At 46.2% G+C, this 976960-nt stretch overlaps 1 protein-coding gene across 2 annotated transcripts; it reads left to right on the top strand.

Annotated features, from left to right (window-relative positions):
* The first annotated feature begins 4409 nt into the window (after positions 1-4409).
* On the top strand, positions 4410-738761 carry LOC119977114 (cytoplasmic dynein 2 heavy chain 1). Of its 2 annotated transcripts, XM_038817724.1 has the most exons (90): positions 4410-4609; positions 33674-33844; positions 37046-37184; positions 45295-45413; positions 46643-46787; positions 49220-49452; positions 58816-58950; positions 59031-59144; positions 65332-65443; positions 65588-65712; positions 69609-69784; positions 71010-71205; positions 71533-71628; positions 79177-79338; positions 79781-79879; positions 83440-83579; positions 85454-85682; positions 88637-88764; positions 92033-92148; positions 92722-92849; positions 99579-99728; positions 101330-101535; positions 107856-108011; positions 112177-112291; positions 118634-118804; positions 120461-120843; positions 130082-130214; positions 134002-134119; positions 139665-139777; positions 139868-139987; positions 142012-142162; positions 143950-144155; positions 151787-151969; positions 154346-154528; positions 157333-157556; positions 180002-180111; positions 191186-191385; positions 193902-194166; positions 202325-202532; positions 215440-215569; positions 223268-223423; positions 227986-228245; positions 239570-239816; positions 242316-242467; positions 245301-245445; positions 247144-247246; positions 249210-249377; positions 250631-250761; positions 255681-255929; positions 270169-270277; positions 277522-277635; positions 289293-289435; positions 292548-292620; positions 311066-311220; positions 322791-322928; positions 325446-325559; positions 327513-327673; positions 329664-329787; positions 330033-330154; positions 334860-334946; positions 335387-335513; positions 348061-348202; positions 351240-351349; positions 354798-354818; positions 355852-355950; positions 359828-359951; positions 371816-371979; positions 372890-373009; positions 405240-405374; positions 411105-411248; positions 412245-412334; positions 479231-479296; positions 480954-481004; positions 482841-482918; positions 495589-495720; positions 496985-497057; positions 522150-522310; positions 522818-522943; positions 535785-535895; positions 539360-539515; positions 541403-541478; positions 544582-544793; positions 552103-552207; positions 623062-623178; positions 648263-648472; positions 669101-669190; positions 719970-720079; positions 720254-720335; positions 733443-733559; positions 738031-738761. In XM_038817724.1, exons 1-90 carry the CDS (start codon positions 4415-4417, stop codon positions 738187-738189), a joined length of 12942 nt encoding a protein of 4313 aa, XP_038673652.1. In that variant the 5' UTR covers positions 4410-4414; the 3' UTR covers positions 738190-738761. The 2 variants fall into 2 exon arrangements, with proteins under 2 accessions (XP_038673652.1, XP_038673654.1); XM_038817726.1 differs by lacking the exon at positions 354798-354818.
* Positions 738762-976960: the final 238199 nt, after the last annotated feature.

Here is a 976960-nt window from a genome sequence, read left to right as displayed (position 1 = left end):
TTGTTTCTGAAGGCTGAACAACATCTATTCAACATAACTTTTTTCTCATCAGTCATACCATGCACTGGATTTAATGAAGCTGAAACATGCCCCTTTTAATCATGGGAGTGAGGCCCTTTTCATTCTCCTGGTTGTGGGAAAACATCACCAGGCTAAGTCGAGCATAGAAGGAACTGATGTGAGATTCCTGATCTTTTCCCCATTGAAAGAAGGGTTCCTGTAGTAAGCTGATGATGATAGACTGGATGAAGTGAGGACGTGTGACAAAAGCCAACCTGAAACCTGATGGTAACTTGCAAAGCTTTCCCCCAACGAAGAGATATTGATTATTGGAAGCCACATCACTGTGTATGTAACCGGGAGAATGTCACTATCCAAACCCAGATCAGAAACCATCTGAGTCTTCTTTCTCACTATTGCTACTGGTCTGACTCCTCTTGGCCCTTTCTCTGAGATGCTCACTTCTGGCTGCTGGCAGTGAAATGTCAGTTAGGCTCACTAATCTAATGAGCCAATTGAAACCCACTGCAATTTACTGGTGGCCCAGGAATTGTGTCGCCTTCCACTGTCTTGAGTGAGGGACCCAGCATCAGGCAGCAAGATGGCAGCAGGGCCTCTTTCCACATCCCGACTCGCTCCTCCCATTAATCTCCATTGGAGTGCTCTTCCACTCCATCAGCTCACTGTAGACGTCCAACAGCTTGTATGGCAACACCTGGGTGACAGCCCCGGGAATGACGGCACCTCTCTCTCCACAAAATCTCTCGCCTGCGGCTACCTGAAACCATTCTCTTTGGGCAACTCGTATGTTTCCTCCAACTTCTCCAGACGTGCAAACTTTCCCACGGTAAACAAGTCCCCAAAGTACTCGTTTCCATCCCTGGAACCTTACATCCAGCCCTGCTGACACAACCCTGTGATTATCACATATCAGCGCCCACAATGGCAAGCCATCTAATCCAAAATGTTGCCTGCACTGGCTCTGCACCCGCAACGTCGAAACCACCACTGGGCTCACATACCGGACTGGTGAAAACGGAAGGAGCGCCAACAACAGGGCCCTCGATCTCGTCCCCCAACATAATGCCTCCAGCATAGCCCATTTCCTCACCATTGTGACGTTTGGCACCCAGTAATAATTCATCAAACTTCCCAAAGCCAACATTTCCCCTCCGCCTCGCCACTTCTCCAAAAAACACCCTCCTCACCCGTGGGGCCTTCCCCGCTCAAATTATCCCATTTACCTTCCTAAAAGAAAAAAGATTTGGGAACAAAGACGGGTAGGTTCTAGATCACAAACAAGAACCTGGGCAGCACCGTCATTTTAACTGTCCGCATACGCCCAGACAATGTGGGGGAAACACCTCCAGACCCCTCACCTCATTTCACTTCCTCACTAGCACGGGCCCCAGCTCCGCACCAAACATCTTGTAAAGCTCCACTGGATACACGTCTGGCCTCGGGGCCTTCCCTGCCTACATCACGCCAACGCAGTCCATGACTTTCCTCAGCTTGATCGGGGCCCCAACCTCTGCACCCTCTCTTCCGCTGCAGGGAATTCCCAATGCATGCAGGAACCATTCCCAAGGGGAAGCTCCGACTTGTACATCCTCATACCCCACTTATCCACTCTGGGTCTGACACCACCATGCCCCCTCATCCCTCATACGTTCCAAGTAACCATCCTGGTCTGGGGGCTCCCTGGCCCCCGAATGCACTCCTCCAGATCCAGCCCATGATGTCCACCACCATCTCTCCCTTCCCAGCTGCGCCATATCAACTATACCCATGTCAGCAACCCTTTCTCCTACACCCAAACAAAGTACCAACCCATTCCCCTCCTCCTGACAATGCCCCCACTATCTCCCTCGGCGGCTTCCCCATCTGTGGCCTCCTCCTCCTCCTCAATGTCCCGAGTGCTCGATCCACCTCGACGGACTGGTCAAAGGCTCTCTCACCTATCGGCTTCTCCAACATCACTTCACTTCCGTTAACTAATTAACCCACCCAGCTAGCATGGTGAATCCGGCCTGAGGCCTCTGACTATACCTCGCCCTTCCCCATTCTCTCCCCTCCACCCCACCAACCTTTGCAACAATCAGCTAACATAAAAACAAAAAGTACACTGTCCGTCACTGCTCCCCCGTTTCGTACCCTGCCCCACTACACCCTCTGGCATCATGGTAGCACAGTAGGCAGCACTGTTGCTTCACAGCTCCAGGGTCCCAGGTTCAATTCCCACTTGGGTGTCTACGGAGTCTGCACGCTCTCCCGGTGTCTGCGTGGGTTTCCTGCGGGTGCTCCGGTTTCCTCCCACAAATCCCAAAAAACATGCTGTTGGGTAATTTGGGCATGCTGTGTTCCCGAACAGATGCCGGAATGTGGTGACTAGGGTTTTTTCCACAGTAACTTCATTGCAGTGTTAATGTAAGCCTACTTGTGACAATAAAGATTATTATATGCTCCACACTCCTCTCCGTTCCTCTCCGAAGTTGAATGTCTTCCCAGTCCATGGTCTCTCATAAAGTCCAGTGAAAATAAAATTCTTGCTTTTGGCGTATCACCGATAAGCGGGTAGGGTATGCAAAGCCGAACTTTACCCCATTCTTGTAGAGGATAGCCTTTATACTATATACCTGGCCCTCCACTTGACTAGCTCTGCACCCAGATCCTGGTAAATCCGCAGCTCACTCCCCTCCAGGTACGTTTCTTGGTTTGCCTCGGCCACCTCTAGATTTTCACCTCCAAGAACAGATGCAGCCTCAACACTATCTCCCTCTGTGGCTTCCCCATCTGTGGCCTCCTCCTCGGTGCCCCGAGTTCTCAATCCACCTCGATGGACCAGTCAAAGGCCCCCTCGCCTATCGGCTTCTCCAACAAGGAGGCTACTGGGCAGCCTCTACACCTTCAGTGCCTATGAGCATCCCCACAATCCACAGATTCTGCCTCTTGGAGCAGTTCTAGAGGTCCTCCAGCTTCTCCCTCAGTCTTTTCTGGCTGCTCAGCACCATTCCCATTTCCGCCTCCAGCGAGGTCAACCGGTCCTCATGCAGCACCACTGGCTCCTCCACCTTTAGGATTGGCAGGCCCTGAGACTCCTGCCTCTGCTCCATCTGCTCAATTGCCAGCCTAAGCGGCACTGCCATTTTGGCCAAATCCTCTGAGGCCTCCTTCTTCTGCTGTAGAAATTTGCAATTTAGGAATTCCACCAGCTGCTCTGTCGACCACTGGGAGGGCAGCGCTGCCATCTTCTCCTGTGTCACACCACATCTTCTCCTGTGTCGCACCATAAACCTTTGTTTGCTCCAGTTGCACTCTCCTCTTTGTCCAGTGAGCCATACACCAGCTCCACCAGAGAAATATTACATTGCTGGACATTCGTGCACCTTTTTCCCCCTCAAAGACCACACAATTCGGGTGGGATGGACCGAAAAAATCCACCTCTCGTGGTGTGACCACTACTCCATGGCCACCAGAAGTCAGTGTCTGCGTTTTTCTAATGACCTTTTTGTGTGACACCATACCAAATTCCTTCTGAGAATCGATATACACTAAATCTGCAATCTCTTCATCCAGTAAATATTCAAAAATAATATAAAATGTCAAACATGTGTACCAAAGTTTTGCTGACTATGATTAACCTGTGAATTTCTGCATGTTCACCAATTTTTATCTAACTAGGGTTCCATGATTTACCCATAAATTATGATAGATTCTATGCTTACCTGTTTTATCCCCCTTGCTCTTCCTTGAACAGAAAGATTGGCTACTCTCCCTAGTTCGCACTTTTTTTTCTAATAGTTTATCTGTCTTTCACCCCTTTGGGTAGACCTTTGTGGTAATGTAATGTTGCTGTAATTTTGACCAACATTAAGTACCTGTTTAACAATTTCAGTTGCTCAAGTTTCCAGCTCCTGTAAGTTCTGACCCCCTGAGCTGATCGGTGACTTTTTCTCTTCAACAGTATCCTTATGCCCTGAATGAGTTGATATTGTCTTATGAGTGATTCTGCTCTGAATAATGTAATCCAGAAACCAAGGATGCTCTCTGCCCTGCAGTGTGGTCAGTTGCTACTTGAAGGATTTTATACGCCTTAGTGCAAATATACTGCTGCAATTGATTGAGGATCAGTCATCCCTGTAAATTTTCTTTGTGCATAGCCTGTTCATTTCAATGCTACATGGGATATACTGGACAGAAACAGAACATTTTTTTTGTTGTTGATCTAATATCTGCATTTCATCGTGGTAAGATACATTACTGTTTGCTTAAGAGCAACGTGGTGAAACTGAAATCTAGGGGCTTTGAGCGAGACAAGACTTCTATTTTCAGGCTCAACCTATCTCAATAAAATTCTGACTTTGTCACTTAATTTAAAAAAATATATATGTTTTTCTTTTTAAGGGAAGACAACATGCCAGCCAGTCTAGAAGATCCAAGAAAGAATTTCATCCTCCGAACAGCAGGAAATTATTTTGGCATTTCGCCTTCAGATTCTCTCATCTCGTCACTGGGAAATGGAAAGGAATTGAACAGTTTTCTGGATGATGGCAATGTATTTGTTGTCTCGTTACAGAAATCTGGTGACCAGCTGGTTATATGTAATAAGGTATAAGTATTTTTTTTACTAAACATTGATTGGATTAGAAACATGTTTTCTATGGGGAAATAACAATGATTAGTGTTCCCCTGAACTTGGGTAAAGCACAATTTTAGAGCAGGAGGAAAGGAGCATTAGTGTCTATGAACTTGTGCTGTATTTCACTTGCATGTGATGGTCATGCTGGGTTAAAATGTAAAGGATGTCTCATTCCTCAGCATTGATATTGCCAAGTACAAATATTATCAGAGATCCAAGATTTTTTTTTGTTTGGACCTTAGTCAAATTCTGTAAGTCGTTCTGTATTTTATTATATTTAGGGGATAGTGAATGTTTGTGTGACATTTTTTATATTGTAGGGTGTGGGTCTCACTGGCTAAGCCAGCATTTATTGCTCTTGAGAAGGTGATGGTGAGCTGTCCTCATGAGCCACAGCAGGCCGTGTAGTGTAGGTGCACCCACAGGCTTGGAAGGTGTTATCGAAGGAGCCTTGGTGAGTTATTGTTGTGCATTTTGTGGATGGTACTACTGTGTGTCTGTGGAAGAGGGAGTGCATGCTGAGAGTGGTGGATGGGGTGTCAGTCAAGCAGCTGTTTTGTCCTGGAAAGTGTTGAGCTTGTGTGTTGTTGGAGCTGCACTCATCCAAACAAATGGGAGAATATAACATCACGCTCCTGACTTTGTACCTTGCTCATAGGAGAGGCTTTGGGGAGTCACGAGGTGGGTTAAATTCTCTCATTTTGGAGATGGTCATTGCTGGCATTTGTGTGGCACGAATGTTACTTGCCACTTGTCAGCCAATGCCTGGATATTGTCCAGGTCTTGCTGCATTTGGATATGGACTCCTTCAGTATTTGAGGAGCTGCAAATGGTGCTGAAAATTGTGCAGTCATCAATGAACATTCTCACCTTTGACACTTCTGATCGTGGAAAGATTATTAAGTAGCTGAAGGTGGTTTGTTCTAGGTCACCACCCTGAGGAATTCTGTGGTGATGTCCTGGAACTGAGTTGGTTGACCTTCAATAACCATCTTCCTTTGTGCTAAGTATGACTCCACAACCCCAGTGGAGAATTTTCCTCCTGATTCCCTCGACTCTTGCCAGACTGCTTGGTGCCATACTCGGTCAAATGCTGCCTTGAGGTTAAGGGCAGTCACTCATCTCTCGGCTGGAGTTCAGCTGTTTTTTTTTTTTTTTGGTTTCCTCCCTGTTTAGACAAAAGCTGTAAAGAGGCCAGGAGCAGAGTGGTGCTGGCAGAATCTAAACTGCATGTTAGTGAGTTGGCTGTTGCTGAGTAAGTGCCGCTTGATGGCCCTGTCATAAGCCATAAGACTTGAGAGCAGAAGTAGGCCATTTGGCTCATTGAGTCTGCACTGCCAGACTTAATGAGATCCTTGCTGATCTGATATAATCCTTAACTGCATTTTCCTTCCTTATCCCCAGAACCCTTAATTCCCTTACTTATGAAAAATCTATCTATCTCAGCATTGAACATAATTAATGACCCAGCCTCTGCAGCTCTCTTGGGACATTGATGAAGCACGGTGGCACAGTGTTTGCACTGCTGCCCCACAGTGTGAGGGACCCAGTGTTCTTCATCTCAAATGGGTGACCCTTTACTCTGAGTTTATGCCCTTTGGTCCTATACCCTCCCAGAAGGTTTCCTTTCAGGCAGTCTTCTCCTAGCTTCTTGTCGACATAGATCAAGCACCCTCCTGCCCCCCCTAACTTCTAGCCAGCATCCAGTTGCTCCATCCCGTCCACAGGGTTCTGAAGACCTTCCTAGAAAGACCAGGTGCTCTGTCTGACTGCTTTTTCAACCTCCTTATGCCCGAACAATATGCCTGTACTGGATGTTGTTTTCTGCCATAGAAGAAGTTGGCACAGCTCAAAGTAAACTGTAAGGCGTCTTCAATGAGGACCTTCTAACATCAACTGTTAATTTCTCTGGATAGACATTATGACCACACTGAGGGGCATGGAGGGCTTTGGAGCCCTGGGTGGGCAGGGACATGACTGGATCCGGACAGTGTCCTGGCTTTACTCCCTACCACCTTGGCAATGCCACCCTGGCAGTGCCAGGGTTTCGCCATCAAGGCTCTGGGCCCGTAGGGGAGTTGGGGGGGCCTGCCCGGGGCAGGACCTTGAGTGACCCCCAAACGTGTTGGGGGGGATGGGGATGGAGAGAGCGAGAGAGAGTCTCCCTTACTGTACTGTCCCATACTACTGTTGCTCGTTCTGGGTGAGTGTGCTTAACACTCAATTTGGCTCTGTTTCGTTCCTTAGCTGTGGAGTCGCCAGGTATCGTTACGATACCGTCACGAGTTTCAAGGTCAAGTTCAAAGCAATAAAACCATACACCAATTAGTAAGTTCAAATAAATGAGTTTATTATAATACAATTATAAACAACTCATGCACACGCTATGATGACTAAATTATTCCTACCACTAAATAGACCAATACTTATCTGAATAAGGAACTGCCGGTTCAGGGGGACAATGGCCTCCTGCTCTGCACTGGGTCCGCAGACTTCAGGTTGGTACGGGTTAAAATGGGTCAGGAGTGTCTATCTCTGGTAGCGATCGTGTGAGACACTTACTTGCTGGCGGCTGCTGCCCGAACCTCTCCTCTCTCTCGGTCAAGGTCTTCTTCGGTAAAGGCTGGTCGAGAGGGCTGGTCAAGAAGAACGAACTGAGTTTGGGACCTGTCTTTTATAGGTCCCAGGGCTTCGTGCCCTTTTGGGCGGACCCTCTATCTGCTGGGGATCGATTGGGTCTCTTCCCAATCGATTTGTTTGAATCCCCCCAATACTGAGGCTGTCCCTCGGCTACTGGGCGGGCCTTCAGGTGCTTTGTCTTCAAACCCCGCTGGTGCCAGGGTGTCTGGCTTCCCATACAATGTTGCAATCACTTCCCTATTTGTGTCCTTTGTCCCTGGGATCGTTCCATTACTATGCTAACTGTCCCGGAGATTGCCTCATTAGTATGCGGAATGTTCGTTTTGGTGCTGTCTGCTCTCTTAGCAGACAGAATACACAGTGGCTTGTTGCAGCCTGCTTGTGCTGCAAACTTTGTCCATTTTACCCTGCAAGCTTTGCGGTCCTCCATTTTGTATTGAGGGAATGGCCAACTTTGGTGGCTACACTACCACTACCTTCTTGTGCACTCCCCCCTCTTGAATGGCTTTCTGTACCACAGTGCCATGGCCAGTCAACTCATCCACTCTGCAGACCCACTCTCATCCAAACCAGCTGGGAGAATCTTATACCTGTTGGACAGTTGCAGAGGATGACACTCCTGCCCTCTGGGTCTCCTTACCGGCCTCTGCAGCAGTCACACCCTCCTGTCCCTGATTTCCAAACCAGAGGATTCTATCCGAAAGGGTGTGACTGCCTCCTTAAACAAAGCATCCAGGTAACCTTCTCCCTCCTTGATGTGCTCAGCCTCCGGCTCAATGACTCTGAGCTGAAACTCCTCAAGCCACAGACACTTACTGCAGACATACATCTCCAATATCCATGAGATATTGTAGTCTTGACACATCATCTGTTCTGCTATACATGTGAGCTTTAACTAATTACTTAATTATTTTATTCAATTATTTATTTTCATTTAGATATTAATTTGTCTTATCACAAATTGCAGAACAAATTTAAACCTCTGGAAAATAGACCTTGATCACTTCCCCGATATTCACGAGATGCTTACCTTCTCCCCGTCGAACATCAGAAATCAATTCGTACAGGGTGAAAACGGTAGTAAAGAAAACGAGTACTGCCCTCCCCTCCTCACCAAACTTCTTCTCACCACACTCTGACCGAAGCCGCACTCTTGGTTCTACTGAGTGTCTGAATTCATGTTCTGAACAAAGTGACTAGCTGAGCCCATGTGTTCAGTTCATGCTGGTTTCCTTTAATACATTAATTATTTCAGCTGCTGCCAGTAGATAGCTTCTATTCCCCTACTTAGGCCCCTGGATAAGACTTCCAAGCTGAACTAACACAAATAATATTGGATTTTAAATGTTCTGTCCAAATTTGCACTCCTGCTGGTTTGCACAGAAAGTGTCTGAATTTATATAAAGAGGGACTAGCTGAGCCCAGGTACGGCAGAGACCAGTCCAAGCTAGTTTCCTTGATTAACTCGAACAACCTCCTCTATCACTTTGTTTGAGAGTAGACAGAGATGGGGCAGTAATTGGCTGGGTTGGATTTGTCTTGCATTTTGTCGACAGGAAATACTGGGCAATATCCTACATTGCCAGGTGGATGTGTGTTGCAGCTGTACTGGGGCAGCTTGGCTAGGGGAGCTGCTGGTTATGGGTCTTCAGCATTATTACCTGAATGTTGTCAGGGCCCATGGCCTTGGTTTTCAGTTGTTCCGTCATGTCACTTGGAGTGAATGAAATTGGCTTAAGATTGACATCTGTGATGCTGGAGACCTCAGGAAGGAAGGTGCCAAGGTGTATCATCCACTCGACACTTCTGGCTGAAGATTGCTGTAAATGCTTGTAACTCGTTATTAGGTGAATAGTGACCCAGAACTGAAGGACCACTTGCTCAATGAAACAAGAGAAACAGGCTGCTGCTTGTTACCTTCTGTTCTCTGTAGGTGCTTGAAGTGACAATCCAATGCGACACTGACAGGAGAGCCGGCCTTCGAAAGGGCAGCCATCCAATTTCCCCTCAATTTCCACCCCACCCCCCAATAAAAAGCCTGTTCACCATGTCCAAGGCACAAATCAGGAGCATAATGGAATACTCTCCACTTGCCTGGATGAGTGCAGCTTCAAACAACACTAGAAGCCCAACACCATCCAGGACAAAGTACCCCGCTTGATTGCTCCCCCTTTCACAAACATTCAAACCCTCCACCACTGACCCGATGAACAGTGGCAGCATGTGCACCATCTACAAGATGCATTGTAGTACCTCACCAAGGTTCCTTAGATAGCACCTCCCAAATCCACGATCCCTACCATCTAGAAGGACAAGAGCAGCGGAGACCTGGGAAACCCACCACCTGGAGGTTTCCCTCCAAGTCACTCCCCACCCTGACTTGGAAATATATTGCCATTCCTTCACTGTCGCTGGGGCAACATCCTGGAATACCCTCCGAATAGCACAGTGGGTATACCTACACCTCAATGACTGCAGCAAGAAGACAACTCACCACCACCTTCTGAAGGGCAACTAGGGACAGGCAATAAATGCTGACCTAACCAGCAACGCCCACATCCCATAAATGAATTTAATAAAAAAATGTTGACTAATTGGGACAATGCAGCAGGATCCAAGTGTTCCACCTGGATCTTAATGGATTGTCTTTAAAATGAGCGACTGAAAGGAATAGGGCATGATTATCGGAAAATGAGAATACAGGAGGTTGGCCATGAATAATCAGTCGATTTCCAGGTACTGTGTTTGGAAACGAGGGACAACAGAGCATTAGCACAGCAACTGTCAGCGCAGAAGTGAAGTTTCCTAACTTATCAAGTCTGATGAAATATAGACACTTTACTGTCGAAGATGTTTGATTTGAAATGAACTGGAGCACACTGACAGAAATAGAACACTTTATTGTCACCATCCTTTGAAATTGTACACAGCAGGCTTGCCATATGGAACAGTTGGATTGTAACACACTTCAGTGAGTGTATTGTGTTGATTGATGTTTTAAAGCCTCAAAATCTATTTTCAAAAGATTTGTGTCATATGGTGAATATGGTCATTTGATTGCTCCCCACGTTGTGGCATCAAAATTGTATTTTATTTCATTCTAGATGGTGTTGAACCATTTGAATATTGTGGGTGTACTCTAGCAAGTGGGGAGTATTGTAACATTCTTCTGACTTGTGCCTTGTAATTGATGGCGAAACTTTGAGGAGCAAGGAGCGGAGTCAGGTGTCACAGAATACCCATCCTCCTGCTAAACTGCTCCAATTTTGCTCTTGATTGATATAGGCTAATGGGGAGGTATTTGGCTGAATTGCATTTTGTGGAAGGAACATACCAGGGAACTGTTCAAAGGTTGAAGATATTGATTCTGGAAGGGGGGGGGGGGAAACAAGTGCCAACGTTGACTTGCTGTTGGTGTGGAATCATTTCTGCTATACCTTATTTGATGGGCTTATGTCAGCTTTGGAGCTTCTGAAATCGCATGGTATTGTGGTAGAGAACTCTTACTAGTGCTGCCATTTGCATCATTTGTCAGCTAGAGTTTCCCGCTTGTTGATGTTGACTGCGTTCATGCCTCTTGACAGCATTTCTCTGTGTGAGGCACTGAGACCTTGCATTCTATATTTTTATAAAATAAATATAGATATCCTCTGGGCTATTATATTTAAATTAATAACTGAACAAAGACTGTTTTTAAAATGACTGAAGCTATGGGCGGAATTCCTCCGCAACGGCCGACGCCGTCGTGAAACCCGGAGTGTTTCACCAACGGCGTCGGAGGCCGCTCCTCGCCCCCTATTCCCCGGGCTGCCGGGCCTTGAAGCTGGCGTCAAGGCGGCGCGCCGAGAATGACACGGCCGGCGGCGCCTAATGACGTCAGCCGTGCATGCGCAGGTTGGCCGGCTCCAACGCGGCGCATGCGCGGTTGCCGTCTTCCCTTCCACTGCCCCGCAAGACATGGCGGCTTGATCTTGCGGGGCAGCGGAGGGGGAAGAGTGCGTCTCTTGGAGACGCCGGCCCGACAAACGGTGGGCACCGATCGCGGACCAGTCCCCTCCCGAGCACGTCTGTGGTGCTCGATCCCCGCTCAGCCCATCCGGGCCGGAGAATCGCGGGTCGCCGTGAAAAACGCAACACGCCATTTTGGGGGGGGGGGGAGGAGAATCGCGGGGGGGTGCCAGAGTGGCCCTCCCGCGATTCTCCCACCCAGCCTGGGGAGCGGAGAATCGCGCCCTATGTCTGTGACCCTCAAAACAAAAGGAGCAACCTGACAGTTTTGGGGAAACATGCACTTCTTATCCTGAGATACTAATGACACCTTGGGCTGCACAGACCTAATTCAAAGTAACTATACAAAGGCCACCTGCATTTCATAAGTCAGATTGACTAACCAGAATGTATTCGCCTGCAAGGACAAAGGATCCTGCAACCTTCCTTTCAATTCTTAATGGGTAAGACAATTCTCCACCTTGGGCACTCGGACAAGGGATACACACCCTTTGGAAGAGGTGGGAGGAGTGATATGACGTGGACCTAGCTTGTGGAACCGTAATATTACCTTGTTGAACTGCAAAGCTCAGATTGCCATTTTACCATCTACAAGCAGTTTCACAGAAAATGAGCTCTGCCCAGGTGGAATACTTGGCCTTATTTACACTGTTTCTACTAGAATTCCTGGGCCATTGCCAACATAACTGATGCTGTGTGACCAGAAAAGTGAATTATCCAGCATTGGTTTTCAACCTGTGACCTCTGAAGGAATATCTCATTGGATTTTGATTCTGAACTCTGGACCCTAGTGAAACAATAACTCTTTTTTTTTTTCTCTGTGGTCGTTGTCCTGTATATGTGAGTGTAGCAGCAGGACGCAATGTTGCTACCCTCCTCCTTGGTTTGGGTGTGTGCAAATCCACTAACTTCATCCTACTTGAGTTTGCAGTGGGGTTGCTAAAAAAAATTAGGTCACGCCAAAACTTGAGGGATAGGAAATATGCCACTGCTTATAAAGGCGGAAGCAAATCAAAACATCTTTCTGTTTTATGGCTGGGTGGTGAGAATGTGAAATTTAGCTTTGTTAAAATTAGCCCCTAACAAGGATATATTGTAGACACTGATGGAAGTTATTGAGCCTTTGTTCTTGGTAAGTGTAAGTTTTCCAGACTTCACAGGCATACAGCAATGTGATGAGGATATTGACTTTGTAGATCAGCATCTTGGTCCTGTAGGCCAATTGTTGTTTTTCCGTGCTTGTTTGGCAAGTCAGCCAAAATTGATGGCTGCCTTTCCAAGCATGCACTGAGCTCTTCAAGATGTATATTTGGACACATTAGTACTTTAAAATTTTTTTATTACTTTAAATTCAAACTCTGACATAACCATCTCTGCTTTGTGGGATAAAGAGTCTGTTACCCCTGCTGACCTGGTATTAATAATGTGGCTTCAACTTCCGCACCAGTAAGGGCCGCACGGTGGCACAGTGGTTAGCATTGTTGCCTACGGCACTTAGGACCCGGGTTCGAATCCTGGCCCTGGGTCACTGTCCGTGTGGAGTTTGCACATTCTCCCTGTGTTTGTGTGGGTTTCGCCCCCACAACCCAAAAGATGTGCAGAATAGGTGGATTGGCCACACTAAATTGCCCCTTATTGGAAAAAATAATTGGGTACGCTAAATTTATGTAAAAAAAAAATAAAAATTCAGCACCAGTCCAAGCTGGGCATTGTGTTGGATTGACCTGAAGTGGGCAAGATATGGGACTATGGTTAGGATGGAACTTATGGCAGAGTAAGGGCTGTTTTTGACCCCCTATGTTAAACTTCAGGCTGCTCTGCTCATCCAAAGCTTGCTGTCAACAAGGTAGTGAGGCAACAATTTGGCATTAGTAGAAAACCCGAAGTGTATATGGAAATGTCCGAATGCAAGATGTTTATTCAGGCTTTTTACACATGCACACAAAAATATCAGAAGATCTAAACAGAAACCACAAGCCCCAAACCCCCCCTGATACAAATAGCACCCCCCTCACCGCTGACCACTCAATCCTCCTTGAAGAAATCAATGAAAGACTTTCACCTCCGGGTGATCCCCTGCAAGGCGAATTTGACCTTCTCCAACCGCAGGGATTTGCCTGGTCGCCCCCCCCCCCCCCCCTTCTTTGGCTCCGAGTCCCGCCAACACCACAAGATCCGACCCCAGGCTATCAGTGAGGCAAAGGCCAATACATTGGCCTCTCTCTCCACCTGGACTGCCGGATCTGAATATAGACACCTCGGGACTTGGGCCACCCCCACATCCAGAGTCTCGGACATAAAATCCGAGAACCTGCCAGAACCCCCTCCACTTTAGACATGCCCATAACATGTTGACGTGATTGGTGGGGCACCCTGCATAACGCCCACACCTATCTTCCACCTCTGCAAAGAACCATCATGTGGGCCCTCCGCACCACTATAAATTGGATGAGGCTTAACCTCGCATACGATGAAGACACATTCACCCTCTGCAGGGCTCACCTTCCACGTCCCGCCTTCGCCTCCCCACCCAACTCCTCCTCCCATTTGCACTTAACCTCCTTCACTGGAGCGCTTCCCCTCTCCATCAACTAATTTTTGATATCCGACCCCTTTCCCAATATCATCCTCCGAAAGCAACTTTTCCTGCCAATACCAGAGGTGGCAGACTATGGAAAGACGGCGCCTCTCTCCAAACTAATCTGAAACCATTTTCAGCTCCTGAGTGTGGGAAGGTGGGTTCCTGCATGATCTGGGAACTAGTGGATCCCATTGTGGTTCCAAGCAACCATGTCTGTAGTAAGTTTTGGTTGCTTGATAAACTCCAGCTCAGAGTTGATGAGCTGGAGTTTGAGCTTCAAATGCTGCGACATGAGGGGGAGAAGTACCTGGACACTTTCAGGAGGCAGTCACGCCCCTTAGATTAAATACCTTGAATGTGGCAGTAGTTAGGGACAGGAGGGTGTGGCTGCAAGTGAGGCAGATAAAGAGATCCAGGAGATAGGGTTGCAGGGCCCTCCACTCTTGACCTTATCCAACAGGTTTGAGACTCTTGCTCCCAGCGTGGACGTGAATGGGGACTGCAGGGAGGATGAACCAACTGACCATGGCACTAGGGTACAATGAGCCGTTCAAATGGGGAAGAGAAAAGAAATGTAGTCTGAATTGGGGATAGTAAAATTAGGGGTATTGACACTTTTCTCTGTGACCAGGATTAAGAATCCCGAAAGTTGTGTTGCCTGCTGCTCAGATTTGTGATATCTCACCTGGGTTGCAAAGAACTTGGGGAGTGGGAGGGTAAAGATCCAGTTGTTGTGGACCATGTAGGTACCAACGACATATGTAGAACATGGACAGAGGTTCTGATAAGGGAGTGTGGACAGCTCGGAGCTAAATTAAAAGGTAATAATCTCTGGATTACTACCTGAGCCACAAGTATAGAATCATAGAATTTACAGTGCAGAAGGAGGCCATTCGGCCCATCGAGTCTGCACCGGTCCTTGGAAAGAGCACCCTATCCAAGCCCAAACTTCCAACCTATCCCTCTAACTCCACCCAAACATTTTTTGGACGTGAAGGGCAATTTATCATGGCCAATCCACCAAACCGGCACATCTTTGGACTGGGGGAAGAAACCGGAGCACCTGGAGGAAACCCGTGCAGACTCCGCACAGACAGTGACCCAAGCGGGAATCGAACCTGGGACCCTGGATCTGTAGAACAACTGTGCTAACCACTGTGCTACCGTGCTGCCTATGTAGGATCGGAAGACATAGAATCTGTGTGAGTTAGAGTTGAGGAATCGCAAAGGTAAGAAGACTCTGATGGGAGTTATGTTCGGGCCCCCGACCAGTAATCGGGATGTAGGGCAGAAAATTAATCTGGAGATAAGAAAGGCAACATTACAATAATCGTGGTGGACTTCAATATGCAGATGGACTGGGAAAATCAGGTTGGTAGTGGATCCCAAGAAAAGGAATTTGTGGAATGTCTAAGAGATGTATTTTTGGAGCAGCTTGTTACAGAGCCTACTTGGGGGAGGTGGGGGGCACATGCTAAGAGGAGGGCGGAAACATGCTAAGAGGAGGACAAGGCATCCATGGCTGATGTGGGAAGTCAAGGACAGCATAAGAAAAGCATACGAAGTGGCGAGCATTAGAGGGAAGCCAGAAGATTGGGAAGCCTTTTAAAAACGAGCAGAGGACAACTAAAAAGCAATAAGGGGGGAGAAGATGAAATTTGAATGCAAGGTAGCCAGTAATATAAAAGAAGGTAGGAAAAGTTCTTTCCAATATATAAAAAAGTGAGTAGGCAAGAATAGACATTGGACCATTGAAAAATTAGGCTGGAGAAGTAGTAATCGGAAACAAAGAATTGGGAGAGGAACTGAAGAGTTACTTTCCATCAGACTTCATTGTGGGATACCAGAACTACAGGAGAACACTGGGACAGAGGTGAATGTAGTGGTCCATAAGACATGGGAGCAGAATGAGGCCACTCGGCTCATTAAGTCTGCTCCGCCATTCAATCGTGTCTGATATTTTCTCAGCCCCATTCTTCTACGTTCTCCCCGTAACCCCTGATCTTATTAATCAAGAACCTATCTAACTCTGTCTTAAAGACACTCAATGATTTAGCCTCCACAGCCTTCTGCGGTAAAGAGTTTCACAGATTCACCACCCTCTGGCTGAAGAAATCCCTCCTCTTCTCAATTTTAAAGGATCGTCCCTTCAGTCTGAGATGGTGTCCTCCTCTGGTTCTAGTTTTTCCTACAAGTGGAAACGTCCGCTCTACGTCATCACTAAGGAGAAGGTTCTGGGGAAACTGAAGGTGGATAAATCACCTGGACCGGATGGACAACACCCCGGGTTCTTAAAGGGGATAACTGAAGAGATTGTGGAGGCATTGGTGGTGATCTTTCAGGAAACGCTGGAGTCAGGGAAGGTCCCAGAGGACTGGAAAATGGCTAATGTAACACCCCTGGTTAAGAAGGGAGGCAGAAGACCAGAAATTGTAGGCCGGTTAGCGTGACTTCGGTCATTGGTAAGATTTTGGAGTTCATTATTAAAGATGAGATTTCGGAAGTACTTGGAAGTGCATGGCTTTGTGAGGGGGGGTCATGTCTGACCAATCTGTTAGAGTTCTTTGAGGAGGTAACCAGGAAGTGAGGAGGTAACCAGGAAGTTAGACAAAGAGAACCAGTGTACAGGATCTATTTAGATTTCCAGAAGACCTTCAACGGTGCCGCGTGGGAGACTGTTAAATAAGTTAAGAGCCCATGGTGTTAAGGGTAAGATCCTGGCATGGATAGTGGATTGGCTGACTGGCAGAAGGCAGAGAGTGGGGGTAAAGGGGTCTTTTTCAGGATGGCAGCCAGTGATTAGTGCTATGTCTCGGGGGTTGGTGTTGGGACCACAACTTTTCACAATATACATAAATGGTCTGGAAGAAAGAACTGAGGGCATTGTTAAGTTTGCAGATGATACAAAGATATGCAGAGGGACAGGTAGTATTGAGGAAACAGTGGGGCTGCAGAAGGACGCGGACAGGCTAGGAGAGTGGACAAAGAAGTGGCAGATGGAGTACAGTATTGAGGAAGCAGTGGGGCTGCAGAAGGACGCGGACAGGCTAGGAGAGTGGACAAAGACGTGGCAGATGGAATACAATTTGGAAAAGTGAGGTTATGCACTTTATTTTCGAAGGAAGATTGGATACACACATTATTTTCTAAATGGGAAAATGCTGAGCAAATCAGAAGCATAAGTCCTAGTTCAAGATTCTCAAGGTTAATATGCAGGTTCAGTCAGCAATTAGGAAGGCAAATGCAATGTTGGCATTCTTGTTGAGAGGGCTAGAATAAAAGACCAGGGATGTACTTCTGAGGCTGCATAAGGCTCTGGCCAGATCCCATTTGGAGTATTGTCAGCAGTTTTGGGCCCCGTATCGAAGGAAGGATGTGCTGGCCTTGGAAAGGGTCCAGAGGAGGTTCACGAGAATGATCCTAGAATGAAGAGCTTGTCATATGAGGAGTGGTTGAGGACTCTCGGTCTGTACTCGTTGGCGTTTAGAAGGATGGGTGTGGGGGATCTTATTGAAACTTACAGGATACTGAGGGGCTTAGATAGAATAGTCGTGGAGAGGATGCTTCCATATTGGGGGGGAAAAGGGGGAAAAACTAGAACACGGAGGGCACAGCCTCAGACTGAAGGGACAATCCTTGAAGCTGAGTGAGGAGAAATTTCCTCAGCCAGAGGGTTAGGAACTCTTGCCGCAGAAGGCTGTAGCGGCTAAAATTACTATCTTTAAGTCAGAGATAGATAGATTTTTGATTAATAGAGGGATCAGAGTATGGAAAGGAGGCAGGAGGAATGGGCATGAAAAACATATCAGCCATGATTGAATGGCAGAGCAGGACTCTATATAAGTATATTGTGAAATGTTGTGGTCCCAACACCGTCCTCTTGAGGCACCCACTAACTGGCTGCCATCCCGGAAAAGATGCCTTTATTTCGCTTATCCTTAACACCATGGGCACTTAACTTATTTAACAGCCTCCTATACAGCACCTTGTCAAACGCACTTCTGGATATCTAACTAGATCATGTCCACTTGTTCTCCTTTTGTCTAACTTCCTTGTTACCTTCTCAAAGAAATTTTAACAGATTTGACAGACATGACCTCCCCTTGACAAACCCGTGCTGACTCAGTCCTATTTTATCAGGCACTTCGAAGTGCTCCACAATCTCCTCTTTATTAATGGACTCTAAAATCTTACCATGACTGAAGTCAGGTTATCCGGTCCTATAATTTCCCATCTTCTGCCTCTCTTTTTATTCAACAACTGATGCAGCCTCACCATCGAACCTCAGCAGCTCCTCCACCTGCGGCCTCCTCCTCAGCGCCCTGTGCGCCCAATCCACCTCGAGGGACCGGCAAAAGACCACCCTTTCCCATCAGCTTCTGAAACATGCTTGCCACAAACTTGGTGGCCTCCGCACCTTTTGATACCTTTGGACGTCCCTACGATCCTTACATTCTGCCTCCAGGCGTTGCTTCCAAGTTCTCTCTCCGCCTTTTCTGGCTGCTCATCACCATCCCCATCTCCACCTCCAGTGAGCTCAGCCGATCCTCATGCTCCACTGCCGACTCCTCTACCTTCTGGATCGCCAGGCCAGAAACCTCTGCTCCACTCGCTAGATCACTGCCCTAAGTGCCTCAACCACCTTGGCCAAATTCTAAGGCTTCCTCCTCTGCAGCTGAAATTTGCCATTTAGGAATTCCACTAGTTGCTCTGTAGACTACCTGGGAGGGCAGTACTTGCCCCCTAGCCCTCCGCCATCTTCACCTGTGTCGCACTACAAAACGTTTCCTGCTCCGACTGCTCTCGCCTCCTCATCCGATGAGCCATACATGAGCCCCACCAGAGGAGTATTACATTCCCTGGACATTTGTGCACATTTTGCCCTCAAAATAGCACTCCATTTGGGTGGGGAAGGACTGAAAAATCCACCTTTAGTGGGAGCCACCAATGTGCGACCCACTCACTTCATGGCTGCCACAGGAAGTTTGTCAGAGTGCAGTATTAATAGAATCTTTAGGAACATCTTGCGGTGGCCAGAGTACAGGAGGAGAAGCCATTGTGATATTGGATAAATTTGTTAGGATTACAAATAATGAGTAGTGCTACAGTGTGGCACAGGAGCTAAATTGTCTCTCTGTTGAGACTTGAGTCTCCTGCGACAAATGCTGTCCATCATCTCAAGACCAAGGACCGCTTTACAACGTGGGCCCTCACTGGTCTCCCCCTCTGGTTTACTCCTCGGTCTGTTGGGGATCCGGGTATTCAGTGTGTGGGGTGGCCCCCTGTGAATGGGATACTGCATTCGGCCTGCTTCAACACTGCTGCCTTTTCTGGCGTCTGGCCTCTGGGCTGCCACCAGCACCATGACTGCATCCTCTATGTGGCCCAACACCACCATCCTTTTTGGTATCGGCAAGGAATTGGAGAAGGAGAGAGACCCCACAATCAGTTATGGCTTCTACGCTGGGTCCCTCAAATACCCAAAGCCTCCCCATCCTTGTTGTGCCATCAGCGAGCCAGTGTGCTGGAAAACCTTGCTCTGCACACTCACCCCTGGCAGGAGCCACGAGATCCCCTGCCCGGAACATTAGGGAGACCATGCTCGGATGCTGTCCCTTGATTGACACTCACTCTTTGTTCACGAGGATATCCCCAGTGTTGAAGTACAGCTCCTATGTGTCCTGAGTGTTGGCTGCTGCCTCTAGTGGTGCTGATACCTCCAGAGTTCTGGAAAAGTGTCCAGGCCTCACACCAGTTTGAAATGTGATGCAATAACACTTCTGAGACATGGCACATGTACCCATGAAATCCACATGAATAAAATCTAATTGGCAAAAATGGTCACCATTAACAAGATTTGAAAATAAACTACATCACATTCCATATATCACACTAACCGTTAATTAACAAGCTAGTGTCACCATTCTGTATTGGTACCAATACAAAGCTTTATCAGTTTATTTTCTCAAAAAACCCCAAATACACACAGTATTTCTCCCCCTGCCCCTCGCAGATTCCTCAACAGAAACTGAGGGTAAGCCTGAGAATGTTTTATTAGGACCGGAACTTTGTCATAGAAATGATCTGTTCATCAATATGATTGTTCCACATATCAGTGCTATTCTCCATCCAGATTGGCAGCCGTGCAGGTCCTCCCACACGGCCCAATAACATCTGAACCAAATCCTGGTATCCACATATTGCAACTGGCATTTAATTGAAGTAGAAAATTCTTGGACTTCCTGGGTGTTTGACCCACAGTGACCTGCTAGATACATGCAACACTCATTGCATCAGCAATCTGCAAAGCATTTCTTCAGCATCTTCATCAGATTGTTCATTTGGATCAAGGCCACGATGTCCTGCAGCATCTTCTTGTTTCAAACCTGAATTGCCTCTGGACTCCTACGTCCTCCCCCTGAACCTGGTGGGTTCCAGATATCCTCTCGGGCTACTGAAAAAGAAGGAAACGGCAGCAGCAGCCTCCAGGCATTTGTATGAGCAAGCACAACATGCAGCACCACTTGAGGATTTTTGTTTATTAAATGGTCAGCAATTCCTTATACTAAAGATAACAACAAACTACTTAATGGTCCTAACATCACAAAAAGTACCATGCTGTGCACACTCGGGCACCTTTCGCTACAGAATATTGGTACCAACACAAGCTACAACAGTGCATTTGTACAAAGAAAGCCAAAAATATGTTAAACATTAAACTGTCTGCAGCATGGTGGCGCAGTGGTTCGCACTACTGCCTCACGGGCACCGAAGTCCAGGTTAATTCCCGGCTCTGGTCACTGTCCGTGTGGAGGTTGGACATTCTCCCGTGTTTGCGTGGGTTTTGCCCCCATAGCTCAAAGATGTTGCCGGGTGTGTGAATTGACTATGCTAAATTGCCCTTAATTGGAAAAAATAATTGGATACTCTAAATTTAAAAAAAAAACAGTAAACTGTCAACAGTGCAATAAGTCACCAGCAATCTGCAAAAGCATTTCTTCACACCCTTCAAGTTGCTCAAGCCGAATTGGTCCGCCACCCCTCCCCTCTCCCCAGCCACTGGCAGGAGGTCATTTCTACCTCCCTTCCTTGCTCCAGGTCACAGAAGCAAATGATGGCAGCAACGATCAACATGTCTTCAGGTATTTGCAGCTACCAGCAGAAGCCAATCTGCAAATACACCCTGCAGCAACACTTGAGCTGTGAGTGCTACCCACAACTAACGAGGCCAATTCCTTATTAACAAAACCTTCAAATATGAAGGCGAGGGAGTTAAAGTGGACCGTCGGCATATAACCAAGCAAGGGTTCTGGTCCTGGAAGCGTTTGGTAGGATAGGCAGCAACTGATGTTGCCCCTGTTATGGGTATCCACAATATTTAAAGATGGCTTGAAGGCTACACAGATGAAAAGCCCCTCAGACTGCCCCAAGCACTTGGGCAATCCCTTTGAGCTGTGTGCCCAAATTGGACATGGCTACTCGTCTCCTCCATTCCCCTCTGCAGTCATTGTTCAGTTTCACTTTTTAAAAAGAGTACTAAACGGTGCTGGCGGGATTTCTCGCTGGGGGCTGGTTAATTCCCGGGAGGCTGTTGCATTCGACTTCAGTCTCGCTAATGAGATGGAACTTGTACAAATTGGGTTCAATGATATGCTCTCCATAGTTGGGTGAGATCTGCAACTCTCCATTGGGAGCAGGCCAGTTAGATAGTAAAACTCCGATGCAAATCTGATTTTTTTTTGGCCTTCCCTGCTATTTAACCGGCGTGCCCAGAATGTGTGACAGACGCAATGTGGTGGTTTAAATTGCACCGGTCATCTCTACAATGCAGCACTCCCCGAGTACTCCATTGGAACCAATTATTAGAATTTCTCAACATTGCGTATCACAGGGATGAACATATTAATAAATTTGAAAGGATGGAAAACTATGTTTGTGGAAACTGCTAATCTATCACATTACTTTGAAAGAGAAAATTGAATCCAAGAGATTATATGGTTAAGCAAATCTCTCAACAAAAGTGTCTTGAAGCTCTGTGTTTCATAGTTTTTTGAGCCAGCATGCAAATTTGACATGCTGGTTCTAATGAAAGGTCACCTTGACCTGAACATTAAATCTGTTTTGCTCCACAGGTGCTGCCTGAATTTGGATTGCACATGGGTTGTGTGATTTCTGGAATAACCATTTCTATGGTGTGTGCATTCTTCTGAATTTTACAATATAAATGATCTTAATGGAGTTGTTGTCTTGGGTTCTCATTATTTCATATACAATTTCCATTACCAATGCCACTTTCAATTAAAGATGCTGATTATTGAATGAACCACCTGAGACACATCACACAGCAGAATGGTCACTTGAACAAGAGGAGAAAAGTTAGTTTAACGAGTTTAGAAAACTGAGTGCACAGATGGCTTTGGTAAGATGAAGTTATAGTAATCTTTATTGTCACAAGTAGCCTTACATTAACAGTGCAATGAAATTACTGTGAAAAACCCCAAGTTGCCACAAACCGGCGCCTCTTCTGGTACACAAGGGAGAATTCAGAATGTCTAAATTACCTTGGAGAAGAATTGAAGAATTTTGACAAAGCAGAGAAAGACAATTGGAAGTTTTCCCACTGTAACAGGATGTGATGGATGTAAAGTTGGAAAATGTGGGGAGGGTACTAACACATAGATTTTGAACTGGTAGTAGATGGTTGATGAGTATTAAGTTTGTGGGTATACAAGTCAGTGCAGGGTAAGAATGTATCTTTGAGTTTTGGGTTAGTTGTCTTTGCATGTGCCACAAAGCCTGCAAGGCGAAGTTTAGTTTTGAAATAATAAAGTTCAGTTACAAGGCCATTGCAGAATTCACATGAAGTAAGGGGAATTGTTCACGATTACAGGACACCTGCCCAATGAAGCAAATACCCCGCCGCTATGATTGAGAATCCTGATCGGGCGGAGAATCCCCGTGGCGTGGCAAAATCAGGATTTGTTGCGGTCTCCATGCCCACCCAGCCAACCATACCAGGTTTCCCGATGGCCCAGTTGGGCTTCCCGACAGGACCACACAAATAGCTGAGCTATTCTGCATGTCATTGGCGGTCAGGACGCATCTTTCACGAGCCAGGTGGGATGCTGTGTCCCATCCCTAGCAGAGAGTCCCGCTGGAGTGAATTGGTGCAAGTACTGAGGAGCGTGGACCTGGCCACTTGCATTCCTATGGGTGACAAGTACCCTCCCAACAGTTGCTACCAGGGTGCTGAGGGGGGCTCCTTCCTGGGAGATGGGGATCAGGGAGGTTTGTGCTGAGCTGGTGGTGCTCCGGTCTGGGTCTTCCTTTGGATGGGGCTCCTTTGGCTGCTCTCCCCATTTGCAACATTGACCCCATTAAACTGTTAATATGTAAAGTTAGTTTTCCCATTATAAAGTGAAAATGTGCTCATCTGTACCCATCCCATTTAGACAGTCACTCATTTTCTCATAAATACACATCCCGAATAGTAAAAGTGATATGATCCCATCTGTACTCCTAAAACCTTTAAAAAGTCTGTCAGTATGCAAATTTTAAAGGTCTGTGAGATGAAAGTGAACGTTATACCTTTAAAGTTGTGGAAACCTTTGAAGTTTTCACACAGCCAATTTCATTACCTTTTGAAATATTGAAGGCCCTGTGTGTGGTTGGGAGGCTGAATGCCTTGAACTAGATTGTTTCCTTTGACATTCACATGCCATTGAATGCTAAAAGCATTGTGATTGACAGCTTCCTGGACCTTCAAAGTGTAGAAGTAGATTGTTTGTTTGTTTATTTTCATGGCTCTGCAGAGATCCATTAAGTCAGGTAGCAGCTTTTTCTCCAACCATAATTCTTTTTTGAGCCTACCTCTTTGTTCGGAAAGAACAGCTGTGGGGAAAACCCCTTCACTTTGTATGAAGCACCTGGTGGAAATCTGAGCAAAATCTTTTTAAAAATGGAGCTCCAATCTCCGAGGCACAGGACTTGTCAGACATTAGGTTCCGCCCCTCTCAGTTGCAGCGCAGATCCAGGCATGCCCAGGAATGGGATGTCGGGGGGCACTTGGCACCAGCGGGAACCAGTCCCGAGTTTTTTTTTTTGCTGGCGGGTGCACTTAGACTCCGGAACACAGAACCTTGGCCATTCTGTCACACAGAATAATATTATTCTATTGGGCTGCGAATAGATAGATAGGATCTACAATTAATCTGCTCAGTAGATTGGCGCAAAATGACATGTTTCCCGAATGAGTGATCTGAACATCTCCTCCTGGGTTCTCTGGTATATATGGCCCTGTTCCAAACGTATAATTCTGTCTTATTGGATATATTATTTGAAAACTGACAACCACATTCTAAAATTCATGAGGAAATGGGGGAATAAGTTGATTTTAGTAATGAAATGATCAGAACCTGTTCTAGACACTGACATGAAGATAATACTGTCATATCCCGCACAGGACATTCTGGGTGAGAACGATTATCTTCCCCATAGTTCCCGTGGATTATGAGCTCCCCCGCTGAGGGACAAGGGAACTCCATTTAGCTATGTATAAAAGGTCGGCCACTTCCAGTGGTGGCCATGGTGTGAGTGGTCACACATTTGGTAGCTCCCGCTTCTGGACCTTTTCCCTGGTCAGCAGGCAGACTTTTTAAATGGAAAAATGTGCAGGAGTGGTAGGAGAAGAGGTTTTTGAAGGTGGTCCTGAGACCAGAAGTGGTGATCTTTTGGAGTGTCAGAAGACCCGGGTGTCTGGGGACGAGAAATGGCAAAGTCTTGGCCTTTGCTTCCCTGGTAGCCCGGAGATGGATCTTATTAGAATGGAGGGACACGGGGGCCCCCGGAACCAGGGGTGTGGGTGAGAGAACTGGCAGAGTTCCTTATGCTAGAAAAGATTAAGTTTGCCTTGAGAGGGTCTGTGGAGGGTTTTGCCTGGAGATGTCAGTAGTTGCGTGAGGGGGAGAAAGAAAGAGTAAAAATGGAAGGTTGGGGAATGGGAGGCGGGATGGTGGAGTGTTAGGTATTAGTTGATTTGGTTATTTGCAGCCCTGTTGGCTTGTTTTGTTGTGTGGTTGTGTTTGATGTGTAAATATATAATTGCCTCAATAAAATATTTTTCACAAAAAAATAAAAGGTTGCCTAATCAGGCACCAACCGTGGAGAGGCCCTGTAGCCATCTACCAGGAGTTGTATATAACTTAACTGTAAATAAACCAAAGTTCTTTATTCTTACTCGGTGTGGATTCCCCTTGTCCTTATTAAAAATACTGCTTTTCCTCCCTATTCATTTTGTGCAGATATTACAATGAACTGTTGTGATATTGTTATTGTATCGGAAACTTGTACTTTTAAAGATTAAAATATTATACAACAATGTTTGTAATAAAATACATTAAAAAAAAATTATACAACAATATCTTGTACAGTCTTCAATGTAATAAAACCTCCCAAAATTTGTTAGAGGAGTATTATAGATTAGAATTGACACCAAACCACATGAGCGGATACTGGTCAGATGACAAAAAGCTTGGTCAAAGAGATGGATTTTTAGGGCTAATTTAAAGGAGGAAAAGAGACGAAGGATCGGAATGCCAAAGCTCAGGATCTTGGAAGCCAAAGGCCTAGTTGTCAATCACGGAGTGACAAAAATTGGGAAAGCTGAATACTAAATGATTTTAGCAGACAATCATTGATCAATCAAGCCAAACTTTGGAATCACCCACCATTCTTTACTGTGGTTTTAAAAATATTAATTTGTGTACATACTACTTATTACAGTGGAAATAAGTACAGTGAAACATATGCTTGAGAATCAAATATGCTTCTCCAGTTGTTCAATTAAAAGTTTGTTCTCGCTCTTAACTTTCCTCACCACCTTTTCTATCCTATATTATACTCTGAGCAAATACTCTAGCCAATATTTATTCCAGCCGCTAAACCATACAAATTATTGCCTGTTTATTTCCGTTTGTGGGACCTTGCACGTAAATATGATTACTGTGTTTCCTAACATTACAACACTGACTACACTTCAAGATACTTCACTGGCTGTGCTTTGGGATCAGGCCATGAAAGGCCTTATTTAAATACAATTTTAAAAAAAAAATCATAATTTTAAACACATTTCTAAGTTGGAAACTGGCCTAAATATCTTATTTGCTAATTTCTGAATGGTGTTGATATTGAAAGTCCCCATCAAGGAGAATGTGTTTTTTGATAAATAAAACATCAATCAAAGTTTTTTTTTTGTTTGGTTTATTTTCCACTCACATTTTTGTTATAAATTTGGGCTTTTGCTGCTTCTGATTCCATAGTGAAATGAATGAAAATCGCTTATTGTCACAAGTAGGCTTCAAATGAAGTTACTGTGAAAAGCCCCTAGTTTCCACATTCCAGCGCCTGTTCAGGGAGGCTGGTACGGGAATTGAACACATGCTGCTAGCCTTGTTCTGCTTTACAATCCAGCTGTTCAGCCCACTGTGCTAAACCAGCCTCTTTGTTTGATCCAAATAATTTTCTTCAGATAATGAAGCCAAATACAGCAAGACTGTGTCAATGTTTAGGTTTCAACTGATAAATAGTATAAATTCTATTTGTTAATTAAGAGGTAGACGATGATTCCAACAAGAAGAATCAGGGAATTCGTAATCGGGAACAAAGAAATAGCTGAGGAACTAAATTTGTACTTTACTTCTGTCTTCACAAAGGAAGACATGAAGTATGCACCAGAAGTTCTGAGAAACACAAGTTTTAGTGAGGAGCTGAAAGAAATCAGTATCACATAAAAACATAAGAACGAGGAGCAGGAGTAGGCCATCTGGCCCTTCAAGCCTCCTCCGCTACTCAGTGAGGTCATGGCTGATCTTTTGTGGACTCAGCTCCACTTTCCCACCCGAACACCAAAACCCTTTATTCCTTTATTCTTCAAAAAAAAAATCTATCTTTATCTTGAAAACATTTAATGAAGAAGCCTCAACTGCTTCACTGGGCAGGGAATTCCATAGATTCACAACCTTTTGGGTGAAGAAGGTTTTCCTAAACTCAGTCCTAAATCTACTTCCCCTTATTTTAAGGCAATGCCCCCTAGTTCTGCTTTCACCCACCAGTGGAAACAACCTCCCCGCTTCTATCCTATCTATTCCCTTCATAATTTTATATGTTTCTATAAGATCCGCCCCCCGCATCCTTCTAAATTCCAACGAGTACAGTCCCAGTCTACTCAACCTCGCCTCGAAATCCAATCCCCTCAACTCTGGGATTAACCTAGTTAATCTCTTCTGCTCACCCTCCAGCACCAGTACGTCCTTTCTCGGGTAAGGAGACCAAAACTGAACACAATACTCCAGGTATGGCCTCACTAACACCTTATACATTTGCAGCATAACCTTCCCAGTCTTAAATTCCATCCATCTAGCAATGAAGGGCAAAACTCCATTCGCCTTCTTAATCACTTATTGCACCTGTAAACCAATTTTTTGCAACTCATGCACTGGACACCCAGGTCACTTTGCGCAGCAGCATGTTTTAAGATTTTATCATTTAAATAATAATCCCTTTTGCTGTTATTCCTACCAAAATGGATAACCTCACATTTGTCAACATTGTATTCCATCTGCCAGACTCTAATCCATTCACTTAAACTATCCAAAACCCTCTGCAGACTTCCAGCATCCTCTGCACTTTTTGCTTAACACTCATTTTAGTATCGTCTGCAAAGTTGGCCACAATGCACTTGGTCCCAACTCCAAATCATCTATGTAAACCGTGAACAATTGTGGACCCAACACTGAGCCCAGAGGGACACCGCTAGCTACTGATTGCCAACTGGAGAAACACCCATTAATCCTCACTCTTTGCTTTCTATTAATTAACCAATCCTCTATCCACGCTACTGCTTTACCCTTAATGCCATGTATCTTTATCTTATGCAGCAACCTTTTGTGTGGCACCTTGTCAAAAGCTTTCTGGAAATCCAGATATACCACATCCATTGGCTCCCCGTTGTCTACCGCACTGGTAACATCCTCAAAAAATTACACTAAATTAGTTAGGCACGGCCTGCCCTTTATGAACCCATGCTGTGTCTGTCCAATGGGACAATTTCCATCCAGATGCCTCGCTATTACTTCCTTGATATTCGATTCCAGCATCTTCCCTACTACTGAATGTAAGCTAACTGGCCTATAATTACCCGCTTTCTGCCTATCTCCTTTTTTAAACAGTGGTGTCACGTTTGCTAATTTCCAATCCGCCGGGACCACCCCAGAGTCTAGTGAATTTTGGTAAATTATCACTAGTGCATTTGCAATTTCCCTAGCCATCTCTTTTAGCACTCTGGGATGCATTCCATCAGGGTCAAGAGACTTGTCCACCTTTAGCCCCATTAGCTTGCCCATCACTACCTCCTTAGTGATAACAATCATCGCAAGGTCCTCACCTGTCATAGCCTGATTTCCATCAGTCACTGGCATGTTATTTGTGTCTTCCACTGTGAAGACCGACCCAAAAAACCTGTTCAGTTCCTCAGTCATTTCCTCATCTCCCATTATTAAATCTCCCTTCTCATTATCTAAAGGACCAATATTTACCTTAGCCACTCTTTTTTGTTTTATATATTTGTGTAGAATCTTTTACTATCTGTTTTTATATTATGAGCAAGTTTAGTCTCAATCTATCTTACTCTTCTTTTATAGCTTTTTTAGTAGCTTTCTGTTGCCCCCTAAAGATTTCCCAATCCTCTAGTCTCCCACTAATCTTTGCCACTTTGCATGTTTTTTCCTTCAATTTGATACTCTCCCTTATTTCCTTAGATATCCACGGTCGATTTTCCCTCTTTCTACCGCCCTTCCTTTTTGTTAGTATAAACTTTTGCTGAGCACCGTGAAAAATTGCTTGGAAGGTTCTCCACTGTTCCTCAACTGTCACCCAGTCTAGCTTAGCCAGCTCTTCTCTCATCTCATTGTAATCTCTTTTGTTTAGTTTGATTTTACATTCTCACCCTCCATCTGTATTTTAAATTTCACCATATTCTGATTGCTCCTTCCGAGAGGATCCCTAACTACGAGATCATTAATCAATCCTGTCTCATTACACAGGACCAGATCTAGGATCTCTAGTTCCCTCGTAGATTCCATTACATACTATTGTAGGAAACTATCGCAGATATTAGTAGAGAAATAGTTTTGGGGTAATTAATTGAAGGCGGATAAATCGCCAAGGCCTATAATCTTCATCCCAGAGTCCTTAAGGAAGTGGCCTTAGAAATAGTAGATCTATTGGTAATAATTTTCCAAAATTCTTTGGATTCTAGAATGGTTCCTACAGATTGGAGGATAGTTACTATAAGCCCGATATTCAAAAAGGGAGTTAGAGAGAGATCCAGGAACTATAGATGAGTGAGCCTAACGTTGATAGTAGGGAAGTAGCTAGAGTCCATTATCAAGAAGTTAATAGCACAGCATTTGGAAAGCAGTGGTATAATCAGACAAAGTAGCATAGATTTATGAAGGGAAGTCATGCTTGACAAATCTACTGGAATTCCTTGAAGATGTAACTAGTAGAGTTGACCAGGGAGAACCAGTGGATGTGGTTTATTTCGGCTTTTCGAAGGCTTTCGACCAGGTCTCACATAGCAAATTACCATGTAAAGTTAAAGCGCATGGGATTGCGGGTAGTGCCTTAAGACAGATAGTGAGCTGGTTAGCCGGTAGGAAGCAAAGAGTTGGAATAAATGTGCCTTTTTCCGATTGGCAGTCGGTGATTAGTGGGGTACCACAATGATCTGTGCTTGGATCCCAACTGCTCACATTATATATTAATGATTTGGATGTGGGAACAAAATATTATCTCCAGATTTGCAGATGATACAAAGTTGGGTAGCAACTTAAGGGCAGCACGGTAGCACACATGGATAGCACTGTGGCTACACATCGCCAGGGTCTCGGGTTCGATTTCCCGCTCGGTCACTTTCTGTGCGGAGCCTGCATATTCTCCCCGTGTCTACGTGGGTTTCCTCCGGGTGCTCCGGTTTCCTCCCACAGTCCAAAGACGTGCAGGTTAGGTGGATTGGCTATGATAAATGAGCAAGGATGCTCTTGCTGTGGAGGAACTGCAGCAAAGGTTTACCAGGCTATTTCCTGGGATGGCGGGACTGTCAAATGAGGAGAGAGTAAGTTGGTTTGGATTATGAGGGGATCTCATAGAAACTTTTAAAATTCTTTTTTTAAATATAAATTTAGAGTAACCAATTCATTTTTTCCAATTAAGGGGCAACTTAGCATGTTCAATTCACCTACCTTGCACATCTTTGGGTTGTGGGGGCAAAACCCACGCAAAGCATGCGGACTTTTAAAATTTCTAACAGGATTGGACAGGGTAGATTCAGAAAGGATGTTCCCGATGGTGGGGGAATCCAGAACGAGGCGTTACAGTTTGAGGATTAGGGGCAAACCTTTTAGAATTGAGGCAAAGAGACATTTCTTCACCCAGAGAGTGGTGACTCTGGAATTCACTAGGACAGGGAGTAGTTGAGGCCAAAACGGTGTGTTAATTTCAATAAGGAATTAGATATACCTCTTGGGACTAAAGGGATATGGGAGGAAGGTGGGATCAGGGTATTGAATTTGATGATCAACATGATTCATAATGAATGACAGAGCAGGCTTGAAGGGCTGAATGGCCTACTCTTGCTTCTATTTTTCTATGCATCTTTCTAACTATCTGCCCTTGACATTCAATGGCATTGCCATTGCTGAATTCCACATCATCAAAATCCCAGAGGTGACTATTGATCAGAAACTTAACTCACCTAATGCTGTGCCTATCAGAACAGGTCAGAGGCTGGAAATTCTGTGACGAGGCATATCGCCTTCAGATCCCACAAAACTGCCCACCATCTGAAAGGCATAATGAACACGGTATCTCCGTCTGAACACCACCATGTCCAAACAGTCTGGCCAAGTCGCCATCTCTCTGAATCATGGAGTCGGTCTGCGTAGTGGCATAGCTGCGTGCTATCTGGGGTTTGCTCTGCGGGATGGTTTATTTGCTGCTCTCACACGTTAGCAGGGAGCTGCTGTGCACAGTCCAGGTGAAATCAGCTGGCAGGACAGTTATTCTAACACGAAGCCCGTGTGGCATCATTACCGGTTCCAATTGCTTTAAACACAGCAGTGGTCTCGCCGGGTCAGCAGTTGGGAAGCACTTGGCAATTCCCACTTGCTACTCACGAAGAAACTTTCATGTTATATTGCGCCCAAAGAGTCTATGGAGGATATAGACAGGATAACTGAGTCGGCAAAAACTTGGCAGATGGAATATAAATGTAGGAAAGTATGAAGTTATGCACCTTGGTATGAAGAACAAAGAAGCTGAATATTTAAAATGGCAAAAATTTGCAGAAAGGCTGCAGCACAAGAGGGATCTGCACGTTCAGAAGGTAATAGGAAGGCAAATGGAATGTGGGACTTTTATTTCAAAGACCACGAAGTATACAAATAGGGAGTCTTCCTAAAACTATACACGGCATGAGTTAGAACACAGTTGGCATACTGTGAATGGTTTTGGTCCCCTTATCTAAGGAAAGTTATACTGCATTGGAGGCAGTCCAGAGACAGTTCACTCGGTTGATTCCTGGTGAGGAGAGATTTTCTTATGAGATGAGGTTAGATCGGTTAAGCCTGTAGCCATTGGAGTTTAGAAGAATGACAGGCGACCATATTGAGACAGATAGGATACTCAGGGACTTGACAGGGTAGATGCTGAGAGGTTGTTTCCCTTTGTGGGAGAGTCTAGGACCAGAGGGCATAATCTCAGAGTAAGGGGACACCTATTTAAGACAGAGATGTCGGGATGGATTCTCCGTACCCTCGTGCCAAAATCGCGACCCGCGCGGGGGGCGGAGCATCAATGTTCACAACGAAATCAGGACCGGCACTGGTTTCCCGATTCTGCGGGCCTGAAAAGCGGCAGACTCTGGGAGTATGCCGCGCCACCTGGGATCTACCTGGGGCCATTGCCAGAGGCCCGCTCAGCCATTCTCTGCCCCGGACCGTCCGAAGTCCCAAAGGCGTGGAACTAATGTGCTCCGGCCGGTCGGGGTACTCGTGCGGTGGTTGAGGACTCAGTCCACGGCCGCCCTGGTCGGAGGCGGGCCGATCGGCGGCCGGGGACTGTTCGTGCGGGGGTTGAGGATCGGGCGCGCGGCCGATCAGGGAGTCTCTTTCTTGGGTCCAGCACCACGGTCCGAGTCCGCCATGGAGCATGGCACGGCCGATGGAGGCCGCCAGAGTGCTCTGCGTGCCCTACGAACCTGGAGGTGCGGGTGACCCCGTATCTGCAGGAAAAGGTGCAAGATCAACTACCGTGATCCCTGCTAGCCCCGAATTCCTCCGGCAGGAAAATTTGTGTCCCTTTGATGCCAGTTTTTCTGGTGTATACTTGACGCCAGGTGGGGACATAGTCCCAATAATGAGTAATCCAGCCCCAGGAATTTTTCTCTCAGAGGGTAGTAAGCGGGGAATTCTTTGCTGCAGAGGGCTATGGAGGCTGGGTTGTTCATATGTTCAACGCTGAGGTGACAGATTTTTAATAAGTAAGGGAATCGAGGGGTATGGAGATAAAGCAGAAAATGGAGCTGAGGATAATCATATCAGATCAGTCATGATCTCATTGAATGGTGGAGCAGACTCAATGAGCCAAAGCCTACCTGCTCCTACGTCTTATAGTCTCGTGGTCACTGTGGGTGTATTACACTGGAAAGACTGCAATGGGTCAATAAGGTAACTCACCAGCACCATCTCAAGGGTAATGAGGGATGGGCAATAATGTTGGCCTTGCTGCAAGGCCCCACATGTCATGAATGAATCAAAAAAAAAACCCAGCAGTTTTTCATATTTGAAATGATAGTTCAGCAGGAAGAGCTGCTGCAAAGAAATGGTATTTGAGGCACCCAGTTTTGATTGGTGGTATTCACACTTTTTAACAGTACCAGTATGTAAAAGAAGACACAGGTTAGTTTGCAAATTCAGTAAAACCCCAAACAGATAATTGAACATTTGCTGAATTTTGTGTGTCACCTTGAATCTGGGGCACCAGGCCAGAAGTGGGAAGTGACCACACCCTGGAGGGTGGTGGGAGCCCTGGTTGTGTATTGTGCTGGCAGCTATTAAGAGGCTGTCACCCAGGTCACCATCCAGGTGAGGACTGCAGCTCACCGCCAAGTGCTGCTGGCTTATCACAGGGCTAGCAGCTCCAGGTAAAGCCTTTTGAGGAAGCCAGGAGTTGGTGGGCAGCCTGGGGGTTAGCGGTAGTGAAATGGTGTTGCTGCACGAGTGACAATTGCTGCTGAGGAGTCTTTTCATGGGCCATGTAGTGCTCATAAAGTAGGGCCTCCTTCCCTTGGGAACCTACTAAGTGGCTGCCAGCATTTGCTTGTTGTGAGAATGGGAAGTGCCCTTAAGAGACCACTTAAATGGTGCAATTGACTGCCTAATGTGTGATGAGGTGCCAATTTCCCCACCACAGGCAATAAGCTATATACGTCTCCCAACAGCATATTGCCAACCCATGCTCCTCCCAGTCCATCACCAATGGGTCAGGAAAATTCAGCTACCTTGTCTGGAATACTTGTCAACATTAGAGCTGTAGTGAAAACATTCTGAGTTGTACATGTTATACATCTGGAAATGGAAAGAAGATATAGGAGTCATAATTTTAAGATCAGTATTTTGTAATTCTGGTATCTGTTTAGAAGTTTAATATGGCATTTAGTGATTCTGGAATGTAACTTTTTTCAATTGTAGGTTGAACCAGGTGACAAAGAGGACAAAATACTGGTCTTCTTTAAAATGCGTCCAGATGTCATTACTGAGGATAATTTACACAGCAATATACTTGTGTCATCCATGCTGGATTCACCTATATTTGCTCTTTACCAAGCAATACGTCAAATATTTGCGCCAGTACTTTTAAAGTTGGGTATTCAAACCTCGTATTAAACAGCCACTTTTATAATCTAATGCCTGTTGACTAATTTCAAAAGGTGAAATAAATGAACTATGCTTTTTTTTTAGCTTTATTTGTATCCATGCCTGTTAATTTGTACTGTACAGTTCCTTTGCCATGAGTATATAATTTGTAGGAAACAAAATGCATTTGTATCAGTTAATGTTTTGATAATGGGTAAGTATGTTTAGAGAGAACTTCACTGTCCACAGGGATAGTGCTTGAGGACTGGAGAGTGGCGAATGTCGTTCCTCTGTTCAAGAAAGGGAACAGGAATGACCCTCGTAATTATAGGTCGGTTAGTCTTACTTCTGTGCTTGGTAAGTTAATGGAAAGGGTCCTGAGGGATAGGATTAATGACCATTTGGAAAGATGCAGTTTAATCCGGGATAGTCAACACGGGTTTGTGAAGGGTAAGTCTTGCCTCACAAATTTGATTGACTTCATGAGGAGGTCACTAAGTGTGTAGATGAAGGTAGAACAGTTGATGTCGTATACATGGATTTTAGTAAGGCGTTTGATAAGGTTCCCCATGGTCGGCTCATGAAGAAAGTAAGGAGGTGTGGGATAGAGGGAAATTTGACCAATTGGATAAGTAACTGGCTATTACATAGAGGACAGAGGGTGGTGGTGGATGTAAAAATTTCAGAGTGGAGACCAGTTACCAGGGGTGTACCACAGGGATCAGTGCTGGGTCCTCTGCTATTTCTGTTTTTTTATAAATGACTTGGAGGAGGGGGCTGAAGGGTGGGTCAGTAAATTTGCTGATGACACCAAGATTGGTGGAGTAGTGGATGAGGTGGAGGGCTGTTGTAGGCTGCAAAGAGACATTGACAGGATGCAGAGCTGGGCTGAAAAATGGCAGATGGAGTTAACCCTGATAAGTGCGAGGTAATTCATTTTGGTAGGACAAATTTGAATGCGGATTACAGGGTCAACGGCAGGGTTCGGATGAATGTGGAGGAACAGAGATCTTGGGGTTCATGTTTACAGATCTCTGAAAGTTGCCACTCATGTGGATAGAGCTGTGAAGAAGGCCTATAGTGTGTTAGCGTTTATTAACAGGGAGCTTGAGTTTAAGAGCCGTGGGGTATGCTGCAACTGTACAGGACCCTGGTGAGACCACATTTGGAGTATTGTGTGCAGCTCTGGTCACCTCACTATAGGAAGGATGTGGAAACATTGGAAAGGGTGAAAAGGAGATTTACCAGGATGCTGCCTGGATTGGAGGGTAGGATGTATGAGGAAAGGTTGAGGGAGCTAGGGCTTTTCTCTTTGGAGCGGAGGAAGATGAGAGGTGACTTAATAGAGGGTTATAAGATGATGAGGGGGATAGATAGAGTGGACTTTCAGAGACTATTTCCTTGGGTGGATGTAGCTGTTACAAGGGGTATAACTATAAGGTAGGGGTGGGAGATATAGGAGGGATGTCCGAGGTAGGTTCTTTACTCAGAGAGTGGTTAGGATGTGGAATGGACTGCCTGCTGTGATAGTGGAGTCGGACACTTTAGGAACTTTCAAGCGGTTATTGGATAGGCGCATGGAGCACACCAGAATGACAGGGAGTGGGATAGCTTGATCTTGATTTCGGACAAAGCTCGGCACAACATCGAGGGCCGAAGGGCCTGTTCTGTGTGCTGTACTGTTCTATGTAACCAGCAAATAATAGTTTAAATTTGAACTAGATATTATTAGTCTTCCTGAATCTTGTAATTTTCCATGTTACATTTGTGCAAATAAAGTAGCAAATAGGATAGCTAGTATATGGAAATTGCAGTACATAATTTAACCTTTCAGTGCTTGTTAACATTTGTGTGTGAACTGTGCATTATTAATTATTCACATGGGACCCACCCTGTTGTGCCAACATAAAGTATGCATGCATATTTTTATTGGAACTTGCACTGGCCATTTTAATTTAATCACTGTGAGTATGTGCCCTGCTGTAAATTGAAATTGGATACTTTTATAGGGATGGTATATAAAAGTAGGAAATTCTTGCTACAACTGTATAGTGCATTAGTGAGATCACACCTAAAGTATTGTGAAATAGACTTGTCTCCTTACTTGAAGAAGGATCTACTTGCATTGGAAGCTGTTCAGAGTTGGCTTACAAGGCTAAATTTTTGGATGAAGAGCTTGTCTTATGAAGAAAAGTTGCCCAGTTTGGGCCTATATACCCATTAAGGTTTAGAAGAATGAGTGGTAATCTTATTGAAACATACATGATTTGTAGGGGGCTTGACAGGGTAGATACTGAGAGCAAAAAGAAAATGCTGGAAAATCTCAGCAGGTCTGACAGCACCTGTAGGGAGAGAAAAGAGCTAATGTTTTGAGTCCAGACGACCCTCAAAGGGTCATCCGGACTCAAAACATTAGCTCTTTTCTCTCCTTACAGATGCTGCCAGACCTGCTGAGATTTTCCTGCATTTTCTTTTTGGTTTCAGATTTCGGCATCCGCAGTAATTTGCTTTTATCCAGTAGATACTGAGAGGATGTTTCCTTCATGGGAAAATCTACAAGTAAGAGAAACAGTTTAGAAATAAGGGGTCTCACAATTAAGATGGTGATGAGGAATTTCTACTCTCCAGAGGGTCGTTAATCTTTGGAATTCTCCACCACATAGTGCAGTGTAGGTTGGATTGCTGAATATATTCAAGGCTGAGCTAGCCAGATTTTTGATTTCCAAGGGAATCCAGGATTATTGGGTGCAGGCACCTTGATCTTATTCACTGGTGGAGTGGACTCAATGGCCAAATGACCTATTCCTATTTTTTGTTTTTTATGATATTTTACTATGATCTTGTGACTGCATTGTTCTATAGGGAATTGGCATGAACCAAATGGCCCTATTTTCTGGCCTAATAATTATCATCTCCTCATAATGCAAGATGTCAGGAAAAATCCACCTTCTGTGGGCTCTGACTTGCTGCCTATTGTTCCAAACTTTTAATAGGCAATCAATATCTACAACTTGAATTACTCTCGTCAAAAATTTTGTTGACTACCTGATATGATCAAAGATATAAACCTGTTTGGTCTTTATAAATGTTCAGTTGAATATACGCTTGAAATGAAAATATTTGCAGATGGACATAGCTCTTTCAAAGAGCTAGCAGAGTGCAACAGTAGGATTCTATGATTAATATATTTTCTGATTTTAATTTTAGGATGAGAAATGGAGTAAAAGTTTTGATCCTAAACTGCAGAATTTACTGACTCAACTTGAAGCAGGTCTAGGATCTATTGTAAGACACTCCGATCACTGTCAAAGTGGCACCAAATTTGGTGGAGAACTGGACACTTCAGGTTTGAAATTCAATCATTGGAATAAAATCACATTTAAAGAGTTTAGAGCTTACATTTCCCGTTTTTCTCTACTTTCTCTTCATGGATGTTGTAAACTAGGTCATAGACCTGTTGCTGATTGTAGGTAGCGCCGTCTAACCATATTAAGATTTGATTTAAGCAGAATAGAATAAATTACACCTCTCTATCTCTTCATTCCATACAATCTTCATGCTGTCCAAGTAGAATGGACAAACTCAGACTACTGAAGGATGTGTGCGTGCTTGTCCCATGACTGGGGTAAATGCCCCTCTGTCCACCCCCACCTTCCTTAACTTTTAATGTTCTTCATTCAATCTTTTCTGGTCTTCCCTGGACTCATTGAAAGTCTCAAATCAAATTGTTCCATGTTTGGAGAGGGTGAATAAATAACAGCAGAAATGTAATACTTTTGAATGTATGGGAAATACTAGTTTATACCACAAATGAGATTTGTTGTGCAGCACCTAAACTGGGTAAAAATTGTCAACTGGGGCGGTGGGGAATGAACACTTTCACTGATGGCAATATTTATGTGTAATGCAAAATTACAACACACAGGGATTTGCTGACCAGAGAATCCTAGCATCCTAATTTTGTATTTGAGGTCTACCAGTAGTCCACTGGGCAAAGATGTCAAAGCTCATACACAAAAGAATTGTGTACCAGTAGTCCACTGGGCAAAGATGTCAAAGCTCACACACAAAGAATTTTTACTTTTTTAGTGCAATAGATTGAGGAGATTTTCGAGGTTTTTAATGAAGCAACATCATAAACTTCAAAACCATTTCACGTTCCTTAGTTGTAGCCAATTCCAACAAAGGTTTGCAGCATTCTGCTTCAGGCAAAACAAAGTTTGTTTTGGAAATCCTTTAGCACATACAATACATTTCACATCCAAACAGAAGATGTCCATCTTAACATATTTCCTGATTAACAGCCTTGACCACTTCCCATGAAAAATGGGCAGAATAATAGTGGGCTACCAACAAACGGCCTCATTGAGATGTTTAGAATAAGGGGATTCGAAAGGGTAGATAAGGAGCAATAATGCTGGAAAGCTTTTAAAGCCAACAGCAGGCTGACCAATTGCACAGGCACCCATACGGCTGGTGTTGGAAGCATGACTTTTTTTTTGAAAGATAATTTATTGAAGGCATATCCAAAGCATATAGAGAATACAAAAACAGGAATAGTCCATAACATTAAACAACAAACACCGCATAACATATGAACAATACATTTAACCCTATAATATAATACAACAAGAGACCCCTATATATACAAATATGATGCCAACGCCCTCAACAAAAAAAGAGAGTGAACATTTTTATTTCCTAGTGAAACAAAATAATGTAACCCCCACCCTTTAACAGCCAAAAAAATTTTTATCCCCCCCCCCCCCCCCCCTCCACCTTGACGGTCTTGTAGTTCTTGAAAAAGTCGATGAACAGCTTCCGCCTCACGGAGAACCCGTCATTCGAATGTCTAATGGTGAACCTCTGCTTGAACTCAATAGTCTGGAAATAGGATTCTAGTGTTACTGACTTTATTTTATCTCCATGTTCTGGAATTAAGTTGGATGTGTGGAGATTTTCCAGATTAGCTGTGAGCTGCACTGCAAATCCCTCTTTTCATTCAGGCTGGTTTATGGCTGAGACATCGATCTTCTTCCTCGTGGAATTTTTGATTTAGCGATGTCTTGGTGGTAGGTGAATGTTCATCACCGATTGTACAAGTTGGTGATTTGTCCAGCAGGCATTAGTCCCCCCACATATATTAAGAGATACAGACATCACTTTGACTTGAACAATGACATAATCCAGGAGGTACCAGGGTTTTAATGTAGGATGCCACCATGTGGTTTTGTATTTGTTCTTCTGGTAGAAGAGGGTGTTTGTTGCAATGATGCCATGCTGATCATGTTTTGTCAACAGAAGAGCATAGAGCATAGAACATACAGTGCAGAAGGAGGCCATTCGGCCCATCAAGTCCGCACCAACCCACTTAAGCCCTCAGTTCCACCCTATATACATAACCCAATAACCCCTCCTACCCTTTTTTGACACTAAGGGCAATTTAGCATGGCCAATCCACCTAACCTGCACATCTTTGGACTGTGGAAGGAAATGGAGCACCCGGAAGAAACCCACGCAGACACAGGGAGAATGTGCAGACACCGCACAGACAGTGACCCAGGGGGCAATCGAACCTGGGACTCTGGTGCTGTGAAGCCACAGTGCTAGCCACTTGTGCTACCGTGCGGCCCGTATGCATAAGACAGCTCGTGAAGGTCATAAGAGCAGTTAGTGTGAGAAGGTTAGGTTTATAGTTTATACCAGTTAGTGAGATTAGCAGTTGATGAGTATAGTTAGATGTCATTGATCAATTCTGTATTCTAAAAGGACGAAGTGTCAAAACCCAGTGTAGTAGTGTAAATAAAATCATAGCGTTTGTAAAATCATAAGTGGTCTTTGTGGAACAGCACGCAAACCATCCTAAATAAGCAACACAAAGAACACCACAAGCGTGTTGGAAGGATTTTGACACTCAACATGTTTGACTGTGTTATGAACACACCTCCTTGGCCATCAAGGCCTGAGGTGGGACTCGAACACAGAGTTTCTTGCTCAGAGGCAGGGAAACCCTCATGTTGCTATTGCTTCACTTTCCTGTGTCTTCTCATTCTCGATCCCTTCACCGGAGGAAACAGAACCCCCCCAACCCCGTCTACTCTGTCCAGACCCCTCATGGTTTTGAACACTCTCTTATCAAGTCTCCTCTCGACCTTTTCTTATGGAGAGCAGTCTAAACTTCTTTGATCTGCCTGCGTAACTGAAGTTCCTCATTCCTGCAACCATTCTCATGAAACTTTTCTGCACTCTATCTAATGCCTTCACACCTTTCCTAAAGTGTGGCGCCCAGAGCTGGATGAAATAGCCCAGTTTTTGGAACTTTTAAAATTCAGGTTTATTTAAAATTTTATAAGACCAACTTATCCTTCCAAGAAGGACACACGTTGCATTGACTTTCCCACCCTGTTTTTCCCAATGGTTCCTTTCTTGACATTGGAGTCATGACCAACTCTGGCATTAAAGTACCCCAGAAGGATAATCTTCTTTTGGGACGGCAGGAAGAATTTCATTAAGGACAGAATTTCCTTAACCTCTTCATTGGAGTCAAGCATCAGGGCGGAAGCATTGAAGATGGTGGCATATTAGGTATGGCTGAGGTATAGGTGAAGCCATTCATGAGCCATTCATATGGACAATTGAGGAGTTTTGGTAGTACATCCAAGTTCTGATTATCAATGGCAGATCCATCACGCTGGAGATGTGGGTCACTGTCAGCCTTTCCTTCTGCTTGCTCCTTTGGCTGAGCCTCCTCAAGAAGGCGGGTCATTTGAGGACGTTTAGTCTTGATAGCTAACGTGATACGGTTGTTGTTCTTCTTCTTTCCATATGGTCACACTTGAGAATATTGTTGACCGTGAAAACCTTTCTCGATTGGCTCAGACACATGCAAGAAAACACACCCTGTCTGCTGTGACTCTATTTTATTTGGATATTACAATCTTCCAAACGGAATATGTCAGAGTCACAGATGAGCTCTAGATATTGTCCTCCATAGTGAAGGAGGCTGGTCAGGCTTTGATCACTTGATGTAGATATCTTCTTCTCTCAGTTCGAGCTCAGGGCGCCTTCTTCTGCAACGGTTATTCCTGGGGACTCAGTTGTCACTGACTACGTGCTTCAATGTTCCTTCTTTTATACAGGTTCTGCTAACACTGAGTCATGATAAATACACACCTGGCCTGCGTTTTATTGTCCCATCAAGACTTAATAGAAATACGAATAAAGCAAATTAGCGCGGCAAGAAAAATGTAATGTATATAAGTAACAACTATTTATAAATATGACAAAAGCCAATAAAAAGATTTAAAAAAAAGACTTAATAGAAATAAACAGGATACTCCTGTTTGAGCAGGGTAATTCAATCGAGATCCGTTATCCTTTGAAACATTCTTGTCCGACCACCTACCGGCCCATTATGGAGTCTGGTGGTCTCTTTGTTCATCATTAGTTTTCATAGAATCATAGAATGTACAGTACAATGCTGCCTACGGTGCTGAGGATCCGGGTTTGAATCCTGGCCCTGGGTCACTGTTCGTGTGGAGTTTGCACATTCTCCCCGTGTCTGCGTGGGTTTCACCCCCACAACCCAAAGACGTGCAGGATAGGTGGATTGGCCACACTAAATTGCCCCTTAATTGGAGAAAAAATAATTGGGTACTCTAAATTTATAAAAAAAAGAGAATTTACAGTGTAGAAGGAGGCCATTTAGCCCATCGAGTCTGCACCTGCCCTTGGAAAGAGCACCCTCCATAAGCCCATGCCTCCACCCTATCCTGTAACCCAGTAACTCCACGACCGAACCTTTTTGGACACTAAGGGCAATTTAGAATGGCCAATCCACCTAACCTGCACATCTTTGGACTGTGGGAGGAAACCGGAGCACCCGGAGGAAACCCATGCAGACTCGGGAAGAACGTGCAGATAGTGACTTAAGCCAGGAATTGAACCTGGATCCTGGAGCTATGAAGATTTGTCTGCCTTCAATCCCATTAATCTCCCCAAAATAATTTCTTTACTAATACTAATTTCCTTCAGCTCCTCACTAAAACTTGTGCTTCTCAGAACTTCCGTTACATTATTCATGTCTTCCTTTGTGAAAACAGAAGCAAAGTACAAATTTAGTTCCTCAGCCATTTCTTTGTTCCCTGTTATGAATTCCCCCGTTTCTGACTGCAAGGGGCCTACATTAGCTTTTATTAATCTTTTTCTCTTTACGTACCTATAGAAGTTTTTACAGTCAGTACCTTGCCTGTGGTGGCTGTTCAAATGGTCACATAGACGCAGCAGGATCTGAGACTGGTGAAACTTCGCCACATGCTTTTCATGTGGGGAATGGAATGCAGGGTCCCCACCTGTAGCCCTACAGCCCTTTTCCCAGAAGCTCTTGGAGCTCAACATGCAGGACAGTGTCATATTGTGGGGAGCTCACGTAGTCATCCCACCGCAGGGTTCGGAGTCCTTGCACTGAAGGACCTACCCAGTGGTCACCTGGGTGCCTCTAAGATGAAGACACTGGGTACTGGGTGCTCCAGTTTCCTCCCGCAGCTCAAAGATGCGCAGGCTAGGTGGATTGGCCAGGTAAATTGCCCCTTGGTGTCCAAAAGGTTAGTTGGGGTTACTGGGTTATGGGGATAGGTTGGAGGCATGGGCTTAAGTAGGATGCTCTTTCCAAGGGCCGGTGCAGACTTAATGGGCCGAATGGCCTCCTTCTGCACTGTAAATTCTATGATTATAGTACTGTAGTTATGTCTGGTGTCCTGGCATCGATGGGGACATTGAGAGGACCATATGCAGCTGTCTGGTGTGCCAGGAGCATCAGAGTCTCCCACCGGCTGCCTCCCTTCACCCCTAGGAATGGTTGGACACCCATGGGTGCGACTACATACGGACCTCACAGGGCCTTTCATGCATCCATGTTCCTTGTCATCGTGGACGCTCACTCAAAGTAGCTTGTGTGTACAGGATGGCCTTGACAATGCCCAGAGCCACGGTAGAAAAGCTCTGGTGCTCATTCAGCACCCACTGGGTCCCTGAGGTCCTGGTGACGGACAGTGGGTTGCTCTTCATGAGTGAGGAGTTTGCCATGTTTGCAAAATGGAATGGCATCCGGAACATCAGAATGGCCTTGTACCATCCCTCATCTAACGGCCTGGCTGAGAGGGCGGCTGAGACTTTCAGAAGGGGCATATAAAAGCAAACCATGAGCTTCATGGACATGCAACCGGCGCGGTTCTTTTTAACTACCACACAACACCACATGTGATGACGAGGATAGCCCTTGCAGAATTGCTGATGGGCCGAAGGCTTAGAGCTCGGTTGAACCTCACGTTTACAAACTCGGCGGGTAAGTGGAGCTGCAGCAGGAGGTGCAAAAGTGACACCACCACTGCAGGACGCCAGGGCGGCAGCTTCACTCGGGGGAACACGGTGTCTACCTGTAACTTTGGAGATAGGGCACTTTGGCTGCCAGGTGCAATGCTGGAGAAACAGAACCGGTATCCTACAAAGTTAGGATTGAAGGGAGAGTTGAGTGGAAATATTCGGACCACCTCAGGAAGCAGGGGTCCACGCTACACAACACCCAACCGGCAGCATTTACATCCCCTTCGTGTCTGGAACCGTCCCTCATCCAGGGGACCCAGCCATCAATATTCCAGAACCCGAACTAGCAGTATGAGGATGACACCCGCTCAGAAATGGACATGGAAGTATCCATGCAGACGGACAATGTTGTGTCTGGGATAGAGGTCCTGGTGATAATGCTTCGGAGGTGGGCCAGAAAAAGGCAGTCGACGAGCCGATGCACACCGCATGACCCAGAACCACTGCAAGCTGAAACACAGCTTCAGACTTAGCAGTGCAGAAAGCCCCCGCAATTAGCAGCTGAAGAGATGTTTTTGGACTTTTGGAGGGAAGGGTATCATAACCCCCACAATGACCATGGGAAACCCTTGTTGGACTCGAGGAGTATGAGCTTGTCCCAACAGGCACTGCCGTGGGCAAAGTATACACACTTCAATAAACCCTTGTTCCACTATTGCTGGCTTCCTCAATTACTAAACTGCGTGCTCTATACATTTGGCAAGGAAGCAATTTAGTGTGTTTGAAGTCAACTCTTACACCGAGGTTATGCTAACCCAAGCATCTTACAAAATGACGATCTATGATCAGAATGTTCCAGCCCCTCCGCCCCTGCAGTGGGTTTTCCCACGGTTGAGGCAGCTCTCCATTGGCTGCGGGTGGGATCTTCCTATCCTGCTGAGGTCAATTGCAATTTGCTTGGCTCATCCGTCCCAATGCCATGGCGGGGGGGGATCGGGGGGGGGGGGGGGGATCGACATCAGCGGTACTGAAGATCTTGCTGACGGTAAGGGCTGGAAACCCCTGCCCGTAAGTTTAAGCTTTGTGAATTCAAACGGATTGCGGTAAAGGAGGACAAAAATCATATGTGGTAAGCAAACTTCAATCAAACAAGAAAGAGGACATCAAAGTAGGTCCATCGTTCTTTTATCTTCTACACGTAAATAGAATATTGCTGGATTATGGAGGTAAATTACTTCAGCTGAAGGGTGATGTGTCAACAGGTTATATTTGAAATCTTGTGAATTGTTCAGCACTACGTATGGAAACAATTACATCAGTAAAGCTGTTGAAGTCTGTTTTCCGCATTCAAATTTATGCTTTTTTATTGCATTATTGTTCTCTGATTTTGAATGCTTGAATTTATTTATTTTCCTCCAGATATTCCTTATCGTGTAGCCTGACCCTTGTGCGAGAAATTGAGCATTGGTGTGTGTTATTGACCAGGGTTTAGAGAACCTCAAAGTGTATCATTGAGTTCACCTGATCCACAACGTTTAATAGATTGTGGTTATGGGGCGCACATGGGCGTACCTTACAGGTGTGATGCAACAGAGATCTACAGTACTTTAATTAAAACAATGTTTATTTATGAAACCAGTTAACACTTTGTAAACCCACAGTAAACATCAACACCAATAAATCCCCCAAAGAATACAGCACTCTATAAGTAACTCTTAATCTGTCCTTGCAACATCCATAAGAGAAAAAAGAACCCTTTTACAGAAAGACATCAGGTTTAACTTCTCTACAGAAACAGGTATTAGTTTTAAATCACCAACGAATCTGTAGACAGTCTTTAGATTGCGGAGAGAGAGACTAATACACCTTCTTGCTGTGACTTCAGCTCCAAGTCTAAAACAAAACTAAACACACCCTGTAGCAGACAGTCTAAAGCGAAAGTAAAAGCAGACAGACAGTCCAGCTGCACCCACTCTGACATCACTGATAAACACCCATTTCTTCAAGGTACTCTCACATGATATGTGGTTCTGTTGCTCTTATACAGCACAGGGTTGGTGGTGGTGGGGGGGTGGAGGGGAGCGCTCACTGATCAGTGTTGATGTCAAACAAACATTTTATTTCTATTTTGAAAGGAATTTTGGAACCTAGTGATGAATTTCAGTTCTGGGCCGAAGTTGCTGCAGCTGATGATAAACCAGAAAGAAGAGAAAGAGCCCTGCACTTCGAAGAATTGTTTCAAACAATTGCGCAGGTTTGTCTTTCTTTGCAGGCTTAGATGCAGGCTAACATGTTTAGCATATTGTATACCTTTTTGATAGAAGATTTGATGTTTGTTCAATAAGAATGCAATGTGGTATATTGAAAGTTTAAAATAAATGCAAAATCGTGTGGATGCTGGAAATCTGAATTAGAAACATGGGGTGGGATTCACCCCTACCCTGCGGGGCGGGGGGTCCCGACGGGACGGAGAGGCGTGAACCACTCTGGTGTCAGGTCGCCCCAAACGTGCGGAATCCTCTGCACCTTCAGGGGCTAGGCCCGCCCCGGAGTGGTTTGCGCGTTCCGGCCGGCGGGAAAGGGGCTTGCGCCACGCCAACCGGTGCCGAAGGGCCTCCGCTGCCAGCGCGAGTCGGCGCATGCGCGGGAGCGCCAGAGCGTGCTGGCGTCAACCCCGCGCATGCGCAGTGGGATTTGCTTCCGCACCGGGAATGGTGGAGGACCACGGCCTTTGGTGCGGAAGGATAGAGTGCCCCCAAGGCACATGCCCGCCTGCAGTTCGGTGGGCCCCGATTGCGGGCCAGGCCACCGTGGGGGCACCTCCCGGGGCCAGATCCCCCCGCGCCCCCCCAAGGATCCCGGAGCCCGCCTGCGCTGCCAGGTCCCGCTAGTAAGGGACGTACTCCAACTTACGCTGGCGGGACCGACAACAGACAGGCGGGACTTTGGCCCATCGGGGGCTGGGGATTTTGGGCAGCCCCAACGCCCATTGAGTCGCGCCTGACCCCGCCATTCTCCGAGGCGGGTGGCGCAACTAATGCCGGGCCTGTCTTTGGGGGGGCGGGAGAATTAGGAGAACGGCAGGGGCTGGATTCACGCTGACCTGGAGAATCCCGCCCATCATCTCTGGAGAGAGAAACAGAGTTAACATTTTAGATATGTAAGACTCCAGACCTGGATTTTTTTCAGCTTTTTCTGTTTTTAATTAGGCTAACAGTAACATGCTTTTTTTTTAGCACATGGTCTTTGCTGAGCAAGTTTTATGTTGCAATTATTTTTCCTATGACTAAAGAAATAACTGCAGTTCTCAAATGAAATGTTTGGACCTAGCTTGGTGTCACAAGAATGTTGCTTCTCTCATGTTTTCATTTCCCTCGCTTCTGATTTGTGTGTGTTTATACTATGGAGATGCGCTTAAAATTTAAAACCACTTTAGCACAGTATAAATTAATAATTTCATGAACTGCATTTCTCTTTTTCTAGCCGTACAACAATTTGGACACTCTTTCTTTGGCTGATGTTGTGGATTTGGTTGAGACTACTCGTGATACTGTGGATGATATATGGAGACAAACTGAGCATGACATTTACCCAGAGTCACGAATGCGCCATCTGCTGGACATCCTAGGTACAGTCCTTGAACGAATAAATTGCTGCTCATACAGGCATACAATCTATAGACCTGATCCAAGTTTGAACTGTGTTTTTTTTTGTAATGTGGCACATCTAAAATATTATTTGTGTCTTAGAGCTAGAAATGAATACTTACATTTATATAAGCCTTTCCAGATCACTGGACCTCAAGTGCTTACAGCCAATTAAGTTGTGGTATAGTCACTGTTGTAGGGATCGCAGTAGTCAGTTTGCGCACATGTTCACTCAAATTGTAATGTGAAATTATCCAGATGATTAAAAAAAATACTGGTTAAGGAAAGATATTGCCCAGGACACTGGGAGTACATCCACTGCTCTTCTTTAAAATAGTGTTATGGGATCTTTTATATCCACTGAGCAGTCAGATGGAAGTTGGTTTTAAGTTTCATTTGAAAACCAGGACCTCCGGCAGTGCAGCATTCCCTCAGTACTGCACTGGAATCTCAGATTTGAGATTTGTGTTCCAGCTCGGGCGTGCAATTTGAACCTGGAAACTTGTGGCTCAGTGGTGCGCGTTCTAAGAACTGACAAAATTTACGTTGTATTTTATATTAATTTGTTTATCTAAGTAATCTCACATATTTCCATTGCCATACTGAGGATTGTGTTCTATTTAAGGGGTACAGTAATGTTGATGAAATACGGTTTGGGTATGGCATGGTTACGGACTTTCAGAGGATTTTGATGCTATAAAAATTTAATTGTGCAAAATATTGAAGATATTTTTCTGTGAAATTGAATAGATTACTACATTACCTTTTTATTCTGACACTGACATAAGTTGTCAATGTAACAAGTTCCCAGTCATTGCTTTAAGTGACTAAACAGAGCCAAGTTGATGTGCATTACTGTTGGGTGAATTCATATTTCCTATTCCATAAATGATTACATTTTCTAATGCTCTGATGGTTTGCCTGGTTAAAAAGGATGTAACACTTCAGAATATAATTATAGCTAATGTTTGGGAGCAGCCTGCACCGTTTTAGGCATTTAGTTGTTTGTCTCTTCCTGTGAGGAAGTTCCCAGCTCGCCCATCCTACACCTCCATTAATTGAATTGCTGAGGTAGTAAAATGTTTATTTATAAGTGTAAACCTATAGCCTGTTGCTCCATTGCATTGCATATTAGAAGTTGGTCAATGGGAGATTTGGTTTCCAAGGCTAGAGTTAAAGTGCTAAAAAAATTAATTACGTAATATTGCTGTGATTGATGCTCCCATATGCTGTGTAAGTGTGATAACCCGCGAATATGTCACACCATCTTTCCAAGTTGTCCTGCTTTAAAAGTGATGTATAAAGTAGTTTGATCTTAAGCACTTGGATATTTGGATGTTGCAGAGGGTTATAAAATTTGTTTGTTTTGGCACATTAAAAATAAAATTTATATGCACAGAATTTATGTGAATTTTGTGCTGTCTGTGGTCATTGTGTTTTTATATGTGTATGTGTAAGGGTGTGTTTTCGTTCCCTCTGAGTATTTGTCCATTTTTAAATAATTCCAGCAGCAAATCTTACGCGATGTTAAAAATAAAGGTTATTTATTTGTCACACACTTATCCCGGAGATTAAAAAACCTAACACAATATCATCACTCATCCAACTTGCCCACAAAATTAGATATAGATGAGGAAAAAACAGTTACAATTTATGATGGTCTCAGTTCTGTAGTTTCCTACATGAGTTTACGCATTGGTTGAAGTGAATGCCTTGTAAAACAGGATTTTAACAAGCTGTGAAGTTTCTGGTATTTCATGAGGTTGGTTGTCAGGTGAACTTGAAGTTGGAACAGGTAGGGGATCTCCTACTTTCAGAGCATGGGTGTTAATACTTTGGTTGCTGCTTTTAGGGCTGTCTATTGGATCTCTATCTCTAAGCAGCTTCCAGCTGAATTTTTGAAATAAGTTATAAAACGGCTTTCTCGCTGTGTGACTTGTATAAGTTCACAAAGGTGGAGCTGTGTTGATTAAACATCCTGTGTGTCATTTGACACTTCAAAATTCGTCCAGTCTGGTTTGGATGAGAGATCTTCATAATGCAATGGAAGGTCAATGGGAACCATTCATATTCATTTAACACACATTGAGCTCAGATGTTTCTTCCATTCATGGTGAAACAGAAAGTCGAGCTGGCTGGAATGCTATAGTTCATTTGTTGACAGTCTATCCTTAAACAAAGAAATGTGTGAATGACCCAGATTGCTGTAATTATCCATATTTAACCAGGTATTTTCTTGGGACTCAGGACTATCTAGAGCTCAGAAGCCAAAAGGTCACATGATTTTCCGTGGTTATTTTAATAGGTAGCTTGTGTTCAAACTTTATAATGTATTGACAGAAAGTTCAGAACATACTTGAACATGACAACAAGGATAAAACTATAATTTCCTGTTTTGATATCTTTTCTCTAGGAAATGCCTTGGGTAGATTTGTACAGAAAACTCTAATGCAGTTAAATTTATGGGGCGATGCTTTTCACACGGTCAAAGAAAGCCTTAGATCTGGCATCACTATCTGTGAACAGTGGGTGGCAGCATGTAATCATCTGACAGGACAGCTTTGGCGACGTTATACTCCTCACCAGTGGAAAAGTGAGAAATATTATCCAGAGTCATTGGCTAAACTTGCCAAACGCCTTGAAGAGGTAAAGTATAATGAGTATTTTTCCTTGAAAGCAAAATAATGTGGTGCTGGAAATCTGAAATAAAAACAGGACATGTTGGAAAAATTCTGCACGACTGGCAGCATCTGTGGAGAAAGAAACAGAGTTAACATTTCGGGTCCGTATGACACTTCCTCAGAGTCTTTTTTTCTTTAATCTTTTAAAAATATATTTTTTTCTTTGTTTTTGGAAATTGTATGATTTTACTTTTAACCTTGTAAATTGTGAAAGGACACACACAATACTTAAATTAGCAATCAAAATGCACTATTTAGATCAATGATAAAACATTCTTTTGAAGCTATCATAGGTGTTGTATCTTGAAATGCCCTGTGTTGAAGTTATGATTGTTTAAAGTTGAGTATTCTCAGTAATATTTTGGAACATACACTTTGAGCATATATTTTCATATCCAATTCTATATATCTACCGGTGCTCCAAAGAATCATAGAATTCATACAGTGCAGAAGGAGGTCATTTAGCCCATCGATTCAACCCTCGGAAAGAGCATCCTATCTAGGCCTACTGCCCCGCCCTATCCCTGTAACCCCATAACACCACATAACGTTGGACACTAAGGGACAATTTAGAATGGCTAATCTACCTGTTTCCAATCCTACCAAGATTCAATGACTCCACACCCTTCTCAATGGCACGATAATGTTACAGACAGGAAGGGGGCCCATTTAAACTGCCCTGACTTCCCCGCTCAGTAAGCATCTGTAAACTGGTGTATTTTTCCCAACCGTTAAATTTGGAATGTTCCAATCCTCTATGAATAACTTGCATAGCAAACTCGAGGTAAGATTAAAATTAAAAAATGCATGCACTCACACAAAAAGGAAGAGGGTTCTGTGCATGTCCATGACAAAATATCGGTTAGGGGTTTTACATGTTTCTCGAGTCCAGAATCAGAAGTCTAATGATGGAAGGTTTCTTCTGAGAGGAGGTTGAATGATTGTGAGGTCTTTCCAAAGCAAGACTTCCATGATGGGAGAAGGCACGTAGAGTTAATCAGGAAGCACAAGTTACCCTGGTACCTTTTGGTTAACAAAAATTGATCAATTTCAAGTTTAATATTAATAACTGATGCAGCAACAATTCTTGTTTGTGGAAGAGGGTTCCAAATTCCTACCACCCTTTGCTTGTAGAAATGTTTCCTAATTTCACGCTTGAAACATCTGACTCTAATTTTTAGATTATGCCTCCTAGTCTTAGACTACCTAACCAGCAGAAATAGTTTATCGCGATCTGTCCCCCTAAATAAAGTAAAAGTTTCCATCAAATTAACCCTACACCTACTAGTTTGTGCATCTCTCCTCATCATTTGATCTTTTCGTATCCAAGTATTATTTTTGTAAATCTAACCTTCACTCCCTCCAAGGCCAGTATCGTTCCTGAGGTGTGATGTTCAGGATAGAAATATAGAATTTAGAGAGCAGAATGAGGCCATTTGACCCAACAGGTCTGCACCGGCCCTTGGAAAGAGCACCCTACTTAAGCCCAAACCTCTGCCCTATCCCTCTAATACAGTAACCTCACCTAACCTTTTTGGACACTAAGGGCAATTTAGCCTGGCCAATCCACCTAACATGCACATCTTTGGACTGTGGGAGGAAACTGGAGTACACGGAGGAAACCCACGCAGACATGGGGAGAAAGGGCAAATTCCACACAGACAGTTACCCGAGGCTGGAATTGAACCTGGGTCCCTGGAGCGGTGAGGCAGCAATGCTAACCACTGTGCCACCGTGCCGCCTCTCCTCACAATATTTAGGGTGTGGCCTAGCCAAACTTCCTCCCTTTTATATTATAGTTTTATAGATTTAAATGCCAGAATTCCATTAATTTTTGTTGATTATTTTCTCGACCCATTCATGACATACTAATAATCTCTCTACCTGGACAACCAAGTCTCATAGAATGATAGAATCCTTATAGTGCAGAAGGAGGCCATTTGGCCCATCGAGTCTGCACAGGCCCTTGGAAAGAGCATCCTACTTTAGCCCTCACCCTCATCATATCCCCGTAACCATACCAAACCTTTAGGACACTAAGGGGCAATTTAGAATGGCAAATCCACCTAACCGACACATCTATCGACTGTGGGAGAAAACCGGAGCGCCCAGACAAAACCCACACAGGCAAGAGGAGAAAATGCAAACTCCAGACAGTCACCTGAGGCTGGAATTGTGAGGCTGTGAGGCAGCAGTGATAACCACTGTTCCACCTACATTGTCTGTAGCTTTTTTTACCATTTACAAAGTATTCTTCTATCCTTTTTAGATCCAAAATGGATGATCTCATATTTGCCTACAATGACATTCATTTGCCACCGTTTGGCTATTCACTTAATCCATCAACATCTCTTTGAAATGTTATGCTTTCACCTACACTGCATACAATGCCACCTATTTTTGTGCCGTCAGCAAACTTGGACATGCGACTTTCTGTCCCATCACCCAGGTCGTTAATAAATACAGTGAATGGTTAAGGCCACAACACAGGTTCTTGGGGACACTTTTAGTCACATCCTGCCAATTTGAGCACTCGCCTATTATCCCTACTCTCTGCTCCTTGGTACTCAACCAATTTCTGAACCAGTTCAATCATTTGCATTCAATTCCATCAATTTCAACTTTAGCTCACCCTCTCTGATGGGGATGCCCTCTGTGTATCCAAATAAATAACATTCCTACACATTCCCCTGTCCACTACTTTGGTCACGTCTTCAAAAAAAAAATCAAATCAGGTTCATCAAGCATGACCTACCTTGAGATGAGAAATTATAAAGCACAAAGTCACTTGTGGGAGTGGTGTACCGACCACCAAATTATAACTACGTGGTAGGACAGACTACAAAAGAAGCGGTTTTGGGGCTTGTCAGAAAGGTACAGTGATATTCATGGGTGATTTTTAATCTACATATAGATTGGAAAAATCAGATAAATAAAGGTAGTGTAGATGAGTTCATCAAATGTTTTTGAGATAGTTTATTAGAACAGCACGTACTTGAGCTAACCAGAAGACAGGCTGTACTGGACCTAGTATTGTGCAACAAGATAGGATTAATTGATAATTTCATAATGAAGGCACTCCTAGGTAACAGTGATCATAACATGATTGAATTTTACATTCAGTTTGAGGGAGAGACGAGTGTGTCGGAGATGAGTGTTTTAAATTTAAATAAAGGCAATTATGAGGGCACGAAAGCGGAGCTAGCCGACGTGAACTGGTAAATGTGTTTAAGGGATAGAACAACAGTGGTTCAGTGGCAGACAATTAAAGGGACATTTCAGAATACACAGAATAGACATATTCCAATGAAAAAGAAAAATTCAAGGGGAAGGCCGATCATCTGTAGTTATTTTAAAAAGTTAGGGTTAGGGGATGCATGTAAGCTGTTCTTGTTAGGTTTGAAGTTGCAAAATTTTAATATTGTTTTTCTTTTGTTATAATAAAGTTTTGTTTGTAAAAATAACCAAGCCCTATTTCTCATATAATCACTCCTGGAGCGAATTGGGTCTTCCTGCACAGTCTTAAAAATACAAGAAAATGTTGCGGTTCTGGTCCAGTATTTTAGCCATTGTTGGGATCTGGTCTGGCGTCTGTAACACTTGGATGAAGGGATTGAAAGTATGGTTGCCAAATTTGCTGATGACACAAAGTGCTCACTTTTTCACCACCCCCCCCCCAAACCCTGTTGTGCAGTCATCGGGCTCCCCCCACTCCCCCGCCACCTTACATAAGGGGAACCCCCCACCCCGCTTAACGGGGGAGGGGTACCCTCTGTCAATGCATCATTGGCACAGCCCCCTTCATGTGACCCCTTGGCCGGGGGGGGGGGTCAGAGAATCGCCCGGGGCCGGCGTCAATCCCGCCCCTGCCGTGTCCCAAATTCTCTGCCCCCCGAGATTCGGCGGGGGCGGGAATCGCGCCGCGCCGGTCGGCGGGCCCCCCTACGGCGATTCTCCAGCACACGATGGGCTGAACTCCAGCCGCTGACAGGCCTCTCCCGCCGGCATGGATTAAACCACCTACCTGACCAGCGTGATTGGCGGCGCGCAGGGCGATCTGACGCCGGGGGGGGCCCCCACGGTGGCCTGGCACGCGATCGGGGCCTACCAATCGGCGGGCGGGCCTGTGCCATGGGGGCACTCTTTTTCTTTCGCCTTCACCATGGCGGAGGCGGAAGAGACCCCCTCCCCTGCGCATGCGCCGGCATGACGTCAGCAGCCGCTGATGCGTGGCGTGGCCCCAGCTGGCGTGGCGCCAAAGGTCGTTCACGCCAGCCGGCAGAGTGGGAACCACTCCGGCGCGGGCCGAGCCCCTCAATGTGAGGGCTTGGCCCCTCTCCGCACCTTTGGGGCGGCCCGATGCCGGAGTGGTTCACGCCACTCCGGCACGCCGGGACCCCCTGCCCCGCCGGGTAGGGGAGAATCCCGGCCCAGGTCTCCGGCGGGGGGGGCCAAAGATCGCAAACCAAGATCTTGCTGCTGCAAATCCCATTTTGGCACTCTCCCGAGATTTAGTGGCCATAACGAGATTTGTACCCGCAGGAAACGGGGCATCAAGCTTCGCCCATCTATTCATGTAAAGAACAGGATAAACTATGAATTAGGAGCAAGCTAGCTTGTGAAATGGAGGGACAGTATTTTAAAAAGGTACCCGCTAATTATGTGTCTGGTAGCGAGGGGGCAAAATATTAATAATGAATCAGTCACCTAAGTGTGCATTTATGATGAAAATGTTTGTTGTAATTAAGTAGTTTAATTAAACGTTTCAATACCAATGTGTTGAGTCCGTTCTTCAGGGTACTGTTATTAGATAGATTCATCCTAAATTTTCAGTAAATAAGTCGAAAATTACATTAAAATTGCAGCATAGAAACTGGACATTCAGCCCAGCCAATTATTTTCAACTTTTACACTCCTTGTAAACTGGTAGGTTTAGTTACATTTATCTGCCCCATTCAGATATCCCTTTATTGCACTTTAGGGCCAAGTCCTATCCCTCTTCATTGTATATAGTTCTTATTTTTCAGTTCAGCTACTAATTTTTCCTTTCTTGTAGTCTTATTGACTTTTTTCCCAGGATTAGGGGTTGAGGAAAAATCACTTTCAATATTAGATTGGATAGGTGGATGAAAGGAAAGAAGTTAAGAAGGGCATTGAAGGACTTCCAGTGGCGGCATGTAGGAGGAGGTTGTGTGTTAGGTAGTTCCCACCACGGTACTTGTTTAATGGCCCTTTTTGCAAGGTTCCCAGGGTTTTATGGCAGTTACTCTCTCTAAGAAATTAGAAGGGTCCTAGTGTGGAAATATGCCAAAAAAGGCCACAGGCGTGATTCTCCGTTTCTGGACTAGGTGTTGACACCGGTGCAGAATTCGTGGACTTACACAACAGCAAATCTGGCGCAGAACCTGGATCGATTCAGCGACTGTGGAGGGGCGAGCCAAGTGGAACACAATCGATTCCAATGAAAAACAATGCGGGATTCACCGGGTCCATGATTGACACTCGGGAGGCTAACAACCTGCAGCTGCATATACACATTACAATCCTCACGCACACTTATATCATCTACCAAGATGGCACTGGTTGTGCTGGAATGCCCCATACATCTGATTGGTCGGCCTGGGCCAGAGGGCGCCTGGGGGGGGGGGGGATCCATATGACCAGTGGACCTGCGTTCACAGTGGGTTGTCAGCAGTGTGTGCAGCTGCATGGCTGCCATTCTGGCTGTGGCAATGGTATTCTGTGCCTGTCCACCCCAATCTCACGGCCCACCTCCTGGCCAACCCTGCTATTCTCCCCGGCCCTGACAGAAGCCCTCCGGCCAGCGGCAGAATTGTCAGCAAGCTATGGTGATGGACATTCTCCGTACCCCCTCACTCCCTCAGCAGCCACGACGCAGGTTTCACGATTTTGAAAAGCACAAGTGAACTGCGCCGTTGGGAACTTGGCACATCGGAGGTGGAGAATCGCGGTAGCCCCGGAGAATTCCGGGTCAGGCCTGCTAATGATATGCAAATGGTGTCTACGGCATGTGCGTTCCAGACTGCATTGATGCCGCTGTCGATGTGTCGGAGAATTGTGATTTGGCGTCAAATTGGTGTCAGCCACGATTTTGCCGTCGGAACCTATTCTCCACCAATCGTGCTTCCCGATTTCAACGGCAGCCAACGGAGAATGCTGCCTCACAACTAAGAAGCCTGCGGGTGGGAATTCCTCAACCAACTTGGAGGCTTCGTGTTCAGCAGGGAAAATGATGGGGGATCCAGCAGAAATGCTAACTGGGGTGCTGACTATGGAGTTTTAAAAGCAGTTTGAAAAACATTTTAAGAGGCAATGGAGCGTGATGGTCGATATTCTCCATACGTGGATTGAGGTGGCACTGGGTCCTATTCATGAGAAGTTGCAGAGGACTTTAGAAGCTGTAAAAGAGCATGGTGAGGTGGTGAAAGGGATGGAGGGGGCTTTGTCGAAGCTCAGCGACCAACTTGTCTCACTGAGATCCCGGTGGTGGCAGAGAAGAATATGAACCTGGAGAATTACTCAAGGAATCAAAACCTCAGGGTCATGGGGTTGCCAGAGGATGTGGAGGGGCTGAACCCAACTGCGTACCTTTTGCGGATGTTTGGTAAGGTGGTGGGGAGTGCGTACTGGCACCCCCTCCTCTGTTGGATTGGGTTCATCGAACATTCCGGCAGAAGCCTCGGTGAATGAGCCAGCACGAGCGGCAATAGCCAGATTCCACAGCTTACAGGAGAAGGAGAAATCCTGAAGTGGGCCAAGGAGAACCATAACCTGAGATGATATATCAGATGTTCATGTAGAACTGGTGAAGAAGCAGGCGCCCTTTAATAAGGCCAAAGCGGCTTTATCGAAGAGTAGAGTGAGATTTGGAGTGGTGTTTCCGGCGAGGTTACATGTTACCTTTGGGTCAAAAGACCATTGCTTCGATACTGTGGAAGAGGCAGAAGGTTTTGTTACAAGCATGGACTGGGGTCATGTTAAACAGGCTTTGAGTGTACTTGTTATGGTTGTTTAAAGGAAGAGGTTTGGGGGTATTTTGTATGTATTTGTTGTTATTGCTTTGTTTTTTGGTTTGAGATGCAGTTGTATTGCTTAAGTTGTATGGTGGGGGATATGAGGCTAACTGTTTTGTCGGACATTGTTTAAGGCAGGACATCTTTTTTCCTGAAAATATGTGGCTCCCGATGGGATCTTGCTCTTGATAGGGGTGTTGAATTTTGTTGTTGTTTGTAGCCAGGATGGGTAGGGATATTTCTTTCTCTTTTTATTCGGTCCTGGGGAAGAGCTACCTCGCTAGCATTAAAGTTTTAGCTAGTGGGCAGGAGTGAGGTAGGGAGAGGGGCTGCGTCTTGTTGAACCTGTTTTTGTGGTTCAGTGAGCTAGCATTTTTGTTTCGGTGGGGGTTGAATAGAAGGGAGTATTGTTCTTTGGAATGTGATCAACAAGGATGTTTGGGTGGTGTTTGATTTAGGGTAGTTTTCTGACTGTGACCATGGGATTTTCTTTGTTTCATTTGTGGGTTGGTTTGGCAGCTACTTTGAGCAGGCCTTGGGCCTACATCCTCTGGGCAGGTGCTTGTTAATCCTTTAGGGTGGAAATGGCTAACTCCGGGTTAAGTGGGGTGGGAGACCCCAGGTTCAGTTGGTCACCTTGGAACGTAAGGGGATTGGTGGGCCCAATAAGGTCGAGAGTTTTCTCTCACCGAAAAATTTGAGTTCAGGTCCCTCCAGATAAGGAATTTTGTGTGGGTGACTTTCCCAACATTTCCCAGGCACCGCAGGTGTCACTGTTGGAAATGATACTTTTGCTGGCGGGATTGGAAGAGGGTAGCACGTCTGGTATTTCTGGGCGAATTATGTCTGAGGACTCTGATTTGGCGGATGGAGTGAAGGCGAAGTGGGAGAGGGAGCTAGGGCCTATAGTGGATGATGAGATGTGGAATGAGGCCCTGTACAGGGTAGCCATGATGTGGAGATGCCGGCGTTGGACTGGGGTGAGCACAGTAAGAAGTCTTACAACACCAGGTTAAAGTCCAACAGGTTTGTTTCAAACACGAGCTTTCGGAGCACGGCTCCTTCACCTGAAGAAGGAGCCGTGCTCCGAAAGCTCGTGTTTGAAACAAACCTGTTGGACTTTAACCTGGTGTTGTAAGACTTCTTACTGTACAGGGTAAACTTCACATCTTCTTGTGCGTCGCTTGGTCTAATCCAGTTTAAATTGGTGCACAAGACGCATGTGACCAAAACTAGGTTGAGTGTTTTTTTTCCGGAAGACAGGTGGGAGCGGTGATCCGGCAGGTTGGCCAATCACACACACACATGTTCTGGTCTTCCTCAAGCTGGTAAGCTTTTGGGTTTTCTTCTTCAACACCATGTCGGTGATTCTGAATATTGAACTGGAACCTTGTCCACTGGTAGCCATTTTCGGAGTGTCAGACCGCCCAGAGCTGCAGAAGGGAGTGAAGGCAGATGTCCTTGCCTTTGCCTAGCTGATTGCCTGGAGGCGAGTTCTGCTGGGGTCGAAGTCTTCATCACCGCCCAGTACCAAGATATGGGTGACCTAATAGAATTCTTGTACCTGGAGAAAGTCAAGTAAACCGTTAGAGGGTCGGTTGAAGCGTTCTACCAACCAGAGGTGTCAGCCATTCATTACCTACTTCAAGGAATTTGCCACCGTTAGTTGTTGGGAAGGAGGCAGGACGCAGGGGGTGTAGGACGCAGGACGCCGGGGGGGGGCGATGGTTGGGGTTTAGTTTATTTTGTTTGTTTTTTCGGTTGTCTTTTTTTTTACCTTAGTGGATAGGGTGGGTAGCATTGGTCGGGGTTTTTGTTCTGTTGGTTTTTGTGTATTTTCTGCAGTGGGTTTTGTTGTAAAATATATTGGAAAATTGGAAAATCTTTAATAACATTTTTTTACAGAAGGGCATCAGAACAGAGTGCATAAATGTGATTAGCAATGTTTGTTTAAGTAGAGGTTAAATGCCAACATTGGGCGGGATTTTTCAGCCGTTCCCGCCGGTGGGGTGTTCTGGTCACGACGGCGGCGCCACCCTGTTTGAACAACAGGAAACCTCGCTGACGGCAGAGGGAGCGGAAGGTCCCCCTGCTAGCCAATGGCGGGCCACCTCTTCCGTCGCAGCACACACCGTTGTGGGGATGGAAAACCCTGCCCAGACTAACCAGTACATGAATTTTTATGTACTCTGGGCTGGATTCAAACTCAAAGAAAGTTTACAAAAATCAAATGAATAAATGCCATGAAAATTAATTTTACGGTAAACAATTTTTATTCATTCATTGTTTTTCAGATTCAAACTAGTAGAACTGTTCATGAAAAATTAATGCGGCTCTTACCAGCTGGAGAACAGCAATTACTTCACAATGCCCAGGTTTTTGAGCCCTTTGCTGGGCTGAATCCAGTTCAATATAATCCTTACACTGAGGTTCGTTACTTTTTGCCTCTTATTTTCAAGAAGTCATTTTGTATATTATCTGTACAACATGGATTTATTGCATTTTCTAGCCACTGTGGAAAGCTGCTGTCGCCCAATATGAACGTTCAATAGCTCCTTCCGAGCAGAAGGTTGCAAGTAAACTGAAAGTTTCTATTGTGGAGGTACAAGATAATCCCCAACAGGTAATATAGATAGTCTTGCATGTTCTGTTGCAAACTTCCTAATCAAATGAATCAGAAACCTATCAAGACCATATTTTCAAACATTACATATATGGAAATTTACAACTCTAAAAACAGGCCGTTCAGCCTCATCAGTCAGTGCCAGTGTTTATCCTTTACAAGCAAATGGTCCAATTTTCCTTCCCTGGTCTTGCATCCTTTCAATCCCTTTTATTTTATTTACCTACTCCAGCTAACCTTGATTTTGTAAATTTTTTCTGCCTTAGCCACTATCCCTCATACCCCAAATATCTGAGGAACGTGTAGAACCTGAATGGGAGAGAAGACAGGAACACACGGTAGGGTAGAAATGAACGACTGGTTTATTATGTTGTACACAAAACTACGAAAGACTAAGGGCGCGACTCTCCGCTCCCCACGCCGGGTGGGAGAATCGCGGGAGGGCCGGGTGACTCATTTCGCGCCCCCCGCTTGGAAGAATCGCCGCTCGCCGTTACACGACGGCGGCAACCACACCTGGTCGCTGCTGTCTTGAACATGGGCGCCAAAGGCCCGTTTGAAGCTTGTGGGGGCGGAGAGGGGAGTGAGCACCATGGCCGTGCTCGGGAGGGGACTGGCCCGCGATTGGTGCCCACTGATCGTCGGGCCGGCGTCTCAAAGTGACGCACTCTTTCCCCTCCGCCGCCCCGCAAGACGTGGCGGCTTGATCTTGCGGGGCGGCGGAGGGAAGACGGCCACCGCGCATGCGCGGGTTTGAGCCGCCGTGACGTCAGCCGCGCATGCGCGGGTTGGAGCCGGCCAACCTGCGCATGCTCAGCTGACGTCACATGGGTGCCGCCGTCGCGTCATTCTCGGTGCGCCGCCTTGACGCTTGCGTCAAGGCCCGGCGGCCGAGAATAACGGAGCGCCGCTCCTAGCCCCCCAGGTGGGGGTGAATACGGTGAGAGGATCGGCCTCCGAGGCCGTCGTGAAACTCGGCCGAGTTCACGACGGCCTTCCCGATTTTTCCCGGGAGCGGAGAATTTCGCCCTAAGGGCGGGATTCTCCGTTCTGAGGCTAAATACCGGCACAAACAGAGAATCTGCAGGAGGTACACGACAGGAAAATCATCACGAACCCCTCACCGAGTCCGGTACAGGTGAGGGTCTAGCACTGGCGCCGCTTGAAACTCCCACGGATCGTGCTCAAAATGACTGGAGAATGGCCACGCATGCGCAGGTGCTGACGACCTGCAACGGTCGCGCTGTAAAACATGGTGTTGGCTGTGCTCTAATGCTAACCCGCCAACCGCGGCCCCACAGCCCCTTCCCTGGCCACCCCCCACCAGTCTCCCCAGCCCTAGCAGAAGCCCCCTTGGCCAGCGGCACAGATCTCAGATCAGTGTGGTGGCGCTGGACACTGTCTGCAGTTGGCACGCCAGGTCCCTGACTGCTGGGACCACACATGACCTACTCTGTCGGGAATTCGTCGCATCGGGGGCGGAGCATCACAGATTGGCCGGCCAGTGACCTGCCACCGCTGTTGAAACAGCGCGCGTCACGATGACGCCGGTTTGGAGGGGACGGAGCATGGAAGACTGAAGTCAAACCGGCAGCAGCCCTGATTCCGGTGTCGCAATCCATACTCCGCCCGATCGCCGATCACGATTTCGGCATCAGGCTATGGAGAATCCAGCCCATTAACTCCTCTCCCTGAAGGGCCACCTTCCCTGACCGGCATCCAGGGGCACCTCAATCCCGCCCCCGCCGTGTCCCGAATTCTCCGCCCCTGAGATTTGGCATGGGCGGGAATCGCGCCACGCCGGTCGGCGGGCCCCCCGCGCTGATTCCCTGACCCGCGATGGGCCGAAGTCCCGCCGCTGACGGGCCTCTCCAGCCGGCGTTGATTAAACCACCTACCTGACCAGAGGGATTGGCGGTGTGGGCGGGCTCCGGGGGGTGCCCCCACGGTGGCCTGGCCCGCGATCGGGGCCCACCGATCGGCGGGCGGGCCTGTGTCGTGGGGGCACTCTTTTATTCCGCCGCCGCCATGGTCTTCACCATGGCGGAGGCGGAAGAGACCCCCTCCCCTGCGCATGCGCCGGTATGACGTCAGCAGCCGCTGACGTTCAGGCGCATGCACGGACTTACACCGGCCGGGGAAGACCTTTCGGCCCGGCTGGCGTGGCGCCAAAGGCCGTTCACGCCAGCCGGCGGAGTGGGAACCACCCCGGCGCGGGCCTAGCCCCTCAATGAGAGGGCTTGGCCCCTAAAGGTGCGGAGGGCCGGCCCTTCGCCGGAGTGGTTCACACCACTCCAACACGCCGGGACCCCCCGCCCCGCCGGGTATGGGAGAATCCCGGCCCAGGTCAGGGTTTTTATACGGTTTGGTTTTCCTTTGTTAAGGGGAAACCCCGCCCCCAATTACCAGGGGAGTTCATACTCAGCTGTGTAAGGGGGAAATCAAATGGTGCACAGTCCTTGGCACCCAAGGGGTTATAACAGGAATTATAAAGAGATCTTGGAGTACAAATACATCAATCACAGAAAGTTGCACTGCAGGTCCGCAAGGCCATAAAAAGGCAAATTAAGCACTAGATTTTAGTTGTAGAGGAATAGAATTGAAACGTAGGGAAGTTATGATGTGTGCAGTTCTGGTCATCATATTATAAAAAGGATATTGTTATGATTTCTGTCCAGACTGTGAAGCTTTTAAAAAAGATACTTGAATTTCCAGTGACTGACCTGAAAGTCCACATGAAAAAAAACTCGAGCAATATTTACTGTCACTGTTTTTGTAGGCAACTTCTAACTACAGAACGGTTTCTTCCTTTAACTTTGAAAAGGACTGAAAATCTCTCACTGCAGTTAAATATCACGCTGCCCTGTGAGTGGACACTTTATTCCCCACCAGTCCAAAGCTTTTCTGAGCTCCTGAAGGCTTGCTTTCTTTCTTTTCCTTTCCCGGCTGGGTATTTCTTAATCCTAGAACTGATTTTCACTGTGAGGGTTATACTGGAGATTTCTCCCCGCTAGCCCAAACTAGTTGAAGATTCCAGCCCTGTACAAATTGCCACAAACTCAGTCTCTTTAATGTGAGCTGTGTTCTGCATTTTTAAGTTAGCATTTTCTCTGCATCAGGTGCAGGATTGGCTGCTTTTGAGCACAAACCAACGGCCGTGCTGCACCCGAAAAGCTGCTCACTGTGCGCAGCGTGGCCGACAAAAGCCAGGAGACTCCGCTCACGAGATCTACCCGGCTTACAACTCCTCGCGAGATTCAATGCGATCTCGCAAGACGTTGCGATGTGAATCCCACAATAGGCTGGATCACCTTTTGGCAAATCTGCATATTAGAGTGAGTAAACCTCAGTTTAATGTGCAGGTTCCTGAGGTACTTGAGGCTTTGGGATTCAACCCCTTCACCCCGACCCCATCAGAGACCTCGGGTGACTGCTGTTCAGCACTGGTCTCCACAAATGGGGGATGGGTAGCCCCCAGCTACATGTCTTTTGGTCAGGGTGGTGCTCTGGCACTGCGGTTCCACCTGGGCACCTGGCAATGCCAGTTTTTAATATTTTTTTATTCGTTCATGGGATGTGGGCATCACCTAATTGCCCTTGAAGGGGGCAGTTAAGAGTCAACCACATTGCTGTGTGGGTCTAGAGTCACATGTAGGCCAGACCAAGTAAGGACAGCAGATTTCCTTTCCTAAAGGACATTAGTGAACTCGATGGTTTTTACGACTTTTAATTCCATTTTGTTTATTAAATTCAAATTTCACCATCTGCAGTTGGTGGGATTTGAACCTGGGACCCGGGAGCAGTACTCCGGGTTTTTGGATTACTAGTCCAGTGACAATACCTCTACGGCACTGCCTCCCTATAAAATAGTCACCAGAAGAAACTCCTTTCAGAAGAAACTCCTTTATCTCAAGAGTGATGAGAGTGTGGAATTGAAACAAATAGTATAAATGCATTTAAGGGAAAACTAGATAAGCATGCGAGGGAGAAGAGAATAGAGGGTTACTATGATAGATTTAGTTGAGACAATGTTGTATAAATTCCAGCATGGACTGATTCGGCTGAACAACTTGTTTGTTTATATATCCACTGTAATCCCAATGTAATCTGTGAAAATCAGTTTCTATTTTTTTACTTCCATCTCTGACATTTAATCATTCTTAACAATCTCTCATTCTAGATTGTTCAATCATGAGAATCTCTGTTTCTGCCTACCTTGACACATTCTGTACCATCATATCATCGTTTTAAACATTTCTTGCCTCATAGTTTGTGTTTTTCTGTCAGAAGTATTCACAATGTTTCTGCTCTTTTGTTGTATATGTATTTCCCTCATCCCAGGCAGCATCGTAATAAATCCAGTTGTACCCTCTTTAAACCCGCAATATCTTACCTATAGTTTGGAGTCCAATACTATACACTGTACTCTAACAAGTTTTATATCTCAATCACTTCTGGATTTACCTCCGAACTGATACTCTTCTTGAATAAAGACCAATACAAGGTGCCTATTAAATATCTCCACCATTGTCTGATCTACCCTTCTCTTGGGAAGGTGTTGGGCTGGATTCTCGTCAGCCCAACGCCGTAATCGGGCGTTGGTTCGGCGATTCTCCGGGCTCCTAAAATTGGCGTCACTGTAGAGTACGCCGCGCCGCCGGGGGGCCATTGCCAGAGCCCCGCTCAGCAGTCCTCCGCTCATGACCTGCCGAGTTCCTGATGGCGTGGAACTAACCACCTATTGCCGGTTGGGTTGCTCGCGTGGCGGCTGCGGACTCAGCCTGCGGCCGCCCGAGTCGGGTGTGGGTGGATCGGAGACCAGAGGGGGCCATATAGGCGGCCAGCGATTTAATGTGCGGGGGTTGAGGCTCGGGCTGCGGCCGATCGGGGGTCTCTATCTTCGGTGTGGTTCCGTGGTCCGAGGCCGCCATGGAGAACGGCACAGCCGCTGCAGGCCACTGCTGTGCGCATGCGCGGCCTCTGACCCGGAAGTGGGGGGCCCGTATCTGCAGCAAAAAGTTACGAGATTCACTCCGGGTCCCTGCTAGCGCCCTGCAGGGCTATGAATTCATTGAACTTACCTGCAGGAATTTCAGTAGTAAAACTCCACTGTTTTTACGCCGACATGGGGACATAGTCTCAATTTTGGAGAATCCAGCCCCTTGTCTTGTTTTTAACAATTCTCTTTACTGCTGTGCTTGTTGAATACTCAACCATGTTCCTTACTATCTTCAGAAATTATTCCCTCACTCTCCCTCTTATCATTTAAAACAAATCTGTTAATTTGTATCTTATTTTATTCCCCTTTCGTTTCCATTATTTTTATTGTACTCCTTTTATAGATCCTCTTCTTCAATTTAAGTTGGTAGCTAACCACTTTTTGTTCCTTCCTAGTTGGAATTTAAAGCTTGTCATGTGTTTACTACTGCCAAGTTACCTGGACACATTTAGCTTAGTTACTCCATCTATGAGTGGATAGTCAACATGCCCCCAGACAATAATATTGTTTTTCATGTTCATCTTCCGAAGCTGTCTGCCGATTTGCGCTTCCATTTCATTCCCATGATTTGGAGGTCTGCAACAATCTGGCCGTCAACTGTAAGAAATCTGTATGCACCCATTTGTTGTTCACATCCACCCTCTTTTAGCTGTGCATTACCGTTTTTTACTAATATTACCACTCTTCCTCCTTCCTCATTATTTTTATCCCCACCTAAATATATTTTACCTCAATGTTTATTTTTCATTCTGACCATTTGCTGAAAGGTTTCTGTTAGTGCAATTAAGATGCAATTAGTGAGATCATGTTGTAAAATAATTGCTTTCAGTTTCTCCAGTTCGTTTCCATATTTCATGAATTGCAATATATGAACTTTAACTTTACTTTGCTTTTTTGAACATTATCTCTTGATTTTTGTTGTCTTAACTTCAATCCTTCCATCAGTGATATCCAAACTATTTGATTTTAATTGGCAACCCTCTCAACCCTTCCTCAATTTTTTTTTTGCATGACCATATTATTGTACTGTATAAATGTAATTATGCATACCACCGATGTTGCATCACTTCAGAGTATTATAGAAAATAGAAAATAAAAATTATTTCAGAACCATCAAAGTATTTCTACCTTAGTCATTACTAGGCTGTTCTTTCATGTGCTTTTTCGAAGAAATATTTTTCTTTCAAGCTCTTGCAGGCATTTCAAAAGTACAAGGAACTAGTCAAACGGCCCAGCATCAGTAAGGAACTACTTTCAGAACGTGAAATGTTGTTAGCAAAACTTGCAGAATACATTAAAGGTAATGTTTGCACAAGCATTTCTGAAAATGTAACATATTTAAGAACTTAGTGATATAAATTTTAGACCAAATAGTCATTGAGTAAAAAATGCTTCTCTTCAAAGAATTTTGTCGTTTATTGATGTTTTTTTTAAAATGAATTAGGTATTCATGCTGATTTTGAGAGTCGGCGGCGTGGTGTTCCCGGAGAACTGTCAGGCCCACTTTCAGGCAAGAATCTTCCTGAGGTTGTCAATAATATTGTTTGGGTTAGACAACTGGAACTAAAGGTTAGTGTTTAAGTAATAAATGGTTTCCTCTTCGACAACATGTTAGACTTAAAAATAATGAAGTTTGCAATATGAAGGAGAAAGGAATTTACCATATATTGTTACCCTTCACAATCATGTGCCATGCCATTTCAACACTTTGAGAGAGGCAGCAGTATTCTTGCACCGAAATAAGCTGATTTGAAACTTATGTGCATTCCTCCACATCTACCACAGTTATAAGCTGCAAATAGTTTGTTTTGGCAGAAACATGAATATTTGGATAGCCACTCAGGACATTTATAACAGTCAATGTTAACTTTTTTTTTAAACATTGCCACTAGCTCACTGTTGATCTGTGGATCTAAAGTTGCTTATGGTATGACAGTGGAGATTTTGGCTTGATGTTGCTCTCTTGCTTTTCCCCAATCTATTAGTGGCTAATTGAGAAAAATATATATTATTTAACCACAGGATAACCCTGGTGACCTATTTCTTGCAGCTGTTGGACAGTTAACCACTCCATCATAATTTGATTCCCTTGTCTTTGTCTCAATTCTTGAAATCTCACTTCCTGAGTCCCGACTTGCTTCTCAACCCTAAACCTCTCCTTGACTTTTCTAACCAACAGTGCATACTGCTTTGGAAAAGGACAAAATAATATAAGTTAGGCTGGTAGGATGCTTTGAATTCCATTTGATGTTCTTCAGTAGGTTTTTTTATTTGTTGTTTTTGTCGAATAGACACGTTTTGTGGTTTACCTTGGACTTTACTATATATAATGTTGTATTATAACAATTTAGGAAATGAAAGTTGACCACAAATGTAATTTCTGTTTCAGGGTACAAATTATATAATCTATTTATTGTTTGTATGTTGAGGAATGGAAACAAACAGATAGTCCCTTATTTTTGGAACCAATAATATTAAATTGGAATTATTTGAATGAAGGAAACTAATTGTCAAATGCGAGATCACACAGCTTATTGCTTGAACTTCAGCAGTTTCTTCATCCTATTTTCATTTTGTGGCATTTTTCTTGACTTGGGGATTTTAACTTCCCCAACAATGAATGGGACTCATGTAGTGTTGGAGGTGTAGATGGAGCAGAATTTGTAAGGAGCATCCAGGAGAGTTTTTTAGAGCAGTATGTAAGTAGTCCAACTCGGGAAGGGGCCATACTGGACCTGGTATTGGGGAATGATCCCGGCCAGGTGGTTGAAGTTTCAGTCGGTGATTACTTTGGGAATAGCGATCACAATTCTGTAAGTTTTAGAATACTCATGGACAAAGATGAGAGTGGTCCTAAAGGAAGAGTGCTAAATTGGGGAAAGGCCAAGTTTAACAAAATTCGGCAGGAGCTAGGGAATGTGGATTGGGAGCAGCTGTTTAAGGGTAAATTCACATTTGAAATGTGGGAGTCTTTTAAGGAAAGGTTGATTAGAGTGCAGGACAGACATGCCCCTGTGAAAATTAGAGATAGAAATAGCAAGATTAGGGAACCATGGATGACGGTTGGAATTGTGAGACTAGCTAAGATGAAAAAGGAAGCATACATAAGATCGAGGCGACTCAAAACTGATGAAGCTTTGGAGGAAAAGTAGGACAAATCTCAAACGCGCAATAAAGAGGGCTAAAAGGGGTCATGAAATATCTTTGGTTAAGGAAAACCCCAAAGCCTTTTATTCGTATATAAGGAGCAAGAGGGTAACTAGAGAAAGGATTGGCCCACTTAAAGACAAAAGAGGGAATTTATGCGTGGAGTCAGAGGAAATGGGTGAGATTCTTAATGAGTACTTTGCATCAGTATTCACCAAGGAGAGGGACATGACGGATGTTGAGGCTAGGGATGGATGTTTAAATACTCTAGGTCATGTCGGCATAAGGAATTGGGAGGTTTTGGGTATTCTAAAAGGCATTAAGGTGGACAAGTCCCCAGGACCAGATGGGATCTATCCCAGGTTACTGAGGGAAACGAGGGACGAAATAGCTGGGGCCTTAACAGATATCTTTGCAGCATCCTTGAGCACGGGTGATGTCCCAGAGGACTGGAGAATTGCTAATGTTGTCCCTTTGTTTAAGAAGGGTAGCAGGGATAATCCAGGGAATTATAGACCTGTGAGCTCGACGTCAGTGGTAGGCAAAGTGTTGGAGAAGATACTGAGGGACAGGATCTATTCACATTTGGAAGAAAATAGACTTATCAGTAATAGGCAGCATGGTTTTGTGCAGGGAAGGTCATGTCTTACAAACCTAATAGAATTCATTGAGGAAGTGACAAAGTTAATTGATGAGGGAAGGGCTGTAGATGTCATATACATGGACTTCAGTAAGGCATTTGATAAAGTTTCCCATGGCAGGTTGATGGAAAAAGTGAAGTTGTATGGGGTTCAGGGTGTACTAGCTAGATGGATAAAGAACTGGCTGGGCAACAGGAGACAGAGCGTAGTGGTGGAAGGTGACTAGTGGTGTTGCACAGGGATCCGTGCTCGGACCACTGTTGTTTGTGATATACATAAATGATCTGGACGAAGGTATAGGTGGTCTGATGAGCAAGTTTGCAGATGATACTAAGATTGGTGGAGTTGCAGATAGCGAGGAGGACTGTCAGAGAATACAGCAAAATATAGATAGATTGGATAGTTGGGCAGAGAAATGGCAGATGGACTTCAATCCAGGCAAATGCGAGGTGATGCATTTTGGAAGGTCTAATTCAAGAGCGGACTATATGGTCAATGGAAGAGTCCTGGGAAAAATTGATGTACAGAGAGATCTGGGAGTTCAGGTCCATTGTACCCTGAAGGTGGCAACGCAGGTCGATAGAGTGGTCAAGGAGGCATACAGCATGCTTGCCTTCATCGGACGGGGTATTGAGTACAAGAATCGAAAGGTCATGTTACAGTCGTATAGGACTTTGGTTAGGCCACATTTGGAATACTGTGTGCAGTTCTGGTCGCCACATTACCAGAAGGATGTGGATGTTTTAGAGAGGGTGCAGAGGAGGTTCACCATGAAGTTGCCTGGTGTGGAGGGTGCTAGCTATGAAGAAAGATTGAGTAGATTAGGATTGTTTCCGTTGGAAAGACAGAGGTTGAGAGGGGACCTGATTGAGGTCTACAAAATTATGAGAGGTATGGACAGGGTGGATAGCAACAAGCTTTTTCCAAGAGTGGGGGTGTCAATTACAAGGGGTCACGATTTCAAGTTAAGAGGGGGAAAGTTTAAGGGAGATGTGCGTGGAAAGTTTTTTACGCAGAGGGTGGTGGGTGCCTGGAACGCTTTGCCAGCGGAGGTGGTAGAGGCGGGCACGACAGCATAATTTAAGATGCATCTGGACAGATATATGAACGGGCGGGGAACAGAGGGAAGTAGATCCTTGGAAAATAGGCAACAGGTTTAGATAAAGGATCTGGATCGGCGCAGCCTGGGAGGGCCGAAGGGCCTGTTCCTGTGCTGTAATTTTCTTTGTTCTTTGTTTTGTTCTTATGAATCAGCAATTGCAGGCAATGAGGGAAAAATAAGTTCCAAAATTTTGTTGGGACAACACGGATGAAGTCGACATTGTTTAAATCTATATATCTGTATATGTTGTAGAGATAGCATAATGGCAGAATACATTGGTGCTCCAGGGCACTGTGATACAAAAGGTTATATGTTACTTCAGGCTTCTAATCCTCTTGTAATTGAATTCCTGAGTTATGCTTGAGAGAGGAAACTTTGTGAATGAGTAATTGAGAACTGCTTTCAGATGCCACCATAATAACATTGAAAAATACCTCAAATCAAGTTACCTACATGTTCTTCTGGCGTGGAGTGGGTCTTGTGCAAGAGAAGTAAAGGGACGAAGAGGAAATTTAAATAAGGGAAGAAGAAAGAGAAACTGTATTGACTATATTAATTTTGCATCTTCATTTTAGGCAGAAGATACTGTAAAGATTGCTGAGGCTTTGCTGAATGACCTGTCAGGATTTCAGTCGTTTTGGCAAAATTGCAAAGAACTTCTGGACCAGTTGAGAACTTATGAACAAGAGCAGTTTGATGACTGGTCTAGGGACATACAATCATCTGTATCGGATCCCACAGCTGGCATCAGGTATAATTGTCTTGTACACTGAAAATTAGGGTGCACAGAAGAGAATGACAAAAAAGTCTTCATTTTTGCCAGCAATAACTAAACTTCCACAATCAAATTTTATTGTTGCTCGTAAGCGTAATGGTGGTCTCCGCTGTTTTACCATAATTCAAATGTACCTGTTGTTTCTCAAAGATCTGACAGGAAATACAGGAATGCTATGCAGGACAAACACAAACATTGATTCTTTGGGCCAAATGGTCTGCTTCCAACTTGTAACTTACATGTATTTTTGTGCAAATGTACAAGTTCTAGGCGTCCTGGTACACCCAGGTGTTATACTGGCAGTGAGTTTATGCTGTGAATGGTCTGAATGTAACAGCAATTTGTAATTAGAATAATAGTATTGGAATTTTTTTTTGCTCATTGAAGATAAATTCCACAAATGGCAGATTCACCATTACTAATATCATGAGAATGTCACTTTAAGAACTGTTTGTCTGCTCATGTTACTGCAGTAATGTCAGAATGTGGGTGGAGCTGAGCTCTGGCGCTGCTTTTTAGTTTCACTTTGAGAAAAGTTTGGGTGTGTCTATTTTTTTGATTTTGTTTTAGTGTTGGAGCTGGAGCCAGCCAGAGAAGGTGTAATGTTGTTCTCTCTGCCATGTAAAGACTATCTCTTGATTGTTTGATGAATTCAGAGTGTTAACTGCACTCAGTAGTGAATTTAAACCTGATGTGCTTCTGTTAAAAGTTTTTTTAATGTCTTATTGATGTTAATAGGAAAGTAAGGATTACTTAGTGTTGTATTCTTTGGGGGTTGTATTTGAATTGATGGCTGCTGAGATGTTCACTATATGTTTTAAAAAGGTTAACTGGAGTTCATAGAATAAACATTGTTTTGCTTAAAAAAATGCTTGTCGATTTCTGCTATACCACACCTGTAGAGTGGGCCATGTGCTCCCTATACCACAATCTAGGAAACGTTGTGGGTCAGGTGAACACCATGATACACTTTGGGGTTCTCTAAACCCTGGCCCATAACACTAAGCATGTTGTAAAAGTTTAGTTATAAAGTTATCCTCTCTCTTTTTGTTTTAAATATACTGATATTCATCACTGTTAAATTTTGACAAATCATAAGTTAACTCCACTTTACCAGACAGTGCAGAGAGCTCCTTTATTAACAAACAACGGTTTGCATACGTTTGTATAATCAGTGACATGTTGGTATAATTTGCTGTAGTTTGCAGGCCAATGGTCGAGTTATAGAATTGGATCACTCAGATGGGAAGCTGAAAATACATTACTCAGACCGCCTAGTTTCATTGTTGAGAGAAGTGCGCCAGCTTTCTGCTCTGGGGTTTGCTATTCCTGCAACAATCCAGCAAACGGCAATTACAGCACAGAAGTTCTACAGACAGGCAATTATTCTCAAACAAGTTAGTATTATTTTAACAAAAGCAAAATAGTGTGAATGCTGGAAATCTGAAATAAGAAACAGAAAATGCTGGACATGTTCAACAGGGCAGGCAGGATCTGTAGAGAGAGATCAGTGTTGCTGTTTCAGGTCAAGGTTCTGTCTTGAGCATTTCCAGCATCTTCTGTTTGCAATGTTTATAGTTTGTTTGACTCCACATCCTGCACCCTTGTCGATCATATTTTATTTCTTTTCCCTGCTCTTTTGTTAACATTTGAATGAAGTGGAGTCAATTATGGAGTGAAAGTTCAAGTCTCAATATTAAATATGTTTCCATTTTCATTGCCAGGTTGCTCACTTTTACAATACTATCGATCAGCAGATGATTCCCAGCCAGAGACCTATGATGTTAAGCTCTGCTTTATCGTTTGAACAGCTAATAAAGGTAAGTCAATTTGGGTCCAAAAAATTTGGCATTTCCTTTATACTTTCCCTATCTGATTAGAGGAACCATCTGTTCTGTATTATGACTTTTCAAAAAGTTTTTCCAGGTAGCCTGACATCTAAACCCATAAACATCAAGGACTGTATTTTTACCAGGGGCAAAAACAGATGTGGCTTGATGTCAACATTAGCAGCATCGGCCGGTATGCCAGTTTTCCGTCAGTGTTCATAGAATCCCTACAGTAAGAAGGAGGCCATTTGGCCCATTGAGGCTGCACCGACTTTCTGAAAAAGTACCCTACCTACGCCCACAACCCCGCCCCATCCCCGTAACCCAGTCACCCCACCCAACCTTTTTAGACACTAATTGCCCATGGCCAAAATACCTAACCTGCGCATCATAAAAACATAAGAACGAGGAGCAGGAGTAGGTCATCTTGCCCCTCAAGCCTGCTCCAACATTCAATAAGATTATGGCGGATCTTTTTGTGGACTCAGCTGCACTTACCCACCCGCTCATAACCCTTAATTCCTTGACTTTTCAAAAATCTATCTATCCATTTTGGTTGGAATAACAGAAAAATGGACTATTATTTAAATGTTAAAAAATTGCAGCATGGTGCAGAGGGACACGGGTGTCCTTGTGCATGAATTACAAATAGTTGGTTTGCAGGTGCAGCAAGTAATTAAGAAGGTAAATAGAATTTGCCCTTCACTGCTGGAGGGATGGTGTTTAAAAGCAGGGAGGTTATGTTGCAGCTGTATAGGGTGCTGGTGAGGCCACACCTGGAGTACTGTGTACAGTTTTGATCTGCTTACTTGAGAAAAAGATGTATGGCACTGGAGGGAATGCAGAGGAGATTCACTAGGTTGATTCCAGAGTTGAGAGGATTGGTTTATGAGGATAGACTGAGTAGACTGGGACTATACTCACTGGAATTTGCTGTACAAAAATCCAATGAAGTAGCCTCAACTGCTTCGCTGGGCAGCGAATTCCAAAGATTTGCAACACTTTGGGTGAAGAAGTTCCTCCTCAACTCAGTCCTAAATCTGCTCCCCCTTATTTTGAAGCTATGCCCCCTAGTTCTAGTTTCACTGCCAGTGGAAACAACCCCCCTGCTTCTATCTATCTTCTAAATTCCAATGACTATAGTCCCAGTCTACTCAGTCTATCCTCATAAACCAATCCTCGCAACTCTGGAATTAACCTAGTGAATATCCTCTGCATTCCCTCCAGTGCCATACATCTTTTTCTCAAGTAAGCAGATCAAAACTGTACACAGTACTCCAGGTGTGGCCCCACCAGCACCCTATACAGCTGCAACATAACCTCCCTGCTTTTTAACATCATCCCTCTAGCAGTGAAGGACAAATTCTATTTACCTTCTTAATTATTTGCTGCACCTGCAAACCAACTATTTGTAATTCATGCACAAGGACACCCGTGTCCCTCTGCACCATGCTGCAATTTTGTACCATTTAAATAATAGTCCATTTTGCTGTTATTCCAACCAAAATGGATTACTTCACATTTACCAACATTGTACTCCATCTGCCAGACCCTTGCCCACTCACTTAAACTATCCAAATCCCACTGCAGGCTTTCAGTGTCCTGTGCAAACTTGACTTTACTACTCATCTTCGTGTTCTCTGCAAACTTTGATACATTGCACTTGGTTTCCAACTCCAGATCATCTATGTACATCGTAACAATTGCGGACCCAACACTGATCCCTGAGGCACACCATTAGCCAATGATCGCCAACTAGAAAAGCATCCATTTATCCCCACTCTTTCTGTCAGTTAACCAACCCTACTTATCCATGCTACTACTTTACCCACAACACCATGCGCCTTTATCTTATGCAACAGTCTTTTGTATGGCATCTTGTTGAATGCTTCCTGGAAATGCAGATACACCACATTCACCGGTCCCCCGTTATCCACCGCACTCATAAAGTCCTCTAAGAATTCCAATATATTTCTTAAACATGACCTACCTTCCATGCTGCGTCTGGCAAATGGGACAATTTCTAGCCAGATGCCTTGCTATTTCTTCCTTGATGGTTGATTCAAGCATTTTCCCCACTACACACGTTAAGCTAACCGGCCTATAATTACCCGTCTTTTGTCCACCTCGTCACATTTGCTGTTTTCCAATCTGCCGGAACCGCCCCAGGTCCAGCGAATTTTGGTAAATTATCAGAAACGCATTTGCTATTTCCCCCACCATCTCTTTTGGTACCCGGGGATGCATTCCATCAGGACCAGGAGACTTGTCTACCTTTAGCCCCATTAGCTTGCCCAACACTATATCCTTAGTGATAATGACTGTTTTAGTTCCTCACCTGTCATAGCCTCCTTGCCATCAATTATTGGCATGTTATTTGTGTCTTCCACTGTGAAGACTGACACAAAATACCTGTTCAATGCCTCAGCCATTTCTACGTTTCCCACTATGAAATCCCCTTTCTCATCTTTTTAAGTACTAATGCTTACCTTTGCAAACTTTGGACTGTGGGAGAAGAACGGAGCGCCCGAAGGAAACCCATGCCGGCATGGGGAGAACATGCAAACTTCACACAGACAGTCAACGAAGATCGGAATCGAACCTGGGTCTCCGGCACAGTGAGGTAGCAGTGCTAAGCATTGCATTTGCTACTGGCAAACTTCTTCAGTCGGGGGAAGTTGGCCCCAAGAACCTGCCTGGTTAGCAAATGAGTCCAATTAGGATAGATTAAAAAGCTTATTAAGAACTTGTTATATGACCTGCCTAAGATTTTGAGGGAAGTGCATGGGTTGTACACTGGGTCATGAGCAGACTGGGGGCATAGATGCGGACCAGGTGACTAATGCCCTATGTGTGAGAGCTGGATGGTATATTCAATTCCATACAGATGAAGCCTTGCAGGTACACAGGACAGTGCATTTTGCCTCCATCAATTTCCCCCAGTGGAGATCACCCACGTAGCCATCAAGGCATCTAGTGACTGATGAGTGAGGGTCATCAACATGAAGGGCTTTATTCCCTCAGTGTTCAACTGGTCTATGATACAGATAGAGCTCCCTCATTCATTCCATGTTTCAAGCTACAAAATTACCTTTTAGAGGACAAGTGATATCTCTTGAAGAGATGATTGCTAACTGGTTTGTTATTCTCCAAGATGGCGTCACAGTGGTACTACTATAAAAGACATCTAATCATGCAGCACATTGGCACAGTGGTTAGCACTGCTGTCTCACAGCATGAGGGACCCGGGTTCAATTCTGGCCTTGGGAGACTGTGTGGAGTTTGTGCATTCTCCCCTTGTCTGCGTGGGTTTCCTCGGGGTGCTCCAGTTTCCTCCCACAGTCCAAATATGTGCAGGTTAGGTGGATAGCCCATGTTAAATTGTGCCTTAGTGTGAAAAGATGTACAGGTTAGGTGGGGTCACGGGAATAGGGTGGGTGATGGCCTAGGTAGGCTGCTCTTTCAGGGGGTTGGTACAGACTCGATGGGCTGAATGGCCTCATTCTGCACTGTAGGGATTCTATCATCACAAGGACCAGCTTCGAGCAGGCCAATTGGCTTCTGAAGACGTGATCTCTTGCTGAGACTGACGTCCAGCAGCATATTCTTGCAAGTTCCATGCAGATTGTAGTGGTCTGCTGCATGCTCCACAACATGGCCACCCAGAAATGTATGAACCTTGAAGAGGGTGGAGCCCCTGAATTACACAGCTCATTGAAAGAAGAGGAGGAGTTTGATGTGGAATAGGACGAGGAAATTTCCGAACATTGATATTCCCTGGCTGCTCAGGGAGGTGGTTGCACCCAGCGCACGACTTGAGGGACTTGTCATGATGCCATTGGCATCAGGAATTATCTGAATCAGGCATGTTTCAGCTGAGTTATTCTTACCCAGGGGGCTAGTATGGTCTCCAACTCATCTTGAATTGACTGTGGGAGCACTTCCTGTGGGAGATTCAGCCTGGAATAGATCCACTCCTGCTGTCAATGAATGATGCACCTCTGTCGACAAGAGCAGTATCCCCATTAAAGGATTCTTGCTCCCCTTCACCACTTCATTCCTTTTTTCTTGTCCCACTATTAAAAATGGAAGCTCATGGGCTGGATTCTCCACCGGCGGGATCCTCCGTTGCGCTAGCAGCACACTGCCGCCTATGGATTTCCCAACAGCGTTGGGGCGTCCACAATGGGAAACCCCATTGGCCAGCTGCTGGGATGGAGAATCCCGCTGCCGGCGGGAGCACACCGCACCAGAAAAGGGGAATGCTGGGATGGAGAATCCGGCCCCATATAATAATAATAATCTTTATTGTTACAAGTATATATGTTTGGCATCATGTGTCAATATTTACATTGTGTTGAAAACTAAAACAAAATGCACAGTTACAGGGGAGTCCAGAACCAGGAGCGGGATTCTCCGATCCCCCGGCGATTGGGGCCCACCGATCCCCGGGTGGGCCTGTGCGATGGCCGGTGCGAAGGTGAACCCCCCCTGCGCAGGCGCGGGGATGACGTCAGCAGCCGCAGATGCTCCCGCGCATGCACGGACCTGCGCCGGCCGGCAAAATCCCTTCGGCCCCCGGCTGGCGTGGCGCCAAAGGCCTTCCACACCGGCCGGCGGGGCGCAAACCACTCCAGCGCCGGCCTAGCCCCTGAAGGTGTTCCGCACCTTTGGGCAGCCCGATGCCGGAGTGGTTCACGCCACTCCGTCCCGCCGGGACCCCCCGCCCCGCCGGGTACGGGAGAATCCCGCCCCAGATGTCGCAGTCTAAGGATACGGGCTAAACCATTTAGGACTGAGATGAGGATAAATTTCTACACCCAGAAAGTGGTGAACCTGTGGAGTTCTCTACCAGTTGAGAAGCAGTTGAGGCAAAAACATTGGGCGGAATTCTCCGACCACCCGCCAGGTCGGAGAATCGGCGTGGCGCCGCGCGAGTCGCGCCAGGCCGCCCCGACGCTGGGCTTCAATTCTCCACAGTGCGGAGAATTGGCGCCGTCTTGGTTGGCACGGCTCTGGTCGGGGTATGTGCCGACTCTCTGGCCCCGGGCCGGCGCGTCGATTTTCCGGCCCAGAAAATCACACTGAGTCCCGCCGGCGCCATTGTAACATCCTCCGTGTCAGCGGGACCTTGTCCTTGAAGAGGCCTGGGGTTACCCATGGGGAGGGGGTCCGATCCCAGGAGGGGCTTCCGTAGTGGCCTGGACTGTGATCGGGGCCCACCGATCGGCGGGCTGGCCTCTGTGCCCCCCGGCCTCCTTTCCTCCGCGCCGGCTCCTGTCACCCTGTGCCATTTGGTGTGGGGGCCGCCGCGGGGAAGAAGGTCACTGCGCATGCGCTAGTTGGCGCCGGCCCAACTGCGCATGCGAGGACCCTGCGGCCCCGAGTTCAGGTCGGGATCGGCAGCTAGGGCGACGGAAGCTGCTCCAGCGTTGTCCTAGCCCCCTGTGCGCTGGAGAATGGGGCCCCGCAATGGGCGACGATGCCAGAGGAAAACACTCCCGTTTTACTCCGGCGTCGGCATTTATGCGCCGCCGCTTTTACACGGCGCCAAAGCCCGGCGCGCGTAAATTACGCGGCGCCGCTCCTAGCCTCCCGGGGGCGGGAGAATAGGGGGCTGGGAGCGGCCTCCGACGCCGGAGAGAAACACTTTGGTTTTCACTCCGGCTTCGGGACTTTGTCTCCCGATGGGATAATTGTGCCCTTGGCTTTTTAGCAAAGCCTTAAAGGGGGATATGGATGTAGAGATATTTATCAAAATCTTATATTCAATGCAAATTATGCATCTATTGAGCCGAATGCATGTTAATTTGTCTCAAGTTTCATATTCAACCTGTGTAATCATATCATAGAAGTTACAGTGCAGAAGGAGGCCTTTCAGCCCATCGAGTCTGCATCGGCTCTTGGAAAGAGCACCCTACCCAAGGTCAACACGTCCCCCTATCCCAATAACCCAGTAACCCCACCCAACACTAAGGGCAATTTTGGACACTAAGGGCAATTTATCATGGCCAATCTACCTAACCTGCACATCTTTGGACTGTGGGAGGAAACCGGAGCACCTGGAGGAAACCTACGCACACACGGGGAGGATGTGCAGACTCCGCACAGACAGTGGCCCAAGCCGGAATCGAATCTGGGACCTTGGAGCTGTGAACCCATTGTGCTATCCACAATGCTACCGTGGTTCAAATCCTACCATAGTAGCTGGAGACTTTAAATTCAGTCAATTATCAACATCATGCTGACCAGGCATTGACCAGAATGGAACTGAAATGCTGTGGTTACAAGAGCAGGCCAGAGGCTGGAAATCAACTTCCCTGAATGAGTGCAGCTCCAGCAACATTCAAGCTTGACACCATCCAGGACAAAGCAGTCTGCTTGATTAGCACCCCATCCAGCACCTAAGCATTCACTCCCTCCACCACTGACCCACAGTGGCAGCAGTGTGCACCATCCACAAGATGCACTGCAGCAGCTCACCAAAGCTCCTTCAACAGCATCTTCCAACCTGCAATCTCTACTAGAAGCTCAAGAGCTATAGATGCATGGGACTTTGCCACTTGCAAGTTTCCCTCCAAACCACACATCATCCTGATTTGAAACTATTTTGCCATTCCAACATTGTTGCCTCAGCACTGTGGGTGTACTTATGCAACATGGATTGTAATGGTTTAAGAAGATGGCTCACCACCACCTCCTCAAGGTAATTGGAGATGAGCAGTAAATGCTGGCCAAGCCAGCGACATCTACATTCCATGAATGAATTAATTTTTAAAAATGTAATAAATCTGTAATAAAATGCTAGGATCAACAATGGTGATCACAGAATGACTGGATTGACATAAAAATCCATCTGGTTCACTCGTATCATTTTGGGAAAGAAACCTGTCATCCTTATCTGTTCGAGCCTACTGCTGTCTGCAGACCCACAGTAAGTGGTTACCTCTTAATTGTGCTCTGATATGACTTCGTAAGACACTCGGTTGTAATCAAGAAGGGGCTTACCATCTCTTTCTCCAGGACATTAGAGATGGGTAATAAATGCTGCCTTGCCAATGATGCCCAAATCTGTGATTAAATTAAAAAACTGTGCTTGTTTCACTCATTTAAAAAAAAAATTAGAGTATAAAATTAATTTTTTCCAATTAAGGGGCAATTTAGCGTGGTCAATCCACCTACCTTGCACATCTTTGGGTTGTAGGGGGCGAAACACACGCAAACATGGGGAGAAAGTGAAAACTCCACGCGGACAGTGACCCAGAGCCGGGATCAAATCTAGGAATTCAGTGCCGTGAGGCAGCAATGCTAACCATTGTGCCACCGTGTTACCCCGTGCTTGCTTCACTCATGTTTGGCACATTGTATTGACCAAAGTTTTGATCTTAGCTTGGTGGTTTCTCCTGCTTTCTGATCCTTCTTGATTACAACCGAGTGTCTTACGAAGTCAACTGTCTAGCAGTTTTGGTAACTCTCCGCACAGTAGTTGTTCAGGAGTTTAACGATGACTTTAAAACCATTTTCATCATGTTTAATTAGAACCCAAAAGCTGGATCCAAGGAATCTGGCAGTAAAATACAGATCACTTGGGATAACCCGAAGGAGCTAGAGGCCTATATTCAGAAACTTCACACTGCAGCGGAACGCCTTACGACAGAGAACAGAAAGCTGAGGAAATGTCACACTGACTTCCGTGATAAGGTAAGAATATGAATCATGGGACAAGAAAGGTTATTTGGGCCATCAGTCTCATTCTTTTCACATTCCATTTAATTTACTCAGTAAACATTACCAATAATTTTATTTTATAAAAACCTGTTGTTGGATCATTTAGGGTACCTTGCAGGCCTGTAGTCTGCAAACATTGGACAGTTAATCATATCAGTGGACATCCCTCCGGCCCCATGCCTGCATCTTTGAAAAAAGCACGGGGTCGGGATCATGGCAGGAACCTGATTGATGGCTGCGCACCAGGAACTTCTGATCCAGACTCCAATCTCAAATGAAAATTCGGCACCCAATGACACCTTTGTTTGTAGTTTTGAAGTTAGAAATTTATAATACAAACAGTTAATAAACAACTTGTTTGTTACAAATTAAATTGTTAGTGTGGCTATTGATGAGGGAGATCTTATCCTTGTAGGTCGTAGCTCTTATGAACATTGATCTACTTCGCCAACAACAACGATGGAAAGATGGACTGCAAGAGCTGAGATTTGTTTTCTCCACCCTTGAGTCACAGGTATTTTAACTGGAATGTTTATGACATTGTAAATAGAAATGACATCATCCATACCAATAAATCTAATGGGTTTGTAACATTTTTCAATCATGTTTGATTTAATGAGATGTGGGAATTTAAAAAATATATTAATCATGTAATTAAATTTTACTTTATATGTAGCAATTAATGTGAAATCATTATTTTCAAGCTGACTTTTATGAATGTTAAAATGTGTAGTCAATAATATGTTGCTAATATAGTGTTATAATATTCAACCCCAAGTTGTACTACTGTTCTAATATCCTCCCTATTACAATGGCTGCCTAATTTTGCCTATAAATACTGCCTGCCTTTTCACCCATAGTTTAGCCCATCAGTCACAAAATCTCATTCATGCCATTTGTCATCTTCAGACTAGAACATCACACTACTGTCTCTTCACTAACTCTCACCTCTCTATTCCACTCTTGTCCCTCTCTCCTATCTTTCTCCTCAGCTTTCCTTGTTCCACAGACTATATCCTCTGCACTCTCCTCTCAACTCTGTCTTCTGTCTTACATCTCTCTTGTCATTCTTGCTCTCACCTTCACATGGTGCTCTCTGTCCAGCCTCCCTCTGCATTTTCTTCCCTTCCTCTCCCACACAACGTCTCACATCCTTACTTGCTCCCTTTATTCCCTCTCATTCTTTTTCATTCTCTCGCCTTCTCCATTTCTCCCTCTCTCCCCTCTCAGCCCCCTCTCTCTCTCCTCTCCCCTCTCTCTTTCTCCTCTCTCTTCCCCCTCTCTCTGTCTCCCATCTCTCCTCCCTCTATCTCTCTCCCCACTCTCTCTCCCCCTCCCCTTTCTCTCCTCTCTCCCCTTTCTCTCCCCCTCTATCTCCTCCCTCTCTCCCCTCCTCTCACCCCTCTCTACCCTTCTCTTCCCACTCCCCCTCCTTCTTCCTCCTCTTTCTGCCCCCCTCTCTCCTCCTCTACCCTCTCTCTCCTCCTCTACCCTCTCTCTCCCCCTCTCTCCCCCTCTCCCTCTTCTCTCTCCTCTCTCCCCCCTCTCTCACCCCTTCTCTTCCCACTCCCCCTTCCTCTTCCCCCTCCCCCTTCCTCCTTTCTCTGTCCCCTCTCTCTCCCCCTCTCTCCCCTCTCTCTCTTCCCTCTCTCTTCCCACTCTCTTCCCTCTTGCGCTCTCTTTCTCAAGCTCTAGCGCTCTCAAGCTCTCTTACAGTTGCATTTTTTTCTTGCTCTCACTCTCTCTCCTTCCCTCCCTTGCTCTTTTGCTCGCGCTCTCTCTCTCTCCATCTCTCTCCTGCTCTTACTCTCATTCACGCAACTCTATCTCCCTCTTTTTTCTTTCTCCCTTTTGCTGTTTCTCTTAGCCTGCACTCGCTCTTCACTCTTTCTCTTGCACCCAACTCTTAATCTTCTGTTCGCTCCCTTGCACTCTCTCTCTTAGGTGCTTTCTCGCATGCATTCACTCTCTCATACATGCTCGCTCTCTTGTGTTTTCTCTCTTGTGCTATCTCCAGCTCTCTTTATCGTGCTTTCACAAGCTGCTGTTGGGTGTTGTCAGGTCTCTCACCCTTGGATTCTCTCTCTCTCATGCACTTTCTCTCTTACACGCTCTTCCTATCACACATGCTTTCTCTCTCTCTGGGGCATTCTCTCTTGCTCATTCTCCCCCACTTTCTCTTGCATGATGTCTCGCGCATTCTCTCGTGAACTTCCTTGCGCTCTTTAATATTTGCTATTTTACACGCTCTCTCTTTCACACATGCTTTGTCTCTCTGGGGCACTTTCACTTGCGCATTCTCTCACACTTTCTCTCTTGCATGCTCTCTTGTGCTTTCTCTCTCTTGCATGCTTTCTCTGATTTGATATCTCTCGCTCTTGCGCTCTCTCTCGCACTCTCTCTTGTGCTCTTGCGCGCTCTCTCTTGCTCTCTCTCTTGCTCTCTTTCACGCGGTCTTGCGCTCTCTTTCTCTCGCTCCCTCTTTTGCACTCTCTGGCGCTCACTCTCATGCGCGATCTTGCACTCTCAGTCTTGTGCACACTCTCAATTGCCGTTTTCTCTTTTGCACATGCTCTCCCTTGCATTCACTCTTGTGCTCTCTCTCTCTTGTGCTGTCTTGCATTCTCTCTCAATCATGATGTCTATCTCTCTTGCGGTCTTGAGTTCTAGCTTTCTTGAGCTCTCTCACTTGTGTTCTCTCACTCCCTCTCACTGGCGTTTTCTCTCACTCCCTCCCACCCCCTTCACATGCTCTCTCAAACTCTTTACTCCCCTTTTCACTTCTCCTCCATTTCCCTCTCGCAACCCCTGTCTTAGCTCCTCTCACACTCTCTGTCCCACTGGCTGGAAAGGACTTTGGGATATCCTAAAATTGCTATATAAATACAAATCTTTTTGTTTAATTGGGTGGGTGAAAGGAGGTCAACTGGCATGGGGAGTTGATTGGGTATTGGAAGCAATATTCCCTGTAACCACAACTGAATAATAACCATGCAGACTATGTACAAATCACTCCATTAAATTACAGTGCATATATATGCAAAAAACATTAAACTGGCTGTGCACTTAAAGAAATAAGCAACATGGGGGGAGTGGTGATTACTGCTGGTGATGCACCCACCAATGGCTCAGGATCAAGCAAGGGACCAGGCTTCAGCTGAGCAAGGACAGCATGGGGAGGCTGACTAGGGAGAGGTTTTAAAAACAATTTGGAGCACCCAATTCATTGTTTTTTCCAATTAAAGATTAATTTAGTGTGGCCAATCCACCTACCTTGCACACCTTTGGGTTGTGGGGCTGAAACCCACACAAACACGGGGAGAATGTGCAACCTCCACACTGACAGTGACCCAGGGAACTGGGGAGAGGTTGGTGTGGGGGGGGGGGGGGGGGGGGGGGGGGGGAAGAGAGAGGAGAGTGTGAGTAGAGGATTGTAAGAAGGGCAAAGAGGCAGCCCTCAATGCTCCCTGCCTTTCTGATGTTAAGTTCCTTGACAGATGCTGAGTGCCTTTGAACAGAGGACCCCATCCTGGGAGCCTGCAAGCAAATTCAAAAGGGTTTATTTTTCACGCTTTGCGCATGGCAACTGCCCAGTCCACTGCTGGTAAAATACCAGCGGCGGCTGAACGTGGTGCTTAAGTTTGTATTAATTCACCACTTAAGGGCCTCCATTGGCATGGGTGCGGGAAGGCTGTCCACAAGACTTCATTCCATGGAATTAATCGGGACAGAGGTGAAAATGTGGTGGGTCCCACCTCAGCACCCTCTGGCATGCTTAAATGCCCCCCCCCCCCCCCCGGCTCCTCGCCTCCAAATCTGTCTTATGGCAAGGCACTGAATTCTCTAAAAAGGCTGCGGATGCTGCGAAAAATGATCAAGGTTGAGATTGATAGATTTTTTTGTTGGGTAAGGTATCCAGAATTATAAAGCAAAGGTAGGTAAATAGAGTTGAGTACAGATCTGCCATGATGTACTTGAATGGCAGAACAGCCTCAAGGGCTGAATTACCTACTCCTGTTCCTATCACAGCTATGTGTAAGTTAGTGCCGATCTTACATTTGATTTTTTTGAAAGGGTTTTCGTTCCGGTGACATGAAAGCATGGCGACAACATTGGAATCATCAGTTGTACAAAGCACTAGAACATCAGTATCAGATGGGCTTGGAGGCCTTGAATGAAAACCTTCCAGAAATTGTTGTTGAGCTCACATTCAAGTAGGCTATTGATAATATTTCTAGCAGTTATTTTTTTAAGCAGTTTTATTTTAGTTTTAATCTAGTTCATTAAATGACTTTGCTATTATGATTGCAATGAATAATTAATGCAATAGTTTTGAATAATAGATCATAGAATTTATAGTGCAGAAGGAGGCCATTCAGCCCATCGAGTCTGCACTGGCTCCTGGAAAGAGCACCCTACCCAAGGTTAACACCTTCACCCTATCCCCATAACCCAGTAACCCCACCCAACACTAAGGGCAATTTTGGACACTAAGGGCAATTTATCATGTCCAATCCACCTAACTTGCACATCTTTGGACTGTGGGAGGAAACCGGAGCACCCGGAGGAAACCCACGCACACACGGGGAGGATGTGCAGACTCCGCACAGACAGTGACCCAAGCCGGAATCGAACCTGGGACCCTGGAGCTGTGAAGGCGATTGTGCTATCCACAATGCTACCGTGCTGCCCAACATAATTGAACATAATTGAACATAAATTTGAATAATCTTTATGATTCTATAAGACTAAAAACTTCTCTTGTATCTTTGGATCCGTGACCTTCACAAATACTTCAAATCGCAATTCTTGGTTATAAAGAGATTCAGCATTTTTTAATTTGGTGAGATGTTTCTGTGAGTAAGTCATCAAGTGATGTGACTAACAGAAGAAATATTATTCTCTGAGCCATAGGTATCAGGTCAAACCGTGTTACTGCTGTGGAAAATTGTATGAAAACTTGTGGCAAGCTTCAAATTTCTGGATAATGATGTGGATTTTGACACAGTTTCTGTTGACAGAAACTGAAGGTGAATCTGTAACTTTGCTGCTTGCAGATTGCACCGCTGTTAATCTGAGACTGCAGTCACCAGTGAGCAAGAGGAACCTGGTATTAAGTTTTGAATGACTAACATAGAAAAAGTTGCTGTAGGTGATTTATTTTGAAAACAAAGGATTGTTACAGATTTTGATTAAGATTTTTATAATCAGAGGGCTGGATTCTCTGCCGTCGGATCTTCCGTTTTGCCGGCAGCCCGGGGGTTTGCCGACAGCGTGGGGCTGCCGAACAATGGGAAACCCCATTGACCAGCGGGCGTAATGGAGCATTCCGCCAGTGGGGTGAAACAGAAATGTGGCGTGGCGGGGCAGAGAATCCAGCCCGGAGTCTTTGGTAGTCTATTTTATTCAGGAGCAGTTTTGTGATCATGCACGAGGCCCTGAACCAGTCAGGGACTCCGCATGATCCAGTTCCTGTCACTGGTTGCCTCTGGTAGCTTTGGTTAGTGCAGGCTAAGTTCTCAGTTTTTGCCTGCTGGTCTGTGATCAATCTTACCCATCATTGATCATTGGCAAGGTCATGGATTAAGTCTGTGCAACCCATCCAACTGCAGAGCACGGGGCCCTGACTTGATCCAAACACAAAATCAAATGTTTGCAGAGAGTATCACTCCACACCGCCAATCCCCTCCCAACCAAAATCCTGATCGTAAAACTGCCTCCATGTGTGATAACACTTCCTACATACAACAGTGACTACAATTTAAAAACGCTTAATTGCTTGAAAGCATTTGGGACATCTTGAAATTGTGAAAGGTGCTAGCAAAGGCTTTCTTTTGTTTTTTCCTCTATTTGGTAGAAGTCAGCGAAAAAATGCTGCTTAAACGATTTAGAAACTTTAACATTTTTCAGACAGCTAGCAAGAAAATTGATATGTTGGGCCCGATGTTGCTTGACTGTATGTACGTTTGCCTGTATTTTTTGACTAATGCTAAATAAGGGAATGGATGCAATGTGAATTTGAGGATTTGTTGGCTCTTGTGAGCTACATTGTGTGGAATAACAATTTCTATCTCTTCATTTGGTACAGGCAAGGAAGGCTGCAGTTTAAGCCTCCATTTGAAGAACTACGCGCAAAATACTACAGAGAAATGAAGAGGTTTATTTCTATTCCAAACCAGTTCAAAGGTGCAAGTGAGCCGGGTGAAGATCCTATTTTTGTTGTCATGATAGAGAGAAATTCGAAAGGTTTTGTCACTGTTTTCAGTAAAGCAGAAGATCTGTTCAAACGCCTGGCGGCAGCATTGGACAAGTTTCAGGTAAAGCAGTTTGCTAAGTTTTCACCAACCTAATTTTAATTTCTAATTTGGGAAATACTATTGTCTGTTGTAGAATCAAAGAATGCAACAAAGAATTAAATGGTCCATCATGCTCTGCCCGCTCTTTGAAAGAGCTATCCAGTTGGTTCTAATCCCCTGCTCTTTCCCATAATTCTGCAAATATTTGCTTTCCTTAGTTCATGGATAACTGAAGCTGTGGTTGCCTATGGTGAGGCAAAGTGGGGGATGCCTTGGAGGCTAGAGTTTGAAGAATGCAGAATTGAAGAATGCAGAATTGAAGAATGCAGAATTTACCTCGGACTGTGCAGACATTGGAAGGTGCAAGGGGTTGGGCATACAAATAAGTATTTAGAAATGGGCGGACCGGACCCGATGGTGGCGATATTCAGGATATCAGAGAAGCCGGAGCTGACGGAGGGGTGGAAGGCCGATGTAGTGGCCTTTGCCTCTCTGGTTGCCCGGTGAAGGATCTCATTGGAATGGTGGTCGGCAACCCCGCCTGGGGTGGCGGCCTGGCTAGGAGACTTATATGACTTTTTCCGTTTTGAAAAGATCAAACATGAGCTGAGGGGTTCAGCAGAGGGCTTTGAGGCAAGGTGGGGGTTGTTCGTGACCATGTTTGAGGAGATGTTTGTTGCGGGGGGGGGGGGTGAAAATGGGGAGAAAGACCTGTACAAACTGTAGACTTGTCAAATGAGGAGCATGTTCCCGGATTGTACATGATTTGTAACTGTTTGAATAAGTTTGGAATAAAATACATTTTAAAAAAGGGGCTCGATTCTCCGAAATGGAGAACGGCGCGAAATGGGCGTGGGGTCAACCGATTCTGGCCCCCATAGGGGACGGCAGCGACCAGGGGTGAACGGTGCCGGCAGGACTCTGCCATTTCCACGCGGCCGCTCGGTCCATCCGGGCCGGAAAATCGGCGGCCCGGCTGCGGACAGCGGCCCTCGACCGGCGCCACGCCAAACGCGCCGGACAAATGGCGCCGATTTTCCGCACCTCGGTGAATCGCGCGCTGGTGTGGCGCGGTTGCGGCGATTCTCCGGCCCGGCACGGGGCTGGGAGAATTGCGCCCAGGATCTTGAAATGTAAGTGGACCAGGCTAGCACAAGAATGAGGAGTAAGTAAAATTTGGTTTGGACACAGGCTTCAAAGCTCAAGTTTATAGAGGGTGGAAAATGGGAGTCCAGAAGAGAATAGGAATTGTTAAGTCTGGACATAATAAAAGTATATGTGAGGGATTTAAAAGCAGATGGACTGGAGATGTTCAATATTACTGACGTGGAAGTCTTTGTGATGGAGACAATATAGGATTTAAGGCTTAGACCTGGGCAAAAAAGGATTTTGATGTTGCATTTAACTAGTTTAGTTTGAGAATGTGGCCAAGGAGGGAAATGGGATCAACATGTGGAAAACATTGGGCCTTATCAAACCGCTTCGTTGCACACGACTTGGGATGCAACGCCACCGTCAAATCCCGTGAGAGGCCTCTCGCGAGATTTGCGATGCTTGGTACCCCTCGTGCAGTTAGCACAATTGTTTCACAGCTCCAGGGTCCCAGGTTCAATTCCCGGCTTGGGTCACTGTCTGTGCGGAACCTGCACATTCTCCCCGTGTGTGCGTGGGTTTCCTCCGGGTGCTCCGGTTTCCTCCCACAGTCCAAAGATGTGCAAGTTAGGTGGATTGGCCATGATAAATTACCCTTTGTGTCCAAAATTGCCCTTAGTGTTGGGTGGCGTTGCTGGGTTATGGGGATAGGGTGGAGGTGTGGGCTTGGGTAGGGTGCTCTTTCCAAGAGCCGGTGCAGACTCGATGGGCCGAATGGCCTCCTTCTGCACTGTAAATTCTATGAGTGGGATCTTGCGAGACGTTGTGATCTGGATCTTGCCCCCCACTGTGTGGGATCCAGATTTATATTTTTAAATGAGCAGTTAGGCTCACTTAAGTATATCGGCGCCAGATTCTCCCAAGACCTGGGAGAACTCGCCATGGCAACATTTTGCACTGGACCACAGAAACTATTTAGTGTGTCCAATCCACCTACCCTGCACATTTTTTTGGGTTTTGGGGGTGAGACCCAAGCAGACACAGTGACCTGGGCCGGGATTTAACCCAGGTGAGGCAGCAGTGCGAACCGCCATGCCACCGTATATGTTAACTCTTGTTTCCCTTTCACAGATTCTGCTAGACCTTCTGAATTTCGCCAGCACCTTCTATTTTGATATATTATTAATGGGCGGTTGGAGATGGAATGGCAGTTTGCATGGACGGGGGGCGGGGGGGGTTTAGGAAGGAATTCTGAGGATGGGGCTGCTGACATCTGATTTGAAAGAGGAGACAAGAGAGCATGAGTGGATCCCATGGCAAAAAGATTTTGGAGAGGGAATAAGGAGAAATACAGGATAAATCTCTGCAAGTTCATGTGTGTGGCAGCAGAGTACCTTCTTTGCTTGGTTTTTAAGAGGGGAAAAGAGGGAAGTGGCAGATACAGCTGAATGGATGGTCTCTATTATTGAAAAATAATACATAAGCTCCTTGCACTTGTTGGTCTGGGTGGGTGGGGGGTTGACTCATGGGAGAGGGTTTGAATGTTTTTCACTTTTAAAAATCTAATATCAAAAGTAATTATTTCAAATCCTTTCTGTTGAAAGATGGTAAATGTGACATTGAAGTACTTGTTTTTGTATTATAGCTAGTTTATGTCATTATGAGAAACCACTAGTCAGAGGATCTAATACAAAGTAATCAAATTTGTACATCAACTATTGGTTGTTCTGGGTACTTTTTTGTTATTTCAGTTTGTTACAATTTCTGTTGATGTCCACATTGAAAACAAATACAATTAACAGTTCACAAATAGTTACATGGAACTATTAACTTTGATTGTCTACTAACAATCAATTAGCAATGGTGTTTTTTTCTCTTTAAAGGAATGGATTGTGCTTGGACAAGTGGATATTGAGGCATTAATTAAGGAACATCTTCATACTGTACATGACTGGGAAAAGAATTTTAAGGCTCTCAAAGGCAGAGGAAAGGATTCTGAAAGACTTCCAAGGTTGAATTCAAATAGTTTACAAATATATATCTTTTTATATATTATATATATATATAAAACTCATTACACCATGACAAGGAAAAAGTCATCTAAGCAGGAAATAATTATTTACGGTGTTCTTTGGGACCTTTATTGAATGCTTGCTTAGGGTCATGTTTGCTATTGGGAGAGTGGTCAATCTCGTGGTAAGCCATAAGTGGCATCATGTTGATTGGATGCAGTACAGTGCATTGACATGCACAGATTGAATGCAATATTTAGTTGTGTTGACCAGTTAGTGCCACTGAAATCACAAAGATATGTGTATTGGATGCCACATACCCTCCAGCTGGTGAACCTGCTGATTCTCACATGGCCCATGAAAGGACTGATGCAGTCAGCAATGATGTTTAGGGATGCACCCCTCATGGGGCAGCATCATCATCAGCTGCTCCATTGACCCTCTGACTAAAGCATAACTATATAGGCTTGTGAGTGAGGCTGTTTCCTCATTGACACAGGTTGGGCAGCTTGCTGTGGAACTCCACTGCCACTGCGATAATTATGATGGACATCTCAGCCACATGCGCACATGTGAATAATACACCTCCTCCTCAACCACAGGGGAGCACTCTTGCTGGTGCAGGGGCACATGGAAGGTGCCACATTAGTGGTCACTTTGGCAACTTATGCTATGGCTATATTCAGTTATAACGACCCAATTCAAAGAAAGGGTTGATGGCTGAACCCAAACCAGTGTGATTCCCATGATAATAATGACATTATGATACATGAATGATTAAGTGGGAAGGGCACAAATAAGTGTGTTTGTGGAAATTGAGTGGCAGGTGGAGATTTGTCTTCAAGGCAATGTGGAAAACAATGTAAAGAGTATGCATAATGTGCATTTTGGATATGCATTCTCCCTCTTGAGATAGGTGAGTTTCTGAGCTGAGTGCCTTTCAGCTGAAGCACCCTTAGGACAAATTGCCTGAATTAATGTGGCTCCCTTCCATCTAGGTCAATATTTTGAGGCCTCTGGAAGGCCTTACATACCTATCATATCCTGATTCCCGTGAATTGCTTCCTCCTCCTGCTCTGAGAAAGTATTTTGCTCCTTTTTACCTCTTTAAGGTACACACCTCTCTGGAGAGCCATGTTATGAAAACTGCAGTGGATCTCCACAATCTGAGAATCTTGAGAAAATGTATTGAGTGGGCCACCCTAACCGGGCAAGGCATTATATGTTCAATGATCCATTGGCCTGCTGTTCAGTGCCCCTGTACTGAGATGGCATGAATGTTGTGCTTCTGTGCCTCTGTAGAAGAGTTGCGTATCGGTGTCAAAAGCTATTTCTTCAATGGAACGACATCCATGTAACCAAGGACAGGTGCAACACCTTTGCCAACTGCTTAAGGATGAAGGCATCATGACAGCTGCCAGGATATCATACACAGAATGGCAGAAAATTATTGTAGTTGCGCGCCAGCTAAAAGTTCAGGGCGTGGAATCCTTTCATATTTATAAAACCCTCTAGCTGCTCAGTCAGTTTGTTGATGGCCATGTGGGCGCATTTGATAACCCCCTGCACTTGACGGAGTTGAGCAATAGAGGCAAATACCACATGTGCATGTGTGGCTCCATTAATGGTGAACTCAATGTAATACAATGCCCTTTCAAAAAGAACATCCATAGGGCGGCATGGTGGTGCAATGGTTAGCACTGCTGCCTATAGCGCTGAGGACCCGGGTTCGATCTCGGCCCCGGGTCACTGTCCGTGTGGAGTTTGCACATTCTCCCCATGTCTGTATTGGTTTCACCCCCACAACCCAAAGATGTGCAGCTTAGGTGGATTGGCCGTGCACATTAATTGGAGGAAAAATAATAATTGGGTACTCTAAATTTATTTTAAAAAATCACCCATGATTTGCCTTATGCTGTTTCGGCAGTCGATTGCAATATGCCTGTCAGGCCCACTGCTGCCTTTTGAAGGGATTCAGAAGGAAATATGTTTAGCCCATGTCACTTTAAAGGCTATTGGCAGGCCTACCACATGATTGGCGAGGATGAAGATGTTCCCCCACAATTATTTGTTTTAAAATTTATACCCAATTATTTTTTTTCCAATTAAGGGACAATTTTGCTTGGCCAATCCACCTAACCTGCACATCTGTGGGTTGTGGGTGAACCCCACGTAGACAGGGGGAGAATGTGCAAACTCCACATGGACAGTGACCCAGGGCTGGGACTCAAACCTAGGTCCTCAGTGCCGCAGTCCCAGTGCTAATCACTGTGCCACATGCCGCCCCGAGGGTAAACATTTCTGCTATTCCTTGATTGATGCATTTTGTAGCGGCACTGAAACACTGTCATTTCCAAGAAGCTCATTCTTTGGCTGTATATCCTATGGTGAGGATAATGCTGTCATGCCCTCTTCGCCCTTCATATTTTACCCATGCCGCACAACCAATTGGCTTTTGGAATGGCTGTTCATCATTGCTGCTCATCTCCAGTGGCTCAGTCCCATGTCCCGAGATGTCCTTCCCTGCCATCAGATCACCATAACGGCTGCTTGGACCCTCCTGCTATATCCCAATAAACCATGGAGGTTTGTTCCGCTCCTAATTTGTCCAGTGTCTACAGATCAAACATTCTGGAACTCTGCACACCCAATGGCTACTGTGTGCTACTGCATGGCAAGCTCTCTGATCTTTCCCCCTATTATTATACACCATTATTAAATGCACCTGCCCCCACCCCTGCCTCCCTGTTTCAATGCTGTCACCTCTTCATGTATCTAATTGTGATCTTGAATGTTCCCCATGACTCCCTCCAAAATCGTTTTCTGCCCTACGATGAACACTCAATTGGCTTGTTTACATGCTCAATTGATGATCGATCTCTTTTGGTTGAGTTGCCACTACACAGTATCCAATGCCTCCATCAAAATTGCTATGGGTGAGACCACGTGAGGACGCCCAACACGTTATTCGGTGTTGCAACATTGCTGACACACCTGCCTCCAGTACCATCTCCTCAGCCCAATGTTCAGTCCATAGTTGCTGTCTCCATGAGTGCCTTCAGTCATCCACCCTCTGGGTCTTAGCAAAACATTAATGAATGTTATCTCATTCCCAATGGCATGGTGAGAGTCCAAGGGTAAAACGTTTATGTAAGAGTCAGTACAGTATGAGAATAAATAAATTGGATGACAGCAAGTTTTACATTTTTCTTATGGCTGTTCCCTTTGGCCAAAATGGAAATTACAAAAGATTTTCAAATATTTCAGTGTCATCAAAGTGGATTGTATTACAATTAATTGTAATCCAGTGAAGGCCATGATTGATGATCTTATTCAAATGCTCTTTGATGCCTTGCTTCAATCGTTAAAAAAGTCCATACAAGGTAAGACATTTTCATCATGTGTAATGCAGATAGTGCTAGTTTTAATATGCTGAGATCAGCCTATTATTTTATGTATTCATTCACGGGACGTAGGTATCAATAGTAAGGTCAACATTTTTTGCCCACCCCGAAATATCCTTCAGAAGGTGGTCGTGAGCTGCTTTGTGAGGTGAGGCATAATTATTGTAGCATTGTGAGTTGGATTCATTGTTGAACTACTACTATATATTTCTAATTTCTGACGGAATTAATGTAAATCTGCATGCACCTAGGTGGTAGCAAAATGGTGCATTTTAAAATTCAAAATATAACATCATTAGGGCCAGAAGGTTAAAGGACCTCTCCCTTTTGGAATTTAATTTGTTTAAAACAATTAGGGGCTGAGACAAGTTGTGTTCATTGTGTAATTTAAAAATTCTTGGCCAATTGGAATGCTAACTTTGTAAATGTCTGTTTTAATGGAGAATGAAAGGTGTTGTAAACATGTAGTAAAATCAAATGTAATCAATTCTGTTAAGATATTTTAAAACTGTCGCTCATTGATTTTGTTTTTATTGTAATACTTTTATGCAGCGAATATCCACGAGATTGATAGTTTTGTGAGTGATGCAATGGAGATGTTGTCAACCCGACCCGAGACAGTAGAGGAGATTGGCGAAGCGAATTCAAAACACACCGAGATTGCTTCAAAGAAACCTCATGTAAGAATAGTTAGCTGCCAGATGCAAAACATTCAATTTTTAAACTTCTTAAATATTTATATATTATATTTATTATTGACCATTGTTTTATTTGGATGTCAATGGGATTTTTATTCAGAATGATGTATTAAAGGATATCTTGGAAAAAATTAGTGTATGCTACACCATTACTGATTGAGAATAAAACCAATTACATGTGAGATAGCTACCAATTTCAACTTTTTCCATAAATTGTATTTTTAACTGGAGGTGCTTTTTTTTAATAGCAATTGTACAACAATCATTTTTTAAAATGTATTTGTTGCTTTTAATTTATTGATGTTTCTCAGTTTAAATGTTTCATTCTGCAAAATGAAATGAGGTTGGACTATGTCACAGATTAAGATGAGCATGATTGGACCAAATGTTTCTGTCCAAGTAACAGTGAAGCTAATGATATGCATGCCATTATTAATATGCAAATAATGCAGCAACTTCAGGCAAGGGACAGTTGGCGTGGTTAAACTAAAATGTACAAAATGGTTTTGTGAGTTTTGCTATTTAAAAAAAAAAAAAATTTTTATTAAAATTTTTCAACAACAAATTTTCTCCCAACAATAAAGTAAACAAGGTGTAGAAATAAACAGAAAGAGAGATCCCCCCCCCAAAACAAAGCAATAAATTAATAACTTAATAACAATACAAAAAAGAAGAAAATAGCGAACACACCGTCGCATAAACAAACCTCCTTAACGGACCCTGAACCCACCTCCCCCTTACCCCCCGGGTTGCTGCTGAGATTGACCACTCTCTAACCCTCCACCAGAAAATCGAGAAAGGGCTGCCACCGCCGGAAGAACCCTTGTACCGACCCCCTCAGGGCAAACTTAACCTTCTCCAGCCTGATAAACCCGGCCATGTCATTGATCCAGGCCTCCGGGCTCGGGGGCTTCGCGTCCCTCCACTGTAAGAGAATCCTACGCCGGGCTACTAGAGACGCAAAGGCCAGGGTACCGGCCTCTCTCGCCTCCTGCACTCCCGGCTCCGATGCTACCCCAAAGATAGCGAGCCCCCAGCCCGGCTCCACCCAGTAACCGACCATCTTGGACAAAGTCCCCACCACCCCCTTCCAAAACCCCTCCAACGCCAGACATGCCCAGAACATGTGGGTGTGGTTCGCCGGGCCTCCCGAACACCTCCCACACCTGTCCTCTCCCCCAAAGAACCGGCTCATCCTGGCCCCAGTCATGTGCGCCCTATGCAGCACCTTCAGCTGAATTAAGCTGAGCCGTGTGCACGAAGAGGATGAGTTCACCCTCCCCAGGGCGTCCGCCCACGTCCCATCGTCGATCTCTTCCCCTAGCTCCTCCTCCCACTTCGCTTTCAGCTCTTCCACCGAGGCCTCCTCCTCTTCCTGCACCAACTGATAAATTGCCGAGATCCTACCCTCACCGACCCACATCCCTGATAGCATCCTATCCTGCACCCCCCTAGGCGGCAGTAGCGAGAACTCCGCCACCTGCCGCTTAACAAACGCCCTAATCTGCATATACCTGAAAGCATTCCCAGGGGGGAGGCCCCACTTCCCCTCCAACTCCTCTAGAGTCGCAAACTTCCCATCGAGGAAAGGGTCCCCCTTCCACCTATTGCATGCCCTATGCCAACTCAAAAACCCACCATCTATTCTCCCTGGTGCAAACTGGTGACTGCCCCGTATCGGGGCCCACACTGAGGCCTTCCCTTCCCCCCTCTGCCGTCTCCACTGTCCCCAAATTTTGAGGGACACCACCACTACCGGACTCGTAGAGTACCTTGCCGGGGGGAGTGGGAGCGGGGCCGTCACCAATGCCTCCAAACTCGAACCCACACAGGACGCCACCTCCAACCTCTTCCATGCGGCACCCTCCCCCTCTATCACCCACCTATGGATCATTGCCACGTTCGAAGCCCAGTAATACCCACACAAGTTGGGCAATGCCAAGCCGCCTACCTCCCTTCCTTGCTCCAGGAATACCCTCCTCACTCTCGGGGTCTTCCGCGCCCACACGAACCCCAGAATACTCTTGTTAACCCTCTTAAAAAAAGCCTTCGGAATCAATATGGGGAGGCACTGGAAAAGAAACAAAAACCTCGGGAGCACTGTCATCTTAACTGACTGGACCCTACCCGCCAAAGAGAGTGGCAGCATGTCCCACCTCCTGAACTCCTCCTCCATCTGTTCCACCAGCCTCGAAAAGTTTAGCCTGTGCAGGGCCCCCCAGCTCCTAGCTATCTGGACTCCAAGATACCTAAAGCACCTCTCCGCCCTCTTCAACGGGAGCTCTCCTATCTCCCTCTCCTAGTCTCCCAGGTGTAGCACAAACAGCTCACTCTTCCCCACGTTGAGCTTAAAGCCCGAAAAATCCCCAAACTCCCCAAGTATCTTCAACACCTCTGGCATCCCCCCCCGCCAGATCCGCGATGTACAACAGTAAGTCATCTGCGTACAGCGACAACCGGTGCTCTTCCCCCCCCCCCCCGCACAATCCACCTCCAGTTCTTCGAATCCCTCAGCGCCATGGCTAGGGGCTCAATCGCTAACGCGAAGAGCAGGGGAGACAAGGAGCACCCCTGCCTCGTCCCCCGGGAAAGCCGAAGGTCCTCTGACCTCCTCCCATTTGTCACCACACTCGCTACCGGGGAGCTATACAGCAACTTCACCCAGCTGATGAATCCCTCACCAAACCCAAACCTCCTCAGCACTTCCCACAGGTAGCTCCACTCCACCCTGTCAAAAGCTTTCTCCGCATCCATCGATGCTACTATTTCTGCCTCCCCAGCCGCCGACGCCATCATCACAACATTAAGAAGCCGCCGTACATTGACATTCAGCTGCCTCCCCTTCACAAACCCCGTCTGGTCCTCATGGATAACCATCAGGACCACACCTCCCACCCTCCTGGACAGTACCTTCGCCAACAACTTTGCATCCACGTTGAGGAGCGAAATCGGCCTGGCCTGTAAGACCCACACTGGAGGGGGTCCTTATCCCGCTTCAGGATCAGTGAGATTATTGCTCTAGACCCCCCCCCCCCCCCCCCCCCCCCCCCTCCCCCCGCCCCCCCCCCGCCTCATTCAGGGTCCTCAAAGCAGCGGGCCCAGCAGATCTGAAACTTCCTAAAAAACTCCACCGGGAACCCGTCAGGCCCTGGTGCTTTCCCTGTCTGCATGCTCCCCAGCGCCTCCATTAGCTCCTCCAACTCGATTGGGGCCCCCAGACCCTCCACCCGCTCATCCTCTACTCTTGGGAACTCCAGCTTATCCAGAAAGCGGTCCATCCCGCCCACCTCCCTAGGGGGCACCGCCCGGTACAGCCCCTCGTAAAAGGATCTGAACACCCCATTAATCTCCCAGCCGCTCCGCACCAAGTTCCCTCCTGCATCTGTGACTCCCCCTATCTCTCTCGCTCCCTCCCGCTTCCGGAGCTGGTGGGCCAGCATCCGACTTGCCTTCTCCCCATACTCATATACCGCCCCCTGCGCCCTCCTCCACTCCGCCTCCGCTTCCGGATGGTCAGTATATCAAACTCCGCTTGGAAACTGCGACGCTTCCTCAAAAGCCCCTCCTCCGGGACATCCGCATACCTCCTGTCCACTCTTACCATTTCTTCCACCAGCCTCTCCCTCTCAGCCCTCTCCCTGTGCGCCCGAATGGATATCAGCTCCCCTCTGACCACTGCCTTCAGCGCTTCCCAAACCACCCCAACTTGCACCTCCCCGTTATCGTTGGCTTCCAAATACGCCTCTATACCCCTACGGACCCGCCCACATACTTCCTCCTCTGCCAGAAGCCCCACATCCAACCTCCACAGCGGGCGCTGATCCTTCCCCTCCCCCAGCTCCAGGTCCACCGAGTGCGGAGCATGGTCAGATATGACTATTGCCGAATACTCTGCCCCCACCACTCTCGGGATCAGCGCCCTGCTGAGAACAAAAAAGTCAATCCGGGAATAAACCTTGTGGACATGGGAGAAAAAGAAGAACTCCCTACCACCCGGCTTCAAAAACTACCAAGGGTCTACCCCTCCCATCTGATCCATGAACCCCCTCAGCACCGAGGCCGCCGGCGGTCTCTTGCCTGTCCTAGACTTCGCACGATCCAGAGCTGGATCCAACACAGTATTAAAATCCCCTCCCAGGATCAAAACCCCCGCCTCCAAGTCCGGGATTCGGCTCAACATTCGCCGCATGAAGCCCGCATCGTCCCAGTTGGGGGCGTACACATTGACCAGATCCACCCGCTTCCCCTGAAGTCTCATCATTACGTATCTACCTGCACTGTCCGCCACCACACGCGATGCAACAAACGACAAGCTCTTGCCAACTAAGATCGCCACCCCTCGATTCTTCGCATCTAGCCCCAAATGAAACACCTGCCCCACCCAGCCTCACCTGATCCGCCACCTTGAGGTGTGTCTCCTGGAGCATAGCCACGTCCACTCCCAGCCCCTTCAGGTGCGCCAAGACCCGGGACCGCTTCACTGGCCCATTCAGCCCCCCCCCCCCCATACGTTCCATGTGACCAGCCGAATCTGGGTGGTCTTCCCCCTCCCTCTGCACCGGTCAGCCATAGCTCTCCCTCCCTCGGCTCACCACGTGCCCGCAGATCCCCCCAGGCCCGTTCCCCACGGTAGCAGCCCCCCCCAACCTCCCCCTTCACCAGCCATTCCCCTGCGACCCCCCCCCCCCCAAGCTAGGGCCCACCTAGCTGCGGAACCCCTTCCATTATACTTCAGTAAGTCAGCCGACTCCTGCTGACCCCGGCTACTCCTGCCATCCCGACGACCCCCCCGACGCAACACAACCACCATTCCCCCTCCCAGTGCCGGCCCCGCCCACTACTCCTCCAGTGCGGAAAGAAAGCCCGCGCTTCCATCCCAAAGCCCGCCCCCAGACCCAACACGTGCGACAAGGACGGGCACATGACCCAGTGGGACCGCGAACAGCTACTCAACCCTCCACCAGTGAAATAATGAAAAAGCACCCAAATAAATAAATAACAGCCCCAAAAAGCGAAAAAGCAGAACAGCAAAAGAGCAACATCATACACAGCCAGTAAAAACGAAAGGATACCAAGGAGGACAGAGCCTCCGGACTATGCACATCATTCCCCAGCCCCCCCAGTCCTCAGTTCGAGTCAAACTTCTCTGCCTGGACAAAGGCCCAGGCCTCCTCCGGAGAATCAAAATAGAGCTGGCGGTCCTTGTAAGTGACCCAGAGGCAAGCCGGCTGTAGCAGGCCAAATTTCACCCCCTTCCTGTGAAGCGCTCCCTTCGCCCGATTGAAACCACCTTCTCTTCGCCACCTCCGCGCTCCAGTCCTGATAGATCCTGATCTCTGCGTTCTCCCACCTGCTGCTCCTTTCCTTCTTCGCCCAGCTCAGCACGCACTCACGGTCAACGAAGCGGTGAAAGCGGACCAGCACAGCCCTAGGCGGCTCGTTCGGCTTGGGCTTCCTCAACAAGACTCGATGGGCACCCTCCAGCTCCAAGGGTCCTTGGAACAACCCCGCGCCCATTAACGAGTTCAGCATCACAACCATGTAGGCCCCCAAATCCGAACCTTCCAGCCCCTCCGGGTGGCCCAGAATCTGCAGGTTCTTCTGACGGGAGCGGTTCTCCATCTCCTCCATCCTTGCCAGCCATTTCTTGTGGAGATCCTCGTGTGACTCCACCTTCACTGCCAGGCCCAGGAGTTCGTCCTCGCTGTCCGAGGCCTTTTGCTGTAGCTCTCGGGTCTCCGCACCCTGAGCCGCCTGAGTCGCCATGAGCTTGTCCAGCGAGGCCTTAAATGGTTCCAGAATCTCAGCCTTCAGCTCTCTGAAGCAGCGATGGAGCAGCTCCTGCTGCTCCTGCGCCCACTGCTACCATGCTGCCGGTTCCCCGCCCGCCACCATCTTGCTTTTCCTGCCTCGCACCTTGCGCTCCTTCTCTGCTCCAAAGCCGATTTTTTGACCACTCTGCTCCTGGTCCAGTCCATCCATCGGCAGATAAGCACAGTGGATGTGTTCCCACACGGGGAAAAGCTCAACCAGCACCACTGCGGGCCCTTAAAAGAGCCCAAAAGACCAAAAATAGCGGGAGCTACCGAACGTGCGGCTTAGCTCCGCATTACCGCAACCGGAAGTCTCGAGTTTTGCTATTCTATCTGTAGCTTCATGAAAATGGCCAGAGATTATAACCCTGTCGGGTTCTGTTTTTTTAAACTTATCTCTGAGCTCTAAATAGGACTCTTTCTTATTCTAATTCACACTTGAACCTGAATTCACCCATTCTAACATACACTGCCTTCTCCCTCCTTCTACTCTTTATTTCTCACTCCTTCAATCTGATTGGTTAAAGAGATGTACACTTGCCTGTTTACTCATATCCCTTACTTCTGTGAGTTTTTATCAACTCACAGACCCATCAATTCGCTAAAAAATTAAAATCTAAACATGTAAGGACAGTTCTAATGAATGACGTTACACTGTTGGACACCTTGCCACAACAAATTATGGCCTAATGCTTCAATCTAGGTTTCTGTTAGTAACCAATAATTGCTGTCGAATTGGTGTTTCTCTAATGCTTTTGGTGATTCACTTTTCTTATATCTTCACTTTAAAGATGGAACATGGAGAAAAAATAGAATGTGTATAGGACTGATTTATAATTGCTATGTACATGTCTAATACAAATGTTTTAGTTACTTTGAATTCTATAATTTCTTGAAGGTTTTACCCTTGTTTCAAGATGCTGAAGATAAAAACAAGCTGCTGCGCTCTGTAGCAGGTGGTGGTCTTGAAACTCTTACCAGCTTAAGAGCAAAATGGGACAAGTTTCAATTAATGATGGAGAGCCATCAGCTTATGGTGAAAGAACAGGTAAGAGTGCTGCACTCTCTTTATGTTTTATCCTGTAAGTTGCATTCAAAAGCCAGCATGAACTTCACTTTGTTCAGTACCTTTCTTACCTCAATCTGAGATTTATGGGAACCAGGAGATAAATGATTGTTTTACTCTGATTCCATTATTTTAATTTCTATTATTTTTTAATATATATTTCCTGACAATGTTCGCTTGGTTGAGGTTCCATGCTTTGACTCTTTGTTGGCTAGTTATCATATCTGCACTCATTGCACTACCATCCTTGGTTCTATTCCACAGTGGCAGACCTAAAAACAGAAAATGCTGGAAGCACTCAGCCGGCCAGGTAGTATCTTTGGAGAGAAAAACATTTAACGTTCGAGGTTGATGACCCTCCATCATGCTGGAAAAAAATTAGAGGTTTAACAGGTTTTAAGTAACTACAGAGACAGGAAATTGGGGAGGAAAGGACAGAACAAAAGAGAAGGTCTGTGATAGGGTGAAAGGCAGGAAAGATGAAATGATTAGGAGCTGAAGTTACAAGGGAAAAGGGGATGGTAATGGGACTAGTAGAGAAGCCAAAAACAAAATAGACTGAGAGGAGTTGTAAATGGAAATAGCAGAATCATAACCAGCAACTGCTGACTGAAAGATAAGAACCGCGGTTATGATCTGAAATCGCTGCAGTCAATGTTGAGCCAGGAAGACTGTAAAGTGCCTACTCAAAATGAGATGCAGTTTATTGATCTTCAATTGATCTTTATGTGAGCAATATACGAAGCTGAGGACAGACAAGTCAAAGTGGGATTGGTGCAGATAATACCAATGACAAGTGGCTGGAAACTCAGGGTCATGCCTTTGGACTGAACAGAGGAATTTCAAAAAGCGATCAGCCAATCTCCGCAGTGTGTAAGAGGCCATGTCATGAGCAACAAATGCGTTATACTAAAGTTAAAGTAGTACAAATAAATTGCTGTTTCACTGGGAAGGAGCGTTTGACTGGTCTTTCCTTTTCATATGTTGTCTAGCATTACTGTGTGTTTCTAGCAATTTCTGTTTTTATTTTCTTACTGTAGTTTTTTTGTTGCTGCTGACATCAATTTCAGTAATGTAATTTGTTGATTTGTGTTGCTGTTCTCTGTTGCTCATTACCAAGATTTCTGCCAGTGATAGAACGATTAGTGGCGTAAGTACATCAACAATACTCTCCTGATCTTAATTCTCATTACTTTAACTGGGATGGTACTTGCAGCCAATCGATTTGTGATGTTGAAAAAAATCTTTTAGCATATGAATGAGAAATCTAAGGATTAAATTATGAACCACAATTAGTACAAATATATGTAAACAATGGCAGGAAAAGACAATTGGGTTTGTCCTGTAATGTTCTTACTTTTATGATCTGTTTTCTTAGGTTCAACGCAAGTTTATGAATGGACAAAATAGTGATTAGTCCTAATAATCTCAAAACAGAGTACTGTTTTATTCACAGCAAACCAATAAAATGTGTATGTGTGGATGTCATTCAACAACTTCATAAACTTTAAGCAAGGACAATATTAGAATTGGTGTATAACTTCTGCTGTGATTTACTGGTTTTATTGTGTTTATCTCTTTAGGTTGAAATTATGAAAGCAAATGTTGAGTCTCGTATAAGTATGTACATCCAAAAGCTGGAGAAATTTGAAGCTCGCTGGAATCAGCTGAAGCCCAGTGATGATATTGTTGACAGTGGAAATGGGGAAATTCTCAACAAATGTGTGGAATGTATAAAGGAGAAGAGAACTGAGTTTGATGAACTGGAGGAAACCAGAAAGAAGTTGATGTATGTTTTTGGTAGTGCATAGTTGTGGAATTATCAAGAACAGCTCACAATCGATGTATATATTTGGTCAAGTCATCCATAGAGAAAATGTTTGGGTATTCTTGGGGCAGAATGTTACACTGCCCCGGGCAGCACAAAGGTACAGTGGTTAGCATTGCTGCCTCATGGCGCCGAGGTCCCAGGTTCGATCTCAGCTCTGGGTCACTGTATGTGTGGAGTTTGCACATTCTCCCCGTGTTTGCGTAGGTTTCGCCCCCACAACCCAAAGATGTGCAGGGTAGGTGGATTGGCCATGCTAATCATAGAATCATAGAATTTACAGTGCAGAAGGAGGCCATTCGGCCCATCGAGTCTGCACCGGCTCTTTGAAAGAGCACCCTACCCAAGCCCACATCTCCACCCTATGTACATAACCCAATAACCCCACCCAACACTAAGGGCAATTTTGAACACTAAGGGAAATTTAGCATGGCCAATCCACCTAACCTGCACATCTTTGGACTGTGGGAGGAAACCGGAGCAGCCGGAGGAAATGCACGCACACACGGGCAGAACGTGCAGACTCCGCAGACGCTGAACCAAGCCGGGAATCGAACCTGGGACCCTGGAGCTGTGAAGCAATTGTGCTAACCACCATGCTACCGTGCTGCCCCTTATTGCCCCTTAATTGAAAAAAATTAATTGGATACACTAAATTAAAAAAAAAGAATTTTACACTGCCCCAAGACGAGTTCTGAGGTGGAGGGGCAGTGTAAAATTGCATGGACGTGATTCCCCCAATGTGCCACCCGCCCCGACCAAGATTCAATTTCACATTTGGGCGGGCAGGGCCTTGGGCGGGAAACATGCCCTTTCATCTATTAAGTTCCTTAAGTGGCTATTTAACTCCCTTTTTGCCCAGCTGGGCTGGCAGGAACGGGTGCGAGTAAGATGAAAAATAGAGAAATAAACTTTTCTGCATCTCAGCACGGGAGGGGGACTCAATTTGAAGTCCCCTTCAGGTTTGGGGCACCTCCATCCGATGCCTCAGAGGTCAGGTCTTCTCTACTTCCTCGGCTTACCATCCAATGCCATGATCAACACCCCCTCCCACTCCCCCCCAGGCGTCCCTTACCTTTTGCCCACAGGGACCCCGGGACCTGTGTTGCCTCGCAAGACTAAAGATCCTCCGAGGTCTGTGGGTATGCCATATGGCCCGACCCTGGCCTTGACCTGGAAGCGGATGAGGCCCGATCTGAAAGTCTCACCCCAACTTGGCGTTGGACCCTGCCTGGCTCTCAGAGTGGCTGACCTGGCTTGGGAATCATACCAGCCCCCAGAGTGGTCGATCCAACTTCCGGAGCACCCGATCCAAGTCCCAACCTCGAGACCCGGTCCGACTCCGAAAGAACCACCCAGCACCCCGACTTAACAGCAGATGGAGGAAAGGAGGAGAATCCACGTGGAGGCCTGACCAGGCCTACTCCAAGGCCCGATTCCAGGAGCGCTGAACCAGACCACCAACGCTAGAACCAAACACATAACCCGGCCCAAGCTGATCCAGGAAGACCCTGCCTGCGACCTAACCTGGACTAAAGACCCCCAAAATGGTGGAGATCCGACACGAGGACCCGAATGTGCCGAAAGGTATTCCGGGGTCCAACCGGACCGCAAACATGCCCCTCCCCTCCGCCAATCCAGAAATCGCCATCAGTGTCCGGTACCCCACCAGACACAACCCCAAAATCGCAACCAATGCCTGGGGCCCTGCCAGATGCAACCACTTACCTTCCACAAGGTTAGACTTCTCTCATTGGATCTCGGAGCCATCCAGAGGCAGCTGCTGACCAAGAAAGTGAGGGAAACATGGCGGTCTGCAGGTGAGACTAAAACAACGCGGTTTCAAGTCTCCTCTGCCCAGCATACTCCGGGCAAATGTCTAAGCAACTGAAAACAAGCTGGACGAGCTTAACACTTAACTTACTTCCCTCTGAGAGATAAGAGACTGCTATGTGCTATGTTCCACAGAAACATAGCTCACCCTTACCTTACCAGACTGTACCATGCAACTTGACGGCTTCTCAGTACACTGGACCGCACGGTGTAATCGGGCAAAATAAAGTGTTTGCCTCCTCATCAACTCCTGGTGCTTGGGTCGAGCGACCATGGCGAACGACTACTCCCGGACCTGGAATACCGGACTGTGAAGTGCTGCCCATTCTACCTTCCACGGGAGTTCACTTCTGCCATTATCATGGCGGTGTACATTTCACCCCATGCAGAAGTGAAGAAGGCACTTGATGAATTGTACACCGCTATAAATAACAGTGAAATAGAATACCCGGAGGCCTTGATCATCATGGCCGGGGACTTCAAATAGGCCAACCTCAAGACTGTACTGCCAAAATTCAAGCAACACATCTCCTGTCCCAACAGGGGCACCAACATCCTTGACCATTGCTACACAAATATCAAGGGTACTTATCGACCCATCCCCCAACCGCACTTTAGAAAATCAGACCACATGACAGTGCTCCTTCTCCTGGCATACAAGCGGGAGAATACGGTTAAGAGGGTCATGCAATGCTAGTCTGAGGCAACAGAAGAGCACCTCCGTGACTGCTTGGAGTCAGTGGCCTGGTCCATATTGGAGAACTCAGCGGCCAACCTAAACCACCATCACAGACTTCATCAGCAAGTGTGTAGAAGATTGCGTGCCAAAGAAGATAGTACGAACTTTCTCCAACTGGAAACCATGGTTTATTTTGGAGATTCTCTCCCAACTGAGGGCCAGGTCTGCGGCGTCTAATTCAGGTGGCCCTGACCTAGACAAGAAATCGAGGTATGACCTCCGCAAAGCCATCAGGGAGCCAAGAGCCAATACCTGACGAAGCTAGAGTCACAGACTAACGATATAATAATAATCGCTTATTGTCACAAGTAGGCTTCAATGAAGTTACTGTGAAAAGCCCCCAGTCACCATATTACGGCGCCTGTTTGGGGAGGCCGGTAGGGGAATTGAACCCGCACTGCTGGCTTTGTTCTGCAATACAAGCCAGCTGTTTAGCCCACTGTGCTAAACCAGCCCCTCTCATCAGTTATTGAGGACTATCGTGGAGGAGGTGTTGATGGAATCTCATCAGTTGGCAAGGCTTAAACGGCATATAGGACTCCAAAGTAAAGTTGAGTAGAATCTCTGGCAGCAGCACACCCCTCCCCGATGAACTCCATGCATTCTATGCTTGTTTCGACCAGGAAACCATCAAACCATTGTCAACTGTCCCAGCAGCTTTGGACACAGCCATTCCTACCGTCACAGCTTCCGAAGTCTGATCGGCCTTCTTGAAAGTGAACCCTCGGAAACGGGTCCTTACGCGGACCAACTGACGGGTTTGTTCGCGGACATCTTCAACCTCTTCCTATTCCATTCCGAGGTTCCCATCTGCTTCAAGAAGACCACCATCATCGGTGCCAAAGAAGAACCAGGCAACGTGCCTCAACAACTACTGACATCTATCATTACGAAGTGCTTCGAGAGGTTGATCATGAGACACATCAACTCCATATTCCCAGAATGCCTTGATCCATTGTAATTCGCATACCACCACAACCGGTCCACAGCAGACGCCATCACCATGGCCCTACTCCCATCCACGGAGCATTTCGACAACAAGGATTCCTACATCAGACTCCTATTCATTGACTACAGCTCCGCCTTCACCACCATAATCCCAGCCAAGTTCATCTTAAAATTCCAAAACCTAGGACTTCCCTCTGTAACTGGATCCTCAACTTCCTGAACCATAGATCACATTCAGTAAGGATAAACAACAACACCTCCTCCACAATCGTCCTCAATACCGGGGCCCCACAAGGCTGCGTGCTTAGACCCCAACTATACTCCCTGTACATACACATGACTGTGTGGCAAAATGTGGCTCCAACTCCATCTACAAGTTAGCTGATATCATGACTAGTGGGTCGGATCTCGAACAACGATGAGTCAGAGTGCAGGAGGGTGATAAAGAACTTAGTGGAGTGGTGTAATAACAACAATCTCTCCCTCAACGCCAGCAAAACTAAGGAGTGGGTCATTGACTTCAGGAAGCGAAGCATCAGATACACCCCTGTCTGCAGCAATGGTGCCAAAGTGGATATGGTTGATAGCTTCAAATTCCTAGGTGTGCAGATCACCAACAATCTGGCATGGTCCACCCACGTCGACGCTACGACCAAGAAAACACAACAGCACCTATACTTCCTCAGGAAACTAAGGAAATTCGGCATGCCCATATTGACTCTTCCCAATTTTTTCAGGATGTGGAGATGCCGGCGTTGGACTGGGGTGAGCACAGTAAGAAGTCTTACAACACCAGGTTAAAGTCCAACATGTTTGTTTCAAACACTAGCTTTCGGAGCACTGCTCCTTCCTCGGGTGAATGGATTCACCTGAGGAAGGAGCAGTGCTCCGAAAGCTAGTGTTTGAAACAAACATGTTGGACTTTAACCTGGTGTTGTAGGACTTCTTACTGTGCAATTTTTTCAGATGCACCATAGAAAGCATCCTACTGGGCTGCATCACAGCCTGGTATGGCACTGCTCGGCCCAAGACCGTAAGAAACTACAGCACAGTACATTACGCAAATAATAATAATAATTTTTATTCGTGTCACAAGTAGGCTTAACAATGAAGTTACTGTGAAAAGCCCCTAGTCGCCACACTACGGCGCCTGTTCGGGTACATAGAGGGAGAATTCAGAATGTCTAATTCACCTAACAAGCACGTCTTTCGAGACTTTTGGGAGGAAACCGGAGCAGCCGGAGGAAACCCACGCAGACATGGAGAAAACATCCGTACAGACAGTGACCTAAGCCAAGAATCGAACCCGGGTCCCTGGTGCTGTGAAGCAACAGTGCTAACCACTGTACTACCGTGCCCATAAACTGCCTCCCATTGATTAACTGTGTCTACACCTCACGCTGCTTTGGGAAAGCGGGCAGCGTAATCAAAGACCTTCCCACCCGTGTTAATCTCTCTTTTTTAAAAAAATAATTTTTAATAAGATTTTCACAAAATATAAACAACAAAACAATATTAACAAAACAACCATGGTAAAAATCCAAGAACAACACTCACCCAACTACAAAAGCAACGACAAAAACAAAAAAAAAAGCAAACAACAAAAAGGAAAGAGATAACACCCGCCACATCCAACAAACCCATGTACACAATTCTCCCTCCCACCGAATTAATCTCTCTTTCAACCACTTCCATCGGGCAGGAGATACAAATGTCAGAGAACACGCACTAACAGATTCAAAAATATCTTCTTCCCCGCTGTTACCAGACTCCTGAATGACCCTCTTATGGACTGAACTGATCTCTTAACACATCTTCTCTACTGATTAGTGCTACAATCCGTATGCTTCACCGATGACTGCATCTATGTATTTACATTGTGTATTTCTGTATGTCCTATGTTTTCTCATGTGCGGAACGATCTGTCTGGCAATACGCAAAACAATACTTTTCACTGTATCTCAGTACATGTGACAAATCAAATCCAACTGACCTTGAGAAAGGTCCTGGGACTTAATCCCAGGCAGAGCACTGCTTTACCTCTTCTGGCCACTGCAGCACTGTACCTGGATGAGCTGGAGAGTTGTTGGCCAACCAGCTTGGCTGACAGCTCTCATGGGTGGGGCTTCCTTCCAAAGGCCAACAGATGTCCCATCCAGTACTAATCAAGGCTCAAGTGAGTGTTAAATGGCAGTGGGCTTCCGAGAGCCAGTGGTAGGCACCGAGTTCTCTCCATCCTTAAAATTCTACCGTTGATGTAAACAGTGAATGCAAATTAAAGGGTTCTACAATTGTTATGCTTTTTTTTGCACTTTTTCTGCTCATCCCCTGAATTTTTTGATTCTCTTCCACCCTGAAGTCTGTGATTCTGCTCCTCACTAAATTCTGTGATTCGTACTAAGGTATGCTTCAGTGGAAGATTGCGATGCAATTGCTTACACAACTATCAATGCTTTATCGATAAACCTGTCCAGAGAATTTATTAGACTCTTTGACATTGGGATCATAATCCAATGCTATCCTCTCCTTACAGCACAGGTCATTGTAAACTGGCTAGGCAACAAACCCTGACTTCTGTCTCCCTTCCCTTTCCATTTGCCTGCAAATTCAGATAGTTTGCCACCAACCAGGAATCAAATTTGGAATCATCCTGGGCTGCATGGTTCAGTAATGTACCATTTGGTGGCATTTAGCCAGTATGCGTAGGGATAGCTGGATAAATACATATTCTGAAACAGCTTGTTATATGTGATTATTTCAGTGAAGATTGTCACCATTTCAAAGTAGAGGAACCTGAATTTGAGTTGGCAGAGCACCTTCGTGAGAATCTGGAACAGTACGAAAGTATGTGGTCATTATATGAGGACTTTACAAAAGGTTTACAAAATATGCTAAATGAGGACTGGATCTCCTTTAGGTGAGTGAATATAGTTGACTTAAATTACAAAAATGTGTTTGCCGCATTTTCAAATACTCAATTTTTGACAAATTCGCTTGGGTGTACAGATTTGCTTTTTCATGATCTTGGTTGATGTGCAGATGGCAATGCTGGAAATAGATTAAGATGCAAAATTACATTTTCTCGCTTGGGATGTAATAGAACATAGAACATAGAACAGTACAGCACAGAACAGGCCCTTCGGCCCTCGATGTTGTGCCGAGCCATGATCACCCTACTCAAACCCACGTATCCACCCTATACCCGTAACCCAACAACCCCCCACCCCTTAACCTTACTTTTTAGGACACTACGGGCAATTTAGCATGGCCAATCCACCTAACCCGCACATCTTTGGACTGTGGGAGGAAACCGGAGCACCCGGAGGAAACCCACGCACACACGGGGAGGACGTGCAGACTCCGCACAGACAGTGACCCAGCCGGGAATCGAACCTGGGACCCTGGAGCTGTGAAGCATTTATGCTAACCACCATGCTACCGTGCTGCCGTTTGCTACCGTGCTGCCGTTCAGTGCCCAGTGTTGATGTGCACTATTTAATCGTGCCTGCCTGCCAGAAACTAATGCAACTTATTCTAGCCATTGCCGATGAACCTTGTTATGATCCTAGTTGGTATTATAACTGGACATCCCAGAATGGAACCTTGACTCAAAGACTGTAGCTTTTACTTTTTTGACATAAAACTTGGAGAACAGAGTCACAGGACTAGGGGTGGTACAGTGGTTACCGCTGCTGCCTCACAGCGCTAGGGAACCGTTTCAGTTCTGGCCTTGGGTGACTGTCTATGTGGAGTTGGCACTTTATTCCCATGTCTGTGTGGATTTCCCTTGGGCTCAGTGGTTTCCTCCCACAGTCCAAAGATATGCAAGTTAAGTGGGTTGCCCATGCTAAGTTACCGCAAAGTGTCCAAGGATATGTAGGTTAGGTGGGGTTATGGAGGGGGGAGGGGGGCGGGGGAGTGGGTGAGTGGGCCGAGATAGGGTGCTCCTTCAGAGGGCCGGTGTAGACTTAATGGCCTCCTTCTGCGCTGGATGAATTCTATGGTTCTATGGACTGCAAATTATTTTTAACAAGAAAAAATAGCATTTATTAAACATGAAAAAAATTGAATTATGATACCTTAGCTTAACAATGACATACATATTTTAAGATTAACACGTACATCTTGAGTTACACTGGTCTCATTAACACACAAAGTCCCTTTTAAACTCACAAGATGACTATGGTAAGATGTACACCTCCTCTGAACCCAAGTGAATGTCTGTGGTTTTCTCCTCCGAATGCTCCAGGTGATTCTTATACCGTGAGTCATCTTCTCGCACTGAACTCCGGCTTCCACACAAGTGATTTCAAATTCCGCTTTCAAAGGTCACACTTGTTATGGGCTAGGGTTCAGAGAACCCCAAAGTGTATCATGGAGTTCACCTGACCCACAACTTTTAATAGATTGTGGTATGGGGAGCACACGGCCCACTCTACAGGTGTGGTACAGCAGAAATGGAAAAGTATGTTTTAAAGCAAAACAATGTTTATTCTATGAACTCAAGTTAACCTTTTTAAAACATACAGTGAACATCTTAGCAACCATTAATTCAAATACAACTCCCAAAGAATATAACACTAAGTAATCCTTTAAGCGTTCCTTTTAACCTCCATAAGCCTTTTACCAGAAGCACATCAGGTTAAATTCACTTCTGAGAGCAGTTATTAGTTTCAAATCACCAGGATCGATTTACAGTCTTTAGATTACATCTTCTGGCTGTGACTGCAGCTATCCAGCTCTGAAAACGAAACTAAAACACACCCTGCAGCAAACAGCCTAAAATGAAAGTAAAAAGCTGACAGACAGCCCAGCTCTCTGACCCACTCTCTGACATCACTGCAGTAGTAAACACCCATTTCTTAAAGGTACTCTCACTACAGATATTTATATACACACCCATTTATAAACACTCCTTTCTTAAAGGTACTCTCACATGACACACTTTCAAATGCTCTTTCAAATTATGCTTTCCCTCCGCTGCTTCCATCAAAGTTTCACTTTCAGGTTTTACACCTCTCCCTGCAGATTTCCTTTATCAGAAAGGCTTTTCCAATTAACCAAGGTCCAGCTACCAATTTCCAAAATGATTTCAAATACGTCTCCCTCACTAGTAATTTCTCACAAACCTCAACACTACCTGCAAATATCTTTCTGGCCTCTCACGATCCAACACCTTTTCAACTCTCTCTGACTGTACTGAACAACTGGGACCAGGATTCAATTCCGGTCTTGGATGACTGTGAGGAGTTTGCATGTTCTCCCTATGTCTGCGTGCGTTTCCTCCGGGTTCTCCGGTTTTCTCCAACAGTCCAAAGATATGCAGGTTAGGTGGATTGGCCATGCTAAAATTGCCCCTTAGTGTGCAATGATGTGCAGGTTAGTTGGGGTTTCGGGTGTGTGGGAGAGTGGGATGAGGTAGGGTGCTCTTTCAGAGATTTGGTGCAAATTCTATGAGACCAATGACCTCCTTCTGCATTGTAGGGATTCTAATAATAATAAGCTTTATTAGTGTCACAAGTAGGCTTTCACTGTAATGAGATTATTGTGAAAATCCCCTAGTCGCTACACTGTGGTGCCTGCTCGGGTACACTGAGGGAGAATTCAGAATGTCCTGAATGGGTTGACGCCTCCTCTATGTCATCGGCCCACTGAGGCCGCAGGGCGTTCACGGGCCATTTCTCTCTCTCTCTCTCTCTCGCCGCCCTCTGGGCGTCCTGCTCCACAGATTCGGTGGGGGAGGATGGGACTCCCCGCTGATCGGGCACCCTCTGTCGTGCGGCCCTGGGTGCGGTGGGGGCAGATGCCAGTGTCCGTCTGGAGGCTGACGGCCCTGGTCGTTCGGCATCACGTCCTAGGGAAGAGAATGAAACGGGTTATTTAGAGACGCTCGGCCGGGCGCTGGACGGTCCCAGTGGGCAGGGTGTGAAGGGACAGAGGATGGGGGAGGTGTGCCAGTGGGCAGAGTGTGTGAAGGGACAGAGGATGGGGAGGGGGGGGGTGTCTGTCATGCAGGGTTGTCTCACTTGGTGCAGCTCCGCCAACCTCGCATTATGCGACCTCCTGGGTGGCAGATCCCCCAACAAGGTCCAGTGCCCTCTGCTCAAACGTGGTGAGGGGTTGCAGAATGGACGAACCCCCTTCAGTCTTGTTCCGCTCACGAGTGTTGTGAGCGGTCTTGTCCTGTTGGGGGAGGTAGATCATTACAATACGGCAGGCCATTCAGATACTGGCACAGGTTGGGGGTCAAGTTGAAACAAGACCATTGCATCTCTCCAGGGTGGCCAGAGCGCTGCGTCTGTGACTACTTAGTGAACCACCCTCCACTCACTCTGCCCCAATCCCTCTCCACTCCCCCGTGCCGGGGGGGGGGGGGGGGGATGGTTGTGACCCGGGGGCACCCTCTTGGCACTTACCCTGGCAGCCCTGGTGAGGTCGTGCAGCTTTTTACGGCACTGCTCCCCAGAGCGAGGGGTCTGCCCCACAGCACTCACGGCAGCAGCCACCTCTCGCCAGGCCTGGCGCACCACGCTTGCAGGGTGGCGATGCCCTCTTCTCGGGCAGATGATGCCCCTCCTCTGCTCCACCTCATCGAGGAGCGTTTCTATGTCGGCCTGAGCAAACCTCGGCGCTGCCCTCCGTGGCTCCGACATGTTTCCCGTCCCGTTCGTGTGCTCGCCCGCGCCTTTTTACGACATCGGGCGGCGTCACGTGTTCGTGGCGTCGCCGCATTCCGACGTCATCTGGAACGTAATTGCCGCGGCCCCGTTCCTAGCCCATTTCCCGGGCGTGAATACCTCTGGAACGGGGCCGTGTCGGGCCGTCGGCAAATTCGGCCGTTTTCACGGCCAACTTCGCGATTTTCCGCGGGTGCTGAGAATCGCGCCCTAGAAGTTTGTGAAACAAATTCCATGAATTGCTTTTTAACAAATAAGTAAGTTCATGTAAGTCAGCGGTCCTAATGTGAATCTTATTTTGTTTAACTTCCTAGAAGTTCTTACTACCTCTTCAACATTATTGTACACTTTAGATTTTGTTACTGAAGATTCCTTTCAATCTAAATTGTATGTTGATTTTCACAGGAGTAAGACGTACGTTTTTGAAGATTTTTTATTGATGTGGTTTGATAAGCTGAGGAAGAGAAATGAACAAACAACAATAACTGTCAAACTGCAGAAAGATGTGGATAAATACAAGGTGAATCACTTTAAAAGTACAATCAAATCTAGAAAGGATGATAACTGTATGTTTTCCTTGCATGAAAATAATTGGGCTCAGAATGAAAATACGCTCCTAACATGGTGATCATACTTTGAAGGCCAGAGGATGACTGGTGTGGGAAATGGAGAAATGCCATGTCGACACACTGTCATATTAAGTGTGTCTAAAATACATTCACAGAATCACAGAAAATACAGTGCAGAAGAGGCCCTTCAGCTCATCAAGTCTGCACCGACACATAAAACACACCTGGCCTGCCTACCTAATCTAATTTGCCAGCATCTGGCCCATAGCCTTGAATGTTGTGACATACCAAGTATTTATCCAGGTACTTTTTAAAGGACGTGAGACAATCCGCCTCTACCACCCTCCCAGGCAGTGTATTCCAGACAGTCACCACCCTTTGGATAAAAAGGTTTTTCCTCAAATCCCCTCTAAACCTCCAGCCCCTCACCAGAACTTGTGTCCCCTCGTAACTGACCCTTCAATTAAGGGGGAACAGCTTTTCCCTATCCATGCCCCTCATAATCTTGAACACCTCGCTCAGGTCACCCCTCAGTCTTCTCTGCTGCAGCGAAACCAACCCAAGCCTATCCAACCTCGCTTCATAAATTAAATGTTACATCCCAGGCAACATCCTGGTGAATCGTCTCTACACCCACTCCAGTGCAATCACATCCTTCCTATAATGTGGCAATCAGAATTGCAGAGTACTCCAGTTGTAGCCTCACCAAAGTTCTATACAACTCCAACATGAGCTCCCTGCTTTTGCCGGGGGCGATTCTCCGAGCCCCGCGCTGGGCCGGAGAATCGGCGCAACCGCGCCACAACGGCGCGACGGCAGCGCGCAATTCTGCGAGGTGCGGAGAATTGCCGACATTTGCGCCGGCGCATTTGGTGCGGTGTCGGCTGCGGGCCACTGGAATTGGCCGGGCCGTCGATTCTCCGGCCCAAATGGGCCAAGCGGCCGTGCCGATACGGCAGAGTTCTGCCGGCGCCATTCACCCCCTGGCGGGAACTCTGCGCGAACGGTCAGGGGACGTCTCCTTCATCGGGGGGGGGGGCTCCGATGGGGTCTGGCCTGCGATCGGGGCCCACCAATCGGCGGGCCGGCCACTCCCCCCCCCAGGCCTACTTTCTGAAGCGGCCACCCTGAACACCGACTCCATGTTTAGTCTGGGCCGGTGCGCTAAAGAAGTCCCCCGCGAATGCGTAGGTTGGCACAGCCCAACTGCGAATGCGCGGGTTGGCGCGGCACTTATTTGGCGACGCGAAAGGAGGCTGGAGCGGCGTGAACCGCTCCAGCGCTGTGCTGGCCCCTTGTGGGGGCCAGAATCGGTCATGCCCTGGCCCGGTTTGCGCCGTCATGAAACGTGACGGCATTCACGAAGGCGCGAACACGTGGGCTCCATATTGGAGAATCACCCCCGTAATCTATGCCTTGATTGATAAAGGCAAGTGTGCCATATGCCTTTTTCACCATCCTATTAACCTGCCCTTCTGTCTTCAGAGATCTATGGACAAACACGCCAAAGTCCCTTTTTTGCTCGGAACTTCGCTGTATAGAGCCATTCATTGAATTCTTCCTTGTCAAATTACTCCTTCCGAAGTGTATAAACTTTTCAGGGTTAAACTCCATCTGCCAATTTTAAGCCTTCTATATCTTCTTGTAACCCAAGACACTCAACCTCACTGTTAACCACCTGCCCAATCTTTGTACCATCCGCAAACCTGCCCCCCAATTAGTCAACTATGTAATTTATATAAATGATGAATAATAGGGGACCCAGCACAAATCCCTGTGAGTGGACACTGACTTCCAGTCACTAAAGCAGCCTCCTGTCTTCACCCTCTATCTCCTACAGCTAAGACAATTTTGAATCCACCTTATCAAGTTACACTGTATCCCATGTTCATTTGCCTTCTTAATAAGTCTCCCATGTGGGGCCTTGACAAAGGCTTTGCTGACATCCATGTAAACTACACCATTGGCACTACCCTCATCTACACGCTTGGTCACATGCTCAAAACATTAAATGAAATTTGTTAGGTAGAACCTCCCTCTGGCAAAGCCATTCTGACTATTCCTGATCAAACCTTGCCACTCCAAGTGGAGATGGATTCCCTCCGAATTTTCTCCAACAGTTTCCCTACCACTGACGTGAGACTCACTGGTCTATTGTTCCCTGGCTTATCTCGACAACCTTTTGTAAATAGTGGGGCCACATTAGCTGTTCTCCTGTCCTCTGGCACCCCCCCAGTGGTCAGAGAGGAATTGGTCAGAGCTCCTGCAATCTCCTCCCTCACCTCCCACAGCATCCTGGGACACAATTAATCTGGACCTGGAGATTTGTCCACTTTTAAGCTGCTCAACACATCCAATACCTTGTCACTCCCTTTGTCTATTGGTTCAAGAACCTCACAGTCTCCCCGAGTTTCATAGCTACCTCCTCATTCTCTTGGGTGAAGACAGATGTGAAGTATTTGTTCAGCACCATACCAATGTCCTCTGGTTCCACCCACAGATTTCCCCCTTGGTCCCTAATGTGCCCTACTCTTTCCCTGGTAATCCATTGATATATTTATAGAATATCTTGGGATTTTCCCTACTTTTGCCAGCCAGAGCTCTCTCATAACCTCTCTTTGCTTTCCTAATTGCATCTTAAGCTCCATCATGTACTTTCTGTACTCCACTAATGTCACCGATTTATTTATTCCCCTTGTACTTGCTAAAAGCCTCTCTTTTCCTTCTCATCGAATCCTGAATATCTCTGTCATCCATGGTTCTCTGGGCTTGTTACTTCTTCCCATCATCCTAGAGGGAACCTGTTGGGCCTGTACCCTCCCCATTTCCTTTTTGAATGACTCACCCCCACTGTATCCCACTTTTCTGTAGATTTCTCCACAAGTAACTCTTTCCAGTCTATCTTGGCCAGATCCTGCCTTATTTTACTAAAATCTGCTCTCCCCCAAACCAACATTTGCAGCTTGTCTATTTCTTTGTCTGTAACAAACTTACATTGTGGCATGTTGTGTTCGCTATCATGAATATACTCCCCCACCAGCACATCAACACCGGTCTGGCTTCATTCCCCAGAATTAGGTCCAGCACAGCACCGTCCCTTGTTGAACCCTCCACATATTGAGCTAAAAGGTTTTCCTGTATACATTTTAAGAACTCCACTCCATCTAAGCACTTAACACTATGACTATCCCAGTTAATGTTGGGACAGTTAAAATCACCAATATCATTCCCATGTTATTATTTTTACACACCTCCATGAATTACATACATATTTGCTCCTCAGTTTCCCACTGACTATCTGAGGATCTATAATAAACACCTCGCAATGTGGCTATTCCTTTATTATTCCTAAACTCTACCTACAAAGTTTAATTCGATGCCCCTCCAAGATATCAGCTCTCCTGATTGCAGTAACTGACTCCTTAAGTAATAATACAGTGCCTCCTCCTCTTTTACCCCCTCCTCTGTCTACCCTGAAGATTCTCTATTGTTGAGCCCCCAATCCTGCTCCTCCCTCAACCACATCTCTATGATGACTACTATATCACAATTCCACGTGTCCACACTCGCCCTTAACTCACCCTTGTAATGCACCCAGCTTTGTCTTTCTCCCTTGAAACTTACTGTATTCTCTCTGACTTGATTACTTCTCTGCTCTGTATTATTGGTACTGAACTTACTTTGGCATCTAATCATGTTATCATGTTGTATCGAACCCTGGCCGGATGACACTGAATTGGGGGGGTGTTGGAGGATAGACGTTATGGCACCCTGCTGGGTGTGATTTTGGCAGGGGCATTTGTAAAATATGACAGGTGGCTAGTCAACCGCTTTCCTTTGCATCCTGAACCTGGCCCTCATTAAATGTTCGGCAGGCGGGCATGAAAAGTGGCAGCCTGCCTGCCATTAATGACTAAATAATTAAAGGATAGTTGAGTTTGTTACCAAGCAATTGGCTTGAATAGTACGTTGCTCATGTCACAAAATGCTTGACATGGGACGGCAGGTGGGAGTGGATTGCCTTTTTATAAAAAGAAACTGCTTAAAAGGAAGGAGGGGGGGGTATGTCCTTTTGAAGAGGGAGGGGGGTGCCCTATGCAGATTGAGTGCACTACCACCCTTTGTTTATCCTAACCACCCCCCACCTCCATCCACCACCCCTCACCCCATGCTCCCGCATCCCTCCCTGACCAAAACCCTGACTTAGCGCACTTACCCACTTCATCCTGGGCCCGCTTGCAGTTCCAGCAGCGGCCACTACTGAGTTGTTGCACTGTTGGGACTGCTAGAGCTGCTGGCCAATCTGATTGAACGTTCCTCTTTAAACTTATCATGCATTGGATTCTCCACAGAATTTGAGTCCATTGAGAAGCGGAGGTCCCACTCTCACCTGTTCATGCTTCTGGCAGTGCTTTGTAACTCTGGGGTGGCCTTGTTGAGAATGAGTTGGAGTGGCATTTTTCTTTTTAAGGGATGAGCAATGAGCCCCCCAACCCCACCCATTAAATTCAACCTTGGGTAACCAAAGTATAAAGGGCGGGATTCTCTCAGCCCGGGACTGGGCATGAGAATCGCCGCGACTGGCACAAATCGCGCCATGCCGCCCCGATGCGATTCTCCGCAGAGCGTAGAATCAGTGCAGGCGTGGTTGGCGCGGCGCCGGTCCGGGGGGTGGCGGAGGGGGGTCCGATCCCGGGGTGGGGGGGGTCTCCACTGGGGCCTAGCCCGCGATCGGGGCCCACCGATCGGCGGGCCGGCCTCTCGGGCTGGGGACCTCCTTTCTTCCACGCCGGCCCCTGTAGCCTGCGCCATGTTGTGTCGAGACCGGTACAGAGAAGGGAGCCACTGCACATGCGCGTGTTAGCACTGGTGCCACTGCGCATGCGGGACCCTGCGGCGCCCAGTTGATGCTGGGATCGGCAGCTGGAGTGGCGTGTGTCGCTCCAGTGCCATGCTGGCCCCCTGTAGGGGCTAGAATTGCTGATCCTGAGGCCATGTTGACGCCATCGGGAAACATGACGGCGTTTACGACGGCGTCAACCTCAGGATCACAGAATCCTGCCCAAAGTTTTTTTCATGAGCAATTAATACCCTTCACCTTGATAGGCATAAAAAATACCAAAAAGGATTTTGTAATCAAAACTTGAGTTTGCTTTTGCTAAACTTCATGCATTTTACTTCAAATTTGGATAACTTTTGTTATGATGCCCGTTTAAAAGTACATTTTTCCTCAGTTAATAACTGAAATGGTGACATAACAGGATTTTATTGCAACAAATTACTAAAACACTAAACATTTTTGTTGGCAACTTCAACATCAAACTACAGAAAAGAATGTTCCTCTTTCATACTTATCACATGTTGCACTCTCCACAGAGTTACAGTTCTTTTAGCAAAGAGTCCTAACTTCTAATGGGCTCGCATTTCCCCATTTTGTTGTGTACTTACTTCTATTGACTGCCTCTAGGCGCTTCCCATATTTTTGGAGAGTTTCCTAAATCCACTACTGGCAGTAAAACCTGTCCCAATGGCCACACCAGGACGTATCTCTGAATCCTTCAATGGATGCTGGACGTGTCTCTTCGACTGGAGACCTTTTGCCTCCTGCATCAGCTTGTGATCATTTCTAAAACCAAGCAACCTTTCTGTTTGCTGACCACACGAAAACTACTGTCTCTATGTGATATTAATTGATTTGTAGGAAAGCTTGTTACCTGATCTCACAAATAGGTTCCTCCTCTGCATTTTTCCCCATGGCATCGTGAAACACATTAGCTTTGCATCCAGGTAGAAATGCTGGCTTGACACCAACTCTCTTTCATCTTGGAAGTAAATGGGCAGGTTACAGCACAACTGTTTACAGCCTTAGACTTTGAATCTCTCAAAGTCCCAGAAAGGGACATCAAATGTGACCTCAGATGTCATTGTCTCTCACTGTGAAGACCTCCCACCATTATCCCAGTAATGCAATCTGAGCCTGCCGTTGATTATTTAATTGGCATAGGCCTGTTGCAGCACAAACTTCAGAACAGATCACATGACCCCTCTGTTTACCTTAAATTGAATACAGTTCCAAAACACAACAATCCTATAAACCTCATAGTTGTAACATTGTAGACAATAGACAAGTAAATATTTAAATTCTGAACAAGCTTCCAGTGATCAATGGTAGATTTCTTTTATTTACATTTTATTTCAGAAATCAGGAAACATTTCTATATCTTTAAATAATAAAAGTACTATGTTTTGGGTTGGAAGCTCAGCATTTATTTTAACTCTTTCTGTTTCCACAGACATTAGTGCCTGTTCTGAAGTATGTCCGTGGCGATCATCTCTCTCAGGATCACTGGCTGGACCTGTTTCGCCTGCTAGGCCTGCCAAGAGGCACCACAATAGAGAAATTGCAATTTGGGGACTTGTTAAAAGTGGCAGATGTCATAGTGGCAAGATCTTCAGACCTAAAAGTATGACCTGATGGTTACTAGTTTGACGTGCTAAATTCTTAATTCATTTAACCATGCCATCTGGTCTATCCTGCCTCCTGCTTTGCTCCCACTTCCAATGCTGATTACACCTTCTTTTCCCTTTTCATTGTTTTTCTTTTTCGCTGTGTTTCTTTTTTGTTGATTTCTTTGCTGTGCCCTTAACATTAATAGTAGCTGTGCTGAAATAAATTATTTTTTACAGATATCCTTAATAACTACATGCTGCTGTTTCTAAAATAACATCGACTACAAACTAAGTAAATTGTACAAGCAAAGCTTACATTTTTTACCTCCAGACATGAAGATTTTGGTGCCTGGAACAAAGTAATTTTTAACCATTGCAAGTTTCAGGCTTATTCAGTCCAAGATTTCAATCACAGTAATTGTTACCAAGTCACTTATGTAACACAGAATGTATTATCATATATTATAGTGCTCTGATTATTATAAAACATCATGTCCAGTAGTTGCACTAAGGGAGAACATTTGTCATTTTTATCCTTGTCTTTTAATTAATTGTTTTACTAAGATGTTAACTCTACCAATGGAATGCCAATCAATGATTTCCTTTGTCAACTATTAGCAAGTTTATATTTTAAGAATCTCTATCAGCACTTTGAACTGGACAGAACTGGGTTCGGATATTTTTATGATTATTTTAAATTAATGTTAGACTAAAAGATATTTAATATGGATTTTCTTTATTCACCTCTTCAGCTCCTAAATAGCGTGCAGTATTCTCAGCATTGACTTCAAAGTAAATGCCATTAGCTGTTTACTTATTTAGATTTTTAAAAAAAGTTTTGTTATGCTGTAATTGAATATTATATCTTATGTCAAGCTATGCTTGTTGTTAGCGGGAGAGGATCTCAAAGAAATCACTCAACGCCGAAGGCTGCTGGTCCTCGCATCAAATGGTTTATTTCGCCGGCGGGGAGATGGCGTCAGTTAAAGAACCAGACTCCACCGAACAATGGAGAACATCCATTTTATACATTTTTCAAAACATTAGTTATATATCCAATTAAATTTGACATTACGCAAAGTGGGTTGGTACCTTACCAGCCTCTGACTTCATGAAGAAGTCACTCATCCTAACTGTCTTTCCTGCCTGCATCTGACCTTGGGCTGGCGAAGATGGACAATGCTCCTTGTTTTTCTCTGTGCATGCCTCCCTAGAATCTCCCTGGTCTGTTTCCCATTCAATGTCTTAATATCAATCATCCTTGTCTCCCTGACTATCTCAGCTGTCTGTAATTAAATGATGTTATTTACTCCAGTTTTCAACTTAACCCAGCTAATGGTTTTTCAGGAATGTGTCTAATTCAGCTAAAGGCCATTTTGTGCCTTTAGTATTGCTACCTCAGCTAACAGCCATCTTGTGTAACTTATTTTAATTGTATGTCTGTCCTTTCTGATATTAGTAATTCTTAGGTTATAAAATCACATGCATTGTTTATACACTATCTATTCCTACAAATTGCCTCTTATACAGGCATCTAAGCCAGGTACCTTTATCTAAAATCTGCTTTCTTAATCTGGCTTCAACACTTGTTATTTGTTGGTATTGCTAAATAACCTGTAATTGATTGCAGTTTGAATTAATTGATGAATTGTATTTGTACCTCCTTTCAGGAACTCAATAGTCGAGCACAAGGGGAAGTCTCCATTAGAGAAGCATTGCGGGAACTTGACTTATGGGGGGCTGCATCTATCTTTATGATGACTGAGTATCAGGATAGCCAGAAAATAACTATCAAGCTGATTAAAGATTGGAAAGACATTGTCAACCAGGTTGGAGATAACCAGTGCCTACTTCAGACCCTGAAGGACTCCCCCTACTATAAAGGCTTCGAGGACAAAGTATCCATTTGGGAAACTAGATTAGCAGATCTTGATGAATATTTGCACAATTTAAATCAAATTCAAAGGAAATGGGTCTATCTGGAGCCAATATTTGGTCGTGGTGCCCTCCCTAAAGAACAGGGACGCTTTAAGAGAGTTGATGATGATTTCAGGTCAGTTTTATATCAAACTTTTAAAAAAGTATTAGCGTTTTAATTAATAAATTTTGTCTTATTTATGCAAAATATTTGGGGATAAAGGTTCAGCTTTCGGTGTAGTGAGAATCTGCTGAAAATTGTACTGGTTAGGTTACAGTTCCTAGGCGGGGTTCTCTGATCCTGAGGCTAAGTGTTGACGCCGTCGTAAACGCCATCGCGTTTCACGACGGCGTCAACAGGCCCCCAGGAGCAGCGATTCTGACCCCCTCAGTAGGCCAGCACGGCACTGGAGTGACCCATGCCGCTCCAGCTGTCGATACCGGCGTCGAATGGGCACCGCGGGTCTGTGCATGCGTGCTGCGACCGGTGCGATTGCGCATGCGCAGAGCCTTCCATCCCGGCGCTGGCCCCGACGCAACATGGCGTAGAGCTACAGGGATTAGCCAATATTTGGAGCAAAAGAGGCCCCCAGCCTGAGAGGCTGGCCCGTCGATTGGTATGCCCCCATCGTGGGCCAGGCCACAGCGGAGGACCCCCCTGGGGTCGGACACCCCCCCTCCCCCCACCAGGCCGCCCCAGGAAGGATGCACGCCGATGTCCTGCCGGGTAAGACCACAAGTGGACTGCACCGGTGGGACTCGGATTTGTTTTGCAGCCACTTGGTCCATCCCGGGCGGAGAATCACCGCAACCCCCGACTGGCGTTGCGCCGACTACGCCGCTCTCCGGAGACTCGCCGGACTGTGATCAGGGCAGCATCGCGCGATTTGCGCCCAGTCCGGCGATTCTCCGGCCCAGCCTGGACTGAGAGAATCCCGTCCCCTGTTTCTGCTAAATTATTTGCACATTCACAAACATAAAATCTTCCATGAACCAATGCAACTGGCCATAATTTTTCATCTTTTTTCTGCACAGTAAAATGTATTAATTAATGCATTTTGAAGTGATAATCTGGTCTATCTTTATTGGCATAGCTAAATATGGGTCTATCTCAAAGAATAAGCATTTTTAGCAAGTGTTCCGGCCGGCTATGAATAACCCATTTTAAAATAATTGAAAAATACGTTTTCAAAAAAACTACACTGAACCTAGTACTACTTTCCAATGGTGTACACCAGGGGTGGGCAAACTACGGCCCGCGGGCCGCATGCGGCCCGCCAAAGGTATTTCTGCGGCCCACCAAGTCATTAAAAAAAAATTTAAAAATTTTTTTTTAAAAAGAACATTTAAAAAAAAAAAAAAATTTTTTTTTAAAGGTTAATGGGTGGGGGGGCTGTTGGGTTACTTACTGGTATAGGGTGGATACGTTGACTTGAGTAGGGTGATCATTGCTTGGCACAACGTCGAGGGCCGAAGGGCCTGTTCTGTGCTGTACTGTTCTATGTTCTATATGAGGCGCCCAGAATCATAACCGGGTGACGTAATTATTTTACTTAATATACTATGCGTCCCTTTGTGAATTGTGAATTTCTGAATGCGGCCCTTGCACGGAAAAGTTTGCCCACCCCTGGTGTACACTGTGCATTCATAGTAAATTAGGTATCGTTTGATATGAACATTTTAAAAGTTGTATCTAATGGTGCTTGAGCATGCAAAAAAACAGGATGGAGGAACATTTTTTATCAGTGTAATTGTGAGAAACTCGCGATGTTGAACTCAGGGCTTGGCCAGTTTTGTATGTAACTCTGAACCAGGAGAATCAAATCTTAAATCATTATAAAGGATCATGGAAATCTAACGTGAATATTTAGATTAAAATGATCTTTGTGCTTGTTTAACTAATTCCGATTGTTTTGAGCTGATGTGTTTTGAGCTGATATTACTAACATAACGAGTGGAAGTTTAATAGAAAAAAAAATTAATAAGTCATTTTAATTTGCTGGAAAGACATTTTAATTTGAAAATAGCTGATTAGAAAGCAATGAAATGGTGTCATATTGTCTGTTCATAATAGAAACCCATGTCTCTTAATTTTGGTAAAAATTGTGAACTTGCTGTGAGGCATTTTTAAATGAATTTCATCTATATGTTAATTCTATCAAACTGTAAGTCTCTTGAGCAGTATTCTTTCAAAATGTCAAAGTTTGATAAGATTCTAAATTGTTCGGAATTAATCTATGATCTGTGTGCAACACTTAGATGAATCAAAATCTGGTTATCAAACCTCACTTCTTTTTTAAAATAAATTTAGAGTACCCAATTCATTTTTTCCAATTAAGTGGCAATTTAGCATGGCCAATCCACCTAACCTGCACATTTTTGGATTGTGGGGGCGAAACCTACACAAAAACGGGGAGAATGTGCAAACTCCACACGGACAGTGAGCCAGAGCCGGGATCGAACATGGGGCCTCAACGCCGTGAGGCAGCAGGGCTAATCCACTGCGCCACTGTGCTGCCTTTCAAACCTCACTTCTGTTTGCTATGCACACAGGAAAAGCTACCTCTGCTTCCTTTGACCTTTTACAACGTCCCCTGCAATAATTCCACACCTCTTAACCTTGGTTTCTGAATGGAGATTGGAGCAGAAATCTGTTTTAGATTTTTTTAAAATTACATAATCCATAGTCATTTTTGTTACCAGAGATCTTTGGTGTCTTTATGAGGATGAAGTCTGTGGGGCAAGCTTTAACAACAAGATGATAAATTTATCTACAAACTCTATACGATCTGTTGTTTAATTTTCTGCAATAAATGAAAAAGTACAGTATGGATTCTCCATTGCCCGGCACCGTTATCAGGATTCTCGATCAGGTAGAGAATGGTGGTTGCCTGAAAAATGGTATCGGCACGGGCACCAAAACTGTTGCAATGCTCCAATCTTCCAACTGGCGCTGGCAGCTGGCTACCCACCCCATGCCGACGGGAACACGTAAATCAGTGTTCAGCACACAGAATACATACAATTAATGGGCTTGAAGCCTGAATCTCCTCCTCCCAATGTGATGCTCCGACCTCCTCGTCGGGAAATCTTCCGGGTTGGTTTTGGCCAAACATAGCCCTGGCGCAATGGAGCCCGCAGAGAGTCAAGGGGGACAGGGCACCGATGAAGTGCCCCTCTGCTGTTGACAGGCTGCAGGGGGATTGGTTCCCAAAGGGTCCTGGGGGTTGGGCCACCACCAGCACTCCATCAGACCCCTCATCAATCACCCCAATCAGAGCCCCCATCAGTCATCCCGGCCTGAAATCTGAATAACAGTCCAGACAGTACAGTGAGAAATCACTGCATTTTCTGTTACCCTTTTCTAACATCTGCTGCCTCAGACAAAAGTCTTTAAAGCAACAGTAGTTATACATGTCAGAGGCTTCCTCATATGCCCAGAACACTTCAAATCCTCTGGCAAACTTTGAAATATAAACTCCCATTCAATTTCACTGAGAAAAACCTTTCACTTGCCAGTGATTGACAGTTTTCTGGGTCAGGTACAGCTGGTTGGTGGATGGTTTATTTATCTTTTCCTTCGTGCATGAATACATCTCCATTACCTTGCTTTGATGCTAACCACAATGTTCATACACATTCTTACTGTGATTGACTGCTCCTCCACTTCAAAAGCAGTTTCACTTCCTATTTTTCACAGCAAAAGGCACATAGATCTTTTTGATGTGGTGAGGAACTGAGAATCACAGCAATTATAGGGCTCAGTTATGGAGTGGGTCTTGGTGAGGGGCTCTGTTATGTGGGTCTCTGGTGGGGGCTCTGTTATGGGGGTATCTGGTGGGGGGCTCTATTATGGGGGTGGTCTTTGATGGGGGCTCTGTTATGGAAGGGTCTGTGTTGGGGGTTCTCTTATTGGGGGTCTGGTGGGGAGTGTGGTGGCAGTGGGGTGGGCAGGATTTGCATTGTGGAGGGTAGGGGCCCACCAATAGACTTTGGGGGCACTTACCTTGAAGACTTATACCCTTGGCCTATCGCGACGTCCACAGTGACAGGACCATGCTGGGAAATACCTACACCAATACACGCCCATTTGAATCCTGGCCGAGCAGGCCAGAGAATCATGGAGGTATGAAGAATCCGCTGCCCAGCCTGTTAACAGGATGCAAATATGCAAATTGACTTATTTGCATCCTCCCACTGGCACATGGTGCGAACCTTGATGCCGATACCAACTGGGGATCGGAGCATCAAAAACGGGTGCCTGGGCAGCACGGTGGCCTAGTGGTTAGCACAGCTGCCTCACGGCGCTGAGGTCCCAGGTTCGATCCCGGCTCTGGGTCACTGTCCGTGTGGAGTTTTCACATTCTCCCCGTGTCTGCGTGGGTTTCACCCCCACAACCCAAAAATGTGCAGAGTAGGTAGATTGGCCACACTAAATTGCCTCTTAATTGGAAAAAATAATTGGGTAATCTAAATTTATAAAAACAAAAAAAAAAAAAACGGGTGCCGGTCCTCTTTTTTTCCCCGTGACGCTGGATTCTCTGCCGTATTAGGAACTCCGCTACTGGCGGTGGATGCGGGAGAATCCAGCCCTATCTGTTAACTTGTAATCTTAAATGGATGATAGAATATGGTCAAACAATTCAAAGCATGCCAGTGATAATTAGGGAGGGCAGGCTATGAATAACAAACTTGGAATTGTCTTATTGTTTTTGGCTTTAGGCTTTATAAACAGTTACAGACATCATCAGAAAGAAAGCAAAAATGTGCAAACATCCACGTACTTTCAATACTTCCATCAGAATTGTCTTATTGTTGAAGGCAATGTGGTATGATACAGCAGATTTTCAGAAAGTATTTGGAAGGGTCCTTCATTGGAGATGTATAACCAAATTAAAAGCTCTTGGAATAAATAATTGGATAATTAATTTTATAGAAAATCATTATAATTGTTCTATTTGAGCAGGTGCAAATGGTTACAGCCCCCAAGAGTGGATCCCCCAAGTGGAAGCTTTGCTGCTTTGACTTTGCTGATAGATCTATGGATTAAATTAGGTTTGTGGTTGACTGCACAGTGTGTGTGTTTGTGTTTGAAAAATGTGCAAAAATTGAAGTGTAGCAGATTACAGTAATTATAGTTAATGCTGAGCGTTATTCTTCAGCGAATGCATCCTGCTGGAGGAATGTCACATAATCTGCAGTGATGTCTGCAGAGTGTCCTGCACGGGCTTCCAGTTCTCCATGTTAGATTGTATGAGCAACATCACCTAATAAACCTCTCATCGTGTTTGTAAGAAATCCAAGTGTGTGGTACCTCCATATCTTTTCTCTTTGCAGCACTTAGAGAATATAACACTGAGAAATTTAAAACAACAAAATCTTGGGATTTATATTGTGCCTTTAATGCAATAAATCATCCCAATATGATTCACAGGACCATTACAAAGGTCAGCACGAGTGCACAGTAGTCAGCACATATGCTTCACAGCTCCTGGATCCCAGGTTCGATTCCCGGCTTGGGTCACTGTCTGTGCGGAGTCTGCATGTCCTCCTCGTGTCTGCGTGGGTTTCCTCCGGGTGCTCCGGTTTCCTCCCATTGTTCAAAGATGTGCAGGTTAGGTGGATTGGTCATGCTAAATTGCCCTTAGTGTCCAAAACGGTTGGGTGGGGGTCACTGGCTTATGGGGATAGGGTGGAGGGTGCTCTTTCCAAGGGCCGGTGCAGACTCGATGGGCCAAATGGCCTCCTTCTGAACTCTAAATTCTGTGATTCTATGAAAGCAAAATTTGACACTGAGTCACGTAAGGTGATCTTGTTCAAAGATTTAGGTTTTGAAGAGCATCACGAAGAAGGAATCAGAAGTTCTAGGAGGGATTGCCACAATTTTAGGTCCTGGCAGCTGAAGGTACTGCCTCCAATGGTGGAGCAATTAAAATCGAGAATGATCAAGAAGCCAGGTTTAAAGGAAAATTGGTATCTCTTGTCGGATGGGATGAGGCAATGGAAGAATTTGCAGATGAAGATGAGACTTTTTAAATTGATGGTTTGTTTAATTGGGAAGCACTATAGGCTAGCAAGTGCAGGATTGATGGGTGAATGACACTTGGTGCAAATTAGGGCAGGTCAGCAGAGTTTTGTACAACTTCAAGTTTATCGAGAGTAGATTGTCGAAGGCTAGCCAAGCATGTTGGAATAGTTAAGTCTTGAGATAGCAAAAGCATGGATGAACGGAGGTAGGGGTAAAATTGGCGATGTTACAGAGGTGGAAAATGCTTTCTTAGTAATGATGCAGATGGATGGTGAGAAGCTAATTTCAGGGTCAAAGATGAACTAAAGGTTGTGAACTGTCTGGTTCAGCCTCAGACCATTGCCAAGGAGAAGGATGGGATCAATGTTTCCTGTAGGAACTATTTTGCAGGTGGCAGGCTTTCCTTCTCCACCATCAATACTGTCATCGTCGGATCCTTCGTTGGGCTGTCATCGTTGGGCTGCCCAACAGTGATTTGAGTGTTAATTGGCTCGGAGTGAAACTTCTGTCCCATCTGGAGAAGACACCCAACCTCTGAGAACTATAGTTCAGCAGTGGCACTGTTGGAAGTGGTTGATCCCCAAACTTCTCCTTATATCATACTGATGATTAAAACAGTTTTATGAAAATCTTTCCCGCTGTCCTTTTGCATTTTTAGTGAATGAAGAATATAATACATGATCTTACTTTATTTAGGTTCAATATAATTTCCTGAGAATCGTACTCCATGGATATATTTATGAATAATATTTACTTATTGTTACATTTCCAGTCACATGGTAATATTTTAAAATTGCCTATTCAAAAATCATATTCACATCCACTTTTAACAATAAAACCCTTAAGTAGCTATAGGCTTGCTCCTTTTAATATCGAAAACATTTTCTGCCAGCTTTACCCTTAATACCATCTTCTTACCCCTCAACTGTCTCTAAATTGTCTATAGTCTTGACTGACAACCAGTGTTGGTTAACCAAAATTTCCTCCACTTAAATATTGGGGAGGCTGAATTCACAGGTTAGAATTTTATGGTTCCCAATGGCCAAGTTTGCGGACTTGGGGGCCCTAAAATTCTGTGCTCTCCTTTCCCATTGCCTACCAACCCACCAATAATCTGCCGCGAATTAATGGGCTGCAGGTAAGGCCTCGGGGCTTAGCTGGAGTTATATAAATGTTTTCAAAGGGATTAAGTATTAAATGTTATTCAAATGTATTGAATGGACTTTCATGGATAGGACTTTTTAATATACAGAACTCTGTAATATTTAGAACTTTATTTTATTTCATCTCCACACAGCACCTAAGGTTTGCATGTCGTGGATACTGGATGAGTTGGCATAGAGGGTGCGATGATAAATGCTGTGGAGGCATGGATTAGTATGAATTGGAATGAATTTGGCAGAGGGCCTATAAGGGTCCATGGGATTGATGGGGACATGGGTTGGTACAGAAGGCCATTGGGGGGTAGGGAGCATGGGTTGGCAAGTATGAGCATGGGAAGTGGGTGGGAGATGAGGAGTGAAGGGCTAGCGGTTCTAATGTTTATAACATTTAACAAAACAACTGGGACAAAGTTGCAGAGAACAGAGACCAGCCTTTCTAATAGGCCACCTCGGCACATAGCAGCCCCGATGGCCATCTCCAATTTTCGTCTGGGGACAGCAGGTCCGACATTACACCTGACCACCCTGGAATGGAAATTGCGCTATTCAGGGCAATTCTCCTGCAGTGGGTGAGCCAAGTTGGGAAATTTCCCAACTCATGCTACACCTTGAGAGTGAAGATATTTATAACTATATTTAAGGACATATTGACTGAGTTGATCGCAGATAGCCAATGTGACTTTTTAAAGGGTAGGTCATGTATAATGAACCTAATTGAATTGTTTGAGGAGCTTACTGAAGTATTAGACAGCGGAAAGAATGAACAAGTAACATCTGACATTCGTGCTGGGGCCTTGACTATTCACTATTTTTGTTAATAACTTGGATGACATGATAGAGAGCCATTTACACAAGTTTGCTGTGGCACAAAAGTTGGGGGCATAGTAAGTGATGTAGTTGGAGATATAAGATAATTGAAATATTGGGCGCGATTTAATTTTTAAAAATCAGAGTCAGTTCTTGGCGGGATTAGCAGGATTCTTCTCGACGCTTGGAGCGCCAGCAAGCACCCCGCTATCTAATGGCACCTTCTTGCAATTGCGGCCCGCAGTGGGCAACGCCCCCCTGAGGCCGCACTTAGTGTCATTTACTGCACTTAGGAGAGTTCCGGTGAGCGAAGATCCTCAATGCAGGAAGATGGCGTCCATATCTCCCGACCCCCCCGACCCCAATGCCCAAGTTCATTTATGAGGGAATGCCCACCGCACACTACCTCGCATAGGCAGGGCATCCCTGGGCCTGATCGCCAGCATGGGCAAAATGGCAGGTTGGCACCTTTGCACTGCTAGCCCCGCATACTGGCAGTTCCCCTGCCAGCCTGGCAGTGCCACCTAGGCACCCTAGCAGTGGAAGGGTGGCACTGCCAGGGTGCCAGGCCAACAGTACCAAGATACCCGGGTGTTATCAGCTGTGTCAGAGAGCCACCCTGCTTGGAGGCTGATCACCCTAGGGCCTCTGATCGCCTTAGAGACCCCCCAAGTGTTGTTCCGCTTTTGTGGGGTCCAATGCTAGAGGTGTCCAGCTGAGGTCTACTTGGCGAGGCCGATAGATGCCAGGTGCCACTTAGATCCATCGTCAGCATAGTTAAGTGAGTTGCTAAATTCACTTATCTATGCAATCTGGACCTCGACCATTTTGGGAAGGATCCAGAACAAAAACGTCTTGCGAGATTAGGTTAGATCTTGTGAGGCGTAAGGACCGTCGGCCATCCCAGGAGAGGCCTCTCCCGGAATCTACCGGCTGTGTCCCATCCTGATTCCGGCAGGACGCAGCTGGTAAATAATGCCCATTGATGGCTAAACTGTGATTGAATTATAATGCAGATATGTTTGAGATCATCTGAGCTAGAGAAAACAGATGTATGGAAGACGCAGACAAAGCACCTGTTTACATTGGTTTTCTGTAACTAAGATGATGGCTGAGCAGGATCATACAAGACTAAAGGAAGCATAGATAAGTTAGTGCAGTGGCTGAGGCAACAACATAGAATCATTTAAGGGAAGTATTGTGTTCATTTTTCTCATTTTTGTATAATCTGGAAAATATGTCCCAACAGTGACTTATGGGTCATAAGATAATAAGCTTTTCATGTAGAAGTGTTCACCTTAGTAATGAACAGTGTTAATATAAGGAAATGTTGACTAAGCATGGATGGTTAATACTATATAATTTATCTTCACCAGATCAATCATGACAGATGTTCAAAGAGACAACAGAGTAACTTCACTCTGTGTGCGAGCTGGCATCAGACATTCTCTCATTACCATATTAGACCAGCTACAAAGATGCCAGAAGTCACTCAATGAATTTCTGGAGGTAAGAGTTAGCTTGAAAAGATAAGCAAAAGGTAGATCAGTATGGATTAACATTAGGGAACAAAACTATGAATTAAAATCATTGTTCCTAGATTTTTAAAACATTTGTTTCTAGTTATTTGGGTGTTTGATCGGCAGAAACCCAATATTGTGTTTTAGAGTCACTAAAAAAATTCTGCATCCAACTATAGAATTTATGATGGAGACAGAGGTAGTCGTGGAGGGAGACGGAGGTAGTCGTGGAGCTGGATGCCGAGAAGGCATTTGACCGGATAGAGTGGGGGTATTTGATGGCGGTTTTGGAACGGTTTGGGATTTGGGCGCGGTTTGTGGATTAGGTAAAATTACTTTCTAGGGAGCCGAGGACGAGTTACCGCACGAATAACATGAATTCTGGGTATTTTGCGCTACATCGAGGGACCAGGCAGGGGTGTCCTGTGTCCCCCTGTTCGCACTTGCGCTTGAGCCTTTGGTCATCGCGCTGAGAAATTTGGGGGTGTGGAGAGTGATTGTGCGAGGGGGTGGTGGGTAGAGCATAGGGATCCTTGTACGCAGGCTACTTGCTAATATATGTGTCGGAACCAAGTGCATCGATGGTTGGAGTATTAGAGCTGCTTCGACTGGGTCTTTTTCAGGGTATAAACTAAACTTGGATCAAAGTGAATATTTTGTGGTGTCCCGGCCCGGGGGTGGGGGACTGCCATTCCATAGGGCGGTAACCCATTTTAGACACCTGGGGGTGCAGGTGCCACGGGATTGGGGGGAGTTCCGTGGATATAACATTACTAGCCTGGTGGGGAGGGTGAAAGTGGATTTGGCAAGATGGGATTGTCTTCCTCTGTCGCTGGCAGGTAGGGTGCCGGCAATTAAGATGAATGTATTGCCGCGGTTTTTGTTAATTTTTCAATGCTTGCCGATCTTTTTATCAAAGGTGTTTTTTAAGGAAGTAGAGAAGGTGATTACCTCGTTCATTTGGGAGGCGGAAGGTGGCTAGGATTAAGAAGGTGCTGTTGCAGGGAGGGCGGCAGTCAGGAGGGTTGGGTCTCCCAAATTTATTGTATTATTACTGGGCGACGAATGCTGAGAAGATGAGGGGCTGGGTTGGGGGAGGGGGGGGGGGGGGGGGGGGGGGGGGACTGCCAGCGGGTTAGATTGGAGGAGAGTCTATGCAGAGGTCGGGGTTAAGGGCATTGCCAACAGCACCGCTTCCCATGGCCCTGGGGAAATATTCAGGAAATCCGGTGGTAGTGACGACGCTGAAGATCTGGAGGCAGTTGCGCCAGCACTTTAGGTTGTGGGCGGGGTCAAGGGAAACGCCGAATTGAGGGAATCATAGATTCAAGCCAGGAAGGCAGGATGGGAATTTTCGGTGACGGGAAGAGGGGAGTTAGGGTATTAAAGGATTTGTTTCTGGGATGCCGGTTTGCGAAGTTGGAGGAGCTGGGGGAGAAATATGAGTTGGGGCAGGGGGAGAATGGTTAGGTATATTCAGGTCCGTAGTTTTGCCACGAAGGAGGAACAGAGCTTTCGATGGCCCTGGCTCCCACACTGTTGGAAGAGATATTGACAACAGGGGGAGTGCAGAAGGGGATGGTGTCGGCGATTTATGGGGTGATTCTGGGGAAGATAGAGGATTAAGGCGAAGTGGAAGGAAGAGTTGGGGGAAGATATTGAGGAGAGGTCATGGTGTGAGGTGCTCCGGAGGGTTAATGTGTCAACTTCGTGCACGAGGTTGGGGCTGATACAGTTGAAGGTGGTGTATAGGGTGCACCTCACAAGGGCGAGGATGAGCCGACTTTTTGAGGGGGTGGAGGATGTTTGTGAATGGTGTTGGGGGGGGGGGGGGGGGGCACTAATCACATTCATATGTTTTGGTCCTGTCCAAAACTGGAGGGATATTGGAGGGAGGTCTTTAAGGTAATCTCAAAGGTGGTGCAAGCGAGACTCGAATCGGGTCGCCTAGAAGCCATATGCGGGGTGTTGGATCGGCCGGGGTTGGAAGTGGGTGCGGAGGCAGATGTCTTAAATTTCACCTCGCTAATCCCCCGAAGGCGGATTCTATTGGGGCGGGGGTCGGCTTCTCCACCCTGTGCCTTGGCGTGGCAGGGGGATCTGCTGGAGTTCTTAACGCTCAAGAAAGTAAAGTCCGAGTTGACGGGGAGAATGGAAGGGTTCTACAACTCATGGGCCTTGCTCATCGTGCATTTTCATGAATTGGATGACATTGAACAGTAGGGGGAGCAGTTGGGGGGGGGGGAGTTGGAATGTGTAAGTTATTGATGATTCTTTTTCATTGGTGTTTTGTATTCAAAATGTTGGGAGCTGTTTGTGGGTGGGATAAGGGGATTGTTGGCTTGGGGATTGCCATTGTATTTGTTGTTATTGTTGATTTGTTGTAAATTTTAATGACAATGTGAAAAAGGAGGAGAATAAAAATAGTTATATAATAAAAACAATAGAATTTATGTTTGTTTAGTATGTAGCACTTACTGACCATTCTCCACTGAAGTCATGTTAGATGGATTGTCAATCTGGACTTGTTAGTTTTCAGTCTGGCAAGTTAAGCTAATATTACCCACTTTGAGTTCTGACTTCCTCTCACACTGCTTTTTGCCCTGGAGAAAAAAATAGTCTATGCTAATATACTCACATCCAGTGATTTAAGATCCACGTTGTAAAATTTGGTCTTGCAGTAGCCGATTACCCAAAAGAAGCGTTCATAGACGAGTGAATTATGTAGCATCAGTTTAAGCATGATGTGTAATCAGAAAAGCAGGGAAGCCATATGACCATGATTGGTGAGAATGGCTTACCAGTCCCAGAGTATGACACAGAGTGAATGCTGATTTCCGTCGCTGGTGGTGGCTTCTGATCTCGGTCTTCTTCAGTTGATCAAATTGTTATGCAGCTCTCCTCCAGTCTCCTTCCAGCCAAGGAAGACTGAAAAACTTCCCTCCTGTTTATATACCTTCTCTCTAGAAGATGATGAGTACCCCATGTCAATGACTTGTTCAATCCCATTTATCTAATCACCGAGGGGCAGGTAATTAAGGTAACCCTCTGCCCTACGTTTTCTCAAGGTTTCTCAAGGCTTGCTAAGACCTCTTCAATGATACTTGGACAGTTGGTTTGCATAAGAGTCATAAAATCCAACCGTAAATAGGTTTACATTAACACTGCAATGAAGTTACTATGAAAAGCCCCTAGTCGCCACATCCTGGCGCCTGTTCGGGTGCACAGAGGGAGAATTCAGAATGTCCAAATCACCTAATAGTACATATTTCAGGACTTGTGGGAAGAAACCGGAGCACCCGGAGGAAACCCACGCAGACATGGGGAGAACGTGCAGACTCCACAGAGACTGTGACTTAAGTTGGGAATCGAACCTGCGACTCTTGTGCTGTAAAGCCATAGTGCTAACCACTATGCTACCGTGCTGCTCTATTTTCAGAGAGCTTCTACTATATTCATGTCCTTATCTGAGATAACAAGCTGTGCTGTCTTGTGTATGTCAGCCTGGCTACCTGCTTTAGGAATTGTCTCAGTAAAAGGGAGAACTATTTCTATAACATTCAATATTTAAAAAAACATAGCTCACAAGATTGTTATAAAGCCCTTCTTTACAACATAAACCCAATTATATTATGTGTCACCTGATGGATATGGAATTTTATATTCCTTTGTAGCATATATGTAAACAGGATAATGGGTAGCTTTTTTGGGAAGAAAGTACAATGCTATTCTTTGCTGGATAGATGGATTAATATCTTCAAAACTTCTCCATCCAGGAAAAGCGGTCAGCATTCCCACGGTTTTATTTCATTGGTGATGATGATTTGCTGGAAATCCTGGGACAGTCCACCAATCCTTCTATCATTCAGACTCATCTCCGAAAGCTTTTTGCTGGTATGGCTTCATGTCTAATTATGATGACTCCCGAAACCTAATCACTTTACCTTTAAGCAGCCTTTCTTACAGTTCATTTGTTCCTTTGTGATCTTGTTTTGATCATCCTTTAATCGTTGATTTGTAAATGTTTACTTTATGATAAATATTTAGTTCATTGTTCATGTTAATATTTTAGACCTAATGTTTTAGTTCTGGGAAGAACAGCTGGAAAGGTAAGTTCCTAAAACAGCAGGTGGGCTTACTTTTCTGGAGAGCTGGAGACACTGCTTGCAAAGAAGTGCAGTCCAGAGAGTTGTTTCGGGAGTTAGAGCTAAATTAGTTTAAAAGCATTCAATGAACCCTGAAAGGCTACATCGTCATGGAGATGAGTCAAGTTTAAGAAGGTTCGCTTAATGTCTAAAGTTGTTGAACTCAATGTTGAGTCCAAAAGGTCTAATTTGGAGATGAGGTGTTGCAGTAGGCCTAGGACTGACATGTGGGCAGAAAAGTTAGTTGCTGAGTTGAAATGGCAAGCAAGCAGAAGGTTGGAGTCATGCTGGCAGACAGAGTGAAGATGTTCTACAAAGCATTCATGTAACCTGTGTTTTGTCCCCCCCAATGAAGAGGAGATGGCATTAGGAACTGTGAATACAGGAGACCAAGGAAGTGCAGGTGAAATGCTGCTTCCCTGAACAGAATGTTTGGGTCCTTGGACAGTGAGGAGGTAAAGGGGCAAGTGTTGCACATCTGCGATTAGAGTCATGGAGTTTTACAGCAAGGAAAGAGGCCCTTCAGCCCATCGCATACAATTGCAGAGGAAGATGCTGTAGGAAGAGGATGAAGGGTTCAGCAATGGCGGAGTGGATTGGGGTGCCATGGCAGGGGTGGTCGCTGTGGAATGCTGACAACTGGAATCCTCAGTTGAGGAAAAAGGCAGACATGCCAGAAGTGCTATTTTCAAAGGTCTCATCATTGGAACAGATGCTGCAGAGGTAAAGAAACTGCAAGAATGAAATGGGAGTTCTTACAGGGAGTGAAGTGTGAGAAGCTGTCATCGAGGTAGCTCTGGGATCGATGGGTTCGTGATGAATATTGGTGGTCAGTTTATTGTCCAAAATGGAGATAGAGAGCTCAAGTAAGTGTTGGGGATAGACCACACGAAGGTGAGTGTGGTGGAAATTGGACGCGAAATTAAAACATTTTTCGAGATCCAGATAGGAGCATGAAACGGTACTGATATAGTCATCGATGTAACAGAGAAAGAGTTCTGGAAGAAGGCCTGAGTAGGACTGGTATGTTCACATACCCCACAAAAAGGCAGGCATAATTGGAGCCCATGCAGGTATCCATAGATATTGAGAGTATTGGCTTTAAGTACAAGATAATAAATTCATAGTTAATTGAAAATTTCAGTATGTTCGAAAAACAAAGGCAGTTTTAAGGGAATTAGTTTGTTATTGGTACGGGTTGGCTGGAATCCTCATGAATAAAAATAAAGGAGTGCTGCAACAAGTGGAAAAACTGGAGGGTTTCCCAATGGTGCTGGCGGCATTGCTAAGGTCCTATTCCATGGCACGTTTAAAGTTTTTTGGACAGGGGTGTTTTGTGCTGACCTTGAGAGGGGTGGGGTCTAAAATCACTGAAAGGTCCTGCTCCTCCGAGATTGGGTCACCATTTATAATGGCAGTCCCCTCCAACGAATCGCTGGTATGCACTCAACAATCGTTGGTAGGCACCCCTCCAATCACTGGCATGTTCCCCTCTTCCAGAATCACTGGCAAGCACCCCCTCCCACCAATCGCTCGCAGGCACTACTCCAAGTGAGCGTCACCCCATTATGGGCTCACTAAATGCTCCCCTTCAGGGCCCTTCCCTTTCAGGCACACGCCTCAGTTTCTCCCTTCAGGCCCCCAGTCCCCGTTTCAGGCCCTGCCCTTTTACAGTGCAACGCAACCTTGCGCTATGGACCTTGATGGGGGGGGGGGGCAAGTGACTAAACCTCTTTACACTTATCTCCAGGTTGCTGCAGGGTGTCCTTCAGGATAGTTGGGAGTCGGGAGGGCTCGGGCTTGGCTGGAGGGGTTCAGGTGAGGCGTCTTTTTCTCGTTCCTTGTTCCAGTCCTACTCTTTCTAGGAAGCACTTAAGAACAAATACAAAGCCGCTTTAAAAACTCTGTGGTTAGAAATAACGCCTGCTCAAAAGAGGAAGTACTTCAGAGTTAATTGACCGTGAAGAGCTGTAAAAACAAAGCATATCCCTCCTTTGAAATAGTCTAGACCTGTCAATCAAGAGGCTTGTAAAAGGTAATGAACTGTGAAATTGAATGTGAACAATGCAGTTCAAAGATTTTAGGCTTCTCAGCATACCCAGAGGCTTGAAAGAGTTAAAGGAGGACAACATTTACTGTGAAAAAAGCACTTCAAACATTTCTAACATATCAAAGGGAAGACTTTCACCTCTTTCTGACAAATCATTGATATTGACATGATGGAAGAGACATCAAAGAGTTCCAACAGATCAGAGGGAAACCTTTACAGTCATCTGACAGTTCATTGATGTTGACCTGCTGGGAGAGATATCAAAGGCTTCAGCGCTACAGAGGGAAGAGTTTTAACTGCAACTTGACATTCTGTAAAACAGCTTAATGATTTTTCAAAACTACAGAAGGAAGGCCTGCCGCACGGCCCCCATCCCGCGGAGTAGCCCGGTCAATCCGTTTCCCCCAAGCCCGAGTTCCCCCCCTCCCCCCACCCCCAGGTCCCTCGAGGGACCCTTACCCCTGCTGCCTGGCAGCGGAATAGGAGCCCATGGGCACACTACGTACCACTTTGCTCTCCCCTCAGAGTCCAAAGAGCCAGGTGCCTGCTTGTCAGACCTGCACTAATTGGCGCTCCCTGGACTTCATGCTGGGGCATATGGTGCGGGAACATACCGTGAGCCCAGAGCATCCAATCTCAAACACAGTAAGTAGATTGAAATGTCTTTAAATGAGTTGTTAGCATGTTCTCATCTGCTTTGGCGATAACCTGATTGGGGCCGACGAAGCGGGGCGTGAGACTCGCAATGGTATTAATGCCCAGTGAGAATCCCGATTTGGTCCTTGTGCCCAATTCAATCATGATTCCCGCATGGGGCTAGTGACCCTGGAGAATCACCCCCGTGAGAAACGAGGTATAGTTTTACGTGTGTTTAATTTAATGTTTTTGTGGCAGCAAAATTGGAATTGGAAAAAAATTCGATATTCTAATTTTATAAAAAGCATTTTTAAAAATGTTTTTGTGCCTTCAAGTGTAAAGCCTCTTATGCTGGACAAAGGTATTGGTATGTGTGGGGGTTGGTTAAGTTCCAACTGTGTTTTTATTGTGCTTAGAGAAAGCTACGTTGTGAAAAATAAATAAAAGGCTTAAGCATGAGGGTTTTGCTTAGCAACTGGGGCTCTGTAAGGTGATCAAGCTTTTAAGTTCTAGTTAGCTAATTTGATTGCAGTTGAAGATAGGCAGTGAGAGAGAAGGCAGCTCTCACAGCTCTGCTTGAAGCAGTTGTTTTAGAAGGTTAGAGAGGGAACGTCTCTTTCAGCTTTGCTAGAAGAAAAACCACACCATGGAGTGCTGGTTAAGAAAACAAGTGCAATGATCTGAAGAGCAGCTAGTTAAGGGAACTAGAGAAATGAAAACAAGTTTCCAAGACATCTGAGGGTGAAGGTACTAGAACAGAACACTGTTCAGTCAAGACAGACAGAGCTGAGATGAAGGCTGAGGTGCCAGAAAGATACCTGAAGTGATTTTCAGATGTGTGGGATTATACTACAGCCTACGGAACGCAAGTTTATATAACCAAGGAAATCAATGGCTGGATCTCGGAGTTTGTGAAAAAGCAGTTAAGATAAAAGAAACTAAAAGAGAGTGGTATAATATTCTGGACCTGATTCACTGTTAAAAGTGGGGCGGATGCTTTGTTTAAGGATGCAATTTGGAAAGTCTGGATTGCAGAATGCAAGCTGCCAAGAATAAGCGTTATTATGAGAGAAGATTTAAAGAAATATATATTTTTATTCTCCTCCTTTTTCACAATTTTTCTCCCGAATTTACACCCACCAACAACAAACAATAATCAACAACAAATATATCAAACCCCATAACAATAACAACGATCCCATCCTCCCACCATGCCCCAGACATCAGCCCGCATGTTAACATAAACAAATGACAAAAAAGGAATCAGGGATTACCCACAGCCATCTTTAACATACCTAGCCTCCCTGTCCCCCAACCCACCCACCCATCTCCCCCCATCTAATGTTCGATGTTATCCAGTTCTTGAAAATACATAATAAATAGTGCCCATGACTTGTAGAACCCCTCCGAGCTTCCCCTCAGTTCGAACTTAACCTTCTCAAGGGTCAAGTATTCCAACAGGTTCCCTCGCCAGGGCACAGGGTGGAGAGGCCGCTCTCCATCCCAGCAGGATCCGCCTTCGGGCGATCAATGAGGCGAAGGCTATGATATCTGCCTCCGCACCCATTTCCAACCCTGGCTGGCCCGACACCCCGAATATGGCCTCCCGGGAACCCTGGTCCAGCTTCACATGCACCACCTTGGAAATTACCCTAAACACCTCCTTCCAGTACTCCCCAAGCTTTGGACAGAACCAAAACATATGAACGTGATTAGCCCCCCCCCCCCCCGCCTGCACACATCTTCTACCCCTTCAAAGAATCGGCTCATCCTCGCCCTCGTGAGGTGTGCTCTGTACACCACCTTCAGCTGTATCAGCCCCAACCTCGCACACGAGGTGGAGGCATTCACTCTCCGGAGCACCTCACACCAGACCCCCTCCTCTATAACCTCTCCCAACTCTTCCTCCCACTTTGCTTTGATCCCCTCCAGTGGTGCCTTATCCTTTTACAACATAGCATGAGAGAAGATTTTAAAGCTTGTTTTTGGGAGTGAAGTTTGGAAACTTAAATGTGATAATCATCTGGAGGCATTCTGAGGCGAAATCCACAGACACTACTCGAATTCAAAGTGGAGGGTGTAGCTGCCCACAGTCACCTTGTGTGCTTAAAAGGGACTTTGTGTTAATGAGACCATTGTAGATTAAGATGTACTTTGTAATCCGTGGTTAATCCTAAAACCTTGCTAAACAAAGAGAGGAAGACAGATGCATTGTCTCAAAATTCATTTTTTTCATGTTTAATAAATGTTTTTTACTTGTCATTAAAACTAATTAGCAGTCCTGCGATTTTGTTCCTCTAGGTTTTATTTAAAAAAAGTTAAAGTTACGATCTTTTGAGTGAGGGTTCCAGTCTGGAATCTTCCAGTCCAACTGGGATCATAACAAGTAATATAGGAAAGCTTCATCATAATTACTATTTTCTAAAAGAACATTGTGTGGGCAACAATTGGGAGAACTTGACTTGTGTGCCTCACACTTGGTCACTGCACTATACTCTCACCTCAATTTATTCAGATATACAGAGAATGTTGCTAATTTCATGTGCTTGTTTTCTTCATTTGATAAATTTTGAAAATTTACTGTATTATTGATTTATGGTTTTTCCAGGGATTAACAGTGTGGATTTCGATGAAAATTTCCATCACATCATTGCAATGAAGTCTCTGGATGGTGAAGTTGTCCCTTTAAAAAGCAAGATTTGTGTTACAGATGATGTTGAGGTGATAACATTTTGACTGTATGAAGAATCATGTAAATTCTAATCAATCCTTATTTTTGTGATTGCAAAAGTGTTCTGTCATGTTTACCAGGTTTGGCTGAACAATTTGGCTGAAGTAATGAAAGAAACTCTGAAACACTTGTTGGTTGAGTGCATTGCTGCTTGGAAACAATCACAAGGTGCCATTGATCCGTCACGTTTTCCATCACAGGTACTGCACATGTATACTCATTAATGCCCTATTCTGCCTGTATCTTGAAATCTTTCTACAGTCAGAAAAGTATTATAAATTGAAGGCAAATAAAAAAAATGGCGATAGTTTCAACAATTTCAGAAAAAAGTACTATTTTGTGATTTTAAATAAAATTTGTTATATTGAATGTTTGTGATACAAGTTGTTTGTCGTTTTGTCAGTACTGTAACACTTGATTTCTCAATAAACATAATATATATTATTAATTATTTAATAGCAACATCTGTGTACATAATTGACATTAAGCTTAATTTTAGTTGGGTTCAGCACTGCAAATTGCTGTTATCACAAAAAACAAATCTAAAACTGATTTTGGGGCACCCCATCAATGTGGAACAATTAGAGGTTTATTGTCATGATTTTATATACTCTAAGCATATTGATTAGGTTACAAATTCATAATGAAATTTAATGCATGATAGTAGTTTCTAAACTGAGTCTCTGATGAACTGAGTGTTGAGAATGAGGATAGCATACCACAGGGCAGCAGGGTAGCATGGTGGTTAGCATAAATGCTTCACAGCTCCAGGGTCCCTAGGTTCGATTCCCGGCTGGGTCACTGTCTGTGTGGAGTCTGCACGTCCTCCCCCTGTGTGCGTGGGTTTCCTCCGGGTGCTCCGGTTTCCTCCCACAGTCCAAAGATGTGCAGGTTAGGTGGATTGGCCATGCTAAATTGCCCGTAGTGTCCTAATAAAAGTAGGGTTAAGAGGGGGGTTGTTGGGTTACGAGTATAGGGTGGATACGTGGGTTTGAGTAGGGTGATCATGGCTCGGCACAACATTGAGGGCCGAAGGGCCTGTTCTGTGCTGTACTGTTCTATGTTCTATGATCAACAATTACTCATTATTTTACAACTGAATGTCCAGAAACTACATAATATGTTCACAACACTCTTTTTTTAAAAAGTGTAAAGTAGTACACCTTTAGCTAAATTTGAGATCATTATACAGAAGCAGAAAAATGCAAGAAGGTACTGGTGGAAACATATTGATAGAAAACAATTAAAGTTTAGTTTACAGTTTGTTAAAATTAGAGTATATTTTGCACACAATTGGATAACCCAAGTGAAAAGCAATATTTCATAGTTTAGCTAACGTACTGACTGCATATGAGTGAGATGATTATGCCTGCCAATTACACAACTTTTAAATGCCAATTTAGACTCTGTTGGGGCTGGAATTTTGACACTGAATATTAAAGATTCTGCAAACAACCTGTCATATGTAATAATAAATATGAATCAAAAGATCTCTAAATAAAGAGATATTAGTGAACTAAATTCAACTACACAAGGTTGGATCCAATGCATTGAGCCACAGATATTGATTTACACCTCATGCAGGCCTCTTATGTATTAATGCTTTGGCCAAAAAGAATTAGATTAGCACCAAAGTGAAATATTTGCTTCTTGGCTGACCTTCTTCGGATTAAACACCTTTGTTCTTGCAGATGGCTGGGCTTTAAATTTCAACTTGGAGCTTAGTAAAGAAAGACCACATCCATCAACTCAAATTAGCCTTAAAACAGATTTGACTGGCATATTTAAAGACATACGAGCAGAATTAGGCCAATTGGCCCATCTAGTCTGCTCTGCCTTTCAATCGTGGCTCATCCCACTATTAATCAAGATCCTATCTATCTCTGTCTTAAAGACACATCGATTTGGCCTCCACAGCCTTCTGCGGCAATAAATTCCACAGAATTACACCCCTCTGGCTGAAGAAATTCCTCCTCATCTCTGTTATAAACAATTGTCTCTTCAGTCTTCAGGAAAAAAAATCTGAATTCGTCCTGAAGTAACATTCAGCTTTTTACCACATTCCTATATGAAACTTACATCTGAGTAATCTTACTTCCAAATTTGTTTTCATTTTGAAGCCTCATATTTTGTGGTTAAGAATATATCAATTCTGGATGTTTTTGTTACTTATTTTTCGAACTGTTATGCACTTACAAATGTTTCATTACCTCTCTCTTCTCAGATCCTTTGTCTAGCTGAACAGATTCAGTTTACTAAAGAAGTTGAAAATGCCATAAGAAAACACAGCTTGCAACAACTAGATGTAGAACTGATGGCAAAATTGGAAAACTACACATGTATGGATTCTTATATGGAGGAAGCAGGGATTGGTGGTAAGGAACTACTAAATGCTTGGACATAACTTGTGTGGATAGTTGTTAGTGACCATTTTTCTTTATCATAGAATTTACAGTGCAGAAGGAGGCCATTCGGCTCATCGAGTCTGCACCGGCTCTTGGAAAGAGCACCCTACCCAAGGTCAACACCTCCACCCTATCCCCATAACCCAGTAACCCCACCCAACACTAAGGGCAATTTTGGACACTAAGGGCAATTTATCATGGCCAATCCACCTAACCTGCACATCTTTGGACTGTGGGAGGAAACCGGAGCACCCGGAGGAAACCCACGCACACACGGGGAGGATGTGCAGACTCCACGCAGACAGTGACCCAAGCCGGAATCGAACCTGGGACCCTGGAGCAGTGAAGCAATTGTGCTATCCACAATGCTACCGTGCTGCCCCACAGCACATTTACAAATGTAAATGTGCAGACTTATTCAGATTTTGATAATTACTTTAATAACTGGAGGTTGATGAATTGAGCTACTTCCTTCCATTATCAGTAATTCTAATTTGATATAAAATGCATTAGAGTTCACAATATTCTGATTTTTTTGTAACAGTATATCCTTACTTTATTTCTTGGTAATTAGTTCCTCATTTGCAATCAGTGTTTTCAATAATGTTTTCTGTGGTTTCGTGGTCCAACTTATTTAATTCCATGTACGCTGAGAAATAGCTGAGTGCACTGGATACAATACAGGTCCTGACAACACCCTGGCTGTAGTGCGGAATAGCTATGCATCAGAGTGAGTTGCTCTTGGAGTCCAGCCAATGTACGTCACTGAGCACAGTAATGATATATGGATGGGATATTTGGATATGGGCAGCAGAGTTTTGGATGACCTTAAGTTTATGGAAGGTTGGGGAGTGTAATAGTTAAGTCGAGCAATAACAAATTCATGGATTCGGCTTTCAACAGCAGATGAGGTAAAAGTGGGGTGGAGTTGGGTGATGATATAGAGGTGGAGGAAATTTCTGCTTGTCCAGGCCTAGATGTCAGTGAAGCAATATGACAAACTAGAGACAGTGGAGGCATGGAGAGAGATAGGGGCGAGGTAGAGCTGGGTGTCTTTTGCAGAGACTGTATGGAAGCTAGAATAGCAGCTGTTTATCCACAGCATCTTATGCAAATGAAAGCCTCTATCCAGTTCCTGAAACCCTAGCATTATTTGCCACTATGCACAGTATTACAAGCAGCAGCTGAAGATCTACTTGGAATGTGCCGAAGAATATTGAATATATTGAATATTTTTAGGGGTGGATTAGATAGATTCTTGATTGACAAGGGAGTCAAAGGGTATAGTGGGTAGGAAGGAAAATGGAGCAGCAGCCATATTCAGATTGTTCATTTTCTTATTGAAGGAGGAGCAGGTGTGAAGGGCCAAATGGCCTATACCTGCTCTAAATTTATATGCTTGTAATATAAAACTGGTTCAATTTTTCATGTTATACTGTACTTTATTTTTGGCTATTTTAAATTTGGCATCAATCTTAAATTTGCGAACTACTTTTTTTACTCATTAAACTTTAGAGCAACAACTTTGTATAAATTAACAGATTGTGTTTGCAGTAGTTTAACCTAACCTGCTCATCATGAATAGAACTGTAGAAGTTTGTGATGCAAAAAGAGCCTGGTTGGCCCATTGTTTCTGTTTTGCCTCTGCCTGGGCAATTCAAAACTAATTCTGTGCTAGTTGTTTGATCAAACTATATCAATGTTTATGCCAGGCGAATGTTTGAGCCTTTATTTTGCATGTTTGTATGTGTTTTCAGAAACTACTGTTCTGGCATTGAAGCTGAAAGCCTTAATTCTTGACATCATTCACAACATAGAAGTGGTTAAGCAATTGAATCAAGCACAAATTAATAACACTTCAGACTGGGCTTGGAAGAAACAACTTCGGTTCTACATGAAATCAAACAATAACTGTTACATTCAGATGGTGGATGCAGAGTTCCAGTATACATATGAATATCAGGTACTTATGCCGCATCATGCTACAATTAACAATTCTCATAGTACGTCTGTTCAGGACACTCTCTTTAGGCCGTTTTAAATAGAAAATTTACATGGATTTTATCTATAAGGAAATCATAAACAATACATTTTGCAAACTTTAACACAATAATGATTATTGTATGCATCCAGCACATATAAGATAGTCACAGGCATGCTACTTACAATTTTCTAATGTGTACTAAAAATGAAAGAGACCATGTTGAAGGTGTGGCTCTCAGAAAATGTATTTTCATGTGGCTACTGGGCGGAATTCTGATTTTTTTTTGACTACGTGTCAAGTGATGCAGGAAAAGCGGTATATAGCCTGCTAGCTCCATTGTTGGCTTTTGCTGTGCCCCAACTGTTTCCAACTCTGTGTGTCCAGACTGGGACTACATCACCATCTCCCGTGTTCATCACTGATGAGTCTGCACATCCATCATCTTCTTTGAACTCAATGGGCAACCATCATCAGTTCTTGTAGTTAATAAATACATATAGTTAACCTAGTTAAAACTATAATGATCTAATTAAGGCCTACCAATGGTATCCAACATCCGACAACAGATCCTTTCCCCTTACTTGTTTAAACCTTTTGCCACCTTCAGATTAACCCTTTCCGCCAGGAAACCTATCTTCTCCAGGTTCAGTTATAGGCCATCCCATCGGAACAACATTTGCCCCATGAAAAGGGACCCCTCACCCCACCTCCATAATCCAACAGCAGCCCTTTAGCTACATGCTAAGTATTCTGATGTCTGCTCCTAATTTGCACCTATTTCAGGCAATAATCCAGAAATTATTACCCTTGAGGTTCTACCTTTGAATTTAGAGTCTAACTCCTGATACTCCTTCAGCAGGACCTGTCCTGTTCCTCTCTATATTATTTGTTTCAACATGAACCACAACAATTGAATTTATCCCCTCCCTTTCCAAGTTTCTTGCTGCCATGAGATATTCTTTATCATAGTATTGCATAGACAGCAACCATTCAAGATTCTAGTTCTTGGCTGCAGAGGACACCATCTATCCCCCTAACTGGAGTTTCCTATTCCTACCACATTTTTGTTCTGCTTCCCTTTACCCCCATCACAGACTGCCTTCTGAGCCAGGTTGCTGTGGTCTGCATTGTGCCTGTACTACCTGCAGTCCTTCTCTTGTCCTAACCATAAGACATAGGAGCAGAATTAGGCCACTTGGCCCATCGGGTCTGCTCCGCCATTCAATCATGGCTGATATTTTCTCATCCCCATTCTCCTGCCTTCTCCCCGTAACCCCTGATCGACTTATTAATCAAGAACCTGTCTATCTCTGTCTTAAAGACACTCAGTGATTTGGCCTCCACAACCTTCTGCGGCAAAGAATTCCACAGATTCACCACCCTCTGGCTGAAGTAATTTCTCCTCATCTCTGTTTTAAAGGATCGTCCCTTTAGTCTGAGATGGTGTCCTCTGGGTCTAGTTTTTCCTACAAGTGGAAACATCCTCTCCACGTCGCCTCTATCGAGGCCTCACAGTATCCTGTAAGTTTCAATAAGATCCTCCCTCATTCTTCTAAACTCCAACGAATACAGCCCCAGAGTCCTCAACCGTTCCTCATACAACAAGTTCTTCATTCCAGGGATCATTCTTGTGAACCTCCTCTGGATCCTTTCCAAGGCCAGCACATCCTTCTTTAGATATGGGGCCCAAAACTGCTCACAATACTCCAAATGGGGTCTGACCAGAGCCTTATACAGCGTCAGAAGTACATCCCTGGTCTTGTATTCTAGCCCTCTTGACATGAATGCTAACATTGCATTTGCATTCATAACTGTAGACTGAACCTGCACATTAACCTGAAGAAAATCATGAACGAGGACTCACAAGTCCCTCTGTGCTTCTGATTTCCTAAGCATTTTCCCATTTAGAAAATAGTCTATGCCTAAATTCCTCCTTCCAAAGTGCATAACCTCACACTTTTCCACATTGTATTTCATTTGCCACTTCACTGCCCACTCTCCTAGCTTGTCCCAATCCTTCTGCAGCCCCCTTGCTTCCTCAATGCTACCTGTCCCTCTACAGATCTTTGTATTATCTGCAAACTTAACAACAGTGCCCTCAGTTCCATCTTCCAGACCATTAATGTACATTGTGAAAAGTTGTGGTCCCAGCACAGACCCCTGAGGCACACCACTAGTCACCAGCTGCCATCCTGAAAAAGACCCCTTTATCCCCACTCTCTGCCTTCTGCCAGTCAGCCAATCCTCTCTCCATGCCAGGATCTTACCCGTAACACCATAGGCTCTTAACTTATTTCTTTTTTGAATGCAAACTTTATTTTCTCGAGACTGAGAAACCCAGCCATGTCAGTAACCCAGGTCTCTACACTCGTGGGCTTTGAGTCCCTCCACATTAAAAGGATCCGTCTCCGGGCTGCCACGGAGGCAAAGACCAAAACGTCAGTCTCTTTCGCTTCCTGAACTCCCGGATCGTTTGACACACCAAAGATCACTATATCTGGACTCGGCACCACCCGCTTATCTAAGATCTTGTACCTTGCCTTAAAAAACCCTGCCAGAATCCCTTAAGAGCCGGAAGACGAACAGGAATCTGGGGAGAACCGTCATTTTAACAGTCTGCAGCCACGCCACTAAAGATAGCGGGAGCATGTCCCACCTTTTGAAGTCCCCCTCCATCTGCTCTAACAGCCAAGATAGATTAAGCTTGTGGAGGGCATCCCACTTTTGAGCCACCCGTATCCCTAGATACCGGAAGCTCTTCTCGACCACCTTTAGCAGAAGCTCTCCCAGTCTCTTTTCCTGCCCCTTAGCTTGGATCACAAACATCTCGCTTTTCTTCTCGTTTAGCTTGTACCCCGAGAAATTTCCAAAGTCCCTCAGAATCTGCATGACCTCCCCCATCCCCTCTAGTCGGTCCGAGATGTACAGGAGCAGATCATCTGCGTAAAGCGAGACCCAATGTCCCCCCCCCCAACCAGCCCCCGCTAGTTCCTTGAAATCCGCAGCGCTATAGCCAGCGGCTCTTTCGCAAGGGAGAATAGTAACGGGGAGAGGTTCCCCCGGTGGAGCCTAAAGTATTTTGACTTCACCCTGTTCATGCACACACTTGCCACGGGACCTGATAGAGTAGCTGGACCCAACCTATGAACCCCTCACCGAACCCGAACCTTCTTAGTGCCTCCCACAAGTACTCCCATTCGACCTGGTCAAAGGCTTTCTCTGCGTCCATCGCCGTCACTACTTCTGCCTCCCCTCCCTCTGAGGGCATCATGATGATGTTTAGGAGCTTCCGTTCATTAGAGTTCAATTGCCTGCCCTTGACAAAGCCTATCAGATCCTCCCCTATCACCCCAGGGACACAGTCCTCAATCCTAGCAGCCAAGATCTTGGCCCGCAGTTTGGCGTCTACGTCGAGGAACGATATCGGTCTATAAGATCCACACTGTAGCGGGTCTTTCTCTCATCTGAGGATGAGTGAGATTGAAGACTGTGACATTGTTGGGGGGAGGGTCCCCCTCTCTTTCGCCTCATTCAGGGTCCTTAGTAGGAGTGGGCACAGCAGTTCCGAAAATTTATTGTAGAATTCTACAGGGTAGCCTCCGGCCCTGGGGCCTTGCCCGACTGCATGTTCCCTAGCCCCTTTACCATCTCCTCCAGCTCTATTGGGGCCCCCAGTCCCTCCACCAGATCCTCTTCTACCTTTGGAAACCTCAGTTGTTCCGTGAATTGCTTCATCCCATCCCCTCCCCTCCCTGCGTGGGCTCTGACTCATACTGTTTACCGTAGAACTCCCAAAACACTTTGTTCACCCCCTCTGGGTCTATGACCGTGTTGCCCTCCTTATCCCATATTTCCCCAATTTCCTTGGCTGCCTCCCTCTTGCGTAGTTGGTGCGCCAGCATTCTACTCGCTTTCTCCCCATACTCGTAGACAGCCCCTTTGGCCTTCCTCAGCTGTGCTACCGCCTTCCCATGGTCAGCAGGTTGAATTCCGCCTGCAGCCTCCAGCGCGCTTTCAGTAGCCCCATCACGGGGTCCTCCGCATAACTCCTGTCTACTCTGAGTATCTCCACAACTAGCCTTTCTCTCTCCGCTCTTTCTTCTCTCTATGGGATCTGATAGAGATCACCTCCCCTCTGATAACTGCCTTCAGGGCCTCCCATACTGTGGACGCCGCTACCTCCCCTGTATCATTAGTTTCCAGGTAGTTTTTAATGTTCCTCCTTATCTGTCCAAAAACCTCGTCGTCTGCCAGCAGCCCCACATCTAGCCTCCACAGTGGGGGCTGACCTCTCTCCACCCCAAGACGCAAATCCACCCAGTGTGGAGCATGATCGGAGACTGCAATGGCTGAATATTCTGTCCCTTCCACCCTAGGGATTAGCGCCCAGCTCATCACAAAGAAATCTATACGGGAGTAAACCTTGTGGACATGGGAAAAGAAAGAGAACTCCTTCGCCCTCGGTCGAGCGAATCTCCACGGGTCTACGCCCCCCCCACCTGTTCCATGAATCCCCTCAGTTGCTGCAGCTGGTCGCTTCCCCGACCTGGCTGATCACGTGGAATGTGATGGGCCGGTCAAGAGGCTCGCGTGTTCTCGCACCTGAAGGAGTTAAAGGCAGATGTAGCCATGCTACAGGAGACGCACCTAAAACGTGCGGACCAAACAAGATTGAGAAAAGGGTGACTTCCAGATGAAACAGTCCAAACATTCCTCATCCTGCCCTTATTGTCAGAGTACCTCTAACTCAATGACTCAAAACCAGGGAAATATGCAATGGAGATACGTCCCGAAGACATGTTTGCTGTCCACAAATGCTCACATTCTGCAGCCCAGGTACATAACCCACTTTATATTAGCTTCAACAAACATTCATTAATTAATTATTTTAATTAAGGCCTTTCTTCAATGGTCATTTATAGTTACGCCAAGTCATGGGAAGCACGGTGCAGTGATTAGTACTGCTGTCTCACGGCGCCAGAGACCGGGCTTCACCTCCAATCTTGGATAACTGACTGTGCGGAGTCTGCACGTTCTCTCCGTGTCTGCATGGGTTTCCTCCGGGTGCTCCGGTTTCCTCCCAGTCCAAAAATGTGCAGGTTAGGTGGATTGGCCATGATTTAAAAAAAAAATGCCCTTAGTGTCCAGGGATGTGCAGGTTGGGTGGGGTTGCAAGATATGGTGGCGGGGGATGGGCCTTGATAGGGGGCGGGATTCTCTGAAATGTCCGCGCCGTCGTGAAAGCCGTCACGTTTCACTATGGCGCGAAACGTGCGCGGGCACTACCGATTTCTGGCCCTCACAGGGGGCCAGCACAGTGCTGGAGCGGTTCACGCCGCTCCAGTCTCCCTTCCCAGCGGCAACTGGGCGCCACGCCAACCCGCGCATGCGCGGGGGACTTCCTCAACGCGCGGGGGACTTCCTCAACGTGCTGGCCACGACGCAACATGGCAAGGGGGTTCAGGGGCCAGCCACGTAACAAAATAGGGCCGGGGCTGGAGAGGCCGGCCCGTCGATTGGTGGGCCCCGATCGTGGGCCAGACCCCATCGGAGGCCCCCCTCGGTGAAGGAGCCCCTCTCCCCCACCCACGGGTCGCCCCTCGATACTGTGCGCAGAGTTCCCGCCAACTGCGAGCAGGTGTGGACGGCGCCGGCGACACTCTGCCGTTTCTGCATGGCCACTCGGCCCACCAACGCCGGGGAATCGGCGGCCCGGCCACGGACAGCGGCCCGTGACTGGCGCCGCGCCAAATGCGACAGCGCAAATGGCACCGAATCTCCGCTCCTCGGAGAAACGTGTGCCGGCGGCATGGCGCGGTTGCAGCGATTCTCCGGCCTGGCGCGGAGAGTGTAGAATCCCGCCCAGGATGCTCTTTCAGCGGGTCAGTGCAGATTCAATGGGACGAATGGCCTCCTTCTGCACTGTAGTAATTCTATGATTCATTTAACTAGTTAAGCTATAAATTTAAAACAGCGCCTATAATTTTTTGGTCCTTGTTTAAACTCCTGCCCTAGTTTAAACAAACTTAAAGCTCCCAACCAGTTAGCCAGCTGATTTATGTCTCAGGTCTCACTGTCTCCCGCTCCTTCTCAGAGAGCCCCTTGTTCTGTAAAAAGGGAAGGACAGCACTTCTTCACCCACTGTGCCAAATTAAACGATTACTTTGTCCAGCCGTACTGAACTTTATGCTTGTTCCTTTGTGCTGCATACTTAGTGCGTTATATTTATATTAGCTGGAATTTGAATGACCTGAATCAGGCACTGTTTACTAGGGAATCAGATCTAACTAGCAGCAACTAACTGCAGCTGCCACTAGCAGGCAGCTTGTGCATCGCTGGCTAAAACCAAAAGAAACAACAAATTATTATTAAAGTTAAATAGATGCGAAATGAAAAACTTGACTAGATTTTAGAATGAGGTTAACTCTTAAAGCACTTTCACTCTCCAAATTCCCTGAGTTAAGTACGTAACCTGTCAAGCAGTTCACCACCCAGCTAGGCTTGGTGCTTAGTTGCATTTAGTTATTTCAACAAAAATTATCTTCATTCAGAAAATCTCTACCTACAATAACATTTGTTTGTTATTTTAGTGGATAAGATAATCCTTTTAAAATATAAAGGTTAACTTTTGCTTTAACTTATTAATGAGGGGAGACAGTGCTAATGTAACTGGACTAGTAATCCAATGTCCAGGCTAATGCCCTGGCGACATGGGTTCAAATCCCATTTTGGTTATGGGGAGCACAAGGGTCCACTCTCCGGGTGTTATGTAACAGAGACCTTAAGCAATTTTAAAACAAAACAATGTTTATTCTATGAACCCAGTTAACATTTTATAAACACACAGTGAACATCAACTACCAACACACGTAATCCCACAGATAGGTAACCCTGAATACACTTCCTAGCAACATCCATAAGTTAAACCTTTTTCAACAAAGACAGCAGGTTTAAATTATCTACAGAAACAGGTATTACTTTGAAATCATCAAGTGAGCTGAAGACATTCTGCAGCTTGTAGAGAGAGAGATCAGAACATCTTATTGATTTGAATGCAGCTCTCCAACAGTGAAAACACAACCAAAACAGAGCCACAAATCAGCTTTTCAGCTCAAAATGAAAATAAAAGACAGAAAGACAGCCCAGCGCCACCCACATACTGACATCACTGTAGCTATTTGATAAACACCCATTTCTTAAAGGTACACCCACATGACACTATCAGTCATTGTTGGAAAACCCCATCTGGTTCACTAATGTCCTTTTAAGGAAGGAAATCTGCCATCCTTACCTGGGCTGGCCTACTTGTACTCCAGATCAAAGTAATGTGGTTGACTTTTAGCTGCTGACAAAGACAATTAAGGATGGACCAGTGATACCCACATGAATTTTAAAAAAGACAAAAATGTTGTAAATGCTTCTTCCCCCAAAATTGTCAACTGATATTTCTAGCTGATAATGTAAACAATAAGAAGTAAAAATATTCCTTGAATAATAGTAACATGCAAAAGGGTTTATCCTATAATAAAAAGGAATTCCAATATGAACAAACTATGCTGAGAGCATTTGTAATGTTTGTCATTAATACGTTTTTTTGAATTCTTTAACAGGGTAATGCTCCAAAGCTGGTTCATACTCCTCTAACTGACAAATGCTACCTGACTCTCACTCAAGCCATGAAAATGGGGCTTGGCGGAAACCCATATGGACCAGCTGGTACTGGCAAGACCGAGTCTGTGAAAGCACTGGGTGGCCTGTTTGGTAGACAGGTTCTTGTTTTTAATTGTGATGAGGTAATTATTCAGAATCTTCTTAATGTTTTTGTTCAATTTATGTAATGCATTAGGTACAAGTACTGTAAATTATTTACAGCAGGTGTAAGACGTTGCTGGTTTGAAGATGACCATATAACAGCTTATGTAATTAAATATTTTAACCAGAATGTGATCCTAATTTAAAATTAAAAAACAGTAGCATATATCATAGAATTTACAGTGCAGGAGGAGTACATCGAGTCTGCACCGGCTCTTGGAAAGAGCACCCTACCCAAGTCCACACCTCCAACCTATCCCCGTAACCCTGTAACCCCACCAAACCTTTTTTTTTGGACGTTAAAGGCAATTTAGCATGGCCAATCCACCTAACCTGCACATCTTTGGACTGCGGGAGGAAACCGGAGCAACCGGAGGAAACCCACGCAGACATGGGGAGAACGTGCAGACTCCACACAGACAGTGACCCAAGCCGGGACTTGAACCTGGGACCCTGGAGCTGTGAAGGAACTGTACTAACCACTATGCTACCGTGCTGCCCATAGAATCCCTTAATTGGTTGTCCACCTCTCACCAACAGGCATCCCAGCCACTGCCTTTCTAGCTGCTGGTAAATGGCCCGGTGGCAGAAATGCATCCAGGACCCTCCTAATGTGGCTCCCAGACATCTTACTAGCAATCTGTGTCTTAACCCACCACCCAATAACAGGTGAAATCCCAACCATGGTCTTTACCACTTGGTCATCTTTTACATAAATAGTTAATTCAAATGATTCAGAAAATAATTGCCAAAAATATCTTGCAGTTGGAATTACATATTTATGACACTGCTAGTTGTTCATGATGAGTATATTTTTAAAGAAACCTATTAAATGTACTAGAGCCTCAGTTGGAAAACTCCAGTTAGCGTTCATGCCCTGGATAGTAAGTGGAAACATGAGCCCAAGGTCCATGCTCCTGATTTCTATTTGGAGACATGGGGAGGTAAATTCACACATGTTGATAGTTGTAAGGAAAGGATTATGTTTGAATGTTAGACTGATACAGGCTTACTAGACTCAAGAATGCCTTCTTTGGACTGTAGCCATCTGTGGAACCATACTTGCATTTGAGTTTAAGTAATGTTGACGATGATGATGAATGAGGCCATATTGATATGGCTTATCCTTCAAGAGTTGTTTGATATAATTTCCTCTGGGGACTAAAAATATGAAGAAGGTACTTCTCACTCTTAAAACTTTGACTTGGTTTGATGAGGCTGAATGCCTGATTCAAGATGAAGAGGATTAATGTAAACTCCAGTGTTATTTAGCTAGTGGGAACTTAAAAATTGGGATGACTTTTTTGCATTGCATGACTGATAGGTTTCTAGCAGATCCATTTTGTTGAACAATTAGTTAACATATGTTGTTTTAAGGATCACTATTCCCCTGCCATGGATAGGTCAAACATATAGATTTCTTGAACTCAATCTGTAGGTGTAGGATTCTTGGCGGGGGGGGGGGGGGTTTAGACGTACGTGGCTAACACCAACTACTAGTATCATGGTGTCATAGAAATAGTACAGAAGAAGGCCATTTGGCCCATTGAGTCTGCAACGATCATCCAAAAGAGCACTTTACCCAGCTCCATTCCCCTGTCCACCCGCCCTATCCCCGTAACCTAACCTACACATCCCTGGACACGAGGGGCAATTTAGCATGACCAATCCACCAAACCAGCATAGCTTTGTGAGAGGAAACTGGAGCACCCAGAGGAAACCCACACAGACACACGGAGAATATGCAAACTTCACACAGTCACCCAAGGCCGAATTGAACTCGGGTCACTGGCACTGTGAGGCAACAGTGCTAGCCTCATGAGGATTTCATGGGGATTGTTTCCTGGGAAAGAAATCCGAACTAATTGTTCATATTTTGCTCTGATTATTCTCTGTGTTTTCCCAGAGCATTTTACGCCAAAACATTCTTGATATCAGCATTACCTGGCATAAATGACTGGGTGGTTGATCCAGTATTGGCTATTTATTTGGATCATAAAGTGGTCAGAATGATGTCCCATAAGAGGTCAACAGAGATCCTTGTTACAGGATCTTTGGTTAAAGTTAAATGTAGATATACCCTTGTGCTCTGATGGTCAGGCTTCCACCAACTCCAGGGTTCAGAACGTCAAAGAGCTATTGTGCTAACCTTTTAGAATTAGACCTTGGTAGGTGCTAGCATAACTCCAGTCTCAAAAATGTGACATTTAGCAATGTGACATTAAGCCTTCTCTTATAACAGTGTGCTATTATGACTCCTACAGAATTGCATTAAATTTGCTTTTAATATCTGAAAATTCCCATGTTTCATAATTGTGGGAGGAATGATCGTGTTCCCTTATTTTTTGCTCTTAAAGGGCATAGATGTGAAGTCGATGGGCCGGATTTTCATTGGCTTGGTGAAATGTGGTGCTTGGGGCTGTTTTGATGAATTTAATCGTTTAGAGGAAGCTGTACTATCTGCTGTTTCTATGCAAATTCAAGCTATCCAGGATGCTTTGAAAAATCACAAACGATTTTGCGAACTGCTAGGGAAACAGGTACATTTGTTTCTCTCATGTCGTTTTTTAAATTCACAGATTAGAAAATGTAAAAGAAAATCAGTTTTGTAACCATTGCCAAACAACAGAAAATAAATGGGTTCTTGTATTTATATGTAGTGAACTTAACAAGCAACTACTCAGAAATAGTCAATAAGAAATATAAATTGCAAAAGAATATGCATGCCAAATGTGAAACTCCAAATGGACCTGGCATGGAATAAACTCATATTTGCTGCTTTGCAAATAATGTAGTATACTTATTTTTGAAATATATATAGCTACTGGAATGTGCTGAACTTTCAAATAGATTTTAAATTTCAAATGTTGTTCACCTGCCATAAAAATGAAGGAAACCTTAAATCGCTTTTGCTTTATGACTATTTACTTTTGGAATTACCACATGAAGATTTTACTTTGCCATATTTATCTTTGGTGAAGGATGGTATTGGGTGGAAATAAAAATATAACTTGTGTTTTCCACCCAGCATTTTGTTTTGAGGTTGATCTGGATTATCCCATAATTCTTTTTCTCTCATCATTGATTGTAATTCTATTGTTTAAGGAACAGCAAGGATTCAGATTAAAATTTGGGAATGCATAATAGATAGGCTGAAGTATAAGAAGCAGCAGGTACTCGTTGGGAGTTATCATAGAATTTACAGTGCAGAAGGAGGCCATTCGGCCCATCGAGTCTGCACCGGCTCTTGGAAAGAGCACCCTACCCAGGCCCACACCTCCAACCTATCCCCAGAACCCAACACTAAGGGCTATTTTGGACACTAAGGACAATTTAGCATGGCCAATCCACCTAGCCTGCACATCTTTGGACTGTGGGAGGAAACCGGAGCACCCGGAATGCAATGCTCCAAGGATTGCTGTTGAGACACTTCCTGTTTCTGATTTACATTGAGAACTTGTATTCAGAACTCAATGCTAACTGGCCAATTTTGCAAATAACACCAAACTCTGGGAACAATTGAAACTGAGGAAGTAGCATGGGAACCATAAAATTAGTTTTTACAAAATATATAAATGGATAAGCATTTTAACAGTTAGTGCAAACTTTTAACATATAAAAAGAATAGGTAACTGATCTATGAATGTTGCCTGAAATAATTAAGAAACCAAGAAGTGAAGTCAAAGGTCTTTAAGTGGACAGGACACCTATCAACTCAGGAGGAGATAACTCTTTCCATTCTGGTCTTAAGGTCTCTGACTGGCAGGTAGTTGACAGTGCTGTAAATAGTGGTCTGATTGATGTGGATAGAGGAAGCCTGCAATTATCCTGCCATTTGTTACATCTTATCCCAAATTCAGATAAACTGTCCCCAATATCTGGCAACATAGAAAATTAGGAACAGGTGTGAACCATTCAGTTCTGTGTACCTGATCTGCCATTCAATTAGATCATGGCTAACTCCATTTACCTGCCTTTGTTGTGTATCCTTTGACACCATCACCTAACAAAAACTCGTATTAATCTTGGTCTTGAAAGTTTCAATTGACTTTGCAGCCTTACAGCCTTCTGGGAGAAAGTTGCAGATTTCCACTGCTCTTGTGTGAAAATGTGCATTTCTGATCCCACTCCTAAATAGTCATAAGATTATGCCCCCTTGTTCTGAGTTCCCTACCAGTGGAAATAGCTTATCTGTATTTACTCTTTCAAACACTTTACCCTTTTGTCCCTTTAGGAAGATAAATTCAATATCACCTCAAATTCAACTGAAGACAACACAAACCAAGTTTATGAAACCCATTGTATAATTTAATCCTGATGAACCTGCTCTCAATTCCCTTTCAATGTATCCTTCCTGAGTTAGTGGCCAAAACTAAATGCAGAACTCTGAATTTCGAGGCATCGTTTTCCTATCTCCCAACCAATGACTCACCCATGTCACATTGTTACTTCCATTTTCACATGCTTTCATTTTCTGCTAATAATCTGTTGTGCCATTGAGTAGTGGAACACTTATGAAACCATTATAGAGTGAAGGAAAGTAGATTTGTTGAAAAGTGAGCTAATGCAGATTTTCTATAGAGACATAACTCAGTGAGGTAACCCCATTCTGCTTTATTTCTGATCCAAAATAGCCAGGAAGATGCTGGTCAAGGGTTGGTTTAATTCTCTGCAAGGGAAAGTAATTTATGAAAGCAAAATTATTTTATGCATAACAGCCAACAGCTAGGGCACTGAAGATTTCACTGCATATTTTAAAACTATAAGTTATTTTTTGAATATAGCCATAAAAGATGATATCACATAGCTAATAAATATTGTGTTCAACTGTCAACCTTGAGAGCAAATTATCGACTTACTGATTTCTATAATGACTGCGAATTACTAAATTGGACATTATGGCTGGAATTCTCCGACTGTTTGCTGGCAGTGAATCCCTCTGGTTCTGCCGGCATCGCACCCCCACCCATGGGTTTCCCGGCGGTGTAGGGTGGCTTAAATTGGAATTCCAATTGACAGCAGTGGAATCAGAGAATCCTGCTGCCAGCAAATGTTGTCTCCCGCCATCAAGAAACATGAAGCTGGGAGGCCAGAGTCCTGCCCTATATTTTGTATAATGTTTTCATCCACTATCTACTATGCAACCCCTTACTTTTCTAAATAAACTTGTACAGCACAATGAAAGCGCATACTAACATCTGTTGTTCGATTGCAATTTGTAACTGTTCCATGGTTTGCAATTTAGTAGGAGTTGCATCTTAATATATATAAAATTATTTTTCCTTAAACTAATATCTCATTCTTTTCTTTATGATTTTATAAATCAGCTTATTTGTAATTTTAGGTTGATCTTGATCCAAACTCTGGAATATTTATCACCATGAATCCCGCTGGAAAAGGTTATGGAGGACGACAAAAACTCCCTGATAATCTGAAACAACTTTTTAGACCTGTTGCCATGTCTCGCCCAGACAATGAACTTATTGCTGAAGTAATTCTTTATGCAGAAGGATTTAAAGACGGCAACATATTGGGCAGGAAATTAGTGGCCCTCTTTAATCTGTCCAAGTATGTATAAACTATTCTTTGTATGTTAAATAAGTTGTTGTCAAATTTTACATCCAAAGTCAAAGCATCTCGATTCAATACATTGTTGACGGTGGCACAGTGGTTCACACTGCTGCATCACAGCACCAGGCACCTGGGTTCAATTCCGGCCTCAGATGACTGACTGTGTGGAGTTTGTATGTTCTCCCCATATCTGCATGGGTTTCCTCCAGGTGCTCTGGTTTCCTCCCACAGTCCAAAGATATGCGGGTTAGGTGGATTGGTCATGCTAAATTGCCCATAGTGTCCAAAGGTTAGTTAGAGTTGCAGGAAGTGGGCTTAGTTCGTGTGCTCTTTTATGGGGCTGGTGTAGACTCGATGGACCGAATGGCCTCCTTCTGCACTGTAAGGATTCTATGATTCTATAACAGCAGAGTAGAGTAGCAAAAAAGAAAAGTTTTTCATTATTTGAGATATTTGCTTAATAGTACACTAATATTGTATATGGAGTTTACTGAAGATAATTATTGATGTATCATAAAATAACACCTTGTATTCACTAGGCATTTTATTTCATGCAGTGTTAGAAATTTTATGTTGCAGGTGTCTGTTTATTATAAATCTACACATAAATTGCATTATTTGTTTGTCTTAAATGCAGAAAATGTTTAAGGTACTTCAGAAGCGTAAACAAATCAGAGGTAGAGTGAAAAATTAATATTAGGAGGTCCAAAAGCACAATCAGAGTTGGATTTTCAAGAAGATCTGACAGGATGACAGGAGTGTAGTGAGGGATTCCACAACATATAGCGTAATTAGCTGAAAGCATAGTCACTGATGGAGGCTGGAGTTAGAGAAGATTGAGTAACTATACAGGGAAGTATGAAGGAGTTTGTAGATCTAGAGTATTTTATACACATAAGTAGAATTGAAGCCATGGAGGAATTTAAACACAAAGATTGAATTTAAAATTTGAGGCCCTTGGAAACTCGGAGTCAACCTAGGTTGCGTGAGGACAGGTGGAATGAACAAGCAGTTGTGGTGATATGCATCACTGTAAATACACAAGGGGTTAATGTAAATACACATAGACTAGCTAAACACTAGAGGGAGCACCAGAGACATGACACAGACATTCAACCAATAGGCCAGTAAGATAGGGCACGACCAATGGGCATTCAAGACACACACAGAGGTGACACTACCACAGGAGGGCATTACACCAACCCATATATAAGGACACAGCACACATGATCTTCCTTTTTCCAGTGGAGACACTCAGTGAGTACACAGGGTTGATTGAACACATCACACCCACCACCTGGATTGTAGCAGACTGGTTCGTCAGTCTGATTAGCTATAGCAGGATTAACAGGAGAGTTGAATCCAAGTAGGAGAATTGTTAGCTTTAACACATTTATTAAACTGTTATCTCCAAGTCTGAACCTTCCTTTGTCAGAGTGCACATCAAGGAAGCAGCTTATGCTACGTCAAGAGCATAACAAAACATGGTACCAAGGAGTGAACTGTTTAAATCCATATAGTTACAACTCAGCAAACAGTGACAACCAGCAGCAGCACCCAGGCAAGATGATGTTCGAGATTCCGGTTCCACAGCAGCTCAGGTACCACGGCAATCTCAGTGAAAACTGGCGTGCGTTCAGGCAGAGATTCGAGATCTACCTAGTAGCGTCCGACCTCGATGGCGTGATGGATGCAGAGAAAATAAAACTTCTACTTACCATCGCGGGTCCAAGAGCAGCTGAAATCTTCCAGACCTTCAAATACTCAAAGGGGTAAAACAAGAGCGACTTCCAGGCAGTCCTGGACAAATTCCAAGAATTCTGCGAGGAAGATACAAGAAGAAAAGGTAAAAGAGGCGCCAACACTCACCACGAGGTAGGCTTGCAGAAACAAACGGCAGTTTTAATTTGCAGCCATCTTGAAAAAGGAGCTGCACATGCGCAGTTGCGCGAAGAGCGCCCAGAGCGGGAAGGTCCGTTTGCGCGAGAAGCCACGCATGCGCAATTGCGAAAAAGGCCCCAAGTAAAGGAACAGCGATCTGCGCATGTGCAATCGCTTCCTACGACCTACGTCACACGCTTCATGACGTCAGAGGCCCCGGACCACGCCCACTTAAAGGAGAAATGTCTCAAAACACGGGGAAAAAAATTGAAAGCCTCAAAACCAGATTCTTTTACCTGGAACGACAGCACAATGCCTGAAATTCAAACCTGCAACAAGTAGTTAGCACCACCCAAAGAGATGATACTCTTTGAAGACTATGACTCAGACCTTGAATTCTTCTTTGGTCATCACAAGCCCAATGCCAGCTCCGACACAAAATGTAATGATATAGTCCTAGAAGACTACGACTGAGACGATGATTTCATCTTGGGAGGTGGCTACCCCAGTACCAAATCCGAACCTCAACTAAAGGTGTTGTACATTGAAGACCCCGACAACGAGTTCTTCGGATTGGGGAATCCTCAGCCCAGCATATATGACATCCCGACTCGTGAGTGCAGGATTATGCTGCGGCCTGACGCCAAGAGACAGAGAGCAGTACAAGCCCATGGAGAGCGGCCTGCTGCTACACACAGAGTGGTCCACGCACCGCGAAGAGTCCCCGACTCCACACAGAGAGTGGTCCATGCACCACGAAGGATCCCAGCCTCCACACAAGTAATGACAGTCTCCACAGCGAGACCAATGCATGATTCTAAACAGGGAACGCTGCAAGACTCCACAGAGGGAGTCACACAAGCCTCCACAGCGAGCTCGTGGACAGACTCCATGATGGAAGGAACGCAAGATTCCAGAGCGCAGTGCTTGCATGAACAAGACCATGAAGGTCTAGCAACCTCCTCTGAGCAACCAGCAGCAGACGATGTAGGTCTGCCACGCTCAAGTGAACAACAGAAAGACTATGACAGTCTGCCACGCTCAAGTGCACAGCAAGAAGACTATGGCAGTCTACCACGCTCAAGTGAACAGCAAGAAGACTATGACAGTCCACCACTCTCCAGTGAACAACAAAGCGACTATGACAGTCCACCCAGATTGTTTGAGCCACCAGAAGAAGACTCTGACAGTCTACCCAGCTCAAGTGAATGACATGAAGACACTGAGGCTCTACCTACTGTATGTGAGACAAGTGACGACGGTATCCCACTTCCCATACCAGATGTGCAACGTGACAGACCTCAGCTAGTGTGTACAGTGGCACTCAACAATCACAGTGACACCACGTTACTTCAAACCTCATTCGCTTGAGCCTCTCCACAAGCCAAAACTGACTCAGGTGAAACAGACCAGACTCCAAACGGGGAGCATCGACAAGCCAAAGCTGACACAGGTGAACCAGAAATGACTCCAGACGGGGAGCATCCACAAGCCAGAGCTGATTCAAGTAATCCGGACATGACTCCAGACGGGGAGCGCCGCGAACTCCGTGATGGCACGGTCAAGGAAACAGCAGATGCCACAAAGCACACTGACACGAGTAACTGTGTGAAGGACTCATATTATCCACAGAGTGTGGTCCTTGAGCGCAGCAATCACGACAACAAAACCAACCAACACAACAATAACATCAAAGACAACATCCAGAAGCGTACCAGAGGCAACAACGTCGACAGCAAGCACGACAAAAACAACAATAATGGAACAACGACTGGTACGATGTGGTACAACTCTGCCCATGAGGGACACTGTTACTGCTCAGCTCAGTACAATGACACACCATGGCAGGACGACACAGATTGCGTACATTGCCACAACAAGCATCGGAAGAAAAAAGACTAAAAGAAAATCAGACAACAAAGTGATTTGACCACTTCTTGGTTCCTTACACACAGGGACACTGATGACGTTTACAAAGCAATGCCACCATCAACATCACCAACTCACCAACCAAACAAGAAAGACACTCGACCATAATAATTAATGAATTTTGGACTCATACATATGATTTGGACTTATTGTTTAATGATCACTGTTATCATGATTTGTACCTATCATCACTTATCTACCTAGTTTGTTCAATTTTCTTTAACATTGTACAGAAAATATGTAACGCGAAAAAGGGGGATGTGGTGATATGCATCACTGTAAATACACAAGGGGTTAATGTAAATACACATAGACTAGGTAGACACTAGAGGGAGCACCAGAGACATGACACACAGACATTCAACCAATAGGCCAGTAAGATAGGACATGACCAATGGCATTGAAGACACACACAGAGGTGACACTACCACAGGAGGGCATTACACCAACCCATATATAAGGACACAGCACACATGATCTTCCTTTTTCCAGTGGAGACACTCAGTGCGTACACAGGGTTGATTGAACACATCACACCCACCACCTGGATTGTAGCAGACTGGTTAGTCAGTCTGATTAGCTATAGCAGGAGAATCGTTAACAGTTTAATAAATGTGTTAAAGCTATCTTCAAGTCTGAACCTTCCTTTGTCAGAGTGCACATTAAGGAAGCAGCTTATGCTACGTCAAGAGCATAACCAAACAGCAGTGTCTTGGCCTGGGATAGGATGTGGGTGCAGAATTTTGAATGAGTTCAAGGTTATAGAAAATACGAGATGATGAAGATAAAAATGAAGATGAACTGATGTAGTAGGGATGCATCTGGGTGATGTTATGTAGGTGTAAGTATGTAGCATTTATGATGGGGAGTACATCTCTCTAGGCCAAGCAGAATGTTGGGATTGTAAGCAGTCTGGTTCAGCTGAGTCAGTGGCGAAAGAGGGGATTGAAGCTGATGGTGAGGAACCAAGGACAATCACTTTGATCTTTGCAGTACTTAGCTGGAAGAAGATATTACTCATGAAGATTAGGGGCGGGATTCTCCATCCTCCCAGCCGCATGTTTCTCTGTGGTGGGAAGTGGTGCTCCATTGGCTGGCAGCGGGATTCTCTGTTCTGCTGTTGTCAATGAAAATTCCCATTGAAGCCACCCCATGTCTCCGGGAAAATCACGGGCAGGGGTACACTGCCAGCGGGATAAGAGAATCCCGCCGCCAGCAAAGGCCGGAGAATTCTAGCCAAGATGCCAGACAAGTATTGAACAGAAATATTGGACAGGTCAAATGGTAGAACTTGGTGTCATTCTATGATTCTATGAAATGGATGTTGAAATGGATTATGGGACGTTACTTAGAGATCTTTCAGAGGAAGGGAAAATTGAAGTAATTGCAATTAATGAAGGCAATGACGTTGTGGGTGGATTTTTGAGGTTTGTCTTTGAGGTTTTGAAAGCTTGGGGGATTAGCACTGAGGGAACCATTGATAGAAGCTGCTGAAATAGGGGCCAAGAAGAGCATTTGGGGGATGAGGAATTTAATAGTATTTTGATTAAGAGAGTAGAAAATAGGTCATATAATTGAAATAAATGTGAAGATTGTGGAAGGTGTCAATAGCGAAGAAGCGAGGCAAAGATGACAAGTCATAAGTAGATGGAGGGTGGGGATGGCTTATTGGGAAAGGAGTCGGGGGAAAGCAGCTAAATGGTGGTCTCATTGAAAATAAAGAAATCTGTCAGCTTTTCATATTTATTTGAGATAAAAGAGAGGGGTATAAGGGGAAAGTTCTGAATGAAGATTGCACGTTCCTTAATTATTAATAAATCTGTGAGAGAGAAACCAGAGAATTATAGACCGATTACCCGAATATCTGTTGGGAAATTGCTAGAATCCGTAATTGATGAAAACGTAACTGAATACTTTCGAGAGACATGATACAGTATAAAGAGATAATGAACGGATGCTGAAATTGGTAGGTTGTGATGAGTGGGATCACACATGGCTCTGTTTATTTTAGTGTATCTTTGCACATGCACATTTTCCCCTGTGGATAATAGTGAAGAAGTAGTGGAAGAATTTCCGAGCTGATTCATAATTTGTTTATGCTCTTTCCATGGCGAACAAGGTCTGGCGTTGGTCTTGAACCCTGAGCTTCTGGTCCAGAGATCAGGACGCTTCCACTGTGTCACAAGACCTACTTGGCTCTGTGATGGGGCCTCAACTATTCACTGTATATAGGAATGACATGATGGAATAGAGAGCAACATGTCCAAGTTAGCCAATTTAAGAGCAGGATTTTCACGGAGTCAGAGAGACTCCGCACAAGAAAATGTTGTGGACTGGTGCGGGTTGTGAATCCATTACCTGAACTCTTGACCTAGCAGTATTGAAGCTAGGAGGCCATGGAGGTTCAACAGACTAAGGAGATGTGTTCAGTACAGGCTGAAGACCTATTCCCCACAGTTACCCGTGCAAACAGTCGAAGATGTCACCCAATGGCATCATGCATGCATCATCTTAAAGTGCCCTGTCCAGCTTCCAGTGCCTTGGACTCGATGTGAATGTCATCAGTGGTTGTTTTAACTGGTCGATGTTCTAATTTGAGGTTGACACGGTGCTTGATTTATAATCAAGGTGCTGTTTCCTCCAATTGCTTTGTTAGTGTCAGATTTTTGGGATGGTCCAGGTTGTCTCTCAGCACAGTTGGATTTGGACTTTCTGCTTCTGACAGTTTGTTTCTCCATGCCAACAGTTGATTTGCATGCCTCCCCCAGATGACAGCATGGTGGGTTTGGATGGTGTAGGAGACAGGTTCAGTCTGTGCTTTGATCATGACAGGAACCTATTTTTCTCCTGTAGTATAGTTTCTTGCCAGAACATTTTATGCCTGGCAGAAGGCATACCGTTCCTGCCTTCTCCTCTATTTCAGGATCTAATTCAGGCCACCAGAACTAGCTCCTTTCTATCTCCTTCATTTTCACAATTCCACAATGGCCCTCGTATAATTGGTTCAACACATCTTAATGGTGGTGAAATGATTACTCTTGCCCTCCCTCAGAGGTAACCTTCTGTTTGTACAGATAACTCAATTCTTCAAGTGGAATACAGCTTCATATCAGGGTTTACTCCTGAGGCCTTGTCTCAAAATACCATGTCCAATACTTCAGCGAGTATTGGATCGCTTCGGGTGTACTTCTGCACTTGTCCTGAGGTGACAGGAGTATTGTCTACTTGTTTGAAGCAGGAGATGCTTCTTTTTGAATTATTTATTGATGAACTAGTTGATGAGGGTAGTTGGGAAAGCCCATCTGTATTACCATGAAGGCTTGACTGGCGATACTTGATAGTATATGTATGTGTTGACAAGAGCAATGTCCATCTCTGCATTCTGCTCGCTTCCAGTGATGGAATCCCTGTATGTGGGTCCACAAATTGTCGTTGATGGATGATGGTCCGTCAATAATGTGAATTTCCTCTCGTGCAGGAATTCATAGAACCTTTTTATCCCAAAGATAATTCCTCAGACATCTTACTCAGTTTGCACATAATTACTTTTGGCTTTACTCACTGTTTTGGATGCAAAGGCAATAGGGTTTTCTTTACCTGAAGGCATGCTGTGGGATACCACTACCTCACCACTATAGGGTGAAGTATAACACATTAACCGTAGGAGTAGGTTGGACGTCCAGTGCGACATACAGAAGAGCACATCATGTGGCTCCGGCTAGAGAACTTTTATTTAAGCCGCTTTTGCTCGATTTGTAAAGGAAATTTGGGTGGAGTTTGGTTAGATCGATGGTTTAAGATTCCCACGAAAAAGGGATGCCCAATAAATTCAAGACTGGACAGCAGAAAAATAAGCAAACGTCGTTGAACTCGGAAGCCTCAAGAACTCTGTCTTTGAGGAAAATGGCAGAGGCCCCTGCAGCATAGGTGGCTACTCCACTAACTGTTGAGATGCTCACAGGGGGAGCTTCAGAAACTATGGCGAGAGGTCTCTGAGGATCATGAAAGAGCAATTCAGTGGGCGATGTCCTCACGGATTGAATTCGTTGTGGTGGGTAGATCTCTGTTTCTGGGGGGGGTGGGGCGGGATATTCATCGTTAATGATTTTGGATCATGCTCCCCATTTTGTGCATTTGGTGGTGGAGTCGGGTCCTGCTCAGTGGCCGCCCTGGAAGTTGGCTACAACGTTGTGGGCGGATAAGGGATTCTGTTAGAGAGTTTCCTCCACCATTGGGGAGTGCATTGATTTTAATAAGTGGTAGGCGACTTTGCCTTTCATGTTATGGGAGGCTTTGGAGGCGGTCATTAGGGAGGACATAATCTCCTAAAGAGCATAGAAAGAGAAGAGTGAGAGGGGGAGAGGCAGAGGTTATTGGATGCCATCCTCGAGGTGGATTGCCAATACTTGCTGCCCCGATTCTGAAGTTGTTGTCACGCAGAAAGAATCTGCAGTTGGAATTTGGGCTTCTTTTGATGGACAGGGTGGTGTGCCCTGCGATGCTTGAGGGGGGCTTTTTATGAACATGGCAAGAAGGCCAATCGTCTGTTAGTGCAGTCGCTGAGATGGCAGGCAGCCTCACAGGAAATAGTGCAGGTAAAGGACTTGAGTGGCAGGTTGGTCCTCTGCTCCAGGTAAGGTCAATGAGGCCTTCGAGGCTTTCTATTGTTGTCTTTATAAGTTGGAGTCCACTGAGGGGTTGTCTATGTTGGAGTTTTTGAATGGTTTGTCCATCCTGGTGGTAGAACGAGCGAGAAGGGAGGAATTGGAGTCCCCAATGCATGGGCTTGATGCAGTCGGGTAAGGTGCTGGGCCCAGACAGAATTCCAAGTAAATTTTATAAGAAATTTGTGGGTCAACATTGTTGTTGGAGATATTTAACGATTCCATGTCTCGGGGAATGTTGCCGGCCACATTGGTGCAGGCAATAATTTCTCTGATTTTAAAGAAATGTAAGGATCCGATAGAGTGTGGGTCTTATCGCCCTATCTCATTATTGAATACAGAAGCAAAGTTGTTGCCGAAGATTTGGGCAATGCGCTTGGAATCCTGCCTTCCAGAGATTATATCGGAAGAACAAACTGGGTTTGAAAAATGAAATGAAATGAAAATTGCTTATTGTCACAAATAGGCTTCAAATGAAGTTACAGTGAAAAGCCCCTAGTCACCACATTCCGTCGCCTGTTTGGGGAGGCTGGTATAGGAATTGAACCAAGGCAGGCCAGCAGCACGGTTCAATTCCTGTACCAGCCTCCGGCAGCTGTCAGCCAATACTTGACAATTGCCCAATATTATTCTGTCCCCGTCATCAGCCCCTGAGCCAGAGGTAATTATTTCATTGGATCCTGAGAAGGCATTTGATAGGGTGGAGTTGGTTGGGATATCTGTTTGCAATCCTTGGAAGGTTTGGTTTTGGATCTAGATTTATATCTTGGATCCAGCTCTTTTTAGGCCCCCCACCATGAGCGTTCATACAAATGCCTTGTGCTCAAAATATTTTCAGCTGAAGAGAGACATGAGGCAGGGGTGTCCATTGTACCCGCTATTGTCTGCCTTAGCAATTGAGCCTTTGGCCTTTGGGGTATAGAGTGGGGGAGAGAGAGCACAGAGTATCTCCGCATGCAGATGATTTGTTGTTGTGTGATGGATCCTGTTTTTGAAAACTCACCACTATTCTTAGAATTCCCCCTATACCAAAAAGGGTCGATATTTTAAAAGGTGAACAGGGATTCTCATTCCCTGACTCCGATGCAGGCTTCGGTGGGTGCTATTCAAGTCAAACTATATTTTCAAGTTATCCCCCGGTATAACCCATACCTTCACCGAAGATTTTATCTACTTACCACTTAGTAGCATCGATGTCCTGGGTCCTGCATTGCTAAGTAAGTAATGTAGACTTCAGGAAAAAACACACTTTTTCAGGTTAAGTTAAGTTATTTTATTATTATATTTTTTCTTTTAAAAGCTGCAAACACTTTCTTTACAGAAAGGTAAAAAGATCTTGCTTCTGGATCCTTCCTGTTGGTTGAAGGGACCTTCAGGCCCACCTTGACAATCAATCTTCTTTAAAGTCTGGCCTTCTTGGGATGTATTCGCTGGTTAGCTCTGTTGCTGTGTTTTGTCGATCCATGTATTGAGCTATAAGAGCTGGCTTTGCTTATTTCACTTTATGATTGTTAAAAAGTATCTTTGATGTAAACATTCTAATACAACTAAGTATTCATTTTGGGCATGGCCTGATTACATTGTCCTTTGTGATGTTCAAAGGTGCTTTGGTTTCAATAGTTGTTACTTCAAATTTCGGTCATTTGAATAAATTAATTTTCCAATTGTCCCCAGCTCATAACTTTGCCTTTGATTTTGACGTTAAATTATGTTTCTCATAGACAGGTTGTCTCCAAATTTCTTTTAATTGACTTGATGTTTGTAGAATTTCACACTTAGAATTGACACCAAATTCGACTGAGCATCATCCATCCTTTCCAGCTGTTTACTAAGAGAGTTAATTTCAATGAAGGTGTGAAACCTTTGCTTTTAACTGTATGCTAAAATTTTACTTGGTTATGACTTGAAAGACCTGCCTGTTTTAAACATTAGTCACTTAATTCAATTGAAACTCTCATCCATGCTTTTCCAGAAACTTCCTAAGATAGTTACATTCAATGAAGGTGTGAGCCATTGTTTTAGCTTATTACATGAAACCTGTGTGTTTGCTAAGCCTGCTTGTGAGAAAGAATCTGCATTTTATAATCCTGCTCTTTGCGGCTGCTATTAACCTTTTGTGGGATCTTTCCCTGTATCCTCTCAGATCAGATATTGCCAGACTTCCATGTTTCAAATGACACATTTTTCTGTATTTTCAATTACAATCCTCTCCCCAGTGCAGAGGAGATACTGAAGCTGCTTGGGAGTTTTAAACTTAAACTTAAAGTGAATGCTTTCCGGTCAATCTCCCAGGGAGGGGAGCTGATCTGGGGAGGTTTTGTTTTTGCCTGGTCAGGTCCAGCATCTGTTATTTGGGAATCCGAGTGGCCCATGATTGGGCCTTGCCCCATAAGCTAGATTTTGAGGGTCTGGTAAATGGGGTCGAGGCTGATTTGAGGAAGTGGGATCATCTCCCCCTATCACTGGTGAGCAGGGTTCAGTCAGTAAAAATTAATATTCTCCCAACATTTCTATTTTTGTTTCTGTGTCTCCCAGTTTTTAGTTCCAAGTTTTTCTTTGTAAATGTCAATAAAATAATATCTTCATTTATTTGGGCGGGCAAGATCCCACCCATTTGCAGGGTGTTCTTGCAGAGGGAAAGGCAATTGAGGGATCTAGAATTGGCCAATTAATTTTAATATTGGACGGCGAATATTGAGAAGGTACGGGGGTGGTTTATTGGTACGGAGTCCCATGTGAGGGCGAATGGAGAGGAGTGTCTGTCGAGGCACGAGTCTGAGGGCTTTGATTACGGCTCCTCTTTAATTTTCTCCTGAGAAGTGGACTTCAAATCAGGGGTTGTGGTCATTCTGAGAATATGGAGACAGTTTAGCCAGAATTACAAGCTGGGTGCCATGTCGCTGTTAACTCCATTCTGCGGAAACCATCATTTTGTTCCAGCAGCTATGGACTCGTCGTTTTGAGCTAGGGGTGAGGAGGAGTTGCAAAGGTTTGGCGACATGTTTATAGAAGGAAAGTTTGCAGGTTTTGAGGAGTGGTTGAAGTTCTGGTTTCCAAGAATGAATCTGTTGAGGTATTACCTAGTGTGTAACTTTTTGCCGAAGGAGATTCCTTCTTCCCCTTGGCACCCTTGCCCTGGTTGATGGATAGGGTTCTTTTGATGGTTGAGCTGGGGGAAGGGAAGATATTCTGTATCTATAGTTGGCTGGTGTCGGTGGAGCAAGCCCCATTGGGATGATGTCAAAGGGAAATGGGAGAGGGAGCTGGGCCAGGCTTTTGAGAGGGGGGTATGAAGTGAAGCTCTGCACGGAATCAACTCTTCCCCCTCGTGTGCAAGGCTCAGCTTGATTCAGTTCAAGATTGGGCATGGGGCACACCTGCCAGGGCATGGATGAGTGGGTTTTATACGGAGGGAGAGGATAGGTGCGAGCGTTGTCCACGGGGTCCAGCGAAACACACGCACGTGTTCTGGTCTTGCCCTAAACTTGTGAGCTTTTGGGTCTCCTTCTTCAGCACCATGTCAGGAATTCTTGGAATTAAATTCGAGACTTGTCCTTTGGTGGCTATCTTTGGGATCGCGGACTCGTTGGAGCCGCAGACCGGGATGAAGGTGGATACTCATGCCGTTGCTGATCGCCTGTAGGCGAGTTCTGCTGGGGTGGAAGACACCAGTTTCACCCAGTGTTTTGTCATGGTTAAGTGACCTTATGGAGTTTGTGTACTTAGAAAAGGTCAAGTATATTATGAGGGGTTTGGCAGAAGGGTTCGATTTGAGGTGGTTGTGGTGATATGCATCACTGTAGATACACAAGGGGTTAATGTCAGTACACGTAGACTAGCTAGACACTATAGAACATAGAACATAGAACAGTACAGCACAGAACAGGCCCTTAGGCCCTAGATGTTGTGCCGAGCAATGATCACCCTACTCAAACCCACGTATCCACCCTATACCCGTAACCCAACAACCCGCCCCTTAACCTTACTTTTTAGGACACTACGGGCAATTTAGCATGGCCAATCCACCTAACCCGCACATCTTTGGACTGTGGGAGGAAACCGGAGCACCCGGAGGAAACCCACGCACACACGGAGAGGACGTGCAGACTCCGCACAGACAGTGACCCAGCCGGGAATCGAACCTGGGACCCTGGAGCTGTGAAGCATTTATGCTAACCACCATGTTACCGTGCTGCCCCTGCTATAGGGAGCACCAGAGACATGACGCACAGACACTCAACCAATAGGTCAGTAAGATAGGGCACGACCAATGGGCATTCACGATACACACAGAGGTGACACTACCACAGGAGGGCATTACACCAACCCATATATAAAGGACACAACACACATGATCTTCCTTTTTCCAGTGGAGACACTCAGTGAGTACAGACACAGGGTTGATTCAATATCACACCCACCACGTGGATTGTAGCAGACTGGTTTGTCAATCTGAGTTGCTATAAAAGGATTAACAGTAGAGGCGAATCCGAGTAGGAGAATAGTAAATAGTTTAATAAACGTGTTGAAGTTATCTTCACATCTGAACCTTCCTTTGTCAGAGTGAACATCAAGGAAGCCACTTATGCTACACCAAGAGCATAACAAGGCAGTGGCAGCCGTTCATTTCCTATTTTGGGAACTGGTCACCATCAAATGATGGGGATGGGGGGTGTGCTTTGGGATTTGTTTTGGGTTTTTGTCATGGTTGTTTTGCTTTGTAGGGATGGGGGTGCGATGGTTGAGTCTAGAATTCTAATTTTTACAAAATATTTTTATTCTCCACCTTTTTCACATTTTCTCCCAAATTTACACCCACCAACAATAAACAACAATCAGCAACAGATGTGTCAATCCCCATAACAATAACAACGATCCCATCCTCCCACCAACCCCCAAACATCAGCCCGCATGTTTACACAAACAAATGACCAAAAAGGAATCAGGGATTACCCATAGTCATCCTTAATATACACAGCCCCCCCCCAAACTAATGTTCGATGTTATCCAGTTCTTGAAAGTGCATAATGAATAATGCCCATGACTTGTAGAAACCCCCCGAGCTTCCCCTCAGTTCAAACTTAACCTTCTCAAGGATCAAGTATTCCAACAGGTCCCCCCGCCACGCCAGGGCACAGGGTGGAGAGGCTGCTCTCCATCCCAGCAAGATCCGCCTTTGGGCGATCAATGAGGCGAAGGCTACGATATCTGCTTCCGCACCCGTTTCCAACCCTGGCTGGTCCGACACCCCGAATATGGCCTCCCGGGAACCCAGGTCCAGTTTCACGTGCGCCACCTTGGAAATTATCCTAAAAACCTCCTTCCAGGACTACTCCTAGCTTTGGACAGGACCAAAACATATGAACATGATTAGCGGGGCCCCCCTTTCCCGCAATGCTCACACACATCTTGTACCCCTTCAAAGAATCGGCTCATCCTCGCCCTCGTGAGGTGCGCTCTGTATACCACCTTCTGCTGTATCAGCCCCAATCTCGCACATGAGTTGGTGGCATTTACTTTCCGGGGCACCTCACACCAGACCCCCTCCTCTATAACCTCTCCCAACTCTTCCTCCCACTTTGCTTTGATCCCTTCCAGTGGTGCCTTATCCTCTTCCAAAATAGCTCCGTACACCACTGACACTACCCCCTTCTCCAGTCCCCTTGAAGTCAGCGCCTCCTCCAGCAATGTGGAGGCCGGTTCCTCTGGGAAGCACTGTATCTCCTTCCTGGCAAAATCTCGAACCTGCATGCATCTAAACATTTCTCCCTGCTCCAGCCCATTCTTTGCTTCCCGCTCCCTCAATCCTGAAAACCGACCCCTAAAAAACAAATCTTTTAGCGTGTTAATCCCCTTCTCTTCCCATTTCCGAAAACTTCCATCCCACTTCCCTGGCTCAAATCTGTGGTTCCCTCGAATCGGCATTTCCCTTGACCAGGCTCCAACCCAAATTGTTGGCGAAACTGCCTCCAGATTTTCAATGAAGCTATTATTACCGGACTCCCCGAGTATTTCCCCGACCCCCTGCACAAACTCTGACCCACTGGGAATCAACCCCTCTGACCCAGCTCCGCACCTTCTCCACATTTGCCGTCCAGTAGTACATCAGGTTCGGGAGACCCAAACACCCTGCTTGCCTTCCCCTCTTTAGCAGCACCTTCCTCACTCTGGTCACCTTCCCTCCCCATATGAACGAGGTAATCCTTCCCTCAATCTCCCTGAAAAAAGCCTTTGGGAGGAAAATCGGTAGGCATTGAAAAATAAACAGAAATCCCGGCAACACATTCATTTTAACCGCCTGTACCCGACCCACCAGTGACAGAGGGAGACCATCCCACCTTACCAGATCGGCTTTCACTCTCCCCACCAAACTGGTGATGTTGTACCTGCGAAGCCTCCCCCACTCCCGGGCAACCTGCACCCCCAGATACCTAAAGTGAGTCCGTGCCTACAGGAATGGCAGCCCCCCCAGCCCTGCCCCCACCCACGGCCGAGACACCACAAAATACTTGCTCTTGTCCAGGTTCAGCTTGTACCCCGAGAAAGACCCAAATACTCCCAGTAGCTCCAATATTCCTCTTATCGACGTACTCGGTTCCGACACATAGAGCAGCAAGCCATCGGCATATAAAGACACCCTATGCTCTATGCCCCTCTGCACTATTCCTTTCCATGCTCCCAAACATCTTAATGTGATGGCCAATGGCTCAATCGCAAGTGCAAACAGCAGGGGGGACATAGGACATCCCTGCCTCGTCCCACGGTGGAGAGAAAAGTATCTCGAGCTGATGTTGTTTGTGCGGACACTTGCCTTTCACTCCTTATATAATAACTTTACCCAATTCACAAATCTTGGTCGAATCCCAAACTGTTCCAGAACTGCCATCGGGTACCCCCATTCTACCCGGTCAAACACCTTCTCGGCGTCCAATGCCACAACCACCTCTGTTTCTTTCCCTTCTGCCGTCGCCGTAACGATGTTCAAAACCGTCCTAATGTTCGAAAACAGCTGCCTCCCTTTCACGAACCTCGTCTGATGCTCACCTATCACCTTCGGGAAGCACTCCTCCAGCCTACCCGCCAGTACCATCGCCAATACTTTTGTGTCCACATTCAGAAGTGATATGGGCCTATATGACCCACACTCTGTCGGATCCTTATCTTTTTTTAGCAGCAGTGAAATCAATGCCTGCCCCAAGGTTTGTGGCAGCACCCCCTTCCCTATTGCCTCTTCAAACATCCCCACCATCAGGGGGTGCCAACTTATCCTTGAATTTTTTTATAATATTCCACCGGAAACCCATCCGGCCCTGCCACCTTCCCCGACTGCATCCTCCCAATCGCATCCTTTATCTCCTGCTCCTTCTAATGTAGCCCTGTCCCCCTCCCCTAACCTCGGGTACTCCAACCCATCTAGAAATTCCTGCATCTCACAGTCTCCCCCGGGTGGCTATTTAACCTTGTTAATCAGCTCCGGAGCCATCACCAACCTCCCTGCCCTATCCCTCACCTGAAGAATTTCCCTTGCCGCTGCCTCCCTCCGGAGATGACCTGCTAACATACTTATTTCCATGTTCATAAACTGCACCCCTTGCTCGTTTCAGTTGGCGGACCACCTTCCTGGTGGACAGTCGGTTGAAGCTCGCCTGTAGTTCCTTCCTCTTTTCCAGCTTCGCTGGGTCCCCATCTTCTGCATAACTCCTATCAACCTCCAACATCTCATCTATTACCCTCTGACACTCCAACCTCTCCTCTTTGTCCGCCCTGGCCTTAAACAAAATTACCTCACCCCTCACCACCGCCTTCAGAGCCTCCCAGACAACTGCCTTCGACACCGCACCCGTACAGTTGAAACCTACATATTCCTTAATTACCTTTTCAATTTTCTCACAGAATACTTGGTTTCCCAAAAGCTCCACATCCAGTTTCCACCCCGGCCTCTGCGCTACCCCCTTCTCCATTACCATATCCACCCAATGCGGAGTGTAATCTGACACTGTAATTGCCGAGTATTCTGACCCCTTGACCTCAGCCGGCAAAGACTTTCCCACCACAAAAAAGTCGATCTGCGAGTATACCCTATGGACTGCTGAGAAAAACGAGTACTCCCGTTCCCTTGGGTGCAGGAACCTCCAGTCCACCCCTCCCATTTCCACCATTAGCCCAGCCAGCGCCATCGCCCACCCCCTGATGGGACCAGCGAGCACGGCCGTGATCTGTCCAACCTTGGCACCTGCACCAAGTTCCAGTCCCCCCCCCCACAATCAGCTCATGTGTGTCCAAGTCGGGAATGGCCCCAAACACCTTCTTCGCGAATCCCACACCATCCCAATTGGGACCATATACACTTAACAGCGCCACTAATCTCCCCTCCAGCGCCCCTGTCACAATCACATATCTACCCCCTTGGTCTGCCACCACCGTCTCCATCTGGAAGCGTACCCTTTTGCTGACCAACACCGCTACTCCTCGAGCCCTTCCATCAAATCCAGAGTGAAACACTTGGCTAACCCAGCCCTTTAAGTCTCATCTGGTCCTTTACCCGCAAGTGAGACTCCTGCAGCATTGCCACATTGGCTTTCAAACTTTTAAGATGTGCAAGCATCCTTAACCTCTTGACCGGACCCCCTAGCCCTCTCACGTTCCACGTGACTATCCTTACTGGGGACCTCTCACCCCCTCCCCCCACCTTTCTTATCCACCATCATCATACCACCGGGCCCTGCCCCATAAGCCTGACCCGCCCCTGTCCATTGTTAACATCGAACCCTTCCCCCCCCCCTCCCTAGAACCCCCCTCCCTCCCTAGAACCCCCCCTACCTTTCCTCCTGAAACAACATCTCCCAGCATCCATCCCTTCCCCCCCCTCTCGCTCGCCTCGTAGGCCCATTGAATCCTGCTATCCAGGCTCCAATGTCCGCAGCCCTCCTCTCACCTCACCTTCACTAGCTGACTTTAGTTAGCTAGCACAGGTGACTCCCCCCGCCAAGATATATCGTCCCCTTCCGCCGAGTCCCAGAGAAAGAAAAAACAAAAAAAAAACAAAACCAACAATCCAACCCATACAATTCACTAACATAACATTTAACCGTCGCAACACAGAACGCCAATCAACCCACCATGAACTTGAACTCTGTAACAATGCAAAGAGAAGTAAATTACAATACACATCAGTAAAAAACAAGTTGTAGCATTTATACATTTTCCAGCTGCTCAAACACAGTCCACAGTCTCTCTTCCAGTTCCGCTCCTCATGTCTGTCCCAAGCCTTCTGCCCTCACGAACGCCTCAGCCGCCTCCGCTGTCTCAAAATAAAAGTCTTTGGCGTTATACGTTACCCTCAACTTTGCCGGGTACATTATACCAAATCGCATCCCCTTCTTGTACAATGCTGCCTTTACTCACCCAAACGACGCTCGTCTTTTTGCCAACTCCACCGTCAAGTCCTGGTAGATCCGCACTGCAGTACCATCCCACAGCACCTCACGCTTCTGCTTCGCCCAGCTTAATACCATCCCCTTCATGCAGAACTAACGGAAGCAGATAATTACTGCTCTTGGCGGCTCGTTCACTTTGGGCTTCGGCCTTAATGACCGCTGAGCTCGGTCTAGTTCGTATCGGGAGGGGTTCTCACCCTCCCCCATCAGCTCCGCCAACTTCTTAGCGAAGTATTCTGTTGGCCTTGGGCCCTCTGTCCCTTCGGGCAAGCCCACAATTCTCAAATTGTGCCGCCTTGAGCGGTTCTCCAAGTCTTCGAGCTTTGCTCTGTTGATCTCCACCACCCTCCGCAGCTCGTCTCCCATCAAGGTGACTTGGCCGCTGTGTCGTGACACGGCCTCCTCCACTTCCTTCATCTTCTCGCCCTGCTCTCTCACCTCGACCGATGCCTTTGCCACCTCTCGACCCTCACCGGGGCGATTGCCTCCTCCACCAATGACTTCAGTGCGACCACCGTCTCCTTCCTCAAGGTCTCCATGTGCCCCGCGAACTGCTTTTCCAGCTCCACCGCCATCACCTCGGTCATCTTCTCCACTGTAAGTAGTGCGGCTCCGCCTTGCGGTTCGGGTTCCGCCATCTTCTCAGCACTTTTGCTTCCTCTCATTCAGTGGTGGACCTGCGTTTCCTGCTTTCTTCGACGCTTCTCTTCTCATCCTTGAGTGGCTTATTGTGTTCTTTTTATTTTCTCTTCTCTCCCCTTCCACCTTCCTGTCCTTCATCAATCTGAATTATTCTTTTTTTTTGGAAAAAAACTATTTTTCTTCCTTCACACACAAAAAAAAGGAAAAGGGGAGAAAAAAAAACTTTCACCAAACTTCTTTAAACCTTCTTTCTTTCTCCTCTAAATTCCCCCAGAGCTCCCCGGGACCGGACTCTGGCCTTCTTTCTTCATCCTAGGTGGGAGCCATCCGATGTAGGACACCCCAACTACATCGTGTCCTGGCCTGCCGCCTTGGCCTCCTTGTAGCTCCGCCCCCGCTGCTCCGACTTCCACACCGCACTGGGCCCAGCGCCTCAGCCCCCGCCGCCCAACACCCGTGCAGGCTTCTTCTCCGGTTTTTAAACCGGCCCCGCTAGCTGCCCGTGACCGCCCCAAAGGCTGACAATAGTCGGGGGGGGTGAGTAATGACTCGGGGAAATCACCGAAATCGCCACAAATCCTAGAATTGTAATTGTGTTTGTTGCGTAATTTGTTTTTTTCGCTGTTATATTGAAAAATGTCTCTAAAAAATAGTTTTAAAAAAACTGTTGGGGTAGCTTTGGATCAAAATATGTCAGGACTTCTGACTTGAGCAGCACCTCCTTGGTTTACACTAACACTCTCTCACATTGATGCACCACTTCCACTTTTTATTTTGACACAGTAGATTATGCAAGGGTTTCAAAAACTTGTCAAGTTGGGGACAAACCTTCTGTAGTAATTTTGTAAGCCTCAGATGGATCTAAGTTGGTTGACATTCCGAGGTTCAGGTGCCTTGGTAATAGCGTTGATCTTCGAAGGAGATTTATGAAGTCCCTTGCCGTCGATTGCATGTCCCAAATATTCGATTGGAGATTGGAAAAATTTGCATTTGTCCTTTTAGAGTCTCAATCCATAATCCTCTAATCATTGTAGTGTGGCATCTAGGTTGTGAAGATGTTGTCCCTTGTCTTTACCAGTAACCAGAATGTCATCCAGGTAACACTGGGCTCTGCTTAAGGTTTGGACCATTGCTCTTTGGAACAATGCCGGAGCTGAAGTGACGCTAAATGGTAATCTGTATCGAAATAATCCTTTTTGTGTCACAACCGTCAGGAACTGTTGCTACTCATGATCTACATTCATTTGCAGGTATGCTTGACTTAGTTCGATCTTGCTGAAACGTTGGCCTCCAGCTAACCGGCGAACATATCTTTGATAAGGGATAGAGAGGGTATTGTTCCGCACAAAGTACAGGATTAATAGTTACTTTGAAGTCACCACAAATCCATATGGGTCCGTCTTCTTTTATAATTTGTATGATTGGGATAGCCCATTCATGAACGTTGACAGGTTCCAGGACTCCCATCTTCACCAATGGTTCCAAATCTGCCCCTACTTTTGGTCTGATTGCGTAGAGTACCAATCTTGCCTTTAAATATTTCGCCTGACTCCCTTCTTTGATCGCCTACTTCATTGAGGTGTCCCTCATACTTCCCAGCTCACCGTTGAAAACAACTTGCGTGTTTCTTTAGGATTTTGATTCGGAATTGGTATTTAGGTATGCCTTGGCTTAATTTAGTTGGATCTTTTCCAATCAAGTTCTACCCATTAGTGTTCGATAATTTCCTTTGACCATGTGGAAGGACAAACTGCCCTCTGTCCATTTAATTGTACTGCTACACCAATACGGCTCTTCAATGGAACCACTTCTCCAGTATAAGTTTTCAACAGAATTTTCAAGTGTCTCAGTGGGATATGTCAGAGGTTTTCTTTTTAGGTAGTCTGGCACCAGTGAGATTGTTGCCCCAGTGTTCATCTACATCTTTACTGGCTGTCCATCAGCAGTGGAGTGACCCTGTATCTATTTATAGCACCAGCAATGGCTAACACATTCAACAACAATTGCCCCCCAGACTATGAATTAAGTCTCTTCTCTCGACTTTGTTGTACTAAATGAACACTTTTTCTTTTGTTCTGTTTGCCAGTTCCTATTCCGCTCTTGCTTTTTCCTACTTTCGCTCGAAGCTTGCATCTTTTTCTAACATGTGCGTTCAATGTGACTCTTTCTTCCAAAGTTTCTGCACATGGTATCTTTTCACCAACAATCTGATGCTAGTATCCAGTCTTGCACATTTATGGCAAGTACCAGTCTGTGTTTGCGTTTAGTATCAGCCGCCATCTTGTGAATCCTTGTGTTTGAAGTCAAATGCTGCATTTATTTGGCTGCTAGCTTCAATGATGCAGCATCTTCCATGCCTTTCTTTAAAGTCAAGTTGCTTTTTGCTAACAACCGCTTTTGAATTGCTTTACTCCTCAAACCACAGACAAGTCTATCCCGGATCCTATCGTTTAATATCCCCGAACGTGCAGTGCTCTTCTAACCTTTTCAGTGTAGCCACAAATTGTGCAATTGATTCCCTTTTTTCTTGATTCCCTCTTTTCTTGATCATGCTTATGAAATCCCAAATTTTCGGCAATGGCTAAAGCTTTTGGTGAATAGTGACCTGCAAAATGTCCACTATTTCTTCTTGTGTCTTTGTGCCTGGCTTTGACGGCTGTACCAGACTCCTGAGGAGGTTAAATGCTGCCCCCCATTAAGCTCAGATATCTTGTTAGCTTGTACAAAATAGTCAAATTGTTCCATATACAAGCTCATCGCTCTGTATTCTCATCAAACAATCCCCCTATCGTCGCCAGTATTTTTGTAGACTGGTGTTTGCAGGATTGAAGCTGGGAGGCCATGGAGGTTCAACAAACTAAGGAGCTTTGTTAAAGAGATGTTTTCAGGACAGGCTGAAGACCTACTCTGTGTAGTTACCTGTGTAAACAGTCGATGATGTCACCTCTGATGATGCCACACATGCATTATCTCAAAGTGTCCTGATCAGCTTCAATACTTCTGATAAGAAATCACGATAATTATGCAACTCTGGACAATTCTATTATGGAGATAGGCATCTCCTAGCCCTTCAATATTTTGTATTGAAAAGGTGTAGCACGCATGATCAGGCATAAGAGGTGGAATCATGTACTTTTGCTAGAGGCGTGCTTTAACATGAGAAGGGCAAGTAATTAGGTAGATTGGAGGTGTACTGGAATCCCAACACCTTCCTACCTCTGCCAGAATTATGTTCTAGGCAAGAAAGCCCATGGGTGACCTTCCCGTTGTGCTGCCTATTGAGGCCCTCAAGTGGCCAATTAATGACCTCTTAGGTGCTTTAGCCTGCCGCTGCTGGTATTAGCCCAGTCTGACCAAGGCACTCTGACAAAGGCACTCAGCACCTGATTGAGGGACTTTATGTTGGATGGAGGGGCGGGGGGGGGGGGGGGGGTGCACTGACAGCCCCTAACATCTCCCTCCCTGCAACCCCACTGTGCCAAACATTTCCCCCCCTGTGAGCCTGGGTCTCCAATAGGTATTTTTCCTGTTGCAACCACTGCCTACCTTGTGGCACTGTTGAGCACAAGAGCTGCTGGCCTCTGATTGGCGAGTAGCTCTCAGTAGGCCAGACTACCTCCTTTGGAGCCTTGATTCCAGATTCCTGATTGGCTTGTTGTTCAGTGGGCCTTCCTGAAAATTGCCACGCAAGTCCCTTGCCTGCTTGCCAACCAGTAGCTGAGATTCCCGGTACCTCTACAAGATTCCACCCAAGGACTCGCTTACAGGATTGATCTTTGGAATTGAATCAAAAATATGACTAAAATCCCAAAAATATAATGCTGTAATAAATAGTCTATTCTCCTAAGTTAAATTCTTTATTTAAATTTTGTTTATGACAACATTTCAGAGAGCTTCTGACACCACAGCAGCACTATGACTGGGGTCTGAGAGCACTGAAGACAGTCCTCAAAGGATGTGGAAATCTGCTTCAACAACTAAAGAAAAGCAAAAGAAAAAGTAAGTACTCAGTAGTTTTCAATAAAGTTTATACTAGCATTTGTTGTGATTGACAGCTAAATTTTCATGTATTAACTGTTTGAAGAAACATATTCTGTTACCTGTTTCATTAAAAATGATCAATAAAAAGAAACATGCATGAATGCTGGAGCTGCAAAAATACTGGTCACACATAGCAAGTTCTTTAGTATTTGTAGATAGATGAGTTCAGTTGGCACTATTCATAAAAACATAAGAAATAGGAGCCGGAGTAAACCATATGGCCCCTTGAGCCTACTCTGCTGGTCTGCCTCAACTCCAAGTTGCTGCTCCCCATGTTAATTGTGTATTAAGTGCATTGGGGATTCTCTTGTTCTCCTGCAAGTCGGAACAGACTGAAATTATGGTTGTTGAGTTAGGAAATGCATGCTTATAATCTGTATCACTATGCTTATGAAAGTTTGTATAGATAGACTTTAATTCTATATTTCACCACTTGGCTTTCTGGAATGTACCACCCCAAATAGCTTGATTCCCTCCCTATCTATACAGCCTTGAATATACTCAATGAAGAAGCATACTTTACAACCCTCTAGAGTAGAGAATTCTAAATATTCACATCCCTCTGAATGTAAAAATTGATCTTCAACTCAGTGCAAGAAGATTGGCTCTCTATCCTGAAGCTATGTCCCCTAGTTCTAGATTCCCCAAGGACCGCTCAGTGTCTACCCTGTCAAGACTCGGAGAGGAAGATCCTATTGGATTAGATGTCTGCTGCCTTGAAAAGATTCTTGGGGAAACAGTAATTTTCTTCACACTTTGTGGAACAAATGGGACACTCCACGATGACATAAAGAATAAAGGACTCAATGATTGCCAAATTTTAAATGGGTGATGCCAGGTGTCAATGTAATGTTAAAGATAGATGAAATTTGGATAAAAAAGTCTGCAGCATATCTGGCTATTATAGCAGAAGACAGAATTAAACAGTGATAAGCGGCAAATTAATCCCAGGATTGCCCAAGAACCAGTTAATAAGTGCTTCGGGTGAACCTCGAAATATCATTATGCAGTGAACTGCCCAAAATGGAGAAGCAGGTTCCTTAAAACTTCACATAACACAGAAAATTCAGAGGAAAGAGATAATGATGAATCTCAGCAATTATAGTGGTTGCAAGGAGTTTTAGCTCTGCAAACAGTTTGTTAGCCACTGGCTCATTTAATGACATAATACTAGATAGTTCCTCACTTCAACAGTATGTGGAACAGTTTCATCAAAATGCTGTCTGTATTTAGTAATTAGTGAGGATTGACAGAATGTTTAAAAAAATTCATTGACGGAATGTGGGCGTCACTGGCTAGACCAGTATTTATTGCCCATCTCTAGTTGCCTTTCAGAAGGTAGCGGTGAGCTGCCTTCTTGAACTGTTACAATCTCAGTGCTGTTCGGCAGAGATTTCCAGGATTTTGACCCAGCGACAATGAAGGAACAGTGATATATTTCCAAGCAAGGATGGTGAGTGACTCGGAGGGCAACCTCCAGGCGGTGATGTTCCCTGGTACCTGCTGCTCTTGTCTTGGTGGCAGTGGTTGTGGATTTGGAAAGTACTGCCGCAGGAACAATGGTACGTTCCTGTAGTGCATCTTGTAGACGGTACACATGGCTGCCATTATTCGTTGGTGGCAGAGCGAGTAAATGTTTGTGGAAGGGGTAGCAATCAAGCGGACTGCTTTTTCCTGGATGGTGTTGAACTCCTTGAGTGTTGTTGGAGCTGCACTCATCCAGACAAGTGGGGAGTATTCTATTACACTCCTGACTTGTGCCTTGTGGCTGTGGGAAGTCAGGAGGTGAGTTACCTGCTGCAGGATTCCTAGCTTTTGAAGAATACAAAGCATGAATTGTTTTAGATTTGGTGATAGCAACAGATTAAGGTCATTAAAGAGAGTTGTAATTCTGTGTGAAATAGCAGGAGGAAGTAATTTTATCAGCACTGAAATACCTATGCTAAATCTTCAATGAAAAATGAAACTTGACGTAGAGCATGATAAGGTAATTATTTTTGGAAAGTCATTTGACTGCATTTTACCCAATGGTCAGTCTGATGCAAAGTGGTATAACATTGGATGCCTTTGGTGTCACCAACAGGACCAAGGAAGGCTGTGTATATGCTCCAGCTTTGTTTGCTACGCACCTCTTGGCCATGCTCCAAAACACACTCAAAAGATCTTTTTAAAAATAAATTTAGAGTACCCAATTCATTTTCTTTTCCAATTAAAGGGCAATTTAGCGTGGCCAATTCACCTACCCTGCACATCTTTGGGTTGTGGGGGCTAAACACATGCAAACACGGGGAGAATGTACAAACTCCACACGGACAGTGACCCAGAGACATGATCAAACCTGGGACCTCAGCGCCGTGAGGCGACAATGCTAACCACTGCGCCACCGTGCTGCACTCACACACTCCAAGATCTTGACACAGGAGTACACATTCAATTCAGGACATCGGGCGACCTCTTCAAGTTCAAGGCTTGCACAAAAATTATTAAACAACAACTGACAAGTTTTGTTTGCAGGCGACAGTGCGTTCATAGCCTATACTCTGGAGGACATTCAGCTGCTGATTACTTGCTTTTCATGAGCCTCAGAACACTTCTGACAATAGGTCTGAAGAAGAGCGGGATCTTGTATCAACCTGTCACTGGCCATGCACTCCATGACCCCACAGTCACTATCAAAAACTATCTCTATTCAGAGATTTTGAGACCTTCGGTGTGTCCTCTCCAATAACACTACGCTGGATGACAGAATCAACCATCGCTTGACCAAAGCAAGCTCAGCATTTGGCAGGCTGACTCACAGACTTTGGAAAGAGCATGTTGTCTGTCTCAGAACAAAGATTAACGTCTACCAGGCAGTGAGTGATTCTTAATCACTTCTTTATGATTGTAAGATTTGGGCAACCTATCATCACATAAAACAAATAGAAGCATTATATCTTCACTGTTGGAGATCCCTTTTGCAACATCAAGTGGTGGGACTAAATCCCCAGCAAAAGACTGCATACCTGGCATTGAGAGCATGCTTATTAAAGCTTGGGTTTGTAGTTCGCATTGAGGATTCTCAGGCTTAGACATAAAGACAAGCTGAGAGCCACCCTCAGGGCTTGCAGGCTGGGTCACAATACATGGGGAAAAAACAACCTTGGAATGACTTAAATAAAGAAGTCTATTTTGTTTTGAAGATGTGTTATATAGAATATATTAACCACTAATGTCATAGCTGGACACATTTTATAATGTTTTCAGCTGGACATATATGTAAAACGTTTTTAATAGAACACTTTTCCTAAGGAAAGGACACTGGTCGACAGCAGCTCACAAGTTGTACTTGTGAAGGCCACAGCATCTTTATGGAGACACAGAGTCTACGGAGCTCTCCAAAGCAGTGGCTGAGATAGGCTGAGATTGAAGCCAGAGAGATGCACATGACCCAGCTCTTGGATGTAAAAGAAACTGAATTTGAGCTAACAGTCAAAGAGGCTATAATTGGGGTAACAGCCTAACCCCCTCTCCCTCTTTCTCTGAAACCATTCTCATCAGAGTTGAGCTGTTTGTGATTTGAAAACCCACCAGAAGACCTCATTGTTGCATATCAAGAATTCTTAAAAGGAGAATCCCAAATCAACACCACTCTCTCCGGGGTAAAGAGAATCAACCAGCCATGACTGCTCCAGTGAGAAATCTAAGTACCAGCAGCTAGTATGGAAAATGACCCTCCATTAATATATCTTTTCCTGATTTTACTTTTTACTGAGCCATGTTTTAAGATCTGACACTCTGCAAAGTTATATTTGTTTTTTGCATGCGTTGTTCTTGCATTAATAGGTAGTTGAGCATAGTTGCACATTTTAAACCTTTTGTTAATAATTTCTGCATCTTTACCCGAGTGCCTTTTAGCAATAAAACTAATTCCTCACTATTAACTTTAGAAACCTAGCTAGCTTATTTCTTACATTGAGCTACACACAGTTAAGTATATATATTGAAATGACAGTACCAACGTTTTCAATACAAACTCTGTTATAACCAACGCAGGACTCGGACAAAGAGAGGAGTCAGTTCACCCCTCCTAACCTTGTCATAACACTGTCATCAAGTGATTTTGACATTTGAGCAGAACAAAGTCAAGTGCCTTCAGGACAAGTGAGCATGATATAAAGCCATTGCCTCCATTTATCCCTCCAACATTGGCTTCGTATGCAGTCTTTGCAATTGGTTATGTAAAACAAGACTTGCTCCAATGTTACACATAACTTGCTCCAAAGTTACACATAACTTGCTGAACACTCATCCATTCATGACAAGAGAATCCATTACCCAGTAAAGGCATTATTGTACACCCTTAACAATACCTGATGTTTCTCATCAGAGTGTTAGACAACAAATAATGGCATCACAAGATAAAAATCAGAGAAAAAAAGAAAATGCTCTTAAAATAATTTGCTCACCCGGTTTATCAAAATTAAAAAATCCTGCTAAAAGGTGCAGATTTTGTTGATAAAGAATATATGAGACTACAATGAGGTGAGTGAGAAATGTGAAAATTGTTATACGAACCAGACTCACTCATATCCGACTGTAAGTGTTTTATTAGCATGTGACTTTAACTTAGGTCTAAAGATGTGGGACAAAGGTTGCAATTCAGTGGCCTCATTTTACTGAAGCAAAAACACGATGAGGCTGGTGATTAGCGGAGAGACCAAAAACAAGAACCGTACTGGGTGCCAAACCGTTTACGATGCAACAGGCCTGCTCCTGTGGGCAAAATCGGAATCCCGCTGTACTACGGTGAGAAACCAATCATCACCACTTAAGCCCTATTTCCATATAATTAATGGGAGCCACCCCATATCCAATGGCCTTCTGTGATCCAGTGGCCTTCCCAGCCAGTGGCCACGCTGGCGCCAATTAGTACTCCTTTTGAAAAACGTGAACCTAGCGGATGGGCCGCTGCGTGGAACCAAGGAGGTAAGCAACCTTCTTCGCTCACAAGCAATGAGCCCAGGGGTGGGGTGGCCACCATGGAGGAGCTGGGGGTATCGGGGCTGAAGTGGGTGGGTGCTCTGATGGGAAGGAGGAGGGATCATGCAAGGGTCCTCCATGCCAATCCCTGGACCATGTGTTCTCATTCCAGGGGCAACCCTAGTCCTTGCCTGTTTGCCCATCAGCCACCCATAACTCCCACTGATTGCAGAGGCCTCTGGCCTTGCGGCTGAAGACTATTGTTAATAGGGAATTGGCAGTCGTGGTTATGTGAGCATGTCACACATGGATCCCCGTGTGTGGGTGTGCCATGTAGCATGTGGGGCCCATTGGCTAGCACCCCAATCACACCTTGATGCATGGACACTGTGCTTTAACATTGCGGGAAGCAGCACCACAGAAGCAGCAGCCAACCTCCGAACACCCAGGAGGTGGGCCCCAGCCCTGGGCACATGTCCGTGGCTTGGGTTGCGTGTCAGGTGAGGGGAGGCAGGGCCCCATGTCTGGAGGGTTGGGGCATGAGATTGGTAGTCAGCCCGCATCGCGGAACAAGAGCCTTAGGTGTCATACTGGTTGTGGTGAGGGTATTTTAATGTTTCTTGTTCAAGTGTACACCACTGCTCCACTCTCCCGATCAAGCTGCTCCACTATCCCCATCCTCCCTGGCTTACCTACTATCTACCCTGCACGCCCCCAGTGCCCCCTCAGTGATCCTCTACATGATTGGCCTTCCTTGCTCTAAGGCTACATCTTGGTGTATCCCCAGGATGCAAATCAGAGGTGGAGGCAGCCAACTGCTTCAATGCCACTTGTGTGTGACCTCTGGGGGCTCTGGGGCCGGAGCGCCCTGCCCCACTTGACAACAGCACAGCACGTGCCGCCCTTTTCCAGGTGCTGACTGCAAGATGTGGTGTTGTCAGAAAGGTGGAACATGGGGTGGCCAGCGCCCCCTCCTCCCGGTCAGTGCCCATAGGGCACTGGGGTTCACCTCAGAACAGAGGAGCTGCTGGTTTGAGTCCCGGCTGACCCTGCATCATCTGGCCTTGCCAGCCCTGTTGACTCCCCAATGTCTGCACCATGGGGCAGCACGGTAGCATGGTGGTTAGCATCAATGCTTCACAGCTCCAGGGTCCCAGGTTCGATTCCCGGCTGGGTCATTGTCAGTGCGGAGTCTGCACGTTCTCCCCGTGTGTGCGTGGGTTTCCTCCGGGTGCTCCGGTTTCCTCCCACAGTCCAAAGATGTGCGGGTTAGGTGGATTGGGCAGGCTAAATTGCCCTTAGTGTCCTAAAAAATAAGGTTAATGGGGGTTGTTGGGTTACTGGTATAGGGTGGATACGTGGGCTTGAGTAGGGTGATCATTGCTTGGCACAACATCGACGGCCAAAGGGCCTGTTCTGTGCTGTACAGTTCTAATGGTGTTGACGCCCTTAGCGATTGCTTCTCAATTATTGGGCCCCACTCTGCAGAACCTCGGCAATGGCCACCTGCAACTAGGACAAGCTCCGCAGCCCATCGGCCATTCCCATCTGAGATGTCCCTTAGCGCCTCATCAGGTCAGCCTGGTACTGGGTCACGCCTCCCAGTGTATCGGACATTCTGTCGAGGCCCACAGCCATGCCTGTCACTGACTGCGCCACCCTTGGACACCTTCACTCATGCTGCCGACATTGTGCACCAGGCTCTCCACTGTGGTGGTCACCCTAGCAGTGTTGGCCTTGGTGCCATGCATTGCCGGTGAAATCTTCTTCGCCCTTAGCCTCTGGGACTCCTCCCATTGGCTATGGGGACTTAAAATCAAAGCAAATTACTGCAGATGCTAGAATCTGAAACAAAAACTGAAAATACTGGACAATCTCAGCAGGTCTGACAGCATAGCATCTGTGGAGAGAAAAGGGGGGGTTGGCAGAAGGGAGGGTGAAGGAAGGGTAGTGGGGGCTGAACGCGTGGGGACAGGAAGGCTTCGGTGGAGGTGTCAACTCATGCGTGTGGCCCAGTGCAGGTCGTTGACCTTCTTGCGGTACAGGATGCCAGTCTTCTTGGTCATACTTTCCGAGCTGTCTGCTACTGCCACTTCATCCCAGATGGCACTGGCTGCCCTGTGGCTCACCCATCGGACCCTCAGGGGAACAGGACTTCCCTCTTGGCCTCAAACGTATCTAGGAGTCTCCCCAGGTCTCATCGCCAGCCCGTCATGACATCATGGCTACGAACTGAGTAGGGCTGATTGTGCAAGAGGTGTTTAAGTGCTTCTTGACCTTGTTAGCGGGCAGCTGGCGAGCGGAGTCCCTCGCTGACTGGTGAGCCTTGATTTGCAGCGTGAATCCCTTGGAGCCTCGTTAAGTGGACCAATTAATGTTATATTGCGTTGCAGGCCTCGCCGGGCTGAGCGCCAGTACCTCCTTGCTATCACACTTAGAAATCCTTCCGGAGAATCACGTCAGAAATATTTCCATTCTATATAGCCTTTCTACAACACTACTCAATGCCAAAAGAGTTGTTATAGAATATGATAAATGGATAGGGACCGCTCATAGGGCACCAGTGATGTTTCTGACTGATAATGGAAGGATATTTGTCAAAGATGAGCTCAGAGACATGTGAAAACATGAATACAATGATCGAGCATACCACAGCTGAAAGTCCTTTCAGCGATGGCCTAATTGAAAGGAATTATCTGGTGATTGATGAAATGCAGCATAATATTTAAATTATCAACCAGCTTGCAAGTTGGCTGATTTATGTAAAAAATTCACTCCAGATGGTCGGTGGTTATATTCCTTATTAATTAGTCTATGGGTGAAATTGTAATTTGTCTTGTTCGCTGTGCAATCGTATTCTTGCTTTTGAAAATATTAGAATTAGTTCCATTTTCTTCTGCACATTTGAATGCTTATCATGGACGTTGCCACGGCAAAGTAGTAATAATGTGAACATTTCAGGAAAATCGAATAAATTGGATGTTTTCTCCTGGTTAAATGTTCTTAAAAGCAATTGAAAAATTTAGGCTGTTGAAAGGGACAGGTTGGTTGTTTTAATGGCACAGGTGCTTTTGAGATGTTGATGAGCCCAACAACATTGGAAACAGATGATTACCTAAGGCAAGCTGGTAACAATGGGCAACAGAACATAAGGGATTGGAATAAAGCGTTAGCTTTTCAATAGGAGGAGACAAGATATGAACTCCGAATTTACATTTTAAAAGGTCAACTCGCAAAATGAAGGTAATTAAGTTTGGCCATGGTAAAATTTTTCCTTTGTGTCCAAAGATGTGTAAGTCAGGTAGGATTGCGGGGATAGACCTAGGTAGGGTCATGTGTAATATGGCTAACATGGTCACAATGGGCTGAATGTCCTCTTTCTGTGCTGTAACCATTCTATGATTCTCTGGTTCCATTTACTCAACCCCTCATCATAGAATAACCCTTACATCCGGGAACCAATCTTGCGAACTTTTGTGAGGGCCATGAAGAATCCAGCACGAGTCTTCAGGATACAAAGAAATAACATTTATTTACAATAACATATATATAATATATATATATAAATATATATATACACGCAACAGCAGCAACTTCCCTTGCTGCTCACTCCACCCTCTCTCTGCTGGTTCCAAACTGGCCAGCTCTATTTATGCAGGGAGTCTGCTAATGATTTCTCCGCCCCCCTCATTGGGGAAGCTCATACTCCCACAAGATTGTGGGATTGTCATTAGTCCCCAGCCAATGGTAAGCAGGCAGGTTATAACATCCCTCCGCCCCCCCCCGCCCCAAAGTCCAAGGAATCCACCGAAGACCCTGGCAAAGGAGGGCGCCGGACTAGTTTTGCCGCAGACCGGACCCCATTTGCACGAGGCGCTGGATCGGGCGGTGTGTAACAAGATGGAGACCGGCGCTTCCGTGACAAACGGCGCAACGGTTGTCCATCGACCGCCGTGGGCCCGAGGATTCCTCCTCTGAGGTGTCTTGTGTCTCCATCTCGGAGTCAGAGTCTGCTGCCTCTGTCACCTTGGCGTCTTTATCTCCACGCGGTTCTCTCACGACCTGCGCAGGCTTTGAGTGAGGTACCAGAGGAAGATTGTGAGGAATACTTTCCATTGTGTCTGGTCTCTGTGGCTGTAGAAATGAGCTCCTGGGGCGGGGAATTTTTGCAAGTGATAGTCTTCTGGACCGAACATGGTCTACATGTTTGCGCTGGAGACGACTCTGGGCTTGCACCTGGTAAGAGATAGGGCCCGTTTGGCAAAAGATTACACCAGGGACCCACTGGGCACCACCAGCAAAATTCCGAACGAACACTGGGTCACCGGGCGTAAACTGCCGAATCGGCCGATGCCGAGAAAAACCATGTCCCTGCCGTTCTTGTGTGCGGCGTACTTTTGCGCCAATGTCCGGGAAAACCATGCTAAGGCGGGTGCGAAGTCTCCGGCCCATTAGGAGTTCTGGGGGAGCTACCCCAGTCACCACATGGGGGGTGGTCCTATATGAAAACAAAAAACAAGCCAGTCTCATGTCCATCGACCCGGAAGACTGCTTCTTCAGGCCTCGTTTGAATGTCTGCACTGCGCGCTCCGCCAACCCATTTGAAGCTGGGTGGTAAGGGGCAGTGCGGATGTGGCGTATGCCGTTCATCTTCATGAACCTCGCAAACTCCTCACTTGTGAACGGAGTGCCATTGTCTGTGACCAGCACCTCGGGGAGGCCATGCGTGCTGAAGGACAAACGCATCTTCCCGATTGTTGCGCAGGACGTTGTGCCTCCCATCTTATGCACCTCTAGCCAGTTAGTCTGGGCGTCGATTAATAGCAGGAGCATGGATCCTTGAAAAAGGCCGGCGAAATCCGCATGCAAGCGCGCCCAAGGCCGCACTGGCCATTCCCAGTGATGTAGGGGCGCGGCCGGCGGAAGCTTCTGATGCTCCTGGCAAATGGAGCAGTTTTGGGCCACCTTCTCAATGTCAGTGTCGAGGCCTGGCCACCAGACATAACTCCGGGCCAACATTTTCATTTTGGTCACACCTGGATGCCCATTGTGCAAGTCTCTCAGTATCAGCTCCTGTCATTTATCCGGGACAATCACACGCGTCCCCAACAAAAGGATGCCGTCTTCCACGCTGAATTCGGACAGCTTGGAGGAAAATGCCCGCAACTCGCCTCCGGAGCTGTCTATGCTGCCCACCATACAGGACTATGTGCCGAACCTTTGACAGGACTGGCTCCGTCTGGGTCCACTCACGGATCTGTGATGCCGTGACAGGCAAGGTGTCCATAAAATTTAGGGTTGCAACCACTTCGCCGGTCAATAAAGGCAATCGGCTCAGTGCGTCGGCATTCCCTATCTGGGTTCCTGGTTTGTGCTCCAGAGAATACCCGTATGCAGCGAGCAACAAAGCCCAGCGCTGGATCCGTGCAGAAGCAGTGGGCGGTATTGGCTTATCCTCTCTGAAAAGTCCCAGCAGAGGCTTATGATCAGTCATGATAGTGAAATGGCGGCCATATACGTACTGGTGGAAACGTTTCAACGCAAAGACCACTGCCAGGCCCTCCTCGATCTGCGCGTACTTTTTTTCCGCTGCAGTCAGTGTGCGGGAGGCGAAAGCTATCGGCCGCTCGGCCCCGTTCAATTCTTTTGCAATAAAGGTCACATGCCATTTGCCTTTCTAATGGCTTTGAATACCTGCATGCTACTTCTGTGTACTTGTACACCAAAGTCTCTGCGAACATTAGCTCTTTCGGTTTTATGTCCAGTGATATTTGAAAATCCTATAATCTACCTCTTTATGTGCACTTAGAATGTTTTCGTACAGAATTCTATTATCAACGCCTGTTTTCAATAAAACTATAATTCTGAATGATATATAGCAATTTCAGGAAGCTTGAGATATTTTTAGAATTAGTTCTGTGCTGTGAATGCAATTTTAATAGGGGAAAGTGAATGTTAATTTTTTTAAACAACTGATGTACTTAGTCCTAGAGTCCTACAAAGCAGTGCCTTAGTGAAAATGCATATTTGGAATATATACAATGTATTTTTCCACTTTTTTGTTTTGCAGTTGATGAAAGTCATATTGTTGTTCAGGCTCTGCGTCTTAACACTATGTCAAAATTGACATTTGCCGACTGTACAAGGTTTGACGCTTTGGTGAGAGATATTTTCCCTGGTGTTAACTTTAAAGATGTTGAATATGTGGACCTTGCTGCTGCTCTCCATGAGGCATTTGAGGAAGCAAACTTAGAAATTATACCCAACCAGGTAAATATAAGGACAGCTAAAAAGACTCAAACAGTTATTCACAAGTATTTTAAGATTCGGATCTATATTATTTTGTCATAATTGTTCTAGTGGAGTGTAAATTCATGTACAAAGTTATGGACCACATTGGGCAGATTTGCATAGAAAATGACGGACTGGTTTTGAGTTACGAATATACTTGATAAAATCAATTTGTGAGATTCCTTTGTATTGTGACACAAATTCATTTTATTCATGGGAATATTTTGCTTAATGCATAAGCCAAATAACCTTTTGTTTGACTTTGAGTTACACAATTGTTATCGTTTTTTGAAATTCTCAAAACTGCATGCTTAATTTAATTCTGATTAATTTATTAGGCAGAAAAACTGTAATTGTTAAAAAAGTTATATGTTCATTTTTTAACCGAGCACAGGTAAATTAAGTATTGAATAAATTAATGAATAAATTAAAGCCAAGTAGCCTTTTTCTCTGCTGACCAGGCAAAACTACAATCTGTTCTGTGATATTCTGAGCAATAACCTGCTCAAGTCTGCTGAGTCTCTCAGCTCCTGATCTCATTACAGCCTTGTTTCAAACATCTACAAAAGAGCTGAATGCCAGAGGTGAAGTGAGAATGACTGCCCTTGACATCAAAGCAGCATTTGACCGAGAATGGCATCAAGTAGCCTAGCAAAACTGGAGTCAATGGGAATCTGGGGGGAAGCCATCTGCAGGTTAGAGTCAAACCTGGCACAGAGGAAGATGGTTGTGTGGTTGGTGGTCAATCATCTCCGCTCCAGTTTATCACTGCAGGAGTCCCTCGGGGTAGTGTCCGAGGCCCAACCATCTTCAGCTGCTTCATCAGTAACCATCCTTTCATCATAAGGTCAGAAGTGGGGAAGTTCACTGATGCCTGTACAATGTTCAATATCATTTGTGACTCCTCAGAAACTGAAGCAGTGCGTGTCCAAATGCAGCAAGACCTGGGCGATATCCAGGCTTGGGCTGACAAGTGGCAGGTAACATTCATACCATACAAGTGCCAAACAAAGACTATCTTAAACAAGAGAGGATCTAACCATTGTCCTTTGACATTCAATGACATTACAATTGCTGAATCTCCAATCAACACCCTGGGCGGTGCGGGGGTTACCATTGAGGAGAAACTGAACTTGACTAGTTATATAAATACTGTGGCTAACGGAGCAGGTCAAAAGCTAGGAATCCTGCGACAAGTAACTCACCTGACTTCCCAAAACCTGTCAACCATTTAATGATAATCTTTATTATTGTCACAAGGAGGCTTACATTAACACTGCAATGAAGTTACTGTGAAAATCCCCTAGTTGCCACATCCTGGCGCCTGTTCGGGTACAGAGAGGGAGAATTCAGAATGCCCAAATTACCTAATAGCACATCTTTCGGGACTTGTGGAGGAAACTGGAGCACCCGGAGGACACCTATGCAGACACGGGGAGACCGTGCAGACTACGCACAGACAGTGACCCAAGCCAGGAATAGAACCTGGGACCCTAGTGCTGTGAAGCAACAGTGCTAACCACTGTGCTACCGTGCATAAGTCAGGAGTATAATAGAATACTCTCCACTTGCCTGGATGAGTGCAACTCCAACAACACTCAAAAAACCTCAACACCATCCAGAACAAAGCAGCCCGCTTGATTGCTACCCCTTCCGCAAACATTCAAAACCTCTACCACTGATGAACAGTGCCTGCCATGTGTACCGTCTACAAGATGCACTGCAGGAACTCGCCAATGTTCCTGAGACAGCACCTTGCAAATGCACGACCACTACCATCTAGAAGGACAAGAGCAGCAGATACTAGGGAACACCACCACCTGGAAGTTCCCCCTCCAAGTCACTCACCATCCTGATTTGGAAATATACCGCTGTTCCTTAACCCGCTGGGTCAAAGTCCTAGAACCCCCTCCCTAACAGCATTATGGGTGTACCTACACCTCAAGGATTTAAAGTGGTTCAATAAGGCTTCTTACTAACACCTTCTGAAGGGCAATTGAAGGGCAATAAATGCTGGTCTGTCCAACAAAGCCCACATCCCGTAAAATAAATTTTAATGTTCATTGATTTGGAGGGAAGCCTATAACCTGATCTCAAAAATGGCTTCCTCTGCCCTCTTTCCCATGACAACATGAAACACATTAAGCATCCACCTGGGATAAGTACTAATCATCCTTGATCCCAAATTCCTTTCATCCTTGAAGTAAATGGATTGTTTACAGCATAACTGTTTATGACCCAATACTGACCACACCTTTCTGGGACTTTGCAGACTCAGAGTATACTCATGACAACTCAGAGAGCGCTGCCATTGTCTCCAAGTATCAATACCTTGCCCCTTCTTCTCAGTAAAACAATCACCAAAAACAACACAACTGGTTAAATTTTGTTATGCTTTCCAGGCTTTAAAAGCTGTTGACAATCTTATCTCTTTATTATCAAATGAAAATGTGTTTTCTTTGCATAAACTTGTATAATCGTTTCAATTTTTCTAGATTAAGAAAGCGTTGGAACTTTTTGAACAACTGCGCCAGAGAATGGGAGTGGTTATTGTAGGTCCAAGTGGTGCAGGAAAATCAATACTATGGCGAATGTTACGGACAGCTCTTGGTAAAATAAACAAGACGGTGAAGCAGTACACAATGAATCCCAAAGCCATGCCACGCCAGCAACTCCTGGGTCACATTGACATGGATACCCGAGAATGGTCTGATGGTGTGTTGACTAATAGTGCTCGTCAGGTTGTTCGAGAGCCACAAGGTAAGAAGTCATTATGCACCCAAATTTAAAACTGTTAATTGGCTAAGGGAAGAAACAATTCTTGCAAATTCAAACTAAAGCTGAAGTAAACAATTAAAATTTTAATGCTGCAAAACCTGTAATTTGAGAGAGACCATTGCATTGTACTACATATTACAGAAGGTTGAAGTGGTTAGCTCTGCTGCCTCACAGCGCCAGGAACTCGGATTCGATTTTGGCCTTGGGTGACTGTTTGCGTGGGTTTCCTCTGGGGGCTCTAGTTTCTTCCCACAGTCCAGAGATGTGAGATTAAATGAGTTGGCTATGATCAATGCGCCTCTGATCAATGCTGGGGAGATGGAGCTGGGGTGGGGGGGGGGGGGGGGGGGGGGGGAGAGTGGTGTTGTATAGATCGTGTGATCCATTAGACGGTCGGTGGAGACTTATTGGGTGAATGGCCTCCTTCTGCACTGTAGGAAATCGAAGAATTCTTTGGATTCGATGATTGAACTGTCCCCAGAGTTCAGTTTGCAAGAAATCAGATTTCTATGAAAACAATACTTTCAAAATAAATGTTTTCATTGTGACTCTTTAAATTGTTGTTTCACTTTAGAACGTTTCATTATATTAAGGACATTATTTAAATACAGGTTGTTGTTGTTTTGGTTAACCGTCTTTTATTATGTCGGACTCTGTGGCGTAAACATCTGTTTATAAAACACGTCCCTCTCCTCACCCCACCAATTCCATTTCAAATGTGGTCACAATGAGTGCAAACCAAGAAGGCTTCAAGTGTGATCAATGCTCTGTGCAAGATTGATCAGAATTATATAGTAATAGGATCATACAATAGTCTTGGTGTCTCTGGGCTGGAGAAAGGTAGCTGAGAGACTTGTTCCTGATTGTGTGGATCACAAGTGAAAATAACAGTGGACTCTGCAGTGACATTTCCTATAGTCCTATAGTACAGTAGCTGGTTGACATTCGGGCTGGGATTCTCCAGGGCAGCCCGCCAGTGGAAGTAATCCCAATGACTGGGTGAATTGGCGAAAAACCAGCTGTTTTGAATATAATTTACTGGCTGGATGCCCGATTCACCTGCCTCCTGGGATTCTCCAGCCTCCCCAGCTGAGAGTCCCGCTGGTGTGAATTGGTGTAAGTCCTGAGAAACAGGGACCTGGTGGTCTGAAGGGTGGCAAGGGGCTGAGTACCTCCCTACAAATGCCTCCGGGGTGCTGAGGGAGAGTCCTTCATGTGAGGTGGGGGTTGGGGGGGCTTGTGTTGGTCTCAGGAGCTGGAAACACTTGAGAACATAGAAACAGTCTCTTAAAAATGACTGTGGTTAGATAAACAACTGCTCTTCTGAGCTAATGGATCCTCTAGAGCTGTATAAATAAACTATCTTATTCCTCCCTTTGAAACTGCCAGGATCTGCCAATCAGAATGCTTGTAAAAGGCAATAGTCCATGAAATTGAATGTGGGCAATGCAGTTCAAAGCTTTAAGGCTTCGAGGCATATGCACAGGCTAGGAAAGTTTTGTGAGGGCCACAAAGAATCCAGCACAAGTTTGTAGAACAGAAAGAAAACGTTATTTACAATAACGTGTATATATATATATACAACAGCAGCAGTAACTCCCCTGCTGCTCACTCTTGTCTAGCTGATTCCATACTGGCCAGCTTTAATTATGCAGGGACCTGCTAATGATTTCTTCCCCCCCCCCCCCCCCCCTCATTGGGGAAGCTCATACTCCCTAAGGATTCTGAGATTGCCATTAGTTCCCAGCCAGTGGTAAGCAGGCAGGTTATTACAGAAAGGTTAAAGAGAAATGAAATTGACTGTGAAATAAATACTTCAAAGAACAAAGAAAAGTCCAGCACAGGAACAGGCCCTTTGGCCCTCCAGGCCTGTGCTGATCACAATGCCCTAACTAAAAACAAAACCTTCTGCCCTTACTCGGTCCGTATCCTTCTATTTCCTCCCTATTCATGTACCCATCCAGATGACTCTTAAATGTTTCTAATGTGCCTGCTTCCACCACATCCTCTGGCAACGCATTCCAGGCATCCACCACTCTGTGTGTGAAAAATGTATCCTTCACACCTCCCTTAAACTTTCCCCCTCTCACCTTGAACCTGTGCCCCCTTGTAACTGACACTTCCACCCTTGGAAAAAGCCTCTGACTATCCACCCTGTCTATGCTATCAAGGCAAGCATGCCATATGCCTTCTTAATCACCTTGGCCACCTGTGTTGCCACCAGCTTAAAGGGAATACTTTTACTTTCATCTCACAGGTCTTTGAACCTGGCATACTGACAGACTGTTTAAAGGGTTAAAGGATACAGATGGGAACCCGTTCACTTTATTATCACAGAACTGTATTTTTGAGAAACTGACAGATAGGAAGAGCAAGTAAATGACCCCAGCCCAGAGGAAAACCCAAGCTGAGTCCCCCCTGGCCAGCGCAAACTCCCCTGACCACCATCTCCCATGAAGGACCCACCTCGGCACCCTGGAGGCATTTGTAGGGAAGGTACTCACTCCCTTGCCACCCCTTGGACTACAAGGTGCCAGGTTGACATTGCCAAAGAGCGGGGCCTGACTAGGTGGAAATCAGGGGGCACTGAGTAGGTGGGAGTCGGTTATGGGCGGGGGGAGGGGGGGAGCGGTGAGGGTAATGGACCTTGCCAGCGATATCTGGGGTATGGGGGGCAGGGGTGGGGGCGGTCCTTGCCATCAATCCAGGAGGTGGGGCTGCAGCAGCATTCTGAGACCTTTAAAACAGGTGCCCAGGTTAATGAGGACCTGCCTCTGCCAGAGAGATGAGGTCATCGAGGTCTACAGCACAAAAAAGGCCTTTGGGCCCATAGAGCCTGCGTTGGTCAGAAACAACCACCTACGTATTCTTATCCCATTTTCCAGCACTTGGCCGATAGTCTTGTATGCCTTGGTATTGCAAGTGTACATCTAAATACTTCAGAAATGTTAAGAGGGGCTCTGCCTCTACCACCCTTTCAGGCAGTGAGTTCTAGACTCCCATCACTCTCTGGGTGAAAAAGATTTTCCTCACCTCCCTTTAAACCTCCTGCCCCTTACCTTATTTATTCAGCTTCAGCAGAACCTCCCTGCTCTTAAACTCTGTGCCTTGGCTAATAAAGGCAGGTTTACCATATGTCTTCTTAACCACTGAATCTACCTGCCCTGCCACCTTAAGGGACCTGTGTACATGCACGCCAAGGTCCCTCTGATCCTCCGTGCTTCCCAGGGTCCTGCCGTTCATCATGTATTCTCTTGCCTTGATTGTTCTGTCCAAGTGCACCACCTCACATTTGCCACTGATCAGCCCATCTAAATGCTCCTGTAATCAAAGGCTGTCCTACTCGTTATTTACCGCCCTGCCAATTTTTGCATCATACAGAAACTTACCGATTAACCCTCCTACATTCATGTCTAAATAATTTCTGTAAACCACAAACAGCAAGTGCCCCAACACTGATCCCTGCGGAACCCCACTGGACACAGGCTGCCAGTCAGAAATACACCCGTAAACCATCACCCTCTGCTTCCTGCTACTCAGCCGATTCTGGATCCAATTTGCCAAATTTCCTTGGAACCCATGGCTCTTACCTTCGCTGTCCCCCATGTGGGACCTTATCAAAAACCAAGTTCTCCCAGTGAGCCAGAGAAGACACAGCCAGACACAATAAAGTGAGTTTGGGAATTTGAAACTAGGTGGGAATTCGAAGCTTGGGGGGAGGAGATGCTTTTTATCCCTGGTAAGTGACTGGTAAGTAGTTTTTCTTTTTCTTTTCATTGGTATATTTATTTATTTTTTCTTCGCTTTTTTTGGAATTGTAGTTGTATAAGTTAACCAAAGGTTTAAGACATGGCAGGAGATCCCAGCCCCGTGTCATGCTCCTCGTGTGCGATGTGGGAGCTCAGGGACACGTCCACTGTCCCTGGCTCCTTCACGTGCAAGAACTGTGTCCAGTTCCAGCTCCTGTTAGACCGCTTGACGGCTCTAGAGCTGCGGATGGACTCAATTTGGAGTATCCGCGATGCTGAGGACATCGTGGATCGCACGCTTCGCGAGTTGGTCACACCGCAGGTGAAAGTTACTGAGGGAGATCGAAAATGGGTGACCAAAAGACAGAGCAAGAGTAGGAAGGCAGCGCATGTGTCCCCTGCGGTCATCTCCCTGCAAAACAGATATACCGCTTTGGATACTGTTGAGGGAGATGGCTCACCAGGGGAAGGCAGTAGCAGCCAGGTTCATGGCACCATGGCTGGCTCTGCTGCGCAGCAAGGCAGGAAGAAGAATGGCAGGGCTATAGTGATAGGGGACTCAATTGTAAGAGAAATAAACAGGTGGTTCTGCGGACGCAATCGTGACTGCAGGATGATATGTTGCCTCCCTGGTGCAAGGCTCAAGGATGTCTCAGAGCGGCTGCAGGACATTCTGGGGGGGAGGGGGGGGGGAAGAGAGTGAACAGTCAGCTGTTGTGGTGCACATAGGCATCAACGATATAGGTAAAAATTGGGACGAGGTCCTACAAGCTGAATTCAGGGAGTAAGGAGTTAAACTAAAAAGTAGGACCTCAAAGGTAGTAATCTCAGGATTGCTACCAGTACCACGAGCTAGTCAGAGAAGGAATGTCAGGATAGATAGGATGAATGCGTGGCTCAAGTGATGGTGCAAGAGGGAGGGATTCAAATTCCTGGGGCATTGGAACCGGTCCTGGGGAGGTGGGACCAGTACAAACCAGGCGGTCTGCACCTGGGCAGTACTGGAACCGATGTCCTCGGGGGGGGTGTTTGCGAGAGCTGTTGGGGAGGGTTTAATCTAATGTGGCAGGGGGATGGGAACCGATGGAGGAATTCGGAAGGTAGTAAAACAGGGACAGAAACAAAAGGCAGTAAGGGGGAAAGTGTAAGGCAGAGAAGCCATAGTGAAAAATTAAGAAGGGCGACAGTACAAGGTACAGTGACTGAGGGGAGCTCAGTGAATAGGCCCAGTAATACTAAAAGGAATAAAATGGGAAGTGGCAGGTTGTTACATGAAGATATGGGTTCAACGACAAGGAAAATTAGGAGAAAAGTTGAGGAAATATAACTTAGGAGAGGTTACTGATCGAGGTGTTAAGGTTCAAAACAGAGGTATAAAAGCCAACATAAGTCTACTTTACCTGAATGCTCAAAGTATTCGGAATAAGGTAAATAAGTTGATGCCGCAAATCATCGTGAATGACTATGATTTAGTGGCCATTTCTGAAACATGGTTAAAGGTTGGTCAAAACTGGGAGTTAAATATCCGAGGGTATCAAACTATTTGGAAGGACAGAGTGGATGGTAAGGGAGGTGGTGTTGCTCTGTTATTTAAGGATGACATCCGGGCAATAGTAAGGGATGACATCGGTGCTATGGAGGATAAGGTTGAATCCATTTGGGTGGAAATCAGGAATAGTAAGGCGAAAAAGTCACTGATAGGAGTAGTCCACAGGCCACCAAATAGTAACATTATGGTGGGGCAGGAAATAAACAAAGAAATAGCGGATGCATGCAGAAATGGTACAGCAGTTACCATGGGGGATTTTAATCGACATGTCGATTGGTTGAACCAGGTCGGTCAAAGCAGCCTTGAGGAGGAGTTTATAGAATGTATCTGTGATAGTTTCCTGGAACAGTATGTAATGGAACCTGCGAGGGAACAAGCGGTCTTAGATCTGGTCCTGTGCAATGAGACAGAATTGATTAATGATCTCACAGTTAGGGATCCTCTCGGAAGGAGCGATCACAATATGGTGGAATTTAAAATACAGATGGAGGGTGAGAAGGTAAAATCAAACACTCGTGTTTTGTGCTTAAACAAAAGAGATTACAATGGGATGAGAGAAGAGCTAGCCAAGGTAGACTGGGAGCAAAGGCTTTATGGTGAAACAGTTGAGGAACAGTGGAGAACCTTCCAAGCGATTTTTCACAATGCTCAGCAAAGGTTTATAGCAACTAAAAGGAAGGATGATAGGAAGAGGGAAAATCGACCGTGGATATCTAAGGAAATAAGGGAGAGTATCAAATTGAAGGAAAAAGCATACAAAGTGGAAAAGATTAGTGGGAGACTAGAGGACTGGGAAATCTTTAGGGGGCAACAGAAAGCTACTAAAAAAGCTATAAAGAAGAGTAAGATAGATTATGAGAGTAAACTTGCTCAGAATATAAAGACAGATAGTAAAAGTTTCTACAAATATATAAAACAAAAAAGAGTGGCTAAGGTAAATATTGGTCCTTTAGAGGATGAGAAGGGAGATTTAATAATGGGAGATGAGGAAATGGATGAGGAACTGAACAGGTTTTGTGGGTCGGTCTTTTCAGTGGTTGACACAAATAACATGCCAGTGACTGATCGAAATGAGGCTATGCCAGGTGAGGACCTTGAGATGATTATCACTAAGGAGGTAGTGATGGGCTAGCTAATGGGGCTAAAGGTAGACCAGTCTCCTGGCCCTGATTGAATGCATCCCAGAGTGCTCAAAGAGATGGCTAGGGAAATTGCAAATGCACTAGTGATAATTTACCAAAATTCACTAGACTCTGGGGTGGTCCCGGCGGATTGGAAATTAGCAAAACGTGACACCACTGTTTAAAAAAGGAGATAGGCAGAAAGCAGGTAATTATAGGCCAGTGAGTTTAACTTCGGTAGTAGAGAAGATCCTGGAATCTATCCTCAAGAAACAAATAGCGAGGCATCTGGATGGAAATTGTCCCATGGGGCAGAGCAGCATGGGTTCGTAAAGGGCAGGTCGTGCCTAACTAATTAATGGGTGTTTCTCTGGTTGGCAATCAGTAGCTAGTGGTGTTCCTCAGGGATCAGTGTTGGGCCCACAATTGTTCACAATTTACATAGATGATTTGGAGTTGGGGACCAAGGGCAACGTGTCCACGTTTGCAGACGACACTAAGATGAGTAGTAAAGCAAAAAGTGCAGAGAATACTGGAAGTCTGCAGAGGGATTTGGATAGGATAAGTGAATGGTCTTATCATTCACTTGATAAGGGTCTGGCAGATGGAATACAATGTTGACAAATGTGAGGTTATCCATTTTGGTAGGAATAACAGCAAACGGGATTATTATTTAAACGATAAAATATTAAAGCATGCCGCTGTGCAGAGAGACTTGGGTGTGTTAGTGGATGAGTCACAGAAAGTTGGTTTACAGGTGCAACAGGTGATTAAGAAGACGAATGTAATTTTGTTCTTCATTGCTAAAGGGATGGAGTTTAAGACTAGGGAGGTGATGCTGCAATTGTATAAGGTGTTAGTGGGGCCACACCTGGAGTATTGTGTTCAGTTTTGGTCTCCTTACCTGAGAAAGGATGTACTGGCACTGGAGGGTGTGCAGAGGAGATTCACTAGGTTAATCCCAGAGCTGAAGGGGTTGGATTACGAGGAGAGGTTGAGTAGACTGGGACTGTACTCATTGGAATTTAGAAGGATGAGGGAGGATCTTATAGAAACATGTATAATTATGAAGGGAATAGATAGGATAGATGCGGGCAGGTTGATTCCACTAGCGGGTGAAAGCAGAACTAGGGGGCATAGCCTCAAAAGAAGGGGAAGTAAATTTAGGACTGAGTTTAGGAGGAACTTCTTCACCCAAAGGGTTGTGAATCTATGGAATTCCTTGCCCAGTGAAGCAGTTGAGGCTCCTTCATTACATGTTTTTAAGGTAAAGATAGATAGTTTTTTGAAGAATAAAGGGATTAAGGGTTACGGTGTTCGGGCCGGAAAGTGGAGCTGAGTCCACAATAGATCAGCCATGATCTCATTGAATGGTGGAGCAGGCTCGAGGGGCCAGATGACCTACTCCTGCTCCTAGTTCTTATGTCCTAAAAACCTTGCTGGAGTCCAAGTAGATTACATCAAAAGATATATCAAATTAAGTGACCAAAAGTTTGGTAAAAGTGAGGGGTCTACGAAGCAATTTAAAAGAAAGCAGAGAGGATTAGGGAGGGAATTCCACATTTAAGGGCCTGGACAGCTGAAAGCACGGTAGGCAGTGTTTGAGTAATTAAAGTTGCGGATGCGACTGAATCGGTCCCCGTCTTTCTAGCTCTTTGTTACAAACCCTTGAAAACCTGATCCATTATTGAAGGTTATATTTATTCTGTGCTTTTCTTTAGAAGTCCACTCCTGGATTATATGTGATGGGGACATTGACCCTGAGTGGATTGAATCCTTAAATTCAGTACTAGATGATAATCGGCTGCTCACCATGCCAAGTGGAGAAAGGATCCAATTTGGGCCAAATGTTAACTTTGTGTTTGAAACTCATGATCTCAGCTGCGCATCTCCTGCTACAATATCCAGGATGGGAATGATCTTCCTGAGGTGAGTATGCTTTTATTTCAGATTATCTTGATAATTGTGGCAGCACGGTAGCTTTGTGGATAGCACAATTGCTTCACAGCTCCAGAGTCCCAGGTTTGATTCCGGCTTGGGTCACTGTCTGTGTGGAGTCTGCACATCCTCCCCGTGTGTGCGTGGGTTTCCTCCGGGTGCTCCGGTTTCCTCCCACAGTCCAAAGATGTGCAGGTTAGGTGGATTGGCCATGATAAATTGCCCTTAGTGTCCAAAATTGCCCTTAGTGTTGGGTGGGGTTACTGGGTTATGGGGATAAGGTGGAGGTGTTGACCTTGGGTAGGGTGTTCTTTCCAAGAGCTGGTGCAGACTCGATGGGCCGAATGGCCTCCTTCTGCACTGTAAATTCTATGAGATATATTGAATGTAACATATTGCAAATGCTTTCACCTGTGTCCAGATAAAATTACCAGCAATATTTCTGTAATATTTTGTGCATTAAAGTCACTTGAGTTGATATCCATACAGCACACAATTTGAAAGAAAGAAAACAGCTCTTAAGGATATCCCAAAGCTTCCAAAAGCTAATTATTTTTGTCTCATCACTGTGATAATATCGAAATAGTGAAAGATACCAGGAACAGCAATATGATCATCTGTGTTAATGATGTGGGTTGAGAAATAAATATTGGTCAGGATACTAGGGAGGATGTCCTAGTACTTCTTCCAATAATATCAAGGGATCTTGCACACCCACCTGAGAAAAATTGTGTACTCTCAGCCCTCCCTACAGAGGTTCCTTTAAAATGTTTTCTTACGTTTGCAAATTGGGACAGCTGCTGTCCCACACATGCATAAAATCCAGCATGACTGAGCGAGATGACGACATGGTGGTATTGTCACTGAACTAGTAATAACCCGGCGGCCCGTGCTAATGCTGTAGGACATGGGTTCATAACCCACCATTGGTGGAATTTAAATTCAGTTAATAAATCTGGAATTAAAAAGCTTGTGCCAGAATTGAGAGTGCTGCCCACAGATCAGTCAAATATTAACCATTCCTTATCGACAATGTTGCAGACATCATTATTCCTGGATAATAGAATCATAGAATTTACAGTGTAGAAGGAGGCCATTCGGCCCATAGAGTCTGCACCGGCTCCTGGAAAGAGGACCCAACTTAAGCTCAGACCTCCACCCTATCCCCGTAACCCAGTAACCCCACCATCCTTTTGACACACTAAGGGGCAATTTAGCATGGTCAATCCACCTAACCTGCCCATCTTTGGCCTGTGGGAGGAAACCGGAGCACCCGGAGGAAACCCACACAGACACTGGGAGAAAGTGGAAACCCCACACAGGCAGTCACCCAAGACCGGAATTGAACCCAGGTCCCTGACTACTGTGCCACCCTGCCGTCCATATTCCCTGTTTTACTGACAGAACAGACCCAGCAGAAGTGGAGGCACAGTTGTATATAGTCAGAGTTGCCTGGGAGTCCTCAGTATTGACTCATGAGCCCATGAAGAGTCATTACGGACAAGCCCTGAAATTGCAAATCCTGGCCCTGAACACTTGCTATTTGTGCAAGTGCAGAAATGGAGGTGGTTCACATTTTGTGCATGCACAGTTCACGGTGGAAGCTGGCTATTTACATCATCAACAGGCTCCACTCAGGTTGGATTTTCATAGCTCAGGGCTAGGATTCTCCGTTCCGAGTTTGGCCCAATACTGTTGCTGCAACTCAGCCAAAACTCCACTCTCTGCAGTGGGAACAGAGAATCCTGCTGGCTGGAATGAATGGAGAATCCCACTCCAGAAGTGAAAATTCCCAAGTGTGCAGAATAGACCTGGAAAGAGCAGGTCTGATCTGTTTGCTTTGGGAAAAGTACATTTTTGGATCTGGTCCTGGGATACATTTGAGGGGAGAGGAGGTGCTCTTTGGAATTTGTAAAGGTAGGCATAGGTGCGTAAAAAATGGATAAATTCATTGACTGTAAAGCTCATTGGAACTATCAACAATATCTCAGAATGTGCTCTGAGGAGGAGTTGATCTGACCTGTCCCCTGAAAGCCACCATCCTGGGTTATGTATGCATAGATAAATGAGAGGTGATTTAATTATGTGATGGGCAATTGTTTAACAGTTATGTATCACTTTGGAATCACCTGTCACCTTGGCGTAGCTGCTCCAATACCAAGTATTTCACTAAATCAGTGTTCAATATAGTGATGAAAAGGAAACTGATAAATTAGTCTTCTCATTTAAAGTTTGTACATGAAAACACACATTTATTGTTGTTTTGATACTGTCAGTATACATTTAAAACCCTAATACCTTTCCAAAATGTTCTCAATGGCGTCCTGAGTGAGAAACAAAATTAAACTGTGGTTCTTCATGTGAAAAGGTTGCTCACCTTTTCTTGGTGGTTGAGGTTATGGATTTGGAAGGTGCTGTCGAAGAAGCTATGATGAGTTGCAGCAGTGCACCTTCTATACAGTACAGACTGCTATTAAATTGCAGCGGAGGGAGTACATTTTTAAGTTGGTGAATGGGGTGCCGATCAAATGAGCTGCACTGTCCTGGATGGTGTTTCCTGGAGCTTCTTATGTGCATGATGCTGCACTCATCCAGGCTAGTGAAGAGTAATCTATCACACTCATAATGTGCCTTGTATATTGTAGACAATTTGGGGGAGTTGACGTGATTAACTTGCCTCATAATTCCCAGCCTCTGACTGGCTCTTGCTGCCACAAGACCACGTTACCTCTGAAATTATCTAAAGTTCCAGATTTATGAATGAGAGTGGAAGAATATCAGTTGCTTTCACTATTTTCTGAGTGCTGATAAAGATATCTAAATGAAAAATCAATTGCTTGTCTAACCTTGCCTTGCACAAAGCTTTATAAAATCAGTGAACAAGTTGGAAAGGCAGTGTTCAGGGAGTTTCTACACAGCGCTAGCTCATTTGGTTGATAATGGGTCTCAATTCCAGGGTTGTGGTCTTGAGTCTCACATTGGGTGATAAGATTTTCTTTAAAAGTTATTTGTTCCAACAATTGATTTTTAAAAAATGTTTTTATTAAGGCATATGTATATATACATTAAACACAGCTATAACCAAGAAGAGAGCTAACAGGAATTCACGTAGCAAATAAATATCGAACACTCCGCCGTTCACCCTCCCTGTCACTACCCTCGACCTCCCCTACTGCCTTTTTTAACCCCAACACCGCCGCAACCCCCCCCGATAACTATTCTTGAAGAGGTCGATGAACGGTTTCCATCTGTGGGCAAACCCCTCCACCGTCCCTCTCAAGGCAAACTTGATCTTTTCCAACCTGAGAAATTTCACATGGTCGCTCACCCACACACTTGGTTTTGGTGGTCCCGAGTCCTCCCATTCTAGCAAGATCCGTCTCTGGGCTATAAGGGAGGCAAAGGCCAGGACATCGGCCTCTCTCGCCCCCTGGACTATTGAGTCTTCCGAAACTCCAAAGATTGCCACATCTGGACTTGGGACCACCTTTACCCTCAACACCTCAGACATAACGTGGGCAAACCCCCACTAGAATCCCTCCAGCTTCGGACAGGCTCAAAACACGTGGACATGGTTTGCGGGCCCGCCCTTGCACCACCCACATCTATCTCCCACCACCTCAAAAAACCTACTCATCCTGGCCATCGTCATGTGTGCCCTGTGGACTACCTTGAATTGAATAAGGCTAAGCCTCGCACATGAAAAGGATGCGTTCCCTCCCCACACAGCCTAACCTCCAACTTCCTCCCCAGCTCTTCCTCCCACTTGCGCTTGACTTGTCCTATCGGGGCGTCCTCCCAGCCCATTAGTTCTTTGTAGATCTCCGACACTCTGTCCTCACCCACTCCTGTTTTTGACAACACCTTGTCCTGCACGTTGAGAAAGGTCGGCACCTGCTTCCTCACATTGTCTCTCACTGAAATTGCCGGAACCTATTCCTGCTGGGCAGCTCATATTCCTATACCAGCCCCTCCAAGCTCGAAAAGCTTCCCCCAACGAATAGGTCCCCAAACAGCGCAATCCCCGCCCGCCGGCACCCCTGGAACCCATGCCTAGCCCATTTGGAGCGTACCTATGATTCCCGCAGATTGGTGCCCAAGCCGACACCCCCTCCAGCCTCAGGTGCTTCCGCCACTTTCCCCACACCCTCAGGAACGCTACCACCACCGGACTTGTGGAGTTTCTGGACGGCGAGAACAGCAGAGGCACCATGAACAGTGCCACTAAGCTTGGGTCCTTACAAGAGGCTGCCTCCATCTGCTCCTATACCGACCCCACTACCCACTTCCGTACCATGGCTATATTTGCTGCCCAGTAATAGTTCATCACATTTGGCAGGGCTAGCCCGCACCCCCCCACGTCCACGCTCTATTAGCACCTTCTTCACCCGTGGAGTTTTACCCACCCACAAACCCCGATATCAGTGCATTAACCTTCCTAAAAAAAGCCTTTGGAATAAAAATCAGGAGGTTCCGGAATACAAATAAAAACCTTGGGAGAACTGTCATCTCCACAGGCTGCACCCGCCACGCCGATGACAGTGGGGGCACGTTCCACCTCTAAAAGTCCCGCTTCATTTGCTCCACCAGCTGTGTCAAATTCAATTTATGTCGTTGCTCCCATCCCCACGCCACCTGGGTGCCCAGATTCCTGAAACTCACCCCACTACCTTGAATGCAGCTCACCCGGCCTCGGGAAGACCTCGCTGCTCTCCAAGTTTAATTTATATCCAGAGAACCGACCAAATTCTTCCAATATGCACCTGATCCCCCCCCCCAATACCTTCCAGTCGGTTCGATAAATAAAGCAATAAACCATCCTCATAAAGTGAGACCTTTGCTCCCCCGCCCCCCACACTTTCCCCTGCCAACCCCTTGACACTCTCAGCGCCATTGCCAATGGCTCTATCGCCAAGGCAAAAAGCAGCAGGGGAGAGTGGGCACCCCTGTCTCATCCCACGATGCAACCTAAAATATCCCAAACTCACCCGGTTCATTCGTACACTCGCTGCCGGCGCCCAGTGTTGCTCTATTTATTTATCTCGGTGAACCACAAGCCTTTCCCTTATATCGATCAAATGAACACACAATCAGTTAGTTAGTTCAAAAGATGGTTTATTTACATACACAAGAGTTATCTCAACATGCAAACACAATGGGGGTGATTCTCCGCTACGCGGACCAAGTGCCCGCGCCATCGTGAACGGCGTCGTGTTTCACGATGGCGCGAACAGGGCCGGGGCACAACCTATTCTGGCCCCCACAGGGCCAAATGGGCGCCGCGCCAACCCGCGCATGCGCAGTGGGCCGCGCCATCCTGTGCACGCGTGGGGAACTTCTTACGCGCGCCGGCCCCGACGCAATATGGCGTGAGTGTTCAGGGGCCGGCCGCAGCGGAATGTAGGCCCGGGGGGTGGGGGGCGGTGGGGTACAGGCCAGCCCGCCGATCGGTGGGCCCCGATCGCGGACCAGACCTGTTTGGAGGCCCCCCTAGTGAAGGAGCACCCCTCCCCCACAGGCCGCTATCGAGCATTCCCGCAGAGTTCCCGCCGGCAGCGACCAGGGGTGGACAGCGGCGGCGGGATCCTGTCGTGTCAGAGCGGCCGCTCGGCCCATCCAGGCCGGAGAATCGTCGCTCGCCGTTTGCGCCGATTCTCCGAGCGGCCCGGCGCGATTCCCGCGGCGCTGGTTTCGGAGGGGTGGGAGAATCGCGTGCGGGGGGTCGGGGCGGCGTAGCACGATTAGCATGGTGCCCCGGCGATTCTTCCACCTGGCAGAGGGGGGGAGAATACCGCCTATCGCCCAATATCTACTACAAGTTAAACTACATCTATCAGCTACGATAACCTATACTTAACTTCAGGGCGACCGACACTGTGCAAATGGATAAAGGTCTTTATCTGGATTTCACTTGGCTGGTTCGAAGAAAGTGGCTCTGTCTCTGCTGGGCTCATCCGTCAGGTAGCGATCGTTGGTCTTGAACTTAGCCGGCTGTTCCTGCTGCAATTGGGTAGGCACAAGCCGGATCCAAGAGAGTCAGAACACATGGCTGTGCTCTCTTTTATTCCCCTGGGATTTTGTGCTCTTTGGGGCGTTCCTTAACCTTGGACCCAATAGTTCGACAGGGCTATGATAACTCTCTTCGATTTCGGCCAATAAAGGGGTCGGTGCCTTGGTAACTGGGTGGGTCCTTAGAGATTATTGACCTTGGCAGTTGTGCTTTCTGAGCAAGGGAGTGGCACCGGTCAGTCTGTGGCTGTATTGGTTGCTTGAGTGGAATTCTATTGTCCTGGGAAAATGGTCCATTAAAATGTAAACAAGCGGGGGTTTCAGTCAGTGGCTATATCGGTTGCTTGATTGGAGTTCTATTGTCCTGGGAAAATGGTCCATTAAAATGTAAACAAACGGGGGTTTCAGTCAGGTCTGGTTACCTGAGTTTTAGGTACGCATAGGCTGTGTATCTGTCTGTATCCTGGGTCGGCTATAATTTCCATGGTCCTTTGCAGGTGGCCATCTTAGACGGCTACATTCCGTCCTTTTGATCCTGAACGCGAAGCGTGTGGATCACACTATTGATCCCTGTTCACCCTTGGTGGACCGGTCACCCTTGGTCAAGGCAAGGTTCCACTCTACTTTATCTTATGGTTTGGGAGATTTACCTAATATTCCATTAATACATTCATAAATTAATTCATCTCGGTTACTATAATTTAGGTCACTATAACATTTAATTTATCCGCACAGTTGATCTCTAGCTAATTCTATCTAAGCTACTCTCATGCTGCTGGTGAATATCAAAAAACTTTTATACAGTACAAAATTTAAAACAGCAGCATCACATTTCTACTTAATCCCAATAAAGTTAAAGAGGTACATGTTTATTTTTAGCAGCGATTGTTACATGAGTTCAATTTTGTTGAATTCTCAAGAAGGGGGCTCGGACTGTATATATCGGGGAGTGGGAGGCTTTTGCTCACCATTTACGGAGTCGGAGTGTCTGTATGACACTGTAGATTATTGCAATTACTAGAAGGGCCTCTACTATGTATGAAAGGAGGTTCCATTTGGCAATGTTTTCACACCATGTGGGGGTTTCCATGTCTGTCTTTGTGTGTGGTGTAGTGTCCCGGCTGGTGGTGGTCTGTTGGGTGGTAGTGTTCGGGGCTGTTGTGGGGTTTGTAACGAAAGTCCCTTGCACGCGCAGTTGCAGAAGTCCAGCGATGATCCAAATGCATGTCAGCAGTCCTTGCTTCATCCTGTGTTGTCTGTTTTCCGCGTAATCCTGGGGATGCAAGCATAGTATCTGTTATTAGTATCTCTCCTTACTCCAATTACTCGTTATGATTGTCACCATGTGTGACTCCCTCTTTTTTTTTTGAGATACCATTTTGGAGAGACAAGAAATGCAATTTTTTTAAAGTCGATGTGGGGAGTGGTTGGACAATTTCTCCGACCAGTCTTTTCTTTACTTGCAACCAGTGGTGGATAGATTTTCGTCCCTACCTGGGTGAACGGGAAGAGTTTGTAGTCGTGTGGAAACCTGTCATAAAGGCTGGGAGAACAGTGATCTGTTTCCCAACAAACATGTGCTTTTAACTGATGGGAAAGGGGGTACGCATCGAGTTGCGTGTACCGATTTATGGTTTAGTTGTAGTCTACAACCATCCGGTTCTTTTCCCCGGTCCTGACGACCACCACTTGGGCTCTCCAGGGGCTATTACTGACCTCGATGATCCCCTCCTTCAAGAGCCGCTGGACCTCTGACTTGATGAAAGTCCTGTCCTGGGCACTGTACCGACTGCTCCTGGTGGCGACGGGTTATAGTCGGCATTGAGGTTCGCGAAGAGCGAGGGAGGGGTGACCTTAAGGGTCGCGAGGCTACATACGGTGAGAGGGGGTAGTGGCCCACCGAACTTCAGGGTCAGGCTCCTGAGGTTGCACTGGAAGTCCAATCCTAACAGGAGAGGAGCGCAGAGAGGGGGAAGGACATAGCGTTTAAAATTGGCGTACTCGGCGCCCTGTATCGTGAGGTTTGCGACACAGTACCCCTGGATCAGCACCGAATGTGATCTGGATACGAGGGAGATTGTTTGGGATGCGGTGGAAATCTGGAGAGAGCAGCGCCTTGCCGTGTCTGGATGTATGAAGCTCTCCGTGCTCCCAGAGTCAAACAGACAGGGCGTTTCGTGCCCATTGACCTGGACGGTCATCATCGAGTTCTTGAGGTGCTTGGGCCGTCACTGGTCGAGTGTGACAGCGCCGAGCTGCTGGTAGCCGGCGTGGTCGGAGGTAGCGGGGTGGTCCCAAGATGGGGGCCCCCGTCGGTCGCACGTGTCGGGCAGCATTCAAGATGGCAGCCCCTGTCGGTCGCAGGTGTCGGGCGGCGTTGAAGATGGCGGCCAAGATAGCGGCACCCATGAGTCGCCCGTGTCGGGTAGGGTTACAGATGACGGCCCCCATGGGTAGCATGAGGCGGATGACACGTCAGAAGGGGGCGGTACAGGCAGGCATGCAGCCACGCTGCGGGGTCTGCGGACCTGTGAGTCTGTGAGTCGGGCCTGCGATTTAGGAGCTTTGGGTCGGGCCAAGCAGAATTTGGCAAAATGTCCTTTCTTGCCGCAGTCGCTGCAGGTCGCGTGCTGAGCTGGGCAACGCTGCCTGAGGTGCTGGTTCTGACCGCAGAAATAGCAGGGCGGCCCCCCCATGTTGGGTGGGCAGCCACACGGCACAGGCTTGGGACACTCTCTGGTCGGGTGACCATGAGGGAATCGCGTGGTCGGAGGGGAAACATTTAGGCTCTGGAAAGCTACTTCTAACGAGGTGGATAGTTTTACCGCCTCTTCTAGGTCGAGGGTGCCCTTTTCGAGCAGGAGCTGTCTGAGATAGTTGGACCGGACTCCAGCTACATAGGTGTCCCGGATGGCGAGTTCCATATGTTGCGAGTCTGTGACGTCCTTGTATTTGCAGTTTCGAGCGAGTACCCTCAGGTCGTGCAGGTATTTCTCCAGCGATTCCTCGGGGCGTTGGTGACGCGTGGTGAGGAGATGCCGCGCGAACACTTTGTTCACCGGCCTCACGTAATGTCTTTTCAGGATCGCGACCGTGTCTGCGTACGTGGTCGCTTCCTCGATTAGTATGGAGATTCTGTGGCTCACATGGGCATGGAGGGGACTCAACTTCTGTGCCTCAGTGACGACGGGCGAGGAGGTGGCGGCGAGGTAGGCCTCAAAGCAGCGGAGTCAGTGCGAAAAGATTCCATTGGCTTCGGCTGCCTGTGGGTCGTGTTCCAGTTGGTCAGATTTCAGGGCGGCTTCCATTGCGATATCTTAGCGTATTAAATTGATGCGACCATCAATTCACACGAGACGATGAGTAGAAGTGAACAGTGGTTTTAATAAGCTAGATCTGTGCCTGCCTGCGACTGGTCTGTACTGAGTGCCACCTACAGGCTTACAGGTTTACATACCACCCCCGAGGGGGCGGAGCCACAGGCGGAGCCCACAAAGGCATCAACATAATACAGCACAGTACAGTGGTGAATTGTAATAGCATACGTTCACCACATTGTGTTTTAGCTTAACCTCGCTGTTACTCTCATCCTGGCTTGCTGGAAATTGTTCTAACATGTAACATCTTGAATCTCTGTCTCCTGCTCTTGTCAAGAGCTAAAAAGAGTGGGGTTTTGATTTGCAAAAAATGGTGTATGAGTAAGCTCAGCAACTATAATCAATTTAACTTTGGTGTTTGGGAGGCATAAAAAACTATTTGGAACAAATGAAAAGCCACTTGGACAAATGTGGGTTAACGAAGGAAAGCCAGTATGATTTGTTAAGGGCAGGAAGTAGCAGAGAGGATTGATGAGGGCAATGCTATTGATGTAGTGGTCTTCCAAAAAGCATTTGATAAAGTACTGCACAGCAGACTTGTGAACAAAGTTATAGTTCATGGAACAGAAGAGACAGCAGCAACATGGATGTGAATTGGCCTTATGTTTTTTGATTTGTTTACGCGATGTGTGCTTCACTGGCTTGGCTAGCATTATTGCCTAATCCTAAATGCTTTTGAGAAGATGGTAGTAACTGTCTTTTTGAAACGCTGTGTCTGTGTGTTGTTGGAACACCCACAGTCCTATTAGGAAGGGAGTACCAGAATTTTGACACAGCAATAACGAAGGAATGGCTTGTGTGACTTGAAGATGGTGGTTTTCCCATGCATCTGCTGCCCTTGTCTTTCTAGGTGGTGGAGGTTGTGGGTTAGGAAAGAACTGTTGAAAGAAAACAGTGTAGAAGTTAGTGGATGTTTTTTGGGCTTGAGGAAGGTTTATAGTGGAGTTCCACAGAGGTCCTTGTTAGGATCCTTGCTCTTCCAGATATATATTAATGACCTAAGTCTTGGTGTACAGGACACAATTTCAAAATTTGTGGGTGAAATTAACTTGGAAGCATTATGAACTGTGAGAATAGTGTGGAACTTCAAAAGGACATGGGCAGGTTGATGGCATGTGTGGACAAGTGGCAGATGAAATTCAATGCAGAGTAATGTGAAGTGATTTTGATAGGAAGAACACAGAGACAAAGAGAACACAGAGACAATGTAATATAACCTGGGTGTGTACGTGTGATAGTCATTGAAAGTGGCAGGACAGGTTGAAAGAGTGGTTAATAAAGCATAAAGCATCCTCGGCTTTATTAAAAGGGACATAGAGTACAAAAAAAGGAGGTTATGTTAAACGTATATAAAACACTTGTTCAGCTTCAAATTACCTATTGCATCCAGTTGTACTCTTGTAGGTGCCACATTTTAGGTAAGATGTGAAGGCATTAGAGTGCAGAAGAGATCCATGAAAATAGTTCCAGGGATGAGGATCTGCACTTGCATTGATAGGTTGGAGTAGTCGGCATTATTTTTTTGGAAAAGAGTGATTTGATAGGAAGGGTTGATAGACGTATTCAAAATCATGGGGGCCCTGGATGGGCTCATCCTTCTTTGCTGTAACGATTCTGTGATACAGTGAGAAGAAATATTGTAGAATTCAACTTGAAACATAATGGAAATCTTCTCCACAACCATTTAATAAACAGCGTGTCTACAAGAAGATTTTGAATACTTTCTGGAGGTATAATTAAGTGTATCACCAGCTTAATCATGACCTTTGGCTGCATCAAAATCCAGTTTGTTTTCCTTTACTCCACAAAACAAAGGAGAAATCATTTGCCAGTTGAGTGATCTCTAGTACTTCACACTTGCCTGTTTAAAAACTTCCCGCTATTTTTGTTCAACTTAACTGAACACATTGGCTCCAGAACAGAGAATCCAGGCTTGAGTGCTCCTTGCAGTGGAGAATCAAGACTGGTCTTCACTGACACTGGGAGTGTGGCCCAGATGCGAGCTTTCTCCTTAATCATGCAATTATATGCATGGTGGATAGCTCACTGGATTCTGTCTGAATTCCAGAATCGGGCCGCCATTTTGAGCAGGTCACCCGATCCCGAGGTCTGGCGACAGGCACCTCTCCTCCTAAAATGCTAATCCTGTCCTCCCGCGCCCTGGTGATAAGAAGAGGCATCCTCCGCCCACCATAGGAGTAACACATGAGGGCGGCCCAACCGATATCCCTCCACCCCGCATCTTAGATTCCCACTAGGGACCCCATCAGAATCCCAATCAGAGGCCCCCATCAGACCCCCTGTCAGTCACATCAGTGATTGGCAATTTTATGAGTCAGGCACAGCTGCTTGCTGGATTGTTTGTTCATTTTTTCCTTCACGTTTGAATGCATCTCATATACTCTGCTTTGATGCTAACCACAATATTTATTAACACTCTTGTTATGATTGACAGCTCCTCACCGCTTCAAAAGGATCTAAGAGGTTTCTGCTGTGTAAAAGAGAAAGTGAAACCACTTAACTGCTTTTGGTGTGATGAAGACCTGTAAATCACAGCGAGAGTGTTTATAAAAATTTGGTTAGCATCAAAGCAATGGAATGGAGATCCATTCAAGTGTTCAGGGAAGGTAAATAAACAATCCACACGTGTCTGGACCAATAAAACTGTCAATCACTGGGCTAGTGAAATGTGTTGTGGGAAATTGAATGGTCGTTTTGCATTTCAAAGGCTGGCAGGGGATTTGAAGCCCTTTCAAGTGTTCTGGACTTTTGAGGAAACCTCTGAGTCTTGTAACAGATGCTGCTTTAAAGACTTTTGTCTGAGGCAGCAGATGTTAGGAAAGGGTAAGTGAAAATGCAGAGCTTTTTCTCTGTACTGCCTTGTCTACTCCTCAGCTTTCAGGCAGGGGTGACTGTTGGGAGGGATCTGATGGAGGCCTCAGATGGAGGGGCCTGATCGTGGTCTCTGATGGTCTCTGATGGTAGTGACTGATAGGTGCCCTGACCCACCCTTGGGCTCCACGCAGCAGGGCAATTTCACACCAAAGCCCGCATGTTAGACTTCCTGATGAGGGGGTTGGAGCATCATGGTGGTGGTTGGGGGGGGGGGGGGGGGGGGTGGAAGGAGACCAGCGCTTCAAGGATGTTAATTGGATGCATATGCATGCTTAACATTGATTTTCTGGTGCAGGGTGGGCAGTTCGCTGAGACAAGTGGCAGGGAATTGCAATAGGTCTGGGGCCCGCCAGCGATCCTGTTTTTCAGGTGACCCACTATTCTCCGCCCGACCTGGAATGGCGATACCAACGTCGGGCAATGGGGAATCAACCCCATAATTGGCCATGTCACACTGAGAGATGTAAAAATGACTGACATTTGCTATATTTCACCAAAATTTAAATGACAAATGTTAACACTGTGGAAAAATAAAAGAAAAATAAAATTAATTGATTTGTTTTTTAAAAAAAATTAACCACAAAGCCTAAATTTGTTCCTGATTCTTTACTTTGTAGTGATGAAGATACAGATGTAAATTCTTTGGTGAAATCTTGGTTACGAAACCAGGCAGATGAATGCCGGAGCAATCTGGAAAGCTGGATCGGAGACTACTTTGAGAAGTGTTTGAACTGGGTTTTGAAACAGGTGAGTGGCCATTATAAATCCTCTTGTACAAAGCAGGTAATCTTCAAAATTTGTATTGTTAAGTAATTATTTTGTGAAATGTAACTCTTAATACTTTCACAGCATTGCATCCATGTTCTTGAATGCAATTAGAGTGAATTGTTGAGCAGGTACTATAAAGCTTCCCTATTGTCTGAGGAAATTTTGGAGTCTGTTTTAGGGTTAGCCTTGTCAGTCGAATGGATTATCAAAAGCTGGTGGGGCAGTACAATATTAGATGATTTGAAGCTGACAAAAGGTCTGAGGTGGGCAGTCGTCCAGGAGAATAATTGGAACAGTTGTTTGGAAGTGATGGAATCTGAGGTTTCAAAGCCTGTGTTTTTTGAGACAAATGGTAATTGAAAAGGGAATAATAGAATTTACAAAGGCAGAAGGAGGCCATTCGGCCCATCAATTCTGCACCGGCTCTTGGAAAGAGCACCCCACCTGAGCCCACACCTCCACCCTATCCCCGCAACCCAGTAGCCCCATCTAACCTAAGGGCAATTTAGCATGGCCAATCCATCTAACCCTGCACATCTTTGGACTGTGGGAGGAAACCGGAGCACCCGGAGGAAACCCACGCAGACATGGGGAGAACGTGCAGGCTCCGCACAGACAGTGACCCAAGCCGGGAATCGAACCTGGGACCCTGGAGCTGTGAAACAACTGTGCTAACCACTATGCTACCGTGCTGCCCGAAACTTACTTCTGCAATAGGAATAGGAGGCTAGTTAGCTCAGTAGGCTGGATGGCTGGTTTGTGATGCAGAGCAATGCCAATAGCATGGGTTCAATTCACATATCGGCTGAGGTTACAAAGAAGGCCCCACCTGCTCAACCTTGTCCCTCACCTGAGGTCTGGTGACCATCAGTTTAAATCATTATCAGTCAACTCATTCTCAAAGGGGAGTGCAGCCTATGGTCCTCTGGGACTATGGCAACTTTAATTTCATTTCAATTGAAAAGGGAAACTGAAAGGGAAACTTGAGGCTGAAACTGAGATTGGAAACCAAAACTTCTGGGGTGACTGAAACTGTTTGAAAGCAGCTAAAGGCACCATAAGAGCTCAGATATGATCCCACCGGTGCAGTACTATAGAATCCCTACAGTGCAGAAGGAGGGCATTCAGCCCATCGAGTCTGCACCGAGCCTCCAAAAGGGCACTCTATCTTGGTCCACTCCCTCGCCCACTCCATCCTATCCCCATAATCCTACAACCTAATCCGCGCATCTCTGGACACTAATTTAGCATGGCCAGTCAACCTAACCAGCTCATCTTTGCACTGTGGGACGAAAACTGAGTACCTGGGGGAAATGCACACAAACACAAGGAAAACTTGCAAACTCTACCCAGGTAGTCACTCAAGGTTGGAATTGAATTTGGGTCCCTGGAACTGTGAGGTAGTCGAGCCAGCCACTGTGCCGTCCACAACAGGCAGGCTGAAGAGGACTGAGCTGGACCGTACCCGTAGGACTTGTTTTGGTTATACGCTACTTTTGCTTGGAGACCAAGCTTAATTCTAGAAGAGGAGGAGCTGAAAATATTCAAGAGGAACAATGAGTTTTGAAGGACTGAGATTGATGATATATATGCTGAGTGGCCTGCCGAGCCAATTCATAAAATCTGTCTTAGCTCTATCTTTAATTTAATGTGTAATTTATAGTTTATAATTGACCACGATTTACTTGTTAATTCGTGTTTAACTTATGTTGGCTCTTGGTTTAGAATATATAATACTTACTCTAGATAGCATTTAGTGTTTGCCTTGTTTAAAACTCTTGTACAGTAAAAATATTTAGTTTTAAACCATGGGATCTTGTGGGATCATTCTTTCAATAAATAACTGAGATTTTGCATTTCTTCTTAAACACAGTTACTGGTCTTGACCAAGATCATGACAGTACAGATGAGAGTTTGAATATCAGACGGGCAGAAAAGCAGACATCAATATTGCCTGGGACTACTTGTCATTTTAATGGGCAATTTACAATCCTTTAATTGGCTGTTCCACTTCTTTTACACCTATTTTCTCCAGTGTTGAATACACTAGTTGATAATTTAGTTCAAATGTAAGAAATTTATGAATTTCCTTGAACTCTTCTAAGTTGTCTGACATTTTCAAATAATTTTTTCGTATTGTAAATTTGGAGGGAAAAAATATAGTTTCAGTTGTGGCACAGCTTACTGATTCATGTATTCTCATGACATGCAGATTTATGCTGTTGCATGAACTCACTGATAAACAGAACCAACTTCGTGCCTTCAGATGTTTTAGATGATAGAAGGAAAGTTACTGAAAGCTGGAGGATTACACTGCTGTTGGATCTTAAAAGATGTCACCTTTGTCTTCAGGGTTTTACCAATTGTTGTAGGTTCACAAATTGAAAGTTAATGGCACTAACAATACAAATGCGCCTACAGACTAGTGCAGCTTAGTATTGCTAATTCTTTTGGGAACATTGGGATGTATAGGACTGGAAATTATCATTATGGTGGTCCCAATTGTCCCTAGCGTTCAAAAGCTGAACTCATTGTTCATTATTTACATACATTAATATGCATTAGATGAACCTGTATTAATCAATATTAAAGGTGAACCATGTGTAAAAATGTACACTATTTCAAAATTGCTGTCACTAAATACTTCTATCACCCAGAGTTTAGCTTTATTTCTGCATTTTGAAAGCTAAATTATTAATTTGATTTATTTACAGGGCGTGGGCATTTATTGCCCATCCCTAATTTCCGTTGAGAAGGAGTGGTTGTAATAACCTGCACGGGATATATGGTGTGGGGATTCAAGTTTTCCCCGCGCTCCTTGAGAAGTACGAGCTCCCCGCTAGGGACAGGGTAGCTTACCTGTACTTGTATAAATGGTCGGCCAGTCTGGAACCGACTGATAGGATAGAGTACCTGGTCAGGTTCTATGTATATAATTGTTGTAAAATGAATATTTTTGCTTACTTTGAACTCCCCGAGCCTTATTAAATTGGCAATGAGAATAAACCTGGAGCTGTTGACGTGCAAGCTATCCAGCTCAGCCACCTCCCAGTGTTGATTTTTTTTTTTCTTCTGTATCAAGCTGCAAATTTGGGTGCGTGACGATGGGCTGGATTCTCTGTTTGGGAGACTAGCTCCCCACGCCGGTGTGAAAACGGTGGTGTTTTGCGCTCCGGGGTGTGGGGGGGGGGGGGGGGGGGGGGTGCGGTGGGTGGGAGCAGCCAGGCAGCATAGAACTCCCAGCTCTAGTTGCTGATAAGGTCCGGAGCATTGCCGGGTCCATGGCGTGCATGCGCATGGCGGCGGCTTGCAGCGGACAAGGGGTGGTTCATGGCGGACTCCGCCCGCAGACCCGGACCACGAACATAGTAACCCGGTTCAGCCACTCGCATGTACCGAACCCCCCCCCTCAAAGTGCCCCCAGCCCCGAATGAAGCCCTCCCTGCCCGTGGATCGGCCCTCCCTCGACTGTGGCTGCGCCGGACTGAGTCCACATCCGCCACGCTAAGCCCGCGACGGGTGAGACCACACGTGTCCCACGCCATCGGGAACCCGGCCGATCGGGGACGGAGCATCGCCTCAGGCAATGAGGGGGGGGAGCATTGTGAAAGTGGCACCGCCCCTGATTTTTGCATAATTGGTGATTCTCCGCCCCCTCGCCGAACGCAATTATGTAACAGCATGTCATTCGGGAATTGTGGGAAGAAAATGGAGCATCCGTAAAAAACCCACGCAAACACGGGAAGAACATGCAGACTCCACACAGACAGTGACCCAAGCCGGGAATTGAACCTGGGACCCTGGCGCTGTGAAACAAGTGTGCTCATAACCTGCACGGGACATACAGTGTGGACATGATTGTTTTCCCTGTGCTCCTTGATGATTATGAGCTCCCCTGCTGGGGTGGGGTAGCTTACCCATACTTGCATTAAAGGTCAGCCAGTCTGGAACTGACTGACAGGAGAGAGTACCTGCTGGGGTTCTACTGGTACTCATGTATTGTTGTAAAATAAATATTGTTTACTTTTGAGTCCTTGAACCTTCCTAAAGTGGTAAGCTGCATTCTTGAACTGGTGCAGTCCATGTGGTGTTGCTACAGGCATGGTGCATTTAGGGTGGGAGTTCTCGAATTTTGAGCCAACGATGACGAAGGAACATTGATAGGCTCAGTGTTAGTTATAAAGATGAGAAATAATTTTAATGAAATAATGAGGACTAAACTTGAAATAACATCCCTATTCTCTAGCAGCAGTGCAGTGGTGTTCAGTTGTGACAGCTTTCTGCTCTCTTGCTTGCATGTTCCAATTTTTTTTTGTTAGAAAATATTGTATTGAGGCATTTCTAATTTTAACATTTTCTGTTAAACAACGGAGATCCAACACACGCAGAAACCCCACAATAACACACCCTGCTCCCCCAGCCCTAAACCCTAACTACAAGCCGTTGAACGGCTGCCATCTCCGAGTGAACCCCTGTAACGAACCCCTGAATACGAACTTAATTTTCTCTAGCCTAAGAAACCCTGCCATGTCACTGATCCAAAACCATGACTTTGGAGACTCCGAGTCCCTCCATCCCAGCAAAATCCGTCTCTGGGCCACTAGGGAAGCAAAGGCCAAAACGTCGGCCTCTCTTCCCCCCCTGGGCTCCTGGATCTTCTGACACTCCAAATATTGCCTCCCTTCCAGGACCTCTGACATGACATCTGAAATACCCTGCCAAAATCCCCTCAGCCTCAGACACGCTCAAAACATAAGTACATGGTTCACAGGACTTCCCCCACACCGCCCACACCTCTCCTCCACCTCCTCGAAAAACCTACTCATCCGGGCCACAGTCATATGAGCCCTATGGACCCCTTGAATTGGATCAGGCCAAGCCTGGCACACGATGAAGATGCATTGACTCTCCTCAGGGCCTTCGCCCATAACCCAACTTTCAACTCTCCTCCCAGCTCTTCCTCCCACTTCCTCTTCACCTACGCAATTGGGACCCCTTTCCCACTCCATCAGTTCCTTATATATTTCCGAGACCTTCCTCTCCCCAACCCCTGTTTTAGACAACACCTCCGGAAAGCCTCCGGATCTGCCTCTGGACAAAATCCCGTACCTGCAGGTTCCGGAACCCATGTCCACCCGGTAATTCAAACTCCTCCTCTAGCTCCTCCAGGTTCGGGAAACCCTCCTCAATAAAGAGGTCCTCAAATCTCTCGATCCCTGCCCGCTGCCACCTCCTGCAGCACCTGTCCAGCCTCCCCGGAGCGAACCGGTGATTATCACAAATTGGTGACCACACCGGCGCCCCCTCCAGTCTCATGTGCTGTCTCCATTGCCCCCACACTCTCAGGGGTGCCACTACCACTGGGCTTGTGGAGCACCGCTCCGGTGAGAATGGCAGAGGTGCCTTTAACAAAGCCTTCAGACTCGTGCCCTTGCAAGATGCCGCTTCCACCCGCTCCCACACCGACCCCTGCCCCAGTACCCATTTCCTAACTGTCGATACATTAGCAGCCTAGTAATAATTAATAAAGTTAGGAAGGGCGAAGTCCCCCTCCCCGCGCCCCCGTTCAAGAAGGACCTTCACCCTCGGGGCTCTCCCAGCCCATGTAAAACCTGAGATCGACGCATTCATCTTCCTAAAAAATGTCTTGGGGATGAAGATTGGACGACACTGAAAAACGAGCAGCAATCTTGGGAGGACTGTCGTTTTCACAGTCTGTACCCTCCCCGCCAGTGCCAGCAGGAGCACGTCCCACCTGCGGATGTCCCCTTTCATTTGCTGAATCAATTGCCCAAATTTAGTTTATGAAGCTGACCCCAGTCCCTTGCCACTTGAATCTCCAGGTACCTAAAACTCCCGCCCACCACTTTGAACGGCATCTCCCTCAGTCTCCTCTCCTGCCCCCTTGCCTGGAATGTAAAACCTCACTCTTGCCCATATTCAATTTGTAACCTGAGAACCAGCCAAATTCCTCCAGTATCCCCATACTTCCTGCAATCCAGTATCCCCATACTTCCTGCAATCCCCCCCAACGGGTCTGTTATATAAAGGAGCAAGTCATCCACATAAAACAAGACCCTATGTTCCACACCCCCTCTCACAAACCCCCGCCAAACGTTCGATGCTCTCAGCGCCATTGCCAAAGGCTCTATGGCCAGGACAAATAGTAGTGGGGAGAGTGGACACCTCTGTCTCGTCCCCAGGGACAGACTAAAATATTCTGATCGAACCGGGTTTGTCCTTACATTCGCCACCGGTGCCTGATATAGCAACCGGACCCAATCCACAAGTCCATGCCCAAACCCAAACCGTCCTAGAACATCCCACAAGTACTTCCACTCCACTCGATCAAAGGTTTTTTCAGCATCCATGGCCACCGCCACCTCGACCTCGCGCCCCTCTGCAGGTATCATTATGACATTTAGGAGCCGCTAATTTTGGACGTCAGGTATTGTCCCTTAACAAATCCAGTCTGGTCCTCCCCTATTACCCCGGAACACAATCCTCTATGCGTGTGGCCAAGATCTTTTCCAGCAATTTCACATCTACATTTAACAGGGTGATTAGTCTTTCCAAGCCACAGCTCTCTGGATCCTTATCCTGCTTCAAAATAAGGGAAATCAATGCCTGCAATAATGTTGGGGGAGCACTCCCAGCTTCTTTGACTCATTAAAAGCCTTTACCAGGAGCGCCCCAACAGCCCGGTAACTTTTTAGAAAACTCACACATTCCAATTTTTAACAAGAAATAGAAGCAATGTACCAATAACTGCTGCACAATTAAAAAATAAACTGATCAAACACTAACCAGAAACTTTTTCACACGTCCAGCATTTCTACATTATCTGGTATGTTTGTAAAATATCACCAAGATCAATAGAAACAGAAAATTTTGGTAAATGCTGTAAACTTTGGAACAAAATATTCAAAGTATAATTTCTTATCAGTGAAGCTGATCAAATATATCACTGGCCTGAATTAATAAATTCAGTGCAGGGTAGCACGATGACGCAGTGGTTAGCATTGCTGCCTCATGGCGCCGAGGTCCCAGGTTCGATCCTGGCCTTGGGTCACTGTCCGTGTGGAGTTTGCACATTCTCCCCGTGTTTGCGTGGGTTTCACTTCCACAACCCAAAGATGTGCAGGGTAGCTGGATTGGCCACGCTAAATTGCCCCTTAACTGGAAAAAATGAATTGGGTAATCTAAATTTATAAAAAAATAAATAAATTCAGTACTAACCTAATAAATTGAGAGTAAAAATTCAAATTTCGGGCAACATGGTAGCACAGTGGTTAGCACAGTTGCTTCACAGCTCCAGGATCCCAGGTTCGATTCCCGGCTTGAGTCACTGTCTGTGAGGAGTCTACACATTCTCTCCGTGTCTGCGTGGATTTCCTCCGGGTGCTCCGGTTTCCTCCCACAGTCCAAAGATGTGCAGGTTAGGTGGATTGGCCATGCTAAATTGCCTTTAGTATCCAAAACGGTTAGGTGGGGTGACTGGGTTACAGGGATTAGGTGGAGGTGTGGGCGTGGGTAGTGTGCTCGTTCCGGGGGCTGGTGCAGACTCGGATGGGCCGAATGACCTCCTTCTGCACTGTAAATTCTTCTATGATTCTATATGCTATGTGGATCATTGATTTTTCAAAGTAAGTAAAAACTCACTTTTTGTTTTTCCAGAATGACTTTGTGGTAGAAACTAGTCTTGTTGGAACTGTTTTGAATGGTTTGTCCCATCTTCATGGTTGTATGGATCGTGGGCAGTTCATAATTAGTCTGATCAGAGGTCTTGGTGGCAATGTTCATATGAAATCGCGGCAAGAATTTTCTAAAGAGGTATGTAACTTCATTATCTTTAAAATTATGTTATTCATGAGTTTAAAAATTGTTTTTATATTAATTCATGAGTTGTGGGTATCCTTGGCTAAACCAGCAATTGTTCCACCTCCCTAATTGCCCTTGGGAATGTGGTGAAATATGTCATACTGTAACTAATACCCTGCATGGGATCTATGGGGTGGGAATGCTTGTCTTCCCCGTGTTCCTTGCGGTATACAAACTGCCCCACTAGGGGCGGGGTATCTCAATTACCCAATGTATAAAAGGTCAGCCAGTAAGGCACCAACCAGAATAGGATCTACTGGGTAGTGTACATATCGTTTGTGTAAATAAAACGTTCTTTCCTATTTTACTCGGGGTAGTATTGTATATCAGTACTTCCCAGAACCCTCTTTATTGATAACTAACATCCTCCTTTGTAATCGACTGGTTTCTCCCACATTTACAAATTAGCATTAAGCAGAAAACATTATGATTAAATGAATATAGCTATATGGATAGAGAAATGGTTGGAACAAAATGGGTTAAAAAGAAGACAGGAAATGTAAATATGGTGAGTGGTGTTTCACATGTTTCTTATGTGTCATGTGTTTAGTTTGAAGTAGTCTTATTTATTTTGTACCTTAATTATATGGATGTAAAGAACAACATCAAAATTTGATACCAAATGGGGGAATCTGGCAAAGTGAGACTGAGCGTGGTCATGGGGAGAGGGGGGACCATCTTGGATAGGCACTGTTTAGGGTGGTATTAGAAGGCAGAGCTGGAGGGGGATGATGGCGGACGGTAGAGGGGCGTGAAGGTTTAAGCCTCCGGTAAGAATTGTAACATGGAACATCCGTGGGTTAAACAGGCCGATTAAGAGGTCTCAGTTTTTGGCACACCTGAGGAGTTTGAAGGTGGAGGTGGTCTTTTTACAGGGGACGCACCTCCGAGTGAAGGGATGGATGGGACAAGCATTTCACTCTAGGTTTGACTCAAAGTCGCGGGGGATGGCCATTTTGTTGAACAAATGAACGGGGGTTTGTCTGTGGGGGGGGGGAAATTATGAGATAGTGAGTGGGGTGCTGAACGGGAGGCCGGTGGTGCTGGTCAACGTATATGCACCCAATTGGGATGATGTGGGGTTTGCGAAGGGTTTACTGGGAGTGATCCCGGACTTCGAAACACACCAGTTCATTATCGGTGGAAATTTTACTTGTGTGATGGAACCGAGGGTGGACAAGTCGAGCCCCAAGTCAATGAGAAGGTTGAGGATGGCGAAAGTGTTTGGAGGATTTATGGAACGTATGGGAATTGTTGATCCGTGGAGCTTTAAGAACCCGGCGGGAGGGAGGGGGGTGCGGTTGGGGGGTGGTTGGGAGGGAGTATTTCTTCTTCCCACGCATGTTTAAGGTGTGTTCAAGAATTGATTTCGTTGTGCTGAGTCGAGCGGTGTTGGGGGGTGGGGGCGGAGTATGCGGGAATCATGATTTCAGATTACGCGCCACATTGGCTGGAGTTGAGGCTTAGCTCGGGGCAAGTGCAGAGGCTGGGATGGAGGCTAGATTCGGGTTTTGTGACATCTAAGGGACTTTGTGAAAAGGTGAGGTTGGCGATTGGGGATTATGTGGAGCTGAATCAGAACGAGGAGGTGTTGGTAGCCACATCTTGGGAGGCACTAATGGCTATAGTCCGAGGGGAAATCATCTTGTTCAAGGCGCAGATTGTTCAAGGCGCAGAGAGATAGGAGGAGGGAGGAGCATAGACGGTTGATGCACGAGATTGTTGAGGTGGACAGAAGATACTCTTGGGGCCCCCACTAAAGTGCTGTTGGCAGAGAGGAAGTGGTTACAGGGGCAGTTCAATAGATTGACGAGGGAAGGGCAGTGGGACAGCTACAGAGGGTGAGAGGGATGCAATATAAATATGGAGAGAAGGCGAGTCGTATGCTGGCCCACCAGCTGCAGTGACTGTCTGCATCCAGGTAAATTTTAAGGATGAAAACAGAGAAGGGGGAGGTAGTGTAAGAGCCGGGGAGGATAAATGAGGTGTTCAAGGGTATTATGAGAAGCCGAGTGGAAAGGAATGGGGGTTGGGACGATTTCTGGATCGGTTGGAGTTTCCAAGTTTGGAGGAAGAGAGGAGGCAGGCGTTGGAGGAGCCACTGGGCTGAGGGAGGTGATTGACAGCATTAGGGAGATGAAGTTGGGGTAGGCCTTAGGGTCAAAGTGACGGGGAGGATGGAGGGATGTGCGCCAGGGGTGGTTGCTGAAGATCAAATGGGTTTTGTAAAGGGCAGGCAGCTCTCTAGTAACATCAGGAGGCTGATAAATGTGGTTATGGACTCTTTCAGTTGGATGGGTGCCAGAGGTTATTGTCTCTTTGGATACAAAGAAGCCTTTTGTTGGGTGGACTGGAGGTATTTATTTGAGATCTTGGGTAGGTTTGGGTTTGGTCCGAAGTTTGTGGCGTGGGTGCGTCTGTTGTATGTAGCCCCAGTAGCAAGTGTACATACAAATGCACAGTGGAACGGGACTGGGTGCCCACTGTCGCTGTTCGCGCTGGCGATTGAGCCCTTGGCAATGGCCCATAGGGGGTCTGTGGAGTGGCAGGGGATTGTGAGATTGTGAGGGGGAGCAGAGAGCATCGGGTGTCGCTGTACACGAACGACCTGTTTTTGATTATGTTGGACCCGTTAGAGAGTATGGGTAGGATCATGGGAATATTGCACAGGTTTGGAGCTTGCTCTGGGTATAAGTTAAATGTCGGGAAGAGCCTACATTGTTCTGGTCTGTGCCCATTGGGCCCTACCGGTCACCTTGGGATGGAGGGGCAACTGGATTGAGCACTGACTGCCCCTGCGTCATCTGCCTCTGTAAGCCCTAGCAGTTCCTCAATGTCTGCACCATGGTGTTGATGCCCTCGGTGATGCTCCTCAGTGACTGGGATATGTTCTGGAAGTGCCCCGGCAATGCCCATCTGCGACTGGAGCTTGCCCCGCAGCGCCTCAGACAGCGCCTGAATTTGACCATGTCCAACAATCTGGTCAGGTCGGCACCCTGAAACGTGGGGCTGGTTTCCTCGGTGGCAATGTTGCGAGATGTGTGGGGTCTGCTTTGCAAGTTCAGTTTAAGTGCTGCTCCCCCTTGTTGGTGGGGAACTGGCGGGCACGGTCCAGTCATTTGCGGCGTGAAGCCCATGGTGCCTCATTAAGTGGACCTCTTAACGTTTGATACCGGTGACAGGCTCGCTGGGTCGAGCGTCGGGAAGCTTGCATAGGTTCTTGCTCGCTACCACACTTAGAAATTTTTGCATTAAATCGGGCCCTATATTTCTGTCACGATGGATCTTTCCAGTTAGGAGCAGGGTAACATTAGCAACATTTCACAGTTCATCGTCCATTGCTGCATCAGGGAAATTATAGATATAGGGCGGCATTCTCCCCTACCCGGCGTGACGGAGGGTCCCGGAGTAGGGGAATGGCGCCAACCACTCAGGGGTCGCGCCTCCCCAAAGGTGGGGAATTCTCCCCACCTTTGGGGGCCAGCCCTGCGCCGGAGCGGTGGCCACCAGAAGACCGGCGCAAAAAACCGGCGCCCCTGGCAGCGGGGCTGGCCGAAAGGCTTTCGCCGGTCCACGCATGCGCCGGCAGTGCCATCAGCGGCAGCTGGCCGCTGACGTCACTGCCGGCGCATGCACGATGTGGGGTTCTCTTCCGCTTCCGCCATGGCGGAGGCCGTGGCGGACGCGGAAGAAACTAGTGCAGTCAGGGCACTGGCCCGGACTCTGAGGGGGGGGGCCCCGATCGCGGGCCAGGCCACCGTGGGGGCACCCCCCGGGGTTCGATCGCCCCCCAGGCCCCGGGGGCCTGCTCGCGCCGCTGAGCCCGCTGTTCCAGAGGTGGTTTAAACCTCGGCGGCAGGAGAGGCCTCCCAGCGGCGGGACTTCGGCACATCCGGGCCAGAGAATCGCCGCAGGGGGCCTCTCCGATCGGAGTGGCGAGATTCCTGCCCCCGCCACTTCCCGGGTGGCGGAGAATCTCTGCCACGGTGGGGGCGGGATTTTAGGCGCCCCCAGGCGATTCTCCGACCCTGCTGGGGGTCGGAGAATTTCGCCCATAGTTTCACCAGATATAGTTTGACTTTTCACCAGAAAGTCAGTTGGTTAAGGATAGAACTGGAGCCAATTTTCATGCACTTTTATTAAACATTTATTTACAGGGGTACACATTCCATGTATATATTCTTTATACAATAGCAACTGTGGAAGAAATATGTTTCTATTTCATATCCTCCGTTATGTTCTTGCCCTTTTGGCAAAGACATGATGAAGAGGCAGGGAAAAGAAGTGTGTTTAATGTTAAGAAATCTCTTTAAAATATCTTTCAATCAGCTGCTAATCTAATAAATTCTGAATCGTTTTCTTTACATGGACAATTAAGTGATTTGTTGTCCATATAATCCATCAATGCTGTAATATTTTTATCTCACATAAAAGCTGAAATGTTGAAAAGATGTTCATTTGTTAAACATGTGTTTCTTAATGCTTTGAAAAATATCAATTTAATTTCAACTCAGGTTTTAAACTGGGCAAGAGAATCACCGCCAGATCCACGGCAGACTCTGGACACCTATTATGACCAACAGAGTGGGCGACTCATGACATATCAGATGGAGAAACCAGAGAATCTGACTACTGATGATTTCAGTAATCCTCAGAAACTTCCTGTCATACGAACTCCTGACATGCAAAGAGGGTTAGATTATTTTAAACCGTGGTTAAGTTCGAACAGCAAACAACCATTTATACTAGTCGGACCCGAAGGATGTGGAAAAGGGTAAGATTTTGCTTTGAGTAATCTTAACTGTATGATGATAATCACTTGATGGTTTGAAGATAACTGTAGTGTTACATGGTGAACTGTTCTGTGCATCGATCAAAATATGTAGATAATGTGGGGTGCGATTTTCCAATCGAACCCCCCCATCTCTTGATTAATAAAGGGATCAGGGGAGAAGGCAGAGTGGGGGTGAGAAAACCATCAGTCATGATTAAATGCGGGGCAGACTTCATGGGCCGAGTGGCCTAATTCTGCTCCTATGTCTTATGGTCTTATGGCCTTATCATGCGCTGTTGTTTCCGGCAGCGCGGGCGGCTCACCATTGGCCGCTGGCGGTATCTTCCTGCTCTGCAGATGTCTATAGCATCACGTGTGGTTTCCTACTCCTTCCCGTCACAAGGGTGGAAGCCTTCGGCAGGATCACAAGTCCCTGTCAGTGGGAAGGGCCAGAAAACTACGTCTGTGGAGTAGAAGGAATTCCCCTTAGCTTTGTTTGATTGTCATGGGAATGACCCTTTAAGAAATGTGTGCCTTATCAAACGGCTTCAGTAATGTCATTGTGTAATTGGAGTGGGCTGTGGCTCTGGTTTTTACTGTTGCTTTGAGCTTGAGGCTGGCTGTGGCTCTGAGTTTTACTTTCAGTTTTACACTGTTGGAAGCTGGATTCGGACAAAAGAAGGCTTCTCGTCTCTCTCTTTCTCTCTCTCTGCATGTTAAAGGTATCCAGATCACTTGATAATTTAAAAGTGATACCTTTTTTCTGTAAATAATTCAAACCTACTGTTTTGTTAAAAGGGTTTTTCTGGTCTTAGATGTTGTTATCAAATTGAGACAGTTGAAAGGGAAGTGATTGAGGGTTATATATTGTTATGGGTCAGGGTTTAGAGAATCCCAAAGTGTATCATGGAGTTCTCCTGACCCACAACTTTTAATATATTGTTGTATGGGGAGCACATGGCTCACTCTACAGGTATGGTACAGCAGAGATGGACGAGTATTTTTTAAAACAAAGCAATGTTAATTCTATGAACTCAAGTTAACCTTTTTAAAACAAACAGTGAATATCTTAGCAACCATTAATTCAAATACACCCCTCAAAGAATACAACACTAAGTAATCTGTATGCTGTTCTTTTAACACCCAAAATACTTAACAAACCTCCAAACAGGAGCACATCAGGGTTTACATTCAATACTGAAATCATTTATAATTCTGAATTCACCAAAAGATCCATAGATAGTCTTTGGATGGCAGACTTCAGATGCAGCTCACTTAAAAACTCAGACCCGCCCAAGCTTTTTCTCAAACTGAAACTAAAAAGCAGATGTAGAGCTCAGCTCCACCCACACTCTGACATCACTCCTGTAACATGAGCAGCTGCATTTCCTAAAGGTACATTTCTTCAACACCCATTTCTTAAAGGTACTCTCACCTGACAATATATATAGAGAGAGAAAACTGCGGCTGTGTGGGGGATGGATGTTTCTAGTTGATAAAAATGCTTATTGTGTGTGTTTATAAAATGTTGACTGAATTTGTAGAATAAACTTTGTTTCGTTTAAAAGTGCTTAAGGCCTTGTTGAATAACACCTGAAAGGTAGGCCCTTATGCTCCTCATAACCAAAATCTATAAACAGTTGTGGGTCAGGTGAACTCCATGATACACTTTGGTGTTCTCTAAACCCTAGCCCATAGCAGATGCAGAAAGTGGAAGTGTCTGCCATCCTTACCTCGAAGGTGGACTTCCAGTTATGAACATGGAGTGAGTGGTTGCACAGAGGGCAGCTCCTGTTTGAAAGCTTAGAACTGAGCTCTTTTCACCCGAAAACGGGAGAAACTTTGACGGGAAACTGCAGTTGAAGGTATGGAAGAGAAGTTGCCCCTGGGTGTAGCATGTCTGCTGGTTTCCAGACCCAGCAGAAGAAGGTGAAAGACCTGGCCATGGTGCTGGAATAATAATAATATTCTTTTTGTCACAAGTAGGCTTACATTAACACTGTAATGAAGTTACTGTGAAAAGCCTCTAGTCGCCACATTCTCGCGCCTGTTCTGGTACACAGTGGGAGAATTCAGAGTCCGAATTACCTAACAGCACGTCTTTCGGGACTTGTGGGAGGAATCTGGAGCACACGGAGGAAAGCCACGCAGACGCAGGGAGAATGTGCAGACTCCGTATAGACAGTGACCCAAGCCGGGAATCGAACTGTGTACCCTGGCGCTGTGAAGCTATAGTGCTAACCACTATGCTACCATGCTACCCACAAGAAGAGACCTGTGGTGCAGTAGTAATTGGAAAGATGGCAGAGGGGGAAGGGTCGGCGAAGTTTGGAAATCTCTAGATGGAGTAGCTGATGGTTTTTAGTAGAGAGGAGTTTCATCAACAAAGAAAGGAGATACAGGAGGACCGGTCGAAGCCCATCGAAAAGGCACTTCCACCCCGAGAGGCATGATGGAAAGTCAAGAAGTGCTTGGAGGCACAGGGGTTGCAGATCCTGGAGATGGAGAGAGCGGTGTTGGACCTCAGTGAACGAGTGGTGACATTGGAGGCGGAGGTGGGGCTCCTGTGGGATCTTTGCAAATCAAGAGCAAAGGTGGAAGAGCAGGAGAAGACATCTAGAAGGCAAAACCTGCATATCGTCGGCCTTCCTGAATGAGTGGAAGGCACGAGTGCCATGAGATATGTCTTGAGGATGCTGGCTGGGCTGCTGGCTGAGGGGGGGGGGGGGGTGCTGGACAAGGCCCCAGAGGTGGATAGAGTGCATACGTCTCTAAGGCAGAAGTTAAGGGGGGGAAGCCACCGTGGGCGGCGATCGTAAGGCTCCACAGGTTTGTGGAGAAGGAAAAGATCCTGCAGTGGGCCAGGGAAAAACAGAACTGTGAATGGGAGGGGAACAAGGTCCGAATATACCAGGACATTGGAGAGGAACTGGCAAAAAGGTGTGCTGGGTTCAACAGGGCCAAGGCAGTGCTTTATTGGTGGCAGATTAGGTTTGGGGTGCTGTTCCAGGTGAAACTGTGGGGACTTTCGAAGGCCAGTAGTATTACTTTTAAACCCCAGAGGTAGCCATCGACTTTATCAAAGAGCATAAACTGGGGGAGAACTGAACTTTGATGGGAGATGGAGGAGTTGGCACAATGGAGTTCGGAGGATATGAGCAGTGAGGAGGTTGGAGGGTGGGGGGGTTCTTTTCTTCCTTGATGGAGGGTTTTCGTTGGTTCAACTACTTGTTACAGGGGCAATAAGTTTGTAAGGGGGCAACTACCCGCCGAACCCTCGTGCCACCTGTGTTGGTGCTTATTTTTTGGAGGAGGCGACCTGTGGTTTTGGATGTGTCTTTGTTTGGGTGGGGGAGGAGGAGGTTCACTGAGAGGCACTGACACAGATCAGGGAGGAGAGGGTGGAGGGAGGGGGGTTAGATAGGAGCAGCATTTGGGCAGGAGCTCCCACGCTGGCAGGTAATTCTGGTTAACGGAAGTGAGGTGGGGGAGATGGCCGCGAGAGATGGTCGTGGGGGCAGAGGGGGATGCGACGTGACAGGGTTGGAGAAGAAGCGAGGTCTGGGGCATAGAAGGGGGCCATCTTGGATGGGCCTGGTACAGGGTGAAATTAAAGGGGATAGAGTCGGTAAAGGAGGATGACAGACAGTAGAGGGGAATGGAGGCACAAGCCTCTGGTAAGGCTTATAATATGGAATGTGCAGGAGCTCAGTGGGCCGGGGAAGAGATCTTGGATCTTTTCGCACTTGAGGAGTCTGAAGGTGGCGATGGTCTTTCTGCAGGAGACGCACCTCCACATGAGGGACCAGGTCAGGCTGAGAAAGGGATGGGTGGGCCAGGTATTTCACTCGGGGGTTTGACTCAAAGTTGCGGGGGGGTGGCCATTTGGCTGAGTAAAAAATGGGGTTTGTGAGTGCGAAGAAAGTGAGGGACCTGGGTGGGAGATACATGATGGTGAGCGGGGTGTTGGAGGGGATAGCGGTGGTGCTGGTGAATGTATACACACCGATTTGGCATGATGTGTGGTTTGTGAGGGCGTTGCTGGGAGCAATTCCGGACTTGGCCACACATCAATTTATTATGGGAGGAGACTTTAATTTTGTGCTGGAGCCGAGGATGGACAGGTCATGCCCCAGGTCAGTGGGAAAGCTGCAGATGACAAAGGAGCTTGGAAGGTTCCTGGAAAGGATGGATATGGTGGACCCCTGGACATTTAAGAACCAGTGGAGGGGGGAAGAAGTCCTCCTTCTTCTCGCAAGTGAATAATGTTTACTCCAGAATAGATTATTTGTGGTGAGCCGTGAGGTGTTGGTGGGGGTGGAGTACGTGATGATAGTATTCTCCGTCCACACGCCGCGCTGGCTAGAGGTTTTGCTTAGCTCGGTTACTCAGGGCTGTTAGCGGACAGAGGATTTTGTGATAAGGTGCAGTTGGTGATTAAGGACTATATGGAGTTGAACCAAAATGGGGAGGTATTGGCGGCCACATTCTGGAGGCATTGAAGGTGGTGGTTCAGGGGGGAGATTATCTTGTTCATGGCACACAAGGATAGGAAAAGGAGAAAAGAGACATAAGAACATCATAAGAACTTGCCATTGACAGCAAATGCTTCTGTAGAGAATTAAAAATTTTTTTTTAAGAGTACCCAATTATTTTTTTGTTCCTAATTAAGGGGCAATTTAGCGTGGCCAATCCACCTACCCTGCACACCTTTGGGTTGTGGGGGTGAGACCCACGCAGACACGGGGAGAATTGCAAACACCATATGGACAGTGACCCGGGGCCAGGATCGTACCTAGGTCCTCGGTGCTTGAGACAGCAGTGCTAACCACTGCATCACTGTGCCGCCCCTGCTTCTGCAGAGCTGAGGCTTTCAATGCAGCTGAGATTGTCTCATGCTATCATGTAGGGAATGAGACTTTCCATCTCCTTCATCCACAGAATTCAGTATATTTTCACCCTCTCTTACTGGTATTCCCATTTCTTCATTGTCCACTTCCTCATGCAATGCCATCCTCCTTTAAATGACATTCTGTGTTTAATCAGTATTGCCAGCTCCTCAATATCTCGGGATTTGAGCTTTGCATACATTCTGTAACTATCCTGGATGTATATTTCTTCCATGTTCAGGAACAGCATGAGCCCTCGGGTTGCACAGCTGATCTATCTTATGGTGGTTGAAGACCTGGAGGCCTGTGTTCTGGGTGCATGTTGTACTCACCTTGCCAGAATGAAGAAGGCCCTTGAACCACTTATGCAACTGCATTCAGGCCCTTCTCATAACTCTGGTTGTTCACGTGCTCTGCCCTTTCAGAAAGCCCTGCTTGGTTAGCTGGGCGAACCACTCCTTCGATCTCCGTGAACAAATCAACTTGTCCTTGCACCACCTCCAGCATCTCAAGTGTAGCATCACTGAATCTTGAGGTTGCCTTGTCATGGGTACTTCGCCTTTACCTTTTCTACTCCTTGCTTCTCCCTGTCCTAGTATTACAAGATGGCTCACACAATAATAGCTGCTGCATTCCTTTTAAATTGGGCATGCACTAAAAAATAAAGTTGTTGAAAACAAGGTTTTACATGCTTGTTCCACCTTACCACATCCTTCGGCTTAGAATTATGTCCTAAGTGTGGGGTAAGCTGTTCACCTTGTAAGTGATTCAAGATTGAAATTAGGCTATTTTAGAAGATTAACTAAAATATTTTGCAACCAAGTCTAATACTTTGGAGTTCTCAAACCACAATTTGAATCCAGCTGCCAATTGGCAACATCTGGCTCATGGAATAGTTAAGCTTATTCTGTGGAGTTGCGGCATGGGACGCTCATCTCAAAGCCAGTCTTTTTTTGTTGCTTTTTCTTTCTGCCATTAGTTCATCTCCCCACCCCAACTATTTTCTTTATTATGTATTTATTACCTCCATGCATTTAAAAGGAAAAGAATGCACAAATGCTTTAATTTTTAAGTACCCATACTGCATATTGATATGTTTTCACTGGTCTCACTAGTATTTTGGAATTTCCACCGCTGGGTGGTTGGAAATTTAAATTCACTGATCCCACAGTCTCAGTGAAAGCCATGTCCAAAGGAAGCACTAGTCAAAGAATTGGTGCTACATTTTGCTGGCCAATTTCCAATCCACCCTCTGAGCTTGGCTCCTTTTTGGAAACATGTCATTTTAAAAAGGAATTATATCCTGAGGCCCTCTCATTTTACTTAGCGTTGTGAAATTTGTAGTTTTTAAAAATGCGTCTCTTGAAAGGACAAAATTGATACTTGGCAGATGAAAGTTAATCGGGAGGGTTTTATGTCATAGCTGGTACAGGAGCCTCTGTAATTCATAAATCTGAAGCTTGCTAGTCACCACTAATGCTGACTGTTTTCATTTCGCCTATTTTAGTTGTTTGTCACTGACTTAGAGTCCAATTGGAAAATTAACAACCTAATTTAGCTTATTTTTTGTCTTCAATAATAATAACTTGTGAATTGGGGGTTCCCCTGAAACTTTTGAACATGTGCAAATATTTCCCTTTGCGCTTGTTAATTTTCTCATGAAATACAATCTGCCCGTGTCATTTGTACTGGCAAATAACATACTTCGGAAAATATTGTTTCACCGTGATTATTGCTTTATCTAAATCTTCAGGCAACACATTGGTCTTTTGTGGATGCTAATTATTCTCTGGTGCGAGAGGTTTCCTTTCAAATGCCTTTTATTCCTGCATATTTGTTTTGTTGGGACATATTAGTACGTGATATCTACATCCACAAAAATAATGGGCTGCTTTAAACCACCTAAACATGAAGTTATCCAGTATCTGGAAGTGCAGCTGAATACAGTTTGTTCTTGTTCTATTGCCACATTTAAAATAGCTCTAAATTAAGCTCCGAATTTGAACAGTGATCTACTATTTAATTAAGCCATCTTGCTGCAATTTTGCTTAATTCTTGCAAGATGATACACAACACATTTGTTGACTTTTACATGGACAGGCTAGAAGATAATGCATCTATTCGGCATATGGAGTTCAACATAAATATGTTGTTGTTGGGGCGCTACCACTGCGCCATAAGACCTTTTGCATAAATAAGTGGAGTTGCATAATTTGAGGAGAAAAGAATCTGTATCCCTTGGAGAAAATTTATATTGCACTCAGGACATGTTCTGTAGATTTGTTTTGGCAGAGTCCTCATTCTAGCATTGTGTGTAGAAAAGACAATTTAAAGCCTGACTTCTGTGCCATCAAATTGTGTTTTTGGACGAATGATAAACATGCCAGTCATATTCTCTCTTTGACAGAGGCATTAGCTAATTTTTAATAATTGACTAATATTTGCATTAAAATAGCAGAGAGATTTGATGGAGACATCTCTATTTTAGTTGTGGTGTATTAACCACATTCCTAGTTTTGCTGACCTCAAAATGACTTTCTAAAGCCAAGAGCCAAAGTTTCTGTCTTTGTCATGGTAGCACCCTCCACAGGAGATTATGGGGCCCAGCCAAAAGTCCATTGATTTTCGGTGGGTCCAGACAATCCCGGCAGTGGGTATGGCTGGAAAATCCCACCCAAGGGCACTACAAAAGTCAGAAGTCCTGACAAATTTTGATCCAAAGATCCCCTTGCAATTGGCTTGCAATGCATCAGCTTATCAGGAGAGAGCAGTGGTTCCTCACATAATGTCCAATGGTGAAGAAAAGCCAACAGCATTTGCATCAATATCCTTGAACAAAGCAGAAATGAACTATGCATAGATTGAGAAAGAAGCTCTAGGCATCATTATCAGAGTCAAACGTTTTTACCAATACATATATGGAAGAAAGTTGTCTTTACTAACCACTGACAACGATACCTGGGCCGCACACTGGTATTCTATCTCTAACACGTAGCACATTGGTTAGCACTGTTGTTTCACAGTGCCAGGGTCCCAGGTTCGATTCCTGGCTTGGGTCACTGGCTATGCAGCGTTTGCATGTACTCCCTGTGTCTGTGTGGGTTTCCTCCGGGTGCTCCAGTTTCCTCTCACAAGTCACGAAAGATGTGCTGTTAGGTGAATTGAACATTCTGAATTCTCACTGTGTACCCGAATAGGCGCCGGAATGTGGTGACTGGGGGCTTTTCGCAGTAACTTCATTTCAGTGTTAATGAAAGCCTACTTGTGACAATAAAGATTATTATTATTAACAGCGAGCCAGATGAGGAGATGGGCATTGCTTTTGTCAGCACATACATACATGATAAAAATATCATCAAGCAAATCTAAATGGAAAAGCAGGTAGATTCTCTCGATTACTTCTACCGAAAAAGTTGTGAATGAATATTTGAGTTATAATATTTTCTATTTCTAAGAAGTTGATAGCACTCCTGTAACCACAGGACAAGTTAAGAAGAATACCAGAAATAATTCACTACTGCTAGAAGTCATGGAGATGGTACTTTGTGGCAAGACTGCAGGAGTAAACCCGGAATTGAAGCCATATGTTACTCAAGGACTCAAACTATCCGTACAGCCTAATTGTCCCTTCTCGGGAATGAAGGTCACCATTCCGCCATTGTTAAGGGAATGTATCCTAAGCCAACTGCCTAATAGTTATTATAGGAGAGTAAGGATGAAGGAGATAGCCAGATGCTATTTTTGGCGGCCAGGGCTCAATAACATAATTGAGGAGAAGGTGGACATGTGTTCGGCTTGTGCAAAGGTTTGACACCTGTCACAGATCATGTGACATATTGATGATATCATTGGCCGATTGTGCGGGCAAATGGGCAATCTATCCTAACAACTGGCAGAGTAAACATCTTTCCAATAAAGCTCTTGTTTGTTTGTACCTTCGTGGCCTGCAAGTTTATATTTTAAATACACCACAATACTGAAGCACATAAGTGGAAATTGCAGTTGCATTTATCATAAGTTGCCAATCTTCCTTAAACTGCCAGGCGACTGGAAGATTAAAAATGTTAGACCCATTTCAAGAAAAGGATGTTAGAATAAATCCAGCAACCACAGGCCAGCCAGTTTAACCTTGGTGTTGGGAAAGCTTTTACAAACAATAATTTGGGAGAAAATTAAGAGCAACTTGGATTAATTGAAGAAAGCCAGCATGGGTTTTTTCAGGGAAAATCATGCTTAACTGCCTTAATTTTAGTTTTCTGATGAAGTAACAGAGATGGTTGATGAGGTGGAAATGGATTTTCAAACAGATTCAATAAAGTGGGCCAGAACAGACTTGCTTGCAAAATTGAAATCCCTGTGGTCAGAGGGGAAGTGACAGCAAGGAGGCAAAGCTGACTGAGTGAGAGGAAACCGAGTAGTGGTGAATGGTAGTTCTTCCAACTGGAGAATTTTATGCAATGGGGCTTCCCACTGGATGGTACTCAGCCCACTGCTTTTCTTGATTTTCATTAATAACTTAGACTTTGGTTATGCAGGGCACAATTTGAAAAGTAACAGATGATACAAAACCTGAAAGCATTGTGAATTGTAAGGGGCATTGTGATAATGTTCAATAAGTCATGGGCTGGTAAAATGGGCAGATGCATGGTAGATAAAATTTAATGCAGGCAGGTGCAAAATGATGAATTTTGTCCGGAAGAACACAGATTGGCATTATAAACTAAAGGGCACAATTCTAAAGGGAATCAGGAACAGAGAGATCTAAGGGCATGTGTGCACAAATTATTGAAGGTAGCAGGGCAGTTTGAGAATGTGATTTGAAGGACAATTTGGGCTTTATAAATAAAAGTAATAAGGACAATTTGGGCTTTATAAATAAAAGTATAGAGTACAGAAAGAAGGAAATTATGATTAACCTTTCTAAAATACTAGTTTGGCCTCAGCTGAAATATTCAGTCCAATTTTGGGCACTACATTTTAGGAAGGATGTGAAAGTTTACAGAAAAGATTTACATGAATAATTCCAGAATAAGCAATTACCGTTATGTGGATAGTTTGGAGAAGCTGGTTTTGTTCCACTTATAGAAGATAGAGAGATTTGATGGAGACATTGAAAATCCTGAGTAGGTAGAAAGAAATTGTTGCTGTTGGTAGAAGGGTGGTGAAGAAGAGAACAAAGATTTAAAATGATTAGCAAACAAATCAAAGGCAACATGAGGAACAACGGTTTTATGCAGTGAATTTAGTGTGGCCAGTCCACCTACGTGCACATCTATGGGCTGTGGGGGTGAGACCCATACACCATGGGGAGAATGTGAAAACTCCACACGGATAGTGACCTGGGGTCGGGATCGAACCGGAGTCCTTGGCGCCGTGAGACAGCAGTGCTAACCAGTGCGCCACCATGCGGCTCCTTTTATGCAGTGAATGGTTATGATCTGGAATACACTGTCTGAAAGGAACGACGAGGCAAATTCCGCCGTCATTTTCAAGACGGAATTTAAGGGAAAACATTTACTGGGAAGATGGTGGGGGAAAGCAAACAGACTATAATGCACCTGTAGAGAGTTAACAGTTTTGATGGCCTGAAAGGTCTCCTTCTGTGCTGTAACAATTCTATGATTCCATAGCTTCTTTTTTTTTAAAGTATTTTTATTCAGGTTTTGCAGAATTTTTCATAATAAAACAGTAGTAACCATAATAACAAAACAAACTAGAGTGAACATTAACAAAGTTCAAAAAGAGAATATACAATAACAATTAAATAGACAGACCCGCTTCCAACTCCTCACCTAACTCCTCCTCCCACTTGCCCTTGAGCTCCTCCACCGGGTTTCTCCTCCGCCTCCTGTAGTTCCTGGTAGATATCCGACACCCTCTCCTCCCCTACCCAGGTGCCACCCTGTCCTGTATCCTCAGTGGCAGCAGCGTTGGAGAGGTCACAACCTGTTTTTTCAGGCTCGTACTTGCAGATATTTAAAGGCATTTCCTGGCAGAAGATTAAATTTGTCCTCTAGCGTCTTCAAACTGGGAAAGCTTCCGTCTATGAACAGATCTCCCATCCTTCTGATGCCTGCCCTCTGCCAGCCCTGGAACCCACCATCCATCCTACCCGGGACAAACTGTGATTGTTGCATATCGGGGTCCAGACCGACGCTCTCTCCACTCTCTTGTATCTCCTCCACTGTCCCCAGATCCGCAGTGTTGCCACCACCACCGGACATGGTTCCATAGCTTCATATGTGGAAATGGAAAAAACCCTTCCCGTTTGTCTATTCATTGCCTTAATTACGAGATTTATAATTCAGTTGTTTTGTTGCGGAAAATCCAATAAGTTAAAATTGTTCCTTTATTCCCATAGAAGGAAAATTCAATTGGTGAAATGTTAATTTATGTAGAAAGCCTTCTATTTTAATGATTCATTTTTATTTTCAGGATGCTTCTTCGTTACGCATTCTCTCAGCTCAGATCCACTCAAATTGCAACAGTTCACTGCAGTGCACAGACCTCTCCTCGACATATTCTTCAAAAATTGAGCCAGACATGCATGGTTATAAGTTCTAACACTGGTCGTGTATACAGGCCAAGGGATTGTGAACATCTGGTATTGTATTTGAAAGATATTAACCTACCTAGACCAGACAAATGGGGAACCAGCAGTGTTATTGCATTTCTACAGCAGGTTAGGACATTATTAAATTTATTTATTATATGTATTTGCTTTAGTTGCTTTATATTTAATTTTGCTCCGCATTGTAGTAAATTGTTTAAGTATATTGCCATGTCAGCTTTCACTCCCATTTATGGGCTTAAATAAACCTATTGCAGCTTCCTTTGAAACAGTAGATTATCACAACTGTGTAGGACGTGCATGGAATCATACTGAGCAACAGTGGGTATTTTAATTGGTAGAATTCTTTCAAATAAAGGTTTTTCTTTTCAAGTCGTCCTCTTGCCATTATCACTTTTGTAGGCCACAAATGTGTCTGAATCGAGTTGACAAAAAGAAAATTTGGTTTATTGCAAAGCCTTTATATTTACAATATACATCAGATCCCTGCCGGGTCTGCTCTGTCGGTCCTATACCTGGCCGGCTTTATATAGAGCTCAATCATGAATGTCCTCGGGCTCCCCACTCCCTTAGCGGGGTAGCTCGTATTCAGCGAGATTCATGGGGACATTGATTGCTCCAACCCTGTAGGGTTATAGCAGTCACCTTTACTCATTTATGTTGTCCCCTCTCTTTAAACCATCTTATATATCCCATGCTTATTTTTTTAGAGGATGGAAAACTGACATTTTGTTTATTTCAATGTTTTAATTAGTGGATAGGTAAAGTTTTCAGGGCTCCCTAGAACCACAGAAACATTATGGCACAGGAATGGGCCATTCAGCCCATTGTGTTGGCACCAACTGAAAAAACTAGCCATTCATTCTAATCCCACCTTCCAGCACCTGGTCCATAGCCTTGCAGGTTCCAGTACTTTAGGTGCAGATCCAGGTATCTTTTAAATGAGCTAAGGGTTTGTGCCTCAACCACCAAATGGGGCAACAAATTCCAGGCACCTACCACCCTCTGGGTGAAAAAGCTTTTCCCCCCCTGATCCTTCTACTAATCACCATAAATCTGTGCCCCCTGGGAATTGATCTCGCTCGTGGAAACAAGTCTTTCCTATCTACGCTGTCTAGGCCCCTAGTAATTTTGTACACCTCAAACAAGTCACCCCTCAGCCTCTTCTGTTCTGAGGAAAACAACCCTGCTTGCCCAGTCTTCATTTGCCTCATGGTCATCATTTTCAAGCCCTGGCAACATTCTTGTAAACCTCCTCTATACTCTCTTCAGAGCAATTATGTTGTTCCTGTAATGTGGTGACCAAAATTCCAGCTGTAGCCTAACCGGCATTTTATACATTTTCAGCATTATATCTCTGCTTTAGTATACTGTACCTCATTCAATAAAGGAAAGCATTCAATTTATCTTTCTTAGCATCTTATCTACTTGTCCTGCCACCTTCTGGGACCTCTGGATATGCATTCCAAGTTCTCTCATTTCCTCTATCCCTCTCAACAACCTCACGTTTATTTTGTATTCCCTTGCCTTGTTTGCTCTCCTAAAAGGTATCATCTCATATTTTTCTGGATTAAATTACATTTGCCAATTTTACTCCCACTAACCAAACCATTGATATCATTCGGGGGAACCACAACTATTCTTTTCATTATTAACTACATGGCCGATTTCTGTATCATCTGCAAATTTCCCAATAATCCATAAAATAGTATAGAATCCCTCCCATTTTTAAACCCAAATCATTAATATATACCACAAACAGCAAGGGACCCTGCATTGAGCCATGTGGAACACTATTGCAAACTGTTTCCTATTTGCAAAAATATCTGTCAATTATTACCCTTTTGTTTCCTATCATTGAGCCAATTTTCAACCCAACGTGCCGCATTCCCTTGTATCCCGTAGGCTTTTACTTTTCTGACCAGTCTGCCATAAGGGTTGTTGTGAGCTCAGCAATGACATGGTTAATCAGCTGTTATGAGATATAGAAATGCAACCAGGTTACACCTAACTTATGATTTTCACTTCTCCTTGGATGGGCAAAATGGTTATCCAATCCTGTATCCCCTCTCATGACTTAATTTGGAAACTTGTGATTTAAAAATAAATACATTTAGAGTACCCAATTCCTTTCTTCCAATTAAGGGGCAATTGAGCATGGGCAATCCACCTACCCTGCACATCTTTGGGTTGTGGGAGTGAAACCCACGCAAATAGGGAGAATGTGCAAACTCCACACGGACAGTGACCCAGAGCCAGAATTGAACCTGGGACCTTGGTGCTGTGAGGCAGCAGTGCTAACCACTGCGCCGCCATGGTGCCCGATGCAAACTTGTAATTTGGAAAGTGCCTGCCATATTATGCTGGCAGACCATTGTTTTTATTTGGAAGCATAAAGACGATTGGAGTCTTCAGTAATTAAAAAGACCTGAAATTCAGTATTTATTCTGAAGTGATATTGATTATTTAATCAGCATATATCAATATCATCAGTTGGGGGGGGGGGGGGGGGGTGGTAACCTGACTAAATTATCTTGTTTGTAGCTGAAAACCTGGTACAAATGCTGTATATATTTATAACTCCTCTATGTTTGAAAAAAAATTCCTAAGGCACTGACGTACCATGGTTTTTATGATGAAAATTTGGAGTGGGTTGGATTAGAAAATATTCAGATCGTGGCTTCAATGTCAGTAGGTGGTGCTATGGGACGGCACACCCTAACAACAAGATTTACATCTATTGTGAGGATCTGTACAATAAAGTAAGTAGCATAAATGGCTATTTATTCTTTAGTGACATAAGTAAATATAACCTATTTTTCATTAAATTACAGTTATGCATTAATATTAAAACAATAGAGTTATAGTAAAGCAATTACATTAAAAATTATATTTTGAAACCTTGAGCACGTTACTTTCAAAAAATACAATGATGTGTGATGTTTTTCAGCACTGTAAGTACTGTTAAATGGCTTCTTTCTTTACTATGCATTATTATTTGTAACTTTTTTGCTCCTCAGATTAGTGTATTCCACAGTGACTGATGTAACTTGTTAGTCATGTCACTAATTTCCACTTTGCTATTAATTTAAACACGATGCTCTGTCAGGGTACTTTGGACCAATCTTATACACAGTTAGGGTGGCAACAAGAAGGCCAGCAACAACTTGCATTTGTATAGTGCCTTTAGGATGTCTGAGACCCGTACACACATTTGAGATATCTGCACTCATTCAATTTTAGCTTCTTGGACATCCCAATTTTAATTTCCCTATCATCCACCGCCATGTTTTGAGATGCCCTCCACTCTGGAATTCCCTCCCTAACATTTTTTGTCCCTCTATTTTTCTCTTATTTTAGGATCCTCCTTAAAACATTTGCTTTTGATCATCAGTCATGATGACACTTTTTGATGCTCGGTGTCAAATTCTATTCCATAATGCTCCAGTGCCGAATCTTGGGATATTTTGCTATTGTTATGGGCCAGGGTTTAGAGAACTCCAAAGTGTATCATGGAGTTCACCTGACCCACAACTTTTAATAGATTGTGGTATGGGGAGCACACAGCCCACTCTACGGGTTTGGTACAACAGAAATGAAAAGTATTTTTTAAAGCAAAACAATGTTTATTCTATGAATTCAAGTTAATCTTTTTAAAACATACAGTGAACATCTTAGCACCATTAATTCAAATACAAAGAATACGAAACTAAGTAATCCTTACTTTCCTTTTAACATCCATATGACTTAAAAAAACATTTTACAACAGCACATCAGGTTTAAATTCACTACTGAGAACAGTTATAACTCTGAATTCACCAAATGATCAAGAGATAGTCTACATGGTAGAGAGAACAACATTACACATTCTGTGGCAGACTGCAGCTCCAACACTGAAACAAAACCAAAAAAACACAGACACACTCAAGCTTTTCTCAAAGTGAAACTAAAAGCTGACAGACAGCCCAGCTCCACCCACTGACATCACTGCAGTAATGAAACCCATTTCTTAAAGGTACATCCACTACAGTTATTCTATAAAAATACCCATTTCTTAAAGGTACTCTCACATGACACTATGTTAAAAGCACTAAATAAATGCAGTTGTTGACCCCCTTGGACCTAATTGTATAGTGCAGAAGCTCTGAAAGGAAACCTTTGCTGTCTTGCAACCTCAACCTCTTACACTAGGACTGGTGTCCACAGGAGAGACATGAGTGGGCAAAAACTTGACAGATGGAATGTGATGATGAAGAAAATGTGAAGTTCTTCAATTTGGAAGGAAGAATAAAGGAGCTGAATATTATTTAAATTGAGAAAGTCTTCAGAAAGCTGCAGCACAGAGGGATTGGGGTCCTCATGTATAAATCACAAAGAGTTAACGGGCAAGTGCAGCAGGCAATAAGGAAGGCAAATGGAATGTTGGCCTTTATTTCAAAGGAAATGGAGTATAAAAATAAAAAAGTATTGCTAAAACTATATCTGCAAGATACCAGTTAGACCACACCTAGAGTACCATGAGCAGTTTGGTCCCATTATCTAAAGAAAGATATACTGGAACTGGAGGCAGTCCAGAAAAGGTTCACTGGATTGATCCTGGATATGGAGGGATTTTCTTATGAGGAGAGGTTAAGTAGATTGGACCAAATAGATACAAAAGTTATAACAGCCATGATAACAAAAAAAGTAAAGAGAATATACAAGCGTAATCAGGTTCACATAGCAACATCCTTACACTCTAGGTACAACTTTATTGTCAGGAATGGAATCCGGCAAGTGCAGATATATCCTGCTGCACAGCCGAGGAGGAGCATTGGAGGAGCTTGGTGTGGTCAACTTCGTTGAAGACTATAGACAGATTGAATATGGTGTGGAGGAAGACTTACCATGTCACATTTGCATAGAATATCATTTGTGACTTTTATAAGAATGGTTTAAGTATTGTGGTTTATAGTCTCGGTGAGCTGGGTATGACCTCCCATGTCCAGTCCCATTGCCTGTTGTATTTTCCAAGGCCCAGGTGGTGGCTGTTGAAGTGGCTGCTGATCATCCGAGTCTTCAAAGAAAGACACACAAATAGCTCCCTTAAGAGGTAGAGAAACCTGACTAAAGGTTTAGAAGACAGCAGAAATTTAGATTTTGATGCTGGAAGCACCACTGCAATCTCAATGAGAAAGGATCATCTGATCCAGTGAGCTGCAGCTGAGTACCCCTTTTAAGCTGCTTTGAGAACTTTTCTATAGCAATCCTGTGAGGCTGGCTCGAGGCAACTTGAAAAAAGTTAAACGGGAACAGGTATGGTGTTGGTTTGGTCGGACTTTGACCTTTTAATTATGATTCCATCTGCCTTGTTTGGGTGCCTGACATGCAGCCACAAACAGGGAAGCTAAAATTGTGACTGTTTGGGAAGATGCGAGCAGCCAGAGGTGCAAATAAGTCCCTGTTTTCATTATTCCTCCTGGATGTCGGGAGGTGGGGGAAGGTAGGTGATTAAAATAGGCCCTGCAGATTTTTTAATGGAAAATGAAACAAAGTGTTGTAACCACTATGTCTCTTGTCACAGTTCAGGAAATGCAAGTATTTATTTGATTTCAGCTACCCTGATAGAGAGCAACTGCAGGCGATCTACAGTGCATATCTACAGCCTGTGTTGCATAGGAATCTAAAGGGCCACCCGACCTGGACATGTCCCGCAAGAATACACCAGCTGGCTGGTTCCCTGGTACAAGTCTATGAACAGGTATGCTCCATTGAAGTTGATATTTCTGACTTAATACTGGATGTTATGTGCTGTTTTCATATTATTATGGAGGATTTTCTTTTAAATTAAAAAATAAATAAATTTAGAGTATCCAATTATTTTTTTTTCCAATTAAGGGGCAATTCAGCCTGGCCAATCCACCTACTCGACACATCTTTTGGTTTGTGGGGATGAGACCCACGCAGACATGGGGAGAATGTGCAAACTCCACACGGACAGTGACCCAGGGATCGAACCTGGGACCTCTTTGCCGTGAGACAGCAGTGCCAACCACTGCGCAGCCGTGCTGACCCCGTGAATTTTCTTTTAAATTATGATGGTTTCCTGAAATGACTTTTGGGCAAATGGGTGGCGGTGGATGGTGGTGGTGTTACAGAAGACTGGGCGGCGACCTATCCCACCAGGCCATGTTCCAATTCTGTTCCTGCTTCTGAAATCACTTCTTTTGAACAATGATATGATTTGCCCCAAAAGGATTACGTATAACCAAGTAAGGAAAGATTTGGGGTTTTGGATTAGGATTCCGACATGGGAGTGAATGGGATACTGACTCCACACTCTGTTGGGGGAACAAATCCAGCAGTGATTCGCCGTGAACTTGTAAATTAGTGGCCAGAGGGCATGCTGAATTTCCAATTAGGGATGATGGGTGGGTTCTTGAAGCTGGAGGGCCATCGGGAAGTCCTCCAGCACTGAAGTAGCTGCATGCAACCTATCGCTGCAGGTAAGAGCGAGAACGTGCATCTTCCTTGGTTTTTATTTTAGAAAATATTTTATTGAAGCATTTGTAATTTTCACAGTTTAACACATTAACCTTTCTTAAACAGCCGCGTGGGCTGACACATGTAAAACAAAAACCTAAAAAAAAATAATGTCCCCAACTGCTCGCGCCCTATTACCTAACTACCAGTATACACCGCCATGCCTCCTATTTTCTTCCCCCCCCCTCCCCTTACTGATGAGCTCAATTTTCTTTGAAGAAGTTGATGAATGGTTGCCATCTCTGGGCGAACTCCTGAGTTGATCCTCAAGGAGAACTTGATTTTTTCTAGGCTGAGAACCCTGCCATATCGCTGGTCTTCCTTGTTTTTAAAATGTGTTATTTCTCTGTATAATATTTGAAAGAACATTTTGAAAATAATATGGTAGTTCTGCGGTTGACCATCACATTGGCGACTGCTTAATAAAGAAAAGAACACAAAGAAATATTACAGCACAAGAACAGGCCCTCCAAGCCTGCGCCGATCCAGATCCTCTATCTAAAACTGTCACCTATTTTCTAAGGATGTGTATCCCTCTGCTCCCTGCCCATTCATGTATCTGTCTAGATACATCTTAAATGATGCTATCATGCCAGCCTCTACCACCTCCGCCGGCAATGTGTTCCAGTCACCCACCACCCTCTGCATAAAGAACTTTCCACGCATATCTCCCTTAAACTTTTCTCCTCTCACCTTGAACTCGTGACCCCTAGTAATTGAGTCCCCCACTCCCTTGTTCTCCCAATGCCTTTGTTCTGATTAAGACTGTTGGAAACTATTAACACAGACACTCTCCTTCTTGAGGTCTTCAGCATGATGGCAAAAAACCTTGAAAAATCTCACAACATTACCTTCCAGTAGTTTTTAAGAAAACTTTCTAACATTTGGTTAATGAACTGATTCCTGTTCTTTGTAGGTTCGAACAAAATTTAAAGTGGATGACAATAGTCATTATCTATTTACACCTTGTATTCTTACTCAGTGGGTACTTGGATTGTTCCGATATGATCTTGAGGAAGGTAAGATTCTCATTATCTAAAATTCATGCCCTTTTTGCTCTTTCTTTTCTTTCCATCTGTACTTCACAGTGCAATTAATATATTTATACTTCTAATTACCAACAAAACACCGAACAATCAAGGATAACCAGAGACATTTCTGTCTGCTTCTTACTTTAAATGCATTTTCAAAGTGAGGATGAGGAAACACGCTCAATCCATAAACCTTTTTTTTAGCCAAGAAACAGATACTTTGGGCGGGTTCTCTATCCCGCCTGCCGTCGGGATTCTCTGTTTCGCCGAAAGGTCAATGGGGTTTCCCATTGTGGGGCAACCCCACGCCGTTGGGAAACCCCCGGCTGCCAGCAAAATAGAGAATCCCGACGGCAGAGAATTCAGCACCCTGTCTCAGTACCCCTCTCACTGCCTTAGATTTTAAATGCATTTTGTAACGTTTCACAACAACCAACAAGATGCATGATAATTGAACGATAATTTTGGATAAAAAATTCAGCTAGGGACTGAGATAAGCATACTAGCTTTAATGTCCCTGATGCAGCTTTGGAAACTGTACAAGTTCAAACTTCACTGAATAGATTTATCACACTGGGTGAAAATATCAAGTTCAAGTTCAGGTTGTAGGGTAAGGTTGAGGCATTCAAGTACAAACTTGGACATCAGAAATTTAGCTTACTACAGACAATAGTGAAAGAGAAATGTTTTACTGTAAGAGCATTTTAAGAAATTTCCTTGATCCATAACAAGCTGTGCTGATGAAAATTGATAGCAAAATAAATTTTGAATTATTGATAGAATCCCCATGGTGCAGAAGGAGACCATTCAGCCCATTGAGTCTGTACTGACCCTCTGAAGAAGCATGCTCATTCGGCCTATCCTCATAGTCCCGCACATTGATCATGGCGAATCCACCCAACCTTCACATCTTTGGCTTGTGGGAGGAAATTGGAGCACCCTGAGAAAACCAACAGACACTAGGAGTGCGTGCAGACTCCACACAGACAATCAGCCAAGACCAGAATTGAACCCAGGTTCCTGGCGCTGTGAGGCAGCAGTGCTGACCACTACGCCATTGTGCCACCTGATGTACCAGTTTACAGTGTGTAAAGTAGATGTAAAATTCTGACCAACAATCGTGACAACACTGTGAACAAGTCTGCCACCTATCTGGTTTGACCTACATGTGGCACAACTCACAATATGTGGATGACCTTTAATGCTGTCGGAGGCAAACTAGCAAACCAGTTAATTATACAGATCAGTGAATACAAAGAAAGTTCATCCCAACTAGACATGAGAAATAAATCTGGAGATTTTTCAAGAAAGCTCATATGTTGCATTTCTTTGACTGAATTTCCTAATCTACGGTTGCCTGACTGTAGAAATGATTACATTTTTCGAGATTCATTGTCTCAGTAGCGTTTGGAAAATTGCTGATTGGACGTACCCCGGATGATGCGCTTAGGATCCCTCAGAAGTGCCAATGCCCTTCTTCCTTCCCACTGTTTACCCAGAGTTGGGAAAGTAGTGGGCCAGATATTTTACTTCCGACTTCCGCTGCCCACCATATGATGGTGGCAGAGGCGAAAAGAGGCCCTTAAGTATTCTTTAATCTGCAACTTAAGGGTCTCAATGGGTCTAAGGGTGAGTGGGCTGGCTGAAACCTTACCTGTTCAATGACAGCTGGGGTGATACGGTAAGGCAGTGGGTTGGACACCCATTTTATTTTACATGCCCCCTTCCATGCCCCCTGTTTTACATTCCCTCTGCATTCAAATATGCTGGAGGACCATAAAATCCACCCCCGTACCCCCCCCCGCATTGTCTACTTTCTCAAAATCTAAATCCCAGCCTATAGTTTGAACCTTGTTGTATTTCTGTTAACAATTGTATTTGAAATTGAACATTCATGCTTTATAAATGTGTTACATTAATACTTCAACTTAAGGTTAAATAATGTTTATAGGTGTGTCACAGCAATCAGTGAATCATGTTCTTGAAGTTGTTGCTTATGAGGCTCATCGCTTATTTCGTGACCGTATCGTGGGATCCAAAAACCTACTTGCATTTGACAACATTTTAATATCAGTCTTCCGAGGTGACTGGGGCTCAGATTTACTGGATAATATGACAGGTAACTTTATTTTGCAATTCTTTAATTTTCCAGCTAGATTATAGGTATTAAAATACTGAAGAGAAGAATTTGGGGCAAATGCACCATTTGTCTACTACTAACCAACAGTGTAATTTCAGGGCCAAGGATTTTGCATAATATTATTTAGTAGATAAGTCTACTGAACAATGTTTACCCTTTATATTGTATTGCATCCTGTAAGGTTCTATTTTTAATATTCATCTTCCTCATCCACACTAAACTGAATAAATGGGGGTTATTGTTGGATATTTCATTTGCAAGATTCACTTTATTTTGTTTTGTTGTGAACCAAAATATTGGCCCATAACTTCCTGGTTCCCCATTGTTGCATTTTGGGAGTACCCTAATGATGCGCTGGGAAATTCTACTCGGAAGAGGAAATTTCCACGTAAGGATTTACCCAGTAATTGTCCAGAAGGGCTAACTTCCTCTGGACAATTGGATTGGACTGAGACCATCCGACAAAGCAATTTCAATCGCGAAATTTGGATGGTTCTGCCAGTTTTATCCTGACAGTTACTCTGAAAGAGCTAGAAGGATAAAAATCACTTCTATCTCCAGAGTAACTATTTAATCAACCCAGACCAAGTCCCACACGGGACACCCTGTACACCTACGACCCTCCTCCCCCCACCAAGGGATCTCCCACTCTACCCCCAACCCAGACACCCCAGGAGACCCCCACATCTTCCACCCAGCCAAGCAATCCCCCCGGCCCAGCTCAACCTGATCCGACACTGGATGCTCCCTTCCCCTCCCAACTCTGACCTCGATCGCTCCTCTTCCCCACCCACCATCGATAGATCCGACTTTAATAAACTCAAATTTAGAGGATAACATTTTACGTTCTTACTAACTGGAATATACATTTGAATATTTATGCATAATAACTATTACTACAGGATGTTTGATTATAAATGTAACCCCACCTTGGACATTATAAACTGAGGACAGAAATTCAGTGGCTTTGAGCTGTCATCTCAATTCTAACTTCAACAGGAACAAATAGTTGTATATATTGTATAATAAAGATAACATTTTTTGCATCATAGTGGAAGGCTCTGTTTAAACTTATGGACCTTTTTATGTGTGACTGTTTCCCAAAAAAGGTTTGGGAAAAACAGTCATTTTTCAGTGCATTTGCTTCGTGTCTAATCTGTAAGCAAAATACTTTTGTAATTTTTTTTTCAAAGCTTGTTTGAACTGAAAATCCAAATTATTTCTTCTTGCAGATTTGTTTTATGTAACTTGGGGAGCTAGACATGAAGCTGGATCTGTGACTGCTCCTGATCAACCTTTACCTCCATATGGAAAGATGTTGGGAAAGTTAAGTTCTTCTGATTTGAAAGAAGTTATCCAAAAGGTACTATTTTCTCCAAATGCACCTGTTATAGTGTGTTATTATTATGCATCTTCTTGTTATAATCCATTGCTGATGTCATCATTAAGTTCTGTGCCGTCATTAGTTGTGTCCTGTGTGTATTCGTATTAAATTGTCATTAGTTCTTTTAGTATTCTGTTGCTGTTATTTTGACGTTTAGCTGGCTGCTCCCATTTGAGAGTCCATACTATATTCTAAACTTTGCTATTTTTATATATTAAAGAAAATTAACTTTATTTATTAACTTTATTAGCAACATGTTTCGACTACCCTTTTGTGATCAAGCTGACACATCTGTTTCGCGACGAGAATAAAAAAATTGAGTTTCAGTACGTTCAATACCAAGTTTGCTAAGTTTACTGACGGAAGAAAGTTAGCAGCACCATGGCTATGTTTGGGTTGATCAGTGAGTTTGTGGAAGAGAACAAGAACTGGACTGAATATGTGGAAAGGTTGAAACATTTTTTCTTGGCAAATGCGATTGCAGACGCCGGCAGAAAGTGCTCTATTCTCCTGAATATGTGGACTGAAGACTAGTGAGAAATTTAGCTATGCCCCGGAAACCAGGGAACATTTTATTTGCGGATTTAGTTACGCTCGTTCAGAATCAGCATCCTTAGCCCTCCGTAATTGTACAACGTTTAAAATTCCACAGTCATTTTCCGAAGACGGGGCAGTCTGCAGCTAACTTTGAGTTGTACCAGCTCTCTGAACATTGCGAGTTTGGGACAGTTTTGTAAGACGTGCTTTGGTATGGACTAGTTTGTGACATTAACGAGGACTGCATTCAGCAATGTTTGCTTGGAGAAGCCACACTTACTTTGAAAAAGCTCTAGAGATTTCTTTGCACATTGAAATGGTTGCAAATAATGCAAAAACAATTCAGAAGGCCAATGGCAGTGCGCAGGCAGGTACACTGCATGAAGTAGAAAAAGAAGCTGCAAGTAAAAAGGTGAAGACAATGGAGTGTTTTAGATGTGGAGGGTAAAACTATGCGAATCATTGTAACTTCATGGATGCTGTTTGTCACCAGTGCAACAAGAAGGGGATTTGCAAAGAAGTGCCAGGGTGTTAAGAGAAAGTCGAAGGTTGAGCAGGGAATTGCAAATGCAAAGAAGCCTCAGTCGACGGTGCATCGCTTGGAAAGCTCAGACCAGAGAAAGGAGCCCAATTATGACATATTTATTATGAGTGAGGAGCGTGCAGACCCTATTTATGTGACAGTTGATGTCGATGGACAGAAAACCAATATGGAGCCTTTGCATCATGCGACCTTCAGGAAGATTTGGGGCTCTAAGCAGGCACCGCCGCTTACTCAGGCAGGAATCATCCTTTGGATGTACACTGGCAAGACAATACTATTGCTTGAAGTGTTATATAATATAACAGCTAAGGAACAAAAGTACGGCTCCTGATAGCAAAAGGGCATGGGCCTAGCCTACCAGGGTGTTACTGGCTCAGGCAATTTCAGTTGAACTGGGGTGAAATAAAGTACACAAAGTGACAGAGGGCGTCATTCCTCATTCTTCAAATTCGGCTAGGGTCTTGAGCTCTGGCATCACTCCAACAGGTTGTGCCCGGTCACACCAGTTGTGCTCAGGTTTGACCTGTAATAAAGCAGATGGGAAGAATTTAGATAGAAGTTATGCCATGTTCATAAAGGGTAGGTCGTGCCTAACTAATTTAGTGCAATTTTTTGAGGACATTACCAGTGCAGTAGATAACGGGGAGCCAATGGATGTGGTATATCTGGATTTCCAGAAAGCTTTTGACAAGGTGCCACACAAAAGGTCGCTGCATAAGATAAAGATGCATGGCATTAAGGGTAAAGTAGTAGCATGGATAGAGGATTGGTTAATTAATAGAAAGCAAAGAGCGGGGATTAATGGGTGTTTCTCTGGTTGGCAATCAGTAGCTAGTGGTGTCTCTCAGGGATCCGTGTTGGGCCCACAATTGTTCACAATTTACATAGATGATTTGGAGTTGGGGACCAAGGGCAATGTGTCCAAGTTTGCAGATGACACTAAGATGAGTGGTAAAGCGAAAAGTGCAGAGGATACTGGAAGTCTGCAGAGGGATTTGGATAGGTTCAGTGAATGGGCTCGGGTCTGGCAGATGGAATACAATGTTGACAAATGTGAGGTTATCCATTTTTGTAGGAATAACAGCAAACGGGATTATTATTTAAACCATAAAATATTAAAGCATGCCGCTGTGCAGAGAGACCTGGGTGTGCTAGTGCATGAGTCACAGAAAGTTGGTTTACAGGTGCAACAGGTGATTAAGAAGGCAAATGGAATTTTGTCCTTCATTGCTAGAGGGATGGAGTTTAAGACTAGGGAGGTTATGTTGCAATTGTATAAGGTGTTAGTGAGGCCACACCTGGAGTATTGTGTTCAGTTTTGGTCTACTTACTTGAGAAATGACATACTGGCACTGGAGGGTGTGCAGAGGAGATTCACTAGGTTAATCCCAGAGCTGAAGGGGTTGGATTATGAAGAGAGGTTGAGTAGACTGGGACTGTACTCTTTGGAATTTAGAAGGATGAGGGGGGATCTTCTAGAAACATTTAAAAATATGAAGGGAATAGATAGGATAGATGCGGGCAGGTTGTTTCCACTGGCGGGTGAAAGCAGAACTAGGGGACATAGCCTCAAAATAAGAGGAAGTAGATTTAGGACTGAGTTTAGGAGGAACTTCTTCACCCAAAGGGTTGTGAATCTATGGAATTCCTTGCCCAGTGAAGCAGTTGAGGCTCCTTCATTAAATGTTTTTAAGGTAAAGATAGATCGTTTTTTGTAGAATAAAGGGATTAAGAGTTATGGTGTCCGGGCCGGAAAGTGGAGCTGAGTCCACAAACGATCAGCCATGATCACATTGAATGGCGGAGCAGGTTCGAGGGGCCAGATGGCCTACTCCTGCTCCTAGTTCTTATGTTCTTATGCCAGGTGGGATGAAATATGGCATGAAAGGAGGTCAGTGGGTGCTAGCATTTGAGAGGCACCGGAGCTACTGGGAGCAGTGGGGGGGGGGGGGCACATGAAAGGGGTTTTAAACCTGCAAGATAGGTGTGAGTGAGATCACCATGGATGTGTGAGGGCCATGTTACATTGGCTGCATGAAGGAGGGCATTCACCTTCTAACGACACTGGAGCCCCGTTTTCGTTTGGAGTGAGCTGGCAGTAACAATCACAGCCTTCGTCTCCAGTTGGGATCGGTCATGATGCTGGATGGACATCTGCCCGATCGTGAGAAGAGGGTTTTCTCCCTCTGCTTGACCCCATTGAGAAGTTTGGCGAGGGCCCCCTTTGTAAAACGTGGTGCTGTCTTCCTCGCAGCCATCTCCCTGATTGGAGGCATTTAAAAGAAGTGCCCCATGATCAAGTTTCCCTGTGGCGAGCGTATCAGAAGCAAACCACCATGGACACAGCGTAAATCACATGGTAAAAATATATTTTGTTAAAGAGGTTGGATATATGGTGAGTTTTCTTAGTATTGGTGCCAGTGGGATTCTCCCTGGTTTTCTCACCAGAACCGGCACTTTGAAAAAATGTGGTAAGATTCTGCTCAATGATTATGTTCTCTTAGCAATCTGCTGGAAGATGGAGTAACTTTTTATTCAATTTTTTTCGCACTTCTGTATTGGCTTATCTTATTGCTCATTCAACACATGCAGTGCTCTCATTTTAAGAGTAGCCATGTCAGGTTAGAACTCCCCTGGTTCTAATATTCTAACAGTAATCAACTTCTGGAGGACCATAGTTCTTAACTGGAGCAACACCCTAACATAAAATAAAGGTGTTTTCCCCCAAAGGACATGGATCATCGCACTTTGTAGAATTTTTCCACAAAGTTAATTTGTTAGTTTGTCATTGAATAATATTTACAAACTTAGAATGGACCTGAAGGCTGCACACCATCTCAGAAGTAACCCTTTATTGTCTCACTAAACAGCAAAATCTTAATAATTGCTGTGGAGAAACTTAGATTGGGACTATTTAAGAGAGCTTCCTTCAAATACTTATATAATATACCTAAGGCCCCGTTCAGTCATGTGGGTTCAAGAACAGAGATCACATACTTAAGGTGATTGGCAAAAGAGCTTAGGGTTCCCTGTGGAAAAACTTCCTCTTGCACCAAATTGTTATGATCCGGAATACACTGTCTGAAAGGGTGATAAAAGCAGGTTCATTTGTGGCCTTGAAAAGAAAATTGGATAAGCACGTCAATGGGAAAAATGCAGGTTTCTGAAGAGAGAGTGGGAAGTGGGATTAGCTAAATTGGTTAGAGCGCCTACCCAGATTTGATGGCCTTAATAGCTTCCTCCTGCAATTTAACACTTCTGTGATTGTATTATTCTACAATTCTGATATTTTATTTACTTTACCATTCTTCCCATCCTATGGGAGTGATTTCAGCAGCCAATGTTTTCCAATCTTTATTTTTCTGCAGAGGATAAGTTACCTGTCCATCATGCTGATCTCCTTCTTTCATTGTCTTTGTCTTATCTCCTGAGTTAATGCCATCATGGATCCTTGCATTTTTTATGTGTATGATCATAGTCAATACCTGCAGTTTCAAAATAAACCTTTGAGGAACTCATTCACTATCTCTTTGTAGCCTTGGCAAGTTCCACCATATCATTTATTTTATCCATGAGGCCCCATTTCACTTAGATATATGTGACATTATTTAGATTATGTAGATTAAAGAAAAAAACTATTTAACCCCTTCAACACCTTAAACACAGTTTTGTTATTGATGTGTTTTTATTTAATAGCGATCTTTGTAACTTTCACTCATATATTATCTTATTCACCTGCTGTATATTGTACAACACATGGACTTCCATTGTGCCCTAGGTTATTTTACAGTTTTGCCCTTCTATTTGTTTCTAATAGGGAATTGTTCAGTATGGGAGAGACAATAGAGAGCTGGACATTTTACTATTCCATGAGGTTTTGGAATACATGGCAAGAATAGACAGAGTGCTGAGTTGTCCTGGAGGTTCGCTGCTCCTAGCAGGACAAAGTGGTGTAGGTCGTAGGACAGCCACCTGTGTGGTCAGTCACATGCATGGAGCAACGTTGTTTACGCCAAAGATTTCGAGGAGTTATGAGATCAAACAGTTCAAAAATGATTTAAAACAAGTAAGTAAAAACATGGTACATATTTATAACTTATTTTAATTATAAGGCATGATATTACTATGAAATATGCATAAATAATTTTGAAAGCTTGTGTCGTATTCACTGATATATACAGATACATGCCAGCAGTGGTGTTTATTGTTGTGAAGTGTTTTTAAATGATTACAGAAAATGTAAATCTGACATTTAAGCATATTAAATGAATGTCACTGCACCTTTTGGAATGTTGGCACATCACAATCAAACAACTTCATTAACAAAGCAAAAGTTAAACTTTCAATAACAAATTTTGAATTTACTTTCAATTTGGTCTCCCTTGGATAATGTTATGGGTCAGGGGTTAGAAACTCCAAAGTATATTATGAAGTTCACCTGACCTACAACCTTTACGTTGAATTTGGCTAGGATGACCACAAGAGCCTTCCCTTCAGGTGTGATTCAACAGCCTTCCCAGACAAACAAGCATTATTCTAAGAACTTAGTTCCAATTTATATAAACACACAGCAAGAATTTTTATCAATTACAAACATAAGGACACCACCCAGCTACAGTAATCTATGCATGATACATAAATTAATTCTCCCTTAACTCTTCCAATTCAAAAACAAAATCCCATAAACCAAAAACCCCTTTTCAAAGGCGTGGCCCAACATACTGTATTCTCACTTGACTAAGACTGGTCTTGGTCCCTGTGATTCTGATCCGGATTTCAATCAGCAGATTCAAATTCCTTTCAGAAAGCAATTATATCTCAAAAACCACCACCAAGGTTATTTTTACTGGAACAGATATTTAAAATGAAAGTAGAGAGAGACAGGCCAAAACATTTATTTTCTCTGTCTGTAGTTCACAGCAGTCAAATCTTAAAGTGAAAGTAAAATAAACCTCAGCCACAGCTCAGCTCCACCCACAAACTGACATCACCGAAGCCATCTGATAAGACAAAAACCTTTCTTAAAGGGACATTCCCATGACAGTAGCCCCAAACTCAATCCAATTATGTTTCCTAATTATGTCTGATATTGCTTACCAAGTGACCAACATTAATGTTATGGAATTCAAGTGACCAACATTAATATTATGGAGTTCTCTTGTCCTCTATCTTTTGCTTTTAGCAGCAGTTCTAATATTGTTTCACGCGAGCAAAAACTCTTTCAATTTGTTGATTATTTAATGGCTTCACATCTCTTTGTGCTTTTGTTAATTTAGGTTGATTATGATCCTTGTGGGGAAACCATAAACCAAAATAACTAAATTTACTGAATGACTCCCAAAGTGAAAAAATTACCAACAGCGCTCCACTTTTAGTAGCATTTACTTGAACACAAATCAGAACCAAGATAAATTACACATGAATTAACAAGCAAATAAAAAAATAAACTTCATATTAAATTATTGGTACAGCAAAGATACATTTTGTGCAAATGCAACAATTTGCACCACTCTCCGCAGATATTTGGCACCACGTAGCTACATAATTCTGCAATATACTGTTCTTTATTCACAGAGTAGGTCAGGAGTCCTATTTGATGACAGTTTTCACCTTTGAGTTTTGTGACTACGATTATCAATAACAAGACACATTTCTACAAACTCTCTCTCCTTTGGATAACAATATGCTGTCGCTTTCCAGAGTTCCTTTTCAACCAATCAACCAGTAACATCCCAGTATACGGTTTGGTCAAGTCTGGGGGGAAAAAAACAGCCCTTCAGATCTCTGAATTGTTCACACAACTTTAGAAGTTTTAGACATTTTTAGCTAGCTCACACATTGGCTCCATGAGCTCCTGTTTTCTTTGCAGCCAAACAGAAAAACGAACCACTTTCTGAGAATGAATTGCTTCTACCCCTCCAGGAATTTGCTGTCATCTTCCTTCTGTCTCTGTCTGCTTTCTATTTATATATGCCTTTGTAACTTTACCTTCCAGCTCTTCTGCTTGTAGCCGTCCTTTTGTATCTGGAGCTCTTTGTGTCTAGCCACACGGCTCTTGGGCGTAAATTCTTTCCTTTTGGCTCTACATCCAGGTGAAGGGTGCCAGGTCATATAGACCAGTATTTCTTACTATCCAAGAAGATTACAATTGATCATTTTATAATTAATGCAATTTCTTGAAAGTTCATTTCAAACATTATTAAAATCAATTATAGATTCCACAGGCATTTTAAAGAAATTTCCAAATTTCCTTCATGTGCTGCCTCTGGGTCAAAAGGTCACCACAGTAGAAACAAAACTTTTTCTTTTGTCTTTTTGCAGTGGTGTCAGTGTTTGGTCATTGATAGCCTATGCTTTTCGAGTTGAATTTCTTGGTTGAAAAAAATACACAAATTTACTTCTTCCTTTCTTTACTGAACAACTTTGCAACATTATCTAATAAAGTATCTACTTAAAAAATTGAAGAATTCTACTCTGAGCCTGCCTGCAAATTTGAATAATGATAGAATGCATGCAGAATATTCTGCTAGTTGTATTAGTAACTTATGTGCTGTACTGATTGTTTTATGGATTGTTAACCGAATGCGATTCTTTACTACGAGAGGAACTGACCATAAAAGTAAGGATGTAATGTTTCAGTTACACAGGGCATTGGTGAGGCCACATCTCAAATACTGTGTGCATTTTTGGTCTCCTTCTTTAAGGAAAGATGTAAATGCATTAAAGGTGGTTCTTTTTTTTTTTTTTTTTTTCTTTCTATAAATTTAGAGTACCCAATTATTTTTTCCAAGTAAGGGGCAATTTAGCGTGGCCAATCCACCTAGCCTGCACATCTTTGGGTTGTGGGGGTGAAACCCACGCAGACACGGGGAGAATGTGCAAACTCCACACGGACAGTGATCCAGGGTCAGGATTTGAACCCGGGTCCTCAGCGCCGTAGGCAGTAATGCTAATCACTGTGCCACCGTGCTGCCCCTTTAAAGGTGGTTCTGAGGCAGTTTTCTGAATTGATACCTGGAATGAGCGGATAATTTTATGAGGAAATGTTAGATAGACTTTCCACTGGAGATTAGAAAAGGAAGGGATGACTTGTTTGAAGGATTTAAGAACTTGATGACCTTGACAAAATGGAAGTGGGAAGAATGTTTCCTTTTTTAAAAAGTCCTTCTTGTGATGTGCGCATTGCTGGTTAGGCATTTATTGCTCATCCCTAATTGCCCGTTCAAAGGTAGTGGTGAACAATCTTCTTGAACTGCTTGTTGGTGAGTCCAAAACGAGGGGACATTGTTTTAAAGTCACCCGTTTAAGATGGAGATGAGGAGAAATGTTTTCTCTTAGATGGTTGTGCAATTTTGGAACTCCCTGCCTCAGAAAGTGATGGAGGCAGGGTCATTGAGTATTTTAAAGACGGAAGTATATGTATCCTTGTTACGCAAGGAAATCAAAGGTTGTCGGGATAGATGGTGTAGTGATCTGTATATCTGCTGGTATGTAAAGGGTTAACAACTATATCATAGTGCTAAACAACCACTAGATGGCAGCACCAGATCCATGTATATAAACTGAACTCAGAGGATCTTCCCGTCTCTTCGTATCAGGAGTGACTAGATAGCAGAATGTTAGACAGATATGGCTTAGTTGGCACGTGAAGTTAAACATTATTAATACTTCTTCTGATTTACTTTATCATCAGTTATAGTTGTAGAAGAGTGAATGCACTCATTGATATTTATGTTCGTTATTCATTAAACGTTATTTGCTTAAATTGAAGACTGATAGTTTCATTGAACTACAACCATCAGACCATTCTGGAAGTAAGCAAAAGAGTAACGACGAATTACAATCACGTAATACAACAGAAGGGAATGTGAAATTCGAAACACAAACAGATCAGTCATGATCTTATTATTCATAGAACCATAGAATTCCTACAGTGTAGAAAGAGACCATTAGGCCCATGGGGTCTGCATCGACTGTGCGAAAGAACATACTACCTAGGTCACTCCCCGACCGATCCTTGTCATCTCGCAACTCCAGTCCTAAGGGGCAATTTAGCATGACCAATCCACCTAACCAGCACGTCTTTGAACTGGGAGGAAACCGGAGCACCCGAAGGAAACCCACGCAGACACGGGGAGAACGTGCAAACTCTACACAGTCACGAAGATCGGAATTAAACCCAGGTCCCCGGGACTGTGAGGCAGCTATGCTAACCACTGTGCCACCCTGCCACTCTTCAATGATGGACAGGTTCGAGGGGCTGAATGGCTGACTTCTGCTTCTATTTCGTATGTTTGTGTATGAAAATAATTGCCACTTAAATATAATATAAATAGAAAAGATTAAACAATGCTGAATTTCAAGCTAGTAATATTTATTTATCACTTGTGTGAGGGATTCTATATTGTTGGGTTCATGGGTTTTCAGGAAGGAGGCCGAGGACTCCAAATTCTAGCTTGCCAAGGACTTTGGTGTAAATGCAGATGGTGGAGTGGGGTCAATAGCGAGAGCATTTTCTATTCCTGGTGCTTACATAGCTTGTTGCCCTCGAGATAAGGACTGACATTGGTACAAGCATAGAGAGAGACATACATGAAAGATGGTGGAAAAGCAACGACACTGGGACCAGGATATGGCGAAAAAACGAGCATACATTACGGAGTCAGTAGGAGGCAGAGAGGATAGTGGGCCGCATGCAACTGAAGTGCTGCTATTAGCTCTATGCTGCTGTGGGAAATGGGGCTCACAAAAGTCCTGGAACTCATTTGTAGCTCCATGCTGCTAAGTATTTGAGCTTAGGGAAGACCAGGAGCAACATTAGCTCAGGGCAGCTGAGAATTGGGGCTCAGCGAAGCCCAGGAAGTTTTTTTTATTTCTTTCTTTATTTAACCTTTATTTAGCCAGATAAGTCAATTGAGAACCAATTCTCATTTACAATAACGACCTGACCAAGAAGCTAATGCCGAGACAACAGAAATTGCACAATACAATTCAATTAAACATTAAAAACAATAAGATACAAATTAGCAGTGAAAGAGAATTGACAGGTTCACAAGCACAAGTATAAGTCAAAGGCGCATAACCCTTTGGCGAAACGTATCCATGGTAATAAAGTGAGTTGCCCTCAACTTTAATTGAACCTTGTTCCAGTCATTGGCAGCTACAAACTGAAATGAATTATGACCGAAGACTGTTCACTCTTGGAGTAACCAATTTGATCAAGTTATGTAACGTCAAATCTTAAGGAAAGAGCGTAAAATGCAACAAACCTTTAAAATAGGCAGGTATTTTCCCTAGTAAGGTGCAATAAATTGACAGAAGCCAGTGGAGTTGGTGCCTTGTGTGCAATGAGGGCCAGTTAATCAGGGGGTACAGGTCACAGTGATGGGTGTGAACAGGGACACCAGTCACAAATCTAATTTATGTGTGAATGAGGACATCTAACTTACCAAGAGAGGTTTTGGAGACCATTTTATAAATTAGGTCACCTAATCAAAAACGGGCAGGACAGACATGATTTAACACACTGAATATGATTATAGGTCACTCGGTTTGGTCAGTGCAGTTGATAGTTGGGGTCAGGGAAACCCGGGGCAGTGGTGTTCAACTCAGAGAAGCTGGGATGTGGGTTTCCTCCCACAGTCCAAAGATGTGCGGGTTAGGTGGATTGGCCATGCTAAATTGCCCGTAGTGTAAGGTTAATGGGGGGATTGTTGGGTTACGGGTATACGGGTTACGTGGGTTTAAGTAGGGTGATCATTGCTCGGCACAACATCGAGGGCTGAAGGGCCTGTTCTGTGCTGTACTGTTCTATGTCTATGTCTATTGATTAGATGCTGTGGTGCACCCTTGTGATTCCAGTGGGACACATAATTCATAGAATCATAGAATTTACAATGCAGAAGGAGGCTATTCGGCCATCAAGTCTGCACCCTACTTAAGCCTACGCCTCCACTTTATCCCCCGTAACCCAGTAACCCCACCTAAACTTTTGGACACTAAGGGGCAATTTAGCATGGCCAACCCACTTAACCTGCACATCTTTAGACTGTGAGAGAAAACGGGAGCACTCTGAGGAAAGCCAAGCAGACACGGAGAGAAAGTACAAAGTCTACACAGTCACCTGAGGCTGGAATTGAACCGAGGTCCCTGGAATTGTGAGGCAGCAGTGCTAACCACTTGAGGGAAGAAATTGAGGAACTGGGAGGTGATCAGTTTTTGGCGTAGTCAGAATAAGAGCTGCTGTGAGGGAGATCTGAGCATAGATCCTCGAAAGAGAGGAGCTGAAATCCCTTGTGAGGAAGAGAGAGTTTTAAAGATTTGTTGGGGCTCACAGTGATGACTAATGTATGGGTGTGTTGCTAAGGAATTCATGGGTCCTATCTTAATTGTATCTGCTATTGGAATGCAGCTTACAGTGTATTTGTTCGCAGGTTGCCTGTTAATTCATATTTACCTCATGTAGTTTTGTTTGTTAGAATATAAAGTAGATGGTATTGACTGCTTTGTTGACTCTTGTAAAGCATTACATCTTTTGTTTGTCGAAAATCATGGAATCTTGTGGCATTATTCTCTTAGTAAGTAACTGGGATTTTAAATTTTGTCAACTATAACAAAAATAGTTACTGGTCCCCAAGCAGATTATAACAACATTTGGGAACCTTATCATCCAGGACTCTAACAAAATTGGGGATCGAGCCTGGGATTATAACACATGTAATGTACTGGTCGCAAAATTGGGTTGATAAACGTTTGGGGACAAAATTGTCATTGATGTATGCACAAATCACACTGGACATCATGTTGTTAAATCACAAACAAGATGTCCTTTACCAGGTCTGAAGCAGGTGATATTCTTTGGACCTAATGTCTGCTTGTAGTCCCTGGTATTACTTTGAGACAGCCAGCACCAATGCTCGTTGCCTGCTGGGAAAACTAGTTTTAAATTCCATGTGAATATTAAATACGACTATTCGTATTTGGTGATGGTGATGTGCTGGCTCTCCTCCAGACCAGAATCAAATAGGCACTTTTCGGCGAATTCTGCCTGAAAATTCTAGGCACATTTACCTCAATGCTGAAAAGAAAGCAACCACACAATAATGCCAGCGAATGGGAGCTCAAAGGGTCGAAGGGACGGCAGGAGTGGTAGAAGCAGCCACGAGCAGCATGCAGACGAGATGGTGAATCCACGAGGCGACGTCATCTCGGTTACCCTGGAGAGAGGGAAACCAGTGCCTTGACCATCAGCCACCAGCCCCCTCCCCGCAAATCCAGGTGGCGGTCAAGGTGGCAGCGACTGACGTGATGGTCACCATGTAAACGACGATCAACAGACTGGGGAAGGAAGTGGATGCACAGGAGAGGACAATCCTCGACCTGGGGAAGGCCTTGACGGACCAGAGGACAGGATTGGCGACCTGGAAGCAGAAGTGAAAAGGTTGGTGGCGGCCCAAGGGAACTTAAAGGGGAAAATCGTGGACCAAGAGAATAGATCCCATAAACAGAACATTCGGATCTTGGGCCTGCCAGAAGGTATTTAAGGCAGAGACTCGACGGGCTACGTAGCCCAAATGCTGGGCAACCTAGTCGGAAGAGTCAGTCCCCCCCCCCCCCCCCCCCCCCCCGAGCTCGACACAGGTTGCTCAGGTTGAAACCCAAGGCTGGGAGTTGCCGCGGATAATCATTGCGAAGCTGCACCGATATCAGGATTGTGAGAGGATCTTGCGGCTGGCAAAACAGACTAAGTTGAGCATTTGGGAAGGATACAAAATCTAAATTTTAAGGATATTGGAGCAGATCTGGCAAAACGCAAGGTTGAGTTTAACCAGGCAAAGTCAGTCCTGTACAAGAACGGGGTGCGATTTGATATGCTATTCCCAGTCAGGCTCTGGATCAGTACCAGAACAAGAACACTATGTCAACATCCCTGCGGAGGAAAACAAATTTGTGCAAACCAACGGCCTGGACAAGGGGCAGGTGAGACAATAATGAAGGCCAAGCAGAGAAGTATGGCAAAAGAACCAGAGACTCATTGGACAGTGAATTTGTTTGCGCGGGCCTCGCTCTGATCAGAAAGACCGGGTCACAGGAAAGAGCGAAGACAGGGAAATGCTGGTGAGGGTACAGACAGAGGAATGGGCAGTCACTGGGCATACGTTAGGGGAGCCTCCACACTAGCAGGGATGGCTAGCATGGGAAGACGGACAGCAAGGGGGACCCGGCAGGGAGGGAACGCCTGGGCGGTGGGGGACGGGGGAGGGGAAATGCATAGGGGGAGATGGGGAAAGGGGAACACAAAAGGAACAGGATGGGGAAAAAAGAGTTGGTTTTCAGATTGGCTTCAGCAGGTAAGGTGCAGACTGAGGAGTCAAAATGGCGCCGCAAGGAGCCACTTTGGAGGGTCCCTAAACAAAGGGAAACCCCAGAGTGCAGGGGTGCACCATGTGGTCTACCCACAGTTGGCGACCATGTTGGGTGTCCCCTGCTGTCAAAAGTGGATGACAAGCTGAGCCAGTTAGAGAACTTGGGGATTATTTGCCCAACCCAATTGCAGAATGGGCAGCATCAGTGCCCCCAGTGCTGAAGCCAGGTAAGACTATCCTCTTGTGCAGCAACTAGAAAATGATGTGTTGATTCTAGGACCCTCCGAGAAGAAACACCTAGACAACCTAGAAGAAGTTCACTGCCGATTCCCGGAAGTAGGTGTCCGCCTGAAAAGAGGCAAGCACGTCCTGTAGGTAAGGGAAGTCATACACATGGAATACCCTGTTGCCTAAAGATGGGTTGAATCCGGTAGAAGAGAAAGTCTAAGCCATCAAGCAGGCACCAACGTCAGACAATGTGATAGAGCTAAGGCCAATCCTAGGGTTTGTTAACTGTATGGAAAATTTATTCCGCAATCGGCAACCTTACGGGCCTCTACTTGTGCTCTTAAAGAAGCACCAGAAATGGGCAAGGAAGGCGTCACAAGAACAAACATTTGTCGAAGTAAAGCATCAGCTATTATCTTGCTGGCTACTGCCGCACTATCACCCGTCAAAACCACTGATGTGTACATGCGATACCTCCCCATATGGCATTGGGTCAGTGTTGTTCCATTAGTGGGACGATGGGACAAAGCTGCCGATAGCCTAAGGATCAAGAACCTTGGCTTATGCAGAGTGCCGTTACGCCCAAATTGTAAAGGATGGACTGGCCATGATTTTTGCAGTCAAAGCGTTTCACTAGTACGTCTATGGACATCATTACAATAATCATGGACCACAAGCCGTTTTCAAAGAAGACAAATTGATACCGCTGATTGCTTTGGTTAGGATCCAGTGATGGGCATTGCTGTTGGCAATGTATGAATATACTTTCGAGTATCGCCCAGGTGCATAGATTGCACACGCAGATACCCTTAGCTAACTCCCACTGCCTATACACCCCTCGCCAGTGGCGGATGAAGTTGTGTTGCCACTTAATTTTATTGCATGTTGCCTGTCACAACCTCACAAACTCGTGTATGGACTCAAAAGGCAATATTGGCAAAATTGCACCAAGTCGTCCGACATGGGGGACTTCAGGGGAAACGGCAGAAGAACTGTGAACATCTGCAACAAAGCAACAGGAACTTAGTATGGAAGATGCCATTCTCCTGTGGGGAATCCACATGGTAGCCCCGAGGAAAGGTCAAAAAACATTTTGCAAGACTTACACAGTGGCCACCCGGGAATTTCCAAAATGATCATGCTCGCCAGGAGCTACATATGGTGGCCGGGGCTCGATGGTAATATTACTGTTGTGTGCGGCATGCTAAGGATAACAAAAGCTCCCGCCAACAGCCGAGTGGCCGAGGCACCCCGGTGTGTGTTTACACGCAGATATCGCTGGGACTTTTCTGGGGTCAATTTTTCTGCTGTTGATCGATGCCCACTCAATGTGGATGAATGAATACTGGAAGTTTTCTACTACTTTGCAAGCCACTATCGTGAAGCTACACCAATCATTCAGCATTCATGGTATCCCAGAGGTGCTTGTCTCCGATAATGGCACCCCCTTCATAAGTGAGGAATTTAGAGTGAAGCATTTTAGAATTGCCTCACATCACCTTTCTTCGAACGGTCTGGCTGAACGGGCAACACAAACCTTTAAGAGGGGAATGAAAAAAAACCAAAACACTGGGTCAGTTGAAACGAAACTGACACATTTCTAATTTAATTATTGGACCACGCTGCATGTTACGACCGGATTAGCGCTGGCAGAGTTACTGATTGGCCGATGGTTCTGAACCCGTTTAAGCTTAACATTTCCAAACCTTGGTGGAATGGTGGAGAAGGAACAAGACCTCCAGAAGCAGGGCAGAGGGTTCAAGTCAGGAGACACAGCAGGTGGATATCGGGGACCATAGTGAAGAAGACAGAACCAGTCTCCTTTACAGTCAAAACCAGAGGATGGACTGTACGCAAGCATATGGACCATCTCAAAGGCAGGAAACCTGCACCAAAGGTAGCTCCACCAGAGGAATTAGTTCCTCGTCCCCCTTGCCTACTACCCATGATCCAGAGAACACAACTACAAGGACGAGGACCCAGGTTTGCATTAGGTGGAAGACTCTGCATCAGATATGAATACTCAATATTTTTGAAGGACAGTATGGTCAGAGACGGAACTCCAACAGGATTCCTGCGATGATTGGAGCGAAAATGATGTTCCCCAATGCGTTATACACCCCTGACCCAGCCCCACAGCTGTTGGAAGCACAACAGCAGGCAAAGCGATGAAAGCGACCTCTTCTGTATTGAGCAACAAAGGGACCTTCAAACCTCAGGGGAGAGGAATGCAATAACCCTCATGAGACCCACAGGGATGACCTGACTGATCTCCCCGTGGGACTTGTGGAATACGAGCCCCCCTACTGATGTACGGAGGCTCATCAGCTGAGGCTCATAGACTCAACACTCAAAAGCCAGTCTGGATTGGGACTGGCATGATCGGTAGCCCCGGTTAGGACCTGTGTGCAGTGTTGCGGCCTTTTCTTTGGTTATAAATAAACCCCTGTTTGAATCACCTTGTTGGACCTCTTGTGCTTTTATAGTAGTGAAACATCTGGAACAAGATAATAGTTATAAAGCCAATTAAAGTACTTGGGGAGCAAGCTTATTAAGTGACCAGGTGAAAAGTCAGCTAATTGAGGTTTAATAAATGGAGCTGACATGGCTAATAAAAATGACAGACAAGGGTCAATGGCCAGGCTGACTTCTATTGCTATGTTGCTGTGATGACAAATTTAAATATAATCTTTATATTTTGTCATATGTCCAAAATGCTTAGAACAGCTACAATCATTTATATATTATCTTGTTTATACTGAAAGCTTGAAACAAGTAATTAATATAAACTATGAACAACATTTGGAAAGAAGGTATTGGTGGCGCAGTGGTAGAACTCCTACCTCTGGATTAGAAGCTCCCAGTTCAAGTCCAACGCCATGACTTGTTGGTCATGGAAGGACCATTTATAACATGATTCAACGGGATGATAATCAGCTTGGAAATCCTTCCACCACTTCCCCACCAATCTCCAAAGGGAAGGAAACGTGTGAAGATATGCTAAAAAAGAATTTTGGCAGAACATGGATGGCACAGTGGTTAGCATTACTGCCTTACAGCATCAGGGACCCGGGTTCAATCCCGGCCTGGGTGATTTGAGTGTGGAGGTTGCACTTTCTCCCGTGTCTACGTGGGTTTCCTCCGTCTGCTCCAGTTTTCTCCTACAGTCCAAAAGATGTGCAAGGTAGCTGGATTGGCCAAGCTAAGTTGTCTCTTAGTGTCCAAAGATGTGTAGGTTAGATGGGGTTATAGGAATAGTGCAGGGGAATGGGCCTTGGTAGAGTGTTCTTTCAGAGAGTCAGTGCAAACTCAGGCCAAATAGCCTCTTCCTGTACTGTAGTAATTCTACGATTCTATGAACTGTATCAGTTTTCAAGTTTGAAGTCGTGTTCTGAATAACAATTATTAACTCAGATGTTTACCAAAGGGTTTTAATTAATTCTCTCAGCACTGTTACATAGAAGGAAAGAAAACATTAAACTGAAGTTTTGTATATTTATTGGCCTTCACAATAAAAGGCCACATAATAAACAGATAGGCAACAAAGCACCATTCCCAATCATACTTGCTGAAAGTAATGAATTTAATGTGGAATGTTTTTTATCTCTAAGGGAAAATGAAAAGCATATTTAATAATTTCCCAAGAATCAATTTAAAAAGTTCTCTGGTGATATTTATTAAATCATCCTTTTACCACTCTCAGTATCACATTTTATCTCACTTTGAATAATTAGACTAGAACTGACAAATGTCAGAGATAAATTAGTAAGTCGGGTGTATGTGCTTTAATTTTGCATTCGCAGGAATACTGTTGGAGCTGACAAAAGGTATATCCAATTTTGAGATTAAATTGGAATCTTGTGTCATTGATGAATAAACCAGTAAACGTTCTTCAAATAATCCGATTGAAGAATTCTCACTGAGACTTGCAGAGTCAAAACCGGGGAATATGAATTAGAATAGTTTATTCAACGTAAAATCATGTACAGAAAGGGATAAAAGTGAAATTAAAAAAGTACTTTTTAAGTGTTAATATTTAACTGTTTTAAAAATGCCCAACAATAAGTAAAATCTGATGAACTGAGACTACATACTTATATACTTTAAGGGCAATGAGATTATTTTGTAGTTATTGGATTTATCATGCATGTAAGTTTCACTTACACCTGTGTGCACCGGTGCAAACCTTTTCTGGTGTGGTTAGTGGGTAACTAGTAAGTGAGTACAGTAACTTCTTTCCAACTCTATCAGCAAGTACCAGTGCAGCAACGCACTTAATATCTTTTTATTAAGACAGTAAAAAATATGTACAAGGCCAAACGGTACAAACACTAATTTTGTGTTGGAGGGGGGGGTAGGATACTCTGATTATTAAAACAGTTCACAACACAGTTGTACAAAAGACAAACGGTACAAGCACTAAACTTCGTGCTGGAGAGACCAGATACCCTCGCCTCTGTACCAACAGAAGGGAAAGGAAGGGGGTGTGGTGGGGAGAGAGCGGAAAGGAGGGTGGTGGGGAGGGCCCAATAGGACACTACCTGAACTATCTATAGAGGCAGAAAAACAAAAGAACCTTCAATTATGATGTAGCAGAGTCTCCCAGAGGGGATGAGGGGTGAGGGGCGACACAGTGTCAGGCACGAGTAAACCCTGCACCCCACTGCAGAGAGCCTCATGTGCAGCCTCCGCTCCCGTCACTGGGCGGCTGACAGCCTTCGGACAGTTGCGCTCCCGGCCCGAATCCTCCACTGCACTGAGTGTGATGGGCGACATGGGCCCACCATCCGACCCAGGGCCTGCCTTGATCCCGCCACCGGGATCATTGACAGGTGGGATCTCCCAGGCTCCTCCGGTCCCGGGCCAGCAGGAGGCGGTGGTGCAGATCCCTGCTCCGCCCCCACTGTCTGGTCACTGGAAGGCCCCAAAAATAACTCCGGAAACAGGTCCGGGATGGTGGCAGAGGTGACAGGAGACAGCGAGTGGGACAGAGGGTCTTCCAAACTATAACCCGTTAAGGACCTAAGAAGCAAATTGAACAAGTCTGGGGTGCTAAATTGTACAGGGTGGAACTGGCTCTCTAGGGTCCCTTCCGACCAAAGCAGGGTAAATTGGACATACATTTCCTGATTTCCATGATTAACTGCATCTGTGGCATACTCCAGAAGTTCCCGATGGATTTACTACATAATTGCAATGAGTACTGCAAGTTAAAGACTTCTGAATCAATGACATTCTGAACTAGCTGTAATTTCTTAAAACAAATAGATTTTCAAGCTACTGATGATTTTATGATTATTATGCATCTTTTGACAAAGGCATGTTGCTTACCTATAGCTACCTGAAATGTAGTTAGTGCTTTCATGCCAGTCTATTTTGGTTAAAATAAATTATAAGGCACACCTCCAGCATTATGATTGCAAGAGGTTGAAATTTCTTCATGAATTAGGAACATTATGACTAATTGATTTTTGCATGGTTTTCATGAGTTGTAAGTAATTGTTAATTTTCTCTTCTGTAATTATTAACCATGCACTCTGAGCAATCCTCACTTGGAGTGTAGTCACTCCTTTTTGCTTTTGCAATTATGCAGTCATTATTCTCAGCAATGCATTCATGGTTTTCTTGAACTTGACCTATTGGAATTTGTTCTGTGCATTGCCATGGAAGAATTTTCTTGTTGCATTGTTCATTATTTAACTTTATTCCTAGGTGATGCAGCTTGCAGGTCTTGATGGACATCAGGTTGTGTTGCTTCTGGAGGACTACCAGTTTGTGCATCCTCAATTCCTTGAGATGGTGAACAGTGTCCTGTCATCAGGTCTGTATCCAAGTTGCAGTTATATGAAACAATAATTACCATGTAAACAACCTTTTGAGCTAATGTCTGCTGAAACACTGAAATGTAAATACTGTACATTGTACTGAATAAATTGTTTTCTCTTTCTTTGGAATGGTGTTATAGAGCATTGAATTCTTACAGTGCATAAGCAGGCCAATCGGCCCATCAGGTCTGCACCAACCCTCTGAAAGAGCACCCTGCCTGGGCCCACTCCCCCACTCTTTGCCTGTAACCCCACCTAACCTGCACATCTTTGGACACTAGGGCTATTTAGCATGCCCAATCCACCTAACCTGCACACCTTTTGAACTGTGGGAGGAAACCGGAGTGCCTGGAGGAAACGTATGCAGATACAGGGAGAAAATGGATACTCCGCAGTCACCCAATGTTGGAATTGAACCCTGCTCCTGGTGCTGTGCTAACCTTTGTATACTCCATTTTTTCTTTCGAAAATATGAACATAGGTTGCAATGCAGAAAATGTACAGTAAAACAAACAGGTCCTCTTTTTATGTTTATTTGGGACAGGAATTCAACAGCAGGTTTGTGGCCTCAGTTGTGCCTTGATGGAAAAGAAGCACAGTCAAGGCATTCCAGTGACAAAGCTGACAGTGACACCTTATAGTGCATGACTCCCTCTCGGTTGGATAGTTAGTTGAAGTTGCCATGAACATTACTTCCTTAGTAATGCTTCACCTGTTTTCCACCTCCTGACAATTATCCCAACTTTACCCCATGTTTTTTTTTATATATTTAGAGTATTCAATTCATTTTTTCCAATGAAGGGGCAATTTAGTGTGGCCAATCCATCTACCCTGCACATCTTTTGGGTTGTGGGGGCAAAACCCACACAAACACGGGGAGAATGTGCAACCTCCACACAGACAGTGACCCAGAGCCGGGATCGAACCTGGGACCTCAGCGCCGTGAGGCTGCAGGGCTAACCCACTGTGCCACCGTCCTGCCCTTACCCCATGTTAACCCCATGTTATGTGCTTGTGTGTATCTATTTTGTTGTTTCTGTAGCAGGTGCACAACAAATTTAGCCAGTCTTCAGCCTCCTCAGTTTTTAAAAATGTACTGAATGCATTCCCTGGTCTTTGGCAGCCTTCCATCTCTGAGATGATGGCATGTGACTTGGCGATTAAGTCTGTGCAAAACATGTCTCCCAAGTTGTATTAATGCTCTGCAGTAAACTTGAGTGTCGTCTCCAAGCCATAGGTCTGGGTAAACCTTATGGAGACCCTGGAATGCCCAAACATCACGTTCCCGCTCTTAATCTCTCTCATTGGATTCAGACTAATTAAACGCACTACGTTTCTCACTGGCTTAGTTGCCCGAGTTGCCGGAAATAGGATATATTTAGACATCAATGCACTTTTGGGTTCCACTCCAGGTTTTTGACACAGTTTACTTCCTTAGCCTTCAACTCTTCTGAGATACTAGCAAGGAAGAAAGGGAGGGAAGGAAGGGAGCAAACTTTTGCAACTAAGTATGCAACTGTTGGTCAACTTTGCTGACAACACACTTTGAGTAAACATGAAACACTTAATCATACAGTATATGTCACACATTTTCTTGATATCCAATACAGGTAATGGTCCCAGAAGATACAGAGAGCGAGGCTTTCAGTTTTTGTTTCTATCCTTTCAGCCCCCTGAAGAACTTTTGAAACAACAACACAACACAAGGAAAATCAAGAGATAGGAGTTGGAATAGACCATGGCCGGGATTCTTCGAGCCTCTGCGCCGCAATCACGCTCGGCGCGGGGGCGGAGAATGGGTGTCAGACCCGCCATCAGGTCCGACGCCGCTCCTGCGATTCTCCGTGGACCGTTGAAAGAGGCCCCCGCGGCGATTCTCCGCCGACAACTGGCTGAGTTCCTGCCGGCGTGTTTCACTCATCATTCCACCCGGTGGGAGCTCGGAGTGGCAGCTGCGGATACCGTCCAATGATTCACAACTCTTTGAGAAAGAAAGTTATCTTGATTTCAGTAAAGTGACAGATCCCTTATTCTGAGGCTGTCCCTCTGTGTTCTAGATTTCCCAGTAAGAAGTCTTACAACACCAGGTTAAAGTCCAACAGGTTTGTTTCAAACAGGTGTTCGAAACAAACCTGTTGGACTTTAACCTGGTGTTGTAAGACTTCTTACTGTGCTCACCCCAGTTCAACGCCGGCATCTCCACATCATAGATTTCCCAGCTATGGAATGCAACCTCTCAATACTTAACCTGCCAATCCTCTTCAGAAACCTGTGGGCTCGATTCTCCACAGCCCTGCGCCAAAATCGCGTTCGGCGCGGGGGCGGAGAATCCAATTTCACGCCGAAATCGGGCCCGGCGCCGGTCTGGCAATTCTCCGGGACCCAAGAATTGGGGTGATTGCGGAGTACGCCGCGTGGCTGGGGGTCCATTGACAGAGGCCAGCCTAGCGATCCTCCACTCCCGACTGTCCAACTTTCCGACTGCGTGGAACTAACCTGTTTTTGCTGGTTGGGATGCTGGCGTGGCAGCTGCGGACTCAGTCTGTGTCCGCCCTGGTGTGGGGCACGGGGATTGGACACCGGTGGGGGTGGGGAACCATATAGGCGGCCGAGGTTGAGATCTGTGCAGTCAGATCCTTGGGTGCGTGGACGATCGGGTGGGGGGGGGGGGGGGGGGGTGTCTAAGTTTTGTGTCTGCCTCCACAGTCCGAGTCTGCCTCGGCGCGGCCGCTGGAGGCCGATGCCGTGCGCATGCGCGGACTCAAAACCAGAGGTGTGGGGGCCAGGATCTGCAGCTAAAGCTGCGTGAATTACTCTGGGTCCCTGCTAGCCCCCTGCAGAGCATTCATTTAGCTGATCTTTTGTGCAGGAATCTCCAGAATAAAACTCCAGCGTTTATACACCGGCTTGGGGACGTAGTCCCATTTTGGGAGAATCCAGCCCCAGTACGTTTCAATAATACAAGCTTTCATCTTTCTAAACTTCAGGGAAGGCAGGCCCCAATTTATCCAGCCTCTCATCCTCTCCTTCCAGGGACCAATCTAATGAATCTTCCTTGAACTGTCTCAAATGCCAGCATATCCATCCTTAAATATGGAAAATCAAAACCATACACAGCTTTGGTGACAGCAGTGGAGAGCCTGGTGCATGACGTCGGCACCATTATCGAAGGCGTCCAAGGTGCCGTGCAGTAGGTGATGGCCATGGCTGAGGTCACGACAGAGTGCCTGACTCATTTGGGGATGACCCAATACCAGGCTTACCTTGATGAGGTTCTGTGGGACATCTCTCAGATGGGAATGGTCAAGGCACTGAGGAGCTTGTCCAGTCATAGGTGGGCATTGCCGAGGCGCTGCAGAGCATGGCGCAGTCACTGAGGAGCATTGCCGAGGGCGTTGACAAGATGGTGCAGACCATGGGGAGCCGCCAGGGCTGTCAGAGCCAGATGATGCAGAGGCAGCTGGGACTCAAACCAGCTGCCCCTCTGTCCTAATGTGAACGCCAGGGCCCTATGGGCACCAACTGGGAGGAGGGGGCGCTGAGTATCCACCAGCTTCCCTGAGTTCCACCCCTCTGATGAGGCTGTGTCTCGCAGCCAGCACCTGGAACAAGGTGGCATTGCTGTGCATATGCCGCCGACAAGTGAGTCGGGGCCCTCCGCCCAAGAGCCCCAGAAGACACCTGCCCGGGGTATCGAAGATCACGGGTTGTGGTAAGCAGTTGGCTGCCTCCACCTCTGATGTGCATCCGAGGGATACACCTAGACATAGCGGTTGGGCTTGGAAAGACAAGCACATCGAGAATCACTGAGGGGAGGGGGTGAGGAAGGGGTGGAGGGGTAGGGAGGGGGTGGCATCTTCGGGAGAGTGTGGAATTGTTAAATATTATAAACACCCTTGTGCACAACCAGTATGATGCCTCTGTGACTTTTATCCGCAATGCGGGCCGACCTCCGAACCCTTGGCCCATTTCTCCATGCATCTGCCCCCACCCTGTGGCACTCACCCACCCTATGTCCCCAGAGCTGTGTCCCATCCCCTGGCTGTTTGGATGTTGGCTACTGCATGTGTGGTATTCAGGCACGGTGTCCAGGCATTGATGTCTGATGAGGATGTTAGAAAACGACTCCCACGTACTACATGGTCCACCTACCCACGGGAATCCACTTTGTTTGTGTGAAATGCTCATTGAACCATGATTGCCAATTCCCTATTAGCAATAGCCTTCAGACGCACGGCCAGAGGCCTCGGCAATCTGTGGTTATGGGTGGGACAAACGGGCGGTTGCTCCCCGGTTGCCCTTCCAGCGCCTCCTACCCCCACCCTCCCATTGCGGCCCACCCCCAGCTGAGGGCCCCCCCACCCCCCGCAGAGCACTGGGCTCTTTGCCTGTGAGCAAAGATGGTTACTCACCTCCTTGGCTCCCCACAGAAGTCTTTCCGCCAGGTTCACGTTTTTAAAAAGGAGTACTAATCGGTGCCAGCGTGACCACTTGCTGGGAAGGCCGATGAAGGACAGGAGGCCGTTGGATAAGGGGTGTCTCCTGTTAATTGTACGGAAATAGGGCTTAAGTGGTGACAGTTGTTTTCTTGCAGTCGCTGACATCCCCCTCTGAATATCACGGCCGCACCCTAAAGTCTATATCAGCTCTGGGTAAACCTGTTCCAGAGGCTCAGCATCTGACTGGGACCCAGCTGGGTCCTGGGATCTAGCAGAACTCCAACTGCTGTCTCACCTGGGCGTTCCTGCCTCCGCCTGATGTGCATCTGCAACTGTGAGGCGCTCACCAGAATATGCCCCAGAAGCCTGACCCCAACCGTTGCGCACCAACATGCATGTCACTGTGCTGGAGGGTGGGGATGTAAGCTATGACGCATCTGTGGTGGCAGCCTCAGAGCTCTCCTCCGAGGTGTTCTCATGGGAGGCAGCGGGCTGACCACTCCAGATGGGCCGGCACCTTCGGCTGGAGGTCCTACGGGAGAATGGACATGTGGTCAGTGGGAGGGATGGTCAGCCGAATGTCATTACCAACTCGTGTTTGACAGTCCCTCTGGGTAGGGCCCAGTGGACCCTCACCTCTGTGGCGTGCACCAACCTTCACGTTGGTGACCACTTTGTCCTTGGCCACCCCCGTCACCTCGAGGGCTCGTTCCTTGAAGGTGTTGTTAGTTCTGATGCCTGGCACCTTGCTGCCTGTCTGGGCTCTCTCCCGACAGTTGTGGGACAACTTCTGCAGAGACACAGAAGGCATCGTTAGCACACCCGTGATTCACCGCGTGGGGGGGTAGGTTTGGTGCGGCGTGGTGTGGGGTTCGGAGGGGTCATTTGCATGGGGGGGAGAGAGAAGGTTTCTGGGAGGGGGTGGTGAGAGCAGCATGGGTGGCCCAGGGCATGGCACTGTGCTGGGCGGGAGTGGTGCCAGTCACATGGAGGGGGCGGTGCCAACTCACCAGTATAGGTCGTTATCCTCCGTGCGACATTGTGTGTCCTAGTGATGCTATCCGAGCTGACGGCCCCTGCCACTTCCTCTGTGGTGGCATTGGCTGCCCTGTGGCTCACCCTCTGTGACCCTCGGGGGAACAGGACATCCCTCCTCGCCTCTACTGCCTCTGGGAGCCTCACGTTGTCTGCATCCCCGAATTGTGGGGCCAGTTATCTCGGTGCCATGACTGCAATCTGAGTGGGGTTGGCTGTGCAAGAGCAGTTAATGTGCTGCTCTACCTTGTTATTGGTGGGCCTCCTATAGTGGACCAATTAACATTGGATTGCGGTGACGGTCTCGCTGGGTCGAGCGCCAAGAAGCTCGCAGCAGGTTTCGCTCATTAACACACTTGGAAACTTTTTCATTGTATTATGCCCTCCGTCAACTGGATCCCCATTATCAACTCTATCAGTTACCATAAGATATAGGAGCAGAATTAGGCCACTTGGCCCATCGAGTCTGCTCTGCCATTCGACCGTGACTGATATGTTTCTCATCCCCATAAGCCTGTCCACCGTTTGCAAGGAACAAGTCAGGAATGTGATGGAATTCTCTCCACTTGCCTGGTGAGTGCAGCTCCAGCAACACTCAAGAAACTCAATACCATTCAGGACAAAGCAGCTTATTTGATTGGCGCACCAACTTCCGGCATCTTAAAGATTCACTCCCACCATTGGTGCATGGTAGCGGTAGTTACCAAATGCACAGCAGCAACTCGCCAAGATTCCTTCAACAGCACTTTATAAGCCTGTGACATCTGGCATCCATAAAGTCAAGGATGGTAGATGCATGGGAATACCACCAGATATAAGCTCGCCAGGTCACACATTATCCTGACTGTCACTGGTTCAAAATCCTGGAACTTCCTCCCTGACAGCACTATTGGTATACCTACACAACAAGAATTGTAGCGGTTCATGAAGAAGGCTAACCATTAATTTCTAAAGGCAATTTGAGTTGCCTTGCAACTCTCAATGCATAAACAATAAAAAAAAACTCATGGCTGAAGTTATTGTCCTTCCTATTCACTTGAACAACATTCCTCATATTTAACAATGAGACAGTAAAAGCAAAATATAAGCCATGCTTTGTTCTAATGGTGCTTCAAAGCCACCTTGTTCAACTTGAAAAGCAGGAGTAGACCATTTGGCCCGTCAATCCCGCTCCACCATTCAAACAGATCATGGATGAGCATTTACCTCTACATTTACTTCACTTTCCCCATATCCTCTGCGGTAGAGAATTCCAAAGATTCACCACCCACGGAGTGAAGAAATTTTTACCTCATCTCAGTCTTAAATGGCTTGCCTGTTAAGCTGAGAAAGAATAAAATGAATTGCTGTTAGATTATAGAGATGCAGCTTGTCTTGATCTTGTATCACCATCTTTAGCTGCCCAGAAAGTTTTCTTTCATCTTTAAAACATGCTATGAATCAAGTTCTTAAACAGATTCAACATCCAGGTACTCTTCTAATGCTTGACATTCTGGCACTTTTTCCTCTCACCTTGTTTGTTTTAAACAGAAGTCATTTTAAGACATTTAATTTGGGACAACATGAGGAATACATGAACATAATTTTCAGTTTGTAAGATTATTGAGTACTGTAACTTACATTATCCAAGGAAGGATGCATGGATTCTCTAAATTGTTATTTAGTACATGTTGCATGCCTTCTGTTTATTTTTTGTATATCAGTTTTAACAATCCACAATGACCAGTTGCTTAAATAACTATTAAAAATAATTTTTTACATGTTAGGTGAAGTGCCTGGGTTGTATACACCAGAAGAACTGGAACCAATCCTATCACCTTTAAAAGATCAGGCCTCCCAAGATGGATTCACCGGACCTGTCTTTAATTATTTCTCATATCGTGAGTAACATTTAGGTCTATACTTTTGTTTTCTATGATGCAACAGGGCACAATTGTGCATTTATTATGGTACTGGGCAAGCAACCATTGTTTTCAAATTCCACCACGGAAAGGTATGAAATTGAATTTGATAAATGTAGTAATTTATGGGCATACACCCACAAACTTTAACCATAAAAACTCAACAAAAGCCAATGTCCTACAGGGAAAAGGATTCTGATACCTGTTCCTGGTCTAATCAATATGTGAACACTAATCCAACATGCTGGATGTAAATTTGAGACCCTTGAATGTTGGGCTACTGGCAGGACTGGGAGGGAAATCCGGGATGAGGCTGTTGGGTTGGCAGACTGGTTTGTTCCCATCTTGAGGCAATCTTGCAGGAAGTGAGTGAGTAATGCAAGTATTTTACTTCTGGGAAAGGGTAGTAAGCAATTAATGGTACTTAATGGGACCAGATTGAGGGCACTGCTAGCCTCTGGCTGGTGGTGGATTTGTCCCCACATTGCAGGAAAGGTCTGGCAGGTCCCTGGTGACCTGGTGTCAAACTAGGGAACAGTGAGCCCTCCTTCATTTATTCCGAACTTCACTATCTCCCCACCTCACCAACTCAGAGCCCATCTGAAGACGTTCTCATGTTCTTCTGCGTGCACTCACTTCCCTTGGTGGAGCTGTCAGCAGGACATCGCTGCAGGTCTTCCTAACATGCCTGCCAGGTGCCAGTTCAGCCTGGTTTCCATAATTGGATGGCACTCCTGGAGGCGGCTTCTTAATTGGCTGCCTCTGCTAATATTGCACAGGCATGTGTCCAGGCACCATCAGCAAGGTTGGGACCCGCACTAGGTCCCTAACCTCAGAAAATCTTCATCGGCGGTAAGGTACCACTCTTCATGTCATGAGGGAAAACTAGGAATGGGCAGTAAATGATTCCTTGCCAAATAAAAAAAATAGGTGACTGTGCGTGCATGCACATTTAAAAACACACCAGCAATAGAATTGTAGATCCATGGTCAGGATTTTGGATTAAACATGGAGGCGGAGATGGAATGGAAGTTCAAAACCCCACCCAAGGTGGAATCTTGTTGAAGCGTCGGAGTCTCGTTTGCCGCTTGGAGAACCGATGAGCGACTCACAATTAATCTTTTCGGGAAGGTCTGCTGAACCACAAGGCAGTATGGAAATGATGAGGCCAGTGGCGGGCCGTTCCCTGAATTCAAGACCCTGAAGGCCAATGTCTAGATAATTGAGAATTTGAAAGTTACTTGAGAGAGAGTAATTTCCAGCAATGGGCACAAAGTAATGAACGTTGGAGGCTCAAGGGGAGATAGGTAGAGAGCAATACAAGGAAATCATCAGAGATTGCTTCATCAGTGACAGCAACAATAGGAGTAGGGTTACCACATAAGATCATGAGGGTTTAATTTTCATTTAATGGAATGTGGGTGTTACTGGCCAGGCTGGCATTTGTTGCCCATCCCTAAACTGTGTGGCTTGCTCGGTGATTTCAGTGGGCAGTTAAGAGACAACCACATTGACCTGGTTCTGGAGTCACATGTAGGCCAGATCAGGTAAGGATAGCAGATTTCCTTCCATAAAGGACATTAGTGAGCCAGTGGGTTTTTACAATAATGAATGATAGTTTCATGGTCATAATTACTGATCCTAACTTTATATTCCAGATTTGTTGTTAATTGAATTTAAATTCCACCAGCTGCTCTGGTGGATTTGAATCCAAGTCCCCAGAACATTAGCCTGTGCCCTCTAGATTACTAGTCCAGTGACTTCACCACCACCACCACTGTTTTAATAATTGGTCATTAATATGGTCGGAGAGTTTATTTGGAGGGAGAGATTTCAGAAAGACATAGGACAGAAATCTCAGGAAAGGGAACAAAAAGAGTTGATATCGGGGTTGAAATTCCTGAGGTTAAGAAGTTGTTTAGTGTAGTGACTGAAGAAATAAAGCAGGAAAGATGGATGGAATCTTGTTGCAGCAGTGAGTGTCTTGGTGGATTAGAAGGGATGAGAGTTCTGCTTGATGGTGGGCCAACTGGTCATATTGTTATGGGCCAGTGTTTAGAGAAGCCCAAAGTGTATCATGGAGTTCACCTGACCCACAACGTTTACTAGTTTGTGGTATGGGGAGCACACAGCCCACTCTGCAGGTGTGGTGCAGCAGAGATCAAAAAGTATTTTTTTAAAGCAAAACAATGTTTATTCTATGAACTCAAGTTAACCCTTTTAAAACATACAGTGAACATCATAGCAACCATCAATTCAAATACAACCCCCAAAGAATACAACACTAAGTAATCCTTACTTTCCTTTTAACATCCATAAGACATAAAAAAACCTTTTAACGGAAGCACATCAGGTTTAAATTCACTACTGAGAACAGTTATCACTCTGAATTCACCAAATGATCAAGAGGTAGTCTTTACATGGCAGAGGGAACAATATTACACATTCTGTGGCTGACTGCAGTTCCAACACTGAAACAAAACCAAAAAAACACAGACACACCCAAGCTTTTCTCAAAGTGAAACTAAAAATCAGAGCCAGAACTCAGCTCCACCCACACTCTGATATCACTGCAGTAACTTTAACACACTACCATTTCTTAAAGTGACATTCTCATGACAATATGCAATCATGCCCGCATCCTTTTCCTTGCCCAAGGGCTTCACTAGTTTCTGGTCAATGATTCAGAAATTTACTGATATTTGGATGGGTGGTATGGAACAAGGATATTAGATGAGGGTGGACATGTTTTGAAGGTAAGAAAGAGGGAGCAAGACAAGATGCGCAAAGCAGGAGATGTTGCTAGAAGAGTAGGGAGACAGATTGATATGTAGGGCTACAATACGACTGTAATGATTCGAGCAGGACAAGTAATGGAAGGTAAAACAGGAAGAGCAGCTTCATTAATGGGAAAGGTGTTGTCACCCCTCAGCCACATCTGTGACAATGCCATAATATCAGTACAATTGCCCACAATAAGCTTGTGGATGACCAAGGTTTTATTTGCAAATGAATGTGCCTTTTTGGAGGGAGATGCTGCAAAGATGGAGAGCCGTGATGGCTGTGCTACTGGTCGAGTCAGCAGGGAGAAAGTTGTGAACGATGAGAGGGATATGAATGAGGTTGGCACAATTAATCCCCAGCACACGGAAAGGGTAGGGGGAAGAATAGAACGTGGCAGTTGGGGGATGCTGCTTATTTGGAGATGCATATAGTTTAGATATGCATCTCAAAATAGCAAGACTATTCTCAGAAACCTATTGTATATTCCGAGTGCTATTTGCCTTTGTGGTAGTATTCACACACACATCATTGGGGCAGCACGGTAGCATTGTGGATAGCACAATCGCTTCACAGCACCAGGGTCCCAGGTTCGATTCCGGCTTGGGTCACTGTCTGTGCGGAGTCTGCACATCCTCCCCGTGTGTGCATGGGTTTCCTCCGGGTGCTTCGGTTTCCTCCCACTGTCCAAAGATGTGCAGGTTAGGTGGATTGGCCATGAGAAATTGCCCTTAGTGTCCAAAATTGCCCTTAGTGTTGGGTGGGGTTACTGGGTTATGGGGATAGGGTGGAGTTGTTGACTTTGGGTAGGGTGCTCTTTCCAAGAGCCGGTGCAGACTTGATGGGCTGAATGGCCTCCTTCTGCACTGTAAATTCTATGATTCTATGATCTGAGTTAGAAGATGCATTTTCAAAATCCACTCCAGGCACTCCCTGACATCAGTCGTAATGAAGTGCTTCGAGAGGTTGGTCATGAAGCACATCAACTTCATACTCCCATTATGCCTCGATCCACTGCAATTAGCATACCGCCGCAACCGGTCCTCAGCAGATGCCATCTCCCTGGCTCTACACTCATTTCTGGAGCATCTTGACAACAAGGGTTCCTGCATCAGACTTCTATTTATTGACTGCAGTTCCGCCTTTAACACCATAATCCCAGCCAAGCTCATATCTAGGACTTGGCTCCTCCCTCTGCAACTGGATCCTCAACTTTCTGACCCATAGACCACAATCAGTAAGAATAAACAACAACACCTTCTCCACAATAGTCCTCAATACAGGGGTCCCGCAAGGCTGCATACTTAGTCCCCTACTATACTCCCTATATACACGCAACTGCGTGGCAAAATTTGGTTCCAACTCCATCCACATGTTTGCTGACGACATGACCATAGTGGGTCGGATCTCGAAAAATGACGAGTCAGAATACAGCAGGGAGATAAAGAACCCAGTGGAGTCCTGCAACGACAACAATCTCTCCCTCAATGCCAGCAAAACTAAAGAGCTGGTCATTGACTTCAGAAAGCAAAGTACTGTACACACCCCTGTCTGCATCGACGGCACCACGGTGGAGATGGTTGACAGATTCAAATTCCTAGGTGTGCACATCACCAAAAATCTGATCTGGTCCACCCACGTTGTGCTACCACCAAGAAAGCAGTACAGCACCTAAAATTCCTCAGGAAACTAAGGAAATTCGGCATGTCCACACTGACTCTTGCCAACTTTTACAAGTGCACCATAGAAAGCAATCTATCTGCCTGCATCACAGCCTGGTATAGCAAATGCTCGGCCCAAGACCGCAAGAAGCTTCAGAGAGTCGTGAACACCATCCAGTCCATCACGCAAACCCGTCTCCCACCGATTGACTCTATTTACATCTCTCGGTGCCTTTGGAAAACGGGCAGCAAAACAAAGACCTCTCCCACCCGGCTTACTCACTCTTCCAACTTCTTTCATCAGGCAGGAGATGCAAAAGTCTGAGAACACGCACAAACAGATTCAAAAACAGCTTCTTCCCCGCTAATACCAGACTCCTAAACAACCCTCTTATGGGCTAAGTTGATTAATATTACACTCCTGTATGTTCCATGTGATGTTGGTGTCTAGGTATTTACATTGTGTACCTTGTGTTGCCCTGCTATAGAACATAGAACATAACAGCGCAGTATAGGCCCTTCGGCCCACGATGTTGCGCCGTCCTGTGAAACCCCTCTAAAGTCCCTCTACACTATTCCCTTATCGTCCATAATAGTTTCTTTTCTTTTTTCTTTTCATGTACTAAATGATCTGTTTGAACTGCACGCAGAAAAATACTTTTCACTGTCACGGTACACGTGACAATAAACAAATCCAATACAACCTGCACGCAGAGGTCATATTTGTAATGCCAAAATATTAATACTTGTTTAAGATTAAGTTTCATGCAAAATTAATATTGATATGAAATGCAATCTTTTACAAGGAAAGGATTCTGTGCTTATTTGCATTGAACATCTATATCAGAAATGAAGCATTACCACTGGTGGAAAGGTATAATTGCAACATGATATGCTTACATTAGCAATTTCCATTAAAAATGTAGACATAGGAATTTAGAATAAAAATGTAAAAAGAGGGCCTAATGTATTATTTTTGGGACTGACTTACAATCATGATACAATTACTCCTTTCCTTTAAACCTCACTTTACCTGAAGACTGTACATTGTCTTGACCCCCTATTGGAACACCATTTGTAATCAACTAGTCAAAGTATAAAACATTATATAGGGGTAGAAATTTGTCATAAGAGGTGGTGCAAAGTGGATAGTATCAGATTGTCCACTCCTCAAACAGTTTGATATTCAGCTCATTGTAGCCAAAGTGTTGGTATTATACTCACAGGATAAAAGAATGGAATTGCTGAAGCATGTGAGTTTATTAAATGGTAGTTAACTGTACCAAGACATGGTCTAGACTGACTATAAGCTGTCATGGACTAACACGCATCCATTATTACACAGTCAATAAGTCATGCAATCAATAGGAGGGATGCTCTGTCGGGTCTCTATTCCGCACTGGTTGCCTGTGTACTTCAGGGATTTGATTCCTCTTGACCTTAAATGGTCTTTAGGTTTGTTTGTGGAAAACTCTACCCTGGAAGGCATACCTGGCACTGACACATTGGTGCGTGTAGGTAGCAGCTGATCTGTATGCCGTCTCCACACTAACTCCTCTCCCGTTCGGTGTGTGAGATAGTGACTAGTTTGAGTACAGTTGTAGGAACCCCCTTCTCACTAGTGGCATTGCTGCGCACCAACACTTGCTCTCCTTGTTTAAACAATCGTCTTCTCGAAGAATCGTCGCCAAGAAACTGGTTAAGTGGCGATGTATTAAACCTTAGTCCTTAGAAGCTTTAAGCGCATGTTTCAAAGACTGAACAAACCTTTTAGCTTCATGGATGGCTGATAAGGTACTGATTTTATATGGTGAATACCACTCACCTTTAAGCAATCCTCGAACTCCTGAGCCGTAAACTGTGTACTGTTGTTGCTCACGATTTGTTCTGGTTTGCCAAACCTGTCGAAAATCTCATCAAGATTTTTAATAGTTTGTTCTTTGATTGTTGATTTGATCAGGACCACCTCAGGCCACTTGGAATGTGTGTCTACTACGACCATGAATAAGTGCCCTCGTAGAGACCAGCAAAATCAATGTATAGACGTTGCCAAAGCATTTTAGGCACTCCCGTGGATGCAGTGGGGAAAATGGTGGTGTGTTGTCTACAAGGTAGACATAGAGAAAATGTTCCCTCTCGTGCAGCAATCTAGAATGAGAGGTCACCATTTTAGGATAAGGGGTAACAGATTTAAAACAGAGATGAGGAGAAAATACTTCTCTCCAATGGTCGTGAATCTGTGGAAATAACTATACCAGAGTGAGGTGGATGCTGGGACATGGAGTACATTTAAGGAGGACAAGACAGATTTTTAAATTAGTAATGGGTTACATAAGAACATAAGAACATAAGAACTAGGAGCAGGAGTAGGCCATCTGGCCCCTCGAGCCTGCTCCGCCATTCAATTAGATCATGGCTGATCTTTTGTGGACTCAGCTCCACTTTCCGGCCCGAACACCATAACCCTTAATCCCTTTATTCTTCAAAAAACTATCTATCTTAACCTTAAAAACATGTAATGAAGGAGCCTCAACTGCTTCACTGGGCAAGGAATTCCATAGATTCACAACCCTTTGGGTGAAGAAGTTCCTCCTAAACTCAGTCCTAAATCTACTTCCCCTTATTTTGAGGCTATGCCCCCTAGTTCTGCTGTCACCCGCCAGTGGAAACAACCTGCCCGCATCTATCCTATCTATTCCCTTCATAATTTTAAATGTTTCTATAAGATCCCCCCTCATCCTTCTAAATTCCAACGAGTACAGTCCCAGTCTACTCAACCTCTCCTCATAATCCAACCCCTTCAGCTCTGGGATTAACCTAGTGAATCTCCTCTGCACACCCTCCAGTGCCAGTACGTCCTTTCTCAAGTAAGGAGACCAAAACTGAACACAATACTCCAGGTGTGGCCGCACTAACACCTTATACAATTGCAACATAACCTCCCTAGTCTTAAACTCCATCCCTCTAGCAATGAAGGACAAAATTCCATTTGCCTTCTTAATCACCTGTTGCACTTGTAAACCAACCTTCTGTGACTCATGCACTAGCACACCCAAGTCTCTCTGAACAGCGGCATGCTTTAATATTTTATCGTTTAAATAATAATCCCGTTTGCTGTTATTCCTACCAAAATGGATAACCTCACATTTGTCAACATTGTATTCCATCTGCCAGACCCGAGCCCATTCACTTAACCTATCCAAATCCCTCTGCAGACTTCCAGTATCCTCTGCACTTTTCGCTTTACCACTCATCTTAGTGTCATCTGCAAACTTGGACACATTGCCCTTGGTCCCCAACTCCAAATCATCAATGTAAATTGTGAACAATTGTGGGCCCAACACGGATCCCTGAGGGACACCACTAGCTACTGATTGCCAACCAGAGAAACACCCATTTATCCCAACTCTTTGCTTTCTATTAATTAACCAATCCTCTATCCATGCTACTACTTTACCCTTAATGCCATGCATCTTTATCTTATGCAGCAACCTTTTGTGTGGCACCTTGTCAAAGGCTTTCTGGAAATCCAGATATACCACATCCATCGGCTCCCCGTTATCTACTGCACTGGTAATGTCCTCAAAAAATTCCACTAAATTAGTTAGGCATGACCTGCCTTTAACGAACCCATGCTGCGTCTGGGTTGAAAGGTTATGACGAATGGGCAGAAAAGTGGAGTTGTGCCTGAGATGAGATCTGACATGAATGGAGCTCGAGGGACTGATTGCCTACTCCTACTCCGAGTTCTTATGTTCCTATGTTCCTTACCCATGCACATGACTGGCACAGTCCTGCCTTTTCCTCTATCTGGGCATCGATTCCTGTTCACCAAAAGTAGCTCTGTGCAAGCTCCTTCATTTGAACTATACCTGGGTGTACCTCATGTTGATCCAATGCTCTTTATCGCACATTTGGAGGAATTATTACTCTCATCCCCCACAACAGGCAGCTGCCTTGTACTGTCAACTTGTTTTTCCTGGAAATATGTGGCTTTAATTCAGTTTACATTCCCACTATCCTCTACATTTACACTATTTCCAGTACCTTCTCCGTCATTTCAGGTATGTCGTTGGACTTGAAATTTTATTCGCCAGGATATAATACGATTTCGAGTTTTCTGGGCCTTCCTCAAATGGACCCATGGCGTCAAAGTTTGCCGCCATTTTTCAGCGATATCAGAATGCTCTCGCAACGTCCCTTATATCAATGATCTATCAGTGATGAATAAACCAATTGTATCAACTAGCAATGCCCAAATTTCTGTCCTTGTCCACTCTCCCTCTGTGTCTTACTCTACTGCACATGGCGAGCTCGAGCTCTGCAACCTGAACTCCTTGGTTGTAGGTTTAAATTCGGAATGGACCTTTCCTTTGAATTTACAGACAAAATCCTACCGGTTCCTATGCCAGCTGTGGGGTGCTATATATGAGGTGCACTCACTGACCCACTGTTGATATGTCTCAATTTCAACTTTGTTTTCACTTTGAAAAAAAAATAATTTCTGATCAGTTCCTTGTCACCAATTTAATTCATTCTGTTGTATATTGTACTCGCAGCGTAAAAGAATATAACTGCTGAAGCATGAGGGTTGAATGTAATAATCATCGGAGGTTTATTAGATGATTGTTAACTGTACAAAGACTTGGTCGAGACTGACTCTAAGCCTACAAAGCAGCTGATGATGTCACGGATCAGCATGTGACACAACTCATATGCAACAGCAAAACAATATCATCCCACATATACAGCACAGAGGAATTAAATATCAGGCTCAATGTATGACAGGGAGCTTGTCCGAAACCACCCATTTAGCATCATCGGGGAGACAAATTTCTACCCCATGACTGTAAAATGGGGACTGAATTACATCTGCATAGCCCACCATCTAATCTATGTTGCCTAAAAACTACAATAAGCCTACATTTATGCAATGATGCAGAGTCTCTGTCATGGCAAAAATAGTGGAAATGTTCAAAATTCAGAAGTCCCGCCCACAAACACAGCACTTCCTAATTTGCAGGGTTGGAAATGGGGCCGGGCATGTTTTGCACATGCATGTTTTATCGAGGCAGCTGGCAATTAAAATCATCAGCTGCTTCCATTGAAGTAGTGTTCTGGTAGGCCAGGAGTGTAAACCCGTGTGTGCAGATTAGATCAGGTAGGAAAAAGTCTAGACTTGATGGAATCATTTGAATAGCCAGGATACTTCTTTAGAGAGGTAAGGTACCCTTTTGAATCTGGTCCTGGGACAACTTTGGGGAATGTAACCTGCCCTCTGGTGGAGGTCAGGTATCCTTTGGAACTGTTCAAAGTAGGCATACGGCTTGTCAACAGGCTTGTCAGAATCAATTGTCAAAACTACCAGAAGCACCTGTTAAAGAGACCAATCAAAGGGAACTGTCAAGCTGTCAAAGCATTTAAAGGTTCAGCCCTTTACACCTCTGAAAAAATTGTCTGGAGTGATAAAATAATTGATTGCTTGCTATTTAGGGTGTCCTTCCATTTCACAAATTTATCGACAGCTACAAGTGGTTATGGATTCTTTGATGTGGAATTCTGAATTCCAATGCTTGTTGTTACAAGGGACTGTGCACTTGAATGAAGTGTTTGATGTTAAAATACTTTATTTAGTTGAAGCAATGCAAACATACTTACAGAATGAGTGTTTTTTCCAATATATTGAAGCCTGGAGTAGAACATAGGGTGCGAATCACCAGCCACACTGTGCCTGAAAAGCAACGCGGCTCTGTGTGGTCAATAAAAGTCGGGAGGCCCGGCTCCTGGGATATACTGGCTTGCAACACTGTGCGAGATCTAACACAATCTCACGAGACATTGTGATGTAAAACCTGTCCATTGTGGGCGGGATCACTGTAGTAAATCTGTATATTAGAGCGAGACAGTTAGTCTCACTCTAACGAGTAGATTGCCGAGATACCTGAGGCTTTGGGATTCATCCACTTCGCCTTGGAAACTTCGGGCGAGCGCCGTTCAGCACTGGTCCTCACAAACGGGGACCAGACGGAATGACACACTTGGGAGTCTCCCAAGGGATCGGAGGTCTCCAGCTGCATGCCTATTGGGAAGGGTGGTGTCCTGGCACTGTTGGTACCACAGGGTATCCTGGCAGTGCCACCTGGGTACGAGTCTGGCACTGCCAAGGTGCAACGGTGACATATTTTGTATGCGCGGTTGGGCTAGGGGTGCCTGTGTTGGTGTTGGGGCATTTGGAGGGGCTGGGGACCTCCCATACTGTGTTCGGACTGAGGGCTGGGATCCGGGATTGCTTTGGGTGCGTCCCGATCTCTCGCTGCACTCGGGAGTTCCGGCTAGCAAAGCTCCCCAGTGTTCAAAACGGGGCTATGTGTGGCCTCGGCTGCGTATTCCCTGCTGAGGCCACACATGCAATGCGTTGGGAAACATGTGGCTAAACGCGCTCTCTTTGGAACTTTGTTGCTATTGAGTTGAATTGAGCCCTTAGAACTTTATTTTATAGAATTTCAATTTATCTGATCTCTGCAAACTTTATTTTATCTCATCCCTGCATGGGTCCTGCGGTCTGCCCATGGTGGATAATAGGTCACTTGGTGTTGAAATTGTGCGGACAAAGGGTCAGGTTGGGGGGAGCATAGGTTGGCATGATTTGGCACAGGGGCTGTGAAGGGAATCATTTGGGATGGAGGGTGAGATGAGCCATGGGGTTATAGGTACTGGGAAATGATTTGGCATTGAGGTTATGAGAGGCCATGCGGGTGGGAAGAGGGCATCATATGGCATTGGTAGGCATGAATGAGACATAGGGGTCTGTAGAGTGTGGGTGAAGGTGAGGGCTGGAGGAACGTTTTATGCTTTAATCAATATTTTTTTATTTTTGGACACAGCACCAGTGCCCCAAGCAGGTATTCCACTCGGTCCACCTCTTCAAGTGTTAACCTCCTTACTTTATTCCAGGTTATCCATCCTGACTCCGATTCCAGCCAGCTCCCTCATACCAAAAATTCAACGTCTGGGTAGCATTTTTGAAGCTTGGCTTTGCACAGCCCTGAATATTCCCATCACTGTGCACCAATCCTGGAGCAAAAATCTGGCCTTAGTTTTGAGTTCCAGTGGGCATTCCAGGGGAGATCATTGTTATGTATTTTATTAATATTATTTGAAAGTAAACTAACAATTCTTGCTTATTTTTTATAGGAATTCAGCAGAATTTGCATGTTGTCCTTATTATGGACTGTACCAACACCAATTTTACAATTAACTGTGAAAGTAATCCAGCTTTTTACAAGAAATGTTCAGTGCAGTGGATGGAAGGCTGGTCTAATAACAGCATGAAGGAAGTAAGTAGACATCTTTGGAGTTCTATGCATTATCCTTGTAAATATTTAGTTCTAGTTATATCTATTTCTGAAAGCATGATTGAACCTTTTGATAAGTTATGTGTTCAGAGGGAAAATGCTTTTTTACGCTCACCTCCCAACTAGAAACCCACCAGTGGGGGAGGGTGACATTCTCCCGATAGATTTTTAATTGAACTTAGATCTCCAAACAGCTCAATGAATGACCATTTTTACAGCTAACTGCACACTGCATCTATTGTACTATTTGCAGAATTTTTCATAAGCTCCAAGATGAATGAATGTTGGTAATTTATCTAAATTCCATCAGGCTTCAGTTTTGTTCAGGCATCCCCACTATCCTGAGGTTTTGTCTTCTGGAGCAATTCTCCAGATCCTCCACCTTTTCATTCAGCCTCTTTTGGGTCTCCTGCATCACCCTTCACCTCAGCCAACTGCTCCTCGTGCTCCACCATCGTCTCCTCCACTTTCTGGATCGCCTGGCCCTGGGACTCCAGCGTCTGCTCCACTCCCTCGATCCCCGACTTAATCGGCTCCACCATCTTGGCCAGGTCTTCCAGAACCTCTTTCCTCTGCGGGCAAAAGCTTTAATTGAACAACTCTATTAACTGCGCTGTTGACTACTGGGCAGAAAGAGCAGCCTGCTTGCCCTCCGCCATCTTATCCTGTGGCACACCACAAAGACGTTCCTGCTCCAGCAGCTCTTCTTGCCCCACTCCTAGCCCATGGATCCATCCACCAGCCATGCCAGAGGAGTAAAGCCTTCCCCAGGCACTCCTGCACGTCTTGCACTCAAATGCTTTGCCCTTCAGACGGGGAAAAGATTGAACAAATCCACCTTGAGCAGGAGCCACAAAATGTGCGACAGCTCACTCCATGGCCTCCACCGGAAGTCCCTTCTGCTATAGTGGTTTTATTCCACTTTGAAGTAAAGCACATTGTGTATCAATTTCTGCTTCTTATAAGTGTCTTTATTTTAATTCAAATTCTGCGGACAATATAATACTCATCACATTACCATTGACCAGAAAATGAATTGGACGAGCAATATAATGATAATAATCTTTATTTTCACAAGTAGTTGCTGTGAAAATCCCGTAGTCACCACATTCCGGCATCTGTCTGGGTACTATTTGGCTATATTCATCCTGAAGGAGAACTCAGAATGTCCAAATTACCTAACAGCACGTCTTTCAGGACTTGAGGGTGGAAACCGGAGTACCCGGAGGGAACCCACGCAGACACGGAAAACGTGCCGATTCTGCGCAGACAGTCCCGGGAATCGAACCTGGGACCCTGGTGCTGTGAAACAACAGTTCTAACCACTGTGCTACCGTGCCGTCGAATATAAATGCTGTGGTTACATGAGCAGGTCAAAGGCAATCATCCTCCAGTAAGTGACTCACCTCCTGTCTCCCCAAAGCTTGTCCACCACTTACAAGGCACAAGTCAGGAGTGTGATGGAATACTGCCCACTTGCTTGGATGAGTGCAGCTTCAACAACACTTTAAAAGCTCAACACCATTCAGGACAAAGCAGTGTGCTTGATTGGCACCCCTTTCACAAACATTAATTGCCTCCACCACCGTTGTACAGTAACAGTGTGTACCATCTACAAGATGCACTGCAGGAATTCACCAAGGCTCCTTAGGCAGCAACTTTCAAACTCACAACCGATATATCTAGAAAAGTGTTTTTCAAACTTTTCTTCCTGGGCGGGGGGACTAATACCATCCAACTTTCGCCCCCACGCTGGTAGACCTTCGCGACCCACCATTTTTGCTTACCTTTCATGCAACAGGTGAGCCCGCCTGGTCCTCACGATCTCCCTTGCTTTGTCATTGAATGTTACATGCACAGCATCCTTTGAAAAGAAATCAAGAAGTTTGTTCTGGAACTCGCCATGCTTAGTCTTCAAATGCCTTTGAGGGTTTTAATATCTCATTTGCTAGTACTTCTCTACCTATAACATGCATGGGCTTTGCATCCTGATTTGCATTGGCCCACTTAACAAAGCCATTTAACTTAGCTTCCAGGCAGCAGGAGTGAATGATGGGGGATGGGGATCATCTCTGATATGAGGGGAATTTCTAATTGCGGGGTCTCTGATATGGGGATCTGATGGGAATCTTTGGGGGGAATCTGATGAGGGTGCTAGGGGTGCAGTGAGCAGAATTTGTATTGTGGAGGTGTGGGGGGGATGTGGCCCTCTGATCAACTTTGTGGGCGCCATGTTACATATTTAGCCCCTTGGACCACCGCAAGGTCCACTGCGTCAGGGCCACACAGGAAAATAGTTGCACCAATCCACGCCCGCGTCAATCCCGGTTGGGAGGGCTGGTGCATCACAGAGGCGTGGAGAATCCGATGTCCAGCTCGTTAATAGGATGCAAATGGGTTCAAATGACCAATTTTCATTCTCCCACCAGCGCGGGGCATGAACCTCAATGCTGCTGCCAGCGGGATAGGCGCCAATCCCGTCTTTTGAGAGATTCTCCACCACATCAGGAACTACGCGACTGGAGGCGGGTGGCAGAGAATCCCAACCATAGTTTATGAACAGCAGCAAATAGCACTTTTGACATAAAAATCCTAAGATGTTTTGCAAAGTGTCAGACCTTAGCAGCTGAAAGCTGCTCCTGCAGCATTTGGGGTGGAGGTGGAACTTACAATGTAACCAAAAAGTGGGAGAGGTGTATAATAGGCTGAACAAATATTTTGTGGCTTGGGCTATTGCTCAAAGTCAATGTTATTCTCACATGTTACTCCATGTAAACAGCACTTAGATGTCAGCAGTCTGTTTCGATTGTTTGATTAATTGTTTTGTTGGGAAGGAATACCAGTAGCTTTGAGGTACACCTGTTCCTTCGATTTAAAGCTTATGGATTCCAGTTACAGCCAGCTACTTTCCCGGTTCTTTGAAAATGTTGATTTAACTAATTATAACAGCATAGCCATCATACCTCTACTGCGTCTATTATTTCTCTTTGGCTTTGTTCATTGTTTTTATTTGCGTCTATTTGGGGGTACAGAAGTTTATCAAGAAAAATTATTGAAAAGATTATTAACTTGTAAAAATCTTAAATTTTTTCAGATTCCAGAAATGTTGCTTTCATTGAGCTGTGGCCAAGAGAAGAAAGAAAAAGGACGTAGAAGTTCAATTTCTGGTTTGTTCATTACTAACGTAACGTATGATTAGTGGAAATTACATTGCAGTTCATAAAAGTGCATCTATCTCCTGATAACAATCCATATGTTTCATATTATAACATTTTAATTGCAGCTAGAATTGAAATTTAACAATTCATCTATTCGATGTTATAATACTTCGGTTGGTGCTAGAATTGAAATTTTAGTCAGCACATATTCTGTGACCACATTAGCAATAATTCAGTTAAATAGCGTAATCGGTGGGAGATGAATACCAAAAATAGAATTACTTCAACTTCAGTAGGCATCCTAAATCAGGTTCCATAGTGATACATCTAATGGATTTTAATTGTTTCACTTCAAGAATTTATCTTTGCACTAAGCAATGTCCTACTCAACCTCAACAACAATTTTTTTCTTAATTGATTGATAGAAAATTACAAGCTTTCATGCTGATATGGTTGCATGCTTTTATGTTAGTTTATTATTTTACTTAAATTAAATTAAATTAAATTAAATTAAATTAAATTAAATGTACTCTTTCTGGGCTCTGGACCAGGGAGAGAATGATTCTACAACAGAGGAAGGAGTAAGATTATTTCTGAGCCAACAGCTTAAAATTGTAGCTTGGTACTTTGGCACAGCTAACAAATCCCAAGGCTTTTTACATGTACATAAAAAGCAAGAGGGTAGCCAGGGAAAGGGTTGGCCCACTGAAGGATAGGCAAGGGAATCTATGTGTGGAGCCAGAGGAAATGGGTGAGGTACTAAATGAATACTTTGCATCAGTATTCACCAAAGAGAAGGAATTGGTGGATGTTGAGTCTGGAGAAGGGTGTGTAGATAGCCTGGGTCACATTGAGATCCAAAAAGACGAGGTGTTGGGCATCTTGAAAAATATTAAGGTAGATAAGTCCCCAGGGCCGGATGGGATCTACCCCAGAATACTGAAGGAGGCTAGAGAGGAAATTGCTGAGGCTTTGACAGATATCTTTGGATCCTCACTTTCTTCAGGTGATGTCCCGGAGGACTGGAGAATAGCCAATGCTTTTCCTTTATTTAAGAAGGGTAGCAAGGATAATCCAGGGAACTACAGGCCGGTGAGCCTTACGTCAGTGGTAGGGAAATTCCTGGAGAGAATTCTTCGAGACAGGATCTACTCCCATTTGGAAGCAAATGGACGTATTAGTGACAGGCAGCATGGTTTTGTGACGGGGTGGTCGTGTCTCACTAACTTGATAGAGTTTTTCTAAGAGGTCACAAAGGTGATTGATGCAGGTAGGGCAGTGGATGTTGTCTATATGGACTTCAGTAAGGCCTTTGAAAAGGTCCCTCATGGTAGACTGGTACAAAAGGTGTAGTCACATGGGATCAGGGGTGAGCTGGCAAGGTAGATACAGAACTGGCTCGGTCATAGAAGGCAGAGAGTAGCAATGGAAGGGCGCTTTTCTAATTGGAGGGCTTTGACTAGTGGTGTTCTGCAGGGATCAGTGCTGGGACCTTTGCTGTTCGTAATATATATAAATGATTTGGAGCAATATGTAACTGGTCTGATTAGTAAGTTTGCAGACGATACAAAGATAGGTGGAATTGCGGATAGCGATGAGGACTGTCAGAGGATACAGCAGGATTTAGATCGTTGGGAGACTTGTGTGAAGAGGTGGCAGATGGAGTTTAATCCGGACAAATGTGAGGTAATGCATTTTGGACGGTCTAATGCAGGTAGGGAATATACAGTGAATGGTAGAACCCTCAAGAGTATTGAAAGTCAGAGAGATCTAGGTGTACAGGTCCACAGGTCACTGAAAGGGGCAACACAGGTGGAGAAGTTAGTCAAGAAGGCATACGGCATGCTTGCCTTCTTTGGCCGGGGCATTGAGTATAAGAATTGGCAAGTCATGTTGCAGCTGTATAGAACCTGAGTTAGGCCACACTTGGAGTTATAGTGTTCAATTCTGGTCGCCACACTACCAGAAAGATGTGGAGGCTTTGGAGAGGGTGCAGAAGAGATACCAGGATGTTGCCTGGTATGGAGGGCATTAGCTATGAGGAGCGGTTGAATAAACTCAGTTTGTTCTCACTGGATGGACGGAGGTTGAGGGGCGACCTGATAGTGGTCTGCATAATTATGAGGGGCATAGACAGAGTGGATAGTCAGAGGCTTTTCCCCAGGGTAGAGGGGTCAATTACTCGGGGGCATAGGTTTAAGGTGCGAGGGGCAAGGTTTAGAGGAGATGTACGAGGCAAGTTTTTTACACAGATGGTAGTGGGTGCCTGGAACTTGTTGCCGGAGGAGGTGGTGGAAGCAGGGACGATAGTGACATTTAAGGAGCATCTTGACCAATACATGAATAGGATGGGAATAGAGGGATATGGAACCAGAAAGTGTAGAAGATTTTAGTTTAAACGGGCAGCATGGTCGGCACAGGCTTGGAGGGCCGAAGGGCTTGTTCCTGTGCTGTACTTTTCTTTGTTCTTTGTTCTTAGTTCCTGAAATATTTTGTGATATTCATTGATATTCAGTTCTATCCTTTGCAGTCAATATTATGGAACAATTAATGTTATTATTTATTTGAATTAATTGATACCGCACAACCAAAAGATAAATGCATAAATCCAGGTATCGATACATTTCTGTCCAAAGTCTCTTGTTTAGTCATGGTTGAATAAATTGATGGTTCCTCGGATATAGTGTAATTATTAACAGGTAGTTTTCAGTTGTAATTACATTGAAATAGCACTCCATGATACACTATCATATGAAAAGAGCTTTAATGCACACAAACATACAGTAATCATTCCTAATTGCTAGAGATTTAAAAAAATACTGAAGGTTCTAATCAAACTGGAGTTGGTATCAGGCTAGTCTGAGGGCACACTCATCATATTAACCTAAGTCATGTGGGATAATTTAGTTTTAAATGAAATAAGCATGTTTCGCTCTTACCATTCATGGCTATTAATGGTAAATTACAAGTGAAAGGATAAATAATAATAATCTTTATTATAGCATAGTATTTAATTAAGAGGGTGTTCCTTCATCTAAAAATGTTGGCAAAGACCTTGGGGCTACTTTTTTCCCTCCTTTAACCCTCCTGTTGATCAAACTTTTGATCCCTATGTCTCTTCTTTCGATTCTGTGTCTATTTTACCTTACAGTGACTTGAAACATTTTCTCTGTTCAAAAATAGTGTACAAATGCTAGTTGTTAAAGGACAGATTTTTAACAAGAAAAACGTTGAGATTTTAATAAATGTTATTATTCAAAGAGGTTATTATTCAAAGAGGAAGTGCACCAAAGAAGATATTCAAATTTGAAGTAGAGAACAGTAAATTTTACAAGGGCTTGAGTAATGCGCTTGCCTTTAAAATAGGGTTATTAATCTGATCTGTTGGGCGGCATGGTGGCACAGTGGTTAGCGTTCCGCCGAGGACCTGAGTTCGATCCTGGCCCCGGGTCACTGTTTGTGTGGAGTTTGCACATTCTCCCCGTGTCTGCATGGGCCTCACCCCAACAATCCAAAAATGTGCAGAGTAGATGGATTGACCACTGTAAATTGCCCCTTAATTGGAAAAAAAATGAATTGGGTACTTGAATTTAAAAAAAAATAAATCTGATCTGTTGGTTGTAATAGCCCTTCCTGTTGATTCCTTTTTTACCCTTTTATTTTTGCTGTTATCATTTTGATCCATGGATGCTAAATGGATATATACCTTTTAAGTCAGCAGGGGAAGTGAGGAATGTAAAGTTACAAAACAGAACAATCTGTTAGATTTCGGACAGCAGAACTCGGGCTTCTTGGCACCTGAGAGGGATGTAGGACGGAATCCCTTGCGCTCCCCACCGTGAATAAATTTTCACGGCGAGAGAGGGAATCACTTCTGGGCGCCACTTTTTTTTTCTTTTTAAAAATAAATTTAGAGTACCCAATTCATTTTTTTTCCAATTAAGGGGTAATTTAGCGTGGTCAATCCACCTATCCTGCACACCTTTTGGGTTGTGGGGCGAAACCCATGCAAACACGGGGAGAATGTGCAAACTCCACACAGACAGTGACCCAGAGCCGGGAACGAACCACTGCGCCACCGTGCTGCCCTTTGGGCGCCACTTCTAGCGTCAGGACAAAACAGAAGCAATTCAGCTGTTGTCGGAGAAACGGAAAATTCAGCCCTTGGTCAAAGATATAGGGCGCGACTCGCGGAAAATCGCACGACCGACTTTTGTGACAGCCCAACACGGCCCCGTTCGCGACGGGAAATGGGCTAGGAACGGGGCCGCGTAAATCACGTGCGCGATGACGCCGAAACGCGGCGATGACACGAACACGCCCACGTGACGCCGCCCGACGCCGTAAAAAGGCGCGGGCGAGCACAGAAACTGTAGGCCAAGATGTCGGAGCCAAGGAGAGCAGCCCCGCGATTCTTGGAGGCTGACGTCGAGACGCTGCTGGATTCAATCGAGCAGAGGAGGGGCATCATCTGCCCGCGTAGAGGGCATAGCCACCCTGCCAGCGCGGTGCGCCAGGCCTGGCGTGAGGTTGCTGCTGCCGTCAGTGCTGTGGGGCAGACCCCTCGCTCTGCAGAGCAATGTAGGAAGAAGATGCACGACCTCACCAGGGCTGCCAGGGTAAGTGCCAAGAGGGTGCCCCCGGGTCACAACCATCCCGCCACCCCCCCCCCCTTTACTTAATCACCCACCTCCACCCCCCAGCACGGGGGGGGGGGGGGGGGGGGGGGGGGGGATTGGGGCAGAGTGAGTGTAGGGTGGTTCACTAAGTAGTCACAGACCTAGCACTCTGGCCCCTGTGGAGAGATGCAATGGTCTTGTTACAACTTGACCCCCAACCTGTGCCAGTATCTGAACGGCCTGCTGAAACCTGCCGTATTGTAATGATCTACCTATGCCCCCTCCCCCAACAGGACAAGACCGCTCACAACACTCGTGAGCAGAACAAGACTGGAGGGGGTTCACCCATTCTGCACCCCCTCACCACGTTTGAGCAGAGGGCACTGGACCTTGTTGGTGGACTTGCCACCCGGGAGATTGCGCAATGCGAGGTTGGCGGAGCTGCAACAAGTGAGACAACCCTGCATGACAAACACCCCCCCACTCCCCCATCCTCTGTCCCTTCACATCCTGCTCACTGGGACACCTCCCCTATCCTCTGTCCCTTCCCACCCTGCCCACTGGGACACCTCCCCCATCCTCTGTCACTTCACACCCTGCCCACTGGGACACCTCCCCCATCCTCTGTCCCTTCACACCCTGCCCACTGGGACTGTCCAGCGCCCGGCCGAGCGTCTCTAAATAACCCATTACATTCTCTTCCCTAGGACGTGATGCCGAACGACCAGGGCTGTCTGCCTCCAGGCAGACACAGGCATCTGCCCCCACCGCACCCAGGGCTGCACGACAGAGGGTGCCCGATCAGTGGGGAGTCCCATCCTCTCCCACCGAATCTGTGGAGCAGGACGCCCAGAGGGCGGCGAGAGAGAAAGACCGAGAAATGGCCCGCGAACGCACTGCGGCTTCAGTGGACCGATGACATAGAGGTGGCGTCAACCCAAGACAACCTCGAGCTTGCGACACAGCTGTCTCCCACACCATCCACCATCCCAGAGACACTCACCCCGGTTGGGCTATTTAGTGATGAGGCTCCTGGGTCACAGTCTGGGTTGCATATCACAGCTGAGCAGGTACAGCAGGTGGAGGTCAGAGCAGCCGAGGGCCCAGACTAGCGGAGGGCAGGCCAGGCCCAGCATCCAGCTGGCTCCCAGACGTTTTCCGAGTTCCTGGAGTTTCTCAACCCACCCTCACAGCCGATGCATCAAGAAACCCAGGGACACAATGATGGGATGAGGGCTGTCTTCCAGACTCTGCAGACGCTGTGAGAGGAGTCGAACCGCGTCCGGGAGCAGGGAGTGGTGCCGCTCATGGCAGCAACCCAGGCCGACACCGCACGGGTGGCATCTGCGGTGGAGGCAATGGGTCAGGTTATGCAAGGCGTTGGGCTTAATGTGCACGCGTCATCCTCGGCCCTGGACAGGGTTGCCCTCTCACAGGCAGCAATGCGCCAGAGCCAACACGACATTGCCGGCGCGCTGTGGGCCTTGGCCGAGTCTCAGCAGGTCATGGCCCAGTCGCAGCACGCCATGGCACAGTCACAGCAGTCGATGGCACAGTCCCAGCAGTCAGTCGCGGAGAGCATCAACCGCCTGACACACGTGCTGGATGGCGTCGTGCACACACAGGTTGAGATCGCACAGTCCCTGGCGGGAATGTCTAACTCCCTGGACTCCATCTCTGCAAACCTTCGGATCCTGGTGGATACCGTTGCAGGCCTCCAGGACTGGCAGCACTAGGTGTCAGTGGCGCGACGGGGCTCCTCCCCGCTTGCTCCTCTGTCCCAAAGTGAGGCCCGGGGGCCACCGGGCTCCCCGAGGGAGGAGGAGGTTTCGGGGCCCGACCCATTAACTCCATTACGGGACGTCCCGGAATTCTCGGCCTCCCTCCGTCCCATCCCTGGTGCATCGGGTGGGCAGCAGGCAGAGCAGGGTGGCACAATGTCACCCGAGACGCCTGCAGAGCAGCCTGGCCCATCAAGGCCGGGTCGCCCCAGGAAACGCTTGCCGAAGGTGAAACAAGTCGAAGGGGGCGATTCGCAGCAGTCCTCCTCCACTCCTGCTGTATCATCTGGGGAATCACTTAGACATAGTGGTAGGGCCCGTAAGGCTACAAAGAGAGACACAGAGTAAGTTGGCACGGGTGAAGGGCACAGTTTAGTTGTAGGGGCTAGGGCATTTGTAAATTATTGTTAACATTAAACGCACTGTTCCACCTTACTTGTAATACCGTGTGATTGTTCCACAGCCACACGGATCGTGATGGTGACCGAGTGTCGCTGGGGTTGACGAGCGGTGAAAATTCGGTGCCGGGTGTGCAGTCCCTTCCCCTCCCCCCACCCCCTCCCACAGCTACCCCACACGGGCACGTGATGGAGTGTCCGTGACGAACTCAGCGGCCACCAAGGTGGATGGTTCAGCTATTGCCATGGGTCAGACTCTCTCTAACGATTCTGAGCTCACAGCTCATCGCAGAGCGGGCTGTCATCATTCCACATGGCACTGATCACACCCGCTGACACAGCCATCAATGTTGTGCCATACCGTCTGGACCCAGTGATAAGGGTGATGTCGAAGTGGAGCAGTGTACACGGAGAGTGGGGGGGGGGGTTGTGGTGGTGGCAGTTGTGTGTTGACCCTCTGCACGACTGCCGATGCAGGTGGTGGTTTGGTGTTCAGCGGGGACGTTGCATGCGACGCGTGAACCGTGCTGCCACCAAGGCGTCGTGTGCCCGCCGTCCTCGCCGGGTCCGTCGTGCCGCCTCCTGGGCATCACCAGCACCTGGGTCGTGTCTGCGTACTGCACCCGCCACTCCGCCAGCCTCCTCCTCCTCCCCCTCCTCCCTCTCCTCCTCCTCCTCTGTGCTGGCACCACTGCCAGTGGCTTCTCCCTCCGCCTTCTGCAGCAGGGCATCTCCCCTCTGCATCGCGATGTTGTGCAGTGCACAGCAGACCTCAACATTGCGAGCGACCTTGTCGGGCTGGTACTGCAGGGCGCCTCCAGAGCGGTCCAGGCACCTGAATCTCATCTTCAGGAGCCCAAGGCAGCGCTCCACCACACCCCTGGTTGCTGCATGGGCCTCGTTGTATTGGGTTTCCGCATTGGTCTGAGGCCTCCGTATAGGCGTCATCAGCCAAGACCCCAGCGGATAACCCCTGTCGCCCAGCAACCAGCCCCTCAGCCGGGGGGGGATGTCCCTCAAACATCGCAGGGATGTATGACTGCGCCAGTATGTAGGAGTCATGCACACTCCCTGGGAACCTTGCACAGACGTTCATGAACGTCATGTGGGGGTCGCATACCACCTGGATATTCATGGAGTATGACCCCCTCCTGTTTGTGAAGACCTCCCTATCCCCTGCAGGCGGGTGCATGGGGACGTGAACACAATCGATTGCCCCCTGCACCATCGGTATCCCGGCCACGCTGGCAAATCCACAAGCTCGTGAACCTTGACTTGCTCGGTCCTTGGGAAAGGTGATGTAGCGGTCTGCGATGGCATAGAGGGCGTCGGTCACATCCCGGATGCACCTGTGCAGGAGATCCTGGAGAGGTCCCCGCTTGGAGACTGGAAGGAGCCGGTCGCATAGAAGTTAAGAGCGACTGTCACCTTGATGGCAACCGGGATCGCGTGTCCTCCCCCCGTTCCACGTGGGGCGAGGTGCGCCACGAGGTGACAGATATGTGTCACCATCCCCTACTCAGCCGGAGTCTCCTCCTGCAGGTGATGTCCGTCATTGTTAGGAAAGAGATCCGGACACGGTACACCCTCGGCCTTGGTCGTCGCCTCTGGCGCCGTGGCTGCACCGTCACTCTCTCCTCCTCCCCCTCCTCCTCCTCCGCCCCCATGCTGCTCGACGACTGGCAACTCCTCGGCCCTTCCCTCTGCTGCTGCAGCTGGCCCTGCATCCACTGCGGGTTGTGGCTGTGGACGCTGCTCCATCTCCAAATGCAGTGCAGCGGCCCCAACCACTGTGCAGAACATAGCCGTTCTGTTCGCAGACATTGTGCTAACCTACAGAAGGGTGGTGGGGGGTAGAGAAACGGGACATGTTAGACGGAGGTTAGTCGACACCTCGGCAGCGGCCTGCCACGGGATACCTGTATGTCCCGGTGGCCTGGTCGCGCTGCTGACACGCGGGCAGCCTAACCCCTGGTCACTTTCTGCATCCAACGGGCAGTTAACTACGTCCTCTTCACCGGTGCGTCAGTAGCCTGTGGCTGTAAGCCACAGGCAACCAGCGGCCGTGTCCTTGTGACCGGCACGCCATGGCATGGTGGCAGACACTTTGTAACCGGGGTTGGACGAGTCACTTGCTCACTCTCTCCCTACCCCCCAACTCCCACTTCCCCCCTCCGTCTCCCACTCCCCCCTCAGTCTCCCACTTCCCCCCTCAGTCTCCCACTTCCCCCCTTAGTCTCCCACACTCCCCCCCTCCGTCTCCCACACTCCCCCCTCAGTCTCCCCCACTGCCCCCTGATTCTCCCCCAATCCCCTCTTCCGTCTCCCACTCACCCCTCAGTCTCCCCCACTCCCCCCTCATTCTCCCCCACTCCCCCCTCCGTCTCCCACACTCTCCCACCCCTCAGTTTCCCGCACCCCCCTCAGTCTCCGCCACTCCCCCCCCATTCTCCCCCACTCCCCCCTTCATCTCCCACACTCCCCCCTCAGTCTCCCACGCACCCCCCTCCGTCTCCCGCTTCCCCCCTCCGTCTCCCACTCCCCCCTCCGTCTCCCACACATCCCCCCTCAGTCTCCCCCACTCCCCCCCTCATTCTCCCCCACTCCCCCGTCCGTCTCCCACACTCCCCCCCCCCCCCCCCCCTCCGTCTCCCACACTACCCCCCCCTCCGTCTCCCACACTACCCCCCTCCGTCTCCCACTTCCCCCCTCCGTCTCCCACACCCCACCCTCCGTCTCCCACACCCCTCCCGCTCTGGACCCCCCTCCCGTTTTCAGGGATGGCTTCCCCGTTGTGGCGAGATTCCAGCAGTGCGCTGAGCTGTGCGCTGCGTGGTGCGCTCACCTCCTCGAAGCTCTCGTCAGCCAGCAACACTGGTTGACGAACTTGAAAAGCAGGTGTGTTGTGCGCTGTGAAAACATTGCTTGATGACGTCGGGACTTCGGCCCATCCGGGCCGGAGAAGAGCGGCGGGCCAAAAAGCCGGGCTTCTGGTCATGTCGGGGGGGTCTGTCGAGGCCTTTGCCGGGAATGCCGACGTGTAGTTTGTGCGGGGTTCGGAGAATAGCTGGAGGGCGTCGGACTGGCGTCGCCGTGAAAATCGGCGTGGCCCACTATTCTTCGAATCGGCGTGAGAACGGAGAATCGCGCCCATAGATTTTAAGGTTTGCTTTAAAGGAGGAAAGGGAGACAGACAGGTGGGCAGGTTTAGGGAAGGAATTCCAGAGCGTAGGGTGTAGGCAGCTGAATGTACAGCCACCATGGTGCAGCATTTATAATTGGGGATGTTTAAGAGGCCAAAATGTATTTTGTGGTTATTATTCTCTCTGCTAATGGAAATTTCCCATTTGCACTATTTAGGCCCCTTGTAATGTTTACATCTCATTTAGATCTCCTTTCAGTCTCCTCTATTGCAGATAGCAATCTTTTCTCATAGTTACAATTCTACATTCCTGGCAATATCCTCAAAATTTTATCTGAATGGTATCTTGTGCAGTCACATTCTTCTTGTGATGCTCTGGCTATAACCGTAGGCAGTATCTCTAGCTGTAACATAACCAGTGCTTTGTACAGTTCAGGTATAACCTCCTGCTCTTATATTCTATGCTTCAGCTAATAAAGTAAAGTATAATGTATGCGTTCCTTAACTACCCTACCTGTGGCATGTTTGCAATGCAGAACAAGGCCAGCAGCGGGGTTCAATTCTCTTACCAGCTTACCCGAACAGGTGCTGGAATGTGGTGACTTCACAGTCCCTTCATACTTATTATTATCGCTTGCCAACTGTAATGCCTTATGGACATTTGCACCTAGGTCCTTTTGTTCCTCTACCTTTCTCAGTATCCTATCATTTATTGTGTATTCTCTTGCCCTGTTTATCCTCACGAAACCTTGCACATCTTCAGATTGAATTTCATTTTCCACTTTTTGCCCACTTGACCTGACCTGTTGTTTTAATTATTCAGTTGAAGGAATATAGATCATCATCAAGGTTATCACTGTCATTGTCATTGTGTTTTCCTTTGGCATTAGACCTTTCTCAAGTACAATAAATGCATTGTAATGATGATGTGCACAACAATATTCAAATGAAATTGAGTTTTTCAGTAGCAGTTTGGTATGCCACCTGAATCATTGCACAGTTAAACCAACACCATGTGTTTATTGGAGCTCATACTTTTTCAGAACAGCTTATCATCTTCACTGAGCTTTCAAAATTATAATGTTACAACTTCTGTGATTTTCTTACAAATACAAAGTTTTTAAATTGTTATCTTTTGGGACTATATTTTATTTAAGGTAAAATAGAAGGATGAAGGGGGTCCATTGATCTGCTCTGAATTCTGTCTGGCAAAAAGCCTGGGTGGCTTGGCTACTATGGGAACAAGGGCGGCTCAATTCAAGACGTGATGAGAAAGTATAGGATATTGACACAAGTGGGCAATGCAAGAGCATCTGTGCTCACTGGAGGTAGATTGTTAGTCTCCAAGTCTCACAGGAAGGAATTGGGAATGTCAGTTTTCATAAATTGCTAGACTTTAACTGTCGGCTTAATTCCAAGATAGAATAGAGTTGAAGGTCTCGAGTATAAATTATTGCAATTTCTACCTGGATACTAAGCCTATGTGATTTAGGTTGCCATGGAGATGGGCTTTGGGAAGGCAAAAATCTATAGAAAGCCATTGGGATATTGGGTTACAGGTTTTCCTAAGTTATCTCTGAACCTCAAAGACACAGGTTAGTATGCAAGAATCTGAGACAGAGAAACCAGGAGATGGAAGAACATGGTCCTATACCTGAAGTAGGGAGAAAATGTGGATCCTATTGTTCACATCACAGAATGCAGGTGAGAGTGCACATTCAGATTGAAGAGACTCAGTTTGTGAGGATTTAAAGGAGGCTGGAAAATTTGCCTTGTTTGGATTAGAAAAAAGGAATCTCCAGTGTAACCCTCATAGCGAAAGTTAGTTCCCAGATTAGAAGTTACTTGGTTGGAAAATAAAAAGAAGCAAGCTATCGGGGAGAAGAGAACAGCTTTAGATAGTTCCTGGAAAATTAAATGTTAACTTCGGGGAAAGTGTAAAGTATAACTGCTGGGGGACTTTCATTCACTTTAAAAGTTAAATTGAAATTTTATTGTAGTTTTGAATATAAGTTGCCTATAAAAATAGTTGTTAGTCAGTGGTGTTTTTGTTTCTTTATTACAGTGAAATACTTGACATTGTGTTGTGTGATCTTTTCAATCGCTCACTGGAATTCAGACACCTTTTTAAAAGTTATTAGTCTCAATGGCGATCATAACAATTTAAATGTATTCAGAATAGCAACAGAAATATTAACTTTGCACTGATAATTTGTAATACCCAATCTATTTAGAATATTTAGCTGTTGTGCATCTTAGCTTAAACATTGAGGCATGAAATATCCTGGTCCCTTAACAGTTCAGTAGCTTCAGAAGATAGCTGGCTCACGGGAGTGCTGTAGAGGGGGGGGGGGGAGGGGGGGGGGGGGGCGGCGGGGGCGGCTAGGAGGGGTCCTAGCCTGGGGGGGGGGAGGGGCGGGGGGGGGGTTACCGGGTTGCTGCTGAAACGGTCAGGAAGGAGCTGGAGGACGCAGGGGGTGCTGGAGGGGGGGGAGGTGCCGCCGTGGGAAACTGGCAGAGCGTGGGATGCTGGCCGGGGGTGGGCAAGGGAGGGGGTATGGCTAACCGGCAGGGGAAGGGGGCAGGGAGCCCTCGGATCCGGCTGATAACCTGGAATGTGAGGGGGCTGAATGGGCCGGTCAAGAGGGCCCGAGTAGTTGTGCACCTGAAGGGGCTGAAGGCGGATGTGGCCATGCTCCAGGAGACACACCTGAGAGTGGTGGACCAGGTCCGGCTGAGAAAGGGGTGGGTGGGCCAGGTATTCCACTCAGGGCTGGACGAGAAGAGGAAGGGGGTGGCGATCCTGGTGGGGAAGAAGGTGTTGTTTGAGGCGTTGAAGGTGGTGGGTGACAGTGGCGGGAGGTACGTGATGGTGAGTGCCAAGCTGCAGGGGGAGCGGGTAGTTTTGGTGAATGTTTATGCCCCAAATTTGGACGACGCGGGGTTCATGCGGCGTATGCTGGGCCGCATTCCGGGGAGACTTTAACACTGTGCTGGATCCCCCATTGGATCGATCCAAGTCCCGGACGGGTAGGAGGTCGGCGGCGGCTAAGGTGCTGAGGGGATTTATGGACCAGATTGGGGGGGGGGGGGGGGGGGACCCTTGGAGGCTTGCGAGGCCAAGGGCCAGGGAATACTCGTTTTTCTCCCATGTACATAAGGCCTACTCGAGGATTGACTTTTTTGTCCTGAGCAGGGGGCTGGTGTCGAGGGTGGAGGAAGTGGAATACTCCGCCATTGCCATTTAGGATCATGCCCCGCACTGGATGGACCTCGGGCTGGGGTAAGAGAGGGACCAACGTCCGCTCTGGCGCATGGAGGTGGGGCTGCTGGCAGAGGAGGAGGTGGCCGGGAGGGTCCGGGGGTGTATTGAGAGATACCTCGAGGCCAATGATAATGGGGAGGTTCGGGTGGGGACAGTCTGGGAGGCATTGAAGGCGGTGATGAGGGGGGAATTGATCTCCATCCGAACCCATAGGGAGAGGGGGGAGCAGAGGGAAAGGGAAAGACTGATAGGGGAGATGGTGCAGGTGGATAGGAGATATGCGGAGGCGCCAGAGGAGGGATTGCTGGGGGAGAGGCGTAGCCTTCAGGCCAGATTTGACCTACTGATGACTAGAAAGGCGGAAGCCCAGTGGAGGAAAGCACAGGGGGCGGTGTATGAACACGGGGAGAAGGCGAGCAGGATGCTGGCGCACCAGCTCCGGAAGCGAGACGCGGCCAGGGAGATTGGGGGAGTGAGGGATAGTGCCGGGAAGGTGGTGCGGAGGGGGGTAGAGGTCAATGGGGTCTTCAGGGACTTTTATGGGGAACTGTACCGGTCTGAGCCCCTGGTGGAGGAGGGTGGAATGGGGCGCTTCCTGGACAGGTTGCGTTTCCCGAGGGTGGAAGAGGAGCGGGTGGAGGGACTAGGGGCGCTGATCGAGTTGGAGGAGGTTGTCAAAGGGATAGGGAGCATGCAGTCGGGGAAGGCGCCGGGGCCGGACGGGTTTCCGGCGGAATTCTATAAAAAGTATTTGGACCTGTTGGGCCCACTGTTGGTCCGGACCTTTAACGAGGCATGGGAGGGGGGGGCTTTGCCACCAACTATGTCGCGGGCGCTGATTTCCTTGATCCTGAAGCGGGACAAGGACCCTCTGCAGTGTGGATCATATAGGCCGATTTTGTTGCTGAACGCCGACGCTAAGCTGCTGGCAAAGATCCTGGCCACTAGAATAGAGGATTGTGTGCCGGAGATCATACATGAGGACCAGACGGGGTTTGTGAAGGGAAGGCAGCTGAACACAAATGTGCGAAGACTCCTCAATGTCATTATGATGCCGGCAGTGGAAGGGGAGGCGGAGATAGTGGTGGCGTTGGACGCGGAGAAGGCCTTCGATAGGGTGGAGTGGGAGTACTTGTGGGAGGTGTTGGAGAGGTTTGGGTTTGGGGAGGGGTTTATTCGGTGGGTGAGGCTGCTCTACGAGGCCCCGATGGCAAGTGTAGCCACGAATAGGAGGAGGTCGGAGTACTTTCGGCTGCATCGGAGGACGAGACAGGGGTGCCCCCTGTCCCTCTTGCTCTTCGCGTTGGCAATTGAGCCCCTGGCCATGGCATTGAGGGAGTCAGGGAACTGGAGGGGCATGGTGCGGGGGGGAGGAGGAGCATCGAGTGTCACTGTACGTAGACGACCTGCTGCTGTATGTGGCGGACCCGGTGGGGGGGATGCCGGAGGTGATGAGGATCCTTGGGGAATTCGGGGGTTTCTCGGGGTATAAGCTGAACCTGGGCAAGAGCGAGGTTTTTGTGGTGCATCCGGGGGATCAAGAGGAGGGGATTGGTAGGCTCCCACTGAAGCAGGCAGGGAAGAGCTTCAGGTACCTAGGGGTCCAGGTGGCTGGGAGTTGGGGGGCCCTGCACAAGCTCAACCTCACAAGGTTGGTGGAGCAGATGGAGGAGGAGTTTAAGAGGTGGGATATGTTACCGCTGTCACTGGCGTGGAGGGTGCAGTCCGTCAAGATGACGGTGCTCCCGAGGTTTTTGTTCTTGTTCCAGTGCCTCCCCATCTTTATCCCAAAGGCATTTTTCAGGAGGGTCAACAGCAGTATTACGGGATTTGTGCGGGCGCATGGGACTCCAAGGGTTCGAAGAGTGTTCCTGGAACGAGGCAGGGATAGGGGGGGGCTGGCGTTGCCCAACCTCTGTGGGTACTACTGGGCGGCCAACGCAGCGATGGTGCGTAAGTGGGTAATGGGCGAGGAGGGGGCAGCGTGGAAGAGGATGGAGGCGGCGTCTTCCAGGCGGCGAGCCTGGAAGCGCTAGTAACGGCGCCGTTGCCGCTCCCTCCAACGAGGTATACCACGAGCCCGGTGGTGGCGGCTACCCTCAAAATCTGGGGGCAATGGAGACGGCACAGAGGAGAAATGGGGGGCTCGATGGAGGCCCCGATACGGGGGAACCATCGGTTCGTCCCAGGGAGCATTGATGGCGGATTCCGGGGCTGGCACAGGGCAGGGGTTAGGAGGTTGAGGGACCTGTTTGTGGAGGGGAGGTTCGCGAGCTTGGGGGAGTTAGAGGGGAAGTTTGGGCTCCCCCCGGGGAACATGTTTAGGTACATCCAGGTGAGGGCGTTTGGCAGGCAGCAGGTGGAGGGGTTCCCCTTGCTGCCTCCACGGGGGGTGCGGGATAGGGTGCTCTTGGGGGTGTGGGTCGGAGGAGGGAGGATCTCGGACATATACCGGGTGATGCAGGAGGTGGACGAGGCCTCGGTGGAGGAACTGAAGGGTAAATGGGAAGAGGAGCTGGGTGAGGAGATTGAGGAGGGGACATGGGCGGATGCCCTGGAGAGAGTGAATTCCTCCTCTTCCTGTGCGAGGCTTAGCCTCATACAGTTCAATATGCTACATAGGGCTCACATGACCGGGACGAGGATGAGTAGGTTTTTCGGGGGCTAAGACAGGTGTGCTAGGTGCTCGGGGAGCCCAGCGAACCACGCCCATATGTTTTGGGCGTGCCCAGCGTTGGGGGAGTTTTGGAAGGGGGTAGCAAAGACGGTGTCGAGGGTGGTGGGATCCAGGGTCGAGCCAGGCTGGGGACTCGCAATTTTTGGGGTGGCAGTGGAGCCGGGAGTGCAGGAGGCGATAGAGGCTGGGGTCCTGGCCTTTGCGTCCCTAGTAGCCCGGCGGAGGATCTTGCTCCAGTGGAAGGATGCGAGGCCCCCAAGCGTGGAGGCCTGGATCTCGGATATGGCAGGGTTCATTAAATTGGAGAGGGTGAAATTTGCCCTGAGGGGATCAGTACAAGGGTTTTTCAGGCGGTGGCAGCCCTTTCTGGACTTCCTGGCGGAACGGTAGGGAAATAGGCCGACAGCAGCAGCAACCCGGGGAGGTGGGGTAAGGACGGGGGGGGGAGGGAGAACTGTACACATGGGTTTGTGGAGGGTGCTATCTCTCTCCCTTGTTCTTTTTTCTTTTTCTCTTTTCTCTGTCTTTTGGTTTCTGTTTTGTTTTTTTTTGTTTTTTTTTTCCTTTTGTTTGAAGTTGCTCTTGCAGCTGGGGGGCACTGTTTACGGGGTGTTACCGCGGGTGTACGTTAATAGAGTTATGATGTTTATATTTTGTATTTTGTAAAAACATCAATAAAAAGTATTTATTTAAAAAAAACAGTTCAGTAGCTTTAATTAGTTTAATATATGTTCACATGGCCATCAATATGGCAAACAGACGTTATAGTTTATTATTATCATTATAGTCAATAGGGTTGCTGATGAAAATCGAGTCTCACTGTTACATTTTCTGTTCTGCTGATTTCTGTGACGGCATCATCACTGTCAACTGTCCCTTGATTCAAGGATGATGTCTACACAGGGTTGTGAATTTCTGCCATAGATCGTCATGTCACCAAACAGGCTGACTGTCACCCGACAGATCTTTGAGCAAATGTAGTAGGATGCCTCATGACATAATGGAATTCAGAGTGTAGGATCTGCTTCCTTTTCTTTCATTCTCTGCAGCTGCACCGCCTCATCACCAAGGTGTTTGGATTCAAAGCATGATTCAACTTGATGTCAGTTTGACTAATGATAGCAGGCTGCTCCCAGTCATTAGTGTTAATGCTGCCATGCTTAAAGGAGTTTCATGTCTTTGCAACATTTTCTTTGTCCACCCTTAGAACATTGGCCATTGAAAGTTGAGAAACCAAGCGCTTGTGGGGGAGTCATGTTTTGGCCGTGCAGACACCGTGTCAAGTCCATCGAAATTGATTTTGCAGGAGATTTGCCTGAATGTTGGAGCTGGCATCAAGTTGGGCACTAGCATTTGTTCGATGGTCCTCCAATTGAACTGAAGGATGCAGTGGAGGCATTCGTGGGAAATATTTTCCGCTGCTTTTATGTGTTTCTGATGTACAGTCCAGATCTCACTACAGTACAGGTGTGGGGTGATGACCATTGCTCTGTACAACAGGACTTTTATTGACTTGGGGTAATCTTTGTTCAACACTTTCTACCATAGTTTGTAGAAGGCTGATCTGGCGCTGCTGATTCTGTGTTGGACCGGCTCATAAATGGTACTCTTTTGAATGAGATAGCTGGTTATGAGAAGTATTCAACATATTCCAGAATCTCCCCTTCAATATGTATACGAGGTGGAATATTTGACTGAGCAGGTCACACATGGGTATGTGTGAGTTGATATCTGAGTTTTGTTTTGGCAACATTCAAGGATAGGCCAAGGTTTGCACCAGATGTTTGTGATAGCAATAACAATACAAAATACTTTTGGAGTCAGTGACGGACAGGACGGTCATAGAAATCTTGAAAAATTTCTGAATGGCCCAAAATCATTGTTGCTGTTTTCTAGTTTATCAATATTACTGGCTTTCTTGAGTGACCTGCTGACCAGAATCTGGTGTCTTGATATCGCCTGAAGCTGTAGTACAGTTCTTGGAATGTACTAAGACTGGGCAGTGGTATCTGGATCTATGTGGGGCTGGAATTTGTGCAAGGATATTTTAGGAAACAACACTCAGAATCTTAGCAGCATTTCCCGGAATTATTTTAGTTTAAACCCTTAAGGCACGTGAAACTCCAAAGTCATCTAATTTCCTGAGTTCACCTTTGTGGGCCATCTTCAGCAATTACCTCTAAACTGGGGCCAATGTTTCGGTGAAAGCTTGGGACAAATCAGAGCTCGGTAAATGAATTTCAGTAATGTATGGGTGAATGCAGGATGTTGTAGTAAAATGAAGTGAGTTTTTTGTATACAAAGTTATCCAATAAATCAAATCAAGTACAGATTTAAAATTCTGTGAATCACAACATATTTGTTAAAGACAAATGCATTATCAAAAAGCAATATATATTATCCTGGAGATGATGAAAATGTATTTCCAATGTGCTGTTTTCTGTAGACTACTCAATTAAACAAGGTTACAGTGCATAATTTCACTGTCACTTTTTTAAAAAGATCTATAATCTGGTGTATATCATCTAAATGCAAATTTTACTTCTTGCTGATTCTGTGCTTTTGTCTGCAGGTGATGCTGATCTTACAAAGTCTTTCCTGATGATTCATGAGTCTTGCAAAGCATATGGAGCTACTCCACACAGATACATGATTTTCTTGAATGTATACAGCTCGATCTACAATACTAAGAAAACTGATTTGATGAAACGGCAGAGTCATTTACAGGTACTTTAAAAGTATCAATGTGAATCATAAAATGCGATTGGCTAGAATAGCAGCAAATCGCAAATTTTCAATTCTCCTGTGACTAATAAATTCTCAACTTTAACAATTTGTGTTCTGGTGAAAAGTCATCAGCTGACTGCAAGCCTAACTCTGTTCCTCTCTTTAGAGATGATGCTTGTCCTGCTGGGTACTTCCTAGCACTTTCTGTTTTTATTAAAGTACATGCCACAGAAAATGCAGAAAATCTTTGTTCAAATTGCTCTGACAATTTCAGCCTGCTAAAAGCATTTTAAAAAACAAGTACTTTGCAGCAACAGAGTTTGAGTGAGGATTAGTCCTTTTAGGAGGAATGCGTCACACACGTTGTAAACAAATTAATTCAGAAAGGTGTGATGTATGTAAAGTAATGCATCTACTGCATAGTGATGATTTACTATTCGCAAACTACTAATGCTCGGCACAATTTTACATACTTTTTTGAAGGTATTTTTACTGAGCTTTTCACATTTTATATTCACAGTTATAAGACAGAAATCAACTCACGCATCAAAAATGACAACACCAACAGTGGTTTCAGTTATTATACACTTGTACAATCCCAACATGAAAAACTTGTATTACAAGGTTCTCTTGTTTAGCCTAAATGAAAGTGAAAGTTACAAAGGGATATGTGTGCACGCCCCCCCCCCCCCCCCCCCCCCCCCCCCCCCACCCCCACCACCACCACCACCACCACCACCCCCCCTCCAATGCTTATTGGTTGTCGCTTACAAACAGGTCCTGGGACTGGTTCAAATTTAAGCATAACATAACTGATAGTGTGCTGATACAGGCTTCTACACTTTGGAAGAATTCTGCTGCTACAACTGGATAATGCTTCCTAAAGAGAGAAGGACTTGTTCTTAAGCAAACCATGATGGCCCACATCGTTGGGGAAATTGTAAATTGTTTAGGGCCAGGGTTTAGAGAACTCCAAAGTGTATGATGGAGTTCACCTGACCCACAACCTTTAATAGATTGTGGTATGGGGAGCACATGGCCCACTCTACAGGTGTGGTACAGCAGAACTGGAAAAGTATTTTTTAAAGCAAAACAATGTTTATTCTATGAACTCAAGTTAACCTTTTTAAAACATACAGTTAACATCTTAGCAACCATTAATTCAAATACAGCCTCCAAAGAATACAACGCTAAGTAATCCTTAAGCTGTCCTTTTAACATCCATAAGACTTTAAAACACTTTTAACAGAAGCACATCAGGTTAAAGTCACTACTGAGAGAAATTATTAGTTTTAAATCACCAAAGGATCAATTTACAGTTTTTAGATTACAGAGGGAGAGACTAATACCCCTTCTGGCTGTGACTGCAGCTATCCAGCTCTGAAAACAAAACTCAAACACACCCTGCAGCAAAATCCCTAAAATGAAAGTAAAAATCTGACAGACAGCCCAGCTCCACCCACACTCTGACATCACTGATAAATACTAATTTCTTAAAGGTACATTTCTTAAACACCCATTTATAAACACCCATTTCTTAAAGGTACTCTCACATGATAAAATATTAAATTAATTGAGTCTTGACCTATAGCAAATATCTGTTATTGAACTGTTAAGATCCCATTTAGTGTTATAACAGAATGGCTCCCTGGTTGAAAAGAGCGTGCGCGGGATTCTGCCTCAGCCGATGCCAGAATCTATAAAGGCGATTGGGTGGAGAACAGTCATGAGGCCAAAATCGTGGCCGCGCGGGAACCCTGACAGAATGCCATGCTCCAGTACCTCGACAGCAGCGTCAATGAGTTCTTCGCAGTACATACAATAAACGCCATCCGCAAATCATTAACTATCCTGACCTGGTATTATCCGGGACCTCCGTCAGGAGGAATTACTGACGGCGTGTTTCACTTGTGGTTTTACAAATCGGGAAACAGGCGCTGTGGCTAATGAGGAGAGAGAGGAGGTAGGACATGCAGAGGTAAGACTGTGGGCTGCTGGTCCTGCCACTGGCAGGGTTGGTCATGGGTGCTGGCGTTTGCCAGGCCTGGGCGTGGGGGAGTGGGGGGTGACGGGGGTGACCAGGAAATGGGCTATGAGGTCAGGGTGACCTCCCCACAGGACTGGAGCATTTAGGCACAGACTGCCTTGGCCACAGTCAGCAAGGCAGTCACCTTGCTGTGCACCCCACTGACTGACCACCATAGCCCATGGTTGAGCAGAGTGAAACCTACTGCATGTGTGCCTCCACCCCACCACACCCCGCACCCCAGCTCCACCCCACCACCCGCACATCCCACACCCCACTCCACCTTTCCAACACCGCAGCCCCCACCTTCCACCTCCACCCCACCAACTCCTCTCTCTTCCCGCCTCCAACCGGCCGCCACCCACCAGCGGGGCATCACGCAGTTCACCCAAGAGCAACGCCCACAGTAGCCCCTGCAGGAGAGCGCCAGACAGGGGCCATGGAGCATACCGCTGGCATGGGCAGTGTCAGCCAACGGTACCCCTGATAGCAGGGACAGGCTATTCCCATCCTGTGACCCGGGTTCTCTTTATCGGCTCTCTTCCGGGGCAATCGGCCTGGATGCGCTCAGATGTTCCAGTTGATGTGGTGCCGTCCTGTTCTGCCCGCACCCTATCAGATGCTCCAGGGACTAGATGGAGTTGGTCTGAGGAGCTGTGGTGTTTTGGCACCACCCTGTGGGAGTCTCTGACATTGGCCCCATCATATCCTCCTCACTTGGGGAGCGCAATGGCTCCCTGGGGTACTCCTTGGCACAGGGGAGTGGCGAAGCTAAACCCTGTGGCTCCCCGGCACCTGGCACTGCCAGTCCTGAAGGCCTGCTCCCGTTTTGACCAGGGTCTCAATCCACGTGGCCATGGACCACCTCCCTCTGGCTTTGTGGCACCCAGTGACTGCGCACCTTCCTCTGGGACTGTGCCACATCAACCAGTGGCTGTGCCACCTCCTTCTGGGTCTGTGCCACATTAGCCAGTGACTATGCCAATTCCTTCTGTGCCTGGCTCAGGTCTGCCAGCACCCGGGCAATACCACTGAAGCCCTCAACCATGACCCGCTGTGACGGGGCCACACTGTGATACATGGCTGCCTGTGACAGGGCAGCCCTGTCCTGTGCCTTGGCCACCATCTACACAGAGTGCCCCAAGTCTTGGACATCCTGACCAATGGGCGATACCATTGCCCAAAGGCCACCACCGTGGTCACCATCCGTGCAGTGTTATCCTGGGTGGCATGCATGGTCGGCACCGCGTCCTGCCCCTGCAGGCGGTTGTGTGATGGTTGTGGCTGTGGAGGGTGGTTGGGTGGCAGTGGTGGAAGGGTGTGTGGGGTTGGTGGTGGGGGTGGTGACACATGTGCCATGGGAAACCGCAACTCAGCGGGGTCTCACTTATTCATTGATGCTGACCGCCACATCGGTGTATGCCCTCTCTCAGGGCCCACTAACCAGGTGCAATGCCTGCTGCTCCGCTGTGGTGATGGGCAGCAAGTTCGGCGATCCCCCTCCTGTCTTTTCCATCTCCTGGCAGTTATGGGCCGCCTTCTCCTGGGGGGGAGGTGGAGACAACGCACAGTGTTAGGCAGCCGGAGACATGCATCACAAGGGTCGGTACCTGATGGCCTTCATGGCTAGGGCACGCGGCCATGGCAGGCGGCATAGGTGCTGGCATGTGGTGCAGAGTAGAGTGTGCGCACACCGCCAACGAGTGGGGTCCGGTGTCAATCCAGGTGTGTGGGACGGGGTCTAGGTGCCAGGGGCACAGTGCTGCCTACTCACTACTCACCCTGCCCGTCCTGAGGAGGTTGTGCAGTATTTTGTGACACTGCTGCCTGGTCCTGTCAGTGGACCCCACGCCGCTCACGGCATCTGCCATCTGCACCCACGCCTGGTGTATGGCGGCAGGTGGCATCGTCCTCCCACCCCGCCCCGCCATAGTACAGGGTAGCCCGCCTCTCCTCCACAGCGTCTAGCAGTGTCTCGAGGTGAGTGTCCGCGAACCGGGGTGGCACTCTCCCTGCTGCCATCTTGTTTGCTGGGATGAGTGTGAGTTTTGCGGAGCACAGTGCTAAAATGCAGCAGCAGCTTGTCAGTCTCTCGAGTGTCCATTCCGACCCCAGCGGCCCAACACGATTTTTCATTGGAATCGCTTGTATTCCTCGTGACGTCGGTGCTCGCCCATTAATGGTTGTTGAATTGCTCCCGGAGCAGCGCCCATTTTACTGTCGCAGAAGTTCACAGATTCTGTCTGACCATCAGCATTTGGTTTATGAAACGCAAAATCCCGCCTCCTAACTTTTACTTTTTAAAATAAAATGTGGGGGAATAGTGTCACTGGACCACAATTTAGTTGTAACTACAAGAAAAAAACATTTGTTAAACATGAAAAGTTGGATTATTATACAATACTCATTTCCCCCTCCCCCTTGCCTTAACAAAAATACACAGATTTAAAGATTAACATGGATTATAGAATACATTTTAGCTACAAGGGACTCATTAACACAAAAAGTCCCTTTTAAGCACACAAAATGACTGTGGTAAAATACATGCACTCCACTCTGGACCCAGGTTTGTACCTTTGGATTTCTCCTCAGAATCCCTAGATGATTGTCATGTAAGAGTATCCAAATTCTACTCCCAAAAAAAGAACACTTTAAAACGAAAAGTCGTTGGCGGATAGGATCAAGGAAAACCCTAAGGCTTTCTATAGGTATATCAGGAACAAAAGAATGACTAGAGTAAGATTAGGGCCAATCAAGGATAGTAGTGGAAAGTTGTGTGTGGAATCAGAGGAGATAGGGGAAACGTTAAATGGATATTTTTTGGCAGTGTTTACACTGGAGAAAGACAATGTTGTCGAGGAGAATACTCGGGTACAGTCGACCAGGCTAGATGGAATTAAGGTTCACAAGGAGGAGGTGTTAGCAATTTTGGATAATGTAAAAATAGATAAGTCCCCTGAGCCAGATGGGATTTATCCTAGGACTCTCTGGGAAGCCAGGGAGGAGATTGCAGAGCCTTTGTCCTTGATCTTTATGTTGTCTTTGTCGACAGGAATAGTGCCGGAAGACTGGAGGATAGCAAATGTTGTCCCCTTGTTCAAGAAGGGGAGTAGAGACAACCCTGGTAATTATAGACCTGTGAGCCTTACTTCGGTTGTGGGTAAAATGTTGGAAAAGGTTATAAGAGATAGGGTTTATAATCATCTTGAAAAGAACAAGTTGATTAGCGATAGTCAACACGGTTTTGTGAAGGGTAGGTCATGCCTCACAAACCTTATTGAGTTTTTTGAGAAGGTGACCAAACAGGTGGATGAGGGTAAAGCGGTTGATGTGGTGTATATGGATTTCAGTAAGGCGTTTGATAAGGTTCCCCACGGTAGGCTATTGCAGAAAATAAGGAAGTATGGGATTGAAGGTGATTTAGCGGTTTGGATCAGTAATTGGCTAGCTGAAAGAAGACAGAGGGTGGTGGTTGATGGCAAATGTTCATCCTGGAGTTCAGTTACTAGTGGTGTACCGCAAGGATCTGTTTTGGGGCCACTGCTGCTTGTCATTTTTATAAATGACCTGGAAGAGGGTGTAGAAGGATGAGTTAGTAAATTTGAAGATGACACGAAGGTCGGTGGAGTTGTGGATAGTGCTGAAGGATGTTATAGGATACAGAGGGACATAGATAAGCTGCAGAGCTGGGCTGAGAGGTGGCAGATGGAGTTTAATGCGAAAAAGTGTGAGGTGGTTCACTTTGGAAGGAGTAACAGGAATGCAGAGTACTGGGCTAATGGCAAGATTCTTGGTAGTGTAGATGAACAGAGAGATCTCGGCATCCACGTACATAAATCCCTGAAAGTTGCCACCCAGGTTAATAGGGCTGTTAAGAAGGCATATGGTGTGCTAGCCTTTATCAGTAGGGGGATTGAGTTTCTGAGCCACAAGGTCATGCTGCAGCTATACATAACTCTAGTGCGGCCGCTCCTGGAGTACTGCGTGCAGTTCTGATCACCACATTATAGGAAGGATGTGGGAGCTTTGGAAAGGGTTCAGAGGAGATTTACTAGGATGTTGCCTGGTATGGAGGGAAGGTCTTACGAGGAAAGGCTCAGGGACTTGAGGTTGTTTTCGTTAGAGAGGAGAAGGCTGAGAGGTGACTTAATAGAGACATATAAGATAGTCAGAGGGTTAGATAGGGTGGACAGTGAGAGTCTCTTTCCTCGGATGGTGATGACCAACACGAGGGGACATAGCTTTAAATTGAGGGGTGGTAGATATTGGACAGATGTCAGAGGCAGTTTCTTTACTCAGAGAGTAGTAGGGGTGTGGAACGCCCTGCCTGCAACAGTAGTAGACTCACCAACTTTAAGGGCATTTAAGTGGTCACTGGATAGACATATGGATGAAAATGGAATAGTGTAGGTCAGATAGGCTTCAGATGGTTTCACAGGTCGGCGCAACATCGAGGGCCGAAGGGCCCGTACTGCGCTGTAATATTTTATGTTCTATGTTCTAAAACCTTCTCTTATAATTAGAATCCTTTCCCTTGGTGGTTTGCATTCTGATATCCAGACCAGGTTGTCCAAATGACACTTTGAAGCAAAGCTTCCGATCCATTTTAATAGCATACGCATTCCACGATTTCACTCCAACCCTTCAGGATTGATTTTTCTTGGCTGCTGTGATAACTGCTCACAATTGCTTTAATTTTCAATTTCCTACCTGCATTAAAATGGCATCAGAATTTTTTTTTGCATTTGAAGGCTGTTGTCCCACATTAAATCTGGTACCTGTAATTGTTTCTTTAATTCAGAACACCCTTGACTCTTCCTTGAATTCTTCTGAACAAATGTTGGTCTCTGTTCACTTAATTCCAGTCGTACTAACCACTCTTTCCCTCCCAATTCCTGGACTCTAACTTGTACTTTAGGAAGCCTGCCTCTTTGAAGGAGCCATCCAGTCTAGCCTTTCTTCTGGCAGTGCTAAGAGACATTCACTCCCCAAGATCTTGTCTCCAACTGCAATCAAATTATCTAAATTAAAACTTAAAAACTTTTCTACCTTAGAGGGCTCCAGTTGCTAAGCAACACCCACATGCTTATGCCTTTGTATTCTTCATGCCGTAGCCCTGTCTAAGCAGAACACAGTTGGAACTTAACCAATTCCCATACACATAAACAACTTTTTCCAGCATGAATCTAACTATAGGTTTTAACTTTCCAGGCCCAGAAACATTAAATTAAATCCACTTAAAACTGTACTTTATTAATACAAATATAAATCCCTTAAAACTCACCCTTGTTTTTCTAACATGAACAGACCCTTGAGCATCTCCAGGGCTTGACGAGGTCATGATTTTCAACTGAGCTAAAGTATCATCTAATACTTGAATTTCTAAATATTTGAAGTTACTTGAGCTTAGGTAAATTCTAAATTATTTCAAATAATTTAAATTGTAGTTTTCAATGTAGGAGTACAATAACTGTTCTTTTATTTTGGAATATGATTCTCAGACATGTTGGACTTTGCTGGCATCAGGATTAATATTACATGATTAGTGTAACCAATTGAAGTAGTTTGAATCATTGCATTCATGTAGATGCAAAAGACATTGGGCACGATTGAGCAGAAATAATTCTAAGTTCACTTTCGGCCACACATTAGTCAATTTCTTGCTGCTGCTCCTAACAGATTGGGGCCATTTTGACCTCAGCCCCGATCTCTGAGTCCCCCCCCTTTCAGGCATCCTCTCGCTTTATGCACCCTCCTCTTCATCCCCCAACCTTCCCGATGCCCATAGAACCCCCCCGCTCTAATGTTCAAAGCCACGCTGGGCCTGAACCCCGCCAGTGCTAACCCCCGGGTAGCACTGTCAAGATGCCAGGCTGGCAGTGCCAATGAGCTCGGGTGCTGAAGGAGTACCGGGGTACAACCATGTCCTGTCCCTGACTACCCTGAGCTCTCTAATGCCTGAAAACCCCCCTAAGATGCCATCAAGCCTAGTCCACGTCTGTGTAAACCAGTGCTAAACAGTGCCCTGTCAAAGTCTCGCAGGCACGGCTGTTGATTCCTGGGCGCCAGGTGATAGCAGCATCTGTGTATTTAAATGAGCCTAATGGCTCATTTAAATTTGCGGCTCTGAATCATACCCAGCGAAGACACGATCCAGATTATGCCAGGTGGAGCGAGTTGGGTGACCCATGATGGCCCCGGCTCGGAGCTTGATTTGGGGCTCTCGCAGGATTCACCCATTGCGCTGCACTGGCTGAATAGCGGCCATTATTATAGTTAAATATTCGGCAGGTTGAGGAGCTGGTTAGCATGGTTGTTTGGTGGCTAACATTTGGTTCATAATAATTCCAACAGCACAGGGTTCATAGAACATAGAACAGTACAGCACAGTACAGGCCCCTCGGCCCACGATGTTGTACCGACCACTTATCCTAATCTAAGATCAACCTAACCTACACCCCTTCAATTTACTGCTGTCCATGTGCCTGTCCAAGAGTCGCTTAAATGCCCCTAATAACTCTGACTCTACCACCTCCGCTTGCAGTTCATTCCATGCACCCACCACTCTGTGTAAAGATCCAACCTCTGACATCTCCCCTATACCTTCCTCCAATCACCTTAAAATTATGTCTCCTCGTGACAACCTTTTCCGCCCTGGGGAAAAGTCTCTGGCTATTCACTCTATCCATGCCTTTCATCACCTTGTATACCTCTATCAAGTCATCTCTCTTCCTTCTTTGCTCCAGTGAGCAAAACCATAGCTCCCTCAACCTTTCTTCATAAGGCATGCCCTCTACTCCAGGCAGCATCCTGGTAAATCACCTCTGCACCCTCTCCAAAGCATCCACATCCTTCCTATAATGAGGCGACCAGAACTGGATACAATATTCCAAGTGTGGTCTAACCACGGTTTTATAAAGCTGCAGCAAAATCTCGAGGCTTTTAAACTCAATCCCCCTGTTAATGAAAGCCAACACACCATATGCCTTCTTAACAACCCCATCAACCTGGGTGGCAACTTTGAGGGGTCTATGTACGTGGACCCCAAGATCCCTCTTCCTCCACACTTCCAAGAATCCTGCCTTTTACCCTGTATTTAACATTCAAATTAGACCTTCCAAAATGAATCACTTCACGTTTATCTAGGTTGAACTTCATCTGCCACTTCTTAGCCTAGCTCTGCACCCTGGCAATGTCCTGTTGTAACCTGAAACAGCCCTCAACACTATCTACAACTCCACCAACCTTCCGGTCATCGGCAAACTTACTAACACACCCTTCCACTTCCTCATCCAAGTCATTTATAAAAACCGCAAAGAGCAAAGGTCCCAGAATAGATCCCTACAATACACCACTGGTCACCGACCTCCAGGCGGAATACTTTCCATCCACTACCACTCACTGTGTTCTTTCAGCCAGCCAATTCTGTATCCAGACAGCCAAATTTCCCTGTATCCCATGCTCCCTGACTTTCTTAATGAGCCTACTATGGGGAATCTTGTCAAGTGCCTTACTGAAATCCATATACACCACATCTGAACTTCATAAATGTGTCTCGTCACACCCTCAAAGAATTCAACGAGGCTTGTGAGGCATAACCTGCTCCTCACAAAGCCATTCTGACTAGCTTTAATCAAACTATGTTTCTTTAAATAATCATATTCCTATCTCTCAGAATACTTTTCAGTATTTTGCTCACCGCAGACGTAAGACTGACTATTCTGTAATTCCCAGGGATTTCCCTATTCCCTTTCTTGAACAGGGGAACTTCTTTCGCCTCCCCCCAATCATCCGTACTACTCCAGTGGAGAGTGAGGACGCAAAGATCATCGGCAACGGCGCAGCAAACTCTTCCCCTGCTTCCCGTAGTAACCTTGGGTATATCCCTTCTGGCCCAGGGGACTTATCTATCCTGATGCTTTTCAAAATTTCCAGCACATCCTCCTTCTTAATATCAACCTGTTTGAGTTGATTAACCTGGTTCACACTGTTCTCACGAGCAACAAGGTCTCTCTCTCTCGTGAATACTGAAGCAAAATATTCATTTAGGGCCTCCCCTACATCCTCAGACTCTAGGCACAAGTTCCCTCCACAATCCCTGATCGGCCCTAATCTCACTCTGATCACCCTCTTATTTGTCACATAAGTGTAGAATGCCTTGGTTTTTTTCCCTAATCCTTCTTGCCAGGGCTTTTTCATGCCCTCTTCCAACTCTCCTAAGTCCATTTTTGAGTTCCTTCCTGGCTACCGTGTAACCCTTTAGAGCCGTGCCAGAACCTTGCTTCCTCAACCTTACATAAGCTTCCTTCTTCCTCGACTAGAAGCTCCACTTCTCTTATCATCCAAGCTCCTTCACCTTACCATGCCTTCCTTGTCTCAATAGGTCAAAACTATCCAGCACTCGCAGCAAGTGCGCCTTAAACAATCCCCACATTACTGTTGTGCATTTCCCTGAGAACATCTGTTCCCAATTTACGAACAGGGTTTATGAAGCTGCAACAGGGTTCAATCCCTGTTCCATCTTAGCTAGACTTGGAGCCTGGCTCCGCACCTTTTCCATTGTAGAATCTCGACCGTATCTGTGGTTCGCAACCCTTGAATAATCGAGGATACAATTTGGAGAAGATTGATCATGTTATGACCTAATAATCAATTAATGATGATTACTAACTGGCAATTTTAGTGGCTTGATTAGTGGCATATTAGTGACATGATTTTTATATCTTTAGTATGAACATTATCAATCCTAGTGCTGGGTTGCCTGGTACAAATAGCCCATATTATTGTGCACTATCAGCGTTGCATTAAGTGAATTCATGTTGAAAATTCAAGAAACAGCTCATGAAGTTTACAACGCATAACAAAGGAAATACTAGATCCTCTGGTGTTATTTATATTGAATAATTTGGTTAAAATTGTTTACAAATTCTGTGGATAAATATTTTTTCTGATTGAAAAGACGATTTAGAATCTTGTGAATTAGACCATAAGACCATAAAACATAGGAGCAGAATTAGGCCACTCGGTCCATCGTGTCTGTTCCGCCATTCAATCATGGCTGATAGTTTTCTCATCCCCTTTCTCCAGCCTTCCACCCATAACCCTTATTAATCAAGAACCTATCTATCTCTGTCTTAAAGACACTCAGTGATTTGGCCTCGACAGCCTTCTGCAGCAAAGAGTTCCACAGATTCACCACTCTCTGGCTGAAGAAATTTCTCATCTCTGTTCTGAAGAATCGTCCCTTTAATCTGAGATTGTGTCCTTGCTTCTAGTTTTTCCTTCAAGTGGAAACATCCTCCCCACGTCCACTCTATCCAGGCCTCGCAGTATTCTGTTAGTTTCAATAAAATCCCCCCCTCATCCTTCTAAACTCCAACGAGTACAGACCCAGAGTCCTCAACCGTTCCTCATATGACACATACAAATTCCACTTTAATACCCTACTTTGTCCCATTTATGTTGATTTGCGGAAAGAAATACGTGCAGCGTACGGCAATAACAAAGCCAAAATTCTAATTTTGTTTGATATGTGTTGGTATAGGCTGGAGTTTCTAAACTAAATGAAGCCAAAGCACTCGTTGATGAACTGAAGAGAAAGGCAGCGGCGCAGAGCATACTGCTGAAAACCAAGCAAGCTGAAGCAGATGCTGCCCTGCAAGAGATCACAGTATCAATGCAGGTATAATACTCTGTGTGAATTTGGGTCTGGATCAACAGTGATCAAGCACACCAAAGCTTTTCAACATTTTTAGATTTCTCTAACAACATATTAATGCAGAAGTCAGAATATTTCATACAGTTGCTTGCTAAGGAAACTAATTTTTGGAAGGAGCCTTTTTTTATTCATTGATGTGATGTGGACATCGTTAGTGAGGCCAACATTTATTGCCCATCCCTAATAACCTTTGAGAAGGTGTGGTGAGCTGCCTTCTTGAACCTCTACAGTCTCTGTGGTGTAGATACAGACACAGTGCTGTTCGGGAGGGTGTTCCAGGACTTTGACCCAGCAACAGTAAAGAAACACAATATATTGTGGAACTTATTCCTCTTGTGGTCACAGGCCTCAGGAGCTCTAGTTTCAAAAGTAGTTGGATCCTTGAGGTAAAAAAAAAGTGACACAATTTCTATGAATTTCAGAGGCTCACCCTGCAGACAGAAATTATTTTTGCTGTGGTGTAAAATGGATGATAGTGTACTGGCAACCCACTGACTTCAACAGAAAGAATGTTGGTTGGGGTGTAATGTGGGTTGCTGATTTGCTATTGCTCATATTGTACGACTGTCAAGTTTAATTTTGTCCACTAAGTTCTGGAACATTTTTTCATTTCATTGAACCAAATTTTCAGTCATATAGAGGAAAATAATGCCGCCTGAAGGGATTCATGTTAAGTCTGCAGTAATGCTGTTTCATGACTCATGGTAATGGGTTTTCTCCATCATACATTCAGACCTTTTCGACCACACTGAGTATCATTTCTCCATTGTCATCTGAACCTTCTGCTGTTACGTCTGCACTCAGGAATAATTGGAGTCAATTGAACTTGGAGGGGGCAAAATTTGAAGGTCTGAAAATGGAGATGTGGATCATGTTGTGGAATTATTGAACTAAAATGAGCCAGTAAGCAGAAGCCATAGGTTTAAATATTTGGCAAAACAACTTGAGAGCAAGTGAGAAATAGCTTTACACAGTAGTATCTGGAATACACTACTGGAACGGATGGTAGAATCAGATTCAATTTCAATTTTTAAAACATTATTGGATATGTGCTTGCAGAGGACTACTTTGCAGGGTTATTGAGAATAAATTGGGGTGTGCGACTAAATTGAACAGCTTTTTCAAAGAGCCGGCATGGGTGTGATGGGCCAAATGGCTTTCTTCTGACCTGCAAGGTTCTGTGATTGTAAATCGTCAACAAGGTATGATTTCCTATTTTCACATGCTGTATTGGTCAGTCAAGCCTGCGCCACCTGAAGGAAATCATTCAATCAACCTCTTTTCTGCGTCAGTGAGTTGACTCTTGCAAAGTATTTGTGGCTATTCGCTCGCGATAGTCTGTTATTATCATTGTTTTATTGTTGTGGTTGTGACATCTATTGGCCATTAGGCCCTGACTGCAAACTGCAGCACTTTGGCATGGGTGGTGCATTTTAACTGCGTGGCACTGACCAGGTCACTGGTGACATAGGTGATGGCTGAGTGGAAATGACGTTCCCCAGAAGAGACGACAGCAGGTGCCTCTCCCATGGGCCAATGTCACTTTGCAGGTAATGCACACCAACACTCCTGCTGCTCTGCATTAGATCAGAATGCAGGAGCATTATGATGCTCTGGAAATCACGGTAAACACTTTCCCCAAGAGTCAAAATGTCAGCAATGGTTCTAACTTAGTGGCGTTGACTGCATTTTTCATGGAGCTGACCATTCACTCCATAGTTATCAACATGATTTTCACAAAACCTTAACATAAATTGGAGCTGGACTCCACCGTGGTATCACCCATTATGCTGGCAGGCATTTCTTTGCTCGTCTGGGCTCTTGAAATCAACATATCAAATACCTGCAGCAGTGCTAGAATCTAATTTTTACTCTGAGCTTAGCTGTCTCCTGTGCCTTCCTATCCATCCATGCTAGGTTTGTATACATGCTCAGTGACTTACCATCTGACTGCCAGCCTCTAAGATGATGTTTCCCAGGAATATATCAAGTGATGATATGTTTTCAGGAAGGCTGCCTTCCTCATGTGTCATAAGAGCAACATTTTTTACATGAGATGGAAGAGTGACAGATGAGGAAAATGTTAAAAATAAAGACAAAATGGAAGTTTTGAAATTACTGATTTAGAAAATTTCTGCAAGTTTGGAAATCCAAATGTGACTTATTTGAAGAAGTGTCACATTTGACTCTAAAAGTTAACTCTGTTTCTCTCTCCTCAGATGCTGTCAGACTTGCTGAGCTTTTCTGGCAAACTTCTGTTTTTATTTCCAGTTTTCTAACATCAGCAGTAGTTTACATTTATTTCATGATGACTTATTTGAGCTGGGTAGGAATTAGTATTGTTGTGGTTCTTGTGTAATGTATTTGGCACTGCTCGTCACTTTGATACTTTTAGTTTCTGTGTTACTTTTTATTTCCAAGTTACTTTAGGAATGATGACTAACGCTAATGCAAAAATTGAATATTTGTATTTCTTGGCAGAACGCGAGTGAGCAGAAAACTGAAATGGAACAGATCAAACAGAAGATAGCCGAGGAGGTGGTGAAGATTGAAAAACGTAAAAGTGTAATTGACAATGAGCTTAAGCAAGTTCAGGTATTGCTATTTGCTGTATTACTATTTCCAGAAAATTAAGAGTTTGCTATCAAAACGTTTAAAAGGAATTATAAAGCAAGAAATATCAAAAGGCAACACAGTTGTGTAACTCAAAATAAACTCAACCAGTTTCAATATACTTGTCAACTTAAGAGCTTCATTTTCTCAGAATTAATTTTGAAAATAGTATAGAACAGATATCCCCTGCAAAAATGTTAAAATGGTTCAGGATTTTTAACTTAATTCTATTCAATATCTGCTATTTACACACAATTTTTGTGCTGCTGCTCATTCAATCTATCAACCCAAAATCTATACGTGAACTTTGCAGCAATGATTACTCCATAGACATCAGGAGAAGAAAGCAAGCTTTATTTTATCAGAAACTGGGCCCAATTGTAGAAACTGGCCCCATTTGGGCCATTGCCATTCTCATTTACGTTAGCTAATTCAATACTGTTTAATAATTGAACACACAAAATGTGGAGTTTTAACCTTCCTGGATTAAGGTGCTGCTGCGTGTGGCAGATTAAAATTAGAAAAAGTGCTAGTTTGTTAAGCAGCTGGCAAGACTCTGGCCTTTAACTCAAGCATGCTTGACATAATGCAGGAAACCTCTGTTTGACAGTGGATCTATTGGCCAGAATTCTCCATTTGGGTGACTATGGGCTCAATTCTCCATTGCCTGATGCCGGTTGGTGTCCATGATGCGGCAGAAAATTATGGGACCGGCATTGGCGGGCACCGATCCGAACACGATGCTTCAACCCCTCCCACTGGCACTGGAATCGAGATCCACGACCGCACGCCAGCTTAAATATGTAAAATGAATGCAAATGGGTCTTAATGATCCATTTGCGACCATTTAGTGGGCCCGGAAACCCTATGCTCCGGCCCTCCGTGATTCCCTGGTTCCCGGGGCAGGGAATCCCATGAGCGTGGATCACTTGTGGTCTCGACCAATTTGGCCCTGGCGTGGTTGACCTCGCATAGGGCCAAGGGGGTGACCCTTAGGGGAGTTGGCCACAGAGTCCATCTGAGGGTCACCCTCCCCTCCCCTCCACACAATACATTACCTTCCCACCCCTCCTCTACCAGACCCCGCCCCCCTCACCCAGGGACCCGCTAATGGTGAGACCCCCCCCGGGACCTCATGAATGGGGAGACACTCCCAGGGACTGATGAATAGGGAGATCCCTCCACCCTCCTCCCAGAGACCCTATGAGTAAGGAGACCACCCCAGGGACCCTCTAACAAGGAATCCCCACAGGGACCCACAGAATGATCAACTAAAGGGACCTCCCCTGGATTCCCTAACTGATTGAACTCCCCACAGGGACCCCATAACTAGCGTAACCTTCCCCAGAGACCCCCTTACTAAAGGAAACCCCCTCCTGGGACTCCATCAATAGGGAGAACCCCCTGTCAGGTCCATGAATAGGGAACCCCCCCCCCCCACCCCCGGAAACCATGAATGGGGAGTTCTCCCCCGTGACCCTCTAACTGAAGGAACCCCCCCTCAGAGACTCCCTAATAAGGGACTTCCTGGGACTCGTAACTGAAGGGACCCCCCTCCCCACAGGAAAACCCAAACTAGTAGGAACTCCCCATAGAGACTCCCTAACTAAAGGGACTTCCCCCGGGAACTCCATGAACAGGGAGATCCCACCCGGGACCCCATGAAAAGGAAGACTCCATTCTGAATGGGTTCAGACTGTAAAGCCTATGCTTTAAGCTGTAACCAGCCAATAATTATGTGATGCTATTGTAGGCAACAGTCACGTATAGGAAGCCCGAAAGTGGGATGCTAATTCCCTGCCTCAGTTAAAAAAAAAACACTAACAAACCCAATAGAACTTTTGAGTTGCTTGCCTCTGAATCGAAAATGTTACATGTTCTCATTGAGCTCTTGGCACAAGACAACGGCAACATTTCCATTTTTTCCCCTTTCAGCCTCATGTTGATGAAGCCAAACGAGCAGTAGGAAATATAAAGCCAGAATCACTTTCAGAAATCCGGTCATTGCGAATGCCACCTGATGTAATCAGAGATATTTTGGAGGGAGTGTTACGATTGATGGGTATTTTTGATACTTCATGGGTCAGCATGAAAAGGTGAGAATTTATGAGATTGTAGTCCATATTGTGTTGAACAGATCAGAAGGTTGTATAATTTACAGAACAAATGCAGCAATTAACAAAGTGAGGAATAATGGCATATAATGATGATTTAGATGTTTAATTTTTGTACATGTATATAATTTGTGAAATTGAGGGGCGTTTTGAAGGAGAAAAAATCTCCATTTTTCATCCTATGGTAGTATCATGCTAGATAACATACTAAATTAGATAATGTCTAAAAGTCCCAGTATCTTGCTTTGCTAAAGTAACATGGTTTCATCTTCTTGCAACAAAAGTGTATCATTCTCAATTCCAACAACTCTTCTCATGGTGTCTATAAATCAAGACTTTAATGTAATTTAAGGATAGCTTTATTGTCTATTATTCATTAACATTTATCCTTTGTTAAAAATGGAAAAAAAAACCTACTGTTTGTTTGATTTTCTGTATACTTATTATTGTTTCCCCTTTCCTCCACTTTTCTCTCTATCCCAGTCCTTTACTGCCAAAGGTGGTCCCCAGGGAGTACACCAGCTAGCCTTTGGGGATTCCTTGGGCGCGATTGTCCGCAACGGCCGACGCCGGCGTGAAGCCCGGAGTGTTTTGCGACGGCGTCAGAGGCCGCTCCTCTCCCCCTATTCCCCCCCCCCCCGGAGTTGCGGGGAACTCGATAATGACGATAATGACGCGGCCGGCGGCGCCAAATGACATCAGCCGCGCATGCGCGGTTGCCGTCTTCCCCTCTGCTGCCCCGCAAGACATGGTGGCTTGAACTTGCGGGGCGGCGGAAGGGAAAGAGTGCGTCTCTTTCGTTGGGCACCGATCGCGGGCCAGTCCCCTCCCGAGCACGGCCGTGATGCTCGATCCCCTCTCCGCCCACCACAGGCCCCAAACTTACCTTTCATGCGATGGTTGCTGCCGGCGTGAACAGGTCGGGAACGTCAGGCCGCTCTGCCCATCCGGGCCGGAGATTCTCCGAGCGGCGTGTCGCAAAACGCGACACGCCATTTTGGGGGGGGGGGGGGGGGGGTGGTGGTGGGAGAATCGCGGGGGGTGCCAGAGCGGCCCTCCCGCGATACTCCCACCCGGCCTGGGGAGCGGAGAATCGCGCCCCTTGTTAATGACCCTGATAGTCTGGGATGGTGAATCCAATTGTAACATTCTCAATTTGGAAACAATCCACTGTCACACACAAAAATTATAGCTGGTAAAATATTACACTGGCAGTATGTTTGTTCACTAAGTTATTATGACCATTATTTACAAACATATTCATTGAAGTATTTGTTCTAACTGAAGATGTTCCTCACCGTGAATTTAAAGTGTAAGAGTAAATAGCACAAAACCTGCTTTATTGTGTCTATTATAATTGAATAAATTAACATCATCTAAACAAGATGATTCTGATGCCATTATATATATATTTAAAGCTGACTCCAATTTGAAAATGTCCCAGACTCTTGCATGACAATATATTCTAATTTAGGTTTGTAGGGAATTTGATTTTGTGTAGCTTTTTATACTTGGATCCCAGGACTATGAAGAATCATGTTATCATCCGATTTTTGTATTTGACTTATTTGTTGATTCACGAGCTGAAGCCTGAAAGATGAATTTGTTTTATTTCCGTATTGTATCAAAAAGACATTTTCTAAATCAGGACAAGGGACTTTTTAGGGTCTCAGTATTTGCAAGAGTCGTAAAGGTGTTTCTCAGAATTTACAGGGTTACCAGGTGTATGTCATTTTTGCAAGAGGTCCTTCACACAGAAAGGTTTGAAAAGCACTGGTATAAACAAATTGTTAAATATACATTTGCAGTGTACTTAAAAAAATACTTGATACAAATTGCTTCCTCAGCAAAGAAAAATATATAAATTAAAATATAATTTACAAAATATATTCCTATATTATTCAATGTGTTGTCAATGACTGATTCAAAAAAGACATGGCGTTCAATGTGTGATTTCGATTTTGTTCATCAGTTTCTTGGCAAAACGGGGAGTGAGAGAAGAGATTGCAACATTTGATGCCTGGAATATCAGCAGAGAAATACGAGAGAGTGTAGAAGGACTCTTACAGAAAAACAGTGCTTCATTTGACCCAAAGGTATAATTAATAGGAAATTGGTTTATGACAGTTTATTAGTAATAATTAAATGAATGACAGTTGAGAAATAAAAAATGCAGTCAATGTTGTTTGCTCATTCAATTTTCTTGGCGACAGAACAAACCATGAAGGTTTTAGGTATTTGTTGGAATCTCCTGCAGTTGTATTAATCTTGGACTCAAATTATCTTTTGTTTGTATTGTGTGTGAAATTTGATAAATCTGTTATCAATAATTAATTTACAGAATGCCAAACGTGCCAGTGCTGCAGCTGCTCCATTGGCTGCATGGGTCCGAGCTAATGTGAAATACTCATATGTACTGGAGAAGATACAACCTCTGGAAAAAGAACAGGCTGCATTAGTTGAGTGAGTAATTCAAGAATAACAGTTTATGTCACGGGAGGAAAATGGATGCTATTGGTTAGCAATTTCACTCTGATTGGCCACGGCAAACATTTATATGCACCTGTTCTCTGAAAACTAAAGGAGTATGTTCAACATTTGCATCCTTTGAATTACTTGGGAGCAGAGGAAGCCTATCGTTCCCTGTTGCTGTCTCTTTCGGGGCGTAAGTGCAGACCTGATAGGCCAAATGGCCTCCTTCTGGACTGCAGGGATTCTATGGGCGTGATCTAACGATAAAAAAACAGTCCGTTATGGGTGGAGTCAGTGGGGTCTTTCCCAATGCTACCAGCGCTGAGAGTGACCCTGCTCTCTCATGGCACTCTGGGTTTTTTCTTGAGTCTCAGTGGGAAACACCCTGCTGAGGCCACAGTCAGCCGCGTTTCCTGCATTGAGGAGCTCCGCTCATCAGTGCGGGAAGAGATGGTACCCCATTCTCTTAGGCCCCTGTAACCCCCCAACGTCCCAACTCACCTGTTCGGGGAATCTTTGAACTCTCACACCCCACGTCATATGGACAGGGCACCCCCTCCCAGGTCAGATACCCGTCGTGGGTAAAATGCCACCTCAGCACCTTGGCACTGCCAGCCTAACACTCTGGCAGGGCCACCTGGGAACCCTGACACTGTCAGGCTGGCACCTGAGTGGCACTGGCAGGGTGGCAGACTGACAGTGCCATGGATCCCGGGTGGCATCAGCAGGCCAGGGGACCGCCCTGCCCAGAGGCCAACTATCCAGGGGCCTCCGATTGAGTGGGAGTCCCCATCTCCCCATGTGCCTTTCCATCTGGTCCATGTTGTGGGAAACTGCGCTAAACGGCGCCCGACTGGAGTCCCCTTGGCGAGGCTGATAGATCCTGGGTGCCAGTTAGATCTGGCATCGGCACGGTTAAGTGAGCACTTAAACTCACTTAACTATGCAAGTCTGGATTCTGCCAATTGTGGGTGGGATCCAGATCACAATGTCTTGCAAGATCTCATTAGATCTCGTGAGACGTAACAATCTTCCGGAACCTGGAAGAGGCCTTCCATTGGATCTGCAGGCACGTCACGAATCCCGTCGCGTTTCCAGTGGGATGCAGCCGATAAATTGCACGCTATGTTTCTTTGGCAACAGCTCTTGAAAAAGTTGCACCTTGTTGAATGAGGTGTAACTGGGCATTTAATAAGATATTGACTTCACATTTACTGTTAAGCAACCTCACTAGCGCTGAAACACAAATTTTATACTTGTGGAATGTGACATTTTCCCATTATGACAAACCCATCCACATTTTTTAATTGAAAAAAGTTGTTGTGGTGAATGTGTAACCACTATAATTCACACTGTACATTACTGTGTCCCTGTGGGCTCCATCTGTGAGCCGTTGCGCGGCTCTGCCCACAGGGGGAGATGGGGAGCATGTATAGGGCTCTGCCCTTGGCTCCGCCCCCTTCAGGAAGTATAAGTGCTGCGGTCCTGCGAGTCTGCCCTCAGTTCAGCACAGTCGTAGGTAGGCTCAATTGTAAGCCGATTAAAGCCATAGTTTACTTCAACTCGGGTCTCAGAGTGAATTGATGGTCACATCAATTGTATAACTTGATTTTAGCTTCTGTCTTAATCCAATCATAAATCATTTATTTTCCAAACTGAAATTTCAAATTAATGTAAAGGAATTTTGATGCTTTTATCTTCCTGGTTTTGCATCTGTGTAAATGCCTCATTGTGTTTTGCTGCTTACTCTCCTTGCTGACATTACTGCTACCAGTGATCTCCTTGACTTGACATCAAATCTAAACTGCCACTGGAAAAAAGGAAAGTCCGTCCCATGGAGATTTCCATATCTTTGTGGGAAGCTTTCTTTGATGTCAATGGTGAATATTGTTGCCTTCTCGCTGACGGCAAATTCCAGGCCAATGTTCATAAAACATAATTTCCTTATCATTTTGTTGCAGCACATTTCAAAATACGTGGCAAAAAATTATTTTAGTACACCACTGGACAATTCCATATGCTGCATACACACTTTTCTTAACTGTAAATGGTTAAGCTGACAACTTTAAAAATGCCAGGCACAGCAAATGGCATACTTTCAGTGCCCTGGGAACTTTTTATAAATATATTTCTCTTAACATTTGAATGAAAGAATGATAAGGTAATGAAGTGACTCCAAATATCATTCTCCATACCCATATAATTTAGAAACATAATGGAGTCCTCAAGAAAAAAATAATTTTTGAAAATAAATTTAGAGTACCCAATTTTATTTTCCCAATTAAGTGGCAATTTAGCATGGCCAATCCACCAAGCCTGCACATCTTTGGGCTGTAGGGGTGAGACCCAGCAAATACGGGGAGAATATGCAAAGTCCACATGGACAGTGACCTGGGGCCGGGATCGAACCATAGAATAATAGAATTTACAGTGCAGAAGGGGGCCATTCGGCTCATCGAGTCTGCACCAGCCCCCGGAAAGAACACCCCACCCAAGTGCATATCTCCACCCTATCCCTGCAACCCTGTAACCCCACCCAACCCTTTTGGACACTAAGGTAATTTATCATGGCCAATGCACCTAACCTGCACATCTTTGGACTGTGGGAGGAAACTGGATAACCCAGAGAAAACCCACGCAGTCACGGGGAGAATGTGCAGACTCCGCACAGCCAGTGACCCAAGCTGGAATCAGACCTGGGACCCTGGAGCTGTGAAGCAACTGTGCTAACACCTCAAGAAAAAACTATGACCCCAAATAACTCAGTTTCAAATTAGAATCCAAGTGCCTCAGAAATGCTGGATTCATTTGGATCATGGATGGAATAGAAAAATGTTTGGAATATGTGACAACTCAGCTGAAATACCTTTTCAATACATGGGGAAATATAGAAATAGAACTTGCATACAGTTCCCATGTGTCTGTACAAGGCTACAGATTCAGCAACCCATGTTGAAGGTTAAAATACATAATGGCCATTCACAGAGTGTGTTTGCACTTGGGGTTTGCAAGCCCAAGCCCCTCTTTCACTGATGTATCAGCAGGGAGTTATTGATACTGATATTAAAGTGTATTTAAATTCTTGGAAACCAGCTTTATGCCCATTCTGGCGCGGGAGCGGGGAAAATCTCAAACCAACATCTCGCCGGCGCAAATCCCATTTTGACCCTCTCGCGAGATTTAGCGGCCTTAACAGGATTTGCGCCTGTGACGAACAGAGTCGCTAGATCGCGCCCAATTATTCTAATTACATACAGTTGCAAGTTCTGCCTGGACTGAACCTTTATTTAATTGTTGTGGAGGTTTTCCTTTAATTGTTCTGGTATTTGGATGAGGTTGACAAAAGCAGCATTTACTTTTCATTCCGAATTATTTAATCTAATTTACCTTGCGAAAATGATCAAGGCATTTCCCTTAAACCATTGCAGTTCTTCTGATGATAGTACTCCCATTGTAGTGTTAGGTAGGGTATTTAAGAATATTAACCCTGTGACAATGAACAAATTCCCCTCTCATGATGGAGACCAGAGGTAATGGAGATGCTGCAGTGCATCTTATGCTTTCCAAAGTCTTCACATGAAATGAAAATGAAAATTGCTTATTGTCACAAGTATGCTTCAAATGAAGTTTCTGTGAAAAGCCCCTAGTCGCCACATTCCAGCATCTGTTCGGGAAGGCTGGTACGGGAATTGAACCGTGCTGCCGGCCTGCCTTGGTCTGCTTTAAAAGCCAGTTATTTAGCCCAGTGTGCTAAACCAGCCCCAGTGATTACCATCCTTCTGGTAATGTGACAACCAGAATTGAACACTATATTCCAAGTGTGGCCTAACTAAGTTTTTATACAGCTGCCGCATAACTTGCCAATTTTTATACTCAATGCCCTGGCCGATTTAAGGCATGATGTGGAGATGCCGGCGTTGGACTGGGGTGGGCACAGTAAGAAGTCTTACAACACCAGTTTAAAGTCCAACAGGTTTGCACTCACCTGATGAAGCAGCTACGCTCCAAAAGCTAGTGACTTTATCCTGGAGTTGTAAGACTTCTTACTGCCCGATGAAGGCAAGCATGCCATATCCCTTCTTGACTACCTTCTCGACCTGCTTTGCCACTTTCAGTGACTTATGGACCTATAAACCCAGATCCCTTTGTCTGTCAATACCCTCAAGTGTTCTGCCATTTATTGTGTATTTCCTTCATGCATTACCTCACATTTTCCGGATTAAATTCCATCTGCCATCTCTCCGCCCAAGTCCCCAACCAATCTATATCCTGCTGTATCCTCTGACAGTCCTCTTTGCTATCTGCAATTCCACCAACCTTTGTGTCGTCCGCAAACCTACTAATTAGACCACTTGTTGTGGCTTTAATCCTCCATTTCGATTATGACACATTCTATAATGTACTATAATGTTGCTGAGATAAAGACAGGCTGACAGGCTGACCATGTGGAAAGGGCATGGAGATGGGTGCAATTACATTTAAACTACTCAGGAATTATGCTATATTTCAATTATACTGTTGTTATAACGCAAATAGTTCTTTATAATAGTTCACATTGAAACCTTTTTCTTGTCATTTGGATGACCTAGTGATAGATTGATGTATTGTTCTATTTAATGATATTTGATGTGTGTTTCTCATTCCCAAGTCATTTTTAGCATGTATGTCTTCAGCTTTTTGTTTTCTTCCTGACCAGAAACTTAAATAAAACTGAAGAAAGAAAACAGAATCTGGAAACCAAGCTCTGCAGTGTGGGACGGAAAGTGGCTGAACTTAAAGAAAAGTAAACATTTACCTGAACACATTTTTCCAGAATAAAGAATGCAAAATTATACATCTTAATATTAACTCAGATCATACAGAATACAGGAGAAGGCCATATTTGCCATCATGCCTATACACCTCTTTGTTGGAACAATCTAAAACTAACACAACAGCCTCACTCTTGCCCCATAAACTTGTAGATTCCCCAACTTCAAATATTTACCTAAGTTACCTTAAAAGAAGCAATGATTTTTCCTTCAACTATTCCCAATAGCAAAGTATTCCATACTGCAAACAACCTTCTGTGTAAGTAAACTTCTGATCCATTCCCTGACTCTTTCGGCAATCATTTTAAATTGATGATTTTTTTGTCGCTGGCTGTCCTTGATTATTCAATGCATTTCTAAATATTTATTAAATTTATAATTTAGTCTGAAATAATTTCACCATTTTAAATAGATTCCAGATCAGGACAACTGAAGCTGCTAAACTGGAAGCAGAAGTAAATAAAGCTCAGGAGACTATAGAGGCAGCTGAAAAACTGATAGGCCAGCTTGATGGGGAACACAGAAGGTGGAATGCACAAGTAAGTTTTATCTTTGAAATTAGGTAAGAATTTTTGGATAATACTTTCTTGTAGTCTTGCAATTGCTGTAATTTTTTATGACCATATGACTTCATATTTCTAGAAAGATGCTTGTCATGTAACTAAGAAAGTTCAGCTTACAATTTGGAAAAGGTTGAAGTTTTAATTTCACCTTCAATTTATTTGGTTAACATAGTAGACCAATGGATTTGTTATTTGTTGAATTTTACAATTTCAAGTAGTGACTTTCTCAAGAACTATTGATTGTCATTAGGATTTTGAAAAAAAAGGAACTACAGCATGGAAATAAGCTTAGCTCAACCTGTCTGTGTCAGTGTTCATCCTACACAACAGCAATACTGCTAATTCTATATCCTCACTCTGTTAAAATGTCATCATTTATCATAGAATATTCAGAACCATTGATATTCTTCATTTAATTGAAAGGTTATTTGCATCTCCTGCTGATAAAAATATGGCTTTAAGATTAAAACAAACGTTGGTGTCCTGATGTTTCAGTAATTGAATAGGTAAATTTGTTATATTAAAAATCACATTGTGGGGATCATCAGAAATCACATTGTGGTGGGAGTCAAGTTTTGCTTGTGTTTGAAAGCACACGTGGATCCTTGCCTTTCTCAACCTCACATAATGTGAATATGAAGTCAAATTGATGGCCTTTATTTTCAATTGTTGGCAAAATAGAGTGAAAGCTATATTTTTCCATGTCAAAAACTACAATACTTTTGTTTCATCTTTTCTCTCATCCTATTATCTTTCCTTCCCTTACTCGTTCTGTATTTTCTCTTCTGTTGCTTAATTTCTTATTTTTCTTTATATTTTTCTTTTTATCTCCTCATTTTCTATTTCTATCTTCAAAGCATTTCTTTCTGTAAATGTTAATGCTGCAGATAAATTTTGCTTTCTGACAGTGTAGAGAAGAAGGATAGAGTGAATTCTGCTGTGGGTCTATTCAGAATCTACTGCACCAGTGAAATGTATTTGCTAAAACTACAGCGCTGGCAGTTTTGATTGGAGCATTTCAGTGACAGCACAAGAGGGTGAAAGTTACACAAATTTCTTGTATGATTGCAAAAGTTAAAAAAAATATATTTTTGATCTCCTTTTTCACATTTTCATCCAAATTTAAACCCACCAACAAACAATCAACAGTAACAAAAACAATGTCAAACCCCTGCTCAACAATCCCTTCCTACCAGAAACACCCAAACAACATCCAACATTTTAAATAAAAACATCAAAGAAAAAGAATCAGGAATCCATCACCCATACATAGTCAGCAACAACATACAGCCCAACCCCCCCCAACCCACCTCCTAATGTTTGATGTCATCCAATTCTTGAAAGTGCATAATACACAAAGCCCATGAATTGTAGAACACTTCCATCCTTCCTCTCAACTCAACTTCACCTTCTCGAGTGTTAAAAACTTCAACAGATCCCCCCGCCATGCCAGGGCACAGGGTGGAGAGACTGACCTTCACCCCAACAGGACCCGCCTTCGGGCGATCAGCGAGGCCAAGGCTAAAACATCTGGCTCTTCACCAGCTTCCAACTCTGGCCGATACGATACCCTGAATATGTCCTCCAGAAGACTTGGCTCAAACCTCACATGTACCATCTTTGAAATTACTCTGAAAACCTCCCCCCTATACCCTTCCAGCTTTGGACAGGACCAAGACATATGAACATTGTTTGCAGGCACCCGTCAATGCTCACGAACATCCTCTACCCCCTCAAAGAGTAGGCTCAGCCTTGCCTTTGTGAGGTATACACCACCTTCAGCTGTATCAACCCCAACCTCGCGCACAAAGTTAAGGCATTCACCCTCCGGAGCATCTCACACCGCAACCCCTCCTCCATGCCCTCTCCCAACTCTTCCTCCCACTTTGTCTTAATCCCCTCCAGCGGTGCCTTCTCTTCTCCCAGAATCGCCCCATAAATCGCCGACACCACCCCCTTCTCCATTCCCCTTTCGTCAGCACCGCCTCCAACAGTGTGGAGGCCAGCACCACCGGAAAGCTCTGCATATTCTTTGTGAAATCTCCGACCTGCATATACCTAAACATTTCCTCTTGCCCGAACCCATATTTCGCCTCCAGTTCCTTCAGTCCCACAAACCGGCCCTCCAGAAACAAATCCTTTAGTGCCCTGACTCCCTTCTCCTGCCATCTCCGAAAACTCCCATCCCACTTCCCTGGCTCAAATCTGTGATTCACCTGAATCGACATTTCCCTTGACCCCGCTCCAGCCATAAATGTTGGTGCAACTGCCTCCACATTTTCAATTTGCTACTTCTACCGCACTCCGAGTATTTCCCGGGGCCATCGGGAGCGGCGCTGTTGCCAACGCCCTCAGCCGACCCCCTGCACAGACTCTCCTCCATTCGCACCCACTGGGAGTCCCCCCCTCCAATCCAGCTCTTCACCTTCTCCGAGTTCGCCGCCCAGTGATAATATAGTAAATTTGGAAGACCCAACTCCCCTGACTGCCATCCTCTCTGCAACAGCACCTTCCTAATTCTAGCCGCCTTCCCCCCATATAAACGAGGTAATCTTCTTTTCAACCTCCTTGAATAATGCCTTTGTCAGGAAGATCGGCAGCTAATGAAAAAGAAACAAAATCACGGCAACATGTTCATGTTATTTTCCCTTTTTTAAAATAAATTTAGATTACCCAATTCATTTGTTCCAATTAAGGGGCAATTTAGCATGGTCAATCCAGCTAGCCTGCACATCTTTGGGTTGTGGGGGCGAAACCCACGCAACACGGGGAGAATGTGCAAACTCCACACGGACAGTGACCCAGAGCCGGGATCGAACCTGGGACCTTGGCGCCGTGAGGCAGCAGTGCTACTCACTGTGCCACCATGCTGCCGCAACACATCTATTTTAACCGCTTGTACCCGACCTGCCGGCGACAGAGGGAGACCATCCTACCTTGTAGGATCTGCTTTCACCCTCCCCACCAAACTAGTAATGTTATACTTATGGAGCCCCCTCCCCAATCCCCTGCCACCTGCACCCCCAGATATCTAAAGTGAGTACCCGCCCTATGGAATAGTAGCCCCCCCACCCCTGCCCCCGCCCCTGGCTGAGACATCACAAAGTATTCACTTTTCTCTAGAGCAAAATATCCCAAAATCATGTTATTCATGCGGACACTCTCCCTTGACTCCCTATACAGCAGCCTTACCCAATCTACAAATTGTGACCCAATCCCAAACTACTCCATAATTGCCATCAAATACCCTCACTCTACTCGGTCAAACGCTTGCTTGGCGTTCAATGCCACACACACCTCTGTCTCCCTTCCCTCCGCCGGTCCCATAACCACATTCAGTACCCTCCTAATGTTCGAAAAGAGCTGCCTCGCCTTCACAAACCCCATCTGATCTTCACCCATCACCTTCGGGAGACACTCCTCCAACCAACCCGCCAACACCTTTGCATACACATTCAAATGTGATACGGGCCTATACGACCCACATTCTGTCGGACCCTTATCCTTCTTGAGCAACAGGGAGATCATGCCTGCCCCAAAGTCTGTGGCAACATCCCCACCATCAGCGGCGCCAACTTATCTTTAAATTTGTTTTAATACTCCACCGGAAACCCATCTGGCCCTGCTCCCTTTCCCGACTGCATCTTCCCAATCGCATCTTTTATCTCCTGCTCTGCTATCACCCCATCCAATATTTCCCTATCCCCCTCCCCCAACTTCGGGTATTCCAAACCATCCAGGAATTCCTGCATCTCCCAATCCCCCTCAGGTGGCTCCAACCTATACAATCTCTAGTAAAACTCCTTAAACACCCTATTAATCTGATCCGGAGCCACCACCAATTTCCCTGCCCTATCCCGCACTTGAACAATTTTCCTCGCCTCTGCCTCCCTCCGAAGCTGACCTGCCAACATGCACCCTGCCTTCTCTCCATATTCGTAAACCGCTCCACCTGCCCACCTCAATTGGCGCACCACCTTCCTTGTGGACAGCCGGTCAAAACTCACCTTCTGGGGCTCGGCCGGCGCTGGAATGGTTGGCAACGCGCCAACCGGCACCGAAGGGCCTCTGCCGGCCGGCGCGAGTTGGCGCATGCGCAGGAGTGCCAGCGTGTTCCCAGAACCGCTGGAGAGATTTCTGCGCATGCGCAGGAGGTTTCTTCTCCGCGGCGGCCATGGTGGTGCTTTACACAGGCCAGCGCGGAGGGAAAGAGTACCCCCACGGCACAGGCCCGCCCGCAGATCGAAGGGCCCCGATCGTGGGCCAGGCCACCGTGCCCCCCCCTCCCCGACCCCCCCCCCCCGGGGCCGGATCCCCCCGCGCCCTCCCCGAGGACCCCGCAGGCCGACTTCAGAGCCGGTACAGACCTGGTCTAATCCGGCGGGACTGGCCGAAAACAGGCGGCCGCTCGGCCCATCGGGGACCGGAGAATCGCCGGGGGAGCCACTGCCAACGGCCCCCAACGGGCATGCGCGATCCCCGCTCCGCCAAAAAAACGGCGCCAGAGAATTCGGCAGCCGGCATCAGAGTGGCGGGGCGGATTCACGCTGCCCCCCCCGGCGATTCTCCGACCTGGCAGGGGGTCAGAGAATCCCGCCCATGAACTCTCTGGAAATAATCACGATTCCTGTCGTCAATCCCGTGCACAACTAGTGCAAGCTCAAAATTACCAACTATATGTACCTTTTAAAGTTCATTTGAAAACAAAAGAGGTTAAATTGGTCTGCATAATAGGTAAGAAGTACACTGACTGGAAGGCATAATGACATATTTTGATATCTGTAGTGCCGGTCTTAAAACCTGCTTCTTGAATCATTCCCTTGGTAATGCCCCCAGTGAAGTTCTTTGGATTATTTGACTAACTACAGATATCTCAAAAGTGCAAGTTACTGCATTAGAAGTGATATCCATATAGCACATTACGCTATTTAAATATTTGCAAACTTCCCAAAGGTCTGCAATTTCAAGTTGTCAAAATAGATCCCGCATATATCATTACAAGTGGCAGATAAGGGTCAGTGTGATTTTCTATAAAATTCCAACGATGTCTTCAGCAATGCTATGTGAAATGAAATGAAATGAATGAATTAAATGAAAATCGCTTATTGTCACAAGTAGGCTTCAAATCAAGTTATTGTGAAAAGCCCCTCGTCGCCACATTCCGGCGCCTGTTCGGGGAGGCTGGTACGGGAATTGAACTTTGCTGCTGGCCTGCCTTGGTCTGCTTTCAAAGCCAGCGATTTAGCCCTGTGCTAAACCAGCCCCAGAATACACCAGCACAGGAATTGAACCCATGCTGTTGGCCTTATTCTGCATCACAAACCAGGTACCCAGCCAACTGAGCTAAACCAGCCTCTTGGCTGATGTTGGGTGTTAGCTTGGGCGTTAGCTTGATGTAGACAATATAAAAATGGTTAATAGATAAGGTTTTCTTTTAAAATGCTAATTGGATTTTTAAAAATATTAATTTTTTGAGAAAACTTTCTTAAGCTTGTTTTGGCACTTCCCAAAAACGTTTAAAAAAATAATTTGTGTGGGCATCGCTGGTTAGGCCAGCATTTATTGCACATCGCTAGTTGCCCTTCAGAAGGTGGTGGTGAATTCCTTCTTGAACTGCTGCAGTACTTGAGGTATAGGTACACCCACTGTGCTGTTAGGGAGAGAGTTCCAGTATGTTGCCCCAGCCAGTGAAGGAACGGCGATATATTTCTAAGTCAGGATGGTGAGTGATTTGGAGGGGTGGGGTTCCCAGGTATCTGCTACTCATGTACTTGTTGGTGGTAATGGTCGTGGGTTTGGAAGATGCTGTCTAAGGAACCTTGTTGAGTTCTTACAGTGCACTTGGTAGATGGTACACATGGCTGCCACTGTTCGGCGGTGGTGGAGGGTTTGAATGTTCGTGGAAGGGGGAACAATCAAGTGGGCTGCTTTGTCCTGGATGATGTTGCGCTTCTTGAGTGTTGTTGGAGCTGCACTCATGCAGGCAAGTGGAGAGTATTCCAGCACACTCCTTACTTGTGCCTTGTACATGGTGGACAGGCTTTGGAGGTCAGGAAGTGAGTTGCTCGCCGTAGGATTCCTTGCCTTTGGCTTGCCCTTGTAGCCACATTAATAAATTAATGGGTAATTTTCCACATTGCCAATATTAATGTGGCTAATCCAGTTCAGTTTCTGATCAGTGGTAACCTCCAGGATATTGATTGTGGGGATTCAGCGATGGTAATGTCATTGCATGTCAAGGGGTGATGGTTAGGAGATGGTCATTGCCTGGCACTTATGTGACATGAATGCAACTTTCCACATCAGCCCAAACCTGGAATGGTACTGAACATTAGGCAATCATCCGCAGCCATTCCCATTTCTGACCTTATGATGGAAGGGAGGTCATCGATGAAGCAGCTGAAGATGTTTGGGCCTAGGACACTACCCTGAGGAATTCCTGCAGTGATATCCTGGAGCTGAGATGATTGACTTCCAACCACCACAACACCTTTCTTTGTGCCATATATGACTCCAACCAGCAGAGTGTTTTCTCCCTGATTCCCATTGACACCAATTTAGATAGGGCTCCTTAATGCCATACTCAGTCAAATGCTGCCTTCCTCCGTGAGCAGGTTATTGCTGAGTAAGTGTCGCTTGATAGCACTGCTGATGACTCTTTCCATCACTTTGCTGATGATGGAGAGTAGACTAATACGGCGGTAATTGGCTGGGTTGCATTTGTCCTGGGTAATTTTCCACATTGCCAATATTGGAGATGTACTGGAACAGCTTGGCTAGGGGTGCAGCAAGTTGTGGAGCACACGTCTTCAGTAGTCTTGCTGGGATATTGTCAGTGCCCATAGCCTTTGCAGTATCCTGTACCTTCAGCCATTTCTTGATATCACGTGGCGTGAATCGTATTGACTGAAGACTGATATCTGTGATGCTGGAGACCACCAGAGGAGACTAAGATGGATCATCCACTCGGCTCTTCTAGCTGAAGATTGTTTGATTGCCTCATGTGTGCTGGGCTCCACCATCCTTGAGGATGGAGCCTCCTCCTCCAGTGAGTTGTTTAATTTCCCACCACCATTCATGGCTGGATATGGCAGGATTATGGAGCTTAGATCTGCTGTGTTTGTTGTGGAATAGAACATAGAACAGTACAGCACAGAACAGGCCCTTCGGCCCTCGATGTTGTGCCGAGCAATGATCACCCTACCCAAACCCACGTATCCACCCTATACCCGTAACCCAACAACCCCCCCCCCCCCCCCCCCCCCCAACCTTACTTTTTAGGACACTAGGGGAAATTTAGCATGGCCAATCCACCTAACCCGCACATTTTTGGACTGTGGGAGGAAACCGGAGCACCCGGAGGAAACCCACGCGCACACGGGGAGGACGTGCAGACTCCGCACAGAGTGACCCAGCCGGGAATCAAACCTGGGACCCTGGAGCTGTAAAGCATTTATGCTAACCACCATGCTACCGTGCTGCCCCTTAGCTTAGCTCTGTCTATTCCTTGCTGCTTATGCTGTATGGCAGATGAGTAGTCTTGTATTGTAGCTTCACCAGGTTGACACCTGAGTTTTTGATATGTCTGATGTTGCTCCTGACATGCTCTGCTGTGCTCTTCATTCAACCAGGGTTGATCCCCTGGCTTGGTGGTAATGGGAGAGTGGGGGATATGCCAGGCCATGAGATTGCAGATTGTGGTTGAATACCATTCGGCTGCTGCTGATTGATCATATGGGAGTTGCGGGATCTGTTTGAAGTCTGTCCCATTTAGCATGGTGGTAGTGCCACACAACACGTTGGAGGATGTCCTCAATGTGAAGACAGGATTTTGTCTCCACAAGGACTATGCGGTGGTCATTTCTACCGATTTTGCAGCAGGCAGATTGGTGAGTGTCATGTGAATGTCCCTTTAAGAAAAGTGTGCTTTATCAAATGACTGCAATGATGTCATTGTGTAGGTGGAGCTGGGCTCTGCTCTGCTTTTTACTTTCATTTCGTGCTAAAAGCTGTTTTTGCTCAGTGTTTAGTTTCACTTTCAGTTGGAGAGCTGCATTCAAACAAGATGCTGCATATCTCTCTCTCTCTAAAGAATGACTCCAGATCACTTGATGATTTCAAAGTAATATCTGTTTCTGTAAGGAATGCAAACCTACTGTCTTTGTTAAAAAGGGTTTTTTGACTTATGGATATTGTTAGGAAAGTTATTAAGGGTTATCTATAGAGTATTGTATCTTTGGGGATTATCTGTGTTGGTAGTTTGTAAGATGTTTACAGTGTGTTTATAAAATGCTAACTGGATTCATAGAATAAACATTGTTTTTGTTTAAAAATACTTCTGGTTCTCTGTTTCACCACACCTGTGAAGTGGGCCCTTCTGCTCCCCATAACCATAATCTATATAGGCTGTGGGTCAGGTGAACTCAATAATATATTTTGGTGTTCTCTAAGCCCTGGCCCATAATATGAAGATGAGGTCAAGTATGTTTTTCCCTCTTGTTAGTCCCTCATCCCCTGCTGGAGTCCCAGTCCAGCAGCTATGTCTTTTAGGACCTGGACAGCTTGGCCTGTGGTGGTACTACAGAGCCACTCTTGTTGATGGACATTGAAATCTCCCACCCAGAGCATATTCTGCACCCTTGCCACCCTCAGTGCTTCCTCCAAGTGGTGTTCAACATGGAAGAGTACCGATTCATCAGTTGATGGTGGCTTGTACGTGGTTATCAGCAGGAGGTTTCTTTGCCCATGTTTAACCTGAAGCTATGAGACTTCATGGGGTCCAGAGTTGATGTTGAGGATTCCCAAGCAACTCCCTCCCGACTGTATACGACTGTGCCACTATCTCTGCTGGCTCTGTCCTGCAAGTGAGACAGGACATACTCCGGAATGGTGATAGTAATGCCTGAGACATTGTCTGTAAAATATGAATCTGTGAGTATGACTATGTCAGGCTGTTGCTTAACTAGTCTGAGTGACAGCTTTCCCAGCTTTGGCACAAGCCCCCAGATGTTAGTAAGGAGGCCTTTGCAGAGTCGACAGGGCTGGGTTGATATTGTCATGCCTGGTGGTCCATCCAGTTTCATTCCTTTTTTGTAGTTTTTCCAAGTTTTCGTCGCAGTTGCATACAGAGAACAGAGAGAACAGTACAGCACAGAACAGGCCCTTCGGCCCTCGATGTTGTGCCGAGCAATGATCACCCCACTCGAACCCACATATCCACCCTATACCCGTAACCGAACAACCCCCCCCCCCCTTAACCTTACTTTTTAGGACACTACGGACAATTTAGCATGGCCAATCCACCTAACCCAATTGAGTGGCTTGCTAAAGGACATTAGTGAACTCACAGGTAGATCCACAACTTGATCTGACACTGAATTTTACAAAGCATTAAGACACTGGGTTCGCTAACTACCTGGTTTAAATGTAACTTCAACTGATTTTGGGGGAAGACCCTGCAGAACAAGACCAAGATATCGCAGAGCAGAATCAGGGTCCAGAGGCTGCATCAGCCTTGCAGGGGGCATGAAGGTGTTGAAGAAGTCCAAAGGTCTACCGTACCCGTGTCACCTTCACGGTGCTGTCTTTCACCATCTGCTGTCGAAGACTCTGCCTACTGAAGGAGAATGTGCGGCACCTGTGTATTTCCTCGAGGGCTAGGCGCCATGTGGCGGTGGAGGACTCCCTCTAGCCATCAAGGTCATGGCATCCCTCAACACCTGCATCAGGGGGTCCTTTCAGGGCTTCACAGACGTCTTCCCATAATTACATCTCTGAGGTGATAGAAACACAGTATATACGGGCTCTGGACCACATGCACTTTGACCTGGACCAGGTGTAGCAGGAAGAGAAGGCTACACAAGAACATTGTGATCCCTCTGAGATCAGGGGATAGCTGAGATATCAATCATCAGGATGCTGGGGCTGGGAATCCTTGAGTACCTGCTGCCTGGTCAATGCAGGAGGGTGACGGTGACTCACAGTGAGGAATGATCTATGCTGCTCCTCACTGCTGCATACATCTGCCTCTTATCTGTCTGCTGCCAGCATGCTGCCTCACGGCCCTTGATTGAGTGCGGTTCTGCGCTACATTTCTTTGTCCCTGCGCTCTACAGGGTGATGGGACCATTGAGGGTCTAGGATTCACAGACTCATGGCCATGTCCTATCATTACGATTGAAACATTCACTTTCAGATGGCCTAATCATCTCAGGGGCATGGAGGGCCTGTGAGAACAGCTGTGTCCCGATGCGCAGAAGCACCATTCTATTGGGAGGTGTGTTAAAGATTCTGAGGTGTTAAAGTGAATGACAATAATATTTAATATAGTGACAATGTCCTCCAACACCTAATGTCTAACTTCACCTCTGCCTATGCTGTGCCCCTAAAACACTTGCGAGCCCTCCGAATACATCTCGGTGTATTTGCAGGATCAGAGGTGGAGGCAGCGTGCTGCCTTCAATGCCCTGTTGACTGAGATGCCATTGGCAGACGTCCTTTGGAGGGTTGAGTCCTGGGGGGCCTGGCCTATTTTCGGGTGGCACTGATGTAGCATCACCCTGTTTTATCCTCTCTGCTTGAGTTGTGCTGGTCTCAGGAAGGGAGGATTCAGATTGTCTGGGCACTCTCGGGGTCCCCTTGGTGGAAGCCTCTAGCCTGTGCTCCAGTGGATCATCTATCCTCCGGGTGATCGTGGGCCCCAGGGTACTCCATGGGATGGACCGTCATCTGGAGTAAGCTCCAGAAGCCTCAGTGCCACCTGGTGCTGCCAGTCCTGGAGGCCCATCATTGTCTGCACTATGCAGTTGAACCCTCAGCCATCATTCTCAGGGACTCAGCTATGCTTCGGAGCTCTTCTGACATAAACCTGACCTTGAGCCTCAGGCTTTCCACTGGGGAAGCCACCCTTCGTGGTGGCCTGGGCGCCACACATTTACGGCACCATCTTCTCCGATGGCTTTGGGCTTTGGGATTCCTCCATTCAGCCTTGCTGTCACGGGAGTGTCGCTGACACCCCCTCATGCTATACCCGGCTCTGCCTTCGCATTTGATGCAACTGAGATACGAACGTGTCCAAAGGCATGGCACCTGGCTGAGTCCTGGAATCCAGCAAACCGTTGACTGTCCAATCCCTGGGATGCTCCTGCCCTCACCTTATGTGCATCATTAGGGTTCGGGTTAGGGTCAGAAGCAGTGTGGGGCTCACCAGCTAGTGACCCAGAGGTCTGCTTGCAAAGATCTCCACCAAGGTGCATGTCTCTGAGCTGGTGGATGATACGGGTGATAATCATGATGCGTCTTCGCTGTCCTCATCCAACATCTTCTCCGAGGTTGTGTGGAGGGTGGATCACTGCTGGTGAGCAGGCCATACTGACTAGGGAATGTTCCTGCAAGGGAAGGGGTTGTGTATTAGTACATGGCCAGGTCAATGGTCTGGGATACACAGAACTCACTTGAGATTGGTCAACTGGGTGAACTTGCAGTGGCTTCTCATTTCTCTCTCTTAGGCCCACCTTGCTCTCAGCATAGGCTTGCTCCTCCCCTGTGAGCTCTATGCATCGCTCCTCAAAAGGAGACACGATTTTCAGCTGGGACATCCCATTGCCCATCGTCTCTCGCTCATTGCGGTTGTGGACAAGCTAATCCTGCAAGAACACAAATGGGGATGATGTTCACCAGGAGCTGGACACCTGGTGGATCAGATATCGAAGATACCTGGCATGTGCGGGCACTGCGCATAAGCAGGGAGGATAACTGAAGAGGAGTGCCAGGGGGTGTGGGAAAGCTTGAAAAAGGTCAGGGGTTGGGTCCCTGCTAGGTGGCAGCATGGGGTGTCCATGTGACATTTCGAAGGGTGACAGCAAGCTGTAGTGCAGAGAGAATACAGGGAGAACGTACCCAGGCAGAAAGAAGTAGGTCATTCATCTTCTTGTGGCATTGCAACCCCGTCCTCATGTGGAGGCTGTTGGCACTGACCACTGTTGTGACCATCTCCCAGGTGCGATTTGTTATCTTGCTGGAGGGATATTTGCCTGTCCGAAGGTGTATTGTTGCCCATCTCTCCTCCACGGCACCCAGCATAAGGGTGCAGGCCCCCCTCTGTGAAGCTTGGAACTGGCTTTCTCGCTGCCATCCTCCTGGTTTGAATGAGAGCAATTGCTGTGCAGCTGTTCAAATATGGTGCCCCCTTCATTAAAGTGCTCAGTTGGTCCCGGGATGGTGAATTAGACGCTCCGCACCTCAGGCACAGCCTTTTTTACATGGGGAAAAGTGATTTTCTCCAAGTGCCAGAAATTGCCGTCCGGATTGCACTGCCAGGGTCAGCGGGAATAGCACTGGGTTTCAGGCCAATATTGACACATTTTGGGGGGAAATTCCATCCAATGTCTCGGCATACCCTTGAAGAATGACAGTTTGGACCAGAGAGTTTTCAATATCTTTAGAATCGTGCCTTCAAGAGGATAAGAGAAAGCAAGAAAATAATAAATGAATGATCTAATGCCTTTTCCTTTCATTTTTCAAGGTAGCAGAGATCACAGAAGAGTTAAATACCTTGCCGAAGAGAGCACAACTGTCTGCTGCTTTTATCACCTATCTGTCTGCCGCTCCTGAAGATCAGAGAAAAGCCAGTTTGGAGGAATGGATGAGATCATCAGACCTTCAAAGTGAATATAATATACACTTTTATTAAATTTGTTTGGTGGCTGTATAATCTGCTGAAGTACATTCTCTCTGTTATCTATTCATAAGATTGCTACTCACATTGCATTCAACATTAGAAAAAAAGGAACCAGAAGAAATAGAATAGATTGTCCATAGTAATTTACTTTTGTTTTATAAATAACTTCCTACATTTGCAAACAGGTGTTATTAGAACTCAGGGGGCGGGATTCTCTAATAATGGGGCTATATCCCTACTCCAGCAATAAAACACGGGCGTTTCACTGGACTTTCTCCTACCTGAAGGGGGCTAGCAGGGCCCCAGAGTATTCCACGCAGTTCTGCCTGCCGATACAGGGCCCTGAACTTCCGGTCGGGAGTCCGCGCATGTGGACGGCGGAGGCCTTTGGCGGCCGCCCCGCGCGACATGGCGGACTCACACCGCTGACCGGACCGACAATATAGCCCCCCCCCCACCCCCCGAGATTGCGTGTGCCCGTGGATCGGTGGTCCCAGATTGCTAGCCTGGCCGTCCCTGAGTCCGCAGCCGCCGCCGACCATTCCCGACAGGCAAAACGTGGTTAACCACGTCGTTGGAAACTCGGGCAGTTTTCTTCGGTGAATCGCGGGGGGGCCTCTGTTAATGGCCCCCTACCCACGCCGCGTAGACCGTGCGCGGCGATTTGTGGCAATTTTCCGGGGACCGGAGAATCGCAGGAGCGACGACGCGCCGGTTTTTGCCGTCAACGCCCATACTCCTCCCCCGCGCCGATCGCGATTTCGGTGCAGAAGCTCGGAGAATTCCGCCCAGGGTTTTCACGTTTTAGCTCAGTTGGCTGGACAACTGGTTCATGATGCAGAGCGAGGCCAACAGCACAGGTTCAATTCCTGTACCGGCTGAGGTTATTCATGAACCTTGCATTCTCAACCTTGCCCCTCACCTGAGGTGTGGTGACCCTCATGTCAATTCACCACCAGTCAGCTTTCCCCGTCAAAGGAGAAAGCAGACTATGGTCATCTGGAACTATGGCAAATTTACTTACTTGTTTTTTACTCAAACATTAATTGTTCAGAATTAAAACTGAATTCATATAGTAGTAAAATTATGCCGTTACTGTGTATTTAATTAACTTGGGAAATGCGACACAGATTTTATTAATTAGAAAGCAAGTTTACCAGCTAAAGTATAGTAACCGGTATGAAAATTGTTGATCCTCGTCATACTATAGCTTTTTCAGATATGGGTAAATGAGACATTAGGCACATTGCCCGACTTTTGTATCAGAACATGAAAATGAGATTATTTTGCTGATAGTATGATCCTGGCTGTACCCAAAACTCTTAATGATCCATAAGTAACTATTTTCTAGTGTAGAGTATCTGTGCCTGAATACCTGAAACCCTGCTCTGCTGCAGTAACGGTGGAAATCACAATCGGTTACCAATCTTGATGACCATCTAGTGTAGCATCTGCTTCAGTAGCACTGCTTCCCCACGTTTCAAATATCAGCTCTTTCTTGATATTTTTGGGTGTAAGAGCACAATTTTAAAATGCACAGATGACCGCAATCTTGGAAATATTGTGAACACAAAGGAGGGGAGTGATGAACTTCAAGATGACTTGGGCCAGAATTTTACATTTCCCCCTCAGCGAGGGCACGGGGCGTAAAATTGCATGATTCCATCCGAGATCCCACCTGCACTGAACCAGACGCAACTTTACAATGGGGCAGGCAGGACCTTGGATGGAAAACCCACCTCTGTCCCTATTAAGTCCCTTAAGTGTTCAATTTAGGGCATTTTCCTGCCCAGCTTCAATTTTCAGGATGCCAATTAGATAAAGTCTTTACCCTTGATCTTGGGCAGGAAAGGGTGGAGTTGGTGCTTCAATCTAACGTCCAGTTCAGATTTGGGGTACCTTCCCGCAGGGATCTGGGAGCTCTGGCCCTCCCTCCATCCCTCCCCTCACCCCGGCATACTCCCCGACAGTGTGGGGGAACAGGCCTCCATCATAGCCCCCTATTATTCATCAGGGTACCTACAAACCCCTTGTTTTCATCCCCTACCTTTTGTGTTCTTCCTATCCTGGTCTTTCAAACTTGACCCCCTCCTTGTCCATGCTAGGACCCCTCCTCCAGTTCCTACCCCATGCCCCCTGCAGATACCTAGTCCCTGGTTTCCTGGCACTTAAGATTTGTGGGATGGGCAGCATGGTGGCGCAGTGGGTTAGCCCTGCTGCCTCACGGCGCTGAGGTCCCAGGTTCGATCCCGGCTCTGGGTTACTGTCCATGTGGAGTTTGCACATTCTCCCCGTGTTTGCGTGGGTTTCTCCCCCACAACCCAAAGATGTGCAGGGTAGGTGGATTGGCCACGCTAAATTGCCCCTTAATTGGAAAAAATTAATTGGGTACTCTAAATTTATTTTAAAAAAGATTTGTGGGACTACCTGTAGTCCCATTAATAGCTAGTGCTCCCACTGGCGTTGCTGAAACTACAGAGCTGCCAGCCAGTCTGATTGAACAATAGCTCTCTGAAGTGGGACTTCCTCCTGTGTGAAGGCAGAAGTCTGACCTTCAGCTAATCCATGGAGCATTAAAATGCTGTGGGGCTGCTGTCATGCGTGGGGTTGTGTTCCTGTTGGCACGCCCTTCTATCTGAAAAATGTTGCCTAGCGTTTATGTACTGCAAATTATACAAAGAAAATAGCCTCTGGTAAACCAAGGCAGCAACAGTGATCAATTATTTACCTATTTTTTAGTACATTTTCTGGCTGAGAAGATTTCAAAAGGACCAAATTATCTGTAGCTAGAAGAAAATAGTAGCTGGGAGGGAAGGGGAAGATTTATTTGTTGGTGGCATTGTGCTGTACGTGGTGACAATGATAGAGGATGATGCCTTGGACGTGAAGGCTGGTGGATTGAAGCTGAAGCAAAGGTGGGCTTTGTAATGGTTATGGGAGAAAGGGGAAGGGTGAGGGTGGATGTGTAGGAAATGAAGCAAGTTGTTGTCTACATGTTTATAATTTGGCATTCATTTGAGCAGAATTTGATCTACGTCATTTTCTCTACACTGAGAGCGAGCAATTGATTTGGAAGAGTGAAGGATTACCTTCAGATGACCTGTCTGTGGAAAATGCTCTTGTCATCTTACAGGTAATTTATTTCGCTTATCTTTTCTGACTGCGAACAATATTAATACTTTTGAAACAGAAGGGAGTTTTGTCTGTTCTGTATATTTTGTGAACTAATACAAAATTTTTGAAAACGCTTTTTTTCATTGTTACAAGGATGTGCTTTTTAAAATACAATATAATTCTTTATTCTTCTTTTTATGGCTATATTAAAAAGAAATAAACTGTAATCCTATTAAGACAATAGCCGATGGCCAGAGAACTGCAATATACAAATTGCATTCCACTAAGTGGGGTGAAAAGGAGTAGACGCTTAATCCCCCTGGTGAGTGTGAAGGACCCCATGTCCTATAGTTTTTTTACACTATTATTATGGGCCCGGGCTTAGAGAACATCATAAGTATATCATGGAGTTCACCTGACCCACATATTTTCATAGATTTTGGTTATGGGGAGCACAAGGGCCCACTCTACAGGTGTGATGCAACAGAGATCTAAAGTATTTTTAAACAAAATCAACATTTATTCTATGAATCCAGTTAACATTTTATAAACACACAGTAAACATTTTATCAACTACCAACCCTGATACCCCCCCAAAGATTTGTACTCTATAGGTAACCCTTAGTAATTATCCTAACAACATCCATAAGTCAAAGACCCTTTTTAACAAAGACAGAACGTTTGCATTCCTTACAGAAACAGGTATTACTTTAAGTGATCTGGGGACAATCTTTAGCATGCAGAGAGAGAGGCCAAAATACACCTCCTTGGTTTGAATGCAGCTCCAACTGAAAACAAAACTAAAACTCAGAGCCAAAAACAGCTTCCAGCTCAAAACGAAAGTAAAAAGCTGAGCCAGAGCCCAGCTTCACCCACACACTAGCATCACTGCAGCCACTTGAGAAGACAAACATTTCTTAAAGTGGCATTCCCATGACACTATGCTGAAATGTTTCAACCATTTCTAAGATGAGACACCAAAATGCAATTACCTGTTCTAAAAATAATGATGGCAGCAGACATGGATTAATCCAATTTCTCAGGAATAAACAGCCAACATGATTTTTAAGAACTAGTTAGCAAGCCAGAGAGATCAGAATGCCGTACTGAAAGTTTATTTTTTAAATTTGGGTGGTAGTTTCAGTAAACGTATCTTTGTTTAAACTCAGAAAATCTTTCTGACTATTTCTTTAATATTTGAAACTGTATTGGGACTCCTGCCGTATAGGCAAAACAAAAAATTCACAAAAAACACTGTTATGGTACATTTGTACATCTGGAATGGTAGAATAAGGGAGTTGTTTTTAAGCCTCTTCACATGATCATAACATTATATTTTTAATAAAGCTTACATAAAGTTAGGAATATCTATAATTTACACAAAATCCCTCAACTGTCTTCAGTTCTTTGAATTTTGTTTAAATTGGTTTTGTTGTGGCTTTGACTCTTTCTAACTAGTAATAAAAGTTCACACCCATGTCAAGCATCATGTTTTCTGAGTTTACTTATTCAATTCTTATAAGATTACTAAATGTATAAATGATGTAAAATGATTTGCATTATTTAATCTGTACCTTAATTTACTAAACATGTTTTCTTCATCAATTATAGAGAACGAGAAGAAAAGTATTTCAAAAAGGCAAATTGGAATGTTGCTTATAAATTGTTCATTGGCTTTTGTTCTTAATTAAAAAATGCAATGGGAAAATTGTAACCTATCACATTGAGCAGAAACAGGATGGTTAGGTGGGCAGAGCCACATTTTAACTGCTCACTGAAGTTAAGTGGACAATGCGCTGGCCAGAAACAGGTAGATAACTCATGAATTGATGCAAATCAGGTTTCTTGGTACCTTAAGTCAATGGGACCCAAATTCTATATTAACCTGCCATTTTGTCCATTCCTGCCCACTGGCCAGATCCCACTTTCTGAATGTTTCAAGCAGCAAGCTGGGCTAAGGCCCAGAGTAAAATAATATGGGGCCTCAAACCTAGGTGTACCTGTCCAGTTTTCACTCATCGCGATCATACAGTTAGAATTGATGTCAATTTCTTGAAAGTCAGGTACTCACAGTGGTACAAAACCCAGATATTTGTGCCACTATTCAAAACATGTGTGAGGTTGTCCATTTTGGAAGGACAAATAGGAATGCGGAATACAGGGTTAACGGTAGGGTTCTTGGCAATGTGGAGGAGCAGAGAGCTCTTGGGGTCTATGTTCATAGATCTTTGAAAGTTGCCACTCAAGTGGATAGAGCTGTGAAGAAGGCCTATGGTGTGCTAGCGTTCATTAGCAGAGGGATTGAATTTAAGAGCCGTGAGGTGATGATGCAGCTGTACAAAACCTTGGTCAGGCCACATTTGGAGTACTGTGTGCAGTTCTGGTCCCCTCATTTTAGGAAGGATGTGGAAGCTTTGGAAAAGGTGCAAAGGAGATTTACCAGGATGTTGCCTGGAATGGAGAGTAGGTCATACGAGAAAAGGTTGAGGGTGCTAGGCCTTTTCTCATTAGAACGGAGAAGGCTGAGGGGCGACTTGATAGAGGTTTATATGATGATTAGGGGAACAGATAGAGTAGACAGTCAGAGACTTTTTCCCCGGGTGGAACACACCATTACAAGGGGACATAAATTTAAGATAAATGGTGGAAGATATAGAGGGGATGTCAGAGGTAGGTTCTTTACCCAGAGAGTAGTGGGGGCATGGAATGCACTGCCTGTGGAAGTAGTTGAGTCGGAAACGTTAGGGACCTTCAAGCGGCTATTGGATAGGTACATGGATTAGGGTAGAATAATGGAGTGTAGGTTAACTTCTTAAGGGAAGCACGGTAGCATCGTGGATAGCTCAATTGCTTCACAGCTCCAGGGTCCCAAGTTCGATTTCGACTTGGGTCACTGTCTGTGTGGAGTCTGCACATCCTCCCCGTGACTGCGTGGGTTTCCTCCGGGTACTCCGGTTTCCTCCCACAGTCCAAAGATGTGCAGGTTGGGTGGATTGGCCATGAAAAATTGTCCAAAATTCTATGATTAACCTAGGACAAAAGTTCGGCGCAACATCGTGGGCCGAAGGGCCTGTTCTGTGCTGTATTTTTCTATCTATCTATCTATTACCAGCATTTGTACACATAAATGCCACAATAAAATCAACTTTTACTATCAGTTTTAATATTTTTGAATAAAATATCACTGATAATTTACATCTGTTTGCTGATTTGGCATTCATTTATCAATTATTAGATGGAGCCTTGTGGTATTTATAATAATGAAAGGTTATTGAATTTTATATACATGCAAAATACTTAAAAATCCAGAAGTCAGCGATAAAATGGAATTATTTTATTGCTTTATTAATTGTTCTGATTTATATTTTGAAATGTTATTTCTACATTGCTTTATGTTTTTATATGGTTTATATTAACGCCAATCATATTTTTATTTATTTTTCCATCATTCACTGCTTCACGAATAGATCAGTGGGTTGAAAATCAGGGTAGGAATTCATTGTGTTTGCAATCTTTTTTCTGTTTTCTCTATTTCCCTTGTAAGGTCTGTACCCTGCATGTTCATGTGAAATAGTCTGAATATTATCATTCCATTTGTGAATGCCATACGTCCGGTGTAACAAATCCAATTTGTGCATGATATGAAAGCTGACACTACCTTTTATTCTTAATAGCCATAGAATTACTTGACCCAGTAAATCCAGCAAGTGGAATTGATATTCATTTTGTGTTGTAGTATGGGACTGCATCAAACTGCAGAATGCTAATGTCTGCTGACAGATATGTGCAGTTTTACTGCTTTTTAATCTACTATCAAAGTTTAATTTGTTTAAAAATAAAGATATGACTTTAGAGTATTATCTCTTACTGGTTGCATTTTCAAATAAACCTAATTAAAGTCATGCTTAGATCAACAATTTGAAATAAAAATTATTGGTTAAGGCATCAACTTTGTCTTGATTTGAAACTCTAGTCAGATTATGTAAAATTTGTAAGGCCCTTCATACTTTCTGAGCGATGAGCAAGCTTAATTAGGAGCAGACCACCTATTCTAAATTTTGACCTATCTTATTTTATGCTTCATGGCATTAATTATATAATGTGGAAGGCAATGATGTGATAAATCTTAATTGGTATACATTATAGCTTGCTAGGATTAATGGCCAATTTTAGTTTTGTTGGGGGGGGGGGGGTTTCCATCATTTTCTTTTTAGAGAAAATATAGTGCAGGAATATCGAAGATATAGTATTTATCGGTGAATATTTCAAATGGATTATTATCAATATTAATATGTTAGTTGATGAAATATTGAGTAGATAGCTTCAAAATGCTTTTTCATTATATATTTCTAATTGATTAATGGTCAATCTTATCACAGATAGAGAAGAAAACTGCAGGAATAATTTCTTTGGTGATTTTTAGCACATGGATTTGCATTCTGTATGTATGCAAAAATGCATGTGCATTTTGTTTTCTTTTGCAGTACACATTTCTAAACTCACAGTTTTTTTTCCTTTTAGAGTCGGATATGCCCGTTCTTAATCGACCCTTCTTCACGCGCCACAGAATGGTTAAAGAGTCACTTGAAGGACGCACGCCTGGAAGTCATTAACCAACAGGTATTAATTCCTACAGCAGCTACAGTTTAATTATCTTATGTAGTGAATAAGAAGTAGATTAACACTATGGGCTATATTTTACGCTCTCCTGCAGGCAGGTATGAAAGCACGAGCGGCACTTAAATCTAGCACGTGGCCTTCATACCACCTTCTGGAATTCATCTGGAGCAAATGTTGATCCTTTCCAGTGTACAGTTTGGTTGCTGGGCATATAGAAATACATGGGCGTTTTGTTCATGTTGCTAATGTGACATAATGAGTGCATGGCCGCGATGTAGTTGTCTCATTAGCCGGGAGCACTAATCCTGGAAGACTGCTAAATCCTGCGAGCGGTCAAAAATAGATTTGCGCCGGCAAGATCACAGTTTGAGATCTTCCACCGGTGACATGAGGCGTCAACCTTAATCTCAGTGGATTAATATAATTTTACATATTATTGAAGAGCTTGATGCCATGGTGCCTGACCACAGCGCATCGTGAATCACTACTGGTTTTGAAAAGCGAAAACCAATCGTGATGATCATGCGGGAGTAAGGGGATACCTGTAGGCCCCGCGGGTTGAGGGACAAGACTGGACATTGTCCCCTGGCACCCTGGCAGTACCTAGGGGACACATGAAGGAGGCAGTGCCAATAGGGAAATTCTTCTCCATTGGGGGAGGTTCCCCATATGCATGGTGCTGGGGGTGGGGAGAACCCTGATGTCTGTGGAGGGGGTGTGCACTCACCCGTCCCGATCTCTGCAAGGTGGGCCTTAACTTAAGGACACCCTGATCTCAGAATCCTGGCTTTGGTGGCATGTTTAGAACCCACCCCTTCAGTTGGCTGTGTGATCTTCGGCAGTACTTTGAAAGTGCACAATGTTGTTTAATCAGGTGAGAAAAGGCGTCTGTGAAGCCGGTGAGTTTTCCTTGCCTGATCCAACATTCTGCAATTTTGGGAAAATTGCATCCCATGGGTGGAAACATACCATATTTTTTCAAATTGTCGGTTCCGGTGGGAAAATTAATGTGAACCCTGCCGGTGCCAATGGTGGGAAAACTCACTGACTATTAAGCCACTTTAACATAATTTTCTCCCCCCCGCCACATGTTTCACGCTCATAGCGGCTTGCCTCTGATTCGCTCGGCCTGGGAAGATTTCATCATTAAATCTGGGGCGCTCCTTTTAAACACCTCCCCAAAATTTATTCCAAGACCAGTCGGGGCATGGCTGCCGGGAAGACATCACCAAACTTCTCAGAGGAAGCCCTCATCAAACTCCTGGATGGTGTGAAACTGAGGCATCCTCTACCCGCGATTGCGCAGACGTCCATCAAGCAAGGTCACCACCCATGCCTGGCGGCAGTGGTCACAATAGTGAGTGCCAGCTCACTCCATAAGACGATGGGACAAAAGGCAGTGCATCATCATAATAATCTTTATTAGTGTCACAAATAGGCTTAATACTGCAATTAAGTTACTGTGAAAATCTCCTAGTCACCACACTATGGCGCCTGTTCGGGTACACTGAGGGAGAATTCAAAATGTCCAAATTAACAAACAAGTATGTCTTTCGGGACTTGTGGGAGAAAACCCGAGCACCCAGAGGAAACTCATGCAAACAGAGGGAGAATGTGCAGACTCCGCACAGACAGTAATGCAAGCTGGGAATTGAACCCGGGTCCTTGGCACTGTAAAGCAAGAGTGCTAACCACTGTGTTACCAGCAGCAGCAGTTGCAGCAGCAGGTGCTCTCAGTCCAAGGCTTCCAACTATTTTGATCAACACAAATAACCAAGTAAACTAATGTAAATAAATTGATGGACAAATTAAAGGGATAGTCCTTAAAGAAAAACTGCCTTAAACAAATATCAAATTACAAATGATACTGAAAACACAAAATACAAATTTTATTAAAGGGGTCAGTAAGAGACCCCAAATGTTGTGGTGCACAATGGGCACAGAAGACTTTGAGGGCACAAGTGGACACCGCTTTCTGTCTCTCCAGGATCACCCAGCCGTGAATGTAGGCATGGTAGAGGGGCAGACAGTCGGGTCAACAATGTTACAAATTGGATGTCAATCAGTTGCACAATCATACATGCTGACTCAAATGACACAATTGACTCATCAAGAAAGGGTCAGGGAGCTGATCAGGCAACTGGTTTTTCCTTGTGGCAGGCGAGACACACCTGTTTCCTGTGAAGAATGAAGGCACCCTCATTTCCCCACCTCACAAGGACTGCGGTTTAAACAAACCTTCCAACTTGAACAGCCAGCCACCCAGACACTAATTCCAGCTGGCCTGGCCTCCATAAAGAGCGGCCTTGAACTTTCATACAGCTTATTACTTCTGGCTCCCTGAATGTGGGAGTTCATTCTCATTGCAGTCGTCCTCCCTCCTATGTTAGGGTCTTCAGGCCCTTGGGAAATTACCCCTTCTCAGAGTCCCCCACTCTGCCCATGCATCCTGGCCTCTCATGGAACCCCACCCAAGAATCTCACAATTCCACCAGCAGTGCTGCCCCGATGGATTCACCTGCTTCCACGTCTCTCTCGAAGGGCAATCACTCAGTGTTGATACCCCCACAAGCCCAGCAAGGAGGTTACGGGAAAAGCTGGCTGTATGCCAGCCACCAGATTCCTTTGTATGTAGAGGCTCACAGACTTGAAGGACCGCTAAGGCCTTTGAGCAATCCCACCCCTTGAGATGCCGAAACTGAACCTCGCCACCGGCCCCAAGATGAACTTAGCTGGGTCCACCACGTCCTCTCTGGTGCCCCCTCGATGATGACACCCTGGGTGGGAATGGCAACCTGGGGGTTCACCTCCCGATATCCCCTTCGGAGGTGTGGTTGGCAGGTTCTCATTTTTATACAGGTGTTGCAAATCACGCTGCTGTGATGTTACGCTGGAGACCAATGAATATTTAGTGAGTGGGGAAGTCCCAGCTAGAGAGAGTCACATTTTTGGATTCTCTCCGAATTTTCTGCCCACTATGCCATTCTCACTGATGGGTAACGCAGTTCAAAACCGCACACCGCCTCTCCCTCCCTTGTGTTTTTGCATGAATCCCTGGAATCTGACAATTTTGACATTGAAGTCTTTTGGTAGTTAAGAGCAATCTTGATCTTTTGCCACAACACTAGACATTTTTATTCCAAAAAGCAGCTACACTGAGCTGATGCTCTGAAATATTTGCTGCTTTCTGTTTGATTTGGTTCATTTACGTGCAGATATACACATTACATTTTTGTCAACGGTGTATTCATTGTGATTATTTTCCAAAACCCATTTTGACACATGCTTCTCAAGGGCCATGGCGCAATTTTTCTTGGGCAATTTCTTCCATTCTCATACCAGTTTTTCACTAAAACTGAATTTGCTCGCTGCAGCACAGTTTTTGAATGAGTTTGCAGATGTTATAACTTCTAACTTGAAACCAGCTTCATATTTCGTTCTTTTTGCTGGAGGATCCATTTCTGTTCATTGTTAGCCATGCGCAATCTGTTCTTTATGGAAAAACTGAGGCCGCCTCCTAATGCAAAGAAAGGATTTCTGAGCAGAAAAGGGGATTGACATATGCAAGTCTCGGCCTAAATATAATCTTTAGTACAAGAAAATGAGATTGTCTTATAGACCCAGTTGACTTATACATAATGATCTACAGTATGCACAGGTATAAATAATTCATTCAACAGTTTACATAAAAGTTATCATTGAGGAGTGTACCTCACTTCATGGAAAAGCTTGTCGGATACATCTATGTAAAGTTACAATAGTTTTACATTTAAGTGTAAATTGAACCTTTCTCTTTCACTGGGCCACACATTTTACTATATCAATGATTCCTGAATATTAAATAGCTAACCAGTTGTCTTTAATATCAACTTGACAGGATTCCAACTTCATTACAGCTGTAGAGCTGGCAGTGCGCTTTGGGAAGACACTAATTATCCAAGAGATGGATGGAGTTGAGCCTGTATTATACCCACTTCTGAGAAGGGATTTTATTGCTCAGGGTAAGTGTTTCTAGACTGCTTTTGTTTTAATAAATTAAATAACTAACATGATGCTATTAGTAGGAGTATCAGAATGTTGTTGGGGTAGAGGGGTAAGTTGAGGTAATTTCCGCAGGAATGGATAATGGACACCTGATGCCGCGTTATGTAAGTAGTGACTTTTAAAACAAAAGCTGCTTGAAAATCAACACCAAATAATCGGGAAGTGCAATTAGGCGAAGAATTGGTTTTATCACCGAAAGCGTTGGGGGCGCTGGGTTCACGCCAAATTGCAATTCTCTGTGCCTCAACAGTGGCGACAATACATTCCACTCCGCTCGTAAAGTAAACACCCTTGGCTTATCATTAGCGGACCTGACAGTTCTCCGCCTCCACGTGGCAGAATTCCCAGTGGCAAAGTTCACTTGTGCCTTTAGAAATTGTGAAACGGCTCCATGGCTGATGAGGGAGAGGGAGTAGGTACAGAAAATGTCCAACATTGCCATAGTTTGATGACAGTTATGCTGCTGGCCGGGGAACTTATGGCAGTGCCAGGGGGAGTAGCGGGGGGTGGCCAGGAGGTGGGCTGTAGGGTCGGGGTGGACCGGAATATCATTGCGGCAGCCTGCAAGGCAGCCATGCACTCCAGTGACTGCCCACTGTGAACCTAGGGCACTGGTCATATGGGTGACCCCCCAGGCCACATCCCGAGGTGCCTTCTGGCCCCAGTTGACCTACAGCGCAACCAGTGCCATCTTCTTGGCTAGGACAAGTGAGTCTGGGGAGTGGAGTGCTAATATGCGGCTGCAGCCTGTCAGCCTCTAGAGTGTCAATCCCGAACCTGGCGAATCCGACATTGTTTTCCAATAGAATCAACCGTGCTCTACGTACTAATAATAATAATCTTATTTGTGTCGCAAGTAGGCTTACATTAACACAACAGTGAAGTAACTGAAAATCCCCTAGTCGCCACACTCCAGCGTCTGTTTGGGTACACTGAAGGAGAATTCAGAATGTCCAATTCACCTAACAAGCATGTCTTTCGGGAGTTGTGGGAGGAAACCGGAGCACCCGGAGGAAACCCACGCAGCCATGGGGAGAACGTACAGACCCCGCACAGACAGTGACCCAAGCCGGGAATTGAACCCGGCCCCTGGTGCTGTGAAGCAACTACTGCGCTTCCGTGCTGTCTATGTAATTCCCCACATTAAACTTTATTTGCCAGGCTTTCGCCCAGTCACCCAATCTATCTATATCCCATTGCAGAATCACAATCTCCTCATCACAACATGCCCTGCCACCTATTTTTGTATCATCTGTAAATTTGGAAACCCTAAATTCTGATCCTTCCTTCAGGTTATTAATGTAAATTGTAAACAATTGTGGACCAAGAACTGATCCCTCCGATATTCCACTAGTTACATCTTTCCAGTCTGAAAAGGACCCAATTATTCTAACTCTCTGTTTTCTATGTGACAGCCAGTTTTCAATCCTTACGAACACAGTTCTCTAATTCCATGGGTTTTTATTTTACGCACCAGCCTCTTATGCCGCACCTTATCAAATGCCTTTTGGAAATCTAAATACACTATATCTACAGGTTCCCTCCTATCTACTCTCCCTGTTACATCCTCAAAGAATTTGAGAAAATTTGTCAAACATAATTTACCTTTCGTAAAACCATGTTGACTAGGTTTGATTACATTCAGCTCTCTGAAATGATTAGCTATTTCATCTTTGATTATTGACTCCAGCATCTTTCCAAATAATAGATGTTAAATTCACTGACCTATCGTTTCCTGCCTTTCCCCCTTTTTGAGCAAGGGCATCATATTGGCTGCTTCTCAATCTTTCTATACCCTCTCGGAATTTAATGAGTTGTGGAAAATTTCAACCAATTGGTCCACTATCTATGCAGCCACTTCCTTTAAAACCCTTGTGTGTTTATCTGGTCCTGGTTACTTGTCCGCTTTTAGCCCCTTAGTTTCTCTAATACTCTATCCCTTGTAATTTGGATTTTTGTAAGCTCTACCATGTTATTTGAAATCGGTCCATCTGATACTTTAGGGATTTTTGCAATGTTTTACACAGTGAACACTGATGCAAAAAAATGATTTAGCATATCCGGCATTTATTTTTTTTCACCTCATCCAGTAGAGGTTCCACATTTACCTCAGCCACCCGTTTCTTATTTATATATCCATTGAAACTCTTATTGTTTGTTTTTGTGCTGCATGCAAGCTTTCTCTCAAAATTCATTTTATCCCTTATGAACTTTTTAGTCTTTTGCTGCTGGATCCTGAAAATTTCCCAGTCCTCTGGCCTACCACTGTCCCTTGCCACTTTGTATATACTACTTTTCAATTTAACATTTGCCTCTTTCTCGTGGAATCTCTCTTTTTGATTGGGATAAACTCCTGCTGAGCATTACAGACCAGCTGTTTGACTATCTGCCACTGCTCATCTTCTGACCTTTATCTTAGCTTGTTTACCCAGTTCACCTGAGATAACTTCTCCCTCATACAATTATAATTGCCCTTATTTAAGTTGAAGAGCTTGGTTATGGACCGATAGCGTTCACCCTCAAACTGTATTGGAATTCTATCATATTGTGGTCACTACCATCTAGAGGACCCTTAACCGCAAGCTCCCTTATTAATCCTTCTTCATTGCACAAACCAAATCAAGGATAGCCCATTCCTGGGTAGGTTCCACAACGTACTGCTCTAAAAAGCAATCCCTGATGCACTCCAAAAATTCTTCTTCAACGCTGCCCTGGTTTGTCCAATCAATATGCAGATTAAAATCTCCCACGATAATTGTAGTTCCCTTCAAACATGCCCTTGATATTTTCCCATTTATGCTCTGACCTCTTAAGAGATCACATTTTGGGGGTTGAAAGATTACTCACAGCCTTGTCTTTCTTCTCCGGCTATTCATGATTTCAACCCAAACTGATTCTACTTCACTCTCCACTGCCTTTATATCACGACTCAACACTGCTCAGAAACCTCCCTTGATTAACAACGCTACCCCACCTCCTTTCCCCTTTGGCCTGTTCTTTTGGAATGTTGAACAGTGAATGACATGTTGAGCACTCAGTCCTGGACACCTTTCAAACTCGTTTCTGTAATAGCTAATGTATCATATTCATATGTTGCAATCAGTGCTATCAACTCATTGTGCTGAAAATGCTTTGTGTGTTCAGATAAAGAACATTTAGCTTTGATTCTTTCCAGTTGTTTATAATTCTGGATTCGCTCTGTATTGCACATTTTTGTTCATGTTTCCTGCCCCGGCCTGTCACACTATGACAGTCACGTTCCCCCGCATTATCCTGTGCCACAGTTCTCTCATATACCCCTGATTGTTTTAAACCTTCCATTCTTGGAACCCTCCCCCTTCTAGTTAGGGCCCTTTTATGAGTCCTTGGTGCCATATAACGTTCATATTATCTGTCCCTTCCTGTTGTTTTCTGTTGACACTCAGACTAACCTGCACTCCTATCTTTAACTTTGACTTCCTAATTTTCCAGCAATTGAACCCTCACCTACACACTTTAGATAAAACCCTCTCTACTTACCTAGTTATATGGTTCGCAGGAACACTGCTCCCAGCCTGGTTCAGATGTAGGCCGTCCCAACAGTACAGCCCCCACTTTCCCCAGTGCTGATGCCAATGTCCCACCAACCAATACCCACTTCTCCCACACCAGTCTTTACTCATCTATCTAATTGTACATACCCTTTGCCAATTTGCATGTGCTTCAGGTAATAATCCAGAGATTTTAACCTTGGAGGTTCTGTTCTTTAATTTAGTGCCTATCTCCTCAAACTGCCTACACAGAACCTCCTTCCTCATTCTACCTCTGTTGTTTGTGCCTACATGGACCATGACCACTGGATCCTCCACCTCCGACCGCAAGTTCCTCCCCAGCCCAGAGCAGATGCCCCGAATCCTGTCACCGGGCAGGCAACACAACCTTCAGGAGTCTCAATCCTAGCTATAGAAAACAATGTCTATTCCCCTGACTATACTATCCCCAACAACAACATTTGACTTTTCTCCCCTACTTAAATTGCTCCGTGAATCCTGGTACCGTGGTCAGTTTGCTCATCGACCCTACAGACCCCTCTCGTCCACAGAAGGAGCAAGAATCTCCTAACTGTTGGAGAGGGACAAGGGCTGAGGCTCCTGCAGTGCTATTTCTTGGATCCCTCTACCTGCTTCACTTACCATCACACCCTCCTGTGCCTGACCATTCACAGAATTTAAGGAAGTTAATTTAAGGGGTGTAACTGCTTCCTGAAACGCTGCTCTCCCCCTCCCTGATGTGTCTTAATATCTGAAGCTCAGATTTCAGCTCATTACTTCTGAGCCAAAGCTCGTCAAGAAGCAAACATTTGCAATAGACGTGGTCACTATGAACCTCAATGTGGTCCACCTGTTCCCACATGTTGCAGCTACAACACATCACCTGACCTTGATTCACTATTTTACTTAATTAAAATTAATTTAATTTAGAATTTCAATTTGTGTTTGCTTATACCACTAATCTTTACTTCCCTCAATTTCTGTTTCCCTACTGAGGCTCCACTTTCAAAGTCAGAAAACAAGAGAGAAAGACTCATCGACCAGTCACTTACCACATTGGGTCCCCTCCTCCCGGTTAAAATACTAAAAGCATCAGACATTGTGACACATCAGGGAGTGGGGGAGTTGCCTGGGAGAATTTTATATCACTGAAGCCCGGCCGGCGCTATGTTTTCCGGCGCGACCGGAAGCATTTTATATCACTGAAGTAGTTTCAATGCATGTTTAAAAAAAATAAATTTAGATTACCCAATTATTTTGTTTCCCAATTAAGGTGCAATTTAACGTGGCCAATCCACCTGACCACATCTTTGAGTTGTGGGGGTGAAACCCACACAAACACGGGGAGAATGTGCAAACTCTACACGGACAGTGACCCGGGGCGGGATTTGAACCCGGGACCTCAGTGCCGTAATCCCAGTGCTAACCACTGCGTCACGTGCCACCCTGTTTTAATGCATGTTGATGCTAACAAGAAGGATAATTCAAACAGTATGATTTTATTCATTTCTTGCAAATGCTGTTACATGGTCTTAATTTTATATTGGTCAGAAAGGTTAAAACTTTTGTTTGACACAAATTTAAAACAAAAACTAAAAATATATGGGGCGGAATTTTCCGTTCCAGTGGCTAAGGGTCGGCGCCAACAGAGAATCCGCGGGTGGAGCACGGCGGGAAAATTGGTGCAAACCACTCACCGATCCCGGTACTGGTGAGGGGCTAGCACATGAACCACCTGCAGGTCCCGGGCTGCGCATGCGCAGGGCTGACAGTCTGCACCGGTCCCGCCGGAAAACATAGTGCAGGCCGTGTTGGAACCCTAACCTGCCCACCCAGACCCCACAACCCACTCCCTGTCCATCCCCTACCACTCCCCCCAGCCCTAGTATAAGGCTCAGAGGCACAGATCCCGGACGAGTGTGGTGGCGCTGGACACTGTCCGCAGTCGGCACGCCGGATTCCTGACCGCTGAGACCACATGTGGCCCGCGCTGTCAACTCGGCCCATCGGGGGTGGAGCCTCGCGGGTGGGCCAGCTGAAGACGTGGCAACGGCCTTGCGACTGCACGCGGCGAGTGGCCCAATGGTGCCGATTTGGAGGTGGCAGGGCATCGCGAACAAACATCAAACTGGCACCTGCCCGGATCCGGCGTTGAAAGCAATTCTCTGCCCGATCGCCGATTTCGACGTCCGGCTACGGAGAATCCCATAAATGTTTTTTTATCATAATGGAGAAATTTGACATAAATTTGATTTTTTTTGGGAAAGAATATTCATCAGTAATTGTGGCTTGGTATACTGTATTAAAATCAGGTTATATAACCTGTTATAACCTGCCTGGATCCTATTGGCTGGAGACATTTGGTTACCCCATGGTACTTGAAGAATTTGGATTCCCTCATGAGAGGCTGGTGGGGCAATCATTAGCAGCCCAGCTGTATAAATAGAGCTGGCCAATGTAGTACCAGCTAGAGAGGGAACCAGTTGTGAACTACTGGCTCTATGTCCATATTCTTGCAAATAAAGTTACTTTCTTTTTGACTGTACAAACTCGTGCTGGATTCTTAATGGCCCTCAGAAAATATATCAGTTAGCAATGCATAATTTTTTGAAGGGGTTTTATAGCATGAATAATGGGATTAAAAGTGGAAGCTTACTTAAAATCAAGTGATTGTTAAGGTTTCTCCATGTGATAATTTCAACAGCGTACTCAGTGGAGAAGCAAGCGCCACTGGTTTCTGGTTTTCCGCGTTTAACTGTGCCAGAAGTTGCTGCTGGTTTCGAAGTTGCTGCTGGTTTCAAAGTTGTAATGATGGTGAACACAGACTTTTTCAGGTCTTTGTTCTGAAGTATAGCACTCTAGATTGCCCAAGGGCAGGATCTCTTGAAAAGTTTCTGTGGTCTCACTTTGTGCACCAAGTAACTGATCAGCATGACATCACCAAACTCTTTTATCATCTGTCTGTATGGTGTATGACATTGGATCTGTCTTTCTAGGATAGCCAGTACTCATTTCTCGTTGCTGGTGTAGTTCCGAGCTAACATACTCCATCCTTGGTTGAATTCTCGCTTTTTAGACTTCTTCTCCCTCCCAGCAATTTGTATTTTGACAAAGAGTCATTCAGACTTGAAATAGATGCTCTCAGACCTGCTGTGATTGTCCAGTATTGTCTGATTTTGTTTCAGATTCCAGCATTCGCAGTAATTTGCCTTTATCTTTGTGCTTGTTTGACAAACTCTGAAGCATCAGGTGGAGTTAGCAAGTCAAACTGTATTCGTAGTTTCCTTTTAAACAACAGCATCACTGGTGAACTTTGCATGATAGCATGCAGTGTGTTAATGGGAATTAATTTATTCTTCTTGCCAATGTCCTCTGGTCCTTCGATGCTTTGATAAAATGCTTTAATGATTGTACAAAATGTTCAGCCAATCCATTTGTTGCTGGATGATAGGGAGCTGACTTAAGATGGTGTATATCGTTCCCCTTCAAGTCGTCCTCAAACGACTTCAATGTAAACTGCATGTTATTATCATTAACAATCTGCTCCATTTTGAACTGTCAGCTCGAGTCTTCATCTGATGTAGGGCTTGAGGTCTGGACTTTTCTTATTCACGTCTGATAGCGTTCCTTTTTGGGCCAGGTCCATCACCTTCCCCATTACTGGTTTGGTTTTTGTATATCTTTGAACTTGAGAGGAAATCACAGGTACACTATCCATGAACAAGAAATATAAAATATTGACAAAACGTACTTCAGGGTCATGCTTGACTTGTTATGGCAATCGTAACAGAGCACCAGCTGCCCTGACTTGCACCATTGGATATCGTAAGTGTGTGCCGACAATAGCAATGATCATCTTTGCATACCTGTTAAAGAAGGTATATCTTTATATGGCCCAAATATTGTAGTCAAGGGTTGAGTAAAATGGCATCCATCAAGGTAACTGAAAGTGATGCTCAAAGCTTCTTTTTCTTTCTTAACATAATTCATTCCTGCGCTAGAAAGAGTGCATGAAGCAAATGCTATTGATCTTCCTTCTTCAGAATGCATAATGTGCAAGACGACTCACCAACTTCAAAGGGCGAGGCATTGCAATCAACTTGCAACTTCATCTTGGAACAACTCTGACTGCTGTAAAGCATCTTCTGACCAGTGTCATGCCTGTTTGACACATAGCAATGTTTGTAATGACTTCAATCGTGTTGCTAAATTTGGCGCAAAAAACTTACGATAATAATTGATCAATCCTAAAATCTACCTTAATAGTGTCACATTTTGAGGCTGTGGTGCTGCTAAGATTGCAGACAATTTCTTTTGCTCCTAATGCAAGCCCTCTTTGTCGATGATGTGACCTAGGTAATTTACAGATGTCATAAAAGAGTTGCACTTTTCCTTTTTAACTCTCAGGTTGTGGTTCTGTAAATGCTTCAGGCTAGTTTCTAAGTTCTCACTTGAACCGGTGCTGGGTAGGTCATCTAAATAACAATGCACTCCATTCAACCCACTTAGAAGTTGATCCATGGGTCTTTGAAAAAGACCAGGCGCAGATGTTATTCCATAAAGAAGTCTTCAGTAATGGAACCAACCTTTGTGTGTCACAATAGTGAGTAGTGGCTGTGATTTAGCAGCCACATTCACCTGCAGATATGCCTGTGAAAGATCAATTTTACTGAATTTCTGCTGGCCAGAAAGTTCAGGAAACAAGTCTTCAATCAGTGGCAGTGGATAATAATCTGTGCACAATACTGGGTGAATGGTTTTTAAATCTCCACAAATTCTCACTGAACCATCGCGTTTTAATACAGGAACTATTGGTGTTACCCAATCACTTGTGGCAAAAGGTTCAATTTTCCTGCATGTGCTAGTCTTTCTATTTCTTCTTCAACTTTTTGCCTAATGGCGTATAGTACGATTCTAGCGTTGAGACATTTGGGTGTGCTGTCTGGCTTGATTTTTAGGTGTATCTCAACTCCAGTCAGAGAGCCAATGGAATCTTTGAACACCTTCTCGTACTCCACCAGTTGATTGACTGTTTCCCATTTAAGCCTATTCTTAGACAATCATGCTCTGCCAAATAGAGCAGGAAAGTTTCCATGGACAGCGTGAAGAGGCACTTATCGTTGTCTGTCCACTTGTTTCTACTTTCACCATAAGTCAACCTTTTAATGGTACAACCTCTTCAGTGTACGTCCTTAGGATCAGATATGATGGTTTTAAAGGAAGATGCTTCAACTTTGATGATAAATTGCCTCAGGTATTAACAATACTGCCGCACCTGTATCCACTTCCGTTTTAATTACACGACATTCGCAATTCGTAATTGCCCAAAAACTTTGTGGATCGCCCTGTATTGATAAAGCACCTAGCTTAAGCTCTGGCAGTAGCTTAATTGCACTGTCTTTTGAGTAATCTTGAGCTTCGCCCACTAATTGATAAACAGGACTATATTGTTTAGCTGTGTTTTTTCTTCTTGCACCTTCTTCGTGTAGATGTTTTCTGAGACTAACCTGCCTTGGCAATGTGGTCCTTCTTGCCACAGTTCTTGCAGGTATTTTCTTTACTCCAACATTCCCCTGCTAAGTGTACAGCCTCTGTACAATGGTGGCGCAGTTGCACAATTGCAGCCTTGTTCCTTGCAGTGTCCATAAAGTAAGCAGCTTCCTTTGAATACCTTCATTGCAGGGTCCACAAACCTACCTGTCACGAAGAGTATCATGTATTGTACCAAATTCGCAATATTTAGCATATTCTTTTTAAAGACCCTTCTTCTGACTACAGCGGTGGAACTGAAACTTTTCTGCAATCAATAATGGTTTAGGAGAAACCCGGCTGGGGAGAGGGTGGGGGGTGGGGGGGGGGGTGTTCTTTATTATTATTATTGTTTCTATTTTTTCTATGGTTATTTAACTTAACATTGTGTTAATTTAAGTTGTTAATATGTTTTGTTGTTCATTGAGGGTGGGCGAATGTTTATGACTGTTATCATTATTGTTATTGTTGGTATTTTATTGCAGTTCGTTGTTGTTATATAAATACAAAATCTTTCAATAAAAATTATTTAAAAAAAATATAAATAATGGTTTAGGAGAGTAATGTTCCTCTAAGCTTTTCATTAATTCAATGAAGGGTTTAATCTCCTGTTAGTTGACAAATTTCCTTTTTCTCAATGACGTTTTCTGCCTCAATCCTCGTTGCCAATTTTCTCTTCTGTTATATTTCTTTGTTGTTGCAAAAAGAAAAGGTATCCACACTCTGGATTCTTGTAAAATACAATGAGAGGTTCATTAAGGGTATTGTTTACACAATTGAAGATGCTGATCTCCCCAAAGCCTGTGCAAACACAACTACACATCACTTGACACTTTCTGAGAAGTGATGTTTTCTCTGATACATAACAGAAGTGTAGAGTGGGTAAATTAAATGCAAAATCAGGTACAGAAAGGAAGATAAAGAGAGAGAACAGAAGATTGTGTAAAAAGAAAAAGAAGGACAGATAGGAAGAATAAAAAGAAGCATATTATCTCCATGGTGAGAGATTTCAGAGCTTAGAGATGCAGCAGGATCTGGGTGTCCAGTTGCATGAATTGCAAAAGGTCAGCATGTAAGTACAGCAAGTAATTAGGAAAGCGAATAGAATATTATTGATTATTTCGAGAGGAATTGAATGCAGAAGTAGGGAAGTTATGCTTCAGTTATACAGAGCATCGGTGAGACCACACCAGGAGTACTGTGTACAGTATTGGAATATTTATTTAAGGAAATATGTAAATACATTTGAAGTAGTTTAGAGGTTTACAAGTCTAATACCTGGAATGGGAGGATTGTTTTATGGGGAAGGGGTGGTCAGGCTAGCCTGGTATCCACTGGCGTTTAGAAGAGTAAGAGGTGACTTAATTGAAACATATAAGATCCTGAACGTTTATAGGATTATGTTTCCTCTTGTGGGAGAATCTAGAACTATGGATCACTGCATAAAATGAAAGGGGTCACCCATTTAAGTCAGAGATGATGAGAAATCCTTTCTCTCAGACGGTTGTGAGTTTTTAGAACTCTCTTCCTCAAAAAGTGGCGGAAGCAGTGTCTGAAAATGTTAAAATTCAGCGGGTTGCCACGTCTGATCTGAGGTCCTTGAACTCTCTCTTCAAAGTTCTTTTCAACTTTCCCTTACGGTACTTGTTGACTATCGGGCTCGTGTGAGTATTTAGCCTTAGATGGAGTTTACCACCCACTTTGGGCTGCATAATAGGCAGAGCATAATAGATTCTTGATGAACAAGGGGCTAAAAGATTACCATTCAGATCAGCCAATTTCCTATTGAATGGCAGAGCAGGCTCGAGGGAACAATCGGCTTATTCCTGCTAATTCTTTTGTTCGTATGTTCATACGAGACAGAAATGATAAATAAAAAGTAATATTAAATTTGATACTCTGAAAATCTCCGACAACAAACAAAACATGAAGGCATGAGACTCCACATATTAATGGTTAATCTTCAATGGCAGAAAGGTTGATTGACAGTATGAACAATTCTTTCGCATTATTATTTTTTAAATGAGTAGCACAGTAGCATAGTAGTTAGCATTATGGCTTCACAGCGCCAGGGTCCTAGGTTCGATTCCCGGCTTGGGTCACTGTCTGTGCGGAGTCTGCACATTCTCCCTGTGTCTGTATGGGTTTCCTCCGGGTGCTCCGGCTTCCTCCCACAAGTCCCGAAAGACGTGCTGTTAGGTAATTTGGACATTCCGAATTCTCCCTCTGTGTGCCCGAACAGATGCTGGAATGTGGCGATTTGGGGATTTTCACAGTAACTTCATTGCAGTTTTAATGTAAGCCTACTTGTGACAATAAAGATTATTATTATACAACTTACAATATCTTCCATTGTTTCTGAAACCCATGCCCATGTTATTATCCTTTCCAGACTCCATTCCTTAAACATAATTTCAACCTGCGCCCTTTAGTTCTCTGCTCTGTATTTCTGTCTGTCCTGATTCCCAGCTCCATCATTGGCAAATCATTCAATTTCTTGTCCGTTTTCTCTGGTTTACCTTCCGCCCTGTAATTTCTCATCCAGATTTTCAAAATCTCTTTGCCTATCTTTTTCACCTTCGTCTCAGCATATTTCCTAACTTTTTCACTGGCATCAATTTTCTCTTATTTAAAGCATCTTTGGATGTTTACTAAGTTCCATAACAGCAAGTTGTTTAGAAAGGGCACTAATACAAATTTCACATTTTAAAATTAGTGCTCTAGTGTTGGTAATTGACGCTTTGTATACATTTTTTTAATAGGACCTCGGTATGTTGTACAAATTGGGGATAAAATAATTGACTACAATGAAGAATTCCGCTTGTTCTTGGCAACCCGCAACCCCAACCCCTCCATTCCACCTGATGCAGCTTCTATTGTCAACGAGGTTAACTTTACAACGACAAGGGAAGGTCTCAGGGGCCAGGTAAAGAAGTAACAATATTTTTACTAACTTTATCTATACAATCGTAGTAATATGTAGCATGATTCCTTGTGATGAGTCAAGAGTATGGCATTTTATGTTGTGTATAGTATATTATCATCACTATTTAATATTGGAAACTGTTTTATTACAATGTCTTATGGTTGTGTTAATGGTTTGAGTGCCGCTGGCCACATGATGATTTTTATATATCTGGTTTTATTACGTCTTGTGTCTTTTATAAAGCACAGGATCTAAAGAACAATGGTTGAGGATTCCTGTAGGTTGCAGACAGGAAGGAGACAAGTGGAGGAACAAAGAAGGTTGTGAGATGGTTGCGAGGCAGGATGGGTGATTGCAGTTGGAAAAAAGGATTTGTGAGCATTTTAAAGAGTGTAATGGTGGCTCACACTAGATGTTTTGACCCACTTGGAGTAAGTTTTAGGTCAGAATAGTTTGTCAGAGAGAAGGAGGGAGTAGATAGCAGGAAGGAAAGAAAGACAACACAACATTTGGTGGAAGTAGCCTGGATCAGAAAACTGGAGGATGTTGGACGAGATGTATGGCTAGAGGAGCTTGCAAAGACAGGCAAATGCAAAACTGTTAATGAGTTTCAAATAGGGTACAATCGGAAACAGGAGTTGATGCAGATTGGCAAAGATGGGGAAATGGATGATTGGTGCAGTGTAGTGCAGGCGGTTGGCGCATACATTTCGCAAATGCTGCCAATTGGAATTGTGTGAAGGATAGATAGACAGCAACATCCTTGAGATCTGAAAACTGGATGAATTTTAAGATTTTTCTCTTTTGTATAATTTGTTTTAACCCAAATCAAGTAAAGCTGTTAATCTTTGTGAATCATTTTAATGCGCATCTTCAAATATCTTTATCCCTTTGATTTATGTGCTTGAAGCTGTTAGCTGTCACCCTGCAACATGAGAAACCAGAACTCGAGGAACGTAAGACAGCACTTCTACAACAGGAAGAGGATAAAAAGATTCAACTTGCAAAGCTTGAAGATTCTCTACTGGAGGTATCACATATATAAACTTGTATATTTGTATCAGCATATTTAACAAAAAAGCCTTGCATTTTAAAATCATGCTATTATTGTAGAATTATAACATTATACTTTGTATTGTCTGAAGATGGTGATGGGCGACAATTTTTTTGATATTGATTTCTCATGACTGAGCTCAAGATTTTTCACGATTTGCATGCAATTCACTTGCATTTTGTGCTTTGAAAGTAAACAAATGTTTGCCATATGAATTATTATAAGCAATACTTGGAATTAGGATCTGAGGAGAAAGTAAATCCTGTATGGTCAGTTTTATCCTGTTCACATGCTGGATACCATTTTTGTTCAACAAAGCTTTGGCTGAACACAGGGAAAGCGTTGTTCACAAAACACCTTTGGTACATATTAAAATCTTTTTTTTTTTACAGAAAAAGTAAAATATGTTAGCACAAATGTAAATCCCTTGGAATTGGCAAATGTATTTTAAATATGTATTTTTAGATAATTCAACTGCAAAAGTAAAAATTTTCAAAGCTTGACAGCTCTGACTACACATTGCAAAGGGATGTCCAAGAAGTTTTATTAACACCACAATACTTGCATACTGCCTTTTTCACTCCAATACAGCAAAAAAACAAATTTTAAATTCACATTCAACTTGGAAAACTATCGTTAGTATTTCCAGTTTTGAAGACATACTGTTTGTAAAATTGGGCTCCATATTGCCCATAGTTTCAGTATTGCAGGTACCATTTTGGCACCAAAATGGGACTCACCCCACATTTCAACAATTACAGTACAGCTCCGTCCAAACAACATCTTGTTGAAGGTATTAGTAGAGGCATTAGGAATGTGTACTGGAAAGTTGGTGGAATAGGCACATCGTGACATCAGTCAACATGTAATGCTGATTTGATGGCAGCATTGCCATTTTCAACCTTACCCTCTCTTAAACACACACAGCTGAACATGTGTTTAGCTGCAGAAAGAACTCCGCCCAGCAGTGCTATTTAAAGGGATCATCAAACTCTCTCAGGTAAATTGCTAATTTACTTCTTCTAGCTCTTTTTGAGTTTGTCCAGTGCTCGGTTGTTTCCAGAGTTCCTTACAGTTGATGAGGGCTGCAGGGAATGATGCTGAATATGGTGAACTTTGTATCCATCTTTACCAAGGAGGTCGATGCTACCCAGACCATGGCAACAGATGAGGAATCTCTCTCTAGAAGGGTTCAAAATTGTTAAGAATTGAGTGGTTTAATAGCCAGCGATACTTAAAGTTGATAAGGGTGACTTCAAGTTGACAAGAACCGAATGAGATACATATTGAGGGAAGCAAATATAGAAATTGTAGGGGCCCGGCCATAATCTTCCAACCTTCTTTAGGCTCAGAAGAGGTGCCAGAGGATTGGAGACTTGTATAAGTCATACCCTAAAATTTTTAAAGGATAGTTCCAGCAATTACAGTCAGTTTAACATCAGTGGTAGGCAAGCTTTCGTAGAATCCAGTTGGCCATTGAGTCTGCATTGACCCTTCAAAAGACCTCCCTCTCTAGGCCCAATCCCCCGCCCTATTCATGCAACCCCACACCAAGAAACAATTTAGCATGGCCAATCCACCTAACCTGCACATCTTTAGACTGTGGGAGGAAACCGGAGCACCCGGAGGAAATCCATGTAGAATATGCAAACTCCACAAAGACGGTCACTCGAGGTCAGAATCGAACCCGGGCCTTTGGTGTTATGAGGCAGCAGTGCTAATCACTGTGTCACCGTGCTGCCAACACAGCACGGTCCTAGAAACAATTATCTGGGATAGAATTAGTTGTCAGATGGAAAAAAGTGGGTTGATTAGAAAGAGCCAGCAAAAGTTTCTGAAGGGGAAATTGTGTTTAAAAAACCTGCTGGAGTATTTTGAGGAGGTAACAGAAAGGATTAATGAGGGTAATGCTGTTGCTGTGGTATAATGAACTTTTAAAAGTCATTCGATATAGTGCCACACAAAAATGAGAAAAGTTATAGTTCATGGAATACAAGGGGCAGTTGTAATGTGGATACAAAATTGGCTGAATAATCGGAAGCAGCGTGTAACAGTGAATTGATATATTTTGGGCCGAAGGAAGATTTGTAGTGGTGTTCCCCAGGGAGCGGTATTGGGACCCTTGCTTTCCCTGATACATAGTAATGATCTGGATCTCGGTGTGCAGGGGACAATTTCAATGTTTGCAGACGACACAAAACATGGAAGTATTGTAAATTGTGAAGAGGACAGTGTAGAACTTCAAAAGACTTGGACAAGTTGGTGGATTGGGAAGATAGGTGGCAGATGAAGTTCAATGCATAGAGGTGTGAGGCAATATATTTTGGTAGGAAGAACATGGAGAAACAATATTAAATGAGGGGTAAAGTTCCTAAGGGAGGTGCAGGAGCAGAGGTAACTGGATGTATATGCATTTAGATCATTGAAGGTGACAGGACAGGTGGAGACCACGGTTAATAGAGTAGATACTATCCTGGGCTTTATTTATAGGGACATAGAGTAGAAGAGCAAGGAAATTATGCTGAATTTACACAAGACACGCGTTAGACCTAAGCTGGAATATTGTATAACGTTCTGGGCCCCACACTATAGGAAGGATGTAAACGCATTGGAGACAACGCACAAGAGGTTTACAAGAATGGTTCTGGAGATGAGAAACTTTAGTTATGGGGATAGCTTGGAGAGATTGGCACTATTTTTCTTGGAGAGAAGAAGGCTGAGAGGAGATTTACATAAGAACATAAGAACTAGGAGCAGGAGTAGGCCATCTGGCCCCTCGAGCCTGCTCCACCATTCAATGAGATTGTGGCTGATCTTTTGTGGACTCAGCTCCACTTTCCGGCCCGAACACCACAACACTTAATCCCTTTATTCTTCAACAAACTTATCTATCTTTATCTTAAAAACATTTAATGAAGGAGCCTCAACTGCTTCACTGGGCAAGGAATACCATAGATTCACAACCCTTTGGGTGAAGAAGTTCCTCCTGAGCTCAGTCCTAAACCTACTTCCCCTTATTTTGAGGCTATGCCCCCTAGTTCTGCTTTCACCCGCCAGTGGAAACAACCTGCCCGCATCAATCCTATCTTTTCCCTTCATAATTTTATATGTTCCCATAAGATGACCCCCCCCCCCCCCCCCCGCATCCTTCTAAATTCCAACGAGTACAGTCTACTCAACCTCTCCTTGTAATCCAATCCCTTCACCTCTGGAATTAACCTAGCGAATCTCCTCTGCACACCCTCCAGCGCCAGTACGTCCTTTCTCAGGTAAGGAGACCAAAACTGAAAACAATACTCCAGGTGTGGCCTCACTAACACCTTATACAATTGCAGCATAACCTCCCTAGTCTTAAACTCCATCCCTCCAGCAATGAAGGACAAAATTCCTTTTGCCTTCTTAATCGCCTGTTGCACATGTAAACCAACTTTTTGCGACTCATGCACTAGTACACCCAGGTCTCTCTGCACAGCAGCATGTTTTAATATTTTATCATTTAAATAATAATCCCTTTTGCTGTTATTCCTACCAAAATGGATAACCTCACATTTGTCAACATTGTATTCCATCTGCCAGACTTTAGCCCATTCACTTATCCTATCCAAATCCCTCTGCAGACTTCCGGTATCCTCTGCACTTTTTGCTTTGCCACTCATCTTAATGTCGTCTGCAAACTTGGACACATTGCACTTGGTCCCCAACTCCAAATCATCTATGTAAATTATGAACAATCGTGGGCTCAACACTGATCCCTGAGGGACACCACTAGCTACTGATTGCCAACCAGAGAAACACCCATTAATCCCCACTCTTTGCTTTCTATTAATTAACCAAACCTCTATCCATGCTACTACTTTCCCCTTAATGCCATGCATCTTTATCTTATGCAGCTAACTTTTGTGTGGCACCTTGTCAAAAGCTTTCTGGAAATCCAGATATACCACATCCATTGTCTCCCCGTTATCTACCGCACTGGTAATGTCCTCAAAAAATTCCACTAAATTAGTTAGGCACGACCTGCCCTTTTTGAACCCATGCTGTGTCTGCCCAATGGGACAATTTCCATCCAGATGCCTTGCTATTTTTTTTTTATCAAACAACTTTATTGAGGTGTTTTTCGGCATTGTATACAGTTACAGATAACAAAAAAAGGCAAAAATGTGCAAACATCAACGTAAAATCAATACTTCAATCAAACCAATCTGCACAAGCCCGCTTCTCTCCCATCGACACTACCTGCCTATTTATCCCTCCTACTTTACACTAATCCCCCCCCTCCCCTGCTGACGTTCACTCTCCCGCGAAGAAGTCGATGAATGGTTGCCACCTTCGGACGAACCCCAGTACAGATCCCCTCAAGGCGAACTTAATATTTTCCATACCCAGAAAACTTGACAGGTCCGAAAGCCATAGCTCGGTCTTCGGGGGTTTTGAGTCCCTCCATGCCAGCAGTATTCGTCGCCGGGCTATCAGGGAAGCAAAGGCCAAAACATCGGACTCTTTCTCACCCTGGACTCCCGGGTCTTCCGAAACCCCAAATATTGCCACCCCTGGACCCATCACCACCCTTGTTTTTAGCACCCGGGACATGCCGCAAATCCCTCCCAGTATCCCCTAAGCTTAGGACATGCCCGAAACATGTGAACGTGGTTTGCTGGTCCTCCCCCGCATCTAGCGCACTTATCCTCTATCCCAAAGAATTTGCTCATCCGAGCTGCCGTCATGTGGGCCCGGTGAACAACCTTAAATTCAATCAGGCCGAGCCTGGCACATGTTGCGGTCGAATTTACCCTACTCGGGGCTTCTGCCCACAGCCCATCCTCCATCGCCCCGCCAAGCTCCTCCTCCCATTTGAGTTTCAGTTCCTCCGTCTGTGACTCTTCCCCCTTCATGAGCACCTTATAAATATCAGAGACTCTACCCTCTCCTACTCCTCTAGAGACTATTCTGTCTTGGATCCCTATTGGCGGGAGGCGTGGGAAGGATGGGACCTGTCTGCGGACAAAGTCCCACATCTGTAAGTACCTGAAATCATTTCCCCTTACCAGACCATATTTCTCCTCCAAGCCCCTCAAACTCGCAAAGCTCCCTCCAGGAACATATCGCCCACCCTCCTCACCCCTGCCCGCCGCCATGTTCGAAACCCCCCATCCATGCTCCCAGGGGCAAATCGGTGGTTATCACACATTGGAGCCCAGACAGACGCACACACCTCCCCCACATGCCTCCTCCACTGGCCCCATATCCGCAGGGCCGCCCCCACTACCGGGCTGGTGGAGTACCTGGCCGGTGACAGCGGTAGTGGAGCCGTGACCAGGGCTGCCAAACTGGTGCCCCTGCACGAAGCCGCCTCCACCCGCTCCCAAATAGACCCCGTACCCACCATCCACTTCCTTATCATGGCTATGTTAGCCGCCCAGTAGTAGTTGATCAGACTCGGCAATGCCAGTCCTCCCTCGCTGCGGCTCCTCTCAAGCATCGCCTTCTTCACCCGCGGGGATTTTCCCGCCCAGACAAAGGTCATGATGATTTTGCCAGTCCTTTTGAAGAAGGACTGTGGGATTAAGATCGGGAGGCACTGGAAGATGAACAGGAATCTAGGGAGGATTATCATCTTTACAGTCTGCACCCTCCCTGCCAGTGACAACGTGAGTGCATCCCATTTCCAAAACTCCCTCTTCCTTTGTTCCACCACCCTGGTCAAATTTAACTTGTGCAACCTGCCCCAGTCTCGTGCCACCTGTATCCCCGAAAACTTTCCTCAACCAGCCTAAATGGCAGCTCCTTCAGTCTATTCTCCTGGCCCCTTGCCTGCACCACAAACATCTCTCTCTTGGCCATATTTAATTTGTACCCTGAAAACCGGCCGAACTTCCTCAGTGTTTCCAATATATTTTCCATCCCGGCCAGAGGGTCCGACACGTACAGGAGCAGGTTGTCCGCAAAGAGAGAAACCCTATGTTCCACCCCGCCCCAGGCCATTCCCTTCCATCCCTTTGCAGCTCTCAACGCAATCGCCAATGGCTCTATGGCCAGCGCAAACAGCAACGGGGAGAGTAGGCATCCCTGTCTGGTCCTGCGATGTAGTCTGAAATACTTTGACACTACCCTGTTCGTCCTAACGCTAGCTTCTGGGGCCTGGTACAGTAGTCTGACCCAATTCACCAGTCCCTCCCCGAACCCAAACCATCCGGGCAACTCCCACAGATAGCCCCACTCCACCCGATCGAAGGCCTTCTCAGCGTCCATTGCCACCACTACTTCCACCTCCTTGCCCGTCGGGGGCATCATGATCACATTAAGCAATCTTCTCAAGTTAGCTGTCAGCTGCCTGCCTTTCACGAACCCTGTCTGATCGTCCCCATTCACCTCCGGTACGCAGTCCTCATTTCTAATCGCCAGGACCTTCGCCAGGAGCTTGGTGTCTACATTGATCAGGGAGATTGGCCTGTATGACCCGTAAGATTCCGGGTCCTTGTCCAGCTTCAATATCAGCGAGATGGTGGCTTGTGACATCGTCGGCGGCAGGGTCCCTCTGTCCCTTGCCTCATTAAAAACCCTCATCCAGACCGGTCCCACTAACTCCGAGAATTTTTTGTAAAACTCTACTGGGTATCCATCCGGCCCCGGGGCTTTCCCCGACTGCATGGCCTTTAGGCCCCCCAATACCTCCTCCACTCTAATCGGGGCCCCCAGCCCGTCCAGGAACCTTTTCACCTCCTCCGGCTCTTCCGGGGGCTCCGAAGTATACAGCTTACTATAGAAGTCTCTGAATACCTTATTCAGTCCTGCCGGGTCCTCCACTCTGCTCCCCTCCCCATCAATCACTCTACTTATTTCCCTGGCCGCCTTCGTCTTACTGAGTTGTTGCGCTAGCAATCTGCTGGCCTTCTCCCCATGCTCATACACCACTCCCCTCGCCTTCCAAAGTTGTTCCACGGCCCTACTCGTGGATAACGCCCCCAGTTCCGCCTGTAATCTCCGCCTCTCCCTGTGTAGGTCCTCCCCCGGGGACCCCGCATGCTCCTCGTCTATCCGATACATTTCCCTAACCAATCTGTCCATTTCTGCTCTGTCCGCCCTGACCTTGTGAGCCCGAATTGAAATCAGCTCCCACCTCACCACTGCCTTCAGCGCCTCCCACAGGGTCGCTGCTGAAACCTCCCCCGTAACGTTCACCTGCAAGTAGTTTTGCATACACTTCCGAAGCCTCTCACATATCCCCTCCTCCGACAACAATCCTACGTCTAACCTCCATTGCGGGCGTTGGTAATCCACCCCCCCCGACCTGCAGGTCCACCCAGTGCAGGGCATGGTCCGAGATAGTGATTGCCGAATATTCCGTATTCTTTACCTCCCCTACAGTCCCTGCTCAGGATAAAGAAATCAATCCTAGAGTATACTTTATGAACATGTGAGTAGCCCCTTCCCGTCGGCTGTCTGGCTCTCCACGGGTCCACTGCCCCCATTTGCTCCATGAACCCTTCCAGCTCCCTTGCCATTACTGGGAGTCTACCCATTCTGGGACACGACCGGTCCAGCCCTGGGTCAAGAACCATATTAAAGACCCCCCCCATTATAAACCTACCTGAGTTCAGGTCCGGGATATTCCCTAGCACTCTTTTAATAAAGTCCACGTCGTCCCAGTTCGGAGCATATATGTTCACCAGCACCACTCTTCTCCCCTCCAGTTTGCCCCTTACAATCAGGAATCTGCCCCCCCTGTCTCCGACTACGCCTTCCGCCTCAAATTGAACCCGCTTATTGATCATAATTCCTACCCCCCTGGACTTAGAATCCAAGTCCGAGTGGAAGACCTGGCTGATCCAGCCCTTCCTTAACCTAGTCTGGCCAGACACTTTCAGATGTGTCTCCTGCAACATAATTACGTCCGCCTTCAGAGCCCGCAAATGCGTGAACACACGCGCCCTTTTAACTGGCCCATTTAGTCATCGACATTCCAGGTGATCAGCCTGGTTGGGGTGCACAACCCACCCCGCCCCCCCCACGCCGGTCAGCCATAACCTTTCTTGGGCCTGCCCCCGGCCCGTGCGCCGCGCCATTCTTGGCTCGCCTCTTGGCCGCTTCCACCCCCGACCTCCTTTCCATTACCTACTTCAGATCCCTCCCACGTCAGCAGAATAACCCCCCCCCCCCCCCGCTCCCCACCTAGCAACATCCCCTTGTAACCCTACCCCTGCCATCCATTGGCTGTATTCTCTTCCCCCCCCCCCCCCCCCACCTGACTCCCTTGAATAGCCAATCTGCTAGCCCGGTGACTCATCATTCCTGCGCCCACCTGTCTCATTCCCATTGTTTCCCCGACCTCATCCCCACTCCCAGCACACCATCCCCCCTCCAACCCACTGGAGCAATCTCACTTCCACAGGAAGGTCAAACAAAATGTAAACCTCAAACCGCCCCGCGAGGCTGCTCTAGGTGCAATGCAGTTCCCGCCGCCTACACAGAAAAGTGTTAACCCACGTCCCTTTCCGAGCATTAATAAGATAACCCCGCAATACCCCATTACCCCTACTACCCCCACCAGAAACAAACCTAACAAACCATAAACATAAATAAAACGAAAGCCCCCGACCCACGTCTTTAATCCCCATTGCTGACCGGCCACCCGTTTGTTGCAATACCGGCTCCAGTGCACTCAGCGAGCCCAACAAAAGGTACCCATAACAGCAGAAAGACCCAGGAAAATAAAATAAAAGCAACAAAAACAGGAAGAAGACCCTACGGGGGGGGGGGGGGGGGGGGGGGGGGGGGGGGGGGGGGGCGGCAAAAATTGCCCACACAAAAAAACAAAAAAAAAACCCAAATACCCCACATGGCACCTTTAAAACAGTAAACAGTTGACCAACAGTCTAGGCACAATCGGCGTCCCTTCAAACGGTAGTTTTCCGGACCCTAGTTTGCGTCCGTGGGACCTCTTTTCGGGACCAGCCCCTGATCCCTCGCTAAGCCCATCGCTTCTTCAGGCTCGGAGAAGTAGTGGTGTTGACCCTGATGCGTAACCCAAAGACGGGCCGGGAACAGCAGACCAAACTTCACATGCTTCTTGAACAGCACCTCTTAACTTGTTTAAAGGCTGCTCGCCGCCTAGCCACCTCCTGGCTTAGGTCCTGGTAGATGCGAAAAACACTGTTATTCCACGTGCTGCTCTTGGCGCTCTTTGCCCACTGCAGCACCCCGCTCCTTTTCCACAGCCTGTGGAACCTAATCACCATCGCGGGGGGGGGGGGGCTGGGACACACCTGTCTCGCGTGCCCTCCATCTCCGGCTGTCGCGGAATGGTTTCAGCCCCCATCAGCTGCATCAACAGATCTGCCACAAACGCCGTGACATCAGCTCCCTCAGCCCCCTCGGGAGGGCAATGATCCTCAAATTTTGTCTGCGCGCTCTATTTTCCAACTCCTCTACTCTGTCCAGCAGGCTTCTCTGCCTCTCCTTCAACCCGTCGACTTCTAGCACCGCAATCGTCTGCGCATCCGCCTGCTCCTCCACCGCCTCTCCCAGCTCCTTAACTTTTTCGTCCTGAGCATCCAGCCTCTGGTTCAGCTGATCCACTGCCTTCTGAAGTGGGTCCAAGTTATCCCGCTTCAACGACTCAAAGCTACTTTTAATGACTTGCAGCATATTTTCCAGCTCTTGCTGGATTGCTAGGTCCGAGGTCCGCAGGTCCGCCATCTTGGCTCCCGGGTCAGCTTCCCCTGCACCTTGCCTTTGTCCCTTCCTCTCCCGTTTCCGTTGCTTCCTGCACTCCCGCGGTTCCATTCAGCGCTGCCCCCTCCTCTGCACCTCCGTGGCCGTCCTTTTGCCGCTCCACAGTCCCGCTATCTCGGGGAACCAGGTCCTTAAGCCCCGCTGGAGTGAGAGCTCCCGAATGTGCGGCTCACTCACTCATTGCCGCAACCGGATGTCCCCCAGATGCCTTGCTATTTCTTCCTTGATGATAGATTCCAGCATCTTCCCTACTACTGAAGTTAAACTAACTGGCCTATAATTACCCCGCTTTCTGCCTACCACCTTTTTTAAACAGTGGTGTCACTTTTGCTAATTCCAATCCGCCGGGACCACCCCAGAGTCTAGTGATTTTGGTAAATTATCACTCGTGCATTGCAATTTCCCTAGCCATCTCTTTTAGAACTCTGGGATGTATTCCCTCCCCCTCCCCCCCTCCCCCTCCCCCCCTCCCCCTCCCCCCCTCCCCCTCCCCCCCTCCCCCTCCCCCCTCCCCCCTCCCCCCTCCCCCCTCCCCCCTCCCCCCCCCCTCCCCCTCCCCCCCTCCCCCTCCCCCTCCCCCCCTCCCCCCCTCCCCCCCTCCCCCTCCCCCCCTCCCCCTCCCCCTCCCCCCCCTCCCCCCTCCCCCTCCCCCCTCCCCCCCTCTCCCCCTCCCCCCCCTCTCCCCCTCCTCCCCCCTCCCCCCTCCCCTCCCCCTCCCCCTCCCCCCTCCCCCTCCCCCTCCCCTCCCCTCCCCCCCCTCCCCCCTCCCCCCTCCCCCCTCCCCCTCCCCCCCCTCCCCCTCCCCCCCCCTCCCCCCCCCTCCCCCTCCCCCCTCCCCCCCCTCCCCCCTCCCCCCCCTCCCCCTCCCCCCTCCCCCCCTCCCCCCTCCCCCCTCCCCCCCTCCCCCCTTCCCCCCCCCTCCCCCCCTCTCCCCCTCCTCCCCCCTCCCCCTCCCCCTCCCCCCTCCCCCTCCCCCTCCCCCCCTCCCCCCTCCCCCCCTCCCCCCCTTCCCCCCCTCCTCTGCCCCCCTCCCCCCTCTCCCCCCCTCCCCCCTCCCCTCCCCCCCCCTCCCCCCCTCCCCCCTCCCCCCCGTCCCCCTCCCTCCCCTCCCCCCCCCTCCCCCTCCCCCTCCCCCCCTCCCCCCTCCACCCCTCCCCCCCTCCCCCTCCCCCCCCTCCCCCTCCCCCCTCCCCCCCTCCCCCCCTCCCCCCCCTCCCCCTCCCCCCCTCCCCCTCCCCCTCCCCCCCCTCCCCCCCCCCCCTCCCCCTCCCCCCTCCCCCTCCCCCCCCTCTCCCCCTCCTCCCCCCTCCCCCCTCCCCTCCCCCTCCCCCTCCCCCCTCCCCCTCCCCTCCCCCTCCCCCCTCCCCCCTCCCCCCTCCCCCCCTCCCCCTCCCCCTCCCCCCTCCCCCTCCCCCCCCCCTCCCCCCCCCCTCCCCTCCCCCTCCCCCCCTCCCCCCCTCACCCCCTCCCCCCTCCCCCCCTCCCCCCTCCCCCCTCCCCCCTCCCCCCTCCCCCCCTCTCCCCCTCCTCCCCCCTCCCCCCTCCCCCTCCCCCCTCCCCCTCCCCCTCCCCCCTCCCCCTCCCCCTCCCCCTCCCCTTCCCCCTCCTCTGCCCCCCTCCCCCCTCTCCCCCCCTCCCCCCCCTCCCCCTCCCCCCCTCCCCCCCCTCCCCTTCCCCCCCTCCCCCTCCCCCCCTCCCCCCCTCCCCCCCCTCCCCCTCCCCCCCTCCCCCCTCCCCCCCTCCCTCCTCCCCCCTCCCCCCTCCCCCCCCTCCCCCCCCTCCCCCTCCCCCTCCCCCCTCCCCCCTCCCCCTCCCCCTCCCCCTCCCCCCTCCCCTCCTCCCCCCCCTCGCCCCCCCTCCCCCCCTCCCCCCCTCCCCCCCCCTCCCCCCCCCTCCCCCTCCCCCCCCCTCCCCCGCCCCCCTCCCCCTCCCCCCTCCCCCCCCCCTCCCCCTCCCCCCTCCCCCCTCCCCCCCCCTCCCCCTCCCCCCCCCCTCTCCCCCCCTCTCCCCCCCTCTCCCCCCCCTTCCCCCCTCTCCCCCCCCCTTCCCCCACCTCCCCCCCTCGCCCCCCCCCTTCCCCCCGCCCCCCCTTCCCCCCTCCCCCCCTCCCCCCTCCCCCTCCCCCCCTCCCCCTCCCCCCCTCCCCCCCCCTCCCCCCCCCCTCCCCCCCTCCCCCCCTCTTCACTTTTCTCTTAATTTTCCTTATTGTTGAACCCATATCTTCATGCAACAACCTGCTGCGTCGCTTTCCATTTATGTTTTTACTTCACGTTTTATTCTTTTTAGTATTACCAGGCCTATTCACTGAGCTCGCCTCAGTCCCTGCACCTTGTACGGTCGCCCTTTTTGATTTTTGACTATGGCTTCTCTGCCTTACACTTTACCCCTTACTGTCTTTTGTTTCTATCCCTGATTTACTCCCTTCCGACTTCCTGCATCGGTTCCCATCCCCTGCCACATTAGTTTAAATACTCCCCAACTCCCCCTAGGACATCAGTTACAGTCCTGCCCAGGTGTAACCCGCCCAGTTTGTACAGGTCCCACCTGCCCCAGAACCGGTCCCAATGCCCCAGGAATCTGAAACCCTCCCCCTGACACCATCCCTTCAGCCATGTATTCATCCTATATATCCTGTCATTTCTACTCTGACTAGCACGTGGCACCGGTAGTAATCCTGAGATCACTACCTTTCAGATGCGATTTCTTAACTTCCTTCCTAGCTCCCTGTATTCTGCTTTTCGGACCTCATCCCTTTTTTTACCTCTGTTGTTTGTATCAATGTGTACCACGACCACTGGCTGTTCACCCTCCCCCTCCAGAATGTCCGGTACCCACTCCGAGACATCCTTGACTCTAGCACCAGGGAGGCAACATACCATCCTGGAGTCTCGTTTGCAGCCACAGAAATACCTGTCTATTCCCCTTACAATTGAATCCCCTGTAACTATTGCACTGTCTCACTTATCACCCCTCCCCTCTGCAGCAGAACCAACCGTGGTGCCACGAGTTTCGCTTTTGCTGTTTTCCCCTGAGAGGCCATTCCCCTCAACAGTATCAAAAGTGGTATATCTGTTCTGCAGGGGAATGGCCACAGGAGATTTCTGCACTACCTGCCTCGCTCTCTTGCTCTGTCTGGTGGTCACCCATTCCCTTCCTGCCTCTTTGATGAAGATGTTCAAAATCCTGAGGGAGCAGGACAGAGTACATCAGGAGAATTTGTTCCCCCTTGTAAAAGGATCAAGAACGAGAGGGCATAGATTTAATGTGATTTGCATGGAAGCAAATGTGATGTGAGAAAAAGCTTTTTCACACAGTGCATTGTTTAGGTTTGGAATGCACCGGCTGGCAGTGTGGTGGAGGTAGGTTCAATCAAGGCATTCAAGAGCGCCTTAGATGATTATTCAAACAAAAACAATGTGCAGGGGTAAAGGGAAAAGGCAATGCAATGACATTAAGTCATGATGCTTGTTCGGAGAACCAATGCAGTCAAAATGCGCCAAATCATCTCCATCTGCACCATAACAAATCCTTCATTCGGTGATCTTGGTTCTGACTTCAAGAGTTCTGGTCAGACCACTCTTTTCCACCAGTCAGAGGTGCTGTAGTTGCCATCTTCCTTGACCTGCAGCATGACAGTGAGATGGAGGAGTTGCAGCACAGAGGAGGACAAGCTGCTCGCAGAGGGAGAAGGGAAGGAAAGATCCTCAGCAGCAGACCTTGTCCACCTAGACCCTGAAATGCTCCTCAGCACCTGTTTTTTCCACTGCCAGGTTGGAATCGAACCTGGGACCCTGGTGCTTTGAAGCCACAGTGCTAGCCACTGTGCTACCGTGCCACCTTTAAATGGTGCTATTCCCATGAAAACATTGGCTCCCTGCTGAGACATGCAGCTTCTCAGTAGCACACTTAGCACTGGTCTGCACATCCTTTAAATTAGCAAGCAAAACAATATTTGCGTACCGACTGTGTTGCTACAAATTGCTGCTATTTAATACTGCATTGGAATCCCTGAGTCCATTTTATGGCCTCATCCCGTATCCTTTTCCTTGTCTACCCAGGCTCCCAATGTCTAGAGATACTTTGTAATTTACTACAAAGATATCACAGAGTAATACTGCAATAATCATAAAAGTGCCTCATTCCCTTTTGTGTATGTTTTATCTTATAAACTCTGAGATGTCAAAAACCTCCTGATAGGACATAAGTTGAAATATCTATCTTCATTAAACCTGAGTCACATATATGACAAAAATAAAGTACCATGTTATCAGGTGTAACCTTGAGGTTCAGTTTAATGGACATTGTCTGAATTTGTTGATTAGTTTACAGTTTATAAATCATTTTTCATAATGTATTTTTCCCCAATAAAAGGACAGCATTTTTTCCAGACACAGAAACAAAGAAGCAAGGAAAGTGAATTGAATATAATTAACTTTTGCTATAAAAAAAGCTCAAACTGATATTGATTAATATTTATTTTGTTTTGGGATTATTTAGGTCTGTGAGTTTAAAAACTATAAGGTGTATGTTCTGGATAAAATCAATATCCATCCTGACAAAATGTAGACCAAACGAGTGGTCAGTATAGTTTGAAAGTAATAGGTCAGATCTCATGACTACTTTGCGAAAGTGACAAGAGACAAAGTGATATAATTTACTGGGATTAACAGAAAGCATAATATCTACATATTGTAAGAGTTTTGCAGAAGATAAATTCTTGTGAATTTATCAAGGGATTAGTTAGCTTTACTGAAAATTGACAGCAGAAAGTGAAAACAAATGGGAGCATCTTTCTCTGCAGGGTAATGATCAGGAAGGTTGATGCTAATCAGTACTGAAAGAAGTCTGGAAATTTAGTTGGATGGGATAAGTATGGTAAATGGATAGATGCATAGAATAATGTATACATTTAAACATCTAAACGAGGACACAAGGAATGTGAAGCACAGGTAGAAAGTGGATACATTGTATTAAAGCTGGAGAATGAGCAGTTTCATGTGATTTGGACCAGCCACATAAATACTGTGCTTATAAGAGCAGGTCAGAGGCTGGGAATTCTTGGCTAGTAGCTCACCTCCTCTCTCTCCAAAGGCTGCCCATCATCTGCCAGACATAATTCAGAAGTGTGATGGGATACTCTGCACTTGCCTGAATGAATGCAGCTCTTACAAAACTCAAGAAGTTAAACAGCATTTAGGACAAAGCAGCCTGATTGATTGGCACCTCATCCACCACCTTAAACAATAAATCCTCCAACACTGATGCACAGTAACATCGCGTACCATGTACAAGATGCACTGCAGCAACTCACTAAGTCTCCTTTGACAGCTGATGTTATTTTGCTTTAATGGAATATGTAAATAAGTGAATGTCCATCTTCACTTTAGGAAGTGATGTCATGTAACATATGACACAGCAGTAGGAGCTGTCTTGATTCCCTGGCAAGAAGTGCACGTAGATCTCTCCTCTAACTTGTATGTAGTATTGTGAGTCTTCAATGAACAGTACCCAAAGTATTTATTACCATTCATCAGTGTGTGGTTGGTAAGTTTGCGTGAAGCACCCAGTAACACAACATGGTGGAAGTTATATGTCTTTGAAGACCACACTGCAGAAGTAAAGTCAAACTGCAGCAGTGAAGATTGGAATCATGGTGATTCGCTTCCATGCAGAAGTCACATTTTGGGAAAAGCTAGAGAAAAGAAATTGGTACAACACAAGGGATCCGCTAGAAAAACATAAACAATACAGTGAGACATCGGGAGGTAGAAGTGCCTCGGCGATCAGCGCTTGAAAAAAAACAGAGACAGACTAGCAGGATGATCAAATTGGTTGTCAGTAAGAATAAGTTGATTCAGGATCGGGCTGCAAAATTTGGTTTGGAATCGGGCCGACATGTTATGACGTCATTTAGGTGTCATGTGGTTCCCAGCAAAAATAGCTTTGTTGGCAAGGGCCAAAGAAAAAGTGGCAATTCAGGCTACAGCGTCACAGCAGTACAAATCCTGGGTTGGGCATGGTGAAGGCCCAAGAAGCAGGCACAGCTATGACTATTGACGAAGTGAAGTGGTCCAGGTGCCAAAACAGAATAAATCCTGTATTGGTGCAACTTCCGATACCAACTGTGGAATTATCCAGTGTTTCAAGATCACTTCAAGGCTTGCAGCTTGATAGGGCATTGGGCATGTCTGTGCAGGAAATCTGATGTCAGGATAGTCAGATTCTACAAGAAGCCATGATCAAATAAAACGTCTGTGCAACATACTGGCAGCAGGAACAAGGAGTGTGCTGGCAGTTAATGCAAGTCAGACAGGCAATGGACAAACTAGATGAAAGATATTGAGAAGGAAGTTCTTCAGCTTGAAAGCGAGCTGGCTTTTCACATGGTAAATGTGACACAATGGCCGGAATTCTCCTCTACCGATCAGGATGGGTTTCATGGCAGGCACGCTTGCAAGATCTTGTGAGAGAGCCTGAGGCACAATTTCCGACAACATAAAAGCAGGAAGCGATTGTATGCTCCACCTGTCAGTGGTGGGCCACATTTCCTGGAGCTGAACATCATTATCATATATTATGGCACCGACTCACCAAAATCATCTCCCCATTTGAATTTAAATCCCATATCAGCATGCAATCAAAACATGTTTTACAACAGCATTTAAATGAAATGCAGATGACGACCTGCACTTTGCCAGGAAATCCGAGGTTGGTTTGTGGAACTTTTCACAGCTCTCGCGGGGATCAGCATGAGGCATCTTAAGTAAGTGCCAATGAAAATTCATGGGGGCCTCTCTGCACAGTGACCAGACCTGGGTTAAGGCATGGCTGATGTTTACTGTGCTGCTTCAGCTTCATTGCAACTGAAAGGCAACACTGAGTAAAGAGAAGGGGCCACGGGGCAAGGGCTCCACTGGGAGTGAAGAGTGGGACAGTTTGTGCATAAGCACTTGACTGGCTGGGGGGGGCGGGGGGAGAGAGTGCGAGAAGGAAGTAAACAGCCACCCACCCAATTGGAAAATAAATTCAAAAATGAGGACATTGCCACAGCTGAGAGAGTTTCATTTTTGCTCAAATGGCATACATGGAGTCAGGCAAGTGAAGCAATTATGCCCACTTGAGCAACACTGATTCCTCAAAGTGGCAATGTTTCCCCTAGTTTTAACCACTTGTGCATGGCCTTCAGAGTCTTATGGAACAGCAGAGCATTTGGGCATCTAGACAAGCACATCTCCTCCGATGAAGAGGAAGTTGAACGGGATGAGGATGTTGAGGCCCTGGAAGCTGAGAAGACGGGCGGAGAAACCATTCCTCAGGCCAGATGAAGTAGGTGTGCTTGTGAGGCCCTCATTGCCAGCAGATTCCAGGAAGTGGATGATGAAATGCAGTGAGCCGCCTAACAAGTCTCCGCCATTGGCCAGCATGAAGAAAGTCATTGCTACTTGTTTAATTTCAGCTATGAACCTCCAGATGACACCGCATCAATTGAATGGCTTGCTCATGTCATCCTAGTGCTTTGAAGGACAAGAATACCTTGAGGACGCATGTCATTCCTGAGATGCACAACCTGAAGGAGGTCTTTCTGGTTTCAGGCATCAGAAAGTGCTGCATCCTCATACATTCATTCAGCATCCCAGCCACAGCTCCACTCTAAACACTGCATGGGTACCTGGACAGTCATGAGTGTAATAATTGCCACCTGCCTTGGTCTCACAAGATTCCTCAGTGAAATACATCGTGACCAAGCAGCCACGCATAATATGTTACCTCGTTGATGGGAGATAAACATTATACTTGGGACAAAGGACCCGATGAAACCTGCCAGATGTGACACCACGACAGTGGGCTGTGGTACACTCCCTGAAATGACACTCTCATCCGGCAGTTTATGTTCAGGGTAAATGGAGGCAGCAAATCTGAGAATAATGACGCCAGACACTTGGCTGCATGACACTCAGATGCCTTCTCTGACATACAAACATGTGTCTTCATGGCCAGACCTAGACCGTGAAAAGTTCAAAATGAAAAGACAACATGAAGCCCTCAAGGGTACATGTCTTGGCTTATGAGGAGCTCTGTTCTGGCTCATCTCACACTTCATTCTATCTCATTGATCCTCAGTACATTGTGAGAAGCAACGATGATTGGTTCCAGTGTAGGCCTGATGTGGCCCGCAGAGATCACCATTTACAAACTGCATCAGTAACTGCTGGAAAGTAAAAACAATGGGATTGAACATCAACTTTGTGAAGATACCGTTCTTCCCGAATAGTCACAAGTTCAGGGTTGCAGACGCTCAAGGTTGGATGTCTCAGTGCCTACATGCAAGTATGCCATTGCTTCCATCAATTTGAGGTGGCAAGGTTCCCTGACTTTAAGCTGAGATCATCCTACTGTTTTTGCGAACTCCCAACACCTGACTGGCTGAGGACAATGCGCATAATCTGTGTGGAAACTCATAGCATGAAGACCCTGCTGAGAGTCACCAGGCAAATGGAGTTTCAGAGTGCGTGAATCTTCTGCAATCGTCATCAGCTGTTCTCTTCAGCACCATAGTTTTATTTCTCAAGAGTGCAGATGAGATAGGGGAATATTTCCACCTCAATGGTGCCAAGCCAACATCATGGGACCTTGTGATATTTGGGTACGAAATTCTTGCAACAACCACACTTTACATTAAGGTTCAGGCATTACTGATCTGGAGAGTGACATTAATACAGGACACTCACTGTGTTCAGAATGTAACACACTGCACAGAAGAGACCCAAGATACCGACAATTGCCATTAGTGTGTGCAAGAATCAGTGTTTCACACTTGATTGACATTAACGCAGCTCACCATAGGTAGGAGGCATACACAAGGAGACATGAAATGCTTGGGAATGTATTTACATTTGTGAAGACATGTATATCTGTTCAACACCCGTGCCCATGTTGTGCAACTACATCTTCTTCACTTTCCTTACCTTACTGCTATGAGTTGGTGCTCCCCCGACACCCACAACAGAGGTAAAGGTAGCCCGCTGACTTCTATGCCATATTGTCTTTGGTGACATTGGCTGGTATCCTCTGGAGGACGGAGCCCGAGCATGCTTTTCAGGTCTTGTTGTGGACCAGTTGCACCCTCTTCGGCCTGAGGAGCTGAAGCTAATGGGGGTCACAGGAAGAGGGGATTTGAATCGGCTGGGCAATTCTGGAGTCACCTGGATGGATGGATCCAGGGCGTCTAGCTGTTGGTCCTCCTCATTATGGGTGCCCGAGGGGTGCTGGCTGACTCCTTGAGGTGAAGGGGTAGCTGGTGTGAGATTGAGATGTCCCACCACCCCTTGCGTTGCTACTGATGGGTACCACAAATGGCTACATCGATGGAGTGCAGCTCCTGCAGCAATGCAGGATCAATGTCCTGGACCAAGGTTTCCACAGCAGCTGCCAATGTGCTAGTGTTGATCTTGGTGCATTGGAATGTCGGTACTATCACATCAGACTGAAGGTGGATGGACTCCTCCATTGTGTGTTGCTATCTGAGGAATGCAGCTGACATCCCTCCCTGATATTCTCTTGACTGTCACTGAAGCGCCACCAACTGGCCGTGTCCGGAGGCTTGTCATCTGAATTGGACTCAGCAACCTGCGCTGTCCCTGCCTCTGTCTGCTGTGGATCCGACAGCGTGCTGTGTTCACCAGGTTGTGACACCAAGGCTACTCTGGAAATGATACCCACTGAGGTTTATGTCTTTGCACTGATGCAGCGTGTGGATGAGCGCTGTGATGGATCCTCAATGTGGCTCCTCTCAGATTCCTCATCCAAGGTCTCCTTAGGGCTGGCATCGATGGTATAACTCGTGCCTGGCCTCGGCAGCTTTCCAGAGGTGCCTGTGCAAAAACAGAGAGATAATTAATGCATGGCAGTTCAACTGTTAAACAGGAGATATCACTCACAGAATGGTCTGATGGATGTTGCAGCGTAGGATACTCACTTGGTAGAGTGTTGCCGACCTCACCGTCAATGCAGGCATGCTGCACATTCTCGCTGGCCAGTTGGGTGGCTCTATTCTCAAAGTCAGAGGGGACCATGATCTTGGGCGTTTCATTGCTAGTAGGGAACCTCCATATTGTGAGCTAGCTTGTCATGCATGAAGACAGATGGAAAAAGTGTAAGGAAGCCGCTTTTGAGTGCAAGGATACCTGGCATGTGTGTGTCGTGAGTTGAATTCTGGACAATTTTTAATAGATTGTGGTATGGGGAGCACACGGCCCACTCTACAGGTGTGATACAGCAGAAATGGAAAAGTATTTTTTAAAGCAGAACAATGTTTATTCTATGAACTCAAGTTAACCTTTTTAAAACGTACAGTGAACATCTTAGCAACCATCAATTCAAATATAACCCCCAAAGAATACAACACTAAGTAATCCTTAATAACTTACCAAACAACACCCAGAAGACCTTTTAACAGAAGCACATCAGGTTTACATTCACTACTGAAAACATTTATAATTCTGAATTCACCAAATGATCAAGAGATAGTCTTTTCATGGCAGAGAGATCAACATTACACCTGCTTTGGCTGGCTTCAGCTCCAACACTGAAAAAACAAAATAAAAAAAAACAGACACACCCAAGTTTTTCTCAAAGTGAAACTAAAAAGCAGAGCCAGAGCTCAGCCCCACCCACACTCTGACATCACTGCAGTAACGTGAGCAGCCAAACATTTCTTAAAGCGACATTCTCATCAAGGGGCTGTTTAGCACACTGGGCTAAATCACTGGCTTTGAAAGCAGACCAAGGCAGACCAGCAGCACGGTTCGATTCCCGTAACAGCCTCCCCGAAAAGGTACCGGAATGTGGCGACTAGGGGCTTTTCACAGTAACTTCATTGAAGCCTACTCTTGACAATAAGTGATTTTCATTTCATTTTTTTCATTTCATGACAATATGATTGCATGATAATAAATAGCATTAGCCCATGAAAACAAAACTGACAAAACAAAAATATGAAAATCATATTTTAAAAAGTACGTTTCATTCAATATAGTGTAAAATAGTTATATGGTAGTACAGAACTTGACTATTGCTGAAATAAATGACATGTTATTGAAACTTTTGGTGTGTCACTCATCAGGAGAAGTAAAAAAAAAATTAAGTTAAAAAAAGATGCAATGGCTGGACATGTTCCCTTTGTGCACAGAGGCAGGTCCCTGCGATTGAATATATGTATCAGTAAGCATGTAAATAGTAACATCATGAGCCTGACTGATAATCTGATAAACTTAAATGTGTTGTTAGTGTAATTCTTAGCACACTTGGGATTGTTCAACCAGTGCTATCCAATCATGGAATCACATCTAACATTAGATAATATGTTCTGAGTTTGCAAGCACAGGCTGTTTGAGTACAATCAGTACGTAGTCTCATGCGGTATAACTGTTTGCTCCTTTTGAAATTTGGCATTCATGTGTCTGTCCCGATGATGGCAAGACATAAACCTAGATAGGTTTATAAAATAGAGCGCGTCTCTATTTTCAGGTATAGTGTGATATATTGTTAGGACACACCATTGGTTTTGTATTATCAGGTTTACCCTGATAAATATTCTTACAATATAGTTGGATAAGATATGGAAAATAGATCGTGATTTTAGAATTAGAGAACATGTCGATAGAATAACCAGGCAAAGTTGGTGCCAGGAAGTATTTCTATTCTGAGGAAGCTGAACATGGTCAATATAGGTTTGTTAAAAGAAAGAACACATTAATATTGGGACATATATGTTTCAGTTAAGTATGGTTAATGATGTGTCATAAGTAATAAATGGTCTCTTCGAGCTTGAATGATTGCCCGGTAGAATGTCAATTTTCCAAGCCATTTCCGAGAATTGTTTAGTTTTTTCTCTCTTTGTTGACCCCCTGAGCATTGCGAACAGTTGTCCACGATTTAGGGCATGCATTGATCATGTTATTCTTTTCTCACCTTTTTTGTTACATTTAAACATCTTGTATATTGCGTATTTCTTGATGGTTTATTAACAAATCTAGCCTGCATGAGAGTACTTTGATAAATTCCTTTAATCCAAACCTTTTCAGTACACTTTAAAACTGAAATTTTAAAAAGCAATTTCAGTGCAGGGGAAACATCGTATTGGTCTAAATCTGCTGTGCAGTTTGTTATAATTGAAAATGTCCTTGATGTAAATTTAATGCTTCTAAATTTGGTTATTAGTGACTTCACGTATGGTTGACCATGTTTACGTGATCAGCATTATATTAAGGTTTTGGAAGTAATTAGTGTGTTAAGTTGTGAGCATGGAATTGCAGCAATGACTGTTGTTAAAGTCAATTTGAAATCGTCATTCACATGTGATGAAAGTATGTGATAAGGTAAACCAAGAAAGTCCAATTAATCTTCAGAGTGCTCCCAAATAAGTATCAGATTAGCAAGACAATTTTTAAACCCTATTTTAAGAGATAAATTTTCTACAGCAGATTGTGTTAATTGTAATTTAGCATGCCTGTGAACGTGGCATTGATCTAACTGGCTGAAAATGGGGAATTAAACTTTAAAAATCTATGCAAAAGTAAAGTGATGAATTCAGTGATGTGAGATTTTTTTCCCTCATCTTTAAATTTGTGATAAACAGCGGACAAATAAACTGGCTACATGCCCAGAATCACTGTGAACATCCTGTTTTTGATATGCAAATTTAGTTGGGGATATGTTGGAGCCTGTGACCATGGGTCATCTTCAATAACTACATGAGACAGAAAAATCATGATGTGCCTGCAAATTAAAAGTCCTTTTTGCACTTCATTGGTGTTTGTTCTAGCTTTTCGCAGTCCTTTAAAACATCTCTGGTTTCTGGATTTCTACAGAGAGGAAAAGAAATTCTTGTATATATGTTACACTTTTCATGACCATTGGATGTACAAAAACATTTTACAGCCAATGGTGCACCTTTTGTTGAGTGGCAACTGCTGTAATGTAGGAAATGTGGTAGTCAAATGTGCAGAGGACGTTCCTACAAACAGCAAAGTGACAATGACCAGCTACCTATTTTTGTGATGTTGGTTAAGAGATAAATATTGGTCAGGACTCCCAACGATAACTCCTTCCAGGTAGTGCCAAGGGATCTTTTACTTTCACCTGAGAGAATAGGCTCTTTCTGCTGAGAGAACAGGTGGTTTTAGGTCTCCTTAAAAAAACAGCACCTCTGACAGTGTAGGATATAGAATGCCAGTGCAGTTTTTTTCCATTTGCATTTAAAATACCAGAATGAGCTCTTGTATACAGACAAGATTTAAATATGTCAATGGCTTATCCACTTATTGCTACAAAATTGGAGAACATTGAATATATAGTACCTGGCCTCTATTTTAATGGCTTTCTTTCTCTGAAATGAGTATCTGTATTTATATTTCACTTTAACACATCAGAGTTACTCCAAAACGCAACAAATTCCTTTACGATACAGAGACCATTGGTATGCATAGCAAGATTTCGCGAAGATCAGAAGTGAATGACAGCTCATCTGTTTTATTGCTAAAATAAAAATAAAATACTGGGGATGCTGAAAATATGAAGTAAAAATAGAAAATGCTGGAAGAAATTATTTCTGAGATTGTACTCAAAACATTAACTCTGTTTCTCACTCCACAGATGTTGCCAGTTGTGTTGAGTTTTTTCCAACATTTTCGGTTGAGGGCTTGGGGGTGGTGGTGTGATGTTGATATTTGGAAAACACATTGCTTTTCTTGAAATAGTGCTATGGGACCTTTGATGTCAGTGGAAACCAATGGACTAGACAGACGGAGCTTCACCCAAAGTATGACACCCCTGACGATGTAATACTCACTTAGTATTGCACATACTGTCATCATATATTTATGTTTTCAAGTCGTAAAATGTAATTATACCTTACTCACCTGGCTTGAAAATGATGCTAAATGTGAAATGGGGAGCCAACTCAAACCTGTCTTCTGGGTGGATCAGGGCCCTCATGACTGATGCTCAAAATAATGTTTGTCCTGGGAGGAGAAAAATAACTTGCTTCAGAGACATAGACCGGGATTCACCGATATTGCGGCCAAGCTTTGGCTCTACGTTCGGGGCCTCGGAGTATTTATGGTCTACCTCCAGTATGGAGTCGACCAGCTGCTGCCTATCCACCCTTTCCTCCCTATCTCTTCATGCTTTGAAAGCAATGATTTCCCCTCTTAGTACAGCCTTTCGCACTTCCCAGAACGTGGAGGGTGAGACCTCCCCGTTCTGGTTGTTCTCTGTGTACTCTGCTATGGCCCGCACTATCCTTTTGTTGAAGGTCTTGTCAGCTAGTAAGGCACCGTCCAACCTCCATGTGGGGCATTGGGCCCTGCCCGTCTCTAGTCGCCGTCCAGGTAATGTGGAGCGTGGTCTGATATCACAACTGCGGAGTATTCCACTTTGTCTATCCCTGGAAGCACAGTTTTCCCCACCACAAAGAAGTTAATTCTGGTGTATACGTTGTGTACTGGGGAGAAGAAGGAGAATTCCTTCTCCCCCGGGTGGGCGAACCTCCAGGTCTCCACCGCTCCCATCTGCTCCATAAAGTGACTGAGTTCCCTTGCCATGCTTGAGGTTTTCCCCGTTTTGGGGTTTGATCTGTCCTTCCTTGGGTCCTGTACACAGTTGAAGTCCCCCCCCCCGTGATTAGTCGATGCGTCGCTATGTCTGGGATTTCTGCCATGGTCTTCTTGATGAGGCTCGTGTCGTCCCAGTTGAGTGCGTACACGTTAACTAGTACTACCGGTGCCCCATCCCGGGTCCGTAACCGTCTTTGTCACCCTAAACATCGTCCTCTTGCCGTTCAATATCGCCACCCCCCTGGCCCTTGTCCCATAGCAGAAATAGTAGGTTTGTCCCACCCAGCCCTTTCTTACCCGCAGTCGGTCCTGCTCTCTCAGGTGTGTCTCTTGGAGGAAGACTATGTCGGCCCTCATATTTCTTAGGTGGGTGAGGACTCTGGATCTCTTCACTGGGCCGTTAAGTCCCCTTACGTTCCAGGTGACTATCCTGGTGGGGGGCTTCTGCCCCCTCGCTCCTGTGGGATTAGCCGTACTTACCTAGTGGACGCGCCCGTGCCCTCCGGGGTTTCCCTTTGTTAGGGGGCCGCCCAGGATGGCCGTTGTCACTGCTCTCTCCATGCGGTCGGGTCCCTGCGCTCTGGGGTTTCCTTTTGTCCCGGGGGCACCCGACATGGCCGCCCACTGTGCGTCCGCCATGCGGGTAGTCCCCTGCACTCTGGGGTCTCCCTTCGCCTAGAGACTGTACTGAGTGGGTGCTTGCAGCGGTTCCTCGTTTCGAGCCCTTGGTTGTGGCACTTTGTAGCCCTATTCATTTTCTAGCCTTGTTTGTCCCTCCTTCCCTGCATACCCCCTCCCCGGTCTCGCCCTTTTCCTCCCTCTCCCGTATACCCCTCCTTTGTCCCTCTTTCCCCTGTTCCTGTCCCCGTTTGCTTTCCCGACTCTGTTGGGTGGTCCCCCCCACCCCCTGCCTGGCACCTTCCCCCCTGTTGGGGGCGCGCTGCGGCCCTGCTTTCTTGCTTGCCCCGGCGCTAGCTTTCCTGCTAGTACGGTGGCCCCCCTCTCGGGAGTTACTGTCTCGCTTCTCCCCTTCCTGGCCTTTGCGGTTTTCTGCCTGCTCTTCCCTATCCTACCCAGCACTCCTCTTTCTTGCTCTCCCTTCTCAGCTACTGTCATTCCCTCGTGCTGGGGCCTGGCCTCCCACCTGGAGCGGTCCCTCGGGCAGTGGTTTGTTCTTTGTTCAGGGTGCTATCGCTGTGGCGGGGCGGTGGGGCCTGGCATTGCCTCACCCCTCCTCACCCTCCCGTCGGCGTGTTGTTGCCCCTTGCCAGGGGCCCCTCATCTCTACCTTCACTGGTGGTTTTCCAGCCCGTGTTCCTCAACAAACTTGTTTGCTTCAGCGGGGGCAGTAAAGAAGTATTCTCTTTCTTGGTATGTGACCCAGAGTTTTGCTGGGTAGAGCATACCAAAATGCACGTTGCTCTTGTGAAGAGCTGCTTTCGCTCTATTGAACTCTGCCTGTCTCCTGGCTAGATCTGCCCCAATGTCCTCGTAAATTCCCATTTGCAGGCTCTATTTTTCCTGGCCCAGCGCAGGATTGTTTCCCTATCTTGCTACCGGTGCTGTTTAGCTATAACTGCTCTTGGGTGGTCTCCTGCCTTGGGCTTCGGGCGCAGTGGTGTGCTATGTCCTGTTCTGGTGGGTTGGGAAGGTTTTCCTCCCCACTAAGTTGCCCAGCATCTCGGCCACGTATGTCGTGGGGTTTCTACCCTCGATCCCCTCTGGCAGGCCCACTACCTTGACATTTTGCCTTCTCGAGCGGTTTTCCTGGTCGTCAACTCTGCCCTTCAGGCTCCCCTGTGTTGTGCCCAGTCTCGTTACCTCCCTCTCCAGGGCCGTGATCCTGTCGCTCATGTCAGTCGCTGCTTTCACCAGCTCCTTAATGGTCGCCTCATGGGCTTCCAGTTTCTCCCCTTGGGCATCGAATTTCTCCTCTGCTCTGGCCAGGGCCTGCTGACCGTCTGTTAGGGCCTTGGCCATTGCTGCCTGTACTGCGGCCTCTATGTCTGCCTTCGCCTCTGCCTTGTTTACCTGCTGATACTCCCTCAGCGCCTCGGCAAAGGCGGCCTTCCATTTCTAGCTCCCCCTGGCCCTGGGGGAGAGGGCACCTGTCTGTCCAGCTCTTTTTGATGCGGCGATACTTCCGTTCTGTCGCTTCGTGCGCTGATTAGCTCATCTGAACTGGCTCGCCCATTGCCCCGTCTGCCTTTGGTGCCTCTTCTCCCTCTGCTTTGGCTCCCTTCTAGCATTTTTTCTCCCCCTTCCCTTTCTTCTTTTCTTTTCCCCTTGTTTTTCTTTTCTCCCCTTTTCCGCCCGCTTGTTTTTTTTTTTGTTTCTTCCCTTTTTCTTCTCTCCTCCCTTCTCTCCTTTACCACTTTATTTTTCCTCTTTTTTTAAAACTCTTCTCGGGTGAGCTTGTTTTGGGTGAGAAAAAAAAGTTCAAAAAGAAAAAAAAAAATCCACCCCCCCTCCCCTGTCTTTAAAAGTTTTCTTTTCAGAGTTTTGGTTTTGCAAAAGTTCTTTTTTCCTTCCTTTTCCCTCACTCACCCAAGGTCGAGAGAGAGAGAGAGAGAGAGAGGCCTCTTTGTTCCTGCCTCATGGTGGTCACTGCCGGTTGGGGGGTGTGGGGGGGGGGGGGGGGGGGGGGGGGTGGGTTGGGGAGCGTCGGTTGGTCCCCGCTGCTGTCCCCGCTGCTTGGTCCGGGCCGCCGCTCGCCGCACCCTGCGCTCTCCTGCTGTGGGGGGTCGTTGGTCGCTCCTCCGTTCCTTCCTCTCTGCAGGTTCGGCCCCGCTTCGGTCTGGGCCGCTGCTCCGATCCTGCCTGTGCCCTGGTGCCGTTCGGGGGGGGAGGGGGGTGAGGGGGGGGGGGAGAGTTGTTGTTGCCGCTGCTGCTGCCGCCGCTCCGCTCCCGAGGGCCAAGTTCCCCTGCCACCAATTTTGTGGGACTTTGAATTTTTTTTTTCCCTCCCCCCGTTGCGGAGACCCCCTGAAAAAAGCCCCGACTTTGTTGACCTGCGGGAGCCCCTTTTTTTGCGACCGCTCCGCTCGCGAACCATTTGTGTATCTTTGATGGGACCTAGGGCCTGATCCTTTTCCCTTCTAGATCCCAGCATTTGTGGACCAGTAATTTGATCTGGATGGAGTGTGCCTGCTGTGGTGACACTTCCACATGAGACATTTTCTGAGGTGGAATTCAAGAGTTCCTGCAGTAACCTCACTGATGCTGATATCTGGATTCATTCAGAGTCTCAAAGGCATGTCTGGCGGATCTGCCTATTGCCCTGATTTCTTCATTGGCGTACGCTGGGTCTGCTGATTCTTCCCTTCATCCTCCTCCTAGGATGCATCTGGGTCCTCTATCCGCCTCAACTTTTTGTTGCGCTAGGTTATGGTGGGCTCTGTGATCTATCCTATAGTGCTGGTTTGATTGGTCTAGACAGGGGAAATTCATCTTCAATAATCCAAAGATCTATTCTATTGTTGCTCTTGTTGAAGTTTGGGAGATATTGTACCTCTGCACAATGTACTGCTGGGCTTCGTGGATTCTGTGTACATGTCATGAGCCAGGTCTTCTGTGGATGCCCACTGTCACCGAGGAGCAAACCCTGTCAGTTGTGAGCTGCTCATTGTTGGAATGAAACTTTTTGGTTTATGATGTTACTGGCTGTTCCCAGGGAGCTCTCAACACCATTCAGTTATTCCTTGTTTTTTTTCATCATTTGTTCATGGGATGCGGGCGTCGTTGGGTCAGCATTTGTTGACCATTTAAGAGTCAACTGCATTTAAGAATCACCATATTGCTGTGGGTCTGGAGTCACATGTATGCTAAACCGGGTAAGGATAGCAGATTTCCTTTCCTCAAGGGCTTCAGTGAACCAAATGGGTTCTTACAACAATCCACAATATTTTCATGGTCACCATTAGACTGTCAGACTTTTAATTCCAGATATTTATTGAATTCAAATTTCACCATCTGTAATGGTGGGATTCAAACCAGGCTCCAGAGATGTAGAGGAAAGGATTGCAAAGATGATTCTCGACAGGAGCGAGAGTAACAGGGTATTTGTTATGGGGGACTTTAACTTTCCAAATATTGACTGGAAATACTACAGTTCGAGTACTATAGATGGGTCAGTTTTTGTGCAGTGTGTGCAGGAGGGTTTTCTGACACAGTATGTAGACAGGCCAACAAGAGGCAATGCCACATTGGATTTGGTACTGGGTAATGAACCCGGCCAGGTGTTCGGTTTAGATGTAGGTGAGCACTTTGGTGATAGTGATCACAATTCGGTTATGTTTACTTTAGCAATGGGCAGGGATAGATATATACCGCAAGGCAAGAATTATAGCTGGGGGAAAGGCAATTATGATGCTATTCGGCAAGATTTAGGATGTATAGGATGGGGAAGGAAACTGCAGGGGATGGGTAGAATCGAAATGTGGAGCTTTTTCAAGGAACAGCTACTGCGTGTCCTTGATAAGTATGTACCTGTCAGGCAGGGAGGAAGTTGTCGAGCAAGGGAACCGTGGTTTACTAAGGAAGTTGAAGCACTTGTCAAGAGGAAGAAGAAAGCTTATGTTAGAATGAGACATGAAGGCTCAGTTAGGGCACTTGAGAGTTACAAGTTAGCCAGGAAGGACCTAAAGGGAGAGTTAAGAAGAGCAAGGAGAGGACACGAAAAGTCATTGGCGGATAGGATCAAGGAAAACCCTAAGGCTTTCTATAGGTATATCAGGAACAAAAGAATGACTAGAGTAAGATTAGGGCCAATCAAGGATAGTAGTGGAAAGTTGTGTGTGGAATCAGAGGAGATAGGGGAAGCGTTAAATGGATATTTTTTGTCAGTGTTTACACTGGAGAAAGACAATGTTGTCGAGGAGAATACTCAGGTACAGTCGACCAGGCTTGATGGGATTGAGGTTCACAAGGAGGAGGTGTTAGCAATTTTGGAAAGTGTAAAAATAGATAAGTCCCCTGGGCCAGATGGGATTTATCCTAGGATTCTCTCGGAAGCCAGGGAGGAGATTGCAGAGCCTTTGTCCTTGATCTTTATGTTGTCTTTGTCGACAGGAATAGTGCCGGAAGACTGGAGGATAGCAAATGTTGTCCCCTTGTTCAAGAAGGGGAGTAGAGACAACCCTGGTAATTATAGACCTGTGAGCCTTACTTCGGTTGTGGGTAAAATGTTGGAAAAGGTTATAAGAGATAGGGTTTATAATCATCTTGAAAAGAACAAGTTGATTAGCGATACTCAACACGGTTTTGTGAAGGGTAGGTCATGCTTCACAAACCTTTTTGAGTTTTTTGAGAAGGTGACCAAACAGGTGGATGAGGGTAAAGTGGTTGATGTGTATATGGATTTCAGTAAGGCGTTTGATAGGGTTCCCCACGGTAGGCTATTGAAGAAAATACGGAAGTATGGGATTGAAGGTGATTTAGCGGTTTGGATCAGTAATTGGCTAGCTGAAAGAAGACAGAGGGTGGTGGTTGATGGCAAATGTTCATCCTGGAGTTCAGTTACTAGTGGTGTACCGCAAGGATCTGTTTTGGGGCCACTGCTGTTTGTCATTTTTCCTGGGGTCCTGGGGTTTATCATTGATCAGAAGCTGAACTGGACGAGCCATATTAATACTGTGGCTACCAGGCAGGTCAAAGGCTAGGAATCCTACTCATCCCCTGACCCCCCCCAAAGATTGTCTACCATCATCAGGAGTGTATTGGAATACTGTCCACGTGCCTGGATGAGTGCAGCTCCGAAAATACTCAATAAGCTCAACACTATCCAGGACAAAGCAGCCTGCTTGATTGCTCCTCCTTCCACAAACATTCAAACCCTCCACCATCGACAAACAGTGGCAGCCATGTGTATCATCTACAAGATGCCTGCAGTAACTCACTAAGGTTCCTTAAATAGCACCTTCCAAACCCATGACCACTACCATCCAGAAGGACAAGAGCAGCAGATAGCTGGGAACTCCACCACTTGGAGGTTCCCCTCCAAATCACTCACCACCCTGACTTCGAAATGCATCACCAGTCCTTCACTGTCGCTGGGGCAAAATCCTGGCACACCCTCCCTAACAGCACTGTGGGTATACCTACACCTTAAGCACTACAGCAATTCCCCACAACCTCTGAAGGGCAGCTAGGGATGGGTAATAAATGCTGGCCTAACGAGCGACGCCTACATCCCATAGAGGACTAAAAAAAAATCAACTGTAAACCTAGAGCCATGCCCACCACCATTGAACTGACTCTGGCACCCTGAACATGCCCCTCCTTCACTATCATCCTTGACTGTCCTCTATCATCTTTTACTTGACCGCGGTTACCTTCCCAACCTCACCACTGATCTGCCCTCAAACACCCTTGATCTCTCCAATATCGTGCTTGAATTACCTTCCTCAGACATTTAACTTCTCTCTGTCACCCACCTCCCTCCGTTTGTCCCCCATGACCCTTCTTAAGTCCTCCATGACCCACTCTCCCATCCATGGACCACCATGTCCTGACTTCTCTGGATAACCGCCTCCCAAGCTCAATGCAGCAGAGCAACCACCTGTCCCCTACTCCATCAAAATTTCTATAAAAGAAAAGCTGCTCGTACTCACACCAAATCTACCAGGATGACTACCTCGTCGGAAGCACACCACCTTTAACCAGTAGTGTATCTGTAGGCACATGTTTCTCATTTGTTGCAACTTAGTTGTAAAGGTATAATTTAGTTTCCCAGTCCCAGGAGCTTCACAAGATTGTGCCCTTGATGTTTTCCTGACATCAAGTTTGAAATCTACAGGCACCTGACAATCTGCAAACTTTCTTCATCACGAGAAAATTGAGCTCTAATTGAGCTCGTGACCGGAGCAATGATTTTAAAGGGAAAGGCTGAACATCGAAACTGTGTACTCAAACACAGTCTAGAAATGTGAGGTTACCGAAGATAATCCAAACATGTTACCAGCAAATATTTGTTAATGCCCTGTTTTTTTCAATCCTGTTTGTTGTGGCTCTTGCGATGGGCTTTTTTGTTATATTTTCCCCACTCTTTATCTCTTTGTATCACACCTAACGGTTGGTAACTGGAATTGCTCTGTGCCTCAGCAAACATCAGTAGGTAATGAGTTAATTGGAGTTGAACAGATGTGTTAAGGTGACTCCTGCTCTGATTTTTCTCTCTGTCCAAGTGGGTTGGTTCTTGGTGCATCCAGTTGACAGTGTGATTGAAATTAAGCGCTCAAGATATAAAGAAATTCAGATCTACATTTGTATTCTGTTATTCTATCCCATCAGCACTCGAGCTCCAACATGTTGTGTTGTTACAGCGCCATGAACGTTAATATCACTTTCATAGCCTATTTGGTTGAAAATCATAAGGCATTGGAGTATTGGCACCTGCAGCAGAAAATGTCATTCCCAATCTTGGCCACAGCAGTGGGAAGTTTCAGATGAAAGCAATATCAATAAAATAAATCTAAGTAAAACTTTAGACTGCTCATGTTTACCTGCTAATTGCTTACTTGATCTGCCTTTAATGGAGACCTGGTGCAGAGTTTTCCGGCCCTGTTGGAGCAGGAACAGGGCTGTAAAATGGGGCGAGCCATTCAAAGGTTTATTGCCTTTAGTGAGACCGTAAAATCCCGCTGGCGTAACATTTGGCCCCAGAAAACGTGCAGGCTAGTTTCTCAGCTTCTGAATGTGCTGCAAAGAGGGAAAGACTGGTGTAATAATAGATGCAATCTGTACGTGCATATTATTTAGATTGCAAATTGTTCAAATTTAAATCTACTTCTTATGCCAGTAAAATGGATGAGCGAAACTCACAGAAATGAATTAAAATATAGAAATATCATTTTTCACAGACTCTGGCAACTTCCCAAGGAAATATATTGGAAAACAAGGAGCTCATAGAGTCACTCAATCAGACCAAGGCCAGCAGCGCACTCATCCAGGAATCTCTCAATGAATCATTCAAATTACAAGTCTCTTTAGATCAGGTATTGTGGATTTTCAAAAAAATTATAATCAAAGAATTTATACAATTGAATTAAGTAAAAAGCAACAAATACAATCTGCAAGTACATTTTTAATTAATTTCAAAGTTTTGAAAGTAACTTTTTATGTATGTTATTATTAATATACTTTACAACTTTAATCATTTACAAGCACAATTATTGATCAACTGTGGTTTCAACTAAGTTCCTTTATTAGTTTATCGTACTTGTCTCTAGCCAACACATTTATATGAATTATTTACTGAATTTTATTATGTTTATTTTTAAATTGGATGATATTGAAACATAAAATGTTTCCAGGAGCCATCTGCAGGCATTATTTTGGGTGTTTTACCTGAGGCCCATTTCCAGTATAAGTCTGATCACAATCCTCCCAAATTCAGAGACTTATGTCACCTGGCTAGCATTAGCATCAGGCATCAATCATGAAGTACATCTGAATGGATTTGTGGGGTTGTTCTCCTGCATGTTAGAATGACTTAGGCCTGAAACTTTGTTCCCAGTTTGAAGTGCAGAGGTAGGATTTTGACAGCTGCGCAAATATGATCTGGAAGAAAATTCTCCAGAAGTTACGACTTTCATTCCAGCATGGCGGGCTTTTCTGGGAGTTGGGCTGGGCAACCCTGGAACAAGTGTGACATTGTAGCACAGTGGTTAGCACTGCTGCTTCAGAGCACCAGAGACCCGGGTTTGATTCTGACCTTGGATGACTGTGTGGAATTTGCATGTTCTCCCCATGTCTGCGTGACTTTCCTCCGGGTACTTTGGTTTCTGCCCATAGTCCAAAGATGTGCACGTTAGGTGTATTAGCCATGTTGAATTGCCCCTTAGTGTCCAAAGATTAGTTGGTATTACGGTGATAGGGCAGGGGAGTGGGTCGAGGTTAGGGTGCGCTTCCAACGGGTTGGTGCAGACTCAGTGAGCCGAATGGTTTCCTGCTGCATTGTAGTGATTGTATAATTCTACTCAATGGGCTGAATGGCCTCCTTCTGCACTTTAGTAATTCAATGATTCTATGTGTGGAGGCTGGGTGTAAGTCCTGCCTCTGTGCTCTGGCACTGTGCCCAAGATTTTTAAAACAGTAAAATAACATCCATATCCCCCCAACCCATGCCTCATCCATGTGAGCTGATGCCATCTTGTGTTCCCCAGGGACCCTCATACCCTTCATGCCAACCTATAACCCTCTACCCCCCTCATGGCCCAGTATAGCCCCTAGACCCACTTAGTGTCAACTCATGCCATCACCTTTTGTCCTTAGACCTACCATGCTAACTCACCCAGGCCTCAGAACCCATGCTGAGATTAAATAAAATAAAGCTCTAAGTGTCTTAATTTTAAAAATCTCATAAAAATCCATTTACTATACATTCCCTCAACCACCTTCTAAATGCTTAATCCCTTATAAAAACAGTGTAATTCATAGTACTGCTTCAAAGAGTCTGTAACTACTCAGCTCTGTCAATCATACTGAAATGGAATGCACTCTACTGTGGGAATAAAATATTGTGAAATCAGTAATGGAGCACAAGTCCAGTAATGATTACCCTCGGGCTTATGCCACCAGAGTAAAATTACAAGCAATGATTTTTTTTAATACTCCACACAATCTTTTTCAAAATTTAAAGAGCGGTTTTACATTTCTTGACAGCTTGATATTTGCTTTAGGCAGTGTTGACAGTTCCTCTTGCCACTTTAGGCAGTTGTCTTGACAGTTCCAATGAGTTTGTATACTTTGCACACTCCTTCACGTCCACTTTTAAAATCCATATGGGCAGTTTACCTCTCCCAAAGATGTCCTGGGATCATAACCGAAGTAGCACCCTACCTCGCCAAAGCACTCAACAAAGTTTTGACCTGCTTCTATCAGGTTGCATGTTTTTTAAAAAATAAATTTAGATTACCCAATGATTTTTTCCAATTAAGGGGCAATTTAGCGTGGCCAATACACCTACTCTGCACATTTTTGGGTTGTGGGGCCGAAACCCACGCAGACACGGGGAGAATGTGCAAACTCCACACGGACAGTGACCCAGAGCCGGGATCGAACCTGGGACCTCAGCGCCGTGAGGCGGTTGTGCTAACCACTAGGCCACCGTGCTGCCCAGGTTGCATGTTTTGACGTAATGGGTCGGATTCTCCGTTGGCTGATGGTGAAATTGGGAAAGGCAATTTGACGGAGAATCGGTTCCGATGCCAGAAATGCAGCAGCCGCCGATTTGATGCCAAATCGCAATTCTCCATCACCTCGAATGCGGTATCAATGAGTACCGGAATGCTGTCAGAGTAGAAACTGTTTGCATGTCATTAGCGGGCCCGACCTGGTATTCTCTGGGGCCTCCGTGATTCTCCGCCTCCGACGGGCCGAGTTCCCAACGGCATGGTTCTCTTGTGCTTTTTAAGACAATTAAACCTGCTTCGTGGTTGTTGTGGGAGAGACAAAGGAGATAGGACATGCAGAGGGGTGGCTGCGGGCTGGGTGCCGGACATAGGGTGGGGGGGGGGGGGGCACCGGAGGAACAGGCCAAGTGGTCGGGGTGACTACCCATGGTACTGGGGTGGTGTCGAAGCACGAATCGCCATTACAGTGGCCATCTTGCTGCGCACCAACTGACCACCCACCTTGGCCCCTGGTTCTGCAGAGTGACATCAGCCCACCAGCCACACACAGCAGCCACTCCCCACCCCGGCCCCAAGCCCCCCTCTCCCCCAACCCAGCCACCACCCACCGGAGGCCGACCCAGGGCAGCACTCACAGTAGCCCCTGGCAAGGGCAGTGTCAGCCAACATCCCTGGCATCAGGGATGGGCGCCAGGACCAGAGTCACCGATGGGGCAAGGGGTGCGGGGATGGAGGGGAAGGACGAGACATGCGGAGACAGAGCCCGCAGTGCCAACCAGTGCCACCATCTAGCCCGGTGGACCTGATTGGGCACGGGGGTAAACACCATGCTAACAGGTCGACCTTTCGCCCCTTGCAGCCCTGGAGATGTCCTGCGGCTGTACAAGCGGGCGCTGCTCGAGTAGGAGGAGGAAGCTGCAGCAGCGGAGTGTGCAGCAGGGAGACCGGTGGCAGTAGCCGGGTTAGAGAGCCGGCTGCCCAAAAGGCCGAGGAGAAGGAGGTGCCAAGAAGGCGGCGCATGAGGCCTATTATGTACTGGCACTGCCTGTCATTCGAGGACTGCCGGACCAAGCATGACGTCAAAGACTCCGGCTGAGCAGAGAGACACAGCGACATATTTGCCAAATGATAGCATACCTGGCACCACGAGGGAATGGGGAGGACACCTGCTCCCAATGGCCGTCAAGGTGATGGTCGCCCTGATATTTTATGCAACGGGGTCCTTTCAGGCGGCAAGTGGGGATATGTCCGGGATCTCAAAGATCTTGGTGCGCAGGTGCATCCATGCTGTCACGGAGGCCCTATATGCCTAGGCGGATTAACACATCTACTTCAATGTGGACAGAGCCCACCAGGATGCCCGGGCAGTGAGGTTCACTGCCATCGACGGGATGTCCTGGGTCCAGGTGGTGATCATAGAACATAGAAAGTAGAACATGCAGTGCAGAAGGAGGAAACCGGAGCACCTGGAGGAAACCCACGCAGACACAGGGAGAACGTGCAGACTCCGCACAGAAGTGACCCAGCGGGGAATTGAACCTGGGACCCTGGCACTGTGAAGCCACAGTGCTATCCACTTGTGCTACTGTGCTGCCCGGTCGACGGGATGTATGTCCCCTATGAGCACTGGCTGTGACAGGGCACTCTACACCATCTGAAAGGGGTTCCACTCGATGAACGTGCTGCTGATATGTGACCATCAGCTGCGCACCATACACCTCTGTGCCCGGTACCCGGCTGAGGGATTGTTTCCTGGGTGATACAGTTATCCGCTGCCGTCGTGGCTTCTGACCCATATCCAGCGGCCACAGATCGACGCGGAGACCCGATACTACGACGCCCATGTAACGACCAAGGATGTGATTCAGCGGTGCTCAGCACGGATGCACCTGAAAATGCGGTTCAGATGCCTGGACCGCTCTGGAGGGGCCCTCCGGTATGAAGCTGAGAGGGTTGCCCGCATCATGGCAGCCTGCTGTGTTCTCCACAACATTGCGCAGCAGAGGGGCGACGTGCTTGAGGATGAGGATGAAGGCCAGGCCTCGTCCACCGAGGAGGATGCGGAGGAGGCCAGGCGCACGGTCACCGCATCCCAACCCCATAACCCCTCACTTCCCCTTCCGTGATACATACATGCCGCACTACGGGGTGGGGGCCCTGGGTTGGCAGTAACACTGGGTCTGGTCCATGACATGGAGGATGATGACAACCCGCTCTGTGATGAGGTCTGGTGCTCCACATCACATGACAATGTCTGACTCCTGCCAACGGTAATACTTTCCACTGTCCACCTGGGTGATTCCTACATGCAAGCTGGCCATTCCATCACATGGTCCAATCGGATCCCGGGGTGGCAGTGGTGCGGACGGTCAGGAGGGGAGGGGGGAGGAGGAGGATGGGGAGCATGGGCCACCTGCAGGCTCCATTCCCCCTACAACATCCACCCATTTCACCTCCCATGGCCAGCTCATCCAGCCCACCACTCACACCCATTAGACAGAGCACTATTTTCAGTTTTGTGCCCTAGCCCCTATAACTAAACTGTGCCCTACACCCGTACCAACATAACTCGTGTCTACTTTTCTGTGTCTTAACGCTACATCTAGCTGCATTCCCAGATGGTACTGGCGGCCACATGTGGTGCAGAGTAGGGATTCGGCCGCTCTCCGTGTGGGGGAGGTCGGCTTACGGGTGTGTGGGATGGGGTTAGTGCCAGGGGCACACTGCTGCCTACTCACTCTGGCAGCCCTGAGGAGGTCGTGCAGTTTTCTTCCGGCACTGCTAGCCCGCCCGGACAGTGTTGCCCACAGCGCTCACGGCCTCTGCCACCTGCGCCCAGATACAGCGAACGGTGGTGTCTGTCAGCCTCCTTCCCGGGCTTGGGTCATCTGCCGCTCCTCCACCCCGTCCGAGAGGGTCTCCAGCTCGGCATCTGTGAACCTCAGGGCTGCTCTCCTCACTACCATCTTGTTGGCTGGGATGGTGTATGTGGGGAGAGAATTGTTTATACGCGGCTGCAGCTTGTGAGTCTTTCGGTGTCAATCGCAAAACCAGCAAATCCAGCACCTTTTCTTATTAGAATCGATTGTGTTTCATGTGGCGCATTGCTAGCTGCTGAATAGTAGCGGAATCGGTCCAGGTGTGGCGCCGGTTTTTCTGTCGTGAAAGTCCATGTATTCTGCGTTGGCATCAACACTTAGACTCGGAAATGGAGAATCCCGCACCATGTTTTCTACTCAAGGCTAATGTAAATGAGGCATAACTGGAGGCAGCTGCCATTTGTCTGTACAGCCGCCCCCGCAAAATGTATATGCACAAATCCAGACCCGGATCCTTTGCACACCCACAAGAAAGGTATGTGCTACATTTGGGGCACAACTTCTGCATTTCAACTTTATGACAATAACAGTGGGGCTTTTCATTGTTACAGAAAATCCAGGCCTTAGACTTCAAATTGTGGCATTATTTCTCCCTTTTTAATAAAATTGTTCCTTCATATGATTATCAGCCTATCTTAGATTGGTGTTATTCACTTCTGTCTGTGGAGGGCAGCAAAATATCATTGTTAATCATAATTTTTATTTCTTGCAGGAGAGGGATGCATTTCTTCCACTTGCTGAAACTGCCAGCAAGATGTTCTTTATTATCACCGATCTATCCAAAATTAATAATATGTATCGCTTTAGTCTGTCAGCCTTTCTTAGGCTCTTTCAACGATCCTTGCAGAGCAGGAAGGTATGCCTTTATCTTATCTGGATGCTTTGAAGCAGAACTTTTATCTATTACAATGACACAGTAAAGATGGGGAAATTGCTGACTATCCAAACACCGACATTAAAAAAATTCTTGCCATTGGATTGATTTGCCTGTTTGGTAATTAGACTATTGTTTACATCAGCAATAAGGCGTTGCCCTTGTATTATTGGAAATGGCCAATATACAGTAAAAGAGAGTAATATTTTATCAATCTATAACCCCCATTCATCATTTATTAAATATTCATTGTGAAATTTTTGTTCAAGTCTAATTCATTGTGCTTCACATGCCGATTAAAATGGATCGCAAATAAAAAGGCAGTCACTGTGCTTCCTGGCTTACTTCCTTATGTCTTTAGTGGAGGTTGAAAAGTAGCGCTGCCTGCAAGAAGTGGGACTAGGTGCTTGCATTCAACCCCTTCAGATTAAAAAATATTAGAAGGGAGAGCAGGAGGAGCATCTCGTTGAAGGCTTTCTGACAGATGTTTTGGACATATATCAAATTCTCCCAAATCTGTGATGCAACTCTACTGGTGCGGGTGTCCATCGGTCTATGTAAGCCCTTCCAAGATGTATTTAACTGACTGGGAATAATCAGAATATTTGAATTTCTGTCCATCTGTCTCTGTGAAGATGGACAGAATGAGGCACACATGTAAATAAGAATCAAAGAAGATATCACAAATTGTTGATTTAATTGCTTAAAGGTGTCTCCTTATAAAATCACCATACCTGCCAGAAGTAGAAATTCTCAAATCATTGCTGTCAAGCCTTTCCCTTGCCTTTTCATCCTCTGCCAACAGCAGGTGCCAGGAATCCATGAGTGAGCCATTTTCAATTCCAGATGTGCGAGGCCTCAGTTCACTTTCTCCATTTTTACAAAATCTAGATTAACTTGCATTTTTATACTAACGAGATATGAAATGAGACCAGCTAATTAGAAATTAAAATGTATCTGTGTATCATTATCCAACAGGATTCTGAAAACACAGAAGTCCGAATTACAACTTTGATTGGTACCCTGAAAACTTCGGTATATGAATATATTTGCCGTTCGTTATTTAAGGTAAGAGTAACCATGGTATGTGTTCTGTTTGGTTAGATAGAAAAGTTGTCCAATTTTAGATATCTGGGGCGAAATTCTCCGACCCCCCCGCAGGGCCAGGGAATCGCCTGGGGCCGGCGTAAATCCCGCCCCCGCTGTGGCCGGAATTCTCCGCCACCCGGGAATTGGCGGGGGCGAGAATTGCTCCGCGCCGATCGCCGTGCCCCCTGCGGCGATTCTCCGCCCCGCAATGACCCGAAGTCCCGCCGCTGAGAGGCCAATCCCGCCGGCGTCGATTCAACCACCTCTGGTGGTGGCGGGATTGGCGGCGCGAGCGGGCCCTCGAGGTCCTGGGGGGGGCGCCCCCACGATGGCCTGGCGCGCGATCAGGGCCCACCGATCGGCGGGCGGGCCAGTGCCGTGGGGGCACTCTTACCGCGCATGCGCCGGTGGTGACGTAAGCGGCCGCTGTCGCACCGGTGCATGCGCGAGCCGGTGAAGGCCTTTTGGCCTGCCCCGACCCAGGCGGCGGGCGTCAAAGGCCATTGGCGCCTGTTTTTGCGCCAGTTGGCGTGGCGGCAACCACTCCGGCGCGGGCCTAGCCCCTAAAGGTGCAGAGAATTCCGCACCTTTGGGGGGGCCCGACGCCGGAGTGGTTGGCGCCACTCCGCTACGCCGGGACCCCCCCGCCCCGCCGGGTAGGGGAGAATCCCGGCCCTGGTCTTAATATAGTTGTTTTCGAACCATTTAGTTTTCAGTAAGATCATTTTAGATGCCTGAGTATTATGAAATCTGTTTACTGGTTAGCTGGTGAGAAGGCGAGCACTGACGTATTAATGAAAATGATCAAAATATTAATTCCCTGTTGATATTTTTAACCTTGATAACTTGGCTTGTTCAGGGAAAGACGGAGACTTATGAGAGGTGCTAATCTACAGAAGCTTCGCTTAACAATCACTCTTCCATTAATTTAGGGTTGTGCCCATTAAGTCCATGTTCTCCAGGGAATACCAGAGCAGTGGTTATGTCAAGCACAGCACAAGGTTCACAGCTAAATATCACAAAAATGTTCCAGCTCACAAACTGAAAATGGACCATGCAGCTAGGAATTTGACTAATTTAAAATTAAAATGTATTTCTGTATCATTGTAGAGTTTTTGGTTATTCATGCCTGGCACCAAAGTCTATTTGTTTAAGATATAGATCAGTTCACCCAAGCCAGCCTTAATTTTACTGACACACCTCAAATAAAAGGTGGGTCTTCAGCACATTTAATTAAATTAATACTTCTTTGCTTACATGGCATATCTTTATTCCTTACACTACAGGAAGAATCTTTGATTTAAATCCAGGGTAGGAAAATTAGCCACCTTATTTCTTGATTAATGGAGAATTTAAAACATAGAACATTACAGTGCAGTACAGGCCCTTCGGCCCTCGAAGTTGCGCCGACCTGTGAAACCACTCTAAAGCCCATCTACACTATTCCTTTATCATCCATATGTTTATCCATTGACCATTTAAATGCCCTTAATGTTGACGAGTCCACTTCTGTTGCAGGCAGGGCATTCCACGCCCGTACTACTCTCTGAGTAAAGAACCTACCTCTGACATCTGTCCAATATCTATCTCCCCTCAATTTAAAGCTGTCACCTCGTGCTAGCCATCACCATCCGAGGAAAAAGGCTCTCAATGTCCACCCTATCTAACCCTCTGATCATCTTGAATGCCTCAATTAAGTCACCTCTTAACCTGCTCTCTAAATAAAAGAGCCTTAAGTCCCTCAGCCTTTCCTCATAATATCTTCCCTCCATACCAGGCAACATCCTGGTAAATCTCCTCTGCACCATTTCTAATGCTTCCACATCCTTCCTATAATGCGGCGACCAGAACTGCGCGCAATACTCCAAATGCGGTCGCACCAGAGTTTTGTACAGCTGCAACATGACCTCATGGCTCCGAAACGCAATCCCTCTACCAATAAAAGCTAAGGCACTGTACATCTTCTTAACAATCCTAGCAACCTGGGTGGCAACTTTCAGGGATCTATGTACATGGACACCGAGATCTCTCTGCTCATCCACACTACCAAGAATCTTACCATTAGCCCAGTACTTTATCTTCCTCTTACTCCTTCCAAAATTAATCACCTCACACTTTTCTGCATTAAACTCCATTTGCCACCTCTCATCCCAGCTCTGCAGCTTATCTATGTCCCTCTGTAACCTGCAACATCCTTCCGCACTGTCCACAACTCCACTGACTTTAGTGTCATCTACAAATTTACTCACCCATCCTTCTACACCCTCCTCCAGGTCATTTATAAAAATGACAAACAGCAGTGGCCCCAAAACAGACCCTTGTGGTTCACCACTAGTAACTGAACTCCACACTGAGCATTTCCCATCAACCACCACCCTCTGGCTTCTTACAACGAGCCAATTTCTGATCCAAACTGCTAAATCACCCTGAATCCCATGCTTTTGTATTTTCTGCAATAGCCTACCATGGGGAACCTTATCAAACGCTTTACTGAAATCCATATATACCACATCAACTGCTTTACCCTCGTCCACCTGTTTGGTCACCTTCTCAAAGAACTCAATAAAGTTTGTGAGGCACGACCTACACTTCACAAATTCGTGTTGGCTATATCTAATCAAATTATTCCTTTCTAGATTATAAATCCTACCTCTTATAAACCTTTCCAAGACTTTGCCCACAACAGAGGTAAGGCTCACTGGTCTATAGTTACCAGGGTTGTCTCTACTCCCCTTCTTGAACAAGGGGACAGCATTTGCTATCCTCCAGCCTTCTGGCACTATTCCTGTAGACAATGACGACATAAAGATCAAAGCCAAAGGCTCAGCAATCTCCTCCCTAGCTTCCCAGAGAATCCTAGGATAAATCCCATTCGGCACAGGGGACTTATCTATTTTCACACTTTCCAGAATTGCTAACACCTCCTCCTTATGAACCTCAAGCCCTTCTAGTCTAGTAGCCTGTATCTCAGTATTCTCCTCGACAACATTGTCTTTTTCCTGCGTGAATACTGACAAAAAATATTCATTTAGCACCTCGACTATCTCCTCGGACTCCACGCACAACTTCCCACTACTGTCCTTGACTGGCCCTACTCTTACCCCAGTTATTCTTCTATTCCTGACATACCTATAGAAAGCTTTAGGGTTATCCTTGATCCTACCTGCCAAGGACTTCTCATGTCCCCTCCTGGCTCTTCTTAGCTTTCTCTTTAGGTCCTTCCTAGCTAGCTTGTAACTCTCGAGCGCCCTAACTGAACCTTCACGCCTCATCTTTACATAAGCCTCCTTCTTCCTCTTGACAAGTGATTCAATTACTTTAGTAAACCACGGCTCCCTTGCTTGACCACTTCCTCCCTGCCTGACAGGTACATACTTATCAAGGACACGCAGTAGCTGTTCCTTGAACGACCTCCACATTTCAATTGTGCCCATTCCCTGCAGTTTCCTTCCCCATCCTAAGTCTTGCCTTGTCGCATCATAATTGCCTTTCCCCCAGCTATAACTCTTGCCCTGCGGTATATACCTATCCCTTTCCATCGCGAATGTAAACGTAACTGAATTGTGGTCACTATCACCAAAGTGCTCACCTACCTCCAAATCTAGCACCTGTCCTGGTTCATTATCCAGTACCAAATTCAATGTGGCCTCACCTCCTGTTGGCCTATCTACATACTGTGTCAGGAAACCCTCCTGCACACATTGGACAAAAACGGACCCATCTAAAGTACTCGATCTATAGCGTTTCCAGTCAATATTTGGAAAGTTAAAGTCCCCCATAACAACTACCCTGTTACTTTCGCTCCTATCCAGAATCATCTTTGCAATCCTTTACTCTGCATCTCTGGAACTTTTCGGAAGCCTATAGAAAACTCCCAACAGGGTGACCTCTCCTTTCCTGTTTCTAACCTCAGCCCATACTACCTCAGTAGACGAGTCCTCATCAAACATCCTTTCTGCCACCGTAATACTGTCCTCGACTAACAATGTCACCCCCTCCCCCTCTTTTACCACCTTCCCTGAGCTTACTGAAATATCTAAACCCGGAACCTGCAACAACCATTCCTGTCCTTCCTCTAGCCATGTCTCCGAAATGGCCATAACATCGAAGTCCCAGGTACCAACCCATGCTGCAAGTTCACCCACCGTATTCCAGATGCTCCTGGCGTTGAAGTAGACACACTTTAAACCATCTTCCTGCATGCCGGTACACTCTTGCAACCTTGAAACCTTACTCATGACCTCACTACTCTCAACCTCCTGTATACTGGAGCTACAATTCCGGTTCCCAACCCCCTGCTGAATTAGTTTAAACCCTTCCGAACATCCCGTTTGTAGAGGTCCCACCTACCCCAGAATGAGCCCCAATTATCCAGGTATCTGAAACCCTCCCTCCTGCACCATCCCTGTAGCCACATGTTCAACTGCTCTCTCTCCCTAATCCTTGTCTCGCCGGCACGGGTAACAACCCAGAGATAATAACTCTGTTTGTTCTAGCTCTAAGTTTCCACCCTACCTCCCTGAATTCCTGCCTTACATCCCTATCCCTTTTCCTACCTATGTCGTTGGTGCCTATGTGGACCACGACTTGGGGCTGCTCCCCCTCCCCCTTCAGGATCCCGAAAACATGATCCGAGACATCACGTACCCTGGCACCTGGGAGGCAACACACCAACCGCGAGTCTCTCTCGTTCCCACAGAATCTCCTATCTATCCCCCTAACTCTGGAGTCTCCAATGACTAATGCTCTACTCCTCTCCCCCTTCCCTTCTTTGAATTCCTCTAGAATATGTGCATGCTATCAAATCATGTATCTATCAATAGGATAACTAATTTAAAGTTCGCTCCTTTTATTGCAAAATGGAAAGTACTGCTGAATCCATGTATTCTTTATTATACTGTTAGATGCTGATGTTTCTGAGAAACTTGTTTATCTGAAAATCTATCCAGTAAGCACAGAATTATTTAATTAATTGAACATGCTAAAGGTTCACCTTTTGTAGGAGTGTTGTTTAATAAAACCAAGCTCCACTATGTCAATTAGGTCGACTTGTTTTAAAAAAACATTTTCTTCTTCTCTCTACTTTCTCCTTTGGACTCGACTTCTGCTTGTTACCAGGTTTGGTGGTAGGATTTAGTCACGCAATCTAGTTTATTTTCTTCTGGCAGTTTGAAATCTCATTATTTAAGTTAATTATCATTGGCAATTTATTGTTGACTACTCAATTATCTTCCAAAAATTACTTTGCAAAAACCAATTCTTCAAGGTGGAATTTACCTGGTACGAATTACGTTCAGTAGCAGTGGTACGCTTCCATTTTGACATTCGTAGAGGAAAAGAAAGATAGAAATCAGCATTTGAAGGAGTTACCATAAAAGATTAAGGGTGGGATTTTCTGTTCCGCACTACTAAGATTGGGAATCCAGATCAGGATGAGAATTCCACTTTGGGACAAAAATGGAGCGGCAGAGCCATTCTTATTCTCCGGTACCTGTCCCACCAGCCATAGCGAGCTTTCCGCCCTGCGCCACTGGAAACATATTAAAACAGCTGATATGCATTCATTTGAATGTGATCAACAGGCTGAAAGCCCAAATGACCTCCGTCTGCACTGTTGGGCTTCTATGATTCTATGTTTTATTTTTAAACTATTATACCGTCAGTCAAAGGCTAGTTAAAGGAACTGCACTATGAAATTGAATGAATGCTAAGCATTTCAAAGGATCTCATGGGATTTAATGGCTTTTCAAGTGTTGTGGGCTTTCTATGAAGGGCGAGACACTATAAAAAGCAGCAGTTTAAATGCATAGGTCTGAGGGAGCAGATGTGAGGAAAGGGAAAGTTTCCATGGCTTGCATCGTCATTGAACTGTCTGATCTGCTCATCAGCTGTCAGGCAGATCAGTTCAGATTGAGAAGTGTGAAGAATGCAGGATTTAAAATATATTGGATTACAAACATTTGGCAATTTAAGGATTAAAAGCCTGTGGTTAGATTGTGTTTGACTGCAGTAGTCATGTTTTAATATGATCTTGTTTGGCAAGACCAGAAAACTTTAAGAGCCAGAGGTAAAATTTACCATAGTCAAAAACCTGGGCTAATTCACTGTACTTTGACTAGGAGGAGTCCCTGGAGAGTTCATTTGTTTTCAGCTTGAGGAGATAATGTCATTGCTTGGTGGAGCTAAGGTATTCAGACATTGTGAGAAAAATTTTGAGTTGAGTTCTGATCTGTCTAACCCTTTAGACCACAAGGAAGGTATTTTGCTCTCACAGTAGGATAGATAAACAAAGAGTAACAGTATTTACAGCAGTGCAGACTTGACCAGGAAGAAGCTCAAACAAACATGTTGAAATAGTTTCTTGAAGACATCCAACCAGAGTCTGCAGGAGTTCTAATAGGAGCCAAAACTGGTCAGGAAAACAACTAATACTCTGTGCCAGTGGGATGTATAATGGATTAGGAGCTGTATTATGATGAATTTACTGTATTTGGTAGTATTGTTCAGTGGGAAATTGTCAGCTATTTTCAGGTGTGATGTTAAAGAGGTTAATATTGCATTAATAATGAAGTTTTGTTTTAAAATATCAAATCCCTATTTCTTTGTGCAAGCACTCTTGGAGAAAAGTATTCTTTCCACACAGTCTTACAAAATAAACAAAATATTGGGGTTTGCTCCAGTATCCTAGCCACAGTTCGGGTCTGGTCACGGATCATAGGTCAGAGGAGGATGATTTTCAATCGAGGACTGCCTGAGATCACCATCCCAAGTGTAACCACAGGTTGCCCAGGGCTGGAAGGGGCACAGTCCAGACATTGGACCCCATCCCGGCGGAGGGTCCGGGGTTAACTCCTTACCCCCCAGCCTGAACCCAACCAATCGCCAGGACCCTTGGGGGACCCTCCCTCTACAGCCTGCCAGCAACAGAGTGGCACATGAGCAATGGGCTAACATCTCTTGACCCCATGGGATCCCGCAGGCCAGGCTGTCATTGCCAAGGTGTCAGTGCCATAGTGCCGGGGGGGGTGGTACTCCATTGGCAATACCAAGGGATGGGTAAAGAAGGCAGGGATCTGAAAGGGAGGCGGAAGTGGGAGGGGGGTGCTGGGGGAGTGGCTGAGGGGGATGTTGTGGGGTCAGGGTGGGGGGGATGGGTCATTGACATGCATGTATGCATGCTGGGGGGTGACCCGTTATTCCCGTGTTGGGGAAAGGATGCCCTTCCTTGATGAGGGCTAAGTGATGCTCCCCTTGTGAAGGGGGGGGGGGGATTCAACATTTGCATTGTCGGGGGGTGGGGGAGGGGTGGGGGGAGAGGTAGCCTGTCTCCGGACACTGGGATCAGGGGCCCTGTTGAAAATGGTGACCCTACACCAATAAGTGCAGGAAAACCGGTGTGTTTACCGCTATGCATTATTTTGCATAGTCAAGGCCCGTGAATATCTCCTCGGTGAGGCTTCTGGTGCGAACAGGACATGGTCCTGATTCTCTGCTGTCGGGAGTATTTTGTCTCTAGAACAGAGAATCCTACCTTAAACATATCCAATGAATTGTAAAGGTAATAACATGACAATGGAAAAATAACACCATGGGTGCGATCTTCCGGCCTCGCTATTCTCTCGCTCAAGCAAAACGAGGCTGGTGAATAGCGGAAGAAGCACGTCTGGCGTCAAACAGTTTGCGATGCAACTGGCCTGCTCCCAGAGGCATATTTGGAATCTGCAGCGTGGCGAGAAACCAATTAACACCACTTAAGCCCCATTTCCATACAATTAACAAGAGCCACCTGTCATCCAACGGCCTTCTGTCATTCACCAGCCTTCCCAGCAAGTGGTCATGCTGGCGCCAATTAGTACCACTTATTAAAAAGGTGAACCTGACGGAAGGACTTCCATGGAGCCGAGGAGGGGAGTAGCAATCTTTGCTCACAGGCAAAGAGACCAGTGGGGGATGCTCTGCAGAGGTGGGCCACCATGCGAGGGTGTGGGGGAAGGCCTGGGCGGGGGGCATCGAAGCAGCACCACCATGCCAGCCTTGGATCCCAACCCGATTCCCAAGCAAACCCCTGTCCCTGCCCATCTGCCCTACCAATCACGCATAACCCCACCAACTGCTGTGGCTTCTGGCTGCGTGGCTGAAGGCTAAGAGGGAACTGGCAATTGTGATTAAGTGAGCACTTGACACATGCCAAACGGGTTCCTGTGGCATGTAGCATGTGGGAGTCATTGCCTAGCATTCCAAATCGCACTTTGATGCCTGGACATTGCGTGGGAGTCAACTCCCAACAAATGCAGCAGCCAACACCAGGGGATGGGACACAGTTCCCTGGTCGAGCCCTGGCTGCCCCTGCATCATCTGGCTCTGTCAGCCCTGGTGATTCCCCATCGTGTTGGCGCCCTCGCCGATGCTCCTCAGTGACTGGGCCACGTTCCCCAGTGACCGGGCCATGCTCTGCAGTGCCTCAGCTATACCCACCTGCAACTGGGACAAGCTCCGCAGTGCTTCGGTCATTCCCATCTGACAGCAGGACATAAGAACAAAAGAACAAAGTTCCGGGTTCTGTATTCCTCTATTCCTGTCCTATTCATGTATTTGTCAAGATGCCCCTTAAACGTCACTATTGTCCCTGCTTCCATCATCTCCTCCGACAGCAAGTTCCAGGCACCCACTACCCTCTGTGTAAAAAAACTTGTCTCGTACATCTCCTCTAAACCTTGCCCCTCGCACCTTAAACCTATGCCCCCCTGATAATTGACCCCTCTACCCAAGACACTGATAAGCTCCTAGGATCTCCAGTATGGAATGGAGTCTTTTGTAGGTCCCGCAAAACCCCTCAAGGTCGGCCTGGTATTGGGTGACATCACAAGTGAGGCAGACATACTGCCGAGACCTACAGCCATGGCCGTCAATGACTGTGCAACGCTTGCACACCTTCACTCATGGTGCAGACGTCGCGCACCAGGCTCTCCACTGCGATCGCCACCCTAGCAGTTTTGGCCTCGGTACCACTCATTTCTGTCACTATCTCCTGCACCCGTAGCCTCTAGGACTCCTCCAATCAGCTATGGATCTGTTGGAGTGTTGCTGATATCTCCCTCTGGATGTCCAGGTTTTCCCTATCATCCCCACAACATCAGGCTGGGACCCAGCTGGGTCCAGGGATCCAGCAGACCTCCAACTGCTGTCTTGCCTGGGCGTTCCTGTCTCCACCAGATGTACATCAGGAGCAGTGTGGTGCTCGCCAGATTGTGCCCCAGAGGCCTGACCACTAACATGTCTCACTGAGGTGTGTGTATCTGCGCTGGTGGAGGGTCGGGATGACACCTATGTCGCGACTATAACAGTTTCACCCTCAGAGCTCTCCACCGAGGTGTTCTCCTCAGAGTCAGCAGAGGGGGCCGCCCAGGATGGGCCAGCGCCATCGGATGCTGGACCTGTGGGAGAATGGACAAGTGGTCAGTGGGAGGGATGGGTCAGTCAGCAGGGCTGAAGAGGTGCAGAGGGCAGGAGCTTCCGCAGCTCTTGACACACACTACATTGTTGGGCCAGTCGCTCTATCTCCTCATTCAGGCCCGGCCATTAGGCATAAGTGTCCATTATGAAGGTTCCTCAGTATGGGGTCCTAACCTTTACATGGGACCACAACGCGAGTCCCCCAGAGGAGGATGCCATCTTCCACATTCAATTTTGCTATTTTGGTGGTGAAAATCTTCAACTCACTGGGTAATTTATGATGCTGGTCCCCGTACTGTATTATACGCCGAACTTTGGACAAATGGTGGTCCATTTGTGTCCAGTCATGTATTTGGGCCGCCGTAACTGCCAATGTATTCATGAAATGCAACGCTATGACTTCATTGGCTCTGGGTGGCGTTCGTGGTCTCATTGGCAGCGGGAGTCGACTCAACGTATCCGCGTTTGTGATCTGTGTCCCCGGCCGATGCTCCAAAGTATACTTGTATGTCGCCAACAGGAGGACCCACCGCTCGATTCTTGCCGACCCCATGGGTGCAATGGTCTTATCTTCTTTGAAGAGCCAAAAGTGGGTAATTGTCTGATAACGTGGGTAATTGTCTGGTAATTGCCAGTGAAACGATGGGCATACATGTACTGATGGAACTTCTTTACAGCAAAGACCACGGCTAAACCTTCTTTCTCAATTTGCATTCCACCACAGCCAGTGTTTTCACTGTAAATGCAATCGGTCATTCCCTACCAGCGTCCATCTGATGAGAGAGAACACTGCCGATGCCGTATTGCGAGGCTAGGAGTGGTTTGGCGGGATCACAGTGCGTCAGCAGGCTGGATGAAGTCAGCTGCCTTTTCACATTAGCAAACATTTGTTCCTGCAGCTCTGTCTACGCACACTCCTGATTTTCTTTTTAAGCTGGCTATGCAGGGAGACCAGAATGATTGCGAGGCCCGGGATGAATTTGCTGTCGTAGTTTACTAGCCCCAGAAATGATCGCAGCTTGGTTGTATTTTGCAGTGTGAGGGCTTATTTGATGGCACATACTTTTTCCTCCACTGGGTGTAGACCCTCCCCGTCTATCCGATACCCCAGATGGACGACATCTTTGGCATGAAAAACATTCTTCTCTCTCTTAAACCAGACACCCGCCTCTGAAAAGTGGTGCAGTACCTCATCCAGATTGCTCAGGTGCTCACTTTCTGTCTTGCCTGTGACCAAAATATTGTCCAGGCAACCACACATGGAAAACTCAGCAGAATAACTTCCATAACTCTCTGGAAAATGGTGCAAGCCATGATATCCCGAAAGACAACGCTTACAGCCTCCAGTGGATATTTATGGTCACATACCACCCAACTCAGGGTCCAATTCCAATTATCGGTATGCATGGCTCATATTGACCTTCATGACTGAGTGATCTCTAGCCAATTTTGCATACAAGTCCTTGATCCGTGACACTGGGTATTGGTCCAATCTGGAGGCCTTATTCACAGTTAGTTTACAGATAGCACAAACACGAACGCTTTTGTCCGGCTTCAGGATGGAGACTACCGGTGCAGCTCACTATGCAAATTTAATCTGTCTGATGATCCCCAGGTCTTCTAGCCATCCAAGTTCTGCCTTAACCTTTGGTAATAGGATTGTAGGGAACCAGACAAGCCTGAAAATATTTTGGTTGTGCATCAGGGTGCACCTGAATTTTGACCCCTATTATTTTCCACCGACCCGCCTGAAAAACCTCGGGGCACTTCCCCAGTATCTCGTAGGGGTCTCCGGAGTCCATCTGGAAAATGGCCTGCCAATCAAGGCAGAGACACAGTAACCAATCACATCCAAAACTGGGTCCATGTCCTTTTACTAAAATCAATGGTAAGCGTCCAGACTGCTGTCCGTAGACTACTGAGGTCATCGTATTCCCTGCTCTGAAGTCGCTCCATGTTCTGAAATCAGTTAACTGCATGTTTTTCCGCAAAGTTTGTCTGAAAATTAGTGTAAATTTATGATTGTTTTGTAGACCACTGCTGAGAGTCCAACCTTATGACCGTGCTCCATTTCAAGCATTCCATCATCTATCATTTTCCCTTGAACCATCACTTTAACCTTTCAGCAGAATTCCTCTATTTTATTTTATTTTATGATGTGTATATAGTATATAGAACATACAGTGCAGAAGAAGGCCATTCGGCCCACTTAAGCCCTGTAACCCAATAACCCCCTCCTAACCTTTTTGGTCACTAAGGGCAATTTATCATGGCCAATCCACCTAACCTGCACGTATTTCGACAGTGGGAGGAAACCGGAGCACCCGGAGGAAACCCATGCAGACATGGGTAGAACGTGCAGACTCTGCCAGACAGTGTCCCAGTGGGGAATCGAACCTGGGACCCTAGCGCTGTGAAGCTACAGTACTATCCACTTGTGCTACCGTGCTGTGTGTGTGACAGAGTAGTTAGAAAGAGTAATTACTATCATTTAATATTTCTTACTGTATGTTGATGAGCTTTGCATTCTACATTTCAATTCTGGTTTTATGATAAACTCAGAATTTTGTTACTTATTGAAGAAACCCAGGCATTGAGTGGACATTCTGAGATTCATAGCTGAAGTACATATTTGACTACAGATAGCTGGAAAAATAATGTAAGTATATGCTGCGACCTGTGGAGTGGTGGAAATAGAGACAGATAGTAGAGTGCACTTCTCCTATCTTGGTCCTAACACTTGGGGTTGTGGCTTCTGGGAGCAAGACCCGCATCCAAGAGCTACAGGCCAATCAGATGGCTGACAATTCTCTCAAAATGCCAGTGGGAACAGTGCCCACTTTGTGGATAACAGTTAGTACCCGAACAGGAATATCACTGGATGCTAGAGTTGAAAGTCAGTGGGGTAGCCTCAGTGGGGCTAGTCAATGGGCGAGGGTGGGTGGTTCAAGTGAGGGCAACTCTGTCCGCTTTATGGGGGAGGCTCTCCATTGAGTTCAAAGTGCCTGAGCAGGAGGTCCCAATATCACCGCCACACTTCCCAGTACAGCAGCCGTAGGATTTTGCATTAATTGGCCACTGAGGGCCCTAATTGGCCCAAGGATAGGTGTAAAATACCAGTGGAGGCAGGTAGGTGATGGGCATGGTACCCCCACCATCCCACTTGATTTTATGCTTTATCCACCTGGCAGCTCTACCTGCCAGCCGACTCCTGGGATTAGGGGTGATAGTGGGAAGTAAATTCCAGCTAGAATCCTGAAATATTGAGGAGCCATCACTTTTTCCTTGCTCTTCAGATTATCTGCAGAGGCATGGAGGAAAGTAATAGTTTTGCCTCTTTTGCAGTTCATTATTAATTGCTGTAGCATGAGTTGTATTTGTGTTCAGTAAAGTGAACTATGACAGTGCTGTGACTGGAAGATGTCACTACCCCTTAAACAATATGTTTGCTAGATTGTTACTTCTTTCAACTGGCACTCTGTCAAGTAAAAGGTCAACATTGTAAATGTTGAAAAGTATTTAGCTCTGTTAAAGATGTTAATCTAATGAGTGAAAAGGCAGAATATATTTCACACTATTGAAAGGATACCCTTGCCTAGCCTAAGTGTAAATATTTAATATTTTCCAATTACGTGTATGCATTCAGTTTCAATGGGCGGGATTCAGCAGCCTTGAGTTAAAGTGTGCTGGTGCTGAGAAACACCCCGCTATTCAATGACCCTTTGCCATTTCGTTGGGCCTTGGGGAGATTCTCTCTGCCCAGGCCGCACTTAGAGGGATTTCCTGCTGGTGAGCTTCAAGGCTCCTCGTAGATTGGGTGCCATTTTAACTGGCTGACCCATTCTCCTCCCTCCCCCTACCTTGGAGAAGCCACCTCTCTCTACCTGGGAAAGCCCCTGGCAGTGCCAACCTGGGAGCTAGGCACCGGGGCACTTTGGAACTGCCAGACTGGAACCCTGGCAGTGTCAGGATGTACGGCACTGCCAGGGTGCCCGGATGGCACTGCTGGGGTGTCAAACTGACAGTGCTAAGATGTCTGGGTGCCATCCTGCCCTCTCCCTGACCACCCAGGGGTCTCCAATCCCCCCCCCCCCCCCCCCCCCCCCCTATGCCTTGTCCAGGTTTGATGATCCTGTTTGTTTACTCAGGGAATTTTATGGGCAGCTCAAAGGCTTCCAACTAGAATAATATGGCTTGTGAGTTTTCTTCACAAAGAGGATAATGGATGATGGTGATATGGTGATGAGGAGCTGGGATGAGGGGGGCTTATAGTGGTCAGAAGGTTAAGCAGTAAATAGATGAGCCACTAATTGCCTCAGAAGCACTGGGCCAATACTTTTTTGAATGGAGATGGGCCTTTTAATCTGCCCATTGGTATTTGCCCTGTGCCCACACTTGCTACAGGCCAGCCACCTTTGGTGCCAAGTCTGCCTCCAGCTTATTAAGGTCCTGGACCCTTGGAAGATCTTTCCTATTGGCAGTCTCCAGGCAGAAGGAGTTTGTGATAGTTCCTCCTCACCTCCTGATTCCTGTCTCTGACATGAAAATACTAGCCGTGGATATTCAACAATGAGAGCCATGATCTTACAGTGGAAAAGGTAAACTCAAAGTATTATTTTTAAATTAAATTGAATTGTGAGCTGAGAACAAGGGAACATAAAATCAAATGGAATTGATTTTAAATGAATAGATATTGCAAAGGAATACTATAGTATGAACTAAGATTAGCTGATTGGCCTTGCTTGTGTAAAGTGATACACAGTCAGGAGAATGAAACATACTCATTCTAACTGATACTTTTTTTTCAATGTTTTCACTTTCTCTCCTGAAAATCTTGACTTGTGCAAAGTTATTGTTTCAAAGAACCCACCACTCTATGGTACTTTGCCCACAATGACATTCTTATGTGTGAGCCTAGACTGTAAATTTTGGCAGGGTACTTGACAGTAAAGGGCAATATAACTGAGCATTGGCTGCTTGATTAGAATCTCCATCTTGCATCGAATTATTTCCAAGACTGGCTGCTGAAACATTTCAACAGAGCGGCAAAGAATGCTGTAAGATGCAGCTAAGGAGCAAAATAACATGCTTCAGCTCTCTACTTTCAGAACAGAAGCAATAAAAAGGTAATAAAGACTTTCATGGATATTGCACTATTCATGGCTACTGGACATCTTAAAGCGCTTTACAGCCAATGAAGAACTAATAGTCCCAGTAAGGATTTTTTTTATGCAAGATGAGACTTTTATTTTTATTACATCGAAATAGAGGGCAAGAGAGCAAGATAGCAACAAGGGAATTGACAATCTGGCAGGAAGGGATAGAGTGTACAAACTAAAGAGTAGCCCGCAGGTAAGACTAGATATTATGAAAATAATAAAAAGACAGAATTAAAGACTCTCTATCTGAGTGTACACAGTGTTCTCAACAAAGTAGATGAATTGACAACACAAATGGAAGTAAACAGATATGATCTAATTGCCATTCCGGAGATATGGCTGCATGGTGACAAAGGCTGGGAATTTGACATTCAGCAAGGACAGGCAAAAAGGAAAACAAGGTAGGGTAGCACTGTTAATAAAGAATGAAGTCAGTATAGGAATGAGATTTGGGTGGAGCTAAGGAACGGAAGGACCAGTAAACATTGGTAAGATTTGTTTATAGGCCACCAAATGTTAGTGATAATGTAAAGCAAGACATAAATCAGGAAATTAGAGGTGCAGGTAATGAGGGTTGTACAGTAATCATGGAGGACTTCAATCAACATATGGGGCAAACCTAATTAGTACAAATGCTGTGGAGGGTGAATTCCTGCAATGTATACAAGATGGTTTCTTAGAACATAATGTTGAGGAACCAAATAGAGTCTTGGCTAATTTAAATCTAGTATTGTGCAATGAGAAAGAACTAATTAATAATCTTGTTTTAAAGGAGCCTTTAGGGAAGAGTGACCATTTCTGATAGATCTTTACATTAAGTTTGAAAGTGATTGAGTTCAACCTGAAACTAAGTTCTTAAATCTTAACAAAAGAATCTACAACGGTATGTGCAGCAAGTTATGAAATATAAAATGCACAATAATGATACATGTTATAAATGGCCTGATGGTGGATAGACAATGGCTAGCATTTAAAAAATTAATACAGGGTATACAATAAATTTACATTCCTTGAAGGCGCAAAAGGTGATTCAACCATGACTAACCAGAGACATTAAAGGTTTGTTAGATCAAACAAAGAAGCTTATAATGTTCCCAAAAAGGTACTAATCCTGAAGATTGGGATCATTTTAAAATTTAGCACAGGAGGACCAAGAAATGAACAAAGAAAGAGAAAACAGAATATGAAAGTAAACTAGCGAGAAACATAAAAAATGGACTGTAAAATGGAATGGAGAAGGGAGTGAATTCCGAAATACAAATATGGGCATATGGGCACATTAAAGACAGATGCTGGAGATTTTATAATGGGGAAATGGTAGTAAAACTAAACAAATACTTCTGGCTGAATAGTACGCTCTGAAAGTAGGAGTGTTACACACCCGCGCCGATATATTATTGTAAGAAGTCTTACAACACCAGGGACCTGAGGAAGGAGCAGTGCTCCCAAAGCTAGTGATTTGAAACAAAACTGTTGGACTTTAACCTGGTGTTGTAAGACTTCTTACTGTGCTCACCCCAGTCCGACGCCGGCATCTCCACATCATGATATATTATTGGGCACAGTGTCATCGGGTCACATTCCTGACATCATCATGCCAGTGCTGATTGTATACATTTACTGGGTTTTCGGACTCTTCCTTGTGCCAGGTGGACCTTGTTATGGGTCATGGCCAATGACCTACGATGCCGGACATCCCTCACTGTACTGATTGAGTGAAATCCTCACTGCCTTTGGGCCTCAAACTGGCCTCCACTCTCAATTTGCCTAATTGCCGTCTTATTCAGTGTATTGGGATAGCGGGTCACCCACTTCTGGGTGTGGATTCTGCCTATCATGCCGCGGTGTATTCTTCAGCCTTTGTGTCTGTCTTCACAAAGGAAGATACAAAAATCTCCCAGGAACACCAGAGAACTAAGGAAAAAGTGAGAGTGAAGAGCTGAAAGAAATTAGTATGAATAAAAAAGTAATACTGGAAGTTAATGTGGCAAAAGTTGATAAATTTCCTAGACCTGAAGATCCACATCCCAGAGTGTTGAATGAAGATCCACATCCCAGAGTGTTGAATGAGGTGGCTATAGAAGTAATGGATGATTTGGTGGTTATCTTCCAAAATTCTATAAATTCTGGAATGGTTCCTGCAGATTGGAAGGTAGCAAATATAACCACATTATTTACATATAGGTGGGAGAGTGAAAATGGAGAACTGCAAATCCGTTTGTCATAATATCCACTCATGTATACCACGAGATGCAGACAGGCAGTGATTGACACACAGGATAAACCAATGAAAACACACGACACAGAACAACCAATCACCAGACAGGACACCACCACTATAAAGCCCTCAGGGCATTAAGGCTCTCTCTCTCTCACAGGACATGGCCAGGGAGATAGTCGGAGTTCACAGCCCGATGAACATCATCACCATGTGATGGAGAGCTAGTCTGGTCAAGCCAGTAGGAGGTTATCAGTTAGGTTAATAGAGTGTCAATTCACAGCAGATTATGTACAGCAATCAACAGGTTCAATAAAACAGTGTTGGACCATCTGCTGTGTCGGAAGCATGTTTCTCGTTTTACTGCATCTAGTTGCAGTCGAATTTAGGCCAACACAGATAACACATCATGGTCCCAGAGAGCTATTAACTCTAACGAACCTACCTCGAATGAATCTGCAACGACCAGCACGCAGCCATCCAACGGCATGGAAAAGATCCAACCTCCTCTGCAACTCCGGATCTCTGGCAACCTCAGCGTCAACTGGAAAGTCTTCAGAAAGAAGTTCCTCCTGTATATCGAAGCCTCCGAAATATTGGGCTGTTCCTGTCGACTGTGGGGGATCACGCCATCCACATCTATAACTTGCTCACGTTTGCCGATGGCGAAGACAAGACGAAGTTCAAGATGATTCTGCTGAAATTCGACAACCACTGCGACGTTGAGATGAATGAGAGCTTTGAACGGTTCATCTTCCAACAGAGGCTTCAGGGTAAGGATGAAACTTTTCAGTCCTTCTTGACCCATCTCCGCATCCTAGCACAGTCATGTAATTATGACTCGACAGCTGATTCCATGATCTGGGATCAGTTCGTTTTCAGGGTCCAGTCCGAATCCCTGCGGGAGCAGCTCCTCAAAATCAAACAGTTGACCCTCTCCGTCGCTATCGAAACGTGCGTTGTCCATGAGCATGCTAGGAATCGTTACTCCCGCATCAGGGTGGCAGAAAATGCAAAACTAGTCTCCCACGAGGCAGAAAGGGTGCAGGCCATCGCAAAAATGCAAGGTCTGAGCATCGAGGAGAGTGGCCGTTTTGCGCGCTTTTCCCGGGTCCCTACGCATGCGCGCCACGACCGGGTGGACGACGAGGCTGAAGACCCCGATGCGCATGTGCTAACATCAGCTAACCGCACTGCGCATGTGCGATGCCGCACGGAATGTGCTGATGTCAGAGTCATGACGTGTCCAAATTGTGGCTCCGCCCATTTAAAGCGGCAATGTACAGCCAAATAGAAGGCGATGTCTACAGTATGGAAAGCCTGGGCATTACATGGCCTTATGCAAGTCCGCTCCACCGACCAACAGGTTAATAGAATGTCAACCCACAGCAGATTACGTACAGCAATCAACAGGTTCAATAAAACAGTGTTGGACCATCTCCTGTGTCGGAAGCCTGTTTCTCGTTTTACTGCATCCAGTTGCAGTCGATGTTAGATCAACACAGATAACACATCACCATTAGCCTGACATCAGGGGAAAAAGCTAGAATCTATGATAAAAGATGTGATAATTGGACAGTTACAAAATAATGGTAGGTTTGGGCAGAGCCAACGTGGATTTATGAAAATGAATTCATGTTTCAGTTAGAGTTTTTTTGGGAATGTAACGAGCAGAATAGATAAGGGGGAATGAATGAATGTGGCATATTTGGATTTTTAGAAGGCTCTTCATAATGTCCCATAAAGAGTTTTGAAAATGGAATTAGAGCACATGGGATTGGGTGTAATATACTGGCATTGATTGAGAAGTGATAACGGACAGAAAACAGAGAGTAAAAATAAAGTGTCATTCTCATGTTGGTAGCTTATGGTGACTAATGCTTATATCAATGATTGGATGGTGAGAACCGAGTGTAATTTTTCCAAGTTGGCTGATTACACAGAACAAGGTGGGTATGTGAGTTGTGATGAGGATGCAAAGAGGCTTCAAGGTGATTTACACAAGTGAATGGGCAAGAAAATGGCAGATGGAATATAAAATGCAAAAGCTCAAAGTTACCCACTTTGATCACCTCCACCTTACCCACCACCATCTCAGAATGCTCTCTCCGTCTCACATATCCTGGGAAGCCAAAGTCTGCTCCATGAGTGCTGGAAGCCCTCCAGCTTCTAAAGTCTGGCCACCTTCCTTAACTGGACAGTGAGCCCACTGTCTTACAATTAATGGACCAAATCTGGAAAAATCACATTGAGTGAATATTAACGGCACAGGGTGGGTTTTGATTCCCATTTGAATTTGGCAGCAGAGTCCTGAAGCCCATGACAAAAATCTAGTTTTCTGTCAACTTAGGTATCTGGATGAACTTCTTGTTTATGTGGTCAGGTGTTTCTGACTATCTTCAACCAATATTAAATTAAATTTCAACGGTAACCACAATTATTCCCTGGTTGAGGATATGGACAGTGTACTTCTTTACAGAGATACTATGGTACTACGGTGAAAGGACTTTATGCACGGTGGCACAGTGGTTAGCACTGCTGCCTCATAGCTCCAGAGTCCTGGGTTCAATTCCAGCCTCGGGAGTTTGCACTTTCTCCCCGTGTCTACGTGGGCTTCCTCCAGGTGTTCCGGTTTCCTCCAAAGATGTGCAGGTTAGTTAGATTGGCCATGCTAAATTCCCCCTTAGTATTAAAAAGGTTAGGTGGGGTTACTGGGTTATGCAGTTAGGGTGGAGGTGTGGGCTTAAGTAGGGTGCTTTTTCCAAGGGCCAGTGCAGACGCGATGGCCAAATGGCCTCCTTCTGCACGGTAAATTCTATTAATAAAATAACCGCACTCATGGTACTCAAGGACAATTACGGGTGGGCAGCAAATGCTGGCCTTGCCAGCGAAGCCCACATCCCATGAAATAATATTTTAAAAGTACACTAAGTACTCAAATTCTGATAATTAACTTTACAAAAATTAAATCCCCATTTCCCGATTATATTGGAAGCTAACATCAGCAGGTTTAACAAAGGTGGTCCTGATGGCCTGCGTTGCTTCACCAACATAGTTGAATAGAGTTCTAGGGTTATGGTAAATGGCAATGCATCTTAGAATCTGAAGCCGGTTTCTAACATTTCTTCTGTTCGGAGTTCTTTTGGTGCATTGTGGACCTAGGACCCTGTTAAATATATGTCAAGTTACTTCCGAAATTTTCTGAGCTCAGTAATTATTGGAGTGAGATATTATTTTCACATTTATGATGTAGGCATAGCATTTACATTTTAATGTTTTATTCATATGTGCATATATAATATTAAAAACTGACTGTCATAAAATAATAGGAACAGCTGCTTTAGATTTTAATTCAATAGTTAGATTTCTTAAACATATATTTGCCTGTAGCCTAATAAACTTAACATGGGAAATAGAATGTTTAAGTAAAATGTAGATATTGCAATCATTTTAAATAACCAAGTTGAACTCTAAAATAGTTAAATACTTTAACACATTCATGAAATATGTCCAAATGATGGAAAATATCTTGAATATTATGAATATCATTTGAGTGACAAAATTTGGTTTGTCGTGCTTCACTCTGACATGTGTGATGGCCTATGTGCTTTTGGGGAAGGAAAACATCTATTTTATGTGGGGTGATGGTCTCTTTACCAACCTACCTCAGGGCAAGAAATCCTACCAAGCGCAGAACATTGCCCATTACTGGGGGCCACCTCTCCTCTGAGGCTGATGTTGATGCAGAGGTCCAACATCGTATCCAATTGCCGACCGCATTTTTTGGACGCCTATGGATGCGAGTCTTTGGTGACTGCGACATTCATGCTGACACCAAGGTCCCCGTATACAGGGACTACGAACAGGAGCCACCTCAAGACCTTGGAGAGGTACCATCAACGCTGTCTGGGACAGATTCTCTGCATCAACTAGGAGGACAGGTGTGCAAACATCAATGCCCTTGATGGAGCCAAAAGCACCAGCATGAAAGCCTTGATTATTCAAAACTAATTCCACTGGGCCGGCCATGTGCTTAGGGTGTCAGAGTCCCAACTAACAAAGCAAATCTTCTTTGCCCAGCTCAAGGAAGGCTCCCGAACAAGAGGGGGACAAAGGAAGTGCTTCAAAGATACCTTGAAGGCTTACCTCAAGAAATGCAACATCAACGTCAATGCCTGGGACACCTTTGTTCAGAAGAAATCTACTTGGAGGAACCTCCTGATTGAAAGGACACAATTCTTCGAGGGCACCCGACGGCAAGAGGAGGCCTGGAAAAGAAGCCTGAGAAAGGAACACCAGTGACCTAGAGCCCAAGGAATGATCCCGCCTCCTGGAAAACCTGCCAAGTGTGCGATCGAAGATGTGGCTCAGGATCAAGCTCATCAGCCATGCAAGAACCCACAGAACTCATGACCAGTAACACTGAGTTTCTTAGGTGGACAATCATACTTGTTAGTGAGTGATCGCCAAAGAAGAAGATGGTCTCTTTAAGAACTAGGTTTCTCTAGTATCTGATTCTGGTTAAAAAACACAGCTGACGTCCAGTAAACAATCATGTTACCAGATTGTCTTGGAGCAGTAGAATAGCAAAGGGTCAAACCTAAGTTAATTATAGAGGTGAGTAGATGCCTTGATGTCATTCTATCATCAAGCAGTTAGCTTTAGGTTTAGCACAAGCTGGATTGTAGGAAGCATCTGAGCGAGGATTCAGTTGAAATCTGGTGCACTGGTTAAAAGACTTTAAAACGTTTGTTAACAAACAAGCATTTCGAACAGTAAATGAGACTTCTGATATAGCCAAGCTGAGAGAGAGAGAGACAGATTTAGATGCAATACTCCAGAGTTAAAGAATACTAGAACCAGGAGAGTTTAGAACTAAGGTGGATGCACTTATGATGCTCGAGGTACTGGTGTTGAATGACAACCTTGCTGGAAATATGGAAGGCTCAAGAACTTTCAACCCAAACAGACTCAATGGGCTGAATGTCCTCCTTCTGCAGTGAGGGATTCTATGATTCTGTTCAGGCTGAGCAGTTAACCTTCCAATATCTGACCTTGGTTATTGGGGTGTAATTCAAATGGGTGCAGAAGGAAAGGTTCTTTTACGGATAATAAAAGAAAAATTCCATGGATACTGGAGATCTGAAATAAAAGCAAAAAATGCTGGAAAAACTCAACAGATTGGCAGCATCCGTAGAGGAAGAAACAGAGTTCATGCCAAAGTTTTCTAGGCACCCCACGCTGCAAGTTTCCCCACGGCAGGCCAGCAAGCCATTGAAATCTCGGTTCACGTCAGCAGGACAGTAAGATCCCGTTGGCATGAAGAGCTGGAAAATTTTGGCCTAAATCTCAATCCAATATGACTCTTCATCGGAATTGAGCTGATTTAAGAAGTTTCGTTTGGATTACTGACTAAGTTCTAAGTGACTAAGTTCATTGTACTTTTAAAATCTTAAATGTACCGACTATTTTCGAGAGTGTGAATTTATTAGTATTCAGGTTCTTTGAATTTTGTACAGTAAAATTATTTTGTTTTGAACTGAACCTTGAGGCTTAATACACTTTGTAATTTCCCGAGTTTGTGGATTCCAAAAAAAATTACTGGAACATATTTACTGTGGTATTGTGATTCTTGTACACTGATTCCTTAATGTACTTATATAGCAATAGCGTTTTGCAAATAGTGACTATAGATTGGCTGTTCCAGTGACAAAAGTTTACTTTTTAATGGCTAGAGAATGGAGGTCAATGTGCCTGTGATTTCCTGAAAGTTTTAGTGGGGCAAGACTCCTTAATTGGAATGTGATTAGTACTTTTGTATTAGTTTTGTTTTTGGGCTTTAGCTTTGACTTTGATATCTGTTCACTAAGAAGTAGCGCTTTTGGGTAACTTAATATATTTGATATGGGACGGCAAATAGTGTAAGTTGTAGGACATAATGTAGGTCGAAGCTTAGAAATACCGTGGGTTCAATTCCCACTGTGTTAGTTGATCAAAAAGATAGAAAACCAGTGTAAACAGTTACATAAACTTAATTGAATGCAGGCTAGGAAGATGAAAATCAAGTACTGTTACTGTACAGTGCTATCTCCTGGGAAGTGCACAGGTACGAATGCTGATGTGAGGATAGAATTGGGCTCAGATAACTCACGAACGGAGACTCGCTGTTGAATCTCATGTCTATTTGGATCAGGTACTGAAGGGTCGCTGCCTCTTGTGGAGACAGTGGATGAGGGAGCAGAACTGGGACCTGTGGAAGACACAAATGAAGATATTGGGTGCAACCTTTCTCAGTGAAGGCACACTCTGCACATTACTGCCTAAATCATGCTTGTATTTCCTGTATGACATAGCTGCATCATTGCATGCCCTTTCATATTAACATCCCATTGTGCACTGTGAAATTACATCATGATCTCCACTATTACCAGCATGTTGCCAAGGTGATTTTAACATCGTCTTTATCTCCTGGTAATGTCAGTTTACCAACATACAGTTATTTAGGTACTCCGGCAACATAAATGGCTATCTGTTCCTTTTTTTAAAAAAAATTCCAATTAGGGGGCAATTTAGCATCGCCAATCCACCTACCCTGCACATCTTTGGGTTGTGGGGTGAGACCCACGCATGGCCATCTGTTTCATGGGATAGATGTGTCTCAACTAGACTGACCCACACGCAATAAGGATAATTTCTGTGGCATTCTTAAGCCTTTTGGTCTGCAACCACAACACAAATTCCTGTTGATATAAAGTGCACAGAGGGATATTGCGCTTCACTGCGCCTGTGCATCACAGTGCTCACGCACTTCGGATCCATGCAACCCCACATGAGCCGCTTACACGTACAAGCTTCAAAGCTGAAGCAGACGCACCTTAGCTGGAGCATGTAGATGTGACCCTTCCCATGGACCTCTGTTGTACTCCCTGTCGGAATACAGCAGGTCAGTAAATCTTTTTCCTGCATGGAATCCCTGAGCGCTGATTGTCTCCTGCTGTGTTCATTGCAGCCACAATTTGAATCCATACTTTCTTGGTTACTGCAGCTGCATTACACCAGCTAGCAGGGTGGAGGGCGTGTTTGCTCTTCTGGACCTCTTCCACCAAAATGTGAAGGTCCTGATCAGAAAAGCATGGGCAGTTGCACCCATCCCTTCCCCCATGTCTCCTCTGTGTGCCATTCTATCAATAAAGATGTCAGGCGAAAAGGGCCATGAGCCATTCAGATGATAATCCTCTATTTCACTTTTGCTTGTTTACCCATGCATTGATCCCTCATTACCTCTGAAGTTGTCTGACCTGACTCCTAATTTTTTATTTTTTAAAATAATTTTTATTCAAATTTTCACAAAAAAGAAAACAATAACAGAAAATTCTAAGAACAAAAAAAAAACAGAACCCCCCCCCCCCCCCCCCGCCGTAAATACAAAAGGGAAACAATAAATTAACGCCCGTCGTTGGCAAAAAAACAGGTATTCAACCCAAAACAAAAACAAAGAGACAACCCCCACCCCCCGGGTTGCTGCTGCTGCTGACCTTTTGTTTTTACCGTTCTGCCAGGAGATCTAGGAATGGTTGCCATCTCCTGAAAAAACCCTGCACTGACCCCCTTAGGGCAAATTCCACCCTCTCCAATTTAATAAACCCCGCCATATCGTTGACCCAGGCCTCCATGCTTTGGGGCCTCACATCCTTCCACTGAAGAAGAATCCTCCGCCGGGCTACTAGGGACGCAAAGGCCAGAACACCGGCCTCTTTCGCCTCCTGCACTCCCGGCTCCACTGCAACCCCAAATACTGCGAGTCCCCAGCCTGGATTGACCCTGGATCCTACCACCCTCGATACCGTCCTTGCTACACCCTTCCAAAATTCCCCCAGCGCTGGGCATGCCCAGAACATGTGGACATGGTTTGCTGGGCTCCCTGAGCACCTAATACACCTGTCATCGGTCCCAAAAAACCGGCTCATCCTTGTCCCGGTCATATAAGCCCTATGCAGTACCTTAAACTGTATGAGGCTAAGCCTCGCACACGAAGAGGAGGAGTTCACCCTTTCTAGGGCATCCGCCCACGTCCCCTCCTCAATCTCCTCACCCAGCTCCTCCTCCCATTTATCTTTCAGCTTTTCCAGCGAGGCCTCGTCTACCTCCTGAATCACCTGGTACACTTCTGAGATTCTCCCTTCCAGCTCACCCAGGCTCGCAAACTACCCGTCTATGAACAGGTCCCCCAGCCTCCTGACACCTGCCCTGTGCCAACTCAGGAACCCGCCATCAATTCTCCCCGGAACAAACCGGTGGTTCCCCCGTATCGGAAACCCCATCGAGGCCCCCACCTCCCCCTGTGTCGCCTCCATTGCCCCCAAATCTTGAGGGTAGCTGCCACCACCGGGCGCATGGTATACCTCATCGGAGGGAGTGGCAGCAGTGCCGTTGCAAGCGCTTCCAGGCTCGTACCCACACAGGATGCCATCTCCAGCCTCTTCCATGCCGCCCCCTCTCCGTCCATTACCCACTTACGCACTATCGCTGTGTTGGCAGCCCAATAATACCCACAGAGGTTGGGCAACGCCCCCCCCTCCCCCATCCCTGCCCTGCTCCAAGAACACCCGTCTCACCCTTGGAGTCCCGTGTGCCCACACAAACCCCGTAATGCTCCTGTTAACCCGCCTGAAAAAGGCCTTTGGGATAAGGATGGGTAGGCACTGGAACAGGAACAGAAACCTCGGGAGAACAGTCATCTTGGCTGACTGCACCCTACCCACCAAAGACAGCGGCAGCATGTCCCACCTCTTAAACTCCTCCTCCATTTGCTCCTCCAGCCTTTTGAGGTTTAGCTTATGCAAGGCCCCCCAGCTCCTGGCCACCTGAACCCCCAAGTACCTGAAGCTCCTCTCCGCCCTTTCGGACTCCTAATTTAGCCCACCAACTCCCACCCCCACCCCAGACGAAAAATTGGAAGATCGGGGAGCCATTTTTCGAAGTTGGGTTTGTGGAACCAGGAAGTCACAAGTCTGCACATCCGACTCGAGAGCGAAAATCCAGGCCTTTGTGCTGACAAGAGGATACTATATAATCTGTGTGGCGCAATAAATTACTGTATAATGTACATTACCTTTACCACTGGTAGATTTAGCAACTACCCGAGCAATTCTGCCAGGCAGATCCAGACAGGGATCCAGTAAGACCCCACGTTGGTGAAACTATGCCACATGATCCGAAGACACGGAATCCAGGGACCCCCTACGGAGGACCTGAAGCCCTTCCTATCCAAATGCCAAGAATTCAGCATGGAAGATGGCATCATCTTGTGGGGAGCCTGAGTGATTGGCCCTTCCCTTGGCAAGCGCCCGATCTTGAAGGTGCTCCACAGCGGTCATCCTGGAATGTCCAAGAAGAACTTGCTGGTAAGGAGCTGTGTCTGGTGGCCCGGGCTTGATTCTGACATTTGGGGAAACAGTGCCGTCATGTCAGGAGAACCAGAGGCCCCTGCCGTCGGCCTCACTACACCTGTGGGAAAGGGCAGGAAGGTACAGGCACACGTAGATCTCACTGAGCCATTTATGAGGTCAATATTTTTGATCTTGATCGATACCTATTCTAAATGGATGGACATACATCAGATGTCCTCCATGACTTCCAGGGCCACTATCGAAAAACTGTGGCAATCATTTTACACTCTCGGGATATCTTCGTATACGACAATGGGATCCCCTTTGTGGTGATATGCATACACGCATAAATATATATAGTTGTATAAATGCATAGAGCTGTTTTTCAGTATATGTAATCACAGGTATGACCTCTGGCCAGCGGGTGGCGCCAGACATGCATCACATGACTGTCGGGACGCAGCAGTTGATAATAGGACATACAGTAAGACAGTCTCATTTAGAGTAGCTGCAGAGGAATCAAAGTAACCGTGTTTGTATATAGATCTGTTATTTGTCCATGTGTTTGACAATAAATCATCGTTCTGTTTGAAAACATATATGTTCTGTGTGTATCTTCATCATCGGGGGAACCACAAAACACAACATAGCACTAGTGGTGTTGAACTTTTAAAGGTAACAACAGACCAGATGAGGCGAAGTTCGCCGAAGACTAATAGAAACAAAACAGACAAAATTCTCCGTCAACCTGGTGCACTACGGCTATTTGCATCTCCACTGCAGCAGGCGATGGTGAAGTTCAAGATGGAAGGTTTAAAGGCACCCCACCGGCTTCAAGTCTCATATAACGTAGACAAAAACTGGTGCGTTTTTAAACAACAGTTTGAGCTCTATGTTTTAGCCCATGGCCTCCAGGTGCAGCCTGATGAGAGGATCATTGCGTTGCTGCTCACGGTAGCAGGTCCTCAAGCACTCAAAATCTACAATACTTTCTTTTTGATAAAGAGGGAAGCAGGAGTTACGATGAGGTGATTAATCACTTCCATCGGCTCTGTTCTCTGAAAACAAACAAGACATTTGAAAGATACCTATTCCATACGCATACCAAGAAAGCTAATGAATCATTTGATAGTTTTGCGACAAGCGTGTGGTTGAAGGGCCATCTTGTATTTCAAAAATCTGCAGGCATCGATGATCCGTGACCATATTGTTTTTGGGACATCCGAGAGAGATTGTTGCAAGAAGACATCCCTACGTTAGAAAATGCCATCAAGATCTGCCAGGCAAGTGAGTTAGTGGCACAGCAGATCAGTATACTAGGTTTAAAACATGTTGGTGCCAATGTCGAAGAAGGTGCTGGCGCCATAAGCACGGTGACACAGTCCAAAAAGGAACATGGTCTCAGTGCAGATGGCATTTTGGGCAACAGAACAGATCTGCCATTTTGTGCCAGCAATGTGGCAGAGACATTTGTCACAATGATGTCCTGCATTTAAAAACGTTTGTCACAAATGTGGCATAATGGGTCATTTTGCACCTTCGGTCCGGCAGCTGTCCGAACAGAAGCGAAGATTGCAGATAAGGATAAATCCATAGACACTGGGACTAATGTGAGCATGATTTCGGATAGGGAAACAAGTTCGACCAGCCAAAACAAAAATGTTTTTCTCGAAATTTGCATACACAGTAAGGCAAATGCGGGGACCATTGAGGACAGATAAACAATCCTGTTACTGGTTAATGGAACACGCATCAGCTGCAAGCTTGATATGGGAGCAAGGGCCAATCTGATCCCATTATCAGCGATGTGATGGCGAAATGTCCAGCCAAAAATTATCCCAAGAGCCGTGGTCCTGAAAGATTACAATGGTCATCCGATCACGACCTTAGGAGCATGCAAGCTCGAAGTCACCGTCAAGGACAGAACGCTTAGCATAGTTTTCTCCATTGTGGAGATGGAGCGCGAATCACTCATTGGAATCAAGGTCTGTGAAGAGCTTGGGCTCATCACGAGAGTGTGTACTGCTGAACGCATGGCACTCCGCCGCCACATCTCGGGTGAATCAATCATGAAGAACTATCCGGAGGTATTTCAAGGATTTGGCACCCTGCCCTTTACATATTGCATCCAGCTACAATAAAATGCGATGCTGGTCGTGCATGCGCCCAGACAGGTGCCTGCTTCGCTGAGTATCAAGCTAATGCTGAGTTACAAAGAACGATGGCTTTAGGCATCATCAGGCACATAGAGGAGACCAGCGACTGGGTCAACTCAATAGTGTGTGTAAAAAAAAAAGGAAAGGTGACCCAAGGATATAGTCATAGAATTTATAGTGCAGAAGGAGGCAATTTGGCCCATCGGGTCTGCACCGGCTCTTTGAAAGAGCACCCTATCCAAGCGCACACCTCCACTCTATCCCCATAACCCAGTAACCCCACGCAACATTAAGGGCAATTTTGAACACTAAGGACAATTTAGCATAGCCAATCCACCTAACCTGCACATCTTTGGACTGTGGGAGGAAACCGGAGCACCCCATCCCAAAGCGGGAAGAAATAGCATGCAGAATCATAGAATTTACAGTCAAGATTAGGCCATTCGGCCCATCAAGTCCATACTGGCCGCCGGAAGGAGCACCACACCTCCACCTATCCCCGTAACCCCAGCTAACCCTTTTGGACACTAAGGGCAATTTGGCATGGCCAATACACCTAACCTGCACATCTTTGGACAGTGGGAGGAAACTGGAGCACCCGGAGGAAACCCACGCAGACACAGGTAGAATGTGCAGATTCTACACAGATAGTGACCCAAGTCAGGAATCGAAGCTGGGACCCTGGACCTGTGGCGCAACTGTGCTAACCACTGTGCTTACGTGCCACCCAATGGCTAGAGTGACGTGCTTCAACAAATTGGACACGTGACACGTAGCAAGGTTTCTGGCAGCCTAAACTCGATAACGTGAGCACAAGGCTGTGTACCTTCAAAACATCCTTTTGGATGTTACTGCTTCCTGCGAATGTCATTTGCACAATCTCGGCCATGGAGCAGTTGTGGAAGGATTACAAGGTGTCCGTGTCTATGTCAATGATATTATAATCTGGGGGTCCACACGTAAGGAGCATGATGAAAGGCTTCTTAAAGTTTGACAAAGTGCAAGTAAGAATGCCCTCAAGTTCAGTCAGACAAAATGCCTGGAGTTAACACCATCACTTTTTTCGGGGATAGACTCTCGGCAAAAGGTGTGCAGGCAGATGATGAAAAAAATCAAAGCCACGGACCACAGATAAAAAAGGGTATATCACGCATACATGAAATGATTAACTTTGTGGAAAAGTTTATCACTAACCTGACCTCCAAAACATCCTAGCTAAGGGAGTGGATAAAAAAGGAAGTAGTTTTTCAGTGTTCTCCTAAACACGAGCTGGAGTGGCAAGCGCTGCGGATCTCACTGACGACAGCGCTAGTCCTTGCCTTCTTTTTTTTTTAGAAAATATTTTATTAATGTATTTATAATTTTAACACTTTTAAACAGAAAAATCCAACAAAGACAAAAACCCTACAATGACATAAACATGCCCCCCAAACATAGACCCCAACCAACATGGTCCATATAAACATTCTGTCTCCTGGATCACCCTTCATTGGTTTTCCCACCCTTATTTGTCAGTTCCATGCCTCCCCACTTTCCTCCCCCCATATGACAGATTAATTTTCCTTAAAGAAGCCGATAAACAGCTGCCACTTCCAAGTGAACCCCTGTAACAAACCCCTTAAGGCGAATTTGATTTTCTCCAACCTGAGAAGCCCCGCCATGTCGCTTACCCATAACCCCGACTTCAGGGGCTCTGAGTCCCTCCATCCCAGCAGAATCTGTCTCCGGGCCACCAGGGAAGCAAAGGCCAAAACATCGACCTCTCTCCCCCGATGGGCTCCCGGATCTTCTGACATTCCGAATATCGCCACCTCTGGACTCGGAGTCACCCTCCCTTGCAGGACCTCAGACATGACGTCCGCAAATCCCTGCCGAAAGCCCCTCGGCCTCGGATATGTCCAGAACATATGCACATGATTCGCAGGACCTCCCGCAAAGCACCCACACCTGTCGTCCCCTCCTCAAAAAACCTGCTGATCCGGGCTGTAGTCATATGAGCCCAGTGGACCACCTTGAATTGGATCAGGCCGAGCCTGGCACATGACGAGGACACATTTACTCTCCGCAGGGCCTCCTCCTTACTCTCCGCAGAGCATCCTCCGTCCTTGCCTTCTTTGACCCGACAAAGAAGACTAAGATTTTCACTGATGCTTCCTGGGATGGTCTTGGTTCGATACTTCTGAAGCAGGGTGCAGAGAACAGCTGGCTGCCGGTGGCATACGCATCAAGAGCTGTGACCGATACAGAGTGTAGGTATGCGCAGAGCAAAAAGGAATGCCTGGGGCTAGCCACAGGCTGAGAAAGATTTCATGACAATGGATGTAGGCTGCCTACGTTTTTGGTGGAGATGAACCACAAACGACTCGTTTCTATAGTACAAAAGAACTTGTGTCAAATGTCCCCTAGAAAACAACACGTTATGATGAAGCTCTAGCACTACGACTTTGACCTTATCTGCATGCCAGACAAGTACTTGGCAGTTGCTGACACGCTCTCTCGTGCCAAGGGCATCAATGAGGTTTGCCTGGTTGATAACAATGTCCAACTTCATGTCAATCTCATCGCTGCATCGCTTCCGGTTTCCGATGAGAAGTCGCGTCTGATCAAGGCAGAAACAGCTAAGGACGAAGTCTGTAAAAAGTTGTAAAATGTCTGAGAGAGGGTTGGCCTAAGGGTTCGCGCTCTGCATTCTACAATGTACGTTCCGAACTCAGAGAAGCGAATTGTCTATTTATCCCTGATTCTGCTGGACGGTGTGTGCCTTCCTCAGGTTTAGGAATGCACTCTAACATTTCCACATGGGTTCAGCACGATAGGCCATTGCACTTTCAGTAGCGCTCGTCGGTTCCTGCACAGGAGTGAACCATTCTCGGTGATCGCCATGAACGAGTGCGGATATCAGTGCCTCCAAGGGAAGGGGGGATGTATATAGTTGTATAAATGTGTAGAGCTGTTAATCAGTATATGTAATCATAGGCATGACCTCCAGCCAGCGCGTGGCGCCAGACATGCATCACGTGACTGATGGGACCCGGCCGTTGGTAATAAGATGTATAGTAGGACAGGACATATTTACAGTAGCTCCATAGGAATCTAAGTAACCTTGTTTGTACATAGATCTGTTAGTTATCTTTCTATGTGTTTGACAATAAATCATCGTTCTGGTTGAACACACATATGTTCTGTGTGTATGTTCATCATCGGGAAAACCACGGGACACAACCTGGTACCAGGGGTGATAAGAACAGACCAGATGAGGTGAAGTTCGCCAGAGACTAATAGAAACAAAACCCTAGACTGGGAGTTTCTGTTAGTTCCGCAGAAACATTAGTGTTGTATGCTGCAGTTTCTGCTTTTGTTTGAGTTAAAATGAATTTGGTTTAACCTTTACCTTTGTGTCTCCTGGATTACCACAAATATAAAAGAAGGAAACTTATGTTTGAATTGTATAGAATAGTAATTTGGCTACAGCTAGAGTACTTTGTGTAGTTCTGGTCACCACATTACAGGATGGATGTGATTGCACCAGTGAGGGTAAAGATTAGATTTGCAAGTTGTAGTAATCCACGGGAGGCAGGAGTTCCGTCACCACACCAATATTTATTTACAATAACGATATTACAGGAGCAGCTACAAACAGTGCTGCTAGCAGTCCAGTCAACTTAAGACTGCTCACAAAGCCTACACAGGTGATTATATGGGCCCCCTCAATGAGCTATCATTGAGGGAGCTCATACTCCAATTGGCCAACCAATAAAGCCAATTGGAGTTCATTACACCCCTCCCCCCCCAAGGTCCGAGGAATTCCTGCCAGCTGGCATTCCTCTGACCTTCTTCCTGCTCCTCATGTCTGGGTCTGTCACCTCTGTGTCGTCTGCCGGGTCGTTCTCCGAAGTGGGCGGGGTGTACCTTATAGGTGCCCGTCTTTTCCTTGACGACCTCCTTGGAAGTTGTTCTTCCTCCTCCTCGGGGAGAGGTGTCGCGGCGGCCTCGTCGAGTGTGTCCATCTCCGACTCTGATGACTGGATGACAGGGTCTGGAGAAATTGCTCGGGGCTGGGGTGTGGGTATCCTTTCCATCTGGGCTATCCCAGCTTGAGGCGGTCCTGCTTCGCCTGCCTCCAGGTGTGGTTCCGCTGCCCTTATTTGGTCTAGGTGTTTCTTCAGCACCTTGCCTCCTATTGAAACCTCATAGGATATGGGCCCTGTTTGGGACTCTACCGTGCCTTTGACCCACGTTGGTCCATTCCCATAATTCTCGACCCAAACCGGTGCCCCCACCTGGAAATGTCTCTGCTGCCGACTATTATCATGCCCCCTGCGTTGGGCCTCCTGTTGTTTCTCCACTTTCCCCGTTAAATTTGGGAAAAAAAGAGACTCAGCCTCGTTCGCAGCCGCCTTCCCATTAAGAGTTCAGCTGGCGGAATTGTGGAATGCGGTGTGGTCCTGTAATCAAACAGCCAGCGGGAGAGCTTTGTGTCTATTGACGCTGCCGGCTGCTTCTTGAGCCCGCTTTAAGTGTCTGGACCACTCTCTCTGCCAGGCCGTTGGTCGCTGGATGGTAAGGGGCCGTTTTGATGTGACGGACTCCGTTTTCCTTCAGGAATTTTCCAAATTCCCCACTTGTGAATGCCGTTCTGTTGTCCGACACCAATACCTCCGGAAGTCCATGTGTTGCAAACGAGGCCCTGAGCTTTTCAATTGTCGATGCTGTGCTTGCCGTGTTTACCCGGTGGACGTCCAACCATTTGGAGTGGGCGTCCACTATCACCAAAAACATTGAGCCCATGAAAGGGCCGGCGTGGTCAATATGCAGGCGGGTCCACGGTCTGCCTGGCCATTCCCACGGGTGCAATGGCGCCGCTGGTGGCACTCTTTGCCCCTGTTGGCACTCCTGGCACCGACGTACCAAGGCTGCTATGTCTGTGTCCAAACCTGGCCACCAAACGTAGCTTCGAGCTAGCATCTTCATTTTAGACACCCCTGGGTGTCTGTGATGTAACTCAGTTAAGGTTGCCTGACGGCCCTGAGCTGGGACGATTACCCGGGCTCCCCATAATAGGATACCGTCTTCTACGGTTATTTAGTCCCTTCTGCTCCAGTATGGGTGCATCTGGGGCTCCACTGGTCTTTCCAGTTCGCCTGTTAGCAGTAAATGCTTCATCTTGGCTAAAACTGGGTCTTTTTGCGTCCACAACCGAATATGTTGGTTGGGTGTCCAAAAAATTTAGAGTCATTACTGTCTCCTCTACTTTTGGTATTTGCGGTGGAGTGTCCGGGAGGGGAAGTCTGCTCAAAGCATCTGTATGTGCTACTCGCGTTCCCGGTCTGTGCTCCAGAACGTATCTATACCCAGTAGCAATGCCCAGCGTTGGATTCTAGCTGATGCAATCGGGGGTATTGACTTATCTTCTTTTAATAAGACCATAAGACATAGGAGCGGAAGTAAGGCCATTCGGCCCATCGAGGCCACTCCACCATTCAATCATGGTTGATTTCAACTCCATTTACCCGCTCTCTCCCCATAGCCCTTAATTCCTCGAGAAATCAAGAATTTATCAATTTCTGTCTTAAAGACACTCAATGTCCCGGCCTCCACCGCCCTCTGTGGCAATGAATTCCACAGACCTACCACTCTCTGGCTGAAGAAATTTCTCCTCATCTCTGTTCTAAGTGACTCCCTTTCATTCTAAGGCTGTGCCCCCGCGTCCTAGTCTCCCCTGCTAATGGGAACAACTTCCCTACGCCCATCCTATCCAAGCCATTCATTATCTTGTAAGTTTCTATTAGATCTCCCCTCAACCTCCTAAACTCCAATGAATATAATCCCACGATCCTCAGACGTTCATCGTATGTTAGGCCTACCATTCCTGGGATCATCCGTGTGAATCTCCGCTGGACCCGCTCCAGTGCCAGTATGTCCTTCCTGAGGTGTGGGGCCCAAAATTGCTCACAGTATTCTAAATGGGGCCTAACTAGTGCTTTATAAAGCCTCAGAAGTACATCCCTGCTTTTATATTCCAAGCCTCTTGAGATAAATGACAACATTACATTTGCTTTCTTAATTACGGACTCAACCTGCAAGTTTACCTTTAGAGAATCCTGGACTAGGACTCCCAAGTCCCTTTGCACTTTAGCATTATGAATTTTGTCACCGTTTAGAAAATAGTCCATGCCTCTATTCTTTTTTCCAAAGTGCAAGACCTCGCACTTGCCCACGTTGAATTTCATCAGCCACTTCTTGGACCATTCTCCTAAACTGTCTAAATCTTTCTGCAGCCTCCCCACCTCCTCAATACTACCTGCCCCTCCACCTATCTTTGTATCATCGGCAAACTTGGCCAGAATGCCCCCAGTCCCGTCATCTAGATCGTTAATATATAAAGAGAACAGCTGTGGCCCCAACACTGAACCCTGCGGGACACCACTTGTCACCGGTTGCCATTCCGAAAAAGAACCTTTTATCCCAACTCTCTGCCTTCTGTCTGACAGCCAATCGTCAATCCATGTTAGTACCTTGCCTCGAATACCATGGGCCCTTATTTTACTCAGCAGTCTCCCGTGAGGCACCTTGTCAAAGGCCTTTTGGAAGTCAAGATAGATAACATCCATTGGCTCTCCTTGGTCTAACCTATTTGTTATCTCTTCAAAGAACTCTAACAGGTTTGTCAGGCACGACCTCCCCTTACTAAATTCATGCTGACTTGTCCTAATCCAACCCTGCACTTCCAAGAATTTAGAAATCTCATCCTTAACGATGGATTCTAGAATTTTGCCAACAACTGAGGTTAGGCTAATTGGCCTATAATTTTCCATCTTTTTTCTTGTTCCCTTCTTGAACAGGGGGGTTACAACAGCGATTTTCCAATCCTCTGGGACTTTCCCTGATTCCAGTGACTTTTGAAAGATCATAACTAACGCCTCCACTATTTCTTCAGCTATCTCCTTTAGAACTCTAGGATGTAGCCCATCTGGGCCCGGATATTTATCAATTTTCAGACCTTTTAGTTTCTCTAGCACCTTCTCCTTTGTGATGGCAACCATATTCAACTCTGCCCCCTGACTTTCCTGAATTGTTGGGATATTACTCATGTCTTCTACTGTGAAGACTGACACAAAGTACTTATTAAGTTCCTCAGCTATTTCCTTGTCTCCCATCACTAGATTACCAGCGTCATTTTGGAGCGGCCCAATGTCTACTTTTGCCTCCCGTTTGTTTTTAATGTATTTAAAGAAACTTTTACTATCATTCCTAATGTTACTGGCTAGCCTACCTTCATATTTGATCCTCTCCTTCCTTATTTCTCTCTTTGTTATCCTCTGTTTGGTTTTGTAGCCTTCCCAATCTTCTGACTTCCCACTACTCTTTGCCACATTATAGGCTCTCTCTTTTGCCTTGATGCATTCCCTGACTTCCTTTGTCAGCCATGGCTGCCTAATCCTCCCTCTGATAACCTTTCTTTTCTTTGGGATGAACCTCTGCACTGTGTCCTCAATTACCCCCAGAAACTCCTGCCATTGCTGTTCTACTGTCTTTCCCACTAGGCTCTGCTTCCAGTCGATTTTCGTCAGTTCCTCCCTCATGCGCCTGTAATTACCTTTATTTAACTGTAAAACCTTTACATCTGATTCTACCTTCCTTCTTTCAAATTGCAGACTGAATTCTACCATATTATGATCACTGCTTCCTAAGTGTTCCCTTACTTTAAGATCTTTTATCAATTCTGGCTCATTACATAACACTAAGTCCAGAATAGCCTGTTCCCTCGTGGGCTCCATCACAAACTGTTCCAAAAAGCCATCCTGTAAACATTCAATGAATTCCCTTTCTTTGGGTCCACTGGCAACATTATTTACCCAGTCCACCTGCATATTGAAGTCCCCCATGATCACTGTGACCTTGCCTTTCTGACATGCCCTTTCTATTTCGTGGTGCATTTTGTGCCCCTGGTCCTGACCACTGTCAGGAGGCCTGTACATAACTCCCATTATGGTTTTTTTGCCTTTGTGGTTCCTCAACTCTACCCACACAGACTCCACATCGTCTGACCCTATGTCGTTTAGTGCTATTGATTTAATTTCATTTCTAATTAACAAGGCAACCCCGCCCCCTCTACCCACCTCTCTGCATTTCGCTAGGTTGTAAATCCCTGGATGTTTAACTGCCAGTCCTGAACCCCCTGCAACCACGTCTCTGTGATGCCTACCACATCATACCTGCCAGTCACAATCTGGGCCACAAGCTCATCTACCTTGTTCCGTACACTGCGGGCATTTAAATATAGCACCTTTAATTCCCTATTGACTGTCCCTTTTTGTTTTCTTAGTGTGGTGGACCTTGGTTTACTGAGCCTTTCCATACACTGTCATATTTTGTGAGATGGGGACTATCGTAACCTCTCCTGAGCTCTGTCTTTTCATGATTTTTTGTAATCCTAAGAAGCTACGCTTCCCACTGATTCCTTCACCTCTTGGTTCCCTGAGTTTCCCTTCCCCCCCAATCTCTAGTTTAAAGTCCTATTGACCACCCTATTTACTCTTTTCGCCAGAACACTGGTCCCAGCTCGGTTCAGGTGGAGACCATCCCAACGGTATAGGTCCCCCCTGTCCCAAAACTGATGCCAGTGTCCCATGAAAAGGAACCCCTCTTTCCCACACCACTCTTTATAACCCTAATAACTAATAACCCTAATAACGGCTTATGGTCCGTCACTATGGTGAATTTTCGCCCGTACAGATACTGGTGAAATTTTTTTACTGCGAATATCACCGCCAGTCCTTCATTCTCGATTTGGGCGTACTTCCTCTCAGCCATCGCCAAGGTCCTCGAAGCATAGGCTATTGGCCGTTCTTCCCCATTCCTTCCTCTATGGGCTAAGACGGCTCCTACCCCGTAGGGGGATGCATCACAAGTGACCACCAACTCCTTCCTTGGGTCATAATGCTCTAGGACATTTTTGGATGACAGCTGTTCCTTAATGTCCCTAAATGCTCGGTTTTGGCGGGTGGACCATTTCCATTCTTGCCCCTTTTTTAGTAGCTGGTGGAGGGGTTCGAGGATGGATGCCCTATTTTCAATAAATTTTCCATAATAGGTTACCAACCCTAGAAATGATCGTAACTCCTGGACCGTGGTGGGAGCGGGGGCTTCTTTTATTGCCCTTACTCTATCTTCTAATGGATGTAAGCCTGACTCGTCTACTTTATATCCCAGGTAAGTCACTTGTGGGGCCAGAAAAACACATTTTTCCCTTTTTAGCCGTACTCCTGCCTTTGCGAAACGCCTGAGCACTTCCTCCAGGTTCCTTAAGTGTTACCTGTTTGTCCTACCCGTGATTAAGACATCGTCCAAATAAATCGCCACCTGCGGTAGTCCCTGCAGAATATTTTCCATCGTACGCTGGAATATAGTGCAGGTTGATGACACTCCGAAAGGTAGCCTAGTATAACGAAAAAGGCCCTTCAGGGTGTTGATCGTAGTGAACTTCTGGGAGCCCTTGTCCAGTTTTAACTGCAGGTAGGCGTGGCTCATGTCTAGTTTCGTGAACAAAAGCCCACCTGCCAATTTGGCATATAGGTCGTCTATTTTCGGGATTGGGTATTTGTCCAGCAGTGCATATTTGTTTACTGTCTGTTTGAAATTTCCACAGAGATGTATCGAGCCGTCTGGCTTCAAAATTGGTACCACTGGCGCTGCCCATTCCGAGAACTGTACTGGTCTGATAATGCCGTTGCGCTGTAACCTTTCTATTTCGTCATCTACTTTCTTCCTTAATGCAAAACGTACCGCCCTGGCCTTACAAAATTTCGGAAGGGCTTCTGGGTCACGTGCAAAGTTGCTTTGGCGCCTATGATTTCCCCCAAACCTTCCTGGAAGACCTCCGGGTATTTTTGGAGTACTCCACTCAACTGCCCGCTTCCACTCTGGAAAATTTCCATCCAATCTAATTTTAGGTCTTTCAGCCAGTTCCGTCCAATTAAGCTCGGTCCGGAGCCCTCTACTGTCGTCAACGGTAATCTGAGCAATTGTTTCTCATATTCCACAGGTACATGAGTCGTGCCTAGAACTTCCAGGGGTTCCCCCGTGTAGGTTTTAAGTTTCGTCGATGTTTTTGTTAGGGTTAGTGGCTGGAGTCCATCTTTGATTTTTCTAAATGCTGCCACTCCCATTACTGATACGGCCGCACCCGTGTATATTTCCATTATTGTCGGCCGCCCGTTCACCCGTGGGGTAATCCTAATGGGTTCTGCTTTCTTCGTTGTAATATTATATAATTGTTCCCCTTCGGAGGAGGATGGGGCGTCTAGGTGGTGTACTTCCCTGCGTCCCCACCTATTCCTCTTTTGCCACCTCCTTCTAGGGTTTCTGTCGTTGTTACCCCACTCTGTCTGGTGCCAGAAACGGTCCTTCTCTGTTGGGGGAGCCTCAGCCGGTACTTCCCTCTGTCTCCAGTTAGTCCTGGCAGACTTGGGGGCAGTTCTGGGGTTTTCCTTTTTCCCTCTATTCCTCAGGTTTTTTCGGAGAGCGGCTATATGGTAGCAGGACCCGTTGTGGTAGTCCCTCTCACAGGTATCTACCTCCATTGGCGTGTTCTGTAGTTCCTGCGCCCCACTTGCTGCCTTTTCTAGGGACAGTGCGAGCTGTAACGCCTGCCTGCAGTCTAGCTCCGTTTCCGCCAACAGGCGTTTCTGTATTGTGAGGTAGTTTATACCACACACTAACCGGTCCCGAAGCATTTCATTTAGCGTCGGGCCGAACTCACATTTTTCCGCCAGCCTTCTCAGGCGGGTCAAGAAATTCATGACTGACTCCCTGTCTTCCCGCTTCGCTGTGTAGAATCTGTACCTACGCAAAATGAGGGGTGGTTTTGGGTCGTAGTGCTCTTTCACCAATTCAGTTACTTCTTGGAAAGTTTTCGTGTCCGGCACATCGGGATAAGTCAGACTACGTATAATGGCGAAAGCGGAGGGTCCGCATGCCGACAGGAGGATAAGCCGTCTCCTTTCGTCCGTCAGTATATAATTTTCCCTGAAGAAGTAACACATTCTCTCAACATACTGGGACCAGTTCTCAATAGCCGTGTCGAATGCCTCTAACCTCCCAAAAAACGGCATTTTTAAAATGGCAAGGCTTACCCTCCGAGTGCGACAGCTGGTCTCCGCAAAATTCGTAGTTTACCTCGTCGCCACTGTAGTAATCCACGGGAGGCAGGAGTTCCGTCACCACACCAATATTTATTTACAATAACGATATTACAGGAGCAGCTACAAACAGTGCTGCTCGCAGTCCAGTCAACTTAAGACTGCTCACAAAGCCTACACAGGTGATTATATGGGCCCCCTCAATGAGATATCATTGAGGGAGCTCATACTCCAATTGGCCAACCAATAAAGCCAATTGGAGTTCATTACACAAGTAGATTGTTGGACTGGAAGATTTTAATAATGTGCAAGGATCACACACACACCCACATGAGAGGGGAGCAGAGTCACTTCCTGGAAAGGTGATAGAAACTGAAACCCTCATCACATTTAAAAAGTACTTCCATGTGCACCATTTGAGACATTGTGACCTACTAGCTCTGGGCCTAAACTCTGGAATGTCTTCCCTGAATCTCTCCACCTACCTACCTCTCTTCTCCTTGAAGAACTTCCTCATACAGATCATTAGGCCATTTGACCTGTGTGCCCTTATGTGGCTAATTGTCAGATTTTGTTTGATAGCATTTCCGTAACGTGCCCTGGGACAATTTATTGAATTAAGGCATTATGTAAATTCAATTTACTTACAATCTCTACAGTGCAGAAGGAAGCCATTCGGCCCATCGAGGCTGCACCGAGCCTTTAAGAGTGCACCCCACCTAGGCCCAATCCCTTCCCTACCCCTGTAACCACATCTAACCTTTGGACACTAAGGGGAAATTTAACATGGCCAATCCACCTAACCTGCACATCTTTCAACTGTGAAACTGGAGCATCCAGACACGTGGAGAACATGCAAACTCCACACAATCACCCGAGGTCAGAATTGAACCCGGGTCCATGATGCTGTGAGGCAGCAGTGCTAACCTTGTGCCACCGCTGTTCTGCAGTGAAGTCTCAACCCCACTCCCCATTCCTCCTTTTCATATTTCCATTCAGAACTTTTCTCCAATACTCTCACATGTAGTTTTCTTTCCTCCTTTCAAATGGGCTTGTGCGTGAAGGACAGTTCCTTGTCATGTCCCTAAGAAGTAACTGGTTTATGGTGCTGCATTGAAGTTTGCACTGGTTTCACATTTGCATTAGATCACATCAACCATCACAAAAGTCAGACCTTGCTCACTGCAGTGAACTTTCTTACTTGGGTCATGTTGAGGTACAGCCATGCTTTCTTTTCTGCATTGTACCTTTTACATTTCTACAGGACAAATTGGTAATCAGTGAAATTTAATTTATGTTTCTGGATTTAAAATAACATCTTGTGTTCGGTCTTAAGGAATAGCAGAACAAAATGCCCAAATAAAATCATGCCTCAAAAGCATAAATGTGAATTGTGCCCCATGTAAGCCTTAAGGCAACAATACATTTATCTTTATGCTTTGGTACAACGTGTCCTGCAGACACGTTTGGTGCACATTCTATAATAATGGAAAGAAACTAGCTGGCTTGGCTGCTAGGCATCATTTCATTTACACATTCAGTGCAATTAGCTTTCAAGACAAGTATATTCTCATATTTCACAATATTGGCATGTAATGCTTCATTGCATTTCTCTCTTCTCTGGTATCAAATTCTAAAATGTCTATAAAACTTGTTGTTTTGGAAATTGTTCATTTATCCTCTCCGGTCAAATATAGTCTGGTGGATTCTCCGATTTTCAGGCTACGCAGGCGTGGGAATGGTGGTGTTTAACGACCAAATATTTGGCGCAAAATGGCCACTGATCCTCTGCTTGCTAGTGGTGCGGCGGGGGGGCTAGCAGGCAGGCAGCGCCGAGCACCCAGCTCCAGCTGCCGATACAGCCGGAGATTTATATTCCTGGTCATAACTGTATGGGCACAAATGTGCCAGGGCGGTATTCCCGATAGAAGATCTTTGGGAGGTTCAAAAAGGTGATCCAGAGGGACAACATATAATTTTTGAAAATGCATATAAAAATGCTTAAGAAACACAGATTTTGGCAACTGGGAAAGATACAATGAATAATAAAAGGTAATAAAGTAGTAAGAACTGCAAAAAGGGATTATGCAAAGAAGCTTGAAAAATCAACACAAAGCAGCTTTACAATAATGTTTGGAAAAAAGGTTGGCAAGAGTAATATGGACCCGGGAAAACTGGTAATTGTGATATTGTAAATAAGATTGGGAAAATGAGACATGTTGAATAATTGCTTAGTGTCAGTATTTAGGTAGCAGAAGAGGCTAACATGCTGGACATCCCAAAAAAATTAATACTGAATCAGAAATGGAGACTCACCAAAACTTACTTAAACAAAATAATAGTAATGAAGATAAGAATGGCATGAAACAGTGAGAATCCCCAGCAGCAGATGGTTTCCAGGCCAGAGTCTTAAAGGAACTAGGTGAGAATATTGCAGATGTTCAAACTATAATCTTTCAAAATTCTATTAATTCAGCATTCCTTTAGATTGCCCGTGCCACTCAGCTATTTTAAAAGGTGAGTGAGAATCCAGGGCATTATAGGCCAATTAACCTTCCATTGGGAAATTACTAGAGGCTAGAGTTCAGTGAGTCTGAATACCTTGCAAATTTTCAGCGGATCTGAGAGGACCAACATGGATTTATAAAAGAGTGATCATGTCTCAGTGCACCTGATTGCATTCCTTGGAGAGGTGATTAAAGCAGTGGACAGGGGAATGTCCATGAGTGTTATTTTTATGGACTTGTAGAAGGCATTTGGTTAAACCCCTCCCAAGAGACTGTCAGTTACAGTTAAAATTCATGGAATTGGAGGAAAATGATTGATCTGGTTAGGAAATTGGCTGAACAAAAGGAAACCAAGAGTGGACATAATGGACAGGTACACTAATCGTCAGGAAAAGCTAGTAGTATTCTGTAAGGGTCTGCGCTGGGGCCTCAATGTTTCACTGTATCTAATGACGACTTGGATGAAGGGACAGAAAGTCACAGATACGGGCAGCACGGTGGTGCAGTGGATTAGCCTTGCTGCCTCACGGCGCCGAGGTCTCAGGTTTGATCCCGGCTTTGGGTCACTGTCCGTGTGGAGTTTGCACATTCTCCCCGTGTTTGCGTGGGTTTCGCCCTCACAACCCAAAGATATGCAGGTTAGGTGGATTGGCCACACTAAATTGCCCCTTAATTGGAAAAAAGATTGGGTACTCTAAATATATTTAAAAAAAGAAAGTCACAGATCCAAGATTGCAGATGAAACAAAAATAAACAATGTAGATAGAAGGATTGAATTATACTGATCTTAATAGAATGGACAAAACTGTGGCAGATGTATTTCAAGTGTGAGGTGATCCACTTTGGACCTAAATAAGACAAAACAAAGTAGAAGACATAGAACAGTACAGCACAGAACAGGCCCTTCGGCCCTCGATGTTGTGCCGAGGTTTGTCCGAAACCAAGATCAAGCTATCCCACTCCCTGTCATTCTGGTGTGCTCCATGTGCCTATCCAATAACCGCTTGAAAATTCCTAAAGTGTCCGACTCCACTATCACAGCAGGCAGTCCATTCCACATCCTAACCACTCTCTGAGTAAAGAACCTACCTCGGACACCCCTCCTATATCTCCCACCCCGTACCTTATAGTTATGCCCCCTTGTAACAGCTACATCCACCCGAGGAAATAGTCTCTGAAAGTCGACTCTATCTCTCCCCCTCATCATCTTATAAACCTCTATTAAGTCGCCTCTCATCTTCCTCCGCTCTAAAGAGAAAAGCCCTAGCTCCCTCAACCTTTCCTCATTAGTCCTACCCTCCAAACCAGGCAGCATCCTGGTAAATCTCCTTTGCATCCTTTCCAATGCTTCCACATCCTTCCTATAGTGAGGTGACCAGAACTGCACACAATACTCCAAATGTGGTCTCACCAGGGTCCTATACAGTTGCAGCATAACCCCATGGCTCTTAAACTCAAGCCCCTTGTTAATAAACGCTAGCACACAATAGGCCATTTTCACGGCTCTATCCACTTGAGTGGCAACCTTCAGAGATCTGTGGACATGAACCCCAAGATCGATCTGTTCCTTCACATTCCTCAGAACTCTGCCGTTGACCCTGCAATCCGCATTCAAATTTGTCCTACCAAAATGAATCACCTCGCATTCATCAGGGTGAAACTCCATCTGCCATTTTTGGCCCAGCTCTGCACCCTATCAATGTCTTTTTGCAGCCTACAACAGCCCTCCACCTCATCCACTACTCCACCAATCTTGGTGTCATCAGCAAATTGGGGCAGCACGGTAGCATTGTGGATAGCACAATTGACAGCTCCGGGGTCCCAGGTTTGATTCCGGCTTGGGTCACTGTCTGTGAGGAGTCTGCACATCCTCCCCATGTGTGCGTGGATTTCCTCCGGGTGCTCCAGTTTCCTCCCACAGTCCAAAGATGTGCAGGTTAGGTGGATTGGCCATGATAAATTGCCCTTAGTGTCCAAAATTGCCCTTAGTGTTGGGTTGGGTGACTAGGCTATGGGGATAGGGTGGAGGTGTTGACCTTGGGTAGGGTGCTCTTTCCAGGAGCCAGTGCAGACTCGATGGGCCAAATGGCCTTCTGCACTGTAAATTCTATGAAATTTACTGACCCACCATTCAGCCCCCTCCTCCAAGCCATTTATAAAAAAAATCACAAATAACAGAGGACCCAGCACTGATCCCTTTGCTACACCACTGGTAACTGGTCTCCAGTCTGAAATGTTTCCATCCACCATCCCCCTCTGTCTTCTATGTGACAGCCAGTTACTTATCCAATTGGCCAAATTTCCTTTCATCCCACACCTCCTTACTTTCTTCATGAGCCGACCATGGGGAACCTTATCAAACGCCTTACTGAAATCCATGTATACGACATCAACTGCTGCACCTTCATCTACACACTTAGTTACCTCCTCAAAGAATTCAATCAAATTTCTGAGGCAAGACTTACCCTTCACAAATATGTATGACCTAGATAGTGAAAATCTAGAAACATGTGAAGGTCCAAAGAGACCTCAGGATCCAGGGTTTCCTTCAGGCCACACACCATCCTGACTTAGAATTGTATTGTCAGTCTTATATTGTCACTGGGTCAAAATACTCTCTAACAGTACTGTGGGTGTACCTATGCCACACAGACTACAGTGGTTCAAGAAGGTGGCTCAACATCACCTTCTCAAGGGCAATTAGGAATGGGCAATAAATGCTGGCCTAGCCACTGATGCTCACATCCTGTGAAAGAATAAAAAAAGTTCCTTCTGTTGTTCGAAATAGGTAGAGTACAGACCATATTCAACTAGTATAAAACCCAAAACAAAACATCCACTGTTAGATGCGATTCCAGCATTGGGAAGCACTTAATGAAGATTCCTGAGTGCATAAATAGCCACACTGCGAACTAATTCAAACAAACCAGTTGTGCTTGTAACATGGCTTATTTACACTTGCTAGAAGCTATGTACGCAGGGATGCATTCTTTGCAAACAAAAAGAATGTGTGCAAATCTTGCATGTTTTTGAATTACCCAGGAGCCTGTGGAGCCTATATTTCCCTGTGGCTTTCTCCATGGCAATGCCTCACCCAATGAGAATCGACTTGCTAACCAATCGGCACCCTTTTCTCCTGTAATGTAAATTGTTGAAATTATTTGGAATTTGGCATTCTTGCATTTGCCTTGATGAGTGCAACATGAAAAGCTTCAGCAACATGCCTGTCCTTTTAACAAAGCATTTATTCTTCTGCTGTAGGTGGCCAAGATTTCATTAACATGCAGCAGTATGCTCAGATGCATGTTTTACAGACTCCTATCTTGTAGTCCAGTTGTTAATTTCCTATTACCACATACTTAATTAATTGGTTGAATATGCTTGCTGCCTTTTGATGCAAGAATTTAAGATAGCCACTATAACTGATCCTAGGTAACAAAATCTATGCAAAACTTTTAGCTTGGAGTTAACTATTGAAACTGTTTTGCAGTCAGCACTTGTGATATGACGAGTGGCTGTTTTAGATAGACCAAATTCATCCGAAGCTAGCGAAAATTTATTGAAAGTTGATATAGTTCTAGTTCACGGTGTGATGAACACTTTATTGTTGCATCAAGTGCTCCATTTTACCTATTGCTTTTAGGCATACAATAGTACAGATTGAAGTAATATGCCTTCAGCATTAGGTGAGAAAGCACAACTAAGCAGAAAAGAGAAGTGCATGTCAGAGAGTATTGGTGCCAAAATACATCGCTGCTCAACACCACTGCAATATGAAATTTCAAAACTGTCAGATTGACTATCCTCGGGCAAGATACTTTTGGCCTCTCCACAGCATGTTTCTCAGCCATTGTCCTGCCATGGGATCTTCTGGTCCCACTGCTATCAATGGGATTTCCCATTAAATCCACACCACATCGCCGGGAAACCCACAGTGGGGGTGCGCCACCAGTGGGACCAGAAGATCTCTTCAGCATGAACAGCAGAAGATCCCGTCCATTGTACTAGATACCGTAATTGAAAAATATCAGACTGAGGACAACTGATCTTCGCTAGCAATTGAAAAAGGCCTTTTGTGCTAACCAGTCCAAAGCTTTAGTAAAATCTCAGCAGGTCTGACAGCATCTGTGGAGAGAAAAGGGAGCTAACATTTTTAACTCATCCAGTCATCCAGACTCAAAATGGTTTAAAGTAAAATTGTTGACGCTCTACATTAAACTTGATATTCTGAAGTCTGATGATCACATTTAATGCTGCTTCAGAAAAAATGGCCTGTTTTTTAAACTTAGCTGATCCACAAGGTATGGTGGGACTGGTAAGGGACGGGGAACCCGTATATTATGTCTTGGTGATACATTAGATGCGGTTCTCTCAAAAGGGAACAAGGTCATGCAGCTTCAATAGAGTTCTTTGTTGACATTTCTCCAAGGGCTATTATTATGTCAACAAAGTCCTCTAGTGAGTGCGTTTAGCAGTGTTTCCCGCCTCTCGCAGTGCCGGGAAATGCATGGTTTTTCAATGCGACTCGCGTTGAATGAGGGACTTGAATGGGGAATGCACGGCCGAAGCTGCACATAGCCCTGTTTTGTACAGTGGGGAGCTCCACTCGCCGGAAATCTCCAGTGTAGCAAGAGATGGCCTCCTGAACTCCGAGGCCCCTGAATCGATCCTGACCGACCCCCCCCAGCCCAAATGCACGATGGGAGGGTCCCCGCTCCCGCCCCCACCTCGCAACTTCCCCAACAGTCTCGCAGGGCACCCCCAGCTAGTTGTTATTTTCTTTAAACCTCAATCAGATGCCTGTCCGTCAAAACCATCCAAAAGTGGGTTTTGCTTAACTCTCCGTGACAGTTGCAGCCTGCTTTTGTATTAAAAAAATAATGAGCGTGGAAATTATAAAACTTCAAATCATGACAATTGCATGGAACTTATCCACAGTTCAAGGGTGTACACATCTACTTATCTCCCACATGACTCCCACTCTCCATATTGTACCAGCCAATATGGGACCTCTTTAAGATTAGCATCAAGATCGAATGGCCCTGCTGAGGTTTGGTTTCCCTTTTGTGTGAATCATGCCCCACAACCTTTCCCTTACTGAAAAAAATTTCATCCATCGAAAATTGAACCTCTAAGGATTACTGCAGCCAGAACCTGCCTGCCATAATTTAGTTCATGGAGTTGGGAAAATCTGGCCCTTGGTTTTTAGAATGTATAATGATTGGAAGTGATTTGCATAGGATTAAAGTATAAAGGGGACGATCTTGACCTTGACTGTGTGCTTGTTGAGCTAATACTGAATCAGTCTTCCAATAGAGATGACAAGTAATTTGTCAAGAAAATAGCAATGTGGTACTGGAATGGTGAGAGGAGTCATCCATATGCATTGGAGAAACCTGATTTTGCAGCAAAAGAATCAATACACTAATGAAACATTAATATATTGTATCAACATTGCATAAAGATAACTAATCCATTGGTAATTAATTCTTCAAATCAATTGTTCAGTCAAGGGCATTACAAAGCAATCCAAGCACTCGGGTTTATTTTTAGAGGGACAGAATTGAAAATGAGAAAAGTATGCCAAACCTGGATTAAGCATTAGTTATACTGCACTTGGAGTGCTGCGTACAGTAAGACACTGCTTGAAATTGTCTTGCTTATCATTTTGCTTACATGAAAAGTAAAATAGTTAGTATATCTGTATAACATTGCCTGTTTCACTTTATTGTTGTTTGCCTCGTACATCGTCTTCTTTCGTCTGTGTGCTCATAAAACCTTTTCCCCCGAACTTGTTCTACTCACCCTCAGGCCCTCTTCCCCTGATGCCGCCCTTGCTCACAACCTGATGCCGCCCTTCTCACATACATCACCTCCCACACTTGTCCCCAGGCTTTGTCTCATGCTTACCTGCCTTGCCTCCTACCCTTGTTCCCTGGCCTCACCTCAGCTCCCGATCCCAACCTGGCCTCTTGCCCCTCCCCCACCTCTGCTCTCGATCCTTCGCTTTTCGACACTTGCCCTTCACTGCCTCACATCCCACCTCTCCTTTGTCTTGCATGTTGCCCTCCTCCTTCACTGCCTCTTGCTCCCACACTGCCACACAGCTTGCCCCTGTACTGCCTCTTACTCATGCCCACCCGGCTCTTGCCCCAACTCCACCCCCTCTCTCGCCCCGTGCCAATCCACCTCTGGCTCCTGCCCAGCCTACCTCCCATCCAGCTCCACCCAGCCTCTCACCCTGCCCCACTCTTCCCCTCACCTCATCCCACCCCACCTCTCGTCCTATCCCAGCCCACCTCTCGTCCTTCCCTGGCCCATCTCTCATCCCCACTCCAGCCCACCTCTTGTCCCCGCTCCAGCCCACCTCCCACCTCGCCCGACCGCACCTTTGCCTCGGGCCAACCCTACCTCTGGGAATCTATGAGTCATTTAAAGTTGTTTCTCTTAAAATGCAATTTTCAGGACAACAACCACAACTTTAAGTGAAGACTTACTGTACTGTTCTGGTTGTCACATTATCAATAGTATATAGAGGGATTGGAGCGGGAATAAGATCATAAGGCCATAAGACGTAGGAGAAGAAGTAGGCCATTTGGCTCCACCAATCAATGAGATCATGACTGATCTGAAATAATAATTCTCAACTTCACTTTCCCGTCTTATCCCCATAACTTTCGATTCCAGAAATCTGTTCATCTCAACCTTGAACATACCTAATGACAACCTCCACAGACCTCTGCAGTTAAGAGTTCCAAGATTCACCACACTCTTACGTGACCCCTTACTCTGAGATTATGCCCTCTGGTCCTAGACTCTCCTACAACCTCTCAGCATCTACCCTGTTAAGCTCAGGAGAATCTTGTATTTCTTAATAAGGTTGCGTCTCATTCTTTCAAACTTTAAATAGTACAGTTCCAACCCACTCAACCTCTCCTCATAAGAAAATTCTTCAATTCCCATGATCAACCTTCTCTGGACGCCCCAAAACTGTTCACAGTATTGGTCCAACTAGTGCCATGTTTAGTTTTAGCAAGATTTCCGTATTTTTATCTTTTTGAAATAAAGGCCAACATTCCATTTGCTTTCTCGATTACCTGCTGAACTTGCACGCTAACTTTTTGTGATTTGTGCACGAGGACCCCCAAATCCTGAGCTGCAGCTTTCCACAGTCTTTCTCCATTTAAATAATATTTAGCTCTTTTATTCTTCCTCCCAAAGTGTGTAACTTCACATTTTCCAACATTATATTCCATCTGCCATGTTTTTGCCCACTCACTTAACCTGTCCATACCTTCTGTAGATGCTCTATGTCATTGTCACTACTTGCCTTCCCACCAATCTTTATGTCATCCACAAACTTGGCAATAGAACATTCACTTCCCTCGACCAAGTCACTAATATATATTGTGAATAATTTTGGTCCCAGCAATGATCCCTGTGGCACCCCACAAGTTATAGGTTGCCATCCTGAAAATATTCCTCTTATCCCAACTCTCTGTTTTCTATTAGTTAGCCAATCCTCTCTCCATGCTAATATACTACCCCAATACCATTGGGTTTTATCTTATTAAGTAGCCTTTTGTGTAGTACTTTAGCAAACACGTTTTTTGGAAAAACGAGGTATGTTACCTCTACTGGTTCCCCTGTAGCTATCCTGCTCATTATCATCTGAAAGAATTTGAATAAATTTGGCAAGCATGATTTTCCCTTGATGAAACTATGCTGGCTCTGCTTGATAATATTATGCATTTCTAAATGCTCTTCTATTACTTTTATAATATTATAACAGGACTGCAAGTTTATACTCATAAGGAAATGATGAACAGAATTAGTCTCTTTTATCTGGAAAAGAGAAAGTTGGTCTGATAGAGGTCTTTAATATTCTGAAATGTTTTGACAGAGTTTGACAGGGTGTTTCCACTTTCAGGGAAATATCAAATTAGAGGTCATCGATAAAATATAGCCACCAAGAAATTAAATAGGGAATTTAGAAAAAACTTCTTTATCCAGAATGGTAAGACGTGCAACTTGCTGGAGGGCAGTTGAGGCGAACAGTTTTGTTGTAATTAAGAGGAGGTTAGATAAGCATTTGAGGGAGAAGGGAATGAAGTGTTATGCTAACGGCAAAGGATGGGAAGAGTCACAAGTGGTACAGAACATGCATGGACTGGTTGAACTGAATGGCCTATTTTTGTGATGTGTATTCTGCACAGCATTCTGATTTGTTGGTATATTATAGCTCTTTTCATTTGGGTTGAATTATTTTGTTTTTATTTTATAATATTATTAGGTATCAGAATCATTGAAAATACCATGTAGAAGAGGCCCTTCGGCCCATCGGGTCTGCACCAACACATGAAAAACACCTGACCTGCCTACCTAATCCAACTTTCCACTCTTTGACCCATAGTCTTGAATGTAATGATATGCCAAGTGCTCATCCAGGTACTTTTTAAAGGATGTGAGGCAACCCGCCTCTACTACCCTCCCAGGCAATTCATTCCTGACCTTCACGACCCTCTTGGTAAAAAGGTTTTTTATCGCACCCGACCAAACCTCCTGCCCCTCATCATGAACTTGTGTCTCTCGTGATTGAACCTTCAACTAAGGGGAACAGCTGCTTCCTATCTAACCTGTCCATGCCCCTAATAATCTTGTACACCTTGATCAGGTTGCTCCTCAGTCTTTTTTGTTCCAACTAAAACAGTCCAAGCCTTTCCAACCTCTCTTCATAACTTAAACGTTCCATCCCAGGAAACATCCTGGTGAATCTCCTCTGCACTCCCTCCAGTTCAATCACATCCTTCCTTAATGTGGTGACCAGAATTGCAAACAATACTCCAGCTGTGGACGCACCAAAATTCTGTGCTGCTCCAACATGACCTCCCTGCTTTTGCAATCTATGCCTCGATTGATAAAGACTAGTGTCCCATTTGCCTTTTACACCACTCTGTTAACCTTCCCTCCCTCTTTCAGAGATCTGTGGACAAACATGCCAAGGTCCCTTTGTTTCTCAGAACTTCCCAATGTCATGCTGCTCATTGAATCCTTCCTTGTCAAATTTCTCCATCCAAAGTGCATCACCACACATTTTCAGGGTTAAATTGCATCTGCCGCTTATCTGCACATTTGACCATCTCGTCGATATCTTCCAGTAATCCAAGACATTCAACCTCACAGTTAACCACCCGGCCAATTTTTGTGTCATCCACAAACTTACTTTTCCTACCCCCACATAGACATCTATGTAATTTATATAAAAGACACCAAAGCAGCCGTTTGTCATCACTCTCTGTCTCCAACAACAAAGCCAATTTTGAATCCACTTAATCAAATTACCCTGTATCCCATGTGCATTTGCTTTCTTTATAAGTCTCCCATAAGGGACCTTTTCAAAGACTTTGCTGAAATCTATATAAACTACAGCAACTACACTACCTTCATCTGTTTACCAGGTCACCTCCTCAAAAAATCCAATCAAATTTACACATTACCTCTCTCTGACAAAGCAATGCTGACTATCCCTGATCAACCTTTGCCTCTCCAAGTAGAGATAGATTCTCTCCTTCAGAATTTTCTTCAATAGTTTCCCTACCAATGACGTGAGACTCTTTGATCTGTAGTTCCCTGCTTTATCTCTAAAACCCTTCTTAAATAATGGACCCACATTAGCTGTTCTCCAGTCCTCTGGCACCTCCCCCGTGGCCAGAGAGGAATTAAAAGTTTGGGTCAGAGCTCCTGCAATCTCCTCCCTCGCCTCCCACAGCACCCTGGGACACAATTAATCTGGGTTTAGAGATTTGTCTAATTTTAAGCCTGCCAACACGCCCAATACTATGTCAATCCCGATGTCAATGTTCGCAAGAACCTCAGAGTCACTCTCCCTGAGTTCCATACCCACACCCTCATTCTCTTGGATGAAGACAGATGTAATATTCACTCAACACCCTACCAATGTCCACTGGCCCCACCCACAGATTGCCCCCTTGTTTCCTAATGTGCCCTACTCTTTCCCTGGCTTTCCTCTTCCATTGATATACTTATAGAATGTTTTGGGATTTTCCCTACTTTTACCAGCCAGAGCTTTATCGTATCGCTTCTTTGCTCCCCTAATTGCTTTCTTAAGCTCCATCCTGCACTTTCTGTACTCCACAAACGCCTCCGCTGATTACTCCCCTTATAGAATCATAGAATGTACAGTGCAGAAGGAGGCCATTCAGCCCATCGAGTCTGCACCAGCCCTGGGAAAGAGCACCCTACATAAGCCCACACCTCAAACCTATTCCCATAACCCAGTAACCCCACCTGACCTTTTGGACAACTAAGGGCAATTTATCATGGCCAATCCACATACCTGCACGTCTTTGGACTGTGGGAGGAAACCAGAGCACCCGGAGGAAACCCACGCAGACACAGGGAGAACGTGCTGACTCCACACAGACAGTGACCCAAGCCGGGAATCAAACCTGGCACCTTGGAGCTGTGAAACAACAGTGCTAACCACTGTGCTATTGTGCTGGTATTCTTGCAAAAAACCTCTTTTCCTTATTATCGTATCCTGGGTATCTCTGATCATCCATGGTTCTCTCGGCTTGTTACCCCTTCATTTCATCCTAGAGGGACCATGTTGATCCAGTACCCTTCCCGTTTTTGAATGCCCCCTACTGTTCTTCTGTAGATTTCGCCATAAGTAACTCATCCCAATCTAACGTGGCCAGATCCTGCCTTATTTTATTTTTTTAAACGCATTTTATTCAAACTTGTATCAAAGTAGGTTACAGCAAATAAACACCCCGGGAAACATTCTTCCCATCAATCAACTATACAGTTTGTACAGATTTTCCTCCCTTTTCACCCACCCCCCACCGCGCGCGCGACGAACAGCTCCTCAGGCAAGGTCACAAACATCCCCCACCTTTTCTCAAACTCCCCTGCTGAGCCCCTTAATTCATACTTTATCATCTCTAACCGCAGGGAGTCATACAGGTCACCCAACTATGCTGCTACCCCCGGTGGCGATGCCGACCGCCACTCCAGCAAAGTCGCCATACAATTAGAGAGTCAAAGGCCATGACGTCGGCCTTCCTCCGCTCCATGAGCTCTGGCTTCTCTGAATCCCCAAATATCACCACCAAAGGGTCCGGTCCACTCCCTCCTCCAATGTCCTGGCTAAGACTGCGAACGCTCCCGCCCAGAATCTTCCCAATTTTTCACAACCCCAAAACATGTGCGCATGATTCGCTGGCCCCCGCCCACACCTCTCACACTCATCTGCTACCCCCTGAAAGAACCCACTCATTCTCGCCTGGGTCATATGCACCCTTTTCACCACCTTAAACTGTATCAGGCTCATCTTGCACAAGAGGAAGCCCCGTTTACCCTTTGCAGTGCCTTACTCCATACTCCCCAATTTTATCTTCATTTCCAACTTTGCTTCCCATTTCTCCTTGATCTTCACCACCCACGCGCCTCCCTGCTCTCCCAGCCACTTATATATATCCCCAATTCTTCCCTCCCCTTCCACATCCGAAAGCAGCAGTCGCTCCAGCAGGGTGTATCCCAGCAATCTAGGGAACCCCTTCCAGATCTTTTGTGCAAAGTCCCTAAACTGTAGATACCTGAACTCACTACCCCTCGGCAGCTCTACCCTCTCCCTTAGCTCCTCCAGACTGGCAAACCCTTCCTCTAAATACAAATCCCTCACTTTGACCAGCCCCACTTCCCTCCACCTCCTGTATACACTATCCATCCCCCCTGGCTCAATTCTCGCACAGCGGCGTTAGCACCGACATCCCTTCCACCTTAAAATGCCTCCTCAGCTGATTCCATATCTTCATCGCAGACTGCACCACTGGGCTCCTTGAATATCTACTCAGAGCCATTGGCAATGCTGCCGTCACCATAGCCCTCAAACTAGACCCCTTACAAGATGCCTCCTCCATCTTAACCCACTCTACCCCTTCTCCTTCCCACCACCGCCGGACCTTGTCCATCGATCCTGCCTTATTTAATTAAATTCCACTCTTCTCCCAATCCAAAATCGTCTTTTGCAACTTGTCTATTTCTTTGTCCATAATAAGCTTAAGTTGTACCATGTTGTGTTTGTTGTCACTGACGTCTCCCGCACCAATACATCAACACCTCTGTGGCTTCATTCCCCACAATTAAGTCCAGCATTGCTCCCTTGTTGGACCTCTACATATTGACCTAAAGTTTCTCCTGTATACATTTTAAAATCTCTACTCCATCTAAGCCCTTAACACTATGATTATCCCAATTAAAACGTTGGGAAAATTGAAATCATCTAATATAATTGGTCTATTGTTACTTTTACACACCTTGCGCACATATTAGCTCCTCAGTTTCCTACTGACTATCTGGGGGCATATAATAAACACCAAGCAATGTTGTTATCGATTTTGTATTCTTAAACTCTACCCACAAAGCTTCATTTTATTCCCCCTCAAAGACAATAGGCTGGATTCTCCGCACCCCGATGCCAAAATCGTGTCCGGCGCCGGGGTGGAGAATCCAGTTCGAAGCATGGAATCGGGCGCCAGTTCCTCGATTCTCCGTCCCCCGAAAAGCAATGTACCCTACCTGCGGCCATTGCCAGATGCCCGCCCCGCTATTCTCTGCCCCCAACTGGCCGAAGTCGCGAAGGCGTGGACCACTCATGGTCCTGCCATTCGGGATACGCGCATGGCGGCTCAGCCATGTGGACTCAGCCATGCTTGGGGGTGGGCAATCGGAGGGCATCTTACGAGACCGGACTATTTTTGAGCAGGCGGTCCGGGTTGGGCGCGAGGCCGATCGGGAGCACTATTTGTGTGGTCCAGCTCCATGGTCTGAGTCCACCATGGATCATGGCACAGCCGCTGGAGGCCGCCGCTTTGCGCATGCGCTACCTCTGACCTGGAAGTGGGTGGGGCTGTATCTGTAGCTGAAGCTGCGAGCCTCACGACGGCTTCCTGTAGCCCTCTGCAGGGCTGTGAATATGTGGCCTTTTGACGCAAGGTTTTCTGGCGTAAAAGGCCACAGTTTTCATGATGGCGTGGGGGTGTAGTCACTGAAACAGAGAATCTAGTCCATAATCTCTCCTACTGCAGTAACTGACTCCTTAACAAATAATGCCTCCTCCTCTGTCTCACCTTAAGATTCTATATCCCAGGTCTCGTCTCTGTGATGGTGAATCTATCATAATTCCACGTGTCCATCCTTTCCCGTAACTCGTCGGTTTTACCTGTACTACTCCTAGCATTAAAATAAATACCATCCAGCCTTGCCTTACTCCCTTGAAGAATACATCTGTATTCTCTCTGATTTGATAGTTTTACTGTATTATGCTGTATGCCTATTCTGCTGCCTGTGTCCCCTCCCTCTGCAGAATTAATTTAAACTCTTTCCAACAGCACTAGCAATCCCGTTAGTACAAATGTTAGTCCCGATCTGGTTCAGATGTAGATCGTTCCACTTGGACAGGTCCCACCTTCCCCAGAAACAGTACCAGTGATCCAGGATTCCAAAATACTCCTTCCTGCACCAACTCTCAAGCCATACATTAATCTGTGCTATTCTCCTATTTCTGTACTTGCTAGCAGTTGGCACTGAGAGTAATCCAGAGAGTTTAACCCTAAAGGTCCTGCTTTTTCATCTACTGCCTAGCTCCCCGAATCCTTGATTCAAGACCTCACCCCTCTTTCTATCTATGTCATTGGTACCAAGGTGGACCATGGTCTCTGCCTTATCACCCTCCCCATCAGGATATCCTTCAGCCATTCAGTCACATCCTGGGCTGTGACACCAGCGAGGCAACACTCCATCCTGGAGTCATGTTGATGGCCACAGTAGTGGCTATCTGTTCCCCCGACTATAGAATCCCCTATTACTATTACTCTTTCTCTCTTCTTCGCCTCTCTCTTTCTTCCTCTCTCTCTCTCTCCCCCCACCCCGGCTACCAACTACCAACATAGAGTAAGAGAATACCATGGATTTGAGCTCTCGTGCCATGACTAAACCTTTTAAATTAAAAACTTTAGAAGACATATTTTTTTTAAAATCAACGGAACCCCTCCTCTTCCTACAACAATGATTTACAATGTAATATAATTCAAAAAATACAAACCAGGACTTACTCACCAATCAGATGCGCCCATTGGACCCCATCACTTCCTGAACTGTGATGTAACCTCTGAAAGCTGTTGGTGGTCCCCGCTGCAAGGCTTTTGAGGACGCGTAGAAAATTAAACTAGCACCTCCCTCCCTCAGTCACAAAACTCCCAATTAAGCACCCTAATGCAACCCAAAGTAGCACTCCAGTGTGAACAATGATTATCACTGATCTTAACATTCCCTGAGAATAACTGTGGGCATCCCTTCAGCACCAATAAGATTTAATTGATCACAATGATTGTGTGCAACCAGCTGAGTGAAGACTGTTGAGCAGCAATTAAATGCTGGCATTCATAAGAGTGATTGTGTGCATTGGGTCATCCTGACAGGCTAAAGCTGTTATTTGTCTTTTCAGATTAAATAGGCAAAAGTGGAAATCTTGTGTTTAGTATTCATTTGTGTCTATTTGGATTCAGAAGCTGTATTGCAGATTATTAATTCTCGATACAAATATAATGGTTTAGGTGGTTAATTAAAAATTATATTATGTATCTTTTGACATATGTACTAATGAAACTAAAGTTAAGTGGGTCTGACACAAGCACATTCACATAAGTACATTTTTCAGTTCTGTTATTTTTTAATAACAATACTGGTGTTGATTATTTAAAAAAATCATTGTGACCATAACGGCCTTGAATAATCTTTTGTGGACTAAATTAGCTTTTATTGAAAACTATGTTGTACGGTTGAATATGAAATCATGAGCAGACTTTTCACCGCCATATGGGGTGAAATGGAGGCTGGTGGATGTGTACTTTCGTGCCTCCGGCCAGCATTCCGGTTTGCAGTCTCAATCCCAACCCTGAGGTGGAGATCATGGCTGGTACAGCCACTCACCTGCAAGCAGTGGGTAGCCAATTAAGATAAGTAAAAGATAAATTGAGCCAATAGTCAGTCTGGTGGGAATTTTCCAGTTGGCCTATGAGCACCCATTATATATGAAACAAGCCAGCTACTTGGAGATGACCTCCTGAATCGCACTCCAGGCAGGTTTTGAAACTATGCCTGCTGACCTCACAACTACTGCCACGGGGCATCTCTCCATAATGCTATCTGAACATATGGAGTTGTAATATTGAATGAATTTTAGAATTCATAGAGTATTCATAGAATCCCTACAATGCAGAAGCAAGCCAATCGGACCATTGAGTCTGCACTGACCCCTTTGAAAGGCCCTAACTAATCCCCACCTAACCTTTGGACACTTGGGAGCAATTTTTTAGCATGACCAATCAACCTAACCTGCACATCTTTGGGCTGTGTGAGGAAAGCGAAGCATCCGGAGGAAACCCATGCAGACACGGGGAGAATGTGCAGACTACACACCTGATGTGGAGATGCCGGCATTGGACTGGGGTGAGCACAGTAAGAAGTCTTACAACACCAGGTTAAAGTCCAACAGGTTTGTTTCAAACACTAGCTTTCGGAGCACTGCCCCTTCCTCAGGTGAATGAAGAGGTATGTTTCAGAAACATATATATAGACAAATTCAAAGGAAAAAGAACAACGAAAAGTACAGCACAGGAACAGGCCCTTTGGCCCTCCAAGAGCGTGCCGAACATGCTGCCCATCTAAACTAAAATATTCTACACTTCCTGGGTCCGTATCCCTCGATTCCCATCAAGAAGGGGAGTAGAGACAACCCTGGTAATTATAGACCTGTGAGCCTTACTTAGGTTGTGGGTAAAATGTTGGAAAAGGTTATAAGAGATAGGGTTTATAATCATCTTGAAAAGAACAAGTTGATTAGCGATAGTCAACACGGCTTTGTGACGGGTAGGTCATGCCTCACAAACCTTATTGAGATTTTTGAGAAGGTGACCAAACAGGTGGATCAGGGTAAAGCTGTTGATGTGGTGTATATGGATTTCAGTAAGGCGTTTGATAAGGTTCCCCACGGTAGGCTATTGCAGAAAATAAGGAAGTATGGAATTGAAGGTGATTTAGCGGTTTGGATCAGTAATTGGCTAGCTGAAAGAAGACAGAGGGTGGTGGTTGATGGCAAATGTTCATCCTGGAGTTCAGTTACTAGTGGTGTACCGCAAGGATCTGTTTTGGGGCCACTGCTGTTTGTAATTTTTATAAATGACCTGGAAGAGGGTGTAGAAGGATGGGTTAGTAAATTTGCAGATGACACGAAGGTCGGTGGAGTTGTGGATAGTGCTGAAGGATGTTGTAGGATACAGAGGGACATAGATAAGCTGCAGAGCTGGGCTGAGAGGTGGCAGATGGAGTTTAATGCGGAAAAGTGTGAGGTGGTTCACTTTGGAAGGAGTAACAGAAATGCAGAGTACTGGGCGAATGGCAAGATTCTTGGTAGTGTAGATGAACAGAGAGATCTCGGCATCCAGGTACATAAATCCCTGAAAGTTGCCACCCAGGTTAATAGGGCTGTTAAGAAGGCATATGGTGTGCTAGCCTTTATAAGCAGGGGGATTGAGTTTCGGAACCACAAGGTCATGCTGCAGCTGTACATAACTCTGGTGCTGCCGCACCTGGAGTACTGCGTGCAGTTCTGGTCACCACATTATAGGAAGGATGTGGAAGCTTTGGAAAGGGTTCAGAGGAGATTTACTAGGATGTTGCCTGGTATGGAGGGAAGGTCTTACGAGGAAAGGCTCAGGGAATTGAGGTTGTTTTCGTTAGAGAGGAGAAGGCTGAGAGGTGACTTAATAGAGACATATAAGATAGTCAGAGGGTTAGATAGGGTGGATAGTGAGAGTCTTTTTCCTCGGGTGGTGATGACCAACACGAGGGGACATAGCTTTAAATTGAGGGGTGATAGATATAGGACAGATATCAGAGGCAGTTTCTTTACTCAGAGAGTAGTAGGGGTGTGGAACGCCCTGCCTGCAACAGTAGTAGACTCGCCAACTTTAAGGGCATTTAAGTGGTCACTGGATAGACATATGGATGAAAATGGAATAGTGTAGGTCAGATAGGCTTCCGATGGTTTCACAGGTCGGCGCAACGTCGAGGGCCGAAGGGCCCGTACTGCGCTGTAGTGTTCTATGTTCTATGTTCTATATTCATATATTTGTCAAGACGCCCCTTAAATGTCACTATCGTCCCTGCTTCCACCACCTCCTCTGGCAGTGAGTTCCAGGCACACACTACCCTCTGTGTAAAAAAACTTGACTCGTACATCTCCTCTAAACCTTGCCCCTCGCACCTTAAACCTATGCCCCTGAGTAACTGAGCCCTCTACCCTGGGGAAAAGCCTCTGACTATCCACTCTGTCTATGCCCCTCATAATTTTGTAGACCTCTATCAGGTCGCCCCTCAATCTCCTTCATTCCAGTGAGAACAAACCGAGTTTATTCAACTGCTCCTCATAGCAAATGCCCTCCATACCAGTCAACATCCTGGTAAATCTCTTCTGCACCCGCTCTAAAGCCTCCACATCCTTCTGGTAGTGTGGCGACCAGAATTGAAACTATACTCCAAGTGTGGCCTAACTAAGGTTCTATACAGCTGCAACATGACTTGCCAATTCTTATACTCAATGCCCCGGCCAATGAAGGCAAGCATGCCGTATGCCTTCTTGACTGCCTTCGCCACCTGTGTTGCCCCTTTCAGTGACCTGTGGACCTGTACACCTAGATCTCTCTGACTTTCAATATTCTTGAGGGTTCTACCATTCACTGTATATTCCCTACCTGCATTAGACCTTCCAAAATGCATTACCTCACATTTGTCCGGATTAAACTCCATCTGCCATCTCTCCGCCCAAGTCTCCAAACGATCTAAATCCTGCTGTATCCTCTGACAGTCCTCATCGCTATCCGCAATTCCACCAACCTTTGTGTCGTCTGCAAACTTACTAATCAGACCAGTTACATTTTCCTCCAAATCATTTATATATATATTACGAACAGCAAAGGTCCCAGCACTGATCCCTGCGGAACACCACTAGTCAGAGCCCTCCAATTCGAAAAGCACCCTTCCATTGCTACTCTCTGCCTTCTATGACCTAGCCAGTTCTGTGTCCACCTTGCCACTTCACCCCTGATCCCATGTGACTTCACCTTTTGTACCAGTCTACCATGAGGGACCTTTTCAAAGGCCTTACTGAAGTCCATATAGACAACATCCACTGCCCTACCTGAATCAATCATCTTTGTGACCTCTTCGAAAAACTCTTATCAAGTTAGTGAGACACGACCTCCCCTTCATAATACCATGCTGCCTCTCACTAATACGTCCATTTGCTTCCAAATGGGAGTAGATCCTGTCTCGAAGAATTCTCTCCAGTAATTTCCCTACCACTGACGTAAGGCTCACCGGCCTGTAGTTCCCTGGATTATCCTCGCTACCATTCTTAAACAAAGGAACAACATTGGCTATCCTCCAGTCCTCCAGTACATCACCTGAAGAGAGTGAGGATCCAAAGATTTCTGCCAAGGCTTCAGAAATTGCCTCTCTAGCCTGCTTCAGTATTCTGGGGTAGATCCCATCCGGCCCTGGGAACTTATCTACCTTAATATTTTTCCAGACGTCCAATACCTCGTCTTTTTGGATCTCAATGTGACCCAGGCTATCTACATACCCTTCTCCAGACTCAACATCCACCAATTCCTTCTCTTTGGTGAATACTGATGTAAAGTATTCATTTAGTACCTTGCCCATTTCCTCTGGCTCCACCAATAGATTATCTTGCCTATCCTTCAGTGGGCCAACCCTTTCCCTGGCTACCCTCTTGCTTTTTATGTACGTGTAAAAAGCCTTGGGAGGATTTTCCTTAATCCTATTTGCCAATGACTTTCCGTGACCTCTTCTAGCCCTCCTGACTCCTTGCTTAAGTTCCTTCCTATTTTCCTTATATTCCACACAGACGTCGTCTGTTCCCAGCCTTCTAGCCCTGACAAATGCCTCCTTTTTCTTTTTGACGAGACCTACAATATCTCTCGTTATCCAAGGTTCCCAAAATTTGCCGTATTTATCCTTCTTCCGCACAGGAACATGCCGGTCCTGAATTCCTTTCAACTGACATTTGAAAGCCTCCCAGATGTCAAATGCTGATTTACCCTCAAACATCCTCCCCCAATCTAGGTTCTTCAGTTCCCGCGTAATATTGTTAGAATTAGCCTTCCCCCAATTTAGCACATTCACCCTAGGACCACTCTTATCCTTGTCCACCAGCACTTTAAAACTTAATGAATTGTGGTCACTGTTCCCGAAATGCTCCCCTACTGAAACTTCTACCACCTGGCTGGGCTCATTCCCCAATACCAGGTCCAGTACAGCCCCTTCCCTAGTTGGACTGTCTACATATTGTTTTAAGAAGCCCTCCTGGATGCTCCTTACAAATTCTGCCCCGTCCAGGTCCCTAGCCAGACAATGCTTAGAATGCGAGCATTTGCAGGTAATTAAGTCTTTACAGATCCATAGATAGGGGTAACCCCATGTTAAAGAGGTGTGAATTGTCTCAAGCCAGGATAGTTGGTAGGATTTCCCAAGCCCAGGCCAGATGGTGGGGGATGAATGTAATGCCACATGAATCCCAGGTCCCAGTTGAGGCCGCACTCATGTGTGCGGAACTTGGCTATAAGTTGCTACTCGGCGATTCTGCATTGTCACGTGTTCTGAAAGCCGCCTTGGAGAACGCTTACCCGGAGATCAGAGGCTGAATGCCCTTGACTGCTGAAGTGTTCCCCGACTGGAAGGGAACATTCCTGCCTGGTGATTGTCGCACGATGAATGAACGGCCATCCTTTCATTCCTTTAGCTTTGCACCATCATCACCCAAATTGTCATTTAATCACTCCTATCCTCCACATATTAAGAACTTCACCTTCATGGAAGTGGTGGATAGTCTCATTAGATGGCGGAAAAGGAAATCCCAAGATTTAGCACCTTTAAATCTGTTGAACACAAATTTCTCAATATACTATTCGCTAAAAATTAAGATTATTATAAATTATTATTTTGGAAATGAGGCAGAAGGGCTTTAAAAATGGTGTACGTTACCTGATTCTGGGATTCCTATGGCAATTCTAGTTTCCCATTAATTCTTCCTGGGGCATTGGTACCGGTTCCGGGGGAGGTGGGACCAGTACAAACCGGATGGTCTGCACCTGGGCAGGACTGGAACCGATGTCCTAGAGCTGTTTTCTAGAGCTGTTGGGGAGGGTTTAAACTAATGTGGCAGGGGGATGGGAACCGATGCAGGAAGTTGGAAGGTAGTAAAACAGGGACAGAAGCAAAAGGAAGTAAGGGGAAAAGTGCAAGGCAGAGAAGACATAGTCAAAAATCTAAAAGGGCGACAGTACAAGGTACAGTGACTGAGGGGAGCTCAGTGAATAGGCCCAGTAATAACAAAAGGAATAAAACTGGAGATGTTAAGATTCAAAACAGAGATAAAAAAACCAACATAAGTGTACTTTACCTGAATGCTCGTAGTATTCGGAATAAAGTAAATGAGTTGATGGCACAAATCATCGTAAATGACTATGATTTAGTGGCCATTACTGAAACATGGTTAAAGGATGGTCACGACTGGGAGTTAAATATCCGAGGGTATCAAACTATTCGGAAGGACAGAGTGGATGGTAAGGGAGGTGGTGTTGCTCTGTTATTTAAGGATGACATCCGGGTAAAGATAGATAGTTTTTTGAAGAATAAAGGGATTAAGGGTTATGGTGTTCGGGCCGGAAAGTGGAGCTGAGTCCACAAAAGATCAGCCATGATCTAATTGAATGGCGGAGCAGGCTCGAGGGGCCAGATGGCCTACTCCTGCTCCTAGTTGTTATGTTCTTATGAGGGTGTGGAGAGCAAACCCACATACAGCACTCCATTTTTGTTGTGGGCATATCAGTAACCTCCCATCATTTTGATGGAGTCAGGTTGGCTTTTGCAGAACATGTGGTTCATGGCTCCTCGGAGGAATTGTATACCATGGAGAATCCCTGGTCTGCAGTGGGGAACCCTTTGACAGCTAAATTTAAACAAAAAGGATGGTGTTTGATTACAAGTTTTTAAAAAGTAGTTTTTAATGTTTTTTGTAGACTTTTAAGTTTGTTTTAATGCAGTGATTGGTCATGGGACTCAGTCCTTAAAACGTAAGAGAGCACTAAATTAACCAGCACTTTGTATGGGTTTAAATGCATTAAAGTCTTTTCACCAATGGATAAAGTCCTCTTCCGCATGCTACAGCGTGGAAAATCAGATAGTAATGTATTTAGTGGACTCTGTGGTTTGATTTTTGAGTGGAGGGTTAGTTAGCTCAGTTGACTGGATGGCTGGTTCATGATGTGGAGCAATGCCAAGGACGTGGGTTCAATTCCCATACGGGCTGAGGTTATTCGTGATGGGCACACTGTCTCAACCTTGAAATGAAAATGAAAATTGCTTATTGTCACGAGTAGGCTTCAATGAAGTTACTGTAAAAAGCCCCTAGTCGCCACATTCCAGCGCATGTCCTGGGAGGCTGGTATGGGAATCGAACCGTGCTGCTGGCCTGCTTGGTCTGCTTTAAAAGCCAGCGATTTAGCCGAGTGAGCTAAACCTTGCCCCTCACCTGAGGTTTGTTGAGCCTCCGATTAAATCACCACCAGATTTTTATCTGCCCAATGGGGAGAGCAGTCCTCTGGAACTGTGATGACATTTACATATACGGTTTGATTTTCACATTGATTTAATGTCTTGACACCTGCTGCACTTTTGAAGCACTCTTCCAGTATCTACTACATACAGAACCAATGAGCCTTATAATAACACTGAAGTCTTTGAAATGCTCATGAAATTAAGGAAAATAGGGCATTCAACGTTCCTTTAAAAAAAAAAAAAATTGACCCTCTTACATTCTCATAAAACTATCACCGAAACACTACCAATGCAAGTCTTTGTGAATCTACCTTTAATCTGCTTAACACCTTTTAATCCTGTCCAAATCAACATATACGCATCTGGTGGCTGTATCAAAACAAGAAAGCTCAACAGATGGCTGGACATATGGGGCGGGATTCTCCGACCCCCCGCCGGGTTGTAGAATCATCGGAGGGTGGCGTGAATCCCACCGCGCCGGTCGGCACCATTGGCAGCGCCCCCCCAGCGATTCTCTGGCCCGCAATGGGCTGAGTGGCCGCCCGTTTTTGGACAGTCCCACCGGCATAAATTACAACAGGTATTTACCGGCGGGTCCTGGCTCTGCGGGCGGCCTCCGGGGTCCTCGTGGGGGCGCGGGGGGATCTGGCCCCGGGGGGTGCCTCCATGGTGGCCTAGCCCGCGATCGGGGCCCACCGATCCACGGGTGGGCCTGTGCCGTGGGGGCACTCTATTCCTCCGTGTCGGCCGCTGTAACAGTCCACAATGGCCGACGTGTAGATGATCCCCCCCTGCGCATGCGCTGGGATGACACCAGCATACGCTGGCGCTCCCGCACATGTGCCAACTCGCGCCAGCCGGCGGAGGCCCTTCGGCACCAGTTGCCGTGGCGCTAAGCCCCAGCGCGGTGCATACCACTCCGGCGCCGACCTAGCCCCTGAAGGTGCGGAGGATTCCGACGCTGGAGTGGTTCATGCCACTCCTTCGCGCCGGCGTTGCCTGCCCCGCAGGCTTTCGCAGAATCCCGGCCATGTTTTTCCAGATGGCCTCATTATGAATGCTTGGTGGAGTTCCAAGAATGACTAAAGGACGCAGTTCAGCAGGGACACATGTACACAGCTGCAAAGATGACTGCTAGCTTTGTTTGATTTGCAGTTTTATGAGATTGTAATAACTTTATTCTTCCTTGAATTTGTTTTTCAATAGCCCCATGCTTATTTGAACAAGACTAATAGGTATCACGTGGATTGATAGTTCCTTCAGTAGGATTTTCACAGTGTTTGTTTGACAATTTTACAAAAATGTACTAGGGAAAGATTTTTGAAAGAAGATGTTGAAAGCCTGATTTTCTTTTGTTTCTTGAGCATTTCAAACACTTGCCAATGTTATTTTATGGTTTGTGAATTAGTACCCAGTGGATTCATGGTGACTGGGCATGGGAAAGATAAGAGAGACATGAATGGGCATGAGGGGGCTTGGAAGGGGCATGGGGTAGGTGAGGGTTGAGGAGGATGAGAAATAGAGGACCATTTCACTATTAACAGAACATGGACAATGCCCTAATAAATGGAGGTGGACCATCTAACTTGCTGACCGCGGCATCCATCTGCCTGTACTGTCATCTCAGGCTTGCTTCCGTAGGCGGTGACCCAAACTAAGCCCATGCCCACTTACCTGGGATGAAAACCTAGTGGGCTGGCCCTGCCAGGACAGAGGAGGTGGTGGAGTCATTAAAATGTCTAACTCCCAATACCTGCCTCAAATACAAAATCCAGCCCTAACACAAATGCTGATCTGACATCCAGTACTGGATTTTCATTAATTTCCGCCAATTAAATACTGGAAATCTCGGACAGCATGGTGGTGCAGGGGTTAGCCCTGTTGCCTCACGGTGCCGAGGTCCCAGGTTCGATACCGGCTCTGGGTCACTGTCCGTGTGGAGTTTGCACATTCTCACCGTGTTTGCGTGGGTTTCACCCCCACAACCCAAAAGATGTGCAGGGTAGGTGAATTGACCACACTAAATTGGGGTTGATTTAGCTCATTGGGCTAAATCGCTGGCTTTTAAAGCAGACCAAGCAGGCCAGCAGCACGGTTCGATTCCCGTATCAGCCTCCCCGGACAGGTGCCGGAATGTGGCGACTAGGGGCTTTTCACAGTAACTTCATTGAAGCCTACTCGTGACAATAAGCGATTTTCATTTCATTTTCAAATTGCCCCTTAATTGGAAAAAATGAATTGGGTACTCTAATTTTTTTTTTTTAAATACTGGAAATCTGATGTCATTGTTTTCTGTCCTGCTCCAAGTTCTGTTCCCTAGCCATTGACTCAGTCCTTCTCTCTGGCAACAGTTTGGGATAAAACCAGGGCTTTTGTAACCTTTGTGGCATATTAACCTCAGTGAGCTTCTGACAACATATTTGCACCATCACGAGATTTGCCTACTTCCATCTCTGTAACATCCTTGTTTCAAATCCCTCCATGGACTTGTCCCTCCTTATCGTTACAATCCCTTCCAGCCCCACAAGCCTCTGAAATATCTGCAATCCTCTAATTCTGGCCTGTTGTGTATCCCCAATTTTAATTGCTCCACCATTGGTGGCCATGCCTTCAACTGCCTAGGGCCCTAAACTCTGGAATTCCCCCGCTAAACTTCTCTGAGTCTCTATCTCTCTTTCTTCCCTTAAGACACTCCTTAAAATCTGCTTCGGCCTTACTATAGCCTTATGTGGCTTGGTGTCCAATTTTGCTTTATAATTTTTGTGAGGGTGATGAAGAATCCAGCACAAGTTTGTAGAGTCAAACAGAAAGTAACTTTATTTACAACAATATGTACAAAATACTAGCAGTTCACTACCGGTTCTCTCCCTAGCCGGTACCACACTGGCCAGCTCTATTTATACAACTGCAGTACTAATGATTACCCCACCCAGCTCATATTCCCCAAGGATTGTGGAGTAACCAATTGTCCCCAGCTAATGGGCTCCAGGCAGGATATAACAATAATGCTGTGAAATATTTTATAAAGTTAAAGACGCTACATAAATACAAATTGCTGTTGTGGTAGAGAATAAAAATGATCCCCAGTTTCATTGCGAAATCTTTTATAACTGGTTCCTTTTTTTACAGGCTGATCAACTTATGTTTGCTCTGCATTTTGTACGTGGAATGCACCCAGATCTCTTTCAAGAAAATGTAAGCAATAAAAGTGGATCTTGTTTACTGCAACTTTAATTCGATGTCATTCTTATTGGTCAAGCAATTATGGCAGTGACCATCATGTTTTTTGATATTGTAGAAATTTCAGAGCAGACTAATGATAGTTGACCCATCATACCTCTGGTTTATCTATTTAACTGTTCTTTCACCAAATTCTTTAAAATATCTAATTTCTTCTTAATAGTTGTTTTGGCCAGGCTTCAATACCACTTGTGTTGATGCATTCCATATTTTAAGAACCTGTTATATGATAAAGGAGTTCAAATTTCTCCCTCCAGTACTATTCAATTTATGCTTGTTTGTTACCATCCCATGGAAACATTCGTTCACCCCACTGTCCATTTCACCTGTTTCAACATTTTAAACAATCAATCAGGTGGCTCCTTCTCTCTGCTCTATATTTTGAGCTTTATTTTTCAAGTCCCTCATCATACCTACAGTGTGTGCACTAGCATCTTAATGAATCTCTTGAATGATTCCTGAATGGGCTGCCCAAAGCATACTTAAATGATCCCTATATTTATTACAGGCAATCAATAGCCGCCTAAACTGATAGCATGGTGTCTGTTTTGGACACTGAAAATGTGCAAAAATCTGAGAAATTTCTTCCTCTGAAAGCTTTAATGTGTATATTAAGTCAGAGTCAATATGAGATACCAATCACCACACATTTGTATTCCCAAAAACCTCCTTTTAAATCTAACTTTTGGTATCAGCCTTCCAGCCATTTTGTTAGCTATTTTTACAGTTTATCGGTATTTCGATAGGCCTATGCTGGTAAATTATTCTCAATAATTTGCGTATCATCTATTACAGCCCAACAAACAGCAGCTAACAAGCTTAGTTCTTTCTTTCCTATTTAGATATAATCCCTTTAATGCAGAAGGAGTCCATTGGGCCCATTGAGTCTGCATCAGCCCTCTGAAAGGGTGCCCACTGTAACCCCACTTCACCTTTTGGACATTATGGGGCAATTGATCATGGCCAATCCACCTAAACCTGCACATATTTGGATTGTGGGAGGAAACAGGCGCACCCGGAGGAAATTCACGCAGACACGGGGAGAAAGTGCAAACTCCATTCAGTCACCCAAGGTCGGAATTGAACCCGGGTCCCTGGCACTGTGAGGCAGCAATGGTAACCACTGTGCCGCCATGCCACCCTATCTGAGCACATGAAACACCATAGCATACAAGGCTATGGACCAAGTGCTGGAAAATGGGATTAAAATAGATAGATGCCTGATGGCCAGCATCGACACAATGGGCTGAAGAGCTTCTTTCTGTGCTTTAAGGGTCTGTGATTCGACAGTTGATAATCAACCGTTCTGTTGTCCATGCAATATTTCATGACGTAATTTTTCCTTTCTGGAAACCTCTCTTCACAGTTTTAGGAATAGTTTTTATTCCATATTAATAACTTCTTAATATATTATTTTTATACAAAGATGTTATAAATCATTCTGTAACAAACAATAATACCATCAAAGTACACTGGACAAATTAATGTTTCAAACCCTTCTAAGCTAGAGGATGGCTGTGAAAAACCATAGTTCAGTACTTTGTATATTTTAAAAAAAGGAAAAATGTAGACCATATGGTTACATATTTAAACGCCACTATTTTTGTTTTAGGATTGGGATGCATTTACTGGCTTGATTGTAGGGGATATGCTTCGAAAAAATGTAAGTTTTGGTTATACCATTGGTGCCTTTCTGCTGCAATATCGAACTGAAAAGCAAATGGCATTGGGGCCCCATTGTTATTAGAGGTTTCAAATTGCCAACCAGGCAACCTATCCCAAGGGCCATGAGAAAGTGGCAATGGCAAAATGAGATTATGGTTAGAATTTTCCCATATTTTGGCTGAGCGTCTGACTCTACTGAAACCCGGCATGGAGCTCTCCAACTGCACAGCTCATTTTTCAGTCCAAACCTGAGCGTCACTGAAGAGAAAATTCAGGGGCATGATTTACGTTGTCACCGTGGCGGGGCAGTCTGACAGAGATTGGGGCTCGCTTTGAAAATGGCACCCTGATCAGCACAGAAAATAAAACCAATCAGTACCCTCCCATGGACAGAGGGCCCCCACCCTGAACCACTATCAGCATTGGGGCTCTTTCCCTACCAAGCCTAACAAGCATTAGTTTTTCTTTAGAAAATATGTTATTGAGGCATTTATAATTTTAACAATTTTAATCATCAAATTTCAACAAGAACAAAAACGCAACAATAAAACCAACAAACCCACCGATAACAAACCCCAGCCAACATGGCTTACACAAACAGTGCTACCTTCCCCAGCGCCTCCCTCTGTTCGTTCCCCTGCCCTTACTCATCTCCCCACATACCAGCATTAGTATCGGGGTCGGGGGGTGCCCCGTTTCTCCCCCTCCCTCCGCATCACCATCAGCATCGGTGCTCTCTCCCCCACCACCCAACACAAGCATTAACACCGGAAGCAACTCCCCTACAACAAACATAATGCAAATCAGCGCCAACAATGGGGATACCCAGAGGATCCACCCCTGGCACTGCCCCCAGAGGAGGTTGGCATTGCCAATCTGGCAGTGCCAACCTGTGCCAGGGTCAGTGACAGGTACTGTCCAGGCATATCCCTCTCCCCCCCTGCTGCGTCTATATTTACCTTTGTGCCCCAGAGGATCCCTTCGACTGATTCTTTCCAGAAACTGTTGTACACGTTTCCGAAATGACTTCATGGCAGCGAGGTATTAATATTCAGTGACGGGGCTTTTATTGGAAGGGGGGGGGGGGGGGCGCGCGGTGGTGGGGGGTGGATGATGAGGTGGCTCGATAATTAAGTAAGATGTATTTAACTGATGTTTTTGCCCTTTCTGGGCATTAACCTCATTACGTCACTGGCGAGGGGCTTGGAAAATCGGAAATCGTGATCTCAATGGCGAAAATTGCATTTTCCAGTTCGTGGGGGATTTTCTGCCTTTGTCAAATTTTCTCTGCTGGCCTATCTTCTACGGTGTTGTGCATGGAGCCAAGCATATTTGTGAAGTGAATGAAGGTGAGCAGGAAGGAGACAGTTGGATCAGGAGGTGGGGATAGAATGCAATTCTTATTTTAAAATCTTGAATTGTTTTCTTAAATGTTTTATATTTCCTTTTATGTCCTTTTTTATGGCTAAAATGGAAATATTTTGGAAAGCTGAGGAATTGATTGAAGCAAATTAATGTTTCTGTTTTGTAGGCCAACAAGTTGGGAAATGCAAAACAGGCACAACAATGCCACCACTGGCAGGAAGTTGTAATTAAAGTGTGACATATTTACATAAGCAATTAATAGGTACTTGAGGATAATGATGTTATAAGGTAATGGAAAAAAGCTATGACTGATTTTTCAAGGAGCCAGATCAGACATGCAAGGTCAAATGGCCTCTTTCTGTGCTGTAAACGTTTATGATTATGAATTTGTTTTTGATATTAGTACATATAATCAAGAACAGATTTCTTGTGTATGCTTATTTTTACACTTGACGCTTCCTGCTTTTAGGATAATCAAAAATCCATACGGGAATCAATTCCATCTTGGATTGACCAAGAGAGGGCTGGAGCAGTTGCACTCTTAAAGGTACATTTTAAACTTATTTCCTAATAAATCAGATTGCACTTATTGTCCTGAACCTTAAAGACATGTTCCAGTAAGAAAAAAATCATTATAATTTTGAATTCTATTTAGTTGCTGCTATGAAAATTATAGACCGTTACAACACGAAAGAAGGCCATTCAGCCCATCTAGTCCACACCAGCCGACAAGGAGCCATTCATCCCAATCGTCGTCAATTGCGGTGCCGGTTGGGGACCGTTGAGCGCAGCCCCCGCGGCGATTCTCCGCGCTCGACGGGCCGAGTGCCCGCCGAGTCCCGCTGGCGTCGTTCGCGTATGGTCCTACCTGGCGGGACCTCGGCGTTCTGGCTGCGGGGGCCGTCCTGGTGGGGGGGCATTGGGAGCCGACTGCAGGGGGAGCCTCCACGGTGGCCAGACCCGTGATCGGGGGCTACCGATCGGCAGCACGCTCATTCCGGGGGGGGCCTTTGTTCTTCCGCGCCGGGCCCCTGTAGGGCGACACCATATTGTCCGGGGGCCAGCGCGGAGACGGCCATGGCACCCATGCGCGGACCGGCGCCGGCCGTGGCGCGTATATGCGCGGACCTGCACTGGTCATGCAGGGCTGGCTTTCAGTGCCGGAGCAGAACACAGCACTCTGGCGTTGTTCTAGCCCCTGAGGATGGGGTGAATGACTGGGCCTGGAGGCCCATTGACGCCGGCGTTGCTCGCTCTGGTTTTGGCGCCGGCGTCAACCATTCCCAGCCCATATCTTTCTTATCGTGCAGTGATCAGTAATGCACAAGTACTTCATGTCAAGCTTCCATGATAACTCTATAATAAGAACTTAGAAGCAAGTCTTGACTTCTATAACTTCAAGTTTATTGTGTTTAGTAATCACTTATACAACAATACCACAGTGCTACCTGTATTACCTTTATATTTGGTGCAGACTATTAAACAATTAAAATCCCAATTTCAACTTAAATACTGGGAACATTAATTCTTTCCAACACTTCAGCTGTGAGCTAACTAGCATTTTATACAGTTCCAGCATAACATCTCACTGGGCCCCCTCCCGCAGCACTTACATTCTATGCCACTGGTTAATAAAGACAAGTATCCCATTAGCCTCTTCATAGAATCCCTACATTTGTCCCATCTATCTGCACTGTCCCTCCAAAAGAGCACCCTACATAGGCCCATCCCCGGAACCCCACATAACCAGCACATCTTTGGACACTAAGGGGAACTTTAGCATGGCCTATCCACCTAACACATCTTTGGACTGTGGGACGAAACAGGAAGAATCCCACACAGACATGGGGAGAATGTGCATGTTCCACACAGTCACCCAAGGCTGGAATTAAACTGGGGATCCTGGCGCTGTCAGGCAGCAGTGCTAACCATTGTGCCATCGTGCCACCCTCTTGACCGCTTTTCCTATCTCCCGCCATGGACTGCCACCTTGATCTGATGAAGAAGCTTATGCACTCCGGCAATCCCTTGAGTAATTCCAGTAGGAATACCTTGCTCCTAGAAGGGCTACCCATGTTGGCAATGTTACGGGATGTCTCAGACTAAGTGCAGTCCTAAATGTCCACAATGTCGGAACAGGCAAAGGAAGTCTCACTGACTGAAGTCAGAAGGCTGCAGCAGCGGCAAACTGGTTGCAGTCCTCATGGTTCAACACATCAATAGAATCTGTCTCTAACCTGCCAAGATTGTGTGGACAGTGCTCCAAGACCCCCAAGTTAAACAAAATCTCATGCAGACCTCTACCAGGGTCCACGTGCTATTTTGTGGCAATGGATAATTGACAACTGGGATGGTGTGTGAACCTGGGAGTCCCAAGTCAAGTATATGCACACAAGCGACAGATGCTTGAAAACCAGTAAATACCTGCATTGTGAGAGTGGTGTCGTTGGGCAGCAACATCTGTGACTGACCTGTCCCCTTCAAGGTACCCTCTTCTCACCCCATTGGGTGTCCTACTTTCTTCTGGCTGGAAACCACACTGCGGGAGCACTTTAAATTTTGAAACTTGGTATGTCAGAATTGTGGTGATCTCTATGTGTGCATATACACAAGGGGTTAACGTGTCATCAGTAGCACCACATGATCACTAGAGGGCCGGACCAACAGGGGTATAAAAGGGAGCCACAATGGGGCTCTCTCTCTCTCTTGGGTACACGGTTGATGAAAGTAACAGCAGAGTAGTCTAGATGGCCAGTGGATTTACGTATAGTTACCATAGTTAGATCTTGTTAACCTTATCACTAGTATCAAAGTTAAAGTAAAGAACTCATGTAAATATTGTTGTAGTTACTCAATAAACCTTTTGTTACTACTGGAAGAGTTTGAATCTTCTTCATCGGGATACAGAATACCTCATCACTCACCAAGGATTGAGTAGCACAAGTTACCTACCACACAGGGAACAAAACAAGAATAGTCATGGATAATCTCAGCAGTGACTGGCTGGAAAGAAGAACAACAGTTGTATCACATGAGCAATCAAGATTCCAAATTGACATTGCCGCCCTAATTGAGGGGCAGCTGAAAGAATAAGCAGGGCAATGCACCTTCTACTAGAACAGGAAGTTTGACAGCAACCCTCTGGTCCATGGAATTGGTTTTGCTATTTGAAATAGTATCTTGGATGCACTGCCGAAACTCTCTAATTCAATAATTAGGGCTAATTCCATAAATGAAAGGCTCAAGACACTTTGGACACGATCTACCCAAATGGGGACAGAGCCCTATAGTGCGCACAATTAGCTGGGTGATTCCCAGCACTTGGAGCGCTGAGAAACACCCCGCTATCTAATGCCGATTCGGGTAGATCCGGGGCCTCAGCGAGGAATGCGCGGACGAGGCCGCACTTAGCCCTGTTCCCTGCACTGAGGAGCTCCGCTCGCTGGCCGCCGACAACTCTCGAGCCCCCGACGCAACCTCTGAACCCAACCAACTCACATATAACGGGAACCCAATCCCTCACATCTCCCCTACACCTGGTGTAGCCACCTAAGATGGACACTGGGCTAACAAAATGGAGAACTGCTAAGGCTGTAGGGAGAAAACAGTCTTAGCCAGGACAAGCAGTTTGCAAAAGGCTAATTAGCATTCTGCATGTATCGAAACCAGTTTATGGCCAGGTGCAAGATCTCAACCAAAGGTGTAAATAGCAAAACGCTTTGCATAGTAATGAGGCGATCCAGATCTGGGCCCACACAATAGCAACATTTGAGTTTGAATGGATACTTTGAGTGGACGCCCAGACGAAACGGCACCAGAAGTATCCATCACAAAAGACCCTAGAGACCGCCCCACCCATCGAGAAGAGACCCTCAGATTGGGGGATTTGTAAGATATCGATTGGGAAATGACCCAATCGATACATGGCAGGTAAAGGCCCGCCCCGAAGAGGCACGGACATTGGGGGACCTATAAAGGTAGACCCCGCACATGGTTCTGTCTGTTGTTGCTCCGGCTTGCTGTTGACTCCGGCCCAGAGCTGTTTTTGTGCTCCGGCTTGGACTGCTGTTTTGACTCCGACTCCAGCCTCCAGATCCTGTCTTTCATCACCGGCCGTTGAGCACCAGCCATTGTTCAGTAAGTGCCAAACGACGCTCGCTACGTGACCCCGGCATTACCTATACTCTAGCCGACTATTAGAGAACAGAAGGTGCAGTCCGGAAAGGAACAAAGGCCTTGTCCCCTGACCTTTGCTGGTTCCTACTTAGATAAGTATTTAGTCGTTTAAATAGTAGAAATAAGTATTAGTCTTTAGCGTATGCATGCGTATTTATTATATTTGTATAATAAATATCAATCGTTTGAACTTACTAATCGGTGTATAGTTTATTACTTTGAACCTGACCTTGAAATACTTGTGAGGTGTCTAAATACGGCACCTGGCGACTCCGAGCTGAAAATACATACACAGAGCTGTAGTAGTGTTAAGCACACGGCCTTTAAACATTGGCGTGTTAATACACTCCAATAAACGCGTAATACACTCAAGTAAAACGTGCAACATTGGCAACCCCCGGCCTGATCCCCGCTGTGTGAAAAATGCCAGCTTGGCACACTGGCAATGCCCTTGCCAGTGTCATCTAGGCACCCAGACAGCACTTCCAGGGTTCTAGGCTGGTAATGCCAGGGTGTTACCCTGCCCAAAGGGCTGGCATCTGGGAGGCCTCCAATCCCCTGGGAGACCCCCACGAGTGCAGTCCCATCTGGTCCCGATTTATGGAGATCAGCACTGAGCAGCCCTCATCCAAGGCCTCTAAGGCAAGGGAGTTAGATCCCACGCCTTGGTTAGATCTTGGGAACGCACATTACAGTGAGACTAGCTGTCTCACTCTAATATGCAGATTTTCCAGAAAGTGATCCCACCCACAATAAGTGGGATTCAATATCGCAATGTGTCGCAAGATCGCGTGGCAAGCCGGGTAGATCCCGGAAGTGGGATCTCCTGGCATCTACCAGCCACATCGTGCTGCTTTTCGGGCACATCACGAGCAGTAGATCTTGCCCTTCAGCCATAAGATGTCACCATCATGAAGAGCCATGGCAGAAATTCACGAACCTGAGTAGATGTCATCCTTGACTCAAGAGACAGCCAATAATGATGATGGCGATCTACTTGTCCACTCACATTCAGACCTGCAGAAATGCACCTCAAGGTCCACTCTTCCTCTTGTTACCCTTGCATTTATTATGTGTTCCCTTTCCTGGTTAATCTTCCCCAAATGCATTGCCTCAAACATCTTCAAACTGAACTCTGTCACTGTTCTACCTATCTGTTTATTCCATTGCTATCTTCCTGCAATCTACTGCTTTCCTCTTTATTATCAGCCATATAGTCAACTTTTGCATTATTATCAGACTGCTTAATTATACTCATTACATACATGTGTCAGCCATGAAGCACATATCTATTATAATCCCATTTTCTCGCACATGCTCTATAGTCTTGTATGCTGTGGAGTTTCAAGAGCTCATCTAAATACTTCTGAAATGTTGTGAAGGTCCCTGCCTCCACCACCATTTCAAGTAGTGACTTCCAGGTCCCAGCATCCTCTGGATGAAAATGATTTTCCTCAAATCCTCTCTAAATCTCCTGCCCCTTTAAATCTATGCCCCTTGGTTACTGACTCATTAATAAAGGGGAAAGATTTCTTCCTATCTACCCTACGTTTGCGCCTAATAATTTAGTACACCTCAATCAGGTCCCCGCTCAGCCTTCCCTGCTCTAAGGAAAACAAACCTAGCCTAACCAGCCTCTCTTCATAGCTGAAGCGCTTCCTATAGTGTGACGACTAGAACTGCACACAGAACTCCTCACAACCTCCCTGCTCTTATATTCTGTGTCTCGGCTAATAAAGTCAAGTATCCCATTCTTCACCATATTATCTACCTGTCCTGCTGTCTTCAGAGATCTTTGGAAATGCACCCCAAGGTTCCTCTGATCCTCTGTACTTTTTAGCAACTTACCGTTCATTGTGTATTCAATTGTCTTGTTCATCCTCCCATTGATGTGTACCACAAAAATTAGGGAACTACTACTGAGCTTTGTGGAACCCCACTGGGAAGATCCTTGGAGAAAGCAACAAGGATTTGCCAATCTACAGGGTAATTCAAAAAAGGCGGGAAAATTGAGGAGCCTATTGTTCCCTGTTGCTTTACCCATGCCAGTGCCCCGACCAATCAGTGTTGACTTGCCAACCAATCAGCACCCTTTGCTCCGGAAACATAAATTTTGTGATTGTTTGAAATTTGGAATTCTTGCATTTGTTCTGATGACTGTAAGATGAAAATTTTTGATAATACGTATCCAAATTCTGCAATATTCAAGTTCTGTACTATCAAGAGACCATTTTGAACGTTGTTATTCAGAAATTAATTTCATGTTTCTCTGTGTATTTTAGACAGTTGATGACTTTTGTATGAAGGTTAAGAGCTGTAACTTGGCCCAGAAATATGTAAAGTGCTTTGATTTGAAGTTAAAGTTTCCTCCCCTTTTATTATTTTTGTTCTTAATTTGATGACTGGCCTAGTCAGCCCAATAAAGCCTACTTAACACCACTTTGTGATTCAGAATAAAAAAGTTAGATTGACCTTGAAATGCTAAAAATGCTCAATTAATTATTGTTCTGAGACATTCAAAAGCAGTTGAATCTTAGTGCAGCAAATTTATTTATATTTCTGACAAGTAAGCACATCCATTCAAAGCTTCCTGATGATTAAGTAAGTTAGGGAAGAGCTGAGCTCTGCAAACTAAAACTCCCCAATTTAATCCCACATCTGTGCTGAGTTAGCTGATCTCAGACAAGCTATCAGTAGTGCTACAATTGGTCTTTGTATTCCTGGTTAGAAAAGGAAAATTTGACCATAATTCCTGCTCCTGACCTATAATCAAACAACCTTTGCTTGAGCTTTAGGAATGGATCGGACAAGGCTACAGTGACTCTTGTGGTTGAATGGTCTGTCGACGTTCACTATTGTGGTTCACATATAAGGAGAAGAAAATTAGCATTTATATTAATAATTAGCAGAAAACATGGTGATCAGATCCACTTAATTGCAGGAGAGGTCACATACCAGTCTCCTGGCAGTGAGTGAATCTCCTGCGATTAAGTTGGAGGCCAGAACAGGTCAAAGGGAGAAACGCACCCGCTCATGCTGGATGGTCATTATTGAGCCAATTTGATACAATTTCCCTGAGCTCAGAGGAATTTAATGAGCTTCCCTGTGGCCTTCTGGGCAGGGCTGACTAATTCAAAGACACTGACTGCCTGATCACAGGGCCTGGCACTGAACAGACAGGATGCCACTTAAAATTATGCCCTGTTCTTACCATTAACCATCCTAAAAAAGGACTTGGGCACAAAGATCGAGAGGTTCTGAAACACAAACAAAATTTTCGACAACACCATCATCTTTACCATCTGGGCCCGGCCAGCCAATGACAATGGCAGCACATCCCACTTCTGAAAGTCCGCCATCATTCCCTCCATCAACCTCGCCAATTTCAGCTTATGCAACTGGGCCTAACTCCATGCCACTTGTGCCCCTACCAGCCGAAGCAGCAGCAGCCCCCCCCCCCCCCCCAAACTCCTCCTACCCTGTCTCCGGGCATTAATTGTGAATTTTCTCCATGTTAAGCTTATACCCTGAAAAGAGACCAAACTCCCCCATGATCCTATCAAAGCTTCCGAGCGGGTCCAAACTATACAGCAGGAGACCATCTAAATATAAAGAGCAGCAGGGAGAGATAACACCCTTGCCTCATCCCCCGGCGCAATGTAAAGTACTCCAAGCTGAGCCTGTTAGTCCGAACACTCACCTTAGGCGCCTTAAATACCAGCCGAATCCAGTCCACCAATCCTTGCCCAAACCCAAACCCCCAACACCTTGAATAAAGTACGCCCACTCCATCCGATCAAATGTTTTCTCCGCCACAATCACTTCCACTTCTCAACACTCCGAGGGCATCATAACGCCCGGACATTTGCCGATAGCTGCTGCCCCTTCATAAATCCCATCTGGTCCCTACCTATCATCCCCAGCACACAATCCTCTATCCACGTCACCTGTACCTTTGCCAACAGCTTTGCACCTACATTCAGCAGCAAAATCGGGCGGTACGACCCACACCGCTCTGGGTCCTTGTCTTTAAAATAAGCTATATTAAGGCCTGAGACAGTGTCGGGGGGGGGGGGGGGGGGGGGGCAGAGCTCTCCCTCTCCATCGACTCAATGTACATCTTGATTAACAGGGGCCCAAAATCAAACCCAAACCTCTTGTATGTCCCGAAAGATGTGCTGTAGGTGAATTGGACATTCTGAATTCTTCCTCATTGTACCCGAACAGGCGGAGTACTGTGGCGACTAGGGGATTTTCACAGTAACTTCATTGCAGTGTTAATGGAAGCATACTTGTGACACTAATAAAGACTATTATTATTATTAGAACTTGGCCAGGAACTAATCCGGACCCGGGCACTTCCCTGTCTGCATCAACCCCACATAAGCCATTATGTCCCTCAGTCAATTGGGACCCCAATCCCTGCACATTTGTCCGCCACCCTCGAAATTCCAGACCACGCAAGAGCCACCTCATGCCCTCATTCCTACTGAAGGCTCCGACCTATACAATTTCCAGTTAAAAAGCATCAAACACCCCATTCACGTCCTTCAGCTCCGGCACCAACACACTTTCGTCATCTCTCATCCACCCAATTTCCCTCACCGCCGTCTGCCTCCTCAGCTAAAGCGCAAGCATCCTGCTGGCTTTCTCACCATATTCATGTACTGCCCCTCTAGCCCTGCGCAGTTCCATTGCCTTTCCAGTGGACACAAATCCAAACTCTACCTGGAGCTTCTGTCTCTCCTCTAACAGCACATCCTCTGGAGCCACTGAGTACCTCCAGTCAACCCCCAGAATGCCTCCACCAACCTCAAACTCTCAGCCCCTTCCACCCTCTCTTTGTGCGCTCAGATCGAGATAAATTCCCCCCTTACCTCCGCTTTGAGCGCCTCATAGTTTTGGATAGCTGCCCCTATCTTTTTGCAAACCTCCTTTTTTATCAATAACCCCAGATCCAACCTCCACTGTGGCTTTTAGGGACACCCCTTTGCCACCCGTAATTCCACCCAACGTAGCGTGTGGTCAGACACGACAAATCACCAAATACTCCGATCCAACCACTTCCGCCAATAGCACCTTGACCAGGACAAAGAAATCAATCCTGGAGCACACCCAGTGGACGTGCAAGAAGTACGAAAACTCCCTCACCCTCGGCCTCTCAAACCGCCACGTGTCTGCCCCCCCCCATGCGCTCCATACACCCCAACAGCTCCTTTGCCATGGCCGACACATTCAGGGACCGGGGCACGACTGGTCCAACCTAGGGTTCTGCACTGTATTAAAGCCCCACCCCATAATCAGCCGGTGCATGTCCAGGCCTGGGGTCTTTGCCAAAACCCGCCTCAAAAACTCTACATTGTCCCAATTTGGGCCACACATATTCTCCAATCTCCCACTCACCATCACAAATTTACCCTAAGACCTGGCACTATACTCCCCACCTCAAACGCCACCCTCTTATTGATCAACATTGCCACCCTCTCGTCTTCATATCCAACCTGAAATGGAATACCTGCCTCACCCAACTCTTCTCAACCTCGTCTGGTCCCCCACCTTCAAATGCATCTCCTGAAGAAACACCACATCCATCTTCAAACACCTTAAATGCGCATAAACGTGAAACCTCTTAATTGGCTCATTTAATCCCCGAATATTCTATGTAATCAACCGGGTTGGGTTGGGGGGTTTCGCCCCCTTCCCCGATAACCCCTACTTAACCAGCTTCTCAGATCCACGCCTCCACATCCTCCAAGCCTGCCCAAGATGTCTGCTGCCATCCACCCTGAACCAACTGCACCATACCAACTCCGCCCACTTTAGCATCCCCCAGCGCGCCCCCCCCCCCCAGAAACAAAGAAACAGAAAACCAACTCACCCCCTCTCCCGCACCCTGCACAGATTGACCCCCCCTCCCACTTCACTCCCGTTACCTAGCCTATCTGCTGACTTGGTGGCCCCCACTCGAGGCAACTGCCTACCTCCCCTCCCCTGCCACCCCCAAAAAACAGTAGAACACATTTGCCCAATCAGCACCCAAACACAATAAATACAATAATTTGCCCAACATACTCAACCACATACCCCATACTGGTATCGCCAAAGTTCAATGTCCTCACAAGTCTCCCAGTTCCATGGTCTCTTATCAGTTAACTCCCCTTCTCCGGCGTATCAAAATAGAATTCCTGATTCTGGTGCATGACAAATTGGAAAAAGCACCCTGTCCTTCACTCCCTTGTAGACGGCCTCTTTGACCCTTTGGAACCCAGCCCGCTCCTTGGCCAACTCCGCACACAAGTCCTGGTAGATATGCACCACCTATCCTTCCCTGGTACATCTTTTGTCTCTTTTGCCCACCACGGAATCTTCTCTTGATCCAGAAAACGATGTAACCACACCACCCTCGCCCTCGGCTCTCTCCTGCCTTCGGTCTCCTCCTCAAAGCCCTGTGCGCTGATCCACTTCGGGAGGACGGTCAAAGACTCCCTCTCCCACCAACCTCTTGAGTATACTCGCCACATACTTTGTGGCCTGCGTTCCCTCAATTCCTTAAGGCAGCCCCATAATATGGAGATTCTGCCTCCTGGAGTGATTCTCTAAGTCTTTCACCTTCTCCCTCAGCCGTTTCTGACCCTCCACCATGAACACCATCTCTGCCTCCAATGAGGCCAGCTGATCCTCATGATCCATCATCGACTCCTCCACATTCTGGAATACCGAACTCTGCGCCTCCAACATTTGTAGAAAGTTTTTTTAAATGGTACTTAATTAGGAATTGTGCCTTCCGTATGATAATTACATTGAAAATTACTATGTAAATTATATAGGTATTAGTAAAATAGTTAGTTTAGCTATTGCAGTAAGCTTCTGCTTTGGCAGATGCAAAAATACAGCAAATGCCAACATATGTGAAATACCTTTGCTGGATAATGTCACATTGTTGCTGTTCACGTTTTTCAGCTTTATTTTAATTTTTGAAAAAGCATTAACACCAACTGAAATGCCATTTTGTTTTTATCAAAAGGAACAACTGACTGTACTTTTAGCTTATCTGAATTGGTATAAAAATGAATTTCTCCACCGCAGTGAGAGGCTGCAGAGGTTGTATTCCAGAGGCCATATTTTCCTGTTAGAGATGGAATCTGGGAGAGGGGACGAATCTTGCCCTCACCATCTTGCCCCTGTCTCGAGTCTGCCGGCAACTTGAGAACTTCTGGGGGTCCAGGCTTAAGTCGGGGGTGCAGGTGTGATGGTCCAGCGGAGGCATGTTAAAAAACCCGAGTCACCTCCCAAATAACCCTGACCCAGTGCTTCCCAGCAGCTCATCTGTTGTGCAGTTGTAACATTTGACCTTTTCAAATGTCCCTCACCTCCTCATTCCCCTCTTCCCTTCACCACTTCATTTTCCCCACTTACCCCCATCTCCCCTCATTCCCTTCACTGTTGGGCCCACACCTCTCACCCATAGCCACTTTATTAAAATAACTCATAAGTCTTATTATTACAAAAGGACCCCAGCATCACACTGGCATTGAAATTCATATACAACATGACTCATTTGTGTGATTGGCTAAATGTCTTTTGCATCTAGAACGCTGACAAAGGCTGAAAAGTGGTATTCACAGTTGGACAAAGAAGGTCCAGCTATCCTCTTTGCAGTCAAAAGATTCATTATATTTCTGTCTTTCAGAAGGATAAAATGTAAGGGGAGAGAAGTACTCTAGTGTTATTATTATGCACCTTCCTATTTAGATCCATTGCTGATGTCATCAGTAAGTGCTGTAGCATCATTAGTTGTTGTTGTTACCTGCATATATTAATATCTAACTGCCATTAGTTCTGATTATTTTCCGTTACTATTATTTTGATGTTTAACTAGCTGCTCTGTTTTGACTCCACACTGTATTTTAAACTTCTTTATTTTTATATATTCAAAAAGATTAACTTTCACAATGCATTTCAACCCTTTTTTGGTCAAAATACCACACTTTTCACAGAAAAGGTGTTGCACCTAAATTCAGGTGATTCAGACACATTGGACAAGAGATTAGCAAACCATAAATGTCCACATTGACACCTCCACTTCTGGCAATGACAGGTTATTACTCCCCAACAGGTTTTGAGTCAGTGGGAACTTATTTAATTGGACATTTAATAATAATAACAATCTTTTATTGTCACAAGTATGAAGTTACTGTGAAAAGTCCCTATTCGCCACATTCTGGCTCCTGTTCGAGTAAGCCAGTACGAGAATTGAACCCACGCTGCTGGCCTTGTTCTGCCTTACAAACCAGCTGTCTAGCCACTGTGCTAAACTGGTCCTCTGATTTGAGCAAGGCAGTTCTTAAGATATGCTTCCTTAGATTAAATGATTTATATTTTAAGCCACTTTGGAATTGTGAAAATTAGAGAACACTTTTCAAATAAATTATAAACATTACAGCTTTAAAAAAAATTATGATATGGGTGTCGCTGGCTTGCATTTATTGATCATCCCTACTTGCCCTTCAGAAGGTAGTGGTGAACCTTCTTGAACTTCTGTAGTCCCTGAGATGCAAGTACACCCAAGGTGCTGTTAGGGAGGAAATTCCAAGTTGTTGCAGGTTATAGGGAGTTACCTTCAGTCCTGGAAAACTGAAAATTCTAATCTTATATTGGATATGTGTGTCAGAAACTCTTTCATATTTAGTGTAAAGTTGAAGATGGTAGAACCTTTTTCTTCCCAATTCAGAATACTGACAGCCATGAATTGAAAACATATGTATTTTAATATAAAAATTCTTAGTGGAAAGCACTGTATTAATTTTGTTTCATTATTTCTTGCAACCATACATTTCTATTTCATGTAAATATTCTATAAGCCATCAAAATCTCCCCACAATATGATGTGAAAAGTGTTAGCTTCGGGGATTTTTAATTCCCCCCAAAAAAAGATTTGATTCAATTCAGACTGCAATCAAAACAAATTTTACCTCAATATAGTTTTGTTAAGCAACTTTTTGTAGTTATTTCAGGAGATAAAAGATCTATTAATTTTCCAGACCACCTTTCCATTGGTATATCAGATACTATGTTTGGAAGATGTAGACCTTTGGCTCACTTTCTCTCAAAGTTCAACCTGTGAACAAGACATCCCAACATCTATTGCAAGAAGAATCACTCTTTTTCAACAGGTATGGTGCCATGGTATTTTATAAATAATGGCAGAACAGAAGCATAGGTTTTGAAACAAGATGTTTTCAGAATTTAGAGCTGTAAATGGTAATTTTCCGATCTACATTGGATAACTATGAGAAAATAATTAAAACATTTAATTAGTTACATTAGTTAACTCCTTGAACTTCAGTTTATTATGCTTTTATTATATTTTTTCAAAAATATGGTGTTATGACACCCTGGTCTAGTCGTCGGTCAATTCCAGCCCCCCTTCACCCAGAGTCGCACCATAATTGAATTGACCAAAAATTCAAAGGAACTGCTTAAAAGGATGTTTAAGATAAAATCTATAAATGTTTCTTCAGACCAACATAAAACCCTAAAAATTGGGGCGGTATAGTGGCATAGTGGTTAGCACTGCTGCCTAACAGCTCTGAGGACCCGGGTTCGATCTCGGCCCTGGGTCACTGTTCGTGTAGAGTTTGCACGTACTCCCACTGTTTGTGGGTCTCATCCCCACAACCCTATGATGTGCAGGGTAGGTGAATTGGCCACGTTAAATTGCCCCTTAATTGAAAAAAAGAATTGAGTATTCTAAATTTATTTAAAAAAATAAAACCCTAAAAATTAGGAGTATTATCAAAATATCCATTTTCCAAGAACTTGCTAAAACACTTCATGACCACTGATTTTTTAAAACTTTAGTTATGGTTGATGTTAAATCACAGGGTCCTTTTCACACGTTAATATATGATTCTTTATACCAGAGGATGCATAAGAGGACTTTGTCCATTGGAGAATGCATCTGAATCAGTACACAGTGCTTGTCAATTTAATGATCTCTTATCATTAAGGAAAGAACCTTATGATTTCTGTATTGGAACTATACTTAAGGCCATAGAAAAGCCTTTAACACATACTTATAAAAAAGAATTATCATATACCATCTAAATATCTTTTAAAATTACCTGCCAAAAGGTTCACAACATCAGACTAGGGTTCCTCCATGGTTCACGGCATGTCTGAGGAGCTATGAATCACGGGACCTACAAAAGATTGGGTTATACTGAAGAATAAATTATACTCTAGGCACATTTTATTTTTTCCAGCAGATAGGAAATTTAGCTAGTGCTAAGCAGTTAAAGCAATGTCATAGCTTTGAACATAGCTCACAATGTGGTTCAATGTTCTTCCAAGTTGCTATGAGATTTATTAATACAGTTGGCTTTCTTTTAAAACCTTGGTACATAGCATCAAGTATTTACTTTCTTTCCTTCGAAGGTTCTGGTTGTTCAGGCAATAAGACCCGACAGACTTCAAAGTGCAATGGCTCTTTTTGCATCCAAAGCTATGGGTAAGTGTAATGTTTACTTGAGAGCTTTGACACCAGTATCATTTATTCTCAATTTAGGTTGGTTCTGTTTTGAACTCAGGTTTTTACACACTCTTGATCTGAGTAGCTCAAGTGTATGGCATTTTCTTGTTACCCCCTATGTGCAGAGACTTACATTTAAGTACCTAGTGTGTTTTCCCATTGCTTCTCAGCATGAGGTCAACATGGTTCTCTGGGTTTTGCTGTTGCCAAATGTATGTTGTTGATATTTCAAGTATTATTTTCCTGCTTTCTGTGCTCAGAATATTTTCAAGGACAAGTCAGATCAATGTCTAGTATTCTATTGACTCTACTGAGACTTTGATAGACAATAAAAATAAATACTACAATGTTTCCAGGTAATATATATGAAATGGAAATCAAAAGACCTTTTTAAAAATTAACCAGGGTATTAATAAGATCACGGGCGTGATTCTCTAGTTTGTTTATTTATTTTTCACTTCAAGCTTGAATACACCTGAAATACCCCCATTGATTCTAACAGTAATGTTAATAAACATCCTTATTCTGATTGGCAACTGCAAAGACAATTGAATGTATGTGCAAAACTTGAAATACTGGTGAAGCAAGCTGTTTCACGCTGTGACTATGAAGTAGCTAGTGGTATTTTTCACAAACAGGATGCTGCCATCAATCCATAAAGATGTTCTACTTACCATATAATTGAACAATGTCATGCATGGTGCAATGTTAGGTACCGGGCGTCCTCTGAGGCAGGGTGTCTTCTTTTAAGGTAATTGATGTGCTTACACAAGGTCTTCTCTGGGCCTTGACCTTGTAAGATATCAGTCCATCAGCAGCTTTGCCGGTGCTACGCCTACAATGACATGCGGCATGGTCCGATAATGAAAAGGTACCTCGTGTGTCCAGAAGCCTGTGGTCTGCCTCCGCATGCCTCACTTAAACGTTTGTACCGCTCTCTCTGCCAAACCATTTGAGGGCGGTGGTATGGGGCGGTCCGGATGTATCCTACCCTGTTGGTGCACACAAATGGGGAGAACTCCTCACTCATGTACTGGGTCCCATTACCAGCACCTCTGGATCCCGTGGATACTAAAGAAGCACGTTAACATTTCAATAGTGGCTCTCGGGTTTGTGGAGGTCATTCTATGTACATCTAGCCACTTAGACTGGGAGTCTACAAGGATCAAAAACATGGACCCCGTGAAAGGTCAAATAAAGTCGGTATGCAACCTCACCGAGGGGTGTCCTGGTCATTTCCAGGGGTGAATAGAGGCCAAAAGGGGATTTTCTCGTGCTCTTGACATGCCGGGCACTTTTTCATGACTTGGTCGATGTCTCCATTGATCCTTGGCCACCAGACATAGTGTCATGTGAGAGTTCCTTTAAGAAAAGTGTGTTATATCAAATGGCTGCAGTGATGCCATTGTGTGGGTGGAGCTGGAATGTGATTCTGCATTTTACTTTTTTTTGAGCTGGATGCTCTTTTTGGGTCTGTGTTTTAGTTTCGCTTTCAGTTGGAGAGCTGCATTCAAACCAAGCAGATGTATACTGGTGTCTCTCTGCATGATAAACAAGGTGTTTAAATCACTTGATAATTTAAAAGTGATAACTGTTTTCTGTAGAGAATTCAAACTTACTGTCTTTGTTAAAAGTGTTTTGGCTTATGGATGTTGTTAGGAAAGTTACAAAGGGTTATCTATACAGTACTGTATCTTTTGGGGGGGGGGGCGGGGTTATCAGTGTTGGTAGTTGGTAAGATGTTTACTGTGGGTTTATAAAATGTTAACTGAATTAATAGAATAAACATTGTTTTGTTTTAAAAATACTTTAGATCTGTGTTGCTTCACACCTGTAACGTGGGCCCTTGTGCTCCCCATAACCAAAATCTATTAAAAGTTGTGGGTCAGGTGAACTCCATGATATACTTTGGTGTTCTCTAAACCCTGGCCTAGAACAATAGCTCCTTGCCAATATTTTCACCTTTGAAGCCCCGGGTGCCCAAAATGAAGTTCCTGCAAGATCAGTTCCTGGCCTTGTCGCGATGACCATACGAGCTACGCATAGAAGGATGCCACCCTCTATACTCAGCTCCTGCCTTTTCATTGCGTGGGCTGCCCGGGATGGTTCTACTGTAATCTGCCATGCAGTATATGTTATCCAGCTCCTGCCTTTTCAACCTTGCCCCTCGCCCGAGGCGCGGTGACCCTCAGGTTATATCACTCCCAGTCAGCTCTCCGTCTCAAAGGAAAAAGCAGCCTACAGTCATCTGTGACTATGATGACTTTATAATGTGGCGAAGTTCACAGAATCACAGAAAATACAGTGCAGAAGAGGTCCTTTGGCTCATCGAGTCTGCACGGACACATGAAAAACACCTGAACTGTCTACCTAATCCCATTTGCCAGCACTTGGCCCATCGCCTTGAATGTTATGACATGCCAAGTGCTCATCCATGTACTTTTTAAAGGATGTGAGGCAACCAGCCTCCCAGGCAGTTAATTCCAGACCGTCACGACACTCTGGGTAAAATGTATTTTCTGCACATCGCCCCTAAACCTCCTGTGCCTCCCCTTGAGCTTGTGTCGCTCAACTGTTCCCTATCCACCCTGTCCATGCCCCTTGATCAGGTCACCCCTCAGTCTTCTCTGCTCCAACTAAAACAGCCCAAGCCTATCCAACATCTCTTTATAACTTAAATGTTCCATCCCAGGCAACATCCTGATGAATCTCCTCTGCACTCCCTCCAGTGCAATCACATCCTTCCTATAATGTGGCAACCAGAATTGCACAGAGTACTCCAGCTGTGGCCTCACCAATGTTATATGCAACTCCAACGTGACCTCCCTGCTTTTGTAATCTATTCCTCGATTGATAAAGGGAAGTGTCCTTTTTGCCTTTTCGATCACTCTCTTAACCTTTCCTCCACGCCTTCAGAAATCTGTGGACAGACCTTTCCTTACCTTTTCTCCCCTTTGCTTCCCCCTTCCCCCCTTTTTCTCATTTTACCTCTCTCCCACCCATGTCCCCCCTCCCCCCACATCTACATCTGTCATAGCTTACCCTCTGATTTTAGTTTCTCTGCTGTTTGGCCTTTTGCACCTTTAATTCTCTCTGGGGACTGCCACTAACACTCTTTTCCCTTGGTGTCTGTGACTATGACTCATCATTCATCCACCTCACCCTAAGTATAAGTATCTCCCACTTTCTATGCCTTTTAGCTTTGACAAAGGGTCACCTGGACTCGAAACGTTAGCAACATTTTCCCTTTTGGCACCAAGGTCCCTTTGTCCCTTGGAACTTCCCAGTGCCATGCTGTTCATTGAATACTTCCTTGTCAAATTTCTACATCCAAAGTGCATCACCTCACAATTTTCAGGATGAAGTTCCATCTACCCTTTATCTGCCTATTTGACCATCCAGTCTATATCTTCCTGTAAGCCAAGGCAATCAACCTCACTGTTAACCACGCGTCCACTCTTTGTGTCTTCTGCAAACTTACTGATCCTACTCCACATGCAGTCACCTATTTTGTTTATATAGATGATGAATATTAGAGGACCCAGCACAGATCCCTGTAGTAGCCACTGGACACTGGCTTCCAGTCACTAAAGCAGCCATCTGTCACCACCCTCTGTCTCCCAAACTAAACCAATTTTAAATCCATTTTATCAAATTACCCTGTATCCCATGTGTATTTACCCTCTTTATAAGTCTCCCATGTGGGGCTTTGATGGAATACATATAGAACATAGAACATAGAGAAATACAGCACAGAACAGGCCCTTCGGCCTACGATGTTGTGCCAAACTTTTGTCCTAGTTTAATCATAGTGTCCAAAATTCTATGATAATCTAAGGGCAATTTATCATGGCCAATCCACCCAACCTGCACATCTTTGGACTGTGGGAGGAAACCGGAGCACCCGGGAGGAAACCCACGCAAACACGGGGAGGACGTGCAGAATCCACACAGACAGTGACCCAAGCCGGAACCTGGAGCTGTGAAGCAATTGTGCTATCCACAATGCTACCATACTGCCCTTAAGAACAAATTAATCTACACTCCATTATTCTACCATATTATATGTACCTGTCCAATAGCCGCTTGAAGGTCCCTAATGTTTCCGACTCAACTACTTCCGCAGGCAGTGCATTCCATGCCCCCACTACTCTCTGGGTAAAGAACCTACCTCTGACATCCCCCTATATCTTCCACCATTCACCTTGAATTTATGTCCCCTTGTAATGGTTTGTTCCACCCGGGGAAAAAGTCTCTGACTGTCTACTCTATCTATTCCCCTGATCGTCTTATAAACCTCTATCAAGTCGCCCCTCATCCTTCTCCGTTCTAATGAGAAAAGGCCTAGCACCCTCAACCTTTCCTTGTAAGACCTCCTCCCCTTCTAGGCAACATCCTGGTAAATCTCCTTTGCACCTTTTCCAAAGCTTCCACATCCTTCCTAAAATGAGGTGACCAGAACTGCACACAATACTCCAAATGTGGCCTTACCAAGGTTTTGTACAGCTGCATCATCACCTCAGGGCTCTTAAACTCAACCCCTCTGTTAATGAACACTAGCACACCATAGGCCTTCTTCACAGCTCTATCCGCTTGAGTGGCAACTTTCAAAGATCTATGAACATAGATCCCAAGATCTCTCTGCTCCTTTACATTGCCAAGATCGCTACCATTAATCCACATTCATATTTGTCCTTCCAAAATGGACAACCTCACACTTGTCAGGGTTAAACTCCATCTGCCACTTCTCAGCCCAGCTCTGTATCCTATCTATGTCTCTTTGCAGCCGACAACAGTCCTCCTCACTATCCACAACTCCACCAATCTTCGTATCATCTGAAAATTTACTGATCCACCCTTCAACTCCCTCATCCAAGTCATTAATGAAAATCACAAACAGCAGAGGACCCAGAACTGATCCCTGCGCTACACCACTGATAACTGGGCTCCAGGCTGAATATTTGCAATCCACCACTACTCTCTGACTTCTATCGGTTAGCCAGTTTGCTATCCAACTGGCCAAATTTCCTACTATCCCATGCCTCTTTACTTTCTGCATAAGCCTACCATGGGGAACGTTATCAAATGCCTTACTAAAATCCATGTACACTACATCCACTGCTTTACCTTCATCCACATGCTTGGTCACCTCCTCAAAGAAGTCAATAAGACTTGTAAGGCAAGACCTACCCCTCACAAATCCGTGCTGACTATCCCTAATCAAGCAGTGTCTTTCCAGATGCTCAGAAATCCAATCCCTCAGTACCCTTTCCATTACTTTGCCTACCACCGAAGTAAGACTAACTAGCCTGTAATTCCCAGCCCAGGCCAATATAAATTACATCAACTTCACTCCCCTCATCTACAAACCTGGTCATCTCCTCAATAAATTCAATCAAATTTGAGAAGCATGACCTCCCTCTGACAAAGCTAAGCTGACTATCCCTGATCAATGCTTGCCTCTCCAAGTGGAGATAGATTCTTTCCTTCAGAATTTTCTTCAATAGTTCCCCTACCACTGACGTGAGACTCACTGACCTGTAGTTCCCTGGCTTATCTATACAACCCTTCTTAAATAGTGTGACCACATTATCTGTTCTCCAGTCCTCTGGCGTCTCTCCCATGCCAGAGAGAAATTGAACATTTGGGTCAGAACCCCTGAAATCTTTTTCCTCGCCTCGCACATCAGCCTGGGAGACAACACATCCGGACCTGCCGGTTTGCCCACTTTTAAGCCTGCCAACACCTCCGTTACCTTTGTACTCCAATGTCAAGTTGCTAAAGGACCTCACAGTTTCTCTCTCCAAGTTCCAAAACTACATCTTCATTCACTTGGGTGAACACAGATGTGTTGGGCGCAAATCTCCGGAAAAGCTTCTGAGTGTGCTAACGAGCGGGATTTGTCACGAGTTTCCCTAAGCTCGACTCAGCGAGGCCGGCAATGTTGTTCAACGTTAATCGGTCCACTTAACGAGGCTTCACGGGCTTCTCGCCCCGAATACCAGCTCATCAGCTGATTCGCCGGGACGGCACTCGCCAGCCCCCCACTAACAAGGTAGAGCTGTGCTTAAGCTGCACTTGCTCAGCCAACTCCAGCCAGCTCGCAACATTGGTGCCGAGGAGACGAGCCCCAAGATTCAGGAATGTTGACCTGGAAAGGCTCCTGGATGCGGTGGAGGTCGGGAGGGATGTTCTGTTTTCCTTAGGGTCCCGGAGGGTCAATCGGTGGCGGCCATGGCTGAGGGTCTTAGCAGTATAGCCTCACTGGGGATGTCACCCAGTCCCAGGCCGGCCTTGATGGGGCTCAGCAGGACATGTCCCGCTCTCAGATGGGAATGACCGAGGTGCTGCGGAGCTTGTCCCAGTCGCAGGCTGGCATTGCCGAGGCACTGCAGAGCATGGCCGAATCGCTGAGGAGCATCACCAAGGCCGTAGATACAAGATGAGGACCATGGGGAACCACCAGGACTGGCAGAACCAGATGATGCTGTGGCAGCCGGGGCTCGAACCAGCTGCCCCTCCATCCCAAGGTGAACAACACGGCCCTATGGGCACCGACCGGGAGGAGGGGGCACCGAATGCCAACCTGGACCCGTCCCATGGGGCGGTGATAGTGGTCACCAGATCTCCTGAGTTCCACCCCTCTGATGAGGCCACATCTTGGGGTCAGCACACAGGACAGGGTGGCACAGCTGTGCATGTGCCGTCGACAAGTGAGCCGGGGCCCTCCGGCCCCAGAGCCCCAAACGCCCGCCATGAGGTAAGCAGCTGGCTGCCTCCACCACTGATGTGCATCCTGGGGACACACCTAGACGTAGCGGTAGAGCTAGGAGGGCAAAGCACATCGAGGACCAGAGGGAACCAGGGTGGGGGACGAGGTAGGTAGGGGCTGAGGATGGCTGGGGGTGGTGGGGGGGGGGGGGGGGGCTGCACCATCGGGAGAGTGGAGACCTATATTGAACAATAAATACCCTTGGCCATTTCGCTGAGGAGCTTGGGGTTGTGGAAGGGGATAGTGGGGAGGGGGGGGGGGGGGGGGGGGGGGGCGGGCTGGAGCATAGGGTGTGCCTATATGCCAATGATCTTCTGCTGTTGTATAATTTCGGAACCGAGTGCGTTGGTGAGGAGCATAATGGAACTGTTGCAGAGATTCGGGATGCTTTCGGGATATAAATTATCCTCGGGAGGAGGGAGTATTTTATTGTCTCCATGTCGGGAGTGGGGGTTGGGGCTGCCGTTTCGACGAGACAAGAGGGGCATTAAGGAAAGGAAGGATTTGTTCAGTGGGAGAGGAAGGGGGATTCGTGAGCTTAGAGGAGCTGGGAGAGAAGTATGGGTTGGTGCAGGGGAAAATTTTAGGTATATGCACGTTTGAGTCTTAGCGAGGAAGGTTTCCCCAGCCTTCCGGACAGCGCCAGCCTGCTTGCTGCTGGAGGTGGTGTAACCATCTAAAATGGCCACCTGCAAAGGACCATGGGAATTGTGATCAACTTGGACACAGACAAGTACACAGCCTCTGTGTATTGTGGAAAGAAGCCAGACCTGACCGAAACTTGCACCCGTAAAAGTCAATCACCATTTTCCCCAGGACAATAGAATTTCGATTAAGGAATCACAACAGTAGCAGACTAACCGGTGCCACTTCCCCTTATTTGGAAAGGCCTACATACCTGGGACAATAACAGCTAGGACTCGCCCAGCCACTGAGGTATCAGCCCCTTAATTGGCCAGGATCAATGAGGGTGATCGAAACCCTATCGATCCATTGGATCTGGAGTTAGGACCGCCCAAAAGGGCACGAAAGAGAAGAAGGATAAGAAGCCCTGCGCACGAGGGATCGGCCTCTTTTGGACCGGCCTGTGTGCGACCCATTGCAGCACATCAACCAGCCAAGTTCAAGGACCCGCAATCACTACCTGAAGGACGAGCCCAGCCGAGACGAACCTGAAGACTTCCAACTGACCCACGTGGACACAGATAAAGGCCTTATCTCCGTACAGAGCCGGTCATCCCGAAGTTAAGTAAAGGTGATCTTATTTATTAGGTTTAGTTTAGTGCGTAGCCGCATGAATTATTGCAAGTTTATTGCAAATTAAAACAAGTGTGTTTGTTAATAAACTGTCTTTTGAACTACTGTACTGGTTGTGTGGTCATTCGGTCAATATAAGATACAGCTTGTGGTTCACATAGAAACATAGACGTCAACAGTGGTGCTGTCAGCGGCAGGGGGTTGGAGAGGGGGGTCGTTTCAGCGATTTACAGGAGGATTCTGGTGGAGAATAAGGTGTCCAAGGAGGGGATTAAGACGAAATGGGAGGAAGAGCGGGGGGTGTAGGGAAACTGGAAGAGGGACTGAGGCATCAGGTGCTGCGGAGAGTGAATGCCTTGATTTCATGTGCGAGGTTGGGGCTGATACAGCTCAAGGTAGTGTACAGGGCACACCTCACAAAATTAAGGATGAGCCGGCTTTTCGAGGGGGTAGAGGATGCCTGTGAGCGATGTGAGAGGGACCCCGCGAACTATGTTCGTATATTTTGGTCCTTGTGAAGCTGGAAAGGTTTTGGAGGATAGTGTTCAGTAAACTCCCGGGGGTCTTAAATGTGGATGTGGAGCCCGGTATCCTAGAAGCCATATTCAGGGTGTTGGACCATCCTGAGCTGCAGGTAGGTTTGGGGGCAGATGTCTTAGCCTTTGCCTCATTGATCGCTCGTAGGCTGGTCTTGTTGGGGTGAAGGTGGGCTTCTCCACCCTGTTCTTTGGCCTGACATGAGGACCTGCTAGAGTTTTTGAGCCTGGAGAAGGTGAAATTTGAGTTGAGGGGAATTAAGTAGGGGTTCTACAATGTTAGGGTTTCTTCATCATGCACTTTCAGAAGTTGGTTACCGCTGACTGTTGTGGGGGATTCGGGGGGGGGGGGGGGGGGGGTGGCATCTGCTGGGGTGGGGTTGTTTGTTTGGGTTTGTTTTTGTATTGTGAAAATGATGAAAGTCTGTTTTTAAAAAAAAGTTTGACTAAGTTGTAGACTTTATGAACCAGCTCAGACAGTGCAGATCTTAAGTGTTATAAAAGTGCATTTGCAAAATTCAGCCATGTATATAAATTAGCCCAGCACTTTCATACAATACGGATAGAAAATTCTGTGTAGGATACACTGAACACTTCAGCACCTGAATCTTGATATGCACAGCGTCACCAAGCTCTGCACCTGGAAAGACATTCTTTAATCTCCAAGGTGTTAACTCCAGTTCAGCAGCATGAAAATGTTACTGATTTACATTTTAATGATGGATATATTTAATTTTAGATCAGCTCATTATCTGAAGAATTAAAGTTTATAGTTCCTTCTTTAGTTCGTTTAACGTTCCTTTGAATTATTATGAAGAATTTAATTATGGGCAGCCAAAATCCCAATGTGTGTCTGCATCCTGCCCTAGAGGGAAAATCCATTCAATGAAAGTTACATTTCAGGTTGATGACCTTTTCTGTCAGTACCAGCGAAAATTAAAGATGCAAGAGACCTTGCTTAAAATCTGTTACATCTCTAACTTTGTAACTTTTGCTGAGCTAAAAGATGGCTGCTACAGGACAGATGTTTCATAAGATTGGCCATGTGTTCTGGAAGCTTCCAACAGAGATTGTCAGAACAAAACAGTTCCACTCTCATCCTTGTGGAATCTCGTACCCCGTTGTAAGGACACATTGTAATCATGAAGCCAGAAAACTAACAGACAAACTGACACCCCACAGATAGGATAATAACAAAGACAAAGGTATTGAAACTCATTGGGCGGGATTCTCCGGTCGCCTCACCGGAGAATCCCCGTCCACAACCAAATCGGGGGCGGCGCCACTTTTGCAACGCTCCGCCCCTCAAAGAGGTGTACCCGGAGAGTATGCCGCGTGCATTATTGGCGGCCTCAGGACATTGCCTGAGGCTCACCCCGATGCTCCGCCCCCGACCAGCCAAGTTCCCGACGGCGTCAGTCGCATGTGGTCTCATCCATCGGGAACTTGACGTGGCAGCTGCAGACTCAGTCCAGCGCCGCCACAGTCGGGGGAGGGCCGATTCGCGAGTAGGGTGGACTTTGCTAGGGGCTGAGGGTACTGTTGGGGGGTTGTCCGGGGCTCGCGAGCCGGCCAAAGGAGGGGCAGTATTTTGCAGGCCAGGTCCGCGAGCAACCGGCGCCATGTTGCACGGAGGATCGGTGGCGGTTTTACGCCATTTGTTTCTGTCGTAAAACGCCACAGTTCCCACGCCTGCTTGGGGACATAGCCTCAAAATCGTAGGACCCAGTCCATTATACCTGAAGATTTGTTGATAGCCACCATTTCATTCCTGAGGGAAACAATGGATTTTGGCTAGAAGCACAGAAACTGTGTTTGAGGCTGCAATTACCTCATTAACACATCAGGTCACAAGACCACATGCTTTTAACCTTTAAGACTATTTTAATATTACACTTTTAGCCTCCTAGCTCGGTCCACTGTTTTAATGGCAACAGGAAATAACCTTGCTGACCCCACAATTGGTCACCAACTCTCAATTCCTCCAAGTTTGTTTGATTTTAAAAGTCTCTGATCATCATCAGCAAAGTGGTCTATGCCCAGAAAGTCTGTTGTGCTGCATTGTCATTCATTTCAAGGACATTTTTATTGCTGGCTCCAACCAGAAACTCATCTGGACTTGACTCTTCCACAAAGTAAACAGCCTCTTGATTTTGACTTCTCAGACTCCGGAAATCATGAAAACTAATGTTAATTTCTGTAGTTGATTTACTTTTTAAAAAGTCATTTACGAAATGAAGTCGCTGGCTAGACCAGGAATTATTGCCCATCAATAATTTTGCTTGAGAAGGTGATGATGAACTGCCTTCTTGAACCGCAGACGTGCCTGTGATGTAGGTACATACATAGACAGAGTTCCAGTATTTTGACCCAGTGACAGTGAAGAAACAGCAATATAGTTCGGCTGTTCAAGCCTTCTCCGTCATTCATGGCTGGTCATCAGGTTCAATACCCTGATCCCACCTCCACCCATATCTATAATCTTTATTATTGTCACAAGTAGGCTTCCATTATCACTGTAATGAAGTTACTGTGAAAATCCCCCAGTCGCCACACTCCGACGCCTGTTCGGGCACACTCAGAGAGAATTCAGAATGTCCAAATTACCTAACAGCACGTCTTTCAGGCCTTGTGGAAGGAAACCGGAGCACCCGGAGGAAACCCACACAGACATGGGGAGAACGTGCAGACTCCACACAGATAGTGATCCAAGCCGGGAATCGAACCTGGGACCTGGTGCTGTGAAGAAAGTGCTAACCACAGTAGGTATTGAAACTCATTGGGCGGGATTCTCCGATCATGATTCTACCATGCCACCCATATCTTGATCCCTTTAGTCCCAAGAGTTATATTTAACTCCTTCTTGACATTACCTAAAATAGGGTGGCGCGGTGGCGCAGTGGTTAGCACTGCTGCCTCATGGGACTGAGGCTGCGGGTTCGATTCTGGCCCTGGGACACTATCCATGTAGAGTTTGCACATTTTCCCCGTGTTTGCATGGGTCTCACCCCCACAACCCAAAGTTGTGCAGGGTAGATGGATTGGCCATGTTAAATGGCCCCTTAATCGAAAAAAAATAATTGGATGCTCTAATTTTAAAAAAAAATAAATTATACAATGTTTCGGCCTCAACTTCTTTCTGGGTGGTGAATTCTACAGATTCACCACTCTCTGAGTGAACAAATTTCTCCTCACCAGTCTTTTACCCTCAAACCATAACCCCTATTTCTGGACTCCCCCATCATCGGGAATGTTCTTTCTGAATCTACCCTGTCTAATCCTGTTAGAATTTTGTAAGTTTCTATGAGATCCCCTCTCACTCTTCTGAACGTCAACGGGTATATTTCTAACCGATTTAGTCTCTCCTCAAATGATAGCTTCACCATCCCAAGAATCAGCCTGGTAAACTTTCTCTGCATTCCCTCCATTGGAAGAACATTCTTCCTCAGATAGGACAACAAAACTGTACACAATACTCCAGGAGTTGTTTCACCAATACCCTAGAACAACTGCAGTAAAACATCTCTATTCCAATACCCAAATCCTCTTGCTATGAAGGCCAACATTCCAGTTGCCTCTTTACTGCTTGCTGTATCTGCGCACTTACTTTCAGCAACTAAATGGAAATGTATTTCCAGAAATATTCTGAGGCTGGAAGATGGGCACTGTCCAAGCACCGAATCTAGAAGATACAGCTGCACATGCTCCCCTGACTCACTTTTGTGGTGTTTCAGAGTCCAGGGTTCAGGCTGCCTTCACCTCAAACTCCAGAGGCAGCCCAGGTACTGTTCAGGTGAGTCCTGACGTCTGCACACCATGTTGTTCCAAACGTGTTTCATGCCGGTGTGTTTTCCCACTGGGATCATGGAGAATCAAATGGGATTGATGGGATTACCGAGATGCAAATAAGGTTCAAGTGGCCTCTGGCAGGTTTTTGACCCACCATGGTGGGCACCAGTGTAAGATCCTGCTGTAAATCCACGCCGGATTTCTGAATCTCCTGCCATATTCTTCCCCATGCCCATGGGGCTGGTTTAGCTCACTGGGCTAAATTGCTGGCTTTTAAAGCAGACCAAGCAGGCCAGCAGCACGGTTCGATTCCCGTACCAGCCTCCCCGGACAGGCGCCGGAATGTGGCGACTAGGGGCTTTTCACAGTAACTTCATTGAAGCCTACTCGTGACAATAAGCGATTTTCATTTCATTCATTTTCATCATCGAACCTGGCAGAGGAGCCTTGGGTGAATTCTGCCCAGTGACTCAGATTCTTTGGTATGATGCATGCATAGATTTGGTCTCAAGCTTTCCAAACCTACTGTACTTAATTTCATACTTTCATTAGAAAACCAGAAACAGAGAGTAACCTCAAAAGCATAAACCTACAACATGTGTTGAGTCACTGTGCTATCTGAATAACAAGGATCTTTCCAAGCATCATCTTTTCCACAATATTACAAACTGCCTGAAATGTGTTTTCAGTTATTCTGGATTATAGCCCATATTGCACATTTATATTCTGTGGAATTCTAGATTCTTTGGAAATCTTCCAGGATTTTACTCAGTGTTTTATTCTGCTGTAATTCTGAGTTTGCACAGTCGGCAATTTCAAATAAGTATCTCATACCCCTGACTCATTTTTTTTTGTGTGTTTATTGTTTTCAGTCTGTGTTTTCAGTAAATGCCATAGTAATTTGAAATCCCTGTGTGATTAAAAGGAAGAATAAATCTGGGAAATGAGGTAGTACCCTAAAGCACAAAACGAAGCCCAAATGATGTGCACATTCATCTTAACCTCTAGAGTGTGTTACAGTTTTGAATACATCCCCAGACTTGCCAATACATAAATCTCCGATCATTACTGACATTTTCAGTTTGAGTTTTTTGTCGATGTTCATATCCTCTGTTTCCTTTGCTATCATAGACAACAGAATGTTGCTATGTAAATTATTCAAAATTGGATGCTTAATATTATAACATTAGATTTGACTTGCCTTCCAGAAAGAACAGATTTGACTGAGAAACAAATACTAAGCCAAAATTGCTGTGGTAGACACTTTGGCACGAATTCTGGCATGATTCTCCGGTCTGCAATGAATGGAGTTTTGGCTGAGCGCCAAATTCTCCATTCTCGTTGAAAGTGATGGCGGACTGAACTCGGTTCGGAGAATCCTGGCCTGAGATTTGCCCTCACCTGATTAATGCAAATGTTATTTTATCCTACAAGTTGCTGGCAGTGTGGGAATGAAACAGCATGGTGCTGGTTACAGGGTATTTTGGTTCAAAATGAGCTAATCAATCCGATTGAAGGATTGTGAAATGAACAGAACAAGGAACTGTAAAGTTACTGAATTCAATATTAAATGAGGTACAGAATGAAAGAACAAGACAGGGAAATAAAGATTCATGTATATACATTATAGTATAAACCTCTTGCCTTTCATGTCTGCCATATCTTATACCCGATGTACAGTTTTTGTGTACTACTCTGGATTTTAATGTACCTACCCAGTTTTGGACTGCTTCTCTCCCTTCGGTCTCATTGTAATTCCTGTTTTTTCCCTGTTCACATCCCAATATCTGGAGTTAAAATGGTTCTCAACAGCTGCCTCAATATTGTTGCAAGTCCTTCTAACTACTTGGCTGAAATGTAATCCATCCTCCTTGTGACAATCATTTTCTCCTGAAAATGCTCCCAAGTTATTTATGAAGTTAGCATTCCTGCATTCCAACATGTTCCCAGTCACTCGTTCAACATCCTCAATCTGCTTCGTGAATTCCCCTCTCAACTGAATCACCAGGAGTATCTCACCGAACAATATTGCATCCTATAACTCTGAGTTTTGAGACAATTTTTGTGTATCACCTGCTATTTGATTTAGGACTTTGTTACATTCAGATTGAGGGAAAGATTCTCTGGCATCCCCATTGCGTGTTTCTCGGCGGTCTACCATCCACACAGGACACCTTCACTAGATATTCCTCACCAGTCTCTGCATTTCCAGAAGGCTTGTTGGGGTTCAGACCAGAGGCCCTTCAACAGCCTGAGGCACAGCATTAGCCTGAACCTTGACAATTCTCCCATTTTCAGAGATCTTGTCTGACACAGCCTTCACTCAGTTGCTGTGAAATGCCCGTGAAGGGATCACCGTTTAAGCCCCCGATTCTATACATGAACCCTCTTAAGAACCTTGTGGGTTTAACTACATGGGTGAAGAATGATGGAGTGGCAGTTGACAGTGCAATCTCTGGGAGTTCCTGGTCTTCATCATCAGAAGTGAAGTTCTCATTTTCCTCTTTGGAGTTGGGCCTTCTCAGCCTATGGCAACATTCTGCGGTGGAGCCTGCTTGCCTCTAATGTGCTGATATTTCAACATCAGTCTGGAGGCATTTTCACTTTGATGGCTGACTAATCCAACATCGCCATCTGCAATAGACCAGCCACCATGCCCGCAATCTCCACACATGGCATTTAACTTTCCGGTTCACCACTCCTCCTACTTTCTTAGCCCTCCTGCTGCCATTGAATGTCTCTTTATCCAGCATGACAAAGTGGAGACTTAGTGGCTTATCAAAAGTCCCCTAACTCCCTTGTCCCCATGCATCTCCATGTCACATACTGGCCACACATTCTAACTGATACCCAATCATCTTTTTATGAACAATCATCAAACAGTCTAGCCTCCTTTGCCACGTGGCATTGATGATAACTACATATTTTCCAGCCTAGCCTCTCTTCCCACCTTTGCTTGTTGCCCTCAAGTGAGGCTCTTTGATGCACACCACATTGTCACTTATCTTTGTCTGACCCAAGGAGATTGTTTATCGTCTTCTGACACTGCACCCATGTTTATCTCTAAACCCACAGCTGCTCACCTCCTCTGCAATCTCTGTCCAGGCTACTTGGTCAATATCTAAGAATACATTCTTGCTGGTACTGCGCCACATGATTTGTAGTGAACTCAGCTGAGTGTTTGCGCTGGTTTTGAGCAGATCACCATCTTTAACCAATGAGCAGCACCCTTAATAAACCTCTCATATGATTTACAAGAATCCTGAGTGTGGACACCTCCATACCTTTTCTCTTTATGGCAAGAAAGAAATATAACAGGAGAGAAAACTGGTGACGAGGATTGAGGAAGAAAAAAGTCGTTGACAAATTGTGGGACAGCATTGGGAGCAATGATAGATTCTTGGGACCAGACTCTCTCACACACAGACATTGGGTGAAGCACTGCCACCAATGTGAAGGTTTAACAAAAATTTTCAACAGCAACTGTGAGTAAGAACGCCGACAGTCAGGGAAAACTTGCTTGCGTTGAGGTGACTGAGATTTGGGCTGTAGGGATCGCAGATGTGGTGAAGCTACACGGATTGAGGGGAACAGGGATTTCAAAGCCTCTACAGGCGCCACCACTCGGTAAAAAAGGTGAAATAATGAGGCATAAAGGGAAACTTTCCTAGTTGCTTGTTCAGGGAATTGTTAGTGTTATACTTTCCAACACAATCGGAAGGGAGGAAGTAAAGATCCTGGGAGCTACAAATGGCAGGAAAAATGGGCGCCATGGATGCATTGGATGAGGATTATGAAACATGGAATTTATGTGACCAAAGATTCCAATTGTTTTTAAAAGCTAGTCAGACACCTGAGGACCTAAAGGTCGCAACATTTCTCTACTCAGTTGGCCATAAAATGTTTAAGCTCCTACAGAATCTTGTTCATCCAGCAAAACTAGGAGACAAGTCCTTCAGTGAATTAAAGAAAATCTTAGAGGGACATTTCTCTCCTGAACTGTTATTGATTGCAGAAAGGTTCCGATTCCACCGCTATAGTCAGGAAGAAGGCAAAACCATTTTACAGTTTATGGAGTCTTTCAGAAGATTGCTAGATATTGTGAATTTGGTACAACACTTGATGATACTCTTCGAGACAGGTTGGTTTGGAGGTTATGCAGTAAAGCTATTCAGAGGAAGCTGCTTACTGTAAATTACTGATCTCGAAAGCTGCTGTGTAAGTTGCTACATCTATGGAGCTTGCAACAAAAGAAGCTTTGCAAATGGGGGTTGGAGCAAAGCTGTACAAAATGGATACCTCAAGGAACAGCTCTACAAAGGTGCAACTATATCACTGTTGTACAAGGTTAAACACTCAGCAAGGGGAATGCTGGAGTAAATCAAATATATGCAAGAACTGTGGCAAGAAGGGCCATATTGCCAAGGCATGTTGGGGTGGTTACAAATTAGTGGATGAAGCTCATGATCACTCAAAAGATGGTGAAACCAAGCACCTGCAAGAGCATAAGCTGTGTGTCTTGTCAATGTGGGGCAATCAACAATGTTTTTGGGCACACCCAAAACTTGAAGGCCATGAAATTAAAATGGAAGTGTCTACGGGCGGAGCGGCGTTGCTAATACCTGAGACAATTTATCATCAAAAGTTGAAGCATCTGCCTTTAAATTGTCAAATGTGATCCTAAGGACACACACTGAAGATGTTGTACCATTAAAAGGATGCATTATGGTGAAAGTAGAAGTATGTTGCCTGGTATGGAGGGCATTAGCTATGAGGAGAGGTTGAAGAAACTTGGTTTGTTCTCAATGGAATAAAGGAGGTTGAGGGGCGACCTGATAGAGGTCTACAAAATTCTGAGGGGCATAGACAGAGTGGTTAGTCAGAGACTTTTTCCCAGGGTAGAGGGGTCAATTACTTGGGGGCATAGGTTTAAGGTGCAAGGGGCAAGGTTTAGAGGAGATGTATGAAGTAAGTCTTTTACATAGAGGGTAGTGGGTGCCTGGAACTCGTTGTCGGAGGAGGTGGTGGAAGCAGGGACGATAGTAACATTTAAGGGACATCTTGACAAATACATGAAAAGGATGGAAATAGAGGGATACGGACCCCGGAAGTGTGGAGATTTTAGTTTAGACGGGCAGCATGGTTGGCGCACGCTTGGAGGGCCGACGGGCCTGTTCCTGTGCTGTACTTTTCTTTGTTCTAAGGGTAAGACGGTGAAATAGCTTCGATGACTGAAGTTGAGCTACGCCTAAAAATCAAGGCAGTCAGCACACCCACATGTCTCAAAGCTAGAGCTATACTATACGCTATCAAGCCTAAAGTTGAAGAAAAACTAGAAAGATTAGTAAAGGCAAGAGCCATTGAATCTGTTGCTACAAGTGATTGGGCAACACCAATAATTCCTGTATTAAAATGAGATGGCTCAGTGAGAATTTGTGGAGATTTTAAAAACAACTATTAACCCAGTTTTGTGCATTGATCATTATCCAGTGCCACTGATTGAAGAATTGTTCGCTGGACTTTCTGGAGGACAGAAATTCAGTAAAATTGACCATTCATAGTGTAATAATCCAGGTGACATGAAGAGGAAGATTTAAACAGATTTATTCTGAACTCAAAGAGTACCATCCCAGCCTGGGACTGATGGAACCCCCAGATGAGTCTGGGACGGCATTTAAATGGCTCAGTAATGAGTCCCAGCTGGGTGGACCTTTGCCTTTTACCATGTGAACTCGTATTCCATGCACCCCAGGGGGAGATCGATGTTATTTCCTGTGGTTCTTGAGAGGATTGTCACATACATAGGCATATCTGCAGATGAATGTGGCTGCCAAATCACATCCACCACTTATCACTGTGACACACAAAGGTTTGTCTAGTTACACAAGACTTCCTTTTGGACTATCATTTGCGCTGGGTCATTTTTAAAGATCCATGGATCAATTTCTAAGTGGGTTGAATGGAGTGCAATTTTATTTAGATGACATACTCATCACCGGTTCAAATGAACAGGAACATTTGGAGAATTTGGAAGCTACCCTGAAGCCACACCATGAATTACCTTGGTCATATCTTTGGCAAGATTGATCGACACAAAGAACCAAGGGAAATGTCAGCAATCTTAGAAGCACCAGATCCTCAAAATGTGACACAATTCCGTCCGAGCGACATGCAAATGCTGATGCTTTGTCATGATTGCTATTACAAGTCAAGCATGACCCAGAAGAAAATGTTGTCAATACTTTGTATTTCACACTCGTAGATAGTGTACACCCAGTGACTTCACCTCAAGTTAAAAGATATACAAGAACTGATCCAGTGATGGGGAAGGTGATAGACTTGGTTCAGAAACGAATGCTATCAGATGTTCAGAGAAAAAATCCAGACCTCCAGCCCCACGTCACATGAAGATTTGAGTTAACAGTACAGAATGGAGTTCTATTATGCAAATCCGTGTGATTATTCCTCCATGCTTACATAGCAGAGTCCTTGACCAACTGCATGAGTGACATCCTGGCATAGTGAGGAAGAAGGAATTAGCACGCAGGTATTTTTGATGGCCTGGATTAGATGCTCAAATTGAAGAAAAAGTTGGGTAATTGCAATCTTGGGCAAAACGAAGGAACACTCCACCTTTACAACTATTACATCCATGGGAATGGCTGACTCCGCCATGACAGAGAATACACATTGATCTTGCTAGTCCACTGGAGTGACACATGTTCTTAGTGATTGTGGACGCACGCTCGAAGTGGCCAGAAGTCGCGATAATGAAGTCAATGACGACTGAGCAGACCATTCAAAAACTTGACAAAATATTCGCAAGATTTGGAACACCGGAGCTGATTGTCAGCGACAATGGTACACAGATTACTTTGAAGGAGTTTTGAGGAGTACTTGAAAGGGAACGGTATCCACCATATCAAGTCAGCTCCACATCATCCAGCAATGAATGGATTGGCTGAATGTTTTGAGCAATCATTAAAGGATTGTTTTGAGCAATCATTAAAGGATTCTATCAAAAGCATCGGAGGACCGGGGTCATTATCAAGAAGATTTCTAATATCTTATCAGAACACTATACATGCTACCACGCAAAATTCACCGGCAATACTGTTGTTTAAGAGGAAACTGCAAACACAGTTTGATTTGTTAATTCCACCTGATCCTTCAGACATTGTCAAATGATAACAACAAACAAAAATTGCTGGGAGGGAGAAAATTACAAAAAAATCAAAGATTAAACCAGGGAGGAGAGGTCCTAGCTATAAGTTACACCACCAATGAGGAATGGGTACCAGATATGATCCGAGCAAAGACAGTTCCAATATCATACGCTGTAAAAATGGATGAAAGAGTTTGACGACGTCATGCTGATCAGTTACTTGCTGCATGAAGTGAGTTTACAGAAACTTCTCGAGCCGTTCTACCTTTAGAAGATCTAGAGAGCTATACTTTGGAATGGAGACTAGAGACAGTGATGAGTTCAGATTCTGTTCCTGCGGACTTTTCAATGTCTATGAAAGCAATGAGGCCACTTCCGATATCGCAAGGAGCCAAATTCAAGAACGCCACATTCTACGAAAAAGGAATAGTCGTTCACCACAGACACTGTCTTATTTAATTGTATATATGTATAGAAATACCATATCAGGGGATCGGTTGCATAAATGTTAATTGTTATTGTTACACTAATGAAGTAAAGAGGGAGAGGTGTTATTTATCTCGGAATACATTCTTGCTGGTTCTGCATCAGGTGATGTGTATTGACATCAGAGTTTTTGTGCAGGCTTTGGGCAGATCACCATCTTGATTGTATGAGCAACACCTTTAATAAACCTCTCATTGTGTTTTACAAGAATCCAGACTGTGGGCACCTTCATACCTTTTCTCTTTGCAGCAACAAAGAAATATAACAGTTGGGTGGGGCAGTCTTCTATTCCCGTAACAGAGTGATTGGTTACTTCCTGGAAACTGCCATGGGGGATGGAGGGCTGTGAGGCTGTGGTGCCCACTTCTGGTCTTGCTGCAGGGAGCATGATCTTATTAAATTCTGCCTCAGGTTATTACAAGATAATAAATATATTAATTAAACAAGGCGAGCACTCCCCTGAAATTTGTGTCAACATTGCCTACTGAGCCAAGTGTATTAGCTATTCTTGCAGGTTATCCAAGCATTCATAATAAGACTAAGTGGCAACTGTATGAAAAAGCAGGCTCAATTGATGGCCAGACATGTTTTTCCAGGTGGCCTGTAATAACCTGATCTTTCTTTGAAGTGATTTTTTCATGCCAAGTGTTTGTTTACACAAGATGGTAAGTGATTTTACACGAGTGGATAAAACCTTTCTGTCATTAATTCTACGAAAGTCTGTGATGAATTGAAAGCTTTATATGAAGGTGAAAGAAGAAATATACTGCAAAGGGAATGCAAAGTGGCTTTTTTTTGGTTCCCGACTCAAGCTTTTGGTTCCATCCTGGTTCACGATTCCTCTGAAGCACCGTAAACCACAGCTGCTCACAGAATGGGCACAACTCCATCAAAATTCCAAGAGGGAGGGCTTGAAATGCCCACCCCAACAATGGAGCCAGCAAAGGCAGGAATGCTGCATGTGGGCTTGCTATCTGCATCCTTATCCCATGTCAGCAAAAATGACCAGAAATGAGAAGTAGGGACGGGAATCCCAGAATTGTATCCCACCATTTTTAAAGATGTCCTGACTCAGCCCGACTCTGTGAAAATCTGGGCTTTTGTGTCCTCCTCAGAACTTGTGTTCCTACCTATCTTTGTACCATCAATAGATTTAGCTACAATACACATGATCCCTTCACCCAATTCATTAATGTAGATTGTAAATAATTGAAGCCCTAGCACTGATCCTTGTTGCATCCCACTAGTTACTTTGCCAACCTGAAAGTGACCCATTTATCCCAACTCTGTTTTCTGTTAGCCAATCCTCTATCCGCACTAATCTATTACCCTAACTCTGTGTTCTTATCTTGTGTAGTAACCTTTTTGTGGCACCATATCAAATGCCTTTTGGAAATCCGAATACGTTAGATCTAGTACTTCCCTTTTATCTATCCTGCTTGTCACATTCTCAAAGTACCCCAATAAATTTGTCAAACCTGATTTCTCTTTCAGAAACCATTTTAACTTTGTTTGATTATATTATGATTTTCTAAATGTCCTGCTAGAACAAGCATACTTATCAATTGCTAACAAGTAGTTAAAACTTGTGGGTGTCTTGTGGTTCAGTGGTTAGCATCCTTGCTTCTGAGGAAGATGTTTTGGGTTCACCGGCCCCAAGACTTGATACCCAGGAAAGGTGCTTTTCATAATGCAGCCAAACAGGTTGAGTATTAACCTTCAAGCCCATCCAGCACAGATTGCAGGCAGTAAGAGTGGGAGCAGCTCCTGGTCCGCCATGGGATGAAAAAAAAGTTGGAGCCGCTACCATCATAATCCATAGATCCAGACGACAATAGGCATGTAAAAAAATGCAACTCAGATTCCTTGACTGACCTGTAAAATCACCACCACGTGAAATTTTCTCGCGGTGACTTGGCATTTGATTTTTTATTAGGAAAGGCCTTTACCTTGCATTGAATTTGTTAAACAAAGTATGCCAGCTGGTCAGTACAAAAGTCGCATGCTATATTTCAAATTAAGCTGGCAGATGTATATATACAAACAACCAGACAGCAGACAGCTCTATTTCTGTGCATTATGCTACGATTTATCTGTTGTAAGGGCCCTTCTTGTTCATTCCCTGTTATTCTCTTATTTACCTTTTCTTTTATTTTTGCTGTTACATTTTTGATCCATGAATGAGTTGTGGATATGTGTCTTTAAAACAACCTGTGCCTTTAATTCAAACAGAAGGGTCCAGAAGCCTGTGCTGATTTAAATTAGTGATTACAGACAGCACCAATGACAGAAATTGGCCAGCATCAGTGATAACTTGGTTTGATTGGTTTGGCTGGTGGCCAATGAATTTGACAAAAGGCTGGAGAAGTAGTAATTGAGAATAAAGAAATGGCAGAGGAACTGAATAGGTACGTTGCATCAGCCTTCACAGTGGAAGACACCAGTGGAATACCAGAACCAAATACCAGAGAGTCAGGGGCAAAGGTGTGTGGAGTGGCCATCACTAAAGGGAATGTGCTAGTGAAACTGAAAGGTCCGAAGGTGGATAAATCATCTGGACCAGATGGACTACAGCCCAGATTTCTGAAGGAGATAGCTGAGGAGATTGTGGAAGAATGGGTGGTAATCTTTCACGAATCACTAGAGACAGGGAGGGTCCCAGAGGATTGGTAATGGCTAATTTAACACCACTGTTTAAGAAGGGAGGGAGGCAGAAGACATGAAATTATAGGCCGGTTAGCCTGACTTTGGTTATTGGGAAGATTTTAGAGTCTATTATTAAGAACGAGATTGCGGAGTACTTAGAAGTGCATGGTAAAATAGGACTGAGTCAGCACGGATTTGTCAAGGGGGGTCATGCCTGCCAAATCTGTTTTAAAAATTTTGAGGAAGTAATGAGGAAATTGGACAAAGGAGAACCAGTGGACATGATCTATTTGGATTTCCAGAAGGCCTTTGACAAGGTGCCGTACATGAGGCTGCTAAATAAGATAAGAGCCCATGGTGATGGGGGCAAGGTGTTGGCATGGATAGAGGATTGGCTGACTGGCAAAAGGCACAGAGTGGGGATATAGGGGTCCTTTTCAGGATGGCCGCAGGCGTCCGTATTGGGATCACAGCTAATCATGATATATATTAATTATCTGGAAGAAGGAACTGAGGGCATTGCTGCTAAGTTTGTAGATGATACAAAGATATGTAGAGGGTCAGGTTGTGTTGAGGAAGTAGGGAGGCTGTGGAAGGACCCAGACAGGCTAGGAGAGGGGGAAAAAAGTGGCAAATGGAATGCAATTTGGAAAAGTATGCACTTTGGTAATAGAGGTGTATACTATTTTCTAAATGGAAAGAGGCTTTGGAAATCAGAAGCACAAAGGGACTTAGGAATCCTAGTTCAGGATTCTCTTGAGGCTAGCATGCAGATTCGGTTGGCACTTAGAAAGCAAATGCAATGTTAGCATTCATGTCGAGAAGGCTAGAATACAAAAGCAGGGATGTACTGTTAAGGCTCCATAAGGCTCTCGCCGCACCCAATTTGGAATATTGTGAGCAGTTTTGGGCCCCGTGTCTAAGGAAGGATGTGCTGGTCTTGGAGGGGGTCCAGAGGAGTTTCACAAGAATGATCCCGGAATGAAAGACTTGTCACATGAGGCGCGGTTGAGGACTCTGGGTCTGTACTCAATGGAGTTTAGAAGGATGAGGGGGTTACTCATTGAAACTTACAGGATACTGAGGATATAGAGTGAATGGTGGGAGGATGTTTCCACTAGTAGGAGAAACTAGAACCCAAGGGCACAGCCTCAGACTGAAGGGATGATCTTCAGAGATCATCAGAGATGAGGAGGAATTTTTTCAGCCAGAGGGTAGTGAATCTGTGGAACTCATTGCCATATAAGGCTGTGGAGGCCAAGTCACTGTGTCTTTAAGACAGAGCTAGATGGGCTCGTGATTAATCAGCGGATCAGGGGTTTTCGGAGAAGGCAGGAGAATGGGGATGAGATATATATCAGCCATGATTGAATGGCGGAGCAGATGTGCCGAATGGCCTAATTCTGGTCCTATGTCTTCTGGTGTTATGACCAACTCTCTCTCCAGAAAAGGCAGAGGCCTGGAACTAAACCACAAATTGAGAGCAAAGTTTGATGTGAAGCAAAGGGGAATCTCCTGGAAAAGCTGTGAGTAATACATTTCTAAACAGCAGGGAAGATCATTACAGGCTGAAAACCTAGGACTTTGGTGAACCAACTTGCTGTGAGGAAAGCGTGCCACTGAACCACCATTTGAAGCAAAGACTTTTTTCTTTTGCCCTTCATCCTTATTATTTTCATCCCTTTCCCCTTTCTGTGTTTGTCTGTCTTGGGTGTGTGGGTAGAAGGCGTGACAGTTAAAAGGGGTTGTTATCCTGTTGTATTTACTACATATTTCATCACCATTCTTGTTATAAGTAAACAGTAATTGTGTTTCAACGTACAAACCTGGTGACTGTAATTATTGGGCAGCTAAAGGCCAAAGACTTTGGGTATTTTTGTAAGAATTATTGGTTAATTATACCTGTGTTGTGACTCCAGGGCACGTGGGGCTGGAATTGACTGTGCAGTTGCCCAGGGTGGCATAATGGAAAATCTTGCATACATTACCATTATAGTGTTTGGGAATGTTAGAACCATGTTTCCTTTTACTGTTTTCTTTACTGTTATACCATTATATTTATGTAGACTCCGGCACTCATTGGACGTACGGTAGAATACAAAGAATGAGATTTATTAAAAGACACTACTAAACCCCCACGCCCCAAATGGTCACGCTCCTCGACCTGCACCCAGGTCAGGGTTTTTGTACTGTGGAGCCTTCCCTGTTAGTGGGAAGCTCCACCCCCAATTACTGGGGTGTTCATACTCGTTATGAGTTAATGGGAACCGGATTGTGCACACTCTCCTGCTTCCCAGGGGGTCATAATAATTTACACAAGTTTTAATACACTCGCTGTGTATGTTTATATTTGATTTGATTTCAATAACTCGTTTATATGCCATCGTTTGAAATATTAAGCAGGTTTTGCTTTCTTTTAGGAATGAAAGAATTGTCCCCACCACCTTTGAATCTGAAGCGTCTTTTAACTGAGACACTGGCAGCTGAGCCAATTCTCATTATTATTTCGCCTGGTGCTGATCCTTCCCAAGAACTTCAAGAGCTGGCTAGTGAAACTATTGGCAGAGAAAACTTCCATGAGGTACAGAAGCAAGAGAGAAATATTCTAATGTTCTCAAACAGTTATTGACATATAACAGTAACTGGCTGAGAAAATGATTTTGCCTGTATTAACTTATAAAGCCTTAATATGATGATCCATTGTCTCCTGTTTAACATGGGTATTAGGCCATTTATTGTAAATCTGTTAATGCGCCAGCTAAAATATGAGTCAGAGTAATATCAAGGAAGCACTTGGAATGTTTATTTGCTAATTAATCATTCTTAGGTTATAAATATGGAATGCAATAACTATGTTATGCTTGTTATTTGTTACACTAATTCACATTGGAACCCTATTAGGAACTGGATTTACAATCAAACAGCATGACATAGATCATAAGCATATTTTAACACATGGAGCTGTGTTTATCTATTAGAGTAAAACCCATATAAATAAGTTGCATTTTAAAGCATGATTATTAAATAGCTAACATTTGAAAGGCTTGAGCAGAGGCAAAAAATTGTGTTTCTTCTTCCCCCTTTGCAGGTGGCTATGGGCCAAGGTCAAGCTGATATAGCCATCCAAACACTAAAGGAATGTGCACGCAATGGCGAATGGTTGTGTTTAAAGAACTTGCATCTGGTTACAGTCTGGCTTCCATTTTTAGAAAAGGTAAGCATTTTATTGCTTCAAGCTTATTTGGAGTTCCAATCAACATTTTTATGCCTTTACAGCTCGTCCAACCAGTAAGTATTTTGTTTCTACAAAGATGAAATGCTCATGAGATAAATCTCTTAACTTTGACTACTGGAATGTCAAATTGTTGTTTCTGGTGTTCCTACATTTAACAAAGCTTTTTTAACTGCGCATTTCTGGTCAACTAGCTATACACAAGAGTAATTCTTGTTTAAGATTTTGCAGTATTAAGAATAAAAATGTTATGTAGTTAACAGCTGAAGAATCAAAATGTCAGTCAAATTACACACGTGATGGACAATATATAATGATGGACAAACACAAATAGTTGCAAACTTTTATCGTAGCACACATTGACTGTTGCTATTCCTGCATTCTTGTAGACTAATGAATGATCAGCACTACACAAAAACTGATCCATATGAACACTACTTGACTGACACTATTCTAAATATGAGGAACAGAGGTGAAACAGAGTGTTCAATAAAAGAATATTTTATTGAGTTCAGTCATCGCATACTTGATAATGAAATCCCATTTCCATTATATAGTTATACAATGGTAACATATCTTCACAGAACCACTTCACAGCATTTAATGAATTTCTAAACAAAAATCATTGAAAAGGTGTCACATCATTGAACATTAATCCTCGAGGATAATGGAAGCTTTCTGAAGATTAATATCTAGTGTACTGGCAATTGTCATTTAAAGAAAATAAGCCTTTCCAAGAATATGTTTCAAGTATTTTTGTGGCTCTTAGCTGAAGCTATAGAATGAACAAGATTTGTAAAAGATTAAGTGTGTGGGGAAGGGGGTGGGGGGTGATTGGATATTGCGGCACCTATTTCCTGGGTGAAATATTCAGGTTACTAGACAAATTCTGGATGCAAGCTCTCCCACAATATTACCCTGGAAATGCAATGCCTGTCAAGTTGAAAGTTGTGAATTTTAACTTTGCAGTATATCCTCTGAAACAGACGTTTAATTATTCACACATGGGTAGTTATTCCAATTTTAGGACACAGTACAAAACTGGAGATTAACATGTGCCGTGCATGCTATTTTTGAGGGTTTTTCTTTCATATTTTCAGAAACTTAACCAGTGGTCCTGAAATGGAGGCCACAGCCAAGTATATTTTGCCCCAGTGTGTTTTTTATGAGATCACAGTTAGCATGGTTGGAGAGCTCCTCATCGCCCGTCCTACTTGTCCCCAAACCTGGAGTCTATGAGGGTATCCCTAGCCTGATAGCCCATGTGGGCCCTGGCCATGGTCTGAGCTCTTTCCTCCTCCTCCTCCTTGGCAGGTTGTCCCTCGCTGCCCTTCTCGACCTCCCCCTCTTCCGAGGAGATGTGGTGCTCCTCCATCTCCTGTTCTAAGTGGTCTTCCTGCTGCAGCACCAAGTTGTGGAGAGTGCAGCAGACCAAAATTATGCGGGATACCTTCTGGAGCTGTATTGAGGGGCACCCCTTGACCGGTCCAGGCACCGGAACCGCATCTTGAACAGCCCAATTGTCTGCTTGACCAGCATGCATGTTGAAGCATGAGCCTCATTGTAGCGAGTCTCTACTTCAGTTTGTGACCACCGCACTAGCGTCATCAGCCACCTTCATATTGGGAACCCCTTGTCTGCAAGGAGCCATCCCTCCAAACACCATCCCTTAAAGACATCTGGGATCTGCAAGCACCCAAGATGGAACTATCATGCTTGCTGCCCAGGAAACAGGCACACACCTGCATGATTCGCATTGTATGGTCACGACAATCAGGATGTTGAGCGAGTGGAATCCCTTGCGGCTCATAACTGGTGCAGCCTGATGCCATGGAGAGCGCAGGGCCACATGGTCACAGTCTTATCATACCCAACACCTGGAAAATGCTAGCTAAGGAGGCGAAGCCCATGGTGCTGGCATCTTGGCTCTTCTGGTTCCGATCCAAGTTGATATAGATGTGGGACCTTTCATAAAGGGTATCTCCCTAATGCATTTGTGTGCGGATGACTGGGAGGTGCCACACAGATCACCGCTGCTGCCCTGAAACGTGCTGCTCGCATAGACGTTCAGACCATCAGTGACTTTAAGGGTCACAGGCAGTAGGTTTCCTCCCATTTCATGTGGTGCCAACTTTTGCAGGACGTAGCAAAGGTGGTCCACCCATCCCCTGAGACAGGTGCTGTCCTCTTCAGCACTGTGGCTCTGACATCTGAAGATAGGAATTCCAATGTTGGAAGACCATTTACCAGTACAGTCTCTGAAGGTTGTTCCCTCTGCGGTGCTGCTCCCGGATCAACTGTGGGCACAGCCTTCCCCTCCTCAGCAGGGTACTGGTTGTGGCCGCATGCAGCGGCACATTGCTGCGGCTCTACTACAAGTAGTAGAAAAGTCAACTCGACAGGTTCCATGATTCTCCAGGATCATGCATTGACAAGGGAGGAAAACCAAAATGGATAGTGAGGATTCCTCAGAAAGCCCTGCCCCTCAGCCCTTTCTCAGGACCTCCAACATGCATTTCCTTCTTAGTGAGTGCCTCTTCACTGAGCCTCACATTCTCCCCTCTTACACTGTCATATCCCCACACCTGTCCCTCTTAACTCCACCAGGAATATGTGCCTGGACATTCGAGAGCCTCACTGGCACATTTCTCCCGTGCATTCCCCAACCCTGCCCCCTATCACTCCTTATGTTAGGTGACAAGGATGGAGTGGATGCATGGGACCCCACACCTCAAAGAAGCCCCTTGTCATGACTTAGAACAGGATGAGTGATGATAGACTTCACCATAAAGCCTTGTTTTGGGGTTCACATCAGTGTATCCTGTGTGATATAAACTCTTGTATGAGCATTGGGGTTCAATGTTTGGGACCCCAACTATTTTGGTTGAACCAGATAAACTAAATTAAACAAACTGAGGGACAAATTAAAAGGAGCAGCCCCTTAAAGAGATACTGCCTTAATCAAAGACAGATCTCAAAATGAAACTTAAAACATGAAACTGAGGGCGGCATGTGGCACAGTGGATAGCACCAGCACTGATGAGGACCTGCGTTCGAATCCCGGCCCTGGGTCACTGTCCGTGTGGAGTTTTCACATTCTCCCCATCTGTGCTTGGGTTTCACCCCCACAACCCAAATATGTGCAAGTTAGGTGAATTACCCCTTAATTGGGAAAAAAAAATAATTGGGTACTCTAAATTTATTATGTAAAAAAAATGAAACTAAAATGTGATTAAAAAGATCAATAAAGCACTCCTGTCCCTGCAAGGCCCAGCAGGCATGGAAAGCCTCGATGGTACCCATGCTCCCTTTCCAGGGACACCCAACCGCGAATGTAGCCAATGCCAAGGGGCCGAAAAGTTGGGTCAGATGACCCCCTCATTCGTATGCTGCCTGAACCCATTTATGGCAAGTTTGGCCAAGCCGAGGAGCAGGTTCACGAGGTGGTCATCCTCCCTCCCCACTTCTCTCCGCACAGGGTGCCCCATCTGCACCAGGTGCCCGTAGATTAGGAGCATGGGGCTGAAGTGCAAACAAAGCTGTAACAAAATGTTTTTCAAAAACTAAAAAGGGGGTGCAGTCTATAACAACCCACATATGCATGGTCCACAGACTCCACACACAAAAAAAGGCAGGCATCTTGGGAGCCCATGAATTGATGCAGTCTATGGTTTTATGGAACTGATATGTGCAATGCCATCCAACCCAGATCCCAGAGTTTAAGGAGGCAGACTCCCCTGTCAAGGATACTTGAGACTCCCAACTATTTTGTTGAAACCAAATAAAGTAAATTAAATTAACTGAGGGGCAAAATAAAAGGAGCAACCCATTAAAGAGATACTGCCTTAAACAAAAACCAATCACAAATGAAACTTAAAACATCAAACCAAATTTTAATTAAAAGAGTTGATTAAGCACCCAACCTGGGACTCCAACATTTTTATTTCAATCAAATAAAATAAATTAACCAAACTGAGGGACAAAGTAATATGAGAAGTCCCTTAAAAGGATATTGCCCTAAACAAATACAAAGGGTAAATCAAACTTAAAAACATAAAAATAAAACGTGAATAAAAGGGTCAATAAAGCACCAACAGCATGGAAGGCCTCGATGATATCCATGGACACCCCATGCTCCCTCTCCAGGAACACCCGGTCACGACTGTAACCACTGTAGAGGGTCAGACAGACCAGTTGGATTAATCTCTCGGTCATCTGGTGCCTGGATCCGTTTATGGTGAGTTTGGCGAGGTAGAGGAGCAGGTTCATGAGGAGGTCCTCCTCCTTCCCCACATGTTTCCACAAGTGCCTGTAAATCAGGAGCATGGGTATAATAAGTCTACAGAGGCAGACGTCCCTTCACCAGAATCTCTTTTATATTAACAAAACCAGCAGAAGTACAACCACGTGCACTCAGCTTGCTGTCTACACTGGGAGGGCAGAGGATCAGACGCTCCCTGTTAGATACAAAGAAGAGGTTTCCTGATTGGCCCACTAATCAGGGAACTCGTATTCCAATTGGCCAATCTAAAAGGCCTGGTCTAAGTTATTACAATGGGGTTGAAGTGCAAACAAAATTGCAACAAAAGGCTTTTTCAGAAACTGGAAAGAGTGCAGCCTGAACCAATGCCATCGATAGTTGTATGGAACTGCTGCGTGTAACACTCTCAATCCCAGATCCCCGGATTTAAGGGGAAGACATCTCCGTGGAGGATATTCGGGACACCAACTATTTTGTTGAAACCAAACAAAGTAAATTAAATAAACTGAGCGGCAAAATAAAAGGGGAAGCCCATTAAAGGATACTGCCTTAAACAAAAACAAATTGCAAATGAAACACCAAACCAAAATGTGATTAAAAATGCTGATAAAGCACCCTACTTTGGACTCCAACTACTTTGATAGAACTAAATTCAATAAACTGAGGGACAAATTAAAAGGGGCAGCTTTTAAAGGAAGGAAACTGCCTTAAACAAACCGTAATTGAAACTTAAAACATCAAACCAAAATTTGATTAAAAGGGTTGATCAAGCACCTGACTTGGGTCTCCAATCAGTGGCAGTGACCTTTTGCTCTGCACATTTCATTGGCACAATTGACTTGTCAATAAAAGGCGAAATTGCATATCAAGCAATTGAATGGTTCTTGTGACTGATGAAGTACGGCTGATTAGAGTGAATTCTGCAATGAGCATGACAAGCACACATCTAGAGGACACCCTTATTCTCACATTTCACAGCCCGACACACTTATTCCTGAGAGACAAACCTTGCGGCTGGTTTATCACAGGGCTAAAGAGCTGGCTTTTAAAGCAGACCAAGGCAGGCCAGCAGCACGGTTCAATTCCCGAACCAGCCTCCCTGAATAGGTGTCAGAATGTGGCGACTAGGGGCTTTTCACACTAGCTTCATTTGAAGCCTACTTGTGACAATTAACAATTTTCATTTAATTTCATTTCCTAGACAAGAAGAATTGATATTCAATAGAGCTTAACCCCTTGGTACTCAGAGTTCTGCCCGACTGTGGGATTGTACTGACAGTACAGTTGTCCTTCCCCAAGTGAGAGGGTCTTTATTCTTCATTACGTAGGGATGCAACCCATTCCTGAGAACCCCACTTCGCCCTTGCAGACTGGCATCTCATGGTAGCCCACCCAGTAACCTCACAGTTGGCCACAGTGCTGACCCTCAATATTCCTCCCACCCAGTTTCCAGCTCCGATTAAGGATGGGCACTCCCTCAGCGATGATTTGGCCACAAGCCTAGAAAGACAGATACAGGAAGCAATGCCCGCATGTCAGCTTCCAGACCCACCTAAAGCAAAGTGTGCTCCAAAATGATTGGAATGTAAGGCCTGCTAGCGTTCCCCCCCCTAGATTGAGTGACTGAATCCCAGCCCCAGACCCAAGTTGAACTTATCTGTTTCCCCCACGTCCTCTCTGGTGCATCCTGAGCAGTAAAGTTCCTGGAGAATCACAGCTGCTAGAGCGCTCACCACCAATATCCCCTGGGAGGTGAGGCCACCAAGTTCATCTTTTGCAAACCTGTTGTAAATGATGCACGTGAGATGTCACGCCATTGCCCGGTGAATATTCGGTAAGGGGAGTGGGGGAAATGCGAAGAGAGTACTCATTAATTACATTCTAATACATTAAAATGAGGTTCCTGGGCTCATGCGGCCGATTCGCACTACTGCACCAGATAGACGGGTGAAAATTCCAAAACCCAATCACGCCAGTGAGAATTGCATTTTTCTGGATTTTCAGCCCGTGACAAGTTTCTCATGGGCAGAGAGTGTGGGCTCAAAATCGCCACCCATGACAGATCTGTACCTTAACTTTAAATCCATATCACTTAATATCTGAAACCAATAAAAATCGTATTCTTGACAACTCCAATTGACTTCCACTCTTCCCGCTGATAGTTCTTGTGTGCCACAAATTAAAAAGATCTGCCAAGCATGTTGAAAACTTTTACATTTTGATAAAGGAGGATCTCCTAAATCTTTGTTGATACACATGTTTCTAATTTGTTAATAAATCACATTCCGTTTCCTTTTCATTGTTTGACAAACTAGAAATCTTCTCTCAAGTACGTAATCCTCTAAAAGCAAACATTTGTATTCATAACCTCACATCAAAGATGACAAATACTTTAATACCTTCTTTGAGCTGTCTATCAAACTGTGAATTCACAACTGTGATGATGATAGGTTGAGGAAATCAGCTAAGCATTAATAATGCTAAACTGATAGCACACAGTTATGTCAACAAACAGCTATTGAAACTACTAGAACAGATTTTTTTCAACTCTCAAACACAGGCAGGCAGTTTTAAAACTATTTCTGAAAGGACTGGCCTTTAAATTGTTTGACAGTTTAACATATCTTACACACCACTCAAGACCATTTACAACCTTGCTAAAGATTCATAATTCCAACACTGCGACAAAAATGAGATCTGTTTGAACTCCGCATTGAGTTCAAATGGCCCTGCTGAGTTTGGGTTTCCCACATGTGGGAATCATATCCTGCCCTGATCCACCCCCTCACCAACCCTCAGTGAAAATAAGGGGCTGGATTCTCCAAAATTGTGGCTATGTCCCCACCCCAATGTAAAAACGCTGGAGTTTCACTCTTGACTTTCCTCAGTAAAGGTTGAAATACTCCATCATTGTCTCTTCCAGCCTTGAATATAGTCGATCTTTTTGGTTTCTCAAGGAACCAATAGATATCAGGAGCTGGTGGGAAAGTGGCATTGAAGCCCAAGAACAGCCCCCGAAGCCCCAATTCGCTGATAAGATGCTAGCTTGGCACCTTGGCAGTGCCATCCTGGTATCCTGGCAGTTTCCCCTGTCAGCTGGCAGTACCAGGCTTCCCAGGTGGCACCAGCAGTGTCAGGATGCCACACTGCCCAGAGGGCAAGCACTTAGGGACCTCTGATTCCCCTCGGAGACCCCCACGAGTGCCATTCTATCTAGTCCCCGTTTGTAGGGGCCAGCACTGAATGGCGCTCGTCAGAGGTCCCCTAGGCAAGGGAGTTAGATCCCACACCTTGGTTAGATTTTGGGAATGCAAATTAGATAATATGCCGATTTGCCAGAAAGTGATCCCACCCACAATGGGCGGGATTCATATCGCGACGGCTCGCAAAATCGCGTTAGATCTTGAGAGGCATGGCTAGCTGGGTTGATCCCGGTAGAGGGATCTCCCGGTATCTACCAGCCGCGTGTCTGCTTTTTGTGCGCAATGCAGCTGGTAGATCTCGCCATTTGTCTTCTCTTTTATTCCTTTTCACTCCAGCTCCTATTTTTGGTGTTTTGTTGATATTGGTGGTGCTTTCCACCATGGACCTTAATATTTCTTCCTGTTTCCCAATAAAACAAGAAAAATATTTTTTTCAGTACAGTACACAAGTTATAAAACCACCCAACAAAATACATTATTTGAACTCCAATGTAAAATATTGGCATGGATACAATCTAGGGTAGTAAATGGATTTGTTTATCATATTGCATGAAATTCCAATAAATGGGATAAATATCAGTACAGGTACATGCAATGCAATGAATATCAAATGAGTCATGGTGTACTTCAGATGTGTCCTATAATGTGAATTTTATTACACAGTCTCTTGATTTTCTAAAAATAATTTGGGTTCTCTAGGATTAAATCGGGCTGCATTTTCCTCCCTCAATTCATCTGAATGATTTAGCACACCTAGGGCTTGGAAATCCAAATGTCGGCCAGAATTTTCCAGCTCTTCACAGTGGTGGAATCTTCTGGCCCCGCCAGTGTGAACAAAGATTTCAATGGCTGGAAAATACTTGCCACTGTTGCTGGTCTGAACAGTCATGGCTCCTGGCCTCAGAACCTTCCAAAATCCCTGCTGATCTGGTAAAACATTCACATACCTTTTCAAGTATTCAAAGTGCTGCCTATCCTTTCTGCTTCTTTGATGAATTGGCTGCCAGGCACAAGACCTAAGGCGCAATTTATTTTGCTATCCTTCTTAATGAGCTCTCACTGAAAAACCTGCAGGAAATTAAGATAAGAAACCCCGCCTGCCTCATTCATCTGACTGAACCTTAATAGAGTGTAAATGCTCAGTGCTCCACACCCCCACTTCCGCAGTGCCCAAGAAATCACCGGCCAATCTAAGAAAAAATGGCTACCTGGTATTGCTTGGGTAGAAAGGAAAGCACCAGCACCCCTTAAATGACTTACAGGCAGTCAATTTATAGTACTTATAGGAGAGAATACCCTTCATTGCTGTCACTTGGATTTATAAGGAGTCCATCACCCAAGCTTTATATCAGTCGGCTAATAGCAGCAGAAAACTTTTATCTAAACACACCGGTTGCTTGAATAAAAACATCAAAACATACCAGTGCAGAATTTCAGCAACTAATACATCCTTTTACATAAAACCTGGACTATCCTATTAATTTATGCCTAAATAAATGCACAGTTGCAGTGTTAAATTACATTTAAAATAAACTTTAAATATTGAATTGCTTGTTCCTAAATCCAATTCGTTGATGTATAACAAGTGTTGCTACACTGATTATGCTGCAACACCTTCCTCTAATTTAAATAAGAGCTTTCTATATCCTTAGCCAGTTGCTGTCTGTGGGGAGATGACAGCATAGTGTTATCATCACTGAACGTGTAATCCAAAGGTCCAGGCTAATGTTCTGGAGATATGGGCTGGGATTCTCCTTTGTGAGTCTGCCCCCCTACCACAGCTAGCGAGGCGGAGAATTTGATGCTTAGCCAAATCACCCCTTCATTGCAGTGGGAATCCCACTGACGTGAATGAACGGTGAATCCTGCCCATGGATTGATAGTTTTTAATTAATAATGGGATCAGGGGTTATGGGGAAAAAGGCAGGAGAATGGAGATGAGAAACATATCAGGCATGATTGAATGGCGGAGCAGATTCGATGGGCCAAATGGCCTAATTCTGCTCCTATGTCGTATGGTCTTAAATCCCACCATGGGACCTGGTGGCATTTAAATTCAGTATAATAACATGTGAGTACTCAGTTCCATGGCAATTTGGGATGAGAAATAAATGCTGGCATTGATCCCCAAATTCCACAATTTAAAAAAAAAACTCCACCTTTGCCATCAGTTTATCTTATTAAATGCCTTTTGAAAATCCAAGTATTTTTTATTCTTTCACGGGATGTGGGTGTAGCAGGCTAGGTCAGCAATTATTTAATATCGCTAATTGACCTTTAGGTGGTGATGAGCCACCATCTTGAACCGCTGCAGTCCATGTGGTTTAAATGCTGTTCGGAAGGGCCTCAGCGTTAGTGAAGAAATGGCCATATAGTTCCAAGTCAGTATGGTTTGTGACTTGAAGGGGAACTTGCAGGTGGTAGTGTTCCCATATATCTGCTTGTCCTTCTAGGTGATAGACATTGTGGATTTGTAAGGTGTTGTCGAAGGAGCCTTGGTGAGTTGCTGCAGTGCACTTTGTAGGTGGTAAACACTCCTGACACTGCTTCAGCAGTGGAGGGAGTGACTGTTAAAAGTGGTGGATGGGGTACCAATCAAGCAGGCTGCTTTGTCCTGAATTAGACCGAGCTTGTGTGTTTGTTGGAGCTGCACCCATCCAGAAAAGCGAGAGGATTACACTACACTCTTGAGTTGCACCTTGTAAAGGTGCACAGGCTTTGGCAAGTCAGGAGGTGAGTTACTCGCCACGGGATTCCCAGCATCTGACCTGCTCTTGGAGCCACAGTATTTATATCGCTAGTCCAACACCGTATTTGGTCAATAGTAATCTTCAGCATATTGATGGTGGGGAATTCAGTGATGGTAATAGCATTGAATGACAAGAGGAGATGCTTAAATTATCCCTTGTTGGATGTGGTTATTGCCTGGTGCATGTGTGGTGTGAATGCTACTTGCCACTTATCCACCCAAGCCTGAATGTTCTCCAAGTCTTGCTGCTTAAGGGCATGGATTGTTTCCATATCTGAGGAGTCATGAATGGTGAGTCGCGAGTAACATCTACTACACCATCCTTGTCTAGTCCTTCTATTACTTCTTAAAATAATTCTATCGGGTAACTTATGCATGATTTATGGGCAGCACGGTGGCACAGTGGGTTAGCCCTGCAGCCTCACGGCATCAAGGTCCCAGGTTCGATTCCGGGTCACTGTCTGTGTGGAGTTTGCATATTCTCCCTGTGTTTGCGTTGGTTTCGCCCCCACAACCCAAAAGTGTGTAGAGTAGGTGGATTGGCCACGTTAAATTGCCCCTTAATTTGAAAAAATGAATTGGGTACTCTAAATTTATTTTAAAAAACTTATGCATGATTTAGCCATTTGAAGTCCATGCTGACAATTTTTTTATATTATATCTTCTGTCTTTAAATGCACTTCAATCATTTTTCGCACATCTGTCTCCTCCTCAGTTTCATTCAGTATGCGTGTATACAATTTGGGACACAGAGTTTATTCCTCTTTTTGTTTTTCGTCTGACTAAATTATTTTCACCTTTTCTGTCCCAACTGTATTAATATCATATTAAAGCTTTTCCTCTGGTTAAAAAAAACTGGATGAAGTAGTCAGTTCAGGCTTGACTTGCCTTTTCAGTCCACTGCGTGTGGGTGGGTGGGGAGAGGGGTGGGGTGGGGAAGGTGACGACTGGAAGACTTTAACAATATTGGATTCTAAGTATTGTGCAATTTAAGGGTTAAACGCCTGGTCTTAGAGTGTGTTTGACTGCAGTGATTATGTTTTTTAGATAATTCTGCTTTCCAGGGCCTCGGTGTTTTTAGAAGACAGAAGGTGAAATTGACGAAGGAATGTGTTTTTCAGTCTAGGCTAATGGACCGTGGTTTGACGGGAAAGTCCCTGGGGAGTTACAATGTTGGTTAGATTGCAGGAGAGTCGAAAATCGCGAACCATGTTGCATGCCGATCGGTTTCCCATCTAAAAGGCCTGCTCTCATTGGCGAGATCTGAATCGCACTGCGGCATGGCAAGAATCCAGTAACCACCAATTAAGGCTAATCACCATCCCATTAACAGGAAGGTGCCCCTATCTAACGGCCTCCTGTGATCTAACCGACTCCCGAGCGAACGGTCAAGCGGGCGCCCTTTAGCACACCTATTTAAAACATGAAGCTAGCGAAATGGCTGCTGTGGGGATCGGAGGAGGTAAGTAGCCATCTAGGAAATTGGACAAACAGCCCGGGTTCACCGGGGCTGCTGCCCCAGTACTCGGTGTGGGGGGGAGGAGCCCAGCCATCGGTGGGGGACGTCTCTGGGCTGGGTTGATGGGCTCAGCACCCGCAGGTCCAACATGCCACCCTGGATCGTGTATACTCATATCAGGGGCAACTTCAGCTTCTGCTTCTCCGTCCCACCGACCACTCTCAGGACAGAGCCCTGTCCGTGGAAATATGGTGCAGGCCACTTTAAATCTTATTGACTGTGACAGCCTCTGGCCGCACAGCTGAAGGCTGAAAGGTAATAGGGAATTGGCAGTATTAGTAATGTGAGCACTTCACAGATCCCGAGGATTCCTGTGGGCAGACGTGCCATGTCGCAGGTGGGTGTTACTGCCCAGCATTCCAATCAGGTTGTGAGGCCTGGACACTTTGCCTGAATACTGGAGGCTTCAACACTGCAGAGCCAGCAGCCAACAATCAACCACCTAAGAGCTGGGCCGCAGCACTTGGGATACCCCACGCCAGAGGGTGGGTGTTGGGTTGGGGGTGGGGGGAATACCTGAGTCGGTCCCAGTTCTGTTCCCGCCGTGGGTCTGGGTTCCGGTGCCCAGGGGCCCGTGCTATGTCCGGGGCTGCGTGTGCAGAGCAGTGTCCCCCACCACAACCAGCTCGTTGGATTGCACCCTTAGGGAATGTAAGAGTGGGGAGGCTTGGGGGTGCAGTGGTGTTAGTAGACATTTAAATCTTTAAGAACTAACAAACTTCTTCAACATACCAGTGGGTATAACCAGTAGATTGGTGACTGCTAGCAACACTTGTTGGGGGTACTATAATTGACCTCAGTTACATGGGTCAGCAATGTGGGAATTGGTTCCTCATGATATCTAGCTATTCTTGAAGGAAGTATATGGATGAAATGTGGCTGAACTGAGACAAAACGTTGCGTTCAGCTGTGATATCTCCCACAATTCAATTATGTGTTTATGTCTCCTATCAAAATTCACACATGCATAAAGGCCACTTGTATCAAAAGGATATACGGATATGCATCACAAGAGCATGAAAATTATGCAGTTTATTTTTTTTTATTCTGTTTTTTAATAGGTTAATTAATTTTCTATTTTTTTTTAACAGGAACTGAATAGACTTGAGTCACATACAAATTTCCGTCTTTGGCTTACATCTGAAAACCATCCGAAGTTCTCCCCAATATTACTTCAGTCCAGTCTAAAAATAACATATGAAGTAAGTTTGTTTCACAGCAAAGTCAAATTTTTAAGACAACAATTATTTATCAATGTTTTTAATGAGGAATAAACTGCATTAAAATGGATCTTAAAATGCTCAGTGGAAAAGTGTACCACCTTGGCGTGCTTCCACGCATTTAACAGCCAGGTCATAGACTGCAAATATCATCTACCCACTTCTCCTTCTTGCTTAGATGATAAAGGATGCTATTCAATGACCTAAGAGGAAAGATTGGAATGGCTAAGAACAGCAGTTTGTATTTCTTTAACACTTTTGTCAAAATACATGTCAACATTATTCACAGAGACAGAAACTGAAATGGAGTCTGAGTCAAAGAAGGAGAGATTAAGAAGGGTAAGAGTTGGAGAGTTAATTTGGAGAGTGGAACCTAGAAAACTGAAAGCACTGCAAAAAGAGGAGAGATGTGCAAGAGGAAAGTGTTAGCGGGGTGGGGGTTCAACTGAATGAGGACAAACAATAGTGAGTGCGGTAGACCATGAAAGATTCATAACATAAGCAAAAAGGAATGGGAGTAGACTATACGGTCCCTTGAGCTTGTTCTGTCATTTAGTATGATCATAGCTGATGATCTATCTCAACTCTACTTTCCAAAATCTCCTCTTTATGTCTAATGTGCAGAGGAGCCAAAGAAAATGAGGAAGAATAATACACACAGTGACTTTGGCGAGAGTTATTTCTGTGTTGTCGGTGCAGTAGAAGAGTAGTTAGAGGGATTCAAACAGGACAGTTGAACACGAGTCTGAAAACATACAGTGCCTTTCACAGCCACCAGATATCCCAAAGTGCTAAACAGTCAAACAGTATTTTTGAAATGTGGACCCTGTTACAATGAAGCAATTGTGGCAACCAATTGTACATACAAAACTGTCATAATGGTCAGAAAACCTGCTTTTGTGATATTGATTAAGCAATCAATATTGGCTAGGGCACCAAATTAACTTTGCTACTCTTTGAACTAGTGTCTTGGGATCCTTTATGCCCACTTGAGAGCATAAATTAAATCTTGGTTTCACATCTCATTGGAAAGACGATACAGCACTCCCTCAGCACTGCAGTGGACTGTCAGCTTAATTGTTGCACTCAAGTCTCAAGTTCCAGAATGGGACTTGAATCTACAATTTCTGATTCAGAGGCAAGTGTGCTACCAACTGACCTACGTCTAATATATGGCTAGAAGGTGTTGTAATATTCATTGAAGGTATCAACTTTCCATCACTAGAAGGGAAATGGGTCATGTGATCAATTCTTAGTTTCACTTTTGCTTTAAGCACAGCACACATTTAACTCTGATGCCTTCAAACTTTATAGCCATGTATAACTGTTCTCATGTGACTGGTCTTAATAAATAAACCAACAACATGTTTACCCAATCCCTTATGAATGATCAGTGTCTTGTACTGTAAATAAACCCAAAGTATTTTGCATTAAAGTAACATGACATGATGGCAGCGGTGGGATGACAGATAGTACCAAGATTAAATACAAGTATGACATGGTGAACAGCCTTGGATCATGCCTCATAGCATGAGAATATGCTCGACAATTTGGTTAGGCTGCAATGAAGTTGCAGCATTGGAGAGTGTTGAAACACCGTGTGGTGACAACCAAAGAAAAGCTTTGGAAATACAGCATCAAGCTTGTGCTCAAGTAAAGAGCTGGTAAGCAGATGGGATCCCTCTTGCCTCACATAAAGGAAAAATAAGATGTATCCTTAGATCTACAAGTTGAAGGTGTTCTCCAAGTTGATTTGGTACATCTTGCGCAATAAGATGTCTCAAATTGCTTCACATTGGTAAGAACAGATAGCATTAGGAGAGATAATTGAAAGCAAGAAAATCTTTGGTGGCTTTTAAAGGCAGTGAGAAAATTAGTCATGCAAAGAAGTTTAGGGAGCAAGTTCCATAGGATAGGATCTTATGGTAAATCACTGATACAAAGGTAGAGATCGATTAAAGATATCCTTGTACAATTGATTCATTCAATAAACCTTGCCGCATTAATTTAGCGTGAATCACTGGTGGCATTTTTTTCATGTCTCAAAATGGCAGCCATTCACACGCACACCAGCAATTCACGTTATATACTTAGCATATAAATCGACTCCTATTTTTGGAAGGATTCTTAGTGCTTCAAAGATCAACTTTGTATGCCGTGACCAACAGTATCAGTGAACGTCTGATTTTGAGATGGAAGGAAGATCACATTGGATAAATGAGATAAAGAGGCTGGCCTAAGCAATACCTTAAGGGCTGCAATGAGTGGCATCCAACTACCACAAACATGTTCTTTGTGCCTGGTGTAATTCACAGCGATTAGCTTCAGATTTACAAGGGTTCCTATGTGCTGCATTTGGTCAAATGCTTCCTTGGTGTCACAAACAGTCACTGTAATCTCCAGAAGATTTGATTATTGGCAATTTTGAATGGAACTTTAGCTCAGTCCAATGCTGTATAATTAATAGCAATTATAAAAATAATGAAGATATTCATGTAAAACTTATATTATAAGATATCAAATTTCACGAGTATAAAGTATCAAGAATAGTAATGAAGCTGCCTAAACTTTATAGAAGGAATAAAGTTATATCACTGGTAATTGCATTTATATATCTGCGAAAGCTGAAAAATACTGTACTGCAACTTTATCTTTGATGATAAATAGAAGAAAAAATACCCAACATAAAATTCAGTTACATTTACTGAAATATAATAAATTATCTGTTTACAATTTCAGCTGTTATGGGCCAGGGTTTAGAGAACCCCAAAGTGTATCATGGAGTTCACCTGACCCACAACTTTTAATAGATTGTGGTATGGGGAGCACACTGCCCACTCTACAGGTGTGGTAGAGCAGAAATGGAAAAGTATTTTTTAAAGCAAAGCAAAGTTTATTCTGTGAACTCAAGTTAACCTTTTTAAAACATGCAGTGAACATCTTAGCAACCATCAATTCAAATACAACCCCCAAAGAATACAACACTAAGTAATCCTTAATAACTTCCCAAACAATATCCAGAAGACAGAAGAAACACACAGAAGCACATCATGTTTACATTCACTGCTGAAAACATTTATAATTCTGAATTCACCAAATGATCAAGAGATAGTCTTTTCATGGCAGAGAGATCAACAGTACACCTGCTCTGTCTGGCTTCAGCTCCAACACTGAAAACAAAACTAAAACACACCCTGCAGCAACAGCCTAAAACAAAAATAAAAAGCTGACAGACAGCCCAGTTCCACCCACACTCTGACATCACTGATAAACACCCATTTCATAAAGGCACATTTCTTAAACAACCATTTTTTAAAGGTACTCTCACATGACACAGCATCTTAATCGAATCGTAACAGTATCACAAAATGTATAATTATAAAATGTCTATGGTTGGAAATATGAAAAACTACTATTTGTTCACTGTTTTTTGGTTCATCTAACAGGCACCACCAGGTTTAAAGAAGAACTTAATGAGAACATATGAATCCTGGACATCAGAGCAAATTGCTAGGAAAGGTGTATTAGAACGAGCACAATCCCTCTTCAGCTTGGCCTGGTTTCATGCTGTTTGTCAGGAGAGGAGAAAGTATATCCCTCAAGTATGTAAGCTAGTTTCAAGCAAACATTTACACCAGTGCAAATGTTTGAACAATAATTAAACTTTCAAGTAATTTCTATGTGGAGGCAAAGAATATTGAACAAATGTTTAGACTGCAAATTGCTTAAACTATATCTGGCAGTTTTACTATATATCAACATTCACTTTTTAAAGTTTTTAATTTCTTTTGGTGCCATAAGTTGGAGTTAATTCACTGCTTTTTTTCAATAACATTGTGTTGATTTTCTCCTTACTTTTGACATACAAGGGGCTTCACATAGGAGAAACGATTGATGAGCAGTAATAGAAGAAATAGGAGGGAGAACCAAAAGCTTAATCAAAAGGATAGGCTTGAGCTAGTTTTTAAAAACATGGGAAGAAGAAACAAGGCAAAGGAGCTTAGGGAGAGAGTTACAGGGAGTTGAGCAAAATATGGTTGAAGCAACTGCCACCACTGGTGAGATCCATGAAACCCTACAATGCAGAACGAGGCCATTTAGCCCATCGACTCTGCACAAACCCTCTGAGAAAGCACTCCACCTCAACCCACTTCCCCGCCCAATCCCAGTTAGTATGCAAAATGAAAGCACGTGGGATTAGAGGTAATATATTGGCACGCATTGAGAATTGGTTCACAGATAGGAAAAACAGAGTAGGAAAAGTGGGGGTAGTGTACTGAGATGGATAGAAAACTGGTTGGCAAATCAGAGAGTAAGAATTAATTAGCCTTTTTCAAAGTGGCAGGTGGTTACTAGTGGGGTCCCGCAGGGATCAGCGCTTGGACCCCAGCTAGTCACAGTATACACCAATGATGAGAATGAAGGAATCAAAAGTAATATTTACAACTTTTCAGGTGACACAAAACTTGGTTTGAAATGTGAGTGGTGAGGAGGGACTTCAAGGTGATTTAGACAAGTTGAGTGAGTGGGCAAATACATGGCAGATGCAGTATAACATGATTCACTTCCAACAGAGAAACAGAATGGAAGAGTATTATTTAAATAGTGATAGATAAGGAAATGTTGATGTACAAAGGACCTGGGTGTCCAAGCACACCAGTAACTGAAAGCAAGCATGCAGCTACAGCAAGCAGTTAGAAAAACAAACAATATGTTGGCCTTCATTTAAGAGGACTTGAGTACAGGAGAAAGGATGTTTTACTGTAGCTGTAGAGGGCCTTTGTGAGACCACACCTGGAGTATTGTGTGCAGTGTTGGTCTTATCTAAGAAAGGATATACATGTCAGAGATGCAGTGCAGCAAAGGTTCACTGGATTGATTCCTGCGATGACAGGATTGTTGTCTGAAGAGATTGGGTCAACTGGGCCTGTATTCACTGGAAGTTAGAAGAATGAGAGGGGATCTAACTGAATCATATAAAATTCCGACAGGATTGAACAGACTGGATACAGTGATGTTGTTTCCTCTGGCTTGGGGGGGGGGGGGGGGTCTAGTAGAACAAGGGGTCACAGTCTCAGGATATGTGGTAGGGCATTTAGGACTGAGATGAGGAGAAAATTTCTCACTCAGAGGGTGGTGAACCTGTGTAATTCTCTATCAGAAAAAGCTGTCGAGGCCAAGTCACTGAATACATTTAAGAAGGAAATACATAGACTCGAAAGCAGTTAAGGGGTATGGGGAGAATATAGAGTTTGAAGTTGAGATAGAGGATCAGCAGTGATCACATTGAAGGACTGAGCAGGCTCGAAGAGCCAACTGGCCTACTCCTGGTCCTATTTTCTATGTTTCTATGGATGAACTATTCTTTGCCAGTGTTTCAACAATACAAGACTCAAAACAGTTATTGATTTTGTTCTGGCAGACAGATAGATGTCACACAATTTTCAGAAACAAATATTCATTTGTCGCTCTATATCGTATCATTTCAGGGTTGGACCAAGTTTTATGAATTTTCTTTGTCTGATCTCCGAGCTGGATTTGAAATAATTGACAGGCTTTTTGAAGGTGAGCCATGTCCTAATGAAATATTGTGTTTAAATTACTTAGATTTATAATATAGAATATTTAAAATCTCTCTCAGTACTGTTGGCTACATCCTAATTGCAAACAAACAAAAATGTTGATGAATCTCAGGAAAGACGTATTAAAATACTATGTGCAAAAATGCATGAAACATGGTAACATTCACATAAATAATGATGCCTTGCATGTAAAGACATTTTATGGAATTGCTAAATGGTCTCTTTCTGTACTGGAACCATTTTGTAATTCTATGGTAAGTGCAGATCACGGACTGGTAAGCGGAGATTAAAGGTTTCCTTGTTCAGCTCAGATGAACACATCTGTAACCATGACACAAAGGAAATCTGTAATACATTTTAAAGTTTAAATTTACCTGGGCCTCTCTGGCCTCGATCCAACTTCTGTGAAGCCACTGCTGCTTGCTTTCCTCCTCGAGCCTCAGGTTAATATTGCAATCAGCTCCTGGTTACACTCTCGGAACCTACATATTTAAAGAGAGAACCTGCCGACCTTGGACGGGCAGGATCACAGACTGGCTTCAGTGCAGAAGGAGGCCATGTGGCCCATCATGTCCGTGCTATCCCGCTACAAGAGTGTCTCAGCTAATCTCACTGCCCTGCCACTCTACAAATGTTTTCTCTTCAGATGCATACCAGTTGCTTTTGAAAGTCATAATGGAAACTGCCTCCATCACACAGTCAGGCAATGCTTTCCAGATCTTAACCACTCCTGATGTATGAAGGTTAAATCAGAGTCCATTCTGGGTGGGAAGAGCAGGGTCGCTATCTATCGGCACACTATCTATTTGGGACTCGGTGGGGAATGCTCCCCAAAGGCCGCACTTAGCATAATTTCCTGCACTTGAGGAGCTCTGACAAGCGGAACTCCTCAATGCAGAAAAGGATTGGGTAGTAATTTTTAATAATAATAATCGTTATTAGTGTCACAAGTAGGTTTGCGTTAGCACTGCCATGATAGAACATAGAACATACAGTGCAGAAGGAGGCCATTCAGCCCATCGAGTCTGCACAAACCCACTTAAGCCCTCACTTCCACCCTATCCCTGTAACCCAATAACCCCTCCTAACCTTTTTGGTCACTAAGGGCAATTTATTATGGCCAATCCACCTAACCTGCACGTCTTTGGACTGTGGGAGGAAACCAGAGCACCCAGAGGAAACCCATGCAGACACTGGGAGAACATGTAAACTCCGCACAGACAGTGACCCAACAGGGAATCGAACCTGGGACCCTGGCGCTGTGAAGCCCAGTGTTATCCACTTGTGCTACCGTGCTGCCCTGATGTTATTGTGAAAATACCCTAGTCGTCACACTACAGCGCCTGTTCAAGTACACCCCGAGGGAGAATTCAGAATGTCCAATTCACCTAACAGGCATGTCTTTTGAACACCTGGAGGAAACCCACGCAAGCACGGAGAGAACGTGCAGACTCTATACAAACAGTGACCCAAGCCGGGAATCGAACTTCACAGCGCCAGGGTCCCAGGTTCGATTGCTGGCTTGGGTCACTGTCTATGCAGTGTCTGTACGTTCTCCCTGTGCCTGTGTGGGTTTCCTCCGGTGCTCCGATTTCCTCCCACAAGTCCCGAAAGACATGCTGTTAGGTAATTTGGACATTCTGTGTTCTCCCTCTGTGTTCCCGACCAGGCGCCAGAATGTGGCGACTGGGGCCTTTTCACAGTATCTTCATTGTAGTGTTAATGTAAGCCTACTTGTGACAATAAAAATTATTATTATTATTTTGGGACTTGTGAGAGGAAACCGGAGCAGCCGAAGGAAACCCATGCAGACACATTGAAGCCTACTTGTGACAATAAGCGATTTTTAAAAAAACTGTTGTCGAAACTGTTTCCAAGTCCAAAGAGAAGAGACCACCACTGGGTTTCAGGAAAATCTAGCGGGAGAGAAGGTCAATGGTGCAATAACTATGGCAAGGAGAGTAGTAGTGCATCTTCCCAATTGCTACTGTGCCACAGGTCTCTTCCACTTCCTTGGCCAGGCCTTTACCCTTCTTCTGCCGGGTCTGATAACCAGCAGACGTGCCACTCACAAGGGGAACATCTTCTCCACACCTTCAACTACACTTTCCTGTCATTTTCGGGTAAAAAGAGCTCAAACCAACGTCTTCAAAATGGAGCTGCCCTGTGTGTGACCACTCACTCCATGGCCACCACCGGAAGTCCCGACAAATATGTATCACTATTTGTATCAAACTTGCACTCCATTCTATAATGAATTTCAGTGATTCCTACAGAAGTTGCAATTTCCAGTATTATCTCATTAAATATTCTGCAGTTCACTTGAACTTTCACAGCTGAATATCGATAACCTAAATCTTGATTTTAATTCCCAAGTAGATCAGGGTGGGTAGAAAATTATCAGTTCCTCATTGAGTGAGGCCCAGGCAATATTCATAGGTCTCTTCTGTGTGTCTGTAATCACTCTCTCATATATATACTGCAGGAACTCCAACCTGGCCGGCAGTCTAGAATGAGATTTCTGGGCAGTACGAGGCTGCAACCAAGGAACAGATCAATACTGGGCAATCTGGTTGTGATGGGAGTCAGGATTGTATCATGGTCAGGGAAGAAAGAGCTGTGGTTGAGGGAGTGGGGTGGGTGTGGAATAGGGTTTTCTTATGTGGCCTGAAGGTGCACTCCTGCCAATCTGGCCCTCAAGTAATTGAAAGAAAAATTACAAACTTACTTTTCTGTCTTCTTCTGAATGCCGGCCCACTTACCACCCAATTGGCCTAGGAACCACAATCTCCCCAGTGCAGGCATAAGTTTAAAATTGAGGTAAACCCTCATAATTCGACTGGAGCCCATCTGTTTGTTTCTCGATGGACCTTGTAGACCACTGGAAGCCCTGTGCAACTGCTAACAACAGTAGTTTCGACTTACAAACTATAAGAAAGCCAATGCGACAAGACAGAAAGATATGTTGACGCCCATCCATTTGCCCACCTGGGCAGGGCTAAGTCAGGATTTTAGTATTATCTGTGATGCATCCTCCATTGTAGTATGATCTTGGAAGTCAACAATGATTTATTTGATATCCACAGAAACAAAGGATGTTCAATGGGAGTTTGTTCGTGGTCTGCTGGAAAATGCTATCTATGGTGGACGTATCGACAACATATTTGATTTACGAGTCCTGAACTCGTATCTGGAGCAATTTTTCAGCCCAAAAGCAATTGCTGGATCACAGTCCAGGAGCAAAAATGTAGCTTCATTTCCATCATCCATCACTGTGCCGAGATCCTGCAGCATTATGGTAGGTGATGTTAATCATGTATGTAGCAGCAAACAGTGGAAATTCTCCATCTGGCAGGAAATTACATTTTAATTTAATTTTGAAAGCTTCATTGGAGTTGTGGATACACTTGTGTCATTTGCTGTTGAAGAATTTCTCTAATAACAAACTTTAAACAGCTGGCATAATTAAACAGGATTCATTTATAAGAGCGCCTTCTATGTGCATGAACTTTCATGCTTTGATTAAATGAACTTGCAGGTCACTATAGGAGATCATTGTAATAGCTGTAATATATTTAAATAAAATAGACCTTTATTCTCTACTCATTAGTCCAGTTATTGTAATCAGTATTATATTTTTGTTTCAAATGTAATTAATCTAACTCCTAATTCCTTCTCTTTTGATCCATCTGACACACACTAAAATTAACATCACTCTCAATTTGCTGCACAACTGTGTCCCTCCCACACTTATGCAATCATTCTCACCAGTTCCCAGAAGACTTGCTGCTCCCAGTATTTGCCCAGTTCTATCTCCCCATTACTTTTAACAATTACTTCTGTATTGTTAGATTGCTTCTTTGGCATCAAGGCTGTCAAGAGTTATAAATTCCACTAGCTCAGTATCTGGATCAATGAAACACTATCAAACACCTGCTGCTGATTACACCCCCCTTCTTGCTCATTCTCTCAGACTTAATCAGTCTGAATGACCTGCAGCGTGATTCTCCGACTCACCCCCGTCGGGTCGGCGAATCAACAGGGGGGCGGCGCGAATCCCGCCCCAACGCTGGCTGCCGTATTCTCCGGTGCAGGTTTTCGGGCGGGGGCGAGGTTCACACCATGCTGGTCAGGGGCCATTGGCAGCGGCCCCCCCGGCAGTTCTCAGCGCCCGAGCGGCCGTCCGTTTTTGGCCAGTCCCACCGGCATGGTTAGACATGGCCCCACATGGCGGGACGTGACAGATAGGTCGCCTGGGGCGGTCCTCGAGGGGGCGTGAGGGGATCCGACCCCTGGGGAGGGTCCCTCACGGTGGCATGGCCCGCGATCAGGGCCCACCAATCTGCGGGCAGGCCTGTGCTGTGGGGGCACTCCTTCCTTCCGCGCCGGCCACTGCAGGGCTCCGCCATGGCCGGCGTGGAGAAGCCAACTACCTGCGCATGTGCCAGAATACGCCGGCTGGTCTGCGCATACGAGGAACCACGCTGGCGGTTCCGCGGATGCGCAAGATCACACCGGCCCTTCGGTGCCGGCTGGCGTGGCGCCAACCCTTCTGCACTTTCAGGGGCTGTTGACGCCGGAATGGTTCGCGCCGGTTTTCCCACCAGCGTGGGGGCTTAGTCCCATGAAAGGAGAATCCCGCCCCTGGACTTTCATCCTTGAGGCGGATGGCGGGAGTCACAAAAAATTCCCGGCTCTGCCTTCCCACCTCGAGTGTAAGTGCCCGCAAGGGCGGGATTTTCAATGTAGAGGGAGGGTGTGGACTGGTCATCCAATGTGGAAAAATTATTTGGAAACAGCCATTAGGCACTGGCTGCAGAGGTGGGCTATTTAAAAGGCCTACTTCAGTATTACGAACCAGTTAAGATAAACATCGAAAGGCCCACCAGGCCTCACCCCCCCCCCCGTCCATTCCTTATGCCCTATCAATGCCCTCATCAGGGCCCCGCATGACCTTCCTGCAAGGTGTGACCTCACAGAATCACATAAAAATACAGTGCAGAAAAGGCCCGTTGGTCCACCGAGTCCGCATGAAAGGCATTTGATCTGCCAATCCTAATCCCATTTGCCAGCACTTGGCCCATGGCCTCGAACAGAGACTCCCATCCACCCTCCAATGGCCCTCAGCAGGAGGGCACTATGAACCAGAAATCTAACTAGACCCGGCATATAAATCCTAAAGACAATAAGAACGGGTCAGAGACTGGTTATTTGCAGCAAGTTACTCACCTTTTGACTCCCCAAAGCCTTTGGGTCGATGAGCCAAATGGCCGCCTTCTGCATTGTAGGGGTTCTATTTTATATTCTGTCCAAACTCCAGAAAGCACGTGGTAGGATTTTTTTTGGAATATGCCTGGATAAGAACACTTGCAACAACACCCAAGAAGTTTGACAGCATAAAGGACAAAGCAGCTGGGTTGATTGACATCCTAAATACCTGACATGTTCATTTTGTCCACCACCAGCTCTGTGTATACCATCTAAAAGACACATTGCAGCAAAGCTCAGCAAAAAAAGCTCAAAAAAAAAAAGAAAAAAAAAGCTCTGTCCGTTGGATTGCTAAACTAACAAGTTTTTTTTATTTTTTTATTTTTCAGTAGTTGGGAAGTTAGTTCAGTGGGAATGGAGGCTAGGGCAGTTGAATGTTCCTCCTGCAGAATGTGGGAGGAAAGGGTCACCTCTCGTGTCCCTTCTGACTACATCTGCGGGAAGTGCACCCAACTCCAGCTCCTCGAGAGCCGCATTAGGGACCTGGAGCTGGAGCTGGATGAACTTCGGATCATTCGGGAGGCGGAGGAGGTTATTGAGAGGAGTTATAGGGAGGTAGTCACACCTCAGGTAAAAGAAGAAAGTAGATGGGTTACCGTCAGGGGAGGCAGAGGGAACCGGCAGGCAGTGCAGGGATCCCCTGTGGTCGTTCCCCTCTATAACAAGTATACCGTTTTGGATACTGTTGCGGGGGACGACTTACCAGGGGTAAGCAATAGGGCGCAGGTCTCTGGCACAGAGTCTGTCCCTGTTGCTCAGAAGGGAAGGGAGAAGAGGAACAGAGCACTTGTCATTGGGGACTCCATAGTTAGAGGAACAGACAGGAGGTTCTGTGGGAACGAAAGAGACTCACGGTTGGTGTGTTGCCTCCCAGGTGCCAGGGTTCGTGATGTCTCTGATCGTGTTTTTGGGATCCTTAAGGGGGAGGGGGAGCAGCCCCAAGTCGTGGTCCACATAGGTACCAACGACATAGGTAGGAAGAGAGATGGGGATTTGAGACAGAAATTCAGGGAGCTAGGGTGGAAGCTGAGAGCTAGAACAAACAGAGTTGTTATCTCTGGGTTGTTACCCGTGCCACGTGCTAGCGAAGTAAGAAAGAAGGAGAGAGAGGAGTTGAACACGTGGCTACAGGGATGGTGCAGGAGGGAGGGTTTTGGTTTCCTGGATAATTGGGGCTCATTCTGGGGTAGGTGGGACCTCTACAAACAGGATGGTCTTCACCTGAACCAGAGGGGTACCAATATCCTGGGAGGGAGATTTGCTAGTGCTCTTCGGGGGGGTTTAAACTAATTCAGCAGGGGGATGGGAACCTAAATTGTAGACCCAGTGTACAGGATGTTGAGAGTAGTGAGGTCAGGGATAGGGTTAAAAGTTCGAAAGAGGGCACCGGCAAGCAGGACGCTGGTTTGAAGTGTGTCTACTTCAACGCCAGGAGCATCCGGAATAAGGTGGGTGAGCTTGCAGCATGGGTTGGTACCTGGGATCTCGATGTTGTGGCGATTTCGGAGACATGGGTAGAGCAGGGACAGGAATGGTTGTTGCAGGTTCCAGGATTTAGATGTTTCTGTAAGAACAGAGAAGATAGTAAAAGAGGGGGGGGTGTGGCATTGTTAATCAAGGAAAGTATTACGGCGGTAGAAAGGACGCTTGAGGACTCGTCTACTGAGGCAGTATGGGCCGATGTTAGGAACAGTAGAGGAGAGGTCACCCTGTTGGGAGTTGTCTATAGACCTCCGAATAGTCCCAGAGATGTAGAGGAAAGGATTGCAAAGATGATTCTTGACAGGAGCGAGAGTAACAGGGTAGTTGTTATGGGGGACTTTAACTTTCCAAATATTGACTGGAAATACTATAGTTCGAGTACTATAGATGGGTCAGTTTTTGTGCAGTGTGTGCAGGAGGGTTTTCTGACACAGTATGTAGACAGGCCAACAAGGGGCGAGGCCACATTGGATTTGGTACTGGGTAATGAACCCGGCCAGGTGTTAGATTTAGATGTAGGTGAGCACTTTGGTGATAGTGATCACAACTCGGTTATGTTTACTTTAGCAATGGGCAGGGATAGGTATATACCGCAAGGCAAGAATTATAGCTGGGGGAAAGGCAATTATGATGCTATTCGGCAAGATTTAGGAGGTATAGGATGGGGAAGGAAACTGCAGGGGATGGGTACAATCGAAATGTGGAGCTTTTTCAAGGAACAGCTACTGCGTGTCCTTGATAAGTATGTACCTGTCAGGCAGGGAGGAAGTTGTCGAGCAAGGGAGCCGTGGTTTACTAAGGAAGTTGAAGCACTTGTCAAGAGGAAGAAGAAGGCTTATGTTAGGATGAGACATGAAGGCTCAGTTAGGGCACTTGAGAGTTACAAGTTAGCCAGGAAGGACCTAAAGGGAGAGTTAAGAAGAGCGAGGAGAGGACACGAAAAGTCGTTGGCGGATAGGATCAAGGAAAACCCTAAGGCTTTCTATAGGTATATCAGGAACAAAAGAATGACTCGAGTAAGATTAGGGCCAATCAAGGATAGTAGTGGAAAGTTGTGTGTGGAATCAGAGGAGATAGGGGAAGCATTAAATGGATATTTTTCGTCAGTGTTTACACTGGAGAAAGACAATGTTGTCGAGGAGAACACTCAGGTTCAGTCGACCAGGCTAGATGGAATTGAGGTTCAAAAGGAGGAGGTGTTAGCAATTTTAGAAAATGTCAAAATAGACAAGTCCCCTGGGCCAGATGGGATTTATCCTAGGATTCTCTGGGAAGCCAGGGAGGAGATTGCTGAGCCTTTGTCCTTGATCTTTATGTCGTCTTTGTCGACAGGAATAGTGCCGGAAGACTGGAGGATAGCAAATGTTGTCCCCTTGTTCAAGAAGGGGAGTAGAGACAACCCTGGTAATTATAGACCTGTGAGCCTTACTTCGGTTGTGGGTAAAATGTTGGAAAAGGTTATAAGAGATAGGGTTTATAATCATCTTGAAAAGAACAAGTTGATTAGCGATACTCAACACGGTTTTGTGAAGGGTAGGTCATGTCTCACAAACCTTATTGAGTTTTTTGAGAAGGTGACCAAACAGGTGGATCAGGGTAAAGCTGTTGATGTGGTGTATATGGATTTCAGTAAGGCGTTTGATAAGGTTCCCCACGGTAGGCTATTGCAGAAAATAAGGAAGTATGGAATTGAAGGTGATTTAGCGGTTTGGATCAGTAATTGGCTAGCTGAAAGAAGACAGAGGGTGGTGGTTGATGGCAAATGTTCATCCTGGAGTTCAGTTACTAGTGGTGTACCACAAGGATCTGTTTTGGGGCCACTGCTGTTTGTAATTTTTATAAATGACCTGGAAGAGGGTGTAGAAGGATGGGTTAGTAAATTTGCAGATGACACGAAGGTCGGTGGAGTTGTGGATAGTGCTGAAGGATGTTATAGGATACAGAGGGACATAGATAAGCTGCAGAGCTGGGCTGAGAGGTGGCAGATGGAGTTTAATGCGGAAAAGTGTGAGGTGGTTCACTTTGGAAGGAGTAACAGGAATGCAGAGTACTGGGCTAATGGCAAGATTCTTGGTAGTGTAGATGAACAGAGAGATCTCGGCATCCAGGTACATAAATCCCTGAAAGTTGCCACCCAGGTTAATAGGGCTGTTAAGAAGGCATATGGTGTGCTAGCCTTTATAAGCAGGGGGATTGAGTTTCGGAACCACAAGGTCATGCTGCAGCTGTACATAACTCTGGTGCGGCCACACCTGGAGTACTGCGTGCAGTTCTGGTCACCACATTATAGGAAGGATGTGGAAGCTTTGGAAAGGGTTCAGAGGAGATTTACTAGGATGTTGCCTGGTATGGAGGGAAGATCTTACGAGGAAAGGCTCAGGGAATTGAGGTTGTTTTCGTTAGAGAGGAGAAGGCTGAGAGGTGACTTAATAGAGACATATAAGATAGTCAGAGGGTTAGATAGGGTGGACAGTGAGAGTCTTTTTCCTCGGATGGTGATGACCAACACGAGGGGACATAGCTTTAAATTGAGGGGTGAGAGATATAGGACAGATGTCAGAGGCAGTTTCTTTACTCAGAGAGTAGTAGGGGTGTGGAACGCCCTGCCTGCAATAGTAGTAGACTCGCCAACTTTAAGGGTATTTAAGTGGTCACTGGATAGACATATGGATGAAAATGGAATAGTGTAGGTCAGATAGGCTTCAGATGGTTTCACAGGTCGGCGCAACATCGAGGGCCGAAGGGCCCGTACTGCGCTGTAGTGTTCTATGTTCTATGTTCTAAGGCTTTGCAACAGCAACTTGCAAACCAGTAACTTCTACCACCTGGGATAACAAGAACTGTAGGTGTGTGGGAGCATCACCAGCTGCAAGTCCTCCTCCAAACCATACACCATCCTGACTTGGAACTACACTATTGTTCCTTTATCAGCACTAAGTCAATTAGATTTCTGAATGGGGATAAGGCTTTATCTGGAGGTGAGTCACTTGCTGCAGTTTCTTCTCTGCTCGTGGTGCAAGTATTTATGCAGCTGGTCTAGTTAGGTTTCTCGTCAATGGTGACTTCTTGATTCTCCCTCACTAACAGCAATGTGGGTTTATCTTCACATGTGGACTGTGGTGGTTCATGAAGGTGGTTCCCCACCAACAACACTTGCATTCCATGAATGAAGAAAATGAAATTTCAGATATGTTAGACCTAATTTTTCAACTCCCTGGGTTTATGAATTACACTTACAATTGGAAGAAAAACTTGCATCACTCCATTAATTAAAAAACTGAGGGGTGGGTCAAACCAGTTAATTGCACTCGATAGTTTAACTCAGATGTGTGCAAGTTACTGGAATACTTCAGCAGAGACAGATCTTTCAATAAGCTGATCCAGGAGTGATGGCATAGATAAGTGAAGGGTAAGTTATGCCTGACTAATTGTGGAGACGGTCACTAGAATGGTTATCAGGGGAATGTTTATGCATGTTGTCTGAATGGATTTGCAGAAAATAAATAAAAAGATTATCAGAAAGTTCACCGAATTGGAGGTGAACTTTAGGTTGTTTGGAAGATAAAGAGATAGACAAAAGAACATGAGTGAAAAAAACCTGTGAAATTCAAGGCATAACTCAATAGCTTTTTTTGTTACTCGGGATTAAGGGATACATTATAGTGCGAGAAAGTGAAGTTGATGGAGAAAATCAGACTTGATTGTACTGAATGGCAGAACAAGCTCAAAGGCCGAATGGCCCACTCCTGTTCCTATTTCATATGTTCTTATGGAGTTCATTAAATGCAGTTACGCTTAAAGTAGTAAGATCTATTCTCGGATAAGGCATATTGATTCTCCATTTTTATCTGTTACAGGATTACCGTGCCATTATTACCCATTTACCAGAAGATGACAAACCTGCATATTTTGGTTTACCTGCCAACATAGAACGATCATCACAACGCATTTTCAGCAACCAGGTAAATAGCTCAGATTTTGATATCATTTTAAGGAATGACAGTTGTGAGCATCATCTCTGCTCTATGCTCTGCATCAAGAAATGCTTAATTCCCAGAAAATAGGCACCCCAGAGAGACAAACACAAAACTATACTTTCAGGAATCAATCACTGTGTAATGTTTAGAGTCATATTTGAAAGTTACGAATAAGTGTTCCCAGAGCTGAAATGTCTGCACCCCTCTGCCTCCCCAGTGCTGTTTTCTCAAGCCTTTCTTCACTGGTAGGTCAGTGATGGTGCATACCTTTTCAGTAAGGCACCTAGATATGATTGTGGGACTCGCACCATCATGCCCACCCCACCACGGAATACCTATTTATTCTTCACACCGTAACTCTCTCTAAGCACAATAGAATCACAGTTGGAATTCAAACCAACTTTCCACACAATATACACCTTTGCCCAGTGTGAAGCTAACTATATGTTTTACACTTCCAGGCACAGAAACATTAAATTAACCACTTAAAACTGTACCTTATTTCTAATGTTTATCACTACAAATATAAATCCCTTAAAACTACCTTTATTTTCTAACGGTGGCACAAATAGAAATTCAGGACTGGGGTCCTAAATCAGTAAATGGTGAAAAGGCGGCATTGGCCGCAGTGGAAGTGATGGAGGGTGGGTGTTGGTGATGGAGTGGATGTTATCAAGTGGAAAGTAGTTTAAATAATAGTTTGAGAGCAAGCAAATAGAAAGAAAGTATTGTAACAGTCAAAAATTAGGCTTTAGGCAGCACAGTTAAAGGGAAACTAAAAAACGTGAAGCCATTAAGCAAGGAGAGAGAATAAAGAAATAAGTGAATAAAACAGTACAGCAGAAGGATAGTTTAGGGTAAGTGACCCATATAATTATTCTTTATACAACCATATAGGCATGAATTTTGCATTTGCAGTGTGCCCAAGGTCAACACGGTGGGAGCAAATGTGAAACCCGCTCATGCTTGAGATTGGGTTGTTAACGTGATATTACGCTGCTGGGCCAATAAATATCAACAAAACAAACTATGCCACAAGTGTCTAAACAGTACAATCATACACAGACCTCTGTACATATTTGTTAATTTTATTTGAGCCCTGACTTTCATCCCACCCTGGATCGAGGTTGCAGTTTTAATGTAAAGGCCACCTGGCCAATCGGCTTGCCCACCAATTGTAAAGGCAGATGGGAAAAACTCAATCAATTTATGTTTAACTAATTTAAATTTGCTTCTTAATTGGCAGCGGGCATGCTTCCAACTCGCACATGTGCCCATCCACCAAAATATCACTCGAGAACGCAAAGTTGTCAGGATGCGTGCCAACATCTTTGCGCGATTTTATGTGCTTCTGGATTGGGTGCATACCTGAATTTTACATGTAAAATTCTAGTCATAGAGGTTATGGAACATGTCGATTGAATTGTAGCTGCCAATTCAAATTGGAGGATATGCCATGACAACCATTACTGAGACATGACTGAAAGACAGTCAGGACTGGGCAACAGATATATCAGGTTCTCAGGTCTACAGGAAGTACTGGGAGAGGGAGGAGTAACCTTAGTAATTGAGGATGATATCACCCCAATGATAAAAGGAAGATGTACATAAAGGTAACAAGTTAACAGAGACTTTAGGTGTAGAATTAAGAAACATAAAAGGATTTAAGATTGAAATGGGAGTTAGGTGTAGGCCCCAGTAGCAACTGTGAAATGGCAGAATTAATAAAAGCAAAGATCAGACAGGCATGTAACAAAGGCATTATAATTTTAATTGGTGATTTTAGCTTTCATACATATGGATTATGATAAGCAGATAAGTACCTGTCAGAAAAATAGTGAATTACTTGGGTCTTGAAAGTTTTTGGTAATTTCAGGATAGTTTACTGCAACAATATGCTCTCATATTAATAAAGTGCAAGCCATACTAGATTTGTTAATGCTAAATTTAATTAACAGTCTAATGGCGCATTTATCTAATAACAACTATAATATAATTGAGTTCAACATAGGCTTGAAGTTTTTAACAGAAAGCTTCTTCATCACAGTGAAAATCTAGCCAGAGGATCCAATGTGGAAATCCCATCACCAAGTCCAAATCACAGCATTTTCGCAGGGGTGGGAATGCGGGCTGGTCAGAATTTGGATATGGGTGTTTTCACGGAGGCTGCTGCTTATACAAAACTGCAGCTGCCTGCAGTCATGACTGATTTTCAGCAGTTACGAATGGGAAGCATGACTTCTGCAGATTCAATTCGGTAGGAGCAGCTCTGAAGTTTACAGAGTTGCTTTGATAGGTTCGGGTATCCTTTTGGAGGAGTGAAAGGATCCCATTTGAAAATACATCAAAGTGGCAGCAACTGCCGCAGAATTGGCAAAAAATAATTCCCAAGTGTCTGGCTTTAATTCCATGCCAGTGTGAGGAGAGGGAACTGGTGAAAGGTCAACTGTGTTGTTGCTTCCTTGGTGGCAAGAGGCCAGGTGAATGGGCTAAGGAATGTGTCATTGTTCATCATACATCCACTGAGGCATAATATTTAACAACAGAATATTTTCAGCAGGTAGTGCCATTGCTGTGTCTTGCGAAGCCACTTGATGCTTTAAGTTGTTCAGTGTACTCTATAGCACTGTGGCATGCTCTGTTCCCAATAGAACTATAAATTAATTAGCTTTTATCCTCAAACTAACCCTTTGATTCAGGGATCTACATGAATAACCCTTTCACTAGACTGGCAGGTTCCAGGAAGAAACACACTGAGCAATTCTCCGGACAAATCTCTTGGTGTGGTAGCGAGCGGGAATTGCCACGAGCTTCCCGGTGCTCGGCCCAGCGAGGCCAGCAATGCAATTCAATGTTAATTGGTCCACTTAACGAGGCCTCACAGGCTTCTTGCCCCAAATGAAGACACGCCAGTTGATTCTCCAGCACCGCGCTCGCTAAAAAGGTCGAGCAGCACTTAAACTGCACTTGCTCAACCAACACCAGCCAGCTCGCAACAATGGCGCCCAGGAAACTGGCCCCAAAATTCGGGGAGACTGACCTGGGTAGGTTCCTGCACGCAGCAGAGGCCAGAAAGGATGTCCTGTTCCCCCGAGGCTCCCAAGGGTGAGCCACAGGGCAGCCAGTGCTGCCTGGGATGAGGTGGCAGTGGCCGTAAGCTCGAATAGTATGACTAAGAGGACGGGCTAGCAGTGCAGGATGAAGGTCAATGACCTACACCGGACAGCACGAGTGAGTAGACTCTCCACAGAAGCCCTTCTCACTCAATGGGGACTAGAGAATCGCACCCCATGTGTTTACATGGAATGTTGAGCTTTTTTGATTTGGGGCACCTATATGACTAATTGAAACATCCCTGATCTACACTTCAAGTTCAAGGCATTTGCCAAAATGCCTTGAGACAAACTGGCCCTTCCAGATAGACCCAAAGTAATCATAATAGTTCTAGGTCTGAAAACCTTTTACCACCATCCCAGCAAAACTAAACTTCCCCATTGAATTGTAATTGCCCCAGGTCTCTTGAATTACCCTTAGTTTTGGATTTCATACCAGTTTCTCAATCACATATTTCTATTTATTTGAATTTACATCCAATTCCTAAAACTAAAAAGTTAAACTCTAAAACACATTGGCCGGAATTTTCTGGCCGTTCTCAGCTGTGGGATCTTCAGTCCCCTGCTGCGGCTTTCCCAGTGGCAGGGGGTGCATAGAACAGAAAAACGCGTTGACAGTGGTGTTACCAGAAGATCTCACCGCCGGTCAATGGCAGGCTGCCTCTGCCACTACGAAACATGCCACGATGGGGACGCAGAAACTTCCACCCAAGAATTATGAAATAAAACATTTTGACAACAATGTTCATTATACGCACTTACAGAAGGCATTTGATAAAGTCCCCCATAACAGGCTGTTAACTAAAGTTGACGTTCATGGAATTGAAAGCAAATTATTGATCTGATTAGGAAATTGGCAGAGTGGCAGAAAACACTTTTGTCTCTTTGGCATGATATGACTATGGGATGTCCTGCAAGCATTTGTGTTGGGGCCACAACAATTCATTGCATTTATTGCTGACTTAGATGATGAGCCAGGAAGCCACATATCGAAATTTGCCAGTGACGTAAAATAGGTGGCATTCTAAGCAGTGTAAATGAAAGCAGAATATGGACATCATTGTAAGCAACACAGATGAAAGCACATTTATAGAAGAAATATTTGTAGATTAATCGCATAGACAAAACTGTGACAAACGGATTTCAAAGTAGGCAAATATGAGGTCACCCACTTTTGACCTAAAAAGATTTAAGGTATATACTAAATAACGAATAGCTCGAAACAGTGGCGGTCCAAAGAGGCTTATGGGTCAATATACATTAATCGTTAAAATATCATGAACAGATACAGAAAATAATCAAAAATGCAAACACAACACTAAAGCTTATACCTGGAGAGCTATGCAAAGCCCTGTTTAGATCACCCCTGTAGTAAGGAGAGTGGTTCCGAACATCGCAACTTCAGAAGGATATATTTGTCTTGGAAGGGGTACAACGTGGATTTACCAGCTTGATACCTGGATGCAAGGGTCTAATTTCCGAGGACAGATTACACAAACCTTGGTTGCATTTAATGGGCTAAATTCTCAATTTGGCAGACTCCTACCAGAGCTGTATTGCACCTGATTTCCGCTCATGCTGGGAGCGTAAATCAGGAAGTGATTCCCAATCCTTAGCCATGTAAAATTATGCATGGTGAGAATTGCGAGGGATACTTGAGGGAACCCCGCTATTGGGTCCCACTTTCAGCAGGCAGCCCAATAGTGAGGTCTCATGGCTGGTCACCTCCCACCACCCACATTGCAATTCAGCACCCCCCCAAACCCCCACCCCATCGCAGTGCAATTCAAACCTCCACCCTGGTTTTACTGGTTCCTCCCCCCTCCCCATGACTGGTAACCCAACCTGCCCGCACCCTCACCCCCCCCCTCCCCCGTCCCCCCATCCCCAACAGAGACCCATAAATAAAGAGACCTCCACAAAGAACTCCTGAAAAAAGACACCCCACAGAGATCCCCCAAAACTAAGAGACCACCCCCCCCCCCCCCTCCCCAACAGAGGCTCCCTAAATAAGGAGCCTTCCCTCCAGACTCTCCAGAAAAGAGACCCCTGACAGGAAGCCCCCCAGAAAAGAGACCCCTGGCAGGAAGCCCCTCCAAAAAAGAGACCCCTGGCAGGAAGCCCCCCCAGAAAAGAGACCCCTGTCTGAAAGATAGAGAACAATCCAGACAGAGGCAGCGAAAAAGATCACTGCTTTAACACTCACCTGGGCAAAATACCTTCTCACTCAGGCAGAGGAAGGAGCACTTGTTAATTCCTGGAAAGAGTAAACCAGTTAGCTATGTTTAAACCCCCTCGGATCTTTGATCTGCAAGCCATTCATTCATTTCATGGTTGAGTAATTCTGAAGTAGTCAGCTGTGAAACTAACCAATGTTTATAAACATCAAGCTTTGACTGACAGCTCCCGGACCATATCAAACAGAATTACATGCTTTCTAATCATCTCACTTCACGGTTCAGTGATTTTGAAGTGGTCAGCTAGAAACTGACAGCACTTACTTCAGTTTGAAGTGGTTCAGGAGCTGTCAATCACAGCTTGACGTTTAGAAACATTGAGGTTAGAGCATTTCAGAGTTACGCAACCATGAAGGAATATGAATGGAACGATGCTGATAGGTGGGGTGTGTGGAAGCTGTCAATCACAACCTAGCAAAATCAGTATCAAAGGGAAATGAACGAATGTCTTGCAGATCAAATATCTGAGGGGTTTAAAATCCAGCAAAATGGTTTTCTTTTCCTGACTGGTTTCTCTCTTCTGGGGATTCTCCTTATTTAGGGGGGTCTCTTTGGGAGGTCTCTTTAATTAGGGTTTCCCTGTGGGAGTCTCTTTATTATGGGGGCCTCGGTGGGGGGGATGTTAGGGGTCTGGTGGGGTTGGAGTGGGCGGATCTTGCGTTGCATTGTGGGGAGGGTGGCCCTCAAATGTATTTTGGAGGCAACTCCTTGGCCCACCGCAAGGTCCACCACGTCAAGGCCACGTTTACCAGAACCAGACCGGAAAATCATGCTGGCCCAGAGAATATGATGGCCAGTCCTCTAAGTGGATGCAAATGGATCTTCAATGAGCAAAGAGTGATCAACATTTGGAATGTTCCTTAGGTAACATAGTGGAGATGAAGATTTTGTGTATGAATAGCTGAATGGCTTCTTTCATTTGTACCTATTTTACAGTCTTGTAAATGAATGATTCCATAGATGCATACCATCATTTAGATAAAGTTATTTTAAATTGGTAAATGCCTTCAAATAATAAATTGTTCCATACTTACAGTCCATCAGCTAAATAATTAGTAATGTATTTTTGTGTGCAAGATTGGCTGCTCTTACAGTCCTATAAAGAAAAATAGAAACATTTGCACTTGTTTTGCACTTTTCACAACCCACTGATATCTCAAAGTACTTCACAGCCAGTGAGTTACTTTTGTAATGTAGGAAACCAATGTGCACATAGCAAATTCCCACAAACTGCAATGTGTTAAAAACCAGGTGAGTTTTCTTTAATGATGTTAAATGGAAGATAAATATTGGCTAGGACACCAGGGATAACTCACCTACCCAGAGAATAGTGGGGGCATGGAATGCACTGCCTGTGGAAGTAGTTGAGTCGGAAACGTTAGGGACCTTCAAGCAACTATTAGATAGGTACATGGATTAGGGTAGAATAATGGAGTGTAGGTTAACTTCTTAAGGGCAGCACGGTAGCATTGTGGATAGCACAATTGCTTCACAGCTCCAGGGTCCCAAATTCAATTTCGACTTGGGTCACTGTGTGGAGTCTGCACATCCTCCACGTGTGTGCGTGGGTTTCCTCCGGGTACTCCAGTTTCCTCCCACAGTCCAAAGATGTGCAGGTTGGGTGGATTGGCCATGAAAAATTGCCCTTAGTGTCCCAAATTCTATGATTAACCTAGGACAAAAGTTCGGCGCAACATCGTGGGCCGAAGGGCCTGTTCTGTGCTGTATTTCTCTATCTATCTCTATCACCTGATCTTCTTCAAAATCCTGCCATGGGATCTTATACATCCACCCAAACAGGCAGATGTGATCTCGATTAAACATTTCATCTGAAAGTTGGCATCTTCGACAGTGCTGCACTCCCTTGGTACTGAGTGTCAACCTAATTTTTGTGCTGAAGCCCTGGGGAAGGACTTGAACAGGAACCTTGTGCCTCAGAGGTGTGAGTGCTATCAACTGAGCTGAGGCTGACAATGAAAATACTATTTGCAAATAAACACAGCCCAAGAACCAGTGAGTATATGAACTGCATAGTCTCAGTCCAGACCTACCCGAGTCCAGTAGTTGATGCCTATTATAATAAGCAGCAGGAATAGTGCAAGAATTGGTAACTGCCTGTTTGATAACATATTGGTGGTGATAACATATTGATAGTCACAAGATTATAATGAACCAATAAATGGAGAGACAGAAGAGATGGTATATTCAGCACAGTTATGTCATCCCCAACCCCCTATCCAGCCAGCGCACCAATGCATTATATCCCCAGTTGCCCCATTAAATCCTGAGTTACTATCTGCTCCCAGGCTTTTCTGATACTTCTTCGTAACTGATTGTAAAATATATCTAGAGGAAACCCCAATTTTCTCTAAAATCACATTTCTTTTAACTTATTTATGAAGAATTGTGCTGGCTTAAACTAAAAAGGTGAAAATGCTTGACACATTTATCTAAACTGATAGGTGTCCAAATATCCCCAGTAAAAAATAAGAATTTGAAGATGAGATATTCTTTTGATGCTTAATATGACATGGCTGAAGGTTAAGCAGAAGATATGTTGAATGGTGGCATTGAAGTTTATACAGCTGTGCATTAATGCAATCTATTCGACAAGTCATAAACCTATGTTATCTATAAGTCCCTTAAAAATCTGTTTTTCAGTAATGTCCATAACTTAGGTTGATAAATAAATTGTACTTGTCTGACCATTGACCTGGAATGGAGTTGATTCAGGTATATGTAGCAGTGCTGTTGAGCGGAGCCTTCAGTAATCTTGGCTTCTCCAATAAATAAATCCCCTGGGTTGCCTGCCTGCTGTATTTCAACTAGCCACAGAACCTGAATACATTAACTGTATAGATTGTACCTCTCGGAGTACGTGGCTGAAATTAAGAACTCTGCAGCAGAGCGAAAGCTACTGAATCTAAGACAAAATAACTCATGCTCTGTGAGACATTTGCCAAATGTAAATGCCTGGTCTTGTTATTTTTGGAAGTAATAGTCTGAAAATAAATTGCAGGCTGTAAGGTTAGATAATTGAGTTTATTAATAAAATTGTGACTTTTTTAAACCTTCCAATTTGTCATGCAGCTGGAGAGAATTAGCATGAAAATATTGATTACTGTATGACTCATAAAATTTGTTTTGCTTTCATGTGTGAAGGTCTGGGAATGAAAAGAACACAAGTGTTCAATTTCTTTACATTAGCGGCAACTCTGCTTTTTCTTGATTGTCTCAATTTGGAAATTAACTGCAAGGAATTCAGTGTAATCTTTGAATAACATGCATCTTTCTGTCACTGTACAACTTAAGGTGTTTAGATAAGGGTTGTGGAAGTATTTACTTAATCAATTATATTTCTTGCTTGGGTCATAACTAAATAATAGTAAATTTGCTGGAAGTATTTTCTTTAATTTTCTTGAAATATTTTCTTTAATTAACTTTTCGATGTCTGCGCTTCACTGAAATCTGCCACCTGCTGCAGCTACAACTGCAACCTTAGAGCAGGGTAAGGTTGCTGTTGTCGAAGGCTGTGAAGGTGACCTTGGCAACCAAATTTTGTGCATCTGACTCCTTCCAGGCTGGAGTTGCAGATTTTTGCAACATCTTGGGCGGGATTCTCCCATTCGACAGCAGAGTGTCCACGCTGTCAAGCTGCGAACGGGCCGCTGGGAGTACTTATTCTGGCCCCTACAGGGGCCGCTCCAGCCTCCCATCCCGGTGCGAACTGTGCGCCACAGGATCCGTGCGTGCGCAGTGGCGCCGGCATCAACGAGGACATGCGCAGTGCGCGCATGCGCGGTGTTTTCCCTCAACGCACCAGCCCCGACGCAACATGGCGCGGGTGTTCAGGGGCCGGCGCGTAAGAAAATAAGCCCGGGGAGCAAGAGGCTGGCCCACTGATCGGTGGGCCCCAATCGCGGAACAGTCCCTATCGGAGCCCCCCCCCCCCCCCACCGGCTGCGACCAGGTGTGGACGGCGCCGGCGGGACTGTGCCTTTTTAGAGCGGACACACTCGGTCCATCCGGGCTGAAGAATTGACGGCCCAGCCACGTAAAGCGGCCTGCGACCGGTGCCGCGCCATATGCGCTGGCGGCGATTCTACGCTCTGCGGAGAATCGCATGCCGGCGTCAGGGCGGCATGGCATGGTTGCGGGGATTCTCCGATCCGGCGCGGGGCTGGGAGAATCCCACCCTGGGCTGGGTTCTCTGCAGCTCTGCGGTTTGGCGTGGGGGCGGAGAATCGACTTTCCTGACGGAATCGGGCCCGGCACCGCTCCGGCGATTCTCAGGGCCCCAATATCTGCGCGTCCGTGAATTACACCGCGCGGCTAGGGGCCTATTGCCAGAGGCTCTCCCAGTGATCCTCCACTCCCGACCGGCCGAGTTCCCGACGAACTGGAACTAACATGGCCTGGCTGGTCGGGACTCTCGTGTGGTGGCTGCGGTCTCAGTCTGTGGCCGCCCTGTTGGGGAGCGGGGGGATCAGGCACGAGGTGTGGGGGGGGTGCCTAATAGGCGGCCGGGGCACAGATTGGGCCTGTTTGATGCAAGGGCGCGCGGCGACGGATGGGGGGGGCCTACATTACAGAGCTGCCTCCACGGTCCGAGTCTGCCATGGCGCTCGTCGGGGCGGCTAGAGGTCGCCGCCGTGCATATGCGCGGCACCGGATGTACGGGGTCCCGTATCTGCAGCCAAAGCTGCTTGAAACTTCCCGGGTTCCTGCTAGCCCCCTGCAGGTACATGAATCGACTTTTATTTTTCTCAGGAAACTGGGGAGTGCAGAGCGAGCATTTTTACACCGGCGTGGGGACATAGTCCCATTTTGGGAAAATCCCTCTCTCTGAAGAAAGGTTAGTAAAGTGATCCGGGGGCGGCACGGTGGCACAGTGGTTAGCATTGCTGCCTACGGCGCTGAGGACCCGGGTTCGAATCCCGGCCCTGGGTCACTGTCTGTGAGGAGTTTGCACATTCTCCCCGTGTCTGCGTGGGTTTCACCCCCACAACCCAAAGATGTGCAGGCTAGGTGGATTGGCCACGTTAAATTGCCCCTTAATTGGAAAAAATGAATTGGATATTCTAAATTTAAAAAAAAAAAAAAAAAAAAAAAGTAAAGTGATCCGTGGCTTTGCTGGGATTGTACACTTTTCCATGGTGCACATTGCCGTTGACTGGACACAGTTTGCTTTGCTGGCGTTTCATGTCAATTTGGTCCGACAGCGGAACCAAAATGAATTCCACTCCCTCAGTGTCATTTTGATGTCTGACCGTATGCAGCATATCATACAAGTCAGTGCCCGGCATACTGGCAGCAGCAATGATACCTTCATTCTTTGACAGTCGTGGTTTTTGAGCCTCCACGGCAGACAAAAGTTTTGGTGATGCAGGAATTCTGCTGACCACATAGCTGATCACTCAATATGCATGCATTGAGAGGCATTGGGCACGATTCTCTGGCCTCGTTGTGCTCTCACTCAATCGAAACCAGGCCGGTGAATAGCAGAAGAGGCCGAAAATGACAACTGTTCCAGGTGCCAAACAGTTTGCGATGCAACCAGTCAGCCCCCATAGGCAAAATTGGGATCCCGCGGTGAAAAAACAATTATCACCACAAGCCGTATTTCCATACAATTAATGGGAGCGACCCCATATCCTACAGCCTCCCGTGATTTATCGGCCTCCTCAGCAAGTGGTCATGCTGGCACCGATTAGTACTCCTTTTGAAAAATATGAACCTGGTGGAAGAGCTGCTGCGGGGAACCGAGGAGGTGAGTAGCCATCTTTGTCCACAGGCAAAGAGCCCAGGGGTGCTGGGCGTGCTGCCCCAGTGCTCTGCATGGGTTGGGGGACCCTCGGCTTGGGGGGGGGGGGGTGGACAGCCTTCGTATCAGTGGGCTACCATCGGCGAGGGTGGGGGGGTGGGGAGGAGGCACTGGGGGAGGGGGGTGCGCAACTGCGCCTGGCATCTGCATGCCAATCCCTAGATCATGTGTACCCATTCAGGAAGCAACATCACTGACCAAACATATCCCCCACTGACTGTTCAGACCTCTGGCCGTGCCGCTGAAAGCTATTGCTGATAGGGAATTGGCAATCATGGTTAAGTGAGCACTTTGCACAACACAAGTGAATTCCCGTGAGTGGGAGGGCCATGTAGAATGAGGGAGTCATTGCCTAGCATCGCAATCACACCTTGTTGCATGAACACAGCAGGTGGCAACACTACACATGCAGCAGCCAACTTCCAAACACCCAGGGGATGGGACACAGCTCCAGGGACATGTCCACGGCCAGAAGGTGGGTGAGTACTACCGGGAGGAGGAGATATGGAGATGGGCCAAGGGTTCGGAGGTCAGACCGCATTGCAGAACAGCGGCATCACACTGCTTGTGGTCAAGTTATTTAATGTGGGCCAGCACGGTGGTGCAGTGGTTAGCACAGCTGCCTCACGGCGCTGTGGTCTCAGGTTCGATCCTGGCTCTGGGTCACTGTCCGTGTGGAGTTTGAACATTCTCCCCGTGTTTGCGTGGGTTTTGCCGGCGCAACCCAAAGATGTGCAGCGTAGGTGGATTGACCACGCTAAATTGCAGCTTAATTGGAAAAAATGAATTGGGTACTCCAAATTTATTTTTAAAAAAGGTTTTTTAATGTGTCACAGGTGTCCACCAAAGCCCCACTTTCCTGATGGTTATGACCCAGTCCCCCACCACCCCCCTTCACCTCTTATCTAACCCCCACCCTCTTCCCTCCCCCTCCCCTGGTGGCCTCAGTGATCCTCAACGTGCTTCGTCTTTCTTGCTTTACTGCTGCGCCTCGGTGTGTCCCTAGGATGCACATCTGAAGTAGAGGCAGTCAGCCGCTTACCACGTCCCATGGCCTTCGATCCTTCTGGAGGGCATCCTCTGGGGGGCTCTGGGGCCAGAGGACCCCGGTGCATTTGGTGATGGCACATGCACAGCCGTACCGCCCTATCCCATATGCTGTCTGTAAGACCTGGCCTCATCAGAGAGGTGGCACTCGGGAGCTGGTGGCCACCATCCCCATTCCATGGGATGGTTCCGGGTTGGCACCCAGCTCCCTCTCCTCCTGGTCTGTGCCCACAAGGCCCCGGGATTCACTTCGGGACGGAGGGGCAGCTGGTTCGAGCCCTGGATGCCCTGCATCATCTGGCTCTGCCCGTCCTGGCAACTCTCTGATGTCTGCACCACCGTCGACGCTCTTGGCAATGCTCTTCAGTCATTGGGACATGCTCTGCAGCGCCCCGACAATGTCCAGTTGCGACTGGGACAAGCTCCACAGCACCATGGCCATTCCCATCTGAGAGCGAGTCACGTCCCACAACACCTCATCAGGGTCAGCCTGGGGCTGGGTAACATGCCCAGCGAGTCGGACATTCTGCCAAGGCCCTCCACCATGGCTGTCACCGACTGCACCATGCCTTGGACACCTTCACTCATGGTGCCGATGTTGTGCACCAGCCTCTCCACTGCGGTCGCCTCCCTAGCAGTGTTGGCCTTGGTGCCATGCATTGCCCACGACACTTCCTGCGCCCGTAGCCTCTGGGACTCCTCCAATCGGCTATGGACTGCTGGAGCGTCGCTGACATCTCCCTTTGAATGCCCGGCTGCTCCCTAACATCTCCAACAGCTTCGGGTAACCGTGTTCCAGAGGCTCAGCATCTGGTTGGGACCCAGCTGGGTCCTGGGATTCAGCAGACCTCTGACGGCTGTTTCGCCTGGGGGTTCCTGCCTCCACCTGATGTACATCACCAACTATGTGGCGCTCACCAGATTGTGCCCCAGAAGCCTGAAGACTAACATTTCCTACCAAGGTCTGTGTATCTGCGTGCTGGAGGGTGGTGATGACAGCTGTGACACGTCGTTCGTGGCATCCTCGGAGCTCTTGTCAGAGGTGTTAACCTGGGAGGGGGGCCATGCGGAATGGGCTGGCACCATCGGCTGGAGGATCTGCAGGAGAATGGACATATTGTCAGTGGGACGGATGGATCAGTCAGTAAGACAATAACAACTTGTGTGTGATGGCTCCTCCAGGTTAGTCCCAATGGATCCTAAATTCTGCAGCATCTGCCGACCTCCGTACTGGTGACCGCTCTGACCTCGACCACCCCTGTCACCTCCAGGTCCCTTTCCTCGAAAGTGGCGAGGACTCGTATGTCCGGTACCCCTCCACCAGTCTGGGCCCTCTCCCAGCGGAGACACAGAAAGGACATTGTTAGCCACATGTGTGGTGCACAGTGGTGGGAGGGGCGATGTGAAGGAAGGGTTAGGGGTTTGAAGGGAGGGGGGTGAAGGGAAGGTTGGGGGCGTAGATGCTCGCATGGTGGCGGAAAGGTCTCAGGGGGCTAGGGGGGGTGCACTCACCCATGCTCTCCAGTGTAGGTTGTTGACCTTGCGACACTGGAGGTCAGACATCCTGGTCACACTCCCCGAGCTCATGTCCCCACAACCTTGTCCCAGGTGGCAGTGGCTGTCCTCTGGCTCACCCTCCGGGACCCTCGGGGAAGCATGACATCCTAACTAGCCTCCACCGCATCGAGGAGCATTCCCAGGTCTGCATCCTCGAATCTTGGGGTCACCTCAGCCTCATGGCTGAGAGCTGAGTGAGGCTGGCTGTGAAAGTGCTGTTTAAGTACTGCTCAACCTTGTCAGTGGGGCGGTTGGCGAGTACGGTCTCAGCGAATCGGCTAGCGAGCCTTCATTGCAGAGAGAAGCCTGTGGGGCTTCACAAAGTGGATCAATTAATGTTGAATGTCACTGCCGGCCTCACTGGACAGAGCGCCGTGAGGCTCACGATGGTTGCCACTCAGAAATCTTTCCAGAGAATCATGCCCATTATGTCTGAAGATATGTGATAGAGCTGAAACAATGCTGCCACTGCCGGGATCACTCTGGAGAAGCCTGAGCACCCAAAAGAATGGATACAAAAATTCACAGTGGCCATTCAGCTCAAGAGAATGAAGTAGAGAAAATGGAAGCTCGGAGACAGCCCCTCACTGCTGAACCGTCGGGAAGGAATTCATCAGTTGCAATACCGGCAACTGCAACCCTAATTCCTCATTCATTAGCAGTTCCATGTCTTACCTTCCTTGTGTCACTGGTTATTGCAACATATGTTTGGCCACAATGCAAAAATAAACGCTATTACAAAATAAAGATCCCAATCTTAATGTGTAAATTACATCATGACATATTGCATGCAAAAGTCAACAAATCACCTTTGTGCAATCCATATGCCTTTGTCTCTCCTGGTGCGTCTACGTAGTGCTACCCAATGGCTGGTCCAAAGCTGCTGACTTTAGTGTAGGAGACCGCAGATAGCTTTGGAAGATGATAGACAGTTGAAAGGCTGCAGATGGAAGACTAGCCAAATGACCACCAACCCAGGAGAGTACCCCCCCCCCCCCCACCTGAGCCCCTACTGCCCACCACAAGCCCCCTTACCCCCCCCCCCCCCATTTCCCATGAAGGACCCCGGTCAGCATCCTGGAAGCAATTGTAGAGAGGGTACTCCCTTACCCCCCTTCGGATTGCACAGCCAACGGGTGGGGCCTGAAGGGGGGAAATTGTGGTGGGGGGAGACTTGGGGGGGAATCGAGGGGAGCTGATGGGGGGGGAGGAAATCTGTGGGGGCAAAGGACTGAGGGGGGCTTTGCCAGTGATTAGGGTGGGTGGGACCTTTTAGCGATCTGAGGGAGAGGGGTGGCTATAGCAGAATTCTGACACTGATCTCAGAGTAGCTGGTCCTGTTGGAGATATTAGGTTCCACTCCTCTCAGGTCCAGCGAAAACTCCAACGTGCCATTTAATGGCACGGGAACCCCAATCCTGGCTAAAAATCTTTCTAAGTGCCATTGAATGACACGCACATTTTTTCCTGCTGGCGGGAGCACTTAAGTCTCCAATCAGGAAATTCACACTCTTCCACATGGTATATCTAGTTTTGAGGATACAGTTATTGATACCAAAACAATTGAGGCATTTCCAAACAATAAACCTTGGATGTCAAAGGATGTTAAAAAGTGCCTGAATGGGAGGAAGTTGGCACTCCTTAAAGGTGAAATTGATATTGTAGAGGAAAAACCAAGGGAACTAATACTTATTTATTTAAGTATGTAGATTATATGGCTTTGATGGAATTATTTTTAAAACATAAACTGACATCTGAAGGAAGTTACTTTGAACATGTTGCCATCCTTCAGAAATGGTGTCACTAGAGTACTCAGCAGATTGTGTGAACCTCTGTATGTTAACCGGTAGAGGTTGTCGAGTGTTTCAAGTATCTGGGAAGATAAGCTAAGCTTCACAGATAATACCGACTGTATCTTTAAAAAGGTTAGTCAATGTCTGTTTTTAATTAGAAAACTGAAACATTTGGAGTAACTGAAGATGTTTTGGAGAAGGTATATAATAGTCTGGTACAAAAGTCTTTTAACATTCAACATGACAGACTGGTGTGGTAATGTGAAATGTGTGAAATGCAAATGTACACTGGCCAGAATTGTCAACACTGCAGGTAAAATCATTGGTAGATGGCAGACACAGCTTGATAATTTATTTAACAATGCAGTTAAGAGGAAAGCTCAGGCCATCATCGATGATTCCTCTTACTCTTTATATCATCAATTTGAAAGCCTCCCTTCAGGCTGGTACTTTAGAATGCCTATTGCTAGGAAAAATCCATTCAAGAAGTCTTTGGTTCCTGCTGCCATAGGCTTATTAAATAACATAATGTACATTTAACTTATTTATTTTAATGGCAATAGATGTTTCAATGACAGGATGTAATGTGTTAAGTTTGTATGGTATAAATGTAGAAATTTATGAATGTAGGTATATATTAAAGGCTGGATTCTCCGCACCCCGACGCTGAAATCACGGCCGCGCCACAGCGGAGAATCCAGTTTGACGCCGTAATTGGGGTGGGGGGGGGGGGGGGGCCTTATGGGCAGTTGTGGCAATGATCGGGCAGTAAAGTCCCTCGGGCGTGCGGCCGATTTGGGGCTTAGTTTGTCGGTGTTCAGATGGAGGCCGTCGCCGTGCGCATGCGCAGACTCTGAACCGAAAGTGCGGGGGCCCGTATCCGCAGCCAAAGCTGCGTGAAGCTCCCTGGGACCCTGCTAGCCCCCAGAAGGTAAGTGAATCGACTTTTAATTTTTGCAGCAAACTGGGGAGTGCAACGCCAGCATTTGTACGCTGGCTTGGGGACATAGCCCCATTTTGGGAGAATCCAGCCCGTAGTCTCAATAATGGAGAATCCAGCCCTAAATATTTACTGTTTTTAACTAATGACTGTGAATATTTATTATTTTGGAGGTGACGCCAAAGACAAAATTCCCCTTTTGCATGGTCAATAACGCTCTGTTCTATTCTATGTTATCATTTACTGTGAGGAGAATTAATTACAAAAGTAGGGAGATTATGGTTCACTCATACAGAGTAGCAGTAAGACCACATCTGGACTACTGTGTGCAGTATTGTTCACTTTATTTAAGGAAAGATGTAATGCATTGGCAGCAGTTCAAAGAAGGTTTACCGGACTAATACTGGTGTCATATGAGGAAAAGTTGGACAGGCCAGGTGTGTCACCGCTGGAGCTTAGAAGAGTAGGAGGTGACTTGATTGAAACATGGAAGATCCTGAGGGGTTTTGGCAGGGTGGATGTGGAGAGGATATTTCCTTTTGTTGGAGAACATAAAACTGGGAAAAATGTTGAAAAATAAGGGTTCGTCCATTTAGAACATAAGAAATTTCTTTCTCTCAGGGGGTGGTCAGTCTTTGGAACTCTCTTCCTGAAAAGGCGGTAGAAGCAGAGTCTTTGAATATTTTTCACGCAGAGGTGGATAAATTGTTGGTGAGCAAGGTGCTGATATTTTATCCGGGATAAGTGGGATGCAGATTTGAGGTTATTATCGGATCACCCATGGGCTTTGGGCTGAAGTTCCATTCCAGAAGCCTGAGCACATAATACACACCGACACATAAGATGTTCCACTGTGAAACATGCCTTTTTTCAGATATGATAAACTGAGACCTTGGCTGGAATTCTCCGACCCCCCTCTGGGTTGGAGAATCGGCGCGGCGCCTTGCGAATGGTGCCACGCCCCCGACGCCAGGATGCAATTCTCCGCAGTGCAGAGAATCGACGTGGTCGGCGCCGGTCGGGGTATGCGCCGACTCTCCAGCCCGGGCTGGCGCGCCGATTCTCCGGCCCGAATGGACCATCAACAAAAAACGGAGTCCTACTGGTGCCGTTCTAACATCCTCTGAGCCGGCGGGACCTCGGTGTTGTAGGATCCAGGGACAGCCTGTGAGGGGGGTCTGACCCCAAGGGGTGCCTCCGTTGTGGCCTGGCCCGCGATCGGGGACCACCGATCGACGGGCCGGCCTCTCTGCCCCCCAGCCTCCTTTCGTCCGTGCCGACTCATGTAGCCCTGCGCCATTTGGCGTCGGTGCCACCATGGAGAAGAAGGCCATTGCGCATGCGGTAGTTGGTGCCGGCCCAACTACGCATGCGCAGACCCCGCGGTGCCGGGTTCAGGCCGGGATCGGCAGCGTAGGCCGTTCCAGCGCCGTCCTAACCCCCTGTGGGCCGCAGAATGGGGTCCCGGAACGGGCGCCGAAGCCGGAGTAAAACACCCCCGTTTTTACTCCGGCGTCGGCACTTTGCCGCCCTTTGGGAGAATCCTGCCCCATTTTTTTTCTTTTCAAATAGACGTCCATAGAATCCCTACAATGCAGAAATAGGCCATTCAGCCCATCTAGTCTGCACTGACCCTTCAAAAGAGCACTCTAAGCTGACTCCTCCGTCCTCCCCGTAAACCCGTGCATTGATCATGGCTAATCCACTTCATCTGCAAATTTTTGGATACTTGGGGGCCATTTGGCATGGCCTGTCCACCTAACTTGCCCATCTTTGGACTGTGAGACAAAACCGCAGCACCTGGAGGAAACCCACGCATACACGAGGAGAACTCCACAAATTCACCCAAGGCCAGAATCAAACCGGGTCGCGCTGGCGCTGTGAGACAGTTGTGCTAACCATGTGCTACTGTGTAAATCATCCCATGGCAGCTTTCAAGAGTCCTGACTTCCTAACTAACATTTATCATTGAGCCAATACCACTAAAAAAGGTTTTGCTTATTTATCACATTGCTATTTATGGGACCTCCCTGGACATGAACTGGCGTCTATATTTGTTTCTATGATATCTGAAAGTGCCGAGTCAACTGTAATGTACCTTTGGTGGTCCTGAGGTCATGAAAAGTGCTCAATAAAAGAAAGCGTTTTTTAAGACAATATCTGTTCCTGCCATATTATACGTGTTTATCTTCCATGGAGATCTTTGGCAACTTAAAAAGATAAGTATATGATGAGTTTTAATCTCCTAAAGGAGAGCAAGGAATTACAACTCAAATGCAGTTTTTGCAAAGAAATGCCATTAATGTCAAGTACAAAGCATCACAGTCTGCTTATATTCAAGGGGTAATTTTTCAGTTTTTCTGCTGAAAAGCTTTGCCCGCAGTGAGCATATTTCAGACTGTGCAGCAACAGAATGCATGGAATGTAATAGTTGGTCAGGCATGGGTAGTGGGTATCCAAATTCCTGCCACGCATTCTCTGTGAAGGAAATGCCGCATTTGAATCACAAAGCAAGAAAATTACCTTTAACTGCGCAGCCATTTAATTTTCTCCACAGAATGCCAAACAAAAATTCACAGCTGTAGTGATAATTAATTATTCTGTTTGATTTAATGCGAAAATTATTTATTTTGTGTGAAAATGTATACAAAATTTTAGGCTTGTATTAGAAAGAATGAAATTACACCATTTTGTTTGCAAATCTTGTCAATATCAGCTTAAGCCAAAATATCTCCAGAATCCTATCTGCGTATTCCCAAATGTAAAACTGCACTAAAAGTAGGAATCAACGCTAACAACTGGGGTCTGAGGGAAGTAAGGAACATACACCATCTATCCTTTTTTTAAGTATCTCTCTCTTATTGATGTTAATGACAATTAAAGCCTGAAACCATCAAACCACCATTTCTGTTCATTAGGCATGGTATAATTAAGAGAATACAAATGCACAAATCTTTCTCTCTTTAATTCCAATGCCAAACAAAAATTCAAAGATATAGAAAACACAGTGCAAGACTTAGTGAGGGGAAATAAACATGAAATCACAACAATAATTGACATAAAACACAAAAAATTGCAACCTAAAATTTTAGACATAAAATAATAGCTTTTTGGAATTGATCACAGAAGAATGGTATGCTTTTCAACTTTTGGTCTTCTATATAAGAACAAGAGAACTAGGGGTAGCAGTAGGCAATTTAGCCCCTTGAGCCCACTCTGACATTCAATGCGATCATGGCTGATCTCATCTCAACCTCAACTCCACTTTCCTGCCCATTCTCCATAACCCTTCAACCCATTAAAAATTACTAATTAAAAATCTGTCTGTCTCCTCCTTAAATATACATAAAGTCCAGGCATCCACTACATTCTGGAGTAGTCAATTCCAAAGATTCACGACCCTTTGAGATAAGTAATTTTTCCTCATCTCTGTTTTAAATTTGCGACCCCTTATCCTAAAGCTATGACCTCTTGTTCTAGATTGCCCCGCAAGAGGAAACATCGCTCTATTTTGTCAACACCTTTTATCATCTTATCTATCTCAATTAGATCGCCTCTCAGTCTCCTAAACTCAAGAGAGGATAGGTCTAAACTGCTCAAACTTCATAAGACAAACCACTCATCTCTAGAATCAGTCTAGTGAACAAACAACGTTCCCCCCCCCCCTCCCCCCTCCGCCCAGAGGCGACCCATGCCTTGTTTTACCCAATTGGCTGAGATCACAGAGGAGAATGCCACCTAAGGACATGGTGTGGAAATATTTCTGAAATGTCTGACTCCATTAAGTAGAATGGATAGATCTCTGAGACCAGGATTACTGAAAACGATAGTTTAAAGATGTGGCTCTGAAATTCCTCAGGGATCCCATTGGTCTCCCTTCATAACTCTGATGGAACCCCCTAAAAATGATGGGAACCCATTGTCTCAGATCTCTGCTGTTTCCACTAATTTCCCCAAGTAAGGAATGGAACACCTTGCCACGTAAATGGAGGGGGGTGGTGGGAGGGGGGGGGGGAGATTGGGCTGAGAACTCTCTGAGTCTCCAATCCTAGTCCTTGCAAGAGACACACACCTAGTCTGAAGTGACTTCTAACCTGAAGGAGGACTGTTGTTGATCCAAAAATTGGACGTGCATGTCTCTTTAAATTAGGACTCTTAAGTTCTTTGTCTTGGAAATAAGTATCGCTGAATAGGACTTCCTCCTAAACATGGCAAATACGAACTGGCATGATGGCCACTATTTGCATCTGTGATGAATTAGTAATAACACTAAATTGATGAAACAGAAGAGACTGCAGTCATTTTGGCTATGCTAACATTATGCAAGTGTTTTTAGATTACTGAGGCACAGCCAACTGGCAGTGCACAATGATCCAAATTTGTCATAACACATTTTTCTCACATATGGAGAGGCAAGTCACTTCCCTGATTACCCTGACATTATACTTTCTAAGGATGATCTTATGTTCTTGTAAAAATTCACTTTAAAAGAGTATGTATTTTTGTAGTCATATCTCTGTCATCTGCATTTTTGTGGCCCTCTCAGCAATCACATGTCCATACTAATTGGCAAAGTCCAAAAATACTATTTTTTTGTCAGAACAAGAAATGTTTTAAGAACTAGGAGCAGCAGTAGGCCATCTGGCCCGTCGAGCCTGCTCCGCCATTCAATTAGATCATGGCTGATCTTTTGTGGACTCAGCTCCACTTTCCGGTCCGAACACCATAACCCTTAATCCCTTTATTCTTCAAAAAACTATCTATCTTTACCTTAAAAACATTTAATGAAGGAGCCTCAACTGCTTCACTGGGCAAGGAATTCCATAGATTCACAACCTTTTGGGTGAAGAAGTTCCTCCTAAACTCAGTCCTAAATCTACTTCCTCTTATTTTGAGGCTATGTCCCCTAGTTCTGCTTTCACCCGCCAGTGGAAACAACCTGCCTGCATCTATCCTATCTATTCCCTTCATAATTTTAAATGTTTCTATAAGATCCCCCTCATCCTTCTGAATTCCAACGAGTACAGTCCCAGTCTACTCAACCTCTCCTCATAATCCAACCCCTTCAACTCTGGGATTAACCTAGTGAATCTCCTCTGCACACCCTCCAGCGCCAGTACGTCCTTTCTCAAGTAAGGAGACCAAGACTGAACACAATACTCCAGGTGTGGCCGCACTAACACCTTATACAATTGCAACATAACCTCCCTAGTCTTAAACTCCATCCCTCTAGCAATGAAGGACAAAATTCCATTTGCCTTCTTAATCACCTGTTGCACCTGTAAACCAACTTTCTGTGACTCATGCACTAGCACACCCAGGTCTCTCTGCACAGCGGCATGCTTTAATATTTTATCGTTTAAATAATAATCCCGCTTGCTGTTCTTCCTGCCAAAATGGATAACCTCACATTTGTCAACATTGTATTCCATCTGCCAGACCCTAGCCCATTCACTTAACCTATCCAAATCCCTCTCCAGACTTCCAGTATCCTCTGCACTTTTCGCTTTACCACTCATCTTAGTGTCATCTGCAAACTTGGACACATTGCTCTTGGTCCCCAACTCCAAATCATCTATGTAAATTGTGAACAATTGTGGGCCCAACACGGACCCCTGAGGGACACCACTAGCTACTGATTGCCAACCAAAGAAACACCCATTAATCCCCACTCTTTGCTTTCTATTAATTAACCAATCCTCTATCCATGCTACTACTTCACCCTTAATGCCATGCATCTTTATTTTATGCAACAACCTTTTGTGTGGCACCTTGTCAAAGGCTTTCTGGAAATCCAGATATACCACATCCATTGGCTCCCCGTTATCTACTGCACTAGTAATGTCCTCAAAATATTCCACTAAATTAGTTAGGCACGACCTGCCCTTTATGAACCCATGCTGCGTCTGCCCAATGGGACAATTTCTATCCAGATGCCTCGCTATTTCTTCCTTGATGATAGATTCCAGCATCTTCCCTACTACCGAAGTTAAGCTCACTGGCCTATAAATTCCTGCTCTCTGCCTACCTCCTTTTTTAAACAGTGGTGTCACGTTTGCTAATTTCCAATCCACCGAGACCACCCTAGAGTCTAGTGAATTTTGGTAAATCATCAGTAGTGCATCTGCAATTTCCCTAGCCATCTCTTTTAGCACTCTGGGATGCATTCCATCAGGGCCAGGAGACTTGTCTACCTTTAGCCCCATTAGCTTGCCCATCACTACCTCCTTAGTGATAACAATCCTCTCAAGGTCCTCACCTGTCATAGCCTCATTTCTATCGGTCACTGGCATGTTATTTGTGTCTTCCACTGTGAAGACCGACCCAAAAAAACCTGTTCAGTTCCTCAGCCGTTTCCTCATCTCCCATTATTAAAACTCCCTTCTCATCCTCTAAAGGACCAATATTTACCTTAGCCACTCTTTTTTGTAGAAACTTTTACTATCTGTTTTTATATTCTGAGCAAGTTTACTCTCATACTCTTTAACTCTTCTTTATAGCTTTTTTAGTAGCTTTCTGTTGCCCCCTAAAGACTTCCCAGTCCTCTGGTCTCCCACTAATCTTTGCCACTTTGTATGCTTTTTCCTTCAATTTGATACTCTCCCTTATTTCCTTAGATATCCACGGTCGATTTTCCCTCTTTCTACTGTCCTTCCTTTTTGTTGGTATAAACCTTTGCTGAGCACTGTGAAAAATCGCTTGGAAGGTTTTCCACTGTTCCTCAACTGTTCCACCATAAAGTCTTTGCTCCCAGTCTACTTTAGCTAGTTCTTCTCTCATCCCATTGTAATCTCATTTGTTTAAAGACAAAACACTAGTATTTGACTTTATTTTCTCACCTTCCATCTGTATTTTAAATTCCACCATATTGCGATCGCTCCTTCCGAGAGGATCCCTAACTATGAGATCATGAATCAATCCTGTCTCATTACGCAGGACAAGATCTAGGACCGCTTATTGCCTCGTAGGTTCCATTACATACTGTTCTAGGAATCTATCGCGGATACATTCTGTAAACTCCTCCTCAAGGTTGCCTTGACCGACCTGGTTAAACCAATCGACATGTAGATTAAAATCCCCCATGATAACTGCTCTACCATTTCTACATGCAACAGTTATTTCTTTGTTTATTGCCTGCCCCACCATAATGTTACTATTTGGTGGCCGATAGACTACTCCTATCAGTGGCTTTTTCGCCTTACTATTCCTGATTTCCACCCAAATGGATTCAACCTTATCCTCCATAGCACCGATGTCATCCCTTACTATTGCCCGGATGTCATCCTTAAATAACAGAGCAACACCACCTCCCTTACCATCCACTCTGCCCTTCCGAATAGTTTGATACCCTCGGATACTTAACTCCCAGTCGTGACCATCCTTTAACCATTTTTCAGTAATGGCCACTAAATCATAGTCATTCACGATGATTTGTGCCATCAACTCATTTACTTTATTCCGAATACTACGAGCATTCAGGTAAAGTACACTTATGTTGGTTTTTTTACCTCTGTTTTGAATCTTAACATCTCCAGTTTTATTCCTTTTAGCATTACTGGGCCTATTCACTGAGGTCCCCTCAGTCACTGTACCTTGTACTGTCGCCCTTTTTGATTTTTGACTATGTCTTCTCTGCCTTGCATTTTTCCCCTTACTTCCTTTTGCTTCTGTCCCTGTTTTACTACCTTCCAACTTCCTGCATCAGTTCCCATCCCCCTGCCACATTAGTTTAAACCTTCCCCAACAGCTCTAGAACCCCCCCCCCCCCCCCCCCCCCCCCCGGACATCGGTTCCAGTCCTGCCGACCGTCCGAGTTTGTACTGGTCCCACAACCCCCAGAACTGGTCCCAATGCCGCAGGAATTTGAATCCCTCCCTCTTGCACCATCTCTCGAGCCACGCATTCATCCCATCTATTCTGACATTCCTACTCTGACTAGCTCGTGGCACTGGTAGCAATCCTGAGATTACTACCTTTGAGGTCCTACTTTTTAGTTTAACTCCTTACTCCCTGAATTCTGTAGGACCTCATCCCGTTTTTTACCTATATCATTGGTGCTATGTGCACCACGACAGCTGGCTGTTCACCCCCCCCCCCCCCCCCCCCCAGAATGTCCTGCAGCCGCTCCGAGACATCCTTGACCCTTGCACCAGGGAGGCAACATACCATCTGGAGTCTCGATTGCGTTCACAGAACCGCCTGTCTATTCCCCTTACGATCGAGTCCCCTATCACTTATAGCCCTGCCATTTTTCTTCCTTCCCTGCTGCGCAGCAGAGCCAGCCATGGTGCCATGAACCTTGCTGCTGCCTTCCCCTGGTGAGCCATCTCCCCCAACAGTATCCAAAGCAGTATATCTGTTTTGCAGGGAGATGACCGCAGGGGACACCTGCACTGCCTTCCTACTCCTGCTTTGTCTTTTGGTCACCCATTTGCTATCTCCATCAGTAACTTTCACCTGCGGTGTGACCAACTCGCTAAACATGCTATCCACGACCTCCTCAGCATCGCAGATGATCCAAAGTGAGTCCATCCGCAGCTCCAGAGCCGTCAAGCGGTCTAACAGAAGCTGCAACTCAACACATTTCTTGCACGTGAAAGAGCCAGGGACAGTGGACGTGTCCCTGAGCTCCCACATCGCATACGAGGAGCATGACACGGGTCTGGGATCTCCTGCCATGTCTTAAACCTTAGGTAAACTTATACAACAACAATTTCAAAACAAAAATAAATAAATTAGACAATGAAAAGAAAAACTACTTACCAGTCACTTACCAGGGTTAAAAAGCACCTCCGAAAAAGCACCTTCTCTCACTCTGCACCGAATTACCTCACTGCACTAAATTACCAAGTTGCAATTCCCACTCTGGATGTGCCTCACTCCGGCTGTGTCTCCTTGACAAGCGCAAGTTTACTGAGTGTGCTTTTTCGCTGTCTTTTATGCAGACCTCAGCTAACCGATGACTCAAAAATGCCTAAACCTCAAAGAGAAGAATACAATGTGCACTTTTGTGCCCCTAAACAGGCCTCAGGTGACTGACAGATAACTGCCTCTCAGCAATTAGGGTGTGGGCAACTTCAGCCAATCAGACACTAAGCTGCACACTGCACTTTTAACTGAAAAACAGCAGAATTAGATTTACCACTTACCTTTCCTGATTACATCACTGCACTAAATTACCAAGTTGCAATTCCCACTCTGGATGTGCCTCACTCCGGCTGTGTCTCCTTGACAAACGCAAGCTTACTGAGTGCACTTTTTCTCTGTCTTTTATTCAGACCTCAGCTAACCGATGACTCAAAAATACCTAAACTTCAAAGAGAAGAATACAATGTGCACCTTTGCGCCCCTAAACAGGCCTCAGGTGACTGACAGATAACTGCCTCTCAGTAATTGGGGTGGGGGCAGCTTCAGCCAATCAGACACTAAGCTACACACTGCACTTTTAACTGAAAAACAGCAGAATTAGATTTACCACTTACCTTTCCTGATTACCCCACTGCACCAAATTACCAAGTTGAAATTCCCACTCTTGAAGTGCCTCACTCCGGCTGTGTCTCCTTGACGCCCTTGATTATTTGGTGTGACAAATGTGGGACATGGCATCTCTGCACTTTGGGTGAGTTATGTATTTTTATTTTTATTTCCATAGAGACTAACACTACATGTTAGCTCTTCCTGCCAAATTATCATTTGAATGCCTTTGAATGAGACCATAGAGGGTGTAACTTGTCCATTTCACATGTTGTTCCACTACATTTGCAGTGAAAGCCTTTGGGGAATGATACTTAAATTTGTTTTCTGAGTGTTAGTATTTTCTTTTTCAAAATAAATTTTGTAAAACTGTACCCCATCTGCTTCAAGTATATTTCATAGTTATAAGATAGTTCATGAGAAGGAATTTATTCATTCTACCAAACATTTTCCAAATTACTGGTGAATTGTAACTTGAACTTAATAAAACAGCACAAGCTAGGCAGTCTGAGATTGAGTATTTAGTTTTAACTTATTATTGTGGTGAATGTGGCGAGAACACGCTGATGCAATAAAGTAAGCAGTTGCATTTGAATCCTGCTGAATTATGGAGTAATCAGAGGTCATTTTAACAATGATTCATTGAGCAAATAATTATCTTCTAATAGAAAAAAACAATTGTATTTATATGAAGCCATGCACTACCACCAGAGGTCCAAAGCGCTCCACGGTTGATATACTTTTGAAGTTGAGTTACAATTGTAATGTAGGAAATGTGGCTGCTGATTTTCACACAGTAAACTCCCAAAAGCAGCAGCGTGATAATGACCAGAGTGGTGCCAATTGAACTGGTACAGTGGTACAACAGGCACAGGAGCAGGTGCTCCTCCCAGCTCCACAGCTGTCCTGAAAACTGATACAAGCCGTGCTTGGCTCCCCTCCCAATCATCTTCCCTAATGGCTCCTGATCAACTCGCTCACATCAACATCTCCCAATCGCCTCGCTTTCCCTTCTCATTACTTATAGGTATAAGAGAAGAAGGAGAAGAATGTAACTGAGGCACCTGGCTTGCCAAAGGGAGGAGAGAAACCTTCAAGACCATAGGGCAGCAAGGCTTCCTCCGCACGCAAAGAATGAACCCCAAAGAACCGTCATTCGTATGCATTTCACTGGACCCTGGGTCTACAAATGGCGCATGTACAACATGCAGATGAGTGAAAACTAGTGTCACTGATGACTGCGCTTGCTAAAGGAACGGGTCACTCATATATGTCACTTACTGCAGGATTTGGTGCCATAGGGACTGTAAGGGGACATATTACCAGTGGTAATGACAGTGACCACCACGCTCAATTTCTACCACTCCTTCCAGAGCTTCATTGGAAACCTGTGGGGATCACGTAAGCCTTCACCCACAAAGAACAGCATGGTAACACAGTGGGTAGCACAGTTGCTTAGCAGCTCAAGGGTCCCAGGTTCAATTCTTGGCTTGGGTCACTGTCTGCACGTTCTCCCTGTGTCTGCGTGGGTTTCCTCTAGGTGCTCATCCTTGGTGGCTCATTTGCTTTCGGTTTGGGTCTGACCGACCGCTGTGCCCTCCCCAGCTCATATTGGGAGGGTTCTTCCTCCTCCGTCAATAGCACTGCCACCATCTTTGCAAAGTACGCCGTCAACCTTTGGCCCTCCACCCCCTCAGGCTGGCCCACGATCCGTAGATTCTGCCGCCTCGTCCTGTTCTCCAGGTCCTCCACCTTGGCACTGTGCCCTTAGCCTCCGCCACCCTCCACAGCTCCTCACCAATCGAGAACTGGACACTGTGCTGCGACAGAGCTTCCTCCACCACCTTCAACTTCTGTCCTTGCTCCCATATCTCAGTCAATGTGTTCAATACTGCATCTTCAGCGGGGCAATCGCCTGCTCCACCCACTCTTTCATCGCAGCCATTATCTCCCTCCGCAGCACCTCCATATGCTTGCCGAGCTGTCTCTCAAATTCTCCGATCATCATCGTGGTCAGAGTTTCTACTGTGAGGTGGAACGGCCCCACCCAGCGATCCACCCTCCGCCATCTTCCTTCCTGCCGAACTCACCAACTCACTTGATGGCAGACTTTCGCTCGCCCCCTTTTTCCAGTGCCCTTCTCTGGGCCTTCGACATCTCCCACCTTCCTTATACCGTCCTGCACCAGCTCATTCAAAAACTGCCCCAGAACCTGGACATTAAAGTCCAGAATCCAGAGCCTCGAGCAGGAACCACCGAACATGCGACCTCCACGTACATGCCATCACCGGAAGTCCCCACTAATCAATGTCTCTGCCAAACAGTAGACAACAGAAAACTGTAAAAACATATTAGGCATTCATCGAATAATATTGTCATCTGCGATCTCTCGGCACAAAAAACTGCTTTTTCCCCTTTTAATAAAATTACTCCTTGTAGCACTTTAGATTTAAACAATGACGTACTTGTTTCATTCAACCATATACATTTAATATATTATTAAGGATAGTAATCCTTATCATTTAACTTATGCGATCATTTGGTGAATGAAACATTGCCACCTGCCTATGCTTTCTTTCCGAAAATAAAAATAGTGAGTAAATACGCAAGTGTTTGGGTCATCATTTAGATCTGACCTGAACCCATTTCCTTTTAAACCCAATCTCATAGACTTCAGTTCTAACTATGTACCTTTGGAGGTTTTGGTGATGAATTTTACATTTTCCAATGTTATTAGCTGTTAGTTTATTGTGACAATAACACCATAAAAATCATTTTTCATACTTGATCAAATTATCTCCTCAGAAATATGAATATTTATGTCTTAAGTCTACTCTTTTACTATTTAGTGGCTCAGCAGAATTTGCTAGGCCTTTGCCCTGAAGTGCACTTTTAAGAATGTAGAATCTAGAAAATTTGATAAGTGCTTGAAAATGAGGGTAAAACCTGTTATCCCAGCGATTCTGCGCTTTAAGGCAGAAATGCCCTAAACTAGTGTTTTTGGAAACACAAGTGGTTAGCACTGTGGCTTCACAGCGCCAGGGTCCTAGGTTCGATTCCCCGCTGGGTCACTGTCTGTGCAGAGTCTGCACGTTCTCCCCATGTCTGCATGGGTTTCCTCCCACAGTCCCAAAGACGTGCAGGTTAGGTGGATTGGCCATGATAAATTGCCCTTAGTGAGCAAAAAGGTTAGGAGAGGTTGTTGGGTTACAGGGACAGGGTAGAAGTGAGGGCTCAAGTGATCGTGCAGACTTGATGGGCCGAATGGCCTCCTTCTGCACTGTATGTTCTATGTAAATTATCTGCATAACTTGTCAAACTAAACATGGTTATGTTCACTGACTTTGAATGTCCACAAATGTTGTTTAGGACATTGCAGTTGAGCAGTAAAGCAACAACACTTGTTGCTGATCTCAAAGAAAGCTGCACACAAAGACCATAATAAGAATTCCCATTTTCCCAAAGGCAGTTTAAGTCTGGGGTCAAATCAAGGGGATCTCCACTGCATGCAGCAGCTGATGTCAGCAAACAGCGCAAGCACCTAATCACATTAAATGTTTGTCTCATGTTTTCTTTGCTTCATGTACTATGCCCCTGAAGAGACAAATAAAACCTCAATTCGGAACCATTACATTCTGAGAGTAACTTAATATAGTAAAAAATAAATAATGATCTAGGCAGCTTGAAAAGAGCTTGAAGACCCTTCTCACAATAACTCTACTCATAGTATACTGTTTTGTCTGTAAACTTCAGACACTTCGACCAGTTTATTACTCAAACGTTTTACTCAGGTGCCCTTATTTCCGTGATGAACAAAGGACAGATACAAGTTTAAAATTCAACCCAAGTTTATTTTCAAACACAATAAGGAGGTTTAGAGGGGATGTGAGGAAAAACCTCTTTACCCACAGATTGGTGGGAGTGTGGAACTTGCTGCCTGAGAGGGTGGTGGAGGCGGAGACCTTAATATAATTTAAGAAGTACTTCTTAACTAGCAATCCCAAAACATCCAAGGCTTGGGCCAAGTGCTGGGAAATGGGATTAGAATAGTTAGGTGTTTTTGACCAGCGCAGACTTGGGGCTGGAGGACCTTTTCTGTGCTGTATGACTCTGTGACAATAAGATAGTTTATCCCCCAAATTATCTCAACTATAATGTGCCTAAGATTCTTAATAATTCCCGTGCCGATAAATTGGATCGAGCTGTGGGTCCAATCCCCTGAGTCTTGGTCATCTCAGGGCCTTTGTCTGCGAAGGTGTGTCTCACACACTGCTTCCTTCTGTCATCTGGTCTGCTGCTGAGTCTTCTCCATTGTCTCGACGTCGAGTCTTCACTGGGGAGGGTCTTATACCCCTCTTCACTCCCTTCCAGAAATTCCCCTGCCCCTCAGCCAATTAGGTCACAGGGCAGGGTTTGCCAGACCCAATGGATTGCCGATTGCAACTCTGCAGGAGTCCAGGAACTCTCCAACCCCCACGAAGGTCCATCCTCAGGTGCATTGTTTGCACATAACCTTATCCCATATAAGGTGATCTAGGTGTCAGAAAGTCTGGCTTCCTCTGGACAATCCTTAACAATTGATCCATTTAAATGGGGCCGATTATCTTCCAATGTCCTGTTTACAGGATGTGGTAGTATGACTAGGGGTATTACGGTACCTGGAAGTGTGAGCTGCCATTGGTGCAGAGGACTCGCTGCCCATTGGCCCAGGTATGTCATGTGATTGGCTGAGAGGTAGGTAGCTCTGCCTACAAGGCGGGGTATAAGAACCCGCGTTCCCCGGTAGTCTGCCATTCTTCTGTACGTCTGCTGTCGGGTACACTTCTTGTGTATTAAAGCCTATCGTTCGGACTTTATCTACATTTTGTGTCCATTGATTGTGCATCACAGTACAAGCCCAGACTTGCCTTGGCTATCTGTCTCTGTCCAGTGTACTCAAGTTTGGTTGATTGACTTCACATCTGTCCTGTCTGTGGTTCTGAAAGCATCCAATTCTTAATTTAAAGTGTCAAATTCTGCATTGTGCCCAAGATTCAGGCCACTGGCCATTTTGCCGCAACTGCAGTAGTGTAGCATTAAGTAAATAGGTATCAAGGTGTCTTGTGGCTGTATCAGAGCTATGATTCATGGTCATTTCTGTTTTCCTGTTTGTCATTTTAAGCGATTTGTCAAGAGTAGGTAGACCACAGAGAAGGCTCTACAGAACTAAATCTTTTCAGAAATGTTCTTCAAAGAACACTCACTGATAAATTAAAAATTTACCATGTTAATTCACTCCAATGTACTTTCCTATGACAAAGCACAATACAATTATAATCATAAAACACCAACCTCTTCCAATTGATTTGTTAAGCCAACATGTATAAGCAAGAATCGCATAAAACACTGCTTAATGAAGCCTCAGTAAGCAAACCAGACACAAGTTATGACATTTGTATTTGACAAAATACTGAAATTCATTGTTAAGGATGTAGCAGCAGGACAATTAGCAACTCCTGATACAATTGCAGAATCAAAATGGTTTATTGAATGGGAAAGTATGTTGAACAAATTTATAAGAGCTCTTAGAGGATGTAACAAGTAGGGTGAATAAAGGAAGCAGTGGAGGTAGTATATTTGGATTTCCAAAAGGCATTTGATATGATGCCATAAAACGTTACTGCCCAAGATAATAACTCATATAGTGTTGAGAAATTGACTAATTAACAGAAAACAGAATCAGGGAATTTGGGTAATTTTCAGGTTAGCAAACTGTAACTACTGGGGTGCCACAGAAACAATGTTGCAGCCTCAACTGCTTAGAATGTATAAAAGTGACTGGTGTGAAGGCACTGAGTGTTAAGTAGTTACATTTTTTGATGATGGGTGGGAAAGCAAGTTATGAGGACATCAAAGGCCAGAATTATACTTCGATCAGGCGGGCACACTCCTGAGCCGGAAATGCATGAAATTAGGCAAAAAGATGTTCGTCCTGATGTCATCACACATGCAGAATTCTGGTTGACAGGCGTGAGCAGAAGTTGGCTGCGCACCCACCAACAATTAAACTGTCTGTTAACAAAATTATAAGTCGAATTGACTGGAATTTTACATTGCTTGTGCAATTTTTAGATTGCCGCTTGGACAACAAGGGCAGCCATCTTGTTTTTCACTTATCTCATCCAAGGGCAAGATGAAAGGGGCAGGAATATTGGCTGTATGAGTTGAGTAATTCTGATTAGAGTTTGTTGTATTGTTACTGTTGAGGTTTCCGACCTTTTCATTTCCTGTGAGATATTTGCATTGTTAACCTTGTTCTGAGGACTCTTTTGTTTTGGTAATTCTGTTGGAGCATTTATGCCAATTGCACCCTTTAGTGCATGGGGCACTGCCATCTGCATTTCATCAGGTGGGGATTGTGTTCTATGCTGGGCAGGGGTGGGGGGCTTATCCAAGGAGAAAGAGAGGGGAAGAATGGAGAGGAAGCCAGGTGGCCACAGGCAACATTGCAAGGAGAGACCTTTGGGAGGAGAAGCGTAAGCAGAGCTTGTGCAGGTCTGCAGGAAGAGCAAGGAGAACTGCCCACAGATTACACTACTAGCCTGCTACCAGTGTGTACAGGCAGCAAGCTAGCTACCTCAGCATGTCCGAGGTCCATGCCACAGGAGGCTCTTCTTTTCTGGGAAACCATGACATCATTATGGCACATGATAGGTCCAGAGACCGTCTCCAACTGGGTGGGTGAAGACCCAATGCTAGTGGCTCTGAAGACTATAATTGCCTTCAATTTTTATGCAACTAGATATTTCCAGGGCTCAGTGCTTAACTGTGTGGAGTGCCTCAATCAACTGTACATAGCTGCTTCAAGCTCATAACTGATGCTGTGTTCAGACTGGTGCTCACGTTCATCCATTACAGAATGGAGCAAGGCAGCCAGGCTGAGTGAGCCAGAAGCTTTGCAGCTCTTGTTGGGTTTCCCGGATCAAAGGTGCCAAAAACTGCACCCATGTGGCCATCAAGGTACCAGCAGGTCAGGCAAGGGCTTTTGTGAATAGAAAGGGTAATCACTCCATGAACATTCAGATAGTATGCAACAACAGCACCCAGATTTTGCAGGTCTCTGTGAGGTACCTTTGCAATTACAATGATCCAAGGTGCCAAGTCTGCTCGTGCTCCAGCTTGGCTGGCTGAATGGTTGGTTGCTGGATGATAAAGGGTATCCATTGAATAGGTGGCTTACGATGCCACTCCGGCACTCTAGGACAGAAGCGGAAGAGAGGTACAATCAGTGTCATGCCTACACAAGGGAGGAGGTTGAGAGGACAATTAATTAATAGCCTTTATTGTCACAAGTAGGCTTACATAGCAATGAAGTTACTGTGAAAAGCCCCTAGGCACCACACTCCGGCGCCTGTTCGGGTACACAGAGGGTGATTTCAGAATGTCCAAATTACCAAACAGCACGTCCTTCGGACAAGTGGACAAAACAGGAGCACCCGGAGGAAACCCATGCAGACACGGGGAGAACATGCAGACTCCGCACAGTGACTCAGCCGGGAATCGAACCTGCGACCCTACTGAAGATGATGTTCTGCTACCTGGTCCATTCCGTGGGTAGCCCTGGGATATTGTCCAGAGCGTGTGCTGCTTATTGTTGTGGTCTGCTGCGCTATGCACAACCTGGCACTGGCACGGGGTATCTATTCAATGATGAGGAGAGCGAGGGAGCTCCATTCACCTCTTTGAAAACCTCCACAGAAGGATCTGATAATGAGACATGCAGGCAAAGGGTGAGAGCGAGGAAGCAGCCTTGATTAAGCTTCAAGGAGGTTGGGACACTAAGGGAGGCATTGATTCGGTACTCCTTAAGCTACAGTGCCAAGACTTAGCTTCCATCTCAGTCAAAGGGTACCGCCTCCTTCACGCAACTTTCTGAGAGGGCAATGCCATGACCTCAGTGTCACCTCACATTCTCTATAATAATGTTTGCTCCGCCTGCCGTCCATCATAAGACAGTCATGAGGCCTGCACCTAGGGAAAGCAAGAAGGACACTCTGGTCATTGTGTTACAACACCCTGCGCTAGTGCGCAGTCAATTCCAGCCCCACTTGACCCGGTATCATAACACAAGTGAATTAACTTTCTGTATCTAGAACTCAACTGCTCCCTCAAGTCTCTGAGAACCATCCTACTGGGATAGGATCCAATCACCACATGTTATAGGGCAGAGTATGGCCAGAAATTCTGAAGCTCTTGTTCAGATTGGCAGAGACTAGCTGAATTCCTCGTTCTCTCTGCTGCTTGACTTAAAGATTTTTTTTAAATGAATTGAGAGTACCCAATTATTTTTTCCAATTACGGGGCAAATTTAGTGTGGCCAAACCACCCAACCTGCACATCTTTGGGTTGTGGGGGTAAAACCTACCCATGCGCGGGTAGAATGTGCAAACTCCACATAGACAGTGACCCAGGGCCAGGATCGAAGCCGGGTCCTCGGCGCCATAGGCAGCAGTGCTAACCAATGCACTACCATAGTGCCCTGCTTGTCTTAAAGATACATGTCCATTAATCACCCATGGATCAAAAACGATAATGGCAAAATAAAAGAAAGGGGAAATAAGGGAATAAACAGGAAGGACCCTCACAATTGCAACATAATACTTGTTTCAAAATCAGCTGAAGATAAAAATAAGGAACATAACATGAAATGGTTGGCACAGTTACACAGAAACAAAACGTTGCTTTAACAAAATGAACAAAAGTCACCCATATGGGCATGGTGCCTTAAACCTAGGTGTGCGAGTGCTGCGTTTTGGTGTCATCATCTCCTCACTGACAGTGGTTTTGGAGGAATATTACTTACTCTGCTGTTTTGGTCCTGATGACTTTGGTAAATGTCCTCAGGCTGGAGGGGCCTAAGCAAGCTCCGCCTTGGAAGGTGCATCCAGTGATATGGCTGGACATTCGGCTGGACATTCCTCAGTCACCGCTGTTTGAGAAGTTGCCACATTCATTTACACAGGGCAAAAGGAGCTTCCGCTCTCATCCAGTGCGCTGTGAGAGAAACACAAAGAGATGACAAGAAGCTTGTCCACCAGTGTGAGGCACGTCTGGATCTTCCTGCTCACCCATGATGGACGAGCACTTAGAAGAGACACTTGATGCCTCATTGATTTCTCAACTGGCAATGACCTTCTGTTGTCATTGACTCTGTGAGGGCTTGCAGGTGCCACCCCAGGAACCCTGATTCTATTCCTGGATCTGCCCATGAGATTTGCCACTCTCAATGGAAGAGGCTGTGCACTCGGTGCTCTTGGTCAACACAGTGCTTAGCCTCCGCATAGATACCTTCATAACAGATGCCATAACACGCAGCCCCTCAGCGATCTCCACCAACTCTTCATGCTCATCCAGCATCTGCCACCTATTGGACAACTCCAGAGGCTCATCACCTGCCTCATTCTCAGCATGGCCATGGTCTCCAGCAATCCTCCAACTGCCGGTGCCCTGAGCATTCTCTGTCTCCCCACACCAAATTGAGCCGATGTGACATAGTCCACCGGAATGCCTTTAATTATGCTGGTGCTTAGTACAGCAAGTCAATGTGATGCGGGTGCATCGCTAGGCACTTCCTCCTCTGGTGTTGAGGAGGGTAGAACTCCTTGGGGTCAGCAGCGCATTCTGCTCACTGATTAAAGTCTTTGGTTTACAGCTGGTAATGGACTCCTTGAAGAGTCATTCATTCAGTATTCACAGGCTTTCTGGAGACATACTTTAGTTCTTATGAAACTGGGCCTTCAACTCGAAGTTCACATCCTTTATCTTTCTGTATAGACACTTTTTATTTCACACCAAACCTTACTTTCAGCTTATAGTTTGACTTCAAGCCTCTGCAATCTCAAGAGAATGACACCCAGATTGCTGGAGAAAGATGCAGCCCTCACATTGGCCTTATGGAGAGGATGAGTTTGATTCCTCCATCCAGGCTGCAGAATCAAAAGTGAAACCAAACTGGAACCTCGTGACTCTAAAACAAATTCCAGTGGGTTCAGAATCAATCACCACCTGTTATTGGACAGAGCACAGCACTTTGGGTCAATTCATTGGCCATCAGTCAAATCAATTGAACCAGAGTTGGCCTATGTCTCCATTGTTGTTCAAGTTGGCAATTGAGCCATTGGCAATTGCATGGAGGGTCTCGAACAAGTGTAGAGAGATTGTGATGGGACAGTAGAGCAGGGTGTCTTTGTATGCCGATGATCTCTTGCTGTACGTAAGGGACACGGGGGCATGTTGGAGATGTTCGGCTTGTTTTCGGGGTATCAGTTGAATGTTGGGAAGAGTGAGTATTTTGAAAGTGGTCCCTTGAGGGGGGAGCTGAAGTGAGGGGGCTGCCTTTTCATTGTGCTGGGACTAGCGCCTGCCATCGGGGGGTCAGATGGCGTGGGATTGGGTGCGGGAGTATTTCATTTGAAGAGATGGGATAGCTTTCCATTGTCTCTGGCGGGCCGGGTGCAAACAATTAAGATGAATATACTGCCAAGATTCATATTCTTGTTTCAGTGCCTTTCAGTCTTCCTGCCTAAAACATTTTTCCTGGGCTGGAGCGGCTTATAAGGGGGTTATTTGTGTGGGGCGAACTCCCTGGATTCGGAGGGGAGACAGGAGGTGGGGCGCAGGGGGAGTTGCGCTGTCGAGCCTCTTGTTTTACTATTGGGCGGCCAATGTGGAGAAGGTGTTAGGTTGGTTCGGAGACCGAAAGATAGCCTGGGTACGGATGGAGTTGGGGTCAGGTAAGGGGTCGAGTCTGGAGGTGTTGGCGATGGCTTCTCTGCTGTTTGCTCCAGCAAATATTCATCAAAGCAGGTCGTCATTTCCACATTAAAGATAAGGCGGCAGCTCCACTACCATTTCAAATTGAGGCGGGTGTAAAGGTGGTCCCCTATTTGGGGGAATCCTTTGTTCCAACCGGGAAACTGGATGCTAGATGCCACATTTGGGGGTGGAAAGGTAAGGGGCTGGAGAGAGGAAAGTACTTATTTTGGAGGGACTGTGTTGCTCGTTCTGGGTGAGTGTGCTTAACACTCAATTTGGCTCTGTTTCGTTACTTAGCTCTGGAGTCGCCAGGTATCGTTAAGATACCGCCACAAGTTTCAAGGTGAAGTTCAAAGCAATAAAACCATACACCAATTAGTAAGTTCAAACAACTGAGTTTATTATAATACAATTATAAAACTACCCATGAACACGCTAAGAGGATTAAACTATTCCTACCGCTAAATAAACAAATACTTATCTCAAAGGAACTGCCGGAGCAGGGGGGGCAAGGCCTCTTGCTCTGCTCTGGTCTGCAGACTTCAGGTTGGTATAGGTTAAAAAGGGGTCAGGAGTATCTATCTCTGGTAGCGATCGTTGTGAGACACTTACTTGCTGGCGGCTGCTGTCCCAAACCTCTCCTCTCTCTCGTTCAAGGTCTTCTTGGCAAAAGCTGGTCGAGGTGCTGGTCCACAGAGGAGGGCTGGTCAAGGAGATAGGAGGGCTGGACAAGAAGAACGAACTAAGTGTGGGACCTGTCTTTTATAGGTCCCAGGGATCCGCGCCCCTTTGGGCGGACCCTTTTACCTGCTCGGAATCGATCGGGTCTCTTCCCAATCGATATGTTTGAATCCCCCCAATACTGAGGCTGTTCCTTGGCTACTGGGCGGGCTTTCAGGTGCTTTGTTTTCGGACCCCGCTGGTGCCGGGGTGTCTGGTATCCTATACAATGTTGCAGTTACTTCCCCATTTGTGTCCGTTGTCTCTGGGATTGTTCCATTAATATGCTAACTATCCCGGATATTACCTCATTAGTATGCGGAATGTTCGTTTCAGTGCTGTCTGCTCTCTTAGCAGACAGAATCCACATTTGCTTGGTGCAGCCTGCTGGTGCTGCAAACATTGTCCATTTTAACCTGTATGCTTTGCGTTCCTCCATTTTGTATTTAGGGAATGGCCAACTTCGGTGGCTACACTCCCTCCTTGTGATCCTCATGAGAAATCATGAAGGATCACCTAAGTACGGTGTCTTTGGGGCCCCTGAGTATCACCAATTTACTGCTGAAAAAGGGGAAGAAACCCCAAAGAGCTCAAGGGCCTCGCAGAGGTCAGGAAGGAAGGAAACGGAAAGAGACGTGCATCGTTAATAGCGGTGTCAGCAAAAGATGGGCCACCCGGAAGGCAATCTTTAGAGAAAACCAGATACTCTATAAGAATAATAGGCGCCAACTGGCAAGACAAATCATGGGCGCCCCTTCCACATCCACATGTCCTCTACCCATTGAGGGACTCGAGCCGTTTCCCATTTCGCAGAGCCGGATGCTCGTGCCTTTCATGTTGCCTGAGTCCACTTTTGGTCGAGAACCGTTTCTCGCAAATGCTGCAACTAAAGGCACCGGCCGGAGCCGTTTGCCTTATTCCTTTGCATTTTGCAAAGTGGCAGGCGATAGTGTGGTACTCGCCTGTTTTGCCACATTTCGAGCATTTGGTTCTGATGGCTTCTATCCTTTCCTCAACTATGGCAAAAAAATTTTAACTAACAATTTCTAATTGGCTATGTCAAAGGGGACATGCATTACCAATTGGAATCGGGAACCTCTAACTATCTCAATAAACTACTCTTATCTCATATTTAAAACATTCTACAACATTCTAAACCCTTACTCATTCATACAACAGCATCTTTACATTTCATTTTCTGACTCGACAGTCGAGCATAATGTATAATACATCCGCAAAAGTCTTTATTTACAGATCGTATCAAAACTAAATCCTTTATTATACATCAAGGGGTTGGGGGGATTGGTGGAATCCGAAAATGGGGGATTTTACTCTGTACACTGTTGAGACACGGGAGCGGTGGGCTCTCCTTCTCCATTTCCTCATCCTGAGGGTCTGGACTATAATACATAGAACTGCAATCACCAAAAGTGATTCTATTACATACGACAAGGAGTACCATGTCAGAAATCTGGTACACCAGGTCGGGGTACTGTTACCATTGACTGGGCTGGGGGTGGTCTGGGTTTGGGAGACGTTAGCAAAATTTGTACTGTGGGAAAGGGGATCCGTGTCCACGCGCAACCACACAGATGCCACAATAGCTAAAAACATAGCAATTCGAGTGGTCTTCATCTTCTCTGTCTCTTCTCTTCTCTGCCTTCGTGGGATCTTGCTGTGCTGTTGCTTCGGTTCCTTTCTGAACGTCCGAAAGCTAAGGGATCAAGCATATTATCTGTTAGTGTTCAGCTTAATATCTTGACTTTAAGTATATCTGTCCTCTTGTTCCAATTTTCCCTTTATGATGGTCACCTCCATGTGACTCCCTCATTCATTTTTTTTTTTCAAAACGGATTTAGGACCAGACATATACTTATCTGTGAAACCAGTGCGAGCAGTCTCGCAGAGTGTCGCAATTTACCATCCCAAAATGTTCGTGGATGTAAATAGCATATGGAATGGCGGCCGAAGGGCTACCTTAAACAAAAACGAAACCAAGCTTTAGAAACGAAAGGTCGAATGAGTTGCGTATGGGCCGCGACGGGTAAGAGTTGTATGGGATCCCCGGGTAGGGCGTGCTGTGCTGTACCCGAGCTTAGCTGACCAAAGGGGTGGTCCTCAGACAGGGCGGGTCCTCAATGCCGTTTCTCCACTGCCTGAGCAATCAGAAATGAACGGGCAAGAATGTAGTCATAGTGGAATTGCAGCCTCTATTCCCAGAATAGAGGGGCACCTAAAAAAGGGAGGAGCCAAGATGCTCCAACATCTGTAAACAGAAGACAAGTCGTGAACATTGTTCGGTTCAGCAGAAGACATTTCAACTGAGTCAAGTTCTCAGAAATATCTGCGGACAAACTAACGTGCATGTGAAGTGGGTTCATAGGTGCGGGTGCTATCTGATCTGTGGGGGGTTGGGGCGCTTTCCTTTTCTGTTGCGCTGCTGGCGCACATGTTCCCTGAAAATAGCGCTGCGCGGTTTTGCTTAATTCCTGCCAATCTGGGGCATTTTCCTCATCTAACTGGGTTCCAAATGTCTCTTGGAACCCATTCTGTACAGAAAGCAGAGATTGAAGCTGCGTAATCTGCTTCCTACACTTTGCATGATCCACTGTGCTTTGCCTTTGCTCAGTGGTGGCAGCATGGAGTGCTCTTAAAGCTGCCTTTAGGTCAGAGCATTGCCTTTGCAGTGCCTCTACCTGCTTCTCTGAATTTTCCCTTATCAGAACTGCGCGCTGCACATCCTGATAGACTTTCTCATACTGGGTTTGGGAACTGCTCAGATGGGCTAGACAAGACTGATGTGCCCTCTTGGCAACATCCACCTCTCTATCCTTCTCTGCCAACTTCCTTCTTAATTCTAGATTCTCCTTTTCGATGTCCCTGACATCCACTTTGCTCATCCCATTCCTCTCTTCTAATTCTTTGCGGAGCGTCCGAACGACCTCCTCTGTGCCTCGCAATTGTGCCAAGCAGGACACAATTGCCATCGGCTTGCGTACTTTTCCTAAACTCTTTTTATGAATTTGAGATAGGTTCTCCCACCAAGTATGTCTTATACTCCCGGGACCTGTCTCCTCATTCAAACAAAACTCACTCCAAAGGGCCTATCCTTTCCCTTTGAGGTATTTCCTGAGTTCCAGCTCCCATACGGGACACTGGCCTACTCTGCTACTGTTGGTCGCTGCGACCACAAACTGCTCTGGGTTCATGAGGCGTTCCATTGCCTGCATGGCCATTTCCTCTTTCTCTATGCTCTCTTTAATTTGGAACGGGAATAATAAGGTAATGCTTTTAAAATACGGGTACGGCTTTCGCTATGTTCCGATTATAAAACTCCCAACAGTTTGTCGCAACAAAAATCTCTCGGTTTAACCTTACAACCCTGTTAGTTACGCATGCAAAAACACACTTCCGTATTCTGATTATTGATTTGAACTCCTTGAACACTTGTGGTTTTTTCTTTTCCCAATTAGATTTCTGATTCAAATTTCTGGGTTCTCTCGGAGTGGGGGGGCCACTTTTAATCGAGTCCCGTCTGGATGTCGCCACTAAATGTTGCTCGTTCTGGGTGAGTGTGCTTAACACTCAATTTGGCTCTGTTTCGTTACTTAGCTCTGGAGTCGTTAAGATACCGCTACAAGTTTCAAGGTGAAGGTCAAAGCAATAAAAGCATACACCAATTAGTAAGTTCGAACAACTGAGTTTATTATAATACAATTATAAAACTACCCATGCACACGCTAAGAGGATTAAACTATTCCTACCGCTAAATAAACAAATACTTATCTCAAAGGAACTGCCGGATCAGGGGGGGGCAAGGCCTCTTGCTCTGCTCTGGTCTGCAGACTTCAGGTTGGTATAGGTTAAAAAGGGGTCAGGAGTGTCTATCTCTGGTAGCGATCGTTGTGAGACACTTACTTGCTGGCGGCTGCTGTCCCAAACCTCTCCTCTCTCTCGTTCAAGGTCTTCTTGGCAAAATCTGGTTGAGGTGCTGGTCCACAGAGGAGGGCTGGTCAAGGAGAGAGGAGGGCTGGACAAGAAGAACGAACTAAGTGTGGGATCTGTCTTTTATAGGTCCCAGGGATCCGCGCCCCTTTGGGCGGACCCCTTTACCTGCTCGGAATAGATTGGGTCTCTTCCCAATCGATATATTTAAATCCCCCCAATACTGAGGCTGTTCCTTAGCTACTGGGCGGGCCTTCAGATGCTTTGTTTTCGGACCCCGCTGGTGCCGGGGTGTCTGGTATCCTATACAATTTTGCAGTTACTTCCCCATTTGTGTCCGTTGTCTCTGGGATTGTTCCATTAATATGCTAACTATCCCGGAGATTGCCTCATTAGTATGCGGAATGTTCGTTTCAGTGCTGTCTGCTCTCTTAGCAGACAGAATCCACATTTGCTTGGTGCAGCCTGCTGGTGCTGCAAACATTGTCCATTTTAACCTGTATGCTTTGCGTTCCTCCATTTTGTATTTAGGGAATGGCCAACTTCGGTGGCTACACTCCCTCCTTGTGATCCTCATGAGAAATCATGAAGGATCACCTAAGTACGGTGTCTTTGGGTCCCCTGAGTATCACCAATTTACTGCTGAAAAAGGGGAAGAAACCCCAAAGAGCTCAAGGGCCTCGCAGAGGTCAGGAAGGAAGGAAACGGAAAGAGACGTGCATCGTTAATAGCGGTGTCAGCAAAAGATGGGCCACCCGGAAGGCAATCTTTAGAGAAAACCAGATACTCTATAAGAATAATAGGCGCCAACTGGCAAGACAAATCATGGGCGCCCCTTCCACATCCACATGTCCTCTACCCATTGAGGGACTCGAGCCGTTTCCCATTTCGCAGAGCCGGATGCTCGTGCCTTTCATGTTGCCTGAGTCCACTTTTGGTCGAGAACCGTTTCTCGCAAATGCTGCAACTAAAGGCACCGGCCGGAGCCGTTTGCCTTATTCCTTTGCATTTTGCAAAGTGGCAGGCGATAGTGTGGTACTCGCCTGTTTTGCCACATTTCGAGCATTTGGTTCTGATGGCTTCTATCCTTTCCTCAACTATGGCAAAAAAATTTTAACTAACAATTTCTAATTGGCTATGTCAAAGGGGACATGAATTACCAATTGGAATCGGGAACCTCTAACTATCTCAATAAACTACTCTTTTTTTTTTTTAAATAATTTTTATTGAATTTTTCAAAATACAAACATTTTAACCCCCCCTACATTTACATTTAAATTATAACAAAACAAAGTCAAACCCCCCTACTTAACAAGAAAAAGAAAAAAAAAAAAAAAAAACCCCCCCCCCCCCCCCCCCCCCCCCCCCCCCCCCCCCCCCCCCCGCCGGCGAACCGACAGTCAGACCAACTTATCATTTCTAGCAGCGTCCTCGGGCAGGCCTTGCCCGTGCCACCGCCGCTACCGTACTTCCTTCGTCGTTGTCCCCCCTCCCCCCCCCCCCTCCCCCCCTCCCGCCCTCCCCTCCCCTCCCGGGTTGCTGCTGTCATGGCCTCAGTTTCTATCTCTGATCCAAGAGGTCTAGGAAGGGTTGCCATCGCCTGGAAAACCCCTGCACCGACCCTCTCAGGGCGAATTTGATCCTTTCCAATTGGATGAAGTTTGCCATGTCGTTTAACCAGGTGTTAACACTCGGAGGCCTTTCGTCCCTCCACTGAATCAGGATCCTCCTCCGAGCCACCAAGGACGCAAAGGCTAATATTCCAGCCTCCCTCGCCTCCTGTACCCCCGGTTCCACCCCAACCCCGAAGATCGCAAGTCCCCATCCTGGCTTGACCCTGGACCCCACCACTCTCGACACCGTCCCTGCCACCCCCTTCCAGAACTCCTCCAGTGCCGGACATGCCCAAAACATATGTGCATGATTCGCAGGGCTTCCCGAACATCTAATACACCTGTCTTCACCCCCGAAAAACCGACTCATCCTTGTCCCCGTCCTGTGGGCTCTATGCAGTACCTTAAATTGAATGAGACTTAGTCTCGCACATGACGACGACGAGTTGACCCTCTCCAGGGCGTCTGCCCATGTCCCGTCCTCTATCTGTTCCCCCAGCTCTAACTCCCACTTATCTTTCAGCTCCTCTACTGGTACCTCCTCCACCTCCTGCATAATCTTATAGATGTCCGAGATCTTCCCCTCCCCGACCCAGACCCCTGATAGCACCCTATCACTCACCCCCCTGTCGGGGAGCGCGGGGAACCCCGCTACCTGTCGTCTGGCAAATGCCTTCACTTGGAGGTACCTGAACGTGTTCCCCGGGGGGAGCCCAAATTTCTCCTCCAGCTCTCCCAGGCTCGCAAACCTCCCCTCTATAAACAAGTCCCTCAGTTGTCTAATACCCGCCCTCTGCCAGCTCTGGAATCCCCCTCCTGTGTTTCCCGGCGCAAATCTGTGGTTCCCTCTTAGTGGTGCCCCTATCAGACCTCCCACTTCCCCCCTGTGTCGCCTCCACTGCCCCCAGATCTTGAGGGTGGCCGCCACCACCGGGCTCGTGGTATACCTCGTGGGAGGGAGCGGCCATGGTGCCGTTACCAGTGCCCCTAAGCTTATGTTGCCGCAGGACGCCCTCTCCATGCACTTCCAGGCTGCCCCCTCCCCTTCCATCATCCACTTTCGTACCATCGATGTATTTGCCGCCCAGTAATATCCTGAAAGGTTGGGTAACGCCAGCCCTCCACTATCCCTACTCCGCTCCAAAAAGACCCTTCTAACTCTCGGGGTGCCATGTGCCCACACATACCCCATGATACTACTCGTTACCTTCTTGAAAAAGGCCCTGGGGAGGAAGATGGGCAGACACTGGAACAAAAACAAGAACCTCGGGAGGACCGTCATTTTAACTGACTGCACCCTCCCTGCCAGCGACAGCGGCACCATGTCCCACCTCTTAAACTCCTCCTCCATCTGCTCCACCAGTCTGGAAAAGTTCAACTTGTGTAGGGTCCCCCAGTTCTTTGCCACCTGCACCCCCAAATACCTAAAACTTTTAACTGCTCTTTTGAAGGGGAGCCTCCCAATTCCCTCCCCTTGATCTCCCGGGTGTATTACAAAGACCTCACTTTTCCCCAGATTTAATTTATATCCCGAAAAGTCCCCGAACTCCGCTAGTATCCCCATTACCTCCGGCATTCCCCCCTCCGGGTCTGCCACATACAACAACAAATCATCCGCATAGAGCGAGACCCGATGTTCCTCCCCACCCCTTGTCAGTCCTCTCCACCCCCCTGAACCCCTCAGTGCCATCGCCAACGGCTCAATCGCTAATGCAAAGAGTAAGGGAGATAGGGGACATCCCTGCCTAGTACCTCGATGGAGCCCAAAATATTCTGACCTCCTCCCGTTTGTTACCACACTTGCCATCGGAGCTGAATAGAGCAGTTTTACCCACCTGATAAATCCCTCCCCAAACCCAAACCTTTCCAACGTCTCCCACAAGTATTCCCACTCCACCCTGTCAAATGCCTTCTCCGCGTCCAGCGCTACCACTATCTCCGCCTCCCCTTCCACTGCTGGCATCATAATCACATTTAACAATCTCCGGACATTTGTGTTAAGTTGGCGTCCCTTCACGAACCCCGTCTGGTCTTCATGGACTACCCCTGGCACACAGTCCTCTATCCTGGTTGCCAGGACCTTTGCTAACAGCTTGGCATCTACATTTAAGAGGGAGATGGGCCTGTAGGACCCGCACTGGACCGGGTCCTTGTCCCGCTTCAAAATCAAGGAGATCAGGGCCTGCGACATTGTTGGAGGCAGAACCCCCCCCTCGCGCGCCTCATTGAAGGCTCGCACCAGCACTGGACCCACCAAGTCCACAAATTTCCTGTAAAACTCCACCGGGAACCCATCCGGCCCCGGCGCCTTCCCCGCCTGCATCTGGCCTATCCCTTTAATTAGCTCCTGCAGCTCTATCGGCGCCCCCAACCCTTCCACCAGCTCCTCCTGTACCTTTGGGAACCCCAATTTGTCGAGAAAGTTCTTCATTCCCCCTCTCCTCTTCGGCGGTTCAGACCTATACAATTCCCTATAGAAGTCCCTAAAGACCCTATTCACCTCTTGCCCCTTCTGCACTACATCCCCACCCCTCTCTCTCACTCCCCCAATCTCTCTGGCTGCATCTCGCTTACGAAGCTGGTGTGCCAGCATCCTGCTCGCCTTTTCCCCGTACTCATACGCCGCACCCTGCGCCCTTCTCCACTGCATTTCCGCCTTCCTAGTGGTCAGTAGGTCGAACCTGGCCTGCAAGCTACGCCGCTCCCTTAATAGCCCCTCCTCTGGCGCCGCCGCATATTTCCTATCTACTTCTAGGAGCTCCCCCACCAGCCTCTCCCTTTCCTGCCTCTCCTTCCTCTCTCTGTGTGCCCTTATGGAGATCAGCTCTCCTCTAATCACTGCTTTCAAGGCCTCCCAGACCGTCCCCACCTGCACCTCACCTGTGTCATTCGTACCCAGATAGTTCTCAATGCCCGTTCTCACCCTTCTGCACACCTCTTCGTCCGCCAACAGCCCTACATCCAGGCGCCACAACGGGCGTTGGTCCCGCGCCTCCCCCATGTCCACGTCCACCCAATGTGGTGCATGGTCCGATATCGCAATGGCCGAGTACTCCGTGTCCTGCACTCTCGGTATCAGCCCCCTGTTCAATACGAAAAAATCGATCCTAGAGTACACTCTGTGGACGTGGGAGAAAAAAGAATACTCCCTCGCCCTAGGCCTACCAAATCTCCATGGGTCTACCCCTCCCATCTGTTCCATGAACCCCCTTAACACCTCTGCCGCTGCCGGCCTCCTATTCGTCCTGGAACTCGATCTATCCAGCCCAGGGTCTAACACCGTATTAAAGTCCCCTCCCATGATCAGGCCCCCTGCCTCCAGTCCCGGGATGAGGCCCAGCAGGCGCCTCATAAAACCCGCGTCGTCCCAGTTCGGGGCATACACATTTACCAGTACCACACTCTCTCCCTGCAGCCTACCCCTCACCATCACGTACCTGCCCTCCTTGTCTGCCACCACCTCTGCCGCCACAAACGACACTCTCTTTCCCACCAAAATCGCCACCCCCCGGTTCTTGATATCCAAGCCTGAGTGGAACACCTGTCCCACCCACCCCCTTCTCAGGCGGACCTGATCTGCTACCCTCAAATGAGTCTCCTGCAGCATTGCTACATCAGCCTTCAGTCCCTTCAGGTGTGAGAAGACCCTTGATCTTTTGACCGGCCCATTCAGCCCCCTTACGTTCCACGTGATCAATCGGGTCGCAGAGCGACCCGTCCCTACTCCCCGTCGATTAGCCATGTCTTGTCCCTTGCTCGCCCCGGGTCATCCCTTCTTTTCTGACCCGCTTCCCATAGCGATGCCCCCCCCCCCCCCACCCCCCCCGGCTCTCCCCTTCTCGTCCCTGGTCCTTCTAGCAGCAACCCGGTGTCCCCCCCCAGTCCCCCCCCCCTTTCCCTCCCCCCCCCCCCCCCTGGCTAGGACCCCTCCTAGCCGCGATGTACCCCACATCGTACTCCCGAGAGTCAGCTGGTCTCCGCTGACCCGGCTGCTCCTGCCACATTCCGACTCCTCCCGGTTCACCCCATCTGCGCCCGTGAAAGATCCCCTTAAAACCCCCGAGAAAGACCCGCATAATCAACCCGCTCCCCCCCGTCCCGTCTCCCCAACTTAACGATATAAATACAAATACCCAATGGCAACTAAATACATAAATACTTAACTACATACTTAAATAACAAAATAATTAACTAACTATCAACTAACAGTGTGCCCAACCATCACCCTCCATCAAACAGTATACATAACCGCAGATAACCATAACCCGAAAAGAAAAAAAAAGAACAAAAAACCCCCCCCAAGCACCCAAAGAAAAAGGGTAAGAGGGGTAAATAACTAAGGGAAATTGGAAACGGGAAAAAACACCCCATAAGAAACCAACGACCCACAATAGAGATTTCAGCAGTACAAATATACAGAAACACCCAACAACTCGAAACCTTCAAAATATTCAGAAAAGTCAACCGTTCGAGAAAAAAACACCCCAAACACTCCACGAAACTGTTACCCAGTTCCGACCTGGCCTGAAAAAGAAAAGGGCCACTTGCACAATCAAGAGTCCCCCGGCGGCTACGACCGCCGGTGCTCCCAGGTTTTAGTTCGTGTCCAACTTTTCCTCTTGTACAAAGGTCCAGGCCTCCTCTGGGGACTCGAAATAATGATGTTGGTCCTTGTAGGTGACCCACAAGCGCGCCGGTTGCAACATTCCAAATTTGATCTTTTTCGCGTGTAGCACCGCCTTTGTCCGGTTGTACCGGGCCCGCCGCTTTGCCACCTCCGCACTCCAGTCCTGGTACACCCTTACCGTCGAGTTCTGCCACTTGCTGCTTTTCTCCCTTTTAGCCCACCTCAGGACTTTCTCTCGATCACTTAGCCGCTGGAACCGCACCAGCACCGCCCTCGGGGGCTCGTTTGCCCTAGGCCTCCTGGCCATGACCCGGTATGCCTCTTCCAATTCCAGGGGCGCCGGACCGGCCCCTTCCCCCATCAGGGAGCTCAACATCTCCGCCACATATCCCGGGAGATCCGACCCCTCCAGGCCTTCTTCCAGGCCCAGGATCCTCAAATTTTTCCTCCTCATCCGAGTGTCCAGCTCCTCGAAGCGGCTCTGCCACTTCATGTGGAGTGCCTCGTGCACCTCCACCTTTGCCCCGATGACTGTGGCCTCCTCCTCCCTCGCGGCCATCTCCTGCTGCAGATCTTTAATCGACGCCTCTTGGATCGCCTGGGCTCCCACCAACCTGGTGGCCGTCGCGTTCATGGACTCTAAGAGTTCCACTTTCATCTCCGTGAAAAAACGGAGGAGAGCGGCCTGCTGCTCCTCCGCCCATTTCTTCCACTCCTCCGGTGCACCGCCGGCCGCCATTTTGATTTTCTTCCCCCGCTTTTTTTGGGGAGCTGCTGCCGTTTTTCTTGCCGCTCCACTCCGGGTACCGACCATAAAATCGGTCTAGTTCTCCTCAGGGGACCTTCCCCCACCGGGATTCGTTTTTTCAGCGCCGTTGGGGCCCTCCAATTGGCCCAAAAACACCTTTGTTGCAGGAGCTTCCAAATATGCGGCTTAGCTAGTCATAGCCGCAACCGGAAGTCCCAATAAACTACTCTTATCTCATATTTAAAACATTCTACAACATTCTAAACCCTTACTCATTCATACAACAGCATCTTTACATTTCATTTTCTGACTCGACAGTCGAGCATAATGTATAATACATCCGCAAAAGTCTTTATTTACAGATCGTATCAAAACTAAATCCTTTATTATACATCAAGGGGTTGGGGGGATTGGTGGAATCCGAAAATGGGGGATTTTACTCTGTACACTGTTGAGACACGGGAGCGGTGGGCTCTCCTTCTCCATTTCCTCATCCTGAGGGTCTGGACTATAATACATAGAACTGCAATCACCAAAAGTGATTCTATTACATACGACAAGGAGTACCATGTCAGAAATCTGGTACACCAGGTCGGGGTACTGTTACCATTGACTGGGCTGGGGGTGGTCTGGGTTTGGGAGACGTTAGCAAAATTTGTACTGTGGGAAAGGGGATCCGTGTCCACGCGCAACCACACAGATGCCACAATAGCTAAAAACATAGCAATTCGAGTGGTCTTCATCTTCTCTGTCTCTTCTCTTCTCTGCCTTCGTGGGATCTTGCTGTGCTGTTGCTTCGGTTCCTTTCTGAACGTCCGAAAGCTAAGGGATCAAGCATATTATCTGTTAGTGTTCAGCTTAATATCTTGACTTTAAGTATATCTGTCCTCTTGTTCCAATTTTCCCTTTATGATGGTCACCTCCATGTGACTCCCTCATTCATTTTTTTTTTTCAAAACGGATTTAGGACCAGACATATACTTATCTGTGAAACCAGTGCGAGCAGTCTCGCAGAGTGTCGCAATTTACCATCCCAAAATGTTCGTGGATGTAAATAGCATATGGAATGGCGGCCGAAGGGCTACCTTAAACAAAAACGAAACCAAGCTTTAGAAACGAAAGGTCGAATGAGTTGCGTATGGGCCGCGACGGGTAAGAGTTGTATGGGATCCCCGGGTAGGGCGTGCTGTGCTGTACCCGAGCTTAGCTGACCAAAGGGGTGGTCCTCAGACAGGGCGGGTCCTCAATGCCGTTTCTCCACTGCCTGAGCAATCAGAAATGAACGGGCAAGAATGTAGTCATAGTGGAATTGCAGCCTCTATTCCCAGAATAGAGGGGCACCTAAAAAAGGGAGGAGCCAAGATGCTCCAACATCTGTAAACAGAAGACAAGTCGTGAACATTGTTCGGTTCAGCAGAAGACATTTCAACTGAGTCAAGTTCTCAGAAATATCTGCGGACAAACTAACGTGCATGTGAAGTGGGTTCATAGGTGCGGGTGCTATCTGATCTGTGGGGGGTTGGGGCGCTTTCCTTTTCTGTTGCGCTGCTGGCGCACATGTTCCCTGAAAATAGCGCTGCGCGGTTTTGCTTAATTCCTGCCAATCTGGGGCATTTTCCTCATCTAACTGGGTTCCAAATGTCTCTTGGAACCCATTCTGTACAGAAAGCAGAGATTGAAGCTGCGTAATCTGCTTCCTACACTTTGCATGATCCACTGTGCTTTGCCTTTGCTCAGTGGTGGCAGCATGGAGTGCTCTTAAAGCTGCCTTTAGGTCAGAGCATTGCCTTTGCAGTGCCTCTACCTGCTTCTCTGAATTTTCCCTTATCAGAACTGCGCGCTGCACATCCTGATAGACTTTCTCATACTGGGTTTGGGAACTGCTCAGATGGGCTAGACAAGACTGATGTGCCCTCTTGGCAACATCCACCTCTCTATCCTTCTCTGCCAACTTCCTTCTTAATTCTAGATTCTCCTTTTCGATGTCCCTGACATCCACTTTGCTCATCCCATTCCTCTCTTCTAATTCTTTGCGGAGCGTCCGAACGACCTCCTCTGTGCCTCGCAATTGTGCCAAGCAGGACACAATTGCCATCGGCTTGCGTACTTTTCCTAAACTCTTTTTATGAATTTGAGATAGGTTCTCCCACCAAGTATGTCTTATACTCCCGGGACCTGTCTCCTCATTCAAACAAAACTCACTCCAAAGGGCCTATCCTTTCCCTTTGAGGTATTTCCTGAGTTCCAGCTCCCATACGGGACACTGGCCTACTCTGCTACTGTTGGTCGCTGCGACCACAAACTGCTCTGGGTTCATGAGGCGTTCCATTGCCTGCATGGCCATTTCCTCTTTCTCTATGCTCTCTTTAATTTGGAACGGGAATAATAAGGTAATGCTTTTAAAATACGGGTACGGCTTTCGCTATGTTCCGATTATAAAACTCCCAACAGTTTGTCGCAACAAAAATCTCTCGGTTTAACCTTACAACCCTGTTAGTTACGCATGCAAAAACACACTTCCGTATTCTGATTATTGATTTGAACTCCTTGAACACTTGTGGTTTTTTCTTTTCCCAATTAGATTTCTGATTCAAATTTCTGGGTTCTCTCGGAGTGGGGGGGCCACTTTTAATCGAGTCCCGTCTGGATGTCGCCACTAAATGTTGCTCGTTCTGGGTGAGTGTGCTTAACACTCAATTTGGCTCTGTTTCGTTACTTAGCTCTGGAGTCGTTAAGATACCGCTACAAGTTTCAAGGTGAAGGTCAAAGCAATAAAAGCATACACCAATTAGTAAGTTCGAACAACTGAGTTTATTATAATACAATTATAAAACTACCCATGCACACGCTAAGAGGATTAAACTATTCCTACCGCTAAATAAACAAATACTTATCTCAAAGGAACTGCCGGATCAGGGGGGGGCAAGGCCTCTTGCTCTGCTCTGGTCTGCAGACTTCAGGTTGGTATAGGTTAAAAAGGGGTCAGGAGTGTCTATCTCTGGTAGCGATCGTTGTGAGACACTTACTTGCTGGCGGCTGCTGTCCCAAACCTCTCCTCTCTCTCGTTCAAGGTCTTCTTGGCAAAATCTGGTTGAGGTGCTGGTCCACAGAGGAGGGCTGGTCAAGGAGAGAGGAGGGCTGGACAAGAAGAACGAACTAAGTGTGGGATCTGTCTTTTATAGGTCCCAGGGATCCGCGCCCCTTTGGGCGGACCCCTTTACCTGCTCGGAATAGATTGGGTCTCTTCCCAATCGATATATTTAAATCCCCCCAATACTGAGGCTGTTCCTTAGCTACTGGGCGGGCCTTCAGATGCTTTGTTTTCGGACCCCGCTGGTGCCGGGGTGTCTGGTATCCTATACAATTTTGCAGTTACTTCCCCATTTGTGTCCGTTGTCTCTGGGATTGTTCCATTAATATGCTAACTATCCCGGAGATTGCCTCATTAGTATGCGGAATGTTCGTTTCAGTGCTGTCTGCTCTCTTAGCAGACAGAATCCACATTTGCTTGGTGCAGCCTGCTGGTGCTGCAAACATTGTCCATTTTAACCTGTATGCTTTGCGTTCCTCCATTTTGTATTTAGGGAATGGCCAACTTCGGTGGCTACAACTGTTTGCCGAATGGGAGGAGCTGAAGGAGAAAGCAGGCTTGGGGGGATGGATATGTTTAGGTATTTTCAGGTGCACAACTGAGTCCGAAGAGCTTTCGCAACATTTACGGTGACTCCAACATCCAATTGTTGGAAAGGATTTTCTCCTGTGCAAGGTCACAGGATGGCTGTACATCTGGGACATGTGGTCAGATCATGGTGGAAGAGCAGATTTCGGTGGAAGAGGTGAAGGCTAGGTGGGTCCCATTTTGCAGTAGGAGGTGTGAAGTGAGGCACTCCGCAGGGTGAATGCTATGTCATCTTGCACGAGGTTACGTTTTCTACAACTCAGGACTCATCTCACCAATGGCAGAATGAGTCAGTTTTATGAGGGGTTTAAAGATAATTGTAAGCTGTGCTTGAGAGGGTCTGTGAACCATACACACATGTTCTGGTCCTGACTCAAGCTGGTGGGTTTCTGGGGACCAATATCTAACACCATATTAGCAATTTTAGATGTGGAGTTGGAACCCTGCCCATTAGTTACGATATTTGGGCTATTGGGCCAGCGGAGCTGAGGACAGGTGTTATAGCAGATGCTCTGGCTTTTGCCTTGTAGTGGATTCTACTAAGATGGAGGCAGGGGACACTGCCCAATGCTGTAGCATCGCTGGGTGATTTAATAGAGTTTTTGTATCTCGAGAAGGTTAAGTTCACAGCGAGGAGAGCATTTGACGGGTTCTACTGTAGGTGGTGTCCGTTTATATTACATTTCAAGGATCTGGTCACTGTGAGCTGTTGGGGGTGAGGGGGTGTTCTGTTGGGAAGGCGTGGTTATAATTAATTGTTGATGGGTTTTTTTATATTTGTTTGCTCTAGTTGTTGATACATGTTTTATTGTTTGATTGGTGTTTATATATAAAATGTTAAAAGCCTTAATAAAACTTTTTTTTTTTAAAGAATCACAAAAGCAGTTGAAGTTGCAATCAGATCAGGCATGGTCTTATTGAATGACGAAGCAGGCTTGAGGGGCTGAGCGGCCTACTCCTGCTCCCAATTCCAATGTTTGTAGGTAAAACAAGTATTAGAAAGGCAAATGGAATGTTGGCCTTGATTACAAAGTGGTAGAGTGTCAAACTAGGGATGTCTTGTTGCATCTGTTGAGAGCGCAGTGACACACCTAGAGTACTCCAGACAGTTTGGGTGCCATTATGTTAGGGAGGATATACTTGCATTGGAGGCAGTTCAGGGAAGGTTCACTAAATTTATTCCTGGGTTGAAGGGGTTGTCTTATGAGGAAAAGTTGAGCAGTTAGGGCCTGTACTCATTGGAGTTTAGGGGCGCAATTCAGCGATCCCTTGCACCCGACATGGAGCCATCCATAACGCCTGAAATCGGGCTCCGCGCAGGGCAGATCATGTGTCACCCGACTCGCTCCACCCAGCGCGAACTAGATCTCGCCCAGCGAAGCGCCAGGTCAGAATATTTAAATTAGCCTAATGGTTCATTATATCCCTGCACACTGGATTCAGCCACCCAGGAGTCAATGGTCACGCCGGCAAGACCTCACCAGGGTGCCGTTTAGTACTAGTCTACACATGACTATGCGAGGATCTGGGCAAGACTTAAGTCCATGTCTTCAGTTATGTGTATCTGAGGGGTTAAACTTGGAAGTGGAAAGCTTACGGTCAAGTAATTGGAAAAGGAGGTCCATGATGTGGAGTCCCATCTTGGTCAGGGTGTCAAAGATCTGACCCTGTGGATGTGTATGACAAAAAGGGGAGGGAGAGTTTAAGGATTAAAGTTTGTCAGGTCCAATGTTTGTTCCTGAGGTTATAGATGTGGCTTCTCCTCCTACTTTCTGGGGGGAAAAGGCAGGGAGTCTGGAAGCAGCTCTTTGAGCTGCTGGCTGACAACAGATCCCTGGTTTGGATCCTGTGACAATAGGAAGATTTGAGGAAAATTGGATTATAAATGTATCGGACAATTTAAGGGTTATAAGCCTGGGGTTGACTGTTTGACTCCCATGGCCTTGTTTTTTTTAATAAGAATTCTGTTCTGCAGGGCCTGAATGGTTTTAGCAGCCAGCAGGTGAAATTGTCAAAGGAATGTATTTTTCAGTCTGGGCTAATGCACAGTGGTTTGTCTGGGGAAGTCCCTGGGGAGTTTTTTAAAAATAATTTTTATTCAAACTTTTCACATGTTATAAATAACAGAAAAGAAAAATAGAAAAATCCCCACCCCGCCCCTTTAGACAAATAATACAACAACAAGAACAAAAGTGCATAGATAAACAAATAAACGTTAACCAGTAAACAATAGTAAATCCCCAACCAAACACGAACATACCCTCCCCCCGGGTTGCTGCTGCTGCTTACCATCTCCTAACGCTACACCAGGAAGTCTAGGGACGGCTGGCACCGCCTGAAGAACCCTTGCACAGATCCCCTTAAGGCAAATTTCACCCTCTCCAATTTAATAAACCCTGCCATGTCATTAATCCACGATTCCACGCTTGGGGGCCTCGCATCCTTCCACTGAAGCAGACTCCTTCGCCGGGCTACCAGGGACGCAAAGGCCAGAATACCGGCCTCTTTCGCCTCCTGCACTCCCGCCTCATCTGACACCCCAAATATTGCGAGCCCCCAGCTTGGCTTAACCCTGGAATTCACTAACCCTTGACACCATCCTCACTACGCCCCTCCAGAACTCCTCCAACGCTGGGCATGCCCAGAACATGTGGGTGTGGTTTGCTGGACTCCCCAAACACTTTACACATCTGTCCTCACTCCCAAAAAACCGGCTCAGCCTTGCCCCGGTCATGTGCGCCCTGTGCAGCACCTCAAATTGTATCAGGCTGAGCCTCGCGCAAGAGGAGGAAGAGTTTACCCTTCCCAGGGCATCCGCCCACATACCTTTGTCGATCTTCTCCCCCAGTTCCTCCTTCCACTTACCTTTTAAGTCCTCCGCCGAGGCCTCCTCCTGCATCACCTGATAAGTTGCCGAGATCCTACCCTCTCCAACCCACACCCCCAAAAGCACCCTGTCCTGGACCCTGCACACCGGCAGCAGCGGAAACTCCACCACCTGACGCCTAACGAGCGCCCTTACCTGCATGTATCTGAAGGCATTTCCAGGGGGGAGCCCAAATTTCTCCTCCAGCTCCCCAAGGCTCGCAAACGTCCCATCAATGAATAGGTCCTCCATCCTCCTAATACCTGCCCTGTACCAGCTCCGGAACCCCCCATCCATTTTGGTCCTGGGGAGTTATTGTGCTTTCAGTCCCTGGAAAGTTAATTTGTCTTTTAGCTTGGGAAGATGATGTCAGTGCTGGGTGGAGCTAAGAGATTTTATTTGGAGAAAGGCTTTTGGAAGTGAAGTCTGATGTGGAAACCCTTGTTTTCATCACAAATTAACGCAGTTTTATTTCCCAGTAGGATAGTTTTTTCAAAAGAGTAATAATATTTTAAAAGGAGAGCACTCTTGTCTGAACACAAGCAAGGGGCTTAAACAACCCAGTTGAAGCAGCTATTTGAGGATATTCAGCCAGAGTCTGAAGGGGTTCCAATATGATCCAGAGCCTGTTCTGTAAAGCAAATATTACGAGAAGCCTTGCTGATTTTTAAGTTGGTTTGAGAGCTGAATGTTTATTTTCTTTTGGAATCGTAGAATCATAGAATTGACAGTGCAGAAGAGGCCATTAGCCCATCGAGTTTGCACTATCCCCCTATCCCAGTATCCCCACCGAACCGTTTGGATACGAAGGGGCAATTTAGCATGGCCAATCCCCCTAACCTTCACATCTTTATACTGTGGGAGGAAACCGGAGCATCCAGAGGAAACCCACGCAGACATGGGGAGGAAGTGAAAACTCCACACCGACAGTTATCCGAGGCCGGAATTGAACCCAGGTTCCTGGAGCTGTGAGTCAGCACTGCTAACCACTGTGCCACCTTGTAGTTTAATGGGAAATTAAGTCTTCATGTTAGGGATAATTGTAAGCTGTTCTTTTACAGGTGTGAAGTTATAAGTTTAATGTTATATTCATTGGAAAGTTTTGTTTTAGAAATACCAAAGCCCTGGGCGCGATTCTCCGCCCCCCACGCCGGGTGGGAGAATAGCGGGAGGGCCTCCCGACATTTTTCACGCCCTCCTGCTATTCTCCCCCCCCACGCCCGACCCACGCCACGAATCGCCGCTCGCCGTGAAAAGCGGCGAGTGGCAATTCTCCGAGGCCGATGAGCCGAGCGGTCGGGCCTTCACACCCGTTTCAACACGGCAGCAAACACACCTGCTCGCTGCCGTCGTGAAACGGGCACCAGATGCCCGTTTGGTGCATCTGGGGGCCCGATTGACACGGCAGTACCACGGCCGTGCCAAGGGGGCCGTGCATCTGTAACGGACGCACTCTTTTCCCTCTGCCGCTCCGCAAGATCAAGCCACCACGTCTTGCGGGGTGGCTGAGGGAAAAGACGGCAACTGCGCATGCGCGGGTTGGTGTTGTCCAACCTGCGCATGCGCGGCCGACGTCATCGGACGCGTCAGCCGTCGTGACGCTTGACGTGCGGCCTTGACGACCGTCGTCAAGGCCGCAACGCCGTGACGCATGGGGCCGCGCTCCTAGCCCCGCCCGGGGGGGAGAATCGGCCCCGGAAGTGGGCGTGAAGGCTGCTGTGGGTCACTACCTGTCCCACGGCAGCCTTTACGGTTCTCCGCATTTGCGGAGAATCTCGCCCCCTATTTTTCATGCAATCACTCCTGGAGCGAATCATTCTTTTTGCACCGTCTTACAAATAAACTAAAACATTGGGGTTTCGGTCCAGTATCCTAGCCACTGTTGGGATCTTTTTTTTTATAAATTTAGATTACCCAATTATTTTTTCCAATTAAGGGGCAATTTAGTGTGGCCAATCGACCTACTCTGCACATTTTTTTTGGGTTGTGGGGGCGAAACACACACAGACACGGGGAGAATTAGCAAACTCCACACGGACAGTGACCCAGAGCCGGGATCGAACCTGGGACCTCAGCGCCGTGAGGCAGTTGTGCTAACCACTAGGCCACCGTGCTGCCCCACTGTTGGGATCTTGTCTGTGATCCTAATAAAATAGAGGACATCTGTGACCATGCCAAGCTATTGAGGTGTCCTATTCTTTTTGGACCTTTGATGGAATCTGTGTTGTCTGCCTGAGAGGCCTTGGCATTTAAAAGTGCAATATCTTTTGGCAACATGCCTGTCGGAGCATTTTACAAGGCCTGAGTATTGAGCCAGCCTTAACGTGGGGTTCGTCCCTCATTGTTAGGCCTTGGCTTAATAAACAGAGCAGACACACAACAACCTTGGATAAGACGGCTTTTATTATCCCAAGCTTGGTTTTGTGTATACATACGAGAGATGGACCTGGATAATGCCAATATCGATCTGCTGAACACTGATAAAAACACATCAATTATACGATTTCCAAAAATCAATAGCCCACCCCAGTTGGACTCGATCCAATCCCTGAAGTTGCGACGTTCAAACTATCCAATAAAATTGCAATCATAAGAACATAAGAACATAAGAACTAGGAGCAGGAGTAGGCCATCTGGCCCCTCGAGCCTGCTCCGCCATTCAATTAGATCATGGCTGATCTTTTGTGGACTCAGCTCCACTTTCCGGCCCGAACACCGTAACCCTTAATCCCTTTATTCTTCAAAAAACTATCTATCTTTACCTTAAAAACATGTAATGAAGGAGCCTCAACTGCTTCACTGGGCAAGGAATTCCATAGATTCACAACCCTTTGGGTGAAGAAGTTCCTCCTAAACTCAGTCCTAAATCTACTTCCCCTTATTTTGAGGCTATGCCCCCTAGTTCTGCTGTCACCCGCCAGTGGAAACAACCTGCCCGCATCTATCCTATCTATTCCCTTCATAATTTTAAATGTTTCTATAAGATCCCCCCTCATCCTTCTAAATTCCAACGAGTACAGTCCCAGTCTACTCAACCTCTCCTCATAATCCAACCCCTTCAGCTCTGGGATTAACCTAGTGAATCTCCTCTGCACACCCTCCAGCGCCAGTACGTCCTTTCTCAAGTAAGGAGACCAAAACTGAACACAATACTCCAGGTGTGGACGCACTAACACCTTATACAATTGCAACATAACCTCCCTAGTCTTAAACTCCATCCCTCTAGCAATGAAGGACAAAATTCCATTTGCCTTCTTAATCACCTGTTGCACTTGTAAACCAACCTTCTGTGACTCATGCACTAGCACACCCAAGTCTCTCTGAACAGCGGCATGCTTTAATATTTTATCGTTTAAATAATAATCCCGTTTGCTGTTATTTCTACCAAAATGGATAACCTCACATTTGTCAACATTGTATTCCATCTGCCAGACCCGAGCCCATTCACTTAACCTACCCAAATCCCTCTGCAGACTTCCAGTATCCTCTGCACTTTTCGCTTTACCACTCATCTTAGTGTCATCTGCAAACTTGGACACATTGCCCTTGGTCCCCAACTCCAAATCATCAATGTAAATTGTGAACAATTGTGGGCCCAACACGGATCCCTGAGGGACACCACTAGCTACTGATTGCCAACCAGAGAAACACCCATTTATCCCAACTCTTTGCTTTCTATTAATTAACCAATCCTCTATCCATGCTACTACTTTACCCTTAATGCCATGCATCTTTATCTTATGCAGCAACCTTTTGTGTGGCACCTTGTCAAAGGCTTTCTGGAAATCCAGATATACCACATCCATCGGCTCCCCGTTATCTACTGCACTGGTAATGTCCTCAAAAAATTCCACTAAATTAGTTAGGCATGACCTGCCTTTTACGAACCCATGCTGCGTCTGCCCAATGGGACAATTTCTATCCAGATGCCTCGCAATTTCTTCCTTGATGATAGATTCCAGCATCTTCCCTATTACCGAAGTTAAACTCACTGGCCTATAATTTCCTGCTTTCTGCCTACCTCCTTTTTTAAACAGTGGCGTCACGTTTGCTAATTTCCAATCCACCGGGACCACCCCAGAGTCTAGTGAATTTCGGTAAATTATCACTAGTGCATCTGCAATTTCCCTAGCCATCTCTTTTAGCACTCTGGGATGCATTCCATCAGGGCCAGGAGACTTGTCTACCTTTAGCCCCATTAGCTTGCCCATCACTCCCTCCTTAGTGATAACAATCCTCTCAAGGTCCTCACCTGTCATAGCCTCATTTCTATCAGTCGCTGGCATGTTATTTGTGTCTTCCACTGTGAAGACCGACCCAAAAAACCTGTTCAGTTCCTCAGCCATTTCCTCATTTCCCATTATTAAAACTCCCTTCTCATCCTCTAAAGGACCAATATTTACCTTAGCCACTCTTTTTTGTCCTATATATTTGTAAAAACTTTTACTGTCTGTTTTTATATTCTGAGCAAGTTTACTCTCATACTCTATCTTACTCTTCTTTATAGCTTTTTTTAGTAGCTTTCTGTTGCCCCCTAAAGATTTCCCAGTCCTCTAATCTCCCAGCAATCTTTGCCACTTTATATGCTTTTTCCTTCAATTTGATACTCTCCCTTATTTCCTTAGATATCCACGGTCGATTTTCCCTCTTTCTTCCGTCCTTCCTTTTTGTTGGTATAAACCTTTGCTGAGCACTGTGAAAAATCGCTTGGAAGGTTCTCCACTGTTCCTCAACTGTTCCACCATAAAGTCTTTGCTCCCAGTCTACCTTAGCTAGTTCTTCTCTCATCCCATTGTAATCTAAGTTGTTTAAACACAAAACACTAGTATTTGATTTTACTTTCTCACCCTCCATCTGTATTTTAAATTCCACCATATTGTGATCGCTCCTTCCGAGAGGATCCCTAACTATGAGATCATGAATCAATCCTATCTCATTACACAGGACAAGATCTAGGACCGCTTGTTCCCTCGTAGGTTCCATTACATACTGTTCTAGGAAACTATCGCGGATACATTCTATAAACTCCTCCTCACGGTTGCCTTGACCGACCTGGTTAAACCAATCGACATGTAGATTAAAATCCCCCATGATAACTGCTGTACCATTTCTGTACCAATTCTGTACCAATCAACCCATGATTTAACCTCATCCTGTCACCTGTTGTTTACCAAGGTTCTGTGTCCATTTTAAGTTGTTTTCCCCTTCCCAGCATCCTGTCCACCCATTGTCTAGCTCGGGACAGGATGTCAGAACTGGCATCCTCTTCGTTTCATGGATTCTTTCAGAGGATATTGGAGGCCACCGATAAAACTTGTTTAATCAGTCCACTATGTAAACTGCTGACCACACATCTCGTGTGTCGCAAAAACATGGGCAAGTTAGCTAGCCTAAACCCATCATGCATTGTGGCCACTGCTTGTAGCCAGAGCCTACATGAGTCTGCACTGTAAATTCTAAAATTCTATATAAAATTATCACTGCTATGTCCTAAAATACAGGTTTAATGTTTAATAATGGTTATTGGGTATACTTTCTATAATTAATCTCAATCCTTAATAAACTAATTTATGTAAAACTACTCTAGTGGCATCCTAGCTATTCAATTTTAAGAGGTCTCATCGCTGGACACCCCCTTCAATGCTTTTCGTATTGGTCTTTTTAATTCAGATGCCAGTAGCAATGTGAAATAGGTCTATAAATCTATTATCAGATTTAACTGACTGTACTGAAAATAGACTTCACTGCCTGATCCTGTCATTTTTTGTCATTACTCTTGATTTTTATCGCTAGCAATACAGCATATCTCTCCTTAGATCTAATGCCATATATTCCTTTAAATCCATGTGCGGCCACCTCCACATAATCCTAGCAGCACAGCCTTGAGGAACTGCGCTTTCAGAAAAATGCCATGTAATAGGAGCAGTAATTTAAATCGGAACTGTCTTTAAACCTACCTATTTTAAAGAAGAGCCAAGCAGTTATTGTCCTGGTCGAATGTATCCTTCAACCAACAACACAAAAAATAGATTATCTGGTTATTGTCATATTGCTGCTTCCTTCCTGTGTGTAAAAATGACAGCTGTATTTCCTACAGTGACTGGGCTTCATAAAGTACTTCATTAGTTTAAAGCGCTTTGGGAAATCTTGAGACCGTAAGACATAGGAGCAGAATTAGGCCACTCAGCCCATCGAGTCTGCTCCGCCATTCAATCATGGCTGATATTTTTCTCATCACCATTCTCCTGCCTTCTCCCCATAACCCCTGATCCCCTTATTAATCAAGAACCTATCTATCTCTGTCTTAAAGACACAGTGATTTGGCCTCCCCAGCCTTCTGCAGCAAAGAGTTCCACAGATTCACCACCGTCTGGCTGAAGAAATTCCTCCTCATCTCTGTTTTAAAGATCGTCCCTTTAGTCTGAGATTTTGTCCTTTGCTTCTAGTTTTTCCTGAAATGGAAACATACTCTCCACGTCCACTCTATCCAGGCCTCGCATTATCCTGTAAATTTCAATAAGATCCCCCCTCATCCTTCTAAACTCCAATGAGTACAGACCCAGAGTCCTCAACCGTTCCTCATACGACAAGCTGTTCATTCCAGGGACCATTCTTGTGAACCTCTTCTGGACCCTTTCCAAGGCCAGCACATCTTTCCTTAGATACAGGGCCCAAAACTGCTCACTATACTCCAAATAGGGTCTGACCAGAACCTTATATAGCCTCAGAAGTACATCCCTCGTCTTGTATTCTAGCCCTCTCAACATCAATGCTAACATTGCATTTGCCTTCCTAACTGCCAACTGAACCTGCACGTTAACCTTGAGGTCGTGAAAGTTGCCATGTAATATGCCAGTCTTCCTTTCTAGTCCACAACAACCTGTAGCGGATGAAATGGCAACATATCGGCTATTACCTGTTATTTAGGTGCAAACATGTTATAGATTTTGAGACTATAAATGAATCAGTGGCTGATGTTCAGTGAGTTCTGGCACTGCCAGGATGGCACTGCCGATGTGCCCGGTTGGCATTTTGCCTGCATCAGGGATTGGGTCTGGGGATGTCCTGCTCTTATGAGGTGTGGTATCTCCTTACAGGTGAGTTGGGGAAATGGGAATAAGTGCTGCCTCGGCGGAGTGTTCCTCACCAAAGCCCCGGAATGAAGCAAAGTCCCATTTAATAGCGTGGATTTTCTTAACACTGCAAGCGCCAGAAACCATGCGGCTAAATATGTTCGATACAGGACTCAGTTTCATTTCTGTTAAATCGCGCCCGATATTTACCTTCAACATATTGATGTAACCAAACATATTTAGCTGTCACTGAAACGATATAAAACCGCAAAAACAATAATTTTTATCAAATCCAAAAGTTGATGATGTCCAATAACAAAACTAATCATCATACTGTGTATTTTATGTTGCCTATTTCACATATTGGGGTGTTTTTAATTTAGATTCCAGTAGCTATGTGTAAACACTTGTTGATGCATGATCAATTGCACAAAGACGAGAGTTGAATACAACTGAGGCTTTATTACACCAAGATGTGTGGCCTCCTACAGCAGCTGGCGAAATGACTGGTGTATGGGGAGCGCACATATTTATACTCCGCCTACTGGGCGGAGCCAGCAGGCAGGGACTGCCCCCGTACCTGTAGTACAGGGCCTTACCATACATACCCTAATATATACAGCAGTGGTTACTACCACATTCACCCCCTGTTAAAATTGAGTCCAGCGGGGTGGTGGAGAACTATATACAGCACAAGTTTAATAAACAGAGAAAAAAAATTTTGAGTCCAGAACCAATTATAGGTTTAACCAGTCCGGAGCCTTGATCTGACGTTGGGAGCAACGCAGTGGTGACGGCGATTCTGGCGTTGGTTGGGTCCTTGGTGACTCCGGGAGTGTGCCGAGATCCTCTTCATCCTCGGGCGTGGGCAGGGGGAGGACGGATGGTCCTGGGGGGTTTCTGCTGGGTGCGCCGGGGGAGGGGAGAGTGGCGCCGGGCTGGGGGGGGTGTATGTGTGTGGAACCTGCTGATGCCAGGACACTGAGAGAGACAGTATCTTGGCGGCCGTCGGGGTACGCTACGTAGGCATACTGGGGGTTGGCGTGGAGTAACTGCACCCTTTCCACCAACGGGTCCGCCTTGTGGAGTCGTACGTGCTTACGGAGGAGTATGGCTCTTGGAGCTGCGAGCCAAGACGGGAGCGACACCCCGGAGGTGGACTTCCTGGGGAAGGCAAAGAGACGTCCGTGGGGTGTGCCATTAGTCGCAGTGCATAGGAGCGACCGAATGGAGTGCAGTGCATCGGGGAGGACCTCCTGCCAGCGGGAGGCCGGGAGATTTCTATCTCCCGTAGGGCAGCTCGTCGGCCCTCCAGTCTGTCCCGTTCTCCCTCTCCACCTGTCCATTTCCAAAAGGGTTATAGCTGGTCATCCTGCTCGAGGCAATACCCTTGTGGAGCAGGAATTCACACAGCTCATCGCTCATGAATGAGGATCCCCTGTCACTGTGGATGTAGGCGGGGAAGCCGAACAGAGTGAAGATGGTGTTGAGGGTTTTAATGACGGTGGTAGGCGTCATGTCGGGGCATGGGATGGCAAAAGGGAATCTGGAGTACCATCGACCACACTCATTAACTACGTGTTCCGGTCGGTGGAGGGGAGGGGCCCTTTGAAGTCCACGCTGAGGTGTTCAAAGGGACGGGAGGCCTTCACCAGGCGCACACGGTCCGGCTGGTAGAAGTGCGGTTTGCACTCTGCACAGACCTGGCAGTCTCTGGTGATGGCCCTGACTTCCTCGACGGAGTAGGGCAGTTTGCGGGCCAAAATGAAGTGGTACAACCGTATGACTCCCGGGTGGCAACGGTTGTCGTGCTGAGTCCGGAGTCGGTCCACCTGTGCGCTAGCACATGTACCTCTGGATAGGGCATTGGGGGGCTCGATGAGCTTACTGGGCGATACAAAATCTCGTAATTGTAGGTGGAGAGCTCGATACTCCACCTCAAGGTTTTATCATTTTTGATCTTGCCCCCCTGTGTGTTGTTAAACATGAAGGCTACCGACCGTTGGTCAGTGAGGAGATTAATCTCCTGCCGGCCAGGCAATGCCGCCAATGCCGCACAGCTTCAACGATCGCCTGGGACTCTTTCTCGATGGAGGAGTGCCGAATTTCGGAGGCATGAAGGGTTTGTGAAAAGAATGCCACGGGCCTGCCTGCCTGGTTGAGGGTGGCGGCTAGAGCGACGTCTGATGCGTCGCCCTCCACTTGAAAGGGTAACGTCTCGTCGAGTGCGTGCATCGTGGCCTTGGCGATGTCGGCCCGAATACGGTTGAAGGCCAGTTGAGCTTCGGCCATCAGGGGGATAAGGGTGGACTGGAAAAGTGGGCGGCCTTTGTCCTCATAACCTGGGACCCATTGGGCGTAGTAAGAAAAGAACCCCAGGCAGCGTTTGAGGGCCTTGGGGCAATGGGGAAGGGGGGGGGGGTTCCATGAAGGGGCGCAAGCGGTAGGAGTCAGGCCCCAGAACTCCATTCTGGACCACATAGCCGAGGATGGCTAAGCGATTTGTGCTGAATACGCACTTCTCCTTATTATAAGTGAGGTTTAGGAGAGTGCCGGTGCGGAGAAATTTGGCAGGGTTGGCATCATGGTCCTGCTGTTCGTGGCCGCAGATGGTGACATTGTCTAGGTACGGGAAAGTGGCCCGCAGCCCGTACTGGTTAACCATTCGGTCCATCTCCCTTTGGAAGACCAAGGTGACGCCAAAGGGAACCGTAAGAAAATGGTAGAGGCGGCCATCTGCCTCGAAGGCAGTATCTGGGCAATCCGCCTTATGGATGGGGAGCTGGTGGCAGGCGGATTTTAGGTCTACAGTTGAGAAGACCCGGTACTATGCAATCTGATTGACCATATCAGATATGCGTGGGAGGGGTTACGCGTCGAGCTGCATGTACCGATTGATGGCCTGGCTGTAGTCCACGACCATTCTGTGTTTCTCCCCCGTTTACACCACTGCCACTTGGGCTCCCCAGGGGCTGTTGCTGGCCTCGATGATGCCTTCCCGAAGCAACCGCTGGACCTCGGACCTGATGAAGGCCCTGTCCTGGGTGCTGTACCGTCTGCTCCTGGTGGCGACGGGTTTGAAATCCGGGGTTAGGTTTGCGAATAGGGAAGGTGGGTCGACCTTTAGGGTCGCGAGGCCGCACATAGTAAGGGGTGGTAGGGGCCCGCCGAATTTGAATCTTAGGCTCTGGAGGTTACACTGGAAGTCCAGGCCGAGTAGCAGGGCAGCGCAGAGGTTGGGGAGGCGGAAGCCGCTGAACTCTACGCCCTTGATAGTGAATGGCTATGCAGTACTCCCGGATCGCCATGGGTGGGACCCGGAGGCCAGGGAGATTCTGATTGGTGGGTTGTACCGCGAGGGAGCAGCGCCTTACCGTATCGGGATGTATGACGCTCTCGGTGCTCCCGGAATCCAGCAGACAGGAGATCTCGTGCCATCGATCTTCACGTTTGTGGAGGCGGTTGCTAGATTGTGCGGACGAGACTGGTCGATCGTGACCGAGGCAAGCTGCGGCTGGTCGTCGCTGGTGTCAGATAATGGGGTGCCCGGGGGGCACGGGTCCTAGAACGATGGTAGCGGCCACGTGCTTTGGGGGAGACAAGATGGTGGCGCCTGACGATCCTGCGGATGACAAGGTGGCGGCGCCCATGGGCCGCACGTGGCCAGGGGAGGGGAAGATGGCAGTAGCCACTGTCCGTACGCGGGGGGGGGGGGGTCGGAGTGATAGCGGCAACTGAGCGTGCCTGGCACACCACAGCGAAGTGCCCCTTTTTGCCGCAGGCCTTGCAAAGGGCGCTCCAGGCCGGACGGCGTAGGCGGGGGTGCTTTGGCTGCCCACAGAAGTAACATCGGGGGCCCCTGGGGTTGGCTGGTTGGCGCGTGGCACAGGCGTAGGGTTGGCTGAGTGGGGTCCCCTATGGGGCGGCCATCTGCGGGGTCCACGATGCGTAGGAGGTGTAGGCCTGGATATTGCGCAAGGCGACCGTCATCGATAGCGCCAACTTTTTGGTTGCTGTGAGGTTGAGCGTGGCCCCCTCTAAAAGTCACTGACGGATGTGATCTGATGCAATCCCTGTAACGAAAACGTCCCGCATGAGTAAATTTGAGTGTTCCAAGGCTATGACAGCCTGACAGTCACAGTCTCTGACCAGGGGAATTAGAGCGCGCCAGGAATCTTCTATTGACTCACCAGGGAGTTGACTACGAGTTGAGAGGACGTGCCTGGCGTAAAGCGTGTTAGTCCGCTGAGTGTAATTCTCTTTCAGTAGCGCCATGGCTCCATCGTGGGTCAGCGCGTCCTGGATAAGCGGAAAAACTCTGGAGCTCAGCCGCATGTAGAGGATCTGGATCTTCTGAGCTTCCGGAATTGGGTCTGGTGCAGACCTCATGTAAGCTTCGAAACAAGCTAGCCATTGTTCAAAGTCCCTTTTGGCGTTGCTTAACTGCGGATCCAGCTGCAGGCGATCCGGCTTGATGCGGAGGTCCATCTTCTGAAAACTTTAGTGTAATAAATTGATGCACAATCAATTGCACAAAGACGAGAGTTGAATACAACTGAGTCTTTATTGCACTAAGATGTGTGGCCTCCAGCTGGCGAAATGGCTGCTGTACGGGGAGCACACATATTCATACTCTGCCTACTGGGCGGAGCCAGCAGGCAGGGACTACCCCCTTACCTTTAGTGCAGGGCCTTACCATACATACCCTAATATATACAGCAGTGGTTACTACCACACTTGCCACCAAATTTAGCAGCATGAACACTGGAGCAGGTACATGAAACCTTGGAATCAAAGTTTTAAAAATGGCTGCTTATTTACTTTGTGTTATTTTCACATCTGAGTTAGAACATTTTGGGTTCAAGCCTCTCTCCAGGATTTGTGCATATCATTAAGTTCATACTTCAGTGCAGTAAGGGAGCACTGCATTTTCTGGGTGACATCTTGAAGGTGAAATGTTAAACTGTAGCTCTGCCTGCCTGTGCAAAATGCTATGTGACACTATTTGAAGAAGAGCAGCAGCACTTTCCTGGCGTCCTGACCAACATTTATCATGCAACTCACATTGCCAAAACAGATTACCTCATGATAAAAACAGCTGCAGTTTTAATTGCAATGTGTTGGAAGAAACAGGATTCAGTGTTGAGAAATCCTGTAGAATGAATCTTCCAGAATTGCCATTTTCCAAAGTTATGATTCTTCTCCCTGTGATGGCCATCAACATTTCGTCTACTGCATGGAGGATGTCCAGCTGGGAGCTGAGCCTCTTCCAGGTGTAATCCCTGTCATAAGTTGAGTGCAACATTCTGCAAGAAAGGAAGTTTGAAAGAAAGTGTGTTCATGATGTGCTTAGAGAATGAGCCCAATTGAATTTTTAGGCCAATAAAGTTTTGTGATGTTGATTGAGGAATGAATGTTGGCCAGCGTTCCCCTGAACTCCTTTGAAAAGTGCCATGTACATTTATAACCACCTGAGAGTGCAGACATAAAAAGGTGACATCTAGCTCGACACACGAGTGTCAACCAAATTTCAAAGCTCAAATCTGCGCACTGTGGTTTGAATCTTCTGACTTAGAGGCAAGTACTACCATTGAGCCATAGCAGACAGCCAATAGAAAGCTCACTTTTCTCTATAATTTATTTGCATACTATTCATACTTTTTGTTCTGATCTACAACATCATCTTGCTCATACATAATGCTTTCAATGTTTTAAAACATCTCACATGCGTTTGTCAAACATTATTTGACATTGGAGATTACCACATAAGGATAATATCAAGGCAGGTGACCAAAACCTTGATCGAAGAGGTAGGTTTTAAAGAGTATCTTACTAGAGAGCAAGGTGGAAAGATTTAGGCAGGGAATTACAGATCTTCTGGTCTAAAGACCTGACCACCAGTGAAGGGTGAAGCAAATTGGGGACGTACAAAAGGCCAGAATTAGAGGAGTGCAGAGTTCTCAGAGGTTTGTAGAGCTGGCAGAGATTTCAAACATAGTGTGGGATGATGCCATGGAGGAATTTGAAGATAAGATGAGCATTTTAGCTGCTGCAGACTCGATGGGTAAAATTTCAACCTTCTGTGCTGTAACACAGTGCTTCTCAAAGTGTGGTACGCGTACCGGCACCATCGTCTGCCGGTACTTGGAGTGTTTCCAGAAAAGAAAGAGACAGTAATCCTGGATTGGCTTGTTTCGCTCACCGGTCCCTGGCACATTGGAAACAAAAACTTCCGGTATGCCACATCAGATAGTTTGAGATGCACTGCTGTAACAGTTCTGTGATTCTAAAACAGGAATTGATGGATGAGGAGCCAACATAGGACTGTGGGAGCAAGGTGGTAGGTCAATGGTATTAGCAAATTTGGGTCTTGCTATTGTGCTCATTGTGGCTAAATCAAGAACAAATCATCAGAAATGTTAAAGTCATTCTTGTATCATGAACTGCAATCTTTGTCATGGAAAAGCCAATTTGACAATCACTTGATAATTAAAACAATTACATGTTTAATGGATGGCTGACTAAATTAACATAGATACAAAAGCCTGTTGAAGATGGCCTAGTGGGTCAATGAGGGTTGTTTAAGCTAAGATTCCACAGAATAAATTATGATGCAGACAAATTGCCAGGTGATCCATGTTAAGTAATTCTAAAATTTGGGTCACTGGTTTCTTCAGATGCTAGTTCTGTCAATAATTTAGTCCACTAACCTCTTTATCATATGCTTCAGCGAACTCCATAAAAATAATCAATTTTGTTTTGTTGGAAGCCACATTTTGCAATGAAGTATAATTTGCAGAGAAGGCTGGTAAACTATGAATCAAAACCCAGCATGCCTGCCATTTTGATAGTTGGGAAACAGATATATAAATATATTTTAGGGAAATAATCTTTTACCTATTTAGATAGTTATAAAAAAGGAATAAGTAGATGTGATCATCATCATTTGTAATGTTGAATTACACAAAATCTATTTAAACACTTATCTATTTCTTGAATTTATTTCATTGTACTCTAGAATACTTTATAATAGCATCAAATTCAGACAAATTAAAACAGCAATCATTTATTATGAACAAAATAAAACAGGAATCATTAGTTACCACCTAGAAAGACAAGAAGCCAGTGAAGACAAAATTTAATAATCAGTTCTATAAGAAAGCAATAATAGAAATTTGCATTGTGGCTATTTAATTCTAAATGATCCTTTTGTATTGAAGTCTTGAGAGCTCTTTGATCCATCAGCTGCACAATTTTGCTTCTGTAAAGAGTTTAAAATATGTGTGCTTATTTGCCACCTTATGCGTTCACTCCTGCCACAACTAGGTGCGCAGCAGTAGTGGCATTTACCATGTACAAGATGCTTGCAGATGGTCGCTGAAGTTTTTTCAAAAGTGCCTTCCAAACCCATGACCTCTACCACCGAGAAGAACAAGGGTTGCAGAGCCCTTGGAAATGCCATCTGAATGTTTCCCCTCCAGGTTACACGCCATGCTGACTTGGAACATATTAATACTCCTTCAATGGGCGGGATTCTCTAATAATGGGGCTATAATAGCGTGAACCCGGCACCAACGACTCTGGCATCAACGGCGCCCGAAAGTGAGGGATTCGCGCTTTTCTAGGGGGCTAGGTTGCCGCTGGAGTCGTCCCCGCAGCTCCAGCCGGCGCACAACGTCCCACGCGGGTCCGCGCATGCGTAGAACGGCCGGCGTGTTTTCGAGCATGGGCAGAACGACCGCCGTATTTTCACGCATGTGTGGAAAGGCCGACATGATTTGGGGCATGCGCGGGGGTTCTCTTCTCCGCGCCGGCCCCCGGGCAATATGGCGGAGCCCTACAGGGGCCCGACTCAGAGTAAAGTAGGCTCCCACGGAACTAGCCCGCCCGCCGATCGGTAGGCCCTGATCGCAGGCGGGGCCACCGTGCCCCCCTCCCCCCCGCCCCAGGCTCACATCCCCCCCCCTCAAGGATGGCTCCCGCACACTCACCTCCCAGGTCCTGCCGTGTGGGGGGTGAGTAATCCAGCCGGCGGGACTCGAACAAACTCAACGGCCACTCGGCCCATCGGGGCGCAGAGAATCGCCGGGGGGGTGCCGCTGTCAACGGCCCCCGACCGGCGTGACGGCGATCCTGCCGGCGCACGAAAAACGGCGCCGGAGAATGGGGAAGCCGAGTCAGAGAATCTTGGCAAATGTCTCTGGGCCTAAATCCTGGAACTCCCTCCCTAAAATCATTATGGGTGTACCTATAGCATATAAGCTGCAGTGATTCACAAAAATGACTCACCATAGAAACTTTTCACGAGCAATTGGGGGGATGGGTAATAAATGCAAGCCCTGCCAACGTGCTCACATCCCATGAATGAATTTTTTTAAAAAGCTGTTAGAATCATCGAATCTCTACAGTGCATTTGGCCCATCAAGTCTTTAAGAACACCCTACCTAGGCCCACTACCCCGCCCTATCCCTTTGCCCCACCTAACCTGCACATCACTGGACACTAAGGGGCAATTTTGCCAATCCAACTAACCTACACACCTTTGGACTGTGGGAGGAAACTGGAGCACCCAGAGGAAATCCATACAGACATAGAGAGAAAGTGCAAACTCCACACAGATAGTCACCCAAGGCTGGAATTGAACCGGACTTATGATGGAGTCCCAGGCACTGTGAGGCAGCATTGTTAACCACTGTGCCACCTTGCGTTCCACTGTTGATGTGAAGGAATGTCAGTGAATGTAGCGACTCATAGTTTATTACTTTTTGTCTCTAATTTCTCTTTTCCAGGTAATTTCCCAGCTCCGGATTCTAAGCAGGTCAATCACAGCTGGGTGCAAGTTTGATAGAGACATCTGGTCTAATGAATTGTCTCCTATTCTCAACCTCTGGAAGAAACTTAATCAGGTAAGATGCTGTCCATACACTTTTACTCCCAGAATCCCTTCAACGATGCGTTCCATGGCTAAATGGAAAATCTCTGATGCATTAATTAAACAAAATGGAATCCTAAATATTGCCCGAATTGAGTATTGAAAGTGCACATAGCTTTGAGCTCTCTTTGTCCAACTTGAGCTGCCAAAACCATTGTGAAGTGTCTAACTTGCTAAAACAGGTTGCTCCTGAAATTCCAGATGTGCCTTCTTCCCTCTTAGGAATTGGATAATGTTGAGGTTCAGATCTTTGGGCTCCATACAGATTCGTAGGTCGTTGTTCCTCTTCTTGACACAGACCATAGGATTTACCCAATCTGTAGGTTCTTCTGTGCGTTTAAGTACACCTAGAGCTGCCATCCTTTCTAGCTCATCCTTCTATCTATCTTTCAATGGGGCTGGTACACGTCTTGGTGCGTGTATTACTGGTCGCGCATCCTCTTTTAACTGGATTCTGTACGTGAAAGCCTTGAAAAATCCCAGGAAATTCCTTCAGTATAGAATCTACTGATGCATTTTGTCTGGTTACAGAAGAGTCTGAACTGTGAACCTGTTTGACTAGCTCATGTGCCTCACATACTTTCACTCCCAGTAGAGATTCACATGGAAAATTTTACTGTGTGGACTTTGTTTTTCACATTTACATCGAGCTCGCAGCTCTTAGAATAGTAATTTCATTTCCATTGTAGTCTTTCAGTGGTACTGCTTTATTTAACACTTGCGGTTTAATTCTCAGCTCATTTAAATCTGACAAACTGATAAGGTTTGATCTCTCTCCTATGTCAAGTTTGAAGTTAATTAATGTGCCATTATTCATAATGGAACAGTCCATTTTTCTTTTGGGTTTTCTGCATTAACTTCACTGTTGCTACAAATTGTCATTGCAACATTGTCATTTTGCATGCCTTGACTATGCTTGTCCTCACTAGAAATCAAGTCAATGAAGAACGTGTCTCCGAGGCATACTTCATCAAACATGTTGATTGATTTTGTTTGTACCGCTTTTTGACTGGTAAAGCATTGATTAGCAAAATGGTTTTTGCCTTTACATTTAGAGCATTGCTTACCAAACGCTGGACATTGTTGTGGCAAATGCCGATTGCCGCATCTCTTACATGAAATGGAGGCTTCAGTTGGTCACTTAAAAATGGTTGGCAGCAGTGCTAGGACCACGTTTTGAATTCGAGTGTGTCACTACACTAATGGCGTTGGCTGCCTCTCCTATCTTCACACCAAAATGTTTGAGATTCAATTGCCGCTAATTTGCTGTGCAGCTAGCTCGCTGGCATGGCAAATGTTGATAGTATTGTCAAGTGGAAGCTCTTTTCTCTTAATAGCCTCTCTCGTACCTGACGTTACAAATCCCAAATACGATCTGATCGTGCATCATCAATAATTGTAGGGTAGCAAAATTACATAACTGCGTCTTCAGTCTCAAATCGGTCAGAAAACTATCAAACGTTTCGCCTGGCTTCAGGGTGCTCATGCGAAATATGTAGTGTTCGATCTTCTCATTTTTTTTTGCAGTGCTGATCAAATTGCTTTACAACTTCCTCGAAGTTCTTGTTGTTCGCCTTGTTATCAAAAACAAATGCATTAAAAGTTTTGATCGCTTGTGGATCGGCAACATCCTTGTGGATGAGCAGCAACGCTATACGTCTTTCATCAGGCTGTGCCTGCAGACCAAGGGCTGCAACATAGAGAGTAAATTGCTGTTTGAATACAGGCCAATTCTCACTTACATTACCAACAACTCAAAGCTCATGAGGTGCCTTCAAATATTCCATCCTGGACTTCAAAGTCTCTCTTTGCATTGAATACAAATTTCCAGTAGTTCACGAGGTTAGTAGTTAGGATCTTGAAAGAATCTTGGCCGGGATTCTCCGAGCCTCTGTGCCGCAATCACGCCTTGCGCGGGGGTGGAGAATGGGGCATTAGACCCACGATTGGCCATTGAAAGAGGCCCCCGCGGTGATTATCCGCCGGCAACTGGTCGAGTTCCTGCCGCCTTGGTTCACTCATGGTTCCGCCCAGCGAGCACTCGGGGGGGTCTCCAGGATGGCTAGGCTCGCGATCGGGGGCCACCGATCAGCGGGTGCGCGCGATCTAAGGGGTGGCTGAGATTGTGGGGACCGGCCCGCTATGTGGGTCCGCCATGTTGCGCGGGGCCGCCGTCACAGGCGGTCGCCGGGCGCATGTGCGGACCCGCGGCCGGAAGTGCAGGACTCCGAATTGGCAGCTGGAGCTGCGTGGACTACTCCGGGGCCCTGCTAGCCCCCTTCAAAATGAAGTATCACTCCGGACTTTCTAGAAAACAGTCCAGAGTAATTTTCTCGGGGGGGTGGGGACATAGTCCCATTATCAGAAAATTTTGCCCCTTGTTTTCTTAACAGATCTTCAGATCTGGTACCATGTTGTTTTTGTAGCCTGGCCAGTGTGAATGGTGCACAGAAGAATATCTAGTTCTTGACTAGTTATATTATTTTATTGTAAAACAAATGCATGGTAAAGATAACTATAATAAATATGCTACAAATACTGATAAATTATTCGAGAGCTACTGGAAGTATGACTATCCACTAACATGGCTAACTCCCAACTCCTCGATGTACAAAATCATATGGTAGACTTACACTCCCACCTTCTGGTCAGAGGTCATTTACATCATTATATACAAGATAGCTTATGCATATGATTACACCTTCCTGTTGGTTTTCACCCAGCCATTACCTTTACATTTTCAGTGTTACTGATATTTTATCAGCTTCCTCTTTTTCACTGAAAACCCATTGAAAGTATTCATCAAATATTCTGAGAAACACAAGTTTTATTGAGGAGCTAAAGGAACTCAGTATTGGTAGAGAAATGCTTTTGGGGAAATAAATGGAATTGAAGGCAGATGAATCTCCAGGGCTCATAATCTGCATCCCAGAGTACTTGTGGAAGTGGCCCAAGAAATAATAGATCCATTGGTGGTCATTTTCCAAAATTCTTTGGACTCTGGAATGGTTCCTCCAAATTGGAGGGTAGCTAATATGAGCCCGCTATTCAAAAAGTGAGGCAGAGAGAAAACAGGAAACTATAGACTACATTGGTAGTAGGAAAGTTGCTAGAGTCCATTATCAAGGATTTCATTGCACAGCATTTGGAAAGCAGTGGTGTAATCAGATAAAGTCAGCATGGATTTACAAAAGGAAAATCATGCTTGACAAATCTACTAGAATTCTTTGAAGATGCAACTAGTGGAATTGACCGGGGAAATTGGTGGATGTGGTTTACATAGACTTTCAGAAGGCTTTCAACAAGTTCTCACATTGCAGATTACTATGTAAAGTTAAAGTGCATGGGATTGCGGGTAATGTCTTGAGATGGATAAAAGGCTGGTTAGCAGACAGGAAGCAAAGAGTTGGAATAAATGGGTGTTTTTCCGATTGGCAGGCATTGACTAATGGGGTACCACAGGGATCTGTGCTAAGATTCCAACTGTTCACATTATATTTTAATGATTTGGACGAGGGAACTAAATGTATTGTCTCCAAATTTGTGGATGATACAAAGTTGGGTGGGCTGTGAGGAGGATACAAAGATACTTCAGCGAGTTCTGGACAGGCTGAGTGAGTAGGCGCATATGCATGGCACATACAATATATTTTGGATGAATGTGAGGTTTTTCACTTTAGTCGCAAAAATAGGAAGGCAGATTATTATTTGAATGGGTGCAAATTGAGAGAGGTGGATACTCAGCGAGATCCCTCGTGCATGAGTTGCTGAAAGTAAGCGCGTAGGTACAGTAAACAGTAAAAAGGGCAAATGGTATGCTGGCCTTCATAGCAAGAGGTTTTGAGTTTAGGAATAGGGATGTTTTACTGCAATTGTACAGAGCATTGATGAGGCCACACGTTGAGTATTGTGTGCAGTTTAGGTGTCCTTATCTGAAGAAGAATGTTTTTTCTATGGAGGGAGTGCAGCAAAGGTTTACCAGGCAGATTACTCGGATAACGGGACTGTCATATAAAGAGAGATTAAGTCAGTTAGGATTATATTCATTGAAGTTTAAAAGAATGCGATGGGATCTCATAGAAACTTATAAAAGTAGAACAGGATTAGACAAGGTAGATTCAGAAAAAATGTTCCCGATGGGGGAGGAGTCCAGAATTAAAGGTCATAGTTTGAGGATAAGGGGTAAATCTTTTGGACTGAGGTGAGGATAAATTTCTCACCGAGAGGTGAATCTGTGGAATTCACAACCACAGAAAGTAGTTGAGACCAAAGCTTTGTGGTCCAGAATTGGCGGGAAATTCATGGGGACTCATTTTCAACACTAAGTTGATATCTCGCCAACGAGGCCGTCAAGCAGTGCCCTACCAATCTTGCCCGATATGACACTTTGAATTTATTCCATTAGATTACAGCCTTAGTCTCTCAAATAGCGAATCTCACCCAAGTTGGGTAATGTGGAAGGAGGGCTATGCAAGAATGGGGTGGGGGGTGGAGGCCAGTTGCCGTAAATAAACTAAGTTTCTTTGCCCAACACTCAAACCTTTAACCAGCCAGTTACTCTAGTAGGCCAGCACTTTAATCCGTCTCTATCCGTTATCGTACAGCTGTACTGTTTTAATATTGCGGAGAGGACTCCGGGTGAATCCATCACTGGGTATTTCGCCAGGTTGCGTATGATTGTCAAGTTTTGCAAGACTGTCTAGTATGTGGTATTAACAATGCTGCCACCCAAAAGAAACTATTGGCCTAACCTTCCCTGAATCTATGAGCCATACGAATTTTGCTGTGTTGCACGTTTTACTTGAGTGTAATTTGCGTTTATTGGAGTGTATTAACACGCCTCCGTTTAAAGGCCGTGTGCTTAACACTGCTAGGCTCTATATGTGTATTTTCAGCTCGGGAGTCGCCAGGTGTCGTATAAACACCTCACAAATATTCCAAGGTCAGGTTCAAAGTAATAAAACGATACACCGATTAGTAAGTTCCAAACGATTAGTATTTATTATTACAAATATAATAAATACGCATGCACACGCTAAGGGACTAAGCTACAACTAAACTAAGCGATCAGAATACTTAACTAAACAGGAACAGGCAAGGTCAGGGAGCGAGGCCTTCGTTTCGACCCTGGTCTGTAACCTTCAGAGAGTGTGCTGGTCGCTGGGGGTCTAGTGGGGCTGGTTCGCGTAGCGAGCGTCGTATTGTCACTTACGGTTCGGCGGCTGGTGCTCAACGGCTGGAGTCAGGATACAAGTCGAAGTTCTGGGTCGAAGTCAAAGCCGGAGCACAAAAACAGACCGGACCATGTGTGGGGGTCTATCTTTTATAGGGCCCCCAATGTCCGTGCCTTTTTGGGGCGGGCTTTTACCTTCAGGTATCGATTGGATCAGCTCCCAATCGATATCTTTTGAATCCCCCAATGTGAGGGTCTCTCCTCGATGGAGGGGGCGGTCTCTATGGTCTTTTGTGGTGGATACCTTTGGTGCCGCTCTGTCTGGACATCCACTTAAAGTATCTATTCAAACCCAAATGTTGCCATTGTGTGTGCCCAGATCTGGATTGCCTCATTAATATGCAAAGCGTTTTGCTATTAACACCTTTGGTTGAGATCTTCCACCTGGCCAGAAACTAGTTTTGCTGCGTGCAAAATGCTAATCAGTCTTTGCAGACTGCTTGTCTTGGCTAAACTGCTTTTTCCCTGCAGTCTTAGCAGTTCTCCATCTTGTTAGCCCAGTGTCCATCTTAGGTGGCTACATTCCCTCCTTGTGATCCTCACAATCAAAAATATTGTGAAGGATCACCTATGCATGTTGCTTCAAGTGCTTCTGGGTGCCTTCTTTGTGTTCCCTGACCTCGGCAAGTTCCTGAGCGTCTACTCTGTCCTTGACTATGGGAAACCTGACATCTCTACTTGGCGCTATGTCAAAGGGGACATGCATTACCAAAAACCGGGAACCTCTACCTATCACAACTATCCTTATCTTACTTTAAACATTTCATTACAGACTAAACCTCATCCATTCATACCACATCACATAACATTTCCTGACTCGGCAGTCGAGTTCAGGACAATATAATACATGGGTATATTTTATTTTATTCACACAGTGCTTTATTCATCAAGGGGCAAAGGGGATTGATGAAACCGAAAAATAGGGGATCGAACTCCATAGACGGTTGAGGGGCAGGAACGGGAGGCTCTCCTCTTCCACTTCCTCAACCTGAGGGTCTGTACGATGATGAAGAGGATTGCAATCACTAGCAGTGATTCAATCACATATGACATGGAGTACCATGTCATAAATTTTGTGCACCAGGTCTGAACCTCACTGATCAGAGCTGAGCACGGGGAAGTTGTTGTGAGTGAAACATTTACGGCGGGGGTTGTGGGGGAAACGTGTCTTGCTTTGACATAAACAAATACAACATTTAAGAGCAATAAGTAGGCTTCCATCATCTTCTCTTCGTTCTTTTTCTCTTCCTCCTGTATGGCTGATCCTTGCTGTGAACCCTTTTTCGTCCTTCGAAAGCTATGGGATCAAGCACAGTATCTGTCAATACAGTTTAATATCCGTACTTGTTAGTGTATCTGTCCTCTAATTCCAATTGACCCATTAAAATGACTGGCCAAGTCACACCCTGTGACTCCCCTCATTTTTTTTTTTCAAAATGCGAATTTATGAACCAGAATACACCTAACAACTTTTCTCCTGCGAGCCGTCTCGCAGGCCTTGCCAATTTACCATCCGAATGTTCCTGGATGTAAATAGTATGTGGGATGGCGGCCTAAGGGCTGCCTAACGAAAAATGAAAACAAATTGGAAACAAAAGGTCGAATGGGTTGCGTATGGGCCGCTACGGGTACGATTTGAATGGGATCCCCGGGTAGGGCGTGCTGTGCCATACCCGAGCTTGGCTGACCAAAGTGGGTTCTCAGACAGGGCGGGTCCTCAGTGCTGTTTGTCCACTACCTGAGTAACCTGGAGTAAACGGGCAAGAATGTGTTTACCGTGGATTTGCAGCCTCTATTCGCCGAATAGAGGGGCACCTAAAAACAAGGGAGGAGCCAAGATGCTCCTTTTGAAAATTGAGCTGGGCTTCAGATATTGTAGCCGATAAGGTGAGCTGCTCACCATAGAAAGTTCTCAGAGGTTTCTGCAGACAAACTAAAGTGCGTGCGAGGTGGTCACAATCTTTTCAGCTGAAAAGATCTGCAATCAAACCCTTAAAATATTAACAAGGAAACAAACATAAACTGACAAACAAAACATACGTGCAGGTTCCATCAGAAAGGACATCGCTTCCCTCAAGCGGTTCCTATTTTACATCATCTGGACACCTCACTTTTCCTCTGTCTCTGTGAACAGGGTCACAAAGGGGTTGCCGTATCAGGGTTCAGACACCGTGTCGTCCTGCTCTCCCGGATCCCACACCCTTGTGTGGATCAGGCATGAAATCTTTGAATTATGTGACCGGGGGTCACTTTCGTCGTTGCGGACAAGTCGGTACGAATTGTCCCTGTGCCAGAGTGTTGGGTCTAAAAGTGAATGGGTATTGTCGGGGTAGTCGGGGTCGGGTGGTGGGTCTGGGTTTTTAATGTAAGTGACTTCCATGGGGTCACTGGAGTCGGGGTCATAGTCGCTGCAATGTGGGCTGTAGTGTGGTGTGCTGTGGCTGTCCTCAGAGTCAGTGTCTGTATCGCTGTCTCTGCTGCGGCAGCTTGTGGGCGTTTCGGGGCGTGGTCTGTCGTGGTCAGTGGGCGGAGTCGTGGGCGAGTCCGATGAAGAACTGGTCTGTGAGGGGGATGGTGGAAATGTGTCTCTAGTGGGTGGGGTGAGGTGTTCTGCTGCGTCTAGCAGGACATGGTGTGCATGGTTGGCCTGTGTTCCATATGCCTTTAACTGGTTGATATGGAACCACGCGGTCTTACCATTAGGATATTTTATCCTATAAACTGAGGGGCTAATTTTATCCGAAATTGAATATGGTCCGGAATATTTTGATGCCAAAAAACTTCTGGGGTTAGATACAGATAGCATTACCTGTTGCCCAACCTGGAATTCTGTGGGGTGTACGGTCTTGTTAAAGCATGCTGTGCGTTGTCTACGCCGTTTCCCTAGTTGAACTGCGGCTGCGATCTGTGCAGACCTCACAGTCTCAACCAGGTCTTTAACTGTCTTTTCGTGTGTGAGGGCCGTCACTTCGGGGCTAGTCATGTCCAGTCCTAAAAGGAATTCTGTACCTTTTATAGGGCGTCCGGTCATGAGTGTGTGTGGTGTGTATCCTGTGGAAGTTGAAACTGTATTTCTGATGAACATGAGTGCAAATGGGAGCACTGAATCCCATGTGGAGTTGTTTTCTTGTACCATTTTTCTAAGTGTGGATTTTAGGGTCCGATTCATGCGCTCTACAATCCCGCTGGACTGTGGGTGATACGCAATATGAAAGTTTTGTTTTATGCCAAATATTGTCAGGACGTTCTTCATGACCCGTCCTGTGAAGTGAGATCCCTGGTCCGAATCAATACTTTGGGGTAAACCCCATCTCGTGAAGATGTGGTGGGTCAGGATCTTTGCAGCTGTCTCAGCTGTCTTAGTTGTATTCGTTCTAGAGGGGAATGCCTCTACCCATTTGGTAAAGGTATCGATTACCACCAGAACGTATTTATAGCCATTCCTACAAGGGAGCAATGGTCCTATAAAGTCGATCTGGAGGTTTGTCCAGGGGCCATTAACTGGTCGAGTATGCCGAAGTTGTGCCTTTTTAGAATACCTCTCCGGGTTATTCTGGGCGCAAATAAGGCAATTCTCGATGTAGTGACTTACATCTGTCCTTAGGTTAGGCCACCAACAGAGCTGCCTGAGGTGCCTCGTGGTTGCGTCGATCCCTTGATGCCCGTGCCCATCATGGAACAAAGGAATCATTTCATTCCTGTCCTGCTGCGGGACCACATAAAGCTGATCCTTTATGATCACACCCTCATGTGTGGTCAGTGCGTGTCTGAACTTGTCGTACTGGGGCACAAAGTTGCCTTTGAAAATCTCCCTGAGATCCTCATCCTGCTTCTGTTCTTCAGCTAAATCCCTGATATCTGTTTGTGAGACTTGAACTGCGCTCACAGGGGCGCTAGCTGGTGCGCTAGCTGGGGGTGTCCATAAGGGTCCTCGCCTGGAACCTGCCTTAGCCAGTGCGTCGTTTTACATTCCCGGGGGGGATGACCTATGGTGGCTTCTCACTTTGATAATGCCGAAGGTCCTGTCCTTCGCTTTCTCTAAAATGTGTTGGAGTAAAGGGGCTGATGGAAGGGGTTTCCCATCTGCGGAGACAAAACCTCGTGTCCTCCACAGGGGCAGAAAATCTGTTAAACTATTGCAGACATATAGACTGTCCGAATATATGTCCGCTGGGCTGGGGAAAGAATCGGGGTGGTCCACTATGTATGCTATGGCCGCGAGCTCTGCTGCCTGTGCGCCTAAGTGTCCTGGTAATTTTAATGCTATCTCTTCGAGAGCGCGCCCCTGCGCGTCCTCGACATAGATGCCGCATCCTGTGATACGCTCACCTTCTAAAACCGTGGATGAACCGTCTACGTATATCCGTAGTGGTCCACACGTGTCTGTGTGTTGGGGGCTTTGTCTGGGGTTCCCTATCTTCCTGGGGGGTGTCTTCGCTATGAAGGGTCCTGTGTTGTGTAGGGGTGCTACAATATCACAATCATGGGGCTGTCCTGGGTATTGGAGGTTGTCGGCTAAAAATGTGTGTGTGCGGGTCCGTTTTACTGTAATGTCCCGTCCTTGTAAGAGTAGTGTCCACCTAGCTGCCCTAATCTGGCTAACTGAACCGTCCTTCAGTCGACCGTCTAGGAGTAACTGTGTGGGGGTGTGCTCGGTCAAAATGGTGATGGGGTTGAGTCCGGTAATGTAAGAAAAGTATTGTACTGCCCAGAAAACTGCAAGGAGGTGCCTCTCGCAGGCTGAAAATCCTTGTTCCACTGGGTCTAACAGTCGGGAGGCATAAGCCACTGGTCTTAGCTGCTCGTGCCGTTCCTGAAGTAACACGGCCGAGAGGGTCAGATCTGTGCTCGCTACCTCTATTGCATAGGGGGAAAGTTGGTCTGGGACTTGTAGCGCGGGTGCTGCGCTAAGGGCTTTCTTTAACTCTTCCACAGCCTCTGTATGCTGCGGAAGCCATTCCCAGGGGGCTCCTTTCTTAAGGAGGTCTGAGAGTGGGGCGGCTTTTGTCGCGAATCCGTCGATGTGGTTCCGACAATAACCAACCAGTCCTAAGAACGACCGGAGGGCTGAAACATTCTGGTGAAGGGGCAATTTGACAATCGAATCAATTCTTTTGATTTCGATCTCGCGTTTGCCGTGTGTGATGACTGTTCCCAAATACATCACTTTATTTTCCAAAATCTGGGCCTTTCTTGGGTTAACTTTACAGCCAATTGAGGTTAAAAGTTGCAGGAGTTCGGCCAGAAGCGTAATGTGCTCTGCCTTTGTGTCTGTCTGCAGTAGTAGGTCGTCTACATACTGTACCAGACATTCGGGGCGGGAAAATTTTTCTAATCCATTCGCCAGCTGTCGGTGGAAAATGGAGGGGGAATTGTGGAATCCTTGTGGAAGGCATGTCCACGTATACTGTTGTGATTTGAAAGTGAAGGCAAATTTGTACTGGCACGCCTTTGCCAATGGTATTGACCAGAAGCCATTGCTAATGTCCAATACCGTGAAATATTTGGAGTTGAGTCCCTGCTTGAGCATGGTCTCGGGACTTGTAGCTACCGTGGGGGCTACTGCTGGGGTTACTTTATTGAGTTCCCGATAATCGATGGTCAGACGCCATGATCCGTCGGGCTTTCTCACTGGCCAAATAGGGGCATTATTGGTCGAGGCTACTGTTCTAAGCACACCTTGCTCCAATAAGCTACCTATTACCTTCTCTATTTCTCCCTCTGCTTCTAGGGGAAATCTGTACTGTTTCTGTGGTCTGGGGTCAGGTCCGGTAACGTCAATTTGTCCAGTCATTCTGCCACAGTCGTGCCGGTGACTGGCAAATGCTGTCCTATGTTTGTTTAATACTGCCTTTAACTTGTCTGTCCGTGTTTAGTGTAGTCAAGTCAAATGAATAGTCTCCTACTGCGCTAATCCTATTAGCGTAGTCTCCTACTGTGAGGGTAGCGGGTGCTCTGTCCGATCTTGCCATTCGCCAGACACACTGGTTCACTGGGTCGAACGACAGGCTATGTGCATTCATGAAATCTATCCCTAGGATGTGTTCTGCTGTCCGGGGAAGATTTACTAAAACTACTGGGTGTTTGGTGGAAATGTTCCCTAGCTGGATCGCTATGGGTGCTGTGATATGTCCCTGCTGCGAGTGTCCTGTGAACCCGCTAAGTGTGATGGTGGAGGTGGTCGGCCACGTGTCTGCCTGTGCCGTGGTTGTGGAATTAATCGTGGTGCGGGACCCTCCTGTGTCCCAAAGTAACTCTATGGGCTTCCCTCTAACCTTTGCTGTGACTACCGGTCTTCCGGATTGATCCCAAAGAGTGTCACAGACCCAAGTGGGGGAGCCCGAACACCGTCAGTCCGTTCCGTCCACATTGGTCTGTCCTGACTGGATCCCTATACTATGGATCGGTTTGGCTTTATTCCTGTTCAGAGTGCCTGTCTGCTGGCCTCTCTGTGATCTCTGGGGTGCATTACATTCCTTAGCCCAATGTCCTAACTGGCCACAGTTGTAGCATTCCTGCGACTTCTGTGGAGGGCTGTTCTTTCCTTCATTCACCCACGCGGGGTTTTGGTGCGCTCTCACTGCCTGTATGTCTGCTGCAGCCTGAGCTTCTTCTGGGGATTTCACTTTGCCTCTGCCCTGAACTGATTGCTCCCAAGCGCGGGACAATCTTTTCAGGACCCACTTCTCATTATGGGCCTCCTCTGAGGGGTCATAGCTGTTGCAAGCGCTCTGTCCTGCTTCTGTTGCATGAGAAATTATGGTGCGCGTCCATTTAACCATATTTTCTCGGTTCAAATGGGCTCTATTTAAATCGCCAAATACTGCGTTAAAATGGATCCACAGCCTTCCTGCGAATGCTGTGGGGTGCTCGGTTTTCTTCTGTCGGCACTTATTAAGTCCTTCTACGGGGTCACCTCGATTATACCCTATGGCATCTAAAATGGAGGTGTGCATTTCCTCTAGGGTGCCTCCGCCAACGTTCTGTGGGTCGGGGAGGGCTGCTACTACCGATGGGTCTAAACTCAGAACTGTGAGTTTAACCTGCTCTCTTTCGTCCAGGCCGTACATGGTTGCCTGTTGCTTTACCTTTGCGAAAAACTGGTGGGGGTCTGCGGTGGGGAGAAACGGAGTGATCTTTTCACACGCATCCCTTAGTTGGGTTACAGTTAAGGGGGTGGTGTAAGTAATATCGGGTGCGCCTTCTGTGGTCGCTTTCCGTTGGGTGGTGACTGGATTCATTGGTATGGTAATTATCTGATCTGTGGGGGGTTGGGGTGCTTGTCTTTTCTGCTGCGCTGCTGGCGCACATGTTCCCTGAACATAACGCTGCGCTGTCTCACTTAACTCTTTCTAGTCTGGGGCATTCTCTTCATCTAACTGCGTTCCAAAGGTGCTTTGAAACCCATTTTGTACTGAAAGCAGCGATTGCAGCTCCGCAATCTGCTTCCTGCATTTCGCATGGTCTACAGTACTCTGTCTTTGTTCTGTGGTGGCAGCATGGAGTGCTCTCAAAGCTGCTTTAAGGTCAGAGCATTGCCTCTGCAAAGCCTCTACCTGCTTCTCTGATTCTTCTCTTATCAGGACGGCACGTTGCACGTCCTGATAGGCCTTTTCGTACTGGGTCTGGGAACTGCTGAGATGGGCTAGACAAGACTGATGTGCCCTCTTGGCATCATCCACCTCTCTACCTTTCTCTGCCAACTTCCCTCTAAGATCCATATTTTCCTTTTCGATGTCCCTGACATCCACTTTACTCATTCGATTTCTCTCCTCTAATTCTGCCCGGAGCGTCTGAACGACCTATCTGTGCCTCGCAATTGTGCCAAACAGGACACAATCGCCATCGGCTTACGTGCTTTACTCATATTTTTCTTGTGAATTTGAGAGAGGTTCTCCCACCAAGTATGTCCTATACTTCCGGAACCTGTCTCCTCATTCAAACAAAACTCTTTCCAAAGGGGCCATCCCTTTCCTTGCAGATACTTGCGGAGTTCCAGCTCCCACACGGGACACTGACCTACTCGGTTACTGCTGGTCGCTGCGACCACAAACCGTTCTGGGTTCATGAGGCGTTCCATTGCCTGCATGGCCATTTTTCTGACTCACTTTAATTTGGAACAGGGGGTGTTGAGGTTATGTCTCACGAAACGGGTAAGGCTTACGCTATGTTCCGTTCACAAAACTACCGAAAGTTTGTCGCAACAAAAATGCTTTCAGGTTTTCCTTACAACCCTGTTAGTACGCATGCACTAAACACTCTTCCGAATTACGTTTATTCCTTTGAACACCTTGAATATTTGTGATTTCTTTCCTTTTTCTTTACCAGATTTCTAATTCAAATTTCAGGGTCCTCGACGGAGTGGGGGTACCACTTATAACCGTGTCCCGGCGGAGTCGCCACTAAATGTTGCACGTTTTACTTGAGTGTAATTCGCGTTTATTGGAGTGTATTAACACGCCTCCGTTTAAAGGCCGTGTGCTTAACACTGCTAGGCTCTATATGTGTATTTTCAGCTCGGGAGTCGCCAGGTGTCGTATAAACACCTCACAAATATTCCACGGTCAGGTTCAAAGTAATAAAACGATACACCGATTAGTAAGTTCCAAACGATTAGTATTTATTATTACAAATATAATAAACACGCATGCACACGCTAAGGGACTAAGCTACAACTAAACTAAGCGATCAGAATACTTAACTAAACAGGAACAGGCAAGGTCAGGGAGCGAGGCCTTCGTTTCGATCTTGGTCTGTAACCTTCAGAGAGTGTGCTGGTCGCTGGGGGTCTAGTGGGGCTGGTTCGCGTAGCGAGCGTCGTATTGTCACTTACGGTTCGGCGGCTGGTGCTCAACGGCTGGAGTCAGGATACAAGTCGAAGTTCTGGGTCGAAGTCAAAGCCGGAGCACAAAAACAGACCGGACCATGTGTGGGGGTCTATCTTTTATAGGGCCCCCAATGTCCGTGCCTTTTTGGGGCGGGCTTTTACCTTCAGGTATCGATTGGTTCAGCTCCCAATCGATATCTTTCGAATCCCCCAATGTGAGGGTCTCTCCTCGATGGAGGGGGCGGTCTCTATGGTCTTTTGTGGTGGATACCTTTGGTGCCGCTCTGTCTGGACATCCACTTAAAGTATCTATTCAAACCCAAATGTTGCCATTGTGTGTGCCCAGATCTGGATTGCCTCATTAATATGCAAAGCGTTTTGCTATTAACACCTTTGGTTGAGATCTTCCACCTGGCCAGAAACTAGTTTTGCTGCGTGCAAAATGCTAATCAGTCTTTGCAGACTGCTTGTCTTGGCTAAACTGCTTTTTCCCTGCAGTCTTAGCAGTTCTCCATCTTGTTAGCCCAGTGTCCATCTTAGGTAGCTACAGCTGTCCTGGGAAAGCACACAGCAAAGGATGCAAGAAATACAAAGCATGGAAGTAAATGCCTTGAGGCTCCCCCTCCAAGACCCTGCCCTTGAAGGAGCACCATAATGGCTGGACCCATTGAGGAAAGGTTCAGTCATCCCGACGGGAACCTTCCCCGGAATCTGCTGAGAGCAAGCCAGGTCGTTGCCGGGCATGTGGTCGCTGGCCAGGTGCCCCGGTAGAGTTAGGTGTCAGCCTAGAGCTCATACCTTCAATGAGCCTGAAGAGGATGATGCATACTATAAAATTTTCTATCGGTGCCTTGGATGGCCCCCATAAGGATTGCGGTGCAGGTGAACACGCATATCTGGACTTGGAACTGGAAAGTTGCAGGGCGGTCTCCGTTGTGGGGCAGAGTATGTTCGACCGCAATAAAGAAGGGATACAGAATTTGGACCTAACCAAACCAAAACTCGAGTGGCTGCCTGCACTGGTGAACCTTTGGACATTGCATGTACCACCATGATTCCGGTGGTTTATGACGGACTCCCGTTTATTGTGGTCATGGGACAAGGCTCCATGATTGGGTGAACCATTTGCAGCTAAATTGGCAGTGCATCCTCCAGGTGAGATCCTGAAATGAAGTATTGGGCAAGTACCTCAAAGTATTTCAACCAGGACTGGGAAAGATAAAAGCTAGCATTCATGTCGACTTGGGAGCCCAACCTCCCGTATTTTCAGGCATGTCCAGTCCCTTATGCGTTGTTGGAAAAGGTAGAGACGGAACTCAGTTGGAGAATTCACAGATTGGGCAGCACCGGTTGTTCCAGTGTTAAAACCAGACATTCAATCCAGCAATGCAGGGACTATATGCTCACTGTGAATACAGGTTCAAGGTTGGATTGCTACCCCATACCCCGTATTGAAGATCTTTATGCAAAGCTGGCGAGTGGATGATCGTTCATGTGCGATGAATTGCCTTACGGAATTGGGACTGTGTTGTCACACCGGATGGAGACCGGTGGGGAGCGACCAATTGCTTTTGCCTCTCGGACGCTGGCTGCGACAGAATGAAAATATGCACAGATCAAAAAGGAGGGTCTGGGATTGGTCTACACTATGTAAAGATTTCACCAGTACGATTGTGGCCGCCATTTTACTATTATTACAGACCATAATGCCCGTTGTCTTAGTGAGGATCCAGGATTGAGCCCCTGCTGTTGGCCACCCACAAACATTCTTTCAAGCATTGGCCAGGGGACCTGATAGCGAATGCCGATGCACTGAACCTTTACTTTGTCTTCACTGGCCCAACATAACCCCCCCCCCCCCCCACCAGGTGGACTCAGATAGACCGATTCTTGCAAACGTTTGCCACCTGGAGGTCAGCATTGACAGCTGCCAGGCGAGGTAAGGGCGTTTTAATCACAACTGTCAGAATTTCGTGTGGAGGATGATATACTGATGTGGGAGTATGCGCATCATTCCAGAAAAATGGCAGGAGTTGATATTGAAGGCGGCACGGTAGAACAGTGGTTAGCACTGCTGCCTCACAGCACCAGGGACCCGGCTTCAATTCCGAACTCGGGGGACTGTATGTGTGGACTGTGCACATTTGTCCCATGCCAATGTGGGTTTCCCCCGGATGCTCCGGTTTCCTCCCACAGTCAAATGATGTGCAGGTTAGGTGGATTAGCTGTGCTAAATTGCCCAATGTGGGATTACGGGGATTGGGTAGATGATCGGTGAAGACGCTATAGGCCGAATGACCTCCTTCTGCAATGTTGGGATTCTATGATTCTATGACCTTCATAATGATGTGTCTAAAAAGATGTTGGCACACAGTTATCATCTGGTGGCTGGGCCTGGATTCAGATATTGAGAAGATGGCCCAACAATGCTCAGTCTGTCAGGAGCACGAGAAGCTGCCACCAGCTGCTCCCCTTTACCCTTGGGACTGGCCAAGTCAGCCGTGGGCACGATTGCATGCCGACTTCTCCAGTCCATTTCTGGGTTTGATGTTGCTTCCATTAATTGACGGCCATTCAAAATGGCTGGAGGTCCACAGGATGGCAGCAACCACCTTCCGGGCAACCATCAAGAAATTGTGTTTGTCGTTTTGTACGCATGGCATTCCTGATATACTCTTTACAGACAACGGGACCCCTTTCACAAGTGAGGAGTTCTTGGGGTTTTTGAAAGCAAATTGGGTATAACACATTCGTATTGCCCTGTACCACTCGGCTACATATGGTGTGATGTTCCTTGTATTGTTCTCCAAGATAGATAAAAGTTGTAGTGTTTACAAAGAACATCTAGCTATGTATTAAAACAAAGCTACTTTATTTTACACTACTTTAAATGGTTCACACACTCTATTGAGTAATAGCTAACAAAATATCAGTATTGAATCTATGTTACAGTAATCTATTATGTCTCTCTAATACAACCAACACTCTAACTCAACCTTGCACTATCCTTCTCCTTAAGCTTCTCTCAGAATGCTTAGAGACGCAGCCTTTTATAAGACTAGTCAGTGATGCCATCTAGTGTTCAGATACATGAACATCATCTTGTTTACCCTTCACTTTCCTTAGACTATACGTATCATTACATATAGTTTAGTGGAGTGGGATGCACAGACCTTCAAAAGAGGCCTCAAGAATCAGTCTTCAGGATCGATGGCACAAGGCTGGCTTGTTTCTTATTTTCCTGCAGGACCACTCCACACGCAGTGACCGGGGTGGCCGCGGCTGAAATGCTGTGGGGAAATAGGCTTCAAACCCGCCTTAGTATGATTTTTCTTGACATAAGTGCGAAAGTGTGCCACAACTAGGAGCTGCAAGGGCATTGCCCTGTTCAGCATCAACTGCTGCTTCTCTTGCTGGTAGGAAATCGAAGATGCCTTTATTGCATCTCTATAGACATGTGCCCTCACACATATCAAAGGTTCAAATTAGCAGTGACTGGTGACATAATTTGGTCAGAATGGAAATGATTCGAACATTCCCCCATCAATCACACCTGGAATCTAGCAATTCTGTAAGGAACGATGTTGAATTTTGTGCATTTAATTTGCAGGAGCTATTCTTCCCTTATTGCATTTCACTAAATAATTATAAATAATAATATAATTATTAATGATGTGCAATAAATGTCATAAGAAAAATACATTTTATAATTCCAAGATCACTGCTTTTATATTTATACTCAGGTAAGGGAGAAAATCTCGATTACAAAATATTTGTTTTTAGGAGGGGTTTTGGGAAATTTGATATTTTCATGAAGGGGTTCTTGGGATGTTAAAGTTTGGGAACCACTGTTGTAGATGGTACAAACGAACTGTCCTTCTGACGGAGTGAATGTTTATGGTGATGAATGGTATGTCAATCAAGAAGACTGCTTTGACTTAGATGGAGCAGAGGTACTTGAGTGCTATTGAGCTTCATTCATAACAGACAAAGGAAGAGTATTGCATCCCACATTCCTGATTTGTGCTTTGTGGACAGAACCTGCCTTGGGTGAGGGGGAGCATTTTGCCTATAGTTTGTGGCGAATTAATAGATGGCAGAGAAGGAAGTAGCACTGAGTCCAACTCAACAAAATACTGTTTTGACAAAGTACTTAACTCAGGTAATTTGGTGAATGATGGAATTATAAGGATTGATCTCTTTCTAAAAGAGTATTTTTTACATTTAGCATTCAACTTTATTTTAACTAGAAATTTATTTCATATTCTTAGTTAGTGGTAAACAAGCTGTCTACTAGTGGCAGCTACACAGTTAATCGTGGCTAGTTCAAACTGGTCACTAAAGGCTGATCCAGGTGTTGGAATGTATGCCAATATACCCCTGTGCAAGGGGCAAATTCGCGAAGTGTTCCATATTTTTAGCGCCAAAACATAAAAAAAGCAATAGTTAACAATTTAAAAAGTTAATGAAAAGGAAAAAACAATTAATAATTACAGAAGGCTTTTGATTACACATGAAGTAAGTAGCATTGAGTTCAACTCAACAGAGTACTGTTTCAACAGCATACTTAATTTGGGGAAATAGGTGAGTGAAGGAGCGATTGGTATCGCCAGCAGAGAATAGGTATCGTGGATGTAGCAGAAATTGAAAAATTGCTTGAATGTGTAATTGTTTGATATCACAGAGAGAATACAAGTAATAGCCAGGCACATTGCTGAATGTAACGCCAGCCTTGCCTTTGCTGATGCTTTTTCACTCTTGATGGCCTGACAATATCGATTGTTGCCAGATTCATTTTGGTGAGGGCTTGAAGTCAGGTCTTTGCCTGTTTTCACGCCTCAATTTTATACTTAGTCTCATTTTTATTCTATGCAAAGAGAGGGAGAGAATTGGTGTGTGAAAAGGAATGAGCCTATGCAACAAGGTGGCACAGTGGTTAGCACTGCTGCCTCACAGTGCCAGGGACCCTGGTTCAATTCTGTGTGGAGTTTGCATTTTCTTTCTGTGTCTGCATGGGTTTCCTCTGGAGCTCCGGTTTCTTCCCTCAGCTTCCCACAGTTCAAAGATGTGCAGGTTAGGTGGAATAGCCATGCTAAATTGCCCCTCAGTAATAATAATAATCTATTATTGTCACAAGTAGTCTTACATTAACACTGCAATTAAGTTGCTGTGAAAGTCCCCTAGTCGCCACACTCCGGCGCTTGTTCGGGTACACTGAGGGAGAATTCAGAGGTCCAAATTAACTAATAGCACGTCCTTTGGGACTTGTGGGAGGAAACCGGTGCACCCGGAGGAAACCCATGTAGGTAGGGTTATCTTTCAGAGGGTCGGTGCCGACTCAATGGGCCGAATGGCCTCCTTCTGCACTGTAGGGATTCAGTGATTCTATGTGTGGGGTATCTTCCTCCAGTTTGCATCCTCAAAATAAGAAGCACCAATTTATGAGCAAGATGGTAAAGTGATGAATGGAAAGGAAGTGGCTGAACTGTGAATTGAGAAAGCATTCATCTGAAAAACAGAATAATAAAAAGTTGCTACCAGGTGAAAGCAGAATGCTGTTAGAACCTGGCAGCCAGCAAGAAGTAAAAGAGTGTGACTGTTTCCCTATTCTGAATTCAGGTTCTAGAATCATTGAATTCCTACAGAATGTGCAGAAGGGGGCCATTTGGCCCATCAAGTCTGCACCAGCGCTCTGAAAGAGCACCCTACCTGGGCTCATGCCCCCACCCTATCCCTGGATATCATTCTGTACACTAAGGAGTAATTTAGGACGGCCAATCCACCTAACCTACACATCTTTGAACTGTGGGAGGAAAGCTTTGCATGAGGAAGAAACCTATACAGACACCGAGAGAAAATGCAAACTCCACACAGTCACCCAAGGCCGGGAGTGAACCTGGGTCCCTGGCGCTATGAGGCAGAAGTGCTAACCACTGTGCCATTGTGCCGCATAGGCTCATGTCTTTTCACACACCAATTCTCTCCTTCTCTTTGCATATTCTGTGAGTTTGCTATCTTCGCCACCCTCCCCCATAGTTAACTTGCTGCATTACTGCCAGTAAGGAGGATAAAATACCTTCCCAAATGCCCTCACAACAAACACCCTCACATTTGAACTTTGGTTCTCAAATATGCCTCATTTTGCAGTCATCTAAACTTGTCATGGAGCCAACCAAATGCTTATGAGGTAAGCAAACTACTGCAGATACTGGAAATTTAAAACAAAAACAAAAAATACAAAACTCAGCAGTTCAGGAAGCATTTGTGGAGAGAGAAAGAAAGGAGTAATGCCTCAGATTTATGACCTTAAGCAGACAACTTGCAAGAAATTACACTCTCCAAATGGGCACGTCTACCAGTCATATACAAATGAGTTAGGGCCTCACCGTAGTTTGTAAAGAATGGTTGATACACGAGAAAGATATTCTGGTTGAATTTTCTTTATTTCTTCAATGGTTGCCTGTCATCAAAATTAGTTTTCAGAAATTCTTCACTAAACTTAAAAACAGTTCTTTAAATTTGCAAGATTTCTATATATTTAATTGCAGTTTGGTATTGAATGCTGTCAAAATATTATAAGTATTCACTTCATATCAGACTTTAAATATTCAGTATATAACCAATTTCCAGCTGTGCCTTTTCACAATATAATGACATTGTCTCTGTTTCTGTTAATCCACGAGTATTAATTTGACATTTATAACGGACACTTTCCTTCATGGGAAGCTGTACAGATATTACATTTTGATTTTAGTATTTAAATTGTGCTTGTGAACAGCAAAAGTTACAGTTAATAGTTTTTGTTGTTCTTTGTCTTTCATTTTCTGGTAATGTTCCAACAAAATATGAAACAAAAATATAAATATTATAATTCTTTGTAAGTATTGTTAATGTGATCTGCAAAACAAATGATAAACTGTAATAATCGGTTAGTATATAATACTATTACTATTAACTCGTCTATCTGAAAGGTTTGCACCATATTGTGGTAATCATTGAATATAAAATTATATGAAAATAGATTTTCCTACTTTTGGTATTGAGTTATTAAATCAATTTATTGTAAGGGCCTATAGTAGGCAGCAGATCCTGCTTCCGTAGAGCACTGCTGGGCGTTCAGGAACCTATATATAAGTCATGAGATGATCAGTTAACATGAATATGCATTGTGGTTAATATATACATTTACTTCTTTAAAATATTCCTAATCAAATTGTATTGGATTGATGAACTACCACACCTTCTTTTCACTGCTGACATGGTCTTCTGAAATGTCAAATCGGTTGCTTTCTCAAAAAAACCTTTTTGAAAGTTGTGGCACCCCCTACCACCCAACCGGCTCCCATGACATTAGGGGCACATTGAAGAGCTTCTGGCCACAATCGTTCAATCCTCTTTAGGCATCGGGTTTGTCCCAGAGGACTGTAGATTGTTTAAAAAAGTGAAATACAACAAATTCTTCAATTGCACGCCAGTCAGCCTGGCAACAGTGGTGGGAAATCTTTGAGACTAACAACAGTGCCTTTCTACAGTGTACTATAATTACATGAAATATCCCATGAAACTTTACAGGAATTTTGGAACAAATATTTACGCTAAATCACCGAAGAAGATTTTGGGTGGGATTCTCCATCAGCCGATGCCGGAATCAGGCACCGATTGACGCAAAATCAAAATTCTCCGTCACCTTGACAGCGGCGCAAATGTGTTCCAGAACGCACGTACAGTAATCCCCGTATGCATGTCATTCGCAGGCCTGACCTGGTATTCTCCGGGGCCTCCATGATTCTCCACCTCCGATGAGCTGAGTTCCCAATGGCGCGGTTCACTTGTGCTTTTACAAATCATGAACAGGCATTGTAGCTGATGGGGGAGAGAGAGGAGGTAGGACACAGAGAGGCGTGACACTGGCTGGGATGGGGGCTGTATGTCAGGGCCGGGGAGTGAGGGGGGTGACGGGGGAATGGGCCGAGTGACCGGGGTGACCCCCATGGGACCGGGACAGTGTCCAGGCATGGACTGCTGTTGCCATGGCCTGCAATGCAGCCATCTTGCTGCGCACCCAACTGACCACCCATCTTGGCCCGTGGTTCTGCAGAGTGACACTGGCCGTATGAATGCCCCCAGCTCTTAACCCCGTACCACACACTCAGCCACACCCCCCACCACCCAACCGGCTGCCACCTGCCGGCGGGGCAGCAGGTGGTCCACTCAAGAGCAATGCCCACTGTAGCCCCTACGGGTGCGCCAGGCAGGGGCTGTGGAGCGTACCCCTGGCAAGGCAGCGGCAGTTGGCGATAACCCTGGCATCCGGGACAGGTGCCAGAGCCAGAGGACCCCACAATGCTGGGCACCAACAGGGCCAGGGGTGCAGAGATGGGGGAGGAGCCATGAAGGGGCAGAGCCCGCAGTGCCAACCGGGGCCACCACGTAGCCCAGTGAACCTGGTTGGGCACGGGGATACGCACCATGTTAACATGTCGGCCTTTCATCCCCTGCAGGCAATGGATATTGGGATTCCCTTTCTGGCCATTCGCATGAGTGCAATGAGGCTAATGGTGACAGGTTCCACACTTTTTCACAAGACAGACATGTTCCCGCCTTCTCGATTTTGGTATCTATCTCCGTCAACCTAAAATAGCTTCTGGCTGTCTCCTTCATTCCTACAATACCAAAATGGCCTGAGTGTGTTTAATATACATTTCCTTAATAATGGTGGAATGATGACTCTCATTTTTCAGAGGACACAACCTGCCCATATGGATAATTCAAGTCTTAGGGTGGAATATTGGTTTAACTCAGGGTTTCATAGAATTCACAGTGCAGAAGGGGGCCATTCGGCCTGTCATGTCTGCACCGGCTCTTGGAGAGAGCACCCTACCCAACCCCACACCTCCACCCTATCCCCATAACCCAGTAACCCCATCCAAACGTTTTGGACACTAAAGGAAATTTAGAATGGCCAATCCACCTAACGTGCAAATCTTTGGACTGTGGGAGGAAACCGGAGCATCCAGGGGAAACCCTGCAAAGACTCCTTTCTTGCCTCGAAGTACCATGTCCATAACCTCTGACAGTGCTGGTTCATTTCTGGTATGCCTCTGTCCTATGGTTACAGGAGTGTTATCTACTTGCTCAAAGTAGAAAATGGTTGCACACAAACAACTCATTTACAACCTATTTAGGAAGGGTTATCGGGAGAGTCCATTTGCGTTCCCATGAAGGTTTTACTGACGATATTTGATGGTACATGTGTGCTGAGAAGAGCAATACCCACCTCTGCATTCTGCTCGCTGTTAATGATGGAATCCCAGTATGAGGTCCACAAATCATGGGCGATGGTCTGTCAATTAAATGAATTTCCTCTCATACAGGAATTGGTAGAACCTTTTTATTCCAAAAATAGTCTCAGCTCGAAATTTATTGTTGCAAGGTACTTGCTATCTTGGTAACTGAGTTTGTTTTAGCATAGCACATGGCAGGCTTCTCTCCAAGGTTGTTTCCTTCGGATTTTTCAGTTCGCCCAATGGCTGCCCAACCATTGTTTCTCCAATGGCACCCCCATCGGCATGCAGCGACAATTTCAATTATTTATTATTTCCTCAGGCACTGTTTGACTTTTGTTTTGGATGCCTACAAATGTTTGCGTACCTCATCGTCAGTTTTTATATGGTGGATTCAAAATTAAGTCTGCAGGCCTTACAGGTTCAACCAAAATGTAGAGCTTTATTTTGAAGATGTTAATACAACAGGCTGTGATGTTAGGCAGCCGGTTTGCCCATGAAAACGGCCTAGCTTGACTTAATGCAGCCTTTCTTAAAATTCTACAAGGCTGCTTGTGAGGAAACACTAAAAACACCTTGAATGCACAATGCATTTGAATGTTGCATTGTCAGAGATGCCACCATTTGGTTGACATGTTACATGGACAACTGGTGGACATCTGTGGCGGTATTCTCCTTTTTGGGGATTAAGTCCCCACGCCGGCGGGAAAACCGGCGCCAACCACTCCGGCGTCAACAACCCCCAAAAGTCCGGAATTCTCCACATTTCCGGGGGCTAGGTGGGCGCCAGAGGAGTTGTGGCCATTCCAGTCGGCGGCAAAGGGCCGACACGTGTTCGCTCAAGCACGGATGGGCCGGCATGATCTCACACATGCGTGGAATGGCCGGCGTGATTCCGCGCATGCGCAGACCAGCCGGCGTATTTTCTCGTATGCGCAGGGTTTCACTTCTTCGCGCCAGCGTCGGGCAGCTTGACAGAGCCCTACAGGGGCCGGCGCGAAAGAAAGATATCCCCCCATGGAACATGCCTGCCCGCAGATCAGTAAGATCAGGGCCAGGCCACTGTGGGGGCCCCCCCTCCGGATTGGATCCTCCCTCGCCCCCCTCGAGGACCACCTCCACACACTCACCTGCCAGGTCCCGTCTTGCGTGAGGTGAGTAATTCATGCCAGCAGGCCTGGCCAAAAATAGACGGCCGCTCGGCCCATTGGGGCCCGGAGAATCGCCGGTGGGGGGGTGCTGTCAACGGCCCCTGACCAGCAAGGCGGGAGCCCCGCCGCCGTCCATAAAACAGCACCAGAGAATAGGGCAGCCGGCGTTGGGGTGGGATTCCCGCCTCCCCCCGGGGATTCTCCGACCCGGCGGGGGGGTCGGAGAATCCCGGCCCTGGTGTGAGAAATTAAAATGTGACAATGGTATTTGAGACCTGATTCAAAGTGGGATTATACTACATGTTGTGGCAGTAGATATCTAACTTGTGCTTCTTATGACTTTTAGAAGGGAATTATATCTTGTTTAGCTGGGTTTTACGCTGAACCCAATATTTGTTCGACATTGACTTCAATATCTTAAAATTTCCCACAGCATTCGATACCAAGGCATTGAATTGAGCGTGAACAAACCAACTAAACATCTTTTACAAATGTTTTTCTAACAGCATTTTAATCAAAATTGATTCTTCCCTGTATTAATATCTCCCTTATTTTCTTCCAAGGGCTCTCAACTGATTCATCAAAAGATATCCCCTCCCAATGAGAAGCAAGGCTCCCCAATCCAGTCATTCATAATTTTGGAACAATACAATGCCATCCGCCTCGTGCAAATTATCCATCAGTCTCTGGCAGCAATGAGCAAAGTGATAAGAGGAACATCTTTACTGACGTCTTCTGTACAGAAGCTGGCCACTGCATTAATGAATCAAGAGGTACAGATTGACCTTCAGAAATGTATCATTATTTCATTCTACATTTTGTGTTAATTGAACCTGAGGCAATTACATATTGACTGTTTACTCCCCTTTTGTTGTTTGGTTATGCTTATTTGAAGAATCTAATAGATGTGAAATAAACAAATAACCCTGATCCAAGTAGACGCAGTTAATCATTTAGAAACAGTTGACATTCAAGAAATGGTCAATACTTCCTGGCTCATGCAAAACATTTTGTTCCTAATATGTACAGATGATTTCATAAAAATGAAGTTAAGTGTTTCATCTAGTTAATTGAAGTGTTTTTTAAAAATTACATTTATTTTCAGCAGATTTGCTGTGATAAATTGAGTAAGTACTTTTTGTGGGTAACTAATTGAGATAGAAACCCAGTTATTTTTCCCCAAATTCAATCCCTTCAAATTTACTAGCGTGACTTGACCCTTCCATGATTTGTCCGCAGAATTCTATTGCATCTAATTACCATAATATTGTAATGACGACCAATGCTAATACGGCCCTCTAATTTTCTGGATTTATGTTGATAATGCAGTATGGTTACATTAAGATGAGAGATACAGGCTCCCACTGCTCTTAGGATAAATGTGAGTGGCACAAATGAGAGTTTTTGAGCCTGAGGAAAGCTGAAATTTTGAGTAATGATAATTGCAGCGGGAACAATTTTTTTGAGCGATTTTTTGGCAATAGCAAATAGGAACAGGAGTAGGCTATCTGATCTCTCAAGCCTGTCCCTCCGTTGAATAAAATCATGGCTGATGTGCTACCTCAAATCTGTTTTCCTGGTCTATCGCAATGTGCCTTGTGTGATGAATGTAGGTATTTGGTGGAGTACGGGTTAAAAGGCTGGGTTAATGTGTGTGTGACTGCTGCAGTCATGTTTCAAAAGATTTCAGCTTAGTAAGATGGGTGGAGCCAAGGTATCAGGTATTTTTCAGAAAGCAGGCTCAGTTGTGAGCTATATCAAGCTGTGAACAGGACGGGATTCTTTGAAAACCGGCAGGGCGGGCATCTCCCGGGCGAAGGAGTGGCGTGAACCACTCCGGCATCGGGCCACCCTGAAGGTGCGGAATCCTCTGCACCTTCAGGGGCTAGGCCAGCGGCAGAGTGGTTTGTGCCGGCCGGTGCGGAAGGGCTTGGTGCCACGCTAACCAGCGGCAAAGGGCCTCCGCTGGCCGGCGTGAGTTGGCACATGTGCGGAAGCGCCATCGTATGCTGGTGTCATCCCAGCGCATGCGCAGGTAGGGTTCATCTCCGTACCAGCCATAGTGGATCGGTACCCTAGCCCGTGCGGAGGAATAGAGTGCCCCCATGGCACAGGTCCACCCACAGATTGGTGGGCTCCGATCGCGGGCCAGGCGGGGCCCGATTCGCGCCCCCGCCAAATCCTCGTCGCCGGAGAATTTGGCAGCCGGCAGGGGCGGGATTTATGCCGCCCCCCTGGCAATTCTCCGACCCAGCCCCGGGGGGGGGAGGGGGAGGGAGGGGGGGAGGGGGGGAAGGGGGGGGGAAGGAGGGGGGAGGGGGGGGAAGGAGGGGGGAGGGGGGTGGGGGGGGAAGGAGGGGGGAGGGGGGAAGGAGGGGGGAGGGGGGGGAAGGGGGGAGGGGGGGGGGAAGGGGGGAGGGGGGGAGAATCCCGCCCCAGAAGTCAAGCAGCTTGCTCTCACTGCAGTCTAGTTAAAAGATTAACAGTATTTCCAAGCAGTGCAGACTTGTCTCAGAACAGGGGATCTGAAACAAATTGAGAAGCATCTTCTGAAGGCATCGAGCCAGAGTTTCTGCATGGTTCTGACAGGGCTCAGATTTTTTCTTTCAAACAGTGGCACAAGACCTTTCTTTCTCAAAGAACATCTCCGTAAAGGAGGTATTTCTATATGCTAATGGTATTTAAGCGGATTGAGAGCAGAGATTTTTTTCTTGTTGATTTAGTGGGAAAAAAGATAGCAGTTATGGGTATTGTATTCACTGTAATTGAGTAGCATTGTTTTAAGGGGTAATCGTAAGCTATTTTCTAGTGCGCTGTTAAACATATTTTAATACTGTGTTAAAATAAAGTTTGCTTTAATATACCATATCCTTATTTCATAGAATCCCTACAGTGCAGAAGGTAGCCATTCGGCCTATCACATCTGCACCGACCCTCTGAAAGATCACCCTACCTAGGCCAACCCCCCGCAACCTCACCGAACCTTTTGGACATTAGGGGCAATTTAGCATGGCCAATTCACCTGTCCTGCACATCTTTGGACTATGGGAGGAAACCAAAATACCCGGAGGAAACCCACATAGACATGAGGAAAAAGTGCAAACCCCACACAGACAATCAACCAAGGGTGGAATCAAACCCAGGTCCCTGGTGTTGTGAGGCAGCAGTGCTAACCACTGTGCCACCGTGCCGTAATTTCTTTGTGAAATCACTCCTGCAGCAAAATATCCTTTCCACAGTCTTAAAAGATTAAAATAAAATATTGGGGTTTCTGTCCAACTCGCTTCTAATTCTCAATTCGCCGGATGGCTTTTTTACACATACCATGGAACTGACCCAGTCGCTCGGTTCCATGACTCTGGAAATCTCTCCTTGGTCCTGGAGGTCCTGCAGCTGTTGCTTGAGGCGGTCGTTAAGGGGTGCTGGGACCCTGTAAGATGCGTGCACCACAGGCGTGGCATTCGGTTTTAATAAAATCTTGTAGGTGTATGGGAGCGTGCCCATGCCCTCGAAGACGTCGTGGTACTGATTAATAATAGCGTCGAGCTGCGCCCTGAAATCAGTGTCCTGAAAGGCAGACACGTCAGCAGGAGAGAGAGAGTGAACTCTCTGAACTAGGTTCAACAGCTTGCATGCCTGCGCGCCAAGCAGGGAGGCTTTTGAGGAGCCCACGATTTCAAAGGGAAGGTTGGCTTTGTGTGACCTGTGCGTCACTTCAAGTTGGCATGAGCCGCTGGCAGCAATGGCATTGACATTATAATCTAATAGCTGGCAGGTTGATGGCAGGATGGCTGGTTTGACACGAACGCTTTGGAGGTCAGACTCCATGAGATTTGCGGAGGCACCGGTGTCCAGGTGGAATCGTATTTGGAACTGGTTGACCGTAAGGGTGGAGCACCACTCATCGTCCGGATCGATGCTGTATACCGGTAGAGGCTGGATTCTTTGCTTCGGGGACACCCTGTTTTTTGTAATGATACCGACTCAAAAAGGCGCCTTCGGGTCCTCGGTGTCAATATCAGGCAGCAGGTCCAAATCGGGCTCAGTGACCGTGGGTTGAATGGCCCAGACATCCCTGCGAGGCTGGCTGGAGCGACGAGAGTTGGCAGGCTGAGCTGATCTGCATAAAGCAGCATAGTGGCCAACATTGCCACATTGCAGGGATCGTCGGGATTTGGCAGGACATTGCCGCTTTAAATGGGCGGAGCCACAGTTGCCGCACGTTGTAGCGTCAGTACGCTCGCTGCACCACCGCGCATGCGCGATGCGGTCGTACGTGGTGTGCACCTGCGCAGTACGTTCGACGACGTCGCCGTCCCCTCGTTCGGTGAGCACAAGCGCGGGAGTCCGCGAGAAGCGAGCGAAATGGCCGCCCTCATCCAGGCTGAGGCCCTGGAGTTGCTTGATTGCTTGGACCCGTTCTGCCTCGTGGAGACCTTGCCGTGCCGTTTCAGCCGCTTGCATGTGGGAATACCGACTAGTGGCGTGTTCATGTAGCACGCAGGTCTCGATGGCAATCGCTGGGGTGATCTGCTTTACCTTGAGGAGTTGCTGGCGTAGGGGGTCCGACTGAACACCGAAAACGATCTGGTCGCATATCATGGAGTCAGAGGTGGACCCATAATGACAGGACTGCGCAAAGATGCGGAGGTGGGTGCGAAAGGACTGGAAATTTTCATCCTTACCCTGCAAACGCTGTTGGAAGATATAGCGCTCGAACCTTTCATTCATCTCGATGTCGCAGCGACTGTCAAACTTGAGGACGTCTTGAATTTTGATTTGTCTTCACCATCAGCAAAGGTGAGAGAATTGAAGATGTGGATGGCATGATCTCCGGCCGTGGAGAGGAAGAGAGTGATCTTCCTGACATCTGAGGCAGCTTCCAGGTCTGTGGCTTCAAGGTATAGCTGGAAGCATTATTTTAAGATCTTCCAGTTGGCCCCTAGGTTACCGTTGATGCGGAGCGGCGGCGGCGGGCGGACGCTGCCCATGTTGCAGGATGGCTGTATGCTGGTGGAAGGCAGATCACTTGCAGGTAGGTCTAAGAAGTTCTAATATCCCTCAACTACTGGTACCATGATGTGTTGGGTGCCCTGGATCCGTGGAACACATACAGGCTACCAACACTTAAAATAGTACAACATTATTTTATTAAGCTAGAAACTGTTGAACATACTTTCACTGTGGGTTAACACAATGTTAGATTAAACTAAAGACCTATGCCTATCCTAACCAGTCTATGCACTCAGCACATGGTGAAGATCTGTGCTGTAAGCTTTAAGCTCTGTCCTTCTGAGAGGCTGCATCCCGAATGAGCGGGAAAACTGATGCCCTCTGTCTTTATCATGAGTGTGCTCTAACTGGTGATTGGCTGCGGTGTTGTGCGTGTTGATTAGTCTTACTATGTGTCCATCAGTGTGTGTGTCTGCACCATTATATACTGGTGTATATTATGACTGGGGTTTAAGAAGAACAAAGAAGAACAAAGAAAAGTACAGTACAGGAACAGGCCCTTCGGCCCTCTGCACCAAACCTTAGCGCATCAGGCCACTTTGGTTAGACAAGGGGCATTTCTGTATTATCATTCAGTGCAATTGGGGCATATATACATCAGACAATTGACATACTTTTTAAGGATGCAGGAGACTTCATTGACTGGCATCACAACAACACAGGGAGCAAGATAAGTCCATTCATTTTTATAGCCTTTTTGGCATTTCCAGAATCCAAGGTGCTATATACGGCAACCACTCTGCTTTGTAAGTGTTTTTGTGAACCCAATTGACTTGGTCAGTGGCAGAGTTTCCAATTCTTGAATGTATAAATTGTGTGTGATATGCAGAGAGTCATACTAATAATGCAGTAAGCTCTCCTTTAACTCATCAAGGAAGAAAATCATATCATAGATAGCTCTGTAAAGAAAGCATACCTCCACTCCATGGATAATGACCCCCACCTATGGTTGTGCTACATGCGCACATATGCCGCCGCCAAAGTTTATTTTAAATTCTTTCACAGGATGTGAATATCATTGGCTCGGCTAGCATTTATTTTCCATCCCTAATTGCGTTTGGGAAAGTGGTGATGAACTTTCTTCTTGGAGTGGAGGTATGCTTTCTTTGCAGAGCTATCTATGATATGATTTTCTTCCTTGATGAGTTAAAGGAGAGCTTAATGCATTATTAGCATGACTCTCTGCAACCAAAGTGGCCTGATGCGCTAAGGTTTGGTGCAGAGGGCCGAAGGGCCTGTTCCTGTACTGTACTTTTCTTTGTTCTTCTTTGTTCTTCTTAAACCCCAGTCATAATATACACCAGTATATAATGGTGCAGACACACACACTGATGGACACAACTTTCTTCTTGAACCACAGCAGTCCATGTGATTCACATACACCCACAGTGCTGTGAAGAAACGATTTCCAGGATTTTGGCCCAATCATAGTGAAGGAACAGTGATATTGTGAAGGCTCATGACATATACTGGAGGCTTCCAATAGTTAACAAAGAGGTTTATTGATGAAAGGCAAAGGAAGTTAAATAGGCACAGTACACCCTACAACAGGTCTTAACACTTCGGCTCTCTGGTCTACACTGCCTGGGGTCCTGCTCCCAGGGTCCCCAACTCCCCATTGGCCAGGGTTCACGTGTTCCCACGCTGTTGGCCCCGAGCTGGACATGTAGTCCGTGGAGCTGCCCCCTTGAAGGGGCCGCACTGCCACATCCCTCCCCCCTTACAACACTCCAAAATCTATGCACAGAAGTTACAAATGTCAATAGAGACTACAGGGGAAATATAATCCATCAAAAAGTAAATCTACATCACCTCAGGAGGGACCATTTCCATCACGTCAGGAGGCACCATTTCAACGACAGGTGAACTAGCCTCATCGGCCTCAGCAGAGGCAGCTTGCTGAACAGAAACAGGAACCCTGGCTTCCTTTAGCTGGACAGTGTTACAGGAGTATTCATAAAGCTAGCTGGATTTGTCGACTCCAAGTTGAGGGTCGCCACCCCGAGACTCCTCAAGTGATTGACTTGCTTTCTGACTGTCTTCCTGTTCACATTGACCTCATAAGATAACGGCCCTGATTGGGCCACAACCTGTCCTTCTAACCGAAGCAAACCTGAGGCACAATTACAGACTGAAACAGATACAGACCAGTCCCCCTTCTGCTCTGACTGCTGACTCTTCTGGGAGGTCTGCCGTGCCTCCACCCATCGCACTAAAGTTGGAAAGGCAAGAACCAATCAAGTTCTCAACCGATGATCAGCTCAGCTGGTGTGACCTCCGTGGTTGAATGAGGGGTTAAGTTGTACATTAACAAATGATTTCAACCTCTGGTGAAGGGGTTTATCATTTGCTTTTTCATGGCATTTTTGAAAGTTTGGACGGCCCTCCCAACCATACCATTCGATGCTGGGTGATAGGGGGCCGTCCTTGTGTGTCTTTTGCCATTGGTTCACACAAAAACCCTGAAATCATCGCCGGCCATTCCCAAGGGTGACGGAAGGTAGCAAAGATTGCAGCATTTATCAAGGGTGACACTGCTGTTCAGTGGTTTTATCTATGCTTGCCTACCAGATGTAAGTCTATGCCAGCATCTTCATATTTGTCTGCCCTGGGTCGGTGCTATGTAGCTCTTGGAGGGGCCCCTTGGCCTGAGGTGGGATAACCACCCATAATCCCCACAGAATCATGCCGTCTTCACATGTCAACTCATCCTGACAAGTGAAGTAGGGCCTTAGCTATTCGGACTTCTTATAATGCCAGGCAGACTGTATCATTTGAAATAATAGGGTCTCTTTCAGCCCAGTTATGGATGTGCCCCGTGGACACTTACATAGTGTTGAGGAAGTTTGAAGCTAGAATGATCTCCTGGGGTATAGGTGGTGGCAGAATGCTCTTAAGTCGGGGCAGGTGATTTCATGTTTGAATCCCAGGCCAGTGCTGAAAAGTATAATTGTCGGTGGCCAACAACTGGACGAATGCTGCACACTCATCGAGGCTATGGGCGGTATGGACTTTTCTTCCCTTACAAGGCCTAGTAATCGCTTGCACAAAGAAATATAGAAATTAGGAGCAGGAGGAGACCTTCTGGCTCTTCGAACCTGCTCCGCCATTCACGATGTTCATGGCTGATCATCCAACTCAATAGCCTAATCCTGCTTTCCCTCCATACCTTTGGTCCCCTTTGCCTTAAGTGCTATATCTAACTGCTTCTTGAAAACTTACAATGTTTTGGCCTCAACTACTTCCTGTCATAACAAATTCCACAGGCTCATCACACGCTAGGTGAAGAAACTTCTCCTCACCTCTGTCCCAAATGATCTACCCTGTATCCTCAGCCCCTGCTTCTGGACACACCCACCATTGGGAACATCCTTCCTACATCTACCCTGTCTAGTCCTGTTAGAATTTTATAGGTTTCTATTAGATCCCCCCTCATTCTTCTAAACCCAAGAGAATACAATTCTAACCGATTCAATCTCTCCTCATACGTCAGTCCCACCATCCCAGGAATCAGTCAAGTTAACCTTCGCTGCACTCTCTCGAGCAAGAACATTCTTCCTCAGATAAGGAGACCAAAACTACACACAATGTTCTAGTTGTGGCCTCACCAAGGCGCTGTAATTACAACCAGACATCCTTGCTTCTGTACTTGAATATTCTCGCAATGAAGGCTAGCAAACAATTTACCGCCTGCTGAACCTGCATGCTTATTTTCAGTGACTGGTGTACGAGGACATCCAGGTCTCGTTGCATATTCCCATCTCTTAATTTATGGTCATTCAGATAATAGTCTGCCTTCTCGCTTTTGCTACCAAAATAGATAATCTCACATTTCTCCAAATTATATTTCATCTTCCATTCATTTGCTCACTCACTCAACTTGTCCAAGTCACACTGAAGGATCTCTGCATCCTCCTCACAGCTCACCCTCTGAACCATCTGCAAATTTGGACTTATTACATTTTGTTCCCTCATCTAAATTATCAGACTGTTGAACTTCTGGCAAGGGTGCTCTGTGGTGCTCAGTTAAGAGCTATGCTGATACCACTTCTCTCCAGATAGCATTAGTACATTTATTTAAAGCTTCTTTCCATGGAGCCAGCTTGCTGCTTCATTCTTCATTTTTTTTAAATGTTGCGTTTTAATTTCCAAGCACCTTCACCATATTACTCCCATTTTCACAGAATTGCACTTGTGACCTTTGAATGCCCTTTGAAATTTTTGAAGTATCTCTTTGCCAGCTACCAGTAGGCGCAACGCAAGATGCATTGGCAGAAATCCAATGAAATGTACCACATGGAACATCTGAGCCCCTGATTCTATAACACATTGTAACTTCTCAAACAAACAATTGTTCCACTATAACGTGTTAGAAAATCTCATGCCTTCTTTATCATTTAGTACTAATGATGAACTAAATTTTGGAGGGGGGAATTATAATTAAAATAGCAACAGTGAATTAAAAATCATGTTTTATAAGAAATTTTGAAATATATATGGAAACAAAAATATGGAGCATAATAAAGTGGATGTTGTTTCACTATTGGGACCTGTAGATGATGTAACTTTGCAGCAGAAGTGTCGCAAGGTGACACAGTGGCACACTGGTTAGCACTGCTGTCCCACAGCACCAGGGACCCAGGTTCCATTCCAGCATCGGGGGACTGTCTGGTATGGAGATTGCATTTTCTGCATGGGTTTCCTCCGGGCGTTCCGGTTTCCTCCCACAGTCCAAAGATGTGCAGGTTATGTGAATTGGCCATGCTAAATTGCTTTAGTGTCCAAAGATGTGCAGGTTAGGTGGGTGTTTTGTTACCTGTGTGGCAGGTAACATGTGCTACCCAATCCTTGGTTAGTGATGAGGTATTCTGAATCTCAATGAAGAAGATTTGAACTTGTCCAGTAGTAACAAAAGGTTTATTGAGTAACTACAACAATAATTGCTTGAGTTCTTTACTTTAACTTTGATACTGGTGATAAGGTTAACAAGATCTAACTACAGTAACTATACATAACTCCACTAGCCATCTGAACTAGTCTGCTATTGCCCTGGTCACAGTGTACCCCGAAGAGAGAGAGAGAGAGAGTGAGACCCAATGTGGTTGCCTTTTATACCCCTGTTGGTCCGGCCCTCTAGTGATCATGTGGTGCTACTGATTACACATTTACCCCTTGTGTACATGCACATATAGAGATCACTACATTCCCCTTTTTTTCGTGTTACATATTTTCTGTATGCTGCAAAGAAAATTGAACAAACATAATGGATGCAGTTTGCAAATGCATTACATAAAATCAATGAATTAGTCTGTCAAATGTTAATACATTTAGCCTCTTAGGTTTTTTCACTTGCGTGAAATAGGTAGACAAATTATGTTATGTACAAGTTGTGGTAGAATAGAATTTACAGTGCAGAAGGAGGCCATTCGCCCCATCGAGTCTGCACCGGCTCTTAGAAGGAGCACCCCACCCAAGCCCATACCTCCACTTTATCCCCATAACCCAGTAACCCCACCCAACACTAAGGGCAATTTTGGACACAAGGGCAATTTAGCATGGCCAATCCACCTAACCTGCACATCTTTGGATGATCTATGTACAAGTTGTGATAATCTTGATGATTATACAAAGCCAATTAATATTTATGAGTCCAATCTTAATTTAAAAAGATTTTGTGAGTCCATACTTTGAGTTTGTTCAGTCGAGGAGTTTGTTTGGTCGAGTTGCTTTCTTCTTCTGTTGTTGAAATGTTGATGTTGTTATTTCTTTGTGAACGTCATCAGTGTTCCTGTGTTTAAGGAACCAAGAAGTCATCAATGAGGTATTTGAATGGTCGAATCATTTGTTGTCTGATTTATGCTTTTTTTTTCTATGCTTGCGGTAGCGATTCTGTGTTACATCTTTGTTGTCTGACCTGGACTTTTTCTTGTGTTTGTGGTATTGATTCTGTATGTCATCTTTGTTGTCTGACCTGGACTTTTTCCTGTGCTTGTGGTATTGATTCTGTGTATCACCTTTCTTGAAAGCTGGCTTGCTTGTTTGTTGTGGAGCAAATGTGAATTTGTGAGATTTGTTGCCATGCCATGGCATGTTTGTACACTTGCCATTGTTTTGCAGTGTGCTTTGGCATTGTCCTTCATGTGTAGAGTTGTACCATGTTGTACAGGTCGTTGTTTCATTGTTGTTGTTTCTGTGTTTGTTGTTTTCGTTGTCATTCTTGTTGTTGTCGTTCTTGATATTTTTCTTATTGTGCTTTTTTCGGTTATGCTTCTTGTTGTCTTTGTTGTTCTTGTTGCGCTGCATGTTGTTTTTGTTGTTGCTGTTCTTGTTTCTGCTGTGGTCTTGCGGTGTTTGCTCAATGAGTGTTCCGTATGGATGATTTGAGTCATTGTCACAGTTATTGATGTCAGTGTCCGTACTGGTATCTGTTACATTGAGCATTTCTTCTTGAGAATTGTGAGAATTATCTGATGTTGCATTGATGTTGGTGACATAAGTCATTTGTGGCGGATTTGACTCCTCTTCCACTTGATTTCATCATTGATTTCTTTGTGCTCCTCTTCTGGAGTTATTTCTGGTTCATTTGAATCACCTTTGGTTTCTTGGTGCTCCTCTTCTGGAGTCAAAATCTTCACAATTTCATTTTCTTGTTGGTCTTGGTGCACCTCTTCTGGAGTCAAAATCTGCAAGATTTCATTCCCTTGTGGGTCTTGGTGCTCCTCTTCTGGAGTCAAAATCTTTACGGTTTCATTCTCTTGTGGGTATTGGTGCTCCTCTTCTGGAGTCAAAATCTTCAAGATTTCAATTGACGTGGTCTCTCTGGACTCATGGTGCTCCTCTTCTAGAGTCAAATGTTCAAGATTTCAATTGGCGTGGTCTCTCTGGACTTATGGTGCTCCTCTTCTGGACTCAACTCTTCAAGATTTCAATTGATGTGGTCTTTCTGGACTCATGAGTAGCCCTACTCTGATTGTTGAGTGCTTCTGTGCAGACGAGCTGAGATCTGTCAGTCTCGCTGTGATCCTGCACATCCTGTATGGGAATTGTGATTTCTTCGTCACTTGTCTCACATACAGTGGGTAGACTTTCAGTGTCCTCTTGTTGGTTAAATGAACTGGGTAGACTTTCATAGTCTTCTTCTGGTGACTCAAATAAGCTGGGTAGACTGTCTTGTTGGTTAAATGAGCTGGGTTCTGTTGGCTCAAATAAGCTGAGTAGACTGTCATAGTCTTTTTGTTGTTCACGTGAGCTTGGTAGACTTTCATTGTCTTGTTCATGCATGGCATTCGCTATGGAGTGTTTGCTTGCTTCCATTTTTGAGTCTGTCACCGAGCTGTCTGTGGAGGTTTGCATCATTCTCTTTGTGGAGGCTTGTGTCGTTCTCTCTGTGGAGTCTTTCATTGCTCTTTCTGTGGAGTCTTTCATTGCGCTCTCTGTGGAGTCTTTCATTGCTCTCTCTGTGGAGTCGTGCAGTGTTCTCGCTGTAGAGTCGATCTGTGCTCTCCCAATGGAGTCGTTCTGTGCTCTCTGTGGCGTTGTCTTCTTCCAATGTATCAACGATCTGCCATGGCACCATGGTATTGGATTCATCAAACATGAGTAGAGTCGTGTTGAGCTTTGCAACCGTGTTGCTGATGCTGTGATCAGCATATCCGAATAACTCAGCCATGTCCGAGTAGTATTATGTGTATTGTTCGGGAGACAAATCATCTCTTTTTCTTTCGGAGTTGTTATCGTTCTCTTCATGTTCAATGAACAAATCATCTTCTTGAGTTTCGGATTTGTCATTGTGCTCTTCACTTTGGGTGGTGCAGACTGCTTGTTCTAGGGTGTTGTGAAAGTTATTTTCATCTGCTGGTGTAAGTTTGGGCATTGTTCTGCCTTTTGAGGTAAGAAAATTGGATTTTGCAGCTTTAAATTTCTTTTTGTTCATTTTTGTGCATTTCCCTTTTAAGTGGGCATGGTCCGGGTCGTTTGACGTCATGATGCTCGTGACGTCATGCGCAGGAATCGATTGTGCATGCGCAATTCGAGTTTCCTTTACTATTTTGCCATTTTCCTTCGTTTTGAGAAGTGCGCATGTGCGTACTGGCTGGAACGCTCTCACTCAAGATGGCTGCCAATCAAAAAGTGCTGTTGCATTGAGTGAGATCCTGTCCCTGCCTCTGCCTCGTGGTGAGTGTTCGCACCATTTTTACCTATTTTGTTTTCCAGATACTGATTCTGTGTTTGTAAAGCCTCACAGTATTCATTTTGTTTTTGTTTATAAGGAAGGCATTTTTGTATAGCAATTTCTAGAGTTAGATACTTATCTTGTAAAGTTCTTCCTTCAAATTTTTGTCAGGCAGTCCATAAATTAATTGATCCTTTATCATAGTGTCTCTGAAATCAGCATAATCACAGCCTTGTGGCATTAACTTGAGGTTTGTAATAAAATCAGTGATGGGCCCTCTGTTTCTCTGGCATTTATGACAAGAGTTAAATCTTTCCAGCATCTCACCAGACTGACTCTTATAGAGTTCATCAAATTTTTTGAGTATTACTTCAAATTTGGTGTTGTCTTCACCTTGTAAGTAATTAAAGCAATTATAGATTTCTCTAGCTTCATGCCCTCCTGTTGAGAGTAGTAGTGCTATTTTTGTGGCGTCAGAGACCGTGCTTAAATCATTCGCTGCGATAAATATTTGGAATATCTGTTCAAATCTTTTCCAGTCCAAATCTTTTCCAGTCATAACGTAAATTACCGGTTGTTTCCAGCTGCCCTAGAGGTCCAATGAGTCCCATAGTTAGTCGTCGAGGATTCATTTGCTGTGAAGTCTTCCACAGCCGAATATCCAGTCTGAATTTTTCTTTTTGTCTCAGCAAATCTAACCAGTTTTGTTAAAGCCATGTTTTGTTACCTGTGTGATAGGTAACATGTGCTACTCAATCCTTGGTTAGTGATGAGGTATTCTGAATCTCGATGAAGAAGATTCAAACTCGTCCATTAGTAACAAAAGGTTTATTGAGTAACTACAACAATAATTGCATGTGTTCTTTACTTTAATTTTGTTACTAGTGATAAGGTTAACAATATCTAACTACAGTAACTATACGTAACTACACTAGCCATCTGAACTAATCTGATACTGCCCTGGTCACAGTGCACCCCCAAGAGAGAGAGAGAGACCCAATCTGGTTGCCTTTTATACCCGTGTTGGTCCAGCCCTCTAGTGATCATGTGGTGCTACTAATTACACATTAGCCCCTTGTGTGCGTGCACATATAGAGGTCTCGACAGTGGAGTTATGGGTATAGGGCGGGGGAGTGGGAGAGGGTGCTCTTTCAGAGGGTTGGTGCAAACTTAATGAGCCGAATGGCCTCCTTCTGCTCTGTAGGGAATTTGTGATTCTATGACATATACTAAGGGTTCAGTTAAATAGTTGAGGGAACTGAGGAAATCAGTATGGCTGAATGCTGATCTTAATAGCATGAATGTAATATAATCTCAAATATTATAGCATGTTTAAATTCCACCCTGCTTCAACACAAATCAACAGCGAATACTAAAAGCCGCTATTATTCTTATGATTGGAAAATGGGTCTCAGGGAAGACCACCCTTTCAAACTGAATTCTGATAATTTAACCATTTTGTTCACACCTGTGATCTTTCAGATTCAAAGCACCAGGCTTTGAATGAAACAGTGAAATATTTTCAATTAAAGACATAACACGGAGTTATTTGGGTTTCCATTTTGTCTTGGACAAACCCTCTTCTCACCAGGTTTACTTACTTCCAATTCCCATCCACTATAACTTCCTCCGCCTGCCTGAACTTGTTCTTACATTGAACAAGTGACTCTTCTCATTCAATTCGATAACTGGTATATGTCCAGGTAGTGCGTGTCTATTGATGTGTCTTTTTGTTCCAGTCCTGCTCAGGTCTCCTCCTTCACACTTTTTCATTGGTGACTCCTTCGGTTCCCCTTCCTGTTACACCTGAACCAGAAAATTTGATCGATTTTATTTTAAATGTCCACCCTTCCATCTGCTTCACATGGTCTATCTCCGACTCTCCCCGTTCTCCACTTTTCTATCTCCATGTTTGTGGATAGGCTGTCAACCAATACCTGCTATGAACCCAACAACTCCCTCAGCTTGCTTGACTACACCTGCTCCCACCCTGCTTCCTGCAAGCTTTCGATTCTATTTTACCAGGTTCTCTGGCTCTGCTACTTCCATACTATTGCTTCTGATATTTGAGTCTTTTCTCTCAACTGAGCATTCCCCTCCTTTGTGTGGTTGACAGTGGTCCTCAATCTTGTCCTTCCCATTTCCTGCACTTCAAGCTGCAAATACTCCACAGGTTAGTCAGCATTGCTGTGTGTGCATGTGTATTTTTGGTTTACTATTTTCCTTTTTAAATGCTGTTCATCTGTACTATCTTCCAACCTAAGTCTAGGGTCTGTTAGATTCCAGGAAGCCATCAACTCACAAGACATTAGTTCAGCACATTATTAATTGAATGACCATGTACATTTATTACCACTTTACACAATTCAAGCAGTCACAGACCATTCACAGGAGCCCAGCAAAATATTCCTATTACAAGTTGTACTTAAGCATGTGACTGCATGCTTACAACTGGGTCAGGAACATTCTCTTGTCCTTCCAAAGTGCCAATTAGCTAATCGTACTCTTCCCCCTCTCTTGTATTACCATTTTTCTCATATAAGATACAGTGTTTGTTTTTGGACAATTCCTGACATGTCGAAAATCCCAACATTTTAAGATTCAACTGACATATTTCTATGTCTCTTCTATCTTCCTGTTTTGCCTGGTTTTGTTCAATGGTGTGGCTTCTGTTACCAGAATTCATTTAGGTCACTTGCCTGACAAAAAATAAGAATTTTAAGCTATCTAACCCATAATACTCTATAGTACCCATCATGCAACAGTCATTTAGGCCGTAAATCTCCGGTTGTCGGAATTCACTTTTCCCACTGGCACCCCACTCCAGCCAACAGGTTTTGTGGCGGCATAGGATGGTTTTAATGGGAAATCCCATTAACAAGCGGCAGGAGGATGGAATCCTACCACCAGCGATAGACTTGCCACCGAGAAACAGGTGGCTGGGTAACCGGAGAATCCTGCCCTCTGCCTCTGTCCCATATTAAGAGTAAAAGCATATGGCAAGATATTTATTCTTTTCTTCAATGGGTCCATATCTGAAGTGCTGATTATCCTATTTGGGGCCTCAGATCCTCAATGCGGCAACTCATCAGGCTTGATCTTGCAGGCTACAGCTCCTGGCTGCAGTCCTGCTCCCTCTCTTTCCATGAGGTTTCTCATATTCAAGGGTACTGTCAGTCTGTCTTATTCGATTTCCTGTTCCTTTCCTTGGTTCTACTCACTCTCAGGGACTTCAAGCTGCCCTATTCATGTCTTTTGTACCTGTCACATTACCAATTATAAGTCCTGGACTTGTCCTTGCTGCTTTCTCCCTCACCTCATGGCACCTGGCTCCACATCTCATTTGTCAATGTTTTGTCTTGAGTTTGGTTCTTGGATGGGTTTCTTGCAGGCTTGTCTGTTACCTAAGATACTATTATAGGCTGTTATTCATAAAAACATTTCTGTTTATTTATAAATATTGTGCATCTCAGTGCTGTATATGAGATTCCACATCTTGCTTCCCACCAGTTCTCAGTCTCTTAGTCACGTGATGTTGCATTATAGTTACATCAGTATCGGGTGCCCCTGATGTTAACCTTTTACTCAACAATCAAAGACACTGCTCCTTGCAGGGAGGTGCCCACAGGGCCAACAGGTTCCTCTGTTCGCCGCTGTCCTCTACCTGCCACCTGCTTCCAGAGACTCTACTACATTAGCATTTTCAGGAAAAAACATTGTCTAAGAGTTAATGAGTTCAAATGATGAATTTAAGCTCATATTAACAGTACTATACACAAGAAGAACAAACTAAACTACAGGTCTTTCCACATTTACTCCATTGGAGAAACGTTCAGGAGTTAGTAGATGAATTTGAAGGATTTGTTTCTCGAGCATGGTAAACGTCAGTTGATTAGTTTGTTAAATATTTGTAAAGCCATATGGTCCCTAGTTGGTCATGATATCCTTTTACACTTTTTAGTACTACTATATTGTCAAGGGTTACATATGCACTGAATTTATCCCAATTTCAAATTGTTGACAGATTTAATTAAGTACAAGTGGAACTACAAGTCAAATTTTGGTTAAATATGCAAAACATTTCCTGTGGGTAGAATTTTAATGAATAGTATTAGTAGGCTGCAAGCTATTATGTAACACTATTAAATGTAAAATGTTACGTTTTATTAAATTTATTCTTAGGAGCTTTAAAATGCTAATGCCCTTGAGATCCAACAGAGAAAATAACCTGGAGACACAGTCAGAAATAATTTGTTTATTTAGAAGGAAAATAATCACAGCTGATGATTTTTCTTTAATTGGAACCCCTGGTGGAACTAGCATCGTTCTATTTATTAAAGTATAACTATTAATCAATACTGATTATAATATGTTTGAAATTAATAGCTGCCCAGGAGTGTTTCTCCAGCTAATGGTATGTTCCCATCAGCCATGTCCCATTTATTGTCATAGGCTGTAAACCAGTCGGATGAACAGTGCCTTATTTTCCTCCTGCCCAGAAAGTTACACATTTTAGTCCCAACTGCCGAACACATGCCTACCTATATTTATCATAGAATTTATCATAGAATTTACAGTGCAGAACGAGGCCATTCGGCCCGTCGAGTCTGCACCGGCTCCTGGAAAGAGCACCCTACCCAAGGTTAACACCTTCACCCTATCCCCATAACCCAGTAACCCCACCCAACACTAAGGGCAATTTTGAACACTAAGGGCAATTTATCATGTCCAATCCACCTAATTTGCACATCTTTGGACTGTGGGAGGAAACCGGAGCACCCGGAGGAAACCCACGCACACACGGGGAGGATGTGCAGACTCCGCACAGACAGTGACCCAAGCCGGAATCGAACCTGGGACCCTGGAGCTGTGAAGCAATTGTGCTATCCATAATATTACCGTGCTGCCCTTCTTGGGTGAATTTTATCGATTCCGGGTTGGATCACTAGGCACACATTGCGGCTGGAGTTCCTATAATCAGGACATGTGAAGCATTATTTAAGGCTAAATAATGAGGATGCTTACCTGGTTTCATTTTAATTGTGAAAATTCAATGAAAAGGTTTGGCTCCTGAGTTTTACCGCTTCAGATGAGGCTCTATCCAGAACACAAGCTTCGATTAGAAGCTGGGTGCAAGTGAAGTCCTGAGGGTTCACTTATTGAAACTAGCCTTTCAAAGAGACAATTTATATATTGTAGTTTCTGGTTCTTTTTGCTGCAGTTTGCTTGAAAACTTTGGTAATTATACTGGATGTCATCTGTTTTTGCAGTTTTGGATTCATTTCCCCACCAATATTTATCTTCATTATTCTTAGCTACTTCTTTGACATTGCCTCTTAAAGTGACGAAGATGGGATGGATGTTCCTTTAGGGGTTTCAAATGTGTTGCATAATTGAGGTGAAGAAAAATATTTCACAAGTTGCATGTACAACCATCCTTGAGGTGCTTTAGATGTACCTATCAACTCAAGCATCTACATTTATGTGTCAAAGGGGTATCACCTTTGCTATCTTAATTGAACAAGACAGATTGGCTATGCTATCATTTGCACAGTGTTCTTTATTGAACACTACACATCCGAGCCATCCAGGTCAAGCAAAATAGAGAACATAACAACATCCAGCCACACTTTGGTGAGAGGTTTCTTTCCTCTCAATGGTGGTACAAAGAATGTGGCTGCTGCTCCTTACACACCTGACAATAATTCAAGGGAAGCATCATTGAACATATGCGCTGTGCTTGCCTTTTGTGAATTTATCATGAACACCTCCTGATTAAATCTACAATTTAAGTTCATTAAGTTTAATTTAGGCCCTTCCACTAGTAGACTTCAAATCTCATCCTTCATCACACTCACTACCCAGCTTAGATACCTAAAACTGGGGTAGAAAAGTTGGAATGCAAAATTGGACCTATTAACACTACTTTGGGTTTCACACACACAAGTCCACACTTACCCCAACTCCATCCTTCTCCAGCTCAAAACCAAACTTTGCATTCGTATCTAGGCCCTGATGTCAGTGTAGAAAACAATTTCATTTGTATTTAGCCAAAGAGCTTATCTAATTCCCTGGGTTCTCGGCACGCCAGTTTAAAAATATATGAAGTGAGTGGATAAGTTTTATCCAGGAGCAATAATGTCTTATCCTTGCCACCCTGAGTGGAATATATTATATTTCATATTATCAAACTTGGTATGCACAAATATGGAAGAACAGTATTGATGATATCTTGAATTGGGAAAAATAATTTCCAGTATTTATTTTTATGATACGTAGATATCATTAACAGCTGCACAATCATAAATACCAGGGGCAGTTACAATCTTGCATTTAACTCAAGCTGGCAGTTAAATGGCTTTTATTTCCAGTGATGGATGGAACAAATTTCATTTTTTTAATTGAAAATGCATATATAAAAAAAGCACTGGAGCATAACGTCAGTAATATCTAGATTCCATTATAGAAGCAGTGTGTTCAACTTGAGTTCTTTTAGCCCGATGCAGCCAGTGATTAATTAGTTTACTTAAATGTCAGGAAATGTCTCCAGGAATTGTCATTCGTAACTGAACCTGTATAATTGGGTTTCATTACCAGTAATTAATGGCTGGACTTCGATGTCAAGAACAATTTTCATCTAAAGTTGTTGCCATTCGGCTAATGAATTACCCAAAATATCTTTGCTTGGAATGTGTTTTGACAGGTTTTTAATTTGAATATAAATGACAAAATAATGCGACCTCCTTTGCAATATTAAAAGTAGTGCAGTCAACTCTGCCGAAATATTAATTATCTTCAATTTTTTTTCCATGATATGTGCTGAGTAGGAAAGTGAATATTAAGTTCATTAAGTATATGTGAAAGTCATTCCTGTTATCAGGAAATTAAATTATGAGAAAAGATATTTTTCACACGACTGTAAGTCTAGAAATAAATTGCAATATCCACTTTGTTGCGGTCTAGAACATCTGTAAGGAATCAGTAATCCAGCATTATTGCAGTCCTCGTGACATATTAGAAAATCTTAAATGTTGTATCAATGCTTTGAAAAACATAGTGCAGCAGTGTGTCAAATGCTCACAGTGCTATGGAAGTACAAGAAGGATGGATCCTTTGAAATTTCTTCTCACGTCTTCAAAATATTGGTCCCATGCATTGTGTTGATGAATAATTCATATTAACTTGATAGTTGGAAGGTGAACAAATCCCTGCGGCCAACAAAAATAATCTAGAGATGTTACTAAACACTGAAAGAAATAAAATAAAATGTACCACAGGGGTTAAGGGACAAGTTTAATACTCAAATAGTTGGTCAAGACAAGAAATAAATGTCGCAATTTATTTAGGACGCAGCTAGCAGAGACCAGCCAAACATTTGCAGTCAAATTAGTGCACTTAACCAATTCCATCATCTCAGTCATTCCCTCCCATCTAATCCACCCCATCCCATGCCGCGACCTCGCTCTCATGTCAGCTCCATCACATGGCTTTCCATCCTTCCCAATCTATCTCATGGCATTCCATCCTTCCCATGCTGTTCTGTGCCACCCCTGTCATGCCATCCTATTCTCCCACTCCTCCCATGCCATTCTATCCCTTTCAAATCACCCCTTCGATGCCATTCCTTCTTTCCCACTCCTCCATTCTATTCCCATCATACTGTTCCATTTTTCCCATGCCACCCCACTCAAACCATACACCCAGGGTAACTGTTGGACTCCCCTTAGCTTCTGCTGTTCTTTTTTTGACCAACCACGTCCCCACCGCCCATCTACTACCAACATGCATCACATGCTGCAGTCTTCCATGCACCCCACTTGTCTTTGCATGTGCCAGGCTTCACCCATCAAATCAATCAACTTACCAATCAGATAAGTACTGACAGTGAAAAACTGCTTTTTATTGCTATCTATATTTGGAATGAAACTGTTTAGTGTAATTGTGTAATGGGTGTTAATCAGCAGCCTGCATTACACCATTACAAATATTATTTCATTGTCATCATAAGATAAGAATATCGATGTGGTCTAAAAGGGACAACAAATTTTCTCATGTCCATTTTGCACCAGAAACACATGTATCTAATTGCAGATCAACATCTTTATTTTGGTTGACAATAAGTTTGCTTTTGAAAACCTCAAAAGCTGGCACACTGGAATAAATATTTCAGCTTCATCGCATAAAAAAGTTCTAATTTTTAATTCTACCCGCACAGTGTCCTTTGAGCTGGCAGAACAATTGGGAGGGACCTGAAGACCCAATGCAGTACCTCAGAGGATTGGTAGCTCGTGCACTTGCAATACAGGTAAATTTGGATATTACTAAGAGCCACAATATAGTACAAAGGCTTTATTGGAAACATGTGGGTTTTGTTTTAAATATTGATAGCTGTGGCAAGTGTTTTATTTTAGCTGATTCAAGCACATCAAGTGAACGGAATATGCTGCCTCTATGGATTAAGCACACTGCATGTTTTTGCTTCCTTCAATTTTGCTTTGTATCCTTTGTACTAATCATTAATAAATCATTACTTGCAAATTAGTTCACAGGTTTATTGAAGAGTGGCATAAATTTTCTTCATCTCATTATACTCTGGTTTACATAGTTATATGATACATGGTTAAATGTTCAAATGATGAGGTTTAATACCATCTCAAGAAAACAATACATTTTTAAAAGTAAATCTGAAAAAATATGTGGCTTAAAGAATATTACTACATTGTGTGTCATTTTTACACTGGGATGCATAAGGCTAAAATTGAACAGTTTTATTGTGTCACATTTATTTATGGAAATTGTCAAGCATTAACTATTAACCTCTGCCAATTGTACCAATCCTTAAGAACTCTCCATTCCTCCAACTCTGGCCTCTTGTGCATCCCTCTGCCTTTGCTCCAACACTGGTGGAGCTGTTTAGATCCCACTCTCTGGAAACTCTTCTCTAAACCTCTCCCATCCTCCCTTTCTCTTCTTAAAATCCACCTCCTTGACCCTCCTTTCTACTATTTCTTTTGCCTCGGTATCCATTTTGGTCTGATTATGAGGAAGTGAACAAACGAATATGATGGACAGTAGGACCCTGAGGGTAATGTGTTCACAGACAGAGAACAAAGGGATGAGCACAGCATGGCTAGGAAGGGGGAGGGGAGCTTTGCCTCGTGGAGAGAATAGTGAAAAGGATGCTGGGTAACAAGAGGCCCAGGATAAGTGAGCCAATTAGGATATATGACCAGGTCAGGAGGTGTGTAAAATGACCAATGGGAAGTTTGTATGCGAATCTTGATGTAATTTGAAGTATATCTCCAGTGTTCCTTTGTCCTGAGGTTCTCTTTATCCTGGGCTCTCAGAAGACAGTGTGTGTGGCCTGAGGTCCTATGGATTGAGTCAGCCTTGCAAGTTAGTTATTATTAAATGATATGATACCTGCAAATCCATCTCAGATTTTATTGAATCCAGACTGACAGCAAAATAATCAGGAATTAACAATTACACCCCTGTAAAGCACCTTGTAAGGTTTTTCAGTGTTACAGGTACATTTAAAGGTTGTAGTAAAACTGCTTTCTTGCAGTTACTTCAAACATAAGATGCACACCTCAAAGGAACATTCAAAGCTTTGCTTCAAGTTTGCAAGTGAACTTAATATCGTATCTCTTTATTTCTTTGAAAAAAGTAAAGGAAAGCCAGACATTTTAACTCGATCTCTTGACCCTGAGCTTGAAATTTGCAAGAAATTACAGACCAACTTTAAAAATGTACAAACACTTACAATTAGCCGGATTCCCAGGAGGCAATAAGTAATGGATTTCTTAGATAGACTAAACAGCTATATAGGGTGTGAGCTACAACATGAGCAATCCATTATAATATGAATATAAAAGTTGTACGTTTAATACTCATTCATCACACAATAGGTATCACAATTAAAAACCACAGTAATTTCCTGCTAGTTTTCTAACCTTGATAAATTAGACTTTCATGACAGATAGAAGCAGGGATTTATGAGTAGCTGCCAACCTGTAAAAACGCTCAATGATTTAGCCTCATATTAACCTCAGAATGACTTCAACAAAAGCTGTGGTATGAAATGAATAGCAGAATTAGTATTGAAAATCAGAATATTGCAGAGGTGTTCAAAATCTGAAATAAACAGAATATGCAGTAAATACTCAGCAGGTTAGGCAGCATACATGGAGAGGTAAGCAGAGTTTACATTTAAAGTCCAGGACATTTCATCAGGTACTTAATCTGAAATGGTAACTGTGTCTCTTCCATAAATGTTGTCTCTGAATGTTTCCAGCATTTTCTGCTTTTATAGCAGAATGAATGGACTGGAATTTACTGATGGGGAGGTTATGAAGGAAAGCTGGCCCCAAATCAACCAATGTTAGCAGCCGTAATACGCTCTGGGTGACTTAACAAGGTAATTGGGACTTTTGCCACTCACTGGGAGGAAGTCCCATGCTCAAGATTTACCAACCAATCAGATTAGCTGTAACTATAGCAGTCTCAAGCAGTTCCCACTATGCGTTCTGGTGCTGCTGGAACTGCTATACGGTTATACCTGACTCAACATTATACTAGAAAGCACAGTAACACATTGTGGAATCTTACCACAGTTTTTAAACATAGACTGCGCGTCATTTCCGAGTCTTGATCCCAGTGGTTTCTGACAGTTGCCCTCATGTACAGTTTTTTTGGAGATGGGCAATTAAAAGGCACCTCCATGAACCCTGTTAAATAAAGAATGTGGACAAGGTAAATAGTCAAGAGTTCCAATGGGAACGCCTTCAGCTCTCGATGGCCGGCAGCCCCACCAGGAGAAATTGGCACTGCCGATGTAAGTGGGGCACCACAACAGCGTGGGTCTTAGTGGAGGTACCCTCTGAAGACTTTCAATGCTTAAAAATAAAATCAGACCACAATGTCAGGCCATCATTATGGAGGGATATCCCTCTCAATCAATCTAGCATCACCACTGAAATAAAAACAGAAAGTGCTGGAAGTCCTCCGCAGATCTGGCAGGATTTGTGAAGAGCAAAATGGAGTTAACATATCCGGTCCGTGACCCTTCGTTAATCCTGAACACTATAGTTCTGATTTTAAGGTTATTTCCCCTTGTCCTAGACTCTTTCACCAGACGAAATAGATTTTATCCATCTACTATATCAAATTCTATCGTTTTAAGCACCTTAATTAGATGGCCCTTAATCGTCCACATTCAAGGGAATACAAGTCTAATACATGTAATTGGGCCTCAAAACTTATCCCTTTTCGAGCAAGGATCATTCTGATAAATTATGCTGCAGTTTTTCTAAGGTCAATATAATATATCCATCATGAGGTGCAGCTCCCAGAATTGAATGTAGAACTCCAGATGAGGTCTCACCAAAACATTTGCAACTTTACACAACTTATACTGTTTCATATTCCAGACCTCTTGAAATAAAGATCAACATTCCATCAGCCTATGCATTTAATTTTGTATCTTTCTGCTAGTTTTCAGTGATTCCTTTTTTAAAAAAAATAAATTTAGAGTAGCCAATTATTTTTTTCCAATTAAGTGGCAATTTAGCGTGGCCAATCCACCTAACCTGCACATCTTTGGGTTGTGGGGGTGAAACCCACGCAGACATGGGGAGAATGTGCAAACTCCACACGGACAGTGACCCAGGGCCGGGATTCGAACCCGGGTCCTCAGCGCCGCAGTCCCAGTGCTAACCACTGCGCCACATGCTGCCCTTTCAGTGATTCCTTTAAACGGAACCCTAAATCTCTGTGCCTATGCAATTTCTACCTTTTTGCCATTTAGAAAGTACTTTGATCTATTGTTTTTAGGGCGAAGGTGGATTGGCTTACAATTTCCCACCTTGAACATCACAGTTCAAGACTGCCACAGGTTTTTCCACTCACTTAACCTGCACTCTCAATTTTGCTAACAGTCTCTTATGTGAAACCTTGTTCAATGCATTTCAGAGGTCCATACAAATAACATGCACAAATACTCCTTTGTTTATGATGTTTGTTACTGTTTCAAAATTTCAACTAGATTTCTTAAAAATGACTTGCCATTTCCAAATCCATGCCGGTTCACTCTGAAAAGTTTGCATTCCAATTGTACAGTCACTCTGTCCCAAATAACAAATTCCATTAGGTTCCCTACAACTGAAGTTGGACTATTAGGTTTATAACTTTCTACTTTATGGGCACGATCTAATGGGAGAAGCACTAAGTGCGGTAGCAAGTGAGACTTACCGGGTACTTCCTGACGGCCGACCCGACAAGAATGTGACCAGTACCTAACATCAATTAGGGCCAGTAATGATGCCCTGGGCTTCACGGTGGAAATGGCTGTCCCACCAGCTGATTCACCTGGACGGTGTCAGGCAGCTCCCTGCTAACGAGCGGGAGCAGCTTTTAAACTGCTCCCTCCAAGCAAACCTCAGACAGCTAGCAGCCATGCCACCGCACAGACCAGCCCCACATTTTGGGGATGCCAACCTGGCTTGACTGCTGGACATGAATGAGTCATGACGGGACACCCTGTTCCCCCCCAAAGGGGTTGGGGGGTCAGCCACACATCAGCAGGTGCCACCTGGGAGGCAATGGCAGCAGCCGTCAGCTTGGGGAGCGTAACCACACGAACCGCCATCCAGGGCTGGAAGCAGCTCAATGTCCTCCACTGGGCTACATGGGTGAGTTGGCATCAGTCCCCTGGCACTGGACCCGCTACTCATCCAAAGTCTTATCTATTAATATTTCTGCTACATCTACTATGGCCAATTTGTGTTTCAACCCTATTGTGGGCCAGAGTTTAGAGAACACCAAAGTATATCATGGAGTTCACCTGACCCACAACTTTTAATAGATTTTGGTTATGCACAAGGGCCCACTTTACAGGTGTGAAGCACAAGGGCCTACTTTACAGGTGTGATGCAACGGAGAGTTAAAGTATTTTTAAACAAAAACAATGTTTATTCTATGAAGCCAGTTAACATTTTATAAACACACAGTAAACATTTCATCAACTACCAACACTGATACCCCCGCCCAAAGATACAGTACTCGATAGGTAACCCTTCGTAACTTTCCTAACAATATCCATAAGTCAAAGACCCTTTATAACAAAGACAGTAGGTTTACATTCCTTACAGAAACAGGTATTACTTTGAAATAATCAAGTGATCCGGAGATTTTTTAGATTGCAAAGAGAGAGAGAGAGAGACCAAATCCACCTCCTTGGTTTGAATGCAGCTTTCCAACTGAAAACAAAACTAAAACTCAGAGCCAAAACAGCTTCCAGCTCAAAACGAAAGTAAAAAGCAGAGCCAGAGACCAGCTCCATCCACACAATGACATCACTGCAGCCACTTGAGAAGACAAACATTACTTAAAGTGACATTCCCATGACAACCCTCCAAACATCACCCTTACCAATGTTTAAAATCTTGATGACTCTCCCTGCTCCCTCAGTTAATTTGGAATTTTATCATAATATGACCAATGTTGTCAAGTGTTTTCTTATTGTTTCATTATTGACTAAAACAAGCTCATTAGTCATTACTAAATCTAAGATTCTCTTATTGGTTTACGAACATATTGGGTGGATCTTTCGATTCAATGAAAAAGTTTCTAAAAGTGGTAGCAAATGGGAACTGCCACGAGCTTCCCAGCGAGCTTGGTCTGCCAGGGACAGTCTCCACAATCCAATGTTAATTGGTGCACTTAAGGAGGCCCCACGAGATTTACGCTGCAAATCATGGCACACCAGCTGATTCCCCGGGACCAGGTTTACCAGCACCCCGCTAACAATGTAGAGCGGCACTTAAACTGCTCTTGCACAGCCAACCCCACTCAGCTCACTGCCATGCGACCGAGACGACCGGCCCCACGATTCGGGGATACAGACCTGGGGAGGCTCCTAGAGGCGGTCGAGGCCAGGAGGGATATCCTGTTACCTAGGGGTCCAGGAGGGTAAGCCACAGGGCAGCCAATGCTGCCTGGGAGGAAGTGGCAGCAGCTGTCCACTCGGGCAACATCACCGGGAGGACCAGCACCCAGTGCTGCATGAAGGTCAATAACCTTCATCGGACCACATGGATGAGTTGGCACCGGATCCCTACACCACCGTGCCATACCCAAGCACACCTATGCCACCCACGGTGTCCACCCCCATGTGAACCATCTCCCCCCCCCCTCCCGTGGTGAGCCACGCGTGCGGCAAATGCCCGCTTTGCTCTTTGTGTCCCACAGGAGAAGTTGTCCCACAACTGTCGGGAGAGGGCCCAGACAGGTGACGGGGTGCCAGATAACAGAATCCTCACCACCTTCGAGGAATAGGCCCTGGAGGTTACGGGGGTGGCTGAGGACAGAGCAGTCACCAATGTGGAGGTCGGCAAACGCTGCAGAGGTGAGTATCCACCGGGTCCCACCCAGGTGGACTCTCAAACCTGAGTTGTTAATGCCATATAGACTGACCCATGCCGCCCGCTGACCACATGTCTATTCTCCCGCAGCACCTCCAACCAGGGTGGTTCCCCTCCATGAGAACACCTCGGAGGAGATCTCCGAGGATGCCACCATCGATGTGTCACAGCTATTACCCTCCACCAGCGTAGAGACACGCACCTCGGTGGGCAATGGTAGTGGTCAGGCTTCTGGAGCACAATGTGGTGAAACCAATACAGTTGCAGATGCACATCAAGTGAAGGGAGGAACACCCAGGCGAGACAGCAGTCGGAGGTTTGCTGGATCTCTGGAGCAGCTGGGTCCCAGTCAGATGCTGAACCTGTGGAACAGGTATACCCGGAGCTGATGCAGACGATAGGGTGCAGCTGTGTTATTCTGAGGGAGATGTCAACAGCACTCCAGCCGATCGATAGCTGATTGGAGGGCCCCAGAGGCTACAGGCACAGGAGATGGTGCCGGCAATGCATGGCACCGAGGCCAACACTGCTAGGGTGGCGACCACAATGAAGAGCCTGGTGCACAATATCTGCAGCATGAGAGGAGGTGTCCAAGGCGTGGCTCAGTCAGTGACGGCCATGGCTGAGGGCCTTGGCAGACTGTCCAACTCGCGTGATAAGTGCGGGTCCCAGTCTCAGATGGAAATAGCCGAGGTGCTGTAAAGCTTGTCCCAGTTGCAAGTGGGCATTGTCAAGGCGCTGCAGAGCATGTCCCAGTCACTGAGGAGCATTGCCGAGGGCATCAACACCATGGTGCAGACATTAGGGAGCCACCAGGGCTGGCAGGGCCAGAAGATTCAGGGGCAGCCGGGGCTTAATTAAGCTGCCTCTCTGTCCCAAGGTGAACCACAAGGTCCTATGGGCACCGCTTGGGAGGAGGGGACGCTGGTTGCCAACTCGGATCCATCCTGTGGAGTGGCGATGGTGGCCACCAGCTCCCCTGAAGTTCCACACCTCTGATGACGCCGCATCTCGCTGTCAGCCCCCGGTATAGTGTGGCATGGCGGTGCATGTGAGGACACATGCCAGGGGCATCAAAAGCCATACGATCTGGTAAGTAGCAGGCAGCCTCCACCTCTCATGTGCATCCCACGGAAACACCCAGATGCAGCGGTACAGCACAGAATGTCGAGGATCACTGAGAGGGCAAAGGGGTGAAGCATAGTGGGATATGGGGGAAGGCGGTAGGTAGGGCACAATGGATGGAGGGTGAGGGGTTGGTGAGGAGCGTGGGGTGGCACCATCGGTAGTGGGGCTGTGGTGGACGCATGAGATACATTGAAAAACCTTCACCACAGCCAGTAGGGCGCCTCTGGCACTTTCTTTCTCGATGCAGCTGACCACCAAATCCATGCCCCATCTCCCCAGACATGTGGCTCCTGGATTCTCCCACGACTTCCCTGCACATCCCATGCAGGTGATGATTGTGAATGAGCTCTCAGCAGGTGGGCAGGGGCTCAGACTACGACGTAGAATGAGATGTTCCTGTGTTCATCTCTCTGCGGGTTATCATCAACCCCCTGCCCTCGACAGTGACCGCTGAAAGTGCCAACACAGTCCCATTACCCTGGATTGATGTAACACAGACCCTGGGAGCGTGGGAAAAGATGGTGGGGGCGGGGGATAAGGGTAGGATAGTGAAGGTGGAAGGGGCGCAGAGGGATGAAGGAGGGGGAGGAGATGTGATGATGGACTAAGCCATATCCTATGTAAAACGGGCGACGATGAGGACCTCCCTGGCCCTCTGGGCTTACCGGATCCTCGTCGCTGCCACCTGGCCTCCAACCTCTGGCTGGTCCTACGGTTCCTCCCCGGGATTGTCCTCCAGCCCCTCCTGGTCCAGCACCTCCTCGTCATTCTCCTTCTCCTCTGTGGTGGCCACATGTTCCTCCACCTCCAGCACGCCCCCACCCCCCACCCCCACCACCAGACCACCACAAAGTGGGCAACCCTCTGGGGGGTGTACTGCAGAGCACCACCGGAGTGGTCGAGGCATCGGGACCGCATTTTGAGCAGACCGATGCACCGTTCAATGACTGCCGGGTGGCTGCATGGCCTTGTTGTAATGGGTCTCCGCATCGGTCACCGGCCTCCGTACTGTCGTCACCAACCTCAGTACTGGAGTCATGAGCCAGGTCCTCGGCGGGTACCCTATATCCCCCCAAGAGCCAACTGGCCATCCTGGGGTGGTCCTCGAAGAGGCCGGGGATGCTTGACTGCCAGGATGTAACTGTTGTGCACAACTCTCTGGGAAGCATGCACACACATGCATGATCTTAAGTCGATAATCTGGATATTCAAGGAGTGAAACCCCTTTCTATTGACGTAGGGCACTCCCTGATGGTCCTGTGAGTGCAAGATGACATGCGTGCCATCTATTTGCCCCTGAATTTGGGGCAACCTGGCGATGGCGGAGAATCCTGCTACCTGGGGGTCTTGTTGGCCTGATCCGTGTCAAAGTTTATAGAATTTGATGCCTGGGCAAACAGGGCATCCATGACCTGTCAGATGCACCTGTGGGCTGTAGCTTGAGAGATCTGGGAATATTTAGTCCCCAGTCCTGTATTTCATTTAAGTCAGGTCTCCTTTATTATCTCAACAGCATATTTGCATATGGTTATCTATGCCTACAACATGTCATCCTTATTTACTATGCTTTGTGCGGTAAACTTAATTTAGACCGTTTTGTATTTCCTGCTACTCTAATCCCATCCAATACCTTAATATTTCTTACTTTAGCACTATCTGTATTTACAACTCCTTTGTACACCATATTTCTTCTTTCTAATGGTTATATATCCTGCTTCTCATGTTCATGTCAAGTATATTTAAATCATCAACAGCAGCACTATCAACCTGGTGCTCTGGTTTCCTCCCAAAGTTTAAAAATGTGCAGGCTAAGTGGACTGACCTTGCAAAAATTTCCCCTTAGTGTCCAAAGATGTGCAGGTTAGGTGAGGTTACGGGGAATGGACCTGGGTTTCAGACAGTCAGTGTAGACTTGATGGGCTGAATGGCCTGCTTTCGCACTGTAGGGACTCTACAGATCTAAATCATTAGTAAATATTGTGAATAGCTAGGGTCCCAGTACCAATCCCTGCGGTACCCCACTAGTCACTGCCTGCTACTTGGAAAAAGACCCATTTATTCCTACTCTTTGTTTCCTGTCTGCCAACCAGTTTTCTGTCCAAATAAATATACCAACCCCAATCTCACGTGCTTTAATTTTACAACCTAATCTCCGATGTGGGACTTTGTTGAAAGCTTTCGGAAAATCAAAATAAATCACATCGACTCTGCTAGTTATATCCTCGAAGAATTCCAGTAGTTTTGTTAAGCATGATTTCCTTTCATAAACCCATGCTGACTCTGTCCAATCCTGCTACTTTTTTCCCAAGAACTCTGCGATTAAATCTTTTATAACGGATCTCACATTTTCCCCACTACCGACATCAGCCTGGCTGGTCTATAATTCCCTATTTTCTCTCAATCTCCCTTTTTAAATAGTGGGGTTACATCAGCAACCCTCCAATATGCAGGAACTGTTCCAGAGTCTACAGAATCTTGGAAGATGACCACCAATGTAAGTAACCACTATTTCCAGGATCACTTCCTTAAATACTCAGGGATGTAGATTATCAGGCCCTGGGGATTTATCGGCCTTCAATCTCATCAATTTTCCCAACAATATAAATACTGATTTCTTTCAGTTCCTCCCACACACTCAACTCTGTGTTCCCCAACATTTCTGATACGTTATTTGTGCCATCCTTTGTGAAGACAGAACCAATGTATGTATTTCGTTGGTCAGCCATTTATTTGTTCCCCATTATAAATTCCCCTTTTTCTAACTGTAAAGGACCTATCTTTGTCTTCATCAATCTTTTTCTCTTCACATACCTATAGAAGCTTTTACAGTCAGTTTTTATGGTTCCCACAAGCTTACTTTCGTACTCTATTTTCCCCTTCTTAATCAATCCCTTTGAAATTAAAATGAAATGAAAATCGCTTATTGTGATGAGTAGGCTTCAATGAAGTTACTGTGAAAAGCCCCTAGTCGCCACATTCCGGCGCCTATCCGGGGAGGCTGTTACGGGAATCGAACCGTGCTGCTGGCCTGCTTGGTCTGCTTTAAAAGCCAGCGATTTAGCTCAGTGAGCTAAACCAGCACCTTTGTCCTCCTTTGCTAAATTCTAAACTGCTCCCAATCCTCAGGTCTGCTGTTTTTTCTGGCCAGTTTGTATGCCACTTGCTTGGATCTAATTCTACCTCTAATTTCCCTTGTAAGCCATGATTTGGCCACCTTTTCCATTTAGTTTTGTGCGAGACAGGAATGAACAATGGTTGCAGTTCGCCCATGTGCTCTTTGAATGCTTGCCATTGCCTGTCCATCATCATCCCTTTCATTCTCCAATTCATCATAGCCAACTCACCCCTCATACCATCATAGTTTCCTTTATTTAGGTTCAGGACCCTAGTCTCAGAATCAACTATGTCACTCTCCATCTTGATGAAGGGTTCTGTCATGTTAACATCGCGCATCCCCAAAGGGCCTTGCTTAACTAGATTGCCAATTATTCCTTTCTCATTACAAAATGCCCTGCTCTCCAGTTCTTTCCACAACGCATTGGTCCAGAGAGTCATTCCTTATACAATCCAGGAATTCCTCATCTACGGTATTGTTACTAATTTGAGTTGCCCAATCTATATGCAGATTAAAGTCACCCAGAACTACAGATATTCCTTTATCGTATGCGTCTCTAATTTACTGTTTAGTGCCATTCCCAACATCATCCCTAAGTTTGGGGGTCTATATACAACCCCCACAAATGTTTTTTGACCCTTCGTGTTTCTCAGCTCTGCCCATACAGATTCCACATCGTCGGAGCTAATATTCTTGCTCACTATTTCCTCTTTAATTCGCAATGCAACCCCATCACTTTTTCCTTTTTGTCTGCCCATCCTAAATACTGAATATCCTGGATGTTTATTTTCCATCCCTGGTCACCCTGCAGCCATCTCTCTGTAACCCAACTATATTATATCTGTTTACATCTATTTGCGCGATTAATTCATCCGCTTTATTGCTTGACCCAGTCCCATAATTTTTCACTGTAGCCCTGTTTGATTCTTGCCCTTGATTTCTCTGCCTAACTCTTTTCATATTCCTCTTTCTGCCTTTGTTCTTGTCTGTGTTTCCCTCTCCTCTGACTCTTTGCATAGCTTCCCATCCACCTGCCATTTTAGTTTAAACCCTCCCCAACCACCTGAGCAAATACTCTCCCTAGGACATCTGTCCTGGTCCTGCCCAGATATAACCCGTCCAGTTTGTAGTGGCGTCACCTCCCTCAGAACCGGTCCCAATGCCACAGAAATCTGAAACCTTCCCTCTGATGCCATCTCGTCGGCTGTGTATTCGTCTAATACATCCTGCTACTTCTGCTCTGACTAGCACATGGTATTGGCAGTAATCATGAGATCATTACCTTTTGAGGTCCTACTTTCCAACTTGCTTCCTAACATCCTATATTCTGCTTTTAGGACCTCATCCCTTTTTTTACCTATGTCATTTGTACCAATGTGTACCATGACCACTGGCTGCCCACCCTCCCCCTCCAGGATGTCCTGTAGCCGCTCTGAGACATCCTTGCCCCTAGCACCAGGAGGGCAACATACCATTCTGGAGTCTTGATTACCCGGCCACAGAAACATTTATCTACTCTCCTTAAAATTATTGCATTCCCACGCTTTTTACTCCTCCCCTGTATAGAAGAGCCAACTGTGGTGCAATGAATTAGGCTGTTGCTGCTTCCCCTGAGAGGTCATTCCCCCGACAGTATTCAAAGCAGTATATCTGTTTTGCAAGGTACTGTCCACAGGCCAGTCCTGCACTGCTTGCCAATCCTCTTGCTCTGCCTAGTGGTCACCCATTCCCTTCCTGCCTGTGGAATCTTAGCCAAAGTGTGACCATCTCACTACACGTGCTACCCATGATACTCTGTACCTCACGGATACTCCATAGTTTCCACCGCTCTATCTCTGACACCCATGATTCTAGGAGCTGCAGCTGGAGCTACCTCCTGCACACATGCTGGCCCCGGGCACTGGACATGTTCCTGGCTTCCCACATAGAGCACAAAGATCACACCACTGCTTTGAGGTCTCTTGCCATGACGTACCCCTTTAAATTAGGAAGCCTTCGGTACCCCTGTAATTTGGAAGATACTTAAAATCAAATAATATAAATTGCTCGAGGGCCTTTCTTCCCTGGTCCACGTTACTACAAAATATATCCTCTACAAACTATAGACCACACAATATAGACTTTACAAAACAATAAGCGAGAAGAGTAGTAAATACTTACCCAACTGCAGTCACCCAATCAGCTGCTTCAATTTGCCCCTCATCACTTTTGAATCTTAATGTCACCTCAGGAGCTCCAAACTCCACGAATGTATTCCACTCCAAGTTGGCACTAAGTTGATATAGGAGCTATACAAGGCCGTGGGGATAGGTTTGTCTGGAAGGTATGAGAGGCCATGGGGTGGGTACAGGGACATGGGCTAGTGTGCAGGGTATGAGGGATTATGGGGTGATTACACATGGCCTGAGGTGGCATGGCGTGGCTTGGATGTGGCACGAGGAGTGTGTGCGTGGTGAGGGCTGGAGGGTTGTTTCATGTTTTATTCTTTTTTTAAAAGGTTGGGCACAGTGCTAGAGCCCCGAGGCAGGCATTCTGCCCAGCCTGTCTCCACCCAACTTCCTCACTACTTCATGTGTTGTCTGCCCCAACTTATAAGATAGCCTGCCTCTGTCTCTGCCCCCGCCCTTGCCAACCCCACCCGGACTGAAAATCTGTCGCTTAGACAGCCATTTTCAAAAGTACAGGCTTCTAAGTAGAAAATTGTTTCTCCTGTTCTATACTCATGTCTGTGCTTTCACTAAAATTATCGTGTAGTGGGGAAAAAAAGGGACTTATTGTTAATGCAATTTTTGCCCTCTGGTATTTGATCATATTTTAAAATGTTTTTAAATGGCATACAAAGAGCAGAAAATGCCATGCGGCGTGACATGCACTTTATACCAGACATAGCTGCAGTGAAATGTCCTTAGATTAAAATGTTACCATTAAATTACTTAGCAGCTATGTACTTGTATGTCTCATGGCATTTCACAGCCACCAGATGGGCAGTCTTGCCCCTTGTCTTTTGAAGAAAATCACAGATTGCAATTACAAAAACTGAGAACTTTTGTCAAATGCTGCCAAGTCTTTCCCATTCCTGTTTGGCATACTTTGATGTTATATTCTTTCGCCCCTAAACCTTGGTGAGTTCGGACAGATGGGAAGGTAAACAATCAAGATTCTCAACTTGACCTCAGTTCACCTTCAATATGTTCACTTTTGGAATTAATTGAGGCACATTCGCGTTCATGTAAGTGACTTGCTCATCGGCAGCTGGTCACTTGTTGTCATCTACTAATAAGGCCCTTCTGAAGAGATTTTACCAGAGATTTTAAATTAAGTCAGTTACATGGTGGTGAGCTAGAGTAGAATGTTATGGGAATGTTTAACCTTCTAAGGGCAGCATGGTAGCATGGTGGTTAGCATAAATGCTTCACAGCTCCAGGCTCCCAGGTTCGATTCCCGGCTGGGTCACTATCTGTGTGGAGTCTGCACGTCCTCCCCGTGTGTGCGTGGGTTTCCTCCGGGTGCTCCGGTTTCCTCCCACAGTCCAAAGATGTGCGGGTTAGGTGGATTGGCCATGCTAAATTTCCCGTAGTGTCCTAAAAAGTAAGGTTAAGGGGGGTGTTGTTGGGTTACAGGTATAGTGTGGATACGTGGGTTTGAGTAGGGTGATCATTGCTCGGCACAACATCGAGGGCCGAAGGGCCTGTTCTGTGCTGTACTGTTCTATGTTCTATGTTCTAATTCCTCATTTGAATGAAGGCTGTGTGCTTTCAGCTGCTTTGTCATCTCTAATTTTGGGTTATCTTGTAAAGAAAGGTTGGATAGTTTGGGCCTATATCCATTGGAGTTTAGAAGAATGAGAAGTGACCTTATTGAAACACATAAGATACTGAGGGGTATTGCCAGGCTGGATGCTGAGAGTATGTTTTCCCTTGTGGGAGAGACTAGAAGGAGGGGACACAGTATAAAAATAAAAGGTCTCCCATTTAGGATGGAGATGAAGAGGATTTTTTTCCCCTCAGTAGGACATATGCCTGTGGAATTCTGTTCCCTAGAGAGTAGTGGAGGCAGAATCATTGAATATTTTTAAGGCTGATTGAGATAGGTTCTTGATGACAAAGGGTTTACAGTGTAGAAAAAGAAAGGAGAGTTAAGGCCACATTCAGATCAGCCATGCTCTTATCAAATGGGAAGTACGGTAGCATAGTGGTTAGCACAATTGCTTCACAGCTCCAGGGTCTCAGGTTCGATTCCCGGCTTGGGTCACTGTCTGTGCGGAGTCTGCACGTTCTCCCCGTGTGTGCGTGGGTTTCCTCTGGGTGCTCCGGTTTCCTCCCACAGTCCAAAGATGTGCAGGTTAGGTGGATTGGCCATGATAAATTACCCTTAGTATCCAAAATTGCCCTTAGTGTTGGGTGGGGTTACTGGGTTATGGGGACAGGGTGGAGGTGTGGGCTTAGGTGGGGTGCTCTTTTCAGGGGCCGGTGCAGACTCGATGGGCCGAATGGCCTCCTTCTGCACTGTAAATTCTGTATCAAATGGCAGAGCGGGTTTGAGGATCCAAATGGCCTACAACTGCTCCTAATTTGTATGTTCGTATTCTGCCAATTTTTTCTGGCAAACATTTTGCTTACAGTTCTTCTGGTGATGCACATGCTGCAGAGATTTAAAGACTTTCAAACAGAGAGCATCAGCAGTGGAGGGGCACAACAAGTGCTTTCAGTTGGACTTAGGATGAGGAAGATAATCACCATCCATGAAAGCAAGTTTGTTCTGTGGTAGCTGCTACAGAGGAGCACAATACAGTGGTGCACAAATTGAAATGAGCACAAGAGGGATGATAACAGAATAGCGATCAGAGCAATGGAGGCACTGAGATCACAGAAAACACCGCCCACATACATAGATACATAGAAGATAGAAGCAGGAAGAGGCCTTTTGGCACTGCGTGCCTCCTCCGCCATTTATCACAATCATGGCTGATCATCCAACTCAATAGCCTAATCCTGCTTTCTCCCCATAACCTTTGATCTCATTCGCCCCAAGTGCTATAGCTAGCCGCCTCTTGACTATATTCAATGTTTTAGCATCAACTACTTCCTGTGGTAATGAATTCTACAGACTCACCACTCTTTGGGTGAAGAAATGTCTCATCATCTGTCCGAACATCCTTCTTCAGAAAAGGAGACCAAAACTGCACACAATATTCCAGGCGTGGCCTCACCAAGGCCCTGTATAATAGGATGTACATGGGCAGTCTGAAAAGCAGTGCTTCCACAGGCTCAAATTAACATGAAGGTGATTGCAGACATCTACAGCCTCCAAGAAGAAATGCTGATCTCTGCAGAATCTGGTGACAATGCATTGCCAGTCTCTATTAAAGTCACCTTTGCTCTCAAACTGTTTGCTCTTGCTCCTTCCAGAGATATCTTGAGTGTCATTCGTATGTGCAGCTGAATGGACATATGGTAGATCACAGGCGGATGATATGCCTTTCTGTACTTGCCAGCGAGGATCCCCAGAATCATCGTGAGATGCTGCGTTCTGCACAATATTACGCAGCAGCAAGAATTACAGATGAAGGATAACCAAGGCACACACCAATCATCTTCTGATAGTAAAACCACTGAAAACGAGGAGAAAACTGAAGATCATCACTTGACCAGCTATGGGCATTGCTGCTCAGGATGCCCACATAGTGCAAAGGTTCAAGTCAGCTAGTCAGATTGGGAATAAATAAATTTGTCACCCTCCCTCCCTCCTCAGACCTTGCACAGAGCAGTCCCTGAACCAAATATATACCAATTGCACAATCCCTAATGTGTTCCGTAATGTGTTCACAATTTTTGTGAATCAACTACTTCCTGAGGTAATGAATTCTACAGACTCACCACTCTTTGGGTGAAGAAATGTCTCCTCATCTGTCCAAAATGGTTTACCCTGAATCCTCAGACTGTGACCTCTGGTTCTGGACACACCCACCATCGGAAACATCCTCCCTGCATCTCCCCTGTCTAGTCCTGTTAGAATTTTATAAGTCTCTTCATTACTCTGGCAGGCTGCATGTAATAATGGCCAAGTAAATGGACAAGTAAAATTTTATGTGCCATTATAAATAAAGGAAATATCACAATGTAGCATTTTGTCAAACATCCATATACTCTTGGTGAAATACAGTTACTTTCTCTCACAATCCTTATTGCTTCTAAGTTGTTCATTCCCTATAGCTTCAACAGACATACAGGCAGCTAACTTTGATCCATGCTCTGATTGCTGAGCACAATTAATTCATTGTAACAAAGTAGCAATCTTGTCAATCAGTGTTTTGGGACATTTTAGTTCAGTCATGTATTAAATATACTCAACATGACTGCCAGAGATATTTTTAATGATGTCTCCAGGCATCTACAAGTTCCGTCCCCACTGAAGTCAGGTTCCCTAGTTTAAATGGGGCGAGGGTTAAAATGGGATTTCCTCTTGCACACCATTTTGACCTGATGGAAGTGGTTTTGGAAGCCCATTAAAAGCATGCCAGGTTTGACAGTTTGTGAAAAATATGCAAATGAGGAGTTTAATTGAATCCCTACAATACAGAAAGAGGGTATTCAGCCCAATGAGTCTGCACCAACCAAGACCACCCTACCTAGGCCCAATCCCCTGATCTATTCTAGCAACCCCAATCTAAGGAGCAATTTAGCATGCCCAATCCACCTAACCTGCACATCTTTCAACTGTGGGAGGAAACTGGAGCACTCGGAGGAAAACCATGCAGACACAGAGAAAATGTGCAAACTTCACACAGTCACCTGAGGTCGGACTCAAACCCGAGTACCTGGCACCGTGAGGCAGCAGTCCTAACCACTGTGTCACCGTGCAGCTCCTACTTGTTATTATTTGTTTAATTCCCCTATATCAAATAAGGTTGACAGACAGCTTAGCCAGAGTTCTTAAAGGTACCACTGCAGGCTGCCACCAAAAAGGTAAGTTTAAAAAAATAACTGGAATCAGGACATGCAGGATAGGTTCCCCATTAAAACCACAGGCCATTGCCAATCTTTCACTTTTTCCCGCCCCTTCTTATTCATTGTCTCCCAGCGATCATCCCATTTTCCCATTCCCCTTCCTCCCAGTTATTGATATGACCCCTTCAAAGATGGCCATGATTTCAAATTCAAATTGTTTTTGCTGGCCACATGCCTAGGGTGCCCAGTTGGTGTCTGCAACTCACCTGTCAGATATAATGAGGCCCGAGCCCCAACATCAAGGAGGTCTTGTAAGCACAGGCAGGCCAATGCAAATTAACTTCTAAGTCAAAGTTCATCATTTTGTGGCTTTCTCTAGTTCTGTTTTTAAAAATAGGAGCTATATTCGCTTTGGGATGTGACCTGAGTCCAAAGAGCTCTGGTAAATATTGGTGAGACGTCTTACATGGTGATTTCCAACTGCTGGCCTCCTGTTTCTTGCCTGTAGATGATTGGTGAGCATTTTCTTTGGTGGACCTAGGGGAGCAAGAATAAATTCAGCATCTGAGTCATTCAGCTTTTCCACTGTGTCGCACAAGGTAACTTACGGACGGGCGCTTGTCTGAATCTCTCTTAGGCAGCATGTTAATGAGGCCCAAGGAGAAATCAAAAATTACTCTGCCCACCTTCTGAACCAATCCTTTCAGATCTTGGCTGAAATCTGTCATTGTTTTCTGTATTTTCCACCTTGAGGTTCCACAACTTCCTCAATAAATCCTCCTAGACTATACTTAACAAAATTGAGGAAACAATTTCATGGTATTTCTCCCTCTATTTCATGAATGCACAATGCTACAAAGTATTAGCTTGGTATTTCAGAAACTATCCTCAGGCACTGTCATTTTTAATGGCTCAATCTGTCTCTGTAGCCTTTGCTTGCTTCTGAAATATTTGAAGAAGGCGTTATTATTTTCATTTCATTTTGCTTGTGTTCTCTCTTCGTGCCTCATTAATATCTTTGTAATTCCCTGCTCGTCTTTGTAGTTGTTCCTGTCCTGCTCCTTTCAGGAGTGTCTTAAATTTTGCAGGTTTTCTCCTTCACTTTTCTTAATTATGCACACTCAACATTGAATTCATCAATATATGCCATTGCATCTAAAAATATATATTTTGAAATAGTTAAGTCTTTCTTCCACATCCTCTCCAAATAGGGCCTCCAATGTGTTTTTTTCATCCCATAAACCCTCAAAATTTGCTTATTGAAATCAAGCATTTTAAACCTTTCTTTTGTGTGCTGAACTCATCTCAACAATATTATGTTTACTCAGTGCAATGGAATATATTCATGAATTCAATGTTGAGTTTACTAGGTTCCAAATGATTCTTTTCTGTTACTTGATTTGCCAATCTCTTCTCAGAAATGAGTACCAAATTTATAGCATTGCACTCTCCCTTGAAGGTTCCATTACATGCATTTCTGGAAACAGGTACCCCAATATTTTTAGTAAATTCCAGTTCACATGTAGATTGTGCACATTGAACATCCTAATCAGCATTGCAAAGAGTGAAATTTCTGACGGTCACAGGTGAACGCCTAGCATTTATGTTCCCCCACTTGGCTAAAAGATTGGAAAATGCATATAACTAACACCTGAGACCACTGAGAACTTCCATTGGACACCTGGATCAACTTCTGCTGACTTATGGTCAACTCTCCACTCCTCTTCAGTTCTCGGATTCAACAGAACAACTTCCACCAGTGTGTCCCTTCAAACAGTTCCTGAATCCACTCCCTGTCCACAGGTGTCCTCACTGCACAAGCACACATCAACAACAACTTGGATTTATTTAGCACCTTTTGCATAGTAAAACATCACAAGGTGCTGCAGAGAATTTGACAATGAACCACGCACAGTGATATTAAAGCAGATGACCAAAAGCTTGATAAAATATGTGGGTTTTAATGGAGGAAGAGAGACAAAAAGGTTTAGTGAGGGAATTCCAGAGCTTAAGGCCATGGCAGTTGATGGCATGACTACCAATGGTGAAGAGATTATTGACTTAAAGCACACCAATATTATCTTGATGCAGCACCACAGAGTACATATATTGAACATCTGCCAGAAGAATGTAGAATAGGTGAAGCATAACTTCTATCAGCATGCAGCGTGACCTTCCAATTGGCACATGAACTATCCTTGATCCCTGCCCTTGAGCCTGGTGTCTCACCCCATGTACCTACTACCTCTAATCTATCCTCTAAGATATGTGCAGTGTCTGAGCTGGTGACTCTTATTGTGAAATCAAATGACAGTATGTCTTCATCGTCATTCGTGGGATGTGAGAAAGACAATTACATATGATGACCCTTGTAAATTCAGATTCAGTCTGAACAATGGCCATTTCAATAATGACCAGCATATCCATGGGGTGTGGAACATGAAGATGTGCCTTTCCCCCTCCAGTTGGACCCTGCTGCCTCCAGTTGAGTGCAACATTCCAGTTTCACCAAAGTGTGGATTGGGGAAAAACGTCAGAGAACCTTTAAAACTGCAAGTTTGCAAGGAGCTCCAGTTGGGAAAATTCCCTGCAGGTATTTTCTGTTTGGAAGCCAGTCAGTATGAATCATCCCTGAAACTGGCTTTACTGAGAGAGAAGGAAAAGGAACTGACAGCTGATCATTGCCTGAAGTTGGGCTCCATTTTATTTGCGCAGCAATTTTCAATCTAACTGCTTCAACATATCAGAGCCTGAACTGAATTAGAACCGAGGGGCTGAATTTTTTTTGGTAGCATATTAGAGGTTGGGTTCTTCACTGGGCTGTCTCGCATCTTGTATGGGAAGTTGGATAGTTACTGTGTATGTGAACCAGCTTCATGCTGTGGGTGAGACGGGAGAGTGAACAGCCTCATTCAGTCAGCATGATTCATACTGGCAGTGGTCATGGTCCACATCAGTACCAATGATACAAGTGGAAAAAGAGATGAGGCCCTTCACGCAGCTTTTAGGGAGTTAGGAATTAAACTAGCAAGCAGGATTGCACAGATAGTAATTTCCAATTACTCCCAATGTCATGTGCCTGTGAGTTTAAAAATAGGAGGAATGAGCAGATGAATACATGGCTGGAGAGATGGTGCAGGATGGAGGGCTTTACATTCCTGAGATATTGGGACTGGTTTGAGGGGGGACCTGTACAGGCCAAACAGTTGCACTTGAACAGAGCCAGGCCAATGTCCTTACAGGGTGGTTTGCTAATGCTATTGAGGAGGATATACACTAACTCAGCAGAGTATTCTGAACCAGGATATAACATTAGGAAAAGCAAGGAGGAAAAACAAAGGGGGCGATTCTCCCAAATGGAGCCCAAGTGTTTGCGGCGCCAAATGGACTCCGCGCCAACCTACGCATGCACGGAGGACTTCTTTAGTGCACCGGCCCCGACCAACATGGCGTCGGTGTTCAGGGGCCTGCCACGCCTGAAAGTAGGACTGAGGGAGGGGGGGGAGAGGCCTGCCCGCCGGTCGGTGGGTCCCGATCACGGGCCAGACCCCATCGGAGACCCCCCCCCCCCCCGCCCCCCGGGGATGGAGCCCCCCTACACCCCCACAGGACGCCCTCGACCGCTCGTGCAGAGTTCCCGCCGGCAGCGACCAGGGGTGAACGCCGCCGCCGGGACTCTGTTGTATCCGGGCGGCTGCTCAGCCCATCCGGCCCGGAGAATCGGCGGCCCCGCTGATTCCTGCAGCTGGCGCCACGCCAAATGCACCGGCGCAAATGGCGCCGATTCTCCTCACCTCGGAGAATCGCACGCCGGCGTCGGGTCGTCATGGCGCGGTTGCAGCGGTTCTCCGGCCCGGCGCGGGGCTCGGAGAATCGCCCCCAAGGTGCATAAGCAATTTGGAGAGGCGATAACACTAGCATAAAAGATAGTGAGGTATTATGTGGAATCAGCATAAGAGAGAATGTAATAAGGTCTGAATTTGATTAACAGTGCAACAACCGAAGTGTGATAAATAAAATTCAAGATGCAGGTAAACACAAGAGAATATGATGATGTGGCAATAACAGTGATGTGGCTCAAAAAGGAGCAGGGCTGGGTACTAAATATTTCAGGATGTAAGACATTCAAGAAAGATGGAGGGGGAAAGAAAGGAGGAACTTCAGCAGTATTAAGGATAATATTACAATATTGGAGAAAGAAGATATCCTAGATGGGACAAGAACAGAATATTTTTGGTAACAGCTTAAAAAAAAACAATGGGGATACCATTAGATTACTCTACAGGCTACCAACTAGTGAGGAAAGATATAGTGGAACAGATTTGCAAGGAAGTTACAGGATGGTGCAAAAACAGTCAACATAGTGTCATAATATCCACTCATGTATATAATGAAGTGCAGACAGGCAGTGATTGACACACAGGATGATCAGTAAGCATACAACACAGTACAGCCAATCACCAGACAAGGCACGACCACTATAAAGCCAGAGGGCACTAGATTTCCCGCTCTCTCGGGACCCAGCCACTGAGACAGTCAGAGTCCACGAGCTAGCCAGTGCAAACACCATGCGGTAGCTAGTAAGTCTGGTCAGGCTACTACCAGTCAGTTCAGTATAGTGTTGACCCACAGCTGAATATGTTTTATCAGTTCTAGCGTTGAACAAAACAGTGTTGGATCTTCTCCAGTGTTAGATGTCTGTTTCTAACTTCCCTGCATCGAGTGCAGTCCACATCGAACCAACATGCCTAACACATCACATAGTATCATATGATTTAGGTTAGCTAAAGAAAGGACAAAGAGCCATCCAACTTGCCCCTCTACCTTCAAACGAGGGAGCCTCAAATCAATCCCTGTGATTATCCTGCAAGGACCAAACAAGTATGTCATTGGGTGCTGCACAATATATTTGGATAGTGTGGTTGTCATGGTTGACTAGCTCACATTTGGGTTGTGAAATGTAGATGTGAGGTTTACAATAGTGCTAGTGTGTGAGGGCGAAGTGAAGCATGTTAGATACAAGTCCTGATTACTAGAGATGAATGGTGGATGTGTGGCGATTTGAGCAGTGGTGAGAATATGCAGCAATTGATAAGATACTTGAAGATGCATTTACTGACCTTGACCTTCATATGAGTTCCCTGAACATCTTGAGGCACTGCATTGAGGTCCTCAGGGCTTGACTTTGACATTGGCCTCTGTGGCAATCTGCATACAATTCTCATGTGCCTGGATGGTCTGTCAGCCCCCTGTAGAATTAATACAGTCCTCCCTACTTTCCAGCTTATACCAAAGCATCCAGTTCAGCATCAGAAATCCTTGGACCCTGCTCTCAACCATAGAATCCCTACAGTACAGAAGGAGGCCATTTGGCCCATTGAGTCTGTACCGACTCTCTGAAAGAGAAATCCACCCAACCTTAGTCCCCACGCTATCCCAATAGCCCCTTAAGCTAGCCTACCCATTTTTTGGATACAAATGGCCAATCCACTTAATCTGCATATCTTTGGACTGTGGGAGGAAGCCAGAGCACCTGGAAGAAACCTATACAGACATGGGGAGAAAGTGCAAACTCCACAAAGACAGTCACCCAAATGAACCCGGGTCCCTGGTGCTGTGAGGTAGCAGTGCGAGTCACTGTTCTGCCCCGATGTTATGCTATTCTTGATTGTTTCCCAGATGAGATTTACTTATTTGCATGACTGCCAGCATCTGCTTCAGCCACATTGAACAACCCTTTTTATGCCATGCAGGAAAAATTGGTATTGGAAAGTTATAATTTTGGGTCTCCTGTTAATGTGTGCAGTAATGGGTAGTGTGGATAGTGGTGTCTACATGCTGCAGTCATTCAAATGAACAGGGACCTCAAAGTTACCATGCTGCCTGCAGTGGATTGAACAGGCACAGATCAATCATGCATCATGGTCCCAGGGCTTTTTTCAGTGGCTATCCAATTTAGCGCCATTTGAATTGTGCCGTCCCATCTAGCTTCCTCTCCACTATGTATCCTGCCAAACGGCTGCAATGGCAGTGTGGCCCCTATTTACAAGTCACACATAGATTTCTCGCCCTCTTACACTTTTATTCTCCTTGAAACACCTCACCTTGGGGGAAATTCTCCCCTACCCGGCGGGGCGGGGGGGTCCCGGCATAGCGGAGTGGCACCAACCACTCCGGCGTCGGGCCTCCCGAATTCTCCGCACCTTTAGGAGCTAGGCCCGCGCCGGAGTGGCTCCCAGTCGGCCGATGGCGCCAAAACTGACCTTTCTTCAGACTCCCTGGTTCCATTACAAACTTAGAGATAGATCACGGTTCAGGTTTTGTTTCCCCTGTCAACTCTGACCTTGTCAGGTAAACATAGGTTCACTTTTAAATATAATTAACTCCCAAGCTTGTTTGAATTATATTTACTTCAGGGTTGGATATAGTTTCTCAATCAGGCACCCTCGTTTATCTACAGGTGAAACTTTAATCCCTAAAACTAAAAGTTATATTCTAAAACATACGAATCATGAACAACATTTTTACGAAATTCTGAACTGAGTGATGACTTAATAATTTCAATCTCCATCTCTGCTTTCCTTGCTTCTTCTGAACTTACTGCTCTTCAGACCTACCTAAATGTCTCCCTCCAAAAAAACTTTCCATCCTATCTTTACAGCCACTCTCTTTAGGTTGTCTCTCCGATGGGCCCTCTACCTCCACAAAGCGTAATGCGGAAATTACTACCTTGGAGATTGTTCTCATCCGTATTTCATCTACCACCTGAAACTTTGCCAATACAACTGGTGTGGTACTGATAACTACAGACCAATTAATCAGAATGTCAGTGGGTTGTGGAAGAAAAATAATTAGCTTAGACTCTAGGTTTTGATCACTGTCCAGTGACACCTTGGTAGAAAGCACATGACAAACAAATTAAGATCAGACTCCGCTGTGGTACCCTCCAAACTAAAAAAAGCCTGTTCACTCTCATTGTGGAGCAGATATTCAGGCTGATCTTAGTAAATAGACAAAAATTCTAGCCCTCTCTGTATTGGGGCTTGTTTAGCACAGTGGGCTAAATAAGAGGCTTGCAATGCAGAACAAGGCAGCAGTGCAGGTTCAATTCCGTACCAGCCTTCCCGAACAGGTGCTGGAATGTGGTGACAAGGGGCTTTTCACAGTAACTTCATTGAAGTCTACTTGTGACAATAAGCGATTATTATTATTATTATTATTATTATTATATTATCCTCCTGCTTGGGAAAAGTAAAGGTGAGCTACATATGTCTAGAGAGCAGTGTTGCAGCGTGAATTGCTGTCTTCAAGTGAGGAAGTGACAGGGAGTAGAAATTGTGGCAAACCTATTACAATTAGAAAGTCACACAGCTTCATTATTAAATGATGGACAGAATTTTATGCTCCACCTCTGGCATAATGGGAAAGGCAGCACGGTGTCGCAGAGGTTAGCACGGCTGCCTCACGGCACCGATGATCAAGGTTCGAAACCGGCCCTGGGTCATTGTCCATGTGGAGTTTGCATATTCTCCCCGTGTCGCATGGGTTTCGCCCCGACAACCCAAAGATGTGCAGGGCAAGTGGATTGGCCATGCTAAATTGCCCCTTAGTTTGGAAAAAAAAACAATTGGGCACTTTAAAGTTATTTAATAAAAGGTTTGTAGGCAGGGGTGAGCGTAAAGTTCCTCAAATGGGCTTCCTGCTGGGTCCCCACCCGCCCTGGCCTCTCTGCAGCTTGATACTTGGACGGGTAAGGCCTTAGCTGGTCGGTCTGCCCTTGTCCCAGTTGAGGCCCTTAAGTGGCTAACTATTGATCATTAAGGGCCGTTTCCCGCCCAGCATCAATTTTCGGGCTGATGGGAAGAGTTCCGGGATATGGGTGAAGCCCAAAAAATAATCAGATTCAGGCCTCAGGCGGGAAGGGAGAAGGGCCGTTTTGTGAATCCAGCACGAGTTTGTAGAATCAAAAGAAATAATTTTATTTACAATTACATATATACAACAGAAGCAATTCTCCACCACTGCTCACTCTTCTCTCTAGCTGGTTCCACACTGGCCAGCTCTATTTATACAGGTGCCTGCTAATGATTTCTCCGTCCCTCTCATTGGGAAAGCTCATACTCACTAAGGATTGTGGGATTGCCATAAGTCCCCAGCCAGTAGTAATTAGGCAGGTTATAACAGGCCGCCTCCATCAGCAGCCCCCAATTAACATTGGGTGCCACCCCCACTCCTGCTTTAAGGCCCAGTAACCACACGACCGCTCCCTCTCCCCAGCTTCTCCACTGCCACCCAAATCATCCTCTGCCCAGTCCCCAGGCCTTCCCTACCCACCGCACCTGAGACACCCAAACTGTACCTGTTCCTAGAATCCCAGGATTTCGGCTCCAGGGACTGCAGCAGTCCCAATGCTGTCCACTGAGGCTTCTGCAATTGTACAGATGAGAGGGCTTCTGGCCAGTCAGATTGTCCGTGGGCTCTCTAAGGCCTAAACCTCACAAGTGAGGGATGGAAATCCTTCTTCCAGCTAATTAATACTCATTGGATCATGAAACAGCCGCAGAACAGGCAGTGCCACCCCAAAACGCTTTGGTTGGTGGGAAGGGAAAGCCTGCCATCCTAAAAAAATCTGGCCAATATGTCATATTTGAAAAAAAAAGAATAAATTATTTTACCCTTGAACTATCGATGTCACAAGCTGCTCTGATGAAATGCTGCTTGAGGCAATTGAAGTGATTTACAAGCCAACTGAAGCACAATGACAGTTCACCTGTATTATTAAATAGTTATGCCACAATTTCAGTATTAAACTTCTTAACAGCTACTGTAGATCTCGTCCTTAGACTTTGTCAGATTATATAACACGATATTGTCACAACCAGATTAAATAACACTTTTAAAATAAAATGCCAAGGAATTCATTCATGCTACGGACAGAATTTAAATTACAGTTATTTTAGATAAGATTAAGCGAAAAGTTCAGCTCAAACAGTCATTCAAAATAGTAACCAACAGAAGTGATAAGAGTACTGCTCTCACGTTTGATATACACAGATGTCCATGTAGAGATATGTAACCTGTAAAGCAAGAATGACATTCATGTTTATACTTCTGTCTGTCCTGGCCCCACAGAAGTAAATGAAAAAGAAGTTGAGAGTCATCTTCTGGAGCAGCCTCGAGCAGCTCTTTGACAACTGCTGGTTAGGTTGTTCACCACCTGGCACAGTGCGTGCTCTGTCTATTTATAATTCAAAATTGTAATCAGTGCCCTACAGTGATAAAGAATCCTAATATTTAAACAATCTCATGCTGTGTGTTCATTGACGGGCCTACCTGAAAATTGCATCCGAACAGACGAGACCTTTTGAGTCCGTCTGTTCACATTCACAGGCAAGAAATGGGTCCAAATCCTATCCCCTAGGGCCATAAGGGATATTTGGTAATGACTGCTTCATCCTTCTGTACACTGAAAGACTGCCCTTTACTACTCACTTTTGTTGGTGCTGTTGCCCATTGCTCACCTGATAAATACTACATCTGATCCACAGTTCAGTACCTGCATGTTGTATATCACACCCACCGCTAATAGTTCTGTGAGATTTTCATGTGGTTGACTAGATTGACTCTTCTAACAAGTAAAAGCTGTTTTTTTTCAATCATTTGCCTGAATCAGTTTTCAATAAGAGCAATCATCATACCACCGCTAAACATAAACAAATAGTCCCATTACTGAGTTCTTCTGGTGTTGTACCATTGTTTACAAATGCCTAGTTATTTACCAAGATCAGCAAGTGGGAAAATAAGATACTTAAAGGTTGAATTGGCAGTCTTCAACAGAATTACAGAAATTAAAGGACTGGCCTTGATACAAGTTCTGCTTTCTTATTTCTAAATTAGTCAAATTAACAAAAATAAATAATAATAATAATCACTTATTGTCACAAGTAGGCTTCAATGAAGTTATTCTGAAAAGCCCCTCGTCGCCACATTCTGCCGCCTGTTTGGGGAGGCGGGTACGGGATTTGAACCCGCGCTGCTGGCATCGTTAAGCATTACAATGGAGGTGACGCGGGTCTCGCCCACATGCTGGAAATCCAGCGGGAGTCCAATGTCACCTCCTTTCGGGAAGGCCCGCTGAATCAAGCACCTCTCAAGTAATTAAATGAGCTGTTTTCTCCCCAGTAATGAAGTACTCGGTGGCAGAAATTCTGCACCCCCACTCAGCACCCCCCCCCCCCCTCACAAATTCAGCCTCCAAGAGCTGCCTGTCAATCAGAGGACAAAAGCTATATATTGTCCAGAAGCGCCACCATGGGTGTGATTGCTGCTGCTATTAATGCATCTACCTTAGGTCCAGGATCACCCAGGGACTCAGGCCAAATGTGAGTGATGGCGGAATGCAGGTCACAAAATTGTGGAATTAGGTAGGAGGGGCACGGGATAGTTAGTGGGTCTTCCTTCCCAGTGCTGCGTACTTTGATCAGGCTCGAAGTGTCTTTGAACTAGGGCCAGCCCAGAAGCAACCCGGAAAGAGTTTGCTTTTTGGGCTTCCCATAACGTGAGTCCCTCAGCCACGGCGTGATGAAAACCAGCAGTGGCAGGATGAGGCTTTTAAGTGGGCATTAATTGTTCACTTAAGAGCCTCAATTGGCAGTGAAGCAGGAAATTTGTCCACAAGTTTTTTTGCCTCGAACTTAATCAGGTCAGGGGAGGGAAGGCGACGAGGTCCCCACCACCCTCCTGCCCTATTAAATACCCACAGCCTCCAAACTCCCCTCTGGGAAGGTGATTAAATTCTGTCCGTGGTTCATTTCTCTGAGTGGGAGCATAGATAGAATAGAGGTATTCAAAGTAAAACAAAATGTAAATCAATCCCGATACAGCTATCGATTTCAAACTTTACTTGATATGCGTTTAACTCCTGTAATGTTCAAGTTCTAAAGCATTGCTTTCCATTTCTTGCATTTTACTTACTGGCATATTCTATCCAGTTTGCTATAATCTGAGTTATAATTTCAACAGTTGAGTTTTAAATTTCATTCTGAGGTTGCAGTTCTTTTGAACCTCGTGTTATTTATGACTTACCAGGATGATTGGAATATTTTAAATTACCACAAAATATAAATAAAGAGCTGCTGGCTGAGTGGTCGATATGTTGGATACTTGTTCCAGAGAATTAGAACACATTTTCACATTGTTCTCATGACAAGGTAGTGAAGAGAGGGTAATTATATTTCAATAGAGAGAAAAGAGAAATCAGGAGGCCAGTCACCTTGTGTGGCTTTTAGTTACCCAACTATAAAGCTTTAAAGGTTGAATCTTGGAATAAGCATCAAGTTATCTTTTCAGCAGGAAATGGTGCATGGCTCAAAGATACTACAAAATATGAAGGAGCAATATTTTTTAGAGAATAAACCAGAGGCCACTCAATGGAGAACCGCAGGATTCTCCAGCCTCGCTGTGCACTCGCTCGAGAGAAACGAGGCCTGTGAATAACGGGAGACAAAAACAAGAACCACACCAGGTGCCAAACAGTTGCGATGCAACCGGCCCGTTCCCGTAGGCGAAATCAGGATCTCACTGCGGCCGGGAGTGCATGGACAGGGTGTTCCGGGTGGGGGATGGGGGGAATCAATGGCGGAATGGAGACTCTGGAGTGGGCGCCACTGCTGTTTGACGAGTCCTGGGATCCAGCAGACCTCCGACTCTCCTCCGAGGTGTTCCCATGGGAGGCAGGGGAGATGACCACCCTGGATGCGCTGGCACTATAAGATGAGGACCCTGTGGAAGAATAGACATGTGGCTAGTGAGAGGGATGGATCATTCTGTACGGCATTAACAACTCATATGTGACAATTCATCTGGGTGGGAGCCGGTGGCCCCTCACCTCTTTGGTGTACGCCAACCTCTACATTGGTGACAGTTGTGTCCTTGGCCATCCCCGCAACCTCCAGAGCCCATTACTTGTAGGGGGTGAGCATTCTGATGTCCGGCACCCCGCCGCCCATCTGGGCCCTCACATCTGTTGTGGACCAACTTCTCCTGTGGGGACACAGAGGAGGCATTGTTAGCCACAACTTTGTTCATCGCACAGTTGGGAGGAGTGCTCGGGGGGGATGGGGTTTAGCGGGCGGGCGGTTTTGGAGATGGACCGTATGGGAGGGTTGTGGAGTGGAGGGGTGGATGGGGTGTATTAGGAGGTGCGGCATTGGCGACACTGCTGGACATGGTTGGACCGTGGCACGGAAAGGTGCTGGGCGGGGACGGGGCCAGGTGCATACTCGTTGGGGGGGGTGGAGGGAGTCGGCGGTCTGATGCCAACTCACCGGTGCAGTCTGGTGGGGGTCATTGATCTTCTTGCGACATTGGGTGCCAGTCTTCTTGGTCCCGCTGCCACTTCTTCCCAGATGGCACTGGCTGCCCTGTGGCTGACCCTGCAAGACCCTCGGGGGATCAGGGCGTCCCATTGGGCCTCGACTTCATCTATTAATCCCGAATCGTGGGGCTGGTCTTTGCGGAGGCATGGCTGCAAACTGTGTGGATTTGGCTGTGCAGGAGTGGTTTAAGTGCTGCTCTTCCTTGTTAGTGGGGGGGCTGGTGAGCTCGTGTCTGGTTAATCAGCCGGCGGGACCAGCATTTGCGGCGTGAAGCCCTTGGGGCCATGTGAAGTGGACCAATTAACATTTTATAACGGTGACTGCCTCGCCAGACTGAACATTGGGAAGGTCATGGCAGTTCCTGCTCGCCCCCACACTTAGAAACCTTTCCATTAAATCATGCCCTTAGTCTCAATTTTGGCCTTTATTTCACTTGTGAGGAAGATAAATAACTCCACATGATTACACCTGTGATGTTAAAATGTATTTTGTTTAATTCATTTGAAAGAAATACAGCTCCAAGTGCAGTAGGTACAATTTCTATTCAATAGGTCTTGTAGGCCACCTGCCACCTCCCAATTGTAAGTGACTGTTAATTTAACATGCCCTTGAGCAGTGGAATTCAATTTACTGGGTAATGTTGGACCATTGTAAAAAGCAGGGAGTCACAGAAGGGACATTTGAGGTTTTAACTCGCTGTCTTAGATAGAAAGGTCAAATAATTTTGTTTTAAGTTATGGTCCACCCATTGCACTGTCGGGGACTTGAAGTATTACTGCAAAATTATAATTATTTGCATGACTCTGACCTAAAGTCTTTCAACAACTATATGAATCAGTGAGGGATTGTTTGCTGGATTAGGTATCACTGCTAAATGGGTTTTTTATTTATTGACTATTGTTTTCCTTTTCCCTTGAAGACATTGATTAAGGTTTGTTAGGCTCTGTTAAACATATGAACTTAGTTCCACTGTACTTGGCCAGAACTATGCACAATGCCCCATTGTATTATAAAAAAAGACATGGAGGCACTGGAAAAACTATAGAAAAGTTTCTCAAGGAAGATACCAGATTTGAGAGGTTATAACTATCCAGAAGAGTGAACAGGTTGGGCTGTTTTCTGTAGAAAAGACAAAGCTGAGGCTTGACCTAGTAGAGATCTTGAAAGTTTTAAGGAGGTGTGACAGGGTAAACATAGAAATGTTTTCATTTGTGCAGTCCAAAATTAGGTGTCATAAATATAAGATAGCTACTTACAAAACAGTAAGAAATTCAGGAGAAACTTCCTGACCCAGAATGGTTAGACAATGGAACTTGCTGCCACATTGAATAAGTGAGGTGACCAGTCTATATGTACATTTAAGGAAAGATAGAAGGGAGAGAAAGAAGATATGGAAATGCTGATATGGTTAAATGAAGTAGAATAGGAAGAGGTTCACGTGGAACATAAAATGTGGCGCTGATGGTCTCAATGGGCAGAATTCTCTCCTCTGGCAGGGGAGGGGGGGGGGGAGGAGCGGAGTATTTCCGCTGCAGAGGCAAGTGGGAAAGCACATCAAATCTTCCAGCCCTGACGTTATTAAGGATGTAGCTAGGGGTTTGTACCGTATCCCGTAGCAGGGCAGGCCTCAGGGCACGTAGTTAGTCATCCTATCCAGACACCATATTGTAAAAGGCTCTTGTATCACTGACCCATTATTGAAGAAAGAAGGTGGATCTCCTAAAAATGAAGTTGCATCTCCAGGTATATCTGAGGCCAGAAGCTGAACCACCGTAGAAAGAGAATGGACCTCCAGGAACAATCTGAGGCTGGAAGATGGACCCTCTCGAGGACACTGAATCTGGAATGTTCACCTGTAGATGCTTCCCCGACCGATTGTTGTGATGTTCCGGGGTCAAGGGTTGCCGTCGGCCACCATCCTGAACTCTGGAGGCAGCCGCAGGCATTGTTCAGCTGAGTGCCGACATCTGCATGCTACGTTGTTCCAAACATGTTTCGTACTGGCAGTTTTCCTGCTGGCACTGCAGAGAATTGGGCATGGAGGGTGGGCAGACCTTTATCTGCATCATGCTGGCCTCCAGCTGGTTTCCTGGTCTGCCACACCATCGTAAAACAGATTGTTGGGCTTCCCGCTGAATATGCTCCACCTCCCATTGAATCTACCAGCGGGGGCTTGGAAGAATTCTGCCCAGATATGTTACCCAAGTAGCCATTTTTCATGCAGTAGTCCAAACAGTGAATGTTGATAGGCTATTTAATCATGCGGGGCAACATCACAATGATAGCTCACCCAACATCCACAGAGGCTCACTTCCAGAATTGCTAGATAACAGTCAGGACTGTTAAAACCCTAACTGTTTTTTCACTCCCAATCTCAGGGGTACTAAGGTTGATTGGATTCTACTTAGTTCAGCCTTTTGTTGAGGTCAGATTGGTTCGCACAGACATAGGATCAAAGCTGCAACATTTTTAGTCTATATGTTTTGGTACACCACTGATTTAGAGTGTCTGACTTTTAAGCCATTGGGGGGAGCTCTCACTGCAAGGATGAGCAGACGGCAACAAAGGTGCTGCTGAGCAACTTGTCAAAAACAGTCATGATTAGAGTAATATTCTACAGCAGTCATAGGATTAACAGATAAATATATTCAGTTAAAACTCACCTTTATGGAAAAGGATCTGAATAAAACAATAAGATGTAATAATTAGAAAGTAATAGAAATTATGGGCACGATTCAGCAGCCTCGTCATGCCCACCTTTGTGTCGGGACGAGGCAGCTGAATCTCGAGAGAGGCCTCGTGCGAAATTTGCGATGCTCTAAATATCTCGTCATGACCTGGATCTCGACCTCACTGACCGTGATCCAGAGAAGCATATTTGAATGACCCATTAAATATACATTTGCCAGATTCATCTGGCACCCAGGACTCAACAGCCGGGGGACTTGTCAGGGCTCCATTTAGTACAAGTCCACTAAAAAGTGGACCAGGCATAACAGCACCTTGGGTTTCTCCCAGGCCATTGGAGCCCCTCGGGTGGTCGGGAACAGAGCAGGGTGGCACCCTGGTTCTCACTTGTCACCCGGGCACCTTGGCACTTCCAGTTTAGCACCCTGGCAGTGTCACCCTGGTGCTGCTAGAGTTCCCAGTGGCACTTCCAGAGTGCCCAGGTGGGCCGAGGGGTCCTTGCCAGGTAAAGGGTATGAGGGGGTTACCAGGGTCCTCCCCGAGATTTGAAGGGTGGGGGGAGCATCAAAAATGGATGGGGGCCTGAAGGAGATTGGGGCAGCCTTCCAAAATGGCACCACGATCTTCGAGGAACCTTTCCTGCCGGAAATCCCCGAGGCCAAAAATAACGGCAAAGTGCCGTTGAATAGTGAGATGTTTCTCAGCGCTGCAGGTGGCAAGAAACACCCCACTAAACACACCGTTCAGCAGTCTTTGACTCACTCCTCTCAATCGCACCCTACGTGTCTTTGCATCTGCCAATTTTAGTAGATTATTAGTGAAATCTGATGAATACAGAAAAGCACTGAAGTTCAATCTAAAACGTAAGGTCCAACAAAGTAAGATTGTGAAAAAGAGAGAGGAATGGGCGACAGAGGTGGTTGACTGAGATTTTTAAAATAGGAAGTAATTAACTACAGTTGGTTTATAAAAAACGGTTTTCACTAAAGCAGACATTTCTCATTGGTTATGATAGTCAGTTTGTGCTGGAAATTGAAGCTAACAATTCTAGGAAAGACAAAAGGAAAATACCGTGGATGCTCAAAATCTGAAACAAAGGTCAAAATGCTGAAAATACTTAGCAGATCCTACAACATCAGTCAAGAGTGATACATAGTTAATATTTCAGGTCTGTGAATTAATCAGAAGTGGGATAAGTTAGAAATGTAATGGGCTGAATCTTCCGTGGAATGTCAATCACCGTGAGATTGCCATTTCTCTTCTTTTTACTTACCAAGACTGGAGCTGCACATTTCTCACCCAGAACGTCTGCCCCAGACCTGCTGAAAAATGTGTAGCTTGGCAATGTCAGAGGAATGAAGCTATGCCTCTTTTTATGGCACTACGCGGTAGGGGCATGTAAGGATGTAGTCAGGGATGGGGGCTTCAGTTGGTCTGGAGTAGTGGAGAAATAATCAGGTTGAGGTAATCAGGGGGGAGGAGGGGTCAGATGGTCGAGGGGAAAGTCAGTGATGGGTGGTCGAGAGTGGGGGGATTAGTTGGTGGGGAGGGGTCGGATGGCCGAGGGGAAAGTCAGAGGGGTGGGAGATCGGGTGGTCAGGGAGGGTTGGAGGGTAGTCAGGAGGTGTGGTGTAATCGGGAGTGAGGTGGGTTGGGCAGTCAGAAGGGTGTGCGGGGGGGAGTAGTTGGGGTTATCAGGTGATTCCAGGAGGCAGTTGGGGAGTCATGCAGGGGAATGGAGATGGGTAGCACTGTTCGTAAAAGAGGAAATCAATGCAATGGTGAAGAAGGGTATTGGTTCGGAAAATCATGATGTGCAATCTGTATAGGTGGAGATGTGCAGTACCATGAGGCAGAAAACATTATTGGGGATTGTCTTTAGATCCTCAAACAGTAGTGAAAACGTAAGGGAAGCTATTATACAAGAAATTGGCGATGCATGCAGTAAGAGGCAACTGTAATTATGCATGATTTTAAATTACATATATAGATTGGACAAACCAAACATGCAATAGTATAGTGGAGGAGGAGTTTCTCGAGTATATACTTGGTGGGCGGAATTCTCTAATAATGGGGCTATGTCCCCACTCGCATGAGAAAATGGGCGGGAATCACTCTGGACTTTCCTGGAGAAAGTCCAGAATGATTCTCCTACCTGAGGGGGGCTAGCAGGGCCCCAGAGTGCTCCTCACAGCCCCGGCTGCCGATACGGGACCCTGCACCTCCGGCTGGGGGCCCCCGCATGCGCGCGTCGGCGGTCTGCCGGGTGGAACCATGAGTGAACCATGCCGGGGGAACTCAGCCAGTTGCTGGTAGAGAATCGGCGCCGGGGCCTCTTTCAATTGCTCCGACCGGCGCTGCGTTAACCGCACTCGCACAATTGGCCGCAATTCTCCGGTCCCTGATTGCGGGTCTGAGGCCCATTTTCCGCCCCCGCGCTGAGCGCGATTGCGGCGCGGAGGCTCGGAGAATCCCGCCATGGTTTTTTGTAGACCAATACATTGAGGAACAAACCAGAGAACAGGCTATTCTAGACTGGGTACTGTGCAATGAGAAAGGATTAATTAACAATCTTTTTGTGCGGGATCCCTTGGAAAGAGCGACCATAATATGATAGAATTCTTCATTCAAATGGAGAGTGAGATAGTCGAAATAGTCGAATTTGAAATTAGGGTCCTAAATCTAAATAAAGGGAACTATGAAGGTATGTGATGCAAATTGACAAGGATAAATTGGGCAGCCTTACTAAAGGTGTTGACTGTGGTGTTAAGTAATGAGTTAAGAGACATTGCAATTACTTGTCTCATTTATCTTAAGTGTTCAATGATTGTCTCATTTATGTTAAGTGTTCAATGATTGACACTGATATGTAAAGGGGCTTCAGGTGGACTCTGGAGCTTGTGATGATCTGTAGAGTTCTGTGCAGAGTGAGTTGGTGGTGGAAAAGCAGCTGAACTCTTGCCTCTTCATACCACAGCATCTAGCACATTTAACATGTGGAAATGCAATGGTTCATATTTAGAGAACATGTGCGTGATTTACAGCAATTATTCCTGTCTGGCACATAAATAAGAGGAAAGGTGGCCCAACCATGGAATACAAAAGAAATTAGAGATAATATTAAATCCAAAGAGGAGACTATAACAATTCTAGAAAAAGCAGCAAGCCTGAGGATTGGAAGCATTTTAGAAGTCAGCAAAAGAGGACAAAATATGTGATCGAGATGGGGGAAAATGAGGGCTGCACGGTGGCGCAGTGGTTAGTGCTGCTGCCTCATGGCACCGAGGTCCCAGGTTCGATCCCGGCTCTGGATCACTGTAGGTGTGGAGTTTGCACATTCTCCCCGTGTTTGCGTGGGTTTCGCCCTGTCGCCCTGTTGCTCGTTCTGGGTGAGTGTGCTTTACACTCAATTGGCTCTGTTTTATTCCTTAGCTGTAGAGTCGCCAGGTATCTTTATGATACCGCCACGAAGTTCAAGTTCAGATCAATGACTCAATACACCAGTTAGTAAGATCAAACAAGACACGTTTATTATTACACAGTTATTTACTACTCATGCATATAATACTAAGACTAAACTATTCCTACCACTACTAGGCCAATACTTATCTGGAATAAGGGAACTGCCAGATCAGAGAACAATGGCCTCTTGTCTTGTCCTGGATCCGCAGGCTTCCAGTTGGTGTGGACTAAATGGGTCAGGAGTGTCTATTCTCGTAGCGGGCGTTGTATGACACTTACTTGTCGGTGTAGCAATTGGCCAGGCCTCTCCTCACGTTCAAGTTCTTAAAGAGCTGCGGCAAAGGTGTTCTGCGGGGAGGGCCGGCTAAGAGAGAGAGCGAACTGGACTTGGGATCTGTCCTTTATAGGTCACAGGGGCTTCACGCCCACCTAGGTGGACCCTATACCTGCTTAAAATTGATTGGTTTGAATTCCCCAATACTGGGGCTGTTTCCCGATCGCTGGGTGGTTCTTGGGGCTGTTTGTAACTTATTGTCCGGGACTCCTGCTGGCGCCTAAGAGTCTGGCTTGACCTTTGTTAATCTCGATTGTGTCCATTGTGCCCGGGAATCGCTCAATTAATATGCGCAACTGTTAGTTTCAGTGCTGTCTGGTTTCTTTGCAGACAGAATACATGGGGAGATTCTGCAGCCTGCCTGTTTTCCTTACATTGTCCTGTTTTCCCTGCATGCATTTCAATTCTCCATTTTGTGTCGGGCAGTGGCCAACTTCGGTGGTTACAGCCCCCACAACCCAAAGATGTGCAGGTTAGGTGGATTAGCCACATTAAATTGCCCCTTAATTGGAAAAAATAATTGGGTTCTCTAAATTTATTTTTTAAAAAGATGGGGGAAAATAGAGTGTGAGAAATTGCAAACAACATCGAAACTGACTGTAAAAGCTTCTACAAATATGTGAAGAGAAAAAGATTAATAAAAACATAAGTCAGAAGTTATAATGGGGAACAAAGAAATGACAAAAATTGAACACATGCAATTGAACACAGTAGAGGGCACAAATAACCTCTCATAAATGTGAGGGAACCAAGAATCTAGTGAGAGGGTAGAATTAAAGAAAATCAGTATTAGTAAGAAAATGGTGCTAGGGGAATTAATGGGGTGAAAGGTTGGCAAATCACCAGGGCCTGATAATCTACATCCCAGAATATTAAAGGAAGTGGCCCTGGACAGGTTGGAGGATGACAAAAGTAACCCCACTATTTAAAAAGAAAGAATTACAGACCAGTTAGCCAGACATCAAGGCAAAGATACTGCAGTCCATTATAAAACAGAAGATAACAACATTTGGAAAGCATTAATGAGATTGGGCAACGTCAGCATGGGCTTATGAAAGGCAAATCATGCTTAAAAATCTACAGGAGTTTCTTGAGGATGTAACTAATAGAATAGGTAAGAGATAAAAAATAGATGTGGTGTATTTGGACTTTCAGAAGACTTTTGCTAAGGTCCTTTCTAAGAGGTTAGTGGGCAAAATTAAAGGACATGGGATAGGAGGTAATCTATTGGCATGGATTGAAAATTGGTTGACAGACAGTAAATAAAGAGTGGGAATAAATGGGTCTTAGTGGCAGGCAGTGACTAGTGGGGTATCGCAGGGATCAGTGCTTGGATCCTAGCTGTTGATGATATATATAAATGACTTGAATGAGGGAACCAAATGTAACATTTCCAGGTTTGCTGACGACACAAAACCAAGCAGAATTGAGTTGTGAGGAGGATGCAAGGACGCTCCAAGGTAATTTAGACACGTTGAGTGAATGCAAAACCACATGGCAGATGCAGTACAATGTGGCTAAATCTGAAGTAGCACATTTCGGTGTGAAAAACAGAATGGAAGAGTATTATTTAAATAGTGATATATTGGGAAGTGTGGACGTACAAAGGGATCTGGGTGTCCTCGTACACCAGTCAATGAAACTGGAGAGACAGGTGCAGCAAGCAATTAGGGAGGCAAATTATATGTTGGCCTTCATTGCAAGAGGATTTGAGTTCAGAGTAGGAATGTCTGATGTCTTATAGGACCTTGGTGAGACCACACCTGGGGTATTGCCTGGAGTTTTGTTCTCTCTATCTAAGAAAGCATATACTTGCCATAGAGGGAGTGCAGCGGAGGTACACTAGCCTGATACTGGGGTTGGCAGGACTGACCTATGAGGAGAGGTTGGTTCAGCAGGGCCCGTATTCCGAGAGTTTAGAAGGATGAGAAGAGATCTGATTAAGCGTATAAACTTCCAACAGGGCTGGACAGACGAGATGCAGGGATGATGTTTTCCCCGGTTGGGGAATCTAGAACCAGGGTACGCAATCTCAGGGTACAAGGTAGATAGACCATTTAGGACTGCGATGAGGAAAAGTTTCTTCACGCAAATGATAGTGATCCTGTGAAATTCTCTATCACTGAATGTATTCAAGAAAGAGATGGATTTTTTTTATATTTTAATGGCATCAAGGGATATGGAGAGAAAACAGGAATATGGCATTGAGATAGAGGTTTAGCCATGATCATATTGAATGGTGGAGCAGGCTTGAAGGGCCATTGGCCTACTGCTGCTCCGAGTTTCAATGTTTTTGTGACTGCTCAAGACTGTAATGTCCAGTTTATTTTATTTGCTGTCAGCATCGCTCAGCTGCTGAAAAACACTGTTGACTTCTATCAGCTGATAAGGATGTAGAGTTACTTTCGGGCGCTGTTTGCAGTTGTCACATCTGCCATCTCCAGAAGTTCTAAAAATTCCCAGAATACAATTTGATTTATAATGTGGATGAAAGCCGAGTTGTGCACAGGAAGGAAAACCAGACAGATGTTATTATCTGTGTAAATGGATATGGTATCCGGAGTGAAAAATTACCTTCATCAGCCTGGACACTAATCTTCAAACTGGGATACCTGAATACTGGAGGGTACAGGAACAAATCACAGGAGACCTAGGATCACCAGAATTCTGTGTTTCTCCTTAATGTTATTACCAAGTTGTGAGTTAGCAAAATAAAGGTCCAGAAATTTGTCAATTTTAACGAAATGTGAGAGAAGCAATCCCAGATTAATTGTTCGGCCAAAATGACAGATCAAAGAGCGGACCAGCAGTGAGAAATGCTTCGTTGTAACATGGATAAGGTACAAGATAAATATATTCTGAAGATAAGTAAATGGGCTACATCATGGGCAGGTTCAATAGATAAATAGGAATTTCAAGCAAATTTACTAAAAAATTATTTCAAAGAACCAATGTAATATGAATGGTATTGAAGCAAATTCTGACATATAAAATATATTGAAGCATGTAAAAAGGCTGATTGGGAGGGCACGCAAATATGCAAAAGAAATAACATGGGATTTTATTAGCACTTAAGAAGTAAAATGATAGACAAAGAAGATATGGGACCACTGACTACTTAGAACAGAGTTTTTGTTCAAAAGTGCCGGTTGCGACCCGCGGGTGGGTGTCAAAAGTGTAGAGGTGTTCTGCGCACATCAGCCTATAATTCCCAACTGCAGCATTCAGCCGTATGCAGGGTAAATCCTGCCTTAAATGTCGATGTCCTATTGCAATGGTTCCCAACCGTGGGGAGCTTGAAATTGTCCCCAGTCTGCTGCTGGAATGTTTTGGTGAGTGCAGGACTGGCAGCGGAGAGCAGTAAATTGGGGACTGGACAGAAAGCAGCCGCCAGGCACTCGCACTTTATTTGTGTATTTCAGGGATTTTTTTTTAACGAGCAGCATTTATGTGGTCACGCATCAGTGGTAATCCTTCACACTTGCTAACATCACTGAAACTGTAATGTTAAAGACAATACTGAAGAAAATTCAAGTACTGTCTCAACGGGGTAAGTTAATTCGGGAACCACATCTGCAAAACCTGGGTTTTTCCCTAATTTCCCTAATAGGGGCTGGTTTAGCTCACTGGGCTAAATCACTGGCTTTTAAAGCAGACCAAGCAGGCCAGCAGCACGGTTCGATTCCCGTACCAGCCTCCCCGGACAGGCGCCGGAATGTGGCGACTAGGGGCTTTTCACAGTAACTTCATTGAAGCCTACTCGTGACAATAAGCGATTTTCATTTCATTTCATTTTTTCATTTCATTTCAATTTTAGAAGTTTGCCTCCAGAGAGGCGAGAGGCAATTTGATTGTGTCAGGTTCAGTTAGCTAAGCAGGACCAAGATTTTCTTCGACCCAGATAAAGGCTCTGCACCTTGTTCTTTCTGACACTTCTGCGGGGGTAAAAGAACACTTCTGGCGGGGTAAGTTTAAAAGTGAGAGGCACCTTCACCTCCTGCTATCCCTATATGTTTCATGAAAATGATTTGTTTTCTCTCATTTTGGACGCATCCTTACAGAAGTTGAAATCACTGCTTTAGAATTCCCAGAGATGAACACAGGCTGTGTTAACTCAAATGAGAAGCTTCCATTGTCTTGTGCTGCCTTAAGGTGGGGAAATGGTGAATATGTGGCTGAACCCAGGTGCTGCTCCTCACTAGTTTCAGGTTAACCTACCCTGTGCAATTCCAACATCTTCTGCTTGAACTTTTTTTTTTCTAAATTTAGAATAGCCAATTATTTTTTTTTCAATTAAGCGACAATTTAGCGTGGCCAATCCACCTACTCTGCACATCTTTCGGTTGTGGGGGTGAGCCCCATGCAGACATGGGGAGAATGTGTAAACTCCACACGGACAGTGACCCAGTGCTGGGCTTGAACCTGGGTCCTTCGCGTCGTGAGGCAGCAGTGCTAACCACTGGGCAACTGTGCTGCCCTTCTGCTTGCATTTCTGATCGCGTTTTGTTTTTCATCCTTAGAGTTTTGCAATGGGCTTTTTTTTTCCAAAAAGGATCGCAACAAGGAATGGAAACTTTTCTTTCTGGGAGTTTTGTTTGAAATAGGAGACAGGGTGGGAAGGGAGTGTAGATCCTCCTTGGAGATCCTGTTTGTAGTGATATGCATCACTGTACATACACAAGGGGTTAATGTAAATACACTACAACTAAGTAACTACTAGAGGGAGCACCAGAGATGTATATATACATAGACAAACAAGAAGTCAACAGACTCGTCATAGGAACAGCAGCTGGTGAGCAGGACAAAGGAGGTCAGATGTAACATAGTATAAGTGCTGGAGAGACAACAAACTCGCAATAAAGCATCTATTTCAACTGTAAGACTACGAACTTTATTCAGACACAAGGAATAATACACTGTTAACCTAAGAAAACTCCAGCTGGTAAATGACCAGGTCCCTTTTGCAAAAGGCCATCATGGAGCTGAGCAATGGTCATTAGATCAGCACACTTGGGAAGTGAGAATAACTGAACCGGCCTGAGATACAGGCTGAAGTTTCTTTGGCTGTGGAGTACCAGAATCGTTGCTTATTTTACATTTTTTTCTTTAGCGTCGCACTCAGATCTTTGGCAGCACCAGGGTGAGAGCAGCCAGCCAGCACAGGAAAACTAAATAATTTTCTTTCTCTCCCATGGTGGTCTTGAGGCTGGTTTAGCACACTGGGCTAAATCGCTGGCTTTTAAAGCTGACCAAGGCAGGCCAGCAGCATGGTTCAATTCCCGTACCAGCCTCCCCGAACAGGCGCCGGAATGTAGCGAGTAGGGGCTTTTCACAGTAACTTCATTGACCCCTACTCGTGACAATAAGCGATTTTCATTTTTTTTTTCAATTCATTTTCATGCCTGGGACAAGAAAACTTTATCGTTGCAAATACTGCCTTGCCTCAGGAGAGACTGGGTAAGCGAACGTGGCGTGGGTTCCGAAGGTCGGTCGGCGTGGGCCCCGAAGATCTGCCAATTGGTAAAAGTGGGTCCCGGGGGGAAAAAGTTTGGAAAACACTGACTTAGAAAGTTTTGTGAGGGCCACGAAGAATCCAGCCCAAATTTGTAGAACAGAAAGAAATATGTTTACAACAGCAGCAGTAATCCCTTGCTGTTCACTCCTCTCTTGCTGGTTCCATACTGGCCAGCTTTATTTATGCAGAGACCTGCTAATGATTTCTCCGCCCCCCCCCCCCCCCCCCCCCTCATTGGGGAAGTTCATAGTCCCTAAGGATTGTGGGATTGCCATTAGTCCCCAGTCAGTGGTAAGCAGGCAAGTTATAACAGAAAGAAAGGGCCATTTTATACTTGAGCATAAAGGAATGGCATATTTAATTAGTATTTACCTCAGGAAGGTTAAAATAGGACTGCATATATATGAAGTAAAAATAGAAAAGCCATCAGGAGATAATGAGAAACTGCACGACAATATGTTAATGATATAAAAGTAGAGATCACCAAGCCCAGATATATGTACCCAGAATATTGAAGGATATTGCCAGAGGCACTAACAATTGTTAATATACACAGTTCATAGGTTTGGTTTAAGTGCCAGGAGCATGCAGTTGGAAAATTTGCTCTCTAATATCCATAAACCAGGATGGGGTTAGTGAACATTGTGAATGATATGGTATATTTGGACAATCGTTATTTGGAATTACAGAGAATATGGATGTAGGTATAGCGATGAACTAAAAGCAAAGACTGAATGACTGTTTCCTGAATTGGCAGAAAATAGGATCTTTGCTGTGATTTTTAAAAAATTTCTATTTATATAAATAACTTGAATGAGTCACAAAAGGAATTTTTTCAAAGTATAAAACTAAAAGTAGAAATAGAAGCAAGAGTAAGGCATAAGGCTCCTTGGGCCTGTTCTATCATTCAAAAATATCATGACTGACCTGATCGAGTCCTCAACTCCACTTTCTTGCTTGGTCCCATAACCCTTGACTCCCCTATATTTCAAGAATTTGTTGACCTCAGCCTTGAATATTTTCCCTCCTGGACATCCTCCTAATCAGACAAAATGTCACGCTTCTCCTGGTCTTCCTCGAGCATGTCACCCCGCTGTTGTGCTAAGTTGTGGAGAGCACAGCACACAATGATGATGCAGGAGACCCTTAGGGGCTGTACTGGAGGATCACATCAGACCTGTCAAGGCAGCGGTAGCGCATATTTAGGCCGATGCACCACTCAATCACAGTAACAGGACTCTGCCTCAGTTCAGGCGTCTGCACAGACACCATCAGCCAAGACCTCAGCAGATACCCCCACGCGATTCTCCGACCCCCACACCGGGTGGGAGAATCGCAGGAGTGCCGGGCGATTCACGCCACACCGTCCTGGCACCCGCACGCGATTCTCCCACCGCCCCTAAAACGGCGTGTTGCGTTTTGCGACAGGCCGCTCGGAGAATCGCCGATCCGGTCGAGCGGCGATTCTCTGGCCCGGATGGGCCGAGCGGCCTGCCTAATCCAACCGGTTCACGCCAACGCCAACCACACCTGGCGGCTGCTGGCATGAACAGCGCGTGACCGCTGCGTGTTGGGCCTGTGGGGGGCGGAGGGAGGATCGAGCACCAGGGGGGTGCTCAGGAGGGGTCTGGCCCACGATCGGTGCCCACCGATCGTCGGGCCGGCGTCTCTGAAAGACGCACTCTTTCCCCTCCGCCGACCTGCAAGATCGATCCTCCATGTCTTGCGGGGCGGCGGAGGGTAGGCCGGCCAACCTGCACATGCGCGGGTGACGTCAATTAGGCGCCGCCGGCTGCGTCATTCAGGCGGCGCCGCTTTGACGCGGGCGCAAAGGCCCGGCAAGCGAGATTGACGTGCCGCCGCTCCTAGCCCCCTGGGGGTGGGAGAATAGGGGGCGAGGAGCGGCCTCCGACGCCGGAGAGAAACACTTCGGTTTTCACTCCGGCGTCGGCACTTTGTCTCCCTTTGGGTGAATCGTGCCCGCCATGTCCCTATGAGCTATCCAGACTGCCTGGCGTGACTCTTGAAAATGCTGGGAATTTGCGACTGCCCCAGGATAAAATTGCCGTGCGCAAACGTCCAGAATGTTCATGCGGTGGTCACACAGCAGCACATTAAGGGAGTCAAACCCCTTCCTGTTGCTTTAGAGAACTTCCTGATGCCAAGGCAGAAGAATAATTTATGGTAGTGAAAAGATTTCAAAAGATTTTCGAATCACTCAGGGCAAACAGCAGCTGTGAAAACAGAAAGTCTTTACATTCATTATGGGCACTGAAGGATTTTTAAGACAGACAGGTTATAGAATAGCTCTGGGCTCCGCAAGGCTTTTAAGACAGGCTGAAGGCTTCATGGCAACACACACCAACCGTGACCCCCATCCCAAGGCAACCCTGGCCATAATGGGATTTGCACCCACGGCAAACAGGTCCTGAGAATTGTGCCCCACATCTCCAGTTCTGAGCTAAATCAGCCCACTAAGTCAACATTGTTATGACACCCTGGGCTATGGTGCAGTCAACACCAGGAGTCGCAATGCAATTGAATTAACAAATAATTATTTTTAAGTATAATGGGCTCTAAGCTTGCATTAATTGCATTGACCTCATTTTTCTACAGTTAAAAATATTAATGCCTGAAACAAAAAGATTTATTCTGAAACACATGGGGCGCGATTCTCCGCTCCCCACGCCGGGTGGGAGAATTGCGGGAGAGCCGGGCGACTCACGACATGCCGCCCTGGCCCCCCCCCGCGATTCTCCCACCTCCCACTCGGAGAATGGCCGCTCGCCGTTTTTCACGGCGACCGCCGATTCTCCGGCCTGGATGGGCCGAGGGGCCTGCCGTTCCCGACCTTTTCACGCCGGCAGCAACCACACCTGGTCGCTGCCGTTGTGAACACGGTGCCAAAGGTTCATTTGTGGCTTGTGGGGGGCGGAGAGGGGAGTGAGCACCACGGCCGTGCTTGGGAGGGGACTGGCCTCAGTCCCCATAAGTGCCCACCAATCGTCGGGCCGGCGTCTCCAAGAGACGCACTCTTTTCCCTCCGCCGCACCGCAAGATCAAGCCGCCACATCTTGCGGGGCAGCGGAGGGAAAGACGGCAACCGCGCATGCGCGGGTTGGAGCCGGCCAATCTGCGCATGCGCGTCTGACGTCACTTAGGCGCCGCCGTCACGTCATTCGCGGCGTGCCGCCTTGACGCAAGCGGCAAGGCCCGGCAGCCGTGATTTACGGAGCGCCGCTCCTAGCCCCCTGGGGGGGGGGGTTGAATAGGGTGTGAGGAGCGGCCTCCGAGGCCGTCGTGAAACTCGGCTGAGTTCACGACGGCCTTCCCGATGCCGCGCGGGAGCGCCGAATTCCGCCCATGAATCGTGAACAAGATTTTTTGTAACTCAGCTCATACCTAACATTCATAATTTTACCCATTCTCACAAACATAGCACTGCTGCAAGCCCCATATTCACAATAAACACTGTCAGTTATTCAACTACTGTATGACAACTGCATTACCAAGACAAAGTCTTCATACTGTTGAATGCATGTTCGGCTCTGTGACAATAAGAGAGGGCACTAGCTGGAATGTTGAGGTTGAAAATAGCATTACTGCTGTCAAATTAGCATTGTGCACTGGCTGATGCCACAATTTGGCTACTCTGCCTACTCCGATGCATGCTTTCTGCTAACCTTAATTCCTTCATCAAAACGGCACCATAAATGTGCCTGTGCATAGCACCAATGCCATTTTGTTCATAAAAATGCATCTGTAACACCAAAAATATGGGTGCTATCAAGCCCAGCTGAATTTTGCGGTCCCTTTGCCTAAAATGCCCCAAAGCATTCTGACACAAGGTCAAGGACAGCTTAATTAAAAGGAAATCTCAGCATTACACAGACATTGTCTTATTTAATTGGCTTCAGTGTCTGCACATGTGTTTCTGAAGCTCATGCAGGCACTCATTAAAAGCCTGTGGTTTAGAAGACACAAATAATGGAAATTTATTAAGTGTAAAATTGGAATACTTATACAATGGCTTTTGACAGACTAAACATCTTGTCACAGTGTAACCTTCTGAATTCTGCCCACAATTAATGTGTAGTATTAAATACAGCATGTTTCACTCCAGTATTAATGGGACATATAAACTTATACTAGAGAAGACTAAACATTATCCACCATGTTATTTTTTTGTCGAATAGGTTATTGTTTAACTGTTAGATCCCTTCAACTTTCTTACCAATTTTAAATTTTACGAAATGTGCATTTTGCTCTATTTTATATGCCATTTGCATTAACATTTTTCAGAAGCACCAACCACAGGTGTGAATTTCCCACAGCGCCGATCCCGTTACGCTGGGTGCATAGTGAGAAAGGCCAAAAATTGGTTCCATGTAAGGTTCTGAGTCACGTGCGATGCGTCCTAACCACTACGCCTGACATGATCTGGATCACGCCCTCGCTGGGTGTAATCCAGATAAGAATATTTAAATGCATTATTAGGCTCATTTAAATATGCAAAGCCCATTTGAGGCTGCAGTCTCCCAGCTCCCAGTATTCACTGGCCACACTGGCCAGTCCTCGCGTAAGCCCAAATTAGTACTGGTCTCCAAAAAACGGAGACCAGATCTGGTGGCCACGGCGGGGATCTCGGAGACCATTGGAGCCCCTGGGTGGTCAGGGAAAGGGCATCTGGGCAGTGCCAATCTGGCACACTGCCAGTGCTGACCTGGTACCTTGGCAGTGCAGACCTGGCACTGCAGGGGTGCCAATTCTATACTGACAGGGTGGCAGCAGCAGTGCCCAAGAGCCCGATTGGCACTGCCAAGGGACAGGGCCTGAGGGGAGGCCATGCCCATGAAAGGGGAGGGGTGAAGGGGAGTTATGAAGAGTGGTGGGAGGGGCCTTCAGCGACCCCAAAGAGGAGTATGCTCTTTTTTGGGGAGGGGGGAATGCCCCAAACCCTATGAGGATTAAAGGGTGTGTGGCCAGGTCACCTTCATGCCTGCGCGGTGTGGGGGGAGGGTCACAGACATTTAGTGATGGGCGGGAGGTTGCCCCTCCAGGGTTAGGGGTGTTGAGATGTTTGTGGATGGGGGTGTGTAGAGATCTACCTTGCAGATCTAGTGAAGTCTCGTAACACTAAAACTCAGTAGAAATTTGAGTTACACTTCTCGGATGCAAATAAGAATCTTTTATTGCCTCTACGTGATTACAATTGAGAGAAACTTAAATCTATTCTCAATAAAGTCCGGCTAGTAAAAGGACTTAAAGAGAAGTAACTTATAAACAATTTAACTTTCAAAATAATATAGAAATGGTTTCTTGCTGAAGGCAAAACAGCTTGCATTTACTTCGAGTCAGAGTGGAAAAGTGAAAATATGAAAATAGAGATAGCGAATAGTTAGATCAAATCATCCCGGAATAAAGATGGCCATATGGACCATCATGTTTAAGGAGAATTTTATCAGTCTAAAGCCATCTGTCTATAACTCTATGTTGTCCGAATTGGTTTGGGTGAGAATCAAATACATTTGATTCGATGGTTAACTGTCAATCCTCAATGTGCAACATAAGTTCTGAATGTTTCATGTTTGAATATTTGTGTATGCTATGGAATGCGATTTTGTGCTATTATCGAGACTGGTTTTTACTGGTTTTCTGCTGACTTTACTTGATCCATTTTCTGGACAATGGTGCCTTCATATTACTATGGTGCTTACTTCGACCTTGATCTCGATTACTGGTACAGCTTATTTCTTAATGTCAAACTGACTTTGAAAATCTGTTTATTGGAACAATACTTGTTCTAAAATATTGTTTTAATCTACAATTAATTTATGCATGTGTCAGGCTGTTGTGCTTCTGTTGAAGTTATGTGTTTTGTTATGGCCTGAGGTTATGAGTGCTGAAATCCTTATTTTAAAATGGGTATTAAAACTGGGTTTTAATATTTACATTAAAATAGCCTTTTACCTATCAGAAATAGTTGATTACCTTCAGTGAGTGTGGGGCACCCTCAACCTCACTTTGAGGCCGAGACACACTTTAAAAATGGCACCCCGATCTCTGAGGAGCCGGTCTTGCCCGTGACTTTAGTTCCCCACTGCAGAAAAAGATTCTAAGGACGCGATTCTCCCAAAACATTTATTGGGGTGCAATCTTCAGGCTTCGTTATACTCACGCTCAAGCATAGCGAGGCCGGTGAATAGCAAAAGAGGCCAAAAAATGGGAACCGTGCCAGGCGCCAAACAGTTTGCGGTGCAACCGGCCTGCTTCCCTGGCAAGCTCGGAATCTCACCATAGAGTTGGGAGAAACCAATTATCACCACTTATTTCCGTTCAATTAATGAGAGCCACCTGTCATCCAACAACCGGCCTCCCCTATAAGTGCTCACGTTGGATCAGATTGATACTCCTTTTTAAAACCATGAAGGGTTTCAGTCGGGAGCCGGGGAGGGGAGTAGCTATCTTTGCTCACAGGCAAGAAAGTGACTCAGGCAACATAATGGCTGTGCAAAAAGTGTTTAATGCTCTGTACAGTAGCCCACTCCCGATAGTACTGCCCCATACCTTACCTAACCCCTCCCTCCTGCCCCAGTGCTCTCAGTGATGCTCAATGTGCCTGGCCCTCCCAGCTCTATCGCTACATCTTGGTGTTTCCCCAGGATGCACATCTGAGTTGGAGGCAGCCTTTGATGCCCCTGGCGGGCGTCCCCTGCGTGCTCTGGAGCCGGGGGCCCCGGCTCACTTGTTGACGGCACATGCACCACTGTGCCGTCCCACTCTGTGTGCTGACCCCAAAACACGGCCTCATCAGAGGGGTGGAACTCGGGACTGCTGGTGGCCACGTCACTGCCCCATGGGACGGGTCCGGGTTGGCACTCAGTGCCCCCTCCTCCCGATAGGTGCCCAAAGGCAGCTGGTTCGGGCCCCGGCTGCCCCTGCATCATCTGGCTCTGCCAGCCCTGGTGGTGCCACATGGTCCGCACCATCATGTCGAAGCTTTCGGTGATGCTCTTCAATGACTGGGACACATCCGCCAGTGACCGGGCCATGCTCTGCTCTCCAAGCTGTCCTCCGAGGTGTTCTCTTGCGGGTCTCCCTCCTGACCTCCATGGCATCTAGCAGCCTTCCCAGATCTGCATCCCGACTCTTGGGCGCGATTCTCCGACCCCCCACGCCAGGTGGGAGAATCGCGGGAATGCCGGGCAATTCCCGCCATGCCGCCGTGGCACCCGCACGCGATTCTCCCACCCCCCCCCCCCCACCCCAAAATGGCATGCCGCGTTTTACAACAGGCCGCTCGGAGAATCGCCGCTCGACGTTTCTAACGGTCGAGCGGCGATTCTCCGGCCCGGATGGGCCGAGCGGCCTGCCGAACCCGACCGGTACACACCGGCGCCAACCACACCTGGTCGCTGCCGCCGTGAACAGCGCATGAACAGCGCGCGAACGCTGCGTGTGCGGCCTGTGGGGGGATGAGGGAGGATCGAGCACCAGGGGGGGTGCTCAGTGGGGGTCTGGCCCGCGATCGGTGCCCACCAATTGGCGGGCCGGCATCTCTAAAAGACGCACTCTTTTCCCTCCGCCGCCCCGCAAAATCAATGCTCCATGTCTCCATTTAAGTGCCGCCGGCCGCGTCATTTAGGCGCCGCCGCTTTGACGCGGGCGCCAAGGCCCGGCATGCAAAATTGGTCGCTCCTAGCCCCATGGGGGTGGGAGAATAGGGGGTGAGGAGTGGCCTTGCGTCAAGGCGTCGCGTCGAGAATGACGCGACCGCGGCGCCTAAGTGACGTCAGCCGCACATGCGCAGGTTGGCCAGCTCCAACCCGCGCATGCGCGGCTGACGTCACGACGGCTGCCGGTTCCAACCCGCGCATGTGCAGCTGACATCACGACGGCTGCCGGCTCCAACCCGCGCATGCGCAGTTGCCGTCTTCCCCTCCGCTGCCCCGCAAGATGTGGCGGCTTGATCTTGCGGGGCGGCGGAGGGGAAAGAGTGCGTCGCTTGGTGACGCCGGCCCGACGATCGGTGGGAACCTATCGCGGGCCAGTCCCATCCCGAGCACGGCCATGGTGCTCACTCTCCTCTCCGCCCCCTCACAAGACACAAACGAAGTATTGTCGCCATGTTTACGATGGCAGCGACCAGGTGTGGTTGCCGCCGCGTGAACCGGTCGAGAACGTCAGGCCGCTCGGCCCATCCGGGTCAGAGAATCGCAGGTCGCCGTGAAAAATGGCGATTCTGCGAGCGGGGGGGGTGAGAGAATCGCGGGGGGTGCCAGGGCGGCGTGTCGTGAGTCGCCCGGCCCTCCCACGATTCTCCCACCCGGCGTGGGGAGCGGAGAATTCCGCCCTTAGTCTCCCGTTGGGAGAATCGTGCCCCTTGTTTCTGGTCTCCTCGGTGCCATTATTGCGAGCTGGCTGGGGTTGGCTGAGCAAATGCAGCTTAAGTGCCGCCCGACCTTGTTAGCGGGTGGCTAGCAAGCGTGGTCCTGGCGAATTAACTGACAAACTTTCATTTGCCGTGAGGAGCCAGTGAGGCCTCGTTAAGTGGGGCAATTAACGTTGAATTGCGTTGCCAACCTCGCTGGGCAATTCCTGCTCACTACCACACTTAGAATTATTTCCGGAGAATCCTGCCCATAGGTCATTGGATAGCGGTCGGCAGAGCTGGTGAGAAATTCCCTAGAAAATCTGCCACAAAAGAACGTCGAAATTTTGGGGGACAATCATGCCTCAGTCATTTTTTTGAGAGAATTGCATCTGAAGTGGAGCACCTACATAGATTAATGGACGAAGGTCTGCTGTTGTTTGGAACAAACCAAACAGAATCATTTTGGAAGCTGCATATCTGTTTAACTACATCTATTCATACAAATGCTCATAGTTCATCTCATCTTTAATGCCAAATTCAGAATTCCTTTCCATATGTCAATCTGTATTTATGTCTAAAATAACTGGAATTCAAAACGTATTTAAAAATAATTTTTTAAAAACTAAACTATGAAACACAACTCCAGTTGAACTAATATTGGTCTAATGAGTGGAAATGAAACGAGCTCTTGCTGTACTTCTTGTTTGCTTTCTTATTACAGCATTGGGTTGAAAAAGCTGAAAATCAGACACTTCTCTCAGATACCCTTGACCTGTCTGAACTCTTCCATCCAGATACCTTTCTTAATGCTCTGCGTCAAGAAACTGCAAGGTGAGCCTTGAAACATTAATGATGTATATTTTCTTAACGATTTATAGACTAAGAGCTGTTGAGGAGTGAAGCTATTTAGATGTCCATGTATATTACTCCGTCAAATCTAAGAGTATTTGTAAGAAACTTTAGATATAAACTCAAGTCTCTCTAAATAATTTACTTGTATTGCAGAGTTATGGGTTGCTCAATAGACAACCTGAAATTTGTTGCGACGTGGAAAGGACAGATACAGGATACAAAACTTCAAGTCCGGGTAGGAAACCTGCTTTAACAAAAAGCATTGTTAATTTTCTGGTGTTAAAAAAATCATAAGGTTTAGCAGGAGGATGACCACTCAATAACAATGTTGAAGAATTTGATTACATAAATGGTGTAGGAACACATCTTGTTACTTCAAAGAAATGTTAAAAATATTCTTCAGGAGACTGAACACTATTAAGGAAATTTAGACAAATAGTTGCTTGGTATTGGTTCCATGGAATCTCTACAGCGCAGAAGGAGTCATTCGGCCCATTGAGTCTGCACCGACTCTCCGAAAGAGCACTCTACCTGGACCCACTCCCCACCCTATCCCTGAAACCTCGCGCATTTAGCATGGCCAATCCACCTAACCTGCACATCATTGGACTGTGAGAAGAAACTGGAGCACCCGGAGGAAATCCACCCAAACATGGGGAGAACATGCAAACTCCACACAGTCACCCAAGGCCGGAATCAAACTCTGGTCTCTGATTCTGTTAGGCAGCGGTGCTAAATATTGTGCCACCGTCCCACCCTGATAGTACCGTGCCATCGTGGTAGTACAGAACTTGAGTATTGCTGAAAAAAGACCTGGGGTTGAAGCTTTTCATCTTACAAGTGTCCACTTGTGAATCGATCAGCATCCTCTTCATGCAGCAAAAGTTGTTATTCTCTTTGTCATTTGGTATTCTTGGCATTTCGTCCTGATGAGTGTGTGGTGGTAGTGCCACTCTCAATAGCATGTCTCTTTGCCGGAATTCTCCCACTGCTGGATTCCCCAAGGCAAGGCCGGCGAGCCATGGAATCTCCACTCACATCGGTGTGACTGCAAGGTCCCACCAGCATGAAGGGCTGGAAAATTCCAGCCCTGGATACCATATTGAACCCTTCTAAACGACAGGGTGGTATGAAGCAATACTTCCAGGTAACTGAAGCTCAAATCCTATTTTGTAATATTTGTGATTTTTACAGTGCAACAACAGGAAGCAGGGTGTCCTCAGACCTTGTGGTTGGGATGAATGTTCGCTGCCCAACACCCATTTCAATCCTACAATTGCACCTAAAGGAATTGCCACTTCACACATTCAGAGACTATTCATGCCAATTACACCCAACTTCAGATGGAGCTATCAATTCACTTACCATTCCTTTCTCTGTTCCTGTAACCTTTAAAGTTCTTATATTTAATTTAATGTAACCTGTAAGTTGATTTTCTTGAGATGCAAGAAGAAGCTTAAATCCACACAAAGAGACCGAGGCAGAGACCTGTTATAATGAGCCTCATGTTGCCACCTGCACTGTCATTCAGCGGTGCATCGGATTGCTCAAAATGCGGTTCCGATGCCTGGATGGTACTGGTGGTGCCCTGCAGTATACCCCCAGAGGGTCTCCCACTTTGTGGTGGTCTGCTGTGTCCTCCACAACTGAGCACAGCAGCAGGGTGACATGCTTAAAGAAGAGGAGAGACATGCAGCCTCTCTGCGGAGGAGGAGCTAGACTAGGAGCGGCTTCAGGACGAGCCCGGAGAGGAGCCACAGGAGCTGCTAGAAGATGGAGGACAGGTGGCGGCAAGGGTCCAGCATGCCCGGGGAACCTGGGAGGCCCTTATCCACACCACATTCACAGAAGACGAGACTATGCCTGTCAACTCAATCCCATCTCCCCAATCCCCTCCTCCTATCCTTCCCATTTCCCTCCTTCCCCCAATCCCCCTACCTCATTTCCCTCCTTCCCCTTCCCCTGGATTCCTCCCTATCCTTCACCTCCCCAATCCCACCCCCCGCCCTCCATCCCCCCCCCCACCACATCACACCACCTCGCCCCCGAACACCCTTCAAGGGTTTGTGCAATATGTCCAGGGTGGTGGGCCTGCGTCGGCACAGGCAATTGGCCAACATGCAAGGCAGGAGAGTGATGATAACTCACTGTGAGGCAATCTCTGGTGCTCCTCAGTTTATGCCAAAGTCTGACTCCTGTCTTTCTGCTGGCAGCACACTCACACCCATCCTCTGCAGCATCGGGGGCGTTTGATCTTGGACCACTGTGCCGGGGAATGGGAGGGTGGGGGGGTGCAGGCTAGCCTGCTGTGAAGATTACCGTGACAGAGGCTTCACATGTATCATGTACCAGCCTCCCGTACCAGCCTCCCCGGACAGGCGCCGGAATGTGGCGACTAGGGGCTTTTCACAGTAACTTCATTGAAGCCTACTCGTGACAATAAGCGATTTTCATTTCATTTCATTTCATATCAGGTGTAGCAAGTTTTAATAGTGAACTATTGACATTTCCATTCCCCATACCTACAGATATTGACACCACCACCCCGCACAAGTGTCCACTCAGTACTCCACAATCTTCTTGATCTTCCGTGGCCTACTTCTATGTCTAGGTGTGTCCCCTGGATGCACATCAGAGGCGGAGGCAGCTTGCTGCTTTCCATGCCCTGTGGTCTTTGATGCCCTTGGCAGATGCCTTCTGGGGGCCAGGAGCCGGAGGGCCTCAGCTGACTCACTGGTGTTGCTGTGTTACCCTGTTCTGCCCGCTGCCCTTGAGATGCGCCAAAGGGGGGTATTTGGGCAAACTGGAGACCGCCGTCATCTCCTTGGTGGATGGCCCGGGTTGGCCTCCAGCATTTCCTCCTCCCTGACGGTGCCAAAAGAGCCCAATGTGTCTCCATGGGACAGAGGGGCAACTGGACTGAGGACCAGAGGCCTCTGAATCATCTGGTCTTGATTTCCTGGAGGCTACCCATTGTCAACGCCGCTGGCGATAGTCCTCAGTGACTGAGCCATGCTCTGGAGTGCCTCGGCAATTTCCATCTGCATCTGGTACATAACCCTCAGTTACTGAGCCATGCTCTCCAGTGCGTCGGCAATGTACGCATGCATCTGTAACACATCGCTCAGTGACTGGGACATGATGTTGAGACTGTCAGTTATGGTCGTCGCTGACTGAGCCATGCCTTGGACTCCACCACTGAAGACGCGGAAGTCGTGTTCCAAGCTTTCCACTGCGGTCGTCGCCTGAGTATTGTTAACCTCGGTGCTACGCATGGTAGACAACATCTTCAGCGACCGAAGGCTTTGGGACTCCTCCAATCGGCTATGCAGTCGCTGGAATGTACCTGACATCCCCTCCTGAATCATGGCTGTGTCCTGGGAGAACCTTGTCCAGAGGCCTGGTATCTGACTGGGCTTCAGCAAACCTCAGGCTGCCGTCTCATTTGGATGTTCCTGCCTCCACATGGTGTGCATCAGCAACTGTGTGGTGCTCACCAGATTGTGCCCCAGAGGCATGCCCACTAACGTCACACGGTGTGTGTTTCTGTGCTGGTGGAAGCTGGGGGTGACAGCTGTGATCCCTCACTGGTGTTCTTCTCGGAGCTCTCCACTGGTTTCTTGGGTGGCAGATGGTGGTGGGGAAGGGTGATCTACTCTACATGGCCTGGCCTCATCAGATGGAGATTCTGAAAGAGCATAGACATGTGGTCAGTGAGAGGGAAGGATCATTTTGTCTGACATGAACAACTCACGAGACAGGTCATCTGGGTGAAGGGGCAGTGGATCCTCACACCTGTGACGCAGGTCAACCTTGCTGTTGGTGATTGTTCCTTGGTTAACCCCGTGATCTTCAGGGTTTCTCCTAGATAGGAGGTAAGTACTTGGATCTCTGGTACTCTGCCCCCCCCCCTCCCATCTTGGCCCTTTCCCGTTTATTATGGTGTATCTTCTCTTGCGAGGAAAAAGAGAGGGCATTGTGAGCTGTACGCTTCATGGGTCAATGGGGTCTATTGCAGGTGGCATGTGTGGGCACCGCATCTGGACATGAAGGGGTTGTGTTGGTGGGTGCCAGGAGGTGCTGAGGAACAAGCACAAAGGTGCGAGATGTCAGCCAGTAATCTGTGAGCTGGAGCTTTGGGAATTTGAGGGATGAAGGCTGAATTGATGCCAGAAGAGAGGTGCAGCTTGTTGGAGGCCGTTGCTTTTCTTCCGACATTGGTGCCAGACCTCCTTGTTATGCTGCCTGCACTGATAGCCACTGCCTCCCGGCACCATTGCCAATCCTGCTGCTGGGCCTCCAATCCCCTTGGGGGAACAGGATGTCCCGTCTTGCATCCACAGCATCAAGAAGCCAGGCCAGGTCAGCATCGCCAAAGCAAGGAGCAGGTCTGCGCGCTGCCACGCTTGTGTGTTGATTGGGAATGTGCTGAGGAAGCGTTTAAAAGCAGCCCCTCCCCGTTAGCAGCGGCATGCTGAGGCACTAGTCAGGCGAATCAATTGGCGAGACAGCCAGCAATGACGAGACTCACGTAGGGGCTCATTTTTCGCACTAAGTGCCGTTGAATTGGGCAATGCGGCCGTCGAGAAACACCCCATCAAACTCACCCAAAATGACACTCAGAAATGTTTCTGTTGAATTGCACTTATTGTTGTTAATGTTATTGATATACGTTCTAAATTTTCTTTCTACCAGTTTGATTCTTTCTCTCTCTTTTCAACCATCGTGGTTTAGTAGTGTCCCAAATCTATCTTTCTGACACCACTCTTACGTACAATTGTTAGAACACCTCCGGGTTATTTCCTTTGACACCTGTCCATCCCACATTCTCCAGTCTTTACTCATAACCCAGCATCACTCCGGTGGCTCCTCTGTGAAGTACCTCCATGGCTTGTATCACAGTGACCAGAAATAGATACAGCATTCATCAAAGTTTGATCCGCTCAGTGCATCCTATAACTTTAATATGACTTCTTCTAATTTGTACCTTAGAATTTTAGTTATACAGTTCAACTTTCTGTTTTGTTGATTGCTATGCTGCAATGATGGACATCTTGAGTGCCAAGCCTGTCATAATCCTTCGATCTCTTTAAACTTCACCCTGAAATTATTTTGACATTGATCATTTTAAACAGTGAAAAATCTAATTGACACATTGAAATCACTGTTGAAGTACACTGAGCTATTTTTAAAAATATGAGATGAAATTCTCTCATTTTGGGACTCCGTGCAGAAGCAGCGGCTGCAGTGGCGCCTGTACCACCGAGCAGAATAGCAGGATCCACTCCAGATTCTGTGCTTAGAAGCTTATTAATTACGCACAAATGAGTTCCCCTCCTACTCTCCTGGCGGGCCGACAACTCAGCTGAAGGTTCTAATCTTCCAGTGTCATATTTAAGTGCCAGTCCAGCTCGTACAATTCTCCAACCAACCTGCCTTTGTGCAGGATGTCAGCAGCCCAGAGGGGAAAAGGTTAGCAGCCTCAAGAAGTCTGTGCCTTGACTCAACCACCCTTACGCCCAACACCTGCAAGACGCCCATGCCCCGCCTGGACCTCTATCCACTGCACCTAGAATCCTCATCCATCCCTTCCAGTAAACAACGTGATCCCTTTGATTCTAATAAAAATAAATTACTGCAGATGCTGGAATCTGAAACCAAAAGAGAAAATGCTGGAAAATCTCAGCTATTGATCCTCTTGTTTATGAGCTTTTCATGCAGCCATGTCAGGGTTCAGCATTTCCCCCTCCCCAGTCGTCCCTCTGCCTTCCATTGTTCATCCACCTCCTTGCCCCTCTGCCTGTCATCTTAAGCCCTTGCCTCCACCAACCCTTTCAGACCTCCTTCCACATTATCCCTGTTGTATCTTGTACTTGTGCCAGAAAACAATACAATGCTGCAGCATGTGAGTTGAAAGCAACAATCAACGGAGGTTTATTAAAAGGCTGTGAACTGAAGGCTATGGGCCAGGTGCTATGGGATTCGGCAGGCAGGTCAGATATTTTTCAGGTGTCAGTGCAGACCCGATGGGCCGAAGGGCCTCTTCTGTGCTGTATTATTCTGTGATTCTGTGATGTACAAGGGCTGGATCTAGACTGAGGGTAAAAGCCTGTGAATCAGCCGATAGTGTCACAGATTGTCCCGTGACTCAGCTCTTAAAGAGACATTGTCACACAAAAACAACCCATATATATATATATAGAGTCCCCCTTGTTTTTGTTAGGCCTCATAGCCCCCTCCAGCCTCACCTGCATTCCACCCCCGGTCAAGCTTCAGGCCGTTGTTACAGTGGTATGTGAAGTGTTGGGCACTGTGGACTTGTGAAGCAGACATATGCCACCAACACCGAAGAAGGTTCAACACTATTTTATTAACTCTTATAAAATACTAGACATACTATAACTGTGGGTTTACACGATGCTAGTTTAACTAGAGACCTGTGCCTGTCCGAACCAGTTGAATCTCTCAGCACGTGGTGTGAGTTTGTACTGTACTTGATGAGCTCTTGTGCTTCTGAGAGGCAGCATCCAGAATCAGCGGGAAAAGTGATGCCCTCTGTCTTTATAGTTTGTGTGTTCTAACTGTTGATTGGCTGCGGTGTTTGTGCATGTTGATTGGTCCTAGTGTATGTCCATCAGTGTGTGTCTGCGCCATGATATACTGGTGTATATTGTGACAGTATGAGTCCCACAGCAGTCCTGTCTAGTTGAACACTGTTGTGTGGCACCAGGGATAAGGAGGCCATTGTACTCTCCATTTGTTTGCACTTCAATAATAGTCATTAAAACAGCTGCCCACAGCAACCCTTCAGGCCATTCAATTTTGCATCACTTTGCAATTTGCATTGGGTTCAAGCCTGATTGATAATGAGTGGCAAGCACGATGTGGCCCTCAGTTGCAGTCCTGATCCAACACAGGAGGGTCCATAGGCCCAGATGCACGGTTCTATCCATGAATTCTGTTCACCCTCTAATCAGAATGACTGTACACCCAAATATGGACAAACGAGACGAAGGAGCATCAATAACCACGAGGGAACATAGTGAGTGCTCCTGGTTCTATCATTTTCCTGGAAGATAGAGGCACAGTGTCCAGGCATCAAAGTGTGATTGGGGTGCTAGGCAATGAGTCCCACATGCTACATGGCGCGCCCACCCACGGGAATCCACTTGGCATGTGTCAAGCGCTCACTTACCCACGATTGCCAAGTCCCTATTAGCGATCGCCTTCAGCCACTTAGCCAGAGTCCTGAGCAGGCGGTGGGGGTTATGGGTGATCAGTGGGGCAGACGAGCAGGGACAAGGGTTGCCACTGGAATGGGGTTGGGATCCAGGGGTTGGCATGCTGGTGCTGCAAGCGATTGCCTCCCCAGGTGGCCCTCCCCCAGCGCTTCCCCCCCACACTCCCATAGCATCCCACCCCTGCTGAGGGTACCCCACCCCCAGTCGAGGGTCCCTCATCCCCCGCTGAGCACTGGAGCAGCAAACCCAGTGCCCCCAGACTCTTTGCTTGTGAGCAAAGATGCTACTCACCTTCTCGGCTGCCCACAGAAGCCCTTCCGTCATGTTCATGTATTTAAAAAAGAGTACTAATCGACGCCATGTGAGCACTTGCTGGGGAGGCCACAGAATGACGGGAAGCCGTTGAATATGGGGTGGCTCTCGTTAATTGTATGGAAATGGGGCTTAAGTGGTAATAATTGATTTCTTGCCACGCTACGATGAGATTCCAATTTCGTCGAGGGCAGCAGGCCGGTTGCAAGGCAAACTGTTTTGCGCCTGTTGTGGTTACCGTGTTTGGCCTTTCCCGCAATTTATCGCCCTCATTATGCTTGAGCGCGAGAAGTATAATGAGGCCAGAAGATCGCGCCCTTAGAATTTTTTTGGCAACTGGGGAGCTGAATTTTGAGATCGGGCCGCCATTTTGAAAGGTTGCCCTGATCTCTAAGTCAGTTTGTGTAGTCGCCCACACTCCCCCACCCATGGTCAATGTCACCCTCACACACATGGGCACCATCACAGACCCCCCCCTAGTGAGGAGACCACGCTATGGGGTCCCTGGGGATTCTCCCTCTTCAGACCGCCCCACGTCCACTTACAGACCCCTCCCCATTCAGGATCTCCACCTGTCACCCCCAACCTCCCAGAGACCCCTACTTATGTGCCCTTCAAACCCCCCCTCCCCCCCCCCCCCTCCCCCCCACCCTCCTTTCATGGGGATGGACCCCTTCGAGCCTGGGCCTTGGCAGTGCCACCCTGGCACCTGGCCATTCTTGCCCTGGCATCTGGGCAGTGCTACTGATTTGGCAGTGGCTCCCAGGCACCTTGGCACTCCAAGGTGCCAGAGCGGCACTGCCAAGGTGCCCGTGTTCCAGGGGGAGGGCCAGGGAGTCACCCTGCACTTACCCTGACCACCAAGAGGTTGCCGATAGCCCGGGTGACCCCCTGGGTGCAGTTCCGCCTGGTCCACATTTGCGTGGACCAGTGCTGAACAGCGCCTGGCTGTGGCATCGCTAAGGAGGCTGGTGGATCCCGCGTGGCCGATGGATCCCGTGTAAGTTCAACATAATCAGTTTAAAACTTTGGCGAGCACCGTTTGGTCCCGCCCATTGCCAGTAGGATCCTGACTCCAATGCCTCGCAGCACTTGAGTGAATCCTGCACGAATCCTTAAGTGCTCTTGAGGTGCAGAAAGACCTGTTAAAGTGGAGAAATAAGGGAGGAAGAGTGACAAAGATTAGGGAGGAACATAAATCATGAGACTAGAGAGAGTGTTTAGGACATCTTTGAAAGTAAGGAAGAAAATAATGAGACAGTGTAAAGTGGATCAGGGCGGGAGAATGGTGTCAGTCTCACTGGTCTAGGCCATTATTGGCTAAACAGTTGTACAATCTGTGGAACAGGAACTTGGGTAATGTGGAGTCAGCAAATAAGTAGTGTATGGGGACAAATGGCTTGAGAAGATTTCTACACAGGGATGTGGTATGACCATGGGAACATTTAAAGATGAAGTTTAGAGGTCTTGAAATGAACAACTTGCATTTCTATAAAATCATAGAATGGTTACAGTTCAGAAAAATGGCATCTCGTGTCTGTTCTGGCTCTCTGTAAGGGGAACCCTTGCTTTTCCCCATAACCATGCAGATGAGGTAATTATCAAATCCCCTTTTTTGAAATCCACAATAGAATCTGTGCCCACCACATGCTGAGGCAGTGCATTCCAGATCCTAACCATTTCATGTGTTCCACATTTTTTTCTCATTTCGCTTTTGATTCCAAAAGATGTTTCATACAGTACCACACAACAAACCTGTGAGCAAGTTATAGCTCATGGAATAGAAGGGATGGTGGCAACATAGATATGGAATTGGCTGAGTGGTAGGAGACAAAGAATGGTGATTAATGGATATTTTTCGAGATGGAGGAAGGTTTATAGTGGAGTTCTCCAGGGATCAGTGTTGGGAGCCTTGCTTTTTCTGATCTATAAATTAATGACCTAAATCATGGTGTACAATACACAATTTCAAAGTTGTAGATGGTATGAAAATTGGAAGCATTGTGAACTGTGAGGAGGACAGTATGGAGCAAGTTGGTGGAATGGATGGACAAGTGGCAGATAAGGTTCAATATGGTGAAATGCAAAGTGATTCATTTTGATTGAAAGAACATGGAGAGACAATTTAAGATCAGGGCAAAAGTCTAATGGAGGTATAGGTGCATAGGGATCTGGGTATATCTGTGCATAATTCACTGAAGGTGGCAGGACAGGTTGAAAGTGTGGTTAATAAAGCTTACAGTATCCCAGGTTTCATTGATAAGGGCATAGAGTACAAGGGCAAGGTGGTTGTGTTGAATGTATAAAAGACACTAAACATTGCATCCAGTTCTGGGAATTGTACTTTAGGAATTATGTGACGGCATTGGAGAGTGTGCAGAAAAGATTCTTGACAATGGTCCAAGGATGAGGAACTTCACTTATGAAGATGGATTGGAGATGTTTTGTCTGTTTTTCTTGAAGAACAGAAGGCTAAGAGGAGATTGGATAGAGGTGTTTAAAACGATGAGGTGTCTGAGCAGAGTAGGTGTGGAGAAATGTTCCCACTTGTGAAATGATTGGGAATAAGAGGGCACAGATTTTAAATAATTGGTAAAAGAAGTAAATGCGACATGAGGAAAAACATTTTCATGCAGTGAGTGGATGAGGTTTGAAATACACTGCCTGAGAGTGTGGTGGAGGCAGGTTCAATTGAAGCATTGAAAAGGGAATTAGGGGGCAGCATGGTGGTGCAGTGGGTTAACATTGCTGCCTCACGGCGCCAAGGTCCTGGGTTCGATCCCAGCTCTGGGTTACTGTCTGTGTGGAGTTTGCACATTCTCCCCATGTTTGTGTGGGTTTCGTCCCCACAGCCCAAAGATGTGCAGGTTAGGTGGATTGGCCATGATAAATTGCCACTTAATTGGAAAAAATGAATTGGATACTCTAAATTTATTTTAAAAAAAGAAAAGGGAATTAGACTGTTACCTGAAAAGGAAGAATGTGCAGGGTTATGGCGAAAAGTCAAAAAAATGGCACAATGTGAATTGTTCATTTGGAGAGCCAGACACGATGGGCTGAGTGACCTCTTTCTGTGCCGTAATGATTCTGCAAGAGGTTGAGGAGGCCAGGTAAGAGTGGGCAGCATTTTCGGGAGAGACCTTTGAGAGGAGAGGCACTGGCCAGCAGCGAGGTCAAGATGATACGGTCCACCAAAGACACTGGACACGATCCTCCCGAAAGGGAACAAAATCTCTGAGCGAGCGCGTTTAGCTGCATGTTTCCCGGCACGCACAGGCTATCCAACGTGACTTGCTTTAAATAAGGGGCCTGAAGAGGGGGACGAGCAGCCGAGGTCACACATAGCCCCATTTTTTACAATGGTGCGCTCTACTCGCCAGAACTCCCCGTTATAACGAGACCTCCAAAAGAATTCCCAACCTCACCTCCAGCCCGAGCGCAGTATGGGAGGGCGTCCCAGCCCCTCCCCCTTGCACCACCCCAACACCCACACTGGGCAACCCCGGCCTGATCGTGCACAAGCAAAAATGCCAGATTGAAACCTTGGCAGTGTCATCTGAGCACCTTGGTAGTGCCAGGTTGGCATGCAGGTGGCACTGCCAGGGTGGTACTGCCAAGGTGCCAGGCGCAAACTCTGTGTGGAGTTTGCACATTCTCACCGTGTCTGAGAGGAGGCCTGATAGAGGTGTATAAGATTATGAGAGGCATAAGTAGCGTAGATATGAAGGCACTTTTTCCATTAGTAGAGGGGTTAAAAAACAGGGGGAAAAGACTTAATTAAGATACGAGGTAGAAGGATAAGAGGGTAGATGAAGAAAAAACTTTTCACACAGAAAGTGGTGAGAGTATGGAACTCACTGCCTGAATGGTAGTTGTGTCAGAAGCTCTCGTAACATTTAAGAAATATTTTGATATTTACTTACACTGTCATGACCTTCAGGACTATGAGCCAAGTTTTGGAAAATTGAATTACTGAAGTCAGATCTTTGTTAATCGGCATGGACGTGATTGGTCAAATGCCTTCCTTCTGTGCTGTTAACATCTATGAATTAGACAGATGAAGGCAGCTAGGCTGAGAGGGCCAGAGGCTTTGCGGCAGTGGCTAGGTTCCCCCAATCCAGGGTGCAATAGATTTCACTATTGTGACCATCAAGGCACCAGCAGATGAGCGGGAGCCTTTGTGACCTGAAAGGGCTTACACTCAATAAATGAATGGTGTATGACCATGGGACACAGATTCTCCAAATTTGTGCCCATTGCCCTGGAGCTCCCATGATGATTACATCTTATGGCACTCATAAGTACCAAGGCTGTTCGTAGCTCCTGCATGATTGGATGGATGGCTCTTGGGCAACAAGGGTGTCCCTTTAAAATGTGACTGATGACCTCACTCTGTCGCCCCAAACAAAGAGGCAGAGGCAAGGTTCAACAGGAGTCTTGCCTCCACAAGGGTGGTGGTGGGGAGAACCATCGGGCTGCTCAAGGTGCTTTTCAGATGCCTGGATCAATCGATGGAGCATTGCAGTATCCTCCAGAGTGAATGTCCCTCATAGTTGGCACATGCTGCCCCCTGCACAACCTAGCCCAGGCAAGGTGGGTCATAGTGGAGTGTGAGGGAAGCGAGGCAGCTCCACAGACCCGAGAGGTTGATTCTAGTGATGGGACTGAGGAAGAGACTGGGGAGGCAAGAGTGAAGACATGGAGGCAGATGATAGAAACCTTTAGGGAGGCAGGGAGACCAGGGATGCTTTCATCCTGCAAACCTTCAGCTAGGCATCCAAGGCATCGATCCTTCCTCATGCCAATGGCACTGCCTCCAATCATTAAATGCTAAACCAACCAAAGTTGCACAACCAGACAATGCCAAACAGTTACAAGCATGTGCTGCATCTGGCATCTATCGCAACCGTCACGCCAATTCAGCCCATTAAAACAAAATAAATGCTTACATTATTCTAAATGAACAAACAAAGAACATACAAAGTTGCCAAACACAACACAAATTTCTAAATAATTAACCCAAATAATGTCACCCTTGACGAGCTCTTGTTGTGCTCAAGGAGCCTTCAACTTACATCTGCAGCTACTGCGTCCCCATTAGACCCGGTGTCTTATGAGTTTCCACCCCACCCGTACTGTAAAGTCTATTGACAGTCACATATCACTGTGGGCGGGCCTTAATTGGCCACCCAGCGTAATATCGTGTGAACATGATCTTGGCCAGGAGTGGGTTTTATATCCGCTTCCCGCCCCACCAACTTCACGCGCTCTCGGAACATAAAATTCAGGCCTTGGATTTTGTTTTATAACATGTAGCTGTGCTGTTCTAACTTTTATGTTTGGGTACCTGGTTAGAAATCATGCAAATAACTCTCTAAGGGATTCCGTGCACTCTAATCCCCATTGTTATGTAATTCCTGTTATTTTAATGTCTGTTACATGAGATTGTAAAAGATTTTTCTGTCTACAGAGAGCACAGTTCTATTGATGTTGTAAGCTTAATTGTATCTGCAGGTAGATGGTGCAATTGGTGCCAATAAACCTTATCCTTCCATCTTTGGGTGAGAAGGGAAGTTTTCAGAGTTTGCCCTCATGGAGAGGTTATTTGTTAGAATCAGATTTCCTATTCTCACACATCAAGTTGCAAGCATTAGCTTCCTGTTTTTAATCAGCAGCAATGGCTTTTAGTTCTCAGAGTCTTTTCTATCCTTATTACAGTGAATTAATTGGGTTTTGGCACTCAATGGTTCCTGATATGCAACTAAATATTTAATATGTTTCTGTGGCAGATTGGAGGCCTCTATCTAGAGGGTTGCAGCTTTGATGGGAATCGACTTTCAGAAAACCAGCATGATTCTCCCAGCGTGTCAGCTGTGCCCCCCTGTTATATGGCCTGGATTCCTCAGGTACCAAGTTGTTTAAGGTCTAAATGTTTAAGCTCTTTATCCACCTTAATCAGTATTGATGAAGACTATTTTAATGCCAGGCCCCACATAAAGCATAATCTACTTTTTCAGGTGCCAATTAACCTAATATGCATTTCCAGTAGTTTTTGTTTAATTTTAGATAAGCAACACAACTTTGGGCAGTAATTTTGTACACATCCATTTTGAAATGTGACTTAATTGGTTTTAATTTTTGCAAGGCAGCATGCATGGCATCTTAACTAACTGAAAAGCCATTTAGAAGGTACCTACAAAAAAGGTACTGAATCATCTAGTAAACTAACAACCAAACATTTTATGAGCTTAAACATGCCAATGTTCTCTAATTCTCCTGTGTGTGCTCGACTCCAGTGCTTTTTCTAATGAATAACTTGGGAAAAAATATGAATAATCAAATGTACCCACTACGTGCTGTACTAGACCGAGACTAATGAAGCTAAGTTTAATGATGATACAAGGCTGTGTGGGAATGCATGCTGTAAGGAAAACACAAATAGGCTACAAAGGCATATGGTTAAATGAATGGGCATCAAACTGGCAGATAAAGTATAATGTGGGAAATGTGAGGTTATTCAAGTCAGTAATAATAGGAAAGCAGAATATTTTTAAAAGCTGTGAAACTTGTTTATATTCAGAGGAACTTGGGTGTGTACGCATACAAGGAACACAGAAAGTTACCATGTGGGTGCAGCAAAAAAATTAGGAAAGCAAATGGAATATTGGTCTTTATTGCAAAGGGATTGAAAGTCACGCCAGAATTGTACCGGTGTTCGGTAAGATCAGACCTGGAAAACTGTGCACAGTACTGGTCTCCATATTTAAAGAAAGATATGCTTCCCTTGGAGCAGCACAGTGAAGATTCACTAGATTAATTCCTGGGATGGGAAGGGTTGTCCTCTGATAGGAGGCTGAGTAAATTGGGCCCATTCTGTGTGGCATTTAGAAGAATGAGAGGTGATCTCATTGAGACATACAAGATTCTGAGGGGACATGACAAGTTAGACACTCGGAGGTTATTTCCCCTGTCTGGGAATCCAGAACACAGGACCCAGACTCAGGACAAAGGACTGATTATTTAGGACTGAGATGAAGAGATGTTTCTTCACTCAACAGATTGTGAATATTTGGAATTGTTGAGCAAGATTTTGGATGCTCTATCATTGAATATATTTAAGGCTGAGATAGACAGACTTTTAGGGCGGGATTCTCCGACCCCCCCCCCCCCCCCCCCCCCGCCGGGTTGGAGCAGCGTCGCATGATTTGTGCCCCCCCCCCAGCGATTCTCCAACCCGGCGCGGGGTCGGAGAATCCCACCCAGTGTCTTTGGAATGCTGCAGGATTCTTCTCTTTGACCTGAGATTGTCTTCCTTCCTACATTCTGCCTGGTAGTTCACAGAAAAGCAGTACACCCTTCTCTGCTGACCATACTCACTGCAGCCTTCTGTCTTTTCTGAGAAACTGCTCTCTCCTTCTATCTAAAGCCTCAGAGACTGAAAGTCTGTCCACAGTCAGCCCAGTTACTCTTGGCTTTGTTTTCAGCTGTGATATATGGCACATACATTTATCTCACCCCCGCCACCATGGTAACCAAGTCACACAGGCTTGCTGTCACAGGCAGAAATTAGATCACTTAACTCTGTTCAATCCTCCATTCCATCTTGATTTAAAGAGACAATCCAAAACATTAATTATCATATAAAACATTGCATTCATAACAGTGAAGTAAGGCAGCAGAACATTCAATGCAGTGCCATCCAGGTCACTGACAGAAGAGTGAAACTGGAGGGGAGGGAATGACATTTCTTTGACAGTACCACCCAAACCCTCGACCTCTACTACCTAGATAGACAGTGGCAGCAGATGTGTGGAAACACCACCAGATGGAAGTTCCCTTCAAGCCACACACTGACTTGGAACGATATCACGTTCCTTCATTGTCGCTGGGTCTAAATTCTGGAACTCTCTCCGTAACAGCACTTGGTATACCTACACCATATGAGACTGCAGTGATTCAGGATTATGGCTCACAAGAAGCCACTCAAGGGCATAGGGCTGCACAATAAATGTTGGCTATGCTAATGATGCTCACTCACAAGAAGAAAAAAAAAATGTTTATATGGTCCAGCCAGATGTGGCAGTGAATATCTAAACTAATAACAATAATCGCTTATTGTCACAAGTAGGCTTCAAATGAGGTTACTGTGAAAAGCCCCTAGTCGCCCCATTCCGGCGCCTGTTCGGGGAGGCCGGTAGGGGAATTGAATCCACGCTGCTGGCCTTGTTCTGCATTACAAGCCAGTGATTTAGCCCACTGTGCTAAACCAGCCTCCTAGTCATCTATCATATCCATGTCAGTATTGAACTTGAGGGAGCAGAGATGAGAGTCTTACTAGGGAAATGGCCAAGTTGAGAGTAACAATTTTAGTGGGAACCTGGTTAAAATGGGGGCGAGTGTGTGGCTGGGCAGATCAATAGCTGCAGAAATGTATCGGTGAATGGAGGTCCAAAAGCTAGACATTGGGAATTTTGAAATCGCATTTGCAAGTGGTCGGGGAAAGTGTTTCCATGGGCAGACACAGAAGAAAGTAAGGTTTGGGGAAGAAAGGGGTTGTGGAGGGAGAGCAATATAAATAGGTAATCACGGTTGGGCCTGCGATTATTTTTTGGTGTTGCTGAAACAGCCTCCTTACTTTACCCTATGCATGTAGCAAATTACATAATGACCCTTTACATAATTCATTGTGCTGTCTATCTTCTGACTTCTCTGCTCCCTGTAGTGAATGATATTTAAGCCAGATTAAATATTTTTTTAAATGTCCCTGAATCTCAGGGGTTCCAAATCACGGTCCAGGACATTGACTGGATCAAAGTGCCTGTACTCACAGTGTATCTATCACAAATGGGCGGCATGCTGGCACAGTGGTTAGCACTGCTGCCTCACAACACCAGGGATCCAGGTTCAATTCCGGCCTCGGGTGACTGTCTGTGTGGAGTTTGTACTTTCTCCCCGTATCTGCGTGGGTTTCCTCCTGGTGCTCCGGTTTCCTCCCACAGTCCAAAGATGTACAGTTTAGGTGCATTGGCCGTGATGTATTGGCCTTTAGTGTCCAAAATGTTAGGTGGGGTTACGGAGATAGGGTGGGGGAGTGGACGTGGCGGGGTGCTCTTTCCAAAGGTCGGTGCAGCTTTGCTGGGCCGTATGGCTTCCTACACTGTAGGGATTCTATGAAACATCCACGCAGCATTTTGTAGTTTTGGTGTAATAGTTTGGTGTCCCCTTTCCCAAATCCATCGCTATCCTCCTTGTTTGTGGCTGGTGGTGGTCGTAGACCTTACAAGATCATCAGGAAACTCTATTAATATTTAGAGAAATTTTGTAAGTGAGGCAAGTAAAGATCTGTTATGTCAGTCTTCACAAAAATATTAGAATGGTTATACTCCAAGAGACCAGTCCAGGGGAAAACAAACATCCTTTAGCAAATATGGGTAGCACAGTGGTTATCACAGTTGCTTCACAGCACCAGGGCCCCAGATTCGATTCCTGGCTTGGGTCACAGGTTGTGCGGCGTTTGTACGTTCTCCCCGTGTCTGGTGGGTTTCCTCTGGGTGCTCCGGTTTCCTCCCACAAGTCCCGAAAGATGTGCTTTTAGGCGAATTGGACATGCTAAATTTTCCCTCATGTGTACCCAAACAGGCGCCGGAATGTGGTGACTAGGGGATTTTCACAGTAACTTCATTGCAGTTTAATGTAAGCCTACTTGTGACAATAATAAAGAATATTATTGATTATTGAATTGTTCAGTTCTATATGAAATATGTGATATTTGAGTAATAAAAATTTTAAAATGTCTAAAAAGGTATCGGCTGGGATCCGCTGCAGAGAGTGCGGGCTGGCCAGCCAAATATCCATTGACCTTAGGCAGGACCAGAAGATTCCAGTGGTGGGTGGGGCTAGAATATCCTGACCATCATTTGTGTGTCTGCAAAAAAAGTGGCTGGATGAAAATAAGACCAACCCCTTTGATATATTTTTCCGAGCACCAAAGAAGAACATAAGTGAACTCTAAACAAATTTCCAAGGCTTCCGCTCCCTCCTTTATGGAATAGCCAGTCATGCCTACTTCCCATTAATGTACAGTTGCTTACACTTGAGAAATGTTTATCTGTAAAAATGTGGAAGTTAGTTTTCAATCAAGGTCTTTTATGCTCCGACAGTTTACCAGAAAGTTGTGACACAAAAGGACGCGCTGTCCAAGACTGTTCATTGTTTGCTTGCCTTCGTATTTCCTGTTTTGATCAAATTGTTAGTTCCTGTTGATTTTTCTGGCTTAGACACCCAAAAGCTGCCTGCTGGTGATTTCACAAAACTGTTTAAGCTCTTTTATTCTCTCAGTTGTTTTTGGCTTTGGTTAACTTGAATCTTTTCTTGCAGGGTGCTAATGGGCCATACTCTCCTGAAGAGTGCATTTCGTTGCCAGTGTATACCAGCACTGAACGGGATCGGGTGGTAATAAACATTGATGTTCCCTGTGGAGTCAGCCAGGACCAATGGATTCAGTCTGGGGCAGCACTATTCCTGACAAATCAGTAATTCATTGTTTGTGTTTTTCACAGAATCTTTGAAACATGAAATCTCAAATTTAAAAAAATACAATAGATTGCGTGTTTATCTATTGAACATCCTGTTGACGTTTACTTACTGCCGATCACATTTGATACACTTGGTACATTGTATTTCAAATTACACCTGAATATGACAATATTTCTATTGTGCAAATTACACCTGACTAAGACAATATTTCTACTTAACTAAATTATTTGTGCTGCAGAACTTTAATTAGAAATAATTGAAACAGCTCAGATTTCTGCAATTAATTACTACCTTGTTTCAGTTCATTCTATACTTTATGACGATTGATTGTTGGAAAGGAAATGTTTCTGAATGATTATCATCTTACATAAACCCTCAGAATGCATTTCTCATTCTTTGTGATCTCTAAGAAATGCTTGTTCACACTCTTATAATTAATTTTGAAGCTTAATATTGCACAAGTTACTCTAGTCATGTCATGCTTTTATAAATGGCTACCAAAGAACATTGCATTGTGTTTTGTTTGTATCAGTAAAATTTTGATATCGGAATAAAGAAATAGATTGATGTGCCTTCTTTCATTTTATTTATTAATGTCACAGATCATTGGACAGGATGCCTGCCTGTTGAGGCGAAGTTTTCTTTATGCTTCACTCCCATATCGCATTCTATAGAACAGGCCGTGAATTCCAGCTAATTTATGCTTCATTTATGTTCCGAGACTGATGCCTAGCTTCAGAAATTATTATATAAAAATAAATGCAAATGTGATGCCAAGACCCATCTTAATAAGTGAGTAGAAATGAAACAACTGCCATCAATGATACAGGCAATCAATAACTAACATTTTTTCCCGGAATCGATTTCATGTACAGACATATTAATATCATGGGACCCCAGTTTATATTATGAGACATCCAGCCAACACCTCACCTGTCTGTTTCCAGGCAGCATCTCACCTGTCTGTGTCCAGGCAGCGTCTCACCTGTCTGTGTCCAGGCAGCACCTTGCCTGTCTGTTTCTGGCTGGAATCACACCCATCTCTGTCTAGGCAGCACTTCACCTGTCTGTCTAAGCAGAACCTCAGCTGTCTGTGTCTGACTGGAATCTCACCAGTCTGTATCTAACCAGCACCTCATTGGCGAGAGTCTCCCTATGTCCCACCTCTTATCTTGAATTTTAAATACTCCATTGTGGGCTTACTTTGGATTCTAACAAAATCAGCCTTGAAAGTCAAGACTAAGATTTGAGGCGGGATTGTACACGTAGGTGGTGTACTAGTTGCACACTGCCTAAAAATGGCGACCAACCCGCCCCTGCTGACCCAGGAAGCCATAATCATATTTTATAGTCTTCTGGCAGTTATTGGCCTGAGAATCTGGTTTCCACTGCCATGTGGAAGGATGTCCCGCCTCCAAGACCTGTCAGTCAATAAGATGGATCAGCTCTCCAATTCCAGCAGCACCACAGGTAATGGTAGCCAGTGCTGGGTTTGCAACCAGCCGCTGATGTGGAGCCGTGGAGGAAGCCAAACTGTACCTGCTTAAATACCAGTTGTGGTGAGGTGAGGCCCTCAAGTGGCCACTTGGCCCAAGGGAAGTGGGCATCCAACACCTCCCTCGTTACTAATAAAAGACCAGTAGCAGCAGGTAGACAATGGTGCCCTGCCATCCCACCCAATTTTCTAGGCTCCCCACAACATCTCCCCCCCCCCCCCGCCCCTCCACTAGCCTGATCCTGAGGGTTTATAAAACTCCAGTCTTTGAAATCATCCTCAAAGAAAAATTGGCCTGGTGCTGGACTCTTACGCTATGTCCCCACGCTGATGTAAAAACGGTGGAGTTTTACTCCAGAAATTCCTTCCAAAAAGTTGAACGAATTCAATGCCCTGCAGGGGACTAGTTGGGACCCAGAGTGAATCATGCAGCTTTAGCTGCGGATACGTGCCCCCGCACTTCCGGTTCAGAGTCCGCGCATGTGCACGGCAGGGGCCTCCAGTGGCCGTGCTCCATGGCGGACTTGTACTGCAGAAGCACACCCGAAAAAACGGACCCCCCGATCGGCCGAGCGCCCGAGCCTTAATCCCCACACAGTTAAATGCCGGCCGCCTATAAGGCCTCCCCTGGTCTCCAATTGCCACCCCCGACCAGGGTGGCTGGAGCCGCCACGCCAGCATCTCGACCGGCAATAGGTGGCTAGTTCCTCGCTGTCGGGAACTCGACCGGCCAGGAGCGGAGGATTGCTGGGCATGCCTCTGGCAATGGCCCCCCCCGGCAGCGCGGCGTACCCGGTCACACCGAATATGGGGGCCCAGCGAATCGACGAACCGTGCCTGACCCGATTACGACGTGAAAGTGGATTCTACGCCGGCCGCAATTTCAGCGTGGGACTGCGGAGAATCCAGCCCAGGATATTTCTTTTACCCTCTTTGGAGGTGAGTTCTGAATAAAATTGGTCAATTGAAACATCAAAGGGAAATGCTTAGATAAAGGATCCTGTCAATTCTCAACATCCTTTTCCTCTGGTTTCATAATATTCTCTGCTATTAGTGTTGAATAAAATAACATAACTATTTCCTCTAGTGGGAGAATCTAGGACAAGGGGTATTAATCTTAAAATTAGAACTGATTGGAGTCATGTTTAGACAGTCATGTTTCTTCAAATAAAGTGTGCTGAAAATCTGAAATGCTCTTCCCCAAAAAGCTGTGAATTCTGGGTTCATTTAGATTTTCAAAGCTGAGATTGATAGATTTCCATTAAGAACAGATATCGGGATAAATCTTGGAATCTACAGTGCAGAGGGAGGCCATTTGGCCCACTGAGTCTGCACCAACCCGAGGAAAGAGCACCCTACCCACGTCCACACCTGCACCTTATCCCAGTAACCCCTTCTAACCTTTTTTGGACTCTAAGAGGCAATTTAGCATGGCTACTCGACATAGCCTGCACATCCTTGGACTATGGGAGGTAACCGGAACACCCAGAGGAAATCCACACAGACACGGGAAGAAAGTGCAAAGACAGCCACCCGAAACCAGAATTGAAGCCGGGTGCCTGGCTCTGTGAGGCAACAGTGCTAACCACTGTGCCACTGTGCTTCCCTAACAGTATTGTGGATGTAGCTACGCCATAGGGATTGCAGCAGTTCAAGAAGGCAGCTCACCATCACCGACTCCAGGGCAATTCGGGATGGGCAATAAATGCTGACTTAGCTAGTGATGCCCACATCCTGTGAATGAATTATTTAAAAAAAGACTGATGGGGCTGTAATTGACTGGGTTGCACTTGTCTTTTTTGTGTAGAAGGTATACCTGGGAATTTCCCATATCGCTGGTGGATCCCAGTGTTGTAGCTGTACTGGAACAGTTTCACTCAGGACGTAATAGTTCTGGAACACATATCTTCAGGACTATTTCAGGAATAGGCCCATAGACTTTGGAGTATCCAGTGCCTTCGGCTATTTCTTGAAATCACTTGGAGTGATTCGAATTGGCTGAAGATTGACATCTAAAATGCCGGGCATGTGAAGATTGTAGCGAACGCCTCAGCCTTTTCTGTTGCACTGATGTGCTGGGCTCTCCCAACATTGAGAATGAGGATATTTGTGGAGCCTTCTCTTCCAGTTAGTTGCTTAATTGGCCAGCACCATTCATGGCTGGATGTGGTAGGGGGACTGCAGAACTTTTATCTGATTTGTCGATTGTGGAATTGCTTAGCTCTGCCTATTACTTGTTGCTTACACTGTTTAGCACGCAAGTAGTCCCATGTTGTAGCTTCACCAGGTTGATACCTCATTTTTAGGTATGCCTAGTAGTGCTCCTGGCATGCCCTCCTGCACTCCTCATCAAACCAGTGTTGATCCCCTAGCTTTGATGGTAGAATGGAGGATATGCCAGGCCATGAGGTTACAGATTGTGGTGTATTCAATTCTGCTGCTGCTGATGTCCCACGGTGTGTCATGGATACCCAGTTTTAGGTTGTTAATTCTGTTCAAAATCTATCCCATTTTGCACGGTGGTGGTGCCACATAGCACGATGGAGGGTATCTGCAATATGAAGTTAGGACCTGCTCTTCACAAGGACTGTGCGGTGGTCACTCCTGCAAGTACTGAAATGAATTGGTGAGGATGAGGTCAAGTAGATTTTTCTTTCTTGTTGGTTCAATAACCACCTGTTGCAGACCCCCCTTAGGAGCAGCTCAGTTAATAGTGGTGCTACTGAACCATTCTTGGTATTGGACATTGAAGGCTTTCATCCAGAGTAGATTCTGTGTTCTTGCCACCCTCAGCAGTTCCTCCAAGTCATGCTCAACATGCGGGCGGTATTTGGTAACCAACAGGAGGTTTCCTTACCCATGTTTAACCTGATGCCATGAGATTTCATGGAGTCCAGAATCAATGTTGAAAACTCCCAGACTAATAGCAGACTTTATGCAGGGTGACAGCTATGTTACCAAATGGACAGCACATTCTGCTTCCACTCCTTGTAACTATGTGACTTTTTAACATGTGAAAGTATTTTTTTCAAAACTTGTTTATTCTTCAAATGTCTAAGAACTAGCAAAATATCCTAAACACTGAGCACTTTGCTCAACTGTTTACATAACAAATATTAACAGAAATATAAGCATTGTTAGTAGACATCAACAACATCTGGATCAGATGTCAGAAACATGCAAAACACTTAGCACAGGATCCCATAAAACACAATTCAGACATAAATCAGACATAAAGTGCTGAATTATTTCTCAATTTTGGGCACTCCTGGACAGGTAATAGAAGAAAATGGAACAGATGGACTTATCGCAGAAGCCCATCCCAAGGAATTGCTGGAAAATTTTTACTTTATCCCCACTGGTAGAGACCACAACGTCCATTTCTTTACCCACCTCGATGTATATAAATGAGACAGTAATACAGGCTTTGCATTCTGCCACACTCTACTCCCTTTCTGTCTATGGCCTGCAACCTGAAAAGAGTACCTCAATACCAAGGCATTGGAGCTTGCTTGTGGCGAGCCACAGGTGGAAGGCTGGTTTTAAACCACCAAAATACAGCAGCACTTCACCAGATGCACTGATTCTTTTTTTGAGGGGTGGTTTGGGTTGTGTAGATCCTGGGAAACAATGGGGTTATTCTTAGACCTCCTGCTGATCTTTGCTATGTGGAAGAAAATGAGGAGGAACAAAAGCAGTACCATTCAGATGCCAGACACCAAAGTTGCATTCTGTATCCTAGCTAATCCTCCAGGTTTGCAGACCTAACGAGGGCTACTGATGACTAATGAATGAGCAATACTTCAGAAGGCTCTCCCACAACAACAATAAATTATATTTTTAAATCACTGCTAACGTAGAGAAATATCTCCAAGTACTTCACAGACCCATAAGAATGATAATAAGGAAGAAGGAAACGTTAGGAAAAGTGAACAAAGGATTGATCAAAGAAACGCGTTTCAGGTGGGAGAGTGTTTTAGAGAAGCAATTCCCGGGTAAGCAGGAAGAGAGAGTCAACATGCTTTCATGAATGAAAAATGACGGGACTTCCGGGTGTGCATTATGGAGTGAGTGTGCACACAGAGGCAGCTCCTGCCTAATATTGCAGAAAAGAGCTCTTTTTTGGGCAGCACGGGTTGGAATTTCGATGAAAAGGCGTGGGTGAAGGTTCAAGGAGTATTTTCCCCCAGGAATAGGATGTTTCTTGGTTATCAGACCCTTAGAAACAGTGCAGGATTTGTCTGAACAGCATCAAACAAAAGCAAGCATGCTAGCGGGGGAAGGGCCAGCTTATAGGTCTCAAGCTGACCTGAGGGCCTTTATGAAAGCTGAATTCCAGCAGCAGAGGGAAGAACTGTGAAAAGATCTCACCAAGGCCATTAAAGAAGCGGAGACGTACTTCCGGTAGTGGTGATGCGGAGCTAAGCCGCACGTTCAGTGGCTCCCACTATTTTCGGACTTTGGGGCTCTTTTAAGGGCTCGCAGTGGTGCTGTTTGGGCTTTTCCCCGTGTGGGAACACTCCTTCTCAGATTCTCCACCGGTGGATGGCCTGGACTAGGAGTGGAGCGGTCAGAAAATCGGCTTTGTAGGTGCGGCACCACAGCTCCCGCTACTTAAGGACTTTTGGGCCGATTTGAGGGCCTCAAACGGCGCTGTCTCAACGAATCCCGGTGGGGGAAGGTGTCTAGAGGCGCATTCCCCATAATTTATGGTGCTCACCCGGAGTGGGGCAAAGGAAAAAGCTGCAGCAGCTCCCCAAGAAAAGCGGAGGAAGCAGGACAAGATGGCGGCCGGCGGAACACCCGAGGACTGGTGGAAGTGGGCGCAGGAGCAGCAGGCCTCTCTTCTGCGCTGTTTTGCGGAGCTGAAGGCTGAGTTGCTGGACTCCCTGAATGCGACTACCAACAAGCTGCTTGGGACCCAGGCGGCCCAGGAGGCGTCTATTCGGGAATTGCAGCAGCAGGCCGCTGAGCGGGAGGAGGAGGCCGTGGTCCTCGTGGGGAAAGTGGAGTTGCACGAGGCACTTCACAAAAAGTGGCAAGACCGCTTGGAGGAGCTGGACGTTCGCACGAGGCGAAAGAATTTGAGGATCCTGGGCCTGGCTGAGGGGCTGGAAGGGTCGGATCTCCCGTCGTACGTGACCACGATGTTGAGCTTGTTGATGGGAGCGGGGTCCTTCCATTTGCCCCTGGAGCTGGAGGGAGCTCACAGAGTGCTGGCCAGGAGGCCTAAGGCAAATGAACCCCCGCGGGCGGTGCTGGTGTGGTTCCATCGATTTAGTGACCGGGAGTGTGTGCTGCGCTGGGCCAAGAAAGAGAGGAGCAGCAAGTGGGAGAATTCGATAGTGCGAATCTACCAGGACTGGAGTGCGGAGGTGGCAAAGCGGCGGGCTGGGTTCAACCGGACGAAGGCGGTGCTGCATGCCAAGCAGGTCAGATTTGGAATGCTGCAGCCTGCGCGTCTGTGGGTGACATATAAGGACCGGCACGACTACTTCGAGTCCCCGGAGGAGGCGTGGGCCTTTGTACAGGCGGAGAAGCTGGACTCGGACTAGGGTCTGGGGACACGCTATGGCCGTTGCTGTTTTTGCTGTTGCTGTTCTTCAATTTTGACACGTGTTTTTTTTATGCTGGTTTTCTTTTTGCTCTGTTTCCGGGTGGGTTTGTCTGTTGGGTATGGGTGTGGGGTAAGTGGGGAACGTTGGGGGCATGTGCTTTATATGTTCTCTTTGGTACGGGGCTGGGGTGAAACTGGATTTTGAGGAGCTGCGTCAGAAGGGTGGGGTGTGGCAGTGTGAAAGCGCGGGCTTTCCTCTGGTTGTCCGCGCTGCGGGGCAGGGGGGGCGGAGCTGGAGGTGGGGGCGTGGCCTCTACTGGTTTTCTTTCCCACGCTGAAGCGGGGCCAAGGAGGTGTGGCAAGAGGGGGATGACCCCATGCTGGGAGGAGATGGGTTTTGGCAGGAGCAGCCGGGTCAGCAGAAGTCAGCTGACTCACGGAAGTACCATGGAGGGTGCGTCGCGGCTAGGAGGGGTCCTAGCCTGGGGGGGGTGGGGGGGGGATACCGGGTTGCTGCTGGAATGGCCAGGAAGGAGCTGGCATGGGCCGGGGGGGTAGAGGAGAGGCGTTATCGCCATGGGGAACGGGTCAGGCGGGGCGAGCTGGCCTGGGGCGAGCAGTCGATAAGCTATGGCTAGCCGGCGGGGGAGAGGGGCGGGTTGCCCTCTGATCCGTCTGATTACCTGGAACGTGAGGGGGCTGAATGGGCCGGTTAAGAGAACTAGGGTAATTTCTCATCTGAAGGGGCTGAAGGCGGACGTGGCTATGCTCCAGGAGACCCACTTGAAGGTGGCGGACCAGGTTCGTCTGAGGAAGGGGTGGGTGGGGCAGGTTTTTCACTCAGGATTGGACGCGAAGAACCGGGGGGGTGGCGATTCTGGTGGGGAAGAGGGTGGCGTTCGAGGCGGCTGAGGTGGTGTCGGACAAGGAGGGCAGATATATTATGGTGAAGGGTAGGCTGCAGGGAGAGAAGGTGGTGCTGGTTAATGTATATGCCCCGAATTGGGATGATGCCGGCTTCATGAGGCGCTTGTTGGGCCGCATTCCGGACCTAGAGGCAGGGGGCCTGATCATGGGGGGAGACTTTAACACAGTGCTGGATCCCCCACTGGACCGGTCCAGTTCAAGGACGGGTAGGAGACCGGCGGCGGCCAAAGTACTGAGGGGGTTTATGGACCAGATGGGAGGGGTGGATCCCTGGAGGTTTGGGAGGCCGAGAGCGCGGGAGTATTCCTTTTTCTCCCATGTCCATAGGGTCTATTCCCGAATAGATTTCTTCATCCTGAGCAGGGGATTGATCCCGAAGGTGCAGGATGCAGAGTATTCGGCCATAGCAATTTCAGACCATGCTCCGCACTGGGTTGATCTGGAGATGGGGGAGGCGCGGGACCAGCGCCCGCTCTGGCGACTGGATGTGGGGCTGCTGGCTGATGAGGAGGTGTGTAGGAGGGTCCGGGGAAGTATTGAGGGGTATCTTGATACCAACGACACGGGGGAGGTCCGGGTGGGGATGGTCTGGGAGGCTCTGAAAGCAGTGATCCGGGGGGAGCTGATCTCCATACGGACCCATAGGGAAAGGAGGGAGAGGAAGGAGAGGGAGAGACTGGTGGGGGAGCTCCTGGATGTGGACAGGAGATACGCGGAGGCACCGGAGGAGGGGTTGCTGGGGGAACGGCGTAGTTTGCAGGCCAAATTTGACTTGTTGACCACCAGAAAGGCAGAGACACAGTGGAGGAGGTCGCAGGGCGCGGTATATGAGTATGGGGAGAAGGCGAGCAGGATGTTGGCGCATCAGCTCCGCAGGCGGGATGCGGCTAGGGAAATTGGTGGAGTGACGGATAGGGGTGGGAATGTAATGCAGAAGGGGACAGAAGTAAATGGGGTCTTTAGGGACTTCTACGAGGAACTGTACCGGTCAGAACCTCCGATGGGGAGAGGGGGGATGGAGAGCTTCATGAACAGGCTATGCTTCCCAAGGGTTCAAGAGGAGCTGGTAGAGGGGCTGGGGGCGCCGATAGAGTTGGAGGAGCTAGTCAGGGGGATCGGGCAAATGCAGTCAGGTAAGGCGCCGGGGCCGGACGTGTTCCCGGTGGAATTTTATAAAAAGTATGCGGATCTGGTGGGCCCCCTGTTGGTGCGAGCCTTCAATGAGGCATGGGAGGGGGGGGCTTTGCCCCCGACGATGTCGCGGGCACTGATCTTTCTGATCCTGAAGCGGGATAAGGACCCCTTGCAGTGTGGATCATACAGGCCTATCTCGCTCCTCAATGTTGACGCTAAGTTGCTGGCGAAGATCCTGGCCACCAGGATAGAGGACTGTGTGCCAGGGGTGATACATGAGGATCAGACAGGATTTGTCAAGGGACGGCAGCTCAACACGAATGTGCGGAGACTGCTAAATGTTATTATGATGCCGGCAGTGGAGGGGGAGGCTGAGATAGTGGTGGCGCTGGATGCGGAGAAAGCATTTGATAGAGTTGAGTGGGGGTACCTGTGGGAGGTGCTGGAGCGGTTCGGATTCGGGGAGGGATTCATCAAATGGGTGAGGCTGCTCTACGCGGCTCCGATGGCGAGTGTAGTTACCAATGGAAGGAGATCGGAGTACTTTAGGCTCTACCGTGGGACCAGGCAGGGGTGCCCCCTGTCCCCCTTGCTCTTTGCACTGGCGATTGAACCTTTGGCTATGGCGTTGAGGGAGTCAGGGAGATGGAGGGGTCTGGTGCGGGGTGGGGAGGAACATCGTGTATCGCTGTATGCGGACGACCTGCTGTTGTATGTGGCGGATCCAGAAGGGGGAATGCCGGGGGTGATGGAGCTGTTAGCGGAATTTGGGGGCTTCTCGGGCTATAAGTTAAATTTAGGCAAGAGTGAGGTATTTGTAGTACACCCGGGTGATCAGGAGGAGGGAATCGGGAGACTCCCATTTAAGAGGGCAGTGAAGAGTTTCAGATACCTGGGGGTGCAGGTGGCCAGGAGTTGGGGGACTCTCCATAAGCTTAATTTTACCAGGCTGGTGGAGCAGATGGAAGAGGAATTTAAAAGGTGGGACATGGTGCCGCTATCGTTGGCGGGTAGAGTGCAGTCCGTCAAAATGACGGTTCTCCCGAGGTTCTTGTTCCTTTTTCAGTGTTTGCCCATCTTTATCCCTAGGGCCTTTTTTAGAAGGGTGACTAGCAGCAGCATGAGATTTGTTTGGGCGCATGGGACCCCGAGGGTGAAGAGGGTCTTCTTGGAGCGAGGTAGAGATGGTGGGGGGCTGGCGTTACCCAATCTCTCGGGGTATTATTGGGCGGCCAATGTGTCGATGGTGCGCAAGTGGGTAATGGAGGGGGAGGGGGCAGCATGGAAATGGATGGAGAGGGCGTCCTGTGGCGATACAAGCCTGGGGGCCCTGGTAACGGCGCCGTGGCCGTTCCCTCCTACGAGGTATACCACGAGTCCGGTGGTGGCGGCTACCCTCAAGATTTGGGGGCAGTGGAGGCGACATAGGGGAGAAGTGGGGGGCTCGATGGAGGCTCCGTTAAGGGGGAACCATAGGTTCGTCCCGGGGAACATTGATGGGGGATTTCAGGGTTGGCACAGAGCGGGCATCAGACAGCTGAGGGACCTGTTTATTGATGGGAGGTTTGCGAGCCTGGGGAGTTGGAGGAGAAATTTGGGCTCCCCCCGGGGAACATGTTCAGGTATCTGCAGGTAAAGGCATTTGCTAGGCGGCAGGTGGAGGGATTCCCTTCGCTTCCCGCGAGGGGGGTGAGCGACAGGGTGCTTTCGGGGGTCTGGGTCGGAGAGGGGAAGATATCTGATATCTACAAGGTTATGCAGGAGGCGGAGGAGGCATCAGTAGAGGAGCTGAAAACGAAGTGGGAGGGGGAACTGGGGGAACAGATCGAAGACGGGACATGGGCTGATGCCCTGGAGAGGGTTAATTCTTCCTCCTCGTGTGCGCGGCTTAGCCTCATCCAATTCAAGGTGCTGCACCGGGCCCACATGACTGGGACGAGGATGAGTAGGTTCTTTGGGGGTGAGGACAGGTGTGTCAGGTGCTCGGGGAGTCCAGCGAACCATGCCCATATGTTCTGGGCATGCCCAGCACTGGAGGAGTTCTGGAAGGGGGTGGCGAGGACGGTGTCGAGGGTGGTGGGATCCAGGGTCAAGCCAGGATGGGGACTCGCGATTTTTGGGGTTGGGGTGGAGCCGGGAATGCAGGAGGCGAAAGAGGCCGGTGTGCTGGCCTTTGCGTCCCTAGTAGCCCGGCGAAGGATCTTGCTACAATGGAAGGATGCGAGGCCCCCAAGCGTGGAGACCTGGATCAATGACATGGCGGGTTTCATTAAGCTAGAGAAGATCAAATTCGCCCTGAGAGGGTCGGTACAAGGGTTCTTTAGGCGGTGGCAGCCTTTATCGACTTTCTGGCTCAACGATAGGGTACGGGGACAGCAGCAGCAGCAACCCGGGGAGGGAAAAGGGGAGGGAAAAGGGGAGGGAAAAGGGGGGGGGGCCGACAATGACTATGTTTGTTTATTTAATTTTAATATTTTTAAAGTTCTTTTGTTGTTCATTAGGGTTGGGGGGGTGGGGGGATGTGATACATGCGCCGATACGGTTTGGGGGTGTCACAGTTATTATGGGTTATTTTGTTGCATTTCATTGTTTGTCGTTATTTTTTATATTTTCTGTAAAAAATTCCAATAAAAATTATATTTAAAAAAAATGAATGAAAAATGACATTTCACAAATTTATTTGTGTTCTTTATGGTCATAACAAGCAGAGGAACCAATAGATGTAGTGTATTTAAATTTCCAAAAAGCATTCAATAAGGTGCCCCAAACAAAGTTACTGCACATGTAAAGAATTCAGAGGATTGGAACTTGAATCAAGGATTGGCTAACCAACAAGAAATGGGAAAAGCAAGAAGCCTTGCAACACCAGGTTAAAGTCCAACAGTTTATTTAGAATCACTAACTTTCTAAGTGCAGCTCCTTCATCAGGTGAGTGAAGAGTTAGGTACACAAACACAGCATAAAGCCAAATCCAATGATGCAAGATCCTGCTTAACCTTTCCTCATAAGGCAATCTATTCACCCCAGCAATGGAATGCGAGTCATTCAAAGTATCATTTTGCATCATTGGCTTTGTCCATATATGTGTTTGTCTAACCTACCTCTTTACTCACCTGATGAAGGAGCGATGCTCCGAAAACTAGTGATTCCAAATAAACCTGTTGGATTTTAACTTGGTGCTGTAAGACTTCTTACTAGGCCCACCCCAGTCCAACGCCGGCATCGCCACATCACAACAAGAAATGGAGAGTCAGGATAAATGATAATTTTCATGTTGGCAGTCTGTATCTAGTGGAGTGCCACAGGGACTGTGCAGGGATCTCAATTATTTATATTAATCACATGGATGAAGGGACTGAGTATATTATAGCCACATTTGCTGATGGTACAAAGATAGGTAAAGCAGGTTGTGATGAGGACAAAAAGAGTCTGCAAAGGGAGTTAAGTGTGGGGAAAAAATTGGCATATGGAGTATAATGGAGGAAAACGTGTGTTTTCTGCTCTGGCAGGTAAAATAGAAAAGCAGAATATTATTTAAATAGGGAAATAACAGTGTGTCAGTGCAGAGGATTCTGGGTGTCCTTATACATGAATCGCAAAAAATTAGCATGCCGATACAGCAAGTAATTATTGGAAAAGCAAATGGTATTTTGGCTTTTATTGCAAGGGGGATGAAGAAATAACAGTGTATCAGTGCAGAGGATTCTGGGTGTCCTTTTACATGAAGCACAAAAAATAGCATGCCGATACAGCAAGTAATTATTGGAAAAGCAAGTGGCATTTTTGCTTTTATTGCAAGGGGATGAATAAAAGTAGGGAAGTCTTGCTTCAACTTTACAAGATATTAGTGAAACCCAGAGCATTTTGTATAGTTTTGGTCTCTACGTAAGGAGGGATAGTTGCATTTCAAGCAGTTCAGAGAAGATTAACAAGGCTGTAATGACCTCCAATTGGCATTATTGGTTGGCCAATTGGAGTATGAGCTCCCTCAATGATAGCTCATTGAGGGGGCCCATATAAGCACCTGTGTAGGCTTTGTGATCCAGTCTTAAGTTGACTGGAATGCTAGCAGCACTGTTGGAGCTGCTCTTGTATATAGTTATTGGCAATAAATATTGGGGTGGTGACGGGACTCCTGCCTCCTGTGGATTATTACAGTGGTGACGAGGTAAACAAAGAACTTTGCGGAGACCAGCTGCCGCACTCGGAGGGTTAGATGCATTTGACCCGACTATTGAGGACTGGTCCCAGTATGTGGAGAGAATGTGTTACTTCTTCCGGGCCAATGATATAATTACGGACGAAAGGAGACGGGTTATCCTGCTGTCGGCGTGCGGACCCTCAGCTTTCGCCATTATACGTAGTCTGACTTATCCCGATGCGCCAGACACGGAAACTTTCCAAGAATTAACAGAATTGGTGAAAGAGCACTACGACCCAAAACCACCCCTCATTTTGCGTAGGTACAGATTCTACACAGCGAAGCGGGAAGACAGGGAGTCAGTCATGAATTTCTTGACCCGCCTGAGAAGGCTGGCGGAAAAATGTGAGTTCGGCCCGACGCTAAATGAAATGCTTCGGGACCGGTTAGTGTGTGGTATAAACTACCTCACAATACAGAAACGCCTGTTGGCGGAAACGCAGCTAGACTGCAGGCAGGCGTTACAGCTCGCACTGTCCCTAGACAAGGCAGCAAGTGGGGCGCAGGAACTACAGGGCACACCAATGGAGGTAGATACCCGTGAGAGGGACTACCACAACTGGTCTTGCTACCAGATAGCCGCCCTCAGGAAAAACCGGAGGAATAGAGGGCCAAAGGAAAACCCCAGAACTGCCCCCAAGTCTGCTAGGACTAACTGGAGACAGAGGGAAGTACCGGCTGAGGCTCCCCCAACAGAGAAGGACCGTTTCTGGCACCAGACAGAGTGGGGTAACAGCAACAGAAACCCTAGAAGGAGGTGGCAAAAGAGGAATAGCAGGTGGGGACGCAGGGAAGTATACAACCTAGATGCCCCATCCTCCTCTGAAGGGGAACAATTATATAATATTGCGATGAAGAAAGCAGAACCTATTAAGATTACCCCACGGGTGAACGGTCGGCCGACAATAATGGAAATAGACACGGGGGCGGCCGTATCAGTAATGGGAGTGGCAGCATTTTTAAAAATCAAAGATGGACTCCAGCTACTAACCCTAACAAAAACATCGACGAAACTTAAAACCTACGCGGGGGAACCCCTGGAAGTTCTAGGCACGACTCATGTACCCGTGGAATATGAGAAACAATTGCTCAGATTACCGTTGACGATAGTAGAGGGCTCCAGACCGAGCTTAATTGGACGGGACTGGCTGAAAGACCTAAAATTAGACTGGATGAAAATTTTCCAGTGTGGAAGCGGGCAGTTGAGTGGAGTACTCCAAAAATACCCGGAGGTCTTCCAAGAAGGTTTGGGGGAAATCATAGGCGCCAAAGCAACTTTGCACGGGACCCAGAACCCCTTCCTAAATTTTGTAAGGCCAGGCCGGTACCTTTTGCATTAAGAAAGAAAGTAGATGACGAAATAGAAAGGTTAAGGCGCGACGGCATTATCAGACCAGTACAATTCTCGGAATTGGCAGCGCCGGTGGTACCAATTTTGAAGACAGACGGCTTGATACGTCTCTGTGGAGATTTCAAACAGACGGTAAACAAATACGCACTGCTGGACAAATACCCGATCCCGAAAATAGAAGACCTATATGCCAAATTGGCAGGTGGGCTTTTGTTCACGAAACTAGACATGAGCTACGCCTACCTCCAGTTAAAACTGGACAAGGACTCCCAGAAGTTTGCTACGATCAACACCCTGAAGGGCCTTTTTCGTTATACTAGGCTACCTTTTGGAGTGTCATCAGCCTGCGCTATATTCCAGCGTACGATGGGAAATATTCTGCAGGGACTACCGCAGGTGGCGATTTATTTGGACGATGTCTTAATCACAGGTAGGACAAACAGGGAACACTTAAGGAACCTGGAGGAAGTGCTCAGGCGTTTCGCAAAGGCAGGCGTACGGCTTAAGAGAGAAAAGTGTGTTTTTCTGGCCCCACAAGTGGCCCCATGTACCTGGGATATAAAGTAGACGAGTCGGGCTTACACCCATTGGAAGACAGAGTAAGGGCAATAAAAGAAGCCCCAGCTCCCACCATGGTCCAGGAGCTATGATCATTTCTAGGGTTGGTAACCTATTATAGCAAATTTATCCTAGAACCCCTCCACCAGCTACTAAAAAAGGGGCAAGAATGGAAATGGTCCACCCGCCAAAACCGAGCATTTAGGGACATTAAGGAACAGCTGTCATCCAAAAATGTCCTAGAGCATTATGACCCAAGGAAGGAGTTGGTGGTCACTTGTGACGCATCCCCTTACGGGGTAGGAGCCGTCTTAGCCCATAGAGGAAGGAATGGGGAAGAACGGCCAATAGCCTATGCTTCGAGGACCTTGGCGATGGCTGAGAGGAAGTACGCCCAAATCGAGAAGGAAGGACTGGCGGTGATATTTGCAGTAAAAAAATTTCACCAGTATCTGTACGGGCGGAAATTCGCCATAGTGACGGACCATAAACCGTTATTAGGGTTATTAAAAGAAGACAAGTCAATACCCCCGATCGCATCAGCTAGAATCCAACGCTGGTCGTTGCTACTGGCGGCGTATAGATACGTTCTGGAGCACAGACCGGGAACACGAGTAGCACATGCAGATGCTTTGAGCAGACTTCCCCTCCCGGACAACCCACCGCTAATACCGAAAGTAGAGGAGACAGTAATGATTCTAAATTTTTTGGACACCCTACCAGTGGACGCACAACATATTCGGTTGTAGACAAAAAAAGACCCAGTTTTAGCCAAGATGAAGCATTTACTGCTAACAAGGGAACTGGAAAGACCAGTGGAGCACCCAGACTGGAGCAGAAGGGACCAAATAACTGTTGAAGACGGTGTCCTATTATGGGGAGCCCGGGTAATAGTCCCAGCTCAGGGCCATTGGGCAATCTTAACTGAGTTACATCACAGACACCCAGGGGTGTCTAAAATGAAGATGCTAGCTCGAAGCTACGTTTGGTGGCCAGGTTTGGACACAGACACAGCAGCCTTGGTACGTCGGTGCCAGGAGTGCCAACAGGGGAAAAGAGTGCCACCAGCTGCGCCATTGCACCCGTGGGAATGGCCAGGCAGACCGTGGACCCGCCTGCATATTGACCACGCCGGCCTTTTCATAGGCTCAATGTTTTTGGTGATAGTGGACGCCCACTCCAAATGGTTGGACGTCCACCGGGTAAACACGGCAAGCACAGCATCGACAATCGAAAAGCTCAGAGCCTCGTTTGCAACACATGGACTTCCGGAGGTATTGGTGTCAGACAACGGAACGGCATTCACAAGTGGGGAATTTGGAAAATTCCTAAAAGAAAACTGAGTCCGCCACATCAAAACGGTCCCTTACCATCCAGCGTCCAACGGCCTGGCAGAGAGAGCGGTCCAGACACTAAAAGCGGGACTCAAGAAGCAGCCGGCAGCCGTCAATAGACACAAAGCTCTCCCGCTGGCTGTTTGATTACAAGACCACACCGCATTCCACAACGGGCCTACTGCCAGCCGACCTCTTAATGGGAAGGCGGCTGCGAACGAGGCTGAGTCTCCTTTTCCCAAATTTAACAGGGAAAGTGGAGAAACAACAGGAGGCCCAATGCAGGGGGCATGATAATAGTCGGCCCAGAGACATTTCCAGGTGGGGGCACCGGTTTGGGTCAAGAATTATGGGAATGGACCAACGTGGGTCAAAGGCATGGTAGAGTCCCAAACAGGGCCCATATCCTATGAAGTTTCGATAGGAGGTAAGATGCTGAAGAAACACCTAGACCAAATAAGGGCAGCGGAACCACACCTGGAGGCAGGCGAAGCAGGACTGCCTCAAGCTGGGACAGCCCAGACGGAAAAGATACCTACACCCCAGCCCCGAGCAATTTCTCCAGACCCCGTCATCCAGTCGTCAGAGTCGGAGATGGACACATTCGACGAGGCCGCCGCGACACCTCTCCCCGAGGAGGAGGAAGAACAACTTCCAAGGAGGTCGTCAAGAAAAAGACGGGCACCTATAAGGTACACCCCACCCACATCTGAGAACGAAACGACCCGGCAGACGACACAGAGGTGACAGACCCGGACATGAGGAGCAGGAAGAAGCTCAGAGGAATGCCAGCTGGCAGGAATTCCTCGGACCTTGGAGGGGAGGGGTGTAATGACCTCCAATTGGCTTTATTGGTTGGCCAATAGGAGTATGAGCTCCCTCAATGATAGCTCATTGGGGGGGCCCATATAATCACCTGTGTAGGCTTTGTGATCCAGTCTTACATTGACTGGACTGCTGGCAGCACTGTTGGAGCTGCTCTTGTATATAGTTATTGGCAATAATTATTGGGGTGGTGACGGGACTCCTGCCTCCTGTGGATTATTACAAAGGCATATTGCCTTATGAAGAAAGGTTAAGCAGGATGGGCCTATACTCATTGGAGTTTAAAAGAATGAGCGGTAATAACATTGAAACATAAAATTCTGAGGGAGTTTGACAGGGTCGATGCTGAGGGGATGTTTGTCTTCAAAGGAAAATCTAGGACTAGGCGTACAGTTTTAAAATAAGGAGTCTCCAATTTAAGATGGAGATGAGGAGTACATTCTTCTCTCAGAGGATCATTCATCTTTAGAATTCTCTTCCCCAGAGAGCAGTGGGGGATGGAGTCATTTATTCACAGCTGATGTAAACAGATGTTTGATTGACAAGGAAGGGGCGGGCAGGAATGTGGGGTTAATGGGGTAGGGGTGGGGGGTGGGTGGGGGGGGGGGGGGTTGGGGGCAGCGGCGAGGGAGGAGAAAGGGGGAGGGAGGAGAAAGAGGCCCATGGGGTGGGGAGGCAGAATTAATACAAATTCCTGCTTATTTCCTCAGACTCTTCAAAAGGTTGTTTCTCCCCAGGATTAGAAAAGGTGCCTTGATAATTCACAACGCAGAACCCTTCTGCGCTGTGAATTATAAAGGCAGAACCCAGAAACTTTGCCAAATGTTTTTCCCTCTCTCTCCGCGCGTTTTTCCTGTTGTTGTGAAACTGACCTGAAATCGCAGAGGCTGAAGCTGAAATAGACAAATCCAGACACATCTCCCACCCCGGGATCCCAGCATTTACCTCTGCATTCTAACCAGGCAATATTCCTGGGTTTAGGCAGATTGCAATATACTCACCAAAGCCCTGCTCTCAGCCAGAGGACGGACGGGACTTCCTCTCTCTGTCTCTCTCTCTCTGTCTGTCCCCACAATCTCCCTCTCTCTCTCTCTCTCTCAAACAAAGACAAGGCAGCTGGGAGGAAGGGGAGCCTTGAGGAAGATCTGCTGATGCCCCCATCCAATGGATGCCCGGGGCCAACGCACCGTCGCCCCCCCCTCTGCACACCGCTGCCCCCTACCCCCCACCCCCCCCTACCCCCCCACCCCCCACCCCTCTCCAACGCCGCTACCCCCCCCCACAAACGCCGGTACTCTCCTCTCCCCCCCCCACACACAAATGCCGGTACTCTCCCCCCCCCCCACCACACAGACGCCGGTACTCTCCTCCTCCCCTCCCACCCCCCCCCACAAATGCCGGTACTCTCCTCCTCTCCCCCCCCCCCCCCACACAGACGCCGGTACTCTCCTCCTCCCCTCCCACCCCCCCCCACAAATGCCGGTACTCTCCTCCTCTCCCCCCCCCACACAAACGGCGGTACTCTCCTCTCTCCCCCCCCCACAAACGCCGGTACTCTCCTCTCTCCCCCCCCCACAAACGCCGGTACTCTCCTCTCTCCCCCCCCCCCCACAAACGCCGGTACTCTCCTCTCCCCCCCCCCACACAAACGCCGGTACTCTCCTCTCTTCCCCCCCCCCACAAACGCCAGTACTCTCCTCTCTTCCCCCCCCCCCACAAACGCCGGTACTCTCCTCTCTCCCCCCCCACAAACGCCGGTACTCTCCTCTTCCCCCCCCCCACACAAACGCTGGTACTCTCCTCTCCCCCCCCACACAAACGCCGGTACTCTCCTCTCCCCCCCCACACAAACGGCGGTACTCTCCTCTTCCCCCCCCCCCACACAAACGCCGGTACTCTCCTCCCCCCCCCCCCACAAACGCCGGTACTCTCCTCTCTCCCTCCCCCCACAAACGCCGGTACTCTCCTCTCCCCCCCCCACACAAACGCCGGTACTCTCCTCCTCCCCCCCCCCCACAAACGCCGGTACTCTCCTCTCCCCCCCCCCCACACAAACGCCGGTACTCTCCTCTTCCCCCCCACACAAACGCCGGTACTCTCCTCTCCCCCCCCCCCACAACGCCGGTACTCTCCTCTTCCCCCCCACAACGCCGGTACTCTCCTCTCTTCCCCCCCCCCCCCACAAACGGCAGTACTCTCCTCTCTCCCCCCCCCCACAAACGCCGGTACTCTCCTCTCCCCCCCCCCCACACAAACGGCGGTACTCTCCTCTCCCCCCCCCACACAAACGCCAGTACTCTCCTCTCCCTCCCCCCCACAAACGCCGGTACTCTCCTCTCCCCCCCCCCACAAACGGCGGTACTCTCCTCTCCCCCCCCCCACACAAACGCCGGTACTCTCCTCTCCCCCCCCCACACAAACGGCGGTACTCCCCCCCCCCCAAATGCCGGGCGACGTTGATGATGTCGCCCGACGCGCCTCTTTGCAGTGCTGCTGGCCCTTTCGGGAACGGAGATTAACGGCTTAAAAGAAGGCCCCGACGCCGGAGTCATCCGCACCACTTTTGCCCGCCGGTAATGGGCGTCGCGCAGGTCTTCGGAGAATTTTGCCCCAGATGTATATTTATGAAGTAATAATCCTTTCGGTTCATGTATGGGATGTCCCTGCCAGGGCAGCACATTGGTTGCATGTATCCGATCTCATAGCTCATGTACTTTGGGAAGTCCTGGCATTCAGAAAAAAAACTAACTGCCTGGGGTTGGGCTAACCAAAACCCCAAGCAAAATTCCGCAAAGTCTTTGCCAGCTCAGTAACACATATTCAGAGTTTTCACACTCTTCATGCTCAGATGTTCCTCACTTCTGCCAGTATCAGCTGTTACTAGCAACAGGTATGTCAGGGAAACCCTGTTTTAAGTTACCCCTGGAACATTGCCAGCTTATTATGGCAAGCCAGTTCTCCTGGCCTTCATATAACTTAACTCGAGGGGGGCCAGGGGCAGATTGGTTTTGGGAAAGAAACATTGTAATATGCCTCCACTGCAATTTGTAGGCTTAAAAATGGCAGTGTGCTATTCCACCACCAAGACCTCACCAGGAACAGGGAGTAAATTTGTGTTTTCTATATCAGGTGGGCACTCATTGATTATTTTTTCCTCTCAACTGCTTCCATAATTATTCAGCAAATATACAGAGAGTTGTAATAGAACATAAGACCATAAGAACTAGGAGCAGGAGTAGGCCATCTGGCCCCTCGAGCCTGCTCCGCCATTCAATGAGACCACGGCTGATCTTTTGTGGACTCAGCTCCACTTTCCAGCCCAAACACCATAACCCTTAATCCCTTTATTCTTCAAAAAACTATCTATCTTTACCTTAAAAACATTTAATGAAGGAGCCTCAACTGCTTCACTGGGCAAGGAATTCCATAGATTCACAACCCTTTGGGTGAAGAAGTTCCTCCTAAACTCAGTCCTTAATCTACTTCCCCTTATTTTGAGGCTATGTCCCCTAGTTCTGCTTTCACCCGCCAGTGGAAAGAACGTGCCCGCATCTATCCTATCTATTCCCTTCATAATTTTAAATGTTTCTAGAAGATCCCCCTCATCCTTCTAAATTCCAACGAGTACAGTCCCAGTCTTCTCAACCTCTCCTCATAATCCAACCACTTCAGATCTGGGATTAACCTAGTGGATCTCCTCTGCACACCCTCCAGTGCCAGTATGTCCTTTCTCAAGTAAGGAGACCAAAACTGAACACAATACTCCAGGTGTGGCCTCACTAACACCTTATACAATTGCAACATAACCTCCCTAGTCTTAAACTCCATCCCTCTAGCAATGAAGGACAAAATTCCATTTACCTTCTTAATCACCTGTTGCACCTGTAAACCAACTTTCTGTGACTCATGCACTAGCACACCCAGGTCTCTCTGCACAGCGGCATGCTTTAATATTTTATCGTTTAAATAATAATCCCGTTTGCTGTTATTCCTACCAGATAACCTCACATTTGTCAACATTGTATTCCATCTGCCAGACCCTAGCCCATTCACTTAACCTATCCAAATCCCTCTGCAGACTTCCAATATCCTCTGCACTTTTCGCTTTACAACTCATCTTAGTGTCATCTGCAAACTTGGACACATTGCCCTTGGTCCCCAACTCCAAATCATCTATGTAAATTGTGAACAATTGTGGGCCCAACACAGATCCCTGAGGGACACCACTAGCTACTGATTGCCAACCAGAGAAACACCCATTAATCCCCACTCTTTGCTTTCTATTAATTAACCAATCCTCTATCCATGCTACTACTTTACCCTTAATGCCATGCATCTTTATCTTATGCAGCAACCTTTTGTGTGGCACCTTGTTAAAGGCTTTCTGGAAATCCAGATATACCACATCCATTGGCTTCCCGTTATCTACTGCACTGGCAATGTCCTCAAAAGATTCCACTAAATTAGTTAGGCACGACCTGCCCTTTATGAACCCATGCTGCGTCTGCCCAATGGGACAATTTCTATCCAGATGCCTCGCTATTTCTTCCTTGATGATAGATTCCAGCATCTTCCCTACTACCGAAGTTAAGATCACTGGCCTATAATTTCCTGCCTACCTCCTTTTGGAGGTAATAATGGCAGAATTCCAAATTCTCTTGTTCTTTAAATAAAGAACCTTTAGTCGCAGAACCAAATGGCTGATCTGACAGCTGAAGCAAATTCACCCGTACCAGCCGCCCGCCATGGAAGAAGCCCTTTTAACGCTCAAAGGAAGGAACTGTATATGATTAAAAAGTAATATATTTCTGATAGAAACTGTCATTTACTCTTGTCAGTTTGTTCTTGACATTTATTGAGAGTTCATTTTTGTCTGTAAGAAAACATTGCAATTAAAACATTTAAGTTCCAGCTGTCACCCTTGATACATATGAAATGCTGGAGGAAGTGAAACATTCATCTTAATATTCATACATCACATGGGAAATGGAAATACATATTTCATACCCAAACAACATTGAATGAATCATTCAGTGCCAATTTCCAAAATATGTGGTAGAGCAGAAAGTGCACAACAAGCAAAATGTAAGAGACAATTGACCACCCCAGCAAAATCTGCAAAGAAGGATACAGCGATCTACTTTATCCATTCACAACCCTTCTGGATGGAAACAATGAAAAGCATTCAGGGAAATCTGAGATTGTGGTTTTGTGTCCAACGTCTTACATATTTTCAGAAGGGAAAAATGTCCTCAATGTACTGTGGACCACATAAACCCATTAATAAGGAATAATTTGGCAATGTGTAATGCACAGAGGTAGCATGTAACTGCCCTAAAAGTTTGTAGTGGCTCAGTTGCTCTCCATTGTAACTCTAATAGTAGCCCAGGGGAAGCCACTAAAAAATGAGAAAAAGCAAGTTTTATCTGGTCTCTGGGCGGCACGGTTGCATAATGGTTAGCACTGCTATCTCAGTGCCAGGGACCCAAGTTTGATTCCAGCCTTGCATGACTGTGTGGAGTGAGCACATTTTCCCTGTGTCTGCTCCAGTTTCCTCCCACAGTCTAAATATGCACAGGTTAGATGGGGTTATGGGGATAGGGTGGGGGGGAGCCAAGGTATTGTGCTCTTTCAGAGGGATGGTGCAGACTGTATGGGCCGAATGGCCTTCTGCACTGTAGAGATTCTATGTTCTATTCCTAAGATTTGACTGTGTGCCTAGCTAAGGGGCAAAACTGTCACATGCACATGAGTAGGGAAAAGTCAAAGTGGAAGAATGAAAGCAGGTGTGGGGAGAGCTCATTCCATGAGTCTCAATTCTCTGGATCATTTAAGACCTGTTTAGTACTGGACACCAGCACATCAGTTAAGATGAGGCCCACCTTTACCACTAATGTATTTATTTACCTCCATTAACATCCCAAGGTACTACACAGGAGCATTGTAAAGCACAATTTGACACCAAGCCGGATAAGGAGATGTTAGGGCAGATCTTGGTCAGATTTTGACTTTAAGGAGTGTCTTAAAGGAAGCTGAGAGATTTAAGGAGGGAACTGCAAAGCTTACATCCTTGGCAGCTAAAGGTGAAACTGCCAATGGTGGAACAATTCAAATTGGGGATGTTTGATGCAATGTTCTTGTTGGATAGCCTGATTTACATTACAAAAACACTTGTAGCTAAAGTTATAAAGTATTTATTAACATTAACTGTGGGTAAACTATATAGAAAACAACAGATGAATAATAGTAAGATGAAGCGCAAGCAACCTCTCTCCAGCTTCCTCCAGCCAGTCTGAGCGGTCACCTGACTCTAACATTCGCTTATATACCAGTGTGACCCCCAGTGGTTAGTCGGTGAATTGCAACACAACCATGATATCACTACATGCCTTTTCATTTGAAGGAATAGATTAATACATTGTCATCAGTATATTTACATGTGCTATTGTTATGGGACAGGACTTAGAAACTCCGGTGTATTATGAAGTTCACCTGACCTATAAATTTACTCCTCACCGACATAACATGCTTCCGAGGTTTGCCACTGCTTTTGCAAAATGTAAACCAGGCGATGGGAACGCTCCGAGGGCGCACAGTTATAGCCCCTGGGAGAGGACATGCCCAGTCAGTACCCTGGCATTGCCTCTGGCACCTTGGCATTGCCCCTGGCACTGCCCCCTTGCACCTTACACTGCACCCAGCACTGCCACCAGGCACTGCCCTGGCACAGTGCCTGGGGTCTCCTCTGGGGATCTCCATTGGGGAAGTTCCCCTTATTTGTTGGAGAGGGGATTTGCCCTTGTGCATGTTGGGGAGGGGTCCCTTTATCCGAGGGGGGGGGGGGGATATTTTTTATCACAGATCGGGGCACCTTTTACAAAGGGGAGCCCCAATCTGTCCAACTCTGCTATGCCCAGCCCCGCGAATGTAATGGCGTGAGCCACGAGAAGAGATTTCTTCTGCACAGTGTGCTGCAAAATGTGGTGAGAAAAGGTGGGTGTGTAGAATCTGAGCTGCACACCAATGTTGTCACCTCAGCCAGCACCCTGTGCAGAGAATGAAACATTTTGGTAGCAGATGACTGAGGGTGGGTGAAATTAGAAGATGGGCGAAATTCTCCATTTGGAAGGCTAAATGGTGACACCGGGACTGAATTGCTTGCAGTTCACATTCCAGTTGGGGAGCAATTAAGAACATGCTAATGGAGCAGCTTTCTGCTGGCGCAAGTTCCAAGCAATTCCCAGCCCAGCAGCCGTTCTAACTGCCGAGGCCGGAGTTAGCACTAAAGAGCCTGACAGCAGGAACTGTTTTTAAGCGCTCCACTTACCATTCACTCACTGCAGCCACCAAGATGGCTCACAGAAGACCTGCCCCCACAAGGTTGGGAATCCGAGGTGGACCCACAGCTATATGCCAGCGAGGAGAGGAGGGACACTCTCTTCCTCAGTGTGGGCCACAGACTCAAGCTTGCCCTCCTGAGCACTGAAGTGATGGCAGAGGCAGTCAGCACTGCCAGCCTGACCAGGATGATACAGCTGGTGATCCAGAGAGGATCTACCCTGAGAGAGGAACATAACAAAGGAGGGTTCCAAAGGCTGTGATACAGATGTCCTCTGGTTGGGGTGACTCTGCTGATGCTCTACGTCTATTGCAATGGGACAGTGGTTCTGCGGAGTGCTAATATCTGGTGGGTTCCTGATTGAACTTGGCTCTTGATGATACAGCTGAGGTGTAAGACTGTCCAGCCCACATAGGCTGTGGAAGTTGATTTGACGCTACAAGATCACATAGGCTGCGGGTCAAACAAGCCTTACTACTGCAACTGGAACAGCCAGAAATCCCTGATAGCCTGGCCTCCAGAACTTTTAATCAGCATGCGGAATATTCCATCAGATCATGCAGAAAACCCTACAAGGGTTACCTAAAGTGATGGTGTACTTTGATGACGTTCTGCTCATGGGGACTTCAGAACGAGTGCACCTAGCAAACCTAGAGGAGATCTTGCAGTGATTTTCAAAAGCAGGGGTACATCTAGAAAGGAAAAAATACATTTTCGAAGCGAGTGAATGACCTATTTGGGTTATTGGGTAACTAAGAAAGGGCTACACCCAGTGGAGGACAATGCGAGAGCCTCAAGGGAAGCACCAACATCTATAAACACCACAAAAGTGAAATCCTTCTGAGAACTAGTCAGTTATTCTGGGAAGCTTAGCCCAAATTTGACCTTGCTGTCTGCACTACCCATACTACAGCAAACAATACCAAAAATGGTCTTGGGATGCACCACAGTTGGAGGCCTTCGAGAAAGTAAAACAGCAATGGTTAGCACTGCTGCCTCACAGCAAAGGGACCTGGGTTCAATTCAAACCTTGGGTGTCTGAGTGAAGTTTGCACATGCTCCCCGTGTATGCATGTTTTTCCTCCGGGTGCTCTGGATTTCTCCCACAGTCCAAAGATGTTCAGGTTTGGTGGAGTTATGGATAGGGTGGAGATAGGGCGGGAGAGTGGTCCTTGTTAAGGTGTTCTTTCAGTGGGTCAGTGCAGATTCTATAGGCCGAATGGCTTCCTCTGCACTGTAGGAATTCTATGGTTCTATGGACAGTTGCTGTTGTCCAATTTATTGGCCCATTTCAACCCCAAAAAGCAACTCATCCTGACATGCAATAATTCCCCTTACGGAATTGCTGTGGTACTTTCACAACTAGTACTCTCTCAGATACCGAGCGGAGGATTCTCAAATTGAGAAGGGGGGCTTGGCAGTTGTGTTTAGTGTAAAGTGATTTCACCAGTGTGTTTATGGCAGGTGTTTTAACATAGTGACTAACCACAAGCCCTTTTTGATCCTTTTAAGGAAGGTAAGGCAATCCAAAAAGCAACACCCCAGAATGAGTTAGCTCACAAAACCTTGAATCACCTCCTGCTGCCCACAAGCCCAGCTCTCCTGCCAGCGTTGTAAGAGGTCACGATGGCCCCAAATGTTTAGGACACATTACCAGCAATTCAAGACCTGGAATAAAAGGACCCAACGCTATCAAAATTGAAGCATATGATCCGAAACGGTGGAGTCCGAGGATAACCCTCTGATGACACAAAACCGGTTCGGACCAAGGCAGATGAACTCGGCGTTGAGGGCGGTAGCATGTTTGGAGGTCCTGTGTAATTGACCCCTACCTTGGGCAGCGCCCAATTTGACTGGAGTGACATTATGGCCAACCTGGGATTTCTATGGGCAACATGGTAGCACAGTGGGTACCGCTGTTGCTTCACAGCTCCAGGGTCCCAGGTCTGATTCCCGGCTTGGGTCACTTTCTGTGCGGAGTCTGCATGTTCTCCCCGTGTATCCGTGGATTTCCTCCGGACGCTCCAGTTTCCTCCCACAAGTCCCGAAAGACGTGCTGTTAGGTAATTTGGACATTCTGAACTCTCCCTCTGTGTACCTGAACAGGTGCCAGAATGTGGCGACTAGAGGCTTTTCCCAATAACTTCATTGCAGTGTAATGTAAGCCTACTTGTGACAATGAAGAATATTATTATTAAAATGAAAATGCTGGTATCTGGTGGCCCAGACTCGACACAGACATCATGGACTTGGTGAAGCAGTGTGATTCATGCCAGGAGAATCAGAAGCTTCCTCCTTCAGCCTCCCTACACACATCGAATGCCTACAGTACAGACGCTGGCCATTTGGCCTGAAAGTCCAACCCTCTGAAAGAGCACCCTACCCAGGCCCACTCCCTCGTCACACCCGTGTAACCTCACCTAATCTGCAAATCTTTAGACTGTGGGAGGAAACGGGAGCACCCGGAAGAAACCCACGCAGACACGGGGAGAACATGCAAACTCCACACAAACAGTTACCCAAGACCTGAACCTGAGTCACTGGCGCTTTAAGGCAGCAGTGCTATCCACTTTGCCAACGTGCCACCACAAATGGGAGTGGCCAGGCAGGCCATGGGTGAACGTGAATGTGGACTTTACCGGGCCATTTTTTGTGAAAATGTTTTATTAAGACATATTTAATTTAAATAATTTTCTACAGGAAAAAAACAACAAAACAAATAACATGCACCCACGCAACAACCTAACCCAGCCAACATGGCTTACACACACAGTTCCCCAATCCCTCTTTCCTACTAACTATTTCCCACCTCAACCATTCTCCCCTGCCTCCCTCTTTCCTTTTTACCCCCCCCCCCCCCCCCTTCTATCTGCTGACAGCTTAATTTTCCCTAAAGAAGTGGATAAATGGCTGCCACCTCTGGAGGAACCTTAGCATCGATCCTCTCAGGGCAAACTTGATCTTCTCAAGCCTGAGAAACCATGTCACTGACCCATACTCCCGATTTTGGGGGTTCTGAGTGTGGTAGTCACCACTGTTGTATTGTGTATACTGCATATAAGGGTATTACGGTAAGGCCCCTGTACTACACGTACGGGGGTAGATCTCTGCCTACTGGCTCTGCCCAGTAGGCGGAGTATAAATGTGTGGGCTCTCCGAGCTGCAGCCATTTCGGCAGAAGCTGCGGCAGGTTCCACATCTCTGCATAATAAAGCCTTGATTATTCTCTACTCTCGTCTCGTCGTAATTGATAGGGTTAGGGTTAGGGTCACTGAGGCCCTCCACGCCAATAAGGTCCGTCTCCGGACTACTAGGGAGGAAAAGGCCAAAACATCAGCCTCTCACGCCCCCTGGACTCCCGGGTCTCCTGACACACCAAAAATCGCCACCTCTGGACTCTTCAATAGCATGAACATGACATCGGCAAATTCCTGCCAAAATCCCCTGAGCTTCAGACATGCCCAAAACACGTGGACATGATTTACGGGCTCTCCCGCACACCACCCACATCTATCCTCCACCCTTTCAAAGAACCAGCTCATACAGGCCACAGTCATATGCGCCCTGTGGACCACCTTAAGTTGTATCAGGCTGAGCCTGGCACACGACGAGGATGCATTGACTCTACTCAGAGCATCCTCCCATAACCCCGCCTCTAATTCTCTGCCCAATTCTTCTTCCTACTTTGGTTTCACCTCCCCTATCGGGGCTCCCTCCCACTTCATCAGCTCCTTATCAATTTCCGAGCCCTTCCCCTCCGTCATTCCCGTTTCCGACACCACATTGTCCTGTATTTTCTGGGGCGGTAGGTGTGGAAAGGTCGAGACTTGCCTCCGCGTAAAGTCCCCCGCCTGCAGATAGCGGAGCCCATTCCCACCGGGCAGCTCAAACTCCTCCTCCAAACACGGAAAACCGAGGACAATAAACAGGACCCCAAACCGCTTGATACCAGCTCACTGCCACCTCCGAAACCTCCCATCCAGAACCCCCTGACGCAAACCGGTGGTTTCCACAAATAGATGCCCAGACCGGCGCCCTCTCCACTCCCATGTGCTTCCGCCACTGTCCCCACAGCCTAAAGGCCGCCACTACCACCGGGTTTGTGGAGTACCGAGTTGGCAAGAACGGCAGAGGTGTCATTACTAGCGCCTCCAAACTTGCGCCCCTACAAGAGGCCGCCTCCACCCACTCCCACACCGACCCCTCCCCCACTTCCAAACCATTGGATTTGCCGATGTTTGCCTCCCAATAGTAGTTACCGAAATTCGGTAGGGCCAGCCTTCCCTCCCCTTGACCCAGCTCCAGCAGCGCCTTCTTTACCTGTGGGGTCTTACCCGCCCACACAAACCCAGAGATCACTACATTCACCCTCTTAAAGAAAACCTTGGGGATAAAAATAGGCAGGCACTGAACCACAAACAAAAACCTCGGGAGAACCATTATCTTTATCGTCTGCACCCTCCCCGCCAGTGACAACGGGAGCATATCCCACCTTCTGAAGTCCCCCTTCATCAGTTCCACTAACCGAGCCAAATTCAGCTTGTGCAGCTGCTCCCACTGCCACACCACCTGGATACCCAAATACCGAAAGCTCCCTCCCACCACCTTGAACGGCATCCCCCACCAATCTCCTCTCTTCTCCCCTCGTCTGAATTGCAAAGACCTCGCTCTTGCCAAATTCAATTTGTACCCCGAAAACTGTCCACATTCCCCTAGGTTCCCGATAATCTATCCAGTACCCACACCCCCCCCCCCCCCCCACCCCCCACAGCGGGTCAGAAATATACAAGAGTAGGTCTACTGCATATAGCGGGACCCTGTGCTCTACCCCCTGCCAGTCATTTGACGCTCCCAGCGCCATCACCAGTAGCTCTATGGCCAAGGCAAACAACAGTGGGGAGAGTGGACATCCCTGCCTCATCCCCCGTGCAACCTAAAATAATCCAAGCTCACTCAGTTCGTCCGCACGCTCGCTACCAGTGCCTGGTACAGCAACCAGACCCAGTCCACAAAACCTTGTCCAAACCCAAACTACCCCAGGGCCTCCCATAATATTCCCACTCCAACCGGTTAAAGGCCTTCTCAGCATCCATGGCTACCACCACCTTCCCCTCCCTTCCATCGGAGGGCATCATGATCACATTTAGCAGCCTTCTAATGTTCGCCGCTAATTGCCTCCCCTTCACAAACCCTGGGCGCGATTCTCCGACCCCCACGCCAGATGGGAGAATCGCGGGAGTGCCGGACGATTCCCGCCACGCCGCCCTGGCACCCGCACGCGATTCTCCCACCCCCCACAACACGGCGTGCCGCCTTTCATGACAGGCCGCTCGGAGAATCGCCGCTCGCCGTTTCTAACAGGCGGGCGGCGATTCTCCGGCCCGGATGGGCCGAGTGGCCTGCCCAATCTGACGGGTACACGCCGGCGTCAACCACACCTGGTCACTGCTGGTGTGAACAGCGCGCGAACGCAAAGTGTGGGGTGGGGAGGGAGGATCGAGCACCAGGGAGGTGCTCAGTAGGGGTCTGGCCCACGACCGGTGCCCACCGATCGGCGGGCCGGCGTCTCTAAAGGACGCACTCTTTTCCTCCGCCGCCCCGCAAGATCAATCCTCCATGTCTTGCGGGGCGCCCGCGGGGAGGACTGCAACCGTGCAGGTGATGTAATTTAAGCATCGCCGGCCGTGTAATTTACGCGGTGCCACTTTGACGCGGCAGCAAGGCCCGGCACACGTAATTGACGCGGCGCTGCTCTTAGCCCCGTGGGGGTGGGAGAATAGGGGGCGAGGAGCGGCCTCCGACGCCGGAGTGAAACACTCCGGTTTTCACTCCGGCGTCGGCACTTAGTCTCCCGTTGGGAGAATTTCGCCACCTGTCTGGTCCTCCCCTATCCCCCTGGCACACAATCCACTATTCTTGAGATCTTAGCTTGGCATCTACATTTAGAAGGGAGATTGACTTGTACGATCCACATTGTTCCGGGTCCTTATCCCACTTCAGGATGAGAGAGATCGAGACCTGTGACATCATCGGAAGCAGTACCCCTCGCTCCCTCACATCATTAAAGGCCCTTACCAGCAGGAGCCCCAGCACTCCTGAAAACGTTTTATAGAATTCCTCGGGGTACCTGTCCGGCCCCGGGGCGTTGACCGACTGCATCGCCTCCAGCCCCTCCACCACTTCAACCAGCCCAATTGGTCCCCCCAGACCCTCCACCAGCTCTTCTTCCACCCTCGGAAACTCCAATCCCTCCAAAAGCCGCCTCATCCCTCCACCCGGCTGGGGGTTCCAACTCATATAACATACTGCAAAAGTTCCTAAACACCCCTTTCACCTCCACCGGTTCCAAGATCATTTTCGCCCCTTTGTCCTTCACTTCCCCCATCTCCCTCGGCACTTCCCATTTCCTTATCTGGTGTGCCAGCATCCTGTTAGCCTTCTCCCCATATTCGTACACCGCCCCTCTCGCCTTTCGCAACTGCCCCACCGCCTTTCCTGTAGATAGCAATCCAACTCCATCTGCAGCTTCTACCATTCCTTCAACAACCCAGGCAACCGGGGCCTCCGAGTACCTCCTGTCTTCCTGGAGAATCTCCTTCACAAACCTGTCGATTGCCGCCTGCTCCACCTTCTCCCTGTGTGCCCGTATTAAACTCCCCTCTCACCATTGCCTTCAACGCCTCCCATACCGTAGCTGCCAAAACCTCCCCTATATCAGTTATCTCTGCAAACCTCCAAATGGCCTCCCTCACCCACACACACACATTCTTCTGTGCTAATAGCTCTACGTCTAACCTCCAGTGAGGGCGCTGGCCCCCTTCCTTACTCACCAGTAAGTCCACCCAGTGCGGGGCATGATCCAACACCACTATCGCCGAGCACTCAACGTCCACCACTCCCGTCAACAATGTCCTATCCATAACGAAAATGTCAATTCGGGAGTACACTTTGTACATGGGAAAAGAATGAGTACTCTTTCTCTCTCGGCCACCCAAACCTCCATGGATCCCCCCCCCCCACCCCTTTAGTTCCTTTGCAGCCCCTGACACCCACACTGTCCTCAAACTTGACCGATCCAGCCTTGGATCTATAACCGTATTAAAATCCCCCCCATAATCAGCCGATGCGAGTCCAGATCAGGGCTCTTCCCCAATACCCGCTTTATGAACTCTACGCCGTCCCAATTCGGTGCATTAATGCTCACCAGCATCACCGGCGTCCCCTTCAGCTTCCCAATCACCATAATGTATCTGCCCCGAGTCCGCCACTATACTTCCCACTTCGAACGCCACCAGCTTGTTAATCAGAATCGCCATCCCCCTAGTTTTAGAGTCTAGTCCTGAATGGAATACCTGCCCTACCCACCCCTTCCTCAGCCTAGTCTGATCCACCACCCTCAGGTGTGTCTCCTGTATCATTGCCACATCCGCCTTTAAGCTTTTCAAAGGAATGACCACACAGGCCTTCTTGTCTGGCACTTTCAATCCTCTCACAATCCATGTGATCAGCCTGGTCGGGGAGCAACACCTCCCCCTCCCACCCCGATCAACCATAACCCTCGGGCGTCCACTGTCATCAAGCCTCACCGTATCACCTTCCAACAAATCCTCCCCTATCAGCAGTCTACCCCCCTCCCCCTCCCTCCATAACAAAATAACAATCCCAACCCCATCAACACACTAACCAACTGCTCACCTCCCACTATGTTTCCGTGAGCTAGCCGACCCAGATAGCCCATAGCACCCAGCATCCTGCCCCCCAATGATTCCCCCCCCCCCCCCCCCCCCCCGCTCAATTAATCTCCCAGTGCAAACTTTATAATCCCCACCAAACACAAAGAAAAGAGGAACCCGCCATGGCCCATCAAAAATGAAACAAACCCAAACAGAGCAACGGCCTCGAGTACAGTGCAAACGTCGTTCATACAAACCAGAACAAAACCAAAATACAAAACAGGAACATCTCCTCCAGAGTTCAACGTCCTCCTTCTCCTGCCAGTCCATTGTCTCTAATAAATTCCATCGCCTCCTCTGGCGACACAAAATAGAGTTCCTAGCCTTCATATGTTACCCACAAACGCGTTGGATATAACATGCCAAACTTTACTCCCTTCTTAAAAAGTGCCATCTTACGAGCCAGGGTGCCATGGTAACGGCACCGTTGCCGCTCTCCCCTAAGAGGTTTACCACAAGCCCGGTGGTGGCAGCGACCCTAAGAATCTGGGGACAGTGGAGACGGCATAGGGGTGAAACAAGGGGCTCGATGGAGGCTCAACTGGGTGGCAACCATCGGTTCATCCCGGGGAACAAGGATGGGGGATTTAGGGGGTGGCAAAGGGCGGGCATCAGCAAATTGAGGGACCTGTTTATTGGCGGGAGGTTTGCGGGCCTGGGGGAACTGGAAGATAAATTTGGCCTTCCCCAAGGGAACATGTTCAGATACTTGCAGGTAAAGGCGTTTGCTAGGCGACAGGTAGAGGGATTCCCTTTGCTGCACTCGCGGGGGACGATGGACAGAGTGCTTTCGGGGGTGTGGGTCGGAGAGGGGAAGGTGTCTGACATCTATAAGGTAATGCAGGAGGTGGCGGAGTCGGCAGTGGAGGAGCTGAAGGCTAAATGGGAGGAGGAACTTGGGGAGCAGATAGAGGACGGGACTTGGGCGGATGCCTTGGAGAGAGTCAACTCTTCCTCCTCATGTGCGATTTAAGGTGCTGCACCGGGCCCACATGTCCGTAACTAGGATGAGTAGGTTCTTTGGGGGTGAGGACAGGTGCACCAGATGTTCGGGGAGTCCAGCGAACCACGCCCATATGTTCTGGGCATGCCCAGCACTGGAAGAACTCTGGAAGGGGGTGGCGGGGACGGTGTCGAGGGTGGTTGGATCCAGGGTCAAACCAGGGTGGGGACTCACGATTTTTGGAGTTGCGGTAGAGCCGGGAGTGCAGGAGGCGAAAGAGGCCGGTGTCCTGGCCTTTGCGTCCCGAGTAGCCCAACGAAGGATCCTGTTACAATGGAAGGATGCAAGGCCCCCAAGCGTGGAGACCTGGATCAGTGACATGGCGGGATTTATAAAATTGGAAAGGGTCAAATTTGCCCTGGGAGGATCAATACAACGGTTCTATAAACGATGGCAGCCTTTTCTGGACTTCCTGGCTCAAAGATAGGTAACTGGGTCAATAGCAGCAGCAACCCGGGGGGGGGGGGGGGGGGGGGGGGTTCCTTATTGTAGTGTCTTTTCTGTAACTTTATATTGTGTTAATTTGCGTTGTTGTTAAAATGCTGTGTTGTTCATGGAGGTGGGGCGAATGTTTATGATTGTTAATATTATTGTTATTTTTGGTATTTTACTATGGTGCGTTATTGTTGTATAAATTCAAAATTGTTCAATAAAAATTATTTTAAAAAAAAAGGGCCATCTTAACCTTATTGAAGTCCGCCCTCCATTTGGCCAGCTCTGCACCCAGGTCCTGATAGACACGCAGCTCTCTGCCTTCCCAAGTGCAGCGCTTCACCTGCCTGGCCCAACTCAAAATCTGTTCTTATCCAGGAACCGGTGCAGTTGCACCACCGATGCCATCAGCGGCTCATTCCCTTGCAGCTTCTTCATTAGCGCCTTGTGCACCCGGTCCACCTCCAGGGGCTGAGCAAATGCCCCATCACCCAGAACCTTCTCGAACATCCGTGCCACATATGCGCCGGTGTCCGCTACTTCACTGCCTCACTGCCCTCCGACAGGCCCACAATCCTCAAGTTCTGCCTACGCAATCTATTCTCCAGATCCTCCACCTTCTCCTGCAGTCTCCTTTGTTGATCTCGCATCAACCCCATCTCCGCAGCCATCGAGGCAAGCTGTTCCTCGTGCTCCCCCACCGCCTCCTCCACCTTCTGGATCATCTGACCCTGGGCCTCGAAACTCATCTCCATGCAGTCAATCCCCGCCTTTATCGGATCCAACTCCCTGGCCAAATCCTCCAAGTTCTTCTTCCTCTGCTGGGCAAATTTCTCGTGGAGGAAACTCACAGCAGATCCGTCGACCACTGGGTGGGCAACTCGGACCCTGCACCTCCGCCATCTTCCCCTGTGTCGCAGGCTCCACACCAGCTTTCAACACTTGTTCCTTCCTTTTTTGACTACTTCTGGTCCACAAATCCATACACCGGTGGGATAGAACATAGAGCGTACAGTGCAGAAGGATGCCATTCGGCCCATCAAGTCTGCACCGACCCACTTGAGCCCCCACTTCCACCCTATCCCCGTAACCCAATAACCCCTCCTTACCTTTTTGGACACTAAGGGCAATTTAGCATGGCCTAACCACAATCCAAAGATGTTCAGGTTAGGTGGACTGGTCATGCTAAATTGCCCTTAGTGTCCAAAATTGCCCTTAGTGTTGGGCCGGGTTACTGGGTTTTGGGAATAGGGTGGAGGTGTAGACCTTGGGTAGGGTGCTCTCTCAAAGAGCCGGTGCAGACTCGATTGGCCGAATGGCCTCCTTCTGCACTTTAAATTCTATATCTAACCTGCACGTCTTTGGACTGTGGGAGGAAACCGGAGCACCTGGAGAAAACTCACGCAGACACGGGGAGAACGTGCCGACTCTGCACAGACAGTAACCCAGCGGGGAATCGAACCTTCCCAACTCAGCGGGAATACTCTTGTCTTCCACCCTTCCTGCACTTTTTACGGTCACTCAGCTCTGCCATTAGCACCTCAGACTGATTCGTGAAGAGGTGGAAGAATCTTCGCTGCAGGAGAAACGGACTTGAGGGGTGAGACATGTTATCGTGGCCACGATGGATTGTCAATATTTATTCCCCAATTAAGTGGGCAGTATCTTGTCCAATAGGAAATGTATGTCGGGAGCTTACAACCCGCTCTTCCAACCCAGACCGGCATTTCCATTGGTCCCCGGGCTTGGATGCATGTGTTGTTAGCTGCAGCTGGGGTTGTTTTTGTCTAAGTAATAAAGGGGTTTTAAAGACTGGCCTTGGCTAAGTTAGGGGGCAACAGAAAGCTACTAAAAAAGCTATAAAGAAGAGTAAGATAGAGTATGAGAGTAAACTTGCTCAGAATATAAAAACAGACAGTAAAAGATTCTACACAAAAATATAAAACAAAAAAGAGGGCTAAGGTCCTTAGAGGATGAGAAGGGAGCTTTAATAATGGGAGATGAGGAGAAAGACACAAATAACATGCCAGTGACTGATAGAAATGAGGCTATGACAGGTGAGGACCTTGAGAGGATTGTTATCACTAAGGAGGTAGTGATGGGCAAGCTAATGGGGCTAAAGGTAGACAAGTCTCCTGGCCCTGATGGAATGCATCCCAGAGTGCTAAAAGAGATGGCTAGGGAAATTGCAGATGCACTAGTGATGATTTACCAAAATTCACTAGACTCTGGGATGGTCCCGGTGGATTGGAAATTAGCAAACGTGACACCACTGTTTAAAAAAGGAGGTAGGCAGAGAGCAGGAAATTATAGGCCAGTGAGCTTAACTTCGGTAGTAGGGAAGATGCTGGAATCTATCATCAAGGAAGAAATAGCGAGGCATCTGGATAGAAATTGTCCCATTGGGCAGATGCAGCATGGGTTCATAAAGGGCAGGTCGTGCCTAACTAATTTAGTGGAATCTTTTGAGGACATTGCCAGTGCAGTAGATAACGGGGAGCCAATGGATGTGGTATATCTGGATTTCCAGACAAGGTGCCACACAAAAAGTTGCTGCATAAGATAAAGATGCATGGCATTAAGGGTGAAGTAGTAGCATGGATAGAGGATTGGTTAATTAATAGAAAGCAAAGAGTGGGGATTAATGGGTGTTTCTCTGGTTGGCAATCAGTAGCTAGTGGTGTCCCTCAGGGATCCGTGTTGGGCCCACAATTGTTCACAATTTACATAGATGATTTGGAGTTGGGGACAAGGGCAATGTGTCCAAGTTTGCAGATGACACTAAGATGAGTGGTAAAGCGAAAAGTGCAGAGGATACTGGAAGTCTGCAGAGGGATTTGGATAGGTTAAGTGAATGGGCTAGGGTCTGGCAGATGGAATACAATGTTGACAAATGTGAGGTTATCCATTTTGGTAGGAATAACAGCAAACGGGATTATTATTTCAACGATAAAATATTAAAGCATGCCGCTGTGCAGAGAGACCTGGGTTTGCTAGTGCATGAGTCACAGAAGGTTGGTTTACAGGTGCAACATGTGATTAATAAGGCAAATGGAATTTTGTCCTTCATTGCTAGAGGGATGGAGTTTAAGACTAGGGAGGTATGTTGCAATTGTGTAAGGTGTTAGTGAGGCCACACCTGGAGTATTGTGTTCAGTTTTGGGCTCCTTACTTGAGAAAGGACGTACTGGCACTGGAGGGTGTGCAGAGGAGATTCACTAGGTTAATCCCAGAGCTGAAGGGGTTGGATTATGAGGAGAGGTTGAGTAGACTGGGACTGTACTCGTTGGAATTTAGAAGGATAAGGGGGGATCTTGTAGAAACATTTAAAATTATGAAGGGAATAGATAGGATAGATGCGGGCAGGTTGTTTCCACTGGCGGGTGAAAGCAGAACTAGGGGACATAGACTCAAAATAAGGGGAAGTAGATTTAGGACTGAGTTCAGGAGCAATTTCTTCACCCAAAGGGTTGTGAATCTGTGGAATTCCTTGCCCAGTGAAGCAGTTGAGGCTCCTTCATTAAATGTTTTTAAGGTAAAGATAGATAGTTTTTTGAAGAATAAAGGGATTAAGGGTTATGGTGTTCGGGCCGGAAAGTGGAGCTGAGTCCACAAAAGATCAGCCATGATCTCACTGAATGGCGGAGCAGGCTCGAGGGGCCAGATGGCCTACTCCTGCTCCTAGTTCTTATGTTCTTATTACAGCTCCTAACCCACAAAAGCATGACTGCCTCACAGCGCCAGGGATCCGTGTCAATTCCGGCTTTGGTTGACTGTCTGTGTGGCATTTGCACTTTCTCCCCGTGTGTGCGTGGGTTTCCTCCGGATGCTTCAATTTCCTTCCACAGTCCGAAGATGTGCAGCTTAGGTGCATTGGCCATGATAAATTGCCCCTTAGTGTCCAAAAGGTTAGGTGGGGGAAGAGGGCCTAGGTAGGGTGCTCTATCAGAGAGTCGGGTAACTCGAAGGGCTGAATGGCCCCCTTCTGCATTTTAGGATCTCGATGGTTCTCAGCTCTCACCCCAAAGTGTTCCGGCTGTCCGTATTTATAGGATAATCAATGTCACACATTTACCGAACAATTCCCCTAACAAGAGAATTGCCATACACAGTGATTAATAGTACCCTGACATCCCAACCCAGCTGGAAAGGTTTTTGATATGTCTTTTTTATAAGCAGGGGTGATCGTATAATCCAGTTTCGAAAATTAACCCACAGCAAACTTGAGGTAAGATGGACTCAAAATGTTAGTTTACTGCACACATTTTGTCACTATGTTTTATTGCCTTACCATACCTTGCATATGCTGCGAGAGATTTGAGATAGTAGGTATTTAGTTTTTCTTGGAACTATTTAAGAACTTGTGGTTTCCAGGACACATACTGTTCTGCATCTTACTCTCTTGCAACCTCGTGATCATCTTTCTTGAGTCACGCTTACATCACCATCAATCTCATTGTCTTATTCACATAACCATTAGCCCATTACTCTACAAGCACGACTGGCACGGCTTGAGGACCTGCTCCAGGAAGGCACACAAGTTAATGACCAATTGCCTCGGTAGTCACAGCCTCCGTCAACACTGTTTGGTCCTTGATGGTGTACCTTATGGTGAGCTCAGTGCCATTGTGCCCTCTCTGCCCTTCAGGCATCACTTCTACATGCCTCTGTGCCAAGGACTTCATCAGTTCTTTGTGTTACTGCCCCTCATCAGAACTCATCACCACCTCAGAGCAACTGAGTTTCATTTCCAGTGATGGTGTCTTTTGTGAAAGCCGCAAAGAATCCAGCATGAGTTTGTAGAATCAAACAGAAAGTAACTTTATTTACAACAATATGTACACAGCAGCAGTAGTTCACGGCTGCTTCCTTCTCTAGCCAGTACTACACAGACCTCCACTCAGCTCCTTCCACCATTTATGCAGCATCAGGAATTGCTGCCACTTCTCTGGCTGGCTTCCCATTACCCCACAGCCACCTCCTCTACCTGAAACCAGTGCTGTATTGCGATCCCAGACCAGACCCCAACAGTGGCTAGGATACTGGACCGAAACCCCAATATTTTAGTTTATTTGTAAGACTGCGCAGGAAGAATAATTCGCTCCAGGAGTGATTGCATGAAAAAATAGGCCTTTGGTACTTTAAAACAAAACTTTCCAATTAATATAACATTAAACTTATAACTTCACACCTGAATGTCAGCCCTGCAAGTGTCCATTATGGACCCGGCAATTCCCACAACATTTTTTGTGGGTTTCAATAGTGTTGCACTTGGCGCCGGTGCTAACTCCTTAGCAATAGCAGAATCGTGCAGGTGTGTCGCCGATTTTCTGACTTGAAAGTCCACGGGTTCTCCTTTGGCGTCAGCACTTGACTCAGAATCAGATAATCTGGTCCACAGCTCTTAAAACCAGCATGGCATAAAGTAATACTTGCTTTGCAGAAAATATTTGGACCCAGGTTAGAACCCCTTCAGACTCTGGCTGAACATCTTCAAATAGCTGCTTCAACTGGGTTGTTTCAGTATCTTCCTTGTCTTCAAACAAGACTGCTCTGCTTTTAAAATATTATTACTCTTGTTTGAACTATCCTATTGGGAAAGATAACTGCCTTTACTTGTGGACTCGGTAGCCAGACCAAACCACTTCAAAATCTTTCTCATAAATGTCTCTCTCTCTTAACTCCACTCAGCACTGACATCATGTTCCCAAACTGAAAAAACAAATGAACTTTCCATGGATTGAAAGCATATTAACTCAGGCCAGGGACTGTCCACAGTCAAACCACAGCGCATTAGCCCAAATTGAAAAACACATTCCTCTTTCAATTTCATCTTCTGGCTGCTAAAAGCTCACATGACCTGCAAAACAGAATCATTCTATTTTAAACAGGGCCACTGCAGTCAATCATACTCTAATCCCATGCTTTTAACCTTTAAATCGTCCAATGCATCATGATCCAATTTTCTTAAAATTTCTTCCAGTTATCATACCTCCCCCCTTCTCACACATTTTCTTTTGGACAGGCTCTCGCATAAATTCTGTCTGAGTAATCCTGGCATTATCAAGCAGATATGTGGTCTCTGCGATAACTTCCAGCAATGTTTCGACAACTGCTTGAAGACGGGTTCCCACATTTAGTACAAGCTCTTCAGCCTTCGGTCCAGTATTCCACCATTGAAGATTCTCTCTGTGAAACAGTGAGAAAGCTCCAGTCTTTCATCTGTTCCTCCTGACCAGACACTCATATCATTACCTCCTGTGTCACTAGCATGATAGCAATTTTACTTGGAGCTCCAGAGTTCCTGAATTTTTTTTCAATGCAACCTGCTGTCTTGTGATTAATTTACTCCCTTGTTGAAGTTATTGTTGCTCCCTAGCTTATGCAGATGTCTGCTAGTGTGCTGGAGTTCCTGTGCAATTTGATGTGGGATCTCAGTTTTCTCTTGAATCTGCCTTTCCAAGCTAACTTTCTCTTCTGTGTGACTATCACTGATACCTTCTGCTTGATGAGGCTCCAACACCAGCTGCTCCCTCGCCTTCGGCTCTTCATTAACTGTGTTCAGGAGTCCTTTTTGGCGTTTACATAAATCAGCCATCTCCATTTGAACCTGTGCTAAGTTTAGTGGGTTGAGCCTGTATGGATGTTGTTTAATGGGAGTAACATTTCCTACATTTATGTCATGCATAATTACTTTTGTACTTCCCATTTTATTCCCACACATACAGCTCGATGTCACTGTAATAGCTCTTTTAAGTCATTTTGATTTTCCTCCGGAAGGTAACTCAATACTTTATCCCAAATTTTTAACAATTCCTCATTATTTAATTTGTGGAATGTCAAATTCAGAATCATCTGGGTTTATCTCTCCTCCCTGAGTTACATTTACTAACATACCTCCTTCTTTCCTTCTCTATCAAAATACATTTTGAGCATATTAACATGACACACTGGGAATTTTCCTTCTGTCTGGCGTTCTTGTCAAATAATTCACCTCACTCAATTAGTCTAATGTCCCTTGAGATTTCAGGTGAAACACCATTGAGTTAAAGTGTGTACTCCTAAACTATCCATAACTTCTTTGAATAACTTTGACATAAAATTGGATCACTGAACTCATTGAATTTCTTTTGGTAGTCCATAGTTTTCTCGTTAAAAAAAATGGTTAACCCTCTTAGATGTAGCTAGCCTATCACAACCCCCAGTGCAATAGCTCCACCAAAACTGCTGGAACACAGGGCTGCATTGGGAAACTGGCAAGCTGCTGAGTGATGAAGTTTTGCTGGCACATCTGCCTCTGAACTCACTTCTGCCACAGGACTAAAATCCAATTTAAAAGCCTGCTTATCGTGTAAATGGGGTGTCCGCCACACTTCCAGTGTCGTGATGCTGCTGAAGCAGGAGTAGCTGAAAAGAATGTCTCTCAATGCTGGTACTTTTTATTACCATAACCTCAACATGCCATTCACGTCAACATTGTTAAGAATTATGCGCTAGCATGAAATTAATACCGGAATAGAATCTCCAGGTAAAATTTAATTTCATAACTAATCACTATAAAACTATGTTACAATCTTCCTCCAGAATAGATTAGTGGCCTTTTAATTAAGTAATTCTATCATTCCATTGAAGCATGTAAAATAAATACTGTTACACCTACCACTTTACACATAATACACTCAATGACAGACTTGTCAAGTTAATTAAATAGAAATGAATTTTGCTTTGGCAGTGCCGACTTAAGATTTACAGCCCAAAATTCTAGCTTTCATTTCTCATTATCCTGCTCCTCCTGAAATGAAGCTGTTGGTAAAACGTACATCACAATATTTGTAAATTAGTTTATTTTACTGTTCGGCTAATAAAATACTTAAATTACAAATTAGGCCATGGTTGAAATGCAAGCAAAAATAATGCAACAATTTTGCACCCATTCCAATATCAAAGTGTTATTTCACTGCAATTTACTGGTTTGACTGCTGGATATTACACCTTGTTTAAGATCTTGCCATTGTTGATTGGTGTTCTAGATATTGGTGGAAAATAATCTTTCACTTGCAAAGGTGCTAATTTATTATTATGTTTATCATCACAAGAAGCAATTTTCTAAGTTGTCTAATGTGTTACCTGATATTGGTAGCATAGTTACTGTGATGAGGGTGAGAGTCTGAAGCGTTGTCATTCTGTTGTAACTGTGATCTACATTTTTCTTACATGGGAAAATTATGTGTTGAAAAATCAATTATTCGATGAAGGATATGGGGGATATATTTTTCTTGCTAATTTGGGGGAAAAATTGATTATAAAGTAGTAAGTGGAAGAAAATGTCAAATATTTGGCAAATGGACGAATGTTAATAAGGCATGTGGAAACTGAACATAAAAACCCAGAAATTTAGATCCAACACCAGGGTGGATAAGTGGCCTTGTCATCAGCCTGCTGCTGAAATTTAAGATGTAACTAATTTTCACCAACATTCTGCCATTTTCTGGTGTGGCAAGGGGCTCAGTGGGATCTTTCACCTACATCCTACATCAAACCCTGAGGACACTTCAGCTTGTCCTTATAAGACCTCAATGAACAATGCGCCAGCCAAACTCTCAGTATGAGTCCTGCTTAGGTCACCTTACAGGGCCCAAACCTTAGGCAAAGGGTGTCAATGCCCTTTAAAAATGTTCCTCCTGCCACCACTGGGACACAAATGAAAATAAAACTGCCTAGGGCCTTCCCAGGCCTCTGGTTCTGCCTTCAGTATGGCAGGACATCATTCCGATCTCCTGGGCTGTGTTAGGTAGCATCACTGAGACAATCTTTTAGATATTGTTGCTCTGCCAAATTAGGCCACTGTCCACTCCTTTATTAATTTAGAAAGGATAGACAATGTCCAATCAGTCGATTACTTAGGAAATCAGAAGCACAAAGGGACTTGAGGGTCCTTGTTCACGATTCTCTTAAGGTTAACGTGCAGATTCAGTTGGCAGTTGGGAAGGCAAATGCAATGCTGGTATTCATGTTGAGAGGGTAGAAGGAACAAAGGAACGAAGGTTCCCCGTATCGAAGGAACGATGTGCTGGCCTTGGAGAGGGCCCAGAGGAGGTTCACAAGAATGATCCCTAGAATGGAGAGCTTGCCGTATGAGGAACGGTTGAGGACTCTGGATCTGTACTCGTTGGAGTTTAGAAGGATGAGGGGGGTTCTTATTGAAACTTACAGGATACTGCAAGGCCTGGATAGAGTGGACGAGAAAAATATCAGCCATGATGGAATGGCGGAGCATACTCGATGGGCCGAGTGACCAAATTCTGCTCCAATGGTCTGAGGGTCTTATGGTCTTACTGTTGGTGAAGTGCTTGATAATAATTTGAGAACAAGAATTTTAGTGCATTGGCCATGTTTCCTTTTCTATTAATTCAATCCCAGCTACTTGCTTTCTCAATGCTCTTTCACTCCCTAGGAGCATATGCAATTTACACTTGAGCCTTTATGCAGTTTTTTTCCCAATGGTCTTTAACTTACCAATGACACCCATGTTAATATATATCCTCCCTGGCATGCTTTTTGGAAAAATGGCATCAATGGACAGATTTTGCTTATCAGGGCACCTGACTGTTTGCTTGGCCCTGTACCCTTCAGCTTGAAGCATTTTTGCTCACAAATTTACTGTACATGCAAACTGATAACTGTGAGGAATTGGAGGCAAATGGCACCTTAGTGAACAGGAAATGCATTTGTTTATCCCCATAACCAAAGGGATTTAAGAACTGAGGAATAAACAGCAGGAGGAATGAGATGGATTGTGAATAAAAGGCTGCGAATTCCCTCAAATCAGGTACCAAAAGAGATATAATCAGAATAAAAGATAGATAGGATTGAGCGAGAGAGGAAAAGAGACAGAAAAGCGAAAATGTGAAATACAAAATTTTAAAATGTTTGAAAATAAGTCACAACCAGAAGGAACAAGTCTCTACTCTGATAATAGTTAATTTTTGGTGTCAGAAAAATTGATTGACACTTGTCACTTTGTTGAAAGGATTCTTGTTGTATTAATTAGTGATCTAAATATCTTTATGAGCTTAGTTTGTATCCACTGCACAAATACATTGACTTTATGATATTCGATGAATATCAATAATTTTTTTTTAATAAATTTAATTTACCCAATTACTTTTTTCCAATTAAGGGGAAATTTAGCGTGGCCAATCCACCTAACCTGCACACCTTTGGGTTGTGAGGGCGAAACCCACGCAAACACAGGGAGAATGTACAAACTCCACACGGACAGTGACCCAGAGCCAGGATCGAACCTGGGACCTCGGCACGTGAGGCTGCAGGGCTAACCCACTGCGCCAATGTGCTGCCCCGATGAATATCAATAATGAGGCAGACAGCAATGTACAATTTTTAAGAAGCCAGTGGTGGAGCAGCATAATTTAGACTGCAACGTTTGGCAATTGGCGTTCAACTGTGTGTCTGTCTCTTGCCTATAGTTGCTGTATGTTTGAATTACAATGAGCGTCATTAGCCTCACCATTATTTTGATAGAAAGATGCATTCCAATATTGGTTATATGGATTGCTATGTTTTGCTGAGGAGGCAAATATAATATTAATTCTCCATTTTTGCCTAGATTCAATAGATCCAAGAAGACACATAATAATATTATTTCTCTATTGTTGCCTCGGTTCAATAGATCCAAGTTTTTTTATCTTCATGCCATAGGAATTGTGATCAGTACGTGCTGAATGCAGTACGTTTAAAGATGATTCCGGTAGTATAAACTGAAAACAAGCAGCATGTTTTTACAGCTCCGACAGCTGTGTTCTGAAAGTGAATTGTTGGAGTTATCAACAAATTATCTCCGGCCCTAAAGTTAATTTCTAGGAATGTTGTGCAACAATAGAACAAAGGGGAAATCGGATACGGCAATAAAACCAGTGAGAGATTCATTTTAAAAAATCAACATTTTGACTTGAAAACAGGAAACATATGCTTGCACTGTCTAGAGTGTTTGCTCGATTGGAATGCAGTCTGTCACTTCATCTCGTCTGTCACCTTGAACCCATGTCCTAGTGATAATCACTTATGCAGCATGGCAATGTGATGAGCAGGACACAGTGACCAAACAGTTTAAATGTCAGCTTTTTGATCGAAACAATAAAATCCACAGTAATTTTCCCTGAACCGGCTTCCGATTTACACAATGCTCAATTTATTTCCATCAAATAGGTGGCTGATTTGATTGTGATAGTTTTCCAACTGGCTGATTGGTTTAAAATTACCCCCTATAGGGAATTAAATTGTAATAAACAATCAATGTATGTTGTCTAAAGTGTTGTGTATCTTTGTAATATTTTAATATTTCTAATGCCTTGGGCAACATTTTTCCCACACCTGAAAGCTAGAAAATGCATATTATCTGGCCATTCTCACACTATCGCAAACTTTGAGTTTCTCTGTTTCATTTTCCCATGAGGCCTTATAAAGGCAAGCTGTGTGGGATTCCTGGAATATCCTCAGGACATTAGTCCTTGATATAGGATATGGGTGGCAGATCCCTGAGCCCCTCTCACCCAAATTGGCAGCAGGAAGAAGCTGGGCAGAATGATGGTGGACTTGGGTTACATCTTAAACTACAGCAGCAGGCAGATGGCATTGCCAATCTCGACTCTAGCCTTGGATCTGAATTCCTCATTTTTATGTTCAGTCGCCATTCCTTGTTGGTATTGCTCAATTTCTACAGAACATTCTTCCACCTCGATATACTGTATCTTGCTGTGTGCAAATTGGTTGCTGCATTTCCTACCTCACAATTATGGCTACACAACAAGAATATATAGTTGTTAAATGTTTTGGGATGCCCTAACGTGTGAGATAAATACAAGTTTTAACATAGTAATAGTGTAGAAATGACTACTCATTATAATACTGAACACTTAATATGAACATAAGAACAGAAAATGCTGGAAAAACTCAGCAGATCTGGCAGCATCTGTGGAGAGAGAAACAGACTTAAAAGGGGGATTCTCCATTAGCCGATGATGAAATCGGGAAATGCGATTTGGCAGAAAATAGCTTCCAACGCCAAAATCACAGCAGGCTCCGATTTGACTCCAAATCGCGATTCTCCGTTACCTTGAAACGGTGTCAATACGTTTCATTCCACATGTACAGTAGGCCCCATTTGCATGTCATTAGCGCGCCCGACCCTGTATTCTCCAGGGCCTCCGTGATTCTCTTCCTCCGATGGGCCGAGTTGCTGACAGCGTGGTTCACTTTTGCTTTTAAAAACCGTGAAACCGGCGTGGCAGCTGCTGAGGGAGAGAGAGAGGGTACGGAGAGTGTCCAACATGGTCATAGTATGTGATGCACTATCAATTATGACGAGACGAGAGTAGAGTGTAATCGAGACTTTATTACGCAGAGATGTGTAGCCTCCCGCAGCTGCTGCCGAAATGGCTGCAGCTCGGAGAGCCCACACATTTATACTCCGCCTACTGGGCAGAGCCAGCAGGGAGGGATCTACCCCTGTACGTGTAGTACAGGGGCCTTACCATAATACACCTCATATGCGATACATATACAACAGTGGTGACTACCACATTCACCCCCTGTTAAAAAAAGAGTCCAGTGGGGGTGGTGGAAGACTATTTACATGCATATGTTAACATTTTAGGAAAAGTTAACAAATTCAGATGATCAAGCGCCTTATAGAATGGAGAAATACAGCACAGAACAGGCCCTTCGGCCCACGATGTTGTGCTGAACTTTTGTCCTAGGTTAATCATAGATCATAGAATTTTGGACACTAAGGGCAATTTATCATGGCCAATCCACCCAACCTGCACATCTTTGGACTGTGGGAGGAAACCGGAATACCCGGAGGAAACCCACGCACACACGGGGAGGATGTGCAGACTCCGCACAGACAGTGACCCAAGCCGAAATCGAACCTGGGTCCCTGGGTCTGTGAAGCAATTGTGCTATCCACAATGCTATCGTGCTGCCCTTAAGAACAAATTAATCTACACTCCATTATTCTACCCTAATCCATGTACCTATCCAATAGCCGCTTGAAGGTCCCTAACATCTCCGACTCAACTACTTCCACAGGCAGTGCATTCCATGCCCCCACTACTCTCTGGGTAAAGAACCTACCTCTGACATCCCCCCTATATCTTCCACCATTTCGACAACTCCACCAATCTTCGTATCATCTGCAAATTTACTGACCCACCCTTCAACTCCCTCATCCAAGTCATTAATGAAAATCACAAACAGCAGAGGACTCAGAACTGATCCCTGCGGTACACCACTGGTAACTGGGCTCCAGGCTGAATATTTGCCATCCACCACCACTCTCTGACTTCTATCGGTTAGCCAGTTTGTTATCCAACTGGCCAAATTTCCTACTATCCCATGCCTCCTTACTTTCTGCATAAGCCTACCATGGGGAACCTTATCAAATGCCTTACTAAAATCCATGTACACTACATCCACTGCTTTACCTTCATCCACATGCTTGGTCACCTCCTCAAAGAAGTCAATAAGACTTGTAAGGCAAGACCTACCCCTCACAAATCCGTGCTGACTATCCCTAATCAAGCAATGCCTTTCCAGATGCTCAGAAATCCTATCCCTCAGTACCCTTTCCATTACTTTGCCTACCACCGAAGTAAGACTAACTGGCCTGTAATTCCCAGGGTTATCCGTATTCCCTTTTTTGAACAGGGGCACGACATTTGCCACTCTCTAATCCCCTGGTACCACCCCTGTTGACAGCGAGGACGAAAAGATCATTGCCAACGGCTCTGCAATTTCATTTCTTGCTTCCCTTAGAATCCTGGCGATGCAGGCGTTGGTTCGGTCGCCAGTGACTCCGGGAACGTGTCGACCTCATCTTCATGCCCGGGTGGGACCAAGGGGAGGACGGATCGTCCTGGAGTGGGGGCTGTGGTGAGGTGCGCTGGGGGAGGAAGGGTGGCGCCGGAGCAGAGGTGGGGACCCAGCTGGCACCAGGTCCCTGAGGGAGACTGTGCCTTGGCGGCTGTCGGGGTATGCCACGTCGGTGTACTGCGGGTTCTCATGGAGCAGCTCTACCCTATCGACCAATGGGTCCACCTTCTGGAACCGCACGTTCTTGCGAAGGAGAACGGGCCCTGGAGCTGCCAGCCATGTTGGGAGCAAAACCCTGGAGGTGGACTTCCTGGGAAAGGCAGAGAGACGTGCATGGGGGGTTTCATTAGTCGCAGTGCAAAGGAGCGGCTGAATGGAGTGAAGGGTGCCGGGGAGGACCTCCTGCCAGCAGGAGGCCGGGAGATTCCTGGACCGTAGGGCCAGCTGGATGGCCTTCCAGACCATCTCATTCTCCCGCTCCACCTGCCCGAGGGTTGTAACTGGTCGTTCTGCTCGAGGCGATGCTCTTGCTGAGCAGGTACTGGCGCAGCTCATCGCTCATAAATGAGGGTCCCCGGTCGCTGTGGACGTAGGCGGGGAAACCGAACAGAGAAACGATGGTGTTGAGGGCTTTGATGAAGGTGGCAGACATCATATCGGCGCATGGGACGACGAAGGGGAATCTGGAGAATTCGTCGACCAAGTTAAGAAAGTACGTGTTTCGGTCGGTGGAGGGGAGGGACCCTTTGAAATCCACGCTGAGGCGTTCAAAGGGATGGGAGACCTTCACCAGGTCCGCTTGGTCTGGCCGGTAGAAGTGCGGTTTACACTCCGCGCAGACCTGGCAGTCTCTGGTGATAGCCCTGACCTCCTCGGTGGAGTAGGGCAGATTGCGGGCCTTTGTGAAGTGAAAAGCCTGGTGACCCCTGGGTGACAGAGATCGTTGTGCAGGGTCCGGAGTCGGTTCAATTGTGCGCTGGCACATGTACCTCGGGATAGGGCATCGAGGGGCTCGTTGAGCTTACCAGGGCAATACAAAATCTCGTAGTTGCAGGTGGAGAGCTCGATCCTCCACCTCAAGATCTTATCATTTTTGATCGTACCCCGCTGTGTGTTATTGAACATGAAGGCAACAGACCGTTGGTCAGTGAGGAGAGTTAATCTGCTGCCGGCCAGGTAATGGCTCCAATGCCGCACAGCTTCTACAATGGCTTGGGCCTCCTTCTCGACGGAGGAGTGCCGAATTTCGGAGGCATGGAGGGTGCGTGAAAAGAATGCCACGGGCCTGCCAGCCTGGCTGAGGGTGGCGGCCAGAGCGACGTCTGATGCATCGCTCTCAATTTGGAAGGGGAGCGTCTCGTCGACCACGTGCATCGCAGCCTTGGCGATGTCGGCCTTGATACGGTTGAAGGCCTGGTGAGCCTCAGCTGTCAGAGGGCAAACGGTGGAGTGAATGAGTGGGCGGGCCTTGTCCGCATAGATAGGGACGCACTGGGCGTAGTACGAGAAGATCCGCAGGCATCGTTTGAGGGCCTTGGGGCAGTGGGGTCGGGCCCTAGAACTCCATTTTGAACCACATAGCCGAGGATGGCTAATCGGTTAGTGCTGAACACGCACTTCTCCTTGTTGCACGTTAGGTTGAGGGGTTTGGCGGTGTGGAGGAATTTGGAAAGGTTAGTGTTGTGGTCCTGCTGGTCATGCCCGCAGATGGTGATGTTATCCAGTATGGGAAGGTGGCCCGCAGTCCGTACCGGTCAACCATTCGGCCCATCTCCCGTTGGAAGACCGAGACTCCGTTAATGACGCCGAAGGGAACCCTAAGGAAGTGGTAAAGGCGGCCATCTGCTTCGAACGCGGTGTACGGCGGTCCGCCTTGCGAATGGGGAGCTGGTGGTCGGCAGATTTCAGGTCCACTGTCGAGAAGACCCGGTACTGTGCAATCTGATTTACCACATCAGATATGCGTGGGCGGGGGTACGCGTCAAGCTGCGTGTACCGGTTGATGGTCTGACTGTAGTCAATGCCCATCCTGTTTTTCTCCCCAGTTTTCACAACTACCACTTGGGCTCTCCAGGGCTGTTGCTGGCCTCGATAATACCTTCCCGTAGCAGCCACTGGACCTCAGACCTGATGATGGTCCTGTCCTGGGCGCTGTACCGTCTGCTCCTGGTGGCGATGGGTTTGCAATCCGGGGTGAGGTTAGCAAACAGAGAAGGCGGGTCGACCTTAAGGGTTGTGAGACCGCAGACAGTAAGGGGTGGTTGGGTAGATTTCAGGATTAGGCTCTGGAGATTGCACTGGAAGTTCAGGCCGAGTAGCAAGGCTGCGCAGAGGTTGGGGAGGACGTGGAGCCAGAAGCCGCTGAACTCTATGCCCTGGGTGGTGAGGGAGGCGGTGCAGTATCCCTGGATCGCCACGGAGTGGGATCCGGAGGCCAGGGAGACTTTCTGGTTAATGGGGTGTACCATGGGGGAGCAGCACCTTACTGTATTGGGGTGGATGAAGCTCTCAGTGACCCCGGAGTCCAGAAGGCATGATGTCTTGTGCCCATCGACCTTCACTGTCGTCGACGCGGTCGCCAGGTTGTGTGGTCCGGACTGGTCGATTGTGATGGAGACGAGGCGCGGCTGGTGTTGGACGGCCCCTGGCTGGTCGGCAGCGGTTGCAGGCAATGAGCGGCCTGATAAGGTGCCCGACGAGCAGGGATTCTGAGGCGGGGAAGATGGTGGCGCCCGCGGGGGGTACGTGGCAGGCGGTGTTAAAGATGGCGCCGCCCACGGGCTGCACTTGTCCTGAGGCAAGAAAGATGGCGGCGCCCACGGGCGTGTTCTGAGGCCAGCAGGGTGGCAGCGCACATGGGCCGCACGTGGTCTGAGGCGAGGAAGATGACGGCTCCCACGGGTCGCACGTGGGGGGTCCAGGGACAATGGGTCTGATTACAATGGCGATCGAGCGGGCCAGGCACACAGCAGCGAAATGTCCTTTCTTGCCGCAGGCCTTGCAGAGCACGCTCCACACCGGGCAGCGCTGCTGAGGGTGTTTTGTCTGTCCGCAGAAGTAGCACTTGGGTCCCCCGGGGTTGGTTGGCGCCACGCGGCACAGGCTTGGGGTTGGCTGGGGCGGTCGCTGGTGGGGTCCACGATAGGGTGTTCGCTAGCGGGATCCATGAGTCCAGGAGGGGGGTGCGGGGCTGTGCGGTCGGGGGCGTACGCCTGTACATTGCGGGGCTGTGCGGTCGGGGGCGTACGCCTGTACATTGCGGGAGGCGACTGTGAGTGAGATTGCGTGATTCTTGGTTGCCGCGAGGTCGAGGGTAGCCCCTTCTAAGAGGCGCTGGCGGATGTAGGCCGACCCTATGCCCGTAACGAAAGTGTCCCTAATTAGGAGTTCGGAATGTTCAACGGCCGAAACGGCCTGGCAATCGCAGTCCCTCGCCAGGGCGTGCAGGGCACGCCAGAAATCTTCCACATACTCACCAGGGAGTTGATGCCGCGTGGACAGGAGACGCCTGGCATAGATGTTGCTGGTCTGCAGAGCGTAGTTCTCCTTCAGTAGCGCCATGGCCTCAGTGTAGTTGGGTACGTCTCGGATGAGGGGAAATATATCGGAGCTCAGCCGGGTATATAGGATCCGGAGCTTCTGTGCTTCTGAGGGTGGTTCTGTCGCAGATCCGATGTATGCTTCAAAGCAAGCTAGCCAATGTGCGAAGGTCAACTTGGCATTGTCTGCTTGATGATGCAGCTGCAGGCGATCCGGCTTGATGCGGAGATCCATCGTTGTAAAATCTCTGCGCAAAAAAATTGATGCACTATCAATTACTTTTTTAAAAATAAATTTAGAATACCCAATTCATTTTTCCAATTAAGGGGCAATTTAACATAGCCAATCTACCTACCCTGCACATCTTTGGGTTGTGGGAGCAAAACCCACGCAAATACGGGGAGAATGTGCAAACTCCACACGGACAGAGCCGGGATCGAACCTGGGACCTCGGCGCCGTGAGGCTGCAGTGCTGCCCCTGCACTATCAATTACGACGAGACGAGAGTAGAGTGTAATCGAGACTTTATTACGCAGAGATGTGTAACCTCCTGCAGCTGCTGCCGAAATGGCTGCAGCTCGGAGAGCCCACACATTTATACTCCGCCTACTGGGCGGAGCCATCAGGCAAGGATCTACCCCCGTACCTATAGTACAGGAGCCTTACCGTAATACACCTCATATGCGTTATATATACAACAATGGTGACTACCACAGTGTGCTGACAGTAGCTGAACATGGAACACCATTGCCGCAGCCGGCAAGGCAGCCATATCGCTGCGCACACCGCTAACAGTCTACTTTGAACCTTGTGCCATGGGTCATATAGGTGTCCAGGCGACCCATTAGCTGTATGGGCATGCTCCAGCACAACCAGTGCCATCCTTTTGGCTTGGATAAATGTAGGGAGTGTAATGTGTATGTGTGGCTGCAACTTGTCAGCCTTCCGAATGTCGATCATGGACCCAGTGTATCCTGCACCATTTTTCAGTGGAATCGAGTGAGTTCCATGTGACACTGGTGTTAGCTACTCAGCGGGGCACCGGTTTTTCTGTCGCAAATGTCCACAGATTCTGCGTGGGTGTCAACACTTAGTCTCAGAAATGGAGAATCCCGCCCAGTGTTTCAAGTCCAATTTGACTCTTCTCCAGAGTCTGGAGCAGAATCATACAGTCTTGAAATTTTGGGTGAGATCTTCTAGCTGTTCACGCCAGCAGGATCTCCTGTTCCTACCGATGGCACATTCCCGCCATGTGATTCCTGGAAGCATGGGATGAATTCAATGGGAAATCCCATTGACAGCGGTAGGAACAGAAGCTCCCGCTGCTGCCTCCCGCTGCCGAGAAACACGATACAGGGAGGCCAGAGAATCTCGCCTGGTAACTCTGTTACTCTCTCCACAGATGCTGCCAGGCAGAATCAAGGAGGCTGCAGAAAGACTTGAACCAGTTAGGAGAGTGGGCAAAGAAGTGGCAGATGGAAACAATGTGGAAAAGTGTGAGGTTATGCACATTGGTAGGAAGAATAGAAGCATAGACTTTTTCTAAATCTTTATACATCCATGGGATGTGGGTGTCGCCGGCCAGGCCAGCATTTATTGTCCATCTCTGAGGGCATTTAAAAGTCAACCATATTGCTGTTGCTCTAGAGTCACATGTAGGCTGGACCAGGTAAGGATGTCAGATTTCCTTCCCTGAAGGACATTAGTGAGCCAGGTGGGATTTTACAGAAATCGACATTGGTTTCATGGTTTTCATTCGACATTTAATTCCAGACTTATGTTAAATTGAAATTCCACCATCTGCCATGGTGGGATTTGAACCCATGTTCCCAGAGCATTACCCTGGATCTCTGGATTGCTAGTCCAGTGAGAATACCATGACACCACTGCCTCCCCAAATGGGGAAAGGCTTTAGAAATTTGAATTCCAAAGGGTCTATGCAATCCTAGTTCAGGATTCTCTTCAGGTTAACGTGTAGGTTCAGTTTGCAGTTAGGAAGGCAAATGCAATGTAAACATTCATTTTGAGAGGGCTAGAATACAAGAGCAGGCATGTAGTGCTAAGGCTGTATCAGGCTCTGATTAGAACCCATTTGGAGTATTGTGAGCAGTTTTGAGCCCTGTATCTACGGAAGGATGTGCTGGCCTTGGAATGAAAGACTTGTCATATGAGGAACGGTTGAGAACTCTGGGTCTGAACTCATGGGAGGTTAGAAGGATGAGTGGAATCTCATTGAAACTTACAGAATACTGAGAGACCTAGAGAGAGAGAATGTGGAGAAAATATTTCCACTAATAAGAGAGACTAGAACCTAAGGGAACAGCCTCAGACTGAAGGGACGATCCTTTAAAACTGAGATGAGGAGGAATTACTTCAGCCAGAGGGTAGTGAATCAGTAGAACTGTTTACCGCAGAGGGCTGTGGAGGCCAAATCACTGAATGTGTTTAAGACATAGATAGATAGGTTCTTGATTAATGAGAGGATCAGAGGTTATGGGTAGAAGGCAGGAGAATGGGGATGAGAAACATATCAGCTGTGATTGAATGGTGGAGCAGACTCAATGGGCCAAATGGCCTAATTCTGCTCCGATATCTTACTGGTTCCTATTGGTGGTTTTGCAGGTGACATGGAGGCCTTTAAAATTCTCTGGGTGGCCTTCCAGCCACCTACCCACTTGCTAACAACCTATCTGAAATTCTATAGGGGGAGTGGGGGTGTCGGGGGAGAATGGGGGGAGACTGCTGTCGAGGCTCAAGGTGATCCTCCCCTTAGTCCAATTGAGGCCCTGTAGTGGCTAATACATTATCTTTGGTGCCTTGTTCTCACAGTGCTGTCTCTTTCTGCCACTCCGTTTACCTCTGCTCTGCTGCCACACCTTCCACGGTTCTTGCGCTGTTGTCTCTTACTACCACTTCTTTTATCTGCATTGTGCTCTTAGGGTGCCACTTTCCCCCCACTTACTTAAGAAATTGTTGGGAGTCTCACTCCTTGCATCGGGAGACCATTGAGTACGAGAGCAAAATACTGAGGATGCTGGAAACATGAGATAAAAACCATAAATTCTGGAAATGCTCTGCAGATCTGGCAGCATCTGTGGAGAAGTATGTGGACTGCAGTTGTGATGAAAGTCAAGGCGTGGTAAAGGGGGGCCTTCAAGGGCCCACACCTTCGAGGGGCTTGGCCTTAATTTGCAGCTTCTGCCTTTGCCTTTACCAATAGCACTGCCCATCTCTCAAGCCTTACATCTCGCACAGAAGCAGCAGTGGGTGCTCCACCCTGGGAAAAAGTTCCAGCACTCAAGATCCAATTGTCCTGGATTGGGTGCCTGAGTCCCTGGGCCTATAAATCTTGATAGGCAAGGATGTGTTCTGGCTCATGCGCTCGTCGCTCTGAACAGGCGCGGTCCCACTAAACGGTACAGGAGTCACCCACACATCAAGATGGCAGGAAGGGCTAGGGAGGCCTGGAAGAGTGGCAGTTGCAGCAAAAGTGAAGCCTGGGGCAGCTGGAATTAGACAAAGTGGAGAAGAAGCAGGTCTTGCCATCTTCACAGACATCTCAAACATCTCCTCAATGATATTAATCACCATTAATTACTCAATAAAATAACTTGTTTTTTGTACTACTGATGCATTTGTACGCTATCTGCAATCACCTACCTGCCAATACATAGGTAAAATAACATACTTGGCACCCATAGTTTCATAGATGTTTGCAGCACGGAAGGAGGCCATTCAGTCTATCTTGTCCATGCTGGTCAACGAAGACCTGACTACAATAATCCCATTTTCCAGCACTTGGACCATTGCCCTCAAAGTTATGGCAGCACAAGTGATTATCAAAATACTTCTTAAATGTTATGAGAGTTCCTGACTCAACATCCTTTCAGGCAGTGTGTTCCAGACTCCCACTACCCTAAGTGAGAAAGGTTCTCGTCAACTCCACTCTTAGCTTCCAGCCCTTATCTTAAATCTATGGCCCCTGGTTATTGACCCTCTACTAATGGAACAAGAGCTTTCCTATCCACCCTGCTCATGCCCCCCATAATCGTATACACCTCTGTCAGGTCCCCTCTCAAACTTTCTGCTCCAAGGAATATAGCCCCATCCTATCCAATCTTTCCTCATAGGTCATACCCTCCAGCCCAGGCAGCATCCTGTTAAATCTCCTCTGCACCCTCTCCAGTGTAATCTTTCCCATAATGTTTTGACCAGAACTACATGCAGTACCCAGCTGTGGACTAACCAGTGTCTATACAGTTCCAGCATGAGCTCCCTGCTTTTGTATTCTATGCATCGGCTGATAAAGGGCTTTTCACAGTAACTTAATTTGAAGCCTACTTGTGACAATAAGCGATTTTCATTTAATTTCATTATTTCCGATAAGTCTTTTTAATAACCTTATCAACCAGCCCTGGTATGGATATGCACTCCAGTATTATCTTCAGTACTTTCCAGGGCCCTCCCATTCATAGTGCAAACCTTTGCCTTCTTAGCCCTCCCCAAGTGAATTATGTCAGACTTTGTTGGCTTGAATTCCATTTGCCACTGCTCTGCCTTCTTGACCACACCCCCTCCATTAAAATCCAAATCATTAATGTCCACCACAAAGAGCAAGGGCCCCAGCACTGAGCCCTGCAGAGCCCCACTGGAAACAGACTTCCAGTCCTGGAAACATCCCTCTACCATCACCCTCTGCTTCCTGCCTTTCAGCTAATTTTGAATCCAAAGTGCCACTTTGCTTTGGATCCCATGGGCCCTTACTTAATTGACCAATCTGCCATGAGGGACCTTATCAAAGGCCTTGCTAAAGCCCATATTGACCACATCAAATGCATTACACTCATCAACATTCCTGCATACCTCCATAAAAGATTTGATTAAATTTGTCAAATGTGACCGGCTTCCAACAAATCCAAGCTGACTATCTCTGATTAATCCACGTCAATCCAAGTGCAGATATATTCTCTCCCTCAGAGTTCTTCCTCGTAATTCCCCACCACCAAAGTTAGACTAACTGGCCTATAATTTCCTGGTCCATCCTTGCCTCCTTTTTTAAAATAATGAGACAATGATAGCAGTCCTCCAGTCCTCTGACATCTCACCTGTGGCCAGAGAGGATTTGCTCATCTGTTTAAATGCATTTACACTACTGATCTGCTCAGTAAAATGGACATTCCCTGACTAGAAATGGTAGATACGCTGGAGGAAATATTGGGTGTTAAATGTGATTTGGTGCATTTACCTACATGAGGTACTGCATCACTGAGCAACCAAGACACATTTGAGCACCTATAATACACCAGGCTTGAAATTTGTAAAAGACCTCTGGGCCCGAGGGAATGAGTGTGTATGAGGGAGCGCATGTGAGAGCGAATGAGTTTGTCTGAGAATGCATCAGCATGAGATTGAGACTGAGAGGGAGAACCCTGAGACTGGGAGTGTGCTGGACATGCACAGTTACATGCATACATACATTGCCCCCAGAACGGGTAAGCACGATCCAGGGGTTGGCATGCTGTGACATGAGCGGTTACACCCAGTTGCCCTTCCCAATGCCTCCCTCCCCCTCCTTTGGCGGCCCATCCCAATGGGGCTGTCTCAACCCCCTCCCAGCCGAGAGTCCCCCAACCCCGCCAAGCACTGGTCTGGCAAGCCCCCAGAGAAGTACTTCCGGCAGGTTCACTTTTTAGAAAGGAGTACTAATCTGCACCAACATGACCACTTGCTGGGGAAGGCGATGAATGACAGGCGACCATCGGATAAGGGGTGACTCGTTAATTGTATGGAAATATGGTTTAAATGGTGATAATTGGTTTCTCGCCACACTACGGTGAGATCCCGATTTCTCCTATGGGAGCAGGCCTGTCGCATCGCAAACTGTTTGCCTCCTGGCGCGGTTCTCGTTTTTGGCTTCTCCCGATATTCGCCGGTCTCGTTTCGCTTGAGCGAGAGCTCAACGAGGCCGGAGAAACGTGACCATTAAGTACAAAAGCCAAGCAGTATTGCTAACCCTATATAAAGCACTTCCAACACACTGTGGCAATAATTCCCAATTTAGAGCATCCAAAAGAAGTCAGGGTGTGGGGTCAAGAGGGAGATGGGTGCCACAAGAGGCCCTGAAACAGGAGAAACACTAGGGCCCATGATTTCCCTCCCTTGCATGGGCTTGAAATATTAATTGTTTCACTCTCCCTAGATGCTATCAAACTGCCTGAGTATTTTCAGAAGTTTCTGAGATCACTGCATAATTTTTGTGTTGCTAATAAATTCCTTGGTTGTTGCTGCTTCAACAAATCCTTCAAGCGTTTAGCGTGTGGATGTTTCCAATGCTTGGTATCACCTGCTTGTGAATGTGGACTAATTTATCTTTGCATCAATTTCACATTATTTCAAGGCTTCAAAAACCATGTCCGTCACACTTGACAAGAATTGAATTGATTTCTTTCTGCTTGCAATTTGCTGTCACACAGTTGAGAGAAGATCTCAGACTGAACTGTCACTTTCAGATCTTGAAAAGTTTAACTTTGAAGTTCAATCCTAAACAATCGGCCAATCTTTTTTTGCACACAATTATCCAGTCTTGAAGAGGTACCATTTATTATGGATTCTGGACCAGTTGTAAAGCATCAAGCAAATAATGCCTGGATGCTGCCAGATGCTGAGATTTTCCAGCATTTTCTCTTTCGTTTGAAATAATGCCTGGAAGTGTGGTGGAGGCAGGTTCAATCGAGGCATTCCAGAGGGCATTTGATGATTATTTGAATAGGAACAATGGCTGAGTTCTGGGAAAATGGCAGGAGAATGGCACCAACGCATAATACTCATTCAGAGAGCCACTGTAGACACGATGGGCCGAATAGCCCCCTTCTTTCTGCACTGTAACAGTTATGAGAAATAAGGAAACAACCTCAGATCTGGGTCATACTACTGACATACTGAAGGCAGGAGAATGGGGATGAGAAACATATCAGCCATGATTGAATGGCGGAGCAGACATGATGGGCTGAATGGCCTAATTCTGCTCCCATGTCTCTTGGTCTTATTTTCGTAGATACAAAGGGTGGGATTCTCCATCCCGCAGCGCGTCACCGCCGGCAGCGGGATTGCTCGTCCCGCCAGCCGGCCAATGGGGTTTCCCATTGTGTGCAGCCCCACGACATCGGGAAATCCCCAAGCGTGCGTGCACAGCCGGCTCAATGGAAAATCCCGCCAGCGGGGAATCAAGCCCAAAATGGTTTCAATTTCTATTCGCGTTCTCTTGATTTATTCCCAAAACTTCGGCAGAGGTTTGGTGCAACCCCAGCAGAAACACCAGAAATTGATGAAGAAACAATGGGAGATTGGTTGAATCCTGCCAAGGTTCCAGGTTGTAATTTAAGGCTGGCGGATAGTAATCAAGAACAGAATGAAATGGGAATTGGAATAGCGCTAGCACTGCCGGTGGGAAGATGATATATTTTACAAGAAACCATAATGTTCCTTTAGAGATCATAACATTCAGCAGAAAGGTGATAGATTGACCCTTTCAAATCTGTAAAAAAATATTGGAGAGATGGAACTAAATTCGTGAATTAAGGCTATCAATTATATCGATTTTCAGGAGACAAATGATAAAGATTCTTACATAAGACTTTTCAGGTAGATTTAGGTATTTTAAGAGTGTAGAATAAATCATATAATGGCTGCCGGCACTGAAGATTGTTCTGACAACAAAAGAAACCAGAGATGATGGTAACTGTCTGACGGCAAATGACCAAAGGAACTCTGCATGGATCTGTTCTGAGTCGCCTGATGTTTACATGTTCAAAAATAACATCAATGGCCATATTCCTCAGAATGTACAATTTGCTAGTGGAGCCATGTTTACGTGGTTCTGTGTCTCGTATCATTAGTTACTGACAGTTTTTGAAAGGTTACGAATGAACTTAATGAATATGCGAGGTTCTGTTTTAAGTTAGACTTTGGAATTTTGGAATTGGGAAAACATAAAATGCTGCCTCTTATAAGGAGGACTAAATGAAGCAATGGCCTATTCAAAATGACGATAAACAAGGCAAACAAAATAACAAAGTGAAATCGAAACAGGAATATCAGCTGTCAGTACACAATGTGTTCATTATCACATACGTCATTCAAAGAGCTGCCAGAAACTGCATGCTGTATGTAATGAAAAAGAAAGTGTGATTATTGACCATATGTCCAAAGTATTTAGTCAGTGTGTAACTGTTATTAAAAAGGCTGATCAATACTGGAATGTAACGCAAAGGCTGTTGAGCTGAATGCAGACTGCTTGAATGTTATGTCACTCAGCAGTGCTGCCATGATTAAAACACCAGTACCACTACTTTCAAGATCATGGGCTGGATTCTCCCCTACCCGGCGCGACGGAGGGTCCCGGAGTAGGGTAGTGGCGCCAACCACTCAGGGGTCGCGCCTCCCCAAAGGTGGGGAATTCTCCCCACCTTTGGGGGCCAGCCCCGCGCCGGAGCGGTTGCCACCAGAAGACCAGCGGGGCTGGCCGAAAGGCTTTCGCCGGTCCGCGCATGCGCCGGCAGTGACGTCAGCGACAGCTGGCCGCTGACGTCACTGCCGGCGCATGCGCGATGTGGGGGTTCTCTTCCGCTTCCGCCATGGCGGACGCGGAAGAAACTAGTGCAGCCAGGGCACTGGCCCGGACTCTGAGGGGGGGCCCCGATCGCGGGCCAGGCCACCGTGGGGGCACCCCCACGGGGTTCGATCGCACACCGCCCCCCCAGGACCCTAGGAGCCTGCTCGCGCCGCTGAGCCCGCCGTTCCAGAGGTGGTTTAAACCTCGGCGGCGGGAGAGGCCTGCCAGCGGTGGGACTTCGGCCCATCCGGGCCGGAGAATCGCCGCAGGGGCCTCTCCGATTGGAGTGGCGAGATTACTGCCCCCGCCACTTCCCGGGTGGCGGAGAATCTCTGCCACGGCGGGGGCGGGATTTTAGGCGCCCCCAGGCGATTCTCCAACCCTGCTGGGGGTCGGAGAATTTCGCCCCATGTTACAGAGGACATTGGTTAAAAGCAAATTACTGGGGATGCTGGAATCTGAAGCGAAAGAGAAAATGCTGGAAAATCTCAGCAGGTCTGGCAGCATCTGTAGGGAGAGAAAAGAGCTAACGTTTCGAGCCTGATGACTCTTTGTCAAAGCTAACAGACAGAGAAAGCAGGAAATATTTACACTGTGGAGTGAGAATGAAAGATGAGTCATAGCCACAGAAACCCAGGGAAACCGGGTTCTGTGGCCATTAGCACTCGGTTTGCCTGGGTTTCTGTGGCTATGACTCATCTTTCATTCTCACGCCACGGTATAAATATTGCCCACTTTCTCTGTCTGTTAGTTTTGACAAAGAGTCATCGGACCCGAAACGTTAGCTCTTTTCTCTCCCTACAGATGCTGCCGGAACTGCTGAGATTTTCCAGCATTTTCTCTTTCGTTACAGAGGACATTGTTCGTCTCCCATTTATTCATTTGTTTATCCATTTAATTGCTGATCCATACAATCCGTATCGGCCAATTTGATGAATCTTAGCCAGGATGTCACAATTGGCATCAGAATGCAAAGTTAGAAAGGCTAAATGCATCTCTGGTTGCGAAACCCCAATGCCCCTTGGAGGTTTTTGCGATATCATAGAGACCGATAACTTTTAAAAACAAATTCAAACTTCCATTTAATAGCTAAAAGAATGACACACCCCGATTTCATATTTTAAGATGTTTACTGTAACAAATGACTAAAAACACCATCAGCTAAACACAATCAATATAGGCAACGTATACTTTATCCATAGAACAGAATACCACACTTCTTATTCTTAGGCCCTCTGCAAAAACAAACACACGCCAAAGGCATACTTTACACTGCTCTTTATGTGGAGATTCAATCCAGAATAAATCCAAAGCGATTTTTTGCTCCTGCGTGTCATTCCTGATTTTTTCTTTTCACAGCATGGCAACTTGCAATCTTAGGGCCATTTTTTACAGCGAGGCTTTTTGTTCGCAGAGACTTTCCCTCTAGCCCAAGCTATGTGACTCCTTCAGTCTGGTTTTAGCGCCCCATAAATTTGGTCTTTCAATCGGAGGATCTACCAATTTTCCTGCATGACGAGCTGCACAGAAACGTTTTTGCCATCTAGCTGTTCCCTCTCTCATGGATCCAGGCAGACTCAAAACATCTGTTTGTGAAATTCGGTGATGTTTTAGGAAATCATGTAACCTGATCTGTGCAATGGCTTCCTCTGCATCCTTTCCATTGCAATGTGAATCACATGGGTCTTACATCTAGGGAGAAATTATAGCTAACTATCATTTAGAGGCCAATTGTCTTTCATCTTGGAACTAACAGCACCATTTGAAGCACAACTGTATATGATTCAACATTCTCAAAATGTTTCTGCGACGATGGAAGCTCATAGTGTCCACTATTAACACATATGCTGATGCCAATGTCTCCAAACATAAATAATAAACACCCCTTTCCCAGTAAAACAATCTAAGCCTTCCTTTGATCTCAGTCAACCCATCAAGGCTTACTGACAGGTCACATGACTCCCTTCATTTTACTTTAAATTTAAAGATGCATCCCCAAAATATAAGAATCTTATAAACCTTATAATTGTAACAAGGTGTGTATGTTTGGCATCAACTGAGGATAGCTACACTGTTAAATAGTCTGCCTTCCTACATGTTAAGGCACACGCGTAGAAAATGGCCACTTAGGGAATACACCAAAAGTGTCTAATGCGATTTTAAAGGGAAGGTGGAAAACTTGGCAGAGGAAAATTAGTACTAAAAAGATAGTATTGAGTTTGTGCCTTATGAACATAGGCTAGTGGGTAGCATCTGTGAAGTGGAGCTATTTCAGGGAGTGTTGACCCTGCCATCGCAAGACCCAGGTTCAGCTGGCTCCAACTGACAGCAGCTGGTCAGGCCACTGCTCAAGGATCGGAGCCCCACTGCCTCGTGGGCTTCTCGGGAGGGACGAAAGCTGAGGGAGTAAACCCTCACCGAAAACCCAGAGTGGAGCCCCTTAAGGCAGTCATGTGATTTTTTGGCATGTTCTGGTAGCTCCTGCAGCCAGACTGGTGCCAAACATCATGCTCTGCAATCCTTTGGACTCCACCAGCAAGGCCGAGAGAGGGGTTCTGACATTTGGACAGCCCATAACCCCCACATATTCCAACCAGGCACAAGCCATGGAGATGTCACTCCATAAGCACCACTCAGCAATCACAACATCACAATAGGCAGCAGTTATGGATTATAAACCCAGCTAGATTGGCATAGAGAACAGGCGGCCTTCAATGGTGTGAGAGATCACAGTGTCTCATTGGACAACTACCGCCCGCCTCAAGCAGGGCAGGCCCCAGTAAGTAGGTGCCGTCCTGCCACAGTCCACTGCCGCAATGGGTACCTGGAGCTTAGAGTCACTGGCTAACAAGTGGACTGTAACACCATGCTATGGAACATGATGTAGAAAGAAAAAAATATACCAGCCCTTTGCTTTGCAAGCTGGAACATCAGAACCTTGCATCTGGGCCTGTCAAAAGATCTCACACAGATTGATGACTCGCAGAAGACCACCATTATCAACAATGAGCTGAATAGACATAATGTGGCAATTGCACCACTTCAGGAGACACGCTTCCTTGCAAGCGAATCACTAAGCGAACAAGACTACACTTTTTACTGGCAGGGTAGAGACCCAAAAGATTCAAGAGAGCAGGGAATGGGCTTTGCCATCAGAAACCCCTTGCTCAGTATGATAGAGCCACCCACAAATGTTTTGGGACACATACTATCTACCGCTCCTGGACCAGCACATCTGCTCAGCATCTATGCGCCAACGCTCTGTTCTTCACCTGAAATTAAAAATCAGTTCTAGGAGGAACTCCACAATATCATTAACCGCATCTCTAACACTGGACATCCCTTCCTACTGGGGGACTTTGGCGCCAGTGTTGGGGTTGACCATAACTCCTGCCCCTCCTGCCACGGGTGGCATGGCATTGGAAGGATGAACAGGAATTCTGGAATTATGTGTTTACCACAGCTTCTGAATTACCAACTCATTCTTTCAAACCAAACCCTGTCACCAGGGAGCCGTGGAGGTGAGTAGCCATCTTTGCTCACAAGCACTTGGCTGGGGGGTGGGGAACCCCGGCAGAGGTGAGGTACTCTCCGCAGGGCTGGGCCGCTATGGGAGGGTGGGGGGGAGGCGCTGGGATGGAGGGGGGGGCAACCATGCGCAGCACCATCATGCCAACCTCTGGATCGTGTGAATCCGTTCCAGGGGCAATACCTGCCCATGCCCAACTGCCCTACTAAAAGCCCATAACCCCACCGACTGTCGAGGCCTCTGGCTGTGTGGCTAAAGCCTATTGCTGATAGGGAATTGGTAATGGTGGTTAAGTGAATACTTCACATAACCCAAGTGGAGTCCTGTGGGTGGATGGGCCATGTAGCATAAGGGATCAGACCGTGCTGCCTGGAAACTGTGCCTGAACACTGTGGGAGGCAACACCACACACGCAGCAGCCAACATCTGAACAGCCAGGGGATGGGACACAGCTCTGGGGACATGTCCACGGCTGGAGGGAGGGTGAGTTCCACTGGGAGGGGACCAGCCCCTGATCCAGTGGGTGTACAAGGTAGAGGGTCTGGTGTCCAGTGAAGAGTGCCCACTGCGGCCGAGAGTGCATGGACAGGGTGTGTCGGGTGGGGGAAGGAGGGTCCCGGTGTGGGAGCTGCCGCTGTTTCTCAGTCTAACACCCTCTCCCAATTCTTTACTGATATTGATGCTGTGGCAGGGATTTTGGACCCATCAGAACTTGCCCTAGTGGTGTTGCTGCTAGGCCGGTTGGTCAGCTGCTGGAGACAGTGGCAGCAGCGGTGTCAGCAGATGCTCAAGATGACAGACTATGTGCTGGTCCCTGGCCTACACCCTGAGGACCCGGCCGCCCATTAAGCCAGGGAGGGACCCAGAGATGGAGGCCCGCGGCGGCCCAGGGTGTACCGGCTTCGCTGGTCAAAACCGATGACGGACAGCACATGTTTCAGGAGGCTCCGCCTCAACAAGGAGACAGTGCGACACCTGTGTTATGACCTCGCATCACGTGGAGGAGGAGGGCACCCGCTCCTGGTGGCCATCAAGGTCATTGCAGCCCTGAACTTTTACACCTCAGAATCCTTCCAGGGCTCATGTGGGGACCAGTGTGACATCTCGCAGGTCACACCATAGCAGTGCATCCAACAGATCACGGATGCCCTGTTTGGCTGGGCGGAAAACTACATCAACTTTGACATGGACCAAACCCAACAAGTAGACCAGGCAGCAGGTTTCTCCGCCATTGCCGGGATGGCCCAGGTCCAGGGGGTAGTGGATGGCTCGCATGCTGCCTTGTGCTCACCCGGTTATCTGGGAGCCCTACATTAACAGAAAGGGGTTTCCTAGGCCGTCTCAAAGGCAGTTAAGAGGCAACGACATTGCTGTATATCTGGAATCACAAATAGACTAGATCGGTTAATTGGCGATAGATTTCTTTCCCTAAAGGATATGAGTGAACCAGATGGATTTTCCCACAATTTTTTGTTCCAGTTTTATTTATTTAACTGAATTTAAATTTCCCAGCTGCCATAGTTGGATTTAAACTCATGTCTCTGGATTATTAATCCAGGTCTATGGATTACCGCTGCAGTATTTAAACCACTCTGCCAGCATATCTATGTTATGTGGTCATCTGTGGAAACTTGAACACATAATGTGGGCTCATATTTCCGCAGTACTGAGGGAATATCACATTCATGGAACTCTGGTCTTTTGGATGAGACTTGAGCATTTCCAAGGGGTGTTAAAAATCCAATGGCACTATTTGTTACAGAAGGAGATTAACAGGGCAGTCCTCCCAATACTTATCCTTCAGCCAACACCTAAATGAGAGGAACTGGCTACTTAGTTCATTCCTGTTCATGGCAGCTTGCTGTATGTGATTAGATTGCTGCATGTCCTACATTACAGCAATGACTACATTTCAGAACCTTTTAATTGACTGCAACGTGCTTTGGTCTGAGGTTATGAAAGGTGTTATTTGAAGACAGGATTTTTATTCCTTTTTATTAACACCATATGATTTTAGTATCAGTTGTTAGGGTTTATGATTGGGGTTATGGTGTTAAAGGTAGGGTTAGTTTTCAGGGTTAGCACTAGGGGTATGGATTTAAGATTAAATTGTTATCGTAATGGGTAGCTGTCAACATTGTCACGAGAACACTTTCACTTATTCATAAACACCACAGATAGAAGAAGGCTGTTTGATTTGGCGGGGTGATTAGAAATGGGAGGTGATGCATTTTCAGGAATATGTGCAACCAGAGTTAGTACACTTTTAGTTTCTATGATCCATAAGAAATAGTTTGCTGCCCAGTCAGAACAACCAATCTTTCAAGCAAGAATATTTTTAATCTTCCCATAGTGAAACATTAGATGGGAGTTTTGGTGTTTGCACTAAGTTTGCTACATCAGGCCCAGAGGGAGCATAGGCACCATTTTCTAAAGTTCCTTTGATCGATATTTGAAACAATGGAGTGGATCATTCTCTTGAGTCTATGAAGTTACAGAATTGGGTTCATTCCCACCTAAACGGCTGCCAAACACGATTGTGCCACGTTTCTGTCAGTTTCTCCACAGCTCAAGCCGATTCCTATTATCTGATGTCACTGGAGATCCTCTCCTTTTTGTCTCCCTTCTAAACTTTCCACCACAGGTATCAGTGAGCATGCCCAGGTGACCGGCAAAGTTGTATTTTAGGCTTTTACATAAAATCGGCTAATTTTGTTTTGAAACCTATCAAAATTAGACCTAACTGTGAGACATCTGGCTCATAAATATGCAACCTAGCCAAAAAAAAACAAGTTAACAACAAAATCAATTTTAAATTAACAGCTAACACTGTATAATGAATCACTGTATAATCATTCATGTTGTCATCCCAGGTAATTGAACTGTGCCATGCTTTTAATGGATTGATTCCACTGACAGCAGTGTGTATGAGCCTGCAAATATCCAACTTCCACAGGGTGCTATGTCTAATTCCATGAATTTCTCTCCTTACGGAATCCAGCTTTCAACTGACCTTTGATGAATTAATATTAATTAGTCATATTGATCTAATTGTTTGGCTTAGGTTCTTTGTGTTTTAGTTGCCATTTTGTCACTAGGCATTGAGAATTTGTTTCCTCAGAAATTAATTAGATGCGAAAGGTGTTGACTAATGGTGCATGTTTAGTCAGGGTCTCTGGCTAATTTGGTAGATACTACTTGGGCATAACTCTGACAAGTGCCTGACGAAAGTGTCAATGTTTTGTCGGTAATATAAAAGCAAAACACTGTAGCTGGAAACATGAAAATAGAAACAGAAAATGCTGGAAAGCCTCAGCAGCACTGCTAGAATTTTAAAAGAAATTTATTTACGGGATGTGGGTGTCCCGAGCTGGACTTTTCGTTAACTCTCCTTCGCTCTCTACAGATGCTGCCAGAGCTGCTGAGGTTTTCCAGCATTTCTGTATGAATTATTACTGTCTTGTTGGTCTTTGTTTAAGCCTACTGTTTACTGGAACCACAGTTGTGCTATCTGTAGTCAGTGGGTTAACAGTTGCACTGATCTTCTGTTCAAGAGAAAAACTGGAATTTGTTTATTCACTGGGTTCATGGCACATAGCCAGAAGTAATGGAATGTGGAAATACCTTCTGTTGGCCAATTAAACCCAGCTATAAAAAAGATATCCAGTTAAAATAATGCCAATTTAATGTTGGATGCCTTCAAAGAAAAAAACAGAACCTCTACACAGAGCATTTAAGGATTCAAAAAACTGGATTTTAAACTGAAGCCTCTTTTTCGGTATCTGTTACCCAATGCAGTATTACCAGGAACCCGACAATGATTGCTCTGAAGCTGCCATTATTTCTAGATTTGGTTTAGTTTGTGCAGCATGGCAAGCTTCATGTGTCAGTAAAGCCTCTTAATGGGTGCTTTCCTATTTGTGTGAGGAACATTGTGTGTTTCTGTGGGTCAGTGGTATTTCTGGTTAGGATCAACATTTCAATTGTACCTACAAATGGTCATGTTGCCAGCAGTTTCCAGAAATGACTTTTGCGATTATACCTAAGCAAATGCCCCAGAGGAAGCAGGGCCATTTCTTATAGATAGTTGCCACAGGCGCCGTGAAGTAGCCACAAACATCAATCTTAATGGCATCACTGAGAAGTAGTTGCAGTGCTGAAAGATTAATGATCACAAGCTCCATCAAGATAGGTAACCCCCATCATACTGGTTATGTATTAAACATGTCTGGCATGTACTTTTCTCTCCCACAAAAACAATGGGAGAGGACTTTGCCTATTTTCAATGAACAACCACTCAGCAGTTCCTTTCATCTCTTATTGCTATTTCCCTTCACACATCCTCCCATTAGCTGCCATTGCACAATAATGTTCATGGACTCCCATTCACAATGTGCCGTTTGCTGGGTTTCAGTGTGACTGCTTCTCTTCATTCACTCACTGTTACTGAGGTAAATACAGAACAATCTAATTGGTTCAGTAGGAAGCTAGATTTAAGAGTTGTCATCAAGATACCATTGTGACACATGTTCCTATTCTCTTTCTCTAGCTGTTTCATATGAAGCAGAGTTGGGAGCTAGGAATTCAAAAGGTATTTTCGAACTCACTGAACATATCATTCTCATCCCGCCAACCATGTGATTAGGGGGCGGGATTTTCTGTTTCTGAGACTAAGTGTTGACGCCAACGCACAATTCGTGGACTTTCGCGACAGCAAAACGGCGGCTGCACCTGGACCGATTCAGCGACTATTAAGGGGCTAGCACCGGCGCCACGTGGAACACAATTGATTCCAATGAGAAACGGTGCCGGATTCATTGTTTTGCAATTGACACTCAGGAGGCTGACAAGCTGCAGCTGCATATACACACTTCAATCTCCACACACACCATCCCAGTCAACAAGATAGCAGCGAGGAGAGCAGCCCCAAGATTCACCTTCTGGACTAGGTGGAGGAGAGGAGGATGGCCCTGCACCTCAGCCCGGGAAGGAGGCTGCCAGCCGCCATCATTCATTATGCCTGGGCACAGGTGGCAGAGGCGGTCAGCGCCATGGGCAACATCGTCCGGACCAGCCAGCAGTGCTGAAAGAACTGCACCACATCCTCAGGGCAGCCAGTGTGAGTAGGCAGCACTGTGCCCCTGGCATGAATCCTCATCTCACACACCCATAACCTGACACCCCCCAACACGGAGGGTGGCAGAACCCTCACCCTGCACCACATGCTGGCACACATACCGGTATCATAGTTGGGTGCCCTGGCTACTGAGGCCACAAGCTGCCCACCCCTGGGCTGCATGGGCCGGACTGTTTAACACTGTAGTTTTCTGTTCCCCCCCCCCCCCCCACCGCGCTCAAGAGAAGGCCGCCCACTACTGCCGGGAGTGGGAGAAGGCAGGAGGGGACAGCCAGTCCTGCGGTCCTTCACTGTAACTGAGCAGAGGGCCCTGGATGTAGTCAGCGGCCCGGAGTAAAGGTAGGTCGCCGAGGTGGAGTTCGGCCGCGGGTGAGGAAGTTTAGTTGCGGTTCCCCATGACATGTGTGTCAAATCCACTCCCTCCCCGCACACCACCCTCATACCACCCTCACCCGACACCACCCCCATCCTCACCACGCCCAACCCCCATCTACACGCCCACCCTACCACCCCCCCGGCCACGATCTAATCATGCGTCCTGTCTAGTGTCTTGGAGGAGCAGCTGGAGATGCAGCGGGCCCATCTGGTGTCCCACATCCCCAGCCAGTGCCACTGCCGGAACCCCCCCATGAGCTGAGCAGCGATGAGAGCAGCTCGTACGGGACCCCGGAGCTCGAGTCCGGGGATGACACTGATTTCCCGTCACAGCTGTCTCCAACACCCTCCACCATCCCAGAGACACTCCTCTCGGTTGGGCACTTTAGTGAAGAGGCCCCTGGGACACACTCTGGAAGAGGCACCACACAGCTGATCTGGTACAGCAGGTGGAGGTAGGAGCACCAGAGGAGGCGGACAGTCAGAGGGCGAGCCGTCCCAAGAACAAGCTGCCGTCCAGATGGGTTTCAGTCTTCTGGAACAGAAAGTCCCAACAATTTAGATGCAATTGCCGAGCCAGACTACGTGAGGGGTTGTCGGCGAGCATGCATCCAGTATCTGCAGGAGGTCCACTAAAACAACGGTCCAACTACGTGCAGGAGCAGGAGGTGGTGCCGACCATGCGTACCACCCAGGCCAACATTGCATGGGTGACATCCTTGGTGGATGCATTGGGGGGGGGGGGGGGGGGGGGGGTGACGATTTTGGCTATGGATCAACATGTCGAAGGCCTGGGGCATTCTATGCATGCACTGACCAAGGCCCAGGACAGGGTGGTGTAGCCATTTGGGATGACCACTTACAAAGGATCCCGGAAAATATGGCCACCCGCAAAAGACCATGGGAAATATGGTCAATCCAGACCTCAGACGCTCAGAGCTTATGTATATTGGCAGCTCAGATAACTAGATGCTATCGAAACCCCCAGCTACTTTGCATTCTAATGATCCATTTCCCCAGAACAAAAAACCTGTACTCAGGTAACAGATACAGAAACAGACTCATCAGCCATTCCCTTTGCTCAGGGAGCCCAAAAAGCCAAGGTCAATGACCGCTCAGGACACGTCCCGCCACCAAGGCACCCGCTCCTTTATTGGCCAAAATCAAAGGCAGTAATCGAAGCCTGTGGAATTATTGGGTCCAAAGCTAAGGACCTCCCAAAAGAGAGTGAAACCCCAGAAGGATAAAGAGAGACACTGCCATGTGTTCGGTCTCTCGTGGCCCCAGCGCTCGGTCTCTCTTGGCCCCGACCTACACGTAAAACCAAGTGTAGCATCACGACCAGAAGACAAGTTCAAGACCAACGATCGCTACCAGATGGATGAACCCAGCAGAAATGAAGTCACTTCTCCAGACCCAGCCACGCAAGATCCGAACAAAGGCCTTGTTCCTCGGCATAAAGCTGGGTGCCTGAAGTTAAGTACAGGTTGTTGTAGTGTTAGCTATAATTTAGCTTGTAGTGTTTTATGTTGCATGTCAAAATAATTCTTGTGTGTAAATAAACTATCATTGAACTTGAACTAACTAACTGGTTGTTTGGTCTTTAATCTATATCTGGTAAAACTTTGTGGTGGTATCATTTTATACCTGGCGACTCTGAAAAGCAATATCATCATTAATAACTGTCATATCAGTGTCCAGTTAAAAACAGCAACAGTATTGGTGTCTCCGGTGCGAATTGGCAACATTATTGGCGACTCTGGTGGGATTCGACCGAGAAGTGATTTTGTCAGTCCGAGAGAACCCACAAAACTTTGTATTAGAAACCCAATTGAGAAAAGTGAAATAAACCACAAGTGTAAGGCCCGTATCGATCAAATCTCCAAGATTCGGAAGTATGCATTAACTTGCATGCGTACTAAGAGGTATATAAGGTAAACTCATTAGATTTTGTTGCTTAAATCTATCAGGAGTATTGTGAACCGGAAAATAGCCTAGGCCATACCCACTGTTCGAATCACCGCCTTATTCCCCCTGTCCCAAATTAACAGTAGGAAAAGAGATAATAGAAGCAATGGCAGCAAAGGCAATGGAACGCCAAATAAACCCGCAGGAACCCGAGGTCGCAGCGACCAGTAGAGCAGAGCAGTGCCCCATACGGGAAGAGGAATTGAGAAAGTATTTGAAGGGGAAACGGTGGCCCTTTGGTCCGAGTTTTGTTTAAATGAAGAGTCAGGTTCAGGAAGCACAGGACAAATCTGGTGGGACAACCTAACCGAGATACAGAAAAAGAATGCAGTGAAAGTTTGTAAGCCGATGGCAATCGTGTCCTCTTTGGCACAATTGCGAGGCACAGATGAGGTTGTGAGGAAGCTCTGCAGACAGCTAGTTGAGAAAGAGGAGAAGAATGAGGGAAACTTTAGTGAATGCGAGAAAATTAATGAGCAACTCCGGGAACAGTTGGCAGCTAAAGGTAAAGAGATGGCTGATGTCAAACGGGCACACCAATCTTGTATAGTCCACCTTAGCAGCTTTCAGACCCAGTACGATAAGGACTACCAAGATACACAGCTCGCAATTTTGGTACAAGAAGAGACGGAACAGCAGGTAGAACAGCTAAAGAAACAATGCACAGATTTGAAGGCAGCTTTACGAACGCTCCATAGTTCCACAACGGAACAAAGACAGAGTACTGTAGATCACGTCAAATGTAGGCAGCAAATAACAAAGTTACAGTCACTGCTTTCAGTGCAAAACGGCTTCAGAGATACCTTTGGACCGAATTTAGATCAGGAGAATGGCCTCAGTTGGCAAGAATTAAATGAAAGTGCCCAGAGATATGTGGAGGATACAGAAAATCAGAATGGAGCCCCCAGGCCCCGAGAAGGAAAGCACCCGCACCACCGACTGCACAGGCAGCACATACCCCCATGAAATCCAGTCACCACACAGCGCACGTCATAGGATCGCGAGGAGCCCGATTTTGTTTACACCACCCCACTAACTATCACCCAATTGAGAGATGCCTGCGCTAAAATTGAACCATTTGAACCCACAGCAGACCTGCATAATTTCTTTGAGATAGTACGACAGCAAACAGTTATGTACGGTCTGGACAAACCGGAGGAGGTTAAGCTTATAGTCATGAGCCTTGACCCGTCCGTTAGCTGAGCTTTACCAGAACCCCAGAATGTAGGAGGAGGAAGTCTCCAGGAGATGAAGGCAGCTGTTTTAGATGCGATTGGATACAACAGAAGAGATCCCATAGAAGGTTTGAACCGATGTAGACAAAAGAAGGGAGAGCATCCGACTGTATACGCAGGTCGCCTTTAGATCTATTTTGAAGCGGTATTTGGGGAATTAAACTGCACAAACTTAGATAATGACAACACAACTAAATGGGCTCGTACTTTAGTCTCCCACGCCACAGAAGCAGGTCAAAAAGCCTGTGTAAATTATGACCCCGCAGACGCCACACATAACAAAGTTTGGGTTTTAAAGAGAATCTCCAGAGTTTGGAAAAATCCCTGCGCAGAAAGGCAGATCAGGAGAAGGCAGAAGCAAATATGAACTCAGTCAGGACTACTCAGAACCCCGCATGAGTAAATGAGGGCAGAAATGAAGGTCAGCACCCCAGAGAACAGGCACAAAGAGGTTTCTATAATTATGGACAAAAGGGACATTACGCCCGCGAATGCAACGCCACCCCCCCCCCCCCCCCCCCCACCCCGAACCAGCAACGGAACCAGCAATCAAACGCCCCACCTAGGAACAATGTTAGGCCCATACATAGCATTAGCGCTTGATCAGATAATGCAGTGATTAATTGCACAGATTGACGGTGTTCAGACTCCCTAACCTGGGTCTGCGACACACTCTGGGACAAATCAGGTGGACCAGTGTCACAGGCATATTCCGAGGACACCCAGTAGAGTTCCTTTGGGACACAGGAGGGTCCCGCAGCACTTTAAACTCCTCCACAATGTTTCAGCGCAACAAATGGCCCACCACAGGCACCATCACTCTTAGTGGATTTACAGGACATGTACAGCAGGGCTACATTACGGCCCCCGTAGATATTCAAACCGGCAACATAAACCCCAGCATCCCGTTGTTTTTGTGGACTTGTCTCAAACAGCAGAGCACATTTTAGGAATCGACTTCATGAGCTCACACAACCTTTCCTTTGACCCCGTGAATAAATGTGTATGGAAAATGGCCAGAACAGCAAGAGCCCCCGCCAAGCTCTCGGTAGGAGACTCCAAACATAGAATCTGCTTAGTCGGCGACTATTGGTTTGATCTGCAAGCCATTAGTACAGATACGACGATTAGAGAGGTCCTAAGAAAACACAAAGCATCCTTCTCCCAGCACAAGCACGATTGTGAAAAAACTCCAGGAACAATCACAATTACAGGTCCCGATCCCAAGCCCCAGAAGCAATACGGTTTCCCACAGCAAGCCGAGGGTGAGATTGCAAAAGTTATTAATAGCTTACTAGATCAAGGAGTAATTCGGCCTGTAGCCTCAACAAACAATCCCCCATTTTGGCCCGTAAAGAAGTCCGACGGTTCATGGCGATTGACCATTGACTACCTAGAGCTCAACAAGGTCACCCCATTAGCAGCCCTCACCGTTACCATGAGTCCCGAAACCATGCTGAAGCAGGGAGTACATGCAAAGTACTTTACTGTGCTGGACATTAGCAATGGCTTTTGGTCCATTCCCTTAGATAAGGCCTGTCACTACAAGTTTACATTCACACTTCAAGGACAGCAGTATACGCGGACATGCCTCCCGCAAGGTTTCCACAACCCCCCCTCCATCTTTCACCAACAATTGGCCAACGGACTTTCCAAATTTTCCCGACCCAAATGCCTGATTCAGTATGTGGACGACTTACAGACGGACACAAAGGAAGAACATGTTAAGCTTCTTTCCGAATTGCTCGATCTCTTACAATCAATTGGATGGGCAAAGTCAACCCAAAAAAAGCCCAGATCCTGAAATAAAAGATCCTTTACTTAGGTACCATTATCATAAACGGGAAAAGAGATATCGAACAGAAGTGGATTGAATCAATAGTTAAATTGCCCCTGCCCCACAATGTCACTGAACAACGGTCATTCTTAGGATTAGTTGGGTATTGTAGGAACCATATAGATGGTTTTGCCACAAAAGCAGCCTCACTTTCAGACCTCCTTAAAAAGAATGTCCTGTAGGAATGGCTTCTTCAGCACACGGATGCCATTGAGGAATTCAAATGCACCCGAGGCACAACCCCGCTTTGCGGGTACCAGACCCACAGTCTCCCTACGCCACAGAAGTAGCGACCACTGAATGAACCCTCTCTGCAGTACTACTACAGGAAAGACATGACTGTTTAGGACCCGTAGCCTATGCCTCATGTGTTTTGGATCCTGTGGAGCAAGCATTTTCAGCCTGCGAACGGCACTTGCTCGCAGTCTTTTGGGCAGTTCAATATTTTGCATATCACAGGCCTCAACCCCGTAACGACTTTAACCGAGCACACCCCAATGCAGCTACTGTTAGATGGTAGGTTAAAGGACAGTTCAGTTATCTAGATCAGAGCAGCTCACTGGACACTGTTATTACAAGGAAGGGACATCACAGTTAAACGGACAAAGACTCACACATTTTTAGTGGACAACCTGCAGTATGAAGGAACCCCACATGAGTGCTACTCATTGCAGCCAAACACCACACAGGACCCTTTATTCCAAAATCACTACCCACAAGAGCAGGCGTCAGAACACAGAATCCCCGACCAGGATAACTCTTTAAAAATGTATGTAGATGGTTCCTCCACCATTGACAATGGAAAAAGAATAACAGGATGCGGTATTTATGTGGAAGATGCGCAGGGACGCGCATTAGAGGAAATATCTTTAAAATTGCCACGCCACTTTGGATCACAAGCAGCCGAATTAGCAGCAATACCATAGGTAGTGCGGCACCCAGATTCTTTCCCAACCCCCGCAGATATATATTCGGACAGTTTATATGTCTGCAATAGTTTGACAGAATTCCTGCCCCTGTGGGAATCTAGAGGATTAATATCCGCTGATGGTAAACTCCTACCCTCAGCCCCATTGTTGAAGCATATTCTTGAGACAGCAAAAGATCGCACATATTGCATAATCAAAGTCAGAAGCCATCATCGTTCTGCACACAGAATAATCCTGAAAGGTACTCCAGGAAATGGACAATTAAGACACACCCCACCTGTTAATGGCCCATGGACGAATTTACAGCTTGATTACATTGGTCCCCTCCCCCCTGCTGAAGTGGTTTTAAATATGTGTTGGTAGTAATTGACACTTTCACAAAATGGGTGGAAGCATTTCCCTCCAGGACAAACACGGCTAAAGCAACAGCCAAGATTTTAACACAGCAGATATTTACATGCTGCGGGACTCCCCCGCAGCATTGAATCAGACCAAGGTTCCATTTCACTGGCAGAGTAATGCAGAATGTCCTAACGATTTTTGGAATAAAACAAAAATTGCACATTGCTTATCACCCCCAATCCAGCGGTATTGTGGAACGTATGAATCGGACCCTAAAAGCGACTATTAGGAAAATGGTGCAACAGCACAAAACGTAGGGGCTGGTTTAGCACACTGGGCTAAATCACTGGCTTTTAAAGCAGACTAAGGCAGGCCAGCAGCACGGTTCAATTCCCATACCAGCCTCTCCGAACAGGTGCTGGAATGTGGCGACTAGGGGCTTTTCACAGTAACTTAATTGAAGCCTACTTGTGACAATAAGCCATTTTCATTTTTCACATGGGACAGTTCTCCCATTTGCCCTTATGTTTATTAGGAACACAGTATCAAGTTCCACAGGATTCACCCCCCACACCCTCATGACCGGACGACCTATGAAAGGAACTCGGCCCATCAGAGGAGGGGAATTGCGGAGGTCCCGGAGAATATTCGGTTGGGTCTGCTAATGATATGCAAACTGTGTTTAATGTATGTGCATTTCGGAATGCATTGACACTGCTGTCGAGGTGATGGAGATTTTCTATTTGGTGCCAAATTGGCACCAGCCGCGATTTTGGCACGGAACCGAATTTCCGCCCAATCATGTTTTGCGTTTTCACCGTCAGCCAACGGAGAATCCCACCCAGGGAATGACACAATCCCTGCAGCGCAGAAGGATGCCATTTGGCCCATCGATCTGCACCGTCCCTCCAAAAGAGCACCCTACCTAGGACCCCGCCCTCACCTTAACCCGGTACCCCACCTACCCTTTTGGACACTAAGGGGCAATTTAGCACAGCCAATCCACCTAACCTGCACATCTTTGGATTATGGGAGGAAACCGGAGCACGTTAAGAAAGTATGTTTGAGGAGAGTCCACTCGACATTGATACATTTATAGTGAACAGGATGAACAACTGGTATTAGAACCAAAAGAGGAGGAATCTATTATTCAGATGATCAACTTACATCCTTCCTCAGCTAAGTCCTGAAGGATTCTGACTTTGAGGGCCTGTTGTTTCAACCAAGGATAAGTTCTGAACATCAAAGCTTGCAGTAGTCATTGAATCATGCCACACAATTCTCAATAGATGACAGTTACAAAGCATGGAGTCCACAAATCGCATGCACACTGAGCTAATATTATTGTAATATATTATGCAACAGGCTCTCTTCTACATCCTGGATACTCTTATTGATTAAATAAAGAATTATTCATAAAGGCTTCAGCAGTGCTCTCATTTGGTCTGCTGTGGGTCGATCAATCACCATTGTCATGGGAATGTTGCTTTAAGAAATGTTTGGCTGCTCATGTTACTGCAGCGATGTCAGAGTGTGGGTGGAGCTGAGCTCTGGCGCTGCTTTTTAGTTTCACTTTGAGAAAAGCTTGGCTGTGCCTGTGTCTTTTTGGTTTCGTTTTCAGTGTTGGAGCTGAAGCCAGATAAAGAGCTGTACTGCTGTTCTCTCTGCCATGAAAATACTGTCTCTAGATCATTTGGTGAATTCAGAATTAAAGTTGTTCTGAGTAGTGACTTTAACCTGATGCGCTTCTGTTAAAGGTTGTGTTTTTTGTAAGTCTTCTGCATGTTACAAGGACAGCGTACGCATTACATAGTGTTGTATTTTCGGGGGTTGTATTTGAATTAATGGTTGCTAAGATGTTCACTGTTTGTTTTAAAAAGATTAACTTGAGTTAATAGAATAAACATTGTCTTGCTTTAAAAAATACTTTTCCATTTCTGTTGCACCACAACTGTAGAGTGGGCCATGTGCTCCCCATACCACAATCTATTAAAAGTTGTGGGTCAGGTGAACTCCATGATACACTTTGGGGTTCTCTACACCCTGGCCCATAACAAATTGGGAACTCGTCCGGGATAAAAGTCTATCTATTGGATTGGTTTAGTGAACTTAAAGACAGTGAAGGGTGAGCATATTGTGGTTGCTTTTCAGGTGTGGTATTTTAGTTTAAGTAGGGAGTGTGTTGTGGACAATGGCTCTTTCAGAGGCTCTGAAGTTTTTGGGGGTGGAGACGGTCACACACAGTACCTTACGGACAGAGACTTAAAGCAGACTGTTAGATTTGGCAAAAACATTGCAGTTAACATTACCTGCAAAAATGCGACATAATGCGGAAAAAAGAGGTCATTATGATAGTGGCTAAGCATTTAAAGTTGCCCGAGATACAGTTTGACTCATTGGAAATGGCAAAAATTCAGTTACACATTAAACGAATGGAACATGAGAAAGAATTACAGCAGCTTGAATACAAAAGAGAGAGAGAGGAAAAGAGAAAGAGAGAGAGAGAGGAAAACGCGAGAGAAGAAAGAAAAACAGAAAGAATAGCCCTAGAAGAACAAAAAGAAAGAGAAAGGGAGATACAGATCATGGAAAAGATAAAGAGAGACAGTTTGAACTTCAGAAAATAGCCATGAAACATGACTGTCAGTTAAAATTGGCCGGCGTAAAGGGAAACGTACTGTAGGATGATAGTGATGAGGATAGTGAGAAAGAGCGTCATAGTCGAAGGCTTGGTGGGGATCTATTTAAATATGCCCAAGCATTGCCAAAGTTTGATGAGAAGGACATGTGGGTATTACTGATTCAAACAAAGCTGATAGGTAGGGCGAGTGAAGTGTTTGCATCACTACCGGAGGAGGTATCTGAGACGAATGAAGAGGTGAAAAAATCCATCTTAGGTGCATATGAACTAGTGCCTGAAGCCTACAGACAAGGGTTCGAAATTTAAGGAAAGAATTTGGTCAAACATACATGCAGTTTGAAAGGCTCAAACAGAGTAATTTTGATAGGTGGATAAGGGCTTTGAAAATAGACCAAACGTGTGAAGCTCTCAGAGAAATTATACTTTTGGAGGAGTTAAAAAATTAAATTCCTGATGTAGTGAGAACTCATGTGGAAGAGCAGAGGGTTAAAACTGTAAGATTAGCAGCAGAAATGACAGATGGTTATGAATTAGTTCATAAGTCAAAGCTTGGTTTCCGACATCAGTTTCAGCGTATGAGCGATAGAAACTGGGGACATGAGAAATACTCAAGTGGCAAAGGTAAAGGTGATCTGATGGGAGATAATAAGATTATCTCAGATTAAAAAATAAATCCAGGAGGGTGGAAGAGAAATGAAAAAATTCAAATGTTTTCACTTTAATAAACTAGGCCATGTAAAGTCACAGTGTTGGTGGGTGAAGAAAAGCACTGTGAAGGCTGATGTGGTAAAACAGGATAAGACAGTGGGGTTTGTTAAAGTGGTAAAGGAAAGCCCAAGTGAAGCAAAGGAGGTGCAAAAGATTGTACAGCCTGATCAAGTGGTGATTGATAAGAAGGTGCCAGATCTCTTTAAAGAATTTACTTGTATGGGTAAAGTTTAGTCATGTGTATCAGAAGGAGCAGGTAAAGAAGTCACAATTTTAAGAGATACGGAAGCTAGTCAATCGTTAATGGTAAGAGATGAGGAGTTATGTAGTCAGGGAAAAATATTGCCAGAAAAAGTGGTAATATGTGGAATTCAGGGTGAGAGGAGTAGTGTTCCATTATATAAGGTAAGGTTGCAAAGTCCAGTGAGGAATGGTGAAGTGGTAGTAGGAGTAATAGACCAGGAATACAGTTTATCTTGGGTAATGATATAGCTGGATCACAGATGTGAGTGATGCCTACTGTGGTGGATAAGCCAGTGGAAAATAAGACAACTGAAGTGTTGGAGCTGAAGCCAGAGAAAGCAGCTCTACTGTTGTTCTCTCTGCCATGAAAAGACTGTCTTTTGATCATTTTGTGAATTCAGAATTATAAATGTTCTGAGTAGTGACTTTAACCTGATCTGCTTCTGTTAAAGGTTATGTTTTTTGTAAGTCTTCTGGATGTTAAAAGGACAGTGTAAGCATTACATAGTGTTGTATTCTTTGGGGGTTGTATTTGAATGAATGGTTGCTAAGATGTTCACTGTTTTTAAAAAAAAAGTTAATGTGAGTTAATAAAATAAGTATTGCTTTGCTTTAAAAAAATACTTTTCCATTCCTGCTGTACCGCACCTGTCGAGTGGGCCGTGTGCTCCCCATACCACAATCTATTAAAAGTTGTGGGTCAGGTGAGTTCCATGATACACTTTGGGGTTCTCTAACCCCTGGCCCATAACACCATGGTGATGCTTTGTCAAGTAACAGGGATATGTTTAGAATGGCAATAGAAGATGCTGCAGTTTCTCAGGATTACAACATCTTGTGAGCTTCCAGTCACCTCCTTAGATGTTTACAAGTGAATTAGAAAATAGCACGATCAACAGTCCCTGCTGCTGCAGATGTAGCTCAGCACCTCAATCCACTACCAGATTACCTCAACTTGGTGATAGGCCACCTCAACCTATCTCTGGGTGTGGTGGCTCGAAACATACATTCGAGGGTTCCAGTAGTTAACAAAGTAGTTTATTGATGAAAGGCAAATGCAGTTAATTAACAGGCACTGAACACTGTACAACACTTCAGCCCCCTGGTCCACACTGTCCAGTGTCCCACTCCCAGGGCCCCGCACAAACTCTTCATTGGCCAGGGTTCACGCAGTCTCACATGATTGGCCCTGAGCCTGTCATCTGGTCTATGAAGCCTGCCCCCTTAAAGGGGCAGCAGTACTACATCCCTCCCCCCTTAAGGCCCTTATTACAACTGCTAAAAGACCAACACAGAAGTTCCATATGTTAACAGAGACATCAAGGAAAGAGAATCCATTGAAAATTCACAGTAAGAAGTCTTACAATACCATGTTAAAGTCCAACAGTTTTTTTTTTTGAATCACTAGCTTTCGGAGCACAGCTCCTTCATCAGGTGAGTGAAAAGGTGGTTTGCACAACATATATAGACAAAGTCAATGATGCAAGACGATACTTTGAACACGGGTCTCTGCAGGTAATTAAGTCTTTACAGGTCCAGGCAGAGCGACTGGAGAGAGGGATAATCACAGGTTAAAGTGGTGTGAATTGTCTCAAGCCAGTTATACATTTGGGGGCCAAAAACTGTTGATGTTTTGACTCCAATCCTCAACCCCTTGGTCAAATGGGTCTAGTTTTCCAATGATAGGCATTTACACTTACGGTTTAAATAATTCTGACTCTTGCTGGAGCTTCTCTACTTTCTTAACAGTTTCTTCCTTCACCCTCAATTCATGATATCTATCATCTGTCTCCTCATCTCTATCATCAATGTCTACCCGAATCCTCAGACTGTGACCCCTGGTTCTGGACACACCCACCATCGGAAACATCCTCCCTGCATCCACCCTATCTAGTCCTGATATAATTTTATAAGTCTCTATGAGATTTCCCCTCATTCATCTGAACTCCAGCGAAAACAATCCTAACCTCGTCAATTTCTCCTCGTACATCAGTCCGCCATCCCCAGAATCAACCTGGTAAACCTTCGCTGCACACCCTCGAGAGCAAGAACATTCTTCTTCAGAAAAGGAGACCAAAACTGCACACAATATTCTCGGTGTGGCCTCACCAAGGCCTTGTGTAATTGCAACAACACATCCCTGCTTCTGTGCTCGAAACCTCTCCCAGTGAAAGCCAACATAACATTTGCCTTCTTTACTGTCTGCTGCACCTGCATGCTTACCTTCAGCGACGGGTGCAGGAAAAGTTCTTCAACCACCACAGATTCAGCTTCTTACTCAACATTGTCTCTATGTTGTTATTATTACCTTCCTCTACTTTATCATAATGTCTTGCTGTATTGTGTAAAATGACAATACTGTAGATTTTGAAAATGGTGAACTGAGTGCAGTGTGCCTTTTTTATTTTGTTCTCAGAATCTTGCATGTGCATATCTCTCATGCTTACCAGGTGCACAAGGTTTCCGTTAAGCCATCATGAGCCGGTATTGCAGAGATATCTTGAGTGGGTTAAATAATTAAAGGATAATGGATTATTTTTAAATAAAGCGATAATGAAAAGTAAATTTCGGCTGTGATTCTCCCGAATAAGACAAAGTGCTGCCGCCAGTGGGAAAACTGGAGTGTTTCCCGCTGGTGCTGGCAGCATGGCTGAGGATGGATTCAATCCCATTTAGAAACTTCTTTGGAGAGGGGTGGGTGATGTTGGGAGGGGCATGGCCTAAACTTGTTGACAGGTCCCTTTCCTCAGAGATCAGGACGCCATGCTTAAAGAGTGCCTCAGTTTCAGAAATCCCCCCCCCCCCCCTGCCCGCAATCACTGGCAAATTCCCCCCCATCGCTGGAAAGGCACCCCTCCTCCAGTGAGCAACATCCTGTTATGGACTCACCAAATTCTCCCCCCACCCTTTCAGCCCTCCTGTCAATTTCCCCCTTCAGGCTATGCCCCTTCATAGTGTCAACCTGGTGCCATGGATTCTGAGTGGGTCAAGATGGTGAGTACCCTGTCTACACTTCTACACTTATGTCCAGGGTACAGGGGGACCCTTCAGGGGAGGTGGGCTTTCGGATGGGCTCGGCCTGGGCTTTAAATGCTCAGGTCAGAGGCCTTGCCCAAAATGGAAGTACTGTGGCAGGCTTTGAAAATCATGAACCTGTCTTTCAAATTTCAAGTTGTAGTTGATGTTTTAGAACCCTTTCGTGTCTCTCCAAGCATGTCCTGGAAAGAGCAGGTGCAGGGACAGCGCTCAGAGCACTTGTTCTTTGTCGGAAGCACTTCAGAACAAAGAAAGTGTCTCTTTTTAAGAACAAAACTGAATTCGAAAGAACACCTGCTTAAAAGAGAAGGTACTTCAGAGTTGATGGACCATGAAGAGCTAAAAAACAAACAAAGCTAAACCTTATTTTAAATATCCTGGAACTTTCAATCAAGTGGCTTGTAAAAGGTAATGGACGATGAAGTTGAATGTCAACAATGCAGTTCAAAGCTTTTAGGTTTCTCAGCAAACCCAGAGACTAGAACAAGTTAAAGGGGAATGAAATTGACTGTGGTAAAAGCACTTCAAAAGTTTCTAACCAATCAAAGGGAACACCTTTCCCTTCATCTGACAGGTAATTTAAATTGATATGCTGTGAGAGACATCAAAGGGTTCCAATGCTTTAGAGGGAAGATTTTCACCTTCATCTGACAGATATTTGCATTTGACATACTGGAAGAGACATAAAAATGTTTCAAAGCTACAGAGAGAAAACCTGTCATACGACTGCCATTCCATGAATGACCCCTGACCTGAATCCCTCCAGCCCAGCCCAAACCCCCATAGTCCCCACATCCCTTGAATGACCCCCCATGGAACTCTGGAGGTAAGTGCAGAGAGGGTATTCACCCCCCCAACCCCACCTTGGAGTCCATGGCACCAGATCCCCACTTGTTAGGAACTGCACTAATTCTCGCCCACAAGACAGGAGCATCCCAAGAGACCAGTGTATTGGGCTTCCAATAATTACATTCAAATGAATGTAAATTAGGAGTTAGCATGTTCCCGCCAACTCTGGGTGAGTGGGAACCTGATTGGGTATTGTGGGCACTTGGCGAGAATCCCATTTTGGCCCTCGCACCTGACTCAACGGGCCATCGGAACTCTCACATGTGGCTAGCGCCCCCAGAGAATCACCCCTTTGAGTGCATGATCCTGCCAGTTGGTCAGAAGCTAGCTGGACACTGATTGAGTGAAAGCCTCTGTAGTTCATAAATCCACAGTTATCGCCTGCAAGAGTGTGTAAAATGACTTGAATTTAGGGAATTCTAACATCTGGAAAATCTGCGGGCTTGGCAGTTTCCTGTTTAGGATGATATATAGAATGTGAACTCAAGTCCCACTACGGTAATTTGAGAATTTGTGTTCAGTTCAAATATCTGTAAACAAAGGCAGCTTTGGTAAAAGACATCATGAAACTGTCAGATCATCTTAAAAACCAACTGGTTCACAAATGTCCTTTGGGGAAAGGTCTGCCCTATATATAGAAATGTTGCTGAATCTAAACTGTCCTCTATGTCTGAGCAAGCCGCTCAGTTGTATCAAACTACTCCAAAGGAGAAGGCTACCATCTTCTTCAGGGCAATTAAGGATGAGCCAGAAATGTTGGCCAAGCTCGCGATGCCCAGATTCCATGAAATAATAAAAACAAACATGCTGACTTACCAATGAAGCCCACATTCTGGGAAAGAAAATTCTATTGTTAATCGCTCATGGGAAAAGTGATGAAATTGCTCAGTGTGGCAATCAAAGCAACAATCATCTGCTTTAGCATTTTATGTTGCAAGAACATCAACAGAAGAGCCTGGCCTGTCAACAGGCAGTGCCTCCCACCAGGCATCCTTGACAGCACCTTGGAGGAGATCTCCAAGGAGGACTCAGACGACATGCCACAGCTATTATCTGCTCCATTCACCATTACAGAACCAAGAACCTCGGTGGGCAAGCTTAGCAGATAGACTTCTGAATCACTTTCTGGTGAGAACCACACACTGCTTCTGATGCACATCAAGTGCAGACAGGTGCATCCAACGTATCCAACAGTCACAGGTCTGCTGGATCCCAGGATTCAGCTGCGCCCCAGCCAGGTGCCGTGCCTTTGGACATGTTTGTCCCTCAGCTGCTGAATATGCAAAGGCAGAGCCGGGAATACCAGGAGGGATTGTCAGCACCATTCCTGCAACTGAAAGGCCAAATGGAGGAGTTCCAATGCCTTCAGTTGGAGGAGATGTTGCCGGTGTTGCGTGGTCAACACTGCAAGGGTGGCAGCAGCAGTGGGAAGCCTGAGGCAAGACGTCAGAGTCATGACTGGCAAATTCCAAAGCATGGCTCAGACCCTGCAAACCATGGCCGAGGGCTTTGACATTGTGGTGCATTCACAGAGGACCATTGCTGAGGGGTTCAACACCATGATGCAGAGAGTGACAGGGCTGGCAGCACCAGATGATGCTGAGGCTTCTAGAGCTCAGCCTGCCTTGCTCCCCCCTGGCCTCCAGGCGCTGGGCTGTCCAAGGACGTAGCCTCTTTTAGCTGCTCCAGTGGAGTTGTTAGCAAAATCGCCAGCTCCACTGGCTCCATCTCGAGATTTCTAGGAACTCTGCGAGGGATGAGAGAGAGGGAGGGACAGTCAGGTTTGTGTTCCAGGCAGTTATCTTCAGACCCTCCAAACGTCCCTTGTTCTCATGGTCCTTCACCTTCACCTGCTCTGACGGCCACCACATTCTCCTTTCTGTGGCCCTTTCAACTTCATCGTTTGCCCACCCCCAATCAATGCCCTCGCTCTTCAGAGTCACTTGTGGCCTCCGTCTGTTTACTGCCTCCCTTAATATCTACATCACAGGGGGGTTCATACAGGCTGTTTCAATGGTTGACCACCTCTTATGGACAGGGTCACCTAGATGCCTATGTAAACATTGAGGGCTTTTGTTGCACATATTGCAGGTGCTGGGTTCCAGCTCTTAAGCACACACATTCCCTCTCAATCCCCTGCACCCACCCTTTAATCCTGGATGCAGGAATTTTCACCCCTCTCCTTTCCTTTGAGAATCTGGGCAGCTGACATTGTTAAAGCTCAACTCATGATGGCCAATTAGTTTGGCGAGCATGTATCTCAGGAATGTTAGAGGAATGCAGCTGAGATAGGCAACACGAATAGGCACCATTCTTAATCATGCTGTGTCATACCGATTTCTCTTTGCTGTCATGCCTTTGCACTTAAGACTCCTGGACAGCCATTGCATTGTCTCTAAAACCCCACACCCACAGATGCCCAATATCCCCATGCTACCAACGTCTGCAAACTAAGTACTCATTTTCACTTCCTTATTAACAGAGTCAAAAGACTTGTTCAGGGCTGTGCACAGTTAATAAAACAGGCACGCTGAAGGGCAGCACGCAGCATCTGGGACCCCTTTCACCAACTGCCCCACCGTCCCCCCTCTTGCCCCCGAATCCTACCTTCCTAACAACCCTTGAAACAACGTCCTTTACACCAGCCCAGCAGATGGTGGAGGGTTTTTTTCACCTCCTTCCTCCCTCTCAGAGGTCTTAGTGCCTGGTTCTCAGTTTTAGCAAAGCAGTAGTGATTTGTCCCCGCATAACATCACGCTGATGGGCGGGAAGATTCAATTCAGTCTGAATATTTGACTATAAGTTGGCTAATGTTTTTTAAATGGATACAAATCCATTCAAGTCAAGTTCTCAACCTCCGTGGGCGCGGACCTGATTGTGTCATCGCGGAGGGCGCAAATCCGATTTTTGGCCCCTCACGAGACTTTGCAGCCAATACGGGATTTGCGTCTGTGGCTAACGGAGGAATCACCCCCCACCCTCTCTCCCCATCTCCAGTCAATGAACACTTGTTGGATCGCTAAATGGCTGTGGCAACCACACGTGGCATCACCATGCCAAGCCCTGGACCATGTGTACCCATTCCCGGGGGCAACCCTTGTCCCTGCCCATCTGCCCCATCAACCACCCATAATCCCCATCGACTGCCGAAGCCTCTGGCCATGTGGCTGAAGGCTATCGCTAATAGGGAATTGGCAATTGTGGTTAAGTGAGTACGTCACACAACCCAAATGGATTCCTGTGGGTGGGCGGGCCATGCAGCATGTGAGAATCATTACCTAGCACCCCAATCACACCTTGATGCATGGACACGTACTTGAACACTGCGGGAGGCAGCACCACACACACGCAGCAGCCAACATCCCAACATGCAGGGGATGGGACACAGCTCTGGGCGCATGTCCACAGCCGGAGCCTGGATGTGTGCCAGGACGAGGGGAGGGGGGATGCCTGGAGAGATGGGCCAAGGATTCGGAGGTCGGGCCGCATGGCGGAAAAAAGTGACAGAGGCATCATACTGGATGTGCACAAGGGTTTTTGTTGTGTGTAACAATTCTCCACTCTCCTAATGGTGCCGCCCCCACCCCCCTCACCCCTTCCCCCGGATGGCTCACTTGTCGATGGCCCATGCACAGCCATGTCACCTTGTCCTGTTTGCTGCCTGTGAGGCGTGGCCTCATCAGGAACTCGGGGGAGCTGGTGGCCACCATTGCCACTCCATGAGACGGGTCTCGGTTGGCACCCAGTACCCCCTCCTCCCAGTCAGTGGCCATTGGGTCCTGTGTTCACCTTGGGATGGAGGGGCAGCTGGTTCGGGCCACGGCGGCCCTGCATCATCTGGTTGTGCCTGCCCTGGCGGCTTCCATGGTCTCCACCATCATGTCAATGCCCTCAGCAATGCTCCTCAGTGACTGGGCCATGCTCTGCAGCGCCTTGACAATGCCCACCTGTGACTGGGACAAGCTCCGCAGTGCCTTGGCCATTCCCATCTGAGAGCAGGACATGTTCTGCAGAACCTCATCAAGATCAGCCTGGTGTTGGGTGACATCCCCCAGTGAGGCAGACATTCTGCTGAGACCCTCAGCCATGACCAACATCAACTGTGCGACGTCTTGGACATCACTATTGGTGCCGACATCGTGCACCAGGCTTTCCACTTTCGCCACCTTAGCAGGGTTGGCCTTGGTGGCACTCATTGCCAGAGACACCTCATGAACCCGTACATCTGGGACTCCTCCAATCGGCTATGGACCTGCTAGAGTGCCGCTGAGACCTCCCTTTGAATGTCCTGTCCACTCCTTATCGTCATTGTCAGCTCCAGGAAAGCCTCTGCCACAGCTTCAGCATCAGGCTGGGACCCAGCTGATTGTGCTCCAGAGGTCTGTCCACTAACGCTTCCTACAGAGTGTGTTTCTGCGGTGGCGGAGGGTGGGGATGACAGCTGTGACACCTCGATCATGTCTTCCTCGCAGCTCTCGTCCGAGGTGTTCTTCTGGGAGGCTGGAGAGGGGGCTGCCCGGGATGGACTGGCTCAGTCGGCTGGAGGACCTGCGAGAGAACGGACATGTGGTCAGTGGGACTCATGTTTGACAGGTCCTTTGGTTGGAGCCCGATGGTTCCTCACATCTACGGCGTCCGCCAACCTCCGCTTGGCTGACCGATCTGTCGTCAGCCACCCTAGTCACCCCCAGGGCTCGAAATGTTGGGGGGGCATTGAAGGGCGAAGGGGTTGGATGGAGGGTTGGGGGTCCCATGGAGAGTTGGGAGGTGGATGCTCCTGTGGGGGCGGAAAGGTCTCGGGGTGGGGGGGGGTGTTATTTTCTACTCACTCATGCTGCCTGGTGCATGTCATTGAATTTTCTCCGGCACTGGTCACACTCCCGGTGCTCACAGCCACCGTCACCCCATCCTGGGCGGCATTGGCTGCCCTGTGGCTAACCCTCCGGGACCCGCAGGGGAACAGGACATCCCTTCTGGCCTCTACTGTGTCCAGAAGCCTGGTCAGATCTGCATCGCCGAACCTTGCGAGCTGGCTGGGACTGTTTAAGTGCTGCTTAACCTTGTTAGCGGGAGGCTGGTGAGCGTGGTGCCAGTGAATCGTCTGGTCAGCCTTCAGTTGCGCCGACAAGACTGCAAGGCCTCGTTAAATGGACCAATTAGACTGCAAGGCCTCGTTAAATGGACCAATTAACGTTGAATAGTGTTGTTGGCCTCGCTGGGCAGAGCGCCGGGTAGCTCGCAGCTGTTACCACTCGCTACCACACTTAGAAATCTTTCCAGAATATCACCCCTCCAATGTACTTCTTGAAGAGCAGTAGCATTCTCCTCCTTGTCCTGACTAACTCCCTCAACCAACATCGCTAAATCAGATGATCAATAATCAGATCATTATTTCATTGCTGCTTGTGGAAGATAGTTTTGTGCAAATTGGCGGTGGCATTGTCTATATTGTAACAGTGACTTCACTTCAAAAGTGCTTCATTTGGCTGTGAAATACTTTGGGATATTCTAAGGTCATGGAAGGCACAGTTTACCATTTTTGTTTTTCTTCTCCTTTCTGTCGATGTGTGTCCTCCTCTCCCACCTAATCTGGAGCTTATTCTCCTCAGAAATCCCTGCAGCGGTGGCTTTGAAGTAGCTGGATGTATCATGGATTTCACTGGTGTGGGGTTAGCCTGGCCCTGGCCATCATCAGGTTACTATGAATCAGTATAATAAGGGATCAGACTGATGTCAATGTGTCACCGTCTGGGGAAAGAGCAGACTTATCCATTCCCAGGTCCAGCCTGCCTCTTCTCCTGGCCCCTTTGTGCCAATGTTCCAGCTGATCTATAGGTCAACAGACCCCAGTGCAGAATGACAGTGCAGAAACTTGTAGAGTGCGCTAATTTTACCTCATGTGGCTATGTCCATCGTGCCCAGTCAGATGACATTGCAGCCCAAAACCTGGCAGGCATCTGAACAGCCTCAGTAATATTTGCTGTGATGGGATATATTGCAGAAGTCAATGAAGCAGCAAATCCTTTTATGGCCAACTGTGTACTTCCATTCCTCTCCACTTTTATATCAAGTGTTGAAAGCTATTTGGCAGTTCCACAATGGCTTCACATTCTGCTGTGACATGCAAGAATTTATTTTTTAAAAATGTAACCATCGAAATCGGAGCCCCTGGCCTCCCCACCTCAGTGCCTTTCTTGGGCCTCTGAGTGGGCCCTCGGAACTTCTAGAAACTCTACAACCAGTAAGATTGAACTGTGCTAACGGTACTGAATCTGATGTCCACCTTGTGCCCAGTTATTCATGCTACGCTTCTGGAAATGTTTTGATCATTTAGGGAAAATAACAAATGTCATAATTTCCCCCTGCATAGCATTGAATCGTGGACCCTGCTTTTCGTCTGGTGCTGTCTGCCAGACTAGTGGAGGAGTTCACAATAGCTCCTTCCAGGCCAGCGATCATTTCACGTCCCAAAGCATTCCAGACAGAGCAAATTCCAAGGCAACAAGCATAAATTCGACCATTGGCAAAGTACGGAGTAAATGATCACTTGCTGTGAAATTAGTGTGTGCTCAATCGCAGGCTGTACACATGTCCAGCTCAGGATTACAATATGTACCGTATAGAAATATGTGCTGGCTCAGCTGTTTCGGCAGGCAGCATCTTTCAGGTATGTGCTGCAGCAGCCGTCCTTACGCTCAAGGAGCAGAGGGGTATCGGGTCAATCCTCCTTCAAAACTGTTCAATTACGTTGTTGTTCTTTTAACCTATTTTAAGGCCATTTTTCACACTTCCATTCTGGTTTCCTCACCTTGTCTGTGAAACTGGATTTTTGGACTGAAAGTAAATAGGCAGGCAACCTATGCAGAGAGCTGAGACCCCTCCATGAATTGACTGCTTTGTGCTGCTTGAAAACATTCAGATGACTCACCAACCTCTTTTCTAATTCCAGGCCCACTTCCCCATCAGGAATTACCGAGTGTCCGCTTGGCCCTTTTCCCAGATGTTCATAATCATACATGATGTCTGAGGAATCAAAGACTTAATTATAGCACATTGACTTACATTTTATAAATTATGTAATTGTTGTTACCTCCCAAATTCCCCTCCCTTTGAAGTCCTAACGAATGCAGCTGAGGAAAGCAGTTGGAGATGTGAAAATTGATCGCAGCATCCTCAGTAGGAAAGAAACATTCCCCAAGGTTCCGGCTTTTGATTTCAAATCAAAAGTTAAATATTCTTCACTTGGCCGTGATGCATTCCAAAGTTAAATAGCTAACTCATATTCCGTGCTGAATTGTTGCCGTGCTGGAATATTTGACTGCTCATATCGTCGCACTGCTAACCTGCTGCTTTTTCATGGCGTTCCTCTCATTAGGTGTGTGGAACATGTTCATAATTACAAAACTGCTTCTCTTGCACTACTGATTCTGGGAGGGAGGGGAATTAAGATACACTGCTTAAAGGGATAAATGGGAATTCTCGAGGCATGCACGGAATAGTAAAGTCAACCAGGATATTTGAGGAAGGAATAATCTCGGGGCGTCAGGGACAAGAAGAGCCCTCAGGTTGTGTGATGCATTCACAGATGTTTTGCTTGCTGAAGTGAAGACTGGAAAGAAATAACTGCTGAGAAGTGAGATTAGGAAACGTCATAAGAGGAGGCTGCCACATGCTGTACTGTACACCCTGGAGAGTATGAAATACCTGTGGTAACAGGGTGCAGGAGGAGGTGCGAAAGGTATTGGCAGCTTCTGAATTGGGTCTGATGATTTGAGGATCAGCTTGAATGCTATAATTGATTAGGATTTTCAAAAGACTGTGACAAGGGGGTACTTGCAGGGATCAGTGCTATCAATAGTTTTCTAGCTGTCAAAGATATCAAAGGATGTGGGGATACTGCGGGAAAATGGCTTTGAGGTAGAAGATCAACCATGATCTAGATGAATGGTGGAATAGGCGTGAGAGAATTGAATGGCCAATCTTGCTCTGATTTTCCTTTGTTGCTACGTTCCTAAAATCTATCTGTAAACCCCTTGCCCGGGACCCATAGACGTCAGAAAATAATCACATATTTCTGTTTCGTATGGAAATTTCAGGCCTGTGTTCTTCGATATTGTAATAGGCAGGCAACTGGAGTCGGGCCATCAGAGGCATTGGATTCTCTAACATAAGAATGAACTTAGCAATCCTTCCAAACATGTACCTCGCCACCTCCTATCAGAAAGGGAGCATCTCATGGAAGTAGAATTGGAAGCAACGTTGTATCTTTTGGGCCCTCCTTAAGTATTCACTTGGCTGCAACATTCCTAGTGATTTATAGTAGCCCAAACATTTGACACTTTATAGGAGTGTATTGGTACCTTGACCATACCAGAAGTGTGACTGCTTTAGAATCTGAACTGAATGTTGTGTCTGTCACATGTGCTATCATGGACACTTCCCCAATCATTCAGTAGATGGACTGTGAGACACTTCAATAAGATGAAGCCTGATATAAATCATTAAACTACTCTATCTTATAGACAGAAAATAAAAGCACAAAATACCAGGTCAAGGGAATTCCATTTTCTTCACTCAATATCATTTCTCACCTTGAATATTAAGAATAATTGTTTTGTGGGTTAATTTGATTTTGTAATCAACTTTCTTTCCAGAGAACTTTTAACTCCAAAATTTAAGCCCTGAAACTCTTCAGTTTGTTCTGAGGTAGCTTCTGACTCTGACATGTGTTCAAGTTCTTCAACTATAATACTGCTACCAACATCTGAAAATTGCCTGGGAAGTTCAAACTTTGGTTGGGCATCAGAAACTCTGATATAAATCGCAAATGGTTCCAACTATCTTCCAGCAATACTTACCCAGTAAAAGGTAGAACAATTAAAACCACCTCAGACTCCTGGACAACTATAATACCCCCCCCACCATAAAATTCTCTCCAGACCCCCAAACCTTCACGAGAGGCCCCGGACTATCCTGTAACTCCAACTGATTACCCCCAAGAAACCTACAGACTACCCTCCTACCTACCCCAACAACTCGAACCATCCACCGAGTACTCCCCATGATCCCGAATACCCTTCAACCACCCCCTCTCAAACTCTACCCTCACACTGTGGATTATACCTCCACTCTCTAAACTACATTCCCAACCCCCCCCCCCCACGACTCCACTACCTTCTTAGGAACTCCCGCCACAGCCCACTGGACCGTCCGACTACACCCTCACCCCTGGCTGCCCTCCCTACCCCCTCTGACTCCACACCACTCTGGATTACCCTCCCCTCCCACCTCACTGACCACCCAAACTACCTCACTCACACCTCCCCACTGACCACCCACCATGCAACTCCACCTCACTAACCATCACCTCCCCCCCCGCCAATGACCATCCATCCCGCCCCCCCCCACCCCTGAATTATCCTTCGGCCCCCTCATCCACCACATTTGTACTAACTTAATGTACAAAATTACCTTCTCCCTAGCCTCTCAAAGTTGCTGGCCATTTAAACCGACCGGCTGTGTGGCAGCTAGGACCATAAAAGAGGAGGCGTGCCTTCCTTACCTTGGATTCAGTTGAAGGCCTCGGGAAGCCGCTGCACAGCACCTTTCTCACCTGGCCTGCCAGAAAGCTGCGGCTGCATTTCAGAGTAAACAGGAGCGGAGTGACAATGCAATTGTCATTGCCACTCCATCGAATTTATTACCTTTGATGTCTATTTACAAATAAGCAGGAGAAGAAAAACACAACTCACCTCAGCATGTCCTGTCTAAAAGGCATCACTGAATACCCAGAAAATCCTCTTTTTCCGAATATTCCCAGGAAGAGGAAGGGTCTGGCTCTCCTATCCTTTTTCAGGGGTTTACCACGAGGTCTGCCTTCATACTGACAACCTCCTCTTCCAACTGTATGTTCTCATCAGGCATCTCGTGCTGGGATCAAATAAATGGAAACAACCCCATCTCAAATGACGTTAATGTTCAATGGAATCTCCAAACGAATGCTTATTGTTGAAAGCACTTTGGTTTAGACAGTTCACCTGAATCCTAGGCTGGCACTTTCCAGCCCTGCTTATTTTTAAACTGTTTCCCTTTGTTCTAGACTCCTCCTTAAGGGGAAACATCCTCTTAGCATCAACCCGATCAAGCCCTCTCCAGATCTGATAGGTTTCAACCGATCGCTTGACTTTCTTGTAAACTCTGTGCAATGGTCATCAATTTCATCCCAGGAATCAGTTGAGTGACCCTTCTCTGAACAGCTTCTAATGTAACTGTAGCCTTTCTAAGTAATGAGAACGCTATAGAGTTCTGCAATATCACTCTATTTAAATAGCATATTTTCTATTCTTCCTTCCAAAGTGGACAAATTCACATTTCCCCCCATTATACTCCATCTGCCAGTTTTTTTACCCACTCACTTAACTTATCTGTAATAGTGTGAGGTGTCACCCTAAAGTTCCTCAATACTCATGTGTATAATATACGTTATAAACAGTAAACAGAAACACCAGTCCTTCACAAGTCAATATGTCAGGAGACCTATTAGACATGGTGGAAGGCCTCAGTTCCCTGACAGGTTCCTCCACCAATGAGGCAGTGTCTTTGTAGAGCACTCTAGGCAGTTCTATGTTGATTTCCATGTTCAATAGTCACCCATTGACCATAAGAACTATTTCTATTGGGAGCCATCTTCCATAGAATCCATAGAATCACTGCACTGCAGAACAAAGCCATTCAGCCCATTGAGTGCACACCGACCCTCTGAAAGAGCACCCTACCTAGGCCCACTGTCCTATCCTAACCCTGCAACCTCACCTAACCTGCACATCTTTTTGGGCTTTAAGGGGCAATTTAGCATGGCCAATCCACCTAACCTGCCATCTTTGGACTATGGGGGGAAACCGAAGCACCCAGAGGAAACCCACGCAGACACGGGGAGAAAGCTCAAACTCTACATGGTGACCCAAGGCTGGAATGGAGTTTAGGTCTGTGATGCTGGGAGCACCGATGGAGCCTGCAGTGCCAACCGGACCCACCATGTAGCCCGGCCCTTTCACCCCCTGCACACAATGGATATTGGAATTCTACCAGCAATGGTGGCCTTCCTCCTCGTCGCCACAACCCTGGGTGATGCCCTGTGGCTGTATGGGTTGGAGCTGCTCAAGGACGAGGCAGTTGCAGCTGATGTATGTGCAGCAATGGTGTGTGCCACAGAAAGACATGAGGCAGCTGCCGAGGATGGAGAGCTGGCAGCCCAAAAGGCCGAGGAGGAGGAGGTGCCAAGGAGGTTCCGCATGAGGCCTTACATGTACCGGCAGCACCCGTTATTCGAGGACCTGCCGGCCCAGGTATGTCGTTGTAGATTCCGGCTCAGCAGGGAGACAGTGCAATATATCTGCCAGATCATGGCACACCTGGCACCGCGGGGATATAGGGGAGGACACCCGCTCCCGCTGGCCGTCAAGGTGATGGTCGCCCTGAACCTTTACGCCACGGCGTCCTTCCAGGCGCCGGGTGGAGCCCTGTCTGGGATCTCACAGACCTTGGTGCACAGGTGAATACGAGCCATCACGGAGGCCCAATATGCCCAGTCAGCCCAATACATCCATTCAAAATAGACTGATCCCACCAGGATGCTGAGCCCAGTGGGGTTCGCCGCCATCACTCACATGCCCTGGGTCCAAGGAGTGATCGATGGGATGCATGCCCTCTATGAGCACCTGCAGATGACAGACCAATATACTCAAATCAAAAGGGGTTCTACTCGATGAAAATGCAGCCAATATGTGATCATGAGCTGTGTATCATGCACGTCTGCGCCAAGACCCGGGCAGTGTGCACCACACCTTCATCCTGGCACTCTTGACGATTCTTGACATTTGAGACACCCCCCTGGCTGGAGGGTTGGCCCCTGGGTGATGTGGTTATCCACTGCGGTCATGGCTGATGATGCCTATCCGGATGTCACAGACTGACATGGGGACCCGCTTCAACGACACCCATGCAGTGACCAGGAGCATGATAAAGTGGTACTTCGGACTCCTAAAGATGCAGTTCAGGTGCCTGGAATGCTCTGGAGGGGCCCTTCAGTATGATGTTGAGAGGGTCGCCTGCATCGTTGCTGCCTGCTGCGTCCTCCACAACGTCGCACAGCAAAGGGGCGATGTGTTGATGGACGAGGATGAAGGCCAGGCCTCTTGACGTTGAGGAGGATGCGGAGGACGGTGAGGAAGGGCAGAACAAGGGTCCCAGGAAGGCACGGGAGGCTGCACAATCTGTGCTCCAGAGCCAACGCGCGCACAACACTCTGATTGCCTAAAGGTTCACCGACTGGGGCTGCTGTCATCATCAGTGCTTGGTTCATGAGGGGGACTCCCTCTGTGGCACTGGCTGGGGGCAGGGGACGCCAGATGGACTACTCCATCTCCAGCAGGTCCTGCAAGATACAAGACAAGACTCATGGTTAGATCGTGGGCGGGGGGAGTGGGATGAGGGTGGGGGTGGGGGAAGTTTGCGTTGACTCAAGTGTCACGGGTAATCGCAACTCAGCAGGGTCTCACTTCCTCACTCGTGGCTGAACTCCATCCCGGTGACCTCCCTTTCCTCCGGGCCTGCCAGCCATGTCTTGGCCCCCCTGCTCTGCCATTGTCAGCGGCCGCAGGTTTGGCGCTGCCCCTCCAGTTTTCATCCGCTCCCGGCAGTTATGGGTGGCCATCTCCTCAGCGGTGTGGGCAAACGGAAAACAACAGTGTTAGACAGTCCTACGCATGCAGCCCAGGGGGTAGGTAGCTGGTGGCCTTAGTTGCAAGGGCAACAAGCCATGGCGGCTAGTATGGGTACCAGCATGTGGTGCACGGTGGGGGGTTTGCACATCCTCCAGGTTGTGAGGGGTGAGGGTTATGGGTGTGTGGGATGGGGTTAGTGCCAGGGGCACAGTGTTGCCGACTCACACTAGACTGCCCTGAGGAGGTTGTGCAGTTTTATAAGGCACTGCTGGCCAGTTGTTCAGTATTACTGGTGGCGCTGACCTCCTCTGCCATTTGCACCCAGGCACAGCGAATGGTGGCAGCTGGCAGCCTCCTTCCCCAGCCAGGGTACAGGGTGGCCCTCCTCTCCTCCACCGCGTCCAGGAAGGTCTCCAGCTTGGTGTCGGTGAAGTGTGGGGTCGTGCGTCTTGCTGCCATCTTGTTGGCTGGGATTGTGTGTTGGGAGCGCAGTTCTTAAATGCTGCTGCAGGCTGTCAGTCTCCTGAGTGTCAATCGCAAAACCGGTGAACCCCTTGCCGTTTCTCATTGGAATCGATTGTGTTCCATGTGGCGACGATTATAGCTGAATTGGTCCAGGTGCGGCACCAGTTTTGCTGTTGTGGAACTCCAGGATTCCTGCGCCAGCGTCAACATTTAGTCTCAGAAATGGAGAATCCAGCCCTATGACTCTATTCATCCTAACGTAAGGCAGGGCCGGCTCAAGGTACCGGCAACCCGGGCAGTCGCCCGGGGCGCCATGTGCTAGGGGCGCCGCGTAAAAGACTCGGGTACCGCGCATGTGCAGTTGGGCCGGTGCCAACCAGCGCATGCGCGGTGGCCGCCCTCCCTCAGGCCGCCCCGCACAAACATGGCACATGGATCCAGGCTCGCCGGTGGTCACTCCGGCCCCCCCCCCTCGGGCCCCCCCCCCCCGGCACCCCCCCCCTCCGGCCCCCCCTTCCAGCCCCCCGCCCCCCCCCCCCCCCCCCCCGCCCCCCGCCCCCCCCCCCAAGGGCGCCGAAGTTCAGCGCTTGCCCGGGCGCCAGCAACCCTAGGGCCGACGCTGACGTAAGGTAAATGGAATTAATCATAAAGCAAGGAGCCAGGCACATATTGTAAAGTAAAAATAATGACCCATAGGTTTTAGAATTGTTTTTTATGGATAGCTGCAATGTAGTTGATGGAAATATTGAGATAAATCAATTGTTAATGTGAAAATGAGGGCTGGGGTAATCAGTTACGGGCAAGGATTTCTATTTAGCTTCACAGCCGTTACTTATTGAAAGTCATGGCAATACTTTGCTACCTTCTTTCAACAAAATAACTTAAGAGGGAGAAGCAGGAGTAAGCTTTGCAACCTTTTGAGCCTAATCTATCATTCAATAAGATCATGGCTGACCTGCCTCTGACCTCTACCTTCCTGCATTATTCTCATATCCCTAAACTCCCTTGGCATCTAAAAAATGATCAATCTCTGTCTTGAATGTTCTCGAAGGCTAAGCATCCACAGCTCCAAAGGCAACTGGTTAACATCCCCCTCCCTCCTTTCTTGAGCAGCATAGATGCAGTTGCTTCCTGCCAACACATAAGGACCTTCCTAGAATCTCGATAATTTTGGAAGAACGGAATTAACGCATTCTAAATCTTGCATCCACCTTTATTAAAAAACCTGTCGTCAGATTCCAGGGGATTGAATAAAATATGTTTAGTTCCATTCATTTGGCCAGTATTATATGTAGTACGCAGTGGATTTTGTCAATCAACAGAGGAGGACATGTCATGGGTGCAAGATTCAATGAAAGAGATTGACAACAGAGAGCAAGGAAACCTCTTTGCACAAAGAGTTGCAAGTCGGCAATTAATTTCCAGGGGTTAGTGGCTGTGACAGAAATTATGTTGCAATTCAAGAATAGATTGATGAGGAAGATTAATTAAACTGAGTTAAAAGGATATAGGAAGAGTGTGAGTAAATATGTTGAGGACAATTTTGTTTGTGTGAAGCATAATCTCACCAACACAGTCTGGTCAGTCTTAAATGATCTGCTTCCATGTTGTAACTGAAATATATTTCTGTTTAAACAGGAAACACCACAGAAAGAAGCTCTTTCTATTTTACTAATCCGTTCTATCGCAGAAGGAAAAGTGCGGACAATACGTGCCTGAGTTTCTCAACTGCACTTCCACTGGACCAGTCTGGTTTATTTCACAGTGATCCTGGTCTCATGCAGATCAGTGACAAATTGCATTTTTGCTTTATTGTACAGAGTGTTTATGAAGAGACCAGTGTCTTTATTAATCATATAAGGAGCAGTCACAGTAGAAGATCGTTCAGTGTGAAATCTCAACTGTTCAGTCTGAAATTAAAGTATTTTCTCAACAACTGTATTTATTGTCTAATAGTGTGGTTCGTAATATCGTCACTAATGTCTGATTAAATTTGATAGCTGGGCTTGCACTGAAAAACTCTGCTACTGCGTTAAACATTATAGATATCACATTCCACATCTAATTGTTTTTCTTTCTGACACTGGGACTTGGACTTTCTGCTCAGGTGAATTCAGAAGTATGGCAAAGGGTGGAATTGTGTGCAGTTGAAGGGGCTTTTGCCCTACGTTACCTCTTTTTGAGAAGGCCCCTCACCCCTGCATCTTGTGCCAATCAGGCACTGGACAGGACAGCGGTGGGTATTCCACTGGTATTAAGGACCCAGGGGCTGAAGTCCCGCCAACCTAGATCTTCCAACCAATCAGAGGCCAGCAGCACTTCTGATCTCAGGAGTGCCACCAGGGAGGCAGTGGCTGCTGCCAGTACTTACACCTAACTGTGGCTTTGAATCGAGAAGGGACCCGGGCACAAGTAGCGAGCGGAGTTCACTGAAGGGGTCAAAGGGAAGGAGTGAAGAAGAGGTTGGCGGAGAAGAGAAGGGGTGCTGAAGGGGATCGTCAGAAAGGGCAAGGTTGTGATCCCTCAACCAGATATTGAGTGGCTTGAATGAGGGACACCCGCAAAAGCCCACAATGTACTTCCTGCATGGCAAACCATCACCACCATCTCGCCCACTGTTGGGTTAATGCTGGCAACAGTTTGATGAGACTCTGAAATGGGCATTAATTCCATACTTAAGGGAATCAGTTTGTGCAGGACGGAAGCCCTAAATTAGGTGGAGACAAGAAAGTTGACGGGAGGGGGTAATCTAGGGGCGGGGGGAAGGGGGATCTCCACCTGCCACTTCCCATCTAACTAAATGCCCCACCACCAAGCCCATCATGGTCTAAGGGAGGGGGGAACATAAGAATGCACCGAGAGTGTAATTTGCCTCTGGCTGGAGACTCCCAATGTGAGACAGCCAAATTAACCAAAAAGAAAGCATAGGTTGCAGTTTGGTCTGCAGTACTGCAAAACCATTCAATGTACTACTGCATTTGCAGTTAACAAGCACCTCCATCTAACCTGCCATTTGCAGCACATTGTCTGGTACATCCCCATGCCTGCATATGTGTCGGATATTCTGCAAACATTCATTTTCTTAAAAGCTGACCCTGTAAAGTCTCAACCTCCAGGTTCTTCAGACAAGGGATTATACAAGTGGATCCTCCAGTAGCAAAGCTTTGCTCCTCATAGCCCACATTCAACCGCTCCTGATCAGTTATTCTCTGCACGTTATCCAGTGCATCCCTCTCTGCTTCACTGTCTAATTCTGCCACGTAGCTTCTTTGGTTGATGTTACCTGATGGTAAATATTCGCAGAGGAATCGAAAATGTTGGAAATACTCAACAGGTATGGTAGCGGCCGTGAAGAGACAGGTCAATGAGATTTCATCAGAACTGCAGTAGCGTCTGGTTCTTCTTAACCAGGTCGGCCCAAAGGAAAATAATAGAAGTATATATTAGGAGGTATTGCTAAGGACCCAATATCACTTTCATCACATTTTCATTGTTTTCTGACAGACACTGCCTTGTGCAATATTTTGAGAAGACAAACGGAATGCCATGGCATCCTGCAGCTGGTACCTACCCTCCTCAAAGAAACATCACCCACACGCTCTATGGTCATCCCCCTCCTCAGATCTGGGGAGCTTCCTCTTTACTGAATTTGAGAGGATAGAGGTTCAGTGTTCACCACCAGTCACAGTTTCCTGTCTCTCTGCTGCTTTGGACTGTATTCATTAAAAAAAACCTTCAGAAGGTGAGAAGCCTTTTCATTGTCCTGAGGTTCAGTGAACCCCAGGTGTCGCCATGATAATGTGCATGCCTGCATGCATGATTCAATTAGATTCTATGGGCTGGATTTTATGCTCCCTCACTGACTGCTGTTAAGGTGAGGGGGCTAGCTGAATCCAGTGGGCAGCCCCACCACCTACCCGCCGTCCCTTGCCCTCACCACAGTTATACTGGCAGTGGAGATGGCGGTGAGCGACTTGCATGCCAGTGGGCCAATTGAGGCCCTTGAGTGGGCAATTCACTTCAGCCTCAAGCTTCCGGGGGGAGGGGGGGGGGGGGGGGGTAGACATTATTTGCATTCAAAAGTGGGTTACGAGAATTTACTATGCCGTCAGTCCTTCTTTGCATTTTCAAAATGTCTTTCCAGCCAGTGATCGCAGAGTGGAAATCTCCTCACCATTTTCAGCATGTTAGTGGTTTATAAATGTTAAAGGAATTTGTTGTCTTTGTCCCCTTTAAGGGACGATCCGCTGAGAGGGTCATGTGGCCTGGGTAACCAATCAGGGACCAGGGTGGGGATCATCCTCGCAAGTGTGGGTTTCTGTATCAGTTTGATCCTGGATGCTGACTGGCAGTCACCAGGCTGCAAGCCTCGGCACTGTAATTATATGTAAATAATATGTTGCAGATGTTACTTACCTAACCGGTAAATGGAAATATTACAGGATTGTATTAGACAAGGGAGTCAGGTCAAAATTATTTTGCCCATTCTGTGCTCTTCAAATCCTTCACCCGAACTCCATCTTTTTTGAGCCTGCCCACAGTCTGTCCCCTCCTGACAGCTCCTTCTTGCCTAACTGTGTGTTAGGGTGAGGAGCAGTATTGCAGCAGCCGTGAATTTCCTGCATTTGAATGTCTAATATGTTCTGGGAAAACTGGACTAAGATACATTGAAACCAAATGAAAAGTGAAAAGTTTTTAAGTGTGAAGGATCTGGGGAGTTCAAACATTCATTTCTACAGTTGGAATTCAAGGTTCCTTTTACTGTTGTGAATGATTACAGTACAAATATCTGCATCTAATTCTCATAAAATCAGCCCATTGCCCTATGAGGCCACCCCTAATCACCGGCAAAGCCATGGAAGGAATTAACAAAAGTGTTATGTGGCAGTACTAATTCACCAATGACCAGCTTATCAATGCTCAGTCTGACTGGGGTGATATGAACTTACATACAAATGTACAAAATAGGAGAATAAGTAGACTATTCACCGTCTTCAGCCAGGCAATAAGATCATGGCTGATCTGTTTATATTTCGAGTTCCACATTCCCATCTACCCCCCCATTTCCTTTGATCCCCTTGCCTAACAAGAATCTTATCTACCTCTACCTTAAAACATTCAGTGATCCCGCTTCCACTCCGTTCTGAGGGAGTTGTAAAGTTGCACAATCATCTCAGAGAAAGATTTCTCTTCATCCTTTCCACGACCATCTTGCCAAAACCATTCTGGATCCTATATACTTCAATTAAGTTACCCCTTCCTCTTCTAAACTCCAGTGGAAACAAGCCCAGCCTGTCCAATCTTTCCTCATAAGATAACTTGCTTATTCCAGGTCTGAATCTAGTAAACCTCCTCTGAACTGCCTCCAATGCATTTACTTCCTTCCTTAAATAAGGAGACTAAAACAGCAAACGGTATTCAAGATGTGGTCTCATCAATGTCCTGTACAACTAAAGCATAACATCCTTACTTTTATGTTTAATTCTTGGTATAATAAAGGATAACATTCCATTTATCTTCTTAATTAGTTGTTGCACTGCTTGCTAACTTTCTGTGACTCAAGCACTAGAATATCCAGATCCCTCTGCACCTCAGAATTCTGCAGACATTCTCTGTTTAAGTAACACTCTGCCTTTTTATTCTTCCTGCCAAAATGAACAAATTCCCAAATGATACTTCATCTGCCAGATTTTTGCTCACTCACTCAACAGACATATGTCCATCTGCAACATCCTTATATCCTCTTCACAACATACTTTCCTACCTATCTTTGTTTCATCTGTAAATTTTGCTACCATGCCTACTCTCCCCTCATCTAAATCATTGGATTGGATTTGACTTATTTTCACATGCACCGAGGTACAGTGAAAAGTATTGTTCCGTGTACAGTATAGACAGATCGTTCTATACATGAAAAAAACACAGGACATACATAAATACACAATATGAATACATAGGCACAGACATGAGGTGAGCATACGGAGTGCAGTGCTACTCAGGAGAGAAGATGGGTGAAGACATCAGTTCAGTCCATAAGAGGGTCATTCAGGAGCCTGGTAACAGTCGGGAAGAAGCTGTTTTTGACTCTGTTAATGCGTGTTCTCAGACTTTTGCCCAATGGAAGACATTGGAATGATTATGCTGCCCACTTTCCCAAGACAGCGAGAGGTGTAGGCAGATTCAATGAATGGGAGACGGGTTCACGTGATGGACTGGGCTGTGTTCATGGCTCTCTGTAGTTTCCTACGGTCTTGGGCCAAGCAGTTGCCATACGAGGCTGTGATGCAGCCAGATAGGATGCTTTGTATGGTGCAGCTGTAAAAATTGGTAAGAGTCAATGTATTGAATTTCCTTAGTTTCCTAAGGAAGTATAGGTGCAGTTGTGCTTTCTTGGTCATAGTATTGTCATTGGTGGACCAGGACAGATTGTTGGTGATGTTCTTACCTAGGAATTTTAAGCTGTCAACCATCTCCACCTCGGCCCCATTGTTGCAGACAGGGCTGTGTACGACACTTCACTTCCTGAAGTCAATGACCAGCTCCTTAGTTTTGCTGACGTTGACGGAGAGATTGTTGTTGTTACGCCACTCCACTAGGTTCTCTGACTCCTTCCTGTACTCTGACTCATTGTTGTTTGAGATCTGACTCACTACGGTCATGGCATCAGCAAACTTGTAGATGGAGTTGGAGCCAAACTTTGTCACACAGTTGTGTATATATCGGGAGCATAGTAGGGGGCTAAGTACGCAACCTTGCAGCACCTCGGTATTGAGGACTATCGTGGAGGAGGTGTTGTTGTTTATCCTTACTGACTGTGGTCTATGGGTCAGGAAGTCAGGGATCCAGTTGCAGAGGAAGGGAGCCAAGTCCTAGCTTTTGGAGTTTTGATGAGAACTTGGCTGAGATTATGGTATTGAAGGCGGAGATGTAGACAATGAATCGGAGTCTGATGTAAGAGTCCTTGTTGTCGAGGTGCTCCAGGGATGAGTGTAGGGCCAGGGAGATGTGTCTGCTGTGGACCTGTTGTAGTGGTATGTGAATTGCAGTGAATCAAGGCATTCTGTAAGTATGGAGTTGATGTACTTCATGACCAGCCTCTTGAAGCATTTCATAATGATAGATGTCAAGGCCACCGGCCGGTAGTTGTTGAGGCATGTTTCCTGGTTCTTCTTTGGCACTGGTATGATGGTGGTCTTTTTGAAGCAAGTGGGAACCTCAGAACAAAGTAGGGAAAGGTTGAAGACGTCCGTGAACGTATCTGCCAGTTTGTCAGCGCAGGATCTGAGTGCATGACCAGAGACTCCATCAGGACCCATTGCTTTCCGAGGTTTCACTTTCAAGAAGGTGTTCTGACTTTAGAAGCTGTGATGGTAGGAATGGATGTGTCCGAGGCTGCTGGGGCAGTTGACAATGGTTTGATGACTCCCTGCTCAAACCAATCATACAATGCATTGAGTTTATTGGGGAGGTGTGTGCTGCTGCCGGAGATTCTACTCAGCTTTGCTTTGTAGCCATTATATTGTTTAAGCCTTGTCACAATCAACGAGAGTCCGTGTCATAGTCTGTGAGTCTAGCTTAGTCTGGCATTGTCTCTTGGCATCCCTAATAGCTTTGCAGAGGTCAGAGTCACCTCTCTTGAATGCCTCAGACCTGGCCTTCAATGGGGAGTGACTCTCCCGATTAAACCATAGTTTCCAGGTGGGGAAGCTATGCACTACCTTCTTTGGCGTGCAATCTTCTACTTTGCTGATGAAGTCTGTGATGCTGGTGGCATACTCGTTTAGCTTGGAAACTGAGTTCTTGAAAATAGACCAGTCCACTGACTCCAAGCAGTTGGGTGGGAGCTCTTCCTTTGCCTTGGACCAGCATTGCATGATCTTCTTAACCAGATTTTCCCGTTTAAGCTTCTGCTTGTAGGTCAGGAGAAGGAGCACCATCTTGAGGTCTGTTTTTTCGAAGTGTGGTCGGGAGATGGATCAGTGGGTGCCCTTGATGTTTGTATAGCACTGGTCAAGAGTGTTGTCGCCCCTGGTAGGACAGGAGATGTGTTGGTGGAATTTTGGCAGTACACTCTATAGGTCAGCCTGGTTGAAGTCCCCTGGTTATTCTATTCCTCTGTTATTTAGAGCGGTGTACAATTTAACAAGTACCTTCTACACTTTCACCTGGGGTGGGATGTAGACCGCCGTAATTATAGCAGTAATGAACTCCCATGGAAGGTAGTATGGGGAGCACTTCACAGTCCGGGATTCCAGATCTTGGGAGCAATAGTTCGGCAAGGTCGCTACATCCGAGCATCAGGAGGAGTTGGATGAGGAGGCAAACCCGTCCAGTTTTCGCTTTGCCCGATGATGTTGTCCGGTCCATCCGGTATATTGAGAAGCCGTCAGGTTCCATGGCACAGTCCGGTGAGGCAGGGGTGAGTTATGTCTCCATGAAGCAGAGCACACAGCAGTCTCTTATTTCCCTCTGAGAGGTAGGTCTACTGTTAAGCTCGCCCAGCTTGTTTTCGACCACTTGGATGTTTGCCAGGTGTATGCTGGGAGAGGAGACTTGAAACCGCGCTGTTTCAGTCTCCCCTGCAGACCGCCACATTTCCCTCACTTCCTCGGTCAGCGGCTGGTTCTGGATCCGATGGGAGAAGTCTGACCTTGTTGAAGGTAAGTGGTTGCGCCTGATGGTGTCCTGGGTGCTGGTTGCGATTTTGGGGTCGGGTCTGGCAGGGTCCTGGGCGCGAGTTATGATTTTGGGGTCGCCGGGGGGGGGGCACATTTGCGACCCGGTCGGATTTTGGTGTTCCACGAGGACGGGTCTCCCTTTCGGCGCTTTCGGGATCTTACGTGGGGTCTTTGCTGTTAATATAATTTGATATAAATTGTTAAAAGCTGAGGCCTCAGCACGGACCCCTGTGGAACTCCACATGTCACATTCTGCCAATCAGAAAAAGACCCATTTCTGCATATTCTCGTTTCTGCCAGCCAGCCATCTTCTATCCATGTCACTCCCTCCCTACACCATGAGATTTCAGTTCAGCAAAATGTTTTGATGTGGTATCTTGTGAAATGCATTCTGGAAATCCAAGTTCAGTGACTGGGACAGGGAGGGGGGAGGGGGGGTTGGGGGGGGGGGGGGGGGGGTTGGAGGGGGGGGTTGGGGGGAAAGGGGTGGTGGTGGAGGTGAGAGGGGAAATTTCCAGCCGTCCTCGCCAATGGGACCTTCCAGTCCCGCAAACAGCGAACCCCGTTTGCTAGGAGTGGATTCAATGGCAAATCGAATTGGGTCAAGACCCTGGCACTCCATCCCTAACAGCATTGTGAGAGCATCTTCACTGCAAAGAACAAAGAAAATTACAGCACAGGAACAGGCCCTTCGGCCCTCCCAGCCTGTGCCGATCCAGATCCTTTATCTAAACCAAAGAACTATTCATGAAGAAGGTCCATGATCACCTCCTCAGGGCAACTAGGAATGAACAATATTGGATGGCCCTGCCAGCAGGATCTACATGCTAGGAATGAATCATAAAAAAAAAGATTTTGGGGCCCACCCCTGCCCAACAGCAACAAATGCTTCTCAGGGACAGTTACGACATTCTCTGTGGGAATCTCATTCTCTGCTCTAATCATGGAGGAAGAGAAGCTTCAAAAATGACTGGAAAGTATATTTGATGAGTTTGTAAAATCGCTGGACAATCCAACCTCATCCATTTCCCGGAAATGGGGTTGTAAGGGCTGAGGTGTGGTTGGATTAAATTTATCCCTCGACTATAAGATACTGATTTAGTTGCCGCTCTTTCCATATGACTCGAGAGATGTTTATTGTGCCTTAATCCTGTGGAGATACAATAGTTAATAATAATAATCTTTATTGTCACAGTTTAGGGGCTGGTTTAGCTCACTTGGCTAACTCGCTGGCTTTTAAAGCAGACCAAGCAGGCCAGCAGCACGGTTTGATTCCCATACCAGCCTCCCCGAATAGGCGCCGGAATGTGGCGACTAAGGGCTTTTCACAGTAACTTAATTGAAGCCTACTCGTGACAATAAGCGATTTTCATTTCATTTCATTTCTTCCTTTCTTATGCTCAATCCCTTAAGGAATGTTTGGCAATAACTTGATGGAATTCATGACCATGTCCCGTCCCTTCTTATGTTGCCTGTGGCGCTGTCTATATCATATCCCTCAAGTGGAGGACGATCTTGAAACATGGGATAAAAACACACGAGCTAATCGGACAACACTTCCCTACTTACCTGCTGCTCTGCAGGATAATACAGCAATCTTCAATCAGCCTTCACTGCACTGGGAGATTCAACTCTAAAGAGCATCAGTGGATGCAACATCAGACACATTGCCATAAATCCAGCACATTCACCACATGGAATTTGATGGCCTCAGCGATGAAAACTCCTTGAAATAATTCACTGTTCCCTCAGTTTGACTGAAGGTGCCCAGTAGACCTTTACTGTCTCAACTACTCCACAGGAAATGCATCTGAAAATGCAAAATTCATTGTTCAGTCATTTATGTCAGTTTACATTTCAAATCCCCCCATCATACCTCCTGCAAATCAAACAAATAATGATCTCCCTCTACTTAGCCCAGTATATAAATAAATCATTATATATTTTACTTTGATGTCAGTAAAATAAGTTTTAAACACAAATTGTTGGAAATAGAAACATTAGGCTGTTGAGGCAAGGCGATCGTGCATAGTTTGGCTGCCTTTGAATATTGATATGTTGACTTTTAAGTGCAAAACTGAAAAAAAAAGAAATGGGTCTGGATTCTCCGTTTCTCCGGCTAAGTGCCGGTGCCAACGGAGAATCCGTAGTGCTCCATGATGGGAAACTTGACACAAACCCTCACCGATTCCAGTACCAGTGAGGGGCTAGCACCGGCGCCACATGGAGCATCCGCGCAAGCCCAGGGCTGACATGCTGCACCGACACGCTGGGAAACATGGCGCCAGTCGTGCTGCACTGCGTACCCGCCCACCCCAACCCCTCAGCCCATCCTCTAACCACTCCCCACCACTGGCAGAAGACCCGGTCCAGCAGCGCAGATCCCGGCCGAGTGAGGCGGTGCAGCACACTGTCCGCAGTTGGTACACCAGGTTCCCCATCATGGCCCATGGCGTTGGGAATTCGGCTCATCGGTGGCGGAGCATCGCGGGTGAGCCGGCTGATAAAACGCCACGGCGTTGCGACTGCGCGCGGCACGATGAGGGGGCGGAGCATCGGCAACCGCCATCAAACGGGCGCACTGCCCCAATTCTGCCATCGGAAGCCATTCTCTGCCCGAATGCCGATCCTGATTTTGGCGTTGAGCTACCGAGAGTCCCGCCCATGGTATATTGAGCTGTCACTTCAGAAAAATGAGTTCAGATAGAATGGATGCGAATTTCACTACATCTGAGCTGGGATGGTTTGCAAACAAACATATTTGGTGTTCAAGTCGACAAAAGCATTACCATTCCACCCCAGTTAGAAGTATATCTTACTCCATTATGCAGAAATTTCATGCATTTACAATGTGAGCACACCTGTCATTTCTAATAATTCTCTATTTGTGATGCGGTTTAAACATGAAATTTGCAAAGGTATGTTTCAAACAAATGCATGTAACAAAATGATGCGCAAGTTAAATTTCACTCTTCTCTTTTATATGTAAAAAATAAACATTACATGCGTGATTCTCTGGGAAAATTTCCAAGTAGCAAATGGGAATTGTCACGGGTTTCCCGGCGCTCGGCTCTGCGAGGCCGGCAACATTATTCAACGTTAATTGGTCCACTTTACGAGGCCTCACGGGCTTCTCGCCCTGAATGCCGGCTCACCAGCTGATTCGCCGGGACCGCGCTCGCAGCCCCCCATTAACAGGTTTGAGCAGCACTCAAGCTGCACTTGCTCAGCCAACCCCATCTAGTTCAGAGCAATGGCGCCGAGGAGACCAGCTCCAAGATTCGGGATGCTGACCTAGGGAGGCTCCTGGATGCGGTGGAGGCCAGGAGGGATGTCCTGTACCCCCAGGGTCCTGGATGGCCAGCCATTGGGCAGCCAGAGATGCCTGGGCTGAGGTGACGGCAGCAGTCAGCTCGGGCAGTGTGACCAGGAGGTCTGACCTCCAGTGTCGGAAGAAGGTCAACGACCTACACCGGGCATCATGAGTGAGAAGTCCCACCTCCCCAAGGGAGCATCCCTCCAGGCGAACCCCAAGCCTCCCTCCATCCCCCTCCCCCTTCAGCACTCCCTCCAGCCCAACCCTCCCTTCACACCTGCCCCCACAACTGTGAACCACGCATCTGGCTAATGACGCCCTCTCTGTGTCCCCTCAGAAAAAGCCCTCCCATAATCAGCGGGTGAGGGTCCAGACTAGTCCAGACTAGGGTCCAGATGATCGTGGACATCTAGACAAGTCAGACTCCAGAGAAGAACCTGGCTTTGAGGAAGTCTGTTCCAATGTGACACAGGGCTCCTTGAAGATCTTGGAGGCCATCCTATCCAGTGCAAAAGTATGTGACTGCACGAGCAGAGCCAGCCTTGATGGAGCATCTGGCGGATAAAGGTGTTAATGATAAAGGTTTTGTGACTGTCCTTTGTTGGATGGTAACCAAGGAGATGCTGCAATGAGGTGGTTCAGATGAATACAATGGCGGTGATTGTTGAATCCATGGTGGTCAAGGGAAATATTTTTATTGCAAACAGAGTCTGAGAATGTGATCTCCGATAGCCCGCCAAGACTAAAGATTCCTGAATATATCTTTCCTCCTTTCCCCACTTCACTCTGCTCCTCCGATGGTGAATTCCAAATCCCAGGAGGTCCCTCATAATTACAACGCTGTAGAGGGCTCAGTAGATATCTAAACTTTGAACTCTCCTTCAGTAGGTGATGGAGGCTTTCCTGTGTGATCAAGGCAGCTTACACAGACCAATTGTCTGCTCCATACCATTTCCCGTGGCTCTATGGCTCTTATCATGCGCCAGATGGTCAGGAGTCAGATGCCTGGACCACATTTCCAGGAGTAACCACTGTTACTGAGCAGTCAGCCTCTGGTGAGTCGGTGGGTGTGTGTGACTGGGCCTTGCGGAGGGGCTGGAGGGGTCGGATCTACCGTCCTATGTGGCCACGATACTGAATTTGTTGGTGGGGGCGGGGTCCTTCCATCTGCCCCTGGAGATTGAGGGAGCCCACAGAGTGCTGGCCAGGAGGCCCAAGGCGAATGAACCCCCGCGGGCGGTGCTGGTGCGGTTCCATCGGTTCAGTGACCGGGAGTGTGTGCTGCGCTGGGCCAAGGAGAGGAGCAGCAAGTGGGAGAACTCGGTAGTGCGAATCTACCAGGACTGGAGTGCGGAGGTGGCTAAGCGGCGTTAAATTTGAAATGCTGCAGCCTGCACGTCTGTGGGTAACATATAAGGACCGGCATAACTACTTCGAGTCCCCGGAGGAGGCGTGGGCCTTTGTGCAGGTGGAGAAGCTGGACTCGAACTAGGGTTTGGGGGCTGCGGGGTCTTGTGTACTACGGTTGTTGCTGTTTTTGCTGTTGCTGTTTTTGTAATTTTTATATGTTTTTCCTATGCTGGTTCTTGCTCTGTTTCCGGGTGGTTCTGTTGGTTATGGTTTTGTGTTATGTGGGGGATGTTGGGGGTTTGTTTTTTTTTCTGTACGGGGCTGGGGGATGGGGTGGAGCTGGAATTTGGGAACTGCGTCAGAAGGGTGGGGTGGGGCAGTGTGAAAGCGCGGGCTTTCCTCTGGTTTCCCGCGCTGCGGGGCAGGAGGGGTGGAGCTGGCGGTGGGGGCGTGGCCTCTACTGTTTTTTTCCTGCGCTGGAGCGGTGCCAAGGAGGAGTGGCAGGAGGGGGGATGACCCCATGTCGGGAGGGGTCAGGTTTTGGCAGGAGTTGCCGGGGTCAGCAGAAGTCAGCTGACTCACGGAAGTACCATGGAGGGTGCGGCGCGTCTAAGAGGGCTCCTAGCCTTGGGGGGGGCGTGGTGGGTGGGGGGGTTGGGGGGGATACCGGGTTGCTGCTGGAATGACCAGGAAGGAGCTGGTGTGGGCCGGGGGGGAGGGGGGGGGGGGGGGGGGGGGTAGAGGAGAGGCGCTATCGTCATGGGGAATGGGTTGGGCGGGGTGTGCTGGCCTGGGGCGAGCAGTCGATGAGCTATGGCTAGTCGGCGCGGGAGGGGGGCGGGGTGCCCTCTGATCCGGCTGATCACGTGAGGGGGCTGAATGGGCCGGTTAAGCGGGCTAGGGTATTTTCTCATTTGAAGGGGCTGAAGGCGGACGTGGCTATGTTCCAGGAGACCCACCTGAAGGTGACGGGCCAGGTTCGTCTGAGGAAGGGGTGGGTGGGGTAGGTTTTCCATTCAGGATTAGATGCGAAGAACCGGGGTTGGCGATTCTGGTGGGGAAGAGGGTGGCGTTTGAGATGTCTGAGGTGGTGGCGGACAAGGAGGGCAGATTTGTTATGGTGAAGGGTAGGCTGCAGGGAGAGAAGATGGTGCTGGTAAACGTGTATGCCCTGAATTGGGATGATGCCGGCTTCATGAGGCGTATGTTGGGCTGCATTCCGGACCTGGAGGCAGGGGGCCTGATCATGGGGGGAGACTTTAACACAGTGCTGGATCCCCCACTAGACCGGTCCAGTTCAAGGACGGGTAGGAGGCCGGCGGCGGCCAAGGTGCTGAGGGGGTTTATGGACCAGATGGGAGGGGTGGATCCCTGGAGGTTTGGGAGGCCGAGGGCGCGGGAGTATTCCTTTTTCTCCTATGTGCATAGGGTTTACTCCCGAATAGATTTTTTTCGTTCTGAGCAGGGGATTGATCCCGAGGGTGCAGGATGCCGAGTATTCGGCCATAGCAATTTCAGACCATGCTCCGCACTGGGTCGATTTGGAGATGGGGGAGATGCGGGACCAGCGCCCGCTGTGGCGTCTGGACGTGGGGTTGCTGGCTGATGAGGAGGTGTGTAGGATGGTCCGGGGAAGTTTTGAGGGGTACCTTGAGGCCAACGATACGGGGGAGGTCCAGGTGGGGACGGTTTGGGAGGCTCTGAAGGCAGTGATCCGTGGGGAGCTGATTTCCATCCGGGCCCATAGGGAAAGGAGGGAGAGGAGGGAGAGGGAGAGACTGGTGGGGGAGCTCCTAGATGTGGATAGGAGGTACGTGGAGGCCCCGGAGGAGGGATTGTTGGGGGAACGGCGTAGCTTGCAGGCCAAGTTCGACTTGCTGACCACCAGAAAGGCGGAGACACAGTGGAGGAAGGCGCAAGGTGCGGTTTATGAGCATGGGGAGAAGGCGAGCAGGATGCTGGCGCATCACCTCCGCAGGCGGGATGCGGCTAGGGAAATTGGTGGAGTGATGGATAAGGGTGGGAATGTGGTGCGGAAGGGGGCAGAGGTGAACGGGGTCTTTAGGGACTTTTACGAGGAACTGTACTGGTCGGAGCCACCGGTGGGGGTGCGGGGGGAGCTTTATGACCAGGCTACGTTTCTCAAAGGTGCAGGAGGAGCTGGTGGAGGGGCTGGGGGCGCCGATTGAGTTGGAGGAGCTAGTCAGGGGGATTGGTCAAATGCAGTCAGGGAAGGCGCCGGGGCCGGATGGGTTCCCGGTGGAATTTTATAAAAAGTATGCGGACCTGGTGGGCCCCCTGTTGGTGCGGGCCTTCAATGAGGCATGGGAGGGGGGGGCTTTGCCCCCGACGATGTCACGGGCGCTGATTTATTTGGTTCTGAAGCGGGATAAGGACCCCCTGCAGTGTGGACCATACAGACCAATCTCGCTCCTCAATGTGGATGCTATGTTGCTGGTGAAGATCCTGGCCACCAGGATAGAGGACTGTGTGCCAGGGGTGATACATGAGGATCAGACAGGATTTGTCAAGGGAAGACAGCTTAACACGAATGTGCGGAGGTTGTTATATGTTATTATGATGCCGGCGGTTGAAGGGGAGGCGGAGATAGTGGTGGCACTAGATGCAGAGAAGGCCTTTGATAGAGTTGAGTGGGGGTACCTGTGGGAGGTGCTGGAGAGGTTTGGATTTGGGGAGGGGTTCATCAAATGGGTGAGGTTGCTTTATGAGGCCCCGATGGTGAGTGTAGCTACTAATGGAAGGAGGTCAGAGTACTTCAGGCTCTACCGTGGGACCAGGCAGGGGTGCCCCCTGTCCCCCTTGCTTTTTGCACTGGCTATTGAACCTCCGGCTATGGCGTTGAGGGAGTCGGGGAGGTGGAGGTGTCTGGTGCGGGGTGGGGAGGAACATCGGGTATCACTGTATGCGGACGACCTGCTGCTGTATGTGGCGGACCCAGTGGGGGGAATGCTGGGGGTGATAGAGCTGTTGGCGGAGTTTGGGGGCTTCTCGGGCTATAAGTTGAATCTGGGTAAGAGCGAGGTGTTTGTAGTGCACCCGGGTGATCAGGAGGAGGGAATTGGTAGGCTCCCGTTTAAGAGGGCAGTGAAGAGTTTTAGATACCTGGGGGTGCAGGTGGCCAGGAGTTGGGGGACTCTCCACAAGCTTAATTTTACCAGGCTTGTGGAGCAGATGGAGGAGGAATTTAAAAGGTGGGACATGGTGCCGCTATCGCTGTCGGGTAGAGTGCAGTCCGTCAAAATGACAGTGCTCCCGAGGTTCTTGTTCCTTTTTCAGTGCCTGTCCATCTTTATCCCTAGGGCCTTTTTTAGGAGGGTGACTAGCAGCATCATGAGCTTTGTTTGGGCGCATGGGACCGCGAGGGTGAAGAGGGTCTTCTTGGAGCGGGGCAGAGATGGTGGGGGGCTGGCGTTACCCAATCTCTCTGGGTATTATTGGGCAGCCAATGTGTCGATGGTGCGCAAGTGGGTGATGGAGGGGGAGGGGGCAGCATGGAAAAGGTTGGAGATGGCGTCCTGTGGAGGCACAAGCCTGGGGGCCCTGGTAACGGCGCCGTTGCCGCTCCCTCCTACGAGGTATACCACGAGTCCGGTGGTGGCGGCTACCCTCAAGATTTGGGGGCAGTGGAGGCGACATAGGGGGGAAGTGGGGGGCTCGATGGAGGCTCCGCTAAGGGGGAACCATCGGTTCGTCCCGGGGAACATTGATGGGGGGTTCCTGGGGTGGCACAGAGCGGGCATCAGAAAGCTGAGGGACCTGTTCATTGACGGGAGGTTTTCGAGCCTGGGAGAGTTGGAGGAGAAATTTGAGTTCCCCTCGGGGAACATGTTCAGGTACCTGCAGGTAAAGGCATTTGCTGGGCGGCAGGTGGAGGGATTCCCTTTGCTTCCAGTGAGGGGGGTGAGTGACAGGGTGCTTTCGGGGGTCTGGGTCGGGGATGGGAAGGTATCTGATATCTACAAGGTAATGCAGGAGGTGGAGGAGGCTTCAGTAGAGGAGCTAAAGGCTAAGTGGGAGGGGCAGCTGGGGGAGCAGATTGAGGATGGGACATGGGCGGATGCCCTGGAGAGGGTTAACTCTTCCTCCTCATGTGCGTGGCTTAGCCTCATCCAATTCAAGGTGCTGCACCGGGCCCATATGTCCGGGACTAGGATGAGTAGGTTCTTTGGGGGCGAAGACAGGTGTGTCAGGTGTTCGGGGAGTCCAGCGAACCACGCCCATATGTTCTGGGCATGCCCGGCACTGGAGGAGTTCTGGAAGGGGGTGGCGAGGACGGTGTCGAGGGTGATAGGATCCAGGGTCAAGCCAGGCTGGGGACTCGTGATTTTTGGGGTTGCGGTGGAGCAAGGAGTGCAGGAGGCGAGAGAGGCCGGTGTGCTGGCCTTTGCGTCCCTAGTAGCCCGGTGGAGGATCTTGCTACAGTGGAAGGATGCGAGGCCCCCAAGCGTGGCGACCTGGATCAATGACATGGCGGGTTTTATTAAACTGGAGAAGGTCAAATTCGCCCTGAGAGGATCGGTACAAGGGTTCTTTAGGCGGTGGCAGCCTTTCCTCAACTTTCTGGCTCAGCGATAGGGAACTAGGTCAACAGCAGCAGCAACCCGGGGGGGAGGGGGGGAAAAAGGAGGGGGGAGGGGTGTTGACTATGTTTATTTAATTTAATTTATTTTCAAGTTCTCTTGTTGTTTACCGGGTTTGGGGGGTGGGGGGGGGGGGGGGGGGGCTCGATATATGCGTTGCTACGGTTTTGGGGGTGTTATGCTTATTATGTTGTTTTATTGTTGTTTGTTACTGTTTGTATTTATTTTCAATAAAAATTATTTTTAAAAAAAATGTTTAGAGGATGAGAATACAAGGGGGTTAAACCACACCTAGATTATTGTGAACAGTTCTCAGCACCACACCTTATGTGTGATATATTGACCTTGGAGGCAGTGCAGTTGGGTGGTACAGTACCACAGTGGTTAGTACAGTTGCTTCACAGCTCCAGGGTCCCAGGTTTGATTCCCGGCTGGGTCACTGTCTCTGCGGAGTCCACATGTTCTCACCGTGTCTGCGTGGGTTTCCTCCGGGTGCTCCGGTTTCCTCCCACAGTCCCGAAAGATGTGCTTGTTAGGTGGATTGGCCATGATAAATTGCCCTTAGTGTCCAAAAAGGTTAGGAGGGATTATTGGGTTTGATTTATTATTGTTGATTATTATTTATTATTGATTTATTATTGATTTATTATTTGATTTATTATTGTCACGTGTATTAGTATACAGTGAAAATATTGTAATATAATATAAAAGTTTTGTAATACAAGAAAAAGATTATTATTACAAGCATTAATTTACTTGAATAATATCAGAACCCCAAGGGATAAGTTATAAGAAAAGATTACACAAACAGGGGTTGTAATCCCTGGAATATAAAAGGTTAAGGGGTGTCATTTTCAAAAGGGAAATTACAAAGGGTAGATAGGGAGAAAATATTTCTGCTGATCTGGGAGCCTAGGACTGGCCTAATACTGAGAGGCCGTCCAGGAGTGACATTATGAAAGACTTCTACACACAAAATATGGTAGATTTAAACTAAATAATTGATCTAGCATCAATTGCCATCTGTGGAATAGAGTTCCAAACTTCTGAGATTATTGGTGGCCAAAGCTACGAAAGCATATGGGGAAAAGGTGGGTGTACAGAGTTAGGTCCTTAATCTACCAGACAGGCTCTAAAGGTTAAATGGCCTACTCCTGTTCCGATGTTCCAATGTTTATATCCAACAGCAGGAATTCTACTCGATTTAAATAAATCGGTACACAGTGCAATGTAGCTGGGTAACATTTCCTTCAGCTTTCACTCACTTCCATGGGGAAGTACTCATTTGCCTTTCTGCGCAATGGTTCATAACAAATTGCATCTTCAAAAATGCCATTGTGCCAGCTCTCGGATCTCATCTTGGTTGGAGATCATACTTTACATGAGGAAATTCCACTGATGTTATCAGGTGTAATGTCAGCTGTAGTTCCTTTTTGTGAGGCCTCTACTCATAATTATATTCATATAATTATAACTAATTCTGGCCGTCACAGATGAGAAAGTGGATTGACTGCCCTAGTTCATTTCACTTATGACGGACATGGCTCTCGGAGATAAAAGATGTTCATTCAGTCACAGTCAGATTGAAACAGGTACCCTGGGATGAAAATGCAGTGTACTTACCTGTAAAGCCATTCAATTACTTGCGCATTTACTTTTTAATTATTCTCCTGATTTTCCAGAGGGTAAAGGATTGCACTTTATATAGTGGAGAATAATACATATGGGAATATAACAACATCTTGGAGTTCAGATAATACTAATGTTCAGAATTAGGCTGGATTACATGGAATACGGAGAACAGGAACACGTAATTTGGTCTATATGTCACCATTTATACTTTACTTAAACCTCCTCCCATTCTTCCTCATTTAATTTTATTAGCATAAGCCTTTATTCATTTTAATTCAATTTCAGTTTATTGTCCACACAGAAATATATTTTGGGACAGCGCTTAGGACCCGGGTTCGATCCTGGCCCCGGATCACTCTCCGTGTGGAGTTTGCACATTCTCCGTGTGGGTCTCAGCTGCACAGCCGAAAAAGATGTGCAGGGTAGGTGGATTAGCCACGCTAAATTGCCCCTTAATTGGGAAAAAAAAGAATTGGATACTTTAAATTTAAAAAATAAAAGAAATACATTTTGGGTACATTATTCTTCCACATATGTTTGTCATGCTTCCTTTGAAATGTATCAAAACTATTTACCTCAACCACTCCTTACCTTAGCAAGCTCCGCATTCTCACCACTGTCTAGTAAATAAGTTTATTTTCCTGTTCAATTTCTGTTGAAGTCACTGCTCAATTTCTTGGTTCCTGTTTTATACTGATGTCCTTTCTTTCACTGTGTCATAATCTTCCATAATTTTGAAGATCTCTAATTTGCTATCTCTCAAGCCTTTTCTTTTCAAGAGAAATTAGACCAATTTACTTATCTTTTCCTGCAGAGATATAACCATGCATTTCTGTCATCATCATTGTATTTTCTGCATCCCCTCCAGTGTCTCTCTATCCTTTCCATAATATGATGGGCAGACCATACAAAGTAATCCAAGTGTAGTCTAATCATGAGTCAAGGCAGGTTTGGAATAATTTCTTGACATTTTAGTTCTAGCCCTCTAGATTTGTTACAGTTATCCCTCTCTCACTTTTTACCGTCTTCCACTATAATTTACTACCCTTTACCCCGCTCTATACTTTCTGTTTTGCATGCAGCTACCAAAAGATTATGTTTCTTGCCACTGGCTCCATGTGCTCTGACTTTATTCATCAGACTGTTTTGTAGCAGCTTACTTAAGGAATTTAAGAAATCTACTGTATTACCCGTCTCTTTGTTACCACTTTAAATAATTCAACCTGTGAAAATATCATCCAACGTTTTGATTCATGGGGCGGGACTCTCCGGTCTGCGACGCCAAAATCACGTTCGGCGATCGGCCGGAGAATCCCCATTTACGGCAAAATAGGGGGCAGTGATGCTTTCACGATGCTCCGGCGGCTCCATGTTGAATGGCGCGGCCGCTGCAGGCTGCCGCCATGCACATGCGCAGCCACGCACCCGGAAATGCTCCGGCCGTATCGGCAGCGAGAGCCGGGTGCTCTATGCTGCCTGCCTGTTAGCCAACCACCAAACGGAAGATCGGTGGTCGTTTTGCCCCTATTTTCTGTCGTAAAACGCCACCGTTCCCACACCAGCGTCAGTACATAGCCTGAAGATCAGAGAATCTAGCCCATGATCTTTAGAAATGGAAGTAATTAGAGATTTAAGTTTTAAGCAAGTACAGAGGCAGGGGAACTGGGCAGGAGAGGCGTGAATAAAAGAATGAAAGGGAATGTTTGTGATAAGGTGGAGGGTAACAGAGATTAAACGACAAAGGGGATGGTGATGATGCAAAGAAGGATGATGCGAGAACATGATAAGCCAAAAACAAAATATGGGTCTAGAGGAACTGTAAATGGCAGTATTAGAAACATTGCTAACTATTGTCCAAAGAAATTAATGCAGTGGCCACAGTTTAAAGTTGTTCAAATTAATGTTGAATGCTGAATGTTGCAATGTGCTAATAGAAAGATTTCCGCTGTACCTCAAGCTTCATTGGAGCAATGTAAGAATTCAAGGACAGAGAGGGGTGGAGAATTAAAACTGCAAATGACTAAAAGCTAGGAGGAGAATGGAGATCACAGGATGGTTGCAGCATAGAAGGAGGAGGTTGGCCCATTGTTGTTGCGCTGACTAACTGAAGGAGCACTTCCCCTTCCTTTTTTAGGCAGCCTTGCACAATCTCCATTTTCTGATAATCCTCTGCTTCCACCACTCTCTCTGGCAGTGCATTCCAGATCACTCACCATGTCAAACATTTTTCCTCATGTCGCCATTGCTTCTTTTGCAATTATCTTAAATCTGTGTTTGTTCAGGAGGTGTTCAAGGAAACAAACACTGAGGGCGAGTTATAACAGAAATATTTCACAGTATCATTTTGGCCGTGTTTGGTGAAGTGTTTCTTGACAGCCACGTTGGTGAGGTCGTGGCCCATATTCAAAGGCACATTGTACCAAAAATAAGTCCCCACGAGATTCTCTCCATTACTGGCTCCCTTGCCATCTGATTGGCCTGGCTCATGCCTCAGTTTCTCACTGCTAACAAGAGGAAGCTGTTCTTAAGCGCTCCCTCAACACTCACTCCCAGTCAACACAGAAGCATGGCAACATGCAGACCCGCTCCTCGCTTTGGCGATACCTACCTGGCCAGGCTTCATGTCATCATGGATGAGGGAAGGGACACCCTGTACCCCCAAGGGGGTCGGAAGACCAGCAGCAGGGTCGGAGGACCAGCAACAGGGTCAGCAATGGCGCCTGGGAGGCAGTGGCAGCGTCTGTCAGTTCGGACAGCATGACGAGGAGGATCAGCGTCCAATGTCGGAATATGGCCAACGAATTCCACCGAGCCGCAATGGGCAAGTTACCACCTCCCTCCTGGCATCAGTTCTGCATGCCACCCCTCAATTTCCCAGGGGATTTTCACAGTAACAGTGTGAATGTAAGCCTACTTGTGAAAATAAAGATTATTACATTAAATATTAATTTAAATTAAATTAAACCACATCCCCCCCAACATAACTGGCTGATACCTCGCACCCTTCCCACAATCGATCTTCGTGTTTGTACCTCAACACACCCGGTCACCCACCAACACAACCATGTCCAGTGCGATGCCCACAAATACCACAAGCGATAGAACCCTCTGACGTATCAAATGTGCAGTTCACAATGCCCTCTCTTTGTCCTTGCAGGAGAAGATAGCCCATAGTGAGCAGGAAAGGGCCAAGATGAGGGAGCAGGATGGCAGAGATCCCAAGTCCTCACCCGCTATAAGGAACGTGCCCTGGAAATTGAGGGTTTGTCTGAAGAGAGAGCAGTCACTGAGAGTGAGGTTGGTCTGCGCCAGAGGTGAGGAGCCACTGTCCCTTCCCCCAGTTTCAAGTAAGTTGTTCATGTCAGACAAAATTCTTCCCTCTCACTGACTACATGTCCACTGTGTTGCAGGATATCCATCTGATGAGACTGGGCCATCCGGAATCGTCTCCTCCTAACCGACCAAGAGACCACCTCGGAGGAGAGCTCCAAGGGGACAATCATTGAAGCGTCACAGCTTTCACCCCTACCTTCCACTAGCGTAGAGACGCACACCGTGGTGGTCTACATTAGTGGACAGGCTTCGGGGCATAATCTGGTGAACACCATACAGTTGCTGATGCACATCAGATGGAGGCAGGAATATCCATGGGAGACGGCCGTTAGAGGTCTGTTGGACCCCAGGACTCAGCTGGGTCGCAGCCAGATGATGAGCCTCTGGACCAGGTTCTCCCAGAACTCATGCAAATATTCAGGAATGGGTGTCAGCAACATTCCAGCAACTGGAAAGCTGATTGGAGGAGTCTCAAAGGCTTCGGGTGCAGGATATGGTGCCAGCAATGCTTGGCACCAAGGCCAACACTGCTAGGGTGGTGACTGCAGTGGTGACCATGGTTGAGGGCCTCATCATTATGTCCCAGTCGATGAGGGACATGTCCCAGATGCAAGTGGACATTGCCGACGCACTGCAGAGCATGGTCCAGTCACTGAGGAGCATTGCTGAGGGTGTCGGCATCATGGTTCAGACAATGTGGAGTCGCCAGGACTGGCAGTGCCGGATAACTCAAAAGCCTGTGGAACTCACTCCAGAAGCACCTCTGTACCACGGCTCCCCCAGAGTCATACGGATGGGGGTGGCGTGATGGCGGCGGGAAATGGGCGGGGGGGGGGGGGGGGGGGAAGGAGGGAAATGGGCAGGGGGTAATGAAGGAAATGGAAGGAAGTGGATATGGGGGGGGGGCGGGGCAGGAGGAGGCAAATGAGACGGAGGGGGGATTGCGGGGCGGGGATATTGAGCTGACAGACGCAGCCTCGTCCTTTACCTGGAGATGATGAGGTCCTGCTGGCATGACGGAACCGTGCCTCTGTCTGTTCTCCACCCTCTGGCTCCTCATAGGGCTCATCCTCCAATCCCTCCTGGTCCACCACCTCCTCCTCAGATGAGGCTGCATGCCCCTTCTCCTCCAGCATGTCGCCCCGCTGCTGTGCCAGATTGCGGAGGGCACAGCAGACCACCACAAAATGGGGGATCATCTGAGAGGGGTGTACAGCAGGGCACCACTAGAGCAGTCCAGGTGTTTTGAACAGCCGAATGCACCGCTCAATGAAGCATGGGTGCAATGTGGGCCTCATGATATCTGGTCCGTGCCACGGTCTCAGGTCTCCTTTGTCCCCCAGGAGCCAACCTGTCATCTTGGGCTGGTCCTAGAAGACACCGGGGATTTCCGAGTTCCCCAGGATGTAGCTGTCATACACGCTCCCTGGGTTGCTGGCACATACTTGCATGATACGGAGGTGATGGTCGCACATGATCTGAAAAAATGGAGGGAGTGGAACCCCTTCCTGTTAATATAGGGCACTCCCTGATATCCCAGTGCTCACAGGGCGACCTGCGTGCCATCGATTGCCCCTGGACCTGGGGCATCCCGGCGATGACAGCACATGCTGTCGCCCGGGCATCTTGGTGGGTGTGGTCCAGCTGGAAGGTGATACAGTTGGATGCCCAGGGGTACAGAGCACCCAGCATCTTGTGGATGCACCTGTGGGCTGTAGATTGTCAAATGTCAAGGGCAATTAGGGGTGGGCAATAAATGCTGGCCTAACCAGCGACTCCCACATCCCATAAATAAATTTTTAAAATAGCCACACAGGTCCCTGCTTGAGCTCTAGAATGACTTGGTAGCATAAATATCGAGGGCTGCTGTCCATGCAGTGACAAGTCTGTGAGGACGTGGCACAGATTCTGTACTGTCTCTCTGCTGAAACGTAGTCTTCTGCGGCAAATGTTGTCCGTCAGCTCATGAAATGACCAACGCTGCCTATATACGGGCCATCGCTGGCCTCCCCTTCTGGGCCCCTCCTCAGCCTGATGGATGGACGGGTCTTCAGGATGTGCAGCGACCTCCTAAACATGGGGTGTCGCCTCCAGTCTGTGTCGTCGCTGCTGCCTTCTCCAGCGTCTCACCGCCTGGGCTGTTGCATGCACAGTGAGGGCAGCCTCCTCAGGACCCACACCAGCAAACATCATTATATTTGTTAGGAATTGGAAAAGCAGAGAGACTGACAATCAGTTAGTCCTTCCAATCTGGGACACTCAAACCCCCCCAGGCTACTCCACCCCTTACGTGTCCCGTCTTCTCTCAAGAGTGCAATCCAGCGAGCCGTTGTGCTGGCAAACCTTGCTCTGCACACTCACTCCAGACACATCAGGTGCCTCTAGACCCCAGTCTTCTGCCGGGGACATTAGGGAGGCCGTGCTCATGTACCCTCCCCTGATTCACAAACTTACCCTTTGGTCACGAGAGGTTACTCAGCGCTGAGGCCTGCTCTTTAGTGTTTGATTGTTGGCAGCGCCCTTTATTGGGCTGATGCTCCTGGAGTTGAGGCACACTGTTCAGGCATCAAATTACTTGACTTGCTGTGCAGTCTCCATCCTCTGAGACAGTGGCACCTGTTCCTTCGAGGAGCCACATGAGAGTTCAGGAGCGTGAACTGCTATCACAACTAACAAGGCTAATTCCTCATCAGGAGCGTGAACTGCTATGACAACTAACAGGGCTAATTCCTCGTTTGAAATAGCTTTAGATGTGAAGCTAGATGCTGCTCACAATCAAAGGGGATGAAATTGATTTTCAGGACAGCAGGCTTTTGGCCTGGAAATGTTTAGTTGGACAAATAGACTGAAGCTGTGGTTGCCCCTGTTGTGGGACTGCAGAATATTTAAAGATGGCTTGAAGGCCTCACAGACATAAAGCCCCTCACCTCCTTGGCCCAGGGGCAACCTTTGACCTAGAACCTCACCTCCCCCACCCCCCTCCCCCTGCCCCATCCGAGAACTGGGGCAACAGCACCAGTGCCCTTGAGTAGCATGCCGGAAAATGGAAATGGCTACTCACCTCCTGACTTCCCCTCAGACGACATTGCGCCAGCTTCACATTTTTAAAACAGAGCATTGAACGACACTCACAGGATTTGTCGTTGATGAGTCGGGAAATTCCCATGAGGCCGCTGCATTCGACTTCAGTCTCGCCACTGAGATCGAAATGGATGCAAATGATGGTTAAAGATATTCTCGCCACCTTTGGCTGAATCTGGAACTCGCCATTGGGAGCAGGCCTAGTGAACTGCAGACTGGTTCACCCTGGCGCGCATCTTGCTTTTGACCTTTCTCGCTGGTCACCGGACACACCCCGACCCGCACTGGGCGCAATGTGATGGTTAAAACGCGCCCCCAATCTCGCTTTCACCTGGAAGGAGTGTCTGCTGCCCTGGTCAGTGGAAAGGAAGGGAAGAATTTGGGGCAGCAGGGTAGCATGGTGGTTAGCATAAATGCTTCACAGCTCCAGGGTCCCAGGTTCGATTCCCGGCTGGGTCACTGTCTGTGTGGAGTCTGCACGTCCTCCCCCTGTGTGCGTGGGTTTCCTCCGGGTGCTCCGGTTTCCTCACACAGTCCAAAGATGTGCGGGTTAGGTGGATTGGCCATGCTAAATTGCCCGTACTGTCCTAATAAAAGTAAGGTTAAGGGGGGGTTGTTGGGTTACGGGTGTAGGGTGGATACGTGGGTTGAGTAGGGTGATCATGGCTCGGCACAACATTGAGGGCTGAAGGGCCTGTTCTGTGCTGTACTGTTCTATGTTCTATGTTCTAATGAAAGGGCAGATCTTGCATTTGAATGAGAAGTTGCTGTGGGAAGGGGGAATGGTGCTGGGGATGATGGAAAAGTGGACCAGAAGGAAATAGCCCATTCCTAATGCTGTAAAAGGAGAAAGGGAAGATTTGTTTGTTGGCAGCATTAAGCTAGAAGTAATGTAAATGGTGGAAAATGATCTGTTAAATATTAAGGTTGGTAGTCTGGTGGAAGAGAACAGGGGAGGTTTATATCATAGTTCAGGGAGTTGGGGGAGTGGTGAGTGCATGGTGGGGGTGCTGTCTGTCTTGATATCCTGCAAGCAATATCATAGATGGTTGGTGTGTGACCACCAACCAGTAGGTGGCTGTGTAGACATACCATGCGGTCTCAAGACAGTGGTCATGTGACAGGTGACTCCAATGCAGGTGGGGGCATATCCGGCCATCTCCAGATGGTTCTAAGACGTACAGTTGAACAGTCATGCTAGGTGTAGTTCCAGTGGAGTACAAAGAAATCCATGATAACTTGCTCTGCAACACATCATCATCTTACTAGGTGTGATTCAATAAAGATCCTGGTTTGGACAAGTTAAGGTGTTTGGGAGATTCCTTTGCAAGACATCGAAAGCCAAACAAAACATGGTACCTTCTGCACTGCAAATTCTGTGATAGAAATCACTAAGGGGGTAATCAAGCATGTTATAATTTCCCACATAAACTCTATCACACAATGCACACCAACCATTTCACATGAGTGATTGAACTCTGCAGACACATTGAACAATGATGTGAATCTTCAAGTGATGAAGTTTGTCAAGTTTCCAGTGTGTGAACACTATCCACCAGCCACATTGCATAATGCCTAACCTCTATTAACCATCTCACGTTTTCAGTCACTCTGAGACTTTTGCCATCTCACCAGAACCAGGCCGTCCCTCAATCTCACCTCTGCTTAAATCCCTGGATGAGTTAATCTCCAGCAAGGCCAGCACTTGATTTTCAAAAGGAGTCATTCATTAGGAGGCTTCCTCCTGCATGGGGTTCTCTTGCAGCTTTTGTGGGCTCGATTCTCCTGAAAAGATTCAACATCATCAAAAATGTAAAGCTATCCTATGTTATGCCTCCAACCCATTGTCAAATCAATGTGTGGCAGCCTGAAGCTCATGCTCATGCCTCAAAAGGTGACTTTGCCAACCACCCACTGTATAACTAAACCATTGCTTTAAATGCACTCAGGCATGGTCTCAGACAGCTATGCCCTTGTGGAATCATGCTACCTTTGATGAGCAAACTTCAATTATCTCCTGCATTCGCTAGTGAGACATGTAGCACCAAAATTGCTCACACTGATGCCATACTCACCCTGGCCAACCTCATGAGGTCATTGAGCATTGTGTGGCACTGGGACAATCACACCATCATTGCTGACCTCTGACCACCTCCTTAGAGTCTGGCTGAGCTTGCTCCTCTCATCCAACAGTTGGCATGAGCTGGTATCATGAACTTCACTGAATCTGGGGGCTGGTTTGGCCCTTTTAGTACACCTCTCCCCTCGCTCCAATGGCACTGACATCAATGTATGAAAACATGTATCAAATTTACAACTGCTCCATGCCAAAAGGTGGGAGACTTGTTGATTTTAATAATTTCTGTTACCTATGAAGATTGACATGGTTTACAGAGATTAGTTACAATTTAAATGCATTTACCTGGTCAGATTGGAATGCACAAATCTTCTCTCCGTGAAGTGAATTCCCGTGATTGACTATCTGATGGGTCATAAAATCATAGAATTCCTCCAGTGCAGAAGGAGGCCATTTGGCCCACAAGGTCTGCACCGACCCTTGAAAGAGCACCCCACCCAGGCCCACTCGCCCTGCCCTATTCCCATAACCCCACCTAACCTGCACGTCATTTGAACACTTTTGAGCAATTTAGCATGGCCATTGGACCGTGGAAGGAAAGCAGGGCACCCCGATCACCCCTAGCCAAGCTGTTCCAATACAGCTACAACACTGGCATCTCCCGGCAATGTGGAAAATTGCCCAGGTTGTCCTGTACACAAGAAGCAGGCCAAATCCAACCCAGCCAATTACTGCCCTATCAATCTACTCCCCATCTTCAGTAAAGTGATGGAAGGGGTCATCAATAGTGTTATCAAGGAGCATTTTATCAGGAATAACCTGCTCAGTTTCGGTTCCGCCAGGGTCACCCAGCTTGGACCTCATTACAGCCTTGGTTCAAACATGGACAAAAGAGCTGAATGCCAGAGGTGAGGTGAGAGTGACTGCCCTTGGAAATGGCATCAAGGAGCCCTTGCAAAACTGGAATCAATGGGAATCAGGAGGAAAAATTTCCATTGGTTGGAGTCATACTTTGCACAAAATGGCTGTGGTGATTGGAGGTTAATCATCTCAGCTCCAGAAAATCACTGCAGGGGTTCCCCAGGGTAGTGCCTTAGGCCCAATCATCTTCAGCTGCTTCATCAATGACCTTCCTACCATCATAAGGTCAGAAATGGGGATGTTCGCTGAGGACTGCACAATGTTCAGCACCATTCGTGACTCCTCAGTTAATGAAGCAGTCCATATCCAAATGCAGCATGACCTGGAAAATATCCAGCCTTGGGCTGACAAGTGGCAAATTACATTTGTGCCACAGAAGTGCTAGGCAATAACCATCTCCTACAAGAGAGGATCTAAACATCGCCCCCCGACATTCAATGATATCAACATCCTGGGGGTTACCATTGACCAGAAACTGAACTGAACTAGCCTTGTTGATATTGTGGCTATCAGGGCAGGTCAAAGGCTAGGAATCCTAAAGCAATAACTCACCTTTTGACCCCCCCCCCCCCCCCCCAAAACCTGTCCAGCTCCTCTCGCGCTCTTTTCAATCTCTGCCTCCTCTCGCGGATTTTTCAATCTCCGCCTCCTCTCGCGCTCTTTTAAATCTCCACCTCCTCTCGCGCTCTTTTAAATCTCCACCTCCTCTCGCGCTCTTTTCAATCTCCGGCTCCTCTCACGCTCTTTTCAATCTCCGCCTCCTCTCACGCTCTTTGCAATCTCTGCCTCCTCTCGCGCTCTTTTCAATCTCCGCCTTCTCTAGCGCTCTTTTCAATCTCTGCCTTCTCTCGCGCTCTTTTCAATCTCCACCTCCTCTCGCGCTCTTTTCAATCTCCACCTCCTCTTTTCAATCTCCACTTCCTCTCGCGCTCTTTTCAATCTCTGGCTCCTCTTTTCAATCTCCACCTCCTCTCGCGCTCTTTTCAATCTCCACCTCCTCTCGCGCTCTTTTCAATCTCTGCCTTCTCTTGCGCTCTTTTCAATCTCCACCTCTTCTCGCGCTCTTTTCAATATCCACCTCCTCTTTTCGATCTCCACCTCCTCTCGCGCTCTTTTCAATCCCCACCTCCTCTCGCGCTCTTTTCAATCTCTGGCTCCTCTCACGCTCTTTTCAATCTCCGCTACCTCTCGCGCTCTTTGCAATCTCTGCTTCCTCTCGCGCTCTTTCCAATCTTTGGCTCCTCTTGCGCTGTTTTCAATCTACTAGCTCCTCTCACACTCTTTTGAATCTCTGGCTCCTCTCACACTCTTTTGAATCTCTGGCTCCTCTCACACTCTTTTGAATCTCTGGCTCCTCTCACACTCTTTTGAATCTCTGGCTCCTCTCAAACTAATTTGAATCTCTGGCTCCTCTCAAACTCTTTTGAATCTCCAGCATCGTGTGCGGTCTTCTAAGTTGAAGTTGAAACAGCAAACAAATCAATGGTGATCTTTTTGAATGTTGGAATAGGTTCAAGAATGACCTCTAGCTGCTCCATTTCCTCCTGTTCTTACATCCCTTACATAGTATTCTGCCTTTTTCTGTGCTGACAACTTCGAGATCGTGTTCAGCAAAATTACTCTATCAATGGCCTATCATGCGATAAATTAAATCTTTTGAAATCTTTAACTTCAGCAATATAATACACAAATGTTGAGCTTCGGCCTTCTTAAAGCTGTTGTTGACTATCAGTGGGAACAAATTGTCCTTGAATGACCAGTGACAAAGCACTTAAGCTAAAATTTTGTTGGCAGGAAGTCAGACTTTAATCTGTTTTGCCCCATATTGAAAGCTTCAAACAGCACTGAATGCACAAAATAACAGGAAAACAAATTCACAATATTAATGCTGCTGTGATCGTTCTCTGGTAACTTGACCACAAAAAGGTAGTCAAAATGCGTTAATCTTAAAGCTAATCTTCAATATATAAAAATAACAAAGCTTAAAGTAGAGTATTGACTCAAAAATGAGAACAGCTATTTTAACATTGAAATAACAGAAACAGAAGAGAGTGAGAACTAACAACAGTCAAATACAAATATATATAGGGCTGCACCTGATCTATTATTTCCCAAAGCAGAGCCTGAAGGTAAAGAAGTTCAATTGCCAAGGGGGAAGAGTGAAGACATTGAAAGTGATAGGCTGATTGGCAATCTGATTGGCAAAGCTGGTTGTATTTTTTTTTAATTAGTCCTAAGCTTATTTCTGTTAATTAGTTAGTAGCCCTATAAATAACGGCATGGTCGAGCACTTCTGTACCATGCAATACATATTTGATTCCAAATGGGAGCTCCAGGATGCTTCCTATGTCCTGAATAACTCATAGGTAGGAGGCATCATCTGCTACAGGAGCTCAAGCTCCAGGATTTGGAACATGCCACTCCTGCATTGCATTTGTGAGAACAAATTACCAGATTTTTGTAAAAGAGGCGAAAGTTTGAGTTGGAAAAGTTCGGACTTCTCAAACTGATCTCCCGTAAGGAGGAGCCAACCCACCCTGTTTTTATTTTGGAGGAGGCAGGCCACATGGAATTGCAATCTTCACCTCTGGCAAACAAAGGCAGGTGAATGTCGAGGCTGGAAGGCTGGATGTCCTACCTGTTTACTGGGACATTGGTCTAGTTTTAATCATGACTGCAAGGCCCACAAACTCACACCCTCTCACACCCCCTATCCACTCCCATACCCACCTGACCACACCATGCTCCCTCATATCTTCCATGTCTCCTCCAGTCTCCCGTGGCACCTTCCATGTCCCTATGTCTCCTCATATTCACCCTCGGACCTCTTCTCGGAACTCTTCTCGGACCCCTATGCCCCCTCAGATCTTCATGCCTCTTCCAGTCCCTCCCCCCATGAATTCTCCAGATCCATCCTCCGAGTGTCCTTTATGTGTAGAACCAATTGTCATGTGAGAGTATCTTTAAGAAATGGGTGTTTATCAGTGATGTCAGAGTGTGGGTGGAGCTGGGCTGTCTGTCAGCTTTTTACTTTCGTTTTAGGCTGTTTGCTGCAGGGTGTGTTTTAGTTTCATTTTCAGTGTTGGAGCTGAAGCCAGACAAAGCAGGTGCACTGCTGTTCTCTCTGCCATGAAAAGACTATCTCTTGATCATTTGGTGAATTCAGAATTAGAAATGTTTTCAGTAGTGAATGTAAACCTAATGTGCTTCTGTTAAAAGGTGTTTCTTTTGTCTTCTGGATGCTGTTTGGGAAGTTATTAAGGATTACTTAGTGTTGTATTCATTGGGGGTTGTATTTAAATTGATGGTTGCTAAGATGTTCACTGTATGTTTTAAAAAGGTTAACTTGAGTTCATAGAATAAACATTGCTTTGCTTTAAAAAATACTTTTAAATTTCTGTTGTACCACACCTGTAGAGTGGGCCATGTGCTCCCCATACCACAATCTATTCTAGTTGTGGGTCAGGTGAATTCCATGATACACTTTGGGGTTCTCTAAACCCTGGTCCATAACACAATGAGTCTTCGGCAAGTCCATCACATCTTTGAAATGCTCAAAATCTGACACTGTAAGCAAAGATACTTTGAAAAATAACTTGAAAAAAATGGTCTGCTTATGAACTTAAAGTATCAATTAACCAGTCATCCATTGTATCAATGGCAAAAATCTTTCATCCACTTCAGACATCTTAATCTGGAATAAATGAAATGCAGCCATTGAGAACATCTTCAAAGAAGCAGCACCTTATTTCGAAGTGAAGATGCAAATTAAACAAAGATAGCTTTCCCTTCAAACTCTATTATTATCTGCTGAGGTAAGTGTAATAACCATCCTTGGAGCTCAGCCAGGCATTCATAATAGGGCCATCTGGCAGACTAGATGTTTAGCCATCTGTTCTAACTGCCTCTGTAGATAAATATTTGGCTGAGCTCCAAGAATGACTAATGCACTTAGCTCCACAGAGTTTTTCAAAGTCTGTGTATTTATTTACACAACATTAAGAGGAGTGAAATGGATAAAAACATTCTGTCATTAATACTATGAATGACTATGTATGATTGACAGCTTGATGAGAAAGGAAACAGGGCACTGTATTTCAAAGGGAATATTAAGTGGCTTTGCTTTTGGGATGAACTCAAGGCCGGGTTTCTCTTCACTCCTCTGACTAAATTCACCAACTGAACAGCTCCATCAAAATTGTGGGGGTTGGGGGAGGGGTAGTTTGAAATGCACACCCAGGAAATGGAACCAGCACTAGTGGGAGTGTTGCGTTCGAGTTAGATACCCACACCCTTATCCAATGCTAGAGGTGGGCCGACAATGAAACACTCAGCACCACAATGTGGGGTCCCAGCAAATGGAGGGGGGCCATACTGAGAGGAGGCTGTGGTGAGGGAGCATTCAAATTTTATGAGCCTGTCAGCAGGCATTAAAGAACAACATTGGGCTCTGATTAGTGGACTACTCTTTAGAGCAGGAAAACAGTTTGCCAGACGCTGAGAGGTGGTGGGGACTCAAGTAATTCAGACGGATCTCCTGAATTGGTGTGAAGTTTCTGAACTTTCACTGAGTGAAGCAGCAGCCAGGTTCATGACATTCGGCCTGGCAACAGGAGGCAAAAGTGAGGTCGCTGACCTTACATCCGGGTATGAGCCTCCAAAGCCTTCAGCCGGGGCAAGGAGGAGGCGCTGGAGAATGGACGTTGAAGGGAGCAGGGGTGGGGTGCTGACTCTCAAACTCCAGGCCAGGGGTGAGGAGGAAAGCAGGTGGGTGGACAACCTCCCAAAGAAAGAATAGAGGCCAGGGCAGGCCACATAAAGCCAACAGCAGCTACGCAGCCAGCAAGGAGCACACACAATCGTCGAGGCTCAAGGCCCGGCCATCCAAGCAAGAGGTGCGCAGTCTGGAGGTGCGAGGGCCAAGCAAGCACCAGTGTCATAGTCTTCAGGGACCAGCAGTCAGTGTGGTGACTCAACCAGAGCCAGAGGCCAGGGCTGAGAGTGACAGGGCTGGGCAGCAACTGGACCGGCGGGGCCGAGAGCAGAGGCCAGGCCAGATAGCCAGCAGCAGCAGTCAGGCAGCCCGTGAGCCACCACTAGCACACCTGCTAGCTTAGGTTGTTAAGGGGAGCAACTTCAGGGGTGGCTCAACCCAAGGAGGGCAAAGAATTCCTGCTCTTTCTGAACCAAAGGTTTTGGTTACTTGTTGGACAGATGGTAGCACAGTGGGTAGCACTTTTGCTTCACAGCTCCAGGATCCCAGGTTCGATTCCCGGCTTGGATCCCTGTCTGTGTGGAGTCTCACGTTCTCCCTGTGTGTGCGTGGGTTTTCTCCGGGTGCTCCGGTTTCCTCCCAGTCTAAAGATGTGCAGGTTAAGTGGATTGGCCATTCTAAATTACCCTTTGTGTCCAAAAAGGTTAGGTGGTGTTACTGGGTTGCTGGGATAGGGTGGAGGCGTGGTGCTTAGGTAGGGTGCTCTTTCCAAGGGCCAGTGCAGACTCGATGGGCTGAATAGCTTCCTTCTGCACTGTAATTCCATGTACCTCAGTGGTTAGCACTGTTGCTTCACAACTCCAGGGTCCCAGGTTTGAATCCTGGCTTGGGTCACTGTCTGTGCAGAGTTGCACTTTCTCCCAGTGTCTGCATGGGTTTCGTCCAGGTGCCCCGGTTTCCTCCCACAGTCCAAAGATGTGCAAGTTCGATGGATTGGCCATGCTAAATTGCCCTTACTGTCCAAAAGGTTAGATGGGGTTATTGGGTTACGGCGATAGGGTGGAGATGTGGCATTAGATAGGGTGATCTTTCCGTGGGCCGGTGCAGACTTGATGGGCCGAATAGCCTCTTTCTGCACTGTAAATTCTGTGATTGGCTGATTACTTTGACCTGCCAATTTCTGGAGACAACACATTGCCTGAAAAACTTGGACAAGAAGGAGTGGATTCCGAAATGGGACTAGAACAACAAGATAAGACTCAAGTTTATTGTTCAATAGGTGAAGTGAGGGAAGAAACCTACCCGAAAGACTTTGCCTCATGGCTAAAATCTGTTCCACTGGGCATGATTGAATATTCTGTAATAAATAGATCAGAGAATATAGTAATATGGAAAATTTGAGCTGAGTTTGAGGTTCAAGGCCAAAAGATGTTTGGGAGTTTGCATGAGTCCCATTTTCTGAGGGTGAAGAGAAATGGCATGACAAAATGGAGAAATTGGCTAATTTCTTTCAGAAAGCTCTAAGGCGATCACTGTAATGTTTGCAAATTATTCCCTGACCCTAGTAAAGAGAAACAATCATTTGTTGATGGGTACGCGAACTGGAGAAATGGTCAAAGAGATATTGCTGATCATGAAACTTCCAAAGTTCATATTAAAACAGTGTGTGGGTTCATTCAAAGATGTAAATTATCTGGAAGAATCTAATCTGTGTTATTGGCTCAGTTTGAAAAGAAGTGTGCTTACTGGAGGAAAGTGCTCAGACGTGTTGTTGCCACCATCTTCCTTGGACGTCCTTTAAGAGGACTTACTTTAAAAGGGACATGAGTCATCGTTGTCAAGTCAAAGAGGTCATTTTTAGCCTGCCTTGAATTTGTCAGTGAATTTCCTGAGCTTTTCAAAGAGCATTTAGAAAGTTAACAATATTGTGGCTCAGGGAAGAGCAACTTTTTAAAGCACAGAGGGCGCGATTCTCCCGACTTACGAAAAATCGGAGAATAGCGGGCGGCGTAAATTTTTACGGACACGCTGGTCCGACGCCCTCCCGCTATTCTCCCCCCCCCCCACGTCCGCCCCCCGACACGAATCGCTGCCCGCCTTTTTTTGCAGCGAGCAGCGATTCGCTCCTGGCCGATGGGCCGATTTCCAAGGCCTTTATGGCCGTTTTTATGAACGTAAAACACACCTGGTCTGACCGTTCATAAAAACGGCCGTAAAGTCCCGATCTGGGGAACCATGGCACCGATTGGCACGGCCGTACCACAAGCCAAGGGTGCCATGGGCCCGCGATCGGTGCCCACCTATCGGGGGCAGCGGGTACTTACCCCGTGCACTCTTTCTCCCTCCGCCGCCCCGCTGGATCCATTCGCGGGCGGCTGAGGGGCATACCGGCCCGTGCATGCACGGGTTTCACGCATATGCGTGATGACGTCATCCGCGCATACGCGGGTTGGAGTCGTCCAATCCGCGCATGCGCGGCTGACGTCATCTGACGTGTCAACCGTCGCTAACTTTGGCTAGCGGGCTTAATGAAATTCGTTAAGCCCGCAATGCCGGAGTTCACGGCCGCGCGATGCTAACCCCGACCGGGGACCAGAATCGGTTCCCGGTTGGGGGGGGGGGGGCGGAGGCTGGCGTCAAACGCGCCCGTGTTTGACGCCAGCTTCCCGATTTTTCGTAACTCGGGAGAATCGCGCCCAATCTATGATGACTTCATCACAATAATGGCAGAGTGGCTGGGAAACCAATTCACTAATGAAGTAAATGATGCCAACGAATATTCCATTTCTCCCTCAATGTCAACAAAACTAAGGAGCTGGTCATTGACTTCAGGAAGCGAAGTGTTCTCCACACCCCTGACTGTATCAATGGTGCCGAGGTGGAGATGGTTGACAGCTTCAAATTCCAAGATGTAATCCTTAACCAACAATTTGTTCTGGTCCACCCACATCAACGCTACGACCAAGAAAGCACAACAGCGCCTATACCTCCTCAGGAACAAAGAAAATTGGGCATGAATTCATTGACTCTCCAATTTCTATAGATGTACTCTGGAAATAGTACAGGGCGTGGAATGCCCTGCCTGCAACAGTAGTGGACTCGCCAACACTAAACGCATTCAAATGGTCATTGGATAGGCATATGGACGATAAGGGAATAGTGTAGAGGGACTTTAGAAGGGTTTCACAGGGCCATGCAACATCGTGGGCCGAAGGGCCTGTACTGAGCTGTAATGTTCTATGTTCTATGTTGACAATACGTAGTCTTAGATTTCAATTAATCAATTGCAGGCTTGTTTTCACATGTTAAAGTGCACTAAAACAGTTAAGTAGTGATTTTCTGGCTTGCATTGTGAATTTCAGTTTATCAATTACAAGCTTGTTCTCATAAGTTCAAGAGAACAAAAGCAGTAAAGCAGTAATCTTCGGTTCAAGTGATTTGCATGTAGATTTCAATTAATCCATTACTGGCTATTCTCATATGTTGAACACCACGGAAGCCGCTAAACAGTGCTTTTGGGTATAGGGCTGGATTCTCCGATTTTGAAGCTATGTCTGGAGCGTTTGTCTAGTCTTACGAACAAAAAGTCGGGGCCGCCCCCGCACCGATGCTCCGCCTGGTGGGAGGCTAGCAACCGCGCCACGTAAAGCCTACATATGGATGCAGCCGTCACGCCGTACAACATGGCATCGGCCGCGCGTGGACCCGATCCGCCAAATAGTGCCCCCTGTAACTCTCTCGCCACTCCAGGACCACCCCCCACCAGTTCCCCCCAGCCCCCGCCGAAGCTCCCCCCCCCGGCCATCAGAACGCCGACCCCCTCCCGATTGTGGCGGCGCTGGACACAGTCCGCAGCCGCCACATGAGTTCCCTGAAAACTCTGAGTACATGTCCCCCACAAAGTTGGCCCATCGGGGGCGGAACAGCAGGGGAGGGCCTCAGATGATGTCTTGAGGCCGTTCCAACGGCGTACAGTGAACTCAGCGATGATGCCATTTTTGAGATGCGGAGCTTTGATGCGGATGAAGGCTTCAGCAGTAGGGAGATCCCCAGTGTGGTGAACGTATTGCATTAACCATTCATGTTTGTAACTGTACAACGCTGTTGCCCATGAGGGCTCCACCTATGGACCATTGTAAGGTATTACCTGTAATGTATCATGTTGATGCCTTTGTGGGCTCCGCCCCTGGCTCCTCCCCTTGAGGGGGGTATAAAGAGCAGTAGCCCTGTAGGCAGCTCTCACTAGCAGAACAGTCGCAGGCAGGCACTGTTCTAGTCGATTAAAGCCACAGTTTACATCTACTCCTTGTTTCGCGTGAATTGATGGTCGCATCAATTTAATCGACTACAACACCACAATGGAATCGGCCCTCAAACCTGACCAACTGGAACTCGACCCACAAGCTGCGGAGGCGAAAGGGATTTTTTAGCACTGGCTCCGCTGTTTCGAGGCCTACCTCGCCGCCTCCTCCTCGCCTTTCGTCTCCGACGATCAGAAGCTGAGCCTCCTCAACGCCCGGGTGAGCCATCGAATCTCTGTACAACTCGATGAAACTTCCATCTATACAGAAGCCCTCGCGATGCTGAAGCGCCTATACGTAAGGCCCATGAGCGAGGTGTATGCGTGGCATCTCCTCACTACTTGCTGCCAATGCCCCGGGGAATCGCTGGAGAAGTACCTACACGACCTCAAAGTCCTTGCGCGAAGTTGCAACTACCAGGCCGTTATGGCCACTCAACATATGGACCTCGCCATCTGAAACGCCTACGTGGCTGGTCCAACTACCTGAGACAGCGCCTACTCGAGAAGGGTGCCCTAGACCTGGAAGAGACGGTTAAGCTATCCTCCTCCCTAGAAGTAGCGTCCCAAAGCCTCAATGCGTTCCCTCTCTGATCACGCGACCCCCTCGTGGACCCCCGCCCAACAGGGGGGGGGAGGGGGTGGGGGGGGGCTACCCTGCTATTTCTGCGGCCAGCATCAGCACCCCAGGCAGCTCTGGCCGGCCCGGAAGGCGAACTGCAGCGACTGTGGAAAAAAAGGGCATTTCGCTAAGGTTTGCCTGGCCAGGTCCAAACCCTCAAAATTGCAGGCCCGATCCTCAGACTTACAGGCCCGCAGATCCCGCAGTGTTGCAGCTTGCCTGCCAGCTCCGCACCGCCCCCCCCCCCCCCCCCCCCCGGATGCTGCATCGGCCTTTTCAAGCCCGCATAACGTGTGCGACTCACGGGGGCCGCCATCTTGGCCATTCTCGCCCACACGGCCCGCCACATGCGATTCATGAGGGCCGCCATGTTGGACACCATCTGCAACGCCACCCAACACGTGCGACCGATGGGGGCAGCCACCTTGGGACCACACCGGCACATCCGATCACGCCGGCTACCCGCAACTCAGCACGGTCACCCTTGACCAGTTGCGACCCAAACACCTCCGGAGCTCCATGATGACCGTCCGGGTAAATGGACATGAACCACCTTGCCTGTTCGACTCCGGGAGCACAGAGAGCTTTATTCATCCAGACATGGTAAGACGCTGCTCGTTCCCAATCTTCCCGGCACATCAAACCATCTCCCTCGCTTCTGAGTCATACTCGGTGCAGATACGGGGGTGCACTATAGCAACCCTAGCAATACAGGGCACCGAGTACACCGATTTTAAGTTGTATGTACTCTCCGACCTCTGCGCCCCTCTCCTGTTGGGACTGGACTTCCAGTGTAACCTCAAGAGCCTAACGCTGAAATTCGACGGGCCCCTACCCCCACTCACCGTATGTAGCCTCGTGACACTAAAAGTCAACCCTCCCCGGATCTTTGCAAATCTCACCGCCAACTGTAAGCCAGTCGCCACCAGAAGCAGGTGGTACACCACCCAGGACAGGACTTTTATCAGGTCCGACGTCCAGCGACTCTTGTGGGAGGGGATCATCGAGGCCAGTATTAGCCCCTGGAGAGCTCAGGTGGTGGTCGTCAGGACCGGGGAAAAGAACCGGATGGTTGTAGATTACAGCCAAACCATAAACCGGTACATGCACCTCGATGCGTACCCCCTTCCCCGGATCGCAGACATGGTTAACCAGATCGCACACTACCGGGTGTTCTCCACGGTGCATCTGAAGTCTGCGTACCACCAGTTCCCAATCCACCTGGAGGATCGCCACTACACAGCCTTTGAGGCCGATGGCTGCCTCTCCCACTTCCTTCAGGTCCCCTTCGGTGTCACAAACGGGGTCTCGGTCTTTCAAAGAACGATGGACCGAATGGTGGACCAGTACGGGCTGCGGGTCACATTTCCGTACTTGGACAACATCATCATCTGCGGCCATGATCAGCAGGACCACGATGCCAACCTTCAGGGATTTCTCCAAACCACCCAAACTCTTACAATCAGGAGAAATGCGTTTTCCGCACAACCAGACGGGCCATCCTCGGCTACGTCGTGGAAAACGGGGTTCTAGGACCCGACCCCGACCGTATGCGCCCCCTACTGCCCCAAGGCCCTGAAAAGGTGCCTCGGGTTCTTTTCCTATTATGCCTAGTGGGTCCCCAACTATGCGGTCAAAGCCCTCCTACTAAACATGTCTACCAGCTTCCCACTGGCGGCCAAGGCCCGCCAGGCCTTCAGCTGCATCAAGGCGGACATCGCCAAAGCCGCGATGTGCGCGGTGGACGAGTCCGTCCCCTTTCAGATGGAGAGCGACGCATCAGAGGTCGCCCTCGCCGCTACCCTCAATCAGGCAGGAAGGTCAGTGGCATTTTTTTCACCTACCCTCACTGCCTCCGAAATTCGACACTCCTCAGTCGAAAAAGAAGCCCAAGCCATTGTGGAAGCTGTGCGGCACTGAAGGCACTACCTCGCTGGTAGGAGGTTTACCCTCATCACCAACCAACGATCGGTAGCCTTCATGTTCGATAATACGCAGTGGGGCAAGATCAAGAATGATACGATCTTGAGGTGGAGGATCGAACTCTCCACCTATAATTACGATGTAGTATATCGTCCTGGGAAGCTCAACGAACCCCCAGATGCCCTGTCCCACGGCACACGCGCCAGCGCGCAAGATGACCAACTCTGGGCCATCCACGATGACCTCTGCCACCCGGGGGGCCACCCGGCTTCTCCACGACATCAAGGCCCGCAACCTGCCCTACTCCACTGAGGAGGTCAGAGCCATGACCAGGGACTGTCCAATCTGTGCGGAGTGTAACCGGCACTTCTATCAACCGGATAAGGCCCACCTGGTAAAGGTATTCAGGCCCTTTGAGTGCCTCAGTATCGATTTCAAAGGGCCCCTCCCCTCCACCAACCGCAACACATATTTCCTCAACGTCATCGACGAGTTCTCCCGCTTCCCCTTTGCAATCCCCTGCTCCGCATGACCGCCTCCACTGCCATTAAAGCCCTACATAGTGTCTACACCCTGTTTAGTTTCCCCACGTATGTTCACAGTCACCGGGGCTTGTCGTTCATGAGTGACGAACTGCGTCAGTACCTGCTCGGTAAGGGCATCGCGTCGAGCAGGACTGCCAGTTTAAACCCCTGGGGAAACGGGCAGGTGAAGAGGGAGAACGCGACGGTCTGGAACGTCTCCCTCCTGGCCCTACGGTCTAGAAATCTCTGTTTCCCACTGGCAGGAGGTCCGCCCTGATGCACTCCACTCTATTAGGTCCCTCCTTTGCACGCCCACAAACGAGACCCCTCATGACCGTCTGTTTGTTTCCCCAGGAAATCCACCTCCAGGGCCTCGTTTCCGTCTTGGCTGAAGACACCGGGACCCGTCCTACTCTGCAAACACATCAGGAGCCATAAGTCCGACCCCCTGGTCAAGAGGGTCCAGCTCGTACACACCAACCCCCAGTACGCATACATAGAACACCCTGACGGTCGACAGGATACGGTTTCTCTCCGGGACCTGGCACCTGCAGGTTCCACTACCACCACCACCCCAACTTACCCCGCCCAACTTACGCTGACCAGCGCCCCCGCCCCTACCTGGCACCCGCACCCCCTCCCGCCCTCCACTCTCCCTTCAGCGACCCACAAAACGAAGCTGCCAGAGTCAGCATCTGTACCCGCACCGGCGACTTCACTACCCATTCCTGCACAGATGAGTTCGACACCCGGGCCAGCTGTGATACCAGAGCTCCGGCGATCGCAGCGCACGATCTGGGCATCGGACATGCTGAACGTATGAACCCTTCACCCTGCCGGACTTCAATTTTTAACAGGAGGTGAATGTGGTGAATGTATTGCATTAACCATTCACCATGTATGTAACTGCACCACGCAGAGGGCTCTACCTATGGACCATTGTAAGGTATTACCTGTGATGTATCATATTGGTGCCTTTGTGGGTTCCGCCCCTAGCCCTGCCCCCTTGAAGGGAGGAATAAAGAGCTGTAGCCCTGTAGGTGGCTCTCAGATGCAGAGCAGTCACAGGCAGGCACTGTTCTAGTCCATTAAAGCCACAGTTTACTTCTACTCCTTGTTTCGTGTGAAATGATGGTCGTCGCGTCACCCAGTCATCAAGGTTCCCTTGCCACTGGAACTGGACCTACCCTCTATCCCTTCACTGATTGGCGGGAGGCAACAGGGATAGGACCATGAGGTCTGAAAGTTACTAGTTTTGAACTGGCTCACAGGCGGTGGAGTTTGATTCAGTCATCTTGCTCTTGGAGTAAGAATGGAGAGCATTTCGGCAGCTATCTACATGACTCAACAGCCCTCTTCAGGATCCTCTCTGCTCACCCTGCCTGGGGAAAGGGTCAGAAAAGGTGCCCTAAAAATAGTTTGTCCCGTCCGCAACCTGGCTGGAAAACTACATCCAGTAGACTCGTCTACCTATGGTCAGAAATTCAAAGTTAAACAGAATTTCCGGAAATGTGCAAGCACTCACAGATAATGGACAAAACAATCGACTGAAATGGAGAATGCCCTTGTTGCCCGTGAACTCAGGTACTTCAATCTTGACATCACTGCCCTGCAAGAGGCTCAAAGAGCAGGTGAAGGGCAGCTGAGGGAAGATGGAGAGCTTACACCTTCTTCTGGAGAGGAAAACCCGAGGATCAGCCCGAGACGCATGGAATTGGATTTGCCATCAAGAACAAACTCGTCAACTGACTCTCGGAGCTCCCCATCAGTATCAACAAACGCCTCATGACCCTCCGTCTACACCTTGCAACGAACCAGCAGGGTAATGGTCCTGTGTGAATATATCCTAACCCTTGATGCTAATGATGAGTCCAAAGGAGATTTTCAATCCACCCTGGACACCACACTCTCCAACATTCCTAAGGCAGATAAGATCATCCTCCTTGGAGACTTCAACTCCCGGGTTGGAAATGATTCTCAAATCTGGAAAGGAAACATCGGAAAGGAAGTAGTTGGGAATTGCAATTCCAACGTGGTTCTTCTGCTCGCCAAATGCGCAGAATACCAACTTTTCACAAACTTTTCACAGTGTTGCGCCAAAAAGGAAAGTTCAAGACTTCCTGGAGACACCACGATCAAATCACTGACACATGATCGACTTGGTCGTCATCCATTCCTGAGACCAAAAGAATGCCCTCATCACCAAAGTGATGACCAATGCAGATGACTGTTGGACAGACCACCAGCTCATCCACTCCTCTATGTCCATCAAACCCCACCAGAACCAGCGGAAAGGAAGAAACAGCTCAGAAAAAGATCAACATTTAGTGGCTTCAAGAGCCAAGCATGCCAGTGAACATCCAACAATGTCTTTTCCAAAATCTTCAATGTGTCCCTTCTAATGGAGTGGAGGAAAACTGGGAAGAGCTGAAGAAGCTGTGAAGAAACAATCAGCTACAGGACCTGGAAACGCCAAGACTGGTTTAACGAGAACAACCGCACCATCCAAGATTTTATTGACAAGACGAGGAAAGCTCTCCATACCTGGCAAAAAGACATAACCCAGTAAGGCAAAGAGGAGAGCTCATTAATTAACAAAGGCAGAGGTACAAAGAAGAACTAAGGAAATCAAGAACCAATGATGGACTGAGAAAGCTAAGGAGCTGCAACTTCTCGCTGACAAGCACAACATCTGGGGCTTCTTCAGTTCCATTCAGGTAATATATGTATATACTAGGCCTCAAAACAGTGTGGAGTAAGGATGGAACCCTCTTGAAGACCGAGAAAACATCAGCCTTCGATGGAGACAACACTTCAAAGAACTCCTAAACCATGGTACAATCATAGACAAGGACATGTTTGAGGAAATCCCCCAGCTCCCCATCAAAGATGATCTTGGATCCCACCAAGTATGGATGAAGTCGAAGCTGTCACAAAGTACTTGAAAAAGGGAAAAGGCGCACAAATGGATGGGATCCCAGTGTAGATTTTCAAACTTGGAGAAGAAATCACCTCTCATCTCCATCAACTGTTCCTGAAAATCTGGGAAAGAAAAGAATTCCCGTGGATCTCAGGGATGCCATCATCGCCACCATCTTCAAGAAAGGAGACAAAGACTCGCAATGTGTTTGATGCATGGCGAAAATCCCATTTTAGTCCGTAGGCCGATTCAGTGGACCATCGCGATTTCTACCTCTGCCTTGCAGTCCCAGAGAACTCCCCCCCTCCCTCCCCATGTCTCTGGATGTAGGGAACACTCCCAATTTGGGAACATAATATTCTGCTCTTGATCCTCTACCTTCCAAATGTACAGTATATCATTAGAGTTTGACTAAATAAATATGTCAGTTTGTCTAACGTTTGTCACTTAGCTGTTCAGCTTTTTCTAATTTCTTCCTAGGTTTACTGCAGAGGTGCCCTGATTGCAGTTTGCTGTGTTTCAGCCACCCCAGCCTGGCACACAAAAAAACCACTTTCAAAAAGTTATTTGGTGACCATTCATCAGAACTGGAAAAGGTTTGGAATGTATTAGATTGGAAACAACTAGAAAGGCAGGGAAAGGGTGAGGGGAGGATGATCAAAGGAAAGATCTACTGTGATTGAGCAGCAGACCGGAGAGATGAAATGATAAGCTGGTGTAAGACAAAAAGAGATTGAAATGGGAGAAGTAAAGAAATAAAAGGTGGGCCTAGAAGTGTAAATAGGAAAAACAGAAGCATCACCAACAGCATCCCTCTGAAAGAATTGGGTCAAAAGTTCTGATCTGAAATTGCTAAACTTAATGTTGAATTCAGAAGGATACAACTTGCCTCATTGAAAGATGAAGTGCTGTTTCCTGAGAGTACATTGAGCTTCAATGCAACAGTATAGGAGGCCAAGGACAGAATGTTTAGAGTGGGATTGGTACAGAGAATTAATGGAACCGGTGACTGGATGTTTGGGGTCCTGCTTTCATATTGAAGTGTCAGTGACTCGGTTAGCAGCTTGCTTAGTCAGTAACCTGTGTTCTGAAGCTCTACCCCAAGATTTGAGCACAAAAGTCGAAACTGACACTTTACTCCAGTAATGAGGGAATGTTGTCCTGCTGAAATTTCTATCTTTGGGATGAGACATTGAGCAAAGGTCCCATATGTTCACTCAAGTGGGTATGAAAGATCCCGTTGCACTCAGTTCAATAAGAACATAGATGATCTCCCCAATATCCTGGCCAATAGTTTCCTTCAATCCATATGAGAAAAGCAGATTGTGTGGTCATTATCTTATTGTTGTTTGCTCAAATTTGTTGTGTGCCAACTAACTGCTGTGTGACTACCTCACAACAGTGACTACACTTCAAAAGTACCTCATTGCTGTAAAGTGTTTTGGGATATCTTGAGGTAATGAAAGGTGCTACAAGTGGAAGACTTTCTTTATTTTCTGTGTTAACCTGCCCGGCATCTTGGGCGGGATTCTCCCGCAATTGGCTGGATGGCCCGTACCAGCGCGGGCCGCCCGGAAGTTGGGGAATCCTCCGCGCTTCCGGGGGCTAGGCCGGCGACGGAGAGGTTGGCGCCGCACCAACCGGTGGCAAAGGGCTGTCGTGGGCTGGCGTGAGTAGGCACATGCGCAGAACCGCCAGCGTGTTTCCTGCGCATGCGTAGGGTGTTTCTTCTCCGCGCCGGCCATGGCAGAGCCTTACAGAGGCTGGCGCGGAGGGAAAGAGTGCCCCCATGGCACAGGCCCGCCCGCAGATCGGTGGGCCCCGATCGCGGGCCAGGCCACCGTGGTGGCCCCCCACACCCCTCCCCCCGGGGCCGGATCCCCCCGTGTTCCTCCAAGGACTCCGCTAGCCGCCCTCCAAGCCAGGTGCCGCCGGGATGGACCATGTCCATTTCACGCCAGCGGGACTGGCCGAAAACGGGTGGCCGCTCGGCCCATTGGGGCCTGGAGAATTGCCAGGAGGGCTGCTGCCAACGGACCCCGGCCGGTGCAGCGCGATCTCCGCCCCCGCTCGAAAACCGGCGCCGGATAATTCAGCAGCTGCCGTCGGAGTGGCAGGGCAGGATTGATGCCACGTCTCCCCCCCCCCCCCGGCGATTCTCCAACCTGGTGGGGGATCGGAGAATCCCACCCCTTATTTCTCACCACCCCCACGACCCTTTTCAGTGGGCAAGGATGGGTTAAACTTTTTCTTTGAAACTTTTGCTTCAATTTATAAGTCATAAAATCATTTGTGGTAGGTTATAACTTTCAAATTCAGCGCTTTGCAAAATGTTCTGGTTGGCCGAACATCAATTTGTAAGGTTGTATTAAACAGTCAGTCCGCGGAATCCAATGTGTTTGCACTTAGATGTATGCAGGCAGTTTAGGGAAGGAGGGCAACTTTTTTTTAATGACATACACTTATGTTCCAGTCACTGATAATGCGATTCAGAGCCAGTTTGTGAAGGTAAATGTTTCACTGTCTTTTATTGTTGCTTAGTTTCTAAAACTGTCAACAAATATAATAAAATCTATTTTCCAATTTAAGAATTTATAAATGGACGTTGTAATATTTTCCCAATTTGTGAACCATTGATCATTTTCAGTCAGTGAATACACGCACGATATTACCAAATACCGGCCTTGAGTAAAATACTCCATTTCGCTTGTTATATTCACTCAATCCATTATGGAAGCAAACAAAAACAAATTAAAATGCAGAACAATGGGTTAGAACAGGGGTGGGCAAACTACGGCCCGCGGGCCGCATGCGGCCCGTCAAAGGTTTTTATGCGGCCCGCCAATGAGGTGCCCGGAATCATAACCGGCATTTTTGAAAAGCCGCCGGGGAAAAGCCGCTGAAGTAAATGCGCTTATTCAATAAGCGCATTTACTTCAGCGGCTTTTCCCCGGCGGCTTTTCAAAAATACCGGTTATGATTCCGGGCACCTCATTGGCGGACCGCATAAAAACGCGCGTAGTGGGGTGGATGAGTGGGGCTGCCTTATTGGTCGGTTTAGTTGGGTGTGCGACCAATAGGAGTCCAGGTTACAAACAATAAGCCTTATTATTGTTTGTAACCTGGACTCCTATTGGTCGCACACCCAACTAAACCGACCAATAAGGCAGCCCCACTCATCCACCCCACTACGCGCGTTTTTATCGTTGACTCGGCTAGGCTGTGCTTCTGTCAGTGTTAAGGATCAGCACAAGCAACTTGACACCTGATTTCAACAAACTGGTAAATGACTGCAGTCAGATGCATCATTCTCATTGACATTGTTCTGTTACTTGCTGAGTTACTTTGTTTTTCAAATAAATGTGCTTTTTTTTCTTTAAAGACCTTTTATTTTGGCTATTTAAAATATTAATTATTTTACTTAATATACTATGCGGCCCTTTAAAATTGTGAATTTCTGAATGTGGCCCTTGCACGGAAAAGTTTGCCCACCCCTGGGTTAGAACATTGATTTTGAATAAGATAGCAATGAAACTCTGTACTCTGAATCACATTTAAGACTCGAAAATGAATTCATTTTCTTTCATCATGGTGTTGAAGATTAATCAAGTTTTCAAAATCCATTGGCCAGAAAATTGATTAAGCCACAGGGATCGCGATGCATCATTACCTTGCACACGGTCAAGCAGATGCAGGCAGCACACAAGTGGCATGCTGCCTGCTCATCACTATGTACCATGCAGCCGAGAGAAAAACACGCTGCTAACTGGCTGCACACTCAGTAGGAGGCCCAGGTGTGTTCCTGGCTAGCGTGTTTTACAGCCACTCCGCAGTTCTGAACAGCAAGCTGTTGTTCTTAAAATAGAAGTGCATTCTGGCTGAAATTCCAGTGAAAATCTTTCAGGAAGGGAATAAGACTATTAATGGAACAGCAGGCCAGCAAGCTGGCTCCCTCATTGACCTTTGTGCATGAGGTCTAAAGGTGGAGATAATTATACATTTGCAGGGGGCCAGGAGACCCTGAAGGCATGCCTTGTGAAGGGAAGGTGTCAAAAGGAGTGAGTTTCAGGGGTCTGATTCCCAGGACCTGGCTGCTATGCCAGGAAAAGTCCTATGACCTCACATACGTAGTCAAGATCAGTAAATGTATCCTGCAATGACATCTCCAATCCACTATTCTGCAAGATCTCTCATGATGCTCAATGCATGGCACCCCATCCCATCCTCATAAGTCCCATAAGTCACCCATCCATAATCTCTAGGCATGAGAAATTGCATCTAAATTTTCCATCCACCACTCACTTAAGAATGCTGCAAACCTCACACCCATCTCTTCCAGCTTCCACAGTTTTTCAGGCACTAAATTAGGAGAGCAAAGAATGGGGGACGTCCTGACAGTGTTCTCTTTTCTGGGAGGTCTGTGGAGGTTCTCATCATTTAGGGGGTTTCTGTGGGAGGTCTCCCTATTCAGGGAGTCTCTGTGGGAGGTCTCCCTATTCAGGGGGTCTCTGTGGAGTGTTACCCTATTTAGGGGGTCTCTGTGGAGTGTTACCCTATTTAGGGGGTCTCTCTGGAGTGTTTCCCTATTCAGGGGGTCTCTGTGGAGTGTTCCCTTATTTAGGGGGTCTCTGTGGAGTGTTTCCCTATTCAGGCGGTCTCTATGGACGGGCATCCCTGTTTGGGGGAGTCTCTGTGAGGGTTCTCACTATTTAGGAGGGCTCTGTAGAGGTCTCCAAATTTAGGGGATCTCTGTCGGGGGGTCTTCCTATTTAGGGGGTCTATGGGGGGCCGCATTGGGTTACCCTCATATTTGGGGGAAAGGGGACTGCCAGAAAATAGTGATATTCCCTCAGGAATTCTTCACAATCATCGCCATGTATAAATTTGTATTGCTGAGGATTGGGAATCGTTTCCTGATTTGCGCTCCCAGTGGGAGAGCATATCAATTGCAATTCTCCTTCGGCGGGAGAACATACAGCTGAATCCCACGTCAGTGGGATCCTCTGGTCTGCCGACAGCACAACCACGTCTCCGTGTTTCCCAACAGTGTGCGGTGGTCACAATTGGGAACCCCATTGGCCGGCTGCGGGAACGGAGAATCCCGCTGCCGGTGGGGGCGTGCCATGCAGGAATACGCAGCTGGCAGACTGAAGAATCCCACCCATAGTCTTCCAAACTGAGAATCCCGGCAAATGTACTCCCATCGGGGCTGAATAACACCTGAATTGCGCTCATTCCAGGAACACAAATCAGTTCTCGACTCCAAATCCTTAGCCATGCAAGTTTATGCATGATGAAGATTGCGAGGGATTCCCTGGGAATGACGTTATCAGGCTGCCATTTACAGTGGGCGGCCCAATAGTAAGGTCTGGCAGCTGGGCCCTCCCGCAACGCTATTCACCTCCCTACCTGAGATTTTTTAGTTCGCCCTTCGCCGCTCTCCCTCCAACAGGATGGGGGTGACCCAACTCCCCTATCACCCCCCTCTCCCGCCTAATTAAAGAGACCACCAACAGGGACCCCCAGAAGAGAGATCCCTGGCTGGAAGCTAGAGAACAGTCCAGACAGAGGCAGTGGAAAGAAATCTCTGCTTTAACACTCACCTAGCAGCACACCTGCTGGCACAGGCAAAGGAAGTAGCACCTGTAAATTCCTGGAAAGAGAAAATCAGTCAGCTGGATTTGAACCTCCTCAGACCTTTGATCTGCAAGCCATACATTAATTTCTCTGTGATTTTGATGTTGCTGCTTCCACATATACACAGCTGTCCGCATTGTTTTAATTCATCTCCCTTCACTCTTGAGTGACTTTGAAGTAGTCAGCTGTGAAATCAACAGAAAGCATTTAAATCTCTTTGATGTTATCCAGGGGCATCAATCATAGCTTGATGTTTATAAAATTATGGTTAGTTTCATGGCTGACTACTTCAAACTCACTTAAGCCTGAAGGGGGATGAATGAAACAAAGCGTCATAGTTTTTACAGGGTGGGAATAAACCCTTGACCCATCATGTCTAATCCCATTTTCCAACACTTGGCCCGTGGCCTTGTATGCTGTGGCATTTCAAGTACTCATCTAAATACTTCTTCAATGTTGCGAAGATTGCTGCCCCGACCACCCTTTCAGGCAGTGAGTTCCAGATTCCAAACCCCCTCTTGGTAAAAAGGTTTTTCCTCACATCCCCTCTAAACCTTCTGCCTCTTACTTTAAATCTATGCACCCTGGATATTGACCCCTCTGCTAAGGAGAAAGGTTCCTTCATATCCACCCTAGCTATGTCCCTCATACTTTATACACCTCAATCAGGTCACCCTCAGCATTCTGTGCTCCAAGGAACACAACCTTAGTGATGTACCGTCAATTACCATGAGACGAGAATGGTGGAACAATCGAGGCTTTATTGAACAAGATGTTGTGCCTCCTGTAGCTGGAACCAAAATGGCTTCAGCACGGGAGAGCACACACTTTTATACGCCACCATCCTGGGCGGAGCCAGCAGGCAGGGATTTACTGTCGTACCTCTAATATACGGGCAGTGCCGTAATACATATAATATACCACTAGTGGTGTTCACCACACTCAGCTTATCCTGTCTCTCTTGATAGCTGCAACACTCCAGCTAAGGCCACATCCTGGTGAATCTCCTATGCAGCATTTCTAGTGCAATCATTTCCTTTCCAGAACTGATCAGAACTGCACACAATCCTCCAGTTATAGCCAAACCAGCATTTTATACGGCTCCATCTTAACCATCCTGCTCTAAAAAAGAACAAAAAAGAAAGAACAATACAGCACAGGAACAGGTCCTTCGGCCCTCCAAGCCTGCGCCGACCTTGGTACCTGCCTAACCTAAAACCGTCTGCACTTACAGAGCCCGGATCCTTCCATTCCCTCCCTATTCATATATGTGTCTAGATGCCCCTTAAATGCCGCTATCGTACCTGCTCCCACCATCTCCCCAGGCAGTACATTCCATATATTCACCACCCTCTGTGTAAAAAACGTGCCTTGCACATATTCTATGCCTCAGCCAATAAAGGCAAATATTTCATGTGCCTTCTTAACCAGCTTATCTACTTATCTGGCTGTCCTCAGGGATCCATGGGCATGCACATCAAGGTCCTTCTGGCCTCTGTATGTCCAAGGGCACTACCATTCATTTTATATTCCCTTGTCTTATTAGTCCTCCCAAAATGCATTACTTCACACTTTTTAGTGTTAAATTCCATTTGACACTGTCTGCCCATCTAACCAGCCGGTTTATATCGTCCTGTAATTTAAGGCTTTCCTCCTCACGATCTACAACACAACCAAATTTTGTGTCATCTGCGAACTTACTGATCATACCTCCTACATTCACGTCCAGATCATTAATGTACACTGCAAACAACAAGGGATCTGACATCGATCCCTGCAGAAGACCACTGGACACAGGCTTCCAGTCACAAAGACAACCTTCAAACATCATCCTCTGCCTCCTGTCACAAAGCCAATTTTGGATCTAAATTGCCCTGGATCCATTGGGCTCTTACCATCTTGACCAGTCTCCCATGAAAAACCTTGTCAAAAGCCTAACTGAAGTCGATATAGATCATATTGACTGCACTACCTTCATCTATACAACTCGTCATCTCTTCAAAAAATTCAATCATATTTATAAGACATGATTTCCCTTTGACTAAGCCATGCTGACTATCCTTGATTAATCCCTGCCTCCCTAAGTGAAAATTAATTCTGTGTTTCAATTTTTTTTCCAATAGTTTCCCTACCACTGAAGTTAGACTCACTGGCCTGTAATTCCCTGTTTATCCCTACCACTGTCCTTGAAAATTTCAACCAGCCCTCTGTCACCTCACCTGTGGCCACAGAAGATTTGAAAATTATTGTCAGCGTCTCTGCAATCTTCTCCCTTGCCTCCCACAGCAGCCTGGGGTATATCGCATCTGGGCCTGGGGATTTATTCACTTTTAAGACTACCAGAACAGTTAATACTTCCCCCATCTCAATGTCAATTTGTTCAAGTACATCACAGTCCCCACACCCCAGCAGTGTTCTTGACAGGTTTCTCTTTTCTGGGGGAGGGGTTCTGTGCGCATCTCCTTATTTAGGGGGTCTTTGGGGGGGGGGGGGCAGAGGGGTCTTGCATTATAAGGGGGGAAGAGTGGTCCCCGGATGAACTTTTGGGACAACTCCCTGAAGGAGTTACCCCTCGGCCCACTGCAATATCCACCACATCAGGGCCATGCTGGGAAGTATCTTGAGTACATCCCGGCCACATGATTCTTGGTCCAGAGTGTTTTGTTATGCTCTTGACGTAGCATAAGCTGCTTCCTTGATGTGCACTCTGACAAAGGAAGGTTCAGACTTGGAGATAGCTTTAACACATTTATTAAACTGTTAACAATTTTCCTACTTGGATTCGACTCTCCTGTTAATCCTGCTGTAGCTGCTCAGACTGACGAACCAGTCTGCTACAATCCACGTGGTGGGTGTGATGTGTTTCAAATCAACCCTGTGTACTCACTAAGTGTCTCCACTGTAAAGAGGAAGATCATGTGTGCTGTGTCCTTATATATGGGTTGGTGTAATGCCCCCCTGTGGCAGTGTCACCTCTGGGTGTGTCATGAATGCCCATTGGTCGTGTTCTATCTTACTGGCTTATTGGTTGACTGTCTGTGTGTCATGTCTCTGGTGCTCCCTCTAGTGACTAGCTAGGTGTAGTGTGTTCACATTAACCCCTTGTGTATTTACAGTGTCCTACTGTATCTACATTCACGCCTTGTGTAATTACAGTGATGCATATCACCACACAGAGGACCAGACAATCTCACGGGCCCAGGGAATATGGTGCCTAACCTGCTATGTGGATGTAAATGGGTCATTAAGACCCATTTGCAAATTCCCCTGGTGCATGGGCGCGAACCTTGATCCCACCACCAGTGAGGGACCAGAGCATCGGAAACGGATCAATGCCTTTCTTCACGACACCCGATGCTCCAGCCCATCGGGAACCCTCTATCGACGGAAGGCGGTGAAATCTCAATCATAGTTTCCCAAACAGAAAATCCGAGCCTATGATCCAGTTCAAGTCAAATTGATATGGGCGGCATGGTGGCGCAGTGATAAGCATGCTGGCTACGGCACTGAAGACCCATGTTTGATCCCGGCCCTGGGTCACTGTCTTTGTGGAGTTTGCACATTCTCCCATTGTCTGCGTGGGTTTCACCCCCACAACCCAAAGGTGTGCAGGCTAAGTGAATTGGCCACACTAAATTGTTCTTTATTGGAAAACAAAATAATTGGTTATTCAAAATTTATTTTTAAAAAGTCACATTGATATATTTCTCAATTTTCTATTTTCAGTTGAAAAGTTGACAGTGTCAAGTGTTGTATTTATCTACTTTTTTTTACTAAAAATAAGTAACAAAAGAAATGTGCTAATAGAACATAGAACATAGAACATTACAGCGCAGTACAGGCCCTTTGGCCCTCGATGTTGCGCCGACCTGTGAAACCACTCTAAAACCCATCTACACTATTCCCTGATCGTCCATATATCTATCCAATGACCATTTGAATGCCCTTAGTGTTGGCGTCCACTAATGTTGCAGGCAGGGTATTCCACGCCCTTACTATTCTCTGAGTAAAGAACCTACCTCTGACATCTGTCCTGTATCTATCTCCCCTCAATTTAAAGCTATGTCCCCTCGTGCTAGACATCACCATCCGAGGAAAAAGGCTCTCACTGTCCACCCTATCTAATCCTCTGATCATCTTGTATGCCTCAATTAAGTCACCTCTTAACCTTCTTCTCTCTAACGAAAACAGCCTCAAGTCCCTCAGCCTTCCCTCATAAGATCTTCCCTCCATACCAGGCAACATTCTGGCAAATCTCCTCTGCACCCTTTCCAATGCTTCCACATCCTTCCTATAATGCGGCGACCAGAATTGCACGCAATACTCCAAATGCGGCCGCACCAGAGTTTTGTACAGCTGCAACATGACCTCATGGCTCCGAAACTCAATCCCTCTACCAATAAAAGCTAACACAGTACGCCTTCTTAACCCTAGCAACCTGGGTGGCAACTTTCAGGGATCTATGTACATGGACACCAAGATCTCTCTGCTCATCCACACTACCAATAACAACAATAATAATAAGTAATAATACGTGCAGCGAAGGTTTACCAGGCTGATTCCTGGATGGCGGGACTGTCATATGAGGAGAGACTAAATCGGTTAGGATTATATTCATTGGAGTTTAGAAGATTGAGAGGAAATCTCATACACACTTATAAAATTCTAACAGGATGAGACAGGGTAGATTCAGAAAGAACATTCCCGATGGTGGAGAAATCCAGAACAAGGGGTCATAGTTTGGGGTAAGGGGCAAACCTTTTAGAACTGAGGTGAGGAGAAATTTCATCACCCAGAGAGTGGTGAATCTGTGGAGTTCACAGTAGTTGAGGCCAAAACATTGTGTAATCTCAAGAAGGAATTAGACATAGCTCTTGGGGCTAAAGCTATCCTCCTGCTTCTATTTTCTATGTTTCTATGTATATCCTTTTTGTTTAATGCGGCAGAATTGTTTCAGAGAAGCTAATAACTGAGAGCCCAAAATTCCAACATCCCTGCGAGAGTGGCATAAGTCCAGTGTGCATGAAACACCCCATTGGTAATGGAGAAGGGCACAAGTCATGTCTCAAAACCCAAGGACATCATCATCTGCCACACGGCATTGGCAGCTGAAAGTTATTGCCATCGCCCACAACCACTCTGGGGTCCTGGAAAAACCAATGAGAAGCAAGGTAAATGTTTTACCAATGCTCAGATGGGGGGGGGGGTGACTGTCATGATAGGCAGGTGACCTGAGATCAATCATTTTAACTTTTGTGACTTCCACGGCCAGCTCTCAGCTGATATTGAGACCCTACAAACCTGGAATGGTTGAATTTCTCACGTAGCTGTGTAGCTCTCTCAGACACGTACCCTTTTGTGTCGGGGTGGTAGGGAGGAAATCTGACCTGACCCGCTGCCTGGACAGAGTTTGAGGTGGATTTACATAGAGTGGAAATGAAATGGGTTCTGCCCCAAATTCCAACACCACAGTAAGCAGTAGGTTATTTTTCCAACCATTCTGACCCAAGGAATTTCAGGCCCAGCACTATAACTTTTTAAAAGTTTGTTTTTAAATTTAAATTGTTTACCTCAAAATGTACAGTAATCCTTGCCTTACTTCTCCCCAGCAAACAATTTACTGTGATTAATTTGATAGGGCCAGTCACGTTTTCCCAACTACATGGAAGTACTTTTATTCTATTTTAAAGGGCAGTGCTTTAATTACACTTTTTCAAGATTAGCTTCTCCTGATGCTGATCCTTTAAGAAGGAAAATATTTTTATAAAATAGTTATCTTAAATGTAGCTGCATCTTTCATATGTGGTTTCATAAAATCTAGTTGTTTCTTTCACATTTGTTTTTGTTCCTGCTGGGGCCCTGAAATGTACCATTTCTCTAACAGCATGTTGCAGGAAACAGTAGCTTTATAAATATTAATACCGCTTTCAAAACTGTTGGAGGGAATGGCCTCTCAGGGGGAAGCAGCAGTAGCCAAGTTCATGGCACCATGGGTGGCTCTGATGCTCAGACAGGCAGGAGGAAAACGAATGGCAGGGCTATAGTGATAGGGGATTCGATAGTTAGGAGCACCGACAGACACTTCTATGGCTGCAAACATGAATCAGGGATGGTATGTTGCTTGCCTGGTGCCAGGGTCTGGGTGTCACGGAGCAGCTGCAGGGCAGTCTGGTGAGTGAAGGTGAACAGCCAGTGGCCGTGGTACACATTGGTACCAACAACATCGATAAACTAAGAGATGAGGGCCTGCAAGATGAATACAGGAGGTTAGGAGATAACTAAAATGCAGGACCTTAAATGTAATCATCTCAAAATTACTCCCAGTTCCAGGCACTATCGAGAGCAGGAATAAGAGGGTAGACCAAATGAATATTTCTCCCTCACTCAGTGACCCTTATATTGTTGAGTCCCAGTTGATAGTAGTCAGATGGTGGAGAGATGGTGTAGTTGGGAGGGATTCAGATTATTGAGACACCGGGACCAGTTCAGAGGAAGCTGGGACCTGTACAAAGTGGACAGGGTTGCAGCCAAGCACAACTGGGACCAATGTCCTTGCGGGGGCCTTTGCTAGTTCTGTTGGAGAGTATTTAAACTACTGTGGCAGGGGATGGAATCCCAGGAGTAGGAGCAGACAGGTCAGAATCAGATTAGAAAAACGGAGGTAGAACATTAATGACTGTTGGAGATGTTGCAGTAATAGACTTGGAATTACAGGAGAAGCAAAGTTTAAAAAATCTCCAGCAAGGGAAAATAATGGGATTAAATGGTTTATACTTCAATTCAAAGGGTGTTACAAACAAGACAGATGAGTTAAGAGCACAGGTAGACACATGGCAGCAGGCTGTCATTGCTATAATGGAAACCTGGCTAAAGGAGAGGCAAAATTTGCAGCTCAATATCCCTGGTGTAGAATCTTCAGACACGATAAAGTGGGAGATAAAAATGGAGGGGGAGTAGCACTAATGGTTAAAGAACGAATTCCAGTTGTGAGAAGGGATGATATACCAAATGGATCAACAAACGAGGCTTTATGGACTGCAGGTCAAGTAGACAATTTTGTAAAGAATGCACATGGAATGTTCTCCTTCATTGGCAGAGGAATAGAATATAAAAGTAAAGATGAAAGGCGGGATTCTCCGTTCCTGAAACTAAGTATTGACATCGGGGCAGGGTTTGTGGATTTCTATGACAGAAAAACTGGTGCTGCACCTGGACCGATTCAGCGACCACTGCGGGCCAGCACCAGCGCAACATGGAACACGGTTGATTCCAATGGAAAATGGTGTTAGATTCGCCAGAGTCGGGATTGACACTCAGGAGACTGCCAAGCTACACCTGTATATTAACACTCCACTCCCCACACACACTCATCCCCGCCAAAAAGATGGCACTGGTTGCACTGGAGTGCATCCAACCCACTAAAGGGTTGGCTGGGGCCAGAGGACACCTGGCGTGGTGACCTGGGGGGACACGCATATGACTTGTGGCCTTACGTTCACAGTGGGCAGGCAGTGGCGTGCTCAACTTAATGGCTGCCTTACAGGCTATGGCAATGGTATTCCATGCCCATCCACCCTGACCCCCCCCCACCTTTGGTAGAAGCCCCTGGCTAGCGGCACAACTGCCAGCAAATCTAGCGATGTTGGACTCTTTCTGAACCCCTTCTCTCTCCCTCATCAGCCGCGGCGCCTGTTTCACGATTTTAAAAGTACAAGTGAATCTCGTCACCAGGAATTCCCCACAATGGAGGCGGAGAATCGTGGAGGCTCCGGAGAATACTGGGTCAGGCTCTCTAATGATATGCCAAGGGTGTTTATTGTACTTGCGGAGTGGAACGCATTGTCGCCGTTGTTGAGGTACCGGAGAATTGCAATTTTCCGTGAAACCACCACCTGCCACTTTTTCTCCGTCAAAACCAATTCTCCACCCAATCGCGTTTCCCAATTTCGGCGTCGGCTGATGAAGATTCCTGCCCAAACTGTTGGAATTGTATAAAACATTGGTGAGGCCACAACTGGAGTATTGGTCCAATTCTGGTTACCATATTAAGGGAAGGACGTAATTGCTCTGGAGAGTGTGCAGAGGAGGTTTACGATAATGTTGCCGGTGCTAGAAAAGTGTAGCTACGAGGAGAGATTGGAAAAACTGGGGTTATTTTCCTTGGACAAAGAAGGCTGAGAGGTGACTTGATTCAGGTATACAAAATTATGAGGGGACATGATAAAATTGTTTCCCTTCACAGAGAATTCTAGAACCAGGGGATATAGATTCAAGATAAGTGGTAGAAGGTGTAGAGGGGACATGAGGAAGAATCTTTTTATACAGAGAGTAATGGGAGTCTGGAATTCGCTGCCCTAGTTGGTGGTGGAGGCAGAGACCCGAAACTCTTTTAAAAAGTAGCTGGATGTGCACCTTAAGTGCTGTAAGCTACAGGGCTACAGGCCAAGTGCAGAAATGTGGAATTAGAAAGGGCACCTGGGTGTCCTCGGGCTGACATGGGCAAAATGGGCCAAATGGCCTCCTTCTGTGCTGTAACTTTTCTTTGCTTCTAATACACAATTAGGTTGTAAAAAAAAAGGAAATCTGCTTACTTACAGCCTGCAGTGGGAACAGCAGAACCTGACTGATTTTGTTCCATTATTTGTCTAAACAACAGGCTTTGCCAGGATTGATGTTTTCTGCTCAATGTTGCGTCTTTGTCATTTTAGTGTTTTCTGAAGAGGAAACTGATTAAAAATGTGGCATTCTATTCATAAACTGTGTAAGACGATCCTAATGTTTTATATAAGAATGTGAAGGTGTCACTGGACTACTAAAATAATGATGATCTTATGAAGGTTTTTTTGTTGCTAAATATGCTGCTGTTCTGCGTGATGCAAAAGCTAATTATTTTCGAGTTGGGAGTAGAGGAGAAATGGCCATAATTGTTCTCAAACAGGGTATAATGAAATGCTTTGGAGGAACCTTTTCCACAGTGTGAACTGTTTATTTCATTTAAGAATCATGTAACTTCAAATTGAACGTGGATATCTGGAAAATCCAAAACCTGAGACATTGAGCTAATGCTTCATACATAAAATAAATAAACTTTTTATTGGCACAAGTAGGCTTACATTAACACTGCAATGAAGTTACTGTGAAAAGCCCCTAGTTGCACCTGGCCCACTCAGGTCCTCAGCTGGAGCAGGCAAGAACTTGATTACAGCTGAACTTCATGCATTTAAATAAAATTATTGAGGCCAGATGCTCTGGCCCCCCTGATATGCTGGTGGAAGTCTTCCCTCTGATGTGTTGGAAATCTTTGAATTGCTCTTTTCACAGTCAGTTTTGTTCCCCTTTAAATTTTTCAAGGCTCTGGGCATGCTGAGAAGCCTAAAAGGTTTGAACTGCATTGTTTACATTAAATTTCATGGTCTATAACCTTTTACAAGCCTCTTGATTGACAGGTACAAGCTACTTTAAAGGAAGGTTTAGCTTTGTTTTTTTTGTTACCTCTTCACAGTTCATGGACTCTGAAATGCTTCCTTTCTTGAGCAGGTGTTATTACTAAAACAGTGGACTATGAAAAGAATTCCTTATACATCTCTGCTACCTGGCCACAATTGACAACAAGTGAGTGAGCTGGGAGCAGATCTAATATTTTCCCCATGTCCTTTCTGTTCAAGGATTTATCAAAGTGTGTCTTCCCAGCTTAGCTGTCCCCAAGAATTATGGCAGTCATGTGCATGGGGTATTTCTGCACTCTGATACAGTGTATTACTACAAATTGTCATAGCATTGAAACACCTTGACATGCACACTTAAAATCATGTTGTGTAAATTAACATCACAAATTGTTTCTGTAATTATTGTCATCCTCGCCTGGGCATCCGGTGCCACTTCGGTGGCTAAACAGTGGCTTTTATTTTTGCAAAACCAAGGTTTACTTTGGCACAATTTCATTTCTTGGATGTGGTTAGATCTGGCAGCAGGCATAATTCTTCCTGTTTGGTCTTAGTGTAAGAGTACACTCTTGCACAAGGGAGAAATCCTACTATTTAGCAATCTTTTACAGCATACAACGAAGGAGGAAAATCTGAATTTTAAAGATAATTACATTTCAAATGGATATTTCTGGTTTTACAAAGGAAAATGCAAATCTGGCGGTAATAAAAGATCAATTCAAAACAATGGAAATGAAAATGATCTCAGTTTGCATAATTGGTAAAGCACTTCCACATGTAGATTATCTGTCCTGTAACTGGGCTGTATGCACTTTTATGATTACTACTTATTCTAATATGATGGAAATTATACAATTGGGAATATTTCTGGTTTTGTGTCCTATTATAGAGCACAATGTTATTGCTTCCTTTTTTGGATGTGGAGTTATGATTTGTGATAACCCTGAAGCTGCTGCTATTGATCCAAGCAGCATACAAACTTTGTGCTGCCTCCGCATATCAATGGTTTCAGCTTGCAGCCCAATGCCAGTACTCACCAGAGGGCCAAGCATCATATGTGGCTCGCGCATGTTTAGCTAGCTTGCACTTCTTGAAGGAACCTCTGAAAGGCGAGTTTCACTCATTGTACAGAAGCTGCTGCTGTCTGTTGAGGAATTTCCTACAAGAAGAAGCACAGAAAATGGAGCACCAGGCAACAGAAAGAGCCTGGTGCTCCAGGAAGAGGAAGAGCCTCGAATCTCTTCCCCACCAAAACGTCCAGACTGAAGTCCAGTATCCGCGTTCTTCTTTCTCAGGACTCTGAAGTCTCAGCAGTGGCTGGCAGCTCTCGAGCCAGGGGCACCTTGAAGGATGGAAGTCAAATTCTCACCTTGTTAAGGCTGCCCCCAGTGTATTATTGTTCAAGACAGCTCAATGCAAAGTTGTTTAAATGGCAACTGACTTTTCAACTGGTGGAGGCAGTCGAGGAATATGCATTCTGTGGCCCTGCATGGTATTTCTTGTCACTCTGAGCGCCGGAAACAACCGTCTAAACACACTCGCTAAGATACTCTGTTCCCATTTGGGTAGATCATGCCCATTGTTCCTGTTGGAGGCGGAAGTCAAAGCAGTGCCCTCTGGAGACCCTTGGTGGATTGAGATCATGTTCACGAGCCCCTCCTCCTCCTTCTATTATATCGTCTGCATGTTTAGCTTTCCCTCTCTGTTGCCTGTGCTTCATGACCCTTTTATGTTGAAGTCAACGAGGGACTTCAACAATGCTTGGGCTGCAACAGTGACCCTATAACTCTCGCAGATTTTCTGTTGAAAGGGTAGGAAAACCCTTTGAGCTCCCTGCAGGATGCAGCGACACACTCTTCAAAATCCAATTAGTCACCGAATCTCCTGTAAGAATGCACTGCAGTACTTCCACAAATATTTCAAGAACAAAGGTTAGTCAAAAACACTGTACCTGCAAATTGGATGCTGACCCTTATAGCTACGTTGAGGAGCTCCCTCATGTTCTGTTTTAAGTTACTAGGGGAGGGTATTAACTAAACGTGTGTGATGTAAATTGGCAAAATGTGCACCATATTGGCCAGAGAGGCTTATTGGCATCATGGTCCATTCTCTCTGCGTGCTTCCATTGTACGCACAACACACAGGCGCTAGCTTCCTACCAGTCACAGTCATAGAAGTCTACTGCACAGAAAAGGCCTTTCAGCCCAACATGTTCCTGGCGATAAAAAACGATCCCATTTTCCAGCACTGGACCCATAGCCTTGTATGCCTTGGCATCGTACTGCACATCTAAATACTTCTTAAATATTATGTGAGTCTCTGCCTCCACCACCCTTTCAGGCAGTGAGTTGCAGACACCCACCACCCTTTGGGTAGAAAGGTTTTTCCTCACATCCCCTCTAAACCTTCTGTCCCTTACCTTAAACCTATGACCCATGGCCATTGATTCCTCCACCAAGGGGAAAACTTTCTTGTCTACCCGATCCATGCCCTTCATAATCTTATATACCACAATCATGTACCCCCTCAGTTTCCTCTGTTCCAAGGAAAACAACCCTAGTATATCTAATCTCTCTTCATAGCTAAAACTCTCCAGCCCAGCAATCATCTGGTAAATCTACCCCCTTTCCAGTGATTTTACATCCCTATTTTAATGTAAGGATGCCATGCAGGACACATCAGAGGTGGCCAGATTAATTTGTGCCACCATTGTTTCCCTTTAGGGTTTCTGTAATGCCAGTACCAGTGGCATTGTATAGTCAAATTTCCTGGCCAAGTATCTCATTATTAATGTTCAATGTCTCCATATTGTGCACACAACTACTACCGAAGACCTGCCCTCGAGAACCTGCTGAGCAAAGATGTAAAGGATACTGACAGTGAACAGGATTTTGTTGGTATTAACAAAGTATTTTAATTACAGCATATATTTTTTGAAAATATAATTTAACACTTAAAAATAAACTCTGGAAGCATTTATGTTTGACATACAGATAAAATTAATGACATTTGTATGTTTGACGTCGTTCAAAAAGTACCACACACAAACCATGAATACAAGCCTTGAGTTCTTGCTGTTGATTCTGGTTTGACTTCTTGTTTTTGAGCCTAAACCTCCTTACTTGGTTTCTTTTAGACACATACCCCAATTATACTGACAAACCAGAGCCAGAATGAATCCTGCACTGGCAGCCATCTGGCACTTCCACATAAACAAAAGTGCAAATCCTGCTGAGCTAGACAGGCAGTGACAATAAATCTGTTCTTCATTTTCACAAGTGAACCCTTTTCCTTTAAACTTCACCAACGTTACTTAGCTGAAGATTAACTAGCCAAAATAAATACAAACAGCATTTTCTATGCCCCAAGTTTTGGACTTAATGAAATAGAAACAATGCCAGTCATGGACAGCTTCTAGATCAGAAAAAATGATTAATCTTTTGTGACCTTTCATAGTTGGCCTACTTAAGGAAGGACAAAACAGATAAAGCGTAAGTGGCACTTAACATTTGATTGATATGTGAATTATCTTCCTTCAATTTCTGTGGTGCCATGTTTCTAAAAAGTATAAATTACTTTCCTATAAGAAGGGTTATTTCAGCTGTACTGCTTCAATAATGTATCCCTCCAAATTGGCATCTATACAGATTTGGTCAAGCTCACATACATCATGGGTGGAATTCTCCAGTCTCCGACGCCGAAATCGTGTTCGGCGATCGGCTGGAGAATCCACGTTGGCGCTGAAATTGGGGCGGCGCTGCATTTGCGATGCTCCACCCCCTCCAAAATAGCGTACTCTAGGAGTCTGCCGCACACCGTATGGATGGCCTCAGGACGTTACCTGAGGTCCTCCCTCCGATGCTCCAACCTTGATGGGCTGAGTTCCTGACGTCATGGGTCACTCATGCTACTTTGTTTCGTGAACTCGGTGTGGCAGCTTCGGACTGAGTCCTGCGCCGCCACAGTCGGGGGCGGGGGGTGGGGGGGGGGGGTGCCGATCTGCGGGCAGGGAGGGCTTTGGCAGGCTGTGGGCATTGGTGGGGGGTGGTCCAGGGGTGGCGAGCCTGGCCAAAGTGGGTCACTATTTGGCAGGCTGGGTCCGCGCGCGGCCGGCGCCATATTGCACGGCGCGGCAGCTGCAGTCCGCTGCCATGTGCATGCGAGACCATGGAACCGGCAACTCTCCGGCCGTATCCGCAGGTCGAGCCGGGGGATCTACGGTGCGTGCCTGCTGGCCCCCCACCAGATGGGGGATCGGTGGCTGTTTTCCGCCGTTTTTTCAGTCATAAAACGTCACCGTTCCCATGCCGGCGTGAGCACTTAGTCTCAGAATCGGAGATTCCACCCTCTAGTGTTCATTTGGTTCAAAAAAATCACTCATTCAATTTGTTGGTCATTTGTGGGTATAGAGGGACAAAAATGATAATTGCCTTCTTGGTTGCCTCATTTGTATGATAGTTTATTACACTTTCAAAAGCAAGTAGCAGAATTAAATCACAGAATCACTGAACTGTTACAGTGCAGGAGGCGTTTTCGCCAACTGTGTCTGCAACAGCCCCCCAAATTAGCATCCTGACTTTGTGACGTATCTCTGCCTTATCAACAGGGATATCACAGGGATTGTGATATCCCTGTTGATAACAAATTGCAGGTTTAAACAGCTGTGGGAGACAGCAAAACTTCAGAAAGGGGGCAGCACAGTAGCACAGTGGTTAGCACAGTTGTTTCACAGCTCCAGGGTCCCAGGTTCAATTCCTGGCTGGGTCACTGTCTGTGCGGAGTCTGCACGTTCTCCCAGTGTCTGCGTGGGTTTCCTCCGGGTGCTCCAGTTTCCTTCCACAGTCCAAAGATGTGCAGGTTAGGTGGGTTGGCCATGCTACATTGCGCCTAGGTTAGGTGGGGTTACTAATTTACAGGGATAGGGTGGAGATGTTGACTTAAGTGGGATGCTCTTTCCAAGAGCCGGTGCAGACTCGATGGGCCAAATGGCCTCCTTCTGCACTGTAAATTCTATGATTCTATGATTTTCCCCATACACATTGTTTTCATTCAAGTACTCATCTAATGCCCCCTTGAATACCTCAATTGAACCTGCCTCCTCCATACTTTCTGGCAGTGCATTCAAACCCAAACCACTTGCTGTATGAAAAAGTTTTTTGTCATATCACATTTCCTTCTTTTGCAAATTACCTTAAATCTGTGCCCTCTGGTTCTTAATCCTTTTACAAGTGGGAACAGTTTCTCTTCATCTGCTCTGTCCTGTCCCCTCATGATTTGAACATCTCTATCAAATCTCTTCTTTAGCCTTCTTATCTCCAAAGAAAGCAATCTCAACCTCTCCAATCCATCATCATAACCAAGTTTCTCATCCATGGAACCATTCTTGTAAACCTCTTCTGCACTCTCTCCAATACATTCACATCCTTCTTATGGTGTGGTGCTCAGAACTGTACACAATATTCCAGCTGAGGTCTAATTAGTGTCTTGTATAAGTTCAGCATAACCTCATTGATCTTGTACTCTATGTCCCTGTTAATAAAGCCCAGAATACTACATGCTTTGATACCTGCTCTCCAGCTGTCCTGCCACCTTGAATGACTTATGCACATATATACCCAAGTGCCTCTGCATCCCCTTAAGAATTTTACATCTTATTTTATATTGAGTCTCCATGTTCTTCCTACCAAAAACATCACCTCACACTTGTCCGCATTGATCTTTATCTGCCACCTATCTGTCCACTTCACACCACTACACCAACTTGTCTACGTCCTTTTGAAGTTCTACACTGTCCACGTCACAGTTTTGTGTCATCCACAAACTGTTAAATTTCCCCCTGCACATTGATCTAGACCATTGGATGTGATCCTCCTGACACGCTACGCAGGAAAAACAGTTCGCCGCAGCGCAGCATGGCCATTGAAAGCCTGGAGACCCCGCTCCTGAGATCTACCCAGCTCGCAATGCCTCGCGTGATTCAACGCAATCTTACGAGATGTTGCAAGGTGAATCCAGCCCACAATTGGACAGGATCATATTACAGCGAGGCAGTATGCCTGACTCTAATGTGTAGATTCCCAAGATACCTGAGACTTTGGGATTCAATCCCTTCTCCTCAGAGACCTCTGGCAAGTGTCGATTGGTACTAATCCCACAAACAGGGACTAGATGGAATGGCAGTCATTGGGGACTCCAAGGGGATTGGAAACCCCCAACTGCATGCCCTTTTGGCAGGGCAGTGCCAGTCTGGAACCCTGGCTGTGCCACCTGGATGCCAGCCTGGCACTGCCAAGGTGCCCAGGTCGTGCTGGCAGGGGCATTGCCAAAATGACAAGCTGGCATTTTTTGCTCGCATGTGATCGGGCCGGGGTTACCCAGTGTGGGTGTCAGGGAGGGGGCCAGGAGACCCTCCCATATTGCGTTCAGGCTGAGAGGGAGGCCGGGGATTCTTTTTGGGGCCTCGGAGATTGGGACACCACTTAAAAATGGCATCCCGATCTCTTGCTACAACAGGGAGTTCCAGCGAGCAGAGCTCCCTATTGTAAAAAAACGGGGCTATGTGGTTACTTCATTGCGCATTCCCCATTCAGGCTTCTAATTTAACGCAAGTCGTGTTGAATAACCATGTGTTTCTTTGCACTGCAAGTGCTGGGAAACACACGGCTAAACACACTCGCTCGGGAACTTTGTTCACTTTTGGGAAGATCTAACCCATTATATCAGGAAAAGCAAGGGGCCAGTAGTGGCACCCGAGTAACACCATTACAAACCTTCCTCCAATCCAAAAAAATCCATTGACTATTATTCACTGCTACCTATTATTCAGCCAATTTTATACCCATGTTGCTATTGTCTCTTTATTCCATGAGCTATGACTTTTTTCACAAGTCTGTTGTGAGGTGCTGTATTGAATTCATTCTGAAAGTCCTTGCACACCACATCAATATCATTACCCTTATCGATCCTTCATGTTTCCTCCTCAAAAAACTCCAGCAAGCTAGTTTAACATGTTTTCCCCTTTGGAAATCCGTATTGGCTCTTCCTAATCAACCGACATTTTTCCATGAGACTTTTAATTCTATTCCAAACAATTGTTTCCAGAAGCTGTCCCAGCACTGATGTGAAACTGACCCGTCTGTAATTTCTGGGGCTGTCCTTATAAACATTTTTGAACAAGGATGCAACATTTGCCTCCTCTGGCACCTCTCCTGAATCTAGAGAAGACTGGAAGATTATGGCTAATGCCCCTGAAATTTCCAATCTGACTTCATTCAATATCCTTGGATGCATCTCATCCGGTTCCTTGTCAGTATTCAGTACCGACAGCCTAATCAACATTTCCTCCTTATCAATTTTGAACTTTTCTAGAGACAGTTTCCTCATCTGTTATAATGACCTGGGCAGCTTCTATCTCTTTGGTAAAGATAGATGCAAAATATGAATTTATTAACTCAGCAATGCCCCCTATCTCTGTATGTAAGTTCCCTTTTAGGTTCCAAATCAGCCCTACGTGTCCTTTTAACGCACTTTCACTATTTATATGCCTATGTATATACATATATATTTTAACAGCGTTCCAGCTCTGGCATGAGTTCACAGGACCTTTGCTACTCATAACTTTCAGAGTTTAGGATTTCCCTTTATGTTGGCTGACAGTCTTTTCTCATAATCCCTCTTCTCTTCTCTAATGTACTTTACCTTCCCTCTGAATCGTCTGTATTCTTTTTGGTTCTTGTGTATTTTCTACTAGACACCTGTCATAAGCACACTTCTTCCTTATCTTAATTTTGATCTTTTTCATCCCAGGATTTGTTTGCTCTCCCTTTCCCTTTGAAGGGAATATTTTAAGGGACTATACCTTGACCATTTATGTTTGAAGGTAGCCCGCAGGTGGCTGGTCAACCTCTGCTGCACTCCCCTGGGACATTTCAACTGGTGAGATGTTTACTGTTTTGGGAACATCCTCGGTCCCTATTTAAATCCATGAAGAAAGTGTATGCTACCCACATCTTTGGTTCAGCCCATTCATTACGTTTAAATTCCATGGGCCTTGTCTTGGACTCTGCAAACTTCACTTGACCAGTTTGGGCTTCATTAGCTTTCATAGGTTCCATTCTGACCCCATTACCTTGGTACGCTTTCTTTTTAAAGCTTGCCTACTCCGCTCTCCTTTCCTTTTGAGTCTGTCTCTATTTCATCGACTTCCACCTTATCTCCCTAGCTTGTAGGAGTTACTCGATGCAAATTTGTTTTCTTGAGGGGTTGTGGGTTAATTTGTAGCCATCAGCCATGATGGCTGTGTCTCAAACTTTTCAAACTCATGTTCCTCTGTGTGAGTTTTAAGTTTGTATGAGATGCAGTTTTAGAACTCGCCCAGTTGTACTATTTCTGTTTACTGCTGAATTCTCTTGAACCCGAGGGACTTTGAGTGGGTATTTTATCAGAGCTCCAGCTCTGGCATAAGTTCATAGGAATTGAGAATAGGACCTTTGTCTGTTCATAACTTTCAGAGTTCTCAGCAGGCAGCATGGAAGAAACTGCTTTTTCTAGCAGCTGGCCTTGTGTCAGGAGAGTCCAAAATTCTGCAGGCTTCTTTGACAGACCTGCCAGCTTGTCAAAGGCTGTGGAGGTTTCCAAATCTTCTTCTTCAAAGTTGGGAATGAATTGGGAATACTTTCGGAGATCAGAGCTTACTTCTGGGTATTCACATTACAGGCTGCCTCATCCTCCACCCTCAAGTTATCCCTAGGTTCCATTAATCAGCCTTGGCTCCCTATTCCGCATCTTCTGCTTGTTCCACTTCTGGAGTGAGGCCAAGATGCTTAGCCAGCATCTTTAGTTCCTTGGGTTTCTGTGCCTTTGATGTACATTCTGTTTTGCCATCTTAGCTAAGGTTTTCGCTATTCCCTGGTCGGGGTGCTAATTTTAGCCAAGTTATGCTCTCCTGTTGCATGAATGCTTTAGTATTGAAATCAGCCCTCTGACTTTCAATAGTGTTCACAATGCTTACTGCTGTCTTCTGTTTTGTTCTTGTTTCCACAATTTTAGTTATGTCACTTTCCCTTTTGACTTTCACTTTTCCCTTGTCGTCAGATTTGGCAAGTTTGCTCAAATGAATTTAAATCTCGGTTTCAGTCCTAAATTCTGCCACAGAGCAAATGCATGTGTTCTTTTACTTCTCATGAACAGGATGCTTTGTCTGGAAAGAGGTGTGTCTCTTCTTACCCGTAGAAGGTGTATCCCAACTAAATAATTCAGCAACAATATTTGTAAGTTTAAAAATAAAGAAGGTTATTTATTCAAACACTTACCCAGAATTAAATGCAACATCAGCGACACATGTTCTCACACATATACTCATATACATTCTTTTGTTAAGAATAAACTTTTACAGATTACAATTTTCTTAGTCTCTGGTTTATGATCTCCAATTTACTTCACAGAAGCCTGTAAAGCCTGAATGGTTTTGATGCCTCCATCGGACTCTCCCTATCAGGCCCCTCTACCAGAAACCCCCCATCTGACCCCCCATCAGACCCCCCCCATCAGATTCCCCCATCAGAGACCCCCATCAGGGGGGCTGAGGGATGGGGTGGGCAGGATTTGTGTGGAGGAGGGGGCTGTCCGATTGACTTTGGGCACCAGCATTAAATATTTATCCCCTTGACCCACCGTGAGGTCCACTGTGTCAGGGCTACATTGGCAAATACGTGCACCATTCCACACCCATGTGAATCCTGGCAAAGAGGGCTGGAGCATAACGGAGACATGGAGAATCCCTTGTGCAGCCCGTTATTCGGTTGCAAATGGGTTCAAATGACTCATCTGCATCCTCCTGCCGACACGGGATGTGTAGCTCATTTTCATTGCTGTTGGGAGACTGGAACATCTGAACGGGCGTGATCCCATTTTTTGCTTGACACAGGATTCTCCGTTGCATCAGGAACTCCATGTGGCTAATCAGCATGGAGCTCTTGCAAAGCTCCACGGATTCAATTGCACTTGTAATTTGCTGTATAATTTATGTATGATTCAACTAATTAGCACAAGGTTACAATTGTGGGCCCAACTCCATGTGTGTAAACTGCAGAATAACAAAGGCTGCTTGAAATGAATCTTTTATGGAGGCAATTATATTCAGCCCAAGTGATTACAGCCTAACAATTTCATGGAAACGTAGCATTTGTGAAAGTTTTCTGGCCATGAAACTAATCATTCATTCGATGGAATAGTAAATCATAATGACCTTATTATAGATTCAAAGGCTGCAGTAATGATTGAGTCTCAGGTTAGCATGAATAAAAAAAATCAAACAACAATGCTAGACACTAAGGCAGTTGCAACCAAATTTGAGCATGTATCCTAAAAGTTAGCAGTCTTGCGGCACTACGGGTAGCGTCCCGATTCTGAGCCCAAACTCCCAGTCCAGGACTTGATGGCCAAATGAGGTGCATGCATAAAGCAGCCTAACAGGTTGGATCAACTTGTAAACACAGCCATCGGCAGGCAGGAGAGTTTCCTGGTCAGACATGTGATGGAAAGAACATTGGAGTCTGTAATCTACAGAAGTAACTGGCAAACCACTGTAATGCCTTTCCAAGCATAACCATAGTCACCAATGACATCTCAGGGCATGCTACCTGAATAGAGGGGAATCCTAGAAGTTATAAATCAAGAGTAAGTGTCTGCATGCACAACCTAGACCATAACGTATAAAAGGGACTCATACTTAAGTCTGAAAACCTCCAGACAGAGTATAAGAAATAGAAGTATCAGGAAGAAGTAACAGCTCTATAGTTGGAACAGTAAAACTAAAGCAATAACAATGCCCCGGATTCTTTAAGAGGGAAATTCTGAGCAGTCAGCGACAGGTACAAATGAGACAGTGCCAAAAAGAATTTGTAGCTACAGACTGAACATCACTGTTCAGGTTAACTGTTGTCAAAGATTCCTTTGAGGCTTTCTTTCCTGAGGACAAGTAAATGCCAGACAAAAGGATGATCACACAAGTATAGTCCTTGTGCCTTTATCCTTGGTAAAATGCTTGCTTTTTACTGGCCTGGTTGTTCCTCGAGAAAAGCCCCATCTTCACATCCTTAAGGCTTAAGGCCACAGACTTAAGTGTATAGAGCACACGCCGTTGAAGGTATATGATACATAATGGGTTAAGCCATTGATTACCAGGTCTGGCTGGACTACATAAAGTACTACTCTCTTACATATAGTCACTATTCCAGAATTATGTATTGGAATGCAGGGATAAGCCTGGTTTCCTTTCTCCATAATCAACAGCCTCTTTAAACTCCTCTCCCTTGCTCACTTCAGCCTCATGTCCAACAAGTGTGAGGAACTCATAGACTTCTTTGTTACCAAGATCAGGACTATCTTACCATCTTGCTGTCCACATCCCTCCCTTGCCATGCTCACCAAGATACTCCTGTCCTGGCTCTGAACTTACAACTTTCACCAGTCGGTCTTCTTTTGCCCCAATGCCCATGCCAAACATGATTTGTCCATAACAGCCATATCCTGCTCTTGGAACCCTGTTCCTACCAAACCAACAGCCACCTAACATCCCTTTCTGCCCTCGTGCTAACCAGTGAATGATTCTCTCTCTTCACTTACTATTCCTGCCAATTTCAAATCTGGCGTCAACATTCCCCTCATCTCCTCCATGATGGTCCTCAATACCGGGGCCCCGCAAGGCTGCGTACATAGCCCCCTTCTCTACTCTCTATGCACTCATGGCTGCGTGGCAAAGTTTGGTTCCAACTCCACCTACAGGTTTCTTGCTGATGACACAACCATAGTGGGTTGGATCTCGAACAACGACGAGTCAGAATTCAGAAGGAAGATTGAGAATATAGTGAAGTGGTACAACAACAACAATCTCTCCCTCAATGCCAGCAAAACTAAAGAGCTGGTCATTGACTTCAGGAAGCAAAGTGTTGTACACATCCCTGTCTGCATCAATGGGGCTGAGGTGAAGATGGTTGACAGCTTAAAATTCCTAGGTGTTCACATCACCAAAAACCTGTCCTGGTCCACCCACGTCGACGCTACCACCATGAAAGCACAACAGCGCCTATGCTTCCTCAGGAAACTAAGGAAATTCGGCATGTCCACACTGAATCTTACCAACTTTTATAGATGCACCAAAGAAAGCATCCTATCGGGCTGCATCACAGCCTGGTATAGCAACTGCTCGGCCCAAGACCACAAGAAACTTCAGAGAGTCGTGAACACCGCCCAGTCCATCACACAAACCCGCCTCCATCCATTGACTCTACCTACACTTCCCACTGCCTTGGGAATGTGGGCAGCATAATCAAAGACCCCACCCACCCGGCTTACTCATTCTTTCAACTTCTTCCATAGGGCAGGAGATACAAAAGTCTGAGAACACGCACAAACAGATTAAAAAACAACTTCTTCCCCGCTGTTACCAGATTACTAAACAACCCTCTTCTGGACTGACCTGATTAATACTACTCCTGTATGTTTCACCCGCTGCCATGTCTAGGTATTTACAATGTGTACCTTGCGTCACCCTATTATGTATTTTCTTTTCATGTACTAAATCATTTGTTTGAGCTGCTCACAGAAAAATACTTTTTACTGTACCTTGGTACACGTGACAATAAACAAATCCAAATCCAAAAACAACCCGCCTTTGTCTCCTTTGTCATTGCAAATTATCATTCAGGCGCCCCCACCTCCAAACCTCTCCAAAGTCTTTGGATGTCACCTCCTAAATCCATATCTATAATTCCCACAGCTCCATGCCTGAACCTTCCCAATCAAATTTTAGTCCCTGTCGCAGCACCGAATTGTCTCAATCAAAGTCACAACTTTGAAAACTGTGACTATTGTCCATAGATTGCAATCTGCATATCTATAGAAAGACCCAGCCGGTTTGAAAACTGTGCTTTAGTCACTCACTTGGAATAGCAGGTTCAAATTATAAATGGTGGGGTCCAAGAAGTACATGGTCAAGTAAGTTTAGAAAACTGTGGTTAAGATGATGAAACATTGCTGCACTTACCCAAAACAAGTCAACCAATAAATAGTGATGGGAAATAATTAATTAACTCTCAGGATAGCATGAGGTTGAGGGAAAACTTGTGGTAAAATAAGATGGCATTTGATTTCTTGACGGATCCATTGGAAAGATTTAAAACAGATGTGCACCCATCAGCATTGCAAAGTGGGAAACCTACACATTAGGAGATAAATTTGATAGGTTTTGAAAGTTTTACTTAATTCCACTAGTAATTGCCAATAGATTGACTAGGCAAAAATCAAAGTGGCAGGGGCATGGAAGTTAAATGCTATTTGTGGTTTGGACATGATATATAGTGTAGTACAACATAACAGCCTGCATTCTTAATCAATAGATTTAGAAGTCTGCTGTCTGAAAATGTGTTGGTTTAGTAAGATTGAAAAATATGTGCAGTTCTGTTAACTCCTGTCACTCAAACGTTAATTGTTGATGATACTTGGCACCTCGATACAGCTGACAGCATCTTTCCATCTCCACCCTGTATGAGACTGAATTTTTCATGCCAGCTGCAGTCATGTTAAATGTTCCACCATTCTCGAATCATTGATTTAAAAGAGCATTAAGACAGTAGAACATATGAATGCAAGAAATATATACTTCAATTAAAATAATCATTCTGAAATGCAAAATATTTGTGGAGCACAGCATATAGAGCTTAAAAGCGCATTTGGACACATAATAATTTACTTTTCAAGGGTACGCCTCATTCTTATAATTCATAATGCATTGAAATTATTTTATGCATTTAAACTAGTTTCAGCTGGGGATGCGTTAATCTACTTCAGAAGTAATTGACTGTAATGCACTTTGAGACAGCTAAGAACATGTAAGGTGTGATAAATTGCAAACTATTTTATCCAGCACTGAGGGAGGCAGGAGCATTGATAATCATACAACTTAATGAATTTTAATTACAGGAGATCATGGCAGCATACAAATTAAACCACATCTGGAATTCCTTGAAATATTCTTATACTTATGCTGGTATGCATATACTATAATTCTCTGATATGAACATCACTCGAGAAAGACTACCAGTTAGTTTGCATCCCACGTTCTCCTTAAGATAATGGAAATACAACTGAATGGCTGGCTGGGATACATTATTGGGCATTTAAGAATTAACCATATTGGTTGGAACTAGAATCACATACAGAGCAACAGGTCACCTTCACATAACTGAACCAATTGGGCTTTTCTAACTCTTTTAAAAATAGTTTTATTCTCCTCCTTTTTCACAGTTTCTCCCAAATTTGCAACCACCAGCAATAAACAATAGTCAGTAACAAATGCAATGTCAATCCCCATATCAGTAACAATGTTCCCATCCTCCCACCAAACCCCCAAACAGCAGCCCACATGTTAACATAAACAAATTACAAAAAGGAATCAGAAATCACCCATAGTCACCATTAACACATACAGTCCCCCTCCCAACCCCTCCCCCAAATAATGTTTGATGTTATCCAGTTCTTGAAAGTGCATAATGAATAATGCCCATGAATTGTAGAACCCAAGGGAGGGGGGGAAAGGGGAATACCGGGTTGCTGCTGGTAGGGTCAAGAAGGAGCTGGTGGGGGCTGGGGGGACAGAGGTGAGGGGTTGTCGCTATGGGGACGGGGTCGAGCAGGGGATGCTGGCCTGGGGCGGGCAGTCGACGGGCTATGGCTAGCCGACGGGGGAGGGGGGCGGGACGCCCTCTGATCCGGTTGGTCACCTGGAATGTGAGAGGGTTGAATGGGCCGGTGAAGCGGTCAAGGGTACTGGCTCACCTGAAGGGGCTAAAGGCGGATGTGGCAATGCTTCAGGAGACCCACCTGAGGGTGGCGGACCAGGTCCGCCTGAGGAAGGGATGGGTGGGGCAGGTTTTCCACTCGGGGTTGGATGTGAGGAACCGGGGAGTGGCGATTCTGGTGGGGAAAAATGTGTTGTTTGAGGCATCGGAGGTGGTGGCGGATAAGGGGGGTAGGTATGTGATGGTTAGGGGCAGGCTACAAGGAGAGAAGGTGGTACTGGCTAGTGTGTATGCCCCAAATTGGGACGATGCGGGCTTTATGAGGCGTATGTTGGGACGGATCCCGGATCTGGAGGCAGGAGGTCTGATCATAGGGGGGGACTTTAATACGGTGTTGGATCCTTCACTGGATCGGTCCAGCTCTAGGACGGGTAGGAGGCCGGCGGCGGCCAAGGTACTGAGAGGGTTTATGGATCAGATGGGTGGAGTGGATCCATGGAGGTTTGTGAGGCCGAGGGCACGTGAGTACTCTTTCTTCTCCCACGTACGAGTATTCGGCCATTGCAATCTCCGACCACGCTCCGCATTGGATAGAGTTGGAGATGGGGGAGGTGCGAGACCAACGTCCATTGTGGCGGTTGGATGTGGGGTTGTTGGCGGAGGAGGAGGTGTGTAGGAGGGTCCGGGCAAGTATTGAGGGGTACCTTGAGGTGAATGATACGGGGGAGGTTCAGGTGGGGATGGTCTGGGAAGCCCTGAAGGCAGTAATTCGTGGGGAGCTGATATCCATCCGGGCACACAGGGAGAGGAGTGAGAGGGATAGACTGGTGGGAAAGATGCTGGAGGTGGACAGGAGGTATGCAGAGGCACCAGAGGAGGGACTGTTGGGGGAGAGGCGCAGCCTGCAGGCTAAATTTGATTTGCTGACCACTAGAAAGGCTGAGGCACAGTGGAGGAAGGCACAAGGGGCAGTGTACGAACATGGTGAAAAGGCGAGTAGGATGCTGGCTCATCAGCTCCGTAAGCGGGATGCGGCTAAGGAGATTGCTGGAGTGAGAGACAAGAGTGGGAATGTGGTGCGGAAGGGGGTAGAGGTGAATGAGGTCTTCAAGGACTTTTACGGGGAACTGTACTGGTCGGAGCCAACGGGGGAGAGGAGGGGAATGGAGAGGTTCCTTGACAGGCTTTCTTTCCCGAAGGTGCAGGAGGAGAAGGTGGAGGGGCTGGGTGCGCCGATTGAGCTGGAGGAGCTAGTTAAGGGGATCGGGCAGATGCAGTCAGGGAAGGCACCGGGGCCGGATGGGTTCCCGGTGGAATTTTATAAAAAGTTCATGGACCTAGTGGGCCCCTTGCTGGTGCAGACACTCAACGAAGCGTGGGAAGGGGGGACTTTGCCCCCGACGATGTCACGGGCGCTGATCTCGTTAATTTTAAAGAAGGACAAGGACCCCCAGCAGTGTGGTTCATACAGGCCCATATCTCTCCTCAACGTAGATGCTAAGGGGCTGGCAAAAATCCTGGCCGCCAGGATAGAGGACTGTGTGCCAGGGGTTGTGCATGAGGACCAGACAGGTTTTGTGAAGGGAAGGCAGCTGAACATGAATGTGCGGAGATTGCTGAATGTCATTATGATGCCGGCGATTGAGGGGGAGGCAGAGATAGTGGTGGCGCTGGATGCGGAGAAGGCCTTCGATAGAGTGGAGTGGGGGTACCTATGGGAGGTGTTGGGGAGGTTTGGATTTGGTGAAGGGTTCATTAGATGGGTAAGGCTGCTATATGAGGCCCCGATGGCGTGCGTGGCCACGAATAGGAGGAGGTCGGAGTACTTCCGGCTTTACCGAGGGACCAGGCAGGGTTGCCCCCTGTCCCCCTTGTTGTTTGCATTGGCAATCGAGCCGCTGGCGATGGCATTGAGAGATTCAGAGAGGTGGAGAGGCTTGGTGCGAGGTGGAGAGGAACATAGGGTGTCGTTGTATGCCGACGACCTGTTACTGTATGTGGCGGACCCGGTGGGAGGGATGCCGGGAGTGATGGAGTTACTAGCTGAGTTTGGGACCTTCTCAGGTTATAAATTAAACTTAGGCAAGAGCGAGGTGTTTGTGGTGCACCCTGGAGACCAGGAGGAAGGAATTGGTAGGCTCCCGCTTAGGTGGGCAGGGGAGAGCTTTAGGTACCTGGGGGTGCAAGTGGCCAGGGACTGGGGGACTCTCCACAAGCATAACTTTACCAGACTGGTAGATCAGATGGAGGAGGAGTTCAGGAGGTGGGACATGCTGCCATTGTCGTTGGCGGGGAGGGTGCAGTCCGTCAAAATGACAGTGCTTCCGAGGTTCTTGTTCCTTTTTCAGTGCCTGCCCATATTTATCCCCAGGGCCTTCTTTAGGAGAGTGACCGGCAGTATTCTGAGCTTTGTGTGGGCACATGGAACTCCGAGAGTGAGGAGGGTGTTCCTAGAGCGAGGAAGGGATAGAGGCGGGCTGGCGCTGCCCAACCTTCTGGGGTACTATTGGGCAGCCAATGTGTCAATGGTGCGTAAATGGGTGATGGAGGGGGGAGGGGCGGTGTGGAAAAGAGTGGAGATGGCGTCATGTAGAGGTACGAGCCTGGGTGCCATGGTAACGGCATCGTTGCCGCTCTCCCCTAAGAGGTTTACCACGAGCCCGGTGGTGGCGGCGACCCTAAGAATCTGGGGACAGTGGAGACGGCATCGGGGGGAAACAGGGGGCTCGATGGAGGCTCCACTGGGTGGCAACCATCGGTTCATCCCGGGGAACACGGATGGGGGATTCAGGGGATGGCAAAGGGCGGGCATCAGCAAATTGAGGGACCTGTTTATTGGCGGGAGGTTTGCGGGCCTGGGGGAACTGGAAGATAAATTTGGCCTTCCCCAGGGGAACATGTTCAGATACCTGCTGGTAAAGGCGTTTGCTAGGCGACAGGTAGAGGGATTCCCTTTGCTGCCCTCGCAGGGGACGATGGACAGAGTGCTTTCGGGGGTGTGGGTAGGAGAGGGGAAGGTGTCTGACATCTATAAGGTAATGCAGGAGGTGGAGGAGTCGTCAGTGGAGGAGCTGAAGGCTAAATGGGAGGAGGAACTCGGGGAGCAGATAGAGGACGGGACTTGGGCGGAGGCCTTGGAGAGAGTCAACTCTTCCTCCTCATGTGCAAGGCTTAGTCTCATCCAATTTAAGGTGCTGCACCGGGCCCACATGTCCGGGACTAGGATGAGTAGGTTCTTCGGGGGTGAGGACAGGTGCACCAAATGTTCGGGGAGTCCTGCGAACCACGCCCATATGTTCTGGGCACGCCCAGCACTGGAAGAATTCTGGAAGGGGGTGGCGGGGACGGTGTCGAGGGTGGTTGGATCCAGGGTCAAACCAGGGTGGGGACTCGCGATTTTTGGGGTTGGGGTGGAGCCGGGAGTGCAGGAGGCGAAAGAGGCCGGTGTCCTGGCCTTTGCGTCCCTCGTAGCCCGTCGAAGGATTCTGTTACAATGGAAGGATGCGAGGCCCCCAAGCGTGGAGACCTGGATCAGTGACATGGCGGGATTTATAAAATTGGAAAAGGTCAAATTTGCCCTGAGAGGATCAATACAAGGGTTCTATAAACGATGGCAGCCTTTTCTGGACTTCCTGGCTCAGAGATAGGTAACTGGGTCAATAGCAGCAGCAACCCCGGGGGGGGTGCATTATTGTAGTGTTTATTCTGTAACTTTATAGTGTGTTAATTAGCGTTGTTGTTAAAATGCTGGGTTGTTCATGGGGATGGGGCGAATGTATATGATTGTTAATATTATTGTTATTTTCGGTATTTTACTAAGGTGCGTTATTGTTGTATAAAATCAAAATTTCTCAATAAAAATTATTTTTTTAAAAAATGAATTGTAGAACCCGTCCATCCTTCCCCTCAGTTCAAACTTAACGGGCGCGATTCTCCGCTGCCCACGACAGGTCGGAGAATAGCAGGAGGGCGTCCCCGACAATTTTCATGCCCTCCCGCTATTCTCCCCCCCCCCCAACGGCCGCCCCACGACACAAATCAATGCTCGCCGTTTTTTACGCCGAACAGCGATTCCCCCCAGGCCTTTACGGCCGTTTTTACGGCAGCAAACACACCTGCTTGCTGGCAGTACCACGGCCGTGCCAAGGGGGGCATGGGCCCACAATCGGTGCCCGCCGATCGCGGGCAGTGCGTCCGTAACGGAAACACTCTTTCTCCCTCCGCCGCCCCGCAGGATCAGTCCGCGGGGCGGCCAAGGGAGATGTCGGCCCTGCGCATGCGCGGGTTGGAGCCGTCTAATCCGCGCATGCGCTGCTGACGTCATCGTGTGCGTCAGCCGGCGTGACGCTTGGCGCGCGGACGTAACGACGGTCGCTAAGCCCGCGATGCCGTGCTTTACGTGGCCCCGCTGCTAGCCCCGCCCGGGGGGGGAGAATTGGGTCCCGGGGGGGGGCGCGGAGGCTGCCGTGAAACACGGCCAGTTTCACGGCAGCCTTTACGACTCGCCGCATTTGCGGAGAATCGCGCCCAACCTTCTCGAAAGTCAAGAATTCCAGCAGGTTCCCCTGCCACGTCAGGGCACAGGGTGGAGAGGTTGATATCCACCTCATCAGGATCTGCCTTCGGACGATCAACGAGGTGAAGGCTACAACATCTGCCTCCGCACCCTTTTCCAACCCCGGCTGGTCCTGCACCCCGAATATGGCCTCCTAAGGGCCAGTTTCACGTGCACCACTTTAGAGATTACCCTAAACACTTCCTTCCAGTAATCCTTCAGCTTTGGACAGGACTAAAACATGTGAACATGATTAGCGGGGCCTCCCCCGCAACGTTCACACACATCTTCTACCCCTTCAAAGAGCATGCTCATCCTCGCCCTTGTGAGGTGTGCTCTATATACCACCTTCAGCTGTATCAGTCCCAACCTTGCACACGAGGTGGAGGCATTTACTCTCCAGAGCACCTCACACCAGAACCCCTCCTCCAAACCTCTCCCAACTCTTCCTCCCACTTTCCTTTGATCCCTTCCAATGGTGCCTTCTCCTCTTCCAAAATAGCCCCGTAAACCGCTGATACTACCCCCTTCTCCAGTCCCCCTGTTGTCAGCACCTCCTCCAGCAATGTGGAGACCGGCTCCACCGGGAAACTCTGTATCGTGTTTCTGGCAAAATCTAGAACCTGCATGTATCTAAACATTTCCCCCCTCTCCAGCACACACGTCACTCCCAGCTCCTTCAATCCTGCAAACCGACCCCCAAGAAACAAGCCTTTTAGTGTCTTAATCCCCTTCTCCTTCCATTTCCAAAAATTTCTGTCCACTTCCCTGGCTCAAATCTGTGGTTCCCCCCGAAACGGCATTTCCCTTGACCCTGCCCCGAAACCGAAGTGTTGGCGAAACTGCCTCCAAATTCTCAATGAAGCTATTATTACCGGACTCCCTGAATATTTCCCCGGGGCCATCGGGAGCGGCGCTGTTGCTAGCACCTTCAATCCCGACCCCATGCACAAACTCTCCTCCATTCTGACCCACTGGGAATCAACCCCTCTGACCCAGCTCTGCACCTTCTCCACTTTCGCCGCCCAGTAATAATACATCAGGTTCGGAAGACCCAAATCCCCTGCCTGCCTTCCCCTCTGTAGCAGCACCTTTCCAACTCTGGCCACCTTCCCTCCCCATATGAACGAGGTAATGATTCCTTCAATCTCTCTGAAAAATGCCTTTGGCAGGAATATGGGCAGGCATTGAAAAATAAACAGAAATCGCGCAAAACATGCTCATTTTAACTGCCTGTACTCGACCCGCCAGTGACAGAGGGAGACCATCACACCTTGCCAGATCAGCTTTCACTCTCCCGACCAAACTAGGAATGTTGTACCTGCGGAGCCCCCCCCCCATGCCCGGGCAACCTGCACTCCCAGGTATCTAAAGTGTGTCCCTGCCCTACAGAATGGCAGCCCCCCCACCCGTTCCCCCACCCCCGGCCGAGACACCACAAAATACTCACTCTTGTCTAGATTTAATTTGTACCCCGAGAAAGACCCAAACACCGGAAGCAGCTCCAATATTCCAGTTTGGGTTGCAAACCTCAGAACCTGTTGACTGAATATATGGGAGTCACTTGACGCTGTGAATGGTATACCAGTTACAGGGCAGTGTGTGTGTCAACACTTACTCTACATAGCTCAGGAGCTGTCAAGGTGTGCACACTCATTAAGTGTTTAGGTATCCATTGGAATGACAATTAATCGTTCCGAAAAGAGCTCACAATTAGGAACGCTTTTAACTGGAGGAGGGCCACCCACTACAAGAATCCTCACCTCTATTGAGGAGGAGACCACTGAATTATCTGGGGAGGAACAGGACTGAGCGTGCGCCAATGGAGAGACAGGAATCTTGCAGCAATTCTGTGAGGATGACTCCAGCCTGCAGTTGACAGCTGGACATACAGAACTAAGGTCTGAAACACTTTTCAGAAAAGGGATTGTGCATAGCCATCAACTAATTATTTTTGCCCCCTACTGCAGGTCCATGAAGCCAGTGAAAGAAGAGGAGACCGCCGATCCCGAGCCTCACCTCCGGCTCCAGCTCCAGCTCTCACCCAAGCACCACCTCTGAGATGGCCATCAAGGTCATCACAATCAACAGGGCAGAGCAGTCAGAACACTGCCTCCACATCAGCTGTGGGCCGTAACTAGGCATAGTGGAAGGAAAATAAAGTTGAAGAAGTTCTGAAGGCACAAGGTATTGCTGGGGTACAATCACTGCATTGATGAAAGACACTTTTAAGAGATATGTTTAATTGCACTCTTAGCATGCTTATTGTCTTTTAATTTTGTCCTAGTTGCTGCAATAGTTGCATGCATTCAAGCATTTTCCTGATCAGTCTTGGATAATGAGGGCCTATGGATACAACATTTATGGTGTCAACTCATCAGTAGAGGTATCTCTGATTTGCTGCAGGTTTTAAACCTTGGGGAGCATTTGTGAAGTCAGGGGTTTTGAACATATCTGCAGCCCATCAAGCAACGTTCACTCAATATCTCTCCTCAGCACTTGCATATATGCCACTACTGTCTTGCTGGTGTCCACATAACAGAATTCTTTGCAAGGTATTGCCCTCATTTGGAGAATGTGTTGGTGAGATATGTACCACTGCCAAAGTACAAGTGCATGTGGCATCCAATGCAGCATACATTTGGGTTTGCTTGGTCCAAAGGCTTACAGCACTTTTCCTTTCAGATGCATAAGGTGTTATACAGGCACAGATACCACAAGTTTGTCTGAGCAGTATTATTTCAATGTGGCCCATAGGCAGGATTACAATACCAGCAATCTTAAAATTAAAACATAAAATTTAATACAACCACCAGAACAAAAGAACAATGCAATTTGTAAAAATGCACATACTCACAAGGGAACCCAGGCATTCAAATTAACAGAGGATGAAAGTCCATAGTGGAGCAGAGAGGTTGCGATACCTCACTCAGCCTGGAATCATGTAGTGATGAGGTCGTCATGGGCCTTGTCTGCCGTGTCACACCATTGCCCTGACCTCTGCCACTGCATCCACACCATCTACTCTTTCAGCAGCAGCATCACCTTCCCCTTACTCCTCATGCGAGGACACATATGGGGCCTCCATCTCTCCTTTTGCTAAGTGAGGTTGTGCAGGACACAGCAGATAAGCAATAGACTAGCCAACAGAACGTATTTGCAGGCACAATATATTCTCAGTTTGCGTAAAGCTTCTTAAGTGTTTTTGGAGCTGCACTCTTCCAGGCAAGTGGAGATTGTTCCTTCAAACTCCTGAATTGTGCCTTGCAGATGGTCGACTGGCTTTGGAGAGTCGGGAGGTGAGTTACTCACTGCAGGATTCCAAACCTCTGACCTGCTCTTGGAACCACAGTATTTATATGGCTTGTCCAGTTCAGATTCTGGTCAATGGTAACCCCAGGGATGTTAATTTGGGGTTACGTAGCTAAGTCAGCTGCCAGAAAGGTGCAAAGAGGAGCAAACATCACTTTACTTTGCTTTGTGAATCTCATAGAAGCATATGCTTCCATGTTCAGGTGAAAGAAGTGAAATGAAAATGAAAATCACTTATTGTCACAAGTAGGCTTCAAATGAAGTTACTGTGAAAAGCCCCTAGTCACCACATTCCACCGCCTGTTTGGGGAGGCTTGGTGCGGGAATTGAACCGTGTTGCTGGCCTGCCTTGGTCTGCTTTCAAAGCCAGTTATTTAGCCCTGTGCTAAACCAGAAAGAGAAAGAGCAACTGCAATTGCCAGGGAAAGGCTACTAAGAAAGTTATTAGAATTGAAATCTGACAACTCTCCAGCATCTGAAGGAATTCAAGGGTCTTAAAAGAAGTGGTTACTGAGATAAGTGATGCATTGGGATTAGTTTTCCAAAATTCCCCAGATTCTGAACAGGTCCTATCAGATTGGAAAACAGCAAATGTGACTGCAATATTCAAGAAAGAAGGGAGACAGAAGCAAGAAACTACAGGCCACTTAACTTAGCATTTGTCAGGAGGAAAATGCTGGAATATATTATTAAGGAGGTTATAGCAGGGCATTTGGAAAATATCAATGAAATCAGGCAGAGTCAACATGGTTTTATGAATGGAAAATCATGGGCGGAATTCTCCGACCCCACGCAGGGTCGGGGAATCGCCCGGGGCCTTCGTAAATCCCGCCCCCGCCGTGGCCGGAATTCTCCGCCACCCAGGAATCGGCGGGGGTGGGAATTGCGCCCTGCCAGTTGGCGGGCCCCCCGCAGCGATTCTCCGGCCCGCGGCGCCCGAAGTCCCGCCGCTGTCAGGCCTCGCCCGCCAACGTGGTTTATACTACCTCTGTATCGGCGGGAGCAGATGGCGCAAGCGGGCCCCGGGGTCCTGGGGGGGGGGGGAAGGGGGTGATCAGACCCCGGGGGTGCACCACGGTGGCCTGGACCGTGATCGGGACCTACCGATTGGCGGGCGGGCCTGTGCCGTGGGGTACTCTTTTTCTTCCGCCGCCGCCACGGCCTCCACCATGGCGGAGGCGGAAGAGACCCCCTCCACCGCGCATGCGCCGGTGGTGACGTCAGCGGCTGCTGACGCTCCGGCGCATGCGCGGACTCACGCCGACCGGCGAAGGCCTTTCAGCCAGCCTCGACGCCAGTCGGTGTGGCTCCAAAGGCCGTTGGCGCCAGTCAATGGAGCGGGAGCCACTCCGGCGTGGGCCTAGCCCGTAAAGGAGCGGAGAATTCCGCACCTTTGGGGAGGCCCGACGCCGGAGTGGTTGGCGCCACTCCGCTACACCGGCACCCCCCGCCCCGCTGGGTAGAGGAGAATACCGCCCCATGTTTAGCTAATATATTAGAGTTCAAACAATCTGGATAAAGGGCAGCCCATAATGTGGTGTACTTAGATTTCCAGAAGGCATTTGACAAAGTGCCACATCAAAGATTACGACACAAAGTAAGAGCCCATGGTGTAATTGTGTAGGGGTAACATGTCAGATTAGTTAGCTAACAGGAAACAGAGAGTAGGCATACTGGGGTTATTTTTGAACAAGTGGAATTCCATAGCGCTGGGGCCTCACCTATTTACAATATACACCAATGGTTTGGATGAAGGGAACAAATATATGGTCGGCACGGGAGCAGAGAATAGCTGTTCAGCCGGAAATTGGGGTCGGCGCTGCTGAAGCGATTCTCCGGTCAATCGCTCGAGAGTCACTCGTGTGCGATCTACACGGCACGGATAGGGGTCCATTGACAGAGGTCCCCCCACGATTCTACTCGCAAAACTGGCCGATTTCCCAACGGCGTGGTTCTAACCATATATCGACCGTCGGAAACCTCGGATGGCAGCTGCGGACTCAGGGGGGATCGATCACCAAGGGGGGCCTCATAGACGGCCAGGGGAGTGATCGGGAGATAGGGACCCACGGGTGCGCGTGATCTCAGGGAGGCCTACCTTTTTGATGACGGTCCATGGTCCGCATCCGGCATGTCGCACTGCACGGCCGCCGCAGGCCGCCGCCGTGCGCATGCGCGGACTCTGGAACGGAAGTGTGGGACCCCATATCCGCAGCCAGAGCTGCGAGAAGCACGCCGGGGCCCTGCTAGCCCCCTGCAGGTAGGAGAATTGCTCAGGACTTTCTTAAGGAAAGTCCAGAGTGAAACGCTGGCGTGGGGACATAGCCCCATTTTGGAGAATCCAGCCCAAGAGATCTCACATTCAAGGGAGAGTTGAGGAGAATATTTTTTTCTCTCAGAGGGTGTGAATCTTTGGAACTTGCTGCCTAAGAGAAGGGTGAAGGTCGGGTCATTAAATAATTTTCAGGCAGAGATAGATAAATTATTGACCAGCAAAGGAGTCAAATATACAGCAGGCAGGAAAGTGGCGTTGACGTCACAATCAGATCAACCATGATCTTATTGAATGATTATGCAGGATCAAGGGACCAAATAGCTGACTCCTGCTGCTAATTCTGATGCTTGTCTGCTCATATATACATTTCAAACTTTTCGCAGTTCTGATGAAAGGTCACAGAGCTGAAACATTTGGCAGAATCTTACCAGAATTTGGCAGCGTCAGGCTGAATAGAACACTGGCTTTGAACTCTCCAATTCCACAGACCAGTTTTGTCACGGACTCTTCAGCATCGTTGCCAAAAATAACTGGGTGTGGTTTACGCTGTCACTCAGACGAGGCTGGGCCTCAGAGATGGGAACCAGCTCCAAACAGATTGGGGCATCATCTTTAAAAGGCTCCCCATACAGCAGTGCAGCTGAATGGCCGCCAGAACACATCACAGAGGTCTTGGGGGTTCCTTCCCTTCTGACATTTATCGTTGGTATTCACCCCCCCCCCCCCCCCCACACACACACACACACAGACATTCATCGCTGGCATACCCCCTCCTCCCGCCCGCCCCCCAGACATGCATCACTGGCATACCCACCCCCACATTCACCGGCGGAATACCTCTCCCCGCACCCCCCCCCCCCCCCACTGACATTCATTACCAGCATTCCCCCCTCAATCATGTGTTCCCCCTCACCACCACATATCAAGGCACGCCCTTCCTGTGGGTCTCCCCCTAGGAACTGCCCTGGCACAGATTGGTACTGCTAGGTTGGCAGTGCTCAGTTGGCAGTGCCAACCTAGTAGTGCCGATGTGTGCCGGGGCAGTGCCAGGGCATGCCACCCAACCCCTCCGGGGGCTATACTTACCCCTGCCACCCCCCCCCAGACAGACCCCCACGACTGCCACGAGCCTGTCCAAACCTGTTGCAAAGCTCGTCAACGTGACATCACGTTGGCAAGTTATGAATATTAAGGGAGGGGGGAGCATTTGGCAGGGGGGGCTGTTAATATTGAGACGCATTCAAATTTATTAAAATGAGGTTCATGCACTTTGTGAGTGTGAATCTCGTGATGTCACCGGTAAGGGGTGGGTAAAATCAGGAAACGCGATATCTCCGGCGATCTTCCGCCCTCACCACCGATCCTTCGGGCAGCGAGTGCAGGCTCGAGATTCCGCCCATTAAAAATCGTTCTCTCTCCCCAGATGCTGCCAGACTGCTGAGGTTGCCAGCATTATATGTTTTACTTCAGGTGCACAGAATACATGGATGCTCAATATCCCTCTACTCATAGTTGCAAATCAAAAGCCATCATTTTGTTTGGATAAAATGATCTAAAACATAAACAAAAACATATGCACCTGGAAATGATATACATCATCACCGAGCATAGTCTGCACGTGAAAACATTCAGCAAATACAATGTGACAATATTAATCTAATTGAAATTTAAGATTGCATTCCTTGCACATTACATTGTGATGACAGAAATGATAAAAAGCTCCTTTATGGGTAAAAATTAGTAAACATTCTTTCCTGTTGGCTGTGGTGATATGCCTCGCTGTAGATACACAAGGGGTTAATGTAAGTACACGTAGACTAGCTAGACACTAGAGGGAGCATCAGAGACATGACACACAGACACTCAACCAATAGGTCAGTAAGATAGGGCACGACCAATGGGCATTCACGATACACACAGAGGTGACACTACCACAGGAGGGCATTATACCAACCCATATATAAAGGACACAGTACACATGATCTTCCTCTTTCCAGTGGAGACACTCAATGAGTACAGACACAGGGTTGATTCAACATCACACCCACCATGTGGATTGTAGCAGACTGGTTCGTCAGTCTGAGTAGCTATAGAAGGATTAACAGTAGAGGCGAATCCGAGTAGGAGAATTGTAAATAGTTTAATAAACGTGTTGAAGTTATCTCCACGTCTGAACCTTCCTTTGTCAGAATGAACATCAAGGAAGCAGCTTATGCTACGCCAAGAGCATAACAAGACATTGAAAATACACTTTTGAATTTGAAACCTTGAGAGAAAGGAAGAAGTTACATTGATGTAGTGTCTTTAATGATTTCCCAAAGTGCTTTACCGCCAATTAATTACTTTTAAAAGTTTGTCAGTTGGCGAACATAAGAAATGCAGCAGCTAACCACAGCAAAAATCTCACAATTTAATGTGTTAAATGACAATTAAATTGTTTTTGTGATTTTGATTGAAGGATCAATGTTGGCCAGGGGACCAGGAGAACTCACAATCTCTTCTTTGATTGGTGCAATGGGACCTTTTATTTCCACCTGAAGGCAGGAGAGGCTTCTGTTTAATGGCTCAAATGAAAGGTTGGAATTAGGTTTATCCATCCTGAACAAAAGGCAACAAAAATGATTTCTTCTGGGGTCTATTTCTTGAAAGAGACTGCAAATTTACTCACACTTATCATTTATCTAATTAGTTGGATTTTAGAGAGGTCTGTCGGGCCAGAATTAAGTTTGGTCTGGATATTTTGCAAGGTGGCAATCATCATAGGTTTGCTGCTCTGCTTGAAATTTCCCACATCTAGACGCTGCTCTACATTTGTTTGAATGTTCTGAGCCTGGCTTCTCCAGAAATGCAGAACACAGCATCAATTGGAGAACTCCATCACAGCGCTGAAATGTCAGGAGGTGGACAAGACTTTCCCCCTGCTGTATAGTAATTTTAAGGATCCAGTGTGAGCAATAATGAAAGGGTAAGGTGGTAGGATAGATACATGAGGGAGATAAGTGGATAAGGTGGCAGGTGGATGACGTGGTTGGTGGGAAGGGTGGGTAAAGTAGTCGATAGATGGTTGAGGTGATAGGTGAGTAGAGTGGTAGGTGTTTAGGGTGGCAGGTGGGTACGGTGGAAGGTGGATAAGGTGACTAGTGAGTATATTGGCAGGTGGATGAGTAGTAGGTGGATAGGGTGGTAGGTGGTATAATTGGGAGGAATAGTCAAATCATAAGACTAGTTAAGATGGGCAGAGATTTGGTCGGGTTGTGGGGATAGTCAGGTCAGATCTGGAGGTAGTTGGATGTTAACACTGGACAAGTCAGATCCCAGAGTGAAGCCAGGTTCAATTGATCATAATTTGGTTATTTTTAGACGCTATGGAGGAAAGTTAATGAACACATTCACAAGAGTCTGCTGATGAACTTTTAACATAAAGAATAAAACATTCATTAAACAAAGAAACATTGATTATATTACAAAAGACCAAAAGATTGGAAAGATCTCAATACAAACACCAGGAATTATTCAAAATCACACTATTCCTTTTATCCTAGCAATACTCTTACAGACACAAACAACAGTGAAGATTTACCACCATATTAACACCAAGCATCTTTGCTTGGCCTGGCCTAGTTGTAAGTGTTTTTTTTCCAATGGATTTCTAGGCATTCACCAGATGATTTTTCCCCAGCTGGAATCTCTCCACACAGCACCCAAAACCACACATTCATTATTACTGAAACTTCAGAGCAAACACATGAATTCCCCAAAGTTTGTCCCTCAGCAGCCTTGCAGTATTTTTTATCAGAGAACTTAGAATGCTTTCTTCCCTCTCTGACATACATACTCTGAACTTCTTTTCTGTCTATCCCTGTGTCTCACTGGACCCATGTCGCTAGGCAACAGAACAGCATTTTTCTGCTCTGTGATTTTCCAAAATTCACTAAAATTCACTTTGGAATCCATCTCTTCACTTCAAGCGTTGTAAAACCTCATTAACAAAGCATGTATAAAAACAAGTCCAGGGGGACAAGGGGTGGTTTCTGGATGAGCTGGAATTTCCCCAGGTGGAGGAAGCAAAGAGGCAGGCGTTGGAGGAGCCCCTGGGGCTGAGGGAGGTGCTGGATAGTATCAGGGGTATGAGTTCGGGCAAGGCCCCTGGGTCGGATGGGTACCCAGCAGAATTTTATAGGAAATTTGCGGCGGAACTGGCACCACATCTGTTGGGGGCGTTTAATGAAGCACTGGAGAAGGAGGAGTTGCCGGAAACGATGAAGCAGACAGTAATCACACTAATCCCAAAAAAAGGGAAGGATCCAGTGGAAAGTGGGTAGTATAGACCCATATCACTATTGAACATGGATGTAAAAGTATTGGCTAAGTTGTTGGCATGGAGGATGGAGGATTGTGTCCCGGGGGTGGTTGCAGAAGATCAAACAGCCTTCGTGAAGGGCAGGTAGCTCGCGAGTAATATAAGACGGCTGTTGAATATGGTGATTAATCCATCGAGAGCTCTGGTACCGGAGGTGATGGTGTCCATGGACGCGGAGAAAGCATTGACTGGGTGGAGTGCTGGTACTTGTTCGAAGTTTCTGGAAGGTTTGGGTTTGGGCCGAGATTTGTGGCATGGGTACGGCGCTGTATGTGGTTCCAAGAGCAAGGGTGAGGACGAATGATATGATCTCACAAAGCTTTGACTAACACAGGGGTACGAGGCAGGGGTGCCCGCTGTCGCCGCTGCTGTTTGCGCTGGCCATAGAGCCAATGGCTCTCAGGGGGTCGGCAGAGTGGCAGGGGATAATGAGGGGACAGAGGGAGCATCGGGTGTCGCTCTAAGCCGATGACCTCTTGCTGTATGTTTCGGATCCGTTGGAGAGTATGGGAAGGATTATGGGCCTATTGGGGAGATACGAATAGAAATTAAACTTATGAAGTTATACATTGTTCATAACAGGTATAAAGTCATGCCAGATTGGGGATAATTCGGACAGTCAGGAATATAGTCAGGTGGTCGGTGGGGGGAGTGGTGCGGGGAGGGGGAGTTTCAGTGGGGCAGTAGGGGAGGTTATGGTGGCTGTCAGTATGACTGATTGGAGTGATCAGTTTTGGAGTTGCCCAAAAGTTAGACAAAGATTTTTCCACCGAACGTTTTCTGGGTAACTATACAGGTAGGTCCCATGAAACTGGGCAAAGTCTTCGAATCTATCTCAGAATTGGATACATTCACGGAGGGTCCTGGGGAACAGGAAACATTGCCCATCGTAAGTTCAAAGTTCCCAAACAATTCTCATGGAGGTTTTTGCAGGGTCCTTCTGCCATCTTCCAGAGATCAGAGGATCTGGGCAATTGTTTTTTTGCTCAGTTTCTGCAGTCGTTAGTGGGTAGATTTTTATACATTCATCATTACTTTGTTCAGTTAAAGTACATATTGCTCTCTGAACTGCACTAAGGGCTGAGCTGAATTATTTTATGCTAAGCAAGTGACAGCAAATAGAGCAATGGGAGCCAGATTTACACAGTATATATCTTGCTATTTATTTTATTGCCAAAACTAGCAGGCAGTGACTCAGATAAAATCTTGAAGCAGCCAGTAAATTCCACTAACTCATAAATACCTCATAATAAACTGATAACAGTAAGAGTGAATCCTGATGTGTGATGCCCATAATTTCATGCATTGTTTATTATTTATTCTTTTGCTCATTTGTCTTTGATCTTTAGTCTATCTCGTGATTCAAACGAGTAGGATGCAATTGTACCTCAATGAATTCTTATTAAGCGAGAGAACCTATTTACGGCTATCATAGCATCACCATTGACAACACTTAGATGACTGAGCTGGGCACCACCAAGGTTGAAAAGATAAAATGACAAAGTCAATCAAGAAGTAATGGCTAAGAGATGCCTAGTCTTTTGGTTTTAAAGTCTTAGAGATTGCAGGGTGATGAGGTCTGAAAGAAGAAAAGAATTCCATAACGTTGAGATGAGGAAATAATAAGTTAGAGTAAGAGATGCGATGATGAGTTTTCATCTCAACAAGCCATGATTCAAGGATGAAGCTCATTTGTTACAAATTTGTCTCTGCTGCTGATAGCTTCTCAGGTTCAGTGGTGTCAGTCAGCAGTCTGTGTCTTACTTTCATGCCAATTGACACGCCATGCCCGAGAGCTACTCATGTGAAAACATAACACAAGACAATAACTGCAGCATATCCTTGTGATATGAATTGGATGAATGTATGTCTCACACCAGTGATTTTTGAATCTCTTCAAAGTGGACCAAGGAAACACTTGGTGAGACAAAGTTTAACCTGAATTTAAAACCTGCTCGATTCTACATTGAAGTAAATATATGGAATTGGGTTTGCTTTAGTTCGATGTAATTTACTTTTCAGTAATAATATAACACAAAGAACTCTAACTCTACCTCTCAATATTCATGGCTCAACCTAATTTACATAAACAAGCTGGGTTAAAAATTCTATTCGGAATGTTAGCAGGTAGAGTGATTGCAATGCACTAATGGCTGGCACCTGGTTGAGTTTTAGCAGGCAGCGCACAAACTTAGGGCTGCCTGTCGTTCTCAGTGATTACAATGCTCACACCTGTGCATTTCGTTAGTCCCTGTTTTTGCTTTGGTGTCTTTGATGGGCCTGTTTCTCCTCACAGCACAACCCCAGAGACTGCAACATGGCTGGTGGAAGGTTGCTGATTTTCAGTAGGGCGACTGCAGGTAGCCTTGCAGAAAGACCTCGGAAATTCTGGCCCTAGAATGTGCCACCTTGGTATGGATGGCTGGCTGTCAGGCCAGAGCTGTCAGGGATACTAGCAAAGTGGCAACAGTGGGAGCATAAATGATCACATGCTGAGAGAGGATAGCTGCAAGTTGGCACGTCAGCAATCCTTGTAATTTGCTGGAGCACAGATAGCTGGGCTGTCCATATGCTTCTTTGAGTTTAGTGTCTGCAACCATGATGGCAGCTGTCTGAGTCTGCACAGCAACAAGCATGGATCTCATGACCTCAGCATGAGTTTCTATTGCTGCATTTATTGTTGGATGACTTCCGCCTCTGCTGCAATGGAAGATAAGATACTTGTCTCCCTGATTCTCCGTCCCATCGGGAAACTCACTGCCGGGCGCTGCGGGATGGAGAATGCGGCCTTTAGTCTTCCAAATGGAGAATTCCAGCTATGTATCCTGTATAAATGGAGCATAGGGAAGGATTCTCCGGCCGTGCCCGCCCGGTGGCTGGAAATCCCGCCTGAGGTCAATGGACCTTTACATGATCTGCGTCCCACCCATGCAGATCTTGCGGCCAGCAGGGCAGAGGAATCCGGCCCATAACCTCCCTACCTTTCCATTAAATTTCCCTTGCAACAAAAATTCCATTAGTCTTCTTAATTATTTACTGTACCTGCGTACTAACCTTCGGCAATTCATGTACTGCAACATCCATACCCTTCTAGCATTCAGATACTAAGCTTCTTTTTTATTCTTCTTGCCAAAATGGACAATTTCACATTTTCCCACATTTTATTCCATTTTCCAGATCTTTGCCACTTCACTTAATCTACTTATTTCCCTAAGTAGCCTCATTATGTCCTCTTTACAACTTACTTTCCTATATATCTGTGTCAAGAGCAAATTTAGCAACCATACCTTTGGTCTCTTCATCCAAATTATTGACAAAAATTGTAAAACGTTGAGGCGCCAGCACTGATTCATGTGGCACACCACTCTTTACACCTTGCCAATCAGAAAATGATCCATTTATGTATTCTCTGTTTCCTGATAGCCAGCCAATCTTCAATCCATGCCAACATGTTACCACCTACACTACGAGCTTTTATTTTCCGTAATAGCCTTTGATGTGGCACCTTATAAAATGCCTTCTGGAAATTTAACTATGGTACATCCACCAGTTCCCCTTTATCAACAGCACATGTGACTTCATCAAAGAACTTAAATAAATTGGTGAAACATGATTTTCCTTTCAGAAAACCATGTTGACTGACTGAATTTTTCTAAGTGTCCTGTTATAACATCTTCAGGCTAATTCACCTGTAGTTTCCCACTTTCTGTCTCCCTCCCATTTTAAGTTAAGGAGTTACACTGGCCATTTTCCAATAAGATGGAATCTTCGCTAAATACGGTTTAGCTCAGTGGGCTAGACAGCTGGTTTGTAATGCAGAACAAGGCCAGCAGCGCGGGTTCAATTCCCGTACGGCTGAGAATTCTGAATTCTCCCTCTGTATACCCGAACAAGTGCCGGAATATGGCGACTAGGGGCTTTTCACAGTAACTTCATTGCATCGTTAATGTAAGGCTGCTCGTGACAATAAAAGATTATTTTTTTTAAAAACTATCGAGGGAATTTTAGAAAATTAAAACCAATGAATCAACTAATTCACTCACCATTTATTTTAAGACCCTAGGATGAAATCAGCTAGGATCCAGGGACTTGTCATCCCACAGCTCCTAAATCTGATCAGTTCTACTTCCTTGGTGACTAATTTTCTTGAGTTTGTCCTTCACTTCCAGTTCCTGATTTACAGCTACTTCTGGGGTGTTCCTTTAACCCTCTAAGTGAAGACCAATGCAAAATACATGTTTAATTCCTCTGTCATCTCCTTATTTCCCATCATTAAATCCCCAGCCTTACTTTCAAGGACCAATGCACACTTTGTAAACGTTTCTTTTTAAAATATCTAATCTCTGTTTTTCTATTTCTAGCTAGTCGTCTCTTGTACTTAAATTTAATTTTTAGTCACCCTTTGCTGTTTTTTATATTCTGTTCAATCTTTTGACCTGCTACCCATCTTTATGCAATCATATGTTTTTGTTTCTTATGTTTGACACTATCTTTAACATTTTTAGTTAACCACAGATGGTGCCCTCCACTCGTTGAAATGAATTTATTCCAATGGTGGGAAACCTGTGGACCAGGGGCCACATGTGGTCCATCTGGGTTCTGAATGCAGCCCACAAGACATTGTTGACCATTGCCCAAGCCTAGGGTTGTCACATTCAACTGATATTCCATCCAAGTAGTTTTACTCTTACTGGTATGACTGAACTGATACCTGCCTAAATCAAGGACAAGTGAAGTGAGGTGCGTTCTGAGTGTGAGACTGCGAGAGCCATGAACACCCTCTACATCCCAGGTGTAAATATTTATTTTGTTCTTAACCATTTGAAGTTGATCGGCAGCATGGTGGCACTGTAGTTAGCACTGCTGCCTCACAGCGCCAGAGACTCAAGTTCATTTACAGCCTTGGGTGACTGTCCGTGCGGAGTTTGCACATGCTCCCTATGTCTGCATGGGTTTCATCCAAGTGCTCCGGTTTCCTCCCACAGTCCAAAGATGTGCAGATTAGGTGGATTGGCCATTCTAAATTGCCCCCTAGCACCCATGGATGTGCAGGTTAGGTGGGATTGTGGGGTATGGGGATAGGGTGGTGGAATGGGCATAGATAGGGAGCTCTTTCAGAGGGTGGGTGCAGAATTGATGGGCTGAATGGCCTCCTTCTGCACTGTAGGGATCCTATGATAATTCCATTAATAAATAAATGATGAACATTTTCTATAATTTGTTATGACCATAGTTAGTGAACAATCTTATTTCAGTCTTGCGGCCCACTGCACCGAAGGAAGGCCGTTCTTGCGGCCCACTCAGTAGTTTCTGTTGTCCATCACTGATCGATTCTGTGTACATATTTCTGAGCCACATATTACACTTGTGCCAGACTAAAACAACCAGCTTGTGACTTCAAAATAAACTGAAAATTCGATAATTCCTAGATGAGGGACAGATAATTCAAAATTTGATCAGAGTATCAATTGTCATTGAATGGAATGAACAATTTTATGTGACCAATAACAGCAGTTAGATTTTAAATGTTCTAAAATATAGTATCAATTGTCCTTTGTCCCAGTGTATTATCAAATATGAGTATTTCTACTCAATACTTTGATTCCATACAGTTTGTCGAGTCCCATTTGAATTCATACCCTGCGAAATATGTTGCTGAATAATGAATGGCTTGAAATCATGATCATCAGAGTCTTTAATGCATGAATTAATTTCCCACCTGATCCATCACAATAAATATTGTCTGCAGTTGATGGCTGTAGCAATGAGCTACAAACTCATGATTATGTAAGTGATGAAGAACCTACTACACTTGATAGAAAGGAGTACGTGATTGCACTATTGAGCTCACCCTTGTTATTGAAGGGCAATATTTACTCTTAAACATTTGCTTCATTAATGGTGTATTTTTGGAGTGCGTTTACATTAAAAGCAGGAAACATTTTCATTCCATGTAATATTGTGACATCAATAACATCAGTGGACATCAGCATGAGTTCCTTTGCCTCCTAACATCGGCCTCTCAGAACTGCTGGCAGCTGTCATGAAAACAGGAACTAGCAAATATTATTCATCGAATTTGTCGCATTCATTTTTTGGTTCATTTTCAGGATCCACTAGTATAATTTTTATTTCTCCTTGATCTTGTCTGTGAATGCTTGTCTATCTATTTTCGGGTGAATCAGGATTCTGTACGCTGCTGTTTTGAATGCCTCATAGGCATGGTCATTGCCTGCCGTAACTTGACATAAATGTTAACTGGCACTTGTTAGTTATGGCCAGAGTGTTAGCTTAGGCTCTGCTGCAGGCTGACATGGGCTCCTTCATCGTAGGAGGATTGAAACAGTCCATGTTAGCCTTCAGCATGACCTGAATCTTCTTGTGTATTTGGGTTGCCATAGATTCTTCTGATGCAATCAGGAAAATGGACTGACTTGAGTTCAATTTTGTATTTTGAGCCAATTTGTGACACCTCTTTTGAGGCTGCCTTAGCAGAATGGTACTGACAGAAGGTCACTGACCTAAAGCTCTAACTCTATTTCTCTCCACGGATGCTACCTGACCTGCTGAATATTTCCAGCATTTCTGTCGAACATGAAAGACTAGCCAGGGGTACGCTGGAGCACAATAGTCATGTCTATCAGTAACAAAGGGCTTTCAACAAAAGATGATCTGAGGCAGGGAGGAAGTCTGATCATGTAACTAAGATTTTAAAAATTCATTGCCCACATGTGGGCATTGTTGGCTAAACTAGCATTTTATTGCCAGTTCCTAGTTGCCTTTGAGAAGGTGGTGATGAGAGTTGCCTTCTTGAACTGTTGCAGTCCCTGTGGTGTAGGTAACTCACAGCCCTGTTAGGAAAAGAGTTTCATGATTTTGACCGAGTGACAGTGAAGGAACGGCGATATATTTCCAAGTCAGGATGGTGAGTGACTTGGAGGGGACTTCCAGTTGGTGGTCTTACCAGGTATCTGCTGCTCTTTTAGTGGTTGTGGGGTTGAAAGGTACTGCATAAGGAGCCTTGGCGAATTCCTGCAGTTCACATTGTAGATGGTACACACAGCTGTCACTGTACGTCGGAGGTGGAGGGAGTTACTGTTTGTGGAAAGGGTGACAATCAAGCAGGCTGCTTAGTTCTGGATGGTTCAGAGCTTCCTGAGTGCTGTTGGAGCTGCACTCTTCCAAACAAATGGAGAGCATTCCATCACGCTCCTGACTTGTGTCTTGTAGATGGGGGACTGGCTTTGGGGAGTCAGGAGGTGAGTTACTTGCTGCAGGACTCCTGGCCTTTGACCTGCTTTTGTAGTCACCATATGTATATGGAAAGTCCAGTTCAGTTTCTGGTCAATGATAACCACCAGGATGTTGATACTGGAGGAATCAGAGATGGCAATGCTATTGAATTGCTGCGAAGGAACGATGATTGGATTATCTCTCGTTGGAAATGGTCATTGTCTGGCCCTTGTGTAATGTGGATTTTACTAGTCACTTGGCAGCCCAAGCCTGGATATGGTCCAGGTCTTGCTGCATCAATGGATTGCCTCAGTACGGATGGAAATATATGGGGTGGGATTTTCCACCCCGTCCCACCTGTTTTCTGGTGCAACGCGCCCCTGCCAGCAGCGGGATACTCTGTCCTGGCACCCGGCGAATGGGGTTTCCCATTATGGACACCCCCACACGTCGGGAAATCAGCAGGCATGAGTGTGCTGCTGGCGAAACGGAGGATCCTGTCAACAAAGAATCCAGCCCATGATCTTAATAATGGTGCATCTATGTGGTCAGAAGCTTATCTCAGGGTCAATTATCACACCAAGATTACAAAACGTCTGGTTCAGCGTCAGCGATGCACCAAGCAGAGGGATAGAGGCAGTGGCTATGGAACAAACCTTATAGCAGGGACTGAAGACAATGGTTTCAATCTTCTCAGTGTTTAGTTACAGATAATTTCTGCCTCTCCAGTACTGTATGTAGCACAAGCAGTTTGACTATTTAGAGAGTGTGGATAGGTTGATTGAGATGGTGCCACTTAACCTTTACTTGCAAATCATAAAATTTGCCTTCAGTGAGGAAATAATTGTTGCTTGGATAAAGTTTTCATTATTCTGTGTGGGAGTTGTGTTGATCTGTAATATAATGCTCTTCCTTTGTTAAATAAATCATCATTGTGATTTAACTCTACCTCGTTGTATTACCTCGTGCTACATTATTGGTGACGAGAATAATTCAGTCCAGTCAAAAGGAAAGTCGTTGACTTTTGGAAGGGGGGAAGAGTGGCCTCTCAGTGTCCTGAAGAAGGTAAAGAATCATTATTTTTTTTTAAAATGCATCTTATTACAAACATGTATCAAAACAGGTTACAGCGAATAAACACCCCGGGAAACATACTTCCCAACAATCAACTGTACAGTCTACAGATTTTTCTGCTTTTTCACCCCCTCCCCCTACCCAGCGACAAACAGCCCCTCAAACACGGTCACAAACATCCCCCACCTTTCCTCAAACCCCCCTGACAAGCCCCTTAACTCATACTTTATCTTCTCTAATTGTAGGAAGTCATACAGGTCACCCAGCCATGCTGCTACCCCCGGTGGCGATGCCGACTTCCACTCCAGGAAAATTTGTCACCGTGCAATCAGAGAGGCAAAGGCCAAGACATCAGCCTTCCTCCTCTCCGTGAGATCGGCTTCTCTGAAACCCCAAATATCGCCACCAAATGGTCCAGGTCCACTCCCTTCTCCACTATTCTGGCTAACCATGATGTGGAGATGCCGCCGTTGGACTGGGGTGAGCACAGTAAGAAGTCTTACAAAACCAGGTTAAAGTCCAACATGTTTGTTTCAAACACTAGCTTTCGGAGCACTGCTCCTTCCTCAGGTGAATCAGCACATTCACCTGAGGAAGGAGCAGTGCTCCGAAAGCTGGTGTTTGAAACAAACATGTTGGACTTTAACCGGGTGTTGTAAGACTTCTTACTGTATCCTGGCTAAGACCGCAAACATTCCCACCCAGAATCTTCCCAATTTTTCGCAACCCCAAAACATATGCATGTGATTCGCTGGCCCCCGCCCACATCTCTCACACTCATCTGCTACCCCCTGAAAGAGCCCACTCATTCTCGCCCGAGTCATATGCACCCTGTGCACCACCTTAAACTGTATCAGGCTCATCTTGCACAAGAGGAGTCCCGTTTACCCTTTGCAGTGCCTCACTCCATACTCCCCAATTGATGTCCCCTCCCAACTCCGCTTCCCATTTCTCCTTGATCATCACCACCCACTTGCCTCCCTGCTCCCCCATCCACTTATATATATCCCCAATTCTTCCCTACCCTTCCACATTCGGAAGCAGCAGTCGTCCAGTAGGGTGTATCCCGGCAACCCAGGGAACTCCCTCCAGACCTTTCACACAAAGTCCCTAACCTGCAGATACCTGAGCTCACTCCCCCTCGGCAGCTCTACCCTCTCCCTAGCTCCTCCAGACTGGCGAACTCTTCCTCCAAATACAGAACCATCACCTTGACCAGCCCCACTTCCCTCCACCTCCTGCATACACGATCCCCCCCCTCCCCCCCACCCAACCGGCTCAAACCAATGATTCTCGCACAGCGGCATTAACACCGACAACCCTTCCACCCTAAAATGCCTCTGCAACTGACTCTATATCTTCACCGTGGACTGCACCACCGGGCTCCCTGAATACCTACTCAGGGCCATTGGCAATGTTGCCGTCACCATAGCCCTCAAACTAGACCCCTTGCAAGATTCCTCCTCCATCCTAACCCACTCTACCCCTTCTCCTTGCCATCGCCACACCTTGTCCACATTCGCCGCCCAATATTAATGAAGCAAGCAATGCAAAACCCCCTGCTGCCTCTGGTAAAGAATCATTTACAGTCAAATAACTATCCCACTCTTCGGGAAAATCGACCTATTTGTTCCAGAGATTCCAGAGATTCAGATTTGTGGCTAATATGTGAAAAGACTTTGATACTTCTTCGCTGCAATGAAATCATGGCACAAGACCACAAAAAGTCATATTACTCACAGTTTTCAGTCCACAGACATATATTCTCGTCAAAAGCCAAACATCCCCGCAGGCTCCAGACACCAATGACGCGATTCTCAGGCCTCTCGCTCTCTCTCTCTCTCTCTCTCGAGTGAAACGAGGCTGGTGAATAGCGGGAGAGGCCAAAAACGAGAACCCTGCCACAGGGCAAACAGTTTGTGATGCAACCGGCCCACTCCCATCGGCGATTTCGGGATCTTACCGTAGTGTGGCAAGAAACCAATTAGCACCATTTCCATGCGGGAGTCACCCCATATGGTACTATGTGCCATACCCTTCACAGCCTTCAACACGTCATCGATGAAGACGAATATCGTGCCAAGGTCATCCCCACATCTCCACTACTTGCCTTCAAACAACCGCGTAACCTCAAACAGACCATTGTTTGCAGCAAACTACCCAGCCTTCAGAACAGCGACCACGACACCAACCTTGCCATGGCAATATCTGTAAGACGTGCCAGATCATCGACATGGGTACCACCATTACACGTGAGAACGCCACCCACCAGGTACATAGTACATACTCGTGCGACTCGGACAACGTTGTCTACCTCATACGCTGCAGGAAAGGATGTCCCAAAGCGTAGTGCATTGGCGAGACCATGAAGACGCTGCGACAATGGATGAACAGACATCGCGCAATAATCGGCAGGCAGGAATGTTCCCTTCCAGTCGGGAAACACGTCAGCAGTCAAGGGCATTCTGCCTCTGGTCTTTGGGTAAGCGTTTTCCAAGGTGACCTTCAAGACATGCAACATTGCAGAATCGCCGAGCAGAAACCTATAGCCAAGTTCCGCACACATGAGTACGGCCTCAACCGGGACCTTGGATTCATGTCGCATTACATTCACCCCCCCAACATCTGGCCTGGGCTTGTGAAATCTTATCAACTGTCCTGGCCTGAGACAGTTCACACTCATTCACCTGTGATTATCCCTTTCTCCAGTTGCTCTGTCTGGACCTGTAAAGACTTAATTACCTGCAGAATCACATTCAAAGTATCATCTTGCATCATTGACTTTGTCTGTATATATGTTTCTGGAATCCACCTCTTCATTCACCTGAGGAAGGAGCTGTGCTCCGAAAAGCTAGTAATTTGAAACAAACCTGTTGGACTTTAACCTAGTGTTGTAAGTCTTCTTACTGTCCAAAAACGAGGTTGCCCTTTGGTATTTTATCTATGCCCAGAACGTTGTCGGATGCCAAAAGGAAGTATTCACAAATAGATAAAGAATGTTTGGCAGGCATTTATGTTGTAAAGAATTTCACCAATATGTTTATGGTTAACATGCCACCATTGTCTCGGACCCTAAACCATTACTTATTTTTGGGAACATAAATCGGTTCCGCCAATAGCATTGGCCAGAATGCACAGATGGGGTTTGTTGTCAGCTGTGCATGCTTATACTTTTCACCACAATGGCCATACGCAGGTCTCAAATGCTGATGCTTTAAGCTGGCTTCCGCTTCCACAGACACTATCTAAACCCCCAATTCCACAGGAGGTCGCCTGGCTCCGACTTTTCACGGCACTCTCCCCATTCCCTTTGATTATAACAAAACATGGACTAACAGGAACCCAGTTTTGTCAAGGTGAAAAGGATAGCTCCCAATGGCTGGCATTTTGAAATGTCAGAACAAATAAGACCCTGCATGCAGCATTGGGATGAAATTACCTGAGGAGACGGGATTCTCTTGTGATAGCTCCACACTTGGGACGACACCCGCTTCTCCAAAAATTGCACAGTGCACACACTGGCCACATCAAGATGAAGATATTGGTCAGGTTCTACATTGGGTGGTCAGAAGTAAATAAAGAGATAGAAAATGTGGTCAGTTGTTGTGAGCACGGCCGATGCAGCAGACCTCCCACCCGCTGCAAAACTACACCCTTGAGAGTGACTGGGCCGTCCATGGACATTGCTCCACATCGATTTTGTGGGACCTTTTGTGGGAATATTGTTTTAATTGTTATTGGCATCCACTCAAAATGGTTGGATCTCAAAATCATGCGTGCACAACGACTGTGTCAGCCATGGCCGACACGTTATGACAGATTTTTGCAACACGTGGCATACCAGAGATGATCTTTTCAGATAATGACACCGCTTTCACAGCCAAGTAGTTTCAACTCATCAAGTCTAATGGGATCCAGCATGTGCATACGGCCAGCCTCTATCACCTTGTTTCAATTGGATTGGTGGAATGAGCTCTTTGAGGTTTCAATGAAGAAACAGTCCAGCCAAACACTGCTACTCTGATTAGTCGATTTCTAACTCACGTACAACCCAACCCCACATGCCACCACTCGGGTGACCCTGGCCAAATTGTTGATGGGTACGCTCCAAAGGACCCATCTTGACCTTGTTTTTCCAAATTTTTCAGTGAGGGTGGAGGCTAAGCAAGCCTCACAAAAGGTGTACCACGGGCAGGATTCTCCATTTGGAAGATTAAGAGCGGAATGCTTCGTTGACCGACGCCGATATCATAATCGGCAATCAGGCAATCAGGGGCGGTGCCGGTTTGATGCCAGTTTTCAAGTCTTCCCCCCTCTGAAATGGCGTCATCGCGTCTCGTGCCACATGCCATTGAAACGGCATTGGCGCATCATCGGAAGGCCCACCCGCAATGCTCTGCCCCCGATGGGCCGAGTTCCCGACCGTGTGATTGACGTGTGGTCTGAATGGTCGGGAACCCGGTGTGGTGGCTGTGGACTGTGTTCAACACCACCACACTCGGCTGGGATCTGTGCCGCTGGCTGGGGAGGGCTTCCTCGAGGGCTGGGGGGAATGGTGGGGGGGTGGCCAAGGGTGGCCTGTGATAATGCCCACAGTCCCCGGGTCCATGCACTGGCATCTGATAGGCTCAGGTTTAAGCCTGAGAGTCGAGGGAACTTGTCCTCTGTTGATCTGTAATATAAAGTTCTTCCTTTGTCAAATAAATCATAGTTGTGATTTAATACTGCCTCGCCATATCGAGCTTCATTACATTGTTGAAATAATTTGTCTGACAACAACATTTAATTTTTTTCTGCATTTTCTGACTCCTTTATGAAGGATCTTACTGGATAACACTGACATAGAAATAATAATGTAATTATTTATAATTCCTAAGTCCACTCGTCAAAATCAAAGTGAGCTAAATTCACAGAACTAGCATTGCAGCAGCAGATGTTCCAATCTTAATGGCTATGAAGCAACTATACTACTCTCTATTCATTATGCCAGAACATTTCCACAATGAGCAATGTTGTTTCACCTTGCTGTCTAGACATGATCCAATACATATTGAACAGTTTACACTCTTCAACATCAATGTGAGTATACATTTTGTGAGTAAAAAGGTTAATATGTCAATTCATGCCTCTCTGAAACAGAAGGTTAGTTTTCAATGATTTCATCAGTGCATCACTGCAAAGTGGACTTTGAATAGCATTTACTGCTCTTTATCCAAGTAATTCACAAATACAGTTAACCTTCTGTGTTCAGAAACAAAAGTCATGCTTTTGGAAATGTTGAGCACAAAGGAAAAGGAGATTAGCACAGAATGGGACGTATACTGTATCGTAAGACAGGTGGTAAAATGGGAAAAGTAGAAAAATTGTGCACTGACAATAAAGATGTAAATGTTTTGGAAAGCAGCAAAAATAGTTTGAACTTGTGAGAATTTTCCAATTGAAAACAAATATGTATGTGAAACTGGTAAAACCAATGGCTCAAATTTAGCTGTAAAAAAATAAGTAAGACTGTTGCGCTCATCATTTTAAAACCGTCAATCAGCCAGCAAATCTCAGTGTCCACATATAGGTGGCTAAACATAGAAGACACGGGACACAACCAACAGAGTACCCTTCGTCTTCCAGTACTTCCCCGGAGCGGAGAAACTATGACATCTTCGTCGCAGCCTTCAACACGACATCGATGAAGATGAACATCTTGACAAGGTCATCCCCACACCCCCACTACTTGCCTTCAAAACTGCACTACACAACCTTCTAACAACCGCACTTGCAGCAAACTACACAGCCTTCAGAACACCACACCACATAACCCTGCCATGGCAATCTCTGCAAGACGTGCCAGATCATCAACATGGGTACCACCATTACACGTGAGAACACTATCCACCAGGTACGCGGCACATACTCGTGCGACTCGGCCAATGTTGCCTACCTCATATGCTGCAGGAAAGAATGTCCCGAAGCGTGGTACATTGGGGAGGCCATACAGACGCTGCGACAATGGATGAACGGACATCGTGCGACAATCGCCAGGCAGGAACATTCCCTTCCAGTCGGGGAACACTTCAGCAGTTAAGGGCATTCAGCCTCGGATCTCCGGGTAAGCGTTCTCCAATGTGGCCTTCAGGACGCGCGACAATGCAAAATCACCGAGCAAAAACTTGCAGTCAAGTTCCGCACACATGAGCGCGGCCTCAACCGGGATCTTGGGTTCATGTCGCATTACATTCACCCCCCACCATCTGGCCTGGGCTTGTGGATTCCTACCAATTGTCCTGGCTTGAGACAATTCACACCTCTTTAACCTGGGGTTACCTCTATCTCTGTATCTGTAAAGACTTCATTACCTGCAAATGCTGGCATTCAAAGCATTAGAACATAGAACAGTACAGCACAGAACAGGCCCTTCGGCCCTCAATGTTGTGCCGAGCCATGATCACCCTACTCAAACCCCCGTATCCACCCTATACCCGTAACGCAACAACCCCCCCCCTTAACCTTACTTTTATTAGGACACTACGGGCAATTTAGCATGGCCAATCCACCTAACCCGCACATCTTTGGACTGTGGGAGGAAACCGGAGCACCCGGAGGAAACCCACGCACACAGGGGGAGAATGTGCAGACTCCACACAGACAGTGACCCAGCCGGGAATCGAACCTGGGACCCTGGAGCTGTGAAGCATTTATGCTAACCACCATGCTACCCTGCTGCCCCATTGTCTTGCATATTTGACTTTGTCTATATATATGTGTCTGGAACATACCTCTTCATCTACCTGAGGAAGGAGCAGTGCTCCAAAAGCTAGTGTTTGAAACAAACCTGTTGGACTTTAACCTGGTGTTGTAAGACTTCTTACTATAGACATCAGGGAGGTGCGATCCAAATTTCTCTGCTTTTCCAGGAAATTTGCTCTAACAGTATTTTGTCAAGAGACTCTGCATTGAATTGGATGAAATGGTATGAAGTTGTACTACTTGCATGATATATATCCACTTAAAGTACCAAAAAACACTAGGATTTGTCTGCTCCAGTGGAAGTAGATTTTTTAATTGTGTGACATTATTAATGGAGAAAAGCAAGGAACAACATAAAGTGGAACATCGGAATAGAAGACGGCTAATTTCAATGTGTTGAGAAGGGATCTAGCCACAGTGAAATGGAATGAAAGACTGACAGGGAAACCTGTAACCTGTAGCTCCCAGCCGTGTGTTTCTCAGAGGTATTAATGGTTTGTGCTTTTGAAGGTTCTTATGCATTGGGCAGGAAAGAATAATTACGTGTTGGCAAAAGTGAAATACAAACGTACGAATAACATCTGACAGTGTTTGCAATGCTGTTAATGTGTACATTTGTCTCTATACACTCACCTTAAAGGTAAAAAGATGGTTTTAACTTGCACTATTTTTGTCTCAGGCACAGGTGCACATTTGACTGCTGCTGCCGCAGGCCCCGAGAGTCCTGCATTCAATTCTGAGGAGGCAGAAGAAGCCTCAGAGGCTGCAGCTTCACACCCCTACTGTGCACTCAGCGTCACGTGAATGCTAGCACCCCAGTGGGTATGAGTGCCTCGTAACTAAGGGAACCACAAACGGGTGAAGGTACGTCACAGTTACATGTGCAGTTGCCAGAGACTGAGATGGAGCTGGCCTCTGGCAGTTGACAGAGTGCTGGAGAATAGCCAGATTCTGGGTCCCAGTCAGATGACAAGCCCTTGTAGTCATCCGTAGGGTGGCAGATGCTGAATGTCCAGTGTAAGGTGCTTGGAGATGTGGCAGAGTTACCAGAGGGGTTGTGGTTGTGCATTTTGGTATGGACTTTGGAAATGTCCGTCCAGGCTATGATGTCTGCGACCACCCCCTGTACAGAACATACGGCTTCCTCCACTGACAGGCTGTCTTGGAGGGTCAAACCCACCAGATTACTGAAATTGTGGAGATGCATTCCGACCTGCACTCCAATGCTTTGTCTCTGAGTTCAAGGGGACCAGAGCCAGAGCATGAGGGGACGAGGATCATGGAGTTACATTTGGCCCCAGGCACCTGTCAGGAAAGCCAGAAAAGCTAAATGGACCTCAAAGCTGAGGGTGACCAGCAGCAACTGGAGGTACCTCTCAAAGAGCTTCTGATGGGGCAGTCTATCGTCCGCCCCTCAGTCATTATCACAGATACTTTTGTTTGCTACGTCAACATATGCCAGTGTGTAGGATAAATCCACTATACCGGGGGCCTCATGTCCTCAAGTGACCAGAGGATGCTGCCAAAGTCATCGCAATCAAAGGGGAATAAGGGTCAGCAGCCTGTCTTCATGGCAGCTGCCAGCAATGAGAAAGCACCAAACTATAGCACCCACAAAAGAATCAAAAGACCCCACAGTAGTCATACTTCAGTGTGCATGGGGGAATTGATCTCTGTACATAAGTGATGTCTTGTCTGAATATCATTGAAAAAATGTATTTACCTTTGTGTGAGGATACATTGAGATGGATTCCAATGGTGGTCTTATTTAATGTGCATTCATTTGCACTACAATGAGTGACATGGGGCTGGATTCTCCCCTACCCGGCGTGACGGAGGGTGCTGGCGTAGGGGAGTGGCGCCAACCACTCAGGGGTCGCGCCTCCCCAAAGGTGTGGAATTCTCCCCACCTTTGGGGGCCAGCCCCGCGCCGGAGCAGTTTGCACCAGAAGACTGGCGCAAACACCCGGCGCAGTCGGAAGCGGGGCTGGCCGAAAGGCTTTCGGCGGTCGGCGCATGCGCCGTCAGTGACGTCAGCGGCAGCTGGCCGCTGACGTCACTGCCGGCGCATGCGCGATGCGGGGTTCTCCTCCGCGTCCGCCATGGCGGAGGCCGTGGCGGCGCGGAAGGAGAAAGAGTGCCCCCACGGCACTGCCCCGCGGAGTGAGCGGGGGGCCCCGATCGCGGGCCAGGCCTCCGTGGGGGCACCCCCCCGGGTCCGATCGCCCCCCGCCCCCCCAGGACCCCGGGGGCCTGCTCGCGCCGCTGAGCCCGCCGTTCCAGAGGTGGTTTAAACCTCGGCGGCGGGAGAAGGCCTCCCAGCGGCGGGACTTCGGCCCATCCGGGCCGGAGATTTGAGGTAAGTTTAAAAAAAATGAAATCCCGCCGGCGCCAGCTGTTTTCACAGGCTGCCGGCGGGATTTGCACAACGCCGGTTTATGACCGGCGGGAGAATTCAAAAACCTGCGGGAGCGGAAATAACGCCGCTTCCCGCCAATTCTCCGACCCTGCGTGGGGTCGGAGAATTTCGCCCATGGTTTGTGATTCTCAAAGATGATGAATTATTTTTCTCCTGATGAAGAAAAGGGAAGAAAAAAACATTACCAAGATGATGAGATGCTTGGCTGGACTGAACAATTGGAATCCTCACAGGATTAGTGTCATCCTTGCCTCACATCCATCCAGAGGCTCCATGACTGGGTGTTCCACATCTGACTGTGGCAGAACATCCTCCACTTCTCGTATCTCCTCAACAGACGGATGGGTTATCTCCCATGGCTCATCCTCCGAAAGGGGCACCCCACTCTTCCATGTCAGGTATGGAGCGCACAACAAACAACCTCAATGAGGGGCATCCTCAAAGATGTGTACTGGGGAAATCCACCAGATTGGTCAAGGCATCGCAATCTCATTTTGATGGAACTGCTCATGTCGAGGCTTTCATTGCATCAGCATTCAGGTTCAGTCCTGAGCCACAGGTGTCATGAGACACTTCTTCAAAGCAATACTTTGTCACCCAGCAGCCATCCTTCCATTATATCAGGTCCATTGAACATGTCTGACATCAGAGAGTGCCTGAGGCTGCACAAATCATGGTTACTCCATGGGTACCTTGCATACCTGCATTATGAGCTGTTGGTAGTCACAGACTTTCGGGACATTGATTGAGTACTAATCTGTTCTGTTAATAAAAGTCCCTGGCTGGTGTCTTGATAGCGACATTGGTGTAATCAATGATGCCTTCCACCCTTGGGAAACCTACCATGGCCAGAAAACTTTTGGTTCTTTCCATCTGACTATTGCTGTTAGTGGTGAAGTCAATGAATTTCTCTGCTTGGTGAAACATTTATAAACACCTTAATAGAGAGGTAGAGAAGTCTGCTGCAGACTGGGTTATGCATTTTAGATCTCCACAGGTAGTCTGAAATGACCCTGATGCGTAATAATGTCGCTGTGACCTTCAGTACCATAGACATTGGATATCCCTTTCCCCAAACACAGTTGGATGTGGTCTCTGGGGCTAGCATGTCACACAAGATAACACAGTAGCTTGGGAAAGGCAAAGTATTTCGTAATCAGCGATCGGGCGTAGAATCACTTTTTACGACCGAAAAGTGGCCAGTGCCTGTTTTCAGATGCTTCACTCCCTCCAAAACGGCGTCATCAGAGAGTATGTCACACGCCATTGGGACGGCCTCAGGACATTACATGAAGGTACTGCCCCGTGTTCGGCCCCCGATGGGCCGAGTTCAAGACGGTGCGGTTCACTTGTGCTCTCAGTTTTTGTGAACCTGGTGTGGCAGCTGTGGAATGTGCCCAGTGCCGCCACAGTCGGGGTGGAGGGGGGGGGGGGGGGGGGGGGGGGGGGGGGGGCATCTGGTGGGAAGTGGGCGGGGGTGCTAGGGGGTGTCCAGGGGTGCACTATCTGTCAGGTCGGGCCCGCATGTGGCCGGTGCCATGTTGTACGGCGCGACCACTGCAGGTTGTCGCTGTGCACATGCGCGGCCATGGACCCGGCAATTTTCCGGCCGTTTATCTTGTTAAGGCCATGTGTTTTACATGGCATGGCTGCTAGCCCTTCACCGGTCGGAGGGTCGGTGCTCAGGCCTCGCAGATTTTTTTAATCGTAGAACTAGACACTTTCTCCGGACATAGCCTCAAAATCAGAGAATCCAGCCCACTGTCTTTCAGTCATTTGCACGTCTATAATGTGCACCCTGTAACCATGATTGGCAGGGTATGGCCTCTGCCAGCTCATCTATGTTTCTGCTTTGGTGCCTGCTACAGCTAGCCCTCAGAAGCCCCTTTCTCTTCAGCAGATTGACCTCCTTCATTCGCCTCCTGTGACTCCTGCCCCTATTCATCTGGTCTCCTTCCTCTCCTTCTCCTCCTCTTCTCCTTCTCATTGGTGGAGGTATCTCCAAAAGAATTAACTATGCAAATTTTGGACACAGCAACAGTGCAGCAGTGATGTTAGATTGCAGTGTCTACCAGATTGAGGACATTCTAATGGCCAGTAGACCCGATACAGTCTAGCGATCAATGAACTTTACAGACTTGCCAGTGAAAAGTCTGTCAGCAGCCTCTCTGACTAAAGTCAGGCGCAGACCCACCTCTAACACTTATAGCCCACCTCTCCACTAACAATGAATACAAATTAGGTTTCCATCTGTTTTGTTTCACGTGTAGGCAACGTATTCGGGCATTAGGGGCATACTATTGGAGTCAATTGGACTGCTATTAACCTTAAGCAATCATTAATTGCTCATTTCAAATGGTGGGTGGATTTTTGATTTCAGATCCCGACCACTGCATTCAGGGTGTAATTCATGACCCTACATTTTCACATCAGATATTACGCTTCCGCGACTAAAACAGTCCTATTTTTGGAGCATAAAATTCAGCCCACTGATTTTAAGGAAGTACAACAAAGTACCACATAGAAGGCTGGTTAACAGAATTGAGACCTATGCAATAGGAGGTTCAGTGTCCAATTAAATAAAAAATTGGCATAAGATCATTTACTTCAATGCTACTTTTCTGCACTGTCTTCATATCCCTTGATGTTATTGGTCTCCAGAAATCTATTGATTACGGTCTTGAACATGCTCAATGACTGAGCTTCCACAGTCCTCTGAGGTAGTGAATTCCAAAGATTCACTACTGTCATAATATCCACTCCTGTATATAATGAGATGCAGACAGGCAGTGATTGACACATAGGATGTCCAGTAAGCATACAACACAGTACAGCCAATCACCGGACAGGACACTACCACTATAAAGCCAGAGGGCACTAGGTTTCCCGCTCTCTCGGGACCCAGCTACTGAGACAGTCAGAGTCCACGAGCTAGCCAGTGCAAACACCATGCGGTAGCTAGTAGTCTGGTCAGGCTACTACAAGGTCACCAGTCAGATCAGTATAGTGTCGACCCACAGCTGAATATGTATAGCAGTTATTTAGTTGAATAAAACAGTGTTGGATCTTATCCAGTGTTAGACGCCTGTTCCCAATTTCCCTGCATCGAGTGCAGTCCACATCGAACCAACCTGCCGAACACATCAACTACCTTCCAAGTGAAGAAATTGCTCCCTATCTCAGGTTAAATGGCCTACCCCTTATTCTGAAATTGTGTCCACTGATTCGAGACTCACCAGCCAGGGGAAACATCTTCTACAACCACCCTGTCACATCCTGTAAGTATTTTCTAAGTTTCAATGAGGTTAACGTCACTCTTCAAAACACGGGATTACAGACCCTGCCGCCTTAGTCTCTCCTCATAAAATAGTTCCCCGTCCCAACGATTAATCGGATGAATCTCCAATGCAACCCTTCTGTACTAAATATATCCTTCTTTAGATAAGGGGACCAAAACTGTTGCTCAACACTTCAGGTAAGGTCTCACCGTGGCTCTGTATAACTGCAGCAAGACATACTTACTCAAATCCCCTTGTAATGAATGCCAACATGCTCTTTGCCTTCCGAATGACACTGTTCTAAAGCATGTGCAGGACCTGAGGGATCTGCCACATGTCCATCTACCTTTGAAGTTGGCAGGACATGTTGAGAGTGACTTGCAAAGCAAATGTGATCTTGGTTTTGTTTCACAAATAGAGGTACTCCAGTTAGGCCCCCACTAGAATATTAGGTCAATTTCTGGCTACCACAATTTAGAAAGATGCAAGGGTCTTTCAGAGGGATCAGAGAGGATTTACCAGAATGGATTCAGGGATGGGAGATTTTAGTAACAGGGTTGGGTTAGAGAAATTGGAGTATTCTCTGTGGAGAAAAGGAGATTGAGGGAAGATTTGATAGAAGTGTACAAGAAGTGTACAAGATTATGATAGGATCGGATTGGATTGTACTGAGGTACAGCGACAAGTATTGTTCTGCATGAAGCTCAGACAGAGTATTCCGTACTTGAAAAGAAAATACATAATAGGGCAACAGACAGACTTAGACAAGATAGATCAGGAAAAATTGCTTCCATTAGCCGAGTGTCCAAGGACTAGGCAACACCTGTTTAAGGTCTTGGGTCAGATATGCATGGGGAACTTGAAGAACTTTATCAAGCAGTTAGTGTTAATGACCTGGAAATCACTGCTGATGAGGATTGTGGATGCGGAAATGTTCAATGATTTCAAAACAAATTTGAATGGTCACTTGAAGGAAATGTAAGGACTATGAAGTTTAGCAGAGGAATAGGACTAATTTGTGCACTGCAGCAATCGACCGTGCATATCTAAGGAAATAAGGGAGAGTATCAAATTGAAGGAAAAAGCATACAAAGTGGCAAAGATTAGTGGGAGACTCGAAGATGGGGGAAATCTTTAGGGGGCAACAGAAAGCTACTAAAAAGCTATAAAGAAGAGTAAGATAGATAATGAGAGTAAACTTGCTTGAATATAAAAACAGATAGTAAAAGTTTCTGCAAATATATAAAACAAAAAACAGTGGCTTAGGTAAATATTGGTCCTTTGAAGGATGTGAAGAGAGATTTAATAATGGGAGATGAGGTAATGGCTGAGGAACTGAACAGGTTTCTTGGGTCGGTCTTCACAGTGGAAGACACAAATAACATGCCAGTGACTGATAGAAATGAGGCTATGACAGGTGAGGACCTTGAGATGATTGTTATCACTAAGGAGGTAGTGATGGGCAAGGTAATGGGGCTAAAGGTAGACATGTCTCCTGGCCCTGATGGAATCCATCCCAGAGTGCTAAAAGAGATGGCTAGGGAAATTGCGAATGCACTAGTGATAATTTACCAAAATTGACTAGACTCTGGGGTGGTCCCGGCGGATTGGAAATTAGCAAACGTGACACCACTGTTTAAAACAGGAGGTAGGCAGAAAGCGGGTAATTATAGGCCAGTGAGCTTGACTTCGGGAGTAGGGAAGATTCTGGAATCTATCATCAAGGAAGAAATAACGAGGCATCTGGATGGAAATTGTCCCATTGGGCAGATGCAGCATGGATTCATAAAGGGCAGGTCGTGCCTAACTAATTTCGTGGCATTTTTTGAGGACATTACCAGTGCGGTAGGTAATGGGGAGCCAATGGATGTGGTATATCTGGATTTCCAGAAAACCTTTGACAAGGTGCCACACAAAAGGTTGCTGCATAAGATAAAGATGCATGGCATTAAGGTTAAAGTAGTAGCATGGATAGAGGATTGGTTAATTAATAGAAAGCAAAGAGTGGGGATTAATGGGTGTTTCTCTGGTTGGCAATCAGTAGCTCAGGGATCAGTGTTGGGCCCACAATTGTTCACAATTTATATAGATGATTTGGAGTTGGGGACCAAGGGCAATGTGTCCAAGTTTGCAGACGACACTAAGATGAGTGGTAAAGCAAAAAGTGCAGAGGATACCGGAAGTCTGCAGAGGAATTTGGATAGGTTAAGTGAATGGGCTAGGATCTGGCAGATGGAATACAATGTTGACAAATGTGAGGTTATCCATTTTGGTAGGAATAACAGCAAAAGGGATTATTATTTCAATGATAAAATATTAAAACATGCTGCTGTGCAGAGAGACCTGGGTGTGCTAGTGCATGAGTCACAAAAAGTTGGTTTACAGGTGCAACAGGTGATTAAGAAGGCAAATGGAATTTTGTCCTTCATTGTTAGAGAGATGGAGTTTAAGACTAGGGAAGTTATGCTGCAATTGTATAAGGTGTTAGTGAGGCCACACCTGGAGTATTGTGTTCAGTTTTGTTCTCCTTACCTGAGAAAGGATGTACTGGTGCTGGAGGCTGTGCAGAGGAGATTCACTAGGTTAATCCCAGAGCTGAAGGGGTTGGATTACAAGGAGAGGTTGAGTAGACTGGGACTGTACTCGTTGGAATTTAGAAGGATGAGGGGGGATCTTATAGAAACCTATAAAATTATGAAGGGAATAGATAGGATAGATGTGGGCAGGTTGTTCCCACTGGTGGGTGAAAACAGAACTAGGGGGCATAGCCTCAAAATAAGGGGAAGTAGATTTAGGACTGAGTTTAGGAGGAACTTCTTCACCCCAAGGGTTGTGAATCTATGGAATTCCTTGCCCAGTGAAGTAGTTGAGGCTCCTTCATTAAATGTTTTTAAGATAAAGATAGATAGCTTTTTGAAGAATAAACGGATTAAGGGTTATGGTGTTCGGGCGGGAAAGTGGAGCTGAGTCCACAAAAGATCAGCCATTATCTCATTGAATGGCGGAGCAGGCTCGAGGGACCAGATGGCCTACTCCTATTCCTAGTTCTTATGTCATTATGTTCTTATGTAAGCCAGCATGGACCTGATGGGCTGAATGGCCTCCCTGTGTACTTTATGACAAGTCTTTGGTCGGGAATTTCTAATCCCACCTGTGGCAAGAATCGACCAGAACTTTGCAGCCTTAATTACTGAATCTGCCTCTCATGCACTGAAAATGGACTGTTGCAAGTGTGGAGTTCATTCTTTCATTCTTTCAGATTTTAGTTATTGTTGGAGATACTTTTTAAAATGTTCTTATTTTTCTTTGAATCCCATCTTTCTTTTCCTCTCTTTATTTAAACTTCAATTTGGCACTGTGCTATGATCTCTGTAGAGAACAATGGGCGGAATTCTCTGATAATGGGGCTCTGTCCCCAAGCCTGTGGGAAAACGGGTGGGAATCACTCTGGACTTTCCTGGAGAAAGTCCAGAGTGATTCTCCATTTTCCAGGGATCTAGCAGGGCCTTGGTGTAGTCCTTGCGCTCCGGCTGCCGATACGGGACCGTGCATGTCTGGCCGCAGATCTGCATGACATCAGCTTGACATGGCTGACCCAGACCGCGGACTGGCCCAGACAATATATGCCCCTCCCAAGATCGCACGCGCCTGCCGATCGGTGTCCCCCCAATCATGAGCCTGGCTGTCCTGGATGCCCTCCGGTAACGGATCTATAACCCCCCCCCCCTCCACCAAGACGGCCGTGGACTGTGTCCGCAGCCTTCACTCCGAGCTCCCGCTGGGTGGAACCAGGAGTCAACCACGGCGGCGGGTACTCGGCCAGTTGTCGATGGAGAATCGCCACGGGGGCTTCTGTCAACTCCCCCCGGACCGGCGACGCATCGACCGCATCCGCGCTCTATTTGCGGTGATTCTCCGGTCCCCAGAGAATCACAGGAGCGGCGTCGGACCTGATCGCGGGTCCTTTCTGGTATTCGCTAAAAGAATGAGACACCATGATTAAAAAAACTTTAAACCATAGGTACTTTCTTATCACTCTCTCCAGAATTACAAGTCTCATGGCAAACAGTTCAAAATTGCTCCCATCTTCAGTGAGTTGAATTCCCAGCTGGGTAACTTCTAATCCTAAAACTATCTCACTGTCGGGGCTACACTTGAGCTCCAAGATATGAAGATCTTCTGGTCTCTTTTAACTATCGGTCTTCAAGCTGAGCGTGAGCTCCCACCCATGTTGTGAGTGAGTGATAGATTTTGCATTTAATCTGCTTAAGGAGTAGGTCTGGCTAGCTCTATCTTCTTCTTGCTCTCAAACTCTCCATTAGCTGCAGACCACAGAAGGCAAAAACTGAAACCTGTGATATTCATGGATTTATAGGGAAGCCTGTAACCTGATCATAAAATGGCTTCCCCTATTCTCTTCCCAATGGCAATGGGAAACTTTGTATCTCAACACAAGTGCTAATAAGTTATCTTAACTCTTAATTAATAAATCAGATTCTCTTTATATCTATGACAATTAAAATATTCAGGCTTACTGTCAGGCAGATGCCAGCACAGAGCACACAACCATTTTCATCTGCCCTATCCTTAACAGTTCCGAAATATAGTAATCTTATAAACCAAAATATATAGCCCTTAAATGTAATAATCATATAAACCTCACAATTGTCGCAATTGTATTTGCTATTCCTACTTAGAATTCCTGATTCATACTCTGCATGCCACACAAAGGATTCGTCAGTCTTATTGTTTGAGAATACATAGTTGGATTGCCCTATTCGTACGGTTTCCGGATGTCCTGTAGAGGCACTGTGCTATTTTAGATTTCTAATCATTGAATATTTTTGGAGTGAAAATCCATTGAAACTCTGTGGGTAAGTGTAAGTGCAGTGAATGATCAGTGGCAATTGTTCACCATTGAGTATAAACCAATGTTTTACATGTGCACACACACCGAATGCTCCCAATCTTCCAATGGAGAAAAAACCCCTCCCACAGGATAAAATTGTCTGTTATTCTTAACATATCCTGTTTATTTTTTCTTCAAGATATGAAAACATTCTACTTTGTATCTAAAAAAATAAACAGGATGTGTTATAAATGTCCTGCAATTCATGAGACTTCAAAGAGACTTCTGAATTAATTCTGGAAAATCCCTCACTGCTCCTGCAATATTCCAGACGTGCGAAGTATCACTTTTAATTTCCAAACATGGCAGATGATGAAATTAAAAGATTGGCTGTAAAATAATTAACTTGCCAAACCCTTAAATCTGGAATGGAGTGTACAATTCCTTTTAGAAAGTATTGAAAATTGGTACTGTTTGAAGCTAACACCTTTGTAGGTAACTCTTGAAATAGAGTTTATAATAGGTATGTTCTTCTTAAGAATTAACACATAATATGTAATGAATTGTAAGTTTTCTGCAGAAGTTTTAACTCAATTTTTATTTGTTGTCCTCAAAGTCATATTTAAATAATATGAAAGAAATCTATTAATGAATCATGGGAAATTAAAATCATAGTCAAAGTTTAGAAATGTGACTCAGAGTTGACATTAACTCTGCCTTGTTTGAAGGAAGAAAAAGCTGATTCACATTCAGATGGACTGTAAATTCATGACAGGCACAATTTAACCAAATGGGTACTATGTCCTACAGTGAGTATGTTTAACCAGGTGTTTCCCGGCTCTCGGAGCGCTATGAAACACAACGCTTTCTAACCTGACTCCAGTTAGATATGGGCCTTCAGTGGGAAAGGCGCAGACAAGGCCGCACTTACACCCATTTTCTGCACTGAGGAGCCCCGGTCGCTGAAATAATTCATTGCAGGGAGATTTCAAGACGGCAATTTTAAATGGCACCATACATTTACTTTGCACTTTCTCATGATATTCATGCATACTTTCTGCAAAGTAGCCATTTCTGTAATTGGTCTGATCATTTCAATGCCTTTAGTCAAGATGCTATACAGTAAAAAAATAACAATAATAATCTTTTACAACCCATTTTACTGCTCTGTGAACCATTCTTGCATCAGTATATACACATTGTGGATGATGATACTCCAGTTTAAAACCTTATTGTATACCAGTCTGCGGTAGAGTGTTCAAACATAGTGGTCTAAGAATCGCCGGGGGGCGGCAACGGAGAATTGGCGGGGGGGGAACCGCGCCGCGTCGGTCGGTGGCTGCTCACAGCTGCCCCCACCCCCGGCGATTCTCCGGCCGAAGTCCCACTTGTTCTATGCAGGTCCCGCCGGCGTAAATTAGACTAGGTCCCTCACCGGCGGCGCGGCCGGGCTCCAGGGTCCTTGGGGGGGGGGGGGGGGGGGGGCGTGGGGCGATCTGGCCCCCGCCACGCCGTGTACAGGAGAATCCCGCCCAGTGCCTTTCAGCTGTTTTAATGTATGGAACTGAAATTATGACAGGAGATCACAGAATCTCAGAATCACAGAATTGTTACAGTACAGAAGGAGGCCATTCGCCCCTCCTGTCTGTATCAGCTCTCGTAATGAACATTTCACCTGTCATTCTCCTGCCTTTTCCCTGTAATGCTGCATGTTGTTTATTTTCAGATAATCATGTAATTCCCCCTTAAATGCATCGATTGAACCTGCCTCCACCACGCTTCCAAGCAGTACATTCCAGGCCTCAACCATTGACTGTGTGCAAACATTATTTCTCACAATGCTTTTGCTACTTTTACCCACTACCTTAAATCTGTGCGTTCTGGTTCTCGATCCTGCCACCAATGGGAACAGTTTCCTCCTATCTACTCTGTCCAATGTCCCTCATTATTTTGAATACCTCTATCAAATCTCCTCTCAATCTTCCTTCCTCCAACAACAAGAGATCCAATTTCGCCAATCTATCTTCATAACTGAAGTTTCTCATCCGGGAACTATTCCCGTAAACCTCTTCTGCACTTTCTCCAATTACTTCACATCCTTCCTAAAATGCAGCTATACACAGTACACCAGCTGAGGTCTAAGTACAATCTTTCCTTGCTCTTGTACTTTGTGCCCTTATTAATAAAGTGTAGGACACTGTATGCTTTATTAATTGCTCTCCCAATCTGTCCTGCCACCCTTCAGGTCCCTATGCATCTGCACCCCTTTTAGAGTAGTACCCCATATTTTATGCTATCTCTCTGTGTTATTTCTCCCAAAATGTATCACCTCACATTTCTCAACAATGAACTTCATCTGTCACCTTTCTGTCCATTCCACCAACTTGCCTATGCTCGTTTGAAGCTCTATGATGTCCTCTTCACAGTTTACAATATTCCCAAATTTTGTAATTATTCCCTGTACAACAAGATCTAGATTATGAATATATATCAGGAAAAGGAAGGGCCTCAATTCCAACCTATGTGGAATGGTGGCACAGTGGTTAGCACTGCTGCCTCACAGCACAAGAGACCCGGGTTCAATTCCCACCATGGATCACTATCTGTGTGGAGTTTGTACGTTCTCCCACTGTCTGTGTGGGTTTCCTCCGGGTGCTCTGGTTTCCTCCCACAGTCCAAAGATGCACAGGGTAGGTGGATTGGGCATGATAAAATTGCCCCTTAGTGTTCAAAAGGTTAGGTGGGGTTATCAGGTTACGGGGATAGGGTGTGTTGTGGGCCTAGGTAGGGTGTTGTTTGAGATGGTCGGGGCAGACTCGATAAGCCGAATGGCCTCCTTCTGCACTGTAGTGATTCTATGTTTCTAACTCCATTACAAACCTTCCTCCAGCCCGAAAAACATTCATTAGCCATTAATCTATTTCCTGTCACCCAGCTAATTTTGTATCCATGTTACCACAGGGGCTGGTTTAGCACAGGGCCAAATCGCTGGCTTTTAAAGCAGACCAAGGCAGGCCGGCAGCATGGTTCAATACCTGTACCAGCCTCCCCGAACAGGTGCCAGAATGTGGCGACTAGGGGCTTTTCACAGTAACTTCATTTGGAGCCTACTTGTGACAATAAGTGATTTTCATTTTAATTTCACTGACTCTTTTATTCCATGAGTAGAACTTTTCTCACTAGTCTGTTGTGCAGCACTGTATCAAATGTCTTTCAGGAATCCATGTACACCTAATCAACTGCATTGCCTTCGTCATCCCCCCACCACCCCCAATCCTGTTAACTCTTTGAAAAACTCCTACAAATTATTTAAACATGATTTTTCCTCAGGAAATCCATGCTGTCTGTTTAATTAATCCACAGTTGTCCATGTGATGATTAATTCTGCCCCGAATTATAATTCCTAGAAGTTAAACTGTCTGGCCTGTAGTTGCTAGGCTTAGCGTTACCCCCATTTTTGAACAAGGGTGTAATGTTTGTAGTTTTCCAGGCCCCTGGCACTCCCCCTGAGTCTAAGGAAGGCTGTACAATTATAGCCAGTGTTTCTGCATTTTCATTTTCAGTTCCATCAGTATCCTTGGATGCATCTCATCCAGTCCCGGGGCCTTGACAACTTTAAGTACAGATAGCCTATCCAATACCTCCTCCTTATCAATTTAAAATCCTTCTAGTGACAGAGTTTCCTCCTTCTTCAACATGGTCAGGGTAGCCTCTTCTTCCTTGTTAAACACACATAAAATGTATTCATTTAATACCTCAGCCATGCCCTGCTCCAGATGTAAATCCTCTTTTTGCTTCTTTACTCTTCTTTTTACCACCCTATACTATTTTAATGCAGATAGAAAACTTTGAGATATCCTCTTACACTAGCGGCCCACCTCTTTTCATACTCTCCTTTTCTTCTCTTATTTGCATTTTCAAATCCCTCTGCACCTTCTTCATTCAGCCTGGTTCCAAATTGTATTTTCTACCTGACACTTGTCATAAGCACAGTTTGGCATCATTATTTTAACTTCCACCTCCTTTGTCATCCAAGGTGCTTTGGATTTGTTTGCCTAACTTCGCTTTTTGAGGGAATGTACCTTGACCGTGTCCAAGCTATCTGTTCTTTGAGGGTAGCTATTGATCTGTTATCATTTTTCCTGCCAACCTTTGACCCTAGATCCTTTCTTACCCCTATGAATTTGGCTTTCCCCCTTCTTATTCTGGATTGTTCATTGACCTTTCCTGTAGAAAAATAGAAACGCAGAAAATAGGTGCAGGAGAAGGCCATTCGGCCCTTCGAGCCTGCCCTACCATGCAATATGATCATGGCATACCCACCCCCGTTTTCTCTCTATACCCCTTCATCCCTTCAGCCACAAGGGCCACATACAGCTCCCCCTTGAATCTATCCAGTGAACTGGCCCCAGCAGCTTTTTGTGGCAGAGAATTCCACAAGTTCACAACTCTTTGAGAGAAGAAGTTTTTCCTCATCTCGGTCCTAAATGGCTTACCCCTTAATCTTTGGCTGTGGCCCCTAGTTCTGGACATCCCCAACATCGGGAACATTTGTCCTGCATCTAGCTTGTCCAGTCCCACCAGGATTTTATGTTTCTGTGCGCCCCCCTCTCATTCCTCTAAACTCCAGTGAGTACAAGCCCAGTCAATCCAATCTTTCTTCATATGTCAGTCCTGCCATCCTGGGAATTAGTCTCGTGAACCTGCGTTGGACACTCTCAATAGCAAGAATGTCCTTCCTCAAACTAGGAGACCAAAACTGCGCATAATACTCAAAATGTTGCCTCACCAAAGCCCTGGATAACTGCAGCAAGACATCCCTCCTCCTACACTCAAATCCTCTCGCTGTGAAGGCCAGAATGCCTTTAGCTTTTCTCATTGTCTGCTGTATCTGCATGCCAACGTTCAGCGACTGCTCCACCATGACACCCAGGTCTCATTGCACTTCCCCTTTTCCTAAACTGCCCCCATTCAGATAATAATCTGCCTTCCTGTTTTACCTCCAAAGTGGATAGCTTCACATTACCCACATTACATTTCATTTGCAAAGTATTTGCCTACTCAGCCAGCCTGTCCAAGTCACCCGGCAGCCTCTTTGCATCCTCCTCACTGCACACACTGCCATCCAGCTTAGTGTTGTCTGCAAATTTGGAGACATTACATGCAATTCCTTCATCCAAATCATTAATTTATTGTGAACAGCTGGGGTCCCCGCACTGAACCCTGCGGTACCCCACTGGTCACTGCCTGTCACTCTGAAAAGGACCCGTCTATTCCCACTCTCTGCTTCCTGTCTGCCAACCAGTTCTCTATCCATGTCAACATATTACCCCCGATACCATTAGCTTTAATTTTGCTCACTAATTTCTTGTGTGAGGCCTTGTCAAAAGCCTTTTTGAAAGTCCAGATACACAACATCCACTGGTTCACCCTTCTACTCCACATCCTCAAAGATTCCAGAAAATTTGTCAAGCATGATTTCCCTTTAGTGAATCTATGCTGACTTGGACTGATCATGTCCCTGCTTTCCAAATGCTCAGTTATTTCATCCTTGATGATTTACTCTAGCATTTCCCCCACCATAGTCTTCCTAAACCTTGCGATACAATAATTTATGACCCCTAAATGTTCTCCCACTAACATTTAATCCACTTGTCCCATCTCATTCCCAATAATCAGGTTGAATAGTGCCTCCTGTCTCATTGGAATGGACACATACTGCTGTCGAAAATACTCTCCAGGAACAATTGCCCCTTTTTGTCCTTTACACTACCATTATCCTGATCTGTACTTGATTAATTAAAGTCTTCCATTATAACTACTCAATAGTTTTCTCACCTCTCTACAATGTCCTTGTAGATTTGCTCCTCTGTATCATTCCCATTAGTTGGTAGCCGATAGACTATAAGGAGCAATGTAATTGCACCATCTTTGTTCCATAGCTGTGGTCAAATTGATCCTGTCCTTGACTCCTCTGGAACCAGCACTGCAATGCTTTCCTTAATTAAGCACCACCGCCCCTCCCCTTTTTCTGTTGAATACCTTTTATCCAGGCATACTTTACACCCAGCCATGCGCTTCCTTGAACAGGGTCCCTGTTACAGCCACAACTTTGTATTTTCACAAGGCAATCTGCATCTCTAACTTGCCAATCTTATTTACCAGACTCAGTACTTTCACATACATGTGCTTTAATCCTGATTTAGACTGTTACTTTCTCCCTGACTGACTGCACTTTTTAACTTACTATTCTCTGGTGTTGCCTATCTCTCCCAGTGTTTGGTGCACCTTGGTATTCCACCCTGACATTTTATCCTGTTTTCCACAACCCTGCTGAATTAGTTTAAGCTCTCCCTAACAGCACTAGCACATCAACCTGCAAGGAACTCACTCCTGGCTCTTTTTAGGTGAAAATGATCTAGTCTATACAGGTCCCATCTGCTCCAGAGGCAGATTAAATGTCCCAAGAATCTAAAGCCCCCCTTCCTGCACCCTTGTTCCAGCCACACATTCATCAGTCAGGCATTCATCTCTCTTATCCTCTTATTTCTGTACTCAGTTGTAAGATTGTATCCAGTTGCCTGAATGAGCGCAGTCCCTACAAGAAGAAATCCAGGACAAAGCAGCTGCTTGGTCAGCACCCCATCCACCATCTTCTGCCATGTTCTGTAGATTGGCCAAAGTGAATGATGAACTACAGAACATTCAGTTCAAATAATTTATTAAGGAACATCGGCAGGATAAGATAACTTATCTTATCACTACTCACACTAAGTAACGTTTGTCGAGCTACTGCAAAATATGTCTATCCTCCAGCACAACCTACTCCCAACTCCTCTGCCATCTATGACTAGATGGTACTGCTTTCCATTTAAATGGAAACGATGCATGCCAACCTTCTGCCATAGAGTTGTGACTGTCTCGCCCATCTGCATAGGTTCCTTGCTTTGCCTGCGCTGAAACCTTCAGCATGTTTCACAGCTCTCCACCATCAACTTAATGTCCCGGTTGATCCTAGGCCAATAGATTGCCTCCCTGGCACTCCGCTTGCACCTTTCCAAACCCAAGTACCCTTCATGGGTGACATGGTAGCACAGTGGTGAGCACTGCTGCTTCCCAGCGCCAGGGACCCGGGTTCGATTCCTGGCTTGGATCACTGTCTGTGCAGAGTTTGTACGTTTTCCCCGTGTCTGCGTGGGTTCAATCCGTGTGCTATGGTTTCCTCCCACAAGTCCCGAAAGATGTGCTTGTTAGGTGAATTGGACATTCTGAATTTTCCCTCAGTGCACCAGAACAGGCACCAGAGTGTGGCGATGAGGGGATTTTCACAGTAACTTCATTGCAGTGTTAATGTAAGCCTACTTGTGGCAATAATAAAGATTATATTATATGCAACTTCACGAGAATCATTGACCGTAATACCTGTGGAATCACAATCCGCCGATTCCGCAGCAAAAAGCCATTCCCTTCACTTAATTCTGCTTGAATATTGTAGAAACTTGAACATGATCCTTTGCGCTATTCTTCATGGCGATACTTTCTCACTTTCTGCAAGATAGTGTCCTTGGCAATTTCTTCTTTAATTATTTTTGACTTCTTGTCAGAGACTCGCAGACTCTGTCACCAGGTTTACCTGGACCTGTGCGTCCTCATCCAGCTGGAGTAGCTCCTCATTGCCCGTGGCTGTAGAAAGCGTGTCAGCTACAATAAGATGTTTACCCAGCGAGTACACAAACTCAAAAGTCATACCGCTGCAATTTCATGATTATTTGCTGTAGTCTCAGCAGCACCTTGCGAAGAATTAATTTTATAATGGCGACCAGTGGCCTGTGGTCAGTATCCATATTGAAGCCCATACACAAAATCATGGAACTTCGTTAGCCCATTAATGAGCCAGAGACTTTTTAGGTTTGTATGTATCTTTGTTCAGTGTCATACATCGCCCGGGAGGAATAAGCCACTTAATAGCCAGTTACCTTCCAGATCCTGCTGGAATAGGACCACCCCCAAGCCATCCTACGATGCATCAGTTGAGACCTTTGTATTTTTGGCTGGGTCAAAAAACATGAGAACTAGCACTATGGTAAGCGAAACCTAATCGGAGGTTGGGCATAATACAAACTTGCTTTGTGCATATCATCACACCTTCAGCATCCATTCCCTCCACCACCAGTGCACAGTGATAGCAGTGTGTGCTATAAGAGTACTGCAGTAACTCGTCAAGGCTTCTTTAACAGCACCATCCAAATCAGTGACCTCTACCACCTAGAAGAACACTGGCAGCAGACACAAGGGAACACTACCTCTTGCAATTTCCCCTCCAAACCACACACCATTCTCACTTGGAACTATATCCCTCGTCCATCACTGCCACCACATCAAAATCCTGGACTTTCCTTCCTAATGGCACTGCAGGTGTACCTGTATTGAATGACTGCAGCAGTGCAAGAGGGCAGCTAACTGCATCCTTCTCAAGGCCAATTAGAGATGGGCAGCAAATGCTAGTCTAACCAGTCACCCACATCCCATGAAAGCCGAGAGAGGGGATTGTAAATCCCACCTAGAATTTCAAATCTGACCATAACTTATTTCTTAAGTCTCAACTTTGCTTCTTTGAAATGTTTAATTAGGCAGTAACACATAGTATTTGTGTCCAGTGACTTTCACTGCTTCATTTCTATCACTTTTTAAAAACGTTTTAGTCCTAATCAAGTCCTCCATCAGAATTAATTCCCAATCCCATGAAAGTGTCACCTGATAACGCAAGCCAGTGGTTTCATGCAAAAGTGATTGGCCTAGACAATGGAGCTGACATAATCCTTTCCCATTCTTCAACGTGGGAAGCACACATTGCTGGGTGAGAAAATCATTTCACAGAGGAAGCGAGCACAGCTGAAATACTTTCCAGACTCTGCTGAGGTAATATTAACCACACTATAGAGGAAGCAATTTAGCACAGGAAAGAAAACAGACTAGAATCAGTGTATAGAAAAGAAGTTGTCAACAGTTAGAGGCTGCAGAATTTATTCAGTTTGTCCAGGGTCGTTTTTTTTTTTAAATGTCGCATTTCCAAAATCTGAACTAGAAAGATATGGGTTCAACTCGAACTCTCGGGTTTGAGCACTTAATCTGGGCAGATACTTCAGCAGTGCATAATCAGAAGCAAATATCTTTCAAATTGAATATTCATCAAATCGCTCTCCAGTTATTCAGACAGAGAAATTATCCACTTCTCTTCAGTCAGAATGTTTGAGCTCGTACATGGAAGAGAGAAAACAAGTAACATAGGTCATGATACCAAAAGGGATTGAGTCAAACGGATAGGATTTGTTCCAGGGACATCTGGATCTCCCTTTCTCCAACATTTTGTTCTTCCTCATTGTTGTTTTCACTGTTTTCATCTGCCCTCCCGCTCCCTGTTCCGTTCCGCCTCCTCATTGTCCTTCTTCATTCTCCCTCTATTGTCTGTTACTGTGGATCTTCAATTGGGGAAAGATAAATTGACAATGGATGCACATATAACTCCTTTTGGATAAGGCAGATTGGAAAGGATGTGGAACTTTCTGGCTAAACTTAACATTGGAAAATAAGAACTACAGTAGACCATTCAGCCCCTTGTGTACCTTCTGCTATTCAATTAATCATGGTGTTATGGCACAGCTGATGGTAAATGCCGAGCTACCCAAATCCCAAAGGACAACCTGAGGCAGCTGCCAAAATGGCTTTTGCACAGTAGGAGCAGAGGTCAGGTTCCAAACTTGGGAAATGATGTCCCCAACGATTTGTGATGATTTTATAGTGAAGTAAATGTTTATTAAAAGAAAGGAAAAATAAAATAGAATTGCACTTCAATACAAAAATGGCTTCACACAGTAAACAGAACTTGAAAACAGTTCCAAAAGAGCTTAACTGCCCTCAGAATTAACCTCCCCTTTACTGTTCAGCAACTATCCTTGTAGTTTTAAACATTGATAGAATTCAGGTAATGTTTACCACATGGTGCCTTTATTTTCTCTTGGGGTGTCCTGTGAGTCTGCAGCAGCTGGTTCTTCAGTCTGGCTTTGTTCCAACTGTTTTCTGGGAGTTCTGACCAGCTATCCATCTGGCTTCTGGGAGATCTAAGGAGCTACCCCTTCACATAGATTTCAGTATTTCCTTAAATGCATTATCTCCCCTTGATCTCACCATTGTCTCACTGAGTCTCTTTAGAAATGCCTTTTCCCAGAAATGACTCAATCTATTTCTTTAGTTTAGCTCTTAGGATTTACAAAGGTAATCTTACTCCATTCTTAATTTGCTTGCTAACACCATTTTTTAAAAAACCTGCATATATCCCACTTGAACTAAAACAACTCTTTCATAACTATTCCAGTTGCTGCCTTATGTGAAACCTTCCTCTTGGTTCATTAACACATCAAAACCACTTCTTACTGCTAGTTTTGATTCTTGCTATAACCATGACTTTTGCTCCAATTACCATAATCACAACCCCCAACAGCTTGCTTCCTTTTGCATAAGTAAGATGACAGTAATATTACCAAAATAAAAATATTACGATTTCCTTGTTTTCTGGACAAAAGCCAATATTTACCTCAAATCTATTTACCCTCAATTGATCCATATCCTGTGATACACGTACATATGAAAATATGTAATATTTTCTATAATATGTAATATATCTGTCTTGAAAATTTCACTTTAACAGCCTTTTGAGGGAGGCATTTCCAGATTACTCGCATGCTTTGTATGAAAGAACCCCGAACAGGAGCCGGAATGTGGCGACTCGGGGCTTTTCACAGTAACTTCATTTGAAGCCTACTTGTGACAATAAGCGATTTTCATTTCATTCATTTTTCAAAGTGTGATTCCTGACTACAATCTTAAATGGTCTAATTCCAATTTTGTATCTCCCTCTTCTGCCATGACAACTGTCCAGTTGTGCACGCAATATTTTATCAACAACTCAACCCCATCAATTTCACCATCTCCCAACAGAGTGCCTTTCCTACCCCTATCCCCCCTGGATCTATGCCCCACAGCTTAGGGAATCGACACCCTAATGTACAGAAAGCCCTATTCAGGTTCCTGCTTCAGAACAAAGAACAAAGAACTGTAACCATTTAAAATGGCCACCTGCAAAGGACTATGGGAATTGTGGTCAATTTGGGTTACAGACAGGTACACAGCCTCTGTGTATTGTGCAAATGAAATGAAATGAAATGAAATGAAAATCGTTTATTGTCATAAGTAGGCTTCAAATGAAGTTACTGTGAAAAGCCCCTAGTCGCCACATTCCGGTGCCTATGCGAGGAGGCTGTGTGATGAACGGTATTAATAACTGCTGTAAACGGTACCTGACCTTTAATACCTTGCCCCTTTAAGATGCTTGGAACCCTGGGGGACTCCGCCTCTGGCTACGCCCCCAGGAAACGGTATATAGGATAAGGCTCCATGTGGTGAGCACACTTCTCTCGGATGCTGTTCAGTTCTCTGTAGATTAAAGCCTTTTGATTACCGACCTCGCTCTCGCGTCGTAATTGAGGGTGCCTCAGGCTGGTATGGGAATTGAACTCGTGCTGCTGGCCTGCCATGGTCTGCTTTAAAAGCCAGCTATTTAGCCCTGTGCTAGACCAGCCCTAAAGAAACCAGACCTGGTAAGAAACTCCCAGTTCATTAAAGATCGATCACCATTTTCCCCAAGAAAATAACATTCGCATTAAGGACCATCAATGATAGCAGACTAACCGGCGCCACCCCCCTCTTACTTGGAAAGGCCTACGTGCCTGGGACAATGATAGCTAGGACCCACCCAGCCATGAGATATCCGCCCCTAATTGGCGAAGATCGATGAGGATGATCGAAACCCTATCAATCTATTGGACCTGGAGTAAGGACTGCCCAAAAGAGAGCGAAAGAAACGAAGGATAAAACGCCCTGCGCACTAGGGATCGGTCTCTTTTGGGACCGACCTGTGCACGACCAACTATAGCAAAACAACCAAGTTCAAGGACCCGCGACCATTTCCTGAAGGATGAGCCCAGCTGAGACGAACCTAACAAACTTCCAACCAACCACGTGGACCCGGATAAAGGCCTTATCTCGCACAGTGCCGGTCACTCGAAGTTAAGTAAAGGGCATCTTAGTTATTAGGTGTAGTTTAGTACAGAGCCGTCTGTATTATTGCATAGAGACACAAGTCCTGTGTTATTAATAAACTGTGTTTTTGAGCTAACATACTGGTTTTGTGGTTATTTGGTCAATATAAGAAACAGCTTGTGGTTCATCTAAAGGGTAAAAAGGCAACAGAACAAAGAACAATACAGCACAGGAACAGGCCCTTTGGCCCTCCAAGCCTGCGCCGACCATGATACCTGCCTAAACTAAAACAATATGCACTTACGGAGTACATATCCTTCCATTCCCACCCTATTCATATATGTGTCTAGATGTCCCTTAAATGCTGCTATCATACCTGCTCTCACCACCTCCCCAGGCAGCGCGTTCCACATATTTACCACCCTCTGTGTAAAAAAAAACTTGCCTCACACATCTGTTCTAAACTTTTCCCCACGCACTTTAAACCTATGACCCCTAGTACCTGACTCTCCTACCCTGTGACTATTCATGCTGTCCATGCCACTCATAATCTTGTATACCTCTACCAGGTCGCCTCTGAACCTTTGTTGTTCCAATGAGAACAGACTGAGTTTATCTAACCTCTCCCCTCAGCTATTGCCCTCTATACCAGCAACATCCGAGTAAACCACTTCTGTATCCTCTTCAAAGCATCCACATCCTTCTGGTAGTGTGGCGACCAGAATTGTACACAATATTCCAAATGACGCCCAACTAAGGTCCTGTACACCTGCAACATGACTTGATAATTTTTATATTCAATGCCCCGACTGATGAAGGCCAGCATTCCATATGCCTTCTTGACTACCTTATCCACATGCGTTGGCACTTCCAGTGATCGATGGACATGCACGCCTGGTTCTCTCTGCTTGTCAATACTTGCAAGTGTTCTACCATTTACTGTGTAATTCCTACATGCATTGGACCTTCCAAAGTGCATTACCTCACACTTGTCCGGATTAAACTCCGTCTGCCATTTCTCCGCCCAAGACTCCACCCAGTTTATACCTTACTTTATCCTCTGAAAATCCTCATCACTATCCGCAACTCCAACAGTTTTTGTGTCCTCTGTGAACTTACTAATCAGACCAGCTACATTTTCTTCCAAATTATTTATATACACTACAAACAACAAACGTCCCAGCACTGACCCCTGTGGAACGCCGCTAGTCACAGCCATTCATTCAGAAAAGCACCCTTCTACTGCTACCCTCTGTCTTCTGTGCCCAAACCAGTTCTGTATCCAACTTGTCAGCTCTCCTCTGATCCCAAGTGACTTCACCTTTTGTACCAGTCTACCATGAGGTGCCTTGTTAAAGGCTTTACTAAAGTCCATGTATACAGCATCTACTATCTTTCCCTCATCTATCATCTTTGTCACTTCCTCGAAAAACACAATCAAATTAGTGAGGTACAACCTCCCCTTCACAAAACCATGCTGTCCATCACGGCTGAGTCCATATCAAAGTGTCCAAGGAAGAAAAGGGAAGGTGGACTGTGCTATGTTGTCTGTCCTCATATGTGTTTTCCCCTTGTACCATTCTGCAGTTCTGAAGGTGTTAGAAGTAAAACCCAATTATATTACTGAGTTTAGGGGGGAGCACGGGAGCACAGGGGTTGGCACAGTTTCTTCACAACTCCAGGATCCCGGGTTCGATTCCCGTCTTATGTCACTGTCTGTGTGGAGTCTGCACGTTCTCTCCGTGTCTGCGTGCGTTTCCTCCGGGTGCTCCGGTTTCCTCCCACAGTCCAAAGATGTGCAGGTTAGGTGGATTGGCCATGATAAAAAAATTATTCCCTTAAAAATTGGCCCTTTGTGTCAAAAAAGGTTATGTGGGGTTACTGGGCTACAGGGATAGGGTGGGGTTTTCGGCTTACGTAGGGTGCTCTTTCCAAGGGCCAGTGCAGACTTGATAGGCCAGAATGGCACTGTAAATTCTATGGTTCTATGATTATTGACTCCCTCCAAAAGGCATTCTCCTTTTCTGAGGTTTACTTCTCTGAGAATCGAGTTGTCTTTCTCAAGGGCATCTTAGTGGTGACTTCATTGTAATTTGGTGCATTTTCCCCCTTGCCCTTCTTCCTTCCTTTGGTGTCACATCCTACTCCTCTACATGAAGACATTGGGCTGGAATAAAGGTCCATCACGTAGGTCCTATGGAGAGATGCAGAAGTGGACACAGTGTCCTCTCCTGCCTAGCCCCAGGTCTCATCAAACGTGAGCCTGACATGGTGTCCATCACAGGGCCACAGGCTTCCCGATGCACAACATTCCTACCCATCCTATACCACCCCCCCCCCCCCCCCACCCCGCCGAGAACGGGAGACCCCCTCCACCAAATATACCATATAATCTGGGAGATCCTTCTGCACTGTAAATTCTATGAAAAAAACCTCTCTTTACTACTTTGCTCTGCATATAATCCTGGACCTTGAAATGTCAGAACATGTGCTGACTTTATGAGTAAGTATCACAGTAACCAGCTGTAAATTTGCTTTATTTTTAGACAGATTGACTTATTGATTTGAACTTTAAAACTGGTTGCTGAAATTAAAATTTCATGATATAATGCCCCTTTCAATGTAAAAGAGTGCATCCTCTGACTTATTGTAAGCAATGTCACAGAATATAGCCCAGTGCACATTTTATTCATCACACATCAGACATTGTGCTATTTATATGCAAATTTTAATTAAATGAAAATTCATTTGCATCAGGCTTGCAATTGATTGGTTCAAATTTCATGTTCATATAATAAAAATCTTCCAACAAGTGACCAGGTACCATTCGTAGAACTGAAACCATCAATCGTGTTGCTTTAAAAGATCTTTAGCGGACAGCACGCAGTCAGAAACAGCTAGCAATAGGGAAATGTGAGCCCATCAAATTGCTCAATTTTGTTTTGTAGCCACCTAAGATGGACACTGGGCTAACAAAATGGAGAACTGCTAAGACTGCAGGGAGAAAGCAGTTTAGCCAAGACAAGCAGTCTGCAAAGACTGATTAGCATTTTGCACGCAGCAAAACTAGTTTCTGGCCAGGTGGAAGATCTCAACCAAAGGTGTTAATAGCAAAACGCGTTGCATATTAATGAGGCAATCCAGATCTGGGCACACACAATAGCAACATTTGGTTTTGAATAGATACTGTAAGTGAAGGCCCAGACAAAACGGCACCAGAAGTATCCATCTCAAAAGACCCTAGAGACCGCCCCACACATTGAGAAGGGACCCTCAGATTGGGGGATTAGTGAGACATCGATTGGGAATTGATCCAATCAATGCATGGAAGGTAAAGCCCGCCCCGAAAAGGCACGGACATTGGGGACCACTATAAAGATAGACCCCCACACATGGTCCTGTCTGTTTTTGTGCTCCGGCTTGGACTGCTGTTTTGACTTCAACCCAGATCTGCTGTTGAATCCTGACTCCGACTCCAGCCGTTGATCCTGTCTTCCATCACCAGCCGTTGAGCACCAGCCATCGTTCAGTAAGTCCCAAAACGACGCTCGCTACGTGAACTTATACAGTACTCTTCTAATAACGAACCGAAGGTGAAGCCCATAAAGGACCAAAGGCCTTGTCCCCTGACCTTGCTGGTTTCCACTTAGATAAGTATTTAGTCGTTTAATAGTAGAAATAGGTATTAGTCTTTAGCGTGTGCATGCGTATTTATTATATTTGTATAATAAATATTGATCGTTGGAACTTACTAATCGGTGTATAGTTTTATTACTTTGAACCTGACCTTGGAATATTTGTGAGGTGTTTATATACGACACCTGGCGACTCCCGAGCTGAAAATACACATACAGAGCCTAGCAGTGTTAAGCACACGGCCTTTAAACGGAGGCGTGTTAATACACTCCAATAAACGCGTATTACACTCAAGTAAAACGTGCAACAGTTTTGAAAAATTTCTTCAAGTCCTTATCTTGAATTCCCCGCTGAGATTAAGATAAAAGATTTTGAGTGAAGTTGGGGTGACTTAATTATGGGCGGCACAGGAGCACAGTGGTTAGCACTGTTGTTTCACAGCGCCAGGGACCCGGGTTTGATTCCCGGTTCGGGTCACTGTCTGTGCGGAGTCTGCATGTACTCCCCGTGTCTACGTGGGCTTCCTCCAGGAGCTCCGGTTTCCTCCCAAAAGATGTGCTGTCAGGTGAATTGGACATTCTGAATTCTCCCTCAGTGTACCCGAACAGGTGCTGGAGTGTGGCGACTAGGGGATTTTCACAGTAACTTCATTGCAGTGTTAATGTAGGCCTACTTGTGATAATAATAAATATTATTATTATTATCACTGACAGCTCAGTGGAACTCATCTCGATCTGAGGTAAAATTTGCCACATTTTCTGTTCTGGTACAAAATCTAAAGGCCTGAGTGATGGAATAAACAATGTCCTGGTAACATGCAGCCTGGGACATGGGACAGTGGACTTAGATACGGTTGGTCACCCTGATCCCTTCCCCACTTGCAACAGAATGTAATCTCTGATTCACCCAGAGCAATAGCACTTCAGATACAGAATTTCATTGATATTTTTAGAGCTAACAAGCATAGATAGGTGTTCTTTTTATGATTCTATGATTACAGATTAGAAATACAGCTCAGGTTTCTGACAGTGCATGATTTGGAGAATGTGTTTTGTTACTTTGCTTCCAAGCTGTGTGTTTGAGGAGCTCATGTAAATCTGACAGGACTTTGGCTCATCCATAAACACTCATGTGTGCATTGACATCTATTCTGATGAATAATTCACACCACATCAACGCTCAGGAATCACTTGCACAAAACAAAAATTAAGAGTCAGAGAAAAATACTTACATTAATGAATGCTGTGGCTACTTGGAAAAAAAATTACTGTTGAAAAGTCATAAACTATTCTCCCAAAAGCATTTATTAAAGTATTTTTTTTAAAAATTCTGAACAAAAAGTGATGGAACTGACAAGATAAAAGACATTTTCTTTGAACTAATGGTAGGAATAGGGAAAAGTGAAGTAAAAGAACGATTTAATCATAATGACCTTCAATTTTAAGGTTCAACAGAGGACAGTGTAGGAATAGTACCCTGTAAATTGTTAATGGGTCAAATTTCCTAACGTGTGTAAAATGTTCACTAACCAGAGAAAAATCAAATTCAGCTGTTGAAGCAAATGTTGGGAAAGTCTCTTAGCGACCATATGTTTTCAGCTCGTTCAAACAATTGCAGCCAGGCTTTTGATCATGGAGTTGCCCAGATCATTGAATTGGCAATAAATCTTTTAAGCTTAAGGCCTAAATTAATTAAAGCCATCAAACCTCTTGCCTAATTACACCAGGAATAAGTGCGTTTATACTAAAGGCATCTTTTAGCATGAAAACCATAGTCCATAATCAAAAGCATTTTGGCAACAGCTAATGGAACATAAATATATACTTCTTCTCAGTTGTGTGGGGAGAAAGCTCTTTCATAAATGCAAGATCAGGAAAGGGACCTCTTCAGGCTGGGCCTGCTTGCAGTCCTGGCAGGGGCCACAACTGAGCTCTGGCACTGCTGGGACTACAAGCACCCAAGGGTGGGACCCACACTTGACTTGTTGCTGCCACACCCCTGACATGTTATTGCTCATTATATTTGGTTTGACCGACTTTTTGGTTGACGTAAGCAGTACTCTCCTCACCAGTCAGTACCCACCCCACCAACCCTGGCAAATTCCCACCCATTGTTGTTGTTGCTAAAGTGAATATAAGATCTACTTTTAAAATTAAAATATCAGAGTAGGGTTTCTGCATACCCTTCTCCCCCCAGGTTGAGCATTAGTTAACACTCTGCACTAATCGGTTTCTAGAGAGAGTAAACTACCGCTCTGGGTAGTGCTGCATGTTACAGGGGTACTGGTAATAGATCAGGAACCAATTTGCCACTAAAATTTTTTCAAGACTCATTAACTCATTGACAGCATCAGCATCCAGGGTTTCCAACCAATTATGGAAGGTGCGTGGGATGTCACAATGCATCCGTTAGTGGAAGGATTCCAGTGCAAGGGATTCCGGCAGTAGTCAGAATGCCTGAATTGTACATTGCTTGTTGAGACTTACTGAAGCACCAGAATGAGGGGTGACTGAAGGAGGCTGCCCCAGGTCATTAATTCTTACATGGGGGTCATGTTGTGGGATTTAAGGGACCAAGTGAGGTGGTGTTTCAGAAGGATAGGAGGAAGAGGCCAGCCCCACAACCAACCTGAACGTGTTGCAGGAGAATTGGAGTCTGTGGTGTGAGGGTAAGACGATGGTGGGATTTCCCCATAATTTTTAAGAGGTCAGGCTCTGACTGAAACCCGCATGTGGCTCTCCATCAGCACAGCTGCATTTTTAGTCCAGATTTTGAGCCTCTCAGAAAAACAAATTGAGTGGGTGTGGTTTACACTGTTCCTGTGGGGGAATGAGGCCTGTTTATGCGGGCGAGGCCTGCTCCACAAAGCCCTTTAAAAAGGGTGCCCTGATCAGCACTGAAAATGAACCCCCCCAGCACACCTAATGGACATGGGGGACCCCCACTGACGAGCATTGGAGGCTCTCCCCACGCAATCACCATCAATGTTGGGGCTCTCATCCCCCCCACCCCCTTCCCACCGCCATCAGTATTGGAGCTCTCACTGCCACCCCCAAGCATCAATATCACCTCCCCGACCCATCACAAGCATCAGTATCAGGGGCTACTACCCCACAATAAACAGAACATTAACTCCGCCCCCGATGGGGCTTCCTAGAGAGTACACCCCTGCAGCTGCCTCCAGCAGAGGTTGATACTGCCAGGTAGTGCCACACTGGCGGGACAGTGCCAGAGGGAAGTGCTAGAGAACTGCCTGTCCATGTGCCTCGCCCCTGGGGCTATACTTATTTTTGCACCCCTGGAGGGACTCCCTTGCGCAACTCATGTTTTTCCAAACCTGTTGTAAACTTCACCGATGTGATGTCACATTGACGAGGTTTGAATATTCAGTGAGGGGGGATTGCTAATTCTTTTAAACTGACTGCAAATCTACTAAAATTAGGTTCTCACCATTTGTGGGTGTGGACCTCATTACATCACCGGCAAGGGGGGGGGGATAAAATTGGGAATAAGATTACGCCAGCGAGAATCCCGTTTCCCGATTCTGATGAGAGTTTTTACCCACGTCGCCGTTCTTGCTGTCAGCAGACCTGGGTGCAAAATCGGTCCCGATAGCTTTGGTCTTGCAAATTTATAATGGGCGCGATTCTCCGCTCCCCACGCGGTGTGGGAGAATCGCGGGAGGGCCCCCCGACAAAATTCACGCCCCCCTGGTGGCCCCCACAATTCTCACCCCCCCAACTCGGAAGAATCGGCGCTCGCCGTTTTTCATGGCGAAAGGCGATTCTCCGACCCGGATGGGCCGAGCGGCCTGCCGTTCGCGACTGTTTCACGACGGCGGCAACCACACCTGGTCACTGCTGTCGTGAAATGGGTGAGATATGCCCGTTTGGGGCTTGTGGGGGGAGTACAGCGGAAAGAGCACCACGACTGTGCTCGGGAGGGGACAGGGCCGCGATCGGTGCCCACCGATTGTCGGGCTGGCGTCTCAATCGGACACGCTATTTCTCCTCCGCCGCCCCACAAGATCCAGCTGCCACGTCTTGCGGGGCGGCTGAGGGGAAAGATGGACAACGCGCATGCGCAGGTTCGAGCTGTCAGCGTCGTGACGTCAGCCGCGCATGCATGAGTTGGAGCCGGCCAACCTGCGCATGCGCGGCTGACGTCATTAGGCGCGCCAGCTGCGTCATTCTCGGCGCGACGCCCCCGCGGCTGAGATTTACGGAGCGCCGCTGCTAGCCCCACCGGGAGCGGAGAATTCCGCCCAATATCTTTAATATAAATTCTTATACCTTACATTTCCATGCATTCCAGTGTCTCCCCACCACACTCTCCAGCAATAACATCAGTCACAAATTAATGCTTTGTAAATATAGCCAATATATTGTTATGGGCCAGGGTTTAAACATTCCAAAAGTGCATTATGGAGTTCACCTGACCTATAACTTTTTATGCTGAATTTGGCTAGGGTGAGCACAAGAATCTACTCTTCAGGTGTTATTCAACAGTCTTCCTCAACACTTTAAGCAAAATAAGCTTTATTCTAAGAATTTAGTTAACATTTATATAAACACACAGCAAGAATTTTTATCAATCACAAACATAAAGACACCCCAGAGCTACAGTAATCTATGCATAATCTATGTATAGCACTTAATGAATGCCCCCTTTTCAAGGGCGTGACCCAGCACTCTGCATTCTCACTTGAATGAGACTGGCTTTCTCTGAGATTCTAATCCCGTCTCACCAGCAGGTTTAAACCCTTCTGGAAAGCAAACTATATTTTAAAAGCTACCACCAAGGTGATTTTCCACATCAGTCAAATCAGGCAAAAACAAACCTCACAGCCACGGCTCAGCTCCACTGACAAAATTATATCACTGAAGCCATGTGATATCATTCTTAAAGGGACACTCCAATGGCAGTATTACACATGTATTGTGTTACAGACAGGAGAAAGACAGGCAAACTGTGCTTAATTCCTCCCAACAATTGTACACAAGCGGAAGGTGTTCTGAATTACTTAAAGCATATGCAGTGTTGTGTTTTCCCAAACTATCCCAAACTTAAAAATAACCTGCAGCAAATGTGCATTATGATTAACTCAGAAGCATCATTTATTTCACATTCAAATTCTAGGAGGCGGGGGAGTGTTCGCAATTTTCCACTCTGCTACACACACACACACTTACATATACACATATACATAACAAAGTGGATAGAAAAAGGAGTTTTACAACTATGGATAGTAATAGTACAAGCACAGAAATGAATATTAGTTCACGTGACTTCCAGAGTCCAGAGTCAGAGTCCAATGAGCAATTCCTTCCTGTACAAGATGGGTTCAACAGGCTAGAGACTTGAGTTATAGAGTTCACATCACAGCTGGAGCTGATGCAGTAGGTATACAGGGACTGGGCCGGTTCTACAGACAATGGGAGGAAATTTTCCAGCCGTGACTTCGAGGAGATGGCTGTTGTTCTGCCTGAAGGTCTGCTTCTTGGTGGTACACCAATTGGATGTTAAACAGCAGAATAGTTGTGAGGCTAAAGAGTGTTAAAACTGTCCAAAAAGGCCTAAGGTCTGGGTCATGTGACACAGTGGTTAACACTGTTGCTTCACATCGCCAGGGTCCCAGGTTTGTTTCCCAACAAGGGTCACTGTCTGTGGGGAGTCTGCACATACTCCCTGCGTTTGTATGGGTTTCCTCCGGGACTCCAGTTCCCTCCCACAAGTCCCGAAAGACGTGCTGTTAGGTAATTTGGACATTCTGAATTCTCCCTCAGAGTACCTCAACAGGCACAGGAATATGGCGACTAAGGGCTTTTCACAGTAACTTCATTGCAGTGTTAATGTAAACCTACTTGTGATAATAAAGAGTATTATTATTATGTGACATTAATGATTCATTGCAGCTTAACAATCAGTTTCTGTGCTTCTGGCCAGAAGTCCATTCTTCATCCTTAGGAGAGAACCAAAGTGGTTGTTAGCGCCTCTTCCAGTATATTGAGTTTCAACCTCTCTCTTTTGTGATGGTTTTGGTTGGGGGAGCCAGTTCATCTGCACTATCTCTGATCTAATTGATTTCAAGGGATCTATAAAATGAGATGTGAGATTCCACAGGTTGAATGGAGAATTATTTTGTTCTTTGTAACTCCTGGTGGTAGCTCACAGAAAAAGGCACAAACCTGTGGTCATGTGACTTGTGGTCTTTTTTTGGTTCAGCAGAAAATCTATTGACAAACAGAGCATTAAGCATAAAATGTTGAACATACATTATAAAACCATAAGACATAGGAGCAGAATTAGGCCACTTGGCCCATCAAGTCTGCTTCGCCATTCAATCATGGCTGATATTTTTCTCATCCCCATTCTCCTGCCTTCTCCCCATAACCCTGATCCCCCTATTAATCAAGAACCTACCTATCTCTGCCTGAAAGAAACTCAAGTGAATTGGCCTCCACAGCCTACTGCAGCAAAGAGTTCCACAGATTCACCACCCCCTGGCTGAAAAAAATCCTCCTCATCTCTGTTTTAAAGGATTATCCCTTTAATCTGAGATGGTGTCCTCTGGTTCTAGTTTTTAGTGTTGGATTTCTTTAGATGTTGTGGGAATTTCAAATCAGTAGGTGAATGAATCATATTCACTATGCCCCCCCAAGATCCGTGTAAAGCTAGGTTAAAAGCCCAGTTAATTTTATAACTTTAAGTGCTCATGGTCGAATTATTTCTCAGAAAACATTTGCTGTTTGAATGTCTGAAGGTGTTAAAAAGCCATTAATAGTGACAATATAAACCGAACATTAGTGAAGTGATTACGGTGTTAATTCAACACATCTCACTGCCTGCAGTCCCTGTTTTCACTTTTCCCCATCTGTTATTAATATGGTAAAAGCCATTGCATTTTTAATGTGGCAATCTATTTGTTCGTGAACAAAACTTTGGAAGAATTTTTTCAACTAGGTGAATGTGTGTAATTCCTGTGCTTAGATCAAGAAATTCACATCTGGAATCATTGTGCAGATTCGTGCGCACAGGGGCATAATAATAACTCATCAGATCATCATTATTTCTACACTTTTACTGTTTTCAGTCAGCTATTGTTTGTTGTGCTCTTTGCTCTGGATGTGAACTTGGGCTGGGTACACAGACTTTTAAAATGTAACTAACTCAGAATTATGTTCACATTTATAATGTTATTTCAAATGCCATATGTGGATACCAGATAACCTGAGTTACGGAGAGGTAAGATTATGTTGGAATGACCCGAAAGCTAACAAGAAGTGAAGAATTTCACAATCTCAGGATGTCCCAAAGCTCTTTCCAGGCAATTAAATGTTTTTGAAGCATAGGGTATTGCGGTAGCCAATTTGCGCACTGCAAAGTTCCAAAAATAACAATGTATTAATAATGATCTGTTTTAGCTGAACACGAGGCTGAACTCCCCTGCCATTGAATGACATAATGTCATGGGTTAACAAGTTTAACACCGCATATGAAAGACAGAGGGAGGGTTTCGGCGTTGCGCCCCAGCGAGGATCCAGGCACGCTAGGTGAATAGCGTGAGAGGGCAAAATCTAGATTCACGCTGGTCATGAACCATTTTGCAATCCACCTGCCCTGCTCCCAATGGCAAGTTTTGGATCACGCACAAAAATGGCGAGAATGTCATTAACCATCATTTGCATTAGTTTCAATCTCATTAACGAGACTGAAGTCAAATGCACCAGTCTTCCAAGAATCACCCATCTCCTCGACGAGAAGTCACGCGAGTGTGGTTTAGTGCTCCTTTTCAAAAATGTGAAGCTGGCGCAATGGCTTCTGATGGGAAGTGGGGAGATGAGTCGCTATTCCCTTTTGCTGGCATGCTGCTCAAGGACACTGGAGCTGCTGGCCCAGTTTTTGGGGAGGGGGGTGGGGTGGTGGTAGTGAACCCTTCATTTGGGTTGGGCTTGGTCAGGAGTCTGAAGAGTTCCAACTTGGGGGGCCGCCATGGTAGCACGGTAGCACAGTGGTTAGCACAGTTGCTTCACAGCTCCAGAGTCCCAGGGTCAATTACCGGCTTGGGTCACTGTCTGTGCGGAGTCTGCAGGTTCTCCCCCTGTCTGCGTGGGTTTCTTCCGGGTGCTCCGGTTTCCTTCCACAGTCCAAAGATGTGCAGGTTAGGTTGATTGGCCATGCTAAATTGCCCTAGGTGTCCATAAAAGAGGTTAGGTGGAGTTACTGGGTTATGGGGATAGGGTGGAGGCATGGGCTTAAGTAGGGAGCGCTTCCAAGAGTAGGTGCAGACTCTATGGGTTGAATGGCCTCCTTCTGTGCACTGTAAATTCTATGATATGGTTCACGGGGGGAGGGGGGGGGGGCGTTGATTTTGCCCCTGTGAGGCCTACAAGCCATCTTTAAATATTGTGGAGATCCATAACAGGGACTACCATAGCTTCTACCTGTCTGTCCTACCAAACACATCCAGAACAGAGGCTTCTATCATAAAATTCAATCTTATTCCCTTTAACTGTGAGCAGCCTCTAGCTTCATAGCTGAAGCTATTTCAAATGAAGAATTAGCCTTGTTAGTTGTGAGACCGCTTCCAGCTCTGGTGCTCCTCAGTTTCTGCTGACGTCTCACTCCTGTTCTTTCCCCTGACAACGCACTCACAGCCTCCCTCTGAAGGGATCTGCATTGGGAACATTTGATCTTAGACCACTGTGCCTGGAGGGTGGGGGGAGTGAAGGGCAACAGGACGCAGGGGTGCAGGGGGCAGGCCCACTGTCAATATTATTGTGACAGATACTTCATACGCATGAAGTGTGACATGTTTTAATAGTGAACATTTCACTGTGACAGATTTCCATTCCCCTAGCTACAGGTAGTGAAATCCCAGTGTCCACTCAGTGCTCCTCACTCTCCTTGATTTTTCATGGTCCACTGCTACATCTAGGTGCATCCCCAGGATGTAAATCAGAGGTGCAGTCCCCAGATTGACCTCTAGCACCTCATCCATGCCCTGTGGCCTTTGATTTCCTTGGTGGATGTCCTCTGGAGAGCCTGGAGCTGGTGGCCACTGGCAACTTACCGGGGTCACTGGCATCATCATGCCACCTTGTTGCAAGGTGCTGCCAGTCCTGGAGGCTCCCCATTGACTGCACCATGGTGTTGACGGCCTCAGCAATGCTCCTCAGTGACTGGACCATTCTCTGCAGTGCCTTGACAAAGTCCACCTGTGCCTGAGATAACCCTCAACACCTGGGACAGGATGTCAAGGCCCTCAGCCATGGACATCGCAGACTGAGCCATGCCTTGGACACGACCACTCAAGACACAGGTATTGGGCTTCACGTTTTCCACTGTGGTTGAACCCTAGTATTGTTGGCTTGTGTGCCATGCATTGTCGGCAGCATCCCCTGTGAAAGCAGCCTTTGGGACTCCTTCAATTGGCCTTGCAGCTGCTATAATGTAACTGACATCCCCTCTTGAATGTCACAGCTGTGTCCTATCATCTGCATCAGACCTGGGAGAACTTTGTCCAGAGGGTCATCATCTGGCTGGGACCCAGCTGTGTCCTGGGATCCAGCAGACCTCCAGCTGTTGTCTCCTTTGGATGTTCCTGCCTCCACCTGATGTGAATCAGCAACTGTTTAGTATCCACTAGGTTGTGCCCCCGAAGTCTGTCCGCTAATGCTGCCCATTGAGGTGTGTGTCTCTGCACTGGTAGAAGGTGCAGGTGACAGCTATGACACCTCACCGGTCATCTCCTCAGAGCTCTCCTCTGAGGTGTTCACTTAGGTGAGGGGTGAAACTCCGGATGTCCTGACCTCATCAGATGGAGATCCTGCAAGACAATGGACATGTGGTCAGTGGGAGGGAAGGATCCTTTGGTCTGACATGAACAACTCACTTCAGACAGGTCATCTTGGGAAGGGGCAGTGGATCCTCACCTCTCTGGCGCAGGCCAACCTCGCTATCGGTAGCTGTTCTCTCCTCAGACAACCCCGTGATTTCCAAGGTCCATTCCGCATAGCAGATGAGGACTTGGATCTCTGGGATTCCTCCCTCTGTCTTGGCCCATTTCTCATTCATAATGGGCTATTTTCTCCTGTGAGGAGAAACAGAGGGCACACGACTGATAGGCCGGGGGGGTCTAGAGCAGGTGGCATGTGAGGACATCGCACCTGGACGTGAAGCAGTTGTGCTGATGAGAGCCAGAGGCTGAGGAACAAGCATGAAGATTGGATGTAGGGAGAGTGCAATGTCTCAGTCAGTCTGTTGCGGGGGAGGAGGGTGCTTTTTGGGAATTTGAGGGGTGGCAGTTGGAACTGATGCCAGGAGAGAGCTTGTAACTTACCCTTGCAGCTTGGTGGAGGTCATCAGTCTTCTTCCGACATTGGACGGCAGTCCTCCTTGTGATGCTGCCTGAACTGACAGCCGCTGCCACCTGCTGCTGGTCCTCTGACCCCCTTGGGGGAAAAGGGTGCCCCACATCTCATCCACAGCAACGAGAAACCTTGTGAAGTTGGCATCCCCAAAGCGAGAGCAGTTTGTGCGCTGCCATGCTGTGTGTTGACTGGGAGTGACTTGTGAGGGAGCGTGTAAAAGTAGCTACCCTTTGTTAGCGGTGAACAGCTGAGGCGCGAGTTGGATGAATCAGATGGCAAGGGAGCTAATATTGTCAAGAATATCATGGGAGCTCATCTTTGGCACTAAGTGCTGTTGAATATGGGCCGAGGACTTCCGGTGACGACAATGAGTTGAACGGTCGCACGAAAGGTGGCTTTCCCTTGGGAATATCTTAGCAGGCCCTTTTAACCCATCAAACGGATACAAAACCACAACAAAATCCCCCCAGCCTCACCCCAAACCAATAACCAACTGATCGAAATGCTGTCGAACCAGGCATGGAACCAAAAAGACAGTAAAAATCGAGAAAGGGAGACCCCAAACTCAGAAGGGGAGACGCGGGAGAAGCAGAGCGGAGCATGGCGGACTGAGCAAGGTTGCCAACACAAAAGCCCACTCACCTGTCGATGGAGCAGTTGATGGAGCTTCTCTCGATACAACTCCAGAAACACAGCGACTCAATAAAAGAGGACCGACCTTATGAAGTCAGCTATAGAAACCATATTGGCCCCTATAAAGGAGGCAATAGACAGAATGGAGCAGAGACTTGAGACCCAGGAAGAGACCTGGAGAAAGTGGATTGCCTCACTTGAAGCTGAGGTGACAATTTGATAGCAGCCTAGAAAGCGCTTGAGGGAAAGTTGACGATCAGGAGAACAGTATCCAGTCGATAGTATCTGGGAATTGTTGGGCTACCAGAGGGCGTAGAGGGCAGGGTTTGGAACCCAAAAAGAACGGGCGAAATTCTCCGACCCCCACGACGGGTCGGAGAATAGCGGGAGGGCCTTCCCGACATTTTTCCCACCCTCCCGCTATTCTCCCCCCCCCCCCCCCCACCCAACTCCCGACATGAATCGCTGCCGCCGTTTTTTTACGGCCGGCAGCGATTCACAGCTGTTCGATGGGCCGAAGTCCCAGCCCTTTACGCTGTTTTTACGAACGGCAAACAGACCTGGTCTGGCCGTTCGTAAAAACGGCGGGAACAACTCGCTTTTTACAACCATGGCACCGATTGGCACGGCAGTACCACGGCCGTGCCAAGGGTGCCATGGGCCCGATGCCCGCTCACTATTTGTCCTTCCGCCTCCCCGCAGTATCCATTCGCGGGGCGGCTGAGGGGCATCCCGGCCCGCGCATGCGCGGGTTTCGCGCAAATACGCGATGACGTCATCCGCGCATGCGCGGGTTGGAGTCTTCCAATCCGCGCATGCGCGGCTGACGTCATATGACGCGTCAGCCGGCGCTAACTCCGGCAAGCGGGCTTAACGAAATTCATTAAGCCCGTGATGCCGGAGCTTGCGGCGTCGGGCTGCTAGCCCCGACCGGGGACCAGAATCGGTTCCCGGTCGGGAAGGGGCGCGCTGGCGTCAAACCCGCCTGGGTTTGACGCCAGCCTTACGATTTCTCCCGTTTTGGGAGAATCGCGCCCAACATGTTGCAAAGATGCTCGGGGAACTGGCCAGAGAGGAAGGCTTTGCCAAATTCCTAGAGATGGACCGGGTGCACAAGTCACTCAATCAAAGGCCCAAATCAGGTTAAACACCATGGGCAATAATTTCGACATTGCATACGTCTCAGGACAAAGAGCAGGCGTTTAACTGGACAAAGAGCACTCGGTCAGGTAGGTGGGAAGAACACACAATCTGTATCTACCAAGACATTGGAGCCAACCTGTGTTCTACCTTTAGCTGTGTTAGGCTCAGCCCCACTCATGAGGAGGTGGAGTTCACCCTGTGCAGTGCTTCGAACCAGAGTCCTCCCCACATCTCCATGCTCAGCTCCTCCTCCCAGCTTACCTCCTCTAGCAGTCACCTGTACCTGTGTCCATAGGGCCCTGGAGGACTCCCTGGGAACATGCACAAGCGGATTCTTCCCAGGGGTGGAAGAAAAATGTGAATAATACCAGGGAGGCACAGCCGAATATTCTGGGTCTGCCCCTAACATGTCGGGTACTTTTGAAGCCATGTCCAGGGTTGGTGCCGTGTGCGATAGTGGCAGTCTTCGGGGAGTCGGAACAGCCAGAGCTGTTACGGGAGAGAGGTAGACGCCCTAGCCTTTACCTCCCTGATCGACCACCAGAGACTCATGCTCAGCTGGAGATCAACAGCGCCACCAAAGACTGCAGACTGGCTGTCCGACGCGGCGGAATTCCTGAAATTGGAGAAAATAAAATTCACCCTCGGGATCGGAAGAAGGCTTCCACAATACATGGGGACAATTCTCCAGCCTCTTTGAGGACCTGTTTGTGACCAGCTACTAACTAGTGGTGGGTGTGTCAGGGAGGGGGGTGGGAGGGGGAGGGTAGACTGAACCAGACAAGGGAAAAGAGGGAGGTTGGTGGGGGTGGGTTGGAGGAAGGGAAAAATGGAGGCACCACCCAGAGTGCAGGGGAAGCAAGTAGTGAGAGACAAAAGGGTACTGAGGAAGATAAAAAAACATTGATGCTGCCACAGTAACTAATAAGCTCCACCTATGTTTTAATACCATGAGGTAGCATGTATGTAATTAAT

The sequence above is a fragment of the Scyliorhinus canicula genome, chromosome 14 (assembly GCF_902713615.1).
Source record: "Scyliorhinus canicula chromosome 14, sScyCan1.1, whole genome shotgun sequence".
NCBI lineage: Eukaryota > Metazoa > Chordata > Chondrichthyes > Carcharhiniformes > Scyliorhinidae > Scyliorhinus > Scyliorhinus canicula.
The sequence above is the reverse complement of the archived record's forward strand: the minus strand, read 5'-3'. Positions and strand labels throughout refer to the sequence as shown.

Excerpts from the sequence above, each read along its gene's own strand:
- LOC119977114 (XM_038817724.1), top strand. The coding sequence starts at position 4,415 with ATGCCAGCCAGTCTAGAAGATCCAAGAAAGAATTTCATCCTCCGAACA. Across the intron at positions 270,278-277,521 it reads GAACAGTGTCCTGTCATCAG|GTGAAGTGCCTGGGTTGTAT; the intron begins GTCTGTATCCAA and ends TTTACATGTTAG. Across the intron at positions 623,179-648,262 it reads TCTGGAAGAAACTTAATCAG|GGCTCTCAACTGATTCATCA; the intron begins GTAAGATGCTGT and ends TTTTCTTCCAAG.